This window comes from Cervus elaphus, chromosome 23, assembly GCF_910594005.1.
Source record: "Cervus elaphus chromosome 23, mCerEla1.1, whole genome shotgun sequence".
Classification (NCBI taxonomy): Eukaryota; Metazoa; Chordata; class Mammalia; order Artiodactyla; family Cervidae; genus Cervus; species Cervus elaphus.
The window spans coordinates 20,621,154-21,774,586 of record NC_057837.1 but is presented as its reverse complement, the minus strand read 5'-3'; the positions used below and the strand labels follow the sequence as shown (position 1 = coordinate 21,774,586).

Here is a 1,153,433-nt window from a genome sequence, read left to right as displayed (position 1 = left end):
ATTATTAACATCCTATGTTGTTTCTAGATTATTATTCTTCCTGTTCAGTTGGTTAAAAACTTATGACTTTCACAGCCACACAAAGACAGTTTACTGGTGAAGTGAGAAATTGCAGACTACGTGTTATGGATTAAGAGGGGGAGAAAAAGACCAGAATCCTATGTTGGTTCCCCATTTCTGCTGTTTCTAGGTCTGTGGCTCTGAGCAGGGCACTCTCTCTCTCTGCTCATTGTGCTTTTATGTCTAGGAAAGAAGTGATATCGCCACCTTCATCACAGTGCTGCTGTGAAAACCCACGTCATGGTGCTATGGAGCTGCTATAAGCTGGTCATATGTGAAACTGATGTTAGGAGCAACACGTCATAACACTGAAGGGCACTGGCTTGGAAGCGACACAAACCCGGGCTCAGACTCCAGCTCTGCCTTTGCCTAGATATGTGATTTTGAGAAGGTTATTTACCACCCTGAGCTTCAGATTTCCCTGGCTAAATGCAGTCACCGTGTAAATGAAAGTGGGGCCTGGCTGCTTGCAGCTCAAAGGTCAATAAAGAGACAAGTCAAAGGAAAAGAAAGCTTGCTTTATTTCAGGGGCTGCAACCGGCGGTGGGGGGTGGGGAGGGCAGACTGCTATCCAAAGGTCGACTCCCCCAACCTTCACTGACAACCAGTGGACAAGAGCTTTTATAGATGGAGGGAGGGGGCTACATGCAGAAACTGTACAGTCAGCTCTGTCATCTTGAAACTGATCTTTGGTGGTCTGATTAGCATCATCTTGATTGCTTTAAGTATAGTTAATCTTCAGTTTCAGGGTCAGTTTATTCCCATTTCTTTGAGACCGATTCTCAGAATTGTGGCAAAATTATGTCACAGCTGCTTCCCTGGTGGCTCAGATGGTAAAGAATCTGCCTGCAATGCAGGAGACCTGGGTTCACTGTCTGGGTTGGGAAGATCCCCTGGAGGAGGAAATGGCAACCCACTCCAGTATTCTTGCCTGGAGAATTCCATGGACAGAGGAGCCGGGTCAGCTATAGTCCATGGGGTCCCAAAGGGTCAGACATGACTGAGCAACTAACACTCACTTAGTTTCAAGTTATGGCTGCCGTCTGATCAACATGAAATTAACCTCTTCCACCTGGTGGGGTTTTCAGTATCTATAAGACAGCTCACAGGATGTGGCTTAGCATATCATCTATAGCCCTTGAGGAAGAACTAAAGGTCCTTGACTTTGCTTAATGACCAAACTATTATTATTTAGTCTTGTTGGACTGTTTTCCTTTGTTTCTGATTTTCTCACTTCTCTGATTACACTTATTCTTGGCTAAAGTTTTTCCACAGACAAATGGCAGGCTGAGGACATGAGAGGCAAAGACCATAGGGTCCTATTCTGTTTTAACCGCACCTGCTGTAGAGTTGTGAGTCCCAGATGCGATAAAGAATTTGAAACATTTACCACAATGCTCAGCATAGAGAAGGGGCTCCCAAACATGGTAGATGGATTCACGAACAGGCATTGTTTTCTCAGCACGTGTTGACACAGTGGTAGCGAATACAGGCACTGACCTGGGCAGTCACACTGCTCTTTGTGCCAGGGAGAAAGTCCAGAAGTTGGCTGAAGATCTGTTCTCCTTTTCCTCACTTCTGTTATTGATGAGGGCTGCTACTTTCCAGGCTAGAGCTTGTGTTAATATCTTCTGTCGTGTCTCCTCCAATGGCTCACCCCACACTGTAACATCTGGGTTAGACTGAGTCCAGAAAGATCAGCCTTGCCTCTCCCCTGATGACTGTCCCAAATCTAACCCCACATAATTTATTACCTTACAATTTGGTATCTTTTTGTGCCAGAGTGTAATGATGGTTGATTCATATTAAGGAAGACGTATCACTAACACTGGATCATGATTTCAGCTTGTTAAGATAAAGAAGAAAAAAAGGCATGTTATTGATTGGTATGTGAAAATAGAGAAAACTCCTATTTCTCAAATACTGGACATCAGGGGGACATAGCTCTCCCTGTTCTCTATCAATAAATAAATATTTCCAGGAGAACTAGAGAATTTTAAAATTCACTTGTAAATCCTAAGCACTTATTAAGCTAATGTGTTCACTTCCTAAAGGAGTTGGCATCCTGTTAGATGTAACAGTTAAGTAGAACACTAAAAAATATATATTTAGCTTTATCTCAATGCAACACCATTCTATTCCCATTGTAGGAAATTTAGGAAAAGGAAGAGAAATTGGAAGAAGAATTGAAAGACACACATAGTTCTTCCACCCACAAATGACAGCTCTTTACATTTTTGCTGTGGACAGTTTTATCTAGATCATTTCCAAGTGAAATATTTTTATCTGATTGAAGGCTGGATTTCAGAAAAGATATGCCAATGTCAGAAAGCCAGGACACTTTCAGACTCACAGTGGTTATTCAGCATCTTTGACTTTGAGTTTTCCAAGCCCCCAAAATCTGGGCTGGCTTTCTGAGGCATCTAGAAAGGTTGCTTAAAGCATAATACTGATAAAGACTTTCTGTCTTAAAAATTTGTGTCCAAATCTCAGCTCTTTAGCTGAAAAATTAACAGACAAGTTTCAGTAAATTGAATTGCGCAGTGTTATTCTTTAGCAGTGTTATCCTGCTAAAAGAGGCATAATAAATTTCAGTTGACAATAGCAGAGGCACCTTATTTGGATTTGTTTTTCTGAGTGTCTTCCACATGGGATTTACAAAATCTACACAAGCTCCGAAAAAGCTGCAATTTCCTGTCTATTAAGCCCAAAATGGAAAAATAACAAATACAATGAAAAACAGCAACCTAGTTGACAGACTAATATATATTAATCCCATTGCCATGGCTGAGAGATGGAAAATTATTATTGAATAAGACTCTTTCATCAAACCAAATATTTCCTAATACTCCAAAGTACATATCTGGCATTGTTTCTGCTTTACACATCTGCTTCTGTCTTTGAACTCTGATATTAATCTGAAGGTTGCATGCAGCTGCACTGTTCCAAGATAATTAGTTCTTTCCATTATATATTACGATTGATAGGGCAGACCTCAAAAGCATTCAGAACTTGGATTTGCATAAACTCTGGGCAGTTAGAAGACTTTTCCAAAATTCAAATCAATCTTCTGGAAAAACTTGTACAGTTTCCCAGGCCTTCCTGGAATCTTTACATTTCATCTCTCTCTGAATATATTTTTTTCTTTCAGCCGATTTCTCTACATTCTTATACTTAATTGTTATCAGGACTTTAGGATCCTTTTTGGAATGTTTCAGAGACAACCAACCTACAGGTGACACCTGCCCCTACAGGTATGGGAGCAAAGCTTTGGGTTGGCTTTTTACATTAAACATGAAAGATTTTATGTTGATGATGTTTTCTCCAGAGCTTCAGGAATTTGGAAATATCCATATAAAAATGGCATTCATGGGGACTTCCCTGACAGTCCAGTGGTTAAGACTCTGCACTCCCAATGCAGGGGGCATGGGTTTGATCCCTGATCAGGGAACTAACACCCCCGCCCCTCAAAGTGGCATTATGGTTACCTCCCTAAAAGACATGAGCCCCACACATCTCAAAGGATGTTGATGAAACAGTTCATGTCCTGTATTATAATTTCTTCCCATGACTGTCGACCATCCATAGAGAGTGTTCCAGGACTTTTTAAAGAGCAAAGATTCTAGATTTCTTTTTTCTCTTTTTCATGTTCAGTGCTTTGTGTTCACTGAAAGAGAGGAGGTTGAGAGAGGAGGGGAGATGAGGGGAATCCTGACATCCCAAGTGGGCAGGAGCCGGTCTGTGGGTGCATAAGGCATCCTAGCATGGAAGAATATTTTAAGCAAATTGCAGCATTCACTTGCAAGAAACTCAAGCCAGCTTGTACTTGTCCTACAATACCACCCAGGTGGCCATCCTTTACAAAACTCTTTCATAAATGTAGTTGGAAAAGGAAATTTCTACTTGTCAACAGCATTCCTACATGATTTGTACTTACTGAAAATATATGTCATATCTTGGTTCTTAATTTTCTCAGAAGATTATCTTTCCCCTTAAAAACAAGTGGGTGAAATGGCAAAATGTTTGATTTTTCTGCACAAGGGCAGCGTGCAGACATATTGTTGGTTTGATGCTCTTTTTCTCTTCCCTACATGTTGTTATTACAAACATATTCTGCTTGGCCTCTAAGTGTCGTGGGGTCAAGTTTATTGGGTTTTTACATTTCCCCCCAGCCCTGGAAATTCATGTTATTTAAATATTTTCTTACTTGTAGAAAAACAAATTTTAGACTTCTATTCAAAACCCTGCTGATAATTTTAACTCAGTAGGAGAGTATGCTGTTGCTATTTGTTCTAGAATGTGGTCCATTCAGTGGGGCTGGCAGGACACCTGATGAGGCAGAGCATGTATCCTCTGCATAGTCTCTCTGTCTTCACTTGCTCTCTTCGCTGTCTTCTATAAACACTACACTGGCCAGGTTCCCTTCCTCTTCTTCTGAACATGCTCTCTCTTTTATACCATGAGCTACTCCACTGTCTGAGCTGGAATTTCTCAATCATTAGCATTGCGCCTTCTTCTCTTCTTGCTCCATACCTTCTTTGGAGTAATAGTGTTCAGTTTCATAGTTCCCAGATTTATTCATCAAGCTTGGAGCTCTCTTTGGGGATCCAGAGTCATAGCCAAGAGTCTATTTGAAATTTTTTTAAATTGGAATATAGTTGGCTTACAATATTGGTTAGCTTCAGGTGTGTGGCAAAGTGACTTGATTATATATTATATATATATACACACACACACACACACATATAATTATATTCCTTTGAAAAAAGTTTCCATTTTAATTTATTACAAGATGTTGAACCTAGTTCCCTGTGCTATATAGTAAATCCTTTTTGTTTATTTTATGGACAGTGGTGTGTGTCTGCTAATCCTGTACACCAAATTTATTCTGTTCCCCTTTCCCCTTTGGTAACCATGTTTGTTTTATGTCTGTGCATCTGTTTCTGTTTTGTAAATAAGTTCACTGGTTCTAATTTTTAGTTTCCACATATAAGTGATATCATATAATATTTGTCTTTCAGTATCTGCCTTCACTTAGTATGATAATTTCTAGGTTCATCCATGTTGCTGCATTTATTTGCAATATTAACTTGTCTCTCTCAATTTCAGATGCTGAATTGAACTTTCATCTTCAAACCTGCTCCTCCTTCCTTCATGCTTCTCCATCTGTGGTAGATTAAAAATGACTCCAATTTATTTGGCACCACTCCCATAGAGAGGTAGCATCTTCAGCCTGGGGAACTTGGTAAGAGTGATGCTGTAAAGTGTCTGGGTTCAGACTTTAAAAGACTGACAGCTCCCATAGTCTAACTCTAGGTGTATTGTGGTGTATCTGGAACAGAATTTGTTACCTGGAGGCAGAATGCAGCCATAACCAAATATCAAAACGTAGTATCAGTGTTAGAACCAGCTAGCAAGTGGAAATTGGAAGTTCCACAGGAGACAAGTGGGAGGACTTGCAGGACAGTGAGGGAAGCGCTGGAGAGAAGATAACTGTGTTACATCATACGGGAAAGAACGGAAAAACTATCACCTGTAGAAGATGGAAAATAGATCATGTATCTAATGAACTTGTGGAACTAGGTAAGGAGATTTCCAGGTAGAATGTCCAAAGATCCAACTAGTTTCTTTTATCTATGCTGCTGCTGCTGCTGCTAAGTCACTTCAGTCATGTCTGACTCTGTGCGACCCCATAGATCGCAGCCCACCAGGCTCCCCTGTCCATGGGATTTTCCAGGCAAGAGTACTGGAGTGGGTTGTCATTGCCTTCTCCTTTATCTATGTATGATAACATATCTGAAGAGAGAAGGAGCTTCTAAAAGCACTTGTTAAGTTTCAACCTGAGTTTAGAGGATCCATAAAGAAACCAAGACTTTTGGGTTCAAAAATAAACTATTCTCAACCCTATTCTCAACAAGGAAAAATTTCTCAAAGCAAATGGATTTCAAGCAAAGAATCAATCTAGGGCTCTACCAGGAAAGCATGGCACCCTTTAGACAGAAACTGGCTCCCTCGGGGGCCAAGTTTTACAGAATTTGCTTCCTGGGACTTTCCTGGTGAACTGGTGGTTAAGAATTTGCCTTCCAACTCGGGGTATGTGGGTTCCATCCCTGTTAGGGGAACTAAGATCCCACATGCTATGGAGCAAGTAAGTCCATGCTCCACAACTAGAGAGAAGCAACTAATACCTGACACAGTCATATCTATCTATCAATCTATCTATCTATCTATCTATCTATCTATGTATATGTATATAAAGTCTTGACCTCTGTTTATTCTTAACCATCATTTCTGATCACACATTCCCATCAAATTTCCTCCCAGTGTAAGGATACTTTAGCCAATCTCCCTGGCTCCAGTCTTTCTACATTCTGATCTATCATTTGAAACCACTAGATTAATAGTTCTGAAGTACTACCTTGATTATTAATGCAAAACATTTCCGTCTATTATGTATGGTTTTGAAACTTGACACTGAAGGGAAAGAGCAGGACAAATATTCTGTATTTAAAGAGGTCTCTGAATAGTGGGTAAAAGAAACATGCCAACAGTAATTATAATAACATATATTTTAAATAGAGGTAAGAATAGGTACTATGAAATGTTTGCATCTATGCCAAGTAGCTTACATACCTTTTATTTAAACATGTCAATAAGCTTAGGAAGCAAATATTATTGCCAGGCTGAAACAAGCATTATTTTACCAGTGAATACATTATTACACCAAGCAGGAAACTAAATCTCTAAGGGTTTTGATAACAGAGTATGTGGCGGCACTAGACTGTGAACCTGCTTTAAGGACAAAGTGGCAACTGTAACCGTGATGCTGTCCATCGTCTCACTGACAGTGTGCGCCTCTCTCTCAACGGAAGAGTCCTGGATTATAACCACAGAAGTCTAAGAATAAGAGGCAGGATTTCAAACCCCTCCTCCAGATCACATGACCCCAGGATGTTGTTTCCACCACTGAGTGTGGAATGATGGAGCACTTCCCAGACATTACTTAGCTCAAGTGTTCCAGGCTCCATTTTTCCTCCCCCAGAGCCCCTGCATCTGTGTCCGCACATTTGTGAGGACTGGAAACCTTTCAGGCTAATGCACTGGGGTTTGAACATCTATCTTTGGAAACCTGGAATCCAAACCACTCATCCATTTGAATTAATTATGGAGTTGCTAAGAGAGTAGATCATAAAAGTTCTCATTGAGGGGAGAAAAAAAATGTAACTATGTGAGGTGATGGATGTTAACTAAACTTATCGCGGTGATCATTTTGCAATATCTACATATATCAAATCACTATGATATATGAGTTACACTAATACAATGTTTTAGCCAATTATGTCACAATAAAAGCGATTCCCAGGTGGCTCAGTGGTAAAGAATCCGCCTGCCAATACAGGAGATGCAAGAAACTCGGGTTCCATCCCTGGGTCAGGAAGATCCCCTGGAGAAGGAAATGGCAACCCACTCCAGTATTCTTGCCTGGAGAATCCCATGGACAGAGGAGCTTGGCAGGCTACTGTTCGTGGGGTCACAATGAGTCAGACAAGACGGAGCACATACATTATATCACATTACAGGGAGCTAAAATCCCACATGCCTTTATGGCCAAAAGCCAAAACCTGAAACAGAGACAATATTATTATAACAAATTCAATAAAGGCTTTCAAAATGGTCCACATCAAACAAAAAATTTTTTTTCCAAAAAAAAAAAAAAAGCAAAAGGAAACTGAAGGTATTTGTGGTCCTGAAACCCAAACATTTCACCTTCATTTAGATAACAGAGAAGCCCTCACCCAGGGCACAGTGGATATTTGTAATAGAGAAAAATTAGAGATAAGCTATTTTTTACCAAAGACAGGATGAAGATATTGCTATCTGTCATATAAAAAATACTAAAAAATAAAAAAAATAAAAAAAAAATACTGCAGAGCAAGTTAATGAGTGAATTAAATTTCTATATCTCACTTCAGATAAATCCTTAAAACTTAATATTTAACCAGAAAAAGCATATTGAAAATATCATTTATATGAAAATAATACTATATTTTTCAATGATCACCTACATATGGATGAAAATTGTAAAATAATTACAGTGATGATAAATGCAAGTCTGAGACAACAGTCACTTCTAGGAAGGGAAAATGGAGAATGGGATTACAGTGGGATATATAAAGGGCTTTCAAATACCTCATAGTATTTTATTGCTTAAAATAATCTGAGATGTGTGATACAAAGTGATCAAGAATTTATCAAATAAGATGTCTTGTGTTAGAACCTTCATTCAGTTAACCTCTATGTTACTTGCCTAAATATTTGACGTACTTTAATTTTTTTTTTTTAGTTACAAAAGATATTCACTATGATCTTATTTTATTGCTATTGATTGCTAAGATCTGGGAGACTGAGTTGCAACTGGTAAATACAATTGGGAAATAATATGAAAATTAACAAGTTTACCTGATTTTTTTTTAAATTAGTGACAAATCTTAGAGCAAATCACCTAGTTCTTATACTTGAGTCTTTATCTGATCAAAATCAGGGAATCATTTATAAATGCTTAAGAAATCAGAATTAAGTAATTTAAACCTCTTTAATTGGGATTACTGAATAGCAAAGTGGATAATTATTTTTTATCATTCCTAACAGTATCCTGTCCCATCCAATCCTTTTAAGACCCAGAAATTACTTTTCTTTGAATGGATAATTCAACAGAGTCTTTTGATGAATATCTCTTTATACAGAAGGTAAGGGTAACATGACCCTTTTTAAAAAAATACATTAGCAGGAAAATGAAAAATTTTAATAGTTACATGTCTTTCCACACAACTCCCATCTCCCAAATGAAATCCAAGAGATTTAAAAGCTGGTCACCATTTCCTATAAAATAATAGCAATTTTTTTAAATTACATAAATAACAAATAACAGTTTCCCCAAAGTTTCTACTCTATCTTCAGAGTTAATGTTTTTTATCTTTTAATTATCCCTGAGATTTGAACCAACACACACCAAATATATTACACTATCATGTTAGCTACAAACTTTGGTGAACATTTTTTCAACCAATATTCCACAATAAACTTGGTATATGTGTATGAGTTCTTTTCTTACAAAAATATCTCTATAATAAACATCATGTTTCCTTCAGTTGATGAGATAGCCTTCCTGCTATCTTGCATTTGCTATTGGTTACTCTTAAGCTTTCTCCAGTTAAATATTCTTTCTATTATTGCATTTGTCTGAATATCTAATTTTGCTGTGTATGCTGTTTGGTCAGTCACTAATTTGTATCCAACTACTTGTGACCCCATGGACTGTAGCCCGCCAGGCTCCTCTGTCCACGGAATTCTCTAGGCAAGAATACTGGAGCAGGTTGTCATTTCCTCCTCCAGGAGATCTTCCTGACTCAAGGACTGAACCTGCATCTCCTGCATTGGCCGGCAGATTCTTTACCATAATAGAGTACATTATATAGATATATATATAGTACCATATCTAATAGAGTACATCTAATGATACATAAGGCCCAATCATACAGGATGGTAACCATTGCTCTTCCTGATTGGCTATAAAGAAAATTACAACAAACAGTTATTGAGTATCTACAATGCTGTGGATGTTGTGTTATCACATTATAAAGCTCTTCTAACAAAAACTGTCTAAGGTAGTTATTATGCCAATTGTCAGAGAGGGCTTGGAGAGGTTAAACTTCCATTTCCAGCCCTAATGGATATCCAAATGATTTGGAGAGCTTCTATTTATTTTATTTTTTAATTGGAGTACAATTGCTTTACAATGCTATGTTAATTTCTGCTGTACAAAAACATGAATCAATTATATGTATACATATATCCCCTCCTTCTGGAGCCTCCCTCCCACCCATCCCCCATCATACCCCTCTAGGTCATCAGAGAGCACTGAGAGCTTTTAAAAGACACCAATTCCTGAGATGGAGATTTGCAAGCAGGAGAATTTTTTAAGCGGTGGACCTGGCAACGAACCCCATAAGGAGGTGGGGGAAGAAGCATGGGAAGAGGGACACCATGAACTGTGATAATGTCACTACAAAATGGGCTGTCACAGACCCCAAAGCATCCTCAAACTGGAAGACGCTCCCACATCATCCCCAAGGGAGGAGAGGGGCTGGAATTTTGCACTGACACATGGATTGCTTTCCTGAAGGCAGTCTCCTGCTGAGGCGGGCAATTCCCGGAGGGGACTCAGCTGTGAGCTGCCAGCAGCCACACTCACAGCAGATGGGAAATCAGCACCCACGTGCCGAAGACATGATCTGGGTGGCACCCCACACAGTACTGTTTCTTATTAACTCCATTCAGTTCAGTTCAGTCACTCAAGTCGTATCTGGCTCTTTGTGACCCCAGAGACTACAACACGCCAGGCTTCCCTGTCCATCACCAACTCCCAGGGTTTACTCAAACTCATGTCCATTGAGTCGGTGATGCCATCCAGCCATCTCATCCTCTGTCATCCCCTTCTTCTCCCACCTGAAATCTTTCCCAGCATCAGGGTCTTTTCTAGTGAGTCAGTTCTTCCCATCAGGTGGCCAAAGTAGTGGAGTTTCAGCTTCAGCATCAGTCCTTCCAATGAATATTCAGGACTGATTTCCTTTAGGATGGACTGGTTTGATATCCTTGTAGACCAAGGGACTCTCAAGAGTCTTCTCCAACACTACAGTTCAAAAGCATCAATTTTTTGGTGCTCAGATTTCTTTATGGTTAACTCTCACATCCATACATAACTACTGGAAAGATTATAGTTTTGACTAGACAGAACTTTGTTGGCAAAGTAATGTCTTTGCTTTTTAATAAGCTGTCTAGCTTTGTCATAGCTTTTCTTCCAAGGAGAAAGCGTCTTTTAATTTCATGGCTGCAGTCACCATCTGCAGTGATTTTTGGAGCCCAAGAGAATAAAGTCTGTCACAGTTTCCAGTGCTTCTCCATCTATTTGCCATGAAGTGACGGGACTGGATGCCATGATCATGGTCATCATTTTAATGCAATCATCCATGGATGATTGCAAAATAGCTGAACCTCTACAACATGACTTGCCTTTTTGGCATTGCTATCTGCCAGGGACCCAGAGGACCTTGCCTGCTTGTGTATTCAGAGGTAAGAGAACCAAAGGGGTATACTGACCTGATGAAAGAATGATCTTACTTTTCCACAGTATGTTCCAGGTTATCAAAAACTCTTTTTCATTATTTCATTTGAGACTGGAAATGACCCTCTAGGTAGGAGCAGGTCCAGTTTTGCAGGCCAGCACCTCAAGACTCGGGTCTGTAAGTGCCAAATCGCATATGCAGAAGGTCTTGGATTAAGTCCATGGCCAATCCTCAGTTCTTATGGACCCAGGTGCCTGTGTGTTGCAATGTCATGTCCATAATGCCAGGGTGTTGATAAAACTTCAACCTCCCTTCATCTCTCATTTCTGACAACCTTTTACAATTTCTTACAAAGTACAAGCTCAGCACATCCAATGACTTAAATGTGGAAGAAAACACAAAAACTGCATCACTGCACAAATATTTGCTTTATAAGTCACCCTTCCTAAGGGAGCTTATTAAATTATGCATCTTAGCATAAGATAAACCTATTAGTCTTGACACTCACTACATCTTACTTATCCACATGTACTGGAAACATGAAATGTCATAGATATGAATGAACATACCTAAGGAAAACTTTTTATGTTTAGTGTCTCAAGATGTAGTGTAACACACCACTTTAAGGCAATACAGTATGTCAATGAAGAAAAAATATATAGCAAAAACACAAAAAACTTTGGCTACTTTTATTTTTTCCTACCCATTCATACTTTTCCTAAAATCTGAAGAATCTGCATCAAGTCAGCACCAGGAATGTTCAGGAAATGATGTGGCTTTTTTTGAGAGAACCAGAGACAAACAGAATATTTAAGAGATTTGGGGGATAGATGTGGTCCGTATTGGGCCTTCACTGTGTAAAAATGGAGAAGAACTGTATCTGAATTCTTTATAGCAGTGTGGCTGTCTTAGTCCAACAAGAAATTCACAGGAAGAAATACTGAAACACAGCTCTGTTTTCTGAGTTAGGTTGCAGACTGTAGCTATTCTATGACAGGATTTTGAGTCAAGACAGATGTTTTAATTCTAGCAGGTGTGTCTTCTACAAGACTTCTCTAAAATGAGAAGTCTTCATTTTAGAAATTTGGGGGTATTCAGAAATAAAATGTGTACTCTGATAGGAAGAGGCCACTTATTTCTGGAGAAAGGTTCTGCTGGGTGAGGCTGGTGTGAAGGTGGGGCCACTTTCTGGAGTAAGACACAGGTTCTTAGACAGGAAAGGTGGTCTGAAGGGTTTCTAGTTGTTAACATCCACAGCCTGCATTTCACCTGAGGCTAAAAAGAGGGGTTTCAGCCTTTACTGGGGTTGGAGGAAGAGGGTATTGCATGTGAGTCAAAGATCAGGAGAAGAGGGGTGGGGCCAAAGGATTCATAGAAGCTTCCTGTTGGTTGACCTCATCAGAGGACGTCAGTAACTATAGACCAGGAATCCACAGTATATAAACCCAGCCAAGTTTGAGCCCCAGCTAACCTACTGCTTCCCTGTAAAAACTAAAATGGAAATCTTAAAACCAGAGCACAGAGGAAAGAAGCGGGTATGTGTGGAGGTTGGGTTCTACTCCTTGGTAAGCTACAGAGGTCAATCCTAGGAAATCAACCCTGAGTATTCATTGGAAGGACTGATGCTGAAGCTGAAACTCCAATACTTTTGCCACCTGATGCAAAGAACCAATTCATTGAAAAAGATCCTGATGCTGGCAAAGAATAAGGGCAAGAGGAGAGGGGGACAACAGAGGATGAGATGGTTAGATGGCATCACCGACTCAATGGACACGAGTTTGAGTAAGCTCTGGGAGATAGTGAAGGACAGGGGAGCCTCTCATGCTGCAGTCTATGGGCTTGCAAAGAGTTGGACACAATTTAGCGACTGAACAACAAAAGCTACCTATCACATAATGGGACATATCAGGTCATGTCTGTCTTTATTATTATCATGACTATTTCAGCCCTGTAAACATATCTCTAAGAGTGTTAATGCCTCTTTTTCTAGTCTGGATTGGGTGCATCTTTAGATTTCTGCACAGATTTTTTTTTCACTTTGTCATGGAAATTCTTGTCCTTCATTTCTATATCTTTCTCTCCCTTTCTCATCTCCCATGCCTCTCTCTCTTTTTCTTTCTTTCCCTTCTTTACTTCCTTATTTTGTTGGAACATATCTTCCGAAACTCTGAAAACAGATCTACAGGGAATCCACTGCTTGGAGACCTGGCGTGTCTGAAAATGTCTAGTCAACACTCGCACTTGATTTATTATTTGACTGGAAATAGAATTCCAGGTTGTAAATCATTCCTTATTTGTTTTGAAGGTAATTTTCCATTCTCTTCTATCTTTGGGGGGAGCTGTTGAGAAATTTGATTCCATTCTGAGCCCTTTGGTATGTGACCCACTCCCTCTCCCCTCCTCTTCTCCCTGCAAACATCCCTAAAACATTGAAGTGCTGATTTTAACACATCTGCCAATCTGTTAGACAAAGCATAGTCTCTCATTATTCATTGAAATCTTGGGGACGTTTCCCCAGGAAGACCAGGTGATGACCTTAGTCACGTTCCGGATTCTTTCCTACATACCAAAGCAAGAGAGCTTGCAAGCACTGATGGTCTTACCAAATGGAGAAATTCTCCGGACTCAGGACACTGGTTAAATTAGGCCCATTTGTCAAATAGATTGAATTCTGTTCACATTACTCCATTTATCAAATGAGACAACTCTTCTCACTTAGATGTTCCCCCCACTTTCACTTACTTTATGCTATAGAGGAAAGCAGATGGTTTGAGGCTGACGTCAGGAAAAGAAAGTATTTAGCACAGAACTCTACTTTAATGCACCAAGATATAAAACGTAAGCCAGAGAATGGAATGGAAAACTAGAAACTATTGCTGGTCAAACTGATATAACCCTAAAGGAATGTACATTTATATAACCCTAAAAGAATAGTAACATATTCCCTAGAGGAATATGTTCTTTAGGGAATTAGAGAACATGGTCAATTAAAACATGTTCTTAAAGTGAAGTTTAAAAATTAAATCAAAGTGAAATTCATCACAGTGTGATTTACTTTAGTTTCATCTTAAATACGATGTGGATGTGCATGCTAAGGAGCTTCAGTTGCGTTCAACTCCTTGTGACCCTGTGGACTATAGCCCGCCAAGCTCCTCTGTCCATGGGGATCCTTCAGGCATGAGTTCTGGAATGGGTTGCCATGCCCTCCTCCAGGGGATCTTCCCAACTCAAGGATCAAACCCGAGTCTCTTGCATCTCCTGCATTGGCAGGCAAGTTCTTTACCACTAGCGCCATATGGGAAGCCATTAAATAGGATAAGGAAATCAAAAGATAAAAAATTAAAATGGGTCCGGTATAGATTTTAAGCAGAAATCTATACAAATTACAATGGCCAAACAAGCTCAAGTTGTAACTTGCAGAATTACCTGCTCAGAAACACCTGTACCTGCTCTTCTCCCACATTTGCATCCCTCTCCCCCAGGGCTGTATGTTGAGGGAGGCTTCAGGATTTCTTGCTCTCTGGGTTCTGGCTGGCTGTGTCTAACATGAAGCACCAGGAGGAGAGCAGATTGGGGGCTCTCACCCTCAATGGGAAGGATTGCCTTCCCATTCCTCCCTGTGAGGGTCCCCTTGCTGCTTGTTCCTATCTGGTTGTGGTGGTAATTCCACTAAATGTAGCCCCAGGTTCCTGTAACATCACTCCTTTCCTCTGCTCCTTGTTGTGTGTGGGTGTTAATAGCCTTTGTTAGATCTCCATGTACCCCCATTATTTCCGCATATCTAGTGCCCTTGTTAAATTCTACCCACCTCAAGTCTTTTGAATACCCAGCTCTTCCTCCTGGGACTGTAACAATGCAGCCTGCTCGCTGGCCTCCTCTCCCACCTGTTCTGAGATGCACCCTTTACTCTGGCCAGAAAGAACCTGTGCAGATACCCCAAAACTTCCGAGCTTTAAATACACCATTTATGCTCATTTCTCTTCATATCCATCATTTAATTTGCCCTTCCAAGTTTGCCTTCTCTGGAGACATTTGACTACTAAATATGACTTAAATGCCTAGACTATGCCTCTTTTCACCCTATTACTACCTTTTTGTTGTTCAGAAAATTATAAATGTACTTTTCCACCCTTCCCAGCCTCCTCCGCTGCCTTGAACCAGAAGCTTCTTCAGAGCAGATGTCACGTCTTGATCTTCTTTGCCCCCCTGGCCTTCAGAGTCTGTTGACTCAGATAAATGAATGGAGAGAGAGTGGAGGCACCAGAGCCAAGGGAAAGATGATTGCAGTAGGTTGAACATAGGAAAGAGAAAGAGTTTTACAGGAAAATTTTTGTGAATTCAGGTGCCACCATTGCCAGAAGTTAGGATGTGCAGAGAGGATCATGGCTTAGAAGAAAGCAGAAGTTAGACACATCTTCTAGGATGCGAGGAGAGAGGTAAACTGAAGCTGCGGAGGGAGCATGAGCTTTGACACTAATACAGACATTGTTTCTTTTTAGGGGTTGGGGCCAATACTCTGGCTGAGATTTCCGAGGAAAGTACTCTAGCGTGAGTTGTTTGAGAGCCAGGGATGTGGGGAAAAAACACCAAAGAGGCAAAACCAGTGAAGGAAAGAGAGGCAAAAGGAGAGAAAGTGCCATCTCTTGGGGCCACTGAGAGATGGATAAAGGGACCCTAGGAGGAGGAGGGTATAGACAATAGTATCATGTATCAGGAGACCAGCGTTCAGTCCCTGGGTGGGGAAGATCCTCTGGAGAAGGGAATGGCAATCCACTCCAGTATTCTTGCCTGGAGAATCCCATGGACAGAGAAGCCTGGTGGGCTATAGTCCACAGGGTCGCAGAGAGTCGGACATGACTGAGAGACTAACAGACACACACATCGTGTATCAAGTAAAAGTGTCAAGGAAAGGGAGAGAAAAGGCCAGCAGGATTAGTGTCATGAACCCACTGGGTGTCTTGGAGGCAGAAGTCACACTGAGGGGGAGGGATATGACAGAGACAGGACATAACAGGAGGAATTCTGGGGAGGCGATAACATGAGAAGAAAGCAACTTTTTGAAGTGGGCAGAAAAGAGGATCAGAAAACTGCCTGGATTTCTTTGAAATTACTTCCCAAAGCAGACAGGGAATATTATTTTCAGTATCTACACTCTTAAATCTGACTTGCCTTACACTATTTGTCCCTACTGTCCTTTAATGGACAGATCTAGGCTTTAGCAGCATATGCACTGCAGAGCGTATGCCCCACATATCTACGGGACATTTAATTATCTTCACAAATTTAAACTTTAAATTTAAATACCAGCATATTTAAACTTTGCGTTACTACGTCATCCTAGCCATTCTGCAGTTGAGGCTCTCAAAGTTGCCTGTATCTGTCTTTAAATCTGTTTAGTGGAGAGACCTGTCTGGTCCCTTCAGATGCTCATGTGTCCTTTTCCAATTTGTAGTTACCATTTTAGGGAAAGGGTTTTAGAGAAATGCGTATGGCAAGTCTCAGCATTTGATGGTCCATTCAAGTTTAATCTTTGGGAATTACAATTTTTTTTTCTTGGAAAACAGAAAATACTCACCAAGGAAAGCATCATTAACAGGAAGAGAAACAGCCATATTTTCTCCATTCAAAAAAATAAGTAAATAAATAAATAAAAAGAGAGAGAGAGAGAGTGAAGGGGAAATAATCCTCACTTCTTCCTGAGAAAGCTTTTGGCCAAGTTAAGATCACTAAATTTTCACTGCAGTAGTCGTAAACCCAAAATTACTTTACAGAATTGACTAATCATCTCTTAATTCCCTGCAGGAAAAACTGGAAAGGTGAACAGAAATATGGCTGTGATGCTTCCCCAGAAAACAGAAAGTTCAGAGCAAGTTGATGAGATGCTGAATAAAAAACCGTGAGACAGAAGTATGTGACAGACACAACCCTAAAGGCGGCGGATGCAGCGCGGGTGTTCTTTCCGTTAGAGAAAGGACAGAAAATGGATTCAAAAATAAAAAAGAAGCTGGAAGATAATAGTAACTGCTGAAATTGAAGCATTGGCACCTTGCAAAAGATGTGCAGGAAGAATAAACCAGCAGGAGAATATAAGATCTTAAAGATGTGTGGGATGTGGGTTTTTTTTTTTCCCCTCATCTTGGCATTTGGAGATCTATTCTTAGCTGGGAGCACCAAATCATTTGTATTCTTGCTGTGGAGTTAACAGTCTGTACTGCACCTCAGCTGCTGTGATCCAAAAGACACAAACCCTAGAAATCCTATTATCACAGTCTCTGATTTGGTGATAGAGATGAAATGAAGAGCACAACTTGTATTATTCATGGAGTGAGTAGATTCCTAAATCTTGGTAGAGATCACATTACAGTTTTGAGCCCAGAGATGCCAGTTTTAAAGTGCAGCGTGTTGATATTTGAGTGTGTGTGTTAAACTCTTGGTCCTGTCCAACTCTTTGCAACCCCATGGATTGTAGCCCGCCAGGCTCCTCTGTCCATGGGGTCCTCCAGCAAGAATACTGGAGTGGGTTGCCATTTCCTTCTCCAATTTGAGTGTAGGTCTATATATAATTATGGCTACTTTCTATCCTTTAAAAAACTTCAGAGGGGCGGGAATGCTTGAAGTGGTAGATTCTCCATAGAGTTTGAAAACCAGGAAGTTGGATTGCTCTTGGTCACTAGCAAGGCTGGTGCTAATGGAGAAATAGAGTGGGCTGGAGTGCCCACTCTGGAAAAGTGCCTCCCTATCTATTTTTATTTGATGTTTTCTTTACATTTTGACAGCATTTTTAGCTGACTTTGACTCTATGCTGCTGAAACTAGAGCTCCAATACTTTGATCACCTAATATGAAGAGCCATTCTCATCAGGGAAGGGACCCTGATGCTGGGAAAGATTGAGGGCTGGAGGAGAAGAAGGCAACACTGGATGAGATGGTTAGATGGCATTATGACTCAATGGACATGAGTTTGAGCAAACTCTGGGAGATAGTGAAGGAGAGGGAAGCCTGGCATGCTGCAGTCCATGGGGTCACAAAGAGTCAGACACAGCTTAGCAACTGAAAAACTGGACTCTAATTTTCTGACTAGGAATATATTTGAATTTTGCCTGCATTCCTTCCTAAATAGCAAAAAGATTCAACTTACAAAACAGGGAAGTTTTTTTTTTTGCTTTCCTGAGGGATCTTACATTGTGGGCTTCCCTGGTAGCTTAGCTGGTAAAGAATCCACCTACAATGCAGGAGGCCCCGGTTCAATTCCTGGGTCAGGAAGATCCCCCAGAGAAGGCATAAACTACCCACTCCAGTATTCTGGCCTGGAGAATTCCATGGAGAGAGGAACCTGGCAGGCTACAGTCCATGGGGTTGCAGAGTTGGACATGAGTGAGCGACTTTCACTTTTCTTATACTCTATTTCTTTTCAGAGCCTGGAGCTCAGAGACATCATCTCCTTTAGAACAATAAAAGCCATTATCCTTGTTGCTAGGAAGTGTATAACTATTTAAGGAGGGTTTATTACAGTCACAATATGGATCCCTGATTAAATAAATTCCCCCAGGACATGATGGAAATTAACACTGGGCTTCATTGGTCCTGTGTAAAATATACACATTGAGGTGTAATGTCACTTTTTTTCTGCATAACACTTTCCTGAAGCTTCTAAGTAAACCCTTCCCACTAAGGCAGCATCCTCAATATAGGATGGATATGCTGGTGGTGGTGGGAGTGCATGGAGGTGACCTGCAGAATCAATGGGTCAAGCTTCTCCCTTGAATTGCACATCTCTGAGAGGCTATGAGTGAGGAGCTCAGCTATTTCATGGGTCCCTCAGGACTGCAGGTCATGCCTCTTCCATTTATTTCAAGAAAAGTTTGTTTCAACTCTGCCCGGATGTTGTTTCCTACCAACTGCAGTAGAAGTTATTGTTTTTGTGGCTAGTGTCCATTTCTACCTCTATTTTCCTTTAGGGAACCATCCTACCATCCATCTCAATCCCACTGTGGTTGGGTAATTTATTTATATTAGTCTGAGCTACAGAGATGGGCATGCCTGGCTAACTGGAATACCCCTTTCTCCCAGCCACGGAGATTAGTTCAGGGATGGGCAAGAGTCTTAGTCAGAATAAGTGTGATGGATTCTTTGGACAATGGTAGGGTATTTTGAAGGAACAACATGTTATCTTTTACTATGTGCCATGAAGGTGTGGGAGTGCAAGCTTAAAGCTGCTGGCAGCTACTTTGCATCGAGGGAGTAATCACTGAGCATCATACCAACTCATGGGAATACAGGAGCATAATAAATGTTCATGAAGAACTGAAATTATTTTCAAAATAAAGTAGTACTGCTAGTATGCTAATGTAGATCTATGAATCTAATTCTTAGGTTTAATTATCTCTGTCTCTGCAGCCACTATGGAGAACTTACTTTCCTTTTCCATACCTTATGGCTTCTGTGTACTCACAACTTTCAGTTACTGCTTTCTCTCTAGGTGTGTCTTGGCTTCCGTGCTACTCTACTGTCCGAGTCCTGTTATGTGTTTCTCATATTCAACATCATCAAGTAAGAGGTCTACATATGTTATTCACCAACCAGTACAGAAGGCTGCTATGTAAAATTTGGGGAGGAAAAACTTCTACCCTCTTAAGTTTTGTGCCTGGCGCTGACAACACAAGGTTAACAGGAGAAAAGCACGCAAGTTTTAATAATCTTCTATGCACTCAGGAGTCTTGATAAGGGAAATGAAGATGTAAAGAAGAGATTTAGGCCCTAGAGCTTATATGTGATTATAAAAAAGAACAATAAATTATAGAGATGGGACAAGACAAAGGGACTTGGCTTGGGATAGTGAATTAAATGGCAACCCACTCCAGTATTCTTGCCTGGAAAATCCCATGGACAGAGGAGCCTGGTAGGCTACAGTCCATAGGGTAGCAAAGAGTCGGAGATGACTGAGCGACTTCACTTTCTTTCTTCCTAGGACATACACAGAGGGCTTCCTTGGTGGCTCAGTGGTAAAGAATCTGCCTGCCAATGCAGGAGATCTGGGCTCAATCCCTCGGTCTGGAAGATCTCCCAGAGGAGGAAATGGCAACCAGTATTCTTGCCTGGGAAATCCCATGGACAGAGGAGCCCATGGGGTGCAAAGAGTTGATTATGACTGAGCGACTGAAACACACACAGGAACCATATGGGGAAATGAATGGGAGATCAGGGTTGTCTTCATTGGTTTGTTTGTATAGGTTCATTTAGGTTTCAACTCACAATCTCCAGTGATAAGAATATTTTTATCTTTCTGGTGCTGGGAGGGCAGATTTTTTTAAAATGGAAATTTCATGACCAGCTTTTAGATAGAAAGGAGGAGGGTAGAGAGCCCTTCCTGCTAAAGTTTCTCAATTGCCTTGCTCTCAAAATAATCAATATGCCAAAGTGGCAATATTTTAGGGTGACATGTTGTGAACCACTTCAACACTTTAAAGATAATCTATAGGTAGAATATATCCTTTAAAAAGTATTTATTGAGCACCTGCTATGTGCTAGGCATTGTTCTATGCATGTTAACCCATATTCACTTATGTTATTCTCACAAAACCCCATCAGGTAAGAACTATTACTATCTTTCATTGTATGGAGGAGGAAACTATAAAATTTAGATAATTTGCCTGAGGTCACATGGCTAATCAGCAGACAAGCAATGTTTAAACTATCCACTTTTCCTGTATTGACCTTTCCTCTATAACCACCCAGGCTTCCTCCATCACATCAGGTCATAGGTGTCCACGTCCTTCCTGCCGATCTTTGAACAAGTCTTCCTTCTGTGTCAGGGGCCAAACTCCAGGCAGATCACCTGGCCCAGGCAGTCATGTCAACCAATGTGTAGGAAAAGGTTTCTGTCCTCTTGGGGCTCTTCCTCAGCACTGGTTAGAAAAATGTCACTTTGTTTTCATTTTCAATGGGCTACTTGATTAAACCATGACTTCCTCTCATAGGATAGGGGGCACACTGCAAGCTGCTTCCATTTCCTTTCCCCTCCCCACTCGTAGTCTTCTTTCCATTTTTATCACATCAGCTTTCCTCACAGCACTTAGCACAGTGTTCACCAATATTTGTCTACCTGTGTGTTTATCCCTTTATCTCCTCCATTTCTATAAGGATGCGAAGTGTAATCTGTTTCATCCATTCTGAGTCATCAGCAGGGTTTGGCTGTGGTGAGCCATCCAAAATATGTTTCACATGAATAAATGAGCAAAGAAATCAATGAATAAACTTCTTATCTGGATTTCTCTTTTAGGGAAAGGAAAGTCTAAAAATAGAGGTGAAGGGAGTTTGGGATTCACATGTATACACCGCTACATTTAAAATGGATAACCAACAAGGAGAAGATTCTTTCTTGAGACTTCCTTGAACTGCAAGGAGATCAAACCAGTCAATCCTAAAGGAAATCAACACTGAATATTCATTGGAAGTGTCAGGAGAGAGTATGCTCCTCGGTTTTTGTCTCGTCACAACAAAGATTTGGAGTGACGGACATTAAAACCCACCTCGGCGTGTCCCAGCTCTCGGGTCTTGGACAGACCCTGTTAAAGGTCTCAGGTCTCAACGGACCATGTTACAGCTCTTAGACAAATCAGTGTTACAGCTCAGTGTTACAGTTCTATTTTATTTAGATAACGGCAGGAAAATCCATCTTTGAGGCGTGAGGGCACGTCAATCCAAAGACGCGAAGAGAAGAGAGTCCCAGCGTGCGGGAGAGAGAGACAGAGCTAGCTTTGGCTCCTCTTTTTTTTTCATTTATTTTTATTAGTTGGAGGCTAATTACTTTACAATATTGTAGTGGTTTTTGCCATACACTGACATGAATCAGCCATGGATTTACATGTGTTCCCCATCCCAATCCCCCCTCCCGGCTCCCTCCCCATCCCCTCCCTCTGGGTCATCCCAGTGCGCCAGCCCTGAGCACTTGTCTCATGCATCCAACCTGGGCTGGTGATCTGTTTCATACATGATAATATGCATGTTTCAATGCTATTCTCTCAGATCATCTCACTCTTGCCTTCTCCCACAGAGTCCAAAAGTCTGTTCTATACATCTGTGTCTTTTTCTGTCCTGCATATAGGGTTATCATTACCATCTTTTAAAATTCCATATATATGCGTTAGTATTCTGTATTGGTCTTTATCTTTCTGGCTTACTTCACTCTGTATAATAGGCTCCAGTTTCATCCATCTCATTAGAACTGATTCAAATGAATTCTTTTTAATGGCTGAGTAATATTCCATTGTGTATATATACCACAGCTTTCTTATCCATTCATCTGCTGATGGGCATCTAGGTTGCTTCCATGTCCTGGCTATTATAAACAGTGCTGTGATGAACATTGGGGTGCACGTGTCTCTTTCAGATCTGGTTTCCTCAGTGTGTATGCCCAGGAGTGGGATTGCTGGGTCAAATGGCAGTTCTATTTCCAGTTTTTTAAGGAATCTCCACACTGTTCTCCATAGCGGCTGTACTAGTTTGCATTCCCACCAAGAGTGTAAGAGGGTTCCCTTTTCTCCACACCCTCTCCAGCATTTATTGCTTATAGACTTTTGGATAGCAGCCATCCTGACTGGTGTGTAGTGGTACCTCATTTTGGTTTTGATTTGCATTTCTCTGATAATGAGTGATGTTGTGGCTCCTCTTTTTATATGTTTTTCTCTTCCCGGACCTGTCCTATGTAAATTGGGCCAGCCAGGAGTGCTGTTTGTTTTACCTGAGGTTCTCACTCCGGTCCTCGGACCTTCCTTTGTTCTATTTTCACAGGCTTTTCCCTTCCAGGTCTGTTAGCCACTGCTATTCTGGACTCCTTTCCCCTTTTCTAACTACCCAACAGAAGGACTGATGCTGAAGCTCCAATACTTTGGCTACCAGATGTGAATAGTGGACTCATTGGAAAAGACCCTGATACTGGGAAAGACTGAAGGCAGGAGAAGGGGAATGACAGAGGATGAGATGGTTGGATGGCATCACCGATTCGATGGACATGAGTTTGAGCAGACTCCGGGAGATAGTAAAGGACAGAGAAGCCTGATGTGCTGTAGTCCATGGGGTTGCAAAGAGTTGGACACGACTCAGTGACTGAACAAGAACAAACCTACAAGGACCTCCGGTGTAGTACAGGGAACTCTGCTCAATGTTATATGGCAGCCAGGATGGGAAGGGAGTTTGGGGAAGAATGCATAACATGAATATGTATGACTGAGTCCCTTCGTTGTCCACCTGAAGCTATCACAACACTGTTAATCAGTTATACCCCAATATTAAGTAAAAAATTTTAAATGTCAAAAAATAAATAACAAAATAATTAAAAAATCAATAAAAATAGAGGTGAAAGGGTGAATTCCTTAAGAATGAAACAGAGATTCAGAAAAAGAAAATGACCATTTAGAGTATGGCATGAATGTGGCAGGCTGAACCAAGCTGGATCTTATCTTTGGTTACTATTGCATATGATGGATGCTCTTAGACAAGGTGACCATATGTCCCTGTTCATTTGGGGCAGTCCTGGTTTGCCCCTTGACCTGGCATCCTGTCTGATTTAGCATTTGTTTAGGGTAATGTGATTATATGTAAAATGCAATATTTGGTGACCTCTCTCCCTTTCCCCGACTCCTTCCAAGCATAAGGGTATTTACACCTCCCTTTCAAGGAAAGCATGCCCCGGGCTTGCTGATAACGCCATGTGTGCTCAGACAGCTCCAGATCCCCTGATTCTCCGTGTCAGGAGGTTGTGGGAGAAGCACACTATGACACTGCCCATGATGACCGCGTGGTGTGCCGGCCAATGTGCCATCGAGCCCAGCAGCTGCTTCCACAGGTATGAAGCGGCAGCTGCAGCTGGGGGATCAGAGGGGAGAAGGGAAAATTGTGGGTTAAGTGGGTGTGAAACATCTATAAGAGATATATCCTTTTTTCCAAAAATGGTACAGAGGAACCTATTTTCAGAAATAGAGACATAGACGTAGAGAACAAATATATGGACACTAAGGGAGGAAAGGAAGGTGGGATACATTGGGAGACTGGGATTGACATACATATATACCTATAGATATGACATATATATATTACTATAGATAGCTAATGAGAACCTACTATATACAGCAGAGGTGGGGAAAAAAGAAGGTACCTGTTTGTAGGACATATATTAAGGTAACCTAAGAAATGCATTCCAGGGCCTTTCCTGTGGCTCTGTGGTAAAGAATACACCTGGAAATGCAGAAGACACAGGTTCTATCCCTGATCCAGGAAGACCCCACTTGCCTCAGAGCAGCTAAGTTTATGCACCACAACTATTGAGCCTGTGCTCCAGAGCCCAGGAGCTGCAAATAATGAGTTCATGTGCCCCTAACTAGAACCCATGCTCTGCAACAGGAGAAGTCACCACATTGAGAAGCCTGGGTACCACACTTAGAGAGTAGCCCCTGCTCTCTGCAAGTAGAGAAAAGCCTGTGCAGCAATGAAGACCCAGCACAGTCATAAATAAATAAAATTATATTAAAAAAAGTGCATCCCAATATATCAATATATTAGGTGCAGACAAATACTGTTTGATTCCATTTCCATGAGGTACCTAGAATAGTCACATTCATTGGTAAGAAAGTACTCTGGTAGGTGCCAGGGGCCAGAGAGGGGGTGGGCTGGGGAGTGGGGATGGGGAACTGGTGTTTAACAGGGACAGAGTTTCAGTTTAAGGAGGTGAAAAACCCAGGAGATGGATGACTGTGAAAATGGACTTAGTACCACTGGGCTGTGCAGTTAAATATGGTTTCCCTGCCTTGATGGGAAAGATTGAGGGCAGGAGGAAAGGTGACGACAGAGGATGAGATGGTTGGATGGCATCACTGACTCAGTGGACGTGAGTTTGAGCAAGCTCCAGGAGATGGTGAAGGATAGGGAAGCCTGGTATGCTACAGTCCATGTGGTCACAAAGACTCGGACACAACCAAGCGACTGAACAACAACAAAATCTTTTCTATTTTTATTCTCATTTTCCCCTTATATATTTTCTGACTATTTATGATTCTAAAAGTTTTGCTTGTCAATGAAGCATCCAGATTCCAGGACTCCCCTGTAGGTACTGGAATTCAATAAACTCCGGGGGGAGCCCAGAAACTGCATTTCAACAGGTTTGCTCCAGGATTCTGATGCTAGTGGCCTACAGAACAGCCTTGGGGAAAAGCACGTGTGTCCACAGAGGGGCAGTACTTTTCCAATGGCAAACTGTGGTGGTAACAAGAATCCTGGACCTGAGTGTGGATCCAGGGCCCTGAGGGAGAGAAAGGATGTGAATTTGGGAAGGAGGGAGCCAGAACCAGCTGCCCAAAGTCCTGCTCAACCTATGTGGGTTTTATAGGATCTTTGAACAGAATTTTTTAAAATTAATTAATTCGGTTGCACTGGGTCTTTGGGTCTGCACGCAGGCTTCCTCTAGTTTTAGTAAGCAGGGGCTGCTCTCTAGTTTGCAAAGCCAGGGCTTCTCATGGTGGCGGCTTCTCTTGTTGCAGAGCATGGGCTCTAGGGTGCGAGGACTTCAGTACTTGTGGCACGTGGTTCAGTAGTTGCAGCTCCCAGGCTTTAGAGCACAAGCTCGGTAGTTTCAGTACACAGGCTTAGTTCCCCAAGGCATGTGGGAACTTCCTGGACCAGGGCTCAAATGAGTGTCCCCTGCTTGGCAGGAGGATTCTTAACCACTGGGCCACCAGGGAAGCCCCTGAACAGGAGACTGATACCATGTATCTAATGCATACCATATGTGAGAATTTACTTCTATATAACTATATATATGTGTCCAACAGCAAGCACACACAGTGATTTTTTTTCCTGAAGTCCAGGTCACTGGATGATTTGAGGACCTGATATTTAGTCAGCTACCACTCATATTCCTTACCATCGATGGACGGGGTTGGGTTGTTCGATTTGTGTGTGTGTGGTACTTACCTGCAGGCACACGGGTGATGGCGGTTGAAGAGAATAATGTTGCCCTCAAACCCCAGGGATGATCCTGACACAGATTCCTTGCGGGACTAAACTTAAATCAAGCTCCATCACCTGTTCCTAGGGCCATCTGTGCACCTCTTTGTAAAATCTCGTTTTAGCAAGAGCCATGTTAATTCAATTTGGTGTGAGTTTGCCATCCTTCTTCCTCTTATGGCTCCTCAATATCTAATTGATTTCCTCATTCTCCATCATCCCCCAGGTTTGTCTTCAGCAAAGGTCCTGTTAGCCAGGTTCAGCCAGAACCCTTTCTACCCTTGATGCTCCTCTTAGTAATTCTTCATCCATTGACCCCCCCACACTGCTTCTTGTCTGTAAATCCCTCCTTACTCTGCTGTATTCAGAGTTGAACCCAGTTCTATACTGAGATCTCTGTCCCTCTTTTGCAATAGTCTTGAATAAAATCTACTTTCCCTGCTTAACTTCCGTCCAGCTCTGGTTTTCCTTTGTTCTGTTTTTTCTTTACTGGTACTGATATTTACATAGAATATGGCCTGGATGGATGCATTTAATCTCAACAGGTTGGAAGTAAAAAATTTGATTGTATTTAATTACATAAATACATATTATAGTTTTTCTTTTAGAAGGCACGATTTTTTTTCTGAGATCTGAGAACATCCTGTTTTTTTTAAAAAAAAGTCAATCCGTCTGCTGAATTTGCCACGCACAAAGGAAAACGTTCCCAGTTGGGTTGATTTTTCGCTAGTTTCAAGCCATTGTATGTACTGAATTGGTTTTCAATAATAAAAGCTACAAAGATCTACTTTGTTCCTTTCCAAAAAGCCTCGTTTAGATTCTTCCTTGAATGTGGTGGTGCCCAGATGGTGCGAAAGCGAAGTGAGACACGTGGTTCCCAGAGCTGGGTGTCCTGCAGGCTCTCCACGAGCTCACGGGAGTGCCGTCAGCATGGCCGGCCTCGCGGCAGCAAGACAAACACACACCACCAGTGCTTGAGAACTCTGCAACATATTTCTGTGTGAACACAAAAACAAAGCAAACCACCCAGTAGTATTTGTTAAATGTCATCACTTAAAAAGACCAACAAAGATTTCAGTGATTCTCAAAGTTCTGGCAGTAGCAGTAAGATTCGGCAGAAAGAGCCCCTTACTCCAAAGAAGAATATGGAGGATGGAGTCCTGTCTCCTCCATGCACTGGGTGTGTGAAAATGGCAAATCTTTGAGGGGAAAAGATGAAGAATAAAATGATGTATTCTGCTTCACTGTCTAATATTTCAGAGTTTTGTCACCAGTTGAGAATGATAATTTGAGGAGGGCATGGCAACCCACTCCACTATTCTTGCCCCCAAATTGCCATGGACAGAAGAGCCTGGCAGGCTACAGTCCAAAGGGTTGCAAAGAGTCAGACAGGACTGAAGCGACTTAGCATGAGGATGACAATAGCTACTGTATATTGTCATCCCACAGGGACAAATTAGACCCCATGGGGGGTGGATCTGGCGTCCCTGAGTCCCTCCAAGACAGAAGAAAGTACAGTGAGGAGAGAAGGAATATGTATGTTGAAGATGCCATGAGCTCCTGGGTATCAGTGTTGGGGTCTGAATTCTTGCATTTGTCTTTCTGGCTCTAGCAGTTTCTAGCTGAGTGACCTTAGGCAACAAATATAAAAACTCTGACCTGCTAAACCTCAGTATCTATGAAATGGGGATGAACTGTAGTGTCTGTTTCTCCAGGTTACTGTTAGGATCTAGAAATAACATCTAAACATAGATTAGAATGCCTGGTAGACATAGCACTCAGCACGTGCTAAATGCCATTATTATGATTCCCTTCAGTAAACACAACATGAGAATCAACAGCTTTACCCGAAGTTCATTAACTAGGAACTCTTTTCACTAGGCATATTCTGGAATTTTCTCTTTTGGTTTCAAGAGCTTTTAGATTTATGATCGAAATGCACACCAGTGATACCCTTAAAATCGTTTCTTTTTAATTCTTCGTTAAGAAAGTGGATTCAATGAACTTCTCTCTGCAGCAGGTTTTCTTTTTCTAAAAAAACAAAACAAAATGACAAGCATGGTTTTCCTAGATAAAGTTGTTGTGGAGGGGATAAAAAGGAGTGGGATAGAGTTAGGTGGGGCAGGGGTTTCCTTGGTCAAAATATGGGAGACTCCAGATTAATTTTTTTCCTGAAGAAATTTTCAGAGACCTTTGTTGTTTAATAAATACATATTCAGTGCATATTATGTGCCAGACATTTTAAAGTGCTTCATAAATATTAACATATTAATCACATGAAGTAGAAGTTGTCTTCATTTCACCTCTAAGAAAACATAAGTTAAGTACATAAGTCTTACAGCAAAGGAATGAAGAGTGGATAGTGGTCCTTAGACTCTGCTTTGAATCCCTTGCACAAGCTAATAAGCAGTTTCAAGTTCCAAGAGGGAGTCTGGCCCTTGGACTCTGATTCTCTATACTTATTTGACTGAAGAACCCACTTTTTGACAGAACAGATGGTAACAGAACTAAGGGACTAGTTTTCTCCATAATTCACAAATTCATTGATCTCAGTGGGGAAGGAAATTTACATTTATTGAACAGCTGCTCTATGCCAGGTATAGGGCTGGTGTTTCTCCTCCCAACAGTGATAGGTAGTCAGTACATACGCAAAGCTTTAACCTGAGAATGATGGATTGTCTTTGGATTTGATTAATAAATCCGATATGCTGTGCTGTAGCTGGGTAGTTCATCCTACTGCTGGATTTCCCTATCTACCAGACACAACTATTTATGCTATCAGCCAGGATGAAATAAACTAGGTGTTGGGATCATAAACAACAATCTCAAATTAGATCACAAATCATTTCCAAAACAGCCAAACCCACCGTTAAGCTGAAGGAGTTTGCATTAATATACAGCTTGGGTTCCAACCTTCTCCAGGGAGCATCCATCTGTCTGCTCAGTTCCACTCAATCACTTCGGGTCTTTTCCCTCTGAAGCCCTCCCATCACTTGACAAAGCAATGCTGATTGTTCTGGAAGCCCCCTCTGTCTTTGCCAAGAGATCTTTTTTTTTTTTTTAAAGTCTTTATTGAATTTGTTACAATATTGCTTCTGTTTTATGTCTTGGTTTTTTAGCTGCAAGGCATATGGGATCTTATTTCCCCAACCAGGGATCAAACCCAAACTCCCTGCATTGGAAGGCAACGTCTAAACTACCAGACTGCCAGGGAAGTTCGGTAAGGAGACCTTTTTAATCCGTTAGTTGGGAATTTTATTTTATTTTATTTATTTATTTATTTTTTTTTTAGTTGGGAATTTTAATCTGAAGCCTAAGACAGAGTAAAATCACACTTTGGAAATAAACATGCTCTACTCACTAAATTTTTCAGAAAGTTAAAGGAAAAGGCACATACAGTTTAAATTTAATGAAATGTTCTTTTAGAGCTGCCTTGGCAACTATAAAATATGATGGCATCTCTGAACTACAGGGCTTGCTTGATTTAAGATATCCTAGGCTGAACACAGAGGCAGAAAAATGGAAAAATGATCAGTGCATCTAGCTTTCATTATGCCTCCAAACCCTGATGACAAAAAGCCAACCTTCTTCTCTAAGCAAATACATTATCTTTATAATTAATTTGTGTTTTTCATCTTTGGTTTCATTGAAACATGGTTGTTAATGACAATGCCCAAGTATATTTCCAACTTTTCCTAAATACATGAACTAAATATATGTTTTTCTGTGCATACTTTATCTCTTTAAAAATAATTCAGAGAGAATTTTTGCTTGTTTTATTATTATGTAAAATGAAGCAGGATAACTTTAAATGTGATTGGATTGAACTGCTATCTTTCTCCAACAGTGGCTGGTGTTATCATATGAGCTTTTAAGGTATTCCGAAGAAAATGAAAAAAACAAAACAAAACAAAGAAACAATAAATGAACAACAGCAACAAGAAATACTGGAGACTAAAAAAGAGAGAAAAGTTAAAGTGTCCTAGAAAGTTCAGTTTCTTGGAAAATTTTTCCCTTAAAGAAGTACTTTGGAATGCTTATATGTCAAGAATGAGTAAAGGCAAATTTCCCATAAAATTGTATAACTCCAGGAAAATGTTTTTATAAAAAAACAATAGTTATACAGAACCATGAGAGCTTTGATATTTGATACTAAATCTGATGTTTATACTTATTTAGTTAAAAGAGTCCCATTCTTCCCCTTTTTTGGAAGCTCAGGGCCACTCACCAGGTAACTTTTTTTCTGGCTGTACCTCAATAGGAAAGAGGTGACCATGTGACCAAGCTAATAATAATGTATGTATATTATATGAACATGTCTGTTTTTTTCTTCTTGCTGTTCTGCCCTTTTGCGTTCCCTTCACTCACCATATGTTCTGCTCCACGCTGATTACCTCATGACCCAGATGTGGCAGAGCAGAAAACCAAGTTAAGAGGTAAAATACTTTCCTCTCCAACTTTATTCTTGCAGAAGCCTAAGTACTTAGGGGCATTCAGATGATTTCATACTGAGATAAAAAGGACAGAATTTCTGGCTGTAGACAGCCAAAGTATCTTGGCCAGAAACATTAGGAAAGCTTTTCACCAACCTTGACTGGGCACCAAGAGATGCCCTTGACTGAGTGGTGGGTAACGTGGGAGGTTCAGAGCTCGCCAGAGTCAGGAAGATCAGGGTCAGGGACTGTACATCACATCCAGGACAAAGCCGACCATCCCCAAGAGCATCAGTGTGGGGACTGTTAGCAGCCTGGCAAAATCATCTCCAGTGGTCCCTGACTTTTAGGCATCAGGGATCAGTTTGGTGGAAGACATTTTTCCATGGAAAGGGTTTTGGCGGGTGGAGGGAGGCGTGTAGGGGCCAGGGGGACGGTTTCAGGATGATTCAAGCATGTTGCATTTACTGTGCACTTTATTTCTATTATTATTATTACATCTACTCCACTTCAGATCATCAGGCATTTGATCTTGGGGGGTGGGGACCCCTGAATTCTAGACCTTAGTATATCAAGGGAAAGAGTCCTTCAAGAAGGACATCGGGAGTGCCCAGGGCTACTGTGGTCCACAGAATTGCTCCCTCCCCCACCCCCAGCCATGCTGAGCTGCAATACCCCAGCCTCTCCCAGGGACCCCCAAACTTCGTTCCTAACTCAGTCAGTGATAATGACTCAACCGCAGACAGCAGCTTGCCCGGTGAAAGCCGAGCACCACCTTCATTCATTCATTAATCCATTTTAATTAATTCAACACATATTTATTGAATACTTCCTATTGCTGGGTCCTATGTAGGCAATGGACAGAGAGAAATGAGTCTCTCCCCTCACATGGCTTCCATTCTCTTGGGGAGCCCAGCCATAGGCCGTTAAAACACATCAGGTAGCCCCATGAAGAAAAATAGGGTTGAGGAGGAGAGAGAGGAGAAGGTTCTAAATACTCTAGAGAAATGGGTCAGGTAGGGAAGGTGGCTGAGAGGATAGAACATCTGAGCAGAAACCGGCCTGCAGGGAAAGACGGTGGAGGACTTAGAGGCCGGTAAAGGCTGGAGGGGAAAGAACAAGAGCGATCCTGGGTTCCTGAGGATGGGACATCAACGCTGAATAAAGACGCTGAGCCTGAGGCACTCATGGGGCTTGGGGGAGGGGAAGGGGAGGAGGACCTGGCAGTGGCTGGATGGTGAAGAGGCGCTATCAGAGAGTTGGAAACAAAGGGATGACACTTAAGAGATCAGTGCAGACCGCAGGACTGACACTCCAGGACAGGCATGTCACAGGCAATGTACACGGTACATTCAAGTGACCAGGTCAGTGGCATAAAGCGGACCTGGAGTCCCACCAGGGTTGGGTTGAAGTCACTTTGCCAGCAGGAGTTAGACCCAGGCTCTGTGCACCCCTGACCACTAGTCACCTGCTCTACTGTGCTACCTGCTTCTATACTAATGCCGCGGGCACTCAAAGTGGGACGTTGGTGGTTTTGTCCCCATGTAAAAGGGAAAATAGTTCTCTGATTGTCAGGCATAAGACAGGTTTAATCATCTTTAACCATCTTTCTCTCCCAGTTATTTGAGTCCCATGTAGATAGCTGAACTGTTTTCTGTCCACTCTGGGGCTTTCATGATTCTACTTTGTTTTATGTTGTGTTGTTCTCCACTTGGGCTGCTTTTTCCTTCTCTGTAACCTCCAGGACACAGTCAATGCCATCTTCTCTGTGAAGTTATCCTGCCTCACCTCTTTTTCAAATGTCACTCTTATAGCTGTTGTTACACACGCCTCCATTTCTGGCCCTTGCGTGCCTGCTCAGTTGCTTAGTTGTGTCTGACTCTGTGATCCCATGGACTGCAGCCCACCAGGCTCCTCTGCCCATGGAATTTTCCTGGCAAGAAAGAATACTGAAGTGGGTTGTCATTTCCTTCTCCAGGGGGATCTTCCTGACCCAGGGATTTAACCCATGTCTCTTGCAACTCCTACGGTGGCAGGCAGATTCTTAAAACTGTAACATTTCACACAAGTGTGATATGCTTGCTTTCTCCTCTAGACAAAGTTTCTCTGGAATAGGAGCTATAACAAAGATGTCAATCTGTTCCTCCGAAGGGTCTCCTCTGACCATTCCAGGAGCCAGAAGAGTGCCTGGTGTGTAGTATTCATACCATTGACTGAATTATTGAATATGTTAGGATGTGAATAAACTGATTTTATCACAGGGATAGCTCAAAAAAGGGGGTAAAGCACTTAAGGAACCCACTTGAAAAATAGGGGTTATAGAATAAAAGGAGAAAAGACTGTATTCATAAATTAACCCTGGTCCTCAATAAAATAAAGAATCTGGCAGAGGTAGGGATGGTTTCTAAAGTCATCTTAATCTTTATAAGTGAGTCGTTAGAATTATGAAATTATAAGAAGATGACTTTTATATAAATGAGGAAACCAGTGCTTACTTCTTCACTCTGTTTTCGTTCTTAGAAACTTTCTTTGGGAGAAACTCATATACTCAAAGTTTGCTCTGGATTCCATTGTAGGTGGCTGAAGCTGCTTCTTCTTCTTCAACAATTTTAATTAATTAATTAATTAAGTTTTTGGCCATGGTGTGTGGCATGTGGGATCTTAGTTCCCCAACTAGGGATCGAACCTGTGCCCCCTGCATTAGAAGTGTGGAAACTTAGCCATTGGACCTCTAGGGAAGTCCCTGAAGGAGAACAGGAGAGGCCTATTCTATAGGAGAGGCCATCAGATTTTCCTTGTGTGTGAGAGAGATCACCTCCCAAATACATTAATATAATCAAGTAAACTATGACACAATAATTAACTTTTTGAGCCACCACTTTCTCATGATGCGTACTTGCCTACTTGTTAGAGTTGAAAGAACAAGGTATATGAATTACTAGCACAGTGTCTTTCACACAATAGGTTTCCAATAAATGGTAAATATCAGTTTTATTACTACTAAATGAAAGGACATGATCTTATTTTCCTCAATTAGTGCAGTAGCATGAGGGTTTCCCGTGTCATTAAATATACTTTTCAATCATCATTTTCCTGGACTACGTTATCCATTTTATTTGGGACTTACAAATTTTTGAATAATTTTCCTTGTCCAAAATGTAATCCACCCCCCACCTGTTCACTAATATAAATAACCCTGCAGAGAACATCTGTGAATATAGAACTTTAAGTTTCTGCTTATTTCTTTGGGGTGGATTCCAAGAAGAGGAAATGCTGAATTTTAGTATGTAGACTTTGCAATGAAATTGCTCTTATGTCATGTTAAATTGCTTTCCAGAAAGTTCAACCCAGTTATTTTCCCAATTAGGGTGTAAAATGGTACAATCACTTCACGGTTCTCTTGACAACATAAAGCGTCTGTTTTTAAACTACTTCCTAATCTAATGGTCAAAGTGGTGTCGCATTGTCATTTTAATATGTATATCTGATGGCTGGAGATTTTGAATATCTCATGTCCATGCAATGCTTTGTTCCTGGGGCTCCCTAGAGGCCAGTCCACTGTTCTTCCTTCTGCTACAGTTTCTTCCCAGTTTTCTTTGCCCTTTTTCCTCAACTTCTTCATGTTGGAATGTCCCAAGAGTCATGCATTAGGTCACATTTTCCCTTTATCTACAGTCACTTCTTAGATGATCTCATTGGTCCCGTGGCCTTGAATGCCATATTCATGTCAAGCACTCTTGAATTTATGTCTTTAGTTCAGACGTGTCTCTTGAACGTCAGACCCATAAATCCATTTTCTGTTCAACATCTTCACTGCAATGTCATAAAAATAAAATAAACAGACATATCAAACACAAGATGTTCCACACTGAGCTTCTAATGTTTTCTTACAAACTTGTTCATTTTTCGGTCTTGCTCATCTTCATCAAGGGCAGTTCCAGTCCTCCAGACTCAGGCGCCCAACCCTAGAAATCCTGCGGATGGATGCCTCTTTCTCTCACATCTCATATCTGACCCAATAGCAAACCCTATTGCTTCTCCCATCAAATAGAATCATGACCTGACCAATCCTCAACATCTTCATTGCTTCACTGTCATATAGTGTTTTTCTTTATAATGCTCTCATGACCCAGGTTTTTTTTTTTTTTAAAGATTTTTTGTGATGTGGACCATGTTTAAAGTCTTTACTGAATTTGTTGCAATATTAATTCTGTTTTAAGTTTTGTTCTTTTGGCCCTGAAACACCTGGGATCTTAGTTCCGCAACCAGGGATCAAACCTGCACTCCCTGCATTGGAAGGTGAAGTCTTAACCACTGGACCACGAGGGAAATCCCATGACCTAATTTTGAAGTCCTGGCTGATGGCTGGTCTGTTTCCTTCTCAAAGCAGGTGATTGATCCACACCCCAACCACTTTCCATACACTTGGGTTCGCCACCCACTTGCCCTAATCACTTCAGGGCCAAGTGCCCAATAGCTAGCAACACCTCCTATGCTCTGGAGCCCCTCAAATTCTTCAAACTAGCCAATCCTGAAGGGCCCCCATGGAAACCTAGCTAACTCCACCCTGGGTGTCATACCTGGGCTGTCCCCCATAGCTCCAGCTTGCTGTTGTCTTGTCCCCAGATGCAAAGTCTGTGTGATTCTGCCTAGCAGACTTCCCCTCTGCAAAGCTGTAAGCAAGAGAGTTCAGCCATTCACCATAACATCCCTATGTGATGGCCACCATCACAAAATAACTCATATAGAGCATCCATTAGAACTCAAGCCGTGTTACCTCTCACCCAGAAGATTTGTAAGAAATAAAAACTTAAAGCGGTTTGTTTTCACATACAACTAGCTTAGAGTGACAGCCTGCTGATATAATAGCCATTAGGATATTTGCGAGGGAAAATTCAGAAAAATTAAAGTGAAATGCCTGGGATTTTTGTGTGGGCTCATTCTATTGGTGAATTCAAAACTTAAGAATTGGAAAGGAGTGCACAGAAAGAATAATAAATCCAGGTGACATTAGGGAAACATTGTTAACTCCAGTAGATAGTACTCAGCCAATGAGGAACTGGGGGAGGGCCTTGCATGCTGAGAGGGTAAAAAACCCCTTGTAGCGAGTCTGGGTGTGCCTGCCCGCCAGACACCCGATCTTGCAAGACCCTCATTAAAGCCTCGTATCTTGCTGCACCTCAGCCTTGTGTCTCCAAGTCCATTCCTCGGGTTCGGGCCGGTGGCTTTATTTTCCACAGACCGCACCAGCCTTCTGACATGCTCCTTCTGTTTGCGCCCTGCCGCAGTCCCACCCAGAAGCCAGAGTCATCGTTCCCAGTCGGAGGAAGTCAGGTCTTGTCATCAGACAGCTCAGGACTCTCCATTGGTTTCCATCTCACTTGTGATGGCACCTGGCCTTGCCTTCTCTCTGACCTCCTTGTTTCTCTCGCTGGAATCATTCTGCATCAGCCACTCTGATGTCCTTGCTCTTCTTGAACCTGCCGGGAATGTTTCCTCTTCTGTGTGGCTTTGGACTTGCATTTTCCCTGGAAACTCTCAGGTCAATACTCCAAGGTCACCTTCTCTGATTGACCTCTTAAAATTAGAAGCCCTCTTCTCCAAGGCTCCTGATTTCTCTTTTCTGTTTTATTTTTCTACATAGTGCCTATTTTATAACTTACTTTAATGGATATTATTTAGATAACTGTTTCATTTGTCTTTTTTACCCCATTAGAAGATGCATACAGAGGGCAAGGGATTTCTGTTATTTTGGTCACTGTTTTGTTTGAAAAGCAGCCCAGAGCAGCGACCACCAGCATAGCCCCAAGGCGTGCACCTGCTCTCTGCCTCTCACTGTCTAGGGGCTGTGGGCCAGTTGCTCAAGTACTAATTTCCTCTACTTCCTCTTCTGTGACCTGGGATTTTCATTCAGGTTGCTATGGCAAAATACCATAGACTGGGTGGCTTTATAAGCAACAGAGATTTATTTCTTACATTCTGGAGGCTGGGAAGTTCAAGGTGAAGGATCTAGGAGATGTGTGGTGAAAATCCATTCCTCCATAGATATCTTCTCACTGTGACCTCACTTAGAGAAAGGGGTCAGAGAGCTCGCTGGGTCTTTTTTTTTTTTTTGGCCATGCCATGTGGCTTGTGGGGTCTTAATTCCCCAACCAGGGACTGAACCTGAGGCCATGGCAGGGAATTAGACTCCAGGGAATTCTCACTGGGGCCTCTTATGCTGTTGTGTTTTTGTTTAGTCAATATGTTGTGTCCAACTCTTTTGCCACCCCACGGACTGTAGCCCACCAGGCTCCTCTGTCCATGGGATTTCCCAGGCAAGAATACTGGAGCAAATTGAATTTCCTTCTCCAGGGTTTCTTCCCCTCCCAGAGATCGAACCTGCATCTCCTGCATTGACAGGTGGTTTCTTTACAGCTGAGCCGCCAGGGAAGTGCTGGGGTCTCTTTTATAAGGGCACTAATCATACTCATGAAGGCTTCATGCTCCAACATAATCCCTTCCACAAGGCCCCACCTCCTAATAGTATTACAGTAGTGATTAGGTTTCAACCTGTGAATTTTGGGGGGACATGAACATTCAGTCTATGGCACATGGAGATAGATAGAGCAGCTGCTAAGAGGGGATAATAACAGAATTCAATACTTTGATATCAAATTTTAACATTACAATTTAATATGTTTATTTCAGTGTCTGGCATAAGAAAAACAATAAATAAATGAACAAAGTGTTAAATTTCCAGCACATAAAACACTATTTGGCTCCTGAAAGATGGAGGCAAACATTCATAGAATGAATCCTCAAAAGAAAAATGCAGAGCAAAAGAAAAACCAGGGCTTAAGTTGGGGTGTATGCTGATGAATGTGTTTTGTTTGCTGGATCTGGGGGAGCCTCCTGTTTCCTGGTGACTCAGATGGCAAAGAATCTGCCTGCGGAGACCCAGGTTCAATCCCTGGGTCAGGAAGATCCCTTGGAGAAGGTGATGGCAACCCACTCCAGTATTCCTGTCTGGAGAATCCCATGGACAGAGGAGCCTGGCAGACTACAGTCCATGAGGTCGCAAAGAGTTGGACACGACTGAGTGACTGACATACACTAATATTTCAGAGATGTCTCCTATGAGTTGCTTCCTGAGCAGTGGTGCTATTTATGCAGGTGAACTGGATTAAAGTAACACTCAGAAGCCTTACTTGGTTTTTCTGTGAATTCATAAACAAATGAACAAAGTCAAAAAAGAGTGGGGAACTCTTTACATTCTCTAGCCAAATGTTAATAACATATAGTGCTATCATTGTGTGTGTGTTTTTTTAAATGTTTATTTATTTATTTGACTGTGCTGGGTCTTGGTTGTGGCACATGGGATCTAGTTCCCTGACCAGGGGTCGAACCTGGGTCTCCTTCTTTGAGAGCACAGAGTCTTAGCCACTGGACTACCAGGGAAGTCCTTGTGTTTAATTTTTTATTTAATTAAATTATTTAAACTTTTTAAAAATTTGATTTTTAAATTTTTCATCACTTAGGTTTAAAGCTCCCTCCTTTTCACTCTGATAAATCTCTAAGAATGAGGAGAGGATAAGACCAAGGTATACAGTGGGGAGGAAAAGGAGACTTGCAGCGAGAATGAAAAACAGTTTCCAGTTTGAGCTGCTTGTTTTCCCGATCTGCTCTTGCAGTTAATTGCTGCTGTCTGCTTCTTTGCCTTAACTTTATCTTCTTAAGGACTAAGAAAACACTTATGTAGCCAAATCAATGCATCCTTCATAGGCAACATAATAACATAACTTTTATTGGACATTGTAAATTTAACACAAAGCTAAATCTTTTAGTTCATTTATTTGTCATAATCATCCTAGGAAGGAGGTACTATTTGACCAGTGGGATTACAGATGATGAAATCGAGCTTTGAAAGGTCAGCTGGGCAATGTCACAGAGTTTGTCCCCTTCGATGCTACGTATATAGGGTGTGTAGGTATCAGATGGCCTGGTAGCTCATATTATTGGTGGAGAGAGAAAACTGAGCTCCGGAAACTGATAGATGTAAACTGAGAGCCCATGCCTGCCGGTGAGCCCTCGGCTTCTGGGGGATCCTGGCCTGACATTTATCAGAAGGGCAAAAAGCAATCACCAGTGGACCTTCCTTCCTGTTTCAGCTTGAACTGCTGTTTTCAATGCCTCTGAGCCATGACTGCCAGGTCAGTTATCAGTTGTCGTTTTCTGTCAAGGAAATCAAACTGACTACAGCAATCTGGCTGAAGTCAATGAACTCCCACCTCAATGCCTCAAATAAAGCATCGTATCAGGGCATAAAGATAAACAATAGGAAATCCACATGACCCCCCCTCTTCCTCATGCACTGCCCCTCTTCCAGCCTGGTTGCTGGGGACTCTCATGTGATATTCATGCTCTGGTTTTCACTTGTCTCTAACCATGTGCTCCTTTCCTATTGGCTCTGCTACTTTAACCTGTTGAGATCTGGTCTTGTTCAAACATCCATTTCCTTGCTAAAATGATATCTAATTAAATCTCAAAGGACATCGTTTTACAAAAGGGATTTTTTTTTTTTTTTTGCAAACCACATATCTCTTTCTGGCCATGCTTGATCACCATCTCACTTTGGGGCACCCTGAGGACAATTTGAAATGTTATACAATGAAATAAGATGCAAGGTTCTATGGCATTTAGAATAATTTATGCGTGCCATCCTCCAGGCTTACAGCCAAACTGCAGCAGGAGAAATTTGCTTCACACTCTATCAAGGCTCACACCACAGTGAATCCTTTTGGAAGGAAATCTAAATTGCAATTGTACAAAGAAATCTGGGGAGAAAAATAGCCCAGTGTTACCCTGCAACCCCAAAATGTTTGTTAAAGTTCACAAAAAAAAAAAAAAAAATGTCAGGAGACTGTCTGGGAGAAGTTCAAAGACACTGAGTAAAGTTTATTGCAGCCAATAAGAGGAATGCACATTAAAAAGGGGTCAATTAACATTTATCAAGAGGTGCTGGCATTTGTGAAGTGTATTTACTCGGGGAGGCCAAGTGCATTTCACTGTGTCTTTAAAATGATAACAACTCACAGAAAATAATAAGTCCATCACTAGGTGGAGGCTGGGGTTACTACATGACCTAGAGTTGCAAATATGATGGGAGTCTTATTGGTTTTCTCTCTTTGACACATTTTTGAAATTTCCAAAAACTATAATTGCCCTATGTTTAGACTTGGAGAAGCAGACATGTGGATGACATTTCTTGCCTTGCCATCTACTTGGATCAGGGAAAGAGCATCAGCTGAGGCAGTAATGTCCTGCCTGCAGTCCTCTCTTTTCTCTATTTCCACACTCCCATCGGCTCTGCCTAGAGACACACTACACCCCAGAGGAGATGGAGGTGTAAGGAATATCACAGAACTGTAGGTTTCTGTGCTTCTACAGGCTCCTTAGATCACCAAGGCACGAGCTTTACTTCCTCATGAGAAAATGGGGGGTGGGGGTGATGGGGAGATGAATTGGGAGATTGGGATTGACATATACACCCTGTAGATAGGGGCTTCCCTGGTGGCTCAGTGGTAAAGAATCCGCCTGGCAATGCAGGAGACACAGGTTCGATCCTTGGGTTGGGAAGATCTCCTGGAGAAGGAAATAGCAGCCCACTCCAGTATTCTTGCCTGGAAGATCCCATGGACAGAGGAGCCTGGTGCCTTAGAGTCCATGGGGTTGCAAAAGAGTCGGACATGACTTAGTGACTAAATGAGAACAACAACAAGATAAATTAGATAATTAATGAGAACCTACTGTATACACAGGAAACTCTCCTCAGGGCTCTGTGGGACCTAAATGGGAAGGAAATCCAGAAGAGAGGGGAGATATGTATACATACAGCTGGTTCACTTTTCTGTACGGTAGAGACTAACACATTTTAAAGCAACTTTACGCCAATGAAAAAAAAAAAAACACACTTGACCTGCAAGGCCATGCATGATCTTTAAAATCTTTAAGCATAGAGTCAGCTTCAGGGAGCCAACTGGCCTCACGACTGGTATCTCCTTGATTTCCCTGATGACTAACTCAGGAGTTTATCTGCTTCCTTGGAGAGCTCTGAAATACATCAGTATACCCACAAATGATCCAAAGGTGGTTTCCATTGAAATCCTCTCTCAACTGAGACCCGGCACAGCCAAATAAATAAGTAAAAATAAATGTTAAAAAAAGGCACGTCCATATTGACAGGAAAGAAATTGATTATATGTCTCATTTTCCTATTTGGTCCTCATCATGGAGGCAAGTCAGGAGGTCTTGACTGTCTGGGTTGTCCTGGGCTTTTTAGGAGATTGAAAAAAGAGCTCTTGTAGAAGAAGTTGAAGAGATGGGTAAACCTGGCCTGGTCTACCCGATTGCACATGACTGTCAGACTGTGCTCTGCTCTTACTTTGGGAAAAAGGAATGTATAATTTGCTGTCAGGGGTGCTTACAGAGGAGGGGGAATTTCTCCCATGCCATGGGGCTGTTACCCTAGAATCATGCCCCAGCCCCTCTTTCAAGTGGAAACTAACTGCCCTGATCTGAGTATCAGATTCAACTGCAAAAGGAGGTAGCTGCCAAATGAAAAACGAGAACTGGTTGGAAACAATTGGGCCCAAGATAGTGGAAGACCTGACCTCCAGTAGACCTTGAGACTCATTCTACACTCATTGTGTAGAACTGGAAGAACCCATTCTCTGTGCAAGTCTTATTTTCTCTCCATCATCTCGGTGGTCCTTATTTTCTTCTCATTGTGAGATATTTCTTACTCCTGAAATGGAGCATTGCCTCAATTCCTCATCCAAACCACACCCCTATCTTCGGATGTCACAAAGATTCATTCTTCCCTGTCTTTACTTAATTCTTTCTTTTTAACCTTGACTCTCCTATATATATTGGATCTCAGCCCCAGTCTGGTTGAGAAGCGGGTTTGCAAACTGAGTTCCTACTTTCCTATTCGTTGGCCACTGAATCAATCTTGGGATGTTCCAGTGTCAGCATCAGTTTCATTACTGAATGAGAGAATCCAAGCAGGAAAAAGAACCTCTCTGGGGGAGACGAAGGGTCTCACTTGGCCAGGACCTTGGCATGCGTCCAGACAAGCAATTGATTAACATCGGATTTTATGAAAGGGACTGACCACATAGAGGCCAGATCTGAGAACTAAGAAGGAAGCGTAGTCATGGAACAGCAGCCAGACTAGAATAGTTATCTCCAGGTGGTCTCCAGATTTCTCCCCTGTGAGTCGTCCATTACTTTGCCTACCGGGTCATCTTTCTGAAATGGTCTCGTTTCTATGGCTCCTCTGCTTCTTAACTTTCTAGCGTATCTACTCCTTTCAAGTCATACTCTGAAGGCCTGTCTGTGGATGTCATCAAGGGCTTTACTCTCCAGCCATCCTCTCCTTGTTTCTCCTCTTTGGCCAGTCCATTTGCTCCTAGACACCCCATCCTGAAGTATTGGAGCTGAAGCTCCAGTTCTTTGGCCACCTGATGTGAAGAGCTGACTCACTGAAAAAGACCCCAATGCTGGGAAAGACTGAAGGCAGGAGGAGAAGGGGACGACAGAGGATGAGATGGTTGGATGGCATCACTGACTCCATGGACATGAGTTTGAACACGCTCTGGGTATTGGTGATGGACAGGGAAGCCTGGGGTGCTGCAGTCTTGGGGTCACAAAGAGTTGGACACAACTGAGCAACTGAACAACAGCAACAATCCCATCCTTGGGCTGTCTCTGTTGTCCCCTGCTGAAGGCCTACTCACCTGCCAAGATCACGTACAAATATCACTTCTTCCGTGAAAGCTCTCCTGATGGCTTCTATACAGAATTGACACTCCCCTCCTCTGCAACTTAACGGTATAACTGTGTTAATACTTCCATCCTGTGCCTGTCATCCTTGATCTGCTATTTGTTTAAATGTGTCTCTCCTCTATTACACTACAGGCTAATTGAAAACAAGGATTTCATCTTCTTTGTTTGTGTAACCCTAGAGTCAAGCACCCTGCATAGCATGGGGAATGTATGTATATAAAGTTGCTCAGTGATGTCTGACTCTTTGCAACCTCATGGACTGTAGCCCGCCAGATTCCTCTGTCCATGGAATGCTCCAGGCCAGAATATTGGAGTGGGTAGTCATTCCCTTTTCCAGGGAATCTTCCCAATGCAGGGATCAAACCCTCGTTTCCTGCATTGCAGGTAGATTTGTTACCATCCAAGCCACCAGGGTTAGCAGAGGTTAGACATTCAATAAATTTTAGTTAAAATAAACTGAGGGGGGGAAGAATTCCTGACTGCATGTCAGAAAGCTCTGATTCTGAAAACAGTGGTTTGGAATAGAGGACCTATGAGGAGAAGACTTGAATTTGTAGGAGACAGATCTACAGCTAATTTAAAAGTTTTATGATTGTCATTAACATCTTTTCTTTAATATTTCCACTGCATTATTAAAGAGATGGCACACATTAAATGATTTTTCAAAGCACTGGCCTTAATGTTTTTTACTGTTAGGGAAAGTTGCATGATTTACGTTAATACATTTTCCCTTTTGGCATCAGGAAGCAATTTACACCATTTAAAATGGTAGTTCTGAATTTACTATGTGATTTCAAAGTTTAATCAACACAGCCCGAAAGATCCATACAGAGGTAAGATTTAAAAAGAAAATCACTATCGAGTTGCACAGAGTAATTGTTCAACCAGCACCACTGACTGGAATTTTAGCTTCTGGCACTTGCTTCCTGGCCCAAGTTCAGGCTTGGGCATACTTGGTGTTGATATGAGAATAGCCTGCGAGTGATAGATCAAAAAAAGAGAAAGGATATTTGGAACTCAAAGCATCTCACTTCAGACATTCTACTTTAATTAGCTAACAAAGGGGTAAGATCATTTCCAGTTAGGGAAAAGGGGATGGAATCAGGGAGACCCTTCAGTAATTTCTTTGGGAGGTCATGGGAGTTTGTGAACCAGACTAGCGTCAGAGGCAGGAGCTGAACTGCAGCCCCATGATTTATAGTTTGAGTATGAAATATAGTATGAAATATATATTTTTATTTCATATTGGCAGCTCAGATCCTCCCACCTATCTGGTCCAGGAGGACTCAACCAAGTCTCCACCCAGACATCCCAGGTCCTCCATTCTCTACAGCTGACTCTAGTTGGTATCAGTCCTACACTAGGGCTTGTTTAGAAACAAAAATGTGGTCCAAAAGGACATATGCACTCCAGTGTTCATTGCAGCACTATTCACAATAACTAAGACATGGAAACAACCGAGGTATCCATCGACAGAGGAATGGATAAAGAAGAGGTGGTACATATATACAATGGAATATTACTCAGCCATTAAAAAAAAGAATGAAGTGAAGCCATTTGCAGCAGTATGGATGGACCCAGAGCTTGTCATACTGAGTGAAGTCAGATAAAGAAGGAGAAATGTTGTATGACATCTTTTATATGTGGAATCTAAAAAGAAATGATACAAATGAACTTATGCACAAAACAGAAATAGACTCACAGACTTAGAGAATGAACTTATGGCTGCTGGGGGGGAAGGATGGGGGAAAGTGATAGTTGGGGAGTGGGGAATCCACATGTACACACTGATATATCTAAAATGGATAACCAATAAGCACCTACTATATAGCACAGGGAACTCTACTCAATGTTGAGTTCAGTGGCAGCCTGGATAGGAGGGCAGCTTGGGGGAGAATGGATGCATGTATATGTATAGCTGAGTCCCTTTGCTGTCCACTGGAAATTATCACAACATTGTTAATGGGCTATACTCCAATATAAAATGTTAAAAAGAAAGAAAGAAACAAAAGGACTTTCTATCCTTTCACTAGCCTACAGCTCTGGACACTGCACTCAGATTTTCTTCCACAATAGGGAAAATGTTTCAAAGGCTAATAGTGGAAAGGAACAAAAATACCTTGAAAGACAAGGGTAAACACATTTAAGAAATTAAAACAGGGCTTTCCTGGTGGCTCCATGGTAAACAATCTGCCTGTCAATGCACGATACACAGGTTCGATCGCTGGTGTGGGAAGATGCCATATGCCACGGAGCAACAAAGCCCGTGAGCTGCAACTATTGAATCGTGCTCTAGAGCCTGTGCCCTGCAACAACAGAAGCCACTGCATAAGCCTGTGCCCCGCAACTAGGGAGTAACCCCCACTCTGTGCAACTAGAGAAAAGCCTCACAGCAACGAAGAACCAGTGCAGTCAATAAATAAATAAAACTATTTTAAGAAATTAAAACAAAATGATCATTTATTGTTTTTAATATGTAGTCAAATATGACAGCAGTATTACATAAATTGCTCCCTTCTCCCCCTTCTAAAAATTCCCAAATATGTTGACTCCAACTGAAAGTGAGAGATAAAAAAAGAAAGATTTAATTCTGAAAATAGCAATTGACAGAGAGAAGACATATGGCATTTGGTCACAACCAGCTTCCAGACCTTAAAAGAGGAATTGTGTCACCACGGCAGTTGATACACTGCGCTTTCTTACAAAATGATTACTAGGAAAAACAAACAAACCAGATTTTCCACATACTGTAAGGAAAAGAAATGCAAAAAAAATGGTTTAAGAAGCTGTGTGCAGAAAACGTCAATGAATTATTGCAATCATAATGATCCCCAGGTAAGAGATAGATGGCAAATGAATAGACTGTAAGGAAATACATTCAAACTTAGCTAATTAATCTTACAGTGAAAATAACCAAGAAGATTGCAGAAGTACGTAGCATCCAAATTACTAAATTTAAACAGGGGATTCCAGTAAGGTCTTCTGCTATCATATACCATCAGTGCAAATTCAGATACAATCATTTTTACATTTGCAGGTTCAGGTATGTCAAGCACGAGGTCATCGAGGAAGTATTTGATTATGATTTTACTACGAAAAAATGCGATCTCCAGTGTCTCATTCACATGGCAAAAGAAGTAGGAATGATGCCCGGAGGAGTGGAATAAATTCAAAATGCTCAGTTTTCCAAGGATTAAATGAAGTTTTGGAAAAACCTCAGCAATATTAACCTTCACCTGACAGACATGTCCTTGATTTGAAGTCCAGGGCTGTGGAAAATAGAAACAAACTCAAAAAGTGTGACAGGCTTACCCATTGCCTTTCCTTTTGTTGGGTGATGGTGCTTAATCACTAAACTGTGTCCGACTCTTGGCAACCCCATAGACTATAGCCCGCCAGGCTCCTCTGTCTGTGGGATTTCCCAGGCAAGAATACTGGAGTGGGTTGCCATTTCCTCCTCCAGGGGATCTTCCCAACTCAGGGGTCGAACCTGTGTCTCCTGCATTGCCAGGCGGATTCTTTACCACTGAGCCACCGGGGAAGCCCTGTGTGTAGAGGGTCAGATTTTCCCCTCAGGGTTCTCTTTCAGCAGCTCCATGGTGAGCTTTGTGATTCTGACAAAGGCTACAATTATACCCACTTTGAAATGCATTTACAAATATTCTGTGTGCAACTGGCATGAAACACAGACAGCCCTCCCCTCCCCAGGTGCCCAGTTTCTCCTCCTTTCACCCTTCAATGTTTCAGATGACTACAAGCAGAATTACCAGAAACAGTAGTAAATTCCTGGCATTGGAAGTTACCATGATCCCAGCTGGCATGCAAAAAAAAAAAAAAAAAGCCTGTTTCTTTTTTCCCCTGAAAATAATGTTCTTCCCAGGCACTGTTCAAAGCCTCAAATGAGGCAAATGAGAGATTTATTTTGACCAACCAATGAAAAGACTTCCTGCATCTCAGCTAAGGCCCTGAGATTTAGTTCCAATAAACACAAAATGTTTGTGTCTCAAGAAATTTACTTCATTTCCCTAAAATGATCTTAACATTTTTTAGCAGAAGAAGCTCTGATTTCACTTGATGGTATTTTCAGAGTAGCCACTTACAGAGTAGCCAAAGAAGACACTTTGAGTTTTTATTTCCCTGCTAAAAATATGACGCTGAGTATATTTTTGTTCCAACTAGTTTTACAACGGTTGCTTAGGCATGACCACAACGTCTAGAAATGAGTATGGAGTCTGGTCCCAAGATGGTCAAACTTCACAGAGATCTGGGTCTGCAGAATATTGTACCCTTTCCTCAGGAAAAGTATTTTTATTGTATTTTATTGCCTATGTGTGGTTGGATGTCACATGGTCTCTGGTATAAGGGAATTAAAGTACACGGTTATGCCTTGTAAGTCAGAGGGTAATAAGTGCAAAGTGTTTTTTTGGTTATTACTTACTCAAGTAATCCAATTCCTTAGGAAAAAAGCCTTATGAATTTAGCATTGGTGCCATAGAAGATGGGTAATGGCTGAGTTTTAGCTAAAATGGGGCCACCTCTGCCTTCTGGATGTCATGTGTTTCTTGGCATAACTGGCGGGATCTGTGACCCAGTGTCTCAAAGTCTGTATGACTTAAATTTGAGCTAATCTTCATTGAATATGTATTTGCACATTGCTCTAAAGAAGTTGAAAATTAGGCTCGAAAGCATATTTTGATCTTTATTTTTCCATGAATCATCCCCCATCCACCCATTTCTATACTTCTTCTCATATAGCAAATGTCTAAAATTAGTTTCATGATATTTATCTATTTGATAGGCACAAAAGGTTTATGGTTGCATGATAAGTAAGTGATATTTTGGTCATGAATACATATATATACATATATATATGTATATATATATATAATGCTAGGGATGAGAGAGACCACTTTTATAAAAAAAAAGAGAAAACAACACTTCAGTGGTATTGACAGAAGTCACTGAGGTTTTTCAACTGAAATAATGAATATATTACTATCTTCCAAGTTAAAACTTTTTACCTTATCCCATTAGGAGAGGCTTTTTTAAAAAAGTAATTTTCAAATGTTAATAAATCTTAGAAATTAGAAAAAGATGAGCAAAAGCATATGTTTTGCCTTAGTTAATCTTTTATCTTGGATTTAAAGTAACATAGACTCTTTCAGTGTGGACAGTGATCTGAAAATTAATAAGAATTAACACTGAGAAGCCAATGATGATGTGTTCTACAAATTTGTTATGGAGAATTGATTCAAGAATTTAGGTAATTTAAAAAAAAAAAGAATTTAGATAATTTTACTTGAGCAATTATCATCTTACTGCTTTGCAATAATCATTGTGAGAGCACTGGGCACTGGATGATTTAAAATACATGTCAGGCAATAATTAGGCACATGCATTGAAATTTAAGTTGAAATGGGAAAATCTTAGTCAAAACCTTAAGTATCACCATAGCATCTGATATGACAGTGGTCGAGAAGGAACTCACACACACACTTGAGGATCTCCTAGGTTGGAGTTTTCTGATTTCTGTGATGGTGTGGGTTGGGAAAGGTCTCTCTGGATGTTCTTGTCAATACTCTATACCCTTGGATATTATAATCAAAGCTTTCAATTGTGTGTGTGTATTAGCAACTTGTATTAAACAATGAAGAATGCTTCCAAAGTCTGGGTTGGTCTTTTAGCAAAGGAGTAGAGGAAGACCTGATGTTCCAGTTGGAGGTTTGTTGTTATTTGTAAGATATTCTTAAGGGGTTGTCTCATAACGTCACTGACTTTTCCAATTGGTGCAGCACAGACACAAGTACAAACACAGGGTTGTTTACAGGAAATCACTGATCCTATAGGAAAACTGGCATAAGGCACATTGAATCAGCAGGAACTTTGGCTTGATAGGTTTAGATAGTACAACTCAGACATCTCCAACTTGCAATTACTTGGGACAGTCCAATTTTTCCCCCCAAAGAGGGACGATAAAAAGAAATCAATATCAGAAATAGAAAACTTAAGAAAAAAATAGTTCATGTAGATATACTTAAAATTAGACGTACCAAATGTCAACTTTTATGCACATTTTGAAAGCAAAGATGATGGAGCAGGATTTGCAGATGTGTGAAATACCCAGAAGAAAACTCTTTGAAGTCTCTGAGATACTGAAGCTGTGTGATACCAACTTCCTGACTGAGGCAAAAACCCCTGCGGCAGCTATTTCAGGGCAAAGCAAAACCACCAAACAGCCTTATCTCTTGCTATGAGAAAGTAAATCCCCAAGTTCCAAAGATAAACAAACAATCTTCAGATCTCTCAATAAATTTGTAAAACTAGGAGATGATGAAATAGAAAAAGATGATGTTTGGTTGTGATTAAAATAGTGACTTTTACAGTCCCTTTTCATGCAAAGAGTTTACGATGCCAAGTCTTATTATTAATTAAAAAAACCTATTTATAATGAGGATTAAGTGCCAAGAGAAAGAGAAACATTTCTTTTTTTCTCCTGATATATTTTGTTCACTAGAGAATTCAGTAGTTTGCCCAATCTCATCCCAGGGGATATTTGGCAATGTCTGGAAACATTTTTCATTGTCATAGTTGGGATATCTGTGTGTGTGTGTGTGTGTGTGAGCTACCAGCATGTAGTCAATGGGAACTTGGTAAGCTGGCAAACACTCTGCAATGCAAGGGACCACTCCACCACCCCATCCCTATCTGTGAATTATGGGACCACAAATGTCAATTAGTGCTGAGGCTGAGAAAACCTGAGACAATCTAATGAATAACAAACAACCACACATAGCTAAAGTGCAAATGCTTCATTGATCTACGGATACTTCTGGAAGACCTTGAAAAGATGGCATTGATAAATCGCAAAGCCACAGTAGAAATATGAGAATAAGATAGTGAACTATTATTACATCTAATCAGGAAGAATTAAAATGACCGAAAAAGTCCTTCTGGGTCTGGGACAACTTTGAATGAGTAACTTTTCTTCTCATCAGTGAAATTAACACATCATTTGAAATTGAGCAAACAGCAGAGATGGGCAATGATGTATCATATTTCAGAAACGTTCCTCAGACAAGTACTTGAGAGTTCCCTGTCTTAGTAGAATAGAAATTAGAACTGGAAATTGGATAGAGTAGTAGTGAGCCAATCAATTTGCAAAGTTGTGTTTGAAGATTTTACCCTATTAAAATTATCAGTGGACATGCCTGATCTCTTATTGTTTGTATCTATCACTGTATATCACAAGACCTAGCACAGGAACTTGGTTCCAGTAGGTGCTCAGTAACTATTTAAGTGAATTGGGTGGTTGAATGAATGAACAAATGAAGAAATGAATCAAAGTGCCTTGTAAAATGTAAAGTGCTTCACGAACACAGGGAAATAGGAGTACATAGTATGTAATGCCACTGACCTCATAACATTTGCTCCAAAGAGCTTCTTAGGCTCCACTGGTTTAAAAGCAAATAAAAATTGTGATAATTCAGTAAGAAAATCTGCTATGAAGATGACTAGTTTTCAGGTACATCTGGGAAGAAATGAAGCAAAGGCAGAGCAATTTTAAGTGACACAAGATAGTATTGCTAACTTAGATGGCCATAGGTAGGGGCATGTAAAACCAGATAAAGACCTTGCAATGACCAGAACTGGAACTACTGGTACCATTCTTAGGACAACCACTTGATGGCAGAAGGTTGGTCCAATGTTCTCTATTCTGGGACAGAACAGTGAGTCAGGATAGCAAATAAAAATTGCTTTCAGGCAGACCCTGCCTTTTAAGGGCTTTCCTAATGGCTCAGAAAGTTAAGAATCTGCCTGCAATGCAGGGGACCTGGGTTTAATCCCTGGGTCAGGAAGATCCCCTGGAGAAGGGAATGGCAACCCACTTCAGTATTCTTGAAGCTGCGTGGTTGTCTTTAAATACTGATGGAGGGGTTTAGGCAAAGAGAATTGGAACAAAAATGACCAGTCAGGAGTTTTAAGTTCAAGGCCCACTTCTGATGCTGGGCAAATGACTTTATCTCTCTGGGCCTCAATTTTCTGATCTGTAAATGAAGAGGTTGGATTAGATGACCTTCCATGATTCTGGCATATAGATGATGATGCCAAAAACTGGAGGCTGGGAAAGTAAAAGCAAGAGCAATCTCTGGGAATTAATAAAACACATCTTAATAAAATATCTAAAAAATGCCTGAAGAAATACAAAGCAAAATAACAATTCATAGGAGGAAAAAGCCTTAATCACAGCATCTATTTTTCAGCTACTCTTACTTAAATATTAATTTCTTATCATGGAAGTGTCTTGAATCAAGCCATGAGTTCCAGCAAAACTTTTTCTTATTGCCCTGAGCAACAGACACTAAGGCATTGCTAAACTTACACTACTTCAGAATGAGGAAATAACATAAGAATTTTTCTTTTTGCCAAAACTAAGAAATCACACTAATCTGAGAATATGTATTACCTGAATATGACAAAATTTAATTTTACTCTTTTCATGTAGTTTGCATTTGCAAATTTTTACTTTTAAAACTATGTTCCACCTGCTGTAATATTTTAGTGTGGCAGGCCCTTACATTTGTGTTACAGGGAGAAAATACGTATTTGAAATTATTTGTTTTACTCTCTTCTAAAGAGAAGCCTGCTGGTCAGCTCCTGGGTTCTCTTTGTTGTGAAGAGTTAACTGGGAAATCAGAAAAAACTGGAGAGGCTCAGGGACACTACACAATAAAGAACTGAGCCAGATGAAGAATGCACCCAAGGACTTTGAGAGAAAGGATGGTTGAGACTGATATCATGCACGGGGAACGTAAGAGAAAATACTAATATGGGGAAAAAGGAATTGAAGTAATTCTTAAGTGTATGTTCCTTTGGCATTTCCTCAAGAACTGGACTGATTTGATTGTCTTTGAATGCTTTTAGGATGGATGGACTTTTTTCCCTCGGAATACAAGTTCGTGCTGGTACTGGGCCAAGAGATGTGCTGTATATGGGTTGTACATGAGTGCTTAGTTGTCCAGGTGTCCAACTCTGCAATCCTGTGGATTGTAGACCACCAGGCTTCTCTGTCCTAGGGATTTTCAAGGCAAGAATACTGGAGTGTGTTACCATTTCCTCCTCCACTGGATCTTCCTGACCCAGGGATCAAACCTAGGTCTTCTGCATTGCAGGCAGATTCTTTACTGTCTAGGCCACCCGGGAAGCCCCTTCTATGGGTTCAATTGACATAAGGTTTTAAAAGTCTGTATGTTTAGTCAATCTACATAATAATAACCTTGCAAGGAAGACAGGACAGAAATATTTTTATTTTCCAAACTTGCAAATGGAGACTTGTAGTGGTAAAAGTGATTTTCCTGAGGACATAGTGGAAACTCAAAACTGTGTCAGCTGGGATTCTTTTCATTATTTTAAGCTTCCTCTCTGAGAGCAAAAACAGGCCCAGAAACTATCAAATCTATTTTTTCTTATCCTCCTTTCCTTCAGGAAGAAATTGAAAGTGTTAGTCGCTCAGTCTTGTCCGACTCTTTGTGACCCAATGGACTGTAGCCTGTCAGGCTCCTCTGTCCATGGGATTCTCCAGGCAAGAATACTGGAGTGGGCAGCCATTCCCTTCTCCAGGGGATCTTCCCAACCCAGGGATCGAACCTGGGTCTCCTGCATTGCAGGCAGATTCTTTACTGTTTGAGCCTCCGAAAAGGAAAGACTTCTACAGCAGAGTTAACAGATTTTTCTGCAAAGACAGGAGTGTTCTGTGCTGTCCAGTATGGAAGCCACAAGCCCCATGTGACTTTTGGGGGCTTGAAATATGGCTAGAGTGACCGAAGAACTGAATTTTTATTTAATTTTAGTTAATTTAAATCAATCAATTTGGTTAGTGGATATATTGGACAGCACATCCTACAAGCTTCCTGTGAGACTGCCCCATTTGTATGTTCTCAGTTGCTAAGTTGTGTCTGAATCTTTGGGACCCCACAAACTGTAGCCCACTAGGCCCCTCTGTCCATGGAACTTCCAAGGCAAGCATACTGGAGTGGGTTGCCACTTCCTTCTTCAGGGAGTCTTTTTGACCCAAGGATTGAACCCTGTCTCTTGCATTGGCAGGTGGGTTCTTTACTACTGAGCTAGACATCCCAAATTAAAATAATAATTGGAGGTAAATTGCCCTTTAACTTTCTATTTGTTAGTATATGTTGAAGTTCAAACCTTTCATAAACAAATCAACACTATGGTCAGTTTCACCTCATTGGCTTAAGATACCTTTCTTGACTTTTAATATGTTTGAAAAGTGAAAGTGTGTCCAACTCTGCAACCCCATGGACCCCTGCCAGGCTTCTCTGTCCATGGGATTCTCCAGGCAAGAATTCTGGAGTGGGTAGTCATTCTACTCCCAACCCAGGGATCAAACCTGGGTCTCCTGCACCACAGGCAGATTCTTTACTGTCTGAGCCATCTGGGAATCCTTTACCTATTCACTAAATGTTTTTACAAATAATTAAGATGAAATAACTAACTTCCTCTGTAGCACCATTTATTTGATTTCTCTAGAACTTTGTATATGTTCCTTTGCTATTATTTTCCTTTTACTAGGTTCATAGTATATGAAATAACATGCAGATGCATCCTTTCTAATACATAATATATGAAAAGTCCAAAGCACCAGAGTCCATTCTGAATTTCCAGAAACTCTGTGAATGTCTTCTCTTCCTTTGCAGTAAATGGGCACCAAGAAGAAACCAGAGGTACAGAGTAGAATGAAAGTTTCATGAAAAAAAAAAAAAAGGATTCAGTTAGCCTTTTCCCTTAGCTCTAAAAGATTCATCAACAACAGAAACATCTCACCACCTTTAACTCCTGATTTGGCTGGGAAGTTTTCCCATACTTCAGCAGCCTTTTCACTTTCACTTACTGTATGCTCTAGTACACTGGACAATTCAGAGAGTTTTAGGCTATTTTACAAAATTGGAATTTAAAAAAAAATCAAAAGTGGAAGATGAACTTTGAAAGGGATAGAAATTATACCACTACTTCAAAGAATTGAGAAAGGTGTTGGATATATATATGCAGGATTTATATAACTGTCAATCAGCTGTATTGGAAGCCACACCTAACACAAAAGCAAGTGAAAGAAGCATCAACTTATCCTAGAAGGAATCGTCTATGTGTTCCTTATGCCTTTGTAGAACACCGGTTGCATCAGTTATATTGGCAAGTCATTTGGTAATTGCTAACCGACCAAACCTACTCCACAAGAAATAAGTTGGTTTATTTCATATCAACTGAACGTAGCTATAGCAGAGAGCTATAGCAGTCATCACACCCTTCAGTCACCTTGCTTGTCAACTCTTTTTTTTTTTTTGCAATTATCGTCTAAGCAGGTTAGGAAAAAAAAAATTAACACCCTCATCAGGTACTTTAAAATGTAAAGCAAAATATACTCGATGGAAAATGGCACGAGTTTACATCAGACAGTTGTGAGGATAATATGTGATACTCTGTTAGCAGACTGATGTCATTTGATGTAGACACTGTGTACAGATGCTGAGTTGGTAGTAAAGTGCTGCTTACGAGACAGCTCTGCTTCTTGATACCTGAATCTGCAAATGTTGGACATGGGTACTCTATGAGAACCAACAGCTTCTTGGCGCAAGATGTAAGTTTCATGGGTCGAGATGTTGATGAAATTGTACACACAGGACCTGAATTCAAACTTTAGGAGCTCAGTATATATATATTAACCACTTTCCTCCTCTAGGGGTGGGGGGGGTGCCTTTCCTGTCTTCACTCACAGGGATGGTTCAAAATCTGGACTGTGATTATGGGGCAAACAACAGATCCATCTAAGGAGCTTTTTGCATCTGCTTTATTTTGCCAGGGAGGGAAGGGGTTGATATGAATGGGAGAGCGGCTCCAACAGGTAGGAAAAACGATCGGCGCTGCAACCAGTTGAACCACTTCCACTAAGTGACATAAAAATATTCTAATATTAAGGATTATTTTACAACTCTATGGAAGTATGCAGTAACGCATCTCGCATTTGTTTTGTCTCGATGACAAAATGCACTCTGAGTCACAAGAGCCTGCCTTGTGTTAGTTATAAACAAAAATATATTTATATATATATATTTATGTAACTACTATGTGCTTTAAAGAAAATTACTGTATGATTCAGCAGGGTTCTTTCGCTCTTTTTCTCGCCAGGGATATGCTGACTTGAAAGACTTCTCAGATAGGAATCGACAATGAAATGGGCCTCTCAGACTGAAACGGCAAAAAGTTAAAAAAAAAAACAAAATACGAAAAACCTCATATGCTTAGAATCCCTTAACATTTTTGCTTCAAAAACGATTAAGGAACTCTTGGTACTGTTTCCTTCTGTTTCCTTCAGCCAAGAACAACTGCGGCCTCACAGTCTTCACAGTTGGGAGGTGGAGGCAATGCTTCTGAAAACCAATCAGACGTTTTCCTCTGAGCTGGGGGGGAACCAGAAACCTCATTTGTCCCTCCCTCTGTCCTCACACTTAGCTAAAAGGCTATGATTCTGTCACTGCTTACACAGAAGGCATCCAGGAAGAGGGAGGCAAAGTCGGAACTGGAAAGATAAAGATTCATCCTGTAAAGTAATGAACTGGTTCAAACAGGTGGGTCTAGACCAGCAAAACAAAATCCTTCAGCCACATGTCTGGTAGAAAGACATAAAATCTCTTCTTCTGTGTTTGTTTGGGCCCCTGCATCACCTACTTCTCTCAGCAAACTGGAAATATTTGTCACTGTTCTTTTGAGTGAATGGGTTCAGGCTTTGGAACACAGTTATCAGAGAAGAATATTTGAACCAAAGGTATAGATCCCTTGTGAACTAAAGCTTTATTAATATTTTTTTTTTCTCGATCCCTTTGCAACCCTGCACCTTAAGCCAACAGCACTGTAATCTTGTCATATTTCTGATAAGTCCACAGGAGATGTGCTGAGTGAACTATAGAGGCCATTCCACTAGGGAATTCTATGTTCAGTGGTAACTGGTATCCTCTGTAAGTTTAAAAAAATTTTTTTAACCCTTCCTGGGCTGGGCTTGTCCAGAAATCTCATCTCCTTCTGGCTACAGCAGCTTAGGGCTCCTGTGTGTGTGTGTGTGTGTGTCTTATAGGTATAGGCAAATTTTTAGTCTTAACACCTGTAAGCCAGCACTGGTGCTGTTCTGTCCTAGAAAGTTTAGCACTGCTCTGATACGATAAAACCTTCTTTCTCTCCAACTGGTTCAACTTCAGCATAGGCAGGATGGCCAGAACCTCTTCGGAACTTCATTGCCGGCCATCTGCTTGGGCGTCTCTGAAACAGAAAAATGCAAAAGGAGTGAACAGTGTGGTTACAGTCACATCATAAGAAAAATATATTTGCCAACTATTCAGATGAACTTCTGAATTAAATGTACCTACTTATTAAATGATCTCATTACCACCACAGTTGAAACTATACATGCCCAAAGCACCCTGCTTACCTCTTTATTAATGGCACTACCGGCGCCTCCCAGATGACAGTCCCTTGGCCAAAGCTACCCCCCAAAGGATTGAGAGTTTCTTAAAGACATGGTTTATGCTTTATGCATATTTATGTCTAAAAGACTCCATTAAGTGTCCAAATATAACTAAGCAAAAATGAACAGTCATGAAAAACAAATTTTCTTAATATATAACCATGGACACCTTCTCTTCTTTAGAAGTCAATAATTATACCACTTCATTTCACTTATTAATTCACTCAAAACACCAAAGACCATAAAACTCTGCACAGTTATTAGAAGTGTGCTTCAAATTTGGTGCTTAGACTTCCTAGCAAAAACCAAACTAAAAGATCAATCACCTTAATATCTTAAGAATTAATTTATTAAGCTAAGACATCCCATAGATGACTTTCTGTGTTTGAAAATGAACAGATGTCATGCCCTGAAAACTGAATCCAATGTCAGAGGTTGTGGATAATCTCAAACCTATGTAAATAATTGCACATATAGACAATGGTCTTAAAATACAGGTTATTTGTATTCACACATCTCCCTAACCTTATGTTCATCAAACAAACCTTTTGTGATTTACAAACAGAAGTAATGGGATGAATTATTAAGTTACAGTAGCAGAAGACACTAAAAGGCATTTCTCAGCCACAGTGGCACCAGAAACTACTATTCCATTTATCAGAGTACCTGTAATTTTGGAGTAAATAAACCAATAAATATTAAAGGAAGTTTATTTCTACCTAAGAATTTTAATGTGAAAAATGTTAAATATCAGTGTAGGTATATTAGCATTTGGCAGCTTTCTAGATTGGCCAATTACATTCCACTGTCATGATTAATGGCTGTAAAAGAGTCTTCCCATCAGGTAGGAATGAGTATTAGCTCTACCTTCTGGAAAAATACTAATCATGGTAATTGCATCCTGCCCGTTAATAATATTAGTACTGTCTCTATAACATTATGTGGTCAGAATGCTTTATATTTATTAGCTGGTTACGTCCCATTATGTAAGTGAAACTGAATTATCTTTATTTTCCTAAAAAAGAGGTAAAATTGACAGGGCTAAATAGCAATCTAGTGTCTTTGTTGGAACTAAAAATCATCATCAGTGGAAATATACCAAATGTTTCTGGGGAGATGGACACTGTAATTTGTGGTCACTCCTGTTGTGGGCAAATGCCAATAGGCGTTTTCATTCTTAAAAAAAAAACCCTGGCTGTACCAGATCTTAGATCCCCAGAACGTGGGATCTTAGTTTCCCGACAAGAGATCAAACCCAAGACCCCTGCGCTGGAGGTGCAGAGTCTTAACCGCTGACCACCAGGGAAGTCTTCAGTATGCTCACTCTTTATAACCCCCACTCTGGTTTCAGTTACTTCACAACTGGGCTTCTCAGGGCACAGCTGCCCTTGTGTTTCTTGGAGTCAAGCAGCACCACTGTCTGTTCTGAAGCTCTACCTTACAAGGCCCATTCGGCCCATGGGTCCAGCAGGCAAGTACAGTCCTATGGACTAGCACCGATTTACCACTCAGCACATAAAGACATTGTGTTACAGGTGACCATTAGAAAGGAGAGCTGATTATCATCATAAAGACAAGAGATGGCAGGTAGTGGTGAGAACGTGATGGAAAGGGAAACTGAGACACAACAGGTGGGAATGTAGATTGGTCCAAAGACTATGGAAAACAATCAGGAAGTTCCTCGAAAACTTAAAAATGGATCTACTACATGATCTGGCAATTCCACTTCTGGCATATACCTAAAATAAACGAAAACAGAAGTTTGCTGAGATACCTATATTTCCGCGTTATGGCAGCATTATTCACAACAGCCGAGATATGGACACACCCCAGGTGCCCATCCATGGATGAATGGGTAAAAAAAGATGCAGTGTGGACACACAGTGGAATATTATTCTGTCATGAGAAAAGAGGATATCCTGCCATTTGTGACAGCAAGGATGGACCTTGAACACATGATGCTAAGTGAGGTAAGTCAGAGAAAGACCAGAACTGTGTGATATCACTTATCTGTGGAATCTCAAGAAGTCAGACCTAAGAAAAAAGCAAACAGTGGCTACCAGGTAATAGAGGATGGGGAGATAAGATTGATGGTATTTAAGGGTATACACTTGTGATGAGTATTAAACAATATTGTACTATAAGCATGCAATGTAATAAATATTATTACAACAGCAACTATATTACAATATATAAATGTATCAAAGTAACACATTGTATGCCTTAAACCTACACAATGCCAAACTTATCTAATTAAAGAAATAAAAAGAAACACCACTGACGAGAATGTTGATGATGATGCCTGGGAAAGTTACATTTTATTAAACATAATTAATCATATTTCATGCTGTTAGAAGGTGATTTACATACCTGATCTTATATAATGTGTACAACTCAATCATTCACCTTGCACCCAAACCTAAAAAGCTGGCAAATGGCAGATCCAATATTTAAAATGAGAGCTATCAGCTTCCAAAGTTAATTCTCCCATTATAGAAATTAGCTCTTAAAATTCATTACTTTGTGTATAACGTATCTGAAATTTATAAACATGGTTCTATTTTTATTTCAATCTTAAACTATAACATTACCAACAACTTCAGTATGCTAAGCATTGCTAAGAATTCTAAGAATTACTAAATTAATAATTAATTCTCTGTCTTAGGTGAAAAGGTTGCAGGATTATTGATAATGTTTATCATGTTCTTTGTGAACTCATCACAGAGGTTCTCAAAATAGAAAGTACAGTGAAGCTACCAGTGTTAACACAGTGCAAACTTATTTTCTGAATTAATTTCATGTCCTTAAAGAAAATTTCTTTCATCTTACCACTACTCGTTAGAGAAAAAAACACCCTAACAAGATTTAAAACCACTAGAGATTCCACCACCCACACATAATTTGGTTCAAGTATCTGTGTATATCATGTATACTCATTTCTAGAAACACTGAATCACTGCAAATACTGTTTTATGAACTCCTTTATTTCCAATTAAGAACACAAAAAATTTTATGAACTATTCCTCTACAAAATTACTTTCAGTGTGTGCAGAGCATACTACATATAACTCAATATGAGTTATATAGTCAATTTGATTTTGAGATTGCTTTCTAGATTGTTTGATAATATAAATAATGCTCCAGTGAATATTTTTGCTGCTAACCTCAAAGGAATATTTCTGATTAGTTTCTTTTATAAACTTACAGAAGTGAAATTATTGGGCCAAAGAGAATGCACAGATTATTTACTAAAAATATCTGAAATGTCTAACATGGTGCTAGATGCTGTTTTGAAGGACATATGACCAAAGAAAAGTATAGAATATGGTTTCCATATGGAAGATAAAAACTTTTTTAGGGTAAAAGGGGTAAGACTTAATTTAGGTTTCACGTAAGCATTCTAAAGATGAACAAGATAGAATAGGTGTTATCTAACTACAAACTTATTCAAGACTCCTATTTTATATGTACAAAACTGAAAGATTTATACTTACTTCTACAGTTTTTGACTAGATGAAAAGAAAGGGCATTTCCCATAATAATATGTCAAAATTTACAATAATATCTATTAATTGTCATGCAACTGGTCTGATTTCATGCAATGAAATCTAGCAATTGTCATGCATTTGGTCTGATTTTACATTCTTTTACCGGTTCTTGATATCTCAATTTTAACCCTAAAAATGCCACAGAGTAATAAGTTTATCAAAATCCTGCTTCCTTTCTAGAATGCTTCCACATATCACAAATCAATTAAATGATCCTAAATAAATCACTTGATTTCTCTGGGCTTTTGTTTCCTTATCTGTAAAATGATATTTGGGCATCTGTCCTCTGAAATTGTAGGATCCTTATACCTGGTTGCCTGAGATAACTGAACACTGGGGAGAAAAGTTACTTAGAAACTTCTCTGGGTCATGGCTCTTCTGATTGTTGTCCCTCCCACCTTCCTCCACTAACTTTTAGGATCCCTAAACTGAAATCTACATAAATTAGTCCTAACTGAAGTTGTTTTTCTAGGTCAATCTGCAGTTGCTCAGAGAATTTCCTTACAAATGAAAACAAGGAGTCAGTTCTCTGACTTCCAGGACTCAATGTTTAGTTCTCATAGAACAATCTGTAAGGTTGGTGACTGCCAACCTTATCTTTAAACTTGGTAGATACCACGAGGCATCTATCCAATAGACAAATGGGATCTAGAAACCTGGGCATCATGTCCGACTCTGCCATGAAATATGATGGATGGGTCACAACCTAGCATTTAATACTTCTTTCTTGAGGCTTAAACATGTCCCAGTCTGTGTTCTTTTTAGAATGGCTAATTCAAATTGTTATAGAAACTGATGGGGGCCACAGGGTCACTTGTTAACAGAGCAGGATGTATGCTGAAAATTGAAAAATTCAAACCAGACTGTACTGTTAATTCATTACAGAGATGCAGGATGTCATGACTTAAAACATGACTGTGTCTAATGCGTGGGTGCTCTCTAATTTCATTTCTGAGAATTATTTATGCAATTCATCACATTCAGAAGTAAATGTTCACACTGATATGTCTGCACTGGGGCGGGCCATGCAGGCAGGTATTCTCCCTAATTACTCCTTCAGAACTATTAACTCAACAGTCATTCAGATCTGTCTCGATGGTCTGTGGCAAGATAATTAGCTGAAATATCCACAAACAAACCTGCAGGGTACTCTGTGTTAGCAGTGTACACAAACCTGCAGCTGGAGACCTGTCTTCAAGCTCAGAGAGCAAAGCAGAGAGTGCTTTTTACGCGTTAGATGAACCCTTGAAAGGCAGTTACTAGACCTGAGTGTGAAAGACAAGGGGCTAATTCTGAACTTCCAGGCCCAGCTAGAAGACACCTGTGGTGCTTGATGGTGCCTGACAAGTAGCTGTTCTGAGATTTCTAGTATTTTGTGCTTTCTTCAGTAAACAGTGAGAAGTGGAAGGAGGCTGAGATCCTGAGGCATGGACAGCATTGTGGTCCCGTCACTTCCCAGCACAGGACTCAGGCACAGTCAAGTATTTTGTTACTTAGTTTCCCCATTTGGAAAATGAAATGAACTAGATGATTTTTTTAAAGAATTTTTTTTTTTAATTAAAAAAAAAATTAAACCATGGACCCTTTGTTCCAATGAAATTTTACTTGAAGCCCAGACAGGATCACTCAGAGTAAAGGTCTCTCTTCATTACGATGGATGAAGCCCTGCTTACACACTCGCTGAGCCCTGGGGGATCCTGGGCCTGAGCATGGTTTTGGAAACTATCGAACTAGATCTGCATTTCTCACCTGGCAGACAATCACAAGGCATCTTGTTAAAATGCAGATTCTGGTTCGGCAGACCTGGGAGAGATCTGGGACTCTGCATTTCTAACAAGGTCCCAGGTGATGCTGATGCTGCTGGTCCACAGCACACTGGGAACTGCAAGGACAATGACTTGCTACGCTCTCTGCAATCAGCATTCTTTAAAAGTGAGTGGAAGAGAAAATATTCAACTCTGACTTTACTTGGATCTCCGCAGACCTTCATGGAAACTCCAGTATGTATGTGTTCATACAACTAGGTCAGCCTTTTCACATTTAGCTTTGGTCACGTTTGATTGTCCAGAGGAAGGAAATCATTTCTCTCATCTGTTTTGTGTTGCATATTAGTTCAACACAGGTTATATTCACTGATAAATCTGGGCTGCCAGATTTAGCAAATGGATCTATAGGCCATCAGTTAAATTTGAATGGCAGATAAACAATGAGTAATATTTTTAAACTATACTTCATGGAACATACTCATACTAAAAATTACTCATTGTTTATTTGAAATTCAAATTTATCTAAGTGTCATGTATTTTGATTTGGCAAACCTAAATTCACAGGAAAACACAATATAATATGTGTGGGCCCTGGACAGTCAAACTTGCAATCTAATTAAAATAAATAACTCCTATTTGTGGCTATGTCTCTTTGCTTCAAAAATTGTAGGTTACTTTTTTCTTAAAAAGAGAACTCAAATGGATTTGTCTGTCTTCTGGTGTAACCAAGAATTCTAAGTAATAACTCTTGTGTGAAACAAAGCCTGGATTTTTTTTTTTTTTTTTTGCACAGTCCCTACTCATCCTATTTTAGTTGCTTTTCCTCATGTGAAAGTTGTTTTACTATCCTGCAGTTGCCTCTTTTCCAACCTAAAATTATGAATTGCTGGTGGTCTGTTCCCCTCATTTTAGAACTGTGCTATGGATAAATACTGAAGAATTACTTACTATAACCATAGTTAACACATACCCCAAATGAAAATTGTCCCAAAGCATATGAAGAACAGTTACTTACTGGGAATAACAAAACCATCATGATACTCACGGACAAAACCCACTGGAAAAAAAAAATAAATATAAAAAAAAAAAAAAAAGAATTTTCCACAGTTTATTGTGATCCACACAGTCAAAGGCTTTGGCATAGTCAATAAAGCAGAAATAAATGTTAAAAAAAAAAAAAAAAAAAAGCTAAATTACTCTCAAAGGGGGGATAGATAGTTAGGGAGTTTGGGATTGATATGCACACACTGCTATATTTAAAATGGATAACCAACAAGGACCTACTATACAGCACAGGGAACCCTGCTCAATGTTATGTGGCAGCCTGGGTGAGAGGGGAATTTGGGGGCGAATGGATACAGGTACATGTACGGCTGAGTCCCTTTGCTGCCCACCTGAAACCATCACAACACTGTTAATTGGCTACATTCCCATGTAAAATAAAAAGTTTTAAAAAGGAGGGATGAGATTGGGAGTTTGGGACTGACATGTACACACTAATATATTTAAAATAGGTTAGGACTTCCCTGGTGGTCCGCTGGTTAAGTATCCCCCTACCAATGCAAGGACATGATTTTGAGCCCTGGTCTGGGAAGATGCCACATGCCTACTGCTGCTGCTGCTGCTACGTCACTTCAGTCATGTCTGACTCTGTGTGACCCCATAGATGGCAGCCCACCACATGCCTAGGGGCACCTAAACCCATGTACCACAACTAGTGAGTCCACACACTGCAACTAGAGAGGAGCCCCTGCTTGCCACAACCAGAGAAAGCCTATGTGCAGCAATGAACACCCAGTACAGCCAAAAATTAAAAAAAAAGTAATAATAAAAATAAAAAGATAACCAGCAAGGACCTACTGTATAGCACAGGGAACTTTGCTCAATATTCTGTAATAAGCTACCTGGGAGATGAATTTGAGAAAGAACAGATACATGCATAACTGAATCACTTTGTTCTATACCTAAAACGAATACAACACTGTTAATCAACTATCCTCCAATATAAAATAAAAATTTGAAAAACAAAACAAAATGAAAATTAAGTGATTATTAGCTGCTAAATTAGGGGAAGAAATTTTTTAATATGGGAAGAAAAATCTTACAGACATACATTTCAAACAATGTCCATTTATTTTTAATATAGCCCACTGGATTTCAGAAGGAACTAAAAATATCACTTGGAGAAATTAAAAAAAAATATTGACATCAAAGCCCACTTTGGCCAATTGATTTAGAATCTATCGCTGGGGCTCAGGCAGCAGATTTTTTTTTTTAAAGTTCCCCGGGCCAGTCAGATGCACAGTAAGGGTTGAGAACCACTTTCCATATCTATATCCCATGCTCTCCTACTTCTGAGTCTTTACCTGTGGCTCCCCTAACCTGGAATGTCACTTACTTCATCATTTTCACTTATGCAAACACTATCCATTTCCTATTATTTCCCAGAAAGCTTTCTGGATTCCCACCTACAGGTTAGAAGTTACTTGTCATCTTCTTGTGTTATCACACAAGACGTTTCCTGATATTTTGACTACATGTCTTATCACGGTGTGGTCCACATGGTTATCGCTTATGTGGTTGCATACATGCACTGTATGTATCTGTCCTTCAGGCTAACGTCATATCTGTTCAGCCCTGAACTAGCCATGGCGGTGTGTACTGAAGATACGTGACATCTGGAGTAGATCCCTTTCGTAACATCTGCCTCTTCTGCAAGATGTTATTTTCAGTCATAATAGGGAAAGGAAATGAATAATAATAATGACCAGAAAAGAAGACAGTGAAAACCTTCCTGTTTTGAACTTCATAGATGTAATCATATCAGAAAAAAACAAATAAACAAATACCACTGCACAAACGGTAAAACAGAATGACTATGTATTTTTGAAAAAAGGTGGAAAAGACACCTGAGAGAATATTGCCAAATGGGTGAGCACCAGGTTCAGAGAATGATTTGTACTTAGTAAAAATAGAACTGAAGTGACTCAAGTTCTTTTTCTTTGTCTCCACAAACACAGTGCTGTCATTCTTTATTTTGAATCTATTGTTTTAACACAGATGCTTGAAGTACTGGTGGGTTGGAGACCCGTTGATCCTGAACACATAAAAAGACTAGATTTGATGCATAAGGATTCATTCATTCTCTAAATGAATGCATACAACTGAGTCTGTTGTCAGGTGTCAAGCATGCAATTGGGGGTTTTCTGAATTAACTTTCATGTAGAAGACAATATTCACTAAAGGAAAAGTGAAAAAATAAAAACCAAAAAAACATGTTGAGTTGAACTTTACATATATACTATGTTAGCAAAACTCAATAGTGACTGAATCAACTCTTTAGACCTTAGATCAGCAAAAATTTTTAACACAATTTAGAATTTCAAACACACAGTGATAAGAAAAATCTCACCTTATTTTGGTTGACCATTCCCTGTGGACAATCCCCCCACTCCCCACTTACGACCTGCACCTGCGGCAGACTGTGCTCAAAGCCCCATCCTTGGTTCCACATTGATCCACCACGTTTAGCAAAGTGTAAGGTACAAAGAGACTCATATCGATTTGCATAGATCTTCTTCTCCAATTTATGCCCCGTGAGATACTCAGCATCCAGATTTTTCTTTTCTCTTTTGACTTCAACCCATTATTGGGCATTTTGTTGCCCCAAATAAGAATGGTTGATAGTGACTATTAGTGCATTCATGTGGGTGTAACTGCATTCAGTCAGTCAATAAAATTGCTGTTTAAGCACCTATATGTAAAACACAACACTAACTCAAGGCATTTAAAGTACATTTAGGGAAAATAAGGTATTTGCATACAAAAGATTGAATTCACTTAAAGCTAAAAACATACAGACAAGAGATTTGATTACTCAGTATAAAATCAAGTATGTGCTAAAAGTATTCGAAAGGAAATTTTATGAGTTTGGGGAAAAGAAGCCTTCCTTTGGATTTGAGTCATCAGAGATGGTTTCATGAGCAGATTGAACATGAAGGCAAAGGACAGAATGAAACTCTGAGTGCGGTCTGGAGGCTACTGGCTGAACTCATCCCAGGTCTTTAGAAAACCTCAGCCGCTGGTTTTGTGTGCATTGCTTTTCCCCTTCTACTTTATCCCCTCCAGCAACTTGAAGAACTTCAACATTCTCTTCCTCAGAATTCCTCCCTGATCACTTTGAAAATATCCACTTCTGTTTTTTCTATATTCTTCATCCTATCTCATCTCAAAACAGCCACCTCCAAGGCCTGGCCATCTCCCTGCACTGCACTACCTCTAATTCCTTCAGATTAAGTTCTTCCAGCCGTATCTTAAATCCTCATCCTCTACATTTTCCTATTCCAGACTTTAAGCAGTCACACTACTGCAGAAAAAAAGTCACATATTCAGGTTAAGCCAGTCCCAAAGGATTAAGGCAGGAGAGAGATGGGCCCCCAGACTCAGCAGATGGAGTTCATTTCCTATGGACAGAAACTCCATAAAATGGGATAACTGGAGAGGCTGAGCCCTGCCCAGATGAAAGATAAGAGACCACATATTTCTCATTCTCAAAGTCAAGGAGACCTTCCCAATTAGAAAGCTCCTTGGAGGTTGAAAGGGGACTGATGTCAATCTGCCCGTAGGCCTCTTTGTTGGAATCCATCTTGGCTAAGAGATGTGCACATGGGAGGATCCTGAGATAAATGAAATACAGACTCAGAATCAGGCAAATAAAAATGATTGGCCAAAGGAAACCTGGAAGAAGTGCCCCCATAAGTGATTCAAACTGACTCTATTTCTGAGTCAGCCTCTGTGTCTCTCCACACTACTCTTTTCCTCCTAATAAACACTTTACTTGTTTCACTACTCTCCATCTTTGTGGGAATTCTTTTCTGCAAACCCGAACGGCCAGAGCCTTGTCACTGACCACTGGTGTACTGGCTACGATTCAGCGCTCTTCCTGCTGTGGCCCGACCTCACTCTCTGGCCAGGATCTGAAACCCTGCTTCAAGCTGCTGCAGGCTGAGGCCACCTGAGATCAGAATCACACCCTTTCAATTGTGAACTCAGTGATAAGTTCACTCTTCTCTTGTTAAATCCGTATGATGCACCCACAGTCCATCCAATTCCAATTCTCTCTCAATCTTGTATTTCATCACCATTTTTATTGAGAAGATTAAGCCACTAAGATGCTAACCCTTCCCCCTTGTTCTTCACTAAAGCCTTCATATCCACTGATCCTTTCTTCTTGTCTGAAATAAAAAGATAGTCTCCCTCCATGGCATAGCTAATTGCATTTCCTACTCAATCCTGTCTCTACTTCATCCTTCCCAAACACCTTAAAAAAAAAAACCAAAAAACTTTCCTTTTTTTTTTCTTTACCTTATGCCTACACTCAACACCAGAAAAACAAAGAACCACCTTTACTTGATTTTTTTTTTTTTTGCAGGGTGGGGGGGGTGCTCATCACTAAATCTCTCTTGAATGTCTCACTGAATCCTCTGCCTTCACATTATACAACAATTTTTGCCCCTTAAATCTGATGTCCCCACCTTCCCTTGAAACTACATCCTCACAGGTGACAAATAATCTCTTTGTCAATTTAGTCCCTTTTATCGCTTCAAATTCTTTGGCATCTCTAGAGCCCTTTATAATGATGGGTACTCTTCATTTCTGATATTCTCCCTGTTGCTGGTTCTCTAAGATGGCATATATTCTTGCATCTTGGGTTTTTCCTTTTGTTTTCTTTTTTTAAAAAATATACTTTTTACACTTGTCTCCTTTGCTGGTTTCTAAATGCTAAATGTTAAGATGTCCTAGGAGAGCTGCGAACTCTCTGACCCCTCTTCCCAGTGGCATTCTTGATTCCCTTGGAATTCAATTCTCACTGTTGTAACTTTCATATTTTCTTATCTGACTGCTTTATCTTAATCCATTCCTTCCCTTCAGTTGCTTTTTTGAAGAGGCCCAACTGTGATTTGACCATCAGCTCAAAACAAACATGCTTAAAATCCACCTCTCTCACTTTCTTTCCTAAACTAACTTTGTCTTCTGATGTTTCTAATTCTAATAACCAGAAAATTTTATGTCCCTGTTTCTCAGATTTTGTACTTGGGAATTATCTTTGCTATTTTTTTCTTCATCCCACACTGTCAATGCAAAGAATCAGGGCACCCTCTCTACCATTACCACGAATTAGCTCTAGGAGTTTTGGAAATTGCTTAACTCCTTCAAGTGACCTTCTCTGTAAAACAGGGGTGTAACAATGACTATACAGACCTCACTGAGAATCAAAGAAAATGAACTAAAGGCACTTTCAGATACAAAGTATTAAGCAGGTGAAAATGGCTGAATTCTGTCTTCTGCCTTCACATGGCTCTTGAATTAGCTTCATTCCATTCCTTCTATTAATACCCTACTTCAGCTCCCAGTTCTCATGTCGCACATGAACTACAAATACAGCCTTCCAGCTCTCCTTTGTGGGTCCCTTCTCTCTTCTCCAGCTGTCTCCAGCCCATTTCCCTAATGCCTTTTCAATTTCTACTTCTTTATCACATCACTGATTCTGACTGCCTGTAGAGTGAAGCCCAGATTTTGTAGTTAGTTCTTCAAAATCTGTCACATGTAATCTCCATCTGCATTAAAGCTACTCCCAGTACTTCCCATAGACACCAATATATAGTTGAATAAACCAACTAATCTGAACCTTCCTTGATCTAACACTTGTAAAATCATAACAGACCCTACTTGCATGTGAATGCCATTTCCTCTTCCACAGCCTGGCACTCATTTGAGACTCTGCTCAAATACTATCTCTTTAATGAAACTCCCTCGGATTAAATTAATCTCTCTCTTTCTTTCCTAAGAATTTTTCAGTCCTTGATTGCACTATTTTGCCAAAGAATGCTCAAACCATCCGACAATTGCACTCATCTCACATGCTGGCAAAGTAATGCTCAAAATTCTCCAAGCCAGGTTTCAACAGTATGTGAACTGTGAACTTCCAGATGTTCAAGCTGGTTTTAGAAAAGGCAGAGGAACCAGAGATCAAATTGCCAACATCCACTGGATCATCGAAAAAGCAAGAGAGTTCCAGAAAAACATCTACTTCTGCTTTATTGACTACACCAAAGCCTTTGACTGTGTGGATCACCACAAGCTGTGGAAAATTCTTAAAGAGATGGAAATACCAGACAACCTGACCTGCCTCTTGAGAAATCTGTATGCAGGCCAAGAAGCAACAGTTAGAACTGGACATGGAACAACAGACTGGTTCCAAATAGGGAAAGGAGTAAGTCAAGGCTGTATATTGTCACCCTACTTATTTAACTTACATGCAGAGTACATCATGAGAAATGCTGGGCTGGATGAAGCACAAGCTGGAATCAAGATTGCCAGGAGAAATATCAATAACCTCAGATATGCAAATGACACCACCCTTATGGCAGAAAGCGAAGAAGAACTAAAGGGCCTCTTGATGAAAGTGAAAGAGGAGATTGAAAAAGTTGGCTTAAAACTCAGCATTCAGAAAGCTAAGATCGTGGCATCTGGTCCCATCACTTCAGGCAAATAGATGGGGAAACAGTGGAAATAATGACAGACTTTACTTTTGGGGGCTCCAAAAATCACTGCAGATGGTGACTGCAGCCATGAAATTAAAAGGCGCTTGCTCTTTGGAAGAAAAGCTATGACCAACCTAGGCAGCATATTAAAAAGCAGAGACATTATTTTGCCAACAAAGGTCTGTCTAGTCAAAGCTATGGTTTTTCCAGTAGTCATGTATGGATGTGAGAGTTGGACTATAATGAAAGCTGAGAGCCAAAGAATTGATGCTTTTGAACTGTGGTATGGGAGAAGACTCTTGAGAGTCCCTTGGTCTGCAAGGAGATCCAACCAGTCTATCCTTAAGGAAATCAGTCCTGAATATTCTTTGGAAGGACTGATGTTGAAGCTGAAACTCCAATGCTTTGGCCACCTGATATGAAGAACTGACTCATTGGAAAAGCCCCTCATACAGGTAAAGATTGAAGGTGGGAGGAGAAGGGGATGACACGGGATGAGATGGTTGGATGGCATCACCGTCTCAATGGACATGAATTTGAGCAAACTCTGGGAGTTGGTGATGGAGAGGCCTGGCATGCTGCAGTCCATGGGGTCGCAGAGTCGGACACCACTGAGCAACTGAACTAAACTGAGCTGAACTGACTGCACTATTCAGCATTGAATATACCTTTAATGTTCCTTGTATTATTATTAAATTCCTATGTGGCTATTTGATCATTCAAGATTTTATGTTCCACAATTTCACCTATATAATAAGCTGGCAAACGTGATTATACAGAGGATGACCACATGACATTGTCCAAATTAGGATACTTTGAGAGTGAGTGGGAGGACTATTAATGACTATATCAGACAATAGATATAAGCTAGGAGTTACACCTCTGTGATATTAACAGCATCTACCAGATTGCATTTCACAAGTAGGAACTTCAGTTTTAATTGATTTTCCATGCCATGGAAAATCATGGAGTTGTGAAGATTCCAGTCCTCCTTAGTCTTAGCTCATCATACCATATTGATAATGCAGTTGGCAATATCTCTTAATTTTTTGAACCAAACTGCCATGAGTGGTTGTTGTCTACTAAAATAGAGTAATAATTTGCTATTAGACAGGCAATTTACTCTGAGGAAAAGCAATTTGTAGTGAGTGTGAAAACAAGCCAGCTCACTGGCACCTAGTGACTTGGTTAAAAGATGAGATAAAGTTACTTTGGTCATAAATGTTCTAATAAAAGTCAAATGTAAGTTAGTGCTGCTCTGAACAATGACAGGACTGGCTGCAGTCCCCAAGAGGCTGTTCTCATAAAGTAACTTCTATCTGGAGCATCACTGAGCTTCTCAGTGAGGTCAAAGAGAAGCAGCAAGTTAAACTCTAATTAGCCATGACCTTACGGATGGTAAATAGTGAACTATCTTCTGTCCTAAAGGGATTGCATGTTTTAATCCACATTTAATCAGGAAACAACCCAACTGACTGGTTTGTGGGCCAGTGGACCCCAGCCATTTTGGCACCAGAGGCTGGTTTCATGGAAGACAATTTTTCCACAGACTGAGATGGAGTGGCTTTGGAATGATTCAAGCAAATTACATTTACTATGTACTTTATTTCTGTTATGACTGCATCAGCTCCACCTCAGATCATCAGGCATTCGATCCTGAAGGTTGGGGACCCCTGCTTATGCCATCAAATCCAAGGGTGAACCCGATTTATAATGACAGTTTAGAGTAATGTTTATCAATCAAGCCAGGACAAAAAGAGATCTATAGTATTTGACTGGTATCTCATGACGTGTTTAATTTGTATATGTTTACATAAGATGAAAAGGTTTAGAAAAACTCTAAATGGCAGATGGCAAACTTTTTATCTATTTAAGGTACTACAGAAAAATAGATATATATATAATATGCTGCTGCTGCTGCTAAGTCACTTCAGTCATGTCCGACTCTGTGCGACCCCAGAGACGGCAGCCCACCAGGCTCCGCTGTCCCTGGGATTCTCCAGGAACACTGGAGTGGGTTGCCATTTCCTTCTCCAGTGCATGAAAGTGAAAAGTGAAAGTGAAGTTGCTCAGTCGTGTCCGACTCTTCGTGACCCCATGGACTGCAGCTTACCAGGCTCCTCCGTCCGTGGGATTTTCCAGGCAAGAGTACCGCAGTGGGTTGCCATTGCCTTCTTCAATATATGTGATATGTATCTATTTTAAATTTGAGAAACTTGTCTTATTTATTTTGGAATTTTGGGTACATACTATCCCTTTTCAGTCAATTCAGAAATTGAAATAAAAAATAATTATGATCCTATCCATAAAAAAGTGAATCACTATGTTGTACCACTGAAATTAATACAATGCTGTACATCAACTTTGTTGTTGTTTAGTCACTAAGATGTATCCAACTTATTGCAACCCTATGAACTGTAGCCCACCATGGGATTCTCCAGGCAAGAATACTGGAGTGGGTTTCCATTTCCTCCTCCAGGGGATCTTCCCGACCCACAGATCGAACTCAACTCTGCTACATTGGCAGGCAGATTCTTTACCACTGAATCACCTGGGAAGCCTGTCCTTCAACTATACTTCAATTTTAAAAGATAAAAAAGTAATTGAAATCCTGAGAAGGGGAACAATATAGCATTAGGATGGAAGGAAAATAACTGTTAAGCATATCTGCTCTATAAGATCATTGGAAGGGGTATTACAGATGCATTTATAGCTATTTTCATACAATGTTGTAACTGACTAATATCAGTGTTTAATCATTCCTTACGTAGAGCCTCCAGTGATGTTCACTTCTATCCTTTACAAAGACTCATGTAATTTCTACAAAAGCTTAGTTGAAAGCGCAAGACATTCATCCTGTGATAAAGAAGTAATGATAACCACTCTAATGATATTATGTGAGCCAGGTTACAGTCCTGGAAGTAACTCCAACATTCACATTGTTTTTAAAATGAAAGAAAGAAATTTAAAAAATCAAGATGTCTGAGACAGACCAATTAGTACCTATAAAAATGACTTTTATTGCACAATCAGTGGTATTAAATCCAGGGGTTGAGAACCTGGTTTGTGAATTATTTAGATCATTCTAAATCACGTTTTTCCAGCCTCTTCTCATTTGGATAACTCACTAGTGTTTGCTTAAGAAAAGAGGGTGAGTATGAGAAACAAATGAACCCTTCCAATAAATACAAGAATGAAGCAATGGGAAAAAGACGAATGAGGTGAAGTGAAAGTCGCTCAGTCGTGTCTGACTCTTTGCGACCCCATGACTGTAGCCTGCCAGGCTCCTCTGTCCTTGGAATTCTCCAGGCAAGAATACTGGAGTGGGTAGCTGTTCCCTTCTCCAGGGGATCTTCCCAACTGAGGAATTGAACCGGGGACTCCTTGAACCAGAAGTGAACTGGTGGATTCTTTACCAGTTGAGCTACCAGAGAAGCCCAATGGGAAAAAAGATAAATACCTCCAATAAACTTTGGCATTTTTGGTTAAATACCAATTTTTGGCTAAAACTAATGATCATCTTTTTAAAAATAGTGCTTTTAACACAATGCTGATGAAGGCACCTTGGGAGGCAGCAAATGTGCTTTTAATTCCTGGTTGCATTACACAGAGAAGTTAAGGAATTGACCAAAAGTCAAAAAGTTAGTAAATTAAAAGCTAGAATTTTTGCAAGGTCTGTCCTCTTTGCACTGATCTCTTTCTACTTACTGCACTTAGCTGGTTCCTGCTTCCGTTACTGTCAAACACTAAGGTCTCAGGCAAATCACTTCCCATCTCTTATTATTCACTTTCTCATCTAAAAAGTGAGAAAATGGACAAACACTGGTTCTCTACTTACTATGAGCCTATAACCTCCAATTAGCTTATAACTGTTACATATGTGCCAATTTTTAAAAGGGCAATATTTTCATTTATTTTTAAAAATTAAAAAAATATATTTTTGTCTGCACCAGATCTTAGTTATGGCAAGTGGGATCTAGTTCCCTGATCAGAGATCAAACCTGGGCCCCCTGCATTGGGAGCTCGGAGTCTAGCCACTGGCCAACAGAGAAGTCCTGAAAGGGTAATATTTTAAATCAACATTAATTTTATGCATTTAAAACTTATAGTGAAAGATTCAACTAAAATATTCCAATAAGATTTGCATTAAAAATGTTCAAATGCATCAAGTCTTACAACATCAATGTTGCAATTTCAAGAGTTATTTATAGTTTCAAGCACACAAAAGTTTATTCAGGGAAATGAAGTTTTAATTTCTCTTCAGGTGAGACATGTCATGCAAGAGTTGGGAACCACTGCATTTGATTTTTCCTTAAATTTCCTGTTGTCTCCAACTTTCTATCATTTTATGATTCTGTTATTGACATTCCACTTGGATTATTTTAGATGAGACTACTTATTTACAGGTGGTGCAGTTGTAAAGAATCCACCTGTCAGTGCTGGAGACACAGGAGATGTGGTTGATCCCTGGACCAGGAAGCTCCCCTAGTAAGAAATGGAACTTGAAGTGGTCCATTTTTAGGATGAGGTAGCTGGCCATGTGTGGAAAATTATCAACCAATGGTTTTCCACTCAGAGTGAGCCATTTTTTTCTTGGAAAATTATTGGCAAGTTAGTGTTGTCTAACAGCTTATACCAGGAGAGTCCCTAAGCTAACAGGATGTTTGGGAAGGGATAAACTAAAGTCTTTGTTGAGAAACGTGGACTTAGGATGGGAACGGAGTAGAAAGAATACCCTAGGAGACCTAGATGATGACATCCGGGAAGATTGTAACCCCATAGTACGCAGCCAGTGAGGAACTGGGGAGGGATCTGTGTGCTAGGGAATAAAAGTGCTTGCTGTAACTGACAGGGGTGTGCTTGCCCACGAGACATCCAATCTTGCAAGACCATCATTGAAAGTCTCGCTTCTGCTGTGCTTTGGGTCTCTGATTCCATTCCTTGGTTTGAAGCTGGTGAGCATATTTCTCACACCCTGGAGAAGGAAATGACAGAGGAGTCTGGTGGACTACAGCCCATGGGGTCTCAAAGAGTTGTACATGACTGAGCACATATGCACGAATTTATTCAGCAAATATTTACTAAGCATTGTGCTTGTCCTCGGGATAAAAATAATGAATGAGACAGATGTTCTGTCCCCTGGAGCTACCATATATTTATTAAAGTTTGCTAAGAAGCAAAATAAAATAATACAATGAGGGAAGTCATTCTGATTTTGTTTTAAACAGTCCCCTGAAAGATCTGATCAGTTAATTCCACCTATTAACCAGAGTTAATAGAAAATAATTTCAAATCTCATAACCTCTGGTTATTCTTCCACTGAAATACCATAAATCATTTCATTTAAAAAGTAGGTATATACTGTTTCCCAGTTACACTAAATATATTCTGCTAAACAGCTTTTACACTTGGTAAATAAAAATTTAAATCCAAAAACATGATAATTACTTAGTTTTTAAAAGTATATTCTACTTCTCCTCTTCTGTACTCCTGAAATTTTTATAGTAATATATCTTCTTGTATTTTAATGTTGTTATTTAGTTGTGTTCAACTCTTTGCCACCCCATGAACTGCAGCTTGCCAGGCTTCCCTGTCCTTCACTATCTCCAGGAATTTGCTCAAACTCATGTGCATTGAGTTGATGATGCCATCTAATCATCTCATTCTCTGTTGCCCCCTTCTCCTCCTGCCCTCAGTCTTTCCAGCATCAGGGTCTCTTCCAATGAGTTGGCTCTTCACATTAGGTAGCCAAAGTATTGGAGCTTCAGCTTCAGCATCATTCCTTTCAATGAATATTCAGGACTGATTTCCTTTAGGATTGACTGGTTTGATCTCCTTCCTGTCCAAGGGATTCTCAATAGTCTTCTCTGGCACTGCAATTAAAAGCATAATTTCTTGGGCACTCAACCTTCTTTATTGTCTAACTCTCACATCTGTACATGATTACTGGAAAAACCATGGTTTTGTCTATGACTTTCTGTTACTATAGCTTTCTCCCCAATAATTCCATTTCTTTTACATTTGGATTTGTCACTATTAATATATTTATCAGTTTGGTTTTCTTTTGACTTTGCTCAACATCTTCAGTGGTTTTTAGTTCATCTGGACCCTTTTTTATATACCTCTCTTTCTAAACGAATTCTAATCTAATTATATTGTTTGTTAAGACATACCCAGTCCAATATTTCTCCTGATATTTCATTATCCTAATGAATTTATTGGGCTTCCCTGGTAGGTCAGTGGTAAAGAACTGAACATGATTTAGTGACTAAACAACAACAGGAATGAATTTATTATGTGTCTTTCCATTCAAAGCATTGTTGTTTTTGTTCAATCGCTCAGTCGTGTCCGACTCTTTGCAACCCCATGGACTGCAGCACACCAGGCTTCCCTGTCCTTCACCATCTCCTGGAGCTTGCTCAAACTCATGTCCATTGAGTCGGTGATGCCATCCAACCATCTCGTCCTCTGTCGTCCCCTTTTCCTTCTGCCTTCAATCTTTCTCAGCATCAGGGTCTTTTCCAATGAGTCGGCTCTTCACAGCAGTATTGAAACTTCAGCTTCAGCAACAGTTCTTTCAATTAATATTCAGGGTTGATCTCCTTTAGGATGGACTGGTTTGATCTCCTTGTAGTCCAAGGGACTCTCAAGAGTCTTCTCCAACACCACAGTTCAAAAGCATCAATTCATGATAAATTATTTAGTTGTTTTATAATGCTGTCCTAAAAATCACACTATTTTGAATTGGTGGAAAAATCATCTAAGTTTAATTTATTATGATTGCAATTATCATTACTAAATTAAAGTTTATAGTCTCTGTCTCTACAAACAGACTTAAGTATTTATTTTAACAAAAGTCAGCTATGAAAGTCAAAAAGAAGAAATTATTCAACCATTGGTATTATAAGTAGAGCAACTTTCTTTTAAAGAGCTAACAGAAAGAAAGACTTGGAATACCTAAAACATATATTGTGTTCTTAAAGCAACATAATTCAGGTGTACAGACACCCAAGTAGACTGTAGTTCTGTGGGATTTTATTTATTTATTCACTTGATTCTTTCGTCTTTTAAGGGTTTCCCTGTGGAATTTCACACACAAGTATAAATTATATGTGTGTGTGTGCTCGGTCCTTCAGTTGTTTCCGACTCTTTGTGACCCCATAGCCTGTCAAGCTTCTCTGTCCATGGAATTTTCCAGGTAAGAATACTGGAGTGGGTCTCCATTTCCTCCTCCAGACCTCCCGACCCAGGGATCAAACTCACACCTCTTGCTTCTCCTGCATTGGCAGACAGATTCTTTACCACTGCACAACCTGAGAAGCCCCATAAAAAATATATATACATATAAATATGTATGATAAAAATACAACATGAATATATATAAAATTTATTTCATGGCTTTATACACCATTAAAGATAATGAGTTATGGTATGGTAATTAAGGGGCTTCCCTGGTGGCTCAGATGATAAAGAATCTGCCTGCAATGTGGGAGACCTGGGTTTGATCCCTGGGTTGGGAAGATGCCCTGGAAGAGGGCATGGCAACCCACTCCAATATTCTTGCCTGGAGAATCCCCATGGCTAGCGGAGCCTGGTGGGCTACAGTCCCTGGGGTCACAAAGTCAGACACGAGTGAGTGACTGAGCACAGCACATGGTAATTAACAAGCAATTAGAGCAGAGAACTCAGTGAGATATTAAATATTTTATTCACTATTTTTAATAATTCTTCCTGATGAAGTGAAGAAAATATTTTATTAAGTTAAAAACACTATAGTCTTGCCTGGAGAATCCCATGGACAGAGGATCCTGGTGAGCTACAGTCCATAGGGTTACAGAGAGTTGGACATGACTGAAGCAACTTAGCACACACACACACACACACACACACACACACGTTATCCAGAAGAGTAAATGAAAGATTATGCTTACAAAGAGCTCTTATTTTGGTAACTGCATAAATAAAAAGAATCACCATAAACCTAAACTGATGTCTCAGAAACATTCAGTGATGGATATGAATAAAATTCCAGCATTTTAGACAGATACACAAAAAGTGTCTTTTTAAAAAATGCAAGCAATTTTCACCTTTTTTCATATGGCTATATTTCTGGAAAGTTGCCATCTAATAAAACAACTTCTTTAAGGAGAGTGTCAAACCATTTCAGCTGGATTTTGCCTCATCTTTCCTTCTTCATAGTAATTCATCAGAAGTGAATGCCCCCTTTTGCCTCCTCTAAGAAATAAAAATAAATATTTTCTTTCAAAAACCCACTTTTTCCGGGAGTTTCCTTTAAGACTGGAATAAGACTAAAGAATGCCTTAAGGGCAACACTCAGTTATGAAAAAAAAATGTGACTTCAAGATAAAAAAAGATCCATGGGTCTATGAAATGAATTCTCTATTTACTACACAGGTTAGTCAATGAATCATGTCTTCCTGTCTTCCAAGTGCTATTCATTAGGCAGCTGTAAAGCAAGATGCCAAACTTTTAGTAAACACTTTTTTTCTCCCCAGCAGCAGCCTCTTGAATCCTTGCCTAGCTCCTTTCCTCTGGTTTCTTTCCTGGCAGCACTCCTGATTGCCAGGAAAAGTTGAGGGCCACAGCTGCCCGTCTTTCTTTCATCTCACTCTCCATGGGTCCTTGTTATTTACAAATATTTCTTGGGGTGAGGAATTCCTTGAATGACAAACTGCTCAGGAGCCTGTGGTTATGTGGGTGCTATAGCAGCACAGCCCACAGGCCAGATGAGTCCCGGGTTCAAGTCTTGGCTCTGAAACTGGTTGTCACATGCCCCAAGTGAACTGTTTCACCATGCTGTGTTTCTGTCTCCACACTGGAGTTGCCTCCAAAAATGGTGAAGAGGAGAAAGGACACTTGCCACTGAGCTTTTAGGAATAGTGTGTATGTGCATGCTCAGTAGTGTCTGACTCTTTGCGACCCCACGGACTGCAGCCTGCCATGCTCCTCTGTCCATGGAATTTTCCAGGCAGGAATACTGGAGTAGGTTAAAACATTTAGGAAGAGAGGGGCATTTTCAATAGTGATATATGATAGTATTTAACAGTGGGCAAACATTTATGTCTATAACCCATATTCATTCTGTATTATAAATCACAAAATCTATGCCTAGAAATGTTCAGCAAATATTAAATTTCATGTAGAACCCAAGGCATTTTAATTCTTCCAAAGAAATAGTAGCTTCATGAAAATCTATTAAAAATTAAGGAACATGTGCTTATTTGAATATTTGTTCTCTGCTATTTTATTTCAATATAATGAACCTGATTTCAAAAAAAGGTTTTTAAGCATGTTATTGTATAATGAGATAGGTTTTAGTCAAACTCAAGTATCTTTTTGAAAGTTACTGAGAGAAGCCAGATAGGACAACACAAATGAAAGCCATCTAGTAAAAAATCAAAAGAGAATGCTCAGTTTAAGACCTGAAGAGGATGAACAGAGAAATATAAAAGATAAGTTTATGAAAAATAGACTATTCTGCCAAATGAGTAAAGAGTGACTGTCTCAGGAGAATGGAACTCTTAGCCCCGATCCTCTAAGACACGAGGTGTAAACAGCTCAGTTATTATTTAGTTACACAATATATGAAGTCATGATTTTGGTTTATCATCAAGACTTCCTGATTCCCAACTACTTTTCTCTTGATTTTAATCATTGAGTCATAATCACTGAGCATTCCATATAACAGTGAATTTCTAGAATTTAATCCTTGTTTTATTCCATTCTCTTTCTATAAGAAAAAGTTTAAAAGCTAAAGTCCAGGTAACATGTGAGGAAGAGTGTTTGCATCCACAAAACTTATGTATAATAATTGGTGCATCTTTTCTGCAAGAACATAATACAAATATAACAGCTACTGTCAATATTATCTTCACTAAAAAAAGAATAGCAAGGACAGCTACATAAAGTGGTGTACGTCTTTGGGTAATGATTTTGGCAATATTTGTTAAGTGCCTTTAAGATGTTTCTTTCTTTCATGAGATCATACTTTGGGGAAACTGTTCTAGGAACATAATGTATGTCTTTAGATACACATCTTCCTGGGCTTCTCAGCTGGTGCTAATGGTAAAGAGCCTGCCTGTCAAGGCAGGAGACATAAGAGACGTGGGTTTGAACCCTGAATTGGGAAGATCCCCTGGAGGAGGGCATGTCAACACATTTCAGTAATCTAACTTGGAGAATCCCATGGACAGAGAAGCCTGGTGGGCTACAGTCCATAGGGTTGCAAAGAGTCAGACATGACTAAGCAACTTAGCACACATGCACACATCTTCCTAGATGGCTACACACAGCGTGTGAAGCAAGTCCCTTTAACAGAGAGGCAGCATAGCCGAGAGGTTAAGGGCAGGATTCTGGAGAGCCTGGGCTGAAACCCTGACTCCACCACTGACTGAATACATGATACTGAGCAAGCTGCTTAAATTCTGTGCCTTATCTTCCTCATCTATGACATGGAGATCATTTTAGTGCCTCACAGTTCTCTGTGAGGCACTAAATGAGGTAATAAATACAAATCACTTTCACCAGTGAATTTAATACATGTTCACTGTTATCATTATCATGTTCATGTTCATTATCATGTTCATGGGGCCAATTATAAGAGCAAACAATGGTAAGAACTCCAACTGCATCAGAATACAATATGGCTGCATAAACTGTGGCCTATCCACTTAAGGGCCAACGTATTAAATTGTCATACGGGGGAAGTAAGTCAGACAGGGAAGCAGAAATATCATATGACATCCTTTATATGTGGAATCTACAAAGAAATGATACACATGAACTTACTTAAAAAACAGAAAGAGACTCACAGACTTAGAAAACAAACTCATGGCTGCCAGTGGGGAAAAGGGGTAGTTAAGGACTTTGGGAAGGTTATGTACACACTGCTATATTTAAAATGGATAACCAAAAGAAAGCTATTGTATAGCACATGGAACTCTGCTCAATGTTATGTGCCAGCCTGGATGGGAAGGGAGTTTGACGGAGAATGGATACTTGTGCATGTATTTCATCTGAAACTATCACAATATTGTTAATTGGCTATATCCTAATATAAACTGTTTCTGGTGTTAAAAATAAATAAATAAATAAATAGAAAAAAAAAATCATCACAGCATACACTTATTTTTTAGCATGGAAACTAATTTCTGTAAATGTTTAATGCAGTCTGAATTTCGTGGTGAAACACCCAAGAAACATACTGGGTCCCATTTTAACATCATGGACATTGGGATGTGTCTTAAAGTCAAGGGCATGTCACAGTGTAATGGGGAGTGTGTGATGCAGCTCACACTTGCTTCAGTCTGTGGTAGGCAGAATAATGGCTTCCCAGTGATGTCCATGTCCTAATTGCAAAAACTGGTCAACCACCAGATAGGCGGAACAGACTTTGTAGATGTGATTAAACTAAGACCCGTGACCTGGGGAGGTTATCTGGGATCACAAGGGGCCTTACGAGAAGGTGGTAGGGGTTGGAGTTAGTAGTAGACGGTGTGATGACAGAAGCAGAGATGGGATGATAGGAAGAAGGGGCCGGGAGCCAAGAAATGCATGAAGTCTCTAGCAATTGAAAATGGTAAGGAAATGATTCTTCCTGAAGCCTCTAGAAGGAGTCAGTTCCACCAACACCTTGACTTTAGCCCAGTGAGACTGAGTTTGGATTTCTGACCTTCAGAACTGTAAGAGAGTGTGTGTTATTTTAAGCTACCAGGTTCATGGTAATTTGTTATAGCAGCAATAGAAAACTAATGCACAGTCAAATTGGGTGAAATAAGGTTCTTTTTACTTCAAGGCATCGTGAACAATGTTAGGCCCTTGGTGTTTCTGAACACCTCTTCACAGCATATTGGACAATCAACGTAAAGCTGTTGAATGAATGTTGAATGCAATAGCATACAGCCATCAGAATGATGTTTCAAAAATAAAAAGTATAAATTTGCATTTCAGTGAAATCACAATTATACTAAATGGGCAGACACCAAGTTATGCATGTAAAAATTACAGAAAAACACACAGTTACAGTGATTAGTTCTGTACATTAGGACTCTAAGTGACTTTATTTTTTGTTTTTATGTTTCCACATTTTTTTTTTTTGAGAATGAAGAGGTAAAACTTTCTTAATGGGAAAAAAAGCACATCAAATTCGCCTAAAAAGCAGACAGTAATATAATATAGAAGATGAAAAGCAACTGAGACAATATTGATAAACACAATCTCTTCATGCACCAATAGCTCTAATTTAGTTAGTAATTCAAATCTTTGAATTCATAGGTCTGGCATGTCAGTAAAACTGTGCAGTCATCATGCATTTGTGTTTTGATTTTGCAGACATGGGTCAGCTTTAATAATAGTACAGTTATGATGATTATCTTCAAAAATCATCTGCCGACCAGCCGCTGTGAGCTGCTGAGGACGGCAGGGTGTCAAAGAGCCAATGATGGAGGCAGAATTATTGGCAATTGACTCAATGGCAAGAAAAAAGGCAAAGAGAAGAGAAGCTGGGAACCTGAGGATTAGGTATGGAAAGATGAGGATTCTTCCTAGAACCGTGGCTCTCTGATCTTGGGGAAGGCGATCCACCACTCTGGACCTCAGTCTCTTCCTGTGTGTTATGAGGGTGTAGGACCCAGTGTGTTAAAAGGCTTAAACACGTGAGAGTTATGGCAGCAGCCTGGTGTCTGGTTAGTCACTGAAGATTTACAGCTTGTCACCTGTCAGCCTTCGGAGTAAAGCAGTCATGACTTTGGGAAATGACCTTTCTTCCATCAGAACTAAGGTGGAAGCACATTAACAAGACTTAGTATGAGTTTTCCAACTAACCACAATGCCTCATCATTACACAATTATTATGACTTTGGGCTTTCCTGGTGGCTCAGACGGTTAAGAATCTGCTTGCAATAAGGGAGACCTAGGTTTGATTCCTGGGTCAGGAAGATCCCCTGGAGAAGGCAATGATTTTCCCACTTCGGTAAGTCATTAAATTATCACTTTAAATGAAAATGCCAATTTTGGAAGACATTGTGTGTGAAAATTTAGTGGAAGTTTGAAATGTCCTAGGATATTTACCTTTTTTCTAGAAAGTACTTATAGAATACCCTTATTTGAAAGAGATTTCAGTTATTTAATTGAAATCTAGAGGAAGTTATAAGTCTTCAGGGTGGAATAAATCACCTATATATTTAACTTTAATGCAAAACAGAAAGGTAAATGCCAGAGGAATATATAGATGTATTACTATGGATAGAATTTCAGAGGAAAGAGAGAATACGTGTGGCTGTCCTGGCAGAGCGATGGTAAGGAAAGCTTACAGGGTACATGGTGTCGAAGGCTATCGGGATCCAGAATTCAAAGACTCAGGTGGAAGAGGGGACTTTGTAGGTGGAAGGAACAGAACCAGCAATGTCTTGGTGGCACAGAGAATTTGGGGTGAGTGTGGAGAAGAACATGGAGTGAATTGGATGGTACTGAACTCCATGTTGAAGGTGGCTCAGATGGTAAAGAATCTGCCTGCAATGCCGGAGACCTGGGTTCGATTCCTGGGTCTGGAAGATCCCCTAGAGAACGGAATGGCAGCCCACTCCAGTATTCTTGCCTGGAGAGTTCCATGGATAGAGGAGCCTGGTGGGTTACAGTCCATAGGTGGCAAAGAATCAGACATGACTGAGCGACTAACATGAATTCCAAGTTGAGGCGCTATGGGATAAAAATTGAAATGACAGACAAGATAGAAACAGCCAAGATCTTGAAGGAGATCTAAGAAGGCTGCACTTTACTCCACAGACAGCTGAGAGTCATAGAGGACTTCTGAACAATTATTTAATTGATTTGCATTCACTTCCCACTGTTACAGAGGCCAAAGGTAAATTTGCAGTTTAAAGGTCATCACAATTTCTCACTTAACATGTGAATAAAATTCTAAGTAACTGTCTGTATATCACCTGGTGAACTGGAGAAGATCTAAACTTTTCAAGTTGGAAGCTCTGAGGGAGGTTTCCTTCACTGCTCTAGCATTTATGTTGTGTTGAAGAGGAGTGTGGCTCCATGATGTGGGGATGAAAGCCATGCACACAGGGGGACCAGGAAGCCCAGTTGTCTGAGAGACAGAAGGTGACTTGGTCACACTGACCTTATCCTGTGGCCCCCAGGCTTCCCAGTCTCAGGTCTTCTGGACACCAGGGCTCGGCTCTGGCCCTTTGTACACTGCTGCTGTTCCTCCCACCTACTGTCTTGGGCACTGGCATATTGTACATGCAAACACAACACTCATTTGGCTTGGTGCTCTCATTGTGTTTGAATGAGTGTATGTACATGCATGTGCATTTATATGTATTGATAAATGTATAAAAACACATGTGCTCACACAAAATGCCAATGGCACATACCATTATCTTATTGTTATAACCGTTATTTTGCAGGAAAATCTAATTTTTCCTAAATGGTTTGTGAGCATTTTAAGAGCAGGCCCACCATACTGTATTATGAATCCAGCCAATACTCAATTAGTATTTATCGATTAGTTGATTTAAGCTAAGTCCTTCAGCCTGTGGCACATGGTGCATTCCTTTCAGGATCAGAAGAACAGCTGGTTCACATACTTGCTATAACGGGACAAAAAATATGGTTTCTATTTTCTTTTAGGTCTGAAAAAGGCAAGATGGCTTATTTCTTTAAAAGCTCCTGAGATAAGGTAACTGAATTCAGCACATGAAAGCCATCCGTCAATACATGTGTGCGTGCGTGCGTGTGTGTGTGTGTGTGTGTGAAAGCAGCCAGCTCCCAAGTGCAAAGTGGAGAAATATGCTAAATATTAAATGCAGGTGGTGTTAGCAAATGGCTACAGTTCATCAGTTGGCAAGGTTTTCATGTACTGTAGTTGACACTTACCTCAATAAAGAAGATACTGGCTGCTGACGTCGGGTGGTGATACATGTAGACTGTCACAAGGATGGCGGCGGCTATGATGAGGACCAGGATGAGAATCCCGACGATGAGACCGGCGTGAAGGGCTCCTCCTTTCTTCTCGGCTGCACTGTCATCCGTAGAGGCTGGAAGGACAGGACAGCTGTCAGACATTCAGGGGTGCACTCGCAGAGCTGCGTTTTCATTGAGGGGGACATTCATATTCTTAATAAAGTACCAGTGAAAGTTTTTTTTTTAACTTTCTGAACGACTTTTCCGCAACACCAATTTTAGAAGTTAGATGCTCTTTCCTTGGCAAATGAAAAAACCCATACTCTTAATGATTAAAAGCACATTTATAACTATGTTTTAATTTATGGTTCAATAGTCTTTATTCTGTTGAATAAGGCAAAATTAATAGCCTTTATTCTAAAAGTACTGGGGAAAATCTAAAACTCTAATTAACTGTATAATAAATTTAACTTTGATCTTTCTCATTAAACCACTGGCACTGTTACCTATGGAAAAATTGATTACTTTTTGAAATCTCCTCTTTCATTTTCTTTTGGAAAATTTGAACTGAAGAGTACCAAACATCTTTTGGTGGGCTACACAGGCATTTTGAGAAAGTCTGTGCATGAGTTCAAAGGATAATTTTTAAAATCTGTTTTAAACTGAAATGCTCTATAAAAGTGTAACAGATGGATGCTAAATGACCCGCAAATAGTTTATCACTATCTAAAGGGAACACAGCATATGAGAATATTCTACTATGCCACAGACTAATATCATTTTCTGTAACTTCACTAAGATACTCTTCATTGTAATATCCATTTCAGAGAGTAAGGAAAAAGGAGAAATTAAATTTTGAAAGCAATAATTAGCCTAGCCAAGCCAACCAACCAAATAAAACCAATCTCTAAAGTCTTCTCTTGTTCTAAGATTCTATAATATTTGATGTCTACTCAGGCATTTAGAGGAGATAGTCTTAAATTATGTGCAGCAGGAAATTGTACCTTATTACATAATATGATGGGTATTTTTGAATCATTAGAAAATTCTTTAAGACTCAGAAGTTCTAGAACAGTGATTCCAAATCCTTTCATTAGCAATTTACCTCTTTGTTATTTCCAACTTTTGCATCTATGTTTTAAACACTTTTTGGTCTATTAAACCTCACTTAATAAGCACTGATTTATTTCTTTTATCATAATTTTTGTGAGTAGAAAAAACCAGATGTGACTACCTATCAGAATGTGTGGTAAATACAAGAAAACAAAATTACAAATGGAGAAGAGAAATATGAACTCCCAATTCTTCCCATCCATGCTTTCAAGTTTTGTGCTATTATTTGTTTATTCTTTGCGTGAGACCCATAGTTCAGTAATCCTTCTCCACGTCTAATGGGCTTCCCTCGTGGCTCAGGTGGTAAAGAAACTGCCTGCCATGTGGGAGACCTGGATTCGGTCCCGGGGTTGGGAAGATCCCCGGAAGGGCATGGCAACCCACCCCAGTATTCTTGCCTGGAGAATCCCCATGGACAGAGGAGCCTGGGGGGCTACAGTGCATGGGGTCACAGACAGTCAGACACGACAGAGCGACTAAGCACAGCACAGCACTCCACATCTGATAAAGCCTGAATTCCCAAAGCTTTCCCTTACAAAACAGAATTCATTAGTCACGGAATGTAAAATTTAGGGTAATTCATTATGAAAAAGTTCATTTTCAGAGGATTCTGGGAGATGGTAGAGGAAGTATCAGGAATGTCTTCTCACATTGACAACAATTCCACTGGCAGAATCTGACAACTCTGGACTCTATTGAAGGCTTGTAACTTCCAGCAAGAAGGCTCACACTGCATGTCGTGGTTAATTCAAAGCAATTTCAGTGCTTAGGACAGTAGTAACTACCTATCCTTGGCTGCTCAGCCATGGGGCAGGCAGCTACACCCCTGCTTCTCATGCAGCCTGTCTAGTCTTTGGTTAGGCCCTCTCTCCATGTGGTCAATAACAGTAACTACGCCATAGGGTTGCTGTGAAAAATCAAACATCTCATACATATTAAGTACATGAGAACGCACCTGGCATATAATAAGTACTTAACTGATGTAGTTATTACATTATTATATTTTATATGAGGCTGATTGAGGCAAATTACACTGTCAGATTCAGGACACTGTATAAACTATGTTTTTGCCCTTAACATTTGTTACTTTTAAGAGTCTGGCTTCATTGTTAAATATGCTTGTATTCTTGCATTTTGTACACTTGACTTTTTTTTCTTATTTTTAAAAGAGGGTAACAGATCGCTTTCATGGAAAAATAGGATTAATTTAAAATGTTGCTTTGGAGAATATGTGGCAAAAATATCTGCTAGAGTCATGAAAGGAAGCCTTGAATGTTTATTCAAATCTCATGTATAATTCCATCCAACTACCCATCCATCCATCCATCTATCCATCCATCCATTTATCCATCCATCCTTCCACCCATCCATCTATCCCTCCTTCCATTCATGCATCTTTCCATCCATTTATCTCTTCTTCCATTCATGCATGCATGCACACATTCTCCATCTCTCACTCTTTTCATTCATGCATCCATCTATCCAAACAGCATCTGGATCTTTTTCTGGGATTAGTAATCTTTCAGAAGCATCATGAAGTCTGGTCTCATTGTGTGTGTGTGTGTGTGTGTGTGTGTGTGTGTGTGTGTGTGTGTGTGTGTGTATGTGAAGATGGGGAAGGGAAGGAAAAGGCACCTGTGACTTGACCTTGGACTGTGATTTCTCAAGTGGGCCAGAGACCCAGAGAGTCTGTTGAGAAGGCAGCAGGCAAGGGGCAGTTGTCTAAGAAAGGAAGAGGAGAGCTAGGGACATGTTTCACTCAAGACCTCAGCAGTTCTTCTCAATAAAACTATGACTTGCAGGCCATATGTTGCCAATCTTTAGAATAAAAAATCATAATCATATATTCCTTGAAATCCACTATTTTTATTTAGGCATAAATGCTTACACTCACAATGATTATTAATCTATATTTCTAATAATGGCTACTTATAATATCCTCCTTTACAAATTCTTCTTTACAGTGCTGGTTTGGATGTTAAGACACCATTTCATATCTGATGAAACCTGTACAGAATGTAGTTTGTTACAAGCCAATAAGCACTTTATAACATTTTTGGATGATAATTTTAACAAAATAAACAATCTTCATGGATTTTCAAAATATTACTAACCAGTAAGAACCATGAATGTGCACATGACTTTAAGACGTGTCATAATTAGAACAAATCATTTAGGGAGAAATGTAGCAAATTTCAAAATACTACAGAGCTATCTTGGTGTCCCAAGCCTATGCTATTTCTAAATACTTCACAAAAAATCAAAATGAAGTGGCAAAAATTGTACTCATATTTCTGGAGAACTTACTTTTCTGCTCTCACTATTTAGCCAAGCTTTCTGCATCTCTATTCTAGCTGCTTTCTTTATTAAACAAGTATTATGATGGCACATTAAGGAACATTAAATCTGGAGATAAAGTGAATATATCATTGATGTGCTTTGATTTCAAATTATTTCAAAATTATTTGGTTTTCAGTTTGATACCACTTTTCAATTAAATGGAATAGGATTTACATACTTATGCTGCTGCTGTTGCTGCTAAGTGGCTTCAGTCGTGTCCGACTCTGTGCTACCCCACAGACGGCAGCCCACCAAGCTCCCCCGTCCCTGGGATTCTCCAGGCAAGAACACTATAGTGGGCTGCCATTTCCTTCTCCAATACATGAAAGTGAAAAGTGAAAGTGAAGTCGCTCAGTCGTGTCCAACTCTTAGCGATCCACGGACTGCAGCCCACCAGGCTCCTCCGTCCATGGGATTTTCCAGGCAAGAGTACTGGAGTGGGGTGCCATTGCCTTCTCCATTACACACTTATGGGGAACTGCAAACAACACAGAGAACCCTCTGTGGTAAAAATCACGATCAACTCAAACACAAGTTGAAATTTAAAATGTTTAAGCAAGTGCTAGTAATTTCCATAATTGAAATTTAGTTCGTTCACCTCAGGGGCAGACTGCTCAAATAAATTGATTTCATTCCTCAGAAAAGACAATGAACAAAGATGTTATCTCTGACAATATTCATTCCTGAGGTTCAACTGATTGTTCTTAGAAATTGGCAGAAAGAAGTAGGTCGAAGAAGACTCTGAACCTGTATCAGGTACAAACTTCTGAAGTTCGTCAGAGTCTATATGAGTTGGGGGAATATTCAAAGAGGTCAGGAGGAATCTAGCCTGAAAACCAAGTTCTTTTTCTATTCTTGGAAATATCTTATGCTCTTTCATTTATGTCCCAAAGTGAACAAAAGTCAAAGAATTACCCTCATACACACACACAGTATCACATAGAGGACAATTCAAGTCTTTAGCTTGTTTACCTTTACACTGTATATTTAAATATGATGAGTTAATGATAAGAGACAATAAGACCCCCCAAAGGGAGCCTCAGAGCCAAAAAATAAAAGAGGAAATATATAAATATATCTGAAAAGCCTACCAAATCAAAGCCTTTTTTTCTGCTCTCTTGGAGACATACTTTAAAACATAAATGAAGCACAGAAAATCAATAGTATCAAAGATAATACACTCCCATCTGATCCACAGAGTGACCTATCAGTTCTTATGAGTTTCTAACTTTTAGAACTTTATAAAACACAGATCAATATTTAGACACAGAGAGGACTTTGAGAACTGTCAAATCAATCAAAGCATTATACTATCTTTGGGTAAGTTTTATAGCTACCATGATAGCAAAGATGACAGATTTTTAAAAGGCATTAAGCACATACTGAAAATATCTAGGACCTCATGTAAATGTGTTTAATTTTCTGCACTCCAAGAAAAGTTCATAAATTATTGATAAAAGATAAGATGAAAAAAGTAGAAGAAAGACGATAGGAGGAAAGAAGGAAAAAAAATTGACCTTTTGTTTCTTCAAGGTGTAGCATTTAATTTTAGACCTCTATGTCTCCTTGGTCTTTGTATCTGTTATTTTTTTTTAAGTATTTATATGTATGTAGTATTGATAATGAAATTTAGAAGTACAATTCTTGAATACATTAGAGGTTTTAATACACTGCTGAAATGACCATACCCACTTTTAAATCTTGTCAGTAACTAAAGTCCAGCAATAAAGTAAAACTAAAATAGAAACACTCCTTGTCTGAAATTTTATTCACTTTAAAGAGTTAGTTCTAAATCTAACTATTCTCTTGGCTTAAAAAAAACCCATAAATTCCACAATATATAACGTCTTTTGGGGGACCAAGAGGCTTTGGGCAAAGTCTTGCATGAATTTATTTTAAAAATCCATAAATCTTATACAGGTGATGTCAAGTGTTCTTTCTTAACAATTCAGAATGAAGTTGAACTAGAAAGGTGATAACGATAACCCTATATGCAAAACAGAAAAAGAGACACAGAAATACAGAACAGACTTTTGAACTCTGTGGGAGAAGGTGAGGGTGGGATATTTCAAAAGAACAGCATGTATACTATCTATGGTGAAACAGATCACCAGCCCAGGTGGGATGCATGAGACAAGTGCTCCGGCCTGGTGCACTGGGAAGACCCAGAGGAATCGGGTGGAGAGGGAGGTGGGAGGGGGGATCGGGATTGGGAATACATGTAAATCCATGGCTGATTCATATCATTGTATGACAAACCCACTGGGAAAAAAAAATTAAATAAATAAAATAAATAAATAAATAAATAAAAAAAAAAAAGAAAAATGTTAGTGTTGCATTTTTGGATTGAAAACACACGAGTCTCCCTGTGGAATATTATTGAACCCATTTATGAGCTACCAAATGTAACAGCAGAAAATCAAGTAAAAGAAAAAATTTCACTAAATTGACTTTTCCTTTCGAAGTTTCCCTTGCAACTGATGTCATTTTGTAGCTCACATAATTTCCTTCATGACACTTTTAATTTTCTACAGACATGATATGACCTTGACTTCATTTAGAGTTTCTCTGGGTATTTTACGTATCTTCTTATTTCTCATAATTCTCTTTGTTCTTTCATTTTCTTAATCATGGTGTTCCTATTTTTTCTTTTGGATGCTTATCAATCTGTCAATATTATTTGGGTATTAGGGTTCCTTGAAACTATTATATGAGCCATACTTAATCCACAGTACGAATCACTGTGACCCTACATTCATTCATAATTCACATGATGACATCTCCCTAGGAGGGATTTGAGTAAGTACTGTGAAAAGATATTAAAATGGTGCACAAAACACAGCTAAGTGCATTATGTGTGGTGAGAAAAATATTCTGGCAGGGGCAGCTGGCCCAGCTTCTCATCTGCAGCCTGTGCTACTACAGAGCAGCTGTGAAATTTCATCCGGGGAAACATATAAAATGTTCTGGCTTAAAAGAGCTTACGGTATGACAATCCTTTTTAAACAATAATCCGCTACCTTTTATCTCAGGAAAATAAGGCTAAATAAAATTTCCGTGAAATCATATTAAAAGAAATGCTTGATTCCATCAACATGAGGGAATTTGGAGAGTAGTCACCACCCAGTCTGCTACTAGCCTTGTTATGTGATTAGTGCTTTTGTGCATGTTATGTGTGTGAGCATCAAAAAGAGGGGATTCGCCATATTTATAGCTACCGTAACACCAAAAGCAAATCCTTGTAATGATGCATTCTGGTTTTCATTTCTTATTTGTATGTGCTATGTTTTGTAATGATTCACCCGTGTCTTTAATATTTTCAGCAACCAAGATCTTTATAAGATCTAACTTTTAAAGTTTCCCTAACATCAGCTTTCTATATCAATTTGTCTTGCTTCTTTATTTAAAAGTATATTTAAAAATCGTTTGCTAAAAATGCATCTCTATTTCTATAAAATAACCCACAGAAATCTTAGTACTTAAGTTTCCCATCTAAATAGTAAACATATATTAAATATATATGAAAAATATATTCACAATTACAATGGAATACCAAAGAAGAGGTTGACAGTATACTTTCAAGATCTGGGGGTACAGAAGAGAGTGACTCTTCATGCCATTTAATCCTGTCTATTTGAATGAAGTCACTTATATGAAAACAGTTCATTTATATACAAACATATGAACGAATATACAAATGCAATAAATGTTTGCTTTCCTATCAAATCGATCATGTTTTCTGAACATAGAGAAGGAACCTTTTCACCTTGCTCCCGTCAGTGTGGAGAGATAGATGTGTGTCCAAACCACTTAGCTAATGTGAACCCTTGCTATTGCCATTTCTTTTAATCATGGCTGTCTTACCAAGTCAATATGAGGCTTTCTTGAAATTATTCATGGAAATGGGAAGCTTAAGTGCATGCTGGATAAAGCAAGGATGTCTCAGTGAATAGCTTTCCAGTGGAAAGATCAAGATCAATCTCCATGTACTTTCACTGTCTACCAGTTTGAAGGAAAACAAACCACCAAGCTCCTTGAGAGTTTACCTGCCTCTCCCCAGACTCCAGCAGTAACTGGGACATGGCCATGTTACATAGAATCTGCAGAGAGTATCTGAAAAACAAAAGCCCAGCTGCTATGGTTTGGTAGGCTGTCTAAACAAAATTAACCTTATGGAGAGCTTCTTTTGAAAACTGCTAAATATTAAGGCAGTCTCAAGTTCTTTGGCACCTGAGTTTATATTTACAATTAATGAGAACCTATGTGCTTCCTATGAAAGCATGGATTAATTTAGTTGCTGGAGATGTCAATTTGGCCCTTGTGGGTACCTCAGGATTGAACATTAGCCCTTGATGTTAACAACCACACAACTTTTTGCTATTTGTTGTGGTTGATGTATAGAATCTCCCAGGAGGGTAAATGGGCAGGACTAAATGAATGTGCTATGTATCTCAAAAAGATAGAATCGGAAACTGGAAAAAAATAAACTTGGGTAGAGCTTCGAAGTGCATTTTAATTTGTATTACCAGAACTAATAAGACAGGCTATAAAACTATAAACATATATCATAATAAAATATGATATAAATAAAACTATAAACATATATCAAGGGTGGAAAGAAAAAACTGGAACTACTGAGGACCAGATTTGAAGGGTAAGTATAGTTCACTGTTTCACATCAGAACTGTCAAAACACGGCTCAGATAATGCCTTTAATGGGGGCAGATTCAGCTGGCCTGCTTGGGAAGAAGGATGCTAAAAAAATGTGTTTATCATGACTGTCTTCCCCTTAGGTGCTGAAATATCAACTTTCCTGGAATACAGAGCTCCACACGTTGAATGTGGGATAGAATATGGTTAGGCCTGGAGGTGAGCACTATTCTCAGCCTCACCTTTCCATCAAATCAGCTTTGTGAACTGGCCCCACACGTGGTACAAAGCAGTACTGTGAATCTTACAGTCATCTGGGCTCTTAACCCGTTGAGGGATGGGCTCAGAGGACCCACGGGGCTCATTCTGACCATGAACTGGCACCTGGAGCTGTCTGTGCTTGCTGAGATCCTGCGTGGCTTTAATAGAGGGAGAGTGGCAAGCCAGTGGCTACACACTGTCCATGCTTTCATTCAACATGCATTCAAGCTTCAGCAAGAGAAAGGATCCTATTTCCATGAATAATTTCAAGAAGGCTTCATACTGGCCTGGGAGTACAGCCGTGACTGAGAGGCGTGCAGGTGCTAAGGCTCAGGTTAGCTCAGGGGTTTGGACACACCTCTGTCTTTTCACCCCGATAGGTACAGGGTGAAGGGGATTCTTCCCCCACATTCAGCGCCACAGCTGGAGAAGCCCTCCCAGGTTGCAGGATGGCTGTGGGGAGCAGAGCGCATGCTCCGACGGCAGTGTTTGGTGCTGCAGCCGGGCTATATCCCTTACAGATTAGGGGCCCCAGACAGATTACTTAAATCCCTGTCCTTCTGATATTTCGTGCGTAAAATAGGATTACAGTATGACTTTCTTCATGGGGTACTCTAAGCATTAAATGAGATCAACATGCAAAACCCTTAGATGAACGCCTGGTGTACAGTAACGGTCCAATAATTGCAAGATAATTTTATCACTATTAGCAACTACATGGGAGGATTCTAAGAACAATTTAACATAAACCACGAATCAAGTAATCAGAGGCGTTAAATTTTATGCTCATTAATTAGAGAAGCTTCTTTGTTAAGGATAAATCTTTTTGCTCTCTTTTGTTGAGAATTTGAAGAAGCTTGGAAAAATTTACTCATGAGAGTTAAGAAAAAACTACTTCATGAGAAGCACATCAACATTTCTGTTTTCTTACTTTTTTTTTCCCACTAAGGTAAAATTTGCATCCTTGAAATGCACAGATCTTATATACCAAAGGAATCATCAGCCAAACCAACATACAGACTATTTCCATGCCTTTGGAAAATTTTCAGTTAATCAATCGATTGATTCCATTCCAATCAACCCTGACCTTACCCTGCCATGGAAACCGCTGTGCTGATTCCTCTTACTGTAGATTAGTTTCATTTATACTGAATTTCACATAAATTAAATCATACTATATGTACTCTTTCATACCTTGCTTCTTTTACCTAAAATAATGATTTAAAGTTTTATTTATATTATTGTATGTACCAGCAGTTTGTTCTTTTTTTCTGCTGAGTAGTAGTCCACTGTATGAAATATTTGTGCATTCTCTTGACAAACATCTGGATTGTTTCAGTTACTGGCAATTATGAATACAGTTGCTATGAATATCCTTGTACAATATTTTTGTGGCTACGCTTTCTCTTGAATAAATACATAGAAGTAGAATTTCTGACTCATTTAGTAAAATTATTGGTATGCCTGAATTTGGTCTTCCATTTTGCTATTTGTTTCCTTTGTGTCCATCCATTATGTGGTCCATTTTTTCCTCCTCTCGTGCCTTCTTTAAGTTAAACAGATATTTCTTAGAATTCCATTTCAATTTAACTCTACATTAAAAATTTTTTTTCTTTAGTAGTTGCTGAGCATAATGTTAACACATGTTGAAATCACTTATTGAAATTTGATCCAATTAGTCGCTAATTCACTACTGTAACTGAAATAATAACATTTGGTCACAGTACTTACTGTTATGAATTAGTGTTAAATAATTAACGCCTGTCCTTGCTACCCAAGATACATTTTAAATCTTGCATGGTATTATTTGACCATGCAGAATAAAATTCAAGCAAAAATTAGTTTTAATGGAACAGTAAGCCAGTGAAAACCTAGCTGCTAAAAATATTAAACTAAATTTCCCATCTAACAGATTAAAATACTGTCTTTAAAGCTTTATGTCTTTTTAAAAATAACATATTTTTTCTCTCAGAGAAAATATCTTTTTCTTGTTTTGCTTGCTTAAGCCAGATCAGCATATTTCATATTCCATATGGATTCAAGGAATCCACATTCCATGATTCCTTGAATCAATAAGCATTGATTCAAGCACACATGAAAACATTTAGTGTTGATGTCACCAAAGCACAAGGATGGTCACCATGGTCAGCAGGCTCCAAATTCACATTAGCACACCCTTCAAACACACATAGGAGGTTCCCTTTTCCCTTTCCTTCAGAAATGTTCTATGGATTATTTCAACTCCTGGGCCCCATACTCTGACCTCTCCCACTCACTCTTGCCATATTGCCGTCTCCTATCACACTGAGAAAACAACAAGCTCAGAGAAATTCCCTAAACTTCTGCCTCTTACCCATCTCCTCTCATCCACGTGGACTAACCCATCCCTGTTTGCACATATATTGCTTCATTTTCAGTCATCTCTCAACTCCTTTCCTTCATGTCTTTTTTCTTCTCAACACCTCTAACATATAAATACACTCCTAAAAAAACAACAGAATCCTACTTCCCTTCTCACCAAACTTCTTTAAATAGCAGTGTGTCCCATTTAACTTCAATTTCCTTATTGCTCATCAACTTCTCAGATTCTCTCTGGGGACTGTGCATCTGTGGACTATAGAACTATCAGGTCAAGGTCAACAAATGTCAACTTACTATTTAATTCAATGGTTACTTTTCTATTTTTTTTTTTTCATTTGTCTTTGGCATTGTTCACTACTTGCTTCTTGAAATTTTCTTCTTGTTTTCTGTGATTCCAAATTCTTCTGATTGTCTTGCTGTCTTTGAGTTTTTTTTCCCCCACCAAAATCTCAACTGCTGAGTTCCCTCATGGGCTTCCCAGGTGGTGCTAGTGGTAAAGAACCTGCCTGTCAATGCAGGTTAGCCATAACAGACGTGAGTTTGATCCCTGGGTCAGGAAGATACCCTGGAGGAGGGCACAGCAACCCACTCCAGTATTCTTGCCTGGAGAATCCCATGGACAGAGGAGCCCGGCAGACTGCAGTCCATGGGGTCACACAGAGTTGGACACGACTGAAGTGACGTAGCATGCATGTGTGTTTTCCCTCATTAGTCCTTTGCACTTTTCATTTTTACATTATTCTTCTGTGATCTCATTCACTCATAATTTCAACTATCATTATATGCTGATGATGCCTAAATGTATAGTTTGCTTGTATTTCTCAAGTGAATTTCAGATTTGCATAGATTCTCTCTTTTCCTGATGACTCCAGTGCTTCTTAATATTTATGAAGCATTGCCTCAGACCACTTGTTCTTGATGGAACTGTATGTGGGAATTGCCTGAGGGCTTAAAAAGTATTGATGCTTAGATCCCAGATCCCGAGGTTCAGATTTAAGTGTTATGGAGAACAGTCTGAGCACTGGGGTTCTTAGGAGCTAGAATAATAAAATGAGAATAACCAGATGATTCTTATGTACATAAAAAGTTGAAAAACACTACTCTAAACAAAATTTTAGAAGAGAATTTCTTAATCCTTACGGGACATTCAAAATAATACTCTGAAGTGTAAGAAATGTTCATTATTATGGCACTTGTACACTTTCTTATAGAGTTAGTGCTCATGAAAAGTAGTCAAACAGAGCAAAAGATAAAACCGAATGCCAAGATATTTTTACAGTTTTAGAAACAGTAAGTGATAGATACTCAATAGTCTGTCAAAAGGTAATAACAGTTTCCCTTTGCTTACAAGACTCTGATCGCTGTTAAAGAAAAACATGAAAAAAATAGCAAGGGAAGGTAGGAGAAAAAAGTGAAAGATAGGTGACTTTGATGATTTATGTATTAAAGTCAAAAAATAATTTGACTGAATGATAAATGAAACACTAGACACTTGATCTGTCACTATACACTAGGTAATAAAAATATAACCTTAGAAGTAGTCTAGTGAATAAGTCAGAATAATGTTCTAACATTTTATCTTTGGATAAAAAGCCTTATATGTTCACAAGTAGGAGATTAAACACAACAGATTCAGAATTTAGGCGGACCACTCCATAATTCATTCAAAGTAATATTTCTGTATTAACTCTTTAAAATTAATCATCTTGCAGATCTGTACTCCAGAATTAACTTGATCACATTCTGCAAACTGCTTAATGTAGTTACTTCAGCATCCTTTTGATGAAGACCCCACTTTCCGACTCAAGAACACAGCCTTTCAGAGTCCAGGTTTAGCAGACTTCCTACCAATGAGAAGAAATGACGAACACAGTGCCACCTGCATGACACACCAGTGATGTCTTGGGTGCTCATGCTTTAAATATCATTAGTAATTAAGAACTTACATTCAAATATGTTTTTTAAAAAGAAACATGACTTTATCAGAAGGTAGAATCTGTAGAGGAACCAAGAGAGAATGCAGCTTTTGGTATTATTATCACAGTACCCAATCTCAGTCAAAAAATTTAAATAATAAAATCAACCACAGGATTTTAGAGCTTGATATAATTTTAACATCTGCAGTGTAGCAGAATGGCACAACTCCATTTGCTAAATTGAGCTGAATCTGGTTGAAGATTTCACTTCTCAGTTAAAAGACTTTGCTATTGATTCAACTCGCAGACCTATTTCAGCCCTAAATATAATTTTTTCCAGTTTCCATCTTGAAGGCATTTACATTTCTATTTAGGTGGTGAGTGGTGAGTGTCATTTGGAAGCAACTAATTAAACGCCAAAGGAGGCAGCCAATAGTTGCACCAGCTAAAAACATACAGCTAGGTGATTCCTCAAAAATGTGACTCTTCTAACAAGCTTTTGCCAGAAGTGGAAAACCCAAGGGAGGTGTAGCTTTAAATGCTTATAACCATTATCCACAGAAATACATATTATTTAAAGAATATATTCTAGGAACCCCTTAATGGAGAAGTAAACTTGAATTTCTTGAGAAACCTAGAAGGCTGGAAGAATTTAGTTTTTGAACATAAATGAAGAATACCCCTGCAGTCTGCAGAACATGTGCCACTATTTCAGAAAGGACTCAGTTACACAGGGGGTCAATGCCTTGTGATTTTCAAAGAAAGGATAAAATGAAAAGTAAGGCATAATTACACGGCAAAAGGAAGTTTCACTTCTAAATACTTGTAAGTATAATCAGTTGTTATAGAAGAGGAAAAAGAATACTGGAGGTGTGAATGGTACTCCTTAGGTTGGCGCCTCCCACGCGAAGTTTCCAAGAGGACTGCACTACACGGGATCAGCCATACTGTGCGGCTGCCAAGGTCCTGGAATCCACACTAAGACTAAATAGACTCACACGGCAGCTCTGCCACGTACTAGCCAGGTAACCTCACCTTTCTGTACCTCCGTTTCCTCAGCTAAAACATGGAAATATGGGCAGGACCAGTCAAAGGGATGCTGTGTGAATTAAACGAGTTAATACACGGACAGCATTTAGAACGGTGCTTGGAACGTAGGAAACAATAAGTGCCTTTCCTATTTTTCTTTGATTCTCCCCCTCCTCCTCCTTCCTCTCCTCCTCCTCTTACCTCCTTCTTCTTACCTGCCTTTCACATGAATAAGGAGCAGAAATGCTACTTAATTAGACATATATATTACTTGCAACTTAACACCATAAACAGGCAAGTAGGAACATTTCAGCTAGAGACAAAATACTATCTGCATATTGGCTCCTCTGAGTTTTTGTATTCAGCCATTTATAATGGCTGATTGGTGCTAACTTACTAATGGGACCTGCATTCATAGGAATCATTCTCTTTGTCTAGATATTTTTTCAGTCTCTTAGATCAGGTCCAGGAAGAGCCTCTGCATATTTCCAGTTAGTTGTTTGATTGGAGAGGTTTTATTAGTCTTCAGCATTGAGTGAAAATTCTCAGTTCTCTAAGATTCACTCAATGCCGAAGACTAATAAAACCTCTCCAATCAAAGAACTAACTGGAAATATGCAGAGGCTCTTCCTACACCTGATCTAATTGTAGCAGGAAACACAGTGCACAAGTGACGATTTATCAGGAGTGATTTTTGCAGACTGGAACTCAGTCTGGGTCCTGTGAATGAGAAGCCCTGTTGTGTGCCTCTGGTGTCCAGCTGCTCAGAAGTATTTTATGTTTTCATATCAAAGATGAAGGGAAATCTCCTGGAAAGTGAATTTATAATCAGGTCAGCTGTGGATACCACTGAGAAAATCAACTACTTTAACTTACAGAAATATTCCAGGAAGACTCAGAGCCAAGGTAATCCAATATCTAAAGAAGATGATGTACGTATGTAAAGGGCAGAATATAGCTACACATTGAGTACTTTGATAAATGTCACTCTGTTTTCTAGAAAAGTACAGACCTCTAAATTAAAGTGGTTTTAAGAACATCCAATTAAATCAAAAAAGAAAATGTGCTGAATTTCTCTGCAATACACAGCAATTTATACAAATGTCTTAGCTTGCATTTAAAAAAATTCTCAATAAATGTGAGAAAGCATTTAAATTAGGCATCCTTTTCCATTATTACCTCAATCTCAAAAAAAGAAAAAAAAATGTTAAGCTGGAGGAGGAGAATGACTCTGAATTGTTTTCAACATGTTTAATTAACTAATGAAGCTGGATTTAAATTGGCAATCCTTCCTACATCTCCATATTCCATAAAATAAAAAGCTGTGGTAGCATGCTAACTTGATAAAGTTGCTATAAAAAGGAATGTGCGATCTCAAGTACTCTTTGAAAGGAACGTTTATCTTAGCACTGGTCAAGTTGGTCTGCTCTAACTGCACTTTTAGGAAAAGTGCTTCATAAGCAAACCTAGCCATGAAGAGAGTATAGACATACTAAGTCTTACTGTGATATTTTGGAACCCTGACGGGTACCTGATGCATGTTTGTGCTCAGTAGCTCAGTCATGTCTGACTTTTTGCAACCCCATGGACTGTAGCCTGCCAGGCTTCTCTGTCCTTGGAATTTTCCAGGCAAGAATATTGGAGTGGGTTGCCATTTCTTACTCCAGGGGATCTTCCTGTTTCAGGGATCGAACCCTCATCTCTGGTGTCTCTCTGCATTGGCAAGTGTATTCTTTACCATTGCACTACCTGATGCATATCAGTGATCTAATATCATCTGAAAATCCAATAGTCAATTTTTCTAGTATGACGAAAAAAGAAAAGAAGCCCTCCATTTTAATCTTGGAATTTACTTAACTTGATTTCTCAGTGTCATAAGATAGTTTTAATGCACTGCATTTTAAAAAAAAATCAAAGTTTTACAATTCCTTGCTGCATTAAACAAAACTAAGGATTTTCCTTGGGATAACTGGTAACATTCTAGAAAACTATTTCCCAAAGTGTATTCCACAAAACATTAAGTCAGTGAAAGCTATTTGTAAAAAAATTTTAAGACCAAATAGTGGAGAAATGCCAGATGCTAAATCTTTATCACCATCTTGAAGTTTCTTTAGAATCTATGCTTTCTGAAAGCCAGAAATTTGTCTAAACCATTTTCACTACCATAGCTGCAAGCATATACAATCCCTTGCAATTAGCAGGCACTTGGCAGGAATAAGTAAATGAATGAATGAACGGTAAAAGCTTTAAACAGTTTTCCAGAAAATAAATTTCTTACATTTTCTTTCAACCAGAATATCTCATAGCTATTTGATAATGGGAATCTTTTGTTTTTTCCGTTGTTGTTGGTTAGTCGCTAAGTCATGTCTGACTCTTGTGACCCCATGGACTGTAGCCCACCAGGCTCCTCTGTCCATGAGATTTCCTAGGCAAGAATACTGAAGTGGGTTGCCATTTCCTTCTCCAGTTTTTTCCTGTTAGCATTATAGAATATTTTAATCATATTAGAGAAAAAAAGACAGAATAGAGAACAATATAACAACACATATAACTACTACCTGTATTAATAATTAAATATAGCAAATACAACAGAAGCTTCTGGGGACCCCTCCTCCATTCCATTTATTTCTTTTTAACACCCTCCATCCAAAGGAGGTAACCCCAACATTAGGACTTAGATTCACTAACAACCTGCTCTGAGAAATTTTGAATGGGGTAATTGCTAAAGTCCCTTCAACACTAAGATTTTATTTCTAGCTAGTGTATACATGGCAAATGGCCACTTGTGAAGCTATCCACGTATTGCATTAATACAACAATAAATAAGAAATAAATGAAATAAAACATTGTGATACAGAAGCAAGACAATGGAAAACTGACGTGATAATGATATATATGAAGAGGCTAAGTAGCTTTTCCTTTAAGTGGGCTGATCTAAATATATAGATACAGATATACAGTAACCTAAGAAAAAACAGAAATATTTGTTTCTTGACTTAGACTGAGTAATTTAGAAACTATTCTCTACAAATACAGAGAGAAACATACCTAACACCATATATGTTGGATTGTGACTTACTCAGGTTATCACCCGGGGCTGCAAAAGTGAGACTGTGTCGAGATCAGTAATACAGTGAGCCCATATTTACATAAAAGATGCTGCTAAGAGGAAACCCCCTTCCTGAACTGAATAAACAAGTTACTAAAACAGCTACATCTCTTTCATGAAATCCAGCATTCTATGATAGAGTTGCACATATGACCTAATATAATTTAAAAGGAAAAGAACTATTTTAAAAATTTTGGTCAATATCTTCTATAGATTTGTTTTGGTAAAGGCTTTCTTCCTCAAATTTTCAAGTACTATTACATACATTCCTAAATTGTCTCAGAAAAACTCTAGTTATCTACTTATTAACTATTCTTCCTCAGGTTTATTTTTATACTTTTCTTTGCACAAAAGATAAAAACACCTAGTAAAAGTATATTTCCATATTGCTCTATTTCTTAATTTTAATTATAAATGATGTTGAATAGTCAATGGAGAGCAAAACAGGGTAGAACCCAATACCTGTAGATAGCCACATATGCAGCCAATTAACCAAGGACTACAGCAACAAGAAACAGCAAGGGATGTGGATAAATTTTCACTTTACAATTCGTCAGTGGCGTCCTGAAATTTTATAGGCAAACACTGAGATTAGAATTTCACTCCACTATGGAAACAATTTGACTTTTCAAGTCAACCATTGAATTCATCCTGTGTTAAATACCATCAGGGAGTAAAATATGACCTCATTCTACATTTAGAAGCCCACAAGTCCTTTCTCATGCGTAAATGAATGAAATAGATTAGTATCTAAAAAATATCTATAAAAGAAAAATGTCAGTTCCTACCTCCATTATCTTTTAGATGTAGAGCTATCTTGGTATCATCTGGAAGAGAAAGTCAAAGTTACAACAGAAAAAATTTTAAGGTGCATGGATCAATTGTCTATTAATGCATTAACTGTTTAACAGGAATGGATTTTGATACTTTATTGAGTAAATTTCTAGGTCAATGAGAGTTAGTCTTACCTTATAGGATGCAGTACTAAACTTCCTGAGATTGTAAGATCAAGACTGTAAAACTTTAGTAAAGTTTTATATGACTCTTAAGAACTATGAGAAAAGTACACTGTTATAACTTTGATTTAAAATACATTTATTTTAATTTTCTAAAGTGATTTACTGTAATTAGACTCTAGAGTTCTTATTTATTTTAAAAACCAAGATCAAGGAAATTCCAAGTTAATTGGAATAGTAAATATTTGTCAGTATTTACAAACTTAACTTCAAAAGTTAAATGCTTATTCATTGCTAACAAATATGACCAAAATAATATACAAAAAGATCTTGTCCTATGAGAATGAAATGTAGAATGTGCTTTTAATTTCAGTTGTATATTTCATTCTAAAGGGGAGGATTTGAATTACAGAAATATTTTTCTCAGGCTACATAACAACCCCAAATAAGATGGATTAAAATATAATATTGGTTTTAAAAGCAATAAAATGTACTCAGCGGCTACCCTTCACCTCATTTTATCACTTTATTCCAGTTAACTTTAAATACCCAATTAAATTTCAATTAAGAGCAAAAGATTCAAGTTTAATATCTTATTCAAATTAAAGCAAGGCTTATGAAAATAAATAAGACCATGTTTTCCCCTCAAGGCTTACTCTTGGCTAACCGGTCTCACATTTCTCCCTAATGGCATCATTCAGAATAAATGACTAACAAATTTGGGCTAATATACCATCTTTCCCCAATGAGCTGTGTGCATGCATTCATGCTCTCTAGTATTTTTGCCTTTCCTGGCAAAGGAAATGCTTCTCTAGTACAATTTCTGTGTGATACACAGTGCTTCTCTATAAGGTAATAGGCCAGCATATTTTATTGACTGTATCCAGGCAAATATAAGAATTGTGTATTAGTAGAATTACCTATTATTCAGAATACAAAATCAATGGACATTTTCTGTGCATTTTGCCTTCCTATCCTGTGATTAAAATGTTAAACACAGTTATTACAAAGTTCAGCAAGAAAGGAAGGAAGGAAAGGGCATGAGAGGAAGTTCTTTCTCTTTTCTAGGGGCTCTAGTAGCCAAGATCACCATTAGAGACTAAATCTTAATAAAAGGCATACATACATTAAAAAAACAAAACAAAACAGCACAGTTTTACTCCATCATAATTTTGTGTTTTCCCTTGTAGACATTCCTAAGAAATCTAGTTTGCTGAAGAAAAAATTTCCCCCTGCAGAACCTCTCCTGCACATGTCAACAGTGAATTCCCTCCTTCAGTAACAGAGAAAAAGTGTCTGCAGGGCACCTTCTGTGGGCAGGCTGGTGGGCAGCTGGGAGGTGGCTGCTCTTCTGGTGGTCGTCAAGACCCTGAATTGTGTGGTTGTTGCACGTATGGTGGTGCTGGTTCGAGTAGAACTTTCCACTGGATCTGTGGGGTCACACATCTTCTCTTTTGACTAATAAGAGAAACAGGGAAAGACAATGGAGGAGTGATCAGAGCTGCATTTTAAAATTATATCAAGAAGAAAAACAATAGAAGAAACAAAAGAAATAAAAGAGGTTGGGCTGTACAGCACAAAGGCTTCTCAAATCAAGACGAGGAATACTTTTTGTATAGGACTATAGTTATAGATTTTACTGACTTTATATGTATATATATATATAAAATTGGATGTTAGAAAGCATTTCCATGTTTAGATATTTGGATTCCATCATTTCTGCAGTTAACTTTTCATATTACTGTTCTTAACCTAAACTTTATATCAATATATTTTTAAAAGACATGATGGGAAACACTCAAACTAGAAGAAAAATGTACATGAAGAGAAGGTTTAAGACATGGGTAAGTGTGTGAAGAAAGAATGTATTCCATTCACATAAAATTATTAATGCTAAATTTGAAAAATATAACTGCTCTATAATACTTCATTGTTTCAAAAATAATTTACCACAGGTTGAATGGATATTTGAGATTAAAATTTTGCTTTCCTTTATGAAATATTCAAAGTCACCCATGCAAAGGATTGAACAGCACTCAGGTAATCACTTAGAATATTTTCTACCTAGCAGAGTTACACTAGGACAAGGTGCATATCGTATTTTTCATTTATAGCCCACAAGAATAAACAACATGACATTTACCAATAACAATTTCCAACATGCAAACTTTTATGGTTTAGGAATTGCTATTTCTCCCTACCTCTTTGTGCTTCAAAGGACTTCATCCCTCTGTTGGGCCTTGACTATTAATAGAAGATAACTACGTACATATGGATGGTACTTATCCCACAACTGAAAAGTATTATTAAATAAACACCGTTTTAAAGTTCTCCTGTCATTAGTAACATGCAGTGTGCTGTATTGCTGGTTCAGGAAGAACATCCAATATGGTTTCCTTGTCACTAACTAGATATGATCCAGCTTACTCTCTCCAACATCCTAGCAGCCCATTCAATCCCACAGACTTAGTTCCTGCATCTTCTCAGCCTCAGTAATCTCATGATCTCCTCCTTGACTCCACTTGAGTTATCATCCCCACACCCTGGACCTTCTCTGCAGTTGGGGATGCTTTAGTTCTGAAATCACACATGGAATTATCCTTTTTTCCATCTATTCATGTAGCTGTTCACTCACATTCTTCTTATCCTGCACTTCTGTAGAAAACCCAAGCACAGTGATGCGCTCCCTTTAGTCTTGTTTTTTCCATCAGTTCAACCTCGCTTTTCAATATCTTTAAGCATCTTGCCCTGTTTTTGTTTTGTTTTCCACATCACCTTCTTAGAAAATCTGCAATACCGAATACAGTAAAAACTCTGCCTTTCCTAGCCTGTGCCAAAGCTGAGAGAGAGAGAAAGAGTGAGCGAGCGAGCTGGAAAACCACCACACAGCCTCCCACTGGGAGCCACACAACCTCACCTCCAGCATCCCCAGCAATGCGGGCTTATATGCTGCCTGGCAATATTACCCAGCTTGACTGACCTCCTCTTTCATTATCCTCAGCGTCAATTTCAAACCCTCTCCACTCTACTTAGAACTGCCATTCCATAAGTGTCTCCCAATTTACCCTTGGCCTCACTTTTTATATCTTTGATAAGCGAGTCATCAGCAAGAATTTTTAAAATTTATTTACAGATCAGCATTCCTACTTTACTCTGTACTGACCTGTCCTTCTTCCTCCCGTTGGGATGGACAGGTCCTCTGTTGACAGCTGTTCCCTCAGTGTCTGTCCTGGCTCAGCCCAGGCTACCTTCTCAGGTATTGTGAACCTGCTCATCTGACCCCCTCCTTCCTCTTCAGTATTTAATCTTAATTCCCTCCTGCCTTGTTATCATCAGCACTTAACCATACTCAAGCACATCCCAGCTTATTTTAAAAACTCCATCTTCCCTCTTCTCCACATGCATCCTGGGATCATCCTGTTTTTCCTTCCATTCACAGTCGGAATTCAAGAGAGATGGACCATCCTTGGGCTTCACAGATGCCCACAAGTTTGTTTTGGTCCAGCACAATTTAACTGAAACTTCTTATACCAATGTTTCTAAATACCTCCTTATTTACCACACCTTCCATATACACTCAATATTTCACTAGCATTTGGCACTGTCTGCCCATTTTCTAACCTTAGAGTCTGTGACACACCCTCATCAATTTGCTGACACCTGTCTCACAACTGCTTCTCCCTTTCTTTCTTTGCTTTAAGGGTTGGTAATTCTTACAGATCTTTCCTGAACTATCTTTTCTCTATAGGCATGGTCACTAACAATCTCCTCCATACCTATGATTCAATTAACAACTTTATGTTAATTATGCATAAATGTCTATCTCCAGTCCACATTTTTCTCTTGGATTTTAGGCCCAAATATTCATCTATTGACTTATATGCAGGTGGATGTTACAGACATCTCAAGCTCAGTAAGTCTAAGATGGAATTTGTCACACATTATTCTTCCCCTGGGGTTCTACTTGCGCGTGTGCATGCGTGTGCACACACGCATGTGTGCGCACACACACACACACACACCCCGTATAACAGTATTCTTAATTACTCTAATGGTTAAGCTGAAGTCCTAACCTTGTTTTGCTCATGGCAGTAAAGGCAGACTACTGATCCTGACTGGTCCTCCTGCCATAATACAAGTGGATTCTGGATAAAACAAGAATTTTGAAGCATTACAAGGATTTTCAAGAAGTAGAGAAAATCTCTGAAGGGGCCTTTCTTTTGTCTCCACAACCAAAACAAAATAAAGCAAAACCTGTGTGCTATAAAGACAGCGGGAGCAATATACATTAGGTAAAGTAAAAGTGCAGGGTTTGCTCTGAAGGTAAAAATGTCAGAAACTAATTATGCTCTAAGGAGATCAGTTTGGTACCAGCAGTAGACAGGGGAGATTAATCCAAACCCCTCCTCCCCATAGTAATGCAGGAACAGATGGCACCCCCTGAAGCACTCAGGTTTCCATCATCAAAACCTCTTTAGTGGAAAACATCATCTACCTACATCCTAGAAATTCCCATGGAACAAGATCAAACAAATGCACCGCTAATTAAAGGACACAAAAAGAAACACAAAGAGAAAAAGAGTAGTCTGACAAAGATCCAGCAAAAACAAAAACAACATAATTAGACTAGCAAAAACTTTTCGATCCCAAATTGGGATCATCCAGTGTGAAACATATAAAAATTATACATGAAATATATAAATAAATAAAGAGGAAATTTTTAAAATAAACTAGTAAACTATAAAAATGACATGGCAGATTGAACAAAGATTGACACTAAAAAATGAAAAACACCATTGTTGAAAATACTACCTCAATGGATAGGTTAAATAGCAGATTGAACAAGAGGAAGAGATAATTAATAAACTGGCTAATAGATCTGAAAAAATCCCCTGGGATACAGTACAGAGAAAGAAGAAAATAGATGATATTAAAGAGAGGTTATGCAAGGAAGTGATGAGCAGGTCCAGCCTACCTCCAAAGAGCTCAGAAGGTGAAGATGAAGAGAATGGAGAGAGTATGATTGAATTTATCACATGCCCGGAATTTTTATCATAATCTTCTCTGCTGTAAATATCTTTGTCACATGCACTTTTGCTGAAAATACTCTTGCCACATAACTAATTGGCTGTAAGGCAATTTTGCTGTAAAAGATAAAATATCTGGCTGGTGGTTTAGTTGGATATACACAGTACAGAAATCACGACAGATGATGATTTGCCCAAGAGTTGGTTTCTTCTTCTGAAACACGAGACACGGCAGGAAAGAGGCCAAGGACCTTGAAGGCACAGAGGTGAATCTTTGTTTCCCATAAAACTTTGTAATGTCTATCGATGGCCATGTGACAAAATGCCAAGAACAAACAGCAGTGCAGAGGCTTTTATGACACAACAGAAAGCTCAGTTACAAACAAGCATCCTAGCATTTGAAATTGATACCTCTCTTCAAGAAGGAAGAAATTTTACTGAAAATAACATTGGGATGTTGAACAAGCAGACAAATTAGTAGCAAAAAAATGTTAATACTATGAACAAAAGACTTGGAAGGCAAGTGCTTAGGTTCAACCCATAGAATAAAGTCACTTACATTGCACAGTATTGTCGTGAGTCTCCACACACATTAAATGTATTCAGATACTTTGTATTTCTCAGTAAAATCTTTTTAATTTTGTTATTCACTTTCATGTTTCATTATATCCTTTCTAATGTCCCTCTTTTATTTTTCCTTATTGTATCTTTTATGGCAAAATTATGACCTCATGGCCATTTACTTGGCAAGAATGCTTGTGGCAAAGATGTTCATGGAAAAGAAGCTTATGGTGAAAAAATCTAGAACCCATTTATCCAACTTAATAACCAATCAGTTAGAAAATACACATCCTTCTCGAGCACATGTAGATCTTTGTTACAAATGACTCATTCACTATTCCATTAAAAGCTCCAACTAATTTTAAAGAATCAGTGTCATATAGAATGTGCTCTCTGGCAATTCAGTTAGGTAAGAAGTCAATAATGAAAAGATGAAATTTAAAATTTCCATAATTTGGAAATGCAGTATAATTTCATAGTTCAATGTAACTTCAGTAAAAATGAGGGCCTTCCCTGGTAGCTCAGTGGTAAAGAATCTACCTGCTAAGCAGGAGATGTGGATTCAATCCCTGGGTTGGGAAGATCCCCTGGAGAAGGAGATGGCAACCCACTCCACTACTCTTGCCTGGGAAATCCCATGGACAAAGGAGCCTAGCGAGTTATAGTCCATGGGGTCACAAAGAGTTGGACACAACTGAGCAACAGACTTTCAGTAAAAATATTGACAAGATTGATTACAGATATTGCAAGTTGATTTTAAAATTTATATGAAGAACAAAAGTTCAAAAGTTGTCAAAACTGAGAAGATACAAAAGCAAAGTTTGTTCTATAGCTAATGATATTTCTTACAAAACTATAGTAATTAAGACAGGGTAATATACAATGTATTAATTCTTCCAAAAAGTTGTTTGGATCATATCATCCCCTTAATTAAAACCCTCCAGATAGCTTTCTCCTGCCTTTAACATGAGGCTCAAACTCCTTCAATGTTACACACTGGGCCCTGTCCACCTCACCAGTGTTACCTCTCACCACCCTTCTTATCTTCAGTTACCTCTCAGAAGTCACTAAATATCACCTCCTCAAACAAACGCTCCCTTATCCTACTGGACAAGACCATGCCCTTAGGTTTTTCCTCTTTGCCAGTGTCATTCTCTAAGTGTGGTTCTTTGTTCAGTGTGTGTTTCCCCTGATACACACATTTCTCACACTTACATTAGCAGGACTTAGAACAGTAAATAATAAGTTCTCATATTAGGATCTGCACTTATTGAATAAATTCATCTCACAAGATCAGAAGGAAAATTTAACCCTATTTTTAGGCACAGAAAATAGACTGGATTTGGTGACCCTGTTTACTTACCTATAACAGAAGTCTAGAATTGCTCACAATAGAGCTAGTAATTTGACAATTTAGTTACGGAATATAAAGGAAACACTGGATATTATAGAATGTGCTAGAGTCTGAGCTTCCTGGGAAGAGGGAATAATTAAAAAAACATTAGTGCTTAGCACAGACCATGGGACATGGTGAATTCCCCACACATATATTTAGGAGGGCTTAGAATGTGGTGGATTCTTCTCAATAGCTTATGTTTCATGCTGCGCACACACTGAAGCAAGAAAATTACGATGTCTCAATTACACTTTTGATATTCAATTTCAACATTCTTAATTGAGGTAACTGTGATTACCTGAAAGAAACATCAACCTGAAAACACAACTATGACTCTCATTAATATATTTTATTTTTCAAGTATCATTGTTAAATAAGTGAAATGAAATACTGTTGATAAATCAGTATACATTATTGTAATTTCCCCCCCCCCCCCCAACCAAGTGTCAAAAAGTTGATTAAAGCTACTGTGGCAGTAAGTTTAAGAATATCCTGAAAAATGCATTTCTCAAGATATTTATGAGACATCATAAATAAAAACTTAATTAAAAAAGGCTTTAATAACCAGGATTCCTTAATAGTTTTAAAAACAGCTCTTTGACATGATATGCTTCACTGAGTGAAAAAACTTGTAGAACTGTTAATGGTTTTTGTAAGAAATATATACCCTAAAACTTAACAAAGGGAGAAAGAACAAATACTGCTTTTCTCTGTGAACTTTATGGGATATTTTTATGTGACTCTGAACTCACAGTGCAAATGCAATTCACTAAAAAACTTGTAAACACGTTAGAATCACTTCTGCAATTTTATTTACTTGCTTGGATCACTTCTTTGCATCACTGTATCCATGATGTTTGCCTGTGACTTACTGTTTCCAAGTTAGACCACATCTACCTTCTTCTACTATGCTGATTTGCTGTAATCAATCTCTTCCTCCATACCACTGGTTTCATTATTTGCGTGAAAAAGATGAAAAAAAAATCTCAAAAAAGCAGCAAATATTTAAGAGAGCTGCCCTTTGACCAAAGAGATTTAAATCCTGGTTCTACAATTCCTGAGTCACATATCTAGCTCCAGATTCTTTCTCTTCACCCCTACCCCAATATCACCCTTCATCCTTTCCTCTTCCCTTCTTGGTACCACAGAGGCAATAACACCTCTGATCTCATAGGATAGGTATGAGAGTAAAGTGAGATAATATATGTAGAGTTAAACCCAACATCTGGTACATATAAGGGCTCAATGACTGCTGGCTCTTTTTATTAAATTAGACCCGATTTTCATTAAGTTGCAGCAATGATATATGACAGCTTGGTCTTAGCAATCTTGTCATAATAAAGCACACCTGTACCTCTTCAGGGCATCCACTGTCCACCCAGTCCTGCCGATGGCGATCAAATCCACTGGAACATCTTCAGAGACAGCCATGTTGTAGATCAGAAAAGAAAGTATGGGGTACAGAGTGGAGGTAGAAATTAAAAGAGAAACACTGGTAAGTAGTTAATTTTCAAATGTGCACAACATAAACTTTCTTATACAAAACTGTTAGCTGGAGCAGCGGATGAGCATTTACAGAGTTCTGTGTAACCACCCACACACACCTTAGGTAATGATGCCGTTGCTTGCACGAGATGACAGGTCACTCTACTGAGGCTCACACACAATACAGAGATCCTCACACAAAGGCGAGACTGTAGCCTTTCTATGGAGCTGGTTTTCCTTTTCCTCATATGTATAAATTTTTCATCATTACAACAAACATATACAAAAATTTTTGCAGGCATTTTTCAGGATTTCAGATCTTGTTGTTTATTTTACTTACATTTTAAAACTTAAGATCCACAGTCACAAAAACTCTTTCCCTATTGTACAGTAAAATGTTAGTAAGTCAGGTTTGGGATGTTCAAACCTACACATTCCAAAGAAAGAACTGGCCCTTGTCCAGGTCCTGGGAGATCACGTCTAAGGCCTTGGAATATCCTGCCTGATAAAAGCGTCTTTGTATATCTTGGGTCTTGGGCTATGCGAGATAGTTCACACCAACAACATGATTTATAGTGCATGTCTGTTTTTATTTGCTTGGAGCCCTGGGCCACGCTGCATCAGTTTGACCCTTGAGGGGCTGGAGAATAGAGATAAAGTTAGTCATGGAAAATTTCATATCTATGTTATGGCCCTCAGTAAAAACCCTGGACACCAAGATTTGGATGAGTTTCCTTGGTTGGCAATACTTGGTGTGTGCTTTCACAAACAGTTGCTGGAAGAATTAAGTGTCGACTCCAGTGAGGGAGAAAGACTGGAAGCCGTGCCTTGTCACTCTTGGATTCCCCCACGTTCCTTCCCTTTGCTGATTTTAATGTGTCCTTTTGCTGTAAGAAACAGCAACTTGGAGCACAGCTTTTTCTCCTTTCTGTCAGTTCTTTTAGTGAATCAGTGAAGCTGAGTGTGTTCCTATGGATTCCTGCCTACATAACTCCTATGATTAAGTCACATCTAAAAGGTCGGATTTACAAGGGACTCTACTTAGTGCTCTGTGGTGACCGAAATGGGAAGGAAATCCAAAGAAGAGAGGATACATGTGTATGTAGAGCTGATTCACTTTGCTGTAGAGCAGAAACTAACAAAACATTGTAAAGAAACTGTACTCCAATAAAAGTTAAGTAAAATAATAAAAATAAAAGGTCAAATTAAGCAAGCGCTGGGCTGATGAGATTTTGCTCACTCCCACTTTCTTTCTTTCTTCTTCTTTTTTTATGGTTTTTGACTGGGCTGTGTGGATGTGGGATCTTAGTTCTCCAACCAGGGACTGAACTCACAACCTTTGCACTGGAAGCATGGAATCTTAACCACCGGACCACAGGGAAGTCCTCCACTCTCTTTCTTAATTAAAATAATTTCTGCCCTCCCTACAGAAAATGCAACTACAGTTCATTCACTTTTCAAGACTCAGAAATTACTACCCAGAGCCCATTCTGATAAAGCTTCATCATTGGTGTGATCACATATTACTTTACTATTTAACTTTTCTCATTTATATAAAATTTCAGCCTCATGTCTTATTTGGGCTTCCCTTGTGGCTCAGCTGGTAAAGAATCTGCTTGCAATGAGGGAGACCTGGGTTCAATCCCTGGGTTGGGAAGATCCCCTGGAGAAGGGAAAGGCTACCCACTCCAGTATTCTGGCCTGGAGAATTCCATGGACTATGCATATTCATGGGGCCACAAAAAGTCGGACACACTTATTTACCAAACTTGATTGTGAATACTTTAAAGTTAGGACAAGCAGTATATTTGAGCATTCTGAGTATATCTGACACGTGAAATTTTTTTTTTCATGTATTTACCTATGAAAAGTAAAGTGTCTCTGTCACCTTGTTTGTTTTACCTATATGCAGAACATGTCATAAGAAATGCAGGGCTAGATGAGTTATAAGCTGGAATCAAGATAGGCGGGAGAAACATCTACCAACTCAGATAATGCAGATGATCCCACTCTAACGGCAGAAAGCAAAGAGGAACTAAAGAGCCTTTTGATGAGGGTGAAGGAGGAGAGTGAAAGAGCCAGCTTAAAACTAAATATTAAAAAAATAAGATCATGGCATGCAGACCCATTACTTCATGGCAAATAGAAGGGGAAAAGGTGGAAGTAGTGACAGATTTCCTCTTCTTGGGCTCTGAAATCACTGCGGATGGTGACTGCAGCCACGAAATAAGAAGATGACTATTTCTTGGCAGAAAAGCTATGACAAGCAAAGATATTGAAAAGAAAAGATATTACTCTGCTGATCAAGGTCCACATAGTCAAGGCTATGGTCTTTCCAGGGGTCACATACTGTTGTGAGAGCTGAACCACAAAGAAGGCAGAGCACCAAAGAATTGATGCCTTCGAACTGTGGTGCTAGAGAAGACTCCTGAAAGTCCCTTGGATAAAACGGAGATCAAACCAGTCAATCTTAAGGAAAATCAACCCTGAATACTCGTTGGAAGGAATGATGCTGAAGCTCCAGTATTTTGGTTATCTGATGAGAACAGCCGACTCATTGGAAGAGTCCTTGATGTTAGGAAAGATTGAGGGCAGACGGAGAAGAGGCTGTCAGAGGATGAGATGGCTGGATGGCATCACCGATGCAATGGACGTGAACTTCGATGTAATGGACATGAACTTCAGGAGACAGTGAGGGACAGAGAGGTCTGGCATGCTGTAGTTCATGGGGTTGCAGAGTCAGATACAACTGGGTGACTGAACAACAACAAGTATATCTGACACATGATTTATTTTTCATTTATTTTTGAGTCTATGAAAAGTAAGGATTTACAATGATCCTGAATTTTAATATATAAATATATATACTTATACATTATAAATATAAATCCATATTAATAATCTAAATAGATATTTATGTATTTTTCAAAATAAATGGAGGCTTTTTGTCTTATATCCTTACAGGCTGTTCAAATTTAGTCTCATGTTTTCTTACACTGTTACTTCACAACTTCTTTTTTCACTTGTTTTGCAATAAGTCCACATGATTTTTTTCTAAGAATCCTTGCCAGAGATCATGTACCATAGCATGAATGAGCACAATTTAATTCAAGTGGAATGTGAAAACAGCTCGACTGTCAACAGAAAAGATCATATCTATCATTCTGCTGGACATGATCCATTAGAGCTCAGCTATTTTATACCTACCATCTGTGCTGAACAAGCTCAAGTGTGGAATAAACATCAGTGTGTGATCTAGCATCCTGAGTTGAGAATCCCCAGTTGGTCAAGGCCATCTCTGGTTACCCAAAGAGTTTCTGATGTTTAGAGTCTAATTCCAGATGAATCAGATGGTTGTTGACTCTTCTTTTTCTCCCCTTCCAAGGTTGCTTAAATATTGAAAAGTATACTGACATTCTCTTTTGCAAGACGGGAATCTATCAATTTTATACAAAGAATATATTTTGGGAATCATCTGACAAGTAATTAAATGCAACAGATAATTTTTAAATGCAGTTTGTCTTTACTTATTCCATTCTAGACGTACTCAAAGCCAGTGGGAAATAATAACTTTTACCTTATATTGTAATAAGACAGTACCAAATCTTAAATTTATGAGTCAATTTTATCTTAAGTAATTGGTCCCTTAAATTATTATATTAATCCCCGGGAAAAGTACAGAAACACTGCAGTTTGCCTGAGTTATTAAATACTCTCTCAATTATTGTGTGTGAAATTAGGTTCTACTGAAAATATGTAATTCAATTAAGTAATTCATTCATTTATTTATTCACAATTGATTACCTATTAGTTGATCCACAGCTTACTAACTGCCAGGGTGGGAAGGATCGACAATGGAAAAACACAAATAAAGTTTGGTTTGAAAAATACATATATTTTTTTACCTTATGATGCCTTTAAAAATTAACAAAACAGGACTTTGCCTTTTCATAATTTTATTTTAAAACCTAGTAATTTAAACAGCATCAAAAGCCAATTATAAACAAGAAGATGTGTCTGTGTGTGTCTCTGTGTGTGTGTTGTACCAATCATTAAGAAAAGCTACCTTTCTATTATTTCAAAATTCTAAATAATGACCCTGATTCTGGGAAAGATTGAAGGCAGGGGGAGAAGGGGCGATGATGATGAAATGATGGGATGGTTGGATGGCATCATCCACTCAATGGACATGAGTCTGAGCAAACCCCGGGAGATGGTGAAGGACAGGGAAGCCTGGTGTGCTGCAGTCCATGGGGTCTGACATGACTGAGCGACAGAACAACAAATAAGTAAAAAATCACTTCTGAAAACACCTTCCTCCCTCCACTCAGCTGCTGTGTTGCTTCTCTAAAACATCACGACACTAACCACGTTGTGCTCCAGCAGGCTGATTTCCAGAGATCTCAGAGAGGCTCTCCTGACCTGGAATCACCCGGTGTTCTTGCTGAAATGCAGATTCCTGGATCTGAGTAAGATTCTCCTACAACCCAGGTCCAGCAATTTCATCGGAAACAGGTGTCCCTGGTGATTCTCCCCACACTGACTTCCTATATGATATGTCTACACAACAGGCCTCTTTCCGCTCCACCAGCCCATCTCCTGTGCTTATGATCCCTCTCTGATTGTGTTTCTCTCTTTTTTGAGTCTCTGCCTTTGAACATGCCATTACATTTGTCTGGAGTACCTTCTTCATCTCCAATTAGTAAATCAAATACAATGCAAGCCTTATCTCCTTCCAGAAGCATCTCCTTTTCCTCTTACCCAGAAGAGATAGCACCCTGTTTTCAATGTTCCTCAACACCAGTGCTAATGTCAATTATTACACTACAATTGGTTGTTTTCATGCTTCTCATACTCATAAGACTTTGCAGGGGAACATAATTCAGATAAAAAGTCTAGGATCAAATTGCTTGAGGTAGAAGTCTGGTTTGGCCACCAAATAGGTATGTGATCTTAGGCAAGCTATTTTTCCTATTTAAACTGGTTTCCTCATCTGTAAAATGATGGAGGGGGATTTAGGTAAGAACTAAAACTAGAGTGTTTGGTACACAGTCAACATTTAGTAAATGTCAGTTGTTTTTAACACCTAAGTAATGTCTTTGCAGTATGTATGTAACAAGGTCAAGAACTCTTGAAAATGAGTAAGATTTTCACTATATAGACAGAAGTTAGAAAATGCATACAAATTAATGCTGTCTACCATGGTAATATGAAATGTGTTTTATACTTAAAAGTTCCTTATCACCTTATTTGGAAATTTATAATATAGAATCTTGTGAGAGAAAAATCTAAATTGCTCTCAAATATAGAGCACATATTTATTCAATATTTATAAATAGAAATTATGTGGTTTTGTAAATATTCCCTAGAAGTTGATTTCAACAGTCTGAGTTCCTAACTACAAAAGATTTCCAGTGTTTTTATTTTCAAGCTATTACCTTCTTCTCACTATTACCTAATACCAAAGCAGTTTGTTGGAGAGTGGTACTTCAAGTTAGTTTTACTATTTTCCACTCAGCTTCAATGGGATGTTGATTTCAAAGCCCTCAGGAACCATGTTAAGTGAACCCCAGTTAATTAGGCAGCCAGAAAGGAAATGATATTCTCCTAGTCTGCAGCATCTATTCAATTGTGAGATTAAAGCATAAATCTCATCACATCTCTAACTGATCTCAGTTTGTGGAAAGGGCTTCACAAATACAACTTATTTTGCAAAGGTAGTATGTTCAGATAAAGAAAACAGAGTAAATGTTAAAATACATACATAAGGACTAAAAATGAAGTCCATGTCTTTCCACACAATTGAACATGTGTCATTTTACCAGTAAGATAAAACCTCTACAAAAGAAAATTCTGGAGAAAAACTTCACAGATTCCTGAGATCCAGTTAGGAATTAGTTTGTAGATTAGGAGTCAGATTAAGAGATTAGAAAAAAAACAGGGTAGTAAATATTTTAGGCTCTGCAGGCTACACAGTTTTGTCCTAATTATTAATACTTACCTCTGGGATCATTGAAAAAGCAAGAGAGTTCCAGAAAAACATCTATTTCTGCCTTATTGACTATGCCAAAGCCTTTGACTGTGTGGATCACAACAAACTGGAAAATTCTTCAAGAGATGGGAATACCAGACCACCTGACCTGCCTCTTGATAAATCTGTATGCAGGTCAGGGAGAAACAGTTAGAATTGGACATGGAACAACAGACTGGTTCCAAATAGGGAAAGGAGTATGTCAAGGCTGCATATTGTCACCCTGCTTATTTAACTTATATGCAGAGTACATCATGAGAAACACTGGACTGGATGAAGCACAAGCTGGAATCAAGATTGCCGGGAGAAATATCAATAACCTCAGATATGCAGATGACACCACCCTTATGGCAGAAAGTGAAGAGGAACTAAAAAGCCTCTTGATGAAAGTGAAAGAGGAGAGTGAAAAAGTTGGCTTAAAGCTTAACATTCAGAAAACTAAGATCATGGCCTCTGGTCCCATCACTTCATGGCAAATAGAAGGGGAAACAGTGGAAACAGTGTCAGACTTTACTTTTTTGGGCTCCAAAATCACTGTAGATGGTGACTGCAGCCATGAAATTAAAAGGCGCTTGCTCCTTGGAAGAAAAGTTATGACCAACCTAGACACCATATTAAAAAGCAGAGACATTAATTTGCCAACAGTGGTCCATCTAGTCAAGGCTATGGTTTACCCAGTAGTCATGTATGGATGTGAGAGTTGGACTATAAAGAAAACAGAGCACCGAAGAATTGATGCTTTTGAACTGTGGTGTTGGAGAAGACTCTTGAGAGTCCCTTGGACAGCAAGGAGATCCAACCAGTTCATCCTAAAGGAAATCGGTTCTGAATATTCAATGGAAGAACTGATGTTGAAGCTGAAACTCCAATACTTTTCCAACTGATGCAAAGAACTGACTCATTGGAAAAGACCCTAATGCTGGGAAAGATTGAAGGTGGGAGGAGAAGGGGACGACAGAGGATGAGATGGTTGGATGCCATCACCGACTCAATGGACATGATTTTGAGTGAACTCTGGGAGTTGGTGATGGACAGGGTGGCCTGGAGTGCTGCAGTCCATGGGGTCACAAAGAGTCGGACATGACTGAGCAACTGAACTGAACCAAACCTCTGCGATTGTAGCTCAAAAGTAGTCACACACAAATGCATGGAGAAATGGGTGTGGCTGTGTTTCAATAAAACTTTATTTATAAAGCCAGGATGTGAGTCCAATTTGGCCCACTTGCTGTAGTTTCCTGATCTGTTATCTAAAAATAAAGATCTTTCAAATTCTGAAGACTAAAATACCTCATCAAAGTGTCTGATTATTTAAATGGTTCTTGAGGTCTCAGGTATATTTACTGGCATGGTACCTTAATGGGAAAATCAATTGTACATTTGGTAAGTTTTCTTGCCGTAGTCTGCAAAAGTGTGAAAAATGATCCTCTGGCATTAAAGAGATGGAAAGTACTTTAAAAAATGTGTTTTAGGTGAGAAACAAGTATAATGATAAACAGCTGTGACTAAAACTAACTCATAACATATTTTTTTATAAGAGTATGGAGCTGTAAGATATGGGAAAATGATTTTGTTTTGAAATACTGAAAAAATTTCATTGGAAAGGTAGGTCATAAAATTTAAAATGTTGAGTACAATAATCATTATTGTCAATAAAAAGTTAGTAAAAAAAAATCATATCTCATTTCCCATATGGGGTATGTTTGTTCCTAATTGGCTTCAGGCATGAGATGGATGATTTTATTTCTAAAGGCATTTCTTCTAAAATCAAGAAACTTGAGCTTAAAGTTTTTCAGAATCTTTATACCTGAACTAATCATTACATAGAGCTCTGGGAATGATAGATGAATTTGAGTACACAGTAATCTAATACAGAGGCAACACTACAGGACAAATTATGAAATTTACATCATTATAATATGCAAGGATATGGAGCATGTTGCCTTCTAACATGCTCTTCATAGCTCTTAAGCTCTTGATATTCTTTGTAGCCCAGGATCGTAAGCCAATGCCATTAAGAATAGTTATCTGCAGAACACAGGAACTTTGCAAGTGGAGATGAGTTTCAGATGGAAAACTGGGGTGAAATCATCTGGATCTGATAAGCAGAACCTTGTCATATCAGATGTGGCATCATGCAGAGCTGCAGGTTTTATAAAATAAAGACTTACTTTTTCTTTAGATTTCTAGAGTCTAGAGCACCCTAATATGTGTTTAAAAGCATAACATCAGGGTCTTTTACCCTTTCAATTCTTATATCTTATTAAAAATATTCACATCTTATTTCTTTTTCCTTCCAAACTATTGGTTTTATATATACATATACATATATATATATGTGTGTGTGTGTATATATATATATAAATATAAATATATATATATATATAACTTTTGGGATTTTATTTCCCCTATCTTCCAATGAAAACCATTTTCAAAATGGAAAGTAATTTTTGTAAATAGCTTCTCAAGCTGGGGTTCTTTCTGAGTGTCACCTCCCGATCACAAGTCTGTTTTCAGTTTTGGAATGTGTAAGGTAGGAAAGAATTGGAATGAAGCTACATTATTTAGACTTAGCTGGAAACAAGCTAATATATTTAGAAATCATTCTTATTAAAAGCCACTGCTGATGTTAGGAAAATATCCTCATTTATGCACTGTTAATACTTTAAGGGAAGGACATATAAAAGTAGACTTAGGGACTTCCCTGGTGTCTACGACAGTGGTTAAGACTCTGTGCTCCCAATGCAGGGGGTGCAGGTTTGACCCCTGGTCAGGAACTAAGATCCCACATGCCACATAGCAGAGCCAAAAAAAAAAAAAAATATACTTAAATATCTTAGGAAATAGAGATGCATAAAATGTCAGTTATACCCTGGACAATCCAATAAACCCATTTTAGTGCAAAGTAATAAGTGATAGTACAGTGCTTTCATCATGTTTTAATCAGAGAGATGGCAACTGTACCCAGATTATTAGATATCTGAGTATTTATTTTATATCTATATCAAAAAGGTTCCTAAGATACTACTTAGAGGGGCAAGAGAATGAAGTATTCACCCATATGGAAACAGTTAAAAAGTGTATGATTCAAAAGACTTGGACTTACTTGTTTGCAGTAAAATTCAATTTTTATCTTTGCTCTCCCTAACTTTTAAGTGCTTCTAGTGAATGCTGAAATATGTTGGCTCAGGGAATTTTAAATTATGCAAGTTTGGCTGTGTATTGACTTAAATTAACCTTCATTACAGAGCATCACATAGTCTCTGTATTATTCACAAATTTAAGCCATATGTTTGGACATTATAATTGTTATTTTTTTAAGCCAATAGTAGCTTAAATAGTTAAATCTGGATTCTCACCAGAAGTAGTTGAAATAACTAAATCTGAATTCCTCAGTGACTTCCAGCTTTGTCCTAATTCACCTGCATGAAGTGGATGTGACTGCATTAGTAATATGAAGTATGCAATTTCAGAAATCTTCAATCTATCAAAAAACAGATTACTCCAAGGTAGCCTTCGAAACCTTTTGAAATAAACCATACTAAGAAATAGTTAACATTGTTTAATCATTTGTATATCTGGGTATGTGTTATGGTTGTATGTTTGTGTGTGCTGAAACTACATATTTATTGTGATGTTTCTCTTTTCTTCTTTTTTCAAAACATTCGAATAAAGCACAGAGATATTTTGTATTTTATTCTATTTCATTAACAAAAGTGCTTATTGCAACCACTGGGTAATTGATAGCATGACCCTCCTGAATTGCAGTCCTCAGTTTGAATAATTCTATCCTTGTAGTTCAAAATTTTAGTCATATTTATGCTTTAAATAGCACTGTCTGATTTGTAAAATAATCATTTTAATTGAAAATTACCAAAAAGTATAGAAACAGAAATTAAAGTAGATAATATCCCAGTGCTAAGATATCGCTAGTTTTATTTCCCAACCAATCTTTATTTAACATATAATTATACATACTTATGTATTAATCAAATTGGAATCATATCATGTGATAACTTGCTTTTTTACAATTAATATGATAGTCTTGGCATTTTCCAAGCCCATAAATATCCCTTGAGAGTTAATTTTTAATGACAGCATATACTCCATTATATGGCTTTATAAACACTTTATTGTATGATATATAGGAAAGTTTTAAAAGACTAAATTCTATGTGTTACTATGAGAGAAATTTTTTTTTCCTTTTTCTCTCTTTTTTGCATCTATATGAGAAGATGGATGTTAGCTTAACCCATTTTGGTAATCACTTCACCATGTATGTTAATTAAACTATCATGATGAAAGCTTTAAAATTATACAGTGAAGTATGTCAATTATTTCTCAATAAAACTGCAAATAATTAATCAACCTGTATATGAGCATATGGGTTTCCCTGGTGACTCAGTAGTAAAGAATCTGCATGCCAATACAGGAGATGAGGGTTAGATCCTTGGTTTGGGAAGATCCCTTGGAGGAGATGGTAAACCCACTTCAGTATACCTGCCTGGGGATTCCCATGGACAGAGGAGCCTAGTGGCTACAATCCAGGAAGTTGCAAAAGAGATAAGACTTAGCAACTAAACAACAATATTGTAAGCATGCATATGTCATTGTAACCCTTATAAAAATACATACCATCATTCTTTTTTCAACTTGATGGATTAAAAGTGACAGTTATGTTTTATTTAGCATTTCTCTATTACAGGTGAGGTGAAACTTTAAACCATGTTTATCAACATTTCATACATCTTTGAGTGTATATTCATTTCTTTTCCTCATTTTATTCAATTGGGCTATTTTTGTTTATAGGTTGTCTATAAAATAAGAGTATTAAATTTCTGCTAAACATATAATGCCTGTAATTTGCCATTTAATCTAAATATGATTTTTTTTTTTGCCACACAGTGGTGTATATTTTCATACTGTAACATTTTTCAACCTTTTGTTCAAGATTTATTTTTTGCTTTTTTGCTCAGAGAGGCCTCCACTATGTTGGCATTATGTAAAACTTGCCATAGGCTGTACTCGTTAGCTCATTATTTCATTCTTTACTTTCAGGTCTCTAATCTGCTTTAAATTTATTGTAGTATGTGGTATGAAGTTAGAACCAAATCTAAAGAGGCAAATATTATTCAGATTTATATCTAAGAGTCCTCAGATCATTTATTAAGAGATCATTTGTCCATTTTTTGGAACTGCATGTTGTTATCATATATTATACTCATATGCTAAGGTCTATTTCTGAAACTCTATAATCTTCCATTGATTGCCCTGTCCCTTCTCATGCAATTCCTATAATGACTTGATTATTACAGTTTAATCTAATGATCTATTTAGACTTAGTACGGTCTGCTTTCATTGATCTTATTTTTAAATTTTTTCTCAAGTTGTCTCACTTTTTATGCTACTCTGTGATTTTTTTAATTACATTCTGATGCTCCAAATAATAATGTTATTGATGGAACTGATGTGGAAATAATGATATCTTAATCTATTCCAGCCTTCCATCCATTAAAATGTTTATTCAGGTGTTCTTTTAAGTGTCTCATCAAACTTTCATTATTTTCATTATATGGAACCTACACATGATTAAGCCTGTTAGTAAGTATTTTATCTATTTTTGCAATTATTAAGGAACTTTAATCTTGCATTTTCTAAATGGTTATTTCTGACATGCAAAGCTGTGAGCTTCTGTGTATTTTGTATCTGGTTCCTTTATTTGCAAAAACTAGCTTCTGCTTTCCAATAGTTTTATCTTATTTGTTTCTTTTCTCTGTGTGTTAACCAGAGTTACAGAATTTTGGTATACAATAGTAGTAATCACACCCATGTCTTCTTCCTTGTTTTAGTGGGAATGTCTCTGGGACATTAATGTTTGGTATACTTTTCCACTGTTTGAAATAATATTTATTGTCATGTTAATATGTATCTATTTCAGCCTGCTAACATTTTTTACTTAGGGCTTCCCTGATGGCTCAGATGTAAAGAATCTGCCTGCAACACAGGAGACCGAGGTTTGATCCTTGGGTTGGAAAGATCTCCTGGAGAAGGGAATGACTACCCACTCAGTATTCTTGCCTGGAGAATTCCATGGACAGAAGGACCTGACAGACTACAAACATTCTTACATAGAAAAAATTTGAATTTTATTAAATATATTCCTATCTATTAATATGACAATGATTTTCAATACTAGTGCTATAAATGGCATAATTGATTTCTTTAAACCAAACCATGTTTGTTTTCATGGGGTAAATTCATTATTTGGCCATGTTTTAATTATTTTGACTTTGTTAACTATAATGCAAGAGCTCTATGAATAATCTATAGCTAACATCCTACTTAATGATGAATGTTTTTCTCCTAAAATTAGAAATGAGATAAAATGGCTATCTGATTACTTCTAATCAAGATTGTATTGTTCAGTTTGAAGAAGCAAAGTTAGAACCCAAGAAAGTGAAGTTTCAGCAAAATAGTCAACTCATTAACTGCTTCCCGCTTCGCATGTTCCTTCTACGAATGCAAAGTAAAATAAGAAGTCAGTGCACAGCTTGATTAAGTCGCAAAAACAAGGTAGCCAAGCAGACTTCAGAAGAAGTACCGAACTGGTGAGATTCAGAACCACCCACGTTGGAGATTTAAAGTAATATTTGTTATGATGGTGGAAAGCTGAAAAGCTAACAACTTCAATACTACAATGACTAAAATCAGCTAGAATCCAAAGTATATCTTAGGGTTAAATGTTCAGAGAAAAGTAGGTAAAGTTTCTGAGCAGGGTGGAAATTGTACACTATTGAGATGACAAAAATTGCACATATTCCTCTTTTTGAAACGCTGGGATTTGTATGCATCATCAAACTAAACCAGACATTTCTGTTTACTGAGTCATATAGTCTGTTTAAGCAATGATCTGCTCTAGGATTTCCAGAAGAGGGTAGCTGGTGGGGCGTAGAGAAAACTGACACTCAAACAACAAAGACTCAGCGTTTTCATTCGCTTTCTACCAGCTCTTTTCCAAATCATTTCCCTCTAATCTCTAACATCTGTAGTTTGCTTGCCTTCTGTTTCACTGCAGTCCCTTTTCTTCTTCTATCTGACCCATCTCTTCTATGAGATTGAACCCAGGCTGTGCTCTGGGAAGGGTCCTCTGGTGGAGGATTTTCCTTCTCCCAGATGCCATCTGAATCAAGATTACATGGTGCCTATTTTTAGGACAGGAATAGTGATGCACATGTAGAGAACAGCCTTGTGGACACAGTGTGGAAAGAGAGGGTGGGGCGAATTGAGAGCAGCACTGAAACATATACATTACCATATGTAAAATAGCTAGTGGGAAGTTGCTGAATAATACAGGGAGCTCAGTGAGGGGCTCTGTGACAGCCTGGAGGGGTGGGATGGGGTTGGGAGTAGGGGGGAAGTTCAAGAGGGAGGGGACACATGTATACTTATGGCTGATTCACACTGTTGTATAGAAAAAGCCAACACAATATTGTAAAAAAATTATTTTCCAGTTAAAAATAAATTTAAAAAATTACAGCACCCAGCTTGAGAACAGAACATGTACTATCTGATAAAATTAGAGATGAATACAGAGTCTTCAGTTTACCAAAGGCTCAGTCATGTTTGACTCTTTGCAACCCCATGGACTGCAGCACACAAGGCTTCCCTGTCCTTCACCATCTCCCAAAGCCTGCCCAAACTCATGTCCATTGAGTCGGTAATGCCATCCAACCATCTCATCCTCTGTCATCCCCTTCTCTTCCTCCCTTCAATATTTCCCAGCATCAGAGTCTTTTCCAATGAGTTGGCTCTTCGTATCAGGTGGCCAAAGTACTGGAGCTTCAGCTTCAGTACCAGTCCTTCCAATGAATATTCAGGGTTGGTTTTCTTTAGGATTGACTGGTGTGATCTCCGTGCACTCTAAGGGACACTCAAGAATCTTCTCCAACACCACAGTTTGAAAGCATCTGTTCTTTAGGACTTATCAGTTCTTCAGTGCTCACCCTTCTTTGTGGTCTAACTCTCACAACCATACATGACTACTGGAAAAACCATAGCTTGACTATATGGACCTTTGTGGGGAAAGTAATGTCTCTGCTTTTTAACACACAGTCTAGGTTTGTCATAACTTTTCTTCCAAGGAGCAAGCATCTTTTAATTTCATGGCTGCAGTCACCATCTACAGTGATTTTGGAGCCCAAGAAAATAAAATCTGTCACTGTTTCCACTTTTTCCCCTTCTACTTGCCATGAAGTGATGAGACTGTATATCTTCATTTTTTGAATGTTGAATTTTAAGCCAGTGTTTTTCACTCTCCTCTTTCACCTTCAAGAGGCTCTTTAGTTCCTCTTTGTTTTCTGCCATTAGCCTTTCTACTAAAGGCTATTAACATTTAAAAACAAACTTGTTATTCCAACTTCAAGTATAATATTTCTTCATTGACTGACCTTAAATATGGCTTTTGCAGTTTGCCAAAATCTGACTGAAAACACATTTTAACAATTTGGCTTTTTCTTTATGAAAGATTGCAGCTCCTTTAGTAACACTGTAACTCTTTAAAGAAGACATGTGCTAATCTGAGGCTGAGGTGTGGTAACTGAAGGTAGACTATTACAATTACATAAGTAGACAGTTCATTTTGTTTTTTCAAATTATAAATACATGAATAAGATGTCACGTAGCTTTTATTTTAGACAAACGAAGACTATTTATTAATAATTGTTTCTAAGAGCAAAATTAATCATTTTTGCAGCTTTTAGAATATGTGTGTAAAGTGAGTATTCCATTTTAAAAACAATGTTCTTTTTCCACCTAACGAAATGTGCAACTTTTGGAGTCCTTAACATGGGCAGCATTCTAGCACATTCTGAAGAATCTGGGGAGCACAGCACATTGTGTCATATTAGAAAAGAGAACTCCCCTTAAACACTCAACTCCCCTTCTGAATTCAGGCACTAAGAGCAATGGAGTCTCTAAACTTAAAGTAATAACTAACTTGATTAATAATTTCAACATGCTACTGGGGCACTGACAGGAAAAAACAATATTGTCTCATATACTATTGGTATAACGGGGAAAAGAAAAGGAAGGAAGTAGAGGTTATTGACGTCGTTTGAGCATGTAGTAGTTGACATGCGTTTAATAACAGTCAGTTAGGTAATTCTCATGCAAATCTGGCAGTATTCCTTACATTTATCCCCATTGACTCTTGCAAAAACTTGTGACTGACTTATTTAGTGGAAAGAGCATGAGCTTCAGAACTGTATACATAAAATTAGGTTCAGGTCTCGACTCTGCCATTAATTGAATACAATCTATCTCCAAGTTATATTGGGTGGGATCTATGGTGAGCTATTACTGGAGATTCAGTTTCTCTAAACTGGAGACTGTAAAATCTACATTCACTGGGTGAGGATAAACGAGATAATATAGATGAAGCACTCTTCTGGCATTTGACACAGCGAGTGCTCAATAAATATAAGTTATCTTATGCTTTCTTACCATCCATAGCACTTAGCACAGGTTGAAAAGTACTTGTTGGAAAAAAAAAAGACATTGTAACCTAACTGAAAATCTATAAAATAACCTTCAAGTACTGATCCAGCGTCTTCAGCCACAAAAGTTAGGGATATAAAACCAAACAGAAGAAATCTTTTCTTTTTGATGAATTCTTCCAGAATCTAAAAATTCCTTGCCAGCATTCAGTTTTGCTGTGTTGGTAGAACAGAAATGAGAGTTGAGTTCTCAGGGAAAGGAAAAAAAAAAAAAAGATTCTTTCTTGTGGCAGTTAGCCATTGAAGCGAACACCCTATGATAAACAAAATTCCTGGACATTTCAGGATTCTGACTTTTGATACCCTTTCTTAAAATTTCTTGACTTCTTACCAAATATTATACTTGAATGGCACTTGCAAATTCACAGAAGTGGACGGAAAGATCAGTGACTTTTACTTTGCTGCTGACTCAGGAAAAGGAGCATCAAGTTTTGCGGATATAGGTATGCCATGCCTCTATAAGATGCTATCCATTTGCCAATAAATTTTTATTCCATGGTGATCAAATGAATAACTCCTCATCTTTCAGAGCTGTCTATCTTCCTCAGGAACATCAGTGATGCATGCATCAACTCACCACTGTTCTGCCAAGATAGCAGTGCTGGGCTTGGGTATGGAACCAGAAATTCCTTTGAGGAGATGATTACCTCATCAAGGGAAGGTCTGTATTCTAATTTATTTATTTTTTTTACTATGAAAAGTTTCAGAATTTTATTGGGAATGCTGAGATTTATAGAGAAACAGATAAAGATGGTACTTCTAGTTTCTCAGAGAACCATAGGATGAACTTTTCTTTGCCTTCATTTACCATTTAGGAAAGGGCTATAAGGAATAAAAGAGACATTTATCATCGTCTCACCAGGAAGGGAGAAGGACATGGCAACCCACTCCAGTGTTCTTACCTGGAGAATCCCGTGGACAGAGGAGCCTGGCAGGCTGCCGTCTGTGGGGTCGCACAGAGTCGGACACGACTGAAGCGACTTAGCAGCAGCAGCAACTACAGGAAGAGCTACCATTAAACCACCCCAGACAAATCAGTCTCTCTCTTTCTCCTCTTCCCCACCCCTTCCTTAAGAGGTGTGTGTGTGTGTGTGTGTGTGCGCGCGTGCTTAGTCGCTCAGTCGTGTCTGACTCTTCGTGACGCTATGGACTGTAGCCTGCCAGGCTCATCTGTCCATGGGGATTCTCCAGGCAAGAGTACTGGAGTGGGTTGCCATGTCCTCCTCCAGACGATCTTCCCAACCCAGGGATCGAATCCAAGTCTCCCGGTCACAGACGGCATTTTTATGGAAGTGTTTCTAATCACAGTACATTTGGGTCCTTGCAAATGATCTGCAGAAAGAATCGGTGAACTAGTAAAGTTAGTATTTTTAACTAGGACAACTTGCATTCATCATGGATTTTCAAGTTCTAATTTTAACCATTTTGTATTTGAGGTTTCATTTTTCAAAAATGTTTTTCCTGCTTAAGATGAATAACTTTGAAAACCATTTTATTAAATCATTTGTATATCACATTAATTAATCTAGGCTTGTTACCATTATATATTACAATGCAATTAAATCTTTTAGACAAGTAATATGAGCTTATTTAAAATATGATAATATAACACTGACACAACTCTAAGAAGAGAAGCAACCTTTTCTCTTTTTCTCACTGTGTATCTGTAGGAGAAGTAACTTAAGGCATTTTCAGCCAGTACAGTCGCAGTTGTGTCCGACTCTTTGTGACCCCATGAATCGCAGCACGCCAGGCCTCCCTGTCCATCACCAACTCCCGGAGTTCACCCAAACCCATGTTCATCAAGTTGGTGATGCCATCCAACCATCTCATCCTCTGTCGTCCCCTTTTCCTCCTGCCCTCAGTCTTTCCCAGCATCAGGGTCTTTTCAAATGAGTCGTCTCTTCGCATCAGGTGGCCAAAGTATTGGAGTTTCAGCTTCAACATCAGTCCCTCCAATGGACACCCAGGACTGATCTCCTTTAGGATGGACTGGTCGGATCTCCTTGCAGTCCAAGGGGCTCTCAAGAGTCTTCTCCAACACCACAGTTTAAAAGCATCAATTCTTCGGTGCTCTGTTTTCCTTATAGTCCAACTCTCACATCCATACATGACCACTGGAAAAACCATAGCCTTGACTAGATGGACCTTTGTTGGCAAAGTAATGTCTCTGCTTTTTAATATGCTGTCTAGGTTGGTCATAACTTTCCTTCCAAGGAGTAAGCGTCTTTTAATTTCATAGCTGCAGTCACCATCTGCAGTGATTTTGGAGCCCGGAAAAATAAAGTCAGCCACTGTTTCTACTGTTTCCCCATCTATTTGCCATGAAGTGATGGGACCAGATGCCATGATCTTAGAATCCTGAATGTTGAGCTTTAAGCTAACTATTTCACTCTCCTCTTTCACTTTCATCAAGAGGCACTTTAGTTCTTCTTTGCTTTCTGCCATAAGGGTGGTGTCATCTGCATATCTGAGGTTGTTGATATTTCTCCCAGCAGTCTTGATTCCAGCTTGGGCTTCATCCAGCCCAGCATTTCTCATGATGTACTCTGCATATAAGTTAAAAAAGCAGGGTGACAATATACAGCCTTGATGTACTCCTTTCCTGATTTGGAACCGTCTGTTGTTCCATGTCCAGTTCTAACTGTTTCTTCCTGACCTGCATACAGATTTCTCAAGAGGCAAGTCAGGTGGTCTGGTATTCCCATTTCTTGAAGAATTTTCCAAAGTCTGTTGTTATCCATGCAGTCAAAGGCTTTGGCATAGTGAATAAAGCAGAAGTAGATGTTTTTCTGGAACTCTCTAGCTTTTTCGATGATCCAGCAGATGTTGGCAATTTGATCTCTGGCTCCTCTGCCTTTTCTAAAACCAGCTTGAACATCTGGAAGTGCACAGCTCATGTACTGTTGAAACCTGGCTTGGAGAATTTTGAGCACTACTTTACTAGCATGTGAGATGAGTGCAGTTGTGTGGTAGTTTGAACAATCCTGGCATTGCCTTTCTTTGGGATTGGAATGAAAACTGACCTTTCCCAGTCTTGTAGAAACTGCTGAGTTTTCCAAATTTGCTAGCATATGAGTGCAACACTTTCACAGCATCATCTTTTAGGATTTGAAAGAGCTCAACTGGAATTCCATCACTTCCACTAGCTTTGTTTGTAGTGATGCTTTCAAAGGCCCACTTGACTTCACATTCCAGGATGTCTAGCTCTAGGTGAGTGATCACACCATTGTGATTATCTGGGTTGTGAAGATCTTTTTTGTACAGTTCTTCTGTGTATTCTTGCCACCCCTTCTTAATATCTGCTGCTTCTGTTAGGTCCATACCATTTCTGTCCTTTATTGTGCCCATCTTTGCATGAAATGTTCCCTTGGTTTCTCTAATATTCTTGTCTTCAATGTCTTTGCATTGATCACTGAGGAAGGCTTTCTTATCTCTCCTTGTTATTCTTTGGAACTCTGCATTCAAACGGGTATATCTTTCCTTTTCTCCTTTACCTTTTGCTTCTCTTCTTTTCACAGCTATTTGTAAGGCCTCCTCAGCCAACCATTTTGCTTTTTTGCATTTCTTTTTCTTGGGGCTGGTCTTGATCCCTGCCTCCTGTACAATGTCATGAACATCTGTCCATAGTTCATCAGGCATTCTGTCTATCAGATTGAATCCCTTGAATCTATTTCTCACTTCCACTGTATAATTGCAAGGGATTTGATTAAGGTCATACCTGAATGGTCTAGTGGTTTTCCCTACTTTCTTCAATTTAAGTCTGAATTTGGCAATAAGGAGTTCATGATCTGAGCCACAGTCTCCTGGCCTTGTTTTTGCTGACTGTACAGAGCTTCTCCATCTTTGGTGATAATCAGTCTGATTTCGGTGTTGACCATCTGGTGATTTCCATGTGTAGAGTCTTCTCTTGTGTTGTTGGAAGAGGATGTTTGCTATGACCAGTGCGTTCTCTTAGCAAAACTCTATTAGCCTTTGCCCTGCTTCATTCTGGGCTCCACGGCCAAATTTGCCTGTTATTCCAGGTATTTCTTGACTTCCTAATTTGCATTCCAGTCCCCTATAATGAAAATAACATCTTTTTTTGGTGTTAGTTCCAGAAGATCTTGTAGGTCTTCATAGAACCATTCAACTTCAGCTTCTTCAGCATTACTGGTCGGGGCATGGACTTGAATTACTGTAATATTGAATGGTTTGCCTTGGAAACAATCAGAGATCATTCTGTCGTTTTTGAGATTGCATCCAAGTACTGCATTTCAGGTATCCATATTTATATACATTAATCATTCAAACTTGAAAACAGTCATTGCTCCATTTCATCAACTTATTTTGCTCAAGGAATCTATTTCTCCAGGCATATCTTTAGCTCATGCTAAACTCAGTTTTGTCTTCTAACGTCTTAAGAGTGATTATCCCAAGTAGAAGTAAATTGATTTTGACAGAAAAACTTCTAAGATTTGTAGAGTTTGTTGCAATGTTAAACAAGATTTCCTCATTACTTAAAAACTGCATGTTTACATATTTTGAAATATATCTTTGTCTTTCTATCTACTTGTTTTCCTACCTACCTATCTACATTTGAGTTCAATTTGCCTCTTGAAGTCTAGATTTTAATATCAATGTTTAAAAAAATGTGTATAATTTTGTAGTGATTTTTAATATACATAAAGCTTTGTTTTCTTTAAACTTTTTTTTATTCTCTCTTCATATTAATCTGTGGACTCACCTGGAATGGTCTGTTTCTAAGACTATAGCAAGTTCAGGTCCTTATGCAGATTACAAACAATATATTAGTAAATTCATTCCAGTTTAAGGAATGATTCTGGTTATAAAAGAGTGTTCTGCTTTCTTATTTCCTTGCTTTATTGTATATCAGATTTGTCAGGCATATAAAATATCAAATTACTAAATGCTAATTTTATTAGAGTTTTATGCAGCTCATGTGTACAAGTGTTGTTAAAGTGTCTTGTTAAAGACAGCAAAAGAAGGATTTTAAGAATTTGGATGTGAAGCAATTTTCTGCTTCATAAAATACAGTTAGTGTCACCTTATGTTAACAGGAGCATTTTTGGATGTGTAGCTTTTTTTCTTCAAGTTTGCTTTTAATGAAACTGACTTGGTATTCCAGGGCACTCCTTCAACCCAGATCGAAAAAATATTTATAGTAAAAGCTATAGAAGCATATGGAGAACATCTATCTAGACCTGAATCTTCATGCTAATAGTTCAGCAGACTCATCAATTCAACATTCTCAAAATGAATTCTTTATTATTCATTTTCAAACACTATGATATTCATTTGACCTGGTCCTTCATTTACTGTCTGCTGTTTCCTTAGGTGATAATTATTAGAACCACTGTGTTTATCCCAGTGTCACTGTTTACTTCATTAAACCTCTCAAAACCAGTCAAAATCTTCTTTCAAAATGACTTATTTGGAATACATATTTTGCTTTTCTTCTTCTTAATCAACATGTCTGTTATAGGTCCTCCATTTTTCCGGCAAAGTTTCCTGTAAAGGGTCAGTTAGTAAGTATTTCAGGCCAGCTGGTCTTGTGATCTCTGTCACAGGAATTCCTTTATGGAGAATAACTGAACTTAACCTAGGAATTCTACTCTTTGCCTTAGATCCTAAATGTGCAAATGTAGTTAAAACTTAAACAAGAGCAAAGATTTCCATAATGCTATTAGGTAGGGTGACCATATAATTAATGTAGAATGGGAACCACTACGCTTCGGAGAGAGAAAGAAATGGGGTATTGGGACAATAGGGCTAATGCAGGCTTGTACTGAGAAAACGGCACATGGCATTCAGAGCATGAGTCTAAACCTCATACTTCACAGACATTTCTAGTTGACGAATTCTGGGCTCAATTTTGGTAAATCTTTTTAGTCAGGTTTTCTAGTATATTTATCTCCTGCCACATTCACTTTATCTTAGACAATCTAGGTTTATGTTTGCATACAATAATTTAAATATGTGAAGCATTTTATGCCACTTCCTCTGAAATGTGGATGCATCAAGGATTATTCTCTCTTTTCATAGACTGAGTGCATGGATCCATTTTAACTCCATCTTCTGATATGAGTAGAAAACTTGACACACACAAAAAACGATACAGGACTAACTCTCCTGTATGAAATAAACTGTCCATATGCCATTTTTACTGCATGCAATCTTAATAGATTATTTACAAATAATTTTCCCCATCTATGTGATATTTTTACTTTCTGCGATTCCCAATTTTAGCTGTTTTTTTTTTTTAATGAGGACTCTAGCTTGCCATTTACTCACTTTGCATGGATATAACTTCAATTATTAAAGGAAACTTTATATGTATCATTTATAACAGATCATTCAGATAAGTTCCAAATAGAGGTTAGTGTAAATATGCTATTAATAATAAACTCTTTTAAGTGGGCAAAGGGAGGCCTTCTTCTGTTTTGGGTTGCTTGTGCAGCTTGTGAATGTTCTTAGCAAAGTCACATCTACTAAGAGTAGGCATAGAAGCCTAATAGAGATATTCATTTATTTTTCCCTTCATCTCTCCAACCACCCATCTTTCAAAAATTTTTATTTTAAATCCTGGCTCCACTGGTTACTAATGTCAGGACCTCAGCTTAGCTTCTCAAACCTTCCTAATTCTCATGTACTTAATCTATGAAACAGGGATCTTAAAAACCTCTTAATGTGATTGCAAAGACTGAATGAAATAATGAATTTGGAATTAAAAGATTAGTGGCAGTAAAGGCTAGCCTGTGATGCCTGGCACATGGTAATAGAGGATAAAAGGTAGGTACTATAATTACGTTAAGCATCTCCAAGGTAAGGCATTCTTCCCCTTAAAACAACCCCCTTGTCTTTTCTTTTAAAGCTCATGCAATTTAGTAGCAGCAGGAAATCTGGGAAAAGATGAAATAAACCTGTGTGCTAGCAGAGTGCAGAGGAGAAAGAGATGAATTCTGATCAGGGCACAGATCAATACAGAGGTCTTCTCTGGTGGCTGAAAGACATTATTTTAGGAATATAATATCTGTGTATTTTTAGGAGAGCCTGTCATTAGAAACTGTTGCAGACAAGGTCATGATACATGGAGAGAACAGTCCTCCCTCAGAATTGTCATTGAAGGGAAAATTTGAGATCTGGGATGAAGGAGAAGGTGGTTCTCTAGAAAGGAGAAAAAAAAAAGAGTGTCACTAATCTGGAATTCGCTGATCTATTTTATAATAATCCAGAAAAGGAAAATTGGAATGCTAGTCTTTGTTCAGGCTTCCCTGGTAGCTCAGGTGGTAGGATTAGCCTGCAGTGCAGGAGACCCCAGTTCGCTTCCTGGGTCGGGAAAAATCCCTGGAGAAGGGATAGGCTACCCACTTCAATATTCTTGAGCTTCCCTGGTGGCTCAGTGAGTAAAGAATCTCCCTGTAATACAGGAAATCTGGGTTTTATCCCTTGGTTGGGAAGATCCCCTAGAGGAGGGCAAGGCAACCCACTCCAGTATTCTTGCCTGGAGAATCCCCATGGACAGAGGAACCTGGCTGGCTGCAGTCCAAGGGGTGGCAAGCAGTCGGACACGACTGGGTGACTAAGCACAGCACAGTCTTTGTTCAACCAATAGATCACTTTTATCTTGAAATATCTTCTTTGTTTTTCCCTAATAAAGTGTTATCAGCTTGGTCAGATTGCCCTAAAGTCATATAGAAAGATATCTCTCTGGAAGAACACTATTTAGATGTTCGTAAAGCTAAAGAAATAACAACATTGTTACATGCATTGTATCTCTGACGCCAGACTTGAGAGAAAATAAACTCTCTAGCATTTGGAAAATTTCATAAAAGTCATAAGCAGTATGTTCATATCAAGAAGTATAAAATAATCATATTTCAGCTTTTCTCAGAGAAAGATTTTCAGTTCAGTTGTCACTCAGTCATGTCCGACTCTTTGTGACCCCATGAACAGCAGCACACCAGGCCTCCCTGTCCATCACCAACTCCTGGAGTTTACCCAAACTCGTGTCCATTGAGCTGGTGATGCCATCCAACCATCTCATCCTCTGTCATCCCCTTATCCTCCTGCCCTCAATCTTTCCCAGCATCAGGGTCTTTTCCAGTGAGTCAGCTCTTTGCATCAGGTGGCCAAAGTACTGGAGTCTCAGCTTCAACATCAGTCCTTCCAATGAACACCCAGGACTGATCTCCTTTAGGATGGACTGGTTGGGTCTCCTTGCAGTCCAAGGGACTCTCAAGAGTCTTCTCCAACACCACAGTTCAAAAGCATCAATTCTTCTGTGCTCAGCTTTCTTTACAGTCCAACTCTCACATCCATACATGACCACTGGAAAAACCATAGCCTTGACTAGATGGACCTTTGTTGACATGGTAATGTCTGCTTTTTAATATGCTGTCTAGGTTGGTCATAACTTTCCTTCCAAGGAGTAAGCGTCTTAATTTCATGAGAAAGATTTTAGCAGAAAGCAAAAATTCAGAAACTATCCAATGATATTTTTATCATTTTCTTATGTAAGTGTTGAAAGAGCTGACTTGAGTATGAATATATTGTATTTTGAACATTTTTCTACATCTTGACATTAGATTTCCAGCAAAACAAATACTTAAACCAACAAACTACTTTTACTAAATGTTCTCTTCTTACCACAATATGTCTTTTCATTATAAGACTGTTAATCTAAGGTTCACCTAATACTCAATAGTCATTTCTATTTTTTTAACCTAGAAGCCAATTATGAACTTTGATTTTTACTTTTCAATGTTGGTTTCCCTGTCCTTTAAGGATATTTTTCCCTCATAATAATTTAGAACCTACTGTTTTTAAATTGAGAAATTCAGTTTCATTCTTGGGCAATTAAATTTTACCTATTTCCCGGGGAACTCATTATTGCATTAGTACAAACCAGCTAAGGGAATGGAATATGTAATTTAGCACTAGAATGATCCCTTTTTAGCTACTCCATATATGTTTGTTAGATTGCATTTGTTGAAGTTCAGTTTTCTAAATTATAACCAAATAAAATGCAGCCACCACAGTTGGTTAACACATAAGCAAAACTTTAAAATCACTTGGATAATCTTGAAAAAGCAAGTATAAACAGATGTGATGCTAAATAATTCTACAGATTTTATCTCTAGTTTGCCAAATGGTGCTCAGATGGAATGCAAACACAGCATCATTCACTGACTGGAAAATCAAAGACAACTTTAAAGATGCCTTGATATTTCAGGTGGGACTTTGTTACCAGGAGACTTGGCTCAAGCACCTGTTGCTTTAGATTTTGGAAAAAAGAAAGCTGGTTTCCAATCTGTATTCACAGTTACCCATCCAGAGAGACTGGCAGATGGCCAGGGGCAAAAAGGAGACAGAGACCAAAATGCAAAATATATGATAAATGAAAGATAGAGAGCTTTAGATTATAGATAGATAAAATACATAGTTCAGTACATTTTTTTTTCCAAAAAGAATTAAATGCATTTTATATCCAAAAGGCTAATAAATCCAATGCATCTCTTCTGGAGAAAGAAATATTGCCCATACATTCAGCACTGATAATTTTCTGTTCCTGAAAGGCTCTTTAACTTTAGAATTTTCTGAAAGAGTATCTACTTTTTCTTAATACACTTTAACATTTATTTCCTTTCTTTTAATATTTATTGATTGATTCGGTGTAGGTAATATGTACATATGTAACTTCAAACTCTATAAAAGGGAATCTGATGAAATGATATTCTCTTTTTATGTCAATTTCCAATTCATGGCAGTTTTCCCAAAGATGAACTCTGTTACTAACATCTCATGTACCTTTTCAAAAGTACTCTCTATATCAGAATACACTGACATTACACCTCATTATACTATTATAATTACACTTATTCAAGCTGACTTTGGAACGCTTAGAAGGAAATAAAAATAGACTCTAACTCTGTATTCTTAAAAGACAACTTTGTTTATGCTATATTTCAAGATAATCTAATTAAGAGATGTACTAAGATTCTTTATTTAAATTTGAAGGATTAAAAAGGGCCTTACACTAAATGAATTCAAAATTCAATTAACTGCTTATAAAAGCACTGCATGTCAAAAACAATTATCTTGGATGTATAGTATTTCTAGAAGTATCTTTGCTCTTTCAGAATAGTGAATTTCTACTTTAGAAGCAGTAATTTAAAATTTAATTTAAAAATTCAGAAATCAAACATGTTCCAACAATTCTAACTAGCCAACAACGTTCCAAAATAATTTTATTTATTTATTATATATGCTATACTTGGCCAAAAATTTCTTGTTTTCTATTATTATGATCTATTTTGTTAACTCTTGATAGATTTTAACCACAAATATTTTCGCCTTCAGAGCTTTTTTTCCGTAGTATTTCTCTATTCCAAATTGAGGACAAGTGTTTCCATACTGCAGGCTTACAGGATTCTCAGCCTACATGTGAAAGAGCAGCATTCCCACTGTATCAGTCAGTCTCCCATTACCCCAGGATCCCCTGAGGAGGGCTGTTAAAAAGTTAAATCCTTGGGCTTCACTCTGGACTTACTGAATATGCATCCCTTGGAGGGTTTCAGAGATATTTGCATCTAAACAAGCTTTGGTAGAAGAAAATTGCTTTACAATGTTGTGTTGGTTTCTGCTATACACCAGCGTGAATCAGCCATAAGTATATATATGTCCCCTCCCTGTTGAACCGCCCTTCCATCTCCCACACCATCCCACCCCTCCGACTTGTCACAGGGCACTGGGGTGAGTTCCCTGTGTTATACACCAACTTCCCACTAGTTGCCTACTTTACATATGGTAATGTATATGCTTCAATGCTTTGTAAGCAGTTCTTCACTGTACTTGTATGTGAGAACTACTGAACTTACAGCCATTCAGATGTAAAGAACATAAGAAGCAAACATATCTAGATGACATATTGATTTCACATTTTAGCATATACAATCAAAAAGCTTTATTGATTTGTCCAAGATTAGTCAGTTAACTCTTGGCTGTGGCTCTAGGTGTTCAGACATCCAGTCTGAATTTACTTCAGGCAACAAAACATGGCTTCCTCTCTAGTTTCAATTTTGGGAATTTTGATTCCTTTTGAATAACTCAGGAATGCTTCCTCCATTTAGGGCTCCTCTTGAAGTTTGGCTGGTTAGTACTCCCTGACACAGAAAGTCCATTACACTTAATAAGTATACACTAAAGAGAAAGAATTTCATTTAGTCTAGATTAGTGCTACTGTGGTCACCAGTTTCAGATTTAAGGGCAATTTATCCACTGTTGCTGAGTGTATATAATTAAAGCCTAATGTTTCCTTGATGCTTTCAATTAGAAGTGATAGCAATTGTTTTCTTTTTGTCTATCAGGAAGAACAGTTAGAACTGGACATGGAAAAACAGACTGGTTCCAAATAGGGAAAGGAGTATGTCAGGCTGTATATTGTCACCCTGCTTAATTAACTTATATGCAGAGTACTTCATGAGAAATGCAGGACTGGATGAAGCACAGCTGGAATCAAGATTGCCAGAAGAAATATTAATAACTTCAGGTATGCAGATGACACCACCTTTATGGCAGAAAGTGAAGATCTAAAGAGCCTCTTGATGAAAGTGAAAGAGGAGAGTGAAAAAGTTGTCTTAAAACTCAACATTCAGAAAACTAAGATTATACCATCTGGTCCCATCACTTCATGGCAAAATGATGGGGAAACAGTGGAAACAGTGACAGACTTTATTTTTGGAGGCTCCAAAATCACTGCAGATGGTGACTGCAGCCATGAAATTAAAAGATGCTTACTCCTTAGAAGAAAAGTTATGACCTAGATAGCATATTAAAAAGCAGAGACATTAGTTTGCTGACAAAGGTCCGTCTAGTCAAAGCTATGATTCTTCCAGTAGTCGTGTATGGATGTGAGAGTTGGACTATAAAAAAAGCTGAGTGTCGAAGAATTCATGCTTTTGAAACGTGGTGTTGGAGAAGACTCTTGAGAGTCCCTTGGACTGCAAGGAGATCCAACCAGTCCATCCTAAAGGAAATCAGTCCTGAATATTCATTGGAATGACTGATGCTGAAGCTGAAACTCCAATACTTTGGCCACCTCATGCAAAGAACTGGTTCATTGGAAATGACCCTGAAGTTGGGAAAGATTGAGAGCAGGAGGAGAAGGGGATGAAAGAGGATGAGATGGCTGGATGGCATCACTCACTCAATGGACATGAGTTTGAGTAAACCCTGGGAGTCGGTGATGGACAGGGAGGCCTGATATGCTGCAGTCCATGGGGTCGCAAAGAGTCAGACATGACTGAGCTACTGAACTGAACTGATCATAACTAGGCAAAGTGACATAGCATTCCAATTAATTTTTTATCAATGAAATAATTTTTTTGTATCTGACATAAGTACATAAGTAAGGAGATACCTTCTATCAAAGAAAAAGTAAATTTTGCTATAGTTATGAATAACTTCATATTTTGTATTTAAATCTGACATTCAATTTATATACTGAAAAGAATAACATTTTTGGCAATCAAAATATTACTAATCAGTAATTCTTTCAAGCAAATAGAAGAGATTTCAACTTGAAAGTCAGTGTATTGGAAAACAGATCAATAAAAGTTTATTTAAAAAATTTAAAAATCATTGAGTTCCAAATCTCCATCTGAAACTAGGTGCATTTTCAAACAGAGCTTTATTCTACCCCAATCCACTGAAATAAGCCTAAGGCCCTCTAAGGATTATAATTAATTTTGGATCAGGGCTTCTAGATTTCTTAAATGGCTTCTATTTGATTATTAGGTCTGGACTTCACACCTTGTCATGAAAGTTAATAGGCTTCGTTAAGTGAAAAAATCATATAAATGAATAATTTACAAGTAGCTTCGAATGTGAATTTATTAGACCATAATGTCAAAAGTGTTACAGACTAGAGCTTTGTCCAAGATATAAAAGGTGCATTTAAACAAGTAAAATTATACTCACTCTATCTACTGATCTTCTTAATTTTACAAATTTCAGACTTGACCATAATTTCATAGTATATTGCTTGTCACTGAAGAACCATAGGTTCCTGATCCTCTCCTACAATCTTAAAACCTTGGATTAAATTAAGCCTTACTATTAAATCAGACCAACTTTATATAGCTTTGTATGGCCCTCTAGGGCTTCCCTTGTGGCTCAGCTGGTAAAGAATCCACCTGCAATGTGGAAGACCTAGGTTCAATCCCTAGGTTGGGAAGATCCCCTGGAGAAGGAAAAGCTACTCACTCCGGTATTCTGGCCTGGAGAATTCCATGGACTTTATAGTCCATGGGGTCATGAAGAGTCGGACACAACTGAGAGACTTTCATTCATTCATTCATGGCCCTCTGAGGATTATAGTGGAGTTGCATGTTACTTCAGGGCTAGATATTGAGGTGGGTAAGTAAGTAAAAATCATACTCAGTCAAAATATGCTTGGAATTCCCTTAGTTACAGCCCTCTCAGGAGCCTGACATTCTGTTCTTCCTTCAATATCAGAATGGGCTATGGAGTGTGAGGTTCTTGGTGATGAAGTTGTTGGCTTGCTTCTTTGGATAATGAAAAATACCCACTGTGTCTTTAAACACTAGAGTCCCACTCAATGCAGCAAAGGTGCCTGTGTTAAGGGGTACAAAAGACCAAGATCAAAGGACAAAGATACGTTCAAGTCACCCTGGTGCTGTATTTTTGAAGCATAAGATTACTGACTGGTGAAAGGTGAGATCAGCTGCACAATTTAAATTTGTTCTCTCCAACTCCCTTTTTTCTCCCAAATGTAGGCAATTTAATTTCTGTAAGCTCAATGAAAATATGAAAAGAATTCTCTTTTAAAAAATTAGACGTGCTTTTATTTGTTGCTGTTGTTGTTTAGTGTCTCAGCCATATCTGACTTTTTTGGAGCTTCATGGACTACAGCCCATGAGGCTCAGATGGGATTTCCCAGGGAAGAATACTGGAGAGGGTTGCATTTCCTATTCCAGTGGATGTGCGTTTCTATCCTTAATTAATTTAGGTTGATAATATATTTCATATTGTTAATGAATTAGTAGCCAATATTTCTGACTTTATGTATTTTCAAGATTTTTGAAATGTATTACATGTGATTCTTCCTATTTTTCTTTTTGTTACTGCAAAGAAATCCAATTCATTTAGTGGAAAATAATAGGCAGTGCCAGAAGATGCTCAGGGAGATGCAGTAGAAATAATAGGTACAAAAAAAAAAAAAGAGAGAAGGGTTATTCATAAACATCACTCCCTCTTCTCATATTTTTTCTTAAGTAAATATGCTATAGTATTCTTCTGTAGATCCATGTCTTTACCATTAGGAGAGGTTTGCCTATTTTATTTATTCTTTTGATGGGTGGAATCATAGAATATATTTATTCCCAAATTTTTACCAGTACCAGTTTTATGACTTTGACTGGAACTAAGTAAATATAAGGTGGAAAATTCTTTTAAAATGAGGCACCAAGAGACTAACTCCTCAGTGTTCAGAGTGCTTAATGATAAATGTTGACATTTTATGCCGGGCATCCCCATAATTCTTTCCACAGCCATGTGGTTGACACGGACACAGCCAACGGGGAGAAATGGCCAATGTGAGCAATTAGAATTCCCAGTAAGGTGGAAGTTTCTGGCCTCAATTATCTCACAGTTCAGTCCAGCCTGTTTGTGTTGGAATCCTTTATTAGGTCCAGTGCTATGCTGGGTGCTATGGGAGACACGAAAATGAGTAAGACTAAGACTGTATTTCTACCCTTTAAAGAATTTATGTTCTTTTATGTCCCTTTTGTTGGTTCCTCCTTTTGTCATCAACTTCATGTGGCAAAATTCAAATCACAGGAAAGAGTACATAATGAAAAGCAATACTCATTCTCCTCCTATCCCTGTTCATTATCATTTCCCTGGAGACAAATATGTTTATCAGTCTTTTAGATATTTTCTCTGAGATTTTCTCTGTCTAAACAAACACACATGCCTACAAATACTTTAAATAATTTTATGTAATGGAAAATCAGCATCATACCTCATTATGCCAAGCCATAGGCTGGTTCCTGGGATGTCTTCTGTTTTCAATTTATATTTTCTCCACAGCTGATCTCATTCAGTCCACTGAATTTAAATGCTATCTATATGATAATAGCTCTCCAATCTGAGCTTCTAGCCATAACCTTTTCCTGGAATTTTTGGCTCATATATCCCTACCCACCCAGTATTTCTACCTGAAAGTCTGACAGGCACCTTAAACTTAAAGTCTTTATTTATTAAAGAGTTTACCCCAACCAAACTCTTTATTTCTCCTTCCCCTAGCCTCTTTCTCATATGCCATCTTGCCTATCTCAAAAAGTGAGCATCAGTATCCATCCCACTGGTCAAACAAAAATTTAGGAAGTATCCTGGGCTCATATCATTGTCTTTGCCTTCATTTCTAATCCATTACAAAGTAATCTGTCTCCCTTTGAAATGCGCTTTCCTTTCACTTTGGTGTAGCTGGTTCCCAGTTGTTTTGTTGTTATTGTTCAGTCACTAAGTCTGTCCGACTCTTTGTGACTCCATGGTCTGTAGCCCGCCAGACTCTTCTGTGCTTCACTATTTCCTGGAGTTTGCTCAAATTCATGCCCATTGAGTCTGTGATGCTGTCTAACCATCTCATCCTCTGCCGTGCCCGCCTCCTGCCCTCAATCTTTCCCAGTTGTTTAGATTTAAGTTTAACTGTCACTGTTCCCAAGAAGCCTTAGCTGGCCACTCAGTCCAGAACAAGTACCAGCTCTCTAAACTTGACAGACCACTCATCATCAACTGACTTTTTAATTTAATTATCAATTCATTCATTTTCCAGTTTAATATGCTAAACTCTAAGCTGCATGAGAACTTTGCCTTGATGGATGCCTCACTAGTTTTCTAACTACCTCAGTGCTTAGACTAACACTTGCTGTTTAGATCAATGTGGAAAGCAGTCAATACATTTTTAAGTAAATGAATGAGTAAATAAGTACTTTAAGAGCCAAAATATATTGGCTTTGCCAAAATGTTCGTAACATCCATAACAGTGTTTGGAAAAATCAGAACAAACTTTTTGACCAACTCAATATTTTCAGTTAAAAACTAAACATTTGGAAGGTGATGGCTGATGAAACCAAGGTCTCTTCACAAAGACAATGTTACTTAGCACGAAACCAACATGTACACTCCTGTTATCAGTTTTGCTATATTTTACCTTCTGATGTCCTATTTATTTCCTTTGGCCTAGCACTCACCACTACTAACTTTATTTCCTGCATATCCCTTTGCTTAAACTCTATCTTGCTTGTTAAACATGTAAGCTCTATGAGAGAAGTAATTTTCTCTCATTTACTATTGACTTCACAATCTAGGATATTAACTTAAACACAGAGATACTAAAATTTTTTTGTGGAATAAGTGAAGATAAAAGGTATGGGTCAAAGTGGTTGATTCAGGTCCTCTCAGCTTTCAGTGAAGAAATAAAAACAATCTTGTCTAGAAGTAATGACCACCTATCCCAAGAAAAGTTTTTCTGTGGGCCATACTGTGTGGCTCACAGCTTCTTAGTTCCCAGACCAGAGATTGAACCCAGGCCCAAGGCAGAGAAAGCAATTGAGTTTTAACCACTGAACCAATGGGAATTCCTCCAAGAAAACATTTTTGATCATTGATCTCATTAAATGTTCCTATAACTCAAATTCCTTTAGACCTTGGATAAGCCATAATAAACATTTTGCCTTGGTTTTGGTTTGTTGAAAAATGGGAGTTAAAGGAAATAAATAAACCAATTAAAATTATCTTATCTTTTTAGAGGAAGCCCAACTTGAGAATTTAGTAATTGCCACCAACTGATTATCATTCAGGGATAACAAAGCACAAAGGGAAACGTAAGAAGCATGGAAGAAAAGAGTCTGAGAGGCAATTTTCATGCTCCTTAGGATAAGATGTCTCTTGTTTTGTTGAATTTGTTAACAAAAGCTCTAAAGTCTAGGGAAATGCTACTGGGCAGCAAAAGCGAAGTTTTGATGCTCACAGGCCTAAGGAGAAATTAATAAAATGCAGTGGGGAAATTAAGTTGAACAAAAGTGCAATGAGCCATAGTTAAACCAATTAATTAAGCAGGTCTTGATATGTATATAACTGAGTTGCTGATAAATTAAAAATAAATCCAAGATTTTAAACTGGTGTTTGGTTGCATACCAAACAAACTTCAAGTTTTCTGCATGTTACTATTCATGGTAACATGCAGAAAACTTGAAGTTTTCTTTAATACTCTTCTTTGACAAATTCCTTCCTCATTCATATGCATCATCACCTTTCTTTTTCCATTAATCTTAAAAAAACCCCTATGCTTTCAGTAACACATAAAAGTCATGCTTCGCTTGATTCTCTTCTGCGTTCTTTTCATGTCAACTTCAAAACCATGTAATTTTCTTGCACCCTCAATTACAGAAATATTCACTTTCCCATAGTATGTCAACTGTTTATCAGGAAGTGGTTAAGAGTAAGTAGCTTAGTACACCTGTGGCCTGGTCTGTGTGAGGCAGAAAAGGTGAGACATCAAAATGGCAGGCTGGAGCCAACGCAACACTGTAAAACAATTATCCTCCAATTAAACAAACAAACAAACAAAAAGTCCCCAGAAGGCTAGAAGTCACACAGATTGAGTTTCAATTCCAAACTCATCACTGAAGAGCTCTGAGATCGTACACAAATGACTTAGCTCCTGGAAGCCTCAGTTTCCTCAACTATAAAAATGTTGTATGAATTAAATATCTTTGGAAATTCCTTGGAATGATGTATGTCAGAGAAACTTCTCAATAAAATGGGAGCATTAACAGTATAAAGAAGTTTGTGACTTGTGGATGTGTTTTGATTGTCAAAATTGCTTGCTTGAAACCCTAAACATATATTTACATCAAAAATGTTTTTAAAAAATAATGAAATGGTTAGTGGAAGGTAGATTTCTAGACTAGTGTCCCAAACCTTCATTTACAATATCATTATTTCAGTTGAGAATTGTCCTAATAGTTCTCTAGGTGAGGTGGCTAGTTCATCCTGGTTTTCTGTCAACGTTCCTGGTTTCAGCACTGAACGTCCCTCATCCTGTGAGACATTTCATTCCCAGACAAACTGACTCATGATTCCTTCATTTGGAACCTAACCATCAATCATTCACTCATTCATGTTTCTGCAGTAGCAGGTACATCCTTAGGCTGTGGAGATATGGAGACAATTCACTTTTAATAAACTCAGAGCCTAGCAGAGGAGACCAATAAGAGACAAACGTCCATAAGCCCTGAGCAAGATGCTAAACATAGAGGTTGGTGCAGAATGCCAGGAACCACAGGCTTCCCAGCTGGCTCAATGGTGAAGAATCCTCCTGCCAATGCAGAAGACTCAGGAGATACAGGTTTGATCCTTGGGTCGGGAAGCTCCCCTTGGAGAAGGAAATGGCAACCCACTCCAGTATTCTTGCCTGGGGAATCCCATGGACAGAGGAGCCTGGGGTGGGGGGGGTGGCTACAGTCCATGGGATTGCAAAGAGTAGGACATGATTGAATGACTGAGCACAGATGTACCCATGCCAGGAACCACAGCATTTGGGCACCGCACACAGACTCAGATGAAGGAAAGTTGGTGAACACTAAACTGGAACTTGAATTAAGTTCGCACCCCATATCAAAACCTTCTACTTCATTCTTCTGGGCATTTTTCATGTTTTAGTTCAGTATTATTTAAATATACATATTAAAATGCCATATCTTTAGGTTCATTCTGGTCATCATCTAAACAGATTTTGACTAACTTCTGATCTGCATGTAATTTGTATGCATTGTCAGCAATATCTGAATCTAAAGGACTATAAAGCCTTAATTTTATAGTAGTTCTTCCCACTCTGGAGAGACAGCCAAGAATCTACTTTTAAGAACATGAATAGCTGGCTTGATTTTGCATTATTCGCAATTCATTGCACAAAGGAAATTATTGGAACAACATGTTACGTTGAAAATAAAGCAGCAGTTACAGTAAATACTATATTACTCTATTATATTATAGTGGTTGTCCTAAACTCAGCAAGTTACACATGTTTCCAAAAGCTTGTTATCAAGGAATTGGAATTCTATTCTTTAAGCTTCAGTAACTTCTAAAGTCTTCCTGAACATGCCTCTATCATCACTGCAAAGGCTGCAGTAAGATGATAAGGCACTGGCTTCTTATAAAACAGAAAGCTCTGGCGGAACATGTAGGAACCTGAAGACTCAGTTCTCCTCCTGGAGCAAGAAGCAGATTTTTCATGAACTCTGAAGGTGAGAGGGGACTTATTCTCAGACACACTGGAAGTTCCATGGTGGGCAGTGAAGTGAAAGTGAAAGTCACTCAGTCGTGTCTGACTCTTGCGGCCTCATGGACTGTAGTTGGCCTGACTCCTCTTTCTCTGTCCATGGAATTTTCCAGGCAAGAATACTGGAGTGGGTTGATCTATATGACCCACTGCTGCTCTCCCAGCACTTGGGACATAACTAATGCACAAAATGGTTGAGTATATAAAACACATTTAAATGTCTTCACTCTGTATTTCCAACAAATGATCATCCAGTCTCTGAAAAACCCTACAGACTGAAAAATCCTCTTTGCATTCATGAAAATCGGTAAAACTCTTTGACACCAGCAAGTGATGCAGCTTAGGTTTCAAAGTCAGTTAGTTACAACTCAGGCCCAAACCACACATTTTATTTATGTAGCACAGATCAGTTAGTGTCATCATATTCCTCAGCCTCCGACTATACCTCCAATCCTGGTTGGTAACCTCTGAGATATTTATAGGAATTTGCTAAGAATGTTAATGTGATTAAGCATAAAACATCCTTGTTACTGTGAAGATATATCATATCATGATTTCTGAAGACTATGAACCAATAGCATCAATTTATAGATTCATCCATCACCATCATCTATCTCAAGCCCCATTATGATGAGAAGTAGGTCAGATAATTGTCGTATGGACTACAAAGATTGTTAGTCATTTTGAGCAAACAGAAAAATATGACAATTCCCTCATCTGAGCACTTTGGTGTTTTTTTTCTTTTTTTTTTTAAACATGTGTATATTTGTTCATGTATACCCAGTCAACACACCTTACACATTCAAAGCTCAATGGAAGAGTACAAGCAACAAGTCTTCACAAAGTTTTTAAATGTGTTGCATTATTCTCTTTTACCTTTGAAGTTTGCTACACCAACTGCAGTTGAAGCCAATCTGAGAGGATACACAGGGGCCGCAACCATTGAACTGGAGGCATGCTAGGAAACAGGAGAGAATGGATGCATCAAGACGAGGAGCATGAAGAGGAGGGGAAAAAAAAAAAGACAACGCCACTAAAATTGAAATCACCAACGCATCCCCATGTATATGCAGGATCCAGAGACCCATGCATAAATAGACCATATCATCAAACCTGCAAATTGTTTTCCCACCCAGTTTTGTTTACACGTTAACTTACTAGGCAATGGGGTCATCTCCACAGCTGAAATATTGGTGATTTTTGACATCTGTAGTTCCACTCGGTGGTATTCATAAATTGTTCTTCTTCGAACATCTGGAAAAACAGAAAATAGAAAAAAAAAATCCCCTTTCAACATTTTTTCACTTATTAAAAAAACTGTACTTTAATAGTGAAAGTAGAGTTATATGCTTTTCACCTGATGGGCCTTTAAAATAAAAAATTTAAATAATCAAAGCCTGCAAAAAAGATTGAGTATCAAAATCTGAAACTCAGTGCCCATGTACCAGAAATCTTTCACCAGGAAATTGAAAATGTTCATTAGGGTCTCAGATTTCTCACTTATTTAGCAGGGTTCAAATCCATTTTCAAACCCAGCGTATACTTAAGATATTTTCTTGATAGAGTTATACATTTTGAAAGAACTTGACATATGAAATCAAGAAGGTAAGATAATCCCACTTCTCTGAAGTTAAAGTGAGAAAGTGAGTCCTTTAGGAATGGGTAGCAATCGAAAAATTTTTCATAACCTAAATACACCTGGTTTAGCTAGAATAAGAGTCTGTTTTAAAGGTTTAGGGTAAGTTTCTTTAATAAAATTGAAGACAGAACTTAAATCATTAAAAAATCAATATTGCTATTTATTAAATAGAGTGTCATATCCTATGAAGGTTAATAACTAGCACTTATATTGCATGTAGGAATTTATAATAATTCATCAGCAAATCCAGCCATGTTCCTGAAGAATAGGTTAGATGAAAACTTTGAGAAGAACTTTAATAAGTAAAAATCAGATAAATACAAGCAAGTGTATTTTGTAACAAAACAAGACACTGATGATGTGTTCAAAATCTACTTTAAAAAAAGACCTGAGTCTTATACTTATTAGCTTGCCTGACTTTGGTAAGTATAAATAGAAATGTAATATTATCAGCATTTTACTTAGCTCTTAGAATGCTTACAATAACAGGAATGCATTTCTTGATACTATGATACCTATCAGGAATTATTTGACAAGCTATAAATTATATTTTAAACATTGATTTTAGGAAGTCATATGTCATAGTGTTAATAAAAAATTCATGCATTTGAACAGTCTGGTTCAAATCCCAGTGTTGCTACTAGGTATGTCATAACCTTGGGCTCTTGTTATCCTTTCTGTCCTTCACTTTTCTCATCTATAAAACAGAGATAATAGTACCTATATCACAGAGTTGTTTTGAGGATTAAGATGACATAGTAAATGAAAGTTGCTTAGAATAATCCCTTTCACACAGTAAGTGTTCAGAAAATGTCAGATATAATTTTTGTCTAATTTCAATATGGCAACCATAGATCATACTGCATGTAATGATCTAACTCCTATAGAAATTAGGAATTAGGCCCTGTAATTAGGCTTCTAGGATTTTGTCTCTCATTTTACATTAGGGAAGGTTAAATTTTGATTGAAGTCAATAGACCCAACAATCATGTCCTCTAGGACATGAAGCAGGAGTGTGGTAACTCAGAAGACAGAGAGCTGTCCGTTAGTAACAACGACCAGGAAATGTAACCCACTCCAGTACTATTGCCTGGAAAATCCCATGGATGGAGGAGCCTGATGGACTACACTCCATGGGATTGCAAAGAGTTGGACACTACTGAGCGACTTCACTTCCACACATCTGGGAGGGAAGTCAAATATTTACTCACAACCTACACGTACTTCCTTTTCTCTCTATGCATATTCTTTCACCCACTTCTGATTATTCTCCATGAAGTTCTACAGCAGAAGAGGAAGGGGGAGGGAGTGGCCCAAAATGAACTCTGTGGGGGCTGGGTTACATCTAGAGCCCTTCACCAAATACATCTTCAGGTTTCTCAGATTAGGAAACACTGCTTAGAAATCCAATTCACATCTTTCTGGCATAAACGAAAGATGCACATATAATTTTCAAGTGAAATTTTATCCAACATTAGAGAAAATGCTAATTTCATGGTATTTAGTAAGGTGTCTTGATGTACATGAATCATGTCTTCTCTGTCTAACTTTTAAGGCATATGAAACCATCACTCGGCTTCTGCCTAAATGCTATACATTCCTATATACTGGTTTCCTATACATTTTACTGAACAATTTAGTTCTTAGAAATAAATAAATAACATGGACTTGCCATGGGATCACTGTGATCGGGTTTTTTGAGCCTTCTTCATCCTAAAATTTGCATAGTATCTATTACATTAGTAGGTGCTTAAAATACTAGTTTTCTTTTAACTTCATACTATACTTTGAAAAGCTCAAACAATGGGCATGACAGTGAAGCCTCTGGGAGTTTATTATTGATGAAGCAGATGGGATAAGGGGAAGGAGTGACCTTTTTTGCCATGCTAGTTCTATCACCTTGCTCAGACACCTCCAACAACTGGGAGGAGATGAATTTAACAAAACCAAAATCAATAAGAATGAGTTTTGTTTGATGATCTGCCAATTAATGACAGCTTCCAAATGGTCATTTCTGTTGTATTTCAGACATCTCCCTGTCAAAAACAAGTAATTAGGCATGTATTTACTGGTAGCTCCTGCCAATGCTAGAAGCTTTCATTTGATTCCAGAAATGTATTTTACTCATGTGTCTTCTTAGGAAACTAGCCAAAATAATGATGAACCAAACATTCCGTCTTGTTGTGATGCAGCTTCAACTGTTTTATTACATCTTTACAAAACCAAGATCAACTATAGTACCCATGAAGGGCTTTAAATTTTTTTTTTAATGAAATGAAATAAATTTCTGAGCAGCTAATACATAGAGAATAGAATTCAATAATCAAAATCTTAAGGCAATATGATTCAAAGCATAACTATTGAATTGCACTTTTTAAAATATTTTAAGCCATATCAGCAGGAGGGACTGAGTGATCATATGGAAGCACCAGGAATTCTCTCCAATCAATATCCATTCTAGCTCAAATGGAAACAGTTTAATGAGTGCCCTGTGGCATGATTAGCGATGATCTAGTTTATTTGTCTGCTTGAAAAGTAACATTCACAGAGAGAATGTATGAGTTATTTCCTAAATTTTCTAAATTGTCTGATTCTTATATTTATATAAATATTTTAATATCTTGTCTGAATTGTCAGGTAAATGATTAGCTAACATGTCCTTATCTATGTGTTGCAATGCTTAATGACTAGTCCCAAATGATTATTTATTTTCTTTTCTCGTTCCAACTGAGCCCAGCACACAGCACCATTTAGTGAGAGTACTCTTTAATGCAAATAGCATGTATTGCAAAACTCAATGACAAGTTCATTCCCAGCATAAAGACTCAGGAAAAAAAGGGACTCTTGAGCAAAAAAGTACACTATTACAGAAGTCATAAGCTTCCCATACAAAAATCCAATGCGTGAAAAGAATTAGCCAGTTGGAACTGTGAAATAAAGCATCTCCAACAGAAGATACTTCTGCCTCAAATATTTAAAAATATGTATTTATTCTTATTTATTTAGCGGCACTAGGTCTTAGTTGTGGCATGTGAATACTTAGTTGCAGCATATGGATTTAGTTCCCTGACCAGAGATCGAACTCAGGCCCCTGGCACTGGGAGCACAGAGTCCTAGTCACTGGACCACCAGGGAAATCCCTGCCTCAAATGGTTTAAAATTCTCTCTATAGTTCTAATTCTATTAAACAATAATATAAGTTAGCACTGGACAAGGCAACATAAAATTAGGTGACCATGAGGTACTAATCTGAACCTCACAGATTTTCCTCTCATTATTCTTTTGTGTTCATAAAAATTCAAAAAAACAATTTCAATTATGTCAAAATTAATCAGTGACTTCTAATATCCAAAAAATTATTGTTTTTTGCTTCTTTTGAAAAATCAAGATCAATCAAATAGGGTATGTGAGAACTGTATGTATTAAAGCAATAAAATATCACTTTGCATAATGCTTTCTATCTTCGAAGAGTTTTATGAGCGGTGACTTGATGGGGAAAATGTCATGATTTCTATTTCTGCTTCCTTTTGTTGAGCCTGGAGTGAGCTAGTGTGTACTTGACAATGGAGTGCCTAATGAAGCTGTGCAGTAAAGAGAAGCAATTTTATCTTCTGTAAAAATGAATAATTTTGAAGTGTTTTTCATTTTGAGGAGAGACAAGGTTAGATGACACAATTTACTGAAGGGTTTGTAGATCGATCCGTCATTAAATGAATGAAAAGTTCCTGATAACTTTGAAAATAATAGATGAGGCTCAGTTCTTCTGAAAGAGCTTTAATTAGAGTGTATAAAAATTAAGGGAAAATATTGTCAACATGTTCTTTCATTTTAGTTACTAAGTAATTATAATAGATGTGTCCTACTACCAAGTCCAAAATTATACACATTTTTTTAATGGGGAAAATCAGTTACAGCGGAATGCTTAAATTTGAAAATGTATCACTGGATCATTTCTAAAATCTTAAAGCCTTTCAAAAGGCAAAGAAGTAAAAAGTAGGTTAATATAAATATTATACTTGAAATTTAATGTTTTATTTCAACATGTATATATGGTTCATTGTCACCATATATTCAATATGGTAACCGTGAACCATACACAACTCTTACAATTGAAATTAATTTAATCCAATTAAAAATTCAATTCCCCTGTCTCACGAGTCACATTTCAAGTGCATGGTAGTTACTTATGCTAGTAAGTCCATACTGGACAATTTAGTTTAAAACATTTCAACTGCACAGAAAGTTCTATTGAACAGTATTGGTCTATGCTACTATTTTTACTTTTTTTTAGAATTAAAGCTTAAGGTTTTTGTATAATAAAAGTGCATCTCTGTTTCTTTTTAAGTTACATTTTTTTTAGTCTGTGCACATAATTTTGATCAAGCTCTTTGAAAAATTGCTGCCTATTCTGTAAGTTCATAAGGAAACCATGTATGGTAAACTACATATGATGTTCATTAAAGAGTTCTCTAAATCCCTAAGTATTTTTAAAATATATTTGCTTCCCAAATTATTTTTGAAAATGCTGTTTCTTAATGAGCTGTGAATAATAATAACCAACAAAGTGAAGGCACAAACAGTGTCAGTATATTTAAAATAGGAGACGCCGATGAGAAAGGGATTGGTGGAAAGAGCCAGTTAATGTATGCTGGTGGGAAGAAAAAAGTGGAGTATTCTAAGGGATTCAGAAATTATCATTATTTTAACCTGTAGTAGAACAATCTGAAGTTAGGTCAGCTGCTTTCCAGATTAGTTTCTAGTGCAGGAATTCTACATTCAGGTGTAACTTTGACGTTACTGAAATGACATAGCTTTGAATTTCCAAATAAGCCAACCATGGAGACACAAGTGGATTTTCTGCATTTCTTGCTGGAAATGTTATGCTCATTAAGTTCAGAAGGTGAAGGAAAATGTGAGGGATGATGGGGAAAGTCAGCACTCTGGAGACTGACTGAAATTCAAAATGTTAAACAGGAGGAGAGAAACAAACAAGTATGAACGGAATCAGTGAGCACTGTCCATTTATCCAAGAAGACTACACACCACGTAAAAGAATCTGGAGGGACATAAGCTGAGACTGAGAAACAGTTATTCAGTAGAGCTACTTAGCAAGAACGTTCGGCAATTACACATGATCTATGAATAGATGACAATGTCAGAACTTTCTGGTAATCACAAGAATATTAGAGCAACAATGAAATACCATGTTCTGCATATCAAATCTGTGAAGTTTAAAAAATGATAATAGTGTCTGAGAGCACTTGGGGGAAAAGGGTATGTAATATGATGTTGCTGGGGGAGTAAATTGTTACAGCCTTTATAGAAAACAATTTGTCAATGCACATAAAAATCCATTAACATTTAATGGTTGCATATTCACTTTATATGAATTAGATATGTGTAAACATTTAAAAAGAGGATGTTCAATACTGTTGTTTTAATGATAATTAACATGAAAAGCAACCTACAAGACCAACCAGTACAGAAACAAATTATATAAATTATGAAACAAAGGAATTTGTTGCAACTATTGATGACCACATTTAGACAGGTATTTAGCAGTGTAGGAAAAAAAATGTTGTATATAAGAAAAACAGGTGCTAAACATTTACAGGATAATAACAGTTTTCTTCCTGTGTGTGTATACACTATAAACAAAATACTGGATGAAGATACAAGGAAATATTGATTGTTATCGCTCTGTAGTAGATTTATGGGCACTTTAATTTCCTTCTTTGGGTTTTCTATTATTTTAAAAATTCCCTTGAATTAATATGGACTGTGCTCATAATCTCAAGTATGTTTTTACCTCATATTTCTATAATCTATAAACAAGTTCATTATATGTAGACCTATTTTTCACATCTGTTCCTTTGGAGACTGAACTGACTTATCTCTGTGGTTTTCATTCTGTTTCTAAAGTTCTATAAAATATTTTATGAAAAACAGAAGGTATCATGTCAATATATGGCAAAAACCACTACAATATTGTAAAGTAATTAGCTTTCAGCTAATAAAAATAATTTGACATTGCCAATAAATAAACTTTTGTTTAATACATTAAAAAAAAAGAAAAAAAAGAAAAACAGAAGGTAATGCAGACATATACAACCGACAGACACAATAGGTTAACAAACAAATGATGTCATAATCAGAAAGAATGAGTTTCAGAGAGAGTGTCAAAGTGTCCTTGGGTGGAAATTCCCTGTGGCCTCACTCTCCAGGGAACTGGGTCTGGGTGTGGACACCTCAGTCAGCCCTATTGTCTTTTTAAAGTAACAACGTTGATGCTGATGAATAAACAATACATGTAAATACAAATACAGTGTTCCTTTGTGCCAGGTACCACATGCTATACACACACTGTATCTTTAGATACCAAGATGGTCATTTTGCATATAGAGAAAGTTATAGAAATTAAATAAAATGTTCAAGGTCTCATGACCAGTATTCACATGACAACATCCCTTAAACTTTCTGGACTTTTAACTAGCTTTTATCTTTTACTTTCTTCAAATATAAGAATTAATTTCATCACAGACATTTTTCATTTTTTTTTGAAGGAGGAAAGGAATTTCCCTTGTAACCTCAGAACTGTTTACTAACTTAATAACAATGCCTGAATTCCCTTTGATATTTTAAACTATCAGATCACCTAATCTTTTTTGAAAGGTAAAGTCTATTTTAATAAGCCATGCTAAAAGTTATAAGGAAAACATTTATTATTTGGAAGCCTTTAAAAACTGAAAAAAAATTGTTTTGTTGTTGATGTTATGATGAAAGGGAGGTGCATCTTCATAATAAACAAATTCCATTTGCCTTATAGCTTTTTGAACGCTTTACCAAACCAAACCTTTACCAAATCTGATAAGAATGGTATAGTAATTGTGGGTCCACTGGGAAGAATTATTCTCATGGTTGTCATACTTTCCCATGTTGTCATGGCTAGATTAAGCCAAGGATCTAGATTCTATAACCCATGTAACTAAATTGATTGTGTGTTAGTTAGTTGCTCAGTTGTGTCCGACTCTTTGCAACCCCATAGACTGTAGTCCACCAGGCCCCTCTGTCCATGGGATTCTCCAGGAAAAAACACTGGAGTGGGTTGCCATTTCCTTGTCCAAAAGGACCTATAGAAGGAAAGAAAGTGAAGTCACTCAGTCGTGTCTGACTCTTTGCGACCCCATGGACTGTAACCTACCAGGCTCCTCCATCCATGAAATTTTCCAGGCAGGAGTACTGGAGTGGGTTGCCATTTCCTTCTCCAACCAAAATGATTAAAATAACAGAAAACTGATCTTATGAGAATGAGGTCCTGTGTAATAATGCACCTTGGAATACAGAAGAAATAAAACCACCCATTACTGAAGATAATGATCAGTTTTTCCCTAAATTCACTCAAGAGAAGAAAAAGGGGTAACAGAGATGAAAGATTTAAATTCCCTATAAGGATGACTCCTAATAAGGAAGGTTGCTAAGTAAGGGAACAGAATCTTGAAAAGAACTTAAATATTTATCTAAATTCTGATTATGCAAGTAAGTAGCATATTGATCTCTAGGAATCATCTAATTCTTCAAAAAAAATATTACTTGTATAACTTGTATTACAGTATTCTTGGGTTAGCCTAATCTCTGGCATAAATAAGTAAGTTGGTTTTTTTTTTCCCTCGGCTGAGAATACAACGCAACAATGCAGCCATATCTTTTACACTGAACCTCCTAACAGATATTGTTACACTTTATAAATGTGGGAACAGCTTTTCAAGGAGATTAAAATTTCTCTGTTTCCCCAAAGATTTTTAAGTAGAACACATAAATTCCAAAGTTCTTGCTGAAATATGGTCCCATCTAACAGCAGGGATGAGTGGACTGGAAACTCAGGACTTCTGTTCCTTCTTGGCAAATTTTCTCAAGACGACACTGAGGTCAACAGGAAATGTGAACATCACTCTGGCGCAAAGCCGGCCTGAGAGAAGCTTCTCCTGAACTCAAAGTTTTAGTACTTCCATTAGATGAATGCTGAGTCCCAAACTTCAGATGTAACCTGTTCTCAAAATTCAGATTGACTTTGCCAATTTATTCAGTGAAATTTATACTTGAGAAGGATATTTTCCCCTCCAAACATAAGGGTCATCCTATTACAATGTCACAAGGGATGCAAAAATTGCATTTAGGGATGCTGCTGTCTGAGGATAATTTTGTCATGTTTTTAGTTCTGACAGTTTTGTTTTCAATTTGTTACTTTTCCCATATATTTTTTAAGTTGATATGTCATATTTTTACTTTGATTCAATTCAATAAATTTCCTATTCCTTCTCTTTTTTTTTTTTGACCTCACCTCATGCGGGACCTTGGTTCCCTAACCAGGGATTGAACTCATGTTCCCTGCAGAGGAAGTGGGGAGTTGTAACCTCTGGACTGCCAGGGAAGTCCCCTCTGACACAATACTTGAATATTTTGAAAAAAAAAAAAAATTCTTTTACTTTGGTGGATCTTCTTCTTAAAACAATAATATATCAGAATATCAATGTTGACCAGGATGTCTTCTGAGGAAGCTGCAAATAAAATTCTTTCTGGGATGAAAGAAGCCACACATAAATTAAAACTAGCGATTCTTTTACTTGAGTGATAATTGACTCAGGTCATGCTTGACTGAACACCTCTGAAAGAAAGAATGTGAGAACATTCCTCCTCACACAGGAATCAACTTGGCCTCTCCCAGGGCTCAGCCTCTTGTCTAAGAGTTCTGTCAGGATGTCTTTATGTTGCCTGCACATAAGGATATATCTCTGCTTTGTTCACAGTACAGGTTTGTCTCTGGAAAATCTGCCTTGATTTAACAGTTGGCTGGAATATTACCTCCTGCAAATTCTCAGTGAACAAGGAGAAATAGCCAAGGAAGATTCATGGTCTTCACCAAACAGAACTGCCACAAAAGAATGTCATTCTAAACTGTAATTATAAGATACCCCCTATAACGTTTCCAGCCAATCCATTGCTCTGAAAAGTCTAATTTGCACTGCATTTACTTTCTGTATTCGAGAGATGACATAATTAAACAGATGTAGCACAAGTCAAGAACAAACAGCATATGCATGTGATAAATTAAGTCTATGGCTATAATGAAATAAAAGAGGAACAAGACCTTTGAACAAAAGGGAAAGGAATGATCTAATCTTGAGATGTAATATATTGTAACCTCTTGCTTTACATGAACACATACAGGACACAAATAATAATCACCTTTAGTACTACCATACCTAAGCAAACTTCAAGGCTATTCTTTAAATAGAGGAAGATTTTTAAAAACAGAAGCTTTCAAGAAATGGTTATTTACATGATCAGAACTACTACAAATAGCAGTTACATTTTTTATTTTTAGTATGATGACCAGTTGCCCAAAGTAACATATATGTTTTTATTCTAAAAATATAAACTGCAGTAGAAAGGCAAAAATGATTCAAACCAAAAAATAAAATACATTATGTGATAGGTATGGCTCAGTCAATATTTTTTAACCTCAATCTATACTTTTTAAAATAAATCTTCCTTTATGCTCTCAAATAATTTTATAAGAACTTGTTAAATATAGAATGGCACAAAGCTGTTCTTTTGCTGAGAAATTTATGTAAACTAAACAAAGTCACACAGCTATCAGTCAAATAACCTGTCACTCTTTTAAGTTCTTCTTCCTATTAATACAAGAAATATATCTGCACAACCAAACTATGCCAAAGAATCCAAGGTCTCTTGGCTTGGTTATTTAATTTTACTCCTCCTAAATTATTAGTTCAACACTACCAGAGAGATAGCAAATGCCAATTAGACTTATAAGCCAAACAATATAATTAAGAAGCAGCAATTAGCCTAAATCAACTTCCTTTCAATTTATCCCAACAGCAGACTCAGACTCTGAGATTACCCTTCTTCTACATACTGGGAATTTGTTGGATCCTGTGGACAACAACAAACGCATCTGACAGGCCCACTTTCACTGGGTGATTGGTCGAACTTATCTGTGTGACCAAGACAGGAATCTGGAAAAGAAAAAGCAGATTGTTATGAGTTAGATTTGAATTCATTCAGGGGTAGAGGTGATGAATGTGATCATCCTGTTTAATGGATAAAATTAGATGATGGAGATGAAGGGACAGGGAGAGCAGGAAATAGTAAAGAAAAAAGACATAAATATCTGAAAGTAACATCTGTTTAGAGCTGTTTGATGGGTTAAAGTGACAAGAGGGTTCCTAGTCCTACAGATGGGGCTATTTGATGATGAAAGTAACAGATTCTCAGAGAATCAAATGGATGTTGAATGCTGAAAACTTATCCACATAAAGGTACACCATAAATGCATGTAGTGCTGGCTATCCTTTCAGAAATACAGATTTTTTTGGTATCATTTGTTTTCCCTAAAGACTCTATTATACATTCATTTTCATAGTTAAAAAAAACCCTTGTTTTCAAGTGGCCTTGTAGATATAAAATGTAGAGAAAGATAATAGTGTGCTCTTAACTATATATTATTAACATACATTTGATTATTACATTGATTGAAATTAATGTTACTAGATAATATTAATATAGTTGATTAACATATAGTGAACTGTGGCAATTGTTTGTTAATGGATGTCGAACTTCACTATCCTGGCTAAAACTCATATGGAAAACACATTATTATGGGTCAGCTCAAGGCCATATCTCTTAAATTTAAATCTCAATAGAACCAAAATCTGAATATTATAGAAATCTATAATGTGTTCATTTTTAAAAATTAGGACACACAGAATGATACAACGTAGTAAGACAAATTCTTGGAGTCATTTTTTCTAGATTAAGAAAAGAATCATTAAGGTATGATTACTATTTTTATCACCAGTTTTATAGAGAAAAAAAGGGGAATTAAAAAATCCTCAATAAATAATGGGACAAGAAACAAAAATGAAGGGTAAATGCATGAACAAATCTTTAAGTAGAAGAAGCAGCTTGTGGACCATCTGTGGGAAATTCATTAAAGAACATGTTAGATCAGAAATGGTTGTATAAACCATAATAAACAGCATACCAATAAAAAGGAAGGAAAATAACTTGGAGAGAAGATATAATGAGGGCTATAGAGGCAATCCCAAAGAATGCTCAAACTACCGCACAATTGCACTCATCTCACACGCTAGTAAAGCAACGCTCAAAATTCTCCAAGCCAGGCTTCAGCAATACATGAACCGAGAACTTCCAGATGTTCAAGCTGGTTTTAGAAAAGGCAGAGGAACCAGAGATCAAATTGCCAACATCCACTGGATCATCGAAAAAGCAAGAGAGTTCCAGAAAAACATCTATTTCTGCTTTATTGACTACGCCAAAGCCTTCGACTGTGTGGATCACAGTAAACTGTGGAAAATTCTGAAGGAGATGGGAATACCAGACCACCTGACCTGCCTCTTGAGAAACCTGTATGCAGGTCAGGAAGCAACAGTTAGAACTGGACATGGGACAACAGACTGGTTCCAAATAGGAAAAGGAGTACGTCAAGGCTGTATATTGTCACCCTGCTTATTTAACTTATATGCAGAGTACACCATGAGAAACACTGGACTGGAAGAAGCACAAGCTGGAATCAAGATTGCTGGGAGAAATATCAATAACCTCAGATGTGCAGATGACACCACCCTTATGGCAGAAAAGTGAAGAGGAACTAAAAAGCCTCTTGATGAAAGTGAAAGAGGAGAGTGAAAAAGTTGGCTTAAAGCTTAACATTCAGAAAACTAAGATCATGGCATCTGGTCCCATCACCTCATGGGAAATAGAGGGGGAGACAGTGGAAACAGTGTCAGACTTTATTTTTTTGGGCTCCAAAATCACTGCAGATGGTGACTGCAGCCATAAAATTAAAAGACGCTTACTCCTTGGAAGGAAAGTTATGACCAATCTAGACAGCCTATTAAAAAGCAGAGACATTACTTTGCCAACAAAGGTCCATCTGGTCAAGGCTATGGTTTTTCCAGTGGTCATGTATGGATGTGAGAGTTGGACTGTGAAGAAAGCTGAGCACTGAAAAATTGATGCTTTTGAACTGTGGTATTGGAGAAGACTCTTGAGAGTCCTTTGGACTGCAAGGAGATTCAACCAGTCCATCCTGAAGGAGATCAGTCCTGGGTGTTCATTGGAAGGACTGATGCTGAAGCTGAAACTTCAATACATTGGCCACCTCATGTGAAGAGTTGACTCATTGGAATAGACCCTGATGCTTGGAGGGATTGGGGGCAGGAGGAGAAGGAGACAACAGAAGATGAGATGGCTGGATGGCATCACCGACTCGATGGGCATGGGTCTGAGTAAACTCTGGGAGTTTGTGATGGACAGGGAGGCCTGGCGTGCTGCGATTCATGGGGTCGTATAGAGTCGGACACAACTGAGCAACTGAACTGAACTGATACTGCTTATTTTTGCCTCAACATCATTAAATTATAAAAAGGGTTATTTCATTGAAACTTATCAAAAGAGGACATTTTAATGTTTCTGAAATTTGTGGAATTATCTCAAAACAAGTAAATGGAAGATGGTATTTTCCCTTTATGTACTAATCGGTCTTCTCCTGAACAATGTTGTGGTACTGCCAATTTTATATCAGTGTGCCCAGTTCTTAACTAGCAGTAAGAAGTATTCTGATATGTGGACAACAGAAACAAACAAAATCAAACCAATATTTTTGTCCCTAAAAGTTTATTTACTAAATGAAACTCTGAGATAATTTATTTAGTAATTGCTAAGTCAAACTTGGGCTTCCCAGGTTACTCAGTGGTAAAGAATCAGCCTGCCAGTTCAGGAGACATGGGTTCAATCCTCAGGTCAAGAAGATCTCCTGGAGAAGCAAATGGCAACTCACTCCAGTATTCTTGCCTGGAAATCCCATGAGCAGAAGAACCTGGTGGGCTATAGTCCATGGGGTCACAAAAGAGTCAGACATGAGCTGGTGACTAAACAAGAACGAGTCATACTTGCTATCAATATATGTGGCTGGAAGTATACTAGATGAGTGGTAAGTATAGGAGCTGGAGTGGCAGGAAGATGATTCTCGGTGAACACGCCATGGATTTAAGGACAGGGAGAAGAAGAGAGTCAACAGCGTCATCAAGACTTTTGGTCTTAACAGCAAGAAAGATGGCATCATGCTTTTCATTGGGGCCAGTGTGCCGCACACCTCCAGGGGTCATTCCATTGCTGGCTATGAGCACAGTGTCATCTGCTTGTGCAGAGAAGACAGCTGTGAAGAGCAGCATAGAAGGGTCCAGAGAAGGAGGAGACTAGGGGCAGGAAGCGATGGAAAAGGAAGAGGACCACAATACCACTGGCCTCGAACGCTCTTCTTTCACATTTTATAGAGTGCATGAATAAAAGCATAGAATTTCTAAAACTCTGCTATTTTATCCTGATTAAATATTAACATGAAAATGTACAAGAAGCTTTTGACTCTCCACATTTTCCTAGAAGCCAGCCAAGTCTTTTAGGAAACGATTACATATCATGTTTAGAATAAAACCACTTTTATCAGTGGAATGAAATGCTTAATTTGGGAAAAGATTAATGAGGCCAAGTGTAGGCTTTCTCTTTGATTTCTTTTAGGAACACACCTGCCTCTCTTCACCTGATACTGTCCTATCTTTTCCACTTTGCCTTCTTGGGCTGTTATCTTTTCACTTCAAAACCTCAAAGGCGTGGGGTTGTTCAGCATAAGGATGGTTCATCTACTCACTTACTGTGGCAAGTAATTGGGCCATGTGAGCTCCCTGTGAGCAAGTCAGGCCAGGCTTCACAGCTTATAATGAGAGGCCATTTGTTAAACTAAATCAGGAGCACAGCTAAAACCACATTTAAAATGAATATTTTTTTTAAACTAACAACAACAAAGCAATCGTGTGTGTGCATATGTATATAAATAAACTGCCTAGAATTAGAACTGAGAGTGCACAAAATTAGCACAAGAAAGGACCTGTCATAGTGTCACAGTCCCCTACTCTATAGAGACTCTATATTGGATACTAAGTACGCAAGTCGGAGAAGCCATAGCCAAGGGTAATGTCCAAGAATGAAAACTCTGAAACTCTGCTTATGGAAGCTATTCTTTATTCTTTCTCCAAATTTATATTCATCCTTAAAATGTCTCCTAAGTTAGTTCTGGGGATGTCAGTCAGGAAGCCAGTCTGCATACAATTTCTGAACGACACCAGCTTTTAAAAAATGTGGCTTCATTATTTTCAAGAGCCTGTAATACTCACCTTTTTATGATTAAAGCTAAGCTTAATTTTCACTTGACCTCTGTATGATTTGTAATGAATCATAATTTATAAGAACAGGTTTTACAGTGACATTCATTCCACAGGACAGATACAGAAAAGGAGCGTTAACACCACTTAAAATATGCTTCCATTTCGGCTTACACAAGCATTTGTCAATTCTTTTCTTTTAAGGTGTTTTAATTTTCCTTGCATTTCATAAGACACAGATAAGTTTGTTATTCAAGTAAGTATAATTTTTTTTTTCTAGAAATGATACAGTGAAGCAAATGAAGTATGGAGGCTGAAAAGAGTTGGAATACTAGGTGAAATTAAGGCAGGAAATGGTATCAGGCATCAGCTTAGGGCAGAGCATGCGGGTCTTTGGTGGAAGAGTCAAAGACAGAAGTTGTTTTCTTTTCCGTCTGTGGTATCATTTTCCAGGACATGAGGGCCAGACACAGTACTGAAAATGTGAACTTTTATGTCTGTCTCTGTAACTGTACATGTCTATGTAACAGTTAGGTGGGTATAACAGCATGCTGCTTGAGTCGGAGGGAACAAAATATTATTTTTCTCTCTGTTCTGCCCTGCAAACCTTGCCAAAACATTCATTTGTTTCCATTATGGCCCAGCTATCTATCTAATAGGCAGCACAGCATCTCAGCAAGGGTCTGATTGCAGAGCATGTGCTCCCAAGTATGAATCATATGCCTAGCAGAATGTAACTGGAGAAGAATTACTTTAAACTCATTTTTGTTCACTCGCTAATCAGCAATGTGGTGTCTAATAGCTTATACATGTACCTTAAAAAAAAATCCAAAGCTTACAATTTTAAACACCCTTACCTTCACTTAACCCTTAGCTTCCTACCTCATCTCTCTTAAAAATCTAATTGGGCTTCTCCTTATGCAGTAGGGCATCCAATTTTTAAAAGTCATGCTCTCTTTTATTACTATCAAAGCAACACATAAAGTCCTGAGTATCAGGGCTTAGTTGTCTGAAAACTACATTTGAACAGCAGGGCTTTCAGTTAAATTTGACAATACAAACATCCATTTGCTTTCCTGAATATTGTTGCCAGTTATCACAATTGTTTTAAACTGCCTCTAGCTTTCAGTTTCTGAATGCTTTTTCATATGCCAGCTATTAAGCAATGCACTTAATGGCCTGAAAGCAAAGATGAGCCATAAGTTAAAGATACATTATTTTTAATATTATTAAAAATTATTTATTTACTTATTTGGCTGCATCAAGCCTTAGTTGTGGCACTTGGGCTAGGTTGCCCCGCAGCATGTGGGATATTAGTTCCTCAATACATCACCCACATTGGAAGGCAGATTCTTAACCACTGGACCACAAGGAAGTCCCTAAAGCTATATTCTTAAAATCCTTCCTATCCTCATTTTCATGATTGTACCCCATAGAAAATCTGGAAGCAGACAACAGGATGAAATTGACAAGAACAACTCTATGTTAAAAGAGGGGCTTCCAACTTCATTTCTACATAAGTTAGAAATGGTCTGGGGTAGGAAAGAAGAAATTGATGAGGGAGACATTGGAGAGAGCACACCAAGAGTAAATTTTCTAGCCAATCACCACTGAGTGGAAATGTAGGATGAGTGTTCCAGGCTTCTGATTTCTCAAGAAAGGAGGCAAATCTATATTTTTATGTGAAATCTTCAAATATTTAGATGTGGGCAATATATTCATTGGATGAGATGGTTGGATGGCATCACTGACTCAATGGACATGAGTTTGAGCAAGCTCCAGGAGTTGGTGATAGACAGGGAAGCCTGGCGTGCATGGGGTCGCAAAGAGTCAGACACGACGGAGTAAATGAACTGAACTGAATATATCCATGTTTTAAATACACATCACTGAGCCCTCTGACTTAAAGACTGCCCATTACTGAACTGACAAACTAGAGTTGGAGCATCTTTTAAAAGAAGAGAGTGAGGCAGGTGCCCCCTGAAGAAGCCTGTACAACTTGGCTCAAGATAATCAAAACCATAATGGGGAGTTCTTCTGACATGATAGCTGGATAAGGGAATTTGCCTAAACAGTTGGGAATAAAACACCGAGGGAAAGGAAATGGGATTAGGAAGTGTACCATGGATTTGGAGAGACCTGGGGAAAGTACAAGGACTTTTGCCTCAAGGACAAATTAGGTCCTGGAATCCTCAGAGCAGAGAAATGGGATATGGCCTGATATGGACAGGAACCCTGTGTGAAATAACCCTCTCCACATCATCTCCGAGATTAAAGGGAAGTGGGGCTTGGAAGGAGAAAATGCACCCAGGAAGATCAAATACCTTGTCCAAGGACAACATAACCCACTAGAGGCAAAGCGGCATTAGAATAAACTTTCTGTGTTAATATAATTATTTCTTGTAGGTCATTGATTCTTATTTCCTTGCTGCTTTATTTATTTATTTTCACTCTGAATATTATAAAGGAAGAATGGTTCAATCTGTCATTTTCTTGCACATGGGAAGTTTGAGAAAATGAAGATATTGGGGAGCTTTAGTATGTGAGATAACAAAAATGTACAAATGCAAATGAATTAAATCCTAAATAAAGCCATGCAGATACAATTTTGCACTTTATGTATTTAAAATACGCGGAAGTGATATGATATAAAAACATCTGTATCTACATTTTTCTCGGCATTATTTCTTGATAGTTTATAATTAGCATTTTATGGCATCTGGGTTTTCTCAACCCTGTATGATACATTTATCAAATAAATTTTATTTAAATATATATATATAGTTTCTGGGATGCATATACATTATAACAACACATGTTAAGCATTCTTGCATATACAACAATAGCCATAACAGCAAATCACTTCATACCTAAACGGCAATTGTTTCACTGTTCAGTTCTTTTTGGCTTTCTCCTTTTCGCTTGAACTATTATTATTTTTCCTATAAATTTTACAAGCTCACCAAATGTTCATCTTTTAATACTTTCAGGATGATTACCATGAGTGAAGGATCATTACAGTTTAAGTAAGAGAAATAGTCCTCAAAGAAATTTTAAAAACGCATTTAGGTTGCCAGTTAAACCTACAACCAATTGGCAATGATTTATTAACTATGTATTCTTCCACAGAAACAGTAAATGTTACACTAAGGAACATTAGGATGAAATACTTATATGGTAGAAGAGATTAAAAAGTAATTTTACCTAATAAACAGTAAAGTTCCTCTAGATATACTTCCTCTAAAATTTGCTGCAGGATGAGATAATAAGTATTGGTATTCAATACTTCTTGGTATTCAACCATGAAAATGGATAAAGTAGGCTGACTCTAAGGTGGGGCATGTATTCCTCTATGGCCATGTAGAAAGACTGCATGACTTTTCTTTTTAATTGTATTGTCTGAAACTGATGACCACTCTGTACCTCCCATGAACAGGTGAAAAAAAAAAAATCAAATTTACAATAGTCACAAGATGGATCACTTCCTTTCTGAGTCTGTATCTGAAGTAACAATAAATTCAAAATATAATAGGAGAAGAAAGATGAAACAAGTTACAGAAATGTAACTCCTAAAATATGATAGTATACTAAGACACGCAGCATCAAGAACTTTAAGAACTCTGGTTTCAAATCTGTAATGTTTTTGGAATAATATCTTTTTGCGTGTGTGAACAGGCAGTTTCCTTGTTACATTATCAGTAGACCAAGAATTTCAGGTCTGTACTATAATCAAGAGCTCTCCTGGTGACTCTGTGGTAAAGAATCTGTCTGCCAATGCAGAAGACCTGGCTTTGATCCCTGAGTTGGGAAGATCCCATGGAGAAGGAAATGACAACCCACTCCAGTATCCTTGCCTGGGAAATCCCATGACACAGAAGCCTGATGGGCTACAGTCCATGGGGTCGCAAAAGAGTCGGACACAACTTAGCAGCTAACAACAATAATTGTAAAGCAAACAAATATCACTATTCAATGGTAATTTAAAAAAACATACTGAATCTGAGTTCTATTAAGACAGCTAGTTATTCCTATTAACAGAACAGAAAATGGTAATTCGATTTTTCCAAATTCCATTTATCTGAGAAAAGATCTGTTTTTATCATTATTTTCACTTATGTACAACTTCTTTTCATTTTTTAAAAAATTAACAAAATAGGGTCTTTCCTGGTGGCTCAGTGGTGAAGACTGCCTGCCAATGCAGGAGACACTGGTTCCATCCCTGATCCTGGAAGAGCCCATGTGCGGGCAGAGCAACTAAGCTTGGGCGCCACTGCTGAGTCTGTGCTCTAGAGCCTGGGGGCCACACTGCTAGGTCCACGGGACCCTGCTGAAGCCTGCATGCCCCAGAGCAGGTCCTTTGCCACAAGAGAAGCTACCACAATCGGAAACCTACACAGTAGGTACAGTAGAGTAGCCCCTGCTCTCCGCAGCTAGAGGAAAGCCCTCACAGCAACAAAGTCCTGGCACAGCAATAAATAAAATAAATAAATAAAATTATTTTTAAAATTAAAAAATAATTTTAGTTCTGTATATTTAATCAGAACAGGACTACAACATTATACTCCTTACATTCTTACAATTTCATTAGCTTTATAGCTTAACTCCTGACTTTATGGGACTATAATTGCATAATATATTGGAGTCAGATGAAAACATTATTAAAAAGCAAACATTAACACATATTTATTGAAATGAAACAAATGGGAAATAGATTTGTGACTTGTTGTACATAATCTTCTTGGGAAAGAAAAAAAACACTGAGGTGTCCTAGGGTCACCATATTAAAAAATTTTGTTCTGGATTGTCCATATGTAGCTCTGTAACCTCAGGCATATCAGTTAACCTTTCTGTCTGCATAGCTATAAAATAAAGGTAATTGTGTATGACCTAACTCCGTAATTAAGCCACACACATTTACTAAACACCTTCTATGTGCCAGTGCCTTTGTGAAAGGATAAGAATATAAGATATTCCTGAAGAATTGAAAACTATCATGTGTGTGAAAGCACTTTGTCAAGGATAGTATATTAGACAAACAACTATGTTACGCTATCAAAATTATAAATGCTTTTCTAGAAAGGCCAGGAGCACCTAGCTGTCACCTCAAATGGGCAGGAGGATCTTTATTGTGGCAAATTTTATAAGCAGAAACTTGCTTTAGAAAAATAAAGTACAAGACAGTTATCAGGAAGAAGAAAGTAGAATATAAAATAAGTAACTGGTTTTTAACCAGGAAGGAGAAAGTACAGCAAGGCAAATGATAAAGCAATTACTTCTTTTAGAACTCTAAATTCACAAGGACTGATAGTCTGGGAATACCAAGAAAGTGTTAAAATTACCTATCAGCTTAATATTCCCATGACAAAATAGGAAAATCATAATGGAAAATTTCTCTTCAGTTAAAAAGAAAAGAAAAGGACATTTTAAAAATATCAACCTCACTACAAAGAAAGAATAGGAAAAATAAACTGTTACTATGCAATGTGAGACACCCATTGAGAACAGTATAAATAAAGATGACAATTTTGATAATAAGGTTTAGAGAGAGAGAGAGACCACAATAAGAACACAAACCTCTGTTTTGACAAAGCCTACAGTTAGTGAGATTTCAGATTCTAGACTTTCTGACTCTTCATCTTTCCAGAAATTTTACCACTGTTAGTTACAATGTCGAAAATAACATTGCATAACATTACTTGGCAGTTCCAGCAATACACTGGATTACAATGAAAACTAGAAATGCATAAGTCCCTTTAAGCAATATTCCCTCAGATTCCAGGGAGCGTGATACAACGAGCAGGTGGGCTATGATATCAAAACAGCTCTGGGTGAGGATGCAACAAGCAGAGTAGATCTTCTCTTCTATTCTATGTTCAATATTGCCCCAAGTAAATGATTAATTCCACATGGAAGAATTCTTCAAAGGAGTGGAAACATTTAACATGGTTATGAGATTTCCAAAAGTTGGCCTATTTAACTGAAACATAACCATCGCTCACTTTATAGAAAAGATAGATTTCAGAAGATGTGACCAAAGTGAATCCTTTTAAAATCATCAGTATCTTTTTAAGAGTCAGGGATTCGTTTCCCAAGGGAAAAATAACCCTTCAGTTTAATAAGATGGTGAGTCAGTATTGCAGTATTATAAATACTCATTAAGACATGAGTCAATAATGCCCATGATCAATTCACATTGTCAGAATTTCTCTCATGACTAGTGACTGCCTAAAACATCATATCTGATACTTCTGAAACTTTATTCATGTATTCTTTGCTTCCTTTCCCCCAAAGTTTAGGTTGTCTAATAGACCTTAATTACACTGTCAACAGAGTTTTAAATCAAACATGCTATTATTCTAATTTAGACATCCTGTAAATTTAAGGTTACAATCTAGTCAATTTCTATTCTCTGTCAACTTGGGAAAATGAAACAAAGTTTAAATTTCCTTATTCATTCTCTCACTTAGATTTCTAATGAATCTTTCCTGCGTGCATGCTTAGTCCCTTCAGTTATATCCGACTCTATGCACTGTAGCCAACTAGGCTGCTCTGTCCATGGGATTCTCAGGCAAGAATGCTGGAGTGGGTGGCTATGCCCTCCTGCAGGGGATCTTCCTGACCCAGGGATCGAACCCGTGTCTCCTGTTTCTTCTGCATTACCAGTGGATTCTTTACTGCTGAGTCACTGGGGAAGCCCTAATCTTTCCTATCAGGTAGCAGTAAACACTAGCCAAAGGACTTGTGGACTCAGCTGTTTTGGAACGCTCTCAGTATTGGGTCATCGAGCCACACAAATCTTCATGTCTATTAACACTTTGAAATTAGAGTCAAAAGATGTCACAGAAGTTGATGAGGCAAAAACAAATAATATAAATATAAACAATCAGATTTAGATGAAAATCCTTCCAACTGGAAATGCTTTTTTTCTCAGAGATATTTCATTATACATCACGAGAATATAATTATTTAAAATTTTAATGAAATTCATAGGTCATTATGCCAAAGATATTCAGAATGCAAAAATAAAACAAAACCCCAAAATAAACAACCAGTGTTATCCAGCAGATTTTAAAAGTTGTATTTTTTTAATAAAGCAAAAGAAATCAAGAGGTGAGAAAAGGACTTGAGGCTCATGAATGCTACATGCCCTTTTCTTGACACTTGGAGAAAATGATAGAGAGGTCAAAGGTCAAAGGGGAAAGAACTCATCAATATATTACTTACTTCTTTATATCCAAAGATGATGCGTCCGTCCATGAGGAGGGTTGCTTGAAATGTGAAGCTTCCCAGGTTGTAATTATCCTGGAGATGTACATGGTCCCATTGGACAACAAGTGCTGTGCCTATAAACCCCATTGGAACAGAAGAAATTCGATGAGAAAAATAAATCAATCAGTTCTGGTGGGAATCTTCACAAAACATGGATCTTACTTTCTCATCTAGTAGTTGTGCTACTTGAATTGTATATAGTTAACTGGAATTCTGTTACTGAAATAGCATTTGGGATATTTATAAAAATTGGGTATTTTCTCAATCTAACCTCATACTGAGGTTAATATTGAGCCCAATATGGGGGAATTTTGCCTTAGGAAGTCCATTAATGTTAATGGGTTTACTGTCTGCTTAAATTTCCATGAGTCACTTTCAAAATGCGACCCAAGTGACTTGAATGAACTTCAAATACATTTGACAAATGCTGAGAGAGAAAGAAACACATTCAGGGAAGCTAGCATCACTTATAACAGATTTGAAGATGTCTCTTCCATATTTAGAATTATACTCTTCCATGCTGAAGAAATTTCTTTAACACTAATGGGAATTTTCTTCTTTAATTCACAATGCCTGCATTTCTGTCTTTGTAGTATTGCTTCTAGAAGGTTGCAAGGTAGCTTTAAGTGCCCCAGGCTAAGATTTCTGAAGCCCCCTTGAAGTACACTGGGATGAATCTTCAGTGCTGTATACCACAGTCTGATAAGTCAATCTGCCAATGTTTACTATAAAATTATTAACATGAAATGTTAATTGAAACACAGCTTAATAGCCATCAATGAGACAACAAGGATGAATCTGGAGGGGGCATTAAGCTAAGTGAAATAGCCAAAAAGAGAAAGAGAAAAACTGCATGGTATCACGTTCATGTGAAATCTTAAAACAAAGCAGGGACTAGAGTCTGGGGGAAACAGAGATGCTAACAAAAAGATACCAACTTTCATTTCTATAACAAATCAGGTCTGAGGATCTGATGTATAACACAGTGACTACAGTGACACTGGAGGTTATGTGTGCACGCCCAGTCACTTCAGTCATGTCTGACTCTGCGACTCCATGGACTGTAGCCTTTCAGGTTCCTCCGTCCATGGGATTCAACTCTAGGCAAGAATACTGGAGTAGATAGCCATTCCTTTTTCCAGGGGAATCTTCCTGACCCAGAGATCTAACCCCTGTCATCTGCATTACAGGTGGATTTTTTACTGTTGAGCCACAGGGGAAGCCCAACACTGTATAATATAACCAAAATTTACTGAGATTAAAACCTAAAGAGTTCACATCAGAAAAACAAAAGGTACATATGTGAGGGGATGAATATGTTAGTTAATTTGATAATAGAAATTCTTTTCCAATGTATACATATATCAAATTATCACACTGTACACTTTAAATACAGAAAAATATGTTTCTTTAAGGTAAAACTTTATAAGTAAAAAAATTATTTTTGACTTTTACCTTGGTATGTTTTAGTCATAAGCAGCACCTAAGACATACCCCTGTTTTAAGTGAAAACCCATGTCTCTTCCTTTCATGAGCATCTCTGTATCTCTACTACTATTTTTTTTTTAACTGGAAAAGGCAAGAGGACAATAATAGCCAGGAAATTTTCCATAACTGTAGAAGTAAAAGTGTCTTCTGATCATGAAATGCCTCTTAACAACTGCTTCTTTTCTTTCACACGTGTCCACACCTTTCAAGATCTGGTCCCCTCCTAATTCCTATCCTCGCTAATTTCTATCTTCATGAATTTCAGTCAGCACTTTGATGGTGCAGAGAAAACACCGAATTGGCAGGCAGATGATCTAGACTTGGGTCCTGCCTCTAAAACTTTGTGTGTGACCTTGGACACAACCTGCTTGAACCTGTATCTTCTACAACATGGGAAGAATAATTTTTGCTTTCTAGAGATTTCTGCATTCAGCTCCCAAATCCATAGTTTCTTCAAATTCTTGTGCATAAAAGAGGTCTACCTCTTTTAGAGTGATTAAATGTTTTTAATGCAAATTCTGATGACGATATTCTCCATGTATTATTATAGCAGGCTTTTAAAAATAACGCTAAAATGTGCAAATAAGTTTTATATTATGTCCTATTATAGCTCCTCCAACATTTGTTAATTTAAGTGGTTCTACCAGTAAGATAGATGTTGTTTAGTTACTAAATAGTGTCTGACTCTGTGACTCCATGGAATGTAGCCCACCAGGCTCCTCTGTCCATGGAATTTTCCAGGCAAGAATACTGGAGTGGGTTGCCATCTCCTCCTCCATGTGATCTTTTTGGCCCAGGGATCGAACCCCTGTCTGCTGTCTCTCCTGATTAGCAGGTGGATTCTTTACCACTTAGCCACAAGAGAAGCCCACTAGTAAGATTAGTTGAGTGTAAATATTATCCTTAAATTTAAAAAATTACCTACATATTTTTATCTTGTTTTATGAAATAATCAATATTTCAAGTTTCACCTTTTATTAAATCTAAAACCCTATAGTCCGCAGGTTAGTGAGAGCGGCTTCTAGAGGTACAATCTTATATTTCTCTCAGCAGATAATGATCACATATTGCTCTCTAGGTAGCACCTAACACAGGAAGCAATTAGATAAGTGAATCAAAAAACATTTTCTTTGGTCAGCTACGATGTAGGAGAATAATCTGTCAAGAGCAAACCTTGGACTCAAGCACGGAATTTACCAAAGAGCTGGGTTAGAGTGGTGCATCTCTTGGCTTATGACTGACAATCATATGTTGTTTCTCTGATGATGGACACAAAGTCTAGGCACAGTTCCTCCTGGTGGAGCTGAAGTTGTTATTGAAGCTCATGTAACAGACTGCATGAGTTGCTACACTATCCTCTGTGCTTAATGAAGCTGAGCAGCTGGGACTTAGTATCGCTGGGGTGATCATACTTCTGATCAGCAGTGGATGCCAATTTTTTAACCTCCAAAATAAAAGCAGGCAAGTAGGCTGATCTAGGGGCATTTAAGGTCACTGTTAACTCCAAATTTTCTGATTCTATGTTTGATTAGGTTTATGATTTTGGTAAGAATTATGCTTCTAATCTGCTATTTATAAGCCATCAAATTATTTTTCTAATAAAAGATTTAGTTTTATAACTTTTCTAGTTCTTGTGCATTAATATTCTGTGACTTCCTTACACTCCAGTAGTTATCTAGGCTGGCTATCATATCTGGAAGCATCGCCTGATTTTTAAAACCTAGTGCTTTAATACTTGCAGAAATTTTATCTTAGAAGAAATGTTCTAAACTGCTGCTGTCTCCTTTAGAGAAATTTTGTTTTCCTAAAATGTTGAGTTTCCCATCCTTAAGCACTCCTTCAATGATCCTAACCAATCAGAGTTGGAAAAATTTCAATAAGTTGCTCTGGTATGAAAGGACTTTGTGAAGATCCTTACAATATTGAGAAGTACTTCTATCATTTAATAAAACACGGAAATTACTAGCTCTTATTATTATAAGAACTCAGTATTCCCATTTATTACTACACAGAAGATATTTCAATAAAGTAAAAATATAATTGTTTTTGAGTATTTGTATTTTCACAACTCTCAGAATTAAAAATCATTTTACATACTTAATTTTTTTCATTTATTCATTCATTGCATAATTATTGAGGACCTACTGTGTATTGAGTTCTTGTGCCAGGTATGCAAAAGAAAATCATTCCTTATAAATAGTCACTGCCCTTTAGACTTCAGTTGAAGTGGCACATAGCAATTTTTCAATATCATTTTAATAAAAGTAAAATTAAAATATGGAGCTACTTAGGCACAAGGTATGTGAGAGAGTGTATGGGGAAGGGGACAATATGTTTTATGATTTTGATGTTAATGATATAAAAACTTGATCATCAGAAGCTTGTGTCCATGACTAAATGTCCCCAACATAATCTAGTAAGTGACAGAGCTTGGAAAATACTCAACTTTCTTAACTACTTAGGGTAGATTCCTTAGGTGATTCAGGAGATAAACTTCGGATAATTTGCTCATTGTAGCTCTGTCTAAAGTATACTTAAAATCTGCTTGTATATCTCTGACCCTTTGTACCTCAATTTTCTTTAAGTGGGAGGACAGACTATAACAGTTCTTAAAATAATAGAAGTAAATAATTATTATGGTTAACATTTAGAGTTAACGTCATTTATTGGAGCACACTTTGGTGTTATTCAAATTGTTTGAAATCTGTTTCTCAAAGCGCACATCTGAATGTGTTCAGTTGTCTTCCTCTTTTGCTATTTTGACTTGTAAAATGGCTTTATCACATTGGTCAGATCTCTTTCAGCAAAGTGATGTCATTTTCTCAAAGCGGAGGTCACCAGTAAGTCTATGCTACCCTACGGTACATTTCTCCCTTGGTCATTAAGGTAAGACAAGAGGAGAAATAACTCTGTTCAGGCCACATGTTTCTATTTTTTAAAAGATGATTCTCATTTGGGCAAATAAATAATATTTTTGTATTATAAAGAGTACAGAAATTTCTATTTTTAAGTTTCCAAAACAAACACCCTTTTCCTACAATTTCTTTTTCTATCACAGTTAGAGCCTTCACTAACATGTAGACATGAAAATTCACTTATGGTTTTAGGAACATAAATTTCTTACTTAGGTTTGGGGGCATTCAGTGACATATTCTACTTCTTCCTTGACTATTTTGTGTGTTCCCCTAAAGAAGTAGTAGGGATAGACTGTTGTCAGTATATACGATAAAATTTAACAGCTCTATTTCATATTTCAAAGTCAGGAAAACTTTTTCCTTAAGTGAATTTTGTTGTTTACTTGCTGAGTTGTGTCTGACTCTTTTGCAACCCCACGGACTGTAGCTGCCAGGCTCCTCTGCCCATGGGATTTCTGTACTGGACTGGGTTGCCATTTCCTTCTCTAGAGGATCTTCCCCACCCAGGGATCAAACTCACGTCAACTTGGCAGGTGGATTCTTTACCACTGAGCCATCTGCGAAGGCCAAGCGAATTTTAATTACTCACTATCCTATATTTTCTGGAGAAGGAAATGGCAACCCACTTCAGTACTCTTGCCTGGAAAATCCCATGGACAGAGAAGCCTGGTAGGCTACAGTCAAATGGGGTCGCAAAGAGTCGGACACGACTGAGTGACTTCACTACTACACTATCCTATATTTTCAAAATATACAAATAGTTTATAAGTTTTAGAAATTTAATATCAATATATTATGCCACTTAGCTCTACCTAAAAATCAGGACTAAAAAATTTTCCTTATTTACTTCTTTATAATAGGAAGGACTTATTCCAAATAGCATCAAATAAATATGTTTGCTTTGTTCAAAATAATGTTTGCAGCAAATCATTTATTATATTCCCTGCTGCTGCTGCTGCTGCTAAGTCGCCTCAAGTCGTGTCCGACTCTGCGCGACCCCATAGATGGCAGCCCACCGGCTCCCCCAGCCCTGGGATTCTCCAGGCAAGAACACTGGAGTGGGTTGCCATTTCCTTCTCCAATGCATGAAAGTGAGAAGTGAAAGTGAAGTCACTCAGTCGTGTCCGACTCTTCACAACCCCATGGACTGCAGCCTACCAGGCTCCCCCATCCATGGGATTTTCCAGGCAAGAGTACTTATATTCCCTAATACATGTTAATAAATGTTTGTTAAATGAGCAAATGAAAGAATGAATACATGAGTGACATTTAACCATGTACTTTATCCACTTATTATAGTATTAATAGGTGCAGTATAACATTTGTTACCTCAGTAACATTTGTTACCTCATTTACATCAAACAGTTAACAAATCCAGTCTAAACCCAAGATTACAAAAATATTCATATGAATCTGATGATCAGTGTTTATAAGTATACATTCAGCAAAATATAGGCTAGCCAACACATACCGTTATCAAAATATCTGACAGTTGAATTTCTGGATACGCTGGGGTCAAAATTTGCCATTAAAGGTGCTATGTACTGTGTGGCAGTTAGCATTCGGTGCACAACTTCTCCAGTGTATATGAAACCTGTAATTAGGAAAACAGGAACTTGTTAGGAAAAAAATAATATTTTAATTAAAATACCTCAACTTCAATTACATTTTGAAAAAAAAAATCACAGTAGTTAAAAAAAGAAACATAATTAACATTCTAATATCTGATCAACATAGTTGAGTCTGGATTAAGTGACAAATTCTCAGACAATATGGTAGCAGAACAGTAATCAGAAACCTACTACATGTACAATTTTAACTGTGGGAAAGTGACTACGATCCAGAGAGATTACTAGGCTGAAAAGGCTAGTATAGTAAGTCATCCAAACATTAAATCTGCCTCTAGTAATCCCTTGTTATTTTTACACTAGTCAAACAGGTAAGTTCCATTTACAAATGAATGTATTCTCATGATGTTCCGTTATGCATTCTTAATCTCATTCTTAGGACATTCTTAGGACATTTTAGGACATTTTAGGATCCATACCTACATATATTTAATACTAAAATGCAGAAAGTATTTTGAACCATCTATTCAAAGTTGAAAGGAAGCTAAGCACTCATGAATAAACTTCACATTTCTCAGATTGCTCAAGTAGCACTGTATCAAGGAGTTAGTCTATATGTTTGCAGATAAGATGGCAAACCATTGATAATGCACAAATACCTCTCTATATAGAGAGTTATCGATGCCAGCCTATTCCAGCTACTGGATAACGAGAGGGAATTTACTATGGAGAACTTTATCTTGAATTAAATTTCAATAGCTCCTGTGTTACAACTCTACCCACTTTCAATTATTCACACTGGGTTTATTTACTTTGTGGATTATCCATGACAAATTGTTAATCCTATACTGGCTTCTTGCCTCCAAGGTATTTAGCTGCCTAAAATGAGAGTCAGATCAGGGAATACTAATTCCTAATATTAAACTAGGAAGTGCACAATTAAGAACATATAAAAACATACATATACACACATTATTACAAAATAAAATTCAAAGCAAGTTATTTGTGACAATGCAATTGTAATGTTTAGGTAATCATAAGTTAACTACATATCTAGGGTTACTATAGATCATTTTTCCATTAATATTTTCATAAGAATTAATTTTAGAAAAAGCAGAATTTAAAAAAAACCCACAAAATTATGTTGAATTTAAACCCCTAAAAGTGTAAAACTTTTATCTCACTTCATGGTCTGAATAAAGCTTTCATTAGCATATCATGGCCCTCATTGTTTCAAATTCTCTATTGCAATTTCTAGTAAGTTATTGGAGAATTAAATCTCTAGTTTGTTATTGTTGCTTAGTTGCTAAGTCATGTCCAACTCTTGTGAGATGCCATGGCCTGTAGCCCACTGGGCTCCTCTGTTCATGGAATTTTCCAGGCAAGAATACCAGAGTGGGTAGCCATTTCCTTCTCCAGAGGATCTACCTGACCCAGAGATCAAACTCCAGTCTCCTGCATTGGCAGGCAGATTCTTTACCACTGAGCCACCAGGGAAGCCCTAAATCTGTAGTTATTCACTTTGAAATCAATTTCTGTCTTTCCAGCAGGGTCTTCTTTCCTTTGACTTCCTTTTTATTTTTCACCAAATGCATAATTTAATCACAGCTATTCAGCTTTTAAAAAGATACTTAAACTGGTAAAATCTTTAGCATGTTATAGTCATCAATTACTCTGTTTCACATTCAACAACAAAAAATATCTTTCAAAATAAATTCCCAGTGTCTTGAGCAGAACTTTGTAATTTGCTATTTCACATAGCTCAAGTGTACTAGAAGATGACAATAGGGTGAAACAGTCATTGCTTTTATTTGATTTCCCTGTAGATTCTCAGAGTCATGCTCTGTGTTCAAAGTCCAACATCACATCCTTAAAATTATAAAGATGAAGAGTGACTATTTTTCAGGGTCTGTGATTTTTTTCTCTTATCCTCACCAGTGTGCCTTTTATAATTTCACTATTAAAAGGGATGCAACAATTCTATAAATATAATCTTATAAGGAAAAGATTGATTTACACTCTGAAAGTGTTCTTTCAGGGTCAATATCCCCGGATAGTTATTCCTCTACTTTAAATTTTCCATGTACTAATAAGAGAAACCGATTGATTTAAAGAATAAGGAGAGTAGCAGTTCAAAGCAGTAAGATAATTTTAAATCAATACAATATTTATTCACTGAAACAACTGCAGTAAGAAATTGCAGCAGCAATTTCTGAACACAGAATTGAAAAATGCAGTCATAAAAGATTTCAGATACATAATTCTCACTATTAGCTTTTAAAATAAATAAGATTACACTTATTTTTATAGATTTCCCAAAACGTTATTCTCCAGTTTTCAGATCATGAGAATCACTATCTCTTGCTTCCTCTCATCAGGAAAAAGTTTTCCAGCACTAGAATTTCTCAGATTTCAAAGGTGAAGTCTCAAACTGTTCCCAAAGAACTAAGTGAAAAGATGAACGAATTTGCTAATGTGTAAAAGCTATATTTACAATAACATTAAACTATAGGAGTATTACAATTGCTACAACTTCTACTAACAAGAAGAGAAGTGAAGTTGCTCAGTCATGTGCGATTCTTTGCGATTACAAGGACTGTAACCTAGCAGGCTCCTCCGTCCATGGCATCTTCTAGGCAAGAGTACTGGAGTGGGTTGTCATTTCCTTCTCCAGGGGATCTTCCTGACCCAGGGATCAAACCCAGGTCTCCTGCATTGCAGGCAGACACTTTACCCTCTGAGCCACCAGGGTAGACCCACTAAGAAGAAGCTGCTACTATAATTACTAGCACATCTGCCACTATGATTAATCTGCTGCCACTATTACCATTAATACCACTACCACCAAGATTAATGTGAAAAACAATTCAAGGATAACTCTACACAATTAGTTTAATTTTGCTAATTCAGAGAATATTTGTTTTCTTTAGTCATATGAAACCTAATTCCTCCATTATCTTAGGTTAGTTCTTAATGACTATAAAGTAAAATGCTTGATTGTAGCCATGGGCCCTACTGAGTTCTCCTTACATTCCTAAGTTTTAAAAATATCATTTCAGCAATGATTAATAACTGAGTGGAGAGAAACCTTCCAGGCCTGCTGAGAGCAGGGAGGGAAGTGTAATCAGGTGTTGAATAAGAACCAGCTATGCAAAGTAAAGCATCCTTTATTTGAATAAATGCTTTCCAAATCTTCAAAAGCACTCATAGTTACCTATAACCCATTTAGACATTTGTCTCTTTTCTTTAGTTGTCTAGAGCATGTCCAGTTGTACAGAAAAAAATATTTCATTTTTCTGGTCCTTCACGTTTTAAGGTAATTTAGGTAACATATATTTACTGTTTTTAATTTTTTTTATTTTCAAGCTCAGTTGTACCCAAAACTAAGCACAAAATGTCTCTTTTACTCATTACATGCTTCTAGTTTAAATAGAATTTATCTACCTGGTCATAAGATTTGTAGAAAAGTGGTTATTACTGAGGTTAATGTGTAACTTAGTGATACTTCCACTTAAAAAGTCCAAATAAGAGAAGCAAATGTGTTTTGATTTTTGAATTTCAACAGTTACACACTTCTCTTGCCTTCATTACTAAACCTAAAGTCAAGTTCTGAGCTCAGCTATAATTGACAGATTTTCTCTTGCAACTGAAAGATCTACTTGGCTGTTTCTGTACATGGTCTCTAGTCACTTGAATAATCTATAGTTTTAAATTTGTAAACCTCCTCAAGCCTTTGAGAATTCTATCACTGTAAGTCCTGATATGAATAACTCCTACACAGTAATTATATATTTACTAACCATGATTATATATATATTAACCACAAATATTATTGTGATAATTGTGAGATTAACCAATACCTATATGGTGTAAATTCACTTTAATCGTGTTCTACTCTTTGTGACCCCACAGAATGTAGCCTGTCAGTCTCCTCTGTCCATCGGATTTTACGGGCCAGAATACTGGAGTAGGTTGCCATTTCCTTCTCCAGGGGATCTTTCTGACCCAGGGATTGAACCCACATCTCTTACATCTCTGGAATTGACAGGAGGGTTCTTTAGCAACCCTAGCACTGCCCAGGTACCCCTTTCCAATAAAGTCTTGTGCTTTGTCAGTATATGTGTCTTCCTGGACAATTCATTTTAGAATATTAAACAAAAGCCTGCTCTCAGGTCTTGGAAGGGGTCTCCCCTCAGGTAACAGTTTTACTCAGAGCGTGGCACACACAGAAAGGGCCTGGAAGCTGCACACACACACCCTTCCCCTCCCCTTGCCTTATGCATCTCTTCCATTCAGGTGCTCCTGAGTTGTATCCTTTATAATAAACCAGTGTGAGTGTGAGTGAAAGTTGCTTAGTTGTGTCTGACTCTTTGCAACCCCATGGGCTATAGCCTGCCAGGCTCCTCTGTTCATGGAATTCTCCAGACAAGAATACTGGAATGGGTAGCTGTTCCCTTCTCCTAGGGATCTTCCCAATCCAGGGATCGAAACCAGGTCTCCCGTATTGCAGCAAATTTCTCACCATCTGAGCCACCACGGAAGCCCAAGAATACTGCAGTGGGTAGCCTATTCCTTCTCCAGGGGATCTTCCCAACCCAGGAACCAATCCAGGGTTTTCTGCATTTCAGGCGGATTCTTTACCAGCTGAGCTACCAGGGAATCTCCAATACCTATACGCACGTGTGCTAAGTCTCTTCAGTTATGTCCAACTTTTTGCAACCCTATGGATTTGGCAACCCTAAGGACTGTAGCCTGCCAGGCTCTTCAGTCCATGGAGATTCTCCAGGCAAGAATACTGGAGTGGGTTGCCATGCCCTCTTCCAGCAGATCTTCCTGACCCAGGGATTGAACCTGTGTATCCTACGGCTCCTGCAGTGAAGGCGGATTCTTTACCACTGAGCTACCAGGGAAGACACCAATACCTATATGGGCCTTACCAATTACATTGTTTTCATATGTTCCTTCAATGTATCCTTATAATAACTTTGAAAGGAATTACATTATTGATTTTGTTGTTGTTTAATCACTAAATCGTGTCTGACTCTTTGCAACCCCATAGGCTGTAGATCACCAGTCTCCTCTGTCCATGGGATTCTCTAGGCAGGAGTGGGTTGCATTTCCTTCTCCAGGGGATCTCCCCCACCTGGGGACTGAACCTGCATTGCAGGTGGGTTTTCTACCTCTGAGACACCAGGGAAGTCCACATTATTAATATTAGCATTATTATTAACAGGCTTCCCAGGTGGCACTAGTGGTAATGAAACCACCTGCCAATACAGGAGATGCAAGTTTCCTTTTATTAAATGAAGCATGTAATGAAGCTGGGTAATTTGCTTAATGCCACATGACTAGAATTGGTCTCCAAATTTTATGACCTCTTCACCACATACTTTAGAATTCATTATGTGTCCGGAACTAGACACTCCTCTCCTCACTGGATTTCATTCTTAAACAAAGAGTTTGAGGGAGAAAAGACCTGCTGTCTCTGTGGAAGTTCCAACACCTCCACTTAGAGCAGAGGGGCAGTCCTCCTAAGTCCTGCTACTTTCACTGTACTGCTTCGGCCTCTATTCTCTTAACTGCAAATTGTATAAATAGATTTAAATTAGATTCCTCTAGTGAAAGTGAAAGTCGATCAGTCGTATCCAACTCTTTGCGACCCCATGGACTATACAGTCCATGTGGATTATAGGATGGATGGGAGGGATGCCCGCTATTACAGTCCCCCAAATGACTCTCAGATTGGTAGGTGAATGACATATGAGTAGAGGATTTATTTAATGGTGAAATCAAATTATTTCTAATAATTTTTACTTAAGTTCTTTGACTTTAGTGACTTAAGTTCCTTGACCTTTCTGTGCCTCAGTTCTCTAATCCATTAAATGGAGGAATAATCATATCAATATCATTGGATTGATATGATGGTTGAATGAGTTAGTAGATATAAAAAAACACCCAAAGACAGTGTTTAAAACAAAAACGGGCAAGAAAAAACCAATCAATTAAATTCTCTCTAGAGGGGATGGGAGGGAGACCCAAGAGGGGATATATGTATACTTATAGCTGATTCACAATGCTATATGGCAGAAACCAACAAAACATTGTAAAGCAATTATCCTCCAATTAAAAAATAAATTTAAAGAAAAGAAAAGAAATCCTCTCTAATCTTCACCCCTTGAAGACTTTTCTGCCTAACGCCTAATAGTTGATATACCTACAGTAGGACACTTACGTAACTTCAAAACTGTGCTTCAGACTCAAATGGTATGATACATGTTTCCTTGCATTATTCCAGTTTGGGTTACAGTGTACCACTGGACCTAACTCCAAGACAACAGGTAATTAAAAAGCTTTAATGTTCAAAGTTCTGCATTTGTGTAGATCTACATTTCCCTACATTCTAATGGAATAAGCACCTTGTAAAGATATCAACTTCCTATTGGCTGCCAATTGTTGTTTCACTTAATAGGAAGTGTCACAGTAATGAAGGAAGCCTGAAGAGGCAATCATCACCTGTGAAACATACTATAAAGCTTTAATGTGTAAAAGGCTACCTAAAATATTTCACTTCATCATTCAATTGACATTTCTGACCCCAGAGGAAAAGCTGAAGCTGATGTGTATGCCTGTAGGGCATTGAACATTTACAGTTAAATGCTGCCTTTAGAGTACAAATGACAATGGGGTACGCCACTGTGGCCACCTTTGTGAGATGTGTACTATGAACCCTACACATTCATCAAATAGATCTGAAATTTATGACCTTTTATCCATGAAGACTTATAGAGTAGATTCCTCATACTGATCTTTCCTTAACCTTATACATGACCTGTCTCATTTCTGTTCATGAAGAACTGAGTTGTTGAATAGGGTGCTGTTTGTGGTTGAAGTTTTATCAGTTATGCCAAAGAATGCTCAAACTACTGCACAATTGCACTCACCTCACATGCTAGTAAAGCAATGCTCAAAATTCTTCAAGCCAGGCTTCAACAGTACGTGAACCGTGAACTTCCAGAAGTTCAAGTTGGATTTAGAAAAGGCAGAGGAACCAGAGATCAAATTGCCAACATCCGCTGGATCATTGAAAAAGCATTATTCCAGTTTGGGTTACAGTGTACCAGAAAAACATCTATTTCTGCTTTATTGACTATGCCAAAACGTTTGACTATGCGAATTGCCACAAACTGGAAAATTCCCAAAGAGATGGGAATACCAGATCCTTCACCTGCCTCTTGAGAAATCTGTATGCAGGTCAGGAAGAAACAGTTAGAACTGGACATGGAACAACAGACTGGTTCCAAATAGGAAAAGGAGCATGTCAAGGCTGTATATTGTCACGCTGCTTATTTAACTTACATGCAGAGTACATCATGAGAAACACTGGGCTGGAGGAAGCACAAGCTGGAATCAAGATTGCTGGGAGAAATATCAATAACTTCAGATATGCAGATGACACCACCCTTATGGCAGAAAGTGAAGAAGAACTAAAGAGCCTCTTGATGAAAGTGAAAGAGGAGAGTGAAAAAGTTGGCTTAAAGCTCAACATTTAGAAAGCTAAGATCATGGCATCCAGTCCCATCAGTTCATGGCAAATAGATGGGGAAACAGTGGAAACAGTGGCTGACTTTATTTTTCTGGGCTCCAAAATCACTGAAGATGGTGACTGCAGCCATGATATTAAAAGATGCTTACTCCTTGGAAGGAAAGTTATGACCAACCTAGACAGCATATTAAAAAGCAGAGACATTACTTTGCCAACAAAGGTCCGTCTAGTCAAGGCTATGGTTTCTTCCAGTAGTCATGTATGGATGTGAAAGTTGAAGAATTGATGCTTTTGAACTGTGGTGTTGGAGGAGACTCTGGGGAGTCCCTTGGACTGCAAGGAGATCCAACTAGTCCATCCTAAAGGAGATCAGTCCTGGGTGTTCATTGGCAGGACTGCTGCTGAAACTGAAACTCCAATACTTTGGCCACCTGATGTGAAGAGCTGACTTATTTGAAAAGATCCTGATGCTGGGAAAGATTGAAGGCAGGAGGAGAAGGGGACGACAGAGGATGAGATGGTTGGATGGCATCATTGACTCAATGGACATGAGTTTGGGTAAACTCCGGGAGTTGGTGATGGACAGGGAAGCCTGGCATGCTGCAGTCCATGGGGTCGCAGAGTTGGACATGACTGAACAACTGAACTGAACTGGTGTTTGTGGTGGACAACTTGCTTGAAGCAAACAAATGAAGTTTGTGTATAATTCAACTTGCATTTTGCACAAATGCCATTTTATGAATCATAATACATTATCCCATGCTGCATAAGCCAACCTCTTTTAGACAAATATTTGCTTGTAGTTCAGTCAGTGTTTTAAACAAAATCACATGTAGCAGCAACTGCTAATATGAAAATTAAGAGTTGTGGTAAGTTATCTGGTAAATGTCTGCCAGATGCAACTGTACAATGATAGGTTTCATGTGACTGGCTTCCTCGGGACAAAATTGTTGCTAGTAGACCACGCAGTTCACTTTGAGGATATTGGTGTGTTCATGCAACTTCATTAAAGGAAAAAAGAAAGAACCATTTCTGAAACTCATGTGAACTAACTAACCACAGGCACCTAGGAAGGAAACTATACTCTTCTCAATCATCAAATTCATTTCCTCTACAATTCCAACCACCTGTTAAGGTAAAATACACCAATCATATTTTATATAATGAAAACTTATCTTATATATGTTAAAATACATCACCTCTCATAGACTCCTTTATTCTATTGGCTTAAAGCCATATTGGGGATTACAAATTACAAGTTATCCTCTGGGGAAGAAAAACAACCAGTGACAACTTGGTTATTGGCTGCAAATTATAAACATGAAATTACCAATATAAGCATTTATGTTGACGATATAAAGTGCCTCTCTCCAACCCCAGAAGGAAAGAACAAGATCTAGAATTGTGTAGGTGAGTAAAGGAAGAGAAACAAAAATTCATAACTTCTTTTGTTTTTTCATGTTTTCCAAGCTGTATGATCCCAACTCATGTCAATACTTACTCTCCTTGAGTTGCAATTTCTTCTGTAAATCAGGCTAAAATTAACCCCCTCTTAAACAACATTGCTGTGTGCATTAGCTGGTGAAAAGGGACTCTACAAATGTGGGTGCGATTTTACCACACAGAATATATACATCGAGCATTTCATTGCTCTGACATACTTTTAAAATCAGAGCCCTGGGGAGGCCCGTCTGCCACTGCATCATTGATTCCTCTCCTCTTGAGCTCCTGATCACTGTGGTCCTGGTCAGGCTCGACCTTCTGTGATATTTCCACCCTCTTGATACACTTGCCCTGTTTACAATCTCAGACTTGTGATCTTAATTCTGTTTTCTCAGATGTTTCGGTAGTTTGTCCCTTAAAGTGACGAGTGCTCAATAAGAGGGACAAAATAGCTATAACAAAATTGCACTGACCCAATTGTCTATTCATACTACATATTTTGCACTTTGTACTTTCAATATGCCCTCCAATTTGAACACTCTAAATGGTAAATGCTGAAAGAAAAACTCTATTTGGGAAAAGAAAGAAATTTATAACATATTTGGCTTTGTTTTTATACACATATGTGTGGGTTTTGTGTGCATACACACCCCTGCCGCTGTTGCTGCTAAGTCACTTCAGTCGTGTCCGACTCTGTATGACCCCAGAGATGGCAGCCCACCAGGCTCCCCCGTCCCTGGGATTCTCCAGGCAAGAACACTGGAGTGGGTTGCCATTTCCTTCTCCAATGCATGAAAGCGAAAACTGAAAGTGAAGTCACTTAGTCGTGTCCGATTCACGACCCCATGGACTGTAGCCTACCAGGGTCCTCCATCCATGGGATTCGCCAGGCAAGAGTACTGGAGTGGGGTGCCATTTCCTTCTCCAATACACACCCCTGTATACACATATGTATATGCATACATAGGTATATATACATACCTGTATAGAGAGCATGTACATGCACATCTTAGAGTACACAGATTTTGTAAATCAATTCAAAACACATATTGAGTATCTCAAAATCTGAAGCACAATAAAATCCAATCAGCTTACTTCTTCTAAAAGCATTTTAAACATGATTTTACCCATTTTGCTGATTCCCTTTGCACAGCCCCTCAATATCTTGATTAATACCAACTAGATTGGGCTTTTAAAAAGAGCATTTATTTTCACAGATATAATGTATTCTTACATAAAATTTATCAACTCTATTTTGGGAAATACTGTAGTTACTGAGAGCAGTGAGAGATTAAAAGAAGCCCTAAGACTTCTTCGCATCTATAATAATTCTAATAATTCTCTCCCCACTCTTTCCTTCACACTACATGAAAAAATAAACAACCAAAAAAATTAAGTTTGTTTATTCAAGGTCATCCCTTCCTAGTGTTGCCTCAGGGGAGAGTTTATGAGGATGTATATTCTTCCACCAGAGAGTTACTACAAAGAGCTACTCATATTCATTCAGGATATGGTCATAGAGGCAGAAGAAAAGAGAATTTGGTTAGAATTACTATATAGCTCAGAAACTAGATCCTAATTCAAATGTTAGAGATTCTACTTCTTATAATCATTATGAAAAAATTGGATTGAATATATTTATTTTGATCAAAATGCCAATAAAGCACTTTTCCTTGACCTTGGGAGTCATTACAAAGATTGCTTAGATTCTAAAATGCTTAAGTACATGTTCCAGCATTCATACACATTCAACTAGGGATATTTTGTGATGTTCAATGAATTTGTTTGCTTTTACATGTGACCATGTATTTTATTTCTTCTTACTTTATACATACTTTAGACAGAAAGACAATCTAAACCATGAATCCTTAGATATCTGAAAATGTTACTTTCCTTCCTACTCTATTAGGGATCTTATTTTTCCATTTCCTTCTCAACATTTTTACTTCAATTATACCTTAACATCTCGTTATCCAACCGAAGGAAAGCAGTAGCAAATGTTATTCACAAAAATGGCTCATTTACTTCTCATTTTACTGAACCTTTGACCAGAATAATACTGGAATCAGGTGGAAATGGATACAGGTATGTGGCGAACAAAAGGCAGTCAATAGAACCACAACTCTGGGACCACCCAGAGTGAATGAATAAGGCTACACCTGCTCTTAGGTTAACTGGTACGGAAAGTAGAAAAAGACCTTCCATGTGCCGTGGCAACACTTTATTGCCTCCCAGGGAAAATGAAAGAGATTTGTATACATTTATTTTCAACACCTTTACATTTACATCTGCCATAAAGGCTGGGGGAGCAAAGCTATCATCTTCTTGGGTTGAAAGAGGCACCTCTCAACGGGGACCTCAGGAAGGCATGGCCACTTTTCTGTAATTGATAATCTGGTTCTCTAACAGGTAGCTTTTGAGGCAGAGCAGCAAAAACTCATATCTTAAAATGTGCTTTTGTGTAACTGATTCAGACTGATCAGAACTGAAGGGATGGAGTTTCTTTTATTTCACTGTGATGTTTGCTAAGGCAGAGCATGAAAAGGTTCCCCATGCTGGGAAGAATTCTTTCCTGGACATCCGTCCACAGGTCCTGATCAATGTGTGAATGGAGCTGTCAAGGTGGCAGCTGGTGAATCTGGCCTCGATGACATGACCCAGTCATAAGAGGGCTCCTTGTCTATGTGCCCAAAGCTCAACAAAGCCAGGGAAAGCCTATATTTAATCAGACCCCAGTGCTAAAGTAATACCCTTTAAATTTATTAAAATAAAGATGAATGAGGTTTTAACCTTTCCACAAATCTGAGGTACAGGAGGCCTGGGGAAAAATAGGAAAGATTTTATTAGAGTTCACTGTTCAGGCTTCAACATTGCCATTGTCAGAAACCCTACCTAGGTATAAAATGACTATCAGCTGTCTCCTTCCTATTTAAATCTCTCAGGAAGAATCTGGTGAATTACTATGTACTACAGTGTGAATGGAATATGATCTTTACCATGGTATCCCCTCTCAGGAGTATTTAAATGTTATTTTGTTATTTGAGGAAGAGGACTCTCCTTAAGCTAAAAAAAAAAAAAAAAAAGTTCTCTCCTGTTGTTACTAACAAGGGGTTGAAATTACCCCAGTAGGCATCAACTCACTGCTGACCTTGGGTAGGAGGGTCAGCACAGGTCTCCAACTAAACCCATACCATCCTGCAAAACATGGAAGGTAAAATCACATGAATGTGGGTCACCACCCCCTTCAGGTGACCACTGTCATCCTCTGTAGGCTCTGCAATGCTGGAGATTTTTAAAGACTTGATACCACAACACAGTTCATCTCAAGAGTTAGAGTGACACGCCAGTCCCTCTGGCTTATGGCTGCTACCCAATGACTTTGAAAGTATACAAAACCTCAATTTTATTACATACAGCCATTTCAGAGAACATTATATTGGAAGAGAAAGAGGTTTAAAAAGTTGCATTGTGGGTTTATCTCCTTCTTGTGCTGTTCAGTTGCTCAGTTGTGTCTGACTCTTTGTGACCCCCTGGACTGTAGCCCACCAAGCTCCTCTGTCCATGGAATTCTCCAGGCAAGAATACTGGAGTGGGTAGTCATTGCCTTCACAAGGGGATCTTCCTGACCCAGGGATCAAATCAGGGTCTCCCGCATTGCAAGCAGATTCTTTACGGTCTGAGCCACCTGTGAAGCCCATGGGCTACAGTCCATGGGGTTGAAAAGAGTCAAACATGACTGAGACTAATACTTTCACTTTCTCCTCCATATGTAACCTGGGCTTTGATACAATCACAGCTCTCTGCAGGTGCCATGGATTTTATGCATTTTCACATGCTGCTTTTTCTGCTTGAAATACACTTTCCTCCTTTTGTGTCCTAGAAAATCCTATTCATTTTTCAAGCTTCAATTGAAATGTCTCCTCTTGTGTGAAGATTTCTTTTATCCTCTCTGATCACATAAGATCTGATTATACCCTTTGAAGTTCCTGCCCTATGCTCACCTGACTTCTATTACAGGTCTTACCACACAGAGTTACAATTGTTTATTTTCATATCCATCCCCTTGCCTCTCCTCTCACTTATCACCTGTTACAGACTCTAGAGGACGGAGACCATGGCTTGTTCATATTTGTGTCTCAACACAAGTTCTGACAGTCATTCACGTCCACATCCATTTGCAGGTAATAGTTGAGTGCTTGACATGTTGGAGAGATTACACTAGGCACCGAGGTTACTGGAGGGAGAGGACCTTTTTTGGGCTTTGCAGAGAATGGTGTGTGTGCGTGATGAGGTTGGAGAGCAACAGCCAGGGGCCAGCTCTGGGAGGTTGTGCCAAACATGGCAAAGGTGTGGGGACTCTTTTTTTAAGCCACACCGTGTGGCTTACAGGATGTTAGTTCCACAACCAGGAATCAAACCTGGGCCCTCTACAGTAGAAGTACAGAGTCCTAACCACTGAATCACCAGGCAGTTCCTTGACCTTTTTTCAAAGGCTGCAGGAACACAATGAAGGGTTGAATCCAAGACTTAACACAACCAGCTCTACTTTACTGGAAAAGCACTTTGATAAACACCACATTCAGAAGAGTGTTTATTTCCAGTGAAGAACACATGGAGAAGGGTACATAGCAAAATTCAACTGTGTCCATTTTACTCCCTTCAGTCAGTACTGGGTACACACATGTTTTCTGTATTATTCATATTTTTGGTATGGTTGAAAGTTTTTTGTATGGAATTTTTTTGATTACTGACTCAATTTTCTTACAAATTACAGATGTGCTCAGATTTTCTGTTTCTTAAGGATTCAGTCTTGGTAGGTTTTATGTTTCTAGAAGTTTACCTATTTCTTCTAGCTTATCCATTTGTTGGTGGATAATTTTTCACCGTAATCTCTTATGATCCTTTACATTTCTCTGATATAACTTGTATCCTGTTTCATTTCTGATTTGAGTCAGTTCTCATTTTTCTTAGTCTAATGGTTTATCATTTTTGCTAATCTTTTCAAAAACCAAGTCTTAGTTTTATTGATTTTTCTGTTTTTTTTTGTTCTCTCTTTCATTTATTTCTTCTCTAATCTTTATTATTTCCTCCCTTCTGCTAACTTTGAGCTTAGTTTGTTCTTCTTCCTGTTTCCCAAGATGTAAAGTTAGGTTACTTGAAAACTTTCTTCTTTTTTAATGTAGGTGTTTATAGCTATAAACTCTCTTAGTGCTTCTGCTAATCCCATAAATTTTGGTATGCTGTGGCTTTGTTTTGATTTGTTTCAATATAATCACCTGGTTTCCTTTTGACTTCTTGTTTGACCCATTGGTTGTTCACATATTTGTGAATTTTCCAGTTTTCCTTCTGCTATTAATTTCTAATTTCATACCACTGCGGTTGGAAAATATGCTTGATATGATTTCAGTCTTTTAAAATATGTTAAGATTGTCTTGTGGCCTAATATATGATCTACCCTGGAGAATGTTCCATGACTTGAGAAGAATGTGTGTTTTGCTACAGATGAGTGGAATATTATGTATGAAATGTGAGGTTCATTTGGCCTACAGTGTTATTTTGGCCTAAGCCTGCCATTTCCTAATTGATTTCTGTTTGGATGTTGTTTCCACTATTGAAAGCAGAGTATTGAAGTCTCAAACTATTACTGATAACTTCTCCTTGCAGTTTGCCAATGTTTGCTTTATATATTTAGGTGCTCTGATGTTGGGTGCACATATATTTGTAACTGTTATAGCTTCCTGATGAATTAACTCTTTTATCATAATACAATATATTTTGTCTTTTGTAACAGTTTTTGACATGAAGTCTATTTTATATGATATAAGCATAGTTACCTTGTTCTCTTTTGGTGCCCATTTGCAAGAAATATGTTTTTCCAACCCTCCACTCAAAATCTGTATACGTTCTTAAATCTAAAGTGATGGCAGATAGTTGGATATACACACACACACACACACACACACACACATCCATTTGGCTATTCTAAGTCTTTTGATTGAGGAGTTTAATACAATTATATTTAAAGCAATTATTATAAAGAAGGACTTACTATTGTCATTTTGTCAGTTGTTTTCTGTCTTGTAGTAGTTCTTTTGTCCATCTTTTATTCTCTTGCTATTTTACTTTGCATTTCATTGATAATTTAGGAATGGTATGCTTTGTTTCCTTTCTCATGTATCTTTCACATGTGTTATTTTTCTGGTTACCATGGAGCTTACATAAAACATCTTATAACATTAACAGTCTACTTTAAGCTGAGAACACTAATATTTGGTTATTCTTAACCAATTTTAAATGGAGTAAATATGCTGCAATGACTACAGCATAATTTTTTATAATGTTTATTGACAAAGCAAACATTCCACTTTGACATTTTTGGTTTAAGCTTTTGAACTAAACAAAACCAAATGTTAGTTTATAAATATGTATATTTTGCTTGGAGAACATCTACAGTCCAAGTGAAATATATTTTTCCAAATCTCAAGACAAATGTTTTCAAAAAGTCTAACTCTGAATCAAAAAGAATTACCTATCTTTCAAATTACAAAACATCATCACCAGAGTTGTTGGTGTAGATTAAAAAGAAAAAAAAAAAACAATTCAGTTTTTAAAGTAAAAACCAATTCAGTTATTTTAAGGAATTCAGTTTTTTTAAGTGTTTAAGTAACCATAGGTGCTGGTGTAGATTTGAAAAACAATTTAGGAGTTATTTTAAAATGGTATGAAGAGTTTACCATCAAGGTTAAAGTAAACAAGGTTATGTCAAAGTAATAGAAAATGATAGAAGAAATTTTAAGGCATTATATTACTTAATTTATGGATTAACTAAGGTTTACCAGTCTGTCACCCACACTAAACTGAATGTCCATATGGAGCAGGGAATGCATCTGTTATTGTAACCCTTTCTGCCTGCTGCTCTGTGAGAATGTAATGGGTTCTCAATAAATGTTGGCTGATTTCTGTTGTGAAACTCAGCAGAAGGGAGTGTACTAAAGATATATTTTAGTTTAGTTTGGTAGAACTATATTCCTTTTGGAGGGAGTAGCAGTAGACGAGAAGCCCAGCAAGGAGCCAGAGGTGATTAGAAATAATTCAGGTGTAAGGTGACCTAACTGATGGCAGTAAGAATGGAAAGGAAGAGATGGGTCAAACAGAGTCTATGAGGGGGAAAAACAGAGAAAAGATGATCAGAAGGGAAAAAAAAAAAAACCACTTTAACTTTAGAATGTAGGAAAAAAAGTGGAGAGGTGGAGGAAATAGGGAGCAAGGTTTGGGAGGGGAGGTGATGATTATCCAAGCCTGAAGTCCTCAGGGGGTGGACACCTGGAAAAGCAGAGTGGAGATGGGACAAGAGACTGCACATCCTATAAAGGCCGGCTGGAGGACAGGGATGCTGATGCCAGCCTTCCTGATGGAGGAGAGTGAGCATGGAAGGAGACAGAAGGGGCCAGGAAAAGAGGGAATGAGCTGGGAAAGAGCATCACAGAAATCCAAAGAGGTGATTGATTTCAAAAGAGGGTGTGTCTATAATATAAATGCATTCAGTAAGAAAAATAAAATAGAAAATTTCTGATCAGGGCAATCCTTGTTACTATTTATGATAAGAGAAAAAGGAAAGGGAACCCATTTTACTGTAAAAGGTGATAATGAAACAGCTCTAAGTGGCATGGTCTACCTTTTAATGTCCTCCTTGAGCAGCACTAAATGATCTATCGGTTTTCTCCCCTGGATAGGCAACGGCAGGTCTTTTCCTTTCACTGTTTTTGCATTCCTTTCTTCACACTCTCTTCTCTATTTCCCCTTTCCAGAAAGTCTTTCTCTCCAATGAACTACTCCTGATAAAATTGCACCTTCTTCTTCAGCTTTATCTTCTTCCTGGGCAATTTTCCATTCCTACCAGTCTTACATTCCTTTGAACTTTTCCATCATCTTTCAACTTTCCCATGACATGGAGAATATTTTTGGCACTTCTACATATTTTGTGTATTTCTTTGTTTCCTTTGCTAGTCATATTCATTTCCCTTCAAAATGGAAACGATCAGACTTAGCATTTACTACATCTCCATGAATGTTTGGAAAACTGTGTTTTACATATTTCATTTATTCCTCAATTTATCAATCTGAGGGCTGACTCAGCCCAGATGTTATTTGGGGGGCTGGATATAGCACTGAAAGATAAAGAGGGTCTTACCTTCTGGGAGCTTACTTTCTATGTTTTGGATGTACATTGACTAGTTAAATGTCTTTCCAATTCTAAAGATTTATTACTTTAAGGATCATTTCTTAATTAGGGTGGTATTTTTAAAACATACCTATTCTCCACTGAGATAATCTTATAATTCTTTTCCATCTGAAAGGAGATATTAGAAAGACCATTTTAAAATAGAAAATTACTGATTACAATTATCATTAAGAAGAGAAACCTTTAGACAAGGAGATGTTTTCTCAGACAAATTAATCAAACTGATCTAATTCTTTAGAGCTAAGCTTAAAAACACTGGGGCAGAATATCCTAGAAGAAGAAAGATTTTGCTATAATTAGTTTTTAATGTTTTCAGTGCATCACTGGAAACACAATTTAATATATCAAGCTAAGAGAGAAGCTGCTTTTCCAATCAAGGAATAATAATATCTAATATGCTCAAGTTGCCAATTTGTATGGAAACATTTAAAACCACTACAAGGCAGTAACTCCCACTGGAGGCAGCAACATGATATCTTAAAAAATAATGCATTATAAAAATTGATGACATATGATGTCATTGTGACAATGCCCCAAACTCATAGCTGTTGCTAAATACATCCTGGAAACAGGGTGATGAAAACATATCATAATATGAAGGTTAATTGGTATAAGCAGAAATTTTGGAAAACACGATGTTTTATTTAAAAAAAAAAAGTAAATATAAAACTTCCCTGAGTTATAGGTCAGCATTTCAAACCACAATCGTTGGAGTTCCTTCTTATTTTTTAAACCAGGCAATGTATTGTCCTACAATTAGAAAAAGTTCAAGTTTTTCATTTTCTCTTTCAGAAAAATGATCAAGACATTTGTTGATCTGATTTTTTTCATCCTTTATTTTATACATAAACAAATGAAACCTCCAATCCATATAACTTTCTCTTGATTGCATTCAAAATCTTTGTTAAAAATAATTTTTTCTTTCATTTAAACCCACTTTTGATCGAAATTTTGCATCTATTGCAAACTTGCTATCCATTGAATAATTCTAAAAAAACAAAATATGTTCTGGAGATCTACTCTATAACATAGGTATTATAGTTAAAGATATACTTCAAATTTTATTAGGAGGGCAATCTCTTACCACAAAAGAAAAATCAATATAAAAATCAATCAATCATATGGGAGGAAACTGTGGTAGGTAATGGATTTATTTATGGGCTTCTCAGGTGGTGTAGTGGTAAAGAACCCATCTGTCAATGCAAGACGTGGGTTCAATCCCTGGGTCGGGAAGATCCCCTGGAGGAGGGCATAGCAACCCATTCCAGTATTCTTGTCTGGAGAATTCCACAGACAGAGGAACCTAGTAGGCTACGGTCCACAGGGTTGCAATGAATTGGACACAACTAAAGCGACTTGGCACAAACACATGAATTTACTTATAGATTTGATTGTGGTGATGGTTTCATGGGTGAATATCTCCAAACTCATAAAGTTGTATACATTAAATATTTATAGGTTTTTGCATGTCCATAGTGCTGCAATAAGGTGACTTTAAAATAACAATATAAAATAAGAAATTTTTAAAAAACTAAGGCAAGTCATATATTGGGTTGGCCAAAAACAGGCCAATCCAATACTTGGAAAGTTCAAAAAGCAAAAAAATGAGAAGATTGGGGATGAATGGGGATTTGGAACAATAGCAAATGACATAACTTCTATCAGAAAGAGGTGATGATGAGATCTCCTTCAATTTCAATCTTGATAATAGCTTCTATCCGTCATTTTCAAATACTGGTGAACTGGCATCCATCCTTTTTGCATCCATATGATTTTACCTAACCTACCATGCACAGAACTTCTAATTGCCACTAACATCTTTCTTTTTCCCCTCACATAACATTTATTTAATATCTACTGTGCACAAGACATTGGAGAGAGGATAGGAGTAACTTAAGACTACTATTGAAAATATGCATAGAAATGAATGAAAATGAAAACAACAATCCAAAACCTATGGGACACTGTAAAAGCAGTGCTAAGGGGAAGGTTCATAGCATTACAGGCTTACCTCAAGAAACAAGAAAAAAGTCAAATAAATAACCTAACTCTACACCTAAAGCAACTAGAGAAGGAAGAAATGAAGCACCCCAGGGTTAGTAGAAGGAAAGAAATCTTAAAAATTAGGGCAGAAATAAATGCAAAAGAAACAAAAGAGACCATAGCAAAAATCAACAAAGCTAAAAGCCGGTTTTTTGAAAAGGTAAACAAAATTGACAAACCATTAGCCAGACTCATCAAGAAACAAAGGGAGAAGAACGAAATCAACAAAATCAGAAATGAAAATGGAGAGATCAAAACAGACAACACTGAAATACAAAGGATCATAAGAGACTACTACCAGCAGCTCTATGCCAATAAAATGGACAACTTGGAAGAAATGGACAAATTCTTAGAAAAGTATAACTTTCCAAAACTGAACCAGGAAGAAATAGAAGATCTTAACAGACCCATCACAAGCATGAAAATCAAAACTGTAATCAGAAATCTTCCAGCAAACAAAAGCCCAGGACCAGATGACTTCACAGCTGAATTCTACCAAAAATTTAGAGAAGAGTTGACACCTATCTTACTTAAACTCTTCCAGAAAATTGCAGAGGAAGGTAAACTTCCAAACTCATTTTATGAGGCCACCATCACCCTAATACCAAAACCAGACAAAGATGTCACAAAAAAAGAAAACTACAGGCCAATATCACTGATGAACATAGATGCAAAAATCCTTAACAAAATTCTAGCAAACAGAATCCAACATATTAAAAAGATCATACACCATGACCAAGTGGGCTTTATCCCAGGAAAGCAAGGATTCTTTAATATCCACAAATCAATCAATGTAATTCACCACATTAACAAATTGAAAGATAAAAACCATATGATTATCTCAATAGATGCAGAAAAAGCCTTTGACAAAATTCAACATCCATTTATGATAAAAACTCTCCAGAAAGCAGGAATAGAAGGAACATACCTAAACATAATAAAAGCTATATATGACAAACCCACAGCAAACATTATCCTCAATGGTGAAAAATTGAAAGCATTTCCCCTAAAGTCAGGAACAAGACAAGGATGTCCACTCTTACCACTACTATTCAACATAGTTTTGGAAGTGTTGGCTACAGCAATCAGAGCAGAAAAAGAAATAAAATGAATCCAGATTGGAAAAGAAGTAAAACTCTGACTGTTTGCAGACGACATGATCCTCTATAGAAAACCCTAAAGACTCTACCAGAAAATGACTAGAGCTAATCAATGAATATAGTAAAGTTGCAGGATATAAAATTAACACACAGAAATCCCTTGCATTCCTATACACTAACAATGAGAAAACAGAAAGAGAAATTAAGGAAACAATACCATTCACCATTTCAACAAAAAGAATAAAATACTTAGTAGTACATCTACCTAAAGAAACAAAGGACCTATATATAGATAACTATAAAACACTGATGAAAGAAATCAAAGAGGACACAAATAGATGGAGAAATATACCGTGTTCATGGATTGGAAGAATCAATATTGTCAAAATGGCTATTCTACCCAAAGCAATCTATAGATTCAATGCAATCCCCATCAAGCTACCAACGGTATTTTTCACAGAACTAGAACAAATAATTTCACAATTTGTATGGAAATACAAAAAAACCTCGAATAGCCAGAGCAATCTTGAGAAAGAAGAACGGAACTGGAGGAATCAACCTGCCTGACTTCAGGCTCTACTACAAAGCCACAGTCATCAAGACAGTATGGTACTGGCACAAAGACAGAAATAAAGATCAATGGAACAAAATAGAAAGCCCAGAGATAAATCCATGTACCTATGGACACCTTATCTTCGACAAAGGAGGCAAGAATATACAATGGAAAAAACACTACCTCTTTAACAAGTGGTGCTGGGAAAACTGGTCAACAACTAGTAAAAGAATGAAACTAGAACACTTTCTAACACCATAAACAAAAATAAACTCAAAATGGATTAAAGATCTAAATGTAAGACCAGAAACTATAAAACTCCTAGAGGAAAACATAGGCAAAACACTCTCTGACATAAATCACAGCAAGATCCTCTATGACCCACTTCCCAGAATATTGGAAATAAAAACAAAACTAAACAAATGGGACCTAATTAAACTTAAAAACTTTTGCACAACAAAGGAAACTATAAGCAAAGTGAAAAGACAACCTTCAGAATGGGAGAGAATAATAGCAAATGAAGAAACAGACAAAAGATTAATCTCAAAATTATACAAGCAACTCCTGCAGCTCAATTCCAGAAAAATAAATGACCCAGTCAAAAAATGGGCCAAAGAACTAAACAGACATTTCTCCAAAGAAGACATACAGATGGTTAACAAACACATGAAAAGATGCTCAACATCACTCATTATCAGAGAAATACAAATCAAAACCACAATGAGGTACCATTACACGCCAGTCAGAATGGCTGCTATCCAAAAGTCTACAAGCAATAAATGCTGGAGAGGGTGTGGAGAAAAGGGAACCCTCTTACACTGTTGGTGGGAATGCAAACTAGTACAGCCACTATGGAGAACAGTGTGGAGATTCCTTAAAAAACTGGAAATAAAACTGCCATATGACCCAGCAATACCACTCCTGGGCATACACACCGAGGAAACCAGATCTGAAAGAGACACATGCACCCCAATGTTCATCACAGCACTGTTTATAATAGCCAGGACATGGAAGCAACCTAGATGCCCATCAGCAGATGAATGGATAAGAAAGCTGTGGTACATATACACAATGGAATATTACTCGGCCATTAAAAAGAATACATTTGAATCAGTTCTAATGAGATGGATGAAACTGGAGCCCATTATACAGAGTGAAGTAAGCCAGAAAGATAAACACCAATACAGGATACTAACTCATATATATGGAATTTAAAAAGATGGTAATGATAACCTTATATGCAGGACAGAAAAAGAAACGCAGATGTATAGAACAGACTTTTGGACTCTGTGGGAGAAGGCAAGGGTGGGATGATCTGAGAGAATAGCATTGAAACATGCATATTATCAAGTGTGAAAAAGATCACCAGCCCAGGCTGGATGCATGAGACAAGTGCTCAGGGCTGGTGCACTGGTAAGACCCAGAGGGATGGGATGGGGAGGGAGGAGGGAGGGGGGGAACAGGATAGGGAACACATGTAAATCCATGGCTGATTCATGTCAATGTATGGCAAAAACCACTACAATATTGTAAAGTAATTAGCTTCCAACTAATAAAAATAAATGAAAAAAAAAAAAAAACAAAACTGCTATTGTATCTGTTCTCTGTGCCTTTATTTTTTTTTTTTCCTTAATGCTTTATTAGGTCAGCCTAGAATATTATTTTTGAAAAATTTTAGAGTGCCTTAGAGTTTTCAATCTAATGTACATTTCCAAGAGGGATTTTTGGTATATGGTAATCTCTACACTTATTTGAGCAGGGATATGCTGTTTTTAAAATTGCTGCCTATTGCTCAGCCCTACAGACACAACTTGAGAAATACCACAATAGAGTGAAAAGGGCAGAGCAGGAAGGTCCAGGAAGAGTCACTGCTAATGTTGACCTGCTGACCTGCTGTATTGACTAATTTTCCATTCAGGGGTTACCGGTAACAAGACATCATCTGTCTTTTTTGAGAAAGATCGACTAGAGCTTCTTGTTTAACAATCGGCCTTTGTCCTCAGAGATTTGTCTGTTCCCTGAATTATGCCCTCCCCTGATTATGATACAAGATTCTGAATTAAATTTCTTGAGCAAATAGATAAAGAAAATGGAAGATGAAGTTTTTCTTCAGGGAACTGCTAAAGATGTTTTGAAGATTTATTTCAAATATTTCAAAGTCTGAGTAAGATACATAAGCAGAGAGTAGGAATCCAGGAAGTCTGATAGAGAGAACTGCAATGTATTTAACTTGTACCTGGAACCATTTATAAAACCTAGGACAAAGATGAATCTAAAAGAGTTATTAAAGATAACTTCCTTAGGGGTAATATTATAGATTAATTTGTTGACTTTTCCTCCTTTTGTTTATATTGCCTCTTGAGGTTGTTTTCTTTTAGATAAATATGCACATCCTTACCGTTAAGAGGTACATACTTTGAAATAATTTTCATTTTAAGGATATGAATCCAAACACTGAAGCTAAAATACCATAAACTGAATGAACTCTAACGTTCAAAACACCCAAAACTGAATAAATCTTTCTCTGCCTTGGCATCTGTTCATCAGGAAGACTTTTGAAAGTCACCTTTGCATAATAACTCTCCCAGAACAGTTTCAGAACCTTGACTGTGACAGTGAAGTAAGGCCACTGCAAATCACTATGCTGAGGACAGTGTCTCATAAAGGTAGATTTCATCTTATAATTCATTAAAATAAAAAAACCCAGAAGTTTACTTGTCACATGTTAGAAGCTTATTTCTGCTTTTCTGTTTGCCCAAGCTCTTCCATTCTTCAGTTTTCCATCCATCCATCCACTTTCCCTTCAGAAATCTCAAAATTAATCTCTTCTGGAAGAGCATAACTCATTATTCAACCTTCAGAAAGCATTTATGGAGGCATAAGTATATAATGGAAAACTATTGGTGAAAATAATCTAAACAAATAACCAGAAACATTAATATATACTAAGGGACAGTGACAAATGCTATGCTAGGAAGAAGATATACTGTATGCAGCATGAAGCTGACATTATACATTTATATAGTATATGGAATATAGCATGTACAATAGAGTTAGTAGCATATAGTAAGTAGCACACAGTGTGCGGTATATAGAATTTACCATGTATTAATAGTATTTAGCATAGTATATAGTGGACAGTTAGGTGAGTGCCCTGAAAGGCTTAACTGAAGGATGCTTAGGAATTAATAATGCATTGATGAGAGAGAGTTCCAGAAGAGGAAAAAGGCATGAAGGGCCTTGAGATGGTAAGGAGCATGGTTCCTCTGAAGACTGAAAGGAGGTCAGCATTGCTGGGCCACAGCCAATGTGAAGGAAAGAATACCTCCAAATTAAACTCCCAAGTTGTCATTCCACCTCCATCCGAACACTACCCACTCCTTGCTCCCCACACAGTCCACCTCCGCGTGACCCAGCAAGAAGCTTGGATGGGAATGGAGAAGAGCCACTCATCTCAAAGGATCATCTGGAAGGACATCATTGAGCAAATTCTAGCACAGTGGCCACAGGTAAGGGATGCCAGCATAGGTATTCTCTTTCCTACCGTCTATGGATACCAGAACACGTTAGGGAGTGCTGTGGAGGAGGAGGCGAGGAATGGAGGTGAGAATTTGAGCGAGCAGAGGAGCAGAGTCCTCTCTCACCTCCTTCGTGCTCACCTCCCCTTTCCTGCCTGCCACCCTCCCACCCTCCCACCTCCCGCAAGTCTGTTCTGCAGGTAGCAAGCTCATGGTCTCAAGAAAACCAGAGATGTATTTGGAAGGATGGGAGGAGAATGAGATGCATCTAGTTCAGAGCGGGGATTACACGGCCTACAAGGAGAGAGCAAGCTCTGCCACAGAAGGCAAGAGAAAACCCATGTGTTAACAAAGAAGACTGGCAGCTAAGACATTTGTGTCCACTGATGCATTCAAACCAAGAATGGTCAATATGGGACCTAGTTGCTGGCAGTGAAGATTTGGTAATTTCATTATGAAAACAATATATTCACACGGAAAGCAATTAAAATAACATAACAATATATAAAAAGAGAGTACCATCACACACTGGAGATTGTCTCAGTGGAATTTCAACATGTAGCTGAATTTGATCCAGGAAAAATTCATATAGAAAATAAGAATCAAGGCAAGATACAAAGAATAGGAAGGCAGTTGGAGATTTTAAAAATTATTTTTAACAGTTTTATAAAGCATCAAAGCACTGCTGTTGAAGCTGAAGCTCCAATACTTTGGCCCCTGATGTGAAGAGCTGACTCATTAATAAAGACTCTGATACTGGGAAAGAGTCAAGTCAAGAGAAGGGGGTGGCAGAGGATGAGATGGTTAGATAGCCTTACTGACTCAACTGACAGGAATTTGAGCACACTCCGGGAGATAGTGAAGGACAGAGGAGCCTGCTGTGAAGTCCATGGGTTCACAAAGAGTTGGACACAACTTAGTGATTGAACAACAAAGCATCATGTTAAAATGTTGAAATGTACTTCCATGTAAAAACGTTGAAAACAAAAATTATACAAAGTAAAATACAACTCAAATTTGCTTCTGCTACCCAGAGATAACTACTGTCATTAACATTCTCAGTTTTTTTCCATTCTCTCTCCCTCAACAATCTTCTTACATTTCCCTAGACAACCCATTCTCTCAACATAAAAGTGACTACTGAATATTTTGTCCTCTCCTTATATCCCACACATTCTCAGACCTCCTCAGTCTCAGCTGATGATTTTATTTTTTATTTCACAGGGGAAGCAGAAGCTACAGTAAGAACTGTCCCCAATCCAAGACTTTCTCGTCCCACTGGTTATCTTTCCAACACCTTCTGACTCTGAAGGATTCTGCTCCTCCGATTGTATCTTCTAAAAGATATGGCTTCCTAGTTTCCCAAACACACACACACACACACACACACACACACACACACCTCCTCTGGCTTCACTTCACACAAAATAAAACCAAAACTTCCTTTGACTCCACTTCTTTTCCAGTTAGGCTCCTATTTTTAAGCACTTCTGCACAGAACTGTTTTAAAGATTTGTTAAAAATGCAGTCTCCTGTCACCCATTTCAAGTGCTCTCCAACTTTCCCCTGAACTCACACCTATCAGGTTTCTGTTCCCAGGACTCCTTCCAGACTGTTCTTATCAAGGTGAGCAGTGGTCCCACACGGCCCATCCAGTGCTCAGCAGAGCCACATTAAGACCTTCAAGGGGACTTTTTTCCATAAAAAGTACCTAAAAAGATATTTAATAAGTATTAAAATTATAATTTATGTGTATTGTTATAAAGAAATATAACGTAGGCTGGATTCATTATTATATTTATGGTTATTATATTCATATCTTCTTTTTGAGGCTTCCCAGGTGGCGCCAAGTGGTAAAGAACCTGCCTGCCAATGCAGGAGACATAACAGATGCGGCTTTGATACCTGGGTCAGGAACCTACTCAGTATTCTTGTCTGGAGAATCCCAAGGACAGAGGAGCCTGGTGGGCGAAGGTCCATGGGGTAGCAAAGAGTTGGACACAACTGAAGCAACTTAGCTCACGTGCAGGTAGTGGAGAACCTGGCTGTGACAGTGACTTTTAAGTCCTCATCTTACTCAGACTCTCAGGAGAATTCCACATAATTGATTATCCTCTTCTTGAAAGCTATTTTCAAATGTCTTCAATGACACTACAATCTTGGCTTTCTTCTTACGTTGCTAGTTTCTGTTTCAAAGCATTCGCTCTCCTTCAAGCTTAGTTTCTTAGTCATGTCCAACTCTGTGACCCCATGGACTGCAACCCGCCCGGCTCCTCTGTCCATGGGGATTCTCCAGGCAAGAACACTGGAGTGGGTTGCCAAGCCCTCCTCCAGGAGATCCACCCAACCCACGGATCGAACCCAGGTCTCTCGCGTTGCAGACGGATTCTTTACCATCTGAGCTGCCAGGGAAGCCCTCTCATTCCTTATTATCTTGAAAAAATTGGTGTGCTCCAGGCCCAAGTCTAGGACTCTTCTCTGTCTACCTACACTCAATTCCTAGGTACTCTCAACTTGTCCTGTGGCTTTAAAAATTGATTACTCCCAAACTTAAATCTCCAATCTCCACTTCACCCCTGAATTCCAGACTCAGAAATTGTAAAAGTTTTTTAAAATATCTTTATTTGAATGTTTTATAGGCATCTCAAACTTAGCAGGTTGAAAATGGACTTCCTATTTCAATCCTGTTCGTCCCCTGTTCTGTACCACAATAAGTAACACTGTCATTCATTCAGCTGTTCAAGACAAAATCCTTAAAGTGACCCTAAACTTTCTCATATTCTCATACCCCTTACCCAATTCATCAGCAAGTATTATCAGTAATACCTTTAAAATATATCTAAAAGACTTCCATTAATGGTGATGGAACAGGACCAGAGATATAATCCATTTAATAAACATTAAAGAGCAGTTTAATTTATGGGTTAAAGGATAGTAGGAATAAGTAATGACTATACCTTGGGATGAGGGCTATATTATAGAGAGAAATAGGAAAGTTAGGGAAGAGTGTTCAATTACTTTCAAAGAGGTGATGGTATTTATGTACTGCATTGGAGGAAACACTGAGTTATCTGCCTGCAATGCAGGAGACCTGGGTTCAGTCCCTGGGTTGGGAAGATTCCCTGGAGGAGGACATGGCAACACACTCCAATATTCTTGCCTGGAGAATCCCCATGGAAAGAGGAGCCTGGTGGGCTGCAGTCCATGGGGTCACGAAGAGTTGGACAGGACTGTGCTGCTAAGCACAGCACACAGAGTTATCTAAACCAAAGAAGAAATAGGATCCCTCATCCTGCAGCCAGTCAAAGAAATTAATAAATAAAATATTTTTTAGAAAGAAAACAAATAGGTATAGGACGATGTTTAAACATAATAACAATGTAGACTGCAGATATGCATATATGGAAACTTCTGAAATACAAAAATAAAGATGAGAAGCTGAGTGACATCTTGGAGCATGCTTATATACATGAAATGGCACAATCAAGATCTCTTAGAAAGTTTGTTTAAAAAGGAAAAGAAATATATATATATATATATATATATGTATATATATATATATATATGAAACTAACACAACATTGTAAATCAAGCATACTCCAACAAAACAAAAATCACCAAGATACTGTTATATTAGGATCTAAGGGGAGACAATATTTCATCAGGAACTGATGCCCAGCACAGCGTAATGCCACAAAGAGGGCAAGGAGAATGACCTGTCATCTGCCCTCAGATTGGTTACGGTGCTGGGCACTACTAAAGCAGGCCAATGTTGTAATGACAAGCCTAAGGAAGCCAAAGGAAGAACTTTTCAATGAATGAAACAATCAAAGATGTTTTTAGTTGCAGGAAAACATGGTAACAGGAGAAAGTGGAGTGAAACAAAACGATCATGATTTTAAGACAGGAAGTGTATAAAAGCTGAGGAGAAGGCCGGGGGAAACACCAAGACACCAGGACAGAAAGGACTGATGCTGCGTGTAGCTTCCTTCAGAGTCTAAATCTAAAGAATAACATGATTGACGATGGTTGGCAAGAGTGTATCTTATTTAGGCTTATGATTAAATTTTCCTGTCTTGGCTCAGAATTCACACAAACCTTCACTGAGCTGAAATGAGAGCCATCCTGTTGTCCACTATGCCTTGGAAGAGTGTGGTGAGTAGATCAACATTATCCCACCCTCTGAGGTCTTTAAACATAGTATATTATCTCCACACTCTGTTTTCAGAAGTCACAGTGTCCCCAAGCCAGATGCCATTCATTATTTTATCTTTAATCATACCTTTTCTTCATCACTTATTTTCATCACTCTGTGGAGAAAAATTGTTGAAATAGATGAATGGCAGCCACTGGCCAATGAAAACCTTGACATCTTAATGATAACAAGTTCAAACTGAATTACTAACCTAGAAAATGAGGACAACATAAGATGATATGATATGGTGATTATCTTGTAACTGCCAATACTGCTGACAATTAGTTTCTTAGACTATTTTCTTTTAACTTGTGTGGATATGACTTAAACTGCTAATACCTAAAATGCAGTTTTTATCTCAGTTTAGATGAGTGCCCAGCAAAAACTGTGTTTTAGTGATGAATATTTTTAAGGTCAACTGATTGAATCACAAACCAAAATGTAAGATGCACCAAAATAATTGGCAAAATTATTTAAATGACCAAATGACTGCCCCTTCTTTCCTGTCACTTTTTTGTCTCAAAGGAGATCAAACAAGTCCATCCTAAAGGAAATCAGTCCTGAATGTTCATTGGAAGGACTGATGCTGAAGCTGAAACTCCAATACTTTGGCCACCTGATGTGAAGAACTGACTCATTGGAAAAGACCCTGATGCTGGGAAAGATTGAAGGCAGGAAGAGCAGGGGACAAGACCCGATGCACATGAGTTTGAGTTAGCTCCGGGAGTTGGTGATGGACAGGGAAGTCTGGTGTGCTGCGGTCCACAGAGCCACAAAGAGTCAGACATGACTGAGTGAGTTTCACTCATTCATTCAACTCAGGGGAAGGAGAGAATAGCAACAGGAATGACATGGCCTGATCAACTGAGTTACAGTCAATTCTCAATTACATCGAATGCCTTCTCAACTACACAGCATGTCTGTCCACCATGTTTATGGTACTTCCACCCTTCACCATGGAGGAAGAAGTTATTTGTATCACATCACCTCCATGTTATGGATTTTCTGTTTTGTTGCTATGGAAACTTCCTATTTTCTTTTTCTTTTCCTATCATACCTCTGCCCATATCTATATGGAATTACAAATGGAAGCACAAGATGCATCACAAATTTTTGAAAACATCATCACAAACTCCCACATGCAGACTAAGCAATTGGTAACTTGGTCTCAGTGAGAAAGAACAGGATTAGAGTTTCTCTTTGTGAATCATTGTTTTAACCAGAAACACTTTAACACTTTCCCTCCCCACTTCCTATGGTTTTCCACAGCTGGGAATACTTCCATGGAGAGTCAGCATTTGCTAGAATGACATTCTCTTACTCACTGTGCCCTTATTTATCTCCAGCAACAAGATAGAGGCAAAGTTTGTTTGTTTTCTAGAAGCTAGTCTCTCAGCTTCCTCCTACAAATTCTGAGACAGCATAAGTTGTTAGACCCATACTTTCCGTGAATTCCTTTTCTGCATATGAGAACTGTTTTGTTTTCCTTGGGCACCAATATTACATATTGATTTTATATTTTAAGTCTTGTTAAATCACAATTATGCTGTATGACCTCTTACATAAAGCTATTTTACATAAAAGTTATTTAGAGAATGTATTACTAAAATAAAATAGCAAAACAAATAAGATTTCTATCAAACATAATTAAGAGAAGCTCCTTAGCAACATAATCATTTACTCAGTCAACCCTAACTAGATTTTATCTTCCTGGAACTTTCAGTTAGATTTCTCAGCAGGGAGAGGGAATATTGTGAAAACAAGGAAAATTTTCTTATGGCTCAGAGATCCTCACTTAACCTAGTGCTTTTTCCTTTTGGCTGTTCATATTCATTTTACATTTTATTGCTAAACAAAGAAACACTAAACAACAACAATGAAAAGCAATTCTTGAAACATTCATTTGAGAGTCTGTAGGAAACAGACTGGAAAGGGAGGTACTTAAAATATTCAATTCCTAATTTTTAAATAAAAGTTCAGTAAAGATTATTTAATTATGGTTTATCAAAATGATGGATCACCATGGAGATATTAACTTTGCAAATTATTATTTACTGACATGAGGACAATGGTCATAACATAATTAGATCAAAAAGAATGCTCTGAAAGATCCCTTTTGTATGGCTGGAAGAATATACTACAAAATGTTAACAGTGATAATTCCTGGGTGCTGATGTTAATAGTGATTTCTTTTTCTATTTTTGTGTTCTTCAGTATTTTTGAAATATTTCAGTTAGGAATGCTTTTGGCTGCAGTAACTGAAAATCTGACTAAGTGGCTTCAACAAATATCAGCTTAATTAATTAATTAAATATTCTTATATATCAAGAAGTTTGGGACAGGAAGTTGTTGGCATTGCTTCAGCTGCTTAATAATGACCTTCTTTCAATTCTCCCATCTTTGGCTTTGTTGCTTTTTTCCCCTTAAGGGCTTTTTTGCCTCATGATCACAAATTGTTACCTTAGTAACAGGTAATCATATCTGATTTCAAGGTAGAAAATGGGACCAGAAATAGCATTAGTCATGCCTGTTCCATTTAGGTTCTTTACTGAAGCCCCCTTCTGAAAACTAACACCCTGACTCATTTTCTTTTCTGTCTTTTTTTTTCCTTCACATCTCACTTGCCAGAACTGGATTACAGGAGCATCCCCAGCTACACAGCATGGAGAGACTGACTGCCACAAGTGGTTCAGATTCATTGTGAGCCAATGACAATATCTTATAGGATACTGAACCTTGAACAAAATCAGGATTCCATTAGGAGGAAGGAAGTGGGAATGTGTATTTAACAGTGTCTTAGACTAAAACATCCACCACCCCACCACCACCTGCAAAGATATTCACATCCAAACCCCTGGTACATTTGAATGTTATATAATTTGGCAAAAAAAGATCTCTGCCAATCCTTGGGTGGTAAGGATCATCCTAGATTGTCTGGATGGACAATGCAATCACCTGTATCCTTGAAATAAGGAGACACCAGGAGATTAGACATGAGTGTGCGTGTGCACACACACGCTAACAAATACCCAGGAGAAAATGATGTGAGGATAGAGCAGAGAGAAATTAGAAGACATTGGCCTTGAAGAGATTCAGACTGGAAGAGGCAAGTGACACATTCCCCTCCAGAGCCTACAGAGGCAGTGCGACCCTACCGACCCTGACGTCAGCCTAATGATACTTGCTTCGGACTTCTGGCCTCCAGAACTGAATATATTCTGGTTGTTTTAAGCTACCTAGTTTATGGAAATTTGTTACAGCAGTCAAAAGTAACTAATACAGATGAAAAACTGACATGTTATGTCTGCCACATAGACTCTTTCCATATATATGTATGTAGAGAGACAGAGACTGAGAGGAACTGAGAGAGATCAAGTAATACACTATTACTTTCCAAATCATGTATTTATTACTTTATGAGTATTATTTTAAAAATGAAATAACTTGTAAAACAGAGAATTAATTCTTCCCATATTTCCATTGCAAGGAAATAATGTCTTTTCATCAAGGGGCTGCCCCCAAATTTAAACAAATCTTTATATGATCCACGGGCACCTATAACCAATTTCATTGACTTCTGTAGCACCTACAACCAATTTCATTGACTTCTGTAGAAATTGCATGGCCATTTTCAAAACTGGATTTGGCCACACAGGCTAAATTTTTTTCCATTCAATTAAAACTTTAAGTTTGGAAAAATAAATTTATGAGCAAAAACAAACAGATTCATGATAAATCTAAAAGTTATCACTGGAACAAGTTTTTAAGGAAGAAATTAAGGAAATGGGAAAAGAGCACTGCCTCACACTTTTCCTACAGAAACAAAGTTAAAATAGTAAGAGTATCTGTAATCTGCCATGGAAAATAAGTGAAGGATGACAGAATATTGGTATTCACTTCAAAGCTAGTTATTAAATTTTCCCCTTTTCCCCTCCAGAACTCAACACGACTCGGGCTATTTTCAGACTGTGAGCTCTCTTTCATCAAAGTCAGCACTAGCTGTGAAGACCACCTGATCCACGTAATTACCTTAAACACACTCTCAGAGTCTCCTGATTCAAATGACCTATTTCTAGTGAAATAAGATGTTTCTTAACTTGGGCTGTGTGAAGTACGCTCTCAACCCTAAATTACTTATTCATGGGAGACAAATGCCCTGGGATCAATTCAAGGTACCGATTTCTCCCAGTGGGCTCATTGGAACGATATTCCCAAAGCACAACAAGAAGGCAATCTGCAGATTACCGGATAGAAATAACAACACAGGCTGAAAACCAGCCACAAGGAAAACCTGTAGAGCTGCTCTTCTAAAAATCTTATTCAGATAAATCCAAGAAGGGAATTAATTTTGATTTTATTCATGTGTTGTTGTTCAGTTGCTAAGTCATGTCTGACTATTTATTCAGACTATTCATTCAGTAGGAAACAAATATTCAGATCCTGCCTTTAGGAGAGAGAGCACGCTGTTTGTCTAATGCTTGCCACGAGTTTATATTCATCAATGAACCCTTTTTTTCTGAATCCTTTTCCCAACACATACACCTACAAATTTAAGTAAGTGGAGGAATACCTATACAAGTCTTGGGGCCAGGCTTGGCTTCTGTGAAGAAGTGTATCAGCTGAGACCCAAAGGCCTGGCAGGGATGATGCAGGTAATGAATCTGGGAAGGAGGAGCCTATGAAGAGGCCTGGACCAGGGGATAAAGTAACTATAACCCTAAGGTATTTAAAGTGTGGTTGAAACTCAGTACAGAAGGGCTATTTGGATAAACTAACAAGTTGGAAGCATGAACAGCCCACATTTCATGGAATTCCTGCTGATATAGAAAAGCTGTGCCTACCCCACCTTTAAAAGAATATTTTGTCATAAGGAGAAGAGTTTGGAGGGACAAGATGAGAAGAACAGCAATAACTTAAGAGGGCACATGAGTTATCCAGGAGGGAGGGTAACAGGCAAAACACAAAGACAGAAAGTAGTTAGAAAAGTTGTTGCATTAAAGAAAGATTAAAAAGTACACTTGGTCTAGACTTGCTAACACAACAAGAGTTGGTGAGAAGAGTGAAGTCATGAATGATAATGACAGCAAGGCCTCGGGTCTGGACAGGGCAGTGTGTGCGTCTCCATACAGGACAGTGGGGAACATGGGAGAAGGGTGGGGACCCTGGTGGTGGGAGTGAGGCATGGGATGTTGAATTTGGCATTGCCTTTGAGGTGGGGCCTCAACACAGAGCTGTCCCGAATGCTAGTGATACCTATATGTCAGAATCCCCAGGAAGTTCTGGGCTGGAGAGATCTGCACAGTGATGTTTTATATTCAATTTTTATTTATTTTTTAATATTTAATTATTTGGCTGTGTCAGGTCTTAGTTGTGGCATGTGGGATGTTTGTTGCATCATGCAGGATCTTCTGTGGTGGTGCATAGGCTCCATAAGTGTGGCACACGGGCTTCGTTGCCCTGCAGCATGTGGGACCTTTTTTTTTTTTTTTTACTTTACAATATTGTATTGGTTTTGCCATACATTGACTTGAATCTGCCATGGGTGTACATGTATTCCCCATCCTGAACCCCCCTCCCACCTCCCTCCCCATCCCATCCCTCTGGGTCATCCCAGTGCACCAGCCCCAAGTACCCTGTCTCATGCATTGAACCTGGTCTGGCGATTCATTTCACATATGATAATCTACATGTTTCAATGCCATTCTTCCATATCATCCCACCCTCGCCCTCTCCCACAGAGTCCAAAAGACTGTTCAAGCATGTGGGATCTTGTTCCCCAATCAGTGATAGAACCTGCGTCCCCTGCATTGGTAGGCAGAATTCTTAACCACTGGAACATCAGGGAAGTCCTCACAGTGATGTTTAAATCATGGGGAAACTGACAATGATCAAGTTCACAAAGCTATCTTTACCCTGGGTGCAACCCATGTAGCAAAATGATTTATTACCTATTACCTCAGGATTATGAGTCTGAAGTTTTGTTCATTCAGACATTTGATTGGGTATTCTAGGAAAAAAACTTTAATATTGGAAATTGTGTGAATGGATATCATATTAATGATACTGCTAATACTGTTTAAAAGTATGCTTCTTTAGCTACTATTAACATGCGATAACCTTTGCCTTTTAGGATACAGGGGGAATTGTTTTCTGGGGCTTTCCATAAGAGGTAAGTAATGATGGTTTATACCAAGTCATTTTGTTTCTAACGTGCAGCTGTATGCAGTGATTATGGAATATTAATATATTATGCAGAAGAAACATCTTACAACTTCAGAATTTCAGAACTTTCTCTGAAAGTTTTTAACTTTAAATAACTCTATTTAAGACAGTAACTGTAGCTTAAATATTACACTCATAAAGCACAACATAAGGGAGGCCGAACCAGTGAACAGAGTGTATATAGATAGCAAAGCAAAGTTAAATATAAGCACGTCTCACTGCAAAAGCCTATGATTCTAGGAAAGATTGAGGGCAGGAGAAGGGGGCAGCAGAGGATGAGATGGTTGGATGGCATCACTGACTTAATGGACATGAGTTTGAGCAAACTCCAGGAGATAGTGAAGGGCAGGGAAGCCTGGCGTGCTGCAGTCCATGAAGTGACAGAGTACTACATGACATAGTGACCGAACAACAACATTGTTTCCAGGGCATGGATGCAGAACTACACAGCCTGTCTCCCTCCATATTCCCCTTCCATCTAATTCATTCATTCTGCCCCTCACCAGAGCTACTTCCTGCTTAGACTGTATAGTTAGTTTCCTGCTCTCCGTTGTTATTTCAGATTTTGTTAATAAACCTAAGAATGATGTCAGTTTTACTTTTTCCTTTGTTTTTTTGTGGAAAATAGTTCCTGTTACATGATTTTTGTGGAAATCATGCTTGAACTTTAAAAAATAACCTGCGATCCCAGAATACATATGGGCATTCCCCCCTGTTTACCATGTAATTCTCTTGCCATCTACAAAACGGAAAAAGTGGCGAGGACTGGGATATGAACCACCGTTTACATCTGTGGGCACTGTGCACCCAGCAGTTAGGTCAGCTGGTTTAGCCAGTGGTAAGACTCAGCTCCATTTGTGGTGAGCCAACTTCCTTACACTCAGCTGTGCCCAGGAAAACACCACTACACAGGGTTTACCAGGGTGTGCAGGTCAGGGGAACTGTGAGATTTTCCCTCTTTGTTACCCTACTACAAAAAGGTCTTGAAAAAACATAAACAAAAAAAAAAAAAGAAAAAACAGAAACATACACACACAATGGACATAGAATCCGATGCCCATTTTCCTCTTTAGCTCATGTGACCGTAAAGGTGGGATGGTCACTCAACGCCTCAGAGTGCTATTTATCCTTTGTTTCTTGTATTGGTTCATGGTTATTCTCTCCTGGACTTCTTTCACTCTGAATGAACCATCATGTGTAAGAGTTCTGTCAATGAACTATCACCGCCTCCTTTAATCCCCTTTCTAGTCTTCTGTCTTGGGCCAATTTAGATCCTATAGTTTTTTAACCACATACTGGAAATGATGACCAAGATCCTGTATTTTATCCACCTTTCACAATGGAAACAAGAAGCAACCATAGTAATCTCCAGTCTTCAACAGTCCCATCTTAGTGGTTATAAAACTAAGTTCAACCTTCTCCTAATATCAAGGACTTTTACATAACGGTTCTAACCCATTCCTTGACCTTCTCTCTTAGTACATATCTCCATATCCCATGTGCAAGTCTCTGGACCACTCACCACCTTCCACATGTGCTGAAAAAAGTTCACTTGCACATCTTCCTCTGCCTGAAATTACGTTCCCCAGCTTCTCAGCCTACTAAAATCCTACTCTTGCTTCAAGATTCAAGTCAAATGCTATTTCCACCATAAATCCATTGACACACGAAGTAGGAATCAATTTGCTTTTATCTGGGCTTCCAATGCCGTTTGCAATCTCTCTACAACGTATGCCGTGCGGTGCCAAGTCGCTTCAGTTGTGTCTGATTCTGTGTGACTCTATGGACTGTAGCCCACCAGCCTCCACGTCCATGGATTCCTCCAGTCAAGAATACTGGAGTGGGTTGCCATGCCCTCCTATAGGGGATCTTCCTGACCTAGGGATCTAACTCGGTTCTCTTATGTCTCCTGCATTGGTAGGTGGGTCCTTACTAGTAGAGCCACCTGGGAGTTCAGTTCAGTTCAGTCGCTCAGTCGTGTCCGACTCTTTGTGACCCCATGGACTGCAGCACGCCAGGCCTCCCTGTCCATCACCAACTCCCAGAGCTTACTCAAACTCATGTCCATTGAGTCGGTGATGCCATCCAACCATCTCATCCTATGTCATGACCTTCTCCTCCCACCTTCAGTCTTTCCCAGCTTCAGGGTTTTTTCCAATGAGTCAGTTCTTCACATCAGATGGCCAAAATATTGGAGTTTCAGCTTCAGCATCAGTCCTTCCAATGAATATTCAGGACTGATCTCTTTTAGGATGGACTGGTTGGATCTCGTTGCTCTCCAAGGGACTCTCAAGAGTCTTCTCCAACACCATAGTTCAAAAGCATCAGTTCTGTGCTCAGCTTTCTTTATAGTCCAAATCTCACATCCAAACATGACTCCTGGAAAAACCATAGCTTTGACTAGATGGACCTTTGTTGGCAAAGGAATGTCTCTGCTTTTCAATATGCTGTCTAGGTTGGTCATAACTTTTCTTCCAAGGAGCAAGCCTGTTTTAATTTCATGGCTGCAGTCACCATCTGCAGTGATTTTGGAGCCCAAAAAATAAAGTCTGACACTGTTTCCATTGTTTCCTCATCTATTTTCCATGAAGTGATGGGACCAGATGCCATGATCTTAGTTTTCTGAATGTTGAGCTTTAAGCCAGCTTTTTCACTCTCCTCTTTCACTTTCATCAAGAGGCTTTTAGTTCTTCGCTTTCTGGCATAAGTGTGGTGTCATCTGCATACCTGAGGTTATTGATATTTCTCCCAGCAATCTTGATTCCAATTTGTGCTTCATCCGGCCCAGCATTTCTCATGATATACTCTGCATATAAGTTAAATAAGCATGGTGACAATATATAGCCTTGATGTACTCCTTTCCTGAATTGGAACCAGTCTGTTGTTCCATGTCCAGTTCTAACTGTTGCTTCTTGACCTGCATACAGATTTTTCAGGAAGCAGGACAGGTGGTCTGGTATTCCCATTTCTTTTAAGAATTTCCCACAGTTTGTTGTGATCCACACAGTCGAAGGCTTTGGCATAGTCAATAAAGCAGAAGTAGATGTTTTTCTGGAACTCTCTTGCCTTTTTGATGATCCAGTGGATGTTGGCAATTTGATTTCTGGTTCCTCTGCCTTTTCTAACTCCAGCTTGAACATCTGGAAGTTCATGGTTCATATACTGTTGAAGCCTGGCTTGGAGAATTTTGAGCATTACTTTGCTAGCATGTGAGATGAGTGCAATTGTGTGGTAGTTTGAACATTCCTGCCATTGCCTTTCTTTGGGATTGGCATGAAAACTGACATTTTCCAGTCCTGTGGTCACTGCTGAGCCTTCCAAATTTGCTGGCATATTAAGTGCAGCACTTTCACAGCATCATCTTTTCAGATTTGAAATAGCTCAACTGGAGTTCCATCACCTCCACTAGCTTTGTTTGTAGTGATGCTTCCTAAGGCCCACTTGACTTTGCATTCCAGGATGTTGGCTCTAGGTGAGTGATCACACAATTGTGATTATCTGGGTCATGAAGATCTTTTTTGTATAGTTCTTCTGTATATTCTTGCCATCTCTTCTTAATATCTTCTGCTTTTGTTAGGTCCATACCATTTCTGTCCTTTATTGTGCACATCTTTGCATGAAATGTTCCCTCGGTATCTCTAATTTTCTTGAAGAGATCTCTAGTCTTTTCCTCTCTATTATTTTCCTCTATTCTTTGCACTGATCACTGAGGAAGGCTTTCTTCTCTCTCCTTGCTATTCTTTGGAACTCTGCATTCAAATAGATATATCTCTCCTTTTCTCCTTTGCTTTTCACTTCTCTTCTTTTCACAGCTATTTGTAAGGCCTCCTCAGACAACCATTTTGCCTTTGCATTTCCTTTTCTTGGGTATGGTCTTGATCCCTGCCTCCTATACAGTGTCATGAACCTCCGTCTATAGTTCTTCAGACACTCCGTCTATCGGATTGAATCCCTTGAATAAATTTCTCTTTTCCACTGTATAATTGTAAGGGATTTGATTAAGGTCATACCTGAATGGTCTAGTGGTTTTCCCTACTTTCTTCAATTTAAGTCTGAATTTGGCAATAAGGAGTCCATGATCTGAGACAAAGTCAGCTCCCAGTCTTATTTTTGCTGGCTGTATAGAGATTCTCCATCTTTGGCTGCAAAGAATATAATCAATCTGATTTCCGTGTTGACCATCTGGTGATATCCATGTGTAGAGTCTTCTTTTGTGTTGTTGGAAGAGGATGTTTGCTATGACCAGTCCACTTTCTTGGCAAAACTCTATTAGCCTTTGCCCTGCTTCATTCTGTACTCCATGGCAAAATTTGCCCGTTACCCCAAGTATTTCTTGACTCCCTACTTTTGCATTCCAGTCCTGTATAACATAAAAGACATCTTTTTGGGTGTTAGTTCTAGAAAGTCTTGTAGGTCTTCATAGAACTGTTCAACTTCAGCTTCCTCAGCATTACTAGTCAGGGCATAGACTTGGACTACTGTGATATTGAATGATTGCCTTGGAAATGAACAGAGATCATTCTGTTGTTTTTGAGATTGCATCCAGGTACTGCATTTTGGATTCTTTTGTTGAATATGATGGATGCTCCATTTCTTCTAAGGGATTCTTGCCCACAGTAGTAGATATAATGGTCATCTAAGTTAAATTCACCCATACCAGTCCATTTTAGTTCACTGATTCCTAAAATGTTGATGCTCACTCTTCTCATCTCTTGTTTGACCACATCCAATTTGCCTTGATTCATGGACCTAACATTCCAGGTTCCTATGCAATATTGCTCTTTACAGCACTGGACTTTACTTCCATCACCAGTCACATCCACAGCTGGGTGTTGTTTTTGGTTTGGCTCTGTCTCTTCATTCTTTCTGGAGTTACTTCTCCACTGATCTCCTGTGGCTTACTGGGCCCCTATCAACCTGGGGAGTTCATCTTTCAGTGTCCTATCTTTTTGATATACATATAAATGTGTGTGCACATGTGTGTGTGCCTGTAAGTAAATATAATAGCAGATCTTTGAATTTATCTAATTTGACATTTCCTACTTTGACTATTTGTGAGTGGTTCTAAATGACCGTGACATGCATTATTTATGTTTTTACAGAAGCAATGACTGAATTACCCACTGTGGGGGGCACATATTGGGATGAACTCCCCAGCTGGTTGTAAGCCCAGCTTGTGCCCTGCAGCCCAGAAGCTCTGTTTCCCAGATAAAGTCAAACACAGTGGTGGTTGGGGGTTGGTGGTCAGGCACTAAACGCTGTAGCAATATTCCTAAACTGTGGAAGAATTATATTCCTCAGTGAATATATAAAGTTTTTCATCTTTATTCAGTGTTTCACATTTGCCAAGGACTGTCCTGTGCATTTCATATGTATTGTAATATTTAATTCTCACAGCAATTTGCATGGCAGGAGCTGTTGAAATACCCAATTTACAGATTAAAAAACTAAGGAAAAGAAGGCAAAATGTATTCACTGCAAAGGCAGAGTATGAACCAAGGCCATATTGCTCTATAGCTGGCGCCTTTAACCAACCCACTCTGCTATCTGCGTGTGCTCAGTCACTCAGACTCTTTTGTGGCTCCATGGACTGCAGCCCTCCAGGCTCCTCTGTCCATGGGATTTCCCAGGCGAGAATACTGGAGTGGGGTACCATTTCCTTCTTCAGAGAATCTTCGTGACCCAGGGATTGAACCAGTGTCTCCTGCATTGGCAGGCAGATTGTTTACCACTACGTTACCTGGGAAGCCCACTCTGCTATCCACCAGGTGGTAAATATGAATGACCTACTATAGGTATAAAATAGTACACCTGAACCGGTATATTGTATCTCTACCTCTCCAGGGCACCAATATCATGCCTTTTGGCTTGTTTCATCAACACTGCCCAGCATGGTTAGTTGTAAATAGCAGACTGTAAAACTAACAGTAGGTTCACTGAAATATTGAACCTCAATACTTCTTTCTAACACAGAAAAAATATTTCATTCACTCACAATTCTTTCTTCTTAAATGCAAGGCTATAAATTCTCATTTGCCTTTGGGTTTTTCACTAAAAATTAACTTAATACATATTGGAAACATTTAGCTTTGTCACTGCAGCTATGTAAAGTAAGCATTGGCACACTTTGCATAGTAGCATTAGGAGAAATCCTTCATCCACACTTACAGAACCACTGGTCAGAAACAGAATTAAAGTAGATTTGAAACACCTCCAGGCAGCCTAAGTCCCTAGTGCTGTAAAGTATTCAAAGTTTTACTCTTTGACCCATTGCTGTTTAGATAATTTTGATTTTATGAAAAAAAGAAAAGGAATAATGATCCTGGACAGTGGGGATTTATATACTCCACTCCTCTCATTCTGTATAGTCTGACACGCGTTTTATTAACATTCGCATTAAAGCACAGGAAGGGTGTTGTGACCAAATGCCAGAACCAACATATCCTTGATTAAAACACTGGGGATATTTAAGGATATGTCAGAAGTAGTAGAGAAATCATTAATAAAAAGACTCTAATGAAATGAACACAGGATGTGGAAACTGCAGTCCACCAACAGAAATGCTGCCTTCAGATATAGCCTTGCTTGTTTTTCTCTTTTAAAACAAACTGCTAAACATTGCTCCTAGTTTTTAAAAGATCAAGTTCATTAGCGTGAGAAATTACTCTTTGACTGCTACCACAGGGCTCTTCATCAGGCATAGTATGTCCGACTGCCAAAATGTCAAGATCTAAATACTCAAACTGCATCTATTGGAGGAAGAAAAATCACTTAAGGTTAGAAGGTCCCCGTGGTTTTAAGGTTGCTCAGGATTTTACATACAGAGCTCGACAAACAAATATCTCACTGGACAACATCGCTATGTATTGGCTTGAAGCTAATGTGTGTGTAAGGCAAATGGAATGAAGGTGATGGATTGTGGTTTACTCCATGAAAATGGACAACTTGGCAAATTGAAAAAAAAAATTATTTAGCAAGCCAAACATTTTCATCCTGTGTTCAACGTTAATAAATTGCCTTAGGTAGTCTCTGAGTTACAGGTAGATTCTCAGTATATTCAAGCTGAATGGCACATAAAGAAGACTTCTTCTAGCCCAAACCTAGGTGTTGGTAGTGAAATTGACAATCCTGCTATGCGGTTCCTGGATATATTGCTGGGGTCAATTATGGCCTGCCAGGGGCCGAGAGGAAGCAAGCTGGACTCTCACAGGAAAGGCTGGGCAATGTGCATTCAAACAAACATTCCAGAATAGATGGATGGGTCATAAAATCAAGATCATGTAATGACCATTTTTGTTTTGAATTCTTAATTATGAATTTCTTCTTAATTATGAATTTATTCTTTATCCTTGAGAATTTAAAAAAAAACTTTTTATACATTCTTTTGCCTTCTATTTAGGATAAAAAGGCTTCTGTATAAAATACTCTCATTGTTCTATTTTTTTCATTGTTTTTAATACATGCCGAGCAGAAGTGGCAGAGCATTTGTTCAGACTGGTGTTTACATCCCTTCTCTGAAGTTAAGTGCTCTATTGTACCCGCAGGCTCAATTTTTCAAGGAGCTACTACAAGTGCTGTTCACTTTGAGGATGGGTTATTTGAATGAGGTGCTTGTGACAGATACTGTCTCATTGAATCACAGAAGGGAAAAAAATAAAACTCTTCTCTTCTATCCCCTTTTTGAACTCTCACTCAAATGGCACAGCACTGTAATGTTCACTTGAAGAGGCTGCCCAACATTTTGCATTTGGACCAACCTAGGAGGAGACCGTGAACTATGCTTTGTGTTCTGAAATGCTGATATGAATATACATAATGCCCTTATAACCCAAAGAAAACAGCATAACAAAGAATGGGGCAGGAGGGGATAAACCATATTATTGCTTAGAACACAGTTTGGGGGAAAAAGTTAATGAAAGTTATCAGGCACAAACTGTCTTTAAATACTGCCAGATGACAAAATCGGGAAAATAATGAGTCCGTGTCCCCGGTGGAAAGCTCTGGGAGACAGACACAAAACAGAGGTGACATTGAGCCTTGTAAGAATAATCCTATGCTCTGTGTTCTAAATCTTGACCTGCCAGGCAAACTATTACAAGGAAGTCATTAGACCCACAATCTGGGGATGAGTAGTGACTTTTTTTTTTTCTTTTACAGTTTATAGGCAGCTGCAGTTGAATTTATGCCTGAAAACTCTAATTGCTTTCTTGATGATGTAAGTAGAAAGATGTTTACAAGTTCATTTTTTACTACAGAGTCTCCACTGACCAGATTTATATAAAAGTGCTGTGTTTCTTAAAATGTGTTTTGTCCCATTTTGTTGTTCAGTTGCTCAGTCGTGTCCGACTCTTTGTGACCCCATGGACTGCAGCACACCAGGCTTCCCTGTCCTTCACCATCTCTCGGAGCTTGCTCAGACTCATGCTTATTAAGTCAGTGATGCCATCCAATCATCTCATCCTCTGCCGCCCCCTTCTCTAACTGCCTTTGATCTTTCCCAGCATCAGGGTCTTTTCCAATGAGTTAGCTTTTCACATCAGGTGGCCAAAGGATTGGAGCTTCAGCTTCAGCATCAGTTCTTCCAGTGAATACTCACAACTGATTTCCTTTAGGGTCAACTGGTTTGATCTTCTTACAGTCCAAGGGACTCTCAAGGGTCTTCTCCAACACCATAGCTCAAAAGCATCAATTCTTCAGCATTCAACCTTCTTTATGGTCCAACTCTCACATCCATACATGACTACTGGAAAAACCATAGCTTTGACTATATGGACCTTTGTTGGCAAAGTAAGGTCTCTGACTTTTAGTACACTGTCTAGGTTGGTCATAGCTTTTCTTCCAAGGAGCAAGCATCTGTTAATTTCATGGCTGCAGTCACCATCTGCAGTGATTTTGGAGCCCAAGAAAATAGCAAGCATAATAAACATGAGGTGAGGATCACCTGGGGAATTGTTGAAAATCAGATTCTTGGGTTCTGCTGTCAGGAAGTCCAATTGAGAAGAGGGTGGTGGTGTCTAGAGGTGGTCTGTACTCCCCATTATCCACATCACTTTCCCATATCTCCCCAAATAAAATATTAATAATCAATTAAAACTACAAATCTTACATGTACTTTGAATATGAAATATCAGAAAATTTTTCTATTAAAATGAAATAGAATCTGGGAAATTCTGTGAGTGTATGCTACACAAACTCAACTTCATGACCATTTTTCTAGGTTCATCCCTTGCCCTCATCTTCTAACCCAGTCCCTGATCCTGTGCCCCTTGAACATAGACATTCTAGAGCAGTTGTCTGCGGGTCTGGTATAGGACCCTGATATCCACATTTTAAAAAAGCACTCCAGGGAATACTGAGGCAGAACTTTTTATTCATTCTAACATTTTATCAGGTCCATGGCAGCCACCTGCTAAGCATGAAGTGTTGAAACACAGTTGCAGTTTAGTTTATGAAAATAAGAGTTTTTAAACTGAAGTGAATAGCAACTCCACCCCAACCTCCCTCACCTGCAGTACGTGCCAGCCTAGTACTAAAATAGTGCCAAACTGCAGGACAAATGCCACAGGCTCAACCACTGCCCAAACAACCCATAGTCTCTAGGGGAAAAAGAAATGCATGCTTGTGTCCTTGACCTGAGTGGTATACCATTTATATACATATTGAAAAGGTAAGTAATTTATGTATTCTATATAGGGTGAAGAGCCAACTCATTGGAAAACACTCTGATGCTGGGCAAGATTGAAGGCAAAAGGAGAAGGGGGTGGCAGAGGATGAGAGGGTTAGATAGAGTCACCGACTCAATGGACATGAATTTGAGAAAACTGGGAGACAGTGGAGGACAGGGGAGCCTGCAGTGCTGCAGTCCGCAAGGTCGCAGAGTGGGATACGACTTATCCACTACACAACAACATTGTATGTAGAACAAAAGAAAAGGTTATGTAACACCCAAGGAAGACACTGAAATAAAGAAGCCTCCTGGACAATATTAATAAGACACAGATTTCTCAGTAGAGATATTCTTACAAACAGAGAGCTAATGTAATCCCTTACCTCCACCACCACCTTCACGCACACTTTCAGTGGCTGGTCCTGAAATCCTTCGTTCTACACATTCTTGAACAAATATTCAACCGAGGTATTTGTGGGCTGTCCCATCAGGTCACTCTTCTCTTCTATCCAGTAGTAAATCCACGGGGGGCAGCCCCCAGCTGTCTGCTGTCCTGCATAACTGTTCTCCTGGAGAATCCTGTGGTCTGGAAATCTTCCCTTTGGCTGGCACTAGTCCCTGGACCCTGCACCTTCTCTGAGGAGTGGTCACCTGCCACCTTCTGCAGGGTGTCTCGGTTATTCCTAATGATAATCTGCTTTGGCTCCTGCCCTTCTCTCTGCCACCCTGGCCCAGCCTGGCTTCTGCTTCTCTGAGGCTGGCTCTGCTCTTTACAGCTTGGCCAAGGGACAGGTTACTCAGAATCAGGACATTGCCAAGAACTTAAGTATCACTTCGGTCCAGAAAATCTGAACTTCTGGAGTCTGTCTCCCACCTTGTTGAAAGCCCAAAGTCATTAAGCCCTTTGGACATCTGTATTAGTCGGCTTGAGCTGCCATAACCGAACACCATCAATGGGGTGCTTTAAACAATAGAAATGTATTTTCTCACAGTTCTTGAGGCTGGAAAGTCCAAGATCAAGGTTCAGGCAAGGTCTGACTTCTGTTGAGGACTCTTCTTGACTTGCAGATGTGGTCACTATGTCACTAAGTCCTCACATGGCCTTTCCCCTGAGTGCACACAGGGTGAGCGTGAGTTTGCTGTAGTCTCTTCTCTTAAGGACACCAATCCTACTGAATCAGGGCCCCTTCCTTATGACCTCATTAACCTCAGTCACATTCTTGGAGGCCTCATCTCTACATAGGAGTTTAGGGCTTCAACATACGAACTTAGGGAGGGATACAGATATTCAGTTCATAACAATATCCTCATTAAACAATGTCTAGCACCACAGCCAGAGGATCTCCACCGGTGTGGCCTCATTCATTCCTGATTTAACTCCCCTTCCTCACAGGTCCACCCTTGAAGCGCTGATATTTGCAGTCTGCAGACTTATGATAATAGATACACTCCTTACATTTTCCTATTTCTCCTTAGAAAATACTCAGCTAATTGTTTTCAGTTTCTAATTACTGATAATATATCATCAAATAAATTGTTTCTAATAATATCAAATATGTGTTGATTAATTAGATGGTGATATCTTCCCTTCTAATATGACCAACGTATTTAAACCATGAATCACCCAAATCTTTTTTCTGCCCTTCTTTCAATGCCACATTTACCAATTTGATGTTAATCTGGGTTTATCCTCAAGAAATTTAGATATACCAATAAACACTTCAATAAACAATTTAAATGAACACAATAAATATGGCAACTTCATTTACTACCAGAAACTCTAAAACATAAGAAATTTTTGAAAAAACTAGTTACAAAAAAACTTGATACCTTACACTCTGAAAATTCCATTGTTTTCATATAACTATCTACTATAAAGATTATACAAAAGGAAAACAAATATATGTACTTCAGGGATTTATTCCCTATGAGTTCTTACCTATAAGAATGTTAAATCCTAATAGCATTTGAAGGGATAATACATGAACAAAGCAATCATTTGATGTACAGATGACTGTGGAATTTGTCTCCTTTCTTCCCATCTCCAGCAATCTACCAATTCTTCTCTTTAAGAGTAACCACTGTTAATAGTTTGTTGTATATCTTTTCAGCGATTTCTTTGTGAACTTAAAATCATATCTCTTTCAAACTATTTCAGAGATAGTTTATGCATGTTTAAACGTACCTGTCTGCACTCATATACATGCACACATATATGTGTGTAACATTGTTCTGCATCTTAATTTTTTCACTAAATATATGGAGCTATTCATTCTGTTTAAAGGCTACATGGCATTTCATTCTGTGAGTGCATAATAATTTATTTCATCTGTTCACAACTTGAACAGCCTTATTAACAGGTTGTTTTCAATCTTTGGCCTTAAATATTAGTTCACACCTGTGTGAGTGCAACTACAGGATATATTTCTAGAAGTAGGAATGACAATTATACATTTTATATTTTAATATATTATAATTGAGACTAAATTTTTCTCTATATCCTAAAAATTTATTGTATTATAAAACTTATTTTTTAAACATCTTTACAAATCACAAGTGGAAAAAATATTTCATTGTTTTTTTTAAAAATTAATTAATTAATTTTTTTTTGTCATACATTGATATGAATCAGCCATAGATTTACACGTATTTCATTGTTTTAACTTGTATCTCTTTTATTAGAAGTATGATTACACATTTTCCATACATTTAGCAGCCACTTGTATTTCCTATTTTTTTAAAAGAAATAAGTTTTTTTTATTATTACTAGGTTTAAATTTAGTGAAAAGCTGCAAAGATAGTGCAAAATCTTTCCATATACTCCACACTTGTTTTTTCATACTAACACTTTACATTAGTATGTCATTAGTATGACCATATTGTGGTCAAAATTAATGAAATGATAATGATACATAAATCATTATCTGAATTATTAAGTAAACTTATTCAGATTTCCCTAATTTTTTCATACTGTCCTTTTTATATTCCAGCATCCCAGACAGGATATCACAGCATATTTAGTTATCATGTCTCCCCAGGCTCCTCTTGACTATGACAGTCTCTCAGACTTCTCTTGTTTTTGATGACTGACGTTTTAAGGAGCACTGGTTGAGCATTTTGTAGGAAGGTATGATTTTCTCCGACTTCTTTCAAGAATTTCTCTTTGCCTTCTTGTGTGTGTGTGTGTAGTTTGAAACTGATATGTCCAGCTGTGCTTTCTGCTGTCATTCTTTTTTTCCTGGTTAGTGTTCTCTGAGATTTCTGGTTTGGTGTCTGTCATTAATTTTGGAAAGTTCTTGGCTACTATTATTATTTCAAATATTCCTTCTGCTCTGCTCTTCTTTTCTCTCTGCTGACATTCCAATTATGTATACATTACATCTTTTATTACTGACAAAGGTCTGTCTAGTCAAAGCTATGGTTTTTCCAGTAGTCAGGTATGGACATGAGATTTGGACTATAAAGAAAGCTGAGTGCCAAAGAATTGATGCTTTTGAACTGTGGTATTGGAGAAGAATCTTGAGAGTCCCTTGGACAGGACGAAGATCAAACCAGTCAATCCTAAAGGAAATCAGTCCTGAATATTCACTAGAAGGATTGATGCTGAAGCTGAACCTCTAATACTCTGGCCACCTGATGCGAAGAACGGACTCATTGGAAAAGACCCTGATGCTGGGAAAGATTGAGGCAAGAGGAGAAGGGGATGACAGAGGATGAGACGGTTGGATGGTATCACTGACTCAATGGACATGAGTTTGAGCAAGCTCCAGGAGTTGGTGAAGGATAGGGAAACCCGGTGTGCTGCAGTCCATGGGGTCACAAAAAGTCAGACAAGACTGAGCACCTGACTGAACTACATCTTTTATTATTGTCCCATAGTTCTTGGGTGTTCTATTTTTGCTTCTATTCTTTCTCTTTGTATTTCAGTTTTAGAAGTTTCTCAGCCTTTAGTGGGCCTGTGTCTTTGGACTGTGACCTTCACAAATGTTTCTCCAATGGAATAGGTTTTTCTCTCTGCCACCTACTAAGAACAGTAAACTTTGCTTACAAGAATGTACTGGTATAAAGTTTTGGGAAACAACTGTGTTTTGAAGGCATTTTGGAGGAAATTGATAAGTTACCTATAGAGATTACCACTTAAAAAAAGAATAATCAGGAGGAAAAACTTATTCGGAGCAGAGCTCAATGACTATACTTCATAAATAGTATGGTAAATCTTTTGCTATGTATATTGACAACAATTTTTAAAACATTAAAGATTTTTGTCTTTATCATTTATATAGAATTTTGTGTTTTTTTTTTTTCAAAATCTAATTGTTCCAAATTCTTTTACTTTTTCCATGTTCCTTGAGTAATCTAAAAGTGCTATTGATTTTCTCCACAAGCTATTAACTAAAAGATGCTTGTTTTTTAAAGGAGCTGTGGAAATTGATAATAAAACAATTAAAAAGGCTCCCCCCCCCCCCCCCATTTTCTTTGCCTTCAGCAGAAACCTCTCATTTGAACCATAAGCAGATTAAATGAAAATCTCACTGTAGCCCTCTGGCTAGGCAGATCAACAAAGTAATCTAAATCTACCATAATCCCATTAGAAATAGCCAACAAAATATTTATTGTTTAATAATATGTCCCAGCTCCAGAGCTGTACCAGTTGAAGTCAGAACACAATTTTGAGCTGTTTCCACATTATATCTACTGGTTTCCTGTGATGTAAACAGAGGAAAATCCTGACAATACAGGTTAGCATTGAAATAACCTTATGCTTCCCAAGTGGCTCAGTGGTAAAGAATCTGCCTGCAATGAAGGAGGTGCAGGAGATGCGGGTTTGATGCCTGGGTCACAAAGATCCCTTGGAGGAGGGTGCAGTAACTCACTCCAGTATTCTTGCCTGGAGAATCCCTACAGACAGAGGAGCCTGGCAGGGTACAGTCCACAGGGTTGCAGAGTTGGACATGACCGAAGCGACTGAGCACGAATAAAGAAATTTGTCTCCTAATTCAAAGGCAAAACATCACACATAAATTTAACCAAATGAATGTTTAACTTTGAATTTGGGGTTTGGCCTTCAGTATATTTTAGAGTTGGATTATTAGCAATTAATCAAATCTCATGTCTATGAAAGGCAACCTGGATGAGATGACATCAGGCAAGTGTCATCCCCACCCCCCATCATCTGACCCATAACTAACTTTATGCTTTGATGACTTGTCCTTGAAGTTCATGTTCTACAAAGGGTAGAATAAGAAGCATCAAGATATGGGTGGCTTGCTGTTGATAATAATGCCTGTTATCCAGTTACGACCCATCATATCACAATTAGACCAACATTTCAAGATTCTTCTGCCATGTGTGAAATTTTGTAGGACTTTCAGAGTTGCAGCACTGGGAGGCCTTTAGAGGAGCTTCTGCAGTGTACTTAGAGATGACAGACATATCCAAGCTAACAAAGAGGACATCCGAGTCATCTACACAGGCCTATATTTCCCAGTTAGGAACGGATGAGCCAGACTTTAAAAGGAGATAATGAAAAGTTAAAAAAGTTAAGTCCCTAAGCACCTCCTGAGCTATGGATCATGTTATCAAAGAAAACAATAGACAAACTAACAGGTAAACACAGCTTTACAGCAAACATATTTTGAAAAAGAATAGAAGAGAAAGAAATACATATAAAAAAAGGACAGTAGTAACAATACATGCTATTTTTGCAGCATTTTCTGCAAAATAAGTATCAATAACACACGTTATGTCATTAATTCCTGACCAAAGTCCTTATGGACTAGGAACTTTCATTATGCTATTGTACAGATTGGGAAACTGAGGCAGGAGAGATTAAGTAATTCACTGAAGGTCACAACAGCTATGACTGGTGTTATTTATGAAGACCCACATTCCAGTACTGAGAGTCCCTTGAACTGCAAGGAGATCCAACCAGTCCATCCTAAAGGAGATAAGTCCTGGGTGTTCACTGGAAGGACTGATGCTGAAGCTGAAACTCCAATACTTTGGCCACCTCATATGAAGAGTTGACTCATTGGGAAAGACCCTGATGCTGGGAGGGATTGGGGGCAGGAGGAGAAGGGGACAACAGAGGATGAGATGGCTGGATGGCATCATCATCTTGATGGGCATGGGTCTGAGTAAACTCTGGGAGTTGGTGACAGACAGGGAGGCCTGGTGTGCTGCGATTCATGGGGTCACAAAGAGTCGGACATGACTGAGCGACTGAACTGAACTGAACTGAATATTCCATTACAAGAGTATTTATCTTAATCTAGGTATCAGACTGCTTCTTCAAGAAAACGAATTTCAATTGCTGACTTGAGTAGAAACAGAACTCTCTTGAACTTATTCCTGAAATGTACAGTGCGTGTGTGTGTGTGCTCAGTCAAGCCCAGCTCTTTGTGATCCCATGGACTGTAGCCCACAAGGCTCCTTTTCTGTCCATGGAATTCTCCAGGCAAGAATACTGGAGTGGGTTGCTATTTCCTTCTCCAGGGGATCTTCCCAATCCAGGAATCAAACCAGCGTCTCTTTTGTCTCCTGCACTTGCAGGCGGACTCTTTACCATCATGCCACCTGGGAAGCCCAGAGTCTAAAGTCAATCCTGCCTCACTTAGTATTTTTCTCCTCTTTCTAGGACTGGACAAGGTTACAGCAATTGCTGTACTTTGTTACTTTATTAATTAGTCACCTAGCCTCCTTTTGTTTTCAATTGGGTGATATATCTGAGCATCTAGGTAATACTGTTATCTGAACTAGGGAGGAAAGCAAATATTTGCCAATATTTCAAACAAAGCCTGGATCCACAAGGGACTAAATGGTGCTTTCCATGTGCAAACATTCCTAAGTGAACAGTGAACGTCCACTGATCTATGGACTTCTCTGTGGCTGCTATGGTGATGGAAGGGGCTAAGCCTGGAGAATTTGCTTCTTACCCAGACTCTCACTTTGATTAATCAACATTCCCCCATTCCTGTCACCAGTCATCACTTATCCACCATGGATCAATGATCCTGTCCTTTTTTAAACTGTACTTCTGTCTACCCACATTTCTGCCTCTGGTGATTTTCATATTGACTCAAGTCTATCTCCTGGGTGGTCCCTTTCTGCATTTCTTGTCACTCTGATCTCCAGTGACACCTCACCCCAATCCCAAGGAACCAGTGCTGATGAAATACAGCGCATTGATACACAGGAGAAACAAACAGGCTTGTGAAGATGCAATTCATAAAGCCACGGGGAAAAGAAATTCAGTAATGTTGGTGAATCTGCTGAATCTACTGAGGGACACGAGACAGTCTGGGGGAGAAAATTATCAAGAAGGACAATTGAGCTGAACTTTCAGGACATATAGCCAGAGAATCACTCAGACACAGCAAAGCAGACATCAAACAACTTATCTTTCCATCCAGGAATCTTTGAGACTTGAGTTTGTTAAATTAGTGAACCAAATTGGAATGGATTTTCTTTTGTCCAACGTCTATCCCTTCAATATCTCCCTGCATGTATCAGATCTCTAGATACACATAATAACATAATGATAATAATAGTACAAAATAATGTCATTTACTTTTTCACTAGATTCAGAAAGCTAATGGATGCAATAAAGTTCTGTTATATCAAGGTTATATACTTGGAAGATTACAGGGTTGGTATTTTAAATCAATCATCCTGAGTAATAACTAACTCTCTTCTGCTGTTAAAAAGCCTTTTATAACTGTTATTAATCAAGTACCTCTAAAAAGCATGAAATATTATTTGGGACTACAATTAAAATATTGCTATTTGAAAGAAAGAATAAAAAAGAAGCTGGTAGACTTGGTAATATACTTCCTGAAAACCCAGTCAAAATAATATGCATTATTTGTTTTTAACCTCGCTTATTAGTGACTTAAACGGGAAAAAAACAAATGATTATTAACAAGATATAGGAAATTAGTTTAGATCTGAATTTCATACCATAGCTCAAAGAGTGGGGCTTCCCTGGTGGCTCAGTGGTAAAGAACCTGCCTGCCAATGAGGGAGACACACGTTCAATCCCTGGGTCAGGAAGATCCCCTGGAGAAGGAAATGGCAACCCACTGCAGTATTCTTGCTTTGGAAATCCAATGGACAGAGGAGCCTGGTGGGCTAGAGTCCATGGGGTCACAAAAGAGTCAGACATGACTTCGTGACTAAACAATAAACAACAACAGTTAAAAAAATCACAGACTCAGATTAATTTATTTTCACCTTGGGAGGAGTACTATTGGATTAGGAGGCAAGGAAAGAAAGGAGATATAGTTGTTCCTCTGTCTCCCAGACACAGCCCCACTCCCATATCAAAATCCCCTGAAGCTCAATTTGTGTACAACCAACACATATCCTCCCACAAACTTTAATTTAATGCTAGGTTGTATAATATCTCATACAATGTAAATAATTGTTAATACAATGTAAATGCTATGTAAATAGTTGCCAGCTCACAGCAACTTCAAGTTTTGCTTCATGGAACTTTCCAAAATTTTTTTTTTCAAATATTTGGATCCATAATGTGTTGAATCCCAGGATTCAAAACCTACAATATGGAGGGCTGACTGTATACATTTTACTTTTCCTTGTTTGACTTTTTTTAATGCCATGTATTAATTTTCCAGATATTAAATACAGATTACTTAGCGGACATTTTACATTTTATTAGTTAGCATCTGGCAAACAAAAGAAAACAGAACTAAAATTGACATCTTATACAATGCTATATGTCAATTAAACAAGAAAACTAAAACAGAAAAAGAGATGTGTGCGAAACAGGTTTTGCAATAAAACTGTTTTCACACCCTGAAAAAAAAACCTGAACAGCTATCTTCTTATATCTCCAACTAGAAATTCACAAAGAAAGGAAAGGAGGGTAAACCTTCATATAACCAAGGTTTCCTTTAAATCATGTCATCTTTGATTCCTAATCTCATGTGTGGCTTGCTTGCAATTCTACATACTCATTTTGAATCAGCCTATATCTACATAATTAAAATTTGGGGTCATAATTGCCTGGATAATGTCAACTTTTCTCTTCCCTATTATATAAGGCATCAATCACCATTCCTCCCACCTCTCACTTTCCTCTCATCTAGTTAAATGTAGTGCCCACAATGAACTCAAGAAAAAGATATCATTACTAGTGATGGTTGCAAGAATTAAAAAATTATATCCTCAAATGTAAACCTGCTTTTTGAAGCTTTTAAAAGATCACCTTAGCAGCCTAAAATTTAAAAAGAACCTATTAAAGTATTCATCCTGTTGCTATTTAGCTGCTCACTCGTATCTGACTCTTTGCGACCCCACGGACTGTAGCCCGCCAGGCTATTCTGTCCATGGAATTCTCAAGGCAAGAATCCTAGGGTGGGTTGCCATTTTCTTCTCCAGGGGATCTTCCTGGACCAGGGATTGAATCAATGTCCCTTGCCTGGGCAGGCAGATTCTTTACCAATGAGCTACCAGGACGTCCATATATAAAGACACGTCACAGTCATTTGTGGACACATTCAGGGAGAACTGCAGTCAGTAGAATATCTTCTTTCATTTTGTTTCATAGAAACCAACGTATTCCTCCTTAAAAATTTCAGTCCCTGGTCTATTTGCAATGGCCTTCAGTCTACTTTATTTAACCTGACGTGTGGTTTCTATATTTCTTGTAAGTTTTTCATAGTTAATAACTTTTCTAGTTTTGTAAAATGATGAGCCTTTATCAGGGAGGTCTATCTGCTTATACCACCTATTTAATTAGAAGAGACCGATTGAAACTCTATGATTCAGAAGTTCTCTTCCAAGCTGTTCCTGGCTTTACTCACCTGTGTCCTAGTGAATCCTGTTGCCTGAAAACCTTTGCAAACACAATGATTAGATAACTCAAATGATGTGTCCTTCACTGGCTTCAGGCACTAGAAGTATTGAAAAATCTGCTTCTTTCTTTGCCTTTAAACACCTCATCTTATCCCATCCTCCACTACCAGATCAGGCCAGATCTGTTATTTATTCAAAGAAACCCAGTGCTTGCTGGATATCACCCAAATGTCTAAAGTTAAAAGTATTTTACATCACTCTTCCCAGTTCCCATTCACTGAACTCTTACTTTGAGTCTCCACTCAAGACAAACAGATTTATTTGACAGGCCTCCAAATACGCTCAATATGGACTCAGCAAACTCACTTAGCTCGGCATCCATTTGTCTAGAATATTCCTTCCTTCTTCACCTCTTTTCAACCTGCTTCTCTGCATACTAAAATTCCACCTTCCTTTAAGGCCAATGTCAAATGTTAGCTTTTTTACAAACCTGTTTCTGATTTGCTCAATAAGAATGACCCTCTCTTGGAGCAGCTTTCTGATCCTCCAACACTCACAGTCAACCTTATCTTATTGCTTAGTCACATAATCCATCCCCTTCTTAGATTCTAAGTTCCTGGAGGAACAACAGTTTATTCTTCTCTGTACAAACCGAAGTATTAATGTTATGTACTGTGTCTTTCACGTAGGAGGGACTCAACCAAAACTGATTGAATAAATAAACAATGGAGGTGTAGACAAGCTATTTATTTAGTTGAAAACTTTTACAAGAGATTCTGATTCCATTTTGGAGAAGCCTAGGTCAGTGTCTAAATTATCTTACTTGTATCTCTCTAAACAGGGTATGGATTTATATATGCAAGTGCCATACTAGCATTTCTTAAACAAAAAATAGAAAAAGTTTTTTTTTTACATTATTGTTTTCTTCAAAGAAGATAGAAATCATTCAAGAAATCAGATTTTTCACTTATTTTGAGGATCTTTGCAAAGAAAAAAGGCATTTTGAAGCAGTAAACATGATATAGCCATCTGTTTGGGTTTTCTCCCACCAACTCAGCTAAGGGAAATCTTACTTCATATTGGCTAAATTGCTGGCATGACTTTTAAAGATAAAATGATTTGAGAAACTGAAAATGCAAAGCTGCCCATATTTTCACCACTGTGTGTACAGATTTTTGAACAAACATAATTAATGATTCACTTTTAAAAATTCAGTAGAACACAGTTAAACTAAGTCTCAGAAAACATGTTTAATGTTCATATTATGAGATAACCATGTTTATATCATACTTTAAAGATGTGAATGGGCATGAAGTAATTCATGGCTTATAGGAGCAGTCTTTTAATTTGCCTTTCTCCTTTTCATTCAGTCCTTCAACATATTAATTAAAATGTCTATTAAATGCCCAGCAATATACTAGCACAGAAATACACAGTGAACTGATTAAGACAGAATCTGTGTATAAATTTTACTTATATATAGTCCTTTTTTACACAAAATGTAATAGTTTCTGGACTGAAGCCTTAACACCAGTTCTTCTGCTTAGAGTTTGTAAATTTTGCTAATAGCATCATTTCTCTCCCATGGTTTGAAGCCACAGAATTACCAAGGTCCTCAATACTTGTCACACTTTCAACTATATGCACTAACTTCAGTCTTTTTATACTTTAAGGCATTATAAAATATCTTGATTCTGCTTTGTGTTTTTATTTTTTTTAACACCAAAAACATTTTATATTGGATTATAGCCAATTAACAATGTTGTTAATGTTGTTTCAGGCAAACAGTGAAGGGACTCAGCCATACATATACATGTATCCATTCTCTCCCAAACACCCCTCCCATCCATGCTGACACGTAACATTGAACGTGTCACGTAGAATTTCATGTGCTATACAGTAGATTTTTGTTGGTTATCCATTTTAAATATAGTAGTGTTTACACAACCTTCCCCAAATCCTTAACTATCCCTTCCCCCCAGCTATCATGAGTTTGTTTTCTAAGTCTGTGAGTCTCTTTCTGTTTTTATGTCATCCATGCTGACACATAACATTGAACGTGTCACGTAGAATTTCATGTGCTATACAGTAGATTTTTGTTGGTTATCCATTTTAAATATAGTAGTGTTTACACAACCTTTCCCAAATCCTTAACTATCCCTTCCCCCCAGCTATCATGAGTTTGTTTTCTAAGTCTGTGAGTCTCTTTCTGTTTTGTCAGTAAGTTCATTTGTCTCATTTCTTTTTAGAGTCCACATATAATCTTGGTTCTGCTTCTTAAGTTTATCACTTATCTAATCAAGGACTGGTGACTCTAACTGACTTTTGAGGCAGTATACAAAATTGTCCCAACCTGCTTTTCATATCTTAACATTTTTTTTTCAAACCTACACACCCAGCTTTATTCAAATTCGGTTATTTATTGTCTCAAAATACTCCACCAATTTTCTCTTCTGTATAGTATTTATTCAAGATATTCTCCCCCATGACCTACTCTTCTTTCCCTACACAATCACAGAAATTCTAACTTCCTTCAAGAAATACCTTAAATAATAATTTTTCTATTAAGTCTTAGAGGATTCTCACGTTTGAACTTTTCATGTCTGGAAACCCGTATTTCATCATTTGTATTTTCTAAGGAATTCCCACATTCTGTTTCACCTTGTCCACTAGGTTACATGATCCTAAGGCAGAGGTAGCTTTGTTTGCCAGTGCTTAGAGATGGTGCTTAAAACTTTTACTTGATTATTGGTATTCCTGATTACAAATCTTCCTCCGAATCCTACATAACTTCTAAGTCTTTTACTGAAATATGATGAGTGACCAACCTGGTTTCCATATCATCCAGAAGGCCAAGACCCAGTGAAGGAAAGGGACTCTCTCTGGTGCTTTAGTATGAGCCACCCACAGACCTTTCATCCTATCTGTGTATTTCATTAATTAACAATTTGCTTCTTTACTTACTCTTCCATTTTTATGTTTTTCTCTTTCTCCTACTTTCTCTACTGCTCCTTATTAGGGAAACAGTGATATTCTCTGGCATTTTGCTTATTTCTGCTAGTAGCACTCAAGGAATAAATTTTTCTGACTCCTGGGATATGCTATAAAAACTGATAATTGCATTTCTAGGCTATTGCTAATCTCTAAACTAACCTCCAAAGTCTGTGGAGAAAAAGAAAATGAAGAGAATTCAAACCAAATTTCAGTGTTCATTTTTAAAATTCTCAAATGAGTTGTCAGTCAACTTAGGTGGCATTAAAGGGGGAGGAAACAGCCAAATAACTAAAGCTAATAGAATGCATGTGTGTGCGTGTATATATATATATATATATCTCAATCTACTACATAAGTTAAAAGAAAATGATATACTTCTATAGCTTCCTTAAGCACTTTTTCTTTATAATTCTGTTCCCTTTCATGTAGTCTTCCATATTACCAAAAATGAATGAAGGCTTGAAAAGAAAACAGAGATGAATCTATGCTGAAAATTATTATAAGTACATTTTTTTTTCTGCAGAAAAGTTTTCCCAATAGCTGTACTTTTCTTAGGTTTTATTTATACCCATGACTTTTTGATAGAAGACAATGGCTTTCCCAATAAATGTCCCTTTTGAAATATGGAGTAAATTAAAAATAATAACTGCAGTGAAACTGTAGATTATTTAGAGTGAATGGGTAGAAAACCACTTACCCCCAGTTGCCACAGTGATTTCACGGAGGAAATGGCCATAAAATGGAAAATCGAAGGACAGATTCACTCTCTGCAAGGAACAACAACCAGAAAAGAAAATCAATAATGTGCATAACAGTAAATGTAAAATGAAGAGCCTTCTACTTAAAAAAAAAAAAAATGCTTCTACTTTGCACCACTATTACTGTTGCTGACTTTTAGAATCTGAATCTTGGATGGAAATAAAGAAATTTTACCCTCTGATAATTAAATGTTTAAAATATGTGAAAAAAATTAAGTTGGGCTGTTATGATCTGTTAATCTGTTCTTCACTTCCAAAGGGAATCTGAAAGTTTCAGCTCTGAATCAAGCTATTCTCTTTAACATCACCACTATCTTTCAGTTGTCCACTACAAAGCAGGTCAACCATCATGACCAACAATTTATTTAGGGTTATTTTTTGTTTGATTAATCTTCTCCAAAATAGTAGAGCATGTTATCTGTTTAGTTTTACTAAATAAAAAGTAAAAATATTTTATTTTAGGCAATTATATAGTCAACTTATCTTCTGTATAGAACAAAAGGCAGTTTTGTGGAACAAGATACTTTGCACCTACAGATCTAAACCTGCAGATATTTTTCTTTTTCAAATTGTGATAAACTCCCCTGATTCAGTATACAAATGACCCTTGAACATGGGTTTGAACTGTATTGGTCAGTTCCACTTATAACATGTTGTTTTTTTTTTTTTCCCCCAATAATATAGTATCTGTGTTTTCATTAGGCAGATCTTTAAATTATTGAAGTGTTGAGAAAAGTTTGATTAGAGATCAAAGTATGAAATCAAAAGGACTAGGGTTTGAGTCCTGATTCTATCCTGCCCTTGGGTGAGTCATTCATTAATTCCTTTGTTTTTGAGACAGAGGTACCACTGTGTGGATTTTCAACTGGGTGAAGACTGGCAGCCCTAGCCCCAGCGTTGTTTGAGAGCAACCGCTTTATGTACACTTTTAAAGGCATGGGATACCAAGAATTAAAAAATGCTGGTTACTAGAAAGCTACTTTTACTTTGTAGAGAGGAAAACTGGAGAGACCGAGGAATAAAGTTCATAAATTTTGACCCTATTTTTTTCTAAAAGAAGATCTGAAGCTTTGGATATATATATATTTATAATATATCTTATTATTATATATTATGCATACATATGTATAGTAAGATAAAAAACAAGACACAAAAAGCAAAGAAAAAGAAATCCTAGATTTTTCATTTGTTTGAAATAATATGAATGAGATTTATTATTATTAGGAAGGAAATAAGGAAAAAACAGTGAGCTATAACAAAGATGATCAACTGAAACAAAAAGATCCATAGGGAAATTAATTGGCTGATTTAGAGCCCAATAGAATGTACAAACCACCTATAATAAAAGGCTATTATGTTAAAATTCAACAATTTCAATATTATATCTCTCCCAACATACAAGTTAAAAAAACAGAGAAGTATAGCTAGATTGAATTTGGCTCTTTCCAACTGTGCAAATGACTGCTTTCTATATCCATCAGAGATTCCTAATGACTTATTTGGCATGATATTAATCATTTAAAATTTACAGTGACTTTCAATTAGTTTTTTTTCCCTTCACTTTCTGATGAAAGCTGCATCTTCAGAAGGGTTTATCTTCATTTTTTAAATTTTATGCTGACTAATGGGAACAACAAAACCTATTTTTATAGCACTGACTGAAATGAGTGGTTACTAATAACCCTAAAATAAAAGCTTCAGTGGCAAAATCATGTATCTCAAAGAAGACATTTGACACAGTTTTATAAAGGCACTTGCTCTAGTATATTGTTCTCCATCACTCTAATTTTTTCCATGCCATGGGCAAATTGGAAAATTTACAGTCCTTTGGCATTCTCACTTCCAGAATAAGAGTTTGGTTTAAACATCTATCACTAACAAACTCTATCAATTACTACCAAAGGTGAACCAGAAGAATATGACAATTTCTCAGCCACAACAAATATTTAAATATTTTTACAATCAAACTGAGATAAACAAATACATAAATTAAAGACTATTTTTGATAGTAAGCTCTCACAGAAAAAATTGCTAATATATTATCCTGAAGCACAATATCAATGATTGAAATGTCTCCCTGTTTACTGTCTAAATGACCAGCTTACCTTAGTTATCACCATGGCCTGCTTTGCACTAATATCAATGACAACTAATAAAGGTGTTACCTTCTCAATAGTTGTGAAATCTACCCTTTTCTCTCCAGGTACTGCTGACACCCTTCCCTAAGTGTAGGTCACTTTTATCTCAATAACTTGCTTACAGGTGTCTTGGTTCCATTTTCCTTGGAATTTTTTTCTCTATACTATCTAGAATATCACTCCCCAATCCAAATCTTTCAATCTAGAATCCCACTGACCCTGGAATCATGCAAAAATAGTGAAAATGAGTTTTAAGACCCACCACTAATGGGTCTCAGCTATCTTATGGTTCTCCCTTCACGTTCTCTATGCTGGCCAGCCTTCTAGAACAGCTTTTACTTCCTTGAAACTGCCACCCTTAATCCTGGGCTCTGGTTCTTCAACATGATGTCTCTTTTGACTGTAATGATCTCTCAACATTGGTTGGCCATGGCTCCCAAATTCTTCAAGCCGTGGCATAGTTTCCTTGGTACCCTAAACCTGACATAAGGACTTATAGCAGATGGTTTGTTTAGAAGGTGATCCTAGGAAGCATGTGCTAAGGAAATGGGAAAAGTGAGACATGGAAAAGAGAAAAACCAGTAACAGTTACTGGATGTGTTACCACTATAGCCACGTCTCCCTTGGAGACCTTCGGGGAAAAGTAGGGAAAACATGACTCAGAATCATCTCATTGGAGGTTAGGAGGCTGGGATATTGATCCATCCACTCCGATCTCCTGTTGATCGACAGCGGGCAGATGATTCTCTCCTTCCCCAGGATTACTCTCAGGCAGAAAGAAGAGACACAACACTTGAGTTGGGATGTTAGCTAGTATCCTAGAAACCGCCTCCCACAGTCTCAGTTATCAGTGAGCTCAGGGAGGCAGAAGGGATGTGAGGCAAAGCATCAAGAGGGACTACAAAGTGTCACATCCTCAGAGTCCTACCGTTACTTCTTGCAAGGTTACACCTCCTACCGTATCTCACCAAGCATTCTCTCTATATGCATGTACACAGGAAACAATCACATGGGATTCAGATTTTAACTGCTTCAAAGTGAAACTAACTCAGCATCAGAGTGGTTAAGAATGGCCCAAAGTGTCAGTCGCTCAGTCATGTCAGACTCTTTGCAACCTCGTGGACTCAAGCCCGCTGGGCTCCTCTGTCCATGCAATTCTCCAGGCAGGAATACTGGAGTGGGTAGCCATTTCCTTCTCCAGGGAAGAATGGCCCAAGGAGGATACCAAAACTTGAACCCAGATTTGAAAGACAACAAAGGCAATGCTCTTAATTACTGAAATATTGAAAGTAAAGTAATAAGGGGTATCACACTTAATGGCAAATTTCTGAAAATTATCATCCCTCTTTACAAAACATATAGACACAGACACACAGAGCAACACATCCACACAAGTTATTAAAACAAACAGAAATGATTAAGCGCTAGGATTTTATGGGACTCTTTGAAGCTAAATTATTATATATTCCATATAATAACCCCTGGGTAATTGGATCATTATTGCTTCCTTCCCTGATAGCTCAGATAGTAAAGAATCTGCCTGCAATGCAGGAGACCCAGGTTTGATCACTGGGTTGGGAAGATCGCCTGGAGAAGGAAATGGCTACCCACTCTAGAATTCTTGCCTGGAGAAGTCCATGGACAGAGGAGCCTGGTGGGCTACAGTTCATCGAGTTGCAAAGAGTCAGATACGACTGAGCAACTGAGCATGCATGCACACGCACACAACATAAAAGGAAGAAGTGTTTAGAAAATTGTCGTTGTAAAGACAGTAAATTAATTAATAGAGCAAAACGTAAAATAAAAACTCAAAAGTGAAACTGTAAAAAGCATGTGTGAAATAAAATCAACTGAATTTGCTAATTCCTTATACTTGGCAGAAAGCTAACTATTTGACAGGAGAGGTATCATAATTCTGGGACAGGCATAAGAAGTATCATATGGGGGAGAAGAAACTTGTGAAGCGTTCTTTGAAAAGCTTGTAGAAGTATCTAAATAGGTGCTAGGTGGTGGGCTGCAAATTTATAGCAGGTACAGACACATATGACTGTGAGTTTTGAAACCGAATCATGCTCTTCTACAACTTGCCCCATGGAGTCACTGTGGGGAATACACTATCAGAGGAAATTAGGGCCACATTAACAGATTTCCTTTTTTTTTTCAGCCATGCCAGGCAGCTTGTGGAATCTTAGTTCTTCCACCAGGGACAGAACTCAAACCCCTACTTTGGAAGGGGGGGTCTTAACCACTGGACCACCAGGGAAGTCCCTCTTATAGATTACTAAGTACGTCCACATCTCTTATTGCCTCTGTTACATATTTTTCTTATGCCTGTTGCCATCTGGTATCTAATTATTATGATCTCTGCTAATTATTTTTTAATAATACAAGAATTATAATCTTATGTAAACACTGCTTCAGTTTTACTTGTTTGCCTATTTCTCAGTGGTATTACAAAGATAAATTAATTAATCAATGCTTTCAAGACCTTGAAGAGAGAAACCTCCTAATAAGAGTTAAAGAATCTGAAGTGGGTGCATTTATAATCCTAAAAACCACTGACAAAGTCATTCATAAAAAATGCCTTTTGTTTTAAGACAGCTTCTTATTTACAGGAGTAAAGTTATACTCTTATGGTTCTCTAGCCTCCATTTCATCTTTATAAGGTATAATCCTGATGAAAGCAGCCTGTGGGGGAAAAAATTAGTAATAACTAATCTTTTAGTGGAGAAGGAAATGGCAACCCACTCCAGTATTCTTGCCTGGGAAATCCCATGAAGCCTGGCGGGCTACAGTCCATAGGGTCACATAAGAGTTGGACACAACTTAGCCACTAAACAACAATAACAAGCTCTTAGTAATTGCTGATCTCACAAGTTCATGACAGCAGCGAGTCCAGAGAAAATAGCCGGTGTCCATTTATTTAAGAATAAATTCATGGGTTAATCGTTCATTTCTATACATCTATTTGAACATGCTATTTTTAATCATTCAAATAATTTCATGTTTGCAGGGCACGTGTTTGTATCTTAAAGCTATTAAATAGGTGGGATGATGATGGTGATGATTGACAAAGTGGGATTTGCATTAATTTTTCCAAAAAATTAGGCCAAGTAAATTGGAGTCATAGCATTTTCAGTTTGTTTATTGATGATACCAAGTATTATTAATACTTGATGCCAAATATTATTAAGTATTATATTAATAACTTTGGGAGGAGTTGAAAATTTAAAGAAAAAAATACATGCTGTTTTATTTACATGGCTATTTCTAATGATACTGGCTTTCATCCAAAATACCTGAATAAATGACCAAATGACACCTGGACCTTCATAAGCACTGAGTCAATGGAGTCAATGATGGTTAACATTGTATTATGTACCTGAAGGGTTTAGCACAGCAAAAGTTCCTTAAAACTAGTTTCCTAAATAATAACAGCTCCTTATCTGATTTCTAATAAGGAGATGGAAATGATTTGATATATGTTGTTTCTAATAGCAATGGAGGCAAACTGCTTTTGTAATAGAATCACATCACAATTAGACATTATGTTCCGCAGAAACATTATGATGGCTTAATTTTTGTTATATTGAAATGATCATAACTAGTGTATTTACTGGTGTTATAAGAATGGAATTAGCTTTTAATGTGTTGGACATTATTCTAAGTATTTTGTCTGCATTAGGCAAGTATGAATGCTAAAACTAGGTGAGAGTATGACAAGAAAGAAGATGTTTTGTATGCACAGAGTATCTCCTCCAAAGATACTTAGTAATTAGAAAAGGAAAAATAGTAAGTTTACAGCAAAGAAACAAAATCTGGTAGACATCACCTTAAGCAGGTGATCAAAGTTAACATCGCTGGTAAGGAGACGTGATGGCATCAGGTACCTCCTGATGTATGCATGATGATGGACAAAATACCATTCCCTGGGTATTCTTTTTTTTTCTCCCACACTGTGTATCCTGTGGGATCTTAGTTCCCCCACCAGGGATGAATCCCGGGTCCTGGGCAATGAAAGCCTGCATGTTAACCAGTGGACTGCGAGGGAAGTCCCTCCCCTAGTATTCTTGCCAAAAATAGAGACCCATATTTAACCATGAAGAAGCAGTAGACAAACCCCAAATCAAGATCACTGTACAGAGACTGATGAAGACTCTTCAAAATGTCAAGTTTATGAAAGATAAAGAAAGACAGAAAATGTGTCATAGATTGGAGGAGGTACAATAAGGAGATTTGACAAATAAAGGCCATGGGGGTCCTATATTGGATTCCAGATAGGAATAAGGATAGTTTGGGGACAGTTCACAAAAGGTGAATATAGCATGTAGATTAGTTAAGAGTATCACACCAATGGTAATTTCTTGGTGTTGGAAATTATACCATGAATATATAAAGTGTTACTACTTGGTGACGCTTGTTGAAAGCTATATGGGAACTCTTCAATAATTTTTCCAAGTTTATTTATAAGCCTGAAATTATTTCAAAACAAAACATTACAAGTTGTTCAGTCGCTCAGTAATACGTAACTCTTTGTGACCCCATGGACTGCAGCACGCCAGGTTTCCCTTCACCATCTCCTGGAGCTTGCCCAAATTCATGACCATTGAGCTGGTGATGCCATCCAACCATCTTGTCCTCCGTCATCCCCTTCTCCTCCTGCCTTCCATCTTGCCCAGCATCAGGGTCTTTTCCCATGAGACGGCCCTTCGCACAGGTAGGCAAAGTATCGGAGCTTCAGCTTCAGAATCAATTCTTCCAATGAATATTCAAGATTGATTTCCTTTAGGACTGACTGGTTTGATCTCCTTGATCAAACTTTATAAGAAAGGAAAACTAATAAGTTCAAAGCACCAGAAGCAGTAGAGCCAGGATTTCAATCCAAACATGCTTGACTCTAAACTCCTAAATCTTGCCCGCTATAGGACATCATTCTCTCTCCCTTATACTAGGTGATCCTTTTCCTACCTATCATCACATCTATAGCCATTTTCTACCTGGTACTCTTAACATTGTCAGTGACTGATGTTTTTGTTCTCAGTAAACTTTAAAATTTAGTAACAGTGAAAATAGAAAGCTCCCAGATGCCTGAGGCTAAAGCCACACACGCAAAAAGAAAATCTGAGGAAGGTACAGAGCAGTCTCCTCTGATGAACTCACAGGGACTAGAGCAGTAGTGCTGGGCTGGATGGAGCCGTCGTGAGCTGCGCACCACTGAGGTCTGATGGCAGCATGGTGATCTCTTGCCACCGGATGATGGGAACAGCTTGAACCACTCATTTTGCACATTTGAGGATTAGATGCTTCCACTTCTTATCTGCCAAGGATAGACCCAAGGGCCTGTTTTCTAAACTTACACAGCATTTATTTATTTATTTTACAATTGTCAATGATAATAACCTTTCACTGGTTTATTCACCTATTTAACAAATATTCACTTATAAAAGTAACATAAACTGAAAGATATAAATATGAGTGTATGGGCTTCCCTGGTGGCTCAGATGGTAAAGAATCTGCCTGCAATGCGGGAGAGCAGGATTTGATCCCTGGATCTGGATGATCCCTGGAGAAGGGAATGGCTACCCACTCCAATATTCTTGCCTGGAGAATTCCATGGACAGAGGAGCCTGGAGGACTAGAGTCCACGGGGTCACAAAGAGTCAGATATGACTGAGTGACTAACACTTCTCCATTTGATATACATGTATATGTATGTAGATACAGATAGAAAGATTTAAATTAAGTTTCCACAACAAGTAACTACCAGAGAGAGAAAATGTACTATGGAGAGGCATTTCCATGTGGTCGACAGCAATGCAAGCTTGTTTTGATATATCCTAAAGTAAAATCCTGCTTCTAGGCCATAAACGAGCTGAGTATTTGCCAGAAACAAAATAGCTGCCGTGGGCAGGATGCTTCACACCACTTTTTTCATGTGGAATTTTTACAAAATGGAATTTTAAACAAACTCTCACTCTTGCAGTGGAGTGAACAGGATATGGGTCGTTAATCCAGTGACTGAAAACACTGGAAACCTAATTAAAAGATCAAATTGTTCAGGAAAAGGGGTTAATCAATATGCAAATATGCAGGCAAGGGAGTGGATCCTTTCAGAAATAAAGCCCATCAATTGAATTGATTTTCTGGGTTAGAAATTCTAACTGCTTCAGCACTTTTTTGTAACAGAGAACTTAATTAACCCTGCATATTGAATGACACTGCATGGGGTTACATGTAAATTAGAAAAATAACATATAAACATTTTGCAGTTACCCAATGCTTGTTCATATGAACTTGAGATTGAGTGAACATCATATCTTTTGATCTCTTACACTTCATGGTTCCCAGCAACACTTGGCTTATGGTTGCCTGCCTATACTTGCACGTTTTGAGAATTATTCAAATTAGTTATGTGACTGTTTACCATTCAGGGAGAGTGCAGAGCTTAAGTCTGTTTAAGGACACAGAGGGTAAGAAAAAACAGGATCTTATAAAGGAGCCCTGGGAGGGTCGGTGGGGGAGGGGAGACCCAGAGGTCACATCTGGATTTTCCACACCTCGCTCTGAGAACAAGGCAGTAATTCTACCAGGCTTCTCCAACCTGAGTGCGCACGGCAATCACTTAGGGTTCTTGTTAAAAATAGACTCTGCTGCTGGATAGTTGGAGATGGGGGGGCGGGGGGAGGGAACTAAAATTCTGCATTTCTAACAAGCTCCCAGTGCTCCTGAGGCTGCCCCAGAAACCCCACTTGGAAAGTCAAGAGTTTGTGTCATATAAATGGTCTTCGAAACTCTAAAACAGTGCTGTAAGGAAGCTTTGACAAGCGTGAAATGGGTTAAAAGGATAAATAGACTTGATTCTGGATAACATCATCTCACTTTGCCTGTTAGCACTCATCTGACCTGGAATTTTCCATTTAAGGCAGGAAAGCATAGAGATACCTCCTAGCGGAGCACCTTTAAGTAACGAGACGCAAAAGCTCTTTGCAGCCTCAGTACACCGGAGGACAAGGACATGGAGGCTACTTCCTTGACCAGTGACCCTCAAACAGGGCAGGACAGGAAATGTATTCCTACCAGTTTATCCTTGACAGTGTGAAAATGCCCTTGCTTGTCTCAGTGGATCATAATCTGTCCTCCCTTCTTTCCTGTCACTGGAAAATGATTGTTTTAGAGTTAAAACTTCTGTGTGACAGTGATTAGTATCAACCCTAACAGTCATCTAGAGCAGCCACGACTTAAGCATAGTACAAATGTTATTAATAAATCATTCCATTCTAGTGAAAATCGTAAAAAGTAGGTACTATCATCATTCCCATTTTACAGCTGAGAGAAATGATTAACATAAAGTAAAATCACTTTAAGTTACCCGGCTTTTAGCTGCAAACGTGGGGACTCTCGTGCAGGCAGCCTGCTTCTAAGTCGACATGCTTATACACTCTATCAAGCTGCCCCTCAGCTGACACTGAAACAGCTCGAAACACGGACCAGCTTAAACTGGTTTTGCTCCCTTAAATCAGGCTGTTGAATAATCAAAACCTGGGTTACTCTACAGAAACAGCACTGTGCATGTGCAAGATAGGAACCGGTGTCTCCAGACCGGCCCTGAACCAAGAAACTTCAATCTACGGATCTCAAAGAACAGGTAAGTTGCCACTGGAGCCCTTTACGAAGCGAGAAGTCCTTCAGCTTCCAGTAACTGGAGACTAGCCAATCAGCTTCCAAGTTTGAAATTCCTCTGACCCCTTAAATTTCTCCACAACTTTGAATCTGGGAGACAGATTTGAGCCTTGCCTGTCTCCCTGCAGGTCAACCTCTCAATAAAGCCCTTTTCTTTCTCAAACACGTGCATCACAGTATTGGTTTCTATGCACATCAGGCAGGGTATTAGGATTTGGAATTCAGTGCAGGCAAATCTCAGCAGAAAGGTGACTAAATCATTCAAAACTTGACCACAGGTTGAAATGAAAATTTAGGCCAGGTCCAATTTTAACTCTTCATCCTCCTCCACTAACATCCCCTCTTTTATTTTTTTAACTTTTTATTTGGAAATAAATTCAAATGAAAGTTACAATAATCCAAAGAGTCTCCTATATCTTTTAGGCAGATTCACTGGTTTTTAATATTTTGCCACGTGGCCAACTTTTGGATTTTTCAAAAGCAAAATAAGTAAATTGACGCCTCTCAACACAGCTTCCAAGAGCTGCTCCTTTATCCACCGTACCCATGTCTACAGCTGGTCCTGCAGGGATCAGGACTCAAGTAGCTAAACTCAGCCTGTCTATCAGGAGTGAAACTTCCTTGACATTTTGTCTCAGACACTAGCTGCATAACAAGAAATTCCTGGCAATTTATCACTCATTGAGAGTGACTAAAAGTGTTCTACTTCTGGTCCCATTGGCATAGGAACAGAGCACCTTCAGTGAGGAAAGGATGAGAAACCTTTGTTCTGGGGCTGGAATTTCAGGCATGACACATGTTCTGATGGGAAGCCAATTTATAAACAGTGTGCGATCTTGACTATTTCACCTAGAGTAATCACCCACCTAAGTCATAGGCTATAATTTAGTATGAAGAAATGGACAAAAATAAAGTTACCGAAAACAGACACAAAAAATATTTTTAAAGGATACTAGAATACTAACTTGTTCAGGAAATTTCAATTCCAAAATGTCTTAAGTCTTTTATCTTCTACAATTTAAAATTTTCCACAAGACTTATACCTATCTGCTTTTACTTGTATTTACTCTTAGGAAACATTATATTCCGTCTATATTTTGCTGACTTTTCTGTGCTACAAAATGTTTTCCTTGAAAAGAGTCCTGTGGAAGCTTTATCATTTAATAACTTCAGGATGAGAATATGTTTTACACTCATGTTATCTAAAATTAACCCTTGTTAAGTCTTCATGGGGTCCTTGAGAGATTGGGAAGGATGATTAAAAACGGGTCTAATAAGACAATCTAGGATGAAAGATAGGAGTAAATGGATTTATTTATTCTACCTGAACACAGCTGCCTGACTGTGGGATCCCACTTTAGCAGCTCCTAATTATAGAAGATTAATGTGAAACTTCCAAGTATTTGCCACACTTGTGACTTTAAAAAGTTGAGTAGATAGTTATCAATATCCAGAATTATTTTACAGTCTTCATTGGCAACAGAGAATGTATGATTACTTCCTATGACTCTAACTTTATGTAGAGAATGGTGCCTGTCCTCTACTAAAGATACAACACTGAGAAATGGGATGAAATTAAACTGAAATATGATGAACTCAAGAATGATTTTTAAAAAGAAGGTATGTTCTTGCTTTGGAAAACAAAGGTTAGGAATATGCATAAAAATTGGCCACTACCTTCAAGAATTTCCAAAGTCCCTTCCATGACTAAAATATCAGATGGGAATGTTTAACCTGAGTCATTAACACCATCTGCGGAAGAGGGACTAGATCCTTCCATGTCCACTGGCTTTGGGGCAAGCAGACCAGCTCACCTGCATGGCATGCAGAGGAACTCAGTCACTCTGACCTCAGGTTGGTTTTGTGGAATGGGGTGGGGAAAAGGCCTTTCTTTTCCATAAAAGGCCCTCAAATAAAACTTTCTTCAGGACAGATAATTATTCTCAAAATTTAAAATTTCAGTATGATAGTAGTAAAGTGAATTAATTAAACAAAAATTAAGTTAGAGAAACAGTTGTGCAGACACAGCTTATCCTAGTCTGTTATTAAACTACAGAAAAAAACCCATGAATGAAGACAAGGGCGGGCAGGCTGATGAACTGTGCATGTCTTGTGCCTGTGTGTTCAGACGTGTGCGACTCTTCTGCAAGGCCATGGACTGTAACCCACGAGGCTCCTCCGTCCATGCATTTTCCTAGACAAGAATACTGGAGTGGGTTGCTATTTCCTCCTCCAGACATGTGTCTTACTTGAAATGAAACAACTCACAAGAGAGAATGCAGCAAGTTTATTTAACAGTCAAAATAACAATAAAAGCAACTTATTGTTAAACACTGTGGATAGACAAAATGTGTGGTGTAGATAATAGCCTGATAGAGATAGCAAATTAAATTGCCTTTTGAGTTAATAATTTAGAAAAATAATCACTTATCAACAGATTTTCTAATGCACAGAAAAAAAAAAATTCTGCAATATACAAAAACAATTGACTAAAGTCATCACAAGCATCCGAATGTAGTTCTCCCAAACATCAACATTATGCAAATTTAAGACCAATGGAAATGCAAGTCAAAATGCTGTTATTTTCCTGGGGAAAAAGAAAATACCTCTAGAAAGCCTAATTTTTGTTTAATGAAGGTTTCTGTATGTATTTGAGTAGTCTGAAGATCCCCACAGAGAACAATCCAATTTAAAAATTTTAAAACAGTCTACCATCAAAACTGTACCAGTATCATCTAAAATTTTACCAGCTTTATTGTAGACAGGAGAGCAATACTTCATTTCATTTTGCTGGTGTTTCTTATATAAAGAATCAATCTTCTCACTAATACATAGAAAGATAGTTTAAAGAAAAAATTTAAAGCCAGGGTATGTTTATGTCTGACAAAAAGCACACTGGCAATTTCCTGGCAAAAAAAATTATTTAAAGATATATAGATATAAATATATAGGTACATATCTATCTATAGAAAAAGATTCTTAGAGATTACTTAGGAATTAACGTATTTAGGGGTTAATATGTTTTGTTGTGAAGAATTAGGACTCAAACAACAATGCTACCTCATTACTACCTCATTGTTATTTGATGTTTTCAGATGTTTTCATATTCATTTCATTTTTATTCTTGAAATAACACTGGAGGAGAGTCAAAACAGGCACTTTCCCCTTTGTTCTAGGTTATAATATCGAGGTCCAGAGAGGCCTGAATCTGAGAAAATGAGTTTTGGAGTCAAGGTCTCATAACTTCTGTAACCCCAGACTCCTTCCACTGGGACAATGGTGCTTCTGTAGAAGCTGTGAATCAGAGCTTCATAAACTGTGATCTCAAAAGACAAATGAATTCTAATGTGTCTGAATCTAATTTGTTGAATCAAACTGTGTGTCCAGCAACAAATTAAATTATATGGATTGAGAAGTACAGAAGAAAATTTCAAAATTGTGGCATTTGAAGGTCCTCATAGAAATAAAAAGAAAAAAAAGAGTTTCAACTGGTTCTCAGGTTTGTAGTCAGAAAGTTCTAGGTTTGCAACCTGATAACTGTGGACTTTGAATAAGGAACAAAAAACCCAAATAAGTACCAATATTTGAAGGTAAGGTGTGGCTGACTCATTGCTTGTCATGTGATAGGGACTTATGCCAATGTTTTGCTTTCCTTTAACTAGTATTTGAAGACATGCTTCTTCCTTTAATGTGTCCAGCTGGAAAACTAGGTTTTAATATCTGTTTTTACTGCAAATATGATTTAAGAAATGTTATTTAACCCAAAAAGAACAACGGAGATATCTAAACAAAAAAGGACAAAGGGGAAATTGAAGGAACATGTAATCAAATTACTACATATATATGTGTATATGTATGTATGTAGTACATATATACATACATACATATATATATAATATAAATACTAATCATTTTAGCTTACATTATTAAAGGAAAGAGAAATCATGGTGTTTTGGCACGTGAAGAATGTGAATTAAATGATAAGTTTTACTCTGACAGCATAATAGTATTGTGGATGGGAGAAAAGAGACAACTGTTACGCTATATCCAACATACCTCCTTTTCTAGAAAATTAATCCCAGATCCCCAAATATTGTTCAGACCACATTTATAAATGATAGTGGTGAAGGGGACAATATTCTTTACAAAGTCACGTTTCCAGGTCAGACACGCCTGTACCTTCCTCTGGCCCCCTGGGAGGAAGTGGGAAGGGCAGCCTTCCCAGTTTTCAGCTCTCTAACTTCCTTCCCTTTGCCCAGGGCTGGGTGAGTTAACCAGCCAGCCCTTGAGTCTCCCCTAGGCTAGATCTTTCTGTTCTCTTCTTTTGTCTAATTGGCTGACAGAAAGGATGACCTGGGTATGCAAATTTCATCATTTGGTATTAAGACTTAAGGAACTCCCCTCTTCCCTTAGAGGTTAAACTTAAGTCCCGTTTCCAGCCAAACTACCAGAGGGGGCCTGCAAGCTAAGTCGCTTCAGTCGTGTCCATCTTTGTGACCCCAGGACTGAGCCCGCCAGGCTCCGCTGTCGATGGCATCCTCCAGGCAAGAACGCAGGAGTGGGTTGCCATTCCCTTCTCTGGGGGAATCTTCCCGACCCCAGGATTGAACCTGCATCTCCTACTTCTCCTGCATTGGCAGGCAGGTTCTTTACCACTAGCACCACTTGGGAAGTCCACCAGAAAGCTCTGCATCAAGGATTTTGATGATTATATCAGGAACCTAATCTATGGAACCTATGAAGTGGATCATTGTTTCCCATTTGCTGTTTTCCCTCGGGGTTAAGCCTCTCAATAATATCACAGAGGGGACAGTAGCTGTGGCTGAGTGTCTGTGTTGTGTGTGTGGAGAGGGGTGAGGAAAGAGGGTGTATGTGGGCATCGTTGAGTCCCTGGCCATAACACTACCTTAACACTGCAATTCTGTCATCACCTCTAAAACCTGGTTCTACTCCAAGGCTGGTATAATAGAGATGGAGCTAAGAGAACAAGGCAGGATTGGAAAGATGAGCAGGCCAATGGAAGAACTAGTGAAACATGGATCACTGTCTACAATTTGGAAATCTTCAAACAAATATGTAACAATCATACTTCTGAAATAAAGAATGTAGGAAACTTTTATAAGATATTCTAGTAAGAAAATTTGTAAGTTCCAAGATATTAAACTATTTGAATGAAAAAGTCTAAATGACAAGTTTTTCCTGAAAAAAAAGTAACTAAATGATATTATCAACTTTATTGTTATCAATTGAATTTATTAATATGTACTTGGATGTGAATGCTTGTGTGTGTGTGTGTGTGTGTGTGTTTTCTGTTGGTGGTGATAGGGAAAGTGGATTCTGGATGAATTTCTAGCAGGAATAAATTCTTGATAATCGTTTAGATTCTCACGGAAAACCAATGGCACAGTAACTAAAATAAAGGTTTCTATCAATGATATATATTTAAAAATCAATGCAAGGAGCACCAGATAAGTTTCAAGCTCAAGCTCAAGTCTTTCCATTTGTGTTTTAGCCAATCTTTGGTGTTCAAACCAACAATGTCACTCTCACAATCACTGTAAGAAAACAATAGGTCTTTATATCATCATATTTTTTTCTCAAAACTATCAGAAAGTTGTTATGAGGCAACCAAACTCTATTCCAAAGAGAAAAAAAAATCTTCTTTAAGGAAAGACAAGACACACGAACTACCTCCCCTGTGGGAAAACATAGGAGAAAGTCTAAGATGAAATCAGCTAGCATTTTAACTGATGAACTTCTTCCTTTGCTTACAGACATTGCTCACAGCGTCTGACACCAGAACTAGGTCATATTCTGGAATTTCCATGTGGATATGCCAATGTTCAAACTCTTATGAAGTATATATTATTAGGGACTGTGATATTGTGGGAAGATTGTCAAATGCAATACATTCCTGAAAAACATGGTCTTAATCCAATCTTTCTTATTTTATCTTCTTTTGAAGATCTGTTCTAAGCCAGACCATGAATCATTTCTGAATCTGTCATCTTCTCTGAGACTGCTTGAATATGCAAAGGAAAAGGAATGACGTAATTCAGCAAGGGGAGGTGGCTACTTCATCTGCTTCTGAACTTCAGTGAAGCATCATGATACAATTAATTTCCATTTTAACTGTTAGAAGGTGATCTCCTGATATAGGAATATCTACATATACACAATGAAGGCTGTTGGCCAACATTTTTGATATCTTGTGTTTATCTTATTAATGCCTCTGTAAATCAGATCAGCCATTACTCTTATTAGTTCTATCTTTGTGTCAATAATATCTGGCATTTGCACTTGAAAAATTAGTTATTTTGTTTTCTCTGCACATTTTTCTAAACTGAACAGGACTTTGCTTCACTGATAGTAAGATCACCACTGTAATCAGTGGCAATGAAACCAAATAACTTTTGAAATGTTAAATCAGGAATCATCTTTGACAGAATGATTATCAAAGAATATTTTGAGAACCAAGAGTAGTAACTTTTACACATACCTTTTGAACAAGGGACTGACTGCCTAGGTTTGCACCTGAGTCATACCACTTACTAGCATGAGAACCTTAGAGAGGCTGGTTATTCCAAGGTTAAGTTCTCCTATCTGCAATACCTAGATGGCAAATGATATTTAAATTATAGAACTGTTTGTGAAAACTGAAAAAGCTGGGCTTCTTTGGTGGTTCAGTGGTTAAGAATCTGCCTGCCAAGACAGGGACATGAGTTTGATCCCTGGTCCAGGAAGATGCCCCATGCCACAAGGCATCAAAACCTGTGTGTCACAATTACTGAGCCCCCACTCAAGAGCCTGTGCTCTGCAACAGGAGAAGCCACTGCAATGAGAAGCCTTCACACCACACCTAAGGAGTCTCCCCAGCTCTCCACAACTAGAGAAAAGCCCTCGCATGGAAAAAAAAAAAAAAAAACCAGCAGAGTCACAAATAAAGAAATAAAAATTTTTTAAAAAGCTAATCCATGTAAGCATTCAACCTGATACATAGAACATGGAATCAGTGACCATGTAAGCTAAGGGAGACCTGCTTTAATGTCTCCTGTCCTCTCCACTGTATAGATGCAGAAACTGTGCCTCAGAAGAATTAAATTACCTGTTTAAGGAACCACCACTGGTTTAAGTGATTTAAGCTTGGGCTTGAAGTACATTTGGAGCCTTCTAGATTTAATTAATTAGTTTCTTTTATATTAAACTTCTTTGCTTACCACATGTAATTTAGTCTACATGTGTTATTTGAATCATGAATGTGTCTAGTCAAATCATCCTCAGGGACCAAGAGTAATGAACTCATATAAAATGGAAGATTGTGAATTAATGCAATTATATTAAAAATGTTGTCTAAATGCATGGATGACAAGAAAACTGAAAAGTATCAGGATAAATCTCAACTTTGAATGTAATATGCAACTCATTCTACTTACTGGAGAAATCAGTGGATAATTAATTAACTAATGGTTAAATTAATAGTGGCTTCTCAAAATAATTCTTTATCCTATTCCACAACATCTTATCTGTAATTAGTAATCTAAACTGCAAATGCAGAACTAAATATACTTGAAAAGTGATCATAACAAACAATGTCAGTATGTCAGGTAAAGCAAAAATATTTTCACAGCAGAAAAAAAAAAGAAACTCAAAATGTCAAAGTACTTACTGCAGCCTGCCGGTGAGTATTGGACAGTATTCCATGAATCTTCACTTTGTCCTTTTCCATTTGGTCTATGTTCACCCACAAATCCCGGCTGGCAGAATCAGATGGACCATATATCCGAGATATATAGTAATTATGATCTGTGTCCTCCTGTAATGATATAAAATAGTGCACATCAAGAACATAGACAATACAAACGGACTTTGAGGGTATTGTACTAAGTGAAATGTCAGCAAGAGAAAGATAAATACCAAAAACCTTGTGATATCACTTATATGTGGAATCTAAAAAAGCCAAACTCATGGAAACAGCTGAGAATGGTGGTGATGAGGGGCTGAAAAGGGGTAAAATGGGGAGATGTTGGTCAAAGGGTACTAACTTCCAGTAATAAGATGATTTGTTCTGGGGATCTAATGAACAGCATGAGTGATTGTAGCTAAAAATACTCTATTATAGAGTAACTACATGCAGGTCAGGAAGCAACAGTTAGAACTGGACACGGAACAACAGACTGGTTCCAAATCGGGAAAGGATGTATATTGTCAAGGCTGTATATTGTCACCCTGTTTGTTTAACTTGTATGCAGAGTACATCATGAGAAACGCTGGGCTGGATGAAGCACAAGCTGGAATCAAGATTACTGGAAGAAATATCAATAACCTCAGATATGCAGATGACACCACCCTTATGGCAGAAAGTGAAGAAGAACTAAAGAGCCTCTTGATGAAAGTGAAAGAGGAGAGTGAAAAAGTTGGCTTAAAGCTCAACATTCAGAAAACTATCATGGCATCTGGTCCCATCACTTCATGGCAGATAGATGGGGAAACACTGGAAACAGTGGCTGACTTTATTTTGAGGGGCTCCAAAATCACTTCAGATGGTGACTGCAGCCATGAAATTAAAAGATGCTTACTCCTTGGAAGAAAAGTTATGACCAAACTAGACAGCATATTAAAAAGCAGAGACATTACTTTGCCAACAAAGGTCTGTCTAGTCAAGGCTATGGTTTTTCCAGTAGTCATGTATGGATGTGAGAGTTGCACCATAAAGAAAGCTGACCACAGAAGAATTGATGCTTTTGAACTGTGGTGTTGGAGAAGACTCTTGAGAGTCCCTTGGACTGCAAGGAGATTAAACCAGTCCATCCTAAAGGAGATCAGTCCTGGGTGTTCATTGGAAGGACTGATGTTGAAGCTGAAACTCCCATACTTTGGCCACCTGATGTGAAAAACTGACTCACTGGAAAAGACCCTGATGCTGGGAAAGATTGAAGGCGGGAGGAGAAGGGGATGACAGAGGATGAGATGGTTGGATGGCATCACCAATTCAATGGACATGAGTTTGAGTAAACTCCGGGAGTTGGTGATAGACAGGGAGGCCTGGCATGCTGCAGTCCATGGGGTTGCATAGAGTCATACACAACTGAGCGACCGAACTGAACTGAACTGAGAGTAACTATATAACTTTTCCAGTAGTCATGTATGGATGTGAGAGTTGGACCATAAAGAAGGCTGAGTGCTGAAGGATTGATGCTTTTGAACTGTGGTGTTGGAGAAGACTTTAGAGAGTCCCATGGACAAGCCAGTCAATCCTAAAGGAAATCAATCCTGAATATTTATTGGAAGGACTGATGCTGAAGCTGACACTGCAATATTTTGGCCACCTGATGCAAAAAGCTGGCTCATCAGAAAAGACCCTGACACTGGGAAAGATTGAAGGCAGGAGAAGGAGACGACAGAGGACAAGATGGTGGGATGGCAACACTGACTCAATGGAAATGAGACTGACCAAGCTCCAGGAGATGGTGGACAGGGAAGCCTGGCGTGCTGCAGTCCATGTGGTTGCAAAGAGTTGGACACAGCTAAGTGACTGAATAACAATATAGTAACTTGAAAGTTGCTAAGACTGTAGATCTTAGAAGTTATCACCACTAAAAAAGAAATGGTAATAATGTGACATGATGGAGATGTTAGCTAATGCTATATGTAAGTGTATCGAATCAGCATGTTGTACTCCTCAAACTTACACCATGTTACACATCAATTACATCTCAATAAAGGTAAGAAAAAAAGAGAAACATTTATTCTTTTTTCAGAACCTACTCAGTACTAGCTAAATTTGCCTAAAGCATTTTACTTTCTAATTTAGAAGATAAAAAAAGTATATTTTACTTACAACCTTGACCCGCTTGAAATTTCTCCATTTCATCAGTTTATTTTGCTCTTTCCCTAGAGTTGTTTAAACACCATTTTTACCCTAAAATTGAGAGTGTGTCAGAATTATGCCAAGCAAAGATAGAGGTAATCATATTTGATTCTTGTTATAAGCTTTGTGTTGATTCTGACTGCTATTTAAAATAACACCTTTAAGATGAATCTACTTGTAGCATTTTTTTTCTTTTTCAGGAGAATTTAGTGCTACATCCAATTTTTTTTTAAACAGCTAAATTTTTAATACTTTTATTGTCCTAGGATCAAAAAAGATTTTTCTTTCTTCTGACTCCCTTTTAAAAAGAGAAACACTTAAATCATTATACATCAAACTTACATAATTTAAAGAGTTATATATAGAATTTTGGGCTTCCCAGGTGGGGTTAGGGGGAAACAACCTGCCTGCCAATGCAGGAGACACAAGTGCCATGGGCTCAATCCTTGGGTTGGGGAGATTGCCCTGGAGGAGGAAGTAGCAACCCACTCCAGTATTCTTGCTTGGGAAACCGCATGGACAAAGGAGCCTGGCGGGCTACAGTCCACAGGGTCACAGAGAGTTGGACATGACTGAGCACACACACTCCGCCTGGAATACTTCATATAGAATTTCATTATAAAGAAGAAAAAAGTCAGCCCCCAAAAGAAAAAACAAAAGAACAGAGGTGTTCCTAAAGTTCATAAAAGAACAAACAAACAAACAAACATGATTCTATTGGAATTAGAAGTGTTAGTATTCTTCAAAATAGCCAAATGAGCTAAATAATCTCTACGGAAAGTGGGGCTTCCCTGGTGGCTCAAAGGGTAAAGCATTTGCCTGCAAAGCAAGAGACCTGTGTTCAATCCCTGGGTCAGGAGGATACCCTGGAGAAGGAAATGGCAAAGCACTCTGGTACTCTTGCCTGGAAAATCCCATGGACGGAGGGCCTGGTAGGCTACAGTTCATGGGGTTGCAAAGAGTCGGACATGACTGAGTGACTTCACTTTCACTTTCAAGGAAAGTGAGTTAGATTTTTTAAATATAAAAGTAATAAGCCTCTTTAGAATAAACTGTTACATAAAAGCAAAACTTAAAGGCTAATGAACAGTCTGTGTACAATGGTCTCTCCTAAACCAGTAATGTTAGGTCTCTCTCTATTTGCTGCTGCCTAAATAAAAAATGTCAGAGAAGGCAATGGCACCCCACTCCAGAACTCTTGCCTGGAGAATCCCGTGGATGAAGGAGCCTGGTAGGCTGCAGTCCATGGGGGTAGCTAAGAGTCAGACACGACTGACCGACTTCACTTTCACTTTTCACTTTCATGCATTGGAAAAGGAAACAGCAACCCACTCCAGGGTTCTTGCCTGGAGAATCCCAGAGATGGGGGAGGCTGGTAGCTTGCCGTCTATGGGGTTGCACAGAGTCGAACACAACTGAAGCGACTTAGCAGCAGCAGATAAAATTGTCACTTTTGGAATTCAGTTCACTTTAGTCACACACACACACACACTCTTTGTGACCCCATGGACTGCAGCACCCCAGGCTTCCCTGTCCATCACCAACTCCTGGAGCCTACTCAAACTCACTTCCATCGCATCGCTGATGCCAACCAACCATTTCATCCTCCACTGTCCCCTTCTCCTCCTTCTTTCAATCTTTCCCAGCATCAGGGTCTTTTCCAATGAGTCAGTTCTTCGAATCAGGTGGCCAAAGTATTGGAGTTTTAGCTTCAACATCAGTTCTTCCAATGAATAATCAGGACTGATTTCCTTTAGGATGGACTGGTTGGATCTCCTTGCAGTCCAAGGGACTCTCAAGAGTCTTCTCCGACACCACAGTTCAAAAGCATCAATTCTTCGGTGCTCAGCTTTCTTTATAGTCCAACTCTCACATCCATACATGACTAGTGGAAAAGTCATAGACTTTGACTAGACAGACCTTTGTTGGTAAAGTAATGTCTCTGCTTTTTAATATGCTATCTTGGTTGGTCATAACTCCTTCCAAGGAGTAAGCGTCTTTTAATTTCATGGCTGCAGTCACCATCTGCAGTGATTTTGGAGCCCAAAAAGTAAAGTCTGTCATTGTTTCCAGTGTTTCCCCATCTATTTGCCATGAAGTGATGGGACCAGACGCCATGATCTTAGTTTTCTGAATGTTGGGCTTTTTAAGCCAACTCTTTCACTCTCCTCTTTGACTTTCATCAAGAGGCTCTTTAGTTATATTTTGCTTTCTACCAGGTGGTGTCATCTGCGTATCTGAGGTTATTGATATTTCTCCTGGCAATCTTGATTCCAGCTTGTGTTTCACCCAGCCCAGCATTTTGCATGATGTACTCTGCATATAAGTTAAATAAGCAGGGTGACAATATACAGCCTTAACGTACTCCTGCCCCTATTTGGAACCAGTCTGTTGTTCCATGTCCAGTTCTAACTGTTCCTTCCTGACCTGCACACAGATTTCTCAAGAGGCAGGTCAAGTGGTCTGGTATTCCCATCTCTTAAAGAATTTTCCACAGTCCGTTGTGATCCACACAGTCAAAGGCTTTGGCGTAGTCAATAAAGCAAAAGCAGATGTTTTTCTGGAACTAGTCTTTTCTAAAAACGTGAACTATAATTACTATTGAATGACAACAAATTCAAACTTCTCCTTTTAAACTAGGATTTGGCCCTGCTTTCATTGAATGGTCCTAGAAATTGAGTTTTCTAGACAGCATATTAAAAAGCAGAGACATTACTTTGCCCACAAAGGTCTGTCTAGTCAAAGCTATGGTTTTTTTTCAGTAGTCATATATGGATGTGAGAGTTGGATCATAAAGAAAGCTGAACAGTGAAGAATTGATGCTTTTGAACTGTGTTATTGGAGAAGACTCCTGAGAGTCCCTTGGACTGCAAGGAGTTCCAACCAGTTCATCCTAAAGGAAATCAGTCCTGAATATTCATTGGAAGGATTGATGCTGAAACTGAAACTCTAATACTTTGGCCACCTGATGTGAAGAAGTGACTCATTTGAAAAGAACCTGATGCTGGGAAGACAGGAGGAGAAAGGGACGACAGAGGAGGAGATGGTTGGATGGCATCACCGACTTGAAGGACATGAGTTTGAGCAAGCTTTGAGTGTTGGTGATGGACAGGGAGGCCTGGCGTGCTACAGTCCATAGAGTTGCAAAGAGTTGGACACCATTGTGCAACTGAACTGAACTGAACTGACTGAGAAACTGAGATAATACATCTCTTCCCTATAATGTGGGTTGGTGAATTCTAGTTTTACTTGAATTTTCACTTTTGATATCAATATGGTACCTGTCACAAAACCTTCACTTTTCTTGTTTCTCACTCAATGAATATTTACAGGCTTTAAAAAGCATTTTTGCTGAGGAACACTCAATACAATCATATTATTCTTGACTAATTTGAATAACAATTAGATTTTTTGTTGTTTATATTCTCATGAAATGTAATTGTGCTTATCAATTTGAGAAATCTCTAAACAGAACATACTTGAAAACACTCAGGTATATGTAAGATTAATGGTTAGTGAATAGAAGGTCTATGATTTGAATAATAAAATTTGGGATAGATTTTATCTAATGCATTTATTATTTAAGTGCTAATTATATAAAATATAATTATCTTTGAGATCCAGTCTAAATAAGAATCCCATGTACCTTTTCTTAAGTATCATATATATGGTACTAACCCTAACCCTAACTTCTACATAAAGGAAAGGAATATGGTAAGCAATATTTTAAATAGATTTTGCTTCATGACTAAAAGAAAAAATATGACCCCAAGTTTAAATCTTGAGAAATGTGATTAAATGTTAACAATAACTTTAAAAAAAATCATAGGAAAATCTCCAATTAAACTCTAGGTATCATATACAAATTACATGTATACCCATGATTAAAGATAAAGTGAAGCAGAGAAGAAGGAAAAAGGAAATACAAAGAAAGAAGTAGGAATAAGAGTCTGCAACTCAAAGGAGCTTCTATCTTGATTTTCTGGCCCTCCCTTTCAGAAGGTGATGACATGGACGGCCCAGGTTCTAGGAGAGTAACAGGCTTTGTGGTTGTGCTTCAACTCCTTCCCACTGTCTGGGAAAGCTTTCAGTGGTGGGTCCTTCTACAAGTGTCATACTTCTGGCAACAATGGCTGATTGTCAGGATGAGCATATAACCTAAGAAAGACCAATTAGTGAGACATCCAGGGAGCGATGTAGAGAGGAGATAACTTCCCTGATTCTGATTGTTGAGATGTGTAGGTGTGAGACTTGGAACTACTGCCACCATTTTGCTACCAAGGGGGAACCTTGCCTGAAGATATAGCAAGCACAGATAAGGACAGAACCATAAGCCCATACTTAATGCAAAGAGCCAGATCCCGAACCAGTATACCTAAGTGTGCCAGCTCCTAGACTTGTTCAGCCACTTAGATGAATCATTAAATCTCTTCTTTGTTAAAACATCTTGAGTTGAGTTATTATCAACCAAAAGAATCCTGACAAACAAGTTTTCTTAACTTGCATGAAAAGAGTACTTAAGCAGTGTTGAATAAGACAACCTTATCTACAGATTTATAGATCTGGATAACAAACATGTAGTATTCCATCAAATCACATAGAAGAAATGAAAACTTACCTAACCTTCCAGAAATCATCAAGTCTGAATAACAAATGATAATGACTCATTTAATTTTTCAACAAATGGTATAATAGAGTGGTTTTGAAGAAAATATTCAATGAGTTTAAATTAAAAAATTAATTTTTCTGCCTATTCCTAGTACTTTTACAGAGTTCAGCATCATTGAGGTCAGAGATATAATCTTTATATGACTTATGTAACCGATTTCATGATAGTGCCAAATTCTTATATAATTGCCAAATAGATATTTTCTTTAATATTACAAACTTTCAGTATAGAGTTCAGTATAATTGTTGCAATCAAGATATCTAAAATGACTTTGGTATTTCCTTTAACCTCTAAGTCTTTGTAACGAATCAAGACTTAGTCTTGAAGCTAACAAAAGAAGAAGAGTATCGTTATGCTAAACAATGGACTTGCTGCAAAAATATACATTTTTTGGTCTGTAATCAGTAATTATAATTACTGATATGGCTATGTGAACATATATTTACATTTTCACTTAAATCGGAGCTTCTGAAAACAATATTACACCTTTGAAAATACTGAAAGCTAAAGCCTTTTGACTTCTTGGTGTTTGCCTTCTATAGCCCAAGCTTGCCAGGTTGTCATGGAAACTTCTATTCAAAGAGGAAGACAATGTATTGTTTACCTAGGAATTTAGAGACAGAAGTTGTTAAAATCCTGGGAGAGGTGTTTGGCTCAGCTATTCAGGAACGCCATAAACTAGGTGTCTCAAAAATATGACATCTTAGCACTACTAAATTATTCAGACCACATCTTGTTCTTTATAGGAGTAATGGTACTTAAGGCTTTGCCAAAAGCCACTTCAGGCATAAAGATTTTCCTATTCTGCTCAAAAGCAAACTATTTCTAACATCATAGAAAATAAAACAAAACACCACTGTGATATGCCTACTTGCCAATTCATTTAGGAAACCAACTGCTACTGAAAGTGGATGGCACAGTAGGTAGCTATAAATCCTATAAATGCATGCTTTTCAGACACGTCTGGAAATGTGCAGCTATAAACAGAGGACATACACCAAAAATACAGAGAAAAGGTCTTTGCAACTATAGCCTAACCATTTGGCAAAAATCATTTCACTCAATTCCTAACCCAAGTGTGGTCTTCTCTTGTGTCATAGGTATTAAGTTGATTTTATGTTAAACAGTTTTTACGGATGCCTCATATTGCCTTATGTGGTAATAGCGTTTGAACTCTAAATTCATTTCATTGAGAATTATTTTTAAAAATCATGAGTATATTGTATGAACATCACTGTGCTAGTCATTTGAAATATACAGATACATAAAACATAGCCAAAGATCTTAGGTAAAGTTATTTAGCATTTAATGGATTGGTCACCTTTCAAAGATAGTTTCATAATAAATACAGAAATATTATAATTTGAATGGTTCTTGCCAGGTGTTAAGATACACCAAATATGTTATATTCTTATGTTAATGATTTCACAAGGGTCATATAGTATATTTAAAGGTAAAGCCATTTAAAAATATTACTTGTGTATATAAACCTCCTCAAAAACAATAAGTAACAAATAGTGATATAAATAATCATGAATAATCCATTTAAAAAATCATGTTGATGTAAGGAACCAAAAGGATATGAGCAAATTACAAAAGGAAGAAGAGAGTGAGCTGACAATTACAAAGGAAAAAATTACGAGATGAAATCATTAGTGGAAGCAAGAGCAGAATATGTGTGTGAATGTGTGCATGCGCTCAGTCCCTCAGTTGTGCCCGACTCTTTGTAAACTCCACGGACTGTAGCCCACCAGGCTCCTCTGTCCAGGGGATTTTCCCAAGCAAGAATATTGGAGTGGGTTTCTCTTTCCTACTCCAGGAAATCTTCCTAACCCAGGGATCAAACCCACTTCTCCATCATCTCCTGCACTGGCAGGCAGATTCTTTACCACTGAACCATCTGGAAAGCCCACAAAAGCAGAATGAGTGTGATCAATGACTAGTCAGGACATAGGGAAAAGTCTTGAGAAACATACACAAAAAGAAATAGAAAAGAAGAATGAAGTGTATATATATACACATATGTATATAAGAATGATAATCAAATTATTTTAAAATGACATACATTTTACAAACTTTAAACTATATATTTTAAAATAATTTGATATACATACACAGACATACATATCCACACACTTAGTTGATTTAGACAAGTCTCTTTAATTATGCTAGAATAATTTTTTCTGAGATACAGACTTGAATCATACACTATATCCCACATAAATATGCAATATAATTTTGAATATTAATAAATCTTCTGGTGAAATTTCTCATAGGTTAAAAAAAGAGAGTCAGAAATCTTATACATATCTAGCAAGACAAATTGAGTAAGAGTAAAAAACCTTGGATAAGCTGATACTTCTCCATAATTTTCAGTGGAAGCAATGGATGTACCATGTGAGAGAAGGAAGTTGGGATTCAAGGAATTTTTGCCTGAGTTGTAAGGTAATTATAAAGGCAACACACATATTTGTACTACCCCCAAATACAGGGGGATATTAACCAAGATTTTCACCTCTGGGCTCCTCTGTCCATGAAGCATACTGGAGTGGGTGGCCATGCCTTTTTCCAGGGGATCTTCCTGATCCAGGAATCAAACCTTCACCTCTTATGTTTCCTGAATTGGCAGGTAAGTTCTTTACCACTAGTGCCACCTGGACAGCCTGTTCTTAAAAATGGAACACCTAATTATACAACCATTTCAACTAAGGAGTGAATCAAACATGGTCACAAGAATAGAGAAGCTGTTATATTGGTTATTTCTAGATGATGGGATTTGGAGAGTGTTTTTTCCCCTTAATCTGTGTTACTGAATTATTGAATTTTTAAAATAAACATTACATGTAACTGCTTTCTTTTTTTTTTAAATAAAATAATAACAAATCCTTGAAGATGCTTCAAAGTATTAATTGTTGATTATTTGAATTCAAATTACCACAATATATCAAGAGACACAAGACTACAATGTTACACACAGATCATGTAGAATATCTATAATAAGTACCCGGAAATAAGTACCCTGCTTAAAGAAGACTCCTTTAACACACTGTAAATTAGATAGTCATACTCAGTGAACAGCTTCAAGGTCAATAACTTTAAATTGCCCTGTGAAGAAGCCAATATATAAATTTTCATTAAACCTTTTCTTTAAAATACTGGTTTTAACAACCTAATTGATATAGAGTGAATTTTTTTTGGCTACTTAAGGGGAATGAAATCAGTGTTAATAGAAACATGAAAATAGTCATTTCTACTAAATTTTGAAGGAGAGGTTGCTTAGAGTTTCAATCTGTAAAAAATGAATTTTTGTTTTAAGCACTTTATACAAGTATTACTAAATTATCTCTCCACTCATTATGCAGAAATCATTTGTTTCGTGTGTATAAGACACAATATATTTTAGTGAGATACATTTTGACAGAAAATACAGGCGGTAATGCTGAAGAATTCTTCAATGGTACAGCTTCATCTTGGCAATGTCTATAATTCTACCAAGAGACTTTTCTTTTTTAAAAAACTGGAATACAATTGCCTTAAATGTTGTGTTGGTCTCTGCTGTATGAAGTGACTCAGCCATATGCATACATATATCCCCTCCCTCTTGGAGCCCTCTCCTCCGTCTCCCCAGCCAACCCATCTAGGTCATCCCAGGGCACAGAGCTGAGCTCCCTGTTATACAACAGCTTCCCACTAGCTATGATTTTACACATAGGAGTGTATATGTGCCAACCCCAATCTCCCAGTTCGTCCCACTCTCGCCTTGCCCTGCTGTGTCCACATGTGCATTCTCTAGGTCTGTGTCTCTATTTGTGCCTTGGAAACAGGTTCATCTGTATCATTTTTCTAGATTCTGCATATATGTGTTAATACATGATATTTGTTTTTCTCTTTCTGACACTCCCAAATTCCTTGTCTGAGAGACTTCTAATGAGTTGCTTACGCTTTCCTTTTAGTTATTATCCTAGTACAATCTGCTGGCTTGTTTCCAGGAATGTTATGAAGGATCTCAAAAAGAGGCAGTAGGCTGAGACCTGACTACGTTCTGACAAAGTCGCAGGCCAAGGGTGGAAGGCAGGGAAAGCTGCGGGGAGGGAAACATGATGTGGACCACAGCATTAAACTTGAAGGCAGGTGATCTGCTCCACAGTTCTCACACGCTTGGTCACTAATATATTCTGTCAGTTCAGTGAAGTCAGTTACGCCTTCAGTTCATTTCAGTGGACTGAAAGTGTGAAATTCCCCGGGCTTATAATCCTTCTTTGGCCAGAAGTAAAATCACACAGAGAATGGCAGGGGTCCTGGACCTGCAGGTACTGCCTAGTTGATCTTCCGGGAGAATTGAAGACACCATTAGACAGAAGATACATGGAAAGAGAGGTGGATGAAAAATCCACGGTAACCTCCACTTTTCCCAGCTACATTACAAGAAGGTGACCTACAGGGAATGTAGTATAGGAAGATAGTTAGGTCACATGAGCGTCTCTATTAGTAAGAAGCCAGTGAGAGGATTTAGCTTTCTGTCACTGCATTGCCAAAGAATGAAATTAGACCAACATATTTAAGCACATTTGAAAAGCATATGGACAGAATATGAAGAATTATTAAATTAGCTCCATACAAGTTCACCACGATAGGGACAACTCCATATTATCTTCAAATAGCCTTCGACATACATCAGCAAGTACTATAGCAATACCCTTTTTCAGACACTCTGAACAATTATGCAGGAAAAAATTTAACTTAATATTATGGTGTCAGAAGAATCAAAATCAATTCTCTGTCTCCTGTTGATTATATCAGATCATTGCACCAGTTCTCACTATGCATATCTTTTATGTAATTTCAGTTTCTCACAGACTCCTCTACCATTTCTCTAAGGGTTTTTACCTGCTTGATCTATTTGCAGAGTGGTCTATTTCTCTAGAAACCTTGTCTAGACTCTTTAATTTATCAGTTCTTCAAAAGAGTTTAGTTAAATGATATCCAAGAATGTAAGATTAGTTGGGGTGTGTGTGTGTATGTATGTGTGTGTGTGTGTGTGTGTGGTGTGTGTGTATGTGAATTTATTGTGAGGTCAGCTTACTATGTGACACAATAAAATATGGGATCCAAGCAATATTTCCATTATAAAATATTTTTCATTTTCCCAGTAAGTTTCTCTTAGATAAGATCATGTCTCATGCTATGTAGAGAGAGGTAAAGTATATGACCAAGCAAGCATAATACATACATTTATGATCTTTCAAGATAATAACAAAATCAAAGCTCCATAATTCAATTAAGTGGCTGCCTAGCTCTCCAGGCATTTTGGAATGTGTTGGTATGTGTTTGTGTTGACTCACTTATTAAATGAAACAAATAGCATTTTCCATCTGGATATAATAATAGTATACATTTATCTGCTCCTGGTAGAAACCTTTAACCTTTGGAAGAATAAACTTGGGGGAGCACTCCCAGTCTTAGATGGGTGAGAAAGAATCCACCAGAGAGAGAATCTGGGGTAGTTTTGAGTGAATTAACATCTCAATTTACCTTTTATAAATACAAGCAAGTGAAACCAAATCAAACAGTGTCCACTTAAGAGATGCATTGGCAATTTACAAAGAACCTCTGAAGGCTAAAAAAAAAATACAGAAAAAAACCTATGCATGAAAAAAATTTTTAAATATGTAGGAAATTTCTATTCAAAAAGCACAAAATTAGCATTACAATAACATAGCTCAATGGAGATTTGGGTTGAAGTACAGTTTTTGTGTCTAAATAGCCTCTGTAAGTTCTGGACTTTATTCTATGTAAGAAATTGAACTAGGTGTCTCTTAAAATGCCTTTCAGGTCCCAAGATACTAAAGCCACAAGAAAAATGGGAAGACATTGCTAGGGATGAATCAGAAGACTTTGGTGATACCCACCAAAAGAAATACAAGTGTGCAGTTTGAAGAGAAGGCACAGGTCTCTAGTTATAGTAACTGGATAGTATAGTACCATATCAATAGGTCCCTAACCATCTTTGTTGGTAAGTTGTAGACTGGCCCCAAGATTGGAGGCAACTTAACAGACTTGTTGCAAGGAGAGTACGAATCCCTGGGGACACTATGCATTTATTATCCATGCAAACTGAAAAAAAATCACAGGTCTTGAATTTCTATGCAATATTTTTTAATTTGTATTTGTATGCATTTTAAAAATGCACAATATATCATGATGCATAAAATGTGTGATCATTTGATAGTATCACTGAATTTTTCCATAATTTTTGGTATATTTTTCTCATCAATTGCAAGAAATAAAAACAATGGTGTGAGGGACCTCAAAATGTTCTGATAATCAGAAAAAACCATCATAATTTAAAATTACAAACACTTCTATTCTAGATGTAGCATTCATGCTAGGGCGGGAACTGGGGCACCATAAACATACTGTCTTAGTCTGCCCAAGCTGCTGTAACAAAAGACCATAGACTGGCTTAAACAACAAAAATTTATTTTTCACAGTCTTGGATTCTGGGAAGACTAAGATCAAAGTTCTGGCTGATGTGTTTCTGTGAACGCTGTCTTCCTGGCTTGTAGATGACTGCCTTCTTGCTATGTCATCAAACGGCTGAGAGAAAGTTCTTTAGTGTCTTCCTCTCCTCTTATAAGGCTTCCCTGGTGGCTCAGATGGTAAAGAAACTGTCTGCAATGTGGGAGACCCAAGTTCAATCCCTGGGTCGGGATGATCCCCTGGAGAAGGAAATGGCAGCCCACTCCAGTATTCTTGCCTGGAGAATGCCATGGACAGAGGAGCCTGGCAGACTACAGTCCAAAGAGTTGCAAAGAGTGGGACGTGACTGAGTGACTATCACTTCACTTCACTTCTCCTCTTATAAGAACATCAATCCCATTGAATTAGGGCTGCAAACTTAATGACCTCATTTAATCTTTACCTCGTAATGGCCTTATCGCCAAATACTGGGTTGGCCAAAAAGTTCATTCAGGTTTGCATATGCAATGTGACAGGATAACCTGAACGAACTTTTTGGCCAACCCAATATAACCACGTGGGAATTAGGGCTTCAACCTATGAATTTAGGGAAGACAGAATCCAGTTGATAGCACATACAGATAGTTCGTTTATTAACTTTGAATTTGTTTAAAAAAAAAATCCCTAAATTTAATACCTTTGAAAATTCATCTCATTCTCTAGTATTAATCAAAATTGCCACCCAAGCTATCTAAAATAAGAGGGCTTTTTGAAAATCCATACAGTTCCCTGTCTTGACCTATTTCTTAGGAAAAAAATTGAGAAATAACTACTATTTATATTTTTACAAGAATTATGGAAAAATTTACTCTAGAGCAATTTCTAAAAATTATAACTCAGTTGACAGTTTTCACATAACCATTTGTGGAAAGTCTGGGTAATTTCCTTCTATGAACTGACCAATCTTTTCATTTCTAAGGTGACTGTTACAGTCCCCAAACTATCCAGTCTGGTATTTCAAGTGACAGGTATTAATATAATTATCCAGCTTTTTTTCATATTATTATACCTTTAATGTCAAAGAATAAAATATTCCATGTCTTCTTTTCAACCTCTCATATCTTTTAAAAAAAAACTTGAGACATTTTATATTTTTATGCTACTAACCCTTACTGAAGCATGGATTCTCCTCAAACATCAGAGATCACCTGTAGTCCATAATTAACAGAGTGAGCAGTGCTCTATAGCTGCTAATATTTGAGAACAATTTTCACAAATAGTGTCCACCCCTCAACAAAACCCACCTTTTCACCAAATTTCATGTAATTGCCTTGCCATTTTTATTATTAAAATATTTCTCTAAAAGAAAAAGCATAGAAAGTATAGCAATCAAAGAAACTAATTTCATCATTAATAGTATATGTCATTTTATGCTAGTAAAGAGAAGCACCAGGATATTTAACCTAACTATGTTTGTGAGAATACTGCTGGCTGTTACAGAAAATGTGGTATCCAGTTCTATCAGTTATATAGCTACAGGGACTGACAATTACATCAAAATAAAATTATATATATGTCATTGGAATTTTGGAATTATATTTGAAAACCTAACATTAGGACAGATAAAGAGGATATGTTACTTGGGTATTTATTTCAAATTTCTAAATTTGGTGAAATAACAGATAATTCTTCACAATGTCTCCATTTATTTAACTATATTTTTTAGCCCTCTCCATCACAATTTTCACATCTTTCACAATAAAATTTTTTTAAAAATAATTGATAATATATCTCAGATTATTTTAGTTTTTCTCACTTGCAAATTTTATAGTACTGGTTTTGAGGCAAAATTAATATGTGGAAAATGGAACAAGAATTAGGAGAAAATACAGCTTTGAAGCAAATTGTATATGTATATTTGACCTGTGATAAACATACTTTACAAAACTGTTAAACCCAATAAAACATGAAAAGAGCTATGTTGCTTGGTAAACTAGAAATAAATAGATATACTCTCACACCTGGAATGACAAAATGACGGAAAAATAGTCCCTTACTTTCTGTGTTTCAGCAGCCCCTTATTAATTGGCCTGACCAAGCTTCTAGTACCTAATATTGAATTAGAGTTCTGTATTCTCTACATATTGAATTCATTTGCTCTATCTTTGCCATCTATTATTGGACTTTAGCTAGTAGGTCTTTGTTTGAGATCTTTTACTTTAAAACTTAAGAAAATGTTAATCACATATTTATGAGAGCTGGTTAATAAGTGTAGCTAACTCTCATGAGTGCAAATTCTCAGCCTGGCACATAATATGCATTATGTATATAATCTTTACAAGCCAATGAATTGTATGGATACTAAAGTTCAGAAACACCAACTAAGTTGCTTGGCATCACATAAAACCCAGGGATTATTAAAAAAAAGTCCTATATCTCTCCAATGTCTATGTTCTTTCCACTTCTAAAATACCTGCTAGGTATTAAACTCTCTTGGGACCTCAACAAATATTACCTTTGGTCAAACCGCTTTCATGAGGCGAGTGCTCAGGCCTTCTGTAATAGCTCTTCTCACAGGTTCCCCTGCTTCTCATCTTGGTTCCCTTTAGTTTATTCTCTACAAAGTAGAGTAATCCTTTTAAAAGAAATCCTTTTAAAGCAGAAATCTGATCATATCCCTCTCCTGCTCTAATGAGATTTCCCTTCACACTTTAGAATAAAACCCAAAGTCCTTACAAACACTGGAGCCATCCCCTCCCCTTCACCCTCCCCGTCACACACCTCACCAACTCTGCTAGCTCTCCTGTTGCCCCAGGAGCACGCAGTGCACCCGAACACCATACTCTGCACCTGGTCTTTTATGCACCTCTCCTAGTCTGTCATGCTTTATTTCTGAGCCTGCTTTAATTTCCTTTGTAACTTTTATCTTTGGACTTAAAAATTTTTTTACTGTCCCCCTGTTTAAAATCTCTCTCTTTTATTGGGTTCACTGCTGTATTCTAAATAGCAAACATCAGTACATCATACTCAGTATATGCAGGTTATAGACCTTATTTACATTTTTCAAGCCTAGTTACTTTGGCCTTATTACCTCCTAAGAAAAGATGTTACAGTGGTTAATTCTTCTTAATAGCAAGGTACAAGTAAAAAGTCATATACAAACCAATCTAATTTACTTATATATTTTATTCACTATTCAGTTTATTATTCTTGAAGTTTCCATGATCTATGACAAACCACCCCCCCCCCCCCTCCACTGCAAGCTACTTCTACCAGGAGTTATTGCTGGATAACCAACAACCTCCAAACTCAGTGGCTTGAAATAACCATTCTTTTGTTCAGGAATTCAGTTGAGGTGAGACTAGGTGCAGCTGGGCATTGCTTCTGTCCTACATGGTGTCAGCTGGGTTCACTGCTGGTTTGTGGCCAGTTCTCATTTCAGTTGGTTCCACATGGACTTGGCCGCACATTTAGGGTCTTTATCTCATTGTGCTGTCTCAAGCCCAAGGAGAGCAGACTGGGCTTATTCCTAAGCTCAAAGAATCCAAGCAAGTAAGGGTGGAGGCTGCAAGAATCTGGAGGCATTGCTCAGAAGGAGTTCAACGTCACTTCCACCTCATCATTTGATCAGAACAAGTCACAAAGCTTGTCCCCCCGGACATGTCCCCTCTTCATGGGATAAACTGCAGGAATTTGCAGTAATTTTTAACCCATCATGCCATGCAAATTTTCTGTGCCTGAATGGTTGAACTGTTTTGCTAAGTATACATAAAGTTCTTTTGACTATACTATTTCCACTTCGCTGAGAAACCATTTTGACAATACCTGTGGACAGCTTCAATTAAAAAAAATCTGTAGTTGCTTTCCCTTTAGCATAGAGGGACTTTCAACAATGTAAATCTTCCTACTGCTTTCTAAATACGAATTTTAAAAGATGTAAATCTTCCTACTGCTTTCTAAATATGAACTTTAAAAGCCCATTTGAAATGATAAATTCTTTCAGGATTCCATTTTAGAAGATGGAAAATCTTGCTGCAAACTCACTTAACTCAAGGTAGCTGATGCACAGGTCAGAGAAGGGCAGAGTGGTAGAGAGGCTGCAGTCATTTCATGAGCCATTAAAAATAAAGAAGCAAGAGGAAAAACACAATCTGTTGAGGTTTTGTTTTAAAATTAACAATTCTAGATTCAAGCAAATATTTTCACAATATGGTTTTTGCTGACTTTGCAGAGAGATTCCCTCTCAGATCTATAAAGCTGGTATTTATATCTTGCAATCAAATTTTAAGATAGTGAAGAGAGATTTCATTCCAGTGCAGTCTGAGAAGCAGGCTTTCCTTTTTTGCTTCTGTCTTACAAAATCACACAGGGGAAAATCAGTGTTATGAGCTTCTCACTATCCTAAGAACTAGCTGGAAAGGCTGCCAGAAAAATGCACGGAGGTCAAATATTCAAGAGAACATAGTCTAATGTAGAAGGTGCTATAAAATGGCCTATTTATTTACAACCCTTTCTTTTAGTTGTCACTCATACAAGCTAACAAGTATTTATGTTTATGTGTTTGGGAGGCCTTGAGCTGGCTGTTGTGAAGGGCAAAAGATGCTTAGAATACAGTTTTTGCTCTCCAGAAACCTGCAACAGAGTGACATGATGCAGGTAACTCAGATCTCCCTAACCCAGACCAGCAAAAGATAAGGGCTGTGCTAATGGCAGAGTCAGTTCCACAAGCCTTCTCAGAAGAAGAAAATCTCACTCGGCTTTAGTGATAAAATGTAGGGTTCATAGAAGTCATGATAATTAATCTAGGCTTTAAAACATGAATTGAGAGGGTAATTCTCCTCAGAAGGACTGGTCTGAGCCCAGGGGAGTGAGCAAGAAAAAAACTAATAAGAATACAGAAACTAACTTGAACAACAGGGGAGTGATGTGAATTGAGTGCAGTTACATAGGTAGAACTTTGATGGTATAAACCATTAAACATCAATCTAGAAAGTCTGAACTTGATTCTGCATAAAATGAGAGCCTTGGAAGTTTTAAGTGTAGACTTAGAAGAAACAATCTAGAAAATAGGAGGGGCTGGAGAAGGGAGAGATCAGAATCATACATTGGTTGGAAGCTATTATAAGAATAAAGAATAAAAAAATTAATTAATTAACTAATTAATTACTTTTTTAAAAAAAGAATAAAAGAATCAAGAACAAAATCTTAACAGCTCAACCAGAGGACTAAGAGAAAGAACAAAAGGGAAGAGGCTGTTGTGAGAAAGACTGGAGAGTCCAACAGACTTGCCAGTATTTACGAGGGAGAAGGGCACTCAAAAATGACCCTGCTGAATTTAGTCAGGATAACTAGGACCGCCTGGACAGCTGAGAGGAACGATGCCAGTTAACACGTCATTATAAATGCTAACAAACAAGTACAGAAAAATAAATATCCCTGGTTCCCAGATACAGTGCATATACAAATGGTCACAGAATAAGGCCTGAGGAGTAACCAGATGCTAACTGAGAAGCTCTCCCAAATTCAAGCTGGGCTTCCCAGATGGCTCAGTGGTAAAAAATCTGCCTACCAATGCAGGAGACTCGTTGGAGTTGGGAAGATCCCCTGGAGAAGGAAATGGCAACACACTCCAGTATTCCTGCCTGGGAAATCCCATGGACGGAGGAGCCTGGTGGGCTACAGTCCATGGGGTTGCAAAGAGCCAGACGTGACTTAAGTGACTAAACAACAACAACTTCAACAACAAACAACCCATATTCAAGTAACAACTATATTTCTTTCTCTCACTGAGTATTCAAATAAGTGCTCAAGGCAAAGGCGGGAGGAGTACAATGCCATGAGTTAATGAATGCCCTTGAATTGCAGCAGTAGTTCCCAAACTTGTCTGCACATTCGAATCAACTGGAGATAATCTACAAATTTCACAGCCCGGATCATATTCCAGACCAGTTAAGTCAGAATCAGGGCTGAATGCAGTGTAACCCGATGTGCAGACACAACTGGGAAACACTGAACAAGAGCAAACATCACTCTATCAGCTGAAATTCGCAATATACAACTGAACATGTTCTGTATCTATGTGATCATACCAAAACCAAGACTTTAGAAATATATAAAAAATTCAACTTTTCTCCAGTGAGTTTATCAGAATTTAAGAATTTCACTTCTTAAAACCTTGAGCTTAGCACTTTTCAAAGCACACACAGCAAGGTTTACATTCCAGAGAACCGTAGGAATAATAAACAGCCCTTCATCTGTTTTTGAAATGATGATCCTTAAAGTTCCCAATAAAGATGGCTGAGTCCAGATTTTTATTCCTTAGTGGATATGATATCTGGAGAACTTTCGATTTCTCAGATCTGGAGCTTTCTGATTGTTTCATAGGTTGCATCTGTACATGTCCCAAACAGTATAAATTTGGAATCCTCATATCATGGCTTTGGATGAATTCGTTAGACATACAATTTTATGTATTTCCCCCCCAGGTATACTAGCTTTGAAACAAGTGCAATGAATGTGCTGTATCACTTTGGGATATCAACACAATTTTAAAGATCATTAGTCTTCAAGCATGATCATCAGACTTTGCATAAACATGCAGTGCGAAGAATTAAGTTGTGGTAAATTGAATGTGACTGTTTGTTGTTCAGTGGCCAAGCTGTGTCTGACTCTTTGCAACCCCGTGGACATAGCCCGCCAGGCTCCTCTATCTATGGGATTTCCCAAGTAAGACTACTGGAGTGGGTTGCCATTTCCCTCTCTAGAGCATCTTCCGCACCCAGGGATCAAACCTGCGTCTCCTACTTGGCTGGTGGATTGTTTACCACTGAGCCCCCTGGGAAGCCTTCCTGGGTATAGTGGAGACTTTATATAACTTATGATGGCCTAGAGGTTTTCGGTTGCAAAAAACACCAACAACAGTTTGCAAAACATGCAGAGAAATAACAGGCATAATTTTTTAAAGCCAAGGAATAAAAACTAAAAGACTGACTTGAAAATGGAAAATGATCATTTCCCCCGGAGTATTTCATGAAGCAATAAAATCATTTGCTGGTTAATCTTTTAAATGAAGGAGTTTTGGAAAGTGGCTACCTGAAAAATAACCTGTTTGCATACTTATCAAAGAATTTACGATAGAGACAAATATATGAGATCCACAGTAATGAATTCATAATACAGTGGTTCTCAAAGAATAAAATGCAAGAAAATGACAATAACTTAATGAGTTTTTTAAAAGATACACTTGGTTATTCACCTATCATTACTCTAATATCATGTTCTATTTCTTGTTAATGCTTTCTTTTTCTGAAAAGATAAGTTTTGTAGATAACGCATTTTTTAAAATGCTATTAGTTTGCAAATGAAAATGTTGAGTCTTTTTTTTTTCCACTTTGGTTTTATGATATCCAAGTTCCAGAGGCCACTGCCACAGTGCCTTTTCCCTTCCTCTTCAGAGGCAGATGACAACATCTTTAAAGAACCGAAAATATTGGTCATGAAACTGGTGAGTAAAGCCTAGAGAGTTTCTCATAACTCCTCATACTCTGACAAAGTTAACTCACAAGGACTCTAGGAAAGTTACACCTAGTTTGAAGGTTTCCACCTTCAAACTCAAACTCACCCCTCACCTCTAAAAGCGACAATAATGAATCTAGCATATGAGTATTTGCATGTGTTTACACTTCTTCCTCTTGGTACACAGCTCTGAAGGACTCCCAAGGTCACTCCGGTGCTTAAGAGTGGCTGAAGGGCTTTTGTGCAGGCACAGAGAGTGGCAGTCACCTCCTCAGAGCCGGGAAGTGGGGGTGGCAGAGAGTATTTACACGGTACTGATCTTCTAATCCTTTTTCCAGGAACCAGCCTCTGAGGGTCCTCTGGGGATCAAGCTGTGCCTAGTACAAATAATGCACAGGAAGTACATTAGGCCCCACAGAAAAGCAGACCCCTTCACAGGGCTTTCAAAGATCTCTGGGCTTGGACTTGAATTTCAGCTTCTCTTCCTGAGCCAGTCTCTCCCCACCCACCTTGGAACCACGGCCTTCCTCCAGTTCCTGGAATATAGCTACCTCCTCCCTACTCACTGCCTTCTCAAAATGCCACTTTTCCCATCTGGAATATTCTATCCCTGTGGCTCCATCATTTAAGTCTCAACAGAAATTTTATCTATAGTATCTTAGACACCCCTGGCATCCCCAGCTAATGACTCGCCTCCTCACCTGCTTTGCTTCTTCATCTTTATGATTCTAGATTTATTTATTTACTTTTTATATCCACCCCACTTAATTGCTGGGCTTCCCTTGTGGCTCAGATGGTAAAGAATACGCCTGCAATGCAGAAGACCAAAGGTCAATCCTTGGGTCAGGAATATCCCCTGGAGAAGCAATGGCTACCCACTCCAGTATTCCTGCCTGGAGAATCCCATGGACAGAAGAGCCTGGCAGGCTAGAGTCCTTGTGGTGCAAAGAGTTGGACAAGACTAAATGGCTTTCACCTTTATCTTACCACTTAACCGTAAGCTCCAAGAAGGCCAGTTCATATCTGCTTTATTTATGGGGGAGAAAAAAACTAGCAATAAATATTTGTTGAGTGAGTAAAATAAATGTATGAATGAAACCTAGGAACTTTGCTTTACTTTATTTAAAAAAAATGTATTTTGAGTTCCTACATATCAGTTTCTAAGTAAATTTATAGAGTCTAAACAAATTGATACTACTTTCCCAATAGTAAGTTGAGGGACAGTTGCTAGTCTGCCCCATAATAGTTTCATGACAAATTCCTGCTGGGTACAATTTTGAGTTCAGCATTTTAATAACAAACGAAATAAATTGTGGCTAGAGGAGAAAGATCTAAATGGCTGAGGTTCTGTAGGTCAAGTCATGTGAGAAATGAATGGGGAAGAGTCCACTGGATGACAAAGAGGAACTGGACTTACTTTACCCAAAGGTCAGAAGCACAATTCATCTGTGATTTTCTGAGGATGAAATATTCAGGCAAGGATAAGAAAACATTTTAATAAATTAAGATGTCAAAACCAAAATTTTCCCTCTTAAAAAAAGGATAAATCCCCATTAGAAGACTTTGAGCAAAGGCTGTTGGGACTATTATGGGTAAAGTTTCATGTATTTGTATAAGAAATGCATTTTATACTATCTCAGATTATTTTGACTATCTTTCAGCATATTTAAACTACGTTTAGTTTAGCTATATTTAAAACTACTTCCTGAAGTAACTGGTGACTAAATAAATAATTTGCTATTTGGATAAGAAATAAGCTGAGAACAATCTGAATTTTCCAAAAAAAGACCTAGATTATTTTTTGTCTTCACTGTCTTTCCCTTCCACCTTCTATCTCTGGCTTGTACTCATTCATTAGGGTCAACATTCTTAGGACACTCTTTACCTTATATGATGTCTCATTCTAAATAAACAAGGTTATCTAGGGTACAAGAAGAAAAGTATCATTAATTGTTATTTAATTTTCTCACCAGGTACTAATTATTATTGAACGATGTGTGCAACTCTGAGTGATTCTAGCCACACGCACAAACTTTGAAGGATTTAGTTAGATAATTCAGTTTCCAAAACACTGTAGCCAAAACTTTCAGACCATTAAGGAAATACCATTTACAAATAATAGACCATGAACATGAATATAACAAAGAGGTTAAGGAATTTTCCAGCACCACAAACAGGGAATCCATATGAATAAAGAGAGAAAATGTGTACACTGGTAAATTGACCTTGCTACTTTTCTTGAAGAGATAAATTATCATGGGTTCACTGGAAAATACACCATGAGGAAATGGGGTGGAAAGAAGATACAATATGAGACTTCTATTGTGGGGATCTCTGCAGCCAGTCACAGGATTGAAGAAGAGTAGAATTCTCATTAAGAAAACAGTACCTAAGTTCAATAGTCATGTATGGATGTGAGAGCTGGGCCACAAAGAAAGCTGAGTGCAGAATAATTGATACTTTTGAACTGTGATGCTGGAAAAGACTCTTGAGAGTCCCTTGGACCAAAAGGAGATCAAACCAGTCTATCCTAAAGGAAATCAGTCCTGGGTGTTCATTGGAAAGACTGACACTGAAGCTGAAGCTCCAATCCTTTGGCCACATGATGTGAAGAACTGACTCATTGGAAAAAATCCTGATTCTGGGAAAGATTGAAGGCAGCAGGAGAAGGGGATGACAGAGGATGAGATGATTGGATGGCATCACTGACTCAATGGACATGAGTTTGAGCAAGCTTCTGAAGTGCGTGATGGATAGGGAAGCCTGGCGTGCTGTAGTCCATGGGGTCGCAAAGAGTCAGACATGACTGAACTGACTGGCTGACTAAGATCAGATTGGAAGGTTACATGTTCTAGTGTCAGAAGCTTCAAATAAGCTTTTTTTAAGGAAACGTCATGGAGTAAACTGTCTCTCCACACCTCCCAGCTGTGTCTTAGTCCATTCAGGCTGCCATGACTAAATACCATAGACTGAGTGGCTGTAACAACAGAAATCTATTCTCACAGTTTTGGAGGCCAGAAGTTTCAGATTAGGGTGCTAATGCCTGCAGATCCTGGTTAAAACCCTCTTCCTGACTTGCACACAGCTGCCTTCTTACCATGTTGTCACCCACTGGACCTTTTCTCAGGGTGTATCTGTACAGAAAGAGCTCTGTCCCTCCTGCTCTTTGCCTGAGACCACTAACTTTATCAGATTAGGACCCCACCCTTACGAACTCATTTAACCTTGTGCTGTGCTTAGTCATTCAGTCGTGTCCCGCTCTTTGCAACTCCATGGACTGTAGCCCTCCAGGCTCCTCTGTTCATGAGATTCTCCACGCAAGAATCCTGGAGTGGGTAGCCATTCCCTTCTCCAGGGGATCTTCCCAACCCAGGGATTGAACCCAGGTGTCCCACATTGCAGGCAGATTCTTGACCAGGTGAACCACAAGGGAAGCTCATTAGGTTTAACCTTAATCAACTCCTAAGTTTAACCTTAATCATTTAACCATTTAACCTTAACCTTACCATTAACCTAATCAACTCCTAAAAGCCCTACCTTCAAATACAGTCAGACTGGGGATGAGGGCTTCAACATCTGACTTGGGGGAAGGATAAGATTCAGGCCAATGCACCAACTATCAGTTATCCTGGGGTCAAGGTAAAGAGCTACAATGTAGTGGTGAGTGGGGAGGGACTGGCTGGCATCAGGGGCAGAAACAGGGGCTGTCAGTCCTTATTCTGGCTCTGCCAGTGATCTGAGCTGAATGCAGTTACTCATCAGACTTCTAATGCAAGTGTGGTATGTAAGGTGCCACTTGCATCTGTTGCAACATCTATAAAATTGAAAAGAAAAACAAAGTCTCTATAAGTGTGCCCCCTAGTAAGTTTATTTGAGTTTCACTTATGTTTTCCTCCATATCTATCTGCAGATTAGAAAGGCTGTGGCTATTTTATATATACACAATACTACTGAATACATGGTGATCATACATCATACAGTTTAATCCATTTGTTATTTATTTAATTTTTTAGAAAGCTAGTTATAGACATCATGAAAAAGTAGTGAAAGTGTCAGTCGCTTTAGTCATGTCCAACTGTTTGCAACCCCATGGACTGTAGCCCGCCAGGCTCCTCTGTCCATGGGATTGCAATATTTCTGAAGACCAAAAAATAATCTTAGAAACATTCTTCGAAATAACCAGTGAAGGTGAGACCTTTAAAACCATCTTTCACTTCTTGTTTTCAATATCAAGTCATGTTTACAAGGGACACAATAGGAAGCAGTTCATCAGAACTGTACTTACATAAAATAAGGGTAGAAGAAAAGTCGGACAGAAGAGATCTGGGATAGATCTCCAAGAATCAGATTATATTCGACTGAATTTAACTCAACACAGAGTATGCTGCCTCTGGTGTACAAATGAAGGCAACAGGGAAGTTCCTCTCAGAACTTGGCCCTCTGGGATATGACCTAGCAAGTCTATATCAATTAAGAAGGTATCAGTTATTTGTATGGTATAGAGTAGCAATAGTATCTGTGTGGACCATTGGGTTGTCATATGGTCACTAAGTCATGTCCAGCTCTTGCAACCCCATGGACTGTGGCCTGCCAGGTTCCTCTGTCCGTGGGATTCTCCAGGAGAGAATACTGGAGTGGGTTGCCATTTCCTTCTCCAGGGGATCTTCCTGACCCAGGAATCTGGGTCTGAACCCAGTCTCCTACATTGCAGGCAGATTCTTTACTGACTGAGCTATGAGGGAAGCCCTGGACCACTGGATAGATGGGCCTATGGACATGTTTTTATTTTGCCATCATTGTATTGGTCCAGGTGTGATTAAGAAAAAAAAAAAAAAAGAATGAATAAACAACTTTAGTGTTTGGGTATCTCTTGAGAAACTAGAAACTCTGGCAATCTGTGCCCACACTCCCACAAGCTTCCACTCTGCTGCAGCTGCCACAGTTCTATCCCCGTGCCCCATCGTTCTCCTGTGCCCAGGAATGCAGTAAATCATGCCACCTGTGATGAAATCTTTAGTTTAGTTTTTTTTTTTTTTTAAGTTTTTGGGACTTTTGCCACCATGACCCCAAGGGCTCAAATTTGCCAACCAAATGTAAATCCAGTGATTGTCTTCAAATACAGGACTGCAGAGTTTCAGATCACTCAGAACCCAATTAAGGCAATTGTACTTAAATGTCAAGACAACAAATTTGGCACGTGCTAGTATAATAATTAGAAAGGGATTTAATGAGCTAGATGGAATTGTGTTTGGAGGAAGTCTATGTAAAGCAAAAGGGAGTCATCAATTCAAACCAGTGGTTAATGCAGCCATTTTTACAAATGGACTTTGATTACTTCATGTTAGAAGTAGGCAGATACATAATCCCTCAAGAAAATGGAGCGGGGCGGGAGGAGAAATTCCAGATTGATCACATCACAGTGGAACTTGAAAACAGGTCTCTCCTGATTCCTAACAGGAGGCTAACACATGAGTTACTCTATTAAAGGAAGCCTTGCGCCATGGATGACTCACCAAGGAGTCAGCGGGTGCACAGCCCTGTAAGGGTCCAATGTTACGCTGAACCTTTCCCTCCCTTTTCTACCTAGATGCCCAATGGCTGCTGCCCATCTGGAAGCATTATAATATTCCCGTTATCAGGGAAAGGGCAATTAGCACCCAAGGCAGGTGGTCTGAGATTCCCAGCAGTGGTTTCGCATTTTCCACCATCACTGGCAGGGACAGAAATCAGTAAGGTGCTTCTCAGTTCTCTCTCTGCCTCTCTCTGTATCCAGGCATGTGTGCTTTTGCAGAATTTCATTTCACTTCATTTCATTTCATTTCATTTCACTGCAACAGTCAGAGGGGAAGCAGAAGGAAAGGCAGCAAAGGGGATAAGAACAGCCCCAGGAGAAGCAAATGACTGAAGTAAGAGCAGCAGCTTCAGCAGCTCACCAGAGCCAAGGGGACACTTCTCTTGCAGGTGCACCCTTGCTTTTGCAAACGTGGCAGCTTCACTGCCCTGCTCCAGATCACTGCATGGATCCGGTGCTGGGGGTACCAGCACTGCTGTCGCCTCTTACTACTACTTTGTATATGTGGACAGCTTTAAATGTAACGCTTCAAAAATACAGTTTATAGGGGGTGGGGGAGCAAATTTGTGCAGGTAGCAAGAGCTTCAATCAGTACAAATGGATGGGGACTTAGTCCAGTGGAAACAAGCCAGGGTTCCAGGTGGGCACTGAGGAGGCGTTACTGTGCCTGAGTCCGAGGGAAAGGGGTTTCTACACCGCGACCATGAGACACTTTCTCAGTAACCACTTACCCTCATTCTTCATCTCTTCTTTTGCAGAAGAAAACTGTATTCAGATCATTTGAGTATGAAGACAAATTTACTGTCATAGGAAGAATCCCAGGAGCAAGCAATAATCACATATCCCACTTCACTACTCATTCAAAGGTGGAAATAGCCAACAACAATGCCAGGCTGTTGTTTGGTCATCTAGTTCTAGCCCTTGGCACATTCTACTTTATTTATAGTCCAACCCACAAGTGAATCTTGGTTTTCTTGGTCAGAAAGGAAGTCGAGTCTCTCTACCCTTTCTGGGTTTTATGTCTAACCCTCAGTTAAATAACTACTCTCGGTACCGCCAATAAAATTTACTTCAAATCGATGAATGATTTATGAACGTCAACATAGGATCCAGCATTGTTTCATCTCTCATGGAGGCTGTAATCTGAGTTAGATTTCCCTAGACTGGGTCTTTTGAAACAATCGGGTCATGTCTTGGCTATATGATTTAGGTGGATATTCACGGAGTTTCTCTTGCCAAACCATGCTTTAAAAAAGGGGCCCTTTCACTTATTCTAGAAGAGAATCTACCTTCTATTTTTCATAGGAACTTGCAGGAACAGAGGGACAGGATAATGACTTCAGACCATAGAGGCTATTAGTGGTAACACGAGCTTCCAGTCAAGAGAAAGCCTGGCTTCTTCTTGGTTGAGAGGAAGGGCAAATTTGCCCCCAAGGGAGAAGAGGGGCCACAGAGGTTGAAACAGAAGCAGGTGAACCGGGGGTTTGTGTGCACGTGCTGAAAGGGGCCCAGTGAAGGAAGAAGGACTGGAGAACCCTAGCTGCCCCACTGTCTTGAGCTCATAGTCACATCTCCCTTCCAGTTTTCATAATTTCTGATTCCCATTATTTCAAAAAGCCCATTACACTTTGATTTCCTTCATTGTGTCTCGTCCTTCCCTTCCAGAACCATAATCTAAAGAACATATTCAAAGCTTAAGCCATTCACTGAAGCAAAGGGAATCTTAGCCAAGTCTTCCAGGTAGCTGTTTAATTTTTATTGTCTCCATGAAAAAAAAAATACTGATTTTTGCTCAGAGAAATCAGTGTCTAACTATAACATAGAAGGGGCTACCCAACCACTGTTTATTTTCCCCCACAGAGGTAATTTTTATTTACAATGATTATGAATAATGTAGACACATGTAGATGTCCACACACACACACAAAACATATACACCCAAACATACATAGATAACACATACATTTACAAATGACTAAAACTTCTATTTAGAGGCTTTGGAAAAAAAAATAATCTGTAGTTTATAGCAACCTTGCCTACACAAAAGGATTTTTAAAACCGCTACCTACAATGCCAAATTCTTTGGTTTTTAATTTTGCAAGTTCAGCCCAAAGGAAGACCAAGATACTTTGGTACAGAGGCTACTGGGCAGATGGAAGATGACTGGTGGAAAGCACTGCTAGAATGAAAAAACAAAGTGAGAAAGTTAATGTTTGTCCCAGATTCTGCTTCATTGCTGTCAACTGGCTTCTAGCTTTGTTTCAGGGACTGTTTCAAAGTTGGAAATAATTTTCTCTTACCAGAGTCCATATTACCAACTCGTAAAAAGTCAATAGAAAATCAGGGAGAACAGTCATTTACCACTTACTCTAATTTGCATTCAGAAGTAATCACCAAATGAAAAAAAAAAAAAGTTTCCTTTGAAGATGTTTAAACATTTTTCTTTCGGAGATTAAAATGCAGAGCTATTTTTTCTTTTGTCCTTTGATGCAAATGATTTAAATGCAGAAAATATCACCATTCTCTTTTTAAGAACGAAGTTAGAAATACACCTTTACAAAGCAAAATTAAAAAAAAAAATCCTGCAAGTGGCAGTTATGATGGTTCAGCAACTAAACTGCCTGAATAAAGCATATCAAATACATTTGAAATCTGCTCAGACCGTGGCAAACCTATTCGATGAGGCAAAATAACATTTTAACCATCGTGGCAAAAGTGATTTTGATTCCTATTTAAGTTCTTTGTGGAGCAATAAGTAACTGAACTTCAGCTGCTTTCTTTGTAAGTCTTCTGCATAAATACAGTCACATTGGCTGGACTGTTGGTAGGAGGAAAGAAGGGGGGCTTTTCAATGAATTGATCACTTTATTTCCTTATGGTGGAAAATATTACTTTCCACAGAGTTTCTGAGGAACAGTGACAATACAAAGATTTGTCTAAAATTTTTAACTTTAGAGGATGAATTTCTTATCACCAGGTCAAATCAATAAAGTGAGAAAATGTTCCAATGAATACTTATTTTGGCCTGCACATTTCTGTATTTCTTCATAAAGCTGTTTTCTTACTCTTTGAATTACACCTTTCCCATCTGAATATGACATCCTTCTACTCTGGTAAAGATTGATCTCCTTCTTTGTAAAAATAAACTAAATGATTAATAAATAATAAGATAAAATAATAAAAGATTAATCTCCTTCTTGTAAAAATAATCTGATTGCTCAGTGAACAGAGAAAGTTGACAAGTCATTCTTTGTTCAATAAGAAGGAGAAAAATGATTGTTTATACTTGATTTTTAAGATAACAGATCATCTATAACACTGTTTACAATGAATAAATGAACTGTTTTGAGTTCCTTGGAGACGTTTTTTAGTGTTCCCTGAAACATTTTCAGAAAATAAAATTTTAAATCATCTTTTGCTCTATATTAGTTTTATATGACAGAACTAATAAAGATTTGCATTCAAATATGAATACTGGGCAAAGCACTATAAACTAAGAAAATTGTAAAATATTATAACCTAAAATGTTCTCAGAAAAAAAAAATCTGACAATCATAAATCATAACATTCAACTTTGAAAATTACAAAAATTTATAGAGTAGAATTCATGAAACCTTAAAAGGTAAGCAGTATTATATTTAACTGGAAAAATCCTATCAGAAGATGAAATATTTTTAGTTTGGCAAATATCTAAAAGACTTCTTTAATAAAAGGTGCTGTGACTAAGAGAAATGTTTAAACAGTAAAAAATTTGCTTGCAAGTTTTTCTTTCAAATTCCTTTGGCCACAAGTGGCATCAGCATTGTGAATGTAGAATTATATAGCTAGATAGATGATAGATAGAGATACTGTCTAAAAGGTGAATGTTAGTGTTTTCCATAGCTTTGCTTTTTAAGCTAGAGATCATGTAAATATACGAAGTTTACAAAAAGAGCAAAGAATTGCTTGTAAAAGAGAAATAGTTTCAGCAGTATCTAATCCATTCATTCAATTCAGTGCCATGGATTCCAAACTATTTTTTCAATTTAATAGCTCAGGCTTGAAATACCATCAGAAACTAGCTCAAAACAACTGTTCCCAAGGGCTGCAAAGTTCAATTCTTTTCTCGTTTCTAGACAGATTCAGACATCTATGCATTGCTGGGGCATGAACAGAAAGGTTTTCTTTCGGACACACAAAAAGAAAATTAAGGCATTTTATGTTCATTCTGAATGTTAACCACCCCTTCTTAAAAAGACCTTTGGATATTTGATGCCTTCCTGAATAGAGTACAGAGTGACATGTTGGAAAATTTCTTTATGACAAATGCAAAAAACAAAGAATATAAATATGCATATGCATGCTTTTTTACAGAGAGACTTTATCTACATTGGACTTCTCTGGTGGCTCAGCTGGTAAAGAATTTGCCTGCAATGCAGGAGACCCTGGTTTGATTCCTGGGTTGGGAAGATCCCCTGGAGATGGGAACGGCTACCTACTTCAGTATTCTTGCCTGGAGAATTTCATGGACAGAGGATCCTGGTGGGCTACACAGGCTTGCAAAGACTCAGACACAACTAAGCAACTAGCACACTTTCATTTTATCTACCTTGAAACTGCTTCATAAATATACAAGATGAGATAAAATTCCCCTGAACACTTGGCAAAATATATTATACATCATTGTTTAAGAACAAAACTATACTTTATCATACTGTAAGTTTAAAGCAGAAAATTTTAAATACTTCCTATATAAGCAATGGCCCACTTATGTGGAGACCTAATAACATCTCCATCTAAGTCACAATATTTGGCAAAGACATATGAGACATCTTTGACAAAGGTCCATAGAAACTTCTGGGTGCCATACAAAATGCCAGATCATCATTGTTTATCAGAGGCCTTGTCTTTATTTTTCCAAAGCATTGGTACTAAACTGCAGAGTGCACATTAATTTGTTAGATAAAATAAATAGCAAAGACTTGGTGTGATTTAGTGAACTCAGTTGGTATTAGTATTTCTAAAATTAAATAAGCTAATTTTACTTAATAACATCATAGGGGTTGGCAGATTCACTGTGCTACAAATCTTCAGGTGATAAGCAGTGGCCTCAATACTCTTCGGGATGTAGTAATAAAAAACATGTTATTGGCATACCGGTATCAATCCAGACTTATTGAGCCTTTGAACTACAATTAAGGGCTTTCCTGGTAGCTCAGCTGATAAAGAATCCACCTTTATGGATGCAGGAGACTCCAGTTTAATTCCTGGGTTGGGAAGATCTGCTAGAGAAGGGATAGGCTACCCATTGCAGTATTCTTGGGCTTCCCTTGTGACTCAGACAGTAAAGAATCCGCCTGAAATGTGAGAGACCTGGATTCTATCTCTGGTTTGGGACGATACCCTGGAGATGGGAATGGCTACTCACTCCAGTATTCTTGCCTGAAGAACTCCACGGACAGAGGAGCCTGGCAGGCTACAGTCGATGGGGTTGCAAAGAGTCAGACATGATTGAATGATTTTCACTGAGCTACAATTACTTTTATTATTCTGCTTCTGAAAAGAATCACATAAAAGACTAATCCTTAAGGCATAATCCATTAATATAGAACAGGCTATCCAGTGAATGACCCTCAAAGCTCTCTCTTGGTTGCCCAGAAACTAGATAGCTGAGAAGATGAGCTATGTACCCAGCAAGGAGAAGGACTGAGCCTGAACCCAACTCTGCATGGAACCTGGCAAGACCAGCCCAAGGTACTGGCACTTCTTAATCCACTGGTGTGTCAGTCTGGGCTGCTTGGTGCTTGATCCTAAAGTGTGTATTTCCCCTGTACAATGTTCCTCTTAGATTTTTCCAATAAAGAGGGCCCCCCTGGGCCACTGTCCACTGGCGGACACCCCTCCATGAGATGCCAGGAGAACAGAGGACTCTACTGGCTTTTCTGCTACCAACTTCTAGACCCTCCTTAGTGATCCTGTTCCTTTACCCTAGCCCCTTCCTCAGCATACAAAGACTGTACACATTCTGGACTATCAACAATTAATCATTTCTTCAGCATGACTTTAAAAAATCAGTTAGATAAATGATATAGACTGATAACATTGAGCTGTACTATAATCTTGATAATGAAAATAATAATAATTTTCATGAAAGCATATTTTAAACATCCTGTTGGAAGTTAGCCTAAAGAAAGACAAAAAATAAGACTGCAAGATGACAAGACAAAAATTCAACTGGTTAACCTGATGTTTCCTGTATTGTAAGTTCCGTACCACTATCCTAATTAATGTGAAGAAAGGTGGATGATATGATACAGTCCTCATAAATGGCCAGGAAACTGAGGTTGGAGAAACTCAGAGCAAGATTCTATTAATCTCAGGGTCCTGGTAAGGGCAGGTTAAATATGATATTTCTCTTCTTCTATGGAGAATGTAAGAATATTATTCTAAAATAAAATTCTTGTTCTAAAAATAAATCATATGACTGTAACACACTTAATTTTCAGTTCAGTTCAGTCACTCAGTCATGTCCGACTCTGCAACCCCATGGACTGCAGCACGCCAGGCCTCCCTGTCCATCACCAACTCCCGGAGTTTACTCAAACTCATGTCCATTGAGTAGGTGATGCCACCCAACCATCTCATCCTCTGTCATCCCCTTCTCCTCCCTCTTTCAATCCTTCCCAGCATCAGGGTCTTTTCAGATGAGTCAGTTCTTCGAGTCAGGTGGCCAAAGTATTGGAGGAGATTCAGCTAAAATTTTATAACCTGTATATATCTCTTTCTGAAGACTATTTACATGCTCTTACTGTAAGCAAACTCAATTAACTAACAGTGAAGCATCATAGAGATAATTCCGTTATTCTTTATGGAAATCTTTGAAGGACAGTTATGGATCTTTTTCCATTTTTGTTTCAATAAAGAGCTGACATGTCAAGCTCAGAATAATCTATAATTGAGCAAGATATATGACACTCTATTTTAATCCTATTATCTTTTTAGAGGGTGAGCAATAATTGCAGATAAGTTCTGCCTGATTTACTATTTTCAGTGGATTTTCTTCCTTGAAAACTGAAAGTCATCATCATCAAGATTCTAAAAGAAAATGAATGGGATTAAATCATAAGTTTGAAACTGTGTGTTTTTGCCAATTCCCAAAAAAAGGAAGTGAAACAGATTTTGTTGTCAGTTCACATAACCTTTGGCAATACAGAGATGAAGACATGAGGTCAATTCTCAAACCATATGAGACAGGTGCTGTCAAGGTTGTAGCTGGCCACCTTGGCAGGGAAGGAAATGACCAGGATCTGTAACTGGCCTCAAAATCAAGCAAACACCAGAAGTTTGGATATAAACTTGTTCATAGTGGTTAATATATGTTATTGATTAGAAATCTAAATATTCCTGAAATTCATATGCTCATTAGTAACATTCCTCTACTATTTCACTTTACTTCACAGTAATTATCATTTAAATTTAATCATCTTTCCACTCCTTAGATTTGTGTTTTCAGATCCACTTTTCCCTCAGCCCCCCCATAGTAATATTTTTGAAGCACCAATACAATCTCGCCTTTCCCTATTTAAAACCTTCCAGTAGCTTCCAAGTACCTTCCTGATAAATCCCAAACACCTTAGCATAGAGATATGAACTGAACAGTTTTGTCTCTCCAAAATTCACATGTTGATGCCTAAACCCTAATGCCATGGTATTTGGAGGGACCTTTAGGAGGTGATTCGGTCATGAGGGTGAAGCCTTCATCAGTGGGATTAGTACCCTTATAAAAGAGATCCATGAAGAGCCTTCTAGCGCCTTTAGCCATGGGAAGACACAACAGAAAGAGAGCCCCCCTATGAACCAGAAAGTGGGGTCTCATCAGACTCCAAATCCACCAGCTCCTTGATTTTAGACTTCCAGCCTAAGAACTGTGAGAATCAAGTCTGTTGTTTAAGTCACCCAGTCTGTGGTATTTCTGTTGTAGAAACCTGAACAGACTAAGACACACAGTATATAAGGAAGTTTGGAATCCTGTCCCTGCTTGTCTGTGCAAAACTCTCTGGCTAGAAATACCTTGATACCTGGCTTCCTTCTAACTCTCTCTCCATGACTGGGTTCAGATGCTAACTTGTCTCTACATTAACCCTGGCTCTCTACAGAATAAGGGTCTTCCTCTGGGTACCAGTGAACTTCCACAGTATTTCTGCTCCTTTTTAATCAGAGGTCCTTGCAACACTTTCTCATCTTTTGTGGAAGCTGATCTGACATCCCCATGCATTTAGGAAATTTCAATTCACTCTTGAGTCAGAGAAGTGTGCTTCTTCAGGATTTATCTTAGTATTCCCTTTGCACAGCTTTCTGATTCTGCAACCACAGAGTGATACCTCTACAAGTTTAAGATTCCCCTGAGAAGGAAATGTTTCATTAAAAAATCTACACCAGCTTTTCACATTCATAACAAGCATAGTACCAGAAATTTCCAGTATCAGGTGAGACTTTCCTTTCTTTTGAAAAATGTCACAAATCTGTATTATAATCACACCCTTCTCATCTATAAATACTGTCTTCCATTAGTTCCCTAAGCAGAACAGTGGCCTGAAGACAGAATCAGCATAGTAGTATTTTGCAAATTTCCATTATTTCTGTGAAATGGGATGATGTGTCTTATTACTACTACATGATATTTCTATTTAGAACTGTTATTGTCAGATCTCTGAAATTAAGAAAGTATATCTAGGCTTGAGACACACAAGCAGTGGGGTTTCATTATCTAAGAATATTCTGATGCATTCTCTATCCTGCAAACATACCAAGGAGATTATGCCCACATGAGACATTATGAAATTTGCCTTTGCTTTGTAAAATGCCATCAAAGCAACCACACTCTCTTTTAGATCAAGGACTTGTCAGTGGCTTCTTTCTTGGCAAACAGAGTACCTAGTTATGAACTACAATAAAATATTAGAACACATACAATAACCCGTGTGCAGCAATTAGCAACTGCTAGCTTTTTAAAGAAATACAGAATTGGTGACAATATGATACAGATACAATTGGCAATGTGCCACAGCAGATGATCAAAAAAAGAGTTTTTACATACACATTTGAGGAAAAACAGTTGATCTCTAGTTTTTTTTTTTTTTTTATATTTATTTATTTATTTGACTGTGCCTGGTCTCAGTTGCAGCACCCAGAATCTTGTGGCATGTGAACTCTTACGCGTGGCAAATTTGATCTAGTTGCCTGACAAGGGATGGAACCCAGGTCTCTGGAATTAGGAGCTCGGTGTCTTAGCCATTGAATTACCGGGGAAGTCTTTGATCTCTAGTTTTTAGCTACAAGTACAGCACATTTTGGGGGTTTCAGTGTAGCTTAGTGTTAAAAAAAAAAAAAAATCTGCCTGCAAAGCAGATGTGGGTTTTATCCTGGGTGGGGAAGATCCCCTGGAGAACGAAATGGCAACCCACTCCTGTATTCTTGCCTGGGAAATCCCATGGACAGAGAAGCCTGGCAGGCTACAGTCCGTGGGGTTGCAAAGAGTCAGGCACGACTTAGTGACTAAACAACAACATAGGGTATATTTGCTAACCGTTCTCCAGGATACTTTCCTTAAAGATAAGCTTTAATGTGAACAGAGGTGACACAATTGCTAGATGTGCCTGCAATTTTTAATTCGGTACAAGAATGGGAAATCCATGAGCGATATTGTTGGTAGTCAGTGCAATTTAATCTAGGATGTTTCAGAAATTTACATCCTCAAAACCAACAGCTAAATATGCTCTGTGCTCTAACTCTTTGCAAGGCCAAGTGTGGCCTGTGGTTTGGCCATATCTGCATCCCTGGAGAGGTGCTGGTCAAATTCACAGTGTCTCCGTCAGTCTGGATCATGGACTTACACTTATATGATCCATAAATCCTATTTTTAGTCTTCCCTTCTTCAAGTCATCCAGGTAATACGGAATCAAAGCCAAAAACAAAGTCACACTTGACAAGCCTTTTCAGAAATACATTCATTGTCCCAAGAGAAGGAATATGAAGTTCCAAACACTGGATGTGAAAAAAGTGGTAAGAACCACGTATTTGCTTCCTTGCATGAGAAAGGAATTTGTGACTGATTTCTGTAAAGGGATTGACTGTAAGTTACCAACAATATTACACAGGAAGAAGCCCAAGAACCTTAGCTCTATAAAGACTGGCTGTTCTCACCAAACACTGCCTAACCCCCTCTTTCTTATGAGGCCCCCTCATTGCTGTAAGGGCTCCACCCCAGAAAACAGAAGGGCAGTCAGCAGGGAGGAAGAGGTCCATGTGTTGCTCATCCATGCCTGTGTCCCTGGGGCATGGAATTCACTGAGGACAGCTCAAACAAGGCCGAATCAAGAATGGAATTCGGTCTTACCTGAAAGTCCTTGAAGCCCTTCTGTTCCCAAAGTAATCACAAAAACCATGTTAGTGACTGCTTTAAATACCTGCTAATCAGAAGGAAGTATGCTTCTTTCAATCTGCCCAAGTAAGGTATGCCTCTTTTTGGATCCCCTCTGTTCAGGTGGTCATACGTCCACATGAACACGTCCACATGAACAGAGAAGATACAAGAAGAAAGGTCTGTGTAAATTAACATCCAGATCAACAGGGGTGCTTGTCAACTACTGAGATCCCACTTATTCACCAGGAAATACAAATAGTTTCAAAACATCTTTATATCTTCATGAAAAGAATGTAAAAAAAAAAAGACGATGACAACAACAATGAAACTTCCATTGGAAGCATTATTTAACTGGGACACTAAGGTTTATAATCCCTCCATTATCTGTTCTCATGCAGAGCCAGAAAAAATACTGTCACCAACTTAAGAGAATAACAGCCTTTGTTTATTTCAGAATGAGCCTGTGCCAAAAGAGTAAATATACTATTGTCTTTTGTTTTCTGTCTTTGTTCAGTGAAAATGGGATATAAAGTCTAGACGGTGGCAGAAGTCGGGGAGAACATGCACATGAATGCCATTCTGGGTGGTTTAAATCTCGCTGGGATATGTATTATTTTAACAGTTGCTGCTACAGTCTTTACTCTTAGGCAAAATAATTCTGATTCCTGACATCGACTTTGGAAGCTTCTAAAAAGAAAAAGCATACAGAGTCTCTCATGCTCATTGCTTGTATTAAGCAACATAAATCAAAATGCTTATTCCTAAAAGATAAGAAAGATCTTGTCACAATGCCCAGGGCAGAGCAGTCACTCTCTAACCATTTGGTTCCTTTCTTTCTTATTCCCATTTAACTCAATCAGGCAAAAGTATTCCGCCCCCAGCCCCCAAAGAGATTCAACAGTGTTCAAAAATACTTTTTCAAGGGCCAGGATAAATAAACTTTGCTGAGAAGTTTCAGATGTAGGCTTTTGCTTCCAGAACTAGTGGTGGTTCCAAGCAGTGACTTATGGAGCTTTAGATCCCCAATAATCTCAATCTATCCCCAGAACCCCACAAAAACCAACTCAAAATAAAAGCAGTCCTCTTGTTATGAAATCTAGCTTCAAGAAAAGTCCCCTTTCAAACAGATTGAAACCCTGGAGTTACTCTATCGATATTCAGGTGCTGCCACTATCCAAAAAAATTACCCCTTATATTAGAGGAACTCAAACAGTAAGGCTGTCTTGAGAGCTGGGCGGCCCTGGTTTGAATGACAGCCCTTTATTCATTAATGAGAGACCTTAAGAAAAATACTAAACCTAAATTTGAAAGTCCCTCATGTAAATCACTTGAGATTAGCCAGTGAACCTGGGGATGCAAGTCCTGCCAGGTTGATGAGAGGACCAGGAGAGATGATTCCATAGGGCACCTGGCAGGTCTCAGCACCAAGAGAGCACTCAGTAAATAGCTCCCTCCATCATCCTTCCTCCTTTTCACTGGTTCAGAATCTCTGACATTATATGGTCTCCCTCTATTAAGGTAGAAAAAGAGAAAAAGTGGCTGAAAAACAAAATCATGACTATACTGACAACTAGGACTAATTTTGAGAAGTCGTCATAAATCCCTGAGCAAAAGGACTTTGCTATTTGATAAATGATAAGAAAAACTCAGCGCCCTGCGTAGAGACCACAGAGGTCCAGGAGTCCATGTCCTCACCTTCTAATCTCTGCAGGTTACTAGCTTAGTTCTAGGCGGAGAGTAAATAGCTCTGTTTCTGTTCTGCTCTCCTTGTTTTCTGCTGCACCCTGGCCAAAGAGCAGCTCAGAGAAGAACTGTGTTGCCCACTCTGAGTTGCTGTAACTACATTGTTGACAAAATAGCAGGCGCTCTGCGGGAGTTGGAATAGCCTCTTGGAAACACTATATGACTTCTGCTACTGGCACATCCTCTGTTGCCTGTTAAGGGGCTGACTTGGGGCATCCAGGGACCGCCCCCCCAAAGTCACACACTAGCTAAGGGGATGGAGAAGGGTTTTGAAAATCACTGGGCCTCTCACATCCACAGAATCCCAATGGCCTAGGCTTCAGATCTGAAGATTGCCCTTATCCCGAGGGAACAAAACAAAGCCTTGATACTATCTGCAGAACTATGTCGCATCTGCTTCCTAAATAATGAGTATTTCAGGGCACTAAAAAGAATGCTGCCTGGTTCTTTAAAACATAAGCCTACCTAGAAGACGGTAGGAACTAAAACTTCAGATGGAGAGAATATAGAAACGGACAATGTCCACACCATGAATAAAAACAGAAGTCTGGCCTCAACTTCTAAAGCAACTAGTCCAGGAGCCAAAACTCAATCCTGGAAGCAATTGGTCCAGAATGGGTAGGACTTGATTGACAACTGATGGTTTTTCTTTTTTTTTTTGTTCCTCTGCCCAACTCTGGACCAACCATGGGTAGCCAAACATCCCCCAGACCAATCCCACAAGATTCTTGGCTTCTGACTAGCCCACTTCCAGCTTCTCCATGCCAACCACCTCCATTCACAGCATACCTGAAGCCTTCTTTTTTTTTTTTAAACTGAGAAGCCTTCCCACTCTCCTGCCTTCTTTGAGTCCCTTCTGAAGGCCAGTGATGAAGGCTCACTCCCTTGCTGTAACAAACTGAACAAACAGCTCTGTTCTCATTCCAGCGGTTTTTGCTTATTTCTGTAAGATGCATTTGTTTCTTTTTGTTATATCCAGTGTACTAACAAATCATATTTTACCATTTGCAATGCAAAGGACCATGGAAACCTAGATGCTTCTGAACTGTGGTGCTGAAGAAGACTCTTAAGAGTCCCTTGGACTGTAAGGAGATCAAACCAGTCCGTCCTAAGGGAACTCAACCCTGAATATTCATTGGAAGGACTGATGCTGAAGCTGAAGCTCCAATACTTTGGCCACCTGATGTGAAGAGTCGACTCATTGGAAAAGATCCTGATACTGGGAAAGACTGAGGGCAGGAGGGGAAGAGGGCAGTAGAATGAGATGGTTGGATGGCATCATGGACTCAATGGACACGAGTTTGAGCAGGTTCAGGGAGATGGTGAAGGATAGGGAAGCCTGGCGTGCTGCAGTCCATGGGGTCAAAAAGAGTTAGACATGACTTAGTGACTGAACGACAATGCAACCAACACCACCCTTGAGGCCTCTGGGCAACCCCAAAATCTGCCTCGAATGTGCCTTCAGCGCCTTCCATACTCACCAAGCCCACCTGCAACCATCCTTTTCTTTCCATTTCATGGCTCCAATTATCATAGAGAATTATATACAGTAACAGAGTAATCAACCATCCTAGCTTCCCAGAACTTCCCCATTTTAAGCACTGAAAGTCCTACATCCCAGGAACCCCCTCAGGCCCAGGTAAACTGGGACAGCTGGTTGGTTACCATATGAGACTCCATGCCTGCCATCCTGACAGTCAGCCTTTGCAGGTGTAATTCATTCTGCCAGCAGTCTTCTTTTACTATTAACAGATTATCAGCCTGCTGAGCTCCTCTCAGTCAGCTGAGCCTGAGCTTAAATGCCCACTCCTAAGCCTCTTCGCCAGCAGTCCACCCCCCAATCGCAAACAGGTGATCCCCCTCCTCCATGCCACACTGGCCTGTACATACTTCTGTGCATATCACGTGGCTATGGCAGCTAGACTTTCTGACCCTTTGACATACTGATCTCCCAGCGGGGAGGAGCTTTATTCTCTCCCCACACTGTCATCACCACACCAAGGCCCTGTGTGTCTGTTTCCTGAGTAAGTGAATCTGTGGATGATTAACTGGCTTAGCTATTTATTTATTTACCATAATAATAATTACTTATCATTGAGTTCCTGAATATTAACAAATTGTAGAACAAAAATTATTGTTAAACACTGTGATTATTATTGTTATCATCATTAATCAATTATTAATTAATGAATTAAACTGATCCCTGCAAAAAGGTCCAAAAGTTCCAGATTGAGCCAAAGAGACAGCATAATGTGGAATTTGGGAGCCTTCCAAGAAGCATACTCATTAATCCATCTCAATCACCCAGATCATCCACCCACCTCAATCTGGGTGGTGTTGTCCTGCCCATCGTCCAGGATCAGGTCCGTGAAGCCTCTGGGCTCTGGGGAGTCTTGGCCCAGGCTAGCTCGGTTTGAGTCTACGGCCTTGAGAGAATCCAAGTTCCTTTTCCACCTGTGGCTGAATGCATGTGTGTCCACCTCCACCTCCTCTTCTGTCTGTGGGAAGGCTTGAGCAACCTGATACTGCCCATCTGAAAAAATAAAATAAAATAATGAGTTACCACCTGTTATGCATCGTTCACATGCTTTCTCATAGAGAAGAAAAATATCCTGCCGCTCATGAAGAGAGGAAAATAACTCAAAACAGTGAAACCCATTTAACTATAATATTTTGAGTTTGGTATGAAGAACTCTGAGTAGAAGGCAATTTCAGGACATGCCATAAGTCGTGACAATGCTTAATGTGCAGATCCAACAGAGTCCCTAAAACAGATGTGCTGCCCTAAAGCAATGCATTTTTATTCCCTTCCTTCCCTGCCCTCCACACACACCCTTCATAAACATTCTCTAGTTGTTCTGAGAAAATAAGCTGCAATCCAAACAAAGGAATGAAACCAACTGACTCCCAGCACATTTGAAAATACAAATCCGGCATCATTAACTTGCAAGTTTATATTGTTTCACATAAGTTATGCTGAGCAGCAGAGAGATAACAGAGCATTCGAACAGGTTAAAAAATATATAGAATGATCTTCACGTCAATGTGATAACTTGCCTTGTAGCTCACAAGTCAGACTTGGTTCACTGCTGAATTCATTTCATAAGCAACACCCCTGGGAGGCATCACAAATGCTTTGTTCATTTGGGCTGTTCTCACCTTGGAATCTTGTCAGAGTGGTTAAGGATGACAGTGATGGGCACTTAGAGAAATGGATGAAAAACAAGGAGATCAAATCACAAAGGCATTTTAAAGCCATCTGCAGGGACTGGCTTTGCTGACCCAGCTCATGCCGCTTCTACAGGGGGTAAAATTAGATTTCATCATTACTCCTAGTCTTTCACTTCAGTGGGTCAGCAGGGGAAGATGTTCCACAAGTGTGGGCAATTCAGTGTCTGACCAAGAACAGTTCTCCTCTAGGCAACGATTACCAAAAGATATGAATTGACAGCCTTTAATAATAGGCAGGACATGGGTTCAAAAGGGCTAAGAGAATAGTGATTTAATTACAGCTGTGATGTTGCCATCGATACTAGAAGATTCCAAGAAACCAAAATGTATTTAATGAAACTTATACTTTGGCCACCTGATGCAAAGAGCAGACTCATTGGAAAAGACCCTGATCCTGGGAAAGATTGAAAGTCAGAGGAGAAAGGGGGCGACAGAGGATGAAATGGTTAGATATCATCATGGACTCAAAGGACATGAATCTATACAAACTTTGGGAAATAGCGAAGAACAGGGGAGCCTGGTGTGCTGCAGTCGATGGGGTTGCAAAGAGTTGGACATGACTTAGCAACCGAACAAAAATAACAACAACAAATAATACCGTTAAATCCATTACTTTGAACTCTAATAACCAAGTCAAGGCTACCACTACTAGTCACATGCAAATGTCTAAAACATCTCCCTTTGAAATCATGAAGGTGCTAATCATTTCCTCTTGAGGGGATATCCTTTGATTTCACTGTGACTTTAAAAGATCTGCCATTGTTTACTGCCTTAGTAGAGACAGCCTAAAGCAAAACACTACCATACTGTAGGCTACCTAGACCTTTCCATGGGCTTGGAGAATATAAGAATGTAAAAGAATCATGGAAATGGAAACGACCACACATTCCATAGAGAGGAAACCAAGAGCCAGACAACGCAGCGCTGTGCTCAGCTCACAGAACTGTTATAAGGCTAAAGAAAAACTCAGGTACATGGAGGGTTGATCACAGTGGCCTCCCACCTGCCACGCAGTAAATGTTCAGTAAGTATGTCTAAAGAGGATTTTACAGAAAATGTTTATTTTTTAAGGTGTTATACCCACTGGCCATTGAATAGTGCTCAATAAATGTTTGTTGACTGAATGAATAATAAATAAATTGTAGACAGTCTCTTCAGAGCAAAGATGATGAGGCAGGCAGAATTAGGTAAGGGAAGAAATGCAAGGATTCAGGAGAACTGGGGTGGAATTCTTTCTGTTAGGTTTGCTGAATAGGGGATGTTGCATAATTTACAAAGCTCTCTGTGGTTTTGTTACCCTTTATTTCAAATGGGAATGAAAATATCTCACCTGCAAAAGCAGACCACTTTTCCTGAGTAGGTGTCAGGCTCTAAGATTTATGATTCTAGGTAAAGCTACATAAAGCAATTTTATTTGCTTTATTTAGATGTCCTGCCTCATTACTAAAAATATATGATGTAGCTTACAACAAAAGTACACAATAAAGTTTTATAACAACCAGGTAAGGCCTCATAGCACAATACTTAGACTAAACTTTAGAGCTATGCATTCACTTTGCCCTAGGGGTGATGGCGATCTGAATACAATTATGTAGGAACAACTGAAAACCTATAGTATGCTTATTATCACATCAGTCTAGATAAGAAAGATAGCAAATATAATGCATTCAATGGGTCAAACACCCCTAGATATAAGTGGTTTTTTTTTTTTTTTAACATCACAGAAAGGGAAAGGCTCCAGCCAGAGGTTTGTCAGTTCTTTCTAATGTAAATCAGAAAAATATACCTAAATCGTCAAAGTAGTAGTCTTCATTAAAATCTTCACACCAGAAATTCAACCCCACTGTTGGTTTCTTTAAAATAGATGTTATCATTGGATATTCACTGCCGGACTTTAAAACTTCACCATTACCCTTTTAGATTTTTATAACACAGGACAAAATACAGTGCTTTTCATGAAATTTAGGCCAGAAACATCACGCTAGCCCCTGTGGTCCTGGCACAGGGCATGGAGTAGACGAAATAACGAACAATGAAGGAGCTGTCTGCATAGGAAGTCCCCTTTCTCCTTTTCTCCCTCTCTGCTTCTTACCCTAGAGAACAAATAAAAAGACCTTCAGAACACAGGGAGGATAAAGTCCATGTTCCCCACTATTAAATTAATTAAACAAGGAGGCCATCAGACTGAGGAGTCTCTGGTGGCTTTAGAAGCCTATGTAAGCAAACCTAAACCTAAGCCTGTAGGTGCCTCAAGTCTGAGAGATCAAAACCTAAGGACAACCAGTCACAAAGTCCCAACTAGACTTTTCTGAATCAGGCAAACACTTAAGCTGCTGCTGCTAAGTCACTTCAGTTGTGTCCAACTCTGTGTGACCCCATATACAGCAGCCCACCAGGCTCCCCCCATCCCTGGGATTCTCCAGGCAAGAACACTGGAGTGGGTAACACTTAAGCTACAGCCAATGAAATAATTTCCCTGTTTTCTTCTGCCTTTTCTCCATGAAAATCTCTCCCCTATTTGGGGTCCTTGGAGTCTTCCTAACCACTTCTGGTATGCTGCTGCCCCACTGAAACTGATTTTTGTTCAGGTAGACTCTTAAAATGCTTGGTATGCCTCAGTTTATCTTTTAATACCACTTAAGTTGAATTTATATGCAGAGTACATCATGACATGAGAAACTCTGGGCTGGAAGAAGCACAAGCTGGAATCAAGATTGCTGGGAGAAATATCAATAACCTCAGATATGCAGATGATACCACCCTTATGGCAGAAAGCGTAGAGGAACTAAAGAGTCTCTTGATGAAAGTGAAAGAGGAGAGTGAAAAAGTTGGCTTACAGCTCAACATTCAGAAAATTAAGATCATGGCATCTGGTCCCATCACTTCATGGGAAATAGATGGGGAAACAGTGGAAACACTGTCAGACTTTATTTTTGGGGGCTCCAAAATCACTGCAGATGGTGACTGCAGCCATGAAATTAAAAGACGCTTACTCCTTGGAAGGAAAGTTATGACCAACCTAGACAGCATATTAAAAAGCAGAGACATTATTTTGCCAACAAAGGTCCATCTAGTCAAGGCTATGGTTTTTCCAGTGGTCATATGGATGTGAGAGTTGGACTGTGAAGAAAGCGGAGCACCAAAAAATTGATGCTTTTGAACTGTGGTGTTGGAGGAGACTCTGGAGAGTCCCTTGGACTGCACAGAGATCCAACCAGTCCATCCTAAAGGAGATCAGTCCTGGGTGTTCATTGGAAAGACTGATGCTGAAGCTGAAACTTCAATCCTTTGGCCACCTGATGTGAAGAGTTGACTCATTGGAAAAGACCCTGATGCTGGGAGGGATTGGGGGCAGGAAGAGAAGGGGACGACAGAGGATGAGATGGCTGGATGACGTCACCAACTCGATGGACATGAGTTTGAGTAAACTCCGGGAGTTGGTGATGGACAGGGAGGCCTGGCGTGCTGCGATTCATGGGGTCGCAAAGAGTCGGACACGACTGAGTGACTGAAGTGAACTGAACTGAAATGAACTGTAGTTGAAATTTGGAAAGTCTGATGAATGTGTCAAACTCTTGTTTCTGTGATGAACATTCCACCTCATCCTTTAGCGAGATTACTGGGGAAGGTGAATTTAACAGACAGATAGGCCTTCTGCATAAAACTGGCATAAATGCTTCCTCTGGCATTTATTGTAGGTTTTCCTTATGAAAAACCTACACAAACATTTTGGCCAATCCCATATAAGGGTAAGTCCCCAGACCCGTATAACGTGTTTGTTTTTCACTTTTTAGTGGTGTTACATGATTTTTTTTTTCTTACTTTCTATACTGTTGTATTAACACCTATTACAGCTGTTGATTAGTTTGCTTCCAAGATGCACATGCTTGCTCCTCCTAGAATTTACCACCTTGAACTCTGTAAACCAATCACTCAATCATCTGCTGGCTCAGACTGTGAAGAGTAAACAAAGGCTAAGGAAAGATCTATGGGGCTTCCCCAGTGGCTCAGCTGGTAAAGAATCCACCTGCAATGAGGGAGACCTGGGTTCGATCCCTGGGCTGGGAATATCCCCTGGAGAAGGGAATGGCTACCCACGCCAGTACTCTTACCTGGAGCATTCCATGGACAGAGGAGCCCGGTGGGCTACAGTCCATGGGGTCACAGAGAGTCAGACATGACTGAGTGACTTTCACTTTCACTTTCAAGAAAGTTCTAAGGGCTTTCCAATGACAAAATTTGTGAGCTTTAGGGCCTAGCTTCTGAATTTTCCTTGGGGTTGTTGCTTTACATGTAAGTCTTCCTCTCTGCTTATGTTATGTATAAGCAAAACTAGCCAATCACACATAGAGGAAACATTCCCTATATGCTCATGACTCAGTACTACATGGTTCATCATAACAAAAGTTTGAAAATAAAAAATAAAAAAAATTAAAAACTGAAAGTTTGACATTGGCTTCGATTTTGACCCCATTTCAGAATGATTTTTAGAGAAGATAAAACAAGTCAAAAATGGATGTTTTCCAGAAATAAAGATGGAGAAAAACTGGCAAAGCCACAGTTCGGTTATCTACATTGTAAATTATTCCTATTCACTTCATGGGCTTTCCAACTCATAAAAATATTGCAAATTATTCTTTAAATCACTGCCAAAACAGATCATTCTGAAGCAAGAGGAAAGGATATATGTAAAATAATTTTTCCCTTCCCAGCTGTAGTGAAAACAAAAGCAACAGGAGGGATCTTTCAATAGTCTGGTTGAACAGATTGTTTGCTTTCTGTCTACTGTATGTTAATTAAACCACTGATGGAAAACCTTCCAAGATAATTTCCGTGAACACATTTTGCTATAGTTGTTAATCACATAGTTCATGGAAACATTAAATATATCTAAGGACTCCCATTTGGACATAAGGAGAGAAAGCTAAAAGACACATTTTTGTATATTTAATACATAAATTGACCTTAACACATTCTTGAGATATTTTATTTGATAAAAATTGCAGATAAAGTACTATTGAAAAAGGTTCTTCACTACCTTTCAAATAGATCATCATTATGAAACCCAATAATGTCTAGTTAATCTGAGAGCAAAATAAGAAACTCATGTACACCTTCATATCATTCTTTGCAAAATTTGCAAGTTTCTTTTATGCTATCATCTACCATAAAATAAAATCATTTAAAATAAAAACAAAAGGGAAGAAAACAGTTCTGGGTTAGCTATGTTTATATTTGCATCTCATCCTAATGATTTTATTTAAATACCTTACATTCAGTTAATAGTTGAATGCATTTTTAACTGCGTTTCTTTTTTTTTAAATTATAACCCCAGTATAGTTTTTTTTCTATTTTTTATTTATTTACTTTTAATTGGAGTATAATTGCTTTACAATGTTGTGTTAGTTCCAGCTGTACTGCATTTCTTGAGTCTTGCATACAATCATATACACAATATATGTCAAATGAGCAAGGGGTAACCACATAAACTGACGTGTATTTTATGTAGTGAGGACCCACCATGACTGTAGCTTTTGGACATACACTTCGGTTTGTACTTCACAAATGAACAAAATCACCCTTGTGGATCCTATGGAAAGACTACAATTTTTCACTACAAATAGATTTACTGGCTTGAATCATCTGAGAACAGGCAAATTATTCAGCTAAGGTAGACTGCTGTATGGTTTTACACACCTCAATTTATGGAAGTGAAGGGGAGCTTCCATACAAATGGTTATATTACTGGTTCTGTCCAATAATGAGCTGGCTATCTAGTGGACTAGGAGGTTTTGACTGATAGCATTACAGAGAAGATAGCTACAGAAGAGACAGCATATAGAATATTTTGTTGAGAGGCAGTAGAGGGTTTGAATGGGAGGTGGACATTATTTTCTTGATAGGCTTCACACATGTTTCTTCATGTCTCCCAGTTGAGGACCACTGCTCCATGCTCTCGTCTCACCACAGGTGCCGAAGGTCACGTCTTCATCATCCCTTGCCTCCTGCCTGGTCTTACTTTCTTCAAACTCTCCCTTCTCCAATCTTTTCTCCATCTGCTGTCAGAGATAGCTTTCAAATTTATTCACTTCTCTATTTTTATTAAAACTCTAAGGCTCCTTACCACCCAACAAAATGATAAAGCACTTCATGCTCTTGTTCTAATTGCTCTTCCCTGACTCTGCCTCTCTCATCAGCTCTATGCTCCCACCACACAGAATCTCTCAATAACCTCTTTACCTGCAATAAATACTTTTGCATGGGGGGAAAGTCCGTCTTCATTCCAGGCTTTGGGAAATCTCATAGCTCCTTCAAGATCTAGTTCAAATATTGTCTTGGTAAATGGAGCATCCCTTGACTCCTTCAAGCAGAGCTGATTAAGTTTTCTTCTGCAGTCCAATGCCTCTTCTCATCTGATTCTTTAATCATTCTTCCACCTATCCCCACTTCAATGTGAGACCATGCAGAAAAGTGTTGAGACAGCAGGTCTGAGACTGCTACCCTTAGAAAATCTTGTTTGTAAGGTTGGCCCTTGGCTGGCACCTGGGAACTGAGATTTGCGGGTGCTGGTGGGGGGCCCCCCTTTCCCTAACAGATAAGAGGGGCTTACTGTGGCTAAACTGCCTGGGCAAACAACATTGTTTATGCTGACCACCTGTCTTCCTTCCAGGAGTGTGGAATTTAGGTACATGGCAGATAGAAAGTGGTTATGTGAACGGTTCCCAGTACAAGTCCCTGGGCACTGAGTTTCTCGTGAACTTCCCTGTCTGACCATATTTCACACAGTTGTTATCACAACCGGTTGCTGGAGGAAGTAAATGCTTCCTCTGTGCTCCCACTGGAGAGGCTCTTGGAAACCTGCCCTGCTTTCCCCAGACATCACCCCGAGTGCCTTTTCCTTCTGCAGATTTTGCTCTGTAGCCTTTTACTTCTAACAAAGCACAACCGAGTCTTGTGAGTCCTCCTATCACATCACCAAACTTGACAGTGGCCGTGAAGTCTCCCGACACAGAGGTTCGATCTTATTTATACTTTTTGTCCCATTGGTACAAACATGGATGTTGACATATGATAAATACCCAAAGCTTTTTCTTTTTGAAAAGCAAATGAAAAAAAAAAAAAAAGAAAAGCAAATGAATGAATGAGTAAGTGAATGGTTGGCCAGACTCATTTGAGACAGTGTCTTAAAGGATTATGTATGTGATCTGTTGTCCAACTTCTTGAGACTTTAATTATGTCTCTTGCTCAGTCAGATAAAAGAGCGGAAGGAGAAAACTATGGGAAAACAAAGCAATAGCAGCTTCTCCTTATCGGATATGAGTTTGACTCAACAAAAGCTCGCTGGCCAGTTGGTGATGTTCAGCAACACCCGTGGTCGCAATTCTTTCCGGTTCATGAACTCAGTAAGAAATAGAATACAAGTCTTTGAAGAACGTGGGCGTGGCCCAGGGAGGTTGAAAAGGTATGAAGTACTTGAAACAAGGACATGGTAAATAAAATGTGGAAAATAAACAGAGACTACTCTACAAGTCTGAAGAATGAGTCCAGTCTCTGAGGCACAGAGTAGAAGAACCACAAAGGCCTAAGACAAGATGTGAGTGTCCAGCATACTCTAACTCTCCACTCTTCCCCTTCTCTGACTTAGTCATCACAGGGTTCTTGGTCACTCGCAGTAATTTTCCAGTGAAGAACATTAGGCAGGTCAAGAAAAAACACACAGGAAATGAAAGAGAATGGGAAAATATAACCAAATAATCCAAAGTATGTACAGAAAAAATTTGCACATTAACAATGAAATAGTTTTCTAACCTTACTATTAAATAAGATAATAAGCAGAGACCTTAGTCTTATATATAAAATGGTTAATTATTCTATGGAAAACTTGATTAACTTTATGAGCAAAGGTTAATATTATTTAAGACAATGTTAAGGTATTGGTCCATATTTACTAAAATTTTAAAAATAAAGAGAAAATAAAACTGTGTTAACAGTTATAAACAGAGGTGATCTATGCATTGTTTCTAATAATGGGTTAATGATAATAATATTAGTAATAATAACTGATCTTCATTTAGGATTGGCCGAATGTAACACACTGTTCTAAATATTTGCATATGTTAATGTATTTGGCATGTACTATTTGGCATTTCCTATTTCACATATGAGGAAACATGTATATGAGAGGGTAAGTGATACACTAGGAAAATAACCAGAGCTGGACCCATAGGCTTGGTATTAACTGTTATCTAATCTACTTCAGATGAATCTTCCAGGGGTAGAATTAGACATCTGTCAGAAAGCCTAATGATTTGACACAAAGAAAACACCCTGGTGCTGGGAAAGACTGAAGGTAAAAGGAGAAGAGGGTGGCAGAGGATGAGATGGTTGGATAGCATCACTGACTCAATGGACATGAACTTGGCAAACTCTGGGAGACAGTGAGGGATAGGGAGACCTGGCATGCTGCAGTCCATGGGGTCACAAGCAGTCAAAATGACTCAGTGACTGAACGACAATATGACACAAAGAATCTAAAACAAAACAAAAAAAATTCAGACAAAATGCACTATTTGAAATGGCAAAAATATGTAAACAATCCAGCAGTGAAAGCAAATAAAGAATATAATATTTCATTTTCATCAAGTTGACTCTGCCAATGGGAGGAAATGAAACAAAGTTGATGTAAAAACAGCAGAAAATAAGAGCACTTTAAAACTGATTATATTTTTTAAAGTCTTGAAAAGTTTGGAAGTACTTTAAAACAGATAATTAATCTTGTTAACTGAGTATTTTCTATTAAAATTCCCTAACAGAAATTTAAAAGAAAAACTGAATTCCTTCAAGTAGACTTTAGTGTTTTACCATGATGATAGCCTCCTATTTTATTATAACGAAGATGATTGTCAGAGAACTCAAGCTATTCGCTGATTTTTCCAATAAATCTGTCAGATTTGGCGAATAAACTCATTTCCACATCAGCCATAGCCTACAAATAATCTACAGATAGTGAAAACAGCATGTAATTAAATCTAAGAGTCTATCTTTTAATAAGGTTTTAGGATTTTCAGCAGAAAACACAGCCTCATGAAGCCAAAAAGCATATGGAATTTTATAGGTTACATGACCCTAACCATGTGTAAAATAAGAAGGAGCAAATTTATAGTTTTTACAGTTTCTCCTAGCTTATAAAATTGTATCATCTACTTGCTAGCTAAATATCTCATTAACATACTTGAGGCTATTTGGAATCATATATAAAATATTCTACACATTTGTTTTCAGGTTTACTATTTGTGAGAATCCATGTATTATAAATCTTTAGAGTCTCCACAGTTGAGTTGAGTTCAGTTCAGTCGCTCAGTCATGTCCAACTCTTTGCAACCCTACGAACTGCAGCATGCCAGACCTCCCTGTCCATCACCAACTCCTGGAGTCCACCTAAACCCATGTCCATTGAGTTAGTGACGCCATCCAACCATCTTATCCTCTGTCGTCCCCTTTTCCTCCTGCCCTCAATCTTTTCCAGCATCGGAGTCCTTTCAAACAAGTCAGCTCTTTTCATCAGGTGGACAAAATATTGGAGTTTCCGCTTTAACATCAGTCCTTCCAATGAACACCCAAGACTGATCTCCTTTAGGATGGACTGGTTGGATCTCCTTGCAGTCCCAGGGACTCTCAAGAGTATCCTCCAACACCACAGTTCAAAAGCATCAATTCTTTGGTGCTCAGCTTTCTTCACAGTCCAACTCTCACATCCATACATGACCACTGGAAAAACCATAGCCTTGACTAGACGGACCTTTGTTGACAAAGTAATATCTCTGCTTTTTAATGTGCTGTCTAGGTTGGTCATAACTTTCCTGCCAAGGAGTAAGCATCTTTTAATTTCATGGCTGCAATCAACACCTACAGTGATTTTGGAGACCAGAAAAATAAAATCAGCCATTATTTCCACTGTTTCCCCATCTATTTGCCATGAAGTGATGGGACCGGATGCCATGATCTTAATTTTCTGAATGTTGAGTTTTAAGCCAACTTTTTCACTCTCCTCTTTCATTTTCATCAAGAGGCTCTTTAGTTCTTCTTCACTTTATGCCATAAGGGTGGTATCATCTGCATATCTGAGGTTATTGATATTTCTCCCAGCAATCTTGATTTCAGCTTGTGCTTCATCCAGCCCAGCGTTTCTCATGATGTACTCTGCATATAAGTTAAATAAGCAGGGTGACAATATACAGCCTTGATGTATTCCTTTTCCTATTTGAAACCAATCTGTTGTTCCATGTCAAGTTATAACTGTTGCTTCCTGACCTGCAGGGTTTCTCAAGAGGCAGGTCAGATGGTCTGGTATTCCCATCTCTTTCAGAATTTTCCACAGTTTATTGTGATCCACACAGTCAAAGGCTTTGGCAGAGTCTCCACAGCACAATAAAAACTAAAGCTATTTAATGAAATATCTCAATATTTCTTTATTATTGGCCATCCTCAACTACCCTTATTTTTTGTATTCAGAATGGCAAATTTTAAAACAAAAGGTAAATTCAATGCATGAAAAGTGTAATTCTGCTAGCCAATGGAGATGGAAATTTCAGTAAAGAAGGACCAGTCATGGCCAATAGCCTCTAAGGAAAGTTTAGTCTCCTGAGCCAAAATAGGGCAGATAGAATCAATTCTTATCATGGTGCCCCATGTCAAAGATGACATCCAAATGCCTATGACCCAAATCATTAAGGGCCTTCTATTAATTATGGCTGCCAGATGTCTGATAGATTCAGTTTCACTGCATGTTGTCATTAGCCCATATTTAGTTTGTAGGGTCAGATCCATAAAGGAGGGCTTCCCAGGTGGTGCTAGTGGTAAAGAACCTGCCTGCCAATGCAGGAGATGTAAGAGACATGGGTTCGATCCCTGAGTCAGGAAAACCCCGTGGTGGAGAGCATGGCAACCCACTCCACTATTCTTGCCTGGAGAATTCCATGGAAGAAGAGCCTGGCAGGCTATGGTCCATAGGGTCACAAAGAAAAGTGACTTAGCACATATGCATCCATAAAGGAGCTTAGGCTGACTTAGCCAGTGACCACAGATGACAGACAATTCATGTATTAGATGTATTAATATTTCTATCAGATTATGTTTTTGTAACTTTGATTTGAAAGTGAAGTCACTCAGTCATGTTTGACTCTTTGTGACCCCATGGACTATAGCCTACCAGGCTCCTCCGTCCATGGGATTTTCCAGGCAAGAGTACTGGAGTGGGTTGCCATTTCCTTCTCCAGGGAATCTTCCCGACCCAGGGATTGAACCTGGGTCTCCCACATAGCAGGCAGACACTTTACCGTCTGAGCCACCCGGGAAGCCCAATATAACTCATAGCATTATCAAAATATCCTCAGATTTCCACAAATTAACATATTAACTGCACCCCACTCTCTACTTATCCCCAAAATAATGAGCAATGCCCTTCACATAATCCAACAGCTAAGGAATTAAAGACCTGGTTTGGCAAAGTCAGGGCTCAGCCCTATAGCCTGCTCTATTCCCATTATTACTAAACAGATAATATTAGTTGTTAAATGTTGAATATCATTCTTGGATAAAGATGAAAAGTACAATGACAGACTGGAATTTTTGGCTTTCTACTGTTGCCAGAGTTGATAATATAGGCTTAAAAATATATGCTTAAGGTGCTCAAATTTGAGCATCAAACACACACACACACACAAAGACATTAAAGAACATTAAGTAGAAAGTTAAAAAAATCCTATTTCAGTTTTATATAAATTTAAAAGGCCAGCAGGAAAAACATCAATAGCACCCATTAAGATTAATATTATGTATATCTATTCAATTTTTTGATCTATAAAATTGCAATCATGTATATTTTCCTTAATATACACAAGTATATCCTATCTAATGAATTTTTTAAAAAGACTAGTCCTCAAATTTAAAAAATAGGCAAATTCCATAAATAGGTAATATATTTACCTATTTACAGCAAATAAATATAAATACTACCAAATATTAGAATATTTAACATTTTAAGAAGTCAGAGAAATATAATAAATTGTAATTTTTTATATACTACACTCACAAAGATTTACTGTAAAACTGTACTTGTTAGTATTTGATAAGATTATTTTATGAAAATAGTATTGTACTCTCTAACACTGGTAGGCAGATTCCAGTTTTATTTTTTTTTTTATTTTTTTTTTCCCCTTTCCTGTTTATTTTATTTTTTCTTTTTTTTTTTATTATTATTATTATTTTTTTCCAGTGGGTTTGTCATACATTGATATGAATCAGCCATGGATTTACATGTATTCCCAATCCCGATCCCCCCTCCCACCTCCCTCTCCACCCGATTCCTCTGGGTCTTCCCAGTGCACCAGGCCCGAGCACTTGTCTCATGCATCCCACCTGGGCTGGTGATCTGTTTCACCATAGATAGTATACATGCTGTTCTTTTGAAATATCCCACCCTCACATTCTCCCACAGAGTTCAAAAGTCTGTTCTGTATTTCTGTGTCTCTTTTTCTGTTTTGCATATAGGGTTATCGTTATCACATTTCTAAATTCCATATATGTGTGTTAGTATGCTGTAATGTTCTTTATCTTTCTGGCTTACTTCACTCTGTATAATGGGCTCCAGCTTCATCCATCTCATTAGGACTGGTTCAAATGAATTCTTTTTAATGACTGAGTAATATTCCATGGTGTATATGTACCACAGCTTCCTTATCCATTCATCTGCTGATGGGCATCTAGGTTGCTTCCATGTCCTGGCTATTATAAACAGTGCTGCGATGAACATTGGGGTGCACGTGTCTCTTTCAGATCTGGTTTCCTCAGTGTGTATGCTCAGGAGTGGTATTGCTGGGTCATATGGCAGTTCTATTTCCAGTTTTTTAAGAAATCTCCACACTGTTCTCCATAGCGGCTGTACTAGTTTGCATTCCCACCAACAGTGTAAGAGGGTTCCCTTTTCTCCACACCCTCTCCAGCATTTATTGCTTGTAGACTTTTGGATAGCAGCCATCCTGACTGGCGTGTAATGGTACCTCATTGTGGTTTTGATTTGCATTTCTCTAATAATGAGTGATGTTGAGCATCTTTTCATGTGTTTGTTAGCCATCTGTATGTCTTCTTTGGAGAAATGTCTGTTTAGTTCTTTGGCCCATTTTTTGATTGGGTCATTTATTTTTCTGGAATTGAGCTGCAGGAGTTGCTTGTATATTTTTGAGATTAATCCTTTGTCTGTTTCTTCATTTGCTATTATTTTCTCCCAATCTGAGGGCTGTCTTTTCACCTTACTTATAGTATCCTTCGTTGTGCAAAAGCTTTTAAGTTTCATTAGGTCCCATTTGTTTATTTTTGCTTTTATTTCCAGTATTCTGGGAGGTAGGTCATAGAGGATCCTGCTGTGATTTATGTCAGAGAGTGTTTTGCCTATGTTCTCCTCTAGGAGTTTTATAGTTTCTGGTCTTACATTTAGATCTTTAATCCATTTTGAGTTTATTTTTGTGTATGGTGTTAGAAAGTGTTCTAGTTTCATTCTTTTACAAGTGGTTGACCAGTTTTCCCAGCACCACTTGTTAAAGAGGTTGTCTTTTTTCCTTTGTATATCCTTGCCTCCTTTGTCAAAGATAAGGTGTCCATAGGTTCGTGGATTTATCTCTGGGCTTTTTATTCTGTTCCATTGATCTATATTTCTGTCTTTGTGCCAGTACCATACTGTCTTGATGACTGTGGCTTTGTAGTAGAGTCTGAAGTCAGGCAGGTTGATTCCTCCAGTTCCATTCTTCTTTCTCAAGATTACTTTGGCTATTCGAGGTTTTTTGTATCTCCATACAAATTGTGAAATTCTTTGGTCTAGTTCTGTGAAAAATACTGTTGGCAGCTTGATAGGGATTGCATTGAATCTATAGACTGCTTTGGGTAGAATAGCCATTTTGACAATATTGATTCTTCCAATCCATGAACACGGTATGTTTCTCCATCTGTTTGTGTCCTCTTTGATTTCTTTCATCAGTGTTTTATAGTTTTCTATGTATAGGTCTTTTGTTTCTTTAGGTAGATATACTCCTAAGTATTTTATTCTTTTTGTTGCAATGGTGAATGGTATTGTTTCCTTAATTTCTCTTTCTGTTTTTTCATTGTTAGTATGTAGGAATGCAAGGGATTTCTGTGTGTTAATTTTATATCCTGCAACTTTACTATATTCATTGATTAGCTCTAGTAATTTTCTGGTAGAGTCTTTAGGGTTTTCTATATAGAGGATCATGTCATCTGCAAACAGTGAGAGTTTTACTTCTTCTTTTCCTATCTGGATTCCTTTTACTTCTTTTTCTGCTCTGATTGCTGTGGCCAGAACTTCCAACACTATGTTGAATAGTAGTGGTGAGAGTGGGCACCCTTGTCTTGTTCCTGATTTCAGGGGAAATGCCTTCAATTTTTCACCATTGAGGGTGATGCTTGCTGTGGGTTTGTCATATATAGCTTTTATTATGTTGAGGTATGTTCCTTCTATTCCTGCTTTTTGGAGAGTTTTAATCATAAATGAGTGTTGAATTTTGTCAAAGGCTTTCTCTGCATCTATTGAGATAATCATATGGTTTTTATCTTTCAATTTGTTAATGTGGTGTATTACATTGATTGATTTACGGATATTAAAGAATCCTTGCATTAGATTCCAGTTTTAATTCAAATTTCATATGTGCATATTTTCCATCCGTAGTAAAATTCTTCTAGGATTTGATACTGTGGAAATCCTAGATATGCAAAATGATTTATGAATAAGTATAAAAAACTGCAATAGTATTATTTGAATTGGTTAAAAGGAAAAACATATACATATGAATGCAAAATTAAGAAGAGAAAGAAATACATTATAGTATTACTAATGATTTTTTTCTGTGTTATGCAAGTTGGAAGCATTCCCTTTTATTTGGTTTGTTCTTTTGACATATCTTTATTTTGTACATTTTCTATAATGTGTTACTTCTATGGCAAGGGAAAAAATCCCTAGGTCTCTACCATTTGAAAGTCAAAGATTCTGACTTGGTGAAGCCTTCCTTCATAACCAATAGAAGATTTTCCTAGACACAATATTTTAATGGGATCTCATAGAACTTTAATCAAATCCATTTCCGTGTTCTTCTCATGAAAGTGTAATTATTGATTAAATGCCATTCCTTCACAAACTACCATGAACTTATCCATGGGAGGTGTCATGTCTTTATTCATCTTTGTGCTCTTTTTTGTTATTATAATGCTGCTGCTGCTGCTGCTAAGTCGCTTCAGTCGTGTCCGACTCTGTGCGACCCCATAGACGGCAGCCCACCAGGCTCCCCCGTCCCTGGGATTCTCCAGGCAAGAACACTGGAGTGGGCTGCCATTTCCTTCTCCAATGCATGAAAGTGAAAAGTGAAAGTGAAGTTGCTCAGTCGTGTCCAACTCTTGTCATTATAATAGATGTTCACTAAAACTGCCCAGGCTATTTCCTTGAGATATGTCCTGATACATCTGGGGTGGTGACCTGGCATTTTCTATCATGGCAGCTCTTACTTAAGGCACTCTCATTTCTCTGCTTAAAATTCTTAGCTTTGTATACCTACATTTTGGGGGGTTATTTCTTGAGAAAATTAGATGTAGCCCTGTCAATTTCAGTGCAATTTCCTATATTTTATCATCTTTTCCTATATGTTTCATCAAGTAAAATATTAGTGTTACAACATTCTATCTGTAGCATCCTTTAAAAGGTTCAGAAAGATTAATACAGCAAGGCAAAGTGATTTTCCCGTTATTCTACTTCTCACATTTAATTCATATATTTAATGCAATATATTTTTACACGACCTGAGAACCACAAAGCAATGGGCAAAACTATTCAGCTTTGATATCTCCAAATAACTTTACAAAAAAGTTCTTTAAAAGAAATCACAGGAAAGATTTATGCTTCTGAATATCAAAGGCATTGTGAGGCAAGGATTCATAAATAATATATTAGTTACAGTAGGAAGCATATAATTCTTTAAACAAAACTGACACTTTGCTATCTATAATTAAATAAGAAATACTTTATATACAAAGATGTGTTCACTTCACTAAGAACTTGAGTATTTATTAGCTGAAAACTTCCATGATTCATCTCCTTGCCTAGTTCCCCTTAAGACTAACTCAAGATAGTATTGGGGTGAAACATGTTGACACAGAAAAAATATTTCTCTATGTAAACCTATGATTCTCAATTAAAAACAATCATGTTCCAAATAGTCTCTTTGATAAGGATTGAAATACTTCAAGTAAAAAACTGGGAAAATAATGAGGAATAGAACTGGGAATAAGAGGAATAATGTAAATTTAGTCAAGAAATTTTGATGTTTTTACAAGCTATCATACTTATAATACTATATTTTTACTCCACTGAATTCACTGTATTTTTCCTTTTTTTGAAAAGAGAAATACTTAAATTTGAATATCAACTACCATTCAAATAGCAGTTTTAAAATACAGTTCCAAGAATTTCTAAAATGGTATGAATATCTGAATTCTGTAGCTACTTTCTTAAATAACATTGCCTAATTAAACTGCTTGATTGCATACATTATGCTGATTTCACAATTTAACTCACATTGTAAATAAACCACAATCAACAAAATTACGTTAAAAAAGAAATTAAGACAGTAAAACTGTACTAAAGTTAGATTTCAATGTCTCTGATATATTCCTGAAATAGTCAGACCACCAGGTAAGAATTAAGACACCAAAGTGAGATAGAAATCCAAAGCAACCTTTCAACCATGTAGAGATCAGGAGAATGCCAAAACTTTTAGAGTCTATTGCTTCATTCTTCCTTTATCCTTGAATTATTTTTTTATAAACATTTTTTTGACTCATACAAACAAATTCCAGATAAACTGGAGTAGTCTCCACTTTAAGTACTTATTACGATACATCATAAGGTATCTAATTAATCATCAATTGCTGAATTTTTAAGTTGATTGTAGAGGTTAACTTTTGTGAGCAGCCTCAATTCTTTTTCAGGAACAATTTATGTCTGTACTCTATTGCACTTAAACTGCATCAGTCTATAAAATAACCAGAAGGACATGAAGCCAGATATCCCATATTTTCATCAATCACCTAATGGTGTCTTAAAAAATTTATTTTTGCCTATTTGTTCAATGAAAAAACAGAATCTCACTAGTTTAATTTACATTTTTGATTGTTAGTGAGTCAACATTTTTAAATGCTATTCCCTTGTTTCTTTTTTTATTATCCTATTCAAACCCTTTTGTGAGATAGGTAACTCATTTTTTAAATTTAAAGGATTGGTCGGCTTACTAAAAACTCTATAAAATTTTTTCAGAAAATCATTCGTTATATAAATCTGTCTCAGACAAATTTGTTGAAACCATGATATATTTTCCTAATATATGAGACTATTATGCTGTTTAGGTGCCTTTGCATGGTTATATCATAAAGGAAAGATACAGGGATACGTTTTCATATAAAGCTCAACAAACATGGTTTATATATTATGTATACATATATGTGTGTGTGTGTGTGTGTATATATATACATATATATATATATAAAATTCAGCCATGAAAAGGAATAGAAATCTTATGTATAATACAACTTGGATGAACCTTGAAGAGTGTGCAAGCTGAAATAAACTAGACTCAAAAGGACAAATATAATTCCATTTATCTGAAGTACATAGAGTAGTCAAAATATTAGAGACAGAAAGTAGAGTAGAGGTTACCAGATACTGAAAAGGCAAAATAATGAGGAATTATTGCTTAATGAGTACAATCTGCGATGAAGAAAATGTTCTGGTGATTGATAGCAGTGACGGCTGCCACAGATGATGAGTGTAGTTGATACCACTGAATTGCATAGTTAAAAATTGTTAAAATGGCAAATTTTGTGCTATGTGTATTTACCACATAAAAAAATGAACCCCCCCAAAGAGGCCCATTGATTACATTTGCTCCTTTTTCTATATTCTTATTATTTAAGCAATTATTTAATATTTGATGAATGAATGAATGAATGAATAAAATTCATGAAAAATAGTAGGAAATCATTGGTTATAATTCTGAGAGTGTCCAAACTCTTATAAAATATTGGAATGTCCTCCTGTTTTCAGAAAGCTATCCACCTATCAGGTATTTTCCAATTTTGAGTTTCCCTAAATATCAGGTAGACTTCCAGAGACTTTCAAAACACTGAATCTTCAAAACCCCAACAAGTGAAGCGTAGTCTCATACAACAAAGAACCCCAAGAGCAGGTATACAAATGGTGAGTCTGGTTCCAAATCAAGGACAAAAACACTAAACTCATTCATCATTTAAAAAAGCCACAGGAAGAATAAATGCAGTTATTTGGGGGAAAGATTCTAAATTTTAAACAAGATAGAGTAGGGGTAAAGTAATAAAATATAAGTGAAAGTTATAATGCTGAACTCTTCCATTATGTTAACAAAAATTTTAAACAAATAAAAATTTAAAAAAGCAAACAGCATCAAAAGCTAGAAAGTCAACCTAGGGTAAAGAAGGATGGCAGGCATACACTAATGTCTAAATTTTAATCAATTTAAATCCAAATATCTATTCATGACACCCTGGACACCAAAAGGAAGAAACTAAGGTAGTAAGGGGTACAAACTAAAGTATTGAATGGGTATAAAAACATGTCATAGGGGAGGTGAGATGCACATTACATCAAAGAGCCAGACAAGCCTTTTGACAAACTAGGAAAAGGAAGAAAAGGAAAGAAAAAGAGGTTTTAATTGGAAGTATTTAGAAGAAAAATGACAAAGTTGTGTAAAAATAGTTTGTGGAGTTGATTAGAGAGAATTCTTTTGGAGTTAGCAGCTGGGCTGACATATGGTCACGCTATGCAGGTGTGACCTGCTGTGGTTTGCTCTGTGGGATCTGGGTCCACTGTTCTGTGTTCTTCGAACAAAAGAAATGAACATTGGTTGTCCTTTTACACCAGATTGAAACCTGGGTAACGGTTGTACACCATTTATAGCTTAATTAATTTAACTTAAGAATGGCCATGCTAAGCTGTTTTGGTTGTGTCTGACTCTTTGCAACCCTATGGATTGCAACCTGCCAGGCTGCCCTGCCCGTGGGCTTCTCCAGGGGATCTTCCCGACCCAGGGTTCAAACCGGCATCTCCTCCGTCTAACCTGCATTGGCAGACAGGTTCTTTACCATTAATGCCACCTGGGAAGCCCTAAGAATGGCTGTACTTGAAAAAAAGAACATTGGGAAAGAGAGATATCAATAAATTAAACATATATGTACAATTTCACTCCTAACCAATTCACACTTCAAAAACTGGTGATAACTGGTCATGAACATTTCCAGTGTTCATATACAGAAATCACGATATGAACTGAACTCCAGTCCTACTCCAACACAAGCCTCTTCATCCTTTGCAGAATAAATTAACACACTTAATATGCTTTTATTTCTACACAGATAATTTTCTTTCACATTTCCCCAGAGGAAAATGCAAAATGCTTTGAGGCAAACTTTCAAATGTATTGCTTATAAAGAATGGCATGTGAATAAAGAGAAGAAAACACGTCAGCTTGTTCTTGCTTTAACTTTATGTAATGTCTCACATCTCACAACACACTGCTCTACAGTGAAGTGTTTTAACCTGCCTTCTGTTATGAATTACTTGGCTGGGTAACAGACAGGCAGTCTGGGATCATTTTTGTAAAGCCATCAATATCCTTCAGTGCTATTAATATTTAGAATGCCAAGAGAATGCTTTCTTCCTCTTTTTACTTATCCATCAAATACTTCATGAAGTTTAATTAAAATTAAGTCAAAAATATTCTGTGTGCTTGTATAAACCTTAAATTTGTTAACCTGTTATTGGATTTTCAAAAATACCTGGTTAGAAAACTGATTTAATTTTCTATTTATATGTAAATTTGTTTCTAAACTTAGATGCAGGTCTGCTCTGAGAATGCTAATCCTAACTTTACCGTATTTAAACTTATTGTGGGGCCAATTAGAAAGGCCTCATGCCAATCCATAATACATTTACCAATATCAGACATTTGACACATTTCAAAGCACTCCCCCAAAATGCCTATGTCACTTCCTGTTTAAGAAAAGAAATGCATTCTTCTTCTTACTGTACATTCATTCATTCATTCATTCATTCTCATGAATCACATCTTGTTACAGGCCATCTTCAAACTTTCCAAAGGCTTCCCAGCGGTAGGCAGAAGAAGCAACCAGAGCTGTGGCCCAAGCAGGGAGGGACATTCTACTGGAGAATCTGAAGAAGGAATAGTGTGTCTGGAAGAGAAGGAGCCTGGGCAGAGGGCTTAAGAGTCGGCTGGGGAAGTGAGGAGGAACCAGATTACACAGGGCACTAGCAGTGTGTAAGGGAGTGGGGTTCTACTCTGAGACAGTTGGAAAGTCAGTGGAAGGGTTTAACCAGGAAAGGTCATGATCTGACACGTTTTCAAAAGATCACCTCCACTACTAGGAATATAAGTTGTTTTTATCATTTTAGGCTCTACTGATAACAGTAAGAAAGAAAACACTTTTATTCTGAAGATGTTCAGCTGTCATATAGAAAGAATAACATGTTTACTCAATAAGGGCTTGACTGATTCCAATGAGTTGTCAATTAGCATAAAAGAGTGGACTACGGGAAGAAAAATGAGTAATTAAGCTGATAGGTGACTAACAACTTAAATGTCTAGGATCATTAATTCTCATTTTATGTATTTAATAAGACACATAAAATATCTGACTGTGAATTTTATATATGCAACATCATCAGCAATGTCTCTAAGTAAGAAAAGGAAAAAAACTAGTGTCCACTATAATCTACTACTATAGTATCTCCACAATAGTAGAATATACATTTAAAATTCTATGTATTAAGGTGTGGCATGGAATAGCAAAGAACAAGATTTGTTCTGTCTTTATTTAATATCATAGTAGGTAGAGAGAAAAGCAATTTTGGCTTAAAGTAAAAGAAAAGGCAATACAGTGGGGGGGTGCCTCAAAATTTAGGGCCCCCTAAATTTTGCTTGTTCACAAGCAAACACTGTGTCCAAAGTGGTTTTCTTTGACAGATGATAAACTTTTAAAGTTCTGTTAGATGCTTAATAAATTTTTGTGGAAAGAATGAGTTAAACAACATAATCTCAGGGAAAAAAGCAGAAGTACAATTTCCTTTTAGAAGAGTAAATATGAAAGGGGAAATTACGGGTAGCTGTTATAAAATCAAAAGGCCTATGTGTTAAACTGTAATAAATTTTTTCCTAAAACAGCAAAAACGCACTCAAATTAGTTTCTCAAGTTTTAGAATGCATCAGAATCACAGTGTTCCTGGAGATTCCTAAAGTCCTTTCTCTTTAAGAAGGCCACAGGAGATTCTGAGGCAGGTAGACCAGAGAACAATGTTTGGAGAAACACTGCCATAGTAAAGCTCCAAAGAATTTTATCTGAGTCTGGAATTAAACATTGTATGTTTATACCTTGGGGGTACCTTTCAAAGTTATGGAATATGGAGGAACATGAAGGAAAACATTAAATAGCCTGTAGATATTGGCTCTGATTTTATTCTGACATAGAAAAGACTTCTCTTCCAATATTTAAAAACTTATTTTAACTCATCTGCCTACACCACTTTGAAAAGTGCTTTCTAAACCATTATCTACTTAATTTTTCTCAATAGCCCTTGAATTATGAAAGGCACTATCATGGAAAATTGAAGAAAACTGTTTCTCTCCTCTCTTTTTGCTTTTCACAAGAAAATGGCATTGTCTTCTGATTTGGCTAAATTCATTTAGAAAAAGGGATGGACTTAAGCAATTACCCACTAATTGTTATTGAATCTACTATTGATATTTATATCAATTGATTCACGAGTGAAGATTCAAGATTTAGAATTTTCTCCTTACTGATTAGTCAGGGTTACCTGAAGAGAGTTGCTACTTAGAAGATTTTTTTATCCACTAAATGAGATATGAATAATTTTAGATTTAAAAAATATACTAAAGCCCATATAAATGGAATAAAAAAGCATGTACTGACATGAACTTTATGATAAGATATTCAAATTTTAGCAGATTCACTTCTCACAGAAATAAATTGGCTTTTCAGAGCTGCTGTTCTTTGTTCAATAATACCGATCATAATAATATCATGCGATGATTCAGTATCCCTTCAGCAATACAAATGATATTCCTGTAGAATGAAGGTTACATTGTTTATTTCCATACAATCCTGTTTTGCAATGAGCACCACTAACAAAGAAGCTGATTTTTATTGTTTTTTTTTTTTTTTTTAATGCAAAACCTGCCAACTAGATGCCGAATAGGCATCTCAAAAGAAAAAAAAGATGTCCTTCAGGAGGTGAATGGATGAATTCACCATCCAGACAATGGAATATTATTCAGCATTAAAAAGAAATGAACTATCAAGCTCTGAAAAGACATGGAGAAAACTTAAGTGAATATTAGAAAGTAAAAGAAGCCAATATAAAAGGCTGCATACTGTGATTCCAACTATTTGACATTCTGGAAAAGGCACAATTACGGAGACAATAAAAAGATCAGTGGTTGCAGGGGGTTGAGGGTGAGGAGAGATGAAGAGGGAGAATGCAGGGAATTTTTAGGACAAAGAAATTACTTTGATATTATAATCAGGGACATATGTCATTATAAATTTGTCCAAAGCCATAGAATATACAGCATTAATAGTGAATCTGAATGTATCCTATGTACTATGGATAATAACCATGTGTCAATGTAGGTTCATAGATTGTAACAAATATGCTACTCTGGTGAGGAATATTGATAGTGGGATAGGTTGTACATGTAAGTGGCACAGAATAAATGACACATTTTTGTACCTTCTTCTCAGTTTTGCTGTAAACCTAAAAATGCTCTAAAAATAAAGCCTATTTTTAAAAATCTCTTTTAAAAATTTAGCCAGTGACCCTGATTTCCATATTTAAATGATGTAAGTCCATTATCAATGTTAAATTAAAAAACATTAATTTTGCTCCCCTAACAAAGAATCAAAGTAATAAATCAGACAGGTATTATTTTTGCTTGTACTGAATTGTATTCCAAAGAGCTGTCTTATCCCATAGTTTAAATAAGCTCATGAGTTTATGACGTTCAAGAAGAAAAATGATTGTGAAGTTTATGACTAAATCAGGATAGTGAAAAGGGCTAACAGAATGCAAGGATGACTCTGACTGCATCCATAGCAAATCAAACACAAGTGACCAACAAAGAACTCCAGGATTAAAACGAGTCATGTGAACTGTTGTCATTTTTGAGAGCCCCTTGGACTGTAAGGAGATTAAGCCAGTCAATTCTAAAGAAATCAACCCTGAATATACACTGGAGGGACTTATGCTGAAGCTGAAGCTCCAATACTTTGGTCACCTGATGCAAAGAGCAGACTCATTAGAAAAGACCCTGATTCTGGGAAAGATTGAAGGCAGGAGGAGAAGGGGATGATAGAGGATGAGATGGTTGGATGGCATCAATGAGTTTGAGCAAGATTTGGGAGACAGAGAAGGACAGGGAAGCCTGGTGTGCTGCAGTCCATGGGGTCACAAAGAGTCAGACATGACTGAGAAACTGAACAACAATTGTATGGTGATGAATGGAAACTAAATTTTTGGTGGTGAGCATACTACAGTATATACAGAAGTAGAAATACAATACTGTACATGTGAAACGTAAACTAATGTTACTTCAATTAAAAAAATCAAGAAAATAGAACACTCAGTGCTTTCTTTGAAAGTTTTGGAATGTAATTCTTAATAAATTAATCAAGACCAACTCAAAATACATTTTGTAAAACCAGAGGTTATGGACTGAATTTTGTGTCACTCCAAAATTCACAGGTTGAAGCCCTAACATTGAATGTGGCTGTATTTCAGATTTGGCCTCTCAGGAAGTCATTAAGGTTAAATGAGTTCATAAGAGTGAGCCCTGACCTGACAGGATTAGTGATACAATAAGAAGAGACACCAGAGGAAAGGCTATGTGACGACATAGTGAGAAGGTGGCTGTGTACAAGCTAAGAATAGACTCTTATTAGAAACTGAATTTGTCAGCAACTTGGATTTCTAGCCTCAAGAACTGTGAGAAAAAAAAATTGTTATTTAAACTACTTAGTGTATAGTATTTTTGAATAGCAGTTTGACCACAATAAGACACTAGATCATGTCATGGTACACTTATCCTCAGTTGTGTCTAACTCTTCGTGACCCCATGGACTGTAGCCTCCCAGGCTCCTCTATCTGTAGAATTCCCCAGGCAAGAATGCTGGAGTGGGTAGCCATGTCCTCTTCCAGGGGATCTTCCCGACCTAGGGATCGAACCCGTGTCTCCTGTGTCTCCTCCATTAGCAGGTGGATTGTTTACCACTGAGCCATCTGGGAAGCTGTAAGACACTAGACTTACCAACAAATGTTACCTGATCCTCTATGGTGTGTTTGGTATTTAAGTAGCTTTTGTGAAGGACATACAAGAGTATCAGGCTCCCCCCACCCCCACAAATACACCTTGATTAAATACATTGATACACTATGACCTTCAACTACATATATCCATCACAAAGATTCATCCATTTAAGCAAAAAATAGATATAAAAGAAATCATAACATTCTGTTATTTAAAAAAAATGCAAAGACCTGCTATCAAATCGACATTCCTTCTCATCTTTTCTACATCTTGTATGTTCACAGTTTAGCAAAATATAATTGAAATAAGAAGCCTGAGGCACTACAAAAATCATCAAAGAGAATTTTAATAACACATAAGATACTTTGATATTACTTCAAATACACCCAGCATATATGACATTTAACTGACAAGAGAAACAATTTTTTAAAGAGATTTTTAATGATATAGACTCGATTGGAAATTCAAGCAACTGCCAAGCTCTCAGATCAATCTGGATTGTTTAGGGTTGGCCATTTCTCCACTGCGGATATGTCAGAGGCAAAGTTTATTTCAGGAGATGGTTTAGAGTCAGTTCACATTATTACATGTGCAGGAACTTAACTAGCCCCTGGTTGTAAAGCAAACCAGATCAGTTGTACCTTCAGAGAATCTGAAGTAGGGAGGAAAAAAAAAAACAAAATAAAATCTCATACCAACTCAAATGATAACTTGAAGAACTTGCTTAAAACATTTTGATAAAAAAGTAGTTTATCCAAGTTGGCTCAGGTTATTTAGAAATTATTTATTGAAGTATGTGCCAAATACTGAACAAAGCTCAGGAAACACAAAATTCACCTTGTACAGAGGTGTCACGAAATAGTTTTACCATACGCCTTCCTATTCCAAGGCGGGAATGGGACTTCAAAGAGTCAGACATGACTGAGTGACTAATACTTTCACACACCTGTAGCTTTGGCTTCCCTGGTGTTCAGGCAGTAAAGAATCTGCCAGCAGTGCAGGACACCTGGGTTTGATCCCTGGATAGGGAAGATACCCCGGAGAAGGGAATGGCAAGCCACTCCAGAATTCTCACCTGGAGAGTCCCATAGACAGGGAGCCTGGTGGGCTGTGGGTTATAGCCCATGGGATTTCAAAGAGCCGGACATGACTGAGACACTAATATGTTCCTATTCCAATGGGAGCATTTCTTAAAGTGCTGTACAAAAACAAAACAAGCGAAACAAGCTGATGTTCTGCAGCAAACAAAGTTTTCAGGAAGGTTTGGTTAAACCAAGTCAAAAGTATTCAAAGGCTGAAGGACCACTCATAGTCATTACTGTTAAAGTGCAGCAAGATTCTCCAACCTGGAGGTCTGGCAACTTGGAGAAATGTTGTCCAGGAGCATTTCATGTGATTCTTGTTCCACCCGCATACACACATTCATAGACACACATACATATGTGAGAAAATGTTCATAAGTAATTAGAGTCAATATTACCAAGTTCTTGTTTAGTCGTTTCCAAAGTTACAAGAAACAATAGTTGTGAGCATTGAGTTGCAATTAGTACTCTGCAGAGTGGTCAATGACCTGCGACTACAAAGCATCCAGTTTGCAGTGGGTGTGTGTGTTTAGTTGCTCAGTTGTGTCCTACTCTTTTTGACCCCATGGGCTGTAGCCTGCCAGACTCCTCTGTCCATGGGATTCTCCAGGCAATAAAAGTGGAGTGAGTTGCCATTTTCTCCCCCAGCGGTTATTCCTGACTCAGGTATCAAATCTGGATCTCCGGCATTGCAGGTAGATTCTTTAACATCTGAGCCACCAGGGAAGCCCCCAACTGCAATATTACTCACCAAAGAGCAGGTCTGGTGATAATTAAAATGCTTAAAGTGCTTGGTCTTACATGGAATTATGATTGATTGATAGCACTTTATAATCCTGTTCAGATGCCAAGTAATTACTGAGGGGTGAAACTAGAAATAAGACACACATGGTGTTTTTGCAATTCTGAAACTCTTAACACCCCTAGACCTAACAATGAATTCTGCTGGTGCTAATTAACTTTGACCTCAGAACTAGGTTGCAATTAAAACTTGAGCAATAAAATTTTTTTATGTACACTAAGAATTTTTTTTTAAAAAACAGGGTACATAGAAAATTTCTACACAAATAAATCCTGTTTAACACAGCACTATTTATTGCTCACATAAAATAACTAGAAATGACAGAGCTCAGATTTTTAAACACTGGGTAAAGACAAATTATAAAGAAGCAAGTAAATGTACCAATAAATAATAAGATATATTTATTCTGTAAAGATAGCAAAGAAATTGAGACATAAAATTTGAGATTCAGAGGAATTGTAAAATTTAGTCTACTTCTGGCTAAGGTGGTAAACTACATCTACATATTTGCCCCTGATCTTACTTTAAAACCCAACAAATCAGAGTGCAGGAATATTTAAATACAAAAATCCATACAAAAATTAAATGGAGGAGAAAGAAACAACTACAAAAGTTTAGCTGTCAGAAAAACAGAAGCCTGATTTGCTCAGAATTGGGATCTACCAACTATATCAGGAAGTAGGCGCGGATATGGGGCAGAAAATTTGGGAGGATTAAGAAGAAACTAGACCATCAGATTCTCTGCTCACCTTAGCAAAAAGCTGGAGGCATGTTATCCCGAAAGGATAAAACAGAAGTGACACCAGATGCTATGTTAATGTTCCCCCAGGTTTTAAATGTTAAAGCCCCAACTTCTATGATGATGTTATTTGGAGGTGAGGCTTTGGGATATATAATAATTAGGACTAGATTGGGTCACGAGGGTGGGGACTTTACCAATGAAATTATTGCCCTTATAAACTTTCCCCCATGAGAGGATACAGCAAGAAGGTGGCCATCTGCAAATCAGGACATAAGACTTTACCAGATGCTCCACCTGTTGGCACCTTGATCTTGGACTCCCAGCCTCCGAAATTGTGAGAAACGAGTATTTTTTATTTAAGCCACCCAGTCTATGGGTGCTTATTATGGCAGCCCAAACAGATTAGGACTTCAGGCAATAATGAAGGCAGGGACACTGCCTTGTCATCAGGAGATTACTTAAAAGGTTATCATCTAAACGTGGAAACACCTGCCCTCTGGGCCATCCCTCACACCTCCTAGAATCCTGGTGTCTGGGTTGAGGAACTCCAAGTAAATGAAGAGATTGTTCTCCATGGGATCCTGATAAACAGTAGATAATAATCAGAAGCTTTGGAGCTGCAGCCAGACGTTCTGTTAATACATTTAACAAGCTTACAGGTGATACGGATGCTATTGGTCACAGCCGATACTTTTAGTGGCAAGTCCTAGAATCTGACCAACATAAAAGAAGGACAGAGACTGATATTGAGATTTCTCAACAAATGAGACTCAGCCAGATCAACCTAGAGTGAATGCAGTTAGCTTTATAGCACTCCATTCTACAATAATGAGCGAACAGCCAAGGACTTCCAGACATCTGAGGAATGTCTCTGATATAAAAGAGTAAGACCAATCAGATAAAGACAATCTGAAGGGAAATGATGCTATGCAATGAGATAAACACTACCATAACTATCCTTAGAAATACCAGAGATAATATTTCATTCATGAAATAAGGGATACAGTTTTATTTCTTGAATAAAAACAGGGGGAAAGTACTCTAAGAAATTAAAGTTTTGATATTAGGAATAAAAGGAAAGGCTTAGAAGAGCACTTTGACTAGAAAATCTAGCAAAATTTTTAAAAATATTTGGAAAAATAAGAAGCAAAGTGGAAAAAAGAGAGAGACTATTAACCTAGAAAGCCTCACTCTAACCCTAAACTTAACCCAAATCTCACAACAGGAACTCCAGAAAGCAGGGGGAGCGGGCGGGGAACAGATGAAATGGAGGAGTAAAACATTAAACAGCCAAGCAACGGAATTTCCCAGAAATGATGAGTTTCCAGACTGATAGAAACCACTGGGTTTATACACACACACTTGGCAGAGCAGCATGAAATTTTTGAACACTGTGGATATGACAACCAAAACATGTTGAAAGACAGACAAAAATTAGATCACAGACCAAAAGGTGAAAATGATTTAGGACTTCTCAAAAGTGTGGCAGGAAACTAGAAGAAAAAAAAAAAACCTTCAAAAATTGTGAAGGTAAATGAATTCCAACTTAAAAATTCTATATGCAATCAATTTTTCATGAAAGTATAACACTTAAGATATGCCAAATCTCAAAAATCTATCTCTCAAGCATTCTTTTTCAGGAAACTACTGGAGCGTACACTCCTGTACCAAAATTAGGTATTAAAGGAAATATTAGACAAAGAACTTATGAAGCTAGAAACCCAATTCAAAAGAGATGAAGGGAATCCTAATACATACATAGCTCAGAGCCAAAATGTGCTTTCACAGTCCTAATTAGGTTAATGTTTGGAAGCTGGAAATATGGTGTGTAATAGGAGGTTGGGGTTAATACAAAGAGCTAAAATCTCATCTTGCAATTGTGTCTTATGAGATGCTAAAGTTGAAAAACCAAAGCTAGCACCATAAGCATACTATTTAGATATGTGTTAATAAATATCAAGAGGAATAGTTAAAAAGAAGTGAAAACAGCCATGGGAAATTACAGGGCTGTGGATGTGGGCTGAGGATGGTTATTTGTTGTTGTTTTTTTTAAGATTTTTTTTTTTTTTTCCCCGCTGTGGACCATTTAAAAAGTCTCAATTGAACTTGTTACAATATTACTTCTGTTCACTGTTTTGGTTTTTTGCCCACAAGGCATCTTAGCTCCCTGACCAAGGACTGAACCTGCAACCCCTGCATCAGAAGGCAAAGTTTTAACCACTGTACCACCAGGGAAGTCCCCTGATGATATTTATTCAACTCTTTAAACTATGTGACACACTAGTTTCTATGAAAATGGGAAGAATAACAATGAATTAATCTAACACTCATTTTAATCATGAAGAACCCGAGAGACTCAGAATTATGACCTTTTCTTTGGTCCCTCAATAAGTGGCCTTTAAGAATCAGGACCAGAGCATTTCATTGTTTCATTATTTAACCTGGCATAATTATGTTCTTAAACATAACCACAGTCATAAAACTTTAGATAATTGTTCACTCAGTCATTTCACAAAAATCTACTGAGTGCAAACTAGTTCTTGGGGGTAAAATAGGGAGCAAAACTAGACCCAGTCTCTGTCCTCATGGAGTTTATGAGTTGCTCAGAGACATTTTATATGACATTTACTGTTAACTAGAACCATAAGATTTGGAAATTAAGTCTCCTATTCATATATTCATCTTTCCTACATTCCTTCTGAATGTTTCTACCCACATGCAGTCTAACTCTTGACTTCATTTACTGACACAGTAAGCTTTAAGAAATTTATTTTTCCTTTCTTTCTCAGAGCCAAGGAAGGTCCAGCCACCACCAGCATTTCAAGTATGGCCTTTAAATGACTTCATGTTCCCATGTTAGTGTTGCTTTGTCGCCAGCATTTCAGCCCACAGACTGGCTGACAGCCCCACCAGAGCCACAGAAACCACCAGCTGGTTGGGGAACTAACGATTTACCTCTCGTGGTGCAATGACAATTCTGTAATAAGTAGATTGTGTTGAGGATTGTGGAACTACGTGAGAAATTGGCCACTCTCCGACTTCCTGATGGAAATGTGACATAAGAAATTCTCTTAAAGGAACAGTACTACAATCTTGACAGACATGGGACACATTCTCCGACCTTTCAAAAATAACTTCAAGTGGCAAACTATTGATGTACTCTGTCAATCTTGCTCTCCTCCTATTAAGGCTCTCAAAATTAAAATATCACATATTTTAATGTTCAAAATATTATGCATGAAAGTTGTGCATCTTAACTCCTTAAAGTTACTCACAGTTAACTATAAAGATTTCTTAGTTTCACTCATAAAACTCCCTTGAAAAAATAAAATGTTCTAATTTTAGTTATTTATTCTTTATCTAAAATGAAGACTTCTTCAGTCTGTTTTTGGAAGTTTTTTTATACTCTTTCATTCATTCTCTTACTGACTGTCCTGAATGTCAGATGGAGGCAGAATGGCGCTCTCCCAGCAAGCTCAGACCTCATAATGATAGGTGTTCAACCAAAGAGTGCTTATTAATGGTTGTTCTTGGGGCTTTCTGGCTGATGGGCTACCATTCCCTTACCACTTCCTCTCAGACTGGTAATTCATCATCAGAGGGAAAATTCCATTATTATAACTTTATTCTGTAGCAGCAAAACTGGCGTTCCTCTTTAAAGGTAAACCTGAATCTTAAGCTTTTGACTCCATAGGATTCACCAGAGCAACTCTGTCATATATTTCTTCTTACTAATTTTAGGCTTTAAGTAGAAATTAGAAATTTCTTACTAAAAACCGAGAGGTCAAAACATCCTTAGTGTTAGTTGCTCAGTTGTGTCTGATTCTTTGTGACCCCATGGACTGTAGCCTGCCAGGCTCCTCTGTCCATGGAATTCCAAGAACACTGGAGTAGGTAGCCATTCCCTTCAAAGGGGATCTTCCCAACCCAGGGATTGAACCTGGGTCTCCTATGTTGCAGGCAGATTCTTTACCATCTGAACCATCACAATATTCTTTTTTGCCTCTGAATCCCTATATGATAACGAGAACACTGAGGTTGCCTTGGCAGCACTGGCCAGAGTTCCTGCTAGAAAGCATCCTGTACATTCTCAAATCCTAGAGGATGTTAGACAACTGAAAGAGCTTCGACAATTGCAAATGACAAAATTTCTCCTAAAATATAGAAATTAACTGAAGTTGTAGCTTATTAAGAATTAAATAGCTAAACTTCAAAATTATGGACGCTAAGTTTGATCAGAGATCATTGCCAATATCCATTGGATCATTGAAAAAGCAAGAGAGTTCCAGAAAAACATCTATTTCTGCTTTATTGACTATGCCAAAGCTTTTGACTGTGTGGATCACAATAAACTGTGGAAAATCCTTAAGGAGATGGGAATACCAGACCACCTGGCCTGCCTCTTGAGAAATCTGTATGCAACAGTTGGAACTGGACATGGAACAGATTGGCTCCAAATTAGGAAAGGAGTACGTCAAGGCTATATATTGTCATCCTGCTTATTTAACTTATATACAGAGTATATCATGAGAAATGCTGGGCTGGATGAAGCAAAAGCTGGAATCAAGATTGTCAGGAGAAATATCAATAACCTCAGATATGCAGATGACACCATACTTATGGCAGAAAGCGAAGAACTAAAGAGCCTCTTGATGAAAGTGAAAGAGGAGAGAGAAAAAATTGACTTAAAACTCAACATTCAGAAAACTAAGATCATGGTATTTGGTCCCATCACTTCATGACAAACAGATGGGGAAACAGTGGAAACAGAGAGAGACTTTATTTTTTTGGGCTCCAAAATCACTGCAGATGGTGACTGCAGCCATGAAATTAAAGATGCTTGCTCCTTGGAAGAAAAGTTATGACCAACCTAGACAGCATATTAAAAAGCAGAGACATTACTTTGCCAACAAAGGTCCATTAAAGCTATGGTTTTTCCAGGAGTCATGTATGGATGTGAGAGTTGGACTATAAAGAAAGCTGAGCGCCAAAGAATTGATGCTACTGAACTGTGGTGTGGGGGAAGACTCTTGAGAGTCCCTTGGACTGCAAGGAGATCCAACCAGTCCATCCTAAAGCAGTCCTGGGTGTTCATTGGAAGGACTGATGTTGAAGCTGAAACTCCAATACTTTGGCCACTTGATGTGAAGAACTGACTCATTGGAAAAGACCCTGATGCTGGGAAAGATTGAGAGCAGGAGGATAAGGGGATGACAGAGGATGAGATGGTTGCATGGCATCACTGACTCAATGGACATGAGTTTGAATAAACTCCATGAGTTGGTGATGGACAGGGAGGCCTGGCATGCTGTAGTCCATGGGGTCGTAAAGAGTCGGACACGATTGAGCAACTGAACTGAACTGAAGTTTGATAAAAACTTTTACGTATGAATTGATAGAGTTGCCCAATTCATAGAAGAGTTAATGAAGTCTTATGGGTTTTTCCTTTAGCAAAAATACTAATTTCTTTAACCCTTTCAATATTTTTCTTAATTCTGACTCTCCTTTCCAGGTAGATAGGGAGTAGGGATATTTTAAATTTATTGTCTCACCACTGCCAAAATTTTTTTAAAAGTACCTAAAGGACATTAATTAGCTCAGATTCCTCCAATGGATCAATTAAATGCCACTTAGTTTTAATTTCAACTTTAACACCATAGCTCATCTGGTTATACTTCTTCTGTATCCTAATATCTTAACCTGTATCCATTCTCTCCTCATTGAAATCTCCCTTGCTCACTGTTGCTAGATACATTATGATAGAGTCAAATGACCAGTTCAAAAACTTCTACTGGCTCATAACTATTGACAGAACAAACGCTAGACCTATTAATCTGATACTAAAAAGACCATTCCAAATGATGTCCCACCCCACTCTACAAACCTTCCAGCAAAAATAAACTGCTCCTCCACTCCCAGATAATCCTTGGACATTCCTACCTCTATGCCTAGTTCATGCCACTCCCTGTTCTTAGATTGCCACCCCCCATCTATTCTGTTCTTAAGCCATAGGTCATGGCACCTTTGGAGAAGGAAATGGCAACCCACTCCTGTATTCTTGCCTGGGAAAACCTGTGTACAGAGGAGCCTGGTGGGCTACAGTCCACGGGGTCAAAAAAGAGTTGGACAACAACATGGCACCCTGCTTGATCACACATACACAAGACTTTTCTCCTCCTCATCATGGCAACTGACATACTCTGACTTACATCACTGGTAATTCCATCTTTTCTCTCCATGATGCCTGCATTGGGCATTGCTGTGTTAAAAGGGTTTAATAAATGTTTGCTGAGAGGTGAATAGAGGGGAAAACCACATGCCAAGCAGAAGTCTAGGACAACGTAAGTTACCCAATAAACCATTAAGTGTAGAAAACCCAAATGTGTTTCTTTTGCCCAGGCATTGTTCATTTTCCTTCATCCTAGAATTCTGACCATAGCAATCTTTACCTTTGCACATGACCCCTTTGCATGCTACCAATTCACTAGGCTATGCAACTTGCCTCTCTTGCCTCAGAATATAATCCCCTCTTCTCAGGCCTTTTATTTCTTCCTTACCTCTGATTTAGGGCATAGCAACCTTGACTGTCAAAGTTGAAACATTAACTAGTCTAGAGTGGGCTTCCCTAATAGCTCAATTGGTAAAGAATGCACCTGCAATGCAGGAGACCCCCATTTGATTCCTGGGTTGGGAAGATCTGCTGGAGAAGGGATAGGCTACCCTTCTATAAAAAAGTCTATAGTACTTTTCCACATATTTATGATAAGAGGGAACTGAGATTGTGGGATGGACCCGAATGTGGGTTTTGCTTTGGCTTTAGTCCATAATTTCCACCTCTTAAAACAATTCACTGATCATGTAATAAATAACATATTCAAATATTGGTGTATTCTCTCTCTAATAGTATGCTGCAGTCCATGGGGTCGCAAAGAGTTGGACATGACTGAGCGACTGAACTGAACTGATAGCTCCTTGAAAAATAGAAATAATTAAAAGGTAAGCAATAGAATGCAACAATAAATTTGCATAATTTAGCAACCTCAAAATCTACAAAATAATCACAAACTAGCTATGCTATAAATTAATCATATCTATTTTAAAATTATATGTAAACTCAAAAATCTTACTAAGGAAAAGAGAAAGGAGCAGTGCAGGACTTGAAAGACACTGGGAACAGCTGCATAATTTAATCCCAACACATCCGAGGGATTTTACACTTGCTAGGTCCAAGCCAACTTCTGACAAATTACTCTGTGATGTTGGAATGAAATTCGGGGCGAGACTCCCATGGTAGAACATGTTTAGTCTAGATTCCTTGGGACTTGTTCAGGACCACTCAGGGGTACCAGAGGGACACCAGGTTTGTCATCCATGACATTTTCACCACCTTAGTTCTTGGAGTTGCCAGCATGTTACATCTTACTCCCCAGAAGTCCCTTCCTGAACCACGGTGGTACGCTTGGGGGCTACGAAGCCATACCAGAGGATCTGAGTATCTCACAGTCAGGAAACTCTAAAAGATGTCTTATGTTTGCACAATGTAACCGCTGGAAAAATTCAACTGTCTCCTAAATAACAAGAGTATGCCAAGGTAATGTCTTCACAGGATGTAGAGGAAGTTACTACATGTGCTTCACAGTCAGAAACTGCTCAGAAATCTGAAGGATTATGTGAGGTAATCCAATAGAGTTTCCACTGTAAACAGAAGGCTTAAGTTCACATGACAGTTATACACAACACAAAGGCATTTGCTGTCTACCGCTTAATTCTATCTTTCTCACATGAACTGCCTTGAAAATGTCACTGTAGTCTGCCAAGCGACTTACTGTTTCTAAATTTTAATTGTGATTAGATAGTTAATGCATAAAAGATATGAGGACCATCAAGAGCAAAAAGTTGCTCCCAAGCAAGAAATCAGTCATTCATTACCTGAATAAACCAATAAAATACAAAGCAGGGGCTTGACAAAAGACAATAATGCAAAATGCTTCCTTCTTGTTAAATGATAGCTCAATGCCTACTAAGAAACAATGCAACCTGTGAAAATAAAAGGTCTCCTGAGGCGGGGGAACCGGCTGGGGGACACAGGCTAATGTACAACTGTAGGATAAGATTTAAATTCCACCAAGTCTATTGATCACTCTTCACTTAAACTAAAAATGTAGCCATTTTGTGAAGGAGAATTCTGCCTGATAGTTTTCCCTAGTCCTATGGAGAAAACAGAAAATGTGCCACTTCTCTCTGAATCACATGCAGTGTATTGTCCTTTTACATTAACAAAAGATTGTATTTTAAATCATTACATTGTTTTCCCTTATATATATTTGTATCCTTTTTTATGGCCAGTCTCAATTGTTATAAGTACAGTATCTTACTACTTCAACAAAGCAAAAGTTTTTCTGATGACTTACCCGGGGTCTGATAAGAAGAAAACTTATCTCATCATTTTAATGGAACCACTGGCCAATGACATAAAGGCATCTACAAAAATGTTCCCATGACATGCTAAAAGATTTCTCTCCAAACTGAATAGCCTGGCCTTTCCACTAAATTCTCACCCTCCCCCACATTTTCCAAAGATGCTTTGAAGTATAAGAACCCAAAAGTTGGAAAGTGCCGATTTGGGATAATGTTAGCAATTTAAGTCTTTATTTCTTATCTATCAATTCCCCTATGAATAAACTTTAATTCGCTTCCACATCCATTGGAGAGGGGCAAGAGGGCAATGGAATAAAGTGTCAGAAAGGCTAGTAACATACTTTTAAAATGAGCATTTTCAGTTCAAACCTCCATTTGGTTTTTGTGGGATTTAATTTCCACTGAACAGAAACCAAGTACAGATGTATTTGATTTCTCCTTAAGGGTTGGTTATGGGTGAATGCAAGGACCAGAGAAATGCAACACAGAAACACTGGAGCAGAGTACACAGAGGAGTGTATCTTGCCTTCTATCATGTGTTTATGAGCCTTTCCCATTACAGAAATAAAATGTCTGGTACATTGTAACTTAGGCTAACAAAGTAGAAGAGAAGGAAACACTTGTCAGAGGTGATCAGCTACAATATATATAGTGCATTGCAATTCTAATTAAATAAAGCTGTGAGGTCCTTCAGCTATTAAAAATGTCATCAGCAATTAAGCTAATTTGTGTCTGACCAAGGCTTTTACAGTAACTGATCACTTACAGGTGCCAAGTGCCCCAGAGAACTTTTGTCACCTGTTTTCAATCTTTGGATTGGCAGCCTTACCCTGACAAAACTTACCGGTCTAACACCGGGTGGTGACGTCTGTTGCAAGGAATAATCAATAGTTTTTACAGGATCCCATCTACATTACCAAAGGACATTTTATTTTAGCTTTTCCCCTATATTCTAGCCACTATTGATAATATCTGAAAATAAAGTGTCCCAAATGAACAGCACTATTCAAATGTCACAACCTGACGTAGTTGTTGAATGAATTCTAAGAGACATTCTTCCCCAAACCAAATACAGAATAGATATGAGGTCATCACACTTAATCTCTCATGCAAAGTGGAAAATTCCTTCCACTATAAACCTGAAAGATTGATCTCCCCTTCGCTTTGACCACGCCAACATGCTTGTGCTGTGCTGTGCTTAGTCGCTCAGCCATGTCCGACTCTTTTCAACCCATGGACTGCAGCCCGCCGGGCTCCTCTGTCCATGGGGATTCTCCAGGTAAGAACACTGGAGTGGGTTGCCATGCCCTCCTCCAGGGGATCTTCCTAATCCAGGGATCGAACCCAGGTCTCCCGCATTGCAGGTGGGTTCCTTACCATCTGAGCCACTAGGGAAGCCCAAGAATACTGGAGTGGGTAGCCTAGCCCTTCTCCAGGGGATCTTCCTGACCCAGGAGTCAACCCGGGGACTTCTGACTTGCGGGCAGATTCTTTACCAGCTGAGCTACCAGGGAGGCCCGCAGACATGCTCACCCTCTCCCAAAGCAGTCCATTTCTGCTTTAAAGAGCTACAATCTTACAAGACCCATCCTGACATTGAGTGGAGACCGGTTTATTTGAAACTTCAATTTGCTGATTGTTCTGCTCATTAAATTGATGTCAGAGAAGCCCAAACCACCATCTATATGACAGTCTTTCAAATATTTGAAATAGCTATCTTTCTCTTCAAGTCTTTTCTAAATATTCCAAATTCTTTCACCTAATTCACATGATACTTGTGTTCTTTTCTTCTTAATGTTATTGCTATAAACGAAATCCATTCCGTCATTGCCAGTATAAAAACCTTTCTCTGAAAAAGTACACAATGCTAGATAACAGTCTCACCCGACATACAGTCTGATTTCTCCAGAAAAATTGTGACACATTGACACTGATGCATCAATATTACCTACTAGCACATCCACTTTTGAGGCATCAGGTTCCATTTTTTTTTAACATTGTGTGAGCTTTTTTTTTTTTTTCCATTTTAAAACAAGAAAGCAAGCAAGGTCTTCCTTCTGTTTAAGTTGTACCATAAAAATTGTACCACCTATAGTCTACTCAAAATTGTTCCAGATTCCAGACACAAATGAGTAAGGTGTTACCTGCAATTATTTTATTGCACTGAAATGTGTCTCCTTTGTACCTGAAATCTTAAACTAATTTTAATCAGTGAAGTATGATTTTAACATAGGTTGTTTCTTCTTCACATGTTTTTAAAAATTATTACTATTAGTACCATTGTTGCTATTATTATTTTAGTTGTTTCATCTTCATATGCTTATTTTACCTTATCTAGTTTGCGTACAGTATATCTTGACAGTAAGGAATGAAGCAGGAAATACATTAAGTGGTTTTTCTAGGTCTAAGCCCAAGTATTGAAGTCATACAGTGTTTTGAGCTCATTTTATTCACTTACTTCATCTCTTCAAACTCCCTTATTTTTCTGAGTTCATCCAGACATAGAAAAAATCCTTTCTTTTCCCTATCTTGATACTACTATCATATTTCCATCTTCTGGGACATATTTTTGAAAATCTAGCCCAAAATTGATGTCTCGATGAACACACCATGTAGGTTCCCCATGTTGTTTTTACTCCACAAGCCCATTTGTGATTTTATGTCAACAAAAGTTAGGAATAAGCAGTTAATAGGAAAATGTGGTGCTCTATACATTGTACTAAAACATGTATGTTAAAAAAAAAAAAGGTTTTGCTTTTTAGAGGTTAAGAATGTGACGGTGTCATGATGGTCACATTTTACACAAGGTTGGATGTTCCAAGTGCACATAAAATTTGCACCATAAAACAAGTCTCGCCATGAGGTTGCCATCTGTTAGCGCAGACAAAGACAGGCTGGATTTATGTCCGGACAGGCCCTTCAGGGCTCCGGAACACGGCTGTGGACACAGCGACCCCAGCACCAGCTGCCGCAGTCACATTGCTAGATCCTCAGAGCCATTTCCCCAACATTTACCCTGCCTCCACATTCCAGGCCGGCCTACCTCGGAAAAAATGTTAATACCAATTGCTCTCTTCTCTGGGAGGTCCCACCCATTAAGGGCTTCAGCACAGTTGGGAAAGTCTCAGGTCCAGTGTGGCTGGACTTGAGTGCTGAGGTCCTGCTTTTTTGTTTATCCTACTTCAAGAGACAAAGGGAAAGGGAGGAGAGGGAAGGAAAGGGAAGTCATATTATTAGGACTGATAATAGAATGCAAAACTGTACATTCTATTCATGAGGCAAAAGAATACAATAATATAAGCTCATATTTCTCCTATTTGAGTATAAATGTAACACATAAACAGCAAAGATTTCTACTTTCTGTTATTTCCTTCTATCCAAAATGATAAAGAATGGGTATGCTGAATAATTACTGACATTTCACTTCTAGATTTACAGCGGTGGCACCATTTAAAAAGGTAACCCAAATTATATTATCTATTTCAATATCAGTATCATATACCCATATAGACCTATCTATCAATATACATACAGAGAAAGAGATAGCCACATAGCTCTGGTTCAATGTTTGTGTCATTTTTTAGTACCTGCAGTTCTATAATTACATATTTCTCTGGTTTATAATCATGGTGATCACAAATGTGATTGTAATAGCCCATCCTACTTTTCGCTAATTCAGGACAGAGGTTGAAAGTCTACTTGTCCCATTTAACTGATAGCTAATAGAAGCATCTTCTACAATTGAGAATGGGATCCTATTAGTAAGAAGAACATTGTAAACCCATTTGAGGACTACTGGGATATAATTAAGTAGGAACTTCATTCTAAAACTAGGGCACGCAAGCCCGGGGTTAATAATAGCTGTTCTGGGGCATGCTGTAGAATCTAAACTTAATCATCCCCATATCTGAGATTCATACATTTAGATGATGTCATTTCATCATGTAACAACAACCAAAAAAAACAAAAAAACAAAAAAACATGTTTTGCAAGGAAGTCTACTGTGCTCTTGAGGATCTGTGGATCCCAGCACACAGAGTCATAGGTTTTCTCACCGCCTCTGCTTCACCTGAGCCTGGGGATTTGCTGCTGCCATAGACAGAGCTCTGTTATTCCAGACGCAGACCTCACGTTCTCTTGGCCACATGAATACACAAAAAACATGGGAATGGATTGTCCTTAGGAGTCCCAGGTGATTCTAAGGAATTAAGATGATAAAAAGGTCAGTTCAGTATGCCTCAGTCCGTGAGACTGTTAGGTATTTAGAATAGGGAAGTGAAGTGAAGTGAAGTTGCTTAGTCATGTCCGACTCTTTGCGACCCCGTGGACTGTAGCCTATCAGGATCCTCAGTCCATGGGATTTTCCAGGCAAGAATACTGGAGTGGGTTGCCATTTCCTTCTCCTAGAATAGGGAAAAGGAGTCCAAGACGGCGGTGGCTAAAAGACAGGAAGGGAAAAGCCCGCGAAAATAGAACAGAGGAAGGTCAGAGGAAGGTCCGAGGACCGGAGTGAGGACTTCAGGTAGAACAGCGCTCCTGCCTAAGCCCAATTTGCATAGTACAGGCCCAGGGGGAAGAGAAAAACATATAAAAAGAGGAGCCAAAGGGCTCTCTCTCTCTCTCTCTCTCTCTCGCTCTCTCTCTCTCGCTCTCTCTCTCTCTCCCCCCCCCCCCCTCTCTCTCTCCCGCACAATGGGGTGCTCTTCTCTTTGCCTCTTTGGATCAACGTGCCCTCACGCCTGGAAGATGGATTTTCCTGCTATTATCTAAATAAAACAGAGCTGGAACACTGAGCTGTAACACTGGTTTATTTAAGAGCTATAACATGGTCTGTCCTCTGAGAGCTGTGACCTGCCAAGGGGGCTTTAATGTCCGTCACTCCAAATTTTTATTGTGACGAGACAAAGAACCAAGGGGCATACACTTGCCTGACAAGACCAAAGGCACATATTTACATTTTCACTGGAACCAGGAAAAAAAGTTGGCCCGTAGTCCATGCCAATTCTACAGAATTTTCTGAGAGACTTTCTGATTGCAGTAGAACTCCTTCTCAAAAGAGCTTATAATCTATCTCGAGATTTTGCTGCACTAATCACAGCTAAGCCAGGTCATTCTAATATAGAGTGGCAGAGAAATTTTTAAGAAGTTAAAGAATCTAATGGATTATCTAGTTTAATAGCAGCCTCAGCAAAATGATGCATGTTGCTTTTTAATAAATGCAAATTATTTCACGTTGCTCTGAACTGCACTGCGTTAGAAAAGTGGCCAGATTTCCAAATATTTCATTATGCAATATTCAAAGCCCCAGACATGAACTATTGTCTTTGAACTGGAGATCTGCATGCAAGAGGTCTGTTGTAGCATGCCTTCAGCTTGTTAAGGGAAGCAGGATTAGGCAGAGGGAAAATTCAATTGTAATGTAGTTACAGCAGAAAGTGAAAGTGTTAGTCATTCAGTTGTGTCCAACTCTTTGCGACCCTATGGACTGTAGCCCACCAGGCTCCTCTGTCCATGAAGCTCTCCAGGCAAGAATACTGGAGTGGGTTGCCATTCCCTTCCCCAGGGGATCTTCCCAACCCAGGAACTGAACCTAGGTGTCCTTCATTGCAGGTAGATTCTTTGCCAATTGAGCCACTAGGGCTAACCCCAGGAGGAGCTTTGGACTAATGTGGCCCTTCAGAGCTGCCCTCTACAGGGGCACAGAACCCATGCAAGCGCCTGTTGTTAGGCAAGAGCTATGCTAAGGTTTGGCAATAAGGATAAAAAAATGGTGCCTGACCTCAAGGATCTCAGGGTCTCGTGGAGCAGAGAGCAGGTAAAGAAGGACACAGGCAGGGTAACAGGTCTCGGAACAACAATGTGAGGCACTGTGCTAGTGGGAGTACCAGCACACAACTCACAGCTCACAGGCATTACTACAAAGACACTGCTAGGATGCTGTGTGTTTATTTTCCCTTTAGTGATGAGTTTTCTTTAGTGTATTGCTTCTTTTGAATTTCTGAGTTATTTCTACAGTGATGAGAGATGGAGTGTCTTTTATTACATTATGTGGAAGTGGGAAGCTAGTTGGAAAAAGTCCAACCCTGAAACGTTTTTGCTTACATAAAGGAACAATATTGAAAATCTGAGGGTCATCTTCCTTCCTATTGCTACACTCTCTCACCTGAAAATAAACAAACAATAAAGCTGTAAGCTTCTCGTGGTGTGAAGCCAGCTTCCAGGAGTCAACTGTGCACATCTCTTGCCAACACCATTTTCAGTGATATCTGTTTGGTAGCATAAAAGTGGTCTTGGTGGGAGTATCTACACCAAGGAAATTGGCAAGTGCTACAAGTCAGGCCTATTTTCTTTCCTCAAAGAGGAAAGTGCTGGCACACTATTGCTTATAACTAATGCTATTATTTTGGCAATAGAATTTTCCTAGTTGCCATATTCTTGATAATGAATTAGCAGTTTTTGCATTTACAGGAATCTACTTGTCAATGTGGGCAGAAGGTGAAAAATCACTGCTTCTCTTTCCCAAAGAAGACCTTTCCCAGTGGTCAAACTCATTTTCTGACTCTGGACATGACCTAAAACCTAAAGAAAGAAGGTTGGCTCTAATCAGAGATAATCAGAAGGGCTCTCCAGGTATTTCCCATCATGTCTCCTGAAATCTGTATCCTTGAGTTGAGTACATCACATGTCAGGTGAAAACAACCAGTAATGAAAAGTGATCATACCCTTGACGGTGCAACAGAATGTGTCACTTCTGATTTCAGGGGACAGGAGGATGGCATGGAATACCTGCCCTCTAAAGTTTTCTTCTGAAATACTGTGAAACCTGCTGTGTGGAGTGAGTTATTAACAGAGTACAGCAGAACCAGGACAAAGGCGTATCCCAGAGAAAGTGAGAGGAGGGCCCTGAGCCATAATCCATTATAAATCAGGAGAGAGCAATAAAAATCAATTCACAGAGAAAGATGGCTGCAGACACTTCAGTACAAATAACAAGAAAAAGTCAAAATGGCTCCAATGAAATACAAATATCATGTAATCAAATGCTTATTAACAGTTCATCAGGATCAATTAGATAAATTAGATGCTATGCTTCTCAATATTTAAATCCAGATTCTTAATCTATAGCTTGTGTTCCTTTCATTCACCAAAAAAGCATTTTTTAATGTCTTATCAAAAACCGCCCAATTTGGTGAGCTCTTTAAGAGGAAGAATACATTATAAAAAACAGAATTTAAAATGTAAAAGGGTTTTCTTCTCATTTTACAGTGACTTTGGACACACAGTGACAGAGTAAAACTGGACACACAAAAGCATAACACACATCAAATTTTACTAGAACTATGATTCTCCTGTGATAGCATTTATTCACTGAATTACAAGAATGATTGGTTAATATTCACATCCATCCTCACGCACATTTAAGCAGTGTCTGACCTTTATTTAAACCAGTGTTTCCTGAAGTGTGATCCCAGAGAAGCATCACCCAGACATACCAGTTAGATATGCAAATTCTTGGGCTTCACCCAAGACCTACTGAATCTAACTATAACTGACAACACTGTATTGTATAATTGAAATTTGCTGAACTCTTGAACTCTAATGTTCTTGAAAAGGGGGGGGGGGCGCTGGGGAAGGTAAATATGAAGGTGATGAGTGTATTAAATAACTCAATTCAAAGTGTATACTTATATCAAGCTCCAAGATGTATACTTTAGAGACTTCCCTTGTAGCTCAATTGGTGAAGAATCTGCCTGCAATGCAGAAGACCCGGTTTCAATTCCTGGGTCAGGCAGATCTCCTGGAGAAGGAAATGGCAACCCACTCCAGTATTCTTGCCTGGAGAATCCCATGGACAGAGGAGCCTGGCAGGCTATGGTCCAAGGGGTTGCAAGAGTTGGACACGACTTAACAATTAAACCACCACCAAGATGTATACTTCAAATATATAATAATTTCATTTGTCAATTATACCTCAGGGAAGCTGGAAAAACAAAAAGATAAATAATTTTTTTTTAAAAAAAGGAAGAAAATGGGTAGCATTCAATGATCTGTGCTTTGAAGAACCCTGCAAGTGATTCTGATCTCAAAGTTTGAGAATCTCTGGTTTAGAAGTAAAAGATAAATCAGGGTAAAGTCTAATTCACACAAAGATGGACTGATAGATGGCACATGTGAAGGCACAGATTATGTGTATCCTGTATCACTATTATCTTCCACAGTGTCTGCCCATGGTCAAGGTCAGTAAACACTTCCTAAAAGAACAGCCTTCCTTTGCTCTCTTTATCTGTTAAAGAAATGATGCTAACTGAACACATCAAAAAATCCTCAGGCTCCATTGCCTTTAGTAAAATTCAGTTTGGGGTCCTGCCTCAAAATTCCTTTTGATCATGTTTTATCATATTACTATTTTAGATAGAATCTTGTTTCAAATAAACGGTCCAGAATCTATTTCCTTTCACTGTCAGTTCTCCAGGGGAAAATGGTCAGGCATGAGAATACCCAAGTGCTCTAAATTCAATACGATTTGACCTGTAAGGTTCATCCTTTTATTTCCTGAAGCAAGTCTTTCCAGTACAAAAATTTTTACTAAATTTTATGTTTATTGAATGGTTACTAAATGTTTGGCGGGCAAAGAACATCCTGATTTATTTCTTTCCATCTTTAAACAGACAAAAAGATACCCAGTCACCAAAAGACACCTCATTTCCATTCTAAAAAGGACAGTGTGTTCAGTATCATTCGCTCTGGAAAAAGGAAATCCCAGGGACGGAGGAGCCTGGCATGCTGCAGTCCGCTGGATCGCAAAGAGCCGGTCAGCACTTAGTGACTAAACAACAATAGGAGAGGTGACAACGAGAACAAGTTACTCTGTTCAAGTACACGGCAATTGTCACAATAGAAAATGGATCCGTTAAAATTGTAGGAAACTGCTTCTCAGCAAGGGCGTGATACAAAAGACAAGGTATCATCATTTTGAGGGGCTTTCTACCATGGTAAAGGCATCAGGGTAGAGCAGTCCAGTTTCAGTTCAGAAATCAAGGCAGGCTCTGATGAAGCCAGTCAGACAGACTCCTTTCACAGGTCACTGAAATGCTGCTCTGAGCAAACGGTCCTCCACGACCTCTTTCTGTTTAATGTGCCAACCAAACATCTCTGCACATTAACACCATTTGACTCATATAGACAACACCCAAATTAACAGAGTTCACTTTGAAACCTCTGTAACTTGATGGAAATTAACATGGCTCATCTCAAGACACGATTGGTGATCATAAGACAAAAGGTTCCTACTGAGCTTTCTTTGTGCTTCTGATCTTAGTGTAATTTTTGTCACTTTGAGTATATGAGGTTTTGCTAATATTTCTTCTCTCCTAAGGTTTCCTTAATGCCACACCTGCATAGAAAACTTAACTGGATGCCAAGTACAAGGGGGTTCAAGTTACACATATTCAAACCTGCTTAGAGCTCCATACAAGTTCACTTGTGGCCTGACACTGAATGTCAGTGCATTGCTATCCTATCTGGTTAGACTTCTATGATCTTTGTCGATGCATTCGGTGACAATCAATGGCTAGTATTTTGATCTTGAAAGTAATGAGTCAGCACATATACATTGCTGCTGTTGAGTTACAGCCACATCCATGACCCCAACAAAGTAATCATGTAACTTGAGGTTCTTCAACAGTGTGCAAGAAAATATAGAGGTACTATCCATAAACCCTGCAGAAAACTGTTGTGAAAACAAGCAGGGAATATTCTGCTAACAACAGCTAAGTGAATGCAAACATAAACCCATGCTGTACAGTTAAAACCAGCAGCTTCCAGAACGGCCTAGATATTACAGGTGTACAATGTAAGAGGAGGTCTCACGGCTTAAGGCAAGTAACTGACTGCTGCTCTGCTTTCTAATGCACTAAAATAACTGCCACACTTATGCCTCCATAGATGTTATATTTTTTAGTCTGCAGGTCAGTGGGCTATGTACATTGATGACTTGTACTCCAATTGATAATGCAAAATGACAACTGAGGGGTAATAAGTTACTCATGGCCTTTGTAAACTGACCTTGCGGGCTATCACGACTTATTATAAATTTTTATTGTAACATGGTGAGGAAAAAAAGGTGTACCCTGGCACCATGGTTCTTTGACTGACGGGTGGAAGGGAACTCTGTTTGCTTGGGAAAATTTCTCAACAAGCTTTTGATGGTATAAGTGCAAGTTCACGGGAGCTGGATACCATTTAGTTTCACAGTATCAAGAGAGAAGTTTTCTACCTGCATGGAGAAAAGAGCAGAAACAGGAGGAGAGAACAGGGAGGAAAAGGAAAGAGGAGCTATGAAGAGCATGAAGCTCTCTCCTAACAAAGACTACGACGCTGGAGTGCCCAAAGACTGCAAAAATGGAGATGATCCCTGTTCCATTTTTCCACTTTGTATTTTGTAACATTTTATGGAAAAAACCCAAACAAACTTTTTGGCCAACCCAATAGTAGAAAACTCTTTAGTTTCTGTGTAAATAGTCTTTGTGGGGACTCAAAGATGGTGATGATTTTCACATCTATGCTACATAGAACAGCATGGAGAAAATATGTAAGAAGTAGAACTCTAAAAGCTAGAGACACAGAAAATGTCCTAGAAATTTTCAGAAATCCTGACAATAGCTCTGTATTTCTACAGGGCATAGAATTGGAGGTGAAGCTGTGGAACAAACTTCTGAGATATTCAAGATATGCAGGTCCCTAATGTTCTATTTTTATTTTTTTTTTTGTGCTCAGCTTTCTTCACAGTCCTACTCTTACATCCATACATGACCACTGGAAAAACCATAGCCTTAACCAGACAGATCTTTGTTGGCAAAGTAATGTCTCTGCTTTTTAATATGCTATCTAGGTTGGTCATAACTTTCCTTCCAAGGAGTAAGCGTCTTTTAATTTCATGGCTGCAGTCAACATCTGTAGTGATTTCGGAGCCCCAAAAAATAAAGTCTGACACTGTTTCTACTGTCTCCCCATCTATTTCGCACGAGGTGATGGGACCAGATGCCATGATCTTAGTTTTCTGAATGCTAAGTTTTAAGCCAACTTTTTCACTCTCCTCTTTCACTTTCATCAAGAGGCTTTTTAGTTCCTCTTCACTTTCTGCCATAAGGGTGGTGTTATCTGCATATCTGAGGTTATTGATATTTCTCCCGGCAATCTTGATTCCAGTTTGTGCTTCATCCAGCCCAGCATTTCTCATGATGTACTCTGCATATAAGTTAAATAAGCAGGGTGACAATGTACAGCCTTGACGTACTCCTTTTTCTATTTGGAACCAGTCTGTTGTTCCATGTCCAGTTCTAACTGTTGCTTCCTGACCTGCATACAGGTTTCTCAAGAGGCAGGTCAGGTGGTCTGGTATTCATATCTCTTTCAGAATTTTCCACAGTTTATTGTGATCCACACAGTCGAAGACTTAGGCATAGTCAATAAAGCAGAAATAGATGTTTTTTCTGGAACTCTCTTGCTTTTTCGATGATCCAACGGATATTGTGAAGAAAGCTGAGCGCCGAAAAATTGATTTTTGGACTGTGGTGTTGGAGAAGACTCTTGAGAGTCCCTTGGACTGCAAGGAGATACAACCAGTCCATCCTAAAGGAGATCAGTCCTGGGGGTTCCTTGGAAGGACTGATGCTGAAGCTGAAACTCCAGTACTTTAGCCACCTCATGCGAAGAGTTGACTCATTGGAAAAGACCCTGATGCTGGGAGGGATTGGGGGCAGGAGGAGAAGGGGACAACAGAGGACAAGGTGGCTGGATGGCATCACCCACTCGATGGGCATGAGTTTCAGTGAACGCCGAGAGTTGGTGATGGACAGGGAGGCCTGGCATGCTGCGATTCATGGGGTTGCAAAGAGTCGGACACGACTGAGCGACTGAACTGAACTGAACTGAAGGTTCTATTTAGCTTACTGGATATTTTACATTCTAAAGAAATCTGGCATCCCTAAGGAGAGGATGTTAAAAAAGAGATACATAGATCCCAGGTTTAGAATGAAAGATTTAAATAAAGACCTTTGCAAGTCACTCTACAGCGCAGTATAATCAGATATGAATGCTTCTAAATTTAAGTGCCAAGGGTATTAACTTTTTCAAGTTTCGTAAATTAAGATATGAACCTTCAACTCACGCTGACCATATATTCAATGAAAACCTGGACAAAGTCCTTGCCAAGAAAGGAACCATATAAACTCATGGCTATAAAGATATTCCCCTGAGGCAAGTTGTTTTCCTCTCAGAGGTGAAATGTTCTCTAGTAGCTTTTTATCAAAAAGTAAATTTGGATAAGACTTCCTTTCAATTATTTCTAGTAACACAATCTTTGATTTTATTTTCCTTTTTTTATTAGCAATGTGCTTCTCAGAAACACCAAGATTATCATTGCAGGTCCCTTTATGACCCCTTTAAAAAAACATTCAATCCCCATTTTCTAAGATAAAAGGAGTTCACTGGCTGGAGAGTTGGATGATTTTTATCAAGAGATGGCAATCCTTAAATTGTGTGACTTCTTAGGACAAATTTCTTCATTTGAAAAATAAGCATTCAATGGGATAACAGCAAAGGTTCAAACTTAGGTTCATTATTTTCCCTCTGTTCAGATAACAGAAAGTAAAGTAACTGCTTTCTATTTCTACTTCAGTCAGAAGCCTGTCTGCAACAGGCCACAGAAACGAGTTCAAAATTTCCTTTGTTGACCACAAGATGATATGCCTTGACAGTCTGGCTAACTGCTCCACTTACTTTTCTGGGAACGAGGTTTATGCCAGTTTGGGAATTTAATTTGAGGAACAACAACAATAGCAAAAAAAGAAAAAGAAACTTACATGAGGCTTATCTAGTCTAGGATTAAACACAGTTTTTTGAGATGATCTATTCTCTCCTTGTACCTCATTTAAAAAAAAAAATCTCCACAAACTAATTCTGAACAACATCAACGAAGGCAGCTATGGAATGGACTGCAAGTATTGGGCTTCATCACGGCCTTGGAGAAGATGTGCTAAATCCCAAATGCCCTGGCCAATTATATTTCATAGACAATTCCAACTAATTTTAGAAAGACAGAACTGCTTACAGAGATACTTGGCTTTATCAGACACTTTACTGAACAGACAAAGATGTTGGTTTTTCAATTCTAGCTCATGTGTTTAAATGTCATGGAACAGTATAGCTAATAGGTTACAATGATTTGTTTTAGATCTGTAGGTTTTATCAGTTATTGAATCAAGCACATAAAGAGTGACCCAGAACTTTATCTTGGTTCAGAGAAGGGTCAAACATTTACTTTCCACAACAGTGTAAGTATAAACAAAGTCATGAAATTAGTCATTTGTGTCTCTCTTAGATAGTAATTGTACAACAGGAATCTTATCACTATAAAATCAAGCTTGATTATAGTCTGAGATAGTAAAGAAATAGATGATTAACTTCATCTGGTCTTTCTCATATGAAATAGCAGCAAATGTACATAGAAAAATGTACATTTTTCATTTTCAGGAACATGTGTTAACCCAAGAAAATATTAGATCTAAAGAAAAACAAGTTTCTAGTTAAGAGCTGAATTTACAAGAACATGCTGATCTAAGTCAGATAAGTTCAAAGGAACAGTCTAAATATTTGATCACCAGGAAATCACAATGAGAAAACAGTATGTGTATCTGCTAGCCTTTCTGGCATCACCCAATATAAAAATAGGTACCAATATTGCATATAACTTGAACTCTAAAAAATAAATCTCATTGTCCCAATAACTAGATTTGCAAAAATTAGATTTGTATTGCTAGGGAATATGAAAACAGAATATAAACAGGTACAACTTTTCTGAAGACAATTTGGTAACATGTATTAATATCTATATACCCTTGTTCCACCAAGGTCATATGTAGAAATTTTACTGAAGAACCAATCAGATCAGGGCAGAAAGAGAAGAGTGCAAGTAACTTCACTTCAGTGTCACTCAAATCAAAAATTGGGAAATATCGACATGTTCATCATTAGGGGTTTGGTTACATATATTATGATGCAATAACTTCATGCAACACTATGCTGCCATAAAAGAGGTAATCCCATGTGCTAACATGGAAAGACGATATTTCCAGCATATTATTGAATCAAAAACTTCTGCAATTGATGCAAGTTTCTTGTAATATTATATACATGTAATCTAAATGTATGTAAGAATGAAAAGCTGCTGGAAATTTGTGTATGAAAATATTAAAGTGGCTAACACTGTGGGTCAAATGTGCAATTCTTTTTATTTGTGTGTCAAACTTTCTATATTTCACATTCTTACAGTGAGCATTTACCATGCCTATAGTCCACAAAAAAACTGTAAAGAGATCAATATGCCTTTTAAAATGTGACACACATCAGCAGAATACTCTCTCTGCTCTAAAATTAATTTCCACACTGTCCTAGTTTGAAGACAAGAATTAGAGACAGGAACTAAATTGGTGTGAGCTTGCTTGCAAACTCCTTAAGCCCCAGTTTTTCAGTAAGCATATATATCTTTGTCACAACTTGTAAAATTTCCAAATTGTTCATTTTCACAAATTGAGTTGCTTTGTAAGAAATGAGACACATTTACGTTGACATTTTACAAATTACATAAGTGTCCAAAGAGTAGGTATCTAAAATTACTCTTTAATTAAATAGAGGTTCCCAGAAGGACTTCTTAATTGCTAATATTTCTGAAGTTTTCAGTATTTATACTATAAAATGGGGATAACTGTAAACTTTTAACAAAAATCTGACTTCTACTGAAATCATATGTCAGTATGTGCATTTGCATGCTAAGTCGCTTCAGTCCTGTCTGACTCTTTGCGACTCCATGGACTACAGCCTGCTAGGTTCCTCTGTCTAGGAGATTCTCCAGGCTAGAATACTGGAGTGGGTTGCCAGGCCCTCCTTCAAGGGATCTTCCCCACCCAGGGACTGAACCCACATCTCCTTTGTCTCCTGCATTTGCAGGCAGGTTCTTTACCACTAATGCCACCTGGAAAGCCCCTGTTGATCTAGATATCCTCAAAATGTGCTACGTGACACAGAATCTTGCCATTACCTTGACGTGTCAACCACCCGTACCACACATGTGCTGCTTTTCATTAGGTATCCGATGATAAATCTTTTTATCATTTTCATGATTGTACAGTCCCTGGATTTTGAGTATTTTTCAAATGCACACTTTCCTCTAGTATGTACTGTGAGTTCTGTTATCAAAATATCCTTAGAATAAAATTCTGAGCTTGAAAGACAACCCAGGAGACCTACACACTCCATTTATCTTTCAAATAAGTGTGATGGAGAAAAAGAATGCAAACTTTTACCCTTTCATAGCAATGTGACTTGGCCTTTTTAGAGAGAGGGCATTTCCACAGCAGAAAAGAGTTCATTACTGAGGATAGAAGACAGGAAAGTCAAGAAGAAAACTGCTGAAGGATACTTAAAATTGAAGAATACATTCATATTAGGAAGACTGAGTATCATATAATGGAGTGCAAGCAGAAGCCATGCAGAATGCATTTTTGTTTCAGCTGGTTTTGTTTTTGAGACTTCATGGAGGATTCACCGAGTCCTTTAAGACAGAAGGGACCTAGGAACTGCTGATTGGCTGGCTACTTTAATTTAATCACCTGAAAGCATAGCTTACCAAACTATCTATTGATTTCATGTGAAAACGGGAGCAGTGAATGCTCTTAAGAACAGCCAGAAAGTCATCTTTCTGCATCTGGGGCAAGTAAATTTCCCAACTCCCTTTATCAGAATCCACTGTTTCTCCATTGCATGAAGTCCTCTATTTCAGATAGACATTATAAAATTAAGGTAGTTCTATACACTAGGACTAAACCAATAAAAAAATTGGAGGTAATTCTATAATAGTATGTAGGACACATGTATAAAGGGCTCATATATAATTGGCAGAGAATGTGCTAGATAAGATGGATAGATAAGTGTGAGACAAACACAACCCGTACTGTCATTCATCTTTTAGTCTTTCGGTCCATAAATTTATTCATTTACCCATTTACCTATGAATCTAGGTAATAAGCTAGCTAACTGTTATCAGTCAGCAATTAGTAAATTCTCAAGTTTGAATTAGTAAATTCTCAATGGGTTTGACAGCTGACGTCTTCATTGAGCAATGTTGATACAGATTCCAGAAAAGAAACAGAGACAGATATAAATAATATTGAAACAAATAGATATAGAAATAAATAATGAAGTGGGAGCTATATATGCAACTATATATCTTCTAAGAGATACATTTAAAGGTAAAAGAAATGAGATAAATTATTTTATGTATCCTATTAATCACAGTATATAAAAAATGGGGCTTTCCAGGTGATTCTGTGGTAAAGAACCTGCCTGCCACTGAAGGAGATGAGGGTTAGATCCCTGCGGTGAGAATATCCCCTGGAGCAGGAAATGGCACCCCCCTCCAGTATTCTTGCCTGGGAAATCCCATGGACAGAGGAACCTGGCAGGAAATAGTCCACGGGGTTGCAAAAGAGTCAGACATAACTTAGCAACTAAACAGCAACCTTGGATCCCAGTGGTGGGAGAAGCAAGATGTGTACTACAAGATGGAGAGGATCTAGGAATTTCCTGGGAATGGGGTAGGGAATGTTTTCAGGGAGGGGGGAAGTACATTGACCCTTGCAGTGTTGGAGGTACCAACCCTCCACACACTGGAAAATCCTCCTATAATTTATAGCAGATCCTCTCTATACATGGTTCCTACATACTGCATGTCTGAATCCATGTATTTAACCAACCACTGATCACTAGTGAAAAAAATCCACATACAAGTGGAACCACTTGTTCAAGCTGTTCAAGCTCGTGTTGTTTAAGGGTCAACTGTAGTTCAGTTTGGTAGGAGATCAAGGAAGGACAGAACAAGAAACAATTATAGAAGATTAGTATGGAGAAGGCCACTTGTAGTCCCCATCTGGGTTTGTTAGGGTAGAGAGTTTTGAGCAACAACATAATTCCCACATCCACTTTAGGAGAAGTGTCCTGAAGGAAGTGTACAGGACAGGGATGGAGCGCTGTTGTCATGCCACTGCTCAGTCATGTCCATCTCTTTGCAATCCCTTGGACTGCAGCACGCCAGTCTTCCCTGCCCTTCACCATCTCCCAGAGCTTGCTCATGTCCATTGAGTCGGTGATGCCATCCAACCATCTTGTCCTCTGTCATCCCCTTCTCCTCCTACCTTCAATCTTTCCCAGCATCAAGGTCTTTTCCAACGAGTTGGCTCTTCACATCATGTGGCCAAAATATTGGAGCTTCAGCATCAGTCCTTCCAATGAATTATCAGGGTTGATTTCCTTTAGGACTGACTGGTTGGATCTCCTTGCTATTCAAGAGACTCTCGAGTCTTCTCTAGCACCGCAGTTCGAAGGCATCAATTCTTTGGCACTCAGCCTTCTTTATGGTTCAACTCTCACCATCTGTACATGACTACTGGGAAAACCATAGTTTTGACTATATTGACCTTTGTCAGTAAAGTGATGTCTCTGTCTTTTAATATGCTGTCTAGGTTTGCCATAGCTTTTCTTCCAAGGAGCAAGTATCTTTTAATTTCATCCTCTTAAGATATCCCTTAAGTGACTAGCCCTTAAGCAGACCCAAAACCATCCTGAGAGTTTTCTGACTGCTTAAGTTATGACAGAAAAATATTTTTCAAACTTATATCCATTTTTCAATATGAACAGCTTATACCTTTATGCCTACTTGTTCACTATGAAAGCAATCTGCATTAAATAGCATGTTAACTCAGAAAAATCAATACATCAATATGTAAATTACCTGAGGATTCCCAGGCAATAGTTTTCTAGTCATTCTACATTAATTTAATTGAAGTAAAAATAAAATAAATTCAAGTAAATGAGGTTATACTGTGTAAATGGAATTAAAGCTGTATTTTTGTTCTCTCCAATGAAGTCCTAAATAGATAAGACAGAATACATAGGGATCAGCAAAAATCAAATGTCAGATGTAGATAACAAATTATTCCATTCTACGAAATGGAAATCCTGTGAAATATCTGAATGGATATAGAATGTGAGGTGCTTTCTCCTGAGTTTTTCCTTCAGATGGCATGTACAATGATTACTTTAGCTGTCTATTGGTAAAGATTGGCTTAGAGGAGATTTTCATTCAAAATGTTAGTAAGAATAATAAAGGATAAAAATTTTGTCCTCAGGAAATAGTGTGAAATGGGCTGACAGAAAAAGTCAGTCAATATGCAAGGCTTGATCTACTTTTTCTAAGTACCTTCAAAGAAATTGCTTTAAAAGATAAGCCCATACATTTTGCTTAACTAAGTCAATTGTGCTTTTTTTTTTTTAAATTTATTTATTTATTTTTTCAGTGGGTTTTGTCATACATTGATATGAATCAGCAATAGATTTACACGTATTCCCCATCCCGATCCCCCCTCCCCCCTCCCTCTCCACCCAATCCCTCTGGGTCTTCCCAGTGCACCAGGCCGGAGCACTTGTCTCATGCATCCCACCTGGGCTGGTGACCTGTTTCACCATAGATAGTATACATGCTGTTCTCTCAAAACATCCCACCCTCACCTTCTCCCACAGAGTTCAAAAGTCTATTCTGTACTTCTGTGTCTCTTTTTCTGTTTTGCATATAGGGTTGTCGTTACCATCTTTCTAAATTCCATATATATGTGTTAGTATGCTGTAATGTTCTTTATCTTTCTGGCTTACTTCACTCTGTATAATGGGCTCCAGTTTCATCCATCTCATTAGAACTGGTTCAAATGAATTCTTTTTAACGGCTGAGTAATATTCCATGGTGTATATGTACCACAGCTTCCTTATCCATTCATCTGCTGATGGGCATCTAGGTTGCTTCCATGTCCTGGCTATTATAAACAGTGCTGTGATGAACATTGGGGTGCACGTGTCTCTTTCAGATCTGGTTTCCTCGGTGTGTATGCCCAGGAGTGGTATTGCTGGGTCATATGGCAGTTCTATTTCCAGTTTTTTAAGAAATCTCCACACTGTTCTCCATAGCGGCTGTACTAGTTTGCATTCCCACCAACAGTGTAAGAGGGTTCCCCTTTCTCCACACCCTCTCCAGCATTTATTGCTTGTAGACTTTTGGATAGCAGCCATCCTGACTGGCGTGTAATGGTACCTCATTGTGGTTTTGATTTGCATTTCTCTGATAATGAGTGATGTTGAGCATCTTTTCATGTGTTTGTTAGCCATCTGTATGTCTTCTTTGGAGAAATGTCTGTTTAGTTCTTTGGCCCATTTTTTGATTGGGTCATTTATTTTTCTGGAATTGAGCTTCAAGAGTTGCTTGTATATTTTTGAGATTAATCCTTTGTCTGTTTCTTCATTTGCTATTATTTTCTCCCAATCTGAGGGCTGTCTTTTCACCTTACTTATAGTTTCCTTTGTAGTGCAAAAGCTTTTAAGTTTCATTAGGTCCCATTTGTTTAGTTTTGCTTTTATTTCCAATATTCTGGGAGGTGGGTCACAGAGGATCTTGCTGTGATTTATGTCGGAGAGTGTTTTGCCTATGTTCTCCTCTAGGAGTTTTATAGTTTCTGGTCTTACATTTAGATCTTTAATCCATTTTGAGTTTATTTTTGTGTATGGTGTTAGAAAGTGTGCTTTTTTTACATTATTATTTTCATAACCTCTGCCTGTTCCAATGCCTACATATCCTGTTGATTTTTCATCAGTTTCAGCTCACTGTATATCATTTGGTATAAATTACTAAACTTCTAACAGCTCAGGTCAAGCTTTTAACATGATTTAAATGCACGCTTCCGTCACCCCTCTCACACTTCCAAAAGTTAACAGCTGTCACTTTCTTTTCTGGACTCTTTGAAATTAAAAGACAATCACCAAGGCTTGGAAGAACATCATTTCATCAGTGAAACAGAATGTTCACTGTCACATTTAAAAGAAAAGAAATAGGTCACTTTCTTTTCATTCTGTATCAAGGATGACTTACAGTAAAAATTTTTAAATCATTCCTAGCAATCACTGAAAGCATGGTGATTATAAACCTCTTTAAGGAAAACAATTTTAGTGTTCAAGAAAGATACAAGCTTGATGGCTCTGAAACTGAAATTTGAACTATCTTTCCCCTTCCAATCTTTCTATTTTAAACCAAATCCAAAAGAATCCATTCTGATGCCAACACTTTTCGACCTGCTGTAAGTCTGAACTTTTTTTTCCAAATTATAAACAAGAATTGTATTTTTGATAGACCTGTTCTTCTGTTTTATTGTTCAAACCAAAAAATAGAAGTTCTCCTCGATTTCTCCTGCTGCCTCATCCTCCATTTCTCTACATACTCTTCACCCTTAACTGCCCAGAGTGTATGTATTCTCTCTCTCACACACACAAACACACTCACAAACACATACGTGGAATGCTTTAGCAAGTTCTAATGCTTCTACCCCCAGATAAAATCTCAAATGCCTCTAATCTTCCCTCTCCCCACTCAACAGCCCTTGTCCACATCACCATCACCTGGGTCTGAGCTTCCACAACAATTGCAGTGGTCTCTGATCTCATTGCTATATCCCTAAAATTCATTGTCTACACAGCAGTCTAACTATTTAAAACTATAAATCTGATCTTGTTATTATCTCACATCCTTGACATTTTTCAGTGGCTCCCCTTGGTTTCCAAGCTCCTAAAGAAGCTGAACACTGGCTTTGATATCAACTAAGATCAGTCTCATCCTCCTATTAATAAAAGCTCCAATGACATTTCTCTTCAGAGTACAGAAGGCTTTACCTGCCTTAGATCCTCTTCTTCTAGCTAAAGCTGGAACTTTCATATTGTCAGGTATGGGCTCTAATGCTCTTTCCTGAAGGAACTTTCCCTGACCACATTATGAAATGGAGATCTCCTCCATGACAGTTATGACACCTAAGCTTGTCAATTTCATTCAGAGCATTTTAACATTAAATAATACCTGGTTTACTTCTTTGCTTATTTACCTCTATCTCCCACTAGAACACAAGCCTCATAAAGCAGAAACTTGCACTATCCGTTCTACTGCTGGATATTAAATGCCTAGTATCACATGCTTGACATGTAGTAGATGATCAACAAATATGCGTTGAATCAGTTCAATAAATAATGCATAAATATTGCATTTGACATAGTTTTTATGCATCATTCCTAGTAAAATCATTTACTCTTTTCCCAAATATTGGGTTGCCAAAAAAGTTCATTTGGGTGGAACTTTTTGACCAGCCCAATACTATAGAAAATTTACATGGCAAAATTAACTAGTAGCATAAAATAAGGTCTAAAAATGATGACTACAACATCTGGAGTTCTCAATTTTAAAAAAAATATACAGAAACTGCAGAATTCTGTGTTATACATGTAAAGTCAACTAAAAAGAGATAAGATTAAAACTTCCCCCACCCAAATCAAACAAAAAAAGAAAACCTGCCTTTAAGCCCACTACCATTAGTCCAGACAAGAACAAGTTAGTCTGTTTAAAATATGCCCCTGTCTCAGAAACTTAAAGAAAGTGACAACTAGCCAATTTCTCTGTAGAATTTACTGACAGTTCAATATATTTCCAAGATTGCTGCTTTTCTGATAGGTACACAGGCAAGCATGTCCTTTCATCCCAAGCAACCATAACAGAATGTCATATATTTAACATATTTTTCCCTGTACATTCTCTGAACCAACCATGGAGGCAATGCTCTGATTAAGTCTGGAATTGTCTAGGGGTCTTGACTGCTAAATGGAACTTCCTGCATTTCAACTCCTATTAGTTTCATACAGTGAAAGGTTGTTTAATTTTAGGTGAACAACATTGGGTTTGGTTTTGAGATCCTGTGGGAGAATCCACACTGTATTTATTCAATTAAAGTTGAATGAATCGAGGAGGTTGACTATCATTACTTATGTGAGGGTCATAAAAAATCAGTGTCATTTCCTGAGAAATAGCAGCCAGTCAGCTGGTGGAAAGGCTGACTTAATACATAATTCACTGTATGGTCTAAACAACAGCTGCGGTTAAGTACTCGAGTAGGTCAAGAGCGATCTTTTGGACACTCGAGTTCTTAGATAAGTCCATTTGTAAGTCAGAAATTCTTCTATTTGAGTCAAAATCTGATACTAAAGAGACTATCAAACAAACTAGTCTACAATGCCTGGAAAAGCTGACTATGAGGCAGAGGTTACCTGAAGTCATAAGAACAACCTAGAATATGATTTTGGCAAAGACAGAAAAAAAAATATGATTTTTTAAAATATCAAAATCTATATTATTGATGAATTTAAAATCACATGCATTTTAAAATAAGATATAAATCTTCAAAGAAACCTCTAGCTTATTAGTCAGACCTTATATTCAGATTTCTTAAGAGTGTCAGCTCAACTTCCTTAATTAGGTTCAACTTCCTCTTTCGTTAGGAGTATTTTAATGGAGAAAAAAAATCCAGGGAAGTACAGTTTTGGGAGTACTTTCAGTACTGATCTCAAAGTTCCCTGAATTAGATGAATCAATAAGAACTTGTTTTTGTTTCTTTTCTATTTCAATTTAACAACAGTAGACTGTAGAAGGAACATAAATGACCACTCATCTCTCAGAATGACTAAAATTGGTCAAATTTGGTCATTTCTAAATTTGTAGAAAACAAACATTAAGTAAATATTTTAAATCATGACCTCTGAAGCATTTGTGGGCAGGATAAACTATCCTGCATCAGCAAATTCAGTAGACTAACTCCTTAAGTCCAAACTATAAGAAGTTATCATTGTAAGTTGTGTAACTTTCTAAGGAATCATGAAAGAGCTTGTTTTAAAAGGACAGTAATATGCAGACAAAGACTCTTATTTTACTGTAAAGATTGACAGTCTTGTTAATGAATCAATCTCTCAACAAACATTTATGCCAACAAAGGTCTGTCTAGTCAAAGCTATGATTTTTCCAGTAGTCGTGTATAGATGTGAGAGTTGGACTATAAAGAAAGCTGAGCACCAAAGAATTGATACTTTTGAACTGTGGTGTTAGAAAAGACTTTTCAGAGTCCCGTGGACTGCAAGGAGATCAAATCAGTCAATCCTCAAGGAAATCAGTCCTGAATATTCATTGGAAGGACTGAGGCTGAAGCTGAAACTCCAATACTTTGGCCACCTGATGCAAATAACTGACTCATTGGAAAAGACCCTGATGCTGGGAAGGATTGAAGGCAGGAAGAGAAGGGGATAACAGAGGATGAGATGCTTGGATGGCATCACTGACTTGATGGACATGAGTTTGAGCAAGCTCCAGAAGTTGGTGATGGACAGCGAAGCCTGGTGTGCTGCAGTCCATGGGGTCACAAAGAGTCAGACGTGACTGAGCGACTGAACTGAATTGAACTGAATACTTTGTTCTGAAGGGGATGTTTCAAAGGAACTAGTTACAGAGTTACGGGTTTTGTTCTTAATGAATCTGGGTGACTATAAGCATGAATTAATCTAGAAGCCAAGGTGCTGATGCAGGTCAAGATTGTTTGGCTAAAAACTACCAAACCAAAGTTCAGGTTCATACACTGATTTTACATTCAGGATTCACTCATGTATATTCAGTACTGAAGCAACTATTTTATAGTATGGATATAGTAAAACCCTCTACAAGCCACTAGTGTGGTATTCCAATAGAGACTTTACTGGGAGTATGCCACAGCAACTAGATTTTGGGTTTCTGAGATGTTTTCAATTATTTTCAAAACTATTTATTCATTAGCTTTAGGAGAGACTCTATTTCATTTTCTAGATTTATAATGAAAATGTCAGAATGGTGTTACACCCAATTTTCTTGTTTGGGGGTATCTGAATAAGTAAAGACAATAAAAAAAATTGAGTTCCATAACTTTAGACCAAGGTTGTTCACAGGGAGGCATAGAATTGTAGTTATCTGGGGATAAGAGGTTAAATTCAAGATATTACTAATATCCAGACAAAAGGGTTGAGAAATCTGATATGTTGAGATGGGAAAGAAGTTGTACTTGGGGTAGAGGGTGGAAATTTTAGATAAAATGGCTAGGGAAAAATGACTTTTGAAGATCTGAGGAAAAAGCTCAGATGATGTGGGAGATTCATTTCAGAGACATATCACTCCCTGACATACTATTTATCTTATTTGTCTTGTTTATTATCTGTCTCTTACTTGTCTAATTTACTATCTTACAAAGTAAACTGCATGAGGTCGAGAATTTTTGCCTGTTTGATCACCATTCTTCCCCACTGCCTAACATATAGGGGGCATTCAACAAATATTTCTTAGAAAAGAAGGAGGGGAGGAATGAAGGGAGGGAGAAAATACCACATTAAAGAGAGTTTGTCCTTCAATAAGTCACTTTGGTTCCGAAAAGTTGGGCTATAACAATAAGTCTGCCTATTAAATATGGTTAAAATGATCAATATGTCTTCTACGACTCAGTTTTTCTAAAAAAATGATGTTATTAGGTTATGACCAACAGGGCACATATGCACACACACACATATGCTAGCTACTCTTTTTTCAAGTTTCTACTTTGTAGTCCAATGTGTAAGTAGTCCAACTGACAGAAAATTCTCCATTATCAAATTAAATTATAATTTTCTATTAGATAGTCACACACAAATCAGTTTATATTGAGACATGATATTCTTTTTACATCCTAATATAAGCACCATGGCCCAAGCTGGTAAAGAATCCACCTGCAATGCAGGAGACCTGGGTTCAATCCCTGGGCTGGGAACATCCCCTGAAGAAGGGAAAGGCTACCCACTCCAGTATTCTGGCCTGGAGAATTCTATGGACTATATAGTCCATGGGGTCACAAAGAGTTGGATACAACTGAACAACTTTCATAAGTACCATTCCTGTTATTTTGGGCTTCCCAGGTGGCTCAGTGGTAAAGAATCTGCCTGCCAATGCAGGAGACACAGGCTCAGTCTATGGGTCAGGAAGTCCCCCTGGAGACGGAAATGGCAACCCACTCCAGTGTTATTGCCTGGGAAATGCTATGGACAGGGGAGTCTGGCAGGCTATAGTCCATAGAGATGAAAAAGAGACACGACTGAGCAGGATCACCTATTATTTTAGCCCCTAAGAGCACTCTGAAACGTCAATTTCATTTATCACACTTCAACTGAGGTTAAAGGTGAATCTCTGATTTACCCCTACTGTTCCTATTAATTGTTTTTCTATGCATCTAACCTCATGTGCTCCCAGAGGATATTCAGGTACTTAAGCTCAGACAAGCACTGGAAAAATGACCATGTCAGTATAGCTGTTAATTCTTTCATTTCTGCATATCAGAATTTTTTCCCACTTGAATATTAAAGGTCAAATTTTCAACTAGCCTTCAAACACACAAAGAATTAGTATTTTGACAGGGACAATGCTCCTGCCCAAATCAGGCTCTTCACAAATGAATAAAGGAGCATCTATTCTGTACATTAAACTAGCTTTGCTATTTAAGTATATACTATATGTGTGTTCTCATTTACTAAATAATAATATGACACTTTATTCTTTAAAATATGAAAGATATACAAAGCAGAATTTTTGAAAGAGTAATAACTGTTATGTTTAAGGTAGATTCTTTTATTATTAATAGCTTTACATAAGAAAAGAGAAGTTTGGACAGGCGAAGCTTGGCTCAAAGCCACAAAAGTCCCGAGTGACAGGGCTGGAATCCACATTAAGCTGTCTCTTTCTCCAGAACTCAGAGCATTAATTGAACTAGCACACAAGGACAGAATTTTCTGATCGCAACCACAATTTTCCGTTGAAACTATCAGGCATAATTTATAGAGAAAACTTCCAGCCATTAATGGAGAAGTGGATGTAGGAATCACTGGTCACGGTGTATGAAATAGAATAGAATATCAAAATCAGTCTTAACTGAGGGCATTGTGTCCTCTCTGTTCCTCCAGACACAGAGAAGATCATTCTGCAATGCCATCCTCTGCTTGCTTGCACTAAGGCCCTTGTTTATTTTCTCCATTTCCCCTCATTAGCATTTGAGACTGGTACCAGCAGAGGGCTGGGGCAGGAGGAAAGATAACACATCCCTGCCAATTTTCACCCTTACTCGAGGCCCTCATACTAATACTTTGAGCATTTGAATCCTGCAAAGGATACCTCTGGGTGCTAATTTTAATATTTAAAAAGTATATTACAAATTGTCAGTTGTGAACTTAAAAATTCATTTTACTGGAATTGCTTGAATAAGTTTATTTAGCCATTTCATCCTTGAACATTTTAAAACCCTTCCTGGGGACATGATTTCATTTATTTATTAAAATGGGTAGTATAGACTGCAACAACATCTTATGGAACCTTTAATTTTATAAGACTTGGGTTTCTCCAGTGGCCTAGTCATAAAGAATCTGCCTGCCAATGCAGGAGATGTGGGCTCAGTGCCATGTTGGGGAAGATCCCCCAGAGAAGGAAATGGCAACCCACTCACTGATTCCACAGAGATTTAGGGACATCTTTAACAAGCATTGTACTTTCCAAATCCTTAGGGGTGGGAGATTCAAATGTGAACAAAACCTGTCCATATTTTAAAGGAGTTTAAATAAAGTAAATACAATGCTTGACTACAGCAAAATTTGCAACTTGATAAAAATAAAAATGTTAGAGTTGCACCAAGAAAAAAACAGAGAAAGACATAAATTACCCTGACGGGATCACAAAAATTTTTAAGGAGGAGAGAACATTTGTACAGGATTCAATAAAATAAGTACATTTTTTTTCCAAGTAGAATTATGGGTATAACCTTAGCAAACTATGATAGCAGTAAAGCACAAGATGTTTTTTGGAGAAAATAATTATCTAGTTATCTGAAACTTCATTGAGTAGGGGAAGAAAGCCAAGTTGCAGAAAACTTCAAGTAACTTGCCCAGGGACACAGAGCTCGTGTCAGCATCAGGATTCAAGCCTGGCTGTCTGGGTTCAGAGTCGGTTTTCATTAACTACTGCACAATACAACACTGTATGAGTTTCTTTTTACTGTTGCGGCAATTTAGCATTAACTCAGGAGCTAATATACCAAATTTATTATCAACAGTTGTGGAGGCTAGAAATTAAAAATGGTCCCACTGGGCTAAAAATCAAGATTTCCCCAAAGTTGCATTCCTCTTGGAAGCTCTTGGGGATTGTTTGTTTCTCTGCACTTCCCAGCTTCTGGAGGTCCCATCACTTCCCTTTCTTGCCTCATGACCCCCTTCCTCACCTTTCAAGCCAGAAGTCTAATCAGCATCTTCCAAACCATCTGACTCTCCGGCTTCTGACCTTCTCACTTATAAGACCCTTGAGTGACACTGAACACACCTATTAATCCAGGATAAGCTTCCCACCTCAAGGTGGCTGATTAGCCAACTTAATGCCTTCCTAACCTTACTTCTCCTTAGCCATGAGCTATAACACAGTCACAGGTTCAGGGGAATAGGAGGTGGACACCTCAGGAGAGGCTTTACCCTACCGACCACAAACAGGATATTACATATGGTTAGTGCAAAGGAATGGAGTGGAAGCTGAAGATGGAAAGAAAGCTTATGGAGCTCAGTGAATACGAATGAATCTAGGGTTCAAAGTCTGTATAGTCAAAGCTATGGTTTTTCCAGGAGTCATGTATGGTTTCAAGAGTTGGATCATAAAGAAGGCGGAGTGCCAAAGAATTGATGCTTTCGAATTGTGGTGCAAGAGAAGACTCTTGAGAGTCCCTTGGACTGCAAGATCAAACCACTCCATCCTAAAGGAAATCAGTCCTGAATATTCATTGGAAGGACTGATGTTGAAGCTGAAGCTCCAATATTTTGGCCACCTGATGAGAAGAGCTGACTCATTGGAAAAGACCTGATGCTGGGAAAGATTGAGGGCAGTAGGAGAAGTGGGCAGCAGAGGATGAGATGGTTAGATAGCATCACCGATTGAATGGACATAAATTTGAGCAAACTTCAGGAGACAGTGAAGGACAGGGAAGGGAAGCCTGACATGCTACAGTCCATGAGGTCTCAAAGAGTCTGACAGGACTTAGCGACAGAACAAGAAGAAGCAATGAGAGGCTCCTCCATCCCCGCTCCCACATTACTAGAGCTGCACTGTAGGAGTTAACTCATTCAGGCAGGTGTGTAGAATTAACTAAAGGACAAGGCAATTGGAAGCAGGGGATTCAGCTGAGCTGCTTTGAGAAAATTCTCTAACATACCAGGACTGATTCATGATGATGTTGACAATCTTTTCAAAGTTGAAAGCAGTCTGCCTGAGCCATCCACGCCCTTAATCAGTGGACGGAATAAATTTGAGTGGCACATTCAGGTCCAACTTGAATGAAGATTCTCTTCTGTGGTCTTGTCCAAAATTAAAACAAAGGATTTTGAAAGCTTGTGTGAAAATACTTTTCCAGTCCTCTGGAAACTCTTTTCAACTCAACAGGGTAGAGGATGATATAAATCTTTCATATCTGATTGGAGTGAATTTTAGGCTCTGTCACATCAACTGGAAGCACTTTGTTGGGGTTAGAGGTAGGCTTTTCTCCCTCCACAAGACAGTTAATTTACCAATATCAAGAGGCAATTGAGGGGAAGAATGGGACGAATGGAGAAAGTAGCACCAACATATATACTATTAGATGTAAGATGGATTAGCTGGTGAGAAGTTGCTGTGTAGCATAGGGAGCCCAGTCTGGAGCTCTTGATGACCTGGGGGGTGGGGTGGGGGGAGGGGAGGGAGGCAAAGGAGGGAAGGGATGTTTGTATAATCATGGCTGATCTGTATTCTTGTAGGGCAGAAATCAACATAACAATGTAAAAATTAATATATATATATATATTCAAAATAGAAGAAAAATAAAAATAAAACAAACCAAAGAAAAATCCAAATGAATTTACTTGAAGCATCTTGGTGCACTTATGAAGGACAGGCAGGATGACATGAACAGACTGTGGAGGCCTTTGCAGGTCAGATGAACCTGAAGACAAGTCAAGTCACATACAAACTGCTCACAGCTAAGGATGTCACTAGTGCCACAAAGCTAAAAGCTATCCCCCAGCTCCATCAGGACTGCACAGCGAAAAATAAGACACCCAGGCCAAGAGAACTGAATCCAGGCCAGCATGGCCTTGGCAAGGCTGACAGTTGGTGAGTGTTGCCAACATGGTATTCATTTCCAAACAAATTGAAGGTTTACAGGATGGGGATAATGCCTAATCACCAGCATGGCTGCATGACTCCGCTCTGCTACAAACACAACAAGATTTTTTAAATAGTTTCATCAGACTCTCTTTTTGGCCACATGGACACTGACAGAAAGACAATCTCCTCAATGATGAGCCTCTCAGTACAGTCAGTAAGTAGGCAGAGGAAGACCTAAAAGGACAAATAAGACCACAAATATTCATGTATCTGAACAGCAATATTAATATAAAGTTCACTATGACATGCACCAATCTGAATGGTTTCTTCCAAGAAAAATTACTGAATACAGAAGTTAACAAGTAAAAAAATACGTATTTCAAATCTAAAATATGTGGCATATCCATGCAAATTAATATATATTCTAAAGGCTTTCATGTCAGAAGTTGGAGAAAAGACAGTTTCTTATTCTGGACCTTATTTCCATGTCTTTAAAATGTATCAGCCAATGAGATGCGACAGCTTCTTAGTCGAACTATACCATCATTTCTCTATTTCTCTAGAGAATATTTATTATTACCAGGCCACAATAAAATCCCTCTAAAGCAATTTTATCTGAAAAAAAAAAGAAATACTACACCTCCAAGAAAGTATATCAGACCAATTCCTGGTTTATAAGGATGTTACAGATATTTATCTTGCAATTATAATCTAAAATCCTTCAATCATTATCAAATTTACCATGTAGCTACTTCTGCATAACAGCTACCAGGAAGTTAAAAATAGCCCATAACTTTTTAGAGGAAAGTGGCAAGAATTGATGGCCAGCTACTTTAAGGTACAAAGACCACATTCTATCAAATGTGGCAAATGATCTTTCCAGTAAACAATGCTCAGCAGAAGTCTATCTCCTCCATAAAGAAACACAAATCACCTTTATGACCATCTGCTCTTCCAAGTAAACAAGCCACTGAAATAACTCATTTTCTTCGGATGGGTCGATTGGATTTCACAGGTCTAAAAGGACAAGAGAATACTTCTCCTATTTTAAGAATTTCTTCAGATGACTGGTACTGTACAAGGGAGACAGGAAGATAGAAAAGAATAGGAAGAAAGCCCAGCAGCACAGGGAGCTTTGCTTGGTCTACTATTTTACAAAGTACAGCAATTTTTTCTTTTTTTGCTTTAATAGATCTTGACCAGCAAAACTATGCCCATAGCATATGGCAATGCTTATGTGCTCAACTACTCTGTGAAATAGATCTTACATAATGGCTGCCCCATTAAAATACTTTCACCCTGGCAGAGGGCAGAAGTGAGAGCTCTGTCGTCTACCTTGTTTCTGAAAGAAAGATTGTAAAGACAGAGAAATCCTTAGCATTAGAAGCTGAGAATATTCTCGGAGACCTAAAGAGATTGTACAGAACAATAGAAAGACACTTAAACTCAGCAGCAATTAGGGTAAAGATACATGCTTACATCAAACAATGTCCTGTTGTTATAAAACTCCTATAGCAAGAAAAATGCCCCATTACATAAGCAAGCAGCCAAGCAGGGTTAAATCCAGATTATTCAGTGGCTAAATATACAACTTGTGGGCGGGACTTCATTCTCTGCTGCTGCTTCCTTCTCTTTTGAAAAGTTCTCAAGCTACATCCTGAATTTTAGCCATTGTACTATGAAATACATGGGCTTCCCTGGTGGCTCAGCAGGTAAAGAACCCGCATGCCAAGGCATGAGGCATGGGTTCAATTCCTGACTTGGAAAGCTCCCCTGGAAAAGGAAATAGTAACCCACTCCACTATGTCTTGCCTGGGAAATCCCATGGACAGAGGAACCTGGCGGGCTACAGTCCATGGGGTCCCAAAGAGTGGGACAAGACCTGGTGACTGAACAACATCTACCAAACACATAGAGACAGAAAGTAAGTCTTACTTAAAACCAAAATAGCATCTATAAGTAATAGTATGGGGGAAAAAAAGAAGCTTTTTTTTAAGGTGGAGAGATTATAATTAGTGGCTAAAATACTGATTTTGAACAAACTGGGGTCGTCACTATTCATTATAAGAATCTCCTCACTATTACCAGTAAGCACTGGTTGCCTTGACTTTTCCCCCATAAATCTTTAAATTACAATTTGGTCAACTGAAAATGAAACTATGTAATATATTTTGGACTGGATCCGAAAAGAAAAGATTAGACTTTTCTTTATAGTATTTTTGGAGAATCCAATTAGGTTTCATGAAAAATGTTTGAGCCATGTAAAATAGTATATAAAAAGTTACAAAATTTGCCTAACATAGAGGAAATTTATGAAATCTGTTAATGGAACCTCCATAAGATAGTACTCAAAATTATTAGGGAAAACAACTACAAAATATCAGACAACGAAAATCTTGCTATTTCAGGCACAGCAGACGGTGTTTTATAATGCTACTCGGCTCGCTACATGATATTCAACAGCTTTTACCATCTGGACAATCTTTTCTTCTCGACAGCATTTCTTTTCAATAGCATTTCCAATATTTCAACTTAAGTCCATTTATTCTTTCTCTGGCCTTTGGAAAAGATACAGAATGGTTGCAAAATTACTCCCATCTTTACAAAAGAGCAACCATGGCTAGTTATGAAACCTTGCCCTTCAATCAAGATAAATAGCACTGGGGTCTTTTGCTTTTTGTGCCCAACTCTTCCATCACTGCGGAAACTTGACTCTAAAACCAAAGTTCTTAACTTTCGAAATTTCAAACACAATCTAAAACAAAAAAAAAAAGGCTTGACTGAAGAGTAAGTGTACCTCATCTCATGAAAGGCAAAAATATATATTTGGTTGAAAGAAAATAAGAAGAGCTATGTGGAACATAGTACATGGCACATAATGGTAATTCAGTAAATGAGAGTTTGGAATTCAAAGATATGAACTGGAAGGGGTGGGAGGGACAAAGACAGACAAAAGGAGATGAGCCCTAGGTGTCCTTGTGCATTTCTGTGAATGAAATATAAAATTCTTTGCAATGTTCATAGTCACAAAAGGCATTGTTCTTTCTCCCATAAAGATGTTTAAAAGGATAAACATGGATTAGGCATCATTTCATTTCAAGTAAGACTTCCATTTGACCTGGCTTTAGAGAAGATTTTTTAAAAAAATTAAAAAGGAATTTCTAACAAAGTTTCACAGGAGACATACCAGATGCGGGTTTGATCCCTGGGTTGGGGAGATCCCCTGGAGCAGGGCATGGCAACCCACCCCAGTATTCTTGCCTGGAGAATCCCCATGGACAGAGGAGCCTGGTAGGCTACAGTCCATGGGGTCACGAAGTGTCAGACATGACTGAAGTGACTTAGCATGCAGTGTGCTATGATGTAACCCAGTACAGCTGGCTCCCTGGAATGACTGGAACCCAGAACTGGAAAACCAGTCAGGCTCCAGCAAAATTCTCTGCCTATAATTTTCCACAGAGCAGCTTCCTCTGTTCCCAGAGCTACGCAATGCCACCTGTTGGTGTCGGCATTCACTGAGACAGTCCAGGAATAGGAGTTTAACTTTCTGTCACAGTTCTCAGTTCCAGGGGAATGGCTCTGACTGGCCCATCTCCATTCAGGCTTCCACACTCGGTCTGTGCGGCAGCTCAGGGGCCCACTGGTCATCACGGCTACAGTTCAGGGGCAGACACTGGGGCTGACCATCAGAGCACACACGTGGCGCCTCAGAGGGACACATTATCTCTCCAGAGCGAGAATTCAGAGCAGACACACGCAGTGCTGCCTTTATAAATTCCAATTACTTTGAAACGTATATTTTCAGGGAAGTGTCTTTGAAAGCTTCCATATCTAGGGATCAAGAGCATTTACTCTTGAAATAAAATGAATCAGAGGCATGAGGAATCCTGTTAGGATTAAGAACCCTGTTCTTCCATGGCATAGCTTTGTCAGTTGGATCAAATCCAATTTGAGTTCTGCTTTTACTAGTTTATTTACCTGTAGAAGTAGAGCACTGAATTTCTTGCTCTGAAATTCTTCAGGTCTAGAAATAAATGATTCTAGCACTCTATTTCATAATGTAATACCAGATCCTGAATCCACAAGATAACTTTTGAAGTGTTAACCACCCCACATCCCAGACAGATCTCAGATTAGAAATATTCAACAAATACAATTTGAGAATTTGAAAAATTATTAAAAACTGCTCTTTGAGAGAATTTCTACAAGTATTTAATTATACTGCCTCAAAAATTCTTGTTAAATTTCAAAAGTACCAAAATGCCTCATTCTTTTATTAAGCTATAAGGGCAACAGGTATTGGGATGTACTTTTTAATCTATTGTTCAAGGAGGCAATAATGTTTTTTTGTTTTCCATATTTCAATTGAAGAGCTCAAAGTGAAAGCAAAATTGTTAGTTGCTTAGTCATTTCCTACTCTCTGCAATCCCATAGACTGTAGCCCACCAGGCGCCTCTGTCCATGGCATTCTCCAGGCAAGAATACTGGAGTGGGTAGCCATTTCCTTCTCCAGGGGATCTTCTCAACCCAGGGATCGAATCTGGGTTTCCTGCACTGCAGGCAACTTCTATACCGTCTGAGTAACCAGGGAAGTCCATAGAACTCAGGTGCTTCACAACTCTTGACTAAAGGTACTATTATCCTCTCTCTGCAGATGATGAAACACGATGAAGCTAATCAGAGAAGCAAAAAGCCAAACAATTCTGAGAGCCAATTTAATTTGTCTACTCTTAATAAAAGCAACTATTGGACAGAGATATGTGGTGAAGGAGGAAACCCAGCCAATACAGATGTTCTTTCCTTCTTCCACACATGTTCAAACATAAGAAAGATCTTAAATTCAACTCTATTGACCGAAGAAAATTAAAACGCTATAAAAATTTAATTATTTCCAGAAAGCTACCTTAGAAATGGTTGTGCATCCAAAAAACATCGAGATTTTTTTTACACAATTAAATAAACTTTTATAGTAAAGAAATGTATTTGTACCTACCCAACAGGTCTTCCCTGTAGCTCCAATGGTAAAGAATCTGCCTGCAATGCAGGAGACCCAGGTTCAATTCCTGCGTCGAGAAAATTCCTTGGAGAAGGGAATGGCAACCCACTCCAGTATTCTTGCCTGAAGAATCCCATGGACAGAGGAGCCTGGCGGGCTACAGACTGGGGTCACAAAGAGTCGGATACAACTGAGTGACTAACACTATAACTACTAAGGGATATTCAATGAGCATACTTGTCTTGGAAAATTCAAGTAAAAAAAAAAACCTTATTCTGTTACTATCCAATTAATTGAGGCCAAAATTTATATTCATTTTAAAGGGATAAATCATACAGATGATTTCTTAATTCTATATATCATTTTGAAAATTAGTATTTGAAACTCATGACTTCCTAGCATTTTATTTTTACTAAAAAATATATTTCCAAATTCTAGGCTTCTTGATACAAATAATTTTATAATGTTCAAATTCCTCACTTTATTCTAAATGAAGTAAATCCTCCCAGAATGTAGTAATAGTATGACACTAAACCATGTTATTTTCCCACTTTCTATTTTCAGAATATAAATTTGTTTAATGATAAATCTTTCTGGTTTTGAGATTCTTTCACATACCTGTATTTAATCACCTAAATTCTTTCCAATAGTTGGAAATTACCTAAATCTGAATTGATTAAAGTGACCACCTTGAATGCATGCATGCATCTGTGCTCAGTCATGTCTGACTCTTTTTCAACCCCATGAACTGTATCCTGCCAGGCTACTCTGTCCATAGGATTTCCCAGGCAAGAATACTGGAATGGGTTGCCATTTCCTTCTCCAGGGGATCTTCCTGACTCGGATCAAACCCGCATCCCCTTCATTGGCAGGTAGGTTCTTTACCACTGAGCCACCAGGAAAGCCCATGTAAAAATATACATATTACATAAAACATCAACCATATCAATATGATAATTCAGTCACTGCTTTGACATCCCCAAGTCCAAATAAGCATCTCTCAGATTTCAGAAGTTAGAGTTGGAAAAATAAATTTCCCCTCATAGCTCAAAATCATCCACATTTTCTGTCTTTTATGCCATATTTGTCACATTTTGCCCAACAGAATGTTTTACTAAAATCTATAAATATTACATCTTTTTCAGTTACTGTATTGTTTTCTTCTGACCAGACATCATCCTGTAACAGTTCTCTAAAGAAAAAAAAATAGAGAGGAGAAAAATTTCAGCCCCTTTAAACCTAACTTTCTTGAGCTTTCATAATTAAAAAATCTCACATGTAAGTAGGAAATGGAAGCTTAACAGTGTCACTAGATAAATCCTGGAGTCACAACACATTTTCTTGTTATGTTGGAAAAACCATGTCCCGTATGATAATTTGCTGAAATTTAACTTCATGGAGAAACTCTGACCTGGGGTTGACCTTGATTGACAGGAATGTATGTTTTGTCTCATTAATTTATACAGTTCCCCACACAGATATCCTAGAGGGGACATTCAAATATGTTAATTGGTTAATTTGTTTTATTCAACAAACTTGCACCTGAGTCTCTTGGGTTTCCTGCATTGGCAGGTGGATTCTTTACCACTGTGCCACCTGGAAGCCCATATGTGTGTGTGTATAAAAATCTCACTGCCAAGCCCATGTGTGTGTGTGTGTGTGTGTGTGTGAATAAAAATCTTACTGCCACTACCCTAGTTAGAAACCTCGTTACTTCCTGTGAGCCTACATCATTATGTACAATACCAGACTACTGTAACAGACTTCTCACAGGATGTCTGCACTTTGTTTCTTCCTACTCTGATTCTAAGAACACACGCCAGTTGAACCCTCCCATGACCTGAGAGTCAAGCTCCAGTTACTTCTGGCTGCCTACCCAGCTCAGGCCCGTCTCTGCAGTTCTATTTTCAGGTCATCCACAACTTGGTCTCCCTATATTTCCATCTCCCTGTAGTAACAGGTAACTGAAAATCTTGTGTGTGAGAGATCAGACTCCTGCCCTAGGAACTATTTAATGCTTTTGCCCGAGTTAGAGCCTTGAGCTTCCCAGCTGTGCGACTGGCATATGGCAACGTAAGATAAGCTACATCTGCTGTATTTAATGTATTGCAACGTTGTAAGGATAGGTATGGCATTTGCAAATCAGGAAGGCTAGTAATGCCACCACATGAACAGAGGTTTTGAGTTTTTATAACCATGGAGAAATCAAATGCAAAAGCCATCCAGGGCAGAAAGAAATGTGTTAGCCACTGCTTATGCTGGGCTGAAAGATGCAAATACAATCTGTGTCCCACAAAGCCAATGCCACACCCATAGAAGTGTGTTAAACACTCTCCCAAAGGTGTTCTGGAGATAATCAGTTACAAGAACTTGTTCCTGGCTTTTTCTCAAATGTCAATTTAACCAGGAGCCCTTCCTCATCCAGAAAGAAATTCTTGTTAGACGTGCCTACCCAGGGATGGCAGATTCTGCTATGAGGCATGACAATAAGCCCACGTTATTACTTTCTTGGGTTTCCCTGTTTTTCTGGCTTACATTCCAGCCATCTGTTTGTACCTCAGCAGAATTATGGTGAGATGGTATGAAGAATCCTCTGTCCTCATGAAACTCGCAACTCAATAAGAGAGGCAGATAAACAAGCAACCGATTATAACACAATGGGATATGCGTTATAACAAACGTTAAGCTCAAATGACCATAGGGACATAGATGAGGGTACAATTCATTCTGGCGTGGGTGCGATAGGCAGGAGGGTTGGAAAAAAGTCGAGGATGAGGAGGTATCATGGAAACTGGCCCTTACAGATTAGGTGGAAATAATATGAGAAGATGCATCAGTATGACCAGAGGCCCTGGTGTATGCTGAGCAGATAATGGAGATGAAGGATTGGGACAATACACGACTTGGTAAAAGGGATAATGCCCAACTTGCAGGCACTGGGAACCATTAACATTAGCAAAATTATTCCAGTATTCTGGGAACTATTAACAAATAGATACGTGTCACACTTTGGAAAAGGCAAACAATGACAGTTGAGGAGGACGGACTAAAGGTGCAGAGGACCAGAGGACATTCGCCAGTTCTAGGTGTAAAAAGTTGAGGCCGGTGTACGTCTCAATGTAACTGGAGACTGGGGCGGGGGGCAAGTGTCAGAGACATTTCCAATGTCATTAAGAACATCTAAGATCCAAAATTAGAACACAGAAGTGCTAAGATGAACTCTCACAATCTGCTAATATCCAGAAATAGTCCAGAATATGATCATCGTTTTGGAATGAAACAGGTAACAGCAGCATGTTATAAAAGACACTAAGCATGTTATATACATTATCTCTGGATGTTTCCACAACCCCATTACAAATGAAGAAACAGAACCTAGGAGACATGAAGTGAATTGTCACTAACACCCAATTCTGTCACATTCCAAAGCAAATGGGGAGTAGAGGATGGCATGGTTTGTAGCATCTGCCAGTTTCCATGGTATGAATAATCCACTGGAGTCACTGATGGCTGAGCTGGGAAGAGATGCACATAGCTGGTCCTCAGGAGCCAGTGTGAGCTGGCCCTACTGCACCACTGGATTGATCTCACAAACATACCAGCAGGTATGTATGTAAAGCAGAGGCTGGCAAACTGCAGCCACATGCAAATTCAGTCAACATCTGTTTTTGTAAATAAAGCTTTATTGGAACACAGCCATCCCCAAAAGTCTATGTATTGCCCGTGGCTATTTCACATTGCAATGGCAGAGCTGCATAGTTGCAGTGGAGACTTGATGCCCCCCCAAGTCTAAAATATTTGTTGTCTGGCTCATTAGAGAAAATACTTGCCAACTAATGATATAAGTGTAAAACAGGCAAAACCAATTTATACTATGAGAAGTCAGAGTAGAGGAGACCTCAAGAGAGGTAAGTAGGGAAAAGTGATCAAAAAAAGCACACGGTACTTCTGGGGTAATAGGAATGTTCTATTTTATCATCAGGGTGCTGGTTCCCTAGTAAGAAGATATCATGCTTACAATTAGAATATGTGCATTTTTATATTTGCAAATTATACTTCCACACATAAAAACGTTTTTTAAAAAAGAGCAAGATGTTCTGAGAACAAATTTTAAAATTTTGTTTTAAACTTCTTTATTTATATCAGAATACAATTAACACATACTTGTCTGTTTAATTTACAACAGATTCTGATGAATTCTATATGTATCCATAATAGCAATAAAGGCATCTATCTATCGGGTGTTATTCTGCCAAAACTTTCTTTTTGATAGTTTACACTAGTCTTTTACCATCTCTACTGCCCTGGCAGAGTTTTCATGGTTCTCTCTCCACTGTTTTAAATGTGCTTTCAAGAATGTGAATTCACTTGAATGGCACTCTCACCAAAAGGCTGTTTATGGGCTCAGTGCACATCCTTGGGGAGTGACTCTTCACTGCTGTGATTATCATGAACTGGACTCAAAACAAGCGGGAGGCAGACCAATCACATCAGTGCTAACCGTCAGTTAGGTGGCTGGGCTGAGAAAGCGATGCCTGGCTGTGGCCGATCATCGGTGGGAACCGCCCAGGTGTGCACCGGGCCAGAGGAGCAGCCATGGCCGCGTCTGGGCTCCCACGGGAGACTCTTGAGCACGTGCGCCTCCTCTGAGCACCCAGAGAGCCCACACCTCCCTCAGATGAAAGGAGAGGAGCCGCGGCGCTCGCTGCCTTGGCTCTTCCTCCGCCAGGTGCCAGCTTGGCCTCTCTCCAGGTGGGAGAGGATATTCTCCCAGCGCCAGGCACCACCGCCTGTCAGCTGTCGGGCCGCCGTGTGCTCTGGCTGCGGCAGCCAGCCAGCCTGTTACCTGATGGTGATGCACAGGGCCACCGGGTGCTGGTGAAGCCTGTGGGGAGACCATCAAGACAGCCAGAGCGCCTTAGGTTCCCCCTCTCAGCATCTCCCACCCGCCAACTCTGAGGCCAGCCCCGATCACAAACAAGTATGTGTTGAAGACGTTGTTGTTTAGTGGCTAAGTCGTGTCTTGACTCTTACGACCCCATGGACTGTAGCCTGCCAGGCTTCTCTGTCCATGGGATTTCCCAGGCAAAAATACTGGAGTGGGTTGTCATTTCCTTCTTCCAGGGGATATTCCTGACCCAGGGATCAAACTCATGTCTCCTGCATTGGCAGGTGGATTCTTAGCATTGAAGATAAGAAGAGGCTAAAAACCCTAACAGTGACTTGTTTACATAATCATGATTTTTTCAAAACTTTCTCTACTAAATCTTCAGTGGGACCCTATTCCCTCTTTCTGGAAATGGAGCAGCCCTGAGGCATTACTGAGGCCAACACTGGTGCTGAAATACTCTTGACTTTATGAGTCAACAGACCTCCTTGGATATATGAGAGAGGGTTTTCTTTGGAAACTTTTCTTTAAAAGAAACCATTGATCAGGATGGAGGGGACATATGTATACTTATGGCCGATTCATATTGATGTAGGGCAAAAACCATCACAATACTGTAAAGTTATTATTTTCCAACAAAAATAACTAAATTAAAAATAAAGTGCACGCTAGGCAGCAAAGGTTTACTGTATAGCACAGGGAACTATAGTCAATATCTTGTAATAACCTATAATGGAAAGTAATTTTAAAAATAATATAGGTGAAAATATATGTATAACTGAATCACCTTGCTGTGTACCTGAAACATTGTAAGTCAATTATACTTCAATAAAATATTAATTAAAAAAATAAACCATAGAAAAGTCTGCTTCACTTTAGTGAGTGAATCACCAAAGAAGCAGAATACCCCTTAGGTCTGGATGCTGTACTGTGCTCAGCTGTGTCTGACTCTGCCACCCCATGGCACCACCAGGCTCCTCTGTCCATGGGACAGAGGCAAGAATACTCCAGGCAAGAATACTGGAGTGGGTTGCCATTTCCTTCTTCAGGGGGGTCTTCCCAACCCAGGGACAGAACCCACTTTTGACTTGACCCAAAGTCATGGACTTGAGTCTGCGTTTCTCAAAGGTAATGGATTACCTAAGCAGAGCACAATGAGTTCAGGAGAATGTCTGATTTGGAAAGGATGGTACTCAACCATGCTCAAAAGGAAGGTGTCTTTTGTTGTTGTTGTTGTTGTTTTTCATTCCCATAACATTCTGACTTTGGGCTTTGCAACTAAAACCTCCAATGTGAGATATGAGGGTAATCTATCAAAAGATTACAATTTACTTAAAAGTCATTTCATATGGAAAGCTATCTTTTGTGCTCCTTCAATTGACTGCACATGTGCTCCTTCAATTGACTGCACATGTGGTTGGCACAGTGGTCTCACTGTGCAGAAGAAAACAATCCTCAAGCAGAAAATCAAAAATAAAAGGAAGGCAGAAAATGCCATAGAGTGTGCCAAACAAATAAAAATAAATGAAAGAAGCTGAAAAGCCTTTGAAAGTACATGTTTATTTTAATATCTGTCAGAAGAGATTTGGAACCTTGTCAGAAGAGCCTCTCTGATAACTTCAGTTGACTGACTGCATGATCTTGGCATAAATAGAAAGGCTAGAAGGTAAGATGATTAAGATCAGGAAAGACACATATTGTATTAATACCAAGAGGAAAGAAAATAAAGGGATTGGGAAGAAGGACAAGAGAAGTGGAAAAATTTGACCTTTGGAAAAATCTCGAAGATAAGTAAATCAAAAGTAAGAATAATACCAGGAATTGAGCTGGTATCTGTTACTTTGTCAAATTTGTAATGAAAATTGCAAAAGCTATGTTCCATGACACAAGCAGGAAGGGACGTTGACCAGAGACCCACTGGGATGGGTAGGATATTTAAAACAGCACGTGATGTGATGCACACTATCAAAAATCTGTTTGTACAGACATGCAAGTCCTTCAGGCAGGAAGTTTTTTTTATTAGATTTTATTGTTTAATTTAAATACACACACATACCCAAACTTCCCAAATTAGAAGGTATTTCCTGTTTTAAAGCTAAACGCATTAGGTATTATTTCCCGAATTTGTCATCCTTGAAGATCCAGTTATTTATGTGAGTGTGTGGGTTTTCATTAAGGTTCATTCACAGTAATAGGGGACTTGCAGGAAAGCCTGAAAGTATACTGCAAGGCACGAAAAGAGAGTCAGAGGTGTTGTATACGATCTGCCTTCCTCCTACCAACCTGTCTGACTCTCCTGTGAGGCGTGCAGCAACAAAATTGATAAGGGACTCTATGTCTGTTGGGGGAGGAAGGAGACGGTGGGATATATGGAGACAGTAACATGGAAACATTACAAACATTTATATTACCATATGTAAAATAGATAGCCAATGGGAATTCCCTGTATGACTCAGGGGCTCTGTAATAACCTAGAGGGGTGGGATGGGGAAGGAGGTGGGAGGGAGGTTCTAGAGGGAGGGGACATATGTATACCTATGGATGATTCATGTTGAGCTTTGGCAGAAACCAACACAATACTTTAAAGCAATTATTCTCCAATTAAAAACAAATAGATTTATTTTAAAAATTGATAAGGGAGCTGGTGAAGCTGAATTTGGACCTCTACAGAGGGTAACAGCCTGAAAATAAAGCTATACCCCGCTTTCAATCCATCAAGTATATACAAGGCCAAACCTAGTGGGTGCTGACAGTTAACTGACATCATAAAGAGATCCTTCTCCTTTCAAGGAAGATTTGCTGTAGGGTTCCTTTAATGAGAAAGCCCACCAGAACGAATATTTAAAATACATTTTTAAATGATTTACAGGCACCTTTTAAATAATGTATTAACTGTGAATTGCCCAACAATGTGCACCTGTAAAACATCTGTTTGGCTGAAGCTTAAGGATAGTCATTAAAATCAGCTTGGCTCATCGCCTGGTGCCCTAGGCAAATCAGAGGCTGCTCACAACATTCAGAGATGAGAGCAGAAGGGAAGGAGGCAACGGTGGGTGCTGGAGAGGAGAGGAATGTGCCAGCTGGAGCCCACTCCCGCTTCTGAAGGACCGGAGTTCAGTTCCCAGGGGGAATGGGCTCGCTGAGACCCTTTTCCTGCACCGTGCTTACACTCTGAGTCAGCAAGGGCATCTGAAGGACCAGACAAGCGCTCCTCCCCCTGGTTCTTGACATTTGAAGAGGTAACACGTGCTGCTACCGACCCCATCTTTCAACACCTGGAACACCTATGCTTTATCTTTGTAAAATCTGTTTTCACTTGTTTAGCCATCTTCCCAAATGTAGCTGACACATTTTACAAAATTAGCCTACATTTCTGCTTATCATGGTATGCTATTTTTTTTTTTTCAGTTTTACTATGTATTTGGAATCAGTCCAGTGTGCTTGAAATTTTTAAAATCTGAGTATAAATACCAGCCTGACTGCATTTCATTGATAAGAGTCAACATATCCTCTAAGTCGGCAAATATTCCTCTTGACAGCCATGAATTATGCTAAGATCACACAGCTAAAGACCTTATTAGTGGTTTGCAGTGAGCTCAAGTGGAAAAAACATCCCAGCTGTTTTTTTTTTTAAAAAAGAAAGATTTTTCTTTAAACCAGTAAATATTTGCTCCTGAAGTTCCATTTCCAATTGAGATATAGCATCTCCATTTTAAAAACTGATTTCACTCATCCTAATGAAATAATCTCCCAAGTTGGAACTTTCGAATTTGGGGCCTAGAAAGAATATAATATTTCATATTGAAATGGTAATAGGGAGTTTGGGGAACTTAAAATGTACCAAAAAGCAAAGCAAAAAAAAAAAAAAAAATGTGCTGGGAAATGAAATCCTTGGGGCAAAAAAAAAGGAGAAATGAGAATGTGCTCTTTCAAGAGCATGAACTGATGGCCGAAGGACCTTCCTCAGGACACTGGAGAAATTGTCCTTCTGGAATCTCTAAGCAGACCAATCACCCAAGAAAACTCAATTCTACAGTGATTTCAGAATAACGATTGTTAGAAAAGTTCTAGCTTTAGAGTCATTTTCAACAATTAAATATGAATATCCCAGAGAATGAAACTAACATAAAAGTGGCAATGAAAACTATTCTTTCTTCCCTTTTCTCAGGAGGTGTAACCAACCCACAGGTTCTGGTATCAGGGGCTATATGTCAGAGTACAGGAGTGCTCAATCGTGTTTGACTCTTTGCGACCCAATGAACTGTAGCCCGCCAGGCTCCTCTACCCAGGGGATTTCCCAGGCAAGAATACTGGAGTGGGTTGCCACTGCCTCCTCCAGGAGATCGTCCCATCCCAGGGATTGAACCCACGTCTCCTGTGGCTTCTGCACTGACTTGTGGATTCTCTACCACTGAGCCACCTGAGCAGTCCATAATTCTGAGTGTCTGGATGAAAAAGCAGATTTGTCGTCTTTTTTTTTCTCTTCCTGACCCATAGCTTTGTGTTAGCCATCGCTTACACTCTGATTCTTGCCAAGAGAAGAAAAACTGATCTCAAGTGTATATTTGTGTACAAATAGCTTCAAAGCCAGAAAGAAATTGATTTATGCAAACTTTAGAACATGATTTTTAAAAGGTCACTGTTTAAAAATGTATCAATCAGTTGTTAAAAGGTGAGAACAAATTTCCACAAAGAAATATAGACTCCTTTGACAGTCTATTTCACATTTCATATTGCTGAAGAAGAATCATATGATTCCATGTACAGAGGCATTTCTAGAATCACTTTAGGCTTTAGGCTAACTCTCCAAGATGGAAATCTGACAGCTGGATATACATCCAAGGTTCAAGCCCCACTGCAGCTTTCCTGTAGAAAACCAACCCCCTTCGGGCTTCCCTGAAGGTCCAGGGATTAGGAGTCTGACTGACAATACAGGGGACATGGGTTCGATCCCTGGTCCAGGAAGATTCCACAAGTCATGGGGCAACTAAGCCCACAAGCCACAACTACTGAGCCCATGTGCCTAGAATCCATGCTCCACAACAAGAGAAGCCACCGCAATAAAAAGCCTGCACACGGAGACTAGAGCGTAATACCCATTTGATGCAATTAGAGAAAGCCTGGCTGCAACAAAGACCCAGTGCACCCAAAGATAAAATTAAAAAATAGATTAAAAGAAAAATCAAAACTGACAGCCTCTAGAGAATGGGTCCGTTATTAAAGGATAAAAAAGCCTTTATCTCCCTCTGGATCACTCTAGGATGGAAGAGAGGACGAGGGTCCTGTCTACAATAAAGCCCACCCAGCCCAGACTGTTCTCCAGGCTCCCTGTCACAGGAAGTTCAGCTAAGCCCCACCCGAGGGTGACCCTCGGTTCTGACATACTTTATCAACCAGATGGACTCCCCAGTGTCCCCACCCTGTCAGTGGGATGTGAGCGCTCTTTATCTTCTGCTCACTTACTTCTTTTTCTAAATTTTGCAATAAATATGGTCTGTGAGCATAAAAAAAAAAGGCTATTTCTGTAAAAGCCTTAACATACTTTTAATTTCCAGATGCCTAAGGCAAAAATCTTATAAGAGGGTGGACAATGCCCAGCATCACCTTGTACTTACTTCCTCCTCCAGACTTCAAGTCCTTCACAGCCTATCATGAACTTAAGATTTAGTGCCATTGAACCTATTATTATTCTACGAAGATACTACACCTTTTCACGATTCTCTGCTATTGTAAATTTGTCTCTTTACCTGAATTGCCCTTTATTCTGCCTTGATCAGAAAAATGTCATCTCATCTTTTGAAAGCCAAGTCAAATACCAGTTTCTTCTGGGAAGCTCTCCCACACTCTGCCAGCCCTCCCCACCTGGCCACTGTGTGTCCAAGGCATGCGCTCCATCACCTAGCTTTACCGCTCCGTGTGCTAGTTTCTCCACGTGGGGTTCACCTTTCCTTTCATCTTTTTTATTCTCAGAATTCTAGCAGAGCATCTGGAATGTGTTAAATACTCACAATAAACTGGATGGATGAATGAAAGAGTAAATTTTGTCAGGAACATCAGTTTTATTGTGAGTTGGACAGCAGTTGAATAAGGCCAGAGAGGGGAAAGGAATCTGGGGCTCAAGCCCTAGAAATGAGAAAGAGAAAAACAAATATCATATATTAATGCATACATGCAGTGTCTAGAAAAATGGTACAGATGAACCTATTTGCAGAACAGGAAGAGAGATGCAGACATAGAGAACGGGTGTATGGACATGGGGTAAGGGGAGGATGGGATAAACTGGGAGAGTAGCATTGATACACATCCACTACCGTGTTTAAAACACATAGCTGGTGGGGAGCTGCTGGCTAGCACAGGGAGCTCAGCTTGGCACTCCGTGATGACCTGTAGGGGTGGGATGGGGCAGGGAGGGAGGCTCAACAGGGGGGGACACTTGTATACATACAGGTGATTCACTTTGTGGTGCAGCAGAAACTGATGCAACAATGTGTATTGCTTATACTACAATAAAAAAGAAAGAAAGAAGGATGAAAAAAGAAAGAGTTGGGACAATGATCATTATCCAAACTGCAGAACCCTCTACATCAGGAGGTACCAACTTCTCAAGTCTATCTTAGTAGATAATGCAGTGATCAGACTTTCAAGGGCTGCCATTGACTTCGTGTCAATAGATTTTGCAATCACCATCCCGTCTCACTGAAATGCCACAAGACATGTCCCCCTTCAGCAGTTCTGCACAACTCCCCACACTACATGGTTTCTTATTCCTCCCCACGAGGCCACATTTCTCAAAGGCAGTGTTGGGAATGGGGAAGGACATACTTCAAGCAAGACTGACATTCGAGTCCACTCTCATTAACGTCTCCCCCACAATATGAAAACATCCATAGGAAAACATGGAAATAAATTCTGCCTTGGTCCATTCTCCCCCATCTTAGATCCTTGAGAAAGTGATTCCATCATCCTTTCCCTGTAGTACCTGGTACATTTCCCAACCACAGTGGGCTCAGTGCTGTAGTCCTGTAGATTTTTGCACTCAGATGCTTCTCGTAAGCAGACAATCCCTTCTCTACTCCTTTTGGTGATTTTCAGACAAAATAATGCAACAGACAAAACAAAAGCAAAAAACACCCTCAGTTAGGTTGTTTACTCTTTTCAAAGTTTACTCTTTTTACAGTTTAGAAGGCCATTATATCCACTAATTAATTTTTCATTTGAGCCCACCTACTCAGTGCCAAACTGTAGTGCCCATTAAATTAAGCTAGAATGGTGACAGTGTCCATTCATATGGGGACATAATCTCCCCTGGATCCTTGACTAAGCATGAGTAGACATTATTATTTTTCTCACTTTTATTTGCTTCCATGGGATGGGTATAAAGTCACAGATTCAGAAACTGTGGAGACTGTTGTGCAAGAAGCTGGCAATTATGCTTCTCTAAATTTGCTTCTGGTACAAATCTGCCAGATAGAATTGTATTTTATGTCACTTCTTTTAGGCTAAAAAATTTCCTCATTTACTCCTGCTTGTCCTATATTGAAAAATAAGGGAAGATACCAACCCTAACCCTATCTCCCTGATATTACAATTCTCTTGTTCTGCTTAACGCACACATGTGGATGCACTAAATGTCCATACGTGGAAACTCTTATTTCAGTGGGTAGGTATAATGAATGTACTGCTTAGCTGATAAACCCTGGCACAGAACAGTCAATGAAAAACTCAGGCTGCGTGCTTTCTCATTTCACTGTGTGGAAAACAGCAGGCAACTCCAACTCAATGAAAGCTACTTATTCCTCACTGAAGTACCATCCTACAGTGGCTGACGAAAGCCTATTTTAGGGATGGCCAGATCCTGAACAGAAAAGCCGACTCTGCGACTTCAACTACTGCCCCGTTGCATTTCGTGCAAAATGCAGGTGAGCTAAGTAGAATATAATTTGGCATAAAATTCCATGACCAAATACTTAGATATTGTCCTTTTTTTTTTTTTTTCAAGGATGCTCATGCAGATGTCATTTACCTAAAAACAACAGTAACACTAAAACAGATGAAGGCTTCCACATACCCTTCTGACATGGAATAGAAATGAATCAACACTCCTGGCAACTCCCTTACTGTTTTGCAAGTCTGTTATACCTACCAGACTGTCCACACACAAGGCCCATTCAGCACAAACTTGCCTGAGTGCTATCATGTACCACCAGTGGGCAGAGGCCACTAAGCTCTCCACGCCTTCAGCTTCCTCGGGATGCCAGCTGAGCTGCAATAAGTTTGACAGACTTTCCTGTGGGACCTGGGTGACCTTCTCTGGTGCTTTGATGTTAAATACAGCTCACTGGTGTCACGGCTGGAAGTTAAGTGAGTTAACTGTGCTGTCTGGAGCAGGCCCACAAATTTATATTCTCTGCACTTACAGTTTGCAGACCTTTAACTTCACCCTGACTTTGAATTCTTTTCCTGCCAATCTCTGCCACCCGCTCCCCCACCCCCAGAAAGGATAGAGAGGTAATAGACAAGAAATACAACTTCATTGTCATATGGAACAAGCCATTATAGTGTCTCTATGGATGGCAATAAAGCGGGCCCTAGGAGACTGCATCTGCCATCTGGGAAGTACAGTAGGTTTTACTCATGCTCACTCGTCACCTGAATTGCAAGAGAACCCGCAAGCACCAATATCTATGCTATAAATGCAGGAACTGAACCATCAAGAAGTTGAATGTCTTTACCAAAATCTATCCCTTGGTAGGAAAAAACTGGACACACATGTTAGGTCATCTTTCCAGATCGCCTCCAAATGATTTACACAGACTGCCTGAGGGTTAAGTGTGGGGATGAAAAGCCTTTTTTCAAAAAAGTTTTATTCAGAACCATATTAATTCCTTCGCTGCACTGAAAAATCATTTTCTACTTCTGTGTCAATGTTTTCCCTATGAATGGATAAGGACATTATGAGCCACTGTTATATAACCCGGGTAAGGAAATAGGGCCCTCTACTCAGCAGGAATGTCAACATTAATTGCTAGTTCTATATCAAATCTGAGAGAAATGGATAAATTGTATATTAATAACTAACAACAGGGGAGTCAGTTGAAGATGCTCGACTTTATTTATACAAACATAGAGCAGCATTCACACCTTAGTTTTGGCTAGAAAAAAAGTCAATCAACCTATTCAAGTGGAAGCACCAATAGAGCTTGCTAAGTTCTCCCCTCCCAACCCCGCCTTCTACTGACTGGCATGAACGTTTTAAAAGTTATCTTCACTTGCCTCAGTGTGGTGGTGACGGTTTAGTCAGTAAGCTGTTTTCTACTCTTGCGACCCTGTGAACTGTAGCCTGCCAGGCTCCTCTGTCTGTAGGATTTCACATGGCCGGAATACTGGAGTGGGCTGTGGTTTCCTTTTCCAGTACCTCAGTGTAACACTTGGGTAAAATATTTTTTTCTGCCTACACTGAATAACAAGAATTTGGTTTAATGAGTATGTACACCAATACCACAGACCCTCAGAAGAACATGGCGCGACACCAAGAAAGATAAATCCTTGGATTGATTTTTACTCCTGTGGGACTCTTTCAGAAACTTTTCTATTGTGTTGAACATATGTATTTATATTTCGTTTAAATGGTAATCATTGTTTTAAGGGGAGACTTTTCTGACAGTATATCTAATGCTAAGAGAAATTTCAACTGTTACGTGATGTTTGGAGTGGACGGTCAGTGAAATAAATCTGTTCGCAAACACATGAAACCTCATTCTTTCTAAATAAAGCTAAAACTCAATAACATACTTTCTGCTTAATGCTGGCGACTGCAACTTCCTGGCTGAAAGAAATAGAGCGCCCAACAGTTTATAAAATGATTCAAAAGATTTCTCAAATATAATAAGTATCTTTGGCCAAATAGCATTTGGATGAGTTAAAAATAAACAACAACAAAAATCAGTATGTATATTGATACAGCGTGATCAGATTTCCTTTGAAATACCCAAAATCTCAAGATTAAGAGGTTAAGAGAGCTTTGTAGTTAAGAGACTCACAGGGTTTGAACAACAGCTCATTTTTTCAATCCTCAAAAATGTTTGGTACCACATCTGTTAATAAGGAAACAGTTCGATGAGTCAGTGTCTGAGCTCTCATTGCCTTGAAGGCAGTCCAAAATGGGGATTTCTGGCACTTTGGGCCAATTTTATGAGCTTTAAAAATGTGCTGTAGTTTTAGAATCACTGAGCTGTATTTTGCCATTCAAATCACCAAGTCTCAGATATGCTCTCTGAAGTGTCATGGTTGATCCTCTCTTCCCAAGGCAGGCTCATCCCAGCCAGTTAACCATAAAGGAGAAGCAGCAGAACCAATCCAGAGTAGGTCCTCAAGTCATCCTCAACAGACTAGAAGAATGACTTCCCACCAGCAACAGGTCTTTCCCACTGGTCCCTGGAACAAGGACTTTGACAAAACATCAAGTACACAGTGTTGGTTTGTGATTAATCACTCTCCACTTCTTCCCTGATAGCTTCCTGATGAGCTTCCCTGATAGTTCAGTTGGTAAAGAATCCACCTGCAATGCTGGAGACCCCAGCTCGATTCCCTGGTCGGGAAGATCTGGTGATGGAGGGATAGGCTACCCACTCCAGTATTCTGGGGCTTCCCTGGTGGCTCAGCTGATAAAGATCTGCCTACAATGTGGGAGACCTGGGTTCCATCCCTGGGTTGGGAAGATTCCCCTGGAGAGAGGAAAGGTGACCCATTTCAGTGTTCTGGCCTGGAGAATCCCATGCCAGAAATTTTCAGTTTCGTAAGTTAAAAAGCATAATTTGTGACGTAGCGTTTTACAAAATCATCTTAACTTTCATGAGCTAAAATGGACAAAATAGTTTCACATACATCAATTAAGAGGGACTATAGTCCATGGGGTCACAAAGAGTCAGAGATGACTGAGCGACTTTCACTTTCACTTCACTTTCACCCTCCACTCCAACACACAGATGTAATTCTACTCTCAAGGAATAGCCCCACAAAGGATAAGTTGTGCTAAGCTTATACCCACACTGGCAAACTGTCCCTCGGTCCACAGTGAGTAAGCAGAGACGTGAACCAGTACATCAGAGTTGAGTGTCCCCGCGCCGGGCACTTAGGCACAGCTGTAACCAACGGGCCCCAGGGCACTGGGCTTGGTGTGCAGAATGCAAACTGGCTTTCAGCCCCTCACTCCTGGGGCCAGTGCCTCGAATGCAGAGCACAGAGGTCACAATAGTTACACAGCAGCGCTGCGTAGTCCCATTGACCCCATTCGGCTAAAGCCAGAGCCTTAAAGAAGAGAAGAAAATAATAAGCATAGTTGAGAGCTCAGTGAGGAAAAAATGAAGCTAACATTTACAGGCTGTGCTTTGTTTTTTTCCAGTTACATATGATGCATGGCTAAAGTCAATTAACCCTCTCAGAATCACGTGTTCTTGGAATCCTCTGCAAATCCCGGGGTGGGTGCCATACCCATAACCAGAGGGAGGAAGGTTCTCAGTATTTAGCGATGAGAAGAACGGTCAGCAGAGATGAACCCGGCCCTCTGGAATGTCCACTAGTGAGTAGCACTCTGTGCTTACCTGGCTGGCTGCCAATTGATGTATGTGAAACTACTTTGTCCACTTCAGCCCATAAAAGTTAAGATGATTTTGTAAAAGGCTACATCACAAACTATGCTTTTTAAAGTATGAAACTGAAAAGTTCCATGTTTCAAAAGAATCATACAAATTGAAGTTGAGTAAAATCTTCACTTAACCAGAATAAATGAACGTCCCTGCTGGCTCAGACAGTAAAGAAACTGCCTGCAATAGGTTGCAGTAGACCCAGTACTTCAATCCCTGGGTGGGGAAGATCCCCTGAAGAACGGACTGGCTACCCACTTCAGTACTCTTGCCTGGAGAATTCCATGGACAGAGGAGCCTGGAGGGCTGCTGTCCATGTGGTCGCAAAGAGTCAGACATGATTGAGGGACTTTCACTTTCAAACAGAGTAAAAATCAATAGAATATAGCCCATCATTTTGAACCATTAAGTATCACAATCATGGATACAAAAAAAAACAAACTCAGATGTCAGGAGACAAAACTCAAAATGTCTAGAGGCTTAACGAGTACCATTAGCATGACAGATTGCCATGTGTAATGAAACCAAGGGACATGCACAATGATAAACAACTATTGGTGTTGGGTCTCAGTGCTGGGGATCAGCACCAGGTGGAAAGAGCACAATTAAACGAATCGTTTAATTCGTTGTGGACTGGGTATTTGTGTCCCCCAAATTCATATGTCAAAACCCTCATCCCAATGTGATGGTCTTCAGAAATGGGGCCTTTGGGAGGTAAAGTCATGAGGGTGAAGCCTTCATGAATGGGATTAGTGCCCTTATATATATATAAAAAAAAGGGAGGGGGGAGGCAGACAGCTAGTTAGCTCTCTTTTTGTCACCTGGGGACACAAGAGTACAGTCCTCTCTGAATGAATGAGCAGGACCTCACCAGACACTGAATCTGCCAGCACCTTAAACTTGGACTTTCCAGCATCCCGCACTGTGAGAAATAAATGTTTGCTGTTTAAGCCAGTAATTTACCGTATATTTGTTACAGCAGCTCAAATGGACTCAGCCTCAAAAAGTGCTAAGGTGGTAGCAATCATCAGCTCCAGTCACGTATTGCTATGCAGGAATGTTATTCTTATAAAATTATTTGGGTGTGTGTTTGGGGTTGATAAAAGTGGCAACTGGTTTTCTTTTAATCCATTGGACCTAAACCAACTTCCTGGAACTGGGCAATACATGTATCTCTAGCTCTTAAAACACAGCCTTTCAAATTCTGGTAGGTGGTTTAGGATGTCTTGGCCTAATTTTTCTTCTGCAGACTAAACACTGCTGCACTTTACAATCATGTGCTTTCCCATTCTAGCTGCCCCTGTGCAGTTTGTTTAATGTCAGTATTAAAGTATGGTGTCTAGAATGGAGTACCAGATTGAGTTTAAATACCCTATAGCAAAAGTGAAGGTTTAAGTAACAAACAGCAGGAAAAGAAAAGGTAAAATAAACTAGGTCTTAGGGGTCGAAGTATATTTCAGCAGGTATATTTTTTAAAAAAATGTGAAAAACTGACCATCTCCACTAGAAACAACTGTGGATACAACAGACATTGCTTCCTTTTTCTGAATTCTTTTTGCTTCCTGTTTTTAAACAGGTAGATTAAATATCAGCTCAATTTGCTAATTGCTTTCCTTAAAACAATTAACTATTAATTATAGTCACTGTTATGAGCTGTCTCCAATTCTTCCAAGCTGCAGATGTTTTTACAGCAGGCTCCCAACAAGACTGGCAGTGTAAAATATTTTGTCAGCAAATTGCAGTCCTTTTAGCAAGAGCCTAGGCTCAGTGGTAAAGAATCTACCTGCCAATGCAGGAGATGCACAGGAAATGCAGGTTTGCTCCCTGGGCAGGGAAGATCCTCTGGAGAAGGAAATGGCAACCCACTCCAGTATTCTTGCCTGGGAAATCCCATGGACAGAGGAGCCTGGCAGGCTACAGCCCACGTGGTTAAAAGAGTCAGACATGACTGAGCACACACACATACCTTGTATATATGTAATTGTAAAGACTGTCCTTTTAAAAATAAGGTTTTGGTGCAGAGGAAAATGAGCATCACCATGTAAATGCACATATAATAGCAATTAAAGCTAAATATATATAATAGCTAATATATAATAATATAATTATAATAATACTATAATTTATATAAATAATATATATTTTATATAATTAATATATATTATTATATAATATATAATAATATAATATAATGTATATTATATTATATAATAATATAATTTTATATATAGTATAATAGCTAATATATATAATAGCTAATTAAAGCTAAAGGGTCTATAATATGAATTTTTATTGTCATTTTTTTGGGATAAAAATCTTACATTGCATTGACTGAAAAACAATTTTCAAACAACACATTGTTAGGAATAACCAGAAGCCACTTACAGAGTGAGACCCTCTTCTGTTGACATTTCTCCATAATTTATAGTCACCGTGGAATACAGTAAACACTGCTTATTTACAAATGCAAGGTCTAAGTTGACGTGACTGACAGGTGTCACACAGTGTATACACTTCACACGGTGTATACTAATACATCAAATGTCTTTAGTAACTGTCCAGGTTGTTTCCGTGAGAAAACTCCACGGAACTCAGCAACAGTGATGCATATTTATACTTGAGTTAATGGTTCTCAATATGTCATGCAACTCCACTTGTACTGCATGCATGATGCAGTAAGTTCTTAATAATTTAGAAACACTTAACAGTCTGTTACCTGCCACTGAAAAGGAAGTCATCCTTACAAATGCCCTTTAAGAAAGCTGTATTTGCTCTCTGAGCTAAGAAGAGCATATAATGATCAACTTGCTCTGTACTTATCTTCCAGGAGTATCGATAGTAGAGTACAGAAAAGCAGTGCCTGCCTTAATTTCTTACTTTTCTTTAGCAAGCACTTTCCCACAATTTTCAACCCTCCCAAACCCTACTCAAGCCAAGGCAAGCCTCTATTTTTTGTTGTCTTAAAACAGGTATTAGTTCAAATTTTTATTCAATTAAAGAACAGCTGCATCAATTTGCCCAGCTTGTGTTTAATATACTTGATGTTAGAAAATATCAGCATGCTCATAGTCTTCCAGACCCATCTCTGTTTTTCATCATTTTCACAGACCTTTTACAGAATTTTCTTCCTACAGAAACTGTGGGGATGCTGAACTCTACCTACTCGCATGCTTCTAATTACCTAGGCTTTTAGAATCTCCACCTCCTCTGCAAAGACTTTTTTCAGCCATTGTAGCCCAGGTTAATTACATTCTATTCTGAGAAGGAAGGGTGGGACTTCCTGGCTCTGCCATGAACCAGCTGAATGTCTTCAAGCAACGCTTTCTTGATCTCTCACAGACTAATCTCCTCTCTTGTAAAATGAAGGACTAGATGAAAGTGGCATTGCATAGTGTAGCAATCTAAACTCGGGGTTTGACCGGCTTAGCATTTCTGGCAAGAAGACAGTGTTGATCTAGTTACAGTGCACAAATTAACCAATGGCTAAATGTAGTGTAAGAACTCAGTTCATAGACTGAAATCCAAAAAGGCTGACTCCAGGAATGGGGCACCTGCAAAGAAAGGGTGAAAGCATTTCCCTAGCTCATTCAAGCCGGATGAGAAATGTGGTGTGCCCAACTTTGCATCATTCACCAGGAGAGTATGTGCTGTGAACTTTGCAAATCAGGTTCACTGCTTTAGTCTAAGGAGAAAACTATGTGTGTTTCCTTTGTTACCCAGATCTCCAGTTCATGAGCTATTCAGAGGAAGTTGAAGCAGAATATAGGCATTTAATTTATTGTATTGTAATGTATTCAGATGACTAGGTTATATTAAAAGGCTTTCTCAGCTGTTGATACAGATCAGAGACTTTGGAGAATTAAAGGTCAATAATTGTTGTCATTCAGTTGCTAAGTCATGTCTGTCTCCTTGCGACCCCATGAACTGCAGCACGCCAGGCTTCCCTGTCCTTCACCATCTCCCAGAGTTTGCTCAAACTCATGTCCACTGAGTCAGTGATGCCTTCCAACCATTTCATCCTCTGTCGCCCCCTTCTGCTCCTGGCCTCAATCCTTCCCGGCATCAGAGTCTTTTCCAGTGAGTTGACTCTTCGCATCAGGTGGCCAAAGAACTGGAGCTTCAGCTTCAGCATCAGTCCTCCCGATGAATATTCAGGGTTAATTTCCTTTAGGATTGACTGGTTTGATCTCCTTGCTGTCCAAGGGGCTCTCAAGAGTCTTCTCCGGCAATCTCTAATAAGACACCCACATTGTCTGAATCCCTATCTTACTGATGTGAGAAAACACAAACAGCCTAAACCTAAAACAATAGTTACTGAAATTCACATTGAACATGAGCATTTAACATCTAGAGACTGCATGCACTTCTCATTGCTAAAAGGACTGGAGTTTAATTGAGTCAGACATGCTAAAGAACTGCAAAACCATCTGGGAGAATTTATGTCCAAAAGTTAAAGGAGAGACATAGAATATGATGAGTATGAAACATGATTTAAGTTTCTGTAATAGTTTTGAAGATCAGCTTCAGGGTGAATCGAAGGTATCATGGAGAGACACTGTAGTTTATAAGAAAGGCTGGCACAACTTAAATTGCAGCCCACCAAGGACATAAAAGATCCTTCATTTGGTTACAGAAGTACCTGAAGCCCAATTCCACGCTGCTTCTGTGGTCACATTCAGAGCAATGCTCAGGTTCTGTGAAAGTGCTCCTTGCTCAAATGGCATGGCTGGGACCAAAGCCCTATGCTACTCTGAGTATCACAAAGCAGGGGTCAGAACTGAAGCAAGCCCTGCCTAAACACACTCCACAATTTTCTAAGAGTTGAGACCTTTTAAATACCAGCCTTCTAACTTAAATGATGAAAAGCAGTCGACTCCTGCAAGTGAGCCTTTTACAAAGAAGAAAGGTCTTCAGACTCTTTTAGCGATGCATTTATCATGGCTAAATATTGCCCATTTTCAACGGCTTTATTTAGCTAGAAAATTTTCCTGTGTTCTGCTCTTGAACTTTACTGCTGGAGAACCAGGAATATAGTCAGATCAAATGAACCTTTAAACTACAAAAAAGTCATAATTATGCTGTATCTTCTATTTTGGAACATCAACTGTATGCCAGGTACTTCATGTATTTATTTCTAACACACTGATATTTGAGGGGAAATTTGAGTTCATGGAAGCACCACTACTGTGGAGCTCTGTGAGACTTGTCTCTGAGGTTCAATTTTCAAGTCTGTTAAATAGAAATAAGAATAATGGTCACTTCATAGACCACTATGCAGTTTAAAATAGTAAAAAGATTAGCAGAGGGCTAATAAATGTTAGCAGTTACTGCTTTAAGATTTACCTGAGTGTTTTCCCAACTTCAGTTCCTCATCCATCTATAAGTATTTTGAGAAGAAAGCAAAGGAAAAATTTCTTCCACATAATTTCCTCATCAGCATTTTATCTACTTTGCTGCAGCTCACTATATTCTTCCCCACAGCATTTACAAATCAGATGCACTCTGTATTAACGAGGTGAATCCTTAAAGCTGGCTGTTAGACCCTAGACTATGAGACAGAGAAAAGGGGAACATGAGCTCTGTGTTCCTATGCATGTTTCTGATGTTAGCTAGCTGTACTTAAATGGGTAGGGGCGGTGGGGACTTCAGTTCTGGAAGTATGGAGTGAGCACATCTCCCCCTTATCACACCTAAAACCCTGGTTAAAATGAATAAAACCACCAGCAGAAAACTTTAAAAGGTAGAGACAAAAAGGCAGACTTTCTAGGGAACCTTGCTATGCAAAGAATGACTAATCGACCTGTGTTAAAAGAACTGATGAAAATAGAGAGGGAATAACAACAGAAAAAAACTTGGAACATCAGAGCAATCAACAGAACAGGTAAGAATATTGGTAAATAAAATATGCTACTTATTCTTTATTCAGTTTTAAAAATTGTTATAGATATTTGAAAGCAAAAGTATAATAGTTTCCAGTGTGTTTCTCAATATACATAAAGAAGGTAAACACTTAACACACTGTAAATTATTTCACTTAGTATGAGTGTTCTAAATATGCCAATTGAAGGAGAGAGATTGGCAGAGTGGATTTTTAAAAAATGCTCCAACTATGTGATGTCTATAAGAAACTCATTTCTAATATAATGATATAGGTAGGATGAAAGTAAAGACGTACTATGAAAATACCAATCAAGGGCTTCCCTGGTGGCTAAGTGATAAAGAATCTTCCTGCCAATGCAGGAGACATGGGTTTGACCCCTGACCCAGGAAGATCCCACATGCCCCAGAGCAACTAAATCCAGGTACCACAGCTACTGAGCCTGTGCTCTAGAACCCGGAGCCACAACGACTGAGGCAAGTGTGCAACTACTGAAGCTTGTGTGCCCAAGAGTCCATACTCTGCAACAAAAGTTGATGCAAGAGAAGCCTGTGCACTGCAAATAGAGAGTAGCCCCTGCTCGCTGCAATTAGAGAAAAGCCCACACAGCAAGGAAGACCCAGCACAGCGAAAATAAATAAATAAACAAAATTTTATTAAAAAATACCAATCAAAAGAAAGGTGTAATATCACATAAAGTAGACTTCAGACCAAAGAAGGTTACTGGACACGGAAAGGAACATTATATACTGATAGACGTGTCAATGCACCAAGATGAAGAGTGTTATGGTTTCAAGTATAAGGATATGAGGACAGACCTTGATTATAATACTGGTGACCTTGGACTTCAGCTTTCTGTAAGTTTCTCTAAGAATCAGTGTTCTCATCTCAAAAAATATAGGAATAATAATGCCCATGCCTTGGGTTGTTCAAATGTATAAATGAGGTCAATACATAAAATACCAAGTTTTTGTTTGTAACTCCACTACCATATAAATGCTTTGGTCCAAAAATGGACACAAGAAATCCTCAAAGTAACCTTGACTTTCCAATTTTTGACATATTGCTTCTCATGAATAATGAATTTTATTCACAGAGCACAGTGTTTTGCTATAAAACATAAAGGGGGAAATGTGTTGGTAAATTAGTAAAGATCTTAGAAATATAGAATTCCAATTAATTTCAGAAACTATTATGTAATTACAGATAAATCAATGAAAATTCTGTTGACATAGAATATAATAATTACATATGGCAATAGAGTAGAATCCAGATCCTTACATATTTTCACCTGCCTCTTCTTTTCAGATTTAAAATAGGAAGGAAAGGTAAGGAATAAGAGAAATAAACTAGACCATGCAATATTTAGTGCCTCAGCTGGTAAAGAATCCGCCTGCAATGCAGGAGACTTGGGTTCGATCCCTCGGCTAGGAAGATCCCCTGGAGAAGGGAAAGGCTACCCACTCCAGTATTCTGGCCTGGAGAATTCCATGGACTGTATATGTGATCACAAAGAGTTGGACACGGCTGAGTGACTCTCACTTCACATGCAATTATTTAATATTCCACAAAACAAGAAGAATTGCAAAAAGAAAGAACAAAAAGTTATTACTCAAGTAGTCACATTTAATATTTCCTTCCTTCCTTGCGTCCTTTCCTCCTTCTTTATTTCTATTTTTCTTTTAATTTTCTGTGTGTACGTCTCATCTTCCTATTTGGTGGGGAATGGAGGCATTTTTCCTTTTAACCATCATCCTTATCAATGTGTGTGTGAGTAAATGTACATATTTTAACTATTGTAACTCAAGTGATTCGGGTAGAATTAAAGTAACAAGCTTCAGTAGAAATAAACTTTTCTTTTTTCAGACTTACAGGTCTAGGCCAAAATTTACCATTCCAAAAGACACTAGAAAAGATTAAAAAGAAAATGAAATAGAAAAAAAAAATGTTCCCCTCCAAAAGGTGCCCTATGGTTTGCTCTTGATAGTTGACAGCATAGCATCCCAAATAGTAGGTATCATTATTTTCATCCATCATAACTGATTAAAAGATTAGAGTGAAGCACAGGGATTTACTAATTTATACTGACTAAATTTTAATTTTCGGAAATGATTTAGCTACCAAACGAGTTACTAAATGAATAATTGAAAATAAATGAACTGAAACATAAAATTTCAAATATCCTAATATTAAGTTTGAAATTATAATTTATTAATAGAAAAAAACTGATGCTCACAGGCTTTTTATGGGAATTCAATTGATCGCATGTTGTTGCCTTCAGAAACATTCAGATACTCTAAAAACTTGGGAGATCTCAAACATGAGAGCTTATTAAAAGTCAAGCTGTCCCAGGTCAAAGCTGAAGAAACCAGTCTTTAAAGCTTCATTTTAGATAACTAAACTGCCTTAGGAAACAGTTCCAGATTAAAATGGCTCCAGTTTCTGGTTTTTTCGACTGTATACAGTTAGAAGAACTAGTTATTTGAAAATATAATTCGAGCTTTGGATGCTTATCAAAAGAAAAATTTTACTGTCTACCTAGATATAGAGCTAACTAGCACATACATTTCTCACATTTAATTGCTGTCACGTCTCTATTTTCATGTTCTTAGATTTTATATACCACCAACTTCTGAAAGAATTTGTGACAGCTTAAAAATTAATTGTGTTAAATGTTTCTTGTGTGTGTGCACATGTGTGTACTCAGGTGTCCGACTCCTTGAAACCACATGGATTGCAGCCTGCCAGGCTCCTGTCTATGGGATACCCCAAGCAAGAATACTGGAGTGGGTTGCCTTTTCCTTCTCCAGGGCATCTTCCTGACCCAGGGTTCGAGCCCACGTCTTCTGCTTTGCAGGCATATTCTTTACCATCTGGGCCACCAGGTAAGTATAAATGTTACATATGTTTCTTTAAAACAAATACAATATAGACCTTTAGAGGAGTAAGGAAAATAGGTGTTACCAGTTATCTATTTTATGACGATATTACTAATAGCATTGTTCCTACTGGCCATGGCCACTGAATTTGACTGAAAAAAAAGTTATGATATTAAAGTCACCATACAAGTAGTCATGTATGGATGTGAGAGTTGGACCATAAAGAAAGCTGAGCACCAAAGAATTGATGCTTTTGAACTGTGGTATTGGAGAAGACTCTTTGGAATCCCTCGGACTGCACGAAGATCAGACCAGTCAATCCTAAAGGAATCAGTCCTGAATATTCATTGGAAGGACTAATGCTGAGGCTGAAGCTCCAATACTTTGCCCACCTGATGAGAAGAACTGACTCATTGGAAAAGACCCCGATGCTGGGAAAGATTGAAGACAGGAAGAGAAGGGGACAACAGAGGATGAGATGGTTGGATGGCATCACCGACTCAATGGATATGAGTTTGAGTAGGCTCTGGGAGTTGGTGATGGACCTGGTGTGCTGCAGTCCATGGGGTCGCAGAATCGGACACAACTGAGTGACTGAACTGAACTTTACCACAAAGAAATTAAAGCAGTAATTAGCACTTTACTTACATACATCAGAGATGTTTGATAAACATTTTTTATATTCACCTCCCAATGTCTCCTTCTCTTCATGGTATGGTAAAATTCCAGCTATTATAAGGTTAGACAACTTACTAGAATGTTCAAAAGAAAAAAAATCAGATTGATTTCTGTTCATTTGGTTAACCTGACTTTAAAAGGAGTTTGTAAAAGTCTAAATTTATAGACATAGAAAAAAATAAGTTTTTGCTTTTAAATCTCAACTGGTTTATGGAAGGACAGGCAATACGAAGACAAAGTATTTCACATCTCAGCTCTAGTGCCTCTGTATACTCAGACTGAAATCCTTGCTGAATGCCAAGCAAGGGAAATGCTTCAGGGCCATTCATCCAAAGTCTTGAGATGCTGTGATTGAAAGTAACATGTGGAATCAGTTTAAGAAAAATAAACCAAGTCGGAGGAAAATGACATGAGTAATAAACTAAGATAGAGTGGAGACTATTAAAAAATGGAAATTGCTTCAGGGAAATATTTTGAGATGCAGCAGACAGAAATTTCAAAGCTGGAGAAACAGAATTTGCTTACACAGAACATACACTCTGAAATATTATGTGTCTATTCGCTATCTGTATTTGCAGGAAATTGCTTTAAATACTCATCTGTAACCCAAAATATATTGTAATAAGCCCCACTGATAAAATACTTTTGTTTTTTAATGGACTGAAAATAGAAAAACGTGTTTCTTGGCATGGTAGGAAAAGCTGTAAATTACAGGCAGGAGAACAGGATTCTACCTGGCTTAACCACACAGATTATACTGGCTTCAAGGTGGATGTCATTTGCCTTCTCTTCTAACTATAAGGTGAAATGAGGTGACTTCAATGATCCCCCTTCCTCTGCCTGTGAATCCATAAGCCTAACACTTCCCAATGCGTTTGGTATTTAACAAAGGTTTGATTGGCTAACATTACAGTTTTTACTATCACAAGGATATTGACTCAAATGTAGGGTAAAATATTCAGGACATTTTGTAGGGCAAAACAATAACCTTAGGAAATTTGAATGACATAGGTACAAAGGTCTTTTTTTAAATGATCCCAGAGCAAATTTTAAAGAAATATTTAGAGTTAAAGAGAGGCATCGGGTATTTGAAGTTAAATAAGAATGGTGTTGAGAATATATATCTTAAAACATATATCTGAAACAGATGCAGAAAGGTAACCTTTAAATCTTTATTCCATTCAGCAGAACAATTTCAATTTTCCCTACTATTCAGAGTGATCAAAAAGCTCACTGGTTACAGAAGTCCTATTTGGAAATGTCCTCTGCTTGGTGCTTACGAAGTTTTAACACTCCTAAGAAATGCATCATAGTAAGATTCTGATGAATAAAAGAGATCAGTTATAAGAAATAGTAAGTATTGAAGTTTATGATCAAGATGGTAAGCATTTGTGTTCCACCATGGGTACACAATAACCCGATTTGATATAACTCTGGTGATATATCCCTGGTGATATATCTTGTATATATTTTCTCATTTATTCCTCACCAAAGCCTTTAAGACTGCTTTGGGATATTGACCACAGTTTTCCCCACATTTCCAGGGAAGGAGGTATTCAAGAGAGAGGACATTGAAAGCTCTGTTCTTACAATGGGGAAGATAGCCTTCTTGGTTGAGCATTGTTACTATTAAGATCAGCTAATTTGCCTTAGTTTTGATCATTAAACAAGTTTTTATTGTAATTTTACCAATATATAAAGTTCCTTTCAAAGAAAAAATGCACTGACAAAGCCATCTTTATGACTGTTTGCTGTGGTATGTGTAACGTAACTGTTGGCATTCTATTTTGTATGTCAACCTCTCAGGAATTTGTGTGGTGTGTGTTATTGTGTAATAACCCAGATTCTATGGGTAAGAACTGAAGCTCTGAAATGGACCTATAATAAGGCAGCAGCCTCAGCAAGGCTGACAATTCCTGAATCAAAATCTCAGAAATCTTGGTAACTGTTGTGTGGCAGAATTTTATACACCCACACACACACATACACACCTACACACACACTTGAGATCATGAAGCTAATCACATTTCTTTGTTTAGATTCATTTTTATCTTGCCCAGACTAGTTTTTACTTCTGGTTCATAGGAAAAACAGAATACAACCCAGAGTCTTACCACCTCAGCATTCTAGAATCCAAACTCAACTTAGCACGAAGAAAGAGATTAATAAAGCTTGTAGAAGCCAGCATATATTTTACCGAAGTCACAAATCAAAGTTGACAGCAGCTTGGCAAGAGACTAGAGGAATGATCGGATGGCCAGGGCAGAATAGAATATGACCAGCAAATTTATTTGCTCTCATTTACTCGCTCTCAATTATTTGATTATTCATTCATTCTTTCATTCATTTATGTATTCAGCTAATCACCTATTAATAAACACTTATGGGGTCAAGCAGTATTCAATGTACTAGAGATGTCAAGAAACTAAATCACGATCCCTGCTTTGGGAAGCTTGCTCTCTGATGGCGAGAGGGAATAGACAGGTATAAGTCATTACAAAGATGAAGACGATGATGAAAGCTCCTTCCATCACCCTGACTAGAAGTCAGGTGCTGTTTTAAGTTCTAAAACTCAGATGCTCTAAATGCTATAAAATGTGGTTAAGGGACTTCCCTGGTGGTACAGTGGTTAAGCCTCCATGCTTCCAGTGTAAGAGGAACAGGTTTGATCCCTGGTCGGGGAACTAAGATCCTGGGTGCCGCACTCAATGAGGCCAAAAAATAAATTAAAAAAAAAAAAAAAAGGACTTGCAATTCCCTGGTGGTTTAGAACTCTGAGCTTTCACTGCCATGCACCTGGGTCAAAAAAATGAATATAAAATAGAGTCTGTGAATAAGACAAACCAAATCTATCTTAAAATGTAGTTAAAATGTACAGATCTATTGAACCTGCAGGCAAATAGAGTATAGTTTACTCATTCTTTTATGCCTTTGTCCCTGGAGTTCTCTGCTGTCTAAGATGTTGCCATTCCACAGTGATGACCACAGAGATGGCAACATCACCCTGTACCACTCAGGCCCTTTGAGTGTGTGTGGCTGATTAACTTTGTTCTCCACAAAATATTTCCTTTAAAAGATGGGATTAGAATTCCAGGGTCACTGGGGGCGGGGGCAGATAATTTAGTAGGAGTATAGCATTAATAGATACACATTACTAAGACAGATAAGCAACAAAGATTTACAGTATAGCACAGGGAATTATTTCAATATCTTGTAATAACCTATAATGGAAAAAGAATCAAATAATAATAATATATATATGTATATATATTACTCAGTCATTTTGCTGCTATATACCTAAAACTAACATACTGTAAATCAACTATACTTCAGTTTTAAAAAAAGAAGGAGAGAGAATTCCAGGGCCCCAACTACAAATGCACCATAATATGTCATCCTAATGAGTGTGTCTGTGTTAATCAGCCACACACACTCAAAGGGCCTGAGTGGTACAGGGTGATGTTGCCATCTCTGTGGTCATCATTGTGGAATGGCAACATCTTAGATAGCAGAGAACTCCAGGTACAAAGGCATGAAAGAATTAGTAAACTATACTCTATTTCCCTGCAGGTTCAATAGATCTGCACTTGTAAACTTCTTTCAGATTACAAGTACACCCACCCACCAACACTCACCAACATTCACCCCTTCCATCTCTTTTAGAGATATATTTCCAATATTTTTGCTTTTTATGTTTAAGAACTATTTGTCATAATATGTAGTATACTTGGGCTTCCCAGGTGGCTTAGTGGTAAAAAATCTATCTGCCAATGCAGGAGACATGGGTTCGAACCCTGGGTCAGGAAGACCCCTCGGAGAAGGGAATAGCAACCCAGTACAGTGTTCTTGCCTGGGAAATTCCATGGACAGAGGAGCCTGGCAGACTACAGTCCATGAGTTTGCAAAGAGTCGGACATGACTCAATGACTAAACAACAACAACTGAGTGGAACTAGAAACATCTAGATCCTTACGGCAAATGATAATGTGAAGTTACCACTATCATCTAGCCTCAGAACTTCAGGCTCCCAGCTCCCATGAAAATAAAATTCTAGTATCTAAAAATCAAAGGAAAATTTAATAAACACATTTCCATGGGGAAAAAAGTTTCACATGCTACAGTAAACTTTTCCTAGTGGTTATGTTGCCATCTCTTTGAAGCTGACCAACTTTGCTTATGTATAAGTTGAATGCATGCTCCCTTAATGCAGGTGAGGAGTAGGGGAAAGCAGAGAAAATATATGAATCCTCTAACTGGTGACAAATATACTTGGGTAAGAGGCTCAAGTGAGGGACTGAAATCCAACTCATGCATTTGCCATCAAACTACAATCTCCAGAGCTGTAAGGTCCAAGAGGGAGCATCTTTTTCTTGTTCATACAAAGGTACAAACAATGCTAATAGTGGCCTGCTTTTTATCTGACTCTGACTTCTCACTTTCATCTAATCTTTAGAAAATCATATTGGCTCTACCTTCAGAGCAGACCCAGAATCTGATCAGTTTTCACAAACTTCAATGGTACTAGCTGGGCCCACGCCACCATCTCACGCCTGGATTGTTGCAATAGGCTCTTAACTCAGGCCCCCTGCTAACACCTTATTTCCCCCCTGTCGTTTATTCTCAGCACAGCAACCAGAATGGTCCTGCTAAAGCATAAGCCAGGTCGTGTGACTCCTCTGCTTAAAACACTCCAGTGTCCCATTCCAGTCAGAGCAAATGCCAAGTTCTGACAGTGCCCACCAGGCCTCTGTGATTTCCCCTTTTGCCCTAGATTCTGAACTCATCTCTCACTTTTCCATTCACTGATTCTGTTGCAGACCCACACAGGTCTCTGTATTGTTCCCTTAAACATCAGGCATGCCCCTGCCTGAAGACATTTGCACACACTGTTCTGTTGGCCTAGAGTCCAGACATCTGCTTACACTGAAACACTCTAACATAGAAAGCCCTGAGGTACTTGTTATTTCCAAAACTACAGGGACGTTGTAGAGGATTTTACCTGAAGACATGGCACACAACTTTTTTTTTTCTGTATTGAAGAAATGTTTTTGCTTCTTTTAAAGAAATGGCATGCATTTTCCTAGGGGACAGTTGTGAATCATCTAACTGTTTCCCTTTTGACTTTAGTCATCAGGAAGGTCACAGCCAAAATTTCAACTAAATGATTGCTGAGAGACATGTAGCTTAAAAATCATTGTTACAAAGTACCACTTCCAACCATACACCTCTCAGTCCTAATTTGACCTTTTGTTCCCTGTCTTCTTTCTATTTCTCATTTGCATCTGTTTGTATTTTAACTCATTGCTTTTCAAGCCCTTCATTAAATGATATTTTCAAATTAAGTAGGGAAATGAAATCACATTTGTTACGTGGCTTTGCAAACAATCAGCAGGCCACGGAAAAACAATTTTATTGGGGCCAATTTGAAATCCCCAGGAAGTGTGATGTATTTCCTAGCTTCATGTCTGTATCTTTTTTTCCCATCATGATATATCTAGAAGATTATGAATAAAATCATGCTCTAACCATGTAAGAAAATATGACAAAAAATTGAATAATCAGAAGTTATTTTTTTTTAATTTTTATTTATTTGGCTCCACCAAGTCTTAGTGGCGGCATGCGGGATCTTCTTTTTCTTTTTTTGCCATGTTATTTATTTTTTAATTCAAGGATAATTGCTTTACAGAATTTTGTGGTTTTCTGTCAAACATCAACAAGAATTGATTCAAGAGATATAAAGATTTGAAATTAAAATAAAATCAGAACAGGTTAGCCAGAAATTTTCATTAAAATACTATAGTTTTATTATGCTATTTTTGGAGAATATCCCCTGGAGGAGGAAATAGCAACCCACTCCGGTATTCTTGCCTGAAAAATCCCAAGGACAGAGGAGCCTGGTGGGCTACAGTTCAAAGGGTCAGAAAGAGTCAGACACAACTGAAGTGACTTAGCATATCATAAGGGAAAGTTTTAAAGAAATCTAAAATAACACACACTGTGTTCTTACACAATGAACTCAGGATCCTATCATCTTCTCACCTTTGGCAACTATGTGATATTTAATTTGGGGAGATTTTTAAAAAATTTGACTTCTTTCCCCAATAATAAGAGTTTAGTGATACTTTCAGATCAAATACATCCATCTGAGGTACACCTACTAGCAAAGTATTACTCCTTTCTGTACTTTGATTGCAGTGACTTGGCCTTACAAGGTTTTTTTGAAGCTACTTGATATGGTTCGTGAGTATTTATTCTCATATTAATAGGTGCAATCAATAATCCTGCAATAATTTTGCAGAAATGATGTTTTAATTAGGCAGCAGTTGGCACCTTAAAGGCCAGAATGTTTAACCACCAGAACATCATCGGCTCAAGCAGCAGATGGAGGGCAAGAAGGTTGATCTATATAAATGATCTAGTTGGGAAGGAAATTGGCCATCATGCTTACTTATTATTATCCTGTAAGTATTTAATGTATCAGTGAAGTGTGCAAATCTTCCACAAGCATAATGCAAAAAAATATGAGAAACAACTTTAAGAACAAACTGGAGAGAAACAACTGCGAGGAGAGGTCCCAGAGGAGACTGGGGATGATGTTCCGTGATGAAAGGAAAAGCAAATGTGAGAGGTAAGGACAGTAGGAGGAGACGGCAAAAGTCCAAGCTGGCTTCCTCTTCGCGGAGTCGAAGTGAACTCTGCATGTGATAAACAAGTTATCTTTTGAGTTTTCTGTTTCTGTTTTGTAGTACCAGACAAGATGCTAAGGAAAAGAGGGTTGAATTCCTGAGGGCAAGAACTGTGTATATGGAACCTAGCCTAATGGCAATACTACAGGTGCTAAGTATATACTGATTTATCTCCATCATTCATTCTTTATTTTATTTTTTCTTTTTTTATTTTTATTTTTTTTTTATTAGTTGGAGGCTAATTACTTCACAACATTTCAGTGGGTTTTGTCATACATTGATATGAATCAGCCATAGATTTACACGTATTCCCCATCCCGATCCCCCCTCCCACCTCCCTCTCCACCCGATTCCTCTGGGTCTTCCCAGTGCACCAGGCCCGAGCACTTGTCTCATGCATCCCACCTGGGCTGGTGATCTGTTTCACCATAGATAGTATACATGCTGTTCTTTTGAAACATCCCACCCTCACATTCTCCCACAGAGTTCAAAAGTCTGTTCTGTATTTCTGTGTCTCTTTTTCTGTTTTGCATATAGGGTTACCATCTTTCTAAATTCCATATATATGTGTTAGTATGCTGTAATGTTCTTTATCTTTCTGGCTTACTTCACTCTGTATAAGGGGCTCCAGTTTCATCCATCCCATTAGGATTGATTCAAATGAATTCTTTTTAACGGCTGAGTAATATTCCATGGTGTATATGTACCACAGCTTCCTTATCCATTCATCTGCTGATGGGCATCTAGGTTGCTTCCATGTCCTGGCTATTATAAACAGTGCTGCTATGAACATTGGGGTGCACGTGTCTCTTTCAGATCTGGTTTCCTCAGTGTGTATGCCCAGAAGTGGGATTGCTGGGTCATATGGCAGTTCTATGTCCAGTTTTTTAAGAAATCTCCACACTGTTTTCCATAGCGGCTGTACTAGTTTGCATTCCCACCAACAGTGTAAGAGGGTTCCCCTTTCTCCACACCCTCTCCAGCATTTATTGCTTGTAGACTTTTGGATAGCAGCCATCCTGACTGGCGTGTAATGGTACCTCATTGTGGTTTTGATTTGCATTTCTCTAATAATGAGTGATGTTGAGCATCTTTTCATGTGTTTGTTAGCCACCTGTATGTCTTCTTTGGAGAAATGTCTGTTTAGTTCTTTGGCCCATTTTTTGATTGGGTCATTTATTTTTCTGGAATTGAGCTTCAAGAGTTGCTTGTATATTTTTGAGATTAGTCCTTTGTCTGTTTCTTCATTTGCTATTATTTTCTCCCAATCTGAGGGCTGTCTTTTCACCTTACTTATAGTTTCCTTTGTAGTGCAAAAGCTTTTAAGTTTCATTAGGTCCCATTTGTTTAGTTTTGCTTTTATTTCCAATATTCTGGGAGGTGGGTCATAGAGGATCTTGCTGTGATTTATGTCGGAGAGTGTTTTGCCTATGTTCTCCTCTAGGAGTTTTATAGTTTCTGGTCTTACATTTAGATCTTTAATCCATTTTGAGTTTATTTTTGTGTATGGTGTTAGAAAGTGTTCTAGTTTCATTCTTTTACAAGTGGTTGACCAGTTTTCCCAGCACCACTTGTTAAAGAGGTTGTCTTTTTTCCATTGTATATCCTTGCCTCCTTTGTTGAAGATAAGGTGTCCATAGGTTCGTGAATTTATCTCTGGGCTTTCTATTCTGTTCCATTGATCTATATTTCTGTCTTTGTGCCAGTACCATACTGTCTTGATGACTGTGGCTTTGTAGTAGAGTCTGAAGTCAGGCAGGTTGATTCCTCCAGTTCCATTCTTCTTTCTCAAGATTACTTTGGCTATTCGAGGTTTTTTGTATTTCCATACAAATTGTGAAATTCTTTGGTCTAGTTCTGTGAAAAATACTGTTGGTAGCTTGATAGGGATTGCATTGAATCTATAGATTGCTTTGGGTAGAATAGCCATTTTGACAATATTGATTCTTCCAATCCATGAACACGGTATGTTTCTCCATCTGTTTGTGTCCTCTTTGATTTCTTTCATCAGTGTTTTATAGTTTTCTATGTATAGGTCTTTTGTTTCTTTAGGTAGATATACTCCTATATATTTTATTCTTTTTGTTGCAATGGTGAATGGTATTGTTTTCTTGATTTCTCTTTCTGTTTTTTCATTGTTAGTATATAGGAATGCAAGGGATTTCTGTGTGTTAATTTTATATCCTGCAACTTTACTATATTCATTGATTAGCTCTAGTAATTTTCTGGTAGAGTCTTTAGGGTTTTCTATGTAGAGGATCATGTCATCTGCAAACAGTGAGAGTTTCACTTCTTCTTTTCCTATCTGGATTCCTTTTACTTCTTTTTCTGCTCTGATTGCTGTGGCCAGAACTTCCAACACTATGTTGAATAGTAGTGGTGAGAGTGGGCACCCTTGTCTTGTTCCTGATTTCAGGGGAAATGCTTTCAATTCTTTAGCATATGGGATGAATACCTGCTGTGTGCCAGGAACTGTTCTAGGTCGAATGTTTGAAACCACAAGAACAAATGCTTGTGGTTTGACAATTGCGGTCATCTGACTGTGGAACAGTCCTCAGCCTAGACTGATAAGGAAACTTTCTCATCCTCTCTTGTTCCAGGCAAGAGTTAGGACCTCAGAGGCAAAGAAAAGAAGGGATATAGGTTTGCAATCTATGTGTCCTAATCCTCAAATTAAAGTCAGCTTCTCTTGTTGCTGTTAAAGTTAACTTTTGTTGTTGCTGTTAATTTTCTATTGCTTGTGCATGACAGACTAATCTAAAATCAGTTTTGGGGGTTGTTGTTAATTAAAGCTAATTTTTGTGGTTGCTATTAATTTTCCACCGGTTGTGCTTGCAAGATTGTAAATTAAGATTAAGACCTGTTTCAATAGTTCCAGATATGATGGAGTGGTAAAATTCTTAACTGAGTAAGAGAAGTGGTTACATATGCATAACCAGAACAAAAGGTGATAATTTTATTATATCTAAACTCTTTGATGTCAAGTTGGAACTGTCTTCCCTATTCTTAGTATTTATTGAGTGAATGACTCAAGGCTAAGATTTAAGTCATTTGAAATATGAAAATAATGTTACTTATTTTTATATCTAAAAAATGAATCCTAAATGGAACAGAGTATGGCAGCCAAGAAAAATATATATTTTTTATGAGTTGATGTTATAGGTAGAGGGTATTCTTCAGTTTTGAAGACTGCACAAGAGAAAATGCACAGTAGCTGATAGCATAATTTCTGATGTTGCAGAAGCAAAGCTCTTAGCCAGTCCTGCTACTTGAAAATCACATTATTACATTATTATTTAGTAATGAACTACCTATTGCAAGTGTATTATTATATATGAAGATTTATCATATGCAATCACATACACTCCAGTTAGGGAAATCTAATATCAATTCCTAGCTCTGCTACTAACTAGCTGTATGATTTTGACCAAGCATTTAATTTCTTAGGCTTTGGTACTTTCAACTGAAAAACTGACAATGGGCTGCATAGCCACAAAAAAAATATCCCACTATGCATAGTCAAAAAAATAAACATGTTAAAAATTTTAAATACAATAAAAAGCATGAAGTATATTTTCTATCTTCTGTTTCTGAAAGCACTTTCCACATTTTTTTTTTTGATAACACTAAAGAAAAGAGTCATGGAAGAGATGTAACAAAAAGAAAAGTATTCTAATGTACTTCCGGAATACAGAAGATTCCTAAACAAGACAAGTCTTGAACTCATCCACAGAAGGAGATCTATCATTGTCCCCCTACATAAGACCATGATTCTCCAGGCTCAGGACTTCCTGGAGTTGTTAAGAAAATTAATCCAGTTAAGAGGATATACAAGGAGATAATGGGCTTCCCCAGGTGGCTCAGTGATAAAGAATTTGCCTACAATGCAGGAACCTCAGGAGATACAGCCTCAATCCCTGGGTTGGGAAGATCCCTGGAGGAAGGCACAGCAACCCAATCCAGTGTTCTTGCCTGGAGAATCCCATAGATAGAGGAGCCTGGCAGGCTACAGTCCATGGGGTCGCAAAGAGTGGGACATGACTGAAGCGACTTAGCAAGCATGCACAAGGGGATGTATGAATCAATGAATAACCCACCTCACCTCACTTTGACCTCTAAGGAACATATGAAAGGCAGAAACTGGAAAGTGGTTAACGCAAACACATTGCTGATTCATGGGACCATGACACATAGGGGAACTACGCTATGGAAAATTTAGGGGAACAAGTTAACTTCTTAGACTGTTATGGAAAGTGGAAAGTACCAATCCTTTGGTTTTCCAGGGATTCCTGTGGTTTTAAACTCCAAGGACACCTTGGAAGTTTCTTTTTTCATTAACATCTACCTTTATCTTCCTCCAGAAGATTTCTCACAGCCCTGGCTCCTGCTGTACCTCCAGCCTGGGGAGGAGTGCCCAGGCCAGTTTTTCCTTCTAAAAATTGGGCTTTGACTCCCTCTGCGATCTCAGGACCAAGTGTGTTTCTTTGACTTTATACCATTTCAGGAACGGAACTCCATCAGGTCCAACCCCTGGACACTGGAGTGGGTTCACTGTTAGCATGGTCGACTCCCCAACCATTCAAGTAATTTATTAAATCCTATTCTTGAATAGAACTGAATCCTAGTCAGGTTTCCTCTTCAAAGTTCACTTATGCTGCTTCAAGAAAGGAACCATTTCTGAAAGAGCTGTGCTACTAGTTGATCAGACCCCCCGCATGTGCTCTTGTGACGTGCTGATGGAATGGTGACGAGATCCTGGAGAAATGTTTTATTGATCACAAAACTTCACTTCCTTCCTTGGGTTTTGTCTCTAAGATTATTTTCAACTGTTTATTATATACATTCTTAATGCACTGCCTTGATTTCAAAAGGATTGCTTCTTTGCAAAGGAAACATTATTATTATGTTGGACCCAGACACATCTTCTTGCAGAGAACTTCTACTGGGTTTAAAACAAGCCTTAGAATCTTCAGATGGATTTGATAGCCATTCTTAAATAAAGGAATACTTCCCCCAATTATTTATGTTACGTGACTTTCTAAAGGAATTTAAGAGTTTGAGGATGAGCGTTATAAAAATGCATATATAAACAGTCATTATATAAAAGTTAAGTAGCCCATAGAGCACTTCATTATAAGCTCTCAACTATCTCAACTGATGAAGTATCAGAATATGGCACTTTTTATTCCGCTGATCATTGTTTAATGCTTCCTGCAACAAACATGACAACTGCTATACACTTAAGATGTATATTCAGCCTTGGAAATATGCAGTAAGACTTAATATTCAGAATAACAATATTTTATATGGATACATTTGCAACTTTTTCATCATGAACACAAAAAACTCCAAGCAAAGCATGTGTTTATCATACCCACAACCATTGTTAAGTCCTGCATCAAATCAATTCCCCACACCCAGGAGTCCCCTGATGAGCTGCATAAACTGATCAGTAAAATATGATTATGCATGTCAGCCCCACTGAAACAGGAGTATTACCCTTCATGGATGACAGCTGGAACCAAGCGCTGAGGATAAAAGTTAAAGTAAGCCTAGATCTCTAAATGGCTATCCAATTGACCTGCCTTAGATGAACCTACCCCTTGTGATAACAATGGTGAATCATTACTGTGACAAAGGGCACTCACTGCATCTAAGGCAACGGTCAGGAAGAAAGTTTCCTCCTGCTGTCTAACTTGGGCCTTAGTCTGTTCTGCAACAGCAAGGGTTTTATTTGGAGATAAACAAATCCATGTTGAGACTTATTCTGTTGTCGGCACACCGGAGAACATCAAAACCTATTGCTGTATGAAGTGACCATCAAAGGTGGAGGCAGTTTGGGGGAGGGAGTGGAAGGAATTTCCAAGGATAAGAAGTCAATGTTTATTTATAGAAAGTATTGTTTCCTTTAAATAAGATTCTGACCAAAGGATTGAGCTTTCATGACCAAGGATGAAGTAACAGGAATAGTCTGAATTAGGAAATCTTAGCAATCAATATTCCTGTATAGGATTACTGATTTTGTGTACATAGCAGCCAGCAATTTTGATTGCAGTCACAGTTGTAAGTTTACATATGAAATTTTCATGAGTAGAATTATTTCAACATTGTACCTCTGGTGTACAATGTCATGAACAAGCCTGGTCTTTATACACGGGATGGCAGTATACACAGTGGGAGTAGGAGCAAACCTCTGGAGACAGGGTTTGAATCCCCGCTTAGCTCCTCACTGGCTAAGAGACCTTGAACAAGTTTAAGTCATTTAACCTCAGCGTACCCTAGAGCTTAACCTGTAACTCAGGAACAAGAATAGAACATACCTCTTTTAGTGGCTGTGAGGATTAACTAAGAATCTTTGCATGGTGGCTGGCACATAAAATAAATATTTCAGTACTAGCCGATATCATTGCTCAGTAAATATGGATCAAGTACCTACTAAGTACCAGGAGCATATGACTCTACTATAGGAAATATTAATGTGGCCTGAAATTTCTTTGCACTGTAAATATTAACATTCTGTATTTCTAAAATTCCTTGTTTTCTTCTAAAATAGGGAAGTGTCTCTTCACATGAGTTCTTTTTTTTTGCCAAGTTTTAAACAAGAAAACTGGTTAAAAGAGAACAATCTAACATGTGCATGAAGCTATGCTACCTTTTGTTTCAGTAAGGGTCTCTTATCCTATGAAAATGAAAAATCCAATTTTTATTTTTAAATCAAAGGAGCAATTCCCCATGTAATATCATTTGGCGTTTACTCTGTTCAGACTTGGAAGGTAAAACCAATTCTTTGGGTCACTGGACTTGAGTTTTACTTCAAAAATAAGTTATAATGGGTAAATGGAATTAGTCTAGAAGCAAAAGAGAGATTTCCTTAATCATGTCTAGCTTTAAAATCACCCCAGAGGTGACCAACCTTCCTAAGGCAGTGGGTCTAAAATTAGGCCTGATTTCTGTGTAGGGAAGAGGCAAGGAGCCTTTAAGCAGGAGGCAGAGGTGGGGACCCTGTGGCTTTCATTTGACAAAGCCCCCAGCAGGCCCTGGAGGAGCAGGGAGCAGAGCTCAGAAAATAGGATTTCCCACCTTAGAGTCTGTGGCTATGCCGGTCAAAAGCCTGTAAGGCAATTTAACAGATGTGAAAGGTAATTACAGGAGACTGGGAAAGACAGAGGGGACAAAAGAGAAAGTGGGGGATGGGGGGAAGTGCAGGAAGAAGCGAGTAAAGAACCAGGTATTCTTTAAGCAAGTATTCTTTAAGTCAGAAAAACGGAAAGCCCACAAATAACAAACTTTTACCCAGAGTAAGTGACCCACAAAGCACCATGATGTTGTGCTTTTGTATGACCACAAAGGGAAGAGAAATACTAACTACCCAATATTTTTTAAAAAAGAGAACAGGGTGTATTGGGTTATCTCCTCTGTGGTTTAGTTGTGTAGTTCTATCTTCTGGTGGCTCAGAGACAAGAGAGGCAGTTGAGAGAGAAACCAGAGGACTTGTGGAGAGAACAGCACAAGCAGGAGAATGCGCGGCACAACAGTCAGAAAGGAGCGAGGGCGATGGTTGAACCTACAGCTGCTGCAGGACCAGTAGGAGACTCGAAGATTCGGAAAGAAAGGAGTCGGGGGGTCGGCGGTGGGGGGAAGGTTGGGGGTGGGTTGGGGGAATCCAAATCTAATGGCCCAGAGCAGAGTATTTCCAGAGGTGACATATTTTTTTAGACTTCTATACACAGGGCATATATATGTTAGAGGCGATCAGCATAAAAGGGAGATACACTCATATTAGCTACACATACATGCATATACATCCCATGTCTCACAGCAGTAAGAACATTAAACTGTGTTAGGTAAACATATGCTATATGCTTATGCATAACCTGAGTTTAAAGAGTGGGATTCCGCAACTCTTGGTTTAAGAAAACCATTCTCCATCATGACTATAAAGTTTAAAGGAACTGGATGAAGCTCAGAGCTACCCAAAATTCAGAGTAATAGACTCCCGGCCCTTCACTCTCAGTAAGCTGTCAAATTTGTCACAGAGAGAGCATCAGTGATTGTAAGAGGAATGAATGAATGACAGAGGCCCCTGAAACGTGGAGAGGGAAGGGCTACTGACTCTGCTAGGATTCCAACCCTACCGTTTGCTTTGCCTGGGACTACTCTAAGCTTCAGCTACTTCATCTGTGAAGTCTAGGTGAATATAAAAACCTACAGCCCATAGTTTGGGAGAATTCAATGAAAAAACTGAAATAGAGATTTAGTCCAGTGCCTATATGTAACACTTTCCATTATATGGGCTACCTGCTGGCACTGTTATGGAGCCCATCTCAGAGTGCGAGGTGTAAGATCTGTCTTGGTCATTGATTTTCCGGTCTGTGGATGCCTAAAGTTAAGGTTGAGGAATGTGTTAGATCTTGAAATTGCAAAACTACAAGCTTTCACAATATTAATATATATTTGCAGTTGATACCTCAGCAAGATATTGGGAAGGCCACAGGTAGACAAAAGATAAGAAAGGAACTCAGAAAAGTAACTCAGTTTACTTCCCAACTTGAGCATAACTGTGGTCACTTAACAAATTCCCTTTTCAAGAGTGACTGCGTCATTAAATGAGGATACATTTTGGGGGCACTGGGACACTATTTAATTGCAGGCTCCAGCAAGTTATTAAGTGAGGCCCTAGTGATTTGAAAACAATTAATGCGTCATTTAATGAATTGAACACCCGCATATCGGGAGGAGCCCAAGTGGCTTGAATGAGTTAATGCATGACCCTAAGTGCACAATTAATAACAGGAGTGTCATGGGCATTAGGAGAAATAAAAGTAACTGACAATGGAAAGAATCAACAGAGTTTGTCACCATATAATTTTAAAGAGTGTACCAAAAAAAGAGGGAGTGTACCACTTCCAAAAGATTTCAAAGGGCTATTAAGCATTTTATAAATAAATCCTAACATAAAAGAAAAATGAACACTAGCACTGAACTGAACCATCTTCCAAAAAAACAAAAATTGGTCTCTATTGTACTATCATAAAAATGTTTCCCAGAGGTAAATGGTTTTTTTTTTTTTTTCAACTAAATCCTGTAGAATGTAAAATCAAACCACGGGCTAAACTCAAAAAAGAAATTTTGTATCGAATTAGTCCAAAGTATTTAATCAACACACACAGAGCAGAAATTCACTTGGAGATGGCCTCCAAAGAATGCCTGTGCACCATCAAAACCGCCTCTCCTGCTCTACACGCTCTGCAGGTAGAGATTGTGCCTGATCTGCAGCAGGTGTCTCTCTTTAATGGCACTTTCAGTAACTGAACTTTTTGTTGATTTTATTCCCCCTCCCCCTCTACCCTGGCTCTTCCCCGTAGCTCAGACGGTAAAGAATCTGCCTGCAATGCAGGAGACCCGGGTTTGATCCCTGGGTCAGGAAGATCCTTTGGAGAAGGGAATGGCAATCCACTCCAGATTCTTGCCTGGAGAATCCCATGGACAGAGGAGACTGGCGGGCCACAGTCCGTGGGGTCACATAGAGTTGGACATGACTGAGTGACTAACACTACTACTACTACCACCCCTCCACCCCAGATCCAGCCAGACCCATCCCAAACTCCTGCTGTCAGACCCATTTCTCAGATGCCCGTTGCTTGGCCATCTCCCTCTGTGCAGGAATGGGCAGTGTCTCCGTTCCATCTGTCTGCTGTGACGTCATCTGTATCCATACTAAACCTCCCTGATGGGGACCATTTGCCTGTGACCTGCTGCCTTGCTCTGGTTATAATATTGTCACTGAGTCTGCTCCTCTTCTAGTCTCCTCAGCCTACTTCCCCGTCTCTTAGAAACCAATCTAATAATAGGTCTAATTCACCCCAGTCCATTGCACCCTGCTGTAGGGAATCCACTCCTGAGCATTTTTTTTAATCATAATTTTGAAGGCTGTCCAACAGCCTGCTGGAGATCAATAACCAAAATAATTTTAAAAAAGGACTTGGCCTAAAAATAAAATATGTCATTTATGCCCAATCCTATACACAGGTGAATGATTTCCCAGTAATTTTAATATTCCCAGAATTCTCAGGGAGCAAAATTCATATCACCTTCAGTCAGATAAATCTTTATTAAATGATACTTGCTTATCATTCTCTTGGCAAAGCTGACAACTCAGTTGCTAGTTTATTTTTAAAATCTCAAATAAAATGAAAATATGAAAGGAAAGCTCTTCCAATAGTGAATGCTTTTAATTATGGCAAATCCATTAATACTTCCCCACAGATGGACACCAAAGCATGTTGCACTGATAGAAGCAGAGTGATGTGTATTCCTCTCCCCAGGACTGCATCTCAAAGTGAAATTAAACAGTTATAGATGACAGAATGTGGGCTGTGTAGATAATTCAAAATCTTGTTTCCTTCCCTATTTTAGCTGGCTCAGGACTAATGTCATCTTTAAATGACTTACATCCTGCTGATGTTGTCTATGTAATTGTAAAAAACTGTCCATCCTATTTCAAGCAAAAAAAAACCTATTTTATTTTTATTTTTGTGTCAAATAACCTTAACACTTTTACATTCAAGTAAAAGTCTTAACACTTTGTAAATACTGTCTTTGATACCATTGCTATTTTTTTGAGTGATCCGTATTACTTCATTCTCCACTGATCAACAAGGAACACATTCATATTTAAAAGTAAAGTATGCACTTGTAAGCACGCATATGCCCACATATACACTTTTTATATTTAGCCTCTTCACTCTTGAGCCAAACTCTTGCTTAGATAAAGCCCAAGTTTTAATCACTAGTTTCTCTGATGAGAAGAGTATCACTGAATGCCAATGATCCAGAGTACAATGAACACATTATCTGTAACCACCAGAGAGACATAATTAGAAGATTAAAAAATATACAGAATATCCAGTTCTCTTCAAAGTAGTGTGTTCTGGGGACCCTTAGGTGTTCCTGAGATCTTTTCAAGGGGCCAGAGGTCAAAACTATTTTCATAATATCACTGAGACATTTCAGTTGATACTTGAACAATATGAAGGTTAGGGGCACTGACACCCACTCAGCTGAAAATTCTCACATGACTCTTGAATCTTCAAAACCTTAACTAGGAACAGCCTACTGTTGACTGGAAACCTTACCAAAAACATAATTGATTAACACATATTTTGTATCTTATATGTATGACATACCTTTTTCTTAATGTTTTTCAACATTTCCAGGCTGCATGGTTAATATGTCAGTTTTTTCAAATGACCAAAAATCTCCAATATATTTATTTTTTTAAATCCACACATAAGTGGACCTGTGTCGTCCAAATCTGTGTTGTTCAAGGGTCAAATGTATTTATCCATGTCACTCTCATTCTATCATGAGTCTACGGTGGAATTTTCTAGGGGTTGTATGCATGCTCAGTTGCAATCAACTCTTTGCAACCCCATGGACTGTAGTCCACCAGGCTACTCTGTCCATGGGATTTTCCAAACAAGAATACTAGAGTAGGCTGTCATTTCCTCCAGGGATCTTCCTGACCCAGGGATTGAACCCACGTCTCCTGCGTCTTCAGCATGGGCAGGCAGATTCTTAGCCACTGTTCTACCTGGACTAATGTGTAACATAACATAAGGGACTGGATGCTGAAGCATATGGATGAATATAGCCATCTTCCATTAAACTGAACTGGAGAAATGTACAAACATGGAAAATATATTGCCACTCTTCTTACTGTTTTGTCTTCAGGAATATATATTTTTTTTCATTAAACGGCATTTATCTAAACCTAAAATGGGTTTGCTATTTTAAAATGAACTATTAGGTAAATATTTTAATTCATTTTTCATTTCTAGTATAGTAAATACAGAGATATAACTCACAAAAGACAAGTTACTAGAAATTTTTAAAAGCTTCAAGGGATCCTGAGATAAAATCAGACATCTGAGCATCACTGATCTAAATAAAGATGAGCTTCTGCGACACTGACATGTTTGAAGAGGGAGAAGCTGGATGATGGAGATGTATACAGAATTTGAGGCCAGAGAATTGAACTGAGTTTTGATTTTCATTATCTTCTCTTGATTCCTATGATTGTTTTCAAGTCTGGGGAAAAAAAAACCTTTTTTTAGAAGAAAGAAAAAAAAATCATAGGAAAAGACAGACGAAAATATTGATCTCAGGGAGCACTATTTAAACTATTGCAAGATTCCAGAGGGAAAAAAAAGTGACAAAAGTGAATTCTCAGCATTCTTTTCTTCCTCCTCATAGTAAAAGACCAAACCTTTGAGAGAAACCATTATACACTCATATAGGACATTCAGTGACGTATAGAGAAGTAACACAGGCAGACCATGATACTTTTGAGTTTTGAGTTTCCTGCTGTGGATTTTAAATCTTAACAAAACACATCAATACATTGAAAAGAAGAAGGTCAAATTTTGAGGACATCTATCATGACCAGCTAGGCTTTCTAACAGTGACTAAACAAACACCTTCCATGTTTTTTAATCATTCCTTATAAGTCAAGCATTTTTAACTTCTACTGCTTTTATTTTCTAAATAAATTTTAGTTCCCTTGAAGTGTAAGATGAACAAAGAAACCAAAACTCAAGTCCAAGTAAACAATATAAAATAGGACTCTCATCTTATTTGTTCTTAATTTTGTGCTTCTTTTAACACTCGTCAAGGGTTCTTGGCTGGCTTTGTCAGAGTGTTGACTAATATTGAACTTACATTAAGCAAATGCTTTTGACATATGTTACTATTTATCCACAGCTCATCTATTTGATTACAGTAGTTTCTTTGAATCCAGTGCAGAATTTGATATTTGGTTTTATAAGACTTTCACACTATTATATCCAATTCATTGACTCACCTCTACCACACGGCTTCATGACATCTATTTATGGAAGCAGGACAACAGCTGCCTGTTGTCCTGCTGCCTGACTTTGGAGTCAGACAGATCTGGGTTTTAGTCCTGGATCTGCTGGTTGACTATCTGATTTCTCCAAAGACTGACTAAGCTCTTCCTCCATCCTTCCATTATTAGCCTAAACAGAAGGTCCTGATATTGACCTTCTGGACTTCTTGTTCTCTTTGATTAAAAGACATAAATTCTCTGATCCCTTAGTCCTTATTGCTATATTCAGGTGAACATTCCTACTGCAGAATAATGAATTGAGGTCTAATATGTAAAGCTGTAGCAAAAATAAATGTAAATGAAATTTTTAAGATCTTGTGATGGAAAGCAAGCAAATCTGAATTTGTGTTACCCTGAATTTTATTATAAACATTCAAACTGCTTCAGTACTAACCAGAGTTCCATAATGAGGAATATATCAAAAGTACACTGATCACTTAACTATTCACTTAGAAATTATTCAAGAGCAACTTCAATTGAAACATGTTGAATTTTATACATGAACTTGAGCTGGAATCAGCAGTCAAAAGCTTACCAAAATAGATGTCTACCAGCACAAGATAATTGTATGAAGAGATAACTGGAACATTAAGTTAACCTAAGCTAGGTATTCTTTCAGTCCCATCAGAAAGACAACATTGATAATTTGTAGAAGGTAAATATTTAAATATGGGCTCTGTATAATAATAAGATATATCAGATTTAAAACTACTAACTACAGTGCCCTCCGCAACATAACAATAGTGAAGTTATCTACATTTAATTGCAGTTTTAATAATTGAGAAATTTATCATTTCATTTAGCCCTTCAATTGACCACTAAAGTTCTTTACCCTTTTTCCACTTATTAATAATATAACAGATCTTTAAATTTTGCTGTCTATCTGCCTTTTCAAGCAACTGAGAGTAGCTTTGTAAAACTTTGTAAATGGGATGTTAAAACAAGTTGAGGAAAAGTAGAAAAACTGTTAGAAACTCTGCCACCATAGAGTTGATACCAATCAGCAAATATAACAGCTATTTCACAAAATTACAAAGTTACTTCACAGTTACTAATTCAATCAAACTAGTTTTGTAATTAGCCACAGCTGAAGGGGTTAAAAAGGTTCACAATGTAAAGGACACATTGGGGAAAAAATCAAAAGACTCCATACTTGAAGGAAATGTACATCTTATACACAAAGTTCAGAGGCAAGAGAAGTGGGAGGTATCTAAGACACCAGTTGGGGGTTGGAGGGATTGGGGAAACAACTCTTTTGAAGACTTAAGCAGGTTCAAAGCTCATTTGAGCACAATTTCATTTTAAATTATTCTTCTGTAAACATAATATTCAAAATCTTATATGATTATTATAAAAATTAAATTCTAAAAAATGTAATTATAAAAACTAAATTTTTGAGATAATAATAGGAAAATGTTTTGAAAACTCCTAAGAACTATAAATACATGAGGCTATTTTAAAAATTATCTAGCTATAGTATTTTAAACAATCCTGAAAGAAACAGAAATTGAGATGACAAAGAACATTCCAGGGGTAACAACAATTTGAAATAAGGGAGAAGCATTAAAGTTCAAATATAGTGTAAGCTGACTGGGGCATAAGTCTAGACAGAGAACGAGTCAAGCAAAAGAAGTCAAAAGAGACAATTTATGAAAAGCTTTGGATGCTTTATTTCATCAGTTCAGCTCAGTTCAGTCGCTCAGTTGTGTCCGACTCTTTGCGACTCCATGGACTGCAGCATGCCAGGCTTCCCTGTCCATCACCAACTCCTGGAGCTTGCCGAAACTCATGTCCATTGAGTTGGTGATGCCACCCAACCATCTCATCCTCTGTCATCTCCTTCTCCTCCTGCCTTCAATCTTTCCAGCATCAGGGTCTTGTCCAAGGAGTCAGTTATTCATATCAGGTGGCCAAAATATTGGAGTTTAAGCTTCAGCATCAGTCCTTCCAATGAACACCCAGGACTGATTTCCTTTAAGATGGATTAACTTGATCTCCTTGCAGTCCAAGGGACTCTCAAGAGTCTTCTCCAACATCACAGTTCAAAGCATCAATTCTTTGGCAGTCAGCTTTCTTTGTAGTCCAACTTTCACATCCATACATGACTACTGGAAAAACCACAGCTTTGACTAGACAGCCCTTTGTTGGCAAAGTAATGTCTCTCCTTTTTAATATGCTGTCTAGGTCGGTCATAGCTTTTCTTCCAAGGAGCAAGCGTCTTTTAATTTCATGGCTGCAGTCACCATCTGCAGTGATTTTGGAGCCCCCCAAATAGTCTCTCACTGTTTCCATTTGCCATGAAGTGATAGGACCAGTCCCATCACTTCATGGCTTTATTTCATAGAGAATTCGAAAATATCCTATCCGCCTAACACACGATGTATGACATTACTAATATTCATAATGTGTGTGTGTGTTTTATGTTGTGGGGTTTTTTTTTTGGGCTCTTAGCTTCCTGACCAGGGATGGAAACCACGACCCTTGCATTGGAAGGTGAAGTCTTAACAACTTCACCACCAGGGAAGTTCCAGTAATGTGTTTTTAAGAGTAAATGTAATTGACAATACATTTCTCACTGATTTCAAATAGGAAAGAATTTTTAAAAATCATTATTCAAGTTGGCCTGTCCTGTAATAGATACAAAGAAAGTGAAAGTGAAAGTCACTCAGTCATGTCTGACTCTTTGCTACCCCATGGACTATACATTCCATGGAATTCTCCAGGCCAGAATACTAGAGTGGGTATTCTTTCTCCACGGCATCTTCCCAACCCAGGGATCGAACTCAGGTCTCTGGCATTGCAGGCAGACTCTTTACCAGCTGAGCCACCAGGGAAGCCCAATAAATACCACAGAACACCAAAAAATAATTCATTAGCATACTTCAAAAAAGTGACACTCAAGCTTTAAAGTACTGATTATCACATTGTGTTGTTAATGTTTTGAAACCGTGCCTGTATATTTTATCCTTAAGGATAGTCAAAAGTGTTATCTTGTATTGTAATTTCTTAAGCAGAATGCTTCTATTGCGTGTGTGTGTGTTTAAGTTGCTCAGTCATGCCTGACTCTTTGCGACCCCATGGACTGTAGCCCCCTAGTCTTCTCTGTACATAGGATTCTCCAGACAAGAATACTGGAGTGGGTTGTCATTCTCCTCTCCAGGGGATCTTCCCAACCCAGGGAATGAACCTGGGTCTCCTGCATTGCAGGCGGAATTGCTACTGTCTGAGCCACTAGGGAAGCCCAAATACTTCTACTACAGAATAATGTCACATGAGTCATACCAACTGAGAATTTGCTTAAAGACCCCCCATAGGAAGATTTTTATTTTTCAATTTCACAACAGAACGAAAGAAAAAAATTCTTAGATCAAGGTTTTCTAAGCATTCATTATGGTCAAGTTTCCTAAATCAACTTACCACCAATGAAAATCACAAGTAGGTCAGCCACAATCTTGCACTGTCTACATGTCACCTCTATTACCCACAATAGGTTCCAAACTGGTGTCCCACTATCACTTCCTTCATATTTAAACCCATCTTAGAGAACAGAGCTAAATTAGTCCTTCTGAACACACTTTCATGGCATGTTTGCAATATGATGTGTTCAATGGATTCCTGAAGGATTTTTGCAATATGATGTGTTCAGTAGGATTCCTACTGAAGTAAGTATAACCTCCTCAGCTGGATGCAAGGACTTCTACAATATGGTCAGGGAGTGGCTCATCTCCTGAGTCCCTCATCTTACCCCTATGTCTACATGATAGTCCACAATTCTGAACTAATTCTTATTTGTCGAATATGCCTTATGATTTCCCAGAACTATACCTCTGATGATGCTCTCCCTTCCCACAAAATAGGCACTGCCTGCTCACTGCACTTAGCAGCATCAGCCCCACCCCCCACCCCCGCCTTTTTTTTTACACTTCTACTGGTTCCATGCGCCTTCTCTGTCTGGGCGACAGATATCCTTCCAGGGTCATCCTTCACTTGGCAACTCAACCAGGCAGATGCTGTAATTTCTTCGACGAGATAAGCTGGCGTCAATCTCTGAATTTCTAGAGTGCACTTCAGCTTCTAAACTGTTTGCTCACTTACTCTGTTTCCAGTTCTATTTGTTCTGTCCTTCATCCTCTCCCTCACCTGCATCCACAGACCCATCTGACTGCCCTGCCCTAAATATCTTTTGGAAGGTAGAAGGGCATAATTAATTCAATCAATGCACAATTTGGTTATATTCTCTTTAAGGCAAAAGACCATGTTTGCTCACAATTGAGTGAGTGTCTTTTGGTGCTTATAAATAACATGGTATCAAAACTACTTTCCTTGCAGCCACTGGTTTTTCAGGACCTAACACTTATTTGCTCAGTTGTGTTCAACTCTTTGCCACCCCATGGACTACAGCCTGCCAGGCTCCTCTGTCCATGGGGTTTCTCCAGGCAAGAATACTGGATTGGGTTGCCATGCCCTCCTCCAGGGGATCTTCCCAACCCAGGTCTCCCACATTGCAGTCGGATTCTTTACTGACTGAGCCACCAGGAAAGCCCAAGAATACTGGAGTGGGTAACCTATCCCTTCTCCAGAGGATCTTCCTGACCCAGGAATTGAACCAGGGTCTCCCACACTGCAGGCAGATTCTTTGCCGCCTGAGCTACCAGGGAAGCCCATAGACTTACCCCATGCAATACTAAAATAGCTGAATGGAAAAAGGAAGTTTCAACAAAGTTATATAGAAACAGGTTTTGTATATAAATCACTAAACAATTATATTTGTTAAAATACAAGCACCTGGTAAAGTGTCCTAGTCTATAATGGGCAATTCAAATTTAAAAATAGAATAATTTGATATATATATATATTCATATATAGAGATACAAAACTCATGGACTGCCTGAATTCATAAAACATGGCATCTAAATGTTCTAGATAAATAAGAACTTGCATTTTAAACAGCAAACCTCAGCTGAATGCATTTTATAAGCCCAGCACTATGCTACCCATGCAATATTTTATAGGTTATCAATGCTAATGAGAGCCTAAAAATTTGTAGTGTAATCAGGCCTATACTCTCCATTTTCTTCTTAATGGTGTTCTGCAAAGTTGCAATTCTCAGAGTTCTAATTAGTTGTCCTTATATTGCTTTATCCCTCTAAATGAAGTATTTTTCTTTACAGGTGCCTGAGAAATTTGTATCCCCAGATTCTGCAATGATTCCCTGGCTGATACCTATTGGCAGAGATAAGAATAGCTAGCTGACTTTAAAGACTGGTCAGGGTGCATGGGTGGTTCAGTGGTAGAATTCTTGACTGCCTAAAGACTGGTCAGTATACCAAAGACAGTGGCATCAATGAAAACTAACGCAGTTTAGAAAAAAATATGATACAAAGGAAACATTCTCTACACATGTTGGAGAGAATCCTTATGTTCTAGCTTCCCCATGCTGTGACTCGTTTGCCGTCAATTCTGAGAGAAAATTAAAATACCTATTGAGAGCTATTTCAAAATATCCTGACACCCAGAAAAAGCCAGAGTTCATTTGATAGTCGTTGCTAATATGTAAAGAGGACAGGGTGATTTGAAACTGACAAATATTAGCAGGAAAAAAAAAAAAACCTCAAAAAAGATGTGCTTGAGCAATAAAAACAAATTGAGCTGAGAAAACTATGCAGTGAGATTAATAAATCAGAAAGACTTTCAACCACTTTAGCTTCAATTAACTATTGGGGGTCAGGCTAGCTCATTGATGGATTAAATTATCCAAATGCCAATGAGCATGTTATATATCATAGGTGTTTGCCTAGAATTGAGCACTGTAGTTATCCAAAGATTTTTCTTTGGGAATTCCATCATTCCCCCCAAAATTATTCTACTTAAACTTGACTCAACCCAGCATTTATTTATGCAGTGTGCAACTTGCAAAGTTTTTTAAATGTTTATTCCCTTTTCAAGAACTATATACATTTTTTAAAAATCTAAGAAGTGGGAATGAGCATTTATAAAGTTAACATTCTAGATGTGTATTTTAAAAATTCTTTAACTTAAGATGTAAATCAAAATTCATAAACATTTTTAAAGTGGAAAAATAATATAATTCCAGTCTTCAGTTTTTATATAAGACCATGAATAATAAAATGTCAAGTCTGATGAAAAGTGTAAGTGATGGTCATGAGATATTTTCCAAGTATTTATATTTAAACATATCTTATAGTCGAGATTTTGTAGGAAATACAAAATTTCTAATTTACTAAGTGGTACTTTTGACATTTTTATTCCTTTGTCAAATTCTTTCTTGTTCAACCCCATTCTAGGTATCTTCGCTTATCCACACCCATATACTCCAATGCATCTTCCCAAAAAAGCAAGGTTGATTCAGGTATTATCTGCTACAGCAATGTTACTCGAGGCTGCTTTAAGCTCCTCCCATCCCCAGGTACTTGTTGGCATTAGGTTAAGTAGCACATATTCTTCCACTGACGTTAACCCCTTCTGAAGACCAAGGAAGAAGAAGGAAAACATATCAATGCTTTATAGAATGTATTTTAACCACTATAATAGAGGGAGATAGAAATTAAGGGGGAGTGAGTGATTTTGCTCCATGAAGTTATCTAGTGACCCAGCTCCCTTCGAGTTTATTCTCCACCAAGGCATTGTCCTTGAATTCCTCGCTAAAGCTAAGTTATCAGCCCTCCATTCTAACCCTCTTGAAGGGGAAGCAGTATTTCTAGGCAATGATGCAGGCACTGCAAACATCATTTCTATGATTGGCAAAAACCTAGTCACATGGTCACACCTGGATGCATAGGTAGGAGAGAAAAAAAATCATTGCTCTCCAGGTGGCCATGTGCCCAACTAAACACTATATTACCCTGGAAGAAATAGAGAATGAATTTTGTGGGCAAAGAGCAAACTAGAGGGTTGTATTTGAATACAATGTAATAGAAATAATGATAATCCAGGAAAGCTTGATGTAGTCCCAGTTCTGATGCTACTTATCTGCATGGATTGGATGCAGATAAGTGGCATTATCTCTCTCTGCCTTATTTTGTGTGTGTGTGTTAGTCACTCAGTTGTGTCCGACTCTTTGCGACCCCATGGACTATAGCTCGCCAGGCTCCTCTGCCCATGGAACTCTCCAGGCAAGAATCCTGGAGTGGGTTACCATTCCTTTCTCCAGGAATCTTCCCAACCCCAGGATCGAACCCCAGTCTCCCACAATGCAGACATATTGTTTACCATCTGAGCCACCAGGGAAGCCCCCTGACATATTTTGGTCATCTAAAAATTAAAGAGTTTTAATCAGAATATTGCTATTGTCATTTTCTCTCCACCGAATTCAATCTTTTTGTATTCAGTGGGATATAAAGAACTTTTATATAGTTCTTTATAGAGAACTTTTGAGGTTATTTGCACATCCTTGAATTTGCAATATAAATTAAATCTTCTGTTTTCTAGGTTTCAATTAGGCAATCTATAGCTAATGTTAATTTAATTAACAAAAGGTGAAATATGTTTTGTATGAGATTTCTTAAGAACCTGCAATGTAATATTGCTGATGAAAAATCCAACTTACACAACTGTAACCTAGCCAAAAGATAATATTTAACCTGACAACAGCGAACAGTTGTTAAGAGGCAGAAATGCTTCTATCTGCCAAGAGATAATGTCATAATCAGGAATCTGAGAAACTGTGAAATTAAATGAAAAAAAAAAAAAAACCCTGATATATTGTGGTTGCTATAACTAAACACGCTCGGGAGTGATTCTGTCACAACTATTCACATTTACTGATGTTTTGTTTCCTCTTGAAGAATTGTTTTTAAAAATCTCTTCCTATTATGAGGAAACTAGACCAACAGCACAGTGTTGGTTGAGAAACCAGACGTTACAGTTTTGTATACATTTCACCACAGTCAAGCAGGATAATATAATCTAGTTTCTACAAAGATTTTCCAATCTTGATACACAAGTTTTTCTTATTGGTTTCAAAATAATCCTCTGAAGTTAGCAAAACTCATTTTACCACAAAAGAAAAAGATCTCTTACTCTGTAATCCTAAATCCCTCCCACATAACCTACTTTTTTTTCCCCCTTCTGGTTCCTTTTGCACTCTCCCAGAACCATGGTGCAAATAAGACTTGAAAATAAGAAATGGGGAAGGATCAATTATGGACCAGATTTTTGACTCATAATTCCGACCACTGATTACCATCTAATTTTGTGGAGTACATTGCAACAAAAAGCTCCAAACAAATGCTAAGATTTTGTTGTTGTTGTCAAAAGGCAAACAGTTACCAAAAATTTCAGGAGTAAATCTGCATTGAGTGCTTGTGCCTATACCAAGAAAATCAACATGCTGATCTTTGCTCTCAATTAAAATGCCCCATATTTTATATGACTGAATGAGAGATTATAAAATCTGATTCTCAGACGAACTCAAATTTTATCTTGAAGGAAATCTTACAGTTCAAGGAAACAGAAGTTTTGCTGTTGATTTCTTAGAAAAGTTAAACTAATTATGTTAACTCGTAATTCCATACCCCCTGTAAGACACAAATTCACAGCAAGAACTCTAAATCCCATATGTATTTAGCTGAGCATTCTGGAAGAAATGGAACAGCAATTAGTTTGTGTGCCCGTGCACCCATGCACGTGCATACACACACACACACACACACACGTTAGAGAAAATCTTTATTTATATTGCAGTTATTCCAGCAACTGTCCCAGAAAATGCCACTCATTCTTCAGACACATTGGTAAGAACATTCTTTTCACTGATTTCACTGGCTGCCCTAAGCAAAGACAGACACCTGTAATCATAAGTGTGTTTAACTATGCAAACCAGCTATTTATTGGGGTAAGTTCATCTTCAGTAAGAAAAGTTGTAGTTACATGTTCAACCACCTGCTTTTCCTTGGCTACCCAACAGGTAGGTCTGAAATTCGAAAAATATGGATACCTGGTTCCATGATTAAAAAACAAACAACTCTCATGGATCTTTTATCATGTATCCTCATAAGAACTGCAAATGTGTTCCAAGGATTGACTCTCAAACCTTTCCTGACTCCAGATCATTTAGGGCAGTACAAAATACCACATGGCGCCCCCACACCCACCTAATCCCATTTTGTAGTGGAAACAGATCTTTGTAATACCAAAGAAGTAATGTTTAATGAAAGAACAAATTTTATACATTGTTTACATTATGATTTTTTTAAACAAACTTTTTGCATCAATTCCAGAATCACTGTAAGTATTGAAAAACATTGGATTAAAGAAGTGATTCTCCCCTAGTAGAAAGCCATGTTAGATCCATATCACCTCTAAGTTTTACACAGATCTTCTACCAAAAAGAAAACAAACAAGCCTACAGCTCTGCTAGGTGTGTAATACAATAAGCACAGACCCGGCAACTTTGCACAGAGCAAAGCTGTCCTGCTCCCAGCACGCCTCTGGGCACCCCTCCCCCACCCTAATCTCTGCAGCAAAGAACTCTGGGAACTCCGAGGGCAAGCATCAGCCCTGAACTGCGGTGCACTTTGGCACACGTGATAAAAACACTCCATGAACACCCTTGTTTTGAACCAGCAAAGACCCTTTTGCAGTATTAGGAGGTTTTCTGTCAAAACAATTCTTTGTGTAAACAGCCAAAATGTTCTGTGAGGAGTTTGTGCAATCATTTGAATCAGCATAAAGATCAGACAAGTGGAAAGGGGGAGTTGACAAAACAGTCCCAGACTCCTCCTCGCATCCTGGTGACCTTCAGGCAGATCCAGAGAAACTTTAAAAGCATTTCTCAGGGTGCAACAAAATGCAGTTCTCTACATTTGGGTTGACTGAGCCGAGAGGAAAATCTATGTCCCGTGACCACAGAGCCTCGTGGCTGCAGAACACCCTGGAGGGAGGTCATGGGCATTTACCCAACCTCAACCACCCCCACCTTGATCCTAACTCTCCGCCCTGCAGCCCCTCACTCCACCCTGTTGCCCAACTCAACAGCTGCCGCCCTCTCCCTCTGGAACATTCCAAGGCTCCAAACCACATTTGTCTAGGTGTGGCTGAGACACTTCTCTACTGAGTTGAGCTAAGCCAATGTCGAAATTTTTCAGAGAATTTTACTAGGCATTTAAGGGCAAAACTACAAAAAAACAGAAATAAGTACAGGGTGTTCTTAGGATAAAAGAACTAAAGATGGACACCATCTCTGCTGGGCTGATTCTCTTCAAGAAGCCAAAGATTTATTCCCTGTTCTGATTTTCATTCCTGCCAGGTTTTGATGTTCTTCTGGCCTATTGCATTCTCTAACAGGGCTGTCACCACCGTCCAGTTAGTGATATTTTGTGATCTCCCCAAACCTAATCTCAGTATTTTCTTGACATCTGGGAACTCAGCATTATAGGATTGAACTTCACCACAGGGGTGAATTTGCCTTGGCCATAGCCTGCGATTGTTTTCTCTACTTCATGTCAGTTGCCTTCACAGATGCCGTCCTTCACTCTCAGGACTCTTTCATGCCTAATGGTCTCAGAAATTCCTGATTTTCTTCAGAAAATCACCAATTCCTTCTAAAGAAAAATAACTCACCCATTATTCTAAACGAGCATTTCAGCCTCATTATCCGTGAAAAGGTACTTTTCACTCCTTCAACAAATATCTATTAAATTTTTATTTATTAATTAATATTTATTACGCTTAATATGTACCAGGCAGGCATCTAAGCCCTGTCGATTTAGGAGTGAATAAAAAAAGACCTGCTGTCTCTCTCATTTGAAATCCCTCACTACAAGAAAGCATGAAGTCAGATCCCAATGGTGGTTAATAGCCAGTCTAAGTTAGTTAAGTCGCTCAGTCGTGTCCAGCTCTTTGCAACCCTGTGGACTGTAGCCCACCAGGCTCTTCTGTCCATGGGATTCTCCAGGCAAGAATACTGGAGTGGGTTGCCATTTCCTTCTCCAGGGGATCTTCCCGACCTAGGGATCGAACCCAGGTCTCCCGCATTGCAGGCAGACGCTTTAACCTCTGAGAATGATAGACCCGACCTCACAGGATTGCTGTGTATATTACACGAGATAATGCATAAAAAGCATTTAACACACAATCCAGTACACAGTGAGCTGTCAATGAAATAAGACACACTTTCCCTCCTTATCTGAGCAATCAAACATCACAGTAATAACTGAAGTAGAAGCTGACATAGGAGTAGGAATAGCAGTAACATTGCTCATCTTCACTGAGCACTCATTCACACCAGGAAATGACCTACGCATTTTACATACAATACTTCAGTTAATTTATCACCTTCAACTATGTGTGCTTGCTAAGTCGCTTCTGTCCTGTCCAGCTCTTTGTGACCCTGTAGGCTGTAGCCCACCAGGCTCCTCTGTCCATGAGAAAAGTCCAGGCTGGAGTGGGTTGTCATGCCCTCCTCCAGGGGATCTTTTCGACCCAGGGATCAAACCCATGTCTCGTATGGCTCCTGCATTGGCAGGCAGGTTCTTTACCACTAGCCATATTTAGAGATAAATAACAGACATCACATTTTCCACTTTCAATTAACTGAAATGCCCTAGTAGTTTCAACCTTTTCCTTAGGAAGTGCATTTCTTCTTCTTCCTGTCATTTCTTAATTGTGCTCATATTCCATAGCATCTCATTAATTTAAATAATTTTATAATCAGCATTTGGAATAAACCCCCCCCCAAAAATTGTTTTCTTGGCCACATTTGTGCAAAAACATGTTAAGTAATCCTTACTCTGTCTTAACGAGCTTCCTGGCTTTTCTTTCAGCATTCCTCTGGTGGTTAAGGTCTCACCAGAAATCACCTTTACTTTAAAATTATGTGCATTTCATTTACCTTTGATCTCTCAGTGTTTCAAGAGATGCCCAAAACCACTAGAAGTGCTTTTATAAAACAACACCCAATGGCATACGGCTTATTAAATGTTTTGATAACCACTGCCTTTCTACATATTCCTCCACTGTGAATTTTAAAATATATTTTCATGTGTTTTCTTCACAACAACGCAGACATGTTTCTACCATAATCAGGATGTTCAGAAATATAATGCATTGCTATTACACTAAGTAAAGTAAAAATTAAACATTATAGATAAACACAATCAAACACTATAATAAAAGTAATAAAATATTAATTACACATTTCGGCTTAATATTAAACATTAAAAAGTAACATAGTAATAACAAACTATATTGTTTACTCTAATTTAATCCTCTCAAGAATTCTGTGATATAATAATATTTTATACAAATAAGAAGAATGTTTAGACAAAGTTTAGAGAAATTAAATTATCTTGTTCATAATTACTAAGAGGAGAAAGGGCCTGAAGTTCTCTGACTCAAAACACTTGTATGGATTTATTCTAATCTATTTGCAATAATCTATAGGATAGGCTAGAAGGTATTAATATTTATATAATTAAAGATCACCAAAGGGTATAATCAGGTGGTGACACGAAAAAAAAAAATCAGAAGAAACAAAAATATCTTACATGTTTTAACATAAGATTTGCAGTTTCTCATTAAAACTTTTGAATTAATCATAAATATGTTTCATCCTGGTGGTTCCTATACAATCACTATGCACTGAAATAATATTTGAAGTATAGTGTGAAGGTTAAAAAAGAAAAAGTGGGCTAATAAAAACACTATGAAAATTATTTTTAGGATAACAAAGGTGATTCAGTAAGCAAAAGGGATGCTTTTTCAAAGTTCAACAGTTTTTTTTTTATTTTGGCAATTATTTAACTAAATAAAAATAAAACAATTATGGTTGCATATGTCCCTTTAATAGTATAGCTTTGAACTTACTTTTTAAGCAAATTTTTGTGGCTCAGCTGGTAAAGAATCTGCCTGCAATGCTGGAGACCTAGGTTCAATCCCTGGGTTGAGAAGATCCCCTGGAGAAGGGAACAGCTACCCACTCCAGTATTCTGGCCTGGAAATTCCATGGACTGCATAGCCCATGGGGTCGCAAAGAGTCAGACATGACTGAGCGACTTTCACTTTATAGTCAGAAAATAGACGGCATTGAATTCAGATCCTGTACAACCAGTGTTGTACACTGGTTTTCATTTATCCTTAAAGTACAACACTGGTTTTTATTTTTAAGAGTGTGTCAATAGTTTGGAAAACTTGTGAGGAGATCCTCAGTACCATGCATCTGCTTTATTTGTATGCACTTGAAGACAACTTGAATAAGATTTTCTAATCTATGTATTTGTTGTTTAGTCTCTAAGTCATGTCTGACCCTTTGCAACTCCGTGGACTGTGGCCTGCCAGTCTCCTCTGTCCATGGGATTTCCCAGGCAAGAATACTGGAGTGGGCTGCCGTTTACTTCTCCAGAGGAATTTTCCTGACCCAGGGATCGAAACCGTGTCTCCTGCATTAGCAGGTGGATTCTTTTTTCTTTTTTTTTAAAATGTATTTATTTTAATTGGAGGCTAATTACTTTACAATATTGCAGTGGTTTTTGCCATACACTGACATGAATCCGCCATGGGTGTACATGTGTTTCCCATCCTTAACCCCCCTCCCACCCCCCTTCCCATCCCATCCCTCAGGGTCATCCCAGTGCACCAGCCCTGAGTACCCTGTCTCATGCATCGAACCTGGACTGGCGATCTGTTTCACATATGATAATATACATGTTTCAATGCTATTTTCTCAAATCATCCCACCCTCGCCTTCTCCCACAGAGTCCAAAAGACTGTTCTACACATCTGTGTCTCTTTTGCTGTCTCACATATAGGGTCATCATTACCATCTTTCTAAATTCCATATATAAGTGTTAGTATACTGTACTGGTGTTTTTCTTTCTGACTTACTTCACTCTGTATAATAGGCTCCAGTTTCATCCACCTCATTAGAACTGATTCAAATGCATTCTTTTTAATGGCTGAGTAATAGTCCATTGTGTTTATGTACCACAGCTTTCTTAGCCATTCCTGTGCCGATGGGCATCTAGGTTGCTTCCATGTCCTGGCTATTATAAACAGTGCTGCGATGAACATTGGGGTGCACGTGTCTCTTTCAGATCTGGTTTCCTCAGTGTGTATGCCCAGAAGTGGGATTGCTGGGTCATATGGCAGTTCTATTTCCAGTCTTTTAAGGAATCTCCACACTGCTCTCCATAGCGGCTGTACTAGTTTGCACTCCCACCAACAGTGTAAGAGGGTTCCCTTTTCTCCACACCCTCTCCAGCATTTATTGCTTGTAGACTTTTTGATAGCAGCCATTCTGACCAGCTTGAGATGGTACCTCATTGTGGTTTTGATTTGCATTTCTCTGATAATGAGTGATGTTGAGCATCTTTGCATGTATTTGTTAGCCATCTGTATGTCTTCTTAGGAGAAATGTCTGTTTAGTTCTTTGGCCCATTTTTTTGGGGGTCGTTTATTTTTCTGGAATTGAGCTGCAAGAGCTGCGTGTATATTTTTGAGATTAATTCTTTGTCATTTGCTTTGTTTGCTATTGTTTTCTCCCATTCTGAAGGTTGTCTTTTCATCTTGCTTATAGTTTCCTTCGTTGTGCAAAAGCTTTTAAGTTTAATTAGGTCCCATTTGTTTATTTTTGCTTTTATTTCCATTACTCTGGGAGGTGGGTCATAGAGGATCCTGCTGTGATTTATCTTAGTGTTTTGCCTTTGTTTTCCTCTAGGAGTTTTATAGTTTCTGGTCTTAGGTTTAGATCTTTAATCCATTTTGAGTTTATTTTTGTGTATGGTGTTATGGTGTTAGAAAGTGTTCTAGTTTCATTCTTTTACTAGTAGTTGACCAGTTATCCCAGCACCACTTGTTAGATTCTTTTACTGCTGAGGCACCAGGGAAGCCAATCTGTGTATAAAAACATCAATTATACTTGAACAGATTCTAAAACTCTAAATAACAGCTTTACTTTCTAAATGCAGCACACTTACAGATAATAAGTTTAAACCTAGCTGAGATCTTCTATTAGTTTTTAATATTGATGTTTATCGATTTCATGAGAATTCTGTTTATGAATATTGACAGCAGTCAAGTTTCATAGGGTCACTCCTTTTGGATTTTCAAAGATAGATTTATAGACACTAAGCATATTCTTCTTCACAAGATTTTCTTCAATGGAATTACCTCCACCCTGGTTGTTATTCTCACATTTTAGAATACTAAAACGAGAGACTGCATATGATTATCTTTCTACAAAGTTTATCCAGGAAATTTCACCTCATTTCCTCTTGTGTTAATCACCTAAGAGCCAAGAAAACTACAAAGCTCAGCAACATGATTTTTACCATAAGTCCATTCCAGTAATCCTTTTTTTTCAGTGGCAATAAAGTATAAACAAGGGTGAAGGTGTGACTCCCGGAGCTGACAGGAGAGCGCACACATTTTTGGTATGGCCGAAATAACAATAACCAGTGGGGCAGCAACAGAATCTGTATGTCGCCAGGAAATGGAGGGAGGAGGGTGTAAGGGCATCCATGTGTATGTGTTCATCCTGTGTCCATAGCTGGAAGTTAAAGCTGTGCATTTCCTAGAGATGGCTTAAAAAGATGTGTTAAACAATTGTGAAAACCAGCCTTAGTCTTTTATTACTGTCACAAGAGTTTGTTCTTTCTAAATGGTCCATCAAAAAAAGAAAAAAAAAAAAAAAAAACTTCAGTTCTGTATAGAGTTTCCTGAGATGACCAAGCCTGAAACAGAAAGTAAAAATCTTCAACTAGAACTTCCATGGGACTATTCAGGAACTTGGAGGTATTTTAAGGTTTTTTTTCCTCTCCTTATTGTATTTTGGAATGATAAAATGTGGGGAAGCAGCGAAGTAAATGATAATGATGTAAGAAAGCCTTAGAAATGCAAAGGCAAACAGGGTATCTTTTGATGCATTCATTCTAGTAATGAGAAGGCAGGACCTTCAGAGCATATAAAAGCTTTTTTTCTAAATTTGCAAAGTGATGCACAGCTCAATTCTCTGGGAAAATACATTTCATAAGAATAAAAAAAAAGTGCTACATTTTTCCACCAACCTTCTTAATTCTTATGTACAGAAAAAAAGCAAAAGAATTTAACCCTGAGGGTAGACAGGTTGGGCTTCCCAGAATTCATATCTGCCTGCCAATGCAGGAGACGAAGAAGATGTGGGTTCGATCCATGGGTGGGGAAGATCTCGTAGAGAGGGATATGGCAACCCACTCCAGTATTCTTGCCTGGGACATCCCATAGACAGAGGAGCCTGGAGAGTTACAGTCTATGGCGTTGCAAAGAAAAAGACATGACTTAGCGACTGAGTACCGACTAGACAAGTTCCCTAGGGCACAGAGTATCCAGAAGGGGAATCTTTCCATCATGCAGATTTAACTTTTGACCACAGGTAAAGTGTCCCTGAGGTTTCCAGAGCTATGCCAACCTTCATGGTCCTCCGTAACTAGATTTACTTTCCTTCCCATTTCTTTTTTTTTAAATCGCCATTGCATCTATGCAGAATACAACATTGGGAGACAATCTAAAAACTACTCCTTTGCTGGTAAAACACCTAAAGAGAAATGAGTCTTATCTCTGCTCCCTCTTCTACAGTCTCCTCCAGTCACACTGAACCATGATCTTTTCCCCAAGAGTCATCTTCTTTGTCTCCACAGGGCATTGATTACGGCATTGATTAAATTGACCTCCACTGCCAGGAAAACCTCTTGTCCAGACTTCCCCAGCTCTCACTTACCCTTTTGAACTCAGAAGTGTTGTCACCTCTTTCAGGAAGTCCCTCTTGACTCACTCTTTAAATCTACACTAGATATCTCTTATCCCCTTCTCCTCCTGCAGGAGGAGAGGATAAGATGGTTGGATGGCATCATTGACTCAATGACCATGAGTTTGAGCAAGCTCCAGGAGTCGGTGATGGACAGGGAAGCCTGGTGTGCTGCAGTTTCATGGGGTTGCAAAGAGTCAGACATGACTGAGCAACTGAACTGAGATGTCTCTCATATGTGACTAAAGCCCAATGTGAGTTCCTTCCTGAGTTCTTTTCCTACTCTCCTGAGAACGTATTTAGATATTTATCCAATCTCTTTTGCGACACCCTCTTTGAAGGATTTGTACCCTATGCATCACTGCATCTTCGTTGTCTAGCACAATGCATGTAATGACTGCCAGTGAATACTCATTGCAAGTATAATTTGATTAGTTAATTCTCATCCAATGTCCATTTTCCCCTCTTCCTAAACATCAGAATCTCATCAGCACTTTCACTATAATCTTCAGAATTAGCAAAAGGACACATTATTTTAATAAAATACACTTCTTTAAATTATTCTATTTTTTTAATTTTCAAATCATTTATACTTTAGTTTCAGGAAGAATACGAAGCTTAAGAAAAAATGGCATTTGCCATATATAAGAATGTTAAAGCAAAATTGTAACTGATTTTTGAGGAACATGCTACCAAATCTAGTTGTAATATAATTTCCTGTTAAACTATAAGGCAAAGCATGTGAGGAAATCTAATTCTGAGCACAGCCACATTACTAGTCAAGAGGATGTTAAACATAAGGTCATATGACAAAATTTATCATTATTATAACATTAAAAGCAATATATCCAATCAAATGTATAAAATACCCATAAATAACAGAAGTTTACGGCAAATGATACCAACCAAAATATATGTGGAGATATTTTCTCCAAATGCTCTTAAAAGAAATACATTTAAATCAGTAGACAAAATCCAATCAAAATCAGGATACTAAAAAGGCTTTTCAAGTGCTACTTTCAGATTTTACCTAAAATGTTGTGTTAGGTGCCTATTTTAGCTGAAAACATAATATGATGAATCAGCAGGAGAGCATACTTTCTCATATTCAAATTTAAAAATCTTCCCAGATTTATCACAAGTGGCATTTTGTTTTAATTCATTCACTTGGTCCCTCTCTTAAGAAAACAATGTGTTCTTTGTGTGTGAATAATTAGTGTGAGTTGGTCAGAGCCCCAACACATATTTTTATGAATTACCAATTCACATTTCTAGCAGGACCAGTATTCTTTTCCTCTGGTATTTAAATGACATTTTGAAAAGTATGTTTGATTTATATCTTCCACTAAAAAAAACAAACAGACAAAAAAAAACAACAGTTTTTGCTTTCTCTCTTAGCTAATATATGACCAATTATCTCAAACCAATAAAAAATGTTTATTTGTTTTTGATATAAAACCTATAGAAATTTGGACTCTGTTTTCTTAAAAATATTGAAACAGCAATCCTTTGCAAAGAGACATGACAACAAGTAAAAAATTATACTGAATTAAACCAAGGGATATATTAATAGCTCTTGCTCCCTTAAGGTACTGAATCATTAACTCATTCATTCTTGGAAGAGAAACATGAAGACAATAATTCCATTCTTGGAGTTATCTGTACAAAACAGCATGCAAATAAGGAACTGCTGCAGGACAAACCCAGGGCTCTTTGGGTAGGGCAGTGATGCTCATCTGTATCCTAGGAAGTCCTGCCTCATACGCTCTTCCTCACAATTATATTAAATATAATTTCTAAGCAGCCCAGCTGTCAGTTCATAAGTGGCAAATGTAAAATGCTACACGCAGGGTATCAGCCCTGCAAACGCTTCTATAATGTAATGTCAGCTGGCAGGTGTTTCAGAACAATTCCCAAAACTAAAATATTGTTCCGAACTGGGATCTGCACAGATGTCTTTGTCAACACAACTTCTGCAAGAACATCTATCCGAGGTCCAAGATTCATTGAAACAAAACTGCAGGGAAAAAGGAACCCAAAACATCATAGCACAACATTCACATCCTTAGCCATCTCACATGCTGTTAAAAATTTAAATACACCATGAAGACTCAAATAAGAGAGAGGTGGGATCATTTTTAGATCTTAAAGATCAAAACCACTTCCTCTTATCCTCTAAAAACACAACTGGGGGAAGAAAAGTTTCCCATTTGTTAACTTTGTTTATGTTTCTTAAAAAGAAAACTAGAAAAGGGTTCATGCAAAACAGGAATCACTCCAGCAAGTTATAGGAAGCTCTTCCCAGCCTACTTCTGCTATTCCTCAAAGCAGATTTAAATAGAGTTGGGGCGCCAGACAGCTTCCATCTCTCACTTCTAGATTCTGAAGGAATAGGAGATTAGGCCCCAGGGACTAATGGCAATTAAAAGAAAGCGGATGCAAACCTACAATAAGTCTAAGAAGCTTGGCTAACTCTTGGCAGGGTGTAAATAGATCTTAACACCATTTGCTTCTATTTTCCCTGATTGGAAAGTTCAGTGTTAAAAAGAAAAGAAAAATGAGTTGCTGTAGGGTAGATGCTGTGTAGCGTAGGTATTATAAAATGCTTTTAATAGCAAAACATAAAGCAAGTAAACTTTCTCATTCACGACTAATGAGCCGATTCAAATTCGTAAACTTGAAGAAGACACAAAGAGAAAAGAACTCTCTTTGTTCCCTTTTCCCATAATTCTATTTCTATCTTTACTGCAACTCTTTAGTTAACTACTGAATTTCTATTGACTGGAAAACAGTAAACATTTAATAAGTACCATGACTCAACTAATACTGGCTGCATAAAATCTTTGCTTCTGGACTGAATGGGGTTACTTACATAATCTCGTATTTTACACGAAAGTACTACATCTGAGTTGGACAACATATAAATACTATCTATTACTATGCTGTATAATTATATATAGATATCTAAATCCAATCTATTTATGCACACTCTATGTTTACATATATAATTACTATTTTTAAATACTAGATAAATACCACGTAAGTTCTAGGCAAAAGAGTATCCCAAGCTTAGCAGTGAAGACAAATAATTAAAGCCATTTAATCAAAACTAGTTGGATTATGACACTTTTGTTTAAATTTCCTTAAGTCAGATTATGCTATGGATTAATTATTATAGTCATTATTAATATCATGCCACTATAAGTTCTACAAAGAAACACATGTTTGGAACGTATCTAATATCATTTTCCATATTTAGACCTGAGGATCTTTACTTTTTTTGAGGTGTTTTTAACTTCTCCTTTTTAAAAGAGTGTTCTAAAAAAATAAAATAGTGTTCTGATACCACATCAAGTGGCAGTGGCATTGTTTTTTTTTTGGCCACACTGCACAGCATGTGGGACTTTAATTCCCCAGCCAGGGATTGAACCTGTACCTGCTGCATTGGAAGATGAGGTCTTAACCACTGGACTACCAGGGAAGTCCCTAGACCCGAGTATCTTTAAATATCATCATATAATATACTGATAGTCCCCAACTAATAACACTTCAACTTAACGATTTTTTGACTTTATGATTGTGCAAAGACAATATGCATGCAGTATAAAATGTTCCAATTTTGAATTCTGATCTTTTCCTGGGCTGGCAGCATACCGCATCGTACTCTCTCATTCTGCTGGGCAGAGGCCGTGAGCTGCAACTCCCGTTCAGTCATGTGGTAAGAAGGGTGAACAACTAATACACTTACAACCATTCTGGAGTCAAACAACCATGCTGTTTTTCAGTTTCAGTATAGCATTCAATGAATTACATAACATATTCAACACTTTATTGTAAAACAGGGTTCGTTTTAAATGACTATGCCAATTGTGGGCTAATGTAAGTGTTCTGAGCACACTTAAGGTGCGTTAGGCTAAGCTGTGACGTTAGGTGCATTAAACGTGCTTTCTACTTAATGATAATTTCAGCTTTAATGAGTTTGTGGGGGCACAACCCCACTGTACGTCAAGGAGTTTCTGAATCTCCTCTGTTTAGAGTTTAAGGCTCTAGCATTTCCCTAGGAGTTTTAAATTAATCGGGAGACCTGGGTTCAATCCCTGGGTTGGGAAGATCCCCTGGAGAAGGAAATGGCAAACCACTCCAGTATTCTTGTCTGAAGAATCCCATGGATGGAGGAGCCTGGTGGGCTACAGTCCACGGGGTCACAAAGAGTCGGACACGACTGAGCGACTTCACTTACTTACACCTACACTTTAAATTAATACCACTTACTAATCCATGAGTAATCCACAAATAAAACCTTCTCTGTCTGAAAGACCAGACTCGATGTGGCTTCCAGGTAAGTAAGGAAGCCTCTCTGCCATCAAGTGTATAGTCCAATGAAGACACTAGTGGGAAGCCAATTATCTTAGAATTCAGAAGAGTTACGAAAGATGTGCTCCAACTCTAACTGAGGTAGAGCTGGAGGTCAAGAGAACTGTAGGAAAGGTCAAAAATTGGACATTTGAACTGTGGCTTCAAAGATGAGTAAGAAAATGCAAAGCTAAAAAGAGGGGCAGAAGGGCACCAGAGACTAGATGAACAGGGAATGCATATGAGAGAGGACAGTGCGTTTAAGCAGATGTAGGGATGGGGGAGCCTGGTGGGCTGCCGTCTATGGGGTCACACAGACTCAGACACGACTGAAGCGACTTAGCAGCAGCAGCAGGTAGTTAATTTAGGGGAAGCTGAGAACATAGTGGCATGAAAGGAGGCTAAATTGGTTACTTGAATGCTGTGCTAATTAAGGGGTTCAGACAACCTCATAGAGACCAGGGAGACATTAACATTTTAAGCCAGGAGGTGGCAAAGTGAGATTTCTTCACTTCTGAAAAGACCAATTAGGCAAGAAGAGGAAGAAGCAAGAAGACAGTGAGCAAAAGAAGCTGAGTTGCTAAGTTGTTGTTGTTCGGTTACTAAGTCGTGTCCAACTCTGCAACCCCATGGACTGTAGCTTGCCAGCCTCCTCTGTCCTCCAAGATCTCCCAGAGTTTGCTTAAATTCATGTTCACTGAGTCGGTGATGCTATCTAACCATCTCATCCTCTGCCATCCCCTCCTGTTTTTGCCTCAAGGGGCGACTCCAAAAAACTAGTGGTCCAGGAAAGAAACACGAAGGTACCACACTTCAGGGGGTAACTTAGGAGCCAGAAAGAATTGAAGAAATTTAAGAAATACTGAGATGGTAAAATGATCAGACTTTGACAACTGTGTGGTCACAGAGGAGGCAAAGGAGATTAGATAAAACTGACTCTCAGATATATTCCGGCAATGAAGAGTGTGTACATAATGATCCAATACCAGAAACACTGAAGGAAATGGGTGTAGTTTGGAGCACATTCATTACCCAGTTAAATTATGTAGATGGAGGGATCCAGTAAACGGGGTATTTGTCAAATACGTATTGAGCATCTGGTTTGTCCCGCACGCTGTTAGGCACTGGGCCTAGTATGTATTGATGGTGAACAAAACACCCATGTTCCCTGCCCTCATGGAAAGAGGGTTTCTCACAATGGAAAGAGAGAGCCTGACTAGTGAGAAAGATGTCTTCAGAAAACGATGAAGCATCAGTTTTGATCAGTTCTCTGCTGGCTTTTTTCCCCAAGTACAGGCAACTCTCAAGCATTTTTCAAAAGGAGCCAGGACAGAGCTCATTCATTCACTTTTTTCACTCCTTGCACCACCTCTATTATTTATGAAGTGTCTGTTCTGCCTCAGACACTGTGTGTTAGACCCTGTGCCAGATGCTCTTACTGCCAGGGAATTTTGGTGGCGGGGCAAGCACACGGCACTGGTGACCAGACTTGGCCTGCTCTTGACTCGTTTTGCCAAGTTTCTAAATGTCACTGGATTTCTTTCACCAGTAAACAAGTGTAAGTGTTTAGATCACTGACTGCAGACTGCACTGCAGAGCCAGACCTCTCCACAGACGCCAGACCACCTGGGGGGAGCGGGGGAGGGAGAGAGGAAGAAGCGCTGAATAGGTAGGGTGACCACCCCAATTTGCATCTGTGTCACACCTCGCAAGGCAAAGTAAGATGTTCCTTTTTAAAAAGAGATTTCTGGAGTTAAGTTAAAAACCCACTGAGTTGGAAGATTTCTAAGATTTCTCAAAATTCTAAAATGTTATCCTCTGCATTTTCCCCATAGAAAGACTTTGTTGAATGGTGATAGGCCCCTGTGTCAACTCGATACAACTTATTTCACCCATAATATAATACCATTCTATATAATATAATACAATGTAATATAAAAGTCTGAAATGCAATACTAATGATACGGCCTGAAATATATATAAGCCTTGGGAACAGGAAAAAATTTAGCAAGGAAAGGAAGGGAAAGATTTGAGGTGTTTTATGCTAACTCCTGGGTACCCTTGCATTTCTCCTGCATCTTCAGACTTCTAATTTACCCACCTCCCTTCCTTTCTAGTGGCTTCTATTGCCATCGCAATGCCTGTTGTTCTCTCCTCCCACAGTGGACCACTCTTCAACCTGAAGTCTTCTCCATCCCCCAATCTACCCACTTTCCTTATTTCCAAACACTCCCTCACCCTCAACTTTAATTCACCTGGTGACTCAGATGGTGAAGAATCTCCCTGCAATGTGGGAGACCTGGATTTGATCCCTGGGTTGGGAAGATCCCCTGGATAAGAAAATGGCTACCTATTCCAGTATTCTTGCCTGGAGAATTCCAAGGATAGAGGAGCCTGGCAGGTTACAGTCCATGGGGTCACAAAGAGTCAGACACGACTGAGCGACTTTCTCTTCTTCAGTGAAGCTAATTCCAATTACATGTTGAGAAAAGGGACACCTGAATGTCACTCCCATTAACCTGAGAGCTCGTCATCTTATCTAAACTATTTATATTTTTTACAAGACCAGGGTTGCAAATTCAAATGAATGACTGATTTGATGGAATGTATCTGCCGTCCTAAAGTTAAAATGAGACTTTGAGAAATCATTCTTTCACTTATTCAACAAGTATTTATTGAGACTCTGTTTTGTGCTTGATACTGCATCAAGTGTTGTGGATTTCTCTTTGAAAAAGGGGGACTCCCCTGGTGGTCCAGGAGAACAGGTTCAATCCCTGGTGGAGGAATTAAGATTCCACATGCCCCAGAACCAAAAAAAAAGGAAGTAAACAGTCCACCCTCAGGAGCCATACCGTTCAGTGGGAGGTAGAGATGAACTCCATGGCACAGGTTGCTGGAAGATGATGCACCAAAGGAGGAGTGAGTGACAAAGGAAGATAACTCTGGGGACCAAAGTCAACTCTAGGGAGTTTTCTGCCTGAAAATTTGCCCTCAGAAATCAGAAGCGCAAAACCGTACTTGTTATTCCTCTCTCATCTTTCTCCACTTCGGCATTGATTCCTCCAAGAACCCATCTGGCTGGCTGACCGAGTGTCTGTGTGTTGCTCCCAAAACAATAGGAATAAAGGCAAACCAGAAGAAGGGGAGGTAATAGTTTATAATTTCAAGGCCATGTTTAAATTAAGCAAGTCAAAAAACAAGCAAGTCCAGAGAGGAAATGCCCTTCAACAGCTGACATCTCCCTAACAAATGTATTGAAAATACCCAAATTCTGGAGGAAAACATAGGCAAATTAAAATACTCTAATAATGACCCATTGGCCAAGGGTTCATTGATTCAAACTGAATAAATACTACTTTTGCACGTCTATTGCTGTGGCTATTGTTTGGCCTACACACTTCTTTAGAACTTAAGGTTGCCCAGCCCTTGAAAGGAATGAAGAAGAGGCACAGATCTAAAATACAACATCTCTGATGTCTTTGTCAATTTCCTGTGTGAAACCTGAATTATGATACAATATGTCTTGAGCCACAGATAAAAACTTTCCAAATTAGAAAAAGAACCTTCTAACAATTGTGACGAGAGATGATTATTCCCTAATAAACACTGAAGGAAATGAGAACTGCCCCTCTGTACTATTTCCAGATATCTTCTGGAAGTGTTGAGTAGAATATTTAAGTGAATGATTCTTAGCCAAAAGAAAAGGACACAAAAATGAGTGACTAACTCCTATCTTAAGTTCTAATTAGGAGCATGAATTATCTGATCCCTTAAATTGACTGTGTGCAGGCTATACTTATAATATTAATACAGGCTTTAAAAACTGGGTAGGTTATGATTCTAAAGTTAAGAGAGACAGATTTAGTTCTAGCCAATCTTTGCTTTCTCCTGACACTGAAATATAAGAACTGTATGATTTTAATTACACTCTGAAAACTGAAATAACAAATAAGTGACTCCCTATTCTGGTAAAGATCTGCCGGCTCTGTAACTTGCTAGCTGTAGGACTTTGGGCAAGTAACTTAATATGTGAATTCTTTATTTCTCTTAACGCAAATTAAGTAATCTATAGTTAGTAGTGAGTCTAATGAAATGATCCATGTAAAATGAATGCCCTGATGTGTGGCATATAGTAAATACTTAATAAATTGTGTTTTAAAAAGTGTTAGCCACAGTAGAAATCCAATTTGCACAGTCCTAGTTATTTTGTACATGTCTATTTTTCCTGATTGATTTTCAATGAGGAAATGATTCAGCAATTATTCTTTTTTTATTTTCATCACTTGAAGAAGGTAATTAAATGTATTTAAGAATAATAATGAAATAAGAAGTAAGGGAAAATTAAAAATTTTCAAAACTGTCAGAATTTCGGTACACGCTGTTTTCATTTCCCTTTTTCATGTATGCCTGGAATCATGAACTGTGGAGGAAAGCAGACAAAGAGGGTGAAATGCCAGAGCAGAGTTGTCAGGGCCAGAAGAGACAAGGATGTAAGAGATGGATGAGCACTGACACCGCACAAAGCCCTAGTCCTCCCTGAGCTCCCAGTGATGGACCAGCGGCGCTTGAACTTCACGTGGATGCTCAGTACAGTTCTCAGCGCCCAACTCTGCTTCCAACTTCATCACAGATCATCAAGTTGGCAGATAACGATGTTTGTCCAACCTGATTTCACGTCAAGGATATACTGACACATGGTGTGAATGGGTGTTTGTGTAAAGTTTCAATTATTGGGTATCTTTAACAAAAATGATAGTATTTTTTACTATAATTTTCTCATGCTAGAGACCCCAAAGTAAGATTCTGGTTAAAAGTGTGATTAAAAAAAAAAAAAGACATTTCTGCTAAAGAAAAAAAATCACTAAATGATGTGTATAACACTTGTGAGAAATATACAGTTCACAAAAAAGACTGTGCTACCAGGACCAAACATAGTAATTTGACAAAACACCTTCAAATAATAAAATCTGATATGTCCAATTTTTACATAGCATGCTATACTGAGTGGCATTTTTTAATTGATTTTTTAAAATTTATTTAGGTTTTAACTGAAGGATAATTCCTTTACAGAATTTTGTTGTTTTCTGTCAAACATCAACAAGAATCAGTCATAGGTACATTCATGTCCCCACCCTTCCGAAGTCCCATCCCACCGTTCTAGATTGTTACAGAGCCCCTGTTTGAGTTCCCTGAGTCATAGAGCAAACTCCCACTGGCTATCTATTTTACACATGGAATTGTAAGTTTCCATGATACTCTCCATCCATCTTACTCTCTCCCTCCTCCCCTCCCCCATGTCCATAAGTCTGTTTTCTATGTCTGTTTCTCCATTACTACCCTGAAAATAATTTCATCAGTACCATCTTTCTAGATTCCATATACATGCATTAGTATACAATATTTATATTTCTCTTTCTGACTTACTTCACTCTGTATAATAGGCTCTAGATTCATCCACCTCATTAGAACTGACTCAAATGTGTTCCTTTTTATGACTGAGTCATACTTCATTGTATACATATGTACCATGGCTTCTTTATCCACTCATTTGTTGACGGACATCTAGGTTGCTTCCATGTTCTAGCTACTGTAAATAGTGCAACAATGCATATCGGGGTTCTGTGTCTTTTTCAATTTTGGTTTCCTCAGGGTATATGCCTAGTAGTGAAATTGCTGGGTCATATGGTGCTTTTATTCCTAGTTTTTTTAAGGAATCTCCATACCGTCTTTCATAGTGGCTGTATCAATTTACATTCCCACCAGCAATGCAAGAGGGTTCCCTTTTCTCCACACCCTCTCCAGCATTTATTGTTTGTAGACTTTCTGATGAGGGCCATTCTGACTGGTGTGAGGTGGTATCTCACTGTAGTTTTGACTTGCATTTCTCTAATAATGAGCGATGTTGAGCATCTTTCCATGTGTTTGTTAGCCATCTGTATGTCTTCTTTGGAGAAATGTCTGTTTAGGTCTTTTCCCCACTCTTTGATTGGGTTGTTTGTTTCTCTGGTATTGAGTTGTATGAGCTGCTTATATATCTTGGAAATTAATTCTTTGCCCATTTTTTTCCTTTGCTATTATTTTCTCCCATTGTGAGGGCTGTCTTTTCACCTTATTTATAGTTTCCTTTGCTGTGAGAAGTGACATTTTTGAGCACTTGGGTTTATTATAGGCACTAAACCAAAACTTTTGATTAACTCATTTAATACTGTGGGTTTTATAAAAGAAGAAACTATGACTTAAAAAGTTCAAGAAAATTTCTTAAAGTTATATGAGGCAGAATAAGGACTCAGATCTGGGTCTGTTTGATTCCATAAACATAAATATCTAACAAGACTTAGTAAAGAATATTCTTTTCAAGAACTTCAAAGGCCAATAGTTGATAATAATTTGAAATGACATCAGACGTTTCATTGGCCTGATGAGTCTGTTACATCAGTTAACTCAGACCAAAAACATAAAATGGTATTTGAGCTTTAATTATGTGTGTATTTGTATATTGCTGTCAGAAATGTCATTTCTACTAATACAGATGAAAAATTATACTCAACAAATATTTACAGGGTATTTGCCCAGTAGTGGGATTGCTTTGCTGGGTCATATGGTATTTTTATTCCTAGTTTTTTAAGGAATTTCCATACTGTTCTCCCTAGTGGCTGTATCAGTTTACATTCCCACCAATAGTGCAAGAGGGTTCCCTTTTCTCCACATGCTCTCCAGCTCTATAATACAGGGAGCCCAGCCTGGCAGTCTATGGTGACCTAGAGGGGTGAGAAGAGGGAGGGGAGGGAGGCTTAAGAGAGAGGGAATACATGTATAATTATGGCTGATTTGCACTGTTGTATGGCAGAAACCAACACAACATTGTAAAGCAATTTTCCTCCAATTAAAAAATAAATTAAAAAAAACAAATGTTTACTCTATGAACTAGACAGAATTCAAAGCTTATTGGATACATTCATGAATGAAACCAAGATCCCTGCCCTTACAGAGTTTGCATTTTAGTTCCATTACATTTTAATCTATCTATAGTAATAACAAAACACCCAGAAAAAAAGAGAAAAAAAATTCAGTCATGTCCAACTCTTCGTGACTGTAGCCCACCAGGCTTCTCCTTCTATGGGATTTTCCAGGCAAGAGTACTGGAGTGGGTTGCCATTTCCTTCTCCAGGGGATCTTCTCTACCTAGGGATCAAACCGAGGTCTCCTGCATTGAAGGCAGACGCTTTACCCTCTGAGCCACCAGGGAAATCAAGGGGATGCCTAATCCTGCAGGTGCTTCTGGGAGGGGGAAGTACAGAGGAGTCAAAGCCCTAAATTTAGAGTGAGTTTTGATCAAAGAGAAACAAAAGATGGGAGAATCCAGGAAACAAACTGATCCAGATAAAAATCTGTTCCAAGACATCATAGTTTCAGACAACCCCTCAGGCACAACTTGTGGGACTAAGCATCCAGCTATGTTTTCTTGTGAAATTGTGGCCACTTCAGCAACACTGTTTATTGGGCTGTCTGCTTTCATTTCTCACTTTCCTTCGACCCACTCTGGCTTTCTAGGGATTGCACATCCCTCAAAAAAGCAGTAACAAAACAGCTCAAGCTCAGTATTCTACACACCCCCCACTAAGAAACTAAAAAGAAAAAGGGGAAAGGGAGAGGAACAGAAACAGAAGGAAAAGATAAAATTGTTACAGCAAAGTAGTAAAATCTAATTACACAATGTCCGCTTCTGAAAAGTTCTTGGAATTCAGATAACAAAGGACTCTGCATTGAATACCTTGTCCAATCTTTTAGACTTTAAAATGGAGCTCTTATTTTCTGACTTTTCTGTATCTGTTGCCTTTATGGAGCACTTGAAAACACACACACATCACACAGTAGTCAAATAAATTGCTTTTTTGAATGGGGTCCAAGATTCAAATTACTGTGATTAGTTCACATCTATAAAATTGATAAAAAGTCTTTTCACTCTCAGCCTGGTGATGATTACATTGTTTGCTTTATTGTGCCAGCCCAAGACTACGACTGAGTTAGAAACTATCACAACAATATAAGGAGATCAAAAAATATTCTTAATAATCCAGACTCTTTTGCTTAATAATTGACTCATGGTAATTCACTCACCTTAGAAGGGCCTTTTGATACATACTATTCTGCAGTCTAAACAAAATAAAAAACACACTCATAAAAACACAGGTTCTCATTATCTGGCAGGTACAAGTAGTGTCCATTTTACTGAATATATGTTTTGAGGTTTGGATTCTCCTTCATTTCCATATTATAATTCCACAGACTTTAGATGAATTATAAAATGTAACAACATTACCAGGGCTAAAAAACTTTTGTCTCCAAAATCTATTTTTATTTCTTACTTTTCAATGATTTATCCTATTTTTCACTGGCTCTAGACTAAATCTTAAAGTTTAATGCATGAAAGAACCACGTGGGAATCTTTTTCCAGAGTAGATTCTGTTTTAGTAGGCCTGGGGAGATTTCAAATTTCTAAAAATCTCTCAAGTGAGCCTGATGCTCCTTAAAAGCATCCTAAAAATTCCAAGTAGAAATATTTTGATTCAGGTCAGCTAAGCAACTCTGTGTTGAGCTTTTATTATGGGAGAGGCCCTAGGCTGTGATGTCACATGATTCTTAATGGATGATGACAGGGGAGTAAGGGAAAATCAGTCCTTTGTTTGGAACATGACCAACTCTGGCAAGGATAATAGTTCTCCACTGATGTTCCAAAACACAGCACTATAAAATACCATTACTTATAACAATTATCAGTGTCATAAAATATTTTGTTTGTGTGTCTATCTTTGTTTATTGTGAAATCATTTATTTTTGAAAACTTGCAAAAACAAGAAATAGGTCTTCTTGCTCTCTGACTCTTCTAGGTTACATACCTGAATGCTTCATATATTGCAAGCACTAATCAAATGTTTGTTAAGCCAAATTGAAGGCAGCCTGCTCCAGTGCTCTGCCTGGAGAAGTCAATGGATAGAGGAGCCTGGTGGGCTATGGGATCCATGGGATCCCGAAAGAGTCAGACACGACTGAGCAACTAAACAAGAGGGCTGGCTACCCCAGAACAAGATACCCCTCCTCTAGATTCAACAGCAAAGCACTTGAACTTCAAGCAGAATTCACTTGTCATTTAGCTCTAGGGTCTAGGTTTGCCATTCAGTCAAAAATTCTGAGTAAGACACCATTTGCTTTCTGGTCAGTTGCTCAAAGGTTCATTAAAATTCATGTCTTTCCTAAACTGTAGTATATAGAATATTTTTAAATGCATATTTTGGTGCCCTGATAAAGAATTTAACAGATAGTAATTCAAATGCAGATTATTTGCTTTAGAATCTCTCAGGATGGGGTTGGTAAGTAGTGGTCTTGTAGGAACTGATTAGACTGGTCTTTCATGATTAAATATCCATGAGATATTAATCTTTTAAGCAAATTTGCTTTCTACTTTGCCGTTTAATTATAATACCCTGTAAAAGAGAAAAGGTTCAAAAGTTTCAGGACACAGCATCTATAAACAACTCAGCTGACTTCTCACTGAAAATTTTTAAGCAGGGAGATTTTTACTAAAGGAAAAATTAGTACTTACGTACTCTAAATTACTGTGTGGGAAAATACATATTCAATTTTTTTTTCCTTATTCAAAGAGTGTGTGTGTGTGTCTGAGGAAATCTGTCAGCCAGGCAGGTGCAGTTTTCTTCTAGGTAAGATAAGGGGTATTTCTAATTCAACGACCCAGAGCAAGAAAATTGACAAGGAAAGCAGTTATTGTCCATGCTTAGTGAGGTTAGCACTAACCTCCTCAGTGGGGTTAGCACTAACCTCCTCAGTGGGGTTAGCACTAACCTCCTCAGTGGGGTTAGCACTAAGCATAATACTCCTCTTCTGTGCTCAAAATTAATGAAAGTTGCTGAAGTGGGACGTCAATTATTGATACTACTTTAGGTCTATCAGATTACTCTAACATAATTTAGGGAGAAAGTACAAGTAACTTAGAGAACTATGTTTAATACTCCCAAAGACTGCTTGGCCTGGGCTGTCCCCACTGCCCAGTTCTCCAGGCAAAGCAGCCCTCACAGAAATCTGGAAAACTATTTTCTTGTGTACTGTCTCCCACTCTTAGGTGCTTATTTCACTTCAGACTTCTTGAACGTCAGAATAATCTATCCCACACACTGGGAAAGGATAACACATGTAATATTATATCAGACTTCATTTTGTAGAATTGTTGCTGTTTAACTGCTAATTATATCCAACTCTTTGCAACCCTGCGGACTGTAGCCTGACAGGCTCCTCTGTCCATAGACTTTCCCAGGTAAGAATACTGGTGTGGGTTGCCATGCCCTCCTCCAGGGGATCTTCCCAACCCAGGGATCAAACCCACGTCTCTAATATCTCCTGCACTGGCAGGTGGGTGGGTTCTTTATCACTGAGCCACCATTGTAGAATTAGGTTTTCATTAAAAATATTTATGACTCTGTGTGTGTGTGTGTGTGTGTGTGTATGAGAGTATTTGTTTATATACATGTATGCTAATTTATATCAGTAAGTCTATCACATGGGAAAGAAAAATGCATTTGGATTATTTTATTGTATTTGTATTTGTTTATTTCCTTTATCTGCAATAAACATGTTTCTATTGTAATAGACTATTTTTCACTTAAAATATGATACATGTGTGTATATGCATTGAAAAACTTATAAATTCCACAAATCACTATATTTAAATAAAAATGCATGGACTCCTAAGGATCATAAAGGAGTGAAAATCTGCATAAATATATGTGATGAGATATCAAAAAGGCATTAGTAGGAATTCCTTCTTCATATGATAAAAATCTTAATTACCATTTAGAGTTTAAAACTTTTGTCCCATTACTTAAGACTAAAACAATGAAGTGAAACAGTCTTTTCTGAAAGCTTCGTTTCATGGGATGGAGAGTGAGTTTATTAAAAACTCTGCCATCCTCTTCTTCCCTTCAAAACCCTTTGAGGCAAACAGAATCATTTCAATAAATTCAGGTGCAGCCACAAAGAATAGCCTGTGGGTGCAACAGGGAGAGGAAAGACTGCAATCCTAGTAGGTACTTCATGGAAACATTCGAAATTCATCTTAATCTGCGTTAAAGGTGTTTGGAAATTCAAATTAAAAAAACAACAGTTATCTCTATTCAGTACTTTGACTAAGCACTTCTAATCCATTTTTGTTTGCTATTTCACAGCAGTGTTTCAGGTGGGCTCTTCCTCAACCCAAACTAAAACAGTATTCAAGAACTAGGAAGAGGGTTTATAAACATCCTTGTTAGACAACAAGCCTTGTTGGAAGCCTACATAGTACAAAACCCAGCTGGGAAACTGAGAGAAGTCACCAATCAAAGATGTAGCTCCTCTCTTGGAAGAATTTGCAATTCACTTGAGGGATTCGATGTAGGAACAGAAGACAACAAATGCCTATGGAAATGATCCATTCCACAGAGAAAGTCTGAGAAAGCTTCCAGGACTTAGGTGCGTCTTGAGATTGATTTTAACAGCAGCCACAGAACTGGATTAAGGAAGAAGGAAAGCAATATTTTCTAGGTGAGTCAGTACACACAGAGGAAGTTGGCGAAGACAGATCGATTTCCCACATAAAATGGGATCCCACTGGGTCTGAGACAATTTTATTCTAACCCAAGCGTTCAACGACTTTGCATTTGATAAATATATCAGAGATATAGTTCTGCTGGTTAGGTGCACAGATTTAATTGTGAAACAGTCTGGATCCCAGTTACTGCTGCTCACTAATTGTGTAACCTTGGGAAAATTTCTCTCCATAAACATCCATTACTTCATCATTAAAATGAAGCTAATTATAGACTTTCTGTTACGGGGTTGTTCTGAGAACAGGATAATACATGTAAAGTACTTGGCACACACCATGATACTATTCAGAGCACAGTGAATGCTGGCTGTAGTTAGAGTTGTTGTTGTTTGGTCGTTAAGTCGTGTCTGACTCTGTGCAACCCCATGGACTGTAGCCCGCCAGACACCTCTGTCCATGGGATTTCCCAGACAAGAATACTGGAGTGGGTCGCCATTTCCTTCTCCAGGGGATCTTCCCGACTCAGGGATTGAACCCTCGTCTCCTGCATTGGAGGTGAGTTCTTTACCACTGAGGCACCTGGGATGCTGTTGGACTGAAATAAATTAAGTTCAGGACTCAGGAAATGAGAGGGTTGTTTCCTAAAGGAAAGATAAGTTTAAGCAGTGATTCTCAAACTTGAGTATCTATCAGAATTGCCTGGAGGGCTTGTTAAGTCACAGCTTGCTGGTGCCCACTCAAGTTTCCAATCCAGTAGACCTAGGGTGGGGGGAAACTGAGACTCCACACTTCTAGTAAGTTCTCAGGTGATGCTATGCTCCTCACTTTGGGAACCACTGAGTTAAGACATGTACAACAGGCAGGCATTTTTCACCTGAGAAATCACTTGTCTGTGTGATTCTCCACGTGTTCCATAGGTCTGTACAAAGACCAAAGTGGTACTTCTGAATCTCTGGGATGTGTGCTCCATTTATTTATAATGGTTACTCAGAATATTTTTTTTTTGCCGTGTATGAAAATCTGCTATTTGAAATAACCTGAACTCTACCTGGGCTTCCCTGGTGGCTCAGAGGTAAAGAATCTACCTGTGATACAGAAGACACAGGAGACCTGGGTTCAATCCTTGGGTGGGGAAGATCCCCTGGAGAAGGGCATGGCAACCCACTCCAGTATTCTTGACTGAAGAATCCCATGGACAAAGGAACCTGGTGGGCTATAGTCCATAGAATCCCAAAGAGTCAGACACGACAGAAGCAACTGAGCAGGAACTACCTGGGGCCAAAAAGAGAGCTTGTACATTGAAATATCTGGTGCAAAAAGCTGTAAAACATCTTATTATTTTCGGTAAGGACTTGAACTAGAATGGAACAAGTAGTGTTAGTTGCTCAGTTGTATCCGACTCTTCGTGATCCCACGGACTGTAAAATGGAACAAAATGACCCTTAAATTCTTTTTGCGAGGATATCTGTCACACTTCTCAAACGACCACTGGATACCAAGTCAGTGATGTGCCTAAGAATGTTGCCTCAGAGACTCTTCTCTCTTCTTCCCTTTTCCCCACACTGTGTGTCTTGACATTATTTCCCTGAAGACTAAGGGAGTCTCCCTGAAGATTTTTGTTGTTGCTTAGTCACTAAGTTGTGTCCGACTCTTTTGTGACCCCATGGACTGGAGCTCAGCATGCTCCTCTGTCCATGGGATTTTCCTGGCAGGAATACTGGAGTGGGGAAGGAGAAGGTGGGATGAATGGAGAGAGTAGCATGGAAATATATACACTACCATATATAAAACAGATAGCCAGTGGGAATGTGCTGGCAGGGAACTCAAACAGGGGCTCTGTGACAACCGAGATGGGTGGGATGGGGTAGGAGGTGGGAGGGAGATTCAAGAGGGAGGGGACATAGCTATACTTATGGCTCCTCGATGTTGATGTATGGCAGAAACCAACACAATATTGTGCATCAATTAACCTTTAATTAAAAATAAAAAATTTTAAAAAGAAAAGAGAAGGGATACTGGAGTGGATTGCCATTTCCTTCTCCTGGGGATCTTCCCGACCGAGGGATCAAACCCATGTCTCTTGCATTGAGAGGTAGATTCTTTACTGCTGAGCCACCATGGAAGCCCCTCTCTGAAAACGTTTTGGGAGATGAAGGAATCCTGCCATTCGGGGCTTATTATGAACACAACCAAAAACCTCAATTATGTTTTTGTGGACAAAAACTGCTCCCAGTAAGGTTTATTCCTATAAAGAGAGCTATTATATATGAAGAAAAGATGATTAGAGTGTTTCATATCACTAGCACTGTTTTTTGAAAGCTAAAAGGCTCAAGGAGAAGTTGATGCAGTAAAACTTATTTTTTGCCCTGGATCTGGATTCAAACACTTCACAAAGCTGCCATTTCCCCCTTCCACTCTTGTCTTCTAAGGCAAAAATATTGAGTCACAAGAAAATAAAGAAGAAAGATAATTAATGCTTTTTTTCCTTTCATTTTCTCCTCCTCCTCCCCTAAAAATAGCTTTCCTGCTACTACCAGATCCAAGTTATTCACCTTTGGCACAAGCACCACATTTATATTTACTCATTAGGGTGGTTGCCATGGCTACCTGGAGGTACCTAGCAAGAAGTGAGAGGTCTGACTCATAAAATCTAGTGCAGCTTGGTAAAGTTTTGGTGTGGTCATAACATTATGGAAATAAGAGAACTGACTTAAAAGAATTAAATAAATGGCCTTCGGAGATGGAGCCCTATTGGCTTGGTAACTACCGACCTGGTGCTACTTACTGAGAACTGTTTACTGCAGGGCTTGGCTCTATGATTGACAAGCAGGAAAAGAGTTCCCACAGGTTCCAGCAAACACCTGTTCTCCTCTTGGCAAGGGTTTAAAATTACACTTCACTGCCTGCTGACAATAAATTGCCCCGATTCTACACAGCTTGGCTTAACATTTCATCTGACAAGAAGTCACCATAATTGCTTCTCCAAAGGTGTAGCAAAAAATAAATCCTACACATTTATTAGGATCTATCGGGCACCTGTGAGAGCCTTGTGTTATGTCACACCTGGTGAGAGATCCAGAACTGGCACAAGGGCCTTCTTAGAGAACGTCAAAGACAGAGAGGTGAAGTGCCATGGCCCCAAGTGAAGAGTGGAAGGCTCACCAAAGAGAAGCACGTCTAGGACCAGTGGTCTTGCTAAGCGAGAACTTGCAAGTATGTCCCAGTAAGTTCCTATCAGACATAAGAATAAATCAAAGCGAGACATTTCCTGGCACAATTAGATTCTGAAAATATTGAAAGAAAACAAATCTGGGATTATGTTTGTAGTTTTAATATCCAGAACTTTGAATTTTGGAGATAATAAATGACCTTGTACGTGACCTTACAACAATATAGAAAATCCCACATTTCTATAACCTTTGGGAAGGAAGATCCTCCTCTATCTGTGAGTGTCGGTAGTTAATAGTTGGTCATTTCACTGAGTCAAAGCTAGTTGTGCATAGCCTTGGATAGCACCCATGAAAATAATTCCCCTTTCCCCCCTCATCTTCTAAGGCAAGATGTTAGTAATTTTGTTAGCAATTTTGACTGGAAGTCTCTATTCACATGGCTAGAAAACTTTGGTTTGAGAATAAATTTACCAGATAAGCTTGATGTTAATCCTATTTCATTCACCACTAAATAGCAGATTTATTCCTAAACAAACTGTGCTTTTGCTCTTCACAATCATGTAAAACACCCTAGAAGGGAGAAACTCAGGCAATTGATGTTGAGACCTCTGTCCTCTATGTAGACAATGGCATCTTCCTGCATTATTTGTTCTTTATTCACTTTCTCCCCACCTTTGTTTCCCATTTCTTTGTTTTCTAACATATCTTTCTCTCCTAGAAAATATCTTAATAAGAAGTCCTCAGCAGTATCCATGTTCTTATGAAGACATTTTGGACATAGCAGTAGTTGATTCTTTAAAATTCACAAGAAAATTTTCAAATATAGAGGAATAAAGTATTGAATAATTACCAATCGGGTCATCTCTAAGGTCTAGATTTCAGTCCATTTGATTTAAAGCCAGCATGTATGTTAGTTGAGGGCTTCCCTGGTGGCTCAGAGGTAAAGAATCCACTGGCCAACGCAGGAGCCGGTTTGACCCCTGGGTTGGAAAGATTCCCCTGGAGAAGAAAACGGCGAACACCCTCCAGTACTCTTGCCTGGGAAATCTCACGGACAGAGGAACCTGGCCAGCTACAGTCTGCAGGGGTGCAGAGAGTCAAACACAACTTAGCAAACATAAACACCAACAAAAGCACATTATTTAGTAAAGATGTTCATTATGCCATGACGTACACAGGTGGAAAAATAAAGCAGCTAAATGGTCAAGTTCAAGTAGGTAGAACAGAAGAGAAATCAAGAGAGAACAAGGCTGCTGGGGGCTGTAATTGTCAGGAAACTATTATGATGGAGGAGGGGTGGGATATGGGTAAATTTAGCTGAACTCTGAAAAATAATCCCAGCATGTAAACCTGCTACTATAGGCCTGTGGTTATTTTAGAGGCCTCAAACTAAAGCATCATAAGATGCCCTTAAGTCACATCTCCTCTCTGTAAGAATACATAAATTACTGTTAGAGAGTACTAAGTTTTCAAAATGACTTTGGAATCCTATCACAAATCTGAATCTGAAGATAGTCATCTGAAGATGTTGGCAAGTATTGTCATTTATCTTTCCTGCAAATGTCCAATGTACTATGCCAAGTGGTCTCCAATGTGGGGCATGGCAGATCATCCATTGGGGTGTCTTGTTCCTCTTAATTTCTATTTCGTTTCTCTTTTATAATGTATGCACTACTGTAACAGGACAGGCAAATAAGATATAAATAAGAAATGAGGAATACACATCACCAGCATTTGCTGAGCAAATGTCAGGCCCTCTGCTAATCACTTTACATGAAGTCATTTATTTAATCCTCAAAGTCACCCTATGAGGTAGGGTTTGTTATTGTTCCCATTTTATAAATGAGAAACATAAGGCACAGAACTTTGTGAGTCTAAGGTCAGTCAGTGGTGGAGCCAGAATGGAGCTTCCCAGGTGTGAGGGGTGAAGAATCCGCCTGCCAATACAGGAGACACAAGAGACTCAGGTTCCATCCTGGTTTGATCTCTGGGCCTGGAAGATCCCCTAGAGAAGGGAATGGCAACCCACTCCACTATCCTTGCCTGGAGAATCCCATAGACAGAGGGGCCTGGCGAGCTACAGTTTATGGGGTCATAAAGAATAAGACATGGCTGAGCACTGTATTGTACTAGAGCCAGAATAGATGGAATAAAGATGATAGATACATAAGGATTCTTTAAAAAAGAAAAAAAACACATCAAATTCTAATATTGGTCATTTTGGACCATTGAGTGATGGGCAAGATTTCTCCTCTGTGTACTGCTTTGTATTTTCTAAGATAGCTATAATAGAGATTGGTTTTATAACTCGGAAAAAGAAAAAGCACAAAATATTAAAACACTGTAATTTGGTGAGTCAAGGTGAAAAAACAAAAACAAAAAGAGAACACGGAGAAACAAGGTAGAAATGTATGTAACCTGGAAAATAAAGAATGATCATGATATAGTCTGTCATAATCCTCACAATCCAAACTGTGATGGTTAAATAAATGCAAACAAATTTTTTAAAACAAACAAAACCCTCCATTTGTGAAAGTGTGCTTTGGAAAAATAATTAAATTACTTTGAAAAAGATCTGATATTTTAAGAGAAGGGTTGGATAGCGGATGCTGTTATTTGGTACATCGAATCAAAAACATTCTAATGCACATTTTCTTTGAAATTGTGAAGAGAGAGGGAAAGAGATCAGTGCCTACTCTATATAGCTGAGGAAAATTATTTGCTTCATAAGGATTCCAGGCAAGTTTCTAGAATTAAATTGGTGGCAGTAATCATGTTGTTATTAGTGTAATTGCTTTCTGACATCTGTTTCCCTGTCACAATCAGTTCTTTGATAATAGCAATGACATGGATGGTATATATCTAATCAGTAATGCTCAGTGCTTCACCAAAATAAAAATGAAATTATATGTGCTCCTCGTCAAATTATTTTTGACCATAGATATTAAATATATATGAGATATAGTATTGTTATGAGAATAGCTCTTTCTCTCCTCTCAAAGTAATTTATTGTCAATGATTTTATGATGCCATATAAGTGAGAAGATCCTTTTTGATAGACTGGTGGGGCTGAGTTCGAATCAAGATCTGACTCCCTTGTCTTGACTGCCAATCAGCACCCCTCGTGGCTTCCCCTTGTGATCCAGACCAGCACGAGGTGGAGGAGACCTGTCTGCCCACCATGGGAGTGCCCACAGGCAGGACAGGAGAAGGAACTAGCAGCAGGCAAACCAATAGTCAGCTCTGCAGTGCACTCTTTCCCCCCAAAGCGCTATTGTTGAAAATGGAAGAACACACAGTCCCTTAACACCCAGGGTTAAAAGTAAATCAGTTCACAAGTACTGATGGAACTCAATGCCCATGTCCCTCCTTGCAAGGTACAGAGCAGTTGTCAGAGAAACAAGATTTACACAGGGAGCAAGTGAGCTGTGAAATGTAAAACTGATCAGCAGATTAACAGGTGTACCCAATACAAACAGGAACTCAGAGAAAAAGGCTAGGGAATGTGAGAAGATGGAAGCCATGAGTTGAGTTGCTTTATCATTCTAATATTTCAGTCTTTGCTCTAAGGATTAAGTAATTGATTAGGATTAAGTAATTGACTTAAGGCATCTGAACTTACAGGTCTCAGAATTGTTTCAAGACCTTCATTAGGTTAAGGAGTCTAACAAGCCGATCTGTCTTTTTTATTGGGACTTAAATATACTTGATTACAAATTTCCAAGGTGGTATTACTAGGGCTTCCCTGATAGCTCATTTGGTAAAGAATCTGCCTGCAATGCGGGAGACCTGGGTTCGATCCCTGGGTTGGGAAGATCCCCTGGAGAAGGGAAAGGCTAAATAAACTTGATTACAAATTTCCAATGCTGTATTTATTATCACATGTTAGAAAACATTACAAGGTTAACAAAAATATGTGAAATATGAAAAATTTGTGTTTTCATTATTTTATACATTAACAAAGCATTACATCATCTATTCTAGACACATTAGTGTGTATTTAGAGCCTGGAAGTTTTACTAAGAAAAAGTGACATAAATTCACTGACTTATAACTATTTTCTCTTCAAATACACGTGCTAGAAAAACTAAATGGTTTTATGCTAGTTATCTCTCACTAATATATTGTCAGATTAAGTGAACAAGAAATGTAAAAAACACAAAAAAATTAAAAGGAGAGGCCTGTGTTTCTGATTTACAGGAAAGCATATGACAAAGCCACTAATATAGACAATGATAAATGACCTAACAAGTTCAGTTACAAGCTGAAGGGTCACTGTGGATAGATGCATATTTATAATCACATTAGCATTTCTGCATGTCTTATGAAACAAAAATTTAATTAATTCTGCATTTTATCATTTTGGTCATTGTAATGCATTTCAAAGTCAAAATAGGATAGATATAATTTAAGAAAGCACAAACTAAGTAACTTTATGTATATATCCAGAAATGCCATTAGATTATCAGAATCCAACCAAAGGCCATGTTATTTTTCATCTTTTACTATCTTCCTCACTCATCACTTCCCAACCCCACTCTGAACCCCAAACACACACACACACACACACACTCTCTCTCTCTCTCTCTCTCTCTCAAGGCATGGAGCAATGTTCCAATTACAAAGAGAAACAAATTTACAATCTTTCCCAGGTCCTGTGGTGGTAAAGAATCCACCTGCCAAGCAGGAGATGCGGGTTCCATCCCTGGGTTGGGAAGAGGGAGGAAATGGCAACCCACTCCAGTACCCTTGCCTGGGAAATCCCATGGACAGAGGAGCCTGGTGGGCTACAGTCCGTGGGGTCGCAAAGAGTCAGACACGACTGAGCGACTGAGCACGCAATCTACAGCTAAGAGGGTTTTATTGCTCTTAACTTGTGTTCCTGTTTTTAATCAGCCTTTAATTAAGGCTGATTATTTTTTTCTTAACTTCAAGCTGGTCAGGAATGTCTTGCTGGGTAGCATGTTACAGATGATAACAATCAGTCCTTTTAAAGTTTTCTAACAATTTTATAAAACAACTGCTGATAAAACTCCAACTCACCTTGAAGGCAATATTGGAAGAAAATAAATACCTCTTTTATAAGAGTTTACTGTTTCCTAGGAGAGAGATCCAAAGTTTTTATGAGAAAGTATTTTGGTCTTATTTCCTTGGTTGCTTATACACAAATAAAGGTTAGAAAACTCATAGTTCACAATTATTTCCTGAGTACGTACTATGTGCTGGGCACTATTTTAATCACCATAAATATTCATCCATAAACAGGCATAAAAATGAACTACAGCAGGAAAAACAACTCCCTTTTCATAGTTTATTATTTTAATTCCTGGTCCCTATTGATAAAAGAACAATGAAGTCATTACTCCCATTTCCTTCAGGGTGTGATGCTGGCTTAAAAAAAATGCATGAAAACTAAATTAGCTATATTTTAAATGCCCTTTTCTCTAATGTACTTTATTTATCATGTTACAAACATTTTGCAGTCCAGGCTAAACTGATAAAATAAATGAAACATTCATTTTTCTTGTTGCTACTTCTTAAGGTGAAATTCTCTTTCCAACAAACTTTATTTCTAAGGTTTCATGGATTTGATGACTTCACGTAACACAAATGTGATATCATCCAGCCTTAATTAAATTTTTATTAGATGACCCAGCAATTTTCTTACATGTAACATAATAAAGGATTCCATGAGTCAAGCTGCATTTTGGGAGAACTGTGATCATTCCTCCATAGACAACATGGTTTACTATCTTTATAGAATATTATATTTATATGTAGCTTATTATATTTATATTCTCAATCTGCCCAGCTATCTACTGGCTTCTTCCCCATACCTATGTGTATGTGTGTGTGTGTATTTAGTTAGGTGTCCAACTCTTTGTGACCCCATGGGCTGTAGTCCACCAGGCTCCTCTGTCCATGGGATTTTCCAAGCAAGAATACTCGAGTGGGTTGTCATTTCCTCCTCTAAGGGATCTTCCCAACCCAGGGATCAAACCCACACCTCCTGCGTCTCCTGCCTTGGCAGGCAGATTCTTTACCACTGAGTCAGCTGGTAAGCACTGTAAACAGGTTCAAATTTCCCATCCTGGCAAAACCCTCTCTTGATAGTAAGTACTTCCTCCCCTTCAGTTCTTTCCCAGACATCCTTTTATTTTCTCTAAAGATTGTAGTTTCATCCAGATCACTAACTTCTCTTTCATCACGTATGAAATCTGGCAAAACTGGGCTCTCATTCATCCACCCAAGCTAAATTCTAACTGAATTCCCAGATGCCACTCCTTGCCAGTTCTAAAGACCTGCTTTCCTCAGACAGACTGGCCTCCCTCTTCAGGTAATTCCTCCTCATCCTCCCTCCTGAGCACCCTCCTCCATACATCCTTCCCAAACCACTTCTCTAGGACTCTGACCTTGACCCTCTGCTCTTCTCCGTCTTTTCACGCTTCTTCGCTGGTTTTCACTATCACTTACACATTGATGATTCAACATCTCAATCTCATCCGAGACCACCACCTGGCAGAGCTGGCATCTGTCTCCCCAGGAACGTCCCTTAACCACCTCAATACTCCACATGTCTAAAGCTGAACTCATCTGTCCCTTCCCTAAAGCACCTGGAGAATCTGGGAACTGGCTTAGACTTTCTCCTGTTACTGGAAGTCTTCGTCACCTTTCATCCTTATTAATCCAGTCATTTCTAAATCTGGTCTGTCTCCAGGTCTGCCCCTTCCATACCAATACTACCTTTCTGAGAGGCCCATCCGATGGCCAGCTGTCACCTGCAGGCAAGAATTCAACACCTTTCTATGACGGAGGAGACATTTCTTGGTCTTTCAACTGTCGCTCCCCACAGGTAATGGCAGATGCCAAAGAGCCTGCTGTTTCCTGCCTCCAGGCTATTCTCTGTGTTGGGAACATATTTCCATCTTCTCCACACTCCTAAATCTTACTCTTGCTTCAATTCAAGACTGAAATAGCTCCTCAAGGAAGTCTCCCTTGACCCTTTAACCTAAATCCTGTGGTCCTTTTTTCTAATCCACAGTGCATGATCAGAAGACCATGGGGTCCCCTCTCTTCCTCTCATCCATTTTCTTAGAATTATCTCTTTACCTTCCTATTTTTAATACTGCCCTGTAACTTCTACCTGGCAGGGACTATATTTTTTCTCTCTTTACAATACTTGGCACCTAGACTACAGCTAACAAATGTTTGTTGAATGAATAAATAATTCTGAGAAATAAACTTCATCAACACCAACGTAATGGCCTATTAATTTCAATGTAATTGATAATGTAAGACACATTTATGTGGCTATGTGAGAGGGATGGAACAATTCCTGTTCATACTGATCATCATACAATTAAGCCAATTTCTTCCAGTTAATAGGCTAATCCAATTGGATAATTTGGATATATTGAGAAGTTGTAATTACTTTTGATTATATGAGCAAACAATGTAATAGTAGTCATATATTAAAATGGGACCCTAGGCACTATACCCTAGAGTGCCACACACGGAGACATCGTATATGGGTTTGGTCCTCCAAGCCCACCCAGCTCTCTGTAGCAATTCTCTATCAGCCCCCCAACCCTGGCACTCCTGTTCCTCTGCCTGTTCCTGGCATTCCTGTTCCATACACCTTCACACGCACACACAGACTTCACATCGGCAAGCACATGCCCACACATGCTCTTAGTGACTTCTTCCTGTTCTCGGTCTAACCAGGGGCCTGCCTGCCCAGTCTGTTTAAACCTTGATGCTATCTCTTTACCATATCTGTTTTGCAAGGTTTCAAACAGAAAGGCCATGGATGGCCATTGCTCCTCCTTTTAATACTGACATTTTCCACAACACATTACCTCAACCCAGAACACCACCCTCTAAAGTCAGCAGCTACAGACACAGTAGTGTAGGTGACAGAAGCTGGAAGGAGTTTTTCCATGGTTCTCCAATAGCACCATGAGTGTGTTCACTTCTTCTACCCATGTACCTAGGACTGGTCTAACTAAAGCACCAAAGGCCTTCTGTAGTTCTGCAGAAAAATGCTAAATAGGAACTGCTCGGGGAACTCCGGATGTTTAAAGGGTTTTTATTCATTTCTTATTTTGACATTTCTCATCTTCCATTCACTGATGAAATCTCAGGATAGCTGTCAGGCTCTTACATATATACTGCTTACCTTTTCTGATAAATTCACTAAGATACACGTAGCATTTTGGATCTCTTTATACACAGAACATCACAATAAAATCCAACAAAGTTACCTGATCACCCAAGGGAGTTGTGTAATCTTATACAGCAGTTTATTTACCCCAGAAGCAAGTATGTCATTAGTAATAAGGTCAAAGAATTCTTTTCTTCCTACAAAGTAGATGACACAGCAGAATTTTATTTCATGTCCTCAGCACAGGCCAAAAAAAGAAAACCATTTCTGGGAGCTTCGTCTCATTTTATACAACATGAATCTGCTAAAAATGAATTATTTGAGTGTTCTTTTAATGTACGTTTTATCGGAATAATGTTCTTCAAATCCAAAGCTTGCCCTAGGCTATAGCTGAGTGAGGGCGAGGATTCTGAAAATGAGCGGTGCTTTGATTCTGGGACCTTGTCATGCAAGTCGGAGCCTGTTGGTGGGGCCTCTGCATGCCATTTGATGCTCATGTGGCCATCAAAAGCACTCACTGGCCTTAATTCTTCCTACACCTGCAAAAGTATTATTGCCTGTGATTACTACCCCAAAGATGATGGTTTAATCTCGGACAGTGTGAAACACGGATACCACAGTAGTTAATATCTTAAATTATTACTGAAAGCCTTTTCAGTTGGCTCACCATTCTGTGGAGAACTCCTTCCCTGGTTCCGCCCTACTCTTTCCCTCTTGTTTAGTTTTTCCCTTCACTTACTGCTTCCACACTTCCTTATATTAATATTTATATGGCAACCTTGCCAAACCTGCAGAGAACAGTAATGTTCAGTGCAGATAAGTAGCTTTGTTCCCACATTATAGATGAAGAAATGGAGGCTCCAGGAGTTAACATTTTTGCTCATGGTCACTCAACTGGTAAACTGTGAGCCAAGGCTGTCTGGCATCAGAAGCTTCCTTTAACAACCGTCCAGCAGTCAAATGCTGTCTTCCCAAAAGGCCTTCTCCCAACCCCGCCCCTGCCAAACCCTGGACAGGGTTCTTCTATGAGATTCATGCTATGTCTGTGCTTGTGTTTCCCTGTGGGTCACATTCCTTAAGAATAGAAACTAGTTTTTATTTATCTAAGAATAAAATATGAAATTAAATTGATTGAACAAACACATCTTCCAACTAAAATTATCTCACTGGAGGAAAGGCTGAACTAATATATGAAAACTGGGTGAACAGAACTTTTAAGTGGATTTCAATCATAACATGAAAATGTCATATATTTTAAGCACTCATCACACATAAATGTGTAGCATATGGCAGACCTCAACTTACATATAAGTTTCTTATGTATGTGAGATAGAAAGGCTAGGTTTCCAATTAACCTACAAGAGCTTATTTCACTTTTTAAAAAGGCATCGATCTATTTCATTTCTTTTTTTTCATTGATTACTTATTGAATGAGTGAATAGATAGAGGAATGAGTCAATGCATTTTAAAATTAGAAGTGAAACGGACTTTCATGGGTCTTTATTTAATACGTAAGTCAACCAAGTTTAAATTGAGAAGTTACTATGTGTTGGGTGCTATATTAGTATGTAATCTTACTATTTTTGTTTTCTTTTTAGATTTTTTAAATGGTCTAGAAAATCCCAATAAAAAAGAATTAAGCAAATAAAATGAATAAACCCTGGCTATGGATCAACTATTTTCTGCTTGATATTCATTTGCCTCTTTATCCTGGGTACAGATTAATGGCCTAAGAAAAGCTATGATGTATCATCCATTGAAGAGTTAAGATCTTCTTTCTACTGCCTGGAATGTATATCTAGACCCATAAGAAAAATAAAATAATAGGAACTGCAGGGAAAGTAAAAGAAAAACCCCAAATCAAATGTGAAGAAAGATTAGAAAAATAAGACTCAGGTAAGAGAATTTAATGTGCAGAAAGAGAAAGGGACAAAGAATTACTTAAGAAAACCAACAGGGAAAAATCTATTGCAGTTGCAACTTCAGACTCATCTGATAAATCTCACCTGATGTCTGAGCACTGAATTATTTTACCAGTCACTGAGAGAATGTTTCCCAAATGAACTTATTCAAAACTTCCATTTAACAAATATTTATCGAGTACCTTCTATATTCCAAACACTATGAAACGTGCTTTAAAAAAAAAAAACAGAAAACAAATGTGGTTCCTACTCTCATAGAGTTTACAGTCTAGTGGGAAAAACAGTCCTCAATCAAGTAATAACTCAAATAACGATATAACTGAAAACTTTGATGTATTTACTAAGATTCAGAGGCAAGCAATACATCTCAAGTAAAAACTGAAATTTCCTAACTTATGCTATCAGGAAGTCTAAAAGTCAGAGGGATCAGTCATGTCCAACTCTTTGCCATGGCCCACCAGTCACCTCTGTCCATGAAATTCTCTAGACAAGAATACCGGAGTGGGTAGCCATTCCCTTCTCCAGAGGATCTTCCTGACCCAGCTATCAAACCCTTATCTCCTGCACTGCAGGCAGATTCTTTACCATCTGAGCCACCAAGGACGCCTATCAGGAAGTCTATCTGTAGATGGCTTTAGATGTATATCTTCCCAATACAGCAACCCCCAGAATAACTTTTATAAAAAGACTCTCTCTTCCAGAATGTGCATGTAACATTTAGGCAAGGACTAATATGCCTGAAGTCCAAGATGAAAGGTTATTATGAGTATCCACCTTCGGGACATAAGCTGAACTATCTGGGGAAGCACAACATGATGACAAAAGACCCAAGTGAACAACACAGAGTCAGCAAGACGACCTTTCTAAATTGTGGTGACATGCTGCTTCCTGAAGACTGAACATCCCCAAGTAACGAGAAGGTACTGTTACTAGAAGAAGGGGGTAAGAGACACGTATCAGATGTTCACTCTATAAAATTAGTGTGACATAGTGGAAGGACTTTGGAGGAAGTATCTAGAAAAGCAATAAATAGAAAGATATGGTGAAAAAATGTGCTTGTAGAATAACAAATACAAGTTGTTAAATACATGAAGGATGCTGACCAAAACTTCACCAAGTGAATCACACTGAAAACCTTGGAAAGACTTGACTCACATCAGTGTGAGGTAACTCCCATTCTGGGTACAGATTGATGGCCCAGCAAAAGCTAAGATGTATGAAGCATTAAGAAATCTTTTAGGATCTTGTTGAAAAAATGTCTAATAAGTTGCCCAATGATTTGTATCTGGAACTCCTGTAAGTATATCATCTTAGAGCACATTTCCCAGTTTGCATCTTTAGCTTTGAAATACCTGGAAAGCTCTTCATGCAGATTTCATGGTTCAATCTCTAATTTCTATTTCATTCACAGTTTATCCATCTAAGCTTTTTAACCATGGCATTCTCTCAAGAGAAACAAATGAACCAATTTTAACATTTTACTAGACAATTCAAATTGTTGCATTATAAATCATGAAAGTATCCCTTTCTCTGTTCTTAGCTTACTGAGTGACTTGATTGTTCTTAAACCATCATGTGTGAATGAATTCTCAGTTCTTCACAAACATATATGACAAATTCCTTTACTCTGATGTCAATCTCTGGTTTGTCTACAGATTGTAATCACGGGTATTTAAATCCGAGGTGTCATGTGAAAGAAATTATGAGTGAGAAATTTTGCCCAAAGAAATATGTAGAAATAAGCTACAGACGAAACCCTTTGTCTGAGTGATAAATCTAAACAAATGAATTGACTCAGACAATAAAGAATCCACCTGCAATGCGGGAGACCTGAGTTCAATCCCTGGGTTGGAAAGATCCCCTGGAGGAGGGCATGGCAACCCACTCCCATATTCTTGCCTGGAGGATCCCCATGGACACGGGAGCCTGGCGTGCTGTGGTCGATGGGGTCACAAAGAGTTGGCCACGACTGAGCGACGAAGCACCCATTAATAGTACCATCATACAAAGCAGAACACTAACGAGACCCCTCCATCCTACAAATGTTCAATAGGGCTTCCTGTACTTGGAGCTGGTGAGGCAGTGGTGATCAGTACAGCCAGCCTCTCAGCCTGGGCGGCTCACAGTGATAAGTGACACCATGAGGGTGTGCGGAACACACTTTGGGGAGGGACTCCTCTCAGTCTTGGAGCTGGCGGAGAAACACTGAGGAATGAGTCACTGCTGCTGAAAATCCAGATGGAGCTGGGACCCGAAAGACAAATAGACGGGAAGAGAAGGAAAGGGAGCTTCAGGGAGAGGGAATGGCATGTGCTGCTTCGTGGGGAAAGAAAATGTGAGGATCCTGGGAGAGCAGGAGGTGACGAACTTGAACCTGGAGAAGTAAACCAGGATGGGTAATCGAGGCCTCTGACCTCTAGGGTGAGAGCCTGAGGAAGACAGGAAGGCATTTTCAGCAGAAGGGTGACACAGATTCGCATTTCAGAAAGATCTTTCCAGCTGCGGAATGAAGAAAGCATTCCAGCAGGATGAGGTTGGAGGGAAAGTGAGACACTACTGAAATGAACAAGGCTCGAATGGATGGTGCCTGCCAGAGCTAGGATAAGGGAACTGGGGATATGGAAAGGCCGTTGTAAGTCAAACATCACAGCTTGGTTTGCAAAAAATCACCGTCTCATTGGTTGTGCCTATTTTACAAACCGCTCTTCTAAAAACAGCTTGACCAAAACTAAGATTGCACAAATCTGGCTTCCTGTGTAAAGCTGTTTTGCAATGTGTAGACAATGAGACTATCATCCGCAAACGATGTTGAATCATGCTTGTTTTTAAAAAATATCTGAAATGAACAACAGATGTTAAAAAGATAATGAAGGCTAAATAACAAAGAAATAAAACAGCCTGCCCAGCCTGTCCATTTACTCCCTATTAAAAAATATCCAGATCAGCAGGCAGGGTTCAGAGCAATGGCCAGAGATAAACTGGGCTGAGAAGGAGGTGCAATTAGGATTTTCAAATTAAGCAAATTATAAACCTTTAATTTATTGTCTTACAGTCTAAATAAAATCATAAATTTACTATCTTTAAATGGAAGCAATTTATAAAGTGTACTCTCTTTCAATGTAAATCTGCCATGGAATTGATATTAATTAAAGAGCAAACATTAAGGAGAATCCTAAATCTAGAGGACTCTCATCAGAACTGATGCTTACAAAGCAGCAAATTTAAAGTCTTGCTTGGAACTGCTATGCTAATGAAGAGATAGGTTACTAAAATGACACTGAAAAAATGTTATTTCCATGAATTATTTGCCTGCCAGCCACCTCTCATTTGTGGCAGTTCCTAAAAAGTTAGGAATTAACATTCTTTTCTTTAGTTGAGTTGTTCATTTTAATCAACCTATGGTTTCCCCCTACTATTTCCCAAGAAACAATTAGATGTATGTTTAGTATCACAATGCGATCAGGAAAACAGCACTTACACTCAACCTAAGGACATTGTTTCAACTAAAAAAAGGTCACTTGCCAAATAGCCACTATTAACAATTTGTTATGTAGCACAGTGGTACCTGTTGTGGCATTTAGCTATTGTAGAAAATAAATTACATCGTTTCCAAGTTGTTTGACATTGAAATCTTACCAAATGACCCTGAGATATAAAGTGATTTCCATCAAAGTTCAATAGAGTTTTTAAAGAAACCTGAAAGTTTATTCTAAAATAGATATGAAAAAGCAAAGAGCCTTCCTTTGTTGTTATTTAGTCACTAACTTGTGTCTGACTCTTTGCAACCCCATAGACCACAGCCGCCAGGCTCCTCTGTCCATGGGATTTCCCAGGCAAGAATACTGGAATGGGTTGACATTTCCTTCTCCAGGGGATCTTCCTGACCCAGGGATTGAACCCGCGTCTCCTGGCAGGTGGATTTTTTACCACTGAGCCACCTGGGAAGTCGAAAAAGCCTTTAGGATAGCCAAGATGCTCCTGAAGATCAAGAACAAGGAGGACAGCTTTGTCCCACAAAGACTTGTTAAAAGCTAAAGTAATTAAGACTGTGGTATCTGCACAGGGATAATCACCAGGGTACCATGCACCTTTATCTTTGAAGCATTATCTTTGGAACAGACCTTTGGAAGGTCTATCAGAGTTTGTCCCAGGTTTTACCTTTTATGGTAGAACATTCACAACCCCAGTAACCCACGAATTCTACCTCTAAATAGAAGTCCTACATATGAACATGAAGAGATGTATGCAAGGCTATACACAGTACCAGTGTTCAAAACAGCACTGACAGGCCAGGGAAATTAAGAGGTACAAACTTGCAGTTAATAAAATGAGTCACAGGGATGAAATGTACAGTTTGGGAGAAGGCAGTCAATGACTATGCCAAAGCCTTTGACTGTGTGGATCACAATAAACTGTGGAAAATTCTGAAAGAGATGGGAATACCAGACCACCTGACCTGCCTCTTGAGAAATCTGTATGCAGGTCAGGAAGCAACAGTTAGAACTGGACATGAAACAACAGACTGGTTCCAAACTGGGAAAGGAGTATGTCAAGGCTATATATTGTCACCCTGCGTATTTAACTTATATGCAGAGTACATCATGAGAAATGCTGGGCTGGATGAAGCACAAGCTGGAATCAAGATTGCTGGGAGAAATATCAATAACCTCAGATATGCAGATGACACCACCCTTATGGCAGAGAGTGAAGAGGAACTAAAAAGCCTCTTGATGAAAGTGAAAGAGGAGAGTGAAAAAGTTTGCTTAAAGCTCAACATTCAGAAAACTAAGATCATAGCGTCTGGTCCCATCATTTCACGGCAGATAGATGAGGAAACAGCAGAAACAGCGGCTGACTTTATTTTGGGGGGCTCCAAAATCACTGCAGATGGTGACCGCAGCCATGAAATTAAAAGACGCTTACTCCTTGGAAGGAAAGTTATGACCAACCTAGAGAGCATATTAAAAAGCAGAGACATTACTTTGCCAACAAAGGTCCATCTAGTCAAAGCTATGGTTTTTCCAGTAGTCATGTATGGATGTGAGAGTTCGACTATAAAGAAAGCTGACCACAGAAGAATTGATGCTTTTGAACTGTGGCATTGGAGAAGACTCTTAAGAGTCCCTTGGACTGCAAGGAGATCCAACCAGTCCGTCCTAAAGGAGATCAGTCCTGAGTGTTCATTGGAAGGACTGATGTTGAAGCTGAAGCTCCAATACTTTGGCTACCTGATGCGAAGAGCTGACTCATTGGAAAAGACCCTGATGCTGGGAAAGATTGAGGGCAGGAAGAGAAGGGGACGACAGAGGCTGAGATGGTTGGATGGCATCACTGACTCAATGGACATGAGTTTGAGTAAACTCCGGGAGTTGGTGACGGACAGGAAGGCCTGGCGTGCTGCTGTCCATGGGGTTGCAAAGAATCGGGCATGACTGAGCAACTGCACTGAACTGAACTGATAACATAACATCTTTGTATGGTGACAAAGGCAGTTAAAAGGTACAAACTTCCAGTTATAAGATAAGCACTAGGAATGTAATACACAACATGATAAATGTAATTAACATTACTATACATATATATCAAATCTCTTAAGAGAATAAATCTTGAATTCTCATCACAAGGCAAAAAATTGTTTTATCTTTTATTTTGTATCTATATGAGATGATGGATGTTCATTCAACTTATTGTGGTAATCATTTCATGATGTATGGACGTCAAATCATTTGCTGTTTACCTTAAACCTGGGTTCTATCCCTGGGTCAGGAAGATATGCTGGAGAAGGAAATAGCAATTCACTCTGGTATTTATGCCTGGAAAATCCCATGGAGAGAGGAGCCTGGTGGGCAAGAATCCATGGAGTTGCACAGAGTCGGACAGGACTCAGTATGCACATGCACCTTAAACCTACACTGTGTGTTACATATCAATTGCATCTCAATAAAATGGAAATAAAATATACCATGTCACTGTTCCATTTTAAGAAAAGTACTGATTTTTTTGTTGATGGAAGATTGTATACACCCCGTACAGAAAAATAACTGGAAGACTATATAAATCAGTTGGGGGATAAATCAACTGGGAAAGATAGGACCAACACAATGACATGTGATACCTATGTACAAAATTCGGCCTCAATCAAAATTGTTTCACAACATATAAAAATTTTACAATTCTTGCCATATTTACAAATATCACTACAGTGTTTTGATACAGGAAATATTATTACATATACTTCACATTGATCTAAAGTTTTCATAAAATCCATTTAAGTTGAATAAAATAAATAAGCATTTAGAGAAAACGACATAAAATTTAAAAATTCAAATTATAAATCCAAACAGGTAAAAATTTATACTACGCAAGATATACAATACCCTATGATAGTCTATCAACATATGAAAATAAAACTTTGAGCAGTATCTTTATAATGTAGCAAGAACATTTTCAAACTAAAATGTGAAATGGCTTTGTTTTTAACCTTACAAGTAAGTCAACTTTACTTTTATAGGACATCCAGAGTTTTCAAATAGGTGTTAAAATATTCTTTAAACTTTTGTTGCATGACAATAAACTCAATGACTCTATTTCTACTGCAAATAAACAAGAACAAAAGATGTAAATACATAGCAATATGCCTTTTAGTTCAATTCTTGTTTCTTGGAATACAGAAAATGGTAAATAATTGAAATGAAAATAGATTTGAAATATGTAAGTTATAAATTAGTGATATAAAATTAAAAACAAGTTGACTGTCTACTAAAAGAGCTAAGTTACCCTTACAGTTACCCTTACCCTTAAAAGGAAAAAGTAATTATAGGTGTATATTCCTAGGAAATATATAAATACTAAAAAGTCACAATTAAACTAGCTAATATCAATCAATCATACTTCAATTAAGGTAAATAAATAAGACAGCTAACATCAGATGAAATAACATTTGAAAGAAGTATGCATATTAGTGCCCTATAGATAATTTTAAACGTAAAACTATGGTCTAACAAAATAATTGAGTTTTTTTTTTTTTAAATCAAAAGTTCAGGACAGGATTCCTTTAAATATCAGGAACCCATAAGCATTGAAAATATGAGTTAGTACAGCAAAAGTTAATTCCTGTACACTTTTTCAGGACTATTTTACAATGTAGATTACATTGATATAATTTCTTCATAGACCCCTTTGAATGTATTGAAGGAAATGGATAACAGATGGAAAAGGGGAAGGCGCAAGCAAAAGAAGTCAGATACTGCTACATCTGCAGTAAGGTCAACAGGCTCTTTTAACCAAACAAACAAAAATATACCAACTGAATAATCAGGTTCATTGGGTCAGCAGTAGCTTCTGTCTAAGCTGTAACTTGGAGAGAAATATGCAAATACGTATGTACTATATGTACATAGACTCAGAAAGAGCTGTGCCTTAACTGCACCTACAGGACTACTTTACATCTTGAACATCATTATTATTTATGAATTTCACATTGTAAAATAATAAATTCCACCTAGCTTACTTCCCTTTTAGGGTTTAGGGAAATAAATATTTAATATGATGTCCAAATTATGATTTCAGAGAGAAAAAGTTGGGAGTCACTGCCACAGATACATATAAACACAGAAGGATATTACTACTATCTAAACATCATCACTGCATACTGAATGTTCCATATTCCAACTGGACCAAAGAACACATTAGCCTGATCTAAATAAACCAGGGCGTACTTACCAAGCAGCAAGCTTAGAGAGAATTTATTGGCTTTATGTAGACTTCTCCTATCACTGAACACTCCAAGGAGTATGTACAAACTTGACTTTTAAACATTCTGATTCTTATGCAGTTTATCCACAGGGCAAATTACCATCAGGCTCTCTATAGTCTTATAGCCACAGTCAGCTAAGCACCTTACCTAGAGGATCAGACCTTGAACAATATGTATTCAAGGGAAAATTTCCAATTAATGAGTGAAAAATAATAGGTGGGGGAAAGAGAGGAACTAAGTCATAAGATTCCAGAAAAGTAAAATGGAAGTCATTTTGCATCCCTGCCTTCTTAACCCCCTCTTGACAAAATCACAGGCCACTGTCTACTGTAATGCCTGAAGCAGGGAGGACAGCTGATTTTAATTTGGAGGGGAAAGGCAAGTTACTAGCGCTCAAATGTGTTTGGATGGCCTCTGGAGGAAGGGATTACAAGTCTGTCTTTCAAGGAAGGTCACACAGTTTCTGACCCTGTGTTCACATCTACAATCCTTAACAGGCTATCCTAATTGCAAACAGGCTCCTGACAAGACCTCTAATTGTATTTAAATATCCAAATCTGTGCCATCAATTCATATCTTATCACCTTTTTAATTAAAGAGGGCAAAATAGAAACAAAGAAAAAACATGCAATGAGTTCAAAGTCTGTTACAATACAATGTAGAATATTTTGTATTCTCTTCTTTCCTCAGATAGTATTCTTTTGGCCAGGCAACACCTGACACAATAAATAGTGGGAAAAACTGTCCTAGAAAAAGCATCACTACAGTACTTAGTCTGTCTGTCATTCTGCAGCAACGTCCTAAGTTGAACAGAATCATAGTCTGGGGGATAGTGAGGGAAGATCTGAGTGAACCTCAGGGAAGAAGAAAGGTTTCTCAGAGTGGGATACTGGAAAGAGGTAATCAAAGCTTCGTGAAATATGTGCTCAGAATAAAGGCAAAGGACTGAAATTAGATTAAAAGAAAGCAGAAAAGCAACTTTGTAATATACAACCTTATGTACTAGAGTGATTGTTATTTATTTATTTATTTCCCCTCTCTAAAACTAATACAAGACTTTAAGTGAGAAAAGCTGGACACAGTTAAATGAAAGTAGGGAAAGACAAGATGAAGACCTAGGTAAGCCAGTACAAAAAATGCACACCAGAAGGTTCATATACTTGTTGCACTTGGGCCACAAATTGTGCTCTGAGCTTTCAAAAAACCTCATTTTTTAAAAGTAATGTTTCTGGTCACTATTCATAATATCCAAAAGATACAAACAAACCAGTTCACAAGAACTATATCACTGTTAAGACACAGAATCTTCTTTCCCTCCCTCCCTCCCCTTCTCGCTCTCTTACTTGAGGAACAAATACCATGCAAAGCATCGCACCACACACCCAACCAGCTTCCCCAGTAACAGCTACCATAACGAGTTTTGTGCTTAGTTGTGTCTGACTCTTCGTGACTCCATGGACTGTAGCCTGCCAAGCTCCTCTTTACATGGAATTTTTCAGGCAAGAATACTGGAGTGAGTTGCCATTTCCTACTCCAGACGATCTTCCTCACCGAGGGATCAAACCTGCATCCCCTATGTCTCCTTCATTGGCAGGTGGATTCTTCACTATTCCACCACTTGGGAAATCCAATAATGAGTTTTAGGAGACTGTTTTTAAAGCCACCTTCAATGTAGGTTAATGGAATGAGGCCTAAGCACAATTCAGTTCAAAAGTAATTTCAAAAAGAACTAAACTTATTTAATAGTGTTCACCTCCACTGAAAATATTGCATCACTGCTATATATATACATATTATGTATACACACACATATATACATACAGATATATATATATACATACACACTATGAGTACACACTGTACTTTAAGGTATTAGATTAAGTACATGAGAGAAAATATAGTCAGAACTCAGAAGTGTAGCAGAATAGTGCAATGAACTTTTTCAAAGTTCTCTTAACAGAAGGTTTAAGGCCATTATGACAGACCTTTGGATCATCTTTTCTCATTTTAAACTATTGTTCTCTGAGGCCTATTGTATATTCATTTCCATTTACTGGTAATGGCCAAGCAGAAGAGCCTGGCTTTGGGGGGGTTTGTTTGTTTGTTTGTTTTTTAAGCAAAGAAGGGTACTTATTGGCTCATATAACTGAAAAGTCCAGGGGACTAGCTTCAGGCATGGTTGGATCCAGGGGCACAAACACTGTCAACAGGACTCAAGTTTCTCCATCATGTAGCTCTGCTTTCCTATGTACTGGTTTCATTCAGAGGCTATGATTCATGTAGTGGGAAACTGACTTAAGATTTTAAATCACATAATCATGGTTGATCAATTCATTCATCTCTGTGAACATACTGTTTCTACAAGGGAAGATACATTTTAGGAAGCAGAAAATGAGACCAAAACTATTGAAAAGAATCCACAGTATCTACATCTCTGCATGAAAGTATCTGATTCTTACAGACAAGAAATCTGTGGGGAGTGAATTAGTATTTTCCACTCCTAAGTTTTACTCAAGCACATTCTCCTTGATAAGAACCTCTTTCTAAAGATCAAACTTAAGAAATGCATAAATGGTCCTAATTGTAATGATTCCGAATCTCTTTGCAAACACTCATGAATTTCAAACCTTACTTCTGAACTGAATATTCTAGATTAGTTATGTCTCATTCCAAACTTACCCAGCCTCAGGCTTCAACTTCTATCTATCCTCTAAAGAAAAAAGACTCTCACATTCCATATTTTAAAAATGTTTTATATGCAATCCAGAGTCACTGGTAAAAAAATTTTTTTTTAATTTTCTAATAATCTGACACATGCCCATTTTATAGAGAATATTCACTTGAATTAACCCTCTGTCGTCATCTTTTGCTCCAGATATGTCTGTCTATAGTGACAGTACATCTCAACAGAAATACTCTCATAGAAAACGCCACAAATTAGTAGTTTTTCAAACTAAGTTTTTTAACTCTAATGAAAGCAGAAAATAATAGGAAAACATCCAACTAGAGAAAGAACTAAATGTAAATGATCTGCTAAAAATAAACTACTTGCCTCTACAACAATATCAGAAAGTTTAAAAAGTGAAAATTCCTTGGTGCCCTAAATTATCATTGCTCTTATCTATAGTGGTAATGAACTTATTTGTTGCATTAAATCACATCTAAGAGCAATAATGAGGCCAAAATATAACTACATATTTTAAGACCTTTTTTCCTGATTTAAACTTTTGAATTCTTTAAAATTAATGCATCTATCTCCTTTGACATTGTTACTAAACTTTCACAATCAGTTCAGGATATAAAGATGAATGTATAATAATATGGAAATGATTTGAGACTTATAAAATTTAACATTATTCTAAGCTTATTTTTCTCTAAATATTGGTTGAGGTGTACTATTTAGTATAAGCAAATACTTTTCAGATATAAGTATCAATACAACACATTCAATCTTTAAAAAGTTCACTATACAATAATGAACTTTTAATCATAAGAGAGATTATTTCAAATATATTCTTGGGATTTCCACAATAATGTGGTAATAATTGCCAACAGTGATGAAGAAGAGAGCATTTGGGGTTTTCCACTACTTATTACACCAGAAGAATGTATTCAAAGTATAAGTCTACATGTAGGAAGTACTATATAAATGTTAAATGAATATTTAATTTCAATGAAAATGGGAAATAAAATAAACTCTCATTATTTTAAGTCACCATTCATTTTTAAATGTCAAGTTGAAATATCAACAAATACTGCACATAGGAAAAACAAAATATTGAGGATCATTAATCCAAGGTTTGGGAAAGAATGGGAAGGAAATTAGCAGTTTCTTTGCCCTCTGGTGGCAACAAAGTCAACTGCAGCATTTCTAAAGTAATGCATAATAAAAATGTTCCTGTTATGAAATCAGGTTTCTCCCCCGTGTCAAAATGTCTGTAATAAAAATCCCGATTGCTACATGCCAAATGCCAAGACTGTTGGACATTTTTAAAATTTCGTGTTTTGAACCTTTAGCTAGTCTATTTTACAAAGGAAACTCTTTTTATTCTTCCATTTCATTGCTATACTTTATATTTTACAGTATGCTAACTATTTAATTCCAAGATGATTTCATGAAAGTAATGGAGATTGATATCCGGGAAAGAAGCTACTTCAGTTTGATATCTTTTAAAAAACTGGCAAGAAATTTAAACTATTCCTTTTTACTCAAGCCTAAAAATATATGGGCTTCTAGGTTTCCATCAGAAATATTGGTTTACAACACCTGCAGATTTATGTTCAGCAATATATGTATTTTATAATCCACAAAGCATAAGCTTTCAATTATATGACCAATTTTAGAGTGGAGTGGACTTTACCCTCAATTTGAGAACTTAGTAAACTTACACATATATATTATTCTTTCCTTAGTAACATATTAATGAAAAGGTTCAGAAAAAAATAAACATTTGTTGACCTTTTATTATTATAATTATTTTACTGTAAATGCATTATTTACTTTCAGTGCCAAAGTAGTTTTCAAATAAACAACTTAGGATGCATTCTGGCACAAACCCCTCTCTAATCTCCTTTGGGATATAATAAATTGCTTTCTTTAAGCATTTATTTTTTCATGAATATGCCCATGAAAATTAGTTACCCTTTTTAAAATAAATGTGCTGCTTCCCAGGCGAGTAAAAGTTTATTATTTTTTACCAATAAAATGTATCAGAGAAATAAACAGAAGGTATAAACAACACCTTGTGAAGAACAACCTATGTCCTTCTATGCAGAAAAAACCGACATCCAGGAAATTTGCGTTTTATTCACAGCTTTAAAAAAGCGGTATCTTGTTGCCCACTCCCATCCCCAACACACACCCCTTGATGATAAATTGGAGCACAGTCAGAATCTGTTTTCTCTGTAAGAATTTTCACCAGGAGCAGACAGTGCCTCGGGCTGTCTCAGGTTGGTAAAATTTCATTTAAGGACTTCCTTCTAGATTCACCTCACCTGGACTCCCCAGGTGCTCTCCCGAGCCTTCCCTCTGCGACTTGCAAGTTTGACATTTGTGGACGCCAGAATACTTTCCGAGGAATCACTTATTATTTGCCCTCCTCGGAATTAAAGCAACAAAATAAAACCTTGATTATCCTAACCAGCTAGCGTTTATTTCTCTTCAAGTGTTTTTTCCTCATTCACCTCCCCTCAAAGTCTATGCATTTCTTCGTGGGGTGGGGAGAGCGAAATGGGGAGCAGGCACTCGGTTCACGGTGGACAGGGTCCCGGAAGGCAGCTGGACCTTCCGCTCCGCAGAACCTGGCGGGAGAAGCCGGCGGGCCCCCGGCCCAGGGCTGCATCGCCCGCTCAGCGCTCGACCCCGGGGGCGCGGTGCTGGGATGGACGCGCACCTGGCTGGCGCAGCCGCCCGAACAGGGGGCGCCGCCTCCGGGCTGTGCGGGGCTCCCGGGCTCCGCGCGGGGGCAGTGCCAGAACACGCGCAGGAACCCCTGCACGTTCAGGCCTGTCCGCGAAACCGGCCGGCGGAGGACAATGGGGCGGGTGGTTGGTCTCCAGAGGCGAGTCCACCCCACCTCTGCCACCTCCTCCCCTCACCGGTGTCCCGCCGCACCCACCCCGCCCCACTTCCAGCGCCGGCTCAGCCCCAGACAGCAAGAGCGAGCAGAGGTGGGGACCGCCTGCGGGAGGAAGGTGCGGCCACAGGGAATTTTCTCCAGCAGAGGGGAGCGCTGCAATCCCCGGCTGCCACCGCATCCGCCACAATGCACCCCCTTAGTTTATCTCGACAGGAGGCAAGGAGGAGGGAAGGAGGAGGAGCCCGGGAGGACGCGGACTAGGATGCCAGCTCCCGGGGAGGTATCCGCGGGAAGGTTTGCTCTAACACCCGAGCCCTCTCAGGACGCCTCGGGGGAAGACAGTACCATCCCCTGCTTACCGCTCAGGTGAAGCAAGTGGTAAACCCTTAAGAAAACCCTCAGTCCCTACCACCCTACTCATCCAGCCAACCTTCTGCTCATCTGAGAAGCCCAAGTTTACTTGAAATGCAATTGCAATAACTTTGCCAAGGGCAGATAGACGGGGTGGGGGTGGGTGGAGAACTGGGTACCAGAGAGGTCTTCGACTGGGCAGGAGACTAACAAGCGAAAGTGCATCTTACCATTGACTTGATTTCCAGGCTTCCCTTCAGCGAACTGAAGCCGGTCCATTAAAAAGTGGCAAAGTAACACAACTCCTGCAGCAGCCAGGTCGGCCCTCCGGAACCTCGCCATGCCGCCGCCGCGACCTCCCCCGCCCCGCCAGTCCTTCCCCGGCGCCCTGTGCTGCTCCGGGGCTCCCGCTGGGAATGGGGACAACGGGGCTGAATGCTGCGGACCGGTCTCGGAGGGACGCTGAGGCCTTTGTAAATTTCTCTGGGATTGCACACCCAGGAGTCGGGACGAGGAAGAAGGGAGTGCGAGCGGAGCGCAGTCCTCTCCGGACCTCCAGGTCTCCCTTCACAACTTGCCACAACGCTCGCAGTCCTCACCCCAGACACAGAACAACAACTGCGGGGAGGAGAGGCCACTTGCAGCTGGGGCTGGCAAACTCTCCGTTCCGCACAGGCAGCGCCACCCCGGTGCCCGCAGACGGTGACTTCCGAGCCCCAGCGATGCGCTCCACTGGGTTCAAAAGAGATCTAATTCCACAGCCAGCGCGGGTGCCTCCTCCAAATCCAAGAGGGCTGTCGGCTCGGAAGGAACTTTCCCCAGTCTTGGGATGGCCTCCCTAAGGAGGCTTGGGTTTGCGGGAAGGGGGTTAACAGCGGGCTGGCGAAAGCCCTCCGACAAGTTTTTCTTCTTTTCTTCGCCCGACGCAGGGCGCGCGTCCTCGCCCGCAGCCGGAGGGATGAGAAGCCCCTAAGAGCTGAGCCTTGGGAAGGCTCAGGCTGCAGCAGTCTGAGGTCCGAAAGCAGAAAAACGTATTGGGGAAAGGGGGGGGGGGGGGCGGGAGAAGAAAGAAACGGGGAGGAAAAAGTCAGGCTGAAACCTATTGGGAGAGGATTCCTCCTGGCGAAGGAGGAGGTGGCCCCGAGCCCCGGAGTTGGGTGGCGGAGGAGGCGCCGCCGCCGCCGCGCTCCCCCGCGCTCCTGCTCCACACTTTGGGGAGGGAAGGCGGCTCGCAATTTGCCAGATCCGCCGCTGCACCCTCCTCCCGCCTCCCCCTTCCCTCCCCCTCGCTCCTCCCGGCGTCTCCCACCTTCCTCCCCGAAACCGGCAGCTAACACCGACCTGTCCAATGGCTGCACTTTCCTCGGGGCTGGCAGAGGAGTCGCCGAGAGATTAAACCCGGGGAGGAAAGCAAGGGGGAGTGAGAGGAAAACTCCAGCCCGGCGTGCCCCCGGCAGCTCGGCGGCCCGGAGCTCCGGGAGAGGAGAGAAAGGCGAACGAGGAGGGGAGTGCCGGACGGCACCTCGGCGCCGCTCGGGCGCCATCCCCTCAGTCGGCTCACCCCCACCGGCGGCGGGCCAGCAGCGCCCGCACCCACCTGGCCCTGGGCGGCCCTCGCGCCCGTCTGCGGGGTTTCTGCGGCCCAGCAGCCGACTCGGGGGCCACTCGCCGCCGACGGGGTCTTCCTGGGCTCTAAAGGGTTAATTACAACTCGCCATTCCCGGGAGGGCGTGTGGGGCGGAGGTAGGGGGTGCGGAGAAAGCAAACCTAAGCCAATTCGGTTACTGACCCGGCGGAGCCCTTTCGGACCCCAGGCCCGCGGGGCGGGTGGAGGAAGGGAGCGCGCGGCGGCTCGGACCCGCCGCGGCGGCTTTGTTATAAAGTGTCAGCGGGAGCGAAAGCGAGAGTTTAAAGAAACAGGAGGCCCACAGAATTTCCTACGGGGGCTTTAACTGGCTTTCGCTGGCTCGTTTGTTTTTGTTTTTCCAGCTCGCGGAAGTGCTTCAGCGTTAACCCTTTCCAGCCCTCTCAATAGTTTACATCTTGTTTTGCATAGTTAAACCTTTTTTTTTTTTAATGGGGTAAAGATTTACAAAGAAAGAAAGGGAAGCGGCACATTGGTTAAAACTCTAGAACCAGACTGGGTAAAAGGATTCCACCTCCCCTACTAAATAGCTAAGTGGCTTTGTTTTCCTTGGTGTCTCAGTTCCCCATCCGTCAAATGGGGAGAATTGTAGTTACACCCTTATAAGGCTCTTTTATTGGATGAAATGCGTTAATACGGAATAATGGGAGTTGAGAACAGTGCCTGGCACGAAGGACATGACTTGATGCTTCTTGAAGAGAAGAGAGGGAACAGGAGAGAAGGTGTTCTAAATCAAATAGAGAAGCCGCTTCAGTGTTCTAAGTGCAAACGGCCCTGTTAGTCTGTTCTTGTCCAGTCTTTTCCATGCTCTGAAAAATTGATGGGTGCCATCCGTAACCACCTTAATTTTGTCTCAACACCCACTGGAAGTGGAGCCAGACAATTAAACTACTCTTCCAATTTGATGGCCGAAGAATGCCTCTCATGGTTACTTGGCTGGTGAGCCGAAGAGAAACAAAATGTGTACAGTGTTGTCCTCAATCCCATACTCAACTTGCTATCTATTTTGGAAATGTTATGCACACACACTTTTCTATGCTCTTTGCTCTCTCCTGAGCTTTCTTCCAACCAGTTGATTGTCCCTCCTCACCTTACTTACAAAACCTGGTTCTTTTACTTCTGCCCAGTCAAGCGTTTTTAAGTTCTGGGTAACCTTACATCCAAAGCTGAGTACCCGAGATACTTATGTATTTAACATTAGGTTGAAAAAAGTAATCTTCCTATCAAAATCTGATTGTCATTTAATTAACATTGTTTTTTTTTTTTCTCTGTATCCCTGGTGACTTCACTACTTCATGAATCCCTGAAGAAATAAAACATTCAGTGCAGCTCCATGTCCCATTTATACGCAAAATCATGGGGACCCAGCAGGAGCCATTTCAAGAGCATCTCTTCCTTAGTCTGGAGTGTTTCTGTCCCCTTTCACAGTAGAAAAATGGGTGTTTCTTGCTTTTCAAAGAAGAAACAAGTCCCTGCCTCTCCTGGGTACCATTTTCTTTCTTTTTTTCCTTTATTATTATATGTGCAAATTAGCAGTGCTTATTTTTGTTTGTTGTCAGCAATGCTTTGCCCTCCTGATGGAAGCTATATACCCTAAGAGGAAATTTGATGCCAAAAATTGAAAAGGAGCCAAGTGGTAATTCAGAGTGACTCTGGAAAGGCTTCTGTGTGTTTTGTCTATCTCACTGGTGCTGTTTAATTTTACTCATATCTTATGAATAAGTAAATCTTATTCTGAAGAACAGCCCACACAGAAAATACTTAAGAATGGGAGAAGATGCAGGTAAGCAAAATTCAATCATGCATGATGATTTAGTGCTCAGAACTAAGAAGGAAATGCACCATCATAGTAAAGTTAGGCTTTGGTACATTGCCTTAAATGTCAACCAATGATTATTTGTTAAAAATTATTTTTCCTTTACATTATAGCAGGTGACAAATAGCTTAAGATGTATGTAGGATGGTATGTTCAGGGTGAAATGGAAAGTTCATTACTCATATAAAATCCTGGCTAATTAAAAGTAGTATACTTTGTGGCCTAAATGATCTAAGTTTGCCATACATATTTCACCACAGAATAATCTATTTCACTTTCAGGGAGAGGAATTAAGATGTCTCTAAGGAAAAAGTTTCATCTTCCATCTCACTAGAGAGAAAAGAGTTACAGTGAGTGAGGTTTGTTTCTATTTGCTGTAGTTATAAGAACTGAATTGCTGAGATTTTTTTGTTTGTTTGTTTTTTACTCACTGGCTTAATTTTAACTAACCTCTCAAGGAACAAATGAATCAGCAATCTTCATGGAGCAGCGCTTGAGTTCCTTGTCCATGACAAAAGATCAGAAATTCACTGAACACCCTCCTTTTAAGATCTTAAAATTGTATGTGAGAATCACTCTCGCCAACAGAGAACTCTGGGCATTCATTATAGAGAACTCTAGGCGTTCATTAGCACCTGAGGTAATGTCTATACACAGATTTCAGTCCTGTTCACAGCCCCTTATGTATACGGACCTTCAGAGCCATTTCTGCACATTCCAAGTGCAATACTATCTACCTGAAGGTAATTACAATTACCCATCTCATCCCACCTCCAACTTTGTCATCTCTCCTAAATTGAAACTTGGCTAACAGGATACTCAAGAAACCATCATGCTCACTTAGAAAAGAACTGAGATGTAATACAGGCTGTGGGGTACTCTCTATTTATTGTAACCTATTTTTTGTTATTTCAGGAAATAATTTTTGTCTGTTTTAATAGGATTTGTTAAAACCTTATACAATTACTATCATGGACAGCAAGGGGATCAAACCAGTCCATCCTAAAGGAAATCAACCCTGAATATTCATTGGAAGGACTCATGCTGAAGCTGAAGCTCCAATTCTTTGGCCACCTGATGCAAAGAGCCGACTCATTGTAAAAAAACCCTGATGCTGGGAAAGATGGAAGGCAGGAGAAGAAGGGAACAACAGAGGAGGAGATGGTTGGATGGCATCATCGACTCAACAGATATGAGTTTGAGCAGACTCTGAGATGGTGAAGGACAGCGAAGCCTGGCATGCTTCAGTCCATGGGGTCAGAGAGAATCAGACGTGACTGAGTGACTGAACAACAACAACACCAAAAGGGAAATTACTATCAGTGGATTCCTTTTCTTCAGGCCTAATCTAATATTACAACCTTTTCCTCCAGGCCTCAGGCATTTCCTCTCCCTCCTCATTTGAGAAAACTAGTCTTTTTATCTTTAGTACACAATTACAAGATTCCTTTCTTCATCTTGGCTGATTTTTTTCCTCGATTCATCCCACCCTCTCCTTCCCCACCCTCTCCATCCCCACCATGTCCACAAGTCTTTTCTCTGTCTGCATCTCCACTGTTGCCCTGCAAAAGGTTCTTCAGTTCCATCTTTCCAAATTCCATATATCTATGTTAATATATGATATTTGTTTTTCTCTTTCTGACTGACTGACTTCAGTCTGTATAATAGACTCCAGGTTCCTCCACCTCACTAGAGCTGACTCAAAAGATGTTCCTTTTTATGGCTGAGTAATATTCCATTGTATTGCATTGTATATATGAAATATACATATATGAATATTCCATCATACCACAAATTTTTAATCCATTCATCTGTTGATAGACATCTAGGTTGCTTCCATTTCCTAGCTATTGTAAATAGTGCTGCAGTGAACATTGGGGTACATGTGCCTTTTTCAGCTTTGGTTTCCTCAGGGTATATGCCCTGTAGTAGGATTGTTGGGTCAATAGGGTAGTTCCTTGTTTTTTATTCACCTTGTTTGACTTCTGCTCTCAGAATCAACTGAGAATTCATTATACTATTTCTGGATATTTCAGCTTTTTGCTCTTTTATAATCTTAAGTAAAATTTTTATGAATAAAGTGTTTTGAATGAAATAAGCATTTAAAAAATTACATGACAGCTAGTAGCACTTTTTTTTTTCAGGGACATTAAGTATGCAAGAGTACTTAATGCCTTTTATCCTCATGTCAATAGTACATTTACTATTTAGATGAAATTAAAATATAATTATATTTGGCTCACTCATAATGAAATAACATACTGCATTAAAATGGCATACATGTTTATACTGTCTTCTGAATCTTAATAAGCTAGTTTTTTGACCAGTAAATTGCAAAGTACAAAAATGTGCAGTTCAAAATAGTAGAAAACAAATTATTAAAATGGACTAACACACTCATATATGATCAGGCCACTCAAGATGGCTGTTCTCTTCCTCTTTGTGCAGTCCCTGCTTCGCCTACACCCTACTCAGGCAAAAGTGCCTGCCCCCTGCCCCAGCTAGTGACTGTTCTAATCCTTAGACCAGAAAGGCTCCACCTGCTAATTTATTAGAGGAAAACATTTGCCCTCCTGATGCTCATTAACCTCAGGGGCTGTAAGGGGCAGGCACAGGACTGAGAGTCAATATAAGGGCAATTCCCCCTATAAATAGTCACCATCTTCCCTAAGTAGTAAATATGGCTTCCATGTTGCCTGCCTGTAGTACCTTGTTGGGCGTCACACCAGGACCCTTTATTTCATACAGGTAAGCTCCCTTTTCCAGTATTATGGATATCTCTGCCACTGTTTTGGGGCTCTTTCTCCAGTGTCCAGGCTGGTGATCTACAAGGCTTGCGGACTTGCCCGGTGCGACTCAGCAGCTGGTGAGCTAGTTGGGATGCCAGGGAAAATCCCTTGAGTACAAAGATGTTGGGAAAAAATAACAGGGAATGGAAGAAATTGTGGGGTTAGTCCCAAGGTGGCCATCCACCCAGCATGGGGGACTCTCTGGCAGCTATCTACCATGAGAGATATCTTTCTCTTCCATTATGTTGATAATATCCTGTTAATCTCAGAGTCTTTCAGGTTTAAGAGTAGGCAGTCTTGTGCTGGTGGTTCGCCTTGACTACACAGGGATGACTGGTGAATACAGACAAAACAAGGTCACAGATTATTCACAAAATGCAAGCACACCCCTGACCCAGTGCCCCTAAACTGTTACAGCCACAAGCTTTAAGGATAGTAACTCAGGAATAGATTTGGGAGTTAGACATGGGCAGTTACCCGGGTTTGGCTAAGGGCTGTGACAATGGCAAAATGAGTGTACCCTTTCTTGTCACAGCTGTGGAGAGCAGCAAAGATACAGTGTGAAGGAACAACAACTACATGCAGTATGCAATGGGTTACAACAGGTGGAAGGAAAAATTACAGAAGGCCTACGTGAGTCATCAAGTAATACAAAAACTCACTATTCAGGGTATAGCAGAGCTATGCACAACACACGGGACCCCGTGGACATAGTGACCAAGGAACTCACGTCACCTGCCCCAAAGTGCAGGGACAGGTCTATGAAAATGACATGTGCTGGCGTTTTCTCCTGCCCTATGACCCTGCTCTCTCAACTTGTGGGCCAGGAGGCTAACTCAAGCCCTAGGAACTATAAAACCGAACATTTCAGGAGCAATCATCTCAGTGCCTACACCACGTTAAGTGAGAGACTTAACACCATCAGAATTCAACTGCTGATACCAAAAGATGACTGCCAGTTATAGGTCAGGAGAGTAACTCGCTTTTGCCCTCACCATAGAATCTACACCCTGAGGAACACAAAAGTGACCCTGGGACTAGCAAGTAAATCCTCAATAGTTTGGGTTTGCTACCCTGTGTGTGGAATAGAATTAGAAAGGTACTTGCAGTTTTCACCTGTCTTTTCTATGGACTCACTGAAGACTACTAAGGTAAGTAATCTGGCCCCGCTAATGGAGAAAAGCACCATTATATTAACCTGTGGTCTGTTATTCTATCTCTCCAGTCTATTTGACACTGGCTGTGGGTACTGCAGGCCAGGGCAAAAACTACAGGTAGGAATGATACAATCTCAGAATGCTGTTACTGCTTGTGTTCTGCTTAATGGTCATGATCTTCCCTGTATTGCACCTGTTAAATATCTTTTATTTCGTCCCTCGCCTAAGTGGAGGGAGTCTGTTTGTGGGCAACAGCAGTGGCCTCACTCACTGCCAAATGAATTTGATTGTGGGGTCTCTGGCAAGATGCTGTTGTCATCCTTCTGTGGACGTCCATAAAAAATTGACCCAATAAGAATGTGTCTCCAAAGTTTGCCCACCTCTTGGACTCCGTATTCTATATGTGGTATCTGGTTGCAGTACACCTCTACATACCTAAGCTAGGTATATCACAGAAGAGGGGTGGACCAAGATTGTAAGGATGGTGCAGGGTGTGTCAGGGTGTGATGTATGGTCAAGCCACTCAAGATGGCTGGTCTCTTGCTCTCTGTACATCCCCTGGTTGACCAGTCCCTGCTTCAAGTACACCCTACTTATATGAACTTGCTTGTCTCCTGCCCGAGCTAGTGATTGTTCTCATCCTTAGGCCAGAATGGCTCCACCTGCTAGTTTATTAAAGAGAAACACTTGCCCTTATGATGTTCTTTAAACTGAGGGGCTATAAAGGACATGCCCAGGCTGCTGGTTTCCCTGGTAACTGATGAACCAACCTGATGTCGATTCCCCCTATAAATGGTAGCTGCCTTCTCTACTGAGTAGCAAATATGGCTGCCATGTCCTGTCTGCCATATACGGTGAGGTGTTGCTCCAGGACTCTCTGTTTCAGACATCTAAGATCCCCTATCCAGTGTCATTAACTTTGGTGCCATTTTCAGGTTCTTTCTTCATTTCTGGGGCTGGGTCACTACAAGGCTTACAGGCCTGCAGGGTGCTAACCAGCAACCCCTAAAAAGGGTAAGGGCATTACCTGACATTTCTTTTCATGTAGCAACAATGAGTACTAGCAACATAGTCCTTATTCCTCAGTTATTTGCAAAGATAAATTCAACTCCTGCATTTTGCTAAAAAGGAAAATGGGCAAGTACTCAGCAAGCACTTAGTGAATTAATAAATGAAATATGTTAAGGAATATGCTGCATAATGCCTAAGAGGAAACACTCAGAAAAGTTCTGAAAATGCTGATTTGTTGTGGACATTGTCAACTCAGGCTTTTCTGAACCTCAAGAAATATGTTTTCTAAGTGTGGGACCCAGCAGAAGCTGTGCTTCTGCAAACCCCTGGTGGAAAGTCTTACTCCTAGCACAGATCGTGGGCCTTGTGTTCACTGCTGAAGTGCTCTGCGCACAAACCACCACATGACCAATATTCAGCCTTGAAGCCTTCTCCTGCATTTCCTTTTCTCACCTTGCATTCATCTTGTTTTCCTTTTCTCTAAATTTCCTCCTTTGCATCTTCACCACTTGAGTTTTTATTGATGTATAATTTAATTAATATACTTAGCTCTAGACTCACTCATTTAAAGTGTACAGTGGATTTTCTACTTCCAGAACCATATCCATCACTCCAAAAACCTCCTAGTAATAGTTACTTCCCATTGTCCTCCCCCGGACCAGCATCTGACAACCACTAATCTACTTTCTGACTCTATGTATTTGCCTGTTCTGTATCCCTCACATGAACCAAGTCAGACAATATGTGATTCTGGGTCTGACTTCTTTCATTTACTGTGTTTTCAAAGTTTATCCATGCTGTTGCATGTATCAATACTGTATTCCTTTTAATTGCGAAATAATATTCCAATGAGTGGATATACTACTTTATATATATTCACCTAATGAACATTTGAATAGTTCCCACTTTGGTGCTATTATGACTAATGATGCTGTGACATCATGTACAATATATGTGGATACATGGATGATACATTGAGTATTTTTAACTTTGTGAGGAAATGACCAACTGTCTTCCATAGTGGCTATACCTTTTAAAATTCTCAGCAATGTATGAGGGTCTCAAATTCTTGTCCTCTTCACTGACACTTGTTATTTCTCATTAAAAAAATATACTTAAAAAAAAACATATAGCAATCCTGGTTGGTATGAAGTGATATCCCATTATGGTTTTGATTTATATTTCCCTACTGACTACGGATATTAAACATCTTTTCAGTTGCTTACTGGGCATTTGTATATCTTCTTTGAAGAACTCTCTACCCAAACTCTTTTGCTCTTTTTTAATTGGTGGTTTAGTTGCTAAGTTGTGTCTGACTCTTGTGATCCCATGGACTGTAGCCCACCAGGGTCCTCTGTCCATGGGATTTCCCAGACAAGACTACTGGAATGGGTTGCCATTTCCTTCTTCAGGGAATCTTCCCAACTCAGGAATTGAACCTGGGTTGCCTGCATTGCAGGCAGATTCTTTACCAACTGAGCTATGAGGGAACTCCTTTTTAATTGGGTTGGTATTTTTTGTTTTTGAGATGTAAATGTTCTTCATATATTCTGAACACTAGGCTCTTGTCAAGATATATGAATTGCAAACATTTTCTCCCATTGTGTGAATTGCCTTTTCACTTTCTTGATAGTGTCTTTATATGCACAACTTTAAAAAAGTCTAATTTAAAATCAATTTAAATATATTTCATTGTTTCTGCTTTAGGTACCATGTATACAAAACCCAAGTCTAATTCAAAGTCACAAAGATTTATGTGTCTGTTTTCTAAGAGTTTTATAATTTTAGCTCCTATTTTTTTTAAGGTTTCTAATTCATCTCGTTTCAATATTTGTATTCAGTATGAGGAAAGGGACCAAAATTATTTCTCTGTATGTGGCTATACAACTGTCTGGTTAATTGTTGACAAAATTATTTTCTCACTGAATGAAATGGCATCGTTGCTGAAAATCATTTGGTCATAGACTGGTTTATTTTTGAACTCTAAATTCTATCCATTAACCTATATGTGCATCCTAGTGCTAGTACCAAGCTATTCTGGTTACTGGGCAAAAATAGTAGTTGGAATTTTGATAGGGATTAAACTTACTCTGTAGATTAACTTGGGAGACTTTTGCCATGGTAACAATAAGAAATCTTGCAATTCATTTGTATGGAATGTCTTTCCATTTATCGAGGTCTTTAATTTCTTTCAAAATGGGAGTTTTCAGTGTACTAGACTTGTACTTCTGCTGTTATATTTATTCCTAAGTGCTTTTTCATGCTATTATAAATGGAATTTTCTTAGTTTCACTTCTGAATTGTTCATGGCTAGCATATTAGTTAGCTATGGCTGCCAAAACAATGCCACGCTCTGGGTAGCTTAACATAAATTTTCTGTTTTGGAAACTGATCAAAGTGTCAGCAGGTTTGGTTTCTTCTGAGGCCTCTCTCCTTGGTTTGCAGACAACTACCTTCTCTAAGTGTCCTCACATAATCTTGGCTCTGTGCAAGTGCTTCCCTGAAGTCTCTTTGTGTAAGTCTTTATGTCCACACTTTCTCTTATAAGGACACCATTCAGACTGGATTAGCCTTCACTGACAGCCTCATGATAATATAATACCCTCTTTAAAGAACTGATCTCCAAATTCTGAGGTACTGTGTATTAGGATTTCAACATATGAATTTGGAGGGCATACAGTTCATCCAGTAACAACTGGTATAGAGAAATACAAATGATTTTGTTGCTTATTAGTCATGTACTCTGCAACCTTGCTGAACTTATTCTAAAAGTTTCTTAATATGTGTGGATTCTATAGTTTTCTATATGCAAGATCATGTTTTCTGCAAATAAAGCTCAATATCTTTCCTTTGAATATAACTGAGCTATTTTCTTTTTCTTTTTGCCTGATTACCCTGGCTGGAACCTCCAGTGCAATGATGAATAGAAGTGTTGAGAGTGGTTGTCTTATTTTTAGAGGGAAACCTTTAGTTCTTTCATCGCTAAGTATAATGTTAGCTGTGGGTTTATCATTGATTCCCTCTATTAGGCTAAGCAAGATACAGTCTGTTCCTGGTTTAAGTGTTTTTTTTTTTTTTTTTTATCATAAATGGATGTTGGATCAAGTTCCTTTTTCTACATCTGCCAATATGACTATGCATTTGTTCCTTTGGCGTGTACTCAGTTGTGTCTGACTCTTTGAGACCCCATGGACTGTAGCCTGCCAGGCTCCTCTGTCCATGGAATTCCCCAACAATAATACTTTCGTGGGTTGCCATTTCCTACTCCAGGGTATCTTCCCGACCCAGGGATCTAACTTGCATCTCCTGAATTGTAGGCAGATTCTTTATCTCTGAGACTTCCCTGGTGGCTCAGACGGTAAAAGCATCTGCCTACAATCTGGGAGACCCAGGTTCGCTCCCTGGGTCAGGAAGATCCCCTGGAGAAAGAAATGACAACCCACTCTAGTATTCTTGCCTGGAAAATCCCATGGATGGAGGAGCCTGGTAGGCTACAGTCCACGGGGTCGCAAAGAGTCAGACACAACTGAGCAACTTCACTTTCTTAATCTCTGAGCCACCAGGGGAAGCCCAAAACAGGATACTGGCCCCTGATAGCTGAGGTGGATATCAAAGGAATGACTTCAGTGAACTCAGACTCTAGCATCTTCCCATACATAGAAAAGCACTAAATTCATTAACTTCAGATGTTTGTTTTTCTTCATGTGTGTTTAGTCAGTCCTGCCCTACAACTTATGACCCTTCAGACTATAGTCTGCCAGGCTTCTCTGTCCATGGGATTTTTCAAGTGAGAATACTGGAGTGAGTTGCTGCTTCCTCCTCCAGTGGATCTTCCTGATCCAGAGATTGAACCCATATCTCTCATATCCCTTTTTTCTATTGGTATAGTGTATTGATAAGCAAATCTTGCAGTCATGATATAAACTCCATTTGGTAATAGGTTATACTCCTTTTACTAAGCTTCTGAATTGAATTTTCTAGTATTTCTTGAGCTTTATAGTAGCCATATTGGTAAGAGATACTAATCTGTATTTCTTCTGATACTTTGTCTAATTCTGGTATCAGGATAAAACTAGCCTCTTAAGTTGGTAAGTGTACCCTCTTCTATTTTTTGAATAGTTTGAAGAATTAGTATTCTTTAAACATTTGGCAGAACATTCCAATGAAGCCACTTAGATATGGGATAGTCTTTGTGGAAAGCTGTCTTGATCACTAATCAGTGTTTTTACTTTTTATTAGACTGTTCAGATTTCATTTTTGAATCTGTTTTGGTATTTTGTACCTTGTTCACAATGTGCCCATTTGTTACCTAATTTGTTGGCATACAATTGGTCATACTATCCCCCTAAATTTGGTTTTCATTGGGAAAGTTTGGTAGTAATGTCCAGTTTCATTCCTGATAGTAGTAACTAAAGTCTTCTCTTTTATTCTTGGTCAGTTGAGCTAAAGGTCTGTCAATTTTGATTATTTAAAAAAAAAAAAAAAACTACTTGTCTTGCTTTTCTCTATTTTTCAATTCTCTATTTCCCTCTAATCTTTATCATTTAGTTCATTCTGATTGCTTTGGATTTAGCTTGTTTTCTTTTTTAATTTCTTAAGGTGGGAAGTTTAAGTTGTTTTAGACATTTTTTTCCCCAGCTTGACTAAGAAAAATTGACATAACACTGTAAGTTTAAGGTGTACCATGTGAAGGTGTACCATTTGATTCAAGTATATATTGAGAAATATTGACCATAATGTTGGCTATCACATTCATCTTCTCACATAATGATGACTTTGTGGTGGTAGTGGTGAGAATATTTAAGATCTACTCTATTAGCAACTTTCAATATAAAATACAGTAGTGTTAGCTATTGGAGAAGGCAATGGCACCCCACTCCAGTACTCTTGCCTGAAAAATCCCATGGAAGGAGGAGCCTGGTAGGCTGCAGTCCATCGGGTCGCTACGTGTTAGACACAACTGAGCGAATTCACTTTCACTTTTCACTTTCACACATTGGAGAATGAAATGGCGACCCACTCCAGTGTTTTTGCCTTGAGAGTCCCAGGGACGGGGGAGCCTGATGGGCTGCCGTCTATGGGGTCGCAGAGTCTGACACGACTGAAGCGACTTAGCAGCAGCGGCAGCAGGGTTAGCTATGTTCACTATGCTGTACATTACATCACCAGAATTTATTCCTCTTGAAACTGAAAATTTGTAGTTACAATTAATGTCTCATATCCTCCCACCCCTCAGTCCTGGACAACAACTAACCTATTCTCAGTTTCTATGAATTCAACTTTTTTAGATTGCACATAAGTGGAATCATTCAGTATTTCTTTTTCTGACTAATTTCCCTTAACATAATGCCTTCAAGGTAAATCTGCTGCTGTTATCGCAAATGAACAGGTTTACTTTTTTCTTTACAGCAGGAAAATATTACATTTTATGATATATATTTATCTCTTCATCCATTGATGGATATTTAGATTGTTTCCATATCAGCTATTGTGAATATTTCTGTAATGAACACAGGAGTGTGGATAACAATTTGATGATACAGTGATTTCATCTCCTTTGGGTAAATATCCAGAGTATAATTGCTAGATCATAAACAGCTTTATTTAATTTTTTGAGGAACCTCCATATTATTTTTCCATAGTAGCTGAGCCAATTAACATTCCTACCAACAGTTCACTTGAGTTCCCTTTACTCCACATCTTCACCACCACTTATCACTTGCCTTTTTGGTAACAGATAGGAGGTGATATCTAGCGGTTATGGTTTATATAAGTGATATTAAGCACTGTTGACCATTTTTGTCTTCTTTGAGAAAATGACTATTCAACTTCTTTGGCCACTTAAAAATCAGATTATTAGGATTGGGGTTTTTGCTAGTAAATTATTTAGGTCCCTTCTATTTGAATATTAGCCCCTTATCCAGAGATATGGCTTGCAAGTATTATCTCCCATTCCATAGGTTGCTCTATTTACTTTATTGACTGTTACCTTTGTGCAGAAGCCTCTTAGTTTGTAGTTCAGCTATTTAATTTTTGTTTTTGCTTGTGTTTTTTGTATCAGATCCAAAAAAAAAATCATTACCAAGATAAAACTCAAGAAATTTTTCCCTTAAATTATGTAGGAGTTTTATGGTTTCAGATATTACATTTAATCCTTCATCTGTTTCAAGTTAATTTTCATGAGTGACATAAAATATCTGTCCAATTTCAACCTTTGGAATATGAATATCAGTTTTCCCATCATCATTTTTAAAGAGACTATCCTTTCCCCATTTAGTATTCTAGCATCTCTTTTCAAAGATTAACTGTGTATGGTAGGCTTACTTCTGGACACTTGATGCTGTGCCATAGGATCTATGTCTTTTTATGGTTTGGTTACTAGCTTTGTAATACAGTTTGAAGTGTGGCACTTACTGCTTACGAAGAAATTGCTTTCATTATCTGGGTTCTTTTGTGGTTCCATATGAATCTTAGGATTATAAACCATCTAAGTGACTGTCTTAAGATTATTTAGATAATCATATGTTTTTTGTTTCTATTAATGTGGTATATTGCACTTATTGACTTACATTTGACAACCATTCTTGACTTCCAGGGATGTCTCACTTGATCATGGTGTATGATCCTTTAAATGTGTTGAATTCTGTTTCTTAATATTTATTGAGTATTTTTGCAACTATATTCATCTGAGATATTGGTTTCTTGTTTTCTTTTTCTATACTAGAGTTTCCCTTGTGGCTCAGCTGGTAAAGAATCTGCCTACAATGTGGGAGATCTGGGTTCGATCCCTGGGTTGGGAAGGGAAAGGCTACCCACTCCAGTATTCTGGCCTGGAAAACTCCATGGACTGTATAGTTAGTTCATGGGGTAGCAAAGAGTTGGACATGGCTGAGCGACTTTCACTTTAAATACCATCCTTATCTTTTTTATCAGAGTAGTGCTACCCTCTTAAAACGGTTTTGGAATGTTTTCTCCTACAGTATTCAGTTTTTCTTTTTTATAGAGCTTGAGAATTGCTATTTAATTCTTTAAATGTTCAGCAGAAATCACCTACAAAAACATCTGATTAGACATTTTAGGTCATCAGGCTTTTGATTAATGATACAGTCTCTTGGTCTGTCCAGATTTTGATCATGATTCAAATTTGATAGGCTGTATGTTTCTAGAAATTTACCCATTTCTTCTAGGCTGTCTAATTTGTTGGTATACAGTTTCTCATATTGTCTCTCATGATCTGCTGTATTTCTGTGGTATCAAATGCAGTGTCTCCCTCTTGACTTATAAAACTGAGTCATCTTTCTTGATAAGTCTAGCTAAAAGTTTGTTTTCAAAAAGTCTTGTTTTCATTGATTTTTTTTTTCTATTTTTCTATTTACTTCATTAATTTTTGCTCTGATCTTTGTTACCCCCTTCCTTTAGGCTAACTGGACTTTGTTCTTTTTCTAATTCCTTGAGGTATAAAGTTGGGTGGCTTATTTTAGATCTTGTTAATAGAGCCTTTATCTTTATAAACTTCCTCTTTGGAACTGCTTTTCCCACATCCCATAAATTTTGGTGTATTGTGTTTCCATTTTCATTTTAAGATATATTTAGATTTCTCCTGATTTCTTCCTTGATCCGTTGGTTAGTCAGGAGTGTGTTAACATCTACGTTTTGTTAATTTGCCAATTGTCCTCCAGTTACTGATATATACCATCATAGTCAGAAAAAGATTTCAATATTTTTAAGCTTATTGAGAATTGTTTGAACCCCTCTAGTAAATTTTTCCATTGGTTATTATACTTTTCAACTACATAATTGTTATTTGGTTTGTCTTTACAATTTCTATTTCCTTATCAACACTCTCTGTTTGAGATACCATTTTCATAATTTTTAAAAACTCATCTGGGCATAGTTTCCTAGCTCTTGTGAACATTACTTAAAACAGCTGATTTAAAGTTTTGCTTTCTTCTAGTAAAACATGTGACCTTCCTCAGATTGTTTCTACTAATTGCTTTTTCCTCATGCATGAGTTATTCCTTTGTGCTTCTTTGCAAACTTTTTTTTTTTGTAAACTGAACATTTTAAATAATGTGACAACTCTGTAAATCAGACTATACCCTCTCCCCAGGGTTTGTTGTTGCTCTTCTCTATAGCCATTGCTGTTTGTTTAGTGATGTTTCCTGTACTAATTGGGAGAAATCTTTATATGTCATGTGTGGCCATTTGAGTCTATTTGGTTGGTCTAGCAGTTGTTGATCAGATTTCCTGAAAGGACTGGAACCAATTTTTCTGTCTTTGCCGAGGGGCTTGTGTGCATCTTGTATGCCTTCAACATTAATTTTCAGCTCTACATTAAGTTTCCACTTTCTGTTGGCCATGGCCTTATGGTCAGCCAAAGAGGAGCCACTGTAGTCTGCTATGGTTTTTCCTCAGCAGGCACGCATGCATGTGGCCTTCTAGATTCCTTGCAATACAGCTGAGGTCTTTCAGAGCAACTACAGACATCTCATTCTCCACATTTTCCTTTTTAAGATTTTTTTGGTCAATCTGTTTTCTCCAAAAGTTATGTTTTCTTCAGTAGTTATAAATCTCCCCAGGCAGCTGCAAAGATAAAGCACTTGATTCTAAATGTTTTTACCGTACTGTAAGAGAAGAAGGCTTTTAGTATAGCGTATACTCCAAGTTGAAAGTAGATCTTCCAGGAACCCTTCAGACAGTAAAATAATGACCATACTATGAAACTAAGGCTTTGGAAGAGCTCATGTTCTATTTGCTCACTATAGTGAATGCCATGCTACACCAGAAATGCAGAATATTATCTATTACGGCCATCACTGAGCTGCATAGGGCTAGTGTATGATAAAATGCCCCAAAGCTCACTATTGTTCAGAGTTAACTATTTTTCTTGCATAACACTCATTGTGTTGCTGCGATACTTCGGTTAATTTCCAGAATTCTGAAAAGATTTTTCTGATAATTTTGCTAATTTCTTTTATGGAAGAACATGTTTTTGGAGGTCCTGCTTGTACTATTTTTGCTGACATGTACCCCCACTTTTTGTAAAACAGTTTGAAAACTGGGGATTAAGGAGGGTAATGAATCTGAAAGCATTAAAGAATCACAGGAATAAAAATATGTAAAGCATGAAATATCTGACCTAAGTTAATTCTCTGAAAATGTAGATGAGAAAAGCATGTATGCTTCGTTGTTCAATTCTGTCCAACTCTTTGCGACCCCATTGACTGCAGCCCGCCAGGCTCCTCTGTCCATGGGGATTCTCCAGGCAAGAGTGCTGTAGTGGGTTGCCATGCCCTCCTCCAGAGGATCTCCCCAACCCAGGGATTGAAGCCAGGTCTCCTGCAGTGCAGGCAGATTCTTTACCGTCTGAGCCACCAGGGAAGTCCAAGAATAGCATAACATTTATATATTTTATTTAAAGAAGTTTAAAATTTACAAAATACATTAGTTTTCTTACCTTTAAATACTTCATTTGCATGTCAGTGTAAAATATTCATATTTTAAACTCATTAACCTCATGAAGCCTGCTCCTACCTAAAGCAACTTTGTCATCTATTGCTCAGTATCCCCCTGTATAATTTTTTAAGTAGTTATTCACTTTTCATCTTTAAAATAGAAATAAACAACATACATGGAAACTGACTTGTGTTGTTAGGACTCTCAGTATATAATTCAACCGAACTTATTTTCTCACTTGACTTTTTCTGAAGTTCTTTGTAAATAAATTTGTTTCAACTGATTCTTGTCTGTTCAATTATAACAAGAAAACAGATAAAGAATGCAGTATAATATGTGACTACTTCTTAAAAACAAGTAGAAGTTTCCTTAAATGTCTTCCTATGCAAAGATTGACTAAAATGAGTCATTAAAATTATAAATTACATTAGATAACAGCTATTTTAATGCTAATTTATAGTGCTCTTAAGCCGACTACAGTGTGCTTCTCCACATCCTTTCTAGTAGGATTTCACTGTGTCCCTAAAGTTACACTAAGATCCCAAATGGACTCAAGATATTTCAAGGTATCTAATCTCTGTTTAGGTCAGTTTTCATTCCAGGCAATCCCAAAGAATGCTCAAACTACCACAGAATTACACGCATCTCACATGCTAGTAAAGTAATGCTCAAAATTCTCCAAGCCAGGCTTCAGCAATACATGAACCATGAGAAATGCTGCGCTAGATGAAGCGCAAGCTGGAATCAAGATTGCCAGGAGAAATATCAATAACCTCAGATATGCAAATGACACCACCCTTATGGCAGAAAGTGAAGAGGAACTAAAGAGCCTCTTGATGAAAGTGAAAGAGGAGAGTGAAAAAGTTGGCTTAAAGCTCAACATTCAGAAAACTAAGATCATGGCATCTGGTCCCATCACCTCATGGGAAATAGATGGGGAAACAGTGGAAACAGTGTCAGACGTTATTTTTTGGGGCTCCAAAATCACTGCAGATGGTGATTGTAGCCATGAAATTAAAAGACGCTTACTCCTTGGAAGGAAAGTTATGACCAATCTAGACAGCCTATTAAAAAGCAGAGACATTACTTTGCCAACAAAGGTCCGTCTGGTCAAGGCTATGGTTTTTCCAGTGGTCATGTATAGATGTGAGAGTTGGACTGTGAAGAAAGCTGAGTGCCGAAAAATTGATGCTTTTGAACTGTGGTGTTGGAGAAGACTCTTGAGAGTCCCTTGGACTGCAAGGAGATCCAACCAGTCCATCGTAAAGGAGATCAGTCCTGGGTGCTCATTGGAAGGACTGATGCTGAAGCTGAAACTCCAATACTTTGGCCACCTCATGTGAAGAGTTGACTCACTGGAAAAGACCCTGATGCTGGGAGGGATTGGGGGCAGGAGGAGAAGGGGACAACAGAGGATGAGATGGTTGGATGGCATCACCGACTCGATAGACATGAGTTTGAGTAAACTCTGGGAGTTTGTGATGGACTGGGAGGCCTGGCATGCTGCGATTCATGGGGTCGCAGAGTCGGACACGACTGAGCGACTGAACTGAACTGAACTGAATCTCTGTTTTGTAAAACCCATGTGTAATGTACATAAAATTTTTCTATCGTTTTTAGGTATACAAATCATTAGCATTAAACCATACTCACATTGTTGAACAGCCAACATGACTAACCATATTCAAAACTTTTTCATCAAAAACTGGAAGTCTGTATCTTTAAAAGAAAAGTCCTCATTTCTCCTCCTCCAAGCCTGCCCACTACACCCCAAGCCCCAGGTGACTACTGTTCCACTATCTTACTGAATTTGACTATTGTAGGCACTTCATAAGTAATACCACATTCGTCCTTGTTTCTGACTTATTAGCTTACTTACCATAATGTCTTAAAGGTTCAGGTGTATTATATATATCAGAATTTGATTCCTTTTTAAGGCTGATGCTGCTGCTAAGTTGCTTCAATCGTGTCGGACTCTGTGCGACCCCATCCTTGGGATTCTCCAGGCAAGAACACTGGAGTGGGTTGCCATTTCCTCCTCCAATGCATGAAAGTGAAAAGTGAAAGTGAAGTCTCTCAGTCATGTCCGACTCGTAGCGACCCCATGGACCGCAGCCTACCAGGCTCCTCTGTCCATGGGATTTTCCAGGCAAGAGTACTGAAGTGGGTTGCCATTGTCTTCTCCGTTTTAAGGTTAAAATTATCAATATAACTTATAGTACACTTGTTTATCCATTTGTCCACCAACAGACATTTGAAACCATTTCAACAAGGACAATAATAATCCATTTTAACAAATAAGGACTGAGTTGGAAAAAAATGTCAGCAAGTGAAAAAAAATTAAATGTAGATCTCAGAATACATGCATGCATTATGCCATATTTACATGACTAATATGTAGATAAAACTGAGTTTTTCACCTGTTTACTTGGTCATAGATAAAAACAAATTCTGAATGAAATGTAACTTTTGCCTTTTTTGTTTGCTTCATGTTAATATACTGTATAAAGTCTCTATTCACACGCACAAAAATCTATCAACAACATTATTTCTCGTTTCTTTTAGTTTCCAATAAGAAAATACCATAGAGTGAATCAACTCTAAACATAGTACTGCTAGGAGGAAAACTAATAATTAACATAGTTATAGATATGTACTATTTAAATTTTAGAAATGTTAATAGGTTATCACAAGTACAACAACCTTCAATAAGGAATGAAGGCCAACCCTCACATGGTATGTTGGTAATTAAAATCAATGTATACAGGAGGCAGGATGGCTCATGCGATGTGATGCAAAAGCTTGAAGTGAAAGGGTGTGGTGAAAACTCGACCAGACAGTCAACTGAAACTCAATGGCTCCAGCAAGTTTCTGCACGCCCACATAAACAGGCCAGTTTCAACCACCGTCATCTTGGGATTCAAAACTGGGCCTCTTTTCTGGTCGGAATAAAAAGATAAGCCCAAAATTCAGGAAATCATAATCACTTCACATGAAGCCTTGGCAGATCTGGACTCAAATTTTTTAAGATTATTTTGTTGTTGTTTCTCAGTTGCTAAATTGTGCTCAACTCTCTGTGACCCCATGATTCTATTACTTGTTAAATACTGTATAAAGTCTATTACACTAGAAGGGCTAGTAGGCAAATACATAGGAAACTAGCTCAGATTAATCTAATGGACAATCCTCATTTTGAGGAGAGTGAAAAAGCAGACTTAAAACTCACATTCAAAAAACTAAGATCATGGCATCTGGTGCCATCACTTCATGGCAAATAGGTGGGGAAACAATGGAAACAGTGACAGACTTTATTTTCTTGGGCTCCAAAATTATTGCAGATGGTGACTGCAGTCAGGAAATTAAGGATGCTTGCTCCTTGGAAGAAAAGCTATGACCAACCTCAGTTCAGTTCAATTCAGTCGCTCAGTTGTGTCCGACTCTTTGCGACCCATGAATCACAGCATGCCAGGCCTCCCAGTCCATCACAAACTCCCAGAGTTTACTCAAACTCATGTCTATTGAGTCGGTGATGCCATCCAACCATCTCATCCTCTGTTGTCCCCTTCTCCTCCTGCCCCCAATCCCTCCCAGCATCAGGGTCTTTTCCAGTGAGTCAACTCTTCACATGAGGTGGCCAAAGTATTGGAGTTTCAGCTTCAGCATCAGTCCTTCCAATGAGCACCCAGGACTGATCTCCTTTACGATGGACTGGTTGGATCTCCTTGCAGTCCAAGGGACTCTCAAGAGTCTTCTCCAACACCACAGTTCAAAAGCATCAATTTTTCGGCACTCAGCTTTCTTCACAGTCCAACTCTCACATCTATACATGACCACTGGAAAAACCATAGCCTTGACCAGACGGACCTTTGTTGGCAAAGTAATGTCTCTGCTTTTTAATAGGCTGTCTAGATTGGTCATAACTTTCCTTCCAAGGAGTAAGCGTCTTTTAATTTCATGGCTACAATCACCATCTGCAGTGATTTTGGAGCCCCAAAAAATAACGTCTGACACTGTTTCCACTGTTTCCCCATCTATTTCCCATGAGGTGATGGGACCAGATGCCATGATCTTAGTTTTCTGAATGTTGAGCTTTAAGCCAACTTTTTCACTCTCCTCTTTCACTTTCATCAAGAGGCTCTTTAGTTCCTCTTCACTTTCTGCCATAAGGGTGGTGTCATTTGCATATCTGAGGTTATTGATATTTCTCCTGGCAATCTTGATTCCAGCTTGTGCTTCTTACAGCCCAGCATTTCTCATGATGTATTCTGCATATAAGTTAAATAAGCAGGGTGACAATATACAACCTTGACGTACTCCTTCTCCTATTTGGAATCAGTCTGTTGTTCCATGTCCAATTCTAACTGTTGTTTCCTGACCTGCATATAGGTTTCTCAAGAGGCATGACCAACCTAGATAGCATTAAAAAGCAGAGACATTACTTTGCCAGCAAAGGTCTGTCTAGTCAAAGCTATGGTTTTTCCAGTAGTTGTGTATGTATGTGAGAGTTAGACCATGAAGGCTGAGTGCTAAAGAATTGATGCTTTTGAACTGTGGTGTTGGAGAAGACTCTTGAGAGTTCCTTGGGCTGCAAGGAGATCCAACCCATCAATCCTAAAGGAAATCAATTCTGAATATTCATTGGAAGGACTGATGCTGAAGCGGAAGCTCCAGTAGTTTGGCCACCTGATGTGAAGAGCCGACTCTTTAGAAAAGGCCCTGATGCTGAGAAAGATTGAGGACAGGAGGAGAAGGAGATGACAGAGGATAAGATGGTTGGATGGCATCACTGACTCGATGGACATGAGTTTGAGCAGGCTCTGGGAGATGGTGAAGAACAGGGGAGTCTGGTGTGTTGCAGTCCATGGGGTCGCAAAGAGTCAGAGACAACTGAGCGACTGAAGAACATTTTGATATAAAAGTAGTTTAAAGAAGTTATCAAACAGTTAATAGAAGTGGTATGGTCAAGTTAGATGTGATTCCTTTCAGAAGAGTCTTGAGAGTTCCCTGGACAACAAAGAGATCATAGCCGTCAATCCTAAAGGAAATCAGCCTTGAGTATGCATTATAAAGACTGATGCTGAAGTTCTAGTACTTTGGCCACCTGATGTGAAGAGCCAACTCACTGGAAAAGACCCTGATTCTGGGAAAGATTGAGGGTAAGAGGAGAAGGGACCAGCAGAGCATAAGATGGTTGGTTGTCATCATTTAATCAATGGACATAAGTTTGAGCAAACTTGGGGAGATAGTGAAGGACAGGTAAGCCTGGCATGCTGCTGTCCATGGAGTTGCAAAGAGTTGGACACAACTTAGTGACTGGACAACAACAATGTTTTAAAACCAAGTGGATGTAGACAGCATCTTTAAAGAGAGGAAGATGCAAATATCCTGTGTTACAAAGGACAATCTCTGCCATTCTAAATTTTAAACCTAAAATATTTCTATAGCAAACATGATATTAACACATCACAGTAAGTTGCCGGGATAGTCTAAAAGAACTGTTTAGTTCATGATACAGAAAGTTTATTCATTTCAGAAAAAGACTGTCAAGAGAAACATAATCATTAGTATTAAATATTAAATGCATGCCTAAAAATATCCTATTAATTAAACAGTGCACAGGATATAACATGGAAATAAATGAGATAATTTTACATTGATCTAATAAGTAATAAGCCATAGATAAGAGCAACTAAAGTAATCTTCAAGTAATACTGCCCACTTTTAGATTCCCTATATACGCCTATTGAGTTTTCCACAATAAGGAACTTTCAGACTTATACAACTTTGTTGCCATTGTCCTTTTGTAGTAGAACCACAGTATTTAATTGTGGCTGATTCATTGAAATACACAATATTTATTAAAATTCTGCAGGAAAAGGAAGGAACATTCAAATTTAGGTATTCTATGACCTACTTAAAATGACAAAGGAATCACAGGATAATTCGTGTTAAAAAGCAAATGAAAGCTTTAAAATCTTCTAGGGCATCAAAAGTTTTTAATAAATGCTAATATGCTATCGTTAATGAATGCCTTTAACTGGAAAAGTCTATTAGTTTCTTTTGCTACTTAGAGGATTTCATTTATATTAAGAATTCAATAACCTATTTTTTCCTAACTCTACAGAATTTGGTCTGACATATTTTACTACCTGTGTGCATTTTCTCCTTCAGATTAAATTCTAGTTTTCTTGATTAAATCATCCATCATTTTTAGGAAGATTTTTCTCCTATTGGCTTTTTGGTACTGCCTCAATTATTTTAGCTATTTGCTACTTTCTCTTCTTGATGTGTCACTTTGAAAATATTTCTGTGAGTTTTGTATATTAAATTTTCTAATAGCATATTAATTTTCATTTTTGTTGCAGTTCATTTTTCTATTTCTTATCCTTCATGCTTTTCATGTCTCTGGATTTCTGTATCTACCTGGGACCTTCAATAAAATAAGCAGCTCCTTCAAAGAAGAAATATTACCCCTATGTTGTCATTATATGGCTTGAAAATATTCCATAATCCCTAAATCCTGTGACACCTAGAAATAAATATATTTTCTAATGTATTAGATTTAAATAATTAGCTACTACTTATTTTATGAGCTATGAAATGTTTTGTATTTATTCTGAAAAGACCAATTAAACTTTCTATTTTGGGAAAAATGGAACACAAAAGAGATACACTTTATAGGGATTGAATGTACCTGATGGCCCGTGAAGATAAAAGTTCAGACAATGAAATGTCTGCATTACAAGATAGAGGACATACATGATTGTTTCTAGTATTATCTAAACCATGGAGGTAGAAAATGTGTGGAGGTAGGAGGAGCAAAGTTACCATGCCTGTGTGCAAGAAAGTTTGTTGAAAGATAATCAAGAGGTTGCATTTTTTAAAAACTCAGAAGATACTTGAGAAGCTATAAGGCTGGAGCATGGTCTGGATAGAGGTATGTATTAGCAAATGATGACTGTGGAAAACTGAGATATAAAATAGTATTAATACACAGAGTAGCTAGAGACACCACCAAAGAATGATTCCAGATAGAGGACAGAGAGATACAGAGAAAACATCATCAAATGACAGTTGTGGAGTCACAACCACATGATGACCTTTCTTCCATTCAAGGGATAGCATCATGAACTGACCTCATGACTTGCGGGGTCTAAAGGCTAAGTTGGATCTTAGATTAATGATGGCAACTTGAATCAATATCTTAATTTTCAATCAAAACATGATAGTACTTAACAGAAGTGTGATTCTCAACAGGATGAGCACATTCCTATTTCTTACATGGCTGTGGGGGATATCTGGGGAAAAAACGAGGCTATGTAGGAAAAAAAACCTGACGTTATAATTTTGTATATGGGAAACAAGTCTACTTTTTAAAATACAAATTACAAAACAACATCTCAACTAATCGGAATATAAAAAAGATCATGATCTTTAACTGGGCTGGGGTGCAGAGGGCACACACTGGCAGGAGTCAGAACATTCATGAGAAATGAGATTTTTATGTTATGGAGGACAGGAAACGAAGCTGGAGATACCAGTGTCGTGAAAAAGTGAAAGTGAAGTCGCTCAGTCCTATCTGACTCTTTGCAACCCCATGGACTGAAGCCTACCAGGCTCCTCCATCCATGGGATTTTCCAGGCAAGAATACTGGAGTGAGTTGCCATTTCCTTCTCCAGGAGATCTTCCCAACCCAGGGATTGAACCCAGGTCTCCTGCATTACAGGCAGATGCTTTATCATCTAGTGTTGTCACTCAAGTGTGTGCTCAAGTCAAGATTTGAGTAGCTTTGGACTACTATCAAAGCAGGAATTAGACTAATTTAGTGGTATTTAAAAATCTATAATTATTGCCATCATTATGGGAAGTTCCACAAATGGTCAATCATCAATTTAAAAAGGAGTCTCAAAAAATATACAACAGATGCACACTTGACATTAAAGTGTACTTTACATAAGTTGGATAGAAAGCATCCTAGTTGAGACAATAGCCTCTAAAGCAGGGACACTTTAAGGTCACTCCTTCAACTAGCTCTCTCAGTATCACCAATTATGCTTGTTTTGTATGCATTTCTGATTCACATGCCTGCCTGGTGATTCTGATTCAGTGAGTCTGAGTTGGGGTGGAACGCAGGAAAGAAATTCTTAAGCAAGCTCTTTAGGTGATTAAATGGCTCAAGTCATCCTAACACCACACTCTGAAAACACTGTCCTAGAGTAAAGGGATGACAAAGCGGACTTTTCATCACACCTGTATGTATAAATGCATTTTATTTTTGTTATCAGTTTTTCATGATAGAAAAATTAAGAGGAAATAAACCTCTATAAGATAATATGTGCTTTAAAAAAGCCTTCTCTAGCATATAAGTTTCTACAGTTTTATTAGGTTAGAAAGTAAGACACAGCAATTAAAAATTATAAAGCACATCCCTCTGTGATTAAATCAATTTACATAATGAGGTGTTGTAATTCAGAATTTAGAAAGTAGTAGTCAAGCTGAGGACAAGTGTCTCATTAAATAGCTCCTCCTCAATTGTGAGTTAATAATCACTCAGAGCTTAAATGCTTTTGATTCTAAAATAAGTTTCACTCATAGGGCCTTTTAGAGAGATTTGTGAGAACACTTCTTGTTTCATTAATCAGAATAACTTAAAAATATATGGGGCAGTTCATTTTTCACATTTTTTTTTTACTATTATAGAGATGAAATTTCTATCTGGGAATATGAGCCCTTCAATAACCAGTACCACCTCTCATTGAGTGCGTGTGTATTGTATAGACAGACATCTATTTATTGCTCATTTCTATTCTCAAACATTATCACTGAAATTAATAAACCATGTTTGTAGCTTTATCTGAGAACACAGTTCTCTTGTGAAGTATGAGAAATAAAACATTTTGTTTGTAGTATTGCATATATACTGGTGTTTAGCCTTATAGGCTTTTGTTTATTTAAAATATAGGAATTCGAGCTTATTACCTTTTCAATGGCAGTAATTCATATCATGTGATTCTTACATATGTTATCTAAAAATTTGTGTTGAAATATTCAGATTGCCCAGAGTAAAGGAATTGTACTACAAAATGAATCAAACTGATTGTTTCAATAAAAACTGGTAATGTCCTATATGCAATTTAGAATGTAAAAGGTATTAAAAAGTTACAGACCTTGAGAAAATTTTATAGTTGAAAAGTCTTATTTGGTGAGTCCATTAAGTCAAACTTCTGGATTTTTGATATCCTACAAAAAGCAAAAAATCTTCATGCTCATAACTGAGTTATTTTCTGCTTAAGTAGAGGGTTTGCCCAAATTATGACCAAGCTTGACAAAGGGATCTATTCTCAAAACTAGCTTGGAAAGTTGCCACTGTGACACTCTAGTAAAACAGTAGAATTACAGTAAAAGTAACAATACCCTTTTATTTCCAGTTCATGACATGGGTCAATCTGGATAATTTGGGAACTGTGACAAAATTAGAAATGGTGCAAGTGCATAATTTCGAGATTTCATATGTTTAACTTCAGTGGTTTGAATGTGAGATTAATGCATATCTAGAAAAAAAAACTATAATTGGTTCATTAATCACTTCAGCCTTTCTAATTCTTCTTAGATTTTTTAATTGAGGTATACCTGACATACATCGTGTTAAAGTGGATGACACAATGATTCAATTATTTGCATAGTGAACACCATAATAAATTTAGTTAATATCCATCAATACATAAAGATTTTTTTTTCTCTTGATAAAGAGTTTTTAAAATTTACTCTCCTACTAACTTTTGAATGCAAAACAGTATCAACAAGTGTAGTCATTACTCTGTATGTTACATTGCCATGACTTACTAACTTCTTAATTAGAAGTTTGTATTTTTTTATTCCTTTCACCCATTTTGCCCAACTGTGACCCTCTGCTTATGGCAACCACAAACATGTTATCTGTTTCTATGATGTTGGTTGGTTGGTGGTTTTGTTTTTTTTTTTTTTTAACATTCTGCATGTAAGTGAAATCCTTTGGTATTTGGCTTTCTCTGTATGACTGATTCCACTTAGCATAATGCCCTCAAGAGGTATGTATGACAGCGCAAACATCCAGATCTCATTATTCTTTGTGACTGAATAATAATCCAGTGTGTGTATGTATGTATTTTCTTTATCCATTCGTACATCAGTGAACACATGTCATTTCTATGTCTTGCCTGTTGTAATTCTGCAATGAACATGATGGTTAATGTATCTTTCTGTGGCAACCCACTCCAGTACTCTTGCCTGGAAAATTCCATGGACAGAGGAGCCTGGTAGGCTACAGTCCATGGGGTCGCAAAGAGTCGGACATGACTGAGTGACTAAACTTTCACTTTTCATTTTCTTTGGATAATATTTTAGATATGGAGTTTCTGAGCCATATGATAACTTCATTTTTTATTTTTTAAGAAACCTCCATACTGTTTTTCATAGAGGCTGCACCAATTTACATTCATACCAATAGGGCACAAGGATTCCCTTTTCTCCATATCCTTGGGAACATTTATTTCTTCTTGTTGATGATGACCAGTCTAACAAATGTGCAGTTATAATCATTGCAGTTTTGATTGGTATTTCCCTGATTAGTAATGTTGAACGTGTTTTCATATATCTGTTAGCCATTTGCATGTCATCTTTGGAAAAATGTCTCTTCATATCCTCTGCCCATTTTTAATTGAATTATTTGCGAGTATTTTTGCAAGTGATATTTTATAAGTTATTTTATGTGACCTGATTTGACAATATTTCCTCCCATTTCATAGGTTATCTTTTCATCTGTTAATGGTTTCTTTTGCTATGCAGTAGTTTTTTAGTTTGTACTCCCAACTTCTTTATCTTTTATTGTCAAATCCAAAATATGACTGCCACAACCAATGTCAAGGAGCTTACTGCCTATGTTTATGTTTCCTTCTAAAAGTTTGATTTCAGGCCATACGTTCAATCCATCCAATTTTTGTATGTGGTATAAGATAGTGGTCCAATTTCATTTCTTTGCACATGACTGTACAGTTTTTCCAACATCCTTTAATAGACTGTCTTTTCCACACTGTATATTCTTTGCTAATTTGTCATAAGATCAGTTCAGTCACTCAGTTGTGTCTGACTCTTTGCAACACCATGGACGGTAGCACACCAGGCCTCCCTGTCCATCACCAACTCCCAGAGCTTGCTCAAATTCATGTCCATTGAGTCGATGATACCATCTAACCATCTCATCCTCTGTTGTCCCCTTCTTCTCCTGTCTTCAATCTTTCTGAGCATCAGGGTCTTTTCCAATGAGTCAGTTCTTTGCATTAGGTGACCAAAGTATTGGAGTTTCAACTTCAACATCAGTCCTTCCAACAAACATTCAGGACTGATTTCTTTTGGATTGTCATAAGATAATTGACCGGATATGTGTGTGTGTTTATTTCATGGGCTTTCTATTCGGTTTCATGGATTTGTGTGTCTCTTCATATGATGGTAGCATATTGTTCTGATTACCATAGCTTTGTAATATAGTTTGAAATCACAGAGAACAATGTCTCCAGCTTTGTTCTTTTCTGCAAAGGTTGCTTTGGCTATTCAGGATCTTTTGTGGCTCCATACAAATTAAAGAATTGTTCCCTCTATTTCTGTAAAAAAAAAAAAAAAAAATACCATAGGAATTTTAATAGAGACTGCACTGAATCTGTAGATTGCTTTAGGTAGTATGGAAATGTTAACACTTTTAATTCTTTATAATCGAGAAGCACACAGTATATATTTAATGTGTCTCCTTCAAAGTCCTTATCAATGTCTTACAAGTTTTCAGTATGCAGGTCTTTTACTGCCTTGATAAAAGTTATTCATAGATATCTTACTTGTATTATGAAATGATAAATGAGACTTTTCTTTCTTTCTCTTTTTGATAGTAATCTTTGTTATTAGCATACAGGAATATAACAGATTTCTATATGTTGATTTTTTCATCCTGTATCTTGATTGAAATCATTTACTTTACTAGAATTTAGGGGGAGTCTGTAGGATCTTGGCTATATAGTACCATATCATTCGCACAGTTTTACTTCTTCTGTCCCAATTTTGTTGTTGTTATTCAGGCACTCAGTCTTGTCCAGCTCTTTGCAACCCCATGGACTGTAGAACACAAGGCTTCCCTGTCCTTCACCATCTCCTGGAGTTTGATTAAACTCATGTCCATTGAGTTGGTGATGCCATCCAACCATCTTATCCTCTGTCGTCCATTTCTCCTGCCTTCAACCCTTCCCAGTATCGGGGTCTTTCCTAATGAGTCAGCTCTTTGCTTGGCCACCTCAGGTGGCCAAGGTATTAGAGATTTAACATCAGTCTTACAACGAATATTCAGAGTTGATTTCCTTTAGGATTGACTGGTTTGATATCCTTGCAGTCCAAGGGACTCTCAAGAGTCATCTCCAGCACCACAGTTCAAAGGCATCAGTTTTTTGGCACTCAGGCTTTTTTATTGTCCAGCTCTCACATCCATACATAAATACTGGAAAAACCATAGCTTCAACCATATGGACTTTTGTAGGCAAAGTAATGTCTCTGCTCTTTAATATGCTGTCTAGCTTTTCTTCCAAGGAGCAAGTATCTTCTAATTTCATGGCTGCAGTTACTGTTATTTTGGAGCCCAAGAAAAAAAAGTGTCACTGTTTCCATTGTTTCCCTGCTATCTTCCCAATTTGCATGCCTTTATTTCTTATTCTTGTTAATTACTTTGGCTAGGATTACCAATATTATGTTGAATAAAAGTGGAAAAATGAGCATACTTGTCTTGTCCCTGATCTTAAAGGAATTGTGTTCAGCTTTTCCTAATGTGTATGATGTTAACTGTGGCTTGTCATTTATTAGTTACTCAGTTGTGTCTGACTCTTTGTGACCCCATGAACTGTAGCCTGCCAGGCTTCTCTGTCCATGCAATTCTTTTTTCTTTTGTCCATGCAATTCTTTACGCAAGAATACTGAAGTGGGTTGCCATTCCCTTCTCCAGGGGATCTTCCTGACCCAGGGATCAAACCATGGCGTCCTTCATTGCAGGCAGATTCTGAGCCACCAGGAAAGCCCAGGCTTATCATATATGGCCTTTATTATATTGAGGCACATTCCCTCTATACCCACATTGATAAAGAGTTTTTATTGTAAGTAGATGGTTACTTTTTTCAAATGTATTTACTGCATTGATCAAAATAATCATATGATTTTAAATTTTGTTCTGTTAATATGGTGTATCACACTGATAAGCAAATAGTGAATTATTCTTGCATTACTGTAATAAATTCCACTTGATCACAGTGTTTGACTCTTTTAATGTACTATTGAATTTGGCTTGCTAATATTTTACCAAGAATGTCTGCATCTATGTTCCTTAGAATATTGGCCTGTAATAGTCTTTTCTAGTGAGGTCCTCTGGTTTGGGTATCAAGGTAATGTCGGTCTCATAAAATGAGTTTAGAAGCGTTCCCTCCTCTTCTGTATTATGGAATAATTTGAAATGGATTGGTATTCTTCTCTGAATATTTGGTAGAACTTACTAGTGAAGTTGTCTCATTTTTTAAAATAGCTCTTTTCTTTACTTACTTATTTGGCTATGCTGGGTCTTTTTAGATCTTGCAAGCTGGGTGCTTTTTCTTTTTTAAGCTGCAACATGTGGGCTCTAGTTCCCTGACCAGGGACTGAGCCCCAGAGTGAGAGAGAATGTCACTCAGTCATGTCCGACTCTGTGACCCCATGAACTATACAGTCCACGGAATTCTCTAGGCCAGAATATTGGATTGGGTAGCCTTTCCCTTCTCCAGGGGATTTCCTCAACTCAGGGCTCAAACCCAGGCCTCCTGCATTGAAGGTGGATTCTTTAACAACTGAGCGACTAGGGAAGCATTGAGCCCAAGGGCCCCTGCATTGGAAGCATGAAGCCTTAGCCATCAGACCACCAGGAAAAATCCCATGAAGTTATTTAATTTTTACAGGAAGTTTTAAAACTACTGATCAATCTCTTCACTAGTAATCAGTCTATTGAGATTTCCTATTTTTTCCTGACTTAGTCTTGGAAGTCCATGTGTTTTTAGGAATTAATCCATTTAAGTTGTCCAATTTGTCATTTAATTATTCATAGTCTCCTATGATCCTCTGTATTTCTGTAGTATCTCTTGTAATATCTTCCCTTTCATTTCTGATGTTGGATCTTCTCTTCTGATTTCTTGGTAAGTCAAGCTAAAGGATTGTCAATATTGTTTATCCTTTCAAAGTATAAGTTTTTGGTTTAATTGATCTTTCCATTGTCTTTTTGTCCCTATTTCATTTATTTTTGTTCTGATCTTTATTTCCATACTTCTACTAGGACTTCATTTGTAATTATTTCTCTAGTTCCTTTGAGATGTAAACTTAGGTTGAGATTTTTCTTTTTTCTTTAAGTAAGCATTGATTCCATCTTAGCATTGTTTTTGCTGCATCCCTCTGCATCCTGCAAGTTTTTGTATGTTATATTTACACTTCCTTTTGTCAAAAGGAATTTTTTGGTTTTGCTTTTGATTTCTTCACTGAACGTAGTTCAGCAGCATGTTGTTTACTCTCTACATAATTATGAATTTTACACTTTTCTTTTTATAGTTGATTCTAATTTTATACCATAGTGGTTGGAAAAGACACTTATATCATTTGTTTCTTTTTTTGCTGAAGTACATTTGATATGCAATATAAGTAACAAATGTACAATTGAGTAATTCACAATTTTAAAAGGTTATATTACATTTATAGTTCTTATAAAATATTAGCTATATTCCCCATGTTGTACAGAATATTCTTATAGCTCATTTTATACATATTATTTTACACTTCTTAATCCTCTACCACTATTATGTCCCACCTCCTTTCCTCTTCACAGTGATAACCACTAGTTTGTTCTATGTTTGTGAGTCTGCTTCTTTTTTGTTATATTCACTCTTTTGTACTTTTTAAGATTCTACATATAAGTGATATCATATAGTGTTTGTCTTTCTGTGTCTTAGTTCACATAGTGTAATGCCCTCCAAGTCCACCCATGTTGTTGCAAATGGCAAAATTAATGTATACACACACCCCCCACAAACATAGACAGTGTATTAGAAAGCAAAGCCATCACTTTGCCGACAAAGGTCCATCTAGTCAAAGCTACGGTTTTTCCAGTAGTCATGTACAGATGGGAGAGTTGGACCATAAAGAAGGCTGAGTGCTGAAGAATTGATGCTTTTGAACTGTCGGGTTGGAAAAGAATCTTGAGAATCCCTTGGACTGCAAGGAGATCAAACCAGTCAATCCTAAAGGAAATCAGTCCTGAAAATTCATTGGAAGGACTGATGCTGAAGCTCCAATACTTTGACCACACAATACAAACCTAGCTGACTCACTGGAAAAGACCCTGCTGCTAAAAAAAGATTGAAGGCGGAAGGACGACAGATGAGATGGCTGGATGGCATCATCAATTCAATGGACATGAACTTGGGTAAACTCCAAATGGTGAGGGACAGAGAAGCCTGGTGTGCCACAGTGCATGGGGTCACAAAGCGTCAGACATGACTTGATAACTGAACAACAACATACACCACAACTTCTTAATACATTCGCCTGTTGATGGGCAATTAGGTTGCTTACACATCCTGGCAATTGTCAATAATGCTGCTATGAATAATGGAGTATATATATCTTTTTTAGTTGATATTTTGGGTTTTTTTGGATGTAAACCCAGGAGTGAAACTGCTGGGTAATAGATAGTTCTACTTTTAGTTTTTTGAGAAACCACCATACTATTTATCACAGTGAGTGTACACATTTACATTTCCACCAACAGTGAACCAGAGTTCTTTCTTCTTCATATCCATGGTAACATTTCTCTGTTACTTTTGATGATAGTCATTCTGATATGTGTAAAGTGATATCTCATTGTGTTTTTGATTTGCATTTCCATGACTGTTAGTTAATATTAAGCCTGTTTTCATGTGCCTGTTGGCCATCTGCAAGTCCTCTTTGGAAAAATGTCTATTGAGCTCTTCTGCCCATTTTTTCTTTTTTTTTTACGTTGAGTTATATGATCTATTTATATATTTTAAATATTAACACCTTATATCATTTGCAAATATTTTCTGCCATTTAATAGGTTGCCTTTTCATTGTATCAATGATTTCCTTTGCTGTGCAAAAGCTTTTAAGTTTAATTAGGTCCCATTTGTTTATTTTTGCTTTTGTTTCTTTTACCTTGAGAGATCCAAAAAAAATTACTGTTAGGATTGCTGTCAAATAGTTTTTCTTATGTTCCCTTCTAGGAGTTTTATAGTCTTACCTTCAGGTCTTTAATCAATTCTGAGTTTAATTTTGTATATGGAATTAGAGAATGTTCTAATTTATTGTTTTAAATCTACCACTCCAGTTTTCCCAGCACCACTTATTAAAGAGACTGTCTTTCCTTCATTGTATATTCCTGCTCCCTTTGTCATATATTAATGAATGATAAGTGCATGTGTTTATTCCTAGGCTTTTAATTCTGTTCCATTGATTTATGCATCTGTTTCTGTGCCAGTACTATGCTGTTTTGATTACTATAGCTTTGTAGTGCACTCTAAAGTCAGGGAATGTGATTCCTCAAGCTCTGTACTCTTTCTCAAGATTGTTTTGACTGTTCAGGATCTTTTGTATTTCCATACAAATTTTAAAATTATTTGTTCTAGTTCTATGCAAAATTCCATTGGCATTTTGATAGCGAGTGCTTTGAATCTATAGATTGCCTCAGTGTGGTCCATTTATCAACATTTGTTCTTCCAATCTAAGAACATGTTATATCGTTCCTTCTGTTTGTGTCATCTTCTATTTCTTTCATCAGTTTCTTATAGTTTTCAGAGTATAGAACTTTTACTTCCTTAGGTAGGTATATTCCCAGTAAACAATCCCATTTACTTTTTGATGGAATAGTAAATGGGATTGTTTCCTTGATTTCTCTGATAGTTCATTGTTAGTGTATAGAAATGCAAGATCTCTGTACAGTAATTTGGTATCCTGCAACTTTACTGAATTCATTGAGTTATAGTAGTTTTCTCATGAAGATTTTATAATTTTCTATGTACAGAATCATGACATCTGCAAACAGAGACAGTTTTACTTCTTCCCTCGCAATTTGGATTCTTTTATTTCTTTTTCTTGTCTGACTGCCATGGCCAGGACTTGCAATACAGTGTTAAGTAAAAGTGGTGAGAGTGGTGTCTTTGTCTTGCTTCTGATCTTACAGGAAATGCATTCAGCTTTTCACTGTTTAATATGATGTTACCTGTGGGTTTATATATGGCCTTTAAAATGATAAGAAATGGCAACAGAGGATGAGATAGCTGCATGTCATCACTGACTCAATGGACATGATCTGAGCAAACTGGGAGATAGTGAAGGACAGGGAAGCCTGGTGTGCTGCAGTCCATGGGGTTGTACAGAGTCAGACACGACTGAGCAACTGAACATAAACAGCAACATTGGGTAATTTACGAATATTGAAAAACTCTTGCACCTCTAGGATCAATCCCACTTGATTGTGATGTAAGATCCTTTCAATATACTGTTGGATCTGGTTTGTTAATATTTTGTTGAGGATGTTTTCACCTATTTTATCAGTGATATTGGCCTGCAATTTTCTTTCTTTTTTGGAATACCTTTAGTTTAGGTGTCACATTGATGCTGGCCTCATACGATGTGTACACAAGTGTTCCTTCTTCAATTTTTTGGAATAGTTTCAGAAAGATAGGTGTTAAATCTTTAAATAATTCACAGGTGAAAAAATTCACCTGTAAAACCATCTGGTCATGGAATTCTCTTGGGTGTTTTTAAATTAATGATTCAATTTCATGACTGGACATTAGTCTTTTCACATATTCCATTTCTTTTTGGTTAGGTCTTGGGATTGTGTACATTTCTAAGAATTTGTGCATTTCTTCTAAGTTGTCCACTTTCTTGGCATATAGTTGTTCATAGTAGTCTCTTAGGATATTTTACATTTCTGTAGTGTCATTTGCTGTTTTTGTTCAGTCACTTGGTTGTGTATGACTCTTTGTGACCCCATGGACTGCAGCATGCCAGGCTTTCCTGTCCTTCACTATCTCCCAGAGTTTGCTCAAACTCATGTCCATTGAGTCGATGATTCCATCCAACCATCTCATTCTCTGTCACCCATTCTCCTACCCTCAATCTTTCCCAGCATCAGGGTCTTTTCCAATGAGTCCTCTTCACATCAGGTGGCAAAAGATTGAAGCTTCAGCATCAGTCATTTCAATGAATAGTCAGAGTTGGTTTCCTTTAGGATTAACTTGTTTCATCACCTTGCTGTCCCGGGGACTCTCAATGAGAGTCTTGTTCAGGAGCACAGCTCGAAAGCATCAATTCTTCAGCACTCAACCTTCTTTACAATCCAACTCTCACATCCATACATAACTACTGGGAAAACCATAGCTATGATTATATAGACCTTTGTCAGCAAAGTGATGTCTCTGCTTTTTAATATGCTGTCTAGGTGTTAGCTGGGGCTTCCCTTGTGGCTCAGCTGGTAAAGAATCCACCTGCAATGCGGAAGACCTGGGTTCAATCCCTGGGTTGGGAAGATCCCCTGTAGAAGGGAAAGGTTACCCACTCCAGTATTCTGGCCTAGAGAATTTCACGGACCTAGAGAAGTCCATGGGGTCACAAAGAGTTGGACAGCACTGAGCGACTTTCATTTTCTTTCAGGTGTAAACTGTAACTTCCTCTTTTTCAGTTCTGATTTTATTGCTTTGGTCACTCCCCTTTTTATCTTCACGTGTCTGGCCAAAGGCTTATCAATTTCATTTATTTTCAAAGAAACAGCTTTTAGTTTCATTCATCTTTTTTGTCTTAATTTCTAGTTTATCTATTTCTGCTCTGATAATTATGACTTCAAGGCTGTATATTGTCACCCTGCTTATTTAACTTACATGCAGAGTACATAATGAAAAACACTGGGTTGGACGAAGCACAAGCTGGAATCAAGATTGCTGGGAGAAATATCAATAATCTCAGATATGCAGATGACACCACCCTTATGACAGAAAGTAAAGAACTAAAGAGCCTCTTGATGAAAGCGAAAGAGGAGGATGAAAAAGTTGGCTTAAAACTCATATTCAGAAAACTAAGATTATGGCATCTGGTTCCATCACCTCATGGCAAAACAGTGGAAACAGTGACAGACTTTATTTTTGGGGGGCTCCAAAATCACTGCAGATGGTGACATGAAATTAAAAGATGCTTACTCCTTGGAAGGAAAGTTATGACCAACCTAGACAGCATATTAAAAAGCAGAGACATTACTTTGCCAGCAAAGGTCCATCTAGTCAAAGCTATGGTTTTTCCAGTAGTCATGTATGGATGTGAGAGTTGGACTATAAAGAAAGCTGAGCACCAAAGAATTGATGCTTTTGAACTGTGGTGTTGGAGAAGACTCTTGAGAGTCCCTTGGACTGCAAGGAGATTAAACCAGTCCATCCTAAAGGAAATCAGTCATGAATATTCATTGGAAGGACTGATGTTGAAGCTGAAACTGCAATACTTTGGCCACCTGATGCGAAGGGCTGACTCACTGGAAAAGACCCTGATGCTGGGAAAGATTGAAGGCGGGAGGAGAAGGGGACGACAGAGGCTGAGATGGTTGGATGGCATCACTGACTCAATGGACATGAGTTTGAGTAAACTCCAGGAGTTGGTGATGGACAGGTAGGCCTGGTGTGCTACACAGTCCATGGGGTCGCAAAGAGTTGGACACGACTAAGCAACTGAACTGAATTATGACTTCTTTCCTTCTACTATCTTCAGGTTTTGTGTGTTCTTCCTGTAATTTCTTTAGGTATAAGGTTAGATTGCTAGCGATTTTTTCTTGTTTTCTGAGGTAAGCTTTCATTGCTGTAAACTTTCCTCTGAGAAGTGTTTTGCTGCAACCCATAGGTTTTGGATCATTCTCTTGCATCTGGTATCTACCCACTGGTGGGTAAGGCTGGTTCAGGGCCTACAGCAGACTTCCTGGAGGGAAAGGCAGGGACCCAGAGGATTCTGAAGCTGGTGCCTTCTGATTGATGTGCAAAGCTGGGTTCTAGGACCTCTGGTGGACAGGACTGTGTCTAGACTCCTGTTGAGAGGTGGCAACAGGCTCAGGGGGTCGTTAGGCAGCCTGCCTACTAGTTAGTTGCATGGTCTGAAACTGCCCATCCAGTCAGTAGCCTGGCCTGAGGCATACCAGCACTGTACTTACAGGCTATTGAGTGGGGCCAGATCTTGGTGCTAATAAGCTAGAGGGAGGATTCTACTATGGTGCCTGTCAGCACCAGCATCCACACAGCAGAAGGACCTCCCAAGAATGGCTTTCTCCACTGAGTGTCCCCAGGGAGAGCTGCAACCACTCCCCACCTCTCTAGGAAACTCTTCAAGATCAGCAGGAAGGTCTGGCCCAGATTACTATCAGGTTACGACTTTTTCATTGGGTGCCACAGCATGGGAGGTTTCATGTACTCTATTTCCCGAATCTTACAGGGCAAGTCTTCAGAGTCAAATGCTCTTGGAGCTCATCTTCCCAGTACGGGACCCCTGAGGTTGTAGAACCTGACACAGGGCTCAGAACTCTCACTACTCTGGAAGAACTTCTGCAGTTTAATTACTGAAAAATGTGTGGGTCATCCACCACTCTCAGGGGTATGGACTTGACTATATGACTGCGCCTCTCCTAGATGGCTCATTGTGGTTCCTTCTTTATGTCTTTAGTTGTAGGTCTTTTCCAGTAGTTTCCAGTCATTTTCACTGATGGTTATTCTGAAGATGTCATTTTGCTTTGTTTGTGAAAGGAAGTGAACTTTTAAGGGCTTTCTATTCTGCCGTCTTGGCAAGATCTCTTGGCTGGTATGACTTCATATTCTTAAATTTGTTAAGATTTGTTTTTTGCTAACATGATCTATCCTGGATAATGTTCCATGTGCACTTGAAGAATTTCTCTTGTATTGCTTATGAATATAATCTGTGTTATTTTTCTCTCTCTCAATGCTTTTGTCTTTTCTATGAAGATTTGTATTTTTTAGTCCAAGTGTTATTGAAATAAAAAAAGAATAACTTATATAACCTTAGCTATGTTTCAAGTTTTTTTTTTAAGATTAAAAGTAAACTCTGGTGCTTATTTGGTCAATATGTATACTGAAATTGGAATAGCACAGAGAAGATAAACATAGTTAATGTGCAATGATGCTTCATACATTTGTGAATCATTCCATAGCTGTCAGTCTTTGTCTTAGAAGAAATAGGGTAGGGGAAGCAGGATGGCAAAGGAAGATTAAAGGGTACTGGACCTCTACCAATTATATTTTATTTATCATATTTTATAATATAAAACACTGGTCTTGATACAGTAAATTTTGGTGTGTGAGTGCAGTGATTGTGTAGTTCTGATTTTTGTATCTTAAAGTAGAGAAAGAAATCACCATAGCAGTCATTCCATTCCAAACCTATAAAAATTATAAGAAGTGCAGTCCAAGATTTATCCATAAAGATGTTCTCTTCAGCATTATTTACAATAGAGTAAAAGTAACAATAATATAAAATTTTAACAATATAGGAATGACACATAAATTAGTCATGTGATTGTTTTATATTTATTTATACATCTTATTTTCTACGCTTTTTTTTCTTTTTTGTTTTTTTGCTATTGTAAGAAATTACCAGAAACATAATGTCTGAAAACAACACAAATTTACTAGCTTACAATTCTAGAGGTCAGAGTCTAAAATGGGTCTAAATAAAAAAAAAATCAGGATGTTGGTAGGGCTGCATTTCTTCTGGAAGATTCTTTTTTTCTTGCATTTTTTTAGCTTGTGGAGATTTCTACATATAATGGTTCTTGACCTTTTCCTTACCTCACTCCAGCCTTTTGTTTCCATCCTCATTCACATCTTTCTACCACTGACCCTGACCCTCTGACCCTCTGATAAAGATCCTTGTGATTATAACATGCCCACCAGAATAATCCAGTTAAATTTACTCATCCTCACATGATAAATCACATCTGCAAAGTCTCTTTTACCATATAAAGTAGGTCTATGGACATCTTTGGGGGACCACTATCCAGCTACTACATTACATAAGCAACTAAAGGCATATGAATATTTAAATTGTTTAGAATAGCACCTGGGGCAGTTTCTTGGTGGCCTAATGGTTGGGATTCTGGGCTTTTCTGGCCTGGGTTCAATCCCTGGTTGGGGAATTGAGATCTTGCAAGCCGCACAGCTTGGCCAAAAAAAAGAAAAATGCCTGACACAAAACACCATCAACTGTGACTTGTAAAATGAATGGGTAGACAGGCATACTTCTCACTGCTTTCACAGTCTTATCTAAACCACCAACATCTCTTATCTGATAACTTCAATAGTCTTCTCATGGGCTTCCCTGTTTGTTCTCTTGCCCCTATCTATTCTCAGCATAGCAATCAGTGAGCTGTTTAAAACACAAATCAGATTGTATTTCTCCTCCATTTAAAACCCTACACTGATAACCCTATATGCAAAACAGAAAAAGAGACACAGAAATACAGAACAGACTTTTGAACTTTGTGGGAGAATGTGAGGGTGGGATATTTCAAAAGAACAGCATGTATACTATCTATGGTGAAACAGATCACCAGCCCAGGTGGGATGCATGAGACAAGTGCTCCGGCCTGGTGCACTGGGAAGACCCAGAGGAATCGGGTGGAGAGGGAGGTGGGAGGGGGGATCGGGATTGGGAATACATGTAAATCCATGGCTGATTCATATCAATGTATGACAAAACCCACTGGAAAAAAATAATAATAAAAAAAAAAAAACAAAAAAAAAACCCCTACACTGTCTCATCTCACCATTTCAGTCAAAATACAGTTCAAAATCTTTGGCCTCTCTACACTATGTGCTTCCCCTAATGTGACCTATTTAAAGAAACCTGCATTTCTATTTTGCCCCACCCCTTATTATTCCTTAAAAACACTAGTCTTGCTACCACCTCAGCACTTTTCACTTGCAGTTATCTCTGCCTGGAATGGTGTTCTCCTAGATAGTCATGTGTCTCACATCTCCCTTTCTTCAAGTCTTTGCTCATATATCACCTCATTGAGGCCTACCCTATGCACTCCATTTAAAATCTCAAAATGATGTTCCATCATTTCTGTATTCCAGATGCTTCTTACTCATCTTTGTAACTTTTATATAGCACATCACCTTTTAGTATTACAAATACTTTATTAATCATGCTTATATTTTCTCAACCCCTACTGAAATAAAGATTACAAAGGACAGGAATGTTACATGTTTTGCTAAATGATGTATTTTCACTCCTTGAATAGTGCCCGGCAAACAGAAATCACTCAATAGCTACTGAACAAGTGGCTGATAAAATCCTACTTACTATGTGCCAGGTTATAGCCTAGGTACTAAGATCACATCAGTAAATCTGAGTTTCTCCTTTATGGGTGCTTGCTTTCAAGTCCTCCAGTCTATCAAAATCTACTCCACCCAAGTCCCCATGTTGATGACATAGAAGAAAACACTACAATGAGAAGTAGTAAGACTGGAATTATTAATTAGCCTTGTTTCTTTACACACCATCCCCACCCTTACCACTCCTATACTTCTGTCCCAATTACTGGGGTTGATGTTTTGGAGATTAATTCAAATAAATGGAGATTAATTCAAACAAAACATGGAATTTGTTTCAAGGGTCATAGAATAAGCCAGTGGGAAATTAAAATATCTAAACATTCTACCATTTTATAAATTTACAGAGAACATATGCACATGTTCTCATTGAATTGATTCAAAACTAATTAGTCTTTTTCAAAAATTACTTTCTTGTTGACTGAAATTTTTAAACTGCATGGCGTATAAATCTCTGTCTTAAATGCATCCTTCAGTATGTTATATGGAATCCTGACAGTTACCAGGTGACTTCTGGCTGAGATTTTTCCATTTATTTTGCAGGACAGCACAGTACTACCTTCAGTAATTAAGCAAAGCAGGGAAATCAGTTATTCATAAGCAAATGTTTTAATCTGGCTGATTTATACTTTGCTGTTTCCTTTCTATATATAAAATACTCTTAAAGTTTAGAACCAACAAGCTGATGCTCCATCATCCCAAACTATTTTTTATCAGAGAATGCAGAGCCAGAACGTCCCAAATAGTTGATATGCAACTTTCTGACCTCAACTGTCAGGCTTCCAACAGATGAGATTAACTAGATAATTTAATGTACTATCCTACTCTATTTTACTTTTCTCTATTATAATGAATTTTTTATTGTAATTTACAAGTGTAAATATCTTAAAGCAGTATATTTTAAAAGATTAATTTTAAAGTAAAATTTTTAAAACTTCAACTACTTGTGTGCCATAGCCAATCATATCCTTTTGGTATTTTAAAACATTCACCAAGACTTTCTTTCACATTTTATGAGAAAATAGATTCAAGTTCAATTTCTCCTCAAATACTTTTCAGCCACTTGAAAACAATGTAGTATTTCAAAAGGCATCCATTATTTTATGATTTTTGCTCTGTGACTATCAATCTTTTTTTTTCTTCATTATTTGAAGGACCCTCTAAAAATAGGATTTGGGAAGACATTTTCATTTTTGAAGTGTTAGTAATCTCTGGCTCATTTGGTCATCAACTACAATTTTAGTATTTTCAGATACAGATAATTTCTTATACTCCCAACTCAATTACACCAATATTACTAAGGTACAATTAACTACTCATTGGATTAATTTGTATGTTTTTACACAGCAGTATTTTATAAGTTTACATGAAAACTGTATCTTGCTTCAAGACAGAAATGTTACACTGAACATAACTTTATTTACTAACACCACTGAATAGATAATAGTGACTGTGTTTGCTTGTTTCTTCTGTTTCTAGTTTCAATCAAAAGACCTAATAGTAACTTTTATTTATATGTTCTAGAGCAACTGCGCAGTACCTCTGAGCATCACTTCATCTTTTATATGGAGATAACGCTTCCAGCTCAACCTTACAGAAAGGTTGTAAAAATGACATAATCTGGAGGCATGTTGTAAACTCTAATGTAGCTAGAGATACAATATTAGATTTATTAAGTGCTTATCTAAGTCTCCTCAGCTTAATTAAAATGTTCTCTCCCCTACTTTTTCTCCCATATGGTATTTCTGCTTAGAAAATAGTAGGTCGTGTGACACAAGCATTGCATGGTTCCACTTACATGAGTTATCTGAAATAGTCAAACTCAAAACAAAGATGAGAAGGGTGGGTACCAAGATCTAGGGCAAGGGAGAAATGGGTAGTTATTAACAGGAGTAAAGTTTCAGTTAAGTAAGATTTATAAGCGCTAGAGATTTGCTATAAAACATTGTTCCTATGGTCAATAATAACACACTGTACAAAATTTGTTAAGAGGATAGATGTCATACAGAGTGTTCCTAACATTATTTTTTTTTACAGAAACTTACTTGATTGTATCATTGTATGATTTCGCTGATATGAAATGTCCACAATATGTACATCTATAGACATGGGTTTCCCTCATGGCTCAGTTGGTAAAGAATGCTCCTGCAATGCAGGAGACCCCAGTTCGATTCCTGGGTCAGGAAGATCTGCTGCAGAAGGGATAGACTACCCACTCCAGTGTTCTTGGGCTTCCCTTGTGGCTCAGCTGGTAAAGAATCTGCCTGCAATACTGGAGACCTGGGTTCGATCCCTGGTTGGGAAGATCCCCTGGAGAAGGGAAAGGCTACCCACTCCGGTATTCTGGCCTGGAGAATTCCACGGGCTACATAGTCCATGGGGTCGCAAAGAGTAGGACATGACTGAGTGACTTTCACTTTCACTTTTACTTCATAGACATGGAGATGATTAGAGGTGAGCAGGGGCTGCAGATGGGAAAATGGGGAGTTAAGTGTTGGTACAGAGTTTCTGTTTGGGGTAATAAAAATGTTATGGAAATAGTGATGACTGCACAACACAGTGAATGTAATACCACTGAACTGTACATTTAACATAAAAATTGTTTTCTTCTCCTAGATCAACACACAGACCTTAAAAAATCATGAATATGTATGTCCTCAACAAATGTCTCAGTGCCAATTTTGAGCTTGCTTTCTTTTAAGGACCTAAATTGTTTTCCTATTTGGGGAATACAGATATTTTAAGTTAGAACGCACTCACAAATCCTTCTACTTCCAGTGTTAAGACCTTAGATCCCTATTAACTCTATATTTAATTTCTGAAGAGAGAGATCAATGCGCCCACCTATTTCTTGCCTCACCCTCAGCTTTACTGTGATTTTTACAATGAAGGAAAAAACCATGCTAACCCTAACTATGAAACTCTTGTTCACCACATAAGAAAGTATGTTTAGATCATCTTTTCACCATAACTCTCCTGAGATCTACAGTTCCACCTGGTTCTTCTATTGGTATCTCAACATCAGTACAGCTCACACTGTACTTGTCTCTCTTTCCTCACCCCTAAGCTGCTCCTTCTGCTTTGCTATTTCTGTTAACGCCAGTACCATTTTCTGAGGCCCTAGTTTGAGAAGTTTTTGTGTTTCTGACCTCATATTTTATTTCTTCTTGTTTCCATTGTATCACTCTATGGTTCCCCATTTCAAAAACTTCACATTTCAGGCATTTACAATCTTGGGCCTGGGTTTTTTTTTTTATAATTACTAGTAAACTACACTTCTATGTTACTTCTTATCCACTCAGTTGCTAGAATAATTTCTTGAAGAAATTCTTGAAGGCATTAAGTTCATTCTCGTCTCAGAAGTCTTCACTAGCGTTCAGCCTCCTTAGTACATCATTCAGAGCGAACCTTACTGTCCAGCTTTGCTCTTTCAGTAGCTTTGAAACTTGATGACTTATTCTACGTGCTAAAACCTCTTTTTTCTGACTCCATTTGCTCATGTCATTAAGTTTACCCAAGATATGCAACCAACTCCATATTCTATCTTCATTTCTTACCCTATGCATTACTAAAGACATAACCAATTACCTTTACGAGAGACACCCTAGCAGGCAATGTGAACTTTCTTTATATTCACACTACTTTTCAAAAAGACTAACAGTTTGTATACCCATAATTTGCTTTACAGAGCTCATATTTCATCTGTTTAGCAATGTTGCTACTATGCTCAGCATATTCATAAATTGTCCTTTTATCTTACAGTGTAGAATCAACACATTGACAACAAATTAAAAGAATCATGAGGGAGAATAAAAGAGTGGAAAGAAGAGTTTTGAGATTCTGGGAAAAGCAGTTACTATATAGGACAGTGGAGGAAAAGTAATGATTTGGGGAGGAGGAAAGGAGATATATTAAAGCAATAAGTGTATTAAAGAAACAAAATGATTCATGTCTTCTCTTGGCTGTTGGTTTTTGATAGTTTTAATGGCATCTCTGTGTGCTCCTTAGAGTATTTAAAGGCCTATACACTGTTAGATAAGTGAAAAGAAACAGACACACAACATTGTTGCTTCATTTTAAGATATAAATTCTTTGAATTTTTCTCTTTCTTGGGAGTTTTCTTGTTTCACTAAGTAAGGATATGAGGGTAGTCATGATTCAGGACCATTCTGGTTTCTCTGTTATAAGAAAATCTATATATTGATCTTTTTTTTTTAAAAGTGATCTTTAAAATGTCTTACCTTTTTATATATTTTTTTAAAAAATTTATTGGAGTATAGTTAATTAACAATGCTGTGTTAGTTTCAGGTATGCAGTAAAGTGAATCAGTTATACAAATATGTATATCTACTTTTTTTTTTTTTAAGATTCTTTCCCAATATAGGCCATTACAGAGTACTGAGTAGAGTTCCCTGTACCATACAATAGGTTCTTATTAGTTACCTATCTGATATATAGTTGTATATATGTCAGTCCCAATCTCCCAACTTATCCCCCACATCCCCTGGTAACCAATAGTTTATTTTTTTACATCTATGACTCTACTTCATATTCTGGAAGTAAGTTCATTTGTTGTTGTTGCTATTCAGTCTCTCAACTGTGTCTTGACACCTTGAGACCACGTAGACTGCAGCACACCAGGCTTCCCTGTCATTCACCATCTTCTGGAATTTGCTCAAACTCATGTGCATTGAGTATCTGATGGTGCCATCCAACCATCTCATCCTCTGTCATCCCCTTCTCCTCCTGCCCTCAATCTTTCCTAGCATCAGGGTCTTTTTCAGTGAGTTGGCTCTTCACATCAAGTGGCAAAAGTATTGGAGCCTCAGCTTTAGCATCAATCCTTCCAATCAATATTCAGGACTGATTTCCTTTAGGACTGACTGGTTTGATTTCCTTGCAGTCCAAGGGACTCTTGGGCATCTTCTCCAATGCCACAGTTCAAAAGCATCAATTCTTCAGTTCTCATCCTTCTTTATGATCCAACTCTCACATCCATACATGATTACTGGAAAAACCATAGCTTTGACTATACAGACCTTTGTTGGCGTACTGAGTGCAGCACTTTAACAGCATCATCTATGAGGATTTGAAACAGCTCAGGTGGAATTCTATCACCTCCACTAGCTTAGTTTGTAGTGATGCTTCCTAAGGCCCACTTGACTTTACACTCCAGGATGTCTAGTTCTTGGTGAATGATCACACCATTGTGGTTATCTGGGTCATTAAGATCTTTTTTGGACAGTCCTTCTGTGTATTCTTGCCACCCCTTCTTAACATCTTCTGCAAATCCATACCGTTTCTTTCCTTAATTGTCCCAATCTTTGCATGAAATGTTCCCCAATTTTCTTGAAGAGATCTTTCCCATCCTATTGTTTTCTTCAATTTTTTTGCACTGTTCATTCAAGAAGGTTTTCTTAGCCTCCTTGCTATTCTTTGGAATTCTGCATTCAGATAGAAATATTTTTCCTTTTCTTCTTTGTCCTTTGCTTCTCTTCTTTTCTTAGCTATTTGCAGGGCCTTCTCAGACAACCATTTTACCTTTCTGTATTTCTTCTTCTTGAGAATGGTTTTGATCACTGCCTCCTGAATAATGTTTCGAACCTCTGTCCATAGCTCTTCAGGCACTCTATCAGATCTGACCTCTTGAATCTATTTGTCACTTCTACTGTATAATCATAAGGGACTTGATTTAGGTCATACATGAATGGCCTAGTGGTTTTCCGTTCTTGCTTTAAGTTTGAATTTTGCAGTAAGTTACAGTTAGTTCCCAGTCTTGTTTTTGCTGACTGTGTAGAGATTCTCCATCTTCAGCTGCAAAGAATATCATCATTCTGATTTCAGTATTGACCATACAGTGATGTCCATATGTAGAGTCATCTCTTGTGTTGTTGGAAGAGGGCGTTTGCTATGACTAGCGCGTTCTCTTGGCAAAACTGTTAGCCTTTGCTCTGCTTGAGTTTTGTACTCCAAGACCAAACTTCCTTGTTACTCCAGGTATCTATTAACTTCCTATTTTTGCATTCCAGTCCCCTATGATGAAAAGGACATCTTTTTTGGTGTTAGTTCTAAAAGGTCTTTTAGGTCTTCATAGAACTGTTCAACTTCAGTTTCTTTGGCATTAGTGGTAGTGGCACAGACTTGGATTACTGTGATATTGAATGTTTTGTCTTGGAAACGAAACAAAGTAATTTCGTTGTTTTTACACCCAAGTACTGCATTTCGAACTCTTTTGTTGACTGTAAGGGCTGCTCTATTTCCTCTATGGGATTCTTGCCCAAGGCAGTAGATATAATGGTTATCTGAACTAAATTTGCCTATCCCTGTCCATTTTAGTTCAATGAATCCTAAAATGTCAATGTTCATTCTTGCCATCTCCTGTTTGACCACTTCCAATTTACCTTGATTCATGGACCTGACATTCCATGTTCCTATGCAATAGTGTTCTTTACTTTCACCACCAGATACATCAACAACTGGGCATTGTTTGGCTCAGCCTCTTCACCCCTTCTGAAGCTATTTCTCCTCTCTTCTCCTGTAGCATTTTGGACACCTACTGACCTCTGGGGGTTCATCTTTCAGCATCATATCTTTTTGCCTTTTCATACTGTTCATGGGGTTCTCAAGGCAAGAATGCTGAAGTGGTTTGCTACGGTCCCTTCTCCAGTGGACCATGTTTTGTCAAATCTCTCCACCATGACCAGCACATCATGAGTGGCCCTACGGGGCATGGCTCATAGCCTCATTAAGTTATACAAAGCTGTGATCCATGTTATTTATTTATTTTTTTATTAGTTGGAGGCTAATTACTTCACAACATTTCAGTGGGTTTTGTCATACATGGATATGAATCAGCCATAGAGTTACACGTATTCCCCATCCCAGCACTGTTTATAATAGCCAGGACATGGAAGCAACCTAGATGCCCATCAGCAGATGAATGGATAAGGAAGCTGTGGTACATATACACCATGGAATATTACTCAGCCGTTAAAAAGAATTCATTTGAATCAGTTCTAATGAGATGGATGAAACTGGAGCCCATTATACAGAGTGAAGTAAGCCAGAAAGATAAAGAACATTACAGCATACTAACACATATATATGGATCCATGTTATTTTTTTGGTTAGTTTTCACAGATTGTGGTTTTCATTTTGTCTGCCCACTGATGGATGAAGATAAGAGGCGTGTGCAAGCTTCCTGATAGGAGGGCTGGCTGTGGGGGAAACTGGGTCTTGTTCTGGCAGGCAAGGCCATGCTCAGTAAATCTTTAATCCAATTTTCTGCTGATGGGTGGCAGGGGTAACGGTGACTTCCTCCAAAAGGACTAATGCCAGCACACTGCCTCCCAGGACTGTGGCTGTCAGTGCCCCGGTCCCACAGCGGGCCACTGTCAACCCACGCCTCCGCTGGAGATCCCTAAACACTCACAGACAAGTCTGGCTCAGTGTCTTTTGGGGTCACTGCTCCTTTCTCCGGTGTCCTGGAGCACATAGGAAGGTCTTTTCCTTCCAAGAGGCTGTTTCCCCAGTCCTGTGGAAGTTCTGGACTCAAACCCCACTGACCTTCAAAGTCACATTCCCTGAGGATTCTCAGTGCCTTTGCCAGACCCTCAGGTTGGGAAGTCTGCTGCAGGGCCTAGAACTTTCACAACAGTCAAAGAACTTCTTTGGTAGAACTTTTTTCCAGTTTGTGGATAGCCCACCTGGCAGCTCTACAGTAGGGCTTATGGAAACCTCCTCCAAGAGGACTTATGCCACATGCCATGCCTCCCAAGACTGCTGTTCCAGAGCCCCTATACCCGCGGCAGGCCACTGCTGACCCATGCCTCTGCAGGAGACCCTCAAACACTCACAGGCAGGTCTGGCTGTCTCTTCTGGGGGTCACTGCTCCTTTCTCTGGGTCCAGATGCACACAAGGTTTTGTTTATGCTCTCCAAGTGTCTCTGGTGGGTATGAGGTTTGATTTTAAATGTGATTGTGCCCTTTCTTCCACCTTCTTGCAGCTTTTCCTTTGCCCTTGGATGTGTGGTATCATTTTCTGGTGGGTTCCAACATTTTCCTGTCGATGGTTGTTCAGCAACTAGTTCCAATTTTGGTGCTCTTACAAAAGATGAGCACACTTGTTCATTTCTACCCTCTTTAGACTCCATATATAAACTATATCATGTGATATTTGTCTTTCTCTTAGTTTACTGAGTATGACAATCTCTAGGTCCATCCTTTTTGCTACAAATGGCATTAATTTTTTTAATGGTTATATTCCATATTTAATGGTTATATGTACCACATCATCTTTATCCATTCCTCTGTTGATGGACATTTAGGTTGCTTCCATGTCCTAGTTACTCTAAATAGTGATGCAATGAATATTGGGATGCATGAATCTTTTGGAAATATGGTTTTCTCTGGGTATATGCCCAAGAATGGGTTTGCTGAGTCATGTGGTAGTTTTTTGTTTTTTTTTTTAAGGAGCCTTTAGATAGTAGTCTGCATAGTGGCTGTACCAATTTATATTCCCACCAAAAGTGTAGGAGCGCTCCCTTTTCTCCACATCCTCTCAAGCATTTATTGTTTGTAGATTTCTTAACTTATTCACTGTCTTAATTATTTTAGTATTTGTCACCCATACCTAAGACTCCACTATTGAAATTTTAGGAATGAACACTTCTTTAAGGATCAGATAAAAATCTGGGAAGAAAGTCAATTTTGCTTTTCACTTTAAAAAAAATAAGGGACTTTTAAAAATGGAAGTGTATTTGATTTACAATATTGTGTTCATTTCAGGTGTATAGCAAAGTGATTCAGTTACATATATTGTTTCAGGGAGTTTTCCATTATAGGTTATCATAATATATTAAATATTCCTTGTTACACATTAAGTCCTGTTGTTTATCTGTTTTACATATAGTAGTGTTTATCTGTTAATCCGATACTGCTAATTTATCCCTCCCACCTTCCTTTTCTCCTTTGGTCACCTTAATTTTATTTTCTATGTCTGAGTCTGTGTTTATTTTGTAAACAGATAAATTCGTATTGTTCTTTTAAATTCCACATGTAAATGATAACATATTTATCTTTCTCTGACCTGCCTTAGTATTTTGTAGGTCCATCCATATTGCTGCAAAAGGCATTATGTCATTGTTTTTTGTGGCTAAGTAGTATTCCATTGCGTGTACATACCACTTTATTCATGCCTCTGTTGACGGGACACTTATGTTGCTTCCACGTCTTGAGTACGGTAAACAGTGCTGCTGTGGGGTTATGCACCTTTTCAAATTGGAGTTTTCATCTTCTCTGGATATATAGACTGGACTGAGATTGCTCTCTCATATGGTAACTCCATTTAAAATTTTTTAAAGAACCTCTACACTGTTTCCTATAGTGGCTGCACCAAGTTACATTCCCACCAGTGGAGGAGGGTTCCCTTTTTTCTACAACCCCTCCATTATTTATTATTTGTAGACTTTATGATGATAGTCATCCTGACCAGTGTGAGATACCTCATTATGATTTTTTCACTTATCTAATAATTAACAATGTTGAGCATCTTTTCATGTGCCTGTTAGCCATCCATGTGTCTTCCTTACAGAAATGTCTATTTAGATCTTCTGCCCATTATTTGATTGTCTGTTTTTTACATGGAGTTGTATTAGTTGTTTATTTTAGAAATTAATCCCTTGTTGGTTGCAACATTTGAAAATATTTTCAGTTTAAGCATAGGCTGTCTTTTTGATTTGTTGATGGCTTCCTTTGCTGTGCAAAAGCTTTTAAGTTTGATTAGATCTCATTTGTTTATTTTTGCTTTTATTTCTTTTGCCTTGGGAGATTCATCTAAGAAAAAAGTTGCTACAATTTAAGTCAGAATGTTTTTCCTATGTTCTCTTCTAAGAGTTTCATGGTGTTGTCTTATTTTTAGGTTTATAAGCCATTTGACATTTAGTTTTGTATGTGGGGTGAGGGGGTGTTCTAATTTCATTGATTTTTATGACACTGTCCAGCTTCCTCAAAACCCTTGAGAACATTATCTTTCCTTCACTGTGTACTTTTCTCTCATTTATGATTAATCCATAGTTGTCTAGGTTTATTTCTGAGCTCTCTATTCTGTTCCACTGATCTATATGTCTGTTTCTTGCCAATATGATGCTGTTTTGATTACCGAAACTTTACAGTATTGTCTGGAGTTCGGGAGGATAATGCTTCTAGCTTTGTTCTTCTTCTTCAGGATTGTTATGGCAATTCTGGGTCTTATGTAATACCATATAAAAGTTTTACAATTTGTTTTTTGTAGTTCTGTGAAAAATGTCACAGGTAATTTGATAGGAATCATAATAAATTGAAAGACTGCTTTGGGAAGTATGACCATTATATTAATACTTTATACCCACAAGCATAAAGTATCTTTCCACTTCTCTGAATCATCTTCAGTTGCCTTGATCAGTGTTTTAACTTCTTACTATATAGGTCTTTTCACCTCCTACATAGATTTATTCCTGGACACTTTATTTTTTCGATGTGACTTTTTTTTTCTAATATTTCATTGTTAGTATAAATAAAAGGAACAGATTTCTGTATATTAACTTGTGCCTGCTAACTTGCTGAATAAATTTATTAGTTCTAATAGTTTTCTTTGTGTGAAGTCTTTAGGGATCCCTATACAGAGTATTGTTCAGTTCATTCACTCACTCATGTCTGACTCTCTACGACCCCATGGACTGTAGCATGCCAGGCTTCCCTGTCCATCACCAACTCCCGAAGCCTGCTCAAACTCATGTCCATCGAGTTGGTGATGCCATCCAACCATTTCATCCTCTGTTGTCACCTTCTTCTCTTGCCTTCAATCTTTCCCAGCATCAGGGTCTTTTCCAATAAGTCAGTTCTTCACATCAGGAGGCCAAAGTATTGGAGCTTCAGCATCACTCCTTCCAATGAGTATCGTGTCATCTACATATGATGACAGGTTTACCTCTTTCCGTTCAAACTGGACACCTTTTATTTCTTGTCTTCTTGAAATGGCAAAGAACACCAATACTATGTTGAACAGAAGCAGTGACAGAGGGCATCTTTGTCTTGTTCCAGAATCAGTGGGGAGGCTTTCAGCATTTCACTCTTGAGTTTTCTGTTGGCCATGAAATGGCACTATCCTGTTATGTTCCCATTTTAGTGAGTGTATATATATATAATGAATGTCTACTGAAAGCTATCAAATACTTTCTCTGCATCTATTCAGATGATCATGTAGTTTTTGTCTTTTCTTGTTAATATGGTGTATCATATCAACTGATTTGTATGTTAAATCACACTTGCAACCTTGTAATGAATCCAACGTCATCATGATGTACAATTCTTTTTATGTATTCTTGGTGTAAGTTGCTAAAACTTTGAGGAGTTTTGCATCTATATTCATCAAAGATATTGACCTTTTTTTTGGTAGTGTCTCTTTTTATGGTCCTCTAAATACCAATTAAGTCCAAATAGACTACTGTGTCCTTTAGGATTTGTTGCCTTTTTGATTTTCTGACTGGATGATCTGTCCACTGGTGTTAGTGGGGCATTAAAGTTTCCTATTATTATTGTATTCCTGTCAATCTCTCACTTCTTTCAGCACTTGTTTAATATATTTAGGTGCTCTTATATTGGGTGCATATATGTTAACAAGTATAATGCCCTCTTGTATTGACCCTTTTAAATTACATAGTGTCCTTCTTTACCTTTCTTTATGGACTTTGTTATAAAATCTACTCTATCCAGTATCAGAAAGCTGCATCAGTTTTCTCATCAGCTCCGTTTGAATGAAATACTTTTTCTACCCTTGTTCTTTAATCATGTCTTTGCCAAAAAGTGAGTCTTATATGCAGCATACTGTAGTTTCTTTTATTATCCACTCTGCTGCTTTATATCTTTTGATCCCAGCACTTAGTCTACTGACATTAAAAGTAATGGTAAGTATGTAGTTATTGTCACTTTAAATCTTTTTTTTTTTTTTTTTTTCGGTTGGTTTCAGCTCACTTTGGCAGGCTTCAATGATGGCTCAGACGGTAAAGAGTCTGCCTGCAATACAGGAGACCCAGGTTCAATCCCTGGGTCAGGAAGATCCTCTGGAGAAGGACCTGGCAACCCACTCCAGTACTCTTGCCTGGAAAATCCCATGGACAGGGGAGTCTGGTGGGCTATAATCCATGGGGTCACAAAATAGTCATACACAACTGAGCTACTAACACTTTCACTTTCATATAATTATTGTCATTTTAAACCTTTTTCAGTTGGATTCTGTACTTCTTGTGTTTATACTTTTTGTCCACATTGCTGCAAACGGCATTATTTCATTTTTATTTATTTTAAAATTTTTCATTGTAGTTGCTTTACAGTGTTGTGTCAGTTTCTGCTGAACAGCAAAATGCATCAGCTATATATTTACATACATCCCTTCTTTGTCACCACCAGGCACTGAGTAGTTTCCTACACAGGAGGTTCCCATCAGTTATCTAGTTTACACATAGAAGTTCACATGTGTGAATCCCAATTTTCCAATTGGTCCCACTCCCCCTTTCCCACCTTGGTGTCCATGTATCTGTCTGTGTCTCTATTTCTGCTTTTCAATAGATTCATTTGTACTATTTTTCCAGATTCCACATAAATGCATTTATATATTTGTTTTCCTCATTCTGACATACCTCACTCCGCTCTGTATGACAGCCACTATCTAGCCACATCTCTACAATTTGCACTATTTCATTTCTTTTTATATATATTCCATATATATGTATATATATGCTACAATGCCACATCATCTTTATCCATTTCTCTGATGATGGGCATTTAGCATGCTTACATGCCCCAGCTATTGTAAATACTGCTACAGTGCATGTATCTTTTGGAATTATGGTTTTCTCTGAGTACCTGCCCAGAAGTAAGTTTGCTGACTCATATGTTAACTTTGTTTTTAGCTTTTTAAGGAACATCCATACTGTTTTTCATAGTGGCTGCACCAAGTTACATTCCCACCAATACTGCAAGTGGGTTTCCTTTTCTCCACATCCTCTCCAGCTTTTGATGATGGCCATTCTGACTGGTGTGAGGTGATACCTAATTGTAATTTTGATTTTCATTTCTCTAATTATTAGTGATGTTGGACATCATTTCACATGCTTTGTGGCATTTGTATCTCTTTTTGGAGAAATGTCTAATTAGGTCTTCCACCCATTTTCTGATTGGTATTGAGCTGCATGAACTGTATATTTTAGAGATTAATTCCTTGTCAGTTGCTTCATTTGCAAATATTTTGCCCCCTTCTGAGGGCTGTGTTCTTGTGTTCTTTATAGTTTTCATTGCTGTGCAAAAAGCTTTAAATAGGTTCCATTTATTTTTGTTATTTTCACTACTCTAGGAGTTGGGCCAAAGAATACCTTCCTGTAATTTATGTCAAAGAGTGTTCTGCTTATGTTTTCCTCTAAGAGTTTCACAGTGTCTGGCCTTACATGTAGGTCTTTAATCCATTTAAAGTTTATTTTTATGTATGGTGTTATGGAGTATTCTAATTTCATTCTTTTACATGTAGCTGTCCAGTTTTCCCAGCACCAATTATTAAAGAGACTGTCTTTCCAACATTGTGTATTCTTGTCACCATTTTCATAGGTGATCATAGTCCATCGGTTTCTCTGGGTTTCCTATCCTGTTCATTGGTCTATATTTCTGTTTTTGTGCTGATACCATACTGTCTTCATTACTGTAGATTATGTAGTACAGTCTTAAGTCAGGAAACCTCATTCCTCCAGCTTCTCCCTCCCCTACCTCAGGATTGCTTTGGTTATTTGAGGTGTTTATTTTTCCTTACAAATTGTAAAAAATTTTTGTTCTGAATCTGTGAAAAACGCTATTAGTAATTTGATAGGAAAATAGATGGTGAAACAGTGGAAAAAGTGGCTGAGTTTATTTTGGGGGGCTCCAAAATCACTGCAGATGGTGAATGCAGCCATGAAATTAAAGACGCTTACTCCTTGGAAGGAAAGTTATGACCAACTTAGCATATTAAAAAGCAGAGACATTACTTGGTCCACAAAGATTTGTCTAGTCAAGGCTGTGGTTTTTCCAGTAGTCATGTATGGATGTGAGAGCTGGACTATAAAAGAAAGCTGAGCACAGAAGAATTGAGGCTTTTGAACTGTGGTGTTGGAGATGACTCTTGAGAGTCCCTTGGGCTGCAAGGACTGGAACCAGTTTATCCTAAAAGAGATCAGTCCTGGGTATTCATTGGAAGGACTGATGTTGAAGCTGAAACTCCAGTACTTTGGCCACCCGATGCGAAGAGCTCTCATTGGAAAAGACCCTGATGCTGGGAAAGACTGAGGGCAGGAGGAGAAGGGGATGACAGAGGATGAGATGGTTGGATGGCATCACTAACTCAATGAACATGAGTTTGGGTAAACTCCGGGAGTTGGTGATGGACAGGGAGGCCTGGAGTGCTGCGGTTCATGGGGTCACAAAGAGTCAGACATGACTGAGTGTCTGAATTGAATGGAACTGAATTTGATAGGGATTGCACTGAATCTGTAGATTGCTCTGGATAGTAATTTTCACAATATTGATTCTTCCAATCCAAGAACATGGTATATCTTCGCATTTGTTTGTGTGTCTTTGATATCTCTTATCAGTATCTTATAGTTTTCTGCGTACCAATCTTTTGCCTCCTTAAGTAGATTTATTCCTAGGTATTTTTTTTGTGTGTGTGTGTGTCATTGCAATGATAAAGGGGATTGTTAATTTCTCTGATTGTTCATTGTTAGTGTATAGGAATGGAAGAGATTTCTGCATATTTTTGTATTGTGCAACTTTGCCAGATTCAGTGATTAGCACTAGTAGTTTTCTGTTAGCATCTTTAGGATTTTCTACATAAAGTATCATGTCATCTGCAAACAGTGACAGTTTCACTTCTCTTCCAGTTTGGATTCCCTTTATTTTTCTTCTCTGTTGTAGCTAGGACTTTCAAAACTGTTGAATAATGGTGTCAAGAGTGGTCATCTTCATCTTACTCCTTATCTCAGAGGAAACATTTCAGTTTTTCACCACAGAAAATGTTTGCTGTGGGTCTGTCATATGTGGCTTTATTGTGTTGAATTAGGTTCTCTGTATACCCATTTTCTGGAGGGTTTTTTGTCATAAATGGGTGTTGAATTTCTTCAAAAGCTTTTCTGCATCTATAGAGATGATCATATGGTTTTTAATTCTTCAATTTGTTAATATGGTGTATCACATTCATTTGCATATACTATTTTCATCACTGGGATAAATCTATCATAGTGAATGATACTATTAACATGCTGTTGAATTCTGTTTACTAGTATTCTTTTTATAATTATTGAGTCTATGTTCTTCAATGATATTGGTCTGTATTTTCTTTTTTGTGCGTGTGATTTATTTGTCTGGTTTTGTTGTCACAGTGATGATGGCCTTTGTAGAATGAGCTTAGGAGTGTTTCTTCCTCTTCAATTTTTTGGGAAGAGTTTGAGGTGTATAGGTAATAGCTCTTCTCTAAATATTTGATGGAGTTTCCTTCTGAAGCCAACTGGTCTTAGACTTTCATATGTTGGAAGATTTTTAAATACAGTTTCAATTTCAATGCTTGTGATTGGTCTGTTCATATTTTTTAATTTTTCCTGGTTTAGTCTTGGAATATTGTACCTTTGGAAGAATCTGTCCATTTCTTCCAGGTTGTCCATTTTATTGGCATACAGTCACTTATAGTAGTCTCCTATGGTACTTTGTATTTTTATGGTATCAGTTGTAATTTTCCTTTCCATTTCTAATTTTATTGAGTCCTTCCTCTTTTTTTCTTGATGAGTCTGGCTAAAGGTTTATCAACTATGTCTATCCTCTCAAAGAACCAACTTTTAGATCCATTGATCTTTGCTACTGTTTTCATCATTTCTACTTCTTTTATTTCTCCTGTGATTTTTATGATTTATTCTACTAACTTTGGGTATTCTTATTCTTTTCTCTGGTTGCTTTAGGTGTAAGGTTAGGTTGGAGATTTTTCTTCTTTCTTGAGGTAGGAATGTATTCCTATAATGCAGCTTTTGCTGCATCCCATAGGTTATGGGTTGTTGTGTTTTCATGGTTGTTTATTTCTATTTATCTTTTTATTTCTTGCATGATGTCCTGGTTATTTAGTAGCACATTGTTTAGCCTCCAGGTGTTTGCGTTTTTTCACTCTTCTTCCCTCTAATTGATTTCTAATCTCATAGTTTTAAAAAGATGCTAGAAACAATTTCAAATTTCTTAAATTTACCAAGGCTGGATTTATGTCCTATGATGTGATATATCCTGGAGAATGTTTCTTGTGCACTTGAGAAGAAAATGTATTCTGATTCTACTGCTTTCATATGGATTGTCCTGTAAATATCAATTAAGTCTATCTGGTCTAATGTGTTGTTTAGAGCTTGTATTTCCTTATTAATTTTCTTCCTGGATTATTTGTGTATTGGTGTAAGTGGTGTGTTAAAGTCACCTACTATTATTTTATTACTGTCAATTTCCCCTTTTATGGTTGCTAGTATTTGCCATATGTTTTGAGGTGCTCCTATTCTAGGTCTGTAAATATTCTAATTGTTATTGCTTTCTTCTTGGAATGATCCCTTGATCATTATATAGTATCCATATGTAGTGTCCAAATGATAGACAAGTCTATCTTGTCTGATACAAATATTGCCCTTCCAACTTTGATTTCCATTTACATGGAACAACTTTTCCCACCCACTTCCAGTCTATGTGTGTTCCTAGGTCTGAAGTAGGTCTCTTCTGTGAACAGAATGTGTATAGGAGTATACAGGTCTTCTTTTCATATCCATTCAGCCAATCTGTCTCTCAGTTGAAGTATTTAATCAACTTACATTTAAGGTAAGTGTTGATATGTATGTTCCTATCACCATTTTCTTAATTGCTTTGGGTTTGCTTTTGTAGGTTTTTTCTTCTCTTGTGTTTCCTGCCAAAAGATGTTCCTTTAGCATTCATTGTAAAGCTGGGATGGTGGTGCTGACCTCTCTCAGCTTCTGCTCATCTGTAAAGTTTTTGAATCTATGTTGAATCTGAATGGTATCCTTGCTGGGGACATTAATCTTGTTGTAGGTTTTTCCCTTTTATCACTTTAAATATATCCTGCCACTTCCTTCTTACCTGAAGGGTTTCTACTGAAGAATCAGCTAATAGCCTTATGGGGATTCCCTTGTTTGTTATTTGTTGCTTTTCCCTTGCTACTTTTAATATTTTTCTTTGAATTTCAGTTTTGTTAGTTTGATTAATACATTATTGACTGGGGGAGTTTTTGCAGAAAACTAATGCCTGTGGCTCAAAATTTGTAAGTAAATATTGAAACACCCATGTTGGACTAAAAATCAGCAAGTTTTCTTTGCACTTAATGTACCTATTTGAAACCTGCAAGATGGTGAAGAACAGAGAAGCCTGGTGTGCTGCCGACCATGGGCTGGACACGACTTGGTGACTGAACAATAACATGTCTTACAGAAGCATTCTGATATTTCGTTGAGAGTGTAATAAGCAGTATAGCAGGCACGTGTGTGCAGGGAACACAACATATATTACAAATATACCATATACCATCTGCACTTTTTCCTGGAAGAGCAGATGCTACACTTTCTGGCAGCGATTTCTTTTTTTCAGTCCTGTGGGTATTATTTCCTCTAGAATATGTTATTCTATTGTACCTGATACTCAACAAGGTGGATATTTTCTTTTAGAAATGCCACAAGAAGGATCAGGTATGGGACTACCACTACATTCACCAGAAAGGTCAGTGGCTACTGCTAACAAAAATTGCTTGTGCATCATTTTATTCTATGTGTTAAGGCTATAAAAATTTAAATGCATTGGATAAACCACAATTACTCAAATAGAAACCCACTTTCTTATACCATTTTTGAGCTTGCCAGAGGATATTAAAGTTTTCCAAGTATTAATCAGTTCTATTAACTCCTAATTATATTCTAATATACAAATGGACTTAGCTATCTGATGGCCAGGTCTCCTGTTTTCGTTTCCTATTGATGCTATTGATGCAATTGAGGTGTCATGAATAGTTGTCACCATGTGGACTAGCCACTTGTCTTTTCATTTAAGAAGAATCACTTCTCCCATCTATAAGAATGTCATTTCTTCCCTCTATAGATTTTCAGATTTCTCCTTTAATTGATTTGGTAGAACACGATTCTCTGTTACAGTCCCAGAAACTCTGGCTTTATTTTTCAATAATATTTTAGATGTAGACATACTGTTGTAATAACTGTCTTAGTAACTATGGTGCCATGAACCAAGATAAGGTTGTAGGACTAATACTGTTTCTTGCAGTTTCCTTTCTTCACCTGTATAAATCTCAAGGTTGTATATACAACCAATTTCACTTTCACTAACCATCTTGATCAGAATTCATTCTATAATTTTTGTAAGTTTTCTAGGATTATAAATTTTGAATCTGAGTCATCCTCTCCACTTTTTGGTACAAAATAATCCAAAACAAGTTTACCTTTTGAGATTCTGTCTGGAGGAAGTGGAGTTTCTGAGTTAAAGTGAAGAAATGTCATTATTTGTTTGAGCCTTCTTCTTGTAATACTCTTTGGAAAGTTAGGTGTTTCAAGTAAAGGACCAGTCAACCAATACTCTTTTCACTGTGACTTATTCTTCCTATCAAAATTATTAATTCAAGAAACTACTTCGGGCCACTATTGGTTACATCAGTCCATTTTAAAGCCTTATCATACTTTTTATGTGATTTTTCATTCTGTTGGTGATAACAAGTTTGAGAAGTGACCAACTCAAAACAGTCATTATCAAAAATTCTGTTATTTCACTAACTTTGTGGGTTATTACATTCAATAGTTACACCTGACATAGCTATAAAGTCTTCTAATTTTCATGAAATGTTGTCTTCAATCCACTCTTCTATAGAGGCAAAGCATTCTCCAGCACATGAGTTTCATTTTCACTTTCCGTATCAGAATCCATCACTAACTTTTTTGTCTTTTTGTTAGTCTATCATTCACATTGTCTGACTCTGAATTATATTCTGAAGAACTATCATCTTTTGAAACACTAAAATATATGTTGTTTGGACAATCAGAGAAAATATCTGCATAAAATTCACTGAAAAATTCTTCAGTCAAAATTTAACAATGCATCATTTTTAAAACTTTTTTAAAGCTTTAGGGTAATAAACTTGTGTTTATAATATACACAAGGTTTGAATAAAACCTAACAAAGCAAAACGTGAATGATAAAGACAATCATTACCCTCATTCAGTTTCAAGCTCTAACAACTCTTCATGTTGATGTTTATTGTATCACTCTCTAAAAACTATTTATATCTCCAGGCAACAGTGTGTTTAACGTGTCTTGGCATGTTTCCCTTTGGTTTATCCTGTATGGGACTCTATGCACTTTCTGGACTTGGGTAGCTGTTTCCTTTATCATGTTAGTGAAGTTGTCGACTATAATCTCTTGAAATACTTTCTCAGATCCTTCTCTTCTTCTTCTGGGATTCTTAAAGTTTGAACGTTAGTGTGTTTACTGTTCCAAAGGTCTCTAAGACGTCTTCATTTCTTTTCATTCTTTTTTCTTTATTCTGCTCCTTGGCAGTTATCTAGCTCACTTATTCATTTTCTACCTCAGTTATTCTGCTATTGACTCTTTCCAGTGTATTTTTCATTTCATTTATTCTGTTGTTGATCACTGTTTGTTCTTTAGTTCTTTGATGTCCTTATTAAACATTTCTTGTATTTTCTCAATCCATGCTTCCATTCTGTTTCTGAGATTTTGGGGTCATCTTTACTATCATTGCTCTGAATTCTTCTTTCAAGTAAATCACCTATTTCCTCTAAATTTCTCTGGTCTTATAGGTTTTTACCTTGCTCCTTCAACTGTAATGTAATTCTATCATTTCATTTATGTTGATGGGTGGGGCTGTGTTCCTGTTTGGCTTGAGGCATCCAGCTTTGAAGCCTGTGGGCAGCTGAGTGGAGTGAGGTCTTGGTGCCAAGATGAGGACCTCTGAGAGAGCTCACAATGATGAAAATTCCCTTGAGTCTGAAGTTCTCTAGTAGTCCAGTGGCCCAGATTTTATGTTCCCACCACAGGGGCTTAGGTCCAACCCCTGGCCTGGGAAATCAGACCTTGCAAGCCACACTATGGCTTTCAAAAAAAGAAAAAAAGTGTAAATAATGATAATAGTATTAAAAGTAAAATATAAAATAATAGATGATGAAAAAAATTTAATTTAAAGATTAAAAAAAAACCTAAAATTTCCCAAGTGCCTCTCTTAGTGTCCTTGCCCCTGCAGGCTGGCTGGGGTATAGGCTTCCACAGGCATGTCCACAAAGCCCAGCACAGCTTGAAGAGGCTTTGAAGACATGTAGCATTCAGATCACCAGGACCCATGCGGCCCACAGAGGTTTTGAGGGAAGCAGTGCTCGGGTCCAGCAGGACCTGTGTGGATAGAGGAGGTGCTGGGGGGTTCAGGCCCAGGACCCATGTGACCCTGAGGCTTTGGCAGGGGTGAGGATCAGGCCTGGGATACAAGCAGTTTCACTGGGGCCTGAGCAGAAGAGGGAGACGCTGGCTTGAGGGGTAGGTGAGCCTGCACAGGCATGCGCTACTCCCATTGCCCAAAGAGGCTGAACCCAGGTGTGGAAGTGTCTTGCAATGGCAACCATGCCCTTTTGTGTGCCAATTAACAATGACACCTTGCTTCCACAGTGGTCTGGGCCTCCCCTGCTAACCTTCCCGGCTGGCTGTGGGGCCGTTCCCTCCTGTTGCCTCAGCCTGTCTCGTCACCAACAGCTGTCCCCTCCCTGGGTCCACTCAGCAAACCTCACTCTCTAGCACCTAGCCCACCTCCTCACCAGGAAACACATAATTCAGGCTGGGATGTTCAGGGTTGCAACACAGTGTACATAGGTCTTTCTCTATCTTGCCATCCACAGACCAGTTACTGCATTTCCCTGATTCCCTGAAGGTCTCTCTTAGTCCCCACTGATCCCCTCACCATGAGTGGGCTTTTCTCAATGGGGACATCCTCTTCTCCTTCAGCTTCCCCTCAAGGGCACCAGTCCCATCCCATCTCAACTTTTATGCCCCCATTCCTTTCCAATGTTCTATCTGGCTGCATGGGAACTTTTATTGTCCCATTAGATGGCTGAGGTCCTCCACTAGTGTCCAGTAGGTGCTCTGTGAGACTTGTTATGACGTATTCTTGATGTACTTGTGAGGAGATGGGAACTTCACAACCTCCTATTCTGCCATCTTTAACTCTGTCCCACCCATTCTTTAGGCTTCACTTGTGTCTCAGCTGGTAAAGAATCAGCCTGCAATGTGGGAGACCTGGGTTTGATCCCTGGGTTGGGAAGATCCCCTGGAAAAGGGAAAGGCTACCCACTCCAGTATTCTGGCCTAGAGAATTCCATGGATTGTATAGTCCATGGGGTCACAAAGAGTTGGACACAACTGAGCAAATTTCACACACACACACACACACACACACACACACACACCCTTTATTTTTAATGACTATATGCAGTTATATTCCATTATATATATGTAGCACATCTTTATCCATTCATCTGTCAATGGATATTTAAGTTATTTCCATTTCTTGTCTATTGTAACCAATGCTGCAATGAACACTAGGGTCTATGAATCATTTTGAAACATGATTTTCTCTGAATATATGCCCAGGAGTGAGATTGCTGGATCATTAGTTCAGTTCAGTTCAGACACTCAGTCGTGTCTGACTCTTTGCGACGCCATGGACTGCAGCATGCCAGCCTCCCTGACCATCACCAACTCCGGGAGTTTACTTAAACTCATGTCCATTGAGTCAGTGATGCCATCTAACCATCTCATCCTCTGTCGTCCTCTACTCCTTCTGCCTTCAATATTTCCCAGCATCAGGGTCTTATCCAATAAGTCAGCATCAGGTGGCCAAAGTATTGCAGTTTCAGCTTCAGCATCAGTCCTTCCAATGAATATTCAGGACTGATTTCCTTTAGGATGGACTGATTGGATCTCCTTGCAGTCCAAGGGACTCTCAGGAGTCTTCTCCAACACCACAGTTCAAAAGCACCAGTTTTTCGGTGCTCAGCTTTCTTTAAAGTCCAAATCTCACATCCATACGTGACTACTGAAAAAACCATAGCTTTGAGTAGACAGACCTTTGTTGGCAAAGTAATGTCTCTGCTTTTTAATATGCTGTCTGCTGCTGCTGTTGAGTCGCTTCAATCGTGTCCGACTCTGTGCAACCCCATAGATAGCAGCCCATCAGGTTCCCCCATCCCTGGGATTCTCCAGGCAAGAACACTGGAGTGGGTTGCCACTTCCTTCTCCAATGCATGAAAGTGAGAAGCGAAAGCGAAGCCGCTCAGTCATGTTCGACTTGCAGCGACCCCAGGGACTGAAGCCTACCAAGCTTCTCTGTCCTTGGGATTTTCCAGGCAAGAGTACTGGAGTGGGTTGCCACTGCCTTCTCCAATATGCTGTCTAGGTTGGTCATAACTCTTCTTCCAGGGAGTAAGCATCTTTTAATTTTATGGCTGCAGTCACCATCTGCAGTGACTTTAGAGCCCCCCAAAACAAAGTTTGTCACTGTTTCCACTGTTTCCTCATCTGCCATGAAGTGATGGGACCAGATGCCGTGATCTTAGTTTTCTGAATGTTGAACTTTAAGCCAACTTTTTCACTCTCCTCTTTCACTTTCATCAGGAGGCTCTTTAGTTCTTCTTTGTTTTCTGCCACAAGGGTGATGTCATCTGCATACCTGAGGTTATTGATATTTCTCCTGGCAATCTTGATTCCAGCTTGTGCTTTATCCAGCACAGTGTTTCTCATGATGTACTCTGCATATAAGTTAAATAAGCAGGTGACAATATACAGTCTTGTTGTACTCCTTTCCCTATTTGGAACCAGTCTGTTATTCCATGTCCGGTTCTAACAGTTGCTTCCTGATCTGCATACAGATTTCTCAAAAGGCAGGTCAGGTGGTCTGCCATCTCTTTAAGAATTTTCCACAGTTTCCTGTGATCCACACAAAGGCTTCGGCATAGTCAACAAAACAGAAATAGATGTTTTTCTGGAACTGTCTTCCTTTTTCGATGATCCAGTGGATATTGGCAATTTGATCTCTGGTTCCTCTGCCTTTTCTAAATCCAGCTTGAACACCTGGAAATTCATAGTTCACGTACTGTTGAAGCCTAGCTTGGAGAATTTTGAGCATTACTTTATTAGCTTGTGAGATGAGTGCAATTGTGTGGTAGTTTGAGCATTCTTTGGCATTGCATTTCTGTGGGACTGGAATGAAAACCGACCTTTTCCAGTCCTGTGGCCACTGCTGAGTTTTCCAAATTTGCTGGCATATTGAGTGCAGCACTTTCACAGCATCATCTTTTAGGATTTGAAAGAGCTCAACTGGAATTACATCACCTCCACTAGCTTTGTTCACAGTTATGCTTCCTAAGGCCCACTTGACTTTGAATTCCAGGATGTTGGCTCTAGGTGAGTGATCATACCATGATTATCTGGATTGTGAAGATCTTTTTTGTGTAGTTCTTCTGTGTATTCTTGTCACCTCTTCTTAGTATCTTCTGCTTCTGTTAGGTCCATACTATTTCTGTCCTTTATTGTGCCCATCTTTGCATGAAATGTTCCCTTGATATCTTTAATTTTGTTGAAGAGATCTCTAGTCTTTCCCATTCTATTGTTTTCCTCTATTTCTTTGCATTGATCCCTGAGGAAGGCTTTCTTATCTCTCCTTGCTATTCTTTGGAACTCTGCATTCAAATGGGTGTATCTTCCCTTTTCTCCTTTGCTTTTCACTTCTCTTCTTTTCACAGTTATTTGTAAGGCCTCCTCAGACAGCCATTTTGCTCTCTTGCATTTCTTTTTCTTGGGGATGGTCTCGATTCCTGTCTCTTGTACAGTGTCACAAATCTCCACCCATAGTTCTTCAGGCACTCTATCAGATCTAATCCCTTGAATCTATTTCTCACTTCCACTGTATTGATTTAGGTCATACCTGAATGGCCTAGTTATTTTCCCTACTTTGTTCAATTTAAGTCTGAATTTGGCAATAAGGAGTTCATGATCTGAGCCACAGTCAGCTCCCAGTCTTATTTTAGATGACTGCATGCTGCTGCTGCTAAGTCACTCAGTCATGTCCGACTCTGTGCGACCCCACAGACGGCAGCCTACCAGACTCCCGCGTCCCTGGGATTCTCCAGGCAAGAACTGGAATAGGTTGCCATTTCCTTCTCCAGTGCATGAAAGGGAAAAGTGAGAGTGAAGCCGCTCAGTCATGTCTGATTCTTAGCAACCCCTTGGACTGCAGCCTACCAGGCTCTTCTGTCCATGGGATTTTCCAGGCAAGAGTACTGGAGTGGGGTGCCATTGCCTTCTCTGGTGGTAGAGGCTAGTCCTCCTTTTTGAAGATCAAACGAAACAGCCTCAAAACAGGATTGGAGGAAGAAACTGGACACCTAGGACACCTAGCGGGGCTTCCGTTGCTGGGGACAAGGGCCAGCCCTGCTTCCTCAACGTGTTTTGAGGAGCCCCCAACAAGGTGGCATCCAGCTACCCTGTATACACTCCCTCCCAGATCCGTGGTGCCTCTGGGGTGGGGCCAGGCCAGGGAGCGGAGGATAGTTCCTCGCCCGGATTGGGAGAGCCGTCTCTGCCTCTGTCCTGGAGAGAAAGGGCATCCCAGAGATGGCTGTCTCTGCTTCTCCTCTTGGGATGCAAGTGTTTCAGTAGGAGAGTGGAGAGAAAGTGGCTCTGGGGACCAACCCAGGCTCCGACAGCAGGCTTGCCACTTACTAGTGGGGTGACTTTGGACAAGTTTCTAAAACCTTCCTCCTCCGAGTCTCAGTTTTCTTCATCTAGAAAGAGGGATCATGGAGCTGCTCTTAGAATTATGTGAGATAAGAAGTAGCATCTGACCCCAAGGAAGCACTAGATAAACAAATGCAGCATTTCTTTCCTGAGTTCCTAGAATTTATTCCTTGTAATGCTCAGATCCCCATGCTGGCCATCTATCCAACCATCTACCTATCCCTTCATCCATCCATCCATCCATTTATTCAAGTACTTCTCAACCTCCAGGCCCTGTTGGGGGCAGAAGGTTCAGGAGCATGTGAACAGTTTGATTTGACCATGCACCCTCTGTTCTCCCATCTCCAGATTTCTAAAATGGTCAGGCACCCCCAACTCCCCACCTGGGATTCAGGCACTTAATATGCCAACCCACTATCCCTAATCAAAAGGGAGGCCCCATGACACTCATATACCCTGTTTTGCCAGCTCCAGGCACACCAGAGAAATGAGCTGGGGGCTACACGCCCCATTCCAGAGGGCCAAGGAGGTAGCCCAACCCAAACCCGCTGGCCCAGCAGGGTGGAGCAGGGGGAACTGGGCTGGGCATGAGCCCCAGAGGCTTGGAGCTCAGCAGGGTAAAGTGGAGGCTGGGAGGCAGACCGGTCAGACTTGGGTGTTTGAGGGGTGGGACAGTGGGAGGAAGGAAGGGAGGAACAGCCCAAAAGAATAGAGCTAAGGAGGCTTCTGGAAGCAGAACTCGCTAAGAGCTTCTCCATCTTTGGCTACAAAGAATATAATCAATCTGATTTCAGTGTTGAACATCTGGTGATGTCCATGTGTAGAGTTTTCTCTTGTGTTGTTGGAAGAGGGTGTTTGCTATGACCAGTGCGTTCTCTTGTCAAAACTCTATTAGCCTTTGCCCTGCTTCACTCTGTACTCCAAAGCCAAATCTGCCTGTTACTCCAGGTATTTCTTAACTCCCTACTTTCACATTCCAGTCCCCTATAATGAAAATGACATCTTTTTTGGGTGTTAGTTCTAGGTCTTGTACGTCTTTAGAGAACCATTCAACTTCAGCTTCTTCATTACTGGTCGGGGAATGTATATACTTGGATTACTGTGATACTGAATGGTTTGCCTTGGAAATGAACAGAGATCATTCTGTCATTTTTGAGATTGCATCCAAGTACTGCACTTCGGATTCTTTTGTTGATCATGAGGGCTACTTCATTTCTTCTAAGGGATTCTTGCCCACAGTAGTAGATATAATAGTCATCTAAGTTAAATTCAACCATTCCAGTCCATTTTACTTCGCTGATTCCTAAAATGTTGATGACGTTCACTCTTGCCATCTCCTGTTTGACCACTGTCAATTTACCTTGATTCATGGACCTAACATTCCAGGTTTCTATGCAATATTGCTCTTTACAGCATCGGACTTTGCTTCTATCACCAGTCATATCCACAACTGGGTGTTGTTTTTGCTTTGGCTCTGTCTCTTCATTCTTTCTGGAGTTATTTCTCTGCTGATCTACAGTACCATATTGGGAACCTACCGACCTGGGGAGTTCATCTTTCAGTGTCCTTTTTGCCTTTTCATACTGTTCATGGGGCTCTCAAGGCAAGAATACTAAAGTGCTTTGCTATTCCCTTCTCCAGTGGACCACATTTTGTCAGAACTCTCCACCATGACACATCCGTCTTTGGTGGCCCTACACAGCATGGCTCATAGTCTCATGGCTCACATATGGTAGCTCTATTTATAGGTTTGTTTGTTTTTTAAAGAAATATACATACTCTTCTCCAGAAGGGCTGTACAAATTTATATCCCCACCAAGGGTATAACAGTTCCCTTTTCTCAAAACCCTCTCCAGCATTTGTATTCAATACTTTTTGATGGTAGGCATTTTCATTGGTGTGAGGTAATTTACCCTTGTAGTTTTAATATACATTTCTCTAATAACTAGCAATGTTGAACATCTTTTCATGTGCCTCTTAGCCATATATATGCCTTCTTTGGAGAAATGTTTATTTAAATCTTCTGCCCATTTTTGATTGGGTTGCTATTTTTGATTTTCAGCTGCATGAGCTGTTTGTAGATACTGGAGAATAATGCTTTTTTGGTTGCTTCATTTAGAAACATGTTCTCCCATTCTGTGGGTTCTCTTTTCAACTTGTTTATGGTTTCCTTTGCTGTGCTAAAGCTTTTGAGTTTACTTAGGTCCCATTTTTTTGTCTTTATAGCCACTCCTCTAGGATACAGAGCAAAAAGACATTGCTGCAATTTATATCAGAGTATCATGCCTACGTTTTCATCTTAGATTTTAATAGTATCAGGTCTTAGAGTGAAGTCTTACAGTTAACACAGTGAGTTTACTTTTGTGTATAGTGTTAAAGAATGTTCTAATTCTGCTGCTTTACATGCAGTTGTCCAGTTTTACCAACACCATTTATTGAAGACACTGTCTTTTCTCCACTGTATAGTTTTACTTCACTTGTCATAAATTTACTTACCATATGTGCTTGGGTTTATCTCTGGGCTTTCTATCTTGTTCCATTGCTCTCTGTGTCAGTACCATACAGTTTTGATGACTATAGTACAGTCTGAAGTATAGGGACCCTGATTCCTCCAGCTGTTTTTCTTTCCTAAGACTGTTTTGGCTCTTAGGGGTCTTTTGTTTCTCCATACAAATTTTAATATTTTCCTTATTGTTCTGTGGAAAATATCATTGATAATTTGAAAGGAACTGCATTTAATCTGTAGATTAACTTGGGAAGTATAGTTATTTTGACAATATTGATTCTTTCAATCTAACAACATGGTATATCTTTCCATCTGTGTCATCTTTTTATTTCTTTCATCAGTGTCTTAGAGTTTTCTGCATACAGGTCTTTTGCCTTTGTAGGTAGGTTTATTTCTAGGTATTTTATTATTTTTGATACAATGGGGGGGGAATTGTTTTTAAATTTTCTCTTTCTAATTTGTTAGTGTACAGAAATGCAACAGATTTCTGTGTATTAATTTTGTGAGCTGAAACTTTACCAAATTCATTGATGGCCTCTAATAGTTTTCTGGTAGCATCTTCAAGGACTTTTTTTGTGTATATCATCATGTCATCTGCAACCGATGACAATTTTCTTTCCCAATTTGGATTCCCTTTTTTTTTTCCTGATTGCTGGGGCTAGGACGTCCAACCCTGTGCTGGATAGTAGTGGTCAATGTCTTATTCTAGATCTTAGAGAAGAAAGAAAAAGCTTTCAGCTTTTCACCATTTAGTATGATGTTTGCTGTAGGTTTTTCATAGATGGTCTTTATTATGTTGAAGTATGTTCCCTCTATGCCCAGTTTCTGGATAGTTTCTTACCATAAATGGTTGTTGAATTTTATCAAAAGACTTTTCTCCACCTTTTATATGATCATATGATTTTTATTTAATTTGTTGACCTGGTATATCACACTGACAGATATGAAAAATCCTTCCATCCTTGGGATAAATCCCCCCTGATCATGATAATGGTCCTTTTAACATATTGTTGAATTGTGCTTAGTTGCTCAGTCATGTCTGACTCTTTGTGACCCCATGGACTAGAGCCTGGCAGGCACCCCTGTACATGGGGATTCTCCAGGCAAGAATGTTGCCACGCCTTCCTCCAGGGGATCTTCCCAACCCAGGGATCAAACCCAGGTCTCCTGCATTGCAGGTAGATTCTTTACCATCTGAGCCACCAGATCAGAAACTACTGATTTCTGTTTGCTAGTATTTTGTTGAGGATGATGAACATCTGTGTTCATCAGTGATACTGGCTTATAAGTTTTTTTGTGGTATCTTTGCCTGGCTTTGCTACCAGTATTATTGTGGCCTCACAGAATGAGTTTGGGAATGTTCCTTCCTCTGCAGTTTTTTGTTTGTCTTGTTTTGTTTTTAAGAGTTTCAGAAGGACAGGTATTAACTTCTCTAAATGTTTGATCAGATTTGCCTGTGAAGCCATCTGGTCCTGGAATTTCACTTGTTGAAAGTTTTAAAATCAGTTTCTATTTCAGTATCTGTGATTGCTGTGTTCATATCTTCTCTTTCTTCCTGGTTCAGTCTTGGGACATTGTACCTTTCAAAGAATTTGTCCATTTTATTGGTATGTAGATGCTTAACAGTAGTGTTTTATAGGTGTTTATTTTAGCAGTGTCCACTGTAATTTGTCCTTTCTCATTTCTAATTTTACTGACTTGAGCTCTCTCCCATTTTTTCTTGATAAAGCTTTATCAATTTTATTTTTTCAAAGAACCAGCTTTTAGTTTCATTCATCTTTTCTATTGTTTTCTTCATCTGCTTTTCATTTATTTCTGCTAAGATCTTTAATATTTCTTTCCTTCTACTAACTTTGGATTCTGTTTTCTTTTCTGTAGTTCCTTTAAGGTGTACCGTTATAGGTTGTTTGAGACTTTTCTTTTTCCTGAGGTAAGACTATTACTATAAACCTCCCTCTTAGAACTGCTTCTGCTGCATCCCATAGGTTTTGGATCATCGTGCTTCTATTTTCATTTGTCTCCAAGTATTTTATTTCCTTTTTGTTTTTCTCAGTGATCCACTGGTTGTTTAGTAACACACTGTTTTGACTCCATGCGTTTGGGTTTTAAGTTTGTTTTTGTTTTTTTAATTTCTTATCTCATAGTGTTGTGGTCAGAAAATATGCTTGATATGATTTCAATTTTCTTAAATTTAGTGAGGCTCACTTCGTGACCCAGCATGTGATTAGTCCTGGGAAATGTTCCATGTGCACTTGAAAATGTGTATTCTACTGCTGTCAGATGGAATGTTCTATAAATATTAAGTCTATCTGCTTATAATGGGTGTGTTAAGGCCTGTGTTTCTTCTCAATTTTCTGTCCAGATGACCTGTCCATTGATAAAACTGGGGTTTAAGGTCCCCCACTATTACCGTATTATTGTCAGTTTCTCCTTTTATGAATATTAGCACTTACCTTATATACTGAGGTGCTACTATGCTAGGTGTATATATTTACAATAGTTATATTTTCTTGGACATTATGTAGTGTCCTTCTTTGTCACTTGTAACAGTCTTTAAAATCTATTTTGTCTTAGTATTCCTACTCCAGCTTTCCTCTGAATTCCATTCGTATGGAATATGTTTTTCCATCCTCTCACTTTCAGTCCATCTGTATCCCTAGATCTGGAGTGGGAGGTCTCTTATAGACAGCATATATACAGGTCTTGCTTTTTTAGCCATTAACCAGTGTATGCCCTTTGCTTTAAACATTTAATCTGTTTACATTTAAGGTTAAGTATTGATAGAAACATATATATCACCATTTTCTAAATTCTTTTGAGTGTTAGGGAAGTTTTCAACTATTGATAATCTTTAATTCCTTTACCATTTTTATTACCTCTGTTTGAACTTGGGGCCTAGCAGACTGGAAACGCCTGTTTCATTGTTTCTTCTTTCAGGGGAGTTCTCCTGTCATTTTAATTGGAAATTGTTCCTCCACTTTTACTTTTTCTCAAATTTCTCTGTCTCTATAAATTCAGGAGAAACAGTTAACTACTGTGGTCCTGAAGGGCTGTTTTTATGTGCGACCATCCCTGTGCAGACTCTGTGAGTCCAATATTTTGGGTGCAAGCTCTGTTGGCAAGACACGACAGGCATACTTCCCGAAGGGTGTGCTGGCCGTCATGCTTTTGATGGGGGTGTAGCTGGTGTTGTGGTGACGAAAGCCTTTTCTGGACGTTGTGTCAGACCTCTTTGCTGTTCGGCTGTCACAGACCTGTCAGGGAGGGGGTCTGCTTCCCAGTCGTTTGAGTAGAGGTCCTGAGGGTCGGGTTTGATAGGGGTCTGTTGCTCGTGTGTGTGTTCTGTCCCCAAGAAGGTGAGCGCTAGTGCAAGTGAGGCCTGTGTGGTCACAGAGAACCTATGCACTGAGGGACCACTCAGGGGTCCTCGGTTCTACCCAGAAGCAGCCCAAATGCTGCACCCCTTTCTCCATTTTGTTCTTACAAGACTCAATGCCAGGCTGGTGCTAGGGCCTGCGGTGTGGCGGTGGGGATTGAGGTGGTTGTGCTGCCTCCTAGAAACTGGGCTGCCTATAGGGCAGGACTCTCCCAGGACCTGTCTGCTCAGATCCAGCTCCAGGCTGTGGTGTGAGGTAGGCGGGACTGGAATACTCCATTTGGAAAGGGATCCCAGCAAGCTTCCCCCTAGGGGCTGTCTGCAGAGTACTTGGCATTCTGTGATACAGCCCACCACCCAGTGTGTTCACAACAAAGCGGCTGCTGCTGGCCCCACCCCCACGGTTGGAACACTGATAATGGGCTTACACACCATCCACACTCACACCACGTGCTCACTCACACAGCCTGCAACCAGAGTTGCTCCCTGCTGTGAGCATGCCTACAAGGAGGCTCCTATGACCGAGCCAGGCCAGCTCGTGCAGGTGCTAACAATGGCAGCCCAGACCACACTCCAGACCCTTCAGGCTGCCTGCACAGCTAGACCAAGCCCTCTCTCAGAGTCCTTCCACTGAAGCCTGAGTTTCAGTGCTTAGCTTCCGCACATAATAGCAGCATGTGTTTCAGACTAGACAGTGCAGCAAGGTGGCAGCTGACAGCACCTGTCTCTCTGTCCTTACTGCTGGCAAGTCAGCGTGCGCACACTCCTCCCAAGCGGAGAGTAGAGACCAGATCCCTTCAGCTCCCTATCTGTTCCCAGAGCCCTCCCAGCTGCTGAAGGGTTCCCAGGGCAGAAGAATCTTTCCTTTTTCACGACTCCCTTCCAGGTTTGTCAGTCCTATCCTTACGCCTTGTATTTTCTTGTCCTACCTGGTTACATGGGGATCTTTCTTGCAGCTTCGTTTGCTTAAGAGGTCTTCTGCAAGAACTGTTCCACATGTAGGTGTATTTCTGGTGTGTTTGTGGGAGGAGGTGAGCTCTACATCCTTCTCTTCTGCTGTCTCGATCTCTGCCTCACTCTAAAGGTTTTTTAAAAAAGAGAACCTTTACTTTCATTAAATTGTATCCATGTTTTAAACAGAAATTTATTCCAATATAATAGAAACAATAATTACTATATTTAGTATCATGACAATAATAGATTGTCTACTATATGCAGATGCCTCATATACATCTATACCTAATCTTCACAATAATCTCAAGTGATTAGTATTTTAATACACATTTTATAAATGAAAACTTTCTAAGTATATAAGTAACTAGTTCAGGGATATGTAGCTTATTAACAATAGAGCCAAGTTTTTAATCCAGTGTTAATACACAAACACATTTTCCACTGTGCCATGCTGTCAAGCATTTCTAAGGTTAACAAGTCTCCTCAAACTCTCTCACATACCAAAAATGAGAGAAAAATCACACAGGTTCTAAAGACTTCAAATATTTGAAATTCATATAAGTCAACTTTCTGGAGCTTCTCTTGCTCTACCATGAGGTCTGCAATGCTTGTGGGTCCCTTTAGGTGTCACTAACAGGCCTAATGCAGAAGCAGAGAAAATGCACATAGGAACAATAAAGGTGATATTAATAGAAGAAAAGAGAAAAGGAGAAATGACAGGAAAGGATACTTTTGGTGAGTAGTGGGAATACCACCACCAATTGGCTACCAGACACCACCATTTGTGGGTTCACTTTAACACTTAATGTATTTCTGATAATGTGTGAAAGTCTCATGTATAGCAGTCAAATATTAGACAAATATAGGAAGAGTTCTTCTGCTCATAGTTTAAAGAATAAAAAAGCTTTTTTTTCCCTTTTATACCTAATCATCAATGATTAAATTCCAACATTCCATACATGTTCTTAAACTTTTTTTGCTTTGACAATCAAATGAATAGATTTCTTCAAATATTTTCCAGTGTTATCAGAAACACATTAGGTTTATGAGAGTCATACTTCTTGTCCTCTTTGGAGTGTTTATCATAAAATAAGGACAAATTGTAGTACGATATTAAAATAATTACAAAAAACCGGTAGATACAAGTGATGTTACTGAATTATAGCTTGAGAAAGTTCTTTTTGTCACAGCTTGAAATGTTTGTCAGTTAATCATAAAGGTCTAAATTCAGAGCAGTGAAGGTTTTTTAGGGACACTGATGGATAATTTGTGAAAATGAAACTGCTATGGAAGCGAACACAAACAGAAGTGCCTTTAATTACCTACGTTTTGTCTCCTTGGTTCAATCTCTCTGAGGCTATCCAGTATTTCTTTAATTACACTTCATCAAAGACAGAATTGCTCTTTCAAACCTGAAGAGGTCAAAAGTTCACTCTCTTTCTTCACTACATTCACTGGCTTTTTCCTTGAAGTACTAACAGAATAAATGTTCTCTTCTATGCAACATGGAAAAACATGAATGAACAGTTCGTCTTCCCTCAAGGAAGGCAAACTTTGAACTCCATGAGAATGCAAAGACTGATGTTGTTCACTGCTGAATCCTATTAAGTGGAGCACCAGCTGGTACTTTATCAGTAGGCATTCAACAAACATTTGTGATTGGATGACTATATCTAAAGCTGAGAAAAGTTCATTAACCCAGGAAGGAAGGGACTAGGGGAAACTTTAACAGTTATATAGTCTATGAAAAACTAGCAAGGGTATTTCATTTAATAAGTGATGGTTAATAATATTTTCATTTCTAATTCCCACTACATTATTTTCTCAACATTAAATACTTAAGATGAACCCAGCCATGTTTAGGCTTTATAAAGAATATAGGAAAAATAACATTAAATATCTCTTAATCTTTGCAAAGTACACTGTTTACACAATAAATGATGTCTGTAATTATTATTACTAAATAGTTTATATTTAGACTTTTGAGGACACCTCATGTTAATCAAACTGTAAGTACAAATACCTCTCAAGAAGTACCTGGGAAAGTAAAAGATAAAGGAATCATAGTGAATTTTAAATCACACCATAACATTACTAAATTTCACAATGCTTAATATATTAGTCTTGGTTCTTATAAATAAACAGCTTAGTGAACATCTCTCAATGTCCTAAGTCACTTATTCTTTAGGATAAACTAAGGTTATTAAATGTTTCCCTTTTTAATACACGTATACCTTATCTCTAGAGCTCTTTGGAGGCCTTAAAGTTTTTCTCCTGTGATTTCCTAGTGATGCCTTTCCCTGAAGCTATTATCCAATAAAAAGAAGATTAATCAGCATACCCAGCTTGCTGCTCACTTTTTCTGAAGCTAAATAGCATAACTAAGGTAGGCAAAGTCCTGAAAAGGAACCACCCAAAAGCTCACAGCAATGGCAAGTATACTCAGAAACCTGCTTATGGTATCTTTTTTTTTTTGGTAAACACGTTCTAAGATTTTTTTAATTGGAGGATAATTACTTTACAATATTGTGATGGTTTTTGCCATACAGCAACATTATTTGTTTTTTGTTGTTTTTGTTTTGCTTTTGGTGTAAATAATAACCAAAGTGTGAATCAGTATGGAAGAAACTTTTGCTCTAAGAACAAATGAAAACTTAATCTGTCTATATAACAGTTGCAGGGGAGGCCACATCTATACACTACAGCATACTGCCTGTACCAGCTGAGGGTGGGGCAGTACACAGCAGTAACTCACAACTGCTTTACGCATCTTGCTTGATACTCACCAAAGTCCGTTTAGAATATAAACTGCTTATTTCTGAAATTTCATTTCTGAATTGTAGGCTTCTTGAGGTTACAATGAGTGGCTGATTTATTTTTTCCCTGTTGCTCCTAGTCCACATCTTACATATAGTAATTGCTGCTCTAAAATATTAGGTGTAACTAGTTAACTTCAGATTTAATGCTAATACACTATAAATTATTTAATGTCACTGAAATAAACCATTTAAACACCCAAAAGCAGTTCATATTTTTGTTATGGAATACTTTGAATATAGTATAAACCAAAATAAACAAAACTTTTATACAGCCTCACAAATGAGGCATATTTGTTCATTCTATAATACTGTGCACCACCAGGAGTTAGGCAAATCTTGCTCCAGGTGTGGGTAAAATGCCTGAAAAGTTCTGGAAAGCTCCTGACTACAAAGCCTGCGTTCTACAGACAGAAAACCAACAAAATTACTAACACCGAAGTCCTAAAGTGGCAAGAACTTGATGTGCATGAAGATTCTGCGCCTGGAAAAGGTGAGCAGAGGGAGAAAAGGTACATGAAGATATCGTGCAGGCCACTGTTAAGAAGCTGAGTTTTTAAACTCTATGTGCAATAAGAAGCCACTGAACACTCTTAAATAAAGCCACATGGGCTTCCTACCTAAGGGAAAAAAAATATACATAAAGGTAAAACCAAAGTAAGCCACACTGGCTGCTGTAAAGACGATGGGTGATGAAAACTGGAAGGAGAGAGACTTGATGAGTTCACTGCAATAATACAGCTACCAGGAGATGGCAATGGCTTTTACTAAAGGGACAGCAGAGGAGAAGAAAAGAAAGTGATAGGTTCAAAATGTACTTTGGAAACAAAACTAAGAGGACTGGCTGACAGATTAGATGTAGGGAAGAATTAAGGACTCTAAAATCTTTGATTTGAATCACTAGAGAGACAATAGTTCTTTTACTTTTGATGGCAAGAATGGAAGGAGAAAGTGTGAAAGAGACATCTACCCGCCACAGAGTTCCAATTCTCTCCTCCATCAGTAACAACAGGGTTTATATTAAAGATGGAAATGGGTCCAGATGAAATACATTTTTACTTTCCTTTCCTTAATTCTAGGTGTGTGCCCACTGGCTGGGTTCTGGTTAACAAAACATAATTGGAAATAACGTGGGAGATTTCTGGAAAGGCTGTTTCAAGCTAAGTGATGTTCCCTTTTCACATTTTTATCTTTTCCTGTCTTCCTTCTGAATCCTGAACATGATAGGTGGTATACCAAGACCACCATGGATAATGAAAAGATTTGAAACACAGAAGCATCTGCCAAGACAGTTAATCAGAAACAAAAACATACCTAATGAACAGGAGTCTTCATAGCAGCTTTGAATGAAGACCTTCAGACCTCTTTCACATAAGAGAAACAAAATTTATATTTTAAGTCACTTTTATTGATAGCTCCATTTGCAGCTGAATTCAGTCTCCACTGATACTAACTTGTTTGAGGAAAGTTGTGGAAAATCAAGAACTATTTCTGAAACATTAAAGTGAAGTGTCTTAGATATCCAAATGAAATGTCTAATAAGGAACAGAATATAGAAATCTTGTCCTAAAATAAGAGACTAGCACTGGGAGATACCCATTTGGGAGCTATTGGTGAGTTAAAGCCATGGGACTGATAAAGTTTGTATAGACAGAGAAGAAAAAACAAGTCCCGTGAGGTAGTAAGAAAATTCAAAGATTTTGGTTTCATAGCAGCAAAGAAAGGAAACGATACCAAGACATAGAGAGTTTTCAATTGTTCTGAATGCATTCAGTAGAGAACTGAATTTAATGAACTGAGTAGACAAAGAGTCTGCAGAACTGGGAAATGTGGAAAACATTTTGTCTTGGACCAAAACAGTTTCAAAATGATGGGGAAGAACTGGAGCCTGGACTGGAGAGAAGTAGGAGGAGTGCATGGGAGGGCTTTAGTTTCAGATTCCTGCGATGTGGAAAAATACATATCCTGGAAAGCCTCCCAACAGAAAACTTAGAAACACTGGGCAAAGTATAACAAACACCTTCCTAAATATGCAGCTAAGCTACAAGAAACTAAGAGTTGTAAAGGGTAGACAATGAAGAGGTGTGAAGAGGGACTTAGAGAAAGAAGCTGAAACTAAAACTGATTGCCCTGGGTTAATTTGCCAATCACCATTTAAATTTTTATTAAAAACTGGATACATAAATATTGAATTTTTGCAATGTATGAAAACAATCATAACAAAATGAACACTTGCAAGTGCCTTACAAGTCCCCTTTGAGCCTCTTATACCACCCTTTCTGCTCCTTGCTAAGGGTTAAACCCTTTCCCACATGTTATTACTACCTTAACTTTCTTCACAGATTCATCAAAGCTGTGCCCACCCCCACCCCACTGCCTGCCAATGTTACTATTGGTAACATTTTCATAGCAAGGCTTAATCTGTGTTTAAATGAATTCAGTCTTTGTTATTCTGCAACTTGTTTCATAATTGTATTTTTCCAGTGTTTATCAGTGTTGTTACATAAATCCATAATTTAGTAACTGATGATGAAAGTAACACTCCAGAGCTCAGGGGAAAAGAAGGTTTTGTCAATAAATTTGCAGACCAACTGGAAAATACAGAAGAAACTTACCCCCTACCTAGCCCAACTCTTAACCCAAATCAGAAAAAATAAAATGGTGGGTTTGAGAGCTAAATGTGAAAGTTAAAACAATCAAGATCTAGAAGGTAACACAGGAGAAAATCTTCATGACATCAGAGTACAAATATATTTATTAAATTAGATGCAAAAGTCACTAGTCATAAAAGAGAAAGACAACTGCATTAAAATTAATAATTTTTGTTCATCAAAAGACTACTGAGAGTAGAGAAAGTATTTGCAACATGTATAACCAACAATGAGTTTGTAATGAAGACTATTCAAACAATTTTTACAAATTGATAAGTCTGACAATCCAATAGAAAAATTACCAACAAATCTGATCAATAATTTCATTAAATTAAAAAATTATAAGGAAAGATCCTGGCCTCATTAAACATGAGGAAAATGCACATTAAAACCTCACATGGTACACAATAATGACTGCTACTTAAAAATGACAATTTCCAACGTTGGCAAAGATGTGGAGCAACAGAATCTGTCCTGCAGGTGGGATAATAAATTTATACAGAAACTTTGGAAAACTAACTGGCAGCTTGTATTAAAACTAAGCATTCATATATCCTCATGCATGTTTCTGTTCTTAGGTACTTACCTAGAAAAAGCACATATATGTTTGTTTACCAAGAGGCATGTAAAGAATGTTCATAGCAGCATAATTCATATAAATCCAAACTATTCAAACTAGAAATAGACCAAAATGTCCATCAACAGTAGAAGAGATAGATTACTGGAATATTCATATAGCTAATACTTAACAATAGCAAAATGAAAAAAAATGAATTTCACAAATACAATTTTGAACAAAAAGCAAGACACAAAATAACACATACTTATTATTAATTTTTAAAAAATGTAACAACTCACATATGGTGTGAGACAGAGTAGTTACTTACCTTTGAGGAAGGAGAAGTAATGATTGGGACAATCATGAGAAACTATGAGGGAGGTTTCTGGAGGGCTAGAGATGTTCTGTATCTTGATCTGAGTGTTGTTTACATAGTTGGGTTTTACTTTTGCAGTCTTAGCAAATGAGAATGGGGTTAAATATTAAAGGTTTGCATCAAATGTTGAATAAGTTTTGTTGAAGTTAAGATAAGAGGGAGAAGTCTTATAAATGAGATCATAAATGTTATATTATTTCAGTACTCCTAATATGTATCTCTACTGAAACAAAGAAACCAAAAGTGGTTAACGTGTATCAACTAAACATACTTCTATACTTTTTAAATATTTAAATTAGTAATTCCTAGAAATTTTTTTTGGCTGTACCACATGGCTTGTAGGATCTTAGTTCCCTGAACAGGGAAGGAACCTGTGCGCCCCTGGAGTTGAAGCATGGAGTCCTAACCACTGGAAGGCCATTAAATTCCCTGGAACTTTTCTTATTCAGATTCTTTTTTCCCCTGACAAATACAAATAAATTAGGTAATGAGAGTGAAAACACATCACTAAATAGGTTTCTAGTGCGGATGACCAAATCCTAAGTGACTTTCACTGAGTTTCAGGAATACAATGTCAAAGTTTAACTCTGAAAGTTTTAGAAGGTATCAGGAGAGAAAAATGGGCAATATTTAAAATGTCCCTAAAATAATAAGGGTTCCAACTTCACACTAACAGGAAGACCTAAAGAATAAACTGTGGTACTTATAAACTGTTACAACATAAAGAATGGAGAGTTAAAGGATTTCCTTCTTCTAAATGCTCTCAGAAAAACAAACAGAAAACACTTCCTCAAGAACTACTCGGCCAATCCTCAACAAAATACTAGCAAAAAGAATCCAACACATTATAAGAACCATACACTATCATCAACTGGGATTTATCCCAAGGATGCAAGGATTCTTCAATATAAACAAATGAATCAATGTAATACACCATATTAACAAATTGAAGAACCACCATATGATCACCTCAATAGATGCAGAAAAAGCTTTTGACAAAATTCATCACCCGTTTAAGAAAACTCTCCAGAAAGTGGGCATATAGGGACCCTACTTTAACTTAATAAAGGCCAGATATGACAAACCCACAGGAAACATTATTCTCAATAGTGAAAAACTGAAAGCATTTCCTCTAAGATCAGAAACAAGACAAGGGTGTCCACTCTTGCCACTATTATTCAACATAGTTTTGGAAGCCCTAGCCACAGCAATCAGAGGAAAAAAGAAATAAAAGGAATCCAAACTGGAAAAGAAGTAAAACTGTCACTGTTTGCAGATAACACGGTACTATATATAGAAAATCCTAAAAGATGGCACCAGAAAACTACTAGAGCTAATCGACTAATTTAAACTCACAGGATACAAAATTAATACACAGAAATCTCTTGCATTCCTATACATTAACAACAAAAGACTGAAAAAGAAATTAATGAAACAATCCCATTTACCACCGCAAAGAACAAAAATAGGAATAAACCAACCTAAGGAGGCAAAAGACTGACATGTAGAAAACTGTAAGATACTGATGGAAGAAATCAAAGATGACCCAAACAGACAGAGAGATGCACCATGTTCTTGGGTTGGGAGAATCAATACTGTGAAAGTGACTACACTACCCAAAGAAATCTACAGATTCAATGTAATTCCTATTAAATTACCAACAGCATTTTTCACAGAACTAGAGCAAAAATTTTTACAATTTGTATGGAAACACAAAAGACCCCAAATAGCCAAAGCAATCTTGAGAATGAAAAATGGCTGGGGAAATCAAGACTCCCTAATGTCAGACTATACCACACAGCTACAGTAAAGAAGAGAGCATGGTACTGGCACGAAAACAGAAATATAGATCAATGAAAGGGGGGTAGAAAGCTCCAAGATAAACATGTGCATCTATGACAAAGGAGGCAAGAATATACAACAGAAAGAAGATAGTCTTTTCAATAAGTGGTCCTAGGAAAACTGGTCAGCTGCATGTATAAGAATGAAATTAGAACACCATATTGGTGTTCTACACCTCAGCGGGCAGAATGGCCATCATCAAAAAATCTATAAACAATAAATACTGGAGAGGGCGTGGAGAAAGGGGAACCCGCCTGCACTGATGGTGGGACTGTAACTTGGTGCATTCACTTCGGACAACAGTATGTAGGTTCCTTAAAAAACTAAAAATAGAATCACCATATGACCCAGCAATCCCACTCCTGGAAATATTCCCTGAGAAAACCGTAATTCAGGAAGACACCTGTACCCCAATATACACTGCAGCACTACCCAACAGACAGGACATAGAAGCAACCTAAATGTCCATCAACAGAGGAATGGATAAAGATGTGGTACACATATATAACAAGTATCACTCAGCCGTAAAAAGGAAGAAATTTAGTCATCTATAGAGACAAGGATGGACTCAGAGACTGTCACACAGACTGAAGTCAAACATCATATATTAGAAAGAAAACAAACATCGTATATTAACACATATATGTGGAATCTAGAAAAATGGTGTAGATGACCTTACTTACGAAGTGGAAATAGATAGACAGAGAGGTCAAACATATGGACACTAAGGGGAACAATGGGGGTGGGGTAAACTGGGAGATTGGGATTGACATATATACACTATTGATACACGTATAAAACAAATAATTAATGAGATGTATAGCAGAGGAAACTTGGTGCTCTGTGGTGACCTAAATGAAAAGGAAATCCAACAAAGTGAAGATATGTGTATACATATAGCTGATTCATTTGGCTGTACAGCAGAAACTAACAACATTTAAAGCAACTATAATCCAATAAAAATTAATTTAAAAAACTACTAAGCCATAATAAAAATTCAAAACATTTCTAATTTATAAAATGTTAGCCAGGGAATATTGCACATGAAAAAGAGTTTTCTAATAATCTTTTGTCTCCCTAGTAAAGGAAGCAGGTGAATTTCAAAGGGGAAAAGGAAAAAAAAAGTTGGTGCTATGTTCTCCTTTCCTATAATAAATAATAATCAAATTTCAGTTATTCTATTTGCAGGTAAAGATTCTCTTCAGTATGACAAGGTTGACAAAGAAAGAAATCATCTGTACCTTCAATTATACTTTGAAGCCAACTCAGATTGCAGTAGTATTCTAAAAACATTCAGCATCTAAAGAGGTTATTAAATAACTGCCTGAGATTTAACAACAAAAATAACAACAAAACCCAAATGCTCCAGAGCTACAGACGACTCCTCCAGCTCCAGGGTTAGCTACCTCCACAAGTGTGCTGCTCCAGAGGAACCAGCAAACAGTGAAAGGATTTAGCCCAGTGTAACCATTTGACTCACTGAAAAATAATTCAGAGCACAAGCCTTATCAATGAGTATCTACACTGTCATTTGTTGTTGTCAGTATTACAATGGAACACGTCTTGAGAGGTAGCTAAAGCCTTCTAGTTTAGAAGACAAGTTCTAGAGCCAGGTTGAGTATGAATCCTGCCTCCACCATTTATAAGCTATGACTCTGAGCAAGTTGTTCAACCTCTCTGGACCATAAAACCATTAACTGTGAAAAGGGACTAATAATATATCAACCTCAGAGATCTATAAGGACCTCAATGGTTAATTTTGTGTGTCAACTTCACTTGCCTCAGGGGGCCAAGATTAAACATTCTTTCTGGGTATGCTGTGAGGGTGTTTCTGAATGATATTAGCATTTGGAATGGTAGACTCAGTGAAGTAGATGGTCCTCCCCAATGTGGGTGGCCATCATCCAACCCACAGAGGGCCTGAGTAGAACAAAAGGTAAAAGGAAAGGGGAATTCATTTTTCCTTTTGCCTCACTATTTTAGCTGGAACATCACCTTTCATCTTCTCTTGCCCTTGCAATGGGATTTATACCATCAGTTCCCCTATTTCTCAGGCCTTCATACTCAAACTATATTACACCACCACTTTTCCTGAGTTTCTAGCTTGCAAAGAGCAAATCATGGGACTTCTTAGACTCCATAATTGCATAATCAAATTCCTAATAATATATACATATTATGAAACAAACCAATAGGAGATATATACCTGGAGAACCCTAACTAATATAGGGGCTAATGAGTTAATGAGGTTTCCCTGGTGGTTCAGTAGTAAAGAATCTACCTGCGAATGCCGGAGATGTGGGTTCGATCCCTGTGTTGGGAAGATCTCCTGGAGAAGGAAATGGCAATCCACTCCAGTAACCTTGTCTGGAAAACTCCACGGACTAAGGAGCATGGTGGGCTACAGGCCACGGAGTCGCAAAGAGCTGGACATGATACAGCACACACAGCACATGTGTGTATGTGTGTATCCAGCTTTTTTCCTGAGTTGAGGTTGAAAGGATAGGCATGGGGTAAAAATAATACATCTTTCTTTTAAAAATTGTAAATTTTTTAAGTTTCTGCCCCTCTTTTCTGTTTGTAGTAACACAGAACTTGTTTAGCCAAAGGAATTGTTTGTAATGAGATTGTCAAATATATGAACAGAGTCTTGTCAAATAGCCTTGAAAAAAGCAAGTATCTGTTCACCATACGAAAGTACGTTTACATAAACATCTCTCTATCTAATCTCTGGGCAAATATTCTTAAATCTGTAGTGGGATGGATGTCCAATATTAAGTTTATAACATGATAACAAGCCCCAAATGTATTATACATGAGGCACCACACATAGCATTCATGTGGGCACAAAGATACACAAAGACCTGTATCATCTAGGTACGCACAAAGACCTGTACTGTCTAGGTATGCAATAAAGTTGTGAATTTGGGCCCTTAATCCCTCCTGGTGTGATGAACAAAGGAACTGACCTGACATACCTCTGTGATTGTATGTACCCTTATAATCAACCTAACCAGAATGCTCAAGTGTATACACAGGAACTTCAGCTGATAAGGTCAAAAAGAATGTTAAGTGTGTGACAAATGTTATTGCTTCTAGACGAGTTAGGAGGAAAGGACTCACTGCAGGCTGAGTGTTGCAGGGAAGGCTTCCCGGAGGAGGGACGGCCTCAGCTGGATGAAGACAGAGCAGGCACTGGATGGCCATAAAAGCAGGACAAGGAGTTTGAACCTGTAACATGGCAGTGTGGTTTTAGGTGATAAAGACTGGATGTGATAACATGAAAAGGAAATTGTAATGAGAGGTAGCACAAAGTAAGTTTGATTCAGTGTATGATTCATCCACTCTCCACTTCTGTGTGAAAAATCTCAAACTAAGAACCATGCAGTGTTTTGTGGGACAGAATCATTCTGGCAATGCTATTAATTGCTTATTTTTGTAATTTTCTAATTGCATTGTGTATTTAAGAGAATACAAAACTGAAAAATCAGCTTTTGTAACATTTACCATTTTGGATTATTTTCATACATGAGGCACCAAATATGAAATGATGCCTACCTAGTTTTATTCTAATAAACAATCTTAAGGTATTGGACAATATTAAATATCAAATGAAAAATAACTAATAATAATTTTGTAAAGTGTCATTAGTCCGCCAATCAACAAATGTTCATTTGGCACCGAGTATGTGCCAGGCTCTGTGATAGGTGCTAGGGCAGATACAAACAATAAATGCATTCTGGCTGGAATGAGAAACATTGATTTGAAATGCTGGAGAGGGTGTGGAGCAAAGGGAAACCTCCTACACTGCTGGTGGGAATGTAAGTTGATGCAGCCCCTATGAAAAACACTATGGCGGTTCCTCAGAGAACTAAAAATAGAATTACCATATGATGCAGCAGTTTCACTCCTGGGCACACATCCAGAGAAAACTACAGTTCAAAAAGATACATGCACCCCTATGTTCATAGCAGCACTATATACAAATAGCCAAGACATGGAAGGAACCTAAATGTCCATCAACAGATGCATGGATAAGGAAGATGTGGTACATATATGCAATGGAATACTGCTTAGCTATAAAAAGAATGAAATGCCATTTGCAGTAACATGGATGCAACTAGAGGTTATCATAGTAAGTGAAGTAAGTCAGAAAGAGAAAGACAAATACCATGATATCACTTATATGTGGAATTTAAAAACAGGACACAGATGAATTTATCTATGAAACAGGAAAAGAATCAAGGACACAGAGAATAACTGGTGACTGCCGAGGGGGAGGGAGAGGGATGGATTCATCGTGAGGGATTAGCAGAGCAAACTGGTGTATACAGAACAAACAGCAAGGTCCTACTTGTTACAGCACAGGGAACTATGATAAACCATAATGGAAAAGAATATGAAAAAGAATGTATACATATGCATAACTCAGTTTGCTTAACAGCAGTTATTAACATTGTAAATCAACTATACTTCAATAAGTAAAATAACATAAGGCGTAAGTAACAAAATCTGGTGCTCTGAATGTGACCTCTTGCATTTCCTCTAGGGGAGGGCTGCAGGAGTGATGTGACCTTACTTATTAATAAAATGGATCTTGGATATTTATGTTCTAACACATACATGTTTTTCACTTGTGGGACATAATGGCTGTATAAAAATGTTTATCTTTGAATCTATTTCCACTTTTATGATTCAAACTTTAATGTGATACTTCATAAAGTTGCTGCCTTCTCAAATTTCAAGGGGTAGCTTCTCAATCACAGAATTTAATGAAAGTTAATTATTTCTCTGTAGCCATCTGGTTCATGTCGTTATACATCTCAGTAAATAGTAATAAGTAAAGAAACACTGATTTGAAATGCTGGAGAGGGTGTGGAGAAAAGGGAACCCTCTCTTTGGCAGGAATGTAACTTGGTGTACCCACTACAGAAAACAGTATGGAACTTCCTTGAAAAGCTAAAATTGGAGCTACCATATGAATCTGCAATCCAAATCCTGGGCATATATCAAGAAAAGATGAAAAAAAAAAACTAATTTGAAAAGACACATGCACCACAAGTTCATAGCAGCATTAGTCACAATAGCCAAGACATGGAAACAACCCAAATATCCATCAACAGATGATTGGGTAAGAAAGATGTGGTACATGTGTACACTGGAATAGTACTCAGCCATAAAAATGAAAGAAACTGTGCCTTCTGCAGCAACATAGCTGGACCTAGAGATTACCATCCTAAATTAGTCAGAGAAAGACCTATGATACCACTTATATGTGGAATCTAAAATGACACAAATGAACTTATTCTCTAAAGATAAAAAGACTCAGGCAGAAAATAAATTTACCAAAGGGCAAAGGGGGTGGGGAAGGGATAAGTTAGGAGCTTGAGATTAGCAAACACAAACTACTATATAAAATAAACAACAAGGTCCTACTATAGACCACAGGGAACTATGTTCAATATCTCATAATAAACCATAATGGAGAAGAATATGAAAAAGAATTTATATACATATATATATGAATCATTTTGCTGTATATCAGAAACACAACATTGTAAATCAACTATACTTCAACAACAACAAAACCACTTGTTTTGAAACCAAGAATAATTCCATCAATAAAAGTTTAAATAGGTCTTTCTGATAACTAAAAAATGCTGCAATTTATATGTACTTTATCCCAAAGAAACCTAAAAATATTTTTTACCTTGATATATTAATACTGAATCTGTCTTGATACATAACAATCTTACTAAACCAATATATTTTCATACTTGTCAATGCAAGATAATCATGTTAATTTTTCCTAACTTACAGAGGTGACCAAATTTATCATACTATTTCCAAATATCCACTGATTGGAAAGAAAGGAATAAAAGCCTCATAAGTATCTATGCACTCCTCCCTCCTATAGAAAACAAAAACGTAGTGAGAGAATTTTGACATTACATCCTGTGAGAAAATTTTGTATCATAAATTTCACAAGGTATAAACCAATCCCATCAATTGTCAGAGGTTTTGGATCTTCCTTGTAAAAACAAAAACTATGGCATGGGCACACACATGGCTAACTGAAATAGTCCTCAAATTCTGCTGAGTTCTGTCTCAGGGGAGTATTTGTTAAGGTAATAGATTCTAATGAAAGCATGGTCCTGTTGCTTGTTCCCTACATCCCATTTCCTCCCTCACTCTCAGGGACTTTTCTTCTGCAATTATTTTTTCTCAATTGACACAAATGTGCACTAGATTTCTCCTACAAGTGACTAAAGGTTCAAATTCTAATTATTTAACCAAAGTGTTTAATGTCACATTAATAATGGTGTCTACTTGGGTGGGTGGGTGAGCGTGTGTGTGTGGCAGAAATAGGGGATGGCTTGGAAAGATGGGACAGGGGTGCAGACTTGACAGCTGGGGGACAGAGACAGGAGAGGACTTCTGACTACACATCTTTTAAATGCTTTTCGGTCTTTGAAGCACATAACTATACAATCGATCACACCTGATAACAGCAGCAATAACAAAATAACGAAATTTTAAAAAAAAATGTTTTCCAATCTCTGTAGGATTACTAGAGCAGAGCTATAAGAGCTGTAACACCTCGCACAAGCTGCTGATTAAGTCTGTGTAAGTTAAGACACCATACTTCAATTGTGGAATTTTTCCATAAAATATTTAGTATATGCATTTAAAAATTTTTTAACTTATGTTTTTAAATATTTACCAATCTGCCAGGTTAACAACATCAGCCATCTTTCCCCACGTGAAATATGAAGAGCACCAACCCAACTCCTAACAGCTTCAACTATGAAGGCTACTGTATTAGCTCAAGGATTGCAATACTGCATCGTGATGCAGGCTTACCCAGGTCGGGACGCAGGAGGAAGAGTCAGAGCATTGCTAGGGACTAGTCGCAGCCAGAGGGGACCCGGATGAGAAGAGTGCCCTGCATGGGCAACCGGCCAGGCTCCTGGGACCATGGGCATCAGGCCTTGAAAACATGAGGCTCCCTGTGTCCGCGAGGAAGAGCAACTGCTCCGGCAGTCCTATTTTCCAAGGTCCCAGAGGCCAAGGGCCTCGGACCACCCCAGGACGTGCCGCTGTTGACTTCTAGGGGTGGCTTGCTCCTCTCAGCCGGCATCCAGGCCTTTAACGTGCCAAGCAATGGGCCCTTCAGTGGATCTGCCAGGAGGGAGCGAACTGGGAGAGCTTGCGGTCTCTCCAGAGGCTGCACAGGCCCATCAGGCTCCGTTCAGGAGAGCTGTCCGGAAAGCTGGTTTACCTCGTCCACCACCAGCTGCTGTGAGCTGTGCCATGCGGACTTTGTGGCGGAGAAGTAGCTCAGCTCTTCAGAAACAGGTTGAAGGCCGCAGGACCTCAAACAAAGGAGCAGATGCTCTACAGAGTCCAGGCATATGACCCATACTTCCAGGCCTTCCCTTCCCTCCTGGTCGTCTCCATCTTAGCTGGCCAGGCCAACGCCGTGGCGCAGGGCTACTTCCGGCTCTACATCCGCCTCCAGGCCTGGGGCTCACGCCTCGCCTTAGGTCTCTTCACCACCTACCTACTCTGACGCCGGTCTGCTTCCACGTCTACGGCCAGCTGCGCTCTGAGTGCAGAAAGTACCCGGAAGAACCTGGGTGTCCGTGGCTTCAAGGCTCTCAGCTTCACTTGCTAGGGGTGGACTCCTGAAGAAGGTCGTGATGGAGACGCTGTGTGAAGGCTAGGCTGGCAGGGCCTGAGGCAGCTGGCGATGCCCGGGCCTTTGGAAGGACCGAAACTGCTCACCCCTTCATTCGTGGCCAAAACGCCTCTTAGGCCAAAAGATACCGAGCAGCACCTATTCTGGGACACTTTGTGAAGATAATTTCAAATGTATTTGTGCACCATTATGCACAAGGAAGACAGATCAAGAGGCCTTGGGTTTCCGACGAAGCAGGTACCCAGGTCTCATTCTGAGATGCACTTGGCCCCTTCCGGGCCAGCAGGTGTGGCCCTTAGGGAGATGAGGGTACCCAGCGGGTGGGGAGGCTCCACAAGCATCTTGCCCTTCTCTGCACACGGCAGGCTTACTTTCCTGGCATCGTATTTCAAAAAAAAAAAACCCACCTGATGAGTAAAAGGAGACCTTGCTGCGGCACGGGAAGCGGGGGAGGCCTGGAGCGTTCAAGCAACTGGCTGATGCTCTAGAGAATTCATAGGTTAGTCAGGCATGACTTTGCATATGATAATTCACAAAAATCAACATTTTTCAAGTGTTTTCTGTTTTAGAAAAACTCTGTTTCAATGCTTTGGTAAAGAATTCTTATTACATACAGAATTTTTGCCATTTCTGAAGTAGAAGAAAAGTGCTAGCTAGAAAGCACTGGGTTACTTACTGTGGCTGCTACAATGCCTCACATCTCTAGAAATCTTCTATATGAAACTTCAGATACATCACATTTATAGTTCTATAGTGTATCTTTTTGAAATGAATGGGGACGGGGGAGGAAGGGGCTGAGGAGGCTGAGGGACTCGTCCAGGATCACAGAGTCAGCACGGAAATGAATTGAGTGAACCTTTACTGATGCACTTTGCTGAAGACATTTGACTGCAAGGCGGAGAGAATGGCTTCTCCAAGTATGGAAATGAGTTCATGTATAAAAGGTTAATCAATGATCTTACTATTGGAGAGGCTTTCCTACTCAAAATACATCTTTCCAAAGTCTCTGTTCAAACTGAATTGAATCTTGTAACTTCACTGCCTTCTCCCTAGTCATCATTTTCCATTAGGCACCACAGAAACATTGCTTGGAGACTACAAGTTTTCCAAGAGTCTTAAGAAAATGTCAATGGCAAAAATAAATTATGCTAAATATATGAAAAAATAATCACAAAATTGAATTAAACATTTCATTTGTTGTCTACAAAATGTGGCCTTATATCATCTTCAAATACAGTCCAACTAACATGATTATGTATAAAGTACACTTTAGTGTCTGAGAGAATCCCATGGACAGAGGAGCCTGGCAGGCTACAGTCCATGGGGTCACAAAGAGACACGACAGTGTACATGCACATGGGCACAATTTAAAAGTGTTTGATATGACATGAAGTACTTAAAAGAGTCTCTAGAATTTACAGAGAACCTCTTCCCCAGGCCTACCTGGAGACAACTACTCGTCTGTCAGATGTCAGCATTAAGTGCCACTTTCTCTGAGAGGCTGTTTATTATTCTGCATTTCTGCTTCCTCTAAGCTAAAGAGGTAAGCACTTATTTCTCTGTGTCCTGATGATAATTTGTTCATATTATTAGTAGTTTACCATAGTTTTTGATGGTTGGTTGGTTGGTGTGCCTGGATTCAAGGACCAGGAATTACTCTCCTCTGTATTCCCAGTTACCAGGAACTGTGTGGGAGTGTGGTCGGTGCCCCATAGTTCTTGATTGATTTATATTCCTTTTCTGTGAAGATGCTAGAGCATCTGAAATTCTACCATTACAGCTATGCTTTTGGAGAGGGCACATATGCTTATAAAATGCACATAATCTTGGGACTTATATTGGAGTGTTTTCCTCAGATCTTTTTGCATACCTAATAGTTTTTCCTAGGACTGGGTAGACACAATGTTAGAATCATATTTGATCATCTAACTTTTCCTCAAAGGATGACAGCTAGCCTGAAATTTCCCCCAGATGCTCTTTGCCTCCATTTTCTTTCTCTGTTTCTTCTATCCATCATAATTTTTTCCCTCTTTACTCTTTCCATTTTGGACCTATCAATGAAAGTTTTAGCTGGAATCAATTATCTTAAAGGTTATTTTTATAACAATTCTGAAAACTCAAGCTTCTCTTCTATATAAATCTCTTAATTTACTGATATTTCCAGGATGTTTGTTTTCTCTTTTAGTAGAAAGTGGGGCAAAAAAGAAACAGAGCATGCTTCTCCTCATACTTAATATTTTTTACACTTACCCATTCTTAATTAATTACAATGATATGCTGCGGATGTCCAGCATAAACTGGATCATTTAATGCATAATTATACCTTTTAGATGACTCTCAGATCTATTGCTGTTATTTTCCATGGACTGTGACTGTTATGTGCCTGAACAGAATTAAGTTCCCATCACCCTGTGTCATGGAATATTATCTTACGGAAGATGAGAGTGAAAAAGGAAACTAGTTTGAGGAGAAATTATTCTTTTAATAGTAGAAATAGCACTTTGGAAATGCTTTGAGTTTCCTGAAAGACAGAAAACTGCCAGATGCCACTGTTAATTCATATAAAAAATAAACTCCATTCTACAGATGATGAAACTGTTTACATAGTAGTGAATCATGCCACTTGAAGAGTAGGTTTTCAAGAAATGTTGTATCATACACTTGGTAACAAAATACTGTTCCTATGCTTAACTTTCTTCATATGACAGGGATACCTATCTTTTAAAAACACAAGAAAAAAATTTTTAGTTGAATGGATAAAAGGGTAAAAACAAAACATCATAGCATTGCTTCATTTTAAACTTTATCATACAGTATATAGTTAATGAGATGTGTGTTTTTCTGTAAGAGTAATTATTATTCAAGACAGCACTGAATTTGTGTGGCTGAATTTTTAGAGATAACAGTAACTTAAAATTGTGATTGGTTTAATTCCAAATAGTATCAGAATTTCAACACTGACCCTGAAAAAAATCAACATCACCTGTATCTCCGAAATATTTAATTGAATTGTGCACTTGACAGCTTAATTCAGTTATAGATTATGAAACTTTGTCTCCCTTTTAGATTTTATTTTTTTAATAGTGGTGATAAACTACTGATGTGCTTTCAAGATCAAAAAGCTTGCTTATCAGAGCTGCCTTCCAACAATAGTATTTCATGGAGCTATTTTATTGAGTCCAGAGCAAGTTCCAGAATAAGAGGATGAATGTTGAGCTACTGAGTGACTGATCTGATATGGTAGAGATGTAGGTCAGAGTCAGAAGCCAGACATGCAAGATTAGTTTCATAACTATATTTTGTGGCTGATCTTAGATAGGTTAAATAATAAGCCTTATAAAATTGAGATGATAATACCTACTTCAAGGAATGACTTTACAAGTTTTATGCTACATGGGAAGGCACTTTTAAAGTGCAAAATTACACACATTTTAAATTCTAGATTTTCCCTTAACTTCAAATATACTATGGACTACCAGTGGATGATTTGTTTCTGTTAACCCAAATAACTTAAAAAATGAATAGCAACAGAGCTGTCATTTATTGAGGCACTGTGTATATCTCATTTAGTGAAGTGAAGTGAAAGTGAAGTGAAAGTCGCTCAGTCGTGTCTGACTCTTTGCGACCCCATAGACCTCATTTAATTGTCTACTAAAGACTTTATGTAAACAGCTGACTCATTGGAAAAGACCCTTATGTTGGGAAAGATTGAGGGCAGGAGGAGAAGGGGATGACAGAGGATGAGATGGTTGGATGGCATCACTAATTCAATGGACATGGGTTTGGGTGGACTCCAGGAGTTGGTGTTGCACAGGGAGGCCTGGCGTGCTGCGGTTCATGGGGTTGTAAAGAGTCAGATAGGACTGAGTGACTGAACTGAACTGAACTGAAAGACTTTATGAGGTAACTAGTATTATCTGCATTTAAAAAATGAAATCTAAATAACTCATTAAAAAAATAGCACGTGAATTTTCTCTTTTCATTTTCACATTGTCCTGGAGCTAGAAACCCATGTTACCTACTGTTTATTAAACTCTTTACTGGGATATCTAGGTTATTCATATTTAATATGTTTAAGTCTAAACTCATTATAGTCCTTCCCAGATCAGGTTCTTTCTCTTGCATTCCTAATATACTTAATTATATCAATTTCTGCTTAGTTTTAAATTGGGAAAGGAGTACATCAAGGCTTTATATTGTCACCCTGCTAATTTAACTTATATGCAGAGTTCAGTTCAGATCAGTCACTCAGTCATGACCAGCTCATTGCCACCCCATGGACTGCAGCACACCAGGCTTCCCTGTCCATCAACAACTCCCGGAGCTTACTCAAACTCATGTCCATCAAGTCAGTGATGCTATCCAACCATCTTTCCATATTTCTTGAAAAACATTAACACATTTAGGAAGACAAACTCAAAGAGAGCTAGAAATAGACATGTAATAGTAAAAATGATGAAAGTTGAAGACAAGGAGAAAATCTTGGAAGTAGCAAGAGAAAAACTGCTCATTACTTAAAAAGGACCCCCAAGGAGATTAAAAACAGACTTTATGGTAGAAACAAGGGAAACCAAAATGCAATGGCATAACATATTCAAAGTACTGAAAGAAAAAAAATTGTCAACCAAGAATCTTTTATCCAGAAAAACTATCTTTCAGAAAGGAAGTCCAAATAAAGACTTTACCAAAAAAATTGAGAGAATCTATTTCTGGCAAATCTATTTCTAGGTTTTTTCAGAGAGAAATCCTACACTACTTTTTCAAGCCAAAAGCCGGTGACTTCAGATGGTAATTTGAATACATGAGGGAAAAAAGAGTACCAGAAGACATAATTATGTAGTTGTAAAAAAAAAAATAGATGTACATATTTTTATTTCCTTATTTTAAATGATTTAAAAAGCAGTTGTATAAAATATGTACATAATCTGCTCTTGGACTTAAAAAGAAATATGCCAATAACAGCATAAAGGAGATGAGTGGAAGTAAAGGTATTTTGGGTTATGAAAAGGACTAGATTGTAGAGTAATAATTGTAGCAATGTATTTTGCATTCTTTAATATTAACAGACACAATGAGTATAAAAATAATACTTCAGAGAAAGAGAATAGAGCTGTATAGGAATAATATTTAGATATAGATGGTAAACTCCAAGCAACTATCAGAAAAACAACCAACTAAAAAAAATGTAGTGAAAAAATCATTAGAGAACTTAAAATGCTACATTAGAAAATATTCACTTAATGTTTAAAAAAATCACAAAGGAGGAATAGAAGAAGAAAAAAGACATGATATATAAAAAACAAACAAAAATGGAAGCTATAAATCTGTCATACCAGTAATTACATTAAATGCAAATGAATTAAAAATATATTAAACTCTCCAATTAAAAGGTATGAATTTTAAAATTTGACTTAAAATAACTGCCACAGTGACCATTCAATAGTGCAAATAGATTGAAAGAAAAAGAGAAAAGAAAGACGTATCAAACAAACTGCAACCACAAAAGAGCTGGAATGGCTATACTGATATCAAACAGACTTTAAAATAGAAGATGATACTAAAGATAAAGAGAAATGTTTTATTAATGTACTGAGAAGAGAGTCAATCCATCAGGAAAATACTATATGTGCACTCAATGACACTTTAAAATATATAAAGCAAAAATAAATAAATAAAATAAAATATATAAAGCAATAGTGATATAAATTAAGGGAGAAATAGACAATTTAAAAATAATAATCTGAGCTTGAATATCTTATTTTAAATAATGGATAGAAAAACTAGACAGAAGATCAATAGAAAATGTGAACCATGCTATGGACCAACTAGACCTAACATATTTATAGAGCACTCCTACATAACACAGGATATACATTCTTCTTAAGTGTATGTGGAACATTCTCCATGGTATACCATATACTAGGCTATAAAACAAACCTCAACAACTTTAGAAGGATAGAAATTATACAGTATGTTCTTTGGCCACAATGGAATAAGAAATACAGTATTTTGATATATGTAAAAATTAACAAAATGTACTGAAACTTATTGGATGAGACTAAAGCAATGGTTAGAGATAAATTTATAGTAGTAAATGCCTATAATAAAAACAAAGATTGCAAATCAATAACCTAAACTTTAGACACTGAAAAAGAAAAGCAAACTAAACCTAAAGCAAGCAGAATTAATAAAGATTAGAGCAGAAATTAATGAAACAGGGAATCTACAAACAATAGAGAAAAATCAAGGAGAACCAAAAGCTGGTTCTTTGAAAAGATCAGTAAAATTAACAAATCTTTAGCTAGACTGACCAAGAAAAAAAAGAAGACTCAAGTTACTAGAATCAGAAATCAGAGAGGGGACATTATTATTGCCTTACAGAAATAAAAACAATTTAAAAAGAAAACTATGTTTACTGGAATGCCAACAAATTAGATGACTGAGATGAAATGAAAAAATTTCTAAAAATATATGAACTACTGGCATTGACTCCAAAAAATAAAAGGCAATCTGACTTGACCTATAATATAAAGAGACTGAGGAAATAGTTTCTTTAAAAACCTACGCAAAAAAAGTCCAGACCCAGATGACTTTACCACTAAATGCTACCAAACACTTAAAGAAAAGTTGCAAACAATTATTCACAAATTCTGAAAATTAGAAGAGGAGAGAACACTTCCCAACTCCTTCTATGAGGCCAGTATTACCCTGACAACAAAATCAGACAATATCATTACAAGAAAAGAAAAATACAGACCAATATCTCTTATGGACATGGGTTCAAAAACCTTCAACAAACTACTATCAAACCAAATCTACCAACATAAAAAAGTGTACACTATGACCAAATGGAATTTATCCCAGGAATGCAGGGCAGATTCACCATTTTGAAAACAGTACATTATATCAATGTAATAAAAAATGAAAGTCACATAGTCATCTCATTAGATGTAGAAACTGCATTTAACAGACATAATAACTTTTGATAAAAAAGGGACTCAACAAATTAGGGATAGAAGGGATCATGCTCAACTTGACAAAGGCCACAAAAATCACAGCTAATATCATAGTTACTGATTAAAAATCTGGATACCTCCAAGAACAGATAAACAAAAAGATATCCTTCCTCACTATTTCTATTCAACATTGTACTGGAGGTCTTAGTAAGGACAATTAGGCAGGCAAAAGAAGTAAAAGCCATCCAGACTGGAGAAGAAGTAAAACTATCTCTATTTGCAGATGACATAACTTTATTTATATAAAATCCTAAATAATTCACTAAAAAGAACTAGAGCTAATAAATAATAAACAAATGAACTAAAAGAAACAATCAGAACTAATAGACAAGTTGTTGTTCAGTCACTAAGTCATGTCTGACTCTTTGTGACCCCATGGACTGCAGCATGCCAGGCTTCCCTGTCCTTCATTTGCAGAATACATGATCAATATACAAACATCAATTTTATTTATATTGCAGTGAACAATTCAAAATGAAATTTAAAAATCCTTTTATAATAGTGTCAGAAAGAGTAAAATACTTAGGAATTAATTTAATAAAAGAAGTATAACTCATACTCTGAAAACTACAAAGCAATGATAAAATAAAATCTAATAATTGGAAAAATTCCTTGTTCATGGATCATAATATTTTTATATGGCAAAACTCCCCAAACTTATCTACAGATGCAACACAATCATCATAAAAATTGCAGCTAACTTCCTTATAGAATTTAACAAGCTAACTCCAAAATTCATATGGAATTTCTAGTCACCCAGGTTTATAGCAAAAATAATTTTGAAAAAGAAAACCAATGTTAGAAGATGCATACTTTCCTGTTTCAGATGTTATGGCAAATTTTGAGTAAGTGACAAGAGTGTGGTATTGGCCCAAGGATAGACAGATAGATCAATGGAATAAAATTCAGAGTTCAGGTACAAACCTATGGTTTATAGGTTTATAAACCCATATATGGTCAACTGCTTTTCAATAAGGGTGTCGACACTGTTCAATGGGAAAACAATCATGTTGTCAATAAAAATGGCTAGGACAACTGAATATCCATTTGCAAATGGATTTGGTCCCCTTCTGCACACCCTATACAGTAATTTACACAAAATGGATTAATCAAAATACAAAAACTAAAGCTATAAATGTCTTGGAAGAAAACATAGAGGTAAACCATCATGACCTTAGATTTGGCAATAGTTATCAGATATTGACTGCTCCAAAAGCAGGAGCGAGACAAAAAATAAATGAATTGAATTTTATCAAAATTTTAAAAAATTGTGCTTCTAATGATGCCATCTGAAAAGTGAAAAGGCAACCACTAAAATGGCAGAAAATGTTTGCAAATCATGCTGATATTGTTGACCATGAGGATGGAACAAGAATACTAAGAAACAGTTTCTGGCACCTTCATGCCCATTCTAAGCATGAGGTAATGATAACTAACTGCTATATGCCTTTGAAGTCTGCTGGGAGGGGTGGGTAGGTGGGGGCAAGAAAGGTTAGGGGAGCACCAAACAAGCCAAAGTCCTGATTAGAATAACAACCCAACAGAACAGAAGCATGACAAAAAAAGAGACATGCTCATTTTCAGGTATAAATACTATTTAGTTTAGTCTCTACTAGTCTACATGTGATATCCAGCATTCTATACAAAATTATCAGACAAAAAAGCAAAAAGAGCTAATCCATAATTGAGGTAATCAGAAAATCCAGTTTCAAAATGACCAAGATATTAAAATAATCTGAAGAGAATTTAAAATGATAATTAATAAGAATTTTGCAGAAAATGTTGATAATGTATGAACAAATGCAAGATTCAGCAGGCTGAAAGACAGTTTTTAATCAAATGAGAATACTAAAAATAAAACATACAATGACAGACATGGAGAATTCCTTCAATGGGATCATCAGCAGACCAAGCACAACTGAGAAAATAAATTTGCAGGTACAACAATAGAAATTGGCTTCTCTGGTGGCTTTACCTGCAATGCAGGAGACCCAGGTTCAATCCCTGGGTCAGGAAGATCCCCTGGAGAAGGAAATGGCAATCCACTCCAGTATTCTTGCCTGAGAAATTCCACGGACAGAGTAGCCTAGTAGACTACAATTCATGCAGTTGCAAAGAGTCAGACATGACTGAGAAACTAACACACACAATAGAAATTATCTAAAGAGAAACTTAGAGATAAAAACTGGGGTAAAAACCCAAAACAGAATAGAGCATGCACAAACTTCAGGATAATATCAAATGATCTAACATATATGAAATTTGAGTCTTAGAAGAAGAGAGAAAAAATGAGATAGAATAAGAGAATGAAGAGATAATGGCCAGAAAATTTTCTAAAATTTATGGGGAAAAAAAAAAGACATAAATCTATGAATCTCAAAGAACCTCTAAAAGAATAAATTCCCCCAAACACACCTACACATATTAGAGTCAAACAGCTAAAACTCAATGATAAAGAAAAAAATCTGGAAGCAAACAGAAAAAATAAACAAAAGATACATTACACAGAGAGGAACAAAGATGATAATTTCACTGCTCTTCAAATTAGGAACTACATACCTTTTAAGAATACGGAATGACATCTTCACTCTTCAAAGTAATTAAACTATTTCAAAGTAATGACAGAAAAATCTCACAAGACTTTGATACTCAGAAAAAATATCTTTTAAAAACGTAAATGTAAAATAAACACTTTTTACAGGCAAAGAAAAGCTGAGAGAACTTATTGCCGTCAGGCCTGTGTTTAAAGAAATGTTCCAGAAACTTATTTAGACAGAAAAATATGATATCAGGTGGAAATTGAGACCTACCTAGACAAACAGTGTAGTAGAAATGGTAAGCATAATGGTAATTTCTAGACTTTTTTTCACAATTTTAGTTGCTTTAAAGGATAATATAGAAGAAGTAACAATACATTGTATAATTTTCACATATATAAATAGGTGTAAAAACTATGACAAAATCAGCATGTAGGCTAAGAGAAGGGGAATGGGAGAATATGATTGTAGGATTCTTACACTGTATATGAAATTTTATCTCAAGGTTGGCGTGCATTCTAAGCTCTGCATAGTAATCACTTGAAAATAAAATAATCATTTAAATTCTCATAAATACAAAAACTATATAATCTCTAGAATAAAAAGTGCCCCATATTTTTAAAAAATCTTATTTAATGAAGACTGATGCTCTCTTCTTATAAAACATTTGTTCTAAATTGAAAGAATATATTTTAAGATAAATGTTTAATCCTAAGGTCAGTAAACTTCATCTTTTTTCTCTCTACGAATTCAAATATAAAATAACCGGGATTAATCTAGTAAAGACAAGGACAAGGTGGACAATATTTTGTTCTATATATGCTCTCAGCACCATGAAACATAGTAGTCAAAGTTTAAAAGTATTTTATTCTAAGCAACAAGCAGTAAGATGAAATCTTTCACTTTCTATTCCTTACAATGGTAAGAAAGATAATAAACTTGCATTATAAAATCACCTTCCAGGGTATCATGTTTCAAAATAAACCAGGGAGTGTGAAGAGCCCAAGGCAATAAAGAGGAATTTTAAATTTGGAACTTTTAATGGTAAGAAATAACACTGTTTATTTGTTCCTAATATCTTTTAATTCATTTTCATTTACTCTGATATTTTGGATCCAAAACCATTGGGAAAATAGAATTTTTGTATTTTTAATTGGCATAAAACATATGCCATTCAAACAAAACAAAACCAAAAAAGTTGAGTTTTTAATCCTAATATAAGCCTTCCTATTTTTTCAACTTCCAAATTACATTCATTGCTGTAATATGATTGATAGAAACACATCAAGCACTGGCCGTTTTCTTGCATTAATTGAACTACATTCGTTCTAATCTTTGGCTTGGTAATGGTTTATGCACTGCATGTGAATGAGCAGCCACTGGGCTGTTTTTCTGACATCTCCTCCCATCCCCCTTTCTTTCTTTTCAGTTTTGCCTCTAGATGCTGCAGTAGATGAAAGCTTTTCAGAAGCAGCAACATGCTCATTGTCTTTCTAGTCGTGATATGATAGAGAGTGACGAAGAGGAACAAGAGTGTTTGGAACAGCTACAATAGTATCTATTATGCATCAGTCATAGAAAGACGAGCTGAATTGTGCAGAATTGATATGTGCCTATTGTGGAAGCTTTTTCTGTAACATCAGATAGAAATAATCATTCTGAGGCAGGCTTTCCTGGGAAAGACATCTCTCTTTTGGACGTGTGTTTTCAGTATGGTAGGTGGTGCTGTGGTTAATGTAAAGCACATCAAATGAGTAATTCAGTTTCAAAGAATTGGTTTTAATTGCTGTGGCAATACTAAATGATCAGCCATTGGGATATATAATACCAAGCATGGAACTGGGACTCTTTTGAACTAGCAATTATCTGTTTTCATATTTATATCTGGCAAGCACCTTAAGTGTGAAGAAATGCAAATGCTTCAGGGAACTGCAAATGGGTATCTGCCAAATAGATACCCATGTAGAGCAAAATGTCTAGTGCTCTTAAGAATCTTGAAATTCATTTTCAGAAATCTCTAGGTCATGAAAATCCTACTTGGCACAGGCATAATTTGTCTTGTCTTTGTACTTTAAGGCATCAGATACTTTGTACCATTTTCTCCTGCTAACATAATTTTAATTGAAAAATGTTAAATATTTTACTATATTTAACCTTACAATATAATATCTCTGATTATGATCTACTTCATCAAATGTCCTTCAAAAAGTGAAATTCCAAGGTCTTTTTCTAATAACAATTTGCCAGGAGATTCATTTTGTAGAAAGACATAGAAATTTATTAAAAAATAGGGGGATTTTTGTAGTCTTATAGGCAATACAAAGACCCGTAAATTTTTTAATAGGCACAGTATTAAGAATGTAAATCAACCAGTTTTAAATTTATAGTTTCTCTATAAGTTCCTTAATATTTTTCACATGGAAGGGAAAAATCTGCCTGTAGTCTGTGACAGTGGGTTTTCTTGAGGAACAGAACTGTTCAGACAGAGTTTGAACCCAAGAACTGTGCAGACAGAGAGGAGGTCACTAAGAATTTGACTGCTAGAAGCACCCCCTGTCTTGGCTCAGTTGGGTGAGGGTGGGGAGAGAGAAATTCTTTGCATGATGCCCATTCTAAAGCTGTCTTAGATTCGGATAGACTAGTGAGGTTAGCAAAAGAAAGGATTAGGGTCTCCATCTTATGATTTAACATAAACCAGAATTATATGATCTCTCACTGTCTCTTTTTCTCTCTCTCTACACACATACACGCACACACACAAATCTATATACACCCATCTGTATCTACATCTGTAGCCATATAGATTTAGCTACAGGTGTCTACATCCATATATCTCTATCTCTACATTGTTCTTAAGAGCCTAACTTGCATCAAAGGTTTCTTCATTCCATCATTGCAAAGTTTTGTATTCAGTTGCATGTTGTCTGGACATGAGGACTTTCCCTTTCTCTCCATACAATGTAACTTCTATGTGTAGACATAGGATAAAATTATACCTGAGCCTGAGTATGCTACTTACCTACCTGGACAGAATTCATGTCACTTAAATGGATACATTTCCTCCTTATTACAGCTGGGAAATCATTACTAATTTGTGGCACAGGGATATAAATTATTATCATTCTTGATATTAATGCCATTATAATGTCTAGTTCTATCATAAGTCTGTTTTAATTTGGCACTAAGTAACTTCCACTTCTTGAAAATTGTAATCATGAATAATATTAAGACATTTATTTTATTTATTATGTTTCCAAATTTAATACAATTTAGTACTTAAAATGTTTACATCTGAAATAAAAGTAAGGCCATGTAAAATGATTTCTAAGGAATAATATATTTCCAAATCTTCACCATGAAATGTTTATTAGGGATGTCAGAATTAAGTGAAATTGTGTTCACTGGGAACAAACACAATTTGGTAAAGAGGACTTGTGTTCTTCTAGATTAAATCTATGCAAAATTTGGCAAATATGTATTTTTTGTGATTCTTTAAGGAATTTCAGTAACTTCACTCAGTGTTAATTAACCATCTGTGAGTTTCATTTTTAAAAGTTGCTAAGACTAAAGTTTCTAAAAGTTATCCAAGCTGCTCTTACAGTCTGTTCTCATAGCACAGAATGCTTTCTGAAAATCTATAAAATAATATTTTATATGACTTTAATGATATTTGTTAAAAACTTAACTTTTATTGATATTTTTAACCCCTAATAGTGGACAATATACAGAATACATCTGTAAAGAAGAATGAAGGAATTACTAGAAAGCAGAAGGGATAGATTTTCTAATCCATTCTTGGTCTGTAATCACACATCACTGTCTAAATCAGGATCTGAAGTTTACATTCTTATTCTATTATATTTTTAACCAATTCCTAATATATTTCCCACACCTATGATCTATGAAAAATGTAACAAAAAACCATTGCAGATCCCATGTAACAACAGCACTGTTATGGACTGAAAGTTTGTATTCTCCAAAATTCACATGTCAAAGCACTAACTATAATGTGATGGTGTTTGGAGATAAGACTTTGGCAAAGTAATTAGGTTAAGGTGAAGTCATGCGGCGTGGGGCTTTGCAAAGGAGAGGTTGCTTTCACTCTTCTCTTCCCTAACACAAGGAAGAGTTATGAGAGTACATAGAAAAGGTAGCTGCCCAGTATCCAAGAGAAGAGGCCTCAGAATGACACCTACTTTGCTGGCACCTAGATCTTAGACCTCCAGCCTCCAGAAATAAATAAGAAATAACTTTTTTGTTTAAGCAACTCACTCTAGGGCATTTTTGTTACAGCTGCTCAAGCTGACTAAGGCAAGTTCCAGTTTATGCGTCAGTTGGTTTTCTTTGGTTGTTTGCAATAGAAACAGCCTGACCAACTTAAGCAAGATAAAGGGATATATTGGAAGGATACCAGGGAGCTCTCAAAACTAAACAAAAGAACAATCAGAACATGTGAAGAATTTGAAGCAGAGTTGCTTTGAATATTGAAGTAAGGGCACCGTCTTTGTAGGCCTTTCCAAAAGATGCCTCAGCTTCTATTGCCTTCAGTCCAACTACCTTACATTTTCATATGTCTGCTTAATAGGCAGATTCCCATCAGGGAGAAATTAATTGACATGCCTGAGAGTTGATAAGATTTATTATTCTAGTATATCTATTTTAAATTTATCATAATAGTTTCATTTTAAAAAATTTGTTTGTTCAAGACATGTATTCAGTTAGCCTTATATATTATTCTTGTATCTAACAAACTTGTTATACTATTAATAATGACAATTTTTTCCTCTTCCAATACTTTTATGTATATATTTTTTTCTTTGTCATGTCTTGTTTTCTCTTTAGGATCACTAGTAAACAGCTATTTAAAAAAAAACTGGGGAGGAGTAGTCAAGATGGCAGAGGAATAGGACGGGGAGACCACTTTCTCTCCTACAAATTCATCGAAGAACAATTGAACGCAGAGCAAACTTCACAAAACAACTTCTGATCGCTAGCTGAGGACATCAGGTGCCCAGAAAAGCAGCCCATTGTCTTCAAAAGGAGGTAGGACAAAATATAAAAGATAAAAAGAGAGACAAAAGAGCTAGGGACGGAGACCCGTCCCGGGAAGGGAGTCTTAATAGAGGAAGTTTCCAAACACTGGGAAACCCTTGCACTGGCGGTTCTGGGGGAAGTTTTCGAATCTTGGAGGGCAACCTAACTGGGAGGAAAAATAAATAAAACCCACAGATTACATGCCCAAAAGCAACTCCCAGCAGAAAAGTACCCCAGACGCCCGAATCTGCCACCAGCAAGTGGGGGCGGAACGGAGAGGAGCGGGCGGCATTGCTTAGGGTAAGGACTGGGCCTGAATGCCCTGAGGGCAATCGGAGGGAGCTTTTGTGTGATACCAACTTAAACTGTGGGATAGCAAAAGAGAGAGAGATAATTAACTGGCCCGAACACACTGCCGGCCGTTCGCAGAACAAAGGGTCTGAGCAAGTCCGGGGAGCTAGCCAGCTGCAGACCGGCCCAGCCCCACCGGAGGCAGGAGACAGGGGGGAGGGGAAAGGGGCAAACTCGGCCCCAAAGACGGGCATCCCCTCCCACACTGCAAACAGGCCTCCAGTTTCTAACCAAAGACTTCCTGAGATTCTGGATGGTTGACATCCGCTGGGAGGGTCGTGGCTAAACACAAGGCGCACGCACCCGACTGGCGCGGGCGGAAACTGAGGCTGGGGCCGCAGAGGGGAGAAGGCACGCCGCACCTGGGGTGGGTGCGCCCATCAAGCTCCTGGCTGCCTGAGCTGCTCGGGCCAGGAAGGCACAAAACGCAGGCACAACTGAGTCCGCGCTTTTGTAGAGTACCCAAAAACTGGAACTGCACGCAACGCAGGGCACGCTCCATATAGAGCAGCCGGGAGCCTGCGCAGCGTAGACGGGGAAAACACACATACCCGTGAGCTGGGGGGCAAACCCAGTGTGGCCAGAACACTGTGAGTGCTCCCCACACACAGCGATATCTGCCTGCAGCGCCCCTCCCTCCCCACAGCACAACTGAACTAGCAAACCTGAACAAGAGACCACCTCCGCCCGCCTGTGTCAGGGCGGAAATTAGACACTGAAGAGACCGGCAAAGAGAAGCCAAATAAACAAAGAGAACCGCTTCAGAAGGGACCGGTGCAACAGATTAAAATCCCTGTAGGTAACACCGAGTACACCAGAAGGGGGCTATAGATATTGAGAAGTGTAAGCTGGAACGAGGAGCTATCTGAAACTGAACCGAACCCACACTGACCGCAACAGCTCCAGAGAAGTTCCTAGATATATTTTTACCTTTTTTTTTTTTTATTAAAAAATTTTTTTCTTTTCTTTTCTATTTTTTCTCTTTTATTTTCTTTTAAAATTCCCTATTACTCCCCCATTACTCCTTAACTTTCATTTTCATATATTTTTACGATTCTTTTAATTAGGAAAAAAAATTTTTTTTCTTGTTTCTTTTTTTTCTCTTATTTTCTTTTAAAGTCCTCTATTACTCCTCTACTACTCCTTAATTTTCATTTCACTATAACCTTGCAAAAAAAAAAAAAAAAGAGAGAGAAGCCCTATTTTAAAACCAAACTTCATATATATTTCTAAAATTTTTTGTGTTTTTGTTTTTAATATTGTATTTTTAAGAGTCTAACCTCTACTCTAGATTTTTAATCTTTGTTTTTCAGTATGTGATATAAATTTTGGACATTTAAGAATCAAATATTCAGTTCCCATTTTTATTCAGGAGTGTGTTGATTACTCTCTCCCACTTTTGATTCTCCGTTTTCTACCTCAGAACACCTCTATTTCCTCCTTTCCCCTTCTCTTCCCAGTCCAATTCTGTGACTCTTTGTGGGTGACTGGGCTACGGAGAACAGTTTGGGAACACAGAACTGCGTAGATCTGTCTCTCTCCTCTTGAGTCCCCCTTTTTCTCCTCCTGCTCATCTCTATCTCCCTCCTCCATCTCCTCTTTTTCATGTAACTCTGTGAACCTCTCTGGGTGTCCCTCACGGTGGAGAATTTTTTCACCATTAACCTAGAAGTTTTATTATCAGTGCTGTATAGTTGGAGAAGTCTTGGGGCTACTGGAAGAATAAAACTGAAATCCAGAGGCAGGAGACTTAAGCCCAAAACCAGAGAACACCAGAAAACTACTGACTACACGGAACATTAAGTAATGAGAGACTATACAAAAGCCTCCATACCTACACTGAAACCAACCACCACCCAAGAGCCAATAAGTTTCAGAGCAAGAAATACCACGCAAATTCTCCAGCAACGCAGGAACATAGCCCTGAGCGTCAACATACAGGCTGCCCAAAGTCACACCTAACACATAGACCCATCTCAAAACTCATTACTGGAAACTCCATTGCACTCCAGAGAGAAGAAATCCAGTTCGACACACCAGAACACCGACACAAGCTTCCCTAACCAGGAAACCTTGATAATCCAATCGTCCAACCCCATCCACTGGGTGGAACCTCCACAATAAAAAGGAAACACAGACCTCCAGAATACAGAAAGCCCACTCCAGACACAGCAATCGAAACAAGATGAAAAGGCAGAGAAATACCCAACAGGTAAAGGAACATGAAAAATGCCCACCAAGTCAAACAAAAGAGGAGGAGATAGTGAACCTACCTGAAAAAGAATTTAGAATAATGATAATAAAAATGATCCAAAATCTTGAAAACAAAATGGAGTTACAGATAAATAGCCTGGAGACAAAGATTGAGAAGATGCAAGAAATGTTTAATAAGGACCTAGAAGAAATAAAAAAGAGTCAATTAAAAATGAATAATGCACCAAAAAAAAAAGAAAAAGAAAAAAAAATGAATAATGCAATAAATGAGATCAAAAACACTCTGGAGGGAACCAACAGTAGAATAACGGAGACAGAAGATAGGATAAGTGAGGTAGAGGATAAAATGGTGGAAATAAATGAAGCAGACAGGAAAAAAGAAAAAAGAATCAAAAGAAATGAGGACAACCTCAGGGACCTCTGGGACAATGTGAAACGCCCCAACATTCGAATCCTAGGAGTCCCAGAAGAAGAAGACAAAAAGAAAGGCCATGAGAAAATACTCGAGGAGATAATAGCTGAAAACTTCCCTAAAATGGGGAAGGAAATAGTCACCCAAGTCCAAGAAACCCAGAGAGTCCCAAACAGGATAAACCCAAGGCAAAACACCCCAAGACACATATTAATCAAATTAACAAATATCAAACACAAAGAACAAATATTAAAAGCAGCAAGGGAGAAACAACAAATAACACACAAGGGGATTCCCATAAGGATAACAGCTGATCTATCAATAGAAACTCTTCAGGCCAGAAGGGAATGGCAGGACATACTTAAAGTAATGAAAGAGAATAACCTACAACCTAGATTACTGTACCCAGCAAGGATCTCATTCAGATATGAAGGAGAATTCAAAAGCTTTACAGACAAGTAAAAGCTGAGAGAATTCAGCACCACCAAACCAGCTCTTCAACAAATGCTAAAGGATCTTCTCTAGACAGGAAACACAGAAAGGTTGTATAAATGTGAACCCAAAACAACAAAGTAAATGGCAATGGGACCACACCTATCAATAATTACCTTAAATGTAAATGGGTTGAATGCCCCAACCAAAAGACAAAGACTGGCTGAATGGATACAAAAACAAGACCCCTATATATGCTGTCTATAAGAGACCCACCTCAAAACAAGGGACACATACAGACTAAAAGTGAAGGGCTGGAAAAAAATATTTCACGCAAGCGGAGACCAAAAGAAAGCAGGAGTCGCAATACTCATATCAGATAAAATAGACTTTCAAATAAAGGCTGTGAAAAGAGACAAATAAGGACACTACATAATGATCAAAGGATCAATCTAAGAAGAAGATATAACAATTATAAATATATATGCAGCCAACATAGGAGCACCGCAATATGTACGGCAAATGCTAACGAGTATGAAAGAGGAAATTAATAGTAACACAATAATAGTGGGAGACTTTAATACCCCAGTCACAACTATGGATAGATCAACTAAACAGAAAATTAACAAGGAAACACAAACTTTAAATGACACAATGGACCAGCTAGACTTAATTGATATCTATAGGACATTTCACCCCAAAACAATCAACTTCACCTTTTTCTCAAGTGCACACGGAACATTCTCCAGAATAGATCACATTCTGGACCATAAATCTGGTCTTGGAAAATTCAAAAAAATTGAAATCATTCCAGTCATCTTTTCTGACCACAGTGCAGTAAGATTAGATCTCAATTACAGGAAAAAAATTATTAAAAATTCAAACATATGGAGGTTAAATAACACGCTTCTGAATAACCAACAAGTCATAGAAGAACTCAAAAAAGAAATCAAAATATGCATAGAAATGAATGAAAATGAAAACACAACAAGCCAAAACCTATGGGACACTGTAAAAGCAGTGGTAAGGGGAAGGTTCATAGCAGTACAAGCTTACCTCAAGAAATAAGAAAAAAGTCAAATAAATAAGCTAACTCTACACCTAAAGCAACTAGAGAAGGAAGAAATGAAGAACCCCAGGGTTAGTAGAAGGAAAGAAATCTTAAAAATTAGGGCAGAAATAAATGCAAAAGAAACTAAAGAGACCATGGCAAAAATCAACAAAGCTAAAAGCTGGTTTTTTGAAAAAATAAACAAAATTGACAAACCATTAGCAAGACTCATTAAGAAACAAAGGGAGAAGAGCCAAATTAACAAAATTAGAAATGAAAATGGAGAGATCACAACAGACAACACTGAAATATAAAGGATCATAAGAGACTACTACCAGCAGCTCTATGCCAATAAAATGGACAACTTGGAAGAAATGGACAAATTCTTAGAAAAGTATAACTTTCCAAAACTGAACCAGAAAGAAATAGAAGATCTTAACAGACCCATCACAAGCAAGGAAATCGAAACTGTAATCAGAAATCTTCCAGCAAACAAAAGCCCAGGACCAGATGGCTTCACAGCTGAATTCTACCAAAAATTTAGAGAAGTGCTAACACCTATCTTACTCAAACTCTTCCAGAAAATTGCAGATGAAGGTAAACTTCCAAACTCATTCTATGAGCTCACCATCACCCTAATTCCAAAACCAGACAAAGATGCCACAAAAAAAGAAAACTACAGGCCAATATCACTGATGAACATAGATGCAAAAATCCTTAACAAAATTCTAGCAAATAGAATCCAACAACATATTAAAAAAATCATACACCATGACCAAGTGGGCTTTATCCCAGGAATGCAAGGACTCTTTAATATCTGCAAATCAGTCAATGTAATACATCACATTAACAAATTGAAAGATAAAAACCATATGATTATATCAATAGATGCAGAAAAAGCCTTTGACGAAATTCAACACCCATTTATGATTAAAACTCTCCAGAAAGCAGGAATAGAAGGAACATACCTCAACATAATAAAAGCTATATATGACAAACCCACAGCAAGCATCACCCTCAATGGTGAAAAATTGAAAGCATTTCCCCTAAAATCAGGAACAAGACAAGGGTGCCCACTCTCACCACTATTCAACAAAAACTATTCAACATAGTTTTGGAAGTTTTGGCCACAGCAATCAGAGCAGAAAAAGAAGTAAAAGTAATCCAGATAGGAAAAAAAGAAGTGAAACTCTTGCTGTTTGCAGATGACATGATCCTCTACATAGAAAACCCTAAAGACTCTACCAGAAAATTACTAGAGCTAATCAATGAATATAGTAAAGTTGCAGGATATAAAATTAACACACAGAAATCCCTTGCATTCCTATACACTAACAATGAGAAAACAGAAAGAGAAATTAAGGTAACAATAAACCATTGCAACAAAAAGAATAAAATACATAGGAGTATATCTACCTAAAGAAACAAAAGACCTATACATAGAAAACTATAAAACATTGATGAAAGAAATCAAAGAGGACACAAACAGATGGAGAAACATACCGTGTTCATGGATTGGAAGAATCAATATTGTCAAAATGGCTATACTACCCAAAGCAATCCCTATCAAGCTACCAATGGTATTTTTCATAGAACTAGAACAAATAATTTCACAATTTGTATGGAAATGCAAAAAACCTCGAATAGCCAAAGTAATCTTGAGAAAGAAGAATGGAACTGGAGGAATCAACCTGCCTGACTTCAGACTATACTACAAAGCCACAGTCATCAAGACAGTGTGGTACTGGCACAAAGACAGAAATATAGACCAATGGAACAGAATAGGAAGCCCAGAGATAAATCCACGAACCTATGGACACCTTATCTTCGACAAAGGAGGCAAGAATATACAATGGGAAAAAAGACAACCTCTTTAACAAGTGGTGCTGGGAAAACTGGTCAACCACTTGTAAAAGAATGAAACTAGAACACTTTCTAACACCATACACAAAAATAAACTCAAAATGGATTAAAGATCTAAATGTAAGACCAGAAACTATAAAACTCCTAGAGGAGAACATAGGCAAAACACTCTCCAACATAAATCACAGCAGGATCCTCTATGACCCACCTCCCAGAATATTGGAAATAAAAGCAAAAATAAACAAATGGGACCTAATGAAACTTAAAAGCTTTTGCACAACAAAGGAAACTATAAGCAAGGTGAAAAGACAGCCCTCAGATTGGGAGAAAATAATAGCAAATGAAGAAACAGACAAAGATTAATCTCAAAAACATGCAAGCAACTCCTGCAGCTCAATTCCAGAAAAATAAATGACCCAATCAAAAAATGGGCCAAAGAACTAAATAGACATTTCTCCAAAGAAGACATACAGATGGTTAAGAAACACATGAAAAGATGCTCAACATCACTCATTATCAGAGAAATGCAAATCAAACCACAATGAGGTACCATTACACGCCAGTCAGGATGGCTGCTATCCAAAAGTCTACAAGTAATAAATGCTGGAGAGGGTGTGGAGAAAAGGGAACCCTCTTACACTGTTGGTGGGAATGCAAACTAGTACAGCCGCTATGGAGAACAGTGTGGAGATTTCTTAAAAAACTGGAAATAGAACTGCCATATGACCCAGCAATACCACTCCTGGGCATACACACCGAGGAAACCAGATCTGAAAGAGACACGTGCACCCCAGTGTTCATCACAGCACTGTTTATAATAGCCAGGACATGGAAGCAACCTAGATGCCCATCAGCAGACGAATGGATCAGGAAGCTGTGGTACATATACACCATGGAATATTACTCAGCCATTAAAAAGAATTCATTTGAACCAGTTCTAATGAGATGGATGAAACTGGAGCCCATTATACAGAGTGAAGTAAGCCAGAAAGTTAAAGACCATTACAGTATACTAACACATACATATGGAATTTAGAAAGATGGTAATGATAACCCTATATGCAAAACAGAAAAAGAGACACAGATGTACAGAACAGACTTTTGGACTCTGTGGGAGAAGGCGAGGGTGGGATGTTTTGAGAGAACAGCATCGAAACATGTATATTATGCAGGGTGAAACAGATCACCAGCCCAGGTGGGATGCATGAGACAAGTGCTTGGGCCTGGTGCACTGGGAAGACCCAGAGGGATCGGGTAGAGAGGGAGGTGGGAGCGGGGATCGGGATGGGGAATACGTGTAAATCCATGGCTAATTCATGTCAATGTATGGCAAAAACCACTACAATATTGTAAAGTAATTAGCCTCCAACTAATAAAAATAAATGAAAATAAATAAATAAATAAAAGCAGCAAAAAAAAAAAACAAAACTGGAAGGTGAAGTCAAATGGGTTTTAGAAAGCATTACTATGAACAAAGCTAGTGGAGGTGATGGAATTCCAGCTTAGCTATTTCAAATCCTAAAAGATGATGCTGTGAAAATGCTGTACTCAATATGCCAGCAAATTTGGAAAACACAGCAATGGCCATGGTACTGGAAAAGGTCAGTTTTCATTCCAATCCGAAAGAAGGGCAACGCCAAAGAATGTTCAGACTACCACACAACTGCACTCATTTCACATGCTAGCAACATAATGCTCAAAATTCTTCAAGCTCGTCTTCAGAAGTACATGAACCGAGAATTTCCAGATGTATAAGCTAGGTTTGAAAAAGGCAGAGGAACTAGAGATCAAACTGCCAACATTCATTGGATCCTAGAGAAAGCAAGGGAATTTCAGAAAAACATCTACTGCTTCCTTGACTATGCTAAACCCTTTGTGTGGATCACAACAAACTGTGGAAATTCTTAAAGAGATGGGAATACCAGATCACATTACCTCTCTCCTGAGTAATTTGTATCCAGGTTAGAACCAGACAGAACCGGACATGGAACCACGGACTGGTTTGAAATTGGGAAAGGAGTATGACATATTGTCATATGTATGTATATTGTCACCCTGCTTATTTAACTTATATACAGAGTACATCATACGAAATGCCAGGCTGGATGAAGCACAAGCTGGAATCAAGATTGCCTGAAGAAATACCAATAATCTCAGATATGCAGATGATACCACTCTAATGGCAGAAAGTGAATAGGAACTAAAGAGCTTCTTGATGAGGGTTAAAGAGGAGAATGAAAAAGCTGACTTAAAACTCAACATTCAAAAAACTAAGATTATGGCATCCGGTTCCATCACTTCATGGCAAATAGAAGGGGGGAAAGTGGAAATAGTGATAGATTTTCTTTTCCTGGGCTCCAAAACCACTGTGGACGGCACTGCAGCCATGAAATTAAAAGATGCTTGCTCCTTGGAAGGAAAGCTATAACAAACCTAGACAGCATATTCAAAAGCAGAGACATCACTTGCCAACAAATGTCTGTATAGTCAAAGCTATAGTTTTTCCAGTAGTCATGTACAGACATGAGAGATGGACCATAAAGAAGGCTGAGCACTGAAGAACTGATGTGTTCCAATTGTGGTGCTGGAGAAGACTCTTGAGAGTCCCTTGGACTGCAAGAAGGTCAAAGCAGTGAATCTTAAAGGAAATCAACTCTGATTACTCATTGGAATCACTGATGCTGAAGCTGAAGCTCCAGTACTTTGACTACCTGATGCAAAGAGCTGACTCACTGAAACAGACCCTGATGCTGGGAAAGATTGAATTCAAAAGGAGAAGGGGCGACACTGGATGAGATGATTAGATAGCATCACTGACTCAACAGACATGAGTTTGAGCAAGCTCCAGGAGACAGTCAAGGACAGGAAAGCCTGGTGTGCTACAGTCATGGGGTTGCAAAGAATAGGACACACTTTAGCAACTGACCACCAACAACAATGCCTTATTTTCTCACTGGGATCACTAATAAACAGTTAACAGGAAAAAAAAAAAAAAGCTAGGGAGAGACAGTTTTCTATTCTTGATCTCTTATGCTGGCATTTTTTTCATTGGCTCCAAATTAAATATTGACTGCAGATATTATGCTAATTTCCTCAGGTGATTTCTTAGTAACACAGCTTTAGGCAAATATTACAAAACTCTAAGGAAGCTGTCTTGAAAGTGGCTAGAACCAGGCCTACATAAATAAATGTTTTTAAATTTAGAAAAATAAAAACCTCTTTATTATTGCTTCCATATTCTAGAGAAGAAAATGTGCTCTTTATTTCTCAGAATGTTTAATGACATGTATCTTTGAATTTTTGAGTGGATCCTGAAGTATCATAATCACTCATTTATGCTTTTATTTATTTGCATACTTAACTGATTCATAGTTATAGAGTTCTTTAATTCAAGATATGGCATGTAACCAGTTTTACTGAAATTTCACAAAGTGGGTGCTTGTAGAAAGTAGTGCTTTTCCACTTCTAATTATTTAAAGAGTAAGTTCTGGAATTTGATGATTACTTATTTTAGAGATTGAACCCTTGTGATGGTTTTCTAGACACACCAGCAATGAAACTCCAAGCATTTTGCAAGTTGATAAAAAAAAAAAAAAGCAGAGTAACATTAGGACTCACAAAGCAAGACTTCCCTGGTAGTCCAGTGGCTCCCAGTGCAGGGGGCCCGAGTTCAATCCCTAGTCAGGGAAATAGAAGCCACGTGATACAACTAAGAGTCTGCATGCCGCATGTAAAAGATCTCTCGGGCCACAACTAAAACCCGTGGCAAGCTTTTGCACTACAAAGGAAACTATAAGTAAGGTGAAAAGACAGCCCTCAGATTGGGAGAAAATAATAGCAAATGAAGAAACAGACAAAGGATTAATCTCAAAAATATACAAGCAACTCTTGAAGCTCAATTCCAGAAAAATAAATGACCCAATCAAAAAATGGGCCAAAGAACTAAACAGACATTTCTCCAAAGAAGACATACAGATGGCTAACAAACACATGAAAAGATGCTCAACATCACTCATTATCAGAGAAATGCAAATCAAAACCACAATGAGGTACCATTACACGCCAGTCAGGATGGCTGCTATCCAAAAGTCTACAAGCAATAAATGCTGGAGAGGGTGTGGAGAAAAGGGAACCCTCTTACACTGTTGGTGGGAATGCAAACTAGTACAGCCGCTATGGAGAACAGTGTGGAGATTTCTTAAAAAACTGGAAATAGAACTGCCATATGACCCAGCAATCCCACTCCTGGGCATACACACTGAGGAAACCAGATCTGAAAGAGACACGTGCACCCCAATGTTCATCGCAGCACTGTTTATAATAGCCAGGACATGGAAGCAACCTAGATGCCCAACAGCAAATGAATGGATAAGGAAGCTGTGGTACATATACACCATGGAATATTACTCAGCCGTTAAAAAGAATTCATTTGAACCAGTTCTAATGAGATGGATGAAACTGGAGCCCATTATACAGAGTGAAGTAAGCCAGAAAGATAAAGAACATTACAGCATACTAACACATATATATGGAATTTAGAAAGATGGTAACGACAACCCTATATGCAAAACAGAAAAAGAGACACAGAAGTACAGAACAGACTTTTGAACTCTGTGGGAGAAGGTGAGGGTGGGATGTTGCGAAAGAACAGCATGTATATTATCTATGGTGAAACAGGTCACGAGCCCAGGTGGGATGCATGAGACAAGTGCTTGGGCCTGGTGCACTGGGAAGACCCAGAGGAATCGGGTGGAGAGGGAGGGGGGAGGGGGGATCGGGATGGGGAATACGTGTAAATCTATTGCTGATTCATGTCAATGTATGACAAAACCCACTGAAAAAAATAAATAAATAAATTTAAAAATAAATAAATAAATAAAACCCGTGGCAGCCAGAGAAGAGACTCACAAAGCTTTCATTGTTCACAGTGAAATATATACTTGAAATCTTATTTTTTAAAAGACTTTTTGGAAAACAAACTCAAAGTCCTTTTATGGATTTTCCCTGGTGTTTATTTTTAAGAATAAAGTTTAAGACTACTTATTGTGAAAGACATTGCCATGAATATAGTGGTTGGTTTGCCTAAGGTACATGCCCTTAAATGAAAAATACAAGGCAGTTATTATTTAAAGGATTCATGAATCTTCAGTTCTCAGTGTGACAAATGTGAAAAATGACTGACAGTCAAGAAGATGAAAAGGGAAAAGCAAATTCTTACATGATTTTTTCAAAATGCCTGTAAATGTGGAAAAAATAGGCAAAGATGATATGGGTATAATATGTTACATGCCAAGAAAACACTGTTAAAATATGCTACTTTATCACATATATTTGGTAGTTTGCTTACAGCTAAACATGCTTTGTCTTATTTATAACTTATCATTATGCTAAAATCTGGCTGATTCTAGTTAAAATACATATACTGGGAAATATTTTCAGTGTTTATTAGATTTATAGAGATTACTGCTGTGCTATTTATAGGAAAATATTTCAACGTTGTTCTAAGCAGTGGCTTAGAGAGAACTGTTGGAGAGAACTTCATGGGATGATGGAAATGTACTCTATGTTCACCAATACAATTGTCACAGGCCACATGTGGCTATTGAGCACTTGGAACATGGCTAGTACAACAAAAGGCACACATTTGCATTTAATTGTGGCTAATTTAAATTTCATATTAAATATCCACATGTGGCTAATATAATATACACATTATTTCCATGTTTGTGATTTTAAAACACATAAAATAAGAACGGATGGCAGATGATTAGTACTTATCAGTTTGTTATTAATGTTGCTATTGTTATTAATATGCTTAAAGTATATTTTGGAAAGAGCAGGTTGGTCTCATGAATCCAATTAACAATAAGATGTTGTCTTAAATATGTGTGCATTCAAAGTCCTAAGAATCTATTAGCACTACTCATTGGTATCTTCTCCTGACATCTACCAGCTTAAAAAAAAAAATACTTTCAACAGATTCTCTGTCCTGTGTGAAATTTTAGATGATTTAAAGCTGAGTTACATAATTTGTGGGCTCTCTATACTTCCTGTTGTCCCTCTATTTTTTTTTTTTTTTTTGCTTTCTTTGCTTCTTTTAAAAATGACAATGATGCAAATTTGGACATATATCAGAAAGTTTTCAGAGGAAGAAGTATGCAAATAAAAATAACATTTTTATTTCTAAAGCTTGCATTAGATTATGAAAACAACATAAACATTTCTACCTTGTCTACTTACTGGATAAGAAAAATCAGTTTCATTCTTTTAGCTCCACAGAACTGCATATGTATTTGTTGTTGCTGCTGCTGCTAAGTTGCTTTAGTTGTGTCTGACTCTGCAACCCCATAGACAGCAGCCCACCAGGCTCCCCCATCCCTGGGATTCTCCAGGCAAGAACACTGGAGTGGGTTGCCATTTCCTTCTCCAATGCATGAAAGTGAAAAGTGAAAGTGAAGTCGCTCAGTCGTGTCCAACTCTTTCGTGACCCCATGGACTGTAGCCCACCAGGTTCCTCCTTCCATGGGATTTTCCAGGCAAGAATACTTGAGTGGGTTGCCATTTCCTTCTCCATGTATTTGTTAGGACCTCACAAATATTTGACTTATACATTTTAAAGTGTGTTTAACTTGCTCCTGAAGAAAGTTTTAAACACTTTTAAGAATATCTTAATTTCTAGTCTCTGTAGATTTTCTAGTCTCTGTCATTAGTCTCAATCAGAAGCTACATATGTTAGGAGTTTCCTCGATACTCCAAAGAAACAAGCCAATTTAAATTGGACAGTCATTTTTATTATCTCTTTTGCACTTTCCCTATATTTTTCATGTAGTAGCTTTGAGACCTTTACTAAAACTATACCTGAATTTTAATTCACTGCTTCTTTAGGAAGTTAGATAAAAATACTGAATATATCTGGATATTTTTAAGCTAAAATAAATGCAATTTCCAAAAATGCATGTGTCCCACAATGCCATGAATCAGACAGTAAACAACAACAATTCAACAATAAGAATGGCAGCTGATCCTCTCCTGTATGATTTTTTTCCTAAGATCAGAAATTTTGGTGTTAAATTGGAAAGCAGCACTTAGAAAAAGATATTCATAGACAGCAAAACTAGAACGCAGTTTATGGGGTTCAAAAAATTAATTTCGAAAAAATCTGAGATTAACTTTATTGTAAGTTTAATGAAAAGTAATATTTCCACTGTGTACACTCACAAAGGGCACTATGTTGGTAGTGAAATTTACATGGGGCTCAGAAATGTCCCAAACATAGCCTGAGAATTGAAACTTGTGAACGAGAATCCTAGCTGAAGCCATAGAGCTGTCACAAGAACTACTGAACCACATACTGCAATTACTGAAGCCCATGAGCCTAGAGCCCGTGCTCCGCAACAAGAGAAGCCACTTCAGTGAGAGGCTATTGTAGTACACCTAGAGAGTAGCCCCTGCTTACCGCAACTAGAGAAAGACTGCATGCAGCAATGAAGACCTAGCACAGCCAAAAATAAATAAATTTAAAATAAAATGTTGAAAGAATAACAAAGCAGAGAGATGCCCTAGTTCCCAATTTCCTGATTTGTTGGATAAAAATCGCCACATTATTTAAGCCATTTCAGTAGGCAAGTTTTCAGTTACTTACAGCCCAAAATGTCATTAAAAAAAAACACCAATATTTTATAGATGATACTCCATTTAAGCTATTATAAAATATTGGCTATATTTCCTTGTGCTGTGCATCCTTGTTGCTTATTTATGTCATGGATAGTAGTTTGTATCTCTTAATCCCCCACCCTCTTCTTACCCCTCCCTTCTTTGCTCTCCCTCACTGGAAACCACTAGTTTGTTCTTTCTACCTGTGAGGGTTTTTTGTTTTTGTTGTTGTGAGGGTTTTTTTGTTGTTGTTGTTGCTGTTGCTGTTATATTCATTGGTTTGTCTTATTTTTTAGATTCCACATATAAGTGATAACATAGAATATTTGTCTGACTTATTTCACTAAGCATAATACCCTCCGTCCACATTGTTACAAATGTAGAATCTCATTTTTTGGGGGCTAAGTAATATATATATATATATTACTTTATATATATACATATATATATGTATATATATATATATACATATATACACACATATTCACACCTCGTATCTTCTTTATCCACTCATCTGTTGATGGACACTTAGGTTGCTTCCATATCTTAGCTATTATAAATAATGCTGCTATGAATGCTGGGGTACCTATGAAACACTAAGTTTCAAATTAGTGTTTTCATTTTCTTTGGACCCAGGAGTGGGCTCACTGGACCATATGGTAGTTCCAGTTTTAGTTTTTTGAGGAACCCCCATAGTGTTTTCCATAGTGACTGTACCAATTTATACATTCCTACCAACAGTGCATTAGGGTTCCTTTTCTACACATCCTTGCCAACATTTGTTATTTGTAGACTTTTTGATGATAGCCATTTTGATGGGTGTGACGTGATGTCTCATTGGGGTTTCCATGTGCATTTCTCTGATGATTACTGATATTGAGCACTCTTCATGTTCCTGTTGGCCATCTGTATTCTTCTTTGGAAGAATGTCTATTCAGGTCTTTTGCCTGCTTTTTAAATCAGGGTGTTTGTGTTTTTGATATTGAGTTGTATGAACTGTTTATATTTTTTTGATATTAACCCCTTATTGGTTATGCCATTTGCAAATTTTTTTTACCATTCAGTAGATTGTCTTCTCATTCTGTCAGTGGTTTCCTTTGTTGTGCAAAAGTTTTTAAGTTTAATTAGGTTCCATTTGTTTATTTTTGCCTTTGTTTCTTTTGCTTTATGAGACAGATCAAAAAATATTGCTATGATTTACATATGCTTGCCTGTGTTCTCTACAAGGAGTTTTATGGTTTCAGGTCTTACATTTAGTTCTTTAATCCATTTTGAGTTTATTTTTTTATATGGTGTGAGAAGATGTTCTAAGTCAATTCTTTTATAAGCAGTTGTTCAGTTTTCCCAGAAGCACTTACAGAAGAGACTGACTGTTCCTCATTGTATATTTGTGCTTCCTTTGTTGCAGATTAATTGACCATAAGTGTGTGGGTTTATTTCTGGGTTCTCTATTCTTTTCAGAAAAACAAAGCTTCTTAACATATATTTTAGCATTATTTTTATATCTATGTAAAGATAGATGTTAAATGATGATTTGAATGAAGGCAAGTTCAGGATGATAATTTATCACATTTTTTCCCCCCAAATGCAGAAATACCTTTTATTCACAGTTATGTTGATAAGGATTACTATATTTGTCCACCCACTCCTGCTGGTTTGTAGTCAGTTCAACTTTATTTCTAAGCTCAATGGAATATAAATAAGCATCTTAAAACTTCTCTATATTCAGGGTCTGAAACAATTTGATTCATCCTTAAAAAAATAACTATAATAAAGTCAAAAGAAAACAAGAAACTTAAGTGGGACATTTTATTAAAATATTCAGATATATAATAAAGTTCTTATTCAGATTCCATGAAAACATTCAACATATTCTACAAGAAAATTTATTTGTAAATGTAATAATTAGAGTGGTATTCCAAATCCCTTCTAGTTTTACTATTGAATAAGATGAGTTTCTATCAGATTTCACAGACTGGATATGAGATCATATTTGATCTTTTTGTCTTCTTTTGTCATGCCATGCAGCATGTGGGATCTTAGTTCCCCGACCAGGGATCAAACCTGTGCCCTCTGCAGAAGAAGAGCAGACTATTAGCCACTGGACCACCAGGGAAGTCCCAATCTTGATGATCTTGATGGCACTATTTGAGATGATTAGATATAGTCTCCAGTCTTCCTGATATTGTGTCATATAATGGGTTTGAGAAGGAATATATAGAACTCTAAAGAAAAACACATTGAAAGGTTATGATTTTAAATGTTAAAATAAGAGACGTTTCCAGATCATGCATAATGCAGTGAGTTTTTAATGAATTTTCACTGGAGTAATAACAAGTGCATCCCCAACTCCTACTTCAACACCTCCAGTCCATACTGCCTGAATCACTGACATGGGCCTCTTCTTGGTGTGTGCCCAGCATCCTCTCTGAGCAAAGAAGCCACTGCCTCATCCTCACCTCTGGTGAGATGGGGGAATGCAGTGGCCAGGATCTTGACTGCCTCTTTCTATGGCACTGTTTTTACATCTGTTGCTTTGATTATAGTTAGGTTAAATAAAACTAAGCAAAAATATTTACAAAAAACAACAGCCAACAGCTTTCATCTGGGAGAATTATATTTTGCAGTATATATTAGAAAATCTAAAACATGGAAAGTTGTATAGGACAACCAACATGATTTCCTCAACAAATAAATTGCAAGGGGAAAATAGAAAATGAAATCTAGAGATTAAAAGAGACTAGAGACATGTCTAACAATTTGAATGCACATAAATTATATGGATCCTGATTTTAAAAATATAGCAACAACAACAAAGTACAAACCCTCCAGACACACTTAATTATGAGACAAATGGGATAGGTTGAACACTGATGGAATCTTTGATTGTGTCACGGAATTACTGTTAAATGTTTGCAAGTGATATTGTGGTTATATGTTTTTTAAAATATATTTATCCTAGTATAACTGAAGTCTTTACAGGTAAAATTAAATGATACTGGAATTTGCTTAAAAACACTCTGGTTGACACAAAGAGTGAATTGTAATGTAAATTATGGACTCTGGGTAATAATAACATGTCAATGTAGGTTCATCAGTTGTAAGAAATGTACCACTCTTGTTGGAGATGTTGATAATGGGAAAGGCTATGTATGTGTGGGGACACAGGATATATGGAAAATCTGTGTACCTTCTGTCCTGAACCTGAAACTTCTCAAAGAAAATGAAGTCTATTTTAAAAAACATCACCACCATTCTGGTGGGTGGAGGAAACGGGTGGCAGCAGAGGTGAAACAAGAATGACCATGGGTTGATCATTGTAGATGCTGGCTGATGGGTAGGTGGTTTTCAATATACTGTCTTCTAAATTTGTATATCAGAATATGAGAACTTTCTCTAAGAATGTTCAGAAGAGTATTTTCTGAGAAGTCTATTTCTCTGTTATGTCAGGAAAGGTGACACTTAGTTTAATTAACACAAAGTTATTTGTTTCTGAAACAACAGAAATCAAAACAGCAACAAAAGTTGAGAGCTATGACAGGATTTCTTCTCTAGCCATTCTTAATGTAAAGAAACAACATGAAAGAGGAATGATTAATATAAAAATGTCAAACTTAAAACATTTTATTTCCTGACATCCTTTGTAACTTTCAGATTCTAAAAGTTAAACTAAGCTAAAGACTAAACTGGTTAAATTTTCTTTTCTTTAGTAAAAGTGAAAATAGGTTTATGTTACACCTTCCTACTTTGTCAAGAAGATACATTACTTTTGTTTCTTATTTATTTATTAATATTATCCATTAAGTAGAACTATGTTTTCATTTTTACTCTGTGACTTAATTGACTTGAAATCAAGTTAATTCTGTATTCTTAGGTATAACTTACTTATTTTCACTTCTAACATAATCACATACAAAGTGTATGTTATGTCATTAATGAAGATGTAATGCCCTTAACTTCTCCCTTCCTCTTCTAAGTTATCAGGTAAAGTGCAAGTGGCTCAGTCGTGTCCGACTCTGCAACACCATGGACTATAGAGTCCATGGAATTCTCCAGGCCAGAATACTGGAGTGGGTAGCCTTTCCCTTCTCCAGGGGATCTTCCCAACCCAGGGATTGAACCTAGGTTTCCCATATTGCAGGCTAGATTCTTTACTAGCTGAGCCACAAGGGAAGCCCAAGTTATCAGGTAACAGAAATAAAAAAAGTCAAGTGTTTTATTAGACTTTGACCACATAACTCAAATATACTAGAAACCATCTAATCTGGAACCTCTGCTACTTATTTTTAGTAACAGTAGTAACTGTTTATAACTGATTTTCATTAAAAATAAAGACTGGTTTTCTAACATATGCTCACTTTGACAAGAGAATTAATTTGATACAATATTTCTAAAATCAGATGTAAGGAAGCTTTCACACAGAAGTGATGTGTGATGGCCAATCCTGTTTTATACCCATATGGATGCTCATATTACATACTTAAGAAAGGGATGAGAGAGATTTTACTTGACATTTTCTCTCCAGCCTATTTCATATTGCACTCATAAGGAGTAGCCGTTAAAAAGGCCAAGAAAGATGTAACACACTTCAGTTTCTCCTTTCTCTGTCTAAATAATCAGGTAATAGACCTCACAGCCCACACCAGAATTGAAAGAGAGCACAGAATGCTATTCTCCCTTTTGTGTTTGGGAATAAAATATGAAGAACAGTCCATGAAAAGTTACTGTGAGGAGATGACTAATACTCTGTCAGTTAAACTGATATTTTCCAGATTTCTTGTCTCTCTCTCAGTATGAACAGTGACCACGAAGCCATTTAACAGTGAAGTGAGTCTATAAGGAGATTGAAACCATCCTGAAATGGAAAATTCTCACTGCATATTTAGAGAGAATTACAATCCTTCCCATCTCATCTCTCTGGTGGAGAAATAAGTCCACTAAAACATATCTCTTAACCATGATATGGGAACATGTCCAGACAACACTATGTGTGTGTGTATGTGTGTGAAAGTGCAAGTGCATGTGCCTATGTTTTCCCTTCTGAGACAAGACAGTTTATCATTACCACTTACCTCTGTTTTCTCTGGGTTGCTCCAGTTCCCATAAATTGGATTAACAAATGCACGGTTAATACTTCTTTTAGTTTTCCTTAAAGCAAACAAGGCCACAAAAAGGAAAGTAAGTATTGAAAGTCACCACAGGACATTTTCAGGTGGTTTTCTGATAGAAATCTTTGGGAGACACATTGTCTAGCCAGTGTACTTATTTTTATGAAGGCATTTCCATAAGTAAAGACTACTTTGTAGGACACCAAGACCACCACATCTTTGAAGGCAAACATAATGTGATGTCTGAAAAGTTAGATCCAAATACACCCAACCATATAAAAAAGCTGTTCTTAATTTCTTAAATATTACTAAAATAATACAAAGGATACAACATTAGAAAGAATGATGTAATGTAAAGCTGAACTGGTTATAAGGAAAGACCACTGTGAAGTCCCATAGATTCAAAAGTGCCAAGCCCACCACAGTCTGAGGACTATTTCCCATGACAATATCTATCATAATGATCTGTACATAGCATGTGAGTCATAGTATTTAACATTTTAAACAGCAAATTTAAATAGGAACATTTTGAAGAGAACTTTATATAGTATTTCCTTTCAGGAGTCATAAAGAGGTATGCCCTTGGTAATCTCACATATTGGTCTATATCTGCATAATTGACTCAGATTAACTAAGCTCCTAAATGATCATTCCTTTTTATATTTTGGTTACTTAAGAGTCAATAGACTTAATAGAAGACAACCAGCCCTGGCATAGTTGGTGACAACTGATGAAGAAAAAAATGCTCATCACAGTAACAAAATAAATATAACCAGATAACTAAATATACGCTATTGAAGATATAAGGAAAATTGCACATATGCACACATTCATATACACATACACACAGTGGAGAATGGAAGGCCAGTTCCAGGATGATTGCCAGTGTCTTGGGAAGGCAGCCAGGAAGAAAAATTATATGTGCTATGTTTAGTTGCTCAGTTGTGTCTGACTCTTTGCGACCCCATGGATTGTAGCCTGCTATGCTCCTCTGTCCATGGGAATCCTCAGGCAAGAATACTGGAGTGGGTTGCCCTGCTATCCTCCAGGGGATCTTCCCAACCCAGGGGTTGAACCCAGTCCTCCCATATTGCAGGTAGATTCTTTACTGTCTGGGCCACCAGGGAAGCCCAAAAGGCATGAATATATTTGCTTAATCAGAGTATAATGACAATTAATACTTGTCAATAATGTACCTTTAAATTCTGAAAGAAAAAGGAGTAAAGAGTAAGTCTTACTGATTCCCTCTTTGAAAAGATGTTGTCAGAGGTATGACCTCTTATTGCATCTACCAAACCACATGAGCCTCTTCTAAAAAGTAACAGGATTAATGAACCCAATAGCACAATCTGGGTAACTGTGTCTGGCTGGCAATACATCCTCCCTGTGGATTCAGTGTCTTCTAAGATTCCTGACCTCTACTGTTTCTATGCAATTGACTTAAATGTTCAGTAGCTTAACCAGATCACCTTTGGGTTATGGATGAAGAGGACTATAGCAGCCATTTTTGTGAGTTATTTTGTGGGAAAAAAACAGATATACTTTAAAATGATGAAGGAACAATTACTTAACCACTAATTGAAAACGTACAATTGCTATAATTATTAATGAAAATTGAATAAGTGGTATTTGATTCTTTGCCTTTTCTCTCTCCAAGACCAGTCAAGGTTGGGTTTTCAGAGCACTAAGCTCAATAAGTGGCAAAGTTAGGGCATGATGGGGCTGCTCTTAAAACTGAGACTGGGTAGGAAGTGAAGCAGTGTTTTGAAATGTGTCAAATGTGAAAGCAGAAGCTGGTACAGGAGAGACTGAGGATTAAAACAAGATGGAAATTAGGAGCTAGGTAAAGATGGGACAGCCACAAACACCAACAATTGAGAAAAATTATTCTTGGCTGAAATCAGGCATGAAATCAGAAAGCAGGAGGAAACCCAAACCATAAGACCAGACAGGGCAGATGGTCCAAAGACTGGGCAGGCAACCAGGAACTGAAGAGACAGGCTTTGCTGTCAGTGGGAAAGAAGTGAGGCACAAGCAACACAAAAGATTTTGATACGAGATGATTATTTTTGGCTTTGAACTGCTAAGACTCCAGATGACCTAAACCACTATTGGCAAGCAGAAGTCAAATAAATTGATCAATTTTCCAACCCTATTACATAGCTTCAGCTATAGAAGCTACTTTTCTTCTGAAAGGATTTTAAGTCTTAAATAATTTTCTATTAAAATGAAGTGACCAGCCTTTGGGGTGGGTGATTATATAGAAAGAAGAGGGATGCATAAGTGTAAGGATATGAAGCTATAATAAAAGAAGAAAGGGTCACAGTATGAATAGTGGGGGGTGAGCAAATTATGTTTATTAGCAATCTCAAACTTTTAATTTTCCCCAGGTCAAGGGTTGTTTCCCAATATGGAAAATCTGAGAATTGCTGGGCTTAATTTTTAATGTCTTTCCTATTTAAGAAGTAAAATCATACCCACTACCCATAGATACCTCAATTAAGTACATTTCAAGTGTCAACTCCATAGAATTACTATTTCAAGTTCCATGATATAATTTTCCACCTTCATCAGTTATATGTTTGATATTCAGACATAAACAATTTTACTTAAAATGACAAATCCTGCTACAAGGGACATAAAATGTTTGATTATGAAGTTTTCTGCAAGTCCTAACACTGTATGCTACAATATTAAGTCTGAGTGAGGCTAGAAAATGCTGTTTAACTTACTGTATCTGTCATTATTAGGCAGATGGCTCTTTAAGAGCTGAGGTTTCAAAGAATGGAATCACCTCTGAGAATCAGAAAGGCATTGATTTAGAAGTTTAGGGTAGATAAAAAGAAACCCTGAATCACATGCATTCTCCACCCCTGACTTAACAGGTATTCACATAAATTACTATTAAGCTCTGGCTACACCCAATGTGTGCAGGCACTGTATAAGGTGGTGTTCTGAGGGGGCTAAACAGAGATATGTTAGTGAGAACTAGGATAAGTCTGATACAAGTTTCTAATTTAAATGTAGTGAGCACATGGATACCGCCATAGGAATTGACTTCATGGCTTATTAACTAACAAAATTGTTTCAGTGTTGATTAAAAACATGAAAGTAGTTATCATAGATATCTGAAATTATTTTAGATGAACAATGAAGAAAAACAAAAAATAAATTCCTCTATGTTGCATCCAGTAAACATGACTTTCAGGTAAATGCTTATTTTATACCTTTTAACCACCTTGTTAAATTACAATTGACACACCTTACAAGTCACCCATTTAAAGAATATAATTCAGAGTTTTCTAGGAATATTAATTGTATTTATTAATTTTAAAATGTGGTAAATATATATATATAACAAACTTTGCCATTTTAGCCATTTTTTAAGAGTGTACAACAATTCAGTGGCATTCACTGCATTCACAGTGTTATGCACTATTTCATTTTCTTAGTGAAATGAACATCGTTGACAAAATCCAATTTATCTATATATTTTTTTCTTTTGTTTCTTGTACTTTTGGTATCATATCTAAGACGGCATTTCCAAATCTCAGATCATGAAGATTTACTCCTATGATTTCCCCTAAATATTTGATGGTTTTAGCTCTTATACTGAAGTCGTTGATCCATTTTGAGTTAGTTTTTATGCATGGTATGAGGTAGGAGTTCAGATTCATTCCTTTGTATGCAGAAATCCAGTTGCCCTGCCACCGTCTATTGAAAAGACTATTCTTTCTCTATTGAATGGACTTGTCAAAACTCAACTGGTCATAGATGTATGGGTTTATATTTGGATTCTTAATTCTAATCCATTGGTCTCCACTTATATCCACATGCCAATACCACACGGTTTCATTTCCTGTGGCTCTGTGGTAAGCTTTGAAATCAGGAAGTGAGTTCTCCAAGTCCATCCTTTATCAAGATTGTTTTAGCTCTTTGGTGCCCTTGTAATTCCATACTAATTTGAGGATAAATTTTATACTTCTGCAAAAAAAAAAAAAGTTGCTGGAGTTTTAATGGGTACTGTATTGAATCTGTAGATTGTTCTGTGTAGTACTGACATCTTGACAATAATAAACCTTTCAATGAATAAACTCAAAATGTCTTTCTACTTACTTAGGTTTTCTTTAATTTCTTTCAGTAATGCTTTGGAGTTTTAAGAAATTAAGAAATCTTTCACCTCCCTGGTTAAAAATATTCCCATGTATTTTACCCTCTTATATGCTATTGTCAATGTGATTATTTCCTTGATTTCTTTTTCTGATTGTTCACTGATGGTATTTAAGAGCATACCTGATTTTTGTGTGTTAATCTTGTATATCAAAACTTTGCTGAGTTTATTAATTCTAGTAGCTTTCTTATGGATTTTTTTGAGTTTTCTATCTATACATGTTCATGTCATTTATAGTATAGTTTTCTATCTTCCTTTCCAATTTGGATGGCTTCTATCTCTTTTTCTTACATAATTGCTCTGGTTAAGGTTTCTTATTGATAAACACATTTATCTCTAGCTTGCTGCTGCTGCTAAGTCGCTTCAGTTGTGTCTGACTTTGTGCGACCCCATAGATGGCAGCCCACCAAGCTCCACTGTCCCTGGGATTCTCCAGGCAAGAACACTGGAGTGGGTTGCCATTTCCTCCTCCAATGCATGAAAGTGAAAAGTGAAAGTGAAGTCGCTCAGTCGTGTCCGACTCTTCGGGACCCCATGGACTGCAGCCCACCAGGCTCTTCCGTCCATGGGATTTCCCAGGCAAGAGTACTGGAGTGGGTAGCTGTTCCCTTCTCCAGGGGCTCATCCCAATTAAGGGATCGAACCAAGGTTTCCCGCATTGCAGGTGGATTCTTTACCAGCTGATCCACCAGGGAGAGAAGAGTATAATAAAACAGGGATGGTCCCTCTATCCATTTCATCACACAGGAAATGAAAAAGTCATACGATTGGTGAAAAATTAATTTGGTAGAAATAACTCACTTTCCAACACTTGAAAAATAAAGGCCTGTGTTTCTTACATCTCATACGTATCTCTGGAAAATGAGAGGTATGAAATATCCATGTATAAATATCAGGAGTTGATGTGAGTTTTCAGGCTATGAAGTATATGATTTGTTGCTACTGGGGAAAATGTTTTCTAACAGTAAAAGTACATGTGACATATTTTTTAATAAAGGATCCATCTAAATTATGAAATGCAATCATTTCACTGGTGAAAATGGAATTCATTTATTCTGGGAGTCATGCCTATTATATTAAATTTTGCTTACCCTGATTAATGGTGAACCTGAGGTGTCCCTAAGAAGTAAATCTCAATCCTACTCTACTCATTTCCACCTCTGTCATTTTAAACTTTTCAATTTGGTTTTTCTAAATATTTTCAGTTCTAAGAGTTTCTATGAAGTCTTCCTGAATGTGTTTAAGCTTTTAGGTAAAGGGAAAATATATTTTAAAGTCCTAAGAAAAATAAAATATTTTTGGTCCCTACTTTTACTCATATCTATTAAACATATTTCTTTTGGTCAAGAAGAGATCTTTTTAGAAATGTTTGTTTCCTAGTTAGGGTACTATTAAATTTTATTCTCTATCTCATTAAAAAATTAATGAGTAATGCTCTTTTTTTTGCTTCCTGATTTTAAAACCTATGAAAATGAGGTTTGCTTATTTTGATTTTTTTGGTTTGTTCATTTTTAAGTTGTAGTAATAGGGAGAGATTGTGTACTGTATTTCCTGTGCAACCATGGGTGCCACACGATTTACATATATCATCTTTCTTTTCTGGAAACCCTAGATAAGTTTTATTTTACACCTGGTCTCTGATCGTTTCCAATCCAAATTTTAGCCTGTTTGAATAAACTGTTTTTAAGGAAAGGTATCACAAATTTTAAAATTCAGATACTGCTTTGTCCTTTTTGTAATGAAAACAAATTTAGAGCAACTTGCAAAGATAAGCACAACAGAAGAATATAAGACAAATGAGAAGTAGATCAGAAGTGGAGAAAGGGATTCTGAGAACTGGAAAATAGAGTTGACCCAGAGGGAATGCTCTGAGGATGGTCCATGAAATGGGTATGGTCCAATCTATGTATTTAATTCATACAGGATACAACTTTGACTTGAAGATTCCCCAATGCAAATTTAAGCAAGACAAAAGAATCAGTTACCATACGTCACACTTTCAAAACAAAACAAACCAAAGCCAGTTGCTTAGAAGCACATCTCCAACAGTAGGAGAGAAGACATTTATGGTCTGTATCCTGTCACTCTCAAGACTAACAAAGTAACAAGGCCCCACAGCATTATTTTAGGAAGACCAGCAATGTGCTTCATTAAGTTGTTTCACCTAAAATCCTTAAAAAAAGGATCACACTGAGATTATGCCCAAGTGTGCTTTGGTAAAAACTATCTAGGAGAAGTGGTGGCCAGAGAGGAGGGATTTAATGGAAACCTTGATACACAACAGTGCCTTAGAGAATTTTATTTGGGGGGCATTTTCATATGGTTGTGTTATCATAAAAAAGCCAGCACCAAGATTATGATCTGCAGTGTGTAATTACATCATGGCACATTAAATCTGTTATAAGAATCTACAGATAGAATAAAATTACACAACGTTATAAGGCAGTATGAGAAACAATAAACCAAGTCTATTAGATCATCCTTTTCTCACTGAATGTATTAAAATGCTGTATTATTTGACCACTGCTAAAGAAAAAAGGGAAGAAATCATGAGAAGTAGTAAACAAAAATATTGAGCTATAAAATGGTGTCTACCTTTGGAAAGATGATGACTTAAAAAAAAAAAGAATTAAAACAATCTGTATGAAAGGAAAGAGAGAAAAGAAACAAGCCAATTTGGAAAAGCAGTGATAACTGGGGGGCTGAGGCGGGGCCGGGGGGGGTGCGGGGAATGTCCATGAACTTAAGTTTTCATTTCCCAGTCCTTATGAAACAAGCTGAACCAAACGTTTTGGGTGAGAAAATTCAGAAAACATTGGCTTTGCAAATGTAACCAGAAATGCCACAAAAGGGAGGGGAAAGGATTAATCATCCAGGGTCACAAAACCAAATGACAACTGGGGCATCAAATTTGCTAAACTGATTCACATGATACAGCAGCTGCCATATTTTTTCTCCTCCTCTTTTCAGGCAGGAAATAAATACCACTGACCACAAAAGCTGTCACTGTTTAATTGGATCTCGCTGTGGGAGAGTGCTTAAATGGGAACATGCCCAGGAATATGGAGGCAGCTAGGATGAATAAAGCTGACCCAGGTTTCCGTAGCTTAACTCTAAGGAGACCCCATGTTGCCAATGGGAAGGCCATCTCCACCAGCTTCTCCTCCCGAGTGCAGTGTTAGCACATCCACAGCCACCTAGTGGGAACCAGGCGCAGAGTAAAACACAGACTTTCAAGATGAAAAGTGTATGTACGTGTGTGCACATGGATAAAGGTTTGGAAGAAGACACATCAAAATGGTAACAGTCTGCATCTCTGGGTGGTGACATTAAATATAATATTTAATTCTTTTCTGGCACTTTGTTGTATTTCCAAAATTCCATTCATTATGTTGCTGTGTGTCTGAATCTTGAGGGTGAGGTGATGGTTTTCCAATTTGGAAAAGATCATGAGGTGTTTCCCCTGAATGAGCTCCTTGCCTCCTCCCTGCCCAGCTCCTTATAAATCATTTACCTAAAAGACAAGATCCTTATTGCAGTCTTTTCCTGATTCCTCTCTTTTTAGCATTTCTTCTCAACATCTACCTACCTCCTATTGCGGCTGCACTCCTTAGGCTAGGTTTTAAGTAGGTCATGTTTTTTCATAATTCCTATTTTGCTCTTAAATACCCTCCTTATGTGGGGCTTCCCAGGTGGCACTAGTGGTAAAGAACTGGCTTGCCAATGTGGGAGACGTGAGACGTGGATTCGATTCCTGGGTTGGGAAGATGCCCCGGAGGAGACCATGGCAACCCACTCCAGTGTTCTTGCCTGGAGGATCCCATGGACAGGGGAGCCTGGTGGGCTACAGTCCATAATGTCGCAGAGTCGGACGTGACTGTGGCCACTTAGCACGCACACAGCCTTCTCACTGGCCAGAGTCTTTGCCAGCCTTGGAGCCAGGGAAACCACATCTCTTCTTTGTACCTCCATGTGCATTGTGCATTTTACCATCAGGCTACATGATATTTTTGTTAATTGAAATGAAATATTTTCCCCTGTAAATTCCTCCATATGAAAACCCACTCTAATTTCCTTATTGAATTCCCGTAGACACATAATCTCTTTGCTTAAAAAACTGATTGCAGTATTGAAGTTAATTATCAGTCTTGTGATTTCCCCTAGCAATCACCTAGAAACTGGCTTCTTTCTAAATCTTTTGACAATTTAAACTTGAAAATGCTGTGTAAGAATCTGTCTAGAAAAATGAACTTAGTTGCATTTATTTATCTACACTCACGTCTCTCCAACTAGAATATTAACTTCCTATAGGCGGAGCTAAAATCTTCATAATTTATCTAGGAAACATTTCTTGAGCCCCAGATATGAGCCATGTACCCTACTGCAGAGCTACTCAGAATGTGATTTATATTTGGTTATGGTCTTACTCTGTTTATCGTTCCAAGATTACATAAATACAAAAATTGAGGATAGCTGTTTAGAAATGTTTGTGGCTATTTGTCTGTTGAGGCTAAGAATAAGAAATCTGGACTAGTGTTTTGTGTGTCTTTTAATTTTACTTTCCAACTACTTCTTACAAAAGCATTGGTATGTGATGGATTGAAAACAAAACAAGACACAGCTGGTCCTCCTCATACAGTTTAGATAGCTCTGTTCTGCTAACGCTGGTGTTTAGATATGAGTAAATACACATGTGCCTAGCTGATTTCTACTTCTGATTTCTAATAACTTTTGCTAGCTGAAAACATGTATATTTTTGCTCTTCTGAAAATATTTTCTCTTCCTTTCTCTTTGAATAAATGTGATACCCAAAGCCCCACAGTTGGAAAGGGCCAAGTACTATATAACTTTCTTCAATCAGAATGAAATAATTTTTCATGTAAATTGCTCTATATGAAAACTCACTCTAATTTTCTTATTGAATTCCCTTAGACACATAATCTGTTTGATTGAAACTGATTGCAGTGTTGAAGTTAATTATCAGCCTTCGTGATTTCCCTTAGCAATGGCCTAGCAACTTGCTTCTTTCTAAATCATTTTAGACAATTTAAAGTTGACAACTCCATATGATAATCTATGTAGAAAAACTGACTTACTTCATTATGACTCACAAATACTGACAAATTCCTTTAAACATACCCTGTTTTGGATTTATCAATACATTTATTAACACTCTCTTGGATCTACGAATTCATTCAGATCATAGTGCTTAACATTTTTAAAAAGCAATAAAATTGCATTTTCTTATACTTATTCTAAAACAACTTAGTTTTAAAATATAAAGAGAAATGGACCAGCTAGACCTAATTGATATCTATAGGACATTTCACCCCAAAACAATCAACTTCACCTTTTTCTCAAGTGCACACGGAACATTCTCCAGAATAGATCACATTCTGGACCATAAATCTGGTCTTGGAAAATTCAAAAAAATTGAAATCATTCCAGTCATTTTTTCTGACCACAGTGCAGTAAGATTAGATCTCAATTACAGGAAAAAAAATTGTTAAAACTTCAAACATATGGAGGCTAAATAACACGCTTCTGAATAACCAACAAATCATAGAAGAAATCAAAAAAGAAATCAAAATATGTATAGAAATGAATGAAAATGAAAACACAACAAGCCAAAACCTATGGGACACTGTAAAAGCAGTGCTAAGGGGAAGGTTCATAGCATTACAGGCTTACATCAAGAAACAAGAAAAAAACCAAATAAATAACCTAACCGTACACCTAAAGCAATTAGAGAAGGAAGAAATGAAGAACCCCAGGGTTAGTAGAAGGAAAGAAATCTTAAAAATCAGGGCAGAAATAAATGCAAAAGAAACTAAAGAGACCATAGCAAAAATCAACAAAGCTAAAAGCTGGTTTTTTGAAAAAATAAACAAAATTGACAAACCATTAGCAAGACTCATTAAGAAACAAAGAGAGAAGAACCAAATTAACAAAATTAGAAATGAAAATGGAGAGATCACAACAGACAACACTGAAATACAAAGGATCATAAGAGACTACTACCAGCAGCTCTATGCCAATAAAATGGACAACTTGGATGAAATGGACAAATTCTTAGAAAAGTATAACTTTCCAAAACTGAACCAGGAAGAAATAGAAGATCTTAACAGACCCATCACAAGCAAGGAAATCGAAACTGTAATCAGAAATCTTCCAGCAAACAAAAGCCCAGGACCAGATGGCTTCACAGCTGAATTCTACCAAAAATTTAGAGAAGAGCTAACACCTATCTTACTCAAACTCTTCCAGAAAATTGCAGATGAAGGTAAGCTTCCAAACTCATTCTATGAGGCCACCATCACCCTAATTCCAAAACCAGACAAAGATGCCACAAAAAAAGAAAACTACAGGCCAATATCACTGATGAACATAGATGCAAAAATCCTTAACAAAATTCTAGCAAACAGAATCCAACAACATATTAAAAAAATCATACACCATGACCAAGTGGGCTTTATCCCAGGAATGCAAGGACTCTTTAATATCCGCGAATCAATCAATGTAATACACCACATTAACAAATTGAAAGATAAAAACCATATGATTATCTCAATAGATGCAGAGAAAGCCTTTGACAAAATTCAACACTCATTTATGATTAAAACTCTCCAAAAAGCAGGAATAGAAGGAACATACCTCAACATAATAAAAGCTATATATGACAAACCCACAGCAAGCATCACCCTCAAAGGTGAAAAATTGAAAGCATTTCCCCTGAAATCAGGAACAAGACAAGGGTGTCCACTCTCACCACTACTATTCAACATAGTGTTGGAAGTTCTGGCCACAGCAATCAGAGCAGAAAAAGAAGCAAAAGGAATCCAGATAGGAAAAGAAGAAGTGAAACTCTCACTGTTTGCAGATGACATGATCCTCTATATAGAAAACCCTAAAGACTCTACCAGAAAATTACTAGAGCTAATCAATGAATATAGTAAAGTTGCAGGATATAAAATTAACACACAGAAATCCCTTGCATTCCTATATACTAACAATGAAAAAACAGAAAGAGAAATTAAGGAAACAATACCATTCACCATTGCAACAAAAAGAATAAAATACTTAGGAGTATATCTACCTAAAGAAACAAAAGACCTATACATAGAAAACTATAAAACACTGATGAAAGAAATCAAAGAGGACACAAATAGATGGAGAAACATACCGTGTTCATGGATTGGAAGAATCAATATTGTCAAAATGGCTATTCTACCCAAAGCAGTCTATAGATTCAATGCAATCCCTATCAAGCTACCAATGGTATTTTTCACAGAACTAGAACAAATAAGTTCACAATTTGTATGGAAATACAAAAAAACCTCGAATAGCCAAAGTAATCTTGAGAAAGAAGAATGGAACTGGAGGAATCAACCTGCCTGACTTCAGACTCTACTACAAAGCCACAGTCATCAAGACAGTATGGTACTGGCACAAAGACAGAAATATAGATCAATGGAACAGAATAGAAAGCCCAGAGATAAATCCACGAACCTATGGACACCTTATCTTTGACAAAGGAGGCAAGGATATACAATGGGAAAAAAGACAACCTCTTTAACAAGTGGTGCTGGGAAAACTGGTCAACCACTTGTAAAAGAATAAAACTAGAACACTTTCTAACACCATACACAAAAATAAACTCAAAATGGATTAAAGATCTAAATGTAAGACCAGAAACTATAAAACTCCTAGAGGAGAACATAGGCAAAACACTCTCCAACATAAATCACAGCAGGATCCTCTATGACCCACCTCCCAGAATATTGGAAATAAAAGCAAAAATAAACAAATGGGACCTAATGAAACTTAAAAGCTTTTGCACTACAAAGGAAACTATAAGCAAGGTGAAAAGACAGCCCTCAGATTGGGAGAAAATAATAGCAAATGAAGAAACAGACAAAGGACTAATCTCAAAAATATACAAGCAACTCCTGCAGCTCAATTCCAGAAAAATAAATGACCCAATCAAAAAATGGGCCAAAGAACTAAACAGACATTTCTCCAAAGAAGACATACAGATGGCTAACAAACACATGAAAAGATGCTCAACATCACTCATTATCAGAGAAATGCAAATCAAACCACAATGAGGTACCATTACACGCCAGTCAGGATGGCTGCTATCCAAAAGTCTACAAGCAATAAATGCTGGAGAGGGTGTGGAGAAAAGGGAACCCTCTTACACTGTTGGTGGGAATGCAAGCTAGTACAGCCTCTATGGAAAACAGTGTGGAGATTTCTTAAAAAACTGGAAATAGAACTGCCATATGACCCAGCAATCCCACTTCTGGGCATACACACTGAGGAAACCAGATCTGAAAGAGACACGTGCACCCCAATGTTCATTGCAGCACTGTTTATAATAGCCAGGACATGGAAGCAACCTAGATGCCCATCAGCAGATGAATGGATAAGGAAGCTGTGGTACATATACACCATGGAATATTACTCAGCCATTAAAAAGAATTCATTTGAACCAGTCCTAATGAGATGGATGAAGCTGGAGCCCCTTATACAGAGTGAAGTAAGCCAGAAAGATAAAGAACATTACAGCATACTAACACATATATGGAATTTAGAAAGGTGGTAACGATAACCCTATATGCAAAACAGAAAAAGAGACACAGAAATACAGAAAAGACTTTTGAACTCTGTGGGAGAATGTGAGGGTGGGATATTTCAAAAGAACAGCATGTATACTATCTATGGTGAAACAGATCACCAGCCCAGGGGGGATGCATGAGACAAGTGCTCCGGCCTGGTGCACTGGGAAGACCCAGAGGAATCGGGTGGAGAGGGAGGTGGGAGCGGGGATCGGGATGGGGAATACGTGTAAATCCATGGCTGATTCATATCAATGTATGACAAAACCCACTGAAATGTTGTGAAGTGATTGGCCTCCAACTAATTAAAAAAAAAAAAAAAAGCAAAAAAAAAAAAATAAAATATAAAGAGAAATTTTTAAGTACATAAGCACATGATTAGCATTCTATGTAGATCTCTTAATTTCTTAATTTCCTATCATTTTTCCTTGTCGGTGTTTGCATGCTTAGTCATGCCTGACTCTGCAATTCATGGACTGTAGCCTGCCAGGCTCCTCTGTTCATGGGACTTCTCAGGAAGAATACTGAAGTGGGTTGCCATTTCCTTCTCCAGGGGATCTTCACATCCCAGAGATAGAACCCGTATCTCCTGCATTGGCAGGCAGATTCTTTACACATTGAGCCATCAGGACCTATATTTTATTTACATTAACCCACACCATTCTCCAGTACAAGCTTGACACGAGTTGTTCTGTCTGCTCTTCCTGCTTTTCTTCTGGGGTTTCCAATCTATGAATTCAGACTTGAGTGATGTAGCACATAAATCCTTTCTCAACCTCCCCCACCACATTATTTTCACCTCTGAAATAGACTAGGTCTCTCCTTTACCTGTGTTTCTCCAAAACTTAGTAGGAAGTAGCTGCATGTGCTTCATACATGCTTATTGAAGAAGTGACATTATTTGCTTTTCTATATGCCTTCTCCACCAGACTATACATTATCCCATATTTCTATATCCCCAGCTAAGAAGACAGTGCCCAGCAGATAACTAGGTGCTTAATAAATGTTTGCCAACCAGTATATTAATGAATGATTAAGAGTTTCTGATATATGTGTTTCTTTTTCCAAAGACAAAAACAGGCTGATCTTCAAGTTCTGTTGTAATTGTGTCCTTTGATTCATTAGTGAGCTAGAGATTCCCACACAGTAAACAGATCGTTGAACTTAAGAGTGTCCCTAAGGATGCTTCTAAGGAGAAATGGTATCAAAGATGATGTGAAAGCAGAAAACAGTCTAGCAGGAGAATGGCAAAGCAGTTAGTGAAGAAAAATTATGGAGCTGATCCCACCGTCGCCTCTTTGAAATTCCCTATCCTCTAGTATCATTAATAATGAAAACACTTAGAATTCTGATTCTCTGGCAAAAGGGACTGAATGTATTTGCTACATGCCATTGTAGACCTAAATGGTTTGCTAATAGCACATACCTCACTTATCTTTACTACCTTCCTGTACTTCCTCAGTTAAACAGGTTACCTCTTTCAAGCAGCAACTCTGGTTTCCCTACAACCATTCTTCTACTCTGATTGCTTGGATAGGCGGAAACAAGTGAAACACTGAAATATATCAGGACTGAAAGGCTGTCTTCCTGCTCATGTAAGATTTATAGTGAACAGAAAGATTATGCTGAAAAGCGCCTTGAATCTTGCCCCCAGGACTATTTCTACCAAACAGTCATCTGTATTGAAATGGGAAAATAGCTATCTTCAGATCAAATAATTAGAACATGGAGCTATTGTATAGTAAAGGGCTCTTTCTATTTTTTCACACAGAATTTATTTCTTAGACTATTTGGAGTCTGTATCCAATGACAACAGAATTGAAACAACTTGAGAAAGTTAGCAGTGACAACACACATATGTACAAACCAATGAAGCCTGTATTATTCCAGACTTATATCCCTGACACATTGCATGTAAGCTGATTTTGTACAGTCAACTCTTTGCAACTCCAGGAACTGTAGCCTGCCAAGATCCTCTGTCCATGGGATTCTCCAGAAAAGAATACTGGAGTGGGTAGTCACTGCCTTCTCTAGGGGATCTTCCCGACCCAGGGATCGAACCCAGGTCTCCTGAATTGGCAGGCAGAATCTTTGCCATCTGAGCCACCAGGGAAGCCTCAATGATCAGAGAAGTGGTTACTTAAGGAGCTACTAGTTATTTAGTAAAGATAGCAAATCATTTTGAAAATTCATGTGAAATTTTTAATTTTGTTCATTTGATAAATATGAATATTACTTTAAGAGTAAATGTATATACTCATCTATATAGGGTGAGAATGGACACGTGTATATGTATAGTTGACTCACCCCACTGTGTATCTGAAACTATCACAACATTGTTAGTTGGCTATATTCCAATATAAAATTTAAAAAAGTAGAATGGGAATAATAACATGAATAAAACTGATAATTAGATTACCAATTAGGTGGACTAGATTAGACTGTCAGATGACAGGCATTGTTTTCAGAAACATTCAGGGTAAAATCTGTCACACATATAAATATCCAAATGAAATGATACAGTGTGAGGACAATATTGAGATAAGTGAATATAGTCACTTCTTAAAGTAAATTTGAATTTCCTGCCTCCCTGAAATGCCCAGTGTTTTGATATCCAGTTTCTTCCATAGATTATGAATGTGTATACTTACAGGTTTTTGGTTTTCTATAATGTCCTTCATTCATATTCCAGGATTTAAGCTCCTGATTATGGGCTGATTTTGTAGCCCATCATGGAATTCAATAATGATTCTGCTAAAGGTCATACATGTAGGCATCATTCAGAATTCCTTTATTAGCTTTCAGCTTCTATAGAATGGAATGAAGGTCAATCTGGATTGAAATTTTTCAATAATACTCAACAATGATATCCTAACTTTAAGAGTCATCTGTGCGGATTCTAGCAGAAATAAATCCTGGAGCATTGAAACCAAGTGAAATATTTCTTGGAATATAAGATGTTCATTTGGGCTCAAACATCCTACTGGAAATAGGCTAGAAATCTGATTTAACAAATAATTCAGTTCAGTTGCTCAGTTGTGCCCAACTCTCTGCAACACCCCATAGACTGCAGTACGCTGGGCATCCCTGTTCATCCCGACTCCCGGAGTTTACTCAAACTCATGTCCATTGAGTCAGTGATGCCATCCAACCTTCTCATCCTCTGTTGTCCCCTTCTCTTCCCACCTTCAATCTTCCCCAGCATCAGGGTCTTTTCAAATGAGTCAGTTCTTCGCATCAACTGACCAAAGAACTGGAGTTTCTGTTTCAACATCAGTCCTTCCAATGAACACTCAGGACTGATCTCCTTTAGGATGGACTGGTTGAATCTCCTTGCAGTCCAAGGGACTCTCAAAAGTCATCTCTAACACCACAGTTCAAAAGCATCAATTCTTCAGCACTTAGCTTTCTTTGTAGTCCGTATCTCACATCCATACACGACTACTGGAAAAACCATAGCCTTGACTAGACAGACCTTTGTTGGCAAAGTAATATCTCTGCTTTTTAATATGTTGTCTAGGTTGGTCATAACTTTCCTTCCAAGGAGTAAGCGTTTTTTAATTTCATGGCTTCAGTCACCACCTGCAGTGATTTTGGAGCCCCCCAAAAATAAAGTCTGCCACTGTTTCCCCATCTATTTCCCATGAAGTGATGGGACCAGATACCATGATCTTAGTTTTCTGAATGTTGGGCTTTAAGCCAACTTTTTCTCTCTCTCTCTCACTTTCATCAAGAGGCTCTTTAGTTCTTCTTTGTTTTCTGCCATAAGGGTGGTGTTATCTGCATATCTGAGGTTATTGATATTTCTCCTAGCAATCTTGATTCCAGCTTGTGCTTCTTCCAGCCCAGCGTTTCTCATGATGTACTTCGCATGTAAGTTAAATAAGTAGGGTGACAATATACAGCCTTGACGTACTCCTTTTCCTATTTGGAACCAGTCTGTTGTTCCATGTCCAGTTCTAACTGTTGCTTCCTGACCTGCATACAGATTTCTCAAGAGGCAGGTCAGGTGGTCTGGTATTCCCATCTCTTTCAGAATTTTCCACAGTTTATTGTGATCCACACAGTCAAAGGCTTTGGCATAGTCAATAAAGCAGAAATAGATGTTTTTCTGGAACTCTCTTGCTTTTTTGATGATCCAGTGGATGTTGGCAATTTGATCTCTTGTTCCTCAAATAATAATTACTGGTTCCTCTGGTTCCTCAAACAAATAATTACTAAGATGCATTTTCTAACTGCTATTTGCTGAACTTAAGAATATGAATAGGACATGGACCCTACCATCAAGAAGCTCACAATCTGTTATGGGAGACATCAAACCAAAAGTCAATGTGATGAGAAAAAACAAGGCTGAGAACAAAGCCGTCTGGACGCTTATAAGTAGGAGTGTTTGCTTTTGTCCAACCTCACCTGGGAAGATTCGCAGATGACATAGCTTCTGTGGTTAGTTTTTGTGAAAGTTTTTCCTTTTATGTTTTATTTTTATGGGAATGGAAGAAGTAAACCTAGTATTTCTGAAAATTTAGTCTATCTTCCTTTGACCAATAAGTTCTTCTTGATCACTGGAGTCTGGAAAAATGGCAGCTGGTATCATTCATTCTATGTCTTGGGCATATTTGGCTTATAGAGCCTGAATTGTAGGACTTTGATATATTACTGCAAACACATTACAGATTCTAGCCACCTTATTTTTCATCTGCCCTACGTGTTATTTGTGAAAAGCACACTGTGTGTTAGGCAAAGAACAGAGTAAGCAAACACTGCTGTCTCTGCTTCCCAGAGATTTATCGGCAAATAGAATTATAACTGAGTCCCAGATATTGCTGTTTCTGATCATCAGTCATCTGTGTGGTCAAGACCACCATACAGATAGATTTGCTAAGTGTCTGGTCTAATTTTGAATTGTAAGTTAGACACTTTTAATTTTTAAAACTAAGCATTAACTCTTTTGGAGAATTGTAATGCAAAGATAAAGATAGGACACAACTCAGTCAGATAAAAGGCACCCTAATAGCTGAAAGGTTTAATACAGTTATTAATACATCACAACCAGGCAATACTCAGGGCCCAAAGGAGTAAACCCTATGTCTATTTAAAGATAAATAAATAAATAATAATTTTTATTATTTTTTAATAATAATTAAATTCTGCTCTGAATTGTGGGGATGGCCTATACATCAGGGTTTCCCAATCCCCTGGACCCCAGTCGTGGCCTGTTAGGAACTGGGCCACACAGAAGGAGGTGAACGACAGGTGAGCAAGTAAATTTCATCTGTATTTACAGCTGCTCCGGATAGTTGGATGGCATCACTGACTCAATGGACATGAGTCTGAGCAAGCTCCAGGAGATGGTGAAGGACAGGAAAGCCTGGCGTGCTGCAATCCATGGAGTCACAAAGAGTCAGACACGACTGAGCAACTGAACAACAACCCCATCACCCCATCGCTCTCCCATCACCCCCAGGTGGGACCATCTAGCTGCAGGAAAACAAGCTCAGGGCTCCCACTGATACTGCATTATGGTGAATTGTATAATTATCTCATTATATATCACAAGGTAATAAGAACAAAGTCCATAATAAATGTAATACACTTGAATCACCCTGAAACCGTCACCCCACTCCCAGTCTGTGGAAAAATTGTCTTCCATGGAAACAGTCCCTGGTGCCAAAAAGATTGGGGACCACAGCTATACATGACAGATATTTGGGAAAACTTTAGTCCAACTTCCTCATTTATGTATAAGAAAATACAGAATATCAAAATAGTTTTCTTCCCTATTGCTAAACCTGTTTATCTCCCTGGGTTTTTGGAGTTTTGTTAGCGGCATTATCAACTATGCAGTTGTCTAAGTATAACACTCTTGGATCAATTCTGACACTTGTTTTTTCCTCACCAGTTATATCAGGTCAGTTGTCACTGCTCAAGTTCAAGTTCTCATTGTCTCTCATCCAAACCTCTGAAATAGGATTATGTTCTCTATACAGATGATCGCTTTCTTAATCTTACCCTAATCTATTCTCATGCTCTGCATTTTTAATTTTAACCGTAAATGTGATCTGGTCATTTTTCTCACAGTCTTAAAAGACTTCTTGTAATTCTTAAAACACTTTCCTGGCTTGCGTCAGTTAAGGCCCTAGCAGGAAACAGCTGATATACTCCAATTGGGAAATGTGAGGTGTGTTCGATAAAATGATAATTTGCAAAGGTGTGGCCAGAATATAAAGAAACCATAGAGGATGTGGCAATAGGCTGGCCAGTGACATCAGGCCTGTTCCCAGCCTAGACTGGAAGGAGGAAGTCTGAGAAGAGGTACGGCGGGGGTCTGCATAGGGCCCCTCATGGACCCATCACTGCTACCAGACGGCTAGAACGGTGCTGGGGCCACAGTCCAGGCTGGAGCCAGGACTGTGAATACCCAGCCCCCTCTCTCTTTCCTCCCTCAAGATGCGCTCCACTTCAACCGAACATAATATAAATTCAAATGACAAGGGAGCCCATTAATGCAATCCATACAGGCCAGTTCTCTAGACCTTGTGGGGACAGAGATAGGCAGCACTTACCCCAACTTTATCAATAAATTGAAAACTACTTCATAGTCATTCAAAACCCTTAACCACCTCTCTACCACATACTTTTACCACAAGAGTAATGTAACTTGTTACCCTCCATAATCTATAGCGATGTCAGCCAACTGAGAAACTTTAAGTTTCCACATTATCTTTTATTTTCAGCAATGTTCTTTCCTCATCTCTACCTAGTTTTTTCATCCTTTCAGGCTTTATATAAATGTTTCTTTCCCCTCGCAGCCCTCTTCATCCATCTGAATTGCATCTCCCCAGAATACATCGCCTCTTTGTGATATACACCAAGACATATGCCATGCCCCACTCACACCACTCTGAATAAAAGGGGTTCTGAAATCCCCAGGCACAGGGTAGGGAATGGGACTCCTCTGAGAGGTGCAGAGATGTGATCTGCCTGGGACAAAGGCTCTTCTTCCTTTGAGGTCTTTTTTATGGGCCTGTTCTATCATTTCAAGACAAAAGACAAAGGTGAGGATTAAGGGAAAAGAATAGGTGGCATGGTATTCTTTAAAAAAGAGAGAGAGAGAGAGAATAAAAGGAAGGAGGAGCAAGCGGAGAAATCATCATGATCACATATGGTCCAATCCTGTTTTTAAGGGAAAGATTTCAAAACCCTGCTCTCCATTTTCCTTTTCTAGCTCAAAGTAAACATTTAGCAGAACATTTGACAGAACATGGCCAATACATGCACAAAGGCCTGAGACTAGGGAGTTAGGTTTGTGCATCTTAACAGCTGTACTTCTTTTGGGCAAACACATATGTGGAGAGAGCAAAGGTTTGCAAGCATTGGGAGGTGACCTTAGTCATTGCTGCTGGTGGAATTCCAGTTTGCTAAGGCTAAGAATTCATTTCCGGGACCAAAGACAGGCTCACTAGTGACATTCTAGCTGCAAGAGCAGCTGAATGCCTTGAGGCACAGAGTAAGTAATTTTTGATTTTGGCTAAGGATAAATATTCATTACTGAGCCCAGTTTAGGTCTAGCCAAGGATCACAAACTAGGAGAGAAGCAAAACTTCCACCCCCAAAGAAACACATTATCATACAAGGTGTTAGCAGTGGGAAAGGCTCTGGGAGAAAGAATAATAATATAGAGACAGATATTTTATTTGGCCATCAAGGCCACTCATTCATAAATCTCAACCAAGAACATCTGCACTTTGCATGGGCAGCTGGTATACCTTTTTGGATACCAGTCACCCTCTTTCTTATCAGAAATATAAACAATTACTATTTTGATCATTCTTTCCTTCCATTTTATCCCCAAAGTATTTTGTTTTACATTTCTACCTTTACACATGCCATAGGCAAATAAATACATTACTATAATGGAGTATGAGTCAGAAAGCATATAAGATGATAATAACCATATATATATCTATATCTATCTATCTATATATCTTTGAGCTTTTCAAGACCAGCACATAGGAAGTCTTAATATATGTTCACGGCATTGAATCAAGAGGCATTTCCAAGATCATATTCAGGTCTTATAATTTCCTACTCAGTAATATTTTTACAGTTGTACATACTTATAATCCCATGAAATTACTTAGAAAGTTTTTAGAAAGACATAGACCTATCTTATTTCTCAGCATAACTGAATGAAATAGGTCTGTTAATTTTTAACATCTGTTAGTGTATTTATTAAATCAACACAACCCTTTAGGAGTAAGTGCCACAAGACAACATAATAAACAGCTATTTATTGCGTATTTTTCCCCAGGCACAGATGATGTAATCCAAAATAGGAAAGCAGTGGGTGTTATGTGGCTTTAGGAAAGTAAGGATAAATAGTCCACTATTTATTTGTGTTCTTTAATATTGGTTTCCTGGTGTAGGTGGGATTGTCACAGCTATTTTGTATTAACTGCAAACAACTCTAGAAGTTAATACAAATTTGTTGCATCCTCTAAAGATGTGAGAGTTGGACCATAAAGAAAGCTGAGTGCCAAAGAATTGATGCTTTTGAACTGTGGTGTTGAAGAAGACTCTTGAGAGTCCCTTGGACTGCAAGGAGATCCAACCAGTCCATCCTAAAGGAGATTAGTCCTGGGTGTTCATTGGAAGGACTGATGTGAAGCTGAAACTTCAAAACTTTGGCCACCTGATGCGAAGAGCTGGCTCATTTGAAAGGACCCTGCTGCTGGGAAAGATAGAAGGCAGGAGGAGAAACAGACGACAGAGGATGAGATGGTTGGATGGCATCACTGACTCAATAGACATGGGTTTGGGTGGACTCCGGGAGTTGGTGATGGGCAGGGAGGCCTGGCGTGCTGCAGTTCATGGGGTTGCAAAGAGTTGGACATGACTGACTGACTGAACTGAACTGAACTCTCATGAGGAAAAATCTGGTGGATTTTGGACTGTGAGGCCAGGTGTATTAGATACCTTTCAGAGACCTTTCAGGATGACCACCATCATCCTTACCATGGGGCATTTATGGGGTCCCAGCAGCCATATTTGTACAGTTGATCTTGCCCCATAACTCACCCATAGTTGATTTAACCAGAAATGGGATCTTGACCCAAGTGGGCTAATCAAAGGGTCTTCCTTTGGAATATGGAATAGAGATAGGAAAACAAAGATATAGTCTCTCCACAGGCCTGGGGGCACAATGAATAACATCCATCCTCAAGGCAATACCTTTTTGTTATATACACAGAGTAAAGGCAGTATGTCTTCAGAGAGAGAATCACCAAGAGCGAAGCAAAAAGCAGCAGAGATGAGAAGCAGAATACCACAGGGTCCAGGCCTTCCTGAGGCCTGATCTCTTTATTCCTACCCTTGAGCTCTCTAAGACATGTGCACTGTTACACTAAATTCTTTATTTTGATTAAGGTGCTTGAGATGCTTTCTTCCCCTGCAATCAGTGTCCTCACTCATACATTTGCTGGCAAGTAGCTAACAGAAAGGTCAGAGAATGTATAATAAAATCTAGGAACTGCATCTCTAAAAACAACTTTAAGAGGCTTGTTGTTGTGTTTAGCATTGTCTGAGCACACAGTGCTCCATCCTGTGTTTTTTAGAAATGAATACAAAAAAGTTTCAAGTCACTGAAGGATCTCTTATGCTACAGATTCTTTTTATAAAATCTAATGAAAAATAGTAAGGTTAAGGTTTATTTAGAGAAGGTGATACATTTCCTGCTTACATTAATTCCTGCCTATCTCAAAGTTTTGGTATTATTTTCAAGATGAGTCATTGTTATCATGTAGCTATCTCCCAGCCAAACATTCTAACTTGCTTTAGGGCTTAAATGATTTTTTTGCAAAAAGACATTTAAAAAAGTTAATGTGCAACATTTTAATTGAAAAGTCATCAGTAGACATGAGCAATATTTCTGGTGATGACCGGAAGTATGGATAATATTAAAGTACAGACAGTCTTCAATAGGTGTATATTGGATATGTTATGCATATGATGCTAGAAACTGGGAATGTAAAGATAAGGAATGGTTAAGATGGAAATTGTTCAGTAATGACACTACAAAATGGTGTTGTAACAGTCTCCTTGAGGATAACATTCTGACAACTCAGTAACTAACCCTGAAGGGATACCAGGCTATTTTTCAGTTCAGTTCAGTTCAGTCGCTCAGTCGTGTCTAACTCTTTGCAACCCCATGAATCGCAGCACACCAGCCTCCCTGTCCATCACCAACTCCCGGAGTTTACTCAAACTCATGTCCATCGAGTCGGTGATGTCATCCAGCCATCTCATCCTCTGTCATCCCCTTCTCCTCCTGCCCCCAATCCCTCCCAGCATCAGGGTCTTTTCCAATGAGTCAACTCTTCGCATGAGGTGGCCAAAGGATTGGAGTTTCAGCTTCAGCATCAGTCCTTCCAATGAACACCCAGGACTGATCTCCTTTAGGATGGACTGGTTGGTAGTATCAAAAATACATGTGTTTCTATAGCTCTGCTAGGCATATTGTGTGAAATGCCACACACTTTAGAGGAATGCTAACACTTCCCAAGGGTAGGGTGTGTGTGGAGGGTGGAGTTGGTGGAGAATCAAACTTGCTGCAGTGGTCTTTGAGCCTTGCCACTTGAGTTAGCTCTAAAATCATTTAGAAAAATATGCATCTCCTTTTACAGTTTTATTTTAATGTCTAAAAATTGTATTGAGTCAATTTCTAGACAGGTTGATAAGAAATTGGGGGTCACTGAGGAGGGGATAGGGGTCTGGGGCTCTCAAGGAGGAGAAAAGGACAAACTTTTTTTTTTTTCTTACAGTCCTTAGTTTTAGTTTTTTTTTCCTTAAGCCCAGAGCTGATGATTACACAACAAAACAACTCAGCTTAAACTCTGTACTAAGGATTATATAACAACAATGTATCCTGCTTGAGGATATGTTTCTCCTTCTTGAGAACCTTCTGACTAATCCTGTTATCTTAAAATGTAAATTGTGGGAATGGGTCTAGTAAGACCTTTACAATCTTGGGACATTCTTTTGATTTATTGTAATAACCAATTTAAAAAGTATATAGCTCCCTTGGTAAGACTAGTGAGGGGGCACTCTCCATCCCCTTCTGATGTCTTTGCCAGAAGCTTTCTTTGTTTTCACTGTAATAAAACTTCTGCCACACAAGAGCCCTGAGTGGTCAAGCCTGGTCTCTCATCCTGAAGCTAAATCTTCTTCAGAGATCAAGAATCCGGTATTGTTCACAGTAAGCTGTAAGTTTAGTGGTTGCAAAGAAAAGAATTTCTGGAATATTTTATATTGAGTTCTTTAAATTATGGAATTTGCCTACCATCTCATCTAAGTGACAAAGCCAGTCGTGCCAACTATCCAATCAACTAACTCAAACTTAATTTTCAGATAAAGCTGACTTATTGTTAAATTTAAATACATATGTTAAAACATGTACCAGGGAATCTAAAAAAAGAAATGATACAAATGAATTTATTTAGAAAACTGAAACAGACTCACAAACATAGAAAACAAACTATGGTTTGTTACGGTTACCAAAGGGGAAAGGGGTGGGTAAGGGATAAATTAGGAGTTGGGGATTTAACAGATACACACTTGTTTAGTTGCTAAGTTGTACCCCCCTCTTTTGCAACCCCATGGACTGTAGCCTGTCAGACTCTTACTTCTATATGTAAAATAGATAAACAGGTCCTACTGTATAGCACAGGGAACTATATTTGATACTTTGTAAAAACCTGTAATGGAAAGTAATCTGGAAGAAAATATATGTATATATACATATAACTGAGTCACTTTGCTATACACCAGATACTAACACCACACTGATAAACAACTGTACCTCAATTAAGAAAAAAATCATGATTTCAAATTCTAAGTGAGAAAGGAGAGAAAGAGGAAAAGAGATCTCTCAGGCTGGGCTGCGGTGCCACCTACATTTGCCTTAGAGGTCTCTCCATAGTCCAGAATATACAGGTTGTCCAATATGAATCTGGAGAAGGTGTGAAACTTAAGGTTCTTTTTGAGGACTTCTGCTGGTTGTGTTCATATGAAAACTTATTTATATAGTGCAATGATTAATTTTATGTGTCAACTTGATTGGGCTGTGGAGCCCTATCGTTTGCTCAAACAACACTCCAGATGTTACCGTGAAGGACTTCTCAGATGTCATGAGCACTTACAGTCAGCCAACTTTAAGATTACTACCTCTATTGTGAGTGGGGCTCATTCACTTATTTGAACGCATTAGAAGTAAAGGCTGAGATTTCTTAAAAAAGAAAGAATTCTGCCGCAGGATTACAACAGAGAAATCCTACCTGTGTTTCCAGTCTGATAGCTTGTCTGAAAGATTCTAGACTCATGCTTACACCATCAACGCTTACTTGACTTTCCAGCTTGCAGGCCTGCCCTGCAAGTTTCATGCTTGCCAGTCCCCATATTACATGAACAAATAAATCCTTCTCTCTTAATATATTATATTATTATCTTATTAATACAATTAAATGTGATTATCTCATTAATATTAATAAACAATTTTATAATCCATATTGCATAAATGTAATATATTAATATATAATTCTTTATATGGAAATATGTTAATTTTTAAGATATCTTAATATATTGTATACTGACATATTTAAACATAATAAGATAATATATTAATATGATAGTTATATAATAATTACTAATTATTGTATAGGTTTTATATATTTATACATTAAATATAAATATATTATGTATTTGATATTTGATAAAAATATTTAAAATATTTGATATTTGATATCAAATATTATGTATTTGATATTAAAATGTATTTGATATATACATTTGATATGTATTTGTATTTGATATATACACACAGAAGGATAGAAACAACAGGATATCTAGCTAGCTAGCTTTCTATCTTTTTATCTATTTTTTTGTTTCTCTGGAAAATGCTACTATATATAGTAGCACAAAGCCAGTATTTCACTTAGTAACATTGTTTCTTTTTTCCCCCACTACCTTAAGTCCAGACTTATTTTCATTCATGTTTGTATCCACATTGTCTGGCATATTTTAGGCACATAAGAAACAAAGAATTAATAGATGAGTAAGATCTTAATAGTAATGGATTAAAACATCATATCTTTTTTCCTAATGAACACTATAATTTTATAATAAATGTGCCTTAATTGATGATATCAAGTTTGGTGTCTGCTAATTAACATGACTGCAGGCTGGAGATCCGAGGAGAATTCAAGCAGGAGGCACATGTAAGTTGGCACCAAGGAACAGGCAGTTTATCCAGGGCTCTGTGACACATTGGCTTGCAGCAAATCTAAATTTCTGACCACAAATACAGGTGTGCACGAGACGATGCGTTCCTTTAATTTCTTAAAATTTCATGAAATCTTATTTTGAGCCCTTATCTTGTTTAGTTCATGGGAAAGTCAACCGCTTTCATTACTGGGGGATGTGATGTGTTTCTCATTCAGATGTAGAAGATGGGTATGGGGTAGGAAGCCCCAGAATCCTGAAGGGCACAGTAGGGAGTGAGGTCTTAATCATGCATGAGTCTAGCCCAGGGTCTCTCCAGGTACGCAGCTCTCAGCCTCGGATCTGCCTGCCGCCGAGGACATGGAGGCTTGGTCTGGGCACTGGTGCAAGACCTCCCTGAGCAAGCTGAGAAAGCGTCTCTTTGAAAGATCTGCTGCCAACCCTAAGCACTGCCAGAAAGTGGGACATCCATCACCTTGTGCATCTTTCATTTGGGCTGAACATCAGGTTTTGTTATTTGGTGTCATCAAAAATGTTCCTAACGTAATCAGAAAAGTAAACGTATGGGTTTTTATTTAAAAACTACTAATCATTAAATAGCTTAGGCTTTCTTCCCAGAAAAATAAATCCATGAAGTATGGAAAACTAAAGTTACCTGAATGTAACACGGAATGAAAGAAAAATATAACAAATAAAATGTTTCAGAAAATTGGTCTGCCAGAACAATCGAAGGCATCACTTACCTTACTGGTACTTTTCTGTTGGCAAGAAAACACAAGACCGCCAGTGTAATATGAGCTATCAGGAAAGCTAATCCAATACCCAGGAGGGCCCATATATCTGGAATTTCAAACCAATGAAAAAAATGTAAATATTCAGTGAAAAATATTAACAGACTCCAAAATTCAAGTGATTTTGGTCACAATGTCACTTACTGTTCTGAGTGTTCGTAAAATCAGCAGTCGGTGGGTTAACCTTGATGTTGCAACGATTTCCCTTCCAACCTTGTGCACATCTGCAAATGAGATAAAATGTGATAGTTGGCCAAAAAAAAAAAAAAAAGAAGAAGAAGAAGTGGAAACATATTTTAGCAGTACTGTCATGGAATAAAACAATGAATGTTAAAAAATAATGAAATACCAGGAATGTGGGTAACTTTGATATGAAACCAAAAATGCTAAAGCAAAGCAAAAAAAAAAATTAAATTTTATTATTTTCACATTATTGTGTAAGAGAATTTTTTTTCCAGTATTTATTCCCTCCTTGTTTTATCTGTAAGGTGGGGGCTTGATATCTTTACCTATTTGGTGGGAACCATATTTCATATATTGGAATATATTTCCTTCGATTTCTGTGTTCCACAGTTCCTTTGATTACTGTGGCAGACCAATTCCATATTTCCATATGTTGGAAAAGGCCCTGATGCTGGGAAAGATTGAAGGCAGGAGGAGAAGGGGACGACAGAGGATGAGATGTTTGGATGACATTACTGACTCGATGAACTTGAATTTGAGCAAGCTCAGGGATTTGGTGATGGACAGGGAAGCCTGGCGTGCTGCAGTCCATGGGGTCTCTCAGACATGACTGAGCAATGGAACTGAACTGATGGTGGGAACAAGACTCATTTCTTGTTTTCAAAAGCTGACTTCACTTATCACCAGTGCCCAATACTACTTTACTTTTTCATTTGTCTCAAAATCTAAAGCTAGCACATTTTTCAATAGTGAATGGATTTAAGTTCTTTCAGATACCAATAGAGAATATTCAAATAATAGATTAACATAAATATAAATCAGAGAGTATTTTTATTTCTCATTATAAGGGGATGATCCTTCAATTTCATAGATGTGGAATCAGATTAATAATCAAATTGGAAATACCATCAATCCTATAGGATTTCACTATCTCTGCTTTATTTAGGGTCATACGTGATGAAATTTATAACACTGGGAATATCTGCTCTGATATGGATTGCCTTCAGAAAGTTCAGAGCTGGAGACTAACTCGTGCCTCAAAGGGAAACGAGGTTTATTTCTAAGCAGCGTAAGTGTCAGAATTTCTCTGGTAGAATGCGTTTGCATATAAATGTGAAAGCATATATATACATTCTTGTTTACCAGAAATAACAAGATACAAATTAAGAAGGGTTTGGTTGAGTTTCCTGCCAAGTTCATAGTACATGTGACAAAATTGGATTAAAAACTGGCTTTAGAATGCATGTTTTTAAAAGCTATGTGTTAGAAGCAATGTTTCTTCAGCACACAGTTAATTTGTTTTCTCAATCTCTCTTTTGATTTTGAAAATCTGAATAACCAATAGCAATTTCTTCAAAAAAGCAATAGCTTCCTTAAATATAAAAAGCTTAGAGGTTCAAGGGGGCCCATAAGAATGCCTTCTTTCCTTAGTAAATATTCTTTAAAAAGTAGAAATTAAGGCAATTTAGTTGTTTTTGAAGTCTCTATTCAAATTAAAATAAATTAGAAATGTTTAAGATCAGAGTCTATTTGCTTTTTTACTCTCATAAACCTTAATAAGTGTTCTTTATCAGTTCTCAGGTTGGCAGTGTGAATCAACATGTCAGTCTTTCACATTTTGCCTTAGACTGACTTGATCTAAGACATTTGACAAAGATCTGTATTTTCTAGCAGTCATGTACAGATGTGAGAGCTGGACCATAAAGAAGGCTGAGTGCTGAAGAATTGATGCTTTTCAAATCATGGTACTGGAGAAGACTCCTGAGGTTCCCTTGAAATGCAAGGAGATCAAACCAGTCAATCCTAGAGATCACTGAGATTTTTTTTTTAAAGACTAGGCATCCTCTCTATTCCTTTTCATGTGCAATCTGAACTTTAGATATCTTATTCAACTATTTATTTTTTACTAGCAAATCATCAATAGTAGCATACCAAATGAAAAATAAGAGACTGACTTTTCCTGAAGAAGCAAGGCACAGATTGTTATTTTCAGTGACAGCATTCTGGGTAGTTTTACAGTTGTTGGCGACAGAGGGTAAAGGCTCTTGTGGGGAGAAAAAGGGAAAGTAGATGATCTATTGGGAAGAACCTGGTGTGCTTTGCTTAAGCAAATGCCAACCAGAGGATAACAGTCCAGGTGGGGCGTTCCTGGCACAGCTGTGAAAAGCTGGGTGCCTGGTAGAGTCGAGTGGGTGTGGGGAGTCCTGTGTAACTGTCTGATGCCAAGAGTGAGATCCCTAAAAGAATGGGGCAATGAGATTCACCCTATTTGCTTGAAAATTAAGGACCAAATAATCCTTTCTAGGTAATGTTTTAGTTATATAATCATTAGACAAGATTGAAAGCAATGGTGATTCCACCTCTTGTATAACCCAACAAGATCTATTAATATAAGGATGATAAACATTATATAATATTCGTGCTAAAGACTAGGATTATTGTTGTTGTTTAGTCACTAAGTCGTATCTGACTCATTTGCTACCCCATCGACTATAGCTTGCCATGCTCCTCTGTCCATGGGATTTCCCAGGCTAGAATACTGGAATGGGCTGTATTTCCTTCTCTAGGGGATCTTCCTGACTCAGAGATGAAACCCGCATCTCTTGCGTCTCCTGCACTGTAGGCGGATTCCTTACCAATGAGCCAACAGGGAAGCCAAAGACTAGGATATCTCAGTCTAAATGAGAAGGCTTGTTTTGTTTTAATGTCAAGAAGAAAAGAAATGTCAGATGTGATGAGATTATTCTGGAGTTCTTTTTCATACTGAATCATAGGAAACAGTTTAATAAAAAAAAATTACCTGTTAAGCTTGATAACATGTCAAAAATAACTTGTTTTTATTCAGAAAGTACACATAAGCAAAAAGTTTTTGAGAAAATTTAATTTATTCCGAATTAATATGAGGCTGTGTGTTTTCTCATTTATTTCATATACCTAATGAGTTTAACAATGGAGCATTTCAGCCTTATCTTTTGTTGTTCAGTTGCTCAGTCATTTCCAACTCTGTGTGACCCCATGGACTGTAGCACACCAGGCTTTCCTGTCCTTCACTACCTCCCAGAGCTTGCTCAGACTCATATCTATTGAGTTGGTGATGCCACCCAACCACCTCATCCTCTGTCGTCCCCTTCTTCTGTTTTCAATCTTTCCCAGGATCAGGGTCTTTTCCAATAAGTCGGCTCTTTGCATCACGTGGTCAAAGTATTGGAGCTTCAGGTTCAGCATCAGTCTTTCCAATGAATATTCAGGACTGATTTCCTTTAGGATGGACTGGTTTGATCTCCTTGCAGTCCAAGGGATTCTCAAGAGTCTTCTCCAACACCACAGTTCAAAAGCATCAATTCTTAATCACTCAGCTTTCTTTATGGCCCACTTCTCACATCCATACATGATGACTGGAAAAACCATAGCTTTGACTACACAGACCTTTGTCAACAAAGTGATGTCTCTGCTTTTTAGTATGCTGTTAGGTTTGTCATAGCTTTTCTTCCAAGGGGCATTTGGAAGCATTTCAGCCTTATTTTAGAACAATGGAAGTTCAAGCTGCTACTCAGTTGTCATGTATGTTATGACTGCCTGCCCCAAATTCATTGAAACACCCATCTGCCTTCCCTTCCCTCCATCAGATTATAAGCACTTCTATGGTTTGGCTGAGATGAAACCCCAGCCTGTCTCTAGGGCTATCTCATTTTCCTTGGTGCAGTGTTTTGCCTCAGGACCCTGTCCATCGCCAGACAGCATTCCCAGTCAACAGGGATTTGTTCATAGACAGATATGGACATGAGTTGTCCAGAAATTATTCTGTCACCAGTGGGTACACATTGATGGATATTTGTGGTAAGAATTCTCCTCTGCCCAATTCTGATGTGAAAAAGGAAGAATACAGCCCTATAAAGCTACCATTTTGCTATAAAAGCCAGCCTGAGGATAAAATTACCTAATGGGAAGACATAGCCTAGGAAATCATAGAGAAAGGGAGAAACAATCTTAATGGCATTTCAAACTTTTCAGTCTGTTCCTGTTTCAAGTCTGCTCTGCATTCAGACTTTTTAGATACATGAGTCAATAAATTCCTTTATCATTTGAGCTGGTTTGAGTTTGGTCTTCTATTAGGAGCACACATGCAAAATCCATTTTCCTACTCTTCCATTTTGATCCCTGAAGATCTCCTCATTAAATCAATAATCCCTTATTCTTAAAATATTTATTGAATATCTACTACATACAAGATAGTCTGCTACATAGAAAAAGGATGGACAAGATATGCTAGAGAATTGGCAGGAGCATAAAATCAGGAGATAAAAACCTTTTTTAAACATAAATAAGAAACAGAAAACAAAATATATGAGGTAAAAGAAAGGGAAAGAAAAATGCTAAAGGAGAAGATGAAAAAACTGCTTCCAGAATCTATTTCTCCAGACTCAGAAAGTGAAAAATGTGCAATCACAACTAGACATGTATGGAACAAGTGATTTATTAAAGTGTATTTATTCCAGAGCATGAAGTGTTTATATATGTATTATATAACAATGAGTCAGAAAAAGTGGTCATCTGAGTATGTAGAAACCATCATGACTGATGGGATCTGGACAGATATGTCTGAATTATGTTCAAGTTGTTAATGGGATACTAATCTAGCCTCTAGATTTCCCAGACTGAAGTATATTTTTTTGGAAATACTTACTCTATAGTTTTTTAAGTCTGCAAAAGGGAACTTCCTTCAGAAGGGAGGGATTTTTTTTTTTTTTTTTGAAGGGAGGGATTTTGAATCCAGTGCAGATTAATCATTTAGCATTCTAGTAGTAGACTTGTTTTTCTTTTTACTAGGTACGTTTACAGTAACATTTTATGATTATTAAAATTATGAATATTGTTATAGGAACTGATATCATTCTACAATGACATTCATGCTTTAGAAAACTACAACATACTAAACCCAATGGGGATTGGATTGAGCACCTCCTATGTGCTAAACAATATTCTAAATACTTAAATATATTATTTGTGATATACCCATGCTACAGGACAAAAGTTATTTCCCCATTTCATAGCTGAGAAAATAAAGGCCCAGAGTGGCTGAGCAGTAAGTCCCCAAAGGTGCTCTGTGAAAAAGCCCTTACACTGTATCTCTCTGGCTCTCAGCTGATGCCCTGTTTACTATATGGTTTTGCTCCCCACATTCTTCCTAAAGTTGGAATATAATTGTTTATAATTGCAGTTAACTTCACAACATTTGCCTGTTAGGAGAGAAACACTGGGGACACAGGTCTGATCTTCATTGTCCGAAACGTCCATTTATCACATTAAGTTTTACTCTGCAAACATCTAGGTGTAGAGGAGGCAGATGTGATGCTGAGAAAAGAGTAAGAAAAGGGAAGCAGGGCACCTGGACTCATTCAGCAAGACTAAGCTACGTTCTAGCTCTGCAGCTTTAGGAGAGTCAGAGCACTTCATTTTACTATTTATTTACCTATTTATTTAGAGAGGAGACATACTTTTCATTAATTAAAAAGTGATTATTTTTCCTCTTATAAAAGCAACAGTAATTAAAAAAACAAACAAAGATAAGCAAAAAGAAAAAGAAAAACGCCAGTTTCTATCCCTGGGTTGGGAAGATTCCCTGGAGAAGAGAATGGCTATCCACTCCAGTGTTCCTACCTAGAGAATTCTGTAGAGAGAGGAGCCTGGTGGGCTACACTCTATGGGGTTGCAGAGTCAGACACAACTGAGCAACACTAACACTTTCACTTCACTATCTCCACCCAACTAAAGAAAAATCATGATATTCATCTAGACTTTAAAAATACTATACAACAGTCATACACACAAAAAAATTAAGTTTCCTATTTATAAAGAGTAATAAGTACAACTCATCTCACAAGATGTATAGGAGAACTGAATTTAAAAAATGCACATGAAAGCACATTGCTAACTGTAATATTATCTATGCCAGGCTTTTTGATACCCAGCCTTCTTCTTTCTGTATAAACCACGGTCGTGATCATTCCCTGCCCTAACATACTGACCCTCTGGGGAGCTGGCATCTGACAACAGTCCTGTCTCCACCCCCCTGCCTGAGCATCAGTAAATCTTAGGAGAGAATGAAAAGCCATGGTTCACAGCTTCTACTTTCATAACTTATCACTTATGCCACTTAAAAAGCATTTTTACACCCAAACTTACCTGGAGGTTCTTGAACCAGCTACACAGGTAGAGGAAGGAACAGCAGGTGTTTAAGGTGTTCACTGCCTGTGTTGAACATTTCTACATCCCTCCCCCAGCCCCTGTGGTTTCTACCCACTGGAAGTACTCCAAGGAGGGAGAAAGTAGTGCCAACCCAACTTTGCATGAAAGCATCAGTTCAGACGGAGTGCTTTCTGATCCCTATGGCGAGCCTGTGCCAGCAGAAGGGGAGTGGGACAATGGAGGTAAGCCCCTAATGAGCCATCCGTGTTGACATGGGTGAATTCATTTTAACAGAAAACAAGAAAGCAGGAGAAACCACTAAATAATCTCTGAGTCACAAAGCACTGAAATTCCACATTGAGCACCAGTGATTAATTCGCTTCGACTAATTTCCTCCTTGACTAATTAGCGGCAGCATATTTTATAACATTTAGAAGTATTAGGTAGAGCCCTCCTGAAAGAGAAAGATAAACTTCCCACTCCATCCATGCATAAGGGCCTGTTTCCTTAACATAAACAGGAGAAAGAGAGAAATAAAATGTAATTAGACTCTTTCAGCCACAGCCAGCATCCTAATCTTTCCTAAATTCTTAGAGGTCTTCTGCTACTAGTAGGTAATAAGGGAGGAGTTATAAAATAACAGCTTATTTCTGGGTACGCTTGGGAACACCCATTCATTACTCACTAACACCTGGAACAAAAGATCCTCCCATCCTTTCTGTCATCTGTGTGCTGGTCCCAGCTCATCTCTCTCACTGCCAGGAAAAACAAATGAGGAGCCACACATTTTCAAGCATGTGTTCATGGATTAATTTGGTGGGCGCCAGCAGGCGGTTTACTCTGTCCTTTTTAAGCAATATGAGTTGTTCAAATAATTCTAAAGTAATAAAAAACAAACTGATAATGCAGAGGCATGGCTATTTCATAACATGTTGATATTTGAATATTTTAGATTTTAATTAGCTGACCTGATCCAATACTTCTTACTGATTCAGGATAATGAGGCAAATACATCTGACTACATTTTTTCCTAACAATTTTGAAAACTCTTTAAAGGGAATCTTAATTCTGTTTTGAAATATGACATTTCAAGCATCAGAGAGAGGTAGGAATTTTATGGTAAAAGGAAGATGTATAGGTTAAAAACAGTTTCTGAATTCCCATATCCATTCTTCCACTTCATCATCTCCAGGGATCCCCAATCTCTGAGATCTAATGCCTGATGATCTGACATGGAGCTGATGTAATAATAATAAAAATAAAATTCACAATGTAAGTAATGTGCCTGAATAATCCCAAAACCAACCTCATCATCCAAGTCCCAAGAAAAAAAAATTTTTTTATACAAAACTGATCCCTGGTGCCATAAAGGTTAGGGACCGCTGATCATCTCAATCACCAAAGCTCCATCAATTTACCTGCTAGGCGTCTCAGCCATACATCCTTCTGCTCCATCCTGCTTTGGTCACATGGCCAAAGGCCCTCATTGCTCTAGTACTGGAACTGGATTTCCTGCCTTAGGAAACTGATGTCACATCGTATAACTTCCCTGATTCAAGCCTTTGCTGGTTTTCTGCAGCTGTGAGAATCCTAGCTACAAGAAGAGGTTTCACATGGAGACTTCTCCAATAGGGCCTCTTGATGGTACGGAGGGTTTGATCTCAATTCTCCCTTTGTTCACAGTCTCTTTACCTTTATTTGAGCCCCCTTCATCTAAGATACTCTTTCACACTCCTAGGACTTTCTAGGACATCTATTCTCATTAGCTGGAAAATGGGTTCAATCCTTATCAACCTAGCCAACTCATCTTAAGGACACAGACCAAACAGCATCCCCTGGGAAGCCTTCCTTCATGCCCCTGCCTAACTTAAGTGGACCATCTTTGGTTCTAGGACACTCTGCAAGCTCCCATGATAGCTCTTAACATACAGCATCACAACTGCTGGTTTCTTTATAAATCTTTCTTGACTATGAATTTTTTCTTAAGGTAAAGACTATAGCTGTTTAACTCCTGTATGCGCCAATTAGCACAATCCTGCTCAAAGACAATTTTGCTGAAAATATTCACTAGCATCACAATAATGGGAGTTAACACATGGACAATGTGTTACAGTTTTCAAAGCACTTTCATTTTAATGAAAGTCCAGAGTCCAAATAGTATCTGTTTAGCCACAGTCATGGTCACTTACAACTTTAGTATGTAATAGAATGACCTGGAATGTTTGTGAAGACAGATGGCTGGCCCATCGACAGAGTTTCTGATTCAGTAAGTCTGAGGTGACCCCAGAATTCCATTTCTCACAAGTTTTCAGTGATGCTGAACAGAAGCCACACTTTGAGAACTGATGCCTTAGAACCCCTCTTAAGGTAAGCGTTATTATCCCCAATTTACAGAGAGGAAACTGAAGCTCAGAGAGCAATGCTTTTGTAAGCGACAAATTCAGGTTCTCAAAACTGCTTAGCCTGTGTTCTTGTCATTGTACCATATGACTATTTGTAAATTTCTCACTATATTCCATTTCCTTAGGAATACAGATCTCTCCTTATTGAAGTATAGTTGCTGTGCAATATTATATGTTACAGGTATACAATATTATATATTACAGGTATACAATATTATATGTTACATGTGTATAATAGAGTGATTCACAATTTTTAAAGTCTATGTTCCATTTATAGTTATTTTAAAATATTGGCTTTATTCTCTGTGTTGTATAATATATCCTTGTAGCTTATTTTATATATAATAGTTTGTACCTCTTACTCCGCTACCCCTGGTTGCCCCTCCCCCCTTCCATCTTCCACTGGTAACCACTAGTTTGTTCTTTTCCTTTTTATTGGAGTATAATTGTTTTACAATGTTGTATTAGTTTCTGCTGTATAATGAAGTGAGTCAGCTACAGGTATACATATATCCCTTCCCTCTTGAACCTCCTACCCCCCATCCCATCCCTCTAGGTCATCACAGCACTGAGCTGAGCTGAGCTTCCCACTAGCTGGCTATTTCACACTGGTAGTGTCTATATGTCAATGTTACTCTGTCAATTCTTCCCTGGCTCCCTCTCCTTCAAGTCCACTAGTCCCTTCTCTACATCTGCGTCTCTCTTCTTGCCCTGCTAACCAAAAGCAGTGTATGTGTGATCAGATTTTGTCCTTAGGGGATGATAACTTGTACATGTAAATCACATGCTCTTGTGTAGGAAATGCGAACCCACTCCAGTATTCTTGCCCAGAAAACCCCATGGACAGAGGAGCCTGGCAGGCTATAGTCCATAGGGTCACAAAAGTGCTGGACACAACTCGACTAAGTAACAACCATCACCACCACTTGAATTGGTAGCCAAGTTGCACAGAATCGCAAGTATAGGAAGGAAGCACTTTTACATGTTATTTCAAATTATTACAGGAGAAACAACTTTAATTACTTCAGAATAGAAACAAAGCAGATAAAAAGTGTGTTTCTGTTTCCTCTTTGTTCATATAGGGAGCTGATGTGATACTAAAAAAAGAAAGAATTCCTGAAATTAATGTTTTGAGCTTCCCACTTAGCTTTTTGTTCTTTTTCCTCCCAACTATTATGAAGTAATATTTCCCTGGAGTCAGATGAAAGGGGGGGAAAAGGTAGAGGAAATAACATAGAAACTAAATAATTCACAAACTGGGCAATGGAAAATGGCTGCAAGTCAATAGAAACCAGTCTTGTTCTAGGATGAAGAAGATAACGGCATTAAGTTTCTGCTGTGGAGTGTAAACTAGCGAGAAATAGGTTTTTGAGCTTTTTCTCCTGCCATTCTATGAAGTGTAAAAGAATTTTCCTTTAAAGCTTGAATTCTGAATTCCAGCAAGGCCTTATTCTTGTTTTGTCCCCTTCATTGAATATATGTGTGTTGAAATACATATAAAAACACACAAGATGGTAAGGCTGAAAACTAGAAGGAACAATGAATTGTCAGCTCTGGAAGGAATGTCCACTAACCAGAGCACCCACAAAGGCCAGGATGGGAGTTCATGGGTGTTTAGGACTCACTTTGACCTTTATTAATAATGAGGTCCTGTACATGTTCAGTACACAACAATGAATCTTCTGATGACCTTTCATCCAACTGAGAAAAAAAGAGTCTAAACCTTGCACTCTTTGTTCAGTGAGTAATTATTGAATGTCTCCTATTGGGTTGGCCAAAAACCTCATTTGAGTTTTTCTATAGCGTTTTTCATAAGATGTTATGGAAAAACTCGAACGAACTTTTGGCTAATCCACATTATACCCCAGGCCATGTTCTAGGTGCACTACAATCTGTTAGATCACATGTTGTCTGGTACTGCTCTTCTCTAAATACACGAAGCTTGTTCTTGCCTCAGGGACTTCATGCCTTTTCTGACAGTTAAGCAGTTTTGCCCAAATCTTGGAATAGCTTGCACTTTCTTGGAATTGTGATCTGGACTCAAATTATACTCTCTCAGAGAGGCCTTAATAAATTTATTAAAAATATACCTTCCCTACCCCTTGCTGCTGCTGCTGCTAAGTCACTTCAGTCATGTTCAACTCTGTACACGCCTTCCTAGCAACCTGCTTACCCTAATGATTTCTTCATTGCACTTGTGACTATTCAAATTTAATGCACACGTGCACACATAAGCATATATATCATATATGTATATTTAAATATACTTCTAAGTATAAATGTGAATATGCAAATATATAATGTATAAAGAATAAATTTGTGTATTATATGTAATACATACATATTTACATATTAAACTATAAATAGAAACTTGAAAACTTCAATGAAATGGATGATTTTGCAACGATACTACAAATTATGCAATTAATGTAAGCAGTAGAAAACCAGAGAAGTTCAATAATACATATGATATTGAAAAAGCCTTAAACACTGCTTCAAGACCAGGCTATTTGGCTGTTTTGTCCTTTCAAAGTTTCAAGAAAGGTAATTCTCAGGCTTTACATGCTGTTTCGGAGAATAAAAAGCTACCCAATTTACTTGAGGGAGCTAATGCTTGCCTAGTAATGAACCTTCAAAAATATTCACAGAAGAAAAGCTGAGAACAATGTTGCTCATAGACGCTAATATCCTAAATAAATTACCAGCAATCTGAATATAATGTGCAAGAGTACATTGTGCTTTAGGATTTATTAAACACTCCTTTTTCCCTGGGTATGTAGTTTTAATCCATGGGGAAGAGAGAAATCAAATGGTACAAGAAGCAGAGGACCCTGTGACAGAGAAGTAAAAGATATAGCAGAAGAACCTATTGTTCTAAATCATCCACAGAGTCCTTCCGACAAAGTATCTTTCTCTAAATCACTGTACTGATGAATTTTCTCAAGTCCTTAATGAATAAATAATTTTTATGTTATATAAACTCTTCTAAACACAGAAAGTATATAAAAATAAATCCATTTTGTTATTAATCAAAAACCTCCTAATATATTTCCTGGTTCAGATCAATTTACTGGTGAATTCTTTCACATGTTTAATAAACAGGTAGTTCCCAGGTCATATATGTCCTTCTAAACATGAAAAATTAAAAAAAGGTTAACTAATTTGCCACATAAAGTTACATATCTCTGCTACATAAATCAAGTATAGCACACCCACAAAATCATAGATCAGGGGTTTCCCTGGTGGCTCAGTGGTAAAGAATCTGCCTGCCAAGGCAGGAGACATGGTTCGATCCCTGGTCCGGGAAGATCCCACATGCCGCATAGCAACCAAACCCGTGCGTCACAGCTATTGAGTCTGTGCTCTAGAGCCTGGGGGCCACAACTACTGAAGCCCTTGCATGCTAGCGTCTGTGCTCTAGAAGCCACCGCAAAGAGAAGCACATGCCCCACAACTAAAGAGTAGACCCCACTCATCGCAACTAGAGAAAGCCTGGGTGCAGCAACAAAGAGCCAGTTCAACCAAAACTAAATAAATAAAATTATTTTAAAAAATCAAAGATCAATCCCACTCAAAGATGCACAAAAATCCTCATATAATGCAGAAAAAAAATCCTCTGTTACACACATACAAATATGTCCATTGTTTATATTTCTTTGTTAGAATGTGTGTTGATCTCTTAAAACTTCACACCCGTGGACATAATGAATGATGGTTCTTCGTGTGTAACACCTGGTGAGGCTGGAGCTCTGGATGGCTGCCTCTATGGGCGGGAGCTCTGAATAAGGATAGGGTGGCGTGGCTAGCAATGGAAGAAAAATGACTCTGATAGGGGCTATTTCACCTTGTGAAAATCTCATACATTTTAAGGATAATAGGTCATTAACCACCTGGCTGGGGATATTCTAGGTACACAGCAGGAGAAAGAAATTGGAAAAAAGAAAAAGTCAGGGCAAGAACAAGCCGGTGATGTTGATGGATCTTTACCAAAGAAATGTTTTTTCAACTTTCCTGAGGTTTCATCTGTTTCTGTTACAATAAATCCTGACATTAGAAGATTTTACGATACCAAATCTACAGAGAATGAAGCATTTCCCATTAAATTTAAAACATATATATATATATATATATATATATATATATATATATATATATATAGTTTGAATTATTTCTGAGTACCTTATTATATTTGCAAGGAAATAAACATGCACTAAAAATGGAATTTTTAAGCAATTAGAATGGACATGTAGCATGTATTGGTTGTGCTTATGTGCCTAAATCCTAAAAATAAAGCTATTTTTGTAGAATGTTATATTTTATTTGTAAAATATATCTTCCGTAGCAAACTCTGGGAGATAGAGGAGGACAGAGGAGCCTAGTGTGCAGTCCTTGGGATCTCAAAGAGTCAAACATGACTTAGTGACTGAACAAAAACAATATATTTATATGTATTATATAAACAGATTATAGTGGCAAATAAATATATGTTTTCATTTGATTTCATTTTACATTTCTATTAAGTCAAATAATGTTTTAAAAAAGTATTTAAGTCATTGCCACACTGTATGGTGGACTTTACAATATGCTCTAAAACATCTTTTAAAAAATCATCGTGTTGTTTTGAAATAAACATTTGATACTTAATTTACTTGTTGGAAGATATTTAATGAGGGCCAGGTGCCAAGTCCAAAGTTGGGACAGGAGCATAAAAGACAAAGTTCTAACCTCACAAAGTATACATTTTATTGAGAGAGGGGTTTTTTTGAGATAATAAGCCATTTGTCAGTAATTATGTTTATGGTGGACTAGAGATGGCATCACCGACTCAGTGGACACGGGTTTGGGTGGACTCCGGGAGCTGGTGATGGACAGGGAGGCCTGTTGTGCTGCAGTTCATGGGGTCGCAAAGAGTCCAACACGACTGAGCGACTGAACTGAACCGAACTGAGAGAGGCTGCTGTGCCAATGGAAGGACCCAGTTGGCAACAGTGAGTGTGGACAACTCTGAAGTGGACAAGATGGATATATCGGGAGCTGGAACAGAAAGTGGGAGCAAGTGAGGTTTGTGTCATTTTAAGGGTATAGCTCCAAGAGCACGATTGTTGATGATTCAGTAGATAAGGAGAGGCTGATGTCTGATAAAGAGAGAGGGGGTGATGAAAGAAAAATTCTAGGATGAGGAGAAACAGCCACCTCCAGAGTCCATGGGAAACAGGATCTTTTTTGAGAGAGGACAGGGAACATGAGGACAGGTCATTTGCTAATGGAAAGGCTTCTTGGGAGTTCTCTTCTAATAATAAATCTTTTCAATAAATTTGAGGGTGAGTAGCTGGCAGAGATGGTATTTTGGGGGCGGGGGGACTGAGGAGAGGAGAAAGCATGAAATTGGAGTAATTTCTGATTCAAAAAGCACTTAGTCTACAAACATGTAAGGGCATGTTAACTGAGGTCACAGGTGTGTCTGTGTGTAATCAGGGGGATTTTGCTATATTCATATTTTCAGATGCATAAGTGTTCAAAAACTCAAGTTGAACTAAAAGTCTTAAGCTCCAAGACAAATACTTTCAATCTCCTTCCTGTTTCTTCCAGTATGAGCCTCTATTTATATTAATGATATTCATATGTGGTACTTTTTGATTTATCTAATTTATTGTTATAGCTAAAAATTTCACTGTGTTATATATCCAGCAGTTCCTTACTCACGGCCTCTTAGAGCCCTTCCTCCACCACTCCATATAATTAAATCCATATTCACAGTTTATAATAACTATTACTACATAAATATTGCTGTTAACTGCCGAGCTAATAGGGTATGAAAGTGAACCGTTCATTTACTTTTTTGTTCTTTTCTCTGGAGCTAATTATCTGATTTATTTTAATTTGCCAAGTTGTCTAGGCTTTGGGGCCAATTCTTAAACTCTCCAACAACTTCTCAATACAATTTAATCCAGTAGATTAAAATATCAAACAGACTTATTTACTTATCTATGTATTCATTTATTATTTAATTTTGGCTGCGCTGGGTCTTTGTGGCCCCATGCGGGCTTTTCTCGAGTCAGAAGGAGCGGGTGTAGGGGCTCCTCTCTAGCTGCAGTGCACAGGCTTCTTGTTGCAGTGGCTTCTCTTCTTGTGGAGCACAGGCTTCAGTAGTTGCAGCTCACGGGCTCAGTAGTTGTGGCCCACGAGCTTAGTTGCTCCCTGGCATGTGGGCTCTTCCTGGACGAGGAACAGAACCCATGTCCCCTGCATTGCAAGGCGAATTCTTAACCACCGGACCACCTGGCAAGCCCATCAGACAGACTATTAGTACACTATTTCTTTTGGTGTTGATTCTTTGGGCCAAACTTGATGCTTGTTCTCTGAACCTCCTTTTCAGGGACTTTTCTGGGACTTCTCTTGAGCATCAGTCCTGTGTCCTGAATCCCACTCTGCCCTCTTCTTTGGCTCCCTCCCTCGTTTTCCTAGAGCACAGAGTACATGGGATGTTCATTTTTTAATATTTTTTCTTTTAAAGACTACACTCATTCCATTCTTAGTTTGGAACTCAGGTTTGAAAATCACGTAATCTAACAAATAAATAAACTTGAAGATGTATTATCTTCTAGATCTCTCCATTCTTAGCTTCTAGTTTCCAGTATTTCTCGGATTATTCCCCCTTCTGTGTATGTGAACTGTACCATTCACAGAGAGTGTTGTCATCTCAGGTTTTCTGAAATTCCCCCATGGAGATTCTTTGTAGGGCTCATTTGTCATTCACCGAACCTCTCGCTTCATGTCTGGGGAAGGTTTTTGCACAGATTTCTTTGACAGCTCTCCCTACTTTTTAGTTTCTCTGTTCTTTCTTTCTGCAACTCTTTTTGGGGGTACTGACCTTCTGAATTGATCCTTAAATGTTCTTATTTTCATCACATATTTTCTTAACCCTTATATTCCATTTTAAGGAGAATGCTCTGCTTTCATCTGACAACATTTTTACTCATATTTTAAAATTCTGAGAAACATTTTCAATTTCTTTAAGCATTTTTCTCTATTTTTCATAGACATTAGGTATAATAAATTTTCTCTCTCTCTGAACACATTAAATCAAATTAAATATTTTTATTTAGATCCACATATTGTTTTATATGAACTCCATTTTGCTATTGAATCTTTTGATTTGCGTTATGAGTTCTATCTGTCTTTTATATCATTGGCTCTCCTCTACATTTGGTTATTCTTGGGTTTTTAGGTGTATTTAAGAGTAAAGGCCCGAAAAGATGATCACTGGGTCTCTGGCATGGGCTAAGCTGGTTGACTGACGGGTTACAATTTAAGGCAACAAGACTCCTTTTCTTGGCACTGTCCTATTATAGAATTTGTAGGTCTTTATTCTGGTGTGATTCAGTCTCTTTAGTGGGGGTGGAAATTTGGCATAGGGAAGATGCAAAATTAACTGCTGGAGTTCTGGGGGCTGTGAAGGAAAGGAAAAGAAAAATAAGGTTTTCACTATTAAAAATGCAAACTGGCAATTCTTGAAGCAGCATCTCATGACTGTTTTCCACTGAACCTGCTCTTCTGGCATTCAGAGTGCTGGCACAATTTATTCAGAGAAATTTTTGATCTTCTGAATGGGTGAGTGCAGCTGGGGTTGGCTGACAGTCCCTTACAGGCTTTCAACAAGTTATTTTCCAACTTAGTGCTCCATTCCGCCATTGAAGTACTCAGTTCTCCAACTGTTGAGCCCTACAAAGCAGCACTCTATAACCTTTTTGGCACCAGAGACTGGTTTCACGGAGGACAATTTTTCCCCAGACCAGGGGCAGTGCAGGGTGGCAAGGGGGTGGGGGGTTAGTTTCAGGATGATTCAAGTGCATTGCATTTATTGTGCACTTCATTTCTATTATTTTACCAGCTCCATCTCAGATCATCAGGCATTAGATTCCAGAGGTTGGCGACCCCTCCTGTAGGGTGTCTAATGGGGTGAAGGCACCTCTGGCTCATTGGAAGCCCCTTCTGAGATGTTTAGGTATCAGCTGGTTCCACTTGGACAAGTCATCCTTTACCTATGTTTCCTTCCTAAAATGCTACCAACTTCTCTTGTCTTTTATTGTCTATTCATCACTACTGAGACCTTGTGGATTTACATGGCTTTCATGCTTTGCTGCTGCTGTTATTTTAGTGAGTCTGGAAAAGAGATAGAGGTAAATGCATTTGCACAACCTCCCACCTTTTATGATCTTCATCTACATTTTAGCTGACCTGGTGTATTCACAGAAAAGACAAGGAGTTGTGTACATTTAGAAGTAGTGTTTTTTCCAGTAAATGATTCAGAAAGTGAAAGTCGCTCAGTCATGTCTGACTCTTCTCAACCCCATAGACTATACAGTTCATGGAATTCTCCAGGTCAGAATACTGGAGTGGGTAGCCTTTCCCTTCTCCAGGGGAGCTTCCCAACCCAGGGATTCAACCCAGGTCTCCCACATTGCAGGCAGATTCTTTACCAACTGAGCCACAAGGGAAGCCCAAGAATAGTGGAGTGGGTAGCCTATCCCTTCTCCAGCGGATCTTCCCGACCCAAGAATGGAACTGGGGTCTCCTGCATTGCAGGTGGATTCTTTACCAACTCAGCTATCAGGGAAGCCCTAAATAATTCAGAGGAAAATGTGAATGGGAACTGACAATATTATCAAGAGAAGACTTTTAATAATAGACCACAAAATTGAACTTTGATAAGAATGCACGTAAATAGATGAGGAAGTGAGGAAGAATGTAAAAACTACTTTGGAGTCAGTGGTACGGGGATCTGAATAAGAAGGAAGAATACTACAATGGACACTGCAATGACAGATTATGTGGTCTGGAAGTATTAGGCAGAAACTTGAAATCCAAATAACGGAGCTGTAGGTGGTGACAGTGTCCAGGATGTGACTATGAGAAAGAAGAGATCTGCAAGTGGAGAAGAAAAGCTAACTGGGAAGAAGTCAGAGAATTGAAAGGACAGAGAGTATTGTGAAGATATATTCACTAACCCTTAGGCCACTAAGAATGATTACAGGACTGGAAATGAATACAGATGAAAGCCAAAATCAAACACAGTGAGGCAGATGCTGGGAACAATGAGGGGTGGCAAACAGCAGAGCCAGAGGGCACAGTTTTCAAGGCACAGACTGTTTTATGTGGTGGAAAGGAGGAGGAGCAAGTCATTCTAGAAGTTGCTGATGCTATGAGAAAGTCTGTTGACTACACAGATTGGGGGACACGAGGAAAGAGTGTGGGGAAATGGATGGAGGTGGGTCGGGGGGTTGATGTAGATTAGCAAATGTATCTTATAAAATGGGGTTGAAAATTCTTAGACATAATAAATGGAAGAAAAATGTAGAAAAATTCAAGTTTAATCTAAGACCCTAATGGCTAAGTATTGGGAGGGCTCAGGCTAGCTATTCCCTTTAGTAGTTTAAGAAGATGTGATGTCTTACAGGAGGAAGGGAATTAATACAATCAACCCTAAACAGGTTCCTGTTTATCTGCCAAGACTCTAGATAATGATCTTTGAATTACATGTAAATACTCGATGGTCTGTGTATAACTAATATTATTTATAATAACCTTCGATCATACAGAGTGAAGTTAAGTTAGAGAAAAACAAGTATTGTATATTAATGTATGTATGTCAAATCTAGAAAAATGGTACAGATGATCCTATTTGCAAAGCAGAAATAGAGACACAGATGTAGAGAACGAATGTATGGATGTCAAGGTGGGTGGGAGGAATTGAGAGATTGGAATTGGCACATATACATGATTGATACCATGTATAAAATATATAACTAATGAGAACCTACTGTATAGCACAGGGAACTCTACTTAATGCTCTGTGGTAACCTGAATAGGAAGTCCAAGTGGGAGTGGATATATGTATATGTATGGCTGATTCATTTTGCTGTGCAGTAGAAACTAATACAATATTATGAAGCAACTATACTCCAACAAAAACTGATTTAAAAATACCAAAGAACAAAGTATTATGATTCTTAAAACCATTAAAAAAATAACCTTTGAAATGAAGTGCAAAAATAAGTTTATGGTAAGTACAAAAAGATGTGATCTGATAGTATACAGGCAGTATAATCTTAAAGTTAAGGTATAGTAATGTATTAATTTTGATTACTTCTGAGGTGTTTCTATTTGATGTACTTTTGAATTCCAAATTTTTCTATAATAAATACATTAGAAATACAATTCTTTTATAAGAAAGAAAAAAAAAGAAAAATCTTTTAAACTATCCAACAACACCATGCATTGAATATTTACTTTTCTTAGATGTGTGCTTATTTTTAAAAAGTTATTAGATGAAAACGTCAGATTAATAAATCAGCTTGCTTTGAGAAACACGAAGGCTGTGAGACATTCATCCTAAAACTAAATTAATACTTACAGCCAGTGATTTCCAAACTGGACTCATCATTAACATTCTCCTTTGTTGTTGTTCAGTCACTGAGTCACATCTAACTGTTTGTGACCCTGTGGTCTGCAGCATGCCAGGCTTCCCTGTCCCTCACTATCTCCTGGAGTTAGTGCAAGTTCATGTCCATTGAGTTGGTGATGCTATCCAACCATCTCATCTATGCTCCTCTGAGATCCCATTAAAAGTCCTGCTCCTCGGCCCATGGAATCCAGCCACGATCACACTCCATGGCTAACAGGCCGTGAAAGACAGAGAGAGACCTCTTCTGAGGGTTTTCACCCTGAATTTTTGCAGAACAACCCAGTCATCTCAACCCTCATATCTGCAAATTAGGGGCTATCACAGAGAGCTTTCAGAGTAATTTTGACTACTTTCTTTACCTTTACTGCCTTTGTGATGGAGGTGACTTTGGTGGCAGCAAAGCTTCACCTTGAGGAACCACAAACAGGAATTACATTTCACTACGTTTTACACAGGACTGTACAAAACTGTGCTAAAACCTGAACAGTTGGAAATTTTAAAACCTTCCTTTTCTCTTTCCTTGGATAGCTGGATGACTTTGAGTAAATCATGTAAACCCTCAATACCTTTGTCTGCAAATATTCACAGTAGACTCTACATCTCAGAAATGCTGTGAATGCATAATTGTTTCAAGAGTGGGAAAATATTTTGAATTCTTCCAAAAGAACAATCCTATATAAACTCAATAATAATGCTTGAGTTTGTTCTATAACAAGTGATGAGTAAAAGGATTATTTCTTTCTTTGCCCTTTTGCTTCTGCAATGTACTGCTACTCTGAAATGTACTTGGTGTGCCTTTTTAGTTTCCTCCAAAGAGCAGGTTAGGTAGAGACTCAGTGGTAGAGGCTCAACGAACACTTTCATCTTGAGGTCCTTAAACTTCCATTCAAATAATGCTAATTTACATGTTGAGGTTGCTGTTCAGTTGCTAAGTCATGTCCAATTCTTGCGACACCATGGACTGCAGCACGCCAGGCTTCCCTGCCCTTCACTATCTCCTGGAGTTTGCTCAAACTCATGTCCATTGAGTCAGTGATCCCATCCAAGCATCTCATCCTCTGTTGCCCCCTTCTCCTCCTGCCCTCAATCTTTCCCAGCATCAAGCAATTATAAATACAATATAGTACTGATGTTGACTAGCACCCAGTCAATAGCAAAAATATATGACAAAGCCTTGTCCAATTATTTTCTTTTTCTTCCTAGAACTTGTAACAGTATGTACAATTACACTCTTTCATATTAAAGTAGGGGCTTCCCTGGTGGCTCAGACGGTAAAGAACCTGCCTGCAATGTGGGAGACGTGGGTTCGATCCTTGGGTTGGGAAGATCCCCTGCAGGAGGAAATGGCAGCCCACTCCAGCATTCTTGCCTGGAGAATCCCCGTGAACAGAGGAGCCTGGCGGGCTACAGTCCAGGCGGTTGCAGAGTCAGACATGACTGAGTGACTAAGCACACAGCACACATATTAAAGTAGTCTGTGATTTTATTAACAGATGCTACGTTTTCAAGATATATATTTTTTAAAAGAAATAATGAAGGAATGGGTGTTCCATTGAATCCACCTGTAGGTGGAAAGCTAATTCAAAACCTCAAACTTTCCATCTGTTTTGTTCATTGTGATGCTCACCATGGTGTTTAATAAATGCATTGTTCCTCACAATAGCAAGTGAGGCTGTTTCCCTTGGCTTGCTTGCTGTGATTATGTTGTCGTTAATATCAATCTGTCATTTGGTTTCCTTTTTACCAAAGAAAAACTGTTAGTGTTTTTGGCATGATGGCACTGGAATAACCGATCTTATCTCTTACCTCCTCCCACATGGAAAGAAAAGAACCTGGGAAAAAATAGTTTAACAAGAAAGTCCAATTGGAAAACAGTTCTTTAAAGAACTGTGATCACAGTAGCTAATTAGTTTCCTCTTTTATGAAAACGTAGGGGAGTAGAGGAACCTTCTAGAATTAACACCACTACTGTGTTTTGTTTTCGTTTTTTCTTTTTGATTAAGCGCTTACGGGAGAAAATATTTGATGCTTTCAGGAGATTATAATTACTGTGAACTCTCAAAAGCAAAGCCAGCCAAAGAAAAACAAAACAGAACTTTTTTTTTTTTTTCTTCACATGGAGAAAGGTGAAGGTAGTTTATCTGGGCATTTTGAAGTGATACCTTATTTGGGCGAATACACCTGATATCCTCTTCTTCCATGTTCATAGCCTCACACACACACATGCATATGTAATAACTAGTTAAGACCACATTTCACTTCCTAACCTCCAAGGCCCAGGAAGACACAGCAGTAATGACTGTCTTATCCACTGCTTTATCTGCAGCCTGGGATAAGAGGTACTCTGTGGTCACTTAGTACACATGTTTTCAATTAAACTATGATGAATGCTTGTAACTTTTTAAAATTTATTTTTAAAAGCAATTTCTTTTTTAATAACTTCTTGTGTGGGTATGTCTGATACACCACCACCCACCGCTTGCCAAAAGAAGAAGACTCAGAAACCCTAAACTAAGACTGATAATCCACCTATTGCCCAAGACTGGGAGAAATTTCTTCAGGTAACAGTTTCAGGCAGATTAACAGAAACATACACAAGCTTCGACATCTTGGGTAAGCAGATTTTAGTTGCAAGTTCAATCTGTGCTTAGCAAAGAACAAGGACTCATTTTATTACTGCCAAGCTGTGCTTTGATCTCTCTATCATCTTTTCAGTGGAGGAACCCTTGGAAAGCACCATGACCCAAAGATACTGATTTGGGGGTACATTATGGGTTTCTCTGGTAGCTCAGCTGGTAAAGAATCTGCCTGCAATGCGGGAAACCTGGGTTCTGTCCCTGGGTTGGGAAGAGCCCCCGGAAAAGAGAATGGCTACCCACTCCAGTATTCTGACCTGGAGAATTCCAGGGACTATATAGTCCATGAGGTCATAGAGAGTCGGATGTGACTGAGCAACTTTCAGTTTATGACCCACAAGATAAAGCCCTCACAGCTTGTCACTGAAGGTGAGGCTGGATTTAGGGAGAAAGTGCTCCCTTTAGCTCAGGCTAGGCATTGTATCTTACACAATTCTGCATCAAGTCATCCACACACTCATCAAGTTGGCAGATCCAAGGGCCAGTTAGCACCACGGAATAGAGCTGAAAATGGGACTGCTTCTTCCCATCACCAAACTCCGCGTTTGACTGAAGACAAGTTTAACATCATCCAAATAGAAGTGGAGCGGGGTTGTGAGCACCTGATATACTTATTTAATTATTGACCTCAATAAATAAATATAAATACTTATATTTATTGACCTCAATCCACGAGGAAAAATAAACATGCCACCTTAAATATTATAGTAGGAAAAGGTGAAAGGAACATTATTCTAAAGATCCAGAGAATGAGCTTCATAAGAAGAAATGGCTTCTATGAAGCACACCAGTGGTGGAGAGAGAAGAAAATGAAATAAACTAGAAAGAGATGAGGAAGATTATGTGAAAATTTAAAACAAAAGAGTTAAGAATTCAAAATATATGTTGGAGGTAACGAACATAGAAATAGGCATTTCAGAAAAAAGCTTATTGATGAGAATAAATTTGAGAATCTCGTATAGCATGTAGACGATAAAGATGATTACTTAATCAATTTATGCTTCAGTTTCTTCATCTGTAAAATATGAAAACATAACACTTATCTCTTAGGGATTGACTTAATATATGTCAAAATGCTTATAACTGTAACTTGATATATATTAAGCATTCAATGAATGTTAGCTATTATCATAAACAAATATTTTACTGAACTCCTAATATATGCAGTGTGCAAGGCTAACTATTAGAAATATAAAGGCCAAAGCAACTGATGTATTGATGAAAAGTTCATCAAATGACTGGCAGAGCAAATATCAAAAGACTGAAATAGATAAGAAAGAGCTCCCTATCCTAACACTGATAGCTAAAGAGGAAAACATAAGAAAATACAAGATGAGTCATTTTTATGGTTGGTTCAGAAAACAGGCAGTTTTCTACTTTGCCAATTAAACCATTTACAAGATAGCAAATGATTTGTCTTCCAAAGCAAACATTTGGCTCAATTGATTTTTCATTTCTTCTTAAAAAAAATCATGATTGTTTTCAATGGCATCTAACAAAATCCGTGCAACAATACTATTACTTTTAGAGTTAAACCACCAAGAGACACCTACGAGAGTTTTTTCAAGTGTGGCCAAAATGACAATGAAAAATAACCCACATGAAATTAGAGGCTATACCAAGTGTTATACCATGGTAGGTAAACAGGAGAGGTTGATAAAAAAATCACATTGAAACAGCCCTTACTGCTCTTCTGGTCCAAGTCTCTCCCCTCGTTCTCATCTATGTATAAGGAGACTCAACATCAGGGAAGTGAATTTGGTAGAAATGACTACAGACATCAGAGCCCACAACTTCTGACCCTCAATATCGAGACCTCTCTAACATTCCAAATTGTTGTATTTTGATTGTCCTTTGTTTCAAAAATGGAATACAAAGAGAAGAAAGTTTCCAGAACCTCTTCCAACACTTCTTATGGTTCATTACATGCCTGTGTCTCAGAATTAAGTCTCTGTGATGTTTGTACTCTCAGGTTATGTTGAGAACTGGCGAGTAAAAGATTTACTGGAGTAAAAGATTGAAAACGGACAAACCCATATAAGGTTACAGTACTATTTTGAGCATGCTGAGTCTCAAATCTATTTCGATCTTTTGTGAAAAGTATTATACTCGGTCTGAGTATCAAAATACAGCACTCATACACTATTAGTCTGACTTAAATCAATAAATATTAACTGAATACCATGAGTGGAACAGAGCAGATACCAAAGAGTATAATAGCCTCTCCTCTTTCAAAACCCACAATCTATCAGATACCTTATATCTACATCATAGCATTTTCAAAGAACTTCTATCCACACTGCTTTATCCAGTTCTCAGAACAGCCCTATGAGACAGCAAAGACAGACATTGTCATCCCATTTTAAAGATGAAGAAATCAGTGTTTATGGAAATCTCACAAGCAATAATAGCTGAAGACAAGTGTCACCTAAACTCTTGGATGGGAATCGTGATGGTTTTAACGATTCATGACTTGCACATTTTCAAAGTAGTGGTATATTTAACCAATTATTGAATAAATGTGTATGTATTCCGTAGTATTGATTCTTCTCTCTTAACTCATTTATTTATAAAGGAAGCAAAAATAATTCTCCTTTAGTCCTTGTGGTCATTTCTTGGTGACTAGGTGGGGCTTCTTCTAGACCTGGTATCTAAACTACCAGTACAGAGGTCCTGGATATCGACACTAGGAGGCGCTTTCTTCAGGTTTTTCTGGAGAAGCCACCCTGAACTCTGCCTTCTCAAGAAAGACAAAAGCAAAGGCCCAAGGGTTGTGTGGGAGAATGCACATTATTAGGATGTGGAAGAAGGGGATGGATTCAATGCAAAATAAAAATACAGTTAGCATAAAGGATAAATCAGTCAACAATGCAAAATTTGAAGACAGATTAAAGAGAAAAAGGATTGGATTAGATGATCAAGCGTGGTTGAACAGCTGTGCCAGCATACCGAAATGTATACAAGCCTGCAATGCAAGAGACCCCAGTTCGATACCTGGGTCAGGAAGATCCCCTGGAGGAGGGCATGGCAACCCACTCCAGTATTCTTGCCTGGAGAATCCTGTGGATAGAGTCTAGCAGGCTATGGGTTCATGGGGTCTCAAAGAGTCAGATACGATGGGAATGATTTAGCGCGCACACACACACATCAGAGTCACTACCTACTTTAAAAAAATTGTCTTTATCCTACTGGTGCTATTTTCAACAATGGATATGTCATATGTCTAGCTATTATGTCTTACTAAGCAATCACTTTTATCACAGGTAAAATGGGAATAATTGTGGATAATGTACTTGTCCTGTCTCCACAAACACACATGACTTCTTGGGATCTCTAGGTTCTGTGATATCAAATGTATCTTCAAATTATCAATAGTTACATTGAAGAAAGTCAAGCCCAGAGAAGTAGGGCTTAGAGTATTGGAGAACTCAAGGCCAGAAATGGTCTATAAAATCACTTCCCTCTTCTCTTATACAAAGGGCAAACTCTTAGAAACACTCTTCTTCCACATCTTACTGCAGAAATTTAAAGATTCTTCAATTTGAATTTCATTTTTAAAATTAATTTGACCAGAAGACTGTAGGAGAACCATACCCAACACTCCAACTGAGGCATAGATTTCTTCCTGATTTTAAACGCAGCTTCTATAGCTTTTGCATCATCATTCTGTCTACAAATTCCCACTTACTGTTATTTTTATCCCATGCCACAGTGCAAAATATTGACCAACTACATCGTGTTTTTTGCTCTTTAAAAATGATTCTTTAGATTCACATCAATTCTGTGATTATTTTAAAGTTATTATCAGAGGAGAAGGACTGATTCCTTCCTGTTAAATAAACAGGAAAAAAATTGCAGTTCTTTACTCTCTACAAAAGCCAAACACCTCAAGTCTTCATATAACTTTTATGTAGCACGTGGGGCAGGAAGCTGAAATAGCCATAAATATTTAAGGCCTCAGGCCCAGCACACACACTGTGTCTATCTTTTACATTTCTTTCTTGCCTCTAATTCTCTGGATAGTCACTTCCTGATTTCCCCTTTGTATGTGGATATTTTCGGCTTCAACTTCATGTTCCCTCATTTTCTCTTTCACTATATTCAACAACAAAGGTAGTTTCTTTGGGGAACTTTGTTCCCTAACCTCTTTTTACTTTAAGAACACTGAATTTCAGATTCAACTGAAAGTTATTTGTTTGCAACTGGGAGTAAGTGAAAGCAAAGTACTGCAGCCATTTAATACAGCAAAGATTTCCTTTCCAAAATACACAGAGAACAAGAAACTGCACTATTTAATATTGACTCACCTTTTGGGTTCATCTATGTAGAAATATGGATACTGGTCATTTTTCCCAGCCCACGACAACCTTTATACCTGTTTTCCCTGGTGCTTACTATGTAATCAGCAGTGTGAATAACATGAAACAAGTCTTCACTTAAAGGCTTGAATGATGACTGTGTTTGGTGAAATGCATTATGCTACACATCTTGTTAATAAGATGCATAAAAAAACCCTCATTTTTTGATGAAATTTTTTTCTCTTTTCTTAATCTTTGTTTAGTCTTTTATCCATCAAAATTGTTTGTTCCCACTGGAGAGAGCATGTGAAGGGAAACATTATTCCTGCCAGGTGGATGGCAGTGCATATGGGAGGTGATAAATCATTTTGTCATGTTGAGGAAATCATAAATTCACCTGCTTCCACAAGAGACAATATTATGCTATGAAGTCTATGGCTGTCTGTTCTTAACACTGCACATGTCAGGAAGCCACCCAGTATATCAGTGATAACCCTGTTCACTGTTAACAAAGAGCTTCATTAAACTGTTAAATGCAATATCGCAGTTCCACTTAGAATTGAGGATCATGTGTCAGCAGCAGAGAAATGCTCAAATCTCTCCCCATCAAGGTTTCAAAAAATAGAGGAAGGATAATGATAAATGATATTGATATTTTAGGTTCCTGTCTATAATCTAGAAGAATCTTTATATATTTCTATTATCCTAGTTCCATAAATTTAATTAATTATCTAATTAATTTCTGGACTATGAAGTTGCAATGGTGAAAAAAAAAGTAACATTTATCTTCATGGTTAGTTGGTACTTCAGTGAACTGAGACACACATGGGTTTAAAGGAATGACATTCACAATTTGTAGACTACCCAAAGAGTGTCACACAAAAGAGAATAGTTTTAGACAACAAAGTCTTTAGACAAGTGATGACTTTACCCTGCATATATTTGCATATTTATATATATTGATAATACTAATTAGGATCCACAAGCAACAGTGTGAAATTCAAAAAAAATTTTTTTAACTAATAATAGAAAAACTATATTAAAATGTGTCACTATGGACCACCAAAGAATAACCTAAATATCTGAAGTTTAGTCAGACTATTCAAAAGTAGCCTTTAAATTATTTATGTGGAGGTAAAGAATAAAAACTTCTTCTTAAAGTACAAAGAAAAAGAAGAAATTAACAAAGGTATATGTGAATAGAAGACAAATGAACTTTAAATTTCCATTTTTAAACCTACAGAAAATGCAACTTTGAGGGAAAAATCGTATTTAGTAATTGTTCAGGTTTATTCTTGTTACGGATCAGAGGATTCTTTGCACATTTAAACTGAAAAGCAATTTTTAGTATTCTCATTTTTAAGAAATGTATTAAGCTTCTAATATTTATCCCATATGTTTTCTTTTTGAAACACTTGTCATATCCATATCCCATGTACCTTCTGGATTCACTGAGATGCTCTAAGTTAGGTGGCTGGCAGCACGCTAGTTGTTACCAAGGGACTCTTTTCTAGGTCTTACCTTACTGGACTTTCCACCATTTGACAGTTCTGATGTCACTTGTCAGAATTCTCTGGGATTCTCTGGTTGAATCCTCCCTAGGACTTCTTGACATCAACTCCCCCAGACATTATCCTTACTCATTCTTCTTTTCATTCTTTTCTGCAGTTTGCCTGTCCTTTATATTTATTTACTGCTGATTCCAAAATTAAAAGCTCTAGTTCCAAGTGTTAAAAACTACATGCTTAATAGGTATACATCATGATTGATATATATTTTCTTATTCTTTATATATATGAACCCTAGCAGTGGAAATTATTCTCCTTCTATAATTGAAAAACTGAGGTTCAGAGAGTTTAAGTAACCTGTCTAGTTCATACACACACATTTTTAAATTTAGTTCTACACATACATTTTTAAAATAGTAGAGTGATGACTCAAACCAAAGATAGTTTAACCAAAAGCTTCAGTCTCAGTCCCCACACTACACTGCTTCTGATCAACAATCTCATCTAACAGCCAGATGCTCATATTTAATCTCTAGCGTCTATCTCCATGTGGATATTCCACATCTGCTTCAGAATCAGCGTATCCAAGCTGGAGGTCAACATCATCCTGCAAAATCTTTGAACACATTTGCCTCTCTTAGTTCAGAGACTGTTATTTATTCCTAGCAACCTAGTGGAACAAGTCAATAACCTGACTGTTACCTTAAGCCATTTATTTTCACTCAGCCCCATATCTGATTGGTTTTCAAGTCTTGCTGATTTCTCTTTTATATATTTTTATTTTTTTTGCAGCTTCCTCTTTGTTCTCATAGCCATAGCCATCATCCAGGCCCTCATCTTTCCTCTCCTGAATTCAATTCAGTGGTCTCCTCACGGATCCTTCTTGCTTCAGTGTATTACTGACACACTATTTCCAGAGCAATCTCCATCATGCATCGTGATCTGTATAACATTCAGATCCAAGAATGTCCCTTCCCACTTTTCCAAGGCTTACCCTCCTTATTGTGACGCATGATCTGAACACTGTCTGCCTTTAGAAGTTACCTCTAAATGCCTTTCCTGTACAGGCCACATACTTGAACAGCACCCTGAAGAAATGTCTTTACACACTTGGTTACTTCTTCTTGGACTATGTAACTCTTTGCCTGTTTAGTAAACATCTATTTATTTTCCAAGATTCCTCTCAAAGGCATTTCATATAAGAAGTGAGAGGCATAGCACACATCCCATTACAGAAATCGAACACTCCAGGAATTTGCTTTTCCAGTTTCCATGGCAGCTAAGATATCAGCATATGACTTAGGCTCTGCCAAAAACAGGCTCTCATCCTAGACTTCCTTAAAATTTATTTTTAATTGGAGGATAATTGCTTTACGATATTGTGTTGGTTTCTGCCGTGTTAGAGCAACATGAATCAGCCATAAGTATACACAGATCCTCTCCCTCTTGACCCTCCCTCCCACTCAGCCTCTGTCTCCATCCTACCCTTCTAGGTCATCACAGAGCACCAAGCTGAGCTCCCGGTGTTATCCAGCCACTGACCACTAGCTAGCTATTTTACACAAGGTAGGCTATGTATGACAATACTACTCTCTCAGTATGGCCCAACTTCTCCTCCCCTCACTGTGCCCACAAGTCTGTTCTCTATGTCTGTGTCTCTACGCCTGCTCTGCAAATAGGCTCATCAGTACCATTTTTCTAGACTTCATATCACCCTAGACTTGGAATCTGCTGCTGGTGATGCATCATGGGCATTCTCACTGGTAGTGCTGGGGGTTTCATCAGTTGTTAGTTTCTGGAACTATTAAGGACAGAGTCAAGGGACAAAGCAGGTGATTAAACAGTTAATCCCACTAGGGGACTGTAAGTGGAAAAAATATGGGAGAACCATGTAAGTTAATGGTTACTCAGGAAAGCACGTTTGCTTAACCACAAAACCAAGCAGGCTTGCATAGTAACAAAAGCATCCAAGAGAAGTATGAGACATGCCCCCAAACAAAAAAACAATGATGGTATGAGACCCACATCCTTCTCAGTGAGCTCAGTAAGTTAGGACACGCTCTCTGCACACATAAAAAATAATTTGTGGACCTAGCTTGACCATGTAGGGGCAGGAAGACTCCCCTGCCCAATCTGGAGGAGAAACTGATGATGGAAACATGGCATCTAATTGAGAAAGACAAAGAAGGTCCTCCACCTCTCCCCTCTCTTCCTTTGATTATAAAAATGTGACCCACTAAGTTCTCAGGGCACGGCATCCTCTCAGCCACTGTGTGTAAGCCTCTTGTGTCTTATTCTAATAAATAACGTCTTATCTATCACTTTGCCTCTCATTGAATTCTTTCTGCATTGAGACATAAAGGACTATGGTCCTGGAGTTCTTCAGAGCCCTTTGAAATGCCACCCATCTGTTTCAAAACAACTCTACGATGGTGATACATCTTAGCACCTATGCTCTGTGGCAGCTACAGTGATGCCCCGTCACCATCAGTTCTGGGGCATGAATTTGGTCAGGGTTCCTGGCTTCATAGATCCCGCATAGTATTCTTGAGTCTTCTAAGTGTTTCTACAGATTATACTCTATTTTAAAGATACATTCCTTTCTACATAAGGCCATCAGAGTTATATCTATTTATTGCGACTAACAGCATTGATTGTCACACCCTGGAGGATTAAGCAAGTCCTATTCTCTGATCTCATAGCATCCTTTTTTGTAGGCTATTATGCACATCTCTCATTATATTGTGGTTTTCTTCTCATCTGCCTTCCCCACTATATTAATCATTTTGAAACTATGATAATTGCCTCCTTTATGCTTCTATCCACATAATACCACAGGTCTTGGTGCATAATGGCTCAGTAAGTGTTTGTTTTGAATGAGGAAACTATTTAACGGATAACTAAAAACTTGTGATTTTGAACTAGTCTGCTTTTCTACATTATACTTTTTCTTTTTCAAACAGCAGCCCTCTCTTAAAAATTAACAATGAAGCTTAAGTAGGCTCAATCTACCTACAATGAATTTGATGATTTTAAGTGTTTTCTAAAGACACAAAATTGAGAGATCAAACGACACTCTTGTGTTTATCTGATCAAAAATGTTTTGGAAGTTACGTGTAATATAGGTCACTATAGGACATTTCTTGAGTATTCAAGGGTATCTCAGTCCCCATCAAATTTACTAATCTTCAGTTAATGAGAAATGTCAATTTCCTAACCATGATAGCTAAATTAAAAATTATTTGAACTGAAAGAATACCTAAATTCTTTGGACTCGTGACCATTTAATTCACTTTATTTTTAATGAGGAAAAATAGAGAAATGGTATTGAGGGGGAAATTCCATTATTGAATTAAAGTATTCCATTTGGGTCAAGTACAGAGAATATCGTTTGATGTGGACAATGGATTCTAAAGAGGATGGGAGATTGATTTTCTATTGATCAACCACACATTTAGAAACACTCAGTGCTTTCCCTGGCTTTCAGCACAGACTCCCACAGTCGGGACCGGCTGTCAAGCTGAGCTGATACCAATTCCACCTCTCAGTAGGAACGGTTGCTGCAGATTTAACCTAATGGGTGACACAGGAGGCGGCCTGTAGAGACCCAACTGACTTAAAAGATGCACATTAACTGGCTGGAAATCTGAAATGTTACAAAATCTTAAAAGGTTATTACAGAGACACTAGTTAATATTAGTTGAGGCTGCAGTGTAATTTTCTTGACCTTACAACCATGTATTACAATTACAAATGTATGTGTCTATCTCGGCCACTGTCCACTTTGAGGATAAGAACTTTGCTGGACTTCATCATTCATCTTCTGATCTCCATGAGAAGGCACTGTGCTTGGTACACCTTTAAAAGTAAATAAGTGATAACAGGCTCAACCCATAAGCCAATGCCCCTTAAAAACAGGTTAAAAGCTGCTTTCTGCAAAAATCAGCTCAGATTTTGTTATTACCCATTAGATGGTTTAAAGAGACTATTCAATAACATCCATTGAGAAATGGAATATTTCCTGCCATGTCAGTAAACAAGGATGTCACAGTCACCACCAATTGCAGCCACCATGGATGGTAAGCTGGTGAACCCTGAAGGAACTCAGAAAAGAAAGAATACCTACAATCCAGCAGCCATTGGACTGCAGTCACTCCCTATGTGAGTCCTGAGGAACTCAGGATGTGAAAATACACGGTACTGGCCCCAGATAGGTGAGGAGCATCTCAAAGGAATAATTTCAAGGAGCCCAGACTCTCGCATCTTCCCATATATTTATTACTAAGCTGGGTCTGACTCTTTTGTGACCCCATAAGTAGAGTCTTTTGTGACCTCCTTACCTTGAGATATCTGGTTTTGTTAATTAAACAGTAATCTCTTGCTGTTCCAAACTACCTGCCCTTTGTTGAAAAATTTCTATGTATTCTAGCTCCCCCCTCCACCTCCTCTGAGCAATTTCTCAGAATTGTCTGAAATGCTGTCTCCCAGGTTGCAGCTCTGATTTTGCCCCCAGTAAAACTTAACTTGTAACTCTCACATTGTGCAATTTTTTTTTAACACTACCTTATCCTTTCCAATGATTTCTAAATTGTTTTCATCAGTTTTTCTTCTTTTATTATTCTAAGAAATGTTAAACAGTACTTTGCTTTGATTTGAAATTTAACAGTACCATGATCATAGTTGAAAACAACAGCTAACAAACATGTGAATTTAAAATTTTAATTAATATGAATGGATATAGTAATATAGCTATTTGTTAAAACATAATAAACATCTAAAAAATTTAACCAATTTTCAAAACTAGCATGTTTCTCAAATTGAAAAATCATTACAGGGTTAACCAGATGAAAAGCAAAGAACCCAAAGGATGAAATGTTCTAAAAATCCATTTTTGAAGAAATTTCTAACTCAAGAAAGTTCCTGATATAAACATCCACAGTAAATCTAAAGCCTAAATTTTGTTGAAATCCAGGCTTTGCTTGCTGCTAATGTTATAACTTCTTTCAAGATTCTCATCCAGAAAATAAGGATGTCTACAGTATTACTCCACAGAAGTTTTGAGGGTTGAGATAATGCATAAAAGTGCCCAGCAAAATGCCTGGCACTCTAAACTCTAAAAATATCATACCATCTAAATCAGATGGACAGCTTCCATGGAAACAAAAATGGGTCCAATTTTTGAAAATTAAATCCTGTATTATCATAAATGTATTTAAAAAATTCAGGTAGAAAGGACTTTTGTCACTCTTTATACAATGTTAATAATAATAAGAGTGCTTACTCTAAATAGAAGGCTTACTATTTAGGAAAAAACCAAATTCTTCTTGGCAATAAAATACCAGAATATAACTGGGAATACATGAAGATATTCACTATCTACTTACATTGTTCATTTTATAAAAACAGAAAGTAAATTAAATCTTAACTTTAGCCTGACTAGAGGATTATTGGTTTTATGTATCTTTACAAAAATCCATCTTTTCATTGATTTTCTCTATGGTTTTCTTGTTTGAAATTCATTGTTTTCTATCCTTATCACTTCTTCTACTTACTTTTGTTTTAACTCACTCTTTTTTATTTTTGTAAAATGGAAACAGGTTATTGATTTCAGCTCATCCTTCTTTTCTAATATATTCATTCAATGCTATAAATTTCCCTCTAAGCACTGTTTTCACTGCATCCCACAAACTTTGATGTTATATAGTTTAGTTTTCATTTAGTTCCAAATAGTTTTCAGTTTCTCTTGAGAGCCTTTCTTTGAGCCATGTATTATTTAGAATCACATTTTTAATTTTCATGTATTTTGGGATTTTCCAGTTATCTTTCTGTTACTGATTTTTATTCTTTCAAATTTGCTAAGGTGTGTTTTATGATCCAGAATGTGATCTATCTCATTGAATGTTCTATGTGAGCTTGAGAAGAATATGTGTTTTGCTATTGTTGGGTGAAGTAGTCTATAAATGTCAATTACATCCAGTGGATGGATGGTGCTGTTGAGTTCAACTATGTCCTTCTAATTTTCCTCCTGCTAGATCTGTCCATTTCTGATAGAGGAGTCTGAAATCTTCAGCCATAATAGTGGATTTACCTGTTTCTCCTTGCAGTTCAATCAGTTTTTACCTCATATATTTTAACACTGTATTGTTAAGTGCATAATACATTAAGGATGTTCTGTCTTTTTGGAGACTTGACCCCTTTATAAATATAAAATTCCTTTCTTTATCCTGATAATTCTCCTTGCTCTGAATGGAGTCTGTTGTGGCAGAAATTAACATAACTACTCTTTCTTTCTTTTGATTACTGTTAGCATAGCATGTTTTTCTCTATTCATTGACTTTTAATCTATACACATTTTTATATTTACTGTGGGTTTCTTGCAGAAAACACAAAGTTGGGTCTTGTTTTTTGATCCGCTCTGACAATTTCTATCTTTTTATTGGTACATATAGACCATTTATGTTCAAAGTGATTATGGATTGGGTTAGAATAATATGTACCATATTTGTTACTGTTTTCTATTTGTTGTCCTATTTTTTCTTCTACACATTACCTTCCTCTTTAAACATTTAGGTAATTGTATTTTCTTTTTTTTTCTAAGTGTGTTGGTTATACACCTTTTTAATTTTTTTAAGTCATTGCCCTACGGTTGGAAGTATATATTTACAGTTAATCCAAGTCCACTTTTGAATAAGTGGTAACACTAAGTGGTAACTTCATGGATAGTGTGAGTATCTTAATTTTTTTTTTTTTTTGATAGTGTGAGTATTTTATAATAACAAAATAATCCCATTTCTCTCTCTTGTTCCTTGTATGATTGCTGATTATCCATTTCATTTATATACAAACATATATAATCAAAACTGTCACACTTGCAGTAAGCTTCATCAAACTTTCCTTCTAAACTTCTCCAGGGATATGCATTTGTTTCTTTCTGCTGCTAGGGCTTTTTTCTTGAAAAAGTTTTGAGGAATACTTCTAGGTCATCTGAGGACATTTTTCAAAACTTACCCAGCTTTAAAAAATTTTCTCTCTGCCTTCCCTCTGTCCAGCCAGTCCCTTCTCATGGGTCTTCTATTACTCAGTGCTCAGCACAGGTCTTAGAACTTTTCTGTTAAGAAACTACATACACGCCTAGCACATGTTGTGTCTTAAATGACAAAGTAGCATCTACTTCTGTCCTTTTTAACTTCTGAACCAAGAGTGAAAGTCTTTACATTGGTTATCTCATTCAATGAACAAAACAACTCTATTAAAAAAAATGTATTATCATTTGCTTTATTGTATTTTTAAAGCACGTATATGCCAAACAAGAAAAGGAGGCAGCAGAGGATGAGATAGTGAGATGGCATCCCTGATTCAATGGACATGAGTCTGAGCAAACTCCGGGAGAGAGTGGAGGACAGGGGAGACTGGCATGCTGCAGTCCATGGGGTTGCAAAGAGCTGGACACAACTTAGTGATTGAACAACAAATATGCAAATAGTGTCCGGGCGCCAGGGCCATAGACATAGACAGTACTTAGCTCTGTATCTGAGAAACTAACAGAGGAAGGTTTAAAACCTATTTTAAGTCTAAAATATTTTATATTTTACAAATATTTTGGGTCATTGGTTAACCAAAAGCTGGAAACAATGTAGTCGCTGAGACAGAGGAATGAGTTTTCCCGTTAATAATCCCAGCCAGCAGCCACATGCCAGCACCGTCCCTAATAAACTGCTGAAAAAGGAAATGCTAACCTTTGGATATGTTGGGGTTGCGGGGGGGAGGGTGGGGGGGGGGCAGGAAACGAAAGAAGAAACGGTGTCATGTTTTAAGTAGAAAAGAAAATTGGTGAAGACTGGATCCATATTTAACTTAGCAAAACTTTGCTTTTCCTTATTTACATGAGCTATAAAATTTGCATTCAATCAACAAAGAAAATGCCAATAAAGGAAAACCAGAATTTGTTTTTGTAGGGAAAACAGTACATTGTTATTTAATGTACTATTTAGGAGCTAAGAAAAAGATTTTCTTCCTATCCATTTTTTAATATACTGAATTCAGAGAGTATCATCTAAAATTTTACAAGAGGCAATGGCACCATTTAACAAGAGAAAGGGAGGAAAATTATCTGATAATGTTCTTTAGTTAGAACTGATACATAGTTTATTTCAAGTTATAATCAGTATGGGATAATTATTTATATATTGTTAACAAAATAGAACTTACCTGCAAAGGACAATGAATAGCTTTATAAATGGCTGCTTTTCTACATCCAAAAGGCTGATTATTAGGGATAAGAGTTAGGAAAATGTTATTTATAGTCAGAATGGGTTTACTTTCTGCTGCTTGTTAGTTCCGTGATTTGGGGAAGCACTACGAGGTGTTGATCCTCAGGTTCATTATCTGAAAACAATTCCCTCATGGACGTTTTATTCTTAAAATTAAAGAGACAGGGACTTTTCTGGTGGTCCAGTGGCTAAGACTCCCAATGCAGGTGGCCCTGGTTCGATCCCTGGTTGGGGAACTAGATCTCACATACTACAGCTAAGAGTTCTCCTGCAGCAGCTAGAAGATTCCACATGACACACTGAGAGATCCCACATGCCGTGATGAAGATTGAAGCTCCCATGTGTTGCAACTCAGACATGGAGTGGCAAAATAAATGAATAAATAAAATATTAAAAAAGTAAATGAAACAGTGGTATCTGGCCCATAGTAGTCAGAAGTGATGGCCATTTATATTATTAAATTATAATATGTATCCACTAACAACCCGTTTTGCTCTTGTCCTGAGCTCCTATCATGATATAAGATCTTGCTAAATGTTAATCTTAAAGATGATCCTCACTTAAGAACTCCATTTTATTATGTAGAATCAGATGCTGTCTTGCCTATAAGCATAAAGATCATCTATTGATGTAAATGCCATTCTCCCCCCCATCACTGCACATGATCCAGGTAAATGAACTGCTTCAGTCAGTCCATCTTTGATGCCTACAAGCAACAAAGCAGGCTGATAGGCAGTTATGGTAAGCTTCTGCTAAGCCTTGATACAAATTTCAATGTCGCTTTCAAGTGAATAACAATGGGGTTACTTCTTGAGATCAGTGGGCTTCCCTGAGAGCTCAGCTGGTAAGGAATCTACCAGCAATGCAGGAGACCTGAGTTCGATTCCTGGGTTGGGAAGACCCCCTGGAGAAGAGAAAGGCTACCCACTCCAGTATTCTGACCCTGGACTGCATAGTCCATGGGGTCGCAAAGGGTCGGACACGACTGAGCGACTTTCACTTGCACTGTGAGATCAGTTACCTGAAATGAGTTCGGAAAACAGTATTCCACAGGACCACTGGTTCCTGTACTTCTGGGATCTTTAAGCTTACAGAGCACTACTTTTGCATTTTCTCCTTCTTTAAAACCACCAGTTGGGAGGGAAAGTGTTCAGGTAGGGTTTCGGCAGAAAACAGATGACGAAATCCTTTCAGTTCACTAAGGGAGTTTAGTAAAGGGATGTTTTACAAAAATGAAGGCAAGGCTTAGGCAAAGCCACAAGGGACAGTGCGGTATATCAGGGCAAATAACAGTAGGAAGCTGAAGGGGTGAGAGGAGAGAGCGATTTCCTGAGCTCAGAAATAGAACTGCAGTTGGAGGAGAGCTCCAGGTCAGAAGCTATGTCTTAGAAGGTACAGCCAGACTGCAACAGCGCAGGAGGGAGGTGTCCAGGAAAATAATCTCATTTTCTCTTCTACCCTCTGATCTCTCCCTGTGCATCCCCACAGCTGAATTCAATTAGAAGCCAAAAGGCACGGGAGTCTGTTGTTACAGTCCATGAAGGTCAGCATCCCATGACCAGAGCGTGGGAAGAGAGAGTGGAGAACAGATATGGAGGCAAAGAGGAGTACGTGCTGCAGGGAGGGGACCGAATATGCATCATTCGTGGTCTGGACATTGCAGACTGATAAACACACCTCCATTCAACAAATCCTAAGGTCAAACATCTAACTTGATCTGTTAGTGGAGTCAGGGGCTAAAATAAGAAGACTGGGTGCTGATCTTCCCCATCTATTATCATTATTAATATGTGATTACATTAAAAAGTATGTTAAAATTATTGGACAATTTAATCAGGCACAGTTTTGGTTAACTGAAGAAATAACACACACAGTCTTATTCATGTAAACTTACAACATTCATGTCTTTACCCCAAAACTAATAATTACCATACTAGTTGGTATGCAAAATGTTTCCTACAGTGATGAAATATATAAAAGAAATGCAAAGGGAAACTAAACTTGACCATTACCCATGAGGAGGCGATAAGACAGCTATGTTTGGACTAACTACAAAATTATTACAGCTGCTAAGTCACAACATGAATCAAGTTCAGTGAGAACCTGAAGAGAGAGCTTTTTGGAGCCAATGGTAATGGCTTTGTTTGCATAAGTCTATCTGAGACCACTTCCTTAAAGACCCCTCTAACTTCACAACCACATCCCCTTGCTGAGTAATACATGGATGCCAGTTATCTTTAGTTCTCTCACTCTAGACTCTCAAGCTGGAGGTATCTAACGTAATACTTCAAATTTTAAAAGACCCAGATCTTTTCAATAGAACATCACCTAAATTGAACTTGAGGATTTCTATGCAGAGTATATATTTTTTATTCTTAGATCTTTCTCAATTACTCAAACTATTGCACCACGCCTTAGAAATAGGTTTGTTCAGTTGGATTATATGTGTATTGACTGTTCTGATTATTTTTATCTTTTTCCCTGCTATTCTACTCTATAAATTTCTAGTGTGCTTTTATATTGTTTACTTTACCTTTGCTTTTTTTGATTTTTTACTTTTTACTGAGAGATTGGAAGTAACAATGAAAGAGAGTCAACTATGTAGGTAGGCTGTTTTAAATTAAAAAAAGAAAAAGCCCTCAATATTCCTGTTGCTTAGGTTGGTGTTTATAATAATTTCTGTACTTCTAAATGGATTTTAAAAGAAAAGGGTACCAAGCCCTAGTCAAAAATGTACCCATTTTTCTAACTCGGAGGATCATAGAGTTCAACATACCTTCATAGAAGAGTAATAAAATTAGCCACTAAGATTGTTCAGCAGATTTTCTGAACAGTCTGTTATCCTGTTTCCACAATGATTCAAGCCAATTTATGGAGATTTACATAAATCACAAACAAAAACAATTTGTTTGTACAAATATACAGACAAAAACACTGTTTTGTTGGGCTAACCCTTAAAAACAAAGTATCTGGCAGTTTCAGTAAATTTAGTTTGGGGTTGAAATTGACCTCTATCATTCAAAAATATCTTAAAACTATACCACAAATGACTGAGGTTATTTTTAACTTATTTTTGAATTAATTAATTTATTTTAATTGGAGGCTAGTTACTTTACAATATTGTGGTGGTTTTTACATACATTGACATGAATCAGTCATGGGTGCACATGTGTCAGGGATTAGTGTTAATTTTAAGGAAAAGTATACATTAATCTTTATTCATTCAAAGATAATCTCCAGTTCTTACCATTATGTGTTTACTTGTTATTATCAATAATAAAAGGACAAGGTCGAGGTATATGGACCATAATAAAACTTGGGTCATTTAATATATGTTGAATTTACAATTTAATTCTGAGGAAGTCATGTCAAGTGTTTGGTAAATATTTTGTATATATACTTGTTATAAAATGCTTTTCCAGGCATTAAAAATCAACCAATGAGCTTGCATAACAGACAGCAAACTCCCATTAGATTATAAGATAGCTACGATGCTCATTTTCTTCTAACAAAGATTTTTCACTCCAAGAATGTAACAAATGGTTTCTATCACTCCTTGAAGGTCTTCCTTTTTCCATAATTTGTCTGTAGGATCCTATAATCTGTAATGGAGAATTAGAGTACCAGAAATAAAACATTCTAAACAAACTCTAATATTATACTGGGGGAAAATAGTTGGTCAATAAGTAAACCAAAATTATTAGTCTGTTTTAAGATGAGGTCTTTACTTGTAAAAACCACACTCTTATATAAAGCAGTATCCACTGCCACTTCCTTTTTGTATTTCAGAATGCACCTTTTCCTTTTGCATGTAAAGTGTTTGTCTAATGATCAAAATCAATGAATGTGCATATAATTATTGCTTGGTACTCTGATACATATAGTTTATTTATAATATCTTTAGTGATCTTCATAATTTACTTTAATCATCCTATCTAAAAATAAGATTTTGAATGCTAATTCTAGAATATCCTAATGTATTACTTGATGTTTATCAAACTTGTCATACTATATATACTATCATATAAAAATATAATCCACCATCATAGAGTCTAAATATGTTTACATTAAACATATCTTTGGGATATTTAAATGTGATAAATTTATGGTAAATATACCTTTGGGATTTTTAAATCCAATCATTTTAGCTTTTACCTCTTTTTTTAAACCTATTTTTAATCTTCCCTTGGGACCATTAGTAAAAATGAATGTCCAAGAGAGAAAAACACAGATGGCATTAAGAGGATAATAACATGATTAGAAAGCAATTCCTAGATGATTTCTGGTTGGATATGAAAACAAAATAAAAACTGCATAGTGCTAATTTTTTTTCAAAGATAAAACTCCATTATTCTGACAAGTTCCATTTTTGTATTTTTTCCTTTTCATTTGAAAAACAAAAAATGATTATATAATTGCCACCTCTCAGCTCTTTTGTTATGTAATACCATGAAACAGTTATTTCTGGATTAAGTAGAAGGGAGAAAGGAGGAAATGAGATAGGTTCAAGAAACAAAATGAGAGGAACTTTTTAACCACAGACTAACAGTGACCCAGAGAGATACAAATTAGAATTAGGTGCTGTTAGATACCATATTTTTCAAAATAGTCTAGTGTTATGAGAATCCATAAAGTATATGATACAGAATATGCTTAGGGTAGAAAGGAAATTAATAAAATGCTCAGTATTAAGTTTCCATTGAGGTTTTTGAAAGACCCCATACACATTTATCTATTGAAATAACTGAAACAGACTTTTTCTCCTCCTTTTTCTTTTTCAGGATTGGAAACATCCTAGGATACTGCAATGGGACTTCAGGAAATAGCAGCTGAGGAGAAGAATACAATGAGGCATCACATTCAATGGGGAGTTAGTGTAATACATTTGACTTGAGGGGAGAGGAGGTGATTTGAGCTGGTTTCATTTAATTGGCCAAGTTCTACTGAAAATAACCTCCATCTCCACTACTACCACCCCTGAAAAAAAAAATCCCATATGTTCTTCTCTAAGATATATAGACACAAAACCATACATTGACTCTAGAGGAAAAGAAATTCTAGGTTTAGTTAATGGTGACTCAAACTATATACTATCTTGCTGAGTTAAAAACATACATACAAATTATCTGAAAGTGATACGGTGGTTAGCTGCTGGCCAGAGGTATATACATTGCAAATATGATCAGAGAAAATACTAATGCTTGATTGTGGTATATTCATACTTTCTTATTTAATGCCTTCTGCCAGTGAAATAATTTGTATCTGCCATTTCTCACATGGATTTTATGATGGAAGACTAGAGCTGTATGCTCAGGTTCTGGTACACTCCAGGACTGGAACACTGAGATCTCAGTGATCCCTTCAGGGATACTGTGGAGTATCAGACTCAATTTTGAAGTGTTATTTGTTTTTGCATCTTCCTCAAAATGTATGGTGAGAGCTGGAAAAAGCTTGTGTGGTGGACAGCGTTATTTTACAGGATTCTTACAGGGATCAGAGACGTGCTTGTTCAATTTGCACTATTTCATTTCAGCCACCGTTCTAATCAAGACTAAACAGAGATGACTACATCCTGCCGGCATCATATAGACAACTGAGCACAGGAGTTTCAACCATCTATGTGCAACCGACGTCTGTCTGGTGACGCGATGGAGGTTTTTCTAAAATAAAAGCTCAGTGCTGTGCTGTGCTTAGTCGGGTCCAACTCTTTGCGACCCCGTGAACTGAAGCCTGCCAGGCTCCTTTGTCCACGGGAAGTCTTTAGGCAAGAATTACTGCTGCCACACCCTCCTCCAGGGGATCTTCCCAACCCAGGGATCAAACCCAGGTCTGCCTCATTGCAGGCAGATTGTTTACCAGGAATACTGGAGTGGGTAACCTATCCCTTCTCCAGGGGATCTTCCTGACCCAGGAATCAAACTGGGATGTCTTGCATTGCAGACGGATTCTTCACCAGCCGAGCTACCAGGCAGGAAAGCCCAAAAAGTACAATATGAAGACTAAACTTTTTTCTTTGTTACACATTTTTTTAAGGAGAACAATGTTACACATTTTTGACACTGTATTCATTTCTATATTTGAACTTCTGGACCATTCCTCCCCTTGACTTCCTAACTTTTACTTTGTGTATGGTTGTACACTGTATAGAGTTCGGAATGATTTTTTTTTTCCTACTCAGATAAAGCAAAGTTTAAGAATTTAGTTTTCATGAGGCTTCAGTAAAGAAGAATAAATAATAATTTAAAAACACCCTACCCTTCCTGTTACTCTGGTCATCCTCATGACAAAAGGGAAGTTAAACTGTTTGCTGACATGTCTCTTATGGTTTGAGTCTGGGCTTCCTTTTCTAGGACTGCTGCCAAACACTCAGCTTCCAAGACAATCTTTTGTGGGAGGTGACCTCTTTGGAATCTAAGAGCAAAGGCTAAAAAAAATGCCATAATAATTGCAAACAAACCCGAGTTCTGGTGAAGGATTGTTTGGTTCACATTCCTGAAGTAGCTGGAAATATACTTTCCTAAGAGTTTAATAGAATATTAGTTCTCTTCTCTTGAAAACAACTCTTCTAGACACTCAAGTTCCAGTTTACTGTACCACCACTTTCCAAGTTGTTAAAAAGGGTTAGGGTAAACTTTCACTCTTCCTTCTTTATTATCCATCACTCACATTTGACTTATTAGTTCTAAAATCTCTATGATGAATTTTCTGCTACTCACTTAATGCAGTATCACTTGACTTTTGGATGAATGGTATACCTGTAACTCTTTTTTTCTTCCCTGTACTTGGCTTTTTTAAAATTTATTTTTTAATTGGAGGAAACTTGCTTTACAATGTTATGTTGATTTCTGCCATACAACAACATGAATCAGTCATAATTATATATAGATCCCCTCTCTGTTGGGCCTCTCTCCCCTCCCCCCATCTCACCCATGTAACTTGCATGATTAATTTCAGTGTCTTTAAGTATTCTCTCCATTATCATCTTCACCTAACTTTTTGTCCTGTGGCTTTTACACACTTGACATGTTTTCATGATCCATGGAAAGAAATCAATAGAAGGAAAAGTGTCCTTTGGCATATAGGACCTTATTCATTGCCTTTGTTTAAACATTTAGTGTATAGATCCTTGATATTCCTTTTGTTGACTAAAGCTTCCTTTACGACTAAAAGATTTTTTGCCTTCTCTCCTGAATTCTTCCATCTGTTAGTGATGCGGTCTTTCTCATACCAAGTGGTTTCTCTCTGGGAAAGCGATCTCAAATTTGTTTTGGAGATTTTATCTTGGCATAGCAGTATTATGACTTCACCCCATGTGCCCACCTTGGCATGTAGCTGGCATGTTTGCTGATTCATTTCTTATTTCTGGAAAGGAAATGGGACATTAACCTTCTGAAAACAGAATTTTGACCATATGACTAATGTGGTTATAAACCACTGATGACTCCCCTTTGACCCTGGATCTGGAACTAGGTTGACCTGATATCCAGTTTCGTCACCACTAGCACAGTGGCAAGCTCCTGAACCTCATTGGGAATAAGTTACTTTATCTGCTAACAATTGATATATTTGGTTTCACTTTTGATTTGCACTTTTGTGTTTAGAAGTAAACTTTCTCTACACTTTCTCTGCTTTGCCCTTATGCATTGTTGATACCAATATTATCCTAAGTGGCTCAGTGGTAAAGAATCCACTCGCCAATGCAGAAGACACAGGAGATTCAGGTTCAATCCCTGGGTCAGGAAGAGCCCTTGGAGGAGAAAACAGCAACTCAATCCAGAATTCTTGCCTGGAAAAATCGCATGGACAGAGGAGCCTGGTGGGCTACAGCCCATTGGGTAGCAAAGAATCAGACATAGCAACTGAGCATGCACGCACTCATAAAGTAAAGTAAGTAGGATGGTTTTTCTACTTCTATTATTTTTAGAGGTAATAGCTAATAACTTTATAGAAGGGTTGAACCAACTTCTTGAATCACCATTGTGTGCACATCTACACTTTTCCTTTGGGATAAAGTTTTCTCTTTGTTTCAATACTTACCAATGAATTATTTATTTATTTATTTTTAATATTTGTTTATTTCTGATTGCACTGGGTTTTCATGGTTTTGCATCGGCTTTTCTCTAGTTGCAGAGAGTGGGGGTTACTCTGTAGCTGCAGTGCAGGCTTCTCGTTGCAGCGGCTTCCCTTGTGGAGTGCAGGCTCCAGATGCACAGGCTTCCGTAGTTGTAGCGCATGGGCTTCGCTGCCTCAAGGCATGTGCTATCTTGCCAGACCAGGGATTGAACCCTTGTCCCTTGTATTGGCAGGCAGATTCTTAACCACTGGACCACCAGAGAAAACCTCTTTTATTAGAAAGCCTATGGATAATAAATATTCCTCTGACCACATCTTTATTTCACTCAGGCCTTATTTTAAAGAGCTTACCAGAGCATGGAATTTCAATTTGACAATTATGTTCCCTCAGTACTTTCCCTCTGTTGTCATGTGGTGTCCTGAGACAAGTCCATGGTCAGTTTAATTGCTACAACTTTATAAGTACTGTGTATCTGTTCTTCCAAATGCTTTAAAAATAGTCTCTTTCTCCTAATATCCTGCAATTTTTCTATGACACATTAAGTGGTGGATTTGGGGTTTTTTGTTTTGTTTTTCGTATGTGTATAGTACTTTGTGTGGTACATTTGAAGTCATAATCTTACTCAATCAAAAATATTCTCAGCATCTTTTTTCTTTCAATATTGCTTTCCTAATATTCTTTTTTTTTTTTTTATGTTTCTAGAAATCATAGCACTCTACAGATCACTCCCTTCTGTGCCCTTATCTGTGAGGAGCCAATGACATCCTTATCTGTGGTCCTTGGTTGACTTTCTGTCGGGTTCAGCCAGAGGGAGACAGAAGCTGGAGTTGGAAGGGTGGGAGAACGGAGAATTCAGATATGTTTTATCTGTTTGTTTCCTCCAGTTTCTCTGACAGGCAGCTGCTTCCTCAACTCCCACTCCTGCTATGAGGTCGCCTCCCCACGGTTCCAGCTCTCACGGGGAACTGGGCATCCATGTCCCCTCCGTGTAGTCTTTCTACTGCTGCTAGCCTCCAGGAGTCTCACCATCCCTTGTCATTCCTTATACCTTGCCAATGCCTTCATTAGAGTAAGTATTCTTGAAAGTTTTGTTATTTTAGCCATCTGGATTTGTCTTTTCTGATAGGCTTCTAACACCAGTATACAATTATGAAGGATAGTCAGGCAGATCTAATTCTAAATCCATTCTTCATTTTCTTATACCTCACACTATTTCATATACTTGACCTTCAATAAATGATTAAGTTTTATATATTGTGATACATTACCATAAAGACAAACAAAAATATAGGCAAACTACTTGTCAGTATGGATACACAGTTGTTCCCTAGGGTGATTTGTCCTAGTGAAAAAAAATAACATAAAAAGAATATATTACAAATCATCTATCAACATATATCTTTTTATGTATATAACTTGTGTCCCTCCATAACCAATAGGAAAAGGCAACACATTATACTTTACATCGTTACAGAGAAAATTCTTATAATATCTTTTTTAGTTCCAACAAATGGAAAAGAATAATATATATAATGCCTTATTTTCTATGTTGAAGCCTTCAGACTAAACACATTCTCATTCTGACACTCTAACAAGAGAACAGTACTTTTCAGTTTTATCTACAAAATGAAAAAAAGTAATTATTAGAAAATATTCTTCTTCCAAACTTAGAATTCCCCATATATACTCCAAAGCATGCTACTTTAGTCTTCTACATTTTCAGATAGTGGCAGCACTGAAACACAAATTTTGCTACGAAATGATCTGATATGTTTTCATTCTGAATCCTCAGGCAATAAATTCAAAAGGGATACCTTTCTCTTAATACCAAAATGCCTGTTCTCTCCTTTTATCTTTTTTTTTATGCTGCACCTGTGGTATTTACTGCAATATATTTGTGTGGTCAGTCATGGCACACAGACGGAATGAAAAGTCAAGAAGTCAACACTATCATATTTTGCTTAAAGTTATTTTTTCCACATTGTGTGTTGCCTTTTCTAGTTTTCATACGTCTGACTTACAATTCCTTATGTTTCAATACACAGTAAACAGAAGGATAATACCACCTTATAGATTTATAGCTTATATAAAATCTAGCCACTGATCATGAATAGAGGTCATTTAATCCTAAACTTAGAGACATAAACAAGTTCCATTACCTCCTTCTTCCTCCTGGTGCAAACAAGGAAAATAAACAAAGTCTTTTTCTGAAGAATACAAAGGGATGTCCTCCATCTCAGAGTTACAGATGGACAGCAGATTAAGGCAATCACACAAATAAACCAGGACTTTCAGAGGATAAGAAAAGTCCCACGGAGGTTTCAAAATTAAAATGCACTGAACTACTCAGATGTGTCAACATTTCACTAGGAAGAGGGACACGTTCAAAAAGTCCTCCCTCATTTGGTAGAGTCTGCTTCTGTAAGGCAGAGATCAGCCACCTAGCAACAGCACAAAGAAGTCTGCTCTTGACATAGTTAAACTCATGCTGGCTGAGCAGGAAGAAAAGCTATGTAGGATCAGGGCAGAGCTGGAAGGCCTGCAGTCCAGTGCCACTAGGGAGCCTGGTTTGGGAAATTGTGAAATTCCATCAGAGGCATGACTTTTTGCCAGCGTTCTTCGAAGCTCAGGTCTCAGCACCTCTGCTGGGCACTCTCTCCCCTATTCAGGAGATGGGGCTGGACACATACACACACATCAAGCTTGGCAAAGGGAGAACGGATGTCACTTCCAATCAACGACTACCTCGTCAAAGCACCGGTGTGCATAGGCTAGGAAAAGTGAGAAAGTAAAAACGGTGTCAACGAAGAGGAAACATTTTCTGACGCAGCTATTTTAGGACTGGTGAGGCACTGAGCTTTTTCAAGACCCCGATCTTCACAATATAGACAGCTATCTCTTGTTCTCTCTCTTTTAAGGCCAGTCCTTTGGCACAGTAGATCCTGCCCCAGAAATAACCCACCACTTTTCTTCCAGGAGAAGAGAAATATCTACTTAACAGTCAGGTCAGACCAGAGACTTTGGAAAATATCTGGATCACAAATCTCTGTCAGCAACAACCAGTGAACAAAATCTGGGCCATGTGCTTCTTTGGAGGGCACCCTTTCGGGATGAGTCCACACCACAGGTCATTCAGAAGGCAGTTGCATCAGATTGTCAAAGCGAGGCTGTAGTCAGCTGTGAAAGTTTACAGGCTGGCAGGGGGAGTCTAAAAACAACCGGACAATTAAGTGGCCCAACACTTCACAAGGCTTGCTTTCTGGGAAAGTGTCAGAGAGGGAGAATGAGGTATTACTGGGCTTTTGATTTTCATGATTCTCTGGGCATATGTGATCAGAGGAGAATGGAGCTGTGGGAGGGAGGTCGGGAGGGAGGCTTGGTGAGAGAGGTTATTTGTTTCATCGTCAGTCGCATTCCTGGCCTGCCTGGCCTGTCTGACTCCACACGAGGCAGAAAGTGTGTAATGCTTTCTGACAACGGGGGAGGAAAACCCAGAGACAGGCACATCTCATCACGGAGCTGCTGCTAAAAGCAGACAGTCGGCTCTGCCTTTTACTGTAAGAGGTGTTATTCTTTTTTAAACACTGCAACCATTTTAAAGATCTTTTGGAAAAAATGCATTTCTGAACTACAAGAGCAGTTCTTGTTAAGATAAAAATGCAGAAACTAAAATGTGAGATTGTCCTTTTCTCCAGAGCCAGTCTCCTTCTAGAGAGGTCACGGACAACCCTGAATGCGTCGATGCTCATGCTGCCATAAGCGTCTGTCTTGCATTTTCACATACTTTCTGCCCGCCCTCCCTCACATAGGATTTTAATACACGTATTATTTTGGAATCTGTGCATTTTTACCTAACAACAAAGATACTTTTCTGTCAGGATTTATATTTCATTTAAAAATCATTTTTAAAATACTAGTGGCAAAATACCCAAATCAACACATTTATCTATATTTTTTTGTTAATATGATAGTGGGCTAGAGTCCTAGGGTTGAGATGACTGAGTTTAAGAGTATGGATATTAAAAATCTTGAATGGATATTGTCACTTTGTCTTTCCTACACGTTTCTTTTCCTAAATGTTGTATGTATAATTTCCTAAATATACAAGTTATATTCCCATAATCTGTATAAAAGAGGGTAAATATTTCTACCTTCTAGTAGATATTAGTAGATAGTAGTACTATTGAGTAGTACTACCTACTATCTATCTAGTACTATCTACTAAAATGGTAGATATTACTAAATATTCTTTTGTCACCTTGATAGGATAAACCAAAGTTTAAAAGGTTTAACTTTGTACTTTTTTATTAATGAGTGTTGAGTTTTTTCTGGTATGTGTTGAACACTTATATTCCTTCTTCAGTGAATAATCTTTGTCTATCATTTATTGCATTATATGTATTGCTCTGAGGGGATACTACATATATTATAGCTAATCTCCATCTATGGTATTTACTGTATATCTTTCTTGTGGCCTGCTGTTGTGTCTTTCACCATTACTGCAGTTTCATTTTTGTTTAGGAACCATCCATGTGGTCAAATTTCCAAACCTGTTCATCTTTTCTGGAGTGGGTTACCATTTCCTTCTTTAGGGGATCTTCCCAACCCAGGGATCGAACCTGGGTCTCCCGCATTACAGGCAGACACTTTACTGTCTGAGCCACTAGGGAAGCCCCTTATGGTTGCTAGTAAGCTTACAAATGACTTCCATTCTTCAAGATTTTAAAATATTCTCTCATTGTATATTTGCTTTAATGATAAGATTTCCCTATTTATACCTTTAACAAATCTGAGATTAGTTCATTATACCCAGATTAATTTCTGGGTATAATGTCAATAACAATTAATATTTTAAAATAAATAGCTAACCAATAGTCCTAACATCAATTATCACATAGTCCAACCCATCTACCCTCATCAACATGAAATGCCAATGGTTTTATATTAATTCCACATAGCTATATCAACCTATTAGTAGGTACTTCATTCTGTTCCAATAGTCTATTTGTTGGTTTCTGTCCCTTCTCCACAATATTTATTACCAAGACCTTATAGCAAGCTTTAATATAAAGTACAACAAATAGCAATCCTTAATTTTGTCTTTAAATATTATATTTCTTTTTCTAGTGAACATTAAGATCCACTGGTCTACTTCAAAATCAAACAAAATCTAAAACACTAAAAAAATGTCATTTGTTAATTATCATTATTGAATTCAATTATATTATTGAATATTGCTAATTCCAGAAAGTAAGTTTGTTTTCTTTTCTTATCCATTTGATTAGGTCTCTGAGTATCCTTCATTTGTGCCTGCAGTTTTCTTTATGTGGGTCTTCATCATTTAAGTGTATGCATGTATATACTATAATAACACTATCAGGATGGAGTTCTTTTTCTAATTATCTTGTTTAATTATTGTTCTTACTAGTGAAAAGGAAATTTAATTAGTCTTGCATTTTTATCTTGTATCTATCTACCTTGTTGAGCCCTTTTTATCATTCTAATAGTGTCACAGTTAATTTGCTTGACTTTCCAGGACTGTGAGTATCTGCAGTAATATTTGTGTTTCTTCTTTTTTAATATGTTTAATTCTGACTTTTTTTTTGCTTGTTCCTTCACTCCAACCTCTTGAGCAAATAGAATAATCTCAGACCCTTTTTTTTCCCCTTATTCCTGGCTTTAAGGGAAAATACTTTCAGTTTTTAAATTAGATGTACACATTTAAGTTTTTGGAGGAGAGGGACTACATCTTTGACATGAAATTTCTACTATGTCATTTAATCTAATCAACTTTAATATTTCTGTTTGGGCCAATTGTGGTGATTTATATTTTCCCATCAAGTGGTCTCTTCATGTGTTATTAGTAGATATGAAAAGAAAAGCAACTGCACGGCCCTTAAGCTTGCTACACAGAACATCTGAATGCTCTCTTTTTAAATTGACTTCTTGAAATTTTGAAATAATTTTCATTTACAAAGCATTCAAATGTTATTATAAATATATTTGTTAGTCCTTAGCACTTCAGTACTCTGTTTGAAAAAAAAAAAAAACAGAGGTCCTGATCTTAAATTTTGATAATTTGTTCTATTTTCCACCAGTAAAGAATTGTTGTTGGTTGCTATGGAGATGATTTCAATGATGTTAAATAAGAAACTGGCAAACAGATTACTAGTGCTTTCCACTTAGATACATTTTAAAAGTGTTCTTAAGTAAATAAAACAATTATGAATTATATATATTTAGCAATACAGAAGCTCTTTTCAATTCAAAGCTCCATCATGGCAGAGAATGTTGGTTTCTTAGTGAATGTTAATTTCCCCTCCTCTTTAGAAAAAAATGAGGTAATTAATTCAAAGTCATGGAGTTAGTCAATGGTGGATGGAGTTCATACCCAAGCCCAGGTTGACCTGGTTTTAGGGTCAGATTCCTGCCCTCTTTTGTATACTTCCTACAGGATATGGCTCATATGCATGTGGGTTCATGGAAATAGAGAGGAGGTTCTACAAGTTGGGACATAAAAAATTAATCTGGAGTTTTTCAGGTAGTCAAGGTGAGAAAGTGAAAAATGGCCAGAAAGAAATAACATGAACACTCATAAGAATAGAAGTGCATAGTGTGTTAAAGAACAGAAAACACCCAAATGCAAATAAAACTTAGTTTTATAATTTCTTCAGGCATTTGAGTCAAAGCTATACTCAATGAATCTGGCAATTATAGAATCATGAGTCACCAGGACTTTCTTGGTGGTCCAGTGGCTAAGACTCTGTGCTCCCAATGTTGGGGGCCCAGGTTTGATCCCTGGTCAGGCAACTAGATCCCACATACAGCAGCTAAAGAGCCCACATGCCGCAACTGAGACCCGGTGCAGTCAAATAAATTAATTAACTAATTAAAATAAAATTTAAAAAAAGGAGTCACCTAGTCAAATACCCAAAGAGGCAACATATCACAATGGTTGATAACTTAGGAGTACAGACACTGGCCAGAAGACTAAGGTTTGTCTTAACACCACCACTTTCTTGCCCTTTGTCTTTAGGAAAACTCAATTTCATGGTCTCATTTTCTTACCTGCCAAATCAGACACAATATCATCTACCCTATAGGTTTCTGTGAAGGCCAAAGTCACGTCAGACACTTAAGAGGTACCTGACGTGTGACAGTAAGACATCTGATTTTTAACATTTGCGTCAAATGAAAGAAAAGCCATATGATAATTCTAGCAACTATGACTGTATAGTCTCATTTTCCTTTAGCCTGCCCCAGGCGACACTTGTCTCACATCTGGTAGAAGGGACACCCCTTAACTCTTTACATCCCAATTGCAGTCTGTCGTGGGAAGGTACCATCCTTTATTCCGCCACTCTCCTATATGTCAGCATTTAGGTTGTTTCCAATATTTTGAAATTATAAAAAATGCTTACAGTGAGTAACTTTGTGGACATGCATTCTCATAGTGCTGGAATTGTACCAAGAGTATAAATTCTAGGAGTGGAATTCTTAGGTTCAAGAAGTAAATGCATATGTATTTTTGCTATATACTGCCAAATTCACTTCTCTAAAAATTATACCGATTTGCATTTCCCCTAGCAAAGTGCTTGTTTCTTTACTTTCCTACCAACAGAATATGTTGCTCATCAGAGAGGCAGAGAACAGCATCTTAGTATGGTTTTATCTTTATCATGAATGAAGTTGAGGTTTCTTCATATAGTTAAGTGTAATTTTGCACATTTTTAAACTAATCATGGTCTGTTTTTAATCTGATGTTTAGGCTTTGGCCATATTTTAAAATACTTAAGTATTAGGCATATTTTCATTTTCCTGAGATATGTGATACAAACATCTTCTCTCAGACTGACAGGCGTCTTTCAATGTTGCATATGGTGCTTTTTTATAACATGCAAAATATTCCTTCTAACCACAATTTTATGTAGTCAAATTTATCAGTATTATATTTTATCATATTTGGACCTGCTTTTTTCTTCTATCCAAATTATTGAGAAATTCACCATGTATGTAACTGGTTTTAAAAATCACCCTAGTATATGCATGGTTTCACTTTGAACTCTGATCTACCTGAAGTTTATTTTTATTTGTGTATGGTGTGAGGTATAGTTCTAATTTTTATCTGTTTTCCAAATAGAAGTTGCCCCATCACTGCTTGAAAGTCCATCCTGTTCTGAGACTGAGATGCTGTCATTAATATTTACTAAGTTTTCATATGCAGTTAAATGTATTTCTAGACTTTTTATTGTTAGTCTAAAATGTCTATAAAGTCTACTCAGTTTCCTGTACTATCCTACTTTAATAGTAAGGACTTTACTATCTTTGTACTAGTCGGTCTATTCAGCTTCTAGTAGCTTTTTCAACAGTTAACTAGCTAATTCTATGTTTATTTTCCCATATAATTTTATTATCAAATTATTTACCCCAATTTGTGGATATTTTTGTAGGGTTGTGTAAAATTCATAGACTGACCTAGGGACCAAGGTCCTTTAAGATGTTGAGTCAGCTACCCAGAGAAGGAAAATGTCTTTCTACCTGTTCAAGACTGTGGGATTGATTTTATCATATGGATTTGCTTTTTACTTTATTAAATTTATTCATAAATATTTTATCTTTTTGTTTTTGTTATGAATAGGGTTTCCTTTTCCATTTTCCCAGAGTTTTGTGTATACTGACTACTGATTTTTGAATGCTAATTTTATATCCTCCAAACTTACTTATGGAATTGTTTTCAATTTTTAAATTTTATTTATGATTAATTTTCTAAGGTTTTCCAGGTATACTGTCATAATAATTTAAGTTCTTTCCTAGTTCTTAGGCTGTTTTTTTTTCTTTTGTTTTTGGTCCAACTAAATTGATTACTATCTCCCATACAATATTAAATGTCAGTGAAGATAGGGGTCAAATTTCCTTGTTCCTAACATTTTAATGGAAACGCCTTGTGTGATTCTCAATTAAGATACTGAATTTATAAATAAAGAATTGATTCAAAATTTAAAATAAGAATTTCTTATCACATTAAGAAAGCATCAGTTGGATACCAATTCATATGTTCCTTAAGGCTTTTTAAAAAAAATCAGGAATGGATATTAAATTTTGTCAAAGACTTTTTTTTTAAATTCTGGAGAAAATCCTAATAGGTTTCTTTGTCTCTCTGATTTCAGAAGTCTAATGCTTGACTAATCCCTTTTCCTTATTATTTGGTCTTTTTCCCTACAGGTAATGAGAATATTTTTCTTTGGTTTAGAGCCTCCGGTTTTTACTAGGATATATCTTGGAAATGCTGGGTTTGTGTCAAATTTCCCAGGTTGCTGACAAACTGTCATCTTAACAGTTGTTCATCCTTTCATTATGTAAATTCAGGTCTTCTTTCATTTTTTAGTTTCTTGGATGATAGTTTTAAATATTAATTCTGTTCTATTGTTTTGATTTCCTTCCTTAGGGACTCAAACTACAGTTGATCTTTGAACAACTTGAGGTATAGGGACTCCAACCCCTGCACAGTTGAAAATTTGTGTATAAATTTACAATTGACCTGCTGTATCTGAAGTTCCACATCCCCAGATCCAACCAGTCATGAAATATGGCATACTGTAGTACATATGTTTTTTAAAAATCTGTATATAAGTGAATTTGTAATCTGCATATAAGTTGTATGTACTTCAAATCCATGTTGTTCAAGGGTCAACTGTACATGCATGATTTTTGCCTTCCACTTCAATTACTTTCTCTTTGGTTCTTTTTACTTCATCTCACTTTCATTCCCTTGGTTATTTTCTCACTTTTGTTCAAAATTCCTTAACAAATTTAATTTGAATATATCCTCCCTTGAGAGAATTATAATTTAGTTTTTCTTTTTTACTTTCTTTCCTGAGTTCAATCAGTAATTTTGATTCTTACTGTTGTGTTGTCCATTGGTACTTTGGTTTTGACTTTCTCAATTAAGATTTTTTTCCCTTATCTCTAAATGTTTTATTTTTTTCTGACAATATTTAGGAGAAGGAGATGGCAACCCACTCCAGTACTCTTGTCTGGAAAATTCCATGGACGGACGAGCCTGGTTGAGATCGTCAAGTACTCTGTCTTTTGTTTCATATTACTTGTTTTTTCTTCTTTCCCTCCATCCTTCTCCTTCCTCCTCCTCCTCTTCTTTCTCTTTTTTGTAGGAAGAAGAATAGTGTTCATAAGGTGAACTTTTAAACAGTGGCTTTGTAGGTATGAAAATTGCATTTATTCTTCATTTAAAGCCCAGGGTTGTAGATTTCAGGTATGGTGGCTCAGACAGTAAAGGGTCTGCCTGCAATGCAGGAGACCCGGGTTCAATCCCTGGATCGGGAAGATCCCTGGAGAAGGAAATGGCAACCCACTCCAGTATCCTTGCCTGGAGAATCCCATGGATGGAGGAGCCTGGTAGGCTATAGTCCACCGGGTCGCAAAGAGTCGGACACGACTGAGCGACTTCACTTTCACTTTCATAAGATTCCTAGTTTAAGAGCACCCTCTTCTGTCATTATAGCAAAGTAGTGTTTCTTTAATGGGTGATATTTATTTTTTTTATATCCATTCTGTCCTATAAACTGGAGAGTCATTACTTTTTAGCATAATGAGCATATCATAGGCTCACTCAATATTCTTCTTACAGTCTACTTAGAAAACATTCAATAGTTCCTTTGTGGTTGACGGTCTGAGTTTTGGTGAGACCATATGCTCACCTGGGCGTCCCTGGTGGTTCAGATGGTAAAGAGTCTGCCTGCAGTGCAGGAGACCTGGGTTTGATCACTGGGTTGGGAAGATCCCCTGGAGAAGGAAATGGCAACCCACTCCAGTATTCTTGCCTAGAAAATCCCATGGATGGAGGGGCCTGGCAGGCTGCAGTCCATCGGGTCACAAAGGGTCAGATACAACTGAGCGACTTCACTTTATATGCTCACCTCGGTAACTTAAGAACATATTAAAAAGTATTGATATTTTTTCCTTGAAACTCCAGAACTCTGCATGTATATCCATTTGTTCATCCTTCATTCAGTATATCACACAAATAGCTCTTATAACATCAGGTATGAATTTGGTACTAGTCATGAAAAGATATACAACAAACTCTGGAAAATTCTTAAAGAGATGGGAACACCAGACCACCTGACCTGCCCCCTGAGAAATCTGTATGCAGGTCAAGAAGCAACAGTTAGAACTGGACATGGAACAACAGACTGGTCCCAAATAGGGAAAGGAGTACGTCAAGGCTGTATATCGCCACCCTGCTTATTTAACTTATATGCAGAGTACTTCTTGAGAAATGCTGGGCTGGATGAAGCACAAGCTAGAATCAAGATTGCCAGGAGAAATATCAATAACCTCAGATATGTAAATGACACCACCCTTATGGCAGAAAGCGAAGAACAACTAAAGAGCCTCTTGATGAAAGTGCAAGTGGGGAGTGAAAAATCTGGCTTCTAACTGAACATTCAGAAAACTAAGATCATGGCATCTGGTCCCATCACTTCATGGCAAATAGATGGGGAAACAGTGGAAACATGAGAGACTATTTTTGGGGGCTCCAAAATCCCTTCAGATGGTAGCTGCAGTCATGAAATTAAGACACTTGCTCCTTGGAAGAAGAGTTATGACCAACCTAGACAGCATATTAAAAAGCAGAGACATTACTTTGCCAACAAAGGTCCATCTAGTCAAAGCTATGATTTTTCTAGTAGTCATGTATGGATGTGAGTGTTGGACTATAAAGAAAGCTGAGCGCTGAAGAATTAATGCTTTTGAACTGTGGTGTTGGAGGAGACTCTTGAGAGTCCCTTGGACTGCAAGGAGATCCAACCAGTCCATCCTAAAGGAAATCAGTCCTAAATATTCATTGGAAGGACTGATACTGAAGCTGAAATTCCAATACTTTGGCCAGTTGATTCGAAGAACTGACTCTTTGGAAAAGACCCTGATGCTGGGAAAGATTGAAGCCAGGAGGAGAAGGGGACCACAGAGGATGAGATGGTTGAATAGCATCACCGACTCAATAGACATGAGTTTAATTAAACTCCAGGAGTTGGCGATGGACAGGGAGGCTTGGGATGTGCCAGTCCATGGGGTCACAAAGAGTCAGACACGACTGAGTGACTGAATTAACTCATGAAAGGGTACAAAAAACATCACCTTTATTTTCTATTTTGGTCTTCAAAATTTTTGCCCACACTCTAAAAGAATTTTTGAAAATTTTGAATTTCCTTTAAGTCAAAGTTATTAATTTTTTTAATCTTAACTTTAAGCAATTGCAAATTATACACTCTCCAGGCTAGTAAAAATAAAACTCTTATACCACTTTTTCAAATGTTGTCATTGAAATGTATATATCATGGTGATTGGATACACATTGGTGGTGGTTTAGTCTCTAAGTTGTATCTGACTCTTGGCGACCCCATGGACTGTAACCTGCCAAGCTCTTCTGTCCATGGGGATTCTCTAGGCAAGAATATTGGAGTGGGTTGCCATTTCCTTCTCCAGGGGATCTTCCTGACACAGGAATTGAACCCAGGTGGCCTGCATTGCAGACCATTTCCTTACCAACTTAGCTACGAGGGAAGCCCCGGATACACGTTATCTTCCAACAAAAAATACATGAAGAAGTTTGCCTTTAATGGTTAGAATTTTTAATAGCTCCTTTTCCTCATTGAACTAATATTTTGATTTTCCTTTCCAACTGATTTTTATCATTCATATTGCAAACTTTTTTATATCACAAAGCTTTGTTATGTTTTGAAACTTTTCTGCAACAAATACGTAATTTATTTTTTAAATTGTGATCATAACTAAGATTTTATCCTTATATATAAAACTAATAAAAATTTAGAGTTACTCTAAAACCGTATTCTAAAGCTGTCTTCATTTAACCTTATATCAAAAAATGAGTACCTGCATGTGACAAATGAACTGGATGCTAAATTTAACTGGAAATGAATCTGACACTAAGGGCCATTAGAAATAATTTACATTGTTATTTGGCATTACAGAAAGTAAGACACAGTATGCTTAAAATAAGGAACTGTACAAGAATAAGTCAAAGGATGGGTATTGCAAGATAACTGTGGAACAAAATATTTAAGAACCAAACAACCAGTAATAGGATTCATGGGGTTAATTAAATGAAGACAAGCCCATATATTGAACACTATATACTACACAGTATAAAATAGTGGCATAGTAATAATAATAGGTAGCATTCCTATAATGTCTTATGTGTCAGGCTTTGTGCAGAATGTCTTACGTATATTAACCCCTTTAAATCTCATAACGGCTCTAAGAGGCTCTATGAGTGCACTTATTTTCTCCATTTTAACAAAGAAGAAGCTGAAACAGTCAAATTAATGGATTCACCCAATAATACACAACCAGTAAGTGGTAGATCTATAGCTATGTTGACTGATGTGAAAGAACAGCATGACATTTCATGAAGAGATTAAAGAAAACACACATACACAATACAAAGTGTATTGTAAAGTATAATTTACATTTTTGTAAGAAATAAATGTGTGCTTGTGTGTGTGTGTGAAAAGAAAGCCATGTGGGTATAAACCATACTACTCAAGAGGAGGATTTAGGTGTTGGGATTTCTACTTTTTGCCTCATACACTATTTTATGCTTTTAAAAAACTTTATTACAATACACGTGTCACTTCTGCAGTTCACCATTTAAAGAAATAAAAATTTGAATGAAAAGGCTACCATATTATACTACGAAAAAAATGTTAAAAAGTCATATTTTTCACCCCATGGAGCTGATAGCCCTCAGACCAGTTGTTTATATTGATGGTAATTACAGTTAGCTATTTGAAAAGTATTATTTATTATGAAAAGTAACATAATAAAATACTTCATTGGCTTTCCAGTCAGTGAATTCCTTTATATTGCATTGGCCAAAAACTTCATGCGGGTTTTTTCCATAAGATCTTGTGAAAAATCCGAACAAAGTTTTTGGCCAACTCAATACATTTTGCTGCATTAATTTCCTTCCTTTAGTCTAGTTCTCTCAATCCTCTTGTCATATCTTCTCCCCCCACATCAGAGTTTCCTCACTTGAGAGAAACAAGTTTCAAACATCACCATCTGGATTTCAATTTTTAAAGTTTATTTAAGTACATGAGGATGTTGCCAAGAACGCAAAACTCTTTGCTTGCTCAGCTGAGACTAACTACAGTTGGGAGCTTTTGTCTAACCATCAGGGTTAGAAAAGAGAAAAATTGAAACCTCCTTATTGTAAACAGTTGACACTAAACAACATTACCCACTCAGCTGATGTTCAATAAATATTTATGTCATCATTCTCAATTTCCACAAGATTTTTAGAAATTAGTAATATATATCCTGTATTTCCATGAAGTTATAGTTTGTAGAAAGCTAATTTCCATGGAAACTGATATAGGGAAAAGTATAATTTTGCTAAGATGTTGTGAGTTAAATTATGTAGTGAATTTGAGAGCCAAAAACTTTGAGAAACACATTAATATTTCTGTTTCAACAATGTTAAAATAGTGTAGTATTTCATCATAAAAATTTTTGTTGTTCTCCTTAGTAGACATGTTTGCTTTCTTTTAAAGTGATAAACAAATTTTCCTCAAATATTAATGTTGACTCAGAAGGATATAAGCATTTAAACAACTATTAATGAGTTTTTTTCAGATATTAATACTTCTGTGTGCTTTGTTATGACTTGAGTGTCAACCTGAAACCATTTCTCTAATAAGCAAAGTAATATATACACTGGTCTGTTAGATTAAAAAATCAGAAACACAAATATAATGGAATATGCATCATTTCCTTTAGAATTTATGAAACTGTTTTACACGATATTCCCTAAAGGGTAAGAGAAAAAAAATCAAGCCATCTTTGATAGGCAATATAAATAATTCCCAGAAGAAATCATAAGAACTATTTCTGATTATTTTTGCTTTAACTATGCAAATGTATTCCTTATCTGTACCTTAACTTTATCTACTCATAAACATCCATTGAATAAACCAGAAAAAGGTTATACTTATGAATTAATTTTATTCTTGTCTTGTTAGAAAACTATAGAACTTGAAATAAAAAGGGAGGTAGAAAATACAGACACTAAGTTTATCTGAAATAGGATGACACCTATATGAAATCTTTTTATAACCTGATATAAACATTAAAAACAAGAAATAATGAATATTATTAAAACTATATGTCCCATACAATATAAAATGAATGTTGAGAGATATAAAATCATGTGAAGTCATTGATATTTTTCTAAATATCATATATTCCTTTCTCACACTCAAACAGATAAATGTTAATACTGCCATTATTCACAGTTTTTACCTTAATAACCATATGTTCCTTATGTTCTGTTAGATCAGCCTCAAGAAAAACAAGATGACTATAATAAATGTTTAAAAAAATTTAAACAGGCAATTATTCTTACCGACACACTGGACCATTTTTCTCCACCACACAAGTCCCACCATTTCTGCAGTAACCTCTTGGACACTCTAAAAAGAAGCAACCCAAAACCCACAGTTAATTATAAATATTACCAGGAAGAAGGAAGACATATTACTATTAATCAAAATATTAAATCTAATCATGGAGAATAAATTGCTTCCTACTTGCTAAAAGTACAAGAATTTGTTTAGGCTACTTTCCTGTATCCCCAAATTTGTTCAATGCTCCCCACTGCTCTGGATGTGTTCATTCCTTATACAGGCCCAGCGCTTGGTCCTAAGACTTTCTTTCCCCATAGATTAGGTACAATCTACTTATTTAGAAGGTCTGTATGACGTTTTTGTGATTATACTGAAATGTTTTCTTTACTGAAACATTTCTGCACTTCCACACACCAGTCACTATATCATGGCAGATAAACGCTTCGCATGGGTGACTGTCATTTTGATAAAATGTCACTCGTATGCAGACTCTTGTCCTACCCTCCATTTCTGTGACAGACGTCAACACAGCTCAAATGGATCCTCACCGCCCTGAACCTGCTTATTTTGCTGCTCGTATCATTCCTGAGTTCTAGGTTAGCATGAACATTTATTTTCAAAGATGGTTTGTTTATAAGTTAAAAAGAAGCTAAATAGTTTCACGCAGTCATGCCTGTAGAAGTGGTGAGTGTTGCTCTCCCAAATACACTACCACATGTGTAAGACAGGGAGCTAGCGGGAGGCTTTAGCTCCGAGCGCTCTGTGACAACCGGGAGGGATGGGATGGGGGCTGGGGGTGGAGGCTCAAGAGGGAGAGGATGTATATATGCATAATAGCTGATTCACCTTGTTGTCCACCAGAAACTAACACAACAGTGTAAAGCAATTATACTTCAATAAAAAAAGAAGTGGGCAGTGATTTCAGCTCTTTGCTTAACACTGTCTCCTTGTATTGTCACTACATGATCCTGATCCATTGAAACTTGCCAATTTCCCCACTCACTTAACCCCCTCCTTACTCTTTTTGGCTTCTTCACACCTCTTCTCTTGTAGGAGACAATTCTTCTCTGATTAGGCTATCATAACTCTAGTAGTTGAGAAGCCTATACTGCTTTTCATGTGTAATCAACACATCTATTTTGAGCCCCTATTCTATGTCTGGCACTTGGCTAGGCACTGGATATGGAATGATAAATAATACAGGAAGCTTCATAGCTGTTAAGGCTGAGGGTACTGGAGCCAGACCACCTGAGTTGAAATTTCAGCTCAGTCTATGAGCTGTGTGATTCAGAGTGAGGTAGTTAATCTCTCTGTGCCTCAGGTTTCTCTCTATTAAACAGGGTTAATAATAGTACCTATCTCATGGGGCTGTTGAGAATGTTAATAGAACATCAGGCTCACAATATGTGCTTAAGAAATGTTGATCTAAAAATGATATAGGCACAGCCTCTGCTCTCATTGACCTTCCAGCTTCATAGAGGATGTAAAAAGTGACTAGGGAATTAAAATATGGCATTAAAAGTAGTCTACTTTGTAATGAATGTAACAAGGGTAATGGGGACACCAAGGAGAGAACCTAAGTCAAATTTGACCAATAAGGAAAAGCTCCAGAAGAGCTTTTATTTGGATAGGTGTGTGTGTGTGTGTGTGTGTGTGTGTGTGTTAAGGTAAACATAAAGACACAGAGGTCTGAGAAGAGACTGTAGTATATTTGAGAAACTGAGGGACGTTCCACCAGACTGGGTTATTGATAATACAAAATATGAGAGAAAGTCATAGACACACAGGGACCAGATCATCTGGGTTCAGTGAGTTTAAACTTTATCCTAGGAGACTAGGATCTTAAGAAGGGAAGTGATATGGCTTATGCTTTAGAAAGATAATTCTGGCTACAGACTTTACAGTCAACAGAAGGGCCAAGGCAAAAAATCTGGGTGTACAACACAATCCAGGAACGCCTGAATGAAAGGGACAGAATGGGAGAATTCAGAGTTGTGGGAATTTATGAGATATTTAAAAACTGGGACTGAAACATTTTGGGAAAGTCAAGGATGATATTCAAATTTCTGACTGGGTTACTTATTAATTGATGGCTTGATTCCTTGAGTTGTGGAATTTATGGGGAAGGAAGATTTTAAAGGGAACAATGATGCTGTGTTTAGGTGCCTAAGGGACATCCAAATGGAAGTATTCAGTGGGCAGATTTGTAGATCTGAAGAAAGGTGAAATATTAACACAGATAGAGAAACCATTTACTTGGGCAGAGGAAGGATGATGTTCATGAGGCACAGCAGAAAAGTAAAGAGGAGAAACAGAGCTGTTAGGTAGGTTTTATCCACTGAAGGAAACCGTGAGTCTAAAGAGTCAGATTGTCAGGCCCGTCACTGAAAGTTCAGAAGAGGCTGGTAGAGGCATTAGAAAAGAGGAAAACAGGGAAGAAGAAAGGTTGCTTTCTGGAAACAAACTTGAAATATACCACATGTTTGGTATACATTTCGTTTCAAAACTTTCCACTGGTTTGCTTTTCTGGGGTATATTTCCTGTCTTGCCTTTGCCAAATTCTCCTATGGAACTTCAAGAGCAAAGTGCAGGGCTGGAGATGAGCAGAAAGAGCTGCCCCCCTCAGGCACTGAAGGCAGACTGGACTGAACAGAGCACATGTGAAATTTCCTTCATAAATAAGAAATTAGCTGGCCTGACTAAAAATACCCTATCCATTTGATATAAATAGATATATACCTTGTTAGATTAACCATTTTATTATTATTGATATTTTTGGTCTTCAGTTCAGTTCAGTCGCTCAGTCGTGTCCGACTCTCTGCGACCCCATCAATCGCAGCATGCCAGGCCTCCCTGTCCATCACCAACTCCTGGAGTTTACTTAAACTCATGCCCATCGAGTTGGTGATGCCATCCAACCATCTCATCCTCTGTCGTCCCCTTCTCCTCCTGCCCCCAATCCCTCCCAGCATCAGGATCTTTTCCAATGAGTCAACTCTTCGCATGAGGTGGCCAAAGTACTGGAGTTTCAGCTTCAGCATCAGTCCTTCCAATGAACACCCAGGACTGATCTTCTTTAGGATGGACTGGTTGGATCTCCTTGCAGTCCAAGGGACTCTCAAGAGTCTTCTCCAATACCACAGTTCAAAAGCATCAATTTTTCAGTGCTCAGCTTTCTTCACAGTCCAACACTCACATCCATACATGACCACTGGAAAAACCATAGCCTTGACCAGACGGACCTTTGTTGGCAAAGTAATGTCTCTGCTTTTTAATATACTATCTAGGTTGGTCATAACTTTCCTTCCAAGGAGTAAGCGTTTTTTAATTTCATGGCTGCAATCACCATCTGCAGTGATTTTGGAGCCCAAAAAAATAAAGTCTGACACTGTTTCCACTGTCTCCCCAACTATTTCCCATGAAGTGATGGGACCAGATGCCATGATCTTAGTTTTCTGAATGTTAAGCTGTAAGCCAACTTTTTCACTCTCCTCTTTCACTTTCACAAAGAGGCTTTTTAGTTCCTCTTCACTCTCTGTCATAAGGGTGGTGTCATCTGCATATCTGAGGTTATTGATATTTCTCCCGGCAATCTTGATTCCAGCTTGTGCTTCTTCCAGCCCAGAGTTTCTCATGATGTACTCTGCATATAAGTTAAATAAGCAGGGTGACAATATACAGCCTTGACATACTCCTTTTCCTATTTGGAATCAGTCTGTTGTCCCATGTCCAGTTCTAACTGTTGCTTCCTGACCTGCATACAGGTTTCTCAAGAGGCAGATCAGGTGGTCTGGTATACCCATCTCCTTCAGAATTTTCCACAGTTTATTGTGATCCACACAGTCGAAGGCTTCTGTGTAGTCAATAAAGCAGAAATAGATGTTTTTCTGGAACTCTCTTGCTTTTTCGATGATCCAGCGGATGTTGGCAATTTGGTCTCTGGTTCCTTTGCCTTTTCTGAAACCAGCTTGAACATCTGGCATTTCACAGTTCACATATTGCTGAAGCCTGGCCTGGATAATTTTGAGCATTACTTTACTAGCATGTGAGATGAGGGCAATTGTGCAGTAGTTTGAGCATTCTTTGGGATTGCCTTTCTTAGGGATTGGAGTGAAAACGGACCTTTTCCAGTCCTGTGGCCACTGCTGAGTTTTCCAAATTTGCTGGCATATTGAGTGCAGCACTTTCACGGCATCGTCTTTCAGGATTTGAAATAGCTCAACTGGAATTCCATCATATCCATTAGCTTTGTTTGTAGTGATGCTATCTAAGGCCCACTTGACTTCACATTCCAGGATGTCTGGCCCTAGGTGAGTGATCACACCATTGTGATTATCGGGGTCATGAAGATCTTTTTTGTACAGTTCTTCTGTGTATTCTTGCCACCTCTTCTTAATATCTTCTGCTTCTGTTAGGTCCATACCATTTCTGTCCTTTATCGAACCCATCTGTGCCTGAAATGTTCCCTTGGTATCTCTAATGTTCGTGAAGAGATCTCTAGTCTTTCCCATTCTGTTGTTTTCCTCTATTTCTTTGCACTGATCACTGAGGAAGGCTTTCTTATCTCTCCTGGCTATTCTTTGGAACTCTGCATTCAAATGGGAATATCTTTCCTTTTCTCTTTTGCTTTTCACTTCTCTTCTTGTCACAGCTATTTGTAAGGCCTCCTCAGACAACCATTTTGACTTTCAGTTCTTTATAAAGATAACAGTACAAGCACTTTCATCTTTAATTTACTCAAAATAATTTACAGCAGAGAGCAGAGAGTGAAATGGGGAAAGACACGGACATCAGATAGTAATGAAGATACAAAAAATATTTAGTAGATAAATGAATAATTGGGAGCTAGAAATCCATAAGCTGGATGTTAGAATTAGCACCACAAGTATCTCCCTGCCTTGTACCCTCTTGAGTTGTTTATCATGACTATGTGTCTGGAAGCCTATACAACTCACTGTTAACCATGTGGAAATACCATTCTGGAAAGGATTCACATTCAATCTCACTCTCGTGTATGACTTTGGATAAGCTGAAAACACATATAAGTTGGATAAGTGATGAGTACAAAAACAAAAGTAACTTCTAAGCTTAAATCTAAATAATCTGCAGTTAGGCACACACACAAATATATATTTATATAAAGTATTTTTACACATATATATTTATAAAATATGCTTATATATCTTTATATAATATTTGGGCTTCCCTGGTGGCTCAGCTGGTAGAGAATCCACCTGCCTTGTGAGAGACCTGGGTTCGATCCCTGGGTTGGGAAGATTCCTTGGAGAAGGGAATGGCTACCCACTCCAGTATTCTGGCCTAGAGAATTCCATAGACTGTATAGCACATGGGATCGCAAAGAGTCAGACACAACTGACTTCACTTTCACTTTATATAATATTTATATATAATATAATGATATATTTTTATATTTATATTTTATTTATATATTTTTTCCCTTCTCAGTTGCATGGAAACTGGAATAGTGATGACTATTCTATGGTGGACTATAGGGAAGACTGACAACACGTGAGTCCTGGTTTTCCCTCTGTGATACACGACTTAGTTAATGATTTATGTATTGTTGTTGGGTTTGGTATTTTAGGTATGCAGTTCTTTATGTTTAAAATGAAGACGGCCTTCTTTTATAGGACTTGTGGGAGGATAAATTGAAAGGACTGATGCTGAAGTTCCAATACTGTGGCCACCTGATGTGAAGAACTGACTCTTTGGAAAGGACCCCGATGCTGGGAAAGATTGAGGGCAGGAGGAGAAGGGGACGACAGAGGATGAGATGGTTGGATGGCTTCACCGACTCAATGGACATGAGTTCAAGCAAACTCCATGAGTTGGTGATGATCAGAGAAGCCTGGTATGCTGCAGTCCATGGGATCACAAAAAGCTGGACACAACTGAATGACTGAACTGAACATTTTTATAGCAGTGAATGGTATGAATAAAGTATTAAATGATTGTTCTCATCCATTTCCCCATATTTGGTGTTCTTTTTTTTAATGATGCAATTTATTTATTTATTTGGCTCTGCTGGGTCTTAGTTGCCACACGCAGGATCTTCAAACTTCATTGTGGCATGCCGGGTCCTTAACTGGGGCATGTGAGAGCTAGTACCCCAACCAGGAATCAAACCTGAAACCTCTGCTTTGGGAGCATGGAGTCTTGGCCCCTGGACCACAAGGGAAGTCCTATTTGGGGGTTCTTTGAGTTTACCATGTAACTTAATTTCTATTACCACTGCTCTCTCCAAATTCTCTTCTTTTATTTTCCCCCTTCTATCATCATGATCACCATCATCACTACCGTTTACAGAAGACCTGCTCTATCAGAGACAAACAGCAAGAGTCTCAAGAATTTTACTGATCTTACTTCATTTAATCCTCACAGCATTAAGTGGTATAACCCTATATCCCATACTTATCTTCTTCTTCTTCTTCTTTTTTTTTTTTTAACAGAGGAAACTGGTTAATAGTATAATTTGCTTAAGTTAACAGCAAGAGAACACCAGATGTTTAACTAAATTTTGGTCCTCTAGTTCTAAATCCTGTTAGTCTAAAGATGTCAAATAATTTGCTATTCAGTTCAGAATTTCTACCACCCCTTGTGTTTCTTGATATTATGTGGTATTTAGGCACTGCCATGGATTAAAATACATATACACAGTACACTTTATGTAGTTTCAGAAGCTCTATGGATTATAAGAGTTCACCAGAAAATTGTGCAGCAAACTAATTCCTAGTGGGTAGAGACTTTTCTTTATCTTGAAATCCCAGCTCAGGGACAGCAGGGGGGATTAACTGCATTTCAGAAACTTGAAATAGCTTCACAAGTACTTGTATGAAGTTTTTGTGTTATGTTTTGGTTTGGTTTTCAGAACCTCTGAAACTTTATTAAGCTATATTATTATTATTGTTGTTAAAATATTAAATTAATACTATCTCATCTGATAACTGTATATTTTGTGTGCCTTTCCCTAATTTGCCTTCAAATAATGATTATCATAATTACAGTATCACTTTAACATAATCTTTATTAACTATACTACTGCAAATGACTGGAAAAAGACTTTCAATGTAAATTAACTCAGACATATTCTGTTTAATAATTTTCTGTTGCCTAAGCAACCAAAACTTGAAAATATTCCTTCTTAGTGTAACTTGGGAACAAATAGGACTCATTGAAATATACTTAACCTGCAACACTCATGCAGTGCCTGAGCTTGATGTTTTGGTTAATGACTTAAACCTTGAGGTGAGGGGAGACCAGCTGCTCACCATCTGTTGTGTGACCACTGGGAGAATTATTGGATGCTGTAAGATTGGGCTCATAAATGTCTGTGAAATGCTGACCTTAAGAGAATATGATGTTTTAAAAGAGGAAGGTATAATATGCATGGACACATTTTAGCATGGATGAGGTATAAAGGCATTCTTAAAAACAGAAACATTTTCATATTTGATTGACAAACTAAAAGGCATAAAAATATAAATAAGAGAATACATAATATAATACAGATCATTTTTTATGAAAACTGCTTCACTAGTTCTTTATTTCATTCTAACCCAACAGCTGTGGCAATATGACCTATACTTTGTAAATGAACTAAGTGAACTGGCGAGTGATTGAAATGACAGATGACAAAAATGTGTACTATAATATTATCTACAGATTGTCCATCATACAGTATGAATGACAGGTCTTCTGTTTTCCTGACCGTATTTTAAAAGATAGAAAATGTCAAAGCAGACAGTGAACTATAACATGTTACAATATACTTGTTCTCATATAGGATTATCTTGAAAACAATCTCAGTTTTATATAGATAAATATGAGTACTGGACATAAAGACTGTATCTTCATAAGTTCAAAGAATGGACTTGTTTCATTATTACCATTCTTATTCTCTTCAGAGTAAGATCTCTCTTCAGAGGGTAAGAACACTTCCTTTTGTATATCTGATCTGATGTATAAGCATGCCTAGTAGAGATATAAAGTCAAAGAGCATTCATCTTTGCATATTTTATGGGATCAGATTTGCCCACTTCTTGATTTCCCTTTGTGCTCATAAAATTCAGTGCTGTGCAAGAACTCATTTTTAGCAGTATAAAAAATATTTTTGCATTATGATTTGATTTTAAATATCCTGCCTTTGTTGCTTATCTCATAATGTTTTTCTATCTTGAAAGATACAAAGAATATATTCTGTCCTAGTTTTGATATGAAATATCCCCAGTTTATTTATAACATGTGATTGAATATATCTTTTATCACCAGTCCATATTATCTTTTAGTTGTGACATTTACATTGTCTCTATCTTTTATTTTACATATCCTGGCATGAAATGAAAATTCAATTACTCAGGAGAGATGTTAACAATGTGCCACAACAAATTAGAGGCTATTAAGGCAGTTTTGATAAAAGTATAATCACAAAAACACATTATCAGTTCTTATAAATATTCTGGGGTCAGAAGAAAGAAAAATGTTTAAAAGCAAGTCTAAAGTTTCATAAACTGACTTTTAAGCATGACTAGATCATGCAAATAGGGAGTTCTTAGGAAGAGGTGAGAAAAATGCACAATTAAAAAATATTAATAACATATTAGACTATGTAGGGGTTATATAAGATTAGATTATGTAGGGTTATTATAGAAACCAGCAATTTGCATAGAAGAGATTATTAAATGCTAATTATGCTAAGTTATATTAAATTAAAATTGTTTGATTTTTATTTTGTGAACATTTTTAAATGGAGTATGCATGAGTTCATTGTATTATATACTGTACATTTTTATAAATGTAGCAAAATAACCTTAACATTCTTCCTGCCACTAAGCCAATAACAGAAATGTAATTATTCTATGTTTGCTATTATTTAGAATTTCAAGTTTTAATATTTTTATTGTGCACAGGTGAAGTTACTGACTTATATCACAAAGAATATTTTAATGGATAGTTACCTAAGCAGCTGGATTCATCAGGTTGGAAATCCATGCAGTCTGCAAAACCATCACAGCGCTTGTGCACTGGGATACAGCTGTTAGAAGAAGAGCATGTCAAAGCTCCATGAAAACAGCTCTCGTTGGCTGAAGGAAAGAGCAATAATAATCACTTAAAAAATGGATTTCTTCCATAATATAAGCCAGTTCATTTTATCCTTCATTTCTCTAGCCTTATTATTTTTAAAATATTTAAAAATCTATTCTGTATTGGAGTATAGTCGATTGTGATAGTAACAGATGAACAACACAGGGACTCAGCCACACATATACCTGTATCCATTCTCCCTCACATTCCCCTTGCCTCCAGGCTGCCACCTAATACTGATCAGAGTTCCTTGTTCTAGCCTTATTTTTAAACTATAGAGCTCTTAATGAAGAAAACTTCAATTTACTAAAATTTCCTCAAAAACCTGTCAATAGAATCATCGTCCAGCTGTGCATCATGTAGTATTATTCATGTATGTATGTATAAAATGCTTTGTGTATGTTTGATGGTCTGAACTGATTTTAGACTAGTCAACTTTAATATCAAGGCAGATCTCTGTTTGTACTTCTGTTGCTACCCTAACATCTCTGTATTATGTGCTATTGAATTAGCAGAGACTGTAACTTGTTTGAATGTTCATCCATTTCCACCTGGGTCATAAGCCATGGGTAGTCACTGGGTATCTGTTAGATCCGGGTGATGGTGAAGGTCACTGCAGCCCAAGGTACTATGACTACATGCCTTGATAGCACTGTCAATGCATGATGTAGGTATTTCACTACTTCCAGAGTCTCCTGCTGGCTTGGTTTCAAGGGGCAAGCTTAAGTCTTGTGCATAAGACTTTGGCTATTTCAGAAAACTGCCTTTATGGATGCCCATCAGGACTACTGACAGCTCAGTGGCAATCTAGCCCTGAAGAGTATTTGCCCTTCCTCAGATGCTACTCTTTGTCCTGTAACTGTATTCTTGTATCCCTTATTTGAATATTTTAACCCAAAGCTGCTGCCAAAAACTTATAAAAGACCGATCTATGAAGTTACTTCTACTAGAATAAAGACAATTAAGCTCAATCTTTTCAAGCTAAAATGATAGTTTTAGAATACTCAGGAGCAAATTTCCCCATGTATGGGTCTTGCACAGAGTTTGTCAGTTATGTCACAATTTTTCTTTTTTAAGTATATTTATGGGTTGGAAGGAGTTGTTTATTTGAATCAAAGGTTATTGACAAGTTTAGTTTGAGAACTGCCTATCACCATTTAATGTCAAGTAGGACATAAAAATGTTTTTAACAGTATATATTTTCATTGACTAAAACTGCTGGATCTGAAAAATTCAAGTGATACTCTTCATTGAGTGATTCTTCCTGCTAGAACATTAATTCCCACCAATAAATAATATTGAGCTGTCTTACTGTAAAGAAGAGATTATGCTTAGCACCTCCACTGGTAAATGCAGGAAAGAGATTTTGAAAACAGTAATCAAAACACATGGAGCAACAAAATGGATAACAATATAAGAATGATTAATGTTTCAAAGTAAATATGAGAAATGTCATAAGGCCAGACTTAGCTAGAAAAGCATTGGTATAGGTAAGTATGACAGAAAAAAGAGATTCCTTTAGTATAGGGAAGTCTGTCAAGGGTGAAAGTAGCAATAGAGTCTTGAGATATTCTTTACAGTTTAACTTATATTTTAATGCTTCCAGAGAAAAGCCATTTAGCAGAGTGGGAATCAAATCTACAGATTGGGAATCAATAATTTTGATATTGGAATAGTAAGTAAAGCAGTTTGCCTAGGCTGGATAATTTCTGTGAAGAGGTAGGAGAGACAAATCCATAACCAAAGTCTGAAACCAGACTGCAGAAATGGCTAAAGTGCTAGGAGGAAAAGCTAGAGAAAAAGCTCTTTAAGTTTTTCCAAAGGGTAACATAATTTTAGGATATACATTGACAAGATAAATAATATTCCAAACCAAGTAAACTAAGAAACAGAATAATTTTCCAACTCTTATAAGATGAAGAGATGTGTGTAAAAATTAAAAAAAAAAAAAAAAAAAAAAAGGATTGTGTCTCTAGAGGCTGCAAGCCACATTTACTGAAGCATGCATGCCTACAGCCTGTGCTCCACAACAAGAGAAGCCACCACAGTGAGAGGCCAGGTCATGGCAACTGGAGAGTAGGCCCACCAGCAAGAAGACCCAGAGCAACCCAAAATAAGTTTAAAAATATGAATGTGTGACTAAAAACATGCATCAATATATCCATGTATATATGTATACGACAAAGGTCCCCCTGGTCAAAACTACGGTTTTGCCAGTAGTCACGTACGGATGCAAGAGTTGGACCACAAAGAAGACTGAGAGCTGACAAATTGATGCTTTCACACTGTGGTGCTGGGGAAGATACTTGAGAGACCCTTGGACTGCAAGGAGATCAGATAGTCAATTCTAAAGGAAATCAACCCTGAAGATTCATTGGAACGACTGATGCTGAAGCTCCAATACGTTGGCCACCTAATGCGAAGAACTGACTCATTGGAAAAGACCCTGATGCTGGGAAAGATTGAGGGCAGGAGGAGAAGTGGGGGACAGATGATGAGATGGTTGGATGGCATCACTGACTCAATGGACATGAGATTGAGCAAACTCCGGGAGATTGTGAAGGACAGAAAAACCTGGTGTGCTGCCATCCGTGGGGGTCTCAAAAAGTCAGACAGAACCGAGCAACTGAACAACAGCAATGTGTGATATGCATTTTATCATTGTTTTGAATTGCTAGGAGCTGCGAGATCATATGAGAGAACAGTTTTAAGGTTTTAAATAATATGTTGAAATTTGTATACAAAGACGATGGTGCTTATCTTCTTGTAGAGCATTATTTTGGACACTTCTTTTCTCAGAAACACTAATCCAATTCATATTCCTTAACCCAATTTTCAGTATGACTGAGAGCTTAGTTTCAAGTTTATTGTACAATGAAAAGTTCTAACTTGTAAATGATATAAGTGTTCAACCACAGCCCAAGTAGCATTGAAAGTCATAAAATATATATAATAAAACACATGGTTTCAATTTGTACAAAATTTTACTCTTTTCTTTTTATAGAAAATTTACAGTTTAGATAATTTAAAATTGGACTTTCACTTAATGAAATTAGAAACTAAAATCTTAGTTTCTGTGGTATTTTAAATGATATAATATTAAAGTTAATGAATACTTATTAATTGTGTTTTTAAAGTAGGTGGAAAACCTACTTTTACATATGTGATGAATACTTATCAATACCTACACAGCAAAGGACTGAATGTAGGAAAACAAATGGAATCATTAATTTTTATCCATTATTAATACATATACAACAAAGCATTTTCCAAAATTAGTCCAAATAAGCTATAAATAAAATTTATAGGACAATCAGGTTTCAAGATGTTTCCTTGGACAATATCAACTTTTGCCACATTCTCTTTCAAACATTATGGTTTCATGGCTATAAAAATACTTATTTCAATCTGTCATCACCCTAGAGGTTGATACTCTTTCTAACCAAAATAAACTAAGTACCACAGTGCATTTTATGGCTTTTAGCTCATTCGCTTAGGTAGATGATACATCAAAAATAAACAGCTGGTGAATGATGGCTCACCAAAGTTACTTCTGTAAAGTAATATCCCTTTTGAAGATTCTATCTGCTACATAAGACATATACACAAAAGTAAAGCATATGTGACTATGGCTGTGTATCTATTTACCATTAAAATGAAAGGTCATATATGTAGCAGATTAGCGTTTCTAACATTAGAGGAGCTATGGTTTTGTGCCATGAGAATGAAGGTGACAAGCCCTTCAAGGCAGACGCACCCCTAGCATGAAGCAGGATGGATATGTACTCTGTCCCTGAACAAAACCAATCTGTACTCTTACTAAAATATCTTAGCAGCTTAAATCATTTTAATAAAACTATAAAGATAATTTAATGTGGAAAGGATAATGCTTATATTATGCAATTTGCCACATTAATTCATTTAATTCTTGAATACCTCTGTAAAGCAGACTTAACCACTGTGATTTTCATGTTGAATAAACTGAGGAACACTTTTGTAAGAAGCTGTCAAATACAAAGGGTAACCTTTGTACATAGGGTGCTGAGATCATAGCTAACAAATTGAAAGTGAAAGTGAAAGTCGCTCAGTCGTGTCTGACTCTTTGTGACCCCATGAACTATACAGTCCATGGAATTCTCCAGGCCAGAATTCTGGAGTGGGTAGTCTTTCCCTCCTCCAGAGGATCATCCCAACCCAGGGATCGAACCCAGGTCTCCTCCATTGCAGGTGGATTCTTTACCAGCTGAGCCACAAGGGAAGCCCAAGAATACTGGAATGGGGAGCCTATCCCTTCTCCAGGGGATCTTCCTGACCCAGGAATCAAACCAGGGTCTCCTCATTGCAGGCGGATTCTTTACCAACTGAGCTATCAGGGAAGCAACAAATTGAAAGGCCAGCAATAAAACTGTTGATAAAGGTTGGTCTACAAGTCTTAGGAGCACAACCCCGCTCCTGATTTTCAGAAGTGGCATTTAACTTCGTAATATACATCAACTACTTCTGGAATATAAACAAAAAAGTTGTGTGTGCTCAGTTGCTCAGTCGTGGCCAACTTTTTGCAACCCTGTGGACTGTAGTCTGCCAGGCTCCTCTGTCCATGGGATTCTCCAGGCAAAAATATTGAAGTGGGTTGCCATGCCCTCCTCCAGAGAATCTTTCCAACCCAGAGATTGAACCTGCATCTCTTGCATTTCCTTCATTGGCCGGTGGATTCTTTACCACTAGTATCACCTGGGAATCCCATCAATTAAAGTTAGATAGCAGTAAAACCATTCACCTCCCCATCTACTGGTCACAGTTATCTCTCTGATTGATAGAGAGCATCCATGTGCCTCTCTTGATCCATCTCCATCTTCTCTCCTTGCTCTGGGCCCTAGGAGGCAAGACATCTTTCTTTGTCTTCTAGCTTTGGTTGGGTTTGATTGATGGGTACTACCAGTGGGAGGTTAATGCAGAGGAAGAGACTGTGAGATTACCAATGGTTAGCTGCTCCCATTACAAATGCCACATCCTTTATCAAGTAGCTCTCCTTGACTCTAGATTCGAACAACTGTTGCCTCCTCTCTCCTTTGTTCTATGGGTGATAAAAGACCTCTTGTGGTTTTCCTATGCATATTATTTCCCTAACAAATAATTCCTTTACTAAAATAGTCTAAAATTACACAATATCAACATGCCATCTATTTCTTGTCAGGACACTGACTGACACATCTGATGAAATAAAAATCTTCATGGTGAATAGATTTCTTTCATAAAATATCAATGAGAAGAATGTTTTTAGTTTTGGGTTATTTTCCCATATCATTAAACCATACTTATTTTTTTCCACTTTAAGGAAATTGGATATTTTTGGTCAAACAGAAGTATCACTAACTGAAGTGATACTTTTATAAAAAATATGTTATCAATGGAAATACATGATTAAATATGAATTATTTTTAAATGTTGGACTCACCATATGCTCTGTTTAAGCATTCTGATCACTAAACATGTATTTTTGCAAAAATAAAAGACTTTTAAATATCAATTGCTGTCAATTTTCCTGTATAAAATTTCAAACTTTTCAGAATGATGTTCCTACAATGTTTAAAAACATGCAAGTCTCACAAAACAAACAAACCAATCAATGAAACCTCTTATTTTGTCTTATATTGCAGTCTCAATGCCAGCTTCTTGAAGGGGTTTTCTACGGCTGGCTTCCCGCTATGATTTCTCATCTTCTCCACAGAGGGCTGATGTCACAAATCTGCCCTCCCACTCCACAGGGTGTTACCTCTCCAGGATCACAGCAACTACTTTAGCTTTTTCCCAGTCTAAAAATTTTTAGTTCTAATTTTATGTGATCTTGCAGAAACATCTGAACCTGTGCATACCCTCTGATACATAGATTTCTACCTTTGATTTAAGATCATCATTCTCTTTTGATTGCCCTCCTATGTCTATGACCACATCTCCCTGTCTTTTGATTGTTTTTTTAAACTATCCTTTAGATGTTCCTTAAGATTCTGTCTCCCCCCTTATATTTTTCCTCTATTATCTCATTTACAGCCACAGTCTGAATCATTGTATGCTAATAACTTTGTATCTTTAAATATCTTCCTTGAGCTCATTCCTGAGCTCCACACACCCATTTCAAAACATATTCTGAATGTTTCCATGTGGATATGCCAGAGATAACATAAATAAAATATGTTTAAAGGTGAAGCCACATTCTTACCCTAAGTCCTTCTCTTCCTATTTTTCCCAGCTCAAGAAATGGCAGATTGGCTGTATTGTTGCCTAGATCAGAAACTTGGAAACTATTATTGATTTCTTTCTCCTGCTCTTCACTTGAATATCTCTTAAATCTATTCATCCTGTGCATCATACCATTAACCTAATCAACCCCTTACTATTTCAAGTATGACATCTCCTAACCAGGCACCCATCCTCATTCCAATCCATTCCATGTACCACTTAAACACTTACTTATCACTGGCATGATAGGGTGGACTCTTCAAGACCTAGTCCCTGCTTATCTCTCCCAACTTATTTCTACATTTTTCACCACAGACTATATGAAATATTCTTCGATCAAACAACTTCTCCTTTATTCTTGGAACATTCTCACCGGAATCAAGCATTTCAAATTGCCTAATGACTATCTGTCTTTCCAAATTTGACTCTGTGATCACTTTTCATGTTAAAATTTATAGACACTCTGGCACCATAGTTAGGGAGTATCCTGTGTTATTCAGTAACTCTTTGGTTATCTCTCACAGAACTTACCACATGGTATCCCAACTATCATTTACTACCCTCCTTCACTAATATACAATGTATCTAACAACCTGGGTTTGTATCGAGTCATGTCCATTGGATCAATGTCCAATACAATGTGTTGCATAAATTACATCCTTAAGGTCTGTCTGATCAAGGCTATGGTTTTTCCAGTGGTCATGTATGGATGTGAGAGTTGGACTATAAAGAAAGCTGAGTGCAGAAGAATTGATGCTTTTGAACTGTGGTGTTGGAGAAGACTCTTGAGAGTCCCTTGGACTGCAAGGAGATTCAACCAGTCCATCCTAAAGGATATCAGTCCTGGGTGTTCATTGGAAGGACTGATGAAGCTGAAACTCCAATACTTTGGCCATTTCATGTGAAGAGCTGACTCATTTGAAAAGACCCTGATGCTGGGAAAGATTGAGGGCAGGAGGAGAAGGGGACAACAGAGGATGAGATGGTTGGATGGCATCACGGACTCGATGGACATGAGTTTGAGTAAACTCTGGGAGTTGGTGATGGACAGGGAGGCCTGGTGTGCTGCGGTTCATGGAGTTGCAAAGAGTCGGACAGGACTGAGCGACTGAACTAAACTGAATGAACGTTTGTGAATGAATGAATGACAGTTTATAAAATGCCATTTCTAAATCAAAAAATGAGTCCACAAAAAATACGGTTATGCTTTCAATTGTTTAGTAAATTTTCACCATCAGATGACAATCCTGTCATTATTGCTCTAGCATTTTTTCCACAATTTATTTTCATGCAAGTTTCCCTACAGAGTCATAACTCAATAAATATTTTGGAGATGGAGAAGAGCAATTCTTTCACAGTACCATCTGTTCCTAATGTAGACTTATTTCCCTTTAGGAGCAGAATTCCATATATTACTATCTCATCAAATAACAATTTTCTAACATATGTCTAACATATGTATAAGAATACAGTATCTTCCTATGCTTCTCTTTAAATAGCACTGTTATTTGAAGTCAAATACCATATGACTATATTGAGCTTAATCTGATTTCTTTTTTATTTTTTAAAATTTGACCAAGCCATGAGGCTTGTGGGATCTTAGTTCCCCAACCAGGGATTGAACCTGTGCCTATAACAGTGAAAGCGCCAATTCCTAATCACTGGACCACCAGGGAATTCCTTAACTTAATCTGATTTCTAACAGCCAAATTCCATTAGAGCCTTGATCAGAACAGGGATAAGTAACTTGGCTTCCTCTTCCTCATTTGCCTCTATTTGTTTAACTTGCCTCTAAGACAATATTATATGACCTCACAAACTGACTTTACTATAGAAAGAATATACATGTAGGAAATAACAGGGAAATAGAAAGCCAAGGAAAACATATTCACTGATTTAAAGCTAAAACCTTCAAATATAAAAAAATTGTCTTACTTTACTTCATTCATCTTCATGCCTTTTGCAATAGATATCATAATTCTGGATGCTCACAGAAAATGGGGCATTGAAATAGCCTTCTATTTTTTTTTCCAATACCCCCATCTTACAGTTACATTCCAAACTTTACTGCTCCAAAAAAGTGGCCACTAACATATGGCTTATGGAGCTCTATCACTGCAGCTCATATACAGTGTGATACAACATGAAACCAGACAAAAAATAATTAAATAAAATGCTAGTGGTGCCTTGACTCCACCATGATTATGTACTCACCTTAAAGATTTGTGTAATTTGTGTAATTACTTAATTAACACTCTTCCTTCTCTATCTGACATAGGCTAGTTATAATAAAGAAAGAAGTTGATGAATGCAGGACTGAGAATTTTACAGGCATTCTCTCCGATTCTTATAGCCCTGTAAGGTAGGTATAACATGGGTGGTGAGACTGACTCAAATGACTTTCCCCAGAGTGTACAGGTAGTAAGTGACGAAGATGTCAAACCAGATGTCCCACTGATTTACTCTGGCATTAACTCTTTTTTTTCTATTTGTTTATGGCTGCGCTAGGTCTTTGGTGCTGTATGTGGACTTTCTCGAGTTGTGGCGAGTGGGGGCTGCTCTCTGGTGGTGGTGCGTGGGCTTCTCCTCGCCATGCCCCCTTTTGTTACAGAGCATGGGATCCAGAGCACAGGCTCAGTAGCTACAGCACACAGACTTAGTTGCTCTGTGGCATGCGCAATCTTCTTCGACTAGGGATGGAACCCATGTCCCTTGCATTGGCAGGTAGCTTTTTATCTATTGTATCACCAGGGAAATCCTGCATTAACTCTTAATGACATAACATCTATCAAGGTCCAGGTCTAAACCTTAATTACATCTATTCACTAAAATGGATATTTCCCCACTTGTGCCATCTTCATGAACATTTTTAGGGGGAAGAAATTATAATTACATGTCTTTAATCCGTCCCCACACACATTTAAAAAACTAACAGATCTGCAAGAGCATCCCCTATATGAATGATTCAGATGCAAATGTAAAAAGGAGATTGGACACATCTAACAGAGATTAGTATGACTACAAACAAAATGTTTCTGGAAATGCTAACCAAGGACTGCACACCTTGTTCAGCAACATAGCACGAACAACTTTGTTACTGATGATACGATCATGCTAAGACTCTAGAGAACTTTGTTTTATCTGTCAAGCTCTCTCTATCATTTCCAAACAGCATTTCTTCCCTGGAACACTGAATGAAAATAACTCACAGCAGCCAGATTCGTCTTCATTAAAGTAGCAGTCAGGCACTCCATCACAAAGCAGGAGGGACGGGATACACTCATGGGTGGAGCACTGGAATTCTGTTTGGCCACAGAGCTGGGGAAGAGGGCTGAAAGGACAATCCATTTCATCAGATCCGTCTGTGCAATCTTCCTGTCCATTACATTTCCCTGCAAGAGGGACACACTGGACAGTGTAGATACAAGAAAACTGATCAGCTTCACACAGTGATGGCTGAATTGTCACAAAACCTGAAAAAGAGAGCAAGTCATTTTCACATTAGGGGAGTCAGCTCTCTGTCCAGTGTTGAAACATTGTAAGATATTTTCAATGAAACATTTAGCTAATTTAAGCACATTAATTTTCTATTAGGAATAATAAGAACTCTAACATAACAGGCCAACATGATTACAGAATACACCTTATCTTAACCTCAGAAACATTTTTATAAAGGGCATCATTACTGTTAAAAAATGACACTTTCCAATTAAAGAGGAAATTGTGGTTCATATTCTTAAATTCAACCATCAGATTTTCTTGGAGGAGTAAAAACACTTTTACATGGTAAGTTAGGCACTTTGAAGGGTTGCATTCATAATTTTAGCATTTAGGGAAATTGCCATTATGTCATTACACTGGTATACAGTTTATTAACTGTTTCTTAATGACTTCAGCTTCGGGAATTTGGATCCTGAGACATTAGGGAGGACTGAGTCACAGAACTGAGGGCTGCTATGGTTTTGTCGAACACGGCTGAGCGACTGAACTGAACTGAACTGATGGTTTTGTCACACTATTCTTTGCCCTTCAGTCTTGATCACACTTCAAAGGTCTAAAAAGTACAATATGTGCAGTCGTATCTGAAATAGAGATGAAAGCATAGCTTAAGCCAAGTCTCACACTAGTAAGACTCTTCAAGATAATGTGATTCATACCCAACAATCCCATTTTACAGGTAAGGATACTGAGGTTCATAAAATTTTAGTGTCCAAAGACACAATGTAAATTTAATGAACTTTTTTTCACATTAAACTATTCCACAGCAATGGTTTGAATCAACACTTAAAGCAAGAGAGAAGAGTGCTGATTTGCTGCTGTTTTTAGAGGTCAGAGAGTATCTGTGAATATACAGGATTGCACTAATTTCCTGGAACATTATTCTTGGAACAGTCCTTATACTTTTTATACTGGGACATATGCTAATGGGCTAATCAGTATTTTAGGGAAAAAAAATAGCATGTAATAGAGACTGAGAATTCCCTGGAGGCCCAGTGGTTAAGACTTCACCTTCCAATACAAGGCAAGTGGATTTGACCCCTGATCAGGAACTAAGATCCCACGTGCCCTTGTGATCAAAAAACCAAAACATAAAACAGAAGCTATAAAGTAACATAGTCAATAAAGACTTTAAAAATGGTGCATGTAAAAAAAAAATCTTAAAAAAAAGGAAATAATGGGAACCAGTTCAAGAATACCTTTTTTTGTGTTTGTTACATTTTAACACTATTATTTATGGATTTTGTAAGAATGACCTGTTTTAAACAGAAGAATGGTGGTGTGAATTCATTTTAGAAATGAAATCTAAAAGTTCCTCTCCCACTCAGGAGTGGTGATATACCCAGAACGTATTTAAATTCGAACCCTGTGATGAAAGTCATGTATCTGAGGGAATTTTTGTTCATGGGAATAAGCATGTTTAAGCAGAGAGGGATATATGTATGACTTTGAGGTGTTTGTATCATGTTCTTATTTAACTACCTAAGACACAGTAGTGCATACAACTGCAGTGATCCAGTGGAAACATTCTGAACGAAAACTTAGAAAGTAAATTGGATTTAAATTTTTATAAATATATATATATATATATCTTTTGATATTTAACCATGGTCAAATGAATAATTTCTCTTCATTCTTTTTATTAATCTCACATTGAAGGAATGGCGGACATCCTTACTTTTATTTTTTTCTCAAACATTTTATGGACTAAACTTTTATCTTTATAAATTTCCCTCAAGGTAGAACCTCAGCTCAAGGTTGAGCTACAGGAAACCTGGTAGGCTTGTATTGTCGCCTGTGAATTCTGTCTTGTATTGTCCAGATTTTTCTCTCAAGGTCAAGGCCTCATTCCCCCAACTGCTGAGAGGTTACCAGATGATAGCACACAACTGTCTACCTCTAGCATCTTCCCTCTGAAGTCACACACCCTTGCAGAGGCTGTTCCTGGCAGAATTTACAATTGTCACAGTTGACCAATGGTGCTGGAAGGTTGATTATGGGGGAGACAGGTATACACAAACTCTGTCATTTTCACCTAATTTTGCTGTGAACCAAAAACTGTTTTAAGAAATAAACTGTGTATGTGTCTACATCTCAGCACCAATATCCCTCAGAATCTGTATTCTAGCCTATAACTCATGTTTGATGTTTTTCTTTTCAAATTTTCTGTGTTCTAGTTTCTCCAAGTCCTTTTTAAAATCCAGCATTTAAAATTCACAGTACTCAAGTAAGTGTACTGTCCATTGGTCAAGCCACTTGGTCCATTTCTTCCCATGCCCAGTGAGCTGCTCAGTCAGCTGTTTAAAACCAATAGAACTGACGTGCAGAGCCAGTGAATGCACAAGAGAAATGGCACCATTTCAGTCCTAACCCAACTGCGTCTCCTTGAACATGGATGTGATTGTTCATTACATGTGAGAGTTACTTTGAGGGACTGTAGCACGATCAGAAAAGGCAATGGATGACTTACAAGCTGGATCAAGATTGTCAGAAAAATATCAACAGCCTCAGATATACAGACGATACCACTCTAATGGCAAAAAGTGAAGAGGAATTAAAGAACCCCAACTGGAAAAGATCCTGATGCTGGGAAAGATTGAGGTCAGGAGGAGAAGGAGGTGACTGAGGATGAGATGGCTAGACGGCATCACTAACTCAATGGACATGAATTTGAGCAAGCTCCAGGAGATGGTGGAGGACAGGGAAGCCTGGCAAGCTGTAGTCCATGGGGTTGCAAAGAGTCGGACATGGATGAACAACTGAACAACCAAAGTACAATCAGAGCAAAAGAAAACCGACATCCAGAAAGTCAACTGAAATATACCTCAAAGAGTAAAGTGAGAATAGGAAGGATGAAAGGTAAGAAAGAGACACAGAGGGACATCAGAAATGTTGGTGACTGTGACAGGGGCAGAGAGAGAAAGTGGAAAGAAAGACAGCCCAAGAAAATGTGGATTCATTTTGACAATGTGACTCAGTCTTTAACTTATGGGTGTTCTTCTTATTGCTGTTCAGCCAACATTTCTCAAGCTGTATCTGATTAGGAGAATTGTGAAGACTTAGTACAATTGTACAACATACACTCACACACATATTATATCATATTAGCTTTAGGGGCATGTTTCTCAAATAGATCACAAGTCTAAAGTATGTCGGATACCCTTTTGAAAACCAAGGGTATCTCACATTGTGGTTTGCAACTGATTCACAGTCCATGGGGTCGCAAAGAGCTGGACACGATTGAGCAAATTTTACTACTCTTGCAGGCTGGAGCTGACTGAAGGCATTGTTAACTAACTTTTGCATTTCTAGGAATCAAAGACATTCCTCTCATTACCACATTCCACTTCATATTGTGCTATGCAGACAGGTACAATTTCTAACATTATGCTAACATTATGGATATTTCTTTGTTCTCCTAAAATGATGCTGAGTTTCATTGTTCACTAGTTTGGGTAGTAGCTGAAATATCTTTTTTTAGAGCAATAAACATTATAAACAATATAAAGCAATAAACATTTCATACTGATGATTTACAGTGAAATACAATGTAGCATTCTCATGTATTTCATATAAATTCAATAAAAGTCTAAAAGTGCCCAAGGAAAATCTCATGGATTTTGATCTTTATGATTAATATGTTTAGTGAAAGCAAAATTGATTGCCTGTTTTGAAAGGAAAGAAAAAAGATGCATAGGGAACCTTAGTTTTAAAGAGCAGGATTTAAGCTTTTGCCAAATCTTGCCATACTCAATGACATAAATGGTAAAATGCTTATTGTAAAATATGACAGCCAGTTATAAATTGGTAATTGTTTGTCTTTGGCCAATACTTCATTAACAGCATTCAAAAATGTTACAGGAAGCTACAGGAGGGGAAGCAGATGATAAATTTTAAACTTCAATTCTGCATAACTTTTGGTTTCAGATTATTTTGAATTAAAATTTAATTTTTATAGTTTTGCAAATCACTTCATAAAGTATATTTGTCTTTCAATTAAAAATACTTATCTTTAATGTGGAGTCATAAAAGAATCACTTTTATCTTTTTATTTCATTTCAATATTTAATAGTTTAAGTATTTCTAGAAAGACAGACTGTGACTTCAGGCTGAACTAAAGAAGATAGAAGAGCCTGGCATAAACAGAGCAGTGTGGGGAGCGCTGGAGTGGGTGATGGATCAGGAGAGCTTGGGTGGCTGGTGAGAAAGGCTATGCAGAAATGTCAAAAGTCTAACACAGTAGACAAAAATAAAGGAAATTTAACAGTTTGCAAAAGGTGAGTCCAAAGTTTTGGGTTGACCAAAAAGTCTGTTCAGTTTTTTCCATAACATCATATGAAAAATCTGAACAAACTTTTTGGCCAACCCAATAAAAGCTGCTAAGTATTTGAAAAGAGATGCCATATGGAAAGTGATAATTATTTTCAAAGTGAATGGCAGAGCTAGTTAAAGCTAAGGCTAAAATAAAGATAGAAGAATACTAGAAATTAAATTTGCTTTGCATTTGAGAAGAGACCATATATCTAAATGACACAGGAATCATGAAAAAGAGTAACAATTATTGAAATTGAAAAAGTAAAGATAGAAGAGACAAGTTCAAAATTGATACAGACATACAGATATGCACAGACATACACATGGTGACTGCAGCCATTAAATTAAAAGATGCTTGCTCCTTGGAAGAAAACCTATGACAAACTTAGATAGCCTATTAAAAAGCAGATACATTACTTTACCAACAAAGGTCCATCTAGTCAAAGCTATGGTTTTTCCAGTAGTCATATATGAATGTGAGAGTTGGATTATAAAGAAGGCTGAGTGCTGAAGGATTGATGCTTTTGAACTGTGGTGTTGGAGAAGACTCTTGAGAGTCCCTTGGACTGCAAGGAGATCCAACCAGTCCATCCCAAAGGAGATCAGTCCTGAATATTCATTGGAATGATTGATGCTGAAGCTGAAACTCCATTACGTTGGCCACCTGATGTGAAGAACTGATTCATGGGGAAAGACCCTGATGCTGGGAAAGATTGAAGGCAGGAGAAGGGGACGACAGAGGATGGGATGGTTGGATGACATCACCGATGCACATTGAGTTTGAGCAAGCTCCAGGAGTTGGTGATGGACAGGGAAGCCTGGTGTGCTGCAGTCCATGGGGTTGCAAAGAGTCGGACACAACTGAGCGACTGAACTGAACTGAACAGATGAGCGCTGATAAATGCATATACCTACTTCTGTGTAAAAACTGTGTGTATGGATATATGTGCACATGCACTACACACAGAGGCAGATTATTTGAAACCATGAAGCTCTTTGCTAGTGACAGAAAGGCTGGAGGAAAGACACACAGCAGTGGATGTTGGGTTACCTACAATATGAGGTTGTGATGGAGCCGCTCTCTCCCCCAGCACACAGGCTGGACGTGAGAGGAAATCAAAAACGCATTTTCCACACTGGGGAAAATCAAGAGCTGAAGGAGCAGAACATGTTAAGAAGTCCTCTAAAGAGTTATCATTTTTACCCAACATCAGTATTTGCCGCAATGATAGCCAATACCTTCCTAACTATAAATAGTGATTCCACTGCAAATGTCTGAAATTGCATAAATGAAGAATTTTCTGCCTGCTTATACCCTTCAATAATCTAAAACATATGTGAATGTGGAAATATGCATAAAATATGGAATGTGAGAACAGTTGTTGGTCATTTCATTCTTGTCATGAAGCCTGGAACCCAGAGAGAGAACCCAGTGGATGAGATAAATTCCTCTCTTATCTTCTCCAGATGGTGCTATACTATACTTCTTGGTCTGCCATATCTATACTGGTGTGGCCTCTTCTGTATGTACTGTTGGGCCAGGTTAAGTACTTGGCTTAATTTAATGCTATTGTTCACCGATAGCTCTATTTCCATATTAACTAAATTTTATTCAATAATTAAAGAATTCCCCAAATGTTAAACTCTTGACTTCTATATTTGACTTCTATATTAGGGCCAATATTATTTAGTACACTCCCCTTTTAATCCATGCTTTACACTGCTTCTACTATACATTTCCCAAAAGAAGAATCCTGCTCAAAAATGGTTCTCCAATATCTGACACTATGAAGTCCACTGTCCTTATAAGATAAAGGTCCACTGTCCTGTGGTTATTCAGTGATTTAACTTCTGGTTCAGCCTCACCAGTGCTCTCCCATTAAGCCTAAAATTGCAGAGGAAATAGTGACTCTCTTTCAGTTATTACTGTATTGTACTCTGCCAATTATGACTGTATTTTACTCTTTGACTATTTCAATTATGACTGTATTGTACTCTTTGGGCTTCCCTAGTGGCTCAGATGGTAAAGAATCCACCTGCAATGTGGGAGACCTGGGTTCAGTTCCTGAGTTGGTAAGATTCCATGGAGAGGGAAATAGCAACCAACTCCAATATTCTTGCCTGGAGAATCCCATGGAAAGAGGAGCCTGGTGGGCTACAGTTCATGGGGTCACAAAGAGTCAGACACTATTGAATTACTAAGCACAACACTCTTTGTCAGTTGAGATGGGGCAGAGAAGAGAATGCTGTTGTCATCTTATTTCACTTATAGGAATTATGAGAGGGTGTCTTGGCATCAATCAATTATCACATCTTTGTCTCAGTGTAGAAAGGTTAAGATGGAGAGTGGAAAGTTGTTTCTTTAACACACTCTACAAATACACACAATTGAAGGAAATCTAAGAGTCTCAGGCAATCTGTCTGTGAGGGAACATTGCTGAATTTCATACACACTTTGGGGACTTTCTATGTGTCTCGAGAAAGTCAAAGAAGAGAGGCAGATACAAAGATGAAGATATGGAGGTGGGCAGTAGAGACGACCACTCGGGAGTTAAATATGGTGGTCTTTTAGAGATCTCCCAGCTGTACTGCCGTGACTGCCTCTATGATCCAAGAGAAAGTGGTGGGGACAGCCCATAACTTTTAGTTAACAGGGCCTTGGCTCTAAATACAAAGACAAATACATCCAGCTATATTTAACTTACTATTAACTTTTGAGGAATAGGAATGAATAGCTTTCCCTAAAGTTTAGAGTGTTCTATATAACTGAATTGCTATTAATTTTAAAACCATATAATTTGAAGACTAATTTCTGCCTTCCTAATAAAATCATTTAAAATGTACAGCTATATACCTGAAATTAATACAACATTGTAAAATAAAATTTTAAAAGTTAAAAATACACTTTAAGTCAAAAAGAACTAGTAGAAATAGTACTTCATTTGTTGCTTAATGATAAACAAAAATTGATTTATTGGGAAGATTAAAAAATGATTATTTTAAAGTGTGTTGGATTATTTTGCTTCATATGGAATTCTATAGGAGGCACGTCTATATAACATATGTTAATTGCATTTTAATCAGAAACAGCAGAAAGGGCAAAATGCAAGGTCTGGATATTTTAGAACTTTAACTGACTTCTTATCAATTATATCCATCCAAAAAAGAAGACCAACTATGGGTCTACTATTCCTTCATACTTTTTTTTTTAATAAAAAATTGCTTATTTCTCTAACCTCAAATTTTTTATTTTGAGGAAGTTCATATTAGTGAAAATGATAACTCATATGTAAACCCATTTATTTACTCTTTGTTAAGACAAGAAAGTTGTTTTTTATTTTCTATTTTCCTATTTAAAAGAGTGGTCAGTCTTTTCTGAGTAAAATGTTCTTACATGTCAGTAAGATACTATCAGAAAAACGGCCATTCTGTTGAAGTCACTTGTTTTCAATGAAAAGGAAAAAAAGCTTTTCTTAAAATAGATTTTTTAGTGAATGAGTGTCACTTTCTTATTCTATTTCTTAGGCAACAGACAAACAACCTTGTTTTCATAGATCTGAACGTTTTCCAGATAACAACATATGTGTTCCAGGAATTAGGAAACCTATAATAGAAACAGATTTTAATAGTCCAAGAGAACTAAACAGGCCCAGATTGACCTTGGCTATTGAAAAACTCCCAGAATCCCCCAGATACACTTGGCTTGGTAAAACATTTGGCCTGCTGAGTATTTCCAAGTAAAAAGAAAAGAGTCAGCAAAGGTTATGATCATTTTCAAACTGACTGTAGAGAAATAACAATCTCCATATTTTATTTTAAATATACATATATTTATATATTATGGTACAAAATACATATAATTATGTGGTAAACATCATTTTTCACATAAGAGCATTCACCTTTAAGACAGAGTGTTGGGACAGTGAAGTGTGGTTTATTGTTATGTTCAATATGAGGCACTTGTCAAATCCAGGCTAATGGAGTACAGTTTCTACTGGGACTGATTTTTCCATGGTTGTCATTTGGATTTCTTCCCCCTAATTCAACAAAATTCCTTCCAGTCTGACGATCAGCAGGAAATCAAATAAGAACCACCTCATAGTGCAACAGACAAGCTCCTCCAAATGTAGTTAAGAGGGAATCCAGATCTACTCCTATAAGTCGGCTTGGTATTAGCTTTTAATGTCATTTTTCTGGTTCCTGTGTTTTACCCTTATAATCTAAAGTCCTTTCCAGGAATAAAGAGGAATTATTCTATCATTTGACAGACTGCGAGGACTTCACAACCCACAGTAACAGATTTAAAACCTAATAATATTCTATAAACCAGTAAGTGAATCAGAATGGACAGACAATAATTTTCCTTCAGCTTTTTGTACATTTATCACTATTCCTTTAAAGATTAGACCCATGAATGATTCATGGAATCAGTATTACAAAAAGGACCCATGTATTAAAACTATGCTTTAAATTATTTATCTACAGTTGCCATGATACCATGTCTGATATAAAATGGATATCTACTGTATATCATATACTTTTTTCAAATTTATATTTTTATCCACCAACCTAAAATTAAAGATCACTTACACTCAACAAAATTTTCTTTAAAAAATAAGATAATGGAAATTTTTCAATGTAGAGGAACTAAAAGTGACAGAAAACAAGCTACACATATCACAAAATACTATGTAAGATATATTACAGGACAGCTGCAAACTTAAGGCTAAGACAATCTAGAACAGAGTTTAGCTTCCTGCTGGGAATATCAAGGATAAATTCAAGGATAATAAGATGACTTTTGTTCTGCCCTAGAAAGTGAAAAAGGATTTTAACAAGAGGAGATAAAGGACAGGGCATTCCCAGCCTGATAAGTGGCAAGATTAAAGTCAATGAGATGAGAGGAGAGAATATAGGAGAATATAGGACAAGACTAGAGAAAGGCAAGAGGTCCTGTTTTAAGGGATCATTTTAGAACCAGAATCACACAGCTAAGCCATGAGCTGCAATAAAGAATAAGCAGTGTATTTAGCAGGCAATTGAGAGTCTCTAAGTATTTTTCTTCTTCTTTGTAGCTGGTCTGAATTACTATATTTTGATTAGTCTCAGTTTTACTTCCTCTTTCACCACCGGCATATAGATAGATAATTTATTGTTTCTGGTCAACCATTTAAATTGAATCACACAGTTACAGAATATTCAGGCTTGATTATGAATTTTTTAAAGAAGTAGAGGAATGGTGATCGTCCAGGTGATGGATGATGTGGAAATTAGAAATGAGAGAGTAACAAGTCAGCTCTGAAGGAAGTATTCATAGGCAGTGGAATTAGGCAGTTTTACCCACTGGTGTAGTCAGTTTTACTCACTTTCTGCTCATTTTTCTGTCTTAGACTCTTAGTTTTACATTTAATTTTTGAAGTAATCTAATATTCTTTCAATAAACTTATTTTCTGCCTTTAAGTTAGGCTAAGTTATACACTGTTGCTTGCAATTAAAAAAATCTTTCTGTTACTATGGTGAGTAAGAAAAATGCAAGAAATACTTTTCTGGAACTTACACTATAGTAGGGACTAGAAGATTAAGTTGATAATTATGAGTGAGTAAATTAGACAAATCGGGTGTGCAGCCATAAGAGAGATTCTGATGAGTCATAAGAAGCCCTTGAACCAGAATTTGAGCAATAAAAGGGAACTGGGGTTGGGGGTTGGTGGGGGTGGGGGGGGGGGAAGAAAGCAAAGTCTATAGAATATGCTGCCTGAGGTATGCTTGAAATAAGCAAATGGAGGAAAAAAAAATGATGGTTTCAAAGTGAATATTTGAGAAAAAAATAAAGGCACTAAAAAATTGATAACACCCTTTATGGTTATTCATAACCAAGAGGTTTTGGGGCTTTGAAAATATCAACTGATACAAATGCTATAAATATCCTTATGATAGGGTAAGTTTTCACTAGCAATATTCCGGATACATTATGCAAAATAAACATGCCCATTCTTTGCCCTGATTTTGCACTCCAGGATATCTGGCTCTAGGTGAGTGATCACACCATTGTGGTTATCTGGCTCATGGAAATCTTTTTTGTATAGTTCTTCTGTCTATTCTTGCCACCTCTTCTTAATATCTTCTTCTGCTTCTGTTGGGTCCATACCTTTTCTGTCCTTTATTGTGCCCATCTTTGCAAGAAATGTTCCCTTGGTATCTCTAATTTTCTTTAAGAGATCTCTAGTCTTTCCCATTCTACTGCTTTCCTCTATTTCTTTGCATTGATCACTGAGGAAGGCTTTCTTAGCTCTCCATGCTGTTCTTTGGAACTCTGCATTCAAATGGGTATATCTTTCCTTTTCTCCTTTGTCTTTTGCTTCTCTTCTTTTCTCAGCTATTTGTAATGCTTCCTCAGACAACCATATTGCCTTTTCGGTGGAGTGCAAGGTCAAGTGGGACTTAGGAAGCAACACCATGAACAAAGCTTGGAGGTGATGGAATTCCAACTGAGCTATTTCAAATCCTAAAAGATGATGCTATTAAAGTGCTGCACTCAATACGCCAGCAAATTTGGAAAACTCAGCAGTGGCCACAGGAAGAGAAAAGGTCAGTTTCATTCTAATCCCCAAGAAAGGCAATGCCAAAGAATGTTCAAACTACCACACAACTGCATTCATCTTACACGCAAGCAAAGTAATGCTCAAAATTATGCAAGCTAGGATTCAATAGTACGTGAACTGTGAACTTCCAGATGTTCAAGCTAGATTTAGAAAAGGCAGAGGAATCAGAGATCAAACTGCCAACATCTGTTGTATCATCAAAAAAGCAAGAGAGTTCCAGAAAAACATCTACTTCTGCTTTCTTAACTATGCTAAAGCCTTTGATTGTGTGGATCACAACAAACTGTGGATAATTCTTAAAGAGATGGGAATATCAGACCACCTTACCGCATCCTGAGAAATCTGTATGTAGGTCAAGAAGCAACAGTTAGAACTGGACATGGAACAATGGACTTGTTCCAAATTGGAAAGCAGTACATCAAGGCTGTATATTGTTACCCTGCTTATTTAACTTCCATGCAGAGCACATCATGCGAAATGCCAGGCTGGATGAAGCACAAACTAGAATCAAGACTGCAGGCAGAATATCAATAACCTCAGATATGCAGATGGCACCACACTTATGGCAGAAAGCAAAGAGGAACTAAAGAGCCTCTTGATGAAAGTGAAAGAGGAGAGTGAAAAAACTGGCCTAAAACTCAACATCCAAAAAACTAAGATCATGGCATTTGGTCCCATCACTTCATGACAAATAGATGGGAAAACCATGGAAACAGTGGGAGGCTTTATTTTCTTGGGTTCCAAAATCACTGCAGATGGTGACTGCAGCCATGAAATTAAAAGATGCTTGTTCCTTTGAATAAAAACTTGACTAACCTAGACAGCATATTAAAAAGCAGGGCCATTACTTTGCCAACAAAGGTCTGTCTAGTCAAAGTCATTGTTTTCCCAGTAGTCAAGGATGGATGTAAGAGTTGGACCATAAAGAAATCTGAGCACTGAAGAATTGATGCTTTCAAACTGTGGTGTTGGAGAAGACTCTTGAGAGTCCCTTGGACAGCAAGGAGATCAAACCAAGTCAGTCCTAAAGGAAATTAGCCCTAAATATTCATTGGAAGGACTAATGTGAAGCTGAAGTTCCGATAATTTGGCCACATGATGCAAAGACCTGACTCATTAGAAAAGATGCTGATGCTGGGAAATTATGAAGGCAGGAGGAGAAAGGGATGACAGAGGACAAGATAGTTGGATGGTATCACCAACTCAATGGCCATGAGTTTGAGTAAGCTCCAGGCGTTGGTGATGGACAGGGCAGCCTGGTGTGCTGCAGTCTATGGGTTCGTAAAGAGTCAGATACAAGAGCAAGTCAACTGAACTGATTCTTTGCCCTGGACCACAGTTGTGGTCTTCACTCCTGTGTGGCGTTGGTAGGAAGCGAACACCATTAACTGTGAGGATCCTTCCTCTGACGTGTGTGTAGAGCAGCCTATGTAAAGAAAAAGAGGGCATGCTTTTCTTCTTAAACCCACCAACCTGCAGTGATGTCATACTGGTAAATTAAAATTAACCATGCTGCAGAATCGACACCAAGGAAATAGGAAAATGCTACACACAGGGCTTTTTTTTCCTCTTGAGAACTAGTTTACCAGCACACCACTGAATATTTCTCAGGAATATTCATTGATGGTTCAGTAAACTACTCCTCTATGCCTAATACTGCCTTCAAGTCAAATGAAATTGTCTTAGAACCATAGTTTAGAGCTAAGAGAGTTTCAATTACATTTACTACTATTTTAAGCTTCCAAGGATGCATTGCTACCCCAATATGTCCTTAGATATTAAGCTTCTGGAGAGCTGGCAATAATATTATAGGCACATATATCTTTCAATCGAAGTTCAGGGCAGCACACAGTAGATGCACAGCACACTTTAGTTACATGGGCTTCCCTGGTAGCTCAGCTTGTAAAGAATCTGCCTGCAATGCAGAAGACCTCAGTTTGATTCCTGGGTCAGGAAGATCCCCTGGAGAAGGGAACGGCTACCCATTCCAGTATTCTGCCCAGGAAAATTCAATGGACTGTATGGTCCATGAGGTCACAAAGAATTGGATGCAACAGAGCAACTTTCCCTTCACTTTTGGTTAGATGAAGGGCAGACTTACTCAAGTTTACAAACACAGCAAGTAATGAGAAGTCTTCTATGTCTTCCTGCAGTAACGTTTCTGTTCTAACTCCTAGACCCTCTAAACTTCCTCATTATTCTCTCTGGACTCTCTTCTTTTCTAGATCATTCTCTATCCCTTCCTTCTGCTTTCCGGATCCTCTTTTACAAATCCTGTCCCATATGATCATAAGAGAGTAGACTTAAAAGAGAGAGAAGACATTGTTTATTCCATCTCCCTGATGATATAACATGATGTAAGGAGTTTAAATTTCTTTTAAAATTATATAAGAGTTTGCTGATACGGTCATGATTTAGACTCATGTCTCCAAATTTTTAGTAAAATTGTTCTTTCTACCTCTCAACATAGTCACACAGAGTACATTGGACAAATCACATAGCTCTGTCTGCCTCTGTCTCTTTCCTTTTTCCAAAACAGGGTTAGAGAATAAGACTGGAGGCAGAGGTCACTGGTGGTAGTGAAGAGGGGTATCATGTAAATTCAGCTGATAACTTTTACTTATTCATCTTTTCATTTGACATATTCATTGTTTATTCATAGGGTATGTGTATTGAGTATCTCCTATATAACAGGACTCTTCTAGGCATGTAGAATACATCACTGGAGATCATATAAATGATGAAGATGATGAAAACAGACAAATATTTCCATTTTTAAATAATTTGCATTCAAGAGAATATACCAGTCCTGGAAATGCTCCAGAGTAATACTTTCTGTTCACATCCAGAGAAGGGAAAAAAAGAAGAAAAATCTCTATTCAAGAATGAGGTGAGAGCTACTGTCATTTAGCAGTGATAATATAAACAAGGAGAACGTGTGGCTGCCTATTCCCCATGAATTCCTTATGAATTTCATTATTTTGTTTGGCATCTTGCTAGTTGCTGTCATTTTATATTTACCAAGTCAAGTTAAAAGGGATGCCCTGGGATAATATTTCTTTTTTTTGGAATTGCATTCACTCCCCAAAGATCTATTTTCTTTGAATTTAATGACAACCACAACAACAAAAAATGTAGCTGGAAAGATTGTTCAAAAAGAAGAACTAAAAATGCCCAAAGTTAGTGGAAGGAAGGAAATACCAAAGATTAGAGCAGAAATAAATGAAATAGAGACTAAAAGCACAAAAGGAAAGATCAGTGAAATCAAGAGCTGGTTCTTTGAAATGATAAACATAATGACAAATCTTTAGCTAGACTCACCAAGGAAAAGAGAGGACTCAGATAAAATCATATATGAAAGAGGGGATGTTATAACTGATAACACAGAAATGCAAAAGATAATAAGAGACTACTACATACAATTATACTCAAATAAATTGGACAATCTAGAAGAAACGGATTGATTTTCAGAAACACAACCTTCCAAGACTGGTTCAGGAAGAAATAGAAAATCTGAGCTGATGGTTGCTAGTAAAGAGATTGAATCAGTAATCAAAAATCTTCCAACACACCAAAGTCTAGCATAAGAAGGCTTCACAGGTGAGTTCTACGAAACATTCAAATAAGAACTAATACCAGTACTTGACAAACTCTTCCAAAAACAGAAGAGGAGAGAACACTTTCAAACTCATTCTGTGAGGTCAGAATTATATACATAAACAAAATAAGAACACCACAAGGAAAGAAAATTACAAGTCAATATTCCTGATGAAGATGAATGAAAAATCTTCCATGAAATATTAGCAAACCAAATTAAACAACACATTAAAAAGATTTTATGTCATGATCAACTGGGATATCTTCTAGGGGTGGAAGGATGACTGAAAATCTGAAAGTCAGTCATTGTGATACAACATATTAACAGAATAAAGGATAAAAATCATATGATCATCTCCATAAATGCATAAAAAGCATTTGGTAAAATCAACATCCATTTTTTGATAAGAACTTTACCAAAGAAGATATAGAAGAAATGTACATCAACATAATAAAGTCCATAGAGGACAAACCCACAGCTGATGTTATACCTAATGATGAAAAGATAAACACTTAACCTCCAAAAAGATCAGGAACAAGACAAGGATGCCCACTCTGTCTACTTTTATTCAATATAATATTGAAGTCTTAGCCACAGCAATCGGGAGCGGGGGAGTAAATGGCATCCACATTGGAATGGAAGAAGTAAAATGATTATTTGCAGGTAATGTGGTAGTACACATAGAAAACCCTGTAGACTTCACCAAAAAATTTCCCTGTTGGAGATAATAAATAAATGCAGCAAAGTTGCAACATACAAAATTAATGGACAGTTTGAAAGGCAATGACCCTACTCTCTAATGTTGATAAAGTGAAGGATTTATCTGAGAACAAATAGCCACTTAAGTGGAAGCCTCTTAAACTTCAGAAACTCAGATTTTTGTTAAAGGAATGATTTCTTAGAAAAGGAGTTAATGACAAGACTTTTTTTCCTTTATGTAATAGAATAAGAGTTCTAGATTGTAATGTAGAAACAGAAGGGGAAAAGTTAATCTGGATGGAAAAGACAGGTGAACAGAAGAGTCTTTGTGCAGTTGCTGTGACCCTTTGGAAGTTAAAAAAATATATATAGACGACAAAGCTATATTGAGAAAACTAAATTTTCACTGAGTTTCTTAAAGAACTTCAGTCAAAGCTACTTTGTTGCCTAGAGGGCATGGAAATTTCATGATAAAGTTTCATGAGAGAAAAACTTTACCTCCAGCTGTGTATACTGCTCTTTCTACAATGTATAAGTAAGACTGGACATGAAAAGAAATGCAATTCCTCAGAAATTCCCAATTCTTTTATATTTAGATATCTAAAACAATCTTTGTACAGCCCATATTCAGAAGGAATTGCTTACCTCCAAATACACATTCCGGGGTAAAAGAGATGTCATCAAGGGCGATAAAGATGTTCTCTTCTCCACTCAAATCAGCTTCAAATGCCACTTTAAATGGACTATTGCTCGAGAGAGGAACATGTCCGTACATCCAACCAGTTCGTTTATTGCCAATCACTGACCACATCAGGATGTTTAATCCAGATTCGTCAACAGTATACACCTAACAATAGGGAAGAAAACAAATAGAAAAAAAATCAACTCTTTGTGGCTTAGGTATTAGAGGAACACAGATATCCAGGTTGTCAATGAAAGAATGGAGTCTGGCAATGTGATAAGACAATAACAATACTTTATATATATATTTAAGCATTGTTGCCTATGGATGTTATATTTTCCTTGGTGAATCAGACCTTTGTTTAGTTTTGTCATATTGATTTCTGTGTACCAACTTAGATATGGCCCCAGAATGTAACTATTTCAAGTCTCTAAAAAGCTGGAGGAGGCGTGCAACCAGAATTTTTCACCACTTAAAAAAAAAAACAAAACAAAAAACCATGGAACAACAGACTGGTTCCAAACCAGGAAAGGAATACATCAAGGCTGTATATTGTCACCCTGCTTATTTAGCTTATATGCAGAGTACATCATGAGAAATGCTGGACTGGATGAAGCACAAGCTGGAATCAAGATTACTGGGAGAAATATCAGTAACCTCAGATATGCAGATGACACCACCCTTATGGCAGAAAACAAGGAAGAACTAAAGAGCCTCTTGATGTAAGTGAAAGAGGAGAATGAAAAAGTTGACCTAAAACTCAACATTCAGAAAACTAAGATCATGGCATCTGGTCCCATCACTTCATGGCAAATAGATGGGGAAATAGCGGAAACAGTGACAGATTTTATTTTGGGGGGCTCCAAAATCACTGCAGATGGTGACTGCAGCCATGAAATTAAAAGACACTTGCTCCTTGGAAGAAAAGCTATGACCAACCTAGACAGCATACTAAAAAACAGAGCCATTACTTTGCCAACAAAGGTCTGTCTAGTCAAAGCTGTGGCTTTTCCGTAGTCTTATATGGATGTGAATGTTGGACTACAAAGAAAGCCGAGTGCCGAAGAATTGATGCTTTTGAACTGTGGTGTTGGTGAAGACTCTTGAGAATCCCTTGGATTGCAAGGAGATCCAACCAATCCATCCTAAAGGAAATCAGTTCTGAATATTCATTGGAAGGACTGATGCTGAAGCTGAAACTCCAATACTTTGGCCATCTGATGCGAAGAACTGACTCACTGGAAAAGACCCTGATGCTGGGAATGACTGAAGGTGGGAAGAGAAGGGGACAACAGAGGATGAGATGGTTGGATGGCATCCCCGACTCAACTGACATGAGTCTGAGTAAGCTCTGGGAGTTGATGATGGACAGGGAGGCCTGGTGTGCTGCAGTCCATAGCATCGCAAACAGTCAGACACAACTGAGCGACTGAATTGAACTGAACTACAACATTAACTTCACACGCCTTGAAAGAGACAGACTATTTAGGAGTAATCAGAATTAAAGTGCCTCTTAATAGCAGAAAGACCTATGTAGCATTCAATGTTTGCCTGATACCTCCAAGTTGTTTTTTTAACCCCAATTAGTAATATCACTATACAGACTACCTTCAAAATGCCTTCAAAGCATCTTCCCTCCAAATGAAGGAAGTTTTAGACTGTAAAACTACAAACAGGAGAAAAAAATGGAATTATTATTTGATTTACTTTTTTAGTGTATTTTGAAGAATTCTAAATACTTGGAAAAATGGTTTCTGGTTCTGATGGCTAACTGAAAACATACGTTTATCTATACACCTCAAAAATGTTTCCATCCACAGAAATACTGGAAAATTAGGAGCACATCTACCAATGTACAAAAATAGTAAGTTCTTTCTGGAAGTTTTAAATTAAATGGAAACTGTTGGTTGAAATTACATAAACAAAACTGAGGAATTTGCAAACATCCACAGGTGAAAAAAACCCAAAATTGACTGCTCCCAGAAGAATTCTGGAATAACTGTAAGAGATGGACAGCATAGAGAAGAATCTATGCATGTGTCACCAGCTTATAATTAATCAAAGAATTCCATGAAAAGCCCAGTCAGTCATTATGTTAGGAGTTACTGGTGCAGACCTGCATACCCAAGACACACAGGTTGGGTATATACTGTTGGAGAAAGTGTTTTGTTATGGCGGCCATGAGCAGAGCAAACTAATGAACACATTAAACAAAAAGAATTCAATATAGTGGACGGCACAGGGATTAAGATTGAGGGTAGGAGGAGAAGTGGGCCACAGAGGATAAGACGGTTGGGTGGATTATCAACTCAATGGACATGACTTCGAGCAAACGCTGAGAGATAGTGGACAGGGAAACCTGGTGTGCTGCAGTCCATGGTGTGCAAAGAGTCAGACATGACTGAGCAACTGAACAACAACAGGGATTAATAAAGAGTAGTGAGCAAAGATCATGCTCTTTGATAATTATCATTGATAATTATATACTGATGATGTCTAAGGAATTTTAAAGAATAAAATTGCCAGGAAAGTAGATGACATTTACAATATGCATATAACTTTAGTAAGTCATAGAGCTGTTTGAGAGGGTTAGTTTAGGTCAATAAAGTTTTGCCAAAGGTCTTTTTTTATTTGAGGGATAAGTAGTTTAAAGTATGCAATTAATTTTCAACAAAATTGGATGAATATTTTAAAGAGATTTACCAAAAATTAAGTGTCCACTTTACAGAAGAATATAGCACTTAGAATGTAGAAACACAGGGAATAAGAAGAAGTAAAGGAAGTACAATCAATCTAAATGAAGACAGGGCTAACAGGGTAAATAATGAAACAAACAAACAAAAAGACAAATAGAAAATGTACACAAAAAATGGTTTGTATAGATGCGAAAGAACTGCACTGATTTATAAAATCTTAAAGAAAAAAAAAGTTCCAGCCATAAGCTGTTTATAATGGATGTTCAGTTCAGTTCAGTCGCTCAGTTGTGTCCAACTCTTTGTGACCCCATGGACTGCAGCACCCCAGGCTTCCCTGTCCATCACAAACTCCCAGAGCTTGCTCAAACTCATGTCTATTGGGTCAGTGATGCCATCCAACCATCTCATCCTCTGTCATCCCCTTCTCCTCCTGCCTTCTATCTTTCCCAGCAGCAGGGTCTTTTCAAATGAGCCAGTTCTTTGCATCAGTGACCAAACTATTGGAGTTTCAGCTTCATCATCAGTCCTTCCAATGAATATTCAGGACTGATTTCCTTTAGGATGGACTGGTTGGATCTCCTTGCAGTCCAAGGGACTCTCAAGAGTCTTTTCCAATACCACAGTTTAAAAGCATCAATTCTTCAGCACTCAGCTTTCTTTACAGTCCAACTCTCACATCCATACATGACTATTGGAAAAACCATAGCTTTGATTAGATGGACCTTTGTTGGCAAAGTAATGTCTCTGCTTTTTAATATGCTGTCTAGGTTTGTCATAGCTTTTCTTCCAAGGAGCAAGCGTCTTTTAATTTCATGGCTGCCGCCACCATCTGCAGTGATTTTGGAGCCCTCCCAAAATAGTCGCTCACTGTTTCCATTGTTGGGATGTGTAAGATGTTAAAGAATTTATTTTTAAAGTGGCAAGGATATAAGTATTATAAACAAACAAAATAAGATTTCAGGAATGTATAAAGAGGGGATACTTAAAATTGATAAACATTTAAATTCCTTCAGCACATATAACTGTCTTGAATCTTCATGCATTCCACCACATGGCTTTGAAATATAGAAGCTGAGACCAATAAAAACGGAAAACCAAATTGAGACTTTATACTAGAGGAAAAATGTCTTTCCTAAATTGTCAAATTAAGTCAATAATAGTGAGTAAGGTTGTAGAGGATCATGATTTATCTCTGTGTTTCCATCATCTCTGTGTATCTATATATCTTTGTTTCAACTAAGAAGCAATCATTCTCTTACACATCTATAGAAAATTTACAAAGGTATACATAAATTTAACAATGATAACGAAAGCATGTCTAATCAACAAAGGGAGGCATAGTATTGAATCAATGGTGTTGGAATAACCAGCTTACTATCTGGAAAGAAAATCATGAGTTTCTCACTTCTCACCACACGTACACAAAATCAATTATGACTGTATTAATCAGTTAGATCTGAAAATCAAAATTATGTGATAACAACCAAGTGAGAATATTTTGCTATTTTACGACAGGAAAAGGTGTCCTAAACAGAGCATTGAAGCCAAAATCTGTCAGGAAAATAGACTGACAAATTTCACAAAATAAAAACGGGAAAAAAAAGTTGCTTTAACTATGAATATATTAAGTGTTTTTCTCTTTTTAAGAAGTAATATTCAGCTTGGGACCCAGACTTTAAAGCAGAACTGACTTTTGGTTCTTTCTCAAGGTGACTTTGCACCTAACTTGCTTTTAGGCAGGTGTAAGAAATATCTTCTTTTGCAAATTCCCATGTCTCTATCCTAAAACTGTGACTTGATTTTAATTTTTAGCAGCATAACTCTTCAACTTGAGGTCACTTTTCTTTTCCTGCTTTTATTATATTCTAAAGGGAAAGTCTAATTTGAAGGTCATATTCGATTAGCTCCTTCTCCTGAGTGTCAACCTTTGCATTTCATGGAGTGCCTTCTCAGCCTGCTAATTTATACTTTAATAGAAACTAATAGCAAGGTTTTTCCCATCCTGAGATTTATTTTCCTATTATATACAATAAAAGATAAAGCACGTGTCAGCACTGCTTCCTCTGTCTGCACTATTGAAGTATCTCTGCCATCAAGGTTTGTGCACCCACCTTTGCTAAGCTGTTAACATAAGCCCATGATTCTCACTACACAACGTGATGGATGAAACATTCTGTTGGACACACTCTCCTATGGGCACACTCCCCATCACAGCATCCTCAGTGTCACACAATGTGCTCAGCAAAATGCCTGGCACACCAGGTACAACCTTACCTTTCTTGCCTTCTATTCAGTAAGACCTGTTAGAAGAAATATAGGACACTGATACAGGGAGGATCTTGAAGCTATACTCAAAAAGGGAAGAAATCACACTGAAAAATACTTGGGTTCATTTTAACTACTGTTCTTGTGTATTACCTGTGTTCCATTTTACAAATGACTGACACACCAGTATGTGTACATGTTGAGAATTACTGCCTTAGTACTTTACATTTTTGCTAAAATAGTATGAAATGCTCTAATGGAGGGTATTATCTAGAGTTTGATAAGTCTGTTTAGAGGGCAGAGATTAGCCCTCTAAAGTCTGCTCATCTAAACAGGCTTCCTACCTTTTATGCCTGGGGATATCTGCATATATCATTGTTTCCTCTGTTAAACATTCTCTGAGGTTATTCTCAAAAGCTGCCTTTGATAAGCAGTATACCACTAGTTGTAGATATAAGGACTATGAGGTTCAGCATGTAACAGGAATCAGAGTAAACTTGTTAGTCTGGGATGGTTAAAATGTGTTTAAAAAAAGAATAAAATTATAGACCAAATACTGATAATGCTCTCAACAACTTTTGTAATAACATAATATCATAAAAATGCATTTTAAAATTAAGCATTAATAATAAAGAAAAGGACTAGACAGAAAATCTGATGTATAAATTGCCTTAAGCATGTGCCATACAAACTAGAACCTATTTAATTTTGAACGCACGGTTCTATAAATATAAGTACATATTAAATTTTTTTGAATATATATTTTCCTTCCTGAAACTTAACATTTTTATCATTTCTCCTTTTACTCAACATATCACTGGAAGAATTTCTATAGCACTAGTGACAATCAAGAAATGGGCCAGGTCCTTGTCTCTGTGGTAACATCACACGGAAATAATCAGACTTGGGGCAAGTCATTAATGCAGGTTATCAATTTGTAAGTTATAACTTCATTGAACTAAGTGGTAATCTAGTGTCCTGATTTGTGTGTGAATATAAATCTAAAATGGGCTTCCCTGGTCGCTCAAAGTGTCTGCCTGCAATGCCGGGTTCAATCCTTGGGTCGGGAAGATACCCTCGATAAGGAAATGGCAACCCACTCGAGTACTTTTGCTTGGAAAACCCCACGGACAGAGGAGCCTGGTTGGCTACCATCCATGGGGTCGCAAAGAGTCAGACATGACTGAGTGACTTTACTTACTTACTTACTTAAATCTAAAATACATTTTCCTTTATTACTAGGAACTGTTTATATACAATATTTTATTAATTCATTATTCAATTATTTCTGATCATATTATTATATATGGTGATAAGGGTAGTTGCCAATTGGTGTATCAGATGTCTTTTCTAGAATACCTCAAAATACCTGGCCCTCAATGATTCATTGTGCATCACCCCTAGAGGGCCCAAGGTTGTTTTGCATTTAAGAAACAAGGCTGAATTGAAGTGAGACTCTTTTCTTTTTTGGCCACACGACTTGAAAGATCTCAGTTCCCTTACCAGGGATTGAACCCGGGCCCTTGACAGTGAGAGCACAAAGCCCTACACTGGACTTCCAGGTAATTCCCTAAATGTCTTATTCTGAAGTTTGGAAGTCTGGGAACAACACAGGGAACATAAAGAATTTCCTCTTGCATTGTCTGAGAGACGGGGCCCCTGAAAGGGCCAATTCTTCTAATAGGACAGATATAGATCAGATAACAAATGTAAGAGGACTCTGAAACTGACCAGAAAGGGTTTTGAGAAGTTTGACAAAAAGGATGTAGTCTTGGTGGCTCTTGTTCTTGAACAGCTCATTCAAAAGTTAACCATCAAAAGCAGCAGAACAAAAGGATTAAATGTCATGTCATAGGGGCAATTATAGAGAAAAGGAATACTGATAGCACCCACCCCCAATACCAAACACATTATACATTTAGGGTGCCATGTTTAGGAGGATGATTTAAATAACTGCTACACCAATTTTGTTTTTGTTTTTTCTTCTCTGTTACATTGGTTGTTGTTGTTCAGTAGTTAAGCCATGTCCAACTCTTTGTGACCCCATGAACTGTGGTACACCAGGCTTCCTTGTCCTTCACTGTTTCATGGAGTATGCTTAAATTCATGTCCATTGAGGTGATGCCATCCAAAGGTCTCATCCTCTAAAGCCCCCTTCTCCTCTTGCCTTCAATCTTTCCCAGCATCAGAGTCTTTTCAAATGAGTTGGCTGGCCCTTCACATAAGGCGGCCAAAGTACTGGAGCTTCAGTTTCTGCATTAGTCCTTCCAATGAATATTCAGGGTTGATTTCCTTTAGTATAGACTGATTTGACCTCTTTGCTGTCCAAGGGGCTCTCAAGAGTCTTCTCCAGCACCACAGTTTGAAAGCATCAATTCTTTGGTGCTCAGGCTTCTTTATGATCCAACTCTCACATTTGTACATGACTACTGGGAAAACCATAGCTTTAACCAGACCTTTTATGGCAAAGTGACATCTCTGCTTTTTAATATGCTGTCTAGTTTGGTCATAGCTTTTCTTCCAAGGAGCAAGTGTCTTTTAATTTCATGGCTGCAGTCACCATCCACAGTGATTTTGGAGCCCAAGAAAGTAAAATCTGTCACTGTTTTCACTATCTATTTGCCATGAAGTGATGGGATCAGATGCCATGATTTTCATCTTTAGAATTGTTGAGTTTTAAGCCAGCTTTTTCACACTCCTCTTTTACCTTTGTCAAATTACATTAGGAATTCAAATCAAATTTATATTGAAAACCACAATATCCAGAATATAAAACAGGTAAAGTATCTTTTAAAGACCAGATTTCAATAATTATTGGAGAGAATAAAAGATGATTTTGAGCAATAAAGTATGGAAAATAAAATATGCTGTAAAAAACCCATCTAGAGCTGGGAGGCAGTAAAGCATACTAATTAAAAGCATAGGCTGGGGCCAGTGGGTGTGGGAATATCATGGCCTGCCATCTCTTAAATAGCACTGTGACCTTGAACAAATTCCTGAAGCTTTTTCTATCTCATTTTACTCAACTGTTAAAGTGTAGATAATGCCATTATGTTCCTCACTGGATGGTTGAGGATTAGATCAATGTAAAGGACTTCAGAGTATAGCATATAGTAACCATCTTACATCATTCTCAGTTTTTTTTCCCACTGCTCTTAGTATTTTTCTAAGCATCACATTAAAACAAAACAAAGCAAAATTCACAAGCATAAGGCCATGGCAATAATGGCTTCCTGAACAGATTTACATGTTGAATTCCATACGTTTTAGCAAAATCATTTACCTCTAAAACTCAACTTTATTTTTTTAAGATTTTTTTTTTAATGTGGACAATTTTAAAGTCTTTATCAAATTCAGTTCAATACCGCTTCTGTTGTTTATGTTTTTTGGTTACTTGGTGATGAGGAATGTGAAATCTTAGCTCCTCAACCAGGGATTGAACCCATACCCTGGTACTGGAAGGCAGTTTTATGTTAAACCACTGGACTGCCTAAAACTCAACTTTAAAATAAAAACCACTTCAATCTGGTAGGCTAACTGTTCTGATATATGAACAATAAGGGGCTTCTGGAAAGCCCCTTTAGATATATTAACTCATCTGTTATCACTGAAAGAAGTTTTAGGAAATAGTTCATTTTTCCCCCTTGAACAAAGAAACTCTTCTATAAATTACTAAGAGCATTTTGAAAAGTATTAATTACAGAAGTTCACTTCCTTTTTGTGTCTTTAAAAAATGAGTCTGGAGTAATAAAGGGCTATTAGTTATTTGTAGGAAAATTCTCTTGTTCTGTGCCAAACTTTACCTCTTTTCATAGACATTAAATAATCTACCTGAGCTGGCATTAAATATCAGGACAAGTCAGAAGATAGGAGCTGAACTACTGAAACTAAATAATCTCATGGGAAATTAACTTGGTTTCACTTAGGGCTTTTTTGGCAATATGTATCAGAAAATGACCAGTACCATTTTAAAGAGTGCTTTTAATTTTATATGTAGTTAGGTAATTCAAAGAAAGAAACTGACCTAGAAAATAAAGTATGTATTAGCATTGCTCCATAAATCATGAGCCTGTGAATCAGAGGATACTGAAGCCTGAATAGACATCTTATTATTCTGAATATTATTCACTACCCTGAATATTATACATTTAGTATCAGGCTTTCTAGTTTCTATAAAACATTTCTTTCATCATGCAGCTTTCTATTTTGCAGGATGGATAGATGTGAATTATTTGGTTTTTTATCCTAAAAAAGTAATAGGAAAGGAAAGTGAAGTCGCTCAGTCATGTCCAATTCTTTGCAACCCCATGGACTGTAGCCCTACCAGGCTCCTCCATCCATGGGATTATCCAGGCAGGAATACTGGAGTGGGTTGCCACTTCCTTCTCCAGGAGATCTTCCCGACCCAGGGATTGAACCCGGGTCTCCTGCATTGCAGGCAGAGGCTTTACCATCTGAGCCACAGGGAAGTGGCACATCATAATTGAATTTCACCTTGATCTCATCAACTATATAACATTTTGATTAAACTAACTTTATACGATGCCCTTCACTAATATACTAATAAAATTAAAGTGTATTTTATTTAGAAGATAACCTTAATATGCCAATGAAGAGCTCAGGCTTGTTCACTATTTGTGGCAATTGTTTCCCAGTTTATTCTTACACTCCACTTTAAATCAAGTTGGGGACCCCTGGAAATCATGTAACTCACCTTTCTGTTTCACATCTACTTCCGATCTCCTCCTCCTACCCCCACACAGCATATCTTCTCAATTTTCAAAGAAAATGTTATTATCCCTCAATTTAAAACCTCGGCTATGGGCTGAATATATCCTCTCAGATTCATAAGTTGAAGCCCAAATTCTCAATGTTTTGATTTTGGGAGGTGGAGGTCTTTGGAAGGTAATTAGCTCATGAGCGTGGGGCCCTGTAGATTAGATTAGTGTCCTTTTAAGAAGAGACCCAAAAAAGATGATTTCTATCCACCGGTTGGGCACACAGTGAGAGCCAGTTATCTACAAACCAGAAAGCGGGTCCACAAGAGGAACCAAATTGGCCCATACCTTGATCTTGAAATTCTGAGCTTCCAGAGCTGTGAGAAGGAAACTTCTGTTGTCTGATCCACCCACTTCATGGTAATTTGTTATAGTAGTTCAAGCGGACTAAGACTCTCCAATGACTTTCCATGATTCTTAGAATAAAATCTAATCTCCTTACCATCTCTGCAAGGCCCTGAAGGAGCTGGTTCCAACCTATCTCTGATTGTTTCTCTCTTTCTCTTGCTTATTTTGTTCCACTACAGTGGCCTTCAAATACCTTCTACTTTTGAACTTTTCCCTTAGCTTATTTCTTCTGCTTAGAACATTCTTACTATAGTTATTCACAAGAATGGATCTTTCTAGCTTTGCAAGTCTAAATTTAAACCTCATATCTCTCAGAGAGACTTTCTTACTATTCAATATAAAATAACTTTCTCAGAAGACCATGAGTAATTAGGTATTATAGAAAACAGTTTAATTTGGTCCTATAATGTGATATAGTATTATATCACAAACAGAAGTTTTCATATTAGTGTTTTTTTTTTTTCAATTTGTTTTCTGTCTTCCTCTACTAGACAGTAAGTTTTTAAGAAGTTAATGTAAGGAGGACAAATTTAAATTGGTGCTCATTCACAATTTTTCATTGCTTTATCAGTTAATGTCTTTGAGAGATTTGTGTTTTCTTTGAGGTAGGTACCTAGACAGGGCTGAGTTAGGACACAGAAACTAATATATTTCAAATAGAGGAATGTTAATATAGATAATAGGTACAATGTTTATGGAAGAGATGAGAAATCACCAGGGAAATTATGAGGCAACCTATAGATTAGCATGTACAGGAAGATGTTCCTCCTCCGAAGACTAAAGTCAAAGGGAGGGAGTAGTGAAGTTGAGTTGTTGGAAGAAGATGGCATTTGTCAGTATCCTTGGTGGGAGTTGAACCAGGGAGGCAAGGCCTTCTGGGGGAACTGAGTCACAGATGAGATGCAGTACAAACTCAGCTAGAGAAATGTAGATATAAATAAACAGACAAAGAAGAGAGAAGAGTGAGAGAAGAGGAAGGCTTGTCTCTTCTTCCTGCCCTCAGATTTTTGGCCAATACCTTCCTTTGGTCAAACTCATTCAGGAATGCAAACAGCAAAGGAGTCTGGGAAATGTTCTCTGGGATAGAGAACAGAGCACAGATAGGCAAGAGATACATAACACTCAGTACAAATTCAGATTTGTGCTGACAAGAAGCCATTCTAGCACAATCTGCTATTTGATCTCTTTTAGGAATGCCAGGTTATTTTTAGGGCCTCACAGATACTTTAATATGGAACTTCACTTCAGGTGTTTTCTTTGACATATCCTTTTTAAAAGAATTTATGTTATCAATCTAAGAGACGGTTTATAATCTACCATGTGCTCCAGAACCACATTTGCTATTTATTAACTCAAGAAGTGACTTGTTTATGGATATCCTTGACCTGTGTCTTTCAACATTTTCAAACATGAAGATCCTTTAGAAAGACGCTTGTATATATTTTTCTTACTAGAAAGGCAACATATATATGCTTTATGTAGAAAAATTATAAAATAAATGAGTAAAAGTAATTAAAACAATCTTTCCATCTCACCATCTAAAGATAATTACTATTTTAGTGTATATCCTTCCATATATTTTTTCACACATATATATATACACACACATATATACTTATTTATATAGATTAAGGAATAGATAGTCCCATGTTAAAATAAGTGAAATAAGATATATTTTTATACCACATTCTAGAATACATATTTGTAAATTTGGTTACTTTGGTTATTAATGAATCACAAATACCTCTCTTTATTATCAATTATTCTCCACAGTGTTTCACTGTAAGAGTGAATGTACTATATTTCACCAATTCTTAATATTTGACATTCAGGTGATTTCAAATATTCCCTTTTATAAACAACAGTGAGATGAAGACACTTATAAATAAAACATCATGCATATCTATCTTTATTTCCTTATAATATATTTATAAATGTGGAATGTTTTGGTAAATAACATAAAAATTATAAAGCTTTTAATTTCCAACATGCTCTTTATAATTGCATGCTGATAGCAGTGAATGTCTATTTATCTGCATCATGCCTCAGTGCATATTATCATTTATTATAGTCTTAAATTTTTTTAATATTAAAAAGAAGAAGTTCTTCCTCACCATAAATCTACATAATATTATTTTGGTTACTTTAGAAAATATAGTCACAAAGGTGGGTTTTCCTACCCTTTGTAAGAAGCTATCTGTCCATCAGTCTTATCAATACTGTAACTACAGATGATTCTTTCTAAGGCAACACATCAGGTGAAATACCCCTGCCAAGGAAATTTTGTAAAATGTGATACTGTTATACTCAAATTAGAGATTACAAAATAGAAAAACAGTTGCCAGTGAAAGAATAGCATGCAGCTGGAAAGTCTCACTTTAAAAGAGTGGAAAAATGGGTTTCCACTTCACTGATTTGTTCACATAATATAAAAATATGGTATACTCAGGGAGTTTTTCAGACTGGGAATAACTCAAGATTAAAAGCAACAGTTGAGAAGCAGACTTGCTACAGTTACTGTGATCCATCAGAGACCTGAGGATACATTACAAAAACAGTTTCTCCCTGGGTTTCTGTAACAGGAATTTTCCAATAGCAAGTAACAAAGAGAACTTTACTGATTCAGGTAAAGCAGGCTCCAGGATTTAAATAGAAACAGTTCTGTCTTCCTTCTCTTGGTCCCGAATTTCTCTGTGTGCTAGCTTCTTTCTCAGACAATCTCTCTCCCCATATCGGGAAAGATGGTCTCCAAGAGCCCCAAATTTAGTCCACTTCTAGCCAGTGACTTGCAACATGGAAGACAGAGAAAGACTCTTGTAAACACCGCATCAAATCCTGGAAGTGAGGATAATTGGTTCTGCTTGGGTCACCTGTGGAGGCAGTAAAAAGCCATGGGGACAGTCAAACCTACCAAGACAATTTGGTGTTGAGGAGGGCAATTTCTCTACAAAACCTGGATGTCAGCCTTACTGCAATTCCCCTCCACTCTTCTTTCCAGTATACCTCTCTGAAGACAGCTGAGAGTATAAAAGCAATGGTATACTTAACGGCTGCCTTCCAGTTAGAAAAAACTGTACCCACTATTTTAAGCAAGCTATCAGAAATCAAGACCTGAGACCAACATTTTCATTTCAAAGACTGTTTGCAGAAGCATGGCTAAAAACAGTGGGCTGTTTAAGTAGGTAACTCAACTAGCTGACTGTCATAGTTAGGATTTAACACCTGAGTTTGGGGAGACAAAAACATTCAGCCTGTAGCACTGACTGGCCAGCTGGTGAATAGCTAAAGGATATACAAATGTTAGTTTTGAATTGAGAAAGCAACATTTTGTTAGAAACCTGTGTGCATTCTGTTGAAAGGTTTCCATTTCATATTTGCTTCTGTGTGTAACAAACAACCACTGACTACTGTCCTCTTCAATTGCAGTATCTATGTTTTAAAATATCAGTGAGAACAACATATTATAGAGTCTTTTTAAGATCAGTGTTTATAAATTACCCTAGATAAAATTTAGCATAAGCAATAGGCTAATCTACTGAATATTTACATACTACATGTAAAAACAACAAAAAAATCCAAAATTTTTTCATGATCTACAAATACTCACACGTATCTAAACTGTTAAAAATGAATCTCTGTTGTTTTTACTGGCTTCTCTTGAGGAAAACAGATTCTCCACTTTCTTGCACGCTTTTATTTTTACTTGATAAGAGCTTGCTTTCCCAGCAATGGCTAGAATTGATAAGGCCTTTTATTCTTTCTATCTTTCCCTCATACTTCTCCTTAGACGTCTCTGAGTAATGCAGAAAATATGAGCAACAATGCTGGATAAAGGATGTCAGATTTTTGAAATCAGATTTCTGGTCAATTGTGTAATCATGGAAAAGTTATTAAGCCACTTTGAGTTCAGTTTCTTTACTGAAAATTTTGGGAAAGCTAAACACTACCTCATTAGGACAATGTGAGAATTAAAACTGCTAACACATATAAAGTTAAAATGAATAGCCAGAAAGATAGGAATCACTTAATAATAGCTGTTATTATTTACAAGGGACAATATTTGAGATAACGACAAAAATTCCAAATTGTATATTTATCCCAACAACAAGTGACTGCATAATTTCAAAGCAATATCACTATTTGTGGTGTTCTGATACACAATCTTTTCATTAGAAATTAAGATTTCAAAATTGGTTCCTAACAAGTGAAAATTTCATTCATTGATCTTTCATATAATAAGAAGTATAGATACAGCAACTTGTTTATTTAAAGACATTAGCATTTGGTATAGATTCTTGTGTTCAATTAGTTAAAAATAAAGAAGGGTACATGTTTTCAGTGTGAGCTGATAATATACTTATAATCTTAAGTGTGCTCTGCTTTTACGTTGAGGAAGAGAATCCTTTCCATTACTATCCCTCTCGTCACATTTCTTCATTGTTCCTAAGTTGTTATTAGAAGATACATGTAGAATCTGCCCATAATCTTTCATCTTTAGATAATCTTTTAAATAGCATGCACCATAATTGAGTTCAGGTGGCAGCCATGAATGAGATAAATCTTGAATGAGATTAAGATGAATGACAGAACTGCTTGCCAAAGTCCCATTGCCCCAGAAAGAAATGAGAAATTAATAGAATCAGGATTGGTGTTGTCTGACTACCAAAAAAAGAGAGAAATGTTTAAACACATGCTCTGAATGTGTCAGTGAAAGACAAATCTCTGTCTTCCTTTTGTACCTTTAAGACTCCTGTGCTCCTGGGATCAACCATGTAGAACCAGAACCGAACAGCGCACATTCCGAGGCTTGCTGGGAAGTATTTGGAAGTGGTGATTCTCGCAGTGTATCCTTCTTTGGGGCCAGATGAGTTGACAAACAGGAAGTGCTGGCCACTACCTTGAAATAGATAAACAATTTTTATTTAGTGAAATGATATATTTTGCAGCATGAGGTGGAACATATTTAAATCATGTGTGAATTTCAGTTTTCCCTAAACACACACACGCACGCACAGAGAAAATTAAACACAACTCACTTTCTGTCAATTATTTATCAACAATATTGACTTCTTTAAACCAACATTAAAAACAGCGTCACCATGATTATGTAATTCACAAAAATTCACCTTGGTATGTGACTTGCACATAAAGATGATTAAATATTTCGTTGACTCTGAAAGTGTATTCTTTTTCCCCTACATTCCTCAAACTTGTCTGTCAGTTTCAAGCAAATAAAATATTTCGTATGCTGCATGTAGAACAGGTATGGAGGGTGTTGGGACTGATTGGTACTGTATGTTATTTTTGGTTGTTCCAATTCTCATACTGACCAAAGTAGCAGTGAATGGCAGGTGAGAACTGCAAAGTGAAATGTAATTCTGAAATTTACCTTGTTATTTATCTGAACAATAGATAACGTCTCAACTACATTAGTATGTGAATGATCTCTCAATTTAAACACAATTGGATTTTCTTTTTCTGAAGATATCATCAAAATGCATCATAGTTACTACTCCCTCTGTGGCTTTTACTAGGGGAGAATGAAATGCATATATATATGTATTTATACACATATAAAAGCTTCCTCAGATTAATTATTTATTTATAGTTCTAAATGAAGTCTATTAAAATATTCTTTAGTTACAAGTATTTTTTCTTGTGACTTTCTCAGTATTTTTACTGAGAGATACGTGTGTAAATCATAAATTGTGAGTTAACAGTATGCCTTTTCCAGAATGTCATATAGTTGGAATCATACAGTACATAGTCTTTTTAGATTAGCTTCTTTCAGTTAGCAATATGTACCATTTAAGGTTCTACTGTTTCTTTTTGTGACTTGATAGCTCATTTATTATTATCACTGGGTAACATTTCCTTATATGGATGCACCACAGTTTCTGTATCTATTCACCTACAGAGGACATCCTGTTTCTTCCCAGCTTTAGCAAATGTGAACAAAGTTTTTATAAGCATTAGTGTGTAAGTTGTGTGGACAGAAGTTCTCAACTCATTTGTAAGTACACCAAGGTACACAACAGCTGGATCTCACAGTAAGACTAGGTTTAGCTTTGTATGAAACTGACCATCTATTTTCCAAAGTTGGCAGTCTCACCAGTAAAGAATGAGAGTTCCCATTTCGTCTCATTCTTATCTGCATTTGGGGTTATCAGTGACTTGGATTTTAGCTACTGTAATAGGTAATACCTATTTGTGTTCTCTATTGAGGGCAGGTCTTGTTAGAGAGAACAGACTGTTCTGGATAAATGGTGACTTTTCTCCTCCACCAGCTCAAGGCAGAGAGGAGTTTTCTCTGATCTTTACTGTGAGAAATGGTAGGGCACCTGAAGTTAAAACGTAAAGAAGTGTGAGGACCTGTAACACTGAATCTCCCCCAGGATTCTTTAATCTCTCAAATAAGGTTCAAATTGTTGTTGCGTAGTTGCCAAGTCATCTCCAACTCTTGCAACTCTGTGGACTGTAGCCCGCTAGGCTCCTCTGTCCACAGGATTTCCTAGGCAAGAATACTGGAGTGGATTGCTATCTCCTGCTCCAAGGGATCTTCCTGACCCAGAAATCGAAACTGTGTCCCCCACATTGGTAGGCAGATTCTTTACCACTGAGACACCTGGGAAGCCCAGTGCACGCTGAGCCTAGAGCACTGCATCAGTTAGGAGTTACAACTTCCTCCCCCAGTTCTGATTCCTGCAGAGGTTTCTGCTCTTGAGTTTCTGCTCCAGGAAGCTGTGATTCTGTTTCTCTTATTTGTCTCCAATCTGGAGGCAGTGGTTTGCATTTGACATCAATTCTCTAACAGATCTAAGAGAACTGTTGATTTTTAGTATATTCAGCTTTTTGTCTTGTTATGAGGATAGGAATAATGACTTCCAAATGACTTACCTGTCAGATGAGAAACTGAAAGTGACTTGTATATATTTTAAAAACACAAAACAAAACTATTCCTTTCTAAAAGTATTTCTCTTCATTAAGGACCCTTATAATGTCTGGCAAAATAAAGAAAAAAATTTATCCAAGAAAAATAACCAAGAAACATGAAATATGAGTTATTGCAGCAAGATTCTCCTCAATACAAAAGAGTGGCAGGAATTCCCTGATGGTCCAGTGCTTAAGAAATGGACTTTCTAGCCAGGGGACTGGGTTTGATCCCTGGTCAGGGAACTAAGATTCTGCATGCCACGACTAAGACCTGATACAGCCAAATCAGTAAATAAAGCATTTGCTTAAAAAAGAGTGGTAGTGGAAATAATTTGAAATGTTTCTCTATTACATCTGTGAATGGTCTTCTATCTTCAATATTCTATGAAATTTATTTTATGTGCTAGCAAGTACTGGATTAGGAAAATTGTACACACTATTTTAATTCAACAATGAAACAGTTTTCTTTCACATTTCATTGCAAGGATGTCACTTGCTTATTTTCTTATTTGGAAAATGAAGACATATATGTGGCATCACAACCAAGATATACCTACACTTCATCTGTCAAACCTACTAAGAACTATGGCTTATTCATTAAGAACATGAATTCTTTAACTCTATGCTATTTTGATTAAATAAGAACATTGAAGCTTTCCCTCATCTAATTACATTTTACACCCTTGATGACTTATAATTAGCTTAAATAATTACTCTTTTATATAGTTAAGACTATTGAAAACATAGTGGATATAAAGAAATAGCCTTGATTGAGTTCCAAATAAGGTAAATTAATGCTAACTGTCTGGGCTGCCATTGTTAGCTCATTCCTGAGGTGGCGTGGCTCTGTCATAGGAGCCTCCTTGTATGCATGCTCACAGCAGGGAGCAACTCTGGTTGCAGGCTTTGTGAGTGAGCACGTGGTGTGGGTGTGGCTGGTATGTAACATTATCAGTGTTTTAAGTACGGGGGTGGGGCCAGCAGCAGCCCTTTGTTGTGAACACACTGGGTGGTGGGCTGTATCACAGAATGCCTTGTACTCTGCAGACAGCCCCTAGGGGGAAGCTTGCTGGGATCCCTTTCCAAATGGAGTATTCCAGTCCCGCCTACCTCACACCACAGCCTGGAGCTGGATCTGAGCAGACAGGTCCTGGGAGAGTCCTGCCCTATAGGCAGCCCAGTTTCTAGGAGGCAGCACAACCACCTCAATCCCCACCGCCACACCGCAGGCCCTAGCACCAGCCTGGCATTGAGTCTTGTAAGAACAAAATGGAGAAAGGGGTGCAGCATTTGGGCTGCTTCTGGGTAGAACCGAGGACCCCTGCGTGGTCACTCAGTGCATAGGTGCTCTGTGACCACACAGGCCTCACTTGCACTAGCGCTCACCTTCTTGGGGACAGAACACACACACGAGCAACAGACCCCTATCAAACCCGACCCTCAGGACCTCTACTCAAACGACTGGGAAGCAGACCCCCTCCCTGACAGGTCTGTGACAGCCGAACAGCAAAGAGGTCTGACACAACGTCCAGAAAAGGCTTTCGTCACCACAACACCAGCTACACCCCCATCAAAAGCATGACGGCCAGCACACCCTTCGGGAAGTATGCCTGTCGTGTCTTGCCAACAGAGCTTGCACCTGAAATATTGGACTCAGAGTCTGCACAGGGATGGTCACACATAAAAACAGCCCTTCAGGACCACAGTAACTGTTTCTCCTGAATTTACAGAGACAGAGAAATTTGAGAAAAAGTAAAAGTGGAGGAACAATTTCCAACTAAATAGACAGGAAAAATCCCCTGAAAGAAGAAACAATGAAACAGGCGTTTCCAGTCTGCTAGACCCCAAGTTCAAACAGAGGTAATAAAAATGATAAAGGAATTAAAGATTATCAAGAGCTGAAAACTTTGCTAACACCCAAAACAATTAAGAAAATGGTGATAGAAACATACATATCAATACTTACCTTAAATGTAAACAGATTAAATGTTTAACGCAAAGGGCATACACTGGTTAATGGATAAAAAAGCAAGACCTGTGTATATGCTGTCTATAAGAGACCTCCCACTCCAGATCTAGGGATGCAAAGGACTGAAAGTGAGAGGATGGAAAAACATATTCCATGCAAATGGAATTCAGAAGAAAGCTGCAGTAGAATACTAAGACAAAATAGACTTTAAAGACTATTATAAGAGACAAAGAAGGACACTACATAATGATCAAGGGATTAGTCTAAGAAGGTATAACTCTTGTAAATATATATGCCCCCAGCATATGAGCACCTAAATATACAAGGCAAATGTTAATATGCATTAAAGGAGAAACTGACAGTAACACAGGAATAGTGGGGGACCTTAAACCCCAATTTCATCAATGGACAGATCATCTGGACAGAAAATCAAGAGGAAGCACAGCCTTAATACACCCATTATAAGCAGATAGACTTGATATTTATAGAACATTCCATCTGACAGCAGGAGAATACACATTTTTAAGATACATGGAACATTTCCCAGGACTGATCACATACTGGGTCACAAAGTGAGGAAATTTAAAATTTAAAAATTCTTAAATTCAAAAAAAACTGAAATCATATCAAGCATATTTTCTCACCACAACACTATGAGATTAGAAATCAAGGGGAAGAAAAAATAAAAAAAAAACAAACAAAAAAAAAACACTAAAGAAATCAAGGGGAAAAAAAGCTGTTAAAATAAAAAAAAACACATGTGGAGGCTAAACAATGTGCTACTAAACAACCAGTGGATCACTGAGAAAAATAAAGAGGAAATAAAATGCCTGGAGACAAATGAAAACAGAAGCATGATGTTTGAAAACCGGTGGGATGCAGCAGAAGCGGTTCTAACAGGGAGTTTTATAGTAATAGTCTTACCTTAGGAAAAAGAAAAACCTCAAACAACCCAACCTTACACCTAAAGGAACTGAAGAAAAGATAACAAAATTCAAAGCTAGCAGAAGGAAAGAAATCTTAAAGATCTGAGCAGAAATAAATGAAAAACAGATGAAGAAAACAATAGAAAAGATTAATGAAACTAAAACCTGGTTCTTAAAAAAAATAAAATTGATAAACCTTTATTAAGAAAAAATGGGAGACAGCTCAAGTCAGTAAAATTAGAAATGAAAAGGGACAAATGACAAATTACAGAGGACACCGCTGAAATAAACACCCATAAGACACTACTATTAAGCACCTACATACCAATAAAATGGACAAATTCTTTGAAAGGTACAATCTCCCAAGACTGAACCAGGAAGAAACAGAAGATATGAACAGACCAATTGCAAGTACTAAAATAGAAACTGATTTTAGAACTCCCAACAAATGAAATTCAGAACCAGATGGCTTCACAGGCAAATTTGATCAAACATTTAGAGAAGCATTAACACGGGTCCTTCTGAAACTATTAAAAAAAAATTGCAGAGGAAGGAGCATTCCCAATCTCATTCTGTGAGGCCACCATAATCCTGGTACCAAAGCCAGGCAAAGACACTACAAAAAAAGAAAATTGAAGGCCAAGATCACTGATGAACATAGATGCAAACATCCTCAACAAAATATTAGCAAACCTAATTCAACAATATGGGCTTCCCTGATGGCTAAGATGGTAAAGAATCCACCTGCAATGCAGGAGACCTAGGTTCAATCCCTGGGTTGGGAAGATTCCCTGGAGGAAGGCATGGCCAGCCACTCCAGTATTCTTGCCTGAAGAAGCCCCATGGACAGAGATGCTTGGCAGGCTACAGTCCATGGGGTCGCAAAGAGTCAGACACAACTGAACGACTAAGCGCAAGCACACAACCCTTTTATAAAACTCTCCCACATTTCATAGCTCAGCTCTTAAACATCATGACATGCATATTGAGATTGATGAACTTCGATCTCACAAAAGCAAATTACGTCTAACTCAGACATCAAATATATTTCTTTCCATGATTTAATGCTAACATGATGCTGAAGATTAAATATTTAGGGCAGTGGGGCAAAAAGCATTTGTGTTCATTGACGTGAATTTAATCTGTTCTACAAAGTTGAGAACTCTCATTTAAAACCTTTCATTTCAGTAAATTATTCTTCTAACTACAAAAATACACGAAAACGTCACTAATTCAGATATTTCTCTTGAATAGTTTTAATCACATAGTATGTAGTTTAAAATGTAAGTTTTAAGCTTGCCCAGAAACCTGAGTTCATTCTAACCAAGTTCCCCATTCTTGGTCTTTGCCTACATGCTTCTAGAGTGACTTAGACTATAGCATCCTTAGTGTCGCAATACCTTTTTTCACGGCACCTCAAGTGGGAAGTTACATCTCAATTTTGTTCATTAAGTACTTCAGTGCAAACAACTTAGTATTTATTGGTATCTAACAATATTACAGGCATTTGAAAACTAAAACATACAACTTAAAAAATTTATCTCATTCTTAAATAGCCACAATTATGTTCTATCAAAGTGTGCTCCCACTGGGCACTGCACATGTTCTCAAACCTCGAAATCAGATTGAACAAAATCACCTTCACTCCTCACTCCACATGTATTTTCCCAGGTCTTAACTTTTTCCTATAGCAACTACTGAAAAGCAGTTTAGCAAAGATATAATATCACTGAAAAGAATGTAGGACAATCTGATGTTTGTATTTTAGGGTTATATGATGGAACTCATTAAAAAAACAAAACTAATTCACTGGGGATGATGGTAATCCAGCATGCCACTGCTGTATATTTTATTTCAGTACAAGACAAACAATGTCACATAAGGCTCAACATCAAAGGTAGCAATTCCAATTATTAGTTAGGGGACTCTGGGTGGGCATTCAGAGCACACTCCACCTCACCTCTTCTGATTTGCATATTCAATTTTGATCTTACCAGATCCCCCAATCAAACACAGAAATCAGAAAGTCTATTCCTGTGTGATGTATTTGTGACTGTAAATGCAAAATTTTATCCATTTAAAAATTTAAGATTGCAAAACTGTGCATGGCAATTTAGAAACCACCATTGCAAATTTGGTCTTGGGGATTTTAAATTCTGGAACTCAAGCATATCTAAGTTTGACTTTGCAAGTGGAATAGACTTGTTGCAATGTCATGTTTTTTATTTTTCCTAGTGAATCATAAAGGTGAAAGTTGCTAAGCCTCTTAAAATTATTAATAGAAATGTATAAATTCTCTGGGAACTAGGTACTCTATCACAAAATTATAAAATGTTACATTGAATTATACTTTCAGAAATAGACTTGTTCTTTATCTAGCAAGCTCAGACTAGACATGCTTTCATACATTTATAAACTTTCAGTTGCTTCATTGAGAACTACCTATTTATATCTCACAAAATCCTTGGGGAGGTCAATCCAGCCTCCTTCACAAAGTTCAGAACTTGTTAAAGCAGAAAATAAAGCTGAAAAGTTCCAATTACCACAACATAGTGAGAATTTAACAGCAAATCATTAAACCAGCATTATTTACATGTAACTGTGTGGCATGATCAAGCATTCATTCATGGGACAGATTTCCACAGAAGGGGACTGTTTTGTTCATCAATTTGGTTTTGAACTATTTCATAACTTTCTACTGGGCATTTAAAAAGCTACTTAACTCTGATATAATAGATCAGAATGGATCCAATTAAGTTTGTAAAATCTAAAGCATGACTACGTGTAATACTCTAGAACATGGGCATTCATTAAATATTACCTGAATTTTACCTCTCCTCAGATGCTATGCCTCCTGATATTTTCTGTACGTTTTCAGTTTAACATTTCAATTTTGCTTGTACCAGGCTAATGATTACAAATTCTTAAGATTCTTAGGGTATAGCTTTTATATTTCACATCTTAACTATAAGAACTGGACATAAATTTCTCATTAATGTTAAATTCTTTACCTTAAAAACTTTAAAGAGTCGCACATGTTTTCAAAAACTGCCTTAGTGTCAAATAGGGTAAATTCATCATCAAAGTCTATTTTGTTCAAATCATTACCGTTTCTTGACATTAGAGGCCAAAATATACTAGCCATATTCAGAATCCATCACCATGCTTCATGAACATTCTTTTTAAACTTTGTAGTCTGCAGAGAGTAAAGATTCTAATTTGTCTTGTAGATGTTATTAGCTACAATTTTGAGTTTTTGAAAATGTTTCATTGAGTTACTATGCCATAAGGTAATATATTTGACATGTCTATTTAAAATAGACAGCTAATACTTTTAAAAGAAAGCTGCATTTTTAAGGCTCCAATGCCCTCGGCAGAATGATACTCATTTGCACTAGGGTCAAATCATAAAAGACAATTTCTCACTTCAAGTGTTCTGAATTCACTCCCTGCTTTAAATTGTAGGCAATTTTCATCCTTTTTTTCTTGTTCATAAAATAGGCTAATTTTTTTTTTCTTTTTTAAATGCAATATGTCTCTCTTTCAAGATAGCAAATTCTCCCTTCCTCAGAGTCAGACTTACTTTGTTTGGCTCCATATCCTCTATAATTTCTACCTGTCTCTCACTCTAAAACAGAAGGGTACATAGGACCATCAGTTGAAATGCCCTCAATCTCTTTATGTACTTTCCTTCCCTCCCCACGCCAGATGTTCAAGGTGCTAGCTATTTGCATCTGCAAGTTTTAAAGCCTGTGAAATAGAAACATATTCAGAGAGAGAACAAAAGTTTCCTCAAAGGTGTCAAAATGGCAACCACAGATATGGCGCCTCTCAAGTCAAGTGAAATCTGCTCATAGGATTTGATAGACATCGTCACTGCATCCCTTCCTGAAGAGCTATGCACTGAATATATTTGACATTTCTTCATTTTCACCTTTTCCAACAGTTTATTCTTTAGGCGTTATTCTCTTGAGAGTCATTATTACCTATTTTTTAAAAATCCACTTTCCAGCAGAATGTCTCATTTCAGCACTATTCTCTATTACCAAATTGAGTGCTATAAACTTCCCCCCTCAGGATGTGGTGCTCTGATATAAAAATGAAGCTTCTAGTTGTGACATGCTGACACAGGGTAGATTCAACTTTTGAAGTTTCTAATTTGCTCGGCAGCAAAAAATGTCTCAATCACATGAAGATGATATATGAATGGAACTGGCTGGTACTTCCTATAAGTCTAGAAATTTCAAAGGACTCAGAGTTTCTTAATCCTCAGACCTGAAGCACCCTGAATTATGTCTTCAGTGCTTTTTCTTATCAAAATGCCTTTGGAAACATGTATTGGCTTAATAGTATTTCTGTAACATGGTTTCATTTGCCAAATTAAGATTTCAAAGGAAACTAATTAAATTATAAACACTTTTCTTTAGGTAGGAGATATATGGTAAGAGATGATTTTGTTTGACCTATTGGCTGAAAGAGTATGGGAAGCAAATAAGAACAGAAGAATATTTATCTTTATAGAGATAGAAAACAGTATTATTATATTATTTTAATAAATAAATAAGGAGCAGAATCTGGGCTGGATTGTCTACTAGTTATGCCTGCAGGTGCTTGAGGTCTTGATTCAAATTCTGACTTTTCCACTTATTAGGTATGTGACCTTGGGCAGCCTATTAAAATTCTCCAGGACTCAAAAGCAATAAGAGATAATTACAGTAGGTACTTTAGCCTCAAGGGGTTGTGGTAAAGACTGAATGAGACCCTACACATGAGCATATAATACCAAATATCAGTATAGATGGTAACTGCTATGTACTTCAACAGATAACAGATGTCTTAAAATCAGTGGATACAGAAAGAGACCATAAAAGATGATTCATTATCTTGTTATTCAGTCCATCTCTTTGTGACCCCTTGGACTGCAGCACGCCAGGCTTCCCTGTCCTTCATTGTCTTCCAGAGTCTGGTCAAACTCAGGTCCATTAAATTGGTGATGGCATCCAATCATCTCATCATCTGTCATCCCCTTCTCCTCCTGCCTTCAATCTTTCCTAGTATCAGGGTCTTTTCCAATGATTCATTATATTAGACTATTAAAGAATATTCATGAGTATTTCCCTTGTAGCTCAGTCGATAAAGAATTTGCCTGCAATAGAGGAGACCAGGGTTCGATTCCTGAGTTGGGAAGATCCCCTGGAGAAGGAAATAGAAACCCACTCCAGTATTCTTCCCTGGAGAATCCCATGGACAGAGGAGCCTGGCAGGCTACAGTCCATGAGGTCACAAGAGTCGGACATAACTTAGTGACTAAACCGGCACCACCACCGCCAAAGTATATAGTAGAGATGTCATAGGCAAAGGAGGTTGTACGGGAGTGGGAAAAGATCATTTAAAAAAAAAAGAAAACAAATGTGGGGGAAGATTTCTGGTTTCCAGTCCAGCTTGTAAGGAGCTTGGAAAGCATTGGTTTCATCTTCCCAACAACCAAAAATCAAAAACTCTTCTTAGATCCTTCAAGAAGAGAGATCACAGGGGAAACTGCTTCCCCCAAATTGATGGGTATATATAGAGAGTAAAACTTAGCAAAGCAAAAACCTGGAAAAAGGAACTATGACTGCAGTCAGCATTTGGCTTTCTAGGTGGCTCAATGCAGGAGACGTGGGTTCAGTCTCTGGGTGTGGAAGATACTCTGGAGAATGAAACGGCAGCCCACTCCAGTATTCCCTGGGAAACCCCATGGACAGAAGAGTCTGGCGGGCTACAGTCCATGGGGTCACAAAAGAGCCAGTCAGACATGACTGAGCGACTAAACAACAGCCCTGCTAGGCAAGGACAAGGTAACTTGTAATTAACAAACTGCTGGAGGCTCAGTGCGGAAAAACTTGAGGGATATGAAATCCAAGGAACCAGTCTTGTTTGGGGAAGAACATAGGAAGCCCTGAAAACCAAATTAAAAGGTAGTGAAGAGCCTCTGATTTGGTGTCATCATTTAGGAATATTAACCCTAGATCCATGTGAAGAGTGGCCTGGTTTAGGAGAATACTTACACAGAGATGAGTTGGCTGGACATGTGCAATAGCCCGGGAATTACTAAGATGGCGGAGGTGGAGATGCAATGAAAGAAAAGCATATGAGTTGAGAATGAAGAGGTAACAGATTGAAATTCAGAGAGAATTAGTTAATAATGTTAATAATGCTAATAGTGTTAATAATGATAATTTTAATAACAGAAATAGTAAGACCAGGATTAGGAAATTCTTTCCTAAAGGAAGGTAAGTATGAGTTTGAATATGAAGTTGCAGATACTGGCAAGTAAAAATATGGGTTGAGGATGTAGAAATAAGGGCTACATACATGGGGGAATGAGCAAATTTTGAGTGCTGAGAGAATAAAAATTTAAGCAAAATGTGTAGGAAAAGATATAAAAAGGTAAAAGTCAGAATATTGGTTGAGATACACAAATAGGTCCTAAAAGGAGAAAGAAAAAGCATAAAATATAAATATAACACGAGTGGGAAAAATCACATACACTATACTGAAAACACAGATGAATACTTTAAGAAGGTGTGGATTGATCATGAGTGCGTGCTAAGTCACTTCAGTTGTGTCCACCTCTTTGCAACCCCATGGACTGCAGCCCACCAGGCTCTTCTGTCCATGAGATTCTCCAAGGAAGAAGACTGGAGGGGGTGGCCATGCCCTTCTCCAGGGGATCTTCCTGACCTGGAGATCAAACCCACGTCTTTTGAGTCTCCTGCATTGGCAGGTGGGTTCTTTCCCACTAGTGCCATCTGGGAAGAAAAAGTGGATTGATCAGTAGTGTCAAATGCAGCATTAGAAGAATCATTATAATTATGAAATTAATGAAGTCCTCAAAGACAGCTAGAATACATGCTTCATGAGGGTCAGGAATGTATTTGATGAATAATTATCTCTACAGTTTCAGATCAGTGACCGAGAGTCAATGACCAATAATTATACAATGAAGAAATATATGTATATATTTTGGTTGCACAATGGTACATGTGGACTCTTAGTTACCCAACCAGGGATCGAACCTGCACCCCCTGCATTGGAAGGGCAGAGTCTTAAATACTGGACAACTAGGGAAGTAAGTTCCAAGAAAAAAATATTTTTGGGGGGACTATAGAAGACAGATTGCAGGAAACCAAAGATGATGTGTGTATTGAAGCAGAGGAAACAAACAATGTGTTGCTGTTCAGTTTCTCAGTTGTGTCCGACTCTTTGTGACCCCATGACTGCAGCACGCCAGGCTTCCCTGTCCTTCACCATCTCCCGGAGCTTGCTCAAACTCATATCCAATTAGTCGGTGATGCCATCCAAACATCTTGTCCTCTGTTGTCCCCTTCTCCTTCTTTCTATCTTGTCCAGCATCAGAGTCTTTTCCAATGAGTCCCCTCTTCTCATCAAGTGGCCAAAGTATTGGAGTTTCAATGTCAGCATCAGTCCTTCCAATGAATATTCAGCATTGATTTCTTCTAGGATTGACTGGTTTGATCTACTTGCAGGCCAAGGGACTCTCAAGAGTCTTGTCCAACACCACAGTTCAAAAGCATCAATTCTTCCCAGCTCAGCCTTCATGGTCCAACTATTATATCCATACATGTTCCACAATGTGTGGGAAACGTTAATTTGAGGTAAAAAATAACTAAAAACAATAATACTTAGATGAGAAACAAAGTTAAGATTTTGTAGTTAGGTAATTCATTGTTTTTTAATGTAAGAAAGAATTGTGATGCCTAAAGGCAAAAAGTGGTGATAAAGAGGCAATTTAAGGACACACACAAAATGAACTAAATACAAAGAGGCAAGGTTCTGAAGAGACAGAAAGGGATAAGTTGAATGGTTCATTATTTCACTGAGAACTAAAGTCATAAGTAAATAAACATTTAGTAAATTCCTTTTAGAGAAACTCTTGATTCGTGAATACTTGGAAAATGATAAATAACCTGAAAGATTTTCAGAATATTTATTCAGGCTTTAATCTTGCCCTACAGGATTCTAAAAGCACCGCTTCCTTCACATGCCTTTCACTTTACACTACCTCTCACAGATGATACCACTTGGCATTTCAAAAAGAGAAAGCATATCTTTGAGTCCTACTTGAAACATTTATTAAGTATCCTTCGAAGTATTTTAAGTGAACACAGACAAAACAAAGAAAAGAAAAACAGAAATAAAGATTTTGTTTCTCCTGGGAGGCAGAAAAATGTGATATAAATTGGGTGGGGGTATTGATTCAAATGATACACGTGAATGATTGGAAGGGGTTCAAGTTTGATACCAGTATTACTTTTTGGCAACAAAATATAAATCACCATGGGATCATGAGACTTTTTGAAGAAACACAGAGGAACTGTAGATGATCTGGGCTTGTTTCTGCTATCTAAACATCACCAAGTTTACCTTCTGTCTTAGAGTAAAACAAGGAGAACAGAAACAACCCTGGCCTAACCACTCACATCATGAAGGAAACTGTCCTTGTTTTCTCACTTCATGAAGGTAAGTCATAAAGAGAAGTGCCTTTTTTAATTCTGCTTAACAAACAAATGAAGGCTGTCATCCATTGCCTTTTTGCAATGAGAAAATGAAATCTGCAGGATATATCCTGAGATTTATCAGCCAAAACAGCCTCTCTTCCCCGCCTCCCTTTGCATAGTTATATATTTGGAATGGAATATTTGTAACTCTAAGTAACTGGAGAAAAAGAGAAAGTAGAAATGATACTGAACTGTGATAAGAAAATGGCAACTAGAGTGAACAGGAAATATAGAAATAAAACACTTGTTTGTTTTGAGCTCCTTGACATGGATAAAAATGCCATCTCCCAACATTTTTGTGTTTTAGAAGAGAAACTACTAAGTATTCTCATATGACCATCACATTTTACATTTGTAAGCTTTGAGAATGTCATGTTAAGCTGAAGAGATTGAGGGTTACACATGCAGGCTTTTACTTTAGAGAGATATGAGTTTCAATGCTGGATTCAACAAGTGTCTTCTGTGTGGCTGGAGGCAAGTTATTTATTCTCTCTGTGCATCCATTTCCTCTGCTATAAAAGCCTCAGGTATTATGAGGATTAGAAAAGAAAGCCAGGGACCTGCTGATTGGCATTCAGTGACCACCAGTTACACAGTCACAATTTTTGATAACCAGGCTTGTTCTATTTTTACATATAAGTAAGTAAGTATTAGTTGCTCAGTCGTGCCCAACCCTTTGCAACCCCATGGACTCCAGCCCACCAGGCTCCTCTGTCCATGAGATTTTCCAGGCAAGGATACTGGAGTGGGTTGCTATTTGCTTCTTCAGGGGATCTTCCCAACCCAGGGGTCAAACCCAGGTCTCCTGTACTGCAGGCAGATTCTTTACCGACTGAGTTACAAGGGAAGCCCTTAGTGATACACAACAATTTTCAAGTTTTAGTAGTAAAAATAAATAAATGACAACAATAGGAAACTCATCTGTACTATACATAACCTCTCTCCATCTGTACATATACTCTATATATATGTAGATCATTTAGTACTCTATCATTCTAAAGTATTTACTTACTGAATTAATACATTATTTATTAAATATCAGAGCCAAATTACATTTATGAGATGATATTAAAGGTTACCAAAAGGTATAAGAAAATCAGAAAAATGTTATGCTATTTAATATGACTCATTTTATCCTAATAGTCTATATCATTATTCTTGATAAAATCTCCTTATACCTGATGCTATTTGTTTGATGGCATCATAGAAGAGAAGTAAAGGGGGCAGAAGGAGGTACAAATAGAAGAAAATGAGAAAAAATACCAACACACAACCTGTCATCATACAGATGTTATCATACAGTAATAACTATTGTCTAATTGGTATTTTCCAAATCTGTACTTTCATAATATCAATAAAATATCACCTTTGAACTTTAACTACATATTAGAAAAAGAAAAATACATAAAAGACAAAGAAAATATGAAAATAAAGGAAGACTGATTCTTCTCTTTGAAAATTATGGAACGAGGAGCCACAATAGTTGGGCAATAATTCAGAAAGCAGTGTTTTTAGACATAGAAATTGCTGATACCATAAGAAAACTGTCTGCTAAGGTTTAAGTATTAGGATGTAATATACACAATACAATATTATAAAGATAACATATCAGATAAGATTATAATCTCCCCACTTTACTTTTTATATGTTCTTTTTTTTTTTCAAAGTACCTTTTGCATAAAGCAAAGTTGTGCTGTGCTATACTTAGTCACTCAGCTGTGCCCGACTCTCTGCGATCTCATGGACTGTAGCCTGCAGTTTCCTCTGTCCCTGGGATTCTCCAGCCAAGAAAACTGGAGTGGTTTGCCATGCCCTCCTCCAGGGGATCTTCCCAAAACAGGGATCTAACCCAGGCCCCCCACATTGCAGGTGGAGTCTTTACTGTCTGAGCCACCAGGGTTAAGGAGGTCATTTTTGCATTTTCTAGTGGCAAGTACGTGAATTCAAAAACAAGAGGCTGCCCATCTTCAAAGAGATGGATATTTTTCAGTATTTCTTTAGTTAATTCAAGTGTTTTTTTTTTTTTTCTTTTCACTTGAGAGACAAGAAAGCCTTCTTTATGTGTCCAGGGTAATATAGAACAGAACATTGAACAGAAACAGTGAATCCCATATGTAGGTTTAGAATTTTTAGCAACACATTTTAAAAAGTAAAAGGAAATAGGTTAATCTTTAGTAATACAACTTATTTAACTGAATGTTCCCAAATGCTATCATTGCAACATATAATCAATAAATTCTTAATGAGATTTTCCTAAATTCTATTTTCTTTTGCATGACATGTTTGAAACAGTGTGTATTTAACATTTGGACCAGCCACATTTCAAGGGTTCAATAGCTCCATGTGGCTAGTGGCTACCACACTGGACAGTGTAGGCTGTAAAGGAAAGCCTTTTAGTCAGAGAGTTCAATGTTTCAATCCCCCTGCCCATTTACCCTTGTGACTTAGTCAAGTTTTTTTCAACTTTTTAAAGAATTAAGTATCTTCTACATCTCACTGTATTAAAAGGATGAAATGAGATAACAGAGGTAATTCTCTTACTGTTTCTGATCCTCAGGAAACACTTAACAGATGTTAGTTTTCTTCCTCTAAATCCCTCTAAAATTTATCCTTATTTTGTTTGTAAAAAAAATCCTTTTGTTTGGGTTTTCGTGAATGGATAAGAACAACTATTCAACATCCATTCACAAGACTTTATGGAAACAGTAATGCAAGTAGACTTATTCTAGTGGCTACAGACAAAAATGTCTTTAACTTATAGTATATCCCCACCCTTGTAACACTATGCTATTCCCCACTGGCTCCTGGGTGATATTTTGTTGAAGGCTCCACTTTTCTTTTCTTTTTCCTAGCAGTTAACTTCCCACACACCATACAAGCTTTTAACTTAAAATGCTTGATATTTATTTTTTTGTTCTCCTCTGCTACAATGTCAGCCACATGACAGCTGAGATCCTTTCTTGACATATTCAACATATATTCCAAATAACTAGAACAGCAGCTAACAAAAAAATTAAAAAAAGAGGGGAGCTCAACAATATGCTGAATGAATAATTGAAAAAAAATTTTTTTCACCATGTCAGTGTATGATGGCTCAGACGGTAAAGAATCTGCCCACAGTGTGGGAGACCTGGGATCAATCCCTCAGTCAGGAAGATCCTCTGGAGAAGGCATGGCAACCCACTCCAGCATTCTTGCCTGGAGAATTCCATGGACAGAGGAGCCTGGCGTGCTATGGTCCATGAGGTCACAAAATGTCAAACATGACTGAGTGACTAATACACGTACACAATGTATATAATTTTATTTATCTGTCACACATGTGTAGAAACTCTTCCATCTAGTCACATGCATTTCTCTTAAGATTTTTTGATGTGGACCATTTTTAAAGTCTTTATTGAATTTGTGACTATACTGCTTCTGTTTTATGTTTTGTTTTTTTTTTTGGCCCCAAGGCATGTGGGATCCTAGCTCCCTAACCAGGGATCAAACCTGCACCCCCTGCATGGGAAGGCAAAGCCCTAACCACTGGACCACCAGAGAAGTCCCTGATTACATGTGTTTTTAAAGTAGTGGCTGAAGAATTATACAAATTACGGATGTTTTCCTTTAACACTCTTCTCAGACTTTAATGTGATGATGATGATGATAAAGAATAGTACTAGTAGAAGTATGTTAGTAATTCACTCCCCTTGGAGTATCCCCCCAAATTCCCATAACATATAATGTTATGTATTATGTAATAATATTATTTAATAATACATAATACAAAATTATGCATTATTATGTATAAAAATACATAAATTCCAGTGTATTGTTTAAGGATCAGCTAAAATATGTACATATTTAAAAATCACATACCCTTGGAGCAGAAACTGGCAACCCACTCCAGTATTGCTGCCTGGAGAATTTCATGAACAGAGGAGCCTGGTGGGTTACAGTCCACTGGGTCACAAAGAGTCGAATATGACTGAGTGACTCACACACACACCTTTGTTCTACAGCATTTTCTCTACCCTTGAGTAGCATGTGTCTTTATGAGAAATATGCAGGCTTGACTTATGATACACTTTCATATTTAAGGAGAAAAAGATGTGTGTATGAGTGAGCCCATTTTACTGAAATGACTGATATTTTTGAAACATAATGTGTCATGTGTCTTTAAGCAGCCAACACTCTTATTTAATCTATTTTTTTTTTCTTTATTTGTCTGTGGGGTGAAGGGCACAGTGCAACCTTCCCAGGTGAATCCCAGTTCTTCCCTCTGATTCCTCCTTAGAGAGGCTTCAGGAACGCTTCAGTGATTTTCTAGAGGTTGAACTGCAGTCTCAATAAAACAAAACACAGAGCTAAATTAAGCTAAATGATAACAATACATTCAGAGAAGGAACCTCATTTTTAATCTTACAAAAGATTGTGTGAAGATTCACTGCTAAGTAAAGTGACTAGAATTTTAATGGTTGAAATGAGCATGTGTTGGTACAGGTACAGGTGAATTCCACAAGCGTCGCCATTGGCTTAGTCCCAGTATACAGACTAATGACTTATACCATTTGTCAGGGTATTTTGAATTCCTTCCTTTTATTTTTTTAAGCAACATGTGATAGTATTACCTCATGTTAAGAAATAGACTGTACAGAAAGATACAAAAATAATCATGCATTCACTCTGAACCCTTCTCAGGGCCTTTCAAATGACTATGTGTCTAGTTCTGTATGGCCACTGTAGGCCATCTCATTTCTGTTGTGTTAATCTATGGCATTATTGTGAAGGCCCTTCTTCATGCTTTTCATGTTTTGTCTAAGAAGTCCTCAGCAAGCTCTAGGTTCTTAAATCTCTGATACATGTTGAGTTACTTTTTGTATTAACTATGCGCAGTTTAGGTTGTGTTTTTTTTTGGCCTAAGGATATTCACTTGTTCTGGCATCATTTGAATAGTTGAAAAGACTATCTTGCATCTACTGAACTGAAGTTAGTAAAAAAAAAAATCTGTTGGGCATATTAATTTTTGGTCTGTTACTGAGTTCTTTATGTTATCCTACTGATCTGTGTATTTATACCTCTGCTAATACCACATTATCCTGAATACTGTAGCTACCATTAAATCTTAAAGTTGGATAAAGTAAAAAAAAATCATATACCTTGAGTATCATTTGAAAATCTAATGAAGAGATTATTTCAACTACTGCATTCATGTCTTCATTTCTACCTTGTGTATAATTCCTTTGGTGCTTTCTGAATATCAAATTCTTATTTCATGCTAGATATCATATTGCCAGGGTTTTTTCACTTCAGTTACATTCATATTTTGTGGGAAATGTTTTTTAAACATCTTTGAGAAATTTCAAACATATACTGAAGTATTAAAAAATAGCATAATGAAATCCCATCTATGCAAAATCCAACTTCAACAGTTTCAACCCATGGTCAGTCTCATTTCTTCTAAATTAACACTCACATCCTTGCTACCACTAGACTACTTGAAAGTAACCCTGAATATCAAATTACATGTTTACACGCTAAATATAGGTCAGTATATATTTCTACCATATTAGGACTATCATATTTCATAACTATATCACACAAAGATGAGTTACACTTCATTATAATCAAATATTTAGACAGTAGAAAACATATTTTAAATTTATGTTAATATGGATATAAGTATATTTATTGGAGCATAAGTATATATATGTATACATATATGTATAAATGGGAGTATCTACATTCCCAGCTTTTTCAGGAAATGATTATACTCCATTATAAATGGAGGAGGAGAACTGCTGTCTGCTTTCAAATCAAACTCGTATGCATCTGACTGGCAGCTTTCATTGTAAGCACAGGACAAGTTGGGTGAGATGCAACTCTTAAGGCCCAGTAGTAAACAAACATCTTTCTAAAGAACAACAAGAACATGTGACAAATGTCTACTACACTGTTATCTCCTTCCTCCAGGGTAATTGTTCTCTTTTTACGTCCTTATCTTTCATGACATTCATTGTCTTTAAATGCTTGGTGAGGCTTGGCTATATATTTCAACTTTTGAATGAAGGCCTGTATTACTTAGTATATAGATATCAGGAAAGAATATTCACTGCTGTTAGCCAGAACTGTTTACCCCACAGAGCTGTCCTCTGATTGGAAGAATAAAGAGCAGGTGCTGGACGGGTGGGCTGGGCACAAAATGCACAGACCTCCCTAAGATGGGACAGTGTTTCTCAACCTGGGATACACATTAGACTCAGGAGAGTTCTTAAAAATCTTGCTGTCCAGGTCACAACACTGACTGATTTTGTCAGAATCTTTGTGGGTGGATCCAGGTATTAACATTTTGTTTAAACTCTCCAGGTGATTCTAATATTTAACCAAGTTTGCGAACCATCATCCTTGGTTGTGAGGTGAAGGGTTGGCACACAGGCAGATTGCCTATTCGATTTTCTTTTATTCCTAGACAGAGTTATCTTTCTTTGTTTCCCCCTGAAAACCTAGGGTATGGATCCTGTATAATCCCCAATATAATTCTGCTTCTTTTTCAGGATGTAATTAAATCATGATAATCATTTTGCAGGCAGATGTCTGGCTTTCCTTAGATGACATTTCACTCATTTTATTCTGTGAGAAAAAGCTACTCTTGTGAGCAGTTGTGTTTGGAAACCATGGTCCTGGGAAGGAAACACAAAAGATGGTGCCAAGTTCCAATTCAACCAGGTTCTCTGCACTCTGTTTCTCAGGGACTTTGAAGAATTCTTCACAACCTTTCTTGGTATTTGTATTAGTCAGCTCAGGCTGTGATAACAAATACCACAGACTGTGTGTTTCAACCACAGAAAGTTATCTCCTCACTGTTCTAGAGTCTCAAAGTCCAAAATCTAGGTGCTGGCAGGGTTGATTTCTCCTGAAGCCTCTCTCCTTGGCCTGAAGATAGCCATCCCCACTGCGAATTCTCACAGGAGGGTAGGTGCCTCCTGGTGTGTCTTCCTCTTCTTATAAGGATATAAGTTCTTTGCATGCTGCTGCTGCTGCTGCTAAGTCACTTCAGTCATGTCCGACTCTGTGCGACCCCATAGATGACAGCCCACCAGGCTCCCCTATCCCTGGGATTCTCCAGGCAAGAACACTGGAGTGGGTTGCCATTTCCTTCTCCAATGCATGAAAGTGAAAAGTGAAAGTGAAGTCACTTAGTCGTGTCCGACTCTTCGGGAACCCCATGGACTGCACCTACCAGGCTCCTGCATCCATGGGATTTTCCAGGCAAGAGTACTGGAGTGGGGTGCCATTCCCTGCTCTGGTTCTTTGGGTGAAGGTCCCCCAATTCATGACATCACTTAACCTTACGACCTCTTGAAAGGCCTTGTCTCCAATGCAGTCACACTGGGAGTTAAGGCTTCGACATCTGAATTTTGAGGTGGGGGTGGGGGACACACCATTCTGTCCAGGACAATACTTTTGACTTTAATCTGAAAATATCTGTGTAGTTTCCTTGGGAAGATCTACAGGGAACCATGATCTCCTGGGCTGAGATTTCTGTTGTTTTCACTTCACTCATTCTGATCCCATTTGCTTTTTTATTCCCTTCTGGAATACCTCAAACATTTCTGGTCGAAAGATGGGAATTTTCTAAAATGTGTGAAAAGTACAGTTATTATCTCTTTCTGCATGTGTGTGTAGGTGTGCATGAGTGTGTGTAGATAAGATCAAAGTGAGTGGTCTGACGAACATGTGAGCGAGGGCTGGCTTTCGTATATAACACACCACTTCCTTGACTGAGCCTCGACTCTCCCTGCTCCATCAGAGACCACGGTGAGATGGTGACATAACTCATAAGAAAGAAAAGGCTAAATGGCCCCGAATAAGGACATTAAGAAGTTTCAGGCAGAGCTGTACCTAAGGATAAAGCAAGACAGTGAAGGAAACAGCTTGGATGAAGCTCCAGACTCCAGGGGTTCTGTTCTGACATGGGTGCTCAGTACACAGACTCAGAGAAGACCTTCAGCTCCTCTTGTTCTTCATCTCTGACGCAGGAATAATAATAGTATCTGTTCTGTCTGTCCAACAGGAACTACAGCGATCACCATCAAGCCTGCAGGGCTCTGTCAACTAAGTACCAAGTAAGTTCTGTTTGTTGAACACTTAAAAGCTTTAAACTACTAATGTTCACATCAGAGTGTTAGTATCATTAAGATTGCTTACAGATTTACTTTTTGACCTTGGGCTGTGAGTAGAGAATTGCACAACAGTAAGCATGTGGGTCATATAAGGAAATATACTCCATTTCAGTTACCTTCCAAACATTCACTTAATTCAGTTTCCAACACATCATGTGTGGTATTAGAAGGCACTCAGGAAAACTACCCTGCAGTCTTTAATCCAAAAAATTTGTAATAAATACAGATGAACAAAGATCTAGGTCACGTGAGGCCTACATAAATACTCATTAAGGTCTATTCAATTATAAATTCTGGAAAGAATATAAAAATAGCAGAAGATGTGACTTTGGTATACCCTATCAGAGTTTATGGTCTAATTGTAGAGAGAGTAATTTATTATAACATTAAAAAGAAAATAAAGTTATGAGGGAAGGGAAAAAAGAGATAGCAGCCTTCTGCATTTTGCCTCTGTTAATTTATGTCATGCAAATGTCATTCTTGCCATTAAAACTCATATATACTCAGTCCAAACACTATTCATGTGTAGACTGGAAAGTGGATTAATGCTTGCAGTTTCTTTCTACAACTTTGGTGATGGCTCCAAAAAGACTCATAATAGGTCTGTGATGGACATTGAGAATGCCCTCCTTATGTATCTAATTCTTCATCTTGGTAACAACAAGTGAAAAGATCCATAAACGCAGCTTAATTAACAGCAAGCTTGTGATGCTTAGAAACAGACCGTGGGTTCTTTGAGTCTGTTGGCCTTCTCATAAAGAATTTTGTTTTTCCCAGAGGGTCAACATTAATTAATGTCCTTACAATCTATTTAGCAGCCCATTGTCTCAATGATGCCTAAACAAGTTGAGTGAGCTGCAGTGGTGTAGCCTGGTGATATAATCAGGCCGCTTTGAAAAGAGCACTCAGTAAAAATAAACTGTCTCGCACAGTGATTAACAGGGAGGATAATAAACTGTTCTGTCCACATGATTACTTTTCCTTATCTGTGAACAACATGACTTGTATACCATATTGCATAAAGAACCAGATGGAAGACTTTTCATGTGGTCTTTAATGAACTCACACTAGCTATAAAAGTTAAAAAAAAAAAGAAAATAACATAACCATTAATATTCTTTAAATGTTACATAAAAAAGGATCAATAGATCACTTGTGTTTGTCTTTTGGGACAATGCATGGAAGCTTTCCCATGTCTATCGATTATACTTCTTTTTCTTTAAACTATTATATTGTATTATATTTCCTAAAGGAAATCAGTCCTCTATATTCATTGGAAGGACTTATGCTGAAACTGAAACTCCAATACTTTAGCCACCAGATGCAAAGAACTGATTCATTGGAAAAGACCCTGATGCTGGGAAAGATTGAAGGAAGGAGGAAAAGAGGACAACAGAGGATGAGGTGGTTGGATGGCATCACCAGCTTGATGGACATGAATTTGAGCAAGCTCTGGGAGTCAGTGATGGACAGGGAAGCCTGGCATGCTGCAGTCCATGGGGCTGCAAAGAGTCGGACACAACTGAGCAACTGAATTGAACTGATTATATTATATTGTATTATATATTACTATATTATATGTTAACTATTATATTTCTTCTTGTTGTTTAGCTGCTAAGTGGTGTTTGACTCATTTGCAATCCCATGGATGGTAGCCCACCAGGCTCTTCTGTTTGTGGGATTTCCCAGGCAAGAATACTGGACTGCGTGGCTATTTCCTACTCCAAGGGATCTTCCCAATCCAGGGATCAAACCTCATTTCCTGCACTGGCAGATGGGTTCTTTATTACTCAGCCACCAGGGTAGCCCATTATACTTTTTCATGTTCCCTAAACTGAGCCTACAATAATTTGTCCCACTAGTAATATTATACAAGCAGACATGCTCGGTAGTTTTCAAATGCTGTCTTAAGATGAGGAAAGACTGCTACAGATGTTATCTAAAGAACTCCTGGGCATTAGTTACCTAAATGTTACTCTCTGGATCTTGTGTGAAGTCTCTCAGTCGTGTCTGACTCTTTGCGACCCGATGAACTGTAGCCTACCAGGATCCTCCATCCATGGGATTTTCTAGGCAAGAGTACTGGAGTGGGTTGCCATTTCCTTCTCCAGGGGATCTTCCCAACCCAGGGATCAAACCCAGGTCTCCCACATTGTAAGCAGACGCTTTACCGTCTGAGCCACCAGAGGAGTTCCTCTAGATCTTAGTAGCAAATAAATATCGGTTTATTTCTCATAATTTCTCAAGGAAGAGAAACTAATATTTATCCTCAGAGACTATCAGAAAAGGTTAAAAGAAAAAAGTTCCATCTAAATGCATATTGACTCTTGTGATATTTATTATACTGAAAATGTTAGGAAATAAGGGATCAAGACCATCCCCATGGAAAAGAAATGCAAAAAGGCAAAATGGTTGTCTGAGGAGGCCTTACAAATAGCTGTGACAAGAAGAGAAGTGAAAAGCAAAAGAGAAAAGGAAAGATATTCCCATTTGAATGCAGAGTTCCAAAGAATAGCCAGGAGAGACAAGAAAGCCTTCCTCAGCAATCAGTGCAAAGAAATAGAGGAAAACAACAGAATGGGAAAGACTAGAGATCTCTTCACGAACATTAGAGATACCAAGGGAACATTTCAGGCACAGATGGATTCGATAAAGGACAGAAATGGTATGGACCTAACAGAAGCAGAAGATATTAAGAAGAGGTGGCAAGAATACACAGAAGAACTGTACAAAAAAGACCTTCATGACCCCGATAATCACAATGGTGTGATCACTCACCTAGAGCCAGACATCCTGGAATGTGGAGTCAAGTGGGCCTTAGAAAGCATCACTACGAACAAAGCTAGTGGATATGATGGAATTCCAGTTGAGCTATTTCAAATCCTGAAAGATGACGCTGTGAAAGTCCTGCACTCAATATGCCAGCAAATTTGGAAAACTCAGCAGTGGCCACAGGACTGGAAAAGGTCAGTTTTCACTCCAATCCGTAAGAAAGGCAATCCCAAAGAATGCTCAAACTACCTCACAATTGCACTCATCTCACACGCTAGTAAAGTAATGCTCAAAATTCTCCAAGCCAGGCTTCAGCAATACATGAACTGAGAACTTCCAGATGTTCAAGCTGGTTTTAGAAAAGGCAGAGGAACCAGAGATCAAGTTGCCAATATCTGCTGGGTCAAGAGTTCCAGAAAAACATCTATTTCTGCTTTATTGACTACACCAAAGCCTTCGACTGTGTGGTTCACAATAAACAGTGGAAATTCTGAAGGAGATGGGAATACCAGACCACCTGACCTGCCTCTTGAGAAACCTGTATGCAGGTCAGGAAGCAACAGTTAGAACTGGACATGGAACAACAGACTGGTTCCAAATAGGAAAAGGAGTACATCAAGGCTGTATATTGTCACCCTGCTTATTTAACTTATATGCAGAGTACATCATGAGAAACGCTGGGCTGTAAGAAGCACAAGCTGGAATCAAGATTGCCGGGAGAAATATCAATAACCTCAGATATGCAGATGACACCACCCTTATGGCAGAAAGTGAAGAGGAACTGAAAAGCCTCTTGATGAAAGTGAAAGAGGAGAGTGAAAAAGTTGGCTTAAAGCTCAACATTCAGAAAACTAAGATCATGGCATCTGGTTCCACCACTTCATGGGAAATAGATGGGGAGACAGTGGAAACAGTGTCAGACTTTATTTTTTTGGGCTCCAAAATCACTGCAGATGGTGATTGCAGTCATGAAATTAAAAGATGCTTACTCCTTGGAAGGAAAGTGATGACCAACCTAGCTAGCATATTAAAAAGCAGAGACATTACTTTGCCAACAAAGGTCCATCTGGTCAAGGCTATGGTCTTTCCAGTGGTCATGTATAGATGTGAGAGTTGGACTGTGAAGAAAGCTGAGGGGTGAAAAATTGCTGCTTTTGAACTGTGGTGTTGGAGAAGACTCTTGAGAGTCCCTTGGACTTCAAGGAGATCCAACCAGTCCATCCTGAAGGAGATCAGTTCTGGGTGTTCATTGGAAGGACTGATGCTGAAGCTGAAACTTCAATACTTTGGCCACCTGATGTGAAGAGTTGACTCACTGGAAAAGACCCTGATGCTGGGAGGGATTGAGGGCAGGAGGAGAAGGGGACGACAGAGGATGAGATGGCTGGATGGCATCACCGACTCTATGGGCATGAGTTTGAGTAAACTCCGGGAGTTTGTGATGGACAGGGAGACCTGGCATGCTGCGATTCATGGGATCGCAAAGAGTCGGACACGACTGAACGACTAAACTGAACTGAAGAATTTATCATTAGATAATTTTATAAATCATGAGATATACACAAGTAGAATACTATGATATAATTCCAATTATGTTACTAAATGTACTGCATAAGATAAACTTGCTCACACTATGTTTTTTTTTTAATTACTGAATCAAGTAGAAACTTTATTGGTCAATGTGTACATTAAGAAAGAATGGCAGGATACACACACATATATGAAGCTTAAAAGTAGTTATACTACTCTACTGGAATGACTAGAGCTTTCTTTTTTCTGCTTATTTAAAATGTTTTAGAAAAAATGTATTTTCAGTAATGTAAAATTCAAGAAAAGAATTCTTGAAGAAAAAAATAAATATTAAGGGTGAAATGCAATAGCTCAGATTTTTTAACGGAGTAAAACTTAAAAATATTCACCACATTTTCCACAAACACATAATTGTGTTGCTATCATGTATGCTAGCGTTTCTTTTGAGGTGTCATTCATGGTTTCAATTATTCTTTTTGTTTTTGGATTTATTCTTCCTCTCCTCTACTCCAACCCTATCACCCATCTACATAATTCATGTTAGTAAATGAATGTATATCCTTTCTCATCCTCTTTTCCATGTTTACATTGTTATTCTATAAATGTTTACATTTGGAGTTAAATGTATGCACAGAAAAGAGGGGGTCAGTCATTGTTTTAGAAATATTAGATCACATCATATAATCATTTTGCATGTTATCTCACTCCTTTAAGAATATCTTTTGGAAATCCTTACAAGTCAACTGTATGGCACTACACTCTTTTTAGCGGCTGCATGATATCATGCTCTGTGGATTGAATCAACTACCTTGGCTATTCCTTTAGATTCTTGACAAGGGGCAATTTTGGTCCCTTGGTGGTAGTTGTCAATTTCTAAAGATATTTTGAGCTTTCAACACTGGAGAGAGGAGTGATGCTGGTATTAGCTGGGTAGAGGCCAGGGATACTGCCAAACATCACAGAGTGTACAGGGAAGCTTCACAGCAATTAATTAGATTACCAAAACACCCACTGGGCATACCCTGACCTCAGGGTGTTTGCCACTGGCTGTTCCTCAGGCTAGAACACCCTCTCCTTAGGTCCCTACCTGTATCACTCTCTCACTTCTGTTAAGTCATTTTTCAAATGGCATTTTCTCAATGCAGCCTATTTTGACCAGCTTATTTAAATTACAACCCTCCCCCAATCCATCCTCTAGCCTTCAGGAACATACTTCTTCTATTCTTTCTTCCTCTAACTGACCATATAACTTTTTTACTTATATGTTTATTGATTACTGTTTCCCCCTTCTAGAATGCAAACTCCACTGTGGTGATGATTTTTGTCTGTTTCATCCACTTAATGTTTCCCAGGTCCTAGAATGCTGCTTGGCATTTAATAAATGGATAAATAAATGAACAAGTGAATGATTAAATGATGCATACTCATGTTGAAAGTGAAAGTCACTCAGTTGTATTTGACTCTTTGTGATCCCATGGATTGTAGCCCGCCAGGCTCCTCAATCCATGGACTTCTCCAGGCAAGAATACTGGAGTGGGTAGCCATCCCATTCTCCAGAGGATCTTCCCGACCCAGGGATGGAACTCTGGTCTCTTGCATTGCATGCAGATTTTTTACCATCTGAGCCACCAGGGAAGCCCCATGTTTATGTTACTTCTCATTTTTTCAACCTCAAACAATGTTGAAGTAAATATCCTTATATACATATGCTTACATAATGGTCTTTATATTTCTATATGGACAGAATGCTTCCCAAAATGGAAAATTTCCCACAACCATGAATGAGTGTCTTTCCCCTCTTTCCCCAATTCCATCACTCAGTCATCTGTGAGTGGCTTCTGAAAATCCCTTCCCACCTTATTAATTTGTATTTTTCTGATGAGTTGCAAACTTGAGCATCATTTAATATATTTGTTGATTATTTGAATTTGTTCATCTGTGAATTGGTTATGCAAATCTTCCCTGGTTGGTAAAACTACCATTTCTAATAAGTCTATAAGAGTTACCTACCTATGTACTTGCAATATGAAAAGAAAAGAATTTTCAAATCTATTATATGCCTGTTGATTTTGTTTATGAAATTTTTAGACCATAGTTATAATTTTATATCTTTAAATACATGTGGTTTATTTATTTATTTATTGTAGCTTTTGGAAGGTAGATACTTCTTTAAATTGCACATAGCTTACCCTGTTTTCTTGCAAGAATTTTATTATTTTAATTTGTTGTATTTATATTATTAATCCATTTAGAATATGTGGTTGTATATGAAATATTTAGAAGAAAAACTAGAATTTCATTTAATTTCCTTCCAGGTAAATAACTAGCAATGCCAGCATCACACTAAACAATACATCTTTTTCCCAGTGAATTAACCTTTGTTACATACTAAACTCTTCTAATTATTTACCCAAGTGCCTTAATTCTCTATCCTGTTCCATTAACCTATCACCTGGTATATACTAATCTCATCTGTTTTTCAAGGAAATAAAAACTTGATGAAAGGCAGAGGAAATACAATTTGACAGGTCAAAAGGAATAGAAATATTCAACGTGAAGCTGAATTAGGAAACAGCTTTAAACAAAAATGCACATCCAAGCTGTAATTGAAATCATGATATTTTCAATCTGTCTGGAATATATAAATAATAAAAATACTGTTTTCATTTATTGGACATAAAATGGCTAAGCCAATCTTGAATACCTTTTCTATGAAAAATTATTTTAATTCCATGTAATCTTGTTCTTTTTCATTGAGCCTATGCTTCAATTATTTTGGGGAATGTTGTATTAATTAGAGTTCTCCAGAGAAACATAGCCAATAGGATATGTATAAACTTAGCAAGGCATTTATTAAAGGAACTGGCTCATGTAATTATGGAGGCTGGCAAGCCCCATATTTGCAGAAAGAAAGCCAAGAGGGCAGTGAAAGTCCAAAGGCAGTCTGTTGGTGAGTTATCTCTTGCTCAGAGAGGCTGGGCTTTTTTGTTCTATTCATGAGTTCAACTGATTGGGTGAGGCCCACCCACTGTATGGCGTGTAACCTGCTCCAGTTTCACCAATTTAAATGTTAACCTCATCCCAAAACACCCTCCAAGATGATACATAAAATTAATCATCACAATTTTTAAGATGATTTTTTTTACCTCAAAGGAAAGCTAGATTTTAACCCTAAGAATAATTTTGTCCCTAAGAAAATTTATCACTGAAAAAGGTTATTTTTAATTCCTAAGAAAGTTTGACTCCTAAGAAAAGTGTTAAGCGTCAGGCAAAATTTCAGGTTGAAAGCAAATGAGAATACACGTTTACTTCTTCTCTGACTCTGTTACTTGTAAACCATTTCAGATCACTTTACTCTTAAGCCACCGGCAGGAAGCAAAACTTGTTCAGGGTTTACTGATGCTCATTCCTTCTATCATCGCTTACCTTTTAAATCGCTACCTCTGTACTTCAGAGGGTCTGGAATGAAACTGATGGCCAGCTGGCTATCACTGTGGTAGCATGCCAACTGTATTCTTTTGTCTACTGTATGCGTTAATCTGAACATCCCCTACTTGTCCCTGCCCCAATTAAGAAATTTTAAGGTCATCTTTGTTGTTGTTATTTAGTTGCTAACTTGTGTCTGACTCTTTTTGCAGCCCCCCAGGCTCCACTCTCCATGGGATTTCCTAGGCAAGAATACTGGAGTGGGTTGTCATTTCCTTCTCCAGGGGATCTTTAAAACCCAGGGATTGAACCCACATCTTCAGCATTGGCAGGTGGATTCTTTACCATTGAGTCACCAGAGAAACCCTGGGCCTTTGGGGTACCATAAATAAAATCTGAGTTTCTTAAAATATGAGTCAGGGACTTCTTTGTTGTAGCAATATCAGTTTTAGGTCTGTTAAGTAATTCAGGGAATAACCAGAGGGAACTAACTCTCTTTTCATAAAGGACACTGAGTTCTATCTCCACAAAGACACAAGGAAGGCACTCTGACGTTCACTCAAATAGTTAAAGCAGATTACCAGCCAGTGAACTCTTTGGCCTGGCTATGTCTCCTAGATTTACCTGGTGTGTGATCAGGGTCTGGACTCAATGCTTCTGTAGGAATTTCGCTGCCAATGACCCAATCCAAGTCATCTTGAGAATCTTGAGTAAGATGGCAAGCTGCGGTCCAGTTTCCTGAAGCTGTTTCAAAATTGCAGCTCCCTGCTGTGCCTGTATACTGGCCTAAGGAAACAAAAACAACAATGGAGTGTTCTGGAAATGTATGTCACACTTGATATTACACTACATTTGTGATGCTTTGAAATTATTAGTTGCATATTATATTATTTAAAAATTTAAAGAACCATGGCATTTGTATTCATTGGAAATATCAGTTGTACACTGAAGCTTTTTTTATCACAGAATCTAGAAGTGCTTGAATACTGTCATTTAGCCATTAAGGATTTACATGGATTGACTAGTAACATTTAGATGAGAGATAAAACTGTATCTATACATGAAGAATGTATATAACATTATGACAATACAGATAATTCAGGTCAAATAAATCAATATTTCCAGTTGTCTGGATGATTAATGCAGTCCCTCTGTCCACTGTAGTGCTTGAGCAGCATGGACCATTAGAGAGGAAAAGTCAATAATTAAATAAAAGTTGCCTTTGGGAGAAGTAGTAAACAGGATGCAAACCCTCTCTGCTACCATACCCATCACCCACATAAACATTTCAGAGCCAGTCACTAAATAATAAAAGAAGTTCTCTTCTAAAAGTGTTGATTGGTAACTCATTAAAAAATTAAGTTGTTCACAATGAGAAAAATTACTAGATAATAACTGATTGTCTACTAGTTAGTCATCTATGAAAAGTGCCATCATAACACCCTGATATCTGCTTTCATTTTTCTTTAATTTTCTTTTTGCATAGCAGTTATTATTTTTGAGCATTCACTGTAAAACTGTGTTACAGAGACAGAATGAATTATTGGATGGTTTAATCAGTATGAATCAACTGAGATTGTCATTGACTGTTTTTTTCTTTTTTGAAAGACAAAATTTGTATTATTTTAACAGTTCTTCTCCAGATGATTTCTCACTCTGAACTTTTTCTTAACATAAAACTATTATGAGCATGTATAGACATATTGTCACAGGAAAACTTGCTGTTAAAGTGGATGCCAAACATTAGGTATTCAAAGCTTTACTGTTTTTATAGAAAACTTTCTGGATCTCAGAGTATTTTCATAAAATATCAGCCTTTTACTTCTCAGGCATGATTGCATCTTATTTCTATAAACTAGAATCATTTTTAATTGTGTACATTTTTTTCATTCATTCTCCATGACTTATGATCCATTGGTTTTTACATATTTATTTATGGGCACTGTATATCCTTTTTATGTTTACATGCCAGTATTATTTGATATAGATAGGTCTATACCATACTTAGCGCAATATGGATAAAAGTGAGGAATTTGTTTCTCCAAGTGTTTAGCTAACCAACTGCAAACATCCAGAATCTTCCAAGGTTACAGAAAAGACAGCCATTGTGTGTTTATTAGAATGAAGTCACATACAGGTTCTACTGTATTTCTGTAACAATAATTATTCTACATCCTTTTTTTATTCTCTGTGATCACCTTTGCCCTAATTCTTCTACTCTATTTAATATTAAACTTTATATTTGATTCTTAAGATATCTACATGATCAGGATTCATTTTGTTACACTTCAGCCTCTCTAACTTAAATTATGTCACTTTTACTTTTCCCTTTTCTAGGGCTAATCTTGCTAATCAACTGTTTATCAAGCACTGCTATTAGCATTCCAAGGCTTCATTTATTTCAAAGTCATACAAAGTTTCCACATCTTTCAAACACACATTCGTTACTAATTCCTTTCTCACCTTACAGAGGTAGCTAGGGTGCCCCTCATGTTAAATAAAAAAAAAAAATCACATAAATGTTAAAAGTCTCACTCTGTATACCTTCATTCATTATTTCCCATGGCTTTCACACTTTTGTGCGAATGATCTACAAATCCACAGAATGAAATGCAGGTGTTTTTCTACAAATGTTTGTTGAATATTCTGCTTGGAATATGTGATTGTCATCTAAAAGCCAACAATCCTAAAATGAACTCATCATTGATCCCTCCAAATGGGTTCTACTCTGAAACTAATTTATATCATAGCATGAATCTTCTCTTTCTAAAGATTCAAAATTTGAAGTTATCTTTTGATTTTGCACTCTTATTTACATATCTAATCTACCAACATCTGTATATTCTCCCTTCGAGAACTTGTTTAATTCACTCCTTTTTGCAGCTCCACAGTCGCTGTTCTAGTTCCATTGGTTCAAGCTGCCAAGTTAAGAAGCCTCTTTCTTTACTGTAACCTTCATTTTATCAACCTCATAAACTCAAAATCCATCAATCATCTTTAAGACTTCTCTTCTGTTATTTCCCTAGCTCAAAATAGTCAGGTGTTCACATTATTTGAAAATGCCCTCAAGACTTCTAGTCCTGAGTACAATAACCTTTCTGTTGATGCAAGTTTTTTAAGGCTGAAATTTGTCTTGTCTTCAAACTGTCTCTACAAAATTTTTCAGTAAATTATTTCTTGAATAAAATTGACATTTTTTCAACTTTTATATTAAACTACTCTCTTATTTTTGCATAGTCTCTCCAGCAATTGGATGCTACGTGTCAGTCCTTCCTTTTCTCTCTTCTTCAGGACATAACTGCGGTTTTATTGAGTGAAGAACTGAAGTTTTATGAAGAGTGTCTGAAGAGTCAAAAGTGTCTGAAGAGTCACACAGCTGCTCCCATCGCTCCAGAGTTGGCTCACAGTTTATCTAAGCGATCGTGATGTAATGTTCAAACTTCCCTTGTCTTCACTGGTTTAAGACAGTCCTGGGATACATTTCTGACAATGAGACTTACTAGGAAAAAGACACCTAGGAAAATGTTTCTTTATTCTTAAAAATAAACCAAAAGGAAGAAAATCTATCTGTCCTTTCTAGGATATCATTGCAAAGATGCGTAAGAGGAGCTGACTTTATAAGACCGTCCATTATCTGAAGAAGGCAGAACTTAAAGAATTACGGAGGGCATATAGTTCTATACTTTTGATGACAAAAGTTACTAAATTAACCAACTCTAAATTGCTTTTGGACTTCTTGCCATTTAAGAAAATACATTTTCCTTATTGTCTGTATCAGAGATGCATTCAGTTTCAAGTACTGAAAACCCAAATAATAGCGTAAATAGACAAGAATTCATTTATCTCAATTAGCAACAGGTCAGGAAGGTGTCAGTATAAGGTTGGCATCCTGCTGTTGTTCAGTCACTAAGTCAAGTCTGACTCTTTGTGACCCCACGAACAGCAGCATACTAGGCTCTCCTGTCCTTCACTTATCTCTCAATGTTTGCTTAAACTCAAGTCCATTGAATCAGTGATGCTACGTAACCATCTTATCCTCTGCTGCCCCCTTATCCTTTTGCCTTCAATCTTTCCCAGGAGTCAGCTCTTTGCATCAGGTGGCCAATGTATTGGAGCACTACGGTGGTAGTTCCAGTGTGCAAAGTGAAGCACACATTTTCCAGCCTTCCTTACTGTCATCTTGTCATCCTCATGCTCATTCATGGTTGCAAGATGATGCTGTACTTCCCAGAGCCACAAATATTCACGGCATTGAAAGGAATGGGAAGAGGAAAGAAGAGAAAAGCTTTTTGCCCATTCTGTTGCTTTTTCTTTTTGAAAGTGACACTTTCCCACAGTTCCCATGTATATCTCAGGGGCCTCTAGTGGCTACAAAGAATATGGAGAGGATAGCATCTGGCTGGTTATAATGCTGTCCCAAGTAAAACTGGAATTCTGTTTTTTAACAAAAATATGGATAGGCAAGTAGCAGGGATTGCTCTACAGTCTAAACCTGTCAAGGTTCAAATTTCTCTACAAGTGTATTAATTTACCTTCTCTGCTCCATTCCATCTACCAAATAATACTTTTCCTTGAAAGTCCAACCTAGGTCCTATCTTTCCCTTTCCAGATCATGTCAGTTCTCGAGGTGTGTGTGTGTGTGTATGTGTGTGTGTGTGTGTTTTACTACAGTAATTATAGTTGTTACTATTTATTTAGCAACTTATTACTTATTGATTTTGCATTGTCACCCTAATTGTTGTTTACCACCACAGCCTGGTGTGTTACAGTCCATGGGGTTGCAGAGTCGAACACAGCTTAGTGACTGAACAATGACAACCACTGAATTACTATAAACATTTCCATGTGATCAGGTATTATTATGAACTGCATTACGTAAGCCATAATGATTCCACACTAATTATTGAATGATAGATGATATGAACAATTTGTAATATTTCTTGATGATTAATACATATCAATATTTTTGAAATGGTTACGGCTTTAGAAAAAATAATTTCCAAATTGTGAACTTTATCATGATTCCTTGAATGGATTCAAAGCATTACTAACACTCTTAAACAACTGGCATTTTTCCATTGGTACAATATTCAGCCATATGGTTGTATGGTCAGTACAAACATTAATCAACTCACTTATATTAAAGAGATGGCTCCATCATTAATTATTTTTAATTCTCACATCCACATAGCCACCTTATTTTGCAACACCATAATATATAACATGGGCTTCCCTGGTGGTTCACTCGCTAAAGAGTCTGAATGCAAGGCGGGAGAACCAGGTTCTATCCCTGGATCGGGAAGATCCCCTGAAGAAGGGCATGGCAACTCACTCAAGTATTCTTGCCTGGAGAATTTCATGGACAGAGGAGCCTGGTTGGCTATAGTCCTTGGGGTCACAAAGAGTCGGACACGACCAGAGTGACTAACACAACAATATATAACATGGGACTATTAAATAATTTCTCCTTATTGTGACATGGCTTCTTGGAAAGTTGTGTTCAAAAGAGTTTTGGAGAATCTGGGTACAGAGGGAAAGACTGTTGATAATGATGCTCATCACTGCAAAAGACAGGAGAGAATGTAACCGCCCCATTCTCTGCTTCCCTAGCCTAGAATATGAAGCACTCTTAATACATGTTTCAGGTAATACATTCCTTCCCCCCCCCCCCAAAAAAAAGGACATCTTTTCTAATGTAACTATTTCTTTTAAAAAGAATTGCTCTTCTTTCCTATCAACTATGCATTTTTGCAACAAGAGGTAGAGATGCAAAAGAAAAATTTATCTTTGCTCATAACCTACAGTCAAAATTTAGTCATAAGGAATAGCTGCATTTATTGTCTGATGAGTATAAAGGACATGTAAATAAGGCATTCACAATGACTGACAAATTTCAAGAGAATATAAAAACAACAGTATGAAAGAAGCTAACATTAATCCTCAAAGACTGAACAAATATATCCTTTACATAATCTCACTTAATTCTCAAAGCACTCTGTATGTTATTATATCTACTGTATAGATAAGGAAAGTGAGTCTCTAAGAATTTAAATAATTGCCCAAGAAATGATGTTCAAAGTAAAAATGAAGACTTCAGTTTAATAATCACAAAGGTCAATTCTTTCCTTATTTCTTAAAAGGTCACTCTGAAAATGTTCCATCATCCACAGTAGATCCTCTGCCTGCAGGAATCCCGTGCTGATGCCTCTACTACATCCAAAAGACTGAGGGAGTCAATCTGAAGCATCAGTGTTAGTTGCTCAGTCGTGTCCGACTCTTTGTGACCCCGTGGACTGCAGCCCACCAGGCTTGTCTCTCCAAGGAACTCTCCAGGCAAGAATACTGGAGTGAGTTGCCATGCCCTTCTTCAGGGGATCTTCCCAACCTAGGAACTGAACTCAGGTCTCCTGCATTGCAGGCAGATTCTTCACCATATGAGCCACAGGGAAGCCTTTGCAGAATCAGTGAAGTTACCTGAATATCCTTGCGTGCTTCACAATGTCCCTTTTGGATATGAACAAAATCTATCAAGATGTTTTAAGAAAAGTGGCCGTTCACTTCTCAACATATTTCTTTTAGTTTAATGAATTCAAATATTTCCTGCTGTTGTCCATCAAAGTCATGGGTAACACTAACAGACATGGGTATGTAATGGACTTCAGTTTTTGAAAATCAAAAATGCCTTTGTATGTTTTACATCAGTACCTCAAATAGCTGTGGGAAAAATAAAAATCATGTAAGGTACTCTGAGAAGAAAAATAAATGAAACAGAAAGAGCATAGGTAGCAGTCACACCTGAAAAACCAAAGGACTTGAAACTCTTTATGTTTTAAAAGTCTATTTTTATATTTTGTCTACAGATGTACAGACACATACACATTATTCTTCATATATACTCCCCAAATAACTGGTAGTAACTTTATTCCTGACAGTACCTGTCACATTTAAAGAAAATAACCAGGGATCTTTTCATTTACAAACTTTTTAAAAAGCAAAGAACTTCATATATTAATATATTTTCCCCTCTAATTATTTTTCCACAGTATAAAGTCAATTTCTGAAACCTAATACAATGTCTTATTCATTTTCATTTACCCAATACGTGAACCATGAATTTCCAAATGTTCAAGCTGGTTTTAGAAAAGGCAGAGGAACCAGAGATCAAATTGCCAACATCTGCTGGATCATTGGAAAAGCAAGAGAGTTCCAGAAAAATAACTATTTCTGCTTTATCATCACAGTAAACTCTGGAAAATTCTGAAAGAGATGGGAATACCAGACCACCTGACCTGCCTCTTGAGAAACCTGTATGCAGGTCAGGAAGCAACAGTTAGAACTGGACATGGAACAACAGACTGGTTCCAAATAGGAAAAGGAGTATGTCAAGGCTGTATATTGTCACCCTGCTTATTTAACTTATATGCAGAGTACATCAGGAAAAACACTGGGTTGGAAGAAGCACAAGCTGGAATCAAGATTGCTGGGAGAAATATCAATAACCTCAGATATGCAGGTGACACCACCCTTATGGCAGAAAGTGAAAAAGAACTAAAGAGCCCCTGGATTTAAGTGAAAGAGGAGAGTGAAAAAGTTGGCTTAAAGCTCAACATTCAGAAAACTAAGATCATGGCATCCGGTCCCATCACTTCATGGCAAATAAATGGGGAAACAGTGGAAACAGTGGCAGACTTTATTTTTGGGGGCTCCAAAATCACTGCAGATGGTGACTGCAGCCATGAAATTAAAAGACGCTTACTCCTTGGCAGGAAAGTTATGGCCAACCCAGACAGAACATTAAAAAGCAGAGGCATTACTTTGCCAACAAGGTATCCATCTAGTCAAGACTATGTTCCAGTAGTCATGTATGGATATGAGAGTTGGACTATAAAGAAAGCTGAGCACTGAAGAATTGATGCTTTTGAACTGTGGTGTTGGAGAAGACTCTTGAGAGTCCCCTGGACTGCAAGGAGATCCAACCAGTCCATCCTAAAGAAGATCAGTCCTGAGTGTTCATTGGAAGGACTGATGTTGAAGCGGAAACTGCAATATTTTGGCCACTTCGATGATATCAGCAAAGAACTGACTCATTGGAGAAGATCCTGATGCTGGGAAAGATTGAAAGCAGGAAGAGAAGGGTACAACAGAGGATGAGATGGCTGAATGGCATCACCAACTCAATGGACATGAGTTGTGTAAACTCCGGGAGTTGGTGATGGACAGGGAGGCCTGGCGTGCTGCAGTCCATGGGGTCACAAAGAGTCGGACACGACTGAGTGACTGAACTGAACTGAAGTGTTTAGAAGGTGGTTCCTAGTCCAATTTAGGAATAGGAATAAATGGAAGAGTTTAATTTTTATATAAACATTCTCAATATATGTATATTTTTACATGAGAGAAAGATAATTTACTATCTGTAATAAATTTTCTATATGCATGTAACAGCTGTCCCTTTTGTCCCACTGGATTATGTACCTCACTATCACCATATTCTTATTATTTTTCCTTTAGAACCTTCTTAAACTTTGCCAAATTTTTAATGTTTTTACTGGTGATTATTAAAGCTCTACTTGTCATGTCTTGTGGGGAGAATGGTGATTTCAAAATACTTCAGAGCACTGTTAAAGAACTCCATTGAAATCAATTCCTTACAGCCAATTAAAATATACATATATATATATATATTTGATTCATGTAAAAGAAGCTAAAAATAATACTAAGAACTATTAGTTAATATATTATAAATTTCATTGGAGAAAATATACAATATAGAGGAAACAATATTTTATAAAATTAAGATTATATATTGTAGTATTAGTAGTACAGTTTTAAAAAGTACCAACCATTTACACTTTTTTATGCTTGATTTAAAATGAAAAGATGGGGTGAATGTTGATAATAATATGCTAACTGAAATAAGCCAGTCACAAAAGGACAAATACTGTGATTCCACTTAGATGAGGTACCTAGAGTAATCAAGTGAATAGAAAAAAATCAGAAGGGTGGTGGTTGGGGGCTGAGAGTTAGGGAAAAGGAACGGCTGTTGCTTAATTGGCACAGGGTTTTAGTTTTTCAAGATAAAAAAAGTTCTGGTTATAGGTGGTGATGTTGGCTGCACAACAATGCAAATATACTTACTGCCTCTGAACCGTAACACTGAAAGGCAAGACTAGTACATTTTATTGCACATATATTTTACCACAAATAAAAAAATAATGGGTCCAAAAAGGATAAATGAACACTGCAGAAGCATTGTCACTGTACCATCTTGAAAACAATACTGAGCTAAAAATAAAAAACACTTAACCACGGCTTGAGTATTACTCCTTCCCAGTACATGTGTGATGATTTCCCATTTCCCATTGAGAAATGGAGTCTACACTCTTCCTCCCTTTGAATCTAGTCTAGACTTTGTTATCTGCATGACCATTAGGAAGAGTCAGGAGGGACATTCTGAAACTTCTCAGGTGAAATCATAAACACACTTGCTATTTTTCCACAGACTCCTGGGATGCTTGCTCTTGGAACATTCACATGTGTGAATGAAAAATGTTGCCTGCCACGTCCGTAAACAAAGAATGTTGTAGCTCTCAGCCACCACCCCCTCCCCCATGGTGAGCCCTGAGGGAACTCGGGGTAGAAACAGCAGGCTGCCGGCCCTCAAGCCCTCGGCCTCTGCAGCCGCCACAGCAGTGTACCCTGCGGGGACTCAGGATGGGAGAAACAGGTGGCACCCTAGAGAGCTGAGATGGATATCAAAAGAGTGACTTCAGTGAGCCCACAGTCTTGCATCTTCCCACACACAGAAAAGCACTAAGTTCCTTAAGATATCTGGTTTTCTTTAATTAACAGTAATCTTCCGATGTCTGGACTACCTTGTCTTTGTTGCAAAATTCCTACGTAATCTGGCTCTTTCTGGACCTCTTGGGAACACTCGCTCAGGGCTATCTGAGAGGCTGTCTTGTAGGCTTGAGTCCTCCAAGGAGTACTAGCAGCAGTAGAAGTATTTAGTAGTTACAGTAGTAGTGGTGGTGTTGGTCCCCCAGTTGTGTGGCCCTGTGGACTGTAGCCCGCCAGGCTTCTCTGTCCCTGGGATTCTCCAATCAAGGATACCTGAGGGGGTTGCCATTCCCTTCTCCAGGGGATCTTTCCGACCCAGAGATAGAACCCTGGTCTCTCACATTGCAGGCAGATTCTTTACCATCTGAGTCACTAGAGTCCTCCAAAGAAAACATAATTCTCAACTTTCAGGTTGCACGTTCATTTTTTCAGTCAATACATGGTAAAAGCCAACCCCGTGAAAGATGTCTGACTAACCTGTGATAGTCCAAGCCACACCAATTGCCCTAGAAGTTGATTCCATGCTGATCCATACGGAGAAACCAAAGAGCACACACGTGCCAAATAAATAAGAGATACCAACAACTTGGAAGCGCTCCTCCAGGTCTAGATGTCCCAGTTTGAGCCATGTGGATCTAAGACAAGCTGCCTCACTGATTCCTTCCTAAGTTACTGATCCACAAAATTGCAAACCAAATGAAACTTGTTTGGACCACTAACTCTTAGGGTACTTTGTTACACAGTAAATGCTAATTGCAACAGGTAGCCTGTGTGGTATATGAATTCTCATCAGTAAGATATATGAAAAAAAAATTATTTGGATTTAAGTATGTGCTTATGTTTTAAAATTACATACTTGGCTTTATACATGACTTTAAAAATCATTTGAATTAAAGTTTGAATTTTAAAAATGTGGCTCATGTATTCTTTTTCCAGTGCAATGTAATTAATAAAATTAATCATTAAACTAGCATTTATTCAAGGTCCTCATTTTTTGCCTCATCTATAAAATCAGCCATTGGTGGGGTGTGGGGCGGGGAGAAATAAAAACAGTAATGAGAATTGATGAAGAAATGTAGACTGCTAGTTCAATTTCTGACAGTTTGAATTCTAATTCTGCACACAGTTCTATACAATGACATAATGGGAAATTTTTGTCACACAATTTGCTATAGATTTGCTGCAGTTTTTAGTATGGGGATAGAAAGGATGGTAGGGCTTCTATTTAAATATCTTCAGAGAGAAGCTGGAAAATTATTTTGAATGTTCTAAGTCTACTCTAGTGCATGAAAAGAATATTTCTTCCCATTCACCAATGTCAATAAGTTACTTTACTAATACAGCGAAACTCTGTGCTGAACTGGGAGCATTAGAACAGTCAAATACACTTACCACAGCGAGTTTCATCAGACCCATCAGAGCAGTCTGGTTTATAGTCACAGACAAGGTGGGATGCAATACACTTCTTGTTGTGGCACAAAAAATCAGTGGCTTCTGGGCAACTCTCAGAAGTCTCTCCCACTGGAGAAAAACAAAGTAACAATCACAAACATCATTTTGTAATACTTTCATTATATTTCAATGCTCCCTTTTAATTGTTTTATAGATCCCACAGTCTTAGATAAGTTCAAGATTTGAATCATTGCCCAAGAGAGACTTTAGATGACTCCTCATCTCTCAGTCACACCTGGAACTGTTCAGCAAGTAATAGAAACTGCACTTTGAAAATATCTTTTAAGCAATCAAGGGCTGACCATTGTCTATTACATAAACCCAAACTCCCAATCAAGGCTTTAAAATCTTTTGGTTTTAGGCTCCAGCTTGGTTTTCCAGGTGCAACTCTTCTCTGAAGCACCTGCAGCTAAACTCTATCCTAGGACTGAGGGCTTTACCAAGATGCCACTTGCTCTGTGTTTTGCCATGTCCTCATAAATATTTCTTCCTTTGCCTGTAGTGATCATTCCCTCTTTTGGTCCTAGTGGTCTGTTCAATCTTAAGACCCAAGGAAACAACTTTTTTCTCTACTCTGGTCTCACCTTCTCTTTGCCATCCAAGCCTCAGGTTGGACACTCCTTATTTCATGCTGCCTAAGAGCACTTTTATTTCTATATTAAATGCTTACCACCTTGTATAAGAGCTGTTTACACATCTGTCTGTCCTTACAGACTCCAGGCTCTTTTGACACAGGATTTTTTTGCTGTATTTTTTGGGCCTAATACAGCACTCAGTATATGATTTGTGCTTTATAAATGCTAGTTATAATAATTGAAGGTATAATGGTATCATCTAAAGGTGACTTAGAAAAGCAGATTGATGGACTTCCCTGGTGGTCTAATGATCAAGAATTTGCTGGCAAATGCAAGGGACAAAGGTATGATCCCTGGTCCGGGGAAGATCCCACATAACATGGAACAACTAAGTCTGTGTGCCGTAGATACTGAGTCCATACTCTATAGAGCCTGTGCTTGGAAACAAGAGAAGCCAACACAGTGAGAAGCTGGCTCTCTGCAACAAGAGAAAGCTCAGGCAGCAACAAAGACCCAGTTCAGCCAAAAATAAATGAAAAAAAATTTTTAAAAGCAAATCAACATAGAATTTTCCAAGCAATTCACATGTTTGCATATAATTTCAACTGACACAAAGTCTAATGATAATACTTTATAGCTTCAAAATTATATACATTAAAGGTCTAAAGCTATTGTTATCAAATTCAACATATTAAATAAACCTCAGCAATTCCTTTGTTACATAGAGTACTATGGGTTTGGACCAGTGTGACTGTGGTGGGAGTAAGTCACTCAAAAATAGGCAGTATTTTCATGAAGGAAAATAGTAAATCTCTGCAGCTTTCATAAAAGTGCATTTCCATACTCTTTGAGTCATTTCCATAATATAAGTTAAAACCTGAATAATTTCCAGAAACAATTTACCAGTAAAATGGAGTCTAAATATAAGATTGAAGAGAGGGAACCTAAAAGAACAGCCAATATTCAGACCGTGGATATCAGTAACATGAAGAATTAAAGGTTATGTTCTTTGAGTGATGTAGAATCTTTGCCACATAACTTTCATTAACATTAGTGAGAACTTACTATTAACCCAGAGCAGTATGTGGACACTGTTCAGTATGCAAGTCTATGCACTGGAGATTATTTTATTTTTCTATGTCATAGGCTGTGAAGTTATATAATTACTCCACAGAGGAAATGTGTTTTAATTTATAATCTAAATAATTGGTTCTTTAGTTTTAAAAAAATGACCAAGAGAGGCTTCATCACTAAATGAGGCTTATTTCCTTAACAATATAGAATAGAAAAAGAAGAGAGAAATCATATGGTATAGTGAATTATAGTATAATTATAGTAAACTCTGGCATAGACCAGAGTATCTATGGTATAGTTCAGTCACTAAGTCATGTCTGACTCTTTCTGATCCCGTGGACTGCAGGATGCCAGGGTTCCCTGTCCATCACCAACTCCCAGAGCCTACTCAAACTCATGTCCATCAAGTCAGCGATGCCATCCAACTGTCTCATCCTTGGTTGTCCCCTTCTCCTCCCACCTTCAGTCTTTCCCAGCATCAGGGTCTTTTCCAATGAGTCAGTTCTTCAAATCAGGTGGCCAAAGTATTGGAGTTTCAGCTTCAGCATCAGTCCTCGCAATGAATATTTAGGACTGATTTCCTTTAGGATTGAATGGTTCGATCTCCTTGCAGGCCAAGAGACTCTCAAGAGTCTTCTCCAACATCATAGTTCAAAAACATCAATTCTTTAGCACTCAGCTTTCTTTATAGACAAACTCTCACATATGTACATGACTACTGGGAAAACTATAACTTTGACTAGAGGGACATTTGTCAGCAAGGTAATGTCTCTGCTTTTTAATATGCTGTCTAGGTTGATCTTAGCTTTTCTTCCAAGAACAAGCAGCTTTTAATTTCATAACTGCAGTCACCACCTGCAGTAATTTTGGAATCCAAGAAAATAAAGTTTCTCACTGTTTCCATTGTTTCCTCATCTATTTGCCATGAAGTGATGGGACCAGATGCTATGATCTTGGTTTTCTGAATGCTGAGCTGTAAGCCAACTTTTTCACTCTTCTCTTTCACTTAAATCAAGGGGCTCTTTAGTTCTTCTTCACTTTCTGCCATAAGGGTGGTGTCATCTGCATATCTGAGGTTACTGATATTTCTCCTGGCAGTCTCGATTCCAATTTGTGCTTCTTCCAGCCCAGCATTTCTCATGATGTACTCTGCATATAAGTTAAATAAGCAGGGTGACACTATACAGCCTTGACATACTCCTTTCCCTATTTGGAACCAGTCTGTTGTTCCATGTCCAGTTCTAACTGTTGCTTCTTGACCTGCATACAGATTTCTCAGGAGGCAGGTCAGATGGTCTGGTATTCCCAACTCTTTAAGACTTTTCCACAGCTTGTTTTGATCCACACAGTCAAAGGCTTTGGCATAGTCAATAAAGCAGAAGTAGAGGTATTTCTGGAACTCTCTTGCTTTTTCGATGATCCAGTGGATATTGGCAGTTTGATCTCTGGTTCTTCTGTCTTTTCTAAATCTAGCTTGAACACCTGAAATTTCATGGTTCATGTACTGTTAAAGCCTGGCTTGGATAATTTTGAGTATTACTATGCTAGTGTGTGAGATGAATGTAATTGTGCGGTAGTTCAAACATTCTTTGTCATTGCTTTTCTTTGGAATTGGAATGAAAACTGACCTTTTCCAGTCCTGTGGCCACTGCTGAGTTTTCCAAATTTGCAGCACTTTCACAGCATCATCATTTAGGATTTGAAATAGGTCAACTGGAATTTCATCACCTCCACTAGCTTTGTTCATAGTGATGCTTCCTAAGGCCCACTTGACTTCACACTCCAGGATGTCTGGCTCTAGGTGAGTGATCACACCATCATGGTTATCTGGGTCGTTAAGACCTTTTTTGTACAGTTCTTCTGCGTATTCCTGCCACCTAATCTTCTGCTTCGGTTAGGTCCATACCGTTTCTGTCCTTTATTGAGCCCATCTTTGCATGAAATTTTGCCTTGGTATCTCTAATTTTCTTGAAGAGATCTCTAGTCTTTCCAATTCATTTATTTTTCTCTATTTCTTTGCAATGATCACTGAGGAAGGCTTTCTTATCTCTCCTTGCTATTCTTTGGAACTCTGCACTAAAATGGGTATATCTTTCCTTTTCTCCTTTGCCTTTTGCTTCTCTTCTTTTCTCAGTTCTTTGTAATGCCTCCTCAGATAACCATTTTGCCTTTATCCATTTCTTTTTTGGGGGGATGGCCTTGGTCACTGCTTCTTGTACAGTGTCACAAACCTCTGTCCATAGTTCTTCAGGCACTCTGTTTATCAGATTGAATCCCTTGAATCTATTTCTCACTTCCACTGTATAATTGTAAGGGATACGATTTAGGTCATACCTGAATGGTCTAGTGCTTTTCCCTACTTTCTTCATTTTAAGTCTGAATTTGGCAATAAGGAGTTCATGATCTGAGCCACAGTCAGCTCCTGGTCTTGTTTTTGCTGACTGTATAGAGCTTCTCCATCTTTGGTTGCAAAGAATATAATCAGTCTGATTTCGGTGTTGACCACCTGGTGATGTCCATGTGTAGAGTCTTCTCTTGTGTTGTTGGAAGAGGGTATTTACTACGACCAATGTGTTCTTGGCAAAACTCTGTTAGCCTTTGACCTGCTTCATTTTGTACTCCAAGGCCAAATTTGCCTGTTACTCCAGGTATCTCTTGACTTCCTAGTTTTGCATTCCAGTCCCCTATAATGAAAAGGGCACCTTTTTTGGTGTTAGTTCTAGGAGGTCTTGTAGGTCTTCATAGAACTGTTCAACTTCAGCTTCTTCAGCATTACTGGTCAGGGCATAGACTGGGATTACTGTGATGTTGAATGATTTATCTTGGAAACGAATAGAGATCATTCTGTTGCTTTTGAGATTGTACCAAAGTGCATTTAAGGCTTTTGGTTGACTATGATGGTTACTCCATTTTTTCTAAGGGATTCTTGCCCACAGTAGTAGATATAACGGTCATCTGAGTTAAATTCACCCATTCTAGTCCATTTTAGTTCACTGATTCCTAAAATGTCGATGTTCACTCTTGCCATCTCGCGTTTTACCAGTTCCCATTTGCCTTGATTCATGGACCTAGCTTTCCAGGTTCCTGTGCTATATTGCTCTACACAGCACATCCACAACTGGGCGTTGTTTTTGCGCTGTTTCGACCCTTCATTCTCTCTGCAGTTATTTCTCTGCTGATCTCAGGTAGCATATTGGGCACCTACAGACCTGGGGAGTTCATCTTTCAGTGTCCTATCTTTTTACCTTTTCATACTGTTCCTGGGGTTCTCAAGGCAAGACTACTGAAGTGGTTTGCCATTCCCTTCTCCAGTAGACCACGTTTTGTCAGAACTCTCCACCATGACCCATCCATCTTGGGTGGCCCTACATGGCATGGCTCACAGTTTCATTGAGTTAGACAAGGCTGTGGTCCATGTGATCAGTTTGGTTAGTTTTTTGTGATTGTGGTTTTCTATGTCTGCCCTCTGACAGATACAGACTAAGAGGCTTATGGAAGCTTCCTAATGAGAGAGACTGACTGAGGGGGAAACAGTCTTGTTCTCATGGGTGGGGCCATGCTCAGTAAATCTTTAATCCAATTTTCTGTTGATGGGTGGGGCTGTGTTCCCTCCCTGTTGTTTGACCTGAGGCCAAACTATGGTGGAGGTAATGAAAGTAAGGGGCACTTCAGTGCCCCCTACCCTGCAGCAGCCTCCACCAGAGACTGCTGGACACTCTCGGACAAGCTGTGGGGTCACTGCTCCTTTCTCCTGGGTCCTAGTGTGCACAAGGTTCTGTTTGTGCCCTCCAAGAGTCTGTTTTACCCTGCCCTGTGTAAGTTCTGACAGCTCTATGGTGGGGTTAATCTATGGTATATGGGTTGCACAAATTAAAAAGAGACTGCAATTCTAAGAAATGTAGATGTTCTTTAAGAGTATGGTCAGTCAGACTGGTGTTAGGCAAGTCAGCATGGTCAATAGAAGAGGTACATTATTTTCCTGAGCATGTCTTGTCTGTCTTTAACCATTTTCAGTTTCTTCATTTAGTCAAAATGACAAAAGCAGTACCTATTCACCTGGTCAACAGATACATGAAACGAAAGATAATCTCACATATACTGTAGTTAATGAGAAGGAGAGTGGAAAGAACATTGGCGCTCATAGGAGCAAGTTGAAGATACCCTGGCTGGCAGAAAACAGTATATGAAACAGAAGAAATATTTATTTTAGTTTAAAAAGTAAAGACTGACAGAGCCCTAAAGACCTAAAACTAAAATACAATAAATGGAAAAGTCCCAAAAGAAGAAAAGGTCTGCAAAATGATGTAGCCATAAGAAGTGAATATTTAATCCAACAAAAAGCATGGGGAATTTACAGGACTAATCCACTGTGGATCTGAATACATTGTCCCCACCTAAAGTGACATCAATTGAAAAGTGGCATCATTCTTCTTTGTAACAGAATTGACAGTAAAGAAATCCTTGCCCATATAAATTTTTATTTGGAGTAAAATAGCTTTGCACACAGGATTCATTACACGGAACTTAACGTAATCATTCTACAGGCTCTATTTGTGGGCACACACTCATTTTATCATCTCTTTCAAGTGATGATATTCAGTATGCTCTGGGATTTCAGATAGTAAAATTTATATGGGCAGATATTTTTAAACACCTTTACTTCTCATGCAGAATATTACCACATGAAGTACGTAAAAGATGTGATGATAATGGCCAGACCCATTATTGAAAACCATGTTATTCAGTTGGTAAGGTCATGTCTCCTCAGGCTGCTCTTCACTGGGACAGTTTCTCAGATTCTCTGTGTTTTTGATAACTTTTAGAATTTAGACATTACTGGTCAAGTATTTTGTAGGATTTCTACTGGACTCTGATTCCCAACCCCCGCCCTTATAATTTAGATGGGATTAAGGATGTAGGGGAGGAATACTATAGAAGTGTTATTTTCATCACATCATGACCAAGGTACATACTATTACTTGACTTGTCACTGTTCAAGTGGACCTTGTCTACCTGGCTAATGTAGTTCTTGTCATGTTTCTCCACTGTAATTTTTTTCCTATCCCTTTCCATATAATATTTTTGGAAGGAAGTCACTATGTATAGACCACATAGTGAAGATCTATACTTCCCTCCTTACGGGCAGAGAATCTACATAAATTTAGAGTTCTTACATATAGGAGATTGATCTTTTCTCTCCCATTTATATATTATTTAGTTAATTATATCAACATAGACTTAAGGATATTTATTTTACAATTTGTATTATTTAGCATAATACAATGCTAGTTTATTTTATTGCTCAAATTGCTCCAGCTTTGGCCAAGGAGAGCTCTTTCATTTGGCTCCTATGTCCCTTTGACATATTCCTACCCAGGTAGACTTAAAAAAAATTTTTTTTGTACACTGCCATTTGTTCTAACACCACAATTTGCTTCAGGTTTATCTTGCATATTTCTTGACTCAGTCCTAGAATCAGCTGTCAGTCATTTCTGTAAGCATCCCTGGTTCCTTTTATTGGAGAATGCTGTTGGAAACCAAATTCTGGTGCTGGGTCGCCCCCTGCTATTAGGGTGTGATTGTTTCTATGCTATGATAGCTTGAGGATTCATGATATTTTCCAACTACAGAAGATGATCGATTTTATCTCCTCAAGTAGTCTCTGTTTCTATTTCTGGAATTGCCATAAGAAGTGTTGGATTCATGTATTCTAACCTCAATGCCTCAATTTCTATTTAAGTATTGTTTTCTCTTTACCTTTTTGTGTCACATTCTGGTGAATAAGCTCACATTTCTTCTTTGACAATTTATCCATCAGTTGTGCTTCTGGTCTGTTTAAATTTTTCACTGATATTTATTTTTAATTATAATAATTTCTGGAACTTAAAGTTAATTATTTTATTTAGGATCCTGCCTATTTATGCTTTCCTTTTTCTGTATTATGATCCCAATAATGGAGTCCCAACAGCATAAATGTACAGTGGCTTCATGACTGTCCTTGCAGTTTTAAAGGTTCTAGGAATTTTAATATCAATGTGTTGTTTTAGAGTTATTCTCAAAGCTTGTACTATTCTATATGTGGTAGGGAATGAATTTTAGGGTTTTGGTTTCATGCCGGTAGATCCTGTTCTGTTTGTTTTTCTTTAACCTTTTCTAAGTCCATGGGCAGACAACAAATTTCTGGGGTTTCTCTGGAAAGGACCAGGCTTGATGCAAATTATACATGTCTAGCTCTCCTTTTCTTATACAGGATTAAAACTTTCAGTCTCGAGATACCATACTACATGTTCATGTCCCCAAGTCCTTTCAGCCACTGGGAAGTTAGTTTTCATCTATAATCTGTGGTTGAATCCCCTCTTTGGTTCTGGAACTGGTAGATTTTCTTTTTTAAAATTCAATCTTAATTAATAAAATAATATTTAAATTATATACATTAGATATTAACTTAAAATAATTAAATTTCAGTATTAATAAGTGCTTTTTAAGGATATTTTTAGATGTTTGAAGTGAATGGGAAACACATCCTATGATACAATTCTGCTAATTTTTCTATAGTTTAATTTGCAACATTAATTTAATACTTTAAAACTTTTAATATATCATGAATCCTAAAAATAATCTCAAGAAAGTCCCAGAAAGCAATTTTCTCCAAATCACTCTCCTCATTTAACATTACTTGGATTTTGTCCAATCTATGCTTTAAAAGAAAAACCTCTGAAATTGGCATATATCAGTTTATTTTGTGTTTCTATAAAAATAAACATATACCTACATTTGAATGCATTCACTGAAACAGAAACATTAAGATACATTTGTAGTGGTTAGAAGAGAGAACTTTTTCATAAACATGTTTTTTTGTTGTTTCTTAACATATAAATTTTCCTTGTCATTTGTCCATTTTAATTTGTTGATAAATTGCCTTTGGGTAGTTTTTATTGTAAGTATGTTTCAAAAATTTCAACATGCTAAGCAAAAATTTCTCTCTAGTTAAAGTTGGTGTTACTGGACAGCAGATATTGATTGTTAATGGAAAGTCCAAATATGTGAGGCCAATGTAATGTGCTGAACTTCCATTCTCATAAAAGCTCTGTAACCTTAGGGAAGTCATTTAATATCGATCTCTACATGAAAATAATGGTAATAACTCTCATATAAAGGACTGTACCTCTACACCTAGTGATGTAATCAATTTAGTATCTTTACTTATTCATCCTAGAGACATATATCAAACCATTATCAGACACCAAGGTGGATAGATGTTACCATCAAAGAATTTACAATCTGGTGGTGAAGACTTATATGAGTAAAACAGGATGTTCAGGGCTGTAATTGAAGATATTAAATGGCTTGCTGTCAGAGGACAATAAAATGTAGCCCTAGTGCAAAAAAAGCCCTAGTGTGATAATAAATATTTAATACATTTATTCAGCTGCTGACCTTTCAAAATGCCTATCATCTCAGCTTGTCATTTAGTCAGTCAGAAAGATGGGCTAGACTACTCAACTGAGAGGAAGTAAGTCCTTCACCAAATGCCATTCTTTCTCAGTTTCCTTATCAAGTAAGTTTGGGCACATGTTGCAAATATGGAAGATTCAGATTTATTTCGAGAATAACATTTGGATTTTTTAAAAAAGGGAAATGGGCTCAAGGAAAAAGTATTTTGGGAAAGATAATATACCTGAAATCTTCCTTGACAGGCATTATCCTTCCTTAACAGAATTGCTTACTTCACCTGAGTGCTCTCTTGTTCTAGAAACACTAACAAGGGCAAGTTTGCAAATACAAAGACATCTCAGCACTGCTGACAACATTCCTCATGACCAGAATATTTAAATGTCCAGAAAATAACAATAATACCTTTCATATTTTCTATTCAGGGTGAACGTTTAAATTCATCTTATGTTAGAAAAGTCGCTAGGTTTTAGGAAGGTCACTGCACGTATCAGACAGTTCAGTACAACGAATCTAACATAGTAACCTCATGAGCTCAGTGACAGCAAAGTTCAACTTGTGCCAAAATTATCAGAAGTGTTATCAGAATTACTGAACCAGGTACCATGTCTTGATACAGCAAGAGCTTAGGGAAATATAAAAAATATGAATCCACTACACAGAGCCAAGGTGTATACAAAGAGGAAAATATCTGTCAAGACCAACTTTTCAAGATTTTAAGCAAAAAGGGAGACTTTATAAACTGATTCTATGTTTGTCTGAAAGAAAAAATATATATATCAACCTCTCCTTTAAGACATGAAACTCAGATTTTTTAGCACTTTTTAGATCTGGTTATATTTTAAATGTCTGATTTTCCTTACGGATTCTCCATATAACTAAGTACAGCAGTTTGCTAAACTCTAGGCTCTAGACACATCAAGTTTAAAGGTTTAGACAAAAAGCCTTTTTAGAAGGCCTATGATGAATGAAAAGGAAATAATAAAAAAAGCAAAACAAAATCAACAACAAAATGCAGAAATGATGTATATGATGAAGGCCACTATGCTTTTACGCTTGAAGAAGCATTTTTAGTGTGTTAGTGATTCAAAAGTCATTTACTCCTCACATCTTTTCAGGTCTTGTTGCTATTGCTCAGTTACTGTCATGTCCGACTCTTGGCGACCCCATGAATTGAAGCCCACCAGGCTCCCCTGTCCTTCACCATCTCCCAGAGTTTGCTCAGACTCATATCCATTGAGTCGGTGATGCTAACACTCCACTAAAAGAACCCTTGCCCAGTTATCTGATGATTTCCTAACGGCCATTTTAAAAGAAATGTCAGCCCTTTCCACTCTAGATTTTACTTCTGCATCTGATATGGCAAAAATGTCTTCCTTCTTGTAAGCCTCCATTCCTTTAGCTCTTGGCCACCATCTTTCTACTGCTCTGTCACATCTTGACCCCCTTCTCCTCTCTTGGCTCCTTTCCTAATCCAGGTATTTAAGGCCACAGCAGCAAATTGTGACCCTTTGCTCTCTTTGAACATCATGCTCATGATCATGATTTTACCTGCCATCTGGGAGTTGGTGACATGATGTCTGCAACCCAATCTGTCCCTTTGCCTGAGTTTAGAAACAGGATACATTTCCTGCTTGATTTCTCAATAACATACCAGACACAGCAAAGCTGACCAACAAGGCACATTCTTCTTCTTCTGGTTTTTTTTTTTTCTTTTTTTTTTTTTTTTTGCCTTCTATTTTCTCTTTCCCTATTTGTGTCTCACACCAAACCTCACAATGCCCATCTGTGGATGGTCCACAAAAGCATAACATTTTTCCTCATCTACTTTGGTCTTTACTCTTGTTTTTACACCCTCATCCTGTCTCATCCATGTGGTAGAGATGGCTGACTGCTTACAACATATACCCTCAAATTTCTACAACAGACCACTGTTGTGGGGTAGCAGCAATTTAACTTCTCAGCTCCATTTGCAACGAGGTGGGGCCACGACATTAAGTTCTAACACAAGGAGTGTGAGTGGAAGAGATACCACCTCCAGCTGAAGGCACACCGACTTCCACGCACTGATCATGATGTTCTCTTTCTCTGCAAAGTGAATAAGAAATGAACTTGAACTGTGATCTACCTGTTATGGCTGCAGCTTCACCAACTACAAATGGGATACAGTGAGGATGATTCTGATGATGATGGTGGTGACAGCAACTCTTAAGGACAAAGAGGGGGAGGAAAAGGCAATGGATTGTATGCCTCATCCTGTTTAAGCACATTACATATATTAACTCATTTAATTCTAAAGATAGCTCCACAAAGCAAGTACTATAATTTTCCATATGGTTTGAACTACTGAAGGTCACACAACTACTTCATAGCAAAGCCAGAATTCATGCTCTGACTACAGTCCTTACTATTATAAACCCCAACACCTCCCCTCATTCTGCTCAAATGTCCAATCCCATAAACTATAAGTTAAGTGTTACTCTTTCCAAGTCCCAATTACCCATCCAGCTCTCTTAGTTCTCTGGATAATGTTAATTATAGCACATGGTATTGAAATACAGTGCAATGATACATTTCCTGTTGGATTTATCCACTATACAATAGAAAACTAGACAAGCTTCTTCTGCAAAAAAAAAAAAATGAAAGAATCCTTAATGGAATGAACTGTATTGTATTAATTGCTACATCCCTAATACATATCACAGAGTCCAGGTACCTTCTGGTAATTAAGCTAACATTTGTTGAACTGTGTTTAACTTTGGTAAAACTGTCTGTACTTTACCACAATAATCAGAATAGGTGGTATATTAAACATAAAATTCTAAACATGCTATGAATTACATTTAATGAATTTAAAATATATTGGGCAAAATCATTCTTATAAAATTTTGCATTTAAAATGGTTTTAAGAAAATTGTTAAATATTATAAACTATTTATAGGATAAATCAGCTGCAGGATAATTATTGTCACTGCCTAAGATCATTTCTGAGATGCATGATATACTGTGAGCTGGACCGTCTATAAACACAGGTCATGATGTAATTTTCTGGTTGTTACACAGACTTAGGTCCATGGTGTGTGATGACGTGAGGCAGAAAGCAAAGATAAGCTAAAGAGAAGTGAGAAAAAGCAGCCAGGAGTATTGAGATAATAAATACTCTTTTTGAGGATGATGAACTTGGTGTTAGACATAAAATTGTAAGGAAAGAAAAAAACTCACCCAAGAAAATTGTAATCATCATTCACAAGCGGTCCTTTATTAAGGATATCTATCTACATGCCAAATTCCAACTCTAACTTGAAGACAACCCATAATGTAAGAAATATGTCATCTGTTTAGACCTACTTAAAATTTTCCAATTGGTATATTAAGAGGGGAATGCACATTTTAGCTTAAGTTTATCTCTAGTCCACTGGAGATGAAGTGTAAGAGGAAATTCTCATATCAAAGCATATGTGTCACATATGATAGAAAATGCAAAGGAGGCAGATTCAGTGGTTTATTTAGCATTTGTCTCAGAATACTATTTTTTTTTCCCTTTGGGTACCTTTTGTATGGAAATTATACTGAAGCATTTGCTGACTGGTTCAAAATATTAATATACAGTAGGCATATATGTTTATTTAGATAGATAATAAGTAGTCGATCTATTTTAACCAAATTGAAAGCAACTATTTGTATATATTTTACTAATCATGTCAGCAATTACCATGTGTGTTTTTTTCTTGTTCTCCTACACCTGCTATGGAATTACAGAATAACTGGAATGACAGGCTCAATTGAGTCAGTAATCTTCATTTAATCTTCAATTCTTTAGAAAAAATGACCTTGATTTAAGATTGGTAAAATTGGTTTCTAGTATATGCACTAAATGAGGATATAAACTGTTAATCACACCTATTATTACCCCATCTTGGCCCTTCTTTACAAGTAGGAATCTTCAACAATAATCAATGATATGTGTAATATAGAAAAATGATCATACATCAGATATTTCCACATTAAAGGAAATATATGGTCTTCCTAAAAATGTAAGATTTTAGAACCTCTCTGGTGTTGAAACCATTAACGGGTTTTAATGAAGAATAAGAGATTTTGAAATACTGATCAATCTGATTCAGTTTTCTTAATTAGTTTGTCTTGTCTCTTATTTGGGACACTGTTACATAATTTGCAATTTATGTGAAAATTTTAGCATCAGTGATCAAGTTATGTTTTTCTGTATAAAATGAATACAAATAAGTATAACCACAGCATAATATTATCTTTTATCCCTTCCACTGAATTCTCTCCTATATGTGAGATGTATAAAATTTTAATCTGCACTGTATTTTTGATAAAATATTTCATTCAAATCTTCAGAATTTAATCAGTTTACTGTAGTCTAAAGAAACATATTTTGATGCATTTTATAACTGTTTACAAAGAGTTTATCCATAACAAAGAAACTTAAAGATATTTTTAAACAAAACCTTCAAATGTCCCTGAGTAAATTCTCTAAAAACTGTGTCATTTGGCTAAATTAATCAGTCTCTCTGAGGCTCAGATTCCTCATTCAACAAATGGAGCTACTGAAGGGCCCATCTGAATAACATTGGGTGTTCATTGAGGTGAATGAACATTAGAGATCACGTATGCAAAGTTTTCAGTACATGTTTGACATTTAGTAATTAGTTCTTTAGTGTCACTTTTTTCCAATTTTTTTCTTGATTCTTGACTACTTGCCCTATTAAGAACCTTAGTTTCTTTATCTATAAAATAGGTTCTTGTAAGATTTAATGAAGATAAAACTTATAAAGCTGGTAAACTGTCCTTGATTTGTAGATATCGAAAGTCCTAATTCTTTTTGTAGTCATCCTAGGCCAGCACTCTTTCCACAACAAAATGCTGCTTTGAGAAAACATTAGTAATATTTTACACTATTGTTTCCTTTCTAAATAGTGTTAGAAAATGCTTCATCATTTATTTGATATTAATCAAAATTAATATCATCAGTATTACTAGATGATATTAATTCTTCACTTAAAATGGACTGAGTACTGGCTGAATCACTTTGTAAGAATTAAATCAATAGATATCCACAATAATCCAATTCTATGGAAGATGCCTAGATTAGGTAAGTGACTTGTTCCAGGTCATATACCTGAGAAACAGTGATGCTAAAATTCAAACTGAGTTAAAGCTTCCAATGCCTATTCTATTATATAACCTCTAAGATATTGCTTTTCCAATCAAAATAGTGATAAAAGAATAAAATTAAATTGTGTATTCTACACTTCTAAGGAAATTCGGAAAATATCTAAAATATTGAAAAATAAAGGTTTTCTTAGAATATAAGATAATATCTTTTAGACTAGAAACAGTCAGAAGCTCACTGGATTCATTTTCAAACTCAACATAATACTTAAATTGCTTAATATGTTGCATAAGTTACTTTAAAGATAAACTCATCAAATAGAACATTATATCCTAAAGAACAAAATAGGATTGACATCTTGGGAAAAGATATACATCTAAAGTAGGATTCAAAAAATGATGATGTTATTTTTCATAAAATATAAAACACTGCAAAAGACTTTGGTAGTCATGTGTTTTACATTTTAAAATATTTTAAATATTATTGATAGAAACCACTTTTTTACTTCCACTTTTGGCAGTATGAGATTTTTGTCATTGTATTAAGGTCATCTGAAAGAAAATACCTACAATCTGTAATAAAATACAGAATTATATTTTCAAATGCAAGACTCTTCAAAGTAAAAAATGAAATTAACTCAGCCAACTGGAATTTCTATTAAAATCTGGAGATAACTTCATAGGCTAAGAACTACCCAGGGCAGATTTATTGGAGGTTCCCAGACAAAACTGGAATCAACAGGGTTTATATTTGCTGCATTAGAGTAAATAAATGAGAAAGAAACCTGCCCCTCAGAAGTGGTGGAGATATAGATATAGTCATAATGAACCACCTGAGTATCTATCTATATCTGTATCTATCTTTGGCCACCTGGTGTGAAGAGTGGACTCTTTGGAAAAGACCTTGATGCTGGGAAACATTGAGGGCAAGAAGAGAAGGGGGTGACAGAGGATGAGATGGTTGGATGGCATCACTTACTCAATGGACATAAGTTTGAGAAAACTCAGGGAGATAGTGAAGGATAGGGAAGCCCGGCATGCTGCAGTCCACAGCGTCATAAAGAGTCAGACACAACTTAGCAACTGAACAACAATACCCATCTCCATAGATATATACCTATATATACCTATACCTACCTCTATAGCAACATACCTAGAGAGAGAAACAGAGTCAGAGATCAATCACTTGAATCTAGAATTGATACAGAGTAACAAAAGGCTAACAGGAGCAAAGACACCTCTGAGAAAGAAGATCCAAAATCAAGAGCCTGTATAGCGGATCGGCCAAAAAGGTTGTTCAGGTTTTTTCTGTAAGATGTTGTAGAAAAATCCAAATGAACTTTTTGGCCAACCTGATTTTCAGATATTAAAACTTATTTAAATATTATAGTAAATAAAAGGTGAGGAATAGCAGATACAGACTCATAGACCAGAGAACACAATAAAAGACCTAGAACTGAACCTCGTGTGTTTAGATATTTGATTTTTGGCAGACTTGGCATGCAGATCAGAAGGTAAAGAAAGGACCTATCACATCTAAGCAGTCTTCAGGCTAATATGGGTGCACTGCAAGGAGATCCAATCAGTCAATCCTAAAAGAAATCAATCTGGAATATTCATTGGAAGGACTGATGCTGAAGCCCCAATACTTTGGCCACCTGATACTCAGAGCTGACTCATTAGAAAAGACCCTGATGCTAGGAAAGATTGAAGGCAGGAGAAGGGGACGACAGAGGGCGAGATGGTTGGATGGCATCACTGACTCAGTGGACATGAGTTTGAACTCCAAGAGACGGTGAAGCTCCAACAGATGGTGAAGGACAGGGAGGCCTGGCCTGCTGTCGTCCATGGGGTCGCTAAGAGTCAGACACAACTGAGCAACAAGAGAGTCCACAAAAATGCTTGCAAGGGAGATAAAGACATAGTTTTTAGGAAATGGATTTCTAATAGATTTTCTTTCCCAAATATGAAGCTTCCTATAACTGATATGCCTAGAATGTTCCTATGACCAGCTGGTCTTGCTTTATACACTCTTTCACAAGCACATGTAACGCTTTATAGAAGGTAGAACTTTGCATCTTTCCCTCTATTTGACATTCAAAAATATACACGGGCAAACTGTGACAGTAGAAATATGGTAATTTTTAGCTCATTTAAAGTCTCACTTCTTTTATTCTATTTTCAAAGAATGTTTCAGCCTGATGGAGTTTCATGAGATTGAAGGGAAAAATATTAGCATGAAACCATTTTACCATACAATGCTATTTACCAACAGTGCATTCACAACTAAAAACAAAACTATATTTTAAAATTAAGAAATCAGAATATATAACCACAAACATAAGTAAGTTTGATATTTTTAAGCTTCCATCAAAGTATTAAAGTTTGATATAAATCAGCATTGCTCACAGTGAAAACTGGAGAAACATACACACCTACAGAAAAATGATTGTCTGATGTACTGTTAGTAGCTACAAGTTAAATGTTCATGTTAGCACTTCAGAAAGCTGATTACCTATCATGACATCACTGTGCTCATGAATGAATGTGATGGTGGAAGCCATTGTTCAAAAAACTGCATCAAAAATCATCACAAGGGAAAATAAGACTACGCCTCATTGCCAAGAAAATATATTACTACTGAGATTACAACAAGCAGAGAAGAGCTTGTTGAAATATAAATACTTTTGCAAAAGTATGTTTGGACTTACACTGGGAGAGGAGTATTTTTATAAATGTTTACACATTTGTATTCACATTTTTTTTCCCCTGAAGGAATTGCTTGATGACTAAGCAGAAGGGTGCCTTTCTTGCTCTTGTTCATCTCTTTCCTCTTTTTAAAAGCATGTGCTTACAGACTTTTTTGATGATGGCCATTCTGACTGGTGTGAGGTGATATCTCATTGTAGTTTTGATTTGCATTTTTCTATAATGAGTGATGTTGAGCATCTTTCCATGTGTTTATTAGCCATCTGTATGTCTCTGGAGAAACGTCTGTTTGACATTTGGAAATGTATACGCTACCCTCTGTAAAACAGACAGCCAGTAAGAATTTGCTGTTATGACTCAAGGAGCTTAAACCCATACTCTGTGACTACCTAGAGCGTTGGCACAGGCTGGAAGGTGAGAGGGAGGTTCAGGAAGGAGGAGACACATGTATACCTATGGCTGATTCCTGGTGATACATGGCAGAAACTAACACAATATTGTTAAACAATTATCCTTCAATTAAAAACAAACTTAAAAAAAGTATGTGCTTAAAAGCCAATAGCAAAAAGAGAAAACACACACACAAATACCATGGATAAAGGAATTGAACAGATATTCATTGGCCCCCAAACAAAGGGCCAAGAAGCAACTTGAAATGAGGCTCACTATAAATAATTTATAGAGTCTAGATTGTTGTGTTTCCATTTCCATTTGTCTCCAAGTATTTCCTCTTTGATTTCCTCAGTGACTCACTGGTTGTTTAGTAACACATAAAGTATGTAGGAATCATGTGACAAAACCAACTTTTTTTATCACTTATAATTGACAAAGTTATGTTAAAATTATGCTTGCAATTTTTTACATCCTTATGAGTATATTATGTTAAAAAAGGACCCACTAAATGGAAGAGTAAAAAGATTACTAACAGTATCTTTTTAAGTCTTGTTAGGTAAATCATTCTTGGATATTATTCCTAGAAATTAAGAGAATGAAAAATTCTAATCACTATATTATAATAAATGCTTTTATAAGTCAGGTGGGTACTAATCCATTGCTTCCAAATATGAGAATGATGAATTAGTTTCCAGATATTAGATCAAAAAGTAACTTTTGATTATAAATACTATGATTTGTTAAAACTTATATTTTTGGCACATAATCCAGTTCAAGTACTTTCAGGACAGTGCTATAAGAAAATTCAGTCTTAACAAACATCACAACCTTATATTAATAAGATTTCTTAGTACTTACTTTTAGTAATAGCAATAGGTAGAAATAGATCCTTCCTTATTCTAGGAATATTCATTCATGAACACATAAAATAATTGATGTCATGAACATCAGTTCATGACAGCTGCATGCAGAGTGAAGTCAGTTGCATGCAGAGTGAAGATTCACAAAAAACTTTAGCCAAAAAAGAAGCAAAACACACACACAATTTTACAGTATGATTCTATTTACATAAAGTATGAAACCTGACAAAATTAAATATGATTTAGGAATACAGTTGTGCCAAAACTAAAAATAAATTCAAGAAGATGATTATCATAAAAGTCAGGGTATTGATTTCCTCTAGCAGAACATTACATGAGTGGAGAAGTGCATATAAGGATTTGCAAAGTACAGGCAATATGCTTATTTTGTGTAGAGTAACTTGGGGGATCATTTTATTTTCATATTAAGCTGAAAATACACACTTAAAATACACACACACACACACACACACACAATAAGGGCCTATATAATTTGCTGCGCATTAGAATTATCTGAAACTCTAAAATTATCAATGCCTGCAACCCACATCCAGAGATAATGATTTAATTGTTCTGGAATGGGGCCTGGGAAGAGATATTATTTTAAGCTCCCCAAGAGATTCCAGTGTGAGACCAGAGATAAAGGCCAAAGCACTGATGCATTTCACAGTAGGAAGTAAATAATGGGTTTTTTAAAATTTTCATGAGAATATAGTTGTTTCTTTTTTAAAATTTTTAATTGGAGGATAATTGCTTTACAATATTGCATTGGTTTCTGCCTAACAACAACATGAATTGGCTTAAGTATACATATGCCCCCTCCCTCTTGAACCTCCTTCCCAACCCCCATCCCATCCCGCCTCCCTAGGTCACCAGAGAACAGCTAGTTGAGCTCCCTGTGTTATATAGCAACTTCCCTCTAGCTATCTATTTTAAATATGGTAATGTATATGCTTTGATGCTACTTTCTCAATTCATCCCACCTTATCCTTCCCCTGCTGTGCTCACAAGTCTGTTACCTATGTCTGCATCTCTATTCTTGCCCTGCAAATATGTTGATCAGTACCTTTTTCTAGATTTTATATTCAGTTAAGTCATCAGTCATGTCTGATCCTTTGTGACCCCATGGACTGCATCACACCAGACTTCCTTGTCCATCACCAACTTTTGGAGCTTGCTCAAACTCATGTCCATCGAGTCAGTGATGCCATCCAGTCATTTCATCCTCTGTCGACCCCTTCTCCCCCTGCCTTCAATCTTTTAGATTTCATATAAGTGCGTTAATATATGATATTTGTTTTCCTCTAGCTGATTTACAAGGAAGTAAATACTGTTTTTAAGAAACAGTAGAGGAAGAGAGAGTGAGAGAGAAGATCCTGGAACGTTGGAGATTCTGAATTTTTCGGATCATCTAAACACAGGGGATATGGTTTATGCCTTGTTGAAGGCCTCCATATGTTTTATTGAGCATATGTTCTCATTGTCTCTGTAAAACATTCCATAACTTATTGGGCAATTGCATCCAATACCCAAAGAGAGCTGTGTTCCTCTCAACTTCATTTAAACATGTTTATAATATTTAATATATCAGAGATGACTTTCAACCAGTGATTCAACCCATAAAGGTATAGCTGGGCATAAAATAACTCACACTAATGTGATCTAGAAATGTTAACAAGAGTAAAAAATCAATGAATAATAAAATCATTAATTTCTTATTGTCATTTTTTTTTCTTATTAGTTCAACCAACACATTTAGCTTATTACAGATTAAAAGAACCTTTTAATAATACTATGCTTATATTTAAAGCAATTAAGAAAATGAAAGTATGACCCTGCTAAATGAATTCCTGTGAGTCCTTGATAATCAGGATAATCACCTAATTCCATATTTTAGTTTCCACCAGAGTGGAATAATTAAGAGAATTCTAATTAACCACTAAGAAATAAACATGTAAAATCAATGCAGAATGTTCCCCAAGTGCAAAGCACAACAGATTAAAAAAGAAAAGAGTAGATTACAATACTAGGAAAGTATAATAAAATGCACCAGCATGTTGTAAGTGAAAAAACAGTCTAACAGTGATTTTATTTTATTTTATTTTATTTGGTAGAGGGCTTGAGAAAAAGCAACAACCAAAAATATAAAGCATAATTAATTAAAGTTAGAAAAAATCTGAATGGTGATGAAATAGTATGTTCAAGAATATTTAAACATAAGTATTAAAATGTAAAGATGGAAAACAGAATAAAATGTATTTATTTAACCTCTGGTGTTTCTTAAGCTATACAACAAAGGCACATGTATAAAATAAAAACTTCATTAAAAATAGGTTAAATAAATTGGAGGAGGATGCTTTCATCAAAAGTTCCCTAGTGGCTCTGACAGTAGAAAATCTGCCTGCCATACAGGAGACCTGGGTTCAATTCCTGGTCAGAAAGATCCCCTGGAGAAGGGAGTGACTACCCACTCCAGTATTCTTGCCTGGAGAATCCCATGGACAGAGAAGCCTGATGGGCTACAGTCCATAGGGTCACAAAAAGTAGGACATGACTGAGCGACTAACACTTTTACTTCATCAAAAACAACACGAAAAAAAAAAACAGTAAAAGCAAGAAAAACATATTTACAACATATCTTATAAAAGAGTGTTTATATAATTAGTGAAGAAAAAACATGTCCAAATCAATGCAAGAAGCAAACAGCTCAAAACAAATTTTTAACAAGGAAAGGAAAGGGCAAATCTCAAAAGAAGAAATGTGAATGACCAATACTAGGCATTTTAGTAAAAAAAAAAAATTATGTGCGTTATTAAGTACAGATGTAGATATATCATTTTACCTACTAAATTAGGAAAAAATTCTTTACAAGAATTTAATGAAAACCAATGGGCATTGAGTATTTAAAGATATAGATAGTTTGCTGTTGCTGCTAAGTCGCTTCAGTTGGGTCCGACTCTATGTGACCCCATAGGCGGCAGCCCACCAGGCTCCGCCGTCCCTGGGATTCTCCAGGCAAGAACACTGGAGTGGGTTGCCATTTCCTTCTCCAATGCAAGAAAGTGAGAAGTGAAAGTGAAGTCGCTCAGTCGTGTCCGACTCTTTGCGACCCCATGGACTGCAGCCTACCAGGCTTCTCCATCCGCGGGATTTTCCAGGCAAGAGTACTGGAGTGGGGTGCCATTGCCTTCTCCAATAGATAGTTTACCTAAACTAAAAAGGGAAAGCAATCTTGATGAAAAAGGTAGGAGGTTAAGAAAGGTTTAGGGTGTTGAATTTTGGAGACAAGGGAAATATGGCCAAAGACTGAGAAGAACTGAGCAATAAGGAACCTTAACAGATAGCATGAGAAGAAACAGCAAACAATGAGGGGTTGCCAGTGGAAATTTGCATTTCATTAAACATTCTTATTGACACTATATATTAAATTCATCTTTGTGTACACCCTTAGGCTGGGATATTGCCTGTAGGAACTTTTGGTAGGCTAGTCATTGTTTAAACAAATATCCATTCCCTTCCTCTTCCTTAGTTTTGAATGAACATATTTCCTAACTTTCCTTATGATTTGACTATGAAACAAAATTTTAACTAATTAGTTATGAGTGGAATTTTAAGACACCAACTTCAAGAAAACTTTTTAAAGAATAGTTGGTATGTGCTCTCTGTCTTTTTCTTCCACCTTAATTTTTTCTTGCCAGCTGGGAGGGGAGATATTATAACTGGAGCTAAAGCATTCATCCTGAACTACCATCTCCCTGCCAATACCTCAAACAGCTATCTCCCCTTCTCTATTTCTATGGCAATCCTCTAGCTAATTACTTTTCACCTATGCCATCAGACTAGCCATTCATTGGAATAAGTAACTCATCTGTGTACTTATTTGTGGAGGCATTGTATTCATATATTTGTTGAATGAATACTATTCTAAGACTACATGATCAGTGAACCGAGTGGACCTGTTTGTCCCACTCCCTTCATCTGATGACTCCCCATCATTCACCTGGCCACATGGTCATCAAAGTGGGGGCTCAGCAGGCATGTTTGCACATGTCTCTGACATCAAATTAGTTAACTGGTCTGAAGATGGCCATTTGACCCAAGATAGGTCAGTTGGAGTCACCTACCAGAGAACTAAAAAGTGTAACTAATGGGTTTCTGCAATGGTGTGTTGAGGCTCTTGAATCCTGTGGTGTAGTAACATTTTTTGCCATATACGGGGAAGCAAAGAAAGCTGGTTCCACAGTAGAAGAGCCCAAAACAGACACACAGAAGGAAGCAAAGAGGCACAGAAAGATCACAGCTCAATTTCCCTCTTTCCAATCCTTGGTTTTAGAATCTTCCTGAAGCTAGACTGCTCTCCTGAGCTTGAGTTTCCTGAGATTCCTTGTATCCTTAAATAAACTCTTTATGTTTGATGTTTTTGGCGATTAAACTAGACCTAATTAACCTAGAGACTTCTCAGAAATGATCATGAAGATGTATAAAGACTGACAGGCCAACGAGTAAATGAGTGGAAAGAAATTCAAACCACACTTTTTTTTCCACTGAACTCCTTCCTGACCATTTAATCAACAATTTAAAACTGTATTTCCCAACTCCTCTGAGGCAACTTTCCAAACAATTTGTTTGACTCATTTTGCTCAAATCCCTCAAGAACCACTTCTGTATTAAATATCCTATTCCTGTCTTAAAAGACATTATGTATGCACTGGGTCTGGTTTCACCACACCACCCACGATGCTGGGCTTTCAAAATATATTAGCTTCCTTTTATTGTCTTGATGATCATGTATGCAATGCAGGTTTCTATAAAATAATGAAGTTTGTATGCAGCTGAACAATGAAGGAATTAAGTCAATACAGCCCAGAATTTGTATGGATTCCTACATAATTTTTCCCTCTATGATAACGTCTTCTGCAGAGAAGGCATAGCAGAAGAGAGGGAAGTACCTTACCACAGCTCAGTCAGAGATCAACAAAAAAATACAGAGCTGTTAAGTATGCACCTCATCCCATGTTTCTTTGCTCTGTTTTTCCACACGCTCTCATTTTTTCTTTGGTCACTTTCTCATGTCTCCATAATTCAAAAGCCTTAAAGTCTTTTTCACACCACCCGTTCATCAAGATTCCTTGCATCCTACCCCACACACCTTTTTAGGTAAAGTAGCACATTTGCTGAAAAGTTCCTCTATTAGGATTCCTTTATTAGGATTTTAAAATGTTTTAAACTGTGCCTGCCTGTATTTTTATTATGGTTGCTATTTATATTAGCACTGTATAACTTAGTTATCTCTGCTTATAGTGGCTTGTCCCAATCCTGTTTTCCCATAAGCCCTTTTGTATGATTATCCAAATGAAGAGGTTTTGCATAAACTCATGCTCACCTCGTGTATATGTATGGATATATGCATGTGTTTGTGTGTTTCATCAATTAGACAAAAGATTAGTTTCTGGTCCTGGTCTAATATTTGCACATGTGTAAATACCTATGGATTTTGTTGAAACCTATTTATGTTTGAACTAACTGGATATAAATTTAAGTTCCACATCTACTTACTTTGCATACACTTCTATCTTGCATATCCTATATAAATACATTTGTTTCAGGACTGAAGACTTTACCTTTCAACTGTGTAATGGAAATTTAAAAAATACATATATATACACACATATACCAGTGTAAAATGGAAGTTTCATAAACATTAATATTCATTTTGATTAGAAATTAATCAGCAAAAATATAATTCAGTATAAATTGAAACTCCATACTATCACAAATTCTCTAAGCAATGGTCTTACTGACCTAATAGATATTAAGTGGGGAAATGTTCATTGTAATTGAAACAAATTCTAATTAGAAATTGCATGAATTGAGGAAAATGTTAGTATTCAGATCTACAGTAGTCTTCATTTGAATTTATGGATATTTCAAGGGCTATTGAAGGCTTGCTAAAATGTATGTTCAAGTAATTATATTTTCTGAATATTATGAACAAACCAAGTTATACTATTGTGCTTGATTATAATCAAGTACAATCACATTAATTATAATATTCAGTTTATCATGATGATACGATTACAGTTACATCTTTAAATGTAGACTTTTTTGACACTGAAGTGCTAATTTTATCAAATTTATTGAAAGATAAATTAAGATTTGATATTTTCTAGGTACGTAATAAATGGTTGACTTGAATGCAACATTAAAGTAATTAGATCCATTCATGGCTTTGATTTTTTAATTTAAAAGAGCTGATTAAAGATATAATAAACTCAATTACTTAGTCCTATTGTCTAAAACATGGACATGGAATCAGGAATAAGAATCTATTCCCTGATTTTACAAGAAGCAAATAAGTTGGCTCTCAGAGTTAATGAAAAATAATGTTGCTGGCTGACTATAACAAGGAGACTTCTCCCCTGAGGCCTGGCTCAATTCAATTCAAGCAGTGAGGCAAAGTGAGCACACTGCTGTCAGTGACCGGAAGGAGAGGGCTGATGCCACAAGGAGTCTCTCCACCTCTTGGTTTTGAACTTTGCTTAGTGTCAACTTAATTTTTTGACCACTCTCCTCATAAGACTGGAGCCAGGAAAGCTGTGGATATTCTTTCTAAACATATCTAAAGTTTTAGTATAGGACCAGTAAATATATTTTTTACAGAATAGCCCTAATGTAAAAAAAATTACTGAATTTTACCCAAGAAAATGCATGATGTGTTCATTAGATCTGACTAGATTATATGAAGCTTAAAAAATAATCTCCAAATTTCAAAAACATAATTTTTTTTTTTCAGTCACTTTGCTATCTAGGTCTATAACAAGTTGAAAGTAGGGATTTTTCTCTGCAAACTCAAGAGGAACCAGGCAGATGCAGACACGTTGCCTGGAAGATGAGGCATCCTCAACCACAGCAGCAGAAGGAGACCAGGTGGGTTGTGCAACAGCTCGGAAAAGCTTCAGCCTGGAAATGACATTTCATGTCCTCACAGCACTCTGGCCACATCTTTTTTACATGGATCTACCTATCTGAAAGGTTCTGGGACACACGGGGGAGAAAATGGATATATCGAAACAGTAAATATCTCTAGTGTACAATGGCAGGTTTAAAAATTTTGTAGCATTTGTTCATAAATCAATGAATTGAGATCACCATTATTCCCTTTTGATAAAGAAACATTTTTGAATCAATAAAAACTAGTTACCTTTCTTTGAAAAGTCAAAATATTTAATTTCTGCATAATGTATAAAGTATATACTTAGTAAAATATGCATTTATGGATTGATGGATATCTTATCGATATGTAAGTTGGGAGAGGAATATAATCAGGATATATATTAATTATAAAAAAAATTTTTAAGTATGAGCTTGATACTTTTTGTTAACCCATAAAAGATATTTGCAGAAATGTAAAGTAGTTACTTCAAGTAAGGCTACTTTTTCATAGTCTTTTTCAGAACTACTTGAGAATCACTGGACATTTCACCAGTCAACAGATAAAGTTCAATATAAAGTATCAAGCTTAATTTAAAGATATGAACTGGCTCTGACACACAGAATATGTTTAACAAGTTATATCAATTCTTGGCAGAAATTTTTAGCTTTACGTACAAAAGGTGCATTGCAGTTTAACAAAATCTAAAATAAAAACAGTCATATATAATCAGATAAAGAAACTTTTGTGAATTGAATCTCATTCAAGTCCTATAACATTTGTTCACAAAGTGTATTTCTGAAAAACATTCTGAATTCAAAATAAAACAAGTCTGTAACAATGAAGACTGGTTGAATATTAAATTTTTTAAAAAACAGGATTTATAATATTGAAAATGTTTCAAGTGTTACTAAAACACACCACTGTTAGGAGTGCAAGTGATATGTCTGATACTGCCTTTCTTCCCAGAGCATTTGAAATTGACAAACCAGATGAGGCAGGTGTTGCATGACTGCTTTCACTCCGGAGTATTCATCATGACTGTAATAGTACTCTATGCTGTTATGGTTCAATACGGCTGTTTCTGTGCCATTAAGCATCAGTAAAGAAATCAAGCTGGTTGGGATTATTTAGTATAACCTCTGGATCCCTCAATTTTCCAGAGTTGCAGTGATGATTAAATTAAACATGATGGTGAGGATTTCAGTGATAATCAGGTCTAACATTTACTGAGTAGTTACCACAAAGAGTTACTGTTCAAAGCTCCTGGCACATATTAACTTGTTAAATCCTCACAAATTGCCCTATAAAGTAGGTCTGATTTTTATTGCCATAAAAAACTGAGGTAAAGAGTTGATAAGTGCTTATTCAAGGTCACACAGCAACCAAGTGGCAGAAACAGGATTTAAACCTAGGAAAGCTGACTCCAGAGTCTGCTCGTTTACCCTCTGGGCTGTGAGACGATCCTAGCACAAAGCAGGTGTCCCTGAGGGCAAAGCTCAGCATCCTGAGGGTCACTGCCATCTCCCCACACCTCCTTCTGCTTCAGGAGTGCATTCCCTCCCAGTGAGTCTGCCTTATTGTGCCTGAGGCCTGGAATGCTTTTCCCCAGGGTTGGTATGATTGTCTCTTTATTTTTTTTAAAAAAATATTTGGCCATGTTGTGAGGCATGTCAGAACTTAGTTTCCTGACCAGGGATTGAACCCATGGCCCCTGCATTTGAAACAGAGTCTTAACCACTGGACCACCTGGGAAATCCCATGTGGTTGCCTCTTAGTACATTCAAGCCTTTGCCCATCTGTAACTTTCAGAGCTTACTCTGGATACTCTAACCTGGGTAATAATTCTCCAACACTTTCTCCCTATACCATTCATAGTACCCAGTATTGCATGACACAACATTACGTATTTCTTTGCTTATTGTCTGATCCTGCCAGTAGACTGTAACTCAATGAAGGCTCTGTTCTGATTTTTCAAATATAACAAGATTTGAATAAATGTTTTCTATTAATCCATCTGTCCATCTATTGGTCCACCCACCCATTCATCCATCCACTCACTCATTCATCTTCTATGTACTCTTACATTATAAAGCACTACATATTTTTTTTTTCTTTTCATTTATTTTTATTAGTTGGAGGCTAATTACTTCACAACATTGCAGTGGGGTTTGTCATACATTGACATGAATCAGCCATGGAGTTACATGTATTCCCCATCCTGATCCCCCCTCCCACCTCCCTCTCCACCCGATTCCTCTGGGTCTTCCCAGTGCACCAGGCCCGAGCACTTGTCTCATGCATCCCACCTGGGCTGGTGATCTGTTTCACCCTGCATAATATACATGCTGTTCTCTCAAAACATCCCACCCTCACCTTCTCCCACACAGTCCAAAATTCTGTTCTGTACATCTGTGTCTCTTTTTCTATTTTGCATATAGGGTTATCATTACCATCTTTCTAAATTCCATATATATGTGTTAGTATGCTGTAATGTTCTTTATCTTTCTGGCTTACTTCACTCTGTATAATGGGCTCCAGTTTCATCCATCTCATTAGAACTGATTCTAATGAATTCTTTTTAACGGCTGAGTAATATTCCATGGTGTATATATACCACAGCTTCCTTATCCATTAGTCTGCTGGTGGGCATCTAGGTTGCTTCCATGTCCTGGCTATTATAAACAGTGCTGCGATGAACATTGGGGTGCACGTGTCTCTTTCAGATCTGGTTTCCTCAGTGTGTATGCCCAGAAGTGGGATTGCTGGGTCATATGGCAGTTCTATTTCCAGGTTTTTAAGAAATCTCCACACTGTTTTCCATAGAGGCTGTACTAGCTTGCATTCCCACCAACAGTGTAAGAGGGTTCCCTTTTCTCCACACCTTCTTCAGCATTTATTGCTTGTAGACTTTTGGATAGCAGCCATCCTGACTGGCGTGTAATGGTACCTCATTGTGGTTTTGATTTGCATTTCTCTGATAATGAGTGATGTTGAGCATCTTTTCATGTGTCTGTTAGCCATCTGTATGTCTTCTTTGGAGAAATGTCTGTTTAGTTGTTTGGCCCATTTTTTGATTGGGTCATTTATTTTTCTGGAATTGAGCTGCAGGAGTTGCTTGTATATTTTTGAGATTAATCCTTTGTCTGTTGCTTCGTCTGCTATTATTTTCTCCCAATCTGAGGGCTGTCTTTTCACCTTACTTATCGTTTCCTTTGTTGAAAGCACTATATATTATCCAGCCATTAGTTATTAAAAATAAAAGTCACTTTTAATTATTTCATATTTTTTCTACTTACTATCATCTTCCTTTTTTTCCCTTTTCTGACATTCACTTTAAGAGAAAATTACTTGGAACACTCCTGTGTCGAGCAGAAATACAGTTTTTCAGATTAACTAAGTGAAGAAACGAAGTTTTGAAGTCACTCCGCAGGGTATGTGTATAGATTTATGTATATGTGAACTCTATAAACAGCAATCACTGTTCTGTGATCTCCCAAGTTCAATCTGAATTCAGAGTGAGGCTGCGCTGAAATCATTATCATCAAACCAGTATTTTTCACTCCAAATCAATTACTGCTTACAGGACACTGAGGAGTCGTACATACAGTGTTGAAGGGGGAAAACAAAAGGTGTGAGAGTCATTATAATCTTTTCAGGTGATGTGTGAAGACAACGCACTAGATATCTGCTATGATAATGATGCTATCTTCTCTTACTTTCTCCCCAAGGTTATTTTCTTCCTTTCACATCTAGGATTATTTGGGGGAGCATGAGGTCTTTTCCTCTATATGAATTAAGAGGGAGACAGAGTGGTTACTGGGCTCCTGTCTACTTAGAAGACTTTATTGACTTTTGGAAGCATTTTCAATCGCTGAATTATTTCCTTCTTTTCCTTCAATGGAAAACTGGTCATCATTCAATTGGATCTTCTAGATTTTTCAGTGGAAAAGGCAACATTTTATACTGTTACTGGCTCCTACCCCAAGGTCCTGGGTTTACCAGTGTCTTAGAGACTGCTTACAGGGCAGTGCTGGCAGCAAAAGACACAGGAGAGACACAGGGAGGGGGAGGAAACGCCGGGCATCAAGAAAGGGGTACTGAAAGGGGAAACGGAAAGTCAGGAAAGCCAAACACTGCGAGCCACAGGCATTTCAGCCCTGCTTCAAAAAGATGCACACATTTCATTGCAGTTTTCTGTAGCCTAGTAGCCGAGCAATAAAGACTGACTGAACATGGGAATGGATAGAACCAGCTTTTAAGCATTGATACAGAAAGTGTTGTGCCTAGAACATGTCAACTTTTTGTCATTGTTGTTCATCTATACTTGTAGCCAACAAATATTCAGTGTTTTTTATACCTCGCATATTCTTCAAAGAATTTTGTTTAAAGTAAATGATTTAATCCTTGTAAGAGCTCTTGGAGATGGAAGCAGTATTCCTATCATTTTCTGGCTGAGGAAAAGAATACAAAGGAAGATTATGAAACTTGCCTAAAACCACAGAGTAGATAGCAAGTGGTCAAACTAGGATTTGCATCTAGCGTTCTTACTGCAAAATTGACATAACTGATATTTAGTATTAATAGTCAGCTCAATAAGTATCAGCTGAATGGCTGCACATAATAAATGATTTTACTTAACAAATAATATTGATCCAAGATTGAGTAACCATTTAAATTTTGAATTGCCACTTTTATAAGTTACACTGATGGAATATTTCTTTCGTCACTATATGAATTCTCTTCCTACTTTTCTGTATTATAGAATGGTGGTTGTGTTTTATAAGATTTTTGTACAAATAATTTCTAAATCAACTAGAATTTAAAAGGAGAAAACATCAAATTCATTAACAGTCATTTTTTAAAAAATGAATAAGCTACTAGGTTCTATGTTAACTTGTCCAAAAAGGAGGTATGCTTCTTAACGTGTCCTTGCACATAGCAAAGATACACCTATTCTTTTATTTTTCTGTTTAAAAAAAATACAACAATTTTGACAGTTAATTGAAGGTAAGATCATGATGTCTTCTGAATGCAAAGAAAAAGTGGGTATATATCTAGCTTTATGTTGGCCATGTACTAAATATTACTTAGTAAACCATTGTTTCTGAATGGAAGGTAAAAAGTAGACATGAAGCTGAAATAGTTTTCTTATCTGCAGGTAAAGTAGATAACCATCAAATCTATCTAATCTATAGCCTCTACTTTCTCCCCTTTCACTCTTAATCAATTTAAAACTTTGTTCTCATTAATATTGAAATTTTAAAAATATGCATAGATTTCAGAGTTTTCAAAAAGTCCTAGAAAAATCTCAGAGACACTCTGTTACGACTCTAGGAAGAGTTATAAGTCTATATATTCTATATACATGTATAAAAAAATAATGATGTGCTTTTCAAACTTTTCTGAATCCATGTCCCTCCAGCTCTTTGGTGTTAGTCTTTTCTGTTCTTTATCTTTTCCTTTTGACTTCACTGCCAGTGGTGTTTTCGTTTGTTCATTTTTTGTTTTGTTTTTGAATGTGGGCTGCTGTCCTGAAAGGGACTCCTGGTGGATCCATTTCGGGAGTTCCTGGGGTTTAGACTGCTTCGGCCTCACAGACTTAACCACAGATCCCTTGGTGCCAATGATTCTAAAAGTAGGTGAAATCTCTCCCAGTGTTGGCTGCCATTTTAAAACCACGTGACTGCATCTTCAAGTGAGTATCTGTTGGCCATTTTGTGATTCTCCTGGCTTCTCTCTCATACACATAAATACCATATAGATCTTGTGGCTGTTGGCAGTTTATCCTCAGTAGCTTATATATTGGGTTTCTTAGGAATGCATTTTCACTTACTTTGCTGCATATGTTTTCTACAGCTTATAGACTGCCAACTAGGCTTTGACTATTTCTTTTTTAATTTTAAAAATTAAAGTATAGTTGATGTACAGTATTATATAAATTACAGGCATACAATATAGTGCCTCATAATTTTTAAAGGTTATTATACTCCACTTATACTTACTATAAAATATTGGCTATAGTCCCCAGTTTTGTTTTATGTGAGAATTTGGGAAAGTTCAAAAGCTATTCACCACCACCACCATTTTCTTAGAATTTTTTCTGAATTCTTTTTTAATTTTAATAGCTTTTGATAAATAATTTATAATTTATATACCATTAAGTCCACCCATATAAAGTTTACAACTTTATGGTTTTAGTATATTTATGGAATTGTATAACAATCACTATAAAAACTTAGAATAGTTTCATCACCTCATAAAGAAACCCTATATTTATCAGCAGTCACTCCCCCACCCCATATTCTTGAGCCCTAAGTAGCCAGTAATCTGTTTTCTGTCTCTATATACCTCCTATTCTGGGCATTTCATATAAATGGCATCATACAGTATTTGTTCTACTGTAACTGGCAGAAAATGATAAGAGAAATGAATATTAAGTCATTTTTTAAGTTATTCATCTCAAATGGGAATCAGTTCCATGATAGATTTTATGGTGACCTATTTACATAGGATCTGAAGCTGGTTTCTTAATAGAGCAATAAAGTACCATTTAAAAATATGACATAGTTAATGACAATGGGTAAAATAATACAATGCAATACATAACTTTTTTACTGTGTCAAGAATATTCTAAGCAATATATGTATAGTAACATAGTATTCACAGAAATCTATGACAGAAGTGCTATTACTATTGTACCCATTTTATTGATGAAGAAACTGAGGAAAAGCAAAATAAGCTCACCTAACTCAAAGTCAGTGGCAGAGCCAGTTTCCACGCCCAGGTAGTTTGACTACACTCCTTGTTCCTAACCATCATTCTATACTGTCCCTCTGATGTTTTGTCAGATACCATTCTCTTCTAAATTGGCAATAGTAGAAAACAACCTAGATCAATTTATACACTAGTTTGCTTCTTGTTGCTGATTTTTCACAGCACTGCTATTTTATTGACATACAATTTAAAACTAAGAAGACCAAAAAATTTATTGTTTTTTTAGTTCCAGACATATGCAACAGCCTGGCTATTTAAAAAATAGTTACTTCTTCCTAAAATATATTTGACATACAATTGACCATATTCACTACAATTAACCAAAACTGCCTCTTTATTTATGGCATAGAAAGACTTAAAAGTACTATATCACTAAATATAAGAAATAAAGTATTAGTCAGTAAGCTGAATGAATGCTCAATTGACTTGAATGCATTATAATCATGTAAATTTTCACAGGACTTTAAGAGAAGAACAAAAAGAACTTCAACATGAAACTTGGCAAAGCTGGAATAATAACTCTCAAATTTTTCTCTGCACTGAATCAACCCATCCAAGAGTCATTCTGCTTCCCTCGAGAGGAAAAGAATCTCTCCTGTTTAATAAAAACTTCTTTCTAAAAATCTTAGATAAAGCTTTGAAGAGTTTCTCCTTTTGAACTTGCCAGAATCACTTATAAATTGAGTAACAAACTATAACGGAAATTTAGCATATTACTAGGAAGTTACTAGAAAAGCATTAAAGAAGCACATTCTAACTTCTAAGATACCTTTTCATGATTATATTTTCAGATCCCATTTTCTGTGGTCCAGGAATCCTCTTCCAAACACCTCCACACCCAAACCCTGTTTTCAGATTCTCTCCTCCCTAGATTATCTAGGGTGCATACATTCTGCTTTTATGTTATGTGTGGTGTGTGTGTGTGTGTGTGTGTGTGTGTGTGTGTGTAAACATATAATAGCTGAGTATCAGCTGCCTTTGCTGGAAACACAGCGTGGGGATGGGGGGGACTCAATAAAAGACTGACATTTAAGTAGAAGGCTTTTCATAAAGAAATCAAATGATCTAACAGCACCAAAAACCCAAGTCATATTTTCAAAATGTCTCAGTGAAGTGATATTTTAATATGAAAGCAGCAACGGAATTAAGCAGCCCTCAGGTTTAGCTCTTCAGTCCCAGGGGCTAGCCTCCAAGGGAATCAGCATAGGAAACCACAGAAGGCATGTCTTTCATGGGCAGGACATATCACACTGTACTATTTCATAAATCAGATGGAATAGCTTCTCAGAAAGAAACTCTGCAGTTGTGAAACTGTACAAATATATTTATAATTATTTTTGACATTTTCTGGGTGGTTTCATAAAGAAAATCTAAGTGTAATTATACTTCAGATTTAGAAGCGTGATAAATGATAACTTATTTTTCAAATTATTGTTCACTGGCTAGAGTAGCCTTTTAGATGCCTTAAGTATAGCTCTCAGTTCAAGTTCTGCTTGAATTATGCCTAGCTGTATATATTTCTTATATAGACACTAACTTCCTGTTTTCTAACCCTTTCTACTGGTTCATTTAAAATTAGTTACATAAATGTATGTGAATACTAGGCTTATGCTTTAAATTGTGTTGAAAAATAAATTCAAAGAAAAACACTTTTACATGCTAGAAAAAGACAATAACATAGAAGGAAGAGAGGAATTATCTTTATAATCAAAGGATGGAGAAACTATTATCTCTTAACATGGAACTGTAAATTCAACCATCATAAAATCATCTCTTTCAATTGATTTTTATGTACATACAAAATATGTAACTGCAGAACATTTTATAAACATGAAGCAAAGATAAATGGCTAGGTTTTATGTGTGCCTCCAAGGAGCAGAGCCTTCCAGAAACTTACCAGTCATGCAGTTTTCAAATTCAAGGTCATCAATTGCAGCTCCTCCTCCCAGATCCCGTGTTCGGAGACCTTGAAATATGACTTCGAAATTCCTTAACTTTCCTAGAAGGATGACAGCCTTTTGCCAGAGATCACCGGAGTTCTGCTTATTTTCTTCCCATACTTTTGATAGTCCTTTCTCTGTCTAAACATAGAGAAGTTTGCATTAGGCAAATAATTTATCACAAAAGAAGGAAAAAACACCAATTATTGAGAACACAAGCATTTGACCAGTGAAAACTGATTAAAAAGCTGATAATAGTCATGGTATACTTTACCCCATTGAAACAGAGGCCTATTAATCTACTATGTATTCCCAAAAGATATATGAGCAAGACTTGTAAACTTGTTTCAATATTTTCAGAGACATCATTATTAGCAAGTGAATACTCAATTAAATCCACTTCTTCTTGCTTGCATGCAGAATTCTCAATGGATAGTTGATGGAGTCTGAATAGTTTACTGAAGCCCTGGTTTTACTGTTCTAGGTACCCTCCCTGCCAAACTGCTATGCACATTCTTTAATCATTGATACTGTATTGGGTTGACCAAAAAGTTCATTAGGGTTTTTCTGTAATGTCTTATGAAAAACCCAAATGAAATTTTTTGTCCAATGCAATACCTTTCTTTACAGACCTGAAATAACTTACAGACCTGAAATAAGAGAAAAGAGAGAAGACAGGAGGTACAGGTAAGAGAAATCACAGATCAATAGATATAAGATATTGTGAAGTGAATGGAAAGTGATCACTTCTAAGATGGTATTTCAAAAGTTCTATTAGATGATTGTATGATTTGGGCTATTTATAAAATTCTACTATGATCAATACATGAGGCTAAATAGTATTTTATAGCAAATCCTTCAAATTGTAAACGAAAAATTAATTTTCTAAGAAAACATTTAAATATCTCCCCTCAGGACAAATGTTTCCTTGACCAAGGGAATATAAAGAAACGACAAGGGACTAAAAATAACTGTACTCACGCACAGGTGGGGCAAATTATGAACAAACTACAAGAAGACTAAAACCCAACTGCCACTTCTGAGGTGCCAGGAGCAAAAGCCGGGACGGTGCATGATTCCTACACCACAGTACCACCAAGGGGTGGGCAGACCACGCACACCATTCCTCAGCCCACTTAAGGGACCCAAGCAGGGGAAACTGGGACCTGCTTTTGCTCCCTGATGCTGCAGCCCGAGTCCCAGTGAAGTCTTGGTCGAATTTCTTGTCTGCCCTCTTATCAATTTCTATTAATTAAAAAGTTCAAGAACCCAAATTAGTAATACTCTGAATGTCAAAGTTTGGTCTGCTAGCAGTACAATATTCTAACAGATGAATAATCCAAGTATAACATAACATGATATGACAAGACATAATGTGACATATTCCTTAATATTAACAATAACAATAACAAAAAATGATACTAACAGTAAAACAGACTGTAAGTCAGTTGAGCACAAGGAAAGGCTTAAACTGTATGTGTTGCTCTTTGCTATTCTGGGCATAGCCCTTTTTGGGAATTAGAGGTTAACAAATCACAATGATGGATATATAACAAAGAAAAAGGGGAAATATATATATAATTATGTTTATGTCCCCAAAATGAATATTTCAGGGTCCAGTATTGTGTTTTTATGACAAATTCACAAGTAAATTTGGTCACTGAAACTTATACTCAAAAAGGTGGAATAGAGGAGAATATTTAATGGGATGGCATCTAGAAAATCAAATAAGATATTCCGACTGATTTATAGCATATAACTGAAATACATATTTTACAGATTTTTTTAAAAATATGGACAACAAAAAAAGAAATGCTTGAAGAGGAGATCCAAAGGAGTTACAGATTCATAGTCTCACCCTTTTGGGAAACTAATGTTAATAAATGAGGCGGCTGACACCTCATTCTGTTGAGGGAAGCACAAATCAATCAGTCAAGCAGCTCTTCTGGGGAATTACAGACAGAAAGTAGAACTCTGTATTAGTTACTCTAAAATTAACTTTGTAAAACAACTAACAGTTCACAGATAGATCTTTCAACATCCTCCCCAAAATAACAAAGTTTTACACCCAGAGAGTCCTGTGGCTTCTGCATTGAAGAGGATGGGAAATTCACACCTAATTAATGGAAATTCATATCTTTCTAATGATTAAGGAAGAGAAGCTTTTTCAAGGTTAGTCTCTGACTATCACCAATGTCTTAGAAATTTGGAATCAAAGGAATGATTAGTTAAATTAAAGATTAAAGTAGAAGGTGTTTGACACTTAACAGCATAACATGCATAGATAATGATATAAGTCTATTTTAATTTGCAAACTTAATTCGAGCTCAGTGCTCAGTCATGTCCGACTCTTTTGGACCCCATGGACTGTAGACAGCCAGGCTCATCTGTCCATGAAACCAGGCAAGAACATTGGAGTGGGTTGCCATTTCCTCCTCCAGGGGAATCTTCCCAACCTAGGGATTGAGCCAGGTCTTCTGTGTCTCCTGCACTGGCGGGCAGATTCTTTCCCACTGAGTCACCTGGGAATACATTGCTAATTTATCCTGTTCATTTCAGAAGTTTATAGAACCACTTATACACTATGCCAATCACCAAAAGGGTTTTCCAACAAACGCCAACAAAGAAGGTTGTGTGATCACTTTAACCAATAAAATGCAAATCACTTCTTTAATCTGACAGCAGGCCTTCTAATAAATGAGATTTAACTAATATATTTGTTCTCATTTTATATGATAGGAAAAGAAAATGAGGGTTAATGGATTGACCTGATGATGGGTTATTGTAGTATATCATTTTAATATATTTGCTCTCATTCAACTCTGGATATAACATATCAAATCATGTCCCCTTAATTATCAAAAGTAGCCATTCAAATGTGCAACGGAGATTTATTTATTGACTTATTCAGACAGTCTTTCATTTATTCAGCAAACATTTAATGCTCATACAGTTGCCATATATGACATTAGACACCAGGAATAAGAAGGTCAAAAGAGAGGGGGAACCTACATTAAAATGGTAATCATTTAATAGAGATGAGCCATAAAAAAATTATTAATATAAAATTACTCTAGAAACTAAAAGCAGAACTGTTAAAACACTTAATATACACAATTTAAAAATATATAAATGTATACATTTATATAAAATATATACCTTTTATGTAATTAAAAGTAACTAAAAATTATCAAGTCAAATTTGAAAAAGCCAGAAAAAAATAAGAGCTATAAAAATTATTTGACCTTTATTCATTTTTAAGATAATAGAGCATAGCTTCCAAATATTCCATTTAAACTTTCTGTGTTTGGCATGTAATGAATTATTTCTGCTATTAATACTTTTTGAAACTTCAGCAATTTTTTATACTTAAAATATGCTTAAATAAACATAATGCTTACAAATGATTAAGCACATAAAGGATACAAGTACACTGAGCACATAAAGGGTAAAAAAGATGCAATGTGATCCAGGAATAATTCTGAACCAAAAACAACAACAAAAAAGTCATTTAATACATGTCTGGCCCTAATTACTGGCACTCCAGCCAAGTTTTGTCTTCTGACTCTAGACAAGACTAAAATATTGATTAATGATGCCATGTAGTGTTAAAATCTTTCATAGCCATAATAAAATATTTTTATGTATCTTTTTTAAAATGGAAAGGAATAGCTATGATTTAGAATAATGTCTGTATCTAGCAGATAAATATTGGGCTGGCCAAAAAGTTCATTCAGATTTTTCTGTGTAAGCTCTTATGAAAAAACCCAGATGAACTTTTTGGCCAACCCAATATATATAATTCTCTAAATCATCTAAATATTAAGTCTTAAAAAATTAAATATTAGAAATTTATATTCTTTAATATTTCAAACATTTTCAAATGTTTAAAATTTATATACAATTAATCCTATTTTGAATTTTCAAAAATAGGATGAAATCAAGCATAGACTATTTTAAAAGTGCATAAAACCTCTTCCACAAAAATATCTTGCAAATGGCTGCTATACTGGGAGTAAAATCTGTAACCAGTGGCTCTTGTATTTACAAGAGGATTTCTGTCCTAACAAAATGATTTTGAAGTTTAGATTAATATATTCACTGAACAGTCATGTGTGGTTTTAGACATATATTCATTGAAAAGATTTTAAACAGTATGTCCTCATGTTTTGTAGAATAATGTTTCTTTAAATTCAAAACATTTATTTCTTGATAACTGTCTTTAAAATTTTAGGCAACTAACATGGGACTCAGGCAAAGTAGGCAGTTTAATGCAAAGTATCGAGATCAATAAAGCTGAAGTTTTATATAATTTCTTACAATCACTTTTTTTTTTCCTTTTTACCATTCTGATCTTTCTGTTTCCCTTCCTGGGAAACAGGATTCCAGAATCACAACTTCATTTACACTGTATAAGATAGAAAGTTTAGTTTCTCTTTCAGTCATACACACACACAAATCTGATATATACATATATATGTATATACACACATACATATATTTTTTTCCCCAAAAAATAAGCAATTATCTTTTTCTCTTCAAATGTCACCTTGGAGAAGCATTCATAGGACCTTCAGGGTGGGTTTCATTCTCACTTACATCACATCACCCTGCTTTAATATTTATAGCACTCTCACTTCTCATTTTCCAATATTATCTTATGTTTTAATTATTTCAGTAATTCTTCACTGTGTGTCTTTCCCACTACAACTTAAAGTCTATGAGGACAAGAGCTTTATCGATATTATTAACCTAGATCTCCCATGCCTAAGACAGAGTTTGGCATAGTGTAGGTACTAAAAAAGCATCTTTTTAATCAACGAAGACATACTTAATTGAAAATGGTGAATTAAGATGTTGCATGAAATTGTTAGTACTGGCTGAAAATAGCTTCAGTGCCTCTTCATAAAAATTATACCAGATTTCAGATTCTCTGAATAGGTAAAAACTAGTTTTAATGGGTTTAAATTGCAGAGTTTGTCATAATAAACATTTAAAAATTGACTAACAGATAAATTCTCTCAAAAGTGAGTCACAACACTCATACAGATAATTTCCTGAGACTTACTATAGTTATTTTAACTCTTAGGTGATACAAAATGGAGGAAGAATTATTTATAACAAGGACTAGGCTATGGAGCTGATTGTTCTTACAAAGTTACATTCAGAATGAATCTTGCAAGGTCCTTACGCACTTAAAAGAAAGGGCTGACTAACCCAATTAAAATTCCCAATCTATGATATTCAAGGTGATAACCTCCTTAGTGGCTGATGGCTTGTTTCTACTGTCTTTCACACTACATTTGGTTCCTGAAGGAGAAAAACATTCATATGGGTGAACATAGAAGAACAATGGAGAAAAAAATAAAAATGAAGAGTCTTTAGGAAGCATCTGACAGGAAGAATAATAAGAGGAGGCAGCAGGTCTGAGGCAGAATGTCAGTCATGAATGATTGTATCTGTCCCTTGGCACACTGCCGTTCACCAGGGTTGATAACCACTCAATGCGAACAAAAGAACAGCATTTTATGACAAAATCATTGGACATAACTCAGCTCCCTGCCTTCCTCCAGGGGTGGGAAATAATGAGAGAGAAAATAAAACAAATATATGTATGTGAAACAGCATATGTGTGCAAAGGTATGACAAACTTCAAGCTAAGGTCCTTCACAAATTTTTCTTCCAAAGGAGACACAGGTATACAATGTCTATAAGACGTGAATAATGGTCTTTCAGTAGTATTAAAAAAGTAAAATTCTCAATTTAAAGTTCTCTGAAAACCAATCCTAATAGCAGGCACAAAATTATAGGTATAAAGGTATTACTACCAAGAGAAGTATATATTATGTGTGTATGCAGAGTGAGAAAATTTCCTGACTTTAATAAATCATTGAATTCACCAAAACAGTAATGCTGTTTGTATTCAACAAACAGGTCCAATATATCCACACTTTTACACTCAAAATATACTGCTAAAATAAAAAGCGCACTTCAAAAAAAATGTTAAACCTAAAATCTGAGTATAAAGATGAAAAAAGAATACTAAGATGAGAATTTAGTCAATGACAAAAGAATAAGTCTAGTCATTATTAAATCACTTGGGATAGGAATTAAGCAGGAAAACAATGGTTTATTAAATATTAGAACCCCAATATGATAAAATGAATGTATCAGTTTTCTACTTACTTAACTCATATATTGAGTATTAAGGCTGGGTCAGACATTCTTCTAATTGCTGATAAAATGTTATAATGATAAGAAACACAACCTAATATTCAGCTTGTTTTACATAATCTCAAAGCAGGCATGTGCTCACTACATTGCAATATTCCCTATTGCAAGTAATGAAGGAAATGAACATCTATGATTCACTTGAATGTTAAATTTTAATTTAAATCCACTATTATTAGGTTCTTGTATATGCTGTTAATTAAGATGGGTGTCAAGAAGAAAAGCAAGAAGCTGTTATTATTTAAGGGACTCACAAGTAAATAGAAACAAAAACACCATGTAACTATTTAGCTTGAGTGTGAGCAAATTCCATTATATTACAGAAAAATAATACAGTACTTGAGTGCAGTTGCAGTAAAATGAAGGACCTGTGTGAAATTAGGAAGGTGTTGTAAAGAGTGTAGTTTTGTATTGGGTTTTGAAACTGCACAGAATATCACCAACGGCTGATAGTATATGAGGATATGAGGATATTGTATATGTGAATATATAAGAGTATATGAAAGTATATGAGGATATTCCAAGTAAAGAAAATCCCATGATTGCAGGCAGTAGCCTATGGAAGTGTTGAAATATTTTGGGAACCCTGAATAGTCTGATGTGATTAGAATATCAAAAGTATAATAAAGACTGAGGATGCGCAGATATAGATAACTCAGATATAGAGACCAAGACCATACAATGGAAAGTATCTTTCAGACTTAATCCTATAGCCAATATAAAGTCACCTACAATTTTTAAATAAGGGAGTAATCTGACCAGATCTGCTTTAGAAAGATCTGTTCTTTAGTAGAAAGAGCTGTAGACAGTGGGCAGAGTGGATTCATGGCAACTAGTCCTGGAGCTTCAGAGGAAAGAAAGGGATGTGATATGCAAGTGGGTTGAGACAGGACACGTGTCATCACAAGGTGTGACGTGCAGAGAGCAAAGGCGGAGGCATCTAGGAGTAGACATTATTGTGAAATGAATGGGAAGCTTAAGGGACTGCACTGAAAAATCTAGTTGAAACTAGAATTCAAATTCCTAATGGAACTGATCAATATAAGTATTAATACATGGTTTCCTCAGTAGTCCAAAAGCAATAACTAGAATTAGAGCAAATTCACATAAAGAAATGTGTTTTGGAGTTGTTGCCATGCTGGGAGTTCACAGAGAAGGCAAAAGAGGATATAGGCAAACACATGCTTGTGTTTTATAAAGAAAGAATACCTTTGATGAAATTAACAAAAAGTGTAGCCTACAGTGAGAATCAGGTAAAACTTCTAGAGACTATTCATCCACTCCCCTCCTAATCACCAGTATTAATCTCCCAAAGACTCTCTCCCTACCCCAAGAAGACATGAAGATAGTAATGGAAAGGGATATGAGGTCAAACTGTTCTTTATTCTGTCCACAAGATGGGGACGTTGACCTAAAACAGTTGGCACTGGTCAGAGCTTCTGGACAGGTGATGAGAAAGAGGTCAAGTCTTTATAGCTCCTGGTGTTAAAGGTCCACAGGTGGTGCAGCTGTAAAACACACGCCGGTGAATGCAGGAGACCAAAGAGAAGTGGGCTTGTATTCCTGGGTTGGGAAGATGCCCTGGAGGAGAAAATGGCAACCCACTCCAGTATTCTTGCCTGGGAAATTCCATGGACAGAGAAGCCTGACAGGCTACAGTCCACGGGGTCACAAAAGAGTTGGACAGGACTTAGTGACTAAAACAGCAAACAACCTGTTATTAATCTATTTTGTAAACAAGGAAAATGAGGCTCAGAATACTTCAGAAATTTGAAACTGAGAATACATAGCAAGAAATATTAGGATAGAGCAGAGGTTGGACCCAGATTCATCTGAATCTAATGTCCATTCCACCGCCTGCTGCCTGAAACAGGAGAGCCACGCTAACAAGAATTTGTATGCAAAATATGCTCTAAGCCTCTGCTAAGCCAAATGGAATATTTCTCTTTAAAACAGTAATAACAACACTCGCTCTATAATTTATTATCTGGACATTTTAACTGCTGAAATGCAGGGTAAGAGCTAAAAAATGAAAGTTTGATTTGGTTTAGCCTTTCAATTTATTATGTATATAAAAATATGAGAGCCATACTCATTAAGGTTTAATATCATAAAGAACTGTGCATGTCCTTTGAAGCCTTGGGCAGCAGCACTGAGACCCAAATGCTTACGAGTAGTGGATTAATTACTCAGCAATAAATAGTAAGAAGTTTACAAAGGACAAGAATAAGGAATAATTATTGGATTTATTTATTCATGCCCTTGTTCCAAGGATGAAAGGTAAGGATACAAGAGTATAATAAGATGAAACTAAGTGATAAATATGTAGTTAAGGAAAAACTCATGTGGTAAAACATACAAATTCTAGTACACTGGCCTGGATATTGGCCAGATACTCCTCAGAGCTGCATGTGTTAGCAAAAAGAATACATATGTGTGCACACATAGTCTAAAATACAGGGTAATTAGAAAAGGCAGAACATATTTAAATCATGAAAAAGATTCAAAGTTCTATTCATAGATCGGAGGTACCATAATTTCCTCTCATCTATCAAAGACTATACTTCCAAAAATGAATGTGGGCTTAGCAGTAAAGAATGTCACAGCAGTGGAACGAGAGGGTGGGACAAATTGAGACATAGATACACTCTCATACATAAAATATCGAGCCAGTGGGAAGCTGCTCTATTGCACAGGAGCTCAGCTCTGTACTCTGTGATGGCCTGAGTGGTGGGATGGGGGCGAAGAAGGAGGTTCAAGAGGGAGGGAATATACATATACATGTAGCTGATTCGCCTTGTCATACAGTGAAAACTAACACAACATTGTAAAGCAATTATCCCCCAATTAAAAACATACATAAATGCATTTTTGATAAAAAAAAAAGATGCAAAATTTAAAAAAAAAAAGGGAAAGTCACAGCTTCCACCAGGGTTAGCTAGAAGGACAGTGCTGCTTTCTGTAGGTATTTCCCATCCCTTAAACCACACAGTAAGTGATACCTAAACTAAAATCTCTCCTTATTTGCAAACTTGCCTCATCTATACTACTTAATTTATTCTGAGCTCAATGGAATGTAATGGAACTAACCAAGTTTTGTACTATGAGTTTCACTTTCCTCATCTGAAAAATGAGAACTATCATATTTACCTTTTCATCTTTTGTAAGGCTTGGAGATCCAGTGTTTAGAGTTTCTAATACCATGTCTGACAAAGAAGACATTTACATTTTACCAGTATATGTTCACACATAAACATTATTAAGATCTATAGCAAATAAAAAATATATTTCTAAAACATAAATCATAATTGCTTAAATGCATTATCTCTCATCCTATTTTCTTTCCAAGCAAATGTTCTAGGAGTGAGATAAAGAAAAGTAGAAATATATATATATATATATACATTGAGTTAGCCAAAAAGTTCATTCCAGTTTTTCTGTAACATCTCATGAAAATCCCAGATGAACTTTTTGGCCAACCCAATATATCTTTATACTCAACGATTAGATTAATGCCCTAAGATTCAGTGAAGAGGGGAGACTAACAAATGGGCTGGTAGCTTGTGGCTCAAAGACAACTCTAAGGACAAGTCTGCAATCACTACACTCCACAATGCCCTGGATCTCTCCACCTGCCATGGGGCAGACCTGGGTTCAATCTGTGGGTTGGGAAGATGCCCTGGAGGAGGGCATGGCAACCCACTGCAGTATTCTTGCCTGGAGAATCCCCATGGACAGGGGAGCCTGGGGCGCTACAGTTCCTGGGGTCACAAAGAGTCAGACATGACTGAGCGACCAAGCACAGCATGCACGCACACACGCACACCCACAAAGTTACATGTATACAGGTATGTACAAGTATATACACATAACACCATACTTCAGTTTGACTCTCTGAAACCCCGTGGACAGTAGCCCTCCAGGCTCCTCTGTTCATGGAATTCTCCAGGCAAGTAGTACTGCATCTTCCTAACCCTGGGATCTATCCCACATCATTTGTGTCTCCTGCATTGGTACACAGACTCTTTACAACTGGTGCCACCTAGGAAGCCCCATATATACACACACACATATGTGTATCTACCATAACCTATTCAATGCTACTATTTCTTTTTTTAACCTTGTTATGTAACTTTAAAAAAATATTTTATTTTTATTAATATATTTATTTGGCTGAGCCAGGTCTTAGTTGTAGCATGCAGGATCTTTAGTTGTGGCATGTGGAATCTAGTTTCCTGACCTCCTATCTTGGGAGCTTGGAGTCTTAGTCATTAGACCATCAGGGAAGTTCCTACTGTTTCTTGAGTGTCACCAGAAGCCATTGTTTTCTCCCACAGGTGTGATTCACTAATGCTAAAGGGAAGAAGGAAGAAATCATGGATAACAGGTGAAGTTCAAACTCAGGTAAAAATCAAAATAAACAGCCAAAACTCTACTAGTAAGGCTAAGAATAAGGGAAAGACTGATCCTTGAAACTAATAAAAAGGGCTGAGGTTTATCTCACATTGTCATCTGTTGAAGGGCAGATCACCACTCTCTTGGAAAGCCCCTCAGGCAGATGAAAAGATAGGGAGGAAATAGCCCCCAATCACTTTTTAATGATGTGATTAAATATACAACTATGGTATTTAAGATGACAGAGCTCAGAATAATTCAGGTCAACCATCAATACACTTTGGGAAAAGTGGTCCCTCTGTTCCAATCCTACCCTCTTAACCTTTGTTGCATTTTTTAAAAATTGTACTTCTTTGTATCTCTTGATGGTCAGATTTACTGTCAGAGACCCAGACTTCTCTGGTACCTGATGTTAATCTGGTGGCTGGTATCGGCTGCCAAGCAAACTAAGCTCAGAACTTTATCACTTTTCGATAAAGTCCATTTCCAGACTCAGAAAGCAATCACTCAGAGAGTGATTTTTAAAGCAAATGTTAATACTTAAACCCAACATGATCAGGGGAGTTTTTGAATACAGAAGCAGGTTGTAGTGAATTGTTCATTTCACAAAAGCAATAAGCATCTTTGTGTAATATTTTAATTGTAGCACTGCAAGTTACTGAAGCTCTGGTTTTTGAAGGGTCCCAAGTAAAGAGGCAAATCTCATGATACGATACATGCTTCTGTGTAGGACAGTCAGTAAAACCTCTCTTTAGTCTTAAATTAAAATTAGTTAAGAGTATGTTAAGCAACAACTGGCATAGCTCAAAAATATGAGCTAGATTTCCAAACTCTTGGCTCATTTAATTGAATATATACTAATAGTCTAAAAATTGTTTTTCTTATTTTTTTTTGTCTTATTTTAGCCATGCATGCTACATCAACCTCTTCTGTGATCGGTTTCATCCATACTTTTATGTCATCCATGTTAGATAAATGTCTAATGTTAATGATTCATATGACACAATCATCTCATTTCACTCTTGTTTCTCAGCCTGTTCACAGGTCAAACTGTGTTTATTGTTAGAATGGTCATCCTTGTGCTGATTACAATTAGACTCCTTGGTACATCCTGATCTTCATGAATGACAGAAGGAAGTGCTCTGGGATGACAAGAAGCTGCCAATTATATGAGTCTTTTTCAGCCTTGATAATTGTTAGGTTCTTCACATCACATGGGGAAGGAACACACAACCTTCTACTCAGTACCTCAACCCCTCAACTGATTTTTCCTCTCTTCATTACTGACACCAAGGTTGGTTTTCTCATCCTTATAAACACATGATGACCTGCCACTGGAATCCCTCATTACTCTGATAGCCTTCAACGACACTGAAAGTGCAACCTGTACTATACTTCTTACAGGAAGAATGATTCAATGCTTAATGAATTTCGTTTATATTTCAGCATCATCATTTGCATACAGACCTTCACTGTAGGGTGCTTTGGGTGATTTTTAGTATCATATAACTTGAAAGTCTATAACTCCTAAATCATGACCATTTGAATCAAACTATCTTAAAGATAATTGAAATAATTACTAAGATATTTGTGCCTAGAGAAGTATTAAATGTCTATCTCCTGAAGAAACAGATTTAGAGTAAAACTAAGTGAACAGGATTTCATTTTACTATAGAATGGTGATGATACAAAATATCTAGATCTCTGCTTTGTTGGAACAATTACAATTTTATAAAATATTCTAAGGAAGATTTAGCTGAATCTCCTATAGCAATTACTAGACTTCAGAAAACTTCAACTGGAATAAGCACTTTTTTTTTCGGTAGACTCTCAGTCTTTTCATTGTAAGGGTCATGTTCTATCTTGACAGCACGGCCCAGGCAGCCAGGAATGCAGAGTTAGCACTGCATGGGCTTGAGAATATCGTTAGTGGCTGCACTGCCCAGGAGTGGATTTGTTACAAACACCACCAGTAGAAGCAGAGCCTGATTATTGATGGAACTGCCTGAAAGTGCGACAGAATGCAGACCCAGTCAACATCTCTTGGGGACCCTCTTGGAGAACATGGGTGAAGAATGAAAATGCTATCATTATTCTGCACTTTGCATTTCTCATAGAAATGTCCAGCCCAATTAGTGAGGCTTCATAAACTTCCCACATGGAAGGGAAAATGAAAATTCAGATGGATAAACTTCCAGAAAGCACTCTAGATAGAAACTGAAACCTGACTTTCTAAGATTATAAAATGCAGTAATTATTTTATATCGTTCCAATAAACCATAGATCCGTTCTCTGTCTCATCACTAGGTATAAAAAATGCAATTCTCATTTGTTACATTTCACTCTGAATCTGTAGCTCTGGAGCCAGAAAGCAATTACCACTCTATGCACAAAGATTATGCAGTAATAATTATCATTGTCAGTCTTAAATTTTCTCTAGCATGCTGGCTTGGAAGCATTCAAGCTTTTGTTTCATGACTTTTCCCCCAAATTGTAGCTCTCTTGGTTTTAGTCTATGCATTGCTATGCTTATTTTCTGTAAATGACATTTTTAATATCTGAAAGGTATTTATCTGGCTAATACTTTTATTATTTCTTTGTTTGAAAATCATTTCTTATACATTGATTACTATGCTATGGCATCAGGGTATTTTATTGATCATAAAATTACAAAGATACTGCAGGGTGGCATTTTATCACAGGACTTCACAGTCAATTTTACTAAATAGTATAAGTGCCAACATGAAGTTAGGAAAGAATATAAATGGGAAAGAGTCCACAGAGAAACCATTAGACTTTAAAGGTTAGAGAAATGGATTTTCCTTTCCAAAATTTCTTGCAGGAAGAAATGCTGTTTTTTTCTGTACTAGTATCTTTATCAGTCTTCCAGAGGATTTTATTCATTACTGAAATCATTCACTGTTTTTTGTTGTGTTTTAATTATTTTTTGTTGCATCATCAAAGGCAATTTGCTACAGATGGGTCCAGTCATATGCTCCTTCCATCCTTCTTTTTGGCACAAGCATACTCATTTTGGCTCTCATCTTTGAAATCCTTGTATCTAAGCCAAACTCTGGACATGTCTTTCAAGTTAAGGGTTTAACCCTGTCCTAGTCCAAAAAAAATACAATAAGAAAATGCCATTGACGACTAGAGAAGGATAAGATGAATTATCAAAATATTCTTTCTGGATTACTGACAAGCCATACAAGCCCTGGCAAAAGCATAAATGGTGTTTTTAGCTGTATTAATTTCAGTGGAATATATAGAAATATTTTAGCTAGAGCAGCAATTAATCATTCCTGCATTTGGTGAAATTTGAAATCATAAAAGGTAGTTCTTCCTTGCAGTCTTCAGTGTGTAAAGCTTTTAAACCTTCTTCAATTCTGGAGTAATTACCCAGGGACACAATAATTACAGAACTTCGGTGTCTGTAATACCTTGTACTTGCTTCACTGTGGCCTCTAATCAAGAATTAAAATGCTCTTTTTTATGATTGCCTGTCTTTTCCTACAATGACTTCAGGTGAATCAAGCACTACTTATTATTCCTCATTTAAGCTAGTAGCTCAACTGGGAAAGAACCCACCTGCAATGTGGGAGATCTGGGTTTGATCCCTGGATTGGGAAGATCCCCTGGAGAAGCGAAAGGCTACCCACTCTAGTATTCTGCCCTGGAGAATTCCATGGACTATACAATACAATCCATGGATTGCAAAGAGTCAGACACGACTGAGTGACTTTCACTATAAGCACACAGTTATTCTTGGAGATCTACATTTATCCTAAGATTTTACATTCTTTGTGATGATAAAACTAATATGAGTTCATGAATACAAAGAATGCTATCAAGATTTTTCATAGGTCAGTATGTTTGCCTTAAAAGAAGTGAATCTAGGACAGAGACTGCCATACTCAGGGAAGAAAGTCAGACAGAGACGTAGAAATATTATATGATATCCTTTATATGTGAAATCTAAAAAGAAATGATACAAATGAACTTACAAAACAGAAGCAGACTCACAGACTTAAAGAATGAACTTATGGTTGCTGGGGGAAGGATGGGACAAAGGGATAGTTAAGGAGTAGGGGAAGAACATTTATACACTGCTGTATTTAAAATGAAAAAGTACCTACTGGAAATCTGCTCAGTGTTATGTGGCAGCTTGGACAAGAGGGAAGCTTGGGGGAGAGTGGATACATGTATATATATAGCTGAGTCCCTTCACTGTTCACCTGAAACTATCACAACATTGTTAATTGGCTATCTCCACTTTTAGTCACTCAATCTTGTCTGACTCTTTGCAACCCCATGGACTGTAGCTCACCAGGCTCCTCTGTCCATGGAATTCTCCAGGCAAGAATACTGGAGTGGGTTGCCATTCCCTTCTGAAGGGGATTGTCCCAACCCAGGGATCTAATCCAGGTCCCGTTCATTCCAAGCAGATTCTTTACTGTCTGAACCACCAAGGAAGTCCCAATACAGAATAAAAAGTTTTTCTAAAAAAGTGAAACCACAGGTCATGCATGTGTTTGCTGTTGCAACCCCAATGCGAGGCACACTAAGCAACCATTTGCTGAAAGATTAGGAAATGATTTTTTCATTATATCATAAATTTACATGATGTGATAGACAATACATGTTACATTACATACATATACATCTCTAACATATACATATTCACATGTATGATATATATACATTAGATATTAGATATATATTATACATATTACATATACATTTTGTACCTATATACAGTCACTCTGAAATGAGATCTCTACACTCACAATTCCTACATTGTGTAGAAGGAATGAATAAAAATATCACTCTACAGCTATACAAGGCATATACAAAAATGACTGATATCAGTCTAGGAAAAGCACATTTTATTCATTTAGATATATTTCTTAAAACATATTCTATCCATTTAGATGTGTTAAGTGTGCTTACTTAAGAAACAGTGTTAGAGATTTGTGTTCCTGTAAATTATTATACTAAGGTTAATTAATGACATCACTTAGAAGTAAATTTGTTTCTCTGTCTAGAACTGAGACTGCATTTATTTTATAGGCTGTACTTGTCCTGTCATACTGATAAATTAGTTGAATTCAATGGGTATTAAGCACCAAATAGTTCCCTCTCATTGTGCTATGTGTCATAACAAATAGTAAAGTATAAAATACATTTCTGAAACTCTAAGTATTTACAACCACTCTGGGAAACATAAGTCATATATATATAATATATATTATATATATATGAAGCTATTATAAAATCATGGAACTTAAAAGCATCCATCAGAATAAAAGTTTAATTTATATTAAACTTATTGGAAATCCAGTTCATTGAGTAATTTGGTATGAGGCAAGGAACAAAACAGTTGGCATTTAAAGCTGTATGAGGAACGAAATAACCTAAAGAGATTCAAAGATGGAGAATAAGGAGGCAAAGATACTGTCTGGAAGAAGAGTTAGGAAAAGATATGAAGAGGAAAAGATGGGGGAGTTAGAGTAAAACCGTGAAGGTACAGTATCCCATAAGCTAAGACAAGGAAATGAAAGTGTTTCTAAGCAGGGGTGGTCACAGATGCCAAATACTGCTGAGTTGCCAAGCAACTTGGGCCCAGAAAAGCGTTAAGTGGCATTGGTGAGATGAAACTGGTAAACTTTCCAAGAGAAGATTCAGTGAAGTTTGGAAGGCTGAATATGAGTTGGTTGAGGAGTGAACACAAGTTGAAGAAAGGAGTGCAAGAATTACAACTTTTTAACAAGTTTTGCTGTGAACAGAAGCCAAGTAGAGGCAGTAACTAAAGCAGGAAACGAGACAGATAAAGGAGTGTTAAAGGATTTTAAAAGCGGATTGGATGATGTAGTGAGAGGGTGAGACTGAAAACAGGAGAAAGAGCATCATCATATGGAAGCAAGTACAGAAGGAGAGAGAGATTATAATTGAGGACACACTGGAGAGGAATTGTATGCACAGTGATGTCAAGGTTGGTTGGTGCCAGCAGTTGAGAGGAATACGCAAGCTTTCCATGTTTGGACTTTTTTTTAAGCTGGGAATGAAGAACCACTGAATATATATATGAGTAAATGAGAACACGTAACGAGAAGAGAACGTGTAAACATCAGTGAAGTTTAAGCTGGGAGTGGTTATCAGGATGTCCGTGTGGCAGCCAGCCAAGATGGCCCCACTCCCCATTGTCTGGTCTTTACTGAGTTCTAGCCTGATGGACTGCTCACACTGAAGATGTTGGCCTATATAACCAATGCGTAATCGTGCAAATGATAGTGGATAACTTCTGAGGCTAGATGGTAAGACACTCTGACTCTTACCTTGTTCCCTTAGGCAAATTCCTTGACGTGCAACCAGTGCTATCTTATAAACGTATAAATAAACTGCTTACAGCCAGAAGCAAGCTATAAAACATCCCTTACTTAGATTATTTTTCCTTAAAAGCTCCATTTCATTTAGTAACTGAATATTTGAGTGCCTTTCTTTTCTTTTTTTTTTGAGTGCCTTTCTTTTATCAAGACCAGCTTTTAGTGCTTGGAATCCATCTGCGAACAAAACAGACAAAAATCCCTGACTACTGCAAAATATAGTTTATTGTTCAGAGATTACAAAGAAAATGAACATACCCTTTTCCTATTGGCAATGTTACTTAGCCAGGGTTGTTCACTTCTTTAAAATTCTTATACTCTCCCCATAAAACATGAAAACTAAACTAGGATCTTAAAAAAGAAAACACTTCGATGAAAGTCTGCAGAAATCATCCATTCTCTAGGATCTATTTCTTAAAAAAGCACATTTATGAATTTTTAAAATATAGCAATACCATGATCTGGTAATTTTAGTATGTCCTACTGAAAAAAAAAATCCTGCTTTCTTGTCTGATCTACATGTAGAAATGACATTTTGATTGCCATTTATCATGTTTAAATATGATAGCTAATGAGCCTGAATACAGTGTAATACATTATTTATGAAAATACAAATCATTTAACAGATTCTCAAGAACTAGAGGGATTATATTTTTGAATTATTGATTTTGTCTAATAACTGAGAAAGGGAATCCCAGTATCATTAAATGTGTTTTTTTTTTTGGAAAAGTTTACACAACCAACCTTCATTTAAATGAATACAAATCTTACACTGATTTGAAGGAATGGTCAGTGCCCAAATACAAAAAATCTTTTATGGCTGTGTGGGATTGGTACATGTGCTTAGCTGGTTGACAGGCTATGTAGGTGGCTGTTGAGGCTCTGAGAATGTCCACCCAAGTACCTTACACCCTGCCCATTTCCTGGTGGGCATCCTTTAAGTTCAGCTCTTTGACTCAGCAGAATGGTGAGCCACCCTTCATGCCCACCATACATGATTTGGAAGTCTCCTTTCCATTCCAATCCTATCTCTTTGGTTTTGAAGATATGATGCTATTTTTGGTAAGAATCCATAGTGTTCCATGCCCAGTTCCTTAGAGCATGTCTCTAGAACCTCCAAAATGTCTTAAATGTGTGCCTAGTAGCTCAGCTGTGTCTGACTTTTTGCGACCACATGAACTGTAGCCTTCCAGGTTCCCCTGTCCATGGCAGTTTTTGGGCAAGAATACTGAACTGAGTTGCTATTTCCTTCTCCATGGGAGTTTCCCAACCCAGGGACTGAACCTGCATCCCCTGTGTCTCCTGCACCGCAGGCAGATTCTTTACCTGCTGAGCCACTGGGGAAGCAGGATGTCTTAGTCCTGTGGTTTAGTTGATACCTCTGAAGTGGAGGAGCCTGAACATGGGTTGGGAAGTGCCAGGAGTCTGAGTTTCTTAGAGAGAAACACCTGCTTTAGGGAGGAACACGGTGTGAAAGTTCAGGACTCAGTTCAGACATCTCCTGGTTAAAAACTGAGGTTTGACCAGAGACACAAAGTAAAACAAACATATATGTAAAGGAAAAGAGAGGATACTGATGTCTCAAAAGAGATCTTCCACCAAGGGAGACGACAAAACAAAAAATTACGGAAAGTATAGCAAAGTAAGATTGATGCTACAGATAAAATAGATAACTAGAGAGAACCTACGGTGTAGGAAACTGCACTCAGTGTTCTGTGGGGACCGAAGTGGGAAGGAAATCAAAAAAAGAGGGGACGTATGTATATGTAGAGCTGATTCACACTGCTGCAAAGCAGAAACTAACATGGGCTTCCCTGGTGGCCGAGAACACAACACTGTAAAGCAACTAGACTCCAATAAAAATTAATTTTAAAAAAGAGAGAGAAAATTAATCTAAGGAAGGATAAAGAAGGAACTTTTAAGTATGAAGGATTAGAGGAGGCAGTTAAGTTAGAAAAGTTTTGTGTTTTCAAATAAAAGTGCTTCCTTCAATTAAAATCCAAATAAATAAAATGAACCTGATTGTGTAAGCAATATACAAAAACCAAGGGGAAAAAAACAAAGTGCTGAAATTCAATTAAATACACAGAAGAGCACAATAAACATTCAAGGACTCTGAGAATGCTCATGAAGTCCCTTTATTATTCATCACTCTCCATCTACTGCATCACTCCCCACATCAGTTTAATTCCTCTCACATGTTAACATTCAAAAGTAAGTCTAAAAACTTATCTTATTCAGGACATGAATTCCCTTTGGTTGCATTATCTCTAACACAACACATTTAAAAATCATCCTATCTACCAAAGATTATTCTGTCTATGCCATGTGCTTAATTATAATTTTGGTGTTTAAAAGAACAAAAAAGATGTTTTCTATACCTATTATTTTCATTTCAGATGTAGAATATATTATGGTTTTAATAGGGTTGTATAGACTAGTTTGTGAAACAAACCATGATTTACAATAGTGTGTCTACAGAAAAATGTGTTGCAAGTTTCAACCAGCTGAATTATTCATGATCTTTTGGAAAATAAATCATTCACAAATTTTGTGCTGCCTAAAATGATATGAATTCTATCAATAACCTCAGATATGTAGATGACACCATCCTTATGGCAGAAAACGAAGAAGAACTAAAGAGCCTCTTGATGAAAGTAACAGGAGAGTGAAAAAGCTGGCTTAAAACTCAACACTCAGAAAACTAAGATCATGGCATCTGGTCTCATCCCTTCATAGCAAATAGATGGGGAAACAATGGAAACAGTGAGAGACTTTATTTTCTCGGGCTCCAAAATCACTGCAGATGGTGACTGCAGCCATGAAATTAAAAGATGCTCTTTGGAAGAAAAGTTATGAACAACCTAGACAGCATATTAAAAAGCAGAGACATTACTTTGCCAACAAAGGTCTGTCTAGTCAAAGCTGTGGTTTCTCCAGTAGTCATGTATAGATGTGAGTTGGACTATAAAGAAAGCTGAGTGCTAAAGAACTGATGCTTTTGAACTGTGGTGTTGGAGAAGACTCTTGAGAGTCCCTTGAACATCAAGAAGATCCAACCAGTCAATCCTAAAGGAAATCAGTCCTGAATATTCATTAGAAGGACTGATGCTGAAGCTGAAACTCCAATACTCTGGCTACCTGATGTGAAGAACTAACTCATTGGAAAAGACCCTGATGCTGGGAAAGATTGAAGGTGGAAAGAGAAGGGGACAACAGAGGATGAGATGGTTGGATGGCATCACTGACTCAATGGCGCTGAGTTTGAGTAAACTCTGGGAGTTGGTGATGAACGGGGAAGCCTGGCATACTGCAGTTCATGGGGTTGCAAAGAGTCGGACATGGCTGAGTGACTGAACTGAACTGAAAAATGATATGAATTCTGATGTATTTGGCCTATAGTAAAGAATTACAGTGTATTCAATTTACTGTCTGTTCTTTCATATTTATGTAGAAAAGTATGCCATATATGGGGCTTCCAGGTGGTATTAGTGGTAAAAAAAAAAAATCTGTCTACAATGCAGGAGACATAAGAGATGTGGGTTCAGTCCCTGGGCTGGGAAGATCCCCTGGAGGAGGGTATGGCAACCCACTCCCGTATTTTGACTGGAGAATCCCCCCAGACAGAGGAGCCTGGCAGGCTACAGTCCATAGGGTCACAAACAATCGGACATGACTAAAAAGGCTTAGCAAGCAAGTACTGCCACATATACAATTTCCAAGATGTTTCATAAGAACCCAATGGTTCACAAAATTTCTAGCCTATAGAACTCTTCAGGGATGAGGTGACTCAGAAGATGCTGGATAAATACTGATTATCAATAGCTGTCATTAGAAATGTAAGGATACTGAAATTGTACTCATCACCTCTTTTCCTGTAACTTTAATACATTTCTGAGAGTAATTACCAAATTTTACTTTCAAATTCCAACATCTTCCAGGCCATAGCTATGTAATTCCAGTTAAAAACTGTGTCATATAAGCAGTAAAACACAACCTAAAATTAATTCATCTTCATCCCACAAATAGGTTAATTTTCTTCCTGATTTCTCTGTTCTTCCTGTATGTAAATTTTTACCCCAGTCACTCAAACTAAAATTGAGGACTGTGATCTCTTTCTTTACCTGGCTACCCAGTTCCAGGTCACAAACCATTTATTTGACAATGCGTTTTCAAAAATGCACTCTATGGTTTCCAACCTATTTGTGACAAAGTGGTTTATCAATTATTACTTTATGAGTTTTTAAAAGTATATCTGAATGGATTTTATTCTTTCCTCCCACCTAGTTCATCCCATGGATTAACACTGGAAAAACCTTCTGGAAAAGAAGTAGATAGAATTTATTCAGGAGTTCAATTACTGAAAACTGTAAGCTATTATATAAAACTTGTATGGTCTAGAACTAGGAGACCTTTACTGAAAAAGACTACTAAATGATGTACTACATTTAAAAGGAAATTGAACTCAGAGCGAAGGAGCAAAGGTGAGGAAAGAAATTGGAAAACTCACTATTAAAAAAAAAAAAACCTACTGACTATTTAGAAAAATAAGAAGAAATTAGAGAATAATAATCTGGTTGATGGGTGAAATATGGGGATATACACTAATCTTCCCTAAAATTCTTACATCTCTCGTGATTAAAAAAGAAATAGTCCAATTAAATTGTGTCCACTAAATAGAGAAATTTAATTTATAATTTTCAAAGCAGAGATGAAAAACTATTTAAAATAAAAACAGAATCTCTCAAAATCAATTTAATAGAAAGCAAGAAATTAGCAAAAGAAGCACAGGGTAAACACAGTAACTGAATATTACTATTTAAGTATTTTTCTGCTTTCTCTGAGAATATAAATCTATCGGTGTCTCAGACCTAAATCTGTAGTGTTGTATAGCAATAAGAAGTTAAAGCCATTTCATGAAATGTCAGTGTAAAATTATTAATAGCCCCCAAATTTCAAAACGACCTAGTGGCAGATCATTGTTATCATGGACTATGAAGAGAGACTCCAAAACTGAGCTGAAGTTCCTCACTTGTGAAATGGATAACTGTTTCATAATATTTTTAAGAGAAGTAGAATACATCATATATACGGCATACCAGCAGATAGAATGTATTCCAAAATTAATATTTACCATGACTTTTCCCCAAAGGTTTCAATCCATATATAGCAGTGAGTTCAATTTACAAGAATAAAATTATCTTCTAAAGTACATCATATAAGAATGACTCTTCTTCCTTGTAATATGGAATCTTTGATCTACAAAGGAATAACTTTTAATCTATGCAATACATTAAGTGTCTAGTAATTATCATCTCCTAGTAATTATCATTACTAGGAGAGAGGATAGTAATACACAAATCATGGATTTCCCTAGACAATGAGGAGGATTTTCACGGGAAAAAATGGCAAGAGATTAGCTTGGGAGTAGAAGTAACAAGATAATTCTTTAGCTTTCTAGTGGCTGACTCAGCCTCCTCACACTGTTGATTTGTGAGTTCATCATTTGCAAGAGGCTGTGTGTTTAAGTTCTGAATATGTCCCTATGGGGCTTTAAGTTCAACCCTAAAAGTTTCAGTTGTCCTACATTTGCTTTAATGCTAATTTCTTAGCTCAGCATGTCTCCATCATACAGATAGTACACACCGGGATTTCTCATTGAACATTTTGCAAATCTAAGTTTTCACATTATTTCAGAGCCATTTTAGCCCTACACAAGACTCCTGAAAAATGGCAAACTTCTCTGCTGCTTTTCTTTGAGGGTTGATGGAGTTTTTCTAATACTGTATTTATTAATTACTGATTCAATTTATGCAGGGGAATTCTTGTGAATCCAAACTCAGTTGCCCTTCTTTAAAAGAGTGGATTCCATTCTAAACTTAAGACCATCACATATTATATAATTTATTTATGCAATGAACAATATGAAGTAGAGATCTGAAAATGTGTGTGTACCATTTCACCACAAAGGTCATACTGTCTTTAAAATTCTTTAATATAGCTTTTAATTAAATAGTAAAATTTTCTCATACTAAATTCCAAATCAGTATTATGCTTATAGAAGTCCAGGAAAGTACTTAAAGTCCCTTGGTTTCTTGCCTGCTAGATGTTGAATGAAGGCTGTGTGTGGAATTCCTAAATCTCTACATTCTACAAACTGGGAAGCAGCCTTAGGAGATGGTTAAGATTTGAGTTCTCAAGCTGAACTGTCTGGATCTATAATCCAGCTCAACAACTTAATATAGCAAGTTAATGAGCACTCTCAAATGCAGTTATGCCATCGAAAGAAGAGTATTACAGTAATATCCTTTTCATAGAGTTACTGTGCTTCCTTGATGGTTCTGCATTAAAGAATCTGCTTGCAATGCTGGAGACGCGGGTTCGATCCCTGGGTCAGGAAGATCCTCTGGAGAAGGAAATGGCAATCCACTCCATTATTCCTGCCTGGAAAACCCCATGGACAGAGGAGTCTAGTGGACTATAGTCCACAGGATCACAAAAGAGTCAGACATGACTTAGCAACTAAACAACCCCAACAACAAAAGAATAAACAAGATAACGCATTTAGTTAACAGGGTGCTTAGTTAGTAGGAAGAGAATAAGAATAGCTACCATTCATTGCCCCATTAAGCACACATTTTTCAATTTCCTATTCCCTGTTAGGTGGTGTCTGGATAATATTGCTATTAGAGAGGCTTTGGTAAATGCTAACAGCGGCAGCAAGGCTTTTAGAATTAGTTATATCTATTCACAAATCTAAACATTTTGTTATGTTCTTCATATTTTAGCTGAGAAGGGTAAGATGATGGAATCTAAACAATACCTCCTTCTAACCCTGAATGTGATACACTCAAGGGCTGGTCCATACATCATGATAGACAATTGCTACGGCATTTAAAAACATCCTTCTCCCACTCACTGTGCCTAAGAGGGTGATCCAATATTCACCTTCTTTTTAACCCCAAAATTGTCCACTGTGATATCACACCAAATCATGTATTCATTGACAATACTTTTCCAAAAGTGAATTGTAGCACGTTTACCAAAAAAGTCCAATTAAAGAGAGAGTTAATGAAATTAACCTGGGAAAAAACCTTACAGTTAAATAACACTGAGAGACTATCTTGCTAGGAAACATCAACACCAAGAAGGTTCTTTCTTTTAACGTTCTTTTACCCAAATTCAGTTCTTAATAGAGTTCAAGCCTGTAACCTCTATCTCACAAGCTAAATTGAATTCTCAGAAAATAATAAATTATCAATTTGCTGCTTTCATGTAACAGTTATTCCCAAGTGTGGCTGGTTAAAAACAGGTCCTCACTAAACATTGGAAGGAATGAAGGGAGAAAGGAGGATAGTTCACTAGCTTCTATTTCTTTTTCTCCTTGCTTGTATCACCAAGGTTACTTCCTGAAGTGTACAATGTTCACACTTAACTGAGAGATTTAATTTAGATTTCCAGAGGTCAAGAGGTAGGCTCATACAATGCCATTCTTTTGATTTGAAACACCTCACTACAGCTTGATCCCAGAGTGCAAATTATTTCATCTCAAATTTTAAAGTAGTGAGAAAAGTGTCTGTCTCCTAGACTCGACATTCATGAGGACTGCTTCAAGGGTCATTTACAGTGACTTGTAATGAGGTTAAAAAACACCTGAACTAAACTTGGGCATAAAATATCAATACTGTTTACCCAACATTGCTAATTATTAGAGAAGTGCAAATCAAAACTACAAAGAGGTACACCACCTCACATTGTCAGAATGGCCACTATCAAAAAGTTACAAATAATAAATGCTGGAGAGGGTATGGAGAAAAAGGAACCCTCTTACACTGTTGGGGGGAGTGTAAACTGGTGCAGCCATTGTGGAAAGCAGTACAGAGGTTTCCTAAAAACTAAAGAGAGCTACCATATGATGATCCTACAATCACACTTCTGTGCATGTTTGTGGAGAAAACCATAATTTGAAAAGACACATGCACCCCAATGTTCATTTCAGCATTATTTTTACAACAGTCAAGACATGGAAGCAATATCAATGTCTATTGGCAGTGAATAGATGAAGACATGGTACATATGTACAATGGAATATTAATCAGCCAAGAAATTGAATGAAATAATGCCATTAGCAACAATATGGATGGATCTAGAGATTATCATATTAAGTCAGATAAAGACAAATGTCCTATGACATCATTTATATGTGGAATCTGAAAAAAAAAAGATACAAATGAACCTATTTAACAAAACAGAAACAGACTCACAAACATAGAAAACAAACTTACATTTACCAAAGAGGAAAGGCAGGAGGGATAAATTAGGAATTTGGGAGAAACATATACACACTTCTATATATAAAATAAGGAACAAAGACCCACTGTGTAGCACAGGGAACAATACTCAATATTTTATAATAACCTGTATCTGATAGGTGTATAGTGATATCTCCTTGTGGATTTAATTTGTATTTCCCTAAGAGCTAGCAATATTGAAAACACTTTCATAATTTTTTTGCCATCTGTTATAGTCTCTTCATGTCTTTTGCCCATTATCTAACTAAACTGTTTATTTTGTTTATTACTGCATTTTACTAATATATGATTTTCACTGTTTGAATATACCACCCATTATTTGATGGAATCTATTAGGAGGATTGACTGTGATTCCTTGAAAAGACTCGAGTCAAAACTGAAAGGGAGGACAAAGTATGGGAACTAGAATGCACTGAAAGAGGGAATCCATGTGGAAGTTTGATATTTGTTTTTTCTTTTGTGCTATGGAAATAGTCACATTCAGTTATTCTTCTACTGATTGACATTTGGGTCAATTCTAGCTTAGAGGTTTTATAAACTCTCTGCTTTGAATTTTTTCATGACTCTTAGACACACAAGCAATTATTTTCCTAGAGAATATGAAAATAAGGAACATAGCTGGATAACAGGACCTATGCCATCTGTTTTACTTACTATTGCATAGCTATTTTCCAAAGTTGTTATACCAATTTATACTCTAAGAGTAAAAAAAAAATCTTCCATGGCTTATTCTACTTTCTTGGCAACAATTGATATTGCCCTTTTAATTTTTGTCCAGCAATTTCATATCAAATAATAGCTGCCTCTGTTTTGATTTGCATTATCCTGATCACTAGAGTGGAGCATCTCTTCATATGTTTAATGACCATTTGTACCTTCTCTTAGGTGAAATACCTATTTATGTCTTATGCTGATTTGTCTGTGTTTTAGCAATCTGCAGGAATTCTTTATAAAGAGAGAAAATAGGATATATTGGTTTAAAGTGCAGATTCTGGATCTTAAATCTTAAGATTTAACCTAGGCTTAAGTCAAGCCAGGTTTTAGGATGGATAGGGGTACAAGGAAGACCAGAGGTGGAGGAGTTAAGCCTTCATCAGGAAGAGAGATCTCCTCCTCATCTGAAATAGGAAGAAAAGTTGTACACGTATGTGGAGGTAGAAGGTGGACACAGGGCTATACATGGAAAACAAAGCAAAACAAAAATCTGAAATCATATTAATCATTGGATTATCCTTATGAGAAGGATAATCAGTGCTCTATTGGAGAGCTGGTACTCTGATAACAAAGTGTGAGCACTGGATTTTCTTCTCAGTAGAGAGTTACTGAATGAGGTGTCTATGGCACTATATCATGTTAATGCTCTTCCATCTGTGAGATATCATGATTATTGGAACATTCGCCATGTGGGACATGGGGAATAATGTTTTTTTTTTAATGGACCATTTGACATATCTCAATGTCCTTCCTTAGTTTAAAAACAAACATCTTAGGTTTATCTAGATACCTATTTGTCGGGAATAACCTCACTCATAACAACATTCTGCTTTCCTAAACATTATCTTCTCAATGACAGACATCTTTAGCCAGGTTATGGGAGGCAAAGAATAACAGCTCGTGCTCCAAGCTTAACACCTGAGGGGATCTCATCATGACTCAGCTACAGTGAACACAGGCACAAAGTCCTCTGCATCCGAACAGACAATGTGTGAGAATCAACACAGATAATGAGTTCTGGCATCAAAGAGAAGGGCACTCGCGTGGAAACAATATGAAAACTCCCGTTTAGAAAAGTGATAGAACTTACATTTGGGGATGATACATATATTAATGCAGTTTATTTTCAACAAAAGAACAAAAATAAATATTCCAAATTTTATTCTTTCTCCTTTTCCTAAACACACTTTTCATTAAGAATCAATAGAAAAAAATGACTTAAAACTTGTTTCATGCTCTATAGTTTTCAAACAACACCCTCACCTACTATGGCATTTGATGACTGTAGAACTGTTTCAGCTTATGCTATGACCATCATTTTATATGGTGGTCCAGTGGTAAAGAATCTGATCTTGCAGGAGATAATCCCTGGGTCAGGAAGATCCCCTGGAGAAGGAAATGACAACCCACTCCAGTATTCTTGCCTGGAAAATTCCACAGACGGAGGAGCCTGGTGGGTTACAGTCCATGAGGCTGCAAAGAGTCAGACACAACTGAGCAACTAACTTTCAATTATATATATATAATGTATAGTGACTCATAGACCCTAAGGTCATGCCCAAGGTCATGAGTAATAAGTGGTACAGCTGGGATTCAAATCTGGCTACATATCTAATGGTATTTTGATACACCCTGAAGCCCAGGGTGAAATTCTGTCAGTTAAATACTTCACACCTTGAGAAATGAGCTGATATAGGTATCAATGTCTTTTGGTCCCTCTGGCAAAATACATCCACAGTGAAGACCAACTGCTATGTTTAGGGTGGTGTTATCTGAACTGGTGTCTGTCTATGCACTGGAAGGACAGATCATCTGATTCCTTGAAAGCCTCAAAGGAGGGTCAAACCCAAAGGAAAGGAGCAAGTCTGAGAATTAATTTTGTTTACCTTTCTACTGTCGAAAATAATAATTAAAAATCTGTAAAATCTATGACATACACCAAAGGCTGTGTTGTTGATTTTTGCTTTGAATGAATAAATAAAATCAAAGAAGTATGTGGCTTTTTTCATTTGGTGAAAACAGCTAAGTGGTTGTAGCAGAGTATAAATTAAGGGGTCTCAGAGTACCAGACAGCAGCTAGAACAGAATAATTGATGACTGAACATATTGTTGAGAGTTCCAGACAGAAGTACACAATGATGAGAAGCAGCTTCCTGGTAAACAATTCAAAAGGGGATATAAAAATAATTGCAAAAATATTAGATAATGGTGATCTTTCAAAGGGGAGAGAAGATGACCCTTCTCATGAACATTTTGTTCATGTAGCTCCTTCTACATTCTACTTGCAGTTCTCACTTCCTTCTTCAGATAAAGCAAGTAAGATGTTTCCAGTATTCTTACCAAATTCAGAAATATTAAGAGAATTAATATTAATATATCCATAATACTATCAAGGCCTCATTTGCAATTTCAACTGTTGTCATAAATTTAACTTCTTGCAGGATTTTTTTGTTGTCATTATGAAAAACCTACTGAATAAATTGCGAATTATCTTCATGAATATGTACATAGACTTATTCACATGGATATATTCACAGGCAATTACAAGGAAGAAATTAGTAAGCTTTCTTTCTCTTCTCTGTGTATAGAATTTCATGTATTTTCCAAGCAATTATCATGTATAAGAAGGTACAAATGGACGAAATGAGTACTGTGCCTGGGGTGATGATTCTGATCCTTGTGGTTCACACTGACATTATTAAATGTAACAGAACTTTACAAAAGTGCTGACTAAAAAAAAGTTAATACACCTTATGTGTGTGCAAAACATAATATGGAGATATCACTTGTCCCCAGAGATCTATGAAAACAAAGTGAATCTACAGTCACCCATCAGTCACTCCAAACCAAGCAATGTTCTTTAGGCGGCTCTTGGTCACCATGCAGCTATGCCTGCATTCATAAAATTGTCTTAGAAGTTTAACAGGATCTGAGCTACTCAGAAAATCCTACATGTTTGAAGCTAGAGAGTTTGGAGGGGGGAAAAAAGGGAGATTTTCAAGGATGTAGGATATATCAGAAACTTCTAACAGAAAATAGAAAATATTGTATCTTAGCTACAGATAAATAACCTGGAAAAAAAATGACCTGGTGCTCCAGATCAACAGTGTGCCTTTAATCATTTTATAAAATACAGAAGCATTTTTCAAGTACTGAGGTATCTATTTGAAGTACTGTATGAGTTTTTGCAAATGATGTTTACTACTGTGTGGATAGAATAGTAATAAAAAGAAGCATAAATGCACTGTAAAATCACTACTAACTGTATATCTGGAAAAATAAAACTGCTCACAATCTCTCGGCATCTAAGTAAACAAACTAAATTGCAAAAAAAAAATCAATTATATGTCCCCATATTTTGTGCTCAAATGTAGAAGGAAAATGAAAATGAAAAATTTCTTCTAATTTTGACCATTTCTTTTTCTTAACTTATCTTTTGTTTAGACATCTTTTGGAAGGAAAAAAAAAAACTCAAATGAATAAATTGCTTTGCAAAAGCTTAGCTTGTTTAGTGCCATTTAACGTTTTATCTTCTGTTCTTCCATACATGTGTTTGTGTATGTTCTTTTGACTATTAAGAAAAATTAGCTCCAATTCTGATGAAGCTGAGAAAGTTATTACTTTGAGTCTAACTTCTAATTTAGAACTTTTTCCAAAAGTAATTTAAATACTCCACCCTGTGCAAAATTAAATCTAAATAATTTTCTCATCACTCAGAAGCCATATGCATATCTAACTTTGGCGAGATTTTATTTGAAGAATGACCCCCAGTGAGGTAAAAAAAAGAGTCAAGTTAACTCATTAAAAATATGACCCCTAAAATCCTTAAGGGCTCATGAATGCTGATGAAAAGAAATGCATAAATTCACAGAAAATATTATTTTACCCTTCTTTTTAACCTCAAGTCTCTATGTCACTTCAATTGCTAGCACTCAAAATAATGATCTCTCAGCTCATAAAACTGAAGAACTAAGTATGCTCTTTTGCCACCAAGAGGTTAACATAAAAATATAAGACAAAGCAATGTATAATGATCATCTGTAGGATATAGTACATGGTGCACCTTGAATTGAAAATAAAATTGGTCTATATTTATAACCCATAACTAAGTCCTCAATGAATCAATCAGGGAATGTGCATGTTCAATTCTTGATATGTAAATATATGATACAGGAAATAAAATGTTAAAGTCTTGATCCATAAAGTAAATCCCCAAAAAAATGGTCTAATTCATAAAAAAGAACAGTAATTCAGCCAAGTCCATGCTTAACTCTATTTCTCCATTCTTGGGAGAATAACATCAACTGCAACATGATACAGAGTTTTCAGTTAGGATCACAAAGGTAGTAGTTTTATAAAGAATCTGTCTAGATGGCATAGATTATTCCATCTATAGGTCCCGCTCAAAAATTTCTTCCATTATCTTCCCTTTTGCAAATTCCTTTTATTATATATTTACATATTGTTCTCCTGTCTATATCTAAGTTCACTGAGATATTGGAAATCTGTCTTATTTTTTTTTTCTAACAAGTACTTTATGTGCCTAAAATAAACTATTTTAGGGCTTCCCTGATGGCTCAGATGGTGAAGAATCTGCCTGCAATGCAGGAGAGCTGGGTTCCATCCTTGGTTTGGGAAGATCCCCTGAAGGAGGGAATGTCTACCCACTCGAGTATTCTGGCCTGGAGAATTCCATGGACAGAGGAGCCTGGCTGGTTACAGTCCGTGGGGTCACAAAGAGTCGGACATGACTGAGAGATTTTCACATTCAAAATAAACTATTAATTACTTGAAAGGTTTAGTTTCAAGTTCTCTTATTTCCCCTAAACACTTTCATTCCACAAATATTTTAATAGCACTGAATTCCTAGGATATTGAATGGTTTGTTCTCCATAGTTGGCATTTAATTATATACGAGAAGCCTGTATGTTCACTGATTCATTTCAAACACCTATTATATGCTATACACTAGACCCTATGCTACATGCTAGAGATAAGTAAATAAGGTAGATAGAGATTCTGCAACACAAAAGCTCCCTAGTCATTGGACTATAGAGCTTTACATGTAGACAATCAGGATGCAATGCGATGGGGTCATGAGACATAGATCCGTGGAATGGGAACACACGCCATTCAATCAGGACCCACACCATGACCCCAAGAGAAGTTCCTATTCTGGGAATACAGCAGAGCAAATCATAAGTCACCTTCTCAGATGGAGGACAACTTCAAAAGAGGATAATTAAATATCAAAGAACATTCCATTTTAGTGGGAGAGCTCTGAATGATTCTGAAAGACTGAATATCACACTGCTGCATTTTTGCAAACAGTTTAGTCCACTCTGAACTCACAGCCTTCATGACAGCAGGAGTATATTCAATAGAAGTTCACTGAAGACTGCTTTGAATGCATGAATGGAAGTGTAATGGTATCCACAGAAGTAGGATCACAGCAGAATGTGCCACAGAGCTTTGCTGACACAAGTCATAGATTATTAGAAAATATTCTTGACTTCTTTAGAAGATGTAAAGAGATGTACCAATCTGGACAATGGAAATTAATTCTAAATACTTTTCATCATTAAATGTGCTATATATTCATCTCATAGAGATAAGACTACCAACATAATTAAGATTTTCACTGTTTATTTTGACAATACATACAAGAGTGAATCATACGGTTTTTTCCTACTCCAACTCTGTGATCTATAATTAGTAAAAACATGTCACTGACCTTGTAGCAGCCTGAGTCAGGTGTGTGATTCATTTAGAACAGTCAGCCCACAGATAAGCAATTTTAACCTATTCGAGCAGAAACATATGCTGCAAACTCCAAAGAAAATTAACAGAGCAGGCATTATAAATTAACTGATAAGATAAATAAAAACTATACTAAGCATTAAAAAAATCGATGAGAACTTAGAAGTTCCAAAAAGTTGCTATCATATGCTGAAGACTTAATTTTTCCAGCAATGCCCTTCCCAAAAATGAAAGAAAGTGAAAGAAAAAAGCGATATTTTGCTATGGCAAATTGGTTTTATATAGTGAAGATGCAAATATCAGGAAGTAAGCAAAAGTAAAGAGGAAATTAACCAACCCTCAGGATTCCCATCACTGGAGAAGGGCATGGCAACCTACTACAGTATTCATGCCTGGAAAATCCCATGGACAGAGGAGCCTGTCAGGCTACAGTTCATGGGTTGCAAAGACATGACTGGAACAACTGAGCATGCACACACAGGATTCCCATGTAGGGCAGTCCGTACATAATTGCACTTCTGAAAAATGGAGGGAAAGCAAGTGAAGTGACCAGCCAATTACACCTTGAATTAAAATTAATTTAAACATTAAATTTAAACTTAAAAGTGAGGTAAGTTACAATATTGTTTCTCTTCACTTCTACCAGACTTTATATTACATAAAAAGTCAATAGCTGTGACTCCTTATGACATTTGAAAAGACACTCCTGAAGCTGGGTGATAAATCTTTCAATATTTTAATCCACTAACAGTTCGGAAGCTGCTGACTCTACCTGGCTGCAAGTCTGATAACCAGCAGCTGAAACAGCTCTTTGCTGTGGCAGTACCTAAACCCGTTTACAATCATCCTGCTCTGAATTTGGCTCAGATTGAATGTTATCTTCAGTGCCTTTAAGTTCCATTTATTGGGAACTGGAGTGGCTTTTCCATGCAAAAAGTTCCTACTCAGATAAGATATATATATATATATATATATATATATATATATATATATTAAACAACAAATAAGGTAGATAGGCTTATGAAAATAAAAATTCACAAGACCCTTTATAAGAGAAGGATCTTGGTTTTTAAAAGGATCAGAACATGGATGGTGGAAATACATCTTTATTTTTACTATCTTGAACTAAAATTTGGTATTTTTTTTCAACTGTGAATATAGGCAACAAACTCACAAATATTGATAGCACTTGTGACTTTCCCACCAATAATAGTAACAAATATTTTAACATCACTTTAAAGTGACATAACTGTCTCAAAAATATTATTTATGTTTATCACTCTTTGGAATAATAGTTATTTTATCTTCCATTAAATTTTGTCCTTTACAAATTTGTCACAAATTTACTATATCATGATTTTGGAGTTTTAAAAGTATTTTAATAATTAGCATTATTTTTTTCTGGCCACATAGCTTGCAGTGTTTCAGTTCCCCAACCAGGGATCAAACCTGTGCCCCCTAGAGTAGAAGTGCAGAGCCCTAACCACTGGAGTGCCATGAAACTCCAAATAATTAGTATTAATTAACTAATTTTCTTTGTAATTCTAGCATTTTATACACTTGTAACCAGTATTCTGAGAAGTAATTCAGAAGTTCAGCAGATTTCCAAGGAATCTGTAAAATACACAAACACATACACGGACAATTGATTAAGAATCCCTGACCTTGAAGATTTCTGCTTTTAATTTACAGGGTCTCAGTTTTCAAAAAGGGAATAATTGTTACTAAGTTTGATCATACTAGTAAGCAGAGAGAGAGGGATGGGGGAGGAAGATTCTAAAAAACAACTGATGTTTGCGACAGTTTTAAAGATTTCATGTTTGAATAAAAATTAAGAGCTTTCATCTAGCTAGATTTCTGTCTTATAAAAAACAAATTTGTTGCTTCTAACTTATTCTTTCTTCACCAACATTAAAATACAGCTATTAATCATAATTCTGAAATTTTTGAAATATTTAGATATCAAGTAGAGTGATTTAAATAAATATGGTTATTATTATCAGATGTTGACAAGCTGTTCCAAAAAAAAAAAATGCAGAAGTTGCTAAACACAAACTAATCCTTTCCCCTCTTTAACATGTGTGGGACAGGCCTGTGGATTTATTATTATGAAGAGACAGAAATCTTGAATACGTATGATCTCAGAGCCACAGGAACACTTTGATGAAATATGTTTGCCTCCTCGGCATGAGAATGTTTTAAATTCTAAAAGCAGAAGGTGAATGCAGTAGTTTAGAGATGGATTTTAGAGTCAGAATTGGCTTTAAACCTGATGATACTGCTTATTATTTATGTGATTTGGGTCTCAATGTCATGATCTGTTAAATTAGAACAAAATATCTACCTCACAGATTTATTCTGAAGATTAAGTGATTTACTATGTGTAAAAGACATCTATGATATATAAAAAATAAATCAGCCAAGATATGGAAGAAAACTACGTGTATACAAACAAATAAATGAATAAAGATGACGTGGTATGTATCAGTTTAGTTCAGTCTATCAGATGTAACTCCATGGACTACAGCACACCAGGCTTCCTTGTCCATCACCAATTCCTAAAGCTTGCTCAAACTCAGTCCATTGAGTCACTGATGCCATTCAACCATCTCATCCTCTGTTATCCTCTTCTCCTCCTACCTTCAATCTTGCCCAGCAGTAGTGTCTTTTCCAACGAGTCAGTTCTTCACATCAGGTGGCCAAAGTACTGAAAATTCAGCTTCAGCATCAGTCCTTCCAGTGAATATTCAGGACTGATTTCCTTTAGGATTGAGTACTTTGATCTCCTTGCTGTCCAAGGGACTCTCAAGAGTCTTCTCCAACACCACAGTTCGAAAGCATCAATTCCTAGGCATTCAGCTTTCTTTACCATCCAACTCTAACATCCATACATGACTACTGGAAAAACCATAGCCTTGACTAGACAGACCTTTGTTGGCAAAGTAATGTCTCTGCTTTTTAATATGCTGTCTAGGTTGGTCATAGCTTTTCCTTCAAGGAGCAAACATCTTTTAATTTCAAGCTGCACTCACCATCTGCAGCGATTTTGGAGCCCAAGAAAATAAAGTCTCTCACTGTTTCCATTGTTTGCCCATCTATTTGCCATGAAGTGATGGGACAGGATGCCATGATCTTCATTTTTTGAAGGTTGAGTTTTAAGCCAGCTTTTTTTATTCTCCTCTTTCACTGTCATCAAGAGGCTCTTTAATTCTTCTTAGTTTTCTGCCATAAGGGTGGTGTCATCTACCTGTCTGAGGTTATTGATATTTCTCCCAGAAACCTTGATTCTAGCTTATGTTTCATCCAGTCGAGCGTTTCACATGATATACTCTGTATAAGTTAAATAAGCATAGTGACAACATACAGCCTCGATGTACCCCTTTCCCAATTTGGAACCAGTCCATTGTTCCTTGTCTGGTTCTAACTGTTGCTTCTTGACCTGCATACAGATTTCTCAGGAGGCAAGTAGGGTGGCCTAGTATTCCAATCTCTTTTGAGTGTTCCACAGTTTGCTGTGATCCACACAGTCAAAAGCTTTAGTGTAGTCAATGAAGCATAAATAGACTTTTTTCCTGAACTCTCTTGCTTTTTCTATGATCCAACTGATGTTGGCAATTTAATCTCTGGTCCCTCTGCCTTTTCTAAATCTAGCTTGAACATCTGGAAGTTCTTGGTTCACGTACTGTTGAAGCCTAGCTTGGAGAACTTAGAGCATTATTTTGCTAGCATGTGAGATGAGTACAATTGTGTGGTAGTTTGAACATTCTTTGGCATTGCCTTTCGTTGGGATTGGAATGAAAATTGACCTTTTCCAGTCCTGTGGCCACTGCTGAGTTTTCCAAACTTGCTGGCATATTAAGTGCAGCACTTTCACAGCATCATCTTTTAGGATTTGAAACAGCTCAGCTGAAATTTCATCACCTCCACTAATTTCGTTCATAGTGATCCTTCCTAAGGCCCACTTGACTTTGCCCTCCTGGAATATAGGCAACAAACTCACACATAAAAGCAAACATTACTAACCCTAACCTTAACCATAAAAAATGAGTGAAATGTTGCCATTTGCAACACTATGAACATAGACATTATGCTTAGTGAAATAAGTTAGAGAAAGACAAATACTGTATATTTTCATTTATATGTGGAATGAAAAATAAAACAGATGAATATAACAAGACAGAATAGACTTATGGACACAGGGAACAAGCTAGTGGCTACCAGTGAGGAAAGGGGTGAGGGGAGCAGCAAGATACGAGAAGGGAATTAAGAGGTAAAAAGTACCAGGTGTAAAATAAATGAGATACAAGGATGTAATGTACAGCATAGTGAAAAAAGCCATTATTCTATAAGGATCTAAATGGAGTATGACCTATAAAAATACTGAATCACTCTGTTGTATACCTGAAACATACAACTTAGCAAATCAACTATACTTCAACTAATAAAAAGAAGAAAGAAATCAGTCAATAACTAGAGGGTTGTAGTGGGAATAGAAATGGACGTGAAACAGCAGTATAGTAGTTAAAAGGACAATCTTCAGTGCTGACCAGATGAGTCTCTTGATAAGTAAAACTCTAGGATCAATTAAACTAATTAACTAAGTTGTTAGTCTCTTAATAGAAATCTTAATGGAAGGGGCTCCACTGGCTGCCTAGTGGGAAGCAGTAGAGGTCCCTAAAAGAGACAGAAGATGTGAAACAAGTAGTGAGAAGTTCAGAAAAAAATCTTAGCCAAAAATATATGGAAGATAAATGTTGACCATTGTTGTGCAGCAGAAATCAACACAAAATTTTAAGCAGTTTTCCTCCAAATTAAAAAAAAATAACAAATTTTAAAAAATAAAACAAAAAACAAACAAGAAAACACTGCCATGTTCTCTAAGGAACTTTTTTTTACATAAACCATGGTGTTGTGATCTTGTGACTACTAATTAATCAAACTCTGGGTGTGTTGCTCTCTTGCAAGTCTATAGTTTGAAATGCAAAGATCAACTTTTCTCCCTTGATTTGGTTAAGATCAATAATACAGTAGTACCAAAACTACACAGATTGAATTGTTAACACACTGAAACAACTCCAGAAAGGTAAATAAAGTTCTGGTACTAAAGTTTAGTTAAATGAATTTACAGCTCCCAATGCACATGACTGGCTTTGAAAAAATCAATTTGCTATATACAACTGCTATGTATCCCTCTCTCCATATTCTCTACATCTTTTTCTCTGAAATAATGAGTCAAATCTCAACAATATGACTAAAATAGCATCAGGTATTCAATAGGCAGAAAAGATCAAAAGATGTCTAAGTATGAAAGCCTGTCTGACATTCTCTTAGGCACATTAGTATTAGGAATTAGCTGTAAATCTCACACTAGGACTGTGGAGTTGTGTGTGTGCACGCACCAGGGACAGGGTAGTGGTGAGTGAGAAAGGATGGAGGTGCTCACTTTTGTCAGTGGACCCTTACACCCAACTGAAGCTCCTTGTTTGCTAGGTTGAGGGTAAAACCAGAACCAGAACTGCCAAGTAGGTAGTTCTTCCAAGTAGGCAAAGGAACCGGGCCTTTCCTTTGTTGATTTGACATTTTCCACTGCCTACTGAACAAAATCTGTATTTCCATACTGAATATGATTTTTAGATAGACTTTCCAGGAAGTCAAGCACATAAGATCTCTGAATCAGAAGTCAGGAAAATTGGATTTGCGTCTTAACTTTTTTCTTAAAATACCATATGAGCTGGGACAAGAAAGACAACCTCATAATCTTAGTTCCTTCATCTGTAAAATGAATAGTTTAAACATACTTCGAAGGACCTTACCAGCCTGAAAATTCTCTGAATCACTAAGCAAGATAAAGCAATAAGCTAATTTAATTATGATCTTTCAGCATAACTAGGTTGCTATAATCAGGAGGGCTCTCCTGAAATACATTATTTTCCTCCACTTCAGGCTTGAATACATCATGTTTTCTATCACAATGGCATAATGGATAGTCCTGAAGACCTTCAGTCAAATAGATTCAAATTCCCTACAGCATGAAGTCAGCTTGATTAAAATATCAACAGTTTATCACAGATGGAGTTGGTCCAAAACACAATAATGCCCTTCAGGTAGCAGGTGTTTCTGCATTTTATTCACAAGACTAGTTGAAAAGATGTAAAGTCCTTTTGTTTCTTGATGAGACTAGAATTTCTACCTATGAAAACAGTTTAGCAAACTCATGTAAACTTTAAAATTCCCTCAATTCTTTTTAACATATTAAAATCGACGTATTACTCATCATTATTTAATTCCATCAGAAAAAAGTGACTTGAAAAATGTGTAAAATTAAATATATTTGTAAAAACAAGTTAACTTTCATGCTGTGGAAATCTAACTCTACCCCTGAGCATTTGTTTCATATTTTTAAAATCTTAGATGGTTTCAAAAGCAATAGACTAAAACTTAATGAGAAATTTCATACTGAATGTATGAGTTAAAAGGTAGGTAAAAATGATAGATGATATCAAGAGCAAACATACTAGTTTAGAAACAAATCATGGTGTAATATGGCAGAAATCAACACAACATTGTAAAGCAATTATCCTTCAATTAAAAATAAATTTAAAAATAAAAATAATAAATTTTAAAAAGAAAAATGAATTATTATTATATGCAGAAAAAGACATGACTCAGTAGGTGTTACTGTGGCTATGAATTGTAATCAACAACACTACCCTTTAGGACTATATTGTTATTAAATTATTGGTCAGTGGTTGCATACCTTTTGCATCTGGATGCATGTATATATTTCAGACCTAGATTGCAGATTCTCCAGGTTAGACTTTAATGTCATGCACGTAATGCATAATGGCCACTCCTTCGCAAGGATTATCCCAAACAATCGTTGTCCTGAGCCCAGTGATGGGCTCCTTTGGGGAAGCACCACTCCTTTCCTCTAATCCCTTCATCCTGCAGTCCCTTCTCTGAAGAGCTGAGACAGACATAAGAACTAAGTCTCAAGGCTTTGCCTTGAGTATGTAATGATGTATCTATTGAAATAGTATAAATATAAATGAACAGTCAGTCATCAGGAAGAATTTCTGGCACTGTGAGGGACACTTGCAAAAGGAATAGTCATGGTTGGCAAAAGTGTCAAGGAAAGATTTGTGAAAGGCTGAATCTACCCGACTGTGCTGGACTTGTGGAGGGAAAACATGGGAACACAGAAGGAGGCATTCCTGAGAAAAAATAGAGGAGACTGGGCCGGGGCACCATATGCATATATTGGGACCATGTCAAAGGATACGGAGTACAGAAAGAAAGAAAAGGTAGCATTCATACCCCTGTTGTGTTTGCCATCTGGCTAAGACGATTTCCAGCTAATGAGTGAGGTGAAATCCAACATGCTTCCACACAGACAGGAGCCTAAGCAGTACTTTGTAATGATGATCAAAAATATGTATTGTGTTAATTACCAAAATGAAATGATTGCCTTAATTCACGAACATAAAATATATGGTATGAAAGAATTCTCTTTGTAATAAATGTAAGTAAATAATAACAGGCACTTTTTAAATACAATAGGAATATAGGTCTTTAAAGTTGCTGTTAAATGTCCAAAGGAATTGGGAGGAATATGGGAGCTCAATGTGACTTGATAGGAAGACATATATGTCAAATCAGTATAATTTTATAGTAAAGTTTTTTGTAGTAATGTAAAGCTTGTTACTATAAGAGAAGAGAAATGTAAATATGAGTGAAGCAAGTAATAAAAGCAAAATCCAATGCATCCAACCCTTCACATGGCACTTTTGACAACTTGCTCAAAATGGAGTCACTTGTACTAAGCACCGTGACAGCAAACTAAGACATAATACCTAATTTAACTGCAGTTTCAACTTCCCTCAGGAATGTAATCTTAACTAGTCAGCACTAGAGACGTTATCTGTCCAACAGAACCCTACCATCCTCCTTAGGAGGGGACCTTCCCTGAAACAATGCATTTTTTTTTTTTTTGGCTAATAATTTCCTTTTCCTGCACCCTTTCTGCCTTTGAAAACCTTTTTGTTTCTATAACTTGGCAGAATTCCTTTCTATCTGCCACATGGGATGCTGCCCAATTCATGAATCGTTCAACAAAGCAATTTGATCTTTAAATTTACTCATTTGAAGTTTTGTTATTTAACAGTACAGACCATATAACCCAGAATCACATTCAATAGAGTACTGGAAAATACTCTTCTAAGAACTCTAAGCACTGTATTTCAGTAAGTTTCCATATTTAAATATAAGAATAAATCATTGTGGTATTTTCTGCAAGTATTTTATTAGGCAGGCTTTTCTGCATTATTATAGAAGGCTCCTAAATTATAAAGTTAACTCAGGTTTCAGATAAAACATGAACTATGCAGCCATGAGCTATTCAGACAAATGAGGCCTTTGATATTCTGGTCAGGCATTGTCCATCAGTGTGGGGCACTTCACCAAAGCCCATGTGTGAGAAAACAGCAAGGGCCCCAAAAGCATGTTTTCAGAGTAAGCTTTCTTGGAATTCTAAAGAGATTCTTGAAATGAACACACACGTGTGTACATGCACACACACACATATACACACACACCCCTCCTTTTTGCTGCTGCTGGAACTTGCCAAAGAGTCAAAGTATACGAACCAAGTCTCATTAATATTAATATATACTTCGTTATTTTGCTCCCCAAACACTGTCACTCTGTTAAACTAAATTAAAGCCCTGTCAGAAACATCTAATTAACCCACAGTAAGAAAATGCATTACTGTGTCATAGTTAATAAGCGGTTCAATGTAATCATACCTTGATCATTCTCCTGAGCAGTCCTGTCCTTTGTATGCTGTACTTAGGACCAGAATGTTTCACATTAATTTCTTTAATGATCGTTCATATATTAATTACAATGGATAGCTACTCTCCTTTCAGATGTATAAATCATCTAGATTCTTTCAGTGAGGAGGATGGGCAAGGAAATATCTAAATAGAGTGAAGAAACTTGTGGGTCTTAGACTAACTGTTACCACAAAGAGTTTCGGGGAGTCAGGTACAACCTGTGTTACAACGCGTTGTGTGATGGTTGTATGATGTTGAGCTCAAAGCTGGTTCCAGTGCCCAGTTTACCGAATTCCCCAAAACATCTGAACCATAAGCAGCATCACCCTCTGATGGGAGGAGGCCTCCCAGGGCCAGGTCAGCAGAGTTGTGATAAACTCCCTTTGGCCATGTGCTGCCCGTAGGAAACTTCGTGAAGCTCAGAGGCATCACAAACTGAAATCTTACCTTAATGAGGATCTGAATGGACCCTGTGGCTTTTGTGGATATGAAATACCAGAAGCTCATGGTGCAGGCAGCGCTGGATTCTTGCCACAGACCACTCTTGAGGTGTGCTTCTTCGCCCCGCAGGCCCACTGGAGTAGCTTCCAGATACAGGAAGTGGCCTGGGAACAAGATGAAATTCAGACCATGCCAAAATAACATGGAGAGGATCATTTTAGTTTTTCTATCGTAGGGTTTTTAATTACATTTCATAGGATCTCAACTGCCAAAGATGTTTCTACTTGAAAGAGAGAGGAAATCTAATAGCCTTGCCTCCAGCTCACTGACAGAACAATTTCCAACTGTCTGTGCTTTTAGCAAAGTACTTCACAGTGTGCAGATGAACTGATCTGACAGAATATTTATGCCAAGGACTCAATGAGACAGTTACAGAAATCATTTCATGGACTCCCCAAACTATCCAGTTACTGTGAAACAATGCGAAGATTGTCTATGAAATGTAAATAGAGAAATATGACATGCTTTCAAAAAGTCACCTTTTGAGTGCACAAATAAAATGCTGAGAATTTTAATATACAACATACAAGGAAAGATACTGAGTTTTTGGCTTATTTATCCAAATGTCCAAAACATTTTACGTATGTAGAGCTGAGTTAGAATGGGACTCAGACCTTCCTTTCTTTGGCATGGTTGGTCTGGCTTGGAGAGCTCTGTTTTATCATGTGCTGTGTGCTTAGCCTCTCTGTCATGTCTGACTCTTTGCGACCCCATGGACTATGGCCCACCAGTCTCCTCTGTCCACGGGGATTCTCCTGGAAAGAATACTGGAGTGGGTTGCTATGCCCTCCTCCATGGGATCTTCCTGACCCAGGGATCGAACCCAGGTCTCCTGCATTGCAGGCGGGCTCTTTAGGGAAGCCCCTATTTTATCATAGGCCTGTGAAACTTCAATATTTAAACACCTTTATTCTACACTGTAACAGCAAGGAATTCAAGATCCCTTCTTTATTCTGCTAATGTCTTTTGCCCCTTGACCAAAGAATCTGAGAAATAGGTTCAGTTCACTGTAAAAATGAGCCATTCCAAGCACCCTTCACAGAGATGATCTTACAGCTACATCTGCATAGCACCATTAGGGCTTTCTAACTGCCTGTCCCCAAATACAGACCATATCCCTCGATCTTGACAACTCCAGGGCAAATTTTATTATCTCCGCTGGACAGAGGAGAGACTGGAGAATCTGAAAAGTCACATGACTTGCCACTGATCAAATGAATAGTAGAATTCAAGGTTATTGATTACAAATGCGTCATTTCGAAAAGGTACCTGAGGGCAGCCTATGTTATCATCTATCTACAATTATCAAAGCAATATTCAATTTTAATTACTCATTGTTATATATTACATAGTGTCCCCCCCAAAAAGATGTGAAAGTCCTAACTTCTATCCCAGTTACTGTGGGCTTCTTTGGAAATAGGGTTTTTGCTGATGATCAAGTTAAAATAAAGTCATGAGGGTGGCCTCTAGTCTAATAAGATTATTGGAATGAAAAGGAAAAATTTAGACACAGAGACATACATAGAGGGAAAACAACGCAAAGACAGGAAGAGAGTCCCAACTACAAGCCAAGTAGCATCCATAGTTACCAGAAGCTAGTGAGAGGCAAGGAATAGATTATTCTCCTTCAAAGTCCTCAACAGGAACCACCAGCCCTACTGACACCGTGATTTCAGATTTCTAGCCCCCAAACTGTGAGACAATAAATGTCTGCTTTTAACACCACCCTGTCTGAGGCCGTCTGCTATGCAGTCCTGGGAGACAAAGGTACTCATTAAATGTTTGACTTAGTTGACCTGGCACCACGGTGGTCTCTCTGATGCTCTCAGGAAAGACAATGTGATGCTCACTGTGAATCAGATTAGAGTAACTGGGACAACCTGATAACCTACCATTTTCATTTCCAAGTGTGTGGTCTCTGGGGGGTCTTAGACTTTGTGGAGAGCCAACCCCCAAAACCCAATCGAAGTTTTCAGCCAAGGAGTTTTGCCAACCACACCAGCCTTTTTCAAAAGTACAGGAGCCACCACATTCATTTTCATCAGTATAATCTCCACAGTCATCTACAAAATTACAGCTCTGCTCCGGTTTAAAACATTTGCCATTCTGACATTCCCGATAGCCAAGTGGACAGTAACCTAAAAAAAAACAAACAAAAAGGATGAGGAAACACTCCTACCACATTCATGAGGTTAAAAAGTAGGAAGAGTAGATTCCCTTTAATATGTGAAAAAACATGGTGTTCTTAGGAGTTTGGGGTGTCTGACCTCTGCCTCTCTCTCCCGTAATCTCCTCTAGGGTTCTGGTCTATAGCTCATTCACAAGCATCATTCAAAATGAAATCATTTTATTGATCTAGGAATGTACTCCAATCGTCCTCAAATGCAGCATGTCCTGTGAGCTATCCTCAAAGAGATAAATCAGATCTGAAAACCAAAGAGAGGCTTTCTATTTTTAATCCTGAAACGAGATCTTCAGGGTAGTAAGAACTTATGTAACATGGGGTATTTGAAGGTACATTCCATCAGTATCCATGCACTCCATTATTTATCAGAAGCCAAACATATATCACACTTCCTCAGAAGCAGGGTCATGAATATACAACTAATATATAAACTTCCAACAGATTTTTTTTCCTCCAAAATGCTTATGTATTTCATAGTTATATGGAACTTAAGGAGCAATTTTCCTACAAAGCAATGTTATCCATAAAGACTTTTCTATAAACTTTAAGATGAAGCACGATGCTTTTGAATGCCTGAGTTTGAACTGATGCTAATTAGTCATCAGTTATGTGACTTGGATCATTCCTATATTTGATGAGTTTTAGTCTACTGATCAAAAAAAAAGAAAAAAATAATAGTAAAAAGTTAAACTAATTAGACAGACTTGTTTATATTGGGGATCCTCAATCTCTGGGATTTAATGTCTGATGATCTGAGGTGGAGCTGATGTAATAATAATAGAAATAATGTGTACAATAAATGTAATGGGCTTGAATTATCTGGAAACTATACCCCCATCCTCCCTCCACAGAAAAATTATCTTTCACAAAACCGTTCCCTTGTACCAAACAGGTTGGGGACCTCTAGTTTCTATCACTAGAAGAGTGCTTGAACGTTCACAGGCAATCAGTAAATATAAGTCAAATGAATTAGTTAATCTGTTTTGGAAATAATAAACCAGTTCAATAGGCACAGCCAAGTGATAAATATCCTGCTCTAATATTTCAATAAAACATAACCACCGTGGTTGACAATATTTCAGTAGGAAAAGTTTTGATGTGGTGACGTCAGCTTCCCATTTGCTTTGTGACTCTATAGTACTTGAATTTTTGTTTTCCTTCCTCCTTAGTTGGCCAGTTAGAGGACCTGGTAATACCACTTCCTACTTCATTTTTAGATGGGAGTTTCCATGGCCGGAGAGAGTGTCTGGAGGTTGAAGACTAGTGTGGATTAGAGGAAGGAGGTGATTCAGACATTTAATGGAAGGTATTCTGAGAATTGGAAACTGCTGCTGATAGAATCTCATAGAAAAGCTTTTATGTTCTCAATCAGTCTCACATTTTAGAAAACAGATGGCTAAGAGGGAAGAAAGAAGTGGCAGGAAAGGAATGGAAGGCCGGGTAGAGATTAACGGGGAAGAACTGGTGCTGAGAATTCCCAGCCACTTTGTGTGCTAAGCTCTTCTTGGACTGCACGTTCAAGATTGCCTAATTAAATGGCCTTTATACGTGCAATGCCTTTGAAAACAAATTTCAACTATGCATTCTATCTCTAACAAAACTTTCTTGTCTTCTAGGTTAATTGCTAACATTTTCCTTTCTTGCAGTGTAAGATTAAACTATTTTTATTTAGGTGCCCAGTTCAGCTGGCAGATTGGAGGGTAAGACAAAAGACCTTTGCTGTTTCAATTACAGAACTTGACTGAGAATTGTAACATTAAAGCATTTTTGAACTACACAGAAATGGAGATCACTTACATTAACCCTCTCATTTATAGATGAGAAAACTGAGGATTATAGATATTTAGTGACTTGCTGAATTTTCAAGAAGAATAGTGCAATTTGGATCCAGGTCTGTTGTCTTCAGAATTATTTTTCAAATCCATTGACTTGAAGAAGAGTGGTAGGTCTACTACCATAAGACACAAGATCACCGAGGGATGAAACACTGGTGTTGACTACCAGATGCATTATTTCTCATGGATCTGTTGAGAACCTGAGAAATTACTAGATCATTTGATTTTATATTATTGACATTTGTATTGATTCTGTCAATTTCAATTTGTCTGGGGAATAAAAGCAAATTTACTGGTTTTGAAGATGTTTTTCTCCAAAGCAACTGGGTCAAGCTAAAATCTAATTCTTTTAAAACACACAAGAAAATAATTTGGGCATGTCTCTAAGTGGAAACATGAGGCAAAATATTATACAATCAATATAGCTAATATTTTAAGGTAGTCACAATGTGAACCACTGTTTTACATTTATAAAACATAAATATCTGCATAATTTAAATTACAATAATTCAAATATTACACAAGATTAATTTGAACAGACAGCTCTCTAGGTTAATAAAGAAAATTTCACTGCGATAATGTGCTCTTATCCATAAAACAATAAGCAGCATTTTTTGGTAAATTCAAGGGAAGTTATCAACTAATATTATTTAACTATTTCTAAATTATTTTCCATGCCTATTGTCTTGTCCAAAGAAATCAGCTACCTAAAAGTAGGGTGTATATCTTTAAATGATTTATATTAAGGATCTGATGAAACTGTGTTCATTTTTACAGAAAAAAATACTGTTTAAATTAGGCAGTGACCGTCCTGATAGGCAGTTTAATTTTGTGTGCTGTGCTTAGTCGCGCAGTTGTGTCTGATTCTTTGTGACCCAATGGACTGTAGTCTGCCAGGATCCTTCGTCCATGGGGATTTTACAGGCAAGAACACGGGAGTGGGTTGCCATGCCCTCCTCCAAGGAAAATCCAGGGATCGAACCCAGGTCTTCCGCATTGTAAGCAGATTCTTTACCATCTGAGCAGTAGGGAAGCCCTTGATTTTGTAAGGAAGAACAAATTACAAAATTTAAAAAACTCCCATGTAAACTTCAGAGACTCTGAAACTTAATATGCTTAAATTCAAAATCTGATTCTTCCCCTTCAAACTTCCTCACTGAACAGTCTTCTCCATCTGTGTTAATGGCAACTCTATAACTCCAGTTGCTTGGAGAGAAAAACGTCTTATAAGGAGCTCTGTATTGGAAGTCTGACTCCACTTTTTAACGTATGACTTAATGACTGACAGCCTTTCCCCATATGTTTTACATCCAGGAAATTTTCAAAGCATCTTGATATGTATGTGGTGTCATCAGTCTTAGAGGTGATAAGATATATTCTAATTATAAGACTGACAATTTACAGAATTCACTGAACGATTACATAAGATTTATGAGATAAAATATTACATATATTATTACTACAACTCCTAGAGCTTGGGACTATCCTCAGTTTCAAGGTAGACGGCTGTCCAAAATTTGGTTCAGATATTAAGACTGATAACACCAGACAACACACCAGGATGGCATTACTCACAAAATGAGGTTTTCTAAGAAAGCCCGGGTGCTCCCCCTGTTGGTAGAAGATCCCAAATATATCAGCCCCTAATCTTCATCCAGGTCCTATCCCCTAACCAGCATAACTCTCTCCCGTTTCCTTTCCTCATTCTCTAAATAATAATAATAATAATATATTTATATGTAATACTGTACTCATATATAGTATTTTATCTCATAACTCATATATAATCTTTCAGTGAATTCTGTCAATTTTCAATCCTACTCTGTAAAGAGAGGTGATGTTACTACCGCTTTTGGTTCAAGCCACTATCATTTTCTGTGTGGGATTTTATTACAACACTTTCCTTCCTGATCTCTGTACCCTACCACTTCCCTGTATGGTATATTAAGCAATAAAGAACGATGGTGATGAAAGCTGCTATATATAGAATGGATAAACAACAAAGTCCTACTGTATAACACAAGGAACTGTATTCAATGTCCTATGATGAACCATAATGGAAAAGAATATTAAAAAGAATGCAATGTATACACACACACACAGCTATATAAATCACTTTTCTCTACAGCTGAAATTAATACATTATAAATCAACTATACTTCAATAAAAATATTTACCAAGAAAAATCATGGAGATATTTTATATAAATTGAATGTCACTTCTCTGTCCCAAACTCTACAATATTTAAATACTATTCCCCATTACAAGGAACTAGGTCTTCTTGGAAAAATGGTCTATTTCGGCCTAAGGCAAAGAAGGTCAAAGATGAGCCTGGGAATTTTTTGTGTGTGCCAAAAATTAGAAAAGTGCTCAAAACAATTACATCATTATGATGAAAGGCTGAATTACTGGTCAAATCAGAAATAATTTCAACATCAAATTAAGTAATGAGAGGACTTTGGCTCTAACCACATATATAAGAAAGAGTAAGAAGGTATAGAATTATTCTCCAGCCATAAGCAACTAGAAACTTGGGGAAAATCTATGTCTGATGCTTATGCTCTGTGAAACTGTTTACACTAAAACAGGAGAAGCACCAGCTCATAACAACCTCAAGGCCTAGCTGACAGTTCCAGACCAGGTCCTGAATGTCAGGAGATGCATTTCTTTATCTCACTTTGCAATTCTGTTTATGCGGCAAGAGAGTTCAGTGGAGCAACCAAACCTTCTGGGTGATATGAGGCTAGAAAATAAAACCTTTCTGGTTATTGTCTTTGCAGTAGGTAAACCATGGCAGACCAATTGCTTTGGGAGATGCTAAAAGATTTCAAAGGCCTTCCTATTTGTTATTTTTAAGCCTCTTGATACTTCCCTTTAGTAATTTTCAGCAAAAACTTGAAAATATCAAGGTTTGTGGGATCTACTTTAATGTTATTAGCATGGAGATAACATGTGGGGAAAAAATTCCATAAAATAGTGGTGGCCTTAAAGAATTGACAAATGAAAGACAACAACAACAAAAAATTAGAGAAACTGTGATTTGCAATAAGAAATGAAGGAGAAACATGGAGGGAAGTCTAGGCAGAAAAAAGGCCTGTAGGTTTTAAGGATTCCAGCTTAACGTGGAATTCTAACGTGATTCCAACTGGCTGTGACTGCAGTACTGCTGAGGCCCTAGCTGAGAAGAGTAGCATTCTGTACTTCTGTGCTTCCTGGGCAAGGCTTACTAGCTAAAGGCTCACTCAGCCCTCAACTGGGAACAAATTGCCAGCTGGACAAAATATAAAAATATTGTGCCTGCAGGCTCCCACTTCTTCATTCCAAATAGTAGCAATCCAAATATTCAAAGAGTACTTTCAAACAGTCTTGATCAAAACGATGAAATTTACACTAACACAGTTACCACTCATGTTCATTCAAAATACACTGTCAGAACAGTTCATTCCTCAACTTTTACTCAGTTTTAATACTTAACATTTGAGAAATATTATGTTAACATTGCACACTCACCTTCAATTAACTCTAACTCTCTTAGAAGAACACTTAAATAATTACAAAGGAACCTGTAAAGATACATGTTTCTTAATAATTCTGACTTGGAGAACATTTCTAATGTCTTGGTGGTGAATGATTTATATACCTTGATTTTGAGAGTATCATACTTAGTAACATAAAGGAATGAGCTAGATCACTAAGCATCTCTGTTTTCTGAAGTCCTATTTTTGCTTTCAAGAAATGTAAAACAATTCTTTACTGTCTTTCAGGGTACCAAGTAGAGGACTTTGAGTATTTAAGGAGAATTACTTTTATCTAAGACACTGCAAATGGAGCTGTTGCCATAAGACAAAGCTAGAGCTACAAGTCTGACCTACAGTTAAATCTCAAGATCGAAATCACTTTAGGAAAATTGTATTTTGTACTTCTATGCAGTCAAATTTTTCCATCCTTCCTTTTATGACTTTTGACAATCCCATACTAAATAAAAACCTTCCATATGTTTTCCAGGACTGTATGATTAGTATAAGATTTCATTTTTCAAAAGATTTCAAACCTTTGATGCACCTGAAATTTACTTTGGCTGCAAATGAACAATAAGATTTTTAAAGTGAAAAAGAGGAATATATACACAGCCTCAACATACATGTGTGCTGGTATATTTATTGACTGTCTCTGGAAAGATACATAAGCAGTGAACAATTCCTCTGGAAATAGAAACAAAGACTAAAGTCAAAAGAAAATTTTTTAATTTCTGCTCCTTTTTGGTAATACTGTGTGCATGTAACGAAATGAAAGTTTGCTTTATTTTAAAAAGAAATTGGTGAGAACGAAGGCCTGAACACACCAGGGCTTCAACCTAGGTTAAAGAAAGGGCTATAGTTGTATATTATAATTGGGAAATCCCAAACAGACTGAAGTTCCTTTGAGGAGTATTAGCCTGGAGTTAGTAGCAAGAATGTTGACAATTTTCTGGACACCATGGTTTATGGGAAGTGGGACACTGAACCCACTCTACTCCATATGGCTATGGAAGAAATGTTGAAATTAAGGGAGAACTGAATTCAATTTTAGTTTTAAAAAAGGAGTTATAAGGAATGAAGTGCTCTACCACAGTCAGGGGAAAGGCCAAGTTTGCTAAGGTGACAGAGAATCAACTCAAGGTCTGTTTGCAGCTCACCTTTCCAGCCTCCTCTCTGATCATGCTCTTCCCCTCAACTTCCCACCATGAGCCTACTGGCCTTCATCCAGCCCCTCCAACCACAGACACTTTACACAAGTTGGATCACCTGCCTGCCTCAACAACTCTCCCTTTGAAAATCATCAATCTCTACTTCCTGCAAGAAGCCTTGATTGGTCAAATCCTTCTATTATAACCTTCTTCAAAGGTTATAACCTGCCTTCAAAGAAGGCAGCTCTTCTTTACAGGACTTTTCATAACTCTGTGTTATATGTGTCTGCGTGGTTATTGGCATTTGACTCTTTCCACCGCCAGTCAGTAGGGTCCACGGGGGCTGAAATAGACACATACTTCAAAGTGCTCACTATACGTTTGCTGGCTGAACAAAAAAATGAGTGAGTGAATGAATGAATGAACTGAGTAAAACAAAGAGGAGAGCATAGTGATGACTGAGAGCTTCCTAGAAGATAGTGCACGCTCAGTTGCTAAGTCGTGTCCGACTCCTTGCAACCCCATGAACTGTAGCCCACCAGGCTCCTCTGTCCATGGGATTTCCCAGGCAAGAATATTGCAGTGGATTCCCATTTTCTCCAGGGGATTTTCCTGACCCAGGGATCAAACCCACATCTCCTGCTTGGCAGGTGGATTCTTTACCACTGAGCCACCAGGGAAGCCCTCCTAGAAGATGGCTGAGTGGAAAATGACTTGCTATTCTGGTTGTTGGACAAGGATAACAGGCACGGACTATGTTTGAACTGATGAACTCTGAGATACAAGACTGAGAAAATTATACAGAGTCAGTCACCTCGGACCTATTTTGCTGTGATGAAAATGTCAAATACTTCTGGGTTTTTCTCCTTTTGTTTTGAATAGTGACAGTAGCTATTCAGTTTGTTCAAAACATACATTTTCAATACTTTAAGCAAAGATTTACCTATTACTTCTATAGGCAGAATTAATTATAGTCACAATCCCAAATTAATACTACCTTTATATAATTTGATCCTATAACAAAGCAGTTTCCATTTGTAAACCCTGTTGACCTGGTTAACAAAAATTCTATGTAACGAAACTGAGGCAATTATCTAATTCAAAGGGAAATATACAACAGACCATTTAAGCTAAATTCTATTAATAGGAAGCAAAGCAAATCCACAGGATTTGTGTGCCTAAATGCTACTCCCATTTGTTCAGTGTATTATGTCTAAAATTAACTGGGATAAACCAAACCATGTTTGAATTTGCTTTCGTTTATGTATTTTTTACTTAGTATATATCATTCATAGTGAGTTGAGTGCAAAATCCTTTTAAAACAAGATTAAAATATAGGCTCCCTTTCCTTCAAATATGTATTGTCCACCTAGGGTGGAACTAGTTTTCAGTACTTTTGTGTGTATGTCTGTGTGTATGTCTGTTACATATTTGTTGCATAAGTCACACATATTATATATATATGTGTATAATTTTGTGTATATACATATGACAGTATTAAATATATGAGCATGCATATATACTAAAATATGGTTAAAATGAGTGAAGAGCAATTTTAAAGTAAATGGTAAAATTAGTTGTTTATCAATCACCTCCTATATGCTTTGCTTTGTGCTAGACATTTTATGAATATCATCTCTAATCCTCATAATAACATTATAAGAAACATTACCTCCATTTTCAAATGTGGTAACTAAGGATAAGAAGGCTAAAGTACAAATTTACACACGATTGGTGCTATTTTCTCAATCCGTCCCATCCTCTCCGTCTTCTGCTGTGTCCACAAGTCTGTTCTCTACACTTGTGTCCCCACTCCTCCCTTGCAACAGGTTCATCAGTACCATTTTTCTAGAGTCCACATATATGCATTAATATACAATATTTGCTTTTCTCTTTCTTACTTCACTCTGTATAACAGGCTCTAGGTTCATCCACTTCACTAACACTGACTCAATTTCATTTCTTTTTATGATTAATATTTCATTGTATGTAAGGTACATGTTATTGGCATTTTAATACTTTCTCTTCAGTAAGAACTGAAGTGACCAAATGGGTAAACAGATGGAATCAAAGGATAAAGAGAGCCTAATACAATGAATTTAGTTACAAACTTAGAAGCACAAGCTAGAATCAAGATTGCCAGGAGAACTATCAATAACCTCAGATATGCAGATGACACCACCCTTATGGCAGAAAGTGAAGAAGAACTAAAGAGCCTCTTGATGAAAGTGAAAGAGGAGAGTGAAAAAGTTGGCTTAAAGCTCAACATTCAGAAAACTAAGATCATGGCATCCAGTCCCATCACTTCATGGAAAATAGATGGGGAAACAGTGGAAACAGTGGCAGACTTTATTTTGGTGGGCTCCAAAATCACTGCAGATGGTGACTGCAGCTATGAAATTAAAAGACACTTACTCCTTGGAAGGAAAGTTATGACCAACCTAGACAGCATATCAAAAAGCAGAGACATTTTTTGCCAACAAAGGTCCATCTAGTCAAGCCTATGGTTTTTCCAGTAGTCACGTATGGATATGAGAGTTGGACTATTAAGAAAGCTGAGCGCTGAAGAATTGATGCTTTTGAACTGTGGTGTTGGAGAAGACTCTTGAGAGTCCTTTGGACTACAAGGAGATCCAACCAGTCCATCCTAAAGGAGATCAGTCCCGGATGTTCATTGGAAGGACTGATGTTGAAGCTGAAACTCCAGTACTTTGGCCACCTGATGTGAAGAGCTGACTCACTGGAAAAGACCCTGATGCTGGGAAAGATTGAAGGCAGGAGGAGAAGGGGACGACCGAGGATGAGATGGTTGGATGGCATCACTGACTCAATGGACATGAATTTGGGTAAACTCTGGGAGTTCATGATGAATAGGGAGGCCTGGTGTGCTGCGGTCCATGGGGTCGCAGAGAGTCGGACACGACTGAGGGACTGAACTGAAATGAGCTGAATACCACCTAGAAACAAATTTTAAAAAATTTCTTGATTGGTACATGGAAAGAGTAGCACGAATACATAAAAGGAGACCCACTAGGAGGCTCTTATGGTTAGGGATGAAGTAGGTTCAGAGACACTGGAATGAGTATTAAGTAAGCAATGCCTGGAACATAGTGAATACTCAACCCCTGTGAGCTGTCAACATTGTCATTAGAAGAGTAGCAGAGTTGATGGTGAAAAATGGCTGAAATTGGGAAATATGTTAAAGAAAACAGGGCCACAGAAATTTCTGGTAGATTCAAAGGTAAATAATCAGTATGGGAAAAGTCAAGAAAACTTAAAGGTTTTTGGTATGAAAAATTGGCTGAATGAGTTAACCATTTATTCAAGTCAGGAGAGGAGGAAAATTTGAGACAGAATACACTTCTATTATTATTTACAAGAAAAAGATTAGTATCATAATAGATAATAATAGAAACACCTTATTTTTATATAACATTAACATGTATTATACTGTCCTCATCTCAATTCCCAGGGGGATTAGAGACCAGGATTCTTTTGTTTAGATGAGAAAATTGAGCTGGAGGAGGTATAAATGGCTTCGACATCTATACATACACCAAGACATTATCACAGCAAAGCACACATTGGCAAATATTAACTATCTGCTGTATTTAAGTGCTCTCTCTGGAGAAGGATAATGCTGAATTTTCCTTGAAGTTTACTGACACATGGAACCACACACATGATGTGTTTAAAAAGAGAAGGGGGAAGAGTCATACACTGAGGGAGACGAGATGAGAAGTGGAATGAAAGCTGAAAGAATTTAAGTAATGAAGGTAATCAAAGGTAAACAAATCATTTCCTCCCAAAGTATTTGAAAAATACAAGGGAAAATAATGTACACACAAAGAAATTGACAGGAGACAGTCATTTTCTTTTTTTCAGATTGTCTGCTACAAAATCAAGGCACCAAAAATTTTTGATGAAAATATGCAAATGTCCGATAGTTTTAGAAATATGAATTCCAGTTTTGGTGAGAGAAGGCTAACTGCTAATAGTTAACTAAGCATAGCAGGCAAATTCACCACGCGAAGATCCACTCATAGAATTCAAAGTCTGGTCTTAATCACTTCTTTTAACCTTCCTGTACAAAAATTTTCCATTACTAAAACTGTTGTTAAAACTGACTTCACTTTCATGGTTGTTCTGAAATATAAATAAATGATCGTTAAGATGCTTTGGGAAACATGGATCACTATGTAAATAACTATATAAAACCAAATTTATATAGTTGGTTAAAAAGAAAAACACTGTTTAATAGTCATCACTTTCATTATCGTAGCTTCCCTGATAGCTCAGATGGTAAAGAATCTGCCTCTGAGGCAGGAGACCTGGGTTTGATCCCTGGGTTGGGAAGATCCCTGGAGAAGGAAATGGCAACCCACTCTAGTATTCTTGCCTGGGAAATCCCATGGACAGAGGATCCTGGTGGGCTACAGTCCATGGGGTTACCAAGGGTCATACACAGCTGAATGACTCTCATTTTCACACCATTATCATAGCTAAAATTAATTGAATGTCAACCAATGCTGGGCATTTTATACATATTATCTCTAATTCTCACTACATTGAAAAATAAATATTACCTTGATTTTACACCAATATTAATTAACAAGTGCAAATTCACATTATTGGTATATGGCAGAGCTGGGATTTAGACACAAATGGATCTAACACTGAGGTTTATGTTATTTTTCATTATAACTCATTACATAAAATCCTAAGCCAAATGGAAAAACTAAGAAATAAGAAGAAGCCAAGACTACATCTCTGTCCTAACAAAGTTTATAAATAACAACAATGCAAACTAGAGGTTAGCTGAGAATATAATTCAGTATGTGATGGGAGAACTGAATGGCATAAGTGAATTCTAAGAAAGATGAGTGATAACAGGAGATGTAACACTGGGGTCACCAGTGATGACTCCAGAGAGGAGCTGAGTACTTAACTAGCATAAAAAGAAGAGTAGAATTCATGGGAGAATCACAGAGAATGGAAAATGTCTTTCCAGCAATCAACAAGTGGTATGATAATAATAAGTACAATTCACAGCATGCTTGTGGATAAGAAATAAATCATTGTTGAGATCCAAACTAATATTATTATAACATTGATAATTTACAAAGCACTTTCATATGTGTGTGTACCTATAGAAATATATATACATGTACATATCAGTTCAGTTCAGTTAAGCTCAGTCGCTCAGTCGTGTCTGACTTTTTGCAACCCCACGGACTGTAGCATGCCAGGCCTCCCTGTCCATCACCAACTCCCCCAGTTTACTCAAACTCATGTCTATTGAGTCGGTGATGCCATCCAACCATCTCATCCTCGGCCATCCCCTTCTCCCACCTTCAATCTTTCCCAGTATCATGGTCTTTTCCAATGAGTCAGCTCTTTGCATCAGGTGGCCAAAGTATTGGAGTTTCAACTTTAACATCAGTCTTTCCAACGAACAGTCAGAACTGATTTCCTTTAGGATGGACTGGTTGGATCTCCTTGCAGTCCAAAGGACTCTCAAGAGTCTTCTCCAACACCACAGTTCAAAAGCATCAATTCTTTGGTGCTCAGCTTTCTTAATAGTCCAACTCTCATATCCATACATGACTACTGGAAAAACCATAGGCTTGACTAGACGGACCTTTGTTGGCAAAGTAATGTCTCTGCTTTTTAATATGCAGTCTAGGTTAGTCATAACTCTTCTTCCAAGGAGTAAGTGTCTTTTAATTTCATGGCTGCAATCACCATCTGCAGTGACTTTGGAGCCCCCAAAAATAAAGTCTCTCACTGTTTCCACTGTTTCCCCATCTATTTTCCATGAAGTGATGGGACTGGATGCCATGATCTTAGTTTTCTGAATGTTGAGCTTTAAGCCAACTTTTTCACTCTCCTCTTTCATTTTCATCAAGAGGTTCTTTAGTTCTATACACACATGTATATATGATTATACTTGTTTTGCATTAAATCTTAAGAACAATCATGTAGAGAGTAAATTGGTCAAAATTGGGTCAGAACTCAAAATGTATGTCTTCCTACTCTGAAATTCATATGTGGACTTTAGTACAGATATGATCATACAGGATTCTTAGCTGTCTTCGTCATGGTCAGAACATTTCCTCTGAATTTAATGGAATTTAGTCTAAACTCCTGAGCACATCATTCAAAGACATTCACATGCCACTCCCATCCCAACTTTCTAAATCATTATCTCAAATCTTCATTACTACATCATCTCCCTTTCATTCAAAACAGGTATCTGTCCATCCTTCTAAACATACATGTACCGAGACTTTCCTGGCAGTTCAGCAAGTAAGACTCTGCTACCACAGCAGGGGTGCAGGTTCGATCCCTGGTCTGGGAACTAAGATCCAGCATGCTGCAAGGTGTGGTCAGTAAATAAATAACAAACACACATGGACCTTTATGTCCCTGAGTCCTTAATCATGCTCTTCCTAGTTTTAAGTATATCTCTATCCAAAGAAAATCTACAATTCCATCAGATCAAACTTATCTCACTTTACTAGATCCCTCATTCTTTAGGAAAAATGATAAAGATAAAGATGGGTGTGGTAGTATGAACAATGACTCATTACAATGTTCCTGCCCAAATCTCTGGGGGGAACCTGTGAAATGGTAATTTGTGTGTGGTGTTGGGAGGGGGGGTAGGTGTATGATTTTGGTGAATGTGATTAAAGGTAGCCATCTTGGGATGGGACTATTACCCTGGGATATCCAGGTAGTCCTGATCTAATCACATAAGTCTTTAAAAGCAAAAGAGGGAGGCAGAAGAGTGAAGCACAAAAACTGAAAAAGAGGCAGAAGAGAGTCAAATTATGAAAGGGACTTGCTCCACTATTATCAGCTCTGAAGATGGAGCAAGAGGGTCATTAGCCAAGGAACATGGATGGCCTGTAAACACTGGGTATGATCTGAAGCTGACAGCCAGCTAGGGAATGGAGATCTTAGCCCTGTACCCACAAGGAACTGAATTCTGCCAAAGACCTGAATGTGCAAAGAAACAGATTCTCTTCTAGAGCCTGTTGCAAGGAATGCATTCCTAAGGACACTCAGTGTCCTGATTTTTACTCAGTGGGATTCATGTCAGACTTCTGACCTAAAGAACTATGAGATACATTTGTTTTCTTTTAAAGTCACTGAATTTGTGGTATGTTGTTATGATAACACTATAAAACTAATACAGTGGGCATGGGTGTTATAAGTGAGCAAATATGAGCCTGAATCTCATTTTTATTCATAGAATTTTTGCTAAGTCATGTTTTCATTGAGTTATATCATTTGGAGAAGATAATCTTACAAACAGAAAAGTGCATCTAAAATGCCAAAGAGTTCCCTGTGTACCATACATGGCAGACTATCAACAAAGGATAGTTGTTATCAGTATTACTATTATTATTATTTTATCATTTATTTTGGATAAACTTACATAAACCTTATAACACTGATGTTTTACCATAATGCTATAGTACATTGTAAGATTTTTACATGAAAAGATGCTCAACATCACTCATTATTAGAGAAATGCAAATCAAAACCACAATGAGGTACCATTACACGCCAGTCAGGATGGCTGCTATCCAAAAGTCTACAAGCAATAAATGCTGGAGAGGGTGTGGAGAAAAGGGAACCCTCTTACACTGTTGGTGGGAATGCAAACTAGTACAGCCACTATGGAAAACAGTGTGGAGATTTATTTAAAAACTGGAAATAGAACTGCCATATGACCCAGCAATCCCACTTCTGGGCATACACACCGAGGAAACCAGATCTGAAAGAGACACGTGCACCCCAATGTTCATCGCAGCACTGTTTATAATAGCCAGGACATGGAAGCAACCTAGATGCCCATCAGCAGATGAATGGATAAGGAAGCTTTGGTACATATACACCATGGAATATTACTCAGCCGTTAAAAAGAATTCATTTGAATCAGTCCTAATGAGATGGATGAAACTGGAGCCCATTATACAGAGTGAAGTAAGCCAGAAAGATAAAGAACATTACAGCATACTAACACATATATATGGAATCTAGAAAGATGGTAACGATAACCCTATATGCAAAACAGAAAAAGAGACACAGAAATACAGAACAGACTTTTGAACTCTGTGGGAGAAGGTGAGGGTGGGATGTTTCAAAAGAACAGCATGTGTACTATCTATGGTGAAACAGATCACCAGCCCAGGTGGGATGCATGAGACAAGTGCTCGGGCCTGATGCACTGGGAAGACCCAGAGGGATCGGGTGGAGAGGGAGGTGGGAGGGGGGATCGGGATGGGGAATACATGTAACTCCATGGCTGATTCATATCAATGTATGACAAAACCCACTGAAATGTTGTGAAGTAATTAGCCTCCAACTAATAAAAAAAAGAAAAAAAAATAATAAAAATCATTATCCATTTACAAGGATGCTCTTTTACTAAATCCTAAACTCCTTACAGCAGAGCAAGAGGCTTATGATATTTATCTTGGCATCACTAGAGCCGAGAATATTTTTATATGTATGATATCTACTCAAGAAACATATGCTGAATAGAACCAAATGGAATATCCGTCTAAGAAGTCTGAAATTTATCTTTTAGCTTAGGAGAGCTATTGAGTAATTCTCGGCAGAGAAGCAATGTGATCAGAGTATGGTTCTAGAAGGTTTAATCTTTTTAAACTGAACAATGACCTGAAATTGGCAGTGACTAGAGGCAGTAAGACTAGTTAGGTTTCAATTAGTTAGTCTCTTTCATTTGATACTTAACATGTTAGGAAGCTGACACAGAGAGGTGAAGGGACTTACTTAAGGCTCTATTTTTAACTCTGAGCTGGCAAAGGGCTAAAACTCATTAAAAAAAATTCAAGTTCAATATTCTTCCCACTATATAGCATTGCTATTTGTGGTTCAGAGTCTGATGGTGAACTTTAATGCAGAATCCAGAAAGTATTATCACCTGCCAGACAGTACCCATTTTTCAAAGTATAATGTGTAATTAACCAGGGACAGCTTCCTTTGGTCCAGCTGAATTTCCAAGGAAGCACCAATTCAGACAGTGGACATAAAACATATAAAGCTATTCCTGTGTGTCTACGCCTACCGTCGTTTCTGGTTACATTCAGCCTCATAAGACTAATAATATTAAGAATAATGAAGAACCAAGTATAACAATAATTACTGGAGGCAGAAATATCAATAGAGATCATTTAGCCTAATAGGATTCTTTGAATCAAGGGGACACACATCTCAGGAGCCAATACCAGGTCCATTCTTTCAGTGAATGTGTTTGGGACAAAGAGACCACCTACACCTGCGTCAGGACATAATAAGAATTCACCACTTATTATCTACGTTCAAACCTTAGTCAATGAATTATTCAAATAATTCTAATTACAATAAAGCGACCGGTTGTGGGATATTACGATGGTTTTCAGAACAACCTAACGAGGATGCAAATGAACTAGATTATATGTTTCAAATACACTGAGGCAAAATATAAAGATATTCTTTAAATTATTAAGATTCATTTTAAAGTCATCTACAATAAATGATATTCTTTTAAAATATGTATCTTTTTAAAATTTTATTTTCAATTGAAGGATAATTACAATATTGTGCTGGTTTCTGCCATACACCAACATGAATCAGTCACAGGCATACATATGTTGCCTCTCTCCTGACCCTCCCTCCCACCACCCACCCCATCCCACCCCTCTAGGATGTCACAGAGCATGCGTTTAAGTTCCCTGAGTCAAATAGCAAATTCCCACTGGCTATCTATTTTACATATGGTAATTTATATGTTTCCAAACTACTCTCTCTATTTATCCCACCCTCTCCCTTCCCCACCCTCTTTGTCCAAAAATCTGTTCTCTATGTCTGCATCTCCATTGCTGCCTGCAAATAAGTCCATCACTACCATCTTTAAGATATGTGTCTTAAATTGGGGGCCAATTCACGTGGTGTCTGGCAGTAAATGTACAATATATAGCCTGCTCTATGTAAGCTTAAAGTCTTCCTTAAAGAATAATACATTCATACACAAGACACAAAATAAACAATAAAGACTGGTTGCTGGTTGATTACTGGTCCAAGGCAAGAGTCTTTTAGAGTAATTCTTGGGGCTGGATGGCTGCTGCCACCCAGTGGACATTAGTTTGGCCGTGTCTTTGATGAACCAAGTCCATGTATTCTTGAGAAATTCCTGGAAGGTTTACCATGGTGCCAAGGTAGCCAAGGCTTCCTCTATTATCGACCAAGGGGGAGGTAAAGGTTCTAAAGATGTACCTGTGACCTTTTGGTATCAGGAAGACACTACTGCAGAGCCAGATAGGGCTCTCTTTTGAGCATACCATCTCTACCTCAAAGGAGAAGACTGTGATGACTATAACCATCTTTATTGCCCATCTGAACCTGTTTTCCATACAATTGTTGGAGTGATATATCTAACCAGCAAATCTCATCATATATGTGTGTGTATACACTTCAATATAAATATTATTTACATGCTTCCTCAAATCACTTAAAAAATACATTACAACTTTAAAGAAAAGGATGTAACTTCCACTAAAAACATACTTAGAGTTTCAGAAAATATACTAACTAGGTTTGCGATAACAAACAGAAAACAGAAGTCAGCCTTTACCATTTCTGCTACTGGGCTTTGCCTCAATCTTCAAATTTTTTTTTTAATGTGGATCATTTTTAAAGCCTTTATTAATTTGTTACAATATGGCTTCTGTTTTATGTTTTTGGATTTTTGGCCATGAGGCATGTGGGGTCTTAGCTCCCCAAGCAGAGACTGAACTCACACCTCCTGCATTGGAAGCCAAAGTCTTAACCACTGGACTGCCAGGAAGTCCCCATCTTCAAATCTTCAACGTGAAAACCTATCACGAAGAATATTACGCTGAAATTTTTAATTTATCTGAAATTGGCAATAGTATTAATATACATTGAAATCTAAGCTATATATTCTAGCTAGATTATACAGCATAATTTCCAGTATATTAAAATGTTCTCTGTATTATATGAGAATGAATTTCTGTATCACTACTTTATTGTATTATGTATGCCGTCTAAATAACTAAAGCACTAAAAGAAATAGTAGTATGTGTTTATATATGCAGTCTAAGTCATTGACAACATTTTAAAAAGTAGCTAACGCATGCATGTATTTAAATGGACTTTCTTTGGAAAGACAATAAAGATGCCAAAATGAAAGCGCTTCACAAATAGCTTCTCAAACAATTTCCAGTACAAACAATAATTTATGCTAAGTGATCAGTAAAGAACTGAATTTCATTCAGTTCAATTGCTTTTGCACCATCCAACCTGAGGGAGAAATAATCTAGTCAGAAACTGCTTTGAACTGATAAATGTGTGTTCTTCTATGAAAAGTTAGTCACTCAGGTGTGTTCTGGCTCTTTGCAACCTCATGGACTTCTCTGTCTATGGAATTCTCCAGGCAAGAACACTGGAGTGGGCAGCCATCCCCTTCTCCAGGGGATCAAACCTTGGTCTCCTGCACTGCAGGCAGATTCTCTACCATCTGAGCCAGCAGTGAAGTCCTGTGTTCTTGTATATTCAGTGCAAATCTAGTCAAAAGAAAATTCCAATTTTTCAATTTCCAGGTTGACCTATATATTCACTCTGACATCTGGATCAGAGTCACAAAACTATGTGATAATTGCCAAAGCATCTTGGCTAATTGATATTCATAATTTTCAGAAAACATTGTGAATAATGCCCTGCCTGTAGATCCAAGGGCAATTAATTTAAAGTGAGGAATAACACCCAGGTGGCACCGTGGTAAGGAACTGACCTGCAAATGCAGAGATGGAGGGGATTCGGATTTGATCCCTGGGTCAAGATCTCCTGGAGGTGGCAATGACAATCCAATCCAGCATTCTTGCCTGGAGAATCCCACGGAGAGAAGCCTGAGGGGCTACAGTCCACGGAGTCGCAAACAGTGAGACATGACTGAGCGACTGAACACAGCACACACGAGGAATAACATATACCGAAGTGTGAGACACTTAGAAGTCATTTCTTTAAAAAATTTCATATTGGGGAGGGAGGTGGGAGGGGGATTCAGGATGGGGAACACATGTACACCCATGGCAGATTCAAGTCAATGTACGGCAAAACCAATACAATATCGTAAAGTAAAATAAATAAATAAATTAATTAATTAAAAAATTTTTTTTTCTAGAGATGTTTTCCCTTACAGTTTATCTTGTCATTCATTTTTGGTATGTGTTTAGAATATTATACAATGCAAGAAATAAGTCTTCTGGAAAAAAACTGAGGTTAACTTTTATCTTTCTGTTGTCTACTGAAAGAACATAAATTTCAGCAATGGTTTGGCTTTTTTTTCCCCCAAAAATGTAAACTCATCTTTTCTAAGAATTTTAATCTTTAAAAGTCCACTTGAGAATAATCATTTGGGTAACAATAACCCTATATGCAAGACAGAAAAAGAGACACATGTATAGAACAGACTTTTGGACTCTATGGGAGAAGGCAAGGGTGGGATGATCTGAGAGAACAGCATCGAAACATGTGTATTATCAAGTGTGAAACAGATTGCCAGACCAGGTTGGATGCATGAGACAAGTGCTTGGGGCTGGTGCACTGGGAAGACCCAGAGGGATGGGATGGGGAGGGAGGTGAGAGGGGGGTTCAGGATGGGGAACACATGTAAATCCATGGTGATTCATGTCAATGTATGGCAAAAACCACTACAATATTGTAAAGTAATTACCCTCCAACTAATAAAAATAATTGGGGAAAAAAAGAATAATCATTTGGCTAGGAATATTCCTTTTATCATCATCAATAATCCTACTTTAGTTTATTGATGAAGACTATAATCACAATGAAAAATACATGATTTGACTGGTAATTCAAGTCTTGAGCAACCTGATTGTATTAAAAATGAAAATAATCTTATATAGTCATTATATATAGTCTCAATTATATATATATGGAGTTTTAAAAGTTGAAGACTACTTCAAGTAGCCCATGTCTCACCCTACACTCATTACATTGTCTTACTTTGTATACATTCACTTTCATCTATTTTGTCTGATAACTTCCAATATGCCTAAATAAGGTATTTACAATGTTAATTCTTGATTTTTCAATTTTCAACTTCATCCTACAGAGTATGGATATAAGTCATGCTACTTCCTTCTCCAACACATATACTTCTCTCCCCTCCCCCAAATATTCATGAACTGCTATAAATTTTTGTTAAATCTATACTTAGTGTTCATATTATTGTAACTATACAAATACTGTTCTTGACTTAATCACATATATGTTTATAATAGTTAAGTTCTTAAACAATAATTATTTTCCTATACATACCCATTTTTCTTCTACTTGAGAATATAAATGAGATATACAATCCCTCTAAATAGTCAAATCTATGAGTAACTGTCCACTTGTACATTTCCTTGGAGATATTGCTATTGCAAATTAGGCCTCCTGACCCAGTCTTGGTTGACTGCCTTGTGCACCCTGATGGGTTGACATACTGCACACCCATACTGTGGGAATTCCATTTGCCTTCCTAATTAATCTATTTAGGAGACAATTACTGAGCTCCTACTATGTGACAGGGAGTATTTTTAAAAATAATTTTGAATATAATTTTAAAGCATTTTTTTAAAAAAAGTAACTTAAATTTCTTTGAGATGAAATACAAAGTCAGTCTACAAATATATATGATGCATATACTATGAAAGATGAGGGGTCAGTATAAGAAAAATTATCAAATATGAAAGTTACAGAACAATGCTTTTCACTAATATAAAAGTAAAGATAGTCAGGAAAATTATACCTAAAATCTAGCAATATATAGGTAGGATAAAACATTCTAATCAAGTGGGTTTAATTCTAAGAATGCAAAGCCTTGCTTAAGATTTGAAAATCAGTTAAGGTACTACTATCTACAGTTAGATATTAAAGGAGAAATACTGATTGATTTTCTTCACAGATTCAAACAGAGCATTTGACAAAATTTAATATCCAATCATGATTAAGTCTCTTAGAAGATTAGGAATGAAAGAAAACATCTTTAAACTGATAAAACTGCTCATTAAAAATATACAGCTATCAGTTCAGTTCAGTCACTCAGTCACGTCTGTCCCTTTGCGACCCCATGGACTGCAGCACGCCAGGCTTCCCTGTCCATCACCAACTCCCGGAGCCTACTCAAACTCATGTCCATCGAATCAGTGATGCCATCCAACCATCTCATCTTCTGTCTTCCCCCTTCTCCTGTCTTCAATCTTTCCCAGCATCAGGGTCTTTTCCAATGAGTCAGTTCTTTGCATCAGGTGGCCAAAGTATTGGAGTTTTAGCTTCAGCATCAGTCCTTTCAATGAATATTCAGGACTGATTTCCTTTAGGATGGACTGGTTGGATCTCCTTGCTCTCCAAGGGATTCTCAAGAGTCTTCTCCAACACTACAGTTCAAAAGCATCAATTCTTTGGTGCTCAGCTTTCTGTATAGTCCAACTCTCACATCCATACAAGACTACTGGAAAAACCATAGCTTTGACTAAGTTGGCTAAGTAATGTCTCTGCTTCTTAATATGCTGTCTAGGTTGGTCATAGCTTTTCTTCCAAGGAGCAAAGTGCTAACATCACATTTAATAGAGAACAGAATGCTCCCCTCTAAAATCAGAAGCAAGGCAAAATGTATCTGACCACCACTTACTCTCAACATGTTCTAACCAGCAAAGAAAATAAATAAAAGCTTGAAGTTTGGAAAGGAAGAATAACAACACTATCTTTTATCACATGTTCCATGATTTAAAGTCATAAAAAACTTATGAAAGCCTTATGAAAAGGCTACTGTTAGAACTAATATGTCAGTTCTGCAAAGATACACATTTAGCATACAAAAATCAATTATAGCTTTAGACATTAGCAACAAGCCTCTGCAAAATAAGATAAAATAAAACACTATCACTAGAAATAGCACTAAAACATTTAAAAGTTTGACCTTCTTTTTTGAGCATTTCTTAAAATCTATACAATTAAATTACAAAGTAGTACTGAGAGAAACTAAAGAATACTCAAACAATTGGAGACATATACATGGATAGAAAAACTCAGTACTATTCACACATCAACTCTCCCCAAACTGACAGATATGAAGCTATCACAATCAAATCACATTTACATTAAAATATGCAGGATATTGAATAGACAAATACATCAACAAAAGAGAACAAAGTACCAGTTTTAGATCTATACCTATGAGATTAATTTTGATAAAAGCTTCTAGGTAATCAATAGGCAAACAAAAATCATTTCGGCAAAATGATGTTGGAACGTCATACATAATATTGACAAGTCAGAGACCTAAGTATAAAAGTTAAAGCTCTAAAACTAATGAGAAAACATGGAAGAATACTTTGTGACTTTGGATAAGGAAAGATTCCTTAGAGAGGAAAAAAAAACTGATAAATTGGACATTTCTCATCATTAAGATATCATTAAAGAACTAAGACATTCATTTAGAAAAAAAAGTTTTACAATATATATATATGCTGATACTTATATCCTGAGTATATAAAAATGCTATAACTTAATATTAAATATCTATAACAATATTAACCTTAATATCTATATCTTAATATTAAGCATACAAGATGTTAAAAAATGGAAAAAAAAAAAAAACTTAAACAGGCACTCCATAGAGCAATATACACAGGTGGCCAAAAGCACAATTAAAAATCACGAGGGAAAAGTAAACTGAAACTACAAAGAGATACCATTTCATACCCACTAGAAGTGCTACAATTAAAAAGACAGACAAAACAAATGTTAGTTAGAATGAGTAGCAGCTGGCAATTTCATACACTGCTGGTGGTGTTATAAAATCATTTTGAAAAAGGTTTGGTTGTTTTTTCATAAGGTAAAACATACATCCGTCTAATGACCAAGCATCCACAGTTCCAGATATTTACAGGGAAAAAACACATTTTGACAAACAGATGAGTACACAAATTTTCCTAACAATTTAATTCACAATATCCAATAAGTTGAAATAACCATGTGTTTATCAACAGAATGAACAAACACCTTATGACATATTCATACAATAGAATATATCATATTTATTTATTCAATTTGTCTGTTTTATCCATCTATTCATGGAAAAAAATAAGCAAATGAGTAACACACTCACTAATATGGATAAATTTTAAAAACCTTATATAAGCAAAAGGGGCCAAGCACACCATTGATGGGGTGCTCATGACAGGCAAATCTACTATGTGGAGAGATACTTCAGAACTTCGATTGCTTTTGGAGGAATGGGGGGCAGTGTTAATGAGAAAGAGAACAAAGAAAATTTCTGGGGTGAAGGGAATTTTCAGTATTTCAAAGTGGTTCGGTTAACAACAGTGTAAGCATTTGTCAAAATTCATTGAATTATGTAGTTGACCCTTGAACAATTGGTTTGAACTGCTGGGGTCCACTTAGATGTGGATTTTTTAAAAAATATAGTGCCTATATTTTCATTTTACAGATCTATAAATTAAATCTGGGGGAAAGTTTGTAGTTGATTAGATATCACAATATGTGGAATCAAAAGAATCATGGTTGGGTGATGATTCTATCCCAACTGTTTCAGCCCTCTGCCCTTGGATGAATCATTTATTAATTCCTTTGTTTTTGAGGGCAGAGATAGTAGTACAAGAGTTTTCAACTGTGCAGGAGGTTGGTGCCCCCGACCCCTGTGTGGTCCAAGGGTCAACTGTATGCTGAAAACCTGTACATATCACTATATCTGAGCAATATATTTTTTTAAAGGAAAAGATGAGAAAATCCTACATAAGTTTTAGCAGAGATCCAGAGGACAGAAAAGATTGAATGAGGAACAAGTAATATTCTAAGACATAAGAGCTTAGAATGTTTGGGAATTTATGTAGAACCTCAATTCTTAGATTCTGAAAGTTCACTGACTCTTAAGCAGAATAAATACAGAGAAGCCTATCCTATTTCACGTAACTTGGAACATCAGTAAAAAAGAGAAAATCTTCCCTATCAGCTTATTTTTTAGCAGAAACTTTATAAGTTACAAGAGAGTACCAGGATGTACTTAAAGTGCTGAAAAGAAATTTTAAAAAATGCCCCCTACTGAATTGGAGTAGATATTTGCAAATGATACACTGGATAATGTGTTGCTATCCAAAATATATAAAGAAGTCTTACAACTCGATATTACAAACAAAACAAAGATACCTATTAAAAAATGATCAGAGGAGCTGAATAGACATTTTCCCAAAAGATGAATACAGATGGCCAAAAGATGCTCAATATCACCAACCATCAGGGAAATGCAATTTAAAATCACAGGATGTCACCTCACACCTGTCAAAATGGCTATCATCAAAAAGCAAGAATCAAGTGTTGGTAAGGATGGAGGAGAAGGGAACCCTTATCATTATTGGTGGGAATGCAAATTGTTTCATACATGATGGAAAATAGTATGGAGATACCTGAAAAGTAAAGAAAAAAAGAACTATCACACAAGCCAGAAATTCAATTTCTATGTGTTTATATGAAGAAAACAAAAACACTAATTCAAAAAGATATATGCACTCCTTTATTTATTTCAGCACTATTTTACAATAGCCAAAATATGGATGCAACTTAAATGTCTATCAATAAACGGACAAAGAAATTGTCAATATGACTCAGCCATAAAAAAATTGAAATGCGGTCATTTGCAGCAACATGGATAGGCCTAGAGGGTATTAGGTAAAACAAGTAAAACAGAGAATAACCAATAATATATGATTTCACTGATAGGTGGAATCTCAAAAAACCAGAACAAATGAACAAACAAAACAAAAACAGACTCACAGACACAGAAAACAAAACCAGAGGGACTTGGGTTGGGTCGAAGGACAAAATAGGTAAAAAGGATTAAGACATACAAACTTCCAGCTATAGAATAAATGTGATAGAGATGAAACACACACCATATGGAATACAATCATTACTGTTAACAACTGTGTATAGTGACAGATGGTAATTACACTTACGGTGGTAGTCATCTCATAAAGTATAAGGGCACTGAATTATCGCAGTTTCAGTTGTACACCTGAAACTAATACTGGATATTAATCATAATACAGTAGAAAAAGTGGTCAGGATACAGTTACTTGTGCTAGTAATTTACTATTTGATTCCTACACAGAGCAACCTAGTTTCAAAAATAGTGTCTTAAAATACTGTATGATTCCACTTACATATGAGGTACCTAGAGTAATCAAATTCATAGAGACAGGAAGCAGAATGGTGGTTACCAGGGCTGGGAACTCTGGTAAATGCAGAGGTATTGTGCAACTAAGCCCGTGCTCTAGAGCCCAGGAGCCACAACTACTGAGTCCACATGCGGCAACTACCGAAGCCTGTGGGTCCTAGAAACTACTCTCTGCAACGAGAGAAGTCACTGCAATGAGAAGCCCATGCGTGGCAGCTAGAGAAAAGCCAGTGCGGCAACGAGGACCCAGCACAACCAAAACTTTGAAAAAGAATAATAATAATAATAGCACTTGGATATTCTAATTCCCATTATCCTTTCCACAAATTAATAGAAATAATTTATTTGGAAACAAAAATCCTAAATTGAATAAAGGACATGTTCTTGGAACAATGATATGGTTAAAAATTAAACTGCACCTCTCTCCACTACTACATCAGTAGGGTACAGCCAATTGGCATTTCAAATGAAGCTGAAATTTTCCAACATATTAAGTTCATTGGGACATAAAATATATTTGATTTCACACAACCATATTTTTCTTCCAAGAGAAATGTAATGTGTTGTTTCACTTACATTCAACCATTAAAATAGCTTATCACACAATCTTTCTTGGTTTTTATTTAACCAGAATATACTTTTAGGGCTCAAACAGTAGAAACAGCTTAATTTTACCTTGACAACCAAGATAATGCCAATAATGCTGTAATTTCTAACTTTGCTTATGATATAAATATTTCAATAAGGATCAAGGTTATGAGAAACACAAACATATATTATTTAAGAGAATACAAATGTAGTGATTTGTTTTAGAGTTCCCAATAACCAAATTGTAAATGCAAAGGAAAATATTTAAGATACAAAAACACATTTTTGAGAATTATGTAACAATATCTACTACCAGTCATTTAATAGGAAATGAGTCATCGTTAATCAGTAAAAAGCTGGTATGAAAGTGTTAGTTGCTCAGTTGTGTCCAACTCTTTTGTGACCCCATGGACTGTAGCCTGCTCCTCTGTCCATGGGATTTCCCAGGCAAGAATACTGGACTGGGTGACCATTTCCTTCTCCAGGGGATCTTCCTGACCCAGGGATTGAACCCAGGTCTCTGCACTGCAGGCAGATTCTTTACCATCTGAGCCACCAGTGACATCCCTCAGCTATCGTTTAAATATCACCCATAGTTATCTAAAAAAGTGTCCATTGAAAGCAAAACAGTAGAAATCTAAGTGGTAGTCTCCATAGTACAATGTGAAATGCATAAGAAATTCAGGCATTATCGGAGTTAGTTGGCTACATTGGAGTTCATAGCCAGAGAGTTTATAAAAAGAACTAATTGGCTCAGAACTTTCAATTCTTTGTTTCAGCTTTGATCAGAAATTCAGAGTGTTGCTGCTATGACCCTAAATAAATTTCTTTTTGCTTGCAGGCAGGAGGCTGATATAGACCAAAAAAAAAAAAAAGACACAGAGTTTGACTTACCAGACTGCAGAATTATAATAGAGGTTGAAATCAAATCTGGCAAGTAAGGTTTTTAAGTGACATTTGGCACTGGCTTATTAGAATCAGAATGGCACATTTAGAAAATTCATACAAATACAACTAATGCAAATAATAAAGTCAAAACTTTGGTACCAAATGCTGAGATCAATCAGCATTTAAAAGCAGATAACCCAAATCACCCTAAATATTTTAAACAGAAAGTGATTTGATAGTGAGAATTATATATCTGAGAAACTGCTGAAATAGTTGGAGGAGTGATGTGTGTTGAGTTCCCACAGGAATGACTCCCAGAATTGACTTCCCAAGAGACCAATTGGCAAAACAGAGATCATAGAACATCTTTCTTGGTGACAGGTAGAAAATTAGAGATCTTCTAAGAATAACTAAAGACAAGCCAACATCCAAATAAACATCATAATGACACAGCATGTAGCAATGGAAAATAACAAATTCCTTTATTAAGATATAGACTGGGCTGCTGTCCCAAATCAAAAGACAACAGTTACAAAGTGAGAGGGCTTTTTTCCCCTCTCACTGCTAAACAACCACAGGCTAATGTTCTATTCTTTGCAGTCTAGGGGACCAGACCCCTTCTATCTGTCACATGCTAAAGAGGCAATTACTCAACCTCACGAACTAAGATCAAACTTTAGCTCCTGCTATCATATCTACATTCCAACCAGCTGGTGAGAAGAGAAGGGAAATGGAGAGAATGTTTCTGTCTTTTAACGTACAATCTATAGGGTACATGTAGTGTCTATTCAAAGTCCATTGGCTAAAATTTAGTCACATTCACTGCAAGGGAAGCTGAGAAATAAAGTTTTTTCCTCAATTAAGAATGAGTTGATAAGGGTATAAGTTTATACCAGTAACAAAAAGAAATAGAAAATTGAATTTTAAGAGACTATTTTTGAAAATATCATTTGCCTTTAGCATTTAAAATATTATATAATAAAAGCTCCTTCCATAAAAACTATAAAACATTACCAAGAAAAATTAAAGATTACCTAAATATGTGTTTATCCTTACCATAAACAAGGTTAATATTTTAAAAATCAACTGCTTTTCTACCCAAATCCCTTGGAGTAAAAAATGACTACCCATTCCAGTATTCTTGCTAGGAAAATCTCATGGACAGAGGAGCCTGGCGGACTGCAGTCCATAGGGTCACAGGAGTCAGACACAACTTGGCAACTAAACAAACAAACAAATATGTACTTATCCTTACCATAAACAAATTAATATTTTAAAAATCAACCAGTTTTCTATCCCCAAAACAAATAGAAAACAAAAATTTAAAGATACCACTTTAAAAATTATAATTTTCAATAGCATGAAAGATATTAAATGCCCTTACCATAAAGTTACAATATATTATTGAATCTTTCAGCCTATGGAAATAATGCTATTTTGTATTTATTGCAGCAATGAAATAATTAGCTATATGCCTGTCTAAATACAGGGCTATCTATATACCACAAGAAGAAAAAGAAAATGGCTATTTCAGAACAAAAAGTGGACTACCACAGTTCCAATACTGGGTGATTCAATAAAAAATGATACCTTGTTTAGACAAGAGCACTTACTTTTATGTAATTAACTGTATGATAATTATACTGTAGTAAAACTATAGGAAAGAATGAATTATAAGTGAAAATTCATTAGTTGCCTTACTAAATAGGAATTTTAAAACTGATATTATGCCATTGTTAACTAATATGTAATATAATTAATAATATGCATTATTAGTACTATTTTATTATTATATTCTTACTAGCATCTAAAATATTCTAAGATGTGTTTAAATAAGACATAACGATGTCACATATTTAAATTTATTTATGCACACACACAATGGAATACTACTCAGCCATAAAAGAGAATAAAATCTTGCCATTTGCAATACCATGGATGGTCTTAGAAGGTATTATGCTAAATGATGCTGAAACTGAAACTCCAATACTTTGGCCACCTGATGCGAAGAACTGACTCATTGGAAAAGACCCTGATGCTGGGAAAGATTGAAGGTGCGAGGAGAAGGGGACAACAGAGGATGAGATGGTTGGATGGCATACCGACTCGATGGACATGAGTTTGAGCAAGCTCCAGGAGTTGGTGATGGACAGGGAAGCCTGGCGTGCTGCAGTCCGTGGGGTCACAGAGTCGGACATGACTGAGCGACTGAACTGATGCTAAGAGAAATGAGTCAGACAGCAAAAGACAAATACTGTATGGTACCACTTACATGTGGAATCTAAAAAATAAAATAGTAAATAAAATGAAAACTAAGGAACAAATTTCTTTATCCAAAATGTATAGAACTTTACACAATATCTGTTCTATTATATCTGAAATTAGAAGAAAGAAAATATAGTCATCACTAGCAATAGAGAGACTTGGGACACGAAAAAGAATGGGGCTTGATGGGTGCCTTCCTACTATAGTGAGGAAAATTCTGTTCTACTTGGAACAAATACATAAAAAAATAGGATTCCACATTTTTTTAAATTTATGATTATATAGTTATATCCATGAACATGAGACAGGTATTTGTTTTTTTCAATAGACCCAGGTAGTACAAAAAAAGTACAGCTTTCAGACTTTAAAAGTCCCATTCCATCCCCCGCCATTCAAATCTGAACCCTTACAAGTCAAATGTTGCCCAAATGTGTCTATCATCATGCCTCCTTGAAAACTTATAGTATAGTTCCTTCCTACATAGTTAAAAATATGTTTCTAAAATTCAGATGTTCCATTTATTTTCAAAGATTTTTAAAGATTTTTTTTTGATGTGGACCATTTTAAAATCTTTATTGAACTTGTGACAACAATGCTTCTGTTTTATGCTTTCGGTTTCTGACCTCGCGGCATGTGGAATCCTAGCTCCCTGACCTAGGATTAAACCCGCACCTCCTCATTGGAAGGTGAAGTCTTTAAGCACTGGACTACCAGTGAAATCCCAGATGTTCTGTTTTAAAATGCTGTATCCATAGCCAATTTCACCTTATTTAAGTGTGAAAAATTATTATGCATTACACAATCTACTCATCTAACCCCAACTAAGTTCTAAAAATGCAAATGAAACACAGAGGAACACCAATTAAGGTATTATGTTTATCCCTGCAATTATAAGAGCCATAAATTCTTTCAAGCCAGTGATGTCTATCATTTTAATTAGTTAGTGTCTGAGTTTTCCTTAGACTAACATTATATGTTTATAGGAACAAACTTAATAGCAAATCCTTCAGTAAGATATAAGTGCACTTCAATGATTTTTTTAAAGATTTTTTTTTTTTTTTGATGTGGACTGGTATAAAGTCTTTATTGAATTTGTTACAGTATTGTTTCTATGGTTTGGTTTTTTGGCTGAGAGGCATGTGGGAATCTTAGCTCCTTGAACAGGGATCGAACTCACACATCCTGCATTGGAAGGCAAAGTCTCAACCACTGGACCAACAGGGAAGTCCCTCTCAATTATTCTTTAAGTCTACCTTTGCAGAACCAGCTCTCATTGGTTAACATTATAATTGCCTTTATCATCTCTTACACTGAAATCTCTTTTGTTTTTGCTTTCAATTTTTTTCAACATTTTCTCAATTTCTGGAGGAATTTATTGTTCAAATTAGACAAAAATATGCACTGAAAAAACATATTCAGAACAAATGCACAAATGAAATAATATTTTACAGTGTATATATTACTCTCATGCTTCCCCTAACCAGAGCAGTGTCCATGATGAACTTCCTCTGTATGGTCACTGCATAAAATTTTCAAAATCTCATTGTCTATTGACTGTATTTGGAACAGAACTTGAGATTTTTCCTGTACAATATGTTGCTTAAACAGCATTCTCAGTGTTTAGTAGTGCAAATATAGTTTCCAATATAAATATTAGAAACATAAAAATTAAAAATTTTTAATTAAAATAAAAATTAAAAAGCAGAAACAAAAAAATTAAAAAACCAGAGTGAAATATAGGCATTCCATGAATTTGAGCACCAAAAATCAAGAGATATTTTACTGGGAAAATATTAACTTGGAAATAAACACTGGTTGGAGTAAGCTTGTATATTTAAAATGAACTTTCCTCTGCCCCCACCCACACATACGCAAGTCATCAACTTCCTTGAATCTTAGACCCACTTCTTTCCTCTCCATTGTTTATTATGAATAACAAATGAAACTAGAGAATTTAGCAATTTAGGGGCTTTAATGAGAGCAAATTCTTTGAAGAGAATAGGAGGGTCAGAGAAAATCTGAATGTTTAAGCAATGAATGGAACATGAAGAAGAAAAAAATAACAAGTATACAACATGCTTTTAAGAAATTTCAACTTATGCCCACTTTAATTTCACAATCTCCCCAGCAAGAAGAGAACTGGTAGAAAAAAAGGGAGAGGGTACTAAACACTGACTGTATGCCAATGGTTGCTTAAAACATACTATATATTATTATCTCAATTATTTTTCAGATCACTTAGTAGATTCCAACAGCTCCATTTTTATGGACAAGAAAGATAAGAATTAGAGAGGTTAAGTAGATCAGGTGACGCCTTGTAAGTAGTAAGCAGTACAAAAGTCCAAATTCATCTTTTTAAACCCCGAACACATGCACTTAGCATTAAACCCTGGGTACAGAGTTCACTAAATTACAGAGCCAAGTATAATCAGCCAGATTTCCCAGCGAGAGACTCTGGGTTGCTATGCCAGCATTCTCATCAGAAGGTACTAGCCTTTTAAACTCCCCCCAAGTATTTCAAGGAAATACTTGACTTCAAAGAGAAGCTAATCCATTCAAGCTCCATTGCCTTATACATTTTTTTTTTTTTTGCCTTTTTTAAACTTTTCATTTTATATTGGAGTATAGCTGATGATTAAGAATGTTGTGATAGTTTTAGGTGCACAGCAGAGTGACTCAGCCATGCACATACATGTATCTATTCTTCCCCAAAATTCCCCTCCCACCAAGGCTGCCACATGACATTGAGACCAGACTTCCCTGTGCGATACAGTAGGTCCTTGATGGTTATCCATTTTAAATTTGGCAGTGTGTACATGTCGACCTCAAACTCCCTTACACATATCTTTTAAGCAAAAGTTAATTGTCATGTGAAAACATAATTGTTTTATGACTCATGTTTATAAATTACTTAAAACACACAAGTGCATGCACACACAAATTAAGACTTGGTCTCTGTCCTTATTATACTTAAAATTTTTATTAAATATTGGTCAATAACAGAGAATATGATAGTGGCTGGATCTCCATACAGACATTTAAAAGAGGAAACTTGGTTGTCTTTTTCTTATTAAAATTCATTAAACAATTATTTTTCTCCATCATCATTTAGCAATTAACAAAATTGCCATCAAAGTAAGCTTTTAAATATAACTTCTAAAGACTCAATAATAACCCCTTAATATTACTTTTGCTAATAAAGCTCTGGTTCTTATTTGACTGATTAGAATCACTAATTCCAGATTCAGTTCAGTTGCATCTTCCTAAATATATATGTTTTGCCTCCTCTTGTCTTTTTCTATTTTAAGTTGTCCTTGACGGAATTATTAGCCTACGCCCATGAATATAGATGAAAAGTGTGCATGAACTAAAGTCACTTTCAGAAGTTTAGTGGATATAGCCACTGCCTGAATATCATTTATCCTTCATTTATCTGTGAAAGTTCCAGGTTAAGTGTTTTTTGCAGTACTGAGAAACATTTCAAAGATACACATATACATACACGTTATTCATGACAAATTAAAATTACTAAATTAAAGAGGTTTTCAATAAATAATAGGTTAAATGATTACAATGTAATATACAATAATTATATGCTTGTGATCTCTGCAAGAGAGAACATTTTGCTAAAACACATGGTAGAAATGTATTCTTAATAAAATGCAAATAATGGAGGCTCACACTCAAATGTCTATACCATCTATGGAATACTGGTAAGGTGCTTAAAATATCAGATAATGTAAAATGACATAGTTTTTACTGAGTAAATGCCAAACAAGAGAATATACCAGACACGAGACTAGGTAAATTATATAGGTGATGGAGTGTGTATATGCTAAGTCGCTTCAGTCATGTCCAACTCTTTGTGACCCTATGGACCATAGCCCACCAGGCTCCTCTGTACATGGGATTCTCCAGGCAAGAATACTAGAGTGGGTTGCCATTCCCTTCTCCGGCAGATCTTCCCAACCCAGGGATCAAACCCACATCTCTTATATCTCCTGCTCTGGCAGGTAGATTCTTCACCTTAGCACCACCTGGGAAGCCCATATAGGTGATTACCTCTTTTTATTTTAAGAACTTAAGAAATAGGTTCTCTTTGCTTAACAGATGAGGAAATTGGGTCTCAGAGAAGTTGTACAACACATAGCTAGTAAGAAGAATGTCTGAAATTAGTACCTACTTCACTAGAACATGGTACCTACCCGTGCTTTCCCATTTAGCCTAGGAGTGTATTTTTGCTTCTGTTTGAATAAGAATAGAACTGAAATTCTTTGGAATTCACAAGTTGGACCCCAAATAATGGAACCCAATTGTCAGACATGAAAGTGCTGTCCAGTATCTACTTCATCTCCTGTACACTGGGATAGAATGAGTAGCTATCAAGCAATCAAAATGTGGCTAATCCAAATTGAGATGGGTTGCAGTTGTAAAATATACACTGGATTTTAAAGGCTAAGTCTGAAAATAAGAATATAAAATACTTCATTATTATCTTACATAGTTTTTGTGTTAAATGATAATACTTGGGGCATACTGAGTTAATTCAGCATTTCCCTTGTAGTTCAGTCAGTAAAGAATCTGCCTGCAATGCAGGAGATCCAGGTTCAATTCCTATGTCAGGAAGATCCCCTGGAGAAGGAAATGGCAAAATATATTCTAAAAATTAACTTTGTTTTTTCTAAAAATAACTTTTAGCATATATAAATTACACAAGTAGCTTACATTAGTGGCTTGCATTATACTTCTGTTAAAAGTTCATGATATTGCTGAATTCTCTTGCACCAACTTTGATGAAGACTAATAAATAGCAGTTCGGCTTTTTTAAAAATTTGTCAAGGACACTCCCCCAAATATGTTTAAACACATATATACACAACAGTATATATATATATATGTACTCTCTACTGGCACTTTATTATATCTAACCTAATATTAGGTGGTTTTTGAAATGGTTTTCCTATTCTCCCCTACAACAATGAGATATTCTTAAGAGCAGAATCTCAATTTCTATTCATCAAAACTTTTAATAGAATATCTCCAATAGCATCAGGATATACAAAGAACTCTAGTGATATTAACATGCACCCTTAATTTTACAATTAATATATAATCTATACCACTTTGTACATACTTTAAAATGTTCCTTTTGGAAGCCTTTTTATTTTTGTTTAAGAAACTTCATTCCAGACTTCACAGGTTTAAGAATTTAAAATTCCCAATGAGATTGGTTTGTTCCTCTGACACCCCACTTAGTAGTTGTTCATTGAAGTTTAAAGTGGTTCTACATAAAAGTTTTGCTGTCTTGTTACTTGGATGCTATGAGATTACTTTTTATTATGATCAAAAATTTCCTATTTAAAAGGTTAGATCTAGACAAGATCTAGTATAGCTGTCATCAGATCGCCTACAGAGAAAGAAGGTGAGGCTTTTCTCAAGAAGTAGGTTATTCTGAGGTATCTGAAGTGCTTTTACATTTAATTCTTGTTAGTATCTGGGCTTCCATGATGGCTCAGCTGGTAAAGAATCCTCTTGCAATGTGGGAGACCTGCATTCCATCCCTGGTTTGGGAAGATCTCCTGGAGAAGGGAAAGGCTACCCACTCCAGTATTCTGGCCTGGAGAATTCCATGGACTGTATAGTCCATGGGGTTGCAAAGAGTCAGACACAACTGAGCGACTTTCACTTTCACTTGTTAGTACATATATCCCTCAACACAATTTTGAAATGTTTGTTTTCCTCTGTACCATTTCATATAGTGCTGGAAACTTCAAGCAAACATCCTGACTTAATTATGTGTCAGCGGGGAAACATTTATCTAGAAACATACTCTTAACCAAATTAAAACACTCCCTTTGAAACGAATGAGGAAGTCAAGGCAGAAATGGCACTGTTCCCCATTCCACCCACCATAAGTCAGCACAAATAAATTAGTTCATTCTTCTTAAAGCACTTTTGTTTCTTACTTACAATATGTAATTTATATACAAAAGGAATGGCATTTTTATTTTCTTCTCCAAACTCATGGTTTAAATATTAATATATATGTTATCAATTGATAAAATTTGTTCTTTTGTTTTCTTAACACTACACACTGTATTTATTTTCATTTCATACTTCTAATATATTATAGGGATTAATGCTACTTACTATTTCCACACCTTATAACACTGTCAATCTATGTATTATATTGGACATCTATCAAGTCAACATTTTAATCTAATTATTAAGAAAAATTACCCAAATATTTTTAGGTGAATGGATGGACATAGTCAATCATCTAAATGACTTAAATATATAAATCCAACCATTCAAATGAATAAGTGAGTAAGTGTTAGCCAGTCAGTCATGTCTGACTCTTTGTGACTCAATGGACTATGTAACCCACCAGGCTCCTCTGTCCATGGAATTCTCCAGGCAAGAATACTGGAGTGGGTTGCCATTCCCTTCAAATGAACAAAGTATTTGTCTGAAGAGAATAAAGTATATAACATAACCACACTAACATCTAATTAAAATGGAATAAATCTGTTCTTGACATCCTTACATTTTATTAAGAGTGAATGATATTTATTTAGGACTAAAATCTGAATCAAACTGAAAACAAAGGAGCCTTATTTTATTGCTCTAAGAAGATACTGACTAAACTAAGGACTCAGGAATTGGTAAATACACCAAAGCTTGGAGAAAAACTTGGAAGACAAGTTTATGAGTAAAGGCTTGAAAGATACCATTTTAGATTCAAAGAGATTTTTCCCTATGAAAACAATAATTTACGAGGTGTTTAGGTCACTTCTTTTCCATTTCCTCCCTTCCCATCTACCACTCTGTAAAAGCACCAACTAAATAAATCAAAACGTACCTGTTGGAAGAGGCACTGTGAGTTCTTCTTTCATGGAGTGATGGGAAGGCAGACAGTTCTTCGTAAGCACAATGTCGTCCAGGGCAATATCACCGCGGTGGCCCTTCCCAACTCGGCCTTCAAATTTGAGTTGGAAGTCCTCATCACCAGATAGGGCTAGTTCTTTCCGCTGCCAGAAATTGCCTTGTTCTACAGTGAGGTTAAGCAGGACCTTCGTTTGGTTTGAGACTGATACCTGGATCAAGGTGAGCGCGCCAATGCCATGTCCATACATGTGATAATGAAAAATTATCTGCAACCAAGAACAGAAATGCTATAAATAATTAGTACAATTAATTTCATCTTATTTTCAATTATATCATGTTGTCCTCTCTTTTCTTAACAGATTCTGGAAGGAAAAATGGATCTGTATGTTCTATTGCTTGGTGAATACTCTATCAGTGAATGAAGCTAGTCCAGCCTTAAATCATATGCTGCAAAACATGGAATGTAGTACAATAAGGACCAAGCAAGAATTTAGTTGAAAAAATGAGCAGTGTTTGCTTTCTTTTTGTGACTTATAAAAGTAGGATTCCTCCACAAACTCTTAAAATCTACTCTCGAAGGGATAAAAATATCATTAAAAAGTGCTGTATTATATAGAAAGATTTTTCATGATTAAGAAACATCAGGTACTAAAGAAAATCATTTCCCATCTCATGAAACTTAAATCATTTTCTTCAAAACAGCAGAGTACTTGATTGCTTATTCTACCACATTCTTATACTTGAAACACATTTTCAGTTCTACAAAGTCCTCAGGGCTCTACTATACATAGTAAAACCACCAGAATAGCAATTTCTAAATTTTACTTGAAATGTTTTAGAAGAGTAGACCTGAGTTTTACACCCAAGTAAAAATTAATATGAGTATTTCCAGGGATTAACATCTCAATGTTTCAAATATGGAGTTACCAGATTTTTGGTGACTAAAACACTGATGGAGAAAGTTAGGGGAAATTCTAAAAAAAAGGAGTATGAGTTAGGAACAATAGGGACTCGGTGGTTTTAAGCTTTTGGTTTGTCATTTTTAGGAGTGAGGGAAAACTAACGGTGCATGATCTTCATGCAGGAAAATAACATTTTAGAAACACTGGTACTCATGGATATTATATTCTAGAAAAGGGAAATGAATGTTCTTAAAGAGTAAAGAATGTGATTAAACAATATACATAATGCATACTTTCAAACAGCATCAAGAGGCAAGCTCTGTGAAGTCAATCTATGCAAATTTCCTAGCTGATGAATAATACCCAAACTTCAGCTATTACTCTATGATCCAAAAATGTTATTCGATTGATTAACCCATTAATGTAAGAAAACATGAACTCTGTGACCACCATGGCTTGTTCTGGGAGGACTGGTCAAAGCTGAGTGGCACAAAGGGAGAAACAAAAGGTGTCTGATGGGGATTGACATGTGTACGCCATGGATGCTCTGTATAGACAGATAACTAACGAGAACCTACCGCCCAGCACGTGGGACTCCACCCAGTGCTTTGTAGGGACCTAAATAGGAAGAAAATTTAGAAAAGGAGGGGATATACGTGTATGCAGAGCTGATTCCAGGGGGCTCCCCTGGTCTCAGTGGTAAACAATCCACCTGCCAATTCAGGAGACACGGGTTCCATCCCTGGGTTGTGAAGATCCTCTGGAGAAGGAAATGGCAATCCACTCCAATATGCTTGCCTGAGAAATCTCGTGGAGAGGAGCCATGGGGCTGCAGAAGAGTCTAATGTGACTTTGCAACTAAATAACAACAACAGGGCTGATTCACTTCACCATACAGCAGAAAACTAATGCAACATTGTAAAGCAACTATATTCCATTAAAAATTAATTTTAAAAAAGGGTCTGAGGCCAGTCTGTTGAGCAGTGTCAAAAGGCAAGAAAGGAAACTATCCAACAGGCGATAGCACACGTCTGTCTGAAGCCCCTGCAGTCACACACAAGGTCTTCCCAGTATTCTGCCTTGTTTTGTCTTATTTGCACAGAAAGCATAAGGCATATGTTTTATGTCACAGAAATACTTCTGTATCTTCTTGAGGCCATTTGCTGAGTGATACCATTGGGTTAACATGCAAACAAACATCTAAACACAAACATTCCATTTCTACAGAGAATACTTGATGACAATGTAACCTAATCACAGGGCAACATGAGCAAATAGATTTTTATCAAGTACAGATTTTTGTCAAGTACTGAATTCTTTTAAGGAGGCATCTTCACCAGAAATTTCAGTTACTCAGAGGTTTGGTCTCTATACTCATCAGTCTATGTCTGCATAATTCTCTGTATTCCACTCAGAAGGGCGAAAAATCTCCAATTAGATTTTTTTCTGCCTGAAGGTATTCCACAAGTTCAAGTGACAGAAAGGATTTTCATGAAAATTTGGGAGGTCACTTCTGCTCACCTGATAAACAAATTTTTTATATCTAAGAGTCCCAATCATTTCCAGCATGACTTTTCTTTACTTCTTTGTATACAGTCTATATCATAAATATTCATAAAATGAACCATTCATCATTAATTTTTTGACATTTCTCCTAGGCATACTTCATTATTCTCGCACAGATGTTTAAAACAGTGGGAACTATAGTTCTGGGACCAGGCAAAAATAGAGATAAATGAAACCCTTAGTTACTACAGTATGAAAAGAAAAAATCTATTGAATATTCTTAGAGGAAGTCTAAATAGAAAAGCTAAGAAGTCTTCTTTCTGTTGTCTTCCAAATTACTTGATACTTTCTTGAAAACAAAACCCCGGAACACTGGATTTTACCTATGTTGTGTCTATATCTATAAATCTGTATATTCATAGACATTCTGAAATGAGAAAATCAGTTTTAGTCTTGGAAAGTTAATTAAAAGTTAAACATGAAGTATATAAAATTTCAGTTTAACTTCTTTGCTTTTCTAAAACTCAATTTTTACCAAACTAATTAAAGTTTAATTGTGTATTTTTTTCATTACATCCATTCTGGACTGCCGAGTTATGTCTCTCAAACTTTGACCATGTCACTTTGTCGCAGAAAATCTATCAAATGTGCCTAAAGAGAGAAGAGAGGATATTACTCTGAGTGTTAAACTATGAAATCAACTTAAACTGAGCAAGAAAAGCTCCTAAGACAAGCTAAAGATTTAACATGACTGGGCTGGGACAGTGGTAGGATGTGAAGGCTGGTCAGTATAAAACAGAGGAATAAACACCTGTAGTAAATACAGGTTCAGCTGGAGAGCCCATGAGCAAAGATTTAACAAGCCTCCTTCTGGAGTTAAGACTCTCTGTGTTGTGGAAACAGATATACAAGAATATGACAATCTGAAGATAATAAAGATTTAAATCATGCCTCCCAGTTTGATTCTGTGATCAGCTAGCAACTTTCTGGATATAATTTGTTTTCTTTTCAGTGTCCAGAAATTGAGGAATACACCAGTCTGAATACATGTGTTCACAGCTTATGGAGACTGTATTTTTTGTCATAAAGGGCACATTTATTCACATATTAACCTCTTATAAAAAGACGCCATGAAGTAATTTCTGAGTGCTTAATTAATATGTAAAGCTAAATTTAGCTCCCAGCCTAGCTGGCTCAAATCCCTTGGGGAATAAAAACAGACAATCACACAAATAATAAAGGAAAGTGAAGGACCTTGCAAATGCATAGTCATCATATGAAGATCCAAACAACTCTACTTATATTTTTAACACTCTATAAACATTTTCTTCAAATTTCCACAGGATAATGGCCAAACCATTTTTTCCTAATCTAGAAATTCTACCTTTTAAAAGGTCAACTTCAGTCTTTAATTTTCTGTGAAGATGTCCAACCATTTTATCATGGTGTCAACTCTGACTAATATTAGTTCTTGGAAATATTTAACTATTCGCTATTTCTCGCTGTTTAATTCTCTTCCTTATGGTGAAATTCCCGTAATTCCAATGAGTGCCAAGTTCCTTAAGTGGACACAACTGATATTTTACTTTGTTCTAGGTGGCTCAGACAGTAAAGAATCTGCCTGCAATGCAGAGACACATGTTCAACCCCTGGGTTGGGAAGATTACCTGGAGAAGGAAACGGCAACCCAATCCAGTATTCTTGCCTGGAGAATTCCATGAACAGAGAAGTCTGGTGGGTTACAGTCCACGGGGTTGCAAAGAGTCGGACACGACTGAGTGACTAACACTTTCTTTCACTTTCACCCACAGTTATGAATAATAACCATGACATTTTTCCAATGGATTCCAAGATTCCTTGTCTATGGAACTTATCCATAGGATAAATTCTTCCAACACTTCTAACAAACCTTCCCTTTCATCTTCACTTTCTGCCTCTCACAAAGTTCCAAGCTGAGTCCATTCAAACTCACTTTTTGGTCTGGTTCTGGCCATTCTGTTTTCTGTTTTTGACTCTATCAGAAGTTGCTTATAATATTTCTGTTTTATTTTTTCTCCATACCTTACAGTTTTTGCTCCTCCTGCTTATGACTGGACTTGAAATTCTGGCTGCCCTCATGGGCTGCTGAGGGAACAAGCTCTTTATAAAGATGTAATGGCCAGATGAATTTCCCAAGGTGTGATCAGCTGCTGGCTCCGTGCCTGTAGCAGGGACATTGCTCGCCTTCGGATTCCAGTCAAAGTCATCATCCTGCTCCTGCTCCCAGGAGCAAAGATCAAACTCAAAGTCACAGCGCCCACTGGAGGCACCTGGAAAACATTTTCCAATTTATGGTGAAGAGAAAAAGGAAATTAGCAGATAAAGCATGCAATCCAAAATCACATTTTATAAAGCACTCTCATGTCTAGGGACCTTTGAACTTGCTCCTCTCTCTGCCAGAATTCTTTCCCAAATGTCCACATGACCTGGCCACTCATTTCTATCAGATCTGTATTTGAATATCACCTTGTCAGTGGATCCTTATTTACTGGTGTATCTAAAATCTCCTATACTCAACTCTCTCCAGCTTTACTTCTTTATTTTTATTGTTGACACTTTCCTAATATATTACATCTTTACCTATTTATTTTATTTTTTTGGTCTTCTCTCACTCATCACTCAGCAGAATGCATGTTTCATGAAGGAGAGAATTTGCTCAGTTTTGTTCATTGTAATTTTCCCACTGCCTGGCAAAAAACTGCTTAATTTGGTGAATAAATAAATGAAATTTAAAAAAACAAAAAATTATAGTAATCTTATGTAAGCTTTTATATAGAGAATGAATAAACAACAAGGTCCTATTGTATAGCATGAGGATTATATTCAATATGGTATGATAAACTATAATGGCAAAGAATACAAAAAATAATGTGTATATATATATGTATAAACTGAATCACCTTGCTGCACAGCAGTAATTAACACAACATTGTAAATTAACTATACTTCAATTAAAAAATACCCCCAAAATTACAGTAATCTTGCCACATCATGCAATATTCAAAACCTAACAATATTATCCTGACAGAAACATTAAAATAGAATATTTTAGTTTGCTCCAAACAGATATGTAACAAACTAATGACTTACATAAATTTATTTCTTCACTAATCTGATCCCAGGGTCAAAATCCATAGGAAAATGTTAGTATTATACACATTTTCTCCTCCAAACCCCTATTTGATCAAAGTAACTTATTTCTTCTCTCTTCTCCTCTTTGCTTCTCAGCTCTTGGTAGGGAATTTAGGAAGTTCATTAATTTTCAACACAATTTGGCATGGGAAATACTGCCTGAAGCAAAAATTACTAATCATCATAATTATTTTTTTAATGTCTACTCATCTTAGAGATCATAAAATTGTGAAGTGAAAAAAATAAGGTTAAAACTGCAATGATTTATTATAATAAGTCACAGAAACTAAATCTGTTATTTAATACCAACTATCTCTCAGGTATTCTAAAAATATTTATCATGAACATTGCTTAAGTTTTTCTTTCATTTCCAGAACAGTAACAATTATTGAGTTCAACTACGTCCTTATTGGTTTTCCACCAAATCTATGCATCTCTGACAGCTGTTGCTCTTCAGTCACTCTCACGTCCAACTCTCCATGACCCCATGGGCTGCAGCACTCCAGGCTTCATTTCTTTTTTCTTCTCTTTTAAAATACAGGCTATCCTTTTTCTTCTTCTTCTTCTTCTTTTTCTTCTTTTTTTCTGGTTGCCCTAGAGTCTACATTATACATTTGCAACTAATCCAAGACAACTTTTAAATAACACTATACCACTTCAAGGGTGATGTGAATAGCTTATAATAACAAAATAACCCTAATTCCTCATTTTCATTCCTTGTATTACTGCTGTCATTAATTTCACAAAGATAAGCACAGGTATTGGAGAAGGAAATGGCAACCCACTCCAGTATTCTTGCCTGGGAAATCCCCCGGACAGAGGAGCCTGGTGGGCTACAGTCCATGGAGTCACAAAGAATCAGACACAACTTAGTGATTAAACAACAAAGTATATGTATATATACACACATACATATATATAGATATACACAAGAAATACATAAGCATATGTAATACATTGTTGCTTTTTATTATTCTGAACAAACCATCTGCTATAAGAAGAAAAAATGTTTTTTATTTTACCTTCACTTATTGCTCCTCTGATACTCCTTTCTTTATATAGCTCTGAATTTCAGATCATTTTTTTCCTCTCAAAAAGTTATTTTAACATTTCTTGCAAGGCAAGTCTACTAGCAACAGATGCTCTTATTGTTTGTCTGAGAAAGTCTATAGCTTCCTCATATTTAAAGGATAAATTCACATGGTACAGAATTCTACATCAGTTTTTTTTTTTTCCTTACAACACTTTAAATGTCATTCCACTTTCTTCTATCTTGCATTGTTTCTGCAGAGAAGTTGGATGTAATTTTTACCTTTATTTGTGTATAAGTAAGGTATTTTTCCCTCTGACTTCCTTCAGAAATTTTACTTTACCTTTGACTTTCCGTAGTGTTAAAAGTTAGCCCACATGGAGATTTTTTGGACATTTATCCAGAGTCATATTTCCTGAGCTTCCTGTATCTGTGATTTTTATGTGCCATAGGTATGGCAAACTTCTCAGTCATGATTGCTTCAAACATTTCTTCTGTTCCTTTCTTTCTTTTTCTTTAGCTAGTCCCATCAGTCACATCTTAGATGGTTGTCCCAGAGTCCCCCAACATTCTGTTCTGTTTTTCTCAGTCTTCATTCACTTTGCTTTTCAGTTTTGGAGACTTCTATTAATATACCCTCTAGCTCAGATCTCTCGCCTCAGCCACATTCAGGCTACTATTCAGTCAATCAAGACACCATTTCTGTTACAGTGTTTTTGATCACCATCATTTCTTTTTGGTCCTTTTTAGGACTTACATCTGTTCTTCTTGCATGCTATCTGTTTTACCTACTAGAGGCCTTAGAATATAAATCATCATTGTTTTAAATTCTTAGTCTGATAATTCCAACATCCCTGCCATGTCTAGTTGTGATGCTTGTTCTGTTTCTTCAGAGTGTATTTTTGCCTTTTAGTATGCCTTAGTAATTTTTTCTTGATAGCCAGACATGATGTACCAGGTAAAAGGAACTGCTATAAGTAGGCCCTGAGATTCCCTGGTGGTTGAGACGGTAAAGAATCTGCCTGCAACGCGGGAGACCTGGGTTTGATCCCTCTGTCAGGAAGATCCCCTGGAGAAGGAAATGGCAACCCACTCCTGTGTTCTTGCCTGGAAAATCCCATGGGCAGAGTAGCCTGTCAGGCTACAGTCCATGGGGCTGCAAAGAGTCGGATATGACTGAGTGACTTCACTTTCACAGAAGTAGGCCTTTAGTAATGTGGTGGTGAGTATGGGGGGAGGGAGAGTGTTCTATGGTCCTATACTTGGGTCTCTTTTAGTGAACCTATGCCTCAGGACTGAACTTCACAAGTGTTCTCAGGATTTCCTTCCCCCTCACTCCTTAGGAGGAACAGGATTCCTAGAGGAAGCTACCATTATTGCCCCTCCCCCTATCAGTTAAGCTCTGATAATACCCCAGCAATACAGGCTCTGGTTAACTAATTATAGCTTCCCCCAGTGACAGGACTTGTTAAGAGGAATCAAGTGCTTTCATGAATTTCAAAATGGTTCCTTTATCCCTCCTCCTGCTGGCAGAAGGAGGGGATTCTTTTTTCTCCAATATGTAATGTGGGAACCTGGTTGAACTTCTGGAGATAAATCTCACAGTACTGGCCGGGGGGTGGGGGGCGCCTTATGGCTGTGTTCCCCTATAGTTTTTAGCACTCAGGCTTGACCACATTGAGCCTCCAGCAACTCATCAATATACTCAGGTTTTCCTACCCTAGCAGCTGATTTCTGAAGTGGCTACTGCTTGCAAGTCTCTGCTCTGATAAATTCTGGCCCTCTGTACAGACTATCTTTCCAATCTTGAGGACAGCTTTTGTGCTATGTCCTCCCTCTCTTATGGATGCAAGTGAAGTGAAGTGATATTGTCACCCTGCTTATTTAACTTATATGCAGAGTACATCATGAGAAACGCTGGGCTGGAGGAAGCACAAGCTGGAATAAAGATTGCTGGGAGAAATATCAATAACCTCAGATATGCAGATGACACCACCCTTTTGGCAGAAAGCAAAGAACTTAAGAGCCTCTTGATGAAAATGAGAGTGAAAGAACTGGCTTAAAACTCAACATTCAGAAAAGTAAGATCATGGCATCTGGCCCAATCACTCCATGGCAAATAGATGGGGAAACAGTGAAAACAGTGAGAGACTTTATTTCCTTGGGCTCCAAAATCACTGCAGATGGTGACTGCAGCCATGAAATTAAAAGACCTGTGCTCCTTAGAAGAAAGTTATGACCAACCTAGACAGCATATTAAAAAGCAGAGACATTACTTTGCCAACAAAGGTCCGTCTAGTCAAAGCTATGGTTTTTCCAGTAGTCATGTATGGATATGAGAGTTGGACTATAAAGAAAGCTGAATGCTGAAGAATTGATGCTTTTGAACTGTGGTGTTGGAGATTCTTGAGAATCCCTTGGACTGCAAGGAGATCCAACTAGTCCATCCCAAAGGAAACCAGTCCTGAATATTCATTGGAAGGACTGATCTGAAGCTGAAATTCCAATACTTTGGCCATCTGATGTGAAGAACTGACTCATTTGAAAAGACCCTGATGCTGGGAAAGATTGAAGGCAGGAGGAAAAGTGGACAGCAGAGGTTGAGATGGTTGGATGGCATCACTGACTTAATGGACATGAGTTTGAGTAAACTCTGGGAGTTGGTGATGGACAGGGAGGCCTGGCATGCTGCAGTCCATGGGGTCGCAAAAAGTCAGGTACAACTGACTGACTTAACTGAAGTGAAGTGAAAGTTGCTCAGTCGTGTCCGACTCTTTGCAACACCATGGACTATATAGTCCATAGAATTCTCCAGACCAGAATACTGGGGTGGGTAGCCTTTCCCTTCTCCAGGAGATCCTCCCAATCCAGGGATCGAACCCAGGTTTCCCACATTGCAGGTGGATTCTTTACCAGCTGAGACACAAGGGAAGCCCAAGAATACTGGAGTGGGTGGCTTATCCCTTCTCCAGGGGATCTTCCTGACCAAGGAATCGAACCAGGTCTCCTGCATTGCAGGCAGATTATTTACCAACTGAGCTATTGGGGAAGCCCTACGAATGCAACAAGAGTTGTTCATTTTCAGTCTGTTCAGACTTTTACTTGTAATTAAGATAATAGGTTGCTGGCAATTTCTGAGCTCCTCACATACAGAACCAGATAGTGGGAATTACACTAACACCTTTATACAATTCTGCTGCTAAATGATAAAGAAGGCTGATACCAAAGAATTGATGCTTTTGAACTGTGGTGCTGCAGGGACTCTTGAGAGTCCCTTGGACTGCAAGGAGATCAAACCAGTCAATTCTAAAGGAAGTCAACTCTGAATATTCATTGGAAGGACCGATGCTGAAGCTGAAGATCCAATACTTTGGCCCCCTGATGCGAAGAGCCGACTTGTTGGAAAAGACCCTGATACTGGGAAAAACTGAAGGCAGGAGAAGGAGATGACAGATGGTTGGATGGCATCACCAACTCAATGGACATGAGCTTGAGCAAACTCCAGGAGACAGTGAAGGACAGGGAAGCTTGATGTGCTGCTGTCCATGGGGTCACAAGAGTCGGACACAACTGAGCAACTGAACAACAATAATGTAATAGGTTGTCAGCAATTTCTGAGCTCCTCACATACAGAACCAGATACTGGGAATACACCAACAGCTTTTTACCATCCTTCCAGTAAATGATAACACTAACAATGTTAGTAAAGATGTTATAAAACTGAGAATGTATTAGTAAGAGTAATATCTTATAAACATATGTTTAGGACACTTTTCACATTATTTAAATTAAATTCACATGCTGTAGCATAAAACCAATGAGTGGTTAATTGGACAATAAGAAAATGTACTGTTTATAATTACTTGTCAACAGTACTTCTTTATTAAGTCCTATGTGAATATTACAAAGTGAAAGCGAAAATCTGTAAGATCATAATTATATGTAAGCTGATGTTTAAAACTAAAAATACTTGAGAAGAAGGTAAGTTGCAACATGTCAAGGTATATTTAGACAGGTTTTTCTCTTAAAGACAGCACATTTGAACAACTGCTCAAATAAATTTAGGTGATTTTATCAAAATGAGAATAGGAATGATTTTGCTGCCACCTCTCAGCAAAGAGGAGGGCAGGTCAATATCCTGGCAGAAGTCATTGAAATTCCTGGATGAACAATCTATTTTATTACATGGGATTCTTTAAGAACTTCCAAGGCATCTAAACTGTGTTTTTTCAGGGAATTCCCTGACCGTCCAGTGGTTAGGGCTCAGCACTTTCATTGCTGGGGCCGTTCAATCCTGGTCAGGGAATAAGATCACACGAGCCACACAGCACAGTCAAAAAAATAAAACACATCTTTAAAAAAAAAACTTTTTTTATTTATGGAGGTATTCTTACTGTTAACACAGGTCAGATAAAAGTTTTAGTTCAGAATACTAAAGTTCTCCCAGGTATTCTCTCAAAGGACTAGGAAGTAAATCTCACTAAAATAATAATGAACCCCAACTCACTGTCTTGTTTATAACCTGAACTCTTGTCTTGGTTAAGAATATAAATGAAGTAACTAATTCAGTTGCCCTTACATTACAAAATTTAGCAACCCATGAGGACCAGATTTCCACATGGGCCAGCGTCTAAAACTGCCACTTGTATAAGGAAATAATGTGCGTTGCTAAAAGATAGATATGTTAAAAAAAAAAAACAAATAAAATACTGCTACATGAATCTCTATAATGTAAATCATATTTCTGCTTTTGATATTTACTATAGGTTTGAAGATGTTTCCTTGGAAAGTTTAATTTTAAAATGTCGGTGGCGAAAACACAAGCAGGCCTAAAAGCTGTTTGAATTTCACATCACTATGGTAAGGAGGAGCAACTTATCCTCTCATTTTCTACTATTTCCCATCGGTGCCAGGTGAGACAAGCAACAAATAGTCTTCTGTGCAGATGCCAATTCCTGGCATTTCATGGGGCAATTAATGCCAGTGCCAGACAGGTGTGCCCTCAGAGGGAAAATGTTCATCTTTGTCTACAGCTGTGTCATCCATCAAGCCAGTCTCTCCCTTTCAAAATGCTATTATTTTTCCACGGATCAATATCCTTATAAGTGTAAAATATCAGTTTCATTTAAAATGTGCATAGTTTTGAAAGAACATGCCTTGTAAGATCTTACCATCAAATCTCTAAAATTAAAATAGCATTATATTCATTTGTCCCTTTCATATACATTTTAATTATTCATTTTAAATTGAAGTATAGTTGCTCTACAATATATTACAGGTGTACATATAGTGATTCAAAAATTTCAAAGGTTATACTCCATTTATAGTTATTATAAAATATTGGGTATTTTCCATGTGTTGCATAAAATATCCTTGGAGCTTATATTAAACCTAGTAGTTTGTACTTCTTAATCCCTAACCCATATATTACCTATATTACCTCTCCCCTCCTGCCTCCTCTCCCTACTGGTAACAACTAGGTTGTTCTCTGTATCTTTGATTCTGCTTCTTTTTTGTATTATTCACTAATTTGTTGTGTTTTTTAGAATTCACATGTAAGTTATATCATAGAGATTTGTCGTTCTCTGACTTATTTCATTTAGCATAATTCCACCAAGTCCATCCATATTGTTGCAAATGGCAAAATCTCATTTTTTTTATGGCTGAGTGGTATTATAATGTATGTATGTGTATACACACACACACACACACACACACACACACACACACACATCTTCTTCATCCATTCATCTGTTGATGGAGACTTAGGTTGCTTCCATGTCTTGGCAATTGTAAATAATGCTGCTATGAATATTGGGGTGCATGTATTCTTTGGAATGAGTATTTATTGAGCACATTCTATCAATAAAGCACATTTAAGAAAATGGGAAACAGCCCGGAAACAGGGCTCTATTGAACATATGTCCATATGTCCTTCAGAACATAACATCAGGGCCTGAGCATTTTCTTTATACCTATTATTACACTTAATTCCCATGTCTCTGTATAATAGTTATTATGCTTATTTTGGTCAAAGAGAAAGCTAGAGTTCAGAATTAAAGTACTTTGCTTAGTATTATCCAGTAAGTAGCAGAACTATGAGTTTAAGAATGATATGATACAACCTCTGAACCTGTATTCCCCATTATAATGAGGCACACAGTGGCTGGGGGTAGAGGCTGCAAAAAAAAAAAAAATACAAATAATGCAGGGTAAGAAAATACATGTGTCTATAAGGAAATGTTCCAGGAGATTTCTTCTCTAGGGTAGGGAGCTCCATGAAGATGGCAGTCATCCAGTTTGGCTTGATTCTTCTTGAGGTGGCAAGACATCGTTCATCATTTCTTTAACTCTGTTCATCTGAATTACGAAAGTCCAACAGATATCAATTTGCTGTGCAAAGGAAGTACACTCTTCACAGTTGCCAAGAGACAGAATATGATCAATCTTATAAGTTATATCGCTCACTGAGAGATTTCAAAATACACTAGCATATTAAAAGCTCCATAAATTCCCACAATATAGAAACTCTATACAATGAAGTCTATTCCCAACTTATGTAACTATGGAAACTTTTTACTTGCTTATTTAGAACTATGAACAACTTTAGAAAACTACACTGCTGATAATGTACACAGAAAGGTTCACAAATCCTAATTAAGAACAAACCAACTAGAAAAATGGTACAGATGAACCTATTGACAAAGCAGAAATAGAGATACAGATGTAGGGAACAAAAATATGGACAAAGCGGGGCAAAAGGGGGCCGGATGAGTTGGGATTGACATATGTACACTACTATATATAAAATAGGTAACTAATGAGAACCTACTGGATAGCACAGGAAACTCTATTCAATGCTCTATGGTGACCTAAATGGGAAGGAAATCCAACAAAGGGGATATATGTCTATATACAGCTGATTTGCTTTGCTGATGACACCACCCTTATGGCAGAAAGTGAAGAAGAACTAAAGAGCTTCTTGATGGAAGTGAAAGAGGAGAGTGAAAAAGTTGGCTTAAAGCTCAACATTCAGAAAACTAAGATCATGGCATCTGGTCCCATTACTTCATGGTAAATAGATGGGGGAAAAATGGAAACAGTGACAGACTTCATTTTTTTGGACTCCAAAATCACTGCAGATGGTTGACTGCAGCCATGAAATTAAAAGACACTTACTCCTTGGAGGAACTGTGACCAACCTAGACAGCATATTAAAAAGTTTTGCCAACAAAGGTCCGTCTAGTCAAAGCTATGATTTTTCTAGTAGTCATGTATGGATGTCAGAGTTCGACTATAAAGAAAGCTGAGTGCCAAAGAAGTAATGCTTCTGAACTGTGGTGTTAGAGAAGACTCTTGAGAGTCCCTTGGACTGCAAGGAGATCCAACCAGTACATCCTAAAGGAAATCAGTCCTGAATATTCATTGGAAGGACTGATGCTGAAGCTGAAACTCCAATACTTTGGCCATCTGATGCGAAGAACTGACTCACTGGAAAAGACCCTGATGGTGGGAGGGATTGAAGGCAGGAGAAGGGGACGACAGAGGCTGAAATGGTTGGATGGCATCACCGACTTGATGGACATGAGTTTGAGTAAACTCTGGGAGTTGGTGATGGACAGGGAAGTCTGGCGTGCTGCAGTCCATGGGGTCGCAAAGAGTCAGACAGGACTGAGCAACTGAACTGAACTGATAAAACTATACTGTAATAATTTTTTCAAAAAGCTAGCAAAAAGCAAACTTAAAGATGTTAGTTTCCACCAGTTCTGAGTGGGGCACTTTCCTTGAAGAATTGTATTTGTTTCTTAGGGCTGCTATAACAAAGTACAACAAAGGGGGTGGTTTTAAACAACAGAAATTGACTCAGTTGCTCAGGTAAAAGATCTGAAATCAAGGTGTCAGCGGTACCAGGCCCTCTCTATTGGCTCTGGGGCGTATCCTTTCTTACGTCTTCGTAAGCACACAGGTAGTTACTGGCAATCTGAGCATGCCTTGTCCTGTCCACACCACTCCACTCACATGGCATTCACCCTGTGTGTTATCACATCATCTTCCCTCTGGGGGTCTCTGTTCCTATTTCTCTCTTCTTATAGGGACAGCAATCACAGGGTTTGGGCCCACCTAATCCAGTATGACTTCATTTTAAGTCGCTACATCTGCATAGACTCTGTTTCCACATCAGGTCGCATTCATAGGTTCTAGTTGGAATTTAAAGGGAAACACTATACAACCTAATACGGAAACGTTTACAGGTTTTAAAGCACATAACCATGTCATTGGAAAATAATCACAAATTGCTAAGACAGAAGATCTTAAAAGTTCTCCTCACACACACATAAAAAATGAGTAACTATGTATGGGATTGGATATTAAGTAGACTTAACATGGTGATCATTTTGCAATATATACTTTATACTGAATCATTATGTTGGACACCTGAAACATAATATCATATGCTAATTATAATTCAATAAAAAGAAAATATAATTTGATGTTTCCGTATTTCATTTTATGTCCTACCATATTAAGCAGAATCACAAAGAGTACAAATAATATCAGTAATGGATATTCTTGACATGATCTTGATTTTACTGGGAATATTTCCATTGTTTCCTTCTTTAATTTGATAGGCCATTTTAAACTTGTTAAAGGAACACCATTCTGTATATATTATAAGAAATGGTTGTTAAATTTCAGAGAATATTTTAGCACCTATCAGTTTACTGTGACAGTTTTCAGTGACTTGGTTACATTAACAGTCTGCTACATTAAAACATTTTTAAAATGTAAGATTCTCATCTCAGAGTATATGGTTGTTACATTACTGAATTTAGTTTGCTGGTGTTTTAAGTTTTGCACATTTATATTCACAAGGAGGTTTAACTTTCGTTTTCTTTTCTAATTTCCGGAGTCTTCATTATCAGTGATGTATTAGCTTCATAAAATAAATTCTATCATTTCATATGGTTGGAATAGTTTCTTTGGGCATTATCAATTCATTAAAAACTCAGCAGTAACTATCCCAGGAGACAATATTGGAGGACATTTGTTGATAACTTTATTTGATAGTTAATGGTCTAGTCAGGTTTTCTGCTTCATTAGTTTGATTTTGGTCACTTTTCTGTGAAAAACTAACCATTTCACTGACATTTTCAAACTAGCACAGTTATTAGTTTCCATATGCTTATTAACTTCCCTTAAGCAAACCTACATTTGAATGTGTTTTTCCTTTTTTTTTTTCCATTCATTTTTATTAGTTGGAGGCTAATAATTACTTCACAATATTGTAGTGGTTTTTGCCATTCATTGACATGAATCAGCCGTCAATTTACATGTGTTCCCCACCCCGATCCCCCTCCCACCTCCCTCTCCACCCGATCCCTCTGGGTCTTCCCAGTGCACCAGCCCCGAGCACTTGTCTCATGCATCCCACCTGGGCTGGTGATCTGTTTCACCACAGATAATATACATGTTTCAATGCTGTTCTCTCAAAACATCCCACCCTCACCTTCTCCCACAGAGTTCAAAAGTCTGTTCTGTACTTCTGTGTCTCTTTTTCTGTTTTGCATATAGGGTTATCGTTACCATCTTTCTAAATTCCATATATATGTGTTAGTATGCTGTATTGGTCTTTATCTTTCTGGCTTACTTCACTCTGTATAATGGGCTCCAGTTTCATCCATCTCATTAGAACTGATTAAAATGAATTCTTTTTAATGGCTGAGTAATATTCCATGGTGTATATGTACCACATCTTCCTTATCCATTCATCTGCTGATGGGCATCTAGGTTGCTTCCATGTCCTGGCTATTATAAACAGTGCTGCGATGAAGACTGGGGTGCACGTGTCTCTTTCAGAGCTGGTTTCCTCGGTGTGTATGCCCAGAAGTGGGATTACTGGGTCATATGGCAGTTCTATTTCCAGTTTTTTAAGAAATCTCCACACTGTTCTCCATAGCGGCTGTACTAGTTTGCATTCCCACCAACAGTGTAAGAGGGCTCCCTTTTCTCCACACCCTCTCCAGCATTTACTGCTTGTAGACTTTTGGATAGCAGCCATCCTGACTGGCATGTAATGGTACCTCATTGTGGTTTTGATTTGCATTTCTCTGATAATGAGTGATATTGAGCATCTTTTCATGTGTCTGTTAGCCATCTGTATGTCTTCTTTGGAGAAATGTCTGTTTAGTTCTTTGGCCCACTTTTTGATTGGGTCATTTATTTTTCTGGAATTGAGCTGCAGGAGTTGCTTGTATATTTTTGAGATTAATCCTTTGTCTGTTTCTTCATTTGCTATTATTTTCTCCCATTCTGAGGGCTGTCTTTTCACCTTGCTTATAATTTCCTTTGTTGTGCAAAAGCTTTTAATTTTAATTAGGCCCCATTTGTTTATTTTTTGCTTTATTTCCAATATTCTGGGAGGTGGGTCATAGAGGATCCTGCTGTGATTTACGTCGGAGAGTGTTTTGCCTGTGTTCTCCTCTAGGAGTTTTATAGTTTCTGGTCTTACATTTAGATCTTTAATCCGTTTTGAGTTTATTTTTATGTATGGTGTTAGAAAGTGTTCTAGTTTCATTCTTTTACAAGTGGTTGACCAGTTTTCCCAGCACCACTTGTTAAAGAGGTTGTCTTTTTTTCATTGTATATTCTTGTCTCCTTTGTCAAAGATAAGGTGTCCATAGGTTCATGGATTTATCTCTGGGCTTTCTATTCTGTTCCATTGATCTCTATTTCTGTCTTTGTGCCAGTGCCATACTGTCTTGATGACTGTGGCTACGTAGTATAGTCTGAAGTCAGGCAGGTTGATTCCTCCAGTTCCATTCTTCTTTCTCAAGATTACTTTGGCTATTCAAGGTTTTTTGTATTTCCATACAAAATTGGTGTTTTGTCTACTTTTAAAAATTACATATTCTTGTATTTATCACTTGAATTGGTTTTGTTTCCAAGTTAGTATTTCTTTCTCTTGATTGTCTTAATATGATGCTATTCTTTGCAATATTTTACTTTGAAATAATTTCAAGCTTATAGAAAAGTTATAAGAATTGTATAAGTATTTTCTGTCTACTCTTTAACTTAATTCTCACATATCTGCATTTCCCCATTTGTTCTATCTATACATGCATATGCATATCTATATAAGAATTTTCAGAAAATCTGAAAGTAACTTATAGATATAGCATCACTTTATCAATATTTTCATGTGTCTTTCTTATAAACAAAGATGTTTTCTTACATAACCACAGAAAAATCACAAAACCAGAAAATGTGACACTAATACTAATATCTAATGCACAGGTCATATTTCAATTTGTCAATTATCCTGCCTAAGTCCTTTATAGTTATCTTTCTCCTTGGTTCAAAATCTAATCTAAGTTAGATCATACATTGTATTAAGTTGTTGTGAACTTTTATTTTCTTATCTACAAGGGTTTTTCATCCTTTTATTTTCTTCCTTTGCCCGGATCTGTTCCATGAGGCCAGGCCAGTTATTTTAGCAAGTACTTGAATTTGGGTTTGTCTGAGGAATCCTGGTGATTAGATTCAGATTATGCATTTTAGCAGAAATACACATGAAGTTTCATTCAGCCATGAAATTAAAAGATGCCTGCTCATTGGAAGGAAAGCTATGACAAACCTAGACAGCGTATTAAAAAGCAAAGACATCACTTTGCTGACAAAGGCCCATATAGTCAAAGCTATGGTTTTCCCAGTAGTCATGTATGGATGTGAGAGTTGGACCATAAGAAGGCTGAGCACTGAAAAACTGATTCTTTCATGTTGTGATGTTGGAGAAGACTCTTAAGAGGCCCTTGGGCTGTAAGGAGATCAAACCAGTCAATCCTACAGGAAATCAATACTGTACATTCATTGGAAGGACTGATGCTTAAGCACCAATACTTTGGCTACCTGATGTGAAGAGCCAACTCACTGGAAAAGCCCCTGATGCTGGGAAAGATTGAAGGCAAAGGGTGGGGGGCAGGCAGAGGATGAGATGGTCAGATAGCATCACCTACCCAATGGAAACATAGCAATACAGCAATGAATATAGCAAACTTGGGAAATAGTGGAGGACAGAGAAGCCTGGTGTGCTGCAGTCCATGGGGTGGCAACGAGTCAGACACTACTTAGTGACTGAACAGCAAGTGTGAAGGATATATAATCTATTGATCTATATGATCAATACATACAATTTTAACTGTATAAATTAACTGAACTTTACATACCATCATGAATAGGTAAAAATAAAACTTTTAAATATAATTCTATTTGCAATCCTTTAAAAGTGAAATGCTTAGGTACAAATCTTATACAATATGTACAGGACTTACAAGCTGATAACCACAAAACATGGGTTAAAAAAATCTAAGTCTTAATAATGGAGAGACAAATGGCTCATGGATTGGAACACTCATCCTATTAAAAGTCTTATTTCTCCCAAATGTGTATGTGTTTAATACAATTCTTATCAAAATTATTTCACTTTTGATAGATATATAGATGATTTTTTTTAATGCAAAAGCAAAGCCAAAGAAACTGGGATAACTTATGCTATTTAGTTGAAAAAGAAAAATAACATGGACTTGCTCCACCTAATTTCAGGACTTATGATAAAGCTTTAGTTCCCAAGACCATGTGACATTGATGATGGACACATGGATCAATGGAACAGAATAGAGAACTCAAAAATGGCTTCACCCAAGTACAACCAGCTAATATTTGACAAATATGCAAATACAGTTACAGGAAGGGAGGTCAGTTTTGTTAATGGTGATGAAGCAACTGGATAACTATTTGCAAAAAATTAAAAATTTGTCCTAAATCTCACATCTTATATAAAAAACTAACAAAATGGAGCATACATTTAAATGTACAATATAATACTATACTTTTAGAAAAATAAAATCTGGAATCTAAAACTCAGTGAATTGTTTTTACCATATCAAAAGCATGATCCCAAAAGGGAAAAATCAATAAAGTGGACTTCATCAAAACAAAACTGCTTACTCTTTCCCTGTAAAGAGATCGTAAAAACAATCTAAAGCTTAGTGCCACTAAATGCCACACTATGTAATGTGCCAGTCATATCAGCCAAAGGACTTACATCTATAACATATGAACTCTGAAAACCCAGCAGTTTGAAAAAAATCTGCTTAGAAAATGGGGGACAAAGACATGAAGAAACATTTCACCAAAGACAACAGACAGATGACAAAGAAACATGTGAGAAGATGTTTAACACCACGAGCTACTAGGGAAAAGCAAATAAATATCATGATGAGCTATTCCATACCGATAGGAAGAGCAAAAATAAAAATAAAATAGCTACAATACCAAATGCTCACAACAACGTAGACAGATCTCTCACACATTGCTGGTGGTTACATAAAATGGTATAGCCACTCTGGAAAATGGTACTAGGCAGAACTATGTACATTCCACATAGTGGAACATAAATCAGCAATAAAAAAACAAATAAACAGACAACATCTTGGATGGCTCTCAAGGAGATTATGCTGAATGAAATAAAAAACAGTCTCCAAAGGTCACATGGTATATTTACACATGTACATAACTTTCTCAAGATGACAAACTATGAGGTAGAGAAAAAAGTAGTGGTTTCCCAGGTTTGGAATGGTAGGAGTAAATATAACTGTAAAGGAAGATCTCAGGGGAGATTTCTGTGGAGATGGAAAAGTTTAATTACACAGATGATTACAAGAGTTTCCACATATAATAAAATGCCAGAGAACGAGACATACACATTAAACCAATGTCAGTTTCCTAGTCTTGATATTATATGTTACATAAACTGTAACCACTGAGGGAAACTGCATGAAGGCTAACAGAATTTCTCTGTAATACCTATGTAACTTTTCCTATTAATTCATTAATATTTCAAAGTTTGAATTTCAAAAAAGTTAATGATATCTGTCAATTATTATTGTGTTATATCAATAAGAAATTGTGATATGATATCCTTTCTATCACCTTATTTTGTTAAAATAGTGGGAATAAATTCTACAAATACTTTCCAAACTGTTTCACAGACACAAAACAATTGTTCTACAAAGAGTATATTGGTTTCCATACTAAAAAAATTGGGGGCATAAGGAATTTGGAAAAATTCTATTTATAGTATCAGCTTTTTGAAAATTCACACTGCAGGATCCGGAGAAACACCTCACATAGAAGTCTGTCTTCCCTGATGACTACCTGATTTCATAATTTGGAAAATATTATTCTAATGCATGTCACTTACAAAACAGTTGGTGAGAGTGGGGATCAGTGTCAATAATTTTGGAAAGACAATGAAAGTTTCCTGAGCGCCAGCCACTTGACTACAGCCTGCAAATAATGAATTCCTGAAGCTTAAGACAGCTGATCCTTCACAGAAGGCCTGGTTTATTAACATTATGATACCTGACCTACTTTCTAACATAATCTCCCAAAGAAAACAAAAGCTATTCATAGTGCATGATGAATATACCAGTTGTTTTCAAGGTGATGTAAAGTTTATGAAAGTTCATGTTGGGAGTATATATTTATATATATTTATTAGATATAAATATATTAATTTATATTTATATATTATATATTTATATATTCTCTCCCACCTTTATCCATTCAAAAATGCTTTGTACTTACTCTAGTGCCCATTCACACTGTGAATGTTTAGGTACCTATTTCTCTAGGTAGACAAGAAGCTCAACAATTCTTCATGTAATATCTTATTTTTCTTTGTTTTCACCCCAGGTCACTTATATTAATGTTAGAGATGCCCAGTGCTTATCAAATAAATAAATGAAAAGGAAATGTCCAACATGCAAGGCTAGGTCCGTGGTTTTTGGTGCCCATGATGGTGGACACTGCTGCACTCTCACAAAGGCAGTCTACACCTTTAAATTCATTTTAGACACGACTGAGCACAAATTCTGAAACGCTCAAAAGTTTTAGGTGAAGCACTGGATATGATGGAGACATAGCATTCATAATATAACCTTGTGTGTGTATGTGTGAGTCACTCAGTCATGTCTGACTCTTTGTGACCCCATGGACTGTAGTTCACCAGGCTTCTCTGTCCATGGAATTCTCCAGGGAAGAATACTGGAGTGGGCTGCTACTCCTTTCTCCAGGGCATCTTCCCGAACCAGGGTTTGAACCCAGGTCTCCTGCATTGCAGGCAGATTATCATCTGAGCCACCAGAGAAGCCCTAATATAACCTTACAGTGAGTAAAACATTATATATATATATATACACACACATATATATATATATATATATCATAGCATCAAACAGTAGCCCCTTCTCCCTCCAACATTCATCAGTTTACTTAAAAAGAGAAAGAATTCTGCTATAACAAATGAGAAAGAATGTTCAGGATGTAAATCAGTCAACTCAAAGGAAGGATAACAGTTTAGGGGAATTACAGTTACACATTCACAGAAACCAAAGGAAATTGTTAGTGATGTGCTAATGATACAGAAAGGGCTGTTTTGGTTGTTGCTGGCTTTTAAAATATTCTTTAATTTTTTAAAAAAATCATTCAAATACATTTAAATATCACTTGGCTCAAACCCACTGTTTTTTCATTCTTTATTTAAATGTCAATTTCTCAGTGAGAACTTCTCTGGTGGCCCTGCTTAAAACTGTAACCGTCACTACAAGCATTTTCTTTCTCATTTTTCCCTATTTTACTTTTGTGCCAGAGCACTTATCCTTACGAATGTACTGTGTTATTTTACCTACTCTCTTCTGTCTGTGTCCACCATCCATAATGCATCTTCATGAGAGCAGGAAATTTGTCTGTACTTGTTCATAGCATTAATCCAAATAGCTAGAAGAAACCCTCACACATGACAGATACTCAATAAATATTTCTGAATAAATACACAAATGTTCATCCTTTAAAATTTCTTAAAATCACCAATAAATTATATCAGCTAATTAAACATATATACAACCATTAAATCTTGACTAGAGTATGAATGAATCAATTAAATTCATTAAAATATACAGAATCACTTTCAATATTTAAAACATTAACTATTGCCCTTATACAATCCTGATATATTTGTATATGTCAAAGAATAAAATCATAGCTCTCTCTTCTCACCAGAAAACTTTTTCAAATGTTTGTCTGTTTAAATGAGTGTTTCTCAAATTTTAGTGTGTGTGTGTGTGTGTGTGTATACATATATATATATATATATATATATATATATATATTTGTTAAAATGCAGTTTATAATCTATAAGTCTGGGGTGGAGCCTGAATTCTAACAAAAATGGTATTTGTCTGTGGACCAAAATTTGAGTAACTGAGTTTAGGGAAATTTTCAGCAGTGTTAAATTGCACATAAATGTAATATTAAAAAATGATATTTTTGAAAACACTGCATCCAATAAGAAAAAATGTGTTTAAAAATATTGGTAATGAATTTAGTAAGGCTACTATAAAGTAACTGAGTATAAGAGTTTGATTTACTGTTTATCTCCAAGTGTCTAACACTTGGTCTTCTTTCACCAAGAGGGAACCCTAATGTAAACTATGGACTGTGGTGATAATGACAACTCCAGTGTAACAAATCAAGCCTCTGGTAGGCAACATGTTAGCCGAAGGGAGGCTGTGCGTGTATGGGGGTGAGTTTTGATGTGAACATACAAGTCCTTTAAAACATAAATTCTATTGAAAATTTAAAAAGACAGCCTACGGAATGAGAAAAAAAATATTTGAAAATCATATATTCAATAATGGCTTAATATCCGGAATACATAGATAAGTCCTACAACTCAACAATGAAAAAGTACACAATCCTATAAAGAAAAGCACAAAGAACTTCAATAGACATTTATCCAAAGAAGACATGCAAAGAGCCATTACACACAAGAAAAGATGATTAAGACTGTCAGTAACTAGGGAAGGACAAATCAAAACCACAATAAGAGTCTGCTTCATACACATTAGGATGGCGATAACTTTTAGAAAGGTGGGGAAGGGGAATAAGTGTCAGTTAAGTCCCAGATCACCTTCGGGTTATAAGATAAACACTAGGGCTGTCACACACAGCATGACGACTACAGCTAGCACTGCGATATGGCATATTTGAAATAAAGAGATTACATCCTAAGAGTTCTCATTACAAGGAAACAAGGTGTTTTTCCTTTTTATTTTTTTGTACCTATCCTAAGCTCCCTAATATTGCAATTTGCTCTCCATTTTTAATCTCCTCTAATTTACTCTATAGTTTCTCATACAAAATATATCATTTCCCACCTTCTGCCACCCTCTGTGATATACATACACACAGACACACACATTCTGTGTGACTTCTGTCTTCTCTACCTCTCTTGTTCATTCTTGATGGATTCTTGAAAATGTTATCAGTCTTTCCAAATTCTCTCTCTCTGACATTTGTGGTCTATTCCATTAATTTGCTTTGCAAGCTAATTAATTTCTGATGTAAGAATTTAAGTACATAAAATTTTCACTAAGCACTTCCTTATCTAAATACCACAGGTTTTTTATTGCATTATTGCTATTATTTATTTAAAACATATTCTAACTTTTACTGTAATTTTTTGGGGGGAGCCATGGGTTATTAAACATGTCTTCTAAGTAACAGGGATTTTTCTAGCTTTTGCCTTAGAACTGATTTCCAGACTAATTCAAAGGATTAATCCATGTCACTTTAATCCACTTAAAATTACTGACATTTGTTTAGTGTTTAATAATTTTGTATGTACTTGAAATAGATGTCTGCAGTTAGAAATACACATTATTAATATAAGTGCCCATTAAGTTCAGATTATTAAATAATTATGCTGGTCAAATATCCTGTATCTTTGCTAATCACAGTTCAGAATTAAATTATTTTGAGTTTCCCTGAGATACTCTTAGTTGCATACCAACAATAAATATGCTAATTGGAATATATAGGAAAAGGAGACTCTATACCAATGGGAAAAAAAATGTTTAAGATTTCAGATTTCTCAGATACACAAATCATTTTCTTTTTGACTATGTCCTGTATTTTATATCACAAAATAAAAAGTAATATTTCAATTTTCAGCCAAATTTTGCTTTCTGAGCCTATATTGCTCTACAGAAAATTAAAGCCGCAGATACTTTGTTTTATAAAGGATTATTTTATTTTCCTCTGTCAGAAATAGTCTACATCTTTAAAAAATAGCTCAGTTGTTTTCTTTTTTTTTTCTTTCTATTCTTAGGTGGTACATTTATACCAAATGATATTTTAGAAGTTTTATTAGAGTTGTGATATTTGTTCAGCCTTTACTTAGCATCTCAAAAAGTAAATAAATAAAAAGAAAGAAACAAAAGAAGCACATACAAGTTCCAAAGATCATGAAACTTAAGGTTAAATTCCTGGTTGGTTGTCAGCCAAACTTCTGAAATCAGTTGCTATGGTGATTTTTTTTAAAGCTTTTCTTCCTATTCTTCTGGGTCTAATTAAAGCATCAAAGTTTATAGTATATGGAGGAAAAATAACAGCACTAATTATTCATACAGCAGGTTCTAGCCACTTGTAATTAAAACATTTAAAACCATTAATATAGGAATATAATTGAAGTTTTTAAATACATAATAAAATAAGCAGTGCTATATAAAAAGAAAGCATGTTCATGTAATAAGATTCAATGTTGAAATGTGGATTTTTTGGGTTTTTTTTAAGGTTTGCGGTAACTTGGTTATTTTTTCTAAGGAGCTGAAAAAATATTCTTCTTATGTAATATCGGGAACTAATTCACCTTTCTACTCCAGTATTACTGATATCATAGCCCATTCAAATCATAGAGAGACTGGGAAATTAGTTCACCAAAAAGCACCTTCTGATACAACTTTCCCTCCAAAGGCTTGTAATGATTTTTGTCCTTAGTTTTCCATACAAAAGAGCTACCAAGACAACAAATTTCAGTGATTTCTCTGACCCTCCCAGTATATCAGTATCCCCTTCCAAACACAGAGAGAAGATGCCTAGAAATATTCAAAACAGTATTATCTAAACACAAAGAGTAAAATTCAGCCAGAAATAAAATGTTACTGTAAATACTGAAAAAAATGCATTAAATCATACCTTGGGAAAGATATAAATTGGCAACATCACAAATAAAATTCAAGAACATAATATCTGTTCTGTTTGACTGATAACCTAACAAATTTGTGAGATACTCATATGAAAATGACAATGAAGGAAATGGAAAAGCATTCAATGCAGAAAATGACTAAAATGCAGCAAACAATATTCATAAGATACAGATAAATATTAATTAAGAATATAAGATTAGCCAAACAGTTTTGCTTGGTTTCTATAATAGTAACAATGGATATTATAAAACATAATCCACAACTGAGGAAACAGTTATCAGATAGAAACAAGATTTCTACATCTATAAGATCTTTGGTTTTCCTAAGATTCAGCTGTACATAGAGGTGGTATGGTATTATAGCTTTGGCAAAGCAGTGAATCATAAACCAAAGTACCCGGAAACTTGGATCAACTCTGACAGTGCCAATTTTATGAAATTTGACCTAATCTCAGCCATTCTTGTCAGCAGCTTTATCCATGGAAATCACTAATAATTAATACCTTTCTCCCTTACCCCTTGGGTTTCTGTGATGATCAGTTGGAGATTAATAGATAAAGGGGCTTTAAAAGTTGAAACTTCTACTTTCATGAGCTCTTATTGTACTGAAGTTGTTCTTGTGATTCCAGATTTGGTTTCAAGAGGCAAAAGATAAAAAAGATCAAACTGTAACACACTAGCCCTGAAATTATTATTACTAGTAATAGTGGAATAATTTGTCAGCCCTCATTTTGACAATTTGTATTCCCCTCATTTGCAGTGAAATGAGGCAACAAAGGACTCTGTTGCACCATTTCACGGACTTCCCTGGATGAGCACATATGGCCCATTTAGCTAAGGGTGGTTTAATAGGTGCTGTTTATTACAAGTTGATCTCTTACAACAATATCACACAGCTGATATATATTTCCCTTAGGAGATAATTTTATACATTATCTGGATATTTTTTTTTAATCCACTTCTCCCAGATCATAATTGACTCAAGGGAAAGACAATCCCCAGAAATACATCAAAGCATCAAGGCTCATCAACCCTGCATGAGTTGGCTTTGATGGATGTTTGGCTTGTCTTCTTCTCCAAAATTTATTTCATGTAGAAAATACTTGTTTCAATTCAGTTTGTCTTTGAAGACATCTGTTTTCCAGTTAACCTCCAATTCTTCAGACACTAACACAGAGTCACTGACTAGTTTCAAATGACTTAAGTTTTTAAATGACTTAAGTAAATTAAGTAGTGCATTCAGAATCATTAAAATGTATTTGAATGGTTAAACCACCTTACTTGCCTAGGCTTCTCCAATTATGTACACTCTGTATTTTTCATCAATGAACCCATCGCAGGGAGGGAGGCTGTAGAGATAAAGACACCAAGAAGGAAACAGAGCATGTGCACTCACCACAGATGAAAGGAGTCTCATCTGAATTATCAGCACAGTCATTCACAAAATCACATAGCTTGTCCTCGGCAATGCAGTGCCTGTTAGCGCACGTGAATTCTTGAGCAGTACACGTTCTGTCTGCGCTTAGAAGTGGGGAACAATCTTGAAAGGAAATATCATCCACTGCTACATCTCCTATGTAACTGATACCACGTTTTGCCCTGAAGATAATCTTTAAAAGAAAAAAATAAAACAACAATTAAAAAAAAAAAACAGCATCAGTAGACTCATTCATCAAGAATTCAAAACTTGGGAGACTGGGATCAATGTACATAGACTATCGAAGTTGTTTAGTTGCCAAGTCATGTTGACTCTTTTGCTACCCCATGGACTCTAGCCCTCCAGGCTTCTCTGTCCATGGGAGTTCTCAGGCAAGAATACTGGAGTGGGTAGCCATTTCTTTCTCCAGGTGATCTTCCCAACCCAGGGGTCAAACCCATGTCTCCTTCAATGGCAGGCAGATTTTTTACCATTGAGCCACCTGGGCTTGGACACACTTTTGATACCATGTATAAAATAGATAACTAATGCAAATCTGCCTTATAGCACAGGGAATTCTACTCAATGCTCTGCGATGACCTAAATAGGAAGAAAATCCAAAACTGAGGGAATATATATACATACATAGAGCTGATTCACTTTGCTTTATGGTAGGAACTAACACAACATTGTAAAGCAATACACTCCAATAAAAATTGTTTAAAATTTTAAAAATAGAATTCAAAACCGGGGGCAAACAGTAAATACAGTACAGAACACAAGGCTTGAATCTGATAAAAATGATCCTGCAATCCGTATGATGAAACTGACCCAGGAAGTTGGAGGGATATTGAAGATCTGTACCATACTCAGCACATAAGAGCATGTGAGTAGCAACACTATTGCCTCTTGTCTAGATTTTTGAACATGGGACCTAAGAAACGGGCCGGAGTCACCTATCACTGCTGCCTCTGTAAATCTCAGGGCCAAAACAAGACCTGGGCACTTGAGAGCCTCAACAAACATAGAAGTAGGAGGCCAGCCAGGTGACAGGATGTACCTAGAGACAGAAGATACAAGCATACTTTTCTTTTTTATTTTATCCACTTCTTACCATTTTTCTGATCTATTCAACTCAACTAGCGTTTATCAAAAACATACCAAACCTCAAAACTATGAATTTTTAAAAAACTGGCCACCTCTTTGGACTTGAAATAATTGTGAGTTGCCTTTGATTAATGCATGTGATGAACAAAATTCTCAAGTGTGTCACTGTTGGTCAGTGAGATATCACTTCTATAGATTTTGATGGAAATGATGGAAAATAGGAGCAACAGTACTCACTAAAGTTTTCTAAGTGAAACTAATTCAGACAGTTTCTATTAAATTTGTCTGCAAGCTAAATATGCATTTGTGTGTTAACAGGAAATAGTCATATATTTTAAAGCAAATTTAGGACAATTAGAGATGAGTTAATAAGAAATACCTATTTATTGTCATCAAACTCTCAAACATCTTTTTACCAAATCTAAACAACTATTTTTCTTGAAAGAAGTAATTAATTTTTCCTTAAGATATGATATACTTTTATACTATATGAAAAACCTAAGTGTTTTCCTGTTAATAACTTAAAATTCACATCTTTTACATTATAAAAATATACATTTTTATGTACAATAAATTCATGTATCAAAGTTACATAAAAGGAAAAAATTATTTTTTTTCATAGCAGTTGTTCTGGAAAAGAAAAATAAATTTTTTAAGATATATTAAGAGCTTGGCTGTGATTAAGAAGAGGTGAAATTAGAATTATAAAGACAACTTTATTATAAGAAAAACTAAGCCCAAGACAAATGGATACACAAACTGAAACAGGTATTCAATTACTGGATATATCTGACCTCTTAAATACATAATGCATTGCTTCTGATTAAAAAATTATATAATTCTAAGAGTATCTCAATATTCATATATTTGTCATCCTATAGATACAACCGTAGGTACTTTGCCATAATCCAATGGTCAAATTATCACTTACATGTCAACGCTCCACACAATGTTGGCTAAGATTCCATAGACTTTAATGCTGAATGGCACTAAACATTTTTAAAAGCACAAGTATATTTTTTCTAGTACAATAAAAGTTGGGGCAATTATTTTATAAAACATAGGAAGCAATAAAGCATAGCATCTGTATTATGGACTTGCACTTGACCTGCCTGTACTTAAAGCCTATTACTACCATTGTGTAGTTATATAAAAAGGGCAAGTTACCCAACTTCTAAGTATTTCTGTATTCTAATCTATAAAATGGAGATAATAATAGTAAGTTCCTTATAACATTACAGGAGTGAATTTTTTATTCATGGAAGAGTACTTAGCATTTAGTAAGTGCTATAAACATGATTAGTTATAAAGTTATTATAATTAAAGATTATGATTAAATTGTGGTTCTCAAATATAACTCTGAAAATGACCCAGTGCTGACTCAGTACATAATTTCTACAAATACTATATACTTCTACTCAAAGGTTAAAGACACTCATGTTTCTGATGCTTTAGAGAATGATACTGTAAAAATGGAAGAAGAGTGGACAATACATATGCTCCATCACTATTTCTCCAGTGCATAGTAATGTGCTTTCCTGCACATAGTAGGTTCTTAATATGCTTTTATTGAAGGAATGAGTGAATCACATTAAATATCAAATATCAACAAACCATTAAAATTTCATCTTAAGATTCAAACAACATGAGCATATTCCTCTGAAAATTCCAATATATGAAAAATTAAATTTCAGAAAAACTAAATTAATAATTCATTCCTCTGCTTAAATCCCTCTTAATGTTGTTTTGAACAAGATTTTACTATGCAAATATTCTACTTGCACAGAATAGTTAAGAATCCACTGCCTGAAGTGGAAGTTGATGCCTGGCAGCAGCTGAACCTTCTACATGTTCTTGCTGATGATTCTTCTTGCCTCTTGAAGGTTAAATGGGTAGGATCCTTTAATAATAAATTTCACACAGTGAAAGGCCACTATATTGCTGTCCAATCTTTCTTATTCTCAAGTTGAACTTATTTCTTGTGCATTTCCTAAATTATCTACAAATGATCCTTTAGAAAACTAGGTTCCAGCAAGACGGATTTATTATACCTAACATTCTAAGAAATTGGGGATAATGCTGAATCAATGCCTTTATTTATTTATTTTAAAATGTTACCTCTTCTTTATTTTAAGTCTTTATTGAATTTTTTTTACAATACTGCTTCTGTTTTATGTTTGGCTTTCTGGCCAGGAGGCATGCGGGATCTTAGCTCCCCTAGCAGGAATTGAAACCACACCACCTGCATTAGAAGGCAAGGTCCTAACCATTGAACAACCAGGGAAGTTACAAGTACCAGTGTCTTTAAAGAGCTATATCTAGCCTGTGCTTCCATTGGAGTTGAAATGGGCTGATCTATCAAATATGGCACAAGAGTGCAGATACAGTTACTGAATATTCACAGCTGATTTGACTACGTTTGCTGTTATATAAAGGACTGGAAATGCAATCATTAGCAAAGATAGTATACCATCTATATACATGGTGCAAATTCAAGGAATTCAGACTTGTGCAGTTAAAACTAAGAAAAAATGACATAAATGGCTCTGGATTCTCACTTTCCCTTATCCAATCTAAATTTTAACAGTTAAGCATTATTTTCCAATAAATATCCCTTCATGTCAGACAAAACAAAACTCGAAAAGCAAAAAACACATCCTAGAAGCTCTTTTTTTGCCAGATAATCCATAAAAAATAAAATTCACATTAAATATCTTGTCACATAATTACTTTTGGGTTAAATGTTTTAATCGAGGTATCATTAGTTCTTTTCCTTTACTTTCAGGTCTTACCCTAATATTATTGTATTTTACATGAAGACAAATATAGCATCACACTATTTTGTACTTCCCAAAATATTTTTCAGTCAAGTAAACCTGTTTTCTTTAATAAGGTTCAACAGTGCAGTGTACCTCAAAGGTCTTTTTAATCAAGTTTGAAATAAATGAAGATAATTACTCTACAGTCTCTGAGAATATATTTGCAAAATAGAGAGTGGTGTGTGAGATTGTGGAGGCATGATCGTTGTCACTAAAATTAAATGTTCCTAGAAATATGGTTGTCTCATTGGGAACAAAATTAGGGCAGTCCAGAACTGTAAATTCCTTATGGAAAATGCTATATGGAGTGGTAAGCATTCATATAACATATCAGAATGGGAATGAGAGACCAGAAGACAGGGGTAGAGGAAATAAAGAAAAAAAATCAACAAAACAATCATCATCTTAATACTTGGATTACAAACCTGTATATGGGAATGAACACCTAAAAACAGCTCCACTTTTTTCCACTGTGCACCTTGCTGTCCACTTTGAGCCCACAATTTAGAAGTAACATTGTCTTTCTTGCTGAGTACCTGCAGAGACAAATCAAGTAAGAAGTATTGAAATATTGTGCCTTGATAAATTTTAAACATGTAGAATTTCCCCAGTATTTCTTTTAATTTTAATGTCAACATGAATCCCTGAGAGAAAAGCTCAGACATTTTTCATTAGATATCTTTGTTTTCTGGAACAGCACTGAGTCCCCCAGGGTACCTTACTAGCTCTGTGTAATAAAGTTGTGCATGAATATCTGTCAGTCAAGTCTGAAGGTATCTGGGCACCATTTAATTAAGAATTCTTAACTACCTTATCTTTTAAAATCTGACAGCAGGAACAACTGGAAGTCTCAATATTGAATAACATTCATGTAGTCACATGAAAAGCACAGGATTATTTACTGAAACATAGTTTTGAGAATGATTTTGTGTTCAGTGGGGATGGTGAAATTACAATGGAAGCCAATTCAAGTCCAACAGCACGTATGGGTGATACAAGCAGGCATCTTCTTACCTAAGCCAGTAAGAGTTCCCCACCCAATAAACTCTCACCAGTACTACTGGGGGGCTTCCCAGGTGCCACTAGTGGTAAAGAACCCACCTGCCAATGCAAGAGACTTAAGAGACATGGGTTCGATCCCTGGGTCAGGAAGATCCCCTGGAGGAGGGCATGGCAACCCACTCCAGTATTCTTGCCTGGAGAATTCCATGGACAGAGGAGCCTGGTGGACTATGGTCCACAGTGTTATAAAGAGTTAGACACAACTGAAGCGACTTAGAATGCTCACACGAGTACTACTGGGCCCTCGTTCTAAAGGCAAATTGAGACTCAGCAGATAAATAATCATGGCTCCTCATTTAGATGACACAAAAAGAACCATCAAGGGAGTAACTGAGAAGAATAGTTTCACATTTTAAAATAACTGAATGAGATGATGTATTTAATTAATATCACAACATTACTTTTTAACAATACAAATACGTTCAATGGAATTATTATTCACATAAAGGGTGTGGGAAGGTTTTGGTTTTTGAGAGTGAAGGTAATTTTGAATGCTTTCATCATTGGTTTTTAAAGATGTTAAATAGAAATGGTTATTTTTACAAAGTTAGAGTTTTCAGAGTCATATAAAAATTAGTATGCAGCTAGAAAAATATCACTAAATTCTTGGTCCATAAAATTCAAGTTGAATTTTAAATATATTAAAGTCAAGAAAACAGAATTTCTAAAAAATATAAAAAACCATTTTTGAAGGATACTAAAATGAGTGTATAGGAAATAGGTCTTCTTTGTATGAATACTGCTCTATATACAAATCACTAAAGAAAAATGTGTTCATATAACATAGTACCAACATTTAATGTCTTTTTTTAGCCATGCACAAAAATATGGATCATATGTATTACCACTGTAATTATTTGATAATTAATTGCCTATAAAATTTAAGGCTGTTTTATAATTTTTCATCTACTAATGTAAAATCATATTTTGAAAAAAATGAAAGCCTATTTCAGGCAATTAATCTCAACCACAAAATACACCTGGTAAATAATTCTCATTTTTCTGATGGAAATCCTGTAGTCAGTTGTATTGATTGTTTTCTCTAAAGCAATTTTTAAAGAATCAGTGTAACACAAAGGTAAATTATAACTACAATCCACAAGCCTACTTGCATGTTTTCAGGTTATTATATGCACACATACATATACACAAACAGGTTTACTCTTTAACTATTTTTGGTGGGAAGTCTCATCCATAATAAATAAAACTATTCTTCCAAAATTGATTTATAAATTTAACATATTTCTAATTAAAAAAGTAACAGCATTTTAAAAATAAGATATGTTTATCTAATTTGGGGGATATAATACTTAATACAGCCAGAAAAATCCTAGAATACTATTAAAATTACATCAAGCTACCTGAAAAGAAATGGATAAGCAGGTGATCTGCAGTGTATGTCTTTCTACTTATTGCGGAAAAGAAAGCAGGTAACGCAAATGTCAGCTCTTTGCAAATATACTAAATATAGGGCTTCCCTGGTGGCCCAGTGGTTGGGACTCCTCCTGCCAATACAGGGGACATGGGTTCAATCCCTGGTCCAGGAAGATACCACATGTCATGGAGCAAGTAAGCCTGTGCAGCACATAACCACTCAGCTTGCACTCTAGAGCCTGCAAGCTACGACCGCTGAGCCCACAGGCCACAACCACTGAAGCCTGCGATTCCCAGGGCCCGTGCATGCAGCAAGAGAAGCCGCCACAAGGAGAAGCTTGCGCACCGCAACGGGAGAAAAGCCGGCGCACGGCCCTAAACATCCAGCACAGTCCAAAAAAAAATTAATTTTTTAAAAAGATACTAGGAAGAGATAACAATGGAATGTGAAAAGAATTCTATATTGAATTAAATTTTTCCTACAAAAGATCCTGTTGGGATAGTGGACAAGAAAAAGAATCTCTGAGTGAAAGATACATTAGCGTTGCCTGTGAGATTCTTGCAACCTTTTGTGAGTTTCAAGCAGTTTAATATATATATGTGTATATATATATACATATATATATGTATTTTTTTTAACCAAGAAACAATTTGAAAGAGACTATTGGAGAATGTAGCACCACTACATCAAAGACAACAAAGAATGCACATTCAAATATCACCCAATTGTTTATACTCATTTGTTGTGTTATTCACAGATATTGACTCTGAAACCTATATGACATATTTCAAGGGTAAAACAGTATCAAACAGAAGCTGTAGTCTCAGAATAAATTCCATAATCATATATAACATCATAAACTATACCTCAATAAATTAAAAAAAAAAAACAAACATGAGGTCAATTGGCTACTTGAGTTTTGAAATAAACTTCAAATTTTTATAAATGGTCTTGACACACTTTTGTATGTCAAATACATTTAAAAAAAAATAGAAGAGAAAATAAAATGACCTAAAAAAGACCATAATCATAAATAGGATAGTTAAAAAAATTCTATTAGATATTCAGGTCCAATTCTACTAAATTTTTTCAGTCATAATGCTTTGAAACCAGTTGATAATTGTTGGTAATTGTCCATGTCTAATTTATTAGCAGACTATATATTTTAATAACACTAAATTGTATAGTATGGATTTTTATAGAACAAATTTGGAAAATGCCATTGCCTAAGCAGTACCTGGAGAGAACCAACTGTGGCACCATTCATATGAGTCCAGAACACCAGGGTACATTTTGGTCCTGTGCGTGAAATGACAGGAGTAAGGATATCAGCCATGTCCCCAAATTTTCCATTGGAACTATCAGCATACAGGTACCAGCCGTCTGCGGTATTTCTGGGGAAAGAAGGATGTGTTTATCAGATAAAAATGAAGAAGAAACTCATAAATACAGTTTGTCATTGATCATACATTACTGTTCTGTAATTTGTCCTAAGAATATAACATGTTGTTTAGCATAATGATGATTCATAACCTTCAGCATAGATATTCTTCTATTTTAATTTTGAATCTATGTAGCATTAGTACAATGTGCAAAATTTATGGTAAAGCCTGAAATTACCAAATCTAACATGTAATGACTTGATCTTTTGTTTACAATAATACTGCCAATACTCTGACCAGCTTTGTAGAGCTTATTTTTATGTGGGTAAAATGAGACTTTGAAACACTGAAAACATTTAGAAAAGGCATAAAAATTGTAACTATAAATATAAATAATTAAAGCATGAAAAAGAGAAATGAACTGTCCTGGGGTTCTATTAACTGGTCTAAAGTCTTTCAGGTTCAAATTTATTTTCTCTATTAATTTAGGTTAGTTTTACTTAAACATATTTTAATAAATTGGTAGATAATTTTTAATTGTGTCTTTTCTCTCTGAGTTTCAAACCAGAAAGGGAAACTAATGATGGAAACAAATATCAGCGTAATCTTGCATAGAGTTTATACCCCCATTTGAATTATCAATTCAAAAAAGAGATAAGACATGCTACTCAACACAGAGCTTTTTGAAATATTAAACAAGGAAGTGATTCCTCAAAATTGGGGCATTCTGGCATTCTTTCACTTCTTTGATTAATTAGCTTTCACATCACTTTTTCACCACATGTGAGACTAGTACCATAGAGTTTAAACTTGCTACTTATTAAAACCATTTGAAAAGCTGTATCACTTTTGGAGGAAAGACGTATGAAACATTAATAGAAAATAGATGGAGAGAAAGAGGGGAGTGTTCATTCAATCACCACATATTTACTGAGTCAGTCTTTCGAGTCTTACTTGTCCAGCAGTGGGAATGTGATTGTGGACAAGAGAGAGGATGGGGCTGAGCCCTGGCCACAGCATTTACTAGATGGCAATATTAGGCAAGTTATTTAACCTCTCTGAACCTACCGCTTTCTTCATTTATAAAATAGGATAGCTCCACGTTATTAACAGGAGTTAGAAATAAGTGGAACCTCTAACACAGTACCAGGCCCATCTAATATATTTAATAAATTGGAGTTGTGATTTGTGATTATGTTTATGTCACTAGTTGCTGCTAATGGAATGGAGTTTAGTGTCCTATGAACTACACAGGGTATGAATTAAGATTATTTTTAAGAGGCAGGATTATTAAATTGTCAGAATTGTATGTCAATGACTAAACAGTTCCAGCTTTGTTCCTTGTGTGTGCTTAATATCCCAGGATTCCACAGATGCTGAGAACAAAGATGAATACATGAATTATTCAGTGGTTCAGGATTCACTAAGATTCAGCACCATTTCAGTAGATTTTTTTCCCCCAAAATTGGCAAACTGATTCTAAGCTTAATATAGAAATTCAAAGAACTAAGAATGGCCATTTTACCACAAAAGAGAACAAAGTTGAAGAATTTACTTGATCATCTATCAAGATTCATTATAAAGGCAGAATAATCAAGATAGAGTTGTATTGAAGTAAAGACAGAAAAATGGACAGGAGAAATGGATTAAAAAAAAGGCTTAAAATTCTATACATATTTGTACATCTGATTTATGAAAAGCTTAGTTCTTCAGAGCAGTGAAAGAAAGGACAATCTTTTCAATGTGGATTGAATAAATTAGGTAGTCCTATGGGGAAAAAAGAAACCTTGACCCCTATTTCACAGCATTCAAAAATAATTAATTACAGGTAGAATATACCTGAAATGTGAAAAGTAAAACAATAAAGCTTGTCTAAGATATGTAATAATATCTTCATGATATGGGACTGAGAAAAAATTTTAAATAATATATAAAGATTACTAACTATAAGAAGAAATATTAAAAAGTCAGACTATATTAAAAAGCAGAGATGTTACTTTGCCAACAAAGGTCCGTCTAGTAAAGGCTATGGTTTTTCCAGTGGTCATGTATGGATGTGAGAGTTGGACTATAAAGAAAGCTGAGCACCAAAGAATTGATGCTTTTGAACTGTAGTGTTGGAGAAGACTCTTGAGAATCCCTTGGAGAGCAAGGAGATCTAACCAGTCCATCCTAAAGAAAATCAGTCCTGAATATTCATTGGAAGGACTGATGCTGAAGCTGAAACTCCAATACTTTGGCCACCTGATGCAAAGAACTGATTCATTGGAAAAGACCCTGATGCTGGGAAAGATGGAGGGAGGGAGGGAGAATGGGGATGACAGAGGATAAGATGGTTGGATGGCATCACCGACTCAATGGACATGAGTTTGAGTAAACGCCAGGTGTTGGTGATGGACAGGGAAGCCTGGCATGCGGTCCATGGGGTTGCAAAGAGTCACACGTGACTGAGTGACTGAACTGAACTGATTATATAACTACATATTCATATATGGAAGAAGAGGATGAAATACCGCCAAATGGTAATGTTTAAATCTTTGGGACCATGACTATTTCATCTCTTACACAGTGTCTGGTTCACTCTCAACAATACTTGATACTCTCAAAAATACTTGATACTCTTAAAAATACTTGATAAACAAAAAGTACTTTAAAATCAGCATAGCACATGTGGAAACAAAAACACCAAGGGAATACTAGAGCTGTAGATCAGATGATATCATGCAAGAAAATTTTATAATAATATGTTCCAAGCTAGGGGAGAAAAAATACAAAAATACAGAACAATATGAATAGACTTGGAGACCATGGAAGTATTTGGTGACTAAAAGTCATAATTCTAGTATCGATAAAAGCATCTAATCAATGGTTCTTCAACTGGAGGTCCTTGTACTAATTTCACAGCAACTAGACAATGAAAAAATACAAATGCTTCATTTCCCCCAACAATATAATTTGAGAAAATTCAATCACAATAACAAAAGTAAATGAATTATTGGGACAATTCTAATTATATTCCCTTGAAATATCCTCTCACCTGCAAAGAAAAGAAAAAAGGGAGACATTTCAGGAGATCCATTTGAAAAATGCAAACAATACACCTGCATTTGTGTTTTAACACTGCCCTATGAACACTCAGCTTGCGCAATGGATCAGCAGTAAAAGAATCTGCCTCCAAGGCAGGAGACATGGGGTTCGATCCCTGGGTCAGGAAGATCCACTGGAGGAGGGAATGGCAACCCCAATATTCTGGAAAATCCCATGGACAGAGCAGTGTGGAGGGCCACAGTCCACAGGGTACAAACAGCTGGACACAACTGAGCAATGAACATGCAGAAGCACATCTACACAGCACCAACGTAAAAGTGTATCATCTGGTTACTAGTTTTATATGCCTTAATTGAGGACATATGATGTATGTATGATGTCTAATGGAAAATGAAGAACGATCCAAGCACGTGCCTGAGATGAAATTATCTGAGCACGTACCTGCAAAGGAAATCAACTCCTCTCCTGGAAAGAGTACAGCAGTAATGATCATACCTACCAGTGCTGTCACTCATAAAATACCAGCATCTCTCTCCCAGCCTTCAAACTGTCTTTTCTCATACAGGGCAGGAAGTATGATGTTTCATAGAAATATACCTTTTCTAATAAAACATAGCATAAACCACAGTAGTAAAGGTTTAAAGAAAGCACAGCTTTATATCCAGGTGTCACGAAAGTAAAGATTCAGGCGATGATATAGAAGTCATTAAAAAGTCATTATAAACAGAGATCTGATTTACAGTCATGCTATTTTTTAAAATGTTGCCTAAGCGTCACAGGATAATCAGTTTCTAGAGCCTCAGTATTACACAGATTAAGTGATTTAAAAATCTACATTTCCCTCTTATTTGAGAATCTCCTGGGTATTCACCTTATTTAAATTAGTAAGGGAAAAAATATACCCTTGCATGGACAAATCAAAATATACAGGTACAGTATAAAGGACATATTCTTCAGGCTTATCCTCTGTCTTGAGATATATCTTATGATTATAATACTGTAACAGGCTGTTGTAATGTACCTGATGGTATATGAATGACTGAAAGTTGTCATGAACTTGATTACCTTCATGAGTAGCAGAAAATACAAAGTGTTCAACAGTATAATTCTCCTGGGGATTTCCACAGTATCACCCTCACGTCTGCAATGAACCATCCTTGCCATGTGTAACTGCTCCCCACCCCTCCTACCAACTCCACAATCTGATCCACCACTGCTGGAGTAACCTTCTTAAATAAGACAGAACACTCAGAGGTCTCATATGGGATTTTTAGAATATAAGGGAAAAGGAACATTCTTTCTTGAGTGTCAGGACATGACCCCACCCCCATCCCTGACCCCCACCCAGGTCTGAAACCAGATGTGCAGGATTCCAAAATTCCACATATGCCCTCTACATTCTGCTGGAACATTGCAAAAGACCAAAAAAAGAAATAAAGGTTCTATTTGATCTTATTGGTCTTTTACAATATACATTTGATTTTACCATCCAGCTTAGAAATCTTCAATATACCTTTACTTACTCAAAGTGAGATCCCGAAACTAAATTGTATGTTCCTGGATTGCAAGTACATAAGAAGCCTTGGTAAAATACACATCAATTCATTACATACACTGTCCTGATCTGCTGACACTGTTTTGTTTCATTTTTTTAATAGTTAGAATTTCTTGATAAAGGAAGCACTGAATTAATTTGCTTCTGGTGCAAGCTCCTTGATATCATTGTTTTCTTGTAAAAAGTCTGTCCACGGAGTGGTCTTTCACAATGAGAAAAAGAGAGTTAGTCGCTCAGTTGTGTCTGACTCTTTGTGACCTCGTGGACTGTAGACCAGCAGGCTCCTCTCTCCATAGAATTCTCCAGGCAAGAATACTGAAGTGAGTAGCCATTCCCTTCTCCAGAAGATCTTCCCAACCACAAAGCCCAGGTTTCCTGCATTGCAGGTGGATTCTTTACCATTTGAGCCACCAGGGAAGCCTCTTTCAGGCTGAATTGGTATTTTACTGGGGTCAGAGAACTTTTTTTCTGTAAAGGCCACACAGTAAATATTTTAGGCTTTGGGGGCCATATGGTCTTTGTTACAACTATTCAACTCTGCAACATGAAGGCATCCATGGATCACTTAAATGAATGATTATAGCCATGTTCCAAAAAACTACACTAATAAAAACAGGCATTAGGCAAAAACTGGCCCACAGACCATGGTTTATTTAGCACCATTCTTTGGATAAAAGTCTCAACTCATCAGGATCTGAGAAATAACTTTCTATACTAACATCCAGCTTCAACTTTCATATATTACTTCACTCAGCCACCCAGGTTTATACTCACTGTATGTGTTCATGCAATTACTTAAATACATCATGTATTTCCTTCTGTCTCCCTTATGTTGGTCTTTCTTCTGGACAATGTATAACCTCTGTTGCTGTCCAGTCACCCAGTCATGTCCAACTCTTCACAACCCCATGGACTGCAGCATGCCAGGTCTCCCTGTATCTCACCATCTCCAGGAGTTTGCCCAAGTTCATGTCCATTGCATCAGCCATCCAGCCATCTCATTCCCTATGAGATGAGTATAACTCCTATCCTTGGTCTCTCTCCCAAAGATTTACCTTCCATAGCATCTCTCAAGTATATTCTCCTTTCTAAGCCTTCTTAAATCCCTCGACTCTAAATTCCTTGATTCAAAATCACTCCCTCACCCAAGAATTCCATGTCATTTTATACATAACTTTTTAGATGCATTTATCATATTAGATTTTAGTTCACTGAATATAAAGTCTCACATAAACATATGAAGGCATATATTTTAACTTACCTATTACAGTATCTAGAACACCTTGTAAAATGGCTTAAACTCAACTGGTGCTTAATAAATATTTCCTGAATACGTTGCTAAATAAAAGCAGTAGATATTTCTTGCTTTTCTATAAAAAAAATTCTTCTTTACAAATACAATTTGCACCTCAATTCTGAAAAAGGGATTTATAATTTGAGCAGTGCTTTTAGATTTCTCTTTCCTAGTCTCATGAAACAAAAAAATGAAAAAACATTTGTTGAAATTTTACATAACCACCTGGGGTTTTATCAACACAAAATTTAATAACAAAGGTATTAAAGCCAACTGTTTTAATTAGGAGCATCCATGGTTCTTGTTTCAATATTGTATGACATTCACTGGAGAACAGCTCTTTGTGAGGCAAGAAGAAATATATTTAAAAGATAACAACTGATAAATATAGAGGTCTTATATGGGAACTCCTAAATTTACACAATGCAGCTGTATTTATCATCTGATTCCAAAACAGGAATTTAGAATGCTTATATATGTATATTCTTTATTAAATAGATTTCAGACCAAAAAAACACTAGCTTCTACAATGTATAAAATATTGGAATTTTTAGATCAGTCTTTAAATTAGGGAGTATTAAATAATAGTTTATTATTTGATACTTGCAACAAGCCTAAGAAAGTAGGATTATTCATTACTATTTCATACATGAGATAACTAAAACAATTTGCCAATGGTAATTCTTTTGCAAAATACTGAAGTCAGGACTAGGGACTTAGATTCATCACCCCATGCTTTATACTCTTTTTAAAATAAGAACACTTGATCTATGCTTAGATAGAACTGACATTTTTACAAAATAACCTTCCTATTCAAGTATGTATTTCCACTTATCCATTTTTCAGTGTTCCTCAGAAGTTATTTTTTAAACTGCATTATAATTAATATACAATAAACTGCTTATATTTTAAATGTTAAGTTTGATGGTTTTTAATAACCTTTTACATCTGTATAACCACCACACAGGATATAGAACATTTCTTTTACCCTAGAATATCTCCTACTAGTTGTCCTGTAAGTAAGGTGTCTGAATTAGCAGCATTAGCCTCACCTGGAAACTTTTAAAAATGCTAATTCTTGGGTCCTATCTCAAACCTACTGAATCAGGAACTCTGGGGTAAGGTTCAGCAATCTGTTCAACAAATTCTTCAGCTTATTCTGGGGTATGTTAAATTTTGAGACCCATTGCTCAAAATTGTTAACAGTTAAAAGTTGCTAAACGAGGATGCTAATCCAAAAGGAATATGCAGAAAAAGAAATATTCAAGCTTCATTATCCTTCCTGAAATGAACATTCTAGGGACAATAACTTTAAGATTAAAGAATTTTTTAAAATAATTGTTACAACAATACCTCATTTTCCATTATATAATGTGTAGGAAAAAGGCCCTATGTTTTAGTAGTAGAAGAGGAAAAGGAGGAAGAGAAGGAGGAGGTGGGGAGAGTAGGGAGGAGAAAGAAGGAAAAGAAGAAGAAGAAAATGGTTAGGAGAAGAAAGATACCATTTGCAAAATAATGAAGTTGGACCTTTACCTTTATATCACACAAAGATTAACTCAAACTAAATCAAAATCCTAAACATAAGGGCTATAAAACTCTCAGAAGAAAGTTTAGAGGAGGACTTCCCTTGGGGGTTTAGTGATTAAGACTCCATGCTCTCAGTGCAGAGGGCACAGGTTCAGTCCCTGGTCAGGGAACTAAGATCCCACATGCTGCATGGCACAGCCCAAAGACAGACTAGGGAGGAAGCCTCATGACATTGAATTTGGCAGCTCTTTGTTGGCTATGATACCAAAAGCAAGATAACCAAAGAAAAACTAGATAAACTGAACTATGCCAAAAGTAAAGCTTGTATGCATCAATGAACACTATCAACAGAATGAAAAGTCAAAACAGAATCTGAGAAAGTATTTGCAAATCATACTCTGATAAGAGATTAATATCCAGAATATACAAAGAACTCCTACAACTCAACAATAAAAAACAAAAACCCCATTCAAAATGAGCAAAGGACATGCACAACTATGCAAATTAGATAAGTACATATAAAGATAGTCAATGTCACTATCATTTGGGAAATACAAATCAAAACCACCATGTGATATCACTTCACACTCACTGGGATGGCTATTATAAACCCCTGACATAAAAAAAAATAAATAAATGCTGTCAAGAATATGGAGAAAGAAATGTTTATTATATATGTAAAATTGTATGTTAGATATATTTTGCCATAATAAAAAATTTGAAAGACTTTAATAGGAAGCAAATTAAAGACCTTATTATCTTTCTGGGGAAAAAAAGCATTAGCATTATTTGAATCCAATATTTAATATCTTCCAATACTTGCTTTATTCCTCTTACCATAATTATATAAAGAAAATACTTGTTGTTATTATTCAGTCGCTCAGTCACATGGACTTTTTATCTTAAGAATGGTACACATAAAATCAAATCTCCTCTAATTTACCCAGTGGATCTTAGCAGGATTATCATTTCCTACAGACTCCCTGTCATGAAAAAGATTGAGAAGCCCAACTATAGTCAAGCTTTCTTTCCTTCTACTGGCCAGTTAATTTAATCTTACAAATATAGGAGTTGAAAGTCGAAAGAGAAATGAGAATAAGCAGAAGCATAGCATTCTGTCTCAAAAAAAAAAATAATATCTGTAATGGAGAGATAACAACTGCTTGGATATATTTTCCTTTTGAAAAGCAGTTTGGCTGATTCCATAATCTAAAATCAGCATAAGCCTGCTAGTGTCAAGGAGGTAAAAGAAATGTACAAGCCGTCTCTGTTAACAGGCAATAGGCTTGTCAGATGTAAATGACAATCACAAGTATGCAAATGAGTCATATTTTCCAGTCAGATTCTTATTCATTCAACATTATCAGGGTCTGATAAAAACTAAGATGTTTTATGCTCAAAATTTAAATGATTCCTGTATTTGAATATTTTTCAATATTATTAAAACTATGGTGCCTTGAGATTAAGCACTTCTACGTTTTTACCATTTTTTTTTAAAACACCACACTGTACTAGAGATTAAACTAGCAATAAAGCATGAGTGAGGAGCAGCTATGATGAGTAAAACTATCTGTTGTCCTGGGTTGCACACAGAAAGCTGACCCTCAGATCTCTGCATTTGTAGAGAGAGCAGATCATTTGGTTCTGGTTCTTAACCTCACAATCACACTGATGAAAGGGGATTCATATTGTACCATGAATTCCCTGTGCTAGGCCACTGGAGTTCAACATCAGTATTTTAAAGCCTTGTATACTTTGCTAAGGATGATCATGAACTATCATTCTTTGACCTTTACATTATTCTACAGCACGGCTCATCAGCAATTGCTGTTACCAGTTAATTATAGTATCACTGGTCTATGGTGGAAAGGGCAATCTAAATTCTGAATATACGAAAGATGTAGAGCATGTTAGAAGTATTTGAAAATGTAAACAAAGACTACCACAGTGTTTTGTGGCTAATCCTCTGTTTTTCTAATAACGTGAATACAGAATGTCACAACTGGAATCTAAACTAAGGCAACGCTAGTAATGAAATGAAAATGGTACAAGCTATAACAGTTTAACACTGTTAAAAGGGAAATCTTTTTTGAATTGAATGTGAACAGTGAATGGGTCTAGTCCAGGACAACTTTGGAACAGACTATTCTACTTCGTAAAAAGCCTCTTGTGTCCTTTCATTTTAAATCAATCTTTGAAATACACCAATGCTATTGATTAGAACTACTGGGCAGTCATATTTGTTCCAAAAATTTTGCTGATAAAAATTGAATTACCAAATTTAATATTTAAATTTAAAAATAATTTAATAATAAATATCATTGAATTTTTAAAAATCTATATTTTCTAATTAACTAAGAGCTTTCCCAGAATATTAATTTGAGTTCATGACGTACTACCAACACGATAACTGTGTTTCATTAGAAAACTTTGTGTTTAATTTAAAAGAGACTGAAAAGTAATCCCTGGAAGGAAATTTAGATCCCTACTTTAATATTAGAAAATTTTATTTTAAACTTAGTGATTTCTCCAAAGAAATTATAGCTCAAGATATTTTTCTGTCTTTTCTTTTACAAGAAACTGCATACATCTCATGTAAAATATATCCAAAGTTAATAAATGTAATATATCTATGCACATGAGTTAAGAACATATCAGGAAATAATCCATAAAAGCTCCATAATTCTATTTAAAGCAGTTTGGAAAACAGAACTAATTTTATCATCAAAATTTTATTATTGTCACCAATCTCCTCTGGCTTTGGTTTCAGCTTTTATTTATTTTTTAAGAACTCCTCTATTGGTCCAAATAGTAAATGCTTCAACTATGTTGTCTTTTCATCATCCCTGTTTTCTCACAGTTACTTAGCATGCGATCAGCACAATGGTTGGTGTTGTAAAACAGTCAAATTGTCAGCACCCTTTTTCTCAAGATACAGTATCATGAAGGCATTAGACAAGTAAACTAATATTAGTGGTATTCTCAGACACATGCTGGAATACAGCTAATACCCAAAGAAGAACTATTTGGATTTGACTGGAGAGAGATCAGAGAGTTTCACAGAATTGACTTTCAACTAAGTTTGAAAGGATGGTTTGGAGATTGTTGAGAGAAAGTACCATGCATGACACAGAGTCCCACATTTGGAGAATAAACAGATTCACTAGAACAGCAGAGAGGGCTAATGATGATGTGGCCAAAATAAGAAGCCTGAGTCAGACAAGAAAAGACTTTAATGATGGATGTAATAATTAACCTTACTCTGGTAATCATCTTGCAATATGCACATGTAGAGAATTATTACATTGTGTAACTTAAGCTTACACAATGCTGTATTATCAATTATATCTAGATAAAGTTGGAAACAAACAAACAAAAATCATAATACCAAGCTAAGGAGATGAAGAATGTCAATTTGGATGTTGGCTAAGTGCCTTAAACTAAAGAACTCAAAACAAAATGAGAGATCTTTTTCTGTTCCCACAGAAAGGTCCTATTGGACTTCTGTCAACCCAGGCTTCTAAGTAAGAAACTAATAATGCTCTTTAGCAGCTCTTTTTTCTTTTTCCTTGCATTTCCAGTTAATCCAACTGTACTGCATTTATATCATACAAGTATTACATCAACTTCTCCAGCCTTTCCTCTCTTTTTTGTCCTTAATTTCACTTCTTACTCATCACTCGAAGTATTTCAACAATGAATTAGCCCTCTAGCACAAAGTGCTACTCCAATCAATTACTATTACCAATAACTTTGGAAAAGCAAATTCAAGTACATCTTTGCCTTCATTAAATGTTTTATCAACCATTCTACTATTGTAAAATAGCTCCAGTTCTGAAGACCTCTATAGAATGTGTCATCCAGATTCCATTAACTTCTGACTTTCAATTAGAATTGGCTGGTATACGATACTAGCAGGGGACTGGAAAGTGGAAAGAAAGAGCATTCAGGGTATTTATCCCCACAATCCCAGTCCATTCCTCTCTACCTCACCATTTTTGTGGCAGGGAGCCACAAAGTGAAATAGAGATAGAAAATCCACCAGAAAAAGAATTCAGAGTAACAATAGTAAAGATGATCCAAGATCTCAGGAAAAGAATAGAGGAACCGACTGGAGATGATACAAGAAATGTTTACTAAAGAGATAGAAACTTTAAAGAACAAAGATGAATGATGTGATAGCTAAAAAATTAAAAATACACTAGAAGGAATTAATAGCAGAATAAATGATGCTGAAGCATGAATAGGTGAGCTGGAAGACAGACTGGTGGAAATCATTGCTGCAGAACAGAATAAAGAAGAATGAGAAGAAACAAGGGCAGTCTAAGAGCCCACTGGTACCACATTAAATGCACCCACATTCATATTATAGGGGTCCCAGAAGGATAGGAGAGAAAAGGACCTGAGAAAGTATTTGAAGAGGTAATAACTGAAAACTTCTCTAACATGGTAAAGGGAACACTCAAGCCCAGGAAACACAGAGAGTCTCATACAGGATAAATCCAAGAAGGAACACATCAAGACACATAGTAATCAAATTGATAGAAAGTAATGACAAACAGAAAACTATTGATTATTACTGCTCCATGATGGGAGCATAGTATAGCTGCTATTTTATCTTTGCTTGGTGAAGTTCTATGCAGTTCTTTAAAACCAGCTCAAAAATCACTTTTAATAATGTTTTTTTTTTTTCCCTTTGTATACAATCAACCCTGCTTCCTCTGCACCCAAGTAATACTGTACCTTCTTTATGGTTCTTATATTCTCTTTGAAATGATACCTAATTTTTAAAATTTCTCTTATCTATACCCAAATTTAAGATTCTTGTATCTCCTTCTGTTATTTGCATAAAGTATTTCTCATAATGGTATGCAGAAATCTCTCTTCAATTGCATTATAATTATTGTATATCTAGAAGTAACTATTCTTAGGGAATACCAATGATCTTATGAATATATCAATAGTTTACACATTATGAAGTCACTATAGTCTTATAAAAATTTGACTAGATATAGACAAATTTTAAAGATAACAATGATGATACGGATTTTAAAATCTTGACTCTGAATCCCAACCTTATTATCCCAGAAACTTTATTACTTGTACTGTTATACTACAAATAAAATATCTAAATATTTTAGCCGCTTAAAGAAACATTATGTATATATACTTATTCTTTTAATCTTATGATGGTAGAATTTTAAGAACTCTTTAATTATTTTATGATGATTAATAACAATGAGAAAAATAAAATTATAAAAATGAAAACATTTATAAGTTAATAATAAATTATGCCCATTAAAACAAAGTTCATAGAACTAGTACATTTTTAATGAGATCATTAATATTGCTTACACTTCCTTAATTTAATTTTTATTATTATTGTTATATCTCACCTTATTCTCAAAATATACTGCTATTTACAAAAATAAGATATAGTGTAACATAAACTAGAGCTTCCCTGGTGGCTCAGTGGTAAAGAATCTGCCTGCCAACGTAAAAGACATGGGTTCGATCCCTGGATTGGGAAGAACCTCTAGAGAAGGAAATGGCAACCCACTCCAGTATTCTTGCCTAGGAAATACCATGAACAGAGGAGCCTGGTGGACTATAGTCCACAGGGTCACAAAAGAGTTGGACATGCCTTAGCAACTAAACAATAATAACAACATCATAAACTAAAAGATAAACACACACAAATGTATATTTATTCTTACACTAAATGGAGCCACAGATAAAACTAGATCACAAGATGCATTTTATGTTTACAGAATCACTAACATTAGGTTAAAATTTTCATTCTAAGATTTCTCTGGGTCAATATGAACAAGGAAACATAAACAGCAACATGATTCAGAGATTCAAGGAAACACACAGCCAAAGTGATTGTATCACCCCTTTGGCATCAATGAATTCTTAAAGACACAGGAAATAAACACACACTTTTAAGGGTCTATATTTCTCAATATGACGGAAAGTTGACAAAGGTAAAAAAGTAACCAAAGTTAGAAGCCCATTTTTGGAGCCATTCCTTTATGAGTATCAGGGCAAAAAAAAAAAAAAAAGATTTCTGTATAAGACCTGGATATCAATATCTTTTAACAGTGTTTCCAGACAAGCCCAATGTGCTGCCAATTTTGAGAACCAGAACTTGGCTAAACAAATGGCTCTTCACAGCATGGCTGCCAGATGAATGACCTCACCTGGGAACTTAAAAATGTAAATATTAGGGTCCCACCCAGACCTACTGAATCAGAAATTCTAGAGTGAGCCCAAGATTCCTGTGTTTTAACAAGCTCTCCAGGTGATTCTGATGTGTGATGGGGAGCCACTGGACTAAAACAATTCCCAGGAAAGCAGAATGAGATTGCCTTCTACCAACAAAATGTGGGTTCTGGACTTAAAGAAGAAAAGAAGGCAAGAATGGGTTTGGATACTGGATATTTCTTTTCTAAGATTTTTTTTTTTTTTTTGACGTGGACCATTTTTAACCCCTTATTAAATTTGTTACAATATTGCTTCTATTTTATGTTTTGTTTTGTTTTTGGCCACGAGGCATGCGGGATATTAGCTTTCCAACCAGGAATTGAACCTCCTGCAGTGGAAGGTGAAGTCTTCACCAATGGACCACAGTGGAAGTCTCTGGACATTTCTAGATTACTGCTTTCTTTCCAAATTACCATCACTAACACTTCTCTCATCTACCCTTCCTTTTTCTTCTGAATTATTTATACAGTACCAGTTGTCTTGTTTCTCCATCTCCTGAGGCATAAAACTGCAATCAAATCAGGTCAGAAATCTTTAAAATGCTTGGTTCTTAAGCAACAGATATTTCCAAGATGAGGGAAAGTGTGTAAGATCACAGATTAGAGCATTTGTGATTTGGATTCAAAGGTTCCATCTCCCAAGCTTACTAAATAGTGTGCACCAAGGCAAGCTGTTTAACATCTTTAAACCTTGATTTGCTGACATGTACAACAGGGATAATTATACGAACCAGCAAAGTTCACTGGGAGGACGTAATGTGATTATGTATGAAAGGCATCCTCATAATGCCTATCACATAATAAACAATTAATACTGATTTCATTTCTAAGATGCTTCACTATGAAAGGTACCAGGGCTCATTATCAGACCTCCCTGTTAGTTGTGTACAGTCAAAGAGAACATGCTGAGGAAACAGATCTATGTAAATATCTGAATTTAAAAATTCATAAACTTGGCATTTCCCCCCTTTTTCATGAACAGTCTCTACTTAATTGTAGATATTATCCTTTGAAACAGGCAAATCAAAGGTAGGTTTTAAGTATAAATTAGATGTAATTTTTAATTCTATCTAACATTTATTAATGATAAATAAGTAACCTTATGTTTCCAGAGAAAAATGATTTAAAGAAGATATAATTGAACTTATATAACATCCTTCCATTAGCCATTACATTATCGATGAATTGTTGAGCATACTAACCTTAGTACCTATCATGTGTAAGACTATGCATGATTTTTAATAAATCCACTTAAAGTATCTTTTGTAGATATTTTTAAAATAAACACTATGGAGTTAATCTATGGAGAGCCTCATTCATTTAGTCATGAAAAGATAACAGCTGTTCTATCTCTTACATCACACTTTAATCTTCCATCCTTTGGTTATCTGACCATTAATACAGAACTAAAGTATAAACAGACATCTCTTGTAAACTATTTTCAATAAACTGTTTTTAGTCTGATCTGCTACACTTGATAACTAAGACAAAACTACTCTCCTTGGATAATAATGTTATAAAGAACTTGAAGAAAATGAGTTCTAAACAACAAATCTACTGAGATTTACTCAAACCATGAGACTGAGAAACTGTATTTTGAATTTCATTATGACTGTAGTTCTAAAAGATAGACTTTGTAAGACCAGTGTAAATAATTCTTCGGGGGAAAAGTCTGTGCTAGATAGGATTACTACTACCTTTACCCATAGTTTATGGTTGAATCTGAATATCATATAAACTCTCAGGAAAAATTTATGTTATTAATGTCAGAGATATTTGAATGGATGCACTAAAGTCACATCATCTTACAAATAAATATCTTTTTAATATGCAAACACAGGCATCACATTTAAGCAAAAACCTTCACACCATAAAGAAAATGCATTGCCCTCCCTTGCTTGTATTTCTAAGTCTACAAAGTGAATACACAACAAATGTAGAAGATAAGAGGTTTCTTTCTTCCTCTATTAAAGCTCACTGTATATTTTTATACTAAGCCTTATGTTGACTTTGTTAACTTTTGCTCAATTTATTTTAATGTCTCAAAACCTAGAGAAAAGTTTAATTTCAGTTCAGTAAATTTCTTTTAAGTGGACAGAAATTTAAAAATCCACTTTATGGCAATCCTTGGTGATTGAAAATATTAAACTAAATTAATAACGTTAATAATGAGGCTTAAAATGTCAAATTGAAAGGAGAACTAAATCAAGTAGGTGCAGGTGAAGAAATGTTTCCATTAGAGTAAAATTATCTAAGAAGTATGAATACAGATTACAATAAGAGATGAATTTAGCTAAATAGGAAGCCACTTAATAAAGTAACTTGAAGCATTTCCAAGGCACTTGTTTTATGCCTGTATTTAGGAAAGACACAAAAGGGAAAATATTATGGAGACTAGATCCTAACGAACTTACAACCTAGTGGAAAAAAAGAAAATAAACCCAGGTGGCTATTTGCAGAAAACTCAATTGATGGAATTAATGTTAAATATTTGGAAAGTAAAGATAGCCATGAAGTATGTTACTGAAATAAATGATACTTCTAAATTTAGAAAAAAGGCCTCTCTTTCCATCTCAGTCTACACTCCACTTGCAGATATAGCTTCTTTAACAAACATTCTGAAGTTTAAATGATACTATTTCCTTCCTGGCATTTTGACCACTGCAAAATAAGCTCTCTACTATCACAGTCAACTTCTGGTCAAGTTCACTACCCAGTGCCCTGAAACCTTAATATAATGATATTGATTTGGGGGATCTATACTGTTATTTTGTAGACATATTCTGCACAAAATATTTTGTCACACTATTTTCCACTGCCATCAAACATATGATGCTGACTTTAGAAGCAGTTTACTGTTACTTTTTCTAGAGTGATAACTTGTTTGCATCTTTACCTTTATTTTTGTGAATTCCTCTATTCTCTTTTAGAGACCAAGCCCCTTCTCCGTACGCTTGACAATAACTCAATGCATACTGAGGGTGGAATGTGTTACATACATAGCAGAAAATTCTTCTCTTGTACCCGAATGAGGCAATCACTCATCATCAATGATAAAACAGCATTGCCTCTGCCCTCCTGAGCTTGTGGTCCAGGGAAGACATTGTTTCTCTCTGTTGTTGTTCAGTCGCTGAGTCATGTCTGACTGTTTCGACCCCATGGACTGCAGCACGCCAGGCCTCCCTGTTCTTCACTATTTCCTGGAATTTGCTCAAACTCGTATCCATTGAGTTGATGATGCTATCCAACCATCTCATCTTCTACTGACCCCTTCTCCTCCTGCCTTCAATCTTTTCCAGCATCAGAGTCTTTTTCAATGAATCAGCTCCTCACATCAGGAGGCCAAATTATTGGAGCTTCAGCTTCAGCATCAATCCTTCCAATGAATATTCAGGGTTGATTTCCTTTAAGATTGACTGGTTTGATCTCCCTTCAGTACAAGGAATTCTCAAGAGTCTTTCCCAGTACCACAATTCAAAAACATCAATTCTTCAGCACTCAGCATCGTTATGGTCCAACTCTCACATGATGAATGACTACCGCAAAAACCATAGCTTTGACTATACAGATTCTGTCAGCAAAGTGATGTCTCTGCTTTTTTCCTCTCTAGTTCATGTCAATAAAACCTCTTCTCACAGTTGGGTGACATAAGCATGTACATCCTAAGAATATTAAGATATGAAAAATATGATAAATAGTAACAAAAGGCCAATAAAAATTGGGAAAAATTTCTACATTTGTAACAGATTAAAAAAAAATCACCTCAATGCTTTAAAAGATCTTATATCTAGGACCTGCAACTACTGAAGCCCATGTGTCTAGAGCCTATGCACAACAAAAGAAGCTACCACAATGAAAAGCACACACACTGCAATGAAGAGTAAACCCAGGTCATCACAACTAGAGAAAGCCCACATGCAGCAAGGAAGACCCAGTGCACCCCCAAATAAATATCTTACAAATCAGTAAGAAAAAATAAGCACTATAAACTGAAAACCAAGAAAGAGCACAAACAGGAGACACACAGAGAAATACACTTGAACAAGGTACAAAGAAAAAAAGATAGGCTACACTCTCTTTGTTTTAGAGAAATGAAAAGAATGCAATTAGCTGATATTTAATAGCTTTTATACAATAAAAAGTAATTCAATACTCAATTGTTTGGCAAACATACAGAAAAACAGACATGATCACGTACTGCTTTCAAAAACGGTACATTTTGCAAAATAACACAAAATTCTAAATCAAGTGTTTTAAAATATAATTAATAATATAAGAATTCTACTCTGTATGCTTTTTAACTCTCAGGATATAATCTACAGTATGTGTAAAGTTGCATAGCATTCAGTGAAAGTTGATTAAATTTGTGTATAATCAAAAACAACTCGTAAATCAAATAGTGAGGAATTAAATTACTGAGTTATGATGCATCCTATTAATGGAAAACTATTGCCTCATTTTAAAAAGTATTGGTAAATAATTGCTTACAGATTGTATATAAAATTAAAAGCACATTAGAAAACAATGTGATTAATAGAACCTATTTTGCTTATCAAATATATATATATATATACACACAATGCTTTTTACCATGGTGGCAAGATTATAGTTATTGTCATTATTTCCCTTTCTTATTTATATTTAAACATTTTCCTACAATAAGAATACGTTTCTTCTTTTGTGGGGAAAAAGCAGTATTTTTGTAACAATAAAAAAGTTAAAGTCTTAAAATAATCAGTAAATGGTCTTTACCCTTATTTTAGTTCGCTTATTTTAATTCACTTATATTGTTCACTAAAATTCAAACTTGGAGAATCTTTCCAGGTATTATCAAAGATAGAGACAACCAGGACAGACCTGGAGACCTCAGTGTCTACAGAGGGCCTCTCCTGAGTGTTACACATGTATTCATGTCTATGCTGATTCCATGCCTGATTAAGCTTGTGATTCTCACAGACCAGATGCTCAGGAAATACATGTCTAATTTAAGAATGAGTTGTGTGTCTAGTCAAGGGTACCTCTTAATCCTCCAGACCATAAAGATCTTTGAATATTTGATAAATCTGCATATACAAAGGTCATTAGATGATATTAATATATACATGATTCATATGTGAGATATATATATATATATATATATAAATGGTTCATATGTGATATAGTATGTTCAAATTTTCAAGTTGTCTTCACATAAGAATTAAATCTAATTTACCTTACTTGAGAAAATATTTTATTCCTCCATATTTTGTATAACTATAACAATTTTTTGCAGAAGTTAGAATACAAATAAATTTATTTCATCTCAATGTGGTTAAAGGGAAAGCACATTTACAAAGTGTATGATGAAAATGAATTCAAAAATTTTGAAAGTAACTCTATGATATAAAAGTTATTTTATTATTACACAGTGATCATTAATAACATAAATCATATGCTACATTATGAATATATTGTTAAAACTTTACCATGTACAGCAAATACACTACCTAACAAGCTATATTTATATTATTTTAGGAATGGCTTACAAAAGTATTATTTTCAGCATAGATTTCTCTTAAATTTCATGTTTTGGAGCAACTGCAGTTAATTTTTTTAAATATTATAAAGTTAAAATACACCAAAATAAAATTAAAGTGATTTAATTCATTTAATTAAAACAAATTATTGATATGTATGGAAAAATAAAGAATAGGTGCTTAACTCAAGGTCAACCTAAAATGAAAGCCATTTTTCATGTGTTTTAGAGGTGCAATTATGCTTTGTATTCAGTCCTATGGAAACACTGCCAGAAATGCTATTTCCCACAAGTGTTAAAACAGTTAAGAGAAAATCACTACAGTTTAATTTTGATTTTGCCTGTTTGCATTTTTATTTTCATTTTAGCCAAACTGTTTCTAAAGCCTACTATTTAACCATTATTCTAGATTTATAAAACTGGATCTTTCAGAAATTATGTTGGGAGAGTGTTGAAGCATTTAAATTGGCCTATAAAATATTGGCTTCCCAGACAGGACTCTGAGAAAGCAATGATCCTGGCATTTAATGTCTAAGAGAGCAAAGCTTTGCAAATTGTTATTGTTGCAGAGCAGAAAACATTAAAATATTTTTGGGTTTACTGAAGCCTTCATCCACATTTACATCTAGCACTTAGACACATTATGGTATGCACAGTTATGTCACAGAGACAGCTTGCATTATTTATGTGGCTTTTAGTTTATAATGATGTCAAGCCTGTACAAATGCACAATGTAGATAGGAATGTAGGTCCATTGGCAACAGTGTGGTAACTATAGCTTATTCCCACCTCAAAGACAACGGTCAGTGCTATGAAATAAAAAGAAAAATTTCAGAAAAAGTACTTCCAGCTTTATAAACAAGCAACACACGAAATTATATTCTACCTAATCTGCATTTTGAATGAGATGATTCATACTCAAACAGCTTCTCAATAATCTGTAAGCAAACCTTAAAATGCAAGGCATTTAAAAATATCCTTTTTTTTTGTCAAAATGTTAATAAAAGCAGTACATTTGATTTTGATCTTAAAGAAAGGCAGGAATCATTTGATTAGGGGTAGAGAAGAAAACACACAGGCAAGAAGACTTGAGAAAAAAGGTTGGGTATCTTACATGAATGAGGCAACACATAGGGTGCCTTGAAATTACATGTCTTCTAGATGAACACAGTGTCGAGTTTTCTCCCATACGATTTCTCAATTGTAATAGCTACTTTATAGCACACACATTTTGTTGTTTTTGAATAAAATCATCTTTGAATTTTTCTGTCACTTCATTTTTCCTGAAATATTTTGTTCTAAATTTTTTAATTAGTCACTGGATTTAGAGGAAAATGAGTCAGTTCTGATCAAAATTGGAAATAGTTGCTAAGAAAGCCACCCTCTTTTAGCAATACCCTCCCCACTTTCTCACATAGACATCTGCTAAGAATGAGGTTTTAGAACCATCTAGAAGTTATACTAAAAGTACAGAGTCCCAGCTCTAGCCCCAAGATTCTGATTCAAGTGTCAGAATCTGATTTTAAATAAATGTATTACATATTTAAATATTAATAAACACAGAAACGTGATCAGAGGTCCTCGATCTATACTTTGCAAAACTTCTCTAGAGTTTCTGGGATCAGTCAGAAACCACTGACCCAGAATATGCATGTGTATTCTACTAGATATAATTCCATATGAACAATAAATAGAGAGAGCTTAATCTGCTTGAGGGAATGATTTAAGGCTCCTAAAAAATCTTTATAGCAGACCTTATTTAACCAACAGATAGGCATTTACTGAAGTCAAATAAAATGGAATTGAGGGCCAAGGACTCAAAACTTTGCTCTTCTTGCTTCCAGCTGTGAAAATGAGTAAGCTGGATCAAACAAAGGCTTTCTTGTGAGATAAAAATGATCATAAATTTTATGGTACTTACCTATGAGCCAATTTACCAATTTACATACTATGGTAAAGTTGACTTGGCTTGTTGAACTGATTATGGAGGTTAGAGGACAGGATTCTGAGTTCTTATAAAATTACAAACAGAGAAATCATGCACGACACTCCTATAGCATCAATATTCTAAACTTAATATGAATTAGCTACATATTCATATTTATACTTAATATGAATTAGCTACAAAGCTTAGATGCTAGGTAATCCCAATGCCTTGATTCAATAGTAAGCAAATAATTTTTTTAAACAATTCTCAGTTAAGATTCATGTTTTTCCAAGTTCTGCAGTAGCTCCTGGAGCATGAATGGATATAAATTCATTTTGCTTCTGTGTTTTGTGTGTGTGTGTTGTTGTTGTTATTGTTTAACTAGATCATGGTTCTTTTCCCAAAATACCAAGAAAATAATTTTTCTACTAAATATTCCCTCTCACTGCCTAAGTTAAAGGAAATGGAAATTTCATCTGACTCCAATCTCAAAAGAACATGCAAATTGCAATAATACTTAAATTGAATAGGTTTTACTTTGTTATTTCTTCAGATTATAATTGAGAACAATATGTATTTTTATATAAATATTTAGATTTCAATCCTAGGAAAAAATATCATGCCAGGTGCCTTTAGTTGGTCCCTGCTGAGCAGGATGAAGGGAGAATCCACTCATAAGCCCCATTGCTAAGACCACGGCCACATAGAAGAAGCCCCAGAAGAAGAGAAGACTATTTCTAATCCATATACATATGTTGAATGAAACAGCTATATGGAATGGTGTTATTCTCCTGCAAACAAAAAACGTAAAATAAAGATATAACCCTTATTATAGACCAAGAGCTCACTTCAGATCTTCAGGATAAAGACTTGTCTGTTAAAGTGTGAACACAAACCAAAGAGTGTTGGAATATCACTTCACTTAGCTAGCCTTTACCATTTCATTTCCATGATGAAAAACACAAGACTTATCAGAGATTCAACTACACAATGAAAACCTCCCTACATATTCCTACTCCATCATGATAGACATTCTACTGCTTCACTAGGTATATAAAGTGAGAGAATACTTTGAAGTACAGTAATGTGACTTGTTTTTCTCCATACTAACTTATGAATGATCTTCGCCACCCTAAGCCAGAAGCAGTCTTTGCCTGAAAGTGAAGTGAAATCATAGAATGAAAGAATTGGTGTAGAGCTTCTGTATTTTCAAGAGTGCTCTTGAAGACTATTTCAGACACAACAGTCTAAAAATCTGGCTTTAAATCTCAAGAGCCAGATATCTAAGAGAGAAAAAAATATTTTCTAAATAGAAAAGCTCCTCTTTAAAATTAAAACAACAACAACAAAGAAAAACAAACAGAATTTGGGTAAACTGAGCTTGTGCTCTATGCCATGCTTAGTTGCTCAGTCGTGTCTCACTCTTTGAGCCCCTGTGGTCTATAGCCCACCAGGCTCTTTTGTCCATAGAATTCTCCAGGCAAGAATACTGGAGTGGGTTGCCATGCCCTGCTCCGGGAGATCTTCCCAATTCGGGGATCAAACCTAGGTCTCCCATACTGCAGGCAGATTCTTTACCATCTGAGCCATAAGGGAAGCTTGGGGTTCTACTGCAAGCCAGAGAGTAGAATAAATGACACGTAAGAACTATTTCACGAAGTAAAAGGGGGGGAAAAAAAGAAAAAACAGAGAGGAAGGCAAGAGGAGATGGAAGCTTAGGGACTGCACCCTTCTCCAAGTCTCACCGTCATGCAGTGCTCATCCATTAAACATTATCTGATTAAGTATTCCTATTTAGGATATATTTAACTTTGTGCCTTGCAGCCTTTAATTATAAAGTATCAATATATTGATCCTAATCATCAACTAACTCAGTCAACAAATAATTACTGGTACTTAATTATATAACGAATCTTTAAAAAAATGCAATGGGTGGGAATCACAGTCCTTGAAATTCCTCAGGGAATTTGCAGTCAATTGGAGGAGGTGGGGGTAAGGGGCAGAGACAAACAAGCTAAAAGTCAATTATATTACTCTGCTTATATGTTGTCATAGTTCTATTTATACTTTTACTACCTAGAAATGAGACACTCCTCTTTTTCTTTACAAAAATATAGATTATTAATGAAGCACAGCTTCGCATGAGCCACAGAAATTTTCTGAAATTATCCTATGCTTTTTTATGTGAGAAGCAGCCAGAGAAAACTTTTGTATAGTGAAATTACAAAACTTATTTGCCAATTTTCAGATGTGATCAAAACAAAGCAGCATTCATACCTGCTACTCTATATACTTTGGGCAACTTGGTTGCAGATGTTTAAACAAAATGACGGTAGAACTGGAACCATTTTAATGGAACATAAACAACAAAAGAGAGCTCAAAAAATCAGGGTGAAAATGTCAGTCAGGGAAATAAAGTCACTGTACACTAAAGATACAGTGATCCCCTTGAGTGCAAGGTCAAGTTGGCCAGGGCGATAATGGACTGGACAGCAGATATTCCTTTAGTTTTCTTTGAAGCAGCAACCAACCACAGGAGTTGGGGGTCATAAAGCTTTACCGGCGGAGAAGTGTGAAGGCATAAAGGTTTTGAAAAGCTTCTCTGTAATATAAACAGGGAGTTCTTTGTTGTCTTCAGTAATATTTCCTTGAAATCATTAAAAGGAAAAAAGAAAAATGGGAGCTTGTAGAGAGTATTATTTGCAGATTACAAAACAGGGGAAGGAATGAGTTATTAAAACTTGAAAGAAAAGACCAAAATAAACGATGATAAAGAGCAATGACTGGAAGAAGAGAGAAAGGGCAAGGTGATGGAGGAGAAGTTTGAAAAGGAAGAAAAGAGGAAAAGAAATTTGGAGAAGGGATGAATATATAACTCCTTCTGGATCCTGGGCCATATTACAAACTATTTTTCTTCACTTACGCATGCTTTTCTCTGGGTTCTATGACTTTTTTGTATGTAAAGGAGTAGTTTACTTGGAGAAGAGCATAGAGACCAAGGAAATGGGGATTGTGTCATCTATCCTCACCAGACAGTTGCAAAACATATTGAAACACAATAAAAATGAATATCAATACACAAAGACTTCATGAGGTATAATAAATTGCGTACACATTGAAGGCAGTCTATGAAATGCTTTTTCTAAATTTTTTAAATTAAAAAATATTAATTTTTATTATACTTGCTTTACGATGTTGTTAGTTTCTACCACACAGCAAAATGAATCAGCTATATGTGTATATGTGTGCGTGTGTGTGTGCTAAGTCACTTCAGTTGTGTCCTACTCTTTGCGCTCCCATGGACTGCAGCCCACCAGGTTCCTCTGTCCATGAGATTCTCCAGGCAAGAATACTGGAGAGGGTTGCCATGCCTTCCTCCAGGACATCTTTCCCACCCAGGAATCAAACCCACATCTCTTATGTCTCCTGCATTGGCAGGCGCGTTCTTTACCACTAGTGCCACCTGGGAAGCTTATATACATATATGCATTCATATCTCCCCTCTTTTTTGGATTTCCTTCCCATCTAGGTCACCACAGAGCACTCAGTAGAGTTTCCTGTGCTGTACAGTAGGTTATCATTAGCTAGCTATTTTACACATAGTATCATATCAATAATGTATATATGTCAATCTCAATCCCCACATTCATTCCACTCCCCTCTACCCCCTTGGTATCCATACTGTAATTCTGCTTTGCAAATAAGATCATCTATACCATTTAAGGGGGGCTTCCCCATTGGCTCAGCAGGTAAAGAATCCATCTGCAATGCAGGAGACACAGGAGATGTGGGTTTGATCCCTGGGTTGGGAAGATCCTCTGGAGGAGGAAATGGCAACCCACTCCAGTGTGCTTGCCTGAAAAATTCTATGGATGAGGAGCCTGGCATGCTATAGTCCAAAGGGTTGCAACGATTCTACGTGACTGAGCAACTAAGCAAGCAAGAAAAATGATACCATTTTTCAAGATTTCATATATATGCATTAATATACAGTATTTTTCTATGACTTTCTTTACTCTCTATGACTTTTATAAGAGCATTTACTACTTTTTTAATTAAATGTTTTCTTCAATCTTGTAAGAAAGAATACTTAGTCCACTTATTCTCTCACTTAAACATCCATCTTTACAAGAGCACTAACAGGGTAAGGGGGCAAGGCAGAAATTTGGAAAGTGCTTAATAAACAGTTCCTAAGAGGCATTTTCCAAATATGTGGTCACTTACATTGTATGATCTACCGATGGCCTGTGATTTTCCTCACCATGATGAATACTGGTTCCATTACCAAGTCCCCATCTGAATGTGTTTGAATCTTCAATTAATTTTTCTGAGATTGGCTGGTACCATTTACACAGGCTTCCATTTTCAAAACTGCAAATGTCCATAGCTTGAAGAGAATGGGACCGAGAAAAGATGAGCTAATCACAACAAATGTATCAATAAATGGCAATTTCCATCTGCATCAGCACTTTCTTACACTTGGGGATTTTTAAAATGTTTAATCAAACTTTTCAACATTACTGAAATAATTAGGCAAATGCTTTACACAATCACTTGAAGAGTTTTAAAGAAATCTAGGTGTATTATATTCAAATATCTATAGTCACTGAAATGTGGAAATAAAAGCACATACTGAAGAATCTGCTTTCATAAACAAGTAAGATTTTAATTAGCTCCTAAAGCAGCACTTCAAGCATCACCAGTCTCTTCTGACACAACACTTACATTGCTTATATGACCTCCAAGTTCTGATAAGTCTATTCTTTTGTCACAGTATTACTGGAAAACTAAATTCCAAATTAATTAAATTCAAAGCAATAAGATTTTCAACAGCTTTCATATTGAATCTCTTTCCTTGAAAGTTTTCAATATTCTTATGACTGTATTCCAATATCAAAAACTTAAAAACCAGTGATTTTTTAAAATACATAGGTTGTGTGGGAAAACAAAAGCTCTCTCTTCCTCTCCGGCCCCCCTCTTCTCTCTGCATGTGTTCATAAGTCTGTCTGTTTTCAATCCTCTACTTCTAAAAGAGTCAATTCAATGTTTTGTGTATAAAATGGAAAGCCTGGCATGTTAAAAAAAAAGAAAAAACCTCCAGGTTTTTTCAACTTTTAATTGGAGGTTAATTATGTTACAATATTGTAATGGTTTCTGCCATACATCAGCACGAATCAGCCATGGGTATCTTTAGATGGCATAAACAATAACGGCAGAGACTACCACTACCACCATTTAGAAACTTGGGTTCACAGTTTAACATAAAATTTGAGAAGGAAACACTCCATCAAAAAAAGTGATTTTAATCATGACATTCAGGTGTGTTATTTAATCACTGATATTAATATTGATTATATGATTATTCTGTGAAGAGGTTAAGTATTTAACAGAATCTTGTTCTTCACATAATTTAAAGAAGACCTTAAAAAGTATAGATTTTTAAAAAATTATAGGACAGAGTTTCAGGCAAGCTATCTGCTGTACAACGTTGTACCTATAGTCAACAATGCCGTATTGTACACTTAAAAATGTATCAAGGGGGTAAATCTTATGTTGTGTTCTTATTACAATGAAAAAATTACAATATGTAAGACTGCAGATGACAGATTTATCACAATAGTTCATCTTACAAAGAGATAGAGGAGGCAAGACATACAATTTGTTCAGAAATAAATGGCAATAATTCATGTTTAATCAAAATAAATAAACATCCTCATGATTTTAAAATGATAATTTAATTGTAAGCATTCAAGACATTTAAAGAAATTAACGAAACTTAACAAAATATCCCATCCAATCATCAATGACATTACTGAAATATCTAAGCCGAACTAAGAAGAAAGTCAATATTCACTAAAAATGCTCACTAGATGTAATTAATTAGATTTTGTGTAAACTTTTACAAAGATAACTTATGTGTGATTAGAAGAGGATTCTATTGTCATCCCATGAAGAAGACTGAATACCACAACATCTTCCATTATCCCACATCTGTGATACACAGTGTATCTTCCTGACCAACTTGAGTTAATTACTGTCTCATCTCATTCACAAAGTGGATCAGCTTTGATTTTATGAGTTTTTTTTTTGGCTTCGATTAGTTTACATGTTGGAGAAGGCAATGGCAACCCACTCCAGTACTCTTGCCTGGAAAATCCCATGGACGGAGGAGCCTGGTAGGGGTCTCGAAGAGTCGGACACGACTGAGCGACTTCACTTTCACTTTTCACTTTCATGCATTGGAGAAGGAAATGGCAACCCACTCCAGTGTTCTTGCCTGGAGAATCCCAGGGACGGGGGAGCCTGGTGGGCTGCTGTCTATGGGGTCGCACAGAGTTGGACACGACTGAAGCAACTTTGCAGTTTACATGTGTATTTATATTTTTTAAGTTTTAGAATTCCTTGATGAGGACACAGACAAATTAGAATGTCACTATACACTGTACTGTCTGTATGTTCTAAATCTTTAATATTATCAAGACACTTGAGCAATATTATGGTAAATTCACATATAATCAATACCTAATAATGAGCAAGGAAGGGAAAAATTCACAAGTGTTTACTTCTTCTGATTCTGTGCTTTGCCTATTCAGATGCAGATTAATTTTCCTCCTCTCAGTTTGTGTCTCTGACTGAGACATTCACTTTTAAGTTAAATAATTTGCCTAGATCCATTTTTAAAAAGTCATAGATTGGTAGATGCCAAGAAATGGATACCATTTTTCAACAGTATATAGCTACTGAAGTGTCCACATGTACTAGGATTGATTTTCTTATTAACTCTGCACATTTTTTTTAACTCTGCACATTTGAAATGGTATTCATTTTATATGTGTATTTTGACAATGGCAAAATTTGAACAGATTCATCTTATTAGAGGGTATTATGCTTCTTCTCTAAATATTTCCATTTAGTGATATTGAAGAATAAAGACAAAACGAAGATGAATTTAAAAAGGGCTGGTAAATGATAGCCCTGGAATCAAGTTAAGTTCATGAAAACAAGTATTTTGAATCTAAAATATTAAAGACACTTACCTCTTGTTGAACATGATAGAAGATGTATGCTGATTGTTCCATCATTTTCCATACAAATACCTTTTATATTAAGAAACTGCTTTAAACCAGGTTGAAGACTTCTAACTAGGACATTACTATACTACTTGAGCTTACACTAGTGTTTTCTCATCTGTTTTATGGCTATATTTAATGCAAAATTTAGGAATTCACATACCACAAGAGGATTCATCTGACTGGTCAGGGCAGTCATATCTAAAATCACATTTCCGGATATTTTCAACACACTGACCATCAGACCTGCAAACAAATTCACAGTCTGTACAGTTGTGTGGAGGCAGTGGTACTGGAACTGTAGTTTCTGGTGGAGTTGGAAGGTTCACAGGCAAATGACCTTGAAATAATAGACAAGTATCATTTTGCAGTTTTTCCATTTCTTTAAAGATCACACACGATAAACTTTACTAAGTATGCTTCACATCCAACATTATAAGAAATATCTGATATCATTTGCTAATCTGCTGAACTTTAATGTAAGCATATAAATTGGGGTCCATGGTCTTAGTAACGGCAAATAACTCTGGATATCTCTGATTATAAAAATAGTCAAAGTGCAGATGGAAATTACTGAAAACTCTTCAGAGCTCACTGAATAAATGGGAGGCTTGGATGATCTTCAGGAACCAAAGGAATCCCAGGTGCTGGCATTAGGAGCCAGAGTCAAGGTCAGACTAAACCCTTAAGTTCTCTATGCAAAGGAACTTTGTTCTTTCACTTTCCTAATGAATCTAACATCTCATGTTTGTTTCAGATATCCCTGCATAGTTGGAATTCAAAGGCTGAAAGGCAGACCCAAACAAAAGTCTTCACCCAGAAGTATTTATATAATTAAGATAATAATTTCTGATATTACAGAATTTAGAAGAAATTTATACAAGCTAATTAATTTAGACAGTAAGCTATTCAATAAGCATTTATTAATAACATCTCTGTATCATATGCATGCTAGTTGCAGCGAATTTAAAGCCAAAGTTGTCACTGCCATAAAATACTGGGTTGGTCAAAAAGTTCATTCAGATTTTACCATAAAATGGAATGGAAAAACCCAAACAAACTTCCTGGCCAACCCAATATTTCTCTGTTCTTTCACCATTACCGCACTGTCTTGATTACTGAAGCTTTATATTAAGTCTTGAAGTTGGTAGTGTCAGTCCTCCAACTTTGTTCTCCTTCAATACTACATTGGATATTCCGGGTCTTTTGCCTCTCGGTATACACTTTAGATTTAGTTTTTCTATATTCACAAAATAATCTACTGGGATTCTGTTTGACTGGGGTTGCATTAAGAATATAGATCAACTTAGGAAGAACCAACATCCTGAATATAGTAAGAATTCCTCCAATGCATGTTTTTGTATCCTTATGTTAAACAAACATTTTCTGTATAAAATATATACTGTGTCAGAAAATTTTACATAAATAATATTCATATTTTTTTGAACTTCTATTTTTTACTCAAAACATACTTTTCAGATTTCTCTCTATTGACACATACAGAATCAATTCATTCATTTTTATCTGCTTTAGGGTATTCAATTAAATGAATACCCAGATTCAATATTTATTGTATGAATAGTCTGCAGCTGGTATACCTCTTCTCAAGTAGGATAGTAAGAATATAAAGTCCTACAACGGATGTGTTTGTACATTTCTCTTTGTGAATACATGCCAGAGTATTTCCAAGACAAGTCATCTTAAAATGAAATTTCAAAGTTACAGAATATTTAATTAGTCAACTTTAGATATTTTCAAAGGTGGTTTACCATTTCCACCCAGAAATGTGTGCATTTCTCATATTCTAGCCAACACGTGGTATCATGAGTTTTTTTTTTAATGTTTGCCACAGTAACAGTCCTGAAATAATTCTGTGATATTCTAACTTGTATTTCTCTAATTATTAAGACTTTTTAGCCCACTCAAGTATTTTACTATAGTTTTGACTATTCACATCCTCTGCTCTCTCTGTTGAATCCATTGTCTTTTTCTTATTAATTCACAAATTTAAATTAATCCTATATTTTCTATATTAATCCTCAATCATTTATCTATGTGAAAAATAAGCACTTTTAATCTATGATTTGCCTTTTCATTTTGTATGGTTGCCCTTCAGAATAATAGAATTCTAACTTTAATATATCAATCATTTCCTTTATGGTTTGTGCTTTAAATTTGCACTGAAAATAATCTTCCCTGTTCTAATATCATAATATGTCTTTGATAATTTTCATGAAGTTTTGATAGCTTTACTTTTCATATTTAGATCTTTACTCCATATGGCCTCTATTGTTCTCTATTGTCTGTGGTAAGAATCTACATTCAATTTTTTTCACACAAATGACCACTTTTTGACCTATTAGTCTATTGTGCAACCCAAACTTTTCTTGCTTATCATTTTATATTTTATTGTGAAATGTATTGTATTGTATTCCTGGTGGCTCAGACAGTAAAGAATCTGCCTGCAATGCAGGACCTGGGTTCAGTCCCTGAGGCGGGAAAATCCCCTGGAAAAGGGAGTGTCAACCCACTCCAGTATTCTTGCCTGGAGAATTCTGTGGACAGAGGAGCCTGGCAGGCTACAGACCATGAGGTCACATTGTTGAGAATCAAACTTTAGATGAATGGACTCATTCTTTATATAATCTGCAACTTAATTTTTTATTAACATTGTATATTCACCCACCCAAGCTAATGTATGTTCCCACAGTTTAGGGGTTGATTACTGTATAATAGTTCACTATATGACTATGTAACATATGTTTTTATATGTTTTGTAGCCATTATACCATCAGTGGTTCTTGAGTTGATCCTGTTTGAGGAGGTGTTTGTTTGTACATTTCTCCTGATATACCTAGGTATGAACTTGCTTGGTCACAGAGCATGCACATTTAATTATAATAGGTAATGCCAAATTGGGGCTTCCCTGGTGGCTCAATCTGCCTGCAATGCAGGAGACACAACTGAGTGACTAATACACACAATGCCAAACTAGTTTCAAAAGTAATTGCATCAATGTCTATACTCCTCAAGAGTGTATAAACATTCTGGTCATATCACACATTTGTCATCCACTAGTATAGCTAAGAATTACCTGTATGCTTCTCATTTATTTTGCTGTCTACTCCCTTTTGCATCTCAGCCTTGGTTTGACTCAGTCTGTCTTATAATGTTGACATTTACATCATTCATTTGGTAAGAGTCTGGTACAGTAAATTCATTTTTTCATTTGTTTGTGGATGTCATACTGAGTGCCTTTTTTCATGCTCATTCTTGAAAGAATTTTGCTTTGCTCTAGACTAACGTCATTTTTTCTCAGAACTTTGAAAATAATATCCAACTGTCTTCCTAATTCCATTCTTCTGTAATTGTATTTTAATCTCTGGCTATTTTTAACATAATCTTCCTTTTTATTGTTTTTCTAATTCTTCTTTCCATAAGCTTGTATCTGGATTTATTCTAATATTTTTGCATGAGGTTGACTAGGCTTTTCAAATCTTGAAATTCTTTGTCCTTTTCTCATTACTCTGTATTCCATCAAAATTAATCAGTCTTAAGTGTAGTATCTTTGTATTTGAGAGCACCAAAAGAACAATTGGAGGAAAGTGCTTTTTCCAGCTAAAATTTAAGCATTTTAACAGTCTTCTCCATTTGGGGTATTTAGCATTTTCCTCAAATAAAAGATGACAAACTTTTAAGTTTTAAATTTAAAATAAGTCAGTTATTTGTCCAGTTTTATTTTCTAGAGACATAATAAAAAATATTAAGTTGCATAGACCACAGGCTTTGGAGAAAACTTTTCCCTGGATATATGCTAAATCACTTTACAAAACTACACTAGAACACTAAAACAAGAATATTTCAGATTATAATCACTGAGTCTCAAATTTCTTCATTTATGCCTTGAAGAAATATTTCCAGCATTTCTAAAATTTTTTCAGAATCTGTATTCCCTTTCAAAATACAGATTTTTTCCAAAGCATAATGCTTTCATGAAATTTATTATCCTGAGATAAATGTAATGGGCACACCAAACAACTTAGTATTAGAAAGTAAAAAGCTGCCTGTGATATCTTAAAAGCATACACAATACAACACACGCATTTTGCCACTGAAACAAACACCACCCTTTGTAGAAGGAAGGGAGACTTAATCAAGCACAAATAAAGCTGGTAAGATGTGTAGGCAAAGGAGAGAGGTCAAAAATTCCATAACTCGGCCCATTTGGCAGCAAAGCAAAAATTACTTGGTGGGTAGGAGAGGAACATGGTAAAAACTGTTGCTAAGCATTCTCTAAAGAGTTAATATGGTTTCTCAATCTTAAGGTATCATCAGATGCAAGAAATGCCCCTGACTTAGTAACAACTTTCCTTGGAAAAATACAATATGAATACCTTGGATTGTGATGCTCATTCTTGTTCCTTATGCATGTTCAGTCATGTCCAGCTCTTTGCGACCCCATGGGCTACATCCCACAGACTCCTCTTGGAACATTCCAGGCAAGAATACTGGAGTGGGTTGCCATTTCCAACTCCAGAGAAACTTCCCGACTCAGAGATCAATCTGACATCTCCTGCGTCTCCTGCATCAGCAGGTGAATTCTTTATAACTGTGCCCCCTGGGAAGTCCAATACTCACTCTAATAATTAGTAATTCTAGTAACTAATCAATGCAATATGCATGCTGAATTCTGAAACTTTAAACTGGTGTAAAGTACCCATTCCTGGGCATGTATCCAGAGAAAAACTCAATCTGAAAGGATACATGTACCCCAATGTTCATTGCAGAACTATTCACAACTTACAGACAGAAATGGATAAAGAAAATATGGGACATGTATATAATGGAATATTACACAGAATTAAAAAGAATGAAATAATGCCATTTGCAGCAACATAGATGGATCTAGAGACTGTCATATTGAGTGAAGTCAGAGAAGGAGAAATATCACATGACAGCTCTCATATGAGGAATACAAAAAGAAATGATGCAAAGAACTTACTTACAAAACAGAGACTCACAGACAGGAAATGAACTTTTGGTGGCAGCGGTGGGGGGAAGGATGGGGAGAAGGGATAGTTAGGGAATTGGGGATGGATATGTATACATTGCTATATTTTAAATGGATAACCAACAAGAACCTACTATACAGCACATGGAACTCTGCTCAATGCCATGAGGCAGTGTGGATGGGAGGGGAGTTTGGGGAAGAATGGATACATGTATATGTATGGCTGAGTGCCTTTGCCGTTCACCTGAAACTATCACAACATTGTTAATTTGCTATACTCCAATACAAAATGGAAAGTGCAAATTAAAAAAAAAAAAAAACAGAAAAGTATATAGGTGATTTTTCTTTCAGTTGGCAAACAGTATGTCGTGATGCCATGTCATCACAGATCTATTCTTCCAAATAACTCAGCTATCTCACCAATAATCTTGGACACAAGAAAGAAAACTCCTGTTGGATGTGTTCTGCTGAAAGAAATGTACTTCTTGCTTTTCTGATTGAAGATGGAAGGCATAATGCAAAACAGATACTTCCTCTGCGATAATATTTTTAAATCTGAATGTCTGGCAACAATTCTTCCAAAATAATCTACTCTGAAGGTCTAATTCAAGGTGAAGGGAAAGCTATTTAACTTTGCCATCATTCCGCATCATTATCTACTCTGGGAATAGACAACATCATCACACACTGATGCAAAAAATCATACGATTCAATTGCATGGTTAAGAATGTCTACTTTCCCTAGAAATGTAATTAATCTTGCCTAAACAGCTGTTTCTCTATTTTCCTCCTGAATTAGATTTCAAACTAGCATCTCTGTCATCAAAGTACTGAAACAAAGGCAATACAGTCCATAATTGAGAATGGATTTGAAAATTGTTAGAAAGAACTAGAAGTTAGAAAATGAGAGAGGAAGGACCTAAAAGAGCAAGTAATAGTCATCTAGGATTAAGTGGAAAGAAACTAAGTTTGTGGCATAAAAATTATTGAGGAAAAGTAATAAAGGTTTGCAGTTAAGAAACTCAATCATTTGAGTCAAGGACATGGCAGAGGTAATGGAAAAAATAGAACAGATGTGAAAAATATTTTGGAGTTGAGAGTTAATAGGATTTCCGCAAGTGGGCAAGTTTAAGGGGAAAGCCAAAGATGACTATGGTATTTCAATCCTGGGTTGCTAGAGAAAACCGAGTTCATCCAAAAGGAATAAGGGAGATATGGCGGGAAGAGTTTGATTTTGAGGAAATGGGTAAAGATGAAATGATCTACTTCACTTTAGCCATTTTTAGTATAAAATAAAATTACAGGTTACAAAACTGTATTTTGGACATGAGGTCAATAGTTTGTGGGTTTTTTTTTTTTTTCAGTTTTTATTTGTTTTGTTTTGTCAATCATGAGGGGGAACATGCCATAGATAATGTTTATACTGAAAGCAAACCAACGTCTGTAAGTGATCCTACAAACACTGATCCCATCTCAGCTAATGTGATGTCATGACAAACCACTGACTGATAATCATCAAAAGCAATATTTTTATTAAAAGCCTAATTTTTATTTTCATTTTCATCTTCTAGTAAGATTACATCAACTTCCTTTATGAGACACATGGCTTCATCAGATTCTACAGTTTCAACCCAAAGTTTCTTTTGTTATGAAGCCAACATGAAAACCACACAGTTCAGACAGTCTTTAAAATTCCATATTTTTCTTCCAAAATGTAAACCAGAAAATTGGGACTAATGGTGTGTAACTGATATTTCACATCTCTGCCCTTGTTTCTGGCAGCTCTTTCCTCTCCACCTTGGAAACATCAGCCACAGAATACATGCAGCAGAATCATTAAAGCAGCAACAGTATCCACGATGCCCTGGTTCTCTTTCTGAATTCTTTATTCCCTTCCGCCACTGGGATTACAGGCATTCTCCCTAAGCTAAGAGTTGGAGGTGATTTGGCTACTGAAATCAGACACCTTAGGTGAAAATCTTACTACAGCTTTCAACAGTGTATGCTCATCCCCGTCACCTACGCTCTTTAAGTTTCGTTTTTCATATCCCTAAAATGGAAATCACTTTTTCTTCCTTGGGAGGTTAATGCATTTGACGAGCAATATGATGATAGTGGTAAGCATTCTGAGCCAAAGAAGAAGACCGCACTCTGCCATTTGATAGCTACGCAGCCTTAGACTGGCTATCTCCTTCTCAATTTGCTCTACAAAATTGGGATAACAAACACATCCAATCTATTTATCACTCAAGGTCTCTTCAACCTGTGATGGACCAAGCACTATTCCAGATTTTTAAAAGGTTACAGGATCAAATGAGATGATATGGAGAGTGATAGACAATAGTTCAGGAAGTGTGTTTTTTAATGTTTATTTACTTATTTACTCATGGCACTGTTGGGTCTTAGTTGCAGCACACAGGATCTTCACTGAGGCCCACGGACTTCTCTCTAGTTGTGGCACGTGGTCTCTGGGGCAGACGGGCTCAGAGCTGTTGTGGTGCATGGCCTTAGCTGTACGGCAGCATGAGGGCTCCCAGTTCCCCTACCAGGGTATCAAACCTGCATGCCCTACACTGGAAGGCAGGTACCCAACCACTGGACCACCATGGATTATGACCATTTCTCAGCTCCCTTTCTTTTAAGGACTTTCTGTATTTTCCGTCCTTGCCAAGCTCCCTGGCTGTAGCGAATACTGCCGTGCCCCATTGTTAGGCTTGATCACTTACCTTGCTCTGACCAGTGGAAACGAGGAGACACAAGGCCCTAATAGAATCTTTAAGTGTGCGTTCTTTTTCTAACCCTCTGACTTAAAAACAGAATGTGTCAGACAAGGATTTGGTCCATCAGCCTGGGTCCCAGACAGACAGGACACACAGAGCTGATATATAGTTTGGAACGACATGGAATTATGGGGCTTCCTTCGTAGCTCGGTGATAAAGAATCCGCCTGCCAATGCAGGAAGATGCAGGTTTGATCCTTAGGTCAGGAAGATCCCCTGGAGTAGGAAATGGCAACACACTCCAGTATTCTTGCCTGGGAAATCCCAAGGACAGAGGAGCCTGGTGGGTTACAGTCCATGGGGGTCACAAAAGAGTCAGACACAACTCAGTGATTCTGGCTGCTGTTATGATAAGAGATTATATGGTTCAAGGATAGAAGCAGAGAGATCATTTAAAAAGCAATCACAAAAATCTATATAGAGACACTGGTGAATTGGACCAAGAGGAGAGAAGCAAGGGAAATGAGAAGTGGAGTATGGATACACATGTAGCCAGTGGTTGATCAAATTTGTTGGTGAAGAATAAGCAACTAGAGATAAACTGTCATTCACTGAGACAAGGAGGCAGGTGAAAATGATAGGATTGAGGGGACAATGGGTCATCAAGAATTTACTTTTACACATTGAGGGATAAAAGTAAACTTGTTGAATTCTGATTGCATCTTTGCTGGCTTTCCAGAGAGGGGTTTGACTCTGCAGAGTTCCATGGAAACTGCTACACAGAGGATGATAATTTACCCTGCCAGCATGATGAGCTGGAAAATTGGAGCTGGGACATGTAGCTACAGCAGAAAGCATTGGAATCCAACCCTCTGATTATCTCTGGGTAGGGGCAGGTACTCTGATGGACCATTGCACGTAAAGTTTTCAGCATATGAAAGCGCTCTCCATACGGATTACTGCAATTGATTTTTAAACCACCCAACCTCTGATCACTCTAAGGAGGAGACTGTGCTTCCTCTTGTCATGCAATTAGAGAGTCTACAGTCTCAATCCCAATATCACCTTCCAAGAGCTTGATATCTACCCTACTTGATCACTATGCACTGCTGGAATCTCCCTTGGGGCATGTTTGTTTTAGGTTATTTTCCCTAGTTATCTTTGAGATGCTCATTACATCTAAGTTTAGATATTGAATAGGTGGTTAGTACCCAGTCTGGAGTTCCAGCATTATTGGGCTTCCCTGGCAGCTCAGCTGGTAAAGAATCTGCCTGCAATGTGGGAGACCTGGGTTCGATCTCTGGGTTGGGAAGATCCCCTGGAGAAGGGAAGAGCTACCCACTCCAGTATTCTGACCTGGAGAATTTCATGGACTGTATAGTCCATGGAGTCTCTAAGAGTCAGACACAACTAAGCGACTTTCACTTTCTTTCTAGAGTTCGGGGGGTAAGTATGAGGATGGATATATAAATCTGGAATAAATATATTAGTTTTTTTTAATGGAAAGAAGTCTATAACTTGGAAAGGAAATGGCTGGCAGCAATCCTCAGGAATGTTTAAAGTGCAGCCTGAGAGTAAGATGTCACTGCAGGTAACTGAATAGTTACTAAAGTCTCCAAAACAATGTAATTACAAAGCAATCAGTTCAGTTATTATAACCACCCCCCCCCCCCCCACAATATGATAGACTTACTGTTTAACTTCAGGCACGTTTTCCTAATACTTTGAATGTGATGGGACATATATACAACTTACTGAAACCTCTTTACTATGTTTACAAAGAGTTTGATGAATTACAACCTTTTCCATGGTTAATATATTAATAGAATAGAGAGAAGTGAGAGTACTTTTGGAATATTTCTGGAAATGAAATATTGATTTCCTTGGAAGTTTTATTCAAGTAAACAGGCTTGAAAACACTCATACATTGAAATAGCCTTCCTTACCAGGGTAGAGAGTGCAGTCCATAAATGACAAATCATCAATTGCAATGTCTCCAGTAAAGCCATCTCCCACTGAGGCCTCCACCGAAATCTAAGAACAATATAAAAAACTTGTTGATATTCTGAAGAAAATTCATTTATGGATGCACATGGTTGAAAAAGAATTCAGAATTTACCAAAAGACAATCTCCTCTTCTGAACCATTAAAATCATACTTTGTAAAACTCTCCGTAAGCAGGCATCTTGTCTCTCTACCAAATACTTCCAAGTCATGGGAAGCTCCACACCTTACTGGGGCCATTATATCCATGAAGCCCATTCTGTTGCTGGAGAAAGTTTTGATTTTTTGAGATTTCAGTGTATCAGATTGATATCTACTTCTTTATAACTTTCCATCATTAATTCTAGACTTGTCTTGCTTTCCTCCGAGCCTTTAAGGCAAATTACTGAACCTCTGCCCAGCGTTGCCCTAGTAGCTCATCTGTTTCCAAGGTTAAATCTCTTCATCCTTCAAGAAACCCAATTTGTTGCCAGAGGTACTTGCTAGACTGCACATTGTGAAGAGCTTTAAAATTTTTCTCACATCGACCTTATTCTGTAACACTTTATGAAACCGGCTAATCGTTATTAGATCTCCTTCAGAACCACATTAATCACAGTGAACTCAGATGACATCAGTGCTGTTATATGAGCTGCAATTCCACTGCAACTCCAGTAAAATATGAAATACTGACAAACCACGATAGTATATGGCAGATTGTAATTAGGGCTGAGACTTACTACAGCAGAATTAATCATGATGAATTATTTTAATACTCATGCAAATATGTTGCACACTTAATAGGAATTCTGTTATATAATGAAGAACAGTAAGCAAACTAAAAAAAAAACACATTCCCTTTTTCCACTAGTATAGGAATATATGTTTCTGTTTCATTTTTCCTCACAGATGCTATATATGGAAATTGAAATTTCATTTCGTTCTTCAAATTCTATCCTCCATTAAAAGTTGTTTCATACATTATTCATGCCCTAAAAAAGATAATTAAAAGGTCAAATGACTGACCTTAAGCCTCTTGACATCTTCTACCAGCTTTCTAGATTTTCTTCAGAATTACTAGAATTTTCTCCCTGATATGTCACTAAGAAAATGAATGAATTTGGAAAAGGTTTATACATTCAACTAATGGGCAAATGCAGTCCACCTAACAATGCCTGGATAACAGGAAGTCTCCTGCTGTTTTAAAATGGATCACTGCAAATATAAAATGCACCCTTCTTTTCACCACCAGCACGATTAAAAGAAACACTACAGGGGGAGAAAACAGGAATGCAAATGTATTCTAATAAACAAAAAGTCAGCAGTCAAAATTTGACAGAACACACTGTAATAAAATATCTCTTATTTTATAGAAAATAAAGACAGCAGTTGGATGAACAATAAGAAAAAGGTGTAAGGACTGATTAATAACTATACATTAATTAATTACTAACACATTCCTTGGATCAATATCACTGCAATACAACAGAAAACATGGTAACAAGAGGCTCAGAAGATGTAAGAAAAAGGAAAAATTTGGATAAATTAAAAATAAGCATTACTAACTTGGCTATACTGCTCATGATCATCTTGCTTTATTTGTCAGAAGGAATAGAAAATTGATATAATAGAATCTCAAGTCTATGATAAGCACAACTGTACATATAAATATCTATAAGCTAACTATATGGGTATATAACCACACACAGCTCCATTTTAATGGGTGGGTGGGCTCAAGGGTCCCAAAGCATTCCTTCTGTTGTCTTTATATAGTCACAAATTCAAGAATTGGCCATTTGTGAAAGTTACAAATTCTCTCATTTACAGTCCACACCAGGTAAGCAGCATTTGTGACTGGATGCTGTCTATACAAGGAGTATTTGCATGGGGTTACTTCATATTACACAATAAGCATTTTCATATTGTTTCTACTAGCACTGTCAACAGGGAGACACAGAAATAATCCATGGCAGAGGACAGTTGGGTCTTTCTCTAAGACAAAGTTAACCATAATTTTTACCAAAATATCTTCAATTTCCTAACTTCTAAATGGTAGCATTCTTGAAAAGAATGAACAATAATTTCAAGATGAGATACTAAAAAAGTCAATTTGCATATATAACTTCAGTCTCAGCCTCTTTTGAATATTTAATTAAGGCAGACATTAAAAAAGCCTACTTGATAATAAATCATATCTTGAGGAAAAGCTATGAATGTTAAAGTTCAACTCTACTTCTGTCCTGTATTTATTTCAGTCTTGCAAAAAGCTTTGCAAATTATCCTAAGAAACTAGTCACAAGAAAGAGCAAACCCAAGTGTCTCTATTCTGGAAAATTCACTTTCTCTCCTGGTGTTTTTCCCAGAATAAATGGAAGGATATTAAAACACTAATGTTATTGTATGTAAGGCAGTATTGCCACTCTGGACATTAGGGAAGCCAAATTTTCCTCCTAAGTTTCATTAGCACCTTACTGAATGACTTAAAAGGCAATTGAAAATTCCAGTTAGGTCTGAATGACCTGTATTATCTGCAGAGGCCAATTCTACTTACATGAGAACTATTACTGGCTTGGAAATTTTATAAAGTAATCCAGCCCTTTTAACTTGTTCTTTTCATGGGCTGTTGCATGCTCCAAAGAAAGATGGAGTGGCTTTGTCAGCTACATTGGAAATTTTAGCTCTAATATAGCCAAAGACTCTTATATTAATAAGCCTCTAAAGACTTGTCTGAATAGATTCTTTTCCATATTGAGGAAACTGAGTTATTCACCAAAGTGTTTACATGATATAGAAACTAATCATTCATGTGTAAGACAGAATTTAATCATATTTTTTACCAAAATACCTTCAATTTCCTAGCATATGCATATTAATTCATATACGAGTTATATATATGTACATATGTACATATACACATATTCTATTAACTCAAAAGAAAGGAAAAATGGAATGGAGTCAGCCTGCCATAGTTTAACCACCCTGCATTGGGGAAAAAATTACAAAATTCCAGGATAATATATATCAATTTTTAACATAACTCATCTTCAGAAAAACTTGAAATTCTTGCTTAAAATTTATAAAAAGCACAAATCCTGTGTGGAGCAACTGGAATTCCAATGCATTGATGATGGGAATCCAAAATGATACAGTCACTATGAAAAATGGTTGGCAGAAATAAACCCGTGCACTTAACGGTAAATTAAAGAATGACAAAGGAGGTAAGAATATACAATGGAGAAAAGATAGTCTCTTCAATAAGTGTTTCTGGGAAAATTGACAGCTACATGTAAAAGAAAGAAATCAGAACATTTTCTAACACTATATACAAAAAAAAAAAAGTGGATTAAAGACCTAAATCTGAGATCAGAAACCATAAAAGTCCTAGAGGAAAGCATAGGCAGTACACTCTTCAACAAAAATCACAATATTTTTTTTGAATCTGTCTTCTAAAACAAAAATAAAATAAAAAAATAAACACATGGGGCCTAGTTAAACTGAAAAGCTTTTGCACAGCAAAGGAAACCATCAGCAAAATGAAAAGACAACCTACTGAATGGGAGAAGATTTTTGCAAATGATGTGACCTACAAAGGGTTAATATCCAACATATATAAACAGCTTCTACAACTCAATATCGGGAAAACAAGCCACCTAATTTTAAAAAATGGGCAGAAGAGCTGAATTTTCCTAAGAGGAAATGCAGATGGCCAACACGCATAGGAAAAGATGCTCCACATCACTAAGCTTCAGGAGAATGCAAACTAAAACCATAATGAGATATTACCTCACACTCGTCAGAACAGCTCTCATCAAAAAGAACACAAGTAACAAATGTTGGCTAGGATGCGGTGGAAAGGGAACCCTCCTACACAGATGCGTGTGTCTGTATGCTCAGTCATGTCCAAATCTTTGCGACCCCGTATACTGCAGCCCACCAGGTTCCTCTGTCCCAGGGATTTTCCAGGTAAGAGTAGTGGAATGGGTTTCCATTTCCTCCTCCAGGGGTTCTTCTCATCCCAGGGATAGAACCCAAGTCTCCCGCATTGGTGTGCGGATTCTTAACCACTGAGCGCCCTGGGAAGCCCTCCCACACTGTTGGTGGGGACGTACATTGGCACAGCCACTATGGAAGACTCTATGGAGTTTTCTCAAAAAACTAAAACTACCGTATGACTCAGCTTATATATCTAAAAAAATGCCATGTTTCTTCTTGTCAGGCTCTACAATATTGGTAAGAATTCAGTTTTTCTGTGCAAGTGTACTTTGGCGTTATGCCAACTGTTCCCCTGGTTACCAAGAAGGAAAAAAAGTCTTCTCTGTCCTGGCGTTTCTCATCATCAATGACAGAAGAGACTCAACGGTGACGGTTCAGTTCTTGTGAACTTAGTTTAACCCCAGCAGTGCTTTCAAGTAGAAAAGTGAAAGTGGCTCAGTTATGTCCAACTCTTTGCAACCCCATGGACTGTATAGTCCATGGACTTCTCCAGGCTGGAATACTGGGTTGGTTAGCCTTTCCCTTCTCCAGGCACTCTTTCCAACCCAGGGATCGAACCCAGGTCTCCCACACTGCAGGCGGATTCTTTACCAGCTGAGCCACAAGGGAAGCCCAAGAATACAAATACTGGAGTGGGTAGCCTGCCCCTTCTGCAGCAGATCTTCCTAATCCAGGAATGGAACAGGGGTCTCCTGCATTGCAGGTGGATTCTTTACCAACTGAGCTATAAGGGAAACATATGTCAAGTAGAATAGGTTGCCATATACTTCTTAAAAAAAAAAAAAGATTTTCTTGATGTGGACCATTTAAAAAGTCTTTATTGAATACATTATTGCTTCTGTTTTATATTTTGGCTTTTCAAGATCTTAACTTCACAATCAAGGATCGCACCTGCACTCCCTGCATTGGAAGGTGAAGTCTTAACCATTGTACCACCAGGGAAGTCCCAGCAAATACTTCTAAGGCAGGATATTTCTCAAGAAGATACTGCCTGTAGTTGCTGCAGTCCCCATTACTCCCTATCACACCTAACTCTAAGGCTGAAAGTCAGTTGCCATTAATTATTTTACACCCAAACCAATTCTCTTAATTCACACCCCTTGCCTGGTTTCCATGGGCACTTGGGTTTGCAATTCCTTGTGCATGCTGGTTAGGTTAGAAACCATGAAGGGTCTGAGACTTTACCCTACTTTCAAGCTAACAAGTTAGCCTGTCACTGTTTCATATACATATACTGAGAGAAGATACAAGAGACTTGACTTAGAGAGATGGCAAAAAACATCAGCCAGAGAAATGTCTTTCCCACTTCCTACAGGGAAGCATGATAAGCGCCAGGCATTTTTCTGCATGAGTGGTGGGCTGCATAATAGAAGAAGAACCCCAACATTAGGAGATTCTAGTTGTTATAGTTGCAGGCACAACTGAAGGACAAGGAGGAGGAGGGGGAAACAGGAGGGGAGAAAGGAGATGGGCTCTAGGTAGGTAAGTAACTGTGGAACACAAGCAAATGTCTCAGGGTAAACTCTATGCTATAGATTCTTTGCTCAGAAGCTGAACAACGCAGGACATACAAAATGCAGGAGAGGCCTGGGTGGGAGGGGAGTTCGGGAGAGAATGGATACATGTATATATACGGCTGAGCCACTTGGTTGTGCGCCTGAGACTATCATAACATTATTAATCAGCTCTAATACATATACAATAAAAAAAAGTTAAAAAAAAATGCATGGAGAACTGTCTCCCAAAGGGGAAGATGGACAGGGCTAATCTCCCAATACACTTAATTTGTGGAAGTATGATGATCCCTTCATGTATGTAAAAATTGAAATATTTATCTAAATTCAGCCTCCTTTCCTCTTATACCTCATTTTATACTCTTCTGAACTGAATCAGAGTAACTTGTTAGAGTCTCTCAGAGATGGTTATCCACCTGCTGTTGGCCCAGCTCCTTTTCCACCCACAAAAATCTTTTCCCATGAAAGCTTCTGCTATACTAACAGTAGAGATTTTTTAAAAATCAAGAAGCAAAGAATGGGGTTGAAGAAATAAGGTCACTGAAAACTTCATACAAGCTTTATTCAGATAAAATTTTTTTCTATTCTTCTTCTTGAATGAAAGAGACAGAAACCTAAAAAAAAGAAAAACTCTGAGTATTCAGGTCACATTATTTGGAATTGCTTTCCACAGTTTTTAAAGGGTTGGCAAGCCACAAAGCTTATTTCTGCTACTTTTCTCTCTATACCATTTTAGACATACAGGAAGAGTCAAAATTTGGGCAAGTTTTTCCCTCCCCATCAATTCTTAACAGTGCCTTTCTGGAACTTGCCTAATTAGATCTTAAAAGGGATAAATGTTGATCAATTTGAAATTAATTTGCTACTTGAAACTGGACACATTCACATGCTATATTACAGTATCCTCGGGGGACTCATCTAGACCATAACCCATTACACATCTCATCAATTATGTGAATGAAGACAAATAGTTCTCAATTTCCCTAGTTCTAAGAATTTATACAGAACCAATTTGATTGGTGGTTACAAAGAAGCATTTAATTGAAAAAAAAACCTGGTCAATATCAGAGAAAAGTGATGCAGGTTTGGAATTATTGACTTAAAAGTTCAGAAAACTGTGGTTTTATTATTTTAAAATGACACAATAAGATATAATAGAATTTTAACAGAATGAGATGCAATACTGAGTGACTGGTTCACATGTGCCAAAATTAACTTCTCATTTAAGAAGCATAGTTTTGAAATTTTAAAGGTTATCTTTTTTTCAATTAAAACTCACATTTTATCCTCCATACTATTAAAAATAATATTTAAAGGAAAAGGAGTAGAACCGCAGTTTATTGACTTACAGTATGTCTTTTCACAAAAATATCACATGCCCCTCAATCTCCTTGTGAAAGGAAAAAGCTCCAAAGCTACCCCCTACCTCCATGTGGGTACTTCTTAAAACTGATGTAGACAAAAAGCAAGAAAAATTGGGTCACACATTTAAACTCCAATGATAACACACATCTGTCCTTTCTGCATCTCATAATATCCACCCAGGGATGACTGAATTAAAAATCCCATTTCAAGTCTCAGTTTTAGATTATTACTTCCTCAGAGAAGCCTTCCTTGATCACTCAAGCTAAAGCTATTTTCCTTTAAAAACTTCTCATTTTAATTATATTGTTACGTAATTTTTAACTATATTGTTATGTGTGCATTTCAATGTCTGTCTCTTCTTGGAGACTTTAATGACACGTGACGTGAGGCCCACTGAGGGACACAAAGCTGTGTGCACCCAGCACCCGCACCCTGATAAGCATGCGGTAAGAATTGACTATTACAGGGAAAAACCAAACCAATTTCAACTAAAACTATACATGTTACTCTTGATGCCAGATGTCATTGCCCACATTTCCTTTCGTTTTTTTTTTTTAATTTATTTGGTTGTGCTTAGTTGTGGCATATACAATCTAGTTCCTTGACTAGGGATCTAATCTGGGTCGCCTGCTTTGGAAGCAAGGAGTCTTAGCCACTGAACCACCAGGAAAATCCCAAGCTGGTGTTTTTTAAATGCAACTTAAGAGAGAAAATAGGCCTCTTGATGCCATTTAAGTGATAAACTTGAATGAACAGTCACATTTACATCTCCAGGTATTTTTAAAAATAAATTCAGACATTAAATAACGGTAACACCTAATTTAGACATCATTTAATCCACTATCTCCTAAACTTGTCTCACCATCAGAATCACCAAAGGTTTCTATTAAAAGTGCAGATTCATAGGACTCTCCCTCTGGGGTTTCTGATACAGTGCATGAGGGAACCTGTATTTTTTTTTAATGATCCAGATGGTTTTGATAACTAAGAAAATTTGGGAACTACTAATCCAATCTAAATTCTGTGTTTAAAAGAATAAAGTAGATTCCCAGAGAAATAAAGTTCTTTATAAGATAACTGAGACACTTCACCACACACACACATAAATACCTAAGAGATGAAAAGTATTCTGCCTAATAACGGAGATAAGACATAATAAATAAATGCCATTTAAACCAGTTTCTGTCTACACAGTGCTACCAGGAGAATGTACATTATGCACAGACTTATTTTCTTGCTCAAAAGGAAATGTTTGCTATCTTTTTCCTGAAATCATGGAGGATCTCTAGCTGTATTTTGTGGCCTCCTGTATATCAACTAAAGCCTTGAAGGAAAAATTATTTTTAATTTTGATAAACACCCTATAAGTTTCTACTTCCTAAGAATCCATTCTATTTTCTCTAGTTCTCTACCATCACCTATTCTATACCTAAAATTACCACTGCATCTCATAGTCAGCTCTCAGTATTCAAGCTTAAGTGCATTAGGGTGAGCCTCCTTGAATGGCAAAATTTCAATACTGAAACAAAATTAAAACTAGAACAATATGGAAGCCACTTAGTGTGGTAGAGTTCATTTACACCTGCTTTTCATCCCCAGGATTTAAGTCTTCATTGAACTTGTTATAATATTGCTTCTGTTTAATGTTTTGGCTTTTTGGCCACAAGGGAAGTGGGATCTTAGCTACTTGACCAGGGATCGAACTTGCACCTCTTGCATTGGAAGGCAAAGTCTGAACCACTGGAGCACTAGGGAAGTCCCCATCCTCAGGACTTTTTTTTTATGTATTTCTTTCTTCTACTTTTTTATTGGAATACAATTGCTTTACAATGTTCCTTTCTGCTGATCAACGAAATGAATCAGCAATATACATACATAGCAAGTTTACTGATAGAAATCAACAGGCACTCTAATACACTGAAAAGTGAGTTAAGTTGGTTGAGATAACACCCTCATTGCTCTGTCCTGGATCATCCCAGTTCATGGAGCCTCTGTGGGAGGTACAGACAGGTGGCCACCAATCAGGGACAGCTGTCCTTGTTCTTAACTCACATCCAAGGCCACAGCTTTTCATATTTGTTAAAGAGAACAAGATACAGAATGACGAGTTTACATTTTTTTTTCTGGTGGGTAGATGAACTTTTTAATAACTGCCAAAGGAAATCTAAACTCTAAATATGCATATATACAGCTTGCTCTCTGAGTCACATACTCATGTCTGTTGGTTCTATAGAAAATGCAAGTAAGCAATGGCGTTAAAAAAGTCATTAGCCCTAGAACTTTCTTCATTTTGAATCCCATGGAAACCAAAGCTTCAGCTATCACTAATCTCTTAAAAATTAATTTTTTTTTTCACATGAAATTTCACATGAAATTGTCTAAGTAAGCAAGGGAAGGTAAGACACCTGAGGAAGCAATCAGTGGAGGAATAAAAGTAGAAAATCATATGTACAAACAGCATGATGTCACGTGGTAATAAAAAAGATACCACCTAAAGTCTTAAATCCTGGATTAAAGGATTATTTTTAAAAACTAGACTGTTTTGGACACATTTTAGATAGGAGAATGGAAAGTCATACATACAGATTATGAAAGTGTTTCCTTCAGTATAATTTTAGTATAGGACATTCACTTTCATATAATTCATAAGAGTCGGAGAGTCAAAAGGCAAGGTTGCTCTGTCAAACCCTCAGTCTCATTCTCTTTACATCTCCTCCATCCTTGTGTTAGCGACCTCTTTTCAACCTATTCTGTCAATCCTTCTGAAAACATATATTTTGTTTTCACCTCATCAGAAAACCATTACTCCACATCCTACCTTTCTGAGCAAGCAGAAGACTTGTTTTTAGTATATATTTCTAAACCGAGATGATTGGGAATGATTGATACAATTCCCAATATACCTTTCAGTTAACAATCAGTGTGATCTGACTCCGGGGTAAGATAAAAAAGGCCTGAAAGCATGGTCTAACTATGCAGCCTTTTTAACAGGCCTAAATAAATCATAAAGCAGAAATACTCAAAGTTACATTCCAATTGGTAATGTGGCCAACATAAGAAAAACAAAGAATCATACCTAAGGATGACATACAACATATCTACGGATGAACAACAATTCTACTTCTATTATAATATTAAAGTGTATAATGATCTTGTGAACTCCATAGTGGCTTTCTGTAAAGATCAGGACTCAACAAAGTCATAACTTAAGTGTTTTTTCCCCCTTTTAATTGGAATCTTTATTTTAAAAATGTTTGTTTTCTCAACTGGAACACCCCATTTGTTGCTGTTGTTTAGTCACTCAGTTATCTCTGACTCTTTGTGACCCCACGGACTGTAGCCCAGCAGGCTCCTCTGTCCATGGGATTTCCCAGGCAAGAATACTAGAGTGGGCTGCCATTTCCTTCTCCAGGGGATCTTCCTGACCCAGGGATCGAACCCATGTCTTCTGCACTGGCAAGCAGGTTCTTAACTGCTGACCCACCAAAGAAGCCCAACAACAACAAAAGTTGCCTTCATTCTACCATGACTCCGTTGAGTAGTCAGGAGAGCAACGCTATGGCTCATGATATCTAAAATATTAATCACTTTGCTCTTAACAAGAAAAGTCAGCAAATGGCTGATACAGATTAAAAGTGTTTTGCCTGTCAGAATCAATAACAATTAAAAGGTCCTTTCATAATCTTTCATTTTTTAACTATATACTTATTTAAATTAAAAAAATATAAAAATATCTCAACAAATCACTTAACACCAAATAATTTAGATTGAACTGTTTTAAAGCTGCCTTTTTTTAGAAACTTAGAAACTTACTTCCTTTCTATCAAAGTAAAGTTTAAGAGTCTGTGCTCAATTTAGTTCCAAACCTGGAAAAAAAATGTGTTAGGAATAGTTGTAGATCCTTTCAATTTTAAAAGTCTTAGATAAACTTTTGAAATATAAAATGTATTTCATGTACTCTATTCTTACATATAACCTGGGGTGAATCTTCCTCTTAGGTGAAGCATACAAAAAGGAAAGGTAAAAGTGTGTGATAAGATTTTGAAGTATTTGGGGAAAGTATAGTGAAATCCATAAAGCCAAATTTTCTATACAGCAATCTTCCATTTTATATGTGTTTGGTGGTTTTAGAGGTAGGAATCTAGATTTGGGATATATAATTAGAATATCAAACTATCTTCCCTAATAGTGAAAGTAAATATTTTGAGAATTTAGGAAGGAAGGAAGGAGGAGGAGCAGAGTGAGACACAAAAGGAAGGAAGGCAGCTTAAAAGAATGACTTAGCAACTTGGCTATCACTGTGATGGAATCTCATAGGCCTTCTGAGGAGCTGAATGGAATGGTCTAAGAAACATCCAATCCATTAGGGCGAAGGGAAGGGCTTCATCCCATACTGGTCATGAAGGGGGTCCCAGGGAATGAACTTTCCCACACTCTTGGGCAGCACCTGTATGAATATCCCACCTCCTAAGCAACAGAAGCCATGAGCTGTGGGCCAGTCCAGGCAAGTGTTGTCCTATTACGCCTGAACAAAGTGGTTCTAGCCCTAGTGGAAGTTTATGAAGAACTGTCTGTTACAGCAGAAGCTAAAATAAAATATGTGCCCAAAAGATTGAGAAGTGGTGCCCAGGTATCCAAAATAGGGTCCTATTCACCTTAAGAGGGAACTGAGAAATATTTTCCCTTACCTTATAAGAAATGCAGACGTGCACCTTTTAAGAACATCTAGGTTAATTAAGCACTACTTAAGTACATTGACGAGTCACCTAATTTTACCTACTCTTTGGTTTTCCCACTTCAAACATTCTCTCTGCATGAATCAATTTTATACTTTCAACTACCACCAATATGTTGATTACCCCAAACCTCCTTTCACTCCACACTTCCCTAAACTTCAGACTTCTTTTTTCCCCCAACCCTAAAGTTGAGACTTTTTTTTCCCAAAAAGAAATGTCCCTCAGAGTTTCTGATGGCCCTCAAAGCTCTAAAATGTCTTTCAACAAGTCATCTTTCTCCCTAAAATTTCCTCTCTTTTGCTCTGTTCTATATTTCAACTGACGGCGCCTACTGTTGTTACCAGCAGAATCTTGAATTATTCTGGACTATTCCCCATCATTCACACCACACATGCAAGCCTCAGTGGCATTACTTTCTAAATATTTCTTGAATCCTTTTCATTCCATCTATATTAGCCCATGTTCCCAGCTTAGGCTCTCGCTGTCTCCTACCTAAGCTACGTACATATGCATATACAAATACCACATAATACATATATATGTATATGCATGTATATAATTGCTTATTTTTTAATGGTAAGCCCTACTTCAAAAATGTTCTCCTCACAGCTAACAGAGTGATGGATCTGAAAGTGATCCTAAAGTGGACCACTTTTGGATAGAGTGATCCAAAAGTGATGGATCACTTTTGATCGGCTCACTAAACTGATTAAAACCTTCAATGGTGCTTATTAGCTCATGGTCAGTGTACACATTTGTGACCATGACAAGTGAGTCATTCCCTGCTCTGGCTTCTGTCTACCTTCCTCTGCCTCAAACTTCATGCACCGTGAATTATAGAAGTGCTTGGTGGTTCTTCCAATCAGCAAGCTGGTTCTCATCTGTGTATATTTGCATCAGCCTCTATGGCTCTTTAATCCTGACCCTCAGCCCCAACATGGGCGATCACCTATAGATACTGTATAGATAGGTAAATCATACAACTCCTGCCTTGATAACACTATTCCTAGTCAAGAAGTCACTCTTCTAAAAAAAATAATTTTTATTGTAACTATTTGCTTGAGTATCTCTGTCTCACTTTAGAATGTGAGCTCCATGAGGACAATGACCTTCCACTACTTGTATTTGTATCGCCACCAAGTGGCATAGTGCCTGAAGCAATGGAGGGCCTAAAATCAGTGAACAAATTAATATAGATATGAATTAGCACTTAAGTTAAAATTTACACAGAGAGATTATAATTACAAGTTAATTTTACTGTCTATGTTCCATTTCTTTCAGGAAATTAATTACTTTTAGTATTCTCATCACATTTTGCTGATATTAAAAAAAAAAAGAGGAACTAAATGGCCATCTCTAAAATATACAACAGTAGAGCTGTTGCTATCTATCAGTAGAATTTGAATTATCTGAAAGGAAATAAAAAACAAACTCTGATCTTAAATGTGCATTAGGGACTCAAAAATCATTGAAATTCATGGTAACAATAAAAGTTTAGGAAAGCTTTTAAACATATGATGGGTGTCCCTGGTGGCTCAGATGGTAAAGAGTCTTCTGGCAGTGCAGAGACCTGGGTTCAATTCCTGGGTCAGAAAGATCCCCTGGAGAAGGAAATGGCAACCCACTCCAGTGTTCTTGCCTGGAAAAATCCCATGAACAGAGGAGCCTGGCAGGCTACAGTCCATGGGGTCACAAAGAGTAAGACACAACTGAGCTTTGAACTTTTTTAAGATATGATAAAACTAAATTTAAGTTTCTTAATAAGAAGGATTTCTGTGACTTATAACATGCAACAAGAACTGTAGAGTTCAACTGTGAGTGAAAAATGGAATTTCTAGAATTTTATAATTAGAAATAGTTTATAGGTCATTTCACTGTTCTGATGAAAAAATATATAATTAGAAGATTAAGTAACATCCACAAAGTCACTAGATCCCTTAATGGAAAATTTGATCTTTAGAATCCAGGTATTCTAGCTCCTGACTTGATTTTATTTCCCTTTTATCACATTGTTTCCCAAGTGCTTTTTAAAAAAATATTTTCTTACTTGTTTGGCAACACCAGGTCTTAGCTGCAGCATGTGGAGTCTTCAGCCTTCCCTGTGGCATGCAAGATCCTTAGTTGCAGCATGTGAGATCTAGTTCCCTGACTATGGATTGAACCGAGTCCCCCCTGCATTCAGAGCACACAGTCATAGCCACTGGACCACCAGGGAAGTCCTGCCCAATACTTTTAAAAATAAAAATTGGAAAATTACATTTACCTTACATGTACAGCATAATATCAAGCTCAGCATAACTATTATGTGTATCTATTAAAAGCAAAACAATAAAATTCCATATAAAAATCATCTCAAAATAATTGAATACAACTAACTGGGTAATCAAACAGGAAAAGCTCTTACACAAAGATATTTTACCCCTGAAAAGGGAATACACTGAAAAAATAAGATAAATTATTTGTAAACATGATGAAATATAAGTTAATTCATTTTAATCCAAAGCTTCAAGTTGAAGAAAATTGGCTTTTGAGTTATTCCCATTTTTCTTTACAGTCTTGTTCTTCATCATATTATACTATGCTTCATAGTAACTATAATCAATTTTTCATATTAACATGTGCTGAAAATACAAAGGGTCAGCATGCTGGAAATAAGTAGGAAGAATATTTGTTTCTAACTAAATTTTTTTTTTTTAAGTTTCTTGCTAAATTGTTTTTTTTTTTTAAAAAAAAAAAAAAACAGAATCATCTTATTCAAACACAATGATTCCCCTTAATCCCAAGAACTGGGATCTGTGAGGAAGAATAAGTATCAGCTTAAGGATGACAAAGTGCTAAAGATAAGGTGCTAACTAACACTACAGGGAGACTGCTTGAACCATTTCATTCTATACAACACTGAAAAAGCAAGAGAGAAAAGGGTGGGAGTCATATATTCATCTATTTGGATACAGACAGGATGGTATTTACTGAAATTCATCTTCATGCTTGCATATGTGCTTTTGGTTATGGCTGATACAGCAAAAACTATAATACAAGAACTAGATCCCTGTTTTTAGGTAATTAGAACCTAAGTGCTAATATTAGACTGATCATTTATAAAGCTATTATCCACAATAGAATATTTTAGCTAACTATGTCTAGATAAACATCCCATTTCACTCTATGCAAAAAAGGCACACAATCATGTCATTTTGCTGTGGTTTGAGTCCAAGAGAACTTTTGTTTCAAAGGCAATTTAGGTTGGTATTTAAGGACTTGAATCCTGGAGCCACACTGCAAATCTTAAAAACCTGGTTCTACTACTTAGGGTCTTCAAATCCCTCTATTCTGACTTCATTTTAGACTTACAGAAAAGATGCAAAAATAACACAAAGAATGCCCTATGTCCTTCACCCTACTGCTCCTAATGTTAACATTTTACTGAGCAACCCTCATTTTCTCCAGGTAAGAGCAGAGTCCTCCTCTTAGTCGTTTGGGGATATTATAAAAAGATAACATACAAAATACAGCACCAGGCACATAGAGTGTTAAGTTAAAGTATTAGCTATGGTTAACTAGTTTCTTTTTTATCTACACATGTAAAGCTTTGGTAGAAACAGAGGCTAGAAGGAAAAACAGAAGGGAGTGGCGGGGGGGAAGCTCCTTGATCTGGCTTTGGGCTGCTAAAACTAATCAGGGTTAACAGCCAGAACTCATGGAAACAGGACTCGTGCCAGGTTCTCTGTAAAAACAGATCTGATACAGAGATCTGGGTACAGAAATTTTCCTGGGGGAACTCACTGGGAACCAACAACCTGAGGGAAGTGACAGAAGGAAGGACTCAGTGGAAGGAGCAGCTGAGCTGTGACGCAGTCACAACAGAGGCCTCAGCCAGCCACACAGGGAGCCTAGACACTGGGACGGCCCAGCACCGTCCTACACCGAGGAAAGAGCGCTGAGCTTTTAGGCTCTGCAGTGACCAGACTGCAGATGTGGGCGGGCTCCAAGGAGAGGTATTCCCTTGGCAAGTCAACCCACTTGAAAGCAATTTCTAGAGAGAGAATCTGCTAAGCAGCATTAGCTGCCAACAGTCCCAGCCCCTGGGGGAGGAGCCCTTTTATTCTGAGGGAGATTTAGGCTGTGGACAAGTGTCCACGACTAACAAGTCATACAGAACTTTGTGTGGACAGGGCCAATTCATGGCCAGCAAATCAAAACTACATCATCCTTTCTACTAGGTGATAGATCCTGAAAAGATAAATTCAAATCTATATATTAACGTGCAAAGCCTGTTAAAACATTTGTCTTTGCTATATTTTGTTTTGTTTTGTTTTGTTTAGGAATCTCTAGAGAGCAATCATTACTCATATAACATGGAGTAGGAAGGAGTTAGGAACAAAGAGAAGCTAAGTCTTTCCCCTTTCCTGGAACTCAGACTGACTAAGACGCTCAGCATCCTAGCCTGTGACAGCGTCCATAGATGACACACCCTTAGACTGAATATTGGCTGGCCTCCTGTCAATGGGCAGCAGCAATCCTGACAGTATATCAGGAACTTTTGTGAACAGTGGCTTATAAAGGTTGGATCTACTACAGAGTATTGAGTAGAGTTCCCTGTGCTATTCAGTAGGTCCCTATTATAATAGCCTATATGGGAAAATAATCTAAAAAAAGAGTGGATACAGATATATGTGTAACAGATTTACTTTTTTGTACACCTGAAACTAACATTGTAAATTAACTATTCCCCTCAAAATGTTTTAAATAAATAACTTAATGTTTAATAAAGTTAAAATAGTATTAATATTATTAAACATTCATAGTATTATTAAGAACAATAATAACAGATATCAAGCTCAATTTCCTATTCCTAACATTAATGTAATTCTTAAAGTTTTCCATACAGTTATTAATAACTATTTAATGAAAATTAATTTATACATGCCCAATTTTATCCTATGGGACATCATCATCTGAGGATCATGCCAATATCTTTTGAAAATTGTCATTTTTTTGGTTTATTACTTAGGGTGTATAATACAAAATACTTCACTAAAAAAGTAAAGGTTGGATCTAGATATTTAAAACAAACTGAATGACAGGTGGGATTACAGACAAAAGCTGGATTGCTTTTATTTTTTGTCATGTAAGGAGCAGAAATAAATATGGCTAAGATTGAGGGGAAAAGAAAAAGGCCTTTTGTTTGATGCAGATGGAAGCTACTAATCCAAAGGATAAATCCAGATTGTACATCATAATGCAAGTCAAGCTAGAGGCATGAAAGGCAAAGATTAGGCAATAACTGGAATAGAGACCCGTTGGAATCATGAAATCCCACACTCAGAGAGGCTATGACAGTCCTGGAAGGAGTCAATTTTGCCAAAGCTAATTAATGAAATGGAACCCAAGGAAGCATTGTGTTATCAAACATAAGTGGAACATAAGCAAATTTTGAAATAATTCAATAATTTATCTTTTGGTGGCTCAGACTGTAAAGAATCTGACTGCCCTGTGTGAGACCTGGGTTCGATTCTTGAGTTGGGAAGATCCCCTGGAGAAGGGAATGGCAACCCACTCCAGTATTCTGGCCTGGAAAATCCCATGGACAGAGGATCCTGGTAGGCTATAGCCCATGGGGTCACAAAGAGTCAGACACGATTGAGCGACTTTACTCTTATCATTATTTTACTACATAAGAGAAGAATCAGGTAGTTTGTGCTGGCTACCATGAGAGGAGAAATGCCTTTATTTAGAGTAACTAGGCACAAAGATGGAGGAAATGGCTTATCTCCTCAACCACTTAGAAAGGAGACAAAGGTCATATAATGTTTATTCTAGCTCAGTGACAACCTTCAATTTTTAAACTTCATAACACCTATTATATTTATTATTAGGACATTATTGTTCTTATTGCTAATGTTTGAGTAATTACTATATGCCTGGAAAATTTCAGGTGTTTTATATGTATATATTAACACATGTAATCTTAAAAAAAGAAACTATACAAGGTAGCACTATTATTATACCTGATTACAGGTAAAGAAAATGTGGCACAGAGCGGTTACATAATTTTCCTAAGGCTACACAGATAATAACTGACAAAGTCAGGATTTGAACTCAAGCAAATCTAAAGTCCTTATTTTACTCTAAAGTCCATATTATATCTTCCTCAATAACCTGAAATCACTCTATAACAGAGTACAAGTTAAATTTATTGTACTAAAAAAATACCTCTTGAATCTGAGCTACTTAAAATGTAAACTAAAATTAACTCGTACTTTACACCAAGTAGTAGTTCCAAGTCAATGCAAAGTTCTCTAACACTGCATAAATTGTGGCAGTGGTATAATTTGCAATTTAGGTATAACACTACAAATTGTAGATCCAAATGCATAAAGCTGACTTACACAGAAGGACATGTAATACACCCACCTCTATCATTAGCAGTTATCTGAGCAAAGATAAAGCCATGAATTATAGAGGAAGTTGTCATTACCTATGAGGGCAGAGAAGGCAAGAAAGCAGTAGGAATAAACCTTAAAATGGAATCAAAGTTTCAAATGTCAGGGCAACAACACAGGAGGAGTATAGCGTCTTGGAGTAGTTACACACTGTATTTGATAAAAATAAAGCCTTATCCTAAGATAGAGCCTAGGTGCTCCCTAGCTTTTCTGACAGTTCCTCATGGATTTTAATTGCTTCTGACTGTGTTATAATTAAGATGAAGCTACAACCAGGGACACAGTGGGTGAAGGTCTGCTCTGTACTGATTGAAGCAGTAATCGGAGACCTGCAGTTTAAAGAATACTCACGATACACACAAATGAAAATCATAGTAACTCTGCTAATAATAGAAAATATATTTATATGGATTTGCACATATTTCAGATTCTCCAGAACAGCCCTCATTTAAAATATTGTAAGTAGTCTCTACAAACCTCTCAAATATCCTGAAAATTTCAAAGTTTCCAAATGCAAATAAAATTTCCATAGACAGCAACTCACAGAGAAACTGTGAAGAGAAAAGTCCTTTGTCAGATATTCAGTGTAAATAAACACTTCAGGTACATCACAGAATTGCCCAATAGATCAAAGTATGAGGTTATGGGGATTGACATCTACTTTTTTTTTTTTTTTATAATTTTTAGAATTTTTCTCCATCTTCATTCGTTACTCTTAATCATGCTGGAGACTGGTTCAGGGATCAATAAACATCTTTTACCTGAAACATTTCATTAATTGGATTCAAGATGGAGTAGCCATCATAGTCAACAAGAGTCCGAAATGCAGTACATGGATGCAATCTCAAAAATGACAGAATGATCTCTGTTTCCTAGGCAAACCATTCAATATCACAGTAATCCAAGTCTATGCCCTGACCAGTAATGCTGAAGAAGCTGAAGTTGACTGGTTCTATGAAGACCTACAAGATCTTCTAGAACTAACATCCAAAAAAGATGTCCTTTTCATTATTGGGGACTGGAATGCAAAAGTAGGAAGTCAAGAAATACATGGAGTAACTGGCAAATTTGGACTTGGAGTACAGAATGAAGCAGGGCAAAGGCTAATAGAGTTTTGCCAGGAGACATACTGGTTATTGAAAATACCCTCTTTCAACAACACAAGAGAAGACTCTACACATGGACATTAGCAGATGGTCAACACCGAAATCAGACTGATTATATTCTTTGCAGCCAAAGATGGAGATCCTCTGTACAGTCAGCAAAACAAGACCAGGAGCTGACTGTGGCTCAGATCATGAACTCCTTATTGCCAAATTCAGACTTAAATTGAAGAAAGTAGGGAAAACCATTAGACCATTCAGGTATGACCTAAATCAAATCCCTTGCGATTATACAGGGGAAGTGAGAAATAGATTCAAGGGACTAGATATGATAGAGAGAGTGCCTGAAGAAATATGGACAGAGGTTCGTGACATTATACAGGAGACAGGGATCCAGATAATCCCCAAGAAAAAGAAATGCAAAAAGGCAAAATGGTTGTCTGAGGAGGCCTTACAAATAGCTGTGAAAAGAAGGGAAGCAAAAAGCAAAGGAGAAAAGGAAAGATATACCCATTTGAATGCAGAGTTCCAAAGAATAGCAGGAGAATTAAGAAAGCCTTATTCAGTGATCAATGCAAAGAAATACAGGAAAACAATAGAATAGGAAAGACTGGAGATCTCTTCAAGAAAATTAGAGATACCAGGGGAACTTTTCATGCAAAGATGGGCTCAATAAAGGACAGAAACTGTATGGACCTAACAGAAGCAGAAGATATTAAGAAGAGGTGGCAAGAATACACAGAAGAACTGTACAAAAAAGATCTTCATGACCCAGATAATCACGATGGTGGGATCACTCACCTAGAGCCAGACATCCTGGAATGTGAAGTCAAGTGGGCCTTAGAAAGCATCACTACGAACAAAGCTAATGGAGGTGATGGAATTCCAGTTGAGCTATTTCAAATCCTGAAGATGATGCTGTGAAAGTGCTGCACTCAATATGCCAGCAAATTTGGAAAACTCAGCAGTGGCTGAAACTCAACAGGACTGGAAAAGGTCAGTTTTCATTCCAATATGAAAGAAAGGCAATCCCAAAGAATGTGCAAACTACCACACAATTGCACTCATCTCACAAGTTAACAAAGTAATGCTCAAAATTCTCCAAGCCAGGCTTCAATAGTACGTGAACCATGAAATTCCAGGTGTTCAAGCTAGTTTTAGAAAAGGCAGAGGAACCAGAGATCAAATTGCCAACATCTGTTGGATCACTGAAAAAGCAAGAGAGTTCCAGAAAAACATCTATTTCTGCTTTATTGACTACACAGAAGCCTTCGACTGTGTGGATCAGAACAAACTGTGGAAAATTCTGAAAGAGATGGGAAGACCAGGCCACCTGACCTGCCTCTTGAGAAACCTGTATGCAGGTCAGGAAGCAACAGTTAGAACTGGACACGGAACAACAGACTGGTTCCAAACAGGAAAAGGAGTACATCAAGGCTGTATATTGTCACCCTGCTTATTTAACTTATATGCTGAGTACATCATGATAAACGCTGGGCTGAATGAAGCACAAGCTGGAATCATGATTGCTGGGAGAAATACCAATAACCTCAGATATGCAGATGACACCACCCTTGTGATAGAAAGCAAAGAAGAACTAAAGAGTCTCTTGATGAAAGTGAAAGAGTAGAGTGAAAAAGTTGGCTTAAAACTCAACATTCAGAAAACTAAGATCATGGTATCTGGTCCCATCACTTCATGGCAAATAGATGGGAAAACAGTGGAAAAAGTGGCTAACTTTATTTTGGGGGGTTCCAAAATCACTTCAGATGGTGACTGCAGCCATGAAATTAAAAGACACTTGCTCCCTGGAAGGAAAGTTATGACCAACCTGGACAGCATATTAAAAAGCAGAGACATTACTTTGCCAACAAAAGTCTGTATAGTCAAAGCTATGGTTTTTCCAGTAGTCATGTATGGATGTGAGAGTTGGACTGTAAAGAAAGCTGAGTGCTGAAGAATTGATGCTTTTGAACTGTGGTGCTAGAGAAGACTCTTGAGAGTTCCTTGGACTACAAGATCTAACAAGTCCATCCTAAAGGAAATCAGTCCTGAATATTCATTGGAAGGACTGATGCTGGAGCTCCAGCTCCAATACTTTGGCCACCTGATGCGAAGAACAGACTCATTTGAGAAGACCCTGATGCTGGGAAAGATTGAAGGTGGAAGGAGAAGGGGACGACAGTGTATGAGATGGTTGGTTGGCATCACCAACTCAATGGACATGAGTTTGAGTAAACTTCTGGAGTTGGTGATGGACAGGAAGGCCTGGTATGTTGCAGTCCATGGGGTTGCAAAGAGTCGGACAGGACTGAGCAACTGAACTGAATGAACCTTAAACATTTTAAAGAATTGCATTCATCCGTGTTCTTTTCCTTCCCTTGGCAGAACGTTTTATAACATAAAATGTAAAGACTTCTACACAAGCACAAAACAGCCTAATCATTTTTGAATTCAATAAAAAGTTCAAGATGGTAACATTGAAATACTTTTTCAGCACAGATTATGACAAGACAAAGTAAACTACAATGTGTGTTGGAGTAAATTAAAAAAAAAAAAGTTACTTGGAAGATGGAATTCTAGTCCAAGAAATTATCTTTCAAAAGTTTATAATCAGATTTCCTTTTGGCCATAGTCAACAATGCTGTTTTGAAGATAATTTCAGAAAAGGCCCTAGAGCAGTCCAAATGATAATCCTGATAACACAGAGTGAAATCTTGCTAAGACCAAGAATCCTGAGTTTCTTTTCAGACCCCAAATTTCTGGGAAGCCCTTGAATACCCTAGGATAATAACCATCTTCAATCACCTTTTATTTAATAAAGGAACATTTTCACTAAAAATTTCAATATAAAAATTTGGATATGCACCAAAATCATTAATCTGACATATTTAAGAAGGAAGAAGGCATTGTGTCCCTAATCTACTGTGAGTTGATATGTTCCATAAACAATTCTGTAAGGAGGCTGCACTCAGAGCATAAATTGGTATAGATCACTTTGCTCTCACAGATATCACCATGATATTTTCTGCTGAATGAGAAAAAGTTTAAAGGCATAAATCAAGATAAAGCAATCATCTGACAAAGAATTACACAGAGGTCCCATACCTTTTTCTTAGTGAGTGCTATGACACATTGATTTTCTACTGAAGATAAAAGCCAAAATCATGTGTCATCAATAAAAACAAGCAAAACTATTTGGTTCAATATGTTATATTGTTAAACACACACACACACACTTGCAGAGAAAAGTCAAATCTGAAATGTTACACATGATTAAAATGAGTCTGGATCAGCAGGAAAAAAAACACACTTGAAAGACATTTCACAGAGTTTATTCCTAGAGGGTGAAAAATACATCAGATGGGAATAAACTATGCTTTTGTTTGTCCAGATAAATACACAGACACTGTCTGAATAAGAAGGCTCATATCCAGTGTGCTATCTACAGTTTTGCTTTTAGCAAAATAATTCTGCCCTGATAATCCAATGCACTTTTCTTCATATTGCAGTTTCACAAAAGTGTAGTTAAAAACGTTGTCAAGAGGCCAGCAAGGCAGCTGGCAGCATAGCCAACACTTTTGCACAAATTCCAGAATGGCAAATAAATCCCACAACTGAGATACCAATCCCACTCAGAGCCCCTCAGCTGTGTAGCCTTGCTGTGGCAAAATCTGCCAAACCAGACATGGCGACCCCCTACACTGCATCTACATTTTCTGCCTCCATCCTACTCCTCTAGCCAGAAGGGAGGATAAAAGGATTTGCAAGTATGATTAGAAAGGAACTGAATGGCTCATATATGCAACACCAGGGAGAAAAAGAAACAAAAAACCGAAGCATAGTTACATGAAGTTTCAAATAGGCCACAGACTAAAAGGGAATAAGACACACTGGATGTTATGGAAAAGATCACAGAGAAAAACCTGAACAAACTTTTTGGCCAATCCAGTGAAACATTCAAACTTGCTATTATTCTTATCGCTACAGTCCATGGGGTTGCAAAGAGTCACACATGACTGAGCTACTAACACTTTCACTTTATATAGCATGTATTAATTTCTATGATTTGTCAATACTTCATGACCCATAATATATAACACATATATTACAAATATATAAAGTATATTTCCAAAGTTTCATGACTCATATTAATATTCTACTGTAATTTTAGAGGATCCAAAATATTAGATGTCATTTAGTATTACAGAAGTCGTAACAAGTAAAGCAGAATTTAAATAGTGGATTTATTAAGGAATGAGCCTTCCTTTCTGGCCCTTGCATTCTTGTAATATTCTCTACCTAACCTTTTCTTCTCCCTTTCTCACCCGCACTTTCTTCCCACTGGAAACCAAGCTCATCACTTTGGATCAGGATGTGAGAAGGAGGTGACACATTAAGCTGCGGTTATATTTGAGTTCAGCAGAAGAAGACAGCCTATGAGAAACTTAAGACTGTAAAATAAGATTCAGTATACTGTTCAGTAAGCAACAAATCTATGAGCGCTACTTACACAGGCTCCAAGCCAGCAGATTCCATCCCAAACCTTTCAATGTAAATTCTAACAACTCCACTAGAAGCTTGGAAGAAAAATGTTACATGAGGCTGCATAAATAATTTATACTTGTAGCACTTCTGTATACAATTTCATGAAAAGTGGAATCAACTTAACATTATTAAATATGGTCCTATTTTATTTACAATATAACTTATGAAACATTTTTCCTAGAAGTACTGAAAAATGATGCACCATTTAGGATTTAAAGCTACATCCCACAAATGAAAAGAATAAATCATGATTATAAATGAGATTTTTCACTCTTTTCACAAAATCCACCAGTGGAAAATTCTCTTTATTACTGAGGGATGTTACCAGAACACTACAGAATTCTTTCAGATTTAGTCAGACAGTTCGGTGGTATTAAGAGGTCTAGCCAAAGAATCTTTTTTTTTTTTTCAATTTCTTAATATTTTAATGATGGGATACCACCTGGAGAATTTTTTTCTTTGAAAGTCCATGTCCTCTCCTTGGAGGACATATATACTTCAGAAAACAAGGCCATGTTAGGAATAAGTGAGCAGAAGCTTGTAAGTCCTGGTTCCTGTGGTGCCAAAGAATTAATAAGTTTCTTTAAACTAGGTTTTTGCAAAACCTGATACTGAATCCCTGCCAAGAAGAATGGAAAAACTGCTCTATCCATATCATGGAATACCATTTAACAATAGAAAGAAGTGAAGTACTGATATATTTGGTAATAAAATGAATCTCAAAATAATTATACAGAATGAAATATGTCAGAAAAAAAGTACATGCCATACAATTTGACTTATGTAACAGTTTGAGCGATGTTAATATACACTGAAAGTTCAGTGGTTGTCCAGGGATGGAAGTGAGGGCCAGAAGGAGATATTACAAAGGGATATCAGAAACGTCCCTGGTGGCACAGTGGATAAGAATCCACCTGCCAATGCAGGGGACACGGGTTCGATCCCTGGTCCGGGAAGATGGCACATGCTGCAAAGCAGCCAAGCCTGTGTGCTGCAACTACTATGCCTGCACTGTAGGACCCTCAAGCTGCAACTACTGAAGCCCTTAGGCCCTAGAGCCCGCACGCTGCAACTACAGAAGGCCGTGCATTCTAGAGCACGTGGTCTGCAACAGGAGAAGCGACTACAATGACAAGCCCATGCACTGCAACCAAGAGTAGCCCCAGCTCACCACAACTAGAGAAAGCCTGGGTAAAGCAATGAAGACCCAGTGCAGTCAAAAATCAATTTTAAAAAGGGATATTAGGAAACTTTCAGGAATGAAGCACATTGATATTTGAATTAGCTTGACTATACATTCACTATGTATAGTTATCAATCAAATCTCAAAAATCTCATAATAAAAACTAGGTAGAAGGTTGACCTGAAGTTTAATATGCAGTGACTTGCTGAGTTTTTACTGGTCATACCACACATAAAAGCAGTGGATGGTAATTTAAACTGACATTAATAAGACAAATTATTCCTATACCTGCATGCGCAATCTGGTTCTACCCTATGTATTTCATTTTAAATGAATGATCCTGGAAAACCTTTAAATTTTTCTATTAACCAAATATTTAGTGAGTACCTACTAATTCCTGGGCATGATACTAGGTAATTTCACAATATCACAGTTAATAAAAATGTTGGTTGTTACCACTTCTGCTCAGTAGAACAGAAACTATGTGTATCCATCATTCAATGAACAAACATCTTATTCCTTAAAACGGTCTCAATCCTTATTATCTTAAACCATTAATCTACACAGCATGCAGAATCTCTGATTTAATCTTTTCATGCCTAAAATTCATTAAAAAAAAAAAAGAACCCTTGGATAAAATCAAATAGAGTACTCTGTGTAATCCAGGATGGGTTTCAAACCTAAATATTTATGCTTTAGATTCATAACCAAACGAATCTGTGGTTAGTTCCATGGTCATCTGACTCTGAAGCTGCTCTGGTGCAAAGCTGATTTTCTCCTGAAAATCAATTTTTGTTTTCTTTTTACTTTTATTTTGTACTGGGGTATAACTGATTAACACCATTGTGGTAGTTTCAGGTGGACAGTAAAGGGACTCAGCCATATATTTACATGTATCCACTCTTTTGCAGCCATGAAATTAAAAGATGCTTACTCCTTGAAAGGAAAGCTATGACCAACCTAGACAGCATATTAAAAAGTAGAGACATTACTTTTCCAACAAAGGTCCGTCTAGTCAAGGCTATGGTTTTTCCAGTGGTCATGTATGGATGTGAGAGTTGGACTATAAAGAAAGCTGAGCACCAAAGAATTCATGCTTTTGAACTGTGGTGTTGGAGAAGATTCTTGAGAGTCCCTTGGACTGCAAGGAAATCCAACCAGTCCACCCTAAAGGAGATCAGTCCTGGGTATTCATCGGTAGGACTGATTTTGAAGCTGCAACTCCAATACTTTGGCCACCTGATATGAAGAGCTGACTCATTTGAAAAGACCCTGATGCTGGAAAAGATTGAGGGCAGAAGGAGAAGGGGATGACAGAGGATGAGATGGTTGGATGGCATCACTGACTCAATGGACATAGGTTTGGGTGGACTCCGGGAGTTGGTGATGGACAGGGAGGCCTGGCGTGCTGCGGTTCATGGGGTCACAAAGAGTCAGACATGACTGAGCGACTGAACTGAAGTCTCCCCCAAACTCCCCTCCCATCCATGCTGTCATGTAACACTGAGCAGAGTTCCGTGTACTATACAGTAGGTCCTTGTTGGTTATCCACTCAAAATATAGCAGTGTGTATATCCAAATACCCTAACAATCCCTTCTCCCCACCCATCCCCCTCCAGAAACCATAAGCTCAATTCTCTAAGTGAAAAGCAATTATTGAGTAAACATCACAAGGAAAGTTTATCCATTTAAATACTAGTTAAGCCCAAATTACAATCGACCTGATTAGACATTAAGAATTAACTTGAAATGGATGAGTCATTATTAAATAAAAGTCAAAAAACCCTCTTCAATTTCATTTCACATGATTATATGGATCTTGCCATTGGGCTGGACAACAAGATATCACTCTGCACCCTGCAGATTAGGTTTCATGATGTCAGCTTAAGTCTATCAGGACAAAACACCACCCCCAGTGTGTTCTCTACTGAGCCACATACAATGGACATCTATGATGGTTAGAAGCTCAGGTGGCCTGGAGCTAAGTTCTTGACTGTAAAACTCTTTACTCAAGACATTTAGATAAAGATAGTGCTTTCAACTGGCGTAACTGAGAAGTTTAGAATATCCAAAAAAAAGTTTAGCCAGTATAGGTAAGAAGTTTCTTCCAATATATTAAACGCATGTCTATTTGACCAGAAGGAAAAAAAAAATATTCAACACTGCTACATACAACAGGCTATATGATGCATCAGAAAGAGAATGAAGGTTTCCCTGGTGGCTCATTGGCAAAGAATGTGCCTGCCAATGCAGGAGACACAGGTTCAATCCCTGATCAGGGAAGAGCCCACATGCCATGAAGCAACTAAGCCTGTGGACCACAATGATTGAGGCTGTGCTGTATAGCCTGGGAGCCACAACCACCGAGCCCATGCGCTACAACTACTGAAGCCCACACACCCTGGAGCCCATGCACTGCAATAAGAGAAGCCAGTGCAATGAGAAGCCTGCAGACCTCAACTAGAGTGTAACTCCCACTCGCTGCAATTAGAAAAAAGCCTGTGAGCAAAGAAGATCCAGCAGAGCCCAAAATAAATAAAATTATTTTTTTAAGCAGAGTAAAAAAATGCATTATTTAAGAAAAAAAAAAAGAAACAGAATGAGCGTGAGTTAAATAGACATCATGGGTTCCAGAACAAGTCCCTGTTTTTCTGCTCACCATCTATCTGGCCAGGAGCTCAGCTGGTAAAGAATCCACCTGCAATGCAGGAGACCCTGGCTTGATTCCTGGGTTGGGACGATCACCTGGAGAAGGGATAGGCTACCCACTCCACTGTCCTTGGGCTTCCCTGGTGGCTCAGATGGTAAGGAATCCACCTGTAATGCAGGAGACCTGGGTTTGATCCCTGGTTTGGGAAGATCCCCCAGAGGGAGGGCATGGCAACCCACTCTAGTATTCCTGCCTGGAGAATCCCCATGGACAGAGGAGCCTGGCAAGCTACAGTCCGTGGGGTCGCAGAGTCAGCCGTGACTTGAGTGACGAAGCACAGCACAAAAAACAACTTGAGTTTTTTCCTTCTTATCTATAAAACTGGCAACAAGGATCTTTGACTTACCCACTTCAGGGACTTGCTGAACCAAACAAAGTATGACAAAGACCTTTACAAAACTGTAAGAGCACATAAGCATTTGAACTTGCTATTGAAACTTTGACTTTTAGGAGAAGGTAGGAGAGATTTAAAGAATATTCCACCAAGAGGAAGGAAACCTAGATTCAAAGTCTGGTTCTGCTCCAGAATAGCTCTTCCAACAATGTGTGCTGTCTTCCTGGATTTTTGCTCCTTACCTACAAAATGTGAGGAAGTCAAATGAGAGATTCAAAATAACAAATTTAAGAGTCTGAACTTTTGGCAGAAGACTAGAGATTCAGCCAAACTTTTTTTTCCTCCAGGTTTTTCATTTCAGCACAACAATGACTTAGATTGGAAGAACCTACAGCTGTGTCCAATGCCACATGTACACCTGTAGAAATTTCAATCACACGTTACTGGAGGTAGTCAAGGAGAAAGGCAACCTAATGAGTTTGGGTACACCCTTAATTAAATGATAAATGTGTGTCAAGCTAACCGACCAAACTTCACTTTTAATTCAAGAACACAGAAATCTTTCATATTCCTTAAATGTTCTGATGCCATTTTGAATATACCTTGTGAAAGCCACTGTCCATACCTGAAAAGGCTGCCTGCTGAAAAGGCTGAGAGATTTCCGTATCCAAATGGGGCCTTGGTTCCCAAATATATGCCACAGCAGCTGTCCTCTTGTGTTGTTCCAGACTCGCTGGTAGACGGCCAGCCTATAAATGTGCTTTCCGAACATGTGGTAGTACAAGCGGAAGGTGCAGCCCTCCGCATCAGTGGCGTTAAGGATAGGGCTGAGCAGAGCAGCTCGGTGCTGGAAAACCTGTGGTTCTGAAGTTTCGATGTACAGATAGTGTCCTTGAGCTGTGCCCAAAGTGTTATCCTTCATCGGTCCTGTATTGAGCGTTGATGTTGGGCCCTGGTACCGGGTCCAGTCGAAATCATCTTCTGTATCTTGTTCCCAGTTACAAATTCCATTTTCAAAGTTACACTGAAGTTCAGGTACTGAAATGGGCATTAAATAAAATCAAAAGATCATTAAGGACCAAAGTAACTATGAATGGGAATACTAGTTGCTACTTTGCTTCTGCCAAGTTAAACCATTCTAATCTTTTTTAATGCAACATTAGAGCATATTTTAAGAAGAGTAAATCTTAGCTAATACATCAAGCAATAATACTTTATAGATGGAGGTGGAATCACTTTGGCCATTATTTTCTAAATGCCTTTTATACCCATCCCCTGCCCTGTAGCACTATCCCAACCTTAGGGAAATGATCACTACCCCACAGCTGGCTCACTGCAACAAACTTCTGTCTCCATGGATTTCAACTTCAGCTGAATGTTCCAATCACCAGTGAACATTAAAAAAATTAAAGTTCAAATTCAGCTCCAGAAATGTTGATTTAATTGGTCCAAATTGTGCACCCATATTTTACTAGCTCCCTTGGTAGTTCTAACATGCACAGCTGACAAGAATCATACTAGTTCTCAATCTTTTGAAATGCCCTGGGGTGAATGGTAAAGTTGTTTACTCCATGGTAAAGTCCTGTACAAACACTGTGTAAGGTATGGAAGGAAGCCCAGTTTTTAATAAGCACCCAAGATGATTCTGAGGCAGGTGTTTTCCAGACTTCTCTGAAATCAAATTCTTCTCTCTGGATCCATCCCACCCCAGTTCCAAATATCCCTCCTTTGTACCACAATGACCATATTTAAATGGTAGCTTATCATTTCTCTTCTCCATTCAAAATCCTTTCATATTTACTTATTTAAATCTCAACTTAAATCTAAACTCTATCTTTCAAGTTTTACCATTCCCAAATTAAAATAACTTCCTGTTCATCCACAACTGTCTTTCCCCTTGGCATGCACTAATTTGTCAGCATGCCCTAAACATCTCACCTCTCCCTCTCCCTCTATCTATGCCTCTTATGCTGAGTGCCTCATCGGTTCTTAGCTGTGTGCCTCATCAGTTCTTAGCTGTGTCTCCTCAGTGGTAATCTTTTCTACTCACTGGGTTGTAGCTCCTTTGAGCTGATATTTTAAAATGTTTTATTTATCTACTTATCTGGCTCCACCAGGTCTTAGCTGTGGCATGCAAATGCTTAGCTGCAGCATGTGGGACCTAGTTCTCTGACCAGGGATTGAACCTGAGCCCCCCGCATTGGGAGCATGGAGTCTTAGCCACTGGACCACCAGGGAAGTCCCTGGTGCTTTTAAACTTTTAACTCCCTTCAGTCAGTAGAAGGACTCAAGGCACTTTTAAAGAATCAGTCAGTCCCTTATCCACTTAACACTCTACCTACAGTTGTAGGATAATATTGGAATGTATTCACTTTTCAAGATGTGCCAATTCTGTTGACACCAAGTACTTGTTTAGAATAAATGGGATAGAATATACGTTTGACATTATTTGGGTAGAAGGGACAGGATTTAGAATCAATGAAGATTCCACATTTTAACTTCATTTACATAAGTTCATATTTTTGAACGACAAACGTCAGCTGTCCTCTATTCATCTTACTAAGGCACTTGGCGCCAAAGGTGAACAAATATTCTGAAACAAAAAATAAAAGCATACGTGAGTAAATGCAGCCAGGCAAGAACAAATCATCTGTCTCGAAACCTAGAGAACAGGAGCTTAGACCTAATGAAGGGAACCAAGAGAGTAAATGTCAAATGGGAGATGAGCTTTCCTTTGATATTTCCTCACTTGTGACTAATCAAGCGCAGCTATGACGTGAACCGGGCCCCGCAGGTCCTCTGCAAGTGTCAGTTTGGGGCTGTGAAGCAGAAGGGGGATGTCAAGCAACTGTGTTTTTGACATAAAACTGGCACTAAAGCCAACAGAGTTTTTCACATTGCCTGTCTTCAGACTGACTGCATGCTCAATCTTTATTTCAAAAAGGAAGGCATTATTGCCCCACCCTTAAATGAAAGACCACGTTTCATGCATACTTCAGGAAATAAAGCATTGATTTCTGGATGACTAATGCATTCTATGTTAATGAAGTACTAAATCTAGGGACTTCCCTGGTGGTCCAGTGATTAAAACTCCACACTTCCACAGTCGGGGGCACAGGTTTGATCCCTGATCGGGGAACTAAGATCCTGCATGCCACATGGCACAGCCAAAAAATAAATAAATAAAAGCTAAAAAATAAAAAAGTAAAAAAGTCTCCATTAAAAAAAATTAACTATGTCAATTTATATTCTTATGGCTGATTCACAGTGCTGTGCAGCAGAAACCAGCACAACATTGTAAAGAAATTATCGTCCAATTAAAAATATTTTTAAAAATTACTATGTCTAGATGGAAGGCTATGAGAGAAAGTGATAGTCACTATTGTTTCCTCTCATTAATATTTAGTCAGAAGAAATATTTGGATATTATAGCCATACTTCCAAAATCCTATTCTACTCAGTTAATACTGTGAAGTTTGAAGGATAATTTGCTTATCTTTAGTAATATTTCAACATCTTTCAAGGAGTAGGATTTGAAGTGAGTGAAAAAGATGAAAAAGCTTTCTAAATTTGCAAAAATAAATTACCTTTAGGACAAGCAATGCTTCTTGTAACAGCCATTGGTCGAAATCATCAATTTCATTTATACGCACTAAAGTTATTAGTTGTGTAACAAGCTGCATGGCAATTCTGACTTTAATGTGCCTGACTGCATTAAACACCACATATGTGCAAAGTTCTCCACAATGATTTATATGGAAATTTCTCAATGTAATGTTTCCTATGATGTTCCAAGTATTTGATGGCTTTCCTTTGGTTTATGATAAGCCTGCCAATTTAATAGGCACATAGACTGAATTTTAAGGATTGTTGCTATTTCTGGACAAAGAAAGATGCAAACTTTCCTTGATAGATTTTGGTAATTAAAAAAGAAAAACCTCTCTTAGCTTGTGATTCATTTTCATAAATGAATGCACCCAGCACTACCAGGAACCAGGTTTATTAAACTGCAAGAGGTACGCAATGATCAGATACCATCAACTTTTTGGTAAATTAAATCAGAAATTCAGGACTTGAACATCTCACTCTCTGCTCCCTATATCTAAGACATCATCAAATGTCCTTCCTAAAGGTCCCTCCCCCAAACTTTAGTCCCTGCATCTCCACCACTGTCACTGGAGAGAGGCTGCCATCCCCTCTCTTGGGAACTGCTGCTACACACTCCTAATAAATATGATCCACTTTCCTCTAATCCACTCATTACACTGTATCCACAGTGACATTTTTAAATCTTAAATTTTTAAATCAACTTTATTATATTACCTTCCTTCTTAAAAACCTTCAAATGGGGAAAAACTTCCTTAAAATGGTCTACAAAGATGTGATAATCTGGCCTCCCCCTTCATCTCCATCTTTATGTTGCATCCAAGGTCTCCCTCAATGCCTTGCTGCAGCCATACTGGGTATCTTGCAGCTGCTGTGTGGTCATGCATCAGGTTTTGCACATCTTCATTTACTTACTATTTTTCAGATCTCAGTTAAGTCACCATCTCTAGAAAGTCCAAAGCCGTACTTATATAAAGTCACAGCATTTGTAAGTCCTGTCAAAGCTCCTGTCATTTTACATTTATTTTTTAAATATGTGAATAATATCTATCCCCTCAATGAGACTGTAAGCTCCATGGGGTCAGGGACTCCGTGTAACTGTGCTCATCACTGTATCTCTAGTATCTAGTTCATAAATCTACATAATAAATACTGATGGCTGACTAATTAATCACACAAAACATTCATTCAACTTTGGAACAATGCTTAGGGCCTTTGTCTTGATGGACTAGGAAAACAATGAACTGATCAAGATCACCACCATCAAAATGTATACCTATGGCTGATTCATGTCAGTGTATGGCAGAAACCAACACAATATCGTGGGGCTTCCCCCCTGGTGGCTCAGTCGGTAAATAATCTGCTTAAAATGAAGGATACACAGGTTTGATCCCTGGGTCAGGAAGATCCCCTGGAGAAGGAAATGGCAACCCACTCCAGTATTCTTGCCTGGAAAATCCCATGGACAGAGGAGCTTGGCAGGCTACAACCCATGGGCCCACAAAGTCAGACATTACTTAGCAAATAAACTACCACCACCAGCACAATATTGTAAAGCAATTATCTTTCAATTAAATAAATTCTTTAAAAATGAGTAAGAGGGACCAGAAAGAAAAATACTTACCACAATCGACCTCATCAGTATAATCACCACAGTCATCCACCAGATCACACAACTGAAGTTTTTTTACACAAGCCCTAGTGTGCAGACACCAGAAATGATCTGGCCCTTTGCAGCTCTTCGAGGGGGGTGGAAGAATACAGTTTTCAAATCTGATATCATCAATAGCTGAGACACCAACATAAATGCCAAGACTGACTTTATGTAGCAACAAATGGAAGGGCTGAGTAACACGTCCAAGCTGAACAACTGCCTGTGACCACTGGTTACCCTGGTTATACAATACTCTCCAGAGTACCGTGGACTCGCTGGAATTTTCCATGTGTAGCTGTAACTCAGCTGCCCCCACTGATAGGCCATAGTTATAAAACCTGAAAGAGAACAAACACAAGAAATGGAAATAATTTCTGGAAAAGACTAATTGTGTGACTTTTACTCAGTCAACAGTCAATCAAAAATGAGTTCTCACAATAGACGCCTTTATTTACTATTGTGGCCACCCATTTGAAAGAGCTTATCTGCTCAGGTGCATACTCTGACTCTCAGGACCCTGGGAACCTCTCTCAAGGAGTTCAGTCCAGAATTCAGGAAGCAGTGTTAATTAAATTATAATCCACTGTTGGAGGAAGAGTCCCTTTTATTTTAAGAAAGAACATTATAAATACTGATAACATGCTCCTAAGTAAAATGCTAAATGTATGGATCTAATGCAATAGCTATTTTTAAAATAAAGCCAAATTATAGGAAAAATGACAGTATCAAGTATATGCAAGTATATGCTTGCAACTGCCAGGCTGCTAGAGTAATTGACCATTGTTTTCAATATTTACCAGAAGGAAAGAGTGCATCCTGGTCCTGTCTGGCTGAAAGTTGGGCTCTGGAGTTTAGCAATTTGTGATAAGCTGTTGCTTTTCTTCAGAATGAACATAAAGTGCCCTATTGGAAAATAAGAAGAAATCATAACTTAACCTACTAAATTCTAAAATGAGACATCTGTAACCCCTACACTGAAGACTATACAACAATTAAAAATCAATAAAAGTGATTGTTAGCAAATTTGCTTTTATGAGTACTCAACTATTATCTAGAGCTGGGCCAAAATGATGCCAAAAACAACAGGTAGTTTCCATTAACTCAGCCAAGAATATGTCTATACTCCATCCCCAAAACCCGTAAAGGAGCATTTCTTTTTTGACAACATAAGTACAATAGATAATATTCAGCTGTTCTATTATTATTTAGTTGCTTGGTTGTGTCCAACACTTTGTTGACCCCCTGGACTGTAGCCCGCCAGGCTTCTCTGTCCATGGGATTTCCCAGACAAGAATATGGGAGTGGGTTGCCATTTCCTACTCCACACTGTCCTATGTTGTAGTATCATAGAACTTTACTGCTTCTCTTTTTCTTCTCAGACTTGAGCAAACGTAAACTGAAATACAGATCTCCCTTGACTTAAGATGAAGTTATGTCTCATAAGCACATCGTAAGTTAAAAATATCCAAGTCATAGCACAGGGAACTCTACTCAATACTCTGTAGTGGCCTATATGGGGAAAGAAACTAAAAAAAGAGTGGCTATAGACATATATACTCTGCTATGTTTAAAATGGATAACCAACAGGGACCTAGTGTATACAGCACAGGGAACTCTGCTTGGTGTCACGTGGCAGCCTGGATAGGAGGGGTGTTTGGGGGAAGAATGGATACATGTAGATGTATGGCTGAGTCCTTTTGCAGTCCACCTGAAACTATCACAACGCTATTAATTGGCCATACTCCAATGTAAACTGAAGTTTTCTTAAATACATGTATTTTAAATTATATACATCAGATATATGTATAAATGATTCACTTTGCTGTACTCCTGTAACTAACACAACACTGTAAATCAACCCTATGCAAATAAAAAGTTTTTTAAAAAAAGAAAATATTGAGGTTCAAAAGGCATTTAATACACCTGACCTACTGAACATCACAGTTTGGCCTTACCTCCTTTAACCATGCTTAGAACACTTACATTAGCCCACAGTTAGACAAAATCATCTAACACAAAGTCTATTTCATACTACAGTGTTGAATATTGCATGTCATTTATTGAATGAATAAATGACTGTTTATTCATTGTTTATTCATTTTTCACTGGAAGTGAAAAACAGAACAGCTGTAACTGTATCAATTATCCATCATGGTGATCACGTGGCTGCCTGGGAGCCACATCTCTGCCTCTTCCCAGCATCAGGAGAGAGCATCACAAGTGTATCATTATCCCAGAAATGGTCAAAATTCGAAACGTGATATATAGTTTCTATTGAATGTGATCTCTTTCACACGATCATTAAGCTGATGAATCATTAGGTCAAACCATCATTAGCTGGGGAAAGTGTGTAGGTTCGGAGAACCTCTGCAGGCATCTTACCTTGAGATGTGTTGTGAGTGTGATCCCGAGGTGGAGCCTGACCCTCAAATTCAGCAGAGAGGTTACTTCTAGAGCTCCAGGTCCACTCAAAATCATCACCATAGGCTGCTTCAAACCAACCACAGCTATCTGTTTCAAAGTCACATTCGGTAACTGAAAAACAAAAACACAGCTTTTCAGTAGACTCTTGAAGGTGATCATATGTTTAAAAGGGTAGACAGTGCTCAATGGGAATCACCTTGTCACATTTCCCTATGTAAAGTTTTATTTGAAGAAGAAAAGGATGTTATCTGATCCCCTCAAAAAAAAAAATCAGAACTGTGTTTTTCATATTGGAAATTGATAGGTAGAACCAACAATTTAAGAATATTTTCCAAATATTTTTCTAAGAAACAGCATTGGGACTTCCCTGGCAGTCCAGTGGTTAAGATGTCACCTTACAATGCAGGGGGGTGCAGGTTCGATCCCTGGTCAGGGAGTTAAGATCTCACATGCCTTGCAGTGGAAAAAAACAAAACATAAAACAGAAGCAATATTGTAACAAATTCAATAAAGATTTTAAAAAACTATCTTCATCAAAAAAAAGAAAAAAAAACTTAAAAAAAAAAAAAGAAACAGCATCATTCCGCCACATTGCTTACAGAATTGCAAAGCTCTAATTTATTCTGATACTTATGCTAGTTTTTCTGCTATTACATTATCTGGAAGGCTTCATTGTTCCTACAGACTATTTTAAACCAAACCATGAAAAGCTACTTCTAAAAAATTTAATATTTGAAAAATCCAGATCCATGATTTTTAACATTAATGTTCACTTCTAATGTTTGTAGAGTTACTATTTCCCAAAGCATTGAATGTATCACCTTATAGGCACAAGGCAAAATAATATGACCTACTTTTCAAGTAAAAAGGGAGAGAAACAGTTAACTTCCATAAAGACATTCTGGAGAAGGAAGAGAAGAAAAAAGTAAAAGGGAAAGAAGGGGAAGTTTTAATAATAATAGTGTGGAATTAAAACTAATATGTAGTGAATACCTAATGGAACAGACCCTATACAGTAGGCGTTATATAAATCTAACTTTTACAATAGCTATGTGGAGAAGGTATTATTATTGTTGTTTTACAGAGGAAGAAAGGAAGGTTTAGGAAAGCTTTTAACTTAACCAAGGTCACATAGTTAGAAAGTCATAGAGACTGACTGAAATCAAATATTCTGACTTCTACTTTAAGACTATTTCTGCAACTGTTGACAGTAACTTTTAATTGTCATTAGATTGGAAAAGGGATAAACCAAAAAGGTATGATTTGAATTTGCTTAGTGAGGATATTTAGGTGTTACTACAGACACCAGTGAAAACTAAGATTTGCCCCATTAATGATTATTACACTGGGATCCTTGGCCGCTGGATATTTTTATCCAAGGATACAGTAATAAACTGCACAGATCTTCCTTTAAAAAAATAATTCAGAAAGTAAGCAGTAGATTTAAAAGATAAAAGTATAAAGTAAGTCACTCAATGAAATTATAAAATTTTACATGGTAAAGGCAATTTTACCTAATGATAAGTTATGTTTAATTTTGAAAGTGCTCTTTCCACATGGGAAGGAATGTTAGGTGACTAGTAACATAATAAACATTTTTTATTTTTTTAAGATTCTAGATTTCAAAAAATATGTTTTCTATCAGGTCTTCTGGCCCAAAATATGGCCTATAGAATACTTTCAAATGTTATCAAAAGTCAATGAGAAGGTATGAATATTTTTAAAAATAAATATTTTGAAAATGTTGCATCAACTTTAATAAGCAAGTGATAACTATATGTCAATAGAGACAAATAGAAATCATCAAAATGGAGACACAATTGCTACACTTAGAATAAAGACTTTCAAATAAAGTTTAGAAAGCAAAATTAAGTGCTATTCAAAAGTGACAAACAATAGTGATAAATATGACAAGCTAGGGACAAATGCTAAGAATATTTAACTCTTTGTATTTTTAAAAGCCATCTCTACCAATACAAATAACCCATAAATATGCATAGATTCCAGTAGGTAGATGCTATTTCAATCCCAAAGAAAGCAAATACTTTTGATTCCTATTTCAGACAATCCCAAAAATAGGATCAGGAGTTTTGTTATGCACATACAGAATGAAAATAAGTTGTTGCTACTGTATAATATCTATCCCACATAGATCCCTGAAAAGGGAACTTTATCATCTACTCTCATGGGATATATTGCCATGGAAATTAATGAATATTCAAACAGTAGTAAAATTTAAGAAACTACTGCAGCAATTCTGTAGTTCTCAGATAAAAATCATTATCTTTGAAGAGCCTTAGGAGATGACTATGCTGTTAAAATTCAAATATGTCTTGTTAGTATACTTTGTTTCTATATATTTAGATTTCTACACACATTTAAAAATTCAACTTGACTGATCAGAGATGTAATAATCAGGTGAAACCTTCTCAAATTAAACATACACCTTGTCAATGGTAAACAAATGTCCTAGTCTGGAGAGGGGATGCAGATAAGGGGGAAGGCAATGGATATGGACTTCCAACCTACAGAACTAAGAGATAATAAATAAAAGTTGCCTTAAGAAACTAAGTTTGTGGTAGTTATATAACAATAGAAAGCTCATGTACTGAGTAGAGACTGATGCTGATTTCTCCCAACACTCTAGAGATAACTTTCCATTTTCTTCTGGTTTCTACTGTTTCCATTACAAAAGTCTAACAGTCATTCTTTGACAATGATTTATACCTTTCTCTCGCTGTTTTAAAAATGTTTCACTTTGTTATAGATTTTTAGCAACTTCACTATGATGTCCCCACATGGTTTTCATTTTTATTGTTTTCATGCCCATAGGGCTTCTTGAAATATGGTTTTGTATCCTTTTCAATTTGAAAACTTTTAGCTAAACTCTCTATAAACACTGTCAGTCTTTTTCTTTTTCTTTTCTTTTCTTTTTCTGGGACTCCAAATATACAACACTAAAAATTCTCACTGCTCTCCCACGCTTATTCTTTTTTTTTTTTCTTTTTCTGTAGTTTCAATCATTTTATTATATTTTACTTCACTTTTTCTCCTGATCTGAAGACTAATTCCCTTATCTCATGAGCTGTGTATAGTATGCTGATAAACCATTGATGAGTTCTGAATTTTGATTATTCTATTGTTGGAATTTAGAAATTTCATTTAGTTCTTTTTTATAACTTCTCATTATCTGCTCAAATTCTCAGCTTTTTTTTAAAAAAACTTTGAGCATATTAAAGATAATTCTTTTCAATTCAATGTCTGATAACTGCTTTATCTGGATGGATTTTTGTTTGCTTTCAGTTTTAAGTGTGCTTTTTCTTTCCTGTGGCCTCATCTCATTGGTGTCTAAGTGCTTGACACTGTATATAATAACAGGTAAAATAATTTGGGACCTAAGATATTACCTTTCTTCAGTGAGATTTATGTTTGTTTCTGTGGGCATGAAGAGTAAATAACATTTGAGGATTACACAAACTGACTTCAGAGATTGAGGGTATTTGCAACTGGGTTTGAGACTCTGTGAGGAACCACACCTTGCAGTTCACACAGATCTCTTAGCTACAGATTTTAGGCACTGCAAACAAAACTACAGAGTGTCCCAACCCATATTTAGTATACTAAGCCTGGGCTCCAGCTTGTTACCTTGCCTAACAAGACTGTCAAAGTTATATACCCTGATGCTCAACTACCAGTTCCATGTTGACATATAAAGTGGTACTGAACGCCAGGTTCAGTTATCAAGGTCTTTCTTCTCACTGGTCACTTGATCTGTCCCTTCCTTTTTACATCTTCAATGCATTCAAGTAGGTTGAAACATCTTTTTGAATAGATTTCTAGTTGTTCTCAGAGGGTGTCCCGAATTTTAATCTACCATAACTAGAAATAGAAGTTCTAGAATTTTTTATTTCCGTTTTTTAAAACAGTACTTCAGAACAAATTTTATGTAATAATAGCATATACAGAGATCCCCCCTTAGCCATGGGGGATATGTTCCAAGACCCTCAGTGAACGCCTGAAATTGGCAGATAGTACTGAACCCTATATATAGTGTGTTTTATTCCTGCACATACCGATGATAAAGTTTATCAATTAGGCAGAGCACACAGAAATAGCAAACTATGTAGAAAAATTACAACAATATACTATAATAAAAATATGTGAATATGGCCTCTCTCTCTCAAAATATCTTACTGTACAAATTTAATTGCTTTGCCATATTAGGTGAGCATTTATCATGCACTGTGGCCATTAACTTTTGTAGTTTGAGATGCAACAGTAAACTAGAACTAATCTTTTTCCTTCTTAATCTCTTTCCTTTAAAAGCCATCTCTACCAATACAAATAACCCATAAATATACATAGATTCCAGTATGTAGATGCTATTTCAATCCCAAAGAAAGCAAATACTTTTGATTCCTATAGCAGACAATCCCAAAAATAGGATCCAGGAGTTCACAATTTCATGTATTTCCTTCTTACTGTAGATCTTAGCAATGTCAATATACAGGTGTTTTACTTTATTCGGTCAAGAATTTTCAGCTTTTCACTTAAAGGAAATACTTTACAGCTTCCATTTGGCATAATCCAAATTAACAGAATGACTACTCTCGTGTTTGGGGGCCATTATTAAGTGAAAGTAAGAGTTATTGAACAAAAGCACTGTAATACCATGATAGTCAACTTGATAACCAAGATGATACTAGGGGCAGGATACAGTGAACAAAGAGATGGTTCGCGTCCAAGGCAGGACAGAGCAAGATGGTGAGAGATTTCATCATGCTGCTCAGAACAGCATGCAATTCAAAAATTATGAATTGTTTACTTCTGGAATTATCCATTTACTACTTTCAGATCATAGCTGACCATAAATAACTGAAACCACAGAAAGGGAAACCACTGATTAAGAGGGAAACTGTATTAAAATATTTATAGAGTAATTATGGGCACATAATGCTCTGGTAGAATTTCATAGTATTTGTGGATGGGGAAAAGTTATTTTTCCTGATATCAAATTGTTCTTGAAAGAAAGAAAAAAGAAAATTTATGTGTATATTTAGATGTACATATATGGTAAAAATTGATATGTGATAAATAGATAGTATAAAATATTCATTTAAAAACTTTCCAGTCTACTTTGTGTATCTTATGTCAATATTTAAATTTAATAAATTTTTGTATCTATAGAGCTTCTAAAATATTTTATTAACAGGTATTGCAATGGCTTCTATATATCTAACACAGCAACTACTATTAAATACATTATAGCCAGGACATGGAAGCAACCTAGATGTCCATTAGCAGATGAATGGATAAGAAAACTGTGGTACATATACATAATGGAATATTAAAAAGAATCCATGTGAATCAGTTCTAATGAGGTGGATGAAACTGGAGCCTATTATACAGAGTGAAGTAAGCCAGAAAGGAAAACACCAATACAGTATACTAACACATATATATGGAATTTAGAATGATGGTAATGATAACCTTATATGCGAGACAGCAAAAGAGACACAGATGTATAGAACAGTCTTTTGGACTCTGTGGGAGAGGGTGAGGGTGAGATGATTTGGGAGAATGGCATTGAAATATGTATATTATTGTTAGGGGAAGCACACTGATTGAAACCGCCCACCCTGGCCAGGCACCATAGTAACCATTTGCATGAGTTGTTTTATGACAGGAGATCCTGATAAGGAATACGGAACTAATAGGCCACCACCAGCCGGAAGAGTTCGGGAAAGATCGAGAGGAGACACTACCTGTCCGTCCACTTCCCAGAATCCCTCTTGCTAGCATCCATCTTGGCTGAGCGATGCGTGCGCCACCAGGAAAGACTCTGAATTAGAATGATTGGCCAAAGACCACCCGGAAACTAATCCCATCACCATAAAACCCAAGACTGCGAGCCACGCGGCAGAGCAGTTCTCCTGGGTTCCCTTACCTACTGCTCTCCACCCGGGTGCCCTTTCCCAATAAAATCTCTTGCTTTGTCAGCATGTGTCTCCTCGGACAATTCATTTCCGAGTGTTAGACAAGAGCCCAGTTTCGGGGCCCTGGAAGGGGTCCCCCTTCCTGCAACATTATCATATGTGAAACGGGTTGCCAGTCCAGGTTCAATGCATGAGACAGGGTGCTCAGGGCTGGTGCACTGGGATGACCCAGAGGGATGGGATGGTGAGGGAGGTGGGAGGAGGGTTCAGGATGGGAAACACATGTACACCCGTGGTGGAATTGATTCATATCAATGTATCGCAAAACCACTACAGTATTATAAAGGAATTAGCATCCAATTAAAATAAATAAATTTATTAAAAATTAAAAAATAAATAAAAACTAAAAAATAAATAAATACATTCATAGGATACTAAGTCAGAAATGAAAATATGGTCAAACTTAGTTATAAATAGTCTTTTACTTTTGTTTAGGAAAGGCATAGAAGAAGGAAATATGGAAATACCAGAAAACTCGAAATTTCAACATTTTGGTATTCTTTTAAAATCAGTAAATTATTAATGTCAATATGTTTTTCGATTTGAGGTTTGTCCTAAAGTTTAAGCTCCTGGAGTTACTAATTCATTTATCCATAGGGATGAGAAATCCTTAGAAATGCTGTAAGTCCCACAGGGAATTCTGAAAGGTCGAGATTATTCCACCAAATAATCAAAATAGCATTTTAACAAGGAAACAGGATATAGGAATAAATTAACTTGCAAGGTAAGCCTAGAAAATCATGTAATAAAAACGCATCATTAAGACATGATACTGATATGAGACTATTAATAAAACTGGACTTGCCTTGCATCTTAAAATGGATAAAATAATAATATAAGTGACTCAGAAGTGACTGAGGAATAGGATATCTTGGGTAAATGAAAAAACCCTATAAATGTTAATGAAATAACCTGAGCTTATTAGCTCCACAGACAGTTGGGCTCTTCTCAAGAAATACAAAATATCTGAAATCATTAGGTTAGTCTGAGGAAAGAAATAAAATACCTCTACAAAGAAGATACACATAAAAATCTAATAGGATAGAGAAAAAGTTAACCCTTTAATAAAAAGTCATCATTCATTTCTGCCTACTCTTGGGGTAAAAAATAGTAAGCCCTTTTAAAAATCATATTTTCTGTCATTTATACTACTAGAGTATTCATTCAATGTGATTATCATCTTAAAAACTGTTTCTCATAAGTTCAGGTTAGGGAGATGAACATAACGAGTTTATTACATGTCTGTGCGTGGCTTATTCTTGCTCTATGGAAGCAACACACTAGACATTTTTCCATGGAAATGTGATGAAGCAGAATCTTTGCTCTTACTAAACAAAAGGTAGGGAGTTCTCTTTATTTATATTTCTGGTAAGGCCTTGTGATCTTGAATTATTACTTAAGATGGAGCTAGTCTAAAAAAAAAAAAAGATGGAGCTAGTCTAAGACATGGTTATCCTAAGGTTCAGTTAACCTTATTCAAGCTTTAAAGAGAGTTAAGAATGTTATTCACAAATGACTAAAAATTTCAGTAGTAAACGAAAATGAAAAAGGAAACATGTCCATTAAAAATACCCATAGACACAACAGTCTAAAGATAATAATAAAATTAAATTGTTTAAAAGTGCCATCTCAAAGCTTTATTCTCTTACTAAAATGGTTTTCTTGAAAAATATCAATGGTTCTGAAAACAGAAGTATGGATAGAGTCTTCTTATATGTATATAAGAACTTATATGTATATAAGAACTGAAGAAATGTGAAGAGAAGAAATTGAAGTGTGCTTTTCCTTTTAAACTGAAAACTAACACAGAATATTTTCTTTATAATGGAACTCATTGTCTTTTGAGCAAAAATGTTAAGTTTTGATTTTTAAAATGGTGTTTTAGAAATTTGCTATATACTTGTTCTGCCACAGATACAGCACGAGCTTTATATGATAAGCCAAGGTGGAATTTTACCCTTGCCTTTCACTAGATTTGTATTTTTAGTTGTTGATCTCTCCAGAGGGAATTCCTACTTCCTCAAACCCTCCCACAAAGTATACAACACAAGCCTAAATCCAATAACAAGTTCCTCTTAAGACTCTTGCTAAAATGCCCCACAGGTCCCCACAGTAAACCATTTTCCTTGTTCAATCAACACAGCTTTGTTACAGGGATTGAACTGGTATTCTCTAATGGTTTTTCCTTTAGTCATGTATGGACATGAGAGTTGGACTATAAAGAAAGCTGAGCGCCAAAGAATTGATGCTTTTGAACTGTGGTATTGGAGGAGACTCGTGAGAGTCCCTTGGACTGCAAGATCAAATCAGTCCATCCTAAAGGAAGCAGTCCTGAATATTCATTGGAAGGGCTGATGCTGAAGCTGAAACTCCAATACTTTGGCCACTTGACGTGAAAAACTGACTTATTGGAAAAGACCCTGATGCTGGGAAAGATTGAAGGCAAGAGGAGAAGGGGACGACAGAGGATGAGATGGTTGGATGGCATCACCGACTCAATGGACATGAGTTTGAGTAAACTCCGGGAGTTGGTGATGGACAGCGAAGCCTGGAGTGCTGCAGTCTATGGGGTCACAAAGAGTTGGACACGACTTAGCAACTGAACTGAACTGGTATTCTCTGATGGATGGGCATTAGTACCTTCCTGTCTGTTCTCAAAATAGCAAGCATAGTGATTCTATTAAGTCAGTTCTTGGAAAGCCTCTCTGCAAAGTGCCACAATGGTTCCCCATCTCACTCATTTAAAGCTGGTGACCTTAAAATGACCCTGTAAGGTCTTAACCGAATGGCATTCAAACTTGGCTGCATATTAAAAATCACATAGGGAGCTTTAAAATTGCTAATGCCTGGGTTGCACCTCCAGTGACTGCAGTGTTAATTGGCCATGGCATCTAGAACTTTAGAAGCTCTCTAGGTGTTGGAATGGGCAAAAAGTTCATTCAGGTTTTTCCATGAGATGTTATGGAAAAACCCAAAGGAACTTTTGGCCAACTCTGTACTTCTCAGGGCCTTCCTGGTGGCCCAGAGGGTAAAGAAACTACTTGCAATGCTGGCGAGACCATTCCCTGGGTAGGGAAGATCCCCTGGAGGAGGAAATGGCAACTCACTCTAACATTCTTGCTTAGAGTATCCCATTGACAGAGGAGCCTGGTGGGCTACCATCTACAGGGTCGCAAACAGTTGGACACGACTGAGTGACTAACTTTCAATTTCTTTCTTTCAATACTTCTCAAATGTAGTCAAGGTTGAGAAGCACAGCTTTAGATCATTTGCTTATTTCTCTGGCCTCATTTCCTATTATTTTTATCTTTTGTTAAAGGAAAGCCTTTATTTTCTTTTTTTTAGAATTTTATTTATTTATTTATTTTTGGCTGTGATCAGTGTCCACTGCTGTGTGGACTTTTCTCTAGCTATGCCAAGTGGGGTCTGCTCTCTAGTTGTGGTGCGAGGGCTTCTCATTGAGGTGGCTTCTCTTGTTGCAGAGAATGGGCTCAAGGGTACCCAGGCTTCAGTAGTCTGGGCCCATTGACTTGGCAGTTGCAGCTCCCAGGCTCTAGAGCACAAGTTCAATAGTTCTGGTGCACAGTCTTAGATGCTTCAAGGAATGTGGAATCTTCCCTGATCAGGGACTGAACTTGTGTCTCTTGCATTGGCAGGCAGATTCTTTACCCAAGCCCCCAGGGAAGTCCTTTTTTCTTATAATCACTCTCTTCCAGCCAAACAGATCACTTGCTATTGCTCAAACCCACCAGGTAGCCTCCTGTCTCAATCCCTTTGTTCTTGCTTTCTGCCTGAAAATCTTTTCTCTGAGATATTCTCAGTTTATTTCCCTTCCCTTAAGTCTGCTTTAAACCACCTTGTCTTTGAGAGCTACTATGACAATCCTATTTAAAATTGCAAAGTCCTCCCCTCCACTATTACCTGATTGCCTTACACCACTCTATTTCTTATAACATACACCCCTTCTAAAATAGTACGCACTCTGCTCACTTATTGATATATTCACTCTGCTCATTTATCATAGTCTCAGTCTCTCCCCTACTTGGAAGCAAGTTCCAAGAAGAGAGGGATATCTGTTTGTTTTACTGACTGTGGGATCTATATACCTGGCATAGAGCAGGCACTCAAAATGCACTTGTTAAAAGCATCAGTGGTGACTTTCCTTTTTCCAGAAATAACTTCTCTCTCATTTCTTATTTTCCCCCATGTTCTTGATTCTATTACTGAGTTAGACATACTTAGTTGTGACCCCCTAATACAAGCCCACTTAGTCCATCCACTCCTAAAAAATCACTCCTAATTTTTTTTTAACTAGGTTTCTCCTTTGTCAGAGTTCCCTAATTGTGTGTCTCTCTTTAGGTTCTATTTGACCCTTTTGTTCATCTTATTTATAATTATATTTAATTGCCTCTCAAAGGAGATGTAATTAAATATCATACTTTATCTGGAATGGAAAACCTCAAGTGGTGTCACCATGACAGAATTTCAGTTAAAAACACTGGCTCTTAGCCTATACTCTCTCCCCAGTAAATTCTATCCAATATCAAAGTTTCAATTACTTTATTATGTCAATAAAATTATTCAATAATTATTTCTTCAACTCACTGCCCTGTTAATGTCAGAACTATCCAAACCATAGACAATAGTGATCTCCTCCTTCAATCTTGCTTCTCTGTGTTACTCACTCTACATCCTGTGATTCCAGATAAAAACTGATAAGTATTACATAAGACACCCATTTTCCATTCTACTAAAATTCAGGGATGCCCCCAGCAGTCCAGTAGTTTAAGACTTTATCTTCCAATGCAGGGAAGACTAGACATAGACCTTATACCATTCACAAAAATTAACTTCAAATGGATCACAATCCTAAATGCAAAATGTAAAACTATAAAACTCCTAGAAGATAACTTAGAAGAAAATTTAAATGACTTTTTAGGTACAATACCAAAGCATAAGCTATGAAAGAAATAATTAATAAACTAGACTTCATTAAAATTAAAATTTTCTGCTCGCAAAAGACAATGTCAACATACAGTATTTTCTTTCTGTGTTTGACTTATAAGTCACAGGGATGTAATATACAGCACAGGGAATATATAATCGGTAATATTATAAATTTTTATGGTGCATAATCTATAAAATATAGAATTATATGTTGTATACCTGAAACTAATATAATACTGTAAGTCAACTGTACTTCAATTAAAATTGAAAAAGACAATGTCATGAAAAGAATGAGAAGACAAACCACAGACTGGGAGAAAATACTTAAAGACACAGCTGATAAAGGACTCTCGTCCAAAATTTAAAAAATCTTAACACTCAACAATAAGAAAATAAACTATCTGATTAAAAAATAGTCCAAAGACTTGAAGACACCCCACCAAAGAAGATACACAGCTGGCAAATGAGCATATGAAAAGATGCTGCATGTTTGTACATCATCAAGGAAATGCAAATTAAAACAACACTGAGATACCACCATACACATATTACAATCGTCAAAATCTGAACTGATGACAACAAATGCTGGTGAGACTGTGGAGCAACAGGAACTCGCATTCATTGCTGGTGAGTATGTGAAATGGTATAGCCACTTTGGAAGACAGTTTGTCAGTTTCTTAGAAAATTAAACACAATCTTACATATAATCCAGTGATCATGTTCCTTGGCATTTACCCAAAAAGGAACCAAAAATGCATGTCCACACAAAATCCTGCACATAGATGTTTACAGCTGCTTTCTTCATATGGAATATTGAACAATGGACTATTAATCAGCACAAAAAAGTAATGCACTTGAAAGCCACGAAAAAACCTTAAATGAGTATTACTAAATAAAAGAAGCCAATCTGAAATGGCTATAAAGCATATGATCCCAACTACCTGACCTTACAGCGAAGGCAATAAACACTATGGAAACAATGAACAGATCAGTGTTTGCTCGTAGTTGGGAACAGGTAAGAGATGGAACAGCAGAGCACAGAGGATTTTTTAGGGCAGTGAAAATATTTTGCATGATACTATAATGATGGATATATGTATTTATATATTTGTCCAAACCCATAGAATGCACAACACCAAGAGTGAACCATGAGGTATACTATGGACTTTGAATGATTATGATGTGTCAATATAAGTTCATCAACTGTAAGAAATATCCCATCCTGGTGGGTGATGCTGATAATGGCAGGAGTCATGCATGTATTGGGGGTAGGGGTTCTATAGAGACTCTCTGTACCTTCTCAGTTGTGCTGTCAACTTAAAATTGCTCTAAAATTTTTTATTTTAATTTTTAAAAAAGGCTAGTATACTAAGAAAAACTGGTATCTTAAGACTAGGGCTAATCAAAGAGTCAATCTATTAACTTTCACTCTGTAACTCTTACATAATCCTCATCAGAATTAGAACCATGGCTCTATTAGTGTAATATAGTTCTCCCCACTACACTGTAATCCCTAAGAAGGTAGGAACTACATGTGTCTTGTTCACCCTGTAAACAGCTGTTGAATCAAGTACAGTGCTTGATAAATACTTATTGACTGCATGAACTAACCCCAAGGACAGCAAGTGTTAAACGACATCTGCTTCCTACTATTATCGACTCTTTCCAGGCACTCTCCCAAAGTACCCACTCCTCTAGCCCAATATTACAACACTAATGCCCCAGGTAAAAACTTTCCCAGCCAACTTGCCTCACTCTACTTTTATCAACAATTTGATTACACCAACACAAACTGTGCTTCCAGCGAACTTCACCTGTTCTGTATGGAATTTTCAACTGAAGTCAAGAAATGTTTATTCTCAAACTTTTCATTAAACCTTTCCCACAATCTTCTCATTTTAGAATCTGATTCATGCCTATCCTAGTCCACCCTTATTGTCTATGGAGAAAAACCAGCTTTTTCTATTAGTTACATTTTTATGTATACTTTCATCTATTTTGTAACTTTATTTTTAATTGAAGGATAATTGCTTTACAGTATTGTGTTGGTTTCTACTAACACAATATGAACCAACAAACATCAACATGAATCAGCCGTAGATTTACCCATGTGCCCTCCCACTTGAACATCTCTCCCACCTCCCTCCCCATCTACCCCTCTACGTTGTTACGGAGCCCTGGTTTGAGTTCCCTGAGTCAAACAGCAAATTCCCATTGGCTATCTATTTTATATATGGTAATGTATGTTTCCATGTTATTCTCCCCATACCTCCCACCCTCTCCTTCCTCCCCACCACGAGCTGTGTCCATAAGTCTGTTATCAATGTTTGTGTCTCCATTGCTGCTCTGCAAATAGGTTCATCAGTACCATCTTTCTAGAGGCCATTCTAGATTCTGGTCAGAATCCCCATATTCTTCTCCATAGTGGCTGTATCAATTTGCATTCCCACCAACAGTGCAAAAGGGTTCCCTTTTCTCCAAACCCTCTCCTGCATTTATTGTTTGTAGATTTTTTGATGGCCATTCTGACTGGTATGAGGTGATATCTCACTGTAGTTTTGATTTGCATTTCTCTAATAATGAGTGATATTGATTATCTTTTCAAGTGTTTATTAGCCATCTGTATGTCTTCTTTGGAGAAATGTCTGTTTAGGTCTCTTGCCCACTTTTTTATTGAGCTGTTTTTCTGGTACCCATTTGTATGAGCTGCTAATATAGTCTTGAAGTTAATCCTTTGTCAGTTGTTTCATTTGTTATTAGTTTTTCCCATTCTGAGGGTTGTCTTATCACCTTACGTATAATTTCCTTTGCTGTGCAAAAGTTTTTATTAGGTCTCACCTGTTTATTTATGCTTTTATTTTCATTACTGTAGGAGGTGGGTCATAGAGGATCTCGTTGTGATTCACCTCATAGAGTGTTCTGCCCATGTTTTCCTCTGAGTTTTATAGTTTCTGGTCTTATATTTACATCTTTAATCCATTTTGAGTTTATCTTTGTGCATGGTGTTACAAAGTGTTCTAATTTTATTCTTTTACCAGTAGCTGTCCAGTTTTCCCAGCAGCACTTACTGAAGAGACTATCTTTGCTTCATTGTATATTCTTACCTCCTTTGTCAAAATTAGGGTATCCAGAGATGCATGGATTTATCTCTTGGCTTTCTATCTTGTTCCATTGGTCTTTGTTTCTGTTTTTGTATCAGTACCATCCTCTCTTGATGACTATAGCCTTGTAGTATAGTCTGAAGTCAGAAAAGTTGATTCCTCCAGCTCCATTCTTCTTTCTCAAGATTGCTTTGGCTATTCGGGATCTTTTGTGTTTCCATATTAATTGTGAGATTTTTTGTTCTAGGTCTGTGAAAAATTCCATTGGTAATTTGGTAAGGATTGCATTGAATCTATAGATTGCATTTGGTAGTATAGTTATTTTCACAATATTGATTCTTCCTAACCCAGGAACATGGAATATCTCTCCATCTGTTTATGTCATCTTTGATTTCTTTCATCAGTGTCTTATAGTTCTCTGCACACAGCTCTTTTCTATCCTTAGGTAGGTTTATTCCTTGGTATTTTATTCTTTTTATTACAATGGTAAATGGGATTGATTCCTTGATTTCTCCTTCTGATATTTCATTGTTAGGGTATAGGAATACAAGTGATTTCTGTGTAGTCATTCTGTATCCTGCCACTTTGTAAATTCAATGATTAGCTCTAGTAATTTTCTGAAGATATCTTTAGGGTTTTGTATGTATAGTATCGTGTCATCTGCAAACAGTGAGAGTTTTACTTCTTTTCCAGTCTGGATTCCTTTTCTTTCTTTCTCTTCTCTGATTGCCACAGCTAGGACTTCCAAAACTATGTCGAATAATAGTAGTGAGAGTGGGAACCCTTGTCTTGTTCCTGATCTTACAAGGAATGCTTTCAGTTTTTCACCATTGAGAATAATGTTTGCTGTGGGTTTATCATATATGGCCTTTATTATGTTGAGGTAGGTTCCTTTGATGCCCATTTTTTGAAGAGTTTTTTAATCATAAATGGGTGTTGAATTCTGTTGAAAGATTTTTCTGCATCTATTGAGATTATCATATGGTTTTTATCTTTCAATTTGTTAATATGGTGTATCACATTGGTTGATTTGCATATATTTAAGAATGCTTGCATGCCTGTGATAAAGCCAACATGATCATGGTGTTATGACCATTTTAATGTGTTGTCGAATTCTGTGTGCTACTCACAGCAGAGCAAATATATTAATATCTCTACATATTCTACACACATTTCTTTTAGCAGATATTAAGTACAACCACTGTTTATTATTATTATTAACCAGGTTTGACTGGCAATAGATTATCATGACTTCTTTTATGCACACATGTCTAGATTTTCTCACTAGATTGCTTTTCCCTAAAGTAAAAACTCCTTTCTGTGTCTACCATACAAACCTAACAAAGTGTTGGAAATGCTCAAACAGTCTTAAAATACAGTCACTGGAAATACCAACCGATTTTAATGCCTCTCTTATAAATGCCCATGGGGGTGAAAAGGTTTACATTCTTTGAGAACTTTACAAATTTAAGCACCCTGAAGACTCAGTAGGTGAAATGAAAATCAATCCCAAGATTCATTTTTCACTCCCACCTCTAGCTCTACTGAACTAACTGCATGACCACGACCATAGGAAGAGCCGTGACATTCATTCTGTGTGCCTTATTTTTCTTAGCTATAAATTGTTTACACATATAAGTTTATTTTAAACAATGTCAGGAACAAAATAAGTGCATGAGAAGTGTGTAACAGAATGTATATTATTATCATACCATCTTTAAATCTATGTTTAAGTCTACACCCCAAAGAAAGGGGTTTCTATCAACCCCGGAAGAAAATGATAACTTCACTATCTACAGTGGTAAAGTTCTTCAAGGCAAGGAGACAGGGACTGCTAAGCAAATCTAGTGTTCAACAGGAGAGGATGATTAAATCCCCTTATATTTCTCCTCACAACCATCACTAACCTGAAAATAGAAACTAAATGGACAACTGTAGTAGGTGTGAAACTAAAGAGAAGGACTGAAGTAGTTGGGGTATACAAGCAAAAATAATTCCACTTATACTTCTAGCTTATAATTTTCAGAGTGAAGAAGAAAAATGATCATGCTGAAAAATAAAATCCAAGTGCCTCTTGATCAAAGTGAAAGAAGAGAGTGAAAAAGCTAGCTTAAAACTCAACATTCAATAAGCTAAGATCATGACATCTGGTCCCATCACTTCATGGCAAATAGATGGGGAAACAATGGAAACAGTGATGGAGTTTATTTTCTTGGGATCCAAAATCACTGCAGATGGTGACTGCAGCCATGAAATTAAAAGATGCTTGCTTCTTGGAGGAAAAGCTGTGACAAACCTAGACAGCATATTAAAAAACAGAGACATTACTTTGCTGACAAAGGTCCGCATAGTCAAAGGTATGGTTTTTCCAGTAGTCATGTATGGATGTGAGAGTTGGACCATAAAGAAAGCTGAGCACTGAAGAATTGATGCTTTTGAACTGTGGTGCTGGAGAAGACTTGAGAGTGCCTTGGATAGCAAGGAGATCCAAACAGTCCATCCTAAATGAAATCAGTCCTGAATATTCCTTGGAAGGGCTGATGCTGAAGTTCCAATACTTTGGCCACCCGATGTGAAGAACTGACTGATTGGAAAAGACCCTGATGCTAGGAAAGATTGAAGACTGGAGGAGAAGAGGAGAACAGAGGATGAGATGGTTGGATGGCATCACCAACTTGATGTGAGTTTCAGCAAGCTCCAGGAGTTGGTAATGGACAGGGAAACCTGGCATGCTGCAGTCTATGGGGTTGCAAAAGTCAGACATGACTGAGCAACTAAACTGAACTGAGCTCAATGCAATAATGCACACAAAATCTTTCCATAGATACTCTTAATAATGTAATTTATTGAAATTTAATCTTAAATAATCATAGAAAAAGGCTTTTCTATTAAAGAAAGACATAGATTCACATTCTCAATAGAATTTTCAACTGAGAAAATTTACTGTCTACTGCATTACCTATTTTATTATTTTATCTCTACTGTCCTGAATTTCTCTAGTCTAACAACATAATTATCCACAGCAAAGACTGATCAAATCATCATGGGTCATTTACCAGATTTTACTTGTTTACAGAAATAGTTTTTTTTCCCTCAGTGATCAATGGCCCCACAAATGAGAATGAATGGATTTTTTCTCAACTTCTTAGTTTTATGTCACAGAAATGATGAGCCTTCACAAGAAACAACTTTCCATTCTAGTCTTTTACAGTTACCTCTGTCTAGGGAGATTTTATTTATTTATTTTTTTTGGAAGGGAAAACAGTGTCTAAATCGTGGAGGACAATATGAAGAGAAAGAGAACCCAGTTAAGTAAGAAAAAAAAATAGCAAGATAGCCTTCTTTCTAAAAAAATGTGTAGATTGATATACATTTAAGCAAGATGCTAAATAATTAGCAAATTTAGTTTTATTTGGAGACCCTCTTTTCCCCTGGCAGTTGGGTCTATAGAAAACATCATTAGATAGAAAATAGGAAATAGCTTATTTTCCCATCTTTCATTAAAATAAAAAGCAATTTGTGGTTATACAGAAAAGTGCATTTTAGGAAGCCTTTAATTCTATAATTAAGTTTATATATGTTCAATCTCACCAAAAAATACCTTCTCAAAAAACATTTTTTTTTTTAGAATATAAGCAGTAAAAACAGAGCTGTCATTAGATCTCTCTCACACAGACAGACACAAACATACACACATTCTCAACAAATAGCAAAAGAAACAGATATGGAAAATTCAAGCTTTCTCACAATGCTGTTGTGTCATGAAAGAAATTTGTCTCGCTGCAGAATACAAAAATTACTATTGGAAGGTAAAGCGAAGTGAATCAAAATGTTAGTCCCTCAGTCATGTCCAACTCTTTGAGACCTCATGGACTGTAGCCCATCAGGTTCCTCTGTCCATGGAGTTCTCTGGGCAAGAATACTGGAGTGAGTAGCCATTCCCTTCTCCTGGGGACCTTCCCAACCCAGGGATCAAACCTGGGTCTCCTGCATTCAGGTGGATTCTTTACCATCTGAGCCATCAGGGAAGCCCAATGGAAGGTAAAATATTAGTAAAAGTACATGGAAATGGCCTCCAAAGCATCAACACATAAAATCACTTAGCCTCTACCTTACTATCAGCTGTAGAAATGCCAGTGTTTAATACATACATTTTTATATTTAGCAGACATAGTAGTTTGGGAAAAATAAACAGCCAGTATTTAAGTTTGAAAAGTCAAATCAGAAAAATAATAAATCACTCTTTCCTTTTCTGCTCAACCTGCTTTGGCTTAGACTTTATTGAATTCAAACCAAGTACTGATGTATGTGTTTTTTTCTGTGAACAGAGAGAAAAGTAGAAAACGAGAAATTATGTAGATCTATTTTTAGAAAAAAAGCATATGCATTTTCTACTAACTAGTTTTTAGACAGAAGTACATAACAAGTGCTTAGAAAATGATGTTTGGGAATATTATAATACCTTTAAAATACAAAGAGTTGTTTTAAAAAATACAGGCTTTCTCATCTATCTGATAAACTATGTCTTTTACCAAAATTGGTTAAAAATTACATTTGGTAATTTTTCCTAAAAAGTTCAAAGATATTTTAGAGACACAGAACACCTAAATCATAGTAATTTTAATAACTCTTTTGAGGTAAGTCATAATCATTCTTATTATAAAGAAGACAACTCAAATTAGGTCCAAGATAGTTGTGAAAATTAGAATAAATTGCATTAAGATATTAATATTTGAAACCCTAGAGGAGCAATGTTCCTTTTACAGAGAATTTATTTTTATGTGTAGAAATCCTGAGTGTGGTATCGTCTTTTCCTCCTTACAGAAAATCTTTTTTTTTTTTTTAAAGCAATTAAGCTTTCTATGGGAAAACTGACAAGTAAGTTCACTGCTAAACTCTCAGCCTAAAATCACTGTGCTTACTTCTCTTTTTTGCTGCAAAGAAGACAAAAGATGCCTGCTTTTACTCCAGATTCTTTACTGTGCCTTTACTTCATCTCAACTCACTGCTGGAATCTTTAATGTATGAATTTATAAAAATGGGTTGAAGAATTAGCATTTGTATGACAAAACAGATTCATCACGATAAAATCAGCCTTGCCAGGGCTGGGGGCGGGGGGTTGGACAAGCAAAGAAATAAAAGACAAAGATTTTAGAGAACTGAAGTTCATTTGCTTATTTTTTAACTCAATTCACTGTAATCATGGATCCAATGCCAAATAAAGATCCCTATCCTCTTTTTGTGTCTATAAGTCTTTTAAATCCTTGAAACACACAAATGGAATGGAAAGAAATTTAGTGCATTTCTGATTTATGAAATGTAATGTGATAAAATAATTTCTAAAGGGAAAAGATTAAGGTTTCATTCTTTTCTTTTTTTGTTTAAGGATATTAATGTTTTAAAACTTCTAGACAGAATTCCTAAGATACCATTTGACATCCTAGGGGCCTGAGAGCATGATTTCTCCTCCAAAAGTAAATTCTTTCACTGGCTTCAAATTTCCTATTGCTCAAACTGACCAAGGAAGCAACTTTTCATTTCTGGAAACTATCATTTTCAATTTACTGATGAACTTGAAAGGACAGAAAGGTTGCAAAATGTGTGGTTAAGAATGTGTTCTGGGAACAGATTACCCAGATGTAAGATGGCCTTCCACCAATTACAAACTATACAACATTAGGAATGTGTGCCAATTATAATCACATTGTGTCCCAGCTCCAAATCTACCCTCTTTGCTCTGCTTTGAGATAACGGAGCTGGACTGTGCAAACATTTCTCTTTTCAATAGCTCATACAATGGTTGGCTTTCTTAGTAAAGAGCAAAGAATGCCACAAAGAATGGCAGAATAAAGAACTTCCCTTTTTGGTTCCAGGGTACTTTTTTCTTGTTTTTGTTCTTAAATCATGACCACCAGCCTTATAAGACAGTGCGGATAAGTCACCCTTCAGTGAGTTTTGCAGGTATCTCTGTGGATAGTTTCTTTCTTGACTACTAAGCTGTTAACCAAATCTAGCCTACAGCATCCCAGCAAATTTCTCCAAATGGAAGAACACTTCCAAATATACCTTCAGGCCAACATTACCCAGATACCAAAATCAGAAAAGGATGCCACAAGGAAAAAAAGGGGGGCCAATATTCCTGATGAACAAAGATCTTCATCAAACACCTCAATAAAAATATTAGCAAACCAAATTCAAGAGCACCTTAAAAGGATCAAACACTAGGATCAAGAAGGATTCATTTCAGGAATGCAGTGATGCCTCAGTATTTACAAATGTAACACACCATGTAACAAAATGAAGCAAATGTGATACATCATGTGAACAAAAGGAAGGATAAAAACCAAATGATCATCTCCATAGATGCAGAAAAAGCACCTGACAAAATTCAACATCCATTTATGATAAAAACTCTCAACCAAATGGGTATTAAGAGGATGTAGCTCAACATAGTAAAAGCCATATATGACAAGCCCACAATCAACATCATAATCTACAATGAAAGCTGAACATTTTCCCTCTAAGATCAAGTACAGGACAAAGAGGCCTACACTTACCATCTTTATTTAACAGTATTGGGAGACCTAGTCACAATATCTACCAAGAAAAATAAAATAAAGAGCATCAAAATCAGAAACAAAAAATAAAACTATTTACAGATGACATGAATATAAAAGATTCCCCAAAAATCTGTTAGAACCAATCAACAAATTGGTAAAGCTGCAGGATACATTAACAATACACAAAAATCTATTGCCTTTCTATATATCAATAATGAACTATGAGAGATAAATTAAGAAAAAATTGACACTTAAAAGTGCACCCAAAAAAAAAAAAAAGACACCACAAAGTATTTACGAATCAATTTAACCAAGGGGATGAAAAATCTGGACACTAAAATATATAAAACATTAATGAAAGAAATGGGTGATGACACAAATAAATGGAACAATTTTCTATGCTCAATGAATTGTAAGAATTAATATTGCTATAATGCCCATGCTACCCCCCCAAACCCCCTCCCCATGAGGCAATCTACAGATTTAATGCAATCCCTAACAAAGTTTCAGGAGTATTTTTCAAAAAAAATAGAACAAACTATCCTAAAATTTTTATGGAACCACAAGAGACACCAAATACCCAAAGCAATCTTGAGAAACAAGAAAGAACAAAGACAGAGGCATCTCACACCCTGATTTCGAATTATATTACAAAGGTATCATAATTAAAACTATGTTATTGCCATACATTAAAACAAACACAAATCAATGGAACAGACTAGAGAGCCCAAAAGTAAACCCACCCAAAGATAATTAATGTTCATTAAAGAAGGTAAAAATAAACAATGGGGAAAAGATAGTCTCTTCAACAAATGGTGCTGGGAACAATGGACAGTCACATAAAAATAAAACCAAAGTGGGCCACTCTCTTTATACCATACACAAAAATTAACTCAAATAGATTACAAACTTCAACATAAGACCTGAAACCATAAAAGTTCTAGAAGAAAACACAGGAAAGAAGCTCCATGACAAAAGTCTTTGCAACCTTTTTCCAATTTGACACCAGAAGCTGAGTCAACAAAAGCAAATATACACAAGCGGGATTACATCCAAAAGGTTCATCCCTGTTTCTGGTTCAGAGTTCCTAAAATCCTTGGAATTTCCTAAGTATGCACGCATGCATGCTAAGTCGCTTCAGTCCTGTCCAACCCTTTGTGACCCTGTGGACTATAGCCCACCATGCTCCTCTGTCCATGGGATTCTCCAGGCAAGAATACTGGAGTAGGTTGCCATTCCCTTCTCCAAGGGATCTTCCCAACCCAGGGATCAAACCTGCATCTCCGGAGGTTCCTGCACTGCAGGTGGATTCTCGGCAACTAAGGATTCCTAAGTATGCAGAATAACAAAGTTGTGTTTTCTCATGTTAATTAGGCAACTTTGGAGTGAACCTAAGGGTGGAGGGTGGTTGCCAATGAAGCCAAATAGGTGATTAGAGGTTGGAACTTCCAGTCCTACCCCTGACCACTGAGGAGAGGAGATAGGCTGGAGGTTGAATTGGTGGCCAATGATTTAATCAATCATGTTAATATCTATGTAATGAAGCCTCCATAATAACTGAAAAGGATGGAGTCTGGAGAGCTTCTAGGTTGGTGAACATGTGGAGGTGCTGAGAGGCACCTGGAGAGGACACAGAAGCTCCTCATCCTTTCCCCCACATTGTCTCTTCCGTCAAACTGTTGCTGAGTTAGATCCTTTTATAATAAACAGGTTATCTAGTAAGTAGAATGTTTCTCTGAGTTCTGTGAGCTGCCCTAGCAAATTAATCAAATCCAAGGAGGGAGTCCAAGGAACCTGATTCAGAGCCAGCCAATTAGTAACAACCTGGACTTGAGACCATCATCCAAAGTATAGCAGAAGAAGGGAGGCAGTCTTGTAGGACTGAGTCTTAACCTGTAGAACTTAATGGCATCTCTGGGTAGATAGTGTCAGAACTGAGTTAAAAGTGTAGGACACTCAGATGGTACCCTGAATTTATCTGAAGAAAACAAAAACACTAACTCAATAAGATATATGTGACCCATGTTCACTGCAGCATTACTATAATAATGAAGAAAATGTGGTACATAAACAGTGCAATAATATTCAGCCATAAAATAGAAAGGAATCTTGTCATTTGTGACAACACAGATAGACCTTGAGGGCATTAGGCTAAGTGAAATAAGTCTGCCAGAGAAAGACAAATGCCATATGACATCATCTGGAATCTAGAAAACAGACAGACAACAAAAACCCAAGGTCCTAGTTCAGGGAACAGACTGGTAATGGCCAGAGGCAGGGAATTGGGGATCAAAGGGTACAAACTTATAAATAAGTCATGAGGATGTAATAATGTATAGCATGGTAATAATAAGCAATAATATTATATTGTGTTTTTGAAAGTTGTTAAGTGAGTAAATTTTTAAAGTTAAGGGCAACGAAGATCCCATATGCTACAATTAAGATCCAGTACAGTGAAATAAATATTTTTTTTAAATAAAAGTTCTCATTACAAGAAAAAATTTTATAGCTACGTATGGTGATATAACTAGACTTATTTTCATGGTTGTTTTGCATTATAGTCAAATATCAGAGCATTATGTTGTAGTCTGAAACCAATATAATGTTATACATTAATCACACCTCGATAAAAATATTTTTAAAATATTAATAACAAAAAAAGAAACATTCTTCATTAATTAAGTAGCATGCACTTAACATTCAGAGAGTAAACATGTACCCACAGATCTTAGTCGAGTGAGTCTAGACTCTCACTCACCACAGTTGGCTTCCTCTGCTCCATCTGGACAGTCAGATGTGAAATCATACACCCTGCTGGATGAAGTCCAGCCTGCGTCCTCATGTGGCACAAGTCCAGCTTCAAATGAAGAGATGGAGAGAATAAAACATCTTTTTCTCTTCCAACAAATAGATGGAATGTGTAATTGTTTCATGAACACTAGTTTTTAAATGAGCTAAACATGGCAAGCATAGGGTCTCAATAAATCTCTGGCCATAAATATAACATAACTCACCGTAAGTAGGACTTGACAAGTCCCCTTCTCCTCCCATCCCTAAACTCCTGCTCGGTGGAAATACTAAAGTTCATGAAGGAGATCTTATGATTGCCTACTGGATAAATTTGTACAAATGGTAAGAAAGTTTTTTCCTTTGTGTAAAATCTTTAGTCTTTCAGGAATAATTCACGTAATTTGGCCTAATGAGAATTATGCCCTAACCAAGTGAGCTGGTGTGCCAATTGAAGCACACATAAATGAGTTTTGAGTTAATTTATGAAGAGAATTCTCTGTAAATGAGATCAAGTATTCTCAGAGACTTCTACTAAGGTTAATTTTACTGATAATTTAAAACCTTTAACCACTTCTGCTTCCAAATACACCGCCCTCAATGTCAACTCTAACACCTTCCTACGATTCCAATTCTGGTGATGCAGCATTTAATTAGGAGAAGGAAAATGTTTAATTAATTATCAGAAATAAGGTAATTCTGGTTAACCCTCCAAAACTCATTAATCATTAAATCTGCTGCTTTACATTCTGTAATGTCTATCAAAACCCCACCCCCACCCCCCACACACACTACACACAGCTTAGAATGGTTTATTGTAAATTCAGGACACACATTCTGAATAATGTAAAAGCATGTTAACACAATACAGTTAGGACATAGAATATACAGCCTCCCCAGTGAAAGATGCCTTTAATAAAAGATCCTTAGTGAAAAGTTCTTTAACTCAGATCTCAATTTAAAATAGTTTCTCCTATATCATCCTTAATTAATGCATTTAGCTCCTTTTAAGAATTTAACTTCTCTCACTAAATATGTCATGTAAGAAAACATAAGTTCAGAATGTATGACATGCCTGATATCCACATGCAATTATTTTTCATGTAAAGAGATTAATAAAATGAAGTATGACAATTTTCAGAAACATTTTTAATATTCATTTTTGTTTCTTAAGTGAGACCTGAGGAAAGGGGTGGTCAGAGAGAAACGTCAACCAGGGTTAAAATAACAAAGTAACTGCAGGCACAATGTATACCCGTTTCAATGGACTCTCACAAAGACCCCATGGGCTATAGACCCCCAGGCTCCTCTGCCCATGAGATTCCTCGGACAGGAACACTGAAGTGGATTGCCATTTCCTTCTCTAGGGGATCTTCCCCACCCAGAGATCAAACCTGAGTCTCCTACATTGGCAGGTGAATTATTAAGCCACCAGGGAAGCCCATATATTACAGAGAGGTTTTCAAAAATGCCTATCCTATTATTTGGGATCCATTTTTATGACAGTATATGTTTCTCTCAATTGAAATTCTCTACAAAATATGTAGTCAAAGAACTAGTCAGACTCCATCTGTTTCTTGAAAAGATTCTTTTGAATTTAAACACATAATTTTAGGGTCAAGTTTGAAATTCTTCTTTGGCCTTAAGTCACTTTTCTAAGCAATACTTGTTTTGAACTCCTGAGTGATTCTGAAACATGAATTTAATTACACATTCACTTGAAGTATCAAACAAAATTAAAATACAATTGATTTTTAGAGAGGTATTTTAAAACATGCAAAATATTTAAAATTCTTTCATAACTATTATAACTAAATAATCTGTATGTGAGAATTTTAGGCACAAGTATACAGTGTTATTAGAGGATAGCCTCAGGCCTAGACTGTGATAGACCGCATTTTTACTTTTTTTCAAAAAAAAAAGAAATGTTTTAGTTTTCATGGACATGTGACATAATCCACATCCTGGTATTAGTGAATAGTGAACTATATTAATGAAGGATTCTAATATATTTTATATTTTGAGGAACTTTTCTGTTGGTCTAGTGGTTAAGACTTTGCCTTCCCATGCAGGGGGTGAGGGTTTCATCCCTGGTCAGGAAGCTAAGATCCCACATGCCTTGTGGCCAAAAACCAAAACAGAAAAATATTGTGACAACTTCAAGAAAGATTTTTTAAATGGTACATATCAAAAACTTAAAATGTATACCTATATTTTTATATTTTGATATCAAAGAAAACCATTTCAATGTTCAAAATTGCAACAACCATAAGAAAAAAAAGAAAAAACTTACCTTTGCTTTGCACACTAGTACCTGGAAGTGTCTTATATGAAATTTCACATTCCTGGGATACACTGATGTCATCTAGAGCAACAGTAGCATTTGATGATAAAACTGTAGCTTCCAAAATTAACTAAAATTATAGAAATATAAATTATTAGAAATATACTATAAACTTTTTTTTTTAGTTTCTAGGCCCAAGATGGAGCCATTCCTGCCCTGGGTGCCATGGCAGCAAATCAAAACTTAAGTAACTTTCATGCCTTTAAATGCTCCTCTTGACCAGAAACACAGTACATTCAGTCAGTCAGTACCCAAACTTCAAGCCAATTCTGGACTCTTTATTTCCTTATTCCTTCTCAACCCAAACAAGGTTGACTATGAGGCCTCAACCAACTGAATATTTTCTGTTTTATCTCTTCCTCATTTTTTATTCTTTACCCTATAAAGCTTCTTGCCTTCCACCCCATTTTGCATATCTCCAAATTAGAGATTGTTTCTTGAAGTGTTGAATAAACCTTGCTTGTACCCCCTAAACTATCTTCCTTAATCATTTTTTAACAAAAGTAAATGTATTACAATCATATTTCTTTGTGTAGAGAAGTTCATTTGCATATGTCCCAATCTTCCAACCTAATTTTAGAAAATTGTTTTGATCAGAAAATTCAAATTAGGAATTTATAAAGTCATAACTGCTTTGACAGCACCTTATGCAACCTTAATATCCTAGGTAACCTTGTTTCAATTAGAAGTTGCAACATTCATCACAACTGAAGGGCGGCCTTCCCACTGGAGCCATTAAGAGTTATAAGCATTTAAAATGAGCTCTTTGGGGTAATCAACTGCGTGGTTTACAACTCAATTTAATTGAGATATGAGTTAATTTATAATGTGTCTGCTGGAGGCAATGATTCATTTACATATCAGAATATTTAAAAACTTATATAGATTATATATACATATATGGAAACCTACTTAGTGAGGCAAAAAAACACAGTGGTTAATAACATTCATATGCTAAAGCACTTGGAAGCATCTACTTAAGTTTAATTTATTCTAACTTTCTAAACAATGACTAATATAATTTGTTTTCTTTCTTACCAATCACTCACATTATACTGTTATTCCACAATCTTTAAAAAAAAAAGAAGAAGAAGAAAGAAAGAAAGAAAAAAAATATGTGCAGAGTCTTAACAACACATAGCAGGACCACTAGTCCAGGCTAGCAAGTGGCTAGAAAGTGCATCTCCATGTTATCAGGGAGGATCTCTGAGCTCAAAGATCTTAAAATTAACTTGGTAAGACACATTGACATAAACTATACCATAAGTGCTATATAAGAAACATGCATAAGATTCTAAGAGAATCAAAGAAAAGCACTTCATTACTTCTGCCAAGAATGTGAGACAGAATTTGGAAAAAAGTTTTAGTAGAGAGGGAGAAGGAAATGGCAACCCACTCTAGTACTCTTGCCTGGAAAGTCCCATGGATGGAGGAGTCTGGTAGGCAACAGTCCACGGGGTGGCAAAGAGTCGGACACAACTGAGCGACTTCACTTCACTAATACTAAACTTCAGTTTCAGGTCATCTATACTTTTGCCTGCTTTCCTCTATATAATTAAATGCAAGACTATGTGATGAACAGTTACAATTTGATCTGGATTAATTAAAATCCTCCAATTTTAAGTAGAGAAAAATGTTAAAATTCCTCTAAAAATATATATCTCATATCTGTAAATAATATCACCTGATTGTGCCAAAATCATCTTCACTGTTTCTATTTTGTATTACTTGCTTTAAACCAAGCTGATCTTTCAATTCGTCATTGAAGGCAGTTCCTCCTGAGAACTACAGTATGAGTTAGTAATCAGTGTGTGAGCCAGAGGTTGCTCAGAAGAGATGCTTCAACCATGCAAAAAGGCAGAGAGAAAAACCTAATTTTAAGAAGATTCTGAAGGTAACTTGAGAGCTAAAATTTCTAATTATATGTAGATATCTTTCCTTCTAAAACTATTTTTTAGGATCTTGCTGAGTTTTGTTTCAGTCAATTATATTATATTATTCCCTGAGTGAGCAGAATCATTTCTTGTTTTTGCTTTCAGGAAGCACGGCAATGGTAAATATTGTTTACAGTCAAGTGGTTACTTTTTACATCTGTAAAACTGAGAGAAGGTTTTCCAGAGAAATATTCAACTAGCATATTTAAATTTTAGTTCTTTGATATCTTGTTTTAAACAAAGGATAATGAGAATGAATATTAATCCAAGAGGAAATGGAGACTATGGGAATATGGTAAGAAAAAATAAAGAAAAACTGGACAACAGTAATTTTTAAACAATGATGGTGGTGTTAAAAATAAGATCAACAGCAGACTTTTACTAAAGAGCTTGGATGCTTTTTTTTTTACATGCCAGGCTTGGAGTAAGCTAAATAAGTTAAAATACATTCACTTATTTTAACCCTGTGAAGACAGTGCTATTTTCATCCACATTTTAAAGCAAAGGAAACAGAGCTTAGAGAACTGAAGTTATTGGTTGAAGGTCACATTTGAGTAAGAAAAATGTGTGACCTGAGCCATGGATGATTATGCTGAACATCATCACTACCATGAAATAAGAGGTAACTGGTCTTCAGAGATGCTGGAGGATAGAGCTACCTGGCAAAACAAGATTTAATGAAGTCCTGGACTAAGAAGGCCAAGGACACAGCAACATTACAGAGACCGGACCAGCTTTTACTTTGCATTATAAATCTTACCCTTCACTGAATCCTCAAATAACATCAGGAAATTGTTATTGATTTATACCATCAACATTGATCAAGAGTGAAAATGGTATGAATTATTGTAGAAAATTCCACAAAAGGGTCATTTTAAAATAAAATCTAAATGTGACACAATTATGCTTTAGTAGCAAACTCAAAGACAGCAGATCAACCTGAAATCAATAAACAGTATTCAGAAAAAGTACCACCTCTAGATAGGAAGTTAAGAAGAAGAGTTAGGAAACAAATTGCAAATTAAGTGAATATATTTGTGTAAAAAGCTGAATATTTAAAATGAGTAGGAACAGTTAAAACAGATCGGAAAAAAAAATACTATTAATGTGAACTATGTGACTTACGTTCTTCCAATAAAAACTGCAAAGCAATGGAGAGAATATTAAAATGCTAATTTGCTGTTCTTGCAAAACAAACAGTAAGCCAAATCCATTTCTACCAGAAGACTGAAAGCCCTACCTAACCCAGGCACTGATTTCCTAAAGAAATCAGAGCAATTTATATTCTGTTGCGATGTGTACAAGAGACATCAAAGGACCACATTGAATCTGAATGTCATGGCTACAAGAGAACAGACAGGTCACACAGTCCATGTCTTTCTCCTTTCCAATGTTTGGATTAGATAACTGGACAAATATATGCTTAGTCGCATTAAACTGATGGTCAGGCAATGACGAAGGTCACCCTTAAATACTTCAGTCCACTAAATTTAAAGTGCCAAAGGAGTCTGTTTCCAAGAAGATAAACTTTAATTATTGGAATATGTAAGAGCTAGATTGACTCTTTGTAGGTATAATATCTTTTCCATTTGCTGTTGACCAAAGAATGAAGTAGAACTACACCTACCTAGACTCCTCATGCATATTTCCATAACTTTGAAAATACACTTAGAAAAATCAGGTTAAAAACAACAGAATTTTAGCATTTTTGTTTCTTGTAGAGGATAAGAAATGGAGTAGAAAAGGGTACCAAGAGGACAAAAGCTGTGTTTTTAGAAACAAACATATCAACAATACAAGCAAATGAAAATGTTCATATTAATTCATTCTGAAGTTTAAGTACATGGGTGTTTGCCTCTCTGTGTACTTTCTACTTGTTTGAAAGATTTAATAATGTATCTAAATAGTATTAATGTATTCAATAAAAACACATCATGTATGTGTGTGACTGTGTATTTATCTATCTTATAAAATGTGTATAAAATCTGCACTGCTTCACACCAGGATGTTACACAGACCCCAATTCCTTACCCCCAGTCTTTGAGTCCAACTAGGATTTGACATCTGAACAGTGCAGAGGTGTGGATGTTCATCTTAACTCTATCATGATGCCCTCAGAGAGACCAAGGGCAGCTCTCTATCATCAAACCCATCACTAAATGAACTGCTTAACACTGGTTCAGGTCAGGTTAAACTCTGCCTCTAAATTTGTTTTTCAAAAGCTTATTGCTTTCCAAATTTTAACTTTCTAAATTTCTGCTTAGAGGTGGTGGACCTATAATAGCCTCCTGAATGGTGAAATCTGAGAAAACGGTTCTTATTTTTCTTTTCACTGGCTATAGTTTCTAAAACAAGCCAAGTATTAGGATGACATGAGAAGGAGCAGAGGCACAGGCTAAAACCCTTACCTTCTCAGGGGCAAATTAAAGACGGCTGAAGCTTAAAGCAAGAACCCAGGGCCATTCATCCCCCTCAAGAGCCAGAACAATTAAGAAGAGCGTGGGACTTCCCTAGTGGTCCAGTGGTTAAGACTCTGTGCTTCCAGGGCAGGGGGAGCAGGTTTGACCCCTGGTTGGAAAACTAAGATCTCATACGCCGCACAGCGCAGCCAAAAATATACTAAAAAAAAAACAAAGAGGCTGACTGGTGCTGACTGGTGCTGACTGGGAGCCCTCAGGTTAGGAGAGAGAAAAACCAGCACAGGTTGCTGATTCCCCAGGGAGGGGAGTGAGGGAGAGAGAGAGCACCAGAGTGCATCTGTTTAAGAAAACATCGTGGCTGCCAAATTACAAAATCTCATCAAACCCTGATCAATCCACAAACGAGTTAATATGTCCCCAGATAATAAAGAGCAATCTCAATTCTCACTGCAAAAACAAAGACAAAAATCCCCAAAGAAGAAATAATTAAAAAAAAAAAAACCCTACACTACGCTAAAACTCTTCAATAATAGTGACAGGTTAATGAAGCCCAGAAAGAACAGTATGAGTTTCAACTGCTAATATTTCTCAAAGAGTCACTTTCAACAAAGGACATTCTGGTTTTGGGGTTTTGTTTTTTATTAAGATTTTAGAGCACCTTTAGGGACAGCTCTAGAGCACAGTTGAGAGAAAGGTGCAGAGGGTTCCCACACACCTCCTCACCCCAAGCATCCATGGCCTCCTCCATCATCATCACCCCCATCAGAGGGGGGCATTTGTTACACCTGAGGAGGCAACGTTGATATATCATCACTCATGATAAAGCGGTCTCCCCAAAAGTTGAGTCCTAGATTCCCTAGCAGTTGGTTGTTCTCTGGGTGGGGCTGTTTATTCTGAGGTGAAGCATTATTTTAAATTAAAAAAATATTACTTTATTTCTTGGCTGCACTACATCTTCATTTCTGCATACAGGTGTTTGCTACTTATGAAGAGCAGGGACTCATCTCTACTTGCCTTGTGCAGGCTTCTCATCGCATTGGCTTCTCTTGTTGTGGCGCACAGGCTTAGGTGCCCTGTGGCCAGTGGGATGTTAGTTCCTGGACCAGGAATCAAACCCATGTCCCCTGCATTGGCATGCAGATTCTTAACCACTGGACCACAAGGGAAGTCCCTATTTTAAATATATACCTGGAGGTTCTAAAGGCATCTTCTCCAAAATAGTTTGTTCTCCCTGTTTGACTTCTCTATTTGCCTCAGTTAGGAAGTGAGTAGCAGATGAGTTGTGTTATTTTTCAGAGGCTTCAAACACCCCAACAATCTTACATTCATGCACCCATTTATAGAGAAAAAATCAGAAGCATGGAAGGATTAAGCGATTTCCCTCTGACTGTATACCAGGGTTTGAACTCCAAGCTAAAGAGCCCATGTTCACAGCTACCATTTCAGCTACATTTTCTTTAATACTCAGCTTCCCCAAATATTGCTTTTATTATCACTGTGGTTTTCACAGATTGGGAAATCTGAAGCTCGAAGGCGTAGTGTATACAGTCACTTAGCAACCCTTGGGTTAAGCAGAGATGGGAACTCAGACCAGCTGACTGATAGCAGTGAGTGTTCCTCTAATTTCACCATCCAATCTAGTTACTAAACTAGCTCTTTTCAAACATCATCCAGAAGGGAGTCATGTCCAGAAGGGTGGAAGCTGGGGCATCATCTGATAAGCTACAGTTTCCTTCTCTCATTATTTAACCAAGAAAATGACATAAAAGTGTGATAAAATTCTCAGTATTAATGGACAGCAAATTGGAGTACAGCTCAGATATTTTTCACTACCTCATGTACTCTGCCATGCTTATTTAAGAAAAACATTTTCCCATTACATTTCTCTTCTCTCTGCCATCCTGTTCAATCCGTACCTCCATTTTTGCTCTGCTTTCACAGGTTAAGTTGTGAGTACTTAGTCAAGATAACCTCTCTACTTATCCCTGACTGTGAATAAATATGCTTGCTTTATTAATATCAGATAAACTTATGGGGCATATGTGTTCTACTGTTGTCTGGAAGATCAGCATTAAATAAGCATCTTCTTCTGAGTTGTATTCATCTTTTACGTGCTTACCTGAAAAGGGAGAGCAGATTCTCCAGCCTTTGCAATGAGATTGATTTTTGCTTGTCGCCATTGAGATTCAGAGATTCCGATTAGATCACTGTGCTTCTGCAAATCCCCATTCAGAGATGTTCTTGTAAAAAGCGAGAGACGTGAATGCTGAGACAAATGATACCAAAACCGCACCTGGTGAAAAATGTGTTTGAGTGATACAAATATTCCATTTACTTATGCCCAGTAGATCTTCTATAATTAAAAATACCCAAAATTACTTTGGTGTTCAATATCATCTTAATTCTCCTCCAAATATGTAGACTCAGAAAATGCTAAGTACATCTTCTGCCAGCCTTTGTGGTCCCTGCTTAAGAAAAGGCTCAAGGCAGTTACATTAACTGGTATTTTAAACACATGCTATAGAGTTGTCTAAAGACATGAGACACCAGGATCCTGCTCAGACAAGTATAACAAATATTTGTCTACACCACTAGGGAACATTTTAGGACCCTTTTCTCTTGCTTTCTTGCTTCTTATGACTCTAGGAAGATACACATTCTACATCTGACTCAAATTACAAAATCACATACTACTATTCATTCTCTTTGATGTCTTCAAAATTTTTCTCAAGTAAAAGAAGACTGCAAGGAATACTTTTTCATTAATTCCTTCTTTGTTGTGACATTATCAAAAACCTTGGGAGATCATATAATACTGTTTATCAGTAATTTAATCTACCTAGAAAATGTTCTTTTTGAGGTTAGGGAGCCCAGATTTGATCACTTTGTTTCCTATTCACCATCAATGGTGACACAATCTAAAGAACTGACAGGTTAACGAGGTAGTGGAGAAAACAGAGAGGATTATTTTAGGTGTTGACAGCTGCAGCTATAACATGGAATTCAGCACCATCATTACTCAACCAATACTTACTGACCATTTACTAAGGACTGGACACAAGGCAAGTTTAAAATTAATTGCCTCAGTGGTTGGATGATACAATACAAAATATATCAAGGAAAATAACCCCACAAAACCAAGTTCAGACACAACAGCAATTTTTTCTTCCTCTCATTATTCCATAGAGCTCTAACACTTCATGTTTCAAAGACAAACAGAGCATTGTTCAGAGATGAGGCTTCTGAGAAATGAAATCATTCTCTTTTGACTCAAAGTGACTCCTTTTAAGTTTCACTACATTTTAAATTCCTGCATTTTTTTCCCCTTCATCATTGGACTTTTACCTTGTTGCATGGACAGACATTATTACACACATTACTACTTATTTATTATCCCATTTATGTCATTGTGGGTACCAATTTCAGTGGAGATGAAAGCTGAAAAAAGTGTGTAATGTCTTCTAAAAAACTGTTTGAGCAGATCTCGCCCTGCGTCGCCCGGGTGCGGATCGCGAGTCCGCGCGGCAGCGGGCACCGCGGTTCGGAGCGATGGCGGTAGTCGTCTGAGTGGGTTATTGTGGCGCTTGAGGCTACAAGCCCAAGTATCTTCAGCTCAAGAAGAAGTTAGAAGATGAGTTCCCTAGCCGTCTGGACATCTGCGGCGAGGGGACTCCCCAGGTCACCGGCTTCTTTGAAGTGTTCGTAGCAGGGCTGGTTCACTCCAAGAAGGGAGGCGATGGCTACCTGGACGCGGAGAGCAAGTTTCTGAAGCTGGCGGCCGCCATCAAAGCTGCTTTGGCTCAGGCCTGATGCGCCCTGAAGGCAAAGACCAGTAACTGTGGCCCAGCCCTTCCCGGCAGACGCTTCATGACAGGAAGGACTGAAATGTCTCTTGGACGCCTGGTCCTTCCCTGATGTTCTCACGGCCGCCGGCTGGAGCAGAGATGGACACCCCTAGTCTTTGCCTGTGTGGGGGGCGGGGAGTGCGTGTGTGTCCCCGCACGCTGGTCCTGCTGCCTTCCCCGTCCCTCATCTCCCTGCATCTCCCCCCAACCCCACCCGGCCCTTGTCTTCCCTTCTCCCCTGTGGTGTTTGGGGTGGTCCTTCTCCAGGCTTCCTTTTCAAGGGGAAGCCGAGAGGAGGATCAGGATGAGTGAGTCTCAGATTTCAGCAGTGATGGCAACAGTTCACAACTCAATAAATGGTGATGAGGTTAACAAAAAAATAAAAAACTGTTCGAAACATCAAGCATTCTCTGTTTCAATGTGGTACACATTTTTTTCAGTGTCTGCTGAATTGCCATCACTTGGTCAAAGCATTCTTTCTGATCATCCATTTCATATCAGATTTTACCACCAAGTTCACCTACACTCAGGTGTTGAGGCAAGCCAAGAAACATAAAGTCAAATGGAAGTGTTTAGCTAAATTCTGTGCAAACGGAGGCTATACGGTCCCCTACCACAGTTAAATTTTAGATCCCTGCTATAGTTTCAGCATGTTCCAACTTTGTAAATATGCAAAACAGAGTTTTAAACCTAGTTGAAGAGTTGTGCGTGCCACACCAGAATTTCAAGCTGTCAAACTGTCACTCAGTACGTTACCCGTGTGAAGTTAATAGTGCATTAAGAGTAAATACCAACGGGATCCATATTCAATTGGATAAGAGCTTAGAACTTCACATTTAATTTACTTTTTTTAAAGTGAATTGGCATTATAGAGATCTGAGGAGAATTCTTTAGTTTGGTATAGACCAAGAAACCTCCTTGAGGAGAATTCTTTAGTTTGGTATAGACCAAGAAACCTCCCAGAGTCTTTCCAAACTTCATACTGGTCAGGGTGAAAATACTGCACAAAGTTAATGACTTTAGACAGACGCGTAGTCAGCATCTGTGGTTCCCACGGTAATACACATTAGTAGCGTAACCTTATGTCATGAACTCAAAATCACAATGCACGTCGTTAATTCCTCATAGAACCAACTAGGGCAATTTGTATTTAGTAGGTATTCAGTTAATAGGCAGAGAAGGCAATGGCACCCCACTCCAGTACTCTTGCCTGGAAAATCCCATGGATGGAGGAGCCTGATGGGCTGCAGTCCACAGGGTCGCTAAGAGTCAGACACGACTGAGCAACTTCACTTGCACTTTTCACTTTCATGCACTGGAGAAAGAAATGGCAACCCACTCCAGTGTTCTTGCCTGGAGAATCCCAGGGACCGGGGAGCCTGGTGGGCTGCCGTCTATGGGGTCATATAGAGTCAGACACGACTGAAGCGACTTAGCAGCAGCAGCAGCAGTAAATAGGTACTAAAGAAAAGAAGGAAGTTTGAGTAGGACTATCAGCATTAGTGTTAAAGTAAATGTTTACAGGACTTTCTTGGTGGTACAGTGGATAAGAATCCCTCTGCCAATGCGGAGGACACACGTTCGATTCCTAGTCCAGGGAGATTCCACATGCCATGGAGCAACTAAGTCCATACACCGTGACAACTAAAAGCCCGTGTGCCAGGAGTCTGCACTCCGCAAGAGAAGCCACCATGACGAGAAGCCTGCACACCGCCACCAAGAGTAGCCTCTACTCTCCACAACTAGAGAGAGCTCCCACAAAGCAACCAAGACCCAGCACAGCCAAAAATAAATAAATATAAATAAATGTCTAAAGACTTGCAGAGAGAGTGATAAGAGAGAACCGCCCCCCCCCCCCCATGTATTATAAAATGTACAAGGAATCAGGTGTCCTTAGGGACCTCAAAGTTTTATGGGAGAGAACAAAAAGGAACAATTAAGCATATAATGACAAGCATATGAAAACAGGGTGGCTATTTACATGTAAATCTACATGAATTCAACAAAACGAAAAATTCACTCTCTGTTATCATCACATTTTAAATGCTCAGTAGCTGTTTGTAGCTAGTGACTTCCTTAGTGGATGCAGAAGACAATTTTCATCACAGAAAATTCTATTAAGAAGAACTACCAAGCATGTATATTAAAATGATGTTGCTGTTCTTACTGTTTAGTACTAAGTCATGTCTGAATCTTTGTGGCTCCACTGACTGCAGCCCACTGGGCTCCTATCTCCATTGGATTTCCAAGGCAAGAATACTGGAGTGGGTTGCCATTTCCTTCTCCAAGGGATCTTCCTCACCCAAGGTTTAAACCCACATCTCCTGCACTGCCAGGCTGATTCTTTACCACTGAGCTACCAGGGAAACACATATTAAAATGACACCAACCATTTAAAATGTATTTATTAACTATCAGTTAAAGGAAACTACTATCTTGATTTATGTCTGATTCACTAAAAAGCAGGGATGTAGGGACTTCCCTGGTGGTTCAGTGGTTACGACTCTGTGCTCCCAATGCAAGGGGCAAGAGTTTGATCTCTAGTCAGGAAACTAAGACCTGGTGTGCCCCCCTGCCAAAGGAAAAAAAAAGCAGTTATATAAAATGTTAATATTAAAGGCTTGCTTTTATTTCTTCTGGATTTTCAGTAAGTTGTATATCCACAACTTGGACTGTATGTACAGGGTGACTATGTAAGACACTGAAACAATTTAGTCAAGAGAATTTCATGTGGTTTAAAAAGCTTCCAACAAAGCAATTCCTTTAATTGCAAATTGGAGAGAAAAGAAATGAAGCTCAAATTACTTTACTGTTTTTACTGTATTCTCTGATTTTATATTATTTGTCTATTTTTTTTAAATACTGAATCATTCATTTTACTATAAAAAGAAAGGACATCTGATCGAGTGACTTATACTATTAGTTACTGAGTGCAGACTGAATAACTAACCTTGCTATTCTATTTCTACAGTGCCCTGTGATATTCCCAGAGGAAAAGCCAATTTCTACAAAAGAATGTGATTGGGAACAACTAGGAATTACTTATTAGTAACAGATATAACAGGACATTATTTAGAAGCTCAAAATAATGTCTTCCTTATTTCTCTTTGCTATTTCATTTGGTTTGGGTTTGTCTCCAATCAGAACTCTACTCTCCAGATTTCCTGCTTTTTTCCTCAACTTTCTTAAGCTCTTGACTCCTTTTGCTTCCCTATGAGGGAGCTTATTGGTCAAATCTTCGTGTCTTTTCTCATTTTCTCCAAATGCACAGTTATCTCTGCTTTCTCGGCCACAAACATCAACTCCTGTCTGATGTTTTCAACACCTGCTATATCTTCAAGATCCAGAATAAGACAAAAAATAAAATACACACACACCAAAAAAAGAGAAAGAAACAAGATATCTGTAACTCCTCAAAACTCAGCTGGGAATAAGTCCATGAGTAGACGGGGAGCATTCATCTCTCTCTCTCTCTCATACATCCCCCTTTATCATCACCAGAATACTGGAGTACAAGAAATCTGGAGCAGGTTGCCATGCCCTTCTCCAGGGGAATCTTCCTGACCTGGGGATTAAACCCAGGTCTACTGCATCGCAGGCAATGCATAGAGATGTGGGTTCAATCCCCGGGTTGGGAAGGTCCCCTGGAGAAAGGCATGGCGACCCACTTCAGTATTCTTGCCTGGAGAATCTCATGGACAGAGCAGCCTGGCGGGCTGCTGTCCATAGAGTCGCAGAGTCAGACACGACTGAGTGACTAACACTACTACTACTATAGTGATTCTTGTGACTCCTAGTCATAAGCATGCTTTTCCCTGACTTCTTTATCTGAATGAGCTTAAGTGGAAGTTTGCAGTCTTCAATAAAATATGATCTTTTCTCATCTAAATCATTAATCCGGGTGTGTTTTGACCATGTCCAGTAAGAAAGAATATCTGCTCAACCTCTCCCCAAAATCCATTGCTTCCTCTAGAATATCTAACATGTATGCATGCATGCAAAGTCGCTTCAGCTGTATCCAATTCTGTGTGTCCCAAAGGACTGCAGCCTGCCAGGCTCCTCTGTCCATGGGACTCTCCAGGCAAGAACACATGGCAACCCACTCTAGTTCAACCCAGGGAACAAACCCCAGTCTTCTACATCTAACCTGCACTGGCAGGCGGGTTCTTTACCACCAGCACCACTGGGGAACCCCAGGATCTCTAACATGATCTAACACTATCCTTGGAGTAAAGAAAGCAAAGAACATATCATGATTGCACCATTTCAAGCCCTGCTGCAAATTTCCTAAATTTCTCTCTGATAAGATTTCATCACTCTACTTGGGGAACATGATAAAACATGGCCTTTTAAAACTCATTGAGAGAGTTGCTACAAGTGGATTATCACTGTTACAATTTATATTGTTAAATGTTTTATATATATATGTTATATATGTTTACTTTATATGTTGTTACATTATACATTACATATAATTACAGATAATATTACATATTGGGCTTCCCTGGTGGCTCAGATGGTAAAGAATCTGTCTGGAATGCAGGATATCCGGGCTTGATCCCTGGGTCAGGAAGATCCTCTGGAGAAGGGAATGGCTGCCCACTCTGGTATTACATATATTATATTTTTATCATGCTGTGAAGCACTTAACACTGAACTGCTACTAGTATCTTTCACTAAATTCTATATTTTGGCAAATATTTTCTATATTACGACAAACGTGTTTCTATTGTCCCTTTAGGATCCACATGAAGTATGGAAGTAACAGGTGTGCCCTGAGTCAGAGAAAGAACATTTACACTTGTATGTGTGCCCTCAGAAGTCTCAGAACTATTTTTCTTTTGTTTTTTTACTTCCTTGAACCTGAACCAAATGAAAACTCACATGTCTCTCTGCACTGGCTGCTGGGATACTTTGATTCAAACATGTAGCCTGACCCTCAAATTTCATTTTTGGAACAAGTCTATCTTTTGTCTCATCAATCTTTTTCTTGATATACCTACTCACTTTTTTTTTTTAATTTTGAGAATTTTTAATTAAAGACTTAGAATAGCAAATATGTGTTGGGGAATTTAGAACAAACAAAAGACAAACATATAAACTATTAATAGCATTGAAAGCAGAAGCTTCATGTTATCAGTCCTGCTGTATTTAATTGTGAAGTGAGATATTTGGTCTTTCAAACAGTAACTCAAATATGAGAGCTCAGAAAATATTAATATTTTCACAAATCTCTTTCATATTCTATATTTCCTGATTTATTAAAAACAGTATTCAACAGCAGTAAGAAATAATAACTTCTGGCTTCCACATGTTCTGTGTGTCCTATCTCCTGGCTATTCTAAGGAAAAATGCCAAATTTCCACCAGTGACTAATGGAGCTTTTGAAGCTTTTAATAAAAGTCCACACCTTGAATACTGCATAGTTGCAGGACCAATTCTGTATGTCGATGACATGTGTAGTCTACACATAAAGTACAAGGTAATTCATGCAAAATGACCCTAAAAGTCTGTTAGAAAAAGTTTCAAAAGAAAGCTTCGTACTCCTTTAAAGTCCTTTCAAAAAAATATTCTTAGCTGTATTAGCCTGATAGGATTATGTAGAGAAACAATCATATAATTTCATAAAATGAAAGCTTTAATCATAAGTTTCCCACTTTGGTTATCTCACTGCCTCACTTTATTATTTTATTACAAAGAGCATGTGCTATTCCATGAATATAGCTATGATCAATAGGTTCCAATTAGGAAGATCAGCTGTATTTTCTTGTTACTGAAGAAGATAAGAATTTGTTCTGTTAGCTTATTTTGTAACTTTCATGACAGAAAGAAACACACATTACCACAGACTTCTAAAAAAGTAATGGTATATTCTTAGAATACTCCTATGGGAGAGAACTGTAGCTATGTGCATCTCAGACTATGAATAACCTATAACAATCGAATAATAATTCTAAGCTGGAAAGTACTATGAAGTAATCCAAATATCCATCCTTCTAACTCAAAGATTCCTAACATTCAAGCAGATGCAGTTAAAAGGGAACAAAGACTTCTGCTGGCAGTCTGTAACCTCTTATTTTTCCACAAATCAAGGCAAGCCCCTAAATCAGCATCTGAGAACAAAGGTGGAGGACTTTGTTCTGAGACAAACAACTAAGAATCTAAATTGTTCATTGCTTTTACTGAGGCTCCAACCCAATAGCTCCCACAGGTAAGCTTCAAACTTAAGCCACAATAAAGAAAAATGTCCTCAAGTGGAAACAATCATAAATTGTGGGTCAACCCCAACGACCACAAATTAACAGCTACCCACACACAACAATGGGAAATGCAAATCATCTTGAAAAAGAAGAGAGCTGTATGATTTCTTAATGAGTCTCAGAATTTCTAATAAGTTCTTAATGTTAGTTTTCATACTTCTGTAAAAGAGGCAGAATTAATACTTTCCATTCCTTTTTATCTAGTGTCTTTAATGAATTTAACAACAGCAGTTGCATTACTTTGGTTTGTGATCTTGAATTAAAGTTCAGTAAGTCTGTAAAGTGCTTTTAAAGAGCAAGTAAATGTTTCACAAGTTCTCCAAAAAAATCTATATCAGTCACATCAGATTTAATTAAAATAAACCAAAGGTGGGAGAGTCTAGAGTCCAAGTGGGTGAGATGGAGGTAGAGTTCAAGCCACTGTTTTAATTCAAATTCTCACAAAGATATGGACAACAAAAACACAAAGAAAAAAAACAACAAAGTAGGACAATCTATTAAGAGTTGCAGGCACTCTGTCAGGCTTATATCAAGCTTAAAGTTGTAATTAAATTTACACCTCTGAATGATCTGTAATTTATCACCAGGAATGCCTGAATTAATTCTGTAACCCTGAATTTCCAGGCAAGGAATTTAGTGTGTGGGACTACTGATCCCTTCATTATTTTCTGATAGGCAAAGGGAGAAAAAGAAAGCTGAAATCTACAGGTTCAGAGACGTGTTAGAACTCTCAAAAGGATAGAAACTTCTAATGAAGACATTAGTGTTATGGAAAAATGGAAAGATTATGTTTATTGAACACCTACTATGTCCCAAATACTTTCCCAGATCCTTTATTTAATCACATTTGAATTCTCACAACCACGTGAAGAAGGTATTCTAACACTACACTTCCAGTGTGGACACTGAGTCTCAAAGCATATCATCTGTGGCAGAAGTGAAATTGGAACCAGGTTCATCTGACTCCAAAGTTCCCTTGCCTTCTTCTCTGTTATGCTGTGGGAATGAACTGAGTGTTTTACCCCTTGGTCTGTGTCTAGTGGCACCAGAAGGACTAAATGAAAAAATAAAATTCTGGAAATATATTTATTTTTCCTGCACATATTTGTCTTTATTTATTCATCCTTTCATCTTTTTTTCAACAGAATTTGTTAAACTGCTTTTATTTTCCTCAATTATTAGCAACATTTCTGGCCAAAATAACAAGCAGTTGGGGCAACGTGTATCCACAGCTTTAAATTATTGAAAGAACTACAGGGAAAGAATACAAAATGATAGAAATATTTTTGAATAGGCCCCCCAAACAAAGGGTGCAAGTTATACGCTGTAAATGTCTTTTGGAATGACATGACATTTCCTGGTGAAATAGCTCACATAAATCTCTCAATACATCATGAAAATAGTAGTAAAACATAGGAGGCATTTACTAGCTGGAGCAACCCAAGCCTAACAGTTTATAACCACAGACTAGCCAATGAAAATTCCAATAATTGGTTACCTGACATGGGGTAGAGGCAGTGACTGATTTTGTAAGAACAGGACTTCCAAGCTTGGCCACTGCAGGTGGTTGATGTGCCCCAAAATAAATAAATGATCCTGCAAAAACAAACATAAAGTCATGTGGATAAAAGTTCTTCTCTTGTACATTTGGCAGTTCTTTGCTCTAATCGTTCAACTGTGCACACATTCAACAGTCAATCAGATAAAGAAAATTACATTTTTACTTCTTTACCATTAAGTTCCACAGATAACCATGAATTGCTTTCATATGGATAACACTAAATATTTGAAATAAAATCTCACTGATGGAAAATAAGCTCTTGATCTAAATCCTCTCAATGAACATATTTTATTGGCTTAACTCAAGTCACAGTTTGAAATTAAATTAAACGAAGCTTCTAAGTTTACAATTAGATATTCAGCATGCCCTTAGAAAATTCCCAGGAGATCTTTACTTGCAAGTTTCTTCTGGATGTACTGAAGGATGAGAGCCTATAGACTGAGCTTGGTTTCTCCTGGGGCTTACATGTTTGTTGTCTGTGCTAGTGGGAGTGAAAGCTTAATTAAAGATGTAATCTGAGTGTTAACAAAATAACTGCTTTTAGATTTTAACTACAGTGGAAGTGCTCATGGCAAATGTACAGGGGGGATAACATCTCTTAGCAGCTCGAAAGATCACACATTCAGAAGAGTGGTCAGGGTAATAATGAAAATTTACAAGGTAGTCTATGCTGCACAATGTCAAGGTCTGATCCTGCCCTTTGATAATCATGGAGTGATGGGCAACCTGGAAAGACAACTATTTTGATGAAATAAAACACATTCAGAAGGGAATTTTCTTAGATCAATGCTGACTGCACAGAATGAAAAGGATTTCAGAATTAAATGTGTTACAGGTACCACCACATGTTTAACCAAACTACCATGGCTGCAAGTCAGCAGTGTGGTCTCTGAGTGAGAAAAACAGAACCCAGTTTCTATGGGCTTTAAATCCAAACCCAATTGGGAAGGATAATGCCTACTGTTCCCAACTCCAGACTAAGAGTAATAGAAAAAGTATATGAGTCCATTAAATTCTCTATTTCACCTACAAAAGAGTAGGAAAAGATGACTTTGAAAAATTATTCCAGCTTGAAAATCCTCAGGTTCAAGTAAAAATCAACTGAATATTGCCAAAAGAATAATTAAAATTCTAAACATTAACAACATTCAAAGATCTTGCTCCTCTGGTCATTTAAACCAATATGGACAATTTCAAACAAGTAATGAAGGATGAAACACATAAACACTAAAACTCCAAAATGTAAAAGAAGCAAAAGGTTTGAACAAGTTGATTATCCCACAAAATTAACTGCAAAAGTGATAGGAAAACAATCTACCAGGGTGTGTGGCCCCACCGCTTAATTTTATTTAATTTTTAAAGAATAAATATTTGCACATTACTTGCATATATCACAGGTTTTAGAAAAATATGAACAGCTCCTTGACTCATTTTATGATGCCAGATATCTCTAATGTTAAGAATGATGAAAAGAGAATAAAACTATAGATCAATATCACTCATGGTCATAGATACAAAATTCTAATTAAAATCTCTCAATTGCATTTGCAATTCTTAAAAAAAAATGCTGTGTCCCGACCAATGAGTTTTCCAAGAATAGAAGTTTGGTTTAACAGTCTTATCAACATAGTCAATAAGATCAAATTAAAGAGTAAAATAATAGAATCATATAAACAAATATTGAAGAGACTGTGAAAAATAGTCATTCATTCCCAATAATCTCAATAAAATGTTAAAAACAAACAATAAAGATGAATGATCTACCTCAAAATAAATAATGTCTTCAGTGGCCAACAACAAAATTATTTTAATTATGAGAAACTACCTAGAGAATTCTGTCACCATTACTAATTAGAGGAAATATTAGTAAGATAGTATTACTTATCTTAGACTAATATTATCTCATAGGTCTAGCAAATGTGCAAGTCAAGAAAATAGAATTTCTAGTAAATACAACAGAAAAGTAGAGATAGTGCTCCAAGTGTGTTGCCAATAACGTAATTGTAAAATCAGAACTCCAACAGTTTCTCTTTTAATAAAGACAGGTATCAATAAGAGAATTTAGCAAGGTAAATTCAAACAGAGAAATACTTCTAAGTTATTTTATTTATTTTAGCAATAAGACCCTGAATATAGAATGATAAGAAATATTCTACTCACAGTTAACAATGACAATACAAGATATGTAGAAATACATTTAAAAAGAAAAGAACAGGACTTGTATGAGGAACATCATAAAACTCCATGAAAAACTATAAGACTTCTGATTAACTGAAAAGAGATAACATTTTTTAGACAAAAAGATAATATTATGGAAATATTACATTAGTGAAAACTGATGTGGAAGCTAAACGCAATCTCAACATTTTAACCAAATATTTGAAAAACAGACAGTATTGACTTTAACTTTATATCTGCAGGTAGAGCCTAAAGAGAATGAACTCTGACCCTATTCCATGTACTTCCAGAAATATATCTCTGGATTTATTTTCTTAAAATCCTGCACCATAGAATGCTCTGAGTTAAGAGACTTATGGAATTATAGAATACCAAAGAGACTGATCCTGTTCATCTGAACTGTTCATCGTAAACTTGTTCTTGTAAAACTCTTGTAACCCCAGAGGGGCTAGCTGACCAGCACAGTATAAAAATAAAGAATACAGGGGTCAGCCTCCCCGGGCTACACTGTCCAGGCCAGCCTCAACCTCACCTTTTGCAAAGGATGTACCCCTTTTAATGCAATATGGCCCAGAAAGGATTCCTTAGACGCTTTGAGAACATTAGAGAATAGACCTTATAATGAATTTAGGTAAAAATATCACCAATATACCATTATGCAGGAAGAAATCATAAATAAAACCAGTCAAAAGAAGTTTGCATTAGGAATACAAGGGTGGTTTAATATTTGAAAAAATTGTTCATTTTATTATAAACAAAAAAGAGAGTATCACAATGATGATTATCACAATATGTTCTGAAAAGCATGCACCAAATTTTAACAGATTAACTTATATACATACATATACATACACACACATATATACATAAACGTTAACACTACAAATAGAAACATCTTTATCTGATAAAAAAAACAACCTTTTAGTGACTATACAAAACAACCTTTTAGTAACTATAGCATTCAAGGTTGAATTATTGACAGTTTTTCCCCTCAACAGGAATAAGACAAGTACAGCAGCTATCACCAGCTCTAGTCAACATTTTTCCAGAAGTCCTTGTCAGAACAATAAAACTGAAAATAGAGAGTTTAAGATTTAGAAAGAAGGAAATAAAATTGTCAATCTTTGAAGACAAAATAATTATGAGCTCATAATTTATAAATTCTTAACTATAATTTTAAAATAAGCATGGTCATTGAATACAAGGTCAATATTTTAAAATATAACTACATTTATATATAGAGCAACAACTCCAAAAATTAAGTTTTTAAAATGTAACATTTAATATAGCTGCAAAAATTTTAAAAACCTAAGGAAATGGTAGCAAAATCTTTTTAAAATCTATGCACTGGAGCTTCAAATATAGAGAAATTAAAGATCTAAATAAATGGAAAAAATTAGAAACATCTGAAAAAGATCATCTTTCCATGAAATACAAATCAAGGTTACATATGAGAAATCATTTTTTACACATAAATTTTTAAAAAATTAAGAGACTAGCATGTCTATTGATGGTAGACAAATAGAAAACAGTACTCCTTTTGCTGCTGGAATTTTAAGTATTAAAATTTTGAGAGAAAGTATATATCTTTCTGTAAAAAACAGGAGCATCACTGTTAGTTATTTACTGCATAGAATTAAAGGTCCCCATATAAGAAAATGCATAGCAGTATAGATTTTGCAGCATTGTCATAATATTGTTATCCAATAAGAGGATGGCTAGATATACTACAGCATACCCAGACCACAGAAATTAAGCAAATTAACAAAATTTTTTGTTTTGCCTTCTGTTTTAAGGCAAGGTTGAATATCAGGGATCAGATTCAGTCTTCTATCTTACACTAGCAAAGAAATCAAAACAATATATATTATATAATGGTTTTCAAATGTAGGACAATGGGAATATAGAATCACAATGATCTCTGAGAGAGGAAACAAACGAACAAAGCTATACAATTTTCCCAGCTTGCTACCTAAACCCAGTTTTCAACTGTCCGTCAGGGAGGGGGAAGCCAGCAGTGTGGTGGCCTTCTCAAGCTGAAAAGCCTGCAGTTTGGGGAAACACAAGTGGTCATAATTCATGAGGCAGGGTTCCGGGAAAAGGAGAGCCGCAAAGAGAGTGAACTCCGGAGATCTCCAGAGAGTTCTCTCCAAATCTCCACCTGAGTACTGACCAGGCCATGGGCATAAGGAAACCGCCTGAGGCTGGAGGACACCCTTCTAAAAGGAGCAGCTGAAACACTGCCCCAAGGTCATAAAGGGCCAGAAACAGTAGGGTCTTTTTACGAACCAGAGTGGAAACATTAATTATACATAGGAATTGGACAGAGTGCTCAAGTCTAATGAAAATTTATGTCCAGACAAAACCCGTCGGCAAATTATACACTCATAATCACCAAAATGTAGGAACAACTCAAATATCTTTCCACTGGTATACACCCAGGTCTAATATATGGTATGTATTCAATTGGTTTAAGAAAACATTATATAAGCTTGGAGGAAATGTACTAGTAATAAATATAGTTCCAATAATTAATAGTCTCCTTCCTATTTTAAACTTCAAATTTAATCCAATCTGCCACAGAATCTGAAGGGAAAAATAAGACCCACTGGCACAAGAGCAGAAATTAAGATCTTAATCTACTGTTAAATAATAAGCTGACTTTATAGTTTTAGACAACAGATGGGATGAATAGCCAAAGTCTCCCTCTCTGTCCCCTAACATCCTCCCCCACTAACCCCAATTTCCAATGGCTAAAAACACAGTCAACACTATTAGTTTTGGTGTACTTCTTTGGAAATCTCAAAGGAGAAACAGATATAATGTCTAGTGGAGGTTATACAAGCTTAAAGAGGATCTATGGCACAGTTGTGTTATTATAAAGTCAGTATGAAACTAATGTACCTTTGCAATTCATGAAACAAAACAAAAACAGAACAAAACCCTTCTATTTTCCTCGGAGTTTTACAAGCCTTCAGTGGAATGCTTGTTATGGTTGCTCTATTTTAAGGGGATATGTAAAAACTGTACCGCTGGTTAAAATAAAAGGATGTACGGGGAAGAAGTAAGACTGTTACAAAGAAGCTTTAAGAGTGATTAACTTGTATTAGAGTATTTGCAATTTATTTTCGAGCTAGTGCTATATCTGTTCTCTTTTCCTAGAAAAAGGATTAAACTATTCTTTCTGTTTTGCAAAACTTGGGATTGCTCTAAAATGAAAGTAAGCCTACTATACATGATTCATGACAACGAGAGAAAATTATCAGAAGACTTTTCACCTCTTCATGCCTTCAATCCCACCTTTTAAAAGGTGTAACAAAATGTTTTGTTATTAAAACAATGCTCCTTTCAGAAAACTCAACCACAAATTATTAAGTTGATTAGAAGAAATGAAAGCAAGACAAACCAGAGTTCCACTTAATACAGTCTATAGTGGGAAGTGAAAATGCACAGAATCATTATCCCACAAAAGGAGAAACAACAACAAAAAATGTTAAGAAAAGAGGAAAATATCCTACCATGATTTGTGCTTGTTGGGTGCTCAGCATCAGGAAGATGGGGGTCTGCACTGGGCAACCCTTTCACGAATTCCCACTGTGAATCTTCTGTGAGATATGGCTCCCAGCCGCAGAAACCAGACTCAAAGTCACACCTGAGATGACTGGCTATTAAGGACACAAAGGAAAACAAGTGAGGAGAACAAAGGGGGAGCAAGCAGGGAAACATCAACTCTAGCACGGCCAATCAACCTGGGTGGTCAGGACCATCACTCTACTTTGTAAAGAATGTTTTCTGATCATCAGAGTCGTTTTGCTTTTTCCAACCTCACAAAGTTCTCCATGTGCTGCGTGAGGCAGCGCCCTTCTACACTCTTCTATCTACACCTGGCACATTTCTTCCTGGTTGGCCATCTCTATTGCATTTAATGACACAAGGTAAAACTCTGCAGCTTTTCAGAGTAACCAATTCAACTGCCAAGATGAAAAAGATTCACCCGCTGAGATGGTTAAAAGGATGGAATTTAAATTAATTCTGGACACCTGAAGAGCCTGAGGTCAGCACCTTAGAATTCAATCTATTATGTTAGTTTAACAGTTTCTCTTTAAAAAAAAAAAAAGAAAAGAAAAAAATCCCCAGCCACTTTGGATTGCAAGTAAATTAGATACTCTTGAACTTCGCTTTTTTTCCTTCCTCTTAATACACAACTACAGAGTTGAAAAATACTTAAGTTCCTACATTTATCACAAAATAATGAGTTTTGGAGAAAGTCAGGATTTAGAGTAAGTTTCCTAAACACCACTCATAGCTTTGTCACCAAATTTGTGAGGAAAAAAAACAGCAAGTCTCAGTGGACTGGGTAGCGCACTAGAAATTCTAACAACTTGATTTGTGCTGTCAAGAAATTAATTTCTATCTGTTAAAGTTTCCTTATCCTAAAATAAGAATTATAGTACCAGTCTATATTAGATAGTGGTTTGGGAGATAAATCCATGCAATTAATTTAAAACATATTTGCAAGTATTCGTCTTTATGCAGAGACATTTTCATCACAGAAAGCAGGATAAAACAATGCTTGGTCTCGGTCAGAAAACACCTAAAGTTTTGACAGCTCCCTCAGATCACAATTCTATGATCTTCAATAAAATAAGAATAGATGTATTCCCACTGAGCTCCAAGTATGTGGCAAGTATTTTGCATATATTACCATCTGTGTTCACAAACACCCTACAAAGCAAGTGTAATTATCTTTTGGAAACGTTAGTGCCAAGTAACTTGCCTATGGTAAATTTTAGTAAATGGAATATCCAGACTTTGAGCTGTCTGATACCAAAGGTTATACTTGGAAGCCTCCCTACACCAGCGACTTTGTCTCAAAATTTAAAAGACTGCATCACTGCTTGCTCTTAACTGTTATGTTCAATTTTTTTTTTTTAATGTGACCAATTTTACCAGTATATTGAATAAGCTCACTATATCTTAATAATCAAAGGATATTCAAATTTCTATAAAAATGGATGCCTGGGTCACGACCAGGTATTTTATCACTAATATGTCAACTCGTAGAACACTAAAGGGTACTTTGCAGATAAGGCCACAAATTTTCTCTCCATGTAAATTCAATGTTTAGTTCTTAGAGCTATGCTTGTTTAGATAGTCATATAATGGATATGTAATGAAAGATTTTTCTCTACAAGCAAATATTATTTCCTCTTAAATGTATTCTCCAAAAATAAAAACAAGCAAATTAACTATCATATAATAATGGGAAAATGTTGCTCATAACCTAATGGTGAATCAACATGACAAGGAAATGCTGTTCACCCACACAGTACTTAACTGGCAATCTATTGCTTCTGGATGTTTTTCTTTTCTCAGCTCTGGTTACAGACTTGCTGGAATACTGCTATTGATAGCAAGTTACTGCTCCAAGCAGAGCCTCTTCGGTTTTTTGACAGTGTTAAGAACATATGACCTAACTGTGACTGTCTCCCCCAGCATCCAGAAAATCTTCTGATCTAGTTCTTTGGTCTTCTGTAAACTTCAGCATCTGCTAAGCCACCTCCCAGCTCTTCTGAGTCAGAAGAATATGCAAATAGACAAAGTTTAAATACATAATTGATCTCTGAAATGTGTTAACAAGTTCCCAATTCTTGATTGTGAACTTGGTCAAGGAATCCCTCATCCCCCAACCACAGGCACCCCCATCTAGGTTGGCCCAGAAATGTCCCAGTTTATACCCATTGTCCAAGGATAAAAATTAATACCTCTCCTCTTTCCTCTCAAGTACCCTGTTTGGGCAATAGATTCAATATCGCCCTATTGAAGCAACAAATTACATGTTAATACACAAAGCAAGCAAGCAAGACCATGCAGAGAACAATCATTGTTATACACAATGGTAATGGCTATAATACCATTGAATGTGGAAACGGAAAGTACAAAATGACCCAAACATCACCAACTCTTCCACAGATGCTTCACATCTGTACCTGTGTCACTCAACTACATAAACAGTACAGAAGTTTCAAAACAAAATAGATCATATTCATGTTGAAATTCAGCTTTAGAAGAGAAGTTTTAACCATTTCTTTCATTATCTGGATGTTTTATCACTTAAAATGTCAATCATTGCACTTTCCACAGAACCCAAAACACTGTCTTTTGAAAAATGAAAATTAATTTTTAAAGCCCATCACTGTAAAGATATATGAAAGCAAAATAATGCAAAGTGAAAGTTGTTCAGTCATGTCTGACTCTTTGCGACCCCATGGGCTATTCTCCAGGCCAGAATACTGGAGTGGGCAGCCTTTCCCTTCTCCAGGGGATCTTCCCAACCCAGGAAACGAACCCAGGTCTCCCGCATTGCAGGCAGATTCCTTACCGAGCTGAACCACCAGAGAAGCCCAAGAATACTGGAGTGGGTAGCCTATCCCTTCTTCAAGGGATCGTCCTGACCCAGGAATCAAACCCGGGTCTCTTGCATTGCAGGTGGATTCTTTACCAGCTGAGCTACCAGGGAAGCAATCACCTCTATAAAATGATGCAGTCAGCTCTATAAAGATCTTAGTGAACTGCTCAGCTGTTTTGCTTTTTTTTTAACCAATGACATTCATTCCAGTACAGGTCAAAGGACTTTCTTAAAGCTAAATATTCTAGAACTTAACTGTACTATAAAATAGAAGTCAAATTCCAGTCACCAAAGCTGAAGTCCTTCCATAAATATTTCCCCTACATAATTCCAAACATTTAAGGTAAAGTTATATCTGAAGTAAAACTGGAAGGGCCAAACACATGCAGGCAGCTAATAAATGCCTTATGATACCACATGTGTTAAATGTTAAATATTTATAAAATCTAAAAATTTACCTATTCATATTATATACAAACTGTATTCATGACAAGTAGTAATTTGGATTATCTGGTTGCTTTTACTTAAATTTCTGTGACTGCAGAATACATATCACCATCTCTAATCAGAGGATGAGATATGCCACAGTTCATAATTTCAGTGAAATTTCACTGAGTTCATCAGTTAGAGTAATATTTTTAAATTATGACAAAGCTTTCTCTTGCATATTCAACCACTGAAGCATACTGGCAAGAGAAAAAAGAATTTCATTGTGGCAGCTGAGGAAAATTCTGGATCATGAAAATTAAAATATTTATGAACTCCCTGGTTCAGAAGTCAGTCAGTTCTCTATTGTATAAGAAAAGAAGTCTGTGTGGGAACATTACATTCATTAAGCAGATACTAGGTTTTAATATGATTATACTAACAAAAATATTTTATTTATTGAGAACCCACAAGATCTTTTCTCCACTAAGTGAACATATATGTCCCTTACCCTCAGGAGATATTTTAGTAGTCAACATTTTTTTCAAAATATGGAAAGCATTCAGGCACAGTATCACATTGAAAATTAAACATCTTGCACTGGATTCTTGGTTCAAGTTTCTTTCACTTGAATATTGTACCTTCTCCTTTGAAGTGTCACAGTTTCTATTTGCATTTTAAATGCTCTAAAACATTCCTATTTTTTCATTCAATTAAAAGAGTTTTCCCATGGAATTTTCCAAACTGCTTTAATTTAAACACTGATCTGTCCATGCTTCCGTCCTTGTTGACACACAGTCTTTCTGCATGAACTATATATATATATATTTTTTCAACATTTTATTGTGGTAAAATATACTTATATGGGCTTCCTTTGTAGTTCAGTTGGTAAAGAATCTGCCTGCAATGCAGGAAACCCAGGTTTGATTCCTGAGTCAGGAAGATTCCCCTGGAGAAGGAAATGGCAACCCACTCAGTTATTCTTGCCTGGAGAACCCCATGGACAGAGGAGCCTGGTGGGCTATAGTCCATGGGGTTGCAAGAGTCAGACACGACTTAGTGAGTAAACCACCACCATACTTACTATAAAATTTACCTTTTTGACCATTTTTAAGTGTCCAGTTGAGTGGCAGTAAGCACCTTTACACAGTTGTATGACCATCATGTGTCTCCAGAACTTTCCCATAATCCCAAAGACAAACTCCATACCCAGTAAACATTCTCATTTTTCCCTTCCCTTCAACCTCTGACCACCACCATTCTGCTTCCTGTTTTGAGTCCTCTAGGTAAGTAGAATTATACAATGTTTGTCCTGCTGTGACCTGCATATTTCACTTAGCAAAATGTCCTCAAGATTTAGCCATGTTGTAGCATATGTTGGAAAATTAGGTATATTTTATATGTTAGTTGTTCTGCTAGCCAACATACACCTTTAGACCAGGTATGCATATACCAATGTATACTGGTATATGTTACATTTTATCTTATTAGAAATGTGGTAGAAAATATATGGCGCGAGTATTTTATTCTTAAATGTCCCTGTTTTATACAGGATCATATTAACAACCATCAAAAATCTATAGTTCGGAATTGTGCAGTATTTGCCTTTCTGTGACTGGCTTATTTCACTTAGAATGATGATGCCACTTCTATGAGGTATCGAAAACACTGGAAAGCATATGCTGTTCAGTTGATACAAATATTTGGTTATGCAAAATAGTGTCTATAGTCAAAACACTGTATTATACACTTGGCCAATTGTTTTGCAATACTTAATACTTGTAAAAAAAAAAAATATAACGTTTTGTGAAATATTTTGAAATGGGAGAGGCAAAAAGGAGAAGAAGCATGAAAAAAAGCTCAATTGTCTGCTCCACCAGCACCCGCTCAGCAAAACCGTCCTTCGTGTCCATTTAAACGATGTGTTTTAAGCTGAAAGTGCTGTGGGGACAGGCATTTGCCTGTGCATCTCCAACACCAATCTTGAGCCTTTAAAAGTCGACAGTGGCGACGTTTTCCTGGGCAAGAGCATCCAGGATATTTGGAACTTTGACAGGTGATATCCTCCACTAGAAAGAAGTTCTACAAAACTGCTTGCAGTAGGCCACGCAATGGCACTTCCTCATCCTTGCAGGGCTTACAGTCCTGCTGCTGCTCTGAGAACTGGAAAGGCCTGCGCTCCGCTCCTCGCTGCTCGGGGCTCTCTGGCCACCACCCCTCTCCTCAGGGGCTGGCTCCCCTCGGTCACAGCGTCCAGGCTTCCCCGCCTCCAGCGGTTGATCCGGTTCCTAGGTGCGCGCCTCCCTGGACCTTCCGCGGCTCGGGCCATGTCCTCCCACAAGGACCACGGCCGCTTGGGCACCTTCCCCAGCAACACCTCTCCTGCCCCCGGGGTGTCAGAGGTGGTGGCCCCCCTTTCCCTCCGGCACCCCCACCTCCGCTCCTCCAGTCTCTTCCAGGAAGGAGGAGCCGCGGCGAAGGTGAGGACTCAGCAGAAGCGCCCGGGTCCCAGGGCGCTGCCCCGCGGGGATGCCCTGCTAAGGGGAGGCCCCAGACCTGGGTGACCTGCGGCGATGGCCAAGGGGCCTGTGCCTTTGCCTTCAGGACCAACATCGCTAGGGCAGCGGGTCGTAGGTCCTGCGGCGCCCCTTTCACCATCCTAATGAACGCTGCACCTAGACATCGCGACGCGGGTTCACCTGCAAGCGCCGGTCGTGGAGGCTGCTAGACCGAGGCAGGGGTTCACCTGCGGCAGGTGGGCACTGAACCGTTCCGCTGCTGAGATATGTTGAAACACTCGGCCCTTAACTGACCTGAGACAGAGACCAGGAGGCAGCGGAGGAGGAAGTGGGAGCGGAGCGCAGCCCAGGTACCACCAGCTGCCCCTCCCCTGCCACGCCCTTCGCTTCTGCTGCCCAAGGATAGGGGCTGGTTCCCTCCAGCTCCTAGGCCTCCAGGGCGCTTGTATGCGCGGCCCCACCCGGTTAGGAAGATAAATCTTGGGTCAAGGGTTTTGGCTACAAACAAGTGGGGGCGGGGGGGGGGGGGGAGGAAGGGGTAGGGGAGGACAAGGAAAACTTTGGAGGTGAAGGACGCTGCACAGGTTTCACAAGTGTATGCGTATGTCCAAAGTAATCCAACTGTATACATTCACTTTGTGCAGTTTTTGTACATCAGTATTGGAGAAGGAAATGGCAACCCACTCCAGTACTCTTTCCTGGAGATCCCATGGAGGGAGGAGCCTGGTAGGCTACAGTCCATGGGGTTGCAAAGAGTCCGACACGACTGAGCGACTTCACTTTCACTTTGTACATCAATATATCTTAATAGCACTATTTTAAAACTATATTTTTAGGAATTATAATGATGCCCTTAGGTATTAGTGAAGTACTGGGAGTTTTGTTTTCTATCATAAAAGGCCTCGAATTTGTCTTTTAAGACTGTTTCCTCTTACAGTTTTCTCCCCACCTGTTTTCTTTTTTCAGAAAGTGTTGTTGGCCTCCATTTAAAGCCTTTTAGGCACAGTGGTTCTCCAATTTTAAAACATGCAGGTGAATCATCTGGGGCACTGTTAAAATGCAACTCTGGGTTCCATAAGACTGGGTTGTAGCCTGAAATTCTGTGTTTCCAAGGAACTCCCAGATGCTGCTGCCGAGACTACTGGTCAACCAAGGAACACTAACGGTAGAAACAGCAGAATCCGTTTTTCCTTTACCATTAGCTACTTTTGGAAAAGTACTGGACTGGAGGCTCAATCAATTACATTTGTTAAAATAATATAAAAGTAAGAGGACCTTGGTAAAGAAACACCACCTGAGTAAATACGCATTTTGCAAATTTTACGCTGACCATTGAAAACATTCATGAGTTAATATTTACTTAGCCTCTGGAATATAGTAAAAAAATTTGATGTATTCAAGCTGTATATATGAACTATCACTTCAGTTGCTCAGCAGTGTCTGACTCTGCGACCCCATGGACTACAACGTGCCAGGCTTCCCTGGCCATCACCAACACTCAGAGGGTGCTCAAACTCATGTCCATCAGTCAGCGATGCCATCCACCATCTCATCCTGTCATCCCCTTCTCCTCCTGCCTTCAATCTTTCCCAGCAGCAGGGTATTTTCCAATGAGTCAGTTCTTCACATTGGGTGCCCAAAGTATTGGAACTTCAGCTTCAGCAACAGTCCTTCCAATGACTCCGTTCAGTTCAGTCCCTCAGTCGTGTCCGCCTCTTTGCGACCCCATGAATTGCAGCACGCCAGGCCTCCCTGTCCATCACCAACTCCCGGAGTTTACTCTAACTCATGTCCATTGAGTCGGTGATGCCATCCAACCATCTCATCCTCTGCTGTCCCCTTCTCCTCCTGCCCCCAGTCCCTCCCAGCATCAGGGTCTTTTCCAACGAGTCAACTCTTCGCATGAGATGGCCAAAGTATTGGAGTTTCAGCTTCAACATCAGTCCTTCCAATGAACACCCAGGACTGATCTCCTTTAGGATGGACTGGTTGGATCTCTTTGCAGTCCAAGGGACTCTCAAGAGTCTTCTCCAACACCACAGTTCAAAAACATCAATTCTTCAGCGCTTAGCTTTCTTCACAGTCCAACTCTCACATCCATACATGACCAATGGAAAAACCATAGCCTTGACTAGACGGACCTTTGTTGGCAAAAATGTCTCTGCTTTTTGATATGCTATCTAGGTTGGTCATAACTTTCCTTCCAAGGAGTAAGCGTCTTTTAATTTTATGGCTGCAATCACCATCTACAGTGATTTTGGAGCCCAGAAAAATAAAGTCTGACACTGTTTCCACTGTCTCCCCATCTATTTGCCATGAAGTGATGGGACCGGATGCCATGATCTTAGTTTTCTGAATGTTGAGCTTTAAGCCAACTTTTTCACTCTCCTCTTTCACAACAAGAGGCTCTTTAGTTCCTCTTCACTTTCTGCCATAAGGGTGGTGTCGTCTGCATATCTGAGGTTATTGATATTTCTCCTGGCAATCTTGATTCCAGCTTGTGCTTCTTCCAGCCCAGCATTTCTCATGATGTACTCTGCATATAAGTTAAATAAGCAGGGTGACAATATACAGCCTTCACATACTCCTTTCCCGATTTGGAACCAGTCTGTTGTTCCATGTCCAGTTCTAACTGTTGCTTCCTGACCTGCATATAGGTTTCTCAAGAGGCAGGTCAGGTGGTCTGGTATGCCCATCTCTCGAAGAATTTCCCACAGTTTATTGTGGTCCACACAGTCGAAGCTTTGGCATAGTCAATAAAGCAGAAATAGATGTTTTCCTCTATTTGCACTGATCACTGAGGAAGGCTTTCTTATCTCTCCTTGCTATTCTTTGGAGCTCTGCTTTCAAATGGGAATATCTTTCCTTTTCTCCTTTGGTTTTTGCTTCTATTCTTTTCACAGCTACTTGTAAGTCCTCCTCAGGCAGCCATTTTGCTTTTTTGCATTTCTTTTCCATGGGGATGGTCTTGATCCCTGTCTCCTGTACAATGTCACAAACCTCCCTCTATAGTTCATCAGGCACTCTGTCTATCAGATCTAGTCTCTTAAATCTATTTCTCACTTCCAGTGTATAATCATAAGGGATTTGACTTAGGTCATACCTGAATGGTGTAGTGGTTTTCCCTACTTTCTTCAATTTAAGTCTAAATTTGGCAATAAGGAGTTCATGATCTGAGCCACAGTCAGCTCCTGGCCTTGTTTTTGCTGACTGTATAGAGCTTCTCCATCTTTGGCTGCAAAGATTATAATCAATCTAATTTCGGTATTGACCATCTGGTGATGTCCATGTGTAGAGTCTTCTTTTGTGTTGTTGGAAGAGGGTGTTTGCTATGACCAGTGCATTCTCTTGGCAATACTCTATTAGTATTTGTCCTGTTTCATTCAGGCCAAATTTGCCTGTTACTCCAGGTGTTTCTTGACTTCCTACTTTTGCATGACAGTCCCCTATAATGAAAGGACATCTTTTTACTCAGGACTAATTTCCTTTATGATTGACTAGTTTGATCTACTTGCAGTCCAAGGGACTCTCAAGAGTCTTCTCCAACACCACAATTCAAAAGCATCAATTCTTTGGCACTCAGTTTTCTTTATAGTCCAACTCTCACAACCATACATGACTACTTTAAAAACCATAGCTTTGACTAGATAGATCTTTGTTGGCAAAGTAAGGTCTCTGCTTTTTAATACACTGTCTAGGTTGGTCATAACTTTCCTTCCAAGGAGTGAGCGTCTTTGAATTTCATGGCTGCAGTCACCATCTGCAGTAGTTTTGGAGCCCCCAAATATAAAGTCTCTCACTGTTTCCATTGTTTCCGCATCTATTTCCCATGAAGTGATGGGACTGGATGCCATGATCTTAGTTTTCTAAATGTTGAGTTTTAAGACACTTTTTCACTCTCCTCTTTCACTTTCATCAAGAGGCTCTTTAGTTCTTCTTTGTTTTCTGCCATAAGGGTGGTGTCATCTGCATATCTGAGGTTGTTGATATTTCTCCCGGCAATATGAGCTATACCAATCTAGAGATTCAGCCTATGCTGACATTTTAAAAAAGGATATAAAATCATTTTTCTTGAGCTTTATGGACCTGAAAATTTTATTTATAAAAAAAATTTGTATAACAAAGTCAAACTTGTAAAATACAAACTCAAAGTATGTTGTACAATGTTTGAAATTGGCTTAAAATGTCAGAGGAAAGCCTCTTATTTTGTAATAACATATATATACATGTGTTTATATACTTTATATAGGGGATATGACTTAAGAATGTAGCCATGTTACATACTACAAAACGTATATATACTTTGATGTCAACATGAGTATTTCATGTACATATTTGTATAATCATTTTTGCTTTGAGGAACTTATTTGTATAGTAATGGAATTTTTAGAATCAATACAATGCTACACTATTTTATGCACTAAAGTATATTTAACATGTTTTGCATATTACACATGGGCTGCACATGCTAAATACTTTAGTGCAGAAAACAGTGTAACATTATAACATTTACATCAATTCTAGTAATTCCATTACTATACAATTATTTCCTCCAAGCAAAATTGATTATAAAATATGTACATGAAACACTCATGCTGACACCAAACTATATGGATGTTTTGTAATATGTAACATGGCTATCTTTTTTATGTCATATCTCCTATATAAAGCTGATCTAAATCTAGCAAGCATGCCAGTTGTTCTTTGACTATTTGTCTAAATGATCTTACATTATTTGGAAAATTTAGCTGACTATGAAGCAAAACTACTTTTTGATAAGGACAGACATCTGTCCCTGAATTCACACAAAGGAAACAGCAAAATGGGATCAAGATATAATCTATGGGTGAAATGTCAGATAAGTAATCAATAAAACTTCCAATAAAGAGATATGGGAAAGTATGTCCAAAATCAAATGCTAAAGTATCTAGTAATATTCTAGGTGAAATTCGATGAAGAAAATGAGTTAAAAGGATAACATAAAGAATCCTTCAACTGCAGGGAAAGAAAGGAGAAAAGCTATTAATAAGTTTAAGTTTCAATATGTGGAATTGAAAAGACAAGAAATATATTTACTCTTAATTACTGAAATTGAGAATAATACAAACCATTAGAAAGGTGAATTTGTCCCAAGAAATGAACCAAATTGTCTGTAAAAAAAACTTTTTAATGAAGCAAAACAGAGGAAAGTGACAGTCGCGTTAGAGAAAATGAAATGCCTCTTTTCTAATGGAAAAAAAAAAGGGCACAAGAAAATCCATGGAGATCATATCAGTAAGGAGATTATTTTACTTAAATTTATGGTTAAAATCAAATGTCCATTTTTGTCCCTTTGTCCGTTACTCTCAGTAAAATCCTTACTCACCAATCAACAGAAGCATATTGTACAAAGCTTTCCATTAAAAAGGTGACATTCATCTTGTTATAATATTTTATGTTGCTCAACAAAATATATCACAAAAATAAAGCACTGCAGCAAAAATAAATGTAAAGTTTTTAATAATTAAGAGACCCTCCTGTTTGTGATATAGAAATTGGATGAATTTAGTTGTATTCATTGTTTCTAAAAAGACAAGCATTTTAGTTGCTAAGTTACCTCATATGAATGAAAACCATGATGTAGGTTGTAAATTAAATTATATTTCTTTCTGATATAACTAGGTTTGAATAGTAATAGAATTTATCATTACTCTTATCAAAGACTCTTCATAAAAGGTCTGAAATAAAGGAGTTGGGCCGTTTTGCCTAATCATGAATACCAACCATGGCTGATTTCTACATCATCATGGCTATCTGGAAGGTAATAACAGCCCTCCTTCTCTTTCCCCTTGCCCCACAGCTTTCTACATAATTGGTCAGAATGGTAAAAAAATCTCACATTTAATAAAGGTTATTAACCCATAGTAAATTTGTATTTTAAGAGAAGAATACAAATAGATTCCTTCTCCCATCCATTTTCTTCTTATTCAAAATACACACACCTCACTCATCATCACAACTATTCATTTGTTGAACAAATTGATTCTCAGAGTGAGCAAAAAGCACCAAAACATTAAGTTAGCATAGAGACGCCCACAAGGAATAGTGCTTATGGCTTCAAAGTGAGAACGTACATTCATCTTACTTCATACATATTAACTTCACCTTGCTCAAGATAAAAGTCTCTTTTAAATTCAACCACTATCATGAATGTGAGCATAGGAGTGAGTCAACCATTAATTTACTTACAGCAAGTTGCTGGGTCCTCATCACTCTCATCAGAACAGTCCTGCCGAGAGTCACAGACCAATTCTTGAGCAACGCATTGGCCGCTGGCACAGGTGAATTCGTCTGCAGAGCAAAGTTGTCTGGACGGGGCCTGGGCACAGGCGTAGACCCACAGGTCATCAAGCCCAATAAAACCTTTGTGGCTCAAAATAGTCCCTTCAAAAATAACCTTCAGGGAAGCACAGAGAATAATTTGTGACCTTAAAAATCTCTTCAAAAAGGCTCCAGAAATAATATTAGAGATTCAAGAATTATTAAGAAAAATGCCTTTTTAAAGATAAAGCAAATACAGTTAAGAAGCAAATACAACTAAGAATAAAGTTCCCATTTGATAAGCTTGACTCACACACATCAGATTGATGGGCACATTAGAGCCACTGAGGTGTCTAAGAAACCACCCGTGATCTGATGATCTGATCTGAAAAATCACCCGTGATCATGATCGCCTTAATCACCAACAATGTCCCTGACTGCAAACTTACTTGGTCATCATTTTCACAGCCCACTGACTTTAATATTCAAGGAAAAGAATAAGTGTTGTTGCTATTTATGTAACGAGAGTTATAGATGCACTTGGTTTTTTAGCTATTGAAATTAGTTACTAGGTAGGAAGTGAAGTGTCACATAGATAAAAAGGGATGCAATAGAATAGGAAAACATTTAAAAGAATAAATTTTAAAATCTATTAATCCTTATAAAAGAATTTATCTAACAATCAAAGAAGTACTAATTAAAGGAAGTGAATTCATTTTCTGTAACTGAATTGCAGGCTTTCTAAAGGTATAAGATACTAGCAAGTTGAAACAACCATACGTTGCTATTCTAGTGTAAGATGATGTGGAAGTATTAATATCCCTTGAGGTTTTAACGAGAGCAATTATTCAGTAACACCAAGAGTGCAAGAGAAATCAAAAACTGTATAGCAGATGCCTTATTCTCTGCCATCCAATATGGTTGTCACTAGCTACCTAGCGCTATATCAATTTACATGAACTAAAATTAAGTTAAAAGTCAGTTCCCCATTTTAATAGTTACATTTCAAGAATTCAATAACCACATGTGGCTACTGACTACCACACTGGAGAACACAGATAAAATTGCCATTAACACAGAAAGTTCTGTTGATCAGCACTGAACTAAATATTGGGTTTGGTTTGATTTTCATGGAATACAGCAAAAGTATTTCTATTTTGTGAAGTATAGTTAATTTATAATATTGTGTTTCAGATGTACAGCATAGTAATTCAGAGGGTATTTTTTTTGCGTCGATATTGTTAATATGTAAATAAGATTCTAGGAGCAAAGACTGACTCCTTTTAGTCTCTTCCAGCTTCACGTGTCTGAGAAATTTTCTTTTCAAAAAGATGAGCAATATATATTTAAGAATTACTTAAGATCAAGTTTGCATACATATTTAACAATGTATAAAATAATAAATTTAAATATTTCATGGTAAGAAAACTTTGCATCTTTTTCCATAATGACTATATGTTAAAATCATTGCACCTACAGCTGTGGATTTTCACAGTCTCAAGGTATCAGATATACAGAAGTGATTTCAGTTTAGGTTTCCAAAATTTTGAGTTTCAACTTGGATCTCAAAAGTCTGCCATTACTGAAAAGCTAGTTACATTTAATATGCACTTGGAAATGGTAACTCCAAAATTATTTTCATTACATTTTTTATCTCTGAGTTAAGCACCAAAGCAAACTTTAATATTTAGCTTATGAAAAAATAATAGAAGTCCAATCATTTAGTACTTCTTTCAGAAACTATAGAGGTAGATAGGAGCTTAGAAAAGTTAAAATAGTATCAAAATGTTAACTCAATGGGCTATGATATAAACCTCAACTTCTGAGATTGCTACAAAAATGCTGTGATTTGTAAGTTCCAAATTCAGCTGTAAATTGGATTTTAAAAATCTGCATAGTCACAGTTCATATCATTTGGGGCCTCCTTCTAATGCCTAGAAAAATGTATGAGTGTGATATTACCTTAAAGGAAAAAAATTGGTTTCATAAGCCACACATACAATCAGCCTCATTATTTTACACTTACACTCCAGCATAAATGTATTTAGGTACTCTTTATATAACACAAAATGAATGGAACCTTAAAGTACTGTACTTTAAAAATAAAAAGTCTAAACAGCAGTTAATAATACCAGAATTTTAATGTTGATCTGACATTACTACACATTGCAATATTGCCATGATATTAGAAAAGAAATGACAAACACTGAATATGAAAGTTTTTAAATGTTACCAGATATTTTTATGCACAATCTCAACTCTATATACAACACAAAACCCCAAGTTAATAATTTGAAGAGCTAGCATTCCCACTGAGCATATGTATATTTCAGATGCATCTTTGGACAGGTAGAGTTACCCATGCGTTATAAAGATGTGAATTCCTGCATTCAAAATATTTGCATATACTCTCCTGATTTTTCAGTACTGGTTTATTGTTTATTTGCTTCAAATGCAACTGGCTTCCTTGGTTGTACTGCACAGTGTTTGGGGATGCTAGGGAAGGAGCCCATGGAGAATGAGGATGCTTTAAACAAGAGTAGTTAATATTCTCATCATTTCAAAAACTTTTGTTGAATACTGAATTATATAAAATTTGAATGTGTCAATCTTTTGTTTGTGAGTGACCTGTAGCATCAGTATAAGAACTGTATTATTCTCTCCTAGATTTGATCAATACACTAACTCTGTTTAAAAAAAAAAATACTAGTTACTTTCTTGCTTCTCCACTCAAGCAAATTTGACTTGAGTACAGGTAGGTACAATGAAAACAAGTAATTGCTCTCCCTAAACATATGAATCTATATTTCTAATTTAAATGCTAATTTAAATTAACAACAAATGATAAATTCACTACAAGGCTAAAAATTAAACCTATGATAAAAAATACTTGTTTTTCCCTTTTATACCTTAAATGTCTTCAGTTCTTCTGGTATTACCACATCCACTTTCACCCATTTTCTGTGAGTTGATGTGTTGTATATCCAAAATATTTCTTCTCCCTTTGATTCAAAGGAAAAAACATCACTCATTCCCAAAATTCTACTCTCATATTCATATATGTTCCCTCTTAATTACATTTCAGTAGAGTTGATTGTACCTGTAGGATATTAAGTACTAAAAAATTGAAGTATTGTTTAAAATGGTATATTATATTTTAAGAGAAAAATAAAGAAATGGAGATAAGGAGGGATGAAAAGAGAGAGCACAGAGAATGTTTAAGGTAGTGAAAATACTCTTTATGATAATATAATAATGGATCCATGTCATTCATTATACATTTGTCCAAACCCACAGAATATGCAGCCCTAAACATGAACCCTAATGTAAATTAGAGACCTTAGGTGATAATGACATGTCAGTGTAGGTTCATCAATTGTAACATGTGTGCCATTCTAGTGGAAGATGATACTAATGGGGGAGACTATGAATATGTGGGAACAGAGGGTTTATGGTAAATCTCTGTACCTTCCTTTTGATTTTGCTGTGACTCTAAAACCACTCTATAAAAATTATCTTTTAAAAAATAAGGAAATAAAGTATATATACATAATAAAGCTGCCTATTTTTTATGATGGAGAATAAGTTTAGAAGAAAAATTTGAATGCAATCTTGAATAAAGTACTACACTTCAAAATATAAAATTCTAAGTATCAATTAATAAACCAGCTATTTAAACATTGATCCCACTGACATTACTACATTTTGCAATATTGCCTTGATTAAAGAAAAGAAAAAATGCAGGCAAATATTTAACATGAAAGTTAAAAAATGTTATCAGATATATTTTCTGCACAATCTCAAATATTTTTTCCTATGGAAGAAGTCATTCCAAGTTCCAAATAATGCAGTTCTTTTCTGGAGATTATATTTCTATTTTACTCTCCAGTCACTTAATCAGAGACCTTTCCATGTCTTCTAAAGCATCCAGGTTGCAAAGTATATGCAAAACTATATTGCTATGTACTGGGAGGTCATACAGAAAGGCAATGGCACCCCACTCCAGTACTCTTGCCTGGAAAATTCTATGGACGGAGGAGCCTGGTAGGCTACAGTCCATGGGGTCCCAAAGAGTCGGACACGATTGAGCGACTTCACTTTCACTTTTCACTTTCATGCACTGGAGAAGGAAATGGAAGCCCACTCCAGTGTTCTTGCCTGGAGAATTCCAGGGACGGGAGCCTGGTGGGCTGCCATCTATGGGGTCACACAGAGTTGGACACGACTGAAGTGACTTAGCAGCAGCAGCAGCAGGAGGTCATAAATCTGATAAAAGTTTGTAAAGTACTCCACAATTTTGCCCATGGTGTTGGACTTTTATGATTTTGATTGTGCTTTCATTCTATGAAATAACCCTATTTTCCTTAGATTTCGTGATATATATAATCACTGTGGATGGTGACTGCGGCAAAGAAATCAGAAGACAATTGCTTCTGTCAGGAAAACTATGACAAATCTAGACAATGTGTTGAAAAGCAGAGACATTACTCTGCTAACAGAGATCCATATAGTCAAGGCTATGGCCTTCCCAGTGGTCATGTATGATTGTGAGAGGTGGACCATAAATATGGCAGAATGCCAAAGAATTGATGCCTTCGAGTTATGGTGCTAGAAAAGACTCCTGAGAGTCCATTGGACAGCAAGGACATCAAACCAGTCAATCTTAAGGGAAATCAACCTGAATATTCATTGGAAGGACTGATGCTGAAGCTGAAGCTCTGGTATTTTGGTCATCTGATGTGAACAGACAACTCATTGGAAAAGTCCCTGATGTTGGGAAAGATTGAGGGCAAAATGAGAAGAGGGCATCAGAGGATGAGATGGCTGGATGGCATCACCAATGCAATGGACATGAACTTGGGCAAACTTCAGGAGATGGTGAGGCACAGGGGGGCCTGGAGTGCTGCAGTCCATGGGGTCGCAGAGTCGGACATGACTAAGCGACTGAACAACTATATATATATAGATGTATAGTGAAATACAGTGAAAATGCAGACAGTGGCATAAATATCTCAGGTTAAACTCTGAGACCATCTCTGTGCCCTCCATCTGTGAGATAGGAAACAGCACTGGAAGATGACATCTAGTTGTAATCCAAATGACACATGACATTCATCATTTTCAGACTCTTAAGAGCCTTTATCTCCTTACTTGGTTTCACTTATTTCATTCATATGCAAGATTTTCTAAATACGAATTTCTTTTTAGCTTTGTTCTTTGCCCTCTGTTATCTACTCCAATTTCCAGGTCTTAAATATTTCAGAGAAGATAGTCTAAACCCATTAAAATGTACTTTATTCTATTACTTATTTATATGAACAGTTAAGACTTTCATAAGACAATGAAACATACATGGCAGACACATATTTTCAGCTGATAGTTTCCAGATCACATCACAATGAAGTTATAAAGGGTTGAGAAACACAGCAAATATTTCTTTCAATAATTTCTTAAGCGACTTTAGCTATTTAGCACTGAGATACTATGTCCTCCGCTGATGCTTTTATTGACACTACCAGGCAAGCTGCATTTACCACGTCCCTTCACTTTCGCTTTATGAGGGTAATGTACAGCTGTTTTGCTCTTTCTTCACAATGACTAATTGATTTTCCCCATTCTACCTGAAGAAGAATGCATTTACATTTTGTTCAGGAGGCTGAGCATAGCTCCTTCTAAACTTAACTTAGCACTTGAAAAACCATTTAATGGTATATTGTGCATGAAATCCAGACTTTTCTACCACATTTTCCTATCTGACAACACAAGTCATGCAAACGAAAAAAATTTACTCCAACTACATATCAGCTTTTATTTTATATTTGTCCATACTCTCAGACTTAGCTAGTTACTTTCAACAGGTGTCAATGTAAAACACAAACTCGCAGGTCAGAAAAGCCTTCAAGTGATGTTCCAATTTTCTATTATCTTAAAATCAACCAATCAAAATTATTTAAATGTCTTTACTCCCCTAGATCAGCTTCCCAGGTGGCACAGTGGTAAAGAATATGCCTGCCAATGAAGGAGATGCAAGCAATGTGGGTTCCATCCCTGGGTCAAGAAGATCCTCTGGAAAAGGGAATGGCAACCCACTCCAGTATTCTTGCCTGGGAAATGCTATGGACACAGGAGCCTGGCAGACTACAGTCCATGGGGTCACAAAGAGTCAGACACCTAGGACTTAGCAACTGGACAAAAACAACAACAAAACTCCCCCAGACCAGGCTTAATAATGCCATTTTACCTTCCAAGAAAAATATTTATGATCAGATCTCTTAGAGCTCTCTGCTGCTTCTCCCCTCTTCCAGTGGTGGGGGGGCGGGAATCAGATATCAAATTCAAGTTTGTTTTTTTTTTTAACTACTTTTGATTGCATGTGGTGATAGGTCCATGTACTTTAGCAAAAGCTCTCCTTCAAGGAGAGCTTATTATAACTTTAAAACTTGTATCATCCAAGAAAAGATATTTTTCTAAGGCATTTTCTTTCCTTTCCCAACTACAATTTCCTCCTATTTATTTGCCAGTGGGAATTTTAAAAATATATAAAAGTCACCACAAGCTGGGAACCCTTACTATCCTTGGCTCACTGACATGGCAACTTTCATGAGGATAAAAGATAGGCTGTTGCTATGATTATTATCTTATAGATGATGGGCACAGACTTAATCCTAAGAACAGTTAGATGGTACATACACTGAAGCTGACTTTCAAAGTTTCAACTTTTTATATAATAACTTTCCTTTTACCTATTTCTTATTTCCCAAGCTCTAAAGTACTCCAAAAATAAAATTGTGCTAAGCTTTCTCCCTAGGTATTTCTTGGTTCACCTACACACATTATCATAAGGGTTGTTTTTGTTATTCTATCCGCAGATTATGTTAATGGTCATTTTCGTCAAGAGCTAATTTTTTAAATGATAGGTTTGAAGTCCTTTTTAACTTTGTGACAAAACATCAAGTTGTAATTTAAATATACTGTGATGCAGATTTTGCACTAGTAACCGATGTGTTACATGTAGCGAGCACAGTGAATAGTGTCAGAAAAGACTGGTCAGGGCCTTGCAGAATACTGGGTGAACTCACAGATCAAATATCAGTCAACACTGTCTAAGATGCACCTCCAATTGGTTCTGATTAATACTCTGGATCAGTTCTCCACGGTTAACTTCTTTTTACAATGTGGGAGACAAAATCTTGATAAGTCTATTATTATTATATGACATAGTATCTGAAACCAATTTTTTTGCACTTTTTTCTTGTACAGTCCCAAAGCCAGAGGAATGATACTGCTCACTTCCAATAATTCATATCTCCATACACACATACTGAAACATAACCTACCACTGATGTTCAGGGTATTAAAATAATCCTTAGTAGTAGAAGATAACACAAATTTCTACTTAAACTTAGGATAATAGCTCTTTCAACATTTAATGAATATTAATTACCCACCTTGTGAAAAGCAGTATTGTAGCATCATACTTTTTAAAAAGCATCTTTAACTATAAGCTCAACAAAATTTCAGAATTTTCTTGTACTATGCCTTTGTTGAAGAAGGATTTGAAAATTACAGAACGTTTCAAAGTACATAAAAGTTCACTGGACTTGGTTTACATGGCATAGCTGATAATAACTAAAAGATGCCTGAAGCTTGAATGCTACAACATATATAGATAAAGTTAAACCTATTTTTGTTTGTAAAATTTTTCCAATTATCTGAAAAGTTTGGAGCCCTACAGAAAGGGCAGGGAGATGTTTCAGCCCCTCCACCCACCTCATACCACATCAAATTGAATGAAATATATCAAATAGATTCTAGGCAGTGGACTGCCAAATACTACTGAAAAAAAAATGTGATGAAAGTATAGTTACAAAGTGATACAAATGTGTCTCATCCATGTAACAAAGGAAAATGTATTAGGCCATCTAATGAGAGTATTCAGCTTCAGAAGTCTGTGAAGGTCCTGGAAAAGAGAAGTAGAAGAAAAAAAACTGGATATGATGAGAATGACACAAAAAGAAAAAGGGACAGGTGAAATGATAGAACTCGGGAGAAAAAGAATGCCTTTTCAATGTTCAAGTGTCTTGGTAATACGAAGTCTGATACTTGAGGATTAACTATGAAGTCACTTCACACTTCTAGAGTCTATTATACAAGATGAAGTACAGAAAGAGAAAGGCAAATATCATATATTGGTGTATACATTTATGGAATCTAGAAGGATGGTACTGAGGAACCTATCTGCAGGGCAGCAATGGAGAGGCAGTCATAGAGAACAGATTGCGGACACAGATGGAAGAAGAGGGTGGGCCACATGGAGATAGTAGCCCTGAAACATATACATTGTATGTGTAAAATTAGATAGCCAGTGGAAATTTGCTGTATAATACATGGAGCTCCAATCTGGTGCTCTGTGACAACCTAGAGGGGTGGGATGGAGTGGAGGGTGGGAGGGAGGTTTAAGAGAGAGAGGACATATATATACCTATGGCAGACTCACGTTGATGTATGGCAGAAACCAACACAATGTTGTAAAACAATTATTCTCCAATTAAAAATAACGAATTTTAAAAAAAGAACAAAAGAAAATGCTTCGGAAAGATGGTTAGTGTGGCACCTGGTAAGTACAAGTGACAAACTTTTGTTGAAGCATGAATCTGACTGATGTCACACAGAAGTTTCAACTCGATTAACCCAAAGCCATTTGAGCAAAAGGGAACTTGATGGGAGGCTTTTACTGTGCTTTTCCAATGTCAGAATTCCTGTAATTATTATCAAATGTCTCCCATTTCTACAGCAACTGCTGTTTACCCCTATAATTTCTTTATCCCTACCTGTAAATGAATTTTTCACAATAGAAATTCTCAGTGTCTCAAGTATTTTTTGCATGTGTAGAGAACTGTTTTCAGTTAAAGTTATTTTTACTCACTAGCATTACCACAACTTTCACTCTGCCCGATGCACTATTTTTTTCCAGTTATATGATTCATTTGGCTTATTTAATCAGCAATTACCAATCTTTTAAAACTGTATCTACTGTAACAGAACAAGTAATTTGCTTTCATCATACTTATAGCTTTAAGGATACAGAGATTAAAAGTCCAGAGCAGATCACATCAACACTTCAGTGTAGAGTTAATAATATAGAATCCCCAATACATTATGACACCATAGTTTCTTTTAACATATTTTCATAAATTTAAAAAATCTTATGAAGTTTTTACAAACTACCACCATGACTTTTGTACATGACAATATCTCTTAAACCAACTTCTTAGTACATTTTTTAAAGGTATACCAAATGAACAAGGTCCTATTTTATAGCACAGGAAACTACATTCAATATCTTTTACTAAACCATAATGGAAAAGAAAAACATAAACTCCCCCTCAGAGAAAAAAAATAAAAGTATATCAAATAAAGGCAAGTTAAAGAATACCTTCAGTCTACACATAACTAAGAAATAGAACCAAAAATTGCCAAGAATAGAAATTTCATTTATTAATGAATTTGAAAGTAATACAAGTTTCTTCTCACCTTATCATTAGACAGTCCTACTCTGAGAACACTGTTTTCCATAGCATAATAGAATTGAAGATGGCAGCTCCAGCCCAGGCAGTGATACACAGAGCTATTCAGATAAGCCCTGCTGTCTAAATGGTTAAAAGTAGAAGCTTGCTTAGCCCCTACCCATAGACAGTAACCTGAAAAATAAAGGGGGGAAAGCAACTTAGAAAAAAAATTCAGCTGTTTCTGTTTGAACAAAATTATCATGTTTCTGGAATTTTCAAAATCAAGTTTGAAGCACAAGTAAATTATTTAAAAGAATAGGATTTCTTTTTAAGTAACATCAACTATAAATTATAGATTTTCACTTCCATATTTTATTTTGTATTTTTTTTTTATGTGGACCATTTTTAAAGTCTTTATTGAATTTGTTCCAATATTGTTTTCTGTTTTGGTTTTTTCAGCCATGAGACATATGGGATCTTAGCTGCCTCACCCCCTGCATTGGAAGATAAAGTCTTAACCACTGGACCACCAGGGAAGTCCTGCCATATTTGATTTCTAAAATGCACTGTAATCTCATCCTAATTCCTGAAATCAAAGTTTTATACTATCCTCAATATGAATGTTCTTATAAAAAGAAATCTATTGATATAAAAATCTCTGTGCCACCAAATGATCATTTAAATGTCACAATGCAATCTTTCTTTAATCAAAAATTCCTCATCTTTCTTCCCAGAATTATTTTCCCTTTTGATTATTTTTTCTATTCTTCACAGGAAAACCTACATCATTTAAGGGAATGTAATTTAAACTGCCTCTTTCTGATCAAACTATGTTGAAGCACCAGATACTTACAATTCCACTAAATTACACAGATGGGTTTTGTAGTGCATAAAAATATTGTCAATCAATTTTTCCCATCTGATTCTTAAAACTAATTTGGATTTGTTTTAATTCAGTAATACATATAATGCAGAAACACAAAGCTATTTCTACATTTTCATAACTTTAATTTTCAAAAATAAGGTCTTTCAAATGCTCTATTTCCTTTTAAGATAGCAAATGTTCCTACAGCTTCAAAAAAAAAACCTATGAATTTAGTGAAGCTCTGATCGACTTTAATCAAAATAGTACAATAAATTAATACTTTGCCTCTGACCTATGCACAAGGAAATGATAAATGGCATAAAAATACATTTTTACAAGAGCAGAGACAGAATAAACCCAAGAGAAAACATCTCAAAAGATAAGGAAAAATAGATACGATGAACAGAGTGATGAACAGAGCCAAAACCATAAAACTCTCAGACTTGAGACCAGACACAGGCTGTCGTAGCTAGAATTTCAACTACTTCAAGTGCTGCGCAGTCCTGGATGAACAGAGTCTAATTCTATCAATGAAGTCAGAGATTAGGGCTGGGAACCTTGCTTATAAACTGAGACGGGAAATATGCTTACCCTCATTGCTGTGGCTAGGGCTAAGTGACAGAATGTGGAAAACATATGAGCCCCTAAAAGAGGGCTGTTGTTCACATAAGGTTCTGGGTTGCTGAGTAATATCACAATAAAACAGCTGAACAAGCAGGCAGGAACAAAGAAAAAGAGCAGTAAAGAATAAAGGTAGTGGAGAAAGAGAACAAATCTCATTGAAAAAGAGCCTGCAAAATTTCCTGTTTCTGGACCACTGCATAAGGAGCTTGGAAGTTGTTACTCCCATCCACTCAGCAAGAAAATATATGAACTGAAAATCAACAACTCCTCTTATACCCCTGAGAAAATTGAGGTCAGGGTACAAACCACTGGGCAGGAATTGGTGAGAAGAGCAGATATAGAGAATCACAACTTTCAAGACCAGAATCCCCAGAACAAAAACTTCTATGGGAATCAGTACTGGGGGTGGAGACAGCTAGACCGTAATGGATGAACTGCTAGAGGCTCAGGGTGGACACGCTTGAGAGCTGAAAACTCCAGACAGTCCCACCTTAGGGAGGACCCTATTCTGTTTTACCTCCAGGAGCCCTACCGGCTTCTCACAGTAAGAGTTAGAGAAGAATCCCTTTTTGCCTACAGCTAGGGGAATAGACGGTTGCATGGCGCCACTGACTCAATGGACATGAGTTTGAGCAAGCTCCAGGAGATGGTGAAGGACGGGGAAGCCTGGCGTGCTGCAGTCCCTGGGGTCGCAGAGTGAGACGCGAGCACTCTCACGTGACTGAAGCAGTGAGCACAGCGCAGCGGAAAAGGAAAGCAGCCATTTTGAAATATACCGGGCCTCTCCTGTTGTTCTCAACAAGGCTTTCACTCAAAACAAACTATTTACCACCACCACATAACTGACTGCAGTTGAGATCAGGGAGAACTGCAATATCAAATCCATCAGGTTCTAACCTTCCACATGAAATGAGGAAAATATCCAGACCCAGTCCCCTCTGGCATTCCTGTCTCACCTGATGTAAGGGAGAAGGATTTGTGAAGGTTTTAGAGCCAAGGTACCATTTCTCTCAAAGACTGAGATTGACTCATGGGACTGCAGTATGCTTCCCCTCCTCTCACAAGTTATCACCACATCAAAAGTGGTCTTGCAAAATAGCAAGGGCATGTTATCAAAAGAACAGCAGGCCTCGGACCTTATTTCAGAAGACATCTCTAGGGAAACCCAAAGAGAACAGAGGGACAAAAACAAAAATATCAGATGCAATTTTCATCTCAGACATTAAAAGCTATTGCCATCAGTAAACAGAGTCTTATCTATAGCTGGAAAAATATATAAACTCATATTAAATACCTATTTATCTTAATTCCAATATGCCTGCCTTTCACAAAAAAAATTACAAGGCATACTAAAAAGCAAAAAATATATAGCTTGAAGAGAAAGAAAAGCATCAGAACTACGCCCATAAAATGGCAGGGATGTTATAAGACTGAAAATTTTTTTTAATTAGGATTAATAAGAGTTCTGATAGAAAAAGTAGAAAACATGCAAAAAAGATAATATAGGCAGAGTAGAATGTTAGGAATAAAAAACACTAGAACAGAAATGAAGAATGCCTTCAAAGAACTCATTAATAGACTGACTCAACTGAGGAATGAATCTGAGCTTAAGAAAATGTCAATAGGAACTTCCAAAACTGAAAAGCAAACAGTGGAAAATAAAGGAGAAATTCTATAATTCTATCTAAGAACTCAGGGAAAACTACAAAAGATGCAACATATGCATAATGGGAGTATGAGAAGAAGAGAGACAGGAAGAAAATGAACATTTGAAGTAACAATGACTGAGAATTTTCCCCCAAATCAATGTCAGACAGACACCAGAGTGCAGATCCTAGAAGCTCAGAAAACACCAAGTAGGATAAATGTCTAAGAAACTACACCTAAGCAAATGATTATATTAAAAAACTACAATCAAAGACAAGCAAAATTTTTGAAATACTCCAGACTTGCTTTGTAAGAAATGCTAGAAGGCATTCTTCAGAGAGAAGGAAAATGACGCAGATCAGAAACTCTGATCTACATAAAGAAAGGAATAGTATTAGAGAAGGAATAAATGAATGTAAAACAAAACATTTTATTTTCAGCTTGCTTAGCTGATCAAAGAATAAGTTTGTTCACAACAGGAATAGTCTTAATGTATTTGCTAATTAAGTGAAATGAATGACGTCAATAATATGAGAGAATTGAGGGAAGAATTAGGAGTATTTTATTATAATAAGGTCCTTGCACTACCCATGAAAAGTATAGAGTTATTTGAAAATAGTCTTAGATTAGTTGTAAATGCATTTTTATGATTCTAGAGCAAAAACTAAAAAAAGTAAAAATGGAAGTATAATTGATATGATTTGTATTGGCTACCTTCAGCATCACTGCTCTGATCTTGTTGAGGTGTATATTCTAACACAGGAATTTCTCTTGCTTTTGTGCGCATCCAGGAAGTTTGCCCAGCAGTCGCTTCTGATACCCAGTCACACATGTCAAATGCAAATCCACAGGCTTGACACGCTGAAGAGGGGAGAAAAAGATGTTGGGAGACTATCACAGTCTACTGGAGTCACTGCTTAACAAAGGTTACAGGTGCAATCAAGGCTAAACACACACACACACACAAATACACTAATTCAAACCAAGAAGCCTTAGAGTGAACTCTTCTCTTTAAAAGTTCTTAATTTGATCCAGACAGGCATCTTCCCAAATGAGAACCATTACCACGCTTCCATTGTGTTTTTTTTTTCTTATATAACATAATACCAGACTTTACCTACTTTATGGAATTCAGTTAGCTTAAATCATTTACTATTCATAATCACATTAAAATTTTAAAGAAGATACATTGTATTTAATTCCATGATTTTTAGAGCAACTGTTTTTCAAAACATTACCTTGATATATTTACTATCTTTCACTTTTTTTAATAAGCCACACACTTCCAATTACAAACCAGCTAAAACCCCAATGATACTCCTGGTACAACGAGGACACAGATGAGAACAGAGCTTGTCAAATGAGTACCCCTACTAGTGGTTTGATATTTCTGTTGGGGTCTGAGTCTCATGGATGGCAGGCAGGCATCTCATTTTTACACTTACACCTCAATCCTTCATCTGTAGAATCAAATCTGCAGAGACTTCTATCTGGATGGCACAGTTCCTTCTTGGTATTTGATGCCTCTTGACATGGCAAAATGTCATCTGTTAAATGTAAAGATTGGCAAAAAGTGAGATGTGGTATCAGTAGAAAGGATCATGAATTTCTCAAAAGGTTAACCTTTGTTCTACAGAGAGTGCTGAACCCAACTCTTCTCTATGGCAGCATCTCACCATTATATAGACAGAGAAAGAGATTCAGGAAGAGATGAGAAGAGAGAATAAAACCACCACGCCTGCACTTCTAGATTTTAATCAGATCTCTGTGGTGATTTCTAAGATCCCAAGCCAAACCATCTAGGTCTCCAGTGACGTAGTTACATGCCTTAATGTGTAAACAAAGAGCCTATCATTAGGCTGATAACTCTACATGTATCAAATACAACATATGGTACCCTCTTTACCTGGGTCTGCCCTGGATTTCCTTTCCCTGCAGCTCTTTCAAATGGAGTCTATTTCCGCCCACTCCCTCCACCCCCATAGTCCTCCCAACACAAAACTTGAAGATGGTGGAATTATCCTTTTATCCCCTGCTTCCACAGATAATTCTCACTCAGCACAAAAAGAGGCAAGAATATACAGTGAAGAAAATATAGACTTTTCAATAAGTAGTATTGGGAAAGCTAGACAGCTACATATTAAAGAATGAAATTAGAACATTCTCTAATATCGTAGACAAAAATAAACTCAAAATAGATTAAAGACCTAATGTAAGACCAGATACAATAAAACTCCTACAGGAAACATAGGCAGAACACTCTTTGACATAAATCACAGCAATGATCTATCTCCTAAAGTGAAGAAAGTAAAAGCAAAAATAAACAAATGGGACCCAATTAAACTTTTAATTAATTAAGCTTTTGTACAGCAAAAGAGACCATGGAAATGGGAAAAAAAAATTTGCAAATGATTACTGATAAGGGGTTAATGTCCAAAATATATAAACAGCAACACAACTCAACATCAAAAAACCAAACAATCAAATGACCAGGTTAAAAAATGGGCAAAAGAAATGAATAGACACTTTTTTCAAAGGGGAAATGCAGATGGCCAACAGGTCATGAAAAGATGCTCAACATCACTAATCGTCAGGGAAATGCAAATCAAAACCACAATTAGATATCACCACACACTAGTCAGAATGACTGCCATCAGAAAGAACACAGATAACAAATGTTGGCAAGGATGTGGTGAGAAGAGAACCCTCGTACACTTTTGGTGGGAATGGAAACTGATGCAGCCACTGTGTAAAGCAGTATGGAGATTTCTCACCTTCCTACATATTTGACTTTTGAATCTTTTGACATCAAATGATATCCCTCTCTGCCTGTGCCAGCTTGTCACCCTCATCTATGGGCACCGGAGGACCACCAGAACATGTTAAAGCTAAATCAAGTAGTGAGTCAGATCTTGTTTCCTCTGCTCAAGAACATCACATGGGCTTCTGTCCTACAAGTAGATGCAAAATTCCTTTGCACGATCCTCACACAAACCAGGCTTACTTTTGCCTCGGGACTTCTACATTTACACATGGCTTCCTTCCAATATACACATGGCTAGTTCCTTCAACTTATTTTCTGAGCCAAAAAAATATATATATATGTATATACACACACACACACATACATTCTCCATGTGACCATGTGTGATCTATTTAAAACTCTACTTAAAACTTCATTTCCCCTTTACCTGGCCATTCTCTTCTCAATTTTCTGCTGTTTTATTGTCACATAGGACATATCATCACTTGACATAAAATACCTTTTTCTATTTACTTGCTTAATTTCATTCACTGTCTGATTAAAATATAAATTCCATGAACTCAGGGATTACTTTTTTTTTTAACTGCTTCTCCCACGCATCTAGAAAAATTCTTGATGTAACATAGATGTTCAATATGTACTTGTTTAATGAATGGATAAATGAATGACCTAAGACCTATTCAATGAAATGTTTTAAAATAGTGCAGACTCTATCTAAATTGTTTGTATTTTTATTGGAAATAAAATTGAACCAATTGGTTATGAAAATGATTTATGCATAACATCCTTAATCTGGTTTCTCATAATGGAAGCTAACAAATGATGAATATGCAAAGCTTCTTGAACGTAAGATTCAAGGAAAATAAAACTGTATATGCAATTAAGGGAGTGTGGGCAATAAATGAAGTGAAGATTGCACAATAACAATTACCGTGAAACAATTAAAACAGTAATTTTTGTAGATTCATATAAGAGCTACAAATCTTCTACCCCTCGAGGTCCATAATTAAATATTTGCCATAGTTCAATTAGATGTTGTATATAACATCTAATTTTTCATTATTTGTACAAAACAATACGCACAAAAGTGCTGTAAACAAAAATAGCAAAACAGTCAAGTATAAATTGCACAGAATTTTTAAAAAAAATTTTTGATGTGGATCACATTTAAAGTCTTTGTTGAATTTGTTACAACATTGTTTCTGTTGTTTACATTTTGGTTTTTTGGCCACAAGGCAGGTGGGCTCTTAGCTCCCGACCAGGGATCAAACACGTGCCCCCTAGAGGAGAAGGCAAAGTCTGAACCACTGGACCACCAGAGAATTCTCATGCATGGAATTTAAAATGCAGGTTGTATCAATTGGTATTAAGTATCTTTCACCAATGTTCACCACTTTCACTACCTTTAGTCCCCCAAATGGAATTCAGTTCAGTTCAATTCAGTTCAGTTCAGTCGCTCAGTCATGTCCGACTCTTTGCGACCCCATGAGCCGCAGCACGCCAGGCCTCCCTGTCCATCACCGACTCCTGGAGTTTACCCCAACCCATGTCCATCGAGTCGGTGATGCTATCCAAACATCTCATCCTCTGTCGTCCCCTTCTCCTCCTGCCCTCAATCTTTCCCAGCAGCAGGGTCTTTTCCAATGACTCAGCTCTTCACATCAGGTGGCCAAAGTATTGGCGTTGCAGCTTCAACATCAGTCCTTCCAATGAACACCCAGGATTGATCTCCTTTGGGATGGACTGGTTGGATCTCCTTGCAGTCCAAGGGACTCTCAAGAGTCTTCTCCAACACCACACTTCAAAAGCATCAATTCTTTGGCACTCAGCTTTCTTTATAGTTCAACTCACATCCATACATGACCACTGGAAAAACCATAGCCTTGACTAGACAGACCTTTGTTGGCAAAGTAATGTCTCTGCTTTTTAATATGCTGTCTAGGTTGGTCATAACTTTCCTTCCAAGGAGTAAGCGTCTTTTAATTTCATGGCTGCAGTCACCATCTGCAGTGATTTTGGAGTCCAGAAACCAAATGGAATTGGCAACCACAAAAACAATGACATGGGGGAGGGGTGCAATAAATTGTCAATCGATTAATTTCCTGAACAGCTTTTTGTTTTAGCATATTCTATTTCAGAGCTCAAAGCTATTTAAAGATGTCACCTATATTTATATTCATACTCAATTTTCTCCCTCTCCATCTTCTCTCCCTTTAATTCTTATATTGCACCACAATCCAGCTATAGAAAATTATCTTTGACATTTTAGAATTCTCCATCAATGATGTACAATCAGCAGGATGAAGCTTTGTCAACAATTTCAAAGTCTCTATACCAATGAAGCCACATGTGCAAAGCCTGCCATCCTTCAAATCTTATCTTGTGCAAACAGGTTACATGAAATTGACCAGACTCCCTCAGATGGTAGAGAATGAAGTCCAAGCCTCAAGGCTACTGCTGCAAAAGTTATAATTGACATCTACTTTTGACTCCAGGGGTTTTTGACAATTTCTTTATCAGTTTTCTTAAATCAGTAATGAATTTCAATGAATAGTCATTAGATCTTAAAAGGTAGCTAGAAATTAATAAGTTAAAAAGGCAACTAGTTAAATAACGCTTATTTAACTGGATAGTATATAAGCATTATTCAGGTTTTCATCAAGAGATAACTTGTGTACTTGGAATGTTTATAAATGAGATTAAGGCAAAATCCTGGCAAACCAACCTAAAAATATTTACAGAATATTCACGATATTCTGATTGTGAGCTATATCATGCAATCTTTATAAAAATACATAGTGAGTAATTTGTTCAAGAATCAATGTTATTTAAGAATCAGTGATTAAGCATATTCTTATTTAGTCACAAACACTGATCTTTTTTAGTTACAAACACTGATCTTTTTTCATATTTGCTATTTTGGTAAAGCCTAAACAGATCTTCCTTCTAATAAACGCACAGTGAATATCCCTGTCTTGGGAAGGGCAGTGGTTAGATACTTACTATCTGAAAGCATGGAAGTAATCTAAAATATTTCTTTAATGTTATAAAAGGAATTTAGTTTCATTGTCCAATTTGAAAACCTTCAGAAACCATGATAATACCTATATCTATCACTTTTACAGAGTTGTTTATACTTCTATAGTAAAAAATAGAGATAAACAGTTTGTCTTTTTTCCTAAAGATAATAGTACACATAATAATCTATGTGGTAAAATAAAGTATAAGAACAAGAAAAAGCTATCTGGTGGATTTCTCATGATCAGAATTTTCCCAAATGTAAAAACTTACTATTTCTTTTTAATTAAAAAAAAAACTAAACAATAAAATTACACATTTCTGGTATTTATTTTTGTGTGTTTTAACAAACATAGAGCCATGGTCTGAAAATCCATCAATATTTCATTTAGTCAGTCAGGGCTGTCCCTAGTTGCTCTGATGGGTTGAACTGTACCCACCACCACCAATTCATATGTTCAAGTCCGACACTTAGTAGCTCAGAATATGACCGTATTTGGAGATAGGGTCTATAAAGAGGTAATTAAGGTAAAGTGTGGTCATATTGGTGGGCTCTAGTCCAACATGATTGGTGTCCTTATAAAAAGAGGCGCTCAGGACAAGGACACACAGAGAAAGAACCAAATGAAGACCAGGGAGAAGACAGTCATCCACATCATGGGGGAAAAAATGCAAAAAAATCCAAACTTGGTGACCCCTCGATCTTGGATTTCCAGCCTTCTGAATCACGAGAATGAAATTTCTGTTGCTTTAAGCCATCCGTTTGTGCATTCTTAGTCTCTTCAGTCGCATCTGACTCTGTGTGACCCTATGGACCGTAGCCCGCCAGGTTCTTCTGTCCACTGGATTCTCCAGGCAAGAATACTGGAGTGGGTTGTCATATCCTCCTCCAGGGGATCTTCCTGACCCAGAGATCAAACCCGTGTCTCCTACATCTCCTGCATTGGCAGGCAGGTTCTTTACCACTAGCACCACCTTAAGCCATCCAGTCTATGATAACTTTTTTTAAACTACTGCCTTAGAAAACATGCACTGCCCGTGGGCTGATTAAGGCAGGTAACTAGTGACACAGAGTGTGAAAGCCTAAAGAGGCAGCTGTCGATTTGAAAAATACACTGTAAGGTGAGCTAGTTTACTGTCTCTAGGAATTGGCTCACTCTGGAAGAGACAGACCCTCTGTGATCAGCAAGACACCAGGTATCAAAGCATCAAAACAGAGAAAATAAAAACATGGCAATAGAATTGTTTCCTTGTCTCAAAAGGAAAAAAAAAATCAAAACAAATTTTTGAAAGCACACTAGTTTGAAGAAGAAAATAGAGAAGTCTTGTCAGGAAACCTATATATCTTAAACAGAACCATTTCTATAAATCAAAATGACCACCAAAAGACTTATTACAGCATTCACTTTCAAGTGGACTCATTTCCAAATGCTATATGTCTGCTGTAAAATGACAAAAAACACAATGTTTCTATTAAACCATGGCAAATATTTGCCTCAGCTTAAATCATCCTGATAAAAATCTCATTATTTCGAAGACATATCTTTATTTTTGATACTGAAACAAAACCTAAAAAATAACATAATATTCTTAGCATAAGTGTAAGTACTGCTAGATATATTCCCAAGATATTTTATTAAATCTGCTTTTTATGGAATGATGCTTATGGCTCAGCAGAAATAAGAATTCATCCAAAATCCCAAATACTTGATATTTAAATAATTTCACATACTCTTTGTTCAATCTATTATTCAATTCTCAGCATTTAGCTGTGGAGGTAAATCAATACTGTGTGCATACGTATGTACAGCTACTGGGAGTATGGGGGCATTTTCTGTAAGAGGAGGCTTCTCAGAAAAGACACCCTGACTCAGTCTGAAAGGATATCTAATAGCAGGACAGGTCAAAAAAAAAATTTATGAAATAAGCAGAGGGAGCAATGTTTGCAAAGATACACAAAAAAGGAGATAACACTGGACTCACGAGTAGCTCTTTTGGGTCAGAATATGGGAATTCTTGGGGGAATTAAGAAGGAAGAAGTTGGGCTGGTGTGTAAGAGCAGGATCCTGGTGAGCTTATGTCATGACAAAAAAATCTGAATTCCATTCTGAAGGCAATGAGAGTTACTGAGGGATTTAAATAAAGTAGAAATTGGTCGCAGTTGGATGTTAGAAAGTACAAACTGGTGGAGAGCAGGTAGTAGTGATTAGTGGAGCGGAATAGACTGAAACTGGAATTTTCAAAATCCAAGAGAAAAAAATATGCGGGACAAACAAAATCAGAGTTGGATGAATAATAATGATAAATATGTAGAGACAATTGGAGAAATATCAGAACACACTCTCAATAATGTTTTGCACCAAATTAATGTGGAGGTGAGAAAGGGGAAGAAGGATTGAAGAATCCTTGGCTTCTAATGTAAGACCAAACAGACATCAATGACTAGATTAGGGAACATAGGAAAAGAAACAGAGTTTGAAAGAAAATTGGAATTTAATTCTAAATATGCTAATGTTGAGTTTCTGTAGCAAATGGATGCTCACTCAACTTATAAACCTGTTCTCCTTGCCTTCCTTTATTACAGAGGCCAAATTTAAACACTCAGTTTTCTTAGCCTCCCTAGCAACCAAGGTTATCTGCCTGATGATCATATAGCTGATGAATGACATGTCCAAAACTATTTCCTATGCCATTCCTTCCTTCTTCCTATCCTGAATGAGAGAGGTTATTCCAGAAGCATAAGATGGCAAGCATGAGGCAAATAGCAAGGAAACCCCTTAGTCCTTGAATATAGCAGTATCAGAGTTGAAGAATCTATGCCATGACTATCTATCTCCTCCTTGTCATCTGACAAGTGAAAGTCACTCAGTCATTTCTGACTCTGCAACACCATGGACTAAGCATTCCATGGAATTTGCTAGGCCAGAATACTGGAGGGGGGGTAACCTTTCCTTCTCCAGGTGATCTTCCCAACCCAGGGATGGAACCCAGTTCTCCCGCATTGCAGGCAGATTCTTTACCAGCTGAGCCACAAGGGAAGCCCCAAAACACTGGAGTGGGTAGCCTATCCCTTCTCCATGGGATCTTCCCAGCCCAGGAATTGAACTGAGGTCTCCTGGATTGCAGGCGTATTCTTTACCAACTGAGCTATCAGGGAAGCCTATTAAGTCATCTGAACAAAAGCAAAAATCTCAGACTTTTCTGCTTTCTTGCATCCCAATGCATATCCAACCCTATTTTCCATTGGAATAGGATTTTTTCATGGAAATGTCCAGAAGGTGTTGGGTTGGCTCTGCCTGCTTCTCCTGCCTTGGCCATCACCACCAGGACCACATGAAACTGAAACCATTGACTCTAGTCATCCAGAACCCTACTCCAGGGCAGTCACTGCCAAATGCAAAAAATCAGCACAAGACTAGGTCTCACGGTTCCCAAAGCTAGTTCTGTTCTTAAACCTAGAATTGGCTGACTTCACAAAAATTTCCTAAGGACATTATTTAAATGTAGGCCCCATCCTCAGTGATTCCCATCTAGCAGGGCTGGAATGAATCCCAGAATCAATCACTCTTTTACGTGATTCTGATGATTAATTAGATATAGTCTGTCAGTGCCTGAATCTGACTGGAGAGTCTCATTTGAAAATTTAATGCCACCTAATTTTACACAGTCCCACCATTTATAAAATGTAACTCCATCTGAATGCCAATCCTATCCCATAATGCTTTATCCTTTGTCTCCATTATTAGTCCTCATGCTGCTGTGTTTTCCTCCCAAAAGTTTAAATATGCCTTCAATCTTCATTCTATTTGAAAAATAAAAAACAAAACCCGTGCACCCTCACCTTCAAAGATTCAAAGAACACTCTGTGACCTTACCTGAGTATGGAATTTCTCTAAAAGGAAACCACTCACTCTGCAGCTTTCCCCAAGGGGAGATATCTTTTTCCGATGCCCCATAAAACACAAGGCCAAAAATTAAAGTCATCATCCTTCTAAATCCCCAATATTGCTTCCATACAGTGATTTATTCTTCCATGTTGTAAAAACATCTCGGCTCACAACATTTAACTTACAGCCCTGGGTCATCCATGCAGGAGGTCTGATTTCCATATTCATTGAAGACTTCAGTCATGGATTTTAAAGTTGTCTTCTCTAGAGCTTTATCTTATAATCTTGTATAAATGTAACAATCATGTAAAAGTCCTACCCAACAATTGAGCTTTAAAATCCATGTCTCATCTTCATCAAACTTTATTTCCACATCACCTCAGAACAATATGGTGATAACACTATCTAGAACTATTCTCAGAAATTGTCGGTGGCAGTATTTTTCTATGTGACCACAACTTTTCTTTGAATGTCCAAGTATCTGATGCACTCACTCCCACTATTACTGCATTTTCTGTTTCTATAGTGATTTTAAGTAGTTCAAGCGCTTACTAAAAATCTGGCATTTGTCTTCTGAGTGATAATTATGGCCCATCTACACAGGCCTTTGTCCTAGTGTATGGGTCATGGGTACTTAGAGAAATGGCTTTGCTTCCCAGAGCTGAAGATGAAGAGGTAAGTTCATGTCTGAAATGAGAGCAGAGTCCTACTACAAGCATTCTCAGGTCCCAAGCACAACCCAAGCATTTCCTCTGTACATTTGCTGTGTAAACAGTTTCAATGGCAACAGCCATTTCCTAACTCCCTGATGGTCCACGAAGTCCACTCAACAGCTGATTTCATGGCTTTGTTCTCCTTTGAGGGTGATCAGCCAGACTGGGCAATAAATACAACTATTAGGGATCATTTTGTCTGGCAGACCTCAATTTCTGTAGAAACTATTAAACTGAGATATATAATGTCCCTGCTGAAGTGATCAGGATCAGGGACTAGATGTTTCATTAAAAATTAAGTGTAAGTGGGCTGTGCTCTGGTTCAGAAACAACCATGCAGGGTAACAGGAGAGAGATTATTAGGGGAGTTTTGAATGGCAGATCAGGCGTTGCCTGGAGTTGACAGTGTATTCTCTACTGGCATATTGCTTCCCTTCTGATAAATCTAAGGAACATTATCTTCTTTTAGTGAAAAGTCACTGATGTGCTTAATAATAATGCTTAAATTATTTACTTCTAGGAATGGGTGGAGGTTACAGTCTGTTCCTTTAAAGTTCTACATTTCACTTATCTATATTTCAATTTATCCTATCATGATTTCTTACTAATATATACGGAGAACTGAAAATACAAAGATGAAAGAGAACTTTGTGTGTTACATGTTTAGAGGGGCTGTCATTAGCTCCTATAAGTTTACCTTGATTTGAGTGACAAGAGACACAAACTTGTAAGCTCTTATAACAGCAGAAGTGCTTTTTAAGCATCAAAGCACAATGCAAACATCCTTTAACAAGTTTCCTTGGTCTCTCTTAGGTAGACTGGAACATTTTTTCTTAACCACATTTCTTCTGTTACTGGAACATTTTGATTTTAACCACAACTACCATTTCTTGTTATCCAACTAGAACTCAGAACCCTCTCTACAAAATAGCTTTCTTGATTCTACCATATCATAATAAAATTTCAAAAGGAAAAAATTCTATCAAATATCTATACTCAAATATATCAAATAAATGTGATTATGGCATATGAGACAAGTGCTGCGATTCATGAGGTCGCAAAGAGTCAGACACAACTGAGCCGCTGAAATGAACTGAACTGAACTGAACTTCATCCTTACCAACTTATATTTTAAACATTGAACTTTCCTATTGAGAACAATGTGAATGGTGAATTGAATATTACACAGTTAATGTAATCACAGGACTGATATGGATAATTTTTTAGATATGATGTGTGGTTTATTGATCTAGTTGTTTCAGTCTAAATAGAAAATAGATTATAACTAATATACTTCTCCATTTGTGTCTTTCAGTGGCTTAGTTAAATTGATTCTCCAAGAAGACAGTTTCAAATCAATGGGGGCCAGTTTTCTCCTGATATCCTAGAAGGCATAGAATTCTCTGGGTAAGATTTAACTAAACAGTGTAAATACTGCTACAGGGTTCCAAATTTGAGACTAAATTACACACTTCAGTTCTTTATAGTAGCCTGTGTTCACCTCTAGCACAAATCCAGTCATTGTACCACAGTGTATAAGGACAGTAGTAAATAGCTCACTCTAAAACATTAAGCAAAAATAAGAGTAGATCAAAATCATTACCCAATGTTTAAACTGAACTGAATTTATTATACAATAAGAATCAGAATGAGAAAAATATCTTACCATCTGCTGGCAAGCAGCCTGAGCTGAAAGATATATCATCGATAGCTATGACTTCATCCTGAGCTGAAATCATCTGGCCTTGAAAAACAATCTGGACAAGAAAAATAAACAAAAGTAAAGAACAAGCAACAGTATTGTCTCACAGTCTTGTAGCACAGAGTCTACAAATAAAAGAAACATGATACTTCCTAGAAGCACATGGGTGACCATGCCAACTCCAAATGGAGAGAGATCTATATTTTGAAGAACAAAAAAATGCCAGGATGGGAGGGGAGTTGGAGGGAGATTAAATGCATGTATATGTATGGCTGACTCCCTGACCACCTGAAACTATCACAACACTTTTAATCAGCTATACTCCAGTAAAAATAAAAAGTTTAAAAACAAAACAAACAGACAAAACACACCTGAACCAAAAATGTAGTCTTCTCTGTATCTCACATGTGTAGAAGAGGTTGGGTAACACATTTGTGAAATGAGTCAACAGTCACCTGGTTTCTTCCCTGTATCATCTTCCATGTTTGGTTCCTATGCATTCATACTACTTAGCATTTACCAGTTCTGGGAGCCTCACTCCAGCTTAAGCTCTGGTTCTCGGCATTTTGCATCATTAAGCAAAACTAAAGAGCAGATCAAGTCATTACCTCGGTTCTCTGAATTTTACTTGCAGCCCCATCTTCAATGTCCTTGTGCTATCCTCCTGCACATTTTCTGCCATTATCTAAACATAGCTTGGGACACTGACTGGAAATCATTGTTCAGTGACTTACTATTAAAATGACCGAATATTGTACTGTGATGTGAGGCCAGCCCAAGTCTCCACCAAGAGGAAATACTCTAGCATAATGAATCTGAGACACTTGGAAAGATCAAGTAATCTTAATTACTTAAATCAATAAAACATTGGTGTATTGATGGAGAGTATTCTCCTGTCTTCACTAATGTGTGAGGCTTAATTCATGGATGCATTAAACTTGTGTGCACAACTCAGCCTTGTTCATAATGTAAACATTATTTCAAGACGCCACACTGCTTCTTAGCTTAACAATTGGTGTTGTATCACAAACCCTAGCAGATCATTTTGCTGTCCTGCATTTTCTTTTGTTCCTGTACAACATGATGTTCTAATATATTTCCTTTCAAGCCAGAGATTGTCTACTAGTCTATTAAAAACGTGATGAAAAACATCCATAATGTACCCAGTGAACTGTCCACATGCAGCCCTAAGAAAGTCATCCTTCTTCACATAAATTAGAATAACCATGGGACTACTTACAAGTCAGGACCATGATGGAAAAAGTCTGTCAAAGATTGTGATGTAGAGATGGTTTCACATGAAGGTACCATAGCATAGTGTGTGTGCTCAGTCATGTCTGACTCTCTGTGACCTCATGGACTGTAGCCTGCCAGGCTCCTCTGTCCATGGGATTCTTCAGGCAAGAATACTGGAGTGGGTTGCCATTTCCCGCTCCAGGAGATCTTCCCGACCCGGGGATCAAACCCATGTCTCCTGCATTGCGAAGCAGATTCCTTACCACTACGCCACCTAAGAAGCCTCTATAGCATAGTCATTGAAGTGTATATTTGGAATCAGATTATTTGAATTTAGATCCCAGATACACCACTTTCCAGCAGGAAGACCCTGGAGAAGTTACTTAACACTTCTGTGCCTCAGTTTATTTCTTTATAAAAAGGTACTGATAAGAATAGTTATCACCTATATGATAAGGTGTATGCAAGGTAACAAAAGAGTCATCACTTATACAACTGCACTTGACCTATATAGTTGGCATTAAATGTCAGCTAATATGGCATAGAGTTATTAAAATATTTAAGCTACTATATAGTATTTACTAATTAAAAATCTACTCTGCACAGATTAACTTTATGCTTCTTGAAAGCCTATTCACATAGAGACAGTCCCTAGTTCCTGCTGAACTGAACGCTTACCTATAGCAGCCACATTTTTTTTAAAAAAATTTTTTTGCTTGAAGTGCAATTATTTTAGTATAATTGAAAATATTTCTATAGTATTACAATGATCAAGGATAACCAAAAATTAATATTTGGATACTATGATTTCTTTTTTTTTTTCATTTATTTTTATTAGTTGAAGGCTAAATACTTTACAATATTGTAGTGGTTTTTGCCATACATTGACATGAATCAGTCATGGATTTACATGTGTTCCCCATCCCGATCCCCCCTCCCGCCTCCCTCCCCACCCCATCCCTCTGGGTCTTCCCAGTGCACCAGCCCTGAGCACTTGTCTCATGCATCCAACCTGGGCTGGTGATCTGTTTCACCCTTGATAGTATACTTGTTTCAATGCTATTCTCTCAGAACATCCTACCCTCGCCTTCTCCCAGAGTCCAAAAGTCTGTTCTGTACATCTGTGTCTCTTTTTCTGTTTTGCATATAGGGTTATCGTTACCATCTTTTTATATTCCATATATATGTGTTAGTACACTGTATTGGTCTTTGTCTTTCTGGCTTACTTCACTCTGTATAATGGGCTCCAGTTTCATCCATCTCATTAGAACTGATTCAAATGAATTCTTTTTAACGGCTGAGTAATATTCCATGGTGTATATGTACCATAGCTTCCTTATCCATTCGTCTGCTGATGGGCATCTAGGTTGCTTCCATGTCCTGGCTATTATAAACAGTGCTGCGATGAACATTGGGGAGCATGTGTCTCTTTCAGATCTGGTTTCCTCAGTGTGTATGCCCAGAAGTGGGATTGCTGGGTCCATCTCCACACTGTTCTCCATAGCGGCTGTACTAGTTTGCATTCCCACCAACAGTGTAAGAGGGTTCCCTTTTCTCCACACCCTCTCCAGCATTTACTGCTTGTAGACTTTTGGATAGCAGCCATCCTGACTGGCATGTAATGGTACCTCGTTGTTGTTTTGATTTGCATTTCTCTGATAATGAGTGATGTTGAGCATCTTTTCATGTGTTTGTTAGCCATCTGTATGTCTTCTTTGGAGAAATGTCTGTTTAGTTCTTTGGCCCATTTTTTGATTGGGTCATTTATTTTTCTGGAATTGAGCTTCAGGAGTTGCTTGTATATTTTTGAAATTAATCCTTTGTCTGTTACTTCGTTTGCTATTATTTTCTCCCATTCTGAGGGCTGTCTTTTCACCTTGCTTATAGTTTCCTTTGTTGGATACTAGGATTTCAAAGTGTCATAAAGTACTTGCAGCAGCCACATTTAAAGAGAAAAATGGAAATAAGTGTTGACTAATCACCAGTCTCTCTCCTCCTTCACGCTCTCCCTGCAAACCCATTCATCTTCAGGGCTTTAACTGTCACCCAAGCTGATAAATACATGTTTACATCAGGAATGTCAACCTCTTTCTCTTGAGCTTTCCTTCCCCATCTCTACCATCTGTTGAAAATTTTGTCAGGTGACACGAAGCCACTTCTAATTCAAGATGTTCTTTCCTCTGGACCTCTGCCCTGAAGCTCATCCTCTGAAAAATGGTACCAGGAGACTGCCATCTGCAATGCTCAAAACTCCAAACTGACCTTTGGAATCACTTTCTCCTCCAGCCGTGTCCAGTTAAATCCTCTTTCCTTTCTGTTGCTATTTCCACTCCTACATCTTCACACCTGATCTAATGAAGTAGCTTTTATGTTATTTATTTGGCTTTGCCAGGCCTCAGTTGTGGCATGCAAATTCTTAGGTGCAATATGTGGAATCTAGCTCCCTTCCCAGGGATTGAACCACAGGCCCCCTGCATTGGAAGCGTGGAATCTTAACCACTGGACCACCCAGGGAAGTCCCTGAAGTAGCTTTTAAATTACCTTCTTACCTTCAGGCCTCTCCTCAGAGTTTGCAACATGTGTCTTTATTTATTTGATTCAGTTAAATTATAGATTAACTTGGTATAACTGAAGAGAAGCTAGTATGAAAATCGGCCGTCATTTAAGCCCACTGGTACTGAAAAAGCAAAGGTTTTCTTAGGGAAAAGAACTGCTTCTCTAATTGTAGGGAAATTACTTGTGGGTCTATGTAGCTAGGAAACAAAAGACCCGCAAGGTACAAGGAGATAATCCAGTTAAATGTGTTTAAACAAAAAGTTTCCAGGGATTTTGGTTGGGATCCTGAAAAGGGGGATGGGTGAACTATCTTAAGAATGTAGAAAGTGAGTGAAGTTGCTCAGTCATGTCCAGCTTTTTGCGACCCCCATGGACTTTAGCCTGCCAGGGTCCTCCATCCATGGGATTTTCCAGGCAAGAATACTGGAGTGAGTTACCATTTCTTTCTCGGACCTTCCCAACCCAGGGATCGAACCTAGGTCTCCCGCACTACAGGCTGGCTCTTTACTGTCTGAGCCACCAAGGAAGCCCTTAAAGAACGTGGAAACCCATGATAATTTTTTAAAAACCATGCCCTGTAGTCAGAGGCTGTTCGTGATATGGTAATTGTGTATCTAAGAGCAGTGATTAACATTCTTTGTTTTCTCCAAAGCTTTGGCAAAAAACATTTTCCAAATACCCACCTCATTTTTTTCTGTTAAGTGAAGTAAAAAAAAAAACAGAAAAAGATAGGGACTTCCCTGGCAGTCCAGTGGTTAGGACTCTGTGCTTCCACTGCAGGGGGCAAGGATTTGATCTCTGATTAAGCAACTAAGATCCTGAGTGCCTCAGGGGCACAGCCAAAATAAAGAAAACAGTAGCAAAGTAGCAAAATAAAAGCAGATCACAACAGGGATAATGAAGTTAGAAGTTTGACACCATCACATAACCGAGGTATGGCCTGCACTGATGCAGTGGAAAAACATGAGACAAATTCCTTTCACCTCAAACATTTTAAGAGAAGATGGCTTCGGAAGGGAGGCTTTGTGCTTGAAATACTTGATTTAAATCTTAGATGAAACTTTTATGGCAGGTAAACAATGAATATAAACTTACTTGGATTATACTAGTAACAACATGAACAGAAACCCTTGCATTTATATTTTCTGTATGAGAATTTTCCTAATTAGTAGTATGCATTCAATGGTCTTTTTCAAGAAAATATATACAAAACAAAAAGATGACAGTAGTCTTCTCATCGTCATGTGTTCACACAGTAAGTATTCTTGAATTAAAAGATAAAATGTCTCAAATTATGATTTTGAAAAGCTTGAGAGTAGCAGTAAGTTAATAATTTATATTTAGCATTATTAACCACATCTTTTGTTCATATTAATAAAGCCTATTGTTTCTGAATGGAAGAGTGATGAGAAGTCTCTGGCATTTCTAAGTGGAATATCAGAGAAATGACAAGTAGATAACAGCATATTAAAAAATGCTTCAGTTATCCTCTTAAAATTCAGGCACTGATTTCAAGAATCCAGACATTCAACTTGAAAACCACAGTCAATGATATGCTTAGTAACATAGTACTCATTCCTTCCTACCCATAAAACCAGTAGGGGAAGTCCCTTCAAAAACCAGAAAAAAACAGGGATGAGGGGAGATTTCATCTGAATTTGAGGCTAAATTTCAACTATATGTTTAGCCTGGTTTATTCTTTGCTTCTATGAATATTTTAAGACAATAGTAAAATTAATTGCTTTTGTCTGCAATTTTGAGAAATGTGATCGCAGTTCATTAGCACCATGCAATGCATAATAATGTTTCATCTAACACAGCAGACAAAGGATTGTTTAATAAGTCACATCAGATCTGACCAAATCTAGAGGTTGGATTTTTTTTCCTATATTTTATAAATTCTTACACGGCTTTATTAGATAAAAAATTATCATGACTCAGTGACTGACTGAGATCTGAAATCAAACTATCCTATGTTCTAATCTTATATGGGATTTGGTAAGCTATTTCATTCTCTAAAGCTTACAATCCTCTGGACTTCCCTGGTGCTCCAGTGGTTAAGACTTCACCCTTCCAATGCAGGGGGCCTGGATTCAATCCCTGGTTGGGGAACTAAGATTCCGTTTGCCTCAGAACCAAAAAACCAAAACATGAAACAGAAGCAGTATGGTAACAAATTCACTAAAGAATTTAAACATGGTTCACATCAAAACATCTTTAAAAAATAAAGCTCACCACCCTCATGTGAACAATGGGGTAAATGATAGTTGAGAGGACTGCCATGAAGGGCCAATAAGATAGTATACATGTAGGACTAAATGCAATTCTTTACACACAGTAGGCACTCAGTCAATACTAGATGTTATTCTTTAAACACCTTCAGAAACTTTCTGAAACACTGCCATCTCTGTGGACTAAATGCATAAACACCATTCCTAGTTTACACAGCAGCAGTCTCTCAGAAATTACCATACACTTCAGGTTAGCAAGCGATGGATCCAGTTAGTCCTTTATAGGTGAAGGTGACCAAGTCCTGACACAGCAGCCAGATCCAGAGGCTTTCTCAGAAACCCATGCTAAGCCAGAGACAAGCAGGGACGACAATCTATTTAAGTATTTCTAAAGGAAGCATGAATGACTTTAAAACTATCAAGGCAGAATGGATGGGAAACTGCCAAGAAAAACAAACAAAAAAATAAACCCAGAATAATTCTAGGAGACTTGTAAATTGATGAGGCAGCAGATACTGTCTGGAGACGCTGATTACAAAATGCCCTCAAATAAGCCTCTTTCTAAAGATTTTCAGGAAGAGCTACTACATAGTGGCAGGCAGTATTTACAAGCACAGCACATCTCTGTGGCCCAGCTCAACAAAAGCAAATGAGTATCTGTTCGCTTGCTGACAGGATAGAACTAAAACCTACCTGCAGTCTTAAAGATTGAGGTAGCCAAAAGATCCCAAGAAACTTGTATGGTTTCCTAATTTTTAACAATGCCTTTAAGGTAGAAGCACTGTTTTCGTATCAGCAATAAAGGATTTTAAGAATCAAATTAATATGCTCCATGGGCATCTGCTTTGGTGGAAGACACTGCTGCATTTTAAAGCACTCAGGTGAATAATCTCACTTCCTCTGCTACAGCTGAATTGCCCTGGAGATCATCTATTTGGGAATTTAAAGTTTTATAGTTATCTACTATACATATTTAATCATCAACCCCCACAATATGCTATTTGGGAATGGACAGCTGAGAAAAGCAAAGAATTTATATTAAAACGCTTAATTTACAAGTAGCAGGTTCCTGCTACTTGTATCCAACATCAAATCTCTTGTCATGCTACTAATAAAGACCTTGACCAAAATATTTATCTTTGTTGTAGTTTTAGTTGCTAAGTCATATCTGACTCTTTTGTGACCTGTGAACTATAGCCCACTAGGTTCCTCTGTCCATGGGATTTTCCAGGCAAGAACACTGGAATAGGTCGTCATTGCCTTCTCCAGGGGATCTTCCTGGAGCCAGGGATCAAACCCATATCTCCTGCATTGACAGGCAGACTCTTTACTAAAATGAGAAGGCACAGTGCTTGACAAAGATAGCTTAAGACTCTTTTTTTTTTTTAATCACCCACTCTGTTTCAAAGTTGGAAAAGATGTATAAATACTGATGAAGTTTACACACAGACAAGAGTCCCATAGCAGTCCTTAAGGTTTAGACAAGCGTGCAGACAGGGGAACTTCAGCAAGCTCATCCTGCAGCATCTAGTCAGCGTCCCCTCAAAGGCACACTTGGCTCTCTTTTGTTGCTATTGTTGTTACTGAAAAGAGACAGACAGAGGGAAGTAAGAAAATAAAGTAGTAATATAATAAACTAGAAATTCCTCCTTTGGTTAATGACACCTGAACATCCACAACAGATTGGATGCATTCTTGTTGTCTGGGGTTAACACTCTACAGAGCACTCCCCACCAAGGCAGGAACTCAGGATGTCTTGCCCCTGTGCCTGAGGAGTCCTTTACAGGAAGACTTACCTGCCTGATGACTTAAAATACCACCCCCACCTCACACACACAACACCAGTAATGCTGGATTTCAAGAGGATACAAAGTCTCAAATGACAGAATTATGCCTCCAACTGTACAGTTCTCCTCAAGTCATCATCCAGGAGTCACCTAGCTATCTACTAAATGATTTTCTTTCATCTTCTTTGGACCCCCACTTGGTTTTACAAAAGGCTGAAAATTCTGAACTTCAGTGATTTTACGACAGATCAGTTAAGAATATGTGCCATTCTTAAATCTTATCATTCAATTTTAATAATAGATGTCTTGTTCATTCTCCCATATTTCTTCTTAGCCCCTCAAAATTCAATACAATTTACTCTCTATATTAAGGTAAATGCTAAATCCATCACATGTCAGATGATTTTCTATTCCATATCAAAATTATAGAATTATTATATTATTCTAATAATAGATGATAAAGGAAACCTACCTGGGTTAAATTGACTCACAAACCAGGTTTAAAAAGCATATTTGTTCAGAATAAAATGTTTTAAGATCCCTTTTTTAACTGGAAAATTTTGCTTGGCTGCCCAAAATGTTAAAGTATGCACTATTTTTCTAAGAACTCCTATAATGGTTATTAGATTATAATTTCCATCACACATAAGTTTTATTAGGCTGCATAAATAAATGTCTTTTATAGGCTTACATTGGCTTTAATTCTCAAGATTATTTTGGAAGATGAAGGCTGTATTGAGTAATTTGAGTTTAACCATGAAATGAATATGACAATGATTCCACTTCAGCAGCGTTTGGTATTAGTATTGAAAACAGCCTATGTGCTCATGACCCAAGGCAATCCTGTTCTCTCAAAAGCTTGAGAAAACTGTCAAACAGAAGCAATTTTTTTTTTAATTGGAGGATAATTGCTTTACAATGTTGTGTTGGTTTCTGCCACATAGCAATGTGAATTATCCAGAAGTATACATGTGTCCCCTCCCTCTTGAACCCCTCCTCCCACCCCTCTAGATTGTCACAGAGCACCAAGTTGAGCTCCATTATATACTGCAACTTCCCCAAAGCTATCTATTTTACAAATGGTAATGTATATGTTTCAATGCTATTCTCTCAATTCATCTCACCCTCCCCTAACCCCACTGTGTCCACAGGTCTGTTCTCTATGTCAGCATCTCCATTCCTGCCTTACAAATAGGTTTATCAGTACCATTTTTCTCGATTCCATATGTACGCATTAATGTACGATATTTGTTTTTCTCTTTCTGCCTTACCTCACACTAGATTCATCCACCTCACTAGGAGTGACTCAAATTCTTAAGAATGCAAAATGAAATGAAAGAAGATTGGAATAATGAGTGGAAAAGGAAAGTGGAGGGGAATTCAAGAAATTAGGAAGAGTATTAGAACGTCATATTTTACTGTTATATCAATATGTGTCAGTATATAACAAATTTAGTTTTGATACATAAGTTTTAAACTTCTTAAAACTGTCTTTTAGGATGACTGGCCACCCCAACTTCCTGGAACTATTTGGTTTCAGCACGTGACAGTCCTGGGGAATTCCTCAGCCCTCAGACAACTGGGATGATTAATCACCTGGTGTTAAACATCTGTACTTTATCGTTTTTCCTTCAAAGACAGTTATAAAACACAACACACATACCTGAAACCTCTGGGGACTCTGAATTTTGATGACATTCCTCTCCCAACGATTCTGGAGTCCAGCAGTGTTTTGCCATAAATGCTGTGTAGGGCCACCACAGGTAGTTTGAAAGCCAGCCATTAATTTGCCATTCATTTGGCTGGAGAAGTAATAAAATGTAATCTGAAAAATAATGAATGTCCACATGATTATAATAACGAAGTTCCCAAATGTGGAAAGTAATTCAAATGCCATGTGCTTTTAAATACCTGACAAGCATGTTGGGTATTTGTTGGAAGAAAAACTCTGCTGCTTATGTTTGAGGAAGTAGAATCCAAGTCAGAGACCAATGAGAGGAAGTGAGCTGTCAGAAACAAGACCATCATTGGTAAACTTATTCAATACACCAGGCAATAATTCAGGTCCATAGCCACATTAGGTCAATATATTTTTGTTTAAAAAATGAACTATTTAACTGCACCATTTATTTTTGCAAATGATCTGGCTGATATTGTTACTTCAATATATTCCCCAGTAAAACAACTAATTTTGAGTGTACTCTATATAACACTATTATGGACTGTAATCCACAACCCAGTTTATCTCATATAACTTAGAAAGTTATAACTCAGCAAAGATGGTATCCAGGAAAAACATTATACCACCCAAATAAGTAATTCAATGAAGAATTCAAAAGAAATCCTCTTTTGTAGTGCTCTTCTCCTGAAAGAATTGGGTCAATTAACCGCAGTTTTCCCCAAGATTACGTGGAAAACAATACTGAGTCCCAGCGCTGTCCTATACACTGCAGTACAGATTATGCCAGTGAACTCACTATTTAGAAGCTTATAAAATAAATACAGAATATTCTCTGGGCTTTCACAAATTTTTGCAATGCTTGATAAGGTTATAGTGTATTATCTGGGAATCACTATTTCCTCCTACCCTAACTGGTAAACCTCCATTTGTCAAGAAGAATGAAAAACTGACATTGATGATGATTGTGAAGGTCTATCTACCCAAGTTATTTAGTGGTATTTTAAAGCTGTCTTGGAAATTAAATTTAATTGTCACATCATTGAGAGACTTAATTATGAAACCTACAAAACCCTCTTATTCCCTACAGCTTTTCTAAAATTTACCCTAATTAAGTCGAAAAAAGAACATTAATGATTGCTTATCGATATAGTCAGAGGCATAACTGAAATCCTTGAAATAACAGAAAATTGTTCTGAGAATGTACTACCTGGAATAATTTCATAAACATAATTTAGATGAAGAGTTGGCATCATGGTGATACAAGTGGACAATTGTTAGCTTGCTTCTGCTTCATATTCAGTAGGGAAAGCAAATGTTAAGCAAGTGAAAAATCAAATGAGCATAATGAGTCACATGGATATATTGTTTGAGGTGTAAATAAAATTGTTTGCAATACAAATGGTAACACTATTCAATGGGCCCATAATTATTGTTTACAAACATTCAGCTACTAAAAAGCATTTGTGATACGTACAGAAAAAGTTACTTTCATTTGTCAAGTAAATTACTTAACCATATTTAGTTTTCAAAGCTTGGTCTTAAAAATCAGATGGATAAATTTAAGCCATTATGTAATAGAACAGCATTTTCAATAGAATAATAAATTACATAAATATTTAAGTTAGGTATGTTATAAATAAGAACTGTCATTTAGTACATTTTATGACACTGAATTATTCTGTATTGTGTCCAAAATTAAATGGTAATCTTCGGCTTATCATAAAAAGTAAAGTTTAAATTCAGAAACAACTTAAGATCCTTTGGCATTTGTTCTAGTAATAAGCTTTCTTTTCATGGGGTAAAAAAGTGTTCAAACTACACCCAACATAGCCATACCTTTTTAACTTTTAATTCTAATTTAGTGACAATAACAAGTATTTTTTTAAGACACAATTTTTAAAACATTTTTATTGGAGTATAGTTGATTCACAATGCTGTGTTAGTTTCAGGTGTCCAAAGGCAAAGTAAATCAGTTATGCATATATCCACTCTTCTTGCATGCTCAATTTTACATTGTTCCCTATCAGCATAGAATTTCTTTAATTCATAGCTGGAGATATTCCTTGGAGAATATCAAAGTACAGAAAGTTCTCTTGCTTTCCCTGGGGTCTTAGTTATCATGTTTATGATTAAAAAAGACAGAAGCAGATCCCTGGCAGCAAAAGTTTTTCCACAAGTCCATTCCCTCATCTGAAACCCTTTATTGCCACTGGCTCTCACCATCAAGAAGGGACTTAGGAAGGTGATTTTTAAAAAAGGTTCTCAATGTTCTATCCACACACCATTCTTAGTCCTTGAGGGAGACTAGTAGTATCATATCACATATACACACATCATTGTCATCATCGCATGTCATGTATTTATCTCTACCATATTTGTTTCAGTTTATTCTTCATCACCAACTCGATGGACATGAATCTGAACAAGCTCTGGGAGTTGGCGATGGACAGGGAAGCTGGGCATACTGCAGTGCATGGGGTCGCGAAGAGTTGGATACAACTTAGCAACTGAACTGAATTGATTCATCTGATTCATAAATTTCCATTTTATGCTTGCATCCATAAAAGCAACTGCATAGCACATCTTTAAAACATTTAAAATAGCCCTTTGATGAAGTTGTTAACTATTAGAATTATAAAATAAGAATTATTAAAATTATAAAATAAGGATTATTGAAATTATAAAACAAGATGACATGATTTCATTTATAATCTCAAATGTTTACATTAAAGGGGTTTTTCTTCCCAGTTGCTGGGTAAGTGTAGGAGTAAAACTCCAACATAAACTTAAGATTGATGACAAAAAAGTATATAAAATATGAAAGCAATAAAAACCATGAATCAAGTTTTTGAAGGCTAAATTCAATAATTTTGGCTGTGAATTCCACCAACCTTGATCCTCAGAAAAGATAAGACAGAATTCTGGGTCTCACTTTCTTCAATGACTGATAGGCGGTCTTGCCTTTCCTCCATTTTCCAAGTTCTAAGTGATTAATAGTAATGAATACAAGCAGAATAAATATAAATCCAATTGCGTGCTGCATAGTAACCAATGCATTTAAAGGAACTCAAAAACTTGACTATTTTAACAGTGAGATTCTATCCAAAAAAAATCAGGCTGTAGGAATGGATCATTGTGACAAGCTCCAAGGCATGAGGCAAAGGTTAGAATATTAAAACTTTGGAAAAGAAAAAGTAGGTTCATCTGTGACAGAAATATGGCTCAGTTCAGATAACAGAGGTAAAATAGCAGTCTTGCATACAAAGTCCTTCAAGATGATAATTTCTACTTATTAAATTCCATTTCTATTGAGTCAAGTTTTGGCTCATTCCTGTTCATTAAATTCACAAGTCAACATAGCCACATAATATTTGCTAAAACTGTGTCAAAGGATACTCTCAAACAGTAATCCCTTATAGTTGCTAGCAGTGTGTAAATAAATGCTGCCATGTCAATTTAAGTCTGCTTCAGTGATACAGGGGTAGGTGAATCACTTTAGGAAATCATAAAACATACAAAAATATGAGGATGATATTAACAAAATTGCCAATGCAAAGATTTCTGAAAATTTTTTCCTCCATAAAAGCAATGAAAATATTGGCAAAATGACCATAATAAAGTTAAGAGAACTGGAGAACTTTTATTCAATAGATAACTGAATCTCAGTTTAAAAAAAAATGAATTTCAATAAATTTTAGGCTTTTTTTTTTTTAATTTGCCCTATTCCCATTGCCCACTCTCAAGCCCCATAGCAACTATAAAAAATGGCAGCCTACATTCCTGGTGCAGAATGGCAACTATAGGAATGAGCAGAATGAAGCTAAAACTCTTTCAAGCCTCATTACCAAATAATTATCATTATTTGACCTCAGTGGTGTTTCCTGATGGAGAAGGAAATGGCAGTCCACTCCAGTATTCTTGCCTGGAGAATCCCATGGACAGAGGAGCCTGGCAGGCTATACAGTTCATGGGCTAGCAAAGAGTTGGCTGTGACTGAGCATACATGTTTCCTGAAAGCCATCACTTATAAGGCTGTCTAAAATTGCCCAATGCAAATAGATTCCTCATAGTAGGCATGTGTTGAAAACAACAACTGGCAAATATTTTAACTTTATAGTTGCCTGGAACAGTATATAACATCTGGGGCCAACAACAGACTGACTAAACTGCCCAACAATCCCAGATGACCAAAGAAATGCTCTAGAAATGGATCCTGCGGGTGTGTCTGTGGAGAACAGCAAAGGAATTTCAGTTGTAGACTAAGATCACACTTTCCTAGGACAAAATGAAAAGACTGGATGCTGTTTAATAGTGTGTTTCATAATACAGTATATGGACTTTAGACCCAGCTTAACAATTGGTTAAAATAACAAAAGTTCTCATAATTCCATTTAAACCTAATTTTAAACATCCAAATAAGGAAAATAATCTGTGGTATAAAAGGAAATATTAACTTTTCATAATTTTTTTATCTTTGATAAGCCTATACAGTTTAAGTTTACAGATAATTGTACATTTTAAAAACTTCATGTATCACCTTTACAATCAGTTGAACTCTATAATTATTCTATATTTATATAGAATAATTTATAAGAATTAGAAGAAAAACTCATTTATGAATTATAAGAAAAAATTTTATACTCTTACAAGAAAAATTGTTATAGCCCATCCTTTTAAAAAAGTGTTACTGTAATTGCAAGGATGTTTTTGAATTTTTGTAATAATATTATTTTATCAAATTGCAATGTTGTATACTTTTAAAAATCAGTACTACATCTTAATTACTCTGCTTCAAGCTTTAGTAGACTTCAAACATCAGCACAGTGATGCTTTTAATGTTCTAACAGATTTTCAAACTTAGCTCAGGAAACTTCTCAAGGCATTGATTACATGATGAAGCTTATTCCGGAGCACTGGCAAATTATTTCAAGTGTAAGTTAGTCAAAAATTTTATTAAAACTCATGAAATAAGGATTTTTGAATTAAGACAAGATTTCAGCATAGTTAGTTTTCCATAAACATTATCAACACTTTATATCTGAAGGCAAAACAGTTGCCTATTTAAAATTATCTCTAGGGAAATACTCATATTTTAAAATTTAATCGTAGTTATGAGAACATCACTATTATTAAAATCACTAGCCTTTCATTACTATGCTAATCAATATTTTTACCTCCTTTTCCCTTTTTGGCTTATATTATTATTTCCATGTTACAGATGAGGAAACTGAAACAACATAGTAAGCAGGTTAGCAGGGCCAGGGTTCAAACCCAAAGAGTTTGACTCCAGAGATCTGAGGTCAAACCAAGTGATACAGATAAAAGAGTGTCTCCCTGTATAACATCTCAATTATCATATAAATGATCCCACTTTATCTCTTGACTAGGCTATCAAAAAATTAGCATGGCAAAATGAGAAAATAGACAGAAGGAAGGGAAAAAAGAGGGATGAAAAAGAGAACAGAAAAGAGGTAGAGATTCTGATGTTGTCTAACTTCCAGATGAAGAGGCAAGCAAGAATAGACTAAGAGCTACATATGACATAAATGAGAGTATCAAGTCTTCTGCCCATGATGGAGATGATGGTAAGTAAAAGTATACTGTGAAAAATCTTACAAGTACAAGGAAGAAACAGTGGGGAGGTTCTAAAAGGGAAATGGTATTACATTGGGAACCAGAGTCAGTGTCACCATCTCAGTTCAGTTCAGTCACTCAGTCGTGTCCAACTGTTTGTGACCACATGAACTGCAGCACGCCAGGATTCCCTGTCCATCACCAACTCCCAGAGTCCACCCAAACCCATGTCCATTGAGTTGGTGATGCCATCCAACCATCTCATCCTCTGTCGGCCCCTTCTCCTCCTGCCCTCAATCTTTCTCAGCATCAGGGTCTTTTCAAATGACTCAGCTCTTCACTTCAGGTGGCCAAAGTATCGGAGTTGCAGCTTCAACATTAGTCCTTCCAATGAACACTCAGGACTGACCTCCTTTAGGATGGACTGGTTGGATCTCCTTGCAGTCCAAGGGACTCTCAAGAGTCTTCTCCAACACCACAGTTCAAAAGCATCAATTCTTTGGTGCTCAGCTCTCTTTATAGTCCAACTCTCACATCCATACATGACCACTGGAAAAACCATAGACTTGACTAGACAGACCTTTGTTGGCAAAGTAATGTCTCTGCTTTTTAATATGCTGTCTAGGTTGGTCATAACTTTACTTTCAAGGAGTAAGTGTCTTTTAATTTCATGGCTGCAGTCACCATCTGCAGTGATTTTGCAGCCCAGAAGTCAGCCACTGTTTCCACTCTTTCCCCATCCATTTTCCATGAACAGATGGGACCATGGAGTGATGCCATGATCTTAGTTTTCTGAATGTTGAGCTTTAAGCCAACTTTTTCACTCTCCTCTTTCACTTTCATCAAGAGGCTCTTTAGTTCTTCACTTTCTGCCATAAGGGTGGTATCACCTGCATATCTGAGGTTATTGATATTTCTCCCAGCAATCTTGATTCCAGGTTGTGCTCCCTCCAGCCCAGCATTTAGTTCAACTGAATTCACAATAAAACTTTTATGTATTACCGCGAATCACTGGTCCAGTTTGTGAACTGGTCTTTTTTGGGGGTTGGTGAGGGTGGTGTGGTGAAAAAGTTGGCTTTTTCCTAACAATGGTTAAAAATTCTTTTTTACTTTTTGATTGGGTCATTTATTTTTCTGGAATTGAGCTGCAGGAGTTGCTTGTATATTTTTGAGATTAATCCTTTGTCTGTTTCTTCATTTGCTATTATTTTCTCCCAATCTGACGGCTGTCTTTTCACCTTACTTATAGTTTCTTTTGTAGTGCAAAAGCTTTTAAGTTTCATTAGATCCCATTTGTTTAGTTTTGCTTTTATTTCCAATATTCTGGGAGGTGGGTCATAGAGGATCTTGCTGTGATTTATGTCGGAGAGTGTTTTGCCTATGTTCTCCTCTAGGAGTTTTATAGTTTCTGGTCTTACATTTAGATCTTTAATCCATTTTGAGAACTAAACAGACATTTCTCCAAAGAAGACATACAGATGGCTAACAAACACATGAAAAGGTGCTCAACATCACTCATTATTAGAGAAATGCAAATCAAAACCACAATGAGGTACCATTACACACCAGTCAGGATGGCTGCTATCCAAAAGTCTACAAGCAATAAATGCTGGAGAGGCTGTGGAGAAAAGGGAACCCTCTTACACTGTTGGTGGGAATGCAAACTAGTACAGCCACTATGGAAAACAGTGTGGAGATTCCTTAAAAAACTGGAAATAGAACTGCCATATGACCCAGCAATACCACTTCTGGGCATACACACTGAGGAAACCAGATCTGAAAGAGACACGTGCACCCCAATGTTCATCGCAGCACTGTTTATAATAGCCAGGACATGGAAGCAACCTAGATGCCCATCAGCAGATGAATGGATAAGGAAGCTGTGGTACATATACACCATGGAATTTTACTCAGCCGTCAAAAAGAATTCATTTGAACCAGTCCTAATGAGATGGATGAAACTGGAGCCCCTTATACAGAGTGAAGTAAGCCAGAAAGATAAAGAACATTACAGCATACTAACACATATATATGGAATTTAGAAAGATGGTAACGATAACCCTATATGCAAAACAGAAAAAGAGACACAGAAATACAGAACAGACTTTTGAACTCTGTGGGAGAAGGTGAGGGTGGGATGTTTCAAAAGAACAGCATGTATACTATCTATGGTGAAACAGATCACCAGCCCAGGTGGGATGCATGAGACAAGTGCTCGGGCCTGGTGCACTGGGAAGACCCAGAGGAATCGGGTGGAGAGGGAGGTGGGAGGGGGGATCGGGATGGGGAATAAGTGTAAATCTATGGCTGATTCATATCAATGTATGACAAAACCCACTGAAATGTTGTGAAGTAATTAGCCTCCAACTAATAAAAAAATTTAAAAAAAAAAGAAAAAAAAAATTCTTTTTTAAAACTTATTTTTGTCATCAAAGTCAAGGAAGGTAAACATTTTACTTACATAAGAGTTAAAATTAGGAACACCAAAATTATTCAAGAATATACTAAATATCAACTTTGTATCAGATAGTTTATGACAAGTTCTACTCAACATATCTTATTTAGCTATTAAATCTGATTCAAGATAGATTTTAGAATTGAGTAAACCAAGTATTTTTTTTAATTTATTTACTATTTTACTTTACAGTATTGTATTGGTTTTGCCATACATTGACTTGATTCCTCCATGGATTTACATGTGTTCCCCATCCTGAACCCCCACTCCCACCTCCCTCCCCATCCCATCCCTCTGGGTCATCCCAGTGCACCAGCCCTGAGCACCCTGTCTCATGCATCAAACCTGAACTGGCGATTCATTTTACATATGATAATTTACATATTTCAATGCCATTTTCCCATATCATCCCGCCCTCGTCCTCTCCCGCAGAGTCCAAAAGACTGTTCTACACATCTGTGTCTCTTTTGCTGTCTCACATACAAGGTTATCATTACCATCTTTCTAAATTCCATATATATGCATTAGTATACTGTATTGGTGTTTTTCTTTCTGACTTGCTTCACTCGGTATAACAGGCTCCAGTTTCATCCACCTCATTAGAACTGATTCAAATGTATTCTTTTTAATGGCTGAGTAATATTTCATTGTGTATAGGTACCACAGCTTTCTTATCCATTCATCTGCTGATGGACATCTAGGTTGCTTCCATGTCCTGGCTATTATAAACAGTGCCGCAATGAACACTGGGGTACACATGTCTCTTTCAGTTTGGTTTCCTTGGTGTGTATGCCCAGGAGTGGGATTGCTGGGTCATATGGCAGTTCTATTTCCAGTTTTTTAAGAAATCTCCACACTGTTCTCCATAGCAGCTGTACTAGTTTGCATTCCCACCAACAGTGTAAGAGGGTTCCCTTTTCTCCACACCCTCTCCAGCATTTATTGCCTCTAGACTTTTGGATAGCAGCCACTCTGACTGGTGTGAAATGGTACCTCATTGTGGTTTTGATTTGCATTTCCCTGATAATGAGTGATGTTGAGCATCTCTTCATGAGTTTGTTAGCCATCTGTATGTCTTCTTGGAGAAATGTCTGTTTAGTTCTTTGGCCCACTTTTTGATTGGGTCATTTATTTTTCTGGAATTGAGCTGCAGGAGTTCGTTGTATATTTTTGAGATTAATTCTTTGTCAGTTGCTTCTTTTGCTATTATTTTCTCCCATTCTGAAGGCTGTCTTTTCACCTTGCTTATAGTTTCCTTTGTTGTGCAAAAGCTTTTAAGTTTAAGTAGGTCCCATTTGTTTATTTTTGCTTTTATTTCCAATTTTCTGGGAGGTGGGTCATAGAGGGTCCTGCTGTGGTTTATGTCAGAGAGTGTTTTGCCTATGTTTTCCTCCAGGAGTTTTATAGTTTCTGGCCTTACGTTTAGATCTTTAATCCATTTTTAGTGTATTTTTGTGTATGGTGTTAGAAAGTGTTCGAGTTTCATTCTTTTACAAGTGGTTGACCAGTTTTCCCAGCACCACTTGTTAAAGAGATTGTCTTTTCTCCATTGTATATTCTTGCCTCCTTTGTCAAAGATAAGGTGTCCATAGGTGCATGGATTTATCTCTGGGCTTTCTATTTTGTTCCACTGATCTATATTTCTGTCTTTGTGCCAGTACCATACTGTCTTGATAACTGTGGCTTTCTAGTAGAGACTTGGAAGAAATGGACAAATTCTTAGAAAAGTACAACTTTTCAAAACTGAACCAGAAAGAAATAGAAAATCTTAACAGACCTATCACAAGCATGGAAATTGAAACTGTAATCAGAAATCTTCCAACAAACAAAAGCCCAGGACCAGACGGCATCACAGTTGAATTCTACCAAAAATTTAGAGAAGAACTAACAGCTATCCTACTGAAACTCTTTCAGAAAATTGCAGAGGAAGGTAAACTTCCAAACTCATTCTATGAGGCCACCATCACCCTAATACCAAAACCAGACAAAGATGCCACAAAAAAAGAAAACTACAGGCCAATATCACTGATGAACATAGATGCAAAAATCCTTAACAAAATTCTAGCAAACAGAATCCAACAACATATTAAAAAGATCATACATCATGACCAAGTGGCCTTTATCCCAGGGATGCAAGGATTCTTCAATATTTGCAAATCAATCAATGTAATACACCACATTAACAAATTGAAAAATAAAAACCATATGATTATCTCAATAGATGCAGAGAAAGTCTTTGACAAATTTCAACATCCATTTATGATAAAAAACCCTCCAGAAAGCAGGAATAGAAGGAACATACCTCAACATAATAAAAGCTATATATGACAAACCCTCAGCAAACATTATCCTCAATGGTGAAAAATTGAAAGCATTTCCCCTAAAGTCAGGAACAAGCCAAGGGTGCCCACTCTCACCACTACTATTCAACATAGTTTTGGAAGTTTTGGCCACAGCAATCAGAGCAGAAAAGGAAGTAAAAGGAATCCAGATTGGAAAAGAAGAAGTAAAACTCTCACTGTTTGCAGATGACATGATCCTCTACATAGAAAACCCTAAAGAATGCACCAGAAAATTACTAGAGCTAATCAATGAATATAGAAAAGTTGCAGGATATAAAATTAACACACAGAAATGCCTTCCATTCCTATACACTAACAATGAGAAAACAGAAAGAGAAATTAAGGAAACAATTCCATTCACCATTGCAACGAAAAAAATAAAATACTTAGGAATATATCTAGCTAAAGAAACAAAAGACCTACATATAGAAAACTATAAAACACTGGTGAAAGAAATCAAAGAGGACACAAATAAACCAAGTCTTAACGAAGTATATTGCTCAAGATTATATAGTTAGTAAGTGACAATGCTGGGATTACATCTACATGTATAATATTTATGTAAACATTTCCAAACAATTAATATGCAATTGCTCTAAATTATCTCTAAGCAGGTAATTCTCAGTGGTCCAGTGGTTGAGACTTGGGCATTCATTGCCATGGACCCAGGTTCGATCCCTGTTTGGGGAACTAAGATCCCACAAGTTGCATGGTGCAGCCAAAAAGAAAAAGTTATCTTTAGGGAAACATTCATATATAACATTTAATTACATTTATTTGAGAGAAATACAAACTTTAAAAAGCCACCAGCCTTCAATTAGTTATGCCAGGCAAAAGATTACCTCTTTCCATATCACGTATAAGGCCATCTGATGAAGGCAGACACAGGGTCAATTTCTTGCCACTAAATATCTTAATTGCCTGGTATAAAATGGCGAATGAGTGAAGTTCATTAGCGAAAAAATAAAACAAATAAATGTCTGGGTCCAGAGCCAATTCAAAGGCCAGTGGTCAACCCATCAGTGCTTTCTAGGCAGCCAAAGAAAATGAGCATTACTACAATCAACCAAGTCAAAAGCAAAGATATTTGACAAATTAATTTATGTAGGATTGTCACATTTAAATTTCACAGTTTTCAGATAGAGTCAAAATAGCTAGACAATCCCAATTATCTAGATAGTCCTTTGGGATCTCAGGAACCCAATTATAAGTATCTAATATGACATTTTAAGTACTGAGTGGCTCAGTGGTAAAGAATCCACCTGCAAGGCAGGAGACATGGGTTTGATCCCTGGGTCGGGAAGATCCCCTGCAGAAGGAAATGGCAACCCACTCCAGTATTCTTGCCTGGAGAATCCCATGGATAAAGGAGCCTGATAGGCTACAGTCCATGAGGTTGCACAGTCAGATATGACTTAACAACCAGATAACAACAATAATATGACACTTTAGAATCACAAATATCTTGAATATGGTTAAATAAGATATCAAATTAGACATTATAATCATAATCTCTCAATATCAGCCAAGATTCTACTGTCCTAACCAACCATTTGACAAAATGAATAATAAAGTTCAAAGCATTTACCAGACATATCACCATTGTGATCATAAAATGGAGGTGACTGGCCGATCAGCCCATTTCTCCTTGTCCAGCCAAGTTGCAGACTCTGATCTCGTATCATACTACAGAGCCCATCCTCAAAATCACATCTTTCATAATCCGAGCCTAACAAGAGAGAAAAGAAATTAGTTTCCAAAACCCCATGTGTCTTCTTAAGAAATAATACGATACGTGAAAAAAGAAAGCTTAGGAACAAATGACAAATAGAGATTAACAAAATGCTATCTATTAACAAATAGAGATTAACAAATTGTGATAGTTTTTCACAATTTCAGTCTACTTTATCGATGCAAAGGTTTTCTGCACATGACATTCAAATATATCCCCACATGTAAAAACCAGTGTGATCATACAGACAGAATGCCGCAGGTGAGGTCATAAGACTGAGGACCTAAGCCTGATTTTGTCTCTTACTAACTGAGGGCCTAGCTAAACCACTTAACCACACCAAGCCCCTTTTTTCGCCTATGGAACTAAAATAGTGACATCCTGTCCTTTCCTCCCATGAATGATTTCTATGAAGATCTAATGATAGAATGTATTTTAATCACACACACAAAAGGTATTTTCTAGCTTTTTTTTTTTTTCTCATTTTCTCTGGGTACAAGTGATCCAACAGATTTGGGAGAAAGAAAAGGATTTGGACACCTGGTTGCTCATGATAATCGTCCAGAGTGAGCTTTATTCCATTATCCAACATCTGCAAATGTCATTCTCTAAAAAAGAGATTAATTCAACCACAAATATACCATCCCTGGGTTGTAGCTCTTAGTAATGGTGCTTTTCCTTTGACAAGTTTGTTCTTGTCCCGACTGGTTGCATTAGCCACAGTGCTTATTCTGATTAATAGATAAGACAGTGCTTGGCAACCCAGTCACAAAAACCTAATTTTTATTTAATCATATTTTGGACAAAATATTACTTAGTAATACATCTGGTGCATGTTCTTGAGATCATCCATTTGAGTACTAAGAGCCAATTTGGAAATGACACTTTTAAACAGCATTAGCTAAACCTGCTTTACTACCAATGGTCTATTTTATTAATTTTAGTCCTAGATTCCTAATGGAAAGATTTTACAAAGCAGCTGTATTCTGTAATATTAACGGGAATCTTCCAGGTACAATTTACTGAGGAAAGTCAGTGATAGGCTTTCTACATCCAGCAGTTTACTCTTTACAACAATCTTACAAAGCAGGCAGCAAGTGAATGCTGGGGCCAAGAGTGGAACCCAGGTCCTTTTTGACTCCAAAACCTGAATTCTTAAAACTCTAAGGTCTCATTGTTAATCCACTAACCCATTTTTACCAAAGACCTAGATTTAAAGGTCTGTCAGTCAGAGTTTCTACTCAGCCTGGGGAAGCCAATATTTCCAGGTAGAAGCAATGTCCTTCTACTTAAAAACTAAAAAACGTGATTAGTCTGTGAATCATACTATGATTAAATTTACAGTTGCCTTAAGGCCTTTGAAATGTTGAGAATTGCTGAAATATCTGAGTTATTACCTCATGGACTCCTACTGATCCGAGAATCTAGTTGAACAGAAAATAAACTAAATTATATGCTATTTGTATATAAATGTGTGTCATTCAAATAGCTATGCAATAGCCTGCATAAATATGTATCTGTTTAAGTCTCTTTCAGCACCCAGTAATGTTTCCAATGATCCATTTCTGATTACAAAATATTCACAAAAGTATTTTTATCACTGTATTTCAACAATTATGTGTATGAAATATACTCACATTCTCAAATAGATGTCAGTTTTTAAATACCAAGAAATTACCTTGCGTTAAAATTACTTAGTTGATGTTTGTTTTCAATGCTTTTGTTCTCTTTAATAAACAAGGATAATGATGATGTATTCTGAAGTGTTAGAGCTACAAAGTAGCTAAATAAAACATTTTTATTTCTGAATAGTCTCAACAGGGGTTCTTTTCGTTACAGCATGAATCTAATGAGTATACATTTTTCAACTCATTCTTATTAAAAAGAAGCAATCATGAACTTCTCATAACTGCTGGGTTATTCAAAAAATCCATCAGAAAATTTTCTAAGTACTCATTTTTCTCCCAATAGAGAACTGGATATTTTAAGCCAATTGAACAATTTTTTCTTGAATTGTGGTTGATTTGCCTTTTATAATCTCATATGCCACCCATCTACATTCAAATCTGACAGTACTTGCCATAGTAAAATCTGTGTGGAGATTTATCTGCTATTACAGCAATGCTGCGGTTGGACTGGATATGGAACAAGAAGGAATGGATGCAGGAACTTATCCAGAGAATCACGTTCCTGAGCTTTCTGAACTTGAGAAACTCCTCATTTTGTTTTTAATTTTGTGATACCACAGGTCAAGTGTACTACTGTCAAAAAGAGACTTGTCTCTATGTTGTGCTTTGAGGTTGCTTGGAAGACCCAATTATCTTCTGAATTGGCTTCCACCATGCCATATTCTCTCATTAAAATTTTACTGCAGAGCCATTCAAAGATGTGATCATTAACACCGTAATTGGGAAAATAGTTAAAAAAATATCCTCAAGTGATAGTTAACATAGGGCATGCTTCTGAGAAAATGGAAAGGAATAGAAAAAAATTTAATAGTGGTAATGGTGAAGAATTTGATGCAGAATTCAGGATTACCTTAGTATGAGTAGGTCATCACAATAATGAAGTACTTAGAAGACAGAGAAAATATAAGAATTAGGAAAATTCTAAAACGGAGAGGTAGAAGGCCTTTATTTCACAGTTTTGCCTGGACCTATATTAATAATGCACATTTTTTCCCTCTTGAAAGTTCTATGAGGCAGAGTTGTAGTCTTTCCTTAATAATAAATTCTGCTTTTCTTAGAAAATTGTGCCAAGACATATACAAAATGCATCATTTTAAGCGTATAGCTCTGTGGTAACAAATACATTCACACTAATATGCAACCATCATCACCATCCAAGTTCACAACTGTTTCATTTCCCCCAAGTAAAACTTTTCATCCTCCCTCCCCTCAGCCCCTCAAAACCACCATTCTACTTTCTGTCTATAAACTTTACTACTCTAGGTACCTCATAAAAGTGGAATAAAATATTTGTCTTTTTGTAATTGGTTTAATTCACTTAATATAATTGTCCTCAAAGTCCATCCATGTTGTAGCATATGTCAGAATGTCCTCCCTTTTTAAATCTGAACAATATTCCATTGTATGTATCTACCACATCTCATTTATTCATTCATCTTCTGGAGGATACTTGGGTACTACTGACATCTAAATACTATTAATTCTTCCAATCCCTGAATATATGTCTTTGCATTTATTTGGGTCTTCTTTAATTTCTTCCAGCCAACAATTTTTAGTTTTCATATCCTTGGTTATGTTTATTCCTAGGTATTTTATTTTGTTTTACACTATTATGAATGGAATTTTTTCTTAATTTCCTTTTTAGATGGTTCATTGAGTACAGAAATGCAGCTAATGTTTGTATGTTGATTTTGAATCTTGCACCTTTGCTTCATTTGTTTCTTTGTTCTAACATTTTTTTCATAGACTTTTTAGGATTTTCTACATTTAAGATCACATTTTCTGTGAACAGAGATAATTTTTTGTGTTCATATCCAGTTTTAATGGCTTTAATTTCTTTTTATTGTCTAATTGCTCTGACTAGGACTTCTAGTACTATGCTGACAGAAGTGATTAAAGAGGGCATCTTATCTTGTTCCAGATCTTAAAGAAAAAGCTTTCAGCCTGTCACCATTGAGTATAATGTTAGCTGTGGATTTTTCATATATAGCCATTAGTGTGTTAAGGTTAATTTCCTTCTAGTCCAAGATTAAGTGTTTTTATCTCATTCCTTTTTGAGGAAAGCTATATATTACTCAGTCACAAAATTTTACATACATTTTACTGTTTAGAGGATGATTTCCCTCATGTAGAAAGCATATAAAAAATTTTCACAAAGAATTATCTCCCTTACTTTCATTTAATTTAAAAATTAATGGCCAGTACCTGCAAAAGATAAAAATACATTCAAAATATTCCAATTAAATAAAAGTAAATTTTAATTATTCTCAAAAGTAAACTTCCATGAAAGAGTGCTATTATTTGGCTGGGCAATTTGAAACCATTAATTAATTTTTATCAGGGAAATGTTTATACTTCACACTGAATTAATTTTAATAGTTTCAATGAGACAAAAATAGGAAAAATCCTAATTCAGAAAGGTATACGATAGCAAATGGAATAAGAAGCTTCATAGCTCACACCAGAATTATCTAATATTACTTAGGTTGGAATCTTGTCATATAGTTGCCTTTAATCTCAAGCCATTAAGCACATCTTTGGCAAGAATTTGACACAGATATCATCAGTGACACATAAAAAAAGATTTCCAAATCATTATTTTAACTGTAATACTGTTTCAAGATTAGCAAAATTCAAAGGAATTCTCTGTGTCTAATTGTCTGGTGATTTCTACAGAAATACTGACTATGTGTGGCTTTTACTCCAGCCTGCAGTAGTATTACGTGAGTATTATAAAGGTTATACAGCTGCTTACAAACAATTCTCTACTTCAGAGCAGCAGTTTGGCCAAAAGATCTTATTACTTTTCACCGCTGTCTGTAATGGTGAATATGGGACCTTTAATAGAAAGTTATCACTCTTGCGTAGAGAAAACTTCATTTTGCATTCAACGTAGTAGTAAGATAAATACTGCACATGAAAACTCACATTTCACTCTATTAATGTTTATCTTCATATACTTCAATGAACTTCTACAATTACAATTACTTTTAAAAGTAGTTGACACTTATGTCATCCTACTGAAGAAAAAATGTTTGTACTTAATATCACCTGGCTAAACACTATCACCTCTCAGATTTTCAGAATGTACCTCTAAGGTAATTTTCACACATTTCACATACAAAGATTTATGTGAAGTGAATACCTTTTGAAAAATTCCTAAATCCAAAAAGTTTTCAAAAGAAGTTAGGTAATACTTTAAAACTTTATGATACATTTCATCATATCAAAATAAACAAAAGAGACCAAATGGAAGTATTCTTAAGCAAGACATGTATGTAGGAGAGAAATTATATAACTGAATATATTTTTCCACTTTGAGTCAATGGTAAATTTAGCTCTAAACATAAATGTATGTAACAGTTAATGTTAAAACTACTTCAGGTATGCTCAAGTAATTATCTAAGAATATTTTCTGGTAGTATTCCAGTAGTAGAGACCCACTGCATGGGATATACCTCAACATTGTATCAATAGATACGAGTATATCAATAGTATATCAATACAATAAATATATAAATTATCTTATGGTTGATTTGTTATCTGAATGATAGCAACATAAGTAACATTACTGTTTTATAGCTGAGTAAAAATATAACAATAAAGCCTTTGGACATCAAATAATTTTGCATGATTGCTAAAAAAGAAACTATTGCTTAGTTTAATTAAACTAATAGAAACGTAATAGAATGAAGAAGACCAGGCAATGGGGTACTGCATGAGGCAGACAATGTGACATGAGAAACATAACTAAAAAAAAAATACCTAGAGCAGTACCACAAGATTTATTTCCCAGGCTCAGGATATTAATAAATTCTAGTAAAGGGAAGTTCTTGTCAACATTAAAAACATATAATTGTTACATCCAAAAATTATTTTTCTTGCTCAAAATTTATTTGCTAAATATCATGTATACATATTTCATTCTGAAGATTTAGTCTTTCTAAATTTACTATCTTAAAAAAATACTGAGTTAAAATAATACATCCAAATATTCTGAAAATAGGACCATCATGTAAAATAAGAAAATTTTCAAAAAATTATTAATAGAATTAGTTGCATCTGAATTTTAACTGTGCCAATTTCACTTAAAAAATTATATTAATCCATTCTCTAGAGCTCACATTATTTGGATTTTAAAGAGGGTCATAGACTGCTTTTTTCCCCAAAAATGTGATTGCTTAAACATCATAATAAAGTTAGCTTTAGAAAAAAAAAACCTCATCTGTAAGTTTAGCTTTGCAAATTTTCAAGAGAAAAACTGCTTTGCTATCATGATTCCTCCACAATATTTTCCCTCTAGTGTGGCATACAAAAGAAACTCATGCTTTAAAGTGATTGTCAATTCTATCTACGGTTATCCCATTTTAAATAAAATACCAAAGTGGAACTTCTCAGAAATGAAAATGAAAAGCGAAAAAGCCAAGAGGTGACTTCCCCAGGGTAACATTTAAAATGAAATCTGTTTACTCGACAGATCTGTTCCTTCATGCTTCTCTCAGGCTGGGGTTATTAGAGTCTTTCATGCAGCCAGATCTTTCCTGCTCAGCAACTCTCCCCTTCTTTCGCATTAACCTTTTCCTCAAAGCAGAACCACTCATGTTATCAGAGCAATCGTGCTAAAGGAAGCTTCAGAGGGATTATTAATGGAAGGGACTTTGCACTTCAGGTCAAACCAGCCAAGTGGTTTTCCTTTGCTGCTCAAAGAATAAAATGGCTTCTGCCGGACCAGCCAAAGAAAGGGCAGTGCGTCCACAGGTGGCCTCTCTGGGTAAACTGGACAAATATAAATGAATCCCTCTCTTTCATTGCACTTTGTGTTTAATAGCTCCTAACAGCCTGATTGTAATCACAAACTGTAGGAGAAAAATCCCTCACCTTCTAAAGACAAGATTTTCAGTAACCACTTTTGTTTTTTGTAGTAACAACTGAATTTACAAATTCCAACAAAGCAAAGCAAATATGTAGAGCTTTATGTAGGAGAAGAAAATGAAGAATTTTGTAAGCCCTAATTAAGATCGTATCTGAACACAAAACAGAAAGTATGTTTGAGTAAACTGTTCTAAAATACTAGAGTTAGTGCCTCCAGGTATCTGAGGGTTACTACAAACCAATAATGGACCCATTTAATTGTATGAAAATGTTGTTTATAAAAGGTGACTGCTTGTAGGAATGGCACTCGTTCCACTAAGGAAATGCAGTCTATTTTCAGGATGTGATACTGTAATGGAAACTACAGAAACATACATGCCTTTACCAGTATCTTCCTAAGTGAACTTTTTATTAATGTTATACCAGGAGCATTTTCCCGCCAGGAAGATCAGTTTATTTCATTTTATAATTTCTTATAACAAATTGGAGGTTCAAGATCACACGATTAGTAGATAGTTGACCCAGGATCCAAATCAAGGCCCTGAACTCTCTAAAGCTTCCCCTCTTTCCTCTGCCTTAGAATCAAAGGATATTCATCAGTTATGCTCTGTGTACAACAGGTACCAACTCACTTGGTGGGAATATCATATAAGCAAAAACAAAACCTCCTCACTCAACCTTAAATTCATATTAAATATTCCCATACTATATTCCAACTTAAGCTCATAATTTCCATCACAGCATTTTAAAACTGCGTGACTAAGTTTTTTAAAAATCTTGTTTCATGGATAACAACATTAAACTTACCTTTTTGCATTTCACTCCCTCTTTATACTCAGTAAAAATTGATTCAAAATACATCCCATCAAGTAGAATCTTAGCAATTTGATAACATTTAAGTAGCGTTATTTTTATTTGTGGATCTGTTTAAGTTTATTTATTTTTAACTGGAGGATAATTGCTTTGTAATATTGTGTTGCTTTCTGCCACATATCAACACGAATCAACTATAGGTACATGTATTCGCCCTACTTCTTGAAACCCCCTCCTACTCCCACCATCCTACCCCGCCCCTCTAGACTGTCAGACCACCAGATTTGAGTTTCCTGTTATCATACAGCACATTCCACTGGCTATCTATTTTACATCACCAACTCGATGGACATGAGTTTGAGTAAGCTCCGGGAGTTGGTGATGGACAGGGAAGCCTGGCATGCTGCAGTCCATGGGGTCACAAAGAGTCGGACAAGACAGAGCGACTGAACTGATGATGCTTCAATGCTACTCTATGAATTCATCCCACCCTCACCGTCCCCACCCTGTGCCCATAAGTCTGCTCTTTATGTCTGAAAAAGAGTCTTTCAGTTTCTGATCGACACTGAAGTCATATAAATGAACTCTGTACAGAATCAGGCATCTAGCTGAGCTTCCTCAGGCAACTCAGCAGCCCCTGGATTAAAGGTGGACAGGACTTAGAGGAAGGAGAGAAAGGAAACTTACATTGCTGTTCATCGCTCATGTCACCACACTGATCTGTGAAGTCACACACATTGTCAAGAGGCAAGGAGACCCCATTGTCACACTGAAAGGTTCCGGTTCCTTGCTGAACCAGTGCGGAGATGAAAACACAGGAGATCCAAAGGACACACAAAGCTTCATTCTTTGGAAAAGCTAACATTCTGGCAGAGGAACATCACTTGACATGTTTCTTAGAGATCAGGCAGCTGTAACAGGTGAGTCCATAATTGGAAACATCCTTTTTCTTTTCTCTGTTCTTTAATTTCCAGGTTTACCTCTTATGACTGGAAACTATTGGTAACTATCCACAACTCTTAACAAATGAGTCCCAGACAGCTCATTTACTCTTTCAGAGGAGTGTCTTTAGAAAATATTTAACTAAACAATTGCATCATTTCTATATCTAACTAAGCATGTATGTTTATTGCCCTAGTTATACCATGTTCAAACAGTTTAAGCTCTTATAATCATGTTATATCTTGAAAGAAAAAAAATTCTTTTAAAAAAAGAGCAGGCACATAAATGGGAGGAAAACCACAGCAAAGTAAAAAGCAACATAAAAATGCTCTATATGAATTCCTATGCTTAATCATGTTCATGCAATTCAGAACATTGTCATGAAAACTTATTCAAATATTTCAGGGCCAATTATTAGAACTATTTCATGAGAATGAAATTCTTGTCCTTTATCACTGAATGGAAACTTTGCACTGTTTGTTGAGATAAACTGAAAACACAGGATTTTTAAAACCAAAGGGACATTGGAGACCATTATTTTCCAAATCACGTTATTTGGACTCAAGAAAGTTAAGGTATATGTATGAGGAAATACAGTAATCTGGTGTTAGAAACTGGAACTCAAATATCCTGCTGCTGAGTGCAGTGGTCTTTCTTCTGTAGTATGTGGATTTTCCTGTTAATTCATCTTAATTTGCTTTTTACAAGTGAAACGTACAATTTCAAGGTGATAGTCACAAGGAGCAGTATACTCAAGTTCAGAACACTTGAACTTCATGTTATAAATAATAATTCTGTGAAGCTGAAAAATAGAAATCATATGAAGTTGATTATTCAAAATAGTCTTTTATATTTGATTTATTAACAGCATATTAAAGTTCTTTTGAACTACTTTTAGTTTCTGCAATATAACTTCAAGAGATGAAAACACAAAGACTATATGAAGTGACTGAAGAATGTAGGGTGAGAAGAATCACAGACCAGGAACCAACAACGTACCTATGCTTTTAAAGAGGATACAAGGAAAGCAAGATTTTTTCACATATTCAAAGAAAAAAGGCCCAATAAACATATAAAGTTCTACAGTGTGATTATTCCAGATTCTAGGAGAAAAATTCATAATTTTGTCCTATTATTAAACACTTCACACAATTTAGCATTTCCTCACTCTGTGCTTTGTTCTATTTCAGAAATATTTATTCTCCCCACCTCTCTGCTCAGATTATATTTTCCAGGCTTTCTCTTCATGCTGATAATTTCAAGTATCATCTATACATTGTTGTCTCCCAAGTCCATATCTGAAGCCCTGATACGACATGCTGAAAGTGAAAGTGAAAGTCACTCAGTCCTGTCCGACTCTTTGCAACCCCATGGACTGTATCCATGGAATTCTCCAGGCCAGAATGCTACAGTGGGTTGCCTTTTCCTTCTCCAGGAGATCTTCCCAACCCAGGGATCATGCCCAGGTCTCCCACATAGCGGGCGGATTTTTTACCAGCTAAGCCACAAGGGAAGTCCAAGAATACTGGAGTGGGTAGCCTATCCATTCTCCAGCAGATCTTCCCGACCCAGGAATCGAACCGGGGTCTCCTGCATTGCAGGTGGATTCTTTACCAACTGAGCTGTGAGGGAAGCCCACAATATGACATGCTACTCAAACCTGTATTTTAAGTCTTCTTCCTGAGTATATATACACATACACACAGCACATAGACAGACAATGTGACTTCTCTACTTGCGTCAAAAACTAACCTCATCTTCCTTTCCCCCACCCACCCAATGAGCCTTTACTCCCATATTCTATATTTCAGTGAACAGCACCATCTTGCCAAGCCAGGAACTGATATGTTGGTCCAGGACTACACTCACTGCCTATCCCTCAATCATCAAATCTCATGAATTGAATTCCATATATGTCAAGTGAAGACTCCATCAGTTCTTATTTCAGCAACACCCTGAACCAGATGTCTCCTATCCACAACTCATTTTCCATTCTTCAGACAGAGTGATCATTTTCAAAGCATGAGCCACTCCTACTTATTTCCATCTGAAATAACTGTAAGTGCCATATGCCCTAGCAGTTTACCTGCTGCAGTTCCCTGCTGATTGAATCCTCCTCTGTGTTCTCCATCACAATTTTGCTTAACCATGACCCTGGCAGTTTTCTGAACATGCATTTCAAGACTCCAGATTTGAGATCTCCTTCCTATCCCAACCACCAGATGCATACTAATTAGTCTTTAGTTTTCCAATTTTGAAAAATATCTTTGAACTATCTTGACTTATTTTCTCAGGCTGAATTAAGTTTTGTTCCTGGGTTGTCTCTCATAGTCTTCTGCTCTCACTAATCTTAAATATTTCTGGGTCTGGTGTGGTCACTGACGTTTACTTCAGTGATTCTTTCACGAGTCTATAAGACTAGTGCTGGACTGTGACTTTCTCACTATTGTATCATGAGTTACTAGCAAGGTCCTGGCAGATAGGTCAGTAAGTAATTCCTTATTGAATGTAATTTAGGAGGGCTTACCATCAATAACCTCAGATATGCAGATGACACCACCCTTATCACAGAAAGTGAACAGGAACTAAAAAGCCTCTTGATGAAAGTGAAAGAGGAGAGTGAAAAAGTTGGCTTAAAGCTCAACATTCAGAAAACTAAGATCATGGCATCTGGTCCCATCACTTCATGGCAAATAGATGGGAAAGAGTGTCAGACTTTATTTCTGGGGGCTCCAAAATCACTGTAGATGGTGATTGGAGCCATAAAATTAAAAGACGTTTACTCCTTGGAAGGAAAGTTATGACCAACCTGGACAGCATATTAAAAAGCAGAGACACTACTTTGCCAACAAAGGTCTGTCTAGTCAAGGCTTTGGTTTTTCCAGTGGTCATGTATAGATGTGAGAGTTGGACTGTGAAGAAAGCTGAGTGCCGAAGAATTGATGCTTTTGAACTGTGGTGTTGGAGAAGACTCTTGAGAGTCCCTTGGACTGCAAGGAGATCCAACCAGTCCATCCTAAAGGAGATCAGTCCTGACTGTTCATTGGAAGGACTGATGCTGAAGCTGAAACTCCAATACTTTGGCCACCTCATGCGAAGAGTTGACTCGTTGGAAAAGACCCTGAGGCTGGCGGGGCAGGATTGGGGGCAGGAGGAAAAGGGAACGACAGAGGATGAGATGGCTGGATGGCATCACCGACTTGATGGACATGAGTTTGAGTAAACTCTGGGAGTTGGTGATGGACAGGGAGGCCTGGCATGCTGCGATTCATGGGGTCGCAAAGAGTCGGATACGACTGAGCAGCTGAACCGAACTGAACTGAACCATCATTTCAACTTTTGCTAGGCACATGTAAATAAATGCAAGAGGTGAAGTTTTTAGTGCCTCTACATAAAAGGCATATAATTCTTTTGTTCAATGTGGCTTTTTTTATTTCTAAATCTTGTGCTATTTTTAAAGGTCCTTTAGATTTTGAAATTGCAATTTTGTGTTGCATTGGCAATACACTCCACCATCCCCCTACACTAAATAAGTAAAGACATGTATCATGTCAAAACTCATTCCGGATTTTCCTTTTCAAGTAAGGAAGACAAGAGAGAATAGAAATGAAAGAATGTTATAAAGAAGAAAAAAGAATAAGCAGAAGAGTGTAAAAAGGCATGAAAGCATAAAAACATTTCAATTTTATATTCTAACTCTGAATTCAGGTCCCTTAACATTTTATATGATCACTATTTTCCATTTACAAAAAAGTTACATATTCCATTGCTGTCATACCTGTTTATTGCCTAGTTTCAACTGGGAAACTCCTTTATTAACTGTTACTGTCTACTAAAACTAACATTACTCTGTAATGTTTCAAGTGTCATTCATCATTTAGACAAGAAATGAACTAGAATAGTGGCACACAAAGTATATCAGTATAATCCAGTACATAAATCAAGTTTATATTTTGTGGCCAAAAGGTAAAATTATATTCAAATGATAATATGTTTAATCACCTTTTTTCTACATATACCAAAAAGGATATAAATTGATACTGGTAGCACCAGGGGTTGTTTTTATCTAGTTTACTGAGGAAAAGGACAAGTCTTAGAGATCCAGTGCTCCTACACTGGGTTGGGTCTATTATATACACTGTTTCATTATATCCAAAACATCTTGCATTGTTCCCTAGATCTAAATTTAAAAAATAGTACTCAGTTGTCCAAGATCACATGATTATTAAATGATGGTACCTGGATTAGAACTCAAGAGAGATGAGTTTTAAAATTACATAGTTGGCAATAATTGTTCAATAATTTCATAAGGCAATATAAAGGTGAGCTTTCCAACAGGAAAAGTGACAGAATATTCATTTTAGAATGACATATCATTCTAGCTTTTTTAAAAGATTGAGAAGCTACTTTACACAAGACTTTGGGGGTGGGGGTTAGGAAGATACAATGGAAAAAAAAAAAAGACAAATGTCCCTAACTTAAAAGAAATTACAACTTGGAAAGGTGATATGAGACATTTAAAAAAATGTACTCACACTGATTCTAATTTTGGCTAAAAAGTGGTAGGTCATGCTTTATATTTAAAAAGCAGCATTCTCAAAATACAAGAAAGTTAGATGATGGACGGAGTGGAATATAAACTGCTTTAAAATACATAAATGGATCCTGAACCTATAAAACTCAAAGAAAATTCCCAAGAGTTGTAAGGGAAATAGGAAAAAGGAAATAGCACTAACTCAGAATTTATTACTGAAAGATGGTCCTAAAGAATATTTTAAGGAAAATTTCAGATGAGTTCAAAATAATGACTGAAAGAAGGTATAAGATGCACGAAGAATGCGTGAGAAAGCACTTGCTCTATTACAGATTGAAGTGACCCATTACCCTAATCTTGAAAGATGAACTGAGAAAGGTCATAAAAAGACTTGGATTTATATAACATAGGGAAATACAAGTGCTATCACTGCAGAAATCCAGAGGAAGAATAGGCTAGGAAATAAATTCCTGACACCTTCAATAAGGATTCCCATAGGTTGTGATCATCCAAATAAAAACTCGGTGAAAAATTAACTGACAAGTCACAAAGAAGTCTATATAACTCAGGGCCATCACAAATAATCAAATAAACAAAGGTGTAATTACACACACAAAGTGTCACACACTGGAATTATGTAATAGTGAATAAAAATTATTTATCAGAGATTTTAAAAGATTAAATTTTTAAAACAAGCACAAGGAAAGAGACTAAGCATGATTTTGTAAAAGTGCCCAGGAAAAAATATAATCATTGAGAATGAAAGCAAAGTAGATGGTAGAAGCAGGAAGAAAGAAAATGAATAAAAAATTTAGTGAACTGGAAGATAGATTTTTTTTTTAAATATACAAAATGCACCATAGAGATGTATGCAAATATTTTAAGGTATAGTTTAAGACCCTGGAACATAGAATGGTAGAGTCCAACATATGACTAAATGAAACTTATAGGAGAGATTAAAAACAGAAATATAGACAGGCAATATTTGAAGTAAAAATTTTCCAGAAAAGAAGAAGGTCATGAACTAGTAACCCTTCCGATTCCTCCAATTGTCTACAACCTCTTCTAGAAGACAGAAGCAGAGGGAATGCTTCCTAACTTATTCTATGAGGACATGCATGTGTGCTCAGTTGTGTCCCATTCTTTGTGACCCCATGGACTGTAGCCTATGAGGCTCCTCTGTCCCTGGAATTTTCCAGGCAAGAATACTGGAGTAGGTTGCCATTTCCTACTCCAATTCTATGAGGACAGCATTACTGTATTACCAGACAAAAGACAAAAGAAGAAAAGTTACAAACCAATCTCTCATGAACACAGATGTAAAAATCCCCAACAAACTGAAGGCAAATCAAATTCAGCAATGTATAAAAATAAGTGTGTGTGCATGCAAGCTAAGTCACTTCAGTCATGTCCAAACTATATGCCACTCTATATATTACCAAGTGGAATGTATTCCAGATGTGTAAAATTGGTTCAACATTCAAAATCAATTAATGTAATCCATCACATCAACTGTCTATAAATAAGAAAAGTTATGATTATATCAACTGATGCAAAAAAAGTATTGGACACAATCCAACATTAATTATAATTTTAAAAACTCTCAGAAAACCAGGAATATAAAGAAATTATCTTCTTGATGAACATCTACCAAAACTCCACAGCTAATATCATACTTAATGATGAGAAACTAGGCCTTTTCTCCCTAAGATCAGAAACAGGCAAGAATATCCTCTTTTCCTATTCAGTATCATACTGAAAGACCTACATAATGCAGTAAGGAAACACACACACAAAAGATATACTAATTGGGAAGGAAGAAATAAAACTGTTCAATTATTTTGACAATTTTACATGTAAAAAAAATTTTTTTAAATCACATATTAAAAAAACCCTGAAACTAACAAGTGACTACAGCAAGGTTACAGGATCCAGGTTTAATATATAAGGTAAACCACTTTCCTATATGATTGTAATGGAAAATTAGGCTTTGAAATTAAAAACACAGAAATATTTTTATTAGTATCCAAGGAATGTACAAATATAAATCTAAAAACATATGCCTAAGAGTAATATAAAGAAACTTATAAAGTTTTTATCTAAAAAAATCAAAGAAAATTTGAATAAATGGAGAAATATCCCATGTTTATGGATAAAAAGACAATGTTAACAGTTTTTCCCAACTTCATGTATGAACTCAACACAATTCCAATAAAAATTCCACCAAGTTATTTTATGATATTCACAAAACGAGTCTAAAGTTCATATGAAAAGGCAAAGACTCAGAAAAATCAATACTGAAGAACATTTGAGGGCTTCACAGTGTGAATATATCACCTCATTGCAAAAGTTAGTATAAAGCTTTAGTAATCAAAACAAGGTGGTACTGGTTAAAGAAGAGTTAAATTAATCAATGGAACAGAATGGAGAGCCCAGAAATAGATCCACACAAATACAGTAAGTTGGTTTCTGACAAAGAAGCAGAGGCAATTCAGAGAAAGAATAACCTTTCCAACAAATGTATTGGAACAACTGGATATCCACACAGAAAAAAATATTAATATTTTTTAAGATATTAACATATAAACACAGACTTTAGAGCTTTCACTTTCATTAATTCAAAGTAGATCATAAACCTAAATGTAAAAAGTTTAACTATAAAGTGCATAAAATAACATAGGGGAAAATTGAGGTGACTTTGGGCTTGGCAATGATTTTTTACATATAATATCCAAAGCACTATATATAAAAGGGAATAAATACGTAAGTTTGATTTTATTAAAATTAAAAATGTCTCTCTGAAAGACTAAGTGAATGAAAAGATTAGCCATAGACTGGGAGAAGATCTTTTTCGGTACATTATCTGATAAAGGTCTTAGGTCTAAAATAGCAGAGAACTGTGACATTACCAAAAATTAAAAAAAAAAAATCTAATTCAAAACTGGACAAAAAGAAAAAAAAAAAAAACTGATTAGAGACTTCAACCCAAAACCTGAAACCATAATATTCCTAGAAGAAAGTATAGGGTGTGAGCTTCTGGACGTTCATCTTGGCAATGTTTGTTTGTTTGTTTGTTTTGGGTTTGACATCAAAAGCAAAGGCTGCAAAAGCAAAACTAAACAAGTGGGGCTAGATCAAACTAAAAAGCTTCTGCAAAGCAAAGGAAACCATCAACAAAATGAAAAGGCAGTCTGTGGAAATGGGAGAAAATATTTGTAAATCAGATAAAGGGCAAATATCCAAAATATGTTTTTTAAAAAAAACTTGCACAACTTAATATCAAAAATAATAATAATAATTCAACTTTAAAATGGGACAAACCAAATAAACATTTTTCCAGAGAGGATGTAGATAAGACCAAAAGGTCCATGAAAAAGTGCTTAACATCAATAATCATCTCGGAAATGCAGATCCAAATCACAATGATGTATTACCTCACACCTGTTAGAATGGCTGTCTTCAAGAGACAGGGGAAAATAAGTGTTGGTGAAGATGTGGAAAGAAGGGAACTCATGCACACTGTCGCTGGGAATGTACAGCCACTTTAGAAAGCAGTTATGTGGTTTTCTCAGAAAATTAAAAATACAAATACCATATGATCCAGTAACCCCACTTCCAGGTATGCAGTCAAAGGGAATGAAAATGGGATACTGAAGATGTATCACACTCCCATATTCACTGAAACATTATTCACAATCATCAAGTTACAGAAGTAACCTAAATGTCTCTCAACAGATGAATAATGGATTAAGAAGAAATGGTACGCGTACACGTGGAGTATTATTCAGCCTTGAAAAAGAAGAAAATAGTGCCAGTTGGGACAACATGGATAGACCTTGAGGGCATTATGCTTAATGAGCCAGACAGAGAAAGACAAATAATATATATCACTTGTATGTGGAAAAGGCTGAACTCATAGAAATGGAGAATAGAGTAGTGATTACAAGGGACTGGGGAAGGGGGAAAATGAGGAGAAGGTGGTCAAAGCTTATGAACGTTGACTCAGAAGATGAATAAATTCTGGGGATATGATACACAGCATGGTAATTATGGTCATTATTATTGCATGACATAACAGAGGTGTTTGCTAATGTGATGGCAGTCATCACTTTTCAATATTTAAGTGCATCAACTCAACATGTTGTATATCTTAAACTTACACAATGTTATACATTAAATTATATTTCCATAAATCTGGGGGAAATTTTAATGTGGGAAAATATGAATAGATACCTCACCTCAGAAGATATACAGATGGTAAATAAGCATATGAAAGGATAATCAACATGTGTTCAGAGCATTGTGAGTTAAAACAATGATATAATATTACACATCTGTGAAAATGGCTAAAATCCAAAAAAGGAGAAAGTCTCATCCCCTGTAGATGGGAATGCAAACTGGTACAATCACTTTGGAAGACAGCTGGTAATTTCTTGCAGAATTAAACATATTCTACCTTATAACCCTGTAATCACATTCCTATTTAACCAAATTATTTGAAAACTGTGTTCATACAACTTATTTATAACACTTTATAAAATCACCAAAAGCTAGAAATTATCAAGATGTCCTTCAATATCCAAATTATTAAACAAATTGCAGTATATCTATACAATGGAATAATATGTAGTGATAAGAAATAAACTATGAAAAGACAGGAAATTAAATACTTAAAGAAGTAAGTCTGAAAGCTATACATGATTTGATTCCAACTATATGACATTTTGGAAAAGGCAAAACTATTGAGATAGTGAAAAGACAAGTGGTTGCTCCTGCTTCAAACTCAGCTCAGTTCAGTTGCTCAGTCATGTCTGACTCTTTGTGACCCCATGAACCACAGCACGCCAGGCCTCCCTGTCCATCACCAACTCCTAGAGTTCACCCAAACCCATGTCCATTGAGTCAGTGATGCCATCCAACCAGCTCATCCTCTGTCACCCCTTCTCCTCCTGCCCTCAATCTTTCCCAGCATCAGGGTCTTTTCAAATGAGTCAGCTCTTCACATCAGGTGGCCAAAGTATTGGAGTTTCAGCTTCAACATCAGTCCTTCCAATGAACACCCAGGACTGATCTCCTTTAGGATAGACTGGTTGGATCTCCTTGCAGTCCAAGGGACTCTCAAGGGTCTTCTCCAACACCACACTTCAAAAGCATCAATTCTTCGGCGCTCAGCTTTCTTCACAGTCCAACTCTCACATCTATACATGACCACTGGAAAAACAATAGCCTTGACTAGACGGACCTTTGTTGACAAAGTAATGTCTCTGCTTTTTAATATGCTGTCCAGGTTGGTCATAACTTTCCTTCCAAGGAGTAAGCATCTTTCAATTTCATGGTTGCAATCACCATCTGCTGTGATTTTGGAGCCCAGAAAAATAAAGTCAGCCACTGTTTCCACTGTTTCCCCATCTATTTGCCATGAAGTGATGGGACTGGATGCCATGATCTTAGTTTTCTGAATGCTGAGCTTTAAGCCAACTTTTTCATTCTCCTCTTTCACTTTCATCAAGAGACTCTTTAGTTCTTCTTCACTTTCTGCCATAAGGGTGGTGTCATCTGCATATCTGAGGTTATTGATATTTCTCCCAGCAATCTTGATTCCAACTTGTGCTTCTTCCAGCCCAGCATTTCTCATGATGTATTCTGCATATAAGGTAAATAAGCAGGGTGACAATATACAGCCTTGATGTACTCCTTTCCCGATTTGGAACCAGTCTGTTGTTCCATGTCCAGTTCTAACTGTTGCTTCCTGACCTGCACACAGGTTTCTCAAGAGGCAGGTCAGGTGGTCTGGTATTCCCATCTCTTTCAGAATTTTCCAGTTTATTGTGATCCACACAGTAGCTTCCAACTCAAGATCAACCAAATAAAGTTAAATATGCACCCCCCCCCCAAGCCAATCAGTAACATGACTCACTTTTTATTAGCTGGTCCACCTCCAGCTTTCTGATGGCAACAACATCCACCAAGTCACAACTAAAGCCCTCCCCTTTCCTCTTTATGGAACTTCCCCGCTTCTCTGCCTGCCTTTGAGTCTGTGCAAGTCATGCACTGACCCTTGCAATACCAGGCTTGGAATAAAGAACCTCTGTGTGTTCTCATTTGGGTGGTCTTCATTTATGTTCACATTGGCAAGAATGTTAACATCCCTTCCCCTGACACCCCTTCCCTGCTGCCTTCACTCTAGTTGTTCTGCCCATTCTGGCAGAAGGGATGCATCAACTCAGAATTACAGAGATGAAAGCACAGTAGATGTGTTTAAAGTATAGATATTGAGTGTGTCCAGCAGTTTACAATGATTCTAGCAACTAGCTGCTCTTTTCATTAACACCATAGCACTGCCAGCTTGTGTAGGGGACAGAGCCAGTACACCTGCTGAGAGTGGCTCATGGCCAATCCACAGTTATACACACAACAAGGATTCCCCACACATCCCATGACTCCAAGGTGGAGGGGAGAGGTCAACAGCAGGCCAACCCCCTCCCCCATCCATGATGCTATTACACTATGTTCTGAGGATTCAGGGCACTCTTCAGAGCAAGAATCCTCAGGGGCCTCCACATGGAGTTTTTTCTAGTTGGAGGATAACTGCTATACATCAGCATGAATCATCAGATATACTTATGCCCCCTCCCTCTTGAACGTCTCTCCCACATCCCACCCCAATCTACCCCTCTAGGTTGTCACGGAGCACTGGTTTGAGCTCCCTGAATCATACAGAAAATTTCTGCTATCTATTTTACATATGGTAATGCGTATGCTTCCATGAGGTTTTTTTGCCCAGACAGTGTCCTGAGCTTAAAATAGCAGGCCTGCCCTGGGTGGACATCTCTGGAGCTTTGCCGCTGTAACTATTCAGCACCTGTCTCCTGCCCAGCCATGCCCACCCATGCCCACCCTCACTCTTCCACTCCTGGGCTCTCACTTTGAGCCCTCAACTGCTTCTAAGGACCTGCAGGGCACCAATAAGCACTTAGCGGTAACCATCCAACTCTGTCACCTTTGAAAGCTTTGTGTTCCCCCAGTCTTTCAAATACCCTAATGGTTGCATCCTTGAGGGCATTGATTTCCCAGGTCACTTTTGGTGAAATCATTAGCAGGTGGGCTATCACCAAGTAACTGTCAGGGATTATTTTGCCCTGCAAACCATTCAGAGTGGCGTCCATTTCACCGGCAAGGTCACAAGTATACCAGTTCCCAAACCTCATCTCACCAGCTTTTCTGTTATACTACTTTTGCTAAGCAAATCTAAGAGCAGATGCCAAAATGAAAGACAAAACATTGATTAAGTGGGGGTGGCAGGAGGGTCCTCATGATGAGTAGAGGGCTGAGAGCTGGAAGAGCAGGAAGACAACCTTCTAACAACCTTGGACAGAAAAGGGAGGGCTTGGATTGCAAGAATCTGTGACTATGGCAAGAAAACTTTCTAGAAACCAACCCTTCACTGTTTAGATTTTATCATCAAGCCAGTGACAACACCTTAGAGAAAGAGCTTTGTGTTATAGCAGCCTTTTTTCCCCTCCAAATAAACATATGATTTTTGCCTTTAAGACTGGAGAACATTATGGTGACAACTTTGATCCCACAGGACTTGCACATATAGTGTGATGATCAGATTCCTAGCAGAGGAAGAGCCCATCCAGAGACCCTGGAGTAATCAAAACTGTATGACCTCTCAAACTGTGGAGTTCTATTGCTTTCCCCCTCAATGGGGAGGGTGTTTGTTATTATGGGTTTCTGCAATAAAATAAATACAATATAGAAAGCCAACTGTGCGGACGTGAAGAGAGCGCAGGAGAGCTCAGATTTTCCACAAATGTTAGAGTTTCTATGAGCATGAGGGTAAATTTTTTTCTCAACCAGAGTCTTAGCAGCAGGTAGAGGCAGGTGGTGATCTCAACCCACCACCAACCCCAAGTCTTCAAAATCCATCCTACTGAGAAGTGACTGTGAGAGATTCCAGTTCCTGGGTCAGGCCCCCAGAGTGCAGCCGAGTTCACTGGAAAACGATGCTGCCGTAGCCAGGCTGTCTGCCACAGCCCTCAGGCCCTGCCAGACTCCTCTTTCATTGCATTTAATATTGATTTTGATTTTAAGAAATAAGATAAAATATTGATTTCAAATTTAAGGGAAAGGGCATATTATGAAATGAATCTCTTCTGGCAAAGCCTGGCAAGGTGGTGTTCTCCCTCACCATGGTGAGCAATAAATTCAGCTTTGTCTTATCAAAAGCCTTTGTTGTAATGTCAGGGGAGCCAACTAGCTAGAGTGGAGTGGCACCAAATTCTTTACCATCTGAGACACCAGGGAAGCCTGATAATAATTACAGAGGGAAGGAATTAGAAACTAATAATTTGGAAGATTCAAGTAGCAAGGGATGCACAGCTCGGCAACATCGTAACAATGATGGACACTCTGATGTTAAGGCAACAGTGCAGGAAATACATAATTATAAATGAAGAAAAGCAAATTCACTGGGTGTTCATATGAGTCTGTGTTTAGGAAAAAATAAATACAATATGGACCATATTATGTTATCTAAGAAATGACCAAAAACTCTTAACCCTCCACATGACATAGAGAAGACTTGGCATTGTAGACTCAGAGAAGCTACACAGATAAACCAGACATGGAATATGCCAAATGTTGTGATTAAATCTTAGTGATTCACGGTTCTTTGACATTTGCTTTTGTGCTTGACCTTTGTCCTTTGTTCTTTGGCAAGACTGCAGAGGCAAGGGTGGGAGGGAGGAAGCCATAGGACAGGCTGCTTGATAATATTACAAATCTTCACGGAAGAGCGCTCCAAAAGCTTGAAAGAGCAGGAAGATGTCCAAGTGAATAATAAAGAATGATTTTTTTTCCTTTCTTTGCTCTTCAATGGTAAACAAATACATCTGGATTTCTCACTCTATTCACCATTCTATTCTCTCTTGAACTACTTTTGCTTCAACCTTCTAAAGGGTTGGATGTGTTCAGAGTCCTTAGAATTATTCTTGAATAAAATCCACTCAGAGACTATATGGTGCATATGGTGTGGGTTTGCAGTGAGAAAGCATGAGTCAGAGACACTTGTTGTAAGACACTGAAAGGTACTTTTAAGGCAGGTGATTAACAAAAGCAATCAGGACTAAGAGAAATTAGAAAGATTCACTAAGTAAGGAAAAGATAAGAATCAATGATTAATAAGAAGTTGGAATAGTATATAGAAGGCAAGGTAACTATAATTGCTATAAGGGGGTGACACAGGATGAGATGGTTGGATGGCATCACCGACTCAATAGACACAAGTTTGAGCAAACTCTGGGAGATAGTGAAGGACAGGGAAGCCTGGCATGCTGCAGCCCGTTGGTCAGATGCATGGGTCAGCCATAACGAGTCAGCCACATCTTAGCAACTGAACAGTAACAAAGTAAGTAGAAAGTAAAATTGGGAAAGGAAAAATATTACTATCACCATGAAGTGTGGGTATGTTGTAGAAACAGAGAAATGACTTATGAAACAATGCAAAGGTACATAGTAAGTATAATTTAATGTGATACAGCATCCAATCTGAAATAAGATTGTAGAATATGATTCTGGAATCTAATAAAACAATATATTTCTGTCAAGGCTATGTTTGGAGTACTTAGAAGAAAATGTGAATGTTGTTCATTGCTCACTGCCATTCTTTGGAGAATAGTAAAGTAGTGATGAAAACTAAAGCACCAGGGGATGGAATGGCAAAACTATGATAAGAGAACCAAAAAGTGGGGGAAAAGGAGAGAATTTATCCACTTGATCTCACCTGCCAGTGGCATAGGGATGGGTTGCATAGGCAAGGAGGTCACCAGGTGGCATTAATAGAAAAGCCTCTTGCCATGTCTTAGTCCATTTGGACATTTGTAATAAAATACCATAGATTGGGTGACTTATAAACAACAGAATTTTATTCCTCATAGTTCTAGAGACTGGGAAGCCCCAGATGCAAGTATCAGTTTTTAGGACTTGTTTCCTGGTTTATAGACAACAGTCATCTTCTCCATGTCCTCACATGAAGGAAGGGATGAGGAAGCAATCTGAAGTCTCTTTTATAAGGGCACGGATTTCATTCACTTGGGGATTTGATTTCAACATATGAATTTTCAGAGGACACCAACAGTGCATGGCATTCAGGAGGCAGAAAACAAAGGTGCAGGCTGAAGAGCTGAAATGGAATGTATGAGGATCTGAAGTGGTATCAAGAAAAGTGGATGTAAACAATATTGAAAGCCAAGATACAGGATGAAAGCACCAAGGTTGTGAAAGAATAAACTGAATGTTAGGCCACTCCAGTGTTCCGAGGTCAGAAAGATAAGGAGCACAAGTGGCAGAGAGGCTACAGATGGGAAGGTAGGATGAAAGCCAGGACAGGGAGACGTTCCAGAAATGAAATTAAAGAAGGAATTCAGGAGACAGATCATCTATGTCAAATGCAGCTGAGAGATCAACTGAGAGTAAAACGATGATAGAGCAACCATGTGAAGCTTATTGGCGACTTTGTCGGGGGCAGCAGACAAGAGCCTACTTGGAGTTCAAGCCTGAAAAAGAGGGGAAGAATTTGGAGACGTGATTACAGGTAACTCTTTCCAAGAGTTTTACCTCAAGGGGGATAAAAGTGGGAGAGTAGCTTACAAAAAGATGTGAGATAAAAGGAGCTTCATTTTTTAAGAACAGGGAAATGAAAACTTGTTTGTGTGCTTATGAGACTAACCCAGAAGAAAGAGACAGGTTAACAGTGCAAAAGAGGAGAAAACTGCTACAGGAATAGCCCTGAGTAAAGGGGATATACGCTAGCATCTTGGGGGAGGAGCTGCAGGGACTCTGGCTCCATGTCCACTGGAGATGGGGCAGAGTATATATTAAGAAGGCAGGCAGTTAACCATGGTGGAGCAGGTGAAGTTCCCTCTGAATTACTTCAATTTTCTTAGAGACCTAGAAAACAAAGTCATGAGCTGAGAATGCATGCATGCAGAAGAGAAGGTACTGGAGGCTCAAGGAAAAAGGAGATGTAGAAAATAATCCTACAGGATAGAAGCGGAAATGAAACACACCAGGGACAAGTACATGACAGGGATAGCACTCAGAGCCCATGGAAGGGATGATGAGGGGCTTATGCGCCAGACTCTGTAGTGAGAGAGACTGAATAAGAACCTAGCCTCCACCAGCTTCCACCTATGTTTTCTGGGCAAGTTAGCTAACCTCTCTGTCTAACCCTCCCTTTCCTGCTCCATAAATTAATGTGCTAAGTTGCTGCAGTCATGTCTGACTCTCTGTGACCCCGTGGACTGTAGCCCATCAGGCTCCTCTATCCATGGAATTCTCCAGCAAGAAGACTGGAGTGGGTTGCCAATTAGGCATAATAATAATATTGATATTTTCTCACAGAAAAGAGGATTCACTGATTAGATGGATGGATGGAGAGACAGACAGACAGAGAGATGGGCAGGTAGAGATAGACAGCATAGAAATGTGCCTGAAACCAAGTTTTATATGAAAGCTGTTATCTGTCCTGATGTTAATGACCATGGATTTAAATTCAAGATAAACACCAAAAATCAACAGCTATTAAACTCACTTAACTCCCTCTTCTTTCACCACAAAATACAATAAGTTACCAAGTCTTGTCAATCCTGTGTTGTTTTTTTTTTTTTAATTTTTGGCTACACCATGAGATTTGTGGGATCTTAGTTCCCCCACCAGGGATCAAACTGTCAACCTTGGTGGTAAAAGCACAGAGTTCTCACTATAGGACTGCCAGGGAATTCAAGTCTTGTTAATTTAAAAAAGGAAACTTTAAGGTATAATGTTGCATCATATAAAATTACTGATGTTCAATTGCTGATTTTCTACAAATAAATATATATAGTTCAACTTACTATGTTCCCTAACTTGTGTCAGACCAACTTTAGATAAAGGACCCAAACCCTAACAGACCGTAAAATTTTTGTCCTGCTTTGTTGGAAAAAGTGAAAGTGAAAATGATAGTCACTTAGTGGTGTCTGACTCTTTGTGACTCCATGGATTGTAGCCAGCCAGGCTTCTCTGTCCATGGAGTTCTCCAGGCAAGAATACTGGAGTGGGTAGACATTCCCTTCTCCGGGGATCTTCCCGACCCAGGGATTGAACACAGGTCTCCTGCAATGCAGGTAGATTCTTTACTGTCTGAACCACCAGGGGCGTTTACTGGGAAGTTCCTTCAAATGCCAGAATATATCTGCCTTTCCATATCTTTTTCTGTATCTATTCCTATTCTATTCTAGAACTTTAGGACACACTCATACACACACATGCATGTATATCCCTTTTAAAAACTTTCTTTTTAAAACAATCACTGGCAAAAGATATTTTTCTAAATTGAAGGAAAAGGCATCTAAGCCAGTCAGGAAATAAATGAGTGATGAACTCTCAGCAACTGAAAGCAAAGTGATGGATCCCCTGAGTAGATAAAGATCAGTTGAGCCCTGGAGGGAGGAAAGGATGCTTTAGCAGGGCCTACCCGTGCACCTTACCTGAAACAGATTTCCCAGAAAAATATCATGAAGATGAAAGATAAAGCAAAACCCCAAGAGGCAAACACCCTGAAAACAATAACAACCAAACAAACCCTCTACAAAGTCAACTCTCATTAAAAAAAAAAAAAAAAAAAAAAAAAAACCACAGGAACCTCAAGCCTGAGACAAAATGACTTGATTGTTTTTTCTTCAGTATATAACACAATTTGTTCCACTCAGTCAAACATGCATTCCATCCTGAAAACTTCCAAGATAACCACAGTTACTTCAGATTGAACACTGAGTCAATTTTAAAAAAAGATTCTCAATTCTTCTGAGCAGGTTTATAAACCTGTTGCATAGTAATTTACTTTAAAAAATGTGTTTATAGTTTCTAAAGAGCTGAAAACATCATTTACATTCAATCTGCTGCTTGCGTGGTAAGTGAGATTGTGTTCCTGGTCACTCCAAGCAACCTTCCTTTTTAACCAGGGAGAATGCCCAGCAGATGATCAGCCTGCAAGGTCTCCCTTGACTCCAAGCCGGAGGAAAGCACCTAACAAACATTATCAACTTTGAAATATAAACTTCCACCCATGTTTATACAGGGACAATTTTATTTTCTAACTTAAAATAGCAAAAGTAAGTTATATCTCCAAGAGGAATTCACTGCCCAACTATTTCATTTTGCAGCTGAGGTGCCAAGATGCATAATGAATATGGAATTAATGTGATTTCTACACATTTTAATTGCCAAATTCAAGTTGAGTGAACTGTATTAATGAAAACGCAAGGAGTTTCAGTAACCCTTGGCTTAATCCATATTTAACAAGTATTGACAGGCTTTTTTTTTTTCTTTTTCTTCTAGGAAGGCAATAATCACACACCATCTGCTGCCAGTTAAATGGAACTAATTCAATTGTTAAATTACAAATGTAAGGGACTGAGTTATAAATATGTTTGATTAAAATAGATGCTGGGCAGATTTCTTTTGGTAGTGGCTGGTGCAGCCAACTCTCAATCACTGAAAAGTGGAAAATTCGTCCTCTTTCCTTCTTTCTTTCCCCCTCATGCTTTGCAGTTTCAATGTATGAGCACTTTTGTCCAAGAGTGAGCAGAACAAGAAGTGATGAATATACATGCATCCCTTCTTGGTCTATGACTCCACATAAAAGCAGTAACACCACTTCTTGTTTTAAGCAACAACAACAAAAAAATGACCAAAACCCTGTACTCCTAATGGTAACTATAAAGCAGTATTTTTCTTTGTGCTGTACATTCAGATTCATGAACTTCTAGACTTAAACATTTAGTCAATGAAATTGTTATTAATCACTGCTTAATACATTCAAATCTCTGAGTCTATTTATGGAATTTATATTCTCCAACTTATAAAAATATCAAGGAATTTTAGTTTATGTAACTAAATTAGTTTATGGCAGATGGTCTCTCTGCTTCCTAAGCTACCTGATATAAGGATGAAAGAAAGAAAGATATAGATGCAAAAGTACAAAGAGATGAGGAAAGAAGATGACAGCAGAAATGAGATGAACAAATTTTGAAAGACAGAAAGTAGATGGAGAAGTTGTCAAGGGCTTAGCAGAGGTGGGGGAAAAACAAGTTATGTCTCACAGAAGCCTGAGGATCTCAGCCCCTGGAGGCACCAATGCCTTGGAAAGCAGGGTAGAGTTGAAGGAATGAAAATTAGACTTTATTAAAAGCTGGAATACAAGTCTTAGATGCTCAGCTCTCTCCCTAACCCAGCACAGCCAGGCCACTGTCATCGATTCTAGTCCTCTCTCTCACTGCAACTAGAGAAAGCCCACAGATAGCAACAAAGACCCAGCGCAGCCAAAATAAGTAAATTAAAAAGGAAAAAAAAAGAGTGCATATATGTATATAACTGAGTCACTGAGATGTACAACAGAGACTGGGACAACATCTAAATCAACTGTACTTCAACAACAACAAAAAAAATTTTTTTAATCATCTAGATCCATGCTCATCTTTTCATACCACTTTAGATTTTTCAGAATAGTCATAATTTCAAATATTTAATCTCACTACCCTGATAAGCAAGCTTATGCTTTTCAGATAATGTGACCTAATTTTCTGCTTGAAAACTATTGTTACTCTGTATGTTTAACTGGGCTTCTCTAATGGCTCAGTGGTAAAGCATCTGCTTGCAAATGCAGGAGATGTGGGTTCAATCCCTGGGTCAGGAAGATCCCCTGAAGAAGGAAATGGCAACCCACTACAATACTCTTGCCTGCGAAATCCCATGGAAAAAGGAGCCTGGCGGGTTACAGTCCATGGGGTGCAAAATAGTCTGAATCAATTTAGCAACTAAACAACAACAAATTTTAACTTAGGCATATCAAAGAACTCAATGCTGTGCAGTCTATCTAAACCTTTTATACCAGATACAGAAAAACCTATTACCTCTGTCTTCGATGTGATAAAGGTCACCTTTAGACAAAACAATCATCATGTGCTGTTTTAGTCTTGGCATTTAAAGAATTATAGCTACCGCTTTAGAAATATAGATCCATTTTGAAATCACATGTCACAGTTTGCTTAACCTTTCCAGATAGCTAAATCATACGGTACACTGCAAGTAAGGTGTGGGTGTGGGTGTGTGCGCACGTGCTCAGTCATGCGAGTAAAGTGAAGAACTTTAAAAGAGAATAAAAATAATAATAATAATAATAAAAGAGAATAAATAAATGGTGGATGAGGAAGCAAAGGGGGAATAAGGAGACAATATTTTCATATCTACCAGTTCACCAAATTCTCTTAACTGAATGAAGAAGATTAAACTTTACAGATGAAGAAACTCAGGTTGAGAGAGCTTTTAATTTGCCAAGGATCACACATCAATTTTGGAGAAGGAAATGGCAACCCACTCCAGTATTCTTGCCCGGAGAATTCCATGGACGGAGCCTGGCGGGCTACAGTCCATAGGGTCACGGGGAGTCGGATACGACTGAGTGACTAACTCATACATCAATTTAATTGAATACTTATTGAGCAGTTACTTTGTACCTGATACTGCACCACCACACACCAGGAATACAGTGGTGACAGGTTTCACAGAGCTTACAAAGTCAGAGAGAACAGATGAGAAATCACTGATGGAAAAGCAAGGTACCATGGCAGCTAAGCCAGCCTTCCTGGAAAACTAGCAGTTAAACTGAAACCTGGAAAACTGGTAGGAATTAGGTGGGCAAAATTAGTTAGTTTTCATGCATGTAACACTACTTTCATATTTTTTTATGAGAATTTTAGGGAATATCCAATATATACAATTCATGTTTCCCATCTGCTACGGATAAAATGTGTTCCCCCAACTTTCATAATTTTGAAGCCCTAACCCCAATGTGATGGTATTTGGAGGTGGGACCTTTGGAGGTTAATTAGGTTTAAATGAGATCACGAAGGTAGAACTGCCATGATGAGATTAATGTTCTGGGGGAAAATAAAAAAGGAAAGAGAGATCAGAGCTTTCTCCTACCATGTGAGGACACAGAACTCTGCCCGCTGGAAGGATGGTTTTCACCAGAAATGAAATCGGCCATCAACTTGTTCTTGGACTTCCAAGCCCCCAGAACTGTGAAGAAATTCACTTCTGTTGGCTAAGCCCAGTTGATGGCATTCTGTTATTGCAGCCCAGGCCAATTAAAACATCTTTTTATAAAACTCCAAATCTATTCTGTATTTCTGTGTCTCTTTTTCTGTTTTGCATATAGGGTTATCATTACCATCTTTCTAAATTCCATATATATGTGTTAGTATGCTGTAATGTTCTTTATCTTTCTGGCTTACTTCACTCTGTATAATGGGCTCCAGTTTCATCCATCTCATTAGGACTGATTCAAATGAATTCTTTTTGACAGCTGAGTAATATTCCATGGTGTATATGTACCACAGCTTCCTTATCCATTCATCTGCTGATGGGCATCTAGGTTGCTTCCATGTCCTGGCTATTATAAACAGTGCTGCAATGAACATTGGGGTGCACGTGTCTCTTTCAGATCTGGTTTCCTCAGTGTGTATGCCCAAAAGTGGGATTGCTGGGTCATATGGCAGTTCTATTTCCAGTTTTTTAAGGAATCTCCACACTGTTTTCCATAGTGGCTGTACTAGTTTGCATTCCCACCAACAGTGTAAGAGGGTTCCCTTTTCTCCACACCCTCTCCAGCATTTATTGCTTGTAGTCTTTTGGATAGCAGCCATCCTGACTGGCGTGTAATGGTACCTCATTGTGGTTTTGATTTGCATTTCTCTAATAATGAGTGATGTTGAGCACCTTGAATGTGAGGGTGGGATGTTTCAAAAGAACAGCATGTATACTATCTATGGTGAAACAGATCACCAGCCCAGGTGGGATGCATGAGGCAAGTGCTCGGGCCTGGTGCACTGGGAAGACCCAGAGGAGTCGGGTGAAGAGGGAGGTGGGAGGGGGGATCGGGATGGGGAATAAGTGTAAATCTATGGCTGATTCATATCAATGTATGACAAAACCCACTGAAATGTTGTGAAGTAATTAGCCTCCAACTAATAAAAAAATTAAAAAAAAAAAAAACAAAAAAAACTCCAAATCTACCTAGGATGGCAGAAGAGAAGCACAAACCAGTAAGTCAGAAACAGGCAGACTTGGATAAAATGACTTGGTTTTGAATCCAAATTCTTCAAATGGCTAAACCTCTCCAAAACAGAGTTTTCAACTCTCTAATAAACATATTGACCTCACAGAATTGTTGTGAGAATTAAATGAGTTAATAAACATGAAGTCCTTGTAAAGGGCTCAAAAAGTGATAACTACCATCTTTATGATAACAAAAAATACTATGAGACTGTCAAAGAAAAATTAATCAATCAATCTAAAAATGAAATGGAAAATTTTATTCAAGAAAAAACTTGAGGATTCTAACCTGGGAACAGCATCTCAGAAAGCTCGGAAAACTGCTCCACCCATTAGAAGTCAAAGCACAGTTATATGCATTTTTTGAAATAGAGGGCTATACATTAAATGATGCATTATTGACAGTTTACACCATCCAGATCTAAGTGTCTTGGGCCTTTAGGAGATCAGGAAGGAATGTTATCTTTAAGGAGTTGTTGCTGTGAGGAGAATGTAGCTCTTTCTGGTTGAGTGGGTGCTTCTGCTGATCAGGGGCAGTTTGTTCAACACATAATGTAGATAAACAATGCACAGTGCAGGGAGTGAGGAGGCCAAAGGGCAGAGAAAATATTTTCTGTTTATATCTTTCTTGTCTTGCCATAAAATATGAATTTCATTTCACAATACAGTACCTATTTATGTGCCAAATGATTAACTAGCATAAAAAATATTCAGTTTTCTCTTCAATATTTTTGCTCCTTCCTCCCTTTGGAACTCTGGCGAAGAAATGGCAACCCACTCCAGTATTCTTGCCTGGAAAATGCTATGGACAGAGGAGCCTGGCATGCTACTGTCCATGGGGTCACAGAGAGTCATATAGAGCTGAGCAGGCGCGTAAGCACACCCTTTGGAACTCACTCCCATCACTTCTCCCCAGGCCCCCACCTCTTATTTTTCAGATCTCCATTTAATTATCCCCTCCTCTGAGTTCTTGGCTGAACTTCCTGAGCCCAAGAAAGCCTCTCTTTCTTTCTTCCCTTCCTCTTCATGGCAGTATCTCAGCCCGGGAGTCTTTAAGAACTTATTGCTAACAACTTGCATGCTAAATTGTTTCAGTCAGTTCAACTCTGTGTGACCCCATGGACTGAGCCCACCAAGCTCCTCTGTCCATGGGGATTCTTCGATCAAGAACACTGGAGTGGGTTGCCATGACCTCCTCCAGTAGATTTTCCTGACACAGGGATCAAACCTGTGTCTCTTAAGTCTCCTGCATTGGCATGTGGGTTCTTTACCACTAGCACCATCTGGGAAGCCCCTAAGAACTTGTTACCACATGAAATTACCCATTTTAATTTTATAAGTTCTTATCTATCTCCTACAATAGCATAAACATTATGAAAACCAAAGGCATTTTCCCTGAAAACCCGAAGATTATTCTGTGAATCTGTCACCCAATTCCAAAGAGAAATGTAAATCAATCCTGTAAATTTTCTATCATTCAGTGTTTAAATACTAAATCATTTACTGGTGAGAAATATCCTGAATTGAAAATTATTTCTTGAATATTCCCTACATGTATAGATTGATTTGGGGAATTTTTGTTCTGTTCCATTGATCAGTATTTCTGCACTTACAGAAAACCTATTCTGTCTTGATTAGCATAACTTTTTTTTTTTTGAGCCATTTTCTTAGCCAATGTCCTTACCCAGAAACAATACAGTATTGTTTCTGGCATACAGTAGTGGCTCAATGAACATTTTGAACAAATGACTAAATGCTCTTGGATTAATAAAGTATATATCAAATAGAAAGGATTCAATGATTTCATCAGGAAAGTTACTATCTATGTAGAACCTTAATAGTATCTGTGGGGGTCATCACCAAGAAAATAATATTCTATCGAGGAAGCCAGTGTCCACAATTTTGGCAGATGTCCCCATGAAGCATTAGAATTTATCTTGATCTCGACAGTATGTTACAGTAAGTTGGTATGAATCCACAATGGTAAGATTGAGGTAGATACAGAGGCAAAGTTATCAAGACATGGCTGCAGAAAGAATCTGAGCATGCGGATATGTGAATAGAAACTTCCAAAATTAAAAAATGGCCAAAAATTCCCCAAATTTGATTAAAAATGTCAACTTCTAGAACCAAGAAACACACCAAGTTCCAAGCAGGATAAGTTAATAGAAAACACAATTAGACAGATCACCACCAAATGCTAAATCAAAAGAAAAGTAATTCTTGAAGTAGAATGAGAAAAATGATTTTAAAATTACTGCTAACCTCTCAATAACAGAAAAGGCTAAACAACAATAGTTAAGCACTGAGTGAAAAACAAAATGGTCAAGCCAGAATTCAATATCCATTAAGAACATTCAAAAATTAGGGTGAAAACCAGACATTTCAGATTATCAAAAACTGTAAAAATTCAGCGCTAAAAGATCTGTGTCCCAAAAAATGCGAACAGAAATTCCTCAGGCTAGAGGCAAATGACACCAGGTGATAATTGTTGGAAGAAATGATAACAATATGAGGACATTTTCTAAACAGCCTAACAAACCAGCCTAAAAGCTAATTGGATGGTTGGTTTAGTCACTAAGTTGTGTCCAACTCTTGCAACCCCATGGACTATAGCCCACCAGGCTCCCCTGACCATGGGATTCTCCAGGTGAGAATACTGGAGTGGTCTGCCCTTTCCTTCTCCAGAGGATCTTTCTGACCCAAAATTTAGTAGCTTAATATAAAAAATGTATTCTTCTCTCTCATAGTCCTGTGGGTTAACTGAAATCAGTTGAGCAATACTTACTTGAGATCTTTCATGTGGTTGCTGGCTAGAAGCTTACCTGAGACTTCTCCATATGGCTTGAGCTGCTCACAGCATGGTGGCTGAGCTGTAAGGGGAAATGCTCTAAAAAACTCAATCTGAAGCTGCGAGGCTTTCTATGAGCTATCTTTGAAAGAATAACACAATTTCTACGGTATTTTATTGATCAAGCATTAAAGTCAGCCCCAAGTCAAGAGCATTGGAAATCAGATTCCACATTTCAACAGAGTAGAGGCAAAAGTAAATATTTGTAGCAATGTTTAATCCATCAAAAATATTTTAAAAAAACATAAAATGCAATCAATGACAAAATGTTAACTTCTTTGTATTATATAATACTTAAAAACAAATATAATATATGTAATTGCAATGCATATGGTACAAAAACACATGGGACAGAGATGCAAATAGTATTAACTGATGGAAGATTCTTATACTTTGTATGGATTAACACAATATTAACACTAAGATTTTTATTAATTTAAGTTTCAATTTGCAAATCCTAGAGCAGCATTAAAATCCTTTCAAAGCAGAAGAGCTAAAATGTCAATATACTTATCAAAATAGATTTTTTTAAAATATTTGGGAAGGAGAGGGTGGGACAAATTGAGAGACTAGCATCAACATACATACACTACCGTGTTAGCAGGAAGCAGCTGTATATAGCACAGGGAACTCAGCTTGGTGCTCTGTGATGACCTACAGTGGGATGGAGGCTCTAGAGGGAGGAGATATATGTATACAAATGATGGCATAGATGGCAAAGAATCTGCCTGCAACGCAGGAGACCAACATTCAATCCCTGAGTCAGGAAGATCCCCTGGAGAAGGGTATGGCAACCCACTCCAGTATTCTTGCCTGGAAAATTCCATGGACAGGGGAGCCTGACAGGCTAGAGTCCATGGGGTTGCAAAGGTTGGACAGGACTGAGCGACTAACACTTTCACTTTCATAGCTGATTCACACTGTTGTATGGCAGAATCTAACACAATACTGTAAACCAATCACACTCCAATTTAAAATTTTTAAAAATTTTGTTTTGCCTTAAAGAAAGACAAAGGAAGCAAAGGAAGAAAAAAGAAACAGTTAATTAAACAGTGGATTCGAATCCAATCATATCAACAATTATATTAATTTTAAATGAGCCAAACTTTTCACAAAATAAGCAAAGATTATCAGACTAGATTAAAAAAAACAAGGCCCTATAGTACATCTTTAAAAGTTGTACTTTAATACAACTGAAAGGGATGAAATACAAATATTTATCATGAAAAAGATTTTATCACTGGCTATATTAACATCCCTGGTGGCTCAGATGGTAAAGTGTCTGCCTCCAATGCAGGAGACCTGGGTTCAATCCCTGGGTCAGGAAGATCCCCTGGAGAAGGAAATGGCAACCCACTACAGTATTCTTGCCTGGAAAATTCCATGGATGGAGGAGCCTGGTAGGCTACAGCCCATGGGATCGCAAAGAGTCGGACACAGCTGAGTGACTTCACTTCACATCATATTAACATTAGACAAAGCAGACATCAAGACTAGTAGTATCAAAAATAAAAGACTTAATCACGAAAAAGAGTTAATACATCATGAAGATAAAATGTGTGTAATGTGTACACACCTAACTATAAAGCTTCAAATTCCATGAAGCAAAAGCTAGCAAAATTAAAAGATAAACTTAATAAATCTAACATTACTGTTGGATAGTCTTGTAGATAAACTTAATAAATCTAACATTACTGTTGGATAGTCTTGTATCCCTTCTCAGCAACTGACAGAACTATTAGGCTATCAACCAACTTGATCTTACTGACATTTATAGATACTATACCCTAAACTGTAGGATATCTTTCTTTCCAAAAGGCTGCATTCAGCTAAACAGACCACATGCTGAGCCACAATACAACACCACTCATAATCCCAGTAAGGTATTTTTACAAGAATTGATCATCTAGCTCTAAAATTCATATGGACCTAGAATATACAAAACAATCTTGCAAAAGAAAAAACAAAGTTATAAAATATATGCTGACTGCAAGATTTACTGTTAAGCTACAGTAATCAGTTAGAGCTTGGAATATAGGTAAATACAAAGTTGGAACATGATAGAGTCCAGAAATAGACTCATATTTACACAGTTAATCTATAGTTGACAAAGATGTGAAATCTATTGAATGAGCTGTTGTTTTCAGCCAACAGTACTGAGACAACTGAAAAAGGAGCCTGGCAGGCTACAGTCCTTGGGGTTGCCAAAGAGTCAGACATGACTTAGTGACTAAACAGCGACAACAACTGAGACACCTGGACTGAACATTCAAACGGAAAGATGAGTAAATAACCTCTACTTAGCATATACAAAAATTACTCTGACTGAAGCAGGGTCCTAAAAGATAAAACTATAACACTTTTAAAAGAAAACATACAAAAAAATCTTGCAGACTTAAACAAAGGTTTCCTCGAAAGCAGAACGAAATTACAAGAGAAAAAAAATGAAAAATTAGACCTTCTCAAAATTAAAAATTGCTGATCAAGAGACATCACTGAGAAAATGAACAGAAAATTATAGACTGGAAGAAAATATTCACAAAGCATGTAGCTGACCACAGTCTTGTATTCAGAATATTATAAGAAATTCTTTTTGAGAAATAAATAGTAAGCACATCCAAAAATACTTAATATCATTTACCATCAGGGAAATGTAAATTAAACCCATAAACCATCACCAATGAAAATAAAAAGCAGTACAGCTGTTTTGTAGATATGATTAGCATTTGTTATACAAATAAACATACACCACTTTACCCAAGCAGCTTCATTCTTAAGCATTTATCCAAAAGAAATGAGAACATATGTCCAAAAAAATAGAAAGACTTACAGAAAAATATATACAGATTTTGAACCACAGCCAAAACCAAACTCATTTCAATTGTACATAAAACATTCAGCTGGATGACCACATAAAACAATGGCAAATGTCAGTTACTGAGAGAATGAAAAGACAAACTGCCATATATTCATACAATGGAACACTACAACGTTGAGAGGAACTAATTTGCATTAATGCATGCAAAAACATCAATGATTCTTAAAGACACTGTTCTGGGTGAAAGCAAAAAAAAGGAAAATGAAGGATTCCTAACCTACCCTGGTGGCTCAGCTGCTAAAGAATCTGCCTGCAATGTGGGAGACTTGGGTTCGATCTCTGGGTTGGCAAGATCCCCTGGAGAAGGGAACAGCTACCCATTCCACTATCCTGACCTGGAGAGTTCCATGGACTGTACAGCCCATGGGGTCTCAAAGAGCTGGACATGACTGAGCAACTTTCACTTTGATTCTGACTTTTAACCTACAGATCAATCTAGACATGAAGTTCTAGAACAGATGAAACTAGGTTAAGACGAAAAAAAGAGAACAACCATTGCTTGGGTTAGCAGGGCAGGGAAGAGTGACAAGAGCAGTTTGCCTTGGAAGGGACGGGAGTTAACTTACTGGGCAGATGAAGTGTTTCATGTCATGATAAAGATGTAGTATATATAGGTGTATACATTTGTCAAAAATTATATAGATTTATGTACTTCAATATGTGTAATGTTACCCCCCAAAAAAAATTGAGTCCCCACTGAATTATCAAACAAGGGGTAAACAGACTAAGTGATATAACAATGGTCAAATGATGCTAATTGTTGAAGCTGAGTGATTGGTACAAGGGGTTCATTATACTACTTTTCCTTGATACACGTTTGATATTTATTATGACATTAAATTTTAATTACCGTATAATCATTCATTCATTCAAATATTGCTTCATGTTTCTGTGCTAGGTTTTCTCAGTTCTGACGATAGAGTAATTATACAACAAACATTGCTACTGTCACATTATATGACTAACAGAGGTCACATTCTAGTGGAGGAAGTTTTAAAAACTAAAATAGTAAAGAGAGAAACAATAAATAAGGAAAAAATAAAGCATAACAGGTGGTCATAAGTGCTTTAAAGAAAAAGTGGGCAGAGAGGAGAGGGATATTGGCCTCTTTTGTTCCCTATCATGGTCTATTTCTTCCTCAAATATCACCATCTCAGTGAGTCCATCACTTAGTTTAAAATTACATCACTGGCCTTTGTTACAATATCCCAAAGTGGGGGTATACCTGGCATGTTCAAAGGGCAGCAAGATGGGGAGGGGAACAGGTCATTAAGGAACCTTGCAGGCCAGTGTGAAAACTTTGACTCTCAATTGTAGTGAGACAAAAATCCTTTGAAGCGTTCTACACAGAGTAGTTACATGATCTTATTTACATTTTAATAGAAACGTTCTGGCTTCTGTGTTGGGAATAAATATAAGATCAAGCAGGGAGCAGGGGAACATCCAGATGAGAGAGAAACTAGATCTGAGCATGCTGGTTTGTGCCAGCTTTGTAGCTACGCGTGTGTGAGAAGTGGTCAGATTAGGGCCATATTCTTAAGTTAAAGCTGCCAAGCTGTGCTGAAGAATGATTTCTGAAATCATATTATCCTGACAAATTTAAAGATGGAATTACCTCTTATGGAAATGTGGAAGATTCTAGAAAGAGTAGGTCTGGGGATGCAGTACATCATAGGAGGGTTAATATCATCACTGTTCCCCCTCTGAAGTCTCAACATATAGGGTTTTTCCAGCTTTTGAGAGGAACTCTTCAAGGCAAACCAAATTTTTATTATGTCTGGTTCAAAAGCTCCTTTCCAAAAAGGGTGAAGGTGGTAAATTTAGAATGGTATGAGGGGCTAAAAAAAAAAAAAAAAATCCAGCATTGCTCTATGAAAAGCAAAGAAAAGTCATGTGACTCTCAAATTTCAGATGAAACCATTTAGTGCCCAAAATATAATTTTAGTTTTCTAGGTGGTAAAGAATCAGCCTGCCAATGCAGGAGACGTGGGTTCAATCCCTGGGTCAGAAGATCCCCTGGCAAAGGAAATGGCAACCTACTCCAGTATTCTTGCCTGGAGAATCCCAGGGACAGAGGAGCCTGGTGGGCTGCAGTCCATGGGGTTGCAAAGAGTTGGACATGCCTGAGAGATGGGGCGCACGCGTGCACACACATACACACACACACACATTGTATAAGAAGGAGGAAGTTAGATGGAAACAGCATTAAGAGATGATGGAAGAAAGAGTATATTATAGGGAGAATTCAAAGGAATAGAAAATGAAAAGGAAAGGCAGGGAAGGGGACAGTCACCAGAATGGTATAAGCAGTCAATGGTTTTGCGTCATTTCAAACACCTTGTGGAAAACAAAAGCTACAGTACCTTTCTTAACATCTCGCAAGTTTACCGCCAGTGGTTGGTAGTTACTTATCAGCAATTATTTCAAAACTTCCCATTCTTCCTCTTGGGCCGAGTGTTCCCACCTTAGATACTAAAGGAATCTTATCTCTCTCTGTTCTGCCCCTAAATGCTATCGTGTTGGTACTTAATGTTTGGAGCTGCCAAAGCCTTCAGGGCTAAGAGGAAATGATGCCCAGTGAGGAAGCCATAACCAACACAATGAGGATGTCACAGAAGATGAAAAGGGGTGGACTCTTGACCTTTGCGCCACTGAACAAACTCTGGGACTTTCTATTTCTGGATTTCTATCCATGGGAGATAATTATTCCTATTGTTAAATCAACCTCAGTCAGGTATTCTATTATTTGTAACAGAAAGTAATCCTCCCAAGCACTTCTTTGTACTAGCAGTTTTCCTAGCAGCCTTAGTCTCACCTGGAAACTACAGAAAGACCAATTCCCAAGCTCTATCCCAGTGCCTGGAGATGGGAGTCCAGCAATCGATCTCAGCAAGGTGATGCTGATCCACCTACAGTTTGAGAATCCTTGCTCTGTACTTTAATGAGCAGAAGCAGATAGATAAAAAATTCCATTCCATTCCCCTAGACTCTGACTCCTAAATGCAGGTCCTATCAGGGCAGAACTGAGAATATACCTTAACTGAAAGACCCAAATTTACCTCTTGGAAACTGCAAACAGTAAATCTATGGGAATAATCATGTAAAGCTTGAAGGAACTGTGATCTTTGCCACACGTTTATCCTCCAAAATATAATTATTCATGAGAGATCCTGAAAATTTAGCTACTGGAAGGAGAGGGAGGTATTAAGTCCTGTGACAGGCTACATCATGGTCAAAGCTAATTTCACAGCCATTGCTGCTATCCTTTCTAAATGCATATTTTAACTACCTCACCTATAATCCCCAAACTTGGTTCCCACTGTTAAATTTATATATCAGTTGCTGGCAGCCGCTAAGTTTTTTAAGCATGGCCAATCATATTTCATACACTCTGAATTTAAAACATTTGAAGCTAATTTAGTGGTTATGTCTAGCATTAGATATTTTAAGTGCAGCAATAAAGTCTTATTGCTCTCCTGACTGATGGAACATGTAATACAATTGCCACTGTGTTTTGACTGTCAAAATAATTCATTACATCCCATATAAACTTTTTTTTTTAAAAAAAGAGAGAGCAGGTTACATCAAATAATTTGAATAAAAGTTTAAACCTGAGGTCACCAAAGTGCTTGAGACTCCTTTTCAGAATTAATTGAAATTCAGGTACATTCTCTGCAATGATTTGAAGTCTCTTCCCAAATATACAAGCTGTCTGAAAGCAACAACTTGCCGCCATGCTGACTGAGTTGTTAAGCAATTATCAGTGACAGCTGTAACTCAGGGCGATGCCAAGCAGGACCTGCATGCAGACAAACTTTTTAATTCTTTCGGCTGACACTCACTGGATTAATATTTGACACAGTTCAACCAGCTCCACTTTATTTGTGATGATGGGGCCCCAAGAGGCAAAATCTACTGACAGCCTACTTCGTGCCAAATTCTCTGCTGCCTAAATTCACACATATCATCTCACACTTATCTTTTACTCTAATTTAAAGAAGAGGAAATCAGAACAGAGAAGATAAAGAGTTTTACCATGACTCTAGCAATGTATGAATTCAGATGTCTCTGACTCCAAAATGCTTTTTTCTTGTACAGCATGTTCGGGTTTGTGTATAATAATTTGGCTAATTTTTAAAGCTGTTTTTGTGATGTGCAAAGCCTAGTGTGTAAAAAATTAGACATCTTCCATGCTTCCCTGTGCATTTTAGGAAGAGTTGTTCCACTGCAAGCCAGTCCTCAAGTAAACCATAAGTGGTTACATTCCTAAATGGGAAAAGAATTTTAAAAGAATAGATACATGTATGTGTATTATTGAATCACTCTGCTATATATCTGAATCTAACAACATTGTTAATCAATTATGCCCCAAATATAAAAGTTTTTTCAAAAGTGGTTATAGTAATTTCTAACACCTCTCACGTTTTTCTGTGGGAGAAAGAGAGGAGAGAAAGAATGAATAAAGAAGGAAGACAGGCAAAGGACCCAGGTACTCTCCCAGCCCCTACCATGTGGTACCCGTGGTACCTGATCATTTATGCAAAATTAACTCATTTAACAGCTTCCCTGGTTGGCTCAGGGTGAAGAATCTGCCTGCAATGCGGGAGATGCAGAAGATACAGGTTTGATTTCTGGGTCAGGAAGATCTCCAGGAGGAGAAAATGGCAACCCACTTCAGTATTCTTGCCTGGACAATCCCAAGGACAGAGGAGCCTGGCAGGCTATGGTCCATGGGGTCTCAAGGAGTTGGACAGGCCTGGGTGACTGAACACAATCATTTAACATTATTCTCCTCATTACTGAGCTCCCCTGGTGGCTCCGATGGTAAAGAATCTGCCAACAATGCGGGAGATCTGGGTTCGATCACTGGGTTGGGAAGATTCCCTGGAGAAGGGAATGGCAACCCACTCCAGTTTTCTTGCCTGGAGAATCCCATGGGTAGAGGAGCCTGGTGAGCTACAATAGCCCATGGGGTCACAAAGAGTCAGACACAACTGGGAGACTAACTTTTTCACTTTTCCTCACTACTCAGTGAAATAAATATTTGTCCCAGTGGTAAAGCTGGGTCTTTAATTAGTGAGAGAATTTGCCCAGACATTATAGGACTACTCAGAGGCAAAACAGGGATTAAAATTGAGTTCTGCATGATTAAAAGTAGTTGTGTTTCCTATTATACCTTTAAGGTATATGCACTCTCTCCTCTCTCTCTCTTCCTGGGATAAAACTAATAAAAGATTCCAGACAACAGAGCAAGTCCCTTATTCCCACTACAGACAAATGTCTCCATTTAGCCACCCTGGTTTGGTCCCGATTAATACCAAAAAAAATATATGACTGCATCACTCAAAAACTTCATTTGTAGCCAAGCTCTAGAAGTGTTATTCTTCCTCTTTGCTACTGAGCTCTGCAGTAGACTTTCACTATCTTTGATTTCCCCTGGGCATCTTCCTGATGGATTCACTGTGAACTAAGTAAGAGTTGAAAAGAGGAAAGAAGCCAACTGAGGAAGTTCACACTACTGTGATTAGAAAATAAAATGCAACTCCCTTACAAAAAATACATGTTATTTAAAATGCAAATATTCATTACAGATTGATTTACTTTAAATAGTGCATAGGCATTTTCACTAGAAAACTACTGATTTATACTTATTTTACTGTTACCAAACAGGAAGTTTATCAAATCTAAGGTGCTTGAAGGGCCTACTTTATATAACAAAGTAGGAAATTTTTCAATGAAATGTTTTCCCTCATTTTAATGATAATCTCAGCAATTCTCAGTATTGTATTTATCAGTGTACATTTATCAAAATAAAAAAGATTTAGACTTCCACATATAATCTGTAATGATTGTCAAATGTATTCTAATTGATTTAAGGCCCATTAAAATTCTATTTTCAAATACAAAACAACCAAACATGAAATAAATGATCAGTCATCTAGCACAACCAGAAAAATCATACTAATTATAAGTTATTCAAATGAAATGGTAACTCAGCAAAATCTTTAGACCATCTCTGAGACTTAGATAAATAAGGAGGAAAAAAAATTAAGGTTTTAAATGGATTTTCATGGTCAAATTGATATTATGCTTCAAACACCCATCAAGAGTTACTAGAAAATACTACTAAAATAAGCTCAATATTTATATTACTGTTGCTATATTCAATGGAAGATAAAATCAAGAATGTTACATTAAAATTAAAATGAAGATTATTCATTTTGATGTTATATGTTAAACCAACTGCTTTTCTAGAAATCACATGTGCTATCAAATTAATCTATATAAACCTCAAGATATTTTCAAAATCAAGTTAGCACTTATTTAAAAAAAGAAGTCATGCTAAGTTTAACATAGTATAAACAAAACACATAAACATATACATGTATAGATATAAATTACATAGCTGTATCTACATACCAGAGACAGAGAACAAGAATATAAGAGCATAAAATCTGGAAAGACATCAAAGATTTGGCACATATGACCATGTTAAGTGTGGTAAGGAGCTGGTAGGATGACAATTTGCAAAACTGGGCTGGATGAAACTAATGACAATGTAAAACAGGCTGCGTATTTGCCAGATCATAACTTCTCAGTTACTACTTCTCTTGGGATATGCTAAATGCACACAAATATGTAACAAATAATCAGAAACACAAGTCTTCTGACATAATTATCATATATTCATGTACAGGAATGGATGAAAGAGCAGTGTTAATGCTTAGTGTTCATTGTAATTTTGTCCGGCAAATCTAACTGTTGGGCAAATTCCCTTCCCCTTGTGTTTTAAGAATGGTTTAACTTCCATACATTGTTCAAAATGTTCAATCTGTATCTGAGGCTGGGGTGAATAGGTTATAGTTATTAGTTCAGAAATGGATGAGTGACTCACTTCCTGTTACTAACATGCCAGAAGTTTACTATGGATCCTAAGGAAGATTCTTAGCCACTCTGTGAGAGAACTTCTAGAGGGGCCCTTCTCTTTTCCTAGCAATGACAAGAAAGCATGTATCCCTGGGAACCATTGGCAGCATCATCATTACCTAAATTAGGAAAAGAGAATAAAGCTGATGTTGTCAAAGGCAGACTAGAGAGGTAGACATGAACTTGACTCTCAATGGGCTGAATGAGCCCCTGTGTCAAACCAGACTCAAAGACTCTTTCACTTCTGTACTTTCCTGATATGTGAACCAGTGAACTCACCATGCAGTTTAGGCCAATTTGAGACAGTTTTCTCTTATTTAGAACCAAGTCCACTAAAAACTGTATACTCAAAGTGTTACTTCAACCAGAAATATTTGTTTAGCTTCTACTTTTAAAAAGGAACTAAACATTATGATGATAAATAGGGTTGTACTTCCAGACTTCATCTAGACAATAAAAAGGAACACTGCATCACTCAGCTTTAAGTCACATGACAATAAGCTACCAAGATAGCCAAGGCTTACAGCAATACAGGATCGTTTCTCCCTTCTGTTACATGTCCACAGGGGGTCTCCTCCATGTTTTCACCTGAGCACACAGTACCCCCCAGAGGCAGAACCCAGCCTACAATCCCCCCAAGCAGTGAAGCCCAGCATACAGCCCTGGTTGACTGCTAAACACAGTCCCTGGACTCACTCAACTGTGGGTTCATTCGAAGGCCCTCCCCGTCCAGAGAGCCAGACCAGTGACCTCAACCAAAGGCAGAACACAACCAATGGAGCTAGATCATTGGTTGATCATCACTAGATCAATGGAACACAACCAATCAGAACACAACTATCTGATTGCAAAGCCCCGTCTGCAGCCTTGATCAACTTTGGGGCACAGCCTGATTACCCATCTGTCCATGAAGCCTGCCGTTTAACCCTGCCAGCTCGTGGAGTCCAGTCTGTGGAAATGTGCAGGCAGGGAGCACAGCCTAAGGCCCCACCCACGTGGCCCACAGCTCTACCCAACTGTGGAATCCAATCATTGGCACCGCCGTGCCACAGATCGTAGTCAGCAGTGCTGTCCAACCAGGAAGCCCACCCAGTAAACCTACTTAAAAACACAGTGTAAGCTTGGAGAGAGAAATAGACACTTAGAATCATGAAGCTCAAAAGACCACAAATAGGTTGAACTAATGTAGAAGAGTTCTACACTGAGACATATTATAATTAGGCAGTCAAAAACAAAGATTTTTGAAAGCAGCAAAAGAAAACTGACTTGCCATATACAAGGTGGCCCCCTGTAAGATGATCAGAGGTTTCTCAGTGGTAACATTGCAGGCCAGGAGAGGGTGGGAAGATATATTCAATATTAAATGAAAAAAATTCAACCAAGAATTATTTTTCTGGAAAAGCCATCCTTCATATAAATTGTTGCAGCCATTATGGAAAATAATATGGATATCCCTTGAAATGGTAAAAATGTAACTATTTTATGATCTAGCAATCCCACTTCTGGGTATATATCCAAAGGAAACAAAAATACTACCTCTAATAGATATATATATATTCCCCAGATAACATTATTTATAATATCAAAGGCATGGAAACAACTTAAGTGTCCATAGATGATAACTGATAAAGACATACACACACACACATACACAATGGAATATTATTCAGACATTAGAGATGAAGGAAATCCTGTCATTTGTGTCAACATGAATGAATCTGAAGGGTATTACACTAAATGAAATAATTCAGAGAAAGACAAGTAATTTGTGATCTCACTTAAACATGGAACCTAAAAAACTGAACTCATAAAAAATAGATTATTGTGTGCCACAAGTGAGGGTATGGATAAAAGTGGTCAAAAGGTACAGACTCCCAGATGTAAGATGAATAATTTCTGGGGATCTATCGTACAGCATAATGACAATGTTAACAATCTTGTAATGTATACTTGAAAGTTAAGATAATAAATCTTAAAAACTCTCATCACACACACTCATACAAACACACACACATAACTCTACAAACTAATTTTTATCTGAAAAAAATAAGAACCAAATTTCAGAATACCATAGATATTAAAAGGCCCCCCATGTCTTCAGAAGAAAAAGTATGTATATATACAAAGGATTGAGAGCCAGAAAGTCATGAGACTTTTCTATCAGAAACTTAGAAGGTAAAAGTAATTGTACCAATGCTCTGGATTATGAAGCACAAATTTTTCACCTGGAATTCTATGTAATTCTAAACAATCAATTGCAAGTATGGGGAGAATGAAGAGATTATCAAGCAGACAAGGTCACAAAAACTTTGCTTCTGAAGCAAACTTTCTCAAGATCCCCATGTGTTTGTTTACACTGAGAAGAGTTTTACATTTTCAGTCAAAAACTAGGCCAATAGACAAAAAAAAATTATCTCCAAGAAAAAAACTGTACATCATAGCAAATATTATCACTGATGCAATGTAGTTCACTTGTGAACAATTTTTACTTATTAATATTATTATACTAACAATTTTATCAGATGGTTGGTACATGGGCCTTTTTAATATTATAATCCTATGGTACTACTTGACTTTTATATTACGTCCAGTTATTTCTTTGATTAAATTTCTTAATTTAAATAAAATAACAAGAACAATTTAAATGCTTAAACTTCCTTGCAAGGTTTTTATTTTCTTTCAAAAAAGCTTAAGTGTCTGTCTGTAAAATGAAAAGCAGGACCAAATTATTTTTATTGTTATTATTCAGTTGCTCAGTCACGTCCAACTCTTTACAACCCCATGGACTGCAGCACACCAGGCTTCCCTGTCCTTCACTATCTCCTGGAGCTTGCTCAAACTCATGTCCGTTGAGTCAGTGATGCCAACCAACCATCTCGTCCTCTGTTGTCCCCTTTATTCTATGAGTCTATGTGCCTACAGACACAATTTATTTCACTCTACTAGTGGAGAAGAATTATGAATGTGTAAAGAAATAAAGCTTTGAATTCTTTTTTTTGAGCTCTTTTCTTAGAGTTCACATTTGCTGAGTTAATAAGCTGTTCTCAAGACCCATCTAGGCATCACCCTTAGATTACTGTATGTGTAACATAGCTAATCTTCATCTCTCTACTCCCACCTTTAAGCAGCAACAAATTCTCACAAGCTGATGCATGTCTGTTAATTTCATGGTGGAGTGATCTTTTAAGAAAGAGATGCCAGGACTTCCTTGGTGGTCTAGTGGTTAGGAATCTACCTGCCAATGCGGGGAACATGGGTTTGATCCCTGGTCTGTGAAGATCCCACATACCATGGGGCAATTCAACCTGTGCACCAAAACTGCTGAAGCCTGCACACCTAGAGTGCATGCTCCACAACAAGGGAAGCCAGCACAGTGAGAAACCAGCACACCGTAACCAGATTAGACCCCACTCACTGCAACTAGAGAAAGCCTGTGCACGGCCATGAAGACCCAGCTGAGCCAATAATAAATAATTTTTAAACAAAAAGAGAGAAATGGCTTCCTGGGATACCAAGTAGTTCCCATTTTCTGCACTTGTTCATATTTTCCAAATGACTTTGAAGACATTTTTTTCTGAATTTAAAATCAAGGCCAATTTTAAGCAATTAAGTTTTATTTTTGAAAAGGAATCCTGTGCTAAGATTAATGCAATAGAAGGTGCCCTGACTTGTTCTGACAAGGTGAATTCCAAAATCAAAGAAGAACAATTTGCTTTTTCACATTAAAGGTCAAATTTACAAAATGTCTCTCAAAGGCATAGGTCTGCTTGTCAACTTCATCAAATAAGACCTAGGTGTATTGATTCAATCATCCTGGTAACCCAAATACATAATCCAGGCACTGCAAGGAAGATTACCAAATGCTGTTATCACATTCTTCTAACAGATACTAAAGCTGAAAAAGCAGAACCAATTTGGTACAGTTATGCATGAAATCTTTTTACAGTACACAAGCTTCAACTGTCCTATCAAAATATCTCAGAATTCAAGAGCAATTGTATCTGAACTGTCCCACTGCAACAACTAATGCAATACTATAGACATGATCATTTGATTTTTGCCCATATTGTTCATGGCTGATTCAGCCTATTTTAACGTAATGAATGGAAAAGTCAGCATTTTTTTCTCTCAAAATAGAAAAGCATGTTTTTCAAAACACAGTGAAACTGCATCTGATGTATGTCGTAGTGGTGGTTTAGATGCTAAGTCATGTCCAACTCTTTCGACCCTATGGACTGTTGCCCGCCAGGCTCCTCTGTCCATGGAATTGTCCAGGAAGAATACTTGAGTGGGTAGCCATTTCCTTCCCCAGGGGATCTTCCCACCCCAGGATCAAAACTTTGTCTCTTGTGTCTATTCCATTGCAGGAAGATTTTTTTTCATCACTAAGCCACCAGGGAAGCCCTCTGATGTATATTTGTAGTCAACATATTCTAAGACGGGGCTTCCCTCATAACTCAGTTGTTAAAGAATCCACCTGCAATGCATGAGACCCCAGTTCAATTCCTGGGTTGGGAAGATCTGCTGCAGAAGGGATAGGCTACCCACTCCAGTATTCTTGGGCTTCTCTTGTGGCTCAGTTGGTAAAGAATCTGCCTGCAATGTGGGAGATCCCGGTTCAATCCCTCGGTTGGGAAGATCCCCTGGAGAAGGGAAAGTCTACCCACTCCCATATTCTGGCAGGGGGAATTCCATGGACTCGTCCATAGGGTCGCAACTGAGTGACTTTCACTATTCTAAGACAAGGTGAGAAACATTACATCTTACTAAAGTATTTTCAGTCTTAAACAGAAATTCAAACAGGAAATGTATAAGCTATATTGAAATAGTATCTGAACATCTCCTTGGTATTATTCTGTTTAGTGAGTCTTCATAGGGCCAACTACAAACTCTTCACAAGGTTAGGGAGAATTCATTAGCCAGAACTCATGCCCAAAAGAAACTTATCTAACACATGTATTTTGTCCATGAGACACATCACTGCCTTCTTGCACTTGGATACAGTACAGGTACAGCACTATACTTGGGGCCAATTTTAAACAATGAAGTCACCAACAAAAGGTACAAAAATCTGAAAACTCATATCAGTTTCCTTAACAGCTGTACCATTTTGCATTTCCATCCAGGCATCCTAACAGATGTGGTTTGCATTTGTACTTCGCTGATGATTTGTGATATTGAGTAAAACATGGTACTAAACAGAACATGAAAAGGATATTTTTTTCTTTTTCTTTTTTTTTCTTATAATAGTATGACAGCTGAAACAAGAAGGCAGAGCATCACCTGTTCAACTTCAGTTGAAAACATGAGTTTCAGGCGACTCAAATATTTCACCACTCGGCATTTCCACAAATGATGACCAAGGCAGATTAAGTATTGGTTTGGAGGTTACCAATAAGCTTTAGCAAACAGGCAAATTTGCAAATATGGTGTCTGTGAATAATGAGGATTTATTTTATCTCTTATGCATGGTTTTGAATCCTTAAACATTTTATGAAGTCCTTGTTTTATTATCCACTATTCAGGCCAATATATTTTTTTCAGTTTTCAGTTTAATTTTTAGACCAGCATTTTGTTTGTTGTACATTTATTTCTCTCAAAGGTTTCATAGTCATTTTAATTTTTCCTCTATGCTATTTTTTTAAGGTTCAACAAATTGTGTTTTATCTCATTATTTCATATTCCAATTCCATTTTGAGGAAACTAGAAAAATGTGTTTTATCCTATTTGTTAACACATGACACATTATCTTACTCCAGTTTTTCAGGCCATTTGCTGTTTCTGTATTAATAGTTCATTTCATACTGCAAATTGGACATTGCTTGTAATTGTTAGGCTTCTACTAAGTGGAAGCTTCTGGTTTCTTGAGGCTAAATGAGATTTGCATGCTTTTTTAAAAAATTTAATTTAGTTTATTTATTTGGCTGCACCACATCTTAGCTGTGGCATGCACAATCTTTTATTTATGTCACATGGAATCTAGTTCCCTTACCAGGGATTGAACCCAAGTCCCCGGCATCAGAAGCATGGAGTCTTAGCCACTGGGTCATCAAGGAAGTCCCTAGATTTGCATGATATTGCATTTACCAATTAAAAACTAAGCTGGAATTGAAAGTTTATTTCTCAGGAGCTTCTGCAGTACTAGTTTTTCTTTCTAAATCTAGATTGAAAATAGAAGCAAGAGGTAGCTGAAACCAGAAATATAAGGCCAAGTACAAACTCTGAAGTATTTCAATCCTCTCCATAGTAAAGATATATTTTAACTTTAATTTTAGGGCTAAGCATTACCAAACTACTAGGACTTTTAACTTGAGTCCCAAAATCCATTTTAACACTTGCTATAACTCTTTTCCAATTGCCTGTGCTAACTGGGGATACAGAAGGAAAAGGAAGAAAATATATAGTATATAAATTTTCAGTAAAAAATAATCTAGAATTTCAAACACTCTACTGCTCCCTTTTAATCACTTATTTGTAGGAGATTAAAATATTTGTTTTTTGGACAATCTATATTATACTTTGAAAGATTAGCCTTACAAGCACAAAAAAAAAAAAGGAATCCCTGTGTTAACGAAATTTCCTGAATATCTTAGATATTTCCTAGTTCTTAATAGCTTTCTTTTATCATTTCTGCTTCACATTGACACATACTTTTCTTGTGGGGAGGGGAGGCCTGGTGTCATTTCATTTGCCACTTGGTGAAACTAAGTTTTTATCACCAAGAAGCAGCAGCAGATCAAAGTTCAAATTTATGTTGCTTTATCTCTGTTCCTTGTGTCTGAACCTTGGCCTAATAATCCACAGCACTAACTATAACCACTGGGAAGATCAAGATGTGGATAAGGGTTGAGTTAGTGTTATAAAAGATGAAAGAATCAAAACCAACACTGATAGTGACTTTCATTTTAAAGTAATCAGTCTGTCAATGGTTTTTATCTAAGTTGCAGTTTACCAGTTATAAAACTTGGATGTCCTCTTTTCACATGGTATACTATTTGGGAAAACTAACTGTTCTCTTTGCTGTTGAAAATTCAGTCTTGAGAATTATGGAAATTATTAGTTTAGATTTCAATAGTTGTATTAAGGAAGTCAAATAAATATGAAGAGTGTATGCTAGTCTATTATCTACTATATAAAAGTCCTTAACTTTGAAGGTATAATATCACAAGGACAGAAATATCCATCTATGCTGTTATTTATAATTGAAGTATTCTCTACTAGAGGCATTGCATGATTTATCACTGATAAAAAAAAAATTACTTCTTTCCCCCAAATTTTGCTCTTAAGAGGATATTACTTTTTATTTCTCCTGGAGCACGTGAGTAAAATTTTTCTTGAATATACAGCTAATATTAGAATTGCTACATTATAGGGCAAGAAATTAAAATAGAAGTGCCAATGTTTTTAAGTAATTTTACTTACAGATATAACCTACCAGCAGTCTATAAAGGATCCAGCTAATCTAACACTGGCAATTGTCTGCCTTCTCAGTTGCTGCCAGTATGAATTTCTCATTCTGTCAAATAGTTATTCATATATTTTACCCATTTCTATACTGTGCTGCTTTGTGTCTTTCTTGATTTGTTCAGTTCAGTTCATTTCAGTCACTCAGTCGTGTCTGACTCTGTGACCCCATGAGCTGCAGCACGCCAGGCCTCCCTGTCCAATACCAACTCCCGGAGCCCACCCAAACTCATGTCCATTGAGTCTGTGATGCCATCCAACCATCTCATCCTCTGTTGTCCCCTTCCCCTCCTGCCCTCAATCTTTCCCAGCATCAGGGTCTTTTCAAATGAGTCAGCTCTTCACATCAGGTGGCCAAAGTATTGGAGTTTCAGCTTCAACATCAGTCCTTCCAATGAACACCCAGGACTGATCTCCTTTAGGATGGACTGGCTGGATCTCCTTGCAGTCCAAGGGACCCTCAAGAGTCTTCTCCAACACCACACTTCAAAAGCATCAATTCTTCGGCTCTCAGCTTTCTTTATAGTCCAACTCTCACATCTATACATGACCACCGGAAAAACCATAGCCTTGACTAGATGGACCTTTGTTGGCAAAGTAATGTCTCTGCTTTTTAATATGCTGTCCAGGTTGGTCATAACTTTCCTTCCAAGGAGTGTCTTTTAATTTTATGGCTGCAATCACCATCTACAGTGATTTTGGAGCCCAGAAAAATAAAGTCAGCCACTGTTTCCCCATCTATTTGCCATGAAGTGATGGGACCAGATGCCATGATCTTAGTTTTCTGAATGTTGAGCTTTAAGCCAACTTTTTCACTCTCCTCTTTCACTTTCATGAAGAGGCTCTTTAGTTCCTGTTCACTTTCTGTGATAAGGGTGGTGTCATCTGCATATCTGAGGTTATTGATATTTCTCCCAGCAATCTTGATTCCAGCTTGTGCTTCTTCCAGCCCAGCATTTCTCATGATGTACTCTGCATATAAGTTAAATAAGCAGGGTGACAATACACAGCCTTGACGTACTCCTTTTCCTATTTGGAACCAGTCTGTTGTTCCATGTCCAGTTCTAATGGTTGCTTCCTGACCTGCATACAGATTTCTCAAGAGATAGGTCAGGTGGTCTGCTATTCCCATCTCTTTCAGAATTTTCCACAGTTTATTGTGAGCCACACAGTCAAAGCTTTGGCATAGTCAATAAAGCAGAAATAGATGTTTTTCTGGAACTCTCTTGCTTTTTTGATGATCCAGCGGATGTTGGCAATTTGATCTCTGGTTCCTCTGCCTTTTCTAAAACCAGCTTGAACATCTGGAAGTTCATGGTTCACGTATTGCTGAAGTTGGGCTTGGAGAATTTTAAGCATTACTTTACTAGCGTGTGAAATAAGTGCAATTGTGCGGTAGTTTGAGCATTCTTTGGGATTGCCTTTCTTTGGGATTGGAATGAAAACTGACCTTTTCCAGTCCTGTGGCCACTGTTGAGTTTTCCAAATTTGCTGGCATATTGAGTGCAGCACTTGAACAGCGTCATCTTTCAGGATTTGAAATAGCTCAACTGGAATTCCATCACCTCCACTAGCTTTGTTCGTAGTGATGCTTCCTAAGGCCCACTTGACTTCACATTCCAGGATGTCTGGCTCTAGGTGAGTGATCACACCACTGTGATTATCTGGGTCATGAAGATCTTTTTTGTACAGTTCTTCTGTGTATTCTTGCCACCTCTTCTTCTGTTAGGTCCCTGTTAGGGACCTACCCTAACAGGTAGGGTAGCTTCTGTTAGGTCCCTACCATTTCTGTCCTTTATTGAGCCCATCATTGCATGAAATGTTCCCTTGGTACCTCTAATAATTTTCTTGAAGAGCTCTCTACTCTTTCCCATTCTACTGTTTTCCTCTATTTCTTTGCATTGATCACTGAGAAAGGCTTTCTTATCTCTCCTTGCTGTTCTTTGGAACTTGATTTGTAGTAAGTAGATAATCTGATTGTTAGTACTTTGTCAGGTATGTGCAATATAAATATCTCTTCCTAGGTGGGAGCCTCCTTTTTCAGGCTCTTCAACTCGTTTTTAATAAAATGAAGTTCTTAATTTTAATGTAATAAATGTACCTATAATTTCTCTGCTGGTTGAGTTCCTGTCTTCAGAAAGCCTTTCTAATGCTAAAGCCAGCAGAGCCTTCCCTTGTATTTTCTCCTAAAAGTTTTAAAACTTTTTCATATTTGTGTCTTCAATCCATTAGGGGTTGAATGTTTAGTATGGTGCATTTGAAAGATACAATTTTATGTTTTCATGTAGTTAACCAGTTTTTCCAATTTCATTTATGAGACAGTGTCTCCACTATAAATCTGTTTTGTCACCTCTGCCAAATATCTAGTTCTAAATATGCATTTTCTGGGGAGGAAGGATAAATTGGAAGGTTGGGATTGACATATATACACTATAATGTATAAAATAGATAACTAAAAAGAACGTGCTGTGTAGCACAGCAAAATCTACTATGGCCTTTATGGTCAAAGAATCTGAAAAAGAAAAAATGGAGACATATGTGTGTGTGTGTGTGTGTGTGTGTGTGTGTGTGTATATACACATATACATGTATATATACATACTTATATATATGTATGTATAACTGAGTCACTTTGCTGTATACCTGAAACTAACACAATATTGTAAATCAACTATGCTCCAATAAAAATTTTTTAAAAGAGAGGCAATTGCCAAGCTTACGCAAAAAAGGATATATCAAGCAGGGGTTAGAAAACTACAACCCATGGGCCAAATCTGACACAATGCTGGCTTTTGTGAATAGAGTTTTCTAGGAAAACATCAATCAATAAATAAATAGGCATGGTCTATTTCTAATCATTCTGTTCGTCATTATTCAATTTGTCCACCTCTGCACTAACACAACAGCATCATAATTACTGTAGCTCCATAAGAGTCTTAATATATGGTAAGGCAAGTACTTATTCATTCCTCTACTTTTTTTTTTTTTTTGGAGTGTTTTGACTTTTCTTGACCCTTTGTTCTTCCTTATAAATGAGAAAATTAGTTTGTCAAGCTCCATGAATAACCTGGTTGAGATATTTATTGGCCCTGCCTGGACTCTATAAAGAGATTTGGAAAAACTGAATTATTAATGATATTAAGCCTTCTCATTCCTGAATTTGGCATGACTCTCCACTTCCAGAGGCTTCTTTAATGCCTTTTATAAAGTTTTATAACTATATATCTTGCTCATATTTTGTTAGATTCATTTACATGTGTCTTATAGTTTTTGTTGTTATAATACAAGGTATTTAAAAAAAAAAAATTTGTTGAGGGTGAGATGTATGGAGAGAGTAACATGGATATTTACAATCCCATATGTAAAATAGACAGCCAATGGGGATTTGCTCTATGACTCGGGGAACTCACACAGGGGCTCTGTGACCATCTAGAGGGGTGGGATGGGGAGGGAGACAGGAGAGAGTTAAAGAGGGAGGGGACATACGTATACCTGTGACTGACTCTTGTTGACGTTTGACAGAAAACAACAAAATTCTGTAAAGCAATTATCTTTCAATTAAAAAATAAAGAATTTTTTAAAAATTAAAAAAAGTTCGTTGGTGAATGAGGACTTAATTGATTCGTTCATATTAACCTTGCATTGAGTCACCCTGCTAACCTTTCCTCTAGATCTAATCATTTATAATGTTTGTAGTAGATTTTAAATTTTTTATAGAGACAAAATCAATAGTAACTGTATTTACTCTTTTATAATCTTTACACTTTTCATTTCTTTTCTTTGATTTGCTGCATAGCCAAAACCTTCAGTAAATTGGTGAATATAAATAATGGCAAGGGTATTTCTGGCTTTTAGCTGATTTTAAAAGAAATTCCATTAATGTTTCTTCACTTAGAAAGTTGATTGCTATGTCCATATAGTAAGGGCTATCCGAGTATTAGCAATATTCACTGTCATTTTATTGTTAGCTACTTTTACTGCATTGACTTAATTTTATAGAATTGTATTCTATTCCTTCAAATAAATTATCTGTACCTTTTCATTAGTATTTATAGTGAATGCATGCATGCATTCATGCTAAGTCGCTTCAGTCGTGTCCAGCTTTCTTTTATGACCCCATGGACTGTAGCCTGCCAGGCTCCTTGGTCTATGGGATTCTCCAGGCAAGAATACTGGATTGGGTTGCCATGCCATTCTCTAGGGAATCTTCCCAATTCAGGGACTGAACCCAAGTGTCTTAAGTCTCCAGCACTGGCAGGCAGTTTCTTTACCACTAGCGCCACCTGGGAAGTAAATAGAGTACTTATATACTAGAATTTACAGTATAATATAGTAAATACTATTATAATGTTTTTGTCTGTCACCCTCCTTCCTTTTTCTGAAATGTAAACACTTTTCATTATGAAGAACGCAATTTAAGTGACTTATATGGGAGTAAATTATCACCTACTCAAAACCCAAGCCTGCATAACCAATTCTTCCAAGCCATAGTAACTGCCAGTCCAATAAGAAGCCATTTGAGCTGAGACCACAGAAAAAGGAACATTTACCTGCTTCTGAGATCACTGGTGCTAAGAATCATATAAACCTGTGGCACAAAGAATGTTCTCAGCTAAGATGTAGAGAAAGACTGACTGACAATACAGACAAAAAAAGGAAGTGAGCGAAGCTGGGAGTCCTCTTTTTCCATCATTTAAAAATTGTTAGTCCCATACTTTTCCTCCTCTTTTATTAAAAGGTGTAAATTATTATTGGTATTATTCTCCTCTCCTTCAAGCATTCATTCAACAAGCATGTACCCAATATCCACATGACACCATGTTAGATATTCCAGGAGATTCAAACTGAATAAGGCATGGTCACCACTTCCAAAAATCATCCCAGTGATCTTTCCCATGAATTCAGTGTCTGTGTACTCTGTAAAACAAAGTTAAGTGAGGAAAAGAACTCTGGACACTAAATGGCTTTCTAATAATCAATAAGATAAAAAGCTCTAAGTATATGATCCTGCCTAAGACAAGTTAAAAAGTAAAGAGGAAAAATAATAGCTAAAAAAGAAAAGTACCATGATGAGGTAAAAATAAAGAAAAATGAAGACAGCCAGAAGCATGTAATTAGAACTGAAACAGATGCTGAATTACCCTCAGCATCTTTAAAATTATACTTTCCAAACAACCAATCATTTCTAAAATCTTAATCCATGAACATCATTTTTCATACAAATTGCCCACATTTGGCTATAATTTCAGGAGTTTGCATTTATGCCAGGAGATTCGAGAAAGCAATGTTTTTACATAGCATTCAAGCTGTTACTGTTGCCATTATTAATCTGGTCATTTATATGGGTGAACTGAAATATAGCCTGCAAATTATTACAATTTCATCTGTAAATGTAAAACACAGAATTTCCAACATCTGAATTCACACTGATGTGGAAATTAAATCAAATGATGCATTTCAAAGTACAGAGTATACACAGTGAACTTGATACAACTAAACAGTGAAAACTGAGAGATCACTACAGTAAGAAAATTATTTTTTATTAACACAAAGGAAGTGTCTTAAGTTTTGTGTTCCAAACAAGACTGTTCCAGGTTATTGTCAAATCCAGAAGTTGTTCTTTTCTTTTCTGAATCCTATAAACTGCTCCCACTGGCATGGCACTTATCAGCAAGTTCACAGAGCAGAGATCATACAAAAACCCATAGTGGATAGAAACCCATTCCTAGGATAACAGGCTCCAAGTACTTTTCAGGGACTTTAAAGAAGGAGAAATTATCTTCTTATGAAGGATCTTTGCTCAGATAGTCACAAGTCAACAAAACGCAGGAGATGCCTTCAGTTGATTCTTAGCAATCTGCAGAAACCCTGAGCTTGGATCAGCACTGTTTCCTACTGGGGTCATTCCACTATCCAGCTTGGCACCCAGACTACATAAGCAAAAGCTGAGCTTTCTTGTACATGAATTGAGTTGACAAAAATAAGGGACAATATCACTAATGGTAAAGAACTAGCCTGCCGATGCAGGAGACACAAGAAACACAGGTTCAATTCCTGGGTCCAGAAGATCCCCTGGAGTAGGAAATGGCACCCCCCTCCAGTATTCTCACCTGGAAAATTCCATGGGCAGAGGAGATTGGAGGGCTACAGTCCATGGGATCTCAAGGAGTAGGACAGGACTGAATGACTAACACTTTCACACTTTTCACATGGTATGAAGATAATCAGAGGATGATGGCCCAGGATCAGGACTACAGAAGTGGGATCAGAGCAAAGGCAGTACCGCACACACACTAGATATGAACGTGTTAGATATTATTTACATATATAATTTTATATGTGTTCAGTTCAGTTGCTCAGTCATGTCCAACTCTTTGTGACCCCATGGACTGCAGTACACCAAGCCTCCCTGTCCATCACCAACTCCTGGAGTTTACTGAAATTCATGTCCATTGGGTCAGTGATGCCATCCAGCCATCTCATCCTCTGTCGTCCCCTTCTCCTGCCTTCAGTCATTCACAGCATCAGGGTCTTTTCCAATGAGTCAGTCCTTTGCATCAGGTGGTCAAAGTATCGGAGTTTCAGCTTCAACATCAGTCCTTCCAATGAATATTCAGGACTGATTTCCTTTAGGATGGACTGGTTGGGTCTTCTCACTGTCCAGGGGACTCCCAAGAGTCTTCTCCAACACTACAGTTCAAAAGCATCAGTTCTTTTTTCTTTGGTGCTCAACTTTCTTTATAGTCCAACTCTCACATCCATACATGACTACTGGAAAAACCATAGCTTTGACTAGATGGACATTTGTCAGCAAAGTAATGTCTTTGGTCATAGCTTTTCTCCCAAGGATCAAATGTCTTTTAATTTCATGGCTGCAGTCTCCATCTGCAGTGATTTTGTGCCCCAAAAAATAAAGTCTGTCACTGTTTCAATTGTTTCCCCATCTATTTGCCATACAGTGATGGGACCAGATGCCATGATCTTAGTTTTCTGAATGTTGAGGGGATTTTTTGTTTCTTTAAATTTTTAATTAATTAATTTATTTATTTTACTTTATAACATTGTATTGGTTTTGCCATACATTGACTTGAATCCACCATGGGTGTACATGTTTTCCCCATCCTAAATCACCCTCCCATTTCCCTCCCCATCCCATCCCTCTGGGTCATCCCAGTGCACCAACCCTGAGCATCCTGTATCATGCATTGAACCTGGACTGGTGATTTGTTTCACACATGATAATTTACATGTTTCAATTCTATTCTCCCATATCATCCCACCCTCGCCCTCTCCCACAGAGTCCAAAAGACTGTTCAGTACATATGTGTGTCTCTTGCTGTCTCGCATACAGAGTTATTGCTACCATCTTTCTAAATTCCATATATATGCATTAGTATACTGTATTGGTGTTTTTCTTTCTGGCTTACTTCACTCTATATAATAGGCTCCAGTTTCATCCACCTCATTAGAACTGATTCAAATGTATTCTTTTTAATGGCTGAGTAATATTTCATTGTGTATATGTGCCATAGCTTTCTTATCCATTCATCTGCTGATGGGCATCTAGGTTGCTTCCATGTCCTGGCAATTATAAAACAGTGCTGCGATGAACATTGGGGTACACGTGTCTCTTTCAGATCTGGTTTCCTCGGTGTGTATGCCCAGAAGTGGTATTGCTGGGTCAGATGGCCGTTCTATATCCAGTTTTTTAAGGGATCTCCACACTGTTCTCCATAGTGGCTGTACTAGTTTGCATTCCCACCAGCAGTGTAAGAGGGTTCCCTTTTCTCCACAGCCTCTCCAGCATTTATTGCTTGTAGACTTTTGGATAGCAGCCATTTGGACTGGCGTGTAATGGTACCTCATTGTGGTTTTGATTTGCATTTCTCTGATAATGAGTGATGTTGAGCATCTTTTCATGTGTTTGTTAGCCATCTGTATGTCTTCTTTGGAGAAATGTCTGTTTAGTTCTTTGGCCCACTTTTTGATTGGGTCATTTATTTTTCTGGAATTGAGCTGCAGGAGTTGCTTGTATATTTTTGAGATTAATCCTTTGTCCATTGCTTCTTTTGCTATTATTTTCTCCCATTCTGAAGGCTGTCTTTTCACCTTGCTTATAGTTTCCTTTGTTGTGCAAAAGCTTTTAATTTTAATTAGGTCCTATTTGTTTATTTTTGCTTTTATTTCCAATATTCTGGGAGGTGGGTCACGGAGGATTCTGCTGTGGTTTATGTCAGAGAGTGTTTTGCCTATGTTTTCCTCTAGGAGTTTTATAGTTTCTGGTCTTACATTTAGATCTTTAATCCATTTTGAGTTTATTTTTGTGTATGGTGTTAGAAAGTGTTCTAGTTTCATTCTTTTACAAGTGGTTGACCAGTTTTCCCAGCACCACTTGTTAAAGAGGTTGTCTTTTTTCCATTGTATATCCTTGCCTCCTTTGTCAAAGATAAGGTGTCCATAGGTGTGTGGATTTATCTCTGGGCTTTCTATTCTGTTCCATTGATCTATATTTCTGTCTTTGTGCCAGTACCACACTGTCTTGATGACTCTGGCTTTGTAGTAGAGACTGAAGTCGGGCAGGTTGATTCCTCCAGTTCCATTCTTCTTTCTCAAGATTGCTTTGGCTATTCGAAGTTTTCATACATATTGTATACATATTCCATAAATATATTTCCATACAAATTGTGGAATTTGAATGTTGAGTTTCAAGCCAACTTTTTCACTCTCCTCTTTCACTTTCATCAAGAGGCTCTTTAGTTCTTCTTCACTTTCTGCCATAAGGGTGGTGTCATCTGTATATGTGAGTTTATTGATATTTCTCCCAGCAATCTTGATTCCAGCTTGTGATTCATCCAGCTCAGCATTTCACATGTTGTATTCTGCATATTAGTTAAATAAGCAGGGTGACAACATACAGCCTTGACGTGCTCCTTCCCCAGTTTGGAACCAGTCTGTTGTTCCATGTCCAGTTCTAACTATTGCTTCTTGACCTGCATACAGATTTCTCAGGAGGCAGATCAGGTGGTCTGGTATTCCCATCTCTTGAAGAATGTCCCACAGTTTGTTGTGATCCACACAGACAAAGGCTTTGGCATAGTCAATAAAGCAGAAGTAGATGTTTCTCTGGAACTCTCTCACTTTTTTGATGATCCATCAGATGTTGGCAATTTGATCTCTGGTTCCTGTCTTTTCTAAATCCAGCTTGAACATCTGGAAGTTCACCGTTAACATACTGTTGAAGCCTGGCTTGGAGAATTTTGAGCATGTTAAATTTTGCTAGCATGTCAAATGAGTGCAATTGTGTGGTAGTTTGAGCATTCTTTGGGATTGCCTTTCTTTGGGATTGGAATGAAAACTGACCTTTTCCAGTCCTGTGGCCACTGTTGAGTTTTCCAAATTTGCTCAATAGAGTGCAGCACTTTCACAGCATCATCTTTTAGGATTTGAAATAGCTCAACTGGAATTCTATCACCTCCTCTAGCTTTGTTCATAGCGATGCTTCCTAAAGCCCACTTGGCTTCATATTCCATAATACACACATATATTTAAGTATGTATGTATATGTTTACATTATATATGTGTGTGTGTATATATATATTCCTTTTATCCAGTTGATAATCAATAAGGTACTTGATAAGTAAAAATAGAGCTTATTTCATTGAATGGACTCATTCTAAGGATGTTTTTTAAATTCCTACATTACTAAGTTATATTTTTTCTTAACTTATCCTATATGTGGTGCTGAAATTTAAAATGATATATAGGCATCAACTCTTCAGCTGTCAGATCTTATGGATAGAATATTCAGGAGGGTCTCAACAGCGTGGAAAGAGTGTGAGCAGCCCTTTGCAGGAAACCCCCCTCTGCAAGAAATCCCTTTTCTTGTCACTTTGCCAAAGCTACATTGCAACTAAACTTTTAAACCAGGCACCCCCATGCTCTACTCACCTCCTGCACTAGCAAATCCTTCATGTCTTGGAATTACACTTCACGTGTGCCTAATAAAATCACTGCAGATGGTGACTGCAGCCATGAAATTAAAAGACACTTGCTCCTTGGAAGGAAAGTTATGACCAACCTAGACAGCATATTAAAGAGCAGAGACATTATTTTGCCAACAAGGGTCCATCTGGTCAAGGCTATGGTTTTTCCAGTAGTCATGCATGGATGTGAGAGTTGGACTATAAAGAAAGCTGAGCACTGAAGAATTGATGCTTTTGAACTGTGGTGTTGGAGAAGACTCTTGAGAGTCCCTTGGACTGCAAGGAGATCCAACCAATCCATCCTAAAAGAAATTATTCCTGAACATTCATTGGAAGGACTGATGTTGAAGCTGAAACTCCAATACTTTGGCCAACTGATGTGAAGAACTGACTCATTTGAAAAGACCCTGATGCTGGGAAAGATTGAAGGTGGAAGCAGAAGGGGATGACAGAGGATGAGGTGATTGATGGCATCACTGACTCAATGGACGTGAGTTTGGGTAAACTGCGGGAGTTGTTGATGGACAGGGAGGTCTGGTGTACTGCAGTCCATGGGGTCACAAAGAGTTGGACATGACTGAGGGACTGAACTGAACTGTGCCTAACTTGTTGGTTCTTTCCATAAATCAAAGTAGAAGAAATGAAGAATAATTAACAGATAACAAGATCTCTTCCCCAGTTTTCTGTCAGTCATCTTGTGGACAAAGTGAACA

The 1,153,433-nt window shown here is 37.5% G+C and overlaps 3 protein-coding genes, 2 long non-coding RNA genes and 1 other non-coding gene across 8 annotated transcripts; 2 read left to right on the top strand and 4 right to left on the bottom strand.

The window, feature by feature from the left end:
- Positions 1-44,873: 44,873 nt before the first annotated feature.
- On the bottom strand, positions 44,874-466,772 carry PLXDC2 (plexin domain containing 2). Of its 2 annotated transcripts, none has more exons than XM_043883300.1 (14): positions 466,537-466,772; positions 290,521-290,732; positions 249,638-249,784; positions 232,093-232,162; positions 173,960-174,082; positions 168,041-168,159; positions 156,493-156,592; positions 146,075-146,170; positions 145,793-145,874; positions 109,829-109,895; positions 102,804-102,954; positions 101,329-101,367; positions 83,735-83,895; positions 44,874-55,764 (listed from the first exon to the last, which is right to left on the bottom strand). In XM_043883300.1, exons 1-14 carry the CDS (start codon positions 466,646-466,648, stop codon positions 55,648-55,650), a joined length of 1,596 nt encoding a protein of 531 aa, XP_043739235.1. In that variant the 5' UTR covers positions 466,649-466,772; the 3' UTR covers positions 44,874-55,647. The 2 variants fall into 2 exon arrangements, with proteins under 2 accessions (XP_043739235.1, XP_043739236.1); XM_043883301.1 differs by having other exon boundaries at positions 109,835-109,895; positions 466,537-466,709.
- Positions 302,713-302,784, bottom strand: TRNAS-GCU. Its single transcript has one exon. It is a non-coding gene; the product is annotated as a tRNA-Ser (tRNA).
- LOC122681329 lies at positions 413,743-448,420 on the bottom strand. Its single transcript, XR_006336938.1, has 3 exons — positions 447,326-448,420; positions 416,652-416,657; positions 413,743-413,779 (listed from the first exon to the last, which is right to left on the bottom strand). It is a non-coding gene; the product is annotated as an uncharacterized LOC122681329 (long non-coding RNA).
- A 1,544-nt stretch (positions 466,773-468,316) lies between the features above and the next one.
- On the top strand, positions 468,317-471,880 carry LOC122681328. 2 transcript variants are annotated; one of them, XR_006336937.1, is made up of 2 exons: positions 468,317-469,436; positions 470,049-471,880. It is a non-coding gene; the product is annotated as an uncharacterized LOC122681328 (long non-coding RNA). The 2 variants fall into 2 exon arrangements; XR_006336936.1 differs by having other exon boundaries at positions 468,317-469,734.
- Positions 471,881-585,698: 113,818 nt separating this feature from the next.
- On the bottom strand, positions 585,699-1,100,849 carry MALRD1 (MAM and LDL receptor class A domain containing 1). The gene is made up of 40 exons (XM_043884605.1): positions 1,100,672-1,100,849; positions 1,092,468-1,092,608; positions 1,080,739-1,080,833; positions 1,080,491-1,080,652; positions 1,070,982-1,071,072; positions 1,060,379-1,060,480; positions 1,059,648-1,059,794; positions 1,055,823-1,055,989; positions 1,049,198-1,049,290; positions 1,046,217-1,046,424; positions 1,034,153-1,034,299; positions 1,028,394-1,028,491; positions 1,018,910-1,019,083; positions 1,012,386-1,012,506; positions 986,660-986,812; positions 985,075-985,180; positions 984,248-984,615; positions 979,643-980,055; positions 951,052-951,139; positions 941,540-941,716; positions 938,531-938,693; positions 913,030-913,186; positions 909,781-909,891; positions 905,409-905,622; positions 882,768-883,015; positions 878,273-878,564; positions 842,578-842,823; positions 840,632-840,789; positions 799,513-799,696; positions 765,646-765,774; positions 755,041-755,202; positions 724,874-725,031; positions 710,011-710,212; positions 693,864-694,127; positions 684,291-684,416; positions 675,315-675,381; positions 615,989-616,068; positions 615,797-615,893; positions 588,951-589,026; positions 585,699-586,103 (listed from the first exon to the last, which is right to left on the bottom strand). The coding sequence occupies exons 1-40, from the start codon at positions 1,100,847-1,100,849 to the stop codon at positions 586,023-586,025; spliced, it is 6,444 nt and encodes a 2,147-aa protein (XP_043740540.1). The 3' UTR covers positions 585,699-586,022.
- On the top strand, positions 1,020,340-1,021,015 carry LOC122681973 (selenoprotein W-like). The gene is given in 1 exon segment (XM_043884606.1): positions 1,020,340-1,021,015. A coding segment is annotated over 1 exon segment (261 nt). The 3' UTR covers positions 1,020,601-1,021,015.
- Positions 1,100,850-1,153,433: the final 52,584 nt, after the last annotated feature.

Excerpts from the sequence above, each read along its gene's own strand:
- PLXDC2 (XM_043883300.1), bottom strand. The coding sequence starts at position 466,648 with ATGGCGAGGTTCCGGAGGGCCGACCTGGCTGCTGCAGGAGTTGTGTTA. Across the intron at positions 232,163-249,637 it reads ATACTCACCGGCAGGCTGCA|AGAGTGAATCTGTCCTTCGA; the intron begins GTAAGTACTTTG and ends TGTTCCTTGCAG. Across the intron at positions 174,083-232,092 it reads AATCACTGTGGCAACTGGGG|GTTTCATATACACTGGAGAA; the intron begins GTAAGTGGTTTT and ends TCCTAATTACAG.
- MALRD1 (XM_043884605.1), bottom strand. The coding sequence starts at position 1,100,849 with ATGTTAGCTTTTCCAAAGAATGAAGCTTTGTGTGTCCTTTGGATCTCC. Across the intron at positions 1,092,609-1,100,671 it reads CATGAGCGATGAACAGCAAT|GCTCGGATTATGAAAGATGT; the intron begins GTAAGTTTCCTT and ends CTCTCTTGTTAG. Across the intron at positions 616,069-675,314 it reads AAAAATGGTCCAGTGTGTCG|ATGTGCACAAGGTTGGAAGG; the intron begins GTAAGAATAATT and ends TCTCATTTGCAG.